General features: G+C 29.9%; 4 protein-coding genes and 1 long non-coding RNA gene across 17 annotated transcripts; 2 read left to right on the plus strand and 3 right to left on the minus strand.

Annotated features, from left to right (window-relative positions):
- Positions 1-18,089: 18,089 nt before the first annotated feature.
- On the minus strand, positions 18,090-511,833 carry mub (poly(rC)-binding protein mub). 12 transcript variants are annotated; one of them, XM_075376023.1, is made up of 15 exons: positions 511,672-511,830; positions 463,758-463,809; positions 326,243-326,302; positions 269,058-269,086; positions 175,925-175,969; positions 110,483-110,713; positions 99,173-99,229; positions 92,543-92,659; positions 86,813-87,091; positions 82,257-82,526; positions 65,734-65,760; positions 53,418-53,511; positions 50,443-50,593; positions 48,926-49,054; positions 41,017-43,200 (listed from the first exon to the last, which is right to left on the minus strand). In XM_075376023.1, exons 6-15 carry the CDS (start codon positions 110,558-110,560, stop codon positions 42,825-42,827), a joined length of 1,578 nt encoding a protein of 525 aa, XP_075232138.1. In that variant the 5' UTR covers positions 110,561-110,713; positions 175,925-175,969; positions 269,058-269,086; positions 326,243-326,302; positions 463,758-463,809; positions 511,672-511,830; the 3' UTR covers positions 41,017-42,824. The 12 variants fall into 12 exon arrangements, with proteins under 12 accessions (XP_075232147.1, XP_075232148.1, XP_075232138.1 ...); XM_075376025.1 differs by lacking the exons at positions 326,243-326,302; positions 463,758-463,809 and adding an exon at positions 396,754-396,855; XM_075376032.1 differs by lacking the exons at positions 41,017-43,200; positions 326,243-326,302; positions 463,758-463,809 and adding an exon at positions 18,090-18,290 and having other exon boundaries at positions 511,672-511,833.
- A 23,487-nt stretch (positions 511,834-535,320) lies between these two features.
- On the plus strand, positions 535,321-541,376 carry LOC142330616 (uncharacterized). Its single transcript, XR_012757822.1, has 2 exons — positions 535,321-535,452; positions 538,875-541,376. It is a non-coding gene; the product is annotated as an uncharacterized LOC142330616 (long non-coding RNA).
- LOC142330615 (uncharacterized) lies at positions 537,036-816,413 on the minus strand. Its single transcript, XM_075376020.1, has 67 exons — positions 816,277-816,413; positions 811,970-812,142; positions 808,822-808,987; positions 806,317-806,502; positions 805,512-805,742; positions 800,442-800,536; positions 799,940-800,212; positions 794,178-794,300; positions 790,488-790,654; positions 780,629-780,819; positions 775,594-775,727; positions 771,749-771,840; positions 769,824-770,066; positions 763,715-763,921; positions 761,226-761,407; positions 755,319-755,483; positions 753,398-753,567; positions 750,307-750,510; positions 747,643-747,837; positions 743,494-743,738; positions 740,182-740,307; positions 738,317-738,412; positions 734,322-734,460; positions 730,769-730,876; positions 729,401-729,607; positions 729,150-729,267; positions 723,180-723,376; positions 721,638-721,762; positions 711,125-711,247; positions 695,889-696,006; positions 690,902-691,014; positions 686,836-687,166; positions 686,054-686,301; positions 685,697-685,823; positions 682,221-682,388; positions 680,273-680,440; positions 679,268-679,403; positions 672,085-672,331; positions 668,269-668,458; positions 662,421-662,644; positions 635,922-636,135; positions 634,132-634,266; positions 626,850-627,040; positions 624,607-624,765; positions 616,318-616,524; positions 606,137-606,342; positions 600,778-601,159; positions 598,812-599,099; positions 594,116-597,937; positions 590,588-591,254; positions 584,323-584,420; positions 581,254-581,411; positions 579,731-579,915; positions 575,646-575,759; positions 573,553-573,680; positions 572,880-573,138; positions 572,434-572,642; positions 570,553-570,696; positions 567,893-568,099; positions 566,299-566,408; positions 561,325-561,568; positions 553,807-554,055; positions 552,255-552,546; positions 541,378-541,675; positions 539,867-539,996; positions 538,935-539,117; positions 537,036-537,260 (listed from the first exon to the last, which is right to left on the minus strand). The coding sequence occupies exons 2-67, from the start codon at positions 812,118-812,120 to the stop codon at positions 537,168-537,170; spliced, it is 16,101 nt and encodes a 5,366-aa protein (XP_075232135.1). The 5' UTR covers positions 812,121-812,142; positions 816,277-816,413; the 3' UTR covers positions 537,036-537,167.
- A 37,327-nt stretch (positions 816,414-853,740) lies between these two features.
- On the minus strand, positions 853,741-906,032 carry emei (transmembrane protein 161-like emei). 2 transcript variants are annotated; one of them, XM_075374403.1, is made up of 13 exons: positions 905,585-906,032; positions 901,225-901,328; positions 894,810-894,975; positions 891,037-891,150; positions 881,944-882,023; positions 879,549-879,764; positions 874,458-874,574; positions 873,796-873,936; positions 869,791-869,965; positions 865,773-865,869; positions 864,169-864,317; positions 861,041-861,125; positions 853,741-853,910 (listed from the first exon to the last, which is right to left on the minus strand). In XM_075374403.1, exons 1-13 carry the CDS (start codon positions 905,585-905,587, stop codon positions 853,906-853,908), a joined length of 1,452 nt encoding a protein of 483 aa, XP_075230518.1. In that variant the 5' UTR covers positions 905,588-906,032; the 3' UTR covers positions 853,741-853,905. The 2 variants fall into 2 exon arrangements, with proteins under 2 accessions (XP_075230518.1, XP_075230517.1); XM_075374402.1 differs by lacking the exon at positions 853,741-853,910 and having other exon boundaries at positions 856,678-861,125; positions 905,585-906,022.
- A 9,661-nt stretch (positions 906,033-915,693) lies between these two features.
- LOC142330036 (uncharacterized) lies at positions 915,694-941,747 on the plus strand. The gene is made up of 3 exons (XM_075375048.1): positions 915,694-915,947; positions 929,339-929,494; positions 933,524-941,747. Exons 2-3 carry the CDS (start codon positions 929,351-929,353, stop codon positions 935,936-935,938), a joined length of 2,559 nt encoding a protein of 852 aa, XP_075231163.1. The 5' UTR covers positions 915,694-915,947; positions 929,339-929,350; the 3' UTR covers positions 935,939-941,747.
- The last annotated feature ends 5,305 nt before the right edge of the window (positions 941,748-947,052 follow it).

The raw sequence follows: 947,052 nt of genomic DNA on the forward strand, positions 1-947,052 counted from the left end.
AGTTAGGAGAAAATTTATTATTAGGCTTTACAAAAACTTGTAAAATGCTGATGGACATTAACATGTAGGTTGTATGTGTGGTGTTATGAACTACTTATGATGTCTTGGCATCGTATATTTATTATTAGATGATCGGTACCAATTATTAATTAAATGGCACTTTCATCGATAAAGTTTCATCTAACTGTCATTATGAAGGTCCACAAAATAGCTAACGTGTATGCCAGATAATGTTATTTTGACCTTAAAAATGAAAAAATTTATCAAGCAGCATATTTTAAAAATAAATCTCAATATTGAATGATAGAGTTACTTTTCCAGTTGTCCATCATTCAAAATAGAAAACAATTTTAAAATCTTTAAATAAATCATTAACATATAATGTTCAGTTCTATGGTTAAAATGCAAGAACATTCATTATATTACTTGCTCTAAGACCATAAAAGTTAAGACATTAAAAATAGCATCAACAATTATATCAGACAATATTTAGTCAAATAAATCACTATATCACAAAATTACATGATACAGAAAGACATGGTTTGTAACGAATAATGCATGGATTTTCTCGTCTAAATAATGTTAATTGGGAAAAAATTCTGCACTATTTACAAATGTTAAATATTTTTTGAATAAGTTGTATTACCTTTATAAAAATATTTAATAAAAAATTATGTAAATAAAATAAATATGAATTAAATCAACTCAGTGGATATTATAAGCTAATTAATAGCTCCCATGGTACAATATCTCTTGCACATTTCCGAAATCATCACAGCCTATATAACCATAATATAATAGTTCTCCCACATATTTACACATATAGTAATATAATAATTACAAACTACACCCTTTATCATATCAGTGCATTAAGAGGTCAATCACCAATTTCAACAGTGATAACAAAAAGGGTGTATGTACATATATATATATCAATTAACAATTCATCACAAAGTTTAAAAATTATATTATTAAACATATGTGAAGAAACTATGATGATTAAAAGAAAGCGACAAACAAACCACTCATCTACATATATTCTGGTATTACTTATACATTTCATTAATATTTTAATATATATGATATAAGATATGTAAAGGACTTTATTCTCTAAATCTACGTTTAAAACTGATAAGTAATTAATTAATGTTTTATAAAATATTTAAAAAATATTTACAATATGTAAGCTCACCATATATATAAATATCACCATAAACTTATATTTTTTGAAAAATATAATATTTATTAAATTACTATTTATCATGTTTTTTAAAACAATAATAATAATAAACAGCAGTAGAAATTCTAAATTTTTTCCTTTTTAAAATAATTAATTTTGTTACAAAATTAACCTATAAACTTTAGGAGCAGTTCTGGTTCAAAGAATCTACAAGAAGAAAATTCTTTTTTTATAAAAAGTGGATTGTCAATAAGAATTTATTTTCCCAATTAGACCACCAATGGCTTATAGCTGTTATCGCCAATGATTTCAAATATGCCACATCCTAGAGATTTATAGATGTGAAATTAAAATTGCAACATATAATACAAAATACTACATCTGTTGAAGAATATGAATTCAAAAAATAGCTGACTATATAACTCTTACTTACCTCCTTTTAGATGGTTATATAATTCTTTCACATAAAAGTGGAGGAAGGCTAATACATACTATCAAGGGGATCTAATAAAATTTTCAACAAAAACTTATAAAAACAACTTTTGTATGCTGTATGAACAAAGAAAATACAATAACAATGATGATTTAAGTTTATCAATTCTATCGTTAATAAAATTTAATTGGCTTTTGTAACATATTTTGGGAACATTTGAAATATCAACTCATACTCTGTAAAATACTAGTATTAATTATTTTTAAATTAAAAATGTTAAAAAATTTTGAATATTTAATTTTTTCCTATTTACGGAATAATAATTATAGATTCGCAATGATAATTGAAGATTAAAATTACTTAGATGATATGATAAAAAATGATATGGATTAAAGTCAGATTACCTTTTTACTATAATGATGATATGTATAGAAATCAACGTAAAAGCAGTAATACCAGAGTATACATATTAGTTAACCGTAAACAACACTACGACACAAAATTATTATAGTGGCATAATGATATATTCTTATGTATAACATACTAGTATGCCACCACATTAGACAGAATTTTCTACACAGTCGAGCGAGCATTTTCTTATTTACTTTAAGCGCCACCTTATTTATTTACTTTCTTAAATACATTTAATATAATAATAATAATTATAATTCTACGTTGACTATTAATGCATATCTTTTTTTTATTTTGCGTTAAAATACTATGCATATATATATATATTTTATTAAAAAAATTTTAGTTGACATTGTTACAAAAACGTAGATTATGCTATTATATATATATATATATATATATATATATATATATATATATATATAATTAATAATTATAATAAAAAACATTAACCCCCCTCCCATTTTATACCCAAAAATTACCCATTATTTATTGAGATCTGGTTATATCCCCTATTTGGCAAACAATGACTAGCATAATAATTATAACACAAATTATTAAAAAAGAATTTTTTAATAAAAGAAAAATTGAACATTTTTTCTTCTGTACTGTTTAATTTTTTTGTATATAAAATTATATCATTAAAAATATCTACATAAATATTATTAATTATTAGCAACAAAACAGCAACATATTAAAAAACTTTCCATTTTCTTTTTACTCCACAAAAATTTTATCATTGTAAATAAGAATAATCAAAATATCGTGAAATGAAAGACACGGTTATAATAATTATAACATTCTTATAATTAATTAAGTACAGTAATTAATTAATTAGATCATTTAGTCAATTAATTAATAATAATAATAATCAATAATGATAATTAATAATAATAATGATCTTTTGACCCTGTTTAATATAAAGGCTTTTAATATAATACATATTTATTTATTTAATCATACTCAGTTATAAAAAATTATGTCTCTTAACATACAAACAGAGCTTTGTTGCTTTTTTATTATTTATCTTTATAAAATGATATTACATATTTCCTTAAATGTTATATTATTTCTACAAAATAAAACTTTTGAAAATATTGTTAATAATTTAATCAAAACTTATACTTTCTACAAGTATACTGTTTAAATTTATATAATTAAAATAATTTTTGTTTTATAATCATTCCATATTTCTGTGGATTGTAGTATAAGCTCTAATATCTAGAAATATCAAACTCCTTTTAACTAATATAATTGTTTAAATGAACTAACAATCTATACACAGACCATATATATATGTATATGTGTGTGTGTATGTGTGTTTAAACTTTCAGCTTCTCTGCTCATGACTAATTTTGTTGTTCCATAATACAAATGGAATGTTGCAAGTGTGCTCTACTGTTTATTTTTAATAGTTTCTATTATTTAAATACATTTTCTTTTATCATAACAATGAAGCCATTTTTTAATTGAATTTTTATTAGCATTATAAACTATAAATAATTTGGAAATGTGTTTATAAACTGATGATTTGAACTATGATTAAACTTTTTGGGAGTATGAATGTCAAATGATTTTCTCTAATAATGTTCTCTAACAATGTTTATAAATTTATAAATAGGCAAATGGAAATATTTACAAACAATCCACAAAATAAAAACATCATATGATGATGCTTTCATGAGCACAATTTCAAGTTTATATTGGGCAACGATACCTTATTATAAAAGAAAGAGTGATTACCTTTCAAAGTGTTAGTCAGATTTAGAGATCAATGCAAATAATGGAACCGACAGTACATCAATACAAAATATCATTATTACATCACACGTGCACACGCGCACACACACAGTGAAAGATATGTTTTACTCTATAAACATCTGTTTTATTATCTATAAAAGCTACACTAATTTTTTTGTTTAAATTCATATTCACTAGATTTTTTCTGGGATTACAGGGAGGGATTTTTCATCCCTCCCCTGTTTTTTAAGATTTTGCATAGACAAATCCCTTCCTGAATCAGAAATTTATATAAAGCAATATTTATTGTTCGTTTACTTATGTTTATTATTACTAAGCTTCGGTGTACGGAAAATGTCTGGTGGTGATGTAATGTATTTTATGGTTAGGTTAAATGAAATGAATTTTACAAAATTTTAAAAATTATTAGAAAAATAAATATTATGTAATCGAGAGTCTGTAATTTTATAAATTTTCTTCTGAGCAGTGTGATAAATCCAGAATGTTCTGTAATTTGTCGTAAAAATTAATAAATGATAAATAAAGTTTTTATACATATATAAAAATAAAATAAAATAAATAAATAAAATTTATAAATGTACATAAAATTTAAACTATATATAAAACTTCTTTTTTTTATTTTCCAAATATATGTGTAACTAATTCCGGTTTCCAAAAACATGTAGATCTCAGATAAAAGAGCATATACGATACATCAATTATTTAACAACGAAGATCAAAAAACACAATTTTATGAAAAAATCAGTACAATTCAAAATAAAAATTAACGACAGAAAACCCACCAAATAGAACACATAATACTTTGTGGAATAATAAATCCTATTATGAGATGAAAAAAAAAAGAACAAACTCTACACGTTTTGTATAAAAAAAGGTTATATCTAAAATTAATTTTAGTAACAAAATGTAATAACTTTAGAAAAAAATTATCCTACACCAAGTAACCCATTTAAAGAAGTTGTATAGAATGAATTATGCAGAGTTGTCTTGATCCTTAGCCGATGGTGAACAAGGGAGTGATGCCGGTACTGCTACTGTATATCTTCTAGTTGTTTAGCCTCTTAAAACTAATACTAACATTAATCAAAAGTCAGATAAACCCAAGAAGATACACAAAGAAGTCAGATGAACAAGTTTAGCCAACAATTAATTACAATCTGGTTATTAAGTCTAATTTGATTAAAACCTGAATCCTTTTACAACAAATCTATAACGACAAACAATACTTTGCTCTACCACTATTAAGCTAGCAGAATTCACTAAATTAGCCTTTATTAAATATATTAATTTACATGTTATTAATACTGAAAATTCTAAATTATTAATATTACTTATTTATTATTTTAACATGTTGACTGTTGCATAACTCGGCGGAAATCCTGTGTGAAATAATGACAGGTTAATATTTTATTATTATCTGATAATATTCTTCTTTTTTTACAATACACATCAAAATAAACAGTAAATTCTAATTTACTGATGAAAGCTGATACAGTTAGTTGTATGGTACCAGAATTATTTTATCAATGTGTTTTACTCATCACTATTAAATGAAAATACAACATTGCTTAAATAATTAATATAAAAACTAATTATTCACATGAGCTTTTAACATCATCACCAGTTAGCTATTATGTGATGGAAGACCCATATTCAAAGATACTTAAAATTTTCATTTAATGTGAATGTCATGTCCATAAAAAATCTGATGATTCAATAAACAGGATTGTTTCTTGGACTGACTGGCCTTAAAACAGTCAGGAATATCTACAATTATGACTACAAGATAAAAATGTACTCTCCTTGAAAGCATAAGATAATTTATGCAACAGAACAATTAAATCCCAATAAAATTAAATACAAAAAAAAATCGGTTCAACATTCATAATTACTTTAGATGAAAACTTCTCTTTATTATGAACCCACATCCTGATGAGTAAGAGTTATTAGAATACCAGTAAAAACAATCGCATTTAATATAAAATAACAAGTGGCTAATGGTAATGTATAAAATAGTCATGTAAGAAATTATGAATAATGTAAGAAAACATTATTTCTTTTTTTTAATATTTTTTATAGTAGAACAGTCAAGTTGTTAAAATATAATAACTGTATTAATAACATATTATAACTCAATTTTAATAAAAGACTATATAATAATATAAAACAATTCATTTCTCAATAAAATATTGAAAAATATCATTGTTAAGTGAATAGAAAACATATTAAATATATAACAGTTAAGTACTTGAATAATGACTAGATTTAAGTTAATAGTAATTAATAATGTAAATGACTTAGGAAAAAAATCACTTTTATAGAATTAAAAATAAACTTCAGTTAAAAAAATAATAACAAAACTGTCAATTCTCAAAACTCATATTAAACTAAAAAAAGAAAAATACAAACTATTGATGGCTGTATTATTTTTCAATAAATATTTAGTTTTTATATAATGGATTTATTTCAAAACTAAAATACTTAACATGTTTTCAAATAAAAAAATTGTATTATTAAAAAAAGAAGTAATTTTGGATGATGTGACTGGCATGCTGATTTCTTAATCGATTGCTCTGTATATCAGTTGTCATGAATCACTGTTCTTTCAACTGAAGGAAATTTATTTTTGTGTCTAATTCTTTATCATCAAAAAATTTAATAATGCTTTATTTACTAAGTTATGTTAACTTACACGTAACTTTATAAAGATACCAAACTGGATATGAATACCGAACAATACTTGAAATTTTATTTAAAAAATACATTTTATAACTACCATCTATGGACAAATTTAAGGTAAATGTAATGAGATAATATTTTTGACAATTAAAGGGTACAACACATAAATACATCCATCAACTTTCCCATTTGTTAGAATCTGAGTTAAATATAAAATTGAAGAAAATATTAAAAGTTACAATAAGTAAACAACGTTATATGAACATGCTCATCACATGCTTAAAATATAAAAACGAAGAAATTAAAAAAAAATTTGTTTATTTATTCATGCATCTGTTCAGGCAGTGACCAATAATATATAGAAATATAACCAAAGCCACATTACTGAAAAATCTTAATTGCAACATAATTTAAGAAAAAAAACAACAAGGAATGTAGTTTTGCCAAAAGAATTTAGAAAAAAAAAGTCTCCATAATAATGAACAATTTTTATTAAAAAATAATAATAAAGTAAAATACCTTTAAAACTGTTAATAAAATAAGAATACTACTTATAACATATAAAAGTCATAAACCACAATTTTATTCTGAACAACCATCAATATTTTTTTTTTACTACTTTTATTAACACAAATGTAAATGAATTAATAATAATTATATAAGTACAAATAAATACTTTAAAAATTAAAAATAAAATTAAATAAATAAAAAATAATTTTTTTTTTTATAAAATAAAAAGTATATATTTCAGTTATAACTAAAATTATCTAATTTACTAATCAACAATTTGTGGACTTAACTATTTTAAAAATATATAGTAAAACTATATTCAATATACTAATTAACTAAAAATATAATACTAACATTAAATAATTAAATTAAAGATGAATTAAAAACAGCTGCAATAGAAAACAAACAATCTATAAATTATCTAACCTAAGATAATAAAACAACACCACCACAAAAAAACACCTGATGTAATATTGTATTTTTTAAATATAATATGCAAATATTAAAGTTGTACATGTTATAATCAAAACTTCAAATTACATGTTAAGAGACAATATTCGAAGAATGAAAGGCAACATACATCTTTAAAAATTTTATACTTTTATTTAAATAATTAATAAATAAACAGAGAAAATGCACAATATATAATTATATATATATTTTTTTATACATATTTATTGTTATATTAAAAATATAAAAAATTAATAAAAAACAAAAATGCAAATAAAAAAGGGAATTTAGTTTGGCAGCTTAGAAAAATACAATTTAATAAAAAATCCAACAACATTCGAACATACGTTTTTTATATTGGTTTTAATTATTTATTAATTATTATGTTTTTTGTAAATATATTTTACCTAAACGTACGAACGAACAATCATTTTTTATTACACACAAACTTGCGGAGGGCAACTACAAACACGTACTCACTACTCACGGTAACAAAATACAATTCAGCATTTTTCAAGCTTACAGTTAATAATGCATATTTTGGTCTTTGCTTTATATTATCCTAAAAATATAATTCCGTTTTTTTTTTTTTTTAAATAATAAAATTGTATATTATACATCATTTCATAGATAATAAATAATTTAATGAAAAAAGGACTATTTATTATTCAATTTTTTAATTTCAAAATAATTTATTATGTTATTTTAATATGAGGCAATTTTCAAAGTAAGAGTATTGCTTAAATTAATCAATTATTTTTTCTATAATTGTTAGTTTTATAATTAAATCAAATAATACTTCTATCCTGGTTTTTAAACATAAAAAAATAAAAACATATTAAACGTAAAAATGTTAATCCAAACATAATATAAATTTGATTGATGTTTTCTAGTTTGTTTTTTTTTAGACTTACAGCTTTAATATTTTTTTATAATAAAACACTTAAAATAAAAACAAATTAAAAAGATAAAATTAAAAGATCAGAATTGAAGGATTTAAAATAAAAATTTTCCACATTACTATCTTACAATTTTAGTACAAAGATGCAACCCATGCTGAATCACGAAATAAAATGAATCAATTGAAAACATTTTATTCTTTCATAGCATCTATTTTAAATATTTTCCATCAACTTTTATCAGCTTCAGAACCAAAATAAAAGGGATGAAAAAAGTGTAAACAGAAAAGTAAAACAACTTAGCTAAAATGCTATGACATTAAAAGAAAGGAATCGTTTATTTTTTACAGAATTAGAATAGCATACCTTTCAAAGAAACTTTCCTCATATTAATATATACATAATACTAAAAATAAAAAATTATACAAAATTAGTTGGGTCAAGGTGGGAGGGAGAAACTATACATAGATCCAATATACATATGTATATAGATATATATAATATATATAAAAAAACTAATAAATATGGACACATCAATTTCTATCAACACCATGATTTAAAATAAATAATACGCATGAATAAACAAATTAATAATAAACAAACAGAAACCAAAAATTGAATGAACATGTATGTTAATTATGCAAATGTGCTTATTACAAGATCTAATATTTAATATTAACAAAGTGAAAAAGTGAGAAAATATTTATGAAGAAAGGACATTCAAGAAACACATGAAGTGTTTTCCATCGATTATTTTTTTCATTAATAACTAATTAATGAATTTAAAACACAAACAATGATTCTTTTATTATCTTTTTACCTATACATTCATATGTGCAAATTATACCGAATAATAATTAATAATAATTACAACAAATGTTTCAAATACTAAGAATACATACAAGTACATAATATTAAGAGATTTTTATTAGTTTTTCTTTAATAACATTGTAAAAGGATTAACTATTAAAAATATTATTGATTAAATAGATAGGATGTATGCAATTAATTAATGTATTTAAATAACCAGTATAGTCTGTTTTTTTATAACAATAATTAATAATAATAGAGAATAATACAGGTAAGATGGATACCATAATAATAATAATTAATAATGTTGGATAAGGACAAGTAAGTATGTTTTTAACTGTATTTACATGAATATAATAATAATAAATAACAGTAAACAAAATAATATAATGCCCGTTCTATTGAAATTTGGTCAACAATGTGCCATTTTTTCTTCTATCTGATCCAACTATTGATTTATATTAACAATATTATTTATTACTGTCATTCATACATAATACTTATTTAACAAGTCTTAATGTCATTACTATCTATGCTATTTGATTATGATATAATAATAGATTAAAATAATGATTAATTTTAATGTAGCAAGTTCCAAGCCAACTTTCAAAGACATTAAAAGTAATGTGTTTATTTAATTTAATACTATTACACTTTTATAAAGAATCTCTTTAACTGATTTCAGTGAATAACAGTTAAATAAACTACTGTTCTTACAGGATTTGAACGAAATACATAAAAAAAACTAGGGTTTAATATGTATTTATATATATATAAAAGCCTAGTTTAAAAAAAATATATATATGTAAACTTATTTCTTCAAGGTTTTTTGCCCCTTTTTAATATCACTATCAGTTGTCAGAATGCTTAAGAAGCATCGTAAAGTGTATTATGAGTAAAGTTATGACATAATATGAACTTTTTTTTTCTAATTATATATTACATCCAAGAAATCTGTCTTCAATAGTTCATATTAAAAAATATACAAAAAAGTAATTTAGAAATAATAACTCAATATAACTGAATAGAGAAACCTCAAACACATGAACTGTACAAGTCAATACAGAAGTCCCCATATCTGTGAATGACATAATCAAAAATCTTCTATAGATATTAGAAATCATACAAACCCTTTACATATCATTTTTAAATATGATAAATAAAAGTTTTCAAGTTAAACCGATTAAGGAAAATTACATTATCAAAATTACAAATACAATATCATGAAAATATATGCATTAACTTGCACGAACTATGAAATTCATGAATTATATGAAGAAAGTTGTTTTTAAATAATAAAACTAAAATAGAATAAGGTTTATTTTTTAAATTGTTAATTGAATAAGTGAAACATATGATAAAGTGCAAGTAAGTTTGTAATTAGGAATTATAAAGCTAAACAAAATATTTTTTTAAAGCAAAGAATAATTTATATGTTATTACTAATATGACCTTTTTTTAATAAAAAAATTTCTAATAAATTAAATTTAGTAAATAAACACTGCCCGTAAAGAAATATTAATTATAATTTTCTGTATACAATAAGCATGTTTATATCAGCTTGCTATATAACAATTTATTAACTCGCCAAAAAAATTATCATTACATTCTCTTGTAACCTATACAAAACTGGAATTATAAATTTTCTCTTATGGCTTTAAAAATTCCTTTAATATATTTGCAAGTTCAACATCACCACAAATATGAATTTTTTCCTTTACATTAGAAAACACTCATAAGATAACAAAGAAAATTATCCACTCATAGATTTTGAGAGTTCACGGTTAACCGACTGTACAATGAATTTTACACAATTTCTAATAAATGAATAATTTAAAAAAATCTTTTTCTATAAATCCTTTCCTCTCTTAAACTGCAAATAATTAAAAGTGCAGTAAAAGAATTCTTATTTTAAATGATTATGTCATTTATAAATAAATTCACAGTCATAAATAATGAGTATTATATATATTTCAATTAAGTGTTATAAAGAAAAAAGCAGAAGGAAATAATCTCAGATGGATGGTCATCAAATAAATAATCAATTACTTGCTACTCTGTACCTACTTTGAGCTAACATTTGAAACTGTAGATAATTATTTTTTAAGCAAGCTACTACATGGTAAAACTATAATAAGGCAAAAAAAAAGAAAAACCTATATAAAACAAAGTAAATCCTTTTTTTTCTTCAATTTATCATATATGCACATTATGCAATACTGTTATAAAAACAATGCACATATCGGATTAGAAATTCCCTAATTCTCATTAATTGTAATTGCCTCCGTTAATTAAAAGAATAATTTTATAAGTTTATTATTATTATACGATAAATCATGGTAACTGAATTAATATGTATCAAATTTTTAGTTTACAAAATTCTTTTGGCACATTGTGTACAGTGAAGGAATAAAATAACAATTCAATCACAATTGTAAATTAATTTTTTGTCTGGAATTTTTAATAATAATATTAGTATTATAATAGTAATACTAAGATAATCTACAGTGCATATTTATTACTATATATAAATATATATTTTTTTAAAAGTAAAATACAGATACGCTAGACATTAATAAATACAAAATCGACTGATCAGCAAGATTTTATTAATTCTTTTTTTTATTCAGCATAATAATGTTATAGTTCAAATGACACAAATTCCTAAACACAAACATTAAATATATCACTAACAATTAACACTATCATTGATTGTCTAAATTGAAATTAAATATTTATACATTTTATTTATTTTTTAATTATTAAAGTCTTTCCGTTACGGTACCTAAAATTAATAATCAATATTAATAATCTTTTGTTGACTTTGTTCATTAAAAAAAAAACTATCAAAAAGAAACAAAAATTAATTTTAATGTTTTTAAATAAAAGAGGAGACAGAAAAAACCATATACAAATAATTATTTCAATTTTATTTTATAATTATATTGATAAAGTTATAATTTTTTTTTTTTTTACGGATGATATTTACTTTAATAAAAATGATATGGTAATTAATGTGTTAATTTGAAAGTTGATATTGCTGGCTTCATTATTATTACAACCTTTAAATTATTTATATAAATGGTTGTTAAAGCCTGTATTAGATATGGTAAGTAAATACAATTATTTTGATATTTGAACATTAAATACTAAAGATTATGCTGCACTTTCTTTTAAATAAATTCTAAAATTTATTTAAAATTCATCATCACACTATATTTAAAACTAAAACAAACAATTAATAAATATATGTACAATAATAATATTAACACTACTAAATTAAATCACAGCAAATCTAATTGTTTTTTATTGTGTTTTTTAAATTAAATTATTAATGATCAAACATTTATTTTTACTTTATATAATAAAATAATAAAAATATTCCCGAAACATTTTATTATTGTTTATAAGATTAAATTTGTTTTCATAACTGGAATAATGAACTTGTAAGAACTAGGAAACTGCATAATAAATGTAATTATAAAATATGAAAGATAAATAAAATACAGCTAAAATTTACAGATTTTATCATATTCAATCGTACTATGATTTAAAGTATCATGGACAATTATTTGACATTCCATTTATAGTACTGAAAGAAAAGCAATTGTTTTTTCTCGAAATTGAATGCATTAAATAATAATGTAACTTTAATTAACCACCAACAGTTCTCAGTCTATAAAGCTGCAGAATCATTCTAATTTAAATCCATTCAATAGACAATTAGCAATATACTTTTAACCACTTGGATTCAATTAATAAAAATATCTGTAAATTAATTAATAAAAAATTTTAGACTGGTCCAACATCAAGTTGTAATTAAGACTTACAACCTACTGGAAATAAATCTAAACAATTGTTCGACATAATTTTCTAGTTCTCACAATATCCAGTAAAACAAAATTCACTAGCTATACATAAAAATCTTCTTAAAAAAAACATTAACACAAAAACACATTTATACAAGAAAATAAAACCCGTTAAATTATGTTTAATCTCTTGGAATTTATTAAGTTTCTACATAAACAACATGAGCAAATATTATAATTCTTTGTTTCTTTAAATTTGGCACAAAAATAATAACTGAAAAAATTAGTTATAAAAAATATTAATTTTTTTTGTTCTGATATTATATTATAATGATAATAATTAAAACTTAAAAATTTGGCACAATAATTATTGTAATTTAATTTTATAATAGGTTATATATTATGATGATAATAATTATAATAATAATAACAATAGTTTATAAATACATAAGCAAAAATTGCATTGGAAGCATTAATGTCAAATTTTTTCTCTACAATCATTTCTAATAATTATATATGTAATTTATTATTAATAAAATTTTATTATCAGAAAATAATTAAAAACGAACACCATTATTTTTAAATATATTTTATCATGTTAATATTGTAATAATAATGTACATGACAAAATTAAAATTACAGAAATTATATCATGATAAAATCCTCAGATTAAAAGAAAAAAAAAACAGAAGAAATTTTATATATTTCATTATTATTTTTTAATAATAATGAAATTTCCACTTTTATAAAATACATATTATTCACAATATACTGTAATACATCTTTTTATTATGGTTACTTTATTCAAAAGGAATTATTTACATTTGATATGAAATAATAAAAAATCCACATAATAATTAATTATAAATATATAATATAAATACAAACGTTCTGAGATATATGAACTTTGTACAGTTGGATAATTGATAATAATAATAAAAACAGTCCTAATTAAATAATAAAATAAATTAACATGAGTAGAAGTAACAAAAAAATGTATAATAATTACACGACTTAAAGAGCTACTTACCGAGAACAAATCGATTGATTACTACCATTAACCGTATATATCTGGGTTTTAATTCTGAACTTTCCCATTCAAATTAAAACTAGAAATTTTCATTAAATATTTCTACAAAATTAAAAATTTCTTAAAGATTCATAAAATGTGAAGTAAAACTTTTTAACTATCTGGAAAAAAGAAATAATATACATCAATCACATGGTTCTTGTCAGAATCACACTTTGTGAAACTTTATTCATTTGACTAACTGTTATGCACTGTTTCTTAACTCTTATGCATTTGTAATAATTTTTCTTCAAAAACCCTTTTTAATTTTCTCACCAATTTAATATTTTATGTACTTATAAAATATTAATACAATTATCTCTGTTAATCCACTGTTTTTGTTAATGCTCCATTTTATAATATAAGCTAATAAAAATAAGTTTAAAAAAAAATCATTATAGAAATTTTTTAAATAAGATCTACCTTTAAAATTATATTAACAAAACTAAACCAAAAATATTACGTTATCTACTTATATTGCTGAGAAAACTGATAGTGAAGATGAAAGAAAAATTAAGATTATTTTCTGAAGTAAAGGGTCTATCCCCCAAAGAAGAAAATAATGTTGACAGGGATAAGGCTAATTTATATCATAGCCAACTGTGCACAGATACACTTATGGTATTCACACCCATTTATTTTCCTCAAAGAACCTATCATTATATCGATAAAATAATTGGCCATTTTTAATCCAATTTGAAGCAAACAACTGTGCAGTTATTTCAAATTTATAAAATATGTCTCGAGTAAATTCAAACTCGCTTTTCTCACACCGTTATGATATAAGGTATTTCATGACTGTTCTCATAAGTACTCTTTAAAGCATAACATTTTGAACAAATTCTGAATTGTATATGGAAGACAACTAATTTATTTAATGAGAATAAATTAAAAAAAAGTAAAGACCGATTACTTGACTAAATAAAAAAAACCCTCTTCAATAGACCTGTATAAAATAGTATTTAGAAAAAAAAAGATTATATATTTATACACGACGAAAAGTGCAATATTAATACATACATTAATACATATGTAATATAAAACTAATATTCATAACAAATATAATAATAATAGTAAAAATAAAAACGCCTTGAAAGACTAATCATCTGTAAATATTTTAAACTACCTACAAAAACTACTACGTTTAAAATACGCTTACTTAATTCCAACTTATTACATTTTAATCAACATTAGTACTTTGCAATTTACAAATTATTATTAAATATCTGATTAATTAATAAATAAATTTATAAATGCGCTTATTTTTCATTTTTTTCTTAATTGTATATATGTATATATATACACTATAAACTTAATATTCATGAATAAATAAATAAAACAATGAAAAAAAATTATTGTTACAATAATTTAAGTTAAACAAATATTTACATAATTATACAAAAAAAAAAAATTTGTAAACTGCAGCAAAGTAATTAACAATAACAAATAATAAAAACAGATGATATAAAGTACACAAGATATTGCCTGGGAGGAGGGATTGACGTTGAACTAGTGACTATGGCAACTAGAGATATCATGCGGTAGAAAAATCCCTACCTGCCAGTCAAAACAGCTAATTTACCAGTTTCTGGCAACATCTTGTGTACATTTAAATAAAAACAACAAACAATTTCTATACTAAAAAACATAATAATTATACATTACGTACAATAATAAGGTTTTGTAAACCAACTATAAAAAAAAATCAACAACTTAATACTAATAATAAATAAATAATGATTAAATTACTTTATATTAATAAATAATAAAATTATAAATTACATTAGAATAATAAATAAATCTTTGGTTTGATCCCTACACCAGTAACCAATTATTTTACCTTAAAACTTTTAATCGATTCTTATTGGTCACGTCTTTTTAAATTATTCCACTTACTGTAACCCATTCTTAATGATCTTAATCTATACAGAGAAAATAACCTTTTAATCTCTCTTTTTTTTTACCCGTGCTGTATCAATTAATTTTATATCTTCTGCTGATTTGTAATTACTTTTACTTTATTTTTTATTTTAATTATTTCCACAACTAATTGTCATTAAATTCCCAAACATTAATAGTTCCTTCCTAGGTGACTAGATGACATTGTTGTATAGTATCATATTTGTTAATGCGTCATATTTATGATATACATTTTAATGATATGTCATGTTTTTTTTTTTTTAATTGTTACGTGCAATAAAAAAATAAACAATTTAAAATTATATAAATAAATGCTTTTCCTTCACAATATAAAATTTTATTAAATAAAATCAGTTGCGACAGGTTCCTGGTTTAAACTGATTAAGATGTAATATAAACCAAAACAACTGCAGCACGTACATGAAGATTAATCATCAAGCATAAACTTTTTTTTTATTTTCAGTAATTAATGCAATATCTAAACGATAAATAATAAAAATATTAACAGACCTATATAGTACAGAAGCTAGTTTATTATTTTTTAGTAGAAAAATCTACAATAAAATATGAATTCAGACAATACAAATATAGTAGTTTAAATCAGGAACCTCCTATGTTCTTATGATCATATAATTTTTTGGTATAAAAATACCAAAATTTAAAGAAATTACTTAGAAATATTTAAAAGAGTTTATATAAACATGCGAAACGAAACTTTTAATCAAAATAGCAGTAAGATGTTTTTCCTTTTTAACTTTAATAAAATTATCATTTTAATGATATGTTACAATAATAATTTTTATTTAAAAAAATATTTTGTACATACAGTTACTATTTTTTAATTTTGTTACCTAATATTTATTTAAAATATTAATTAAAAACAATGATGAAGATTAAAATTGCATATACTTTAGAAATAAGATTCAAAAAACTTATTAAACAAAAAAAATTATTAATTTTTAAAGACAAACTGAACTAAATTTTAAATTAACTTTTTTAAATAAAGAAATATTCATTAATAAAAAAACATACTATGTTAATTTTACAAAATTCAGTTCAATAATTCAAACGTAAGATGTAAGATGTAAATGAATTTTAATAATTGCAAACATTATATATTATATTTTAACAAAAAAAATTAATTACATATTACAAGCCGTTATTTATTTTAAAATTTATTATTCTATAAGAATATTATACAGTAATAGTAATGATAATTAATGTTGAATGAACCATCTATATTATAACTGTAAGAGTATAATAATATTAACATTTAAGATATATTATTACAATTGTATTATAATAAATACATCAAATATTTATAATATTTTATTTATTATATAATAATATAATGTTGTATTTAACAAACTGATTAATCAGATTTAGTAAAACCCTGTTTATATCAATTTAAAATGTATAAGTTTAAATTAAATCAGTAATGACTATAACTTGAAATGTAACTTACATTTTACCCTCACTAGTATAAAAATTGGTTGTAATTAATTTCAAATATGTTTTGGTGTAAGCTATCAGTTACCATTCACCCAGAAACATATTAACAACTAATGATTAATAAAAATTCAGATAACATAATTAACTACCTTCATCATATATGTTTTTAATGTTAGATAATTATTTCAATATGTTTACTGTTAAAATCTAAATCTGGCAGTTTTTGTAATAATGTTATTCATTTACTCAAATTTCAGTAATTTACTTTTTTTTTTAATTTCAATAATTTTGAAAGTTCTTAGGTCTTTTGACCCAAGAACTTGAAAGTCTTTTGAAAGACAGGGTTTTACTTTCATCTATTAATTAATATATTTATTTAAGAATGATTTAGTTAATGTTTGCAATTTTTATTTTTTATTAATAAATAATACTGTGCACTATCAATATTATCATTTAAAAAAACGTTATAATAACAACAATACTGATTAATAATATTAATATTTAATCAAATACCATATCATAAAAACAATGATACTCGTTCAATTAATTAAAAAATAAAAACAAATTAAGTAATATTTATTGACTTATCGATAGCAATGTATGATAAAAGAATATCCGTGAGTTTAATATCATTTTCGTTTTCTTTTTCTTGAAAGATTTATTTCTTAAATGAATATATATATATATATATATATATATACTGTGTTTATATATATTTTACATTTAAAGAACATTGCTGAAGTATATTGTATGTGTTAAAGATGGAAGTGGAGACTGCAGAGGCTGCAATGATTGATGCTGCATCTGCATCTGCGGTTGCCATTAGTGGATAGGTGCTTTAACAATATGATTTGGTGTAATGTAATGATAGCCAGGCATTGGCATACCGGCAGTCTCCATAGATATCCTGTAATCAGAAATTTATTAAATAAATATTTATATATAAAAGCGATAGATTAAAAAAATAATAAAATAAATGTTGAATGAATGAACTATGCGATTAAACATTTTATTAACTAATTTTATTTGTTAAATGAGAACTAATTTTAATTGAAATAATCTAACAATGAATCACTGACTTTTATAAAAATTACACAACATCAGAACAAAAACTGACTTTAATCTCAGAGGCATATTCCAGAAATATTACTATCACAACAGTTAAAAGAGATAAAATTCTGCATCACTTTAGGTTGTTACTGTAGATTTTCTATGACTCCATAGCATCCAAGCAGTAATAACTACAAACTGAAGCAGCAATTAAATAGGTTCTAAGATCCTTCATTAAAGTTACTTCCAACCGGTTTTAAATGCCCATACATATTCTTCTTACTGTGGTTTAATTAATTGATCGACCTCAAGTATAATAAAACAAACTAACGCAAAGCTTACAACCATTTATCAGGTAGTAAAAGCTTGCCTTTCCTTTTATTTTTATGCCCATTCTTCAAATGTTTTTGGATTTAGAAAAGATTTGTTGAAATGTTGCCATTCCAGATACTAATGCAGGATCACATAATTATAACAATAATAATATATGAATACTGGCACTGGAGTATTAATACAGATAAAGTTGTTTATAACAGTTTAATCTTCAAAGGTGTGAAGAATTCTGAACTGAGATGGGATTCGATTCACTATTTAGGCCTACGTAATAAAATGATAATAGAGTTTAATGTCAGTAAAACTAATAAATTAATTCTTGGAATTCTCATCAACTTTTAAGTTGAGCAATGATTTAATAATAATCTTTTTACTCAGATGTTACCTAATCTTCTAGTCAACAAGGGTAGTATTTTATTTTTAGAATACATCTAAACACATTTCAAGAAGAAATGGGAATAATAAAATAAATTTCTTTCACAAGTTGAACAAAAAAAGAAAAAGAAAAACAGTCATGAGGCTGAAAATAAGATCTTCCTTTGAATTAATAAGCGGTATTATTTTTTAATTATTTAAAGAATATTATAAACCAAGCAAAACCTACAAGCAACAATAAGGGTAGGTAATATTCCATCGCTTTCTCTAACCTTTATGTCAATTCTTCTGGTCCCAGACAGTATGGTATTATTAACGCCTATATGTCATTTCTGATATCAATGTATAAGATGTCAGGAATGTATGTAAAATAAACTGAATGGTCACAACTATCTATATATCATATCAGTAATCTAGTTGAATGATCTACACATTATAATCAGATACGATCACATGTTACTCATTTCTGGGAAGGTATGGCATACATGCCATTAGAACCAAAACATTTCCATAAGAAAGCCTATAGCTATTCTTAGATAGCTTTTTAATACCTAAAGGAAAGCAATTTGTTACTGTATATATTTTGGTCAGTCGATGCAAATTCATTAATCACAATATGTTGCCCTCACTTTTTATAAAGGCTATCTGCAGAAAAATTGTAGATAAAATCGATATCCATAACATAATATGATATAAAATAGTCGTTTAAGTTTGCTTTCCTTGTTTCACAACCCCTTTTTTGATACTATCCTTTTTTACTGCCTATCCCTTTTTCTTATCTTTGATCCATTCTTTCCATGCAGAATGCTCTGCAAGTTTTACGCTAACCAGATCCACAATAAAAACATAATATCTGGTACAATTAATACATTCTTTATATTTTAGTGGTTTACTGGGAACAGGCCTGACAATGAACCAATCAGAGATTTCTCTAACAGATTTCTCATCCAGTAACAGTACAAAATAAACAACCCTAACAGAATTGTGATGTTCATCGCATAAAGACAAGCTTTCCCAGTGAAACAAACCTATCTGATCATTCAAAATTTTACAACATGAAGAGATGTTAATATTATAATGCAGCTAAACATATTGACTAAGAACTAAACAATAAACAATCTTAATAACACACTATATTCATAAAACATTAAAATAAATGCAGTAAACCGTATACAAATTACTAAGTCATACAAATATATTTGCATTATTAAACCAATGCTTTTAGCACTTATGTGTTTCCACTCCAAGGGCAATATTATGAACAATAAATGTAATTTTAAATTGTTTCAAAAAGACTTTCATACGTGTGAGTTTACACAACTGTAGTTACATTAAAGTAACTACAATAGTTACTACAATAGTTATTAGTTTACAATATTATTATAAACAGCATCATCAATTTGGACATATTTAAGCAAATCAGTTTCAATCTATTTTATACGTGGACTTCTTACTTATTTATGGCAAATGGTAAAAATAGTTTTGCTTTTAATGATTCTTGTAAGAATCAAGAATTTAAATTAATCAAAAAAGTAATGGTTACTCAATCATAAAGGCAAGATAAAGTATATAAGACTATGAGAATTTAAAATTGATGAAATAAAAGTTTAATTAAGCAGGAGGTGGATGAATCAAATAGATTAAATGAATAGATGAATCAGATTAATTTAATCTAATTCATTTAATCTGGATGAATCAGATAAAATGAAAATATTATATTAGAAAATCATTTTGTTTAACAACTTTGGAAGTAAATAACAAAATGAAATCGATCAGTATTCAAAAGGTCTGTCATTAGTTTTTATTTTTCTTATCTTTTTTACGTTTTATTGGTATTAAGTCTCATCTAAATAAACTTTTTTGATACTGCTAATTAAAAGTTAGACAAAAAAACACTTACTATTATAACAAGTTATCAAAAAAAAAATAAAAGTGTTTCAGTTGATTATTGTTATACAGAAACGGTAATGAAAACAAATAACACTACCTATTACTATTTTATTAAGAATTAGGTGCAGCATTCAAATCTGGGAGGAAATAATTGGAAATTAGGGTAAGATTTTTATAAGTATCATGAAATTTTGCCATGTTATGTTTTGTTTGTTAAATGGATTTAAAAACATTTTGAACTCTTTGTTGAGGAATTATTACATTATATAAATCCAAAGATGGGTTGTTTTTTAGAACTTTGATTCAGAAAGCCTTACTTTCAGCAATTATAATGTGGAATCCCATAACCAGTCCATTTCAAATTTTGAAGAACCTTCAAAAGGTTGAAGCTTAGGTTAAGTTTTAAGGTTGAAGCTTATTCCAGTGTTTCATGTATATGATGCTGTATTAGTAATTTTAATTTTTTTTCAAAGATATGATATCCCTGAGGCTATAATTCAGAGGTATTTGTAAAATACTTCATTTTTCTACCATACATTTAACGTTAAAAATTAAATAATGTGAAGTTACAATGAACAATTTTTTTACTAAAATTTTTAAAAATATATCTTAACTCAGAAAATTACAGGTTGACATCCAAATACACAGCTCACTATTTTTTTTTTTTAACTGAGAAATGAATTTTGAAACAAATTAAAATCCTGAACCTTCTACTTGAAAGGAAAGACACTATCATGGAAGTTGTTTTTTTTTTTATTTATTACTGTAGAAGATTAGGAGGGAAGGAGATGCAACATAACCAGTAAACTACTTTTAAAAGGAATATTTACTTTTATACTCAAAACGAATTCAGTAACATTACACCTCCTTTCTACCCACATTTTCCATATTACAATAAGTTTAAAAAAATTATAAATAAAAACTACTCATAATTTCATTTGATAATTAATTCAAATTCATTTAAAATGATCTGTAACAAAGATGACAATGGGCGAATACCTGCTAGTTATAGCTGTAGGAGAATGTTACGTCTTGAACAGAAAACGAAAAAGATTAAGAGAATAATTTACTCAGAAATTCTAAAACTCTATGGCAAACAATACAAAATTTTAAACAATCTGGTTAAGCATTTTACAGATAATGAGTAAAGCCTCAGAATCGTAGCTCTAAAATTATACTCTCTTTTCAATTTACCCATAAAACCTCACAAAAATAGATCAAAATTTTGTTAAAGGAATAAACAAATTGTTTTTACTGCCTTTAAAAATGTTATAATTAACATAAAATAAAACTGTCAGTTTAAATCCGTATTCATAATTTATAAACGTATGGATAAATACGTAAGCAATAATGGAACTAAAACAAAACATCTAGAATCTACCTCAAAAAATTATTTATAAGTTTTACATATATGATGTGGCTAAAATAAAATATTATTGACACAGAAAAATACCATAAAATAAAGTCGTCCCTTGATCACCAATAGAAAATATTACAAGTTCAAGGCAAATGAATTGAAAGTACTCTAAGGAGTCAGTTAATGAAAGTATATAAAATAAATTATCCACAAATTTTTGTGATCAGTTTTAAGAAATAATTAGACCACAGTTTTTTCCTCTTTCCCTTTATGAAACAATTTCATGGAATTATGTTAAAAGATGAATGCACATAAAGTCAATAATTTCTCATAATGAATTATCTATCACAAACAGAAAACTTTTATTGGAAACATCAACCCTAAACTATCAGTTTCATCATTCTACCTCAGTTAACCTAAATAAGGTGTCAGGTATGCTATTTGTAAAACATGATCAAAACAATACAAATCATAGGGAATATATAAGTAAAAAAATGTAATTTTAATTTCTGCTAACAATAATCAACAATTTTTTGTAACATCCATAACAATTCACACTGGAAGTCCATTAAATAAAATTTTATTTATTAAACAGCAGAATAATTTATAAGAAAATAATAAATCAACTGGGATGATTAAATACACAAACAGGATAATAAAGGTTACATCAAAAACAATGATACAAATAAATATATACATATATATATATATAAAAGAACTTCTTTTTTGGCCACTATTTTATGGTTTTCAAATATGTAATAAATGGTAAGTTAAGGAAATAATTGTTAAGTTAGATTAGGAGGGAATTGGATTTAATGACATAAACTTGTTTTTTCTTTAAAAAAACAATACAACAAAAAAAATTACTAATTTTGGTTTAAAATTAATTTAACATTTACTATTATTAAATAATTAATTGAAAATTAATTATTTAAACTAAAACAAATAGTAATCTACAAAAACAATATTAATTAAATACAATTAAACATCAAATTTTCTATAGATAAATTACATTGTCCAGAAAATAATTAAAAGAATATGAAACATTTATCAAGAGATCAGGAAATTAAATTTTTGTTGCTTTATCAAATATAAATTCATCTCTTTTCCAAACCAATTACCAACCGAAGAGCAGAAAGACTTCTAACAGTATATACCATTATTTAGAACCCCAAATAATGCACTACTAAATCGCTAATAAAATCAATAACTGCTGTTGAAAATTTGTTTAGTATTTTTTACAGTAGCACAATTTTAATGTTACTAAAACTTCATTAGTAGATTAAAAATGTATTAAGTTTATTAAAAAACAGACAACTAACTTTCATTTAAGAATTTTTCAAAAGTTTATTTTATAGTTAGTTTAAATATGGTGGCTGCTAATTTAAAAAAAAAAACAAAACAAAACATTTATAAAATTAATTAATTAGAGGACCAATATCATACAAACTTGCAAGTAATAAAAGTTTTGTAGAAACACTTTAAAATAACAATGTTACCTATTTAATTAAAAAACATATATAGAAGGCTTACTTTATCCAATAAGATATGTAAATCATATTGCTATGTACCAGTTGTAATCTTGTTGTTCAAACTGACAACCATTAATTTTATGAAAAAGAAAACTTTGTCTCAATCATAGTGATTGAACAGTGGAACTATTACTTACACAAGGTTTGTGCATCTAAACTGTTAGTGTGTCCTGTGGTTATTGGGGTCCAGATGAAATCTGTGACATAGATGGGAAACTATTTACAAAAAGAAAATATAATGTAGAGAAGTTGCCAATTCAGCAACAGGTAAAGGCAGAATAACCTTTCAGGTTAGGTGGAATAAGCAGGTAAATAAAAAATGTTTCCAATTTGTGGTTTTTGATTCTAGCCATAATACCTTAATGATGCTAATTTGAACAATAGCATGTGATTAGTGGTGCTTGTTTTAATGACACACATAATCATAATTAATATTGAAATTTTTACAGATGATCGCACTGAAAATTTATCCAACATACACAAACCATTGAAAGATGGTGGAGGTCTGATCAACACAGCACAACACAAGTAATTTGATCCAAGGAAATCAAATAAACCTATTGGCTTAAAACTGAATACTTTCAAGGCTACATATTGAACACTTATAAGAGATTTTAAGTCATACAGATTACAGATGACTCAAGCTCTGAGTAACAAAAAAAGACTCAAATTTTTTGTGGGGTTAATTGACAGAACATAGATTGATGAAAACTTACTTTGCAAAATAACTATATGCTTGGTGACAGAGTTACATTCCAGCTAAATCAAAATGAAAATCATCATAATGTTTAAATATGAAGTGAGAAAATATGATTGTCGAACATGTGCAGGGTTCACCAAAGATAAATTTTGTATGGTCTAATTTTTTTACAATAAATAATCCTTCCTTTTTACAGAGCCAAATGTAAGTAATATCAATTACAAAAAATGATATCAACAGAGAATTTATTTTTTAACAAGTTACGCAGCATTAAATAACAAAATAAGATTATCTCTTATTCTGATCTGGTATAACTCTGAAATAATGGGTTAACAATTTGGCCTTAGTGATCACCTGATTTAACACATATGGAATTCTGCAAATAGGACAGATTAAAAACAATGATTTACTCTAACCTATTCCTGAAAATCTGGATGAGCTGTAAGTTTGAATAACCATGAAATTATTCATGATCCGTAGGATTTGGGATAAAATCTTGGAGAATACAATGTTGCACAAGGTCCATTTTAAGGACCGATCAGTTATTACTATTTTTACTGGAATCAGATGTGTAATACAAAAAATTTAATAAGGGTTTATTATTTTTTTTAATAATTAAATGTAACTTTTAATAGGTTAGTTAGATAAACTAAATTTTACAATTTTTACATATTATTGTATTTCTAAATAATTTATTTAAAAGCTATTTTTTTTCAAATTTTAACAATTTTTCTTTTAAATAAGCCAGCACTTGCTTTGTTCATTCTGGCAAATGAAGCCAAGAAACCTCTCTCATCTGATAACAAAAACAAAAGAATAATAATACAAAGTTGTCCACAGTTGATACAGTACACTTTCAAACTTAAAAACTGTCAACAAACTCATTACCTTTTATTTACTACAGTGAGAAAAACAGGTGGACAAACTAGACACAAAAATGGATGTTTCTTACATATTCTAACCAACACAAAATATATGTGCCAGTTTGATACGATTATTTAAAAAGAGCTGTTTTTTTATAACTAATTTATAAATTTGCAATAATTTTTTAATTTGCACAATTGCAAAACCTGCTTCATTTTTGAAGTTAAGGATTTGTAATGAAATATATGAAAATATTATATTTACAAAAAAAAAATAGACAAAACAAAATACTTAAAAACAATGCAAATCTTTTTAACAATATCATATTTATTTTGGAATCCCTTGAACTCATGATAGACTGAAATCTGGAATTTTAAAAATTGTTCATATTATTATTTGTATTTTGTTAAAAATTATGTATTATTTAGACACAGTTAATTTTGACTTTGTAAGATCTCTTGATAATATTTTCATATCATCTAAAACAATCATAAAATTTAATAATGAAATTAAAAATAAGATACTTATAGAAAAATTGAACTAACGAAAATATTTATCTGGTGTTTAATTATGTGTGACAGAGCTTAAGCTTCACAAAAATGCGAAAAGAAAACAACAGATTATTGATTAAAATTATTCCCTAAATCAAAGACTAACCTGAGGAAAAGGTACGGGTAAGACAGAAGAGCTATGTTTAAACTAATCAGAGGCTGCAAAGCCTCTCATATACACAAGTTTGTTAATAACAAACTTATAACTTACAAGATTGTTAATTAGTTGTATATATCAGCATTAAATATTCATACAATACTTCCTTAAGATATGATCTTTGTTTTTTTTTAACTAAAGGCATTATGATTCTCCAATAGCATTTTATGCCCCTCGTACCCTTTTCAGCATTGACTATCTACAATTTTGTAAATAATTACAACCAACTTTGAATAAAACAGTCATTGAATATATATATATATATTTATCTAGCAGAAGAAAAAGAGAAACCACTTTAATTAACACACACAGTGAACATTAAAAGTTAAGGCAGCTCTTTGAGGAAAACAATAATAATGAAAAGGAAGATAAAACAGGTACAAATTGATAGTGATGTTGACTGTGTGGCAAAAAACTGTTATTTATTATTGTTAAGAAAGTAGAGAAAAAACTAAATTATTTCTAATAGTGAATTGTTTAGCCTGAAAATGGCTACAGGAGAATAAAATAATTAAATGCTATAAATTTTTTTTCAAATCTTGAAACATTATGTTTCAATTTTTCATGATGGCTACTTCCTTAGATTTTTAAAGTACTGTAGAACGAACCACCAGGTTTATAAGTAATGTAATTTAACTTAATATTAAAATCTTATAATTAAAAATAAATACAAAATACATAAACCAAGTATTTAAAACTGGACCTAAAGAAATAATTCATAACAAAATTGTTATTACAAATTTGTGAAGCTGTCACACATAATTTAATTAGTTACCTCTACATTTAAAAATTATTATCTTTTTAATTAATACATATTTTCTGAACTAATAATTAAAAAAAATAATAATAAAATAAAAAAGGGATAACAGTGGAAATAAGGTGATAAAAAGTAATAAAAACTTAGAGAGATATATGATAAGAGATAAGATGGGATTAGTGTGCTTACCGGATATCAGCTGTCAATAACCTGAACCAATAGGGATCCAGGAAGTTGGTTCTTGAGGTGTAGGAAGAAGTTGGCCATCTCAATCAATCAATCAAATCAAATCAATAACCAACCAAACAATCAGTATTAAAGGATCCAAAATGAAAACATCAATCAACACAATCAATAAATAAATAAAAATAAAAATAGTAATGATTGATGACTTTGATTGCTGGTTATGGTTTATTTATTTAATTTTTTAAAACTTTATTTTGTAATGAAGAATTGGTGTGGATTATCTTCTCCAAGGATTCTGGAACTGGAACGGCTCCGGTATCTAGGATTCAGCTCTGGAAACGGCTTGCAACTGGTATCTTATTTTATACTAAGTAATAGATAATTAAAGATTTTTAAGTACCAACAAAAGTAAATAAATAAAATAAAATTATACAATTCAAAAGTTTAATTATAAAAACCAAAATGTTGAGTATAACTTGTTTTCATATTAATACATTAAACACTTAAGTTACATATTAAAACGCAAATGCAGTTAAGTAAATATCTGAAAAGTACTTTAACAAAAAAATTTAATGTAACATCTAACTAATGATTTTCATTTTAAAAAATTCAGACTGAAAAATTAATCTTGTGCAAATGTAACTGGCAAATCTCAGTAATCCTCACCATGATCACTTAAGCAATTTGTGTCCTACTTATTCAGCAAATTAAAATACAACATGGGCTTCACCTGAAAGCCCTTTATGCAATTTGGGAAATGCTTAACTATGATTATTAGATTACATATTATGTACAGTCAACTTTGAGGATTCTTGGAAACGGATAGTCAGATTTTTATAAAGTGAAAAAATTTGGTCTTTTAAGGTTTTGGGTTTATTGATTGCCTCTAAAACTTATTGTTCATCTTTTTTGAGATTTATTAAGTGAATCCTAAAGAGATCCTGTTTTTTTTTACCTCTAAAGCCAAAGGCTTTTCTTTGACTTACAAAGTTGATAAACAGATTGTTTCAGATTTTGAAGTATTAAACATTATCATTATCTTTTAAATGATTTTACCAATTTTGAAATCAAAATATTTTAGTTTACATTTTTTATACTTTTAACAAAAATGTGACATATTAGTAACTACACTACAAGGAAGCCACAAGGTAATGTGTAGACGCCTTACAGAGCTATGGATTTTTAAATTTAATCGCTTACATATCTTTTCATAAAATGCCTAATAAAAAGGTTTGGTGAATTCATTTGCAACACTATGATGAACTAATGCTTCAACATTTGAAACAATCTGGTTATGGATTTTATCAGTTAAAATAATGCAGTTGGAATCAGATCTCTAAAAATAGGCTAATTTTTTTAGATTTAGTTTTAAAAAAAATCTCTCAAAAAGCAACGAAAATGTTTTAAAAGATAATTAACATGCACAACATAACAGAGACAGTTTTCAGTTTTTTTTTTTAATTTATAATTAATGAAATGCTTATGATATATTTCTATGATGTTAATTTTCTAAAAAAATATCAAGTAATAATTAGCTTAACACCATAATGGTTCCTTAATTTTAATTAATCTATTTTGCTCAGCTCTATTTATTTTAATTATTGTATAGAAACATACAATCACATATATATCATTCACTATGCCTTTTTTAATCTATAACAATAGAACTCAAGTTGCAAAAATTAGTTATTCATCTTATAAATCCAACTACTTACAGAAATTGGGGATTATAATTTATTAATAATATATAAAATCTAATATAAACTCAAAAGAATATTTTCACATATCATTCACTACATCATCTTCCACACTAACATATCATTTAATGTGTTACTTTTAATGTTACTGGTACTTTCTAATATTAGTCAATCAATATCACTACCATTTATTCACATTTTAAAAGAAAAATAACATACTCCAACAACCACTGAAAAATATAAATGTCAAAACCCTACAACAAACAAAAAGCTGGTTATTGAGTGACATCTTGGTGTAATTTACTGCCAAGTATTAACAAATAATTCACCTAATAATATTTTAATTGCATTTTCTACAAGGATGCAGCCAATACTAATATGTTTCCAAACGATTTAAAATTAGCTGTGCATGGCATACTGATGTTGGATATATACATTGTAAACCATTAAAAGTGTAACTTCAATGTGAACCAGCTTCTTGATTACACTGAATGAAGTGGATCATGCACGTTTGCAATTATGGCAACCTTTCTTAAAAACAATCAATTTTGTTTGAAAATATGATATAACATTTTATGAAAAGTATAAACAATAAAAAACTACATGAAAATTAAAAGTTAAACTTCCCATATATTTTATATAAATCTTCAATTCAATATTTTCAGCTTTTTTATCAAAAATATTTATTAATATGTTTTTGAGTTGTAGTAATACTGTTATGAACAAGAGCTATGGGTATTACCAGTTAAATTCTAAGAAACTAACTGTGAACTATATTTTTAACAATAACTACAGATCGTTATATCTAAAAACTGCCAAAGTAATTGTGAAATGTTGCATTACCAAGCTTTGCCAGAAAAAATGTTTATAAAACTAGCTACACTATAACTATTTTTTATTGTTCTTTTTCATTATATACCTTGATGTACAATTTCTTCCCAACCCACCTGCATTTTTATACTGAGTTGCATTGAACTTAAATAGTTTTACTGGACATAAAATTATATTTGAATTTTGTTGTGTTAATTCAATAAGAAATGTAACATCAAACCTCTCTAATACATCCATTGGGAAATGATTCTTAACGCTGGGAAAATAATTATAATATTGTAATTCCAATAAAGTGTAAAATTTACATAATACAGAGCGTTCGGAAAGTTCCTGTGTACTGGAATTATGGAAAGGTAATGATGACAAAATTTTCTTAATTACTTTGTATTTGTATTTCATTATTTTATAGAAACGGACATTACAGTAACTAGAGTAGTAAAAGGTGTTGAAAATTATCTCCAACATCAACACAACATATGTATTACATTTATATTTGTATTTAAATTTGTTTTCAAACACTTTAACCAACTGATGTACTGTAATATCTTGTACATATGCCGTTAGTTTGGTTTTTAGTTCATGAATTGTGTCTAGTCTGTTGCGATGCACTGCTTGTTTCACTGCCCCCCACAGACAGTAATCTGAAGGAGTAAGATTCGGAGATCATGACAGCCACAAAATCCTTGAAATGATTTGTTCACCAAAGACATTTCTTAAGAGTCATTGACATGTTAGCTGTGTGCACTGTGGTATCATTTTGTTGGAACCAACTGTAATTGATTTCCATTTCTGTTAACTAACTATTGAACTTTGTTAAAACAGCACAATTAATGATCACTGTTAACTGTATTTTCAAAAAAGATTGGATCCACAATGCACATTCTAGTCGCATCAACTCTCTCTAAGTTTCGCTTCATGTAAAGATGGCTTGTATAATTTATGGAGGTTGGTTGTCAACCACAGTTGTGAATTTTGTGAATTAATATACCATCCCAGATGAAACCATGCTTCATCTGCAAAAAACGTAATGCTAAGGATACCTACAAAATTTTAAATCTTACAATAAAGCATTTAAACTATTGACAATAATTTAGTCTTTTGGCATAATCTGTAGGTTTCAGTTTTTGAACACACATTACTTTGTAGGGGAAAGATTTCAGTTTTTTTTTACAACTTTATAAGCAGTAGTAAGTTTGATATTTTGCTGCTGTGCTAACTTATGCAACGAATTTGATTGACTTTCGACCATAGCATCCGAAATATCAAGCAGTTATTGTTCATTTCATTTAGATGGTCTCCCACTTCAATCAGTGTCTTCAACAGAGCCTGTTGCCCAAAATTTTTCAATAAGAGTTCGAACTGTAGTGCGATGATGAGGAACAAGAGAATTTGGAAAATTTTCAGAAAACTTGTGCTTCACTAAATCAGTATACTTGTCACCTTCACAAAAGATGTGTTTAACAAGAAAAATTCGCTACTCTACCGAAAGAATCATTGCATTTCTTGATTCTGATAAACGAAACGAAGCACAATCAATCAATCACAACTTAACAACTGACGTTTTGGTTTATTAATGGGCAAAGCCAAACAAATCCACAGGGCAACAAACTTAATGCTGAAAGAATAGAATGCACCACATATTTCTAAAGCATACTGCACAGTGACTTTCTGAATGCACTGTAGTTAATGGGGGATTGAGGGATGTTTAATCCTTCATATATTGACAGAATGAAATCGATTCAATCAGTAAAAATAAATTGTTTTACTCCAAATATACAATAATCATTTGTAGTTTTAAAGTTAAATCACAGTAATTTCTTATTATCTGTAATGGAGGAGTGAAAAAAAGATACAAAATGTACTGCTACACATTTTAGTCCACTTCATATTACAAATCATAAGTATTTCATTATAAAATCTATCAGCTGAATTAAATAACTGCATACTGTATATATAGTGTCCCATTTAAAGACTTTCAGGACATGTTCTACTGGTTAAATAACTGCATACTGTATATATAGTGTCCCATTTAAAAACTTTCAGGACATGTTCTACTGGTTAAGTTCATATATACATAGGTCTGGAAATGCTTTGTTTTTGAGTTACGATTAGGAATTCCAGCTGGATTTCAAATCTTCTAATAAAAAGAAGCCCTACTTTAATTTTTAGGACCCGAATTAAGGAGTAAAATTGGTGGTTTCTTATGTAATTTGAGATAGAAAGTAGGATTACACAGGCCCAAGAACTTTTAGTCCAATAGTTTTAAAAATAAGATGCAAAATATAAAATTTGATGTTGAAAAACAAGTTTTTTATAGGTTTGTGGTAGAACAGCTTTGTTAAATGACCAATAAATGCAAAAGATTTAGTAACAAATCTTGTAGAAAATTTCTGAGAAAATTAATGTAAATACAACCAATAAAAAGTAGATAAAAACTTTTAAAAATCGGTTTCTTACTGAAGGAAAATAGGCAAAAAATAGACAGAAAATCGTATTATTCTTTCTGTACTTAATAAACATTTTTTTAAACATTCTTCGGAGTATCAGCATTTACGAACAAAAGGGTGATTTTGTTCAATTATGTTCATTTTATGTTGAACACAAAGTAAATCATCACCTTAATGGTGAACATTGTGTGACTCCACATATATAGCCAAGGCAGTAATACAAGGCAAATTTCATGTCGCACTATTTGTAAAACACAAAGTGTGGTGCATCCTATGGAAAGAAAATCTTTATCCTTTCTGCCTGTAGAAAGTTCAAAATTTGTAACCAACAGATTACCACCAAGCAGTTAAACTTCTGTCACTGGCTTCTAGACAATGCTGGTAAGGTAAATTCAATTTTACTTACTGATAAAGCCACTTTTATGAGAAACTGAGTCTTCAATTCTAATGATAGTCATTTATGGAGCGAAGACAATACATATGGTACTGTGGAAATTAGTTTCCAACATAAATTTCACATTAACATTTGATATGGCACTATTTAAGCCAAAATTCTGGGACCATTTGTTTTCAATGAAAACCTTATGGGAGATACATGCATTCATTTCTTGAAAAATAATTTGCCGGCTCTTTTGGAGGATCTACCTCTACAAATTAGATTAATAGCTAAAAATCACTTGAATGCTAATTTCTTAAACTGGAATACACATGGTGGACCAATCACTTGGCCACCACCATCACCTGACTTATCGTCATTAGATTACTTTATTTGGAGCATATGAAAACGAGAGTATACAACAAAAAATTAATATTAAGTATTAGGTGTGAGTGGTAGTATTTCAGCCTTTCATCCAGAGGTCCCAGGTTCAAATCCAGGCATGGCATTTTCACATAAACTACAAATCATTCAGCTCATCCTCTGAAGCAGTACCTAATGGTGGTCCCAGAGGTAAAAAAAAAGAAATACTAAAGAAAAGTTACTCATTAAAAAACGAAATGTTATGGAATTTATACAAAATAATCCTGAGATGATACAGAAAGCCACCAGAAATACTTTTTGTTAGGCAGAGTGCTGTGTACACTGTAAGGAGGGAATTTTGAATAATTAATATAACTAAAGTTTGTTATTATGTTTCCATTTATCAATTCATGCGTTTTATTTTTTTGTTTTGCTATATTAAGAAAATAATATTTATTAAGTACAGAAAGAATAATACAATTTTCTGTCTATTTATCGTGTGTTTTACTTCAATAAAAAAACAGTTTTTAAAAGTTTTTATTGGCTGTATTTACATTTTCTCAGAATTAAATTTTTTACAAGTTTTGTTACTAAATCTTCCATGTTTATTAGTAATTTAACAAAGCTACTGTACTACAAAACTGTAAAAAAATTTGATTTTCAACAATGAATTTTTTATTTTACATTGGATATCTTTAAAACTACTGGAGTTACAGTTCTGGAACCTGTTTTATCCTATTTCCCAAACTCAAATTGCATAAGAAACCACCAACTTTACTCTTTAATTTGGGTCCCAAAAATTGCAGTATGACTCTTCTTCTTCTTATTAGAAGTGCTGAAATCCGGGAGAAATCTTTTGCTAGCAATATCTATGTTTACATGAACTTTTTTCATTATTTTCACCCATAGAATATGTCCTGAAAATTTCCCCCTCTCTTCGTGTATATATTTATATATATATATAATTTTTTTTTTCTAAAATTAATTCTTTCAAGACCCATATCACCTCTGTACTAATAAATATATAATATAAATCTACTTGATCCAACCAAGTATAGAATTCTGTCTACTAAATTCAAATTCTATAATCTTTAATTTAATAAAATGCAATGATGAATTATTTTTAATGATGTTTTCAATGAAGAAACATACGATTTGTAATGTGTTGTGTTAAATTATAAAAAATGTACTTTATCAAAAACTATGATATTAAGGGATAACGTTTTGTGTGATCTACAGGTACTAAGTTCATCTTTTGCTTGAAACAACTGCAATACCTAGCTGTTACGTTCTTTTGTAAATACAATATACCACCTATTTTAACCTTGGATGCAGCAGACATATAAGGTGTGATTTAAAATGCAACTGTTGAAAAGTTTACTTTTTTATTTTTGTAATATTTAATAGGATTTCTGAACATAATTAGTAGATATCATGAACATTATTTGTTATTTTTTGGCTCAAATAAACATGCTGTTATTTTTATACTTTTACTTAGCATGTTGTCTAGCATTACAATTAACTATCACACTAAACATTTCTGTAAATTAACAAAATCACCTATGAACACGCATAATATCAAGGTTTTTTATACTTACCAATTTATTTTCAAACGCACTGATTCATCAACAGTAGCAAAATCATATATCAGGTATTGCATTAATACTGTTAAAATGATACTGATAAATTTTGAACTCACAATGAATTAATTAAATTAAATTGGCTCATCTGTTTTAGCAATTATTGTTACCGGTATTAAATTCAGTTGACCACAACTATCAGTTTTTACATACAATGATGGTAATGCGTTATGCAATATATTATTTTATACCTTACGATGAATCCAGAGATATAAAAAACTTTATAAACGTTTTATTAAGATTGCTACTTTGATGTGTTCATACATGATTTTTGTTAATAAATTATTACTGATATATCTGTATTGTTATACATGTATTGATGTTTTTAAAATCTTCCTATAATGTACACTGAAGGTACAAATGTTTAACCTTCCTTTCATATACAGTTGTGCCATATTAATTTTTTTTTTTGTGTAGTAACGGACTAGTAAATGACTGAGTTTCATGAGTCATTAAAGATGACAATCACTTGAATTAGATACTGAATGTTACTTATGAATACAATTCACATGATTTACAAGACTTTATATACTGTAAGAACTTACAGTAAAGAAATTCCACCAAAAATACAACAGATTTAAATTTTGGTAAAAGGAGATTCTTACTAATCCTCCAGCACCAAAACTACCCCTCTGTTATATAATAATTAACCACAAAAAAAATCAATAAAATACATATTTCCTTTTTTCTAACTATCTTAGCTTTAACAGGCTTGATATTACATTTACATATTAAATATTTATAATAATTATTAGATATTAATAGATTATCATTAATATTAAATATTTACAAAAGATTAGCAAGATAAATTTTATGTAATACTACTAACTTATGATTAACCAAAATAACCAAAGCTAGTTAAGAGAAATTTCTTGACTATATTCAATAAATAGACATCCCATCAAAGAACTTTACTATTATTGCTCCTAGGATTAATATAAATTAATTTTTACTTCTAATTTTAAAGCATAACTGCCCTAATTTTTCATTTAATTGTTATGGTAAGAATATTAATGATTAATTTTAGTTTTCATAAAGAAAAAATCATTTAATTTTTAGGTGATGTTTAAAAATTACTTTGCAATTTTTAGGTGACATTTTTTTTACAGAGAAATTAAAATGTCTGGTATCATAATAATTTCTTTTATCAATGAAAATACTAATGTAATTACTGTATAATTTTAATTAAAAACTTGACTTTTCAAAAAGTAAAACAAAATTTAATATAACAAAAAATAATGAACTAAATAATTTTAAATAATAGAAAACAAAATTCATTAATATCTGGTCTTTTTATATCCAGAAAAATAAAATTCAATTTCAAACTTGCAACAGTATAAAGTATGCAAACCATTCAAAACTAAATTTGATGAACTAACTACCAGAAAACAATTTCAACCCTTCACAATACAGAAAATCTGTAGAGGCTCTAATATAATATACGTGCAGCTTTAAAATAGAAATTTAATTAATGTAATTTGTATAAACTAATCATAAGTTTATTAGTATTATGGAGTAAATGAATATAACAAATTAAAATCTATCAGTATTTTGAATTTTGGGTTAAATATGATACTCAGGTACATCCAGTCACATCTCACTTATGATGAAATAAAACTAGAAACTAAATGTATTGATAACAAATAATTAACAAATTCATATTTGAAACCAAAATAGTAAACATTTGTTCACTAATAAATTCTTAATTATTAATAAGAAGATAATTCTTAACTTTTCCTTATTTTTCTTATTTCTAATCTCCTTGTATTTTTTTATTTTCTAATATTTCCTGTTAGATTTTCAAAAATGTTTAGACAAGTATCTCTCTAGTAGGTTAAGATCCAAATTTGATAAAAAAACAAATTCTGTATCTAGCTAAGGATGAAAAACTAGGCTAGAGACAAATCAAAAGGCTAAAAATGAACAAAAAAGCCATTCAGGCTGAGATACATAAGGTTAGTCTACTCCTTAAATATAAATCTAAAAATTAACAGTAAAAATAAACAAACTACATTAATGAATCAGTAAAAATTTTAAGATGGGAAAATATTTAAAAATTTAGAGGTATATGATACCATGTTGGCTAAATTACAAATTTTAAATAGAAAAATACTTTTTCTAAAAACCCTCAATTTGGGAATAGCACAGTCAAAAACGATACGCCCTGTTGTTACTTGACTGTATCAATATTTAATATAATAGAATCTTAGATTACATAGGCTACCAATTTTATCTGAGAGTTGTATAGAATAATAATGCACAATAATTTTAAAAACTCCTATGGAGTGAAGATCAATATTGTTTTCAATTCTGATGAGCAGAGATGTGCCATGATTCCACAGAGAATATATGTCGTCTCTGGATGTGATTTTTAAAAAATTGTATTACTTATACAGTTAAATAAAATTATTCTTATTACCATAACAAGAATAATACTTTCACAATAAAATAATATCACATAATATATTACAATTAAGTGATATTTTAAGAAAATAAACATTTCTGATTTATGGTATTCCATAGCGTTTAATTTATTTTGTGACTTTCTAAACTTCATGTTCTACAACTTTTATACCTTCTTATAAAATAGAATACCTATTGTACAGATCACAAACTGATAAAACTGAAAAATTGATTTTTTGAACATCCAAATCGCCTACTAATTTCTGTAATCAGTTCTCTACTGGTTGTTAACATGTACACATTCCCTGTTAAATGATTAATATCTCAAGAACAAAAGCTCAATCCTAAGAACCAAAAATAACTTCTCATTAACATAAAAAAAATCCCAAATTTAAGCAATGATTAATACAAATTCTACCTACCTTCATCAAATATTTCTAAAAAATACCAATTTTCCATTAATAAATGTGGAATTACATAGAAAATTTAATACAAAATAAATTTAAGCAAGAGGGTCATGACTGTGATATTAATGAACTAATGGACAACATTATTTTTTAAATGCCTAATTTCAGTTGGTCTGAAAAGGCTGATGAGATAAACCAACTCTTACTGATAAAATATATTTTTAAAAAACTCTCAAAGCACTTTCAGCTACTCAGACAACCAACACATGATGAAATAAAGTATAAATGAAACAAAAATGTAACCACCTAAATCTAATAATTTAGTTTGGTTCAATTTTTTTTTAACCTTTGACCAGGAGAGTTTTAGGATGTTAAGTATACCTGTTGTGAATTTTATTCAGTTACAACACTTAAGTTATTTATATATTGTTTTAAATGTAAAAACTACCCGATGAAAATCACTATATAACATAACTGTCATCTACTTTTCACGCAAATTTGACATTATAGTTTGTACAATTCAGTTTCATAACCGCAATACTATCATTAACATCTACATCATTCACAAATTCAACTTTAAAATTTACAGTCAAAGCCTAATTCATTAAAATGAGATTCATTATTTGCAATATATTCCTGTATTTCACAGCCAGGAAGATAGTGAAATAATCATATAATAAATAAAGTAAATATGGAGATTTAAACAAGAGAAATGAGTAAAACCAAACGCACATATGATTCAGTCACTAAATCAGTACAGCTTATAGTCCTGACAAGACTGTCTTTTTCATATTTCATGTTATTATTTATTTCTAACAGCCGAAAAGTAAAAAATCAGTAATTAAGTCTGTTGTCAAAGATTAAGCATTAATATAAATAACTATAACCTTTGTGAATACAAGGTAAAGCAGAAGTTGAGACTTAAAATATATAAGCTGACACACCCACAAAAAGGCATTTTTACTAAATAAAAGATGTACGAACAAAATAGTAAATGAGTTAAAATTTAGTCAAAGTTTTAAATGTTTCAAATAATAAATTTAATACTATAAATTTGGAAAAATATCATACTGTTTTTAATAATAATAAAAGAAATTATAAGCAATTGATGTTTGAAAATTAAATTTTATTCAGACCATTATTAAGCAAGTAAAGATTAAACAATCAATAAACTCCACAATGAAATTAACCCATACATACTATATAAATATACATTATAATTCATTTAATACATAACTTTTTTTTAAATATAAAAATATTTATTAGGGTTTGGTAATACCATACTAATTTCATCACCGATTTAAATATTTTGATAGAAATAAATACATATCTCAACTCTGACATCACATTTTTGACTGATCTTAAAACAACTTACATTCCTAATAATGACATGAATAACCAAAAGTGATTAAGCATCAATTTTTTTTATTTTACTTTGTCAGTAAAAGTGGTTTTTAATTGTTACTGATTTTTTATATTTATTACACTGATTAATTACAGCTATGTTTGATAAACTGCTAATATTAACAATAAAAAAATATATATATTTTTTTAAAAGGAAACTGATAGGAAAATAGAAATGGAAATGGATTAAATGGAAGCAGTCTTCTTATAATTTAAAGCAATTTTATAAAAAATGTCATAAAACATAAATGAGATTAAAAACAAAAATATTACATACTTTCAAAAATGAAGTTTGATTATAAATCTTATAGAACAGGTGTGTGGTAAACAGTACATTCTTGTCTATAGATTACACCTATTCAGAAAAAAATTGAAATGCGAGTCTTTAGTTAATTAACAAAAATTCAAACTAAAATGGAACTTTATAATTCAATTTTATCAAGTTCTACTGGAACTTGATAAAATTGAATAAGATATATATTTAAACACTGCTAAAAAGGTTGCACATTAATTAACCAGGTACCTCTTTTACTGTGATGTGAAAAACCAAATACAGAAAAAAATCAGGAAAAAATTCTTTCTACACCACACACATTTTTTTCCCTGTTTAGCCTCCGGGAATTACCAACCAGGTATTACTTCAGAGGATGATATGTATGAGTGTAAATAAAGTGTAGTCTTGTACAGTCTAAGTTCAACTATTCCTGAAATGTGTGATTAAGCGAAACCCAACCACCAAAGAACACCGGTATCCACGACCTTGTTTTCAAATAACAAGTTACTAAAATAAAAGTAACTGCCTTTACTTGAACTTAATGCTGGAACTGACTTCCAAATCAACTGATTTGGAAATATGTGTTCACCGCTAGACTATCCCGGTGATTTACACCACATACCTGAATATCATTTTACATACGTAAGCAACAAAAGAACAGAAGGAAAATTCTGAAAGTAGTGTAAAGATTTACAGAAAAATTATTACATTAAGTTCAGTTGAAAGGACTTTTCTATGATTTAAATACAAAGATTGGTTAAAAAAATATTGAACAGTAACATAAACAATATGAAAAGAGAATTCAATGTGAAAGTAAATAAAAATGAAAAATAAAAGACTAGGATGTTAAAAAGGAAAATAATACAAAAATAAACATTAAAGTAACACAGAAACGTTGTGGAATTTTATTATTTTGAAGGTAAGATTACATCAAATGTTGTTTGAAGTATGAGATCAAAATCAAAGAGGAAATATAATTGTTTAAAAAACACATTGAGGAATTAGAAGAAATTTTTAAAAATACTGTACGCATATGTATTGTAATAATTCATGATAATGAGACATAAATCAATGTGAGTATAGGAATAACAAACTACAATATAAGAATATTAACGTAAACCAGAAGAAAGACATCTTTAAAAAATTATTTAAAAAAGAAAAATGACTCAAGACAATCTGGATTAATCAATTCACTACTGGGAGGGTAAAAACTATAAGAGAAGTAAACAGTAAATAATAGAATGAAGCAGATTTCGAAAAATAAAGGATATAAACAAAAATGTTGAGATTTAAAGAAAATTTTAGAACAATGGGATAAGAGATCAAATTGCTGTCAAATGATTACAGACAAAAAATTGTATGCAACATACTGGCCCAAACATAAGCTAAACTTTTTATCCAAAAATCTTTAAAACATGTTTCCTCTAAGTTGCATTAAAAAAAAAATTACAATGCATCAGGAAACAAGAAAAATTCAATTCCAAATATGTCATTGATATGTCCAAGAATAACAATTAACTCAGGGTTACTAACATTAATGGAGAATAAAGTGATTTCCCATTATCTTTTTCACTGTTATAATCTTGTTAAAGACCCTGAAATAAAGGTAAAATTAACCCTCTAGGGACATCATTTTGGTTTACCACATGGACTGCTGTATAATGAACATCATTACCAACATTGATCAATGCCGCTTGGATTTCAGATGTTTTAAAATCATGCACATTCATAATAAAAACTATGATAGATGTGTAAAGTAACAAATTGAGGTACCTGTTTCTGTAGGGATTATATATTATACACATCACCTTCATTCAGTAGCGGAAACAAAATATTAAAAACGTCTGTTATTAAAAACATTTAAAGCAATTAACTATGCGGTACACTTACTTTAACACTGTTTGATAATAAAAAAAAATTAAGGATATGGTTAATATTTGAGCCAATGAGGATTGTCTAATATTAATGAAGAAAAAAAATTATTTGAAGACTGTTTCCAAAGGTACTGGTAAATATAGTTTGAAAAACAGACACTAGAATTTAATCATTTGTAATATATAATTTTTAAATACCATTTTTCAGAACATGATTCATATTATTATTTATAGAAAACATAAATTACGAACAATATTATATGAACAACATATTTAATTAAATCAATGTATATTTACATAAAAAATAATAATTAGAAAAAGGAAAATCAATATACATATTCATGAATATATAATTAATAAAGTTTTTAAAAACTGAAAAATATATATAGACTATTGTAAAGTTGTGTATAATATTAACAACAATGATGATAAATTTATTGATTAATTACAAATTTATTTTATTATTGATTTAATAATTACCACTAAAATCCAACATTTCTTTTTTGGTTTTTTTTATTTCATTTATTTTTACCTAACTACATACAAAAGTGACATTTAAATACAACAGCATCATGCCTCCTAATACACATACAAATATTATAATAAAACTAAAAACTGATATGTAATTTAAAAAAGAAAGAAAGAATGAATCTAAATAATTCTAAAATAATTAAAAAATAAAAACAATTAACATTATTTCATTAATGCATTTAAAAAAAAACAAAATTGAAATTATTTTGTTATTTAAAAATAACTTAAATATTTAAAAAAAAAAAAAAATTGAAATTACAAAATTATTTAAAAATAATATTTGTAATAAAAATATAAATCAATAAACAAATAAATAAAATAATAAAAATGCAATACATTTTAACAAATTAAAATGAAATTTTAATTTAGTACTCAACTATTTTATAATTCAATACTAACCCTTTGATGAGTAGTTAAATGGTCATTATATTATTTATTACTGATTAAAAATTAACTTTAATGTTAATAAACTTTTATCAAGTTCACAGTAACTTTGATCAAGTGTCATATATTGTAATCAAATTTTACAAGTGGTCTGAATAATAATGAAGTCTAGAGTTAAATTAAAAAATCATATAGAAGTCAAGTAACATAAAGGGTAATTTCCTACTTACTTCTTAACCAAGAGTTTAATTTTATTTTATCTTATTTTTGATAATGTAAGAAATGAATGCAATAATGTAATAATAAATCCTATTATACTTCTTTAATGGAAAGATCTCTGAATAATTCATAAGTTAAAGAAATATTAATTGGAAAGGATTTTTCATTTTGAGGTAGAGGAGTCTAACGTAAATGAAATCAATTAAAATTAATGAAATAACGTAAAATAACTTGATCTGAAGTAATATAAGGTCAATGATAATTACAGATGATGCTTCATTAGAAAGAATTCCAAACTAATTTACTCCTCCATGATCATGTTTATTCACAAAAATTACTCATCAATGGTTAACAGGATACAAAAATAAACAAAACTATCACTTGCCTTATAAATAAAATGTAGCGATAAATAATTCTTAAAAATGTATATATGGAATTTAAAAATAAAAAAATAAAATAAATTAGAAAAATAATAAACCTATGGATTGGAAATATTATTATACTTCAATAAAAGCAAAATTAATGCAATGATAATTCAAAAATTAGAAAAAATAATTTTTTTATAATTTGGTATTTTTAATTAAAATATTTCAAAACTTTCTCAGACTGCAGGAAATGAAAAACATTGATTATTAACAAAAAAAAATAAAAAGAACCTATCATAATATTTACATTATTTTATGATTCTTTAACATGTAATGCACATAAAAGTTTTGTTAACACCATTTACTTGTTTTTAAAAATGAATACGTTTAAATATATAATATAGATAACTTCAGTTATTTAATTTGTTAGAATGAATTGCAACAGTTAATATTAAATTAAAATTAATCTTAATTTTAGTATGGTTGGAATTTTGCCCGCTCAGTTTTTATCTTAGAATCTGATGGTGACTGTGCCGGACCGCCGCTTCCACCAGCTGGACTGCGAAGACGTGGCGTATAATTTGATTTGGATCGATGAACGCCGGTCGTTTGTACAGGTGCAGTGTTGCCAGTGATGCCGCCCAATAAGTCAGTCAATCCGCCGAGAGCCGTCAAGGAGGAGAGTGCATTCAGGGCTCCAGGCTTAGCAAGCAGTTGGGCCAGTGGGATTGCACTCGCCAGAGGGGATGGACCCCCGCTACCCGGGGTGCTCGTACCCCCTCCGGTCGAGCTGGAGCCACCCGGAGTTGAAGGATTTTGGGCCTCAAGGTTTGCCTTTTGCAGTTCGACACTGTGAAGGAGATCGAGATAGGGATATAAGGTAAAGCAAAGGTCAGGTTAAGGGCAGATCATTTTTTCCATCCTTATACCAAATAGAAATATTTGTGTTTTTATTATAGATATGTAAGAAAATAATTTTACTAATGGATACGGGTTACATAAAACACGCTATCGTTTATTAAAGTTAAATTCAAAGAATTTAAAATGCACATTAAAAGTTAATAAATTTATAAAATAATGAAATAAGCAAATCGTTTAGAAGGAAAAACAGTATACTCAACATCTTGCAAAACAGTTACATTAGTGTTGTCATTTCAGATATTTTACTTCTGTTACTGATATGCAGTTATGGACAGAAAGATATTTGAATAAGAAATCTTCTCAATTATCTGATATACAACTTTTTCTGTAAAAGTTCTATAAATGTTAGTATTTTGGAGATACATACAAAACTAAACGACTAATTTATAGGAAATAGCTTTAAAAACTAGAGCAATTATTTCATTCACAATAAAATTTATCTAGCTCTCAAACAATATTAAAAATCTGATATTTTTTTAAATTAAGATTTACGTTTCAATATTGTAATGTTTTAAAAATGTGCTTAATCTATTCAAAGCATTGTGATTTGTTTCAAAGTTTGTAAAGATAATAAATCTAGTAAATTTTTAGAAAATTCAACAAATTTATTGTTATTAATAATATAGCATTATTTCAGTTACATTAAAAAAATGTGATAATTGTTAATTTTTTTACCAACTTATTTATATCTTATATATATTTTAAATTATTATAAGTAATGCATAAATTGCATACAAACATTTTTATAATGGTATTTGAATGGAAAAAATGATCAGGTAATTAAAAAACTTAAAAATAAACATTAAAAAATGTGGTTGGAAAATAAAAGGTTTATTAATAATAAATAAGGTTTGTAAAATTTATGTTTTTGTTTTAAGGTGAGGAAAGGTCCAGAGACAAAAAGGATCAAGCAAATGTATTATTAAAATATAACGCAAAAATTATAATTTTTTTTTTTAAACAAGGTGGTATCATAAAAGTTATATACCTATTTTTACCACTAAGCATATTGCACCATGATGGAATAAATTCTTTCTGGTAATTTTTAAAATGTAATGAATGTTTAAGTTTTATATCCTGTATACACCTAATATTCATTCCTATACACTAATTTAAAAAAAAAAACACATAAAAGCATTTACCTCTACTGGTAGATGTATTTTGAAGTAAATTTTAATTTTTTTATGTCCTTTAATAGGATCATTATTAAGTAACCAATAAACTTTGACAAAAGTAGGACATGGCTTTATTTAAATTGAGACAGCTACTACACCATGTTGTCTTAAATGTTCTCAGCATCAGAATTAAATCTCATTCTAATGTGTATCAACAGACATTTTGAAGATAGAGTTGGAACCTATTTTGGAGCACTAACAGACTGCTGTTGAAACATTGTGTCACTGGAGCACTTAAATGAAAAAAATTAAAAATGCACGTGGATTATTTAGAGTGCATGCAGTAAAACAATACACGTCCAAATATCTTTAAAAAATTAGTTCTAGAACTCTCTCATCTTTACTTCATGCCCTTCAGTTTTAAGAGAGCTATTCTCCAATATGTTGTGAGAAATGCATCTGAATAAACCCAGCACAAGCTGATGCTATGCAATATCTTGCAACGTGTAAGCATACTGCATTCCACAAAATATTTTAAATTATGAAATAAAAAAAACTTATAGCAGCTTAATAATCCATAATATTGGTACAGTTAAGAATTCCATAGCATTTAATAAATAGCTAATTATGTAGCTATTTAACCATAATAATGAAACATAATTTAAACATTTTCTGTTCTATTTTATTGATTATCAATGTCATTACTAATAAATAAACCACCATGCCACGTAAATGAACACAGCTCACAGATTGAGAGACTTCTTAAGATCTTTTAGGCTTTGATTTAATTTTACAGGTTTGGTTTCTAACAAGGGTCTAGCACTTTTTTCACTATAATTTCAATTATCTCATCTTCCTCATAAAAATGGGTATTTGTATGCATGTGTATATATTTTTAAACATTTAAATGACACATTATTACACTTAAATGGTCTGTTTTGAATTTGCCGCCTACATACATAATGTAAACAGATAGCGGACGGACCTGTCACATGGTGGGTGTCTTCACCTCGGGGTCAAGATGATCCCATTCATTTGAGAAGGGTGAACAAATGTTCAAGCTGAATAACGTAGAGGCCAGCCATTGATGATAACAAATGATGTGACTGAAAAATTTGAGAAAACTATGTGCTTCACCATATGACAATCATCTTTGATGTTTCAAGATCTTTGAATTTTTGGCTGAAAAATTGGGCTATAAAAAATTTTGTGCCAGATAGGGTAACGCCATACACAAGAAAAAACATCTTGTTGCAGTGCTTGTGATGCTATGAAAATGAAGGTGATTATTATTTGATCACATTGTCACTGGAGATAAAACCTAAATGTAAACAAAGCAGGGGTCAAAGCAATGGCAGCATTCATTATCTGCTAGATTGACAAAGTTCAAAGAAGAATTTAAGGTAAAAATGCTTCTTAAATGAAACTGTGTAATAAAATGAAATTTTTATGGGTAAGTAATAATAGTTTGTTCATATTTTACAGTTTTGTTCTTATTTCAATACCTTATTTTAAAAACACACCTCATGTACATGTATTGTAGTGTGTGTGTGTGTATCTGTGTGTTTTACAATAAATGTGATAATATTTATGTTGATCACAAGAATGATTTGATTTGATCTGATCACTCAAATACTTCTTCGAACACTAATACATACAAAAATGGAAATCCAAAATTATATTTAAAAAAAACCATCTAATAGGTAGTCAGTCCAAAATAACAAATGTAGAAAACAATCAGAAAAACTTTAAGTTAATAATTAAATATTACAAAAAATTAGAAAAATATTGTTTTCACATTTTAAATTAAACAGGATAATTTATTTAAGTTCCAGCAATAATAGAAGAAAAACTGAAATTGTTATGCAGGCTTTGCTAAATACTGTATGACTCGCTAAAAATACTAGATTTCCAAAATCAAATATTTTTAATACAAAAAATATCATAACTAAAGATGATCAGCAACCTCTGGTCCATCACTTTACTTTGTAGATTATTAAATAAACTGGTAACCCATAAAACACAGTAAATCTATGTAAAATATTTTTTTAAATTATTTTTTAACTTCTCACCCTGGATGTCTGGTTAAAAAAACTTTTTTTTTTGTATATTCATATCATTGTCCCTGATGATCATCTACATTTTTAACTACACTGGAATTAGATTTGACAGCCAAATGAGTAAATTATACATTTTATAATCCCATTTAAAAAAGAGTATTTAGTTATAATAAGCCATAAAACATTTGGTAAAAAATGAGAAAAAATATAAGTGTGATAAAAATATTGTAAAAAAAACAAAACGAGTCTTATGTAGGTAACAAACACTTTATAAATGATTTATTGCTTTCAAGATGACCATAAATAAATTTAAGATGATAATAAAGTTGAAGAAAATACTTCAACCTCAGACAAAAAAAAAAATAGAAGAAGCTACAGGAAAATAATCAAATAATTGTTAAATCACTATTAAGGAATGCAGTTTATGAGGGTGCTGTCATATATGGATTTTGTGAAATTTTTGTTTTTTCTGTCTATATATGTATATTAGACCAGCCAGTGGCAATAATAATTATTTGAGAAGTGTTAAATTTTAATAATCCATCAACAAATACCAGAAAAAATATAAATGGTAACTAATGACCCAATATCTCACCATTACATCATAACCGGTGGTAAAATGAGGGTATAAACATCAAAACAAAAGCTCAACCGACTTAATGGAATCTTCAACCTGAGCTAAGGCTGATACATTTAATTGGATTAATTAAGGATCTTCATACATTTAATTAAGGATCTTCTCTTTTCTTATATAATCATCGCTATACTACGATACACAATTTTCTACAAGTGCTAGAGTTGGCAAAGAATAATATTATATTTGATTGTATTACATTGTTTGTATGATGTTATCTATAAAAAAATAACAAATTTACAAAAGGAAATGGAAACTGCATATTTGCTTATTCAAGATTTTTCTTTGGGTAAAAATAAAATAACATTATTGTAACTTCAGCATTCACCAGATGTGGAGGACCACATGACTTTATTTTGAGAAAAAAGCATGAAATGACTAGAAGAAATGAAAGATTGCTGAAAAAAATTACGGCTATGCAATAGAAAGCGCACACCAAGAAAATATTGAAAATAAGAAAAATATCTGCTGAAAGTAACATTTTATCTGATGGAAATTAATTTGAAACAGATAATTACATATACTTTTTCAAATAAATGAAAATCCTACATTTTTATTAAAATTTTGTACATATAGAATGCAAGATTAAAAAATATTTTACCTGCTTCATTCTTAGTTCACCTTAACTCAACTGACCATAAACGTTCATCACAACATTGCGCGATCAATAATGTTGAGAACATGAAGAGACAACAAAAAATACCAATCTCTTATAGTATATAACACACTAAGCTAATAGGCTAATAGGCTAATAGGTTTGTCTTTTTTTCAAGTATGTAGTATAAAAACATATTTCAAATAAATAATAATAATAATCAATAATAAATCATAATTACCAATACAGGTATAAATACTTTTATGGCAAATAATAGAACAAAACAAACAAAAGGTAAGCTTTAGATATGATGTAAAAAAATTAAAATAAAATAGTCCTATGCTGTAGCCAAGTTATAAGAGTAAAAAATCAAATAGAAAAGTAATTAAGACAGAATCTTTGCATTTCCTCACCTTTAAACATTTTTTTCTTTAACATATATTCTTTCTTTTCTTTTTTTAAAAAAAAAAGAAAAAAAGAAAATCATTAATAAGTATTTATTTTTCAATTAATTTTAAATGAGTATTATAATGACTTTAATAAAACATTAATTTGATGGCATATAATAGATTACACTCCATAACATACAACAAAAATAATAATTTATAACAAAAAAAAAAATTATTATAAGAATACATGCGTAAAAATATATTTTTAAACAGATAATAAAAACATTGCAATAAAGTGGAAGGTAGTGTGATGGAGAAAGTAGATAATGAGAATGTTCAATGTTTTGTTTCAGTAATAATATATTTTTTAAAACAGGTTTTTTTTTATATAAATGGCATAGATGAAGTATAGGACAGCTTTAAGAAAAAGTTACTATAAAAGACAAAATATATACATTAAAATATACATGCACATAATTTAACATGAATAAGGATCTGATCTAAACAATTATAACAGATGGCCATAAATAAACAAGTTAATAACAGGAATTGTTTTATTATTTAAAAAAAAAGAGCAGAATAATTGTAGCGGAAAGAAAATTGAACATAAAATCAGGAACATGGATAAATTGGATGTTGATCTTTTTCAATGAAAAATTAGAAGATTTAAGAAAACATAAACAAACACATATGGTAAATTTTTCATGTTTTTTATAAAAAAAATAATAAAACAATGTATTATGTAACATTTTTGCTTTCTCATTGAAGTAATATTAGTAAAAATAAATATATATAATATCAATTAATGGCTAAAAATGTTTAGTAAAATTTACAAAGAAATTTGAATGTTGAATGACTTACCTCATATTAATCAGGTACTGGGCAAGAGCAACAGAATCTGGATTACCAGTTATTGTTATGGTCCTGTCAGTAGCGCCACCATCTCTTTCTTCACAGTTACTAATTCTTATCATTGCACCACTGATTTGTCTAAAAAATAATAATAAAAATAAATAACTAAATAAAACATTTACACAAAAAATGTAAAAACTTATAAAATTATTTTTTTTAAATTATAATTTACACATTGCTGCAAGCGACTTAAAAAGGAACAATAACAAAATAACTTCATGAAAAATATATGCAAGCGCCATAACCATAATGGTTATAGGCGATCTGACACGGGACATAAGTTACTCCTGAAAATGTCATAGCCATTCTCAAGAATAACAAGTTTTATACTGGGCTATCTTGGGATAACGAGCAGCAATGTATTTTCCTGCTCCCTCTTCAATGAAGGCAATATTTTCAAAAAGTACACGATCATTAAATAATAAAATATACGTATTTTAATAATACAATTTTTTTGGCAGTATATATTTTTAACATTATACATACGCTAACAAAGATAATAGGGATGATATGATAGATGAAAATATTCAATATCCTTATCCGAAAGACTAGGTACTAACATCCAAGTCAACATATTTTCTAACTGGTCTGACCAGTTGACAGTATTTAAGAAGAATCCAGAAATAGTGCGACAACTTTCAAAAAACATTTTTTTATCCTATTGTATTAACGGACAAATTTCAGTGTTACTCTTGAAAGTGGAAAGGGAATTCTGGTTCTGAAAAACAGATTTGCCCAATTTCTTTCTCAAATTTTTGGGGCAACACACATGCAATATTTTTAAGTTCAGAAAAAAGAATTCGTAACAAATTAAAACTTTCATTAATTTCTACTTAGTAAATTATTTTTATGAACTTTAAGAAGTATATTTTTTAATAGTAACATAAAATTTACAAAATACAATTATTTTAAATACATTTTGAAATAAAATTATTTTACGAAATATAATTATAATATTATTATTACAAAAATTCTGTTCACAACAAAGATTTTACAGTTAATTTTTCTGAACGATCCCTAAAAATTAAAAATGTTATACAACACGCAATAATTTTTTTCATTATTTTATATGAATGATGATTATATAAGGAAAGTGGTAACCAAAAATTAGTTAAATCGATTAAATTTAATACTACTGTGTAGCTGATGAATGCCTCTTCATCAATATTAGTAAAAATATTTGCAATATTCGCATTACCTTTAAGATTATTAGTTTTAATACTGACCATAAAACTATGTAAAGGTCTCATACACCCTTTGGAGAGAAATAAATTTTTGTGCTTCTGCCCATATCTTCCAGAATTTTGCAATTTTATAGATTACAGATAAAACTATTTTATTCACTTTTACTTATTTCAAACGATCTTGAAGCTCTCTACAACTCACTGTATAGTTAGTTATATACAGACATTTGCTGTTTTTAAAACTATTAATAAATAATATACTACTAGCATACGAGCAGATACCTGATTTCAGCAATTTTTGTGCCTCCCTTGCCTATGATACAACCGATGAGATCATTAGGTACAGTCATTTCATGTGTCTGTTGATTGGTATTTTGTTGATTTCGATTAGGATTGTTTGTACGTAGCTGACTACCAGCCAATGCTGCTAAGGCTGCACAAAGAGAAAGAAAATATGTATCAAAAAAATGGAACCGTGTCTGCATATCATACAAATTTAAAATTCTGTTTACATTTTGTATAGAATGTATCAACTATTAATCTGAAAAAGATAAACTTAATGAAAAGACTAACAGGCTTAATTATTAACTAGTTATACCATACTTAGCTTCTTTGGAGATCATAGTCTGATGTAACAGACGGTAAAACTTTACTGTAACAGACCAGCATTCATTCTATTATATAAATTGATTTTATTCATTATTTTTAATCAGTAGCTTTTATATACTTTTTCAGAAAATATTCTTTTTAAGTTTTGAACACTTCTTATTATTTTTATTTTCTGACTTTAAATATGAAGAAATTAAATCAATAAAAATATGAAAAAACTTTTGCAAATTTTTTTTTTGAAATTTGAAATACAGGCTTTATACCTACTTTTTGCTACCAAAAGAAAGAGATATTTTATAAAAATAGTTTAAAAGAAGTTTAATGTAATTTGAACAAGTTTCCTAGGGAAATTAGCTCAAGATACGACTTAACAAAAAAAATCAAATGATAAAAATAAAAGGAAATAAAATTTTAAACAAACCAGAAACATTTTTTGTTAGATCTTAAAATCCAACAAAAAATTGGGGCCAAAATTTCCTCCATTAGAGAAAAAAAAAAATTATTTTTTTGGAGGGAATTTACAGATGCCGAGAGACATTTCAGCAAAAAGAAAAATAATTGAAACGTTTTATATTAAAATATTTTTCAGAATATTTATTGATGGTTCCAACCTGGATAATATTATACAAACAAAAATCCACACTTTTGCACAATCAATATGTTCAATGACATAATTTTAACACCATATTTTCTGCCATAATGTTACCTTGATATTACAAAGAAACAATTTTATATGGTGTAGTAAAAATAAAGGGACACAAACTTTCTTTATACTATTTGACAGTCTCAAAATCAGAAATTACTGCATAATCCATAGTACTTTCAAAATCGGTAGACCAAGATGGTTTATCTTAAATATTTTATTTATATATATTTCTGCATAAAGCAGTAGCATTCATTGTATATAAATAAACTAGTCACCTTTCAACAATTTTTTTATGCTTGAGATTTCACTTAACACTTTAAAAAAATAAATTTTTGAAAATTATATTTATTAAAAACCTAAATTTATCTACGTATGTCAAATTAATTGTTTTAACAGAAGCACTTCAGATAAAATGTTGTTTCCAACACACCTACTAAGTAATCAAATAAACCTTAAAAACGACAATATGACTAACACTAACCGATTAAATACGTGTTTTTTTGTTTTAGCGTATGAACTCAGTTGGGAGCTAATAACCAAAACTGAAAGCGATATGAAAAATGCATTAAAAAAAAGCCACCTATAAGTCACTCACATTAATATTAAAGTACATAAGAAATTTAAAAAAAAAAAAATTTAAGTAAATATTTTTTTTTTTTTAATATAACACCCATAAGTTCATAACAGAAAGTATAATTAAAAAATAACAGAATTTTAATTTTTATCAAAAAGAATTTACATATTTTTCTATACTGACACTGTACCATCAAAGTAATTCCCCATAGAAGCAACACACTTAAGGCAGCATTTTTTCCAGTCCTAAAAATATTTTTTTTTTATATAACCTTAACTTTACTTGGCCATTTTTTAATTATTTCATCTATTGCCACAAATATGTCTCCTTGTAATGTATTTTTTAATCAGTGGTAACAAGAAAAAGACACAGGTTGTCATGTCTGGAAAATATGAAGGCTGCAGGGTCAGTATGGTGTTATTTTTGGGTAAATAATCAAAAATTAATAGTGAAATGTGAGCTGGAGTGTTATCACAGTGCAAAATCCAAAAATTGTTTACCCACATTTTGTTTTTTGATTGCCTCATGTAAACTGTGTAAAATTCCTTAGTAATACTGTTTGCTGACCATACAACCTTGCAGTAAGAATTTGCAATGGACTACACCATTGTAATTGAAAAATACAATAAGCGAAGATTAACAATGAATAAACTTACCGGGCTTTTTTTGATCAGCTACAACTGTTCTGCAATGTTGCTTTTGTTGAAAATTTAACAGTTCTGGAACAAACTTTGCTATTGTTTGTTTCATGGCAAAAATTGTTTTAACTTGGGCCATAAGAGATGTCCACCTCTTCAGCAACTTCTCTAACAGTTATTTGACAATTATTGATTACAACAACCTTTATTTTGTAGATACTTTCACTGGTTGGTGACATATTATGATGTCCAACACTTTTGTGGTCTTCGATGTCTTTACGGCCTTCTTAAAACTGTCTATACCACTCAAAAACCCTTGGTGTTAACACAAGAACCTTGCCAAAAGGCTTCTTCAACACTTCACCGCACTTTATTCCACTTTAATGTAAATTCTTTGTTCCATTATTTGCAAATAAAATAAACCACCTATTGTAATTAAATATGTCCTAATTAAATTAAACTAAGGGTCTAATGCAGCTAAAAACATTTATAACATTATGTGGTGAAAAGACAGAATTAAAAAAATTTGTTATTTTTTGGTCAATCTCATAAAAAAAAAAAAAATATATATATATATATATATACATCTCTGTAACAATTCCCTCCACATACAGCTTTTAATACTGTAGATCCTTGAAAAACAATTTAATCTTATAATAAACAAAAATTTAGAATGGAACCTAAAAATGAATCAACTCGGTACAATTAATATTAAATTTTAATTTACCTCATCGAGTAATAAAATAATTAAAATTTTATATACATTCCAAAATACTTAACAATGTATTACCTGCAGGATTCAATCCTCCAGTGTTAGCAGCATTCAGACCCCCTAGACCTAGTGCTGCCAAACCAGCCAATGGACCACCAGCCATTTTACCCATCTGTAACACACTTTTTCTCTTTCCATATCCAAACAAAAAAATAGCATATATAAAATAATAATAATTATTAATTATTATTATTTTATCGAACATATACATATCCAACTGATTAATTTGACTTAGATCAGTTGATTTACCTTAAAAGTACTTTTATGAAAATCAAACATCATGAGTCAATATCAAATATTTCTTAAGTTTTAAAATACTATCAAATCAATGTAACCATAAGTTTACAATAAAGTTAAAGTTTTTATGTTACCACAAGTTTACATGAGTTTTTCTTAATGGAAAAAACTCTTTACAGTGATAAAAAGAAATTACTTTTAAGTGTGACTACTAAGTTTGAAGATAAACATATCACACAAATGAACAGTCAAATTTATATAAGTATTTAAAAAGATTTACCGTATTCAGTTTCATGTATACCAACTGCCTTTAAAATTTTTTTAGGTAAATTAAATAAAAGAAGGCTCTTCTGATTCACAAACAAAAAACAGATGGTTTTGTCAAATTAAAATTTTTAAGGATAATTTTTTTAAGTTTTTGAAATATATCTATATGTCAAACATTAAGTAATTTACTTTTAATGTTTTCATTTTTTTCTGGAAATATGATATATATTTTCTGCACTTAAATATAGAGATATGGTTTCATATTATATTGGTTTCTTTAAGAATTCAGTTATAAATTACAAATTAAAATGAAATTAAATTACAAAATTTTATTACATTTTGTAATTTAGATGCCAGTGTGGCATGGAAAAATATGTAACTAGAGTGTAGATTCCTTTTGGGTATCCAATTTTTATACCCCAGAAAAAGATTTATACATCACCTTTTATAAAACTGATTTTAAAACAAAATCAAAACTGTGTTCCATATACTGTAAACATAATAGTTTTAAAAATAGGTATAAAAAATGTATAACTATAATCAGTAGTGAGGCATTGTAAATCAATTAAAATATTAAATAATGCTTCAAAATTTTAATGACCCGTTTATGGATTTCACTAGTTTTCTAAGCAAGACCTAAGCAAGACCTTCAGAATTAGAGTTCTAAAAACAAAGAGCTCTTTTCCTGATGTTAATATGATTTGATAGAATAGAATAATTTTAAATACAAATATTTATACAAAAACATAACATACATAATGAATTAGTAAAATAAATAATTTCTTTAACTTTTCTTTCTCTATTAGGAAATCAAAGATTAAAATAAACATAGCTACAGAGCCAAATATAAAATTCTAAAAAGTAAAAACAAGACACAATCAATCAATTTATAAACTGAGATACCACCCAATAAAACAGAAATAGTATCATAAATTTAAAGAAAAGTTTTTTGATCGATAAATTATACTGAACTAAGAATCTTGTAAAAATCTACTACAACAAACTGATAACTTTTTACAACAGAAGAGTTTTCTTTAATTATTGTGATAAGAAGAAGAAAACAAAAGGTATAACAAATTAATTGAAAGGTAGATTAATTAAGAAAGAAAAGAATAAAATAATGAACAGATCCTATAATTATAAAAAAAAAAGTGTGAAAAAACTCACATCAGGACTTTCACTATGATTGAAAGTAAGTTTTCTTATGCCCATTTTCTCAATAACTGTTTTTTTTTTGGGGGGGGGGGATGGGCAAGAGGATCTGGTTAATTTTTAGTCAGATGGTCTTTTTGATACCAAAATTCTACAGGGAATATAAAATGGCTATTAGTACAGGAGTAGTTCAGTAATTAATGAGACAAATGACAACAGAACAGAAACTATTTAACAGAATACATTGAAGCTGACAGACATCAAAGTTGGAATCTCTGACAGAAAGTATCAGCTGTTTGAAAAAGGTTTTCAGTATAACTTTTGTTTATTTCAAAATGTCGACTCTCTTTGAAATGTGTACCGTGGAAGAACAGCGTGCTATGACAAGATTTTTATTTTCTGAAGGTGTAAAACTAGCTGAAATTCACTCATGGATGTTAAAACAGAAATGTAAAACATATTAACCGTGCAAATGTTTAGAAGCAAATCAAACAGTTTATAAATCAGGCAGGGCAAATGTCATGAATTTTCATCGAAGAAGAAGGTCAGTGTAAGTTTTGATTGATGTTTTGCCACTTTTTTTTAATTACACTATTTGTAATCAAACTTGAATTCATCATTTTGCACCAGAATACAAACACCACAGTATGGAATGGATAAACATTGAAGTTCACAATCTAAAAAAAAAAATTCAAAACCTATGCATCAACTGGTAAAAGTAATAATAATATTGGTATAATATTGGTAATAAAAAGGCCCATTTACTGTGATTATTTGGAGCAATAATGTACAATCAACAGTGAGTACTACTGTGACATGCTAGAAAATAAAGTGAAATGGGAAGAAACATCCTGAATTTTTAAAAAAATTTATGGCTTTGAGAGAGCAGAATGTTTCCTCCTCAATAGAGTATGAATAAGCAATGTGAATGGTTGGGTTTGGTTTGTGCTCCATCAGCCTTATCAGATATGATAAAGGTATTTATAATTTAATTGTTTATATAGTTAGCTTACATCTAATAAAGTTATTTGTTTTAAAAGCAATTTCTAATTGGTCAAATTCATTGTAAAACATTGTGTAAAATAAGAAACAAATCTTTAATTAGTGGGAATGGATTGTACATATCATGCTGTGTTTGTAACACAAAATTTCAGGGCACATGTGTTAATCTGAAGTTAGAAGGAATAAAAGTTCTTAAAAAAAAATAAGAAAAAGTGGAATTGTCAAGAATGTATGAAGGAGAAAAGAATACAATTATCACCAACATAAGAAGATTTATCGCTAAAAGATATTGTCAGTCTGCTAAACAATATTAGAGGATAATAAAAAAATGGACTACAATTAGGCAACTTCGTTGGAATGTTGCTATACAGACACTGAAGATGTATTAAGGAAAATCAACCAACAAGAGAAACAATTTAGTATATGTTTGGAAAAAACAGAAGCCCAATTTCTCAAAATACTCACTTTGAAAAATAATAACAAAGTATTGCAGAGGAATATTTAAAATTTCTAAGGAAAATTTCATTAAAATACATAATTATCCTTTGGAACCTAATGAAGACAAAGTTGATTTGTTAAAAGGTATGACAGGTATTGTTAACGTATTTGTTAAGGTATTGTTAAAAGGTATGACAGGCATTGAATTACCCCAATTTCTGATCAATGACTGTCTTCGACTCCCAGGATGAAGGGAAAATACACCACTCTCAATATTGACTAAACTGACAAGAAAAATTGACAAAGATAAGCACCTGAGAAACAGAAGAATAAAACGAGATTTCTCAAATGAGTCTCCCTATAGACATATACATCTACATCAACAAAATCCTATCTGTGGAAAGACAAAAAATTCTTGCAGCATGTAAGAAGACAAAAAAGGAAAAAGGATTAAAATACTTATGGATACATAATTGAAACATTTTAAAAAGGCAAACAGGTCGGCCAATCAGTGCACTTAAATATCTTTCTGATTTAGATAACTTAGTGAAGTTGACCTAAAATGTTATTTGTTTTTTTGTTATGTTTATAACAGTTAATAATCAGATAAAATGGTAGAAAAAAAATTATGTTTGGTTTTAGAAGGAACTAGATGCACATATGAAAACTTTTCATAATTTCTACAAGAGTTATTACTAGAAAAAATGCCTGAAATAATAGTACTGACTGAAATATGGATTTTTGAAAAATTATTTAAATACCAAATTGATAATTATGACTGTTTCTCTAACTGTAATTCTAGTAATCGAGCAGGAGGTGTTACTGTATATATTGAAAAAGGAATAGGCCTACATTGTATTGATTATTCTAAAATAAATTTTAAATCCACAGATGGTGTATGAATTGAAATAGAGTTTAATGTAATTGCTTTTTACAAATTTAATTCGCATTTAATGACACAACATTGGAAAGCAAAGCTAAATATGTATACAAAATAACAAAAAATATTGAAGGAGACTTATTAGAATTAGGTAGTGGTTAATCAAAAATGGCTAAGATTAATTGCAATGAAGCCAATTATATAATTTTTCAATTAAAATGTCTACCAGAAATGCTATATTGCAATTTAAACTGTAATACAAAAATAAATTGTAGATGCCAAATTATATCGCAAGTAATTACAGTTAAGTATCTGGAGTAATTTTAGACATGAATCTGTCTTGGAAGGAACATATAAGCAAGATAAAAAATAAATCTGATTAAGTATATATAAATGTTATTTGTTAGAGAATTTTTGTATAACAAAGTTACTGAAGATGTTGTGTCGCTCCTTTATAGAAGTGAGATTAATGTATGTAACTTGTTGGGGAGGTATGTATTATTCTAATATAAAGCCACTACTGGTAGCACAAAAAACATGTAATTAGAATGATTTCAAATAAAAATAGATTTAGCAAATATTTTTCACTTTTTAAAAAACTTAGCATTACCTTAAGATATTTGTATGTCTTTAGTGTTCTAAAAATTTCTTATAAAAGGTGTAATATGTACAGAGTAACACACATATATCAAGAATAATTCAAGTAGGAATGATAAATCTGTTACCTTTGCCAAAATTCGAACTGTATAGGCATTTTTATTCATTTGTGGCTCTGAAGGTATAAAGTTTGTTACCTAATAATATAATGGAATCCAGAAATTTTAGAAAATACAATGCTCTGTTATTTGTATGGTTACTAGAAATCAAAATCAATGAAATTGAAAAGTTATTATTCTAATCTAATTACTGTAGAAATTGTTATAAGAAATTACTATTTTACAATTACAATATTTATAGACTATTATTGTTATCTTAAGTTGCTATCTGCGTATCAGAATTTCTGTTTCACTCTATGAAATGTTATTGCGATGGTAACTCAAGACACGGATTTGTCTGCATAGGGTACCTAAATTTTCATACAAGTCACACATTTTATGTTATATTGCAGAAATTATTTTACTGAATTTTCTTTTTTTTTAATATTATTAAAAATAAAATATGTAATTGTGTGTGAAAATAAATATATATTTTCTTTCAAAAGGAATAATTCTTCTGCATAATACCTGCACCCAAATCACTCAAAAGTTGGGTTGGGAGGTATTGCTACATGTGCCTTACAGTCCTGATCATACCGTTAGATTTTGTTTGTTTGCTTCTCTAAAAGAATCTTTACGTTCTGTCAAGTTCAGCAAAAATGAGCAGGTCAAGAAAGGAGTACTAGTATGGCTCAAAGACCAAGGTGAACAATTCTTTACTACTGGGATAGAAAAGCTCACAGAGATGGAATAGTGTCTAAATGAAGGATTATGTTGAAAAAAAGATAGTTAGTTTCATTGATAGGGGACAAATAATCATTTTTCTAACATAATTTGTCTCTAATTACTGAATGTCCCTCAGTAGTATGTGAAAATTTTTATGCCTGACAGGGATTTAAACTGACAACTTCCAAACAAAAGATATTACAGGGAAACATTGAAGACTTTAAGTAAACATTTAAGTAAATGAATCTGAAACATCAGATGGCAGTAACTAAGTTAAAAAGTCAGTGGAAGAGTGCAACTGCTAACAGATTAAATCAGAGTGTGAAAGGAATGTTAAGAAGGGCTTCTATCAAAGCGTGACCCTTATCTGAAAAAAAGGCAAGAATAATGAATCCTGTTTCATTTTTATGTAGCACTGCATATTTTATTGAATATTATTTTGAAATATAATATTATATTGAATTGGCTGTTTCTTTTAAAAATAAAAAAACATCATTCTAATCCATCCTGTTATACGAATTTGCCAATACTCCAGCTCCATAGAGTACAAAGAGTATTTAAGTTGTGTTTTATATAAGACATTACCTACCAAGCTATGTTGAATCTAGTAATGAAGAGGACAGTAAATTTCAGGAAAGTGAAATTAAATTTATAATTTGAATATTGTAAAGAATAAAAGAGATTTAAAGAAATAAAGAGGATATAACTGAAGATAAAGATTGTATGTAACTGCGAAAAAGAGAAATTAAGAAAAAAGAACCATTACCAACGGTAAAAAAATGAAGAGGTAAACATAGAAAGAGATAGTTCGATAAAATAAATAACAATGTAGAAAGAAGAGCAAAAAATGAATGATCATATTTGAACAGACCAATGAAAAACAGAAGTTAGAGATTACTAATTTACATTTCAACCAAAAAATAATTTTAAAAATGGGAAGAAAAAAATTACGGATTACACTCAAAATTATCTAACATACATCTGTATAAAAGTTTAATACCAATCTACAAAAACAAAATCCTAATAAAAACATAATAATGTTACATATGTAAGTTTAAATCATAAAATTGTTCTATTCTAGGACTAAACTCTTTATGCCTTTAAAGTAATAACATTAGATTTAAAAAAAAAAAAAAATAAAGGTTGCTTGGCATTAATTTTTACATGAACCCTTTTATTCAATGGTGTAACAAATTCACTGGTGCAATCTCTCGAAAACAATACTGGAATACGTTTTGGTAATAGAACAATTCAATAAAATTACTTAATGGTTTCAACTACATGTGATCGGGTCCATCAACCAAAAGTAATACACCATTCCAGTTTAACATAGAAGCTAGAGTTTAATTACACCACTCAAATGAGAGAAACTACTAAAGATCTCAATGTAACATTAGGATTAAAATCATTAGCATCACAAAAAATGAAATAATGTTTTTAAAGTAAGAAGTAACAAGTTATACAATATTTGTCTGAAGGGAGATCTTCATCCAAAACAATCTGAATATCATGAATATAAGTAGGGGGAAGGGGGCAACAAATTTTTTGGTAAATAAATATAAATATTTCTGTTTGAAATTAAAGAAAAAAAAATTAAAATTATCTATTACACTCCACTCATGTTCCTCTTGTTACATAAATGTGTAACATTACAATTTAAAAAAATCATAAGTGCTAAATTAATTAAACTTTTTTTTCTGCAGATATACTTTTAATACATAAATAAATTACAAGAACATAAATTGAATTTAGATGATGATTTTTTCTGGTCCCAGATTACACATCTACATTGAGACCCCCCATTGTATTAATTGAAATAAGATGGGTGTATTGGAATCAGTATCAACTTGCAGACTATTTACCATAAAAGCTCCTACTGGCTGCTTCTTAAAAAAGTGGTGCAACAAGTTTGAACTAATGTTCTTCAGAGTTGAAAATAACTTTTATTCACATTTAAATTTAAAATCTTTTAATTTTAAGATTACAAATTTATTAACTAGTATATTTATAATCTAGTATAAATGGTTTTAGTATAAACAAATATACTAGAACTTATACAAATAAAATTTTATGGACTATAATTTGAAATGTTCTGTTTTAACATACACCTACACAATAGGAATTAATTTATACGCTTAACATCTTAATTATGGACTTTGTTACTTCAAAAATTATGAGATGTCTTTACTCCTTACTAAATGCATTTTGTAATATGTTTCACACTAAAACAATACCATTAATAGGTTTCGATAAAATCATTACCAAAATCCTGATACAGAATTATCAATAATAAATACATACTTATAATTTAAATTACTCTCAAAATAATTTAAAATTATTTTTTTAGTTATTTATTTTAATTTTCTTTGACTAAGCAATTAAGTTAGTAAAGCTGTCAAATCTTAAAATCAATCATCAAATCACTGCTTAATCAAACCTCATAAATATAATAAATAAATCTATAAGCATTTATTAAAAGCTTAAAACACCACAAAAATTTGTAAATATCCACACCTCTGGTGGTTGTGGAGAGGAAATCATTGTGGAATAAGCAGGTATGATTTCAATTAGATTAATCACTTGAATTAAATTCTTAAATTGTACGAAAATAAAAACTAGACAATGATTTTAATTCTGAATATAGTTTTTTAAATACAATAACTTGGGTAATCGATTAAGAAAACATCCATCATACTATCATTAAAACTATATTTATATAATGAATCATAAAAACTATACGGTTCTAAATGAACAGGTCTTAAAAAATGAAATAAACTTAACAAAATGATCAATAGTAGTTAAAACCGATATAGAATTAATTTTAAGTCTATTTTACAATTAAAGAAAAATTACAATGGCAGCAAATCAAAAGTCAATTAAAATTTCAAAACTGGTCTAATCTGGCCTCAGATCTAAAATCCTTAGAGTTAACAATAAAACTCCACTAATCAAAGTAACTTTTTCCTGGATATGATCTGGAATTTTATAGAACTACAGGGCATCTAATTATCTAATTATTAACAGTAAAAAGTTCTAAAAATTTCACAAATGTTAATAAAAAATTCAGAATAAAAACTTATACAAAAAACTTAAGACTATAAGAGAAATTTATGAATGTTGTCAATAGTTTAATATAAAAAATAGACATGGAAACTGAACTTTGCAGTTAAGCAGTCACTGCCAATATACACAGATGTTCAATTATTTATATAAATACAATTTTTATTAATTTTTTAATGCATAAAATAAAGTATGTAAATAAAATCTATAAGGGCCACACAAAAGGAGCAACTGGATTGTAGATTGGACATAGCTGGCAGTAGATTACATTTTGCTATGTTCTTGAGCTCATGGGCCAGAGCAGTGCAAAAGCAAACTAGTAATTTTTAAAAGATAATAAATAGTACATTCTGAGTTTGAATCGATATTCAAAAAAAGATTTTAAAGATTTAAACAGTAAAAAAAAATTTATTGCATTTTTAAGCCCATATTCAGAATTAATTATAAATAATGAAACTGTTTATAAAATAACACATTTTAAAATGAAAGAAAAAAAGAAATGCTGTCAGAGGTATCACAGGGCAAGGAAAGGATATTCCTTTACTTTTTGATTTGAAATAATTGGTCCTACAACATCATCACGAACTTAATATATTGGAAAAAAATATATGGAAAATTAACAAATAAAATTCATTTTAAAAAATTACCTATACATATTCAAATTAATAATAATAATTAAAATTTTCTGCAATGAACCACAACGTATTGTTTATATTTATATATATTTACTTCTTTAAACAGGAAAATAAGTTTTGAAAAATGATAACACCTTGAATTTATTTGTATAAATAAATGTTGCATCAATTTATTATTTGATTATTTTTTTTTTTAATAGAGAGAAGTTTTAATTTTAAAAAAATCATAAGCAAGAAAAAACTAATACTGGGTAATTAATTAAGTAAATTTAACCAAATTAAAAACCATAAAAAAAATTATATATATATATATATATACTACTTGATCTCAATAACATAAACAAGTTATACAATTAATTATAAAATGAAAAAAAAAAAACCAGAATATTATATCTTAATGTCATAAAATAATGATATACTTTATTTAACTCAAATAATTATATCATCTATAAATTAAATCTTCTAAAAAAATAAATGAAAATTATTATTTAAATAACTTGCTTTGATTCTAATTATAAAAAAAAGAAGTTTCATTAATATAAATTTATGTAGAAATATCAATATATTATAGTTGCCCCAGCGAATCTACAAGCTTGTGACGTCACATGCTGACATCTCATATTATTGTTTTCCAAAACATTATTTTTGCACGTAATTATTATTTTTACCTCATTTTTTGACTTACAAAAAATATGGGTGCCCAAAAAATGCATTTATGTAATTGTGAGTTCAGTTCTTTCTTGAGATGATTACATGAATAAAAATTCTTAATGACTCAATCTTGTAAACAAAAATTCCTTAACCAATGAATAATGCCCTGATTGGTATTATGTAGAGGCCAATAAAAACTTATACATGCAGTTAGAAATGATGTCTTTCGTCACGATTATATTTAGATCTGTCATTTGTAGTACACAAAGTGTGTATAAAGAAATAAACTTTAGTCCAATTTATATCATGTTCAGTGAAGGTATTCGGATAGCGTTTTTGTGCGGTCGTATTATTTTATTTTACTCATTGTTTTTTGAAATTTTTTGTAATATATTATTTTTTGTTTTATTTTTGTTCATTTGTTATTAGAGTGGTTTATTACAGCAGAATTTAAATCCGTAGTTAAGAAAAAAAACATAAGAGTCAAGTACATGAAATTATCAATGATTTTATAAAAAAAGAAGCTCTAAAAGTAGGTAAATTCACTGACAACAAACATATAATTGGCATTCAAAAATGCGAAGAAAGAACTGCTGCTGTTTGTAGGATATCAAGAACACAGGTTCAAAAACTCAGACGAGGAAAAAATGACGATTTTTCAATCAATATCCCAATCATGTTCTTTCAGTACGCCGAAAATGTATTAACAAGATTCAAAACCTGTCAGTGGACTGGATAGTTTTGATTTAGGTGTAGTTAAAAGAACAGTTAATTATTTTCATTCAAACAAGAATGAATTACCTACTTTAAAAAAATTACAGCAAGAACTTCAGTCATTTATTGATTTTAAAAGCAGTGAATCGACTTTAGCCATTATTTTGAAAAAGTTAGGTTTCAAACGGCATAAACTGAAAATAATACAAAACTTTTAATTGAGAAATCCGATATCAGGTGGAAGAGAATTGAATATTTGCAGGCAATGGCTAAGTGCACAAAAACAATGCTACAATTGTTTACTTGGATGAAACGTACATTTTAGGTAAGCATTGTTCAACAAAGTCACAGTTTGATGGCATTGTTGAGAGACTTTATGTGCCGATTAATAAAAGTGACTGTCTAATAGTAATTCATGCTAGAGGAGAAATCAGTTTTATTCCAAATACATTACTAACTTGGAAAGTCAGTTCAAAAAGTGTTGACTACTATCACAACATGAATACAGACAATTTCATGAAATGGGCACTTGAAAAATTGATTCCAAATCTTCAACCAATGTCAGTAGGTTGATGATAACGCCCCTTATCACAATACAGGTATTGATAAAGCGCCAAATTCTAACTCCAGAAGAAAAGATATGACCAATTGGCTGAAGAAAACCCATATTCTGTGTAATTCATAAATGCTTTAACCACAGTTATATGAATTAGTAAAGTTACATAAAAGTGAATTACAAAAATATAGTTGGATGAACTTCTGAAAAAAACATGGGCATCGTGTTCTTAGAATCCCGCTGTACCATCCTGATTTGAATCCGATCGAGATGGTATGGTCAGTTGTAAAAAGACATGTGACTAGTCATAACACAACATTTTCTTTCACAAATGCTGAAAAATTGACTACGGAGAAAATTAATTCCATAAATGAAGATGACTGGAAACCCTATTTTGAAAAAGTAAAAAATATTGAAGAAATTATATGAAAAACTGGAACCACTGATAGATAAAATGACAGAACGTTATATTATATGTGCACAGTCTGATAGTGAAAGTAAAAATGAAAGTGACAGTAATTCGTTTAGCGAGGATGGTGAACTTGCCACAAGTTTGAATTAGATGCATGATGAAAATTCAAGTAAGCTTTTGTTTATTATTAAAAATTAATAATTTTGTACAAATAAAGGTTATAAAAGAATTAATTAAGTATTTTTTATAATTAGTAAATGTAAATATGATAGTAATTACCACATATAATATGATAATAAGTAATACTTTGTTTTGATACGCGGAATTGATTTTTTCAGGCCGACTAGTAATACGCAGTCTGCTCGTGACGTCACAAGCTTGTACATTGGGTAGGCCTAATATATGTACTTTACATTTCATTACTTTTGTTTTTATTAAAAAAAAATGAAAAAAATAAGTTTTTATCTAGATGAAAGAAAAACTATTAAATTATGGAGAAAAAGAATCATAAATAACTAAAACAATTGGTTTCATGCAGAAAATATAACTTCCAATTATGAATTGACATTAACATACATCACTCATTTCAATATAAAGAATTTATAAAATGAAATGTTGATAAAATGAATAGTAATGCCAAAATAACAACTACATTTCAACAATCGGCTGAATAATTCACGAAAAAAATGTATTGCAACCAAAACTTAAAAGTCAAGGATAACATGCCCGGTAAACTACTAGACTTTTATGATGTTCAAGAATGTATACTGAACTTCAGTTACTAAAACAAAAAAAAACTAGTGAACACTACGGTTTAAAAATATCAGGTTAAAAAAAATAAAAATAACTGCATTCAACTATTCCTTATTATATTTTAACTTTTTCATCAACTATATGATTTTCACTTACCTCGCAAGTTGATGTCAGTAAAAGAGGCTGTAAACATCAAAAGAAAAGACAACAAACAGTACAATTAAATTTAAAAAATTCAAATCAAAATAGTAAAGGTAATATTGTTTAGTTTGTTATGTAATTTTTCTTTAAATAAAGGAACAATAATAATGGATAAAAGAGTGTGGAAATTTACAAAGAAAAAATTAGAAAAAAACACCTACAACTAAATCTGGGCACATAAGTACCCCCCCTGTCACCCCAAGCCTCCTCCAATGGCAAGGCCCAGGGTCACAAAAAATAATTCATAACCACACCCCCGCATTTATTAAAATAAGTTTGTCTATACAAAGGGAATAAAAAAATAAATAATTAAAAAAGATTAACTGCATTTAAGTCTCTCAAAATAGTGATCAAAATAAAAATATATAATTAATCAATAACATTCTTTTCTGCTTCGGAGAAAAAAAAAAGAAACGAAAACTAAAAAAAAATATATTAAAAAATTGATGTAACAAAAATAGAGCAAGCAAAGGAGATCAAAAGCCATGCGTAAGAAATTTTATTAGCTGTGCTTAGTCTAACAACCTAAGAAGTAATAAATTGACAAATGAATATTAATTATAGACATAAAATATTGCCCCTGCTCAATTTAACACATAATGAAAAAATAAGTCAGATCACCATCCCATAACATTATTAATTATGTTAACAATCCATATAAGATTTTTAAAAAAAAGACACTGTATGTACTTACATTTTCATTTTTTGTAAAAGTACACACAACAATACATAAGCACATTTGTGCATCAAAGCAAACACATAAAAAAATCAACCATGATAACAATGATTTTTTCAACAAAAGTAACAAATACAGTAGCTAATTTAATTTTAAAATCTATGAATAAAAATTTTATCTAAAACTAGAACCAAACACTCACAACAAATGTAAATGAACCTCTTAATACCCATATGTATTAAAACCCATATGAACCCATATGTTAATTATGCATTAAAACTGAAAATGCAACCTTATAAAAACAAATAAAAATCCCCTACATTAGTTAATTCTAACCGTTCCTTATTATGTCATGGTTCCATAAAGTTATCATACACAAGCAGTTTATTTTTAATTTAATTTTTAATGGCCCTAGAAGATAATTCATCTTTTTATAATAAATTAAAAATTTTAATTAAGCATAACACCCATATTAGTAAACCCATTATTTATATTACTTAGAATAAAGGCAACATGGTATAGATTAATGCTATTCAGTAACTTTTTATTCAGTCTTAAATCAACAAAAATATTGTGAAATAGTACATTATACATAGTAGATCTGAAAAGTTCCCGAACTACATTTCTGTAGTCGATACAAGTAGCGGCATCTCTCAGAAAACCTAGAAACTATGCAGTATGATGTCTGATGAGTGCGAGAACAAAATTTCATCACGTTTCATCACTCCAGTATCGAGTTACAATCGGCCACATACATTGTATTCATGTGTCCTTGAACGAGCTCACGACATGGAACAGAGAAGTGCGATAAAATTTTGTGTTAAACTTCAAAAATGTTTCGCTGAAATTTATTCTATATCAGGGCAAGCATTCGGTGATGAAGCCGCGTCTCATACTACAACATACACGTGATGGAAGCTGTTTAAAGATGGCAGAGTAATTGGATGACAACAAACACAGTGGGAGGCCATCAACAGCTGTTCATGATGAAAATGTTGTAAAAGTGCACATGCTCCTGTTCAAAAAACCTCATCTTACCCTTCGGGCCATAGCAGAAGAGCTAAACATCGATAAAGCCATGGTATGTACAATTCTAACAGAAAAAATGAACCGCCAAAAGGTGTGCTCTCGTTTCGTTCCACACTTCTTGACCGAAGAACAAAAACAGCTGCATCTATCTTGCACTTAAGACTTCATTGAAACTGCCGATAGCGACCCAAATTTTTTTGCAAACAGTTGTAATGACAGTTGGGAATGAAAGTTGGTGCTTCATGTATGATCCACAAATGAAGCATCAATCTGCTTCTTAGTCGAGTCCTGCAGCACAAAGACCGCTGAAAGTCACGCAGCAAAAATCAAGAATGAAAACTATGATGTGCTTTCTCTGACTCAAAGGGCCTGATTCATCATGAATTTGTCCCAACTGGTCAAACCATGAATTCTAAATTCTATTTGGAAGTAATAAAATACTAATGCATCGCATTTGTCGACTCCGACCCTAGTACCAGGATCCAGGCAGTTGGACTCTTGTACGACAATGCACCAACACACATGGCAACAGTTTAACACATTATTATGCCACAAATCAAATCACCATCTTATCCCACCCGACTTGGCTCTAGCATACTATTTTCTGTTCCTGAAACTCAAGTTGAAGTTGAAAGGCCACTTTTTAAATGACATTCTGGCCATCCAAAGGGTTTGCACCGAGCAGTTGAAGACGATCCCATGAAGTGATTTCTCCAGAGCGTTTGACAGACTCTACCAGCGCTGCAACTAGTGTATAACTAAAAAAGGTAGAGGGCTGATGTGAGTAAATCTTTTTATCTTTAATTCTGTATTTTTATTTAAATTAGTTCACGAACTTTTCAGACATACTGTGTAGAATGAGCCTATAATGATTGCCATTAATGCACGGGTGCGAATTAAATTATTAATTATTAATAATTAAATTAATTAATAAATTAATTAATAATTAAATTATTAATTATTACAAGTCAGGCTTGCGTCATAACCTTCACAAGAATGCATTAATGGCTATTACAGAGAACAGCATACCATATTTTTTCTAAGGCTAAGAAAATATTGAGATTATTCATTTAAATCAATGAAAGAAAACATTCTTTATTGAATAATTAAAAAAAATTTTCAAAACATACATTAACCAATAAACTTGTGTGACAACAGGTTATTATTCATAAACTCCCTTTTCTTTAATATCAATCGGTGTTAAAAACATTTCTTCTTCAGAATCCAAGATAAATAACAAAAGCATAAACAATGTAATGCTTTTGATTGGTTGAACAGCTGTATCATAATGATCCTTATTAAAATACAGATTTCAAATGTGTAATTCAAACATTACAATACAGCCATAGAAAAAATATTTAAAAAAAAATTATCTATATAATCGAATCTCAATTTCCTTGACTATCTGCTTTTTTATCATTTCTTTATAATTAAATTTCTATTTTGATTTTGGTTTGAATACCAAGTTTCATCTTTCGGTCAAGATAACATAGATAAATAAAAATATAGGTCAATAGTATCTTATTTAATAAATAACGGGTCAAACAATTATTTTTTTCTATCAAAATTTTGAGATGCTTTTAGCTATTGAACCAACATTTTTCAAATTTCATGTTGGATTTTTTCTTATATAATAGTTTTATATCTTGTCATACAGTTAGATTTCTGCATTAATATTTTACATTTATAATTTTTTGAACCGTATGAAGAAATAAGATTTACTTTTTTACTAGTTTATCTCGATGAGCAAATATTCCTGTATATAGTTTTTAATCATTACCTCTATGAGAGTCCTATTTATTTAATAAAGCTTTTATAAGTTTTATTTAAATTTATTTTCATCGAAATATCTCGTTAATTATTGGAGCAAATTTTCATTATTCAAATTTTAGAATATTTCTAGTTTATTTTACACTTTTTAAAATTTTTTCAAAATTTTGTAGATTGTAGAATAAGTAAAATGTTTTAACATCTTTATTAAAACACCGGTATCTGAGACCGGGGAGAAATTTTTGTTTTTATACGGTAGCATCCCTACATGACCTTGCTCTCTAGGCTGCTCAGTAGCTTATCCCCCACTATCCTTCTCCCCAAAAAATCTGTTTTCATGTAGTCTGAGGGCAGTATTTGACAGTGGTTTATTGTTGTATGTAACTCGCCTGGTCTGTATGACTGGTTATTCCTATGTGCATTTGTTACGTGCTGGTCTGTCTAACCGGTTCTTTCTGTATATGTTATATCTCGTATTTATTAATTGTGTAAATTTTATTGTTTTTCTCATAAACTGTGTGTAATTTTTAATATATTCTCTAAATAATGTGGACATACATATTTTGTATGATGAATACTGACCCAGATTATGTATTGTCTGATGAAGTGTTAAATGAAGACACAGAGGATATGGACAGTGAAACAGGGCCTGATGCAGCGATAGGTGGTGAGCTGGTCAACGAAAATGAACTAGTTAATAAGAACTTGCCAGAATATTTCAGGCTGAATGAAAAAGAATGAGTGTGAACCAGGTTATGCTTGGTGCACAAATGAGCCAAGGATGAGTGCCTGCAGGCAAACACCAGTGCACAACATCATTAGAAGACGTTTGCCAGGCTTGACTGAAATAGCAAAAAGATTAGGAAAGACGCCTGAAAAGATATGCTGTTTGATCCCAATAAAATTGATCAAATAGTTATACACATGTAAAACTTGCAGCGGTAAAAAATACATTAAGTGATTCAACGAGTAAGTCAAATTACCGTGATACCGACAATACGAAGATAAATCTTGTAACCGGCTTATTGTTTTTGTCCTCTGTTTTAAAATCTTACCATGAAATCATTACATCCATGTTTGGTAAAGATGTTATCAACAGGCCATCTTTCCATGCGTCTGTCAGTAAAGTGCTTTGAAATTTTACTCTCATGTCCAAGATTTGATGATAGTTAAACCCAACGTATAAACAAGGCTTGTGATAAATTAGCTTCAATATCAGGAATTTTCACCAAAGTGATTGAAAACTCTTAAACAGATGTACAGTTTATCAGAAAATATAACAATTGATGACATGTTAGTCTCATTTGTGCAGTTTTTGAATGTATATGCTAAAGAAACCGCACAAATATGGCATAAAAATTATGTCGCCTGGCAGACGCCAAAACAACCTTTTTGTATAATGTTTATATTTATATGGGAAAAGATAATAACGGAGTAGGATTCACTACTGAAGAACACAACTTCAGCAAACCAACTCAAGCCACTGTTAGGCTGTGCAAACCAATTGATGGAAGTCACCATAATGTAACATCTATTTCAAGTATGGAGGTTATGGGTAAACTTGAAAAAAAGGGTCCTGACTTATTTAGGCATCACAAGAAAAGATAAAAAGGAGACCTGTTGAATTCCTTCACATTTGGATCATCCTCTAAATTCAGCTCGTTTTGGATTCAACGGAATTAGAACATTGGTATCATTTGTTCTACAGAAAAACAAAGCAGTGGTTTTAATTTCCATGATGCATCATAGCACTGAAATAAATTAAGAAAAGTACAAATTGGAATTGTATGTTACTACAATACCACAAAATATGGTGTGGATATTTTGGATATGAAGTGTGCCATATACATATCAAATAGGAGGATCAGGCACTGGCCCTAGTCCTCCTGTCAGCATTGCTGACATTGGTCCTGGACTTGTCAGCATTGCAAGTGTAAACGCACACATTTTGTAAATGTGCTATATTAACATAGAAATTATGACAAGATTTCATAGTACACTAAAGAACTTGCCAAGACACATGAACCCTATCTAAGGAGATAGAAAATACCAAATCTTCAAAGGGACACACAGGATTTGTTAATAAAAATGCTTGTTGAAGACCAGCAACATGAACAACGTGGAGAGCTGTGATAAGATGCCTAAGAGAAAAACTTGCAGAAAATGCCTTTTAATTACGGAAAGAAGACCCAAGTATAACTGTGTCAATTGTAAAATCCCCATCTATTTTCAATGTAGCAAAAAAATCTGTAATGAATGTGCATTACACTGTGTGTAAAATGAAAAGTTTATTACTTTAATAGTTACAACACATTTATATTTTTTTGTCTTTTTTGTATAAATGTACAGTGTTATGTTAAATACTGTGTTTTCAAAGATAAAAAATAAAATGTTACTGATTTTAAAAAAATATTTGAACATTTTCATAAATATTTACAAAAACATTGTACTATCATGTATTATTTTTTTCTGACAATCATACCTACATAATTAAGCTGTAATAACTACACCTACATAATAGGTAAGTAATTATTAGCTGTAAATACAACTATTTTGTTGAAAAATGTGTTTAAAATTTTTACAACACCAAAAAACTCACTTTTTAAAAATCAATTGGCCTTTCTATATTTTCATTTTACTAATAAAAAATAAATTTAAAAAATTTAAAAGTTTAATTAGGTGCTTAGAAACATAATTAGGAATTTACTGAATATTTAAGCACTGCAGTGTGGAGCAAAAAGAAAATATAAAAAAAATTAGTTACATGGTCTCAGAAACCGGTGTTTCTGTTAGCATTAAACAATCCATGTTTCGATCAAGGTGTTAAAAAAGATAAAAAATCATTCGTGTATATTTTTATTTTTATAAACTAGTTATCTAATTAACAATGGAGGCACAGGTTAAACAGCAATACTATACAATTCTGAATCATCAATAAATATTAAATTTTATATTTTATTATTATATTTAATCTATTATAATTAGTTCAGCTTACATCATTAAAAAAGGAATATTTGTTTCGGGGGAAATTTGTTTTTCTTGCTTTCCAATTTAAATCATTAATGTATTTATCAAATATGGACTTAATATTTATACAAATTGTCTCTTATGTGTTTATCTAGTCAAGAGTCCCTTCCTGACTATAGCAGAATGTAAGTTCAAATATGCAGGGCAGAAATGTCTGTTTCAAGCAACAATAAGTACCTTTCAGCTATAGGGTGCAAGTTCAATCTTGGATCAGGAATCCCATGATCTGGACATTATGATAAAATGAAATATGTGGGTTTATTTCACTTTTTTACAAGTGTAAATTAAATACTAGGAAAATAGGAAAGTTCTTTTTTTCAAAATTATAATACTATGTAATTTACTTTTTTGGTTATATTAATGAGTAAATGCTAGTACATTTAAAAAAAATGTAAAACCTTCACCTCTTTTCAGTCCTCAAACTTTTAAGTGAATGCAAACCCCAATAAATAAATTAAGATTTATTTATTTTTAAATTTATTATTTTTATTCAAAATTTAACAGTTAATCTTATATTTATTTTGAAACAAAAAATATGTCCAGTATGGCAAAATTCAAGCATTCTTAATAATAATAATAATAAAAATTTAACATTTTTTATGAACAGTTTTACTTTAAGTATAAGGTAGTAAATAAGATAAAATTTTATATTTACTATCAAAAGTAATATTACTTGTATACAATTGTCAAACTCTGAATTTTGGTTTTGATTAATTAGAAAGTCTGTACTCTTAGTTTAAACCAATGTAATTTTTATAAAAAGCATTTCAATAACACAGCATATACTTTTATGCATTAACATGCTAATAAAACAAATTTATGTAATAAAAAAAAAATCCTTTTCGGACGCCGGAAGATGGAGGAGGTAGATTTCACCGGTGCTAAGTTGGGGACAAAAAAGAAAGTTAAGAAAAACTTCAAAATTTGACTCAATACGACAGCGGTTACATGTGAAAAAAGTTTCACATGTCAGTATACGACAAGCCCCATCTTCTTACAATTCCAACAATATTTTTGTCATCCCTCGCTGTAAGGTTGGTCATATCAAAAATTGTTTCAGACAAACATTTTAGGTAATGTTTAGAGGACTAACGACCACTTTAAACCGATTCGATAATGTGCCTATTACAGGAGGTATGATTTGTTTTTATCTTCGAAACCCCGTTTTTTCCACTTTCTGGGCCAACGGTTGGTGATATCAAAAAACTTCACTTACATAACTTTAAACGAATTCAATGTTTTACTTAATAAGAAAGTTATAACGATATTTTGTTTTATCAAAAAAGCTCCCCACCATTTCCATCCCCAAGGTCGTCCGATTTTGCCCATTAACGAACTTGACTGAGTTTTTGGATCGTTATATTTTATGAATCAATTTGAGAATGATTGGTGCAAAATTATGGCAGTTATCGTGTTCACAAGAAAGTGAAATATATATATATAAAAATGTAAATATAAACTTTTGAACTCACGATGGGGGATATGAAACACGAAGATATTTCAAAATTTTCCAGCTTTCTTATGAAATCTTAACTAAACATTTTCTGTAATTAGTTATACGCTCAATTTGAAACTTTTCATATAATCTTTCATATCAGTTTTCTTTTTTTTTAATATATATAATATATAAAAGATCGTTCAACATTTTGTTAGTATGTTCTTAATGTTAGTACAAGAAAGAAAATTCCAATAAACACGGGTACAAAAACATCTTTTTATCTGTATTTTGTGTTTTTAAAGTAAAATCTTATACCTCCAAAACTGATTGAAATTTGGCATATATTTTTAAACTAACATTCTCAAACAAATAAAAATAAAATTTTTTAATAAATTTCAAAGTGGCTATCACATTAATTTTCACTTTACTATAGATTAAGAACTACTAGCATTAGGAACTAATTTAGCTAATATTTTAAGCATTTCATTGTGAACAAACCGAGATCTCTTTTTTAACACACTTCAAAACATTTAAGTTATAATGAAAAATGTTAGTATAACTTAACATTCAAAACAAATTCAACTAGATTTTTTTCCTCCAATACAAAATATTAGTCAATAACATTAAACTAGTGGATGTTATCTTCTTTAGGTTTATTAAAACTAATTTATATCTGTATATTTGTTGGTGTCTACGTACAATCTGCACACTTTTGTGATAATTGGTTAGTAGTACTACTAAATAAATTTTTGGTGCAATTTTTTATACACTGTAATCTTGTTCACAGACATTTGAAATATAAAGCTACAAATAAAACTTGCTTCTGAAAGGAAATAAGCTACATAACATCAAACCAGGAAAGAGCAATCCAACATCAAATATTACACTTTTCTGTAGAAAGAAATATTCTAATTTTCACAAAAGAAATCAGTATGAAAAAGCAAAGGGAATAGTACTAATATAAACTGTATTTACACAATTTATTGTGTTAACACAATATTAATACAAAGGAAAAAAATTAAAATACACATTTATACCAAGCAGAATTGCAATTCATTTTTTTACACGTTTATAAATTTATAAATACATACATTAGCAATGAATTGAAGAAGATTATATTTTTTAATGCATGCTGAAATAATAATTTAATTTTATAACATAAGCTGATTTAGCTGCAATATTTGCTGTTACATTATTATTACCTTAAAAGGGGCATAAGTGTAACTGTGACAATGCTAATAAAATTAGAAAATGTTAACAAAAACTTAATTTTTTTTTTAAAATAGATATTATTAATAACAAATAAGCTCAAGGTAGTTTACAATAATGAAATATTTATACTATAGATTAACTTCCTCATCTATATCTACAAAGATTATCTATATATATATATATATATATATATATATATCAGTCTAAAATTCTGATGTCTGGTTTTTATAAATGTCAATATTTCATAACACCCTGACTCTAAAAATAAATCAAACCACAAAAATTTCCATAAGATGTATGAAATATGTGCAATGTATGTCTGTTGAATTGTACTTTGATAAATATCTCTGAATTGAGTCTACATAAAAATTCTTCAAAATAGCTTAAACAATTTCTACTATTGTGCATTGGTGGCATTAAAATTTTGGAAAAAATTAAATAAGGGAGGGGTCCCCATTTTGAATTTTTGTATAGTGATCATAGGAAATTGATATCTAGTGTAATAAAAGTTATTTAAAATACCATAATTTTAAGTAAATCAGAATTAGGAGTGAAAGAATACTCCATAACATTTCTAAACAGTTTTCACCTCTTATCTGAAAATCTGTTGAATAAGAAGAGTTGAAATTTGTTATAAATACATGGATAAATATATATCAATGTTTGACTTCAAATGCCATCGGCCAAGGGACATTATAATACATATATTTGTTTCCCAAACAGCATGTCCTGAGAGGTTTTAGCCGAGCTTAAGGGGCTGATTCATCGATTCTGTCTCATCGATGGAAATTTAGCAAAACCCAAATTTATAGTTCTGCAGGATACTTCTGTAATTTCTATACCACAAATTCTCAGGATGAACCAGAGGTTTTTTAAGAAAGCTTGAATTTGTTCTGGAGTAGCTAAATACATGAATGGAGTGAACTAAAAGGCTCCAAAATAAAGGACCCTTCTGAGTGAGAGGTTTAACAGTTTCAGATCTAGCCAAACTGGTTATATTTTTAGTTAACAACGCATAAATATTGACCCTGGTTACCATTGTTTCTGTTGTCAGGTTCTGACAACATACATATTATATAACAGATCCTGAGTTGATGATTATGTATACATGTTATGAGTATACTCACTGCACAAACAAGGGATGCAGCTACCTATGGGCTCTGAATCAAGAATGGGGTAGCGGTCACCTGGAGACTTGGAATATCATATGGATCAATCCATTATTTCTGGAAGATAATTAGTTTGTCACAATATACATGCAAAATCACTAATCAGTAACCTCTACCACCCTACTTCTTTCTTTTTCTTTTTATTCTCCGGAACCACCATAAGTTATTACTTCAGAGGATGAATGAGGATGATATGTATGAATGTAAATGAAGTGTAATCTTGTACAATCTCAGCTCGACCATTGCTGAGATGTGTGGTTAATTGAAACCCAACCACCAAAGAACACCAGTATCTATGATCCAAGTATTTAAATCCACATAAAAATAATTGCCTTTACTAAAATTTCAACTTTAGAACTCTCAACTTTGAAATCAGCTAATTTGCGATGACAAGTTAACCAATAGACCAACCCGGTGAGTTCCATCAGGTTGGACTACCCTAGGGTTCTACCACTCTACTGAGTAAAAATACATTAAAACCCCATAGAATTGTGGGCAGAATAATTATCTACAACCTATAAAGGGCTAAAAGAACATTTTTGCCTAAGTTTCAAGTTTTTTCTACAAGTTGTTCCTTTCATACAATCCACTTCTTTCCTACACTTGATATCTTCTTCCCTACAGGATTCTGGCTAGACAACTCCCACTGGCTCTACACAAAGGATACAGAGATCAATAGAGTTACTCCAGGGACTCAGAAAAAGCCCAAACTGGGCTTAAGCGCTTATTAGACAAATCCTTCTCTCTTACTTCTAGTATGTACATACTCATGTTTATTCGGTTATATTTGGTCTACACATCAAACAGGAATCAGGCGATACATATTTGTCACAACATGCACACTTCACGATGTGCATATTCTAACAAAAATTTTCTCAAAAAAATCCCTGCTTACAAAATAAAAAATGCAAATAATTTTGAAAATATGAGAAAATAGCAAATAGCACAGAAAATAAATTGGACTAGTGAAGGATATTTTTCTAAACTAGTCTGAAAGACTGTGCAGTCTATGTTGGGTTTCTTTACGGTTATAATGTAATGTATTTCAAAAACTGTAAGCATAGACAATATATACAGTCATAGATAGCATACATGGGGAGGGAAAAAATTAAAGCTTGAATGTATCATAATAAGAGTCATAGTTCAACTTGATTACAATAACTTGATAACAAGAAATCTAATAGTCCACTATACTGCCTTTCAGCTAGTAAAAGAAGGGAGATAATTACTAAACAAAAATTGGCTCAAACATGAAATTATACAGATTTTAATATTTCTGCTTTTAAGCATGGTTTTTCATTAAATATTAAGTTACACTAGATTTTTTTTTTAAATTATTTGAATGATTAATATCTTTTGTTAAATTTTTATGCTGTGAAAAAAGTTTTTCAGGAAGAATTTTTTAGTGGCAGTTGCTTTCTCAATATAGCAAGAAGTAGGAATATCAGATTCACCATCAACTGCTGTTGATTTTTAGCATTAACTGCAGGTCACTTAAGGGTTGTTATGCGGATGTGGCCAATATCACTACAATACAATAATAACTGATAAGATACGATACTAAAAATATTTTTTAAAAAATAACTCATCTGTAAGTAAGACAAATACACCACATAGGCATTATTAAATAACTTCCCTGAGAATAACTTCTGGAAAAGAAAAAATATGAAATTCAATATAACTTGGCAAGAATAATTTCTTGAAGCATTGAAAGAAGGGATATCAATGTCTGAGAAGATCTCATTCATTCTTGAAATACAATTCTTGCTTCTTAAATGTACGGAAATATTCTTGAAAATATTTTCAGTGCTATAATAACACAGCTCCTTTAATAACAACAAGGGAGCACAAATGCATTGCTGTTATTGATTATAAGGTGCCAGTTTCAAAGTTATTCACAAACTCATAAAATTTATAAGTGATCGGATAACACATTTACTTGCATTGTTCGTTTAATATATTATGTTGTGTCATGTAATAAGTTGTGTTTGTCAAATATGTATGTCAAAAATACCATTGAAGCAGGTATATTAACATGAATAAAATTTTCATATTGCAATTAGTATATTTATAAGTATTTTTTTTATTTCTTTGAGATATTCTATAAAGGTTATTCCTGTTATTATATACATAGCAAAGCAAATGAACAAATCAACATCAAACATTATTTAACCACATTTTAAGGGAGTTTGCAAATCCACTTCCAAGCGAGCACAATCAATAAATGAACTGAAGCTCTAAAGAAAACTTATTTTTATCTTTTTTACATCTGCTCATTTATAATTTTTTCTCATTGGACAATATGTTTTTTCCATTGCACTTTATTTTAATGTTTCAGTAGAAAAAACGTAAAATTTCATTAAGAAACAAAATATATCATCATATTTAACGATATATATATACAAGAGATTCACATTACACAGAACTAAAAGTTCTTTTAACACAAAATTTTCAAATGTACATTTTGAGCTAAAACTATTCTTGCACTTTATATTTATTAACAGCTATTATGTGGGTTTAGTGATAAAAAAAAAAAAAAATATGTAACACATCTTTAAAAAATAATAAAACAAGAACCTAATAACAGAAAAAAATGTCAAAAAACACAAATTAATAAAAAAAAAGTCCCAAAGCAATACAATAAAAAATAAATTGATACCTAATTCATTATACGGGTATTGTTTCAAAATTATGTTCTATTTAAAAGTAATGATACATCTTCAGCAAACAAAATTTATGCAATCTTGAATAGTTACACATTTCAACTGGATACTAAATGAAAGATTTGTAATTTTATTTGCTGCAGAGTGTGAAAAAAACCTTTACAAAACAGCTGAGAGTTACTTTTTACCAGCCAATTAAAAGATGAAAATAAATTGAATCAATATTATAATAATAATAATAATGATAATTCACCTAATTACCAAGTAGATACTTATTATGCTTTATTTGCTTTGATTGCCAAGAAACAAAGCTAAACAATCTCTCAACTAGTGTTCGATTTGAAAAAAACAATAATTCTAGGTTAGATAAACATGCATAAATAATAAGTTCCTTATTTTCAGGTAAAAAATATTTCTAGTAATCCAGTACAATAAATAAACAGTAATAAAAATTTCATCAAAAATCTAAACATTTAAATTTATAATGGTCCTAAAATACATTTTGTAATTAATTATATAAAATAAAAGGCTGAATCGTTTTTTTTTTTAATTTTTATTTAATCATTATAATAACCTATATAAATAATTTATCTCTGATAAATACTTATCTTTTTCTCATAATAATAAATACAAGATATTTAATATCTAATCTGAAAAATGTATTAAATAAAAATTATTTTATATAAACAAAACAAGTAATATTAGAGCAGTGATTTTTTTAAGCCTTGCACTAAACACAACAATAAAAATATACTAAATCTAATCCTTTGTAACTGTAAAATTAGAATTAATAAAAAGCATGATAATGTTTTTGTATATTTTCTTCAAAAAGCAATTTATAACCAATTTATTTATCACTAAATTTTTATTTTGCTTCAAAATATCTGAAATTACCAGGAATAAAAAACAAATTTATCACATGTTATCCAGAATTACAAAAAAAAATATTAAACAGTAAAACCCTATATAAATATTAAATATTTAAAAAATGATTAATATATTGGTTATAAACTGTTATAAATAATAATAAAACCCAATAAGCATAACGTTGCACAGAATGATCACACACATTAATTAACAAAATGTAATTACAAATAATCAACAAATCAAAAAAATTATCATTAAAAACTATGAAAGGATAGGTGCAAAGAAGCATAAGAAGCAATTTCAATCACAACAGGAATGTTCTTGCATGAACTAATTTTTTTTAGTTATTCATAAAAAATATATATATAAAAATTACTAAATTAATTTTCTAGCATTATCTTTTGTTTCCATTTCCCAAAATAAATGATAAAAACAAAAATTTGTCTACTATTTAAAAACTCAGAGGTTGTTAAACTAATCTAACTTCTTAAATAATAATGGTTAACATTTTGATATACAATTCCTTTAAATCAAAATTGTTATGAAAAAAAGTAAGAGTGTTACAACTCTTACTCAAACTAATTAAATATTCAAACTAGCTCTTGTGCTAGATTTCTTGAGCATTATACATATTACAAAAATAATAAATTAGGTTTAATGTGGCAGACCGTCAAATAAACAATAAAGATTTTATTTTTGATATTAACACAAATTTAGAAATATTAGATATTAATAAAGATGATATAAGATTAAATATATCAGAAAAATATTACATTTATAAATACAAAAAAAAATTTCAATTTAATAAAAACCATCAGACAGTTTTTGAGGACCTTATAAAATCTGCAACAGGTAGCAGTACTGTAAATTAATACACAATTTTCACAGTTTTAGTATATTTATTTTTAAATTTTTATTATGCAATAATAGAATTATGACAGTCATGCCTGAGGATACGGGATATCTTGTACATAAAAAATTAAGGTAAGATATGAATCGTTTTAACATTCTGTAGTATGGTTTTGTTTTTTTTTTAATAGAAATATTTTTTTTAAATAAACATATATATATATATATATATATATACATAATTAATTTAAATATTCATTTTTTAGAAAATAATCTGCGATACTTTCTATACAATAAGCTGTTGAGAAAGTAAAACCTCGTGGGGTTTTTTTTTTTACAAACCACAGTTAAATTAAGGGGCATTCTTCAAATCCTAATATTTTGTTTTGATACCCATATTTTTTTGCACTTTTTTTTCTGAGCAATGGGGTTTAATATGAATCTAAATTCCCTAAAATTTTGGACTTTAAATATCTGTTAACACAAATGGAATGTTGTATTTTATCAAATTTTAACAAAACATTAATCTCTGGGCAAAGGAATTATACATTTAAAGGTCATAAAAATGACCGTTTAAAGGTCATAAAAAAGACCATTTAAAGGTCATAAAAATGTTGTCCTAATTTTATATTTAACGGTAAAAAAGGAACAAAGTATTCTCATATTTGATTTAAAAGTTTATAAAAAATTCTATAATGTAGTTTATTTTCAGAATTGTATATGGAAATTTAAACTTTTTATTTTCAGATAACTAAAAAGTTTTAAAAAATGATTTCAGTCATTTGGTTCACACACTGTAATTGATATTTAGAACTAAACTGACAGCTGGCATGCTTTGCATGAATATCCATGCATTTTCTTTTGTTTAACATACATATTCAAATTATGTAAATATACACAGTTAAATTTATATTATTTTCTACTCTATTCTTTTTTGTTTTTTTTCTAACAATCTTACTGAAATTTAGGTATAACATCTTATGTGAACATATATTTTCTTTAGGGCTTAAAAATAAAAGTAAAAGATTAAACTATCAGAAATGACATTTCACATAAAAATTGTAATAATTGTACCAGTTATTCGAATTTACATCAGATACTTAGTCACAAAATAATACTTCATTTATTTTATAATATTCAGTACAGTTATGTAAAAATTAAGAAAATATATTACAACGATTCATTTGATTAATTTCAAACCATGTATTGGTAAGTGAATGTACATGGCAAAAATAAGGCCACTGTTTAGCAATACCTGAGCAGAAGTAAAGGCAATAATAAATGCATCAGCAACACAGTTGCCCAACAATTTTAACGTAATTCTTAACAATCCTGTTTTGTTATGATTACATTGGTACTTATTTTTTACTATTCACTTGGTCGACTGGATTTCTACAGCATTTAGGGAAGTCCATTAACAAATTTAATAATTTTTCTGCTTCTTTTTGTTTTTCCCCATTCTTTTTTGAACATTTATTTTCTATTACCAATTTTATATAATACTCTTTTTATGTTATATGTAAACAAAAACCAACAGAACTAAATTACAATATAACATAAATAACTAAAATTAAATAGTCGATGCAAGTACATGGAAGAATAAGAAGAAATAGAAAATATGGAAAAGACAGAAAAAGAATAGAAAAAAGAACAGAAAGAGACAGATAGAGAGAAAGAGACAGAGCTGGTGTATGGTGGTAGGGGGGTAGACAAGACAAGACTCGTAGTGGGCGCGGGGGCGGGGGCTGGGCATTGGTTAGGAGGCGGGGGTGACTTACTTCGCAGGCAGCAGCGGCCAGGTGTGCCGGCGGAAGGGCAGCCTGCAAGTGCCCGTTCTTGATGAGGGGGTCGACCAGGCCAGCCGGTGGTGCAGGGGGAAACAGGGGGGGTCCCAGTCCCAGAGGGGGACCCAACGGGGTACTTACATCCCCATGGGCTGGTACAGCATAGTTCCCTTGAATCGTATACGCCTGGCCTCCAGCAAGGATAACTGGTCCTGCAACTTGAGGTTTTGGACGATATGGTATTGTTGCTCCTTTTGGTGGCGACTGAAACAAGAAAATCATTTTTACTTAAAAAAAAAAGATAACTCCAAACTTCTTTTTACATGAAAATATCTAAAACAAATTAACATAAAACCTTATGAACAAATCGGTTAGCTTTCATGACTGCTTTTTACTGCTTATTTCAATAAATCAAAGCCACTAAACTTTATTATTAGCAAACCATTTCGACAGCAGTAGATTGCAATAACGATCAATTTAGACTCAACCAGGAAGAAGCTAGCAGTTTTAACAGTACTTACTGTACATAGAATAATTTTAAAGTTAGCAAGAACATTCTCAAACATTTCTGGTTTCAACCATCAATACTAACCTCTCTCAGATACTGCTTAACTGCAAAACATCTTCTAAAAAAAATGAATATTTTCATATAATTACAAGCTACCCAGTTACTGAAATTGATGTGGTGGTAGAGGCTGATTAGTCAAGGAATTGGCACAGCTATCAAATGCCTCATAACCAAAAATAGATTTTTATGTGGTCAGCATTAATACCGGTATAGATTACCTGATCATTATACTGAAAAGATATACAAAAATAACACACAGTAGACCTCCTCCACAATAATGACCTATTAGTTGCTAAAAATGATAACAAGCCAGGGAAGTAATAACTTCTAGTTTTTGGATTATTGCGTAGCTTCTGTATATAGCTGCAGGAAGATCGATCTTGCTTCAGAGTAATTTTTTTATTGATGAAATTAAAAATTCTAATGGACTAAATAGGTCCACATTACTTTAAATTGCATAAAAACTCAGTTACACATTACTCTTAACAAGGCATCCTGTTCTCCTTGTTTGGCTGTCTCAATCTACAATAGCAACTTATTTCCAGCAGAAGCCTGCTAATTGATATTGTCTTTGCTTAACTAAGTAGAATGCTAAACTAGTTGAATATTCGCCTTCCTTTGTTATCTTAGGTAATATATTCGTAATCAGCGGTTAAACTTTTAACTTTAATACCAAGACCTGCAACTAGGACTCCATCTAATACTTTAATTCATAATTTATTCATCTTCTAAATCAAATTACCTTTTGTTGATATGGATAGCTTCCCCAGTTCTCATCTTGTTGTTGCTTTGACATCTAAAATGCTGTTATAGAGTTTGCAGAAAGCGTTGTTTAATTAAGACAAATGAGCTTTCTGCATCCATAGTTAAAATTCATTCCATTAAAATTTGTTTCTACTTCCACAATGAGGCAAATTCTTGTTTTCGTTAAGAGCAAGATTCACTGTACCATCTATATCTTCTTTTAATTAACTGTTTTTCTTACAATATTACTTACTAGTTTGATACAACTAATACTACTATTACTACCCAAAAAAGGGGAAAGGAAGGCTACTTACTGGTTTATTACTTACTAGTATGTGATAATTAAAACTCAGTGGCTATTTGATATCTGTATTTCTTAGTTTCTAAATTTCATTATGTCTTCTAAAGTAATTACTTTAGAAAAAAGCAATTGCTTTTTTTGGCTTTTGTGAGAATGTTGATCGCCTTTTTCTGCCATTATTTCACAATAATTTATATGTGGCTTGAAGGATATATTATTCATCCTAATTATCTAGTAATTTATTAATTAAAAATAATAATAACAATAAAAATTACTGTCCAAAATAATTTACATACTACAGAACAGAATCAGAACACAAAAAACAAAGAACCAGAATAACAGAAATTTTTTACTAGAAGTTTTATATATGTATTATAGAAACGATTTTCTAAGTGATCAAGGCAAACAAGAAAATGGATACTTTAAAAATGTTAAATTCCCACAGTAAAACTACATCAGTGTTACAAAATTGGGATATACAATACAGTCCAACAAAATGGTTACATCGATGTCAATATGCAAGAGAATTTAATTGGAGGGAAGGGACAATATTTGGATAAGAAAAGTAGTAAAAATAATGTGTTGTAGTACTGTTTAAAAACATGTAAACAAGCAGCATTAAATATATATTTCTTTGTGCAATCTACATCAATCACTATATTTCATAAAATAAATTTATGTGTGCAAGGCTATCTAAATCTATTGCCAAACTTTCATCACCCATGGATCATGAGTGTAACATGTAAAGTCTCACTAAAAAAAAATCACTATATAACCTACTTCTCATTAAAAAGATTTAATCAAAGAAATTTAAGGCTAAAGTAGAATAGAGCTAATAAAAAATAAGTACCGAAGTGTAACAGAAATAAAGTCGAAATACAAGTAAAAGTATGAAAAATAATTTGAACATTTTAAATCTGGTTAACAAAAATACAATACAAGGAAACTGATTAATTATCTGATAACCTCTGTTCAAATTTTTACATTAAAGACTGATACATCACATACATGGTAATTTCTTAAATGGTCTGAAATCTGTACTGTACTAGTTCCTAAACCAACCCATAACAAAGATATAATTGTTGTAACAATGACTAGTCAAGTACATACTTAAGAAACATAAATTTTTAAAAAGTTAACAGACTACTATCATTTTGTTTACAACTGTCAGATTTATTAATATAAAAAAAGAATAATTTATATAACTAACTGAATTCAATAAATACAGTTAACTTCACCTCACAAATATTAATAAACTAAATATAGATGTCTATTATTCCTATGCTTAATATTATTTTTTTAAACAAATTAATTTTAAATTAAATTTTATTTAATAAATTAATTATACTAAATAAAAAATACATTAAAAAAGGCTTAATTAATGTAAAAAAATCATGAATGAACATTCATTTTTTATAAATCATCACAAATAAAATTTAACTTATTAATGGCTTGATAAGATTCATTGAATGTATTTTAAATAAGCATGCTAATACTAGAAAAACAACATACCTAAAATGATAAAACCAAATAAATCAATAAAGCAAGAGAATATTTCTAATGTATAAACATGGCCAATATATGTATAAATACAATGATCCAAGAGCAACTGTAGTGTCTCTTGTCACAATAACAATTAGTCAATGTCAGACAATCGATACCGGTATATATAAACCAACATCAAAATCCCTAGAGTATTAAATCCATTAAATCCTACCAGACAACTGAGTAGGATGTGACAGTTCATTAAAATCCATAACATTAATATATCATCTCTGACCACCACAGACCTGCTCGCATCATATACATGTATCAACTTACAAAAATAAGTTTAGAAATAAAAAACATTTTGTTTTTTGTATTATTACTTTTATTATAAACAATTTTTGTTATTTATGAAGTCATATTGTTATTGATGAATATTGTTCTAAATTATTGTAAAGCAATTTTTTAACAAAAATCTTTAGTTAAAAATGTTTGTAATTCAAGTAAAGAAGGTGTATACATATCTACAACTGGTCAACTACCATTTAAGTTTTTTTAATAATACTCATCGGAAAGAAAAATACATGACTTTAAAGTGCTACCCCAAAAATTGATAAAAAAAATTTAATTGATCGATTGAATTGATAGAAAAAAATTAATATTTACATCATATAAATTGTTTTTCCAGGGTTACTGGCCAAGTTGCAATTTATGAGAAGCTATCTGATAATTTTCCAGACAGTATGAAAACAGAATTTTTCAGAAAATCTTTTTGCTTTGTGACAGTGACCATTTATTTCAAAACATTTATCCCAGCGATACTTCAAACTATACTTTCTGACATCAGAAAGTACGATAACTGAAACTTCCAAAATATGGTTGTTTTATAAATTACTTCATTGTTTGATTCAAAATTTTGACTCATAAAACACAACTTTTTAATATCTGTTGTAAGGAAACAGTCGCATGATGATAAATTTCAAGAATATATGGGAATGTGAAAGCAACTACGTGTAACTCATCTATAATTCACAATCAACAACAATCATTATCATTAATCTTAATCGTCATCTACTGCTTATAATTTTCTTGTGCAGTACCTATCATGTGAACTCATGCACTGTAATGACTTTTTTTTTAAAAATAAATTTGATAATATTTACTTTTTTCATACTTTATACATTAAATAATACTGTACAATAATCTCTAATGACTTTTTCCTTTTATTCAAATTAATCGATTAACTTCTGTCTTGAGAAAAAACTGTTTCTGTAACCTTTCCAGCTGGTGCAATGACGTTTACCTTTTTTAACAGCCCTTCTATCAGCTTCTTTCCATTGATTCAATTGTTCTTTAATTTTGGGTGAACTTGTATTAAACGCAATCAGTAAATGATTGCACAATAAAAGGAATATCTGAAATTAAATAAAAATACTGAAAAAATATAATTACCTCGAGCATGACACAGCAGATATGATATATGCATTGAGTAATTGCATCACTAGTACCGGTGATTGTTACAGCACGTTCAGTCGAGTTCGGCAACATATCAGACGCGACCTGAATAGATGCACCAGTAACTTCACGTATCTCTTTTATCTTAGACCCTCCTTTTCCAATAAGTGAACCACACTGCGAAGCGGGTACAATCAAGCGGAGGGTAATAGGGGGGCGTGGTCCGCCTCCCCCTCCGCCATTTTGCATCTCCTGGAACTGATATCGAAAGACAAACTACACTCGTTTAGTCTCGTACTCAGAAAAACCAGTATGAGAAGCAAATAAAATTAAAAAATAATAATAACAGTAAGAAGATGTAAAATAAATTTTGAAATGACAATAATAAAACTTAAGAAAAATATTAAAAAACTACCTAAAAAAATGTAAACTCTAGAAAAATCTAACCATCTTAAAGCAAAACATACGCACAGTATCTAATAAATTATACTCTGGACAAGTTAAAAATTCAGAAGAAATAGATTTAGGGACAAACAGAAAATTTTAATTCAAAATGTTTTAAACATTATGAGCTGGAAAATATGATCGCCACACAAAAGGGAAATATATTCTTTGAAAGGTTATGAGAATCATAATACTTTGATAAAAACGAAACTGTAAACCAAAAATTGTACAGTAAGGGAATCATGTCAAACAGTCACGTAGTTCGATAAGGTTCGAAAATAATTTTTCCACAAACTGCTCTGCGTTTCACTTAAGGTTTCATAAATTCAGAAATTCTGGTGCAAGTTACTATTTTAAATTGCTTCAAAACAACTCCATTAATTAGATGTAATACCATATCCTGATGATAGTTAAGTGGAGTTTTGTGAATACTGATAACAGCAATTAAGTGACAACAAAAATAGAGAGAAGGCAAAAAAAATTTTCTTTTAAAACATAGTTAGTATTTTTCTATTAAATAAGTTATAATTTCATAATCTGGTGCTTTAAAATAAAACAATTAAAAAAATGATAAAATTATAACATAAGTAAAACAACAAAAAACAATTCATGACACCAAAGATATACCTAAAATGTAGAAACCTTGAGCATTTTTTTCTCATAAAACAATTTATTTATATGTGGAGAAATATACATATAAATATTTTAACCCTTCAATGTCAAAGAAATGTACATCCATATTCTGGATAAAATTATTTCTGTTAAAAACAAGATACATATTTTTTTTTTCATAGACATAATTTTTCCCAATAAATTTTTATCGGTCAACAACTTAATTAATTCCACAATTTAAATAAACCTGGTAAATATTTCATAAAATAAACCTTAGACGAATTTAGTAAATAAAAATACCAGATTCCTCAGTTTAAAAACAATTGATGATAGTTTCTCTTATTTTATAATAGAATTAATATTAAATTAAAACCATTTCTTATTGTGCTAACATACCTTAAAATAATTCAGATCTTAAATGCTGCAATTCTTTAAGTTGAGCTTAAGAGTTAAAAAAAGTTCCTTTTTATTTAAAAGAAAAATTATATAAATATAATACACACATATGCCCATTTTGGGTTACAGCATCTTCATGAATACCTTTTCTTTCCATCCTATTTTAGTTTCTAAAATAACACAATGAAAATGCACACCTCCGCAACGGTGCGGCTGGTTATCTTAATCCAATACAGGGTAGACTTAAGGCTTCTAAGGCTCACAACTTTAGTAATATAAAGTTGGGCACTGTCCAACCACAAAAAAATTTATATCATGGAAATGACTTCTCACATAATAAATTACCCTGAAGACAAAACCAGACAATTAGATTCTTGAGTTTTCAGGGTGTTTGAATTTATGTGAAATTGATGAGTCGGAGCATCACAAGAAAAACTCTTAATTTTAGAAACAAAAGAAAATACTTTATCAGCATTTTCAATATAAACTTTTTAATCTGTTGGGAAATTAAAACAATTGAGAACTGAATTAAAAAAATATATTTCAATCTCAGTGTTACAAGAAACCATATTTTCAGATAAGAAGCACTTGAATTACATGGTTTTGGAATCCATAAAGGGAAATGTGGTAGAAAAATAATGAAGAGCATGTCACATTTAGAAATTGTTTTCATAATAGATTCCAAATTTTATAACTTTATAACAGATTTCACATAGAATAGATTTAAAATCTATAAATAATAAATATATTTTAATTAATGTCCATGGCCTGATAAATCAAGAAAATAAACCAGACCTGCATGAAGTAGAGGAATTCTGGGATACTCTAGAAAATGAAATAATAAAAATTTCTAAAAATAATACTAAAATTATATTGGGAAATTTCAATCCCAGCTGGGACGAAAAAGAAAATTTAAAAATATAATTTGAGAGTATCCAGGCCATAAATGAACAAATAAAAATGGAGAAACATTAATCCAGATCTCAAAAAAGTTTAACCTTAAAATAATGCTAACAATTTTAAACCTAAACTAATAAAAAGAAAACATGGATCTCTACAAATTCTTGCACGGTAGAATTTCAGTTACATCATGCAGCGATCTCTAAAAACTGTTATAAAGAAATTCAGGATGTAAAAGTTTAAAAATCGTAACAACCCATCACTATTTACCTCAAATTAAAATGAATTTTTTCTCGCTTTAAAATGAAAACCTTAAGTTAAAATCCCAAAATTTGACTGCAGTATTCTAGAAACAAATATAAAGGAATTTCAGAATAAAATCTTAGCAAATAATTCCCAAAACTGGGAAGAAATTCAAGATAGTTTAATAGAGACTGTCAGGGAAATCTGTCCATTACATAACATTAAAAAGCATCCATGGTGGAATTCAAAAGGTGAATTGGCTGTAGAAAAAAGATTCCTCCTACCATGGAAGAACTGGAATTCTAAAATAGTTGAGAATAACCTTCAAATTCTGAAGAAGCTAGGAAAAACAACTCAAAATTCTGAGAAGAAAGAAGGAAATTTCAACAAACAGACTGAAAAATTAAGATGAAAATTTTAAAAATAATACTAGAAATTTTTACAAAATGTTAAAAAGTAAAATCACAAACCACCAAATACATCCCACCAAATGTATGCTTTAAAAGAAAAGATGGATCTCTAACCTCAAATAATAAAGAGGACTGTGAAATCTAGCAGAAATTTATTAAACTGTGAAACCCCACAACAATAGGTTAAATGACTATAAAACATCACAAAATGAAAAAAATTCCATATCGCCACATTTAGACGAAATAAAAGAAACTATAATCTTTGAAAAATAATAAAGCTGCTGGTGAGGATGGAATAACGGTGAAATTGTATAAATTAGCAAATGAAAAGTTTCTTTCAGTAAACAGTAAACCTTTTGGAAAAATTTGGCAGGAAGAAAAATTCCCTGAGGATTGGAGAACTGCAATCACCAATCTTCTTCACAAAATGAATCATAAAAAATCTGATGTAGACACCAGGCTTCCTTGCATGCCTATTAAATTACATATACAGATTTTTTTTTAAAATGAAAAGTACATAAAATATTATTTCATTAATAACTTCTGATATTTTTTCATATATATATTTTTTTCTTTATTGTAATTATTGAATTATTAATCGTAAATTTTTTTACAATCAGAGGTTAATAATTATTAATAAATCAACATATTTAAATTTAAAAAAAAAAGTTCCTTTACTTCGTACAAGGAAGTAAAAAAGATGTGAATTTTTAGAGAGAGATCTCCCTCTAACCAGTAATATTTAAATTTTCTCTTAACTACTATTCAACACAGTAGAAATTAAAGCTGATCCAAAGTTAGGTGAGTTTCAAGGAGGCTTCAGTAGGAGTAGGTCATGTTCAGAACAGATTTTAAGTTTGAAATTAATCATTAAAAACCAGATGTTAAGATCAAAACCTATGTTTATATCTGTTGACTTTCAAAAGCCAATGATTCTGTAAACAGGGAAATTCTTATTGACACAATGAAAGAATATAGAGTTGATCAGTAAATTAAAAATTTAATAAATCTAACTCTACAAAGAAATTCTTAAAAACAGAATTTTTAGGTAAAATCAACGATCCTTTAGAAATTAAAACAGGACTGAGAGAGATAGTGACGGTCTTTTCCCTATACTCTTTAATGTAGATTAGATAAAATAATGAAAACATTTTGGAATATTAATAGAACTGCTTTAGGAATTGGGGCAGGGAAAGGAAAAATATGAGTAAATTGCTTAACTTTTGCAGATGATTTGACTTTACTGGCGAATTCAGAAAAAGAAGCAATTACTCAAGTTGAGGATTTGAAAATAATTACAGAAAAACTTGGTTTACAAATTTCCTTTTCAATGGTTTACAAATTTCCTTTACAAAACAAAAATAATGACAAATTCCAAACAAAACAAGAAATGTATAGAAACCAAATTTTAAAAAATTATGTGTACAGATAAATTTAGATATCTAGGTGAAATAACAATCTCAAATGGTTCAGATAAGAAGGCATTTGAAAGCAGAAAAATAGTTTTAAGAGATTGAAATTTTAACAAAAAAATATATACAAGAAAAATTTATCTACAAATGCAAAGTTGAGGCACTATAACAGAGTATTTAAACCAGTATCCCCTATGGAACAGAAACCTGTAATATAAAAAAAATCTAGAATCATTTTTAAAAACTGCAAGGAAAATTTTAAGAATGATCCATGGCCAAAGAAAAATGAAATACGGGAACAGTATTAAATCAAATAAAAAAATTAGAAAATTAAAAAAAAATAAAATAAAATAAAACTTTTGGAAATTTAGAAACCACAGTCCGAAAAATAAAATTAAACTTTGTGTGAAAAAAAAATTAAAATTATAGAAAAATCCACACAGTAAAAGTTCTTGTGAATGCTACAAAGAAAAGAGACTACATGTTCTGGACAGAAGAATGAAAAACACAGCATAGTGAAAGAATGAAGGAATTCTAGAGGTGAAAAAAGGAAAATATTTGCATGGTCCTCTGCAGGCTTGTTAGGGGGGAAAATACACTTTTAACTACAAATCAAAATTAATAAAAATTAAGTAAAATATAATTGTGAAATTCATGAAATGCTTAAAAACTGAAAGAAAAATATAACATCATAACAGAAAAATAAACATACAAGAAATAGCAAGAGGCAATTTTAAGAGAAGTTGCTGACTCAGTTATTAACAAATCAAATATACAAACAGAAAAAAGAGCCATCTAATTAAAAACAAAAATAAACCTGGCAATAGTACAAAGAAAAACTCATGACAATGGTGACTTACCGAACCATGACGCACAGCTGAATTAAAACTTTATATAAAAAAAAAATAGAGCTTCTTCTTAAACAGTAATAAAACAAATCAGAACAAATAAATAACTGATAAACATAAATCTTATTTAAACAATAATTCTTTTGTTTAAGTTATTTACACTGACATCGTTGTCCGTTTTCATATTACTAATTCATACAATAATTTTCCACTTTCTCACACGTGTAACTTATTTATAGCATACTCTGAAATATAGCAATGTTTAATACTTAAATTAACATTGAAATAATTTATATTCTTATTTATGGAGTGAATTCAAACTAGTCATCAATGCTTCATTACTGTTGATTAAACTGAATCATAAGTACAATATTAAAACACTCACATTTTCAATGGTAATAAAAAGAAAAAGTTACAGAAACTCAATTTTTATTTTACTTAAAAATATAGGAGGGAATATACCTCTTCGAATTTCTTGCAAATAAGTGTGAATGCTTTAAAGATGGCATTAGTAGGTCCAGTAACTGTAACAATTCTTTCTGGACAGGATCCATCTGAGATATTTATCTTTGCACCAGACTGAAACAAAAAAAAAAAAACCACCAGATTGAATAATATGTAAATAATGAATAATATGTAAGTAATGAATAAATAATGCAACTAATCATCACTGCAAGATGAAACTTCACTAAAACACTGAAATTACAATAATAGATCAAGCTTCAGTGATCAGAAAAAAGGAAAGAAAATCATGTTTTCATATAGTCTGGCACATGATAATTGAATGGAAATCTGAAACAGAACTTGGTAGAAAAGCAATAAGGCCTATAAACAATGTCATTTTCCTTTTTAAAAAATTACTCTACACTTATATTACACACTGAACTGGACTATAGTTCTGCCAATCGATAAACAGTCGGTCAACACAATTACATTACATAAATTGTAATTCAGAAATACCTCTGAAGAAAAAGGATTAAGTCACCTGCTACAAAATCAAGATCTAGTATAATTTTAATTGTGATGTTTTGTATGTAACAACAATATATTTATTAAATAAAACCGATGTTCATAAAATTAAGTTATATAACAACAGGTACTACCTTAACCCACCGGGTTGGTCTAGTGGTTAATGCGTCTTCCCAAATCAGCTGATTTGGAAGTCGAGAGTTACAGCGTTCAAGTCCTAGTAAAGCCAGTTATTTTTACACGGATTTGAATACTAGATCGTGGATACCGGTGTTCTTTGGTGGTTGGGTTTCAATTAACCACACATCTCAGGAATGGTCAAACTGATAATGTACAAGACTACACTTCATTTACATTCTTACATATCATACTCATTCATCCTCTGAAGAATTATCTAAAGTTACCGGAGGCTAAACAGGAAAAAGAAAAGTACTACCTTAACTAGGATTAACAAAAACGATGATAATCTTACACTGAATACTGATTTAACACATTTTAAGTACTAGGTACCAAACCATTTCATTTTTGTTTCTTTTCCATATTTCCTTATTTTATATTTTTTCTTTCAACCACAAGTTGAATAAACTTGCATAATAAATTATTCTCTAAACTTCATTCTATCCAAAAAGTCCTCTTCTTTCATCCTTAGGTTTGAATTCCCTTTTCTTCTGCTTTATGTATCATTTTTGGCTTTTTAGTTTCCAAACGTTTTTGAAAAGTTGTTTGTTTAGTCTTTTTGGATTCACTTGAATCATGAATCTGCAAAGGAACCGTTGACTCTTCTTAGGATTTTTCTGTTTTATTTTCTAGGCTGGTCAGATTAACTGTTTCAATTTGCTATAAGATAACTGACCTGAATAAAGTATTGTAACACTTCAATTTTGCATTAATAGAAAGATTCTTTTTGTTGTAAATTTCTTTGATTAGGAAATTTAATTTTTCAAATTTAGATTTCTGAAGTCTGTCCGGTTTTTATTGACTCTTTCTCCTAAATATTTAAATTTCACGGTATAGGATGTAGAAGATATTTCAGAACAGAACAGGAATTGGTCTAATTAAAGTGCATTAAACCAGTCAAATGAACGATGATTATAAAAGTCTAGATAAGAGACTCCTTAATGTATAAACATATCATAACACAATCTATTAACAGAATTAAACTTACTAATTATTTATTGTATAATTAAGCACATTGTATTTCCCTGTTTTGAAATTCACAATAACTAATATTTCTTGAAGAGAAATTAATTTTCAATTAAATGTCACTTAGTCAAAAATAAAAATTACTAAATAGGATGATATATCAAAAAATATAAGTATAGTCAAATTACTCCACCCTTCAGAATCTGCTTCTGTACACAAACTTTTTAATACAATATACAAATAAATTCTTAAAAAAAAAAAAACAACTGTTAAAGGAATGAGACAATTAATAAAGAAATAATAGAAAAACAGTTTCTTTGTTAACATTTCTAAAGCTTAAAATAAATTGTTCTACATCATAAAGAAAATGAACAAGTACAAGAACATTGTTTAATTCCACTAACTGCAAAATTCAATGAAAATTCTAAAAATGTAATATAATGGATTCTTCATAAAACATTTATTTAAGCTGAATATTTTTTATATGGTGTATGTAATAAATTCATTGGTGAAGATAAGTTTCTGTTATAAGTTTACCTTACAAATATACTTTAATATTACTAGCCTAATAAATACAGAGTATATGAATGACTTTTTCAGAATAGTGCTCTGCAATATCACTTGATGGAAAAATTTGTTTAAAAGCATGAATTTTATCTAAAACATGTTTAATTCAGAAAGAGTGAACCTTATAAATTCCTTGATAGTGGTTTTAACATATTATACGATTAATTATTTTTCCAATTAATACCAGTATTCTTTATAGTTAACAATGACCAAAATAAAATTTATTGAAAAATTACACTTAAATACAGTCCAAAGATTTTTAAGCATGTTAAAATAACTAAATTTAAGACATGTTACAAAATGGTTACTTAAATCACATGAAAATTCTGATGTAAACCGATTTTCAGTCTTTAATTATTTCTACCCGATTTTCTTTTCTTTTATGTTTTGACCTTATAAACATAAAACACATTTGGAAAGATGGGTGTATTCTATATTAACAAACTATCAATTATAATTATATTTTTTTTAATTTGTAGAGGAAACACTGGTGGTTTCATTATTATTTAAAATATCTTTTAAATAAATAATTGTAAATCACAGAACAGCCTGATATAACTTTTTTTTTATATTCAAAATAATTTCTCAAGAAAATAATTTAATAGGATAAAACAAATAATATATAATCCCACAATCCTGAGAGCCTCAATAACTCAACTCATGACTTGCTGACTTCCATGGTAGAGTGGCAAATTCAAGCAAAGTATTTTTCATGTTACAAAATTCTCATTCCATATTCTCACACACAAGCTTAAAGTTGTTTCTGTGAGGGAAACACCCTCTTTAGTGGTTTCTGTTTGTATATCTTTTCTCATTTTTATTAATATGCCAGTTTTTTATCTTTATGTTTTCTTGACAGTGGTTTTTTTTCATACAGGCAATATTTTATGTAGCCTATCCAGATTTTAAAGAAGTATAAAACTAAAAAAAATGAGAAATAAGACAAAAGATTAAATATACAACTTACTTTAAAAACCAGCAATGATGACCAAAAAATATACTTTTCAAATGTTTAATGTTTTAAGTTTGTACCAAATTATGGAGTAAAGAATGTTGCTAGCATTTTGTTTAGCTGTTTAATTTCACATTTCTAAAAAAACTGGGATAAAAAAAAATAAAAATTTCTTTAAAATAATAATTTAAATAATTGAATAGCTTAAGTAATCAAAATAATGAACAACTTAATCATTTTAATTAAAGTACAAAATAAATGGATCTAGTTGCAAAGTGACCAAATTTTTGACTTAACTTAAAAATGAAACTATCAACATATAAAAAAAAAAACAAAATAAATGATCAGTTATCATCAAAAATAATTTTATTTCCATAAAAATCTTAAACAAAGGTAATGAATTTTTAAATAATTAATGAACAAGAATGTAATTTTACATTTAGAAAAAAATTCTAAACATATTAAAAAAACATTAAAAATAGAGTAAAGTGGTAATATTCCATAAAAAATAAAATAAAATAAAAATAGTAATGATAGGTTAATGAAAACCGCGAGATTCTAGTCTATGCTCTGTTCTGTGCTTTTGTGTTGACACTACAAAAAAAGTTATAATCTTGGAAAATATTTCATTATTTTATTTTTCTTGAAAAGTATACAAAGATGGGAGATACACGTACAAATTTAACAGCTGTTTCTAAAATAAAATTTGCAAGACTGCATATGCACAGTACAAAGAAAAATGGATTAAAACTAAACAAAAAGGAAAAATATGATTTAATTAACAATTAAAACAAACAGAAATAATTTGTTTATTCAAATCCAGAAACTGGTCTAATCAAGAATTAAAAAAAATTATTTTGTAGATTATCATCTTATCTTTATATTTAATAAGGATTATCTAATTTATCAACATATAAACCACTCTGTATAAATAGATATTGTGAGTGAGTCGTAAACGTATACAAGTTTCTATACTCTAATACAAAAATAAAGTCAGTTATATTATGTTCTTTTCTTATATTATGTGAATAAAAAAACAACAAAATTAATGTTCACAGAAAAAAAATTTAAAAAGAAATGTGCTTATAAAACTTACTTCCAATATCTATTAAATCTTATTAACTAGGCCGATCAATTGCAGTAAATATCAAAAATAGCAGATAATGGAGCAGAGCACAGTGCATGAAACAGGAAAACAGGATTGTGTTATTATCTCTTGTCATTCTATTCAATAAGCAACATCTGCAAATCTCTATTTCATTCACAATGTCAAATACAGAGAAGATATGGTAAGGAAAGGATGGGAGGGACAGATGAAGAGGTATGAAATGGGAGAAAATGAAAATGATAAAAGGAAATCCAACTGAAGCAAATTCAAGTAGATAAAAAAAGGAAATACAGTGGTATCAAGGTAGAAGTAAGAAGGAACAAAATAGTAAATGGAAGATATATCCCTGATGTGTGTGTGCACGTGCGCGCGTGTAACAAAATTGAAAATCAGCCAAAGAACAAAAGAAGTAATAAATTCAATCAGTCTATCAATAAATCAATATCCTCTTTTGTTACTCAGATACTGACTGCTATTACATTTTTTTCTGTTACACTAAACTCATCTAGATTCTTGCTGACCAGTGACAATTCAATTGAGAATAAGCTTTAGTAAAAGTACTAAAAGTACCTACTGCAATATATTAAATCTTGTTACTAGAGGAAAAAAATATATATATATATATATATAAATACAGGAAAATTATTTAGTGTGTATATATATATATATAAGAAACTCTTCACCAATATACATAACATCAAAATACTATTTTTCAGATTATACTAAGATCGGAATTATCAAAAACTGACGTACCATGAACAAGAAATACTAAAAAAAAGCCAAAAGATTTTTTATAATTATTATACATAATTATATAAGTAGCAATTTAATAATAAAGAATGTAAATAGAGTATTGAAAATGTTGATGTTAGACGCTTTTCGGCAGCATTCTCCTTTATCTAACAATAAATCTCTAACACCTCTTTCGCTACTGTCAATTTATCCTACCAATGGTCTATATTTGCAATCAGAAACTGCTGTCTTCATTTTTGTTTTGAATTTATATTTATTAAAATGATAATATTATACATTTCACTTCAACTACACGAACATGTTGAAATTAATCTTTCTTAACATCCTTTACACGATCAACAAAACTATTTTTTTTACATCCAACCTAATACTTTTCAAAAAGTAATACATTTCAAACAGTAATCTTTAACCTAACAACATTTTTTTTGCAAAATTAATCACCAAAATGAATGAACTTCATTTCAATTCTTATTCTAAACTAGACAACTGAAATTTTTTGAAACATACTGTAGTTCTTTGCTCTCTTTAGTCATCCAACATTATCAAACATAAAATATATTTGATTGTTATCATCAATACTAACTAGAAAGAAATATTTTTATAAAATTCAGCTCTTTATAATGGCTAGTATGGGCTATGCTCCTGGGAAATATGGTACAGCTACAACTATCACTTTGTAGTTCTATCAACAGGATCTTTCGATGACTTTTTAATCCAGGATCTGTATAGTAACCACTGCAGTGGGTGTGCTTTTTTCAAGATAAAATTGAACCTCTAAAACCTAAAATTTAAAAGATTGAGAACTAGAAAAGAAAAGATCCAGAAAACCAGAAAGGAACATGTGAAGTTTTTGAAGTGTGCTGAAAGAGAACAATAAATATTAGATATCAAAAAAGTAATCATTAAATAAATAAAAACATTTAACACTAATATTTTAATTAACACAGGTTAGGTTATATCTTTATGTTTTTAATTCAAAAAAGAAGTGAAAGAGTAAATTACTATGAATAAAAAAAAACATCATAATATTTGTTGCAAGATAACTGAACAACAGCAATGATGAGATGAAACTATTAGCATAGAACACCACAGGGCACACGCTTTATTCTACCTAGATACAAGCTGCACAACACACAGAAAATACAGATTCTATTAAACATAACAGCACCAGTTACCTAAACTAACGTGTATGAAAACATTCAGTGGAATGTATATTAATATCACTTTTTGTTCTTTCTTCTAATACAATAAAGAAAAACTGGTAGCAGAATACATGCAAATTATTATCTGTGTCAAGAGTGGAATCCGAGTTATGATGGACCTGTCCAGAAGTAACGATAAATAAATTAATTGATTATGTGTGTTATAGGTTATTATTGTGTGTTACAGGTTATTTTCTAGGTTAATCGATTAAGATAAGCACCATAACAACAAATTTATTACAGACACCAACTATATCACAATTAAATTTATTCCATTTAAAACAATATCCATCTAAAAAGAGGATGAAAGAATTTTATTCTTATTAAAAAAAAAGAAGATAAACCCTAATTTTTTTTTTACCTGACAAAAGCACTAAAAAAAATTTATAAAAACTTACTTCTTCACGAAATCTTTTAACAATTTCTCCTTTTCTTCCTATTATACTTCCAACTTCCTATAAAAAAAACAAAAAAAAACAGTAAGTCAAATTTTATACATTATCCATCAAATATAATTATAATTTTTGTTTAATTAATTTTATTTAATATTTCTAAATACAAAAATAATATTACTTCAATTCAGCTGTAAAACTTTGGTTTCCTAGTAAAACTTGAGCTTAACATATTTTTACACAATTTCATTACTGAAACTTTCAAACCAAGACAGAGAAATTGTTGTAAAATAAAGGAATAATTGCTCTGTCAGAGCACAAATAGAATATCTATATGAAATCTGTTTTAGGGTTGTATCAGCAAATATATAGACAGTTACAATAAAAACATAAATACATATAGTGAAGATGCAGGATACTGTGAAAATTAATTAGTAGAAATTAACATTTATCTAATTACTGTGTTTTGTTGGTTTATATTTGAAATAATATTAAATATATATATACATTTTTAGACTCCTTCTCAGTCCAAAACAGTAGCTGTTCAAAATATTTTTACTGTACATAACATGCACAAAAAATTAAAGGGCAATTTTCCTCACCAACATTAATTGGTCAAACATTTTTAGAAATATCATTTTTTTATATGCATATTTTTCAGGGAAAAAAATATATGTATTCCCGGTGAAAAATTAAAAACACAATCTTCTGAAACAAGATACAAGAGTTAAAACCTTATATACGAAAATCTGGTGTACTTTCTGCATGGATGTGAAACAATTTTATGAACCCAGTAGTTTCTGTTATTAGCAAAATTACAAAGAAATAATTATACTTATTAGTTATCTTAGTCAAATTTTTGTGCGATTTATTTAAATTACAATTAATCAATACAAGCAGAGTACAAAAATTTATTTTTTCTACATAAAAAATAAAATTATCTACATAAAACAATAATTAACTACGCCAAAACAAAATAATTAAGTACATTAAACATAAAGTATATTAAACAATTAAAACATAAAGGAGATCATACATTTCATCATTAATCCAATTAAAAAGTCATAAAGCTTAAGAAAAGAATTATAAAGTCAAGCGACTAATGAAGACAAAAATAAAACATTCAAACATTTAGCTCGACCCAAATTGTTTGTTTTTAATGAATTGATCTTATAACCCTGACAAATCGAAACTGGCCAAGACTGATCTGATCTGTTTCCTTCTCTATAGAAGAAATTCATTTAGTATAAAAATAGTAACAAATAAACGATAAACTGGGTGATATAGTACACACATCTGCTGTTCATCAGAAGTGTGATTGTAACACAAATGCAACACTACATAATTGATGCAATCAGACCAAATAAAAAAATTGATATAGAGCCAACAATATAAATCTTGATCTATAGTAAAGAAAAAACAAAATAAAAACTTTTGCGCTGACTGAAGACAGTCCAATAACACGACAGAGGGAGGGAAATCACTTAAATCTAAAGGCACTTCTCCAGCATTCACCTCAATAAATGATAAGATACATTAGAAGAATGTAAACAAAATTCCTCTTTCAATTACCCTCACTGTGCTACATACACATAATAAATCACTTCACTTCACATAATCTTGATTCAAGTATACTTTTTTTTCAATGCACAATTGTAGATGAAGAAATGACAACACATAAACAACAAAATGTGAAGCTTCATAACATCAGGTGTACCATGACATAACTCATCAATATAAATTTACAGAGTTTCTGTGAATTGTATTATTTCAAAAATGGTTTTTAAACAACCTTTTGTATTATAGAATTCAGCACATAAACAGTAGGTTTTAGTGGTTGTTGTGTTTTAAGCCTCACATGGGGAAAGTGGATAAGTGGCCTACTGAAGCCTGTCTTTACAATTTTGGTTACAATGGAAAAACTGGGACATGTAAGACAATATTTTCTCTAATAAGATATATTCTATGGATAAGATGTTACTGTATAACACAGCATTATATACATATTTGCATTTATATAATAAACTTAATGCAAGTTTAAAAAGAGAATTGTTTCACAGATTTGTTGAAAAACTGTATCTAGCAATCTTTTCTAGAAAAGTATTATTATTTAATAGAAGAATTTTTTAAAAACTATATCAACTTTTATCTTATTTATGGTTTCCTTTGAGAAAAATATTTAATCTTTAGTACATCATATAGTTTTTAATCTTAGATTTAAGATATACATGGCCTGTCATAACAGACAGACTCTTTGTTTTATAATTTATAATGAAGTGCAACAACAACAATAACACTATGCAACATATTGACAGCAATATCATAAATTGTTATCATTGAATTAATATTTATATTTATAATGCTGCAAAATAAATGTCAATTAATATTAATTTGACCTAAAAAAAAAGGTATACATTATTGCTGAATTGATCTATTTTAAATGTTGATCAGGAACAACCCGAATCTAATTCAGTCTTAATATTTAATACAAGAGTTTGTTTACACATGTTATTTCAGTATTTTTTTAACAAAGGAATATAATAAAAAATAACCTTATCATGAAATTAAACCTATTTGTGACCAAAATTTTGCACTGTACTTTGTACAGATGTGTGAATAAATTTTGTTATAAATACTGAAAAAAAGATCATGTTATGGAATGTAGCAACAAGAAAGAAAAGGTTTCCTTTAAAGCATACCCTACAAAATCTCTGAAAAAATTATTTTTATGCTGCAGGAAGTTTCTATGAGAATCTCACAAATCAGTTATAATTTGGCAGAGGAATGACCAAGGCTGCTGCTTATCACCAACACTGTTCACCCTTTATGTCGAGAAAGTGTTGAAAGAATATTGGATAGCCAAAGGGGAGTAAACATAGGTAGGAAGAAATATAAATTGTGTCAGATTTGCTGACGATCTGCTGATTGTAGCTAAAGATACTTAAGACTTACAAAAAATGATAAAAACATTGGGAGCAGGGATGAAGGAAAATAAATGTGAGGGAAAAAGTTACGAAGGTGAACGAGAGGGAAGATATGGATGTTGTAACAGCAGAAGAAAAAACTGAACAAGTAAAAAGATACAGATATCTCGGGGCAGTACTAATTGTAAACTGGAGGAGTAAAGAAGAGATTAATTGTGATGGCAAAGAAAGCCTTTTTTAGAAAGAAAATCCTACTCCGCAGCAACATGGAACTGAACCTGAGAAAGAGATTGGTAAAATGCTATGTTTTTGAGTATACTTTTGTACGGTAATAAAACATTGACACCGGGGAAAAAGGAAAAACATAAGATCGAGGCTTTTGAGATGTAGTTCTGGAGAAGGATGGAGAAGATAAGATAAAATAGATGGACACAGTAAGTAATATACTAAGTTTTAAGAAGATTAAATGAAGGATTGAACAATATTGGTGACTATCAGAAGAAGGAAAGGAAACTGGCTCGAGCATAAAACTAAGGGAAAAAGAATACAGTTCTTGCAAGCATTGTTGAAGGTGAAAAAAGAAAAGAAAATGTTGAAGTTAATAAATTACATAAAGGGTAGTGAAGGTTATGATGAGATGGAAAAAAGTATGGTACAGAAACAAACAGAGAACAGTAATGCCAGAGACTACCAATAACAGAATACCACAAGATGATGAATCTTGTTCTTTTCTTTAGAACTGTTACAGACTACTATTTATTTGAAAACAAACCCTGAAGCAATATAGAAATTCGGCATAAAAAATACTTTTCACCAATTTTCCCAGTAGTGCATTTTTCAGGTTCCATAATTCAGTTAAGAGATCGTATTTTTAAAATATTTTAAACAATCTTTATCTGTTAAAATATGTTTTTAAAGTTTCCAGTGGTCAGTTACAATATGGTAAATCTGTTTAAAAAAATGCAAATTTGATTTTTTAATGTGGGTGTGTAAAATATGTTATTATTATTCCCCTTAATGAGACACGTGAACTTGAGCCAATCATGGCTTTACTTCCTTCTTCTCTTTTCTTTTCTTCTCAAAACCACTTCATTCATTCACTATGTTTCTTTTTCCTCTCCTCCATCCATCTTCTTCCTATCGTTTCTCTTATTTGCTCCAGTTCAACTTTCTTATTTCTAATTTCACCCCTAAATTTCCTTCTGTCCTTGATTAATTCTTCTGAGATGTTCAGTTGTTCCATGTCATCTTGTATTTCTTTCATCCAAATGGACTTTAATTTAACTTGCCTTGCCGATGTTGAAAATTTTCTGAGCGAGTCTATCTTCACCCATTCTGCATAAGTGTCTGTAGAATTGTAGACATTTTTTCCTAAAAAAAGACTGTGTCTTCATTTAATTCCTGTGCGGGTCATTTGATCCAGGTTCCATCTCTGAGGACAGCACCTTTTCTTTGTCTGCATGCAAGACAACTGTGTTGTAATGTCGTAGTTCCACATTGCAAGACACTGTCTTTTTGTTATAATTATTTCATGTAAGCTTCTTTCTTTCTTTTGCTGTTTAGCCTCCGGTAATTACCGTTCAGATAATAGTTCAGAGGATGAATGAGGATGATATGTATGAGTGTAAATGAAGTGTAGTCTTCTACAGTCTCAGTTCGACCATTCCTGAGATGTGAGGTTAATTGAAACCTAACCATCAAAGAAAACCGGTATCCAAGATCTAATATTCAAATCCGTGTAAAAATAGCTGACTTTACTTGGACTTCAACGCTGGAACTCTCGACAACCAAATCAGCTGATTTAGGAAGACGCATTAACCACTAGACCAACCCAGTGGGTTATTCCATGTAAGCTTGTACGCCTTTTCCAGTTTGAATATTCTTTCTGTGTTGGATATTGTATTGAGTCCTGTGGGTTGGATGTTTTCTCCCAAGTACTTAAAGTGGGGAGTTTGTAAGTTTTGCCAAAATGTGTTTGCAGCGGAAATTTTCCACTTGATTTGGTGTCCATATACTGCGTCTTTTCATAAGACATTTGGAGTCCAGTTTTAAAGGATATTTCATGCAGTTTTTCCAATGCAAAAATGGCTTCATTTTTGTTAATATAGCCAGGTCATCTGCAAAGGCCAGGCATTTCAAAGTAATTCTATTTCCTTTCTGTTTTCCAATTTCGATATCTTTGGCTTGCTTCTCCCATTCTCTGATTACCTTCTCCAAGATGATGCTGAACTAAAGTGGTAATAAGCCATCCCTTTGTCGGGGTTCTGGGTAAATTTCAAACGGATTTGAGATTTCTCTCATGAATTTGACTTTTAAGGTGGCTCATGATGATTCCTGGATGATGGCTCTGGTCTTTCTATTAACTCCAAATTCTTGTAGATTATTAAACAAGGTGTAAGATATATATATACATATAAACTATTTTTTGCTGTACATCATACATTTTAACACCACTATTACATTACAAAGAGAGTTTCAATAAACAACAAAATCGAAAACGGATTGTGAAAAAAATTTTTGAAAAAGTTTGAAAATCAATGCACAACACCATAAACATCCATACTCAAAACATGATATTTTTTATACAACATGTTTCTTAAATTTGATGATTTTCATAAAATATTAATTCTTAACAGTAAAAACATAAAGAACAAAACTTTAATAATATAGAGTAAAATAAAAATTTTTCTATTTTGAGGTTGAAAGTAACTCTTCAGAAGGTTTTTTATATTGTGTTATGTATAATGAAGTAAAATTACTAACAGTTCTTGGAAAAAATTAAGTAAAAGCATGCTGTTATAAACTTTATATACTGTTATATACGCTTTGATGGAGATACGTAAGTGATAAAGACAACTTAAATGCTGTAAAGTTAATATTTTGAAAATTCTATAGACACTGAGTACGATAAACATAATAATATTAGGTGACTTAACACTATTCCCAAGTTACTATTGAAAAGCATAATTTTTTTCAAGTATAGGAATTCATCCAATGCCAATAAAGCAAAGGAAAAACATGTGGGTTTTTTAATATCTTCATCACTGAATCGAATACACTATTAAAAATGAACAAGCTATGTCCGTGAACAGCTTGACTCTGTTCATCAAAGAACTGATTGTATAATGAACATCATTACTCTAGGAGAACTCAATACCAAAAATTGTCTACTATACGCCTCATGAAAACACCACCTTAAGAAAAAATGTAAAACAATAGATAATCTGTTCTGCTGAGAAAAAATACATTATATTCACCACCTAAAGTCAGTAGAGGGATATTTCACAAAACAGATGATGAAACAATTACCTACACAGGTAGTTAACATCGACTGATTATTGGATATGAAAGCTGTTGTCTGATGCTACCCAATTAAAGGTATATTTAATTTTAAAGTTCAGCTTTAACAGAATGTATTTTCTTGATCACCAGGATTTAATTCATAATACTATATCAAAAATTATTTACCGATAAACAGTACTATTTTCACCAGCCAAAACAGTCTTTTATGATAAACGAAACATTAACTTTTGTAACAAATAAATATCCATACAAAAGAGTATTAGATATTAGAAAAAAAATACTTGCAATAAATGAAGAAAAAGAAATTGCAATAGAATAAATATAAATATAAAATTAAAATTAAATAAATAAAAAAATAAACATTAAATAAATTACATTAATACATAACAACAGCACTTATTTTAAATGAATAACATCATTTCATAAACAATATATAATCAAAAAAATTATGCATTAGATAGATATCCTATAGCATGACAAATATATATTTTTAGTATTCAACTAAACATAAATTAAAATACTTTCATTAACCTCAATATTTTATTAATCCAAAATTTATCATCCAATATGAATTTTATGAGATCATAAACAAGAAGCAGAAAAAAGTACTAATGGTAGTGTAAAGTAATATAATCTCGAAGTTAAGATATTTTATATACTGAATATTTTTTTTGTACATTTTAAAATTGATGTAAACAACATCCCATGTTAAAGGAATAGATTTTCATGTTTTTATTATTAAAAAAAAAAAAAAATTAATGATAGAGTTAGAACACTAGGAGGACAGGCTTTACTCAGTATACATCTCAATTGGTTTGGCTTCTTGTCCAACCTCTAGGATAGGAAAAGAGCAGTGCCGGCTACCAAAAGGTGCCAGCATGGCACCAAAGATGGAACTGGAATGGCTGATCTTATCTTTATGGCATTTGCCCAATGAAAAAGGGACAAATGATAAGAAAATAAATGGAAGAGGAAGGAAACAGTCAACACAGAGTTCCACTGATTGTGATTGATCAGAGGAGTTCATCATCTTGCCCAGCCCCACTTATATTTAATATACATTGGTGAGTCGATAGAAAAGAAGTAAGATATTTTCTTGTAAATGCAATGCTGTATTTTACATCAGAGAGCTATTATGCAGTCGCAAATTTACCATCTTCTTCATTCTCAATCTTAATTTTCATCAAGGTCCCACAAACAGTTAATTTCTCTTTTTACTTCTTAAAAATTGGGCCTTAAGAATGTCTGAAGAATCTCTTCAGACATTCTTAACTTAAATCATAGTTAGGTTCTGCTACAACATCAAACAAGACACATCATACTTTACAGTTTGAGCAGAACGATTATACACCACAGCAGCCTAATTACATATGGTACCATCAAAAAATTCTCAGAATTAGTAGTGTCTTCTGTTTAAAAAACCAATTGTTACAGGAATATATTTACTTCTTAAGTTGTACCGTTCTTGATATCACATACGATCAGATCAAGTACCTGTTTTTCATGAATAATAGTAAGAGCTGTGCGCCAGTGACATGAAACATAGATACATGCATGCGCGTGTATGTCACCACTGCAGTTCAAGATATCCATCATGGAACAGCAGATTGGTACAACACTAAGTTCATGTTTAATTTAAAACGGTGTCTTCCAAGATACAGAATAATAAAAATAAATATATTTGAAGTAAAAAAAGTAAATAGCATCAAATTTAACATGAGAAGGAAATTAGCTGCAGTATTTTCCATAATTATCTGGACATGCAATACATTTGTCAAAAAAATGTTGCTAGCACAAAGATCCAAGTTTTGTCATGATCAGCCTTTCATGGCATACTGTTAACATCTCTTGAACATTCTTTACAATCTCGCATGGTACAGGTTGAATTTTATTCACTCCCTTACTTGAAATCTACTTTGAAAGGAAAATGATAAAAGCATGTTGATAACATCAGTGCTGTCATAACAAAGCAATTGAATATACTTTTTAAGAGTGGTTTATTCCTGTCTTACTAGATGTAAGACAGTATTATGTTACAGTTACCTACAGTAGAATAAAACAAAAGAAATTATGTAATGAACTAATTAATCTATTCAGTTTTTGTCAAATTGATGTACAAGTATTATAGATATAGAAATGTTTTGAAACTATCTCTAAATTTATTAGACTATAATAATATATGCATGTGTGGGTGCACGCACGCGCACACACAAAAATAGATAATGTAGAAAATAATTATTAAATAATATGAAAGTATATTATTTTAATCTGTTTATATACTCATTCTTTTTTATGTTAGTTTTACTATAATTTCTCTATATTTTCTTTTAGTTCTAATCCAGGTTCTGTCATTATATTCCATGAAAGTCAAGAAAGCAATCTCTGGTATCTATAAGCTTCAAATGAAAATAAATAAATACCACAGATTTTTCTCCTACCTAGGTTTACATTTACACTGACCCTAACTAAGAGCTTCACCTAGTTCACAAAAAAAAAGTCAAATTAAAAATTATTGTTTTAGTTTAGATATCTTCCATAATATCAGTTTTTTAAAAATCCAAATCTTTTCCCCTTATTTTTTTATGTTAATTTACAATCATTACAATTTATCACGTCTGGGACTGAATTGGCAACATGACAAAATTCAGAACAGATTATAGAAGTGAATTTTTATAAGAAAAAAAAATTAAATTACACAAATGAAACATCTTTTTTTCATCTCTCTAGATTACTCTGATCTAACACTAACCAGTTAGGTCAGGATAACTAAAGAAGATGAAAGTACAGATGAAAGTTTTAACACATTTTAATTTATTATTTAAAATCAGTAAATAAATTCCAAGATGACTTCCAAATAAATTCCACAATGAGTAAAGTACAAAAACAAAAATTCTAGAGACACTTAGGTTTGTCAAGATTAATTAAAGACATATGATTCAATCAATTAGCTAAATAAAAAAAATCAGACTCTATTAAAGATTTTCTTTATAAAATGAAAAATACAAAACATTTCTAACTAGCAACGAAAATCTGGAAATGTCCCATTTTTTGAGATTTAAATTCCCAGGCTGGAATTAAATTCAGGGCCAGAAATTTATAAAAAGAAAATACACTGATACCACTACACTATCTGTTACAATGATAATAAACGCAATAAAGTGATGTCATACAAGATCGCTTGGTGAAACAGTTAAGAGGGGAAGATCTGGTTAAGAAATCATTTGAACAAAGATTCAAAAATCTAATATCTTTACAATACGAAGTCACTAGTATTATGTTGCTCTGAAACATTTTAACAAAATACCTGAGATTCAGATTTAACATACTGCCAATCATTAATACTGAAAAATAATATCCACTTCTTACAAAAACAAGGCCATAGAATACTTCTGCGGAACAGTGCTCTTTTGCATTAAACTACAGTCTACAAGGAAGGATGTTATTAAATCGGTTTATAACCAATTTTAAAAACTACGTAATAATTTAAAGTCATCATACCAAATTTAAAAATGTATTAAAAAATTATCCATTGAAAGAACGAGATGGATTTTTCAATAATACTAACTAAACTTTTACTTTCTCTATGTATATATATCATATATGATTTGAAAAATTAGGGCTATTGCAATGCAGCCAGCTAATTAGAAAATTAAATATAATATATTTCAATTATTGCTTATAATTATAAATATAATTAAGTTCGGTTAATTAACGTAGGTTAATTTATTAATTTTGTAACTTGTTTAATTTGTTAAGTTGGTTAAGTAATTAATTAACGTAGATTAAGTTTGGTTAGATTATACTCATAATTTCCAATTAGCTGGTAATTTTCCAATTAGCCGAGCACATTACAATAAGCCTGATTTTTCAATTTGCCTACGACGTATATCCAGTTAATAAGTTTTTAAATGTTTTTCAATTAGCACCTTAAAAAATGGTTTATTTTTTAAGATTTGTGGGTAGTTATGTACTACCCACAAATCAGAACCACTGCTATATTTTTTCACACAATTATTTCCATGTATTTATTTTGTGACCCTATTTTAAATTAACCTATTTTATTATTTATTTTGTGACACTGACAAATCAAAGTTTATACACTGTTTTCCTTAATTCTTTGAAGTGAATTTTAGAGCAACTCCTTTTACTACTGCTAGGGTACCTAATTTCTGATATTAATTATAATTACTAATTAGAATAAAACATTTATATAATTTACTGTCACTGATCTACCTAACTCAATAAACATATTGTGTTTGCAATTCAAAATTTAAAAATTAATAAAAAAAGGCCACCTAATTAATAAAATTAATTTTTTATTCCTTTCCAATTTGTTGTGGGAAGAGAAAAAAAGATATTTCATTATTAAATTATAATCACGTTTTATTCTTTACATTGTACTTCTATAAGGTCTGCACTTCACAATTTTTGTCTTTGTACATATGACAGTGAAGGTTAGAAAAAGGTTGTGTATGTGTCAGTTGACAGGCTTTATTACAACATAGTAAAGGTTTATTGGATCAAGTCAGGTGATGTGGAGTTGCCGTGTATAGAAATGACAGCAAGCAGTCAGTAGGAACAGCTAGCACATCTAAAGCTTCTCAACATCAAATAACATTGTGTTTGCGTATATATATTACATTTTTCCTACATACAACAAAGGATATTTCTTGACAAATAATCACATACAAAGATATTTTTCTCAAAGGAAAAATATTACAAAATTAAATAACAGAAATATTTTTTTCTAATAAACTAGTTTTTTTTTGTTTTTTTTCATAAAGAATGAAATTATTTCAAAATACAAACTTCTAACCAGTTTCATTTTTCTTTTTTACTGTTACATAACAAACATATTGCATCAACCTGTAAGAACACAGACATGAAAAAAAAATATCAGGAACAAATTTTATTTGAACTACACAGTGAAGCATAGATTAGGTTGTACTAGTTTCTTATCCACATGAAAGGAAGACATCTCAAAACCTGAAAAGCTAGTTCGCATACTTATGTAAGAAATTGTAGCCATTTACAATTATCTATTAAAAAATAAACGTTGAGTTATAAATAAAATATAAATTAAGATTACCTTTCCTTGCATAATAAGACGAATGGTAAGAGTAACTGATGGATCATCATTCGGGAATGTTTTCATGTTGTCATCCATGTTTAAGTTATAAATTTGTTCACTTGCTATATAGTAATAAAAGTAATTAAAATTTTAAAGGTAATGAATGGCTCAACTAGTGATGGTAGTGGTACAGGTCACAGGTATCAGTGAAAGGTGACAAATGGCAGCGGGGATTCAGATCTCTTCACTCTGTAACAGAAAAGAAAAATGAATAAATATATTAGAATAAAATTTAAAATACATTAATAACAAAAGTAAAAAGTGAGCAATTATTATCCTAAAATAAATTTAAAACTAAATATTACATTAATTCATAAATATAAATAACATATTAAATTAGATTCCACATCTTCACAAACTGCATCCATTTATTACTGATATAAAAAAATTATTACTATATTTATCTATTTATTACTGATATAAAAAAAAATTAAAGAAATTTAAAACAAATCAAAATTAGTGACGGTTCAGAATAATTTCAAACAAGTACTCGATTCCAGTTCATATTAATTCTCTGAAGAAAGTGGAGAACTGATACAATTAAAAAATAAGAATTTAACTAAACATTAAAAATGCTACTTTCAAGTAAACATCTCTTCAAATAAATGAGTAACTCTTTCATAACAGAGTAACCTGACTGCACACATTACAGATGTAAACTGAATCAAGTTTATTATTATTGTTATCAACCCTTCAAAATAATGATTTTATACTTTTTACAAACCCATAACAATAAATTTTTATAACAACTATTTATATTTTTAAACAATACAAATATTTTTATAATTTGTTTACTGAATATGAACTAAAAGCAACGTTGAAATTTAATTATAAGAAAAAATATTTCACAATGCAAAAAATTATTTTTGTTAAAATCAGTACAAAATTAATTAAGTTAAAAATAAATATTTTCCATTGATCTTCTATGGCAGATATTATTTAAATACTTAAAGTTACAATGGAAAATTGAGGATTCTTTTGCTTTTTTCTGGTGAAATAAGCAAAAATCTGTAGTAAATCATTTAAGTTTCCTTTATATAAATTTTAACTTTAAGAAAGAATTTTTACAAATAAGAGAATAACTAAATGATATTTTGATTACATAAATCCCCCTAAAAATCTCTGATAGTCTGAAAACTGATTTCTTCAACAAAAAAAAGATGAAAAGTACTTTACAGAATAAGAACTGTAACAAAAAACTTTATTCACTAACACTAGATTTTAAAGAAAAATCATTTAATCAAGATAAATCAATTTTTAAAGAAAAATGATTTATTATAAATCATTTTATACTATCATTTATATGATAGTATATGTATTAGTCTATAGAATAATAAGATCCGGAAAAAAAAACAGGAAATAGCAAGTTCCTGATTAGAATCATTAAAAAGTTTAATATGAATCAAATATTATGAAAAAATAAGGCGATATGGAGATTTTTGCGAGAATTAAGAAATGGAGGTAAAATATTTAATTAAGAGGTGGAAGAATAAAAAGAAAAATCAGTTCAATATTTTGAAAGACACAGATCAAGATGTATGGATAAAAAAGAGAAAACTGACCTATAAATACCATAACATCATTCAACAGTTGAAAGAGTATACAAAATATGAAAAGCTGAAAGGAGCAACAAATAAATAATTAATATATTTTGTTACAACGAAAAGATAAAACAAAAATAAGTAAATAAAAAGTAACTGGATTATCAGCTTGTGTTCGGTGATAGTCATCAACATGAATTAAAAATTATTGGTTTTATATGGTATGAGATTAATCAGTTTGTCTTATTAGCAGAGTCCTAAATAATATGAAATTTTAACTTTACAAAAAAATAAGCTATATTTTAAATTAAAACTTTTTGTTTTTGTACCTTCCCACTAGACTAGAGTTCACTTTTTCTCCATTCTTATCTAAACATGAGAAATAGAAATAAATTAATATTCAAAATAATAATCATAAAGAACAGCATACGATAAGCATTATTTAAAAAAATCACAGCAACACCAGCAACATTCAGGCACTATAATATATATATATATATATATATATATATATATATATATGTGTGTGTGTGTGTGTGTGTGTGTGTGTGTTAAATTATAATAAATAAAAATAAATTGAAAATAGCCTTATAATGACATTTTTTTAATGTTTTTTGTAGAGCTTTCATAACCCACACTATTACTGTTTCAGTAAAAATTTTAAATAATTAAAAAAAAAATACTTTTTATTTATTAAAGATAATTAAGTTATAAATTAAAAGATACAGAAAAAGCTGGCTACATTTAAGTCAATTCTAATTTAAAGTTCAAAATTAATTACTAGCTATCAGATTACTCTGCTATAATGAAATCATTGTTTAATTTATTATTTCATAATTAAATTATTAATTTTATCTTAGCAGAGTGAGCTGGAAGATCAATTAAATATAATTTCAACAACCCAATGATCATGATAAAAAGTTTTGTTCATTAATTACACTCTTAACTAATTTTTTATTATGTACAAGTAAAAATACTTTTAAAGCAGATGATATATGAATTTATTACTATTAACTTCTACAACTGTTGTCTTCTATTTTTGAAATTATAATTTTAGTTTTTTTTTAATATATCTGCACAGTTTTATATTTGTTTGCCGCAGATAAAACCAGACACATTCTTTAGGTCATTTATTAAAACTTATACCAACACAAGATTTTTTGTCACCTTTTCTCACAGTATTTTATTTTGTATGATGATTTACTAAAAACAAAATTTTTATTTTATATAACTTTTTGGTAGGGTATTAACAAGTTATAAGTACTTTTTATTTACAAACCTTTTGTTTATAGCGATATAATAAGTTTAAATATGTAATGATGGCATCATCAGACCAGACAGACAAAGGTAATATAACCAATGATGATTACCTGGATTTGAAAAGAGCTCAATATATAAATCTGTAAATTCTGTATTATGCTTGCTATAATCGATGTTCATAGATGATTTTTATTAATGCACCATTTATAGACACTGAGTTTGTTTAGCAAAATAATAAAATCTATATATAAATAGTAGTGTTAAAAATATAGATTGAATCTTCAGTTTAAAGACACAAGACTTTTTTTGGGTCGGATAAAAATAGACGATTAAAAGAAGGATGAGAATGCCAAATCGATAACATAACAGTCTTCATCATTAATAATCAAAAATAAGTAACATTTTATTTTATGAATAATGAATAATCACGAGTAGATATGTTTACAGAAGACGGAGTCTATCATTCATTACCTAATGGCATCGTACAGCCCGGTACAAGTAATATATTCCCATCGAAATAAAAAGCAAAATAACAAAGCCATTACAATAATGTACACTAAGCAGAGATTTCAAGTTTATTCATCCATACATAAAAGTAAAATAAAAAGAAAAGGAGAAAGTGGAAATAGCACGACAGTATTATTACAATGAACTCTACGAGAGCTTGCTGATTGTTTCCATTTTGATACTTATTCATAAGTGCATCGTAGTAAGAACCAAGAACAGTTCACCATTTACTAGAGTCACCTTACTTTTATATTAATCCATTGGAAAAAAATATGACTACAGCCTTACCATTAGAAATAATGTTCTAGATCATATACTTTTGTAGCCTTAGTAGCGATACAACAAAATACTTTGTAAAAACCTTACAGTCAAATATAATCCATATCATCATACATAAAGAGTGTTTTATTCTATGTGTAAAGGACAATTAACACTACTCTTAACAACAATCTTTTGTACTTAATACAGACAAAAACTGCAACCGGTTTGTGTGTATGCATTTTTTGAAAATCCCAACAAATTGGTAGATAATTTAAAAAATGGATAAATTACAATAAATTTAATCTTAAACAAAAAACAGTAATAAATAAAAAGAAAATCATGAAATTTAAATGTTTTGACAAGATGTAAAATATTCAGATAAAAAATGAACGAGAGAACATTAGAGAAGAAAACAATTGTATTTACTAACAATTTTAAGGTTCCATAACACATAAAAGCTCTGAGTAGCATCCTGTAAGTGAAGATAAAATACCAAAAGTTAAAAGCCACATTAAAACGCAAATTTACTGCAAGGTGTTGCCATTTATTATAAGCATCTAACAACTATAGCAATCAATGCCATCAAGAATTTAAATATATACATATATATATATATATATATCCAGTTTGATTGTTTTGTTTCTAATTAAAGTTGAACTTCTCAAATTTGTTTAATTTTAACTGACATTATTTATATTAATGTTCTCAGAATAAAATTCTTTACAAAGTTAACTACAAATTTTTGTTATTTTATTCCAAACCTAAAAAAGTGTATTTTCCAACAAAACTTTCTTATGTTTTACCTTGTTTTTCTTAAAACCTAAGTGAGATAGAGGTCTGGGACCATTTTTACTCAATTTCTTGGATAAAAAATAATACAAAAGCACCAATTTACCATTGATATGTACCCCAAACAATTTAGTACAGTTTAATTTCACAGAGGGAACAGAAAGCAAGGGTAAATGTTTAAACAGCTGAAACTCACAAACCGTTTTCTTCATTAGAACTTTTGTTCTTATTTTTGACTATAGAATCATCTTCAGAGAAATCGCCATGCAATTTGAAATCACCCTGTCTGTATACATTAATTTAAAAAACACGTGCGCATAAATTTAAAATCAAGATTAAGGTTGTACACAGATCCATGAATAAAACAGAATCCACAGAGATGTAAAAATGTTATTAATTATATTTCATACTACAATAGATTCTCAAAATGTAGAATTAGTAAAAGGAGAAAATAATATTAATATTTTCTACAAAATGTGATTTTTTTTGGTAGCAGACAGACTGTAGCCTTTTCAAAATTAGGTTTCTTCATCAAAAGATCTCAAAATTTTTAACCAACTTTAGATTAACCTCTTTTAACATAAAAATATTTTTACATACATGGTTTGTATCAAAATAAATCAAAGATATTCTATTCTAAATACATGGTCTTTAGACTCTAAAAGGTACGACCAAAAACTTAATAAAAGTTTGCAAAAATTACAACAAGCTTTGCAACAACAGAAGCTTTTGGGTAAAAAAAAAAGTAATTCCAATAATTAAAGATAGAATAAAAGTAGCTTTTAATAAACTGTAAATTACTACTTTTATCAAACATAACTTTTAGAACCAACATTTATGCAATAAACTGGACATTTAACTTTAAGCAGAAACCTTCTTATGCAAACGAGATATAATTAAATAAAAGACAAATTTAAACAAGGGCAGTTTCTGGATACATCTACATGATTTTTTTTTATAAATACTTTTACATATTTTTCTATTTGATTTAATATTTATAAAAATGTCATTTTTAAAATCCTTGTATTCCCCATACTTAATTTTGTAAGTTTCACTAGAAATATTCTTCGATAGACCAAAATCACTAGCGCGTGGACATGAATAAATAAAAATAAATGAATTTGTTTCATGAATAAAAGAATCCATAAATAAGTTATTCATATTATTAGCATATATGCTATGTTCTTGCATTTTAAAATGACTTAAAACTTTTTAAACTATCCAAACCAAACAATTTTTTCTTCTTCAAGGACCAATGATGAACGATGGATATATTCAGTGTTTGTTTTTCCCTGATAAAAAGAGCTAAAAGATCATTTTAACAGTTAAATTTTTTATTGAAAGTTTTGAGTAGTTAAAACACTATGTAAAATATCAAAAATAAAAAAAATAAGTGAAAACGACTTATGAAAGAATTATATGTATGCATAACTTTCCAACATCATGCATAGAATATGTAGTCAAAAACATCACTTGGAGGGATTTACAGTAACCAAATTTACTTATAGTTTTCTGTGAATGGAAAAATTCTGATCAACTTTTAATAAATCATTTATTTTACTTAAGAGAATTATGCTTTAACTAAGATTCTTTTTACTCATACACAAATTTCAAAAAAAAAAATTGGAATAATTTCAGAAAATTAATATCTTGCAACTTTCAAAAGATTCATGAAAAATTTTAAAAATGAACAAATAAAATGTTAGTTAAATGTAAATAACTAGTAATCTGAAATCAAAATAGAAGCCTATTTTGCACCTAATGGTGCAAATAAATTTATGTATCCTATGATACATAAATTTATTTGCACCATTTTACGATTTCAAATGTTATGTATTAATAATATATTCAAACTCTGCTAACAATTACATTAATTTTGTATAAAATAAAGACTACAATTTGGTGGCTACATAATTCACATTTCTTTACACGGAGGATAGATGAGTTTAGTGGTGGCTACTGTGGCTAAATATTTTAACAAGCTAAAATTTCACATACGCGCACTTGCGCACGCGCACACACCTAACTGATGATAGATGTATCTAATTTAACAATAAGTAAATCTAAATTTTCAGATTTCAAAAAAATTAATTTAATTCATTCATTTGTATGCATTTCATAATGTTGTACCTACTTGAAATCAAAAAATTGTACAAAATTATGAAAGAGACTGCATTCTGAAGTTTTATAAAAAAATAAATAATTTAAGTACATCATAAAATATCCTGTCACCAAACTAGTCCAAATATTCCAAAATAATACTGCAAAAAATAGAATAGTATAAAAAGGGTTATTATAATAATGGAAGGCAATTTAAAAAAAAAAGTGAAAACCCATTTATGAACAAATGTAAAAATAATATAAGATAAAGTAATTAAAAATATATCAACAGAATATAATTTATTTAATTACAGGAGAAACAGCATTCTTGTTCATAATGGACATCTGTCACAACAAGACATGAGCGAGAGGAGACCGGTCAAACCACTGCAAATCCAAATAAAAAACAAGAAGTTACCCCATATAACTTTATCAGTAACGACTGACCTACTCTTACCATATTTAAAATTCCATTATCAAGTCTCACCAGACATGCAATATTTCTTAAACATACCAAAAGCTGTATTTTACATTAACAAGCAGCTGAAAAAACTAGCCAATATAATAATTATAAAAATGATTATTATTTCATTTCTTTTAAAATTATTTCCTTTTATGAATTTTTTAATCTTTTTTAGAAATTATAAGAAAAATGTAACAAAATTATTCAACAAATGGCATGTTGGAGATAGCACCATTGTCAAATTAGTAAAATAAATAAGTTGTTTAGTAACCAAACAATAGATAAAAAGAAACATCTGTTTTCTGATAACAGTTATAATTATTCGTGGTTGCTACCTTCAGCAAGATGCAATTTTTTTTTGTGTGAATATTCAATGTTAATATATTATATTTTTTTCTAGCAGTATGTTTCTTCATTTATTACTTAAATTTACAAACCCAGCGTGGATGAAGTAGCACTATTAATAATATACGAATATCAATACAGTCCACATGTTACTGCATATTTACATCTTTCACCAACATTCTTTTTTGGTTCTCCTAGGCCAGGTCTTTTAAGATCTTCTGGTTCTCATCATTTTGATACATGAGAAAATTGCCAACACTGTGCATCGGATAACTTCTTATGCACATCGTGAAAGGCTTCATTGTGTTTCAGGATGTAATTTATAGATTGTATTTCTGCGAATTGTTGTACCATGTAAAACTGATCAACTAGTCATCAAGTAGTCATCTTATCAGTGCTCACCAGCACTAACTGTGATCAGCTAAGTTACTCTTTAATTATATTTTTAATTTTGTTATTACATGTTCATTCTTCAAACTCTTGAGAATCAATTTCCATGCACTGTTCTCAAAAAATCATGACCTACCTTAATTACTTTTAGAATTTAAACGGATCAATTTTTTAAAATTTAATCAGTAAGTTTTGTAGAATTTTGTTTTAATCATGGACAAAGACTGAAATAAGAACCTCATTAAACAAAGAGGTATAATAAAGGCTACTCAAACAAACCTTTGTAAACGATCCGCAAAATCACTCCTCAATTACTGTATATAAAATATCGTAGATTACCTAACATTCAAAAGGAATTTGACTCCATACAGAACTATTTAGAATTGAATGACGAGGAGGATGATCACTCAAACTACAGGCCACAGTTTGAATATCTTTGATAATACAGCACCTAAGTTGGAAATAGCATTAGGAATAAAACAAATCAAACAAGAGCCTAATCAATCATTTAGTGCATCAGATTCGGTAACCATTAAAGAACACTTACCAACAATAAAGTTACTATGTTTTAATGGCGACTGTTTGCAGTGGTACCATTTTAAAGATACATTGAAAGTTTAATAGTGAATGTAAATTCTTCATCAAACATTAAAAAAATCTCATCTTCTTGCTTCACTTGAAGTAAAACAACTTATTCAAAATATTCCGATAACAGACTTTATTAATGCATACAAATTATTATGCAGTCATTATAACAAAAAACTAATTGTTTCTAGGCATGTCAAAGCCCTTTTGACTTTACCATTAGCTAATAAGGATTCAACACTCTAATTAAGGCATTTAATCAATGAATTAACAAGCAATCACAAGCCTATAAGAGCATTAGATATAGAAGTTCCATTAGAAGAGCTACTCTTGGCTCAGATTGTTCTTGATAGGGTCGACTTATCTACTTAAACTCAATATGAATTTTTTCCAACAATCAACAAATTCTAGATTTTAGAAAAGAAATTAGATTTTTAGAAAAGAAATGTCAGAGAGACCAAATTATTACAAATAACAGCAATGACTACCCCACGTACCATCATGTAAGATTAGAAAAAAAGGCTCAGTCTAATCCTATAAAATACCTGTCTTTAAAACCAAACGAACAATATGACATAGCTAAATGTAACAATTTGTGCACAGTTTGAAATCCAACCATAAATCAAGGAATGTAAATAGACTCGCTTGTTTAAAATATAATACACATCACACAAGTTTTCACTTTAATAAAGCTCATGTTGAATGCAATTCAAATTCACAATTAAGTGCTGACAACAAGCAATCAAACCAATAACCAAAGCAAAATAAGTTGGTATACTAACGAACTGAGGCAACCCAAAATATTGCTAGCAAATGCACTTGTAAAAGTGTGGGACAGTTCAGGTAATTTTTCAGATATAGCAATCTTAGATATTGGCTCACAAGTAAATTTTGCTACTGAAGACTAAGTACAATGTTTGAAACGAAGACACTCTAAAAACCCAGTTTCTATTGAAACTTTTAATTTTGACATCAAACTCTAAACATAAAGTCTCTATAGAAATTGCATCCATTCAGTCTAATTTCTCCATGAATATTAATTGTAACATACTGCCAAAAATTATAACAGACTTACAGTCAGTTCATATAGATTTTAAACACTGGAACATTCTTACTAACATTAAACTTGCTGATCCAACAGTTTTAAATGTCCCACAACAAACTGATCTGTTACTAAGGGCTCAGATCTTATTAAAAATTTTACACATGGAACAGTTAACTTGTGAAGGAACTTATCCAGTTTTACAAAATGCTGAATTTGGGTGGATAATAAATGGTGAATATAATATAAGTGGATGAGCAAGTCCAAAAATTCTGGTAAATTGAGGAAATCACTCACCTTTGTGGTCACAAGAAAAACTTTGCGAATCACATTTTAATGAAAATACAACGCGGGATATAAACAGACGTTTTAATGTAAGACTAACCATTCGTCAAGATTCATCTTCCTTAGGTAAATCTAAATCAACAGCGATGACCAGATTACAATTTCTGGAAAGGAAACTGAATCACAACTCTGAATTAAAGCAAGATTACCATCAATTCCTGAAGGAATATGAAACTCTACGTCATATGCAATTCGCCTACCACCTAAGAAAAATCAGACCTATATTACTTACCTCATTATTCAGTATTTAAGAAAGCTAGCACTTCAACAAAGACATGTGTTCTCTTTGATGCTTCTTGTAAATCAAGCAGTAACATATTATTAAATGACATTCTTCAAGTTGGCTCCACAGTACAAGATTTTTTTCTCGATTAAAGTTGCTTCAATTTCGAACACATAAAACTGCCATTAATGCAGAAGTCAATAAAATGTACAGACAGATTCGGGTGGATCCTCAGGATCATAATTTTCAATGCATACTGTGGAGAGAAAATAGTGATAGTAAGTGAGTTCATGAATACCAAATAACCACGGCCACATATGGTAATCATCGATGCCATTTCTGGCAACAAGATGCCTACTGCAACTTGCAATTGAAGAATCCCATCAATACCCAGACGCAGCTGAAATTCTTGTACGCAACTTTTATGTCGAACACAAATACCATTAAATTATAATAGTGTTTGTTAGTTATCTGGATGCTACATACTATTTCACTTGTACTTTGGTTCTCGAAGAAGTGTTTTTTCAACGTTAAATCAATGTAAAAAAAAATCAGCAGGTTTAAAGAAGAAAAATAGGTTTCTCAAAAAAACTTGTAATAATAATGATGTAAAAAAAAAATATATTAAATAAAACTAATGCACACAGTATAAAATATTTATTGGCACTTAATTCCTCACCTTACATATTAAGAGAGTGGAGAACCATGTTCGAGGACGTCAAATAAAAAGTTAAATTTACATCAGAACTATCAAATATATGAGATTTTTTACATTAAAACAAATCAAACAAAATGAAACACTGCTATAAAAATAATCCATTCATAAATTAGTACAAAAAAAAAATCCATACCAAATTTTGAAATGTTACAACTAGAGATCTTAAATAATTAAGGTAAATAATCAGTTATAATGGGACGGACATAACTTCTTTAGAAAGTAAACTAGCAAAGTTAGAAAAATTAGAATTTTTAACTAAAAATGTTTATAAGAAAAAATTCCATCAGTGCTAAAATTAGACACAACAGATTTTAAACCTGTCATTCTTTATGCAACGGAAACAATTTACTTTAATAACGTAGAAAAATTATTATAACTAGAAAGGAGAATACTCAGAAAAATATATGAACCTAAAACCAACAAATTATTTAAAGTTAAGATCAAACAAAGAGATACACGCAAATATCCACAAACTAGAAGCAGATTTTACAAAAAAAATATATTTCTTAGACATATGAGGATGAATGAATCTAGAGTGAACAAACACATCTCTAATAAATTTGGAAATACAAAAATCAACAGGGTTACTTACACTAAACAAATGAAAATAGAATTGAAAAATTCAATCTTACACAGGAAAATTTTTCAAACAGATTAAGAACGTTCTTGTACAATTTGAACATACCAGTGTAACAGAAAATGCCCAGCCATAGGAAGTACCTGACGAAGGAAAACAAGTGAAATCACAGAATAAGAAATTGTGGGGGAAAAAAGTAAAAGTAAAAAATTTATATTTGCATAATCCTTTGATGATCTATTCCCACCCCAAAAAAAAACTAAGGCAATCAATCTTTAACAAAACACTAAAAATAGGAATCGTGTACTTTAAAATTATAAATAAACATTATCATTATTAATTATAATTTTATGATTATGAGTAAGATTTAAACCAGAAATTAATATTAATACCAAACATCACAGTACAAAAAACCTGAATGCCTCACCATAATTGAGGTTAGGTATGGAAAACCATACGGAAACCTAAGCTCAACGATACATAACAACACACGGTACGCTTTAAATTACATGAGTTTACGATTTAATCTCTCTTAATTAAAAAGGAAAAGTCCATTAAAAAAAATATTATGTATAAAAAGAAATTAATCCCAGCATCGTTGAGTAACAAAAGTGTGAACAAAGAAACATTATTTTATTAAAATATATTAAACATTAAGAGTATATTAATATTATTAGCAGCTTACTAATTACTTTAATTTGTGACCAACTTGACTCGCTCAGATTTAAAATGTATACATAAATATATTACCACAAAACAAATATAACCATAAATAACGATAAAATCACACAACCTGACCGGAAGCATATATATTACACTACATAACTACAGTTGATGCCCACAGATAGCGTTGATGTAGAAATGTAAGAAAGTACGTCGAATTCAAAAGCGCTATATAATAAAATTAGTATCAAGGAATTTTTAAACATAATAATACATGTATAACAGTAAACAGTTGCACAATAGATAACTTTATTCGATGGACAAGTGTTTTAATCAATCGATAAGCCTGAAAAAATTGTTAAATATGATTACGTTTACGCCAGTCAAGTTTAACATTGTACAATTTCTACTTAAAAACGTGATAAGTAGTTTATTAAAAAACTACAAAAAACTACTTATCACGTTAACATCGGCTTACAGATCTTCTGGTGCCAATCAACACGTTCATTCGCAAGAATTTTTTAAAAAGTACAGATACAACCATAATTCTAAATAGTTTCATTTTGCCAGGAAAAGGGAACATCTTTTGCTAATTTTTTTTTTATACTTAACAGTAAGGGCTACCAAAAAATTAAAATCTTTACATTTAATACAATGGTTAATTATGTTACAGCACCATATTATCGATGTAGCCGGGACGAAAAATTACGCTTATCCTTATCAAGCTATTTAGCTTTTTTTTTTTTTTTTTAAAACTGCAGTGGATCACAGATAACAGGAAATATTAAGATACGTATCGACCAACGATGCCGTTATCCAGATTATAATTTATACCAACCGAAAATTTTTTTTCGGTATTCATTCGAGTAGATGGAAGGAATTCAACAAAACTTTCAAAAGAAAAAGACAATAAAGTGATATATATGTTTGTACTACTTTTTATCTTGATACATTTTGTATTAAACTGTCACGAGAAACCTTTATATCAATATCACATGTAAAGCTCATTCAACCGATAATACAATAAAATACCTAACGATTAGTAATCTGTTTGTACGATACATTCGGCAGGTTCGATTTGAAATTATGCGTTCAATTCGCAGTATAAATAATTATAAATATGCACATGTAAGAATAAAAAAAACAAAATTAGAAATAGATGTTACGTAAATAAGTAAATACTAAATACATATTAGTTGTTTACATAGTTTTACTCCTGCGGTTAATTACTGGTCTACCCTCTTCCCTTCTTTCTTTCTTTAAAAATGAATTCAAATAACTAAGTTCACGTAAAACGTTTTTCACCGTTATTAATCTCATTTCCGTATTTTGTAGGAATACAATTCATTTTAATTAACGTTTCAATAATTCTTTCCAGAAAATATTACAAAAATGCATTTCTAAAATCTTTTTTTATTGAAACGTTAGCGATAGAATAAAGAATTACATTACATTAAGCTATACGTAACGCTATTAAAAATAAATAACCCGGTTTGTATCCATCTAAAACATAATTATCAAAATTTATTTTAAGAATAAGAAGTATATAATCGGCAATATTCGGAATAAAAAAATAATACAATTCTGCTGTGAAAATCAAATCCACAATTCTTACTGGGAATCGAATTCAATACCAAACTTTACTACATATATTTTTCCACCAAAAGATCCGTTCAATAACATTTACAAACTTTATAAAACGATAATTCAAAAAATTTAGTATTTATTCTCAGAAATTATCCGGAAAAATGAAGAATTGTTTTAAATTATTTTACTAAAGATACTGTATTAAAAGATAAGAATTTAAATAAACTTTAAATCAAATAAAACAAAAATAATTAAATAACAAATATAATACCAAGTTTTTAGAAAAAAATAAGTAAAATAAAATTAGAGAAAGTAAATTTTAAGTTAAATGAAGTTTAATTATACAAAAGAAAAATTTATTAAAAAATTAATCGTGGAATTTTTCAAAAACTTTAACGACAGTTTCAATGAGATTTACTTTATAAAAAAAAAAAAAAAAAAAAAAAAAAAAACGATAATGATATGAGATGAACGAAACCTACGAATAAATGGCATAATAAATATTAAATTAAAATGAATACTAAAGAGTAATCTAACAGAAACACAGTTAGGCGCTCTCAACCCGTCAACCGAATAAACAGAAACATACAAATTCCATTAACACCTGAGTACTAATAGTTTTCAAAACGTTAAATATTTTATACACGAGTATATATAAACTTCAGTCTACCCTTGTAATGAAGAATTCATTTATAATGAATTATAAGGTTAGCTTGTCTACCCTTGTCTACACACACACACACACACACACACACACACACACACACACACACACACACACACACACACACACACACACACACACACACACACACACACACACACACACAGAGAGAGAGAGAGAGAGAGAGAGAGAGAGAGAGAGAGAGAGAGAGAGAGAGAGAGAGAGAGAGAGAGAAATTAAATTTTCAATCTATTAAACCTTAGACAAATCAGACAGGAATATAATTAAAAAGTGTACATCAACCAATATATCCGAATACGACAGTTTTTTTTTGCCTCACAATTTGTTTATTTACGATCGGTTCTGAGTAAGAAACCGACTAAATCATTACAAAAAGCACATGATGAGAGGTTTCCAACGAGCACACACACACACACACACAAAGATATAAATAAAGTACATGCATAAATTAAGTTTACATATATAAACACACTCGCACAATAGACAAACAAATAGTAATATAGATACATGGAAATAGGCTAGGCTCCTCATCAAGGGATAGAACACTGATTCACAAACTTTTTCTCCCACCGCCCATATTGAGAATCAAAACTTTTCTAGCGCCTCCGCCCCAAAATTGTTAAACTTATCATCTGTTAAAAATAATAATTGCTGTGACTGTTTTTAAGATGCGTTATTAAAAACAGCCATTGCATTTATTGTTTGTTTTTAAACGTGGCATATCCTATTTCTGAATTGAAACTTACATTTTAAATTAGAGCAATCAAAACTCAAACTTAATCGTATTTGGAATTATACAAGAACTTGGATTAAGCTGGGAGCGAGTGATACATGTTTCTGCAACGCTACATTAAAGACCTCACAATTTGTCATTAAAGCGGTATTTATTTTTATCAATACGTTGCTTAGATCAGGAGGTATCCAGAATTAAAGACAGAAGTCTTTAAAGTGGAATATTACGGTTCAGAAAAATCGTACACATATGAGTACTCAAGCTTAATTTTTTTTATTCTTCTCTCTAAGCCTCCTGTTGCAGAGTTCAAGTAATTTGAATACAATAATTTTTTATCTTAAAATATAGGTGTCCCTGGAAGTTTTTGTACTAGTGTAGTAGGTATTTAATTTTAGTTTGAAATATCAGGAAAACATAATTTTTGCCTTTTTTTAATCAGCCAACGCCTTCCTAGACCGCCTGAACGCCCACAATTTTCTGTGGGTCTTCTACCGTCCCCGCTGAAGACCTCCAGCGCCCAGAAGGGAGCGTTATCGCCCACTCTGAGAACGAACGGCATAGAAAGATGCTCACCACATACTGAAACGGCTTTAATGGTCACTCAAATTCCAAGTCCAGCAAAGGTAGGAGTTTTAATCACCGGGCATTCTCGCTGTTGTCTAGGAGATTAACTGTTAGAAAGTTTACGTGATTATCTAAGAAAGAGAATTTAATATATTACTATAAAACCAAAATAAAATTCACGAGATAACTCGCAGAATTCGAAATTATAAATTCCTGGAAATAAGAAAAAAATCAATGAAAATAATTTAATACTGGTTAATCTACAAAAATGTATAATGATAATCTCTGGACCTCAACAGAATGGACGAAACATTTTCCTATATACGAGTATAAAGTATCCATATAACGTTGTGGATTTGCATGAAAATATTCAGAATTACATCATGAATAAATATTTTTATCTTTACATATTAAAAAAAAATCATAAATAGAGAATAATTTAATAAATAATTTTATTTAAAAATTGTAAAAAAAAATAACTAATAAAAACTTCGACATTTATGACAAATTAACTTACAAAATATTGGTATACAGCAACTAGAACGTGAAAAAAAATTAATCCCTATATTTCTTCCTGTTTTAACATTTGTCATAGCTATAACAAATTGAATTTAAAGCCTGATTTCTCGCTAAAGTATTAGTAATGGCGAAAATTAATACAAGTTCAACAAATTCTGTAAAGAAACAAAATTATCTATTACGAATGTTAAATTTAAAAAGAAATTAACAATAATCCTTTCTAATTGTTAAGATGAAAAAAAAGTATTTTTTTAAATTAATCTTTATAAAAAACAATTTTTCATATAGGTTAAATTAATTTTTCTACTTCAAACTTATCTGCCCCGATATTCTAAAACGGTAAATCTTTACACCGGTCTAAGATCAGAGGGCTATGGATATACTTTCGAATGAGATAAAAAGTGGAAACCTCATCATCAGTAATATTTTTTCAAGAGACAATATTACAAAATGTGTAGTTTATACGTAGAAAATAAAAAGTATCTTCCATTGCACAACCGGTAAAAAACGTATAATAGTGAAACAGACAAGTAAGGAAAAATACCCATATAAACAGTCATACAAAAGTTGTTGTACATAACCCTCACCACAAAAAACACCCATTCAACCGTACTTTTAATTTCGACTTCGGAATCCGTGCCAAATTAAAAATAGCCAACAATTGTTTGTAGAAAAAGCTACTTAAAAAAAATTCCAAAAATTAGAATATTTTATATATAACAGGGAATAAATCTTTAAAAAAGAAATCCCTCATCAAATAGGATATTAACAAGGAATTCACATTTTAAAAACTAATAATGCGAGTGGATAATAATAATTTTGGCGAAGTGATAGTGTCTCAGCCTTTCATCCATAGGTCCTGGGTTCGAATCCCAGTCAGTCATGTCATTTATCATACGATACCTATTTCCATTCTCATAGGGCAAAATTACCAAAGCTTGTTTTTTTAACGTAAAAGTGATTTGACAGGAAAAAATATCATTAAAACGTCTACGTTATTACGTAAATTTCGTTTTAAACAAATCTTTCTCTAACGTTTTCTGTAAGAAGCATTATTTTTACGAAATTAGTAGCAGAATAACAACTATAAAATTATCGAGTTAAAGTAGACATTCTTGAACATAATACATACTATAATAATACATAATTCATACTATGATAATATTTTCATAATAAGACAGAAAATGCTTAAATTTCATTTTGAAGTAATAAATTACAAATATGTGAGTCTTTGATAACAATCAATAATGGAATCAAAAGTATCACAGATCCAATTTATAGAAATTTAACAAACCATAAAATAAAAATTGAATTTACTTATTTCCTAAGAAAGCTGTTATCTTCAAAATATTATTTAAAAAATTAAAAATAACTTTTATTTTATCTACAACGTCCAATGGTAGAATAAATACAAACTTTTTGAGCTATATTTCTTTAAACAATTATTTCTAAATGCGACCAAAGAAAAAGTATTTCAGCCCTTTTCATTTAACACACGATACGTGTGTTTTTTATTTACACGATACGCCATAATTAATTAGTTTAAAATAAACTACTGTTTTTTTTTCAAAAGATAGCTTTTAGTAAATGAAGTGGCACATTTCGACTATTATTGATTCCTCATGAATTAAATACAATTAATAATTAATTCAGAGTAAATAAAATAAGTAAACCAACGGGTTGCTCTAGTGGTGAAAGCGTCTTCGCAAATCAGCTGATTTGGGAAGTCGAGAGTGGAACGTTCAAGTCCTACTAAAGGCAGTTATTATTTTTATACGGATTTGAATACTAGATCGTGGATAACTGTGTTCTTTGGTGGTTGGGTTTCAATTAACCACACAACTCAGGAACGGTCGAAATGAGAATGTACAAGCTACACTTCATTTACACTCATACATATCGTACTCAATCATCCTCAGAAGTAATACCTGAACGGTAATTCGCGGAAACTAAACTGGAAAAAGAAATAAATAAAATAAGATCACACTATTCTCTATATATATATATATATATATATATATATATATTATTCTGTGTGTGTGTATATATATTACTTAAATGTGTTCGACGTTACTTTCCCAGCTAAACAGTGCCAAAAAAAAGGTATCGAGGTTTTTTCTTATCTTTACGTTTTAAGGTAAAACTAGTTCGTCCATATCCAAAAACCAAAACTATATCGCACTGCTTTTGGTCTTATATCACAGGACTGACCAAACCGACTATCTTCAAATATGGTTCAAATATTTCTATACGTGAGGCGCTGATTATAATACTTTTTTTTTTACAAGATTCATTAAATGGTTGGGGGATTCGCGAAAAAAACCATTTTGATTTCTTCGTTTTTAGATAAAACTTTATTAAAGAAACTTTGATACCTGCAATTCGATAATATATTATCAAATAATATTTAACGATTAATATCTATTAAATATTATCCTCTTAAAACTGAAATATATATTTTTCGTTGTTTTGCTTTATCTCCCTTCGGTTTCAATATCCTTTTTTTTAATTTTTTGATAGTTATAAACTTCATGTGTAGAGCTGGCAAGGAATATCTGCAATTTTCTTAATTATGGGACTCCGGGCCAAAAATGTAGAAAATATTAAAAAAAAAATTGTTTTTAATTTTCTTTTTCTGTTTTAGTCCTTTATCCACATATTGTTTTCTAAAATCACTAACTAGCATTTTCTCGACAGAAAATTACACAAAATATTAATAAATTAAAACTGAATTTACCTCCCTACCCAAAAAAAAGATCGATTATGTAAGTACTTTACTGTTCCTTTGTCAAACATTTATTGAAAAATTACTATAAAAATTTGATAAATGTTTATATTCAATTAAAAATAAATAAATAAAAGAATAAACAACTCGTAATATTTTGAACCGGTTACATGCTTTATAAATCAAATATACGTTTAATCTATACGTCATAAAATGCAGGTTTATGTAACACAGATGTGTAATGAATATATATATATATATATATATATATATATATATATATATATATATATATATAAAGAAAAAAGAAATTAATAAAACATATTATTACTACTTTTATTAATTAAAAAAAAAAAAAACTCCTTACCTGAATGTAAGTGTATATATGAGGACATACAACTAACGTAAATGAATTACTGCACAGTGTATACAGTAACATGAGAGAGAATACAGTAACCGAATGACGTGCCGAAGCGGGGGTAAAACGACGGTAAAGAGGAAAGTAGAGGGAAGCCCCCCAAAGCACAACCAACCCTTCCATTGTGTGTGTATATATATATATAAATTACATAGTTGAAACCTCCCCCAACCCCACCCCTGCCTTTGCTATCCAGAATATACATCACCCCTTCATATTTTATTTAACAACATGGTATGTAGAGGCCCGGCAGAGCAAAGGCAGGATTGTATATACTAGTCGTATTATAAATATAGCCACATTATACCTTGAAGCCACACACATACGCGTACTTGGCTGTACATATAATAAACTGGTGCACGAATATTTTAACACACAGTAATAAAAATATCAAATATTGTAATTATAAAGAAAAAGTAAATGTATAAATGGATGTTATAAAAATTACACTATACTACTAAAATATTAATCTAAACGAATAAACAAAAAAGGACGGATAGATAAATTACTCTTGTTACAAACTATTAATAGAATATTTTTTATGTTTCCTTTATAATACTTCGTTATAATTCATAAAAGATAGCAAACAACAAAAATTTCTATTGAAAAAATTATAATCTAATATTCTACAGTTTAAATCCAAAATTATATTCAACATTTTTATTTTACCTAATCGTATATTCAATAAGTTTCACAGCAGAAAAAAGTAAAGACTTATCAAATGGAATTTTACAGAAAACTATTGATATTTACTTGAAGTAATAAAATAATGATAAACGCAAAAACTTTGCTAAAAAGCAATTTTTACACGAAATGCTATTTTCTACAAATTTCTAAACAAGCACATACAAGTACACGTAAAAAAAGTTTCGAAACATTTTAAATATATTTTATTACGTCTATAGAATCGAATATTAAATTTCGTGATATACTCGTATTTCAGTACTCCCTGTAAATCTTTATAGAAATATTACAAAAAAATCGTTTTTCTTTTTTAAATGTTTTATATTATGGACGTAAATTTCCAGAGGTAGAGAGCCGGGATAATAATTTGACATCAACGTTACCGAACCTTCTCGGAATTTGCAGAGTTAACCTTTAATAAGTTTAGAAATTATTGTTAACTTTTCTTACTTATTTTGTTTTTTATTTAGAAGGAAAAACCCCCTAAAACAGTAATTTAAACAAGAAATAATTATAAAATTTTATTTAATATGAAATTAGCCAGCCTTCCTTCCGGACAAAAGAAGGCGATTTTTACACCTCTCTGGAAATTCTGAGAATCAGTTTCCATACTCTGAATGCAGGAACTGGGACTCTTCATACAGGAAAATTCGCCGAGAAGAAGGGGTCCTGTGTCGACTGCGACTAGGACGTACCAAAGCTACTCACGGACACCTTTTATTTCTCTGTTCAGTCTCCGGAATCAGCGAAAGGTATTACTTGAGAGGATGAAATGTATGAATGTAAATTAAGTGTAGTCTTGCACAGTCTCAGGTCGACCGTTCCTGAAATATGTGATTAATTGAAACCCAACCGCTAAAGAACACCGGTATCCACGATTAGTATTGAAATCCGTAAAAAAGTAACTGCCTTTACTACGATTGGAACCTTAGAACTCTCGACTTCGAGATCAGCTGATTTGCGACGGTCAAATGTTGAAATATTAAAACTTTAAACAGACGCGAACGCGCGCACGCACAAAGTAAACTTTTCACCAAATCACACCAGATCAGACTCTTAGTCCAAATCACCCTCCAATCATGAAGATCAACAAAATGGACCTACATCGATTTCCCAAACGTACCGACCACGAAAAAATTTCAAGAGAACATGATCACACATAACATGGGTGATCATCAAAAAAAGAAGCCAATCACCAAATGCAACCATGCGGCGTACACAATATCCCCCCCACCCAATTTTTTGACTCGAGAGCCGAAAACGTCGAGAAATACAGAAAAAAAACCCTGCACCGTAAAACTTTGATCCACTCTAATGCTTTCTCGTATAATAATTCTATACCACAATAGCCGAAAAAGCAAAATGAAAAAATTTAAGACAAAAAATAATTTTAAATAATCGGATTGAATGTATTCATTCCGACTGCACGCACAGATCGTGTTAAAACCACACAAATATTTTCAAAAATTTATTTGTCATTCTTAATATCTACACTTCAAAATATGTTTTCTTTTTATTTCTAATGAAAGTTCTCCTCGCTTAAGACCATTTCACGACCGAGTTATTTCGTCAACATTTGCAATTCTATCCCCTAAATAGAAAAATTCTAAAATCTCTTAATGTAATATGTTTATCTGTCTTAAAATATAATTCCCATTACCCTCCGCACTGTGGTATCTCATTATCCGTTTTTTTTCCGAAAAAGGTATAAAACCTTTATCCGAAAAGGGTATATATCAATAAAAATGTTGAAAAAACGAAATAAATACCAATATATTGTAGATAAAAGAACAAAAACGTGGCAGCCGACACATTTTCATAAATAGTATAGACAGGGTAAACTTAATGGGTCTTAATAATTCTATATAATTTTTTTAATCGAAATGTAAAGTAAAAATAATAAAAATTACTCTTTTATACGCCATAAAAATGGAAGATATCTAAACAATGATTTTATATTTCTTCAAAATGGTTCGATGTATGTTTAGAACACGAATTAATTTAAACTAACTTTTAAATTAAACATGTAGTTCATATAGAGCAACATTTGCAAATTATTTTCAAGAAGTAATTTACATTTTATTATTAGAATTGCAACGGGTTTCAATACAGAGGAAGAATTGAAATACCATCCTCTCACTGTACAATTTCTCTTTTTTTTCTTTAGTTTGAAAACGTCCTCTCGTTTAAGAAATTAAATCCGATAAGAATTAATAAATAATATTATAGAAACCTTTTGGGTGAGATATTTCAAATCGGCAATCTAAACTAACCAAAATTTATGAAAGGATCAAATTATGTTTCACGTTCCTGAAAAAAATAAACTGGCAAAAATCATTCGATAAGGTCATTTCCATGTAAAAAAAATGCCACTCGACGGAAAGATATGAATTAATAAAAGCGAGTTTTCGGATGCCGTATACAAAAAATGTCATAATAAAAGAATGATTCAATTTTTTCTTCTTTGGTAAACTGTAATAATTTTTTTACAAATAATAATTTTTGTAAATAAATGCATTTTTTTCCAAAGCAAGCGTTTTCCTGATATTGTTCGTTATCATCGAGTAGAAAATAATTTTTTAAATATTGTCAGAAAAAACCTGACATTTACAGTACAAATATTCAAAAACTATTGTCATTTAGGATGTATTAAAGAATATTTCAATATTTTTATGTATAAAATCTAAACCAAATATAATTATTTCTGCTAATTTTACAATTTCTTTGAAAATTATATAAATGTTTTACTAAAATTATTTCAAAAAGAAATAAGGGAGATAAAAACGGTTTTCAAATTTAATGTAAGATGAAAGTGTGAAAAAAAACTTCAAAAATCACTGAAATAATTATTTTAAAAAAAAGGAAACTAAGTAGAAAGAAGAATAAAAAACTAATTATAGTGAAATCCAAGCAATTTTTATTTTTCAACATTAAGATTGAAATTAATTTGAAATAAATATCCATAAATACGGATACTCATAATTCCCTGAAAAACAAAAATCACTGTGATAAATAAGAGTTACTAAAACGAGGAAAAAATGCACTGGAGTAGCCTTGACTGTTTTGTTATTAAATTATAAAAACTAGCTTGCATTTTCCTCAACAAAACACTAAAGAAATCAATAAATCTATAAACGTGTACGTCCTTTTTTATAAGTTAAATATTTTAAACCGCTATCAATTACTGGCACCTCATCTGTATCGATTTCATACAAAAAAAATATATAACATTTATATTACAAATATAAATATTATATTTTTATTCAATCCTTATTTATTATTAATACGTGCTTTTACAAAGATGTTTTGAAAAGAAACAGGATTAGATAAAAACGTAAAAATGACGCCGAAGTCATAAATCGGTAACCGAACCGGAGACCACTTAATTTGGAAAAAAGTTAAATAAAAACAGGAGATATATTCAAAATTAGTATTTTTTATGATGATATAAATTAACATTTTTGTTCGCGCGTATAAAAGATAAAAATATATATTTATATACGTTACAGCATGCAAATTTTTTAATCTTCGGACGAGATAAATCGAATGTCGATATGGTATTCTCTGGCAAATACATTAACCCCGGATCAGGCTTCTTGTATACGCACCAGATAATAAAAGGTATGGTTCCATAACACATGTACAAGCAAAACTATTCCCGTTTAACCACAAAAAACTGGAACGCAATTGTTAAAAGGGATTCAATATAATTGATCCCGACCGATAAGAATCCAGCAAAAGACCCGAAGAAAACACCCGGAAGATAAAGATCAAGAATGAGAGAAAGGAATTGACGGTGAAGAATGTTCGAGGCACCTGTCGGAGAAACGCCGATATCCCGACAAAAGGAGTATTTCTGGTCGAAAATGGGCATCAATCCCTTCACAATCTCGGAAAATTGAAGTATAACTTATATCGTGGTTTCCAAACTTTTCCGAGTCGCGGCGCCCTTTTTCAATTAAAATTTTTCCATGGCGCCCTACCCTAAGTAAAAGTGACTACTCGTAATAGAAAAAAATAAATAAAACTCGTGTATCTTCATTATTTTTTACTTTATAAACATTAAATTAATAATTAATAATTTCTTGGTTCAATTAATTATGAAGCTTTTACAATGTTTTGCGGCGCACAGTTTGGGAATCATTGACTTATATTATTTATCGAAGATATCATACAGAACAAAATAAATATACGGTGCTGATCCACCGAATACTGAAAAGCCCATTCCCACCTCATGAAAGGTTTTCGCTTGTCTCCAGAATTTTAAGGAGTGGAAGAATTAAACTTCGATTTGTAACATCGGAAGGTGGTGACTATTAGCACAAAACATAGTTTTCAGGATTAGCATGTAAGGACGGTTAAGGACAGATTATGCGAACACTTTTTTTATCCTACAACTGCTCTAAACACTAAAAAGTTCCTTTCTGCTAACATAATTCTACTCCATTATCTATTTAAAGAAATAACCTCTTTTTTTTTACCAGTATTATCTTCTAATTCGTGAACAAATTAAATTTAAACGTACAACCATTAGATATCCACCGATTAATATAAGATAATATTTAAAGTTTTTATTATCAACTTTTAAACGATCAAAAGAATTATATCTTTCAAAAGATACACCATGAAAACCTTTAATCCTTTTACCGAAGGGTTTATTAGAACCAAACGTTGTACGTTCATCAATTAATCCCTTAATTAATAAATATATTTATTATTCCATTACTTACAGTTAGAAGAAAAAACAATTAAATTTATTTAACCAACAATAATCACAACGAAATCTACTGAACCGAAAATGAAATTATTTAAATTTACTTAATCTATGAACATCGAAAAAAAAGAGTAAACTAAGTAACGAATAACAAACTAATAAATAAGGAAAAAGGAACAACTGAAATCGTAAATTTACAAACATAATAGTAAAACTGCATTAATCAATTCTGAGTTCCGTAATACTGTAAAGTAATCTTGGAGTAGCAAACTATGCAATCGGTTTCAACGCACACATCGGAAAGATACACGAAAACAATTTATAAGTTAGTTAAGTTTTGTGGAGACACGTTTAAACAGCGTTCATCGTTTAAGAAAACAAAATTCAGATTTATTTTAATAAAACAGACCGTAAATGTAATCCAATATTGTAAAACGGAGTAAACTTGAAACGTTTGCTTGAAAATTATAAAAAATTAGTCCGACAAACGACGTTCTATGAGAAAGAGTTAATAAATTAATCTCGACAAATATAGTAATTCGCGTAAGTAAAGGAATTATTATTAATAAATTCACGAAACCGAATACAGAACAAAAAATGATTAAATACATCCAATTTACAATAAAGTAACCGGTGTACCGCACTATTCCAGTAACTCGCTTGTCGATAGGAATACATTCTGTTTGTTAGAATATCCCGTCACAAAATATCGTAGTTACAGAAAAAAAGAGGAAATGAACCACCGATTAAAATTTCATATAAAACCTTTCGTACAAACTCCTCCCAGAAACGTTAATAGTAGGCGACCCGACACGAAAACATATAACGCTCCTAAAATGACGATCATCCATATAGATAACAAACATCAGAGGCTAAATTTAATAGAGAAATGAAGAGTGAAGCGGCTTCCTTTTTCACCGAGCCAAATGCAGTATTCTAAGGCGTTATCGGTATGCAGAGCTCACTAAATGCAGATGTTCAATTCTAAAGTGGAATCTTCCTTCACTGTATTTCAATACACAGGGACTGGCTTTACAATTGCCATTATTAAAAGGAAATAACCGCTGTATACTTTAACTTAGCGTCTTTATATGGGTCACAGTTACAAGAAAAGCTGCAAGATAAAGTTAGAAAATGAACTAACCTCATGAGAAACGAAGCGATAAGTGTACTATAACTCGATATAGAATCAGATCTGATTAAAATTTCCATCTAGTGTAAAAGAGCTCTGGATTTCTCAGGAAAAATATATATAAATAAATATTTTTTCTAATAATCCAACTACAGTTCAGTAACTGTTTTCCCGTAAGGAAAGTCAATTGTTCAACGCTAAGCTTGACCGCTAAATTTAATGTTATCAGGGCTCCCAGATGCCGTCTTCTGACCACCTCTTCATCGCTGGGATTTAAAACATAATCTGGCCTGATGATCCATCAGTATTGTCTAATACCAACACATATGCAGTATTATAATACAGCAGGTGTATTCCATTACTTTTCTAAATCTTGGAAAGATATTTTTTTTTAAGCTGGAAGAATAATTGTTTACAATATGACGTGTTACTTGAAAACAACTATAGATACAAATTCCTCCATTCTATAGGTCTTTTATAAGGTATTTCCTTTCCTTAATTTATAATACTCACCCTACGGTTCTATTTTCTTTTGGGAAAAGGAACAGCAGTAATATTTTCGAAAATAATTATACGTTCAGTCCGGCTATTCATAAGGTTAGAAAAATTTCCAAGGGCAAGTATCACCGGTAGAATAATATTTTTGAACTGTTTGTATTTTAACGCGACCGCCCAAAAAGGAGTGTAATACATTTGGGGTGTATTTAATACACCCTAGATATATTACACTCCTTGATTAATGTGCGGTACATGATTAATGTGTAATAATTAATGTGTAAATAATGATTAATACGTAATGTGTATTAGGGTTGAGCTGCTACGGTGTTTGTTCCTCCGTAGCAGCTCATCGGCCGAACCGATTAGATGTATGATCGATCCCGCTTTGGAATCGATACGCTACCGGAAGTGTCATAGCCTATATATATATATATATATATATATATATATATATATATATATATATATATATGTGTAGTAGTGAGATTTGCTAGTTGAAACACAAACTTTAATGAATTGTGAACTGTGAGCTTCTATTACTGCGTTAGCTGGGTTTTGAACTGAATGATTCAAGTCAATCGAATGGATAATATTACAAAAACAGAATTAAATTTACGTTAAATAGAATAAAATAAAATTTAAAAAGTTCCTGTTTAATAATAATGGGCGTCCCGTGAGGACCGAGTGTGAGACTTGAGTGGTGAAGGAATGCGCCTCGCACGGGGCTAGAACGATCATCACCATCGACTCGTAACAAACGGGGTGCTCCTGGGGCGCTGTTTTGAGAGGTGCAATGAGGACTATTAATAATACCTCTGCAAACAATCGTTCGATTTTCAAAATTCAAACTGGGTATTTGTTAGCAGATTGAAGGCTAACATGAACAAAAGACAAAACGATCACCATCAACAGACGCTGTTTCAACGAAGTTATACAACAAACATCAACACTCTAAAATATCATAATAAAACAATTAACACCGAAATTGTAACTCAAAAAAGACACGACAGAGTAATAATAATAATTATAATACAACATGTAAAATAAAGGTTATGAAATAAACTGAATATGAAAAATGTATGCCTTTCTACACAATTTTAAAAAGGGAGGAGGGGTTATATATTATATTAACGACACAATTTTTTTCAAAATATTATAGCCAACCTTCTAATTCTTTCAATACTTTTTTAATTTTTTAAGAAACGACAACGGGTATATTTATGTGGTAAATAAATTAGATCGGTTTCAAAGCATTAAGCAATCAATTGTTTTCAACACTAAAATTTTCATTTTTTTCTAAACTTTTTTTAATTTTTATAAAATCAGCACTGTTTAAGAAAACGTTTTGAGAAATTTTAAAGATATTTTCCTTTTACTTTACATAAACTGTTTAAAAGTCACGTAAAAATGTATTAAGAAAAAGTTTTGATTCAATAATTTATCAGATTACAACACATTATTTTTTAAACGAAACAGGCCTACGAAAAAAATAGTAAGGAAACTTTTTTATTACTTTATTCGTTCAAACATTTTTCTTCAGTTTCATATATAAAATCATTTTTTGAAGTTTAGAATTATATTTTGCAAACGTTCTGTGTATGTATGTGTATTACATACACTGTATATATTTCGTATGCGCATCTAATACGCAAACAGTGCATGGAAAAACGTGTACGTATTACGACGTTAATGATGCATCGACTAGTACAAATTTGAGGAAAAGTTAACCGCCAAAACCAAAATTAAAACATAAAGCCACCAACCAAAATGATTATTATAAATGTAAATAAATAAATTAATAAGAAGACTGTCGTGTAATTGTTGAATATATACATTTATATATAAAAACACACACACACATATATATAAAGAGGAAATGTAAAGTTGGCATTTTAGAGAATAAAATACAGAAGGAAACTGACATCGCACCGACCCACAGCCCCCCATCAAGTCGTAGAACCCGACAGACCGCAGACAGATACCCCGGTTAAAACACAATAGCCATTACGGTAACCCTTTTTAGAAAGATATGTAGAACCACAGACGTAGTGAACGTACAAGTGAACAAATCGAGTTACGTGTTAACAATATTTTAACCGGCATTAGGGATTATTTTAGAGACAGAACAATTTGTTAATGTAAAACGACGTTCGTGTATATGACATTTAAATAGTGTCATAAAATATAATCCTAATACACCTCACCACATCGCATGACATCTTAAATAAAAATCATAACAAACATTTTTAACAAAGCAAAAAAATCATTATTTTGTTTTTTAATATAACTAATTTTATTATCTGGGTGGGAAAGTAAATATATTACAACTACTGTGGATTTTAGAACAATAAAAGAAGTTTTATTTTGTTTTCATAATGAGGTTTAGTCGAAATGGAACCAAATGAGGTTTCTTCGAAAATATTAGCCTACAGAAATAAAACACAACTAATAAAAAACAACAGTGTTAACAAATACATATACATAATAAAAAGTTTTTTAAAATACTTTCCTGGGATTGGTTATTTATTTTTATAAAGTGGAAAAATAATACTACATGAAAAATGTTACCTAAGATCTATTTTTTTGGGATGGGAGTAATTTATGATGAAATTTTATTGTAAAATTAGCGTTGTAAGTTTAAATAAATAAAAAAAATTAAAATTAAAAAAATCGATATTTTTTCTCCTTCCGATCTCCAAAATCACATTCCAAGAAGATTCCACTAAAAAATGTACAACCAATAAAGAGTAACCTAAAACTTGATTTTATTGTAATATTATTACTAAAAGTTTATTTAAACAAAAAAGGTTTTGACGGGTTCATAAATCGATATTTTAACATTTTTATCGGATCCCCCACCACTAATATTGCTTCTTTTTTTTGGTCGCTTGCACCGCCACCAACACTACTACTATTACGACGAGGAAAACATTACAAAAAAATCGGTTAAAAAATGCAATTTATAAAAAGGTAGCTTTTTTCGATTTTTGGGGAAGAGAAAATTTTGGAGCAATTTTTTTTAATGTTAAGATAAGCATGCACGCATGTACTGAACTTAATAAAGTGGGGTTATGTTAACAAAATTTTGAGTAGACTATCCTCCCAAAGCCCTCCACCACACCCCCTGACCCGAAAATTTAACCAACTCATTGCCCCATATACACGAGTCTGTGTAAAATATCATCAAAATCCGTTTATCCTGTCTAAAGTTATTAAGCTTCAAACACGCCGCGATCATAATTAAATACGAATTTAATACCCCCACTACTTTTTTTTTTGTTTTGGGGTTCCTGAGTCATAAAACGTTGAAAAATTAAAAAAAAACTCCGTACCACATTTTTAATGATTACAAAAATTTCTTTATTGTAGCGTATTTTTTATTCAAAATAAAATCAGCGGACCGAAAAATTTTCTGCACCGACCAAACCTCTGCGAGAGCTAAATACTTCAACACTAATAAAAGACAAGTAACACCTAAGAACGAAAAACCATCTAAAACTCATTTAAAAATTCTTTCCAACGAACTTGCAGAAAGGGTTAGCATCTCGATTGGACCATGCCATGACATTTTGACTGAAAAATTGACGTGCATATAGAGTTGCAGCAAAGTTTGTTCTCGTTTATACTGTTTTATTTAAATTATTTTGCTGAAACATTGATGAAAATTGTACGATTTAAAATCTTATCACTTTTTCCATCAAGTTTGCGTGTTTTATTTCTAACTAAAGTTGAACTTCTCAAAATTGTTTCATTTAAAGACATTATTTACATTAATTTTTTTCAGAATTAAAATCTCTACAAATTTATTTATCAATTTTTATTTATTTATTGATAAATTAACAGATAAAATATAAAATTCACAAGATAATTGTTAAAATTGTTTTATTTTCTGAATTTTATATATATTTATGTTTGAATTCTAAATTATTATAAGATCAATCCTCCTGAAGATGACGGAATAGCCGAAAACGTTTGAGGGAATTAAATAATCTATTGGTAAGCTGATTTTAATATTAAATTTAAATTAAATAATATTTTACCAACGGTGCCGTGTTTGCAAAACTTAATTTAAGTTATTTTATTCCAAATCTAAAAAAGCGTATTTTCCGACAAAACCTTTTCAAAGTTAAGCGAGAAAAAGGTCGGAGATCATTTTTATTCAATTTTTTAGATCAAAAACGATACGGAAGCGCCAAATTTATCCCTCGCTTTGTACCCCCAAGAATTTTAATTTCACGAACCGAAACTCGCTACCGAACTGTTATTTTGGCTTATTTTTATAAGAAATTTTTCTCTCATTTTCGGCTATAAAATCATCTCCCGAGAGATTTCCGTGACATTTGCAATTACTATGTACATGTATTAAATTCAGAACACCTAAAAGTCAGTTCAAACCTCTAAAGCAAATAAAAAAAAGCAAAAATTCGTAATAAATAAAACGACATGTTAATTTAAAAGGCAAGTAATTGTTGTTCTGGCCACAATAAAAGCTAAAGAAAAAAACACGACCTACAAAGGACAAAATGATCAATTTTTTTTTAAAGTGCATAAGAATTCATTCAAATATTACAAGACAAAAACACTCGGTTCAAAAGGTGAAATAAGAATTTATGAACACCACACCACTAGTAAATTATACGACCAGTAAAACCGGTTATAGAATCAGTATTAAAATAACCTCACCCTCAACTTAGCCCCCTACGCAATTCACCCTTGAAAAACCAGTTTATATACCCTTGTCAAGTGATTAAAAAAAAAACAACCTTGCAAATACCACTGGAAATAAGAATAAAATTTATATTTTAATTACGTCTACTTTTACGACCAACAAAAAAAATAAATAAATAAAATAAAAACGAACGGTTTGTAAAACGCGATCTCCATTTAAAACCGAATAACTCCCCCTCTCTATTCAGCCATCGGGTTAAGAATAAAAGATTTAAAAAAACCACGATTGATATTCAGTAATGATTTTTAAAGGGTATTATTTTCACACGCATTTTTCTCGTGCTTTATTTTCTTGTACTTCAATTATATACAAGTTGCAACCTGTTACAAAATAAATTATATATAGGCGAACAAAGTTACGATAAACTAGTCGGCTTTGCCTGAGACACCACTCTAACAGAAGTGGTCTGACAGAATCAAATTTTTCTAATAAAAACCTTAGCCGGATAGTAAAAAAGTCCATAGTAAACTATCTTTTTCAGAAATTTTATTAATAATAAGATCACTCGTTCAAAAGGAACAAAAAAGATTTTGATCGAGATACAAAGTTCGCTAATAGAGTACCAGTAGTTCCCCCTTAATTTAAGCGAGTTTATTTCACGCGGTCAAATAATTATTAGGACACATGTAATTTAAACAGAATAAAACTGTTTGTAAGCCTTAGGGAGAATATTCTATTGATTTTTTATTGATATTGTAAGAATTTTTATTAGTACAGAATTATTGTTTTACAAAGTTTTTTTTTCAGTTTTTGTGTTCAAGTAAATACTTTCTTTACTAAAGTGTAACTGAAATGATTTTTTTAATATTTTATAAAAAATTTATTAATGTGAAATTCTAAAGATAAGCGGTAATTTCAATTATTAAGAAGTCATCAAAGGATTGCGTGGAAAAAATAAATAAAAAAATAAAAAATATAAAACATTAACTGAAATTTTAGAATAAAAATAAAAAATACGAACTATAGTCGTTTTATAAGGAAAAAGGAATCCCAATATAAACCTTTAATTTAGATTAAATATATCTAAACCTCATGCGAAAAGTACGGTAGGAATTACACGAGATAAAAAACTGAGAGATGAATTAAAAAAGAAACCAAATCGGAAATAGGTAAAATAATACTAGAAAAAAATGGAATAGCTCTGACCATATACAGGAAGGCCAAAAGATAACAGGTGGGCCCTGAAAATATTAAATCGGTATCTGAGGCGGCAGAAGAAGAACAAGGGATGACTGTCGCCGAGCAGATGGAATGAAGAATTTAGAATATGTGAAGGAGCGATTTGGAAGAGAGTGACAAGAGACAGAAGAGAACGGGAACGCGTGAAAGAAGTCGAAAATAAAAAGAATTCGATTAGAAGAAATATTATTTCTATTTATTAATTACTTTAAAAACACGAACTATTTCTTCGACCTAGCAACCGCAGCTTTAGCGAAGTTGCCACGAATGAATTCGTTTCAAAGATATTACGTAATAGTATAAGAAAAAACAATAGTCATTTATTTATATTAAAATCACTAGAACCTCCAATTAGCAGAAATTAATTAATTCATTAGAAATGAGTCGTAAGCGATCCGAGTCGGAGATTTTAGTGGTTTATTTAATTTAACCTAATGAGGCTAACTTTAAAACTATTAGTTTGGATTTATAACTCTTTATTCTAAAACTACTACTGCATACAGCCTGTTTATTTTACATTTCATTTATAATTTACTTTCTATTATTCTTTACGTTATAATGTATTTCCTTGTAGGCATTATTTCTCGGTAACTACTGATGACGATTTTTTGTAACAATCATAATAGCCGAACGTAAAAAGAAATTCCTAAACTCTTTTTTTTTCTAGCGCAATCTTATTTTCTAATTTCTTTATATAGATTGTTTAAGGATACAGAAAAATCTTAACTTTAATCGAGATAAGGAAAGAGTATATAACTGCTGCCCGATAACACTCAGAATAATAAAAAATCATAAGACGGTTGAATCCAAAACCCATTAAATTGGCAGAAAGAAAAAAGAGGTAGATAAAAAATTAAAGAAAACTATAAAAAGCGTCGTTAAGAATAGCTGAAATTAATCACAGGTTACTGAATATTAGATCAGAGAAGATAAAAAAAAACGATCTGTTGCTAAACGACGGACAAGGATAACGCGATAATGAAACAAACTAAGAAAATGACCTTGTTTTTATTAAAGCAACGGTCTTCGAAGTCATTAAACTTTTCAAAATATAAATCATTTTGAGTGAAGTGACGGCAAAATTTTTTAAAAGGAAAATGAATATTCCATCGGCAGCATTCAAAGAAGAAAAAACATTTCAAAAAACAACAGACTCCAGTTTTTTTTTTAAATTACACGCAAGTATCTCTTCTAAAAAAATGTTTCAAAAAATGATATAAAAAATTTTAATTATATTTTTAAATCTTTATTTAAATTACTATCTTTTTCGAATTAACCCAGAATACGATCTAGTAATATATTGAAGCAATATTTTATGCAGATACGAAGTAGCTACATAAATTCAGATCGAAATCATCCTAACAGTCGGGCGGTGAGTAATAATTTAACTGTCTTCCCTTGCTGTAAAACGAATCGCATATTTATATTTGTAGTAAAGCTGTTGCCAAGATGATTACGTTGTTACAAAAAATAATAGTGTCGCCCCAAACCTGATTATTTATATTTAACTAAATCTCAAAAAATTTATATTTCAATAGGTTAGGTAAGAGATATATCATATTAATAGGTTACTATAATAATTAATCGGTTTTAAAATTACAGCGATAAAATTTTACAATACACTTTAGACGAGTGGTGTAGCAACATTATTTCTTTTCAGTAGTTTCATTCTAATTTTAATAATACGATTGATATTTGATAGAGGAATTAGAACAGCGGTCTCAGACGTTCCCATGAGCTAGTACAGGGGTATTTTTACGCCAACGCTTACGGTAAAGTAACATTCAATAAACTCTTATATTTGCTGATTCCGGTAACTTATTCAGATCGAAAAATCAAAAGTCGTTATTGTACGTAAAACAGGGTTCCACAACAAAATTACCACGGAAAATTTATAAATCTAGAAGGTAATTTAAAAAAATCAATTAAATAGGAGGTAAGTCTTTATAAAAAGCAAATTTTCCAATAGAAAAAAGGAAACGAAAGAATCACTTTACAAAAGTAAACGATAAATAGATTTGAAATAATAACGATTCAACAAAGTTTTAAACGATCATTTTTTTGTGAAAAAGTATATAACGTTTTTCTACATCCCGTGACTGATATTGGCTATAAGAAAAAAGCTGAAAAGTTTTAAGATATAATTCGATCAAATAAGAACTGGAACGGTGAACAAGTGTAAAACTGTACCTAGATGAGCATATCAAATATTAAACCGAATGTTTCAATAGGCATACATAAATTCATTTTAAAAAATGTAACAGTTTTAGTTTTTACGTTTCCTTTGTTTTGAATTCCTTTGCGTTTGTTTTTAGTTAACTTTTTCAAACGGATGAAGAACGGATTAAAAATCGAACATAAATTTTTAACGGATTTCATTGATAATTTTATCGACAACCGTAAAGCACATAATTTACAGTTTATATCACAACTCACCGGGTTGGTTTAGTGATGAACCGTCTTCGCAAATCAGCTGATTTTGAAGTCGAGATTTCAAACTTCAAATCCTAGTAAAGGCAGTTACTTTTATGCGGATTTGAATAGTAGACACCGGTGTACTTTGGTGCTTGGGGTTCAATTAACCACATATCTCAGAAATAGTCGACCTGAGACTGTACAAGACTACACTTCACTTACACTCATACATATCATCCTCATTCATTCACTGAAGTAATGCCTGACGGTGATTCCCGGAGGGGGAACAGTAATTAAGATATCGCAAACAAAAACTACCGTTTTACATAAATTTCGCCGTCAGAAATTATATAGGTTTTTATAATTCCTATTACTTCATTCATACTAAATACGTCATTTTATTTTTACACAACTACATTAAAATAACTTTGATGTCAATGTTTTAAATCGATACAAAATTTAAGTTAATCGAAATCGAGTATATAATTACAATATCGAAAATAATAATGTTATCGGACTACGGTGAAAGTTTATTTTAAGTGAGCTGGCAGAGACACTTTAAGTTAGAACTGCATTAACACACTAAAATACAGAAATGATCGAAATTAGACAAAAAAAATATTACTAAAATCGAACATTGCAGTTAATATAATGTATAACAAATCGAAAAAAACGCACACACAAAGAGGAAATTCTGAGATAGTAACGTAAATATTCATGCCGTACTCGGCCGATCAATTAATAGGATATTCCTTCATTGATAATAACAGAAATGAATAGAAAATTAAACAGAAGAAAAAAATGTTAATTAACATTTATCGTAAGATGTTTAATATTCTTACGTAAGCGTAAACTAAATTTCCAACCAAATTATTATTATTATTGTTGTTGACAATAGGACAGAACGATTTTACACCATTTATATAAAAATCAATTAATTACATGACTTCCCAAACCCCAAAGTTACCGATAAGTGTGTGTGTGTGTGTGTGTGTGTGTGTGTGTGTGTGTGTGTGTGTGTGTGTGTGTGTGTGTGTGTGTGTGTGTGCGTGCGCGTGTGCGCACACATACACACACACATACACTCCCATACTTTTTTCCAATTTACAGAGTACAAAGTAAGATAGTGAAGGGTACAGAGAATTGTTTTCGAAATTTCAAACAAACAAAATAGAATTATTCAGGTCAAATCCGACAGAAAACAATAAAATGTATTAGATAGTATACAATATAGAAATGACAAAGCAAACGACGATGATGATGATGATTATGAAAAAGGGGAGGTAGAGGAATCAAACAAAAAGAAGGGGAAACGGGTGGAGGGAAAGGTTGACGGTGGTGGAATTTACAACTACCGACGAAATCAAGAGGGAGAGATGAATGTATGATGGTAAAATATCGATCGTAGGCGATGTTTAATTAAAATGCGACCGTACCAACAAAGATCCGGTGAGCCTTATCGTCGACTACAGCGAGCCCGACAAAAACCACCGTCATCGCTGACGTCGAACATCATCATCGTTCCGGGCATACTAGTATTCCTGTTTCAATTTCTACAATATAGCTAAAGGGAACAGAAGAGAAGGATGCCTTCATTGAACTAACCGCAAGACCGATCTACCGTTCCCTTTTACGTTACGATAAAACCACAAACATAAGCCGAGCAATCATAACATATAAATTTACACCGATGAGAATATTACACATTACTAGAAACATCGAACGATAAAATATTCACAGGTCAATTACTATTACTGTATTGTTTTCTATTAGATAACATAACATCGATTCTATTTACAGTACAATACGGTTCCGTACTGTTACAGCCGACCGACCTGTACATTCATTACTTCAAACAGTAAAACAAAATGACCTGTCTTAACCGTTATAATTAAGACCCTTAAAAACATACAATAAAATAAAATAGTACAGAACACGATGTAAAAGACTACCAACAACCGCTAATTATTGATAAGTCTTCAATAACAACTATGTGAATACATTCCACGGATGAGTTTGAAAATTCATTTTTACCTAATACTTTTAAAAATCACCAAATCAGTTTATACAAAATGATATTTTAATCATTTTTGATCAGAATACAATGATGACACAAATATAATTTTTAATAAAATGAACGCGCTTAATCGTAACATTAATTTCACGGTAAATCATGAAATCAATAATAATAGTATTAATTATTTAGATATAAACATTGAAAGAATAATAACAATATTTTAGAAAGAAACATATATAGAAAACCAACACAACATAACACTATAATACACACTAATTCATCTCATCCACGGAACCAAAAACTGGCAGCTTTTAACTCCCTAATTTACAGAGCTGTTAATATCTTAAAAATAACTTTAAAATAATTTACACAACAATTTAAAAATAAATACCGAAATAAAGAATATAGCAATATTGAATGGCTACAGTGAAGAAATAATCAATAAATTATACTTTACAATTAATAACAGAATGCACATAAAAGAAAACAAAATTATTACATAATGACTTAGAAAAATCGATGTAAAAATAGAATTTAATCCATTTTATAATTATAAATATTTTGATAAAATATATAAAACCTATAATCTAAACACAACATACAACAATAATGATCATACTAAAATAGCAAACTCCAAAAATATAAATAAGCTACACAGAGGAGTCCATAGCTTAAAATGCGAGGACTACGTTTAGAATATAAAGGTATGACCAACCGTTGTTTTTCAACTAGAGCCAAAGAACATATTAATAACATAAAGACCGTTTAGATAAATCAAATTACGCTGAACATATATTACAGAATAAACGTAATTATAATCCGATAATTTTATTAAAATAATGGATATTTCTAACGAATTTTATAAAACTAGCATCCTCGAAAAATCGAATATATATTTTTATAACAATTAATTAATCAACGAACAAACTAAATTGGAGGGTGATATTTTATTCAAACAAATAATTAATAATTATCAGGATATCTAACCTGTTTATCACTTTAATCATTAACATTCATAACTGCGACTTTTTTACTAACTGACGAAATCACTTTTACACTGTGACTACCGGTTATTATGATTTTAATATTTTATAACTTTTCAATCTGCTTATGTTAATTTTAATTTTAATCCAAACTCCCAAAACAATAAAATTGTTAAGGTCTCAGCGAGAGATTGCCGTCGATTGAAAACATCAAAAATCAAAATCCATCAAGTTATTCAATTATAGTTTTCTGACACTGCCCGAATCAAAAAAGTACAGATATATATATAAAAGGCGAAATAATAGTTGTTATATATTTTTCCTACTTCGTTTTCTCAAACACAAAAATATACACAGTTAAATATTTTCTTCCTATATATTGAATATTAAATATTCATAAATATTTTATTCCTCTACTAATATTGTAACTAAATGATAGAAGTTTTTTAATATAAAACAAATGAAATCATCGAGAAATTATTGGAGATAAACAATTTTTTTACGTACTAGTATATATATACTTAATAACACAAATCATACAATAGAAAATTCGTCAAATTTTCTCAAATATGTTGATTGAAAATGTAAAAATTCTTGCCGGTCCGATTTCATACTTTAAACAACTTCATAATTCCTAATAATTCACAATGGAAATTGTACGAGTGATCATTCTCTAGTTCTAAATCTTAGTTATTTATAAGAACTTCTAAGGTATAAAATAATTTGATGAAATTCGGGAGTATCGTGTAAAATAAATTTATAAAATTATTTTCGAATTTTTCTTGAAAATATACTTAATTTTTCATCTTCGAATTTTTGACAACGTTTAAAGTTATATGGAAAAATTTTGATCTATTATTTTTAATTCATGACAGTATCAAATGATTCAATCGTTGAAAATAATTAACTAATTAGCCGAAAACATATTAACGGTTCGTAATTTTCTTTGTTTCAAAAATTATTCTATTCTAGAAAAAATGTTGTACAATTTCAAAATAGCAAAACAAAACGTAAGTTTCGTTCACAAAATTGAAATATGTTTTAATAATTTTTTTATTCGGTAAGTTAATTTTTCCCAAGCTAATTAATTAGAGATAAACTACAATTAGAGGTAGTACTGGTACTTTGATTAATATGATTCATAATGAGCAATTTTTAACAATTAGGAACATATGATAACTATATCAATAGAAACCTACGAATTAGGTGAACAATTAGTTCACATAATAAGGGCATTCACTTTAAATTGATCATATCCAATCCCTCAATAGACGTTCTTGATAAAGCGACGTATGCTTTACAAACTGTAAAAATATTATTACCACCATCGACGAAGGCATTTTTTATACTCATTCCTTGTGATTATGTACGGTGATAGCGTAGTTTAAACATAGGAAATTGTTTCGGGATGACAAAAACTTTGTCCATAAATTCAAATTTAACACTTATTCTTTCAATTGTACGTTCTTCCTCGTAAGATAAAGTAATCGTTACTTGTTGAACATCATTTTTATCATCGACGTTTCATTTTATACTTTTTACAATACCTTCGATACCATTAACCAATCGTTGAGAAACATCGATACTTCTATTCAACTTGACTTTAGCGCTAATTTTTAGAGTAATGACCGTAGGAAGACTCCAGAGTCTTAGCACCTGATTTTAAACCTTGATAGATTTTTTCCTCAAATAGGTTGCAAAGTCTAATGAATCATAAGCAACTAATTCAATTTCTTCAGAAGAGATGCGTCTTAACATTTCAGTATTTAATGTTTCACACATTTAACGGGTTGGTAGAAGAGATAACGTATCTATTGGTTAGTTTATCAATGTAACTGCACAATTCGAGAAAATTGTTATAGCAGTCAGTATTTGTAAAAACAAATTTTCTAGAATTAAGTTGTTTTAGATCGTCATCGATTCTACTCCAAGTAGCATTTTTGAATATTCTAAATAGTTTTTTGTCTCGTATTGATAGTTAATTCATCGTAATGGAAAAACGTTTTCCATAAATCAAAGGCACCAAATGATCCGAAGTATTTATTGGTTTTATCTGAAGGATTGCCACGCACTGGTTGAAATTGCAACAAATTTCCAAATAATAAAAGATGTCGTTTTCCAAACCAACCATATAGTTCATCAGAAGTGTCGAATATTTTACATAATCTAAGATTTATAAACATGAAAGTTATGGTAGATATCACTGAAATTTCATCAATACTGATTAAAGGCGTGTTTTTCAATTTTTCTCGTATTGATTTCAATGCCATTTCTGACAACTGTCCATATTTTGGATTAGCATTACGTTCTACAGGCAGTTGAATAATTCTGCGGATTGTTAGTCCTTTGATGTGCGCAGCGATACCAGTTGAAACAGTTACAGCAACGCTTTTATTCAATTGTTGTTTAACCCAGCACCTTAATGCGTGGATAAGAAAAGTTTTACCGGTCCATCCTTCACCGCTAACGAAAAGTCTTAAAATTTGATCATTATCGTTTTCTACACATTTCGTTACCGTACCAAATATACTTTTCTGATCTTAATTTAAATGCGCAAGAATACTGTCCATCTCAAAATCTTCCAAGTTACTGTCAATCTCTCTGTAATCTTTCATTGCTTCATCGGCCTCAATAGGATAACAATCTATCGATGACATTCATTCAATCGATGAATCAGGATTCATCGATTATATCAGAATCTTTTTCGTACTCTTCTATTTTATTTTTTATAATTTCCTCAATATGCTCAAAAGCCTTTTGAATTTCCACAAGGCATGCCATAGCTTTTGGTAAACTATGATGTAGACTCTGGAATGACTCTGCATATGTGCTGTATCCATCTTTCAAAGTTTCTGACTTTCTTCAGGGTTTGAATAATAACAATAAACTGTAATAGTATTTTTCAGGTTGAACATCTACATTGTATCTGTAACGATTTACAAGACATGAATTTAAACATTCCTTGATAAAATTTCCATTAGGTAGCATGCAACATTCTCTTATTGCTAGCTGCGAGTCCTGTCAGTTGTAAAATCGATAACGTTTTAACCACGATATATAATATCTACTGATGTTTGAAAAAAGATGTTAAAATTATGTTATTTGCTAGAATGTATTTCATTTTATAATTATGTTATTTTAAGAATGAGTTTTAGTTTAGCCTTATGTCACTAAATCGATTTTTAAAATTATTATAAAGTTTTTACTTGACATAATACGAATTGGACGTATGTACATCAACCTAATTTAAAAAACATTAGATAATTCATTGTTAATCAAATCATTGTTAAAATTTACTTTATTCAAAGGTAAAAAATTCAAATGATAGGTTATGTTGCACTGAAGCTATCTTTAAAAAGTATTGTTGTTTTGTGTTAATATTGCTAAGAATGAGAGCTTCAGAATTATAATTCAAATTACCTATGAAACTAATACTACGTAGCTGATGGTCGAATTGAAAAGATTTTACCAAAATGTACTGAAAATAATTTAACCTAAATTAAAGAGGATTCAACTCGGTACAACAGAAAGAATATACTAAATATGAAATCATACGATTGGTTGATTGGACGATGTATGAAGTGTAGTCAATAACTACTCATCTGTTGATAATAAGATTCTTCTTATTTTTATGAAAAAATAACTTCAAAATTCTCATCAAATAAAGCATTCGATCTTAATGAATGAAAATCTTTTTTTCCTTTTTTTTTGCAAAAATATGTCTTTTCACGTAACTAATATATATTACGAATATGAGCTAAATCGGACCATAAATACAATTTTTCAAAATATCACGACCCCAGCGCCACCAAATAATTCTAATAGTAGAATAAAAATGTTACCTTTTTTTATATATAAAACAAGTATTAATCTCTTTTAATTTCATTATTTCAACTATAGGCTACCTAGAATCAGGTACTGCTATATAGCGACGCAATTCGTAAACGGTTAGGAAAAAAATTAGGGTTACAGAACAAAAATTTCACATTTCAAAATAAAAAACGTGAAATTACAAAGAGTATCACATATTTATCGAAAAAACCTATATTCATTAAGAATCTATTTCTGCGACGATATGTCGCTTTATTTCATAAAATTTATTTTTTTGTTTATATTTTAAACAATTTAAAAAATTTTGTAATGTCGATTTGCGAGTTGGACAGAGTAAACAATACTTCGATGTTTCCGCCGTCGGACAAACTTTCGCCGGCGTCATTCTACCGAACGACTTGATATTTCATTTTTATCTTTTTTCTGAAATTATTATCGAGTATTGTATTTTGTAACAATATTCATTATCGTTTTAGCTAGCCGCTTTTTATTATTTCTAATACACGGTATTCGGTTTCTAAATACAAATTTCTGTTCTTCACAACAATATTGTTAAATACATATATATGTTTTAAATAAGATATTCATTTTTAAAGGTAAATCAACCGGAATACATGACGCTCATTCTTGCGAACTCCAATACAATAAAGAACCAATTATAAATAACAAAGCACAATTATTATTATTATCATCGTCATAAATCACACATCCATTAATAATTTGCTGATCAAAGGTAATAATGCAAAACTTGTAAAAGCAATCGTGCAAAAATAATAAACCTTATTACAGAAAATATTAAACCTCGCAACGCTGTCAAAGAAGAAAAAACCATCGGCAGTATAAATACAAAAAAAAGATTTATTTAGAGAGTTTTTTATTCAACATCTTTTCATTTTTTACAATCGTTTGTGAAAGGTAGAATTTTTTATATTAATAAACAACAAACGATGTAAGAAAGAGTATTTAAAAATCGTTATTAGACTTAATGCTGCCCTTATTTCTTTTAAAATAACCGTTTCACTTTAACACTCGAATAATATTTAATACGTCAATTAGAGAGATTTCACAATAAAAATAGTTTCATAAATTTTACTTATAAACCAAAATACCTTTTGAATCATAAACAGAGTTTAAAATGTTACCCCAAAGAATCGTAATTTTTTTCTTTCATTATTATCTAACTCGAAAAACGTTATAAAGTTTAATAACAGTAAAAAGAAGACCGTTACACAATAAAAGAAACACAAAATAATGACAAATAATAAATAAATGAAATCTATACAAAAGAATACGTTACAGGACTGAATTCATATCTTCACAAAATTTTATATAATTCACTTCCAAGTAAATATTTCCCTCGGTTTCAGAAAAGATACCTTTTTTCTTAAGAAAGCCTTATCCTGGTACTTAGCTTTTTTTTATAGCATCTAAAGAAAGAGTAAAAAGTATCGTTAATGAACTTTTCCCATCGCGGTGAAAATCTACTGAAGACCCGAATAGGTGCTTAAAGTCAAGAGCAAGTCGAAGTTTACCTGAACTTTAGGCGAACCGTCTCGTTTCGTTATACCATTACGCAACGGATCGATCGCCCTTTTCCGTTATCCACCTTGTTAGCTCATAAGATACGATCCGGTAAAACGATTAATATAATTCAATCGGATAATACCTGATTCTACATGACTCTGGGAACGGGCAAGATTTTTTCTTACGAAAACCACAACTTCGCCGCGGAGGATTATTTATTAACTCGAAGAAAAATATTATTTGTTGAACCATTTATTTGAGTTAGTCAACGCAAATACAATGATTGAATAATACGCCCCCCAAAGGTCGGGTTATCCCGACCTCCGAACTCCAGAGGTTCCAGACTCCGACCTCCACATCCGTACTTCTGGTAATGTTAAATCTAACGTTTTATGTTTAAAAAAAAATTGTTAAAAAATAAACGCAAAAGATGTTTGGAAATGTACAAGTACTTCATATCCGTACGATTTAATTGCAAGGGGAGGGCCTGGCCTACCCCTGCCTGTGGACGAAAAACTTTACATTTTCTATTCGATGTCTGTCAACAAAAAGATTCTTCAACCTTAAAATGAGGTAAATCCGAGCTTCCAAATCCTAGGAAATACAATACAATGTATGCTCTATAAATGTATGCTCTGTATGCTCAATGTATACTCTGTATACGTCTAAAAAAAAATACACGTAAAAAAAAACAAAATTTAAAAAAAATCATTTGAAATACAATTCTACGTTGTTTTTTTTTTAATTGATTGAAAATAAATTTGAATTTTTTATTTTAAGATAATCGGAAGGAACAGTAATAACTATATACTAACTCTGATGACAGAATTTAACTGTTATGAAACCGTTAAAGCTTCATATCAAACAGGAACAAATAATAATGTTCCGAAAATGACAAACAATGATTCAGTACATTAGACTAAATAGAAGATAATTGTAATATCTACTCGAATTAGAAACATTATACGCACAGTTTTGACAGTAAAATATTATCTGGACATATACTAATAAATCGATACTGAAACTGTAACAGAAACCGATAGGGTACATATATACATACCGTATAATTCTACTGTATATAAATTTTGGTCGTATCAGAAACAAAGAGAGGGAAAGAGAAATTGAAATGAAGGGAGAACAGCAGAAGAGTTTCGTTGGGGGAGGCAAAAGAGAATAGCGGTATTTAAGAGCTAAACAGAACAATGCGGGATAATTTTGCGTCAGAGAAGGGAAATTTTGGATGGATGGATGGATGGTGATGATGATCAGTAGTTGTAATCTGCACGACTGTATGAAGTCTGACAGTTAATATATCCTACACCATCCACCAGCCCTTCTTTATATATATATATAGCCAAAACTCTCTCACACCAACTTTTAACATTCAATCGCATTCCCGTTCAAAAACGATCATAGCGTCATTTAAACACATATCTGCCACCATGCATCCGTTTATTATTTATACCTTTTATGAAATTTTGACAACGTTAAAGTGCACATCAATGTTATTTTAATAAGAGTAACTTTAAACGTAAGTATTTAAAGAATTTAAAAAACAGAAAGATTTAAAATTTCATGTTTTTAAATACACGTAAAAGAGCAATGATACAATTCTCGTATTTCAAACTAGACCACCGTACTTCGTTCTTCAACTTTCTCTACGAAGAATAAAATTATTTTTTTATCAATTTTAGCATCATCAACGGCAGTATAAATAATAATTATAAATAATCTCACAATGTTAAACCACTACACACACGCACGCACGCGCGCTTAATATTGGTCGTTTCCTCTCTAAAAAATTAACTTTTACTAATAAAGTTAAAATAAACTTAACCCTCTTTTAACATTAAATATTTTACTCGAAATGTATGAAATAAGGGTACTTAAGTGAAATATTATCTTAAATTAAGAATTAAATCATCTTTTATAAACACACACACACACACACACACATGTATATAAATATATGTTGTGTGTGTGTACTCTTAATGTACGTGTAATGTAATTAAAATTTACCTTGTTCTTCACATACAAACGACAAGCAATTTTTTGCACATTTTATACGTTCCTATTATTTCATTAAGTGTACTTCAGTTTATTATTTTTCTAATAATTTATCCCAAAATTTAATTTCTGAAGATGATTATAAAACGAAACCGATTGCAATTAAGTAAAATGAAGATATAAACACAAAAAACATCGGAAAGTCCCGTTAACAAGAAACAAAATATTTTTTTTTAAATATTCATCCATACATTTATAAATCAATGAAATTATCTACGCACAAACCCGATAATCTGTACATATAAAGCAACTTCTCCTGACTGACTGAAACATCAACGCCCAGGAAAAACCGCTGAAGCTAAATGAGGAAAATTTGTATACTTGTTCTTAGAATGTAAGTGTACATTGAGAAAGGATTTTTTGGAATTCCGAGTTCAAGAGGTTAAAATGAAATTTACTATTTTTATTCATTTCTAGGAAACAAATGGAAACATCAGCTTGATTTTTGGTGTGTAAAATTTTCATGTAAATATCTAAAAACAAATTTCTAGATTTTTCAAAATTCAACTTTGAAAAAGGTGAAGGTAAAAAAAAAATGAATGATTGCAAACCCTCCCCGTTTCCGACTATACTAAACGAGTTATTTACTAGATTGGGGCTTGCAAATACTTTTCAGATCCGTTACTGAGTTTTTTGTATTTAAACTTTTTAAGGGGTTGGACGAAGTACGGCGTGAAGGCTCAATCAACACAGCGACTTTTACTGTATGTTAGACGCGACTGGCTGCACCTGCCTCCGATTAATTGACTAAAAAACATAAAATAAAATAAAAAGTTGACCGCTAGTAACCATAAAACGTGGGCGAAGCCGCAATGGAGGATATTAGTATATATATATATATATATATATATATAAACTCACGTCTTATAATTCTTTACATTAAAAAATGTTACATGGTACGCTTGTTTTTAAATTAAAAATTTAAACTATACATAGATGTAATTTTAAAAATTCATTCTTATTTACAAAGAAACTGATTATGTAAGTACCGTAGTGGAAAACGTGTTATAAATGTCGAATGGAATCAACAAAGAAAGAGCAATCTATTGCTTAAATGAGTTCATCGATTTAACTAATACGTTGTATATATTGGTTAGATAGAAAGAGCCTGCTTTTGCAAGTTCAATATAGAAGAACTTATTTTACATTAATTTATGTAATTTAATGGGAAGAATGAAAAGTAATGTAGGATGAAAAAAATTAGGATCGTAACCAAAACGTTAATCAGGTTAGTTTTGTTCGGTTTTGTTTCTGTACAGGGTCGATAATCTTACGAAACAATGAAGATAATATTAAAATAATTTTCTCATTCATGAAAGGTTTAATATATAAATTTTATTCAAAGGAAATGCTAACGAATTCATATTTAAAGAAAACATCAAAAATAAACAACCGGAATTCAAAGATCATTAACCGGAATTAATTATGACAGAAGTGGTAATATTTTATTAACGCGGTCATAATAATATTCTATTAATTTTATACGTTAATTTGTATTACTAGTAACAATGAAAGGTATCCTTTTGAGTCAGGAAACAGTGTGCCCAACAATTTGGGTGAAACGGGTTTGATGTACATCAAAATTCTATAAGATTAGAGAGCAGAAGTACCTTCTAATATATAGTCGTCGGCAGAATAGCGATTAAGAAATGGAGGGAGAAAATGAGAAATGAGGAAATAGTGAAAAGAATAAAAGATTGTAATTCAAGAAATTCTGTAATTTCATGAAAACGGTAAAGAAACAGAACCAATCTTGGTAATTTCTATCTAAAAATTTCTCCCAGGAAGGAATCTGGTTCGGTAAGATTAACACGGGAAGAAACTGTAAGGAAATTAAATACTTAGGACTGAAAATTGAAACCTATGAAAAACACTTATTCACCAAAAGTAAAAGAAACGCAAAAAGCAAAATAAAAAATTTTTCGGCTTTTGTAAAGAATAAAGCCATTTACGTGAAACTTGCAGATCTAAAGAAAGCAATTCATGACAGTGAAATTAATATTTAAGAAAAATAAGACTTAAATATACGGAAAGAGGAATTTTTCGAAACCCATTAAAAATCCTCAATGAGTTGTCCGTATATAGGATCAAGAAACCCTGATCTCCCGAGAAATTCTGAACGCAATGGACTTTTCTGGACCGGCCTACTAAGTCTGGTTGCCTCACTTCGCTATCTCTCTTCGGGTAATATTACTTTTTCAAAATACATTCATTTTCGGTATCTTTAATACAATCTTAGTCCTCGAGAATTGAAACGAGTTAAAAGTAGAATGATGTGAAGGGAACGGCAAAGTTTTACCAGGTACTAAACATTTTTGTGGTGTTGAGAGGAATTTGTCTGCAACATTCGGGCAGGGGGCTAGAGATTCTTGTCAGATATATGTATAAAATATTAAAACTTGATATAATTGTCTTCTATTGTTAACCACATTTATTAAATATACAAGTGTATTTTAGAATTGTGCGAATTTTAAAGAATAAAAAAGAGTAAAACGACTAAAGCTAAACAAGTGTAATGCGGTTGGAATTCCATGCATTGTAATGCTCTCAGAATCAAGAAGCTGTTCTGAATGCTCGTGATCAATACGTAGGAAAGTGTTTGTATAAACACAGAAAAAAATCTGTGGGGAAGGAAAATCAAAATAAACGTAACAAATTTCGTTTTACACCGTAACTCTTGTTCTTAGCTGCGTTATTCTTAAAAGTTTCAATTTATCTGTAGAAAACTTGTAAAAATTTCAAATAACTGTACGTTCTGTTCTGTAGCGTTTTTAGTGTTATACGGCATTTCATAACACAAAAAAAAATTATAATTTAAATTAATAACGGATTGGAAGGACGGTTATAAAAGAAAACTGAACTTACTATTAAAAAAAAAGGTACTAACTTCGCAATATTTTGACATAGAAAAATGAAGCCGCTACACACGGTTTTACAGACAAGCACAATAACGACTGTATTCAATATACGTATAATTGAAACGGCTAATACGCGTAACATTACCGCCCATTTTAATGAATATTCTTTTTTCCTTTACAAACGTTTATCCCCGCTGTTAACTGAAATTACGTAATATATAATAGCGGTGTTAAAACTACAATTTCAATTCAAAACGAAAATTGTATATCTTTAAAGAGAGCTGAAACACCAATTTAAATATACCGCGCGCTTGTGTACATATATATATATATTTATATATATGTGTGTGTATACACACATGCGCGCGCGCGTGTGACCAACAAATAGAAACTAATCACTGGATATATATATATATATATATATGCTTATAAATATACTAAAGTAGTTACGTTTTTTGTTGACATTGCACAAAAAAGAAAAAAGCGAAAACGGGGTACTTCTTATTCGCAATTTGCCGTAATTCCTCAAAGTTTTTTAAAAGAAATTGAAAGTCTCAGAAATAACGCAGAGAAGTGCAAGTATTAATAAGATAATAACACTCGATTTTTCCTACAATTCGTTAGTAAAATGTAACTTTTCAAAGATACAACTTTTTCTTCCGTGAAAAGTACGTTTTTATTTACTATGATGTACTTATCGAATAAAGAATCTTAATTACGAATTGACTTTTATAAAATATATACAAAAAAAGATTTACAAAATATTTAAAATGTTTCTACGTATCTCCAACTTTATCAAAGTTTTCTTATCTTTTAAATCTTTGAATTTTATATATCGAAGTCCGATTTCATACATCGATATATAATACTACATTGAAGTAAAATTAAGAGGACAACAAATTTTCTTTTTTCAAGGCTTGGCAAAAGAAAAAACCGCATTTTTCTAAAAGCTTTTTATCAATGTAATCATCTAGCAATTTTATACATTTGGATCGACGATTTTCACAACTTTTAAAACCCTCAGTAATGGGATTTGTAAATCTCTGCAAAATAAGCAGTTTGCGGCTTTGACCGCATCGTTTGAAGTGAATCATCGTCCGGCGAGAAATTTCTTCAGGTGTAGAAGGAAGAAGTATTAACTGGAAGCCAAATACGGTACATACGGAAGTACTTCGAAAGGTAGATCGTGGAATTTTGCAGCAAGAACCCGAGACGTGTATGGAGCGAAATTATCGTAGTAGTGTAGCGCTTTCTGTTTACACAGATTTGGAGTTTGTTCTGAACAGCACCCTTCAATCGGTAGGAAAGCATAATACTCTTCGGTGAGTATTACACCTCACCGTGAAGCCAGCAGCATTCCGTATCATTATTTCGTTAACTAGGGACGTTCGGAAAGTTTACGGACTGACACGGAGATGGCGAAAGTATAACCGAATGTTGTGATATATGTCAAGCATGAATTTTGACAAATATCACAGATTACCTAGCAAAGACGATCTTGCCTACGGAGTACGTATCGGCGACGGGGAACGGTTTTCGCTTCTTTTTTTTTGCGCACTTTCACCTGCTCCACCTCACTGTTTGGTCTCCGTCTTGTGATGGTGAATCCGTGTTTCATCTACTGCTATAAAACGTCAAAGAAACTAAACGGAATCGCTTTTAAATAAGTCTAAACAACCGTGAGAAGTTTTCAGTCGAATGCGTTTTAGGTGGACTATTAACAAATGGGACATCAATCGAGCGGAAAGATTTTTCATATCGTATAAAATGATGGTCCATCGAAATGTTTCTAATGTTAACAAGCTCGTGTACCTTACGTCTGCGATCAATTAATACGGTAATGTGGATTTTTGCATCGTATTGTCGGTCAGAGCGTTTTCATATTGAACGGATGTACGACCAAGTTTAAATTCATCACCCACTTTTTTACCGCCAGAAAATTCCGTTAAAGTATATCTAACTCATTTTATATCCGTCGAGGTTAAATCTTTTAAACAAAGTACTTGCTTGAATTTCAATTTTATCCGCTTTCAGAAAATAACAAAACTTTTGTTTTATTCGATCGCTAAAAACAACTAAACGCACGCGTCTGAAACTTCGCAGAACACCATCAAAAGTATTTTACTTGATAAATATTGTAGTCATTTTGTCATACTTGCGCTATTTCTCTGTTGGCGAGAGCTTTCCAAACGACGATCTTCTTTTTCGTTTCAGTTTCTGGAACCACCGTAAGGTATCAGAGTATGAACGTAAAGTGTAGTCTTGTACAGTCTCAGGTCGACCGTTCCTGAGAAGTGTGGTTAATTGAAATCCAATCACCAAACAACACCGGTATCCACGATCTAGTATTCAAATCCGTATAAAAGTAACTGCCTTTATTACGATTTTAACCTTTGAAATCAGCCGATCTGCGATGAACAGTTCACCACTAGACAAACCCAGTGGGTTTCCGAACGACCCTGGTTAACGAAAAAATAATACGGGATGCTGTTGGCTCAATTATAAAATCTGCTTATTGTAAAAAAACCGAATACAATTTTAAAACGCTAACTACAGTCACGATTCGATTAAAAAAATATCTCAAGTATGTCGGCCTAAAACAATGCGAAACCATTAGCCAAATCGTACGCACATTACAAAGCGGTATCGATATCAAATCGAAAAATATATCACTTTATTAACGAAATCTGTGTACACATACGTAATGTAATTTTCTAAATTTAACGTATAATAATAACACTTTATTGTCTACAGCAGTGCTTTTAAAAAGGATGTCCCCGATGAATAGGAATGGTATTCGGATCGGATGATGTTTTACTAACCACTCGATTTACAATGACAATTTAATTTAATTTCAACAAATGTGTAAACCGAATCTAAAAACAAAAGCGTTATTTTAATTAGCGTAACGTCAAAGCTATTAACATAAAATAGTAATTCTGGAATTGTTATTTATTTTAGCACATCTACTTTAATAAATGAATTCCGTTAATTATCATGAAATTACACGATTGCAAGCTAATTAACAAATTTTAAAAGTAAAATAAAACAATGATCGTAACGGATTATTCGAACATCAGATAATTTACGAGTAAAAGATGTGCGACAGGAAGAAAGAGGATTATATTTTATTTATAACTTTTTCCCTTTCTGCTACAGTTTTATGAGCTTTAATAAATTTTCTTTCTCCATTTTCAGCCTACGGCAAACAATAACTTCGTTACAGAGTACACTAATGAAACAAATTCTTTTTTAAATTAAGTATTTCAATTATTTATTTATTTTAATGTAATAATTGTATTTAGTTTTTAAAGAATATAAAATTTATAGCGTCTAATACCCTACTGTTAAGCAAACGCCTGAAGATGGATGCGATACAACAGCTAAACTTTGAAACAAAAGTAAAAATAAGTGTAATACGATCGTGGCCGCGAATATTATGTAATATTAATTTTTGTACCTTAAATTAATGTAAAATTATACATCTAATTTCTAAAAATTCAAATCAAATATTATTTATGTATTTTGTAAAATCACTATACAAAACTTTTCATGTATACATGTAAATATAAAATTTTGTTTTTCGTCTTTATAATACCATTAAGAACAATTTCCTTCAGAATATTAAAGAATCTTAACGAATCGATAAAATAGTAATTTTTTTTTTTTACTTCCAATAGATAACTTGCTTTACATTACTTCATACACGATAAATGTTTGTTTCACACTCTAAAAAGAAAATACAATAAATAAATAAAACACGAGAAATAAATAAAAAAGAAAAGAAAAGAAAAGTGACGCGATATTTCTGCTTTTCAATTCAACTGCTTACTTATTTTATTTACCTGTAAAGCTTTTTCGAGTCGCAGATAAAGAAAAAAATTCGAAAAGCAGAGGCAAAAATAAAATGAAAGAATGTTCGCTCACTCGTTAACTCTCACACGTCTATAAAGCACTACTAAAGTAGAACACGCAATAACAGCATCATAAGAAGTAAAAGATAAAAAACACACACAGAAGCATATATACAATATAGACGGAATAACACGGCGACGACCGGAGTACCTCTTACAGTTAGATCTTTCTAGTTTGTCAGACTGTACGAAGAGACTTATAACAACAACTTGTTTTATTCAGTCGAGCAGAATTTAAAATAATGTTAACATTTGTCTTTTGCCTCTTCCCGACTTCGTTTCTTTTCTTCCTTTAGTCGCTTCCCTTAGTTCTTTTTTTGTATACAAATAAAATAATAAACAGACGACTAAGTTAAAATATATCCGTAGAACCGACACGTGTGACATTGATTTCTTCTTTATTCGATTTTATTTCTTGTATTTTCATCAAAAACTAAAAAGAAAAATTAGCGTCTAAGTAGATCCTACGTAAATCAAGTCAATACGGATATAGTAATTATATTCTGGTATCGCAATACGTTTATCAATTTAAAATATACGCACACCGTTACAAACATGTTTACGTAAAGCGGATATGTTAATCCAGTTCTTTTGCAAGGAAAAAAAAACACACACACACATATATATATATATATATATATATATACTGTAATGGCTGTTTCACTGATTTATATATTTAAAAAACAGAAATAACAATCATTAGTTACTATTTTTATTTTGCTTTACGATTACAAGCTTTTAAAAAAGTTAAAAGAAATAGAAAAACTACAACTTGATCAACGTTAATAAATTTTTTAGCGTCTGATTTTTTGAGAACAATTTCAACGAACATCGGAAATAAGAACGTGGACCGGTCACATTACATTCGTTGAATAAATAAAATAAACGGTAGTGATGGGGTAATCCAATCGAAGAGCAATAACTTTGCGAAAATAACCGGGTTAGAAATTCCTAAATTTTTCTGAAACAGATATACTAATGTCGATCAACAAAACTAGCAATAAATCGCGTTGCACGAAAACATACACTTGGCTCTAAAAAAATGTTTCTAGCAATTTCTTTTTTTTTTTTTTTTTTTTTTTTTTAGTTGGGGTAAACAAAATTTTTAGAGTGGGCTGCTCTTCATTACTAGAACTGGCTCGGCCGGAATGTAAACCTCGTATAAAATGGTGAGGATCAATTAATGCAGGAAAGTGTAGATGCATATAATTTATAAAGGGAGTACGTCTTATAAGATCACATAAGTCACCGTTAATGATTTAAAACACTTTTTTGGGGGGAAATCTTGCGACAAACTTTACGAATTAAACTTCTTTAATAAATTTTTTGGTAAAAATTTATTAACGAAACTTTTTAGATTTCCGGATCGGGGAATCTATTAAAAAGTATTCCGGTTTGACATCCTCAACGGTAGGCAGCAGTAGGTTTTCGAGAACAAACGAAATTTTATGATTTTCTAAAAAATATATTCAAGGAAGGCGTTTGAAGAACACAAAAATCGTAAAAATCCACTACATAGAATTACAAAAATTGACAATTTTGTTTTAATAAAAATCTTAACCATTTATGTAACAAAATGTGGCGCGCGATCTTCGCGCGCACTGGCCACCATAATATTATATGATTAACAACCGAAACCGGTATATTAATGTAAGTTAAGTACAGTTACTTCGTGTTAAAAGTCAATTATTATTACACACTACATATCTCCTTCAAGAAACTTCTTACTGAATAAGTTACGGTTAAACATATTAACACCTACTTTGAACTACAAAAAACTACCTCCTGAAATAATATACCTGTAACTGTAAAATGCCGTTTAACTTAAAGAAAATTATTAAATGTAAGTTATTTATTTCGCTTTTTTGAGTATATATACTCGATCTACTTTTACAAAAGAAGTTCGTCGGGTTAAATTTTTATTTATTTTACGTAATTTGAATCAACATTAAAAGAATTCTATTCTTAAAGAAACATCATTCTTAACAACATCACGATATTTGTATGAAAAATAAATTAATTAGTACAAGGATTTTTACAGTCGGTTATACGATTATACACCGGTTTAACTTTGTCTTTTAAATTAAATATTTTTGATATAGGATGTGATTGTCTATAAATTATAAAAGATTAATGAATTTTATTATTTTACTGAGTATTTCATCGTAATTATCGAGATTTATTTACTTAAAATTAAGAACATAATTTTAGGTGTACTACTATTACATATTATTCTATATTTATATAAAACAAGGTAGCCTCATCGTTCGTTCCCGAGGATGCCGCAATGGCCCAAGACCCATACGAATACCGTTGTCTTATTTATTCATGAGAGGGCATCATAGATTATTTGGACGGTAGGTTCAGATCGTCTGCAGCTCAAGCTCTAAGAGTACACATAGACGGTTATTACCGGGAATCTATCGTCACTATGGGTCTCAATAACTCTCAAAACGGAATAAATTGCGTAGGACTCGCAAAAGAACACAGAGCAATAGGCACTAATATATTAGCAATAAGCTAATATATTATCTCGTTGTCAGGGAGAGTAAATGAACAATCAAACTCGTCGGCCGAGACTGAGCCGTCTGTGTAAGTGTGAGTGTACCCATTGTACCTTTGGTCATCTAGCTAAACTGGCCGCTAGCCGATCGGTAACGCGGGTCCCGTTTACGACTCTACCAAACGGTAAATATTCGCAACGGGGGTCCAACAGGATCGCCGCTGCTGGGTTTCCCCGGGGGACGCTGGAAGCCGTTGCTTAACGTCGGCACTGGTGAGCTCGTGGACACGAGCTGTGATGATGCAATACCCTTTGGTAGTTCTACCACCGCGTTGTGTGAGGGAGAGATTTTAGTGGGACCCTTTCTCGGCAAGAAACCCCACACACCTAGCAGTACGGGTTGCTGGGCGTCTGGTTACAGATTTTCTCTCCCCCGACGCAAAAACGTCTAGTTCCTGAAGAAAGCGAAGCGGTCTGAGATTGAAAGACCGTGGTAAGGACTTCCCCTCGAGTAGTAGAGTGCGAGTAGGCCTGGTCATTTGCTTTGAGCAGCTGGAAAGACGAGACCTGCTGATCGCGTAATTGATAGCCTGTATTTCCTCCTGCAATGTAATGCAAGTCCATAGGATTCAGTCAGTAAACTTGGTGTAGAGGTATGGTAAATACCCCTATGGATATGGGAATGTCATATTGTGCAAGGAGTCTATTATAAGCCCTTAATTTTTTTATGATTAATTTAAAAATAAATTTCCTAAATGTTCATTTACGTATTTTAATAATTTACCGTTTTTTTAAGCTCTTAGTTATTAAAGCCAAAAATGAAAGGGATTTTGTAAAAAGATGTACCAGGCTGATAGATATAGGTGGATGTATTTATGTATTCAGACACCAAAATTTATTTAATTTTGTATCATAGGAAATAAACAGAAAGAGAAGACTGTAGAATAAGACAAGAATTGGAATAAATAAAATAGATAACTGAGAATTTAGGACGTAAACAAATACTTTATAATTAAAAGGTTAGCACAGAACAGAAAGTAATGGAGAGTAGCGTTAAACCAGTCGACTGATGAACTGTAAAAAAAATTTTTTATTAAATTTTTTGTAAATGGACTCATAACTCTCTGTTTTTCTGTTTAGATTCCGGACCCACCGTAAGGTATCACTTCAAAGGATGAATGAGGACGATATGTATGAACGTTAATGAAGTGTAATTTTATAACTCTGGACGCCGTCAGCCGATTTTCTATAAACCTGGTAGAGGTACACTACCTTCGGGTAGTACGAGTATATATATTTTTTGAAAAAAAAAATTGAAAAAAGGATGGAAATGTTTTGACGGAAATAAAATTTCAGATCTTTACTAGGACACTTAAGCAAAAAACTTTCTTACAAAAGTCGGAATTTTTTTTTCAATCAAAATCCTTAATTACCAAAAATGTTATTTATATATCACCCCACAAAAAAAAAAAATTACTATACTTCAAAAACTGTTTGCCATTCCACTTCAATTGTCTGTGGAAACAAAGATTTTTTTAATTTTTAAAAATTTATATCCATCTCATAATTTACCCGTCGACATATAAAATGTATAAATCTTAATTTTTCGATAGCCCTTACTTTTGATTATTTACTGAAAAAAATTAATTCGTAAAAACTTTTCACTCCTTCCTAGAAAATTACAACTTTGTTAATTATCTTTGTATTTAAAAAAAAAATTAAGTTATTTTTTTTAATTTATTATCTACAGTTGGAAGCTCTTTGGGAGTATGGGAGCTCCCAAAATGAAAAATAAATTGCATAACTTGACTGACGTAGCCGGGAAAATTATGCAATTAACTGCGTTTCTTTTCACCAATATTAATTAAAATGTAGATTTTTTTAATAAACGTTGTTTTTTATCCATAAATAGAGGTAATTACAATTACACTACGTTATATTGTCAATTCTAAAATTATTGTAAAGATTTATATTTTTCTAACAGTCTTTTTATATGTTTTTTGATTAATCAAAAATTTATTATTGAAATGGATCTTAAGTAAAATTTTAATCTGTAATTAAAATGATGCCGGTTGTGATAAATTATTATTTTTTTAAATCTTTAATTACCGGTTTAAAATATTTAAGGATTTAAATTAAAAATTATATTTTAATTTTTAACTCAAAAATATTAATCGCTTTTTTATTTGCAATTGGAAAAGTTATTTATTTATTCTGTTATTATAATATTTCAAGTACTATTCATCGTTATTATTTTAATCGTATACAACATAAACTGCAACTTCAAAATTAAATTATAAAAAAAAAGTTTATCAAATATTATATCCCAGGAAATTAAGCTTTTAGAAGGGCAGTAACGGTATTACGTATATTAATGAGATTATATAAGGAAGAAAGAAAAATACGAAAAATATACTGAATATAATAAAATTTAATATACCTTCAGAATAGCTCCATTATATTTATTTTCTTTCCCGAACGGTTTAGTCGTTATTAAAATGATATTACGGTCGTCGAGTTAATAATAAATATAATTATGATGACGATGAAGATGGCTCTTCGTTGGTTTTCATCATGAATAATATTTACGGTGGGACAAGTACAGAACTGTGTTGTGTAATTTAAAAAAATAAATAAATAACCACTAGTTACTGGTGTAACTAGTGCGGAACAAATAAAACTCAATTCGGTTACGAATTCAGACATTAATTTTTTTTTAATTTTAATTTATTAAATCACCTGTGTACACTAAATAAATATTAATATCCATTCTCTTTTACAATAAATAAAATCTCCTTTCTCCAGTATAAAAATTATTTTAATAATAATCTTTTTTTCGTTGTTTTCGACAGGGTTATCAATCATTTCACTAGTTTCATGAAGGAATAAATCACTTTGTTTTAAACTTAGTACAAATTTTAAAAAACCTTTAACAAACTAATATTAATATAAAAAAAGAACTAGCAAATATATTTTTTTTAAATTCCAAACATTTTTATGTATCGTAAAATAGAATTCAACATCCGTTAAATCGAAAAAAAAAACAAAACCCGAGATGAAAACCTACAATAAAATAGCAATAAAAAAAATTGTCCACTGAATTATACAATTTATTATTCCAGGCATACAACTTTAATTATCGGAAATTAAGCTGTACATCGTAATCGGTACGCTAGAGTTAAGTTAATATCGACATTAAAACGTATTACTTAAAATAAAAAAGAGTTTTTCATCTCGACACTTAAACCTTACAATGTGAAATAAAATACCAACAAATTGAAATATTACTTTTTAATTTATTTTTCTCTTCGCCACCAATTTTCGGCCAAAAAAATTAAAATACATTCTTCTTTTCATCACCCACATTATAAAAAATTAATTCTAAAAAAAAAAAAACGAGGTGTTTTGTAATATTTATTCGGCCTTCTTCATGCAAATTAACAAATTAAGTTTTAATTTGTACTGTATAAGGACAGTACAATAACGTAGATGTTATCTTAAATGTATAGAACAAAAAACGTCGATACCATTACAAATTTTTAATTGATCCGTTTCTGAAATATAAAACGAAATAAAGGTAAAAATACACAAAATTTTACAACGAAGATTTTAATATTTTTGGATTTATGGACCTGAATATATCAATAATATACGGGGAAAAAATGTGTATAAAGTAGTAATTTTTTTAACCGGTATTAATACTTCGCCTCTGTAACTAAGCTATTTTAGTCGGGAAAACACTATTATGGTGAATAAAATACTAAAAAGAACATTACATAATAAAAATTATTCAAAAAAACCTTTCGATAAAATTATTATCCGTTCATACATTTATTTATTTTTTTTTTTTATAACGAAAAAAAAAACATTTATATGTGGAGAATAATCATCAGCGGAGACGGTTCAATATAGAAAAATCATTTATAACAGAAAGACGGAATCGCGAAGAAACTCAAAAAAATCTGATATGGACACCACATTACTTCCTTGTATGCCTATTTATGTGTAATCACATTACAAATTTTTTTAGAATGAAAAGTCATAAAATTTTATTCCATTAATAACTTCTCATATTTTTTTTCTTTTTTTTTGTTATTGATTTGATATTCATCGTAAATTCTTTTTACAATCAAAAGTTAATTTTATATTAATAAATTAATATATTTAAATAAAAAAAAAAAGTAAAAAAAGGAGATCAAGTCTGATTCGAACCGATGTGCCTTCCCCTAATGAGATCCAAATATTTCATTAATTAAAATTTAATATGGAACTCTGAAACCAATGAAAATAATTACCACTTATGATATATCGTTGAAAAGCTGTCAATGAGGGCTTATTACTGTACTTAAGAAAAGCTCTAACATCCACATTTGTTTGGATTTTAGACATCTTTGGACACTTTTGGTCCAGTCGATTAAAATCAAAACAGGAAGTGCACAACTAGATGTTACAACAGTCGTAAATACAAGATTCCAACATCCTACGGGGAATCGTTTTTCAGTTATGTGAGATACATACGTACGTACAGACGTCACGCCGAAACTAGTCAAAACGGATTCAAGGATGGTCAAAATGGATATTTCCGTTGAAATCAGAATACTGAAATTTTTCGCGATTACACGAGGTAGTAAAAATCCATTGCTACACATTAATGATTAAAAAAAAAACTAATTAAGTGTAAAAATTCAAAAACCTTCCGTAGAAAAATAAACCGCTTGATCAAAAACTGCATTCATACTGATCGATCAGTCAATTCTCGGAAAAACAAATAATTGAGCAAAAAAAACATTGTGAAATGTACAATAAAATTTCTCTTATAAGCTTACATAGGATGAGGCAGTTTAGCGCTGTCTTTTTTTTAACAGCAACAGTATAAGAGGAGGTGTAATAATTTAATAACCAAGCGAAAGCGCTAAAGTAAAGCCCGTACGGTAATTCGGTTGAAATCACCTGTTTGTGTTTAAACACATGTTAACCACGGTTAGCGTAAATATTAAGCCGACAGAGCACTTGTTAGGCGGCAACTCCGAAAACAAAAACTATCAACATATACTTTGCCGTAAAAATGAATTATCGAAACTCAGAGCAGCTTCGTATATCAAATCGAGTGAGCACTACCGACAAATGAGATTTTGGAACGCAGTAAACTCTGACAAATGACAGGGTGCTTTGAGCGTCATAGGATTAAAAAACCGGGAACAAAATATAACCGAAAATAAAAATTACGGTGGCAAATATAAACTTGACTTGAGATTTCTTATAATCTGACAGACGAGTAACCCAGCTATTAACAATTTATGAAAAGACTGAGACATTCTGTTCGGAGTAAAACACTTGAACTGTAGTTTTTACAAGAGGATCATCTGTCGATGGGCGAAGCCACGGTGCACTCACTCTGATACATTTTATGGCAGAAAAAAAACAAACGAATTACGTACATATCTCTGCGATTTCTAAATGTTCCAAAACTTAAATTCTGAACAAACAGAAGATTTTCAGACCCTTCCCTGATACATATAAGTGATCGTCAATTATTCAGCGCATTTTAGGAGTTAATAAAAAAATAATAAAACAAAGCAATTATATGCATGTTTTATTGTTGAATAAGGCATTTCAAACAATTTTATAAACTTCCACAACTTATTAACTTAAACAAGTTCCACATGAGCACCTTTGTGGCGGGTAAATATCTTTCTTTTTCCTGTTTAGCCTCTGGTAATTACCTTTCAGATAATACTTCAGAGGATGATATCTACGAGTCCAAATGAAGTAAAGTCTTGTACAACCTTAGTTCGATCATTTCTGAGATGTGTAGTTAATTGAAACCCAACCGCCAAAGAACACCGGAATCCACGATCTACTATTCAAATCAGTGTAAAAATAACTGACTTAAGTAGAACTTGAACGCTGGAAATCTCGACTTGCAAATCAGCTGATTTGAGAAGACGGGTTCACCACTAGACCAACCCGGTGGGTGGCGCGTAAATGTCTACACGACAATCAAACCCACGCCACGCATTGCGAAGCATATCTAGAGTTATTCCATTAATTAAACCTTCAATTTTTCTTTTTAGTTCACCGATATTGACAACCTTCGTTGCGTACACCCTGTCTTTGACAAACTCCAAGAAACTGAGTGGCGTATCGTCAGGGGATCGAGGCCAGGAAACTGTTCGAACACGACCGATCCAACGTCGAGGAAATCGTTCATGAAAGTGGTCCGTAACATGTAGAACCCCAGTGTGGTAGTGCACGATTTTGTCGGAAGTAAACTTTGGGTAACCGATCTTCCATTTGCATACTATAACCGTGTCTAAATAAATAACGCTAGCAACCCTCGGCTCAGGGAAGAACTCTCCGATCACTTCATAAGCAGTCAACGCACACCAACCGTTAACTTTCGGGTTATCAGTTGTGTTTGTCGCCACGAAGGATTTTGTTACCTTAAATCCGACAATTTATGACCATTAACGTGATCAGAAAAAAGCAAGGTATCTTTGTCAAAGATTACTTTTATGTTTATTGTATATTATGTTGTTTATTGATGAAAGGGTAATATTAGTGAAATTTTCTGCTCAAGTTCTTAAACAGCAACTTCAAATGAATTATCAAAAATTAATGAGGTTTTTTGTATCAAAAACGTCATTATAAATAATTATATAATCGGGGAAACAATTTAAAGATAAAAAAGCTACTGCAGTAATAAGCTTAATTGACAGCTTTGACATCGATGGCCTATTGCCAAGAAAAATAAAGGATACCCAACGGCGTTTCTTCAAGTGCGGTAGGCTACCACTGTCAGCAGGTCACCCATCAAAGATCTAATATCAACAGATGTCAACTAATATACGACAGAACATGCACTAAAGCCGACGGGTAGTAAAAGCTTAACGGTTACGTTAAAGTATATTTCATCGTCTGGAATTACATTATGTACAAATATCAGGTACGGTAGATTAACGATACGTTTTTTCAATATATGCACTTGCGTAGACAAACGGAAACCGATGAAGTCGCCGATATGATTTATTTTATGTACCTGATTCGTCAGGTACTACAAAATATTATTTGATATAATATATTTTATTACATCAAAGGGTTAAAACGACAAACATTACCCCGTTACAACATTTATTAATTAAAAAGTGCCCGATTAAATAAATGAATATACGTATTAGCGTTTAAAAAGAAAATTTACCGAAGGGTTAATAAGCCGATCGTAAAAAACGTCGACCTATTAAGAAATAAAACAGCTAACCGGCTACTTAAATGAAACTACTAAAACGAAATAAAACGATTCTCAAACCGTTCGACCGTAGTAAACGAATGTAGTAGCTATACGTATGTGTGAATCAGAATAATGAATACTGTATGTTCCCAAAGATACAAATAACCGGTAGAATACAAAAAATAATGAAATTAGATTTTTTTGTTAGTAACAACCGATAGTAATGTAATTTTACGTAAACAGTAAGCCGGTGTGTGTGGGGGTGTATACATGTTAACCGGTTTCAGTTATTCAGAACGAATATAATAACGTATAAGTCACGTGATTTTGAAGTCTGAAGAGCAAATTGAATGTAAAGCTAGTACTCCTGACAAACGATAGTATGGGCGAGGGGATGCTGGAGAGGGAAGAGGACGAAAGAGAAGGGGGAAGTAACGGGGCGAAAGCAAGCGAGACAGAGACTACTTTAGTATAACAGGGATGAAATGATGAAAGAGGAAAACGGATAGAAACGAGAAAGACAAGAGTAATATATAATACACCGAGGTGGAATAGAGAGGGGTTGAGAAAAGAGATTGGACCACCTGATTCGTAACCATGGTAACGATAGAACCCCCTCTACCGATCTGTACATGCGTAACCATAGCAACCTACAGCATCCATTGATTGCTCTGACGTCATGATTGACTCGCGCCACTCAGCTATACTCTCTAACTTTCTCCTATCCGCGTCTCGCTCACCATACTACTCGCCTCATCTCGTATCGAGTATACGTAAATGTATATGTATGTGTGTGTGTGTGTGTATATATATCAAACGCACACAAACATGACAACCTTCATACTGCACCGTCCGTTTTCATCCCTTCCACTCCAACCGACCTAACTGACAATACTAGCAGAACTTGTATAGCATCCGAATCGACCCTACTTCTCATCACCGACCCCAAAATAAAACCACTTCCCCAAAATACATCCTCACCAAAGATCAGCAGTACTTACAAAAAAAACTTACCGATCTGGAATCTTAACACCTGAAATACCGTCACGTCTATAAAGTAATTCAATTCAAGGTCATCTCAAAAATAATTTGAAAGTGCGATGTACTTTTTTTGTTACTAATTTATAATAAATATATTCAACTACGCATGTCGTATCGTTAAACAATACGGACATAGATATTATAGATACGATGAAAATCAATCAAATGTCATATTTTAATTCAACACAATAAGTTTAATAAACAGGTCATCGAAAAAGGTTGCAGCAATTTTAAAAAATCGTATCTCACAAACTACTAGAGATAATCAAACGAATTTTTTTAAAATTCACCAACTCAAAAAGTTTTTTACATACCTTAGAATGATTCAATTCTAAGGTATTAAAATCAATCTAAAGTATGCCCAGCCGACAATCGACTTCTGCCCAGGTCCGCTGGATCATCGCAGGCATAACTGTGGCAGTAGCAGCGGTGATCCGTTGTCTAAAATGCTACACACCATTGATCTTTTCATTGTAGTCAATGTTTTTAACGTATCTCCGCACAAAAGTCATAAGGGTATCAAATCTGCGCTTCTCGGGAAGGACCAAAGAACAGGACCGGTCCTACCAACTCAACGGTTAGGGAATCTTTTATTGAGAACGCGCCTAACGCCTATGCTAAAGTGTGGGGGCGCACCATCTTGTTGAAACATTACAGCAGCGTCACTTTCTTGTTCAAGTTGGTCAACTTGCAGGAAAACCTACAGTTTTAGCACGCCTAAATAAACGTTCCCTGTGATAGTAGGCTCAATAAAAGGAAAAGAATGGGACAATTACATGATCGGACATCTAACCGCATCACACATCTATTTTTGGGGGAATCTCTGACAGACTCAATAGTGTCATTGGGTTGCTGAAATCCCTATATCCTTCAATTACGCCTGTTGACACAACCACTAACATGGAAATTTACTTCATCCGTAAATATAAAACGTTTTAAAAATGTTTAGTCATCGTTTATTACTAAGCATTTTACTTGCAAATTCAACACGTTTATGACGATCCGTAGCTTTAAGATATGTAAAAAAACGTTTTGAGTTAGTCAATTTAAAAATAAATACTTTTTGATTATCTCTAATAGTTTCTGATACATTTTTTTTTTAATTTCTGCAACCTTTTTCGATTTTATATATATATTATGAATATTCAAAGTAAAATTATTAGGCAAAAATGATCTAATCATTGTTAAAAAAATTGACGCCCCCTTGAACCCCTCCCACCCAGGTTGATGAGGGGAGTAAAATATTTGATTTAATATCTCCAGTATAAATTATTTTGTAATATTTCATATTACAAATATAAAATATTTGTTTATACTTTTATACGCAAATACGACTTAAATAACGCTATAATAAACTAAAACTAAACCAAAAACGTTTGGTTACAAACAAAAAGGAAAAACAATCAAAAACCAATTCTTTTAAAAATGTTTTATTGTTGAAAACTGTACAACTATTACCACTTAGAAAGCAATGGGATCAGAATAAGTACCTTTTATTTGTTTTTACTTCCTTGTACAAAGTAAAGAAAGTATTGTGACCGCGAAAAATCTTTTGTGTTTAGATTTCAACGGAAATATCAATTCTGGCCAACCCTGAATCCATTTTGACCAGTTTTGACCTGACGTATCTGTGTATGTATCTCGCATAACTTAAAAACGATTAGCCGTAGGGTGTTGAAATTTTGGATTTAGGACTGATGTAACATCCAGTTGTACAAGTCCTCTTTTGATTGCAATCGACTGAATCAAAAGTGTCCAAAAAAACCAAAAATCCAAAAACTTTGGTTTTTTTTTCATTTAAATATATTGATTTGTTAGTAATTATTAATATTTGATTGTTAAAAACGTTTTTACGATAAATAATAATTCAATAAAAAAAAATATGAAAAAATATCAGAAGTTATTAATGAAATAAAATTTTATGTACTTTCATTTAAAAGAAAAAATGTATATATGTAATTTAATAGGCGTACAAGGAAGTCATGTGTGTGGTAACCACATCAAATTTTTTAAATTAGAAAAATGAAATTTGATAAAAAATAAAGAAAATTCCACTAATATAATGTAAATTAAAAAAAAATTAATTTCACTCAGACAAATACACACTTAGTCTCGATTACTGATATTCACCCCACTCTTTTTTTATGATAAAAAGTTAGTTCTTCAGGCGTTTAAAAAATCTTAAAATTGACCGAGATTTAAACACAGGATGTTTTTGATAAAGGACAAAGATGCTACCATTCCGAAACGGTGGTAGCATCGTTTTTCAATAAATTCAAAGATTTATTTTTAAAAAAATGCTCAAGAACCAGCCACAAAATAATTAAAATAGAAAGGTGAATCCAGTTTTAAATCTAATTGTTAAACAAAATCCATTTTTTTGGAAATTAAAAAAAAAAAGAATCAGGAAGGAAGAAAAAACTGTTAACATTTAACAGTGCTTTTTTTTAATGATAATTGATATTTTTTGTTTATTTAGTAAATTCATCAAAAAAAAAAAGAATAAATAAAAAGAAGCAGGTAGAATTCCAAATTTATCTTCTAGATTAAGAGTATTTAAGAATTAGCTATGGCAAAAAATACAAAACGGATAATCCTATATTTAGTTATACTGTCATTACAAAGTTTTGGGAGTACTTATCATCCTCAACGATAACGACCATATGGAAGATCCAGTTCCATCGTTTCCGGTTTGGAATTCCAAGCACAAATTGGAAGGGACTGCAATATAATAGATTAAGGCGACATTAACAACAAAGACACGATGTACTAGACAAGCTCTGTAAACGGCAATGTTTCTACAAGATTTCACCTTTCCATAACGTAAGACTTTATTAATGGTGAAGTGTAAAAGAGATGAATGCTGTAAAGGGAATCAAAAGTTAAAAAGAAAAAAACCACGGTTCATAAAAGAAAAATAGAAATATCTAATATTCTAAGAGAAAAACACAGCTAGAAGAAACTAATACAGATTTTAATCGAAATCAATAAAATAGTAATAATAACATCGCCCTACAAATTGTAATTCAGAAAGTGTACTTACTCAAAGCTGTAGAAAAAAATTTAACATCAGACCACTTCTAGAATCCTAAAACAAAAAAAAAAGTAATTCTATAAATAAATGTCAATTATAGGATAAACGTAACAAAAATAAATTGATTAATAACACTAGATAACATTTATTTATATATTTTTATTTACATAAATTATGAAACAAAAGTACGAGCAATCAACAATTTTTTATGACGACAAGAATTTCATGTAAAAAAAAAACATTTTCGTGAACAATGACGAGTATTTTTTATTAATAATCCATGTGTAACAAATCACCCTTTTCCCCCTCAAACAGTGATGTTAATTGAATTCCAACGATAAAACCAAACAATAATTTAAAAACTAGCGATATCATTTGAATCAAGATCGTGAATCTTTATGTTGTAAAAAGGTAGGTATCCAATATTCGCAAATATCGCGCGCGCCTAGCGACTCAATTTGTACGTTAATCGTTTAACAATTACAACGGACAGCGCACATGCAGCGACCGCATTTATTATAATTCATAACGTAATTAAGTAAAAGAAAATCGAAAGCACCGATTATCGCTTAAGCAATAGTATCGTAAACAATTTCAGTGTGATGAGGTTAATAAACAATTAAAAGAGATCACAGTTGAATTAATTGAAAACATAATAAGAAATGGTTCTTTTTCGGTCGGAATCCGACAGCCACTTTTTTCTTTCAAATCAGTATTTAGAGGTATTTACAAAAAAATTATAAATATAATCTAACCAAACTTAACCTACGCTTGCTTTGCACGTTAGTCAAGGTTGGCGACCGAAGGTTAAGTCTGGTTAGATTATATTAACAATTTCTCTGCAATACGCTGATTTGAAAGAAAAAACTGAAAAAAGTGACGGTCGGATTCCAAAAAAGTATCTAAGAAATTTTAGCCGAATAATCGAGAGGCGATTTTGATACATTATACTACCGGTTGAAACCGACTTAAAGAAAATGTACGCGGAAAAAATTATAACGATCTAAGATTAGATTATAATATTAAGACTGTTGGTGGAGACAGCTACAAAAATTTGCGATATCTTTTCCAATATCTAGATGTTTTCTGGTACTGATCTATTGTGATAATTAAGTAGGTACTTTTTGAGTTTCGTAACAACTCTTTGGAGCTGTAGATTGCAATTACCTATTTATATTTAAACTTTTCGTAATCTACTATAACCGTTCGAATTGAACTCCCTTTGCTGCTGGCCTAAAAATGGAGATGTGATTTGCCCGGCGGCATGTTCGAGCGCAGCAGTGATCGCTCTACCACAAGAGGCGACGACCATCTTTCTATTGTTCGTGGCAAAACCTTTCAATCTAGCCTCTCCTGGCAGTTTCGGGAAACAGATAATACCATCAAGTGAGAGGATGCTGTCCAATTAACCATTGCCTTATTAAGCGAATTGTATGCGTGCACATATAATTTATTAGACGCAAAATTTTAAATGATGTAGGTTTCTGATATCATTACGCTGTCTTTCAAACAATAACAAAAATAGGCTAAGAAAATGTTTTTCATAGACTGACCCAATCGAACTAAATTTAATAATAAATAATTTAATATTTTAATAAATATTCTAATATTTTAATATTATTATTCTTCATTTTAATAAATATTCGAAGAATTGTTTTTTTTTTTTATATATATTTATCTTAACAAAAATGTACATTTTTTCCCGATTCTAGCTTATAATATTTTTCGATGTAATTTTTAAATTTTCATAATAGCGATTAACACAATAAGTACTCAACGACACAATATGGAGAAAGAAAATATTTTGCATGCTTTACATACAAATTCAGTAAAAAAAAGAGAAAAAATCACCCCGCTTAGCACTATAATCATCATCCAAGTTTTGATTTATTGTTATTAGGTATTCTGGGCTTTTGACAAGTAGGAAAGAACGTATTTAAATTACGAGAAAAAGAACTTATTACTGATACAATGACGTTTCGAAGTACCAGTAATAAAATGAGTATTTCAGAAGTCTTCGGATAAATAAACAAGATAATCTTTCTAATCATCATCTTTATTAATCAAAACCATCTCCAGGAAGCCTTTGCAATTTTGACGTATTTTAACGTTCCCTGGTTAAAATAAAATATCGATGACATAACTATGTAAGTACAGATTCGGAATATTGGCAAATAAAAACTTTAAATTGAACGAAACTTTTTTTTTTAAGATTGGAAAATATTAACCTGGGTTTGGTTTCTTATGTTTTAAATAAAAGTTTTGAGTTTTTAAAAAAATTTATTTAGTTTCAGTTGAATTAATTAATTGAAATCAATTTTGTCAAAGTTAAATTCTTTACAAATTTTGATGAAAAGTTTTATTTCATAAAAATTTATTTAAGGTAAAAACTGAAAAGACTATTTCTTGGAATTAAGATGTTTTTCCTTTACAAAGGGTTTTCAGAAACTACCAGAAATACAGATCAGAGATCTCATTTTTTTAAATAAAAAAAAAAAACATAGGAAATATGTTTCCCGAAAATTTCTATATTCACCTCGTTTTATCGGAGCAAATTTTTTCGCTAGAGGCAATTAAAAAAAAAGCGTTTACGGAGTGTGTGAAATTTTTTTATTGTTAGAACATATCCTGAGATCGTTTCCATTTATTCGAGACACCTCTATATATATATATATATATAAAGTAAGTTAGGTAAACTTTGTAATACAAGTGAAAACGTATATTTTTCTTAGAAGACCGATCTCAGTAAATTTAACCGTTTCATAATAAATTAAATGAAATTAAATTCAGTCCGCTAAGAGCAGTGCATCAATGAATACAGAAGTGCTAACTACACAAACTTTAAAGATAGGCAGGCGTCGCTTCTACTATACATGTATAATAAAATTCGAATACCTGTCTGGAGTAATTACAAAGTTTAGTGAGTAATTAAGTTAAATTTGCCTGTAGTTTTACGAACAAGTAATACTTAATAATATCCATCTCCCGTTAACTTACAACAACGTGCATTATTTTGATTAGCGAAAGAAAAAAGATAAGATTTTAACTCTATGAGTGTTACATATCCTAGACGTATACGTATAATAAAAATAATAAAACTCGGCATTATCAAATCTAAATTTCTCTTACAATGAACCCTCTAATACTCAAGCGGTTATCGCTCAGTAAGTAACGGTTTAAAGTTGTTTCTTTTTGAAAACCGAAGATTTACCCGTACAGGACACGGTCGAATTTTACACGGAATATGTAAAATCTTATTCCCACAAACGCACGAAATTTAACATTCAACACCTTCACAAGAACAATAAACGCTTAATAGTGTTCATATTCATGGACAATAGCAAAGAATTAGATATATAACACAATCAACATTAATTTAAAAGAGAAAGATCGTAACTTTATACGCCCGAAATTATTATAAATTTGTTAAAACTATAAAACGTACAATATAAACACATTTACTCGATTTTATAATTCAGATCTAATACGCTTTTCGACCGCATTCTATAATATTCGCATTACATGAAGGAAAGAAGAACCGACTTGATTTCTATGCACTTCACTTCACGGAATAGATTTAATGCAACCATCTGGCAGTTAACAAGATTCCGTATATCGGTGTTGCTTCTCAAAATAAAATAACAGCAAGAATACACTAAAACAAGTTCCGGCATCCTCTGTGTGAAATTATTCGATTTATCTACACTCACAAATCCCAAAGCAGGAAAGTAAAAAGGATTAAGGTTAAGAAACCGGATGAGAGGTGAGAAAGGATGATCTAAAATCGAATAAACTGTAGTCAAGAACAAACTACCTCATTTAGAAGAGATCTCAGGGCAGCAGATTATCATTACACGCACAAATTACTCTGGAGATCGGGGCATTTAAGACTAGTTGGAAGTTAGCATATTGATTGAAGATTTTGCATCGGCGACTTCGAACTGATTTTTACATTTAAATGTATGCTAAAAAAAAAAAACTACTCCTTTTTACCGAAATGAGACAATTAGAAAACATAAAGAATTCCTAAAAAAAAGCTCGTCTATCTTCGGAATTGTACGAATACAAGTCGTTCAGCAACATCCTCACGAGGATTGAGACTACAACCTAAACAAATATTTTTCAACGTAATAAATTACTAGGTAATACAGTTTTACTTTCATGCAACACAAAAAAAAACCAGTAACGATAGTCATTGAAGAAAGTCGCAAGAGTAAGAAAATAAAAACTTGTAAGTTCACATCAAATACCTGTTTGGTCGGTCATAATAATTTTCTAATAGTCACGTAAGAGAAATTACCGTTATTATTTAGAAATAAAGTTCCCTTGAAAGTTTTCTTTCGTACTATATTTACTTTCGTTAATATTCATTTTTAGTATATAAATACAAGTAAAAAATTAAAAATTTCCGACTTCAAATTTAATCGCATTAGAATTTTTGTTTCAAAAAGTCAATTTGTAGGTGTTAAAAACAAAACTGTTGTCCAGAAATTTTGAAACACAATAACAAAAATTACAAATTATTTCCAACAAAATACAATTTATAAACACCAGGAATTCGATCAAATTATAATTTTATTAAGAGTAAAACATTTTCTGTTTTTCTTTGCGGGAGAAGAACCGGATGACAATCCGTTTCAATCGCCCAAAAGCCTACCGATAATCACAAAGCCGTATAATATATAAATTGAAAAAAAATCCCAAAAAGCCTACTCTAAAACCAAAATTGAATAGTGTATAATAAACTTTTTTGAAGAAGCATTGCAAAGATAAACGAAAAATATAAAGACTGTTATTGCAAAGGACCCTCACAAACTGAGAATTAATAAAATGAATACGGATATAAAATTTCATCGCTCACTTTAAAACAAAAAAAAAATACCGCTGGGTCGAAAAAAGTTACAATTTAAATATTAAAAAAAATAAGTAAAAACCACAACCAGAGAAAATGAATTTATTGTAACTCTATGAAAATAAGGGTACACCGGTTCCAGCGTGTTACACTTAGAAATTTTATTTAAAACTTGTGTTGCGCATAAAAGGATACTTGCAAAGAAAGACCTCCTTGTATCGATCGTTTCCACAGCGTTAATTATACAGTTTTAATCACCCGCTATGGAAACGAATCGGTTCAAAACTTCGCACAGCATCAAATTCCACAACGGATGTTATTTATAGAGTAAATAAATAACAGGTTGGGTTAGGTTATAGGTCGATAGCACCATTCGACCCAGACTATATTATTACTCGCACGCAATCTGGCTGTTGATGGTGAATTAATAGCTAGCTACGCTGGAGCAAAGAATTCTTACGTAATCGGTACCGCAGTAACACATAATGCAAATAAAACTTGTTTAGTCTCTAAGGATCGGTTTTACTAAACTACACACAAACTTATTTCTAACGTATTCAAAAATGTCCCTGGTAATAAAAACAAAAAACAAAGAGGAGATTCACAAAATCAATCTTTTTCGTGCATCGAATTATTCATACTATTTGTAACTTCAGGTTGGTTTTATAATCACGAGACATTAAAGTAAGGTAACGGTGACCAATACCTTAGCATAATATTAAAACTGAAACGTAGGTTGGAAGAACACTAAATTATTATTCTTAATTTAATTAAAAATTCTCTTTCACTTCTTCCGTCTGCTTTTATTACACACTTTTATTTGCGAAATAAAATTTTGTATAATCATTTTTATAATTCAAAAACTGCCAGCGAAAAGCGATTGAGCGCTTAACTTTTTCGGTAGGGAATATAAAACGACAAATTCACGCCAAACAGTTTTAATTAAACTTTTCCACAATTATTTCATAACACTAATATTCACCGTACATTCTCCTATAATCTAAAGCGCAAAAAAAAACGGCAGCTATAAACGGTAGTCGATAAATAAAAACAAGGGAATCGACTATCAACTGTTATGAAAAAAAAAAGCACGATAATAGTTAGGTATAACAGATAAACGGTGGTAAACCGAATAGGATGCCAAACGCTAATACCGAAAACGGCCTAGCCGTTCTCGACACAAATTATTATTATTCATCTTCCTACGAAAAGAAAATAAGAAGTTTCTTGATGCCATCTTCGAGTATTATTTTCGTCTAAGGATTATGCATTCCTATATGTAACAATACCAAACTTTTTCTTGGTCACCTGACATAGTTTCATTTAATTAAAAAAACCAGACTTTTTTGGTAATTTTTGTAAACGTAAAAACTACGTTAAACTAAAAGTTTAAATATTATAATTAAAGGAAAAAATCTGTAATTCTGGCCGAATATTCTTTTGTTAACCTGAACGGGTACATTAATTTTTTACAGATTAAATTACATTTTCCCTTAAAATTAAAACCCAAGAAAAGGCCTTATTATGTAACTGGGTCAAATACCTTGTTCCCCGGCGAAAATTCAGATAATAATCGCCCCTAAAAATGTTACTTTTAATTTTCTTAATACAAGTGAATAAGGCCGTTACTTTTAGCTAAAGCATCTAAGAACTCATACCGGTGTCTCATAACTCAGAAATTTTATTCTCTCAAACCCTGAAACTGGTAGTATATTTTTAACAAATTGGTGTTTCATTGTATCATATATTCAATAAAAAAAGGAATAAAAGTCTGAAGAAGCAGAACCTATAAATTGAGAAAGAATTAATAAAATACAAAAAATAAGAAAGAAATGTAAATATTACGCAAAGAAAAGACAGCGAAAAAAAGGAAATATATATCCGTTTTACAACCGGAAACGAGGGAGAATAATGTTTTCATGGGAATTTTAACTTTACGAGAATGAAAAAGATACGAGAGTACAGAAAAGTAGAAAGAAACGGAGGCAAAGTAAAGAAAAGCGGTTTTTATTTTATGACTGTCCGTCATTTACGACCTCTAGAGTCGACCGACAGCATTTACAAAAGGAATTCCTCTCACACCTAGTAACGTAAACACACACTAACATAAAAAAAAAAAAAAAACGCGTAAGGTAATAAAACATATTTACATTTAAAACATCAATTTTATTTGGCGAATAATGTAATGTAAAGTATCGTAAAAATTAATTACTAAGTAAAAAATGTGCAACGCATAACAATGTAATTAGATATAATCGAAGTACAATTATCCGAATAACGCTTATACTTAACACAAGGTATAGCTTTTCAACCGACTTAAATATAATGAATTAAATACAGCGTTCAATTTAAAAATAAGGTTAAAAGGCGTGGTGGATTTACCCAATATACATTATCCACAGTTCGGTCATTTTCAGCCGGATGGTGAGGAAACCGTAACGATTTTTAGAGCAACAGAGACTACAAACGGCTAGTTTTTATTCACGTGCTAGAGATATAAATCCGCATGTATACTATTGTTAAAAAAATAATTTTTGATTTACATTACCACTAAGTACTAAAAATAACATTTTTTAATTACGTCCACTTTTGTTCACATACACAGCTGGAGTCGGTGGCCGAAACTTCTTATTACATTTCGCCACACGCATCCCGGTACAGCAGCCACCTCGTGTTGAATAGCTGCCTTCAGGTGGTGAACCTGATATTCCAGCTTACACTTTGGATTTTAAGCAACGCTATAAGAAAATGACGCGTACAAAGATCGGGTGAACGGGATGACCGGCTGACGTTTCCGCATACTAATTGAATATTACGGAAACATCCTCCTTAATATTTCCATCGAAACCCATGCCGTGCGGATAGTTGTCACATCCTACTGGAATCAGCTTGGTTTGTACACTGTCTGTGAAGTTTTAGAACCATATACCGTTCTGCAGTAACTGTGAACGACCGACCGTCGTAAAGAAATGCGGAACGATCACCCAAACCATCCTTTGACTTTTGAGTATAAAGTGGTCGCTAGCGAAATTATTTTGGATTTGCCGCATCATGAAGATTACAGAGTTTTTTGATACTATTTAATACGTTGTTTTTGCAGAAACTCGGATTTGCTCTCACACTAGGGGAAGGGAACAGCCGTTAGTTCATAAGATTAAAAATTTGAATCGGAATCCAGTATTCTTATTACAGTTCGACTGGGAATTTTCAGAACAGAGGAACGTTCACGACGCGCCGAAACTGTTCAATGTTCTCCGGCGTTCGTATGGATCTCGGATCTCGGCCCTCACGACACTTTTCTTTTTGATGCTGATGTTATCCTTCAGAAATACTCTACCCACAACACGATCGTTTTACGAGAAGGTAAAGGATCGAAACATTAAGATGTTGCGGGAATCTTCTCTGCGTCATTACAACAAAATCGTTGTTTTGAAAAACGTTTCCACAGCGAAAGCGCAGTACGTAGCGTTTCACAGCTGAAGCGGAAACTAGTGATGAGAGGAGTATCCACTATTGCACCACGTGCACAATAATCACACTTCTGTATGGTTTTTAGGGTCCATCCTTTACGATGATTGGATATGAAATAGTTTTTTCAAAACAATGTGCAGGCGGTAGAACTTCGAGAAAGAGGGCGCTAAAATAATTTAGGTTTCGAGTCATCTTTATTTTATTTTATTTTTTTTGTTTAGTTTAAAGATAACTGAAAACCGGCCATTAAATTAAAAACAAGATTGGTTTTAATATCGACATGTTTTTAAAACACATCGACACCCAAACCGTATAAATAATGTCGTTAGCATACAACCCAAACTTAAAACACTCGTTTTGAACACATAACCCAAGATACCTTCTTACCATTAATACGCTTTTAATTATAAATATGATTGTTAAAATTATGGAAAAGTTAGGTGGATCAGTAGATTTATCCCGACGTGACGTTCTTTAAAAATTTCTTAAACCACCAGATTATATAACCAGTAAAACACGCACTTTGTTATAAATTTTTATCGTTGTATAGCATAAAAAATATATCTGGAATAAACGAAAAGCGGGCAGAATGATGAGAAAAATTACTGTTCCACGTCGATACAAACCTTCCAAAAAAAAAAACTATTAAAAAAAGCGTCGTTAACATACAACGACACGAACTAAAAACACTCGTTTCAAACATATAAGCCAAGATATTTACCCTGTTATAATTAATACGCTGTGTTAGGAACACGTGCCAAAATAACAAAAAGAACAAAATAGAAAAAAAGATACTTTTACAAAGAAAGGACGAGATATATAAATATATTAAGAAAAATAAGATGGGAAATTTTACATCAACTACCTATAAACTAGGTTAAAAAATAATTTAGAAAAAAAACTTTTACACCGTAAAATGAATTGAATGACAGACCGACACGAGGGTAATTAATTATTTTTGAAATTTGTAAATTAGTACGAACAGATTAGAATGAATAATATTTAATACTATTTTAATAACAGTGTTAAATTTATCAAAGTACAAAAAAATTCAGTAATGTACATAAAAATAATTAACTTCGTTGTTATAAAAATAAATACATTAACACAATTCAATAACGAAACACAACTTATCCGTACAAACGCAACGATAATAATATCTGTACGATAGATTTTTTCCGTAACTTCGTTTCTCGAGATTTTTTAAAGAAATACATAAAAAAGTTTCTTAACAACTTTAATTCTTTCAATTTGTTTCGTCATTTTAAAAAGAAAATCTGAATTTAAATCAATATATTTAAATTAAAAATTAAAAAAAAAAAAAAACGGAGATGAAGTCTGATTCGAACCGATGTGTCTTGTAATATCCAAATATTTCATTAATCAAAATTTATTTGGCTATAACTCTGGAACCGATGAAAATAAGTGCCACTTATGAGATATTGTTGAGAAGCTCTCAATGAGGGATTATTACTGCAGTTAAGAATTGCAAGTCGATTGCAATCAAAAGGAAAGGTGTACAACTAGATGTTACAACAGTCCTAAATACAAAATTTCAACATTCTACGGCTAATTGCTTTTGAGTCATGCGAGATACATACGTACGTACAAATGTCACGCCGAAACTAGTCAAAATAGATTCAGGGATGGTCAAAATGAATATTTCCGTTGAAATCTGAAAACCAAAATTTTTTGGGATCACAATACTTCGTTTACTTCGTACAAGGAAGTATTAAAATAGAATCGACAAGGGGAACAACTTCTTCGAGTTTACAAGTAGTTTAACTGAAAATCAAAACCGTACTTGGACACAGAACGCAAGGATATCGCAGGATATAATAGCATTGATCTATCAAAGTACACAGACTACAAGCACGTACACCTAACGTACGGTACCTGGCATAAGTAACTACTCGAATAGAATGTACAGTAGCGAACAAATTAATCCGAACAAAGGGAATTTTTTTCCTGTTGTAGGGAATTTTATTCTGCGGCAGACTGCTTGCTGTTACGGGTTACATTGATAGTTCATATTCAAATAGAATTAGTGGTTTTTGAACTTTTATAATTCACTGTCAATTAGTTTCTGGTGACCTTGTGAGTTTCTAGTTAATACAATGAATATAACCAAACGAAAGCGGTTAAAAATTGTTGCTCTGTCCCAACAAACACAAATGACTTAAAGACAGATTGCCAGTGAGTGTAGTGTGGGGGGTTTATAAATGAAATCGTGAAAAGGTTTAAGGAAACAGGTTCCGTCTCTCCAAAGAGAAAAGTAAAATGTGGACGGAAAAAGGAACACGCCTAAACAGCATCAATTATCAGTAACAAAAAGGAAAATTAATCCAAGATTGCCAGCTGTCAACCTTAATAGGGACTTGAGAACCGGTCGGACTAATTTTTCTAATACGACACTTCGTAGAAGATTGTAGTGGGAAGGATTGCTCGGAAACCTAAAAAGCAGTTACCGACACAGGTTATAAAGACAAAAAACTTCAATGGGCAAAGGAACATAAAAAATGGACTATTGTGACGTGAAAAAGTTAATTTTTCAGACGAGACTCATTTCTTTGTCCATGGGGAGAGAGTAGCCTGTATTCGTAAGTCAGCAGACGAGAATACTACGCCTGCACACCTACAACAAGCTTCCCAACACCCAAAAAGATGTTTTGGGGATATTCTATACATGAAGGGCCAGGAGCAATTATACCTGTGGATGGGATGATGAGATCGGACCGATACATTAACATATGCCAAAGAAAAATAGTCCCAGTTACGCAGAAGAACGCAGAACTCATTTTCCAACAGGACCTTGCACCATGTCACACGTCAAAGAAAGAAAAAGAGTTCTTGAATAACCAAAAAATTCGAGTGTTCTCGTGGCAAGAGAACTCCCCGACCTGAATCCCACTGAAGATTTATGGGCCGTATTAAAAAGAAACTCGGGGAAAATGAATTGTGGCACACAAACTGACCTTATTAGTTCAGTATTCTACCTTAGCGGAATCAATGCCAAAGAGGATGAATTAGAACATCAGAAAAAAAGAAGGATACATAAACTATTAAATTTAAGTAACTTTTTCCTTTTAGAAATAAAATTTTCTGTTAAAATTACTGTGTTCGGATTAATTTGTTCGCCACTGTATATATGTATATAGTTAGCAACGTTTCTAGCCAAAATGTTGTACATTATTTTGATGCTAAAAACAATCTGTTTAAGTCTCTCTAATTTTTTTGACCTATGTAAAACACCAAAAGTACAAGCGACATTAATCAGAAGAAATTTTTCAACATTATCGATATAATCCATTCCGTAAATGGTATTAGAAAAGTATTAGAGGATTTACATATTATTCGAAATACTTACGTTTATTTCGTGAAACATTCCGTATTTCCGTATAAATTTAAATTCGTTGAAGAAAATTGGAAGAGGATTGGAAATTGAAGATTAATTTTAGCCGAAGGCATTAGAAATACGTTGATTTTATATTTTTTTTTTTTTTTTTTTATAAATAAAATAAGAAATTTTAGTAAATTCTTAGCGTTTATTTCGTGAAACACTTTGTACTTTTATATATAATAAATTTAAGCATATATTTAAATTCATAAAATATAAAGATGTATATCAGCCGAAAGCGGTAGATATGTTTTGTTTTTCATATTTTTTCAAATTAAAATACTAGACATTTCTTAATTCTTACAGTTTTATTTCGTGAAATATATTTTCATATATAATAAATTTAAACATTTATTTAAATTCGTAAAACAACAGAATATTTCGTATTGTAATAAAAAACGAAAAACAACCAAATATTTATAACGCTTTCGGCTGCAGTACATTTCCAGAGTTTATGATTTAAAATTTATTATATATGAAAATACAGAATGCTTGACAAATGTGGAAGAAAGACCACCTACGCGGTGACCGGCACAGAAAATTATCCTTCTCGACATCTTTTAGACCGATCGAAATAACTCATTTAGAAGGAAGAAAATTGTTACCTGGACTTTTATAAGTTGAAATGGTAAAGGGGTTCATAATAAACGAAAAGAAAATAAATTCGTGAGCGGGGGTGTCAGAGGGTTTATTTGGGGGGTTGAAAAATAGTATTATTGCGATTTCCGGCAAAAGTTGAAGTCAAAAAATTTGTGGTTATTTAAGACACGGAGGTAAAGAAGATTTTTGAGGAGGACATCGCAAGAGGTCTGAGTAAAAAAGATAAGGTAGAAAATGTAGAAGAAGAATGGGAGAATGTTAAAAAGGAAATTCTTAAATCAGCAGAAGCAAACTTAGGCGGAATAAAGAGAACCGGTAGAAAACCTTGGGTTTCAGACGATATATTGCAGCTGATGGATGAACGTAGAAAATATAAGAATGCTAGTGATGAAGAAAGTAAAAGGAACTATCGGCAATTAAGAAATGCTATAAACAGGAAGTGCAAACTGGTGAAAGAAGAGTGGATTAAAGAAAAGTGTTCAGAAGTGGAAAGAGAAATGAACATTGGTAAAATAGACGGAGCATACAGGAAAGTTAAGGAAAATTTTGGGGTACATAAATTAAAATCTAATAATGTGTTAAACAAAGATGGTACACCAATATATAATACAAAAGGTAAAGTCGATAGATGGGTGGAATATATTGAAGAGTTATACGGAGGAAATGAATTAGAAAATGGTGTTATAGAGGAAGAAGAGGAAGTTGAGGAGGATGAAATGGGAGAAACAATACTGAGATCTGAATTTAAGAGAGCATTAAAAGATTTAAATGGCAGAAAGGCTCCTGGAATAGACGGAATACCTGTAGAATTACTGCGCAGTGCAGGTGAGGAAGCGATTGATAGATTATACAAACTGGTGTGTAATATTTATGAAAATGGGGAATTTCCATCAGACTTCAAAAAAAGTGTTATAGTTATGATACCAAAGAAAGCAGGGGCAGATAAATGTGAAGAATACAGAACAATTAGTTTAACTAGTCATGCATCAAAAATCTTAACTAGAATTTTATACAGAAGAATTGAGAGGAGAGTGGAAGAAGTGTTAGGAGAAGACCAATTTGGTTTCAGGAAAAGTATAGGGACAAGGGAAGCAATTTTAGGCCTCAGATTAATAGTAGAAGGAAGATTAAAGAAAAACAAACCAACATACTTGGCGTTTATAGACCTAGAAAAGGCTTTCGATAACGTAGACTGGAATAAAATGTTCAGCATTTTAAAAAAATTAGGGTTCAAATACAGAGATAGAAGAACAATTGCTAACATGTACAGGAACCAAACAGCAACAATAACAATTGAAGAACATAAGAAAGAAGCCCTAATAAGAAAGGGAGTCCGACAAGGATGTTCCCTATCTCCGTTACTTTTTAATCTTTACATGGAACTAGCAGTTAATGATGTTAAAGAACAATTTAGATTCGGAGTAACAGTACAAGGTGAAAAGATAAAGATGCTACGATTTGCTGATGATATAGTAATTCTAGCCGAGAGTAAAAAGGATTTAGAAGAAACAATGAACGGCATAGATGAAGTCCTACGCAAAAACTATCGCATGAAAATAAACAAGAACAAAACAAAAGTAATGAAATGTAGTAGAAATAACAAAGATGGACCACTGAATGTGAAAATAGGAGGAGAAAAGATTATGGAGGTAGAAGAATTTTGTTATTTGGGAAGTAAAATTACTAAAGATGGACGAAGCAGGAGCGATATAAAATGCCGAATAGCACAAGCTAAACGAGCCTTCAGTAAGAAATATAATTTGTTTACATCAAAAATGAATTTAAATGTCAGGAAAAGATTTTTGAAAGTGTATGTTTGGAGTGTCGCTTTATATGGAAGTGAAACTTGGACGATCGGAGTATCTGAGAAGAAAAGATTAGAAGCTTTTGAAATGTGGTGCTATAGGAGAATGTTAAAAATCAGATGGGTGGATAAAGTGACAAATGAAGAGGTATTGCGGCAAATAGATGAAGAAAGTAGCATTTGGAAAAATATAGTTAAAAGAAGAAACAGACTTATAGGCCACATACTAAGGCATCCTGGAATAGTCTCTTTAATATTGGAAGGACAGGTAGAAGGGAAAAATTGTGTAGGCAGGCCACGTTTGGAGTATGTAAAACAAATTGTTGGGGATGTAGGATGTAGAGGGTATACTGAAATGAAACGACTAGCACTAGATAGGGAATCTTGGAGAGCTGCATCAAACCAGTCAAATGACTGAAGACAAAAAAAATAAGACACGGAACGGTATACTTACACCAAATTTCGTCAAAATTTAATTATTTTTGCGGAAATGAAAAATAAAAACCCTAAAAAAAGATTTTTCGCATTTTTCTCGAAAACTCTGGGATTATGTTAAAACGTGACCTCTATAAAAGTTGTAGATTTTTGCAACATTTACAACTTTTGTATTGAATACTTTTTTAAATCCTCCTCCCAACCGCCCAAATCACTCCTCCACCACCTCCGCTCACGCATTTATTTTTTTTACGTATATTGTAAGTTCCTTTACCATTTCCACTCATAAAAGTCCAGGTAACAACTTTTTTCTTTAAGTGTAATTTGGTTGGAGTACTTCTTCGCCTTGTCAAAATGAGATGTGAATCGCTATTTTGAAATAAAGAATCTCGTGAAAAGTCCTTGTATGTATGATGATATTCTAACGAACAGTGTTAATTTTACTGCAAAATTAAAAAGAAATTCAGAAAACGCATTGGGTTGTAAATACATCACAAACAACAGGACGGCGTGCCAAGAGAGGACCTTCTTTTCCTCGGTCGATTATTTTCTAACTTCGCTTTCAATTTAAAAAGAATATTACTAATTTATAAAAAAAAAAAATCTGGGTCCAAAGTATAACTAACATATGTTTTGTCTACAGTTTTTTTTTTTTTTTTTCATTTATTGTGATACTATTTAAAGCAGAAGAGACACTTATAAATCGTTTGTTTTATGAAATAGTCAGGCATATTAATTGTTTTGATTTATATTCTATATTTAATTTTATTTTATATTTAGACGGTAGATAGCACAGGCTATTTTAAATATACTTCTAAACCGGTCTTCGGATCTAAACAGCAGTAATGTGAGACCTGTTTTTAATTAGGTTATAATGTCAACATTAAATTTTTCGCTAACTTCATTAAAATATTTTCACTTACCCTTGTAAAAAACTAATTCAATTTTATACAATTAAAATTAATTTTTTCCAATAATTATCAATTATATAAATATTACGAACCTGGTTAACATTTTACGGTAATTTTTTTTTTTTTAAATAATATTAGACCGATACTAAAATAATGTAGGAGGATGTGTATACTCCACATCAGATATATAAGATTAAGAAGATGGAATAAATTGTAAGAACCATAAAAGAAAGTAAATAAATTTTATAAAATAATATTCTTAATGGAAAGAAATACACACAAACTCCTAAATATTCTATCATTTTATGTAACAGCAATCAAATTAGTAAAACAAACCGCGTACAGAGTTAACTCACGTTTTAAACTTCAATTTATTGAATTTAAGTTATGGAAGTGAACTTTGCGTGTGTGCTCGAATATGTTTACGTAAAGGTCAAGGAGGAACCGTAAAATTTATCGGTTTGTAATAACGTTTCTTAAGGTGCAATAAAGACTAAAATGAAATACGGTTTGAACACGCAAGTTTATCTACCACAAAAAAAAAATAATAAAAAATTGTATCTTACAGCTACTGGCTAACCATTACCTTATCTCGCCGAACAATAAAATCAACTGTAATAAACTTTTTTTTTTGAAAATGTATGTAATTATTAACAATTTAAAAAAAGACAAATTTTCTTTCACGGAAAATTCGTTCTAAAAACTTATTGATTCCGATGAGGATATCGACAATCATATTATGGGAACCTTTCTGGGAAATACGACTTATCTCGACAACAAGCATTCGAAGTCAGATTTCTTAAGGTGAATAGTAGATCGATAATTTGTTTCCTGCTTCCACACCGAACCGAATGTTTACTCCTGCAAATCAATAGGCCGTGCCCGGTAAAATACAGTCTATATTCAACTATATTTTTGTTTACAAAATACTTACACTGCAATGAACATCATTACTTTCAGCAAAAGCAACTGTTATGGATGCCTCTAACGGATCAGATGCTTTATAAGAGACGCGTCGATTAAAAAATCTTGAACGGATACATAGATTATTACATAACGGATACATTATAATGACATATCATTAACGTTATCAGAATATGTAAAAACAATTTTTCGTAGGGAAAAAATCTCTATCTAAAAATAATAACTGCAAGGAAGTTACAACAGAAAACATTTTAATAAACACTTTCGAAATTTAAAACAAAACTATCTGAAAAAAATTGCAAACAAGAACCAAAAACAACCGCCTTCAATAAAATATAATAAATATTATCATTCTACAGCCAAAAATATGACTAATTACTGTCAATCATTCAGCAAGGTAAAAAAAATCATAATATAATTATTTCTGTAATGGTATTAGAATTTGGAATTTTCATTATAATAATAAACATTGTTATAAACTACTGAAAAGAGAATGACGAACGTTAATATCAGAATGAAAACCCAAAATCTAAGAATCAGCTCTCTCGCTTACCCAGATGATTTAGAACTTCTCGCAAAATCAAAATATTCGGTCGCAGTTTCCCAAATTAACTAAAAGTTTGCAAATTTCCTTCTAAAAACATAAATCATGACAAACCTCAATAATTTTAAATTTCCCACTTCACAAAAAAAAAATCAATGGATAAATAAAATTAATGTCAAAACCCAAATTAAACATTTAGGTGAAAATCAATAAAAAACGGAACAGACAAAGCGGCTTTCAAAATCCAGAAATTCAAATTAGAAAAATTACATTTCCTAACGAATGAAATTTTCAACCGAAAGAAAATTTCTATATAAATGTAAAGTTGAGGCATTACAACTGTAGTAGGCTTGCTTAGAAAATCTACCCAAAAACATACTAAAATCAAACATAAAATTTATAAAACCCTTGAAGATTTGGAAATCGTAATTAGTAAAAGTTTTAAAATTCCTTGTGTTCATGATCCAAATGAATACAAAAAGACTCACAAGACAAATTTTCGAAAATCTTTGAAAACTAAAAAGCAAAGCAGTAAAAGCAAAGTAGATGAAGGAGGAACTTCAAAACCTAAGGATTAACGCGAGAAGAATTGTTTGGATAAAATTAAATTTGGAAGAATTTTTTTATAACGCAATGGTTTTTGTGGATAAAGGAAGAAAAAGGACTAGGAGGTAATGGAGAGAATAAAAACGGGTGCACTCCTACAACAAATAGCAAAGTAGAAAAAAGTAAACAAGGAAAGATATTGGCGTATCCATAGTAGCTGCTTGAAAAAATATAAGAATTTTATTGAATAATTTATAAAAGAAATCTATTTACTACCCGTTAAAAAATACAATTTAATTTTATTATTAAAATAAATTCATGTAAGCATATTAAAAAAGTATAACCTTTAACATCTCCTTTATATATGTCTCCTTATATATAAAATCAAACAAAATATTTCCAAAATAAGAAAAAAAAAACATTTTCTGATAGTTCATGTTCAGTTCTTATACAATGATAACATAGAAAAAGTTTTTAAGGTACAAAAATATCAAAAATTTTAAATGCCATTTTTGATATTAAAAAAAATTGTATTTAAAAAACGAAAAACAATGACCGTTCTCTGTAAATCTGACGTAATATCCGAGCGTAATTTTTTAAACATGAATATTCACAAGAATTTACCTCATAATGGCATAAAAATATAAAAATAATTTTATCAGGAAGTGAATATAAATATATATATATCAATCAATCAATTAATAAAACGTTACAGATTTTGTTTTGCTATTATTGCTTTTAAAATAAAAGATTATCTACATAAAACGATATAACCTCGGGTCAAAAAAAACGAATTTTGGATTTTTATCTACTGGCAACAGCTGCAATAAAACTAATTAAATCGCAGGTTTATAAATTAAAAAAAAAAAAAAACGTTTCGTACCATAGAAGTGCAAAACAAAAAAATATGTAACTACAACTGCTTCCTACGTTTAACACTAATGATCGGATTTAATCTAATATATTTTATTTAATGACCCAACCTTTGATTGGGTGTGAAATAAATCGATTATTAATTCACAGTACATAGCAAAAGCAAAAACGTAAATCAATCTACAGTAAGCAGTGTGACTGGAGAATAATCAGGATTGATACTGGTGTATGTGTGTTAATGAGAGTGTGTAGCGTATTCGCTCAACCAAGAGATTAGAACTTAAAAAAAGTTCCAATATTAGTCATTTCTTTTAAAATAAATCTGGGTATTTGATAAAAAATTTTGTGAAAAAAAATCGTTTCCAAAAAGAAAAAAAGGAATTTTAAATTACATCACTATATAAACTTTTATCGATTCGTCAACACTAGAAAAAAGTATTATTTTAACCATTACTACAATGATAAATAGAAAATAATCTGTTATAATCTTTCCAATGACAAAAAAAGTATGGACTTATGCCAGAAAGTTACAAAAATCGGTAAAACTTCAATTACTTTGTTTATATACTGTCTTAAACTGAATCATACTATTAAAATGAATTTAAGAAAACCTTAACTGCAACAAGAAAAAACTTCTTAAATTATAAAATCCAGTGATATCGGATATTGTAATAACGGATAATTTAAAAAACAAATAAATAAAAACGATTGTGCCAATTTATTAAATGAGTAAAACGTTGGAATCATTTATTTTTATATTGAGGGTTCAGGATATGGCAAGGGATGAAAACTGTTTCCATACTGATAAAAAACTAATTAATTATAATAAAAAAATTCTTAGTCGACATACTACAAAAGTAAACAAACAGCTGTTATAAGTATGTTTAACTCCTATATTAAGTGACATGTACACCTTAACCACATTGCTCGATTAAAAGATTTTTAAAACCAATAAAAAAAATCTGATGTGGGCACAACCACATGACTTCCTTGTACGCCTATTAAATTACATACACATATTTTTATAAGTACATAAAATTTTATTTCATTAATAACTTCGGATATTTCTTCGTAATTCTTTTTTTGTTGTTGTTATTGAATTATTATTTATCGTAAATTTTTTTTACAACAGAGGTTAATAATTATTAATAAATCAATATAATTAAATTAACAAAAATAAAATGAAGTTTGATTTGAACCGATGTGGCCTTCACATTGTAACATCCATATATCTCGTACTTCATTAATTCAAATTTCATTTGGCTATAACTCTGGACGAAAATAAGTACCACCTATGATATATTGTTGAAAAGTTCTCGTGAGGGCTTATTACTGCAGTTATGAAAAATTTGAAAATACAAATTTCTTACGATTTTCGGCTTTTCTGGACACTTTTGGTTCAGTCGATTCTAATCAAAAGCGGAGGTGCACAACTAGACGTTACAACAGCCCTAAATATATTTCAACATTCTACGGCTAATTGTTTTCTAGTTGCGCGAGATACATACGTATGTACAGACGACACGCCGGAACTAGTCAAAATAGATTCAGGGATGGCCAAAATGGATATTTCCGTTGAAATCTGAAAACCGAAATTTTTCGCGATCGCAATACTTCCCTTACTTCGTACAAGATAGTAAAAAAATTGTTAAATTCAAATTTTTAAATGTAGGTGTGTATCTTTTAATTCTTTTTAAAATAAACGTTTAATAGTAATAGTTATATCGGTGAAAAATCATATAAAAGTATTAGATCCGAAAACCACTTTCGAAGTAAAGCATCATAACCTCCAAATCCGTATTTCATTAAAAAAGAAAAACAGATCTCCGTAAATAAACAAACTACCGCACAAAATGTCAAGATCGTATGGTAATACATTATAGCGTTAAAACTGCACGGGTATTTCCTTTTTGTTTTAGTAGGGGTTGTAAGAACAACCCCTAAAAATTAATCGTTTAAGAGTACTGAACTGCCTCAACTAGAATGCGATTTTCGCAATGAATCTTATTTTGCACCAGCACGTACGGACTCCCAACTAAATGAATGCGCACCAAAAAACGTAATCTTTAATTAATGTTCAGTCATGAAACGAAAGATAATCAGATAACTTTAATCTTCTAACCCTCTGCCGGGGATTCTAATTAATTTTAATAATTTTACAAGGCAAAAAATTTAGAAGAAACACAGTTCTTGTTTAGGATGAATGAACAGTTAGTTACCAGGTTAGAAGTCTGTAATCTGAATGAAAAAGAATTGTATTTAAGAGATATTTATAAATGAGTTAACACAAAATTTCTACACAATAACAATTATATAAAATATAACCTAAAGCACAATGGTGATGTTATAAATGACTACATTAAACAAGTAAATGCAGTTTGGGAAAGGAATCTTTTTTTAATCAAACAAAAAATTAAATCCATTAGTTTTTATTTATTTATTTTTTATTTTTTTAAAAAAGGCTAACCGTAATCGAGTTAATCCAGAAAAAATATTTTTATTTTTAAAAATGTAGTAATTTCTTCATTATTTCGTCGTAGCAAGGTTACATTTTGAAGTACAGAAATAAAACGCAAATTAAAAAAAAAATTATAATGATAATAATTTGCATAAAACTTTTTTTTTATCACTGAAATTCACAGTTATGAAATTAATCGTGAAAGTTACGAACAAGTAAATTTTATTTAAAGTTTAAAGTAGGTAAAAATACCATTCTTAATCGATATCTAAAATAAAAATGCAATCAAAAACTCTGATTCTACCTGACAGACTACTACTGTGATTCCTGAGGGTACTGAGACCTGAGGGTCTGATTAGCCCTCGAAAGACTACTACTTAGAGAAAAATTAAATCAAAGTATGTAAAAAAAATTATTATATTCTCAGTAAAGTTTCAAAATAGGGAATTTTTCTTTCCTGTTTTAGCCACCGGGAATCACCGTTCAGGTATTACTTCAGAGGATGGATGACGATGATATGTATGAATGTAAATGAAGTGTAGTCTTGTACAGTCTTAGTTAGACCATTCCCGAGATGTTTGGTTAATTGAAACCCAACTATCAAAGAAAACGGGTATCAACAATCTAGTATTCAAATCCATATAAAATTAACTGCCTTTCCTAGGACTTGAACGCTGGAACTCTCTACTTCCAAATCAGTTGATTTGGAAAGACGCGTTCACCACTAGACCAACCCGGTGGGTAAGATAAGGGAATCTGTTGTGACTTTATCTCCCCATCACCTAGACCATTGTAACCGAAATTAAATGGCAAGAATGACTTTTGATTCAGAACACACCACACAAAATTTTATGAAAATCAATTAATTCAGTCTGAAGATACAAAGTAAAACTACGATTGAAAAAATAACATTGATTAAATAAATATATATTTTTATGATTCCCCAACCCGTTAAATGAAATTCGCCCAAATATATAACCAAAATGACAGAAAATGTAACAAAATCATCTGATTTACAAGCATCCGATTTTAAGCTCAGTAACAATAATAAAAGAGTTTGTTGCCCACACCGCTTTATTAGTGTCAGAATAAGAGACCCAATACGATCAGAAAGTATCTTAGGTATGTAAGGGGGCGATGATTTATGTCTACCAGCAGTCATATTTATTTTTTTTACATATAGTTTATTCAGTTATTATTTTGTAGTGTTTTAATTGATAAGTGGGTCTCAAACCAACCTACTGATCAAGACTAACAAATCGAAAAAATTAAAAAGTTGTAAAGATAGTAAAGATCCCTTATTACATCTTACTATTACACTATTTTTATCTATTAATGAAGTCATATTACACTGAAATTGCAATGTCACGAAACTATGTGAAAAATAAGGTAATTCTACAAATCGTGGCTTAATTTGTCATTCATTAATTTTTATAAATTTTCATTATGTAAATTGAGGCTATGAAAAAGAATACATTTTTTTCGGACTTTAGATTCCACTCAGTTCAGGTGATTCTGTAGTTCAATGCGTTGGCTCCGCCTTTGAATTATCAGGTTGCTTTTACAAAAAGGCAGTGCTGAGGAGCTAAAATATTTTATTATACAAATCCGGTTACTCATCTCTCCTAATAGGAAATAATACAACATCGTGGAAGACATCATCACAAATATATGCGAAATTATTGAAAACTTTTTCCAAAATTCAATTTTCTCGGTGAAAAAGTCATTTTTTGACCAACATCGACCTACGTTCGACGTGTACTCGTAACAAAAAATCAATAAAAATTTTAATACGCGAATAGATAACGGTTTTAATAATAAATTAATATTTTCGATACGTTAACAGACGTATACGTAATACGTCTGTATTAAATACGCGTAGTAACGAAATGCAAACGAGAAATAATAAAAACAAACATAAGAAAAAAAACATGAAATAGCAATATTTAAGAAATATTACATCATCTAAATATAGAATGATGCATTTGAATACACCGTCTAATTTAAACGTAAAACTCATAACTGCCGTCTTTAAAACGTACAATAATACGCTATTAAATATTAAACGAGTAAAATAACATAAAAACTAATACAAACTAAATAAATCACTTCAGGACCGCCATTTATATCCACAACAGTGGAGCTAAACAAACGTCAAGCGTGGTACAGTGACCCACCCCATAACGGTATCATATATATAAATATCAAACAGAACACAACACAAACAACAGAGATGAAATAACACAGCGGCGATGCAGGCAAACAGGTTACAGGATAACAATAATAACAACAGGAACATGCATATAGCTACTTTAATAAAAACAATATGGGGTAAATTCTACCTTCAGCTACATCTATATTACCTTTACTGGAGATACATATATATATATATATATATATATATATATTCACACACATACACATACAACTAACTTTAATGTACCTCATTCCTATATGATTCCCGCCCTAAACTCATACAGGCTCTAATACCCCTATATATAACAGAATATATGTTTATTAAACCTATTGCACAAACATGTAACTACAACAAAGTTTACTACATTACGGGTGTATAACTGCATATAAAAACAGGTATGTGATGCGCACAAGTTTATATATACAAATAAGCTTGTACAAGGATGAGTGGAATAGTTTTTATAACATCAAAGAAAGTAGAATATAAATTGTTATCGTAAAATACAACAGAAGAACCCTTTCAAATCATACATTTAATACAATATCTAAGACAAATACATTAATACATACAAAACATTTCTTACAAACTTTGATGTTAAAAGTTTAGTAATTAAAATCAACGAAAAAAAAACTCTGTCGACGGAAAATATACAGGCATAAGTAACGGAAGATTCATTTAAAAAGACAATTCCAATCGTTCTTTAGAAACATAGTGTTTCTAAAAGCTTCAGGCCGTCGGAGCTACCTTGACCGTCTGGCAACTATTGCGGAGGGGGATTGCTTTGAAAACTTCATTCTTAGATCATTCAAAGTTAAGGCCAGTATGACCGTACTTTGCTATTAAGAAATTACAATTCACCGATAATTTTTACAAAGCAAACAGACTTTGATTTTATTTATCATTATTCTTACAAGTACGGCTTTATGAACATAAGGAGGTCCAGGTGGAAGAGCCCCCTGGCAAAACGGAAAGGGCGAGTGAAGCGGGCACTGACCGGCTAAACATTCCCTGACAGCGACGGGAAACGCAATTAACCATAAGGCGCGGGCGAAGCCGCGACGGGTCTGCTAACATATTCATAAAACAACATGTGATTCGTGATCAACGCCCAGTAAAAACTACTGAATACAAATTAATGAGAATTTGTATACACGTTCTTCTTCCGATGTTAAGTGCACACTACGAAAGCATTTTTTGAAATTCCGAGTTTTAAGGGTTAAAATGGAGTAAAGATGAAATTTACTAATTCTTTAAAGTTTCTTTCTAATATATGAAGATATCGGAGTGATTTTTGGCGGGTGTTATCTTCATGTGAATATATAAAAAACAATTTCTAATTTTTTTAAATTCCGAATTTACAGAATTAAAATGGATTTTTGAATTTTTTTTGAAACCCGGTTATTTATCGAATTTCTTGAAGATATCAACTTGATTTTCTGTGTGTATATCTAAAAATTAAATTTTAGAGTTTTCGAAATTCGATCTTTTATTAATAATTTTTAGGAATTCGATTAATTATTGCAAATTTTTCTCGTTTTCGATTATACTAAACGACATATTCACTACATTTAGGCTTGTAAACACTCTTCAAATAAATATCTATAAACAAATTTCGAGTTTTTTTTTTTAATTTCGATTTTTTAAGGGATGCGACGGTGTAAGACGCGGCGGCTCAACCAACACAACCACTACCACTTTTACTGTATATACGACGGGATTGGCTGCACCTGCTTCCGATTACTTGATTTAAAAACAATAAATATAAAAAAAAATTAACAATCAATAAATCTCAAGGACAACCTTTAAAGATGGCAGGAATTAATCTAAGATAAGACACTTTCTTTTCTCTCATTTGCAATTTTATGTAGCATCCTTTAGGTTGAGTTACACGGTAGTGTGTTCATTTGGGCTCCAGAAGGAAAGATTAGTAACGCAGTTTAAAAGGTGTTACGAAATTAAAATACTAAAAATTTGCTACGAATCTACCCGAAACTCAAAATAGCACTCATAAACTGATACGCTTACTGATTTGTATGTAGATAAGCATATGCTGGCAAAAGCAAAACATACACGTAACACGTACGTATTTATATATACATTTTCCTTTTTTATAGATTTTTTTTTTCAAATCATGCACATTTCGTACTTCTAAGATACTTGTTTTTTGTAATTAAAAAAATAAAATAATCTTGGCGTTGAGGAATTCATTTTTGTATTCACGTTCAAATTCTGATTTTGTATTTCGCGAGCGAAGCCGTGACGGGAAATGCTGGTGTGTACTTTATATAAATATATATAAAATAATGAAGTGCCGAATTACATATATGTATAAAGTCTTGCTTATTGTTGCTGCTACGAAGGAATTATATTTTTTAAAGTATTCTTTACAACGAAATAGAAATACATAAATAAAAAACGGCTAATAAATATATATATATATATATATATATATATATATATATATGTATAAATTTATGTGGGATTACAGATGCGTAGGAACAAACTATTTTGTGGTGGGCTGGATTGTTGTTTGTGTGGCAGGTTAGTCCATCTAGTTGGGTTACCAAAGTGTGTATGTGTGTGATTAAACACTGTTGAATTTTAAGCGAATTGTCGTGTGTACTTAATTTTTATTATATTCATTATTTATTAATTTTTTCTTTTGCAATTATTTTTCATTTGTATTTCAGAATTGAGAACAAGTTAATAAGTCTCTAAGATTAGAGATAATACTGAAAAGCGTTTAATTATATTCTAATAAAAAATTAATGATAATTATTTAAAATTTTTTTAAATTTTAATAAAAATAAAAGTTAATTTTTGTGATAAATCGTTCATTTTCTTCTTAAAATGGGCACAAAATTCCAGAAAATAAAACTTTCGTCTTGAATTTTATAAAAAAAACATATCCGAAAATAAATCTAAGGTTCTTAGAACGAATAATGGAGGGAGACATTTAACGGAAAACAAGTTGCTGTAAACATTTTTATCTGCACGTTTTAATTTTCAAATACACTATCGAATTATCGAAATTTTGTTTTTAATCTTAACTCTGCCCTCTCTTGGGTGGAAATACTCTTTTTTAAAGTTCAGTATACATTTTAGAAAAAAATATTCTAAGGATAAAATTTAAGGGAATAAAACATATTGAATTTAAACAATTTTCTAAAAAAAAGAAAAAAAAGATGTATTTTATACGAAAATATAATTACATAAGAACGTTTATCGAACAAATTTCTTGTAATTCATTTATAAGAGCCGAGCAGAGTTGTAATTCTTTTCTTTTTTATGAATTAACTTCGAATCGTATTAAAGAAAAGAACTCACAATTCAATAATTGACGTAAATAAATTTTGAGATATCTATACTAAATAGTATTTTTTTTCGAAAGTTTTACTAAGGGTTCTTTTCCGAGATAAAACACGAGAAAATGTAATAAAGAACACCGCGGTGGAATTCGCCAGGTTTTATAAATAATTATACTAGAACGGCAAGACATGAAAAGCAACAAAATTACAAAAATAATAATTAGTTCAAAGAAACTAGAAAATTCGCCCCAAATCAATTACTTTGGTCGATGTACTTCATACGTAAATAATTACTAATTTAATATAAAACTCAGTTTTAATTCCCCCCCAAACAGGCAACAGTTTTATATATTTCTTATATACACCTTAATTCAGTTATAAAAGAGGCAAGTTAAACGTACTTATTAAAAAAAATCGGTAAACAATTTAAAACATGTATAAGGAGTTTAAAATTAAACGGTGCGTGAAAAAAAATTATATATATATATATATATATATATATATATATATACATACGATGAAATGTAGGAAACACAATACGCATGTATACTTAAATCGATCCAAACAAAATACTTCTGGTGTGTTGTAAAGAGTGAGATTAAAATGAGCAAAACACGGTTTTCGCGCGCGCGCGTGAGTGACAGAGAGAAGTAAAGAAAGATAGAGTGAGACGTGGTCGAAGGAGAAAGAGACAAGAGTTATTACTAAAATACAACTACAATGGCCAACTTTTGGACGAAATTCAAATGTTAGCGACACCTGTTATCTCATATTATTAAAGACGACAGCTCATGTAGCATCACCCTTTTCCCCGCTTATAATACACAACATTTTTTTCATTCGTACCACAATAGAGAAATAACAATAACATATGAATAAAAATATACATAAATAAAAAAGAATACAAATAACAATCGAAATTCATTTGAAAACATGTTCTCCTAAACACATTCCATCGATATTTATTAACCGAAAAATTTGGCAAAGATTTTGGAAGTTTATTACACACGACCGATAGACGAAGAGAAAGATTTATAAGCGCCTTCTGTAAATAAGAACATCCATTTTTTCGATTTAAGTATAGTTCATGCACGTTTAAACAGAAATAAAAACTAGAGAGGTGGAAATAAATAGTTATAAATGCATAGAAAACGAATCTTTTAGTACACACCTGATAAAGTGGAAACAATTTAGTATTATAATGGGACCGCATTACCGTGCACACAACACTTTCGATCGGAAAGGGAAAAATGTGTTTTTTTCTCTCTCAAATTACGAATAAGCTATTATATATCGAAATAATATAGCGAAACATTTTATAAGGAAAAAAAATATTATTCATAAAATTATCCATAATCCCAGAAAACAATGTCGCAGACTGTTCATGTGGCTTAACTTCCACCAACTTTTCCAGTAATCGCTCAACAATCCCGCGTTAGATACTTTTTTCACTTCTACGTTTGTCTGTGGAACAGTTCTCGTCTTTTTCCTTAATATGTGTTCATAAATACTTGTAATAAATAATAATAAAAAAAACTGATATGGACATCACATGACTTCCTTGTACGCCTATTAAATTACATATACACATTTTTTAAATATGATAAGTATTAAAATTAATAACTTCTGATATTTTTTCATAATTTTTTGTTATTGTTATTATTTGATAATTATTTATCGTACAAATTGTTGTACAATCAGAGGTTAATAATTATTAATAAATCAATATATTTAAATTAAACAGAAAAAAATATTTAAAAAAAGGAAATGAAGTGAGATTCGAACTGATGTGCCATCCCCTTGTACGATCCAACCAAATATTTCATTAATTACAATATCATTTGGCTATAACTCGAACTAATGAAAATAATTACTACTTATGACACATCGTTGAAAAATTGTCAATGAATGCTGATTACTACAGTTAAGAAATGGTCCAAAATCCAAAAAGTTAGGATTTTGTGTTTTTTTTAACAGTTTTGGTCCAATCGATCGCGATCAAAAGGGAAGGTGCACAACTAGATGTAACAACATTCCTAAATACAAAATTTCAACATTCTACGGCTAATCGTTATTGAGTTATGCGAGATACATACACGTACGTACAGACATCACGCCGAAACTAGTCAAAATGGATTCAGGGATGATCAAAATGGATATTTCCGTTGAATTCTGAAAACCGAAATTTTTCGACATAACAATACTTCCTTTACTTCGTACAAGGAAGTAAAAATAGAAAATTAATAAAAAATGAAATAACTTTAAAATTATATACTATTGCAAAATCCTTTCAAATTTCCTACAGTTTTTATGTAGACTAGATACATTTAGGAGTGTATATAAAAAAAATAGGCGTGGTAAAATAAATTAGCAGAAAAATCTAAATGAGTAATTGAATAGAACTAAGAGTACTTCCACGGTTTTAACAGCGTTACAGTTCTGAAATTAAATTCACGGGTTTCACAGTAACTTCATCTTATTCTGCTGATAGTAGAAGCAGGAAAAGCTTTTAAAACTACTTAACGAGCCACAAAATGAATTAGTTACTTAGTGAAAAAAATATATAAATATGCAAGAGAAAACATTAAAACTAACAATACACGCCATAAAAAAAAAACTGACAAGAAATAATGATGTTCAAATGAATATAATAAAATGTATTTATATAAATGGGAAAATGCTCTTTGACATACTCATCTTCAGATCTAAAAAAGAAAAAGTAGAAAAAAATTTGACATAATTATTCTTATAACATCTTTGCGAAAAATAGAATTTTTGTGAAGGAGTCGCAAATTGTGGAAAAGAAAAATGAGAATTATTTTGGATTTTTTTGTTGACAGAAATACCGTATTTATTCGAATACCCCCCCCCCCACAATCAAAGACATTTGCTCTTCCGTGTCTCAGTTTAGGTCATCATTTAACTTCCTCGCCGGTTACTACGGTAACAATATAATCTGAATAGAAAAGCCGATAAAAATTATACCAATGAACAAGACTTGTCCTCTTCCGTATCTCACATACTGTAAACAAAAATCGAGCCTACGTGTTTTATCTTCATCAGAAAGACGCTCGATTAATTGAAGATGGTACGGTTTGCATAATAAACGTTTATGGAGAACTCTCTACGCTGTTGTTTTCGGAATTCCTAATTCTCTACCAGCAGCCGCAGTCGATTTTGACGGGCTGCGAATGAAACTTGCACGCACACGTTCGATATTGACTTCTGAGGTTGATGGACGACCGGTTGATTTTCGCTTGCACAAGCAACCGGTTTCCCTGAATTGTTTATACTATGCACGAATTGAATTGTCACTTGGTGGCTGCTTATGAAATTTCAACCGAAACGCACGTTGCACAGAAATTACCGACTTTGACAAGTGAAATTCTAGCACACGAAACGACTTCTCGCTTTCCGTGGCTGCCATTTTCTCTACTGTCGACCCCTAGCGAGCAAATGGTTTACTAACTGCCTAGTATATGTGGAAAAAACTATTGAAGTACTCTTTCGTACAGTACTTGTTTTATTCTTATGAGTGAAATAGTTTTTTATTAATGAATTTTCCAAACTCGGAAGAACATTATGAAACGCCCTCTGTGTGTGTGTGTGTGTGTGTGTGTGTGTGTAAATAAGCCTAACTTTGAAATCTGTGGCTTAAAAATTTCCAAAGATACTAGATAAATTTCACTGAAATTTAGATACGCTGAAGTATTTTGATGAAGATTGGTCGAGTAGTTCTTTAGTTACAATCAAATTAAGGTCGACAACGGGCAACATAATCTCAATTATATATATATATATATATTGACTTGTGGTATATTTTTCATACGCGCTTATGTAGCGAGTCACAGTGGTGAGCGAGTTTAAACCTGATGCTTATGTTTAGGGTATACTCGTTATGAACGTAGGTAGAGCGTTGTACTCAGAAACCATACGTTTCTGACTGCGAAATAGTGAGGGCGTCAGAAATTCGATCTTCTTGGGCAGAACTACAGTTTTTTTTTCGAATACGTTTTAAGTTAATTCAACTTAATACATTCATGACGATGAAAAAACTGTGCTTTTTAAAACTTTACTGAACGATGGAGAATTTCCACCCGATCGTATCATACTAGCACAAGAAAAAATCTGAATGAGTAATGAATTAGTAACGTACCGGATTAAATGCGTCTGGGAGCGTCGACTAGGCGCTTTATTATGAAAACCTTTTCTACTTGTAACAGACAGTTTTAGGGATCATACGATGATGTAAAGCGAAGACTGATGGCTGGAAAGCACGAGGTTATTATTCTAACAGAATGATCTATACTTCAATCTCTAGAACTCTGCCCAAACACCGTCAACACTATACTAACTGGTTGATCGAAACGAGACTACATCTGGGAAAATTACGAAACCGTCATGTATACAGATCTGCGAGTGGATTATTGCGGCAAGGAGAGAAATACTGTTTGATTTGATTAAAAAAAAATCGCTTAAATAATTATGTATTTCGAATGTTCTCGATGGAAGCGAGTCTTGTAATCACTTTAACAACAAAATTTGTGGTTAAGTAATTACAAAATAATTGCAATTCTACGGATCAGTGTTATCGAACACTGATAACAGTAATTAAAGTAAATACAAAGTGTAAATTCTGTGATTTTAATTAAATACATACAGTATACGCTGATTTATTGACACTGCAAATAACAAATACTGTTTGTTCAATCCTCATCATGATTTTGTTAATAAAATGCAAAAAAGTAACAATATATTTTTACTGTTTTCAATTTTTCAAAACTGGATACACATGGTACATGAGTGTCATGCGGTATACAATTTTGAGTCATTCCGTTTTATAAAAGTAGACAGAAAAACTCATGTACTGTCCTGTTCTGTCATATTTCTTTTATGTTTTCTGTTACTAATTACTCAGTATCTACTAATTATGATTCCGTAACAATCGATATTTGTTATTTAGTTTTAATTTTATTCGTTTGCATACAGGGTTTTCTAGTTTTATCATTTTTATCCTATAAATAATGTCAGGAAAATATAAAGCGGTGTACCACTGTACAGAGAGTTTCGTAAGTTTCCACACGTAGAAAAATAAACATTTTTTTATTGAAAATTATTATATTCATATAATATGCTCTACACAACCACCATTGTCTTAAAAACACATTTCGATGCGTGTCCTCCATTACTCATGAACACGTAACCCCATAAGTTTCCATACATAGGACAAATAAACATTTTTTTTAAGGCTATGTGTTTTATTGTGTAACAGAAAATGATTTTTATAATCACTTATGTACATTTTAAAAAAAATTTCATCCGATCAAATTTATAAAAATAGAAAAAAACCGATAACTATGTTACGCAAAAGTAAAGCGTATCCATGACCAGTAAAAATTTGGAGGGAAAATTCTTAAAGCGCCAAAAAAATTAATATATAAAGAATAGAATATTAATCTTTAAAAAGTAAAAGTGTGGAAATTTTTTTTATTTTCTACTAAATTTTTATAGAAAAAAAAGAATTAAAAAGAGAGAAAAAAGGAAAACTAAAAATAATTTTAAAATTAGGCCATAAAAACAAATTAAAACGTACGAAAAAATAAAAATTAATAATGTCACATCAAAAAGGAATGCATAATACGTATACATCTGTGTATATATGTACATATGTCTCCGGATATTCTGGAACACGTCCATTGTGTCTGCTTTGCAAACTATTATTAGCTACAAAACCAGAGATTTTTTTCTAATTGTCTATACCAACGCTACACACATATACATACATACTTACACATTCTAAATAATATTTTAATTTTAGACTGTGTTTTGCTCGTTTCTAAACATCCCTCCTTTTCATTTACATTATACTTTTCTTAATTCTTTTTCGAAAAAAAAACTAATAAAAAAGGACGACAAACAAATCTCACGCGTCAATAACAAAAAAACTCATTTAAAATGATATTTTTCCTATTAATTATATTAAATGACTCTTAAAAAAAAGAAAGTATTTTAATCCATCAAAATAACTTTATAAAAGGATAAACAAAAAAAAGAAAAAAAAAGGGAAATAATATCTTCTTTATATATCTTCGGCCAAATGTTAAAATCAACAAAATATGAAAAAACAAATTATCACGATTTAAATTCTGATTTGTTTCTCACATTAAAACTATATCACAAAACATAAAACGGTAAATATATGAAATCAATAGTTTACAACAACAAAAAAAAGAAATTTTAGAGCTTATATTAAGATTTTTTAACTGAATTGAAAGAAGTAAAATGATTTACATTAAATCAGGAAAACTTTTAATTTTAATAGTATTTTAAGAGACATTAGCAGTCTTGATTTGATACTTGAACACTGTTTAATCGTGAAGGAAACGAGGTCCTCGTAATAAAGTGTGCAGGGGCTTAGTAATCCTGATCTAATACCTAAACATTGTTTAATCGTACTGGAAACGAGGTCTCAGAGATAAACTTTGCCGAGGCCTAGTATAAAAAATCTCACAAGAATTTAAAAAAGGGGAAATTAAACATAAAAGAAGGGATGAATTAATTACCATCTAACCACAGTACAATACAACAAAATTAACTTTTAAAATTCCACCCCAAACAAGTCAAGGTTAAAGTTCCCACTGAGTTTAAAACCTATTATGATATTTACGTCATTCTCTTTATCCAGGATAAGAAAAATTAGATTAAGATAAAAAAAATTCTCTAAATTAACTTATGAACCGCTTAGGTTAGTTTATCAGATATTAAATCAAGTCAAATGGATAACTGGTGAAAAAAAAAACAGCATAATGGTGACGGAACCGAATTGGAATCTGTGTAACCCGAGATCATTCACTAAAAATAAAAACTGATTTTTTACGACCTAATTTGGAGAAAAAATGTTAAATTTGAAAAGATTACTCTTAAAAACGGCCAACTATATGACTCCTTCAATTGTGAAACAAATCATCAACAAATACTGAAGAAAAATGTATAAGTAAGAAAATAAGTAGAATAAAATTACGTCAATAAATGAAGAAACAAAAGATTAATAAAAAAAATTAAATAACAAATAAACCGAAATTACGAGAAAAAACTATAAAAAACGGGAATTTTAAGCAGTTTTTTTTAATATCAGTAAAAAATACTGAAGACATTTTAGGCCACCCTAAAATGGTTCTAAAAACACGTTTTAATAGTACTTTATAAACACCGTTCATTTTCAATTAGTTTTTATGTTTGTTATTTCTTGCTATATTTTTTTCCAATTGTTTATTAGCTTATACATACATTCAAGAATATAAATATATTTTTACCTTAATATTTACTAATGGTCATTGCGTAACAATCTACACAAATATCTAGTTTTAGATTTTAAGTAAAATTTAGCTTTTGAGCGAATTCCAGTTTATTTCAATGAAAGTTTACCGCAGCTGTTTACTTATTAAGATTAAAGGATAGATAGACAAATATAAATTAAGAAATTATAAAAGGAAATTTATACATAGGAAACATTAGAAATGAAATTCGGAAACAAAATCTGCGGACGAAAAAAGTAGATTTTTAACAACTTTTTGTATCAGGTGTGTGATGAAAAATGATGATTTAAAAAAAAATAAAACGTAAGAACAAGGAAACTGCGATTAATAAGTTCATTAAACAAATATTGCAGTAGAAAACATTAAGCAATAAATCAAAGGTGATTTAATAGATTGTCATATAAAAGTGATTTAACAAAATAATAAATTACATCTTACCAAGAGATTACAGTAGATTTAAACAGAAGCAGTACTAAAGAGGACAGATCTCGTTCAGCCACCATCAATAAACCGGCGCCGACATATCGACTAATAAAAAAATGAAGAAAATTTTCTCGGAAAAAAATTTCTACGATAAATCGGATTAAAATAATTTTAATTCTGTTTGTCTTCTATTAAAAAGGGTGGTTTTGGTTTGACGCGGAGTCTCTTTCTGATACCGCTTAGTTAAATTATTACATTAAACTACTGGAAAAAGAATTTAAAAATTGAATTTTAATTAAAAACTATTTATACTCGTTAAAAAAACAATAATAATTATAGCGTAAATTCATTAACGTTTATCGTATATATAATCGCGTTAAACAATCATTAAAATTACACAACGGATTAAACGACTGGAAAATAGGGATTGAAAAGCGAAACAGAAAGCAGGTGGTAGCAAGCATCGACATCCGACAGACAATTTGGCACATATTGACCATCGTAAAGTATAGGCACACAAACAACAGATGTTTCCATTTACACATAAAAACTCACACTTGCACGCATATGTTAAACACTCAACGGAAGCATCGTACAAAAAAAAAGAAGAAAAGGTAATAATTTCATTTAACGGGAAAATAAAGCATATTAATTATTGTATCTATTCACAAATAACACAATTTTATTAGCAAATAATCGTTTATTTGAACAGTATGCTTTACGATTACCTCTAAACTCCCCAAATTACTATTACAGAATTAAAAACATGCACAATTTTATAATAAATTATACTTGTTTTTCTCCGTCAACGTTTTGAATAACAATTTCAAGTAAAACGTTTAAAAATTAAGAAAAATAATTATAAAACGTGCCTCAAATTTCGGTTTGAAATTCCCGATACTAGAATTTCAAAGTTCCATAATTTCGGATTATTTTCTTTTATTTCCGATAACATGTAAAATATTAAAATATATTAAAACATTAAAATATATTTTATGTATATAATTTTTTTTTAATCAATGAGCAGTTTCAATACAGAAATATTTTTTAAAAACATTTACCTCGGTAAAAAAAAAATAATGACACCCTATTACAATACGTAAATTAATATAAAATATTATTTATAATTATGTATTTTTTTTCTCTCTTTTTTGTGGGAGGTAAGGGAATAATTCAGGCAAAAGGATCTATAGATGGATCTCTGAATGGGATATTTACAGTAATAAACATAGAGACGTCGAAAATGCAACATATATACATATACTCGTGTGTGTGTGTGTGTGTGTGTGTGTGTACAATAATTAAAAATACTCTACTACTCACGTGTGATCTAGAGACTAGGAGAGAATTACCGACATACATACGAGAATGTTAAACGTTACCAAAATGAATGCACTTTAACTATCAGTAAGGGCTTCACGAGCTGATAGAATCGGGATGAAAACATGAGACGGGAGGTGAAAAAGGAGGCTACGATTACGGAGGACATGGAGGAAAGACAACTAACTTATTATGGACATGAACAGTGTTTGGCCGACTACAGATTATCTAAACAGGCGATGAAAACCCAGAACAACTTGAAATGAGGGTATAAAGAAAGCTATGAGTTTGAGACTTTCAAGATGGGAAACGGGAAGACACAAACCAACGAGATATAGATATCGGAAATCGTCGACGAACGTCTTGAACCGATATCGACGATGATAATTAACACGAGAGGGAATCTAGGTGTCTACAAGAAATGAGTACAGTAGCTTCAGATATACGTCGAACAGTCCCGGTATTATTTACTCGTTTAATCACGGTTGTGCTACAATACTATTTTTCCCCATCACGCGGTTCATAAAAAAAAAAGAAAAAAAGAGAATTACCCGAAAATCGAATTGAATTAGTTTTTTTCCAGCAGATCGTTCGAGTAATGTATCTTACGAGAGGGGAAGGTCGAATATTTGCTTAGCTTTTTGTCTGACAAAGAGCGGAAAGGCTTCTCAAATGCAAACGTAAAATAAAATAGAGGAAGCAAAATCGAGAAGTGCGTATAAATAAGTATAAAATTTTACATAATGTTCGTAAACAATAAAAAGGATTTAAAAAAGAAAACTGACAACAAAGTCGTAGTACTTTCCTGGCATTGTTATTAATCCTTATATAGTGGAAAAATAATGTTAAGTCAAAATAAACCAAAAAAGGTTTTAAGAAATTCAAAAATTCAATATTTTAAAAATTTGAACGCCTCCCCCTTCCATTAATATTGCCTTCAAAGTATTTTTTGGGATCACTAGCATTACTGTTATTACGCCTAAGAAAAAATTAAAAGTATTTCTGTTAAAAAATATGCAATAAATAAAAAAAAAACTATTTTGATTTTTGGGGAAGAGGGAATTTAGGAGCTTTTTTTTAATGGAAGGATAAGCATCCACGCATGTACTCTGCTTAATATAAAGTGGTATTATGTTTTTCCCAAAATTTTGAAAAACTGATCCCAACAAATTATCTACTCCACCCGCGGAGATATTTATCCCAAATATTTACCGACAAATTGCCCCATACACACGAATCTCGACATAAAATTTTATCACAATCTGTTCATCCTGTCAAAAGTTAATTAGCTTCAAACACGCCAACATACGTACGTATGTTGCCCCCCCCCCCCACTTTTTTTCTTTTTTTGGAATCCTTGGGTCATGAAACGTCGAGAAATGTATATATAAAAAAAAATATATACCTCAGTTTTAACCGATTACAGTATTTTCCTTCTTGCATCATTGCTCTAGAACTATAATGCTAGAAAAGTAAATATTAATGCACAATAAATAATTCCCATTAACGAAGGTTAAATTTAGCAAAGTACTTGGATATGTATTTAACAAGTATACGGTGTATAATTAACATCACGGCTTACTATCGCCCGACTCCTAAATTCTCAGTATAATTTGTAAAATCTCCAGAGATATTAAAACGGAAGATTCAACCCGACAACAACATACCGCTATATAACTTACGCTACCGCAGAACAACTCCATACTTACAAAGTTTAATATAATATTGTATAAGAGCATAATATATGATGCGATTGTAACAATTCCCGAAAGCATAAAATATTAGGAATACCGATATACAAATACGTATACATATTATTATAATCAAGAGAAATGCCAAAACCGAAATGAATTTAGTATATTCATGTAATACAGAAGTATTACAGTAGTAGTTATCTTGCAATAGTAGACTACAATGTAATATTACCGGCCTAAGTAAGGATTAAAACGAGTCAAGAGATCTAACCGTTAGCTCTACAGACTTATACGGTGAACTGAAATAATAACAACTTCGCGCAAAAGGTAAAGCGTAAAGGGTTATTGTACATAGCTTAAATACATTCCGCGATTACGAATAGTGCGCGCTCTTTCCACCTCGTGTTTAAATAAATTTCTACAAGACAACCGTCTCCCATCCGAAAATATCAACCACCCTTTTTCAGTGTAACAACATTAATTACAATAAATGTTTCGAATTCGTAACACCTAAACGGTCGAAAACCGACCCTTTACTATGTTATTAGCTAACAAACAAAATAACAATTCACGGAAAGAAGAAAGAGAGTGTGTGTGTGTGTTCCTAGTAAATGAAAGTGGAGGTAGGGAAATGAAAAAATAAGAGAATTCCACGCCGAAATTAGTCCGGTATAAAATTATCTCGGTTAATACTTTACAAACAATAATTTAACTTTTTAATTACCTCCAATCCTTTAGGGACTGGCCTAAATTATACATAAAAAAATACACAGAAAACGACGACGTAAATCATAATTAAAAAAATAAAAATAAAATAAAAACTTTATTAAAACGAATACGTATATTTTACGTAGAAAAACTTCATAAATATAAAATATGTAACTACGACATAAATCATATATATATATATATATATATATATATATATATAACAAACTTATATTAACTTTTCTTTTTTTTTTTTTTTGAAGCACCTGGTTATAAAGTATTAACTCACTCGCAAAATAAAATTTAACTCATAAATCTAAACATTTCAAAGTTTTTAGAAATAAAATGAAAAAGTTATTCTAATTAACTATAAAATAAAAAACTAAATTCATATCACGATGGTATAAGACCACAATAATAACATCTCTGTTAAATAAATAATTAATAATAATTTTAACGGTATGTTTACCGTAAAAATCCTAATCAGATCGATTGTTATCGATCTGATTAGGAAGCGACCCGATATTTCGTAAGGAGTTCCCGGGTTCAAATCCCGATCAGCCATGAAATTTCTTCATAAGATACCAACTTCCACTGGTATAATGACTAAAACTGTTTATGCCCACTCTTTTATATGTAAAAAAATATTTTTTAACGATAAACATGAAATACTTTTTTAATACGGAAAAATTCAAAACTATACGCAAATAATATTTTAATAATTAATGAAGAAAGCGTTAACAACAATAAACACGATTATACACAAGAAATATTAAAAGATTACAATACTAATTTAAAATTTGTTTAAAAATTAAATGCAGAACATGCAGCTACTTATTTAAGACTTAAAAGTAATAAAACTTGAAATTTATACAAATTATATTATTTTAGAGATTATATAACAGCTATTTAATGGAAAAATATCAATCATTAAATAAAAAAACGAAAATAAATATTTTATTAGACTCTTGCATGAGGAAATAATTTTTTTGTAAATCTGTAAATCAAAAAGTAATTTAATACCGAAATAAATAATACACAATATAACAACCTATAATGGATTTAAATAGATAAGAAAAAATTATTAAAAAATACATAATAAAAATAAATTTAAAATCTACAGAACAAAAGAAATAATCCTATTTTAATAATGAACATAATTAATAAACATAAAGCAATAATTTCAAAAAAATAAAACGAGGATAGTAGATATTTAATAATCTGAAAAATATTTAAATGAACGTTTCGAAAGAAAATGTTTAATTAAAATTTTTACTTCTACTTTAAACATTGAAAAAACAATATATAACACATTATTGAATACTGCTATATAGCATCTATCGGTAAAAAAATATAAAATAATAAGGTTACCGTACGATCTTAAAAATAGGAAAAATTAAGTCGCGTGCGCACGCGAAAGAGAGAGAGAGAGAGAGCGCGCGCATACATCAATATACCGAGATATTAATATTCCTTTTACAAAAAGAACAACAGATTATAGACATCACCAACGAATATAAAACCGTAGATAAGACAGATAAATATATTACCTATGATTAATAATATTGAAAATAATTTATTCAAGCTACGATATAATTTAGTTTACATATAAAATTTGCATTAAAAAAAAATTCATAATTGCTTTTATAATGTAAATCTCATCATTTTACTACCCAATCAGAATAAGAAAAATGCATTTTTGTGAAAGATAATAAGGACAATTCGTATATTTCCCTCTCTCTCTCACTCTATAAATAAATAAATAAATAAATAAATATATATATATATATATATATATATATATATATATTTTACACATGTAAAATTAAACTGTAAATTACCGATCTCCGTGGCTAAGTGGTGGTTGAGCCTTTGTTTTTTATCAGGTGGTTAAATCAATAAAGACATAACATAAAATTTAAAAGCACACCGTACTTGTTATATAAAACATGTATACAACTATCCAGAAATTCCTGTACACACGAAATGAAGATGTCTGTTAGGGCCGAAAATTAAGCAACATCGGCTTGGCAGGCCGTTGTATAAAAAATGTTACTGCTTAATGTAAAAAGAAGAGCAAAACGATTTCACTATTCACGCTCTTTCCTACGTGAATCGTTTATTATCGATGTAAAATAAAATTTGTATTAGAAACACACACCGGTGAAAAAGCGAGGGAAGAAAAATACTTTTATGAAATTATTCGCGAGGTGGAATTTTATCAAAAGTAATATAAATTATACATAAAAACTCTTATAAACGAAAATTATCAACCCTTAATTTAGTATTAAAGAAACTCGTAATTAAATCAAAAAACATAATAGAAATTTACAAATTTTGTGACGATCTGGAAAATAGATTTTATATTAACACGTGAAAAATGCCAATCGTAGTCGGGATTCGTTAGTAGAACATCGCAGATGAAATGCAGATACAACTCCGCCAAGGAGGGCGGCGATCTAACACCTTAGGGAATACAAATTAAATGTTTTAAAGGCGTTATGGTTTATTAAAATAAAAATATCTATCGCGATTAATATACCCGCCAGTAATACTTTACACGTACTTCATAAGTAAGAAATAAGAACTATTACAAAATAAAAATTAAATAAGCAAAAAAATAGAACTTCAGTTAATCGTTTAAAATTAACTTTTTAAATACACGTTAAATTATGACACGAATATAATTAACCGAATAGAAAAGTAAAACAGAAGAGATAGGTGTGAGGTGGTTGGCGGTAAGTGTACCGGTTTAAGGTAGATCATAATTAATCCGACCTTAACGAGCTTACTTCTATTTGGTGCCACCTGCTACACCCTACATCTAAACCGCTACTACCTCCCGCCTACGCCTCGTAATAACATTCGATCCGGCCAATCCGACGTCATCATACCGCATCGCATTATTAACTTCTCCCACCACCACACGAAGAAATATATATATACAAACACACACACACTAATACATAAATTGATAACATGCGCGATCTATCCAAGGAATATTATTTATCCGTACTGGTTAAATACAAGTAAAACAGACCTCAGGGTTTATTACTTTGTCTATTCGACGTCTAAGGGGATTCCTAAAACACACACTCACTCTTTCTCTCTCTCTACATTAAAAAAAAATTCAAATGAGATAATGTAATGACGATAATAAGTACTAAGAGATTAGTATTCTAATTAAAAAGGTTTACATATAAGTAACATTTATAGTTTTAATTTTGTTAACGTCATTATCTTCGGTAAAAGTTGTTCGTCTACTTAATAGACAGCAACCTTAACTAACACACGATTTAAAATAAAATATTAAAAAAATAATAAAAAAAAATTATATTATTCTAAGCGATCTTCACCGGCCTTTTTAACGTAAAAAATATGATGTACGATAAAAGATAGAGCAGAAAAGTTACTTTTCTAAGAGTAATGACGTTTACAATAGAATAAATCTCTTCGCTGAAAATGTAACTTCTTGCAAGGATCAATAAATAAATTACGATTCTTTTTCTCATATTTTAATCGGTACATATTGAACAAATTATACCATAACCTCATGGACGGATAGTCAACTTACTATAAGAATAAAACAAAGGAATCGACATTTGTAGGAAACCTTGTCAGAGCAACGTCAAAAAAAAATCTATACTAATGATATAAATAATATCATTATCATCTAGCAGATACCCATGGCTTCGCATGAAAGCTATGATTGTTATAGCAATCGTCGAGTTTATAAATCGCTAATAGTAAGTGCACTATTAGCGATAGGTAATACTTACTGTGATTTATGAATATCCGAAGTATGAAGCAATGAAATAGATGCATAATTCATGTGTCCTCGATAAGAAAACTCAATATTTGATCATTTTCAGATATTAATAAACATACAGTAACACGATTCATTTAAATAGAGAGATGAAATCTTTATTCTGTAGAATAATACAAATAGCGCCTCGTTAGAATCTAAATTTTTGATTCTTCCGTTATCACACCAAACAAAGAACTCGTTGCTCTTGCTTACTCAACAACGTGCCACATACAATTGTCCATTAAAAAAGCAAGCAGCTCGTACAACAATTTTTTACTCGACATTCTTAAAGGATAAAAATTGTTTTCAACCATTTACTTCGTAATAAAAAACATTTCGTGATTAAGCATTTCGTATAATACAATCTATCTTAAATATACGTTTATTATATAATATAACTGTGAAAAATTTAAGCAAAATGGGTAGAAATTTTACTGGAAATATAAATAAAATTTGATCACTTAAAAAACAGAAAAAAGATGTCAAATTAAATGAATACTGTAAATTAAAAAAGAGACAAAGAATAAAAATTTTAAAAAAATGATAAGAGAATAGATTTAAAATTCAATTTCATTTAATTCCACCTTTTATTTTTTGATAATTCTATTTCCAGTTTCAAGTCGCCTTAAAAGTTTAAATGGCAGAAAAAGAATGTTTTAAAAGTGATGGAGGGGAGGAGAGAGAGATAAAATACGATCTATTAAGATAAAAGAATGAAGGTAAAAGTTGATTATTAATACACTTATCGTTTTATTAAATAAAAGTATTCATAATTCATAATTTGTTCTGGAATTTTAAATTACATTTAAAATTGAAAAAAAAATAATTAAAAATTTCCAAATGCAATATCTGATTAAATGGCGTAGTGTTAATATATATATAATGGCATTACACCGAGTTGGGTGAAAGAATAGAAAATATTTTAAATGTTACATTAATACAAAACTGAAAAATATTTTTAAAGAAATAAAAATGTTTATTATGAAACAAGAAAATATAAAATTTTAAATACAAGACATTTTTTGTACTGCGGTTATTGAAAAGTTGAAAAACTTTGATTAAAGACGTTTACAATTATTAGAAAAATAATAAAAGAAACTAACTTTCAACGAGGCAAATACTGTTTTTTTTTTTTTTTTTTGTCTTTTTCAGTTTGTAATTATGGTAATGGTTATTAATAATGAAAAGCATCACTGTCCAGGACGAAAAATGAAAAAGGAACCTTCAGTATATTGGTTGTATCAAAAATTAGCCCATACTGATGCGTAAAAAAAAAACACTTATATTAATTGTACAGCGTAAACCTATTAAGCTAACCTTTTCGCATTATCTCACCAGTGAAACGATCCAAAATTTGACTTCTGACTCGTTTTTAAGTTTCTTCTTGACAAAATTAATTAATCCGCATACAGTACAATTAATTAATTCGCATTATGTCCGTACAATGAAAAAATATTGTGGTCAATAACCTAACAGTTTAGATATTCTATTAAGTAGTTCTCCAGATATCATTAACGCATTCGTGGAAAAAACAATACAGATAAAAATCAAAATTTCAAAAACCCTGTCCACGCATAAAAAATTTAACAAAACAATGTTTTTAAAATACTTACATCCTTCTGAAAAATAAAACTTAGTATTTTTATATTAAAAAATTAATAATAACAATATGGAAGAAAACCGGAAAAATGAACTGTAAAAACTAATGCATATCAGACAAAAGGACCCCGTCGAATGGGTAGGGTATTATACACCGGCTCAGAGCTTAGAGGGTAGAAGATCGATAATACTATTCAGAGGCGATCTGTCAACACGGCTTCACAGCCCACAAGAGCTTACAGATTGTTAAAAATCGACCGTTCTTTTTCTACACAAATTGTATTTTCAATCGTAGTAAGTACTATCAAAATACAAATAAATGAAAGTAGGGAACAAATTTTTGCACTAAATGTAAGATTTTTTTCCTTCTCATATATAGAAAGTACACCAAAAACCGCCTTAGATGAACTTCTATGAAATGAAATTACAATTACTCTCGATTAAAACTATAATAATAAATAAGAAAATACTTGAATTCAATGATTTTGTTTTTTTATTTAAGGCTGTTTAAATTTTAAGGTGGTTGTCAGTATCGGTTCGTATATTAATCCAGGAGCTCTACATCGTTAACGCTTCACGGCACGGACGTTTATCCTTTTAGTATACGTTAAGCGATCGGAATACATTTACCGATAATGTATAACGTAAGAACTTTTTTAACATCTCATGCCGGAGAGTAAATATGTAAATAAAGAAATATAGAATGAAATGAGTACGGAATAAAAATTAAAACAAGACGGAGAAGTATAAATATATAAAACGAATAGCAATATAGCGAGCGATAGACAGAATGAAAAAGGGCGAGGGGGAGAGACAAATAGAGAAAGATAATAAAGATAGAATTAGGTCCTGACGTACGAGCTTCCCATATGAGATGAGAGAAGAGAGGTAAATATAATAAAAGAGAAAAGGAGGGTCGACTGGTGGTTAAGAACCGATCCTCCCTTTTCCCTTCCCTTTGATAAGTTCAAAGGGTTCATTTTAACTTCCAGTAGCTGGCAGTAGCAGTTTCAGTTTCACCTTTTCACCACCGTCTACATACAGTTACCGCTAGAAGAAAACCCGTAGAAAGGAAGGAGGGCAAAGGACAAACCGAAGAGATAAACGAGATGCGAGATGTACTACGGCTATCGATAACAAAAGATGAAGTTTCTTGTTTATCTTTACCTTAATATAAATAAACCGTAGAATACAAACTAGTAGAAACCTCAATACAAGGGTAAAATTAAAAAAAGAGAGAAATATACTATTTACACGATCGGTAAATAAAACATTTCAACGTTCAGATGAGCTTCCGAATTCACGTTTATTACTTTTTTTTTTTTTCATTAATTCGCAAAAGAGTAGATTTAAAAAAAAATTTAATATATAACAAAATAATTAAAACTACACAATGCAAGGCAAAAAAAAAATAGTCTTAAGATAACGGGCGATAAAATGGAATCGGCAATTATCTGACACAAAACTTGAAACAAAATAAAAACTATTTTTACAAACGCCGATCGCCGTGGCAGAGCGGTAGCGTCTCGACCTTTCACTGGAGGTTCCGGCTTCGAATCCAGGTCAGGCATGGCATTTTCGTACGCTACATATTTCCATTTTCGTATTTCCACGTACAAGATTTTTTGTAGCTTCTGTAATGAATTAAATCATCAGTCAGTAAAAAACATCCAAAATTAAGTCATTTGAATCTTCGTTCGGAAGCGATGCGCGCTGAATATGTTTACCGACGGTCAATAAAGACCTTTTAAAAGAAATCCAAAAGGAAAAAAGACATTTTAAGAAAAATATTTGAACCTATAAAGGATAGTTTATACATAAAAATTCCGACGTCATAAAATGCTATAGCAAAATTTAAAGAAATAATGTACGACGGAAGATTATCTTTCAGAAACCACATTTTAAGGATGAAAGTTAATAGAATTCTCAAGAAACCCTCCTCCTCTTTTATGTAAAAATAAAAACTAAAAAAGTATATTACGATAAAGTACAGAAAGACTTACAATAATAGAAATTTCGGACTTACAAAGTCTGGAAATAATCAAGAAAAGAATTTTTTTTAAAACTCAGCAAAAAAGATTGTTTTAAATGAAGATACTCGAAAACAAAAAAGATTCAAACAGACTTAAAGAAAATGGACAGCGAGAAAGACTTAAAAAGTACTGGTGGGAAAGAATAAAAAACATTTAAGAAAAATGTTAAACGTTGTCCGTAGCCGGTTAGAAAACAGAAGAACTTAGTAATAATGACGTTACCGATAATTAAACAGAAAATATCATAATTTTCAAACTGATTTTTCAAATCAGAGGAATAAATTTTTTTTCAAATCAAGCTTATAAAAGAAAATTTCAAAAATTTTAAACCTTCGATTAAGCACATCGGATAACATTTAGAAATTTAAATTTCAGAGGCTTTCCTGAGGCCTACTTTGTTAAAATGTATAACAGTTGAAGAAAATGAAAAAGTTTAATAATTCTGGGAAAATTCTCAAATATTTTTAGTAGTAAATATTTAAAATCTTTTTTTTTTTTATGACGTATAGGAACAACAAACTTTATTAAACGAAAAAAACTATAATTAAAGAACATAAACCTCAACTCAACTCGTTCTTTTTATAATTCTTTTTTATGTTTACTGCTTAGAAACAAACTAAATATACATTTTTTATGTATATTGCGAACCAAATGTTTCTGAAATAAATTTAATGGGATCAGCCGTTTTTTGAGGTAAAGAGTTTCTCACGAAATACACTTTTACATCCCCACAGACTTCTTTTGGAATTTAAAAGTGTTTTCCAATTTTAAAGAGCAGTTTTTCTTTCAAAAAAAATCTTCCAGAAAAATGTTGGGTCGACTTTTACAATAACATCACACTTTCAAGCACTGTTGGCTTCCTCAACTTAAAAAACCAATCATAAGATTACCTTTCTTATTTTTCAAGATTAGCTTTATCATGGTTTGCGTTTCTTGTAAATAAATTCTTTTATTCTATTTTTTTGTAGCGATACAAACTGTTTTAATAAAACTAAAATATTTTTAAAAATAAAGTACGTATTAAAAGTAATGAAATTAATCTCGAAGTTGCGTAATAAAAATTTAGGTTTTCTTTTCCTCAATTCTTTAAATTTATTGGAAATAAATTTCAAATTAAGAATTTTACTTCATTAGAAGTCGTTTGTTTTTCTTTTACGCCAATTTAAAACAAAAAGTAATAACAATGAATTAATATAGTATTGTAATCCAATTAGTATGATTTTTTAAAATTACGTTTTATTTATTGTTTGTTTTTTAAATACATTTAATGGACAAGTTTCAAGAAACTCCATTTTTGTCGTCCTGTGATTATAAGTCCAAGTAAATGTAATGTAATGTAATTAGAAAAACTATGGGAATAATTAAGAGTAGAAACAAATCGCGATAATATTTAAATATAACAAATAAAAAATAAATTTTACATTTCACGAAAAAAGAAATGAATTTCGTATGAAAAACAAGAGAAACTTGGTCGTAAGTTAAATAGAAATAACACAATCAGTGTTAATAAAAAAAAGAGAGTTTATTTATATCAGTAACTTGGCAATCATGATTGTGAGCAGATTCTACTTAAATGGAATGAGAAACGTCCTCTGATGACACAATTCCTAGGTGGAGGTTATTATATAGTTCGTCTAAATTATTAAAAAAAAATCGAAATAATTATCTACAAACATAATTATTACCTGTAAAATATATATTTTTTTAAATAAGGTTGTTTGAAAAATTAAATAAAATTCACAAAAGTTATCATCTTTTTATTCATTAAAAAAATATAATTAATTTTAAACTGCGACTATTATGTCGGTAGAAAGATTAACATCTCATACCGAGTCATGATCTAAAGCGAAATTGTTCAAGTAATATTTTATACAAAAAAAAATTCAAACAAAAATAATAAGAAATATAAACTAAAAGACGGATAACAAACACCTCACGCTCATAAAAACAGAAATTTTATCACCGTTTAAGTATTTAATTTTATCGATCGAATAAAAAACTTTATTTTACATTGAAGTAGGTAGAAAAATTTATAAAATATTAATTCATTTGTTTAATTTAATCCGGTCAATACCTGAAGAAGTCTACTCGAACGTAACCGTAAATATTTCTTTGAATAAAACAAATTCATTACTTAAAATTTTTTTTATACCAATGAGTTAATATGTTCACTAATTTTCCAAATAGAAAAACTAGCTTGCTTCTAGTTAATTATCAAATTTAATAAAGAAAAAAAAACAATATTCCAAAAAAAAATTATTCTCTAAAAGTTGCACAAGATGCTGTATAAATCACATCCCTTTTCAACAAAGTACGACTCGGGAAAGAAAAAAGTACGGAAAACAAGGAAACGTAAGCGATAGAAGCTACATTTAATAAGTCGGTTCCCGTAGATTATCGAATTTAAAGGACCGTGAGTAGATTATCCATTGATCTGGGTAATAGCTACCTGTTGACATGACCCGGTATAATTGACCTTAGTAGTCGATCCGACTTAAAGGAAAAAAAAAATTTAATACTTCAATCGAATTATTGGAACATTTCAATTCTTATAATTTTTTTTACATCTACAGCGATTGCAAAGCTTAAAAAAAAATCACCGGTTTTATAGACAACAATGTCAAATGTTTAACCTCCGTCACCATCCTTCAGAGGATGAGATGAATGATTTGTAGCGTGTGTGAAAATGCCATGCCTGACCGGGATTCGAACTCGGGACCTCCGAATGTGAAATGTATTGCATTAATGTACAGTTACGCACCGCACGCATGAAGTTAGCGAATGATATAATAATGGAGGGATCACAACCGTTAATCGGGTACGTAGAAATGTTTGTACCCCTTCTTGTTAGCACACACGTAACGCACCCGGGAGACGAAAAATTCGTAAATTATTTCTTTACCGTTTGAAAGGCCGAGAAAACCTGGAAATAGAGAGAAGAGACACTTTTGATTCGGTAAACAGTCGTTTAACGTAAATCAATAAAATTTGCTGTTACGGTAAATAAACAGCATATTTATGTAACGTACTTTGTTTTATAACTTGTAATAAATTCAATTATCACATCCGATGACAATTTTATCAACTAACATGATCCACATTGCCAAACAAATCACCGCCCACATTTGTTCCCGAAATAAGTTGTTTTCGACGGTTCTTTAGAGTAAGTTAGGTGACATGTTCCGTGTTCATTATAATTGTCATCTACCGGTTATCAAACCGGCAAACTTTACTAACATGATAAGCGTTCCAATAAAACAGGGCGGAAACACACACTGTTAATGCGTACGAAAACGACGTACGTGTAAATTAATGGCGTTAATATCCACCCAATATCGTTAGAAAAACCACATATATAACTGAAATTATTGACCGGTCACAGTATACGTGGTTCGTGAGATTAATGTATAAATTATGTTCTCGTAAAAAATTAAACTGTCGGAAGAAAAGATTTATGATTTTGTTAAAAAAAAAAGTATCCGCAGAAAAGTGTGCGGATATTATTTTCGAAAAGATTTTTAAAAAAAATATTTTACTTTCGAAAATAATCGGCAACGATCGACAAACCAATATGAGTAGTAAGCGTATAAATCGATTAAATTAAAAATCCGTTTAATTTTTAAAATTACGGATTAATACGTTAACAGAAAAACTTCTGAAAAGCTTTTATTATAAGAAATGATCTAATATTGTCGTCGAATGTCGTACACCCAGTTTGTTAAAGCGAACTTACCTGAATGATCCGGTCGTCCTGTTAACTACAATAGCACTAGTTATTGTCGTTTGTTCAAAAGGTATCCTATATCAGAGTTAAAAAAAAAAACGTAAATTTCTAGGCCTTACTTTTGCTTTGATACAGACTACAGCGTTTTCCCATTATTCAAAATATTTACGAAAGTTTATGACATCGGCTGTGTTTTCATATTCTTTTTCCAGCTCTCTAATCGCTACTCTTAAAGTGATATTTTCACAACAAAACAACAAGCGAATGAATTACTGGAGTCAGGCGGTCGACAGACTTTGAGAAAAGGAAGTTTACTTAAACAATAATAATAATGTCGGTTTTTTTTACATCAAATTTGGTTTGATTAATTTAGGCTTGGGTCCGGAGTGTAGGGCCATTGATGATATGCACTGTGTCTATATGTCTGCCCCAGGTACGAAGCTGATCGTACCAAACTAGCTAGAGAGCTTGCGAGGATGAATGCTGATCTTCATCCGCAAGTTAATCGGAAAACCGAAAGGGAATGGAATAAAATAACAGGCTTCCTTAGATTCTTAGTCCTGCGGAGGACGGCTGAAGGGAGTCTGATGCTGTTATAGATGTGTAGGTAGAATAGCGACCCGGGTGGCTAGAGGCCCGCCTGCTTACTTCACCAAGATAGGAGTTTTGACATCGAATCCTAGTACCTAAGATATTCGCTATTAGGATGAGAAGAATATGTTAACTCTGATGGTGCTACAGTGTAAGAGGGTGTAGGTATTGACATCGCTCCCGAAAGCAGACTTCAGGAGAGAGAGATAGGGAATAATTTCATTACAGGCTTATTAAATTTCCGAATCTTTTTCTTGATTTTTAAGTAAATCAAGAGAACTTTGAGTAAATTGAATTGTAGAACAAAGTGTCGTCGTTGCGATCAACATTCGTTTTGTTGGTATGAGGAGAGTATTTCTGATGTTTAAAAACTGAATCAAGTAATAATCTGAGTGCATACTCTGAAGTTAGATATAGAAAGAGTTTTTGTGTGAAACCTTCGGTGTTAGAGGAAGGTGTGGGGATCTTCCGCGAATCGGTTAATTTGATAGTTGAGGGTTGTAAGTTGTGGTGTGTGGTGTGGTTGGAAAAGGACATACGAAGACAATAATAAATTGTGTAAATACACTGATGGAAATGTCTGCCAAGGCATTTGCATCGGTGGCATCTTGACAAGAGGCCAAACTGATGACTGTGATGTATTATCAAGATTAGGGGGTCTAAAAGACGACCTCCGGTAAAAACCCATCAGGGCTAAAAATGGAAGAAATGGTGTGGTGACCGGGATCGTCACAAGGCGGTGTCATCCTCTACGGTGGTGATCTCCTCAGAGATCTTGGAATAGTCTCCAGATCTCTGGAATAGTCTTTTGCGGTACACAGCATCGGTAATGGAATAAAAAAAGAAAACTGTCAGCATCTCTTTCAATTATTGTACCAGATATTTGTGAAATGAAAGTACCGTTCTTTTATTAATATAAACTTGCGATAACTGTAACTGCTTTATGAATTCATAGTTTCAAGTCGCTCAGTACAGGATTTTTGCAAACTCCACGCAGCAACGCTATTCAACATGTCTTGATATCAAGAACATTAAAACGTTTACCACGATCACACTCAGAGTTTTAAAATCGAGAGTAGAAATCCAGGAAGTATGCGTCCAGATTAAGATTAACTGTACGCCTTACAAGACCAGCTGTTTACCGTGAAATAAACGTTGGCATACCTTTTGAACAGACTTCGCATTATCTTAAGAAACACATCCGTACTTTGTCTAAGCAAACAAACACGATCAAATCTCATTTTCGGAATTGTCTTATTTAAGTCAGGTACTCTTTTGTCATGGATAAAATATTAATGGATCGTTCAGCTTCTGTGGATTATTTCATTGAACTTGAGATCGTATTCATACTATGATATAATTGTCTGGATATTGCATCGAACAGCGCGATCAACCGGGAGATTAAAAGAGGACTTTAAAAGCATATAAATATTTATTGAGATAACTTACAGATTCGGTTGAGAACTCATTTCATAGAAAGACATCAAATTTTGTTTCACGTAATTCATTACTATTGAATTCGGCCAACAGCGCTTTCAACATTGTTAAAAATGGATACATGTACTGGTGCGGAACGTAGTCGCTGTGTGTTTTGGTTTCACGATTTGCAGTCGGCATCTGCGTTCGAAGTAATTTTCGAAGAGATTGCGGTACGGAGTCTCCTAATAGGCATAAAATTTATCTCGGCACCAAACCTTCGCCGAGACAGGTTGTACGTACTTCTTCTGGACAGAACGACCCGTTCTTCTTCCAGGAAACAACCGTAAACGTTATCGTTTATCTGGACATGCTTCAAAATTTTCTAATTCCTCTTTTAGACGATGATGATCAAGATGGACCTCACTACCGGCTAAAAGTCCGAGAGTTTCTTGATACCCCCGATTCCCAGGTCGGTGGCTCTGTCGTGAAAGTCTAATCGCATGGCCACCTCGCTCCCAAGATTTGATTTGACCACGTTAGATTTTCTCTTGTTGAATTTCATTAAAGATGAAGTTTATATGCCTTCTGATCTTGTTGACCGAGGACGGATTAACTCCACAGCCGCACAGGTAACGACCGATTTGCTGGCTACAGTCTGGAATGAAATCGACTTGAAAGCGGGATGTATGTCGCATTACAAATGGAAGCCACATCGAACCAAAGTGAATGTCGGGTAACAAACTTAATGTTTTTTTGTATGAAATGAGACCTCAACCGAATCTGCAAGTTATCTCAATAAATTTTTAAATGCTTTTTAGGTTCTGAAGCCCTTTTTCAACTTTTTTGTATTCATAATCGATATTTTGTTATAAGTAAATGATTATAAAGTAAAACGTAAAAATTAATTTCTCGGAGTCTATACAGATAACAAAAATAATATTTTATAAAAACCTAACATGAATTTGAACTATGACAAGAAAATCACAAACAACCTGTAAAACGTAATTAAAATCGAAAGATAATTTTTTTAAATTCTGTAGGTATAAAAATTATACAAATAACAGTTTTTAATTAGCGCGCAGAATGAATTCGACAATCCACACTCCCAGTAAATTAATTTACTGTTTTCAAAAGCAGAAGAATTTTTTAAAATAATTAGCACACGTATGAAAATTTATTACTTTAACCTTCATTATTATCATGTCATCTGTTTGCACGATGTAATACGTCAAGACGTTTCGAATAAATCTTTTTAACTTTACATATTTAATACCTTACATATCATTAATAATCCGTTCAATTCGTTATAACTTTGTTTTTTGTACTATTTCCCCGTCTCCTTTCAGTTTTCATCCTAAATTAAGAATTTAACCGAATCAGAATCACTGGGATCAAAAATAGATAATCAAAAATAAATAAACGACTCTTACACAATTTTTTCAAAATCTAATTACCTTTCTTTTTAAAAAATTCATCAATAACCACCTAATTACCAAAGTTTTCCTACAACTATTCCTGAATCCTGTCCATTTTCTCTTTTCTATGCTTTCAATAATATATGTTTTTTTCTAAACATCATATTAAATATGATCTCTTAAAACAAGAAAGCTCTTTCAGTAAAGTTAGTATAGTTTACTAATGGTATTTTCTTAACTACATCCATTCTTTGTAACTTAATTTTCTAAAGAAAAAGTTTCTTATCACAATAACTTCTGGAACTTCTGGAATGCATATATATAGTTCTTCGAATTTAATCCTCAGACGACGACTCAAGGAATTTACGAAATAACTTCTACCACAAAACCACGTATAATCCACAATATTTAAAGAAGTTAATTTAACGACTGTTTTCAGATTCAATGATGAGATGAAAATCTGAAGAAGATTAGAAGAAAGTGAACAAAATGTGAACAAGTGTTTAGTGCGTATTTCAAATCAAATTTTTTTTTTACTTAGTAGTTATTTATTTCACACAAAAATATTAATAATGATGTAGGAAATTAATTGATGATCGATAGGGAACCAATATTTAGTACTATTTTAAAATTTGAAGTTATGAAAAAATCACTAGCTGCAGGGCGTGCCTACGTCACGCCTCCACAGCTAGGCCTGGCTGGCGGCGTCCCGGAATGGGATTATTGGATGTCTGAAATTGATTAGCTCTTGTGTAAATTTTTTTTTTTTTTTGAATGATGAAAATTGATATAACAAAAGTTAAATTAGAAATATAACTCTAGAAATTGATACTAACGAATCGGAATTCTTCGCTACTGATCGGTACAATCCGGTGTCTACTTTTTGGTTATAAGTTCATTATTTTAAGAAGAAAAACATTCACGTAATAAATAAAAAAATTGTTTAAAACATCATTCATAAATTAAACGCACTAAAAGGTAAAAATAATTTTAGGACGGAATCTCAAAATGGATTTACAACAAGCTTTGACGGTGATATATAAGATAATGTGAAAGTCATAGGTTCGAATTTAAAATTCTGATGTTTTAGCCAATCTTTTCACGCGCGTGATAAATGGCCTAAATAGTGGGGTGCTGCGGCACCCACTACTATGTACTGCTTCAGAGGATGAGATGAATGATTTTTTAGCGTGTGAAAATGCCTGACCGGGATTCGAACCCGGGACCTCCCGATGAAACGCCGAGACGCTACCACTCGCGCCACGAAGGCCGGCAAACAAGTAAACATCTGACCACCACAAGACTTATACTAACGAATCGGAATTTTTCGCTAGCGATCGGTACATTCCGGTGCTAAGCTAAGGGGAACGCACACACAGACACATATACAAATGCCGTTTAATAGGGTAGGATTATGGGAAAATGTTCTATAAAAATTTGAACCATTATCGATGTATATCGATAATGAATTGCGTCAAAAGATTAACTGATAAAATTAACGTCTTGTTTTATACAAGAAATTATTCTGTAAAATAGATAATGCATCTAGGTACAAGAGGCACAACTCAGATTCGATATCTGCAATAATGTTTACCATAGGTCTAGATGCTGTGGTGAACAGAGAATAAGGTGATGCTTGTAGTATTAAAATACCACGGTTCGGTGTGCTTGGAATTGCTTATAAGCAACGTTAAATTTGGCTAAATGAAGAAAGCAACGGGAGACTACTTCACTCATCATCTTTTCAAGGAAGCCTGGCAGGCAGTACGTGAAGATGGCAGTCATTTTTGTAAGAACCTTGTAATTCACGTCAGATTATCTACAACCATTACCGGTTATAGTACATTAAAAGTGCCGGCATGTATGGCTTTTTACGTATATATAATATTTATACATGTTGGGGCATCCTTTTGATTAATTAAAATTTCATTCTACCTACATATCTTTCGAGTTAAATCTCCTACAATTTAATTTTTTTTCAATTAACTAATAACATTTATTTAAATCCAGGCAAACGTACTCTTTTTGCAGTGTTTTGTATTGAATGTTTAGTTATTAATTATTACTTTTTTACCTTTATTTTACTTACATTTACCGTTCGGTTTGATTTTTATAATACTATCTAATAATAATTATTTAATAATTAAAATGGCCATGTAGTTTACGATTTAAAAAAAATTATTTTCAACCTTTTTTTGATATTTTTCTAGTTTATTACATTTATTAATTTTTTAAAATCAAGTTATTTTTCCCTTAGTTTCAGTTTCAGAATTACGAAGAGAGGATGGTAAAAGAGAAGGAAAGAGTCTGAAGGACTTATTTGGTTTAATTGTAATCATTACATATAACACACACACCTGAATGTGTATATTGTATGTGTTGGATATAAGTTCCGGTACTGTAAACACGCACGTACGCACGCGCGCTCCCCCACACACAACAGTAGTTTTAGATTAATTTTTTTTCTGAAATGAAAAAAATTACCTTTACTTTCTTTGAATGTCGAAAATTAGTACCGATACAAAAAAACACACTAAAATCGTTCTTCCCTATCATCTAATCTACCGTTATTACAAAAAAATAAATAAAATGTAATATTTGTGTGAAATATTACATTTATTGAAATATTACGTATATAATTTAATAATTAGAAATGCGTTAAAGAAAAGACATTTCATAAATAAAGAAATATGTTTTTTAAGTTTCAAGGTGCCATATCCTAATATGTTTTATATGGCTGCGTATCGTACACACGATAAACCAAAATATTTTAATATTACGTAATCAATATTAAAAATTATTAATTTCATTTATAACAAATATTTCTCATGCGAGACAAACGTACTGATTCAGTGATTTAATTTAAATACAAAACTACTATCATTCATATGAATATTTTCAAATAATTGGAAAAATGAATTATTTTATATATATATATATATATATATATATATATATATATATATATATAATTTATGGTTGAGACGTTTATTCTTTCATTTAAATCACTCTGACCGTTAAGAAAAAAATAAACATACTAAAAGTAAATTAAAATACAACCAGGAAAGAAAACAAATCGCTGAAAAAAATGTATAGTAACTTAATATAAAAAGAAATGGATTCTTAGTACCGAAGAATAGAGTGCAAATCAGGGAAAGTTTAGCAAAACCGTAAAAGGAATTACAACCAAAGATTAAATATATGGATATAAATAGACGGGTAACGAAGAAACAGGTTAACCAGATTACGCGATTCAAAGACTTAGCAAGCAGCAACTAACTGACCGAGATAGTTTTATAAATTCTTATGTAATATGATCCGAGAATTGCATTTCTATTGGAATAAATGTGCACACACATTAATTATTTATTTACCTCGAATGACGTTATGGAATTAAGATACATACGTAGTTTATTAAGTCTTAAAAAGCCGCATTCCTGCTAAGTAACATAACATAACTCGCTATTAGCAAATGCGATATATACATATTCCAAGCCAGTTAATTCATATAAGCTGATATAATACGACAACATTTTTCTTCTTATCACAATTAAATGCAATCGGCTCCATTACGAAAAAGCGATCCAATGGAGCCTCCTTGTCAATGAACAGAAAGGTTTTTTTTCTGCTTCAAAATTTATTTATTTTTCTTTTCGTTATTCAACTGAGCGTGTTTTTATAACAAAATCCAGCTTAAATTAAAAATATCAGCATCAAACCTTAGATACAAGCGAGGCATACCGTACTTATCTCATCTCACTGTATAAAGATACGACGTCTTTTTCGTTTGATAACCGCGAAAACTACTGAAACAATCGCTACGAAATATTATCTGTAGCTTTCTTATGACCACCGGGATGTTTACCGCATTCAAACTCACCTACCTCACTATTATATAAATCATAAATAATAAAAAATTAAAATAAATAATCTGTAACTTCTTTCACTAAATTTAATACCGTTGTCTATACCAAAAATGTCTATACCGATCACTGTTTACGTCAATATCGACTTCTTCAGACGGTTATAATGTGTTTTGCACTTTGTTTAATCCTCACGCGATCGGTCAGGTAACAAATAGGAAAACTTTCTATAGCTACTAGAACTTATGATCGTAGACAAAGCCAGAGTGTTGTCAAAGACTTAAACAGCAACGTATACGCTCCAATGAAAATCTGAGAAATATGTTAGGTCTCAAATCGACTTTTGATTATCACCCTGAATTTGAAAGTTATTCAAATAAGTATCACGATTATAACATAACCACTGCGATACCAAAAAAATGAAACGACGAAAATGCCCTGAACTTTCCTGAGCCGAGGGCAAAATAGTTCTTGAACAACTTCAATATCCTCTTGATTTCTTTAAAAATGTTGTTTTGGCAACACATCCTTTACCCAAACATTTCTTAGATAACTATAGACAGTACAATATCCTATATTTCAATTGAAATCATTTGGAGCAAAAGAGATAAAAGAAGGGAATGTCATGCCTACTTTTAAATTACAGGGTCTAGTTTACAGTTTACAAATTACAGTTTACTTCCCTGTATCTGAAAATATTCTCAAATTCTTATAGATTTATTTTACGTCTAAAACAATTGAAATATAACCCCGACTTTGAAAACGAAATTGGTAGGATCATCGCAAAAACGTTTTGCAAGATAATGATGGTCTAGTACATAGTTGTAAGTAAAATATTGAATGAAGCTCTCTCTATTAATGAATTACCGGACTCCTGTAGGTGTAGGTGAACATAGAGGCCGATATAATGCGCCTGAAATTGATGAAGTAATTGCATTATTAGTGGACGAAAGTGAAGACCCAAGGGATAATGTTACAGGGTCGTGATGGTCGATTACAGTGTTCGATCTGTTAATATAGTATACGAGTAACATACACAAGAAATATAATTATCCAGAAGTTTTACTTTTCTTATTTTATTATGTTTTATGACATTTTATTTTACTGAAAAGATGTTGTTATTAATCCAAATTAATCCGTTTTATCCGGCAAACTGTGGGTAGCGATAACTCCGAGAGTTAAAACCCACACATAATTACTAAAAAACTATTTCCAATTTTTGAAATTCTATAAGCATATAGCGCGGGCGAAGCCGCGATGCGAAATGTGTGTGTGTTTCAGAAATGTTAGTCCAACTTTATATTTTAATATAATGATAATAATAATAATAATAATAATACGGGTTAGTAAAGATGGATCCGTCGTAGAAACCCCGTTTTTCGTACAGTCACAGAAACAAATCGATCATAAACCACGTAGAAATGACACGATACACAGAAACAAATCGATCATAAACCACGTAGAAATGACACGATACAGACGGTTTTTAAATATTTAAAAACCGTACACAGTTTTATATTAAGCGCCATTTATAACTTGGCGGGTAACTGTGCAACCCTTCTGTCGTCAAAAAATTTAATTAACTAGCATCATTAGTCTTTTCTGCACACATATATAAAACAATACTTGCATATCGTTTGTCATTTTGTTCTTGGCGTGTAGATAGAAAAAAAAGAATGTTTTTTAGGAATTTGAAAAATAACAAAATTTAGACAGCTTAAAAATAATAACCGAAAGCGATAAAGTTTTGCTGTTCTAAGACCTTATATCTAAGCTTATCCATCTATCACTATCCCGAGCATCAGTTCGATAAAGAGATTTTAAAACGCCTATTTTACAAAAGCTCATTTTAGGATCTGAGAGTTTTGCGATAAATTTGGTATCGTTGGAATCATCACTTCAATACGAATTCGAATGTAACAGTTTAAATCGAAATAAAATTAAGGAAAACGGACAATGTACGTACAGTAGAAACTACTTAGGATAAAAAGATGACCGTCAAACGGCAGATCTCTCGTTCAAGTACAGTCTGGTAGCACTGAATTATGAAGTTGCAATTTTTTATTTTTACTATTTCCAGCAATATTTACGTTCCGTTGAATCTTATTCGTTCCGATAAAAGAAAAGGAACAAACAATATAAACGGGTACTGAAAGGCACAGTTTTCCGTCTGTCTATATATGTTTTTCAAACGAAATAAATAATTTAAAAACGATCAAAGTATTTCAATGAAATTTGGTAAACGACATATTTTAAACTGACTTTATATGAAATAAATAATTAATCCAGTTACATGTTTACATAATGGACGTAGTACAAATCTGACCGGCCATAGTGTAATGATTATTAAATTACAAGAAAAACAACAGGACTTAGATAAATGTCACGCAAAAGCAAAAGCCCCTCGTTCAAACAAGTCACACGCTTAAAAACTTAACACATGAAAATCTTACAAACAAATTTAGTAAACGATGCAACAATTTTTACACAATATTGAAATTGGAAATATATAAAAACATTCTAAATGAATTAAGTTAAACTCGTGCTTTTTGAACATATCATTAAAACAAACACCAGCGCCATGTCTAATTGTACCGGTTAGGCTCCGTTACCGATCCACCACTATTTTTATCGGCAACAATCCCTGATTTTGCACGGGAGTTTAACCGTGTACCGGCCAACCCGTACTATTATCGTACTAATACTTGGCTGGTAAATCCCAGGCTGCCCTTCCCAAAACAGTTACTTTTTATTTGCAGCTGAAATTTTAAAATGACGAACTTTAAGTTCTGCGAACGGGAACCGGGAATAAACCACAACGCAGTTGTCGATCGGAATAATTATCTACGAGAAGTACATGTTGCTAAGTCGTTGGAGTCACCGAAGGTAATCTGGGAGAAGTTCGACAGTCGAATTGACCGATCGCTTTTTGCAAACCAAAAGTCCAACGTCGGGCGAGTTTATGAAGCGACTCGTTGTTTGTGATTGAAGTTACGTGAGCGACAACTGTTTTACCGACAGTTCTCGTCATATCGCCACAGGTGCTTGAGTTCATTCAGATCAGCGATCGGCCTACAACGGTATTAAAAATACAAACTGTGATTTCCCGCATCAAATCATTAATCACAGCTGGACTTTATTGACTTTGTTACTGCCGATCACACAACACAATAGAGAGAATATGGGGAGTGACTAAGTCGAGTTTTCGTCATTATCGTGGAACTCGGTCAAACCTATTGGGAGAGCTACTTATGTGGGAATACAAAATTATTCCTACGATAAACTGAGATGTAGTAAACTGAAATCTTATTATAAAATTAGTGTGGTCGGTTAACGGACTTAACCCTTCCATCAGCATTACTGGGAAAAACTTAATTTGGAGCAAAATGTAAGACAGGGATCGATTTTTAATTTTAACAATTAAACAAAAAAAATATTACCGCTTCCCTATTTGGTACAAATTCCACAACAGAAAAATAATTAAATCTGAAAACATGTTTTGTAGGGACTTCTTTTCCTCTACATCTTTTAAACAGCAAAATAGTTTTTAAAATATCAATTACAGTAAGCTTATACAAATAAGCATTCTCATATAATTCTCATAATTCTCATATAATAATAATATTAATAATAATATTATCATATGATAATTCTCATATATCGCGTAACAATGACATATAACGCTGTTATATAATGAAATATAATTCTAATTGTGTAAAATCTTGCACCTCACTCAGGCTATTCAAATAGATTTCACATTGTTTCTTCATATTTCTCATATATACATTCCATACTTTGAAACATGTAAAATAAAATGCAGCCTTTATACGTTCTTATAATGATGTATTATGTAATAAATTTTATACCATAATGAACGATCATAGAAAAAACCTTTTTGATTATTATAATTCTTTTTATACAAATAAATGATTAGAAATGTGATGAAGACATCAAAATTAAGTACAATCAAAAGGAGATAATGTTGTACAAAAAATATCATCTAATCATTACAAATAAATTAACGGTAGTTATTTTTTGTTTTTTAAATATTTAGCGATATATTACAAACTCTATACGAAGTGAAATATTAACAACCGAGTTAGAAATTATTAGAAAACACACTTTTGTAAAGTACCGTTGAGAAAAATGTAAAAATAGTGAAGTTTAATGAACATGCAATAAAAACAACTATTAGCTTTGCGGGTCATACGTAAGACGATGATCCAAGTTAATTTAATTTGGGAAAGAACTTAAAATATTAAACAGAAGAAAAAGGTTACGATCAGCGAATCGTAGGTAAATCAGAATGTAGAATGCAGTACACATTTGAAACTAAAAAAATTATCAAAGAACAAAAAGTAACGGATTAGCATTGAAATCAGTCAAACGACTAATATTAAAAAACTTTATTAGATTTTCACAAATAATATAAAAATTTGTACGCGTAAAATTTGAATAATTGTTGTATTAAAAAAATTTATTAACACGGCATGTCAATTCTTGCTACAAAATTTTCTTCCTTTATTATATATACTATAAGAGTTCCAATGAATATGGAATTTCAGATTAGATCGCTATTATAAAAATGTCTATCATCGAGTAACACTTAGACCACTTACTTAACTAGCACTTAAAGGTGTCCCGATAAAAGACTTCAATCATCTTCTTGAAAAGGCACATACTACTCGAGAACAACAAGCGTTCAATGTTAGGCGTGGAGTAGAAATTTCTGGTGTAGTCTACCCTTATCTTCCAAATCGAGCCCATATATCATCCGTATCCGTACGTTAGCATGCTAAGTACAGACGTAATTGATTCTATACACAACACGTTTTCTACATAGCGACAGATTATATAACGAAATGAACATCATTACTAAAAGAGAAAGCACTTCCAACTCGTATTAAATGTACTTCAATCGTTTTATATGCGTACGACTAATAACATACATCGAAATGAAAGAATGAACAACAAAAATTGAGTTATTTTACTCAATATTAAAATATTAAATAATAATATCTAATATTAAATATCGAGTTATTTTACATCGATAAGCTACTTTGTTATTAACAGGTATCACATTTCAAAAATATTTTATTGAACTTTTTAACGGTTAAAAAAACGAAATTTTTTTTATAAAAAAAGCTAATATTTATTTTAATAGAAACATTATTTTCTAAAGATATTTAATTTTTATACAAACTCTACGTTTAAATATTTCCGTTTCACACAAACTAAAATGAAATAAATCTTATTAACGTCCTCTACACGCTCATCATATGTGTGAAAGTTATAGTGTTAGTGATATAAACAAAGCCGTAACGCTAATCGACGATTAAGATACCGTATCCAGTTATATAATATTCGATCCGGATATTACGTAAAAAAATATTTTATAATGTTTATTTTATAAAATAAATTTTTAAAGATAAATTTATTTTAAACAATAATTAAATTAGCACAACATAAAAATTGTGAATCTAAGGCGCGGTAAAGAAATAAAGAAAAATTAAAAAAATAAAAGCAAACAAATAAATTGACGGATAAACAAAACTACGTATATAATCTGCACTAAAGAAAAAGTTTCTACTTTGAGTTTTATAACAAAGGAACAATTAGGTAAAAAAAATAATAAAAATAAAACATTTATTTTTATACCCCATTCCGGCTCTACTTTTTAACATTATTCTTGGAAATTTAATTAATTTAAAGGATTTACAGTAAAAATAACCTTCTTTTATGTAACTTCCAACAAATAGAATTTAATTTTAACATTCCATTTCATTAATATTTATTTTTTAATGTTCAGTTAAAAAATGGCAACCAATAAAAAAAAAAACGAATTTCGCCTATCACAAAAAGTAGGTCTTTTTTTTATTAAACTAAACCGTAAGTAAGTTTTAACAGCAATATTACGTTCCGTATATGTAATTTCCATCAAAAACAGCATGCCAAAGGAAGAAGAATTTCCTTATAAATCTTAAGAGTTTTGAAGAAAAGTGTACAATCGCTTCACTTAAGTGTAGAACATGGGAAATTATCAAAGTTTCGAAAATTCTGTTGACGCGCAGGATGAAGATGGATTCCGAAAGAAGAATGCAAAGTAAATAGCACATTTCCTTTATCCTGTTTGGCCTCCGGGAATTACCGTCAGGTATTATTGCTTCAGAGGATGAATGAGCATATGTATGAATGTTAATGAATTGTAGTTTTGTACAGTCTCAGGTCGATCATTCCCGAGATGTTGAAACCCAACCACCAAAGAACACCGGTATCCACGATCTAGTATTCAAATCCGTATAAAAATAACTGCCTTTACTAGAACTTGAATGTTGGAAGTCTTAGACTTCTAAATCAGCTGTTTTGGGAAGATGCGTTCACCACTAGACCAATCCACTGGGTGTAAATTAAATAGTACAAGGGCAAAAAAACCCCACAATAACTTCTCGCTACCTATTATACACTTTTACGGTACAATATCCCTTTCCATTGTATTATTAGCAGTAACGATACTACTTAAGACACTTTAGGTAGAAATACTGAGCATTTTTGTGTTAATGCTTTATAGACTTTGACTAGTAAATACAAACCAAATACTTGTCAACAGAGCCGTGAAACTATAGATAAATTCTTCCTTAAAAGACGGATGAGATTCCCGCTCGTTTACTGAATACTTCTTTCTATCATAATTCCCTTTTTAATTCCAGCTGATCTGTGTACATAAAAAATGTACGTACAAATAATATTCTTATCAAAACATACTGTTTTATTACAGAAAAATCTGATGTGGACATCACATAACTTCTTTGTACACCTATATTAAATTACATATACACATTTTTTGCTGCATTTCATTTATTAAACTTACTTCATCTGAAAGCGAGATACGATCCTGTTTAATAAAGTAGACGGTTATACAATTGTATTGTGGTGGGCACAACATTGTGTCACATTTTAATGTGGTGTCCGTATCGACATTTTATATTAGTTTATATATATTAATTTTGTTTCAAGTCGCTCAAGAAGTTATGTGGTGTAAGTGAGAACGTGTCGGATCCGTAACCATGAACGGTTCGAAACCAACTACATATACATAAATTTTTTTAACTCTTTTTTCTTAAATTTAAATATATCAATTAATTAACAATTATTAACACCTGTAAAAATTTTTGAATTAAAATTAAAAATATATAATATTTTATTTCACTAATAACATCTCATTTTTTTCATATTATTTTTTTATTGATATTGAGTTATTATTTATTGTAAAACTGTTTTTACAATCAGATGTTAATAAATATTGGTAAATCAATAAATTTAAATTAAAAAAAAATAATAAAAAAATATACGTACACGAAGTCGGATTCGAACCGATGTACCTTACCCTTGAATATCCAACAATTTCATTAATTTAACTTTTATTGGGCTATAACTGTGAAACCAATGAAAATAAGTATCACTTACATCGTTGAAAAGCTCTCGATGAGAGCTTATTAATGCAGTTAAGAAAAAGTCCAAAATGTTAATTTTTTTGATAATGGGCTTTTTTTGTACACTTTTGGACCAGTCGATTGCAATCAAAAAGGGAGGTGCACAGAAAGGTGTTACAACATCCTAAATAAAAAATTTCAAAATTCTAAGGCTAATCGTTTTTGAGTTATGCCAGATACATATGTACGGGCGTACGTAAAGACGTTACGCCGAAACTAGTCAAAATGTATATTTCCGCTGAAATCTGAAAACCGAAATATTTCGCGATTACAATACTTCCTTTACTTCGTACAAGGAAGTAAGAATTATTGTTTTTACTGAACTGATATAACATTTTTCTGTAATTATACTATCCTAAAAAACGACTAAAGGAAAATTAAAAAAAAAATAAATAAATAAAGATTAAACATAACATCCCTTAAAGAAGTTATGAAACGCTGAAATTATACTATCACGATGTAATGAAAGTATGAATTTCCATTGAAATTGGCGGGAACCTCGACCGTCTATTAGAAAAAATACAGTCGCTTTATAATAAAACTGTGAAGGTGAACGGGAAAGTGTGTATCAGCTTGTACAGGTTGTAATAATAAGAAAATGTAATCTAGAATATAAAAGACCCTTCAGGGAAACGAATTTAATTTGGTAAAATGGTTTAATATGATATTAAACTCGGTTTCTTCCGTTAAATGGATTTAAGTAAACTCGACAAAAGATCGATTAAAATTTTTCTTATGAGACTCATTTACAGGAGGAAAGCTTGCCTTTTAAATTGAATAAAAGTTTATATTTCCAGGAGTTGTGCAATAAGCGCAAAAAAAAATTCGTTAAAATGAAGTCCGAATGTAGCCTTTTATCCTGAATGTCTACGGACATCCCAAAGATAAAAATAAACCGTTTTGAATAAAATACTTTATAAAAAATATTTTAATAAAATCACCCCTGAATGAATCAGTCAGCAGCTATTTACCAGAAAAAGCAAAAAAGTGTCTCAAATTTGTTGTAGTCCAATCGTTTGAACTAATATTAATACTACACTTTCACGGGGCAAATAAATTTGACAAAAAATGAAAATTAATAACTTTAAAGAAATTATTTATCAGAATAATAATTATGTTTGTTCTTTCTGATCCAAATATAATCTTTTTATACTGATTTTTAACTTTTATTTAACATATGTCACTAAATCCAACCGAGATAGAGAAATCTGCGCGATCCGAAATCAGGCAGTCTCCGTTTTTCTTTTTGTTCCCATAACAAAATTAACGTAATCATTCTTTCTATACGTACATAATATTATACATTTCCATCAGTTAAAGAACACAAAACATAATCTTTAGTCTTTCATTCGACATTTTATTTGTGACAAAATGTAATGCTAAATAAGCAAAAAGAAAAATCTCCACTTTTCCCTGTAAAATACTTTTTGGTTTTGCATCAAAAAACGGCAATATTTCACCCTAGAAGATTATAATAGTTATTAAATTTATGTTTTTAATTTATTAGAGAATTATGTAATCGTTTGGGATCACATAATTCACTCAATCGCACTCTGTCGCACGGGTTGCGCGCTATATTTATAACAACTATTACTGTAATTATAAATACATAAGACAAACACAGATTACAAAACGTTAATCAATTTCAAAATTTAACATAGTGAAATATATAAATGTACAACCTGTACGCTAAAAAAAAGGAATATTTGGCACGGTTGGAAAAAAACCCAAATTACGACGGATAAAAAGGGTTATTATGTTTAATAAAGCTTAATTCTATTTTCAATATCCTTCATTTGTATATAGTATTTCTTCGTAATGAGTCACGTAGCACGGAAATAAACCGATATATTATAATACATGCGGAAAGTACAAATGGCGCTGTATATTAAAAAACAGTGGGCGCTTTTTCTAAAGATATTATTTATGACGTTATACGAGACGTATTTTCTTAGCCGTTCATTTTTGAAAAATATATAAAGATAGAGTCTAATTTGAAAAGAAAAAAATATTAGATGTTTTTGTAGCACTTAATTTTATTTTTTAGTATATCAAATAAACAACTGAACCGTAAATCAAAATGAACCTTTTAAAATGAATCGGTTTCGGTTAACCGAATATTTTTCTACAGATTATTAGTTCGATTAAAAGTTCGGACATATGAACAATATATTATCGTGCATTTCAAAAACGTGGAGAAAAATACGTTTTGAAACAGGAAACCCGCGTGGCGGATTCCGTATATTCCTTCCGTGTGAACAACAAAAGGGAACAACGGCCTAATCTAAATACTGATTTATAGAATCCTGAAAACCTGTCGAGAAAGGATTCAATAATAAGTAAACTACTGGTTTTTACCGGCTCTCTACTCGCATTATAGTTAAACAATTTTTTCTTTGATACGATACGGCTAAATAAAAACAAAAATACAAAGAGCTGAACCGGTTGTTTACCAAAACAAGATGAATGATTTTATCATCTTCTCTACGATAGAAACCGACTAGTTTATTGAGTGAATATATTCATTGTTAGATTTTTATCGGGGGATTACGCTATAATAAAAAAAATTATACGATTTTTTTTTTTATATTTCTGAATATTATTTTATACTACAATACCCAAAAAATAATATATTTTATCGTTGAAAGGGAGTACATATACTTTTCTGAAGGCGTATTAGTAAGCTAACACATGACGATAGAAGGTAATAGGTAAAGAAAAATAGGTCCTTTTTTTTATTGAATTAAAATTTTCTGAGTTCGCGAAAAACGTTTTGTACCGATGAGTAAACAACGGGGTAGGTGAGGTACGGAGAAAGGCTCTAATTCTCAACTCCTGTAAGAATAGTTAATTTTTCCAAGAACGGGATAACTTATGAACATGAACCGACCGGCAAAATTACTTAACTTAAAAAAGAACCTATTTCACCGATTGGACTATTTTTATTATTAAATAAACGTGCAGTTAATGAAAATTAATAGAAAACACAGGCAACATAATACAATTACTCAGATTTGGGAGCGCTATCCTTGTCCGTCTCGGTTGACATTAATAAAAATAAGATAAGGAACCTTTTTTGTTTGTTTTTTTTTTTTTTTTTAATTAAACAGGTAATGTTTCTTAATTTTAATAGAATTATTTTTTTTCTGGGATAAATGGTTTATATATTTTTATTAACGGTAAGTTTTTCAAAAATAAAAAAATTGGAAAATGTATCCTTTATATAGAAAATTCGGTAAAATTATATATAACACTCGGTAATAGCCCGTACGAGACTTTAATAACTATAAGGTGATCAATATTAATAAACTAAAAATAAAATTCATTATTCACACGATACTGCGATTACGTTCAGCTTTTCCTTTTTATATTTTATAATAATAATGCCGTTTTTATTTTAGTCCTTTGATAAGGAAAGCAGCTGAAAATAAGAGGCAGCAAACAACAATACTCTAAATTAATGTCAATTTGTCGGACGATAACAAAATCATCCATTATTAGTAACAGGTAACAGTGCGCGCGGGGCACGTATCGACCTCTATACATGCGCGCGCGCGCAAAGTACAATTAATTAATTTTAAAATAACTCACAAAAAACAACTGTAGTAATACAATACGTTTATATAGTTCATTACTAAATCAAACTAAAACCGTGCATGGTATAACCGATTCGAGCGGATTTTTAAGGAAATCAATTCCATATAAGATCATTTCATATTGAAAAAATTTAAATAATACTATCAAAAAAAAAAAAATAATAAATAGGAAAAAAGAACACAAAACTTCCAATACATAAAAAGAAAAAAAAGTAAACACACAAAACTCGTACACATAAATAAAATACATAAAGAGAAAGCACATTAAATAATAATTTTAAATAGAAACATTTTGTGTAAAAAATATACTAAAGAAAAACAACATATAAAAATGAAATAGCTCGTGAACATTATATTTTAAAATTTATTTTCACAAAAAATATAGTTTATAACTAAAATTTAAATATTCCAAAACAATAACACAACTGTAAAAGGACACGGATAATTTCTTTTGGCCATAACAATGAAACAGGTAAATCATCTAATAAAACCTGCAGCGTAATATAAAGGGATTCTAAATATCATCAATACGAGACTTAAATTTTAAATAAAAACTAACTGGAAGACAATTAAAAAGTAAATGTTTATTACATTAAACGGCCCAAAGGAAGCGTTACACATTTCATAATATTTGATATATCCTAAGAAAAAACGTGATAAATTTACATCCTGAAGAATAGTAATAACTAATTAAACAAAAAAAGTAATAACAATCGCGTGAATTTTTTTTGTTGCAACGGACCGTATCTGAGTTAAACGACTTAAAATTTACTTATGAAGTATTACATATATATATTTAATACGATAGAAAGGTAAAGAAGAGATTTTTTTGACTTACCATTAACAGAAGGTTTACTTTTGATGTAAATAATTTTAAATACAAATCGGGTGGTTTCCGGTACGGTGGTTATGTGGGTACGGTACGGTACGGATGACGGGGAAAGCTCTGGGTAGAGTGTTCTGGAGAGTCCGGGACAGACGACGCTCCGACCAACTCCGATGCACTCTCAATACTAAGAATCACGGTATAGTCTCGATCCACGGTCCACCTACCGTCGGCGGTCCAGACCGACGGAAGCTGCGGAATAAAGAGCATGCGCAATACAAACCCGCCTGCCACCGGCCCTGCTCGCTCGCTCGCTCGCTCGTTTGCTCGGTCGCTTGTGCTGTCGTTCGCCTAAACCGCTCCACTCGTTCCGTCCATCCGTCCGTCATCATTTTATGCCTCCCTGTTCCCGTCATCAATTATTATTTCAGTACGGGGCGCAGAAAAATGGATCCTTAAAAATCTGTCGGTATAAAAGCCGAATGTACCATACCAACGAAATATATATATATATATATATAATATATATACCGGTACACACACTCACACACACCGAACGTACAACCCACTCTCAATCACTTAATAGACCACTCTTTCCAGTAAATAAATAAATAACCGAAAACATATTTAATCAATAACAAATTCGTATTAAGTAATATATTAAAACAGGTATTTAAAAAAAAGGAAAGGGAATTGAAAATAGATATGTCCAGATTATTCGTTGATTTGTTAATAATTAATTTCTTTTCGGTTGAAAAATTGAATTAACAGTTTTTCATTACGATCAGCAGCATGTGATACCATCTTAAACGACCGTTGGTCTAATAAAAAATTAAAACCGAGTGCGTCAGTGCGTGGACATACGACGGAAGCGAAGCTTCTTACGCGATATTATATGAATTATAAATGCTGCAAAATAACGTATACGCAATAAACAGAAAACTATAAAATTTTTAATTAATAAGAAATATGAACTAACAGTGAAATCCAAGCTGTTAAATCTGTCAACGGTTAAATATGAGCGTGATCAAAAACCGTTCAAAAAAGAGTAACAGTATCATTCTTTGAACACGATTCTTGAATGAACTGTGACATCAGCTAGCGCGACACGTTTTCGTGACTCTCGTTTTTTCCAGTTGCTCCCCATCCCGAAGCCTGCGTTAAGAAGCTTCGCTAGAATAATAAGTCCTATGACATATATACGTATGTATTGCCACACGTATAATATGGAAGAATTATAGAGGTAACTTCGCATTACCTCTACAGTAACGCGAAGTCAAATTTATAGAACAAAATACAAAATTGTAAAAAAAAAAAATAGTAATAAAATAATTTATTAATAACGTACAAAGATAGAAAAAAAGTGTGATAAACAAGAAATTTAAATTACAGAACAATATCATATTAAATTCGACGAGGTACTAGGATATCGATTATTGTTTCATAAACGCATTAAAAAAAAAATTACATTCGTTTCAACTTTTAATTAAAAAGGGAATGAACTTTGAGCACGTAATACCGGAGAGGTAGCAACGGTTTTTTAATGTTTTAGAGATACAAGAAATCTTTAAATCTAGTATTATATCCAAGTTTTAGATGAAGTTCAATATATATGGATAACTGAAAGCAATTTTAATTTTTATTTACAGAAAGCCGTAAACAAATAACAATAATACTCCACGGAAATTTAATAGTTGCACAATCATGCAGATATGTCGAAGAAAAAAATAGCAGCATGAAACACGACATTTAACTTGTTTTAATTGAATTGAAGATCTAATCTTTTTCTTTTACAAGAATAAATATTCTACACGTGCAAATTATTTCCCGATATTATTATGTTATATGATTTTAGATACGTGAAAAAGGAAAGGTAGTACCTTCAAGGCAGTATTCAAATCGGCTATGATTAAAACATAAAAATTTTCCTGCTTAGCTTTTTACAAAGATATTCGATAAGCAGGTTCCATAACAAATACCCGTATGAAATTAACATTATAGGAAGCGGAACAGATTTCTCTGGTACGAAGGGCGACCGTTCTACCGTCGACTGGCCTATTTCATGACGTTTCGAAATTCAGATGAACAGATTTTTTACAGTTTAGTAATAATAGCCTTAAGCTCTACACCGTCTGCTTAATTCCGTTAACGAATTAGATTCGGCGATGAATTTATTGAGGTATTGATTTTTTCCCCAAAACAAGCCGTATATCTTGCAAACCGTACCGCTTTGGAAATCGAGTCGCACTTCAAATTATTAATAAAAAGCACTAGGCCCAAAAAAAAAACCTGAGGGATACCTAGTTGAAATTTTAGACACGGAGAGTAATATAAATGTCTCCTGGAGGAGTCTACCGATTTAATACAGTGAAATCTTTTCTTAAGTATGAATCTATAGAGAATTTCTCGGTGGACAAAATCAGTAGAAATCTAGCATAAAAGTGAACAAATCATGGCTGACCAATTAAACGAGGGCAAAAAAATGCAGAAATAATATGATAGAAAAGCATCACATGTAAATAGAATTCAGTACTTTCTTTTGTTTTGGATCGATTTAACGTACGAGTAACTTTCCATTTTTTCTGTTCAGTGTTAACATTTTTATTCCGAGGGAACTATAATATTTTATGCCTTGCACAGACTGTCCAAAATGTAATCGTTCACCTAAACAAAAGCATCTAAATTTCAATTGATACGATCTAATTGTTTTTATGTTAACAGTGAAACTAACTTTGTTCACAACTGAATTAAGACAACTTCCTTCCGTGATTCAATGTTGACAATATTTTTTCATTTCCATAACCGCCGAAGCTTTTGTTTATCTTTTGTTACCGATGTGCGACAATGGTTATAACAGTTGAAGCTGAACTCGTTTCTTGGTTGAAAAAATGTTTCATTGTGGCAGATAGTATGCAGAAGAAAATGTTTCATTGATTCACATCGCAATGTTATGCGAAACTTGACCGACTAGTTTCTAGAAATTGGATCTGTTAAAGACGCGCCGAACTCCGGAAAAGCATCTATCGTGACGGAGAAAAGAAAAAAATTATAAAATTTGCACAACCACCACAGGTCTTCAGGTGCAATACGCACTGAACATTAACTCGATGAATGAGGATGATATGTATCAGTGTAAATGAAGTGTAGTCTTGTACAGTCTCCGGTCAACCATTCCTGAGATGTGTGATTAATTGAAATCCAACCACCAAATGAACACCGGTATCCACGATCTAGTATTCAAATTTGTATAAAAGTAACTGCCTTTTCTAGGATTTGAAGCTTAGAACTCTCGACATCGATCAGCTGATTAGCGATGACGAATTCACCACTTGACCAACCCGGTGGGCTAACTACATGTGTACTGGAGAGTGTATTTATGGGGTAAGGAAAGGATCTGTTTAAAAGAAAAATCCCCATCAAAATAACAATTGAATTGTAAATGAAATTACTCCTTTGGTGTCTTAGTGAATCTTCAAACATATTGAACATGCACGTGTTCAAGCTTGGATTTAGAAAAAGGTTATGACATATTGAGCATCTTCAGAAAATAAAAATTTGATGTTGACACGCATGACTTCCTTTTATGCTTATTAAATTACATATATACATTTTTTTTTTTAAATGAAAAGTACATAAAATTTTATTTCATTAATAACTTCCGATATTTTTTCTTATATATTTTTTTGTTATTGTTATTGAATTATTATTTATCGTAATTTTTTTTTAGAATCAGAAATTAATAATTAATAAATCAATATATTTATATGGGAAAAACAAGTTAAAGAGAGATGAAATTGATTCGAACCGATGTGCCTTCTCCTTGATCAAAATATTTCATTAATGAAAATTTTACTTTGCTATTAACTCTGGAAACAATGAAAGTATGTACACTTATGACATATCGTTGAAAAGCTCTCAATGAGAGCTTATTACTGCCGTTAAGAAAAAGGCTTTTTTGGACACTCTGCAAACAACAGAAAAAATCCGCAACTGTTATAACAGTCCTAAATCCAAAATTTCAACACCCTACGACTAATCGTTTTTGAGTACATACATATGTATGTATGTACATAATGTGCGAACGTACAGACATCACGCCGAAACTAGTCAAAATGGATAGTTGCACTGAAATCTGTAAACCGAAATTTTTAACTATCACAATACTTCCTTTACTTCGTACAAGGAAGAAAAGATTCATTGCGATTAGTATTATTCTTGTTTCTATCCTGTTATTTGAATATAATAATTATAAGTAAACATCGGTATAGTTTCGTTTGGGTACCCGGTATATTTGAATCTTTGCTTCTACATTTACTTTTATTACAAAATTAATTAAATCTAAAGGTTTTAAATACATACTGTACAAAGTTGGTTTGTCTCTTAAGATTTTCTTAATGTTTCTTTTCTTTCTTCATCTATTATTCTTCACACCGCTTAATTTCGTGCTTTATCAAATCACCTAATTTTCCATAATTTCCAATAGCACCACCGTATTTCAAAGGAATCCACTTTTTTCTACATTGTCCGCATTTCGTTAACATAAAACACACAAATATTTTTAAGAACATCATCGATTCCTTAGGTACATATTAAACAATAGCAGACTTATTTTATTTATTGTCCATTTATTTTCGATCTCAATTTTACTTCTTCCATGTTTTATTACGTAGATAGCAAAATTCTGCAATTTCCGGTTTAATAGTATCCAATATCTTATAATATTTAGTTCTTCATTATTACCTATTCTGTTACGGTAGGTTAACTTCGACTTTTTTTTTTCATATTGAATTTATCTCTCGGTAAACGTATTAAACTAAATATGCTGCAAATAAACCTACTTTGATGCTCTGTATATTGGTTTTTCATTTTAGTTAAATAAATATATGTTTATATAAAATATATAAGCAAATAACCCTTCAATAATCGCGCCTAGATTTCATACACGAGTAATCAATCACACAGGACTCACAGTTCACGCTACAGTAAAATATATTTTTAATTAACAAGAACGTAGAGTAACATAACTAAGAATATTACATTATTTTCTACGTGAATTTTTATTACTTGTTATATAATTTTCACGGTAAAATACTACTATTTTCAACAGTTGCTCTATAAGTTTAAAGAATTCTTTATAAGCGTATCAGAAAAATGATACTATTTTACATATATATAAAATAGTTTGCAACAAACTTGTGATGCAATACACTATATAATTCAATTATTAATTACCTACCATACCTGTGCATCTGCGACCAGAATATCTGAAATGAGGCCGTCCAACAATTGTAAAAATTGAACGTACACAAGAAGTAAAACTTAATTTAGTATATTTATTTAATACTTCAATCCCTGGTTGACGCCAAGTAAAATTTTTATTACATTTTTTCTAATAATTCTAATTCCTTTTAGAAAATCTATGTTTGTACCACTTCATTTCTCCATGTTTTCGGACAAAAACCGGATAATTAATTAAATCTTACCTCTATCGCATCTAATATCATAATTAATCGTAAGCATGAAATTTTCATAATCATAATCATCAATTTCTTCACTTATTCGGAAATCTTTAAGTCGATTTCTGATATATTCCTTTTATTTTAGTTTTCGACTACACATTTTAATCGAAAGAAAAAGAACAGAGCGAAAGTATGAAGTATAATACGACAATATTCTGATTTTATAATAACTAATTGTCGTAAAAAAAATTGTGTAATCGAGAGATGCCACATAACAACGGTCACACTGAATTACGAATCGGTCTCCGTAAACAAAAACTATTAAAAAGGATACGCTTACCGATAAATGATTTCGCACCTATGTATAAAACTCTATTTATAAAGCTACTTAAAATTAAATGACTATTATAACTATTTAAACTGAACAAAACTGTGAACTAACGCGATCTACCCTAATGTATCGTCCGTTCTCATCACCCGCTGTTCTGTCTTGCTCTTGATTCCTTCTGCTATATTATCCGTTCTGCGAGTATAAATGTAATTCCGACCGGTTCTGTATACCGAGGATGCGGGTTGTAAAAAGCAAGGCTTTGTACAACCCTTTTTCGAAAAAAAAAAAGAAGGGCTTACCCGTGAAGCGAATCAAGAAACTTCGTATCCTGTCCGGTAGCTGTGCAAAAGGAATATATCATGCCGTTATCACTGGCGCCTACACAGAGACTCTCTTCACGACTGCCGTAGAGTTACATAACAAACGTAACGGAATTGTTATCATACGATGTATGTAACTTATCTTTCACGTACTTTACTTTAATATCCGCATAAATAATGAATTACCCAAATTTCCAAATTGCATGAGGTGCGTTTGTTATACAAATTAATCTGGATAAACAGAATGTTATTAATAATAATCAATAATTCTTTAAACAAATCTTTTAGGCCTTCGTAGCCAACAAACAAATTTTTAACAAGCCTTTGGCGCCTAAATAAATAAAATAAGTCCGCATTCAGTGAAAAAAAAAAAACCATTGGCCGAATTCTTATTCCGTACTTCCGCTTGCAAAAAGTTCCGGAAGGATAGTAAAAACCCATTCAACCTGAATAGTGATAAAGATTTACAAACAAACAAGTAAGAAAGTTTATAAAACAATTATTAGATAACGTATAATTTTGAAATAATTATAATGATAAATAAATTATCATAAAATTAAAAATTAGCTGATTATGATTTTATATTTCTATGAGAGAGAGAGAGAGAGAGAGAGAGAGAAGAAAGAATCCAAATTTAACCAAAAATTTTAAAAAACACAATCTGATAAATAAGGCGGGCGGTTGACCCCCTCCAAGAGCTGCATCAACTGGAATTAAAACGGACATGAATAAAAGGTTCGCCCATGTCTGCATTAAAAAAAAAAAATGAAACAGAAAAGTATAAGTTCTTGGGCAGAAAGAATGAGATAATGAACTAGGTTATCGCCAATATTTTAAAGAATAAAATTTCCCACCCCATTCGTTAAAGAAATGAAAAATAATTCTGAATTTAAAAAAAAATGAAGATGACAAACGATTGATACGTTTTTTTTTTATTTTAGAGTGAAAATTTAAATGACAGAAAAGAAGAATAATGAATAGTATGGTTCATTATTTAAAAAAAATCAATTTAAAATGTAACAAAGGTAATGAAATGTAAAAGAAAAAAAGAGACGAAGGTGTATCAAGACCGTAAAATATTATATATCAGAAATAAAAGAACGGTGTTACTTTGGGCAATACATTACAAAATGATAAAAAAAAAGATGCAAGACATCAAAGCCGACTAAAACAAGCCAAAAGAACTTTTAGGAAGAAAATTTATAGATTCAAATAGATAAAAAGAAACTTTTTTAAATTAGATTTTTTTAACCTTGGAAAAATTAAAAATTGGAGAGATTTAAAGAGAAATGGAAAATAAAAATAAAATAAAGCAAAAATCTTGTAAAAAAGAACTCGGTAGTGCTATCGTTCGATATGTATCAAACGTTAATTAGTCGATAAAAGAATTACGTATAAAGTATACGTTAGGGTGCCATAAACGAAACCGACATCAGAATAAAATAACAAGCATCCCGTATCACACGTCCTAGTAAAAACGGGGAGTAAACCGGTTTCTCGTTATCTTCTTCACTTAACCGGATATACGATACCAGATATACAGGGGAACGTCAAACCCATCTAAACGCGTGATATTCGACCTTACCGATGATAACCATAATAATCGACTATAAATTTAGCATCATTACTCTCAGGGACAGAAACTCTGACCGGGTAATGCAAAAATCAAATAAAACAAACATCCGAATCGAATAGTTCGAAAAGGATGACGCAAAACGTACTGCAAATTAGAAAGGAATTACGAAAGAAAAAGGATATTTACTTCTCGTTAAACTACTAAAACGAATGACAAAAACCATTTAAGGTAACAAAAAAATTATTAATGATTTATAATAACTATCTTTTATTTTTGGGAATATAAGCCAAACTCAACCGACGTCGTATACCGACGAGTAATTATTAAAACTCATTAAAACATTAATCGAACAGCCGTCGTTTATAATTACAATATACTGCGTACGTCAGTTACTGCTTGGTAACTTGCGGGAGTGAATATTGTATTACGGAACTTCCAACCGCCGAATACAATGACGTACCTCAGGAGTTAGTTACTAGTTCCATCCTTTGAATTAAGACGCTTTAAATCAATTCCTAGACGACTCGAAATTCAGCATTATATTAGACGACTTGCGTTCATTTAAGGCCTCCATTTAACTACTAATATATGCCTTAACAGAAAATTTTCAGACAGATTAATGTGAATCTAATAGGTACGTAGGTTATAGCAAACATTTGTTAAATAGAATAATTCCAAATAATTATTGTACCTCTTTTTTATAAATCGCTTCTTATGTTAGATAAAATGTTCAACTCTTCCTACACTTTAAGACAGGATTTTAACTTTAATATAACTTTTATTACCTTCGTACAGCCTTAATTCAACTTTTCATTCTCTTACAGTTTCTTCTTTCTTCATGTAAACGTCATAATAATAAAAGCCGACATCGTTAATTCAATGTATGACCCACGGACCTAAAGAGAAGTTTCTTTTATTTTTGTAAGATCTGGACACAATCAATTTTTTTCTCCTCTTCAATTCTTAACATTTTGTAGATTCATACTTCATCGATAACTTATTATATTATCTTATCGTATTTCAAACGCCTACATTAATAGTTTCCATATCGTTCACGTTTCAATGTCATTAAATGGAACACTTCATTAAATATCTATAACGTAACAGCTAGTCAAATGCTTATAATTAATTACACCTTGAAAAATCGCTTTTTTCTTTATTTCTTATTTTCGGTAAATCTACCGTCAGAATATCAACCTTCATTAAATCTCGGTCAAAACATCGGCTTTTTCCCTTACAGCTCTTCCAAAAATCTATACGCATCCTCTTCTTTTTCTCTGTACTATAACCGCTATGATCTTTCGTTGAAAACAATCTCTAGGTAAAATATTTCACCAAACGATAATTTTTCCTTTTCCTCTTTACCTTAATCGAATTTTTCTCCTCTATCAATTTCCTCAGTACTTGCAACTCTTCTGTTTGTTTATTTAATTCTTTCTCGGTCTTTTTTAATTTCTATTTACTACAACCAACAGATTCAATACCTTCATGAAGTCTTTACTTTCCAATTTTACACGATACGAAAATAATTCTTTAAATTTTAAACGGGGCCAATATTTGATTACTTATAATCTATGTACTTATATCGATAACTTTCATGACTATTGTATTTTTAAAAAAAAATAATGCACACGTAAAAGCTTTAAAATTTAATTTCTTCCCCAGTAGATTTTTATTACCTTCACTCCTTTTTTTTGTTTTTTTTTAACAAAAGAAAAATCGTTTTACAAAAATGTTTACAATAAATTGTTAAAGCAGCATAGTTATAAAAATTAGCATAATTTATCTATTAATGTGCTAATATTTAGAAGAAAATAAATAACAATAATAAAAGAAATTCATTTAAAAGGATTCGGAATGGATCTTAAAACAAAAAAAAATTAATTCAAGAAATTTTAACCGATACCTATTCCAAAATTAAGTTCATCGTCGAAAAAGCTGAAAAGTTTCAGATAAAAATCGAAGTCAGACAAGGATATGGACAGTTTCGTTTCAACAATCTGGCTTTAAAAAAATTATTACGTTCGAATATCTCGTGAGGATTCCTCGCCATCCAATACCTGGTGTTCTGCGAATTAACGTGGCCGGATAAATGAAACCGTGCCTCGTTTGACATGAAATACGACATAGGGTCTATCTGTCCACCAAAAATATTTTCGAGAAGTCAGTTGCAATAATCAAGTCGTTTCGGTTTGTCTGTCTCCTTCAGTTATTGGACAGTTGTAACGCGGTATAGTTTAAATTTTAATTCGTGAAGAATTTTACGACAAATGTGTATTTTACACCAGATTGTTGGGATAACTTGCGTAGTGATTTTTATGGATCGGAAGTAATTCTCCTTACGATATCGGCAATGGCCTGTGGAGTCCTAACGGAAGGTTGCCCGTTTCGTTTTGAAACCGAACCTGATGTACGTCATTTGTTAAGTAAATCGTGTATGATACTCTTCGCTGGAATACAGACATTCAGAAATATTTCTACGAATACTTGACGTGATTCTTCAAACGATCCAGGACGAATATAGGCCTCAACTATGGCTATCCTCTCCTGGATTGAATAAGGCATTTTACACAGACACAACGGCACTGCAACAAAACGTATACTGCACTGACACGTAACCACCTGACAAACGGCAACAATCAGTAAGTAACAAATACATCCACTAGTCGCGCTAGTTGTGCGAGAGTCTTTCATGTGTTGGGTAGCGGTTTCATTATGGGTTCGGTTTTATGTTACTCATTCTGTACAATACGTCACCAACATTATTATATTATTATATAACTGTTTACGACAAGCATAATTAAAGTACAAACAAATTTACATTATGTAATAATTATGCGTCGAAAATATTTTCACCGGAAGAAAACATTACATAAAAAGGATAAAACTACTGTAAATAAAACAGAACAGTACTACTGTGGAAGAGGATAAATAAGGTTAAGAACAAAATAATTTTAAAAGAAGTGTTTGGAGAAAACAATTTATATTATTAGACAAAAAAGTGGTAGAGGATCAAATTTGAAGATAACGGTAAAAAGAGCGTACAGATAAGTAAGCGTAAAGATGCAAGAGAGGTTATCTTACCCTAACAATTTAATGTGTACGGGGAAAACTAAAGAGGAAAATTAATAAATATTCTTATAACTACCGATAAGAAAAAATTGGCTCGCTAAGCGATGCCATGGTACAATCTTAAGGTCGGAATGAATCGTTCTGAAATCTAAAGATAGAAATAGTCACAAAAAATACTAGTGAACTCACACGACCGACCGATCGGTGGTCGTACTTGCCATAGTAACTCAAGCGACCGACCGATCAAGATGAATTAGTCGATAGGCCCACTAATTGTTTGGTTTAAGTACACTTACTTACCTACCGGCTAAGGGGGTAAACTAGCGTAAGTTTTAAAGCAACAACTACCTGCACCGGGCACTTAATACACTGTTTCCGAAGTCTTGAACGATACGCCATATTTATTACAAGTAATTTTCACCGGAACATCAAGCCACATGAATATTCGTTTTTATTACAATCTAGACGTGTCAATCAATACAAAGCGTCATAACCGAACCGTACATCGAAATTCAAAATTTATTTTATATATTAAAATAAGAGATAAGAAAAGTAATCGAAGCGTAAAAAAATTCTGAGAGATTTCTTTATTGTAATACTAAAACAAAAAATTTAATTATACACAAACAAACGCGCAACATAAAATGAATCGTAAATATTACCGTCAATCTACATGGAAATTAAAAGATACAACTTGGAAATTGAATTTCAGAAAACAATAATAATAAAATAATCCATTCATTATCAATAGGAAATTAACTGTCAATATTAAAACAAAAATATCCGTTACGATTTTTCATTGAACAGAACTAATAAATAAGGATGACGTTAGGAAGCTTCCGTTTAATACTTTGTCGAAATCACCACAATATATTACAGAAAAAAATACTTAAAAAACAGCAAAACGTTAAATAAATGAATAATATTAAATACACACTAGTAACGTGAGAATAAATAGATTCAAAGTATGTACATATAATTAATAAAAAAATAATAATAAACTGTGAAAAAGTAAAATAATTTTTACGTAGATGTTTGTACCTTTATTTGCTTCGCACGTTCCAACTATTTTCTTACGGTAGCGACACACGGAAAGCTCACTTCTAAAACCGATTATCCCCTGTATTTTGTCCAGCTTAGTAAACCTGGATATTTTGCGTCGGAAAACAGTTTTATTCGTTCTAAACCGGCAGGGTTATTATTTTTTCCAATGCTGTACCGCTTTCAGTACCTTTTGTTTCATATCGGGACGCTTAAAATCTTTTTAGTTATGACAACGTACAAAGGTACCTTTTGTAAAATAGCGCCTGAACTAAGAACTTGATTTCGTTAAGGAAATATTTTCTTGGATAGAGAAAAACAAGCGGTTGTAATTAATAAAATTCAACGTGAAAATAGCACGTTTAACGTTCAACGTACCTGGTTATTAACTTAATAACCGAGATCAAGTCTAGATTAATAAGCGATTGTATGCGATTACCGAGCCGAAAGGTTCGTGCTCCAAGCGTTGGCCTACATAAAAGAGAATTAATTATTACTGAACGTCTTTTTGAAGTTAGAAAAACTTCGCATAATCTTCTAATCACTACGGAATCTTTTACAGACCAAACCTCTGATATTGGATTACAACGCTTACACCGATCGACCTGTTGAATCGATCACCGCTCGACGAATAAGTCCAGTTCTTCAAGAAGTAAACTGCAATTTATATTTTGAATATAAGTGTATATAAAAAAAATTCCCCCTTTCTATTTTTTTGTACGATCTTAAATTTGGAGAATTCTGACCGATATCTATTTTGAGCACAGATTTTTGTAAACCGTTCTAAAATCGTTGTCCCCGACTTGTTTACATCGAATTTAACTTAATTCTTTTCAACAGTACTGTGATCATATGACACATCATTTCCATGTAAAAATTTCACGAAAAAATCGATATCTATATCTGTTTTTCAAGATATTAACTGTTAGAAATTCTACTATCGATTTTTCATCATATATTGAGATGATATTTCATGTGATCACAGTAGTACAAAAAAATTTTGTTGAATCCCTTTATAACAGAAACGACGTGGCAAAAATTTTAAAACAGGTTCAAAAAATTAGTATTTATGTTTTAAACAGATATGGAGGAATCGTTCAGGATTCTATAAATGAACAATTATGGAATAAAGGGAAACTTACTTTACATAATTATACATATATATATATATATATAATTTTTTAACGAGATGTTCACGACTCAAATATTGAAATAGACTATTTCGCAAAAATTAAAACAAAAGATCCAACCATTCATTTAGTACAAAATTAAAGATTAAACATGTATTAAAAAAATCCACTGCTGAATTGAAACAACGTAAAAAGTCACTGATCGTAACAAAATGTGATACTTTAAATATGTATTCTTTCAGACTACTTGGCTCAACCTATCCGATGCGGTGACGCACGTGAATAAAAACTTCGATAAACAGAATGTCAAAGTCATTTTAAAGCTGAGATTACATATATTTCTGCTGTGATGACGGTCATATGGACCTGACGTCTTTTAGTGGGGAGTCAAGACCACAGTCCCGATGGGGATCATCTTGGGGACTCCCCATTTAAGGCATAAGGTACTCAAAAGACCGAGACCCGGCCCCTGGGGTGGGGATGAAGGTTACGGCATTGTTGAATCTGGATTGTTCTCGATGGGGATAAGAGGCAGGGATAAAGTAAAAGATCCAACTGGGGGGCCGAACTGCCTTGTTGGATGTTAGGCTAGTGGGCGGGAAGGCCCGTTAAAGTCAAAAGGACACTCCCTTGGACGACGTTATACTTAACTGTGGGTCCGGCTCATGGGAAAGGGTATAAACAATTTTAAAAAGAGGGGATAAAAAGGATTCCACCTTAAAATTAAAAAAAAAAAATTCAATTTACTCAATCCAACAATGGATGCATGTGAAAAAAGTTTCACATGTTTAGCATATGACAAACACATCTTACAATTCCAGCAACCATTTTGGTCATCCCTTGCCGTAAGGGTTGGTCATATCAAAAATTGTTTCAAACAAACGTTTTAGGTAATCTTTAGAGGACAATTAACCCGATTCGAAATCAGGGTTAATCGGGATAATTAACCCGATTCGCCTATTAAGGGAAATATTATTTTTTTGTCTTCGAAATCTCATTTTTTCACCCCCTGCACCAATTGTTCTTGATATCAAAAAACTTTACTTACTTAAGTTTTGGCCCTTATAAAAAAAAACAGTAGGAACTTTAAACGAATTCGATATTTTACTTAATTGCCCAAAAATATAATGAAATAAACAATTTTGTAATTTAGGAGGGTTTTACCCATTTACGAGCACTTAAAATTGGATAATTCATTCCGTTTAAAAAATAGATATTTATGTAAAATTAAAAACAATAATTTCTTTTTAATTATTAAAGATCTTTTACTGATATTTATTAAAGTCCATTTAAAACCATGACCTCGTTTATATTAAACATCGGACCTTTAATTATTAAATATCACGTCATTACTTTCAAGTTATTTAAATATATGTTGTGTTGATATTAAAGTGTAAGCTGCCCTATGCTATTCGTATTGTATTATAATATTAAATTTAATTTTTTTTCATATTATAATTTATTTACAAGCGTGTTATTACACGTATAATATTCGTATTTTTATAAATTTTATAGTCATTTTTAAGATTATTACGTTCTATTAAATGAAATGATTTTTTCTCTTTAATTTTTAAACAGCAAATGTAATAATATTTTTTATTACTGTAGTCCCGAACACTCGTTTATAATTCTATTTTGTAATATGTCTACATTAGAATATAAACAACAAATACATATGTAACTTTTTACTTCAGGGTTATCTTATTTTCCTGTTTAACCACCAGAACTACCGTAAGGTATTACTTCAGAGAATGATATGTATAAATGTAAATGAAGTGTAGTCTTGTACAATCTAGGTCGACCATTCCTAAAATGTGTGGTTAATTAAATCCCAACCACCAAAGAACAATGGTATCCACACTATCTAGTATTCAAATCCGTAAAAAAGTTATTCTCGCCTTTGCTAGGATTTGAACCTTAGAACTCTTAGACTTCGAAATCAGCTGATTTACGATGACGAGTTAGCTACTAGACCAACCCGGTGGGTTTACCAATTAAGCCTGCAACTCTTCAAGATCTGCAAATTCGAATTGTTACAGCAGTGAATTCAATAACCAGGAACCAGTTACCAATAAAAATAATTTGGGACGAATCATTAAAATAATTAACTGTTATTTATAAATTTCGATTTATACCCCTTGTTTTAAGTAAAGGAAGTATTGTGATAGCGAAAAATTTCGGTTTTCAGATTTCAACGGAAATTTTCATATGACCATCCGTGAATCCATTTTGACTATTTTCGGCGTGGTCTGTACGTACGTTTGTATCTCTCACAACTCAAAAATGATTAGGCGTAAAATGTTGAAATTTTGGATTTAGGACTGTTGTAACATCTAATTCTGCACCTTCCCTTTAATTGCATCGACTGGACCAAAAGTATCCAAAAAAAGCCAAAATCCAAAACATTTCGATTTTTTCTTAAGTGCACAATAAGCCCTCATCCAGACCTTTTCAACGATATACAATAAATGGTATTTATTTTCATTGGTTCCACAGTTATTATACTCAAATGAAATTTTAATTAATGAAATACATTTCTCTCACAAGAGGAAGGTACATCGGTTCGAATCCGACTTTATTTCCTTTTTTTTATTGAAATGTACAAAAAATGTATTCACTAATAACTTCTGAGTTTTTTCTTATTTTTTTTTATTGTTATTATTGAATTATTATTTATTTACAACATCTTTTACAATCAGAGGTTAATTATTAATAAATCAATAAAATTAAATTTAAAAACAAAGTTGAAATAAGGATTTCACCGGTGCTAAGGGGGGGATAAAAAAATTCCACCTTAAACTTACGAAAAACTTCAAATTTACTCAATACAACAATGGTTGCATTTGAACAAAAGTTTCACATGTTTTGCATACGACAAGCCCCATCTTACAATTCCAGCAACATTTTGGTCATTCCTTGCCTAAGAGTTAGTTATATACAAAATTGTTTACGACAAAAGTTTTAGGTAATGTTTAGAGGACTAACAACCACTCTAAATAGATTCCATGTTGTGCCTATTACGGTAGGTATAGTTTTTTATCTGCAAAACTCCATTTTTCCACCTCCTGATACAATAGTTGGTAATATCAAAAAACTTTAACTGAATTTGATATTTTACTTAAGAAAGTTATAGCGATATTTCATTTTTCTGTTTTTTTTTTTTTTTTTTTTTTTGTTTTGGTCATCCCTTTCCATAAAGATTGGTTATATCAAAAATTGCTCCAAACAAAAGTTTTAGGTAATGTTTAGAGGACTAACGACTACTTTAAACCGATGCGATACTGTGCATATTGACGAAGATATGATTTTTTTTGTCTTCAATACCTCTTTATTTCCATCCCCTGAGCCAATGGTTGGTGATATCAAAAGATTTACTTACAGAACTCTTAGGCCCTTATCCAAAAAATTGTAGGATCTTTAAACGCATTTGATATTTTACTTAAAAACTTTATACCAATATTTTGTTTTTTTGGAAACAAAATATTCCCATGGTCCGATTTTGGCCGTTAACGAACTCGACCGAGAGAGAGCTTGGATTGATTTTTTTTTAGGGATCAATTTGAAAGTGATTGGCGCAAAATTAAGGCAGTTATCGTGTCCACAAAAAAAGTGAAATATATATATATAAACTTTTGAGCAAACGGTGGTTTTGGGATCTGGGGGATGTAAAATGCGAAGATATGTCGAAATTTTCCGGAAGTCGAATCATGGTACCCATTACAAGAGGCCTTGTTTTTAACACTTAAAACACTTCCTGAAGATACATCGTTTGTTTATATTACACCTGTGTACATATTTATGCAAATAGAAAATAAGTAATGATTCGATGTTAACTTGTATAAAATGAGAATACTCGGAATATTTAAAACTTATCTAAAAAAGTTAATTATCATCACATTATAAGATTTTATTTTCATTTCGTATAAAAACAGAAATTAACCGCATCAATGCACAGAACCCTATCAAGGTTGGCAATTTTTAATAAAAAGGTTTCATCGTTTATACATTGTATTCTGTTAATCATCGTATCTACTCGAATAATCCGGTTTTAAAATAAATTTCAAGAAATCAATACGAGAAAAGTTCATAAATTAAAACAAAATTAACAATTACGGATTAGGAATGAATATTAACGCATGAAATTAAATAACAATTCCTTACTGAAATTAACAATTAAAAAAATATTTTAGAAATCCATTTTAGAAATAAAATATTGCGTTATTCTGAGTTTTGAAATACGCGTACTGTATCTCTGATTTGAAGAGAATATAAATGAAATACAATGGTTTCATCGAGAATAAAAAAAAATTATTATATAAATACATGAAAAAAAAATTTTTCAGAAAACAATCCTATATTTTTCAATATGAGTAAAAATAAAATACAGGTGTAGAATACAAGTAAAATATGTATACACATAAAATCTGTTTATTAATAACGAGAATCAAAAGTGCAAACGCAAAAATCAGTAACTAGAATCGAATACAAGATAAGAAATGAAAATGAAAAAATTTAATAAAAGAAACTTCTAAAGGTGTTTTTTGAAAAGTAAGTAATATTGCCGATGCCGATAACAAAAAGAATCGGAATAAAAAGAAAGAAAAAACGAAAGCTAAAGGATGAAATTGGAGAAGTCCAATCGCGCAGAATGTTAAGAAAGGAAAGAGCGCAAAAGGATTAGTATCGGTGAGAAATTCAGGAAGAGAGAAAAGAAATGTGGCGCACGATATCAAAGATCGGGAAAAAAGAAAAGAAAAGGAAAGAAAGAGTTTAAGTTAAAAAAAAGGAAGAAAAACAAAAGAAAAAAATTAAAAAAAAAGAACGTAAAACGAAGTCGTAATGACGAAAAACGCACAGTTCTCGTACAGTATAAATATAGCACCCGACCGAATAACCGCTTTTCAGAAAATTATAACGAGTAAGATGAGCTCGGTTCCTTGCAGAAAAGAACGTAACAGTACAGCAGCACAATTAAATAAACTAATATAATTTACGACCGAAACAAATTATTAATCGTTAAAAGTTATTATTACTGCTACTCTCTTATTTTGTTATATTTAAATAACAATAACATAATTAAATATAAAATTTTACAGTCAATAATATTACATTTTATTAATAATAAGACCGAATACAATTTTTAAAAAAAGAACGAAAAGAAATTATTATTTTCTACTTCAATAATCTTCATAATTACTTTACTAATGATTGTGGAAACGTCACAATTCTTATCCACTTTGTTTTATTACCGCTACTATCATTATTGCCTTTCATTAGTCTAAATTACAAATAATTATTATTAATACAAATCTCATTATTAATTAATTAATATTTACGAAAAGGAGAAATTATATTTACATTAATACAGTTCAACACCGGTTCGTGTAATAATTATTATTTACACGGCGAGGGCGCAAGGAAGTAATGTTTCTTTAAAACATTTCAGAAACGAAGGCAGTATTCGATTCGATATTTACTGTTTATTTTTTACTCTCAAGTCTTACAGGAAAAAATGGACCGGTTCAGCGATATTTTTATTCTTTATTTCTTTTTAGCAACATTTCTTTTCGCGATCGGATTAGTGTACGATTCTTTCCGGTAATTTAAAAGGGGCAGTTGTTTGTTAATTTTTGTCGTTAAGATAGCTTAATATTGGATTATTATAGCGTAATGATATACCGCATGAAAAAAAGAAATCCGCGTTTTAATTTGTTATATAAAATGTACAGTGTTGATTTCAGACTAGAATCAAAGATCAAAAAGGACCGTTTTAATAGCGTACATTAATCGCTTGTCTTTCCGCTTGACTGCGCCGCTAGCAAAGATGGCGACTCCCGAACTTGTGTGAACTTGTGTTATACAATTTACTAAATTTTTTTTTGCTTGGATTAATTCACCGCAGAAGCTAAGAAGCTTGTAGTAAATGTGAATATGGAAATGGAATCTTGTAACGTGTAAAAAATTCCGTGCCTGACCGAGATTTTAATTAGCCTTAACGATTTACTTTTATCTACAAATAAGTAATGAAATTTATAAAAATTAAAAGCGATAAAATTAATTTCGTTAAAACTTTTCTTAATAACTTTATATGATTTATTTAAAATGTTTGACCGATTTGAAAAATCTAAGGGCAGGCGGCTTTATTTTATTAAAATAATCGTTTTTATTACAAGTATTACCCTTTTTGACTACCGGTGGAGTGATTCATCTGCTTAAAGTATTCCTGTATAAAACGGTTACAGGACAGTATAACGTGACAGATTTGAAGATCCAGACCGAACACACCCTTCTTCGGATGTATTCGGTCTGGATCGATCTCCTTGCCTATACAGAGATAATTCCCACCATTACGTTGCCAACGTTGATCTTAACATACGACTTGATAAAACATCGAATGTGCATCGCAGTCTCCGTACAGTTCGGACCTGATTTTGATTTTTTTCTGTACACTCGCCTGGAATCGGAGCCAGCGATTCTACTTCTCAACGGCCGCTCTTAAGAAAGCGGAGGTTTTGAAAACGACGTAAAAAAAACCGGGGTGAAATGCATCTTTCAGGACCAAAAGATACGTCTGAGAATACAGTTTTGATCGGGTGTATTTCGAAAAAAGAAAAATCATGTTCAACTCTTACTAACGTATTTTATCGATCGATAAATTCATCCCCACTTTTTTATGGATTAACCTACGTGCCATAAAAATTACTTCAAAAGCACACTAAAATGTAAAAAGCAATTCTTTTCAATTTTTTAAATTTCGATATTTTTAAGTCTGTACCACCAAGTTAGACAAACAAGTTTTTCGGTTGTTTTAATTGTAGCCCCTACCTTAAAAAAATCAACGTGCAAGAGAATAAAGTAATTTTTTTTTTCTTTTATTTTGCAAAAATACAAACGAAAACGTTTGTACAACGTAAATAAATACTTAAAATAATGATAAAACAAAATTTTAAAATTCATGCAGGTTTTTCTACAGCGTAAAAAACCTTTTTTGGCCTCGTGATATCATTTCATAAGCTTGAAGCTTGTACGCGAGATGTTGAAATGGAATTTTGTAGCGTGTGAAAAATGCCGTGCCTAAACCGGGACCTCCGAATGAAAGACCGAAACGCTACAGCTCCGCCACGGCGATTTAAAACGGTTACTTAGATATTCAAATATCGGTTTTAGATCATAGCTCGTATATCGTAAGGGGCAAATTGATTATTCGGGTCATCAACAAGTTAATAATCGTGGAAAATCATTAACTGTGAAGTAATTAAAAGAACAATAACCTGAAAAACGGTAAAAATAGTAATTGACAGTTTGAAACATCAAAACCATAAAATTAAAAGTTTAAATGAATGTGAAACCGATGAACCGGCCGATACTTAATCCACACTATGTTCTACAAAAGGGCGTTGTATGGAAAATAATGTAGCTTATGTTAAAATCAATAAACAACGAATGTAAATATACTGTATTACAAGGCGAAATTAACGCCACAAAGTAAAAACGAAAGTATAAATAATAAGTAAAACACGCCCTAAATAACCTAGATAAAAATTACAATGAAATAACACTTTCTTAATTACATCATTAAAATAATGAATAAGATAAAACAACAACCGCTGTTCAACGAATCATTAAATGTGAAATAATACGGAACGATACACCTTGCGTTCTGTAACGTAACAATGAATAATATAATTTATAAATAAAAAAAAACCAATAATATTAGTATACCGCAACATTACTTTCAGAGCTCTACAACGATAAATAAATAAAACGTTAACTTACACGTAAAAAATAATAAGTAGCAAGAACTTTTAGGTCATAACTTTTTATAAGAAGCACACACAAAACGTGTAAAAAAATAACTGAATCATCGGAATTTAAAGATTTACCTCTAAAAAAAATTAATTTGATAAAAATAAAAATATATCTTTTAAAATCAATGTAATAGATTATATTTTAATAGATTACACCTAGAACTAAGAAACAGGCCGCGCTAATAGTTCATAATAAAAGATTTTATTATATATTTTATTATAATAATAATATTCTAAATGAACTTAGGTTTTTATTATTAACTATTTACAACAAATTTATTAATTTATTAACTATTATAATGCTGTTTTCAGGAGAAGGAAATTAATTAAGCACACCCTAAATTTGCGTTTTTTAATCCTTTATAAGACTCACGTAGAAGCTACTGTTTTACGCAATCTACTTATCAGCCTTCGGACAAACAAATTCGTACATATAAAAAAATACAGTTTTAATAACTATACAGTTGCCGCAGCACATATGAACACTTTAATTCCTTTCTTCATTACCCAAGGATTAAACACGTCATGTTCGTTCACCCAAAACAATGAAAAATATATACGTCGCATGTTTTTAAAATAAGTACAGTTTTGAAATTAAAAATAAACAAGTACACTATTCTTAACGATTCTATTTTTACGTAAAAGCCTGTACTTTACTTTTCTACATAATTGCCACCGATATTAAGGCACTTGTATCGTGCAACCAGCTTTTGAACACCGTCATCATAAAAGTCTGCCGCCTGATTTAATAACCACTACAACACGGTCACAATTTTCGATAATTTTGTAAGCTTTCGGTCAGAATTTCATAGACAACACTTCTTGAATCTTGAGGAAACTCTTCAGATAGCGAAGAAATTGTGAAGCATCTGTTCACTCTCACTTTTTCGTCAACTTTCTACACCAAATCTTCAGTAATGTCCATTCCGTTCATCATGAGCGTTCTGGCAGCCGTCTTTAAAAGCTCTAACCCATTTTCGTACCGTTCCATCGCTCATAATGTTTTCTCCATCCGCTTCACTGATCTGACGATGAATTTCAGCCGCTTTCACGCCTTTACCACAAAGAAAACGAATCGCACCACGTATTTCACAGTCGGCGGAGGCATTTTAAATACAAACAATCTTAAACACGGTCGAATATTTCCGTAATGGCATCAGTGGCTTGCCAACAGATGCGGGTACACAGTGCGCAAGTGTGGAATGTCGACCGCAGCGTAGCAGGTATGTACCAAGTAGAGTCAATAACTACCCGGAATGTAATTGCATTAATATTTTTGTTGATAATACTAACGTTTTCGGAAGCAGAAGCTCTGCGTTGTTTCCGACTTAACATTTCCGAGTCGATTTGAAGTCGAAAAGTCAGTAACTCCATAATCGCAAGTGTAACGTTAATCATCGCCGCTTCGCTTTTCGTTTCCACTAAAGAAGAGCGGTATTCAGTAATCAGCTTTTTTTACGGTCTGAGATTACATCAAAGACGGAAATCTATAGAAGACTTTTATAGTAATAAGGGAATACTATTTTACCGCAAATAAATGTTTAGCGGCGAATTGAAAAACTTAAAAATGGTCGTAGAAATGTTACGCATGAAGATGTAACCGGACGCCCGTTTCTGCGGTTACGATTGACGACAACTTTGAACGCCGTACATTTCGTGGTTATGAAAGACAGACGTGTGACAATCATTGAAATCATCGATTGTCTACAAATTATTCAAGATTCTGCCTACGAAATCATCTACAAAGAATTAACTTTCATAAAGCCTGTACGAGGTGGGCCCCATAAAAAGTCACAGTGCTGCGTAAGCAAATGCGCCTGGACATCTATCTACAAAATATTGCCGGGCATGATAATGAAGGCGACGCTAATTTGGACAGAATTATCAGCGGTGACGAGACAAGGGACTACCGTTTAGAGCCAAAGAGTAAACGGCAGAGTACAGAATATCAACCGCCTACACGAAAAAAAATTCAAAAGACAACCTTCAGAATGAAAATTCCACGGTTTTTTGGGGACTTAAAAACCTCAGTACTGAAACGTTATCAGAAAAGTGGCTCAAAATGATCATTAAAATGAGATTTATCGAGACGCTGACGCCTGCAATTCGCAGCAAACACTTAGGGGGAAAAACTTGAAAGCACTGTTTTGTTAGTAATATGGTTAACAAAAAGAATTTTTTTCAGAGGATGTAAGAAGCTTTTGGAACGATTGAAGCAGTACATTGAAAGTTAGGGGCTATCCTAAAAAATATATATTTTTTTAATTTTTATTGAAATACTGCGTTGTAGATAATAACTGACTGACTTATTCAAAGGTCAAGTCAATAATTATTTCATTATTACGCTTATCGTCAATAACAATATATATATATTTTTTTTTAAGAAAAAAAGAAATCTCTCTCATACACACATACATGTGGAGTTACGTAAAACATTATTATTGCAAAATAGTTACATAAAATACAATTAAGGTATCCCGCTCGGGCAAGAGATTATTGTTGGAAGTTTGAAATTTCTACTCGTACTTACCAATCAAAGTACTGAAGTTGAAAGGTACCAGAACGTTTTGGCTGACGTCGAGGTGACATTCAATCTCAAGCTCGTCATTACAATGGTCCACGACTAATTAACTAGACATATGTGAACTGTCGCCCACAACTACTCTACATTATATCTTTACCGATGAGTCAACAACTACGCTTCATAATGCCGGAGAAAACTCACGGTCGTTCATATTTTATTTCGTAATCTCTTTTCTGGTAAATACATAATTTCGTTCCATTATTAATCATTTTTTTAAATAAGTGAAGAGAAATTAAAGAAAAGTACGCGTTTTAACATTATACTAATTTAATTTTATGTTAATGAAAAACACAAATTTTTATTTTTTAAATCTGTATAATTAATTTGCCTAACGGTTGACGTTAAATTACGGCATGTAACAAACACGCTTTCTTACCTAATTTTAGAATTTATAAATATAACTTGAACGTTTTTTTAAGAAATGAGCTGGATTTAAATTGTTTTGTGATTCTAAGTAACCATTTAAAAAAAAATCAAATTTTGTTTTTAATTCCTATAGATTCAAGGATGTGCAAAATATACTTCCAAACCTCAACTACCTAAGAGGTTTGGAAATATATATAACTTGACACGGAGGATAAAGGTGCACAGCTTAGTGAGTAACATTCAATATCACCGTTAAAAAAAATTATAAATAATTAATTCTAGTACATGCATACAACGTAATCAAATATAAATCGACTTTTATTCCCTATTATTTTATTCTATTCTATTATTTATAATATTTATTAAAGAACATCGCACATTAGCTAACCGAAAAAGAGAAATAAAAAAAATAAGAAAAGCCTATCAAGCAGTAACAGTCTACAAAAATTAAAAGTCTCATCACGTTGAAAAAAAACGACAACACCGCACATAATTTCAGCAAAACAATGAAAATGGGACGGGTGGAACAGTAGGGATGCAAAAAAAAATTGCCGGACAGAAAGATATTAGGAGGATGAGGGTCGAAAAACAAAACAAGGGGGATGAATTGTTTAGCATTGTTTAACACTAAAAGAAAAGGGACTAGTAAAGAAAGATGCTTTTGTTATATACTGTACTATATTATAAAGAAAAATTTAACAGAAAAAGAAAAAGAAGCTAGCGTACAGCAGTAGTTACGATGATGATGATGATGATGATGATGAAGACGCAACAAAACAAATAAACTATGCATTGTAATAATCTTCAGAATATTTCTTATCATCAGTATAATAAAAAAATAAAGTTATATATATATATATATATATATATATATATATATATATATATATATATATATATATATATATATATATATATATAAATAATAAACATAAACCAGAGTAATAAAATAGCAAAGTAAATTAGCAGTTATTTGTAAAATAAATATGTAAAAACGCACGAACAGAAAAAAAATTGTCCACGATGAATTGCAAAACCACAAAAATAAAGATAATTTACAAGATGATAGAAATATCCTATTACGAAAACATTAGTAACACGCACGACAAGAAAACCCGACACGCATTAACGTTTACAATTATTCCCAAGGGTAAATAATATTTTCTCCAAGTAATATAATAGCACTATGTGTCCGATTTCATCTTTTACAAAAATTAAAAACGATTTTGTTAAGAAGTTTCGTTTCGAACAAAGTAGATAATAAATTACGAGATTAAAAATAGTTATAAATAACAACAAAGATGTCTTACCTAAGAACGATTAAGTAACTTCTAAATATCTGAAACAGAAAAAAAGGATTAAGATTAAAAATACTGCGTAAAATTTTTAAAATAAGATAATTAGTAAAACTTTTAAAACAAAATGGAATATATATTTTTTTTCTTTTTCAATGTCTAACAAACTTGCAGCTAAAATTAAAAAAAAATTACCTGTAATGAAAAAAATACAAAAAATTAATACACAAAAGCTTAACCACAACTATTACATTATAACTATATATTAATAGAATCAAAAGAAAGTAATAACAAAACGTGCTCCTAATTATGAATTATTCCTTGAATTAATTAAATGGTTAAAATTAATTGACAAAAGTTATTTAAACGAAAAACGGGATGGTAGGAGGTAAGATTATGTAAATCGAAAAAGAATAACATATTAATTAATTTTAAAATATTTTTCACGATTCAAAAACATATGTACATCTTGAATTCAAGATGTGTTGTGTTTGACGTACTTCAAGTACGTAAAACACACTAAAAATATACAACTTAAAAAAATTTCCAAGTCGAATCAGAAAAGAATAACAATAAACTATTATCATTAAAACTTACACTAACACTTAACAAATATAGTTTTTGAACTACACTGATCAGTGTGCGTGTATTCTTATCCCAAAAGTAACATTCAGAACATAAATAATCCAAAAAATAACAGTGAAAAACATTATTAAACAAGGTGTTTATAAAAGAACTCCTCGGTTTCTAAGTAAATAAGCATTACTTAAACGGCATTTATATGTAAGTATAACTAACTTACATGAGTATATATTTTGAAAGGGTAAATTCTGAAGCTTTTTTGTGTTTAATAGAATTCGATACGTGTACCGTTCGTTGCCCTGCACAAATCCAGACGGTAATCCCGCTCTTCCCAGTATCTCGGGTGTAATGGATGCAACTGCCGCAACAATCTTCTCCTGTAGGTGGTTGATGTTACGAATTTTCTCCGAATAACAATTTTTTTCACATGCCACCGAAAAAATAAATCTAATGGGGTCACGTCTGGGCTCCTTGGTGGCCATGCGATCGGCCCTCCTCTTCTATTCCACCAGTTTTGATAACAAATATTTAGTGCAGCACGGACAAGGTTGCTGTAATATAGCGGAGCGCCGTCTAGCCGATTCCTTCTTTTTCTTCAATATAGTCAATCTGCGAGACGTAAAATTTGAATATATCACAGAAAGTACCATTAATTGTGCTTTCAACAAAAACGAACGGGCTCACAATACGGCCATTCATCGATCCGCACCAAACATTACCTTTGGAAGAATCACGCTGATCACGATCCTGATCCCCAAATCCTGCAATTTGTTGAATTACTAAATCGCTGATATGGAATGTCGCCTTAACTGAAAACATGACATTTTTCAGGTAGTCCTCGTTTCATCAATTTTGTTAAGTTTTAAAGCTGCAAACTCCAATCTTTTTACTTTCTTATCGGGTTTGATTTCATGTAAAAGTTGTACCTTATAGGGGCAGTCTAAGCCTCTTACGCAACACTGCAGATTTAGACATTTCTAACTATAAACACGCGCCTTGCTAATGACTTTTTCGGGCTACGCGTACAAGACAAAGATGCTCGGATCAGTTTCACATTCTGTTCAAATATGGACGGTCTGCCTGGTGACTCCCCCTTGAAAACCCCGCCTTTTCCTTAAACCATTGAAATATTGTTTTATTCTTTCACGTCTACAATTACGCTGAACCGTGATAACCGATCTTGTTTCGATAAACCAAGTCAGGCACTGAGCTTTCTGCTGAGGTATAGTCACTTAGCGGTGCCGGCCGCGAAGAAAAACTTAATATAACGAACATAAATATGAAAACCGGATGGTTTTAACCGATTCCATTATTTCATTAAGATTTTTTAGGAAACATGGAGTTCTTTTATTAACATCCCGTATCAAGAGATCAAAACACATTAAATATCAAGGAAAGTAAAACGTTTCCGCCTCAAGGGGGTTTTGCGATCGGCTCAGTTCGTTATTTATTTTAGCCTTGATCAATGAAGATAATTTTTTTAAACCTTGACTATTACGCCGTAAAAATGAAGTGGAATTTTTATTTAATTTATTTTTTCATTACGTTCACAAGAGATGTCACCGAAGCTAAACACAAATAATATGCTAAGTAAAGCAGTTTTCTTTTTGAGACCGAAAAACATTTACCGTTAAGGAAAATATGAAAATTAAAATAAGAATTAACTTTCTATAGATTACCAAGGAGAATGATTTTTATTTTAAGAATGTCGGGTATAATTCTAACGATTCCAATTATACGCCGCGTAATTCATCGGGCAACTCCAACACGTCTTATAATGAATTCAATCCGAATTACAACTTTGATACAAGGGAGGCGAGAACACACAACGTCTAATTCGATGTAGAGATTGTATTTTAAATCCGGCGTACAATTTCATACAAATATTATTTTGTTTAATAAATAACAATATTTGACTAGCTATTAAAACATTTTTACGAGTAAAAAACAACAAACTGTTTTAGATATAGATATGTAAAAGATTATTCGTAAGCGAAGTTTTACGGATCACCACATTGCCCTACTCGATTTCAAATTATGCTAAAACATATAACGCCAATAAAAAAAGAAAAAAATGATCTTGCATCTCAACACCGTTATTTCAAAAGGATAAAACGACATGAAAATCGATATCGACACGACCAAAAAGAAGATAACTACTCGTAGGAACACAAAAAACTATATCTAAAGTAGATCGCATACAAGAAAAGAAATAACATATGCAGAGTGATTAGCTCTCTACACCGTAGAAGTAATTCAAGAGGGAAACATTAATCGCCGACGAAGTTTCATACGTATAAGAATCTCAGGCATAATCTGAATACAAAGTTTAACTTAGATTAATTCTGTAAACTGTCTGAAAGTAAATCACCGGACCGTCACTAACACACAAACTTCAAATAACGGTCGTAACAGAATTATAAAGAGATACTTTAGTTAAATCCACTGTAGCGATCGGAAGGATTAAACAATACGCTACAGATTACGGTTTCAATAAAGATAAAACAGAAAATAATCATAAAAAAAAAATAAAATAATAAACGCATATCGTAAACGAAAAACGTTATTACTTTATATAAGTAAAAGATTACAAAAATCATCGATCCATAATTATCTTTCTCGGAGGGATAATAAAAAATAGAGCTTATTTAATGGAGAAATTACAACAGTAAAACTATTTAAACTATTGGCTTTTCGCTGGATGCGATGTAAAAAATACAATAAAATATGCAAAACGCAACAAAATAATTTACTAGCTTTATCGATTAAATAAGATCCATAAAAGAAATAAAACGATAATTGTAATCGGTTAATCGATAAATAAACGGCCAGATATCAGAAAGATTGTAAAAATATTAAAATAGCAAACAAAGGATTTCACAGTTATTTAAGGCCACTTAACAAATAATGAATGGTAAACGGTTGAATAATCGATTTTAAAGTACGCATTCGTTCCAGTTAAAGAATGGTTTTTTTTCTTTTGAGACAACATAAATCGGTAAAAATTCGGGTAAAACTAAAAATAAAGGTGCTGTTATAATAATCAATATCGGTTTCTTTTAAAATGAACAATCCGAATCACCGTATATTCCTAGAACGTACGGAAAAGCCGATAGTCTTGGAAATATCAGTTTATATTACCGAACAAATAAATCAAAAAAACCAAAATATCGGTTATAACATACAATAAAATATTGCACGCAGTTTTTCAGCGATTTTTTTCTCAAATTTGAGTATATACTTTTGAAAGCGATAAAGTAATGATTAATTAATTTCATTAAAAGAAAAAACCCGTTAATAATTTTAAGCGAACTTAATTCTGATCTTACAGTTTTACTATTCATTATTATGTAATTCGAAAGAACAGAATAAAAAAAGAATACGGGAGGTGGTTGAAGTGAACAGACATTAGGGAAGAAGGAAGAAAGAAGTACAGACCGTGGAAGAAACAGATGTAATCACACTAAACGGATGAGAATACAATAATCACATAACAGGCTTAAGCAACGAATATGCATGCGGTGTGTAAATGATTAGATCACAAAATAAGCTTAAAGATTGAAAAAGCGAAATAAAAAAAAAATCACTTTTGCGCCATTTTTAAGTAAATAAACCAATAACCGAGGAAACTTAAAATAATTAACCAACTTGAAATGGTTTTTACGAAATCGTCTATAAAGTATACCCTACTCGATTAAGAAGTTTTTATTTTTCTCATCGTCAAATGATTGACGGTCAAGTGCCCGATACACATGAGACGCTACGACACCGGCACGGAGGTCGAAAACTATTAATCGAGACCGTTCTAAAGGTATAACAATAAATGTAAGAAACCATTTGTACGTTTCAACTTGCGACGGATAGATTACACAAATGTAGATGTCGTGCTAGATGTCTCCATCATTGACCTCAACTCGACATAATAAACGAAGAATAAGCGTAAATGGCAGGAATGAAAATTAGTTTCAATTATTTTACTAATATTTAGAAAGGGAGGACATTTTACATGGAATGCAGACTCCGATTGACACCCGGAGGTTTTACAAAAAGTTGAAACTGATACTGAAATGATAAACATAAACCGGCCTTTTAATTCCTCTTAATAAAACTTAGACGCGCGACACACACATAACGAAACTCAGAAGCAGAGATAATAATAAATATGCGATGAATCTAGTAAATACAAAGAAAACAGGAATAAAAATATTGACAAGATTTCGAATAATAAAGCATATTTTTATTTCTATCAAGCAGCAACATTAAATAATAAAAATTCTAGCGCTATAAATTCATGTTTTGATTATTAAATACAAAATATATTAAGCTGTATATATATTTACTTTTAAAAAAAATAATGAAATAAAACTGAATTGAAAATATAAACATCAAAGGAAAAGCTATTTCAAGAGAAAAATGTCATATGTGCAAAGGAAAAGTGTTTCTTTTTTAAAAAAGAGAAAACTATTAAAAAACTGAAAACAGGAATAAATTTTAACGAATAAATGTAGATCAGATTTCTTCCATATTTATTTAATCTTTTTTTTTCCTTACAATATTATAAAAGAGAATAAAAAGTGAGTAACGCTATGTAATGCGAGTACGAAGATTAAAGTACACGAAGCAAATAATAGAAAATAAAAAATGCATTTTTAGATTAAAAATTTATCGCAGAATAAAGTGGTATGGACAATCGTATCAAACCTTGACACGAAACAAAACAGCAGTAGTAAAACTGACAACTCGTTTATAAATAAAACATTATTACATGTTTCTGCAGAAATAAATATTCATTACAAAATGAGAAAAAGTCATAAACACTAGTCTCAAAAGCTTCACGCTCGAAATTTATCTTACAAAAAAATAGTAGTCAAGGAAAAAAAATCTTATGGATATTAAAGTATAATTCGGAGCTGCATAAAAACCTTATATATCAATACTCGCAAACGTGCATATAGCCTTAACGAGTTTTCAAATCCCGATGTTTTGCAAACCGCGAAAGTACAAAACTGTGAATCAGGGACTTACGACATTCTGTACATACCTTTTTCTTTAGAGCACCAAATTTTTTATCCGATAACCAGCGTTCTAATAATAACTAATAAAAGATGTTATTTAACTTACTATATTATAATAAGAATATTTAAAAATATAAATTTATATTTCAGCGGAGTAGCAATATTAATAATGAAAATTGTTCGGTGTTCTGTTTACGCTACAAGTTTTACAATCGAAATATTTCCCTGAATTACGTTATAAGGAAGTAATCTATAAAAACTGAATTTAACATCGACGAGTATTCCCGTTGGAAATTTTAAAAAGGATTTTTTTTTCTAGAAAATACCGATTGAAATTCTGCCCTCCCGATGAAGAACTGTTTTTTTCAAAATATATGAATAAAAAAAATAAGAGAAAAACAATTTCAATATCGAAAAGGAAATATGTAAAACTCGACATCGATACATATGCTTGAGGTAAAAGAATATTTATTCCATAATAAAATAATTTAATAATGCAGTGTAAAATACAGGAAAATATTTTATACGCAATAATTCAATCGGTCGACTTTTCAAAGTGTGCAATTCACACACATCCTCTAACAAACTCCGACCGCCGGTCTGTTACAATCATTTAGTAAACGAAAATCCGGAATCTATTTAAAACTTCATTATGTTGTTATAAAATAATCCTATTTTAATTTTTATATTTTTTATCTTTAAATGTTTTCGAGGAACTGTCGGAAAAACACAACCTATACATTTCCACCGGTCTGGGCCGTGGAGCTTCCAAAATATAAAAAAAAATCAACAAAGTTGTTGGAAATTATTAATAAAAAATTTAATATAAAAATCTTGAGTCAATATTACACGATAAAAATGTTTTTGTGTGAAAGTAATTTTAATTCCAAGATAAACAAAAAAAATATTGAATTTTGCACGGGGTAATAAATTAAAAAAATTTAAAACATATTTCGATACGTTAAAGTAAATAAGTTTAAAATCAGTCAAGATATTTTCGCACATCATACATCCAATGGATCGGCGACATTATTTCAAGTCAATCTTTGCAAGAAATAATAATCGTTTCTTTTTAATTTCCGGAAGAAAAGTAAGTTTTGTAACAGAATGTACTTAGCGTTTCATTCCAAAATTGAATCCTGAAGTACTGTGATCAAGTTATCCTCTGAGACATCTATGAAATGGTAAGAATATAAATTTATACTGCGTAGTGAACAAAAAAAAATCAGATTTGTGTATATCCGAGAAGTCCCGTATCTCATCACGCAATTAACATGTTGCCATTATTTTGAAAGTCGCGCGGTATTTGAACCATTCTCTTTTTCTGTTTAGATTCCGGAACCCACCGTAAGGTACTTCAGAGGATGATGTGTATGAATGTACGAGGGTAGATCCAGAAATAAAGTTCCCATCACTTTTACAAATAGACAACATCGATTATTCTTAATTTACATCGTTGGAAAGAAGAAACTTTGCTCTATTTTTCTACATAATCGCTAATTTTTCTACGCATTTTTATACACGGTGCTCCAATTTCTGAATCCCAATGTCGTAGAACTCCGCCGCCAACCCGTTTAAGAAGCGTTTCACCTCTTCTTTGACTTCATCGTCGCTTCGGAAGCGTTGGCCACTCAAGTGTTCCTTTAACTTGGGGAACAAATGATAATCACTAGGCGGGAGGTCCGGATTGTAAGGTGGGTGAGGCATGACAGTCCACTCAAAGTGTGTCGAAAGTTCCTGGGTTTGACGGGAGACGTGAGGTCGGGCGTTGTCGTGAAGCAGCGGTACACCGGGTGTCAGTCGTCCTTGCCGGTTCGGGATAGCTCGCCTGAGTTTTCTTAGTGTTGCACATTAACTATCTGAGTTGATTGTTTTCCCAGGTTCCATGAAATCGATCAGCAGTATCCCCTTACGATCCCAAAAAATACTGGCCATGACTTTGCCAGCAGAAGGAGTTTGTTTGAACTTCTTTGAGATTGGTAATCACTGTTTGGATTTTTTTTTCGTTTCGGGAGTGAAATGAAACACCTACTTTTCGTCCCCCGTAACAATGGAGTCCAACAATCCTTCCTTATCTTCTTGACACATTTGAAGAAACTGGCGAACACAGTCAAGGCGTTTCTCCTTGTGTTCTGATGTCAAGAGCCGCGGTACCCATCGAGCACATCGCTTGTAATACCCCAATTTTTCAGTCAAAACTCTTTCCACTGTACCGTAAGAACTCCCAGAATCCGAGCAACAAGTTCACGGACGGTGATCCTCCTGTTTTGAAGCGCTTCGCGTTGGACCATCTCAATAACCGCCTCCAAAACTGACCTTTCCACTCCGTTCTTCATTGTGGACTTCCTTCCGACCGGCTCCAAACTCCCTGCACCACTTTCGGACGTGTAGAACGGACATACACTTGTCGCCATACACCTCTGTCAACTGACGATGAATATTCACGGATGGAGTCTTTTGGCGTGCAAAAAGCGAATTGCGGAACTAATCTCGCACTAGGCGGATCAACAACTGGAACCTCCATCTCGGACGGCTGCTGAGCCAAGACTGAGCGGCGCAGCGAAGCGCGGCCGGGCGGAATCGAGAGTGGAGGAACAGCCGCGCATAGCGGTGTTGCCGGATTTCGCCTCGCACCTTCCCGTGCGGCTGGAGCTCTTTGGGAGCCTTATTTCTGGATCGACCCTCGTAAATGAAATGTAGTAGTCTTGTAAAGTCTCACGTCGAGCGTTCCCGAGAAGTACGAATTCTAAAAAAATTTGGTACCTAAAAAATAATTTGTTCACGGTCAAATGTGCATAATCATATATTTAATGTAGAGGAAAAACCTTTCGAATAACTCCGGAGATGCTTCACAACATGTCAAGGAAAACGTAGAAACCCAGATTTATGAGTCAGCAGGATGGCGCGCGTACACAAATCAACCGAATAAATAATCCTAAGTATATATGCATGTCCATAACGTAAATTGCGAGGGGTACGGGCAATTCTTTAAAATCCCGCGCGCGCGTGTGTAACTTCTTTTAACCGTAATATCCATTAATAGAAAGATGTATGAAGGAGCACTCCCGGGCGTGTGAGTACCGTATTTTTCAATTAATAATCTTATGATAAGATTTAAACGTTATGCTTTAACTTAGATGCATATAGTGTACTTTATGAACGCATTTATTTTACAACAAACAAAATAATTTAATTACGCTACAACAGAATAGAGTGACATCTTCGTATATCATATGCTATAACTTAATTAATCGATACAAAGTGAGGGTTTGAACACGCCTGCTATTCTTCCACAGATACACTGTTAATATCATTAGCATGTTCTATCGCATAAATTTCAACTTGACAAACGAATTAAAACTGCACTCAACAATATTTAGAAATAAATCAATTATTGTCGTATTAGTATGAATAGTAAAATGTCACAACGTATTAACAAAATGCAGCGATTCGCGAGGTACCTCTACTCCTTGGTAGGCCATAGACGATTGGAAACCGTTATTATCTTGTTAAACATTTGTTAGGTTATACGATAAATAGCGATTTCAGAAAAATATTTAATACCTGAAAGTTACGATACAAGTACTAGGTAGCTGATCGGTGACATCGTATCGGCTGCAAAATATAATTACAGTAGATGCCGCTTATTAGAATCACTGTGTAACTGAATCAGTCGGATTATTGAATCATTTTTCTAAAACCCAAACCACAGGAAATCTGTATAAACTCCTTCGTGTAATAGAATCAAGAATCGGTTTGTTGAATCAACATTTTAATGTTTTACGTTTATTTCTTATAATACAAAATTATTATTTACGTTTATATCATTGCATTATGTGGTTTATGCTTTCATTTTATTGTAGTACCCGAATTTAACGTTTGAGTTGATTACTCATAGGAAATGGGTCATATCGTACCACGGTCTTGCCGCTAGCTCTTTTTTTTCGTTTAGCCTCCGAAACCACCGTAAGGTAATTACTTCAGAGGATGAGTGAGGATGATATGTATTGAATGTAAATGAAGTGAAGTCTTGTATAGCCTCAGGTCAACCTTTCCTGAAATGAAACCCAACCACCAAAGTATACCGCTATCCACGATGTAGTACTCATATCTAGCAGGCTAAAGAAAAGCAGCAAGGCGCAAAAAATTCCGTCGGTAAAAGATGGCAGACAAAATATTCATACGTGCATTGCAGTACACTTCAGACCAATCGTATTTCAGTAAGTTTCATTTTTCTCCACAATGTATACTGTATAGACGGTTCGATTCAAATGTTCGTTTAAATCTTTAGTTTTTTTTTGTGTGTGCTTCACCGTTACTAATGTTTCGTTGTGATCATTTGTGATTATGTCTGTTTATTTTTTGTGTAATGTACAGTTTTGTGAATTTCGAAGCCGTATCACATAAAGGTGAAAAATCAAAGTTTTAAAAAAATATGATAAAACTTCGTAAATGGAGTCATCCTTACCCCGTAGGGGAAGACCATGTAGCAGTTTCGGTCGCCACGCCAACCCCACCGTACCTAGCCCTTATGGGCTTTACCAGAGGTCATCTTCAGAACCCCGACAAAAGGCATCTCTCGGTTTGTTCTTGCCTCAGTCAGGATGCCACCAATGTGAATACCACATATGATATTCCCATAGGTGTACTACAAGGAAATGAACTCTTTAAAACAAAACATATCTACGTCGAGTCTTTAACATGACTGAATGACATGAAGGAACTGAAATTAAAAACGCAACTACCTAACCGACAGGTTAGAAGTTGAGTTCAAAGCGAGAAGCTGCAACGACACTGGGACTTTCTCAGACTTTACTTTCTCGTATCATTAAAAGCCGCAAAGAATAGGAAGCTGCAACGTCCAAAATGAGTACGTGAACAGAATGAGGAAACGTGATGATAAGAATGAAAATGTTGGACACGCTTTATTAAAGAGATTCACCGAGGTATGAACTTTAAATGCGCCTACCAGTCGTGAAATCTTAATGGTAAAAGCTAAACAATTTGCAGAAAAATTTGGTGATCGTAATTCCAAACCGACTCTCCCGTTGAAAAGTAAGAAAAAATGCTGTTTACAACTAATCATTCGATGAAAGACTGGATGCTGATCAACCTGCTGCAGACGACTGGAATAAGAACTGCATTCCCGATATTTTAAAAAACTTCAAACCTGATATCTACAATATCGATGAACTGGGGTTGAATTTCTCAAAATTTCCTGATTTTTCATTACGTTTTAAAAAAATTGACAACTCACGTTGCAAAAAGCAGAAAGACCGCGTAACGGTTCTCCTCACTTCCAATGTGAATAGAAGTGATAAAAAAAGAACTCTGTTATAAGGAAATCAAAAAATCCTACAAGTTTCCGTGGCGTTTCCGTGCCTGTAAACTTCAATTGAAACAAAAATACGTGGATGACGTCTAATTTGTTTTTAATAAATGGAATGGAAAATTAATCGGTCTGAAAATAGCTTTAATTTTAGACAATTACACAGCTCACATCAGCGAGTTAAGGGCCAACCCTAGCGTTTTTGCCGCCGTAGGCAAACCCAAAAAAATGTCGCCTCACAAGCTTGAAAAAAACTTTTTTTTTCAAAAACGACAGAATTATAAAAGAACCATGCTAACCAAAAAAATTACATAACTGAATTAAGAAAATAATAGTAACAAAAACTTAAGGAAAGTTGTTAAATTGTAAAACAAAATTAAAATTTTTAACGAGCCAACGACGACGAACTTACAAACTAAAACGAATATCTACTATTTTCAGCGATAATTTAAATACATACTTTTAAAACAATACACAAAACTAGTATAATAAAAATAATATTATTGCAGTAATAAATAGTAAATAATAATAATATTCTTTAGATTCAAATAATCAAAATATATTTTTGTGGATTGTTTATTTTTTCTGCGCTCAAGTTCAGGAGGTTTTGCCGCCGTAGGCAGTGTCCTACCTTGCCTACCGCCAGCCCTGAGCGAGTTATAATTTAAAAAGCACAGAATTATTTTTTTTACCATCGAGTACAACAGCTTCAATACAGTCGTTAGATCAGGGAATTGTAAAAACCCTGAAAGTTTTGTATCTCTCTTGCGAAGACATTCTTGTTTGTGCTCCTCTTATTGATGATGAAATTGTATCGGAAATTATGAATGAAGAGCTAGAAGAGGACGAGATTGAAGAAGCAGAGCAAGTTCGACCGCAAGCACCGTCGTTAAAAGAAATAACCGGTGAGCGCTATCAGTTCCAATGGTAAATTTGGAATTACGCCTAGGAAGACCAGAATGGTTCCGTGATATGTATTATAAAGTGAAAAATGACGCCTTAGAACACTATAAAAAAATATTACTTCAGAAAGAGATAAGCGTTTACATGGTATTACAGAATGAAATAAAACTGAAATTCGGGTAACTACACGTAAGTTACAATTTGTTTTTTGTTAATTAATTGCATAAAACTCTTTATAAATTTACATTTTACAGCATTCCTCATGTAATATAAAATGTAAGCGTATTTGTACTGAATCTTTTTATAATACAGTACTGTATTTAATAGAATTGACTAGGACAAAAACGCATGACACTAAAGAGAAGTATTTGTTTTTTCAATGTTAGATTAGTTTGTTTTAATGCATCGTGTTATGTAACTAAATTCTGTATCTAATAAATATATTCATTAAACTTCGTACAATATATTTTACAGCCTTTTTACGTAAAATTAGGTTACGTTTGTAAGCGTGCAGGAAAATTATCTTTGACGCTTAATTGAATCAGCCGCTTAATCGACTCACTTTTGTTATGTACAAAGTGATTCTAATAAATGGCATCTACTGCATTATATTTCGCAGCTGATATCAAAATATTAGTCGAATCGATGTAGAAGTAAATTTACTTTTAACTGCATTAAAATATCACTGACGGAGATATATTTCGATAAGTGGAACTCAACTTTTTAAAATACGGGACAGAGAGGAGGGATCCAGAAGGCTCGAGCTGGTCGCAAATTTTCAACAAACTATTCACAGACCGCAGCCAAAGTCACTTAATATACAGCTACACTACAAAGTGAATTTACCGGCTACCATAACTAATATATAAATCTGAAAGTTTTTTTGTTATTCAATCAAGCAAAAGGTACTGCACAGACTTCAATAGATCTTGTTTTATTTTATTTCTTTCTTTCTTTTTTTTTAAAGAAAAACATACAGGTTACAAAAAGAAAAACCCGCAAGCTAAACTTCAAGCAGCGGAAACTGAAAACCAAATAAATGAGCGTCGAAGGGCTCAAGCAACAAGTCAAGTACGCGTAGGACGCTAGTAAATCATAAAAATAAACTTATAAAAGTTTAACCTTTTTCCCCCTCGTACAAACATCAACTACAGGCTTCAGATTGAATAAACTAGTAAAAATCTTCCTATACATCTCTGACTACATAGACAATGTTTGAAGAGAACTGTTGAGAGATTTCAAAACATTTCGAGACGATCCAAAAATCATATTAGTATTATATGATTTTTCATTCAAATTCAGTTAACTAAAAATACAATGAAAGAAGTTACTTTTGAAATACGTGTGTTCTAAATTTAAAAGAAACATTTTAATTTTTTCAAATATCCTTTCTTCTATTAAAGATATTTATCTAAAAGATAAAATTCTGAATCTTCCTAAGAACAAAGCATCGAACCAATAAACCAGAAAGCTATTTGTATAAAAAAAAAGCCTTTGTTCAAGTACGACGGACTAAACTCGGTAAAACCGTTTATATTTCATTTGTCACAAGATTCTAAAATTAGGGAAGTTTTCGACAGAAGATTTTCATCTGTTCTTAGAAGGAAAAAGCACTCGTAAATATATACTACTTTAACTGGGAAAATCAGTAATCTGTAGTCGTTTTCTTTTTCCGATCTTCTGAAAAATTCTGAGCGAAACTCATTAAAAAAAAGCCTTTGATTAATTCTCCTTTATAGTAAATTACGTTACAGAATTAAACGGTTAGGAATTCACAGAACTCTTCATAAAAATTGTAAATGGTAAATTACTAGATTTAGAGGACATGTATAACAATCTAATCTAGAGATTCGTTTCGTTGACCAACGTTCCTAAAAATATTTAATTTTTCGAGAAAAAAAACAAGTAAGCAGCTGGTACTCGAATTCAAACCTACACAAAATTCAATCGTAAAGTTCTTAGTTTTTTTATATCAACAAAACATTTACTAAAAGATTAGATAAATAAATTTTTCTGAAGGTATAAAACAGCATTTTATTTTAAATAATGAAAATAAATGCACGAAATGAACAGAAAAAAAATCTGATTTGGACAACACAAAATTTCCTTGTACGCCTATTAAATTACATATACATATTGTTTTTTGTTTTTTTTTTTTAATGAAAAGTACATCAAACATTTTATTCCATTAATAACTTCTAATAGTTTTTCAATTTTTTTTTTCTACTGTTATTATTGAATTATTATTTATTGTGAAAATGTTTTTACAATCAGAGGTTAATAATTATTAATAAATCAATATATTTAAATTAAAAAAAAGTTAAAAAAAGGTCTGATAACATAGTCTGATTCGAACCTTACCTTTCTAAGATCCAAATATATCATTAATTAAAATATTATTTGGATATAACTCTGGAACCAATGAAAATAAGTAACACTTATGATATATCATTGAAAATCTCTCAAAAGAGGGCTTTCCTTTCCATTTTTTTTCTTTTTTTTTTTAATTAAATATATTGATTTGTTAATAATAATTAACCGCTGATTGTAAAAAAAAATTTACAATAAATAATAATTCAATAATAAAAAAAACCCTAAAAAAATCTGAAGTTATTAGTGAAATAAAATTTTATGTACTTCTAAAATTGTGGATATGCAATTTAACAGGCGTACAAGTAAGCCATATAGTGTTCACATCAAATTTGATGAAACGTTGATTATTTATGCATTTTTTTTCAGTCTACTTGATAATAAATATCGTGATAAAATTTAGTGACCTTCTCCTGTTGCGTTTTAGGTAAATTTCATCAGAAAACTACCTATTATAATGGGTACTGCGATTCGACTTCCGGAAAATTTCGACATATCTACGCGTTTCACATACCCCCAGACTCCAAAACCATCACCAGTTCAAAAGTTTATATATACATTTATATATATATATATATATATATATATATATATATATATATATCGGACCATGGGGGTGGAAATGGGGGGCTTTTTCGAAAAAACTAAATATTGCTATAACTTTCTTATAAATTAAAATATCGAATTCGTTCAAAGTTCCTACTATTCTAAAACTTATCTATGTAAAGTTTTTTGATATAACCAAATAATGGCACAGAGGGTGGAAAAAATGGGGGTTCGAAGACAAAAAAACCCATACCTCCTTTAACAGGCACAGGATCTGTTTAAAGTGATCGTCAGTCCTCTAAACAATACCTGAACCATTTATCTGCTACAAATTTTTATATGACCAATCCTTACGGCAAGGATGACCAAACGTTTGCTGGAATTGTAAGAAGATGGGGCTTGTCGTATCGAGTAAATTTGAAGTTTTTCTTAACTTTAAGGTGGCAATATTTTTATCCTATACTTTCCACCGGTGAAAATCTATCTTCGCCTTCCGGCGTGCAGAAAGGGATTTTTTGTTTTCATTTTTTTGATGGTTACGCATCATAATAATTTCAAAAGCGTATTAGATTTATTTAAATCTTTATAAAGGGACTTTTACTCTAACCTAATATTTCAAGTAAGATTGTTGAATTAACAATTGTATAAATATTTGACGTTAATAAAAATTAATATTTTAGCAGTGGTGCAAATGTCCACTTTTATTAAAGAATTGGAGGATCGTATCTCACTTTCAAATTTAATATGTTTAAATGAAGTACATCAAAAATGTGTGTATATAATTTAATAGGCGTGCAAGGTAGTCATGTGGTGTCCACATCAGATTTATTTTTAAATACTTATATAAACAATTTTTTTTTAAATTCTGTAGATATGTTAAATTTTAAAAATGTAAATTGTACCGTACAAAGTTTACCAAACAATTTTCATTAATAAAATATTTATGGTAGTTTTAATAATGAATAGATATATTTATTTTTTCTTTGGGCGAAAAAAATGTTCATGTTATCATCACCCGGAAAACAAATATATGAAATGCAGAAATAAAATCTAAAAAGACAACTACAAAATTAAAATAAAATAAGAAAGTAAAGTAGAAATCAAAAAACCAAATTAACACTCAAACTTAAATACTAAAAACAAAGACAAAATAAAAAACTTAATCCAAAAATTTACACACAAACATATACAATTACCGTACAAAGAACTTAAGAACACCATTAAAAAGTTTGCAAAATACTAATAGTTCGTAGAAATAAAAATACGCGGTCCAAAACTTCTTTATTACTGCTCAGGATTTGACGAAAATTCCGAGCAATTTAAATTTACGACGCAAGCCCGCGTGACGTATGTGGATGTGGCGCCCAGTCAAGCGGCACCTCCATCGTAAACATATCGGTGTATTTTCTGCTGACATCAGGTACCCGTGAGTAGCTCTCGTAGTCATATCCAATCGGCAGAGGACACTTCCTCTCGGCGACATATAAGATATAAAATATCTTATGTTTTAGATATATTGAAAAATAGATATATTTATACAAAACTAACTAAAGCAGTATTATTTTCATATGTTCTGTAACATTTTTTTTCATACACAGCTGCGGTTAAAACCACAAGCACTACGTAATATTTAAAATGTAACAGGGCCGTATTAGTCGTAGTTATTTAAGACCCACCGGGTTGGTCTGGTGGAGAACTAGTCGTCGCAAATCAGCTGATTTCGAAGTCGAGAGTTCTGAGGTTCAAATCCTAGTAAAGGCAGTTACTTTTAAACGGATTTGAATACTAGATCGTAGATACCGGTATTCTTCGGCGATTGGGTTTCAATTAACCACACAACTGAGACTGTACACGACTAAACTTCATTTTCATTCGTACATATCATCCTCTGAAGTGATACCTTACGGTGGTTCCGGAGGCTAAATAGGAAAAAAGTTATTTTAAAAAAATGTAAATTTTTTTTATTGCATTAACAAGGAAATTTATAGTAATCAGATATTACAGATGATATTTTTCCCATTTATATCCGATGAAAAATAAGTATCGTTTACGTTAAATTTAATTTTAGTTATTTTTTGTTAACTTTTGAGAAGGAAATAAGGTTTTTATTAAACGTGACTCGGTAAGAAACTTTTAATTTTTAATCTACTTTAAAGATTAAAATAAATATTTTAGTTCTAATCTTACAAAATTCAAGCTTTCAGTTAATTTATTTAAGCTTAAAATAAATCACCTTAGAATTATATCGCGGATCTGTAATGAGTTTTGAGTAGTTTTATATATAACTTTGAAATAAAATTATACTTAATTTTTTTTTTTTTTAATCAACTTAGAAAAGATAAGAATAGTTTTAAAGGACTTTTTTCAAATTTTACATCAAATTTACATTAGCGTCGTTTCACTGTGGTGTATTATATAATTTGTAATTTGAAAAATATATTTCCGAACTTTTTCTCTATTAGATGATAAAATCCCGGAAAGTGTAAACGCGCCTTTCTGTTAAAATTTGTAAAGATTATACTTCATATAAAAAATTCAACAATCCACTAGTAATACGATACCAACATTTAATATTTTAACAGATATTAACCCTTTAAATTTGTCATCTTTAACTTTTTTTATTTTTATTTTAACTTATTATTTACGTAATTAAATTACTCAAGGTAATATATAATATACATATAATATAATTATATATACATATAATATATAATATACATTACAATATAATATAATACAATTAATTATATCGTGATAGGCACATCGAAAATGCATGAACACAAAAGACATCTATAACATTATCAATTACTTTATCAAAAGTTAAACATTATTGCACCGTTATCGCCACATATATTTAACCAGGTAGAAACAAATCATTTTGTCGAAGTTCCAGTTCTGCAACTTCGAACGAGGTTGCTTTTTTTACTTCCTTGTAGGAAGTAAAGGAAGTATTATGATCTCGAAAAATTTCGGTTTTTAGATCTCTCGGAAATATGCATTTTGAGCATCCCTGAATCCATCTCGACTAGTTTTGGCTAGACGTCTGTACGTATCACGCATAACTCAAAAACGATTATCCGTAGGATGTTGAAATTTTAAATTTAGGACTACTATAACATCTAGTTGTGCACTTCCCCTTTTGATTGCAATCGACTGAACCAAAAGTGTCCAAAAAACCGAGAAAGAATTTGGTTTTGGACTTTTTGTTAACCGCAATAATAAGCCCTCATCGAGAGCTTTTCAACGATATATCATAAGTGGTACTTATTTTCATCGGTTCCAGTTATAGTCATATAGAAGTTTAATTAATGCAATATTTAAATCTAACGAAGAGAAAGCACATCGGTTCGAATGCGACTTCATATCCTTTTTTTAAATTTAAATATATTGATTTATTAATAACTATTAACCTCTGATTGTAAAAAAAATGTTCACGATAAATAATAATAACAATACATTTAAAAAAAAATTAAAAAGTTGAAAAAATAGCAGAAGTTGTTAATGAAATAAAATTTGATGCACTTTCATTAAAAAAAAAGTATGTGTATGTAATTTAATAGGCGTAGAAGGAAGTCATGTGGTAACCACATCAGATTTTTTTCAAGACTGAAAATTAAGAGAAAAAAACCGAATTAACAAAATTTAGAGCAAGAGTAAAAAAAAGGTGTGTAGGACTTGCGCTGGGAGTTATGTGGTCGACTTAGCGTATTAACTTTTTTTATTAGGAATTTTAAAAACGCTGCTACCTATTAACAAAAAGGAAATATCGGTTATATTTCAACAAGATTTGAATAATTACAACGATCACTGGAGGTCCAATTAAAGACTATTTCATACGTGTGAATTACCGGAGTAAAAGGTGAAAAAAAAAAAAAACAAATTGCCAACTATAACCGTATATAAGCAAGTTAACAAGAGAATACAATTTCAAAAAATCAAATCATAATAAAAAAATAAATTACGGGCATCGTGAAGAAAAGAACGCTTTCCTTACAGTATATATGGATTTATAATATTATAATTTCAGATGAAAGCAATTTTAATGTTAATGAAATTCATTAAATATGGATTTATTTTATAAATTATTATGCAAAAAAATGTTAAGTATTTTGTTGAAATTTACATGGATTTAACAAAATTAAATATAGACTTAAATTTTAGAAAGTATGCTATAAGCCGTTAAAAGTCTTAGGAACGTGTAAAGGAATGAATTAGTAATTTAAAATAAAAAAGCAAGAGTAAGAAAAAAAAATCTCGACGTACTGTAGGGTAAAAATCGCAACCTCTAAAAGGGCTCTGAAGAGTAAGTAATATAGGGCGGTGGTTGGTTGATTATAAAGGATGAAGCAAGTAGAAATTTCCATAAATAGAGGATTGGGGGTGGAGAATGTTTAGTAGAGGGGTTGTGTTACACCCTCGTGGAAATATGCACGGTATTCGATACGTCTCCCTCCGGCTGTCTTGTACGTAACCTTACTTACCTATTCTGTTGCTGACTATTTTGTATGTAATAGTTAATATATTTTGTATGTATGTGTTTGTAGATTTTTTTCTCCTTTTTATAAACAACATTCTTTCGTACTATGAAAGTAATAGAAAATAATTATTTTTTTCCTTTCGAATTGTTTTTTTTCTAAATTTAATTTTTTTTCTTCTTTTAATAACTTTGAATATGACGCTTGATTTTTTTCTTTGTTTTTGCTAGAACGTAATTTTCAGGTAATCATTAACACATTTCGAATTATTTTTTATTTCATTTTCATACAGATTACTAAAAAAGAAAAAAAAATGGGCCAGAGATAGTTAGCCTTAGCTTATTACGATTACGTTAACTACCGTACAAGCAATGTAGCATGCACAGAATGAGATATATAAAAATCTTGGTCGAATAAAATTATTATTATTATTATTGAAAGATAACAGTTTAATTAAAAAATCATTAAAAACATTAAGATCAAGAAGTAAAAGCATATTTTGAAGGTTAAACAATCTCAATATAGTGATAACAGCAAAAATATTTTTTTTTAAATGTAAAGAAACAATAATAATAATAACATTAATACTTCTTACCTAATGATCAGTCCAAACAGAAAGCAGAAGGTTATCATTACAATATCTACAGTCAAAATCGAAAAACCTCCCCTCTTTCACCGAAAAGACGATATTTAAGAAACCCCCGATAAAAGTTACGGAGCAAAGTAATCCTGCCACCAGAGAGTTTTCATAATTAGTTCTAAAAGAAAGGTTTCTTTAAGGATTAGACCGCTTGAAGAATCCTTTGTGTCTTAACCTGCTATTTCCCCACGCGCAGTTCGTTTGTTTTTTTTTCTTACGGTCATTCCTTTTATTTATACTTAATATCTTCATTATTTTGAGTAGCGCGGATATAGGTCGCACACTTTCTAAACCCACTTAACAAAATTATTTTTTTAATAATTTAAAATAAATTATTTGATTCTTCATATAACATAATATTAACAGATTAACTTCATTCAATGATTACAAAAAAAAAATAAATAAATAAACGTTTGAAGAGCAAAGAAATACATACATAGCTGTGTTTTGTTTGAGTACCGATAGTAAATGGCGAGATACTCTGATCGTAATGATAAATAGCTAATTCATACGTTTATACCAATCACTCGTATTTGTGTAAGGTTATTTATTTACGGATTTACTAACTGATGAGTCGATTTGTTTGCTAATATTGCTGTTGATTTTCGAATTGATTTCCAGTTTGCATGTTATTCGAATTCTCAGTCGTAGATTAGTATATTTGTTTCGTTTTATTTATTGTTGAATTTTCACGGTCTGGTTGTTTTAGAATTTACGTAAAATATTTATATAGTATTTTCAGGAAAAAAGTTTTCTAATTATTCAGAGACGCTAGAACTACCGGTCGTTTTATCCTTCCTGTTATTAACGCTTGATCATTCATTAGCCTCGATAAAAATTCTGGCAATCCATCCCGAAAAATTTATTCCAATTTAACTCGCTGTTCTAGCCGTAAAATTCTACTTCCTACAAGAAGTAAATAATTATTGAAAACGTTTATCGATAGATTTTGTCTTTAAACTTTTTGAAAATATTTCTTAAACCGCTCAACAGAGGTTTGGGCGAACAGTTTACGCTAAAGTCGGACACGTTTCCACACACTACATAATTCCAAAGAAGACGACATTCTGCGATATTCCTTTACGAAGGCTCGACCTATTCTATTGATAATTTTTGAATCGATGACCAAAAATCAGCAAAAACGAGACAGAAATTCCCCGATCACCTGAAGAATCGAGACAGGGACGATAATAATTAAAGATTTTTTCTCAGAACAATATAACATTTAAGTTTATATCAAAATGGTTTCGGATTCGAATTCCGGATAGGTTCGAGATATTTTCTTACGCTACTAAATTTTTACACAATTTTCTTCTCGCAAGTTTTCGAGTCCACGAGTTGAAATAATCAAATGCGATGAGTGTATGTATGTATGTGTATATATATATATAATTTATTATTTAAAAAAATAATAAATTATTACTATGAAAACTTAATAATAATTAAACGATTTTTTTTTAAACATAAATTTCAACCCTCGGCAGCAAACAATATAATAAACAGAAAAATAAAAAACCGTAAACAGTAAATTAAAATAAAAACAAACAATTTTTCCCACCGCGGAACTGTTATTAAAATTAACGATGACAGCGCCCTACCTACAAAAACAAATCTACCTGCAACTGTGCGATATAACACTGTTACAGTTTTAAACTTTTAAAGCCCTACATCACGATACGCCATGAAACGACCCTTTAAACTAAGACGGTAAAATGCATTTTTAAATAACTAAGTCGCGTATACCTGTAAATAATATATAAGACGTATTTAACTTCATTTTTAAACCTGCAGCAATATTTTAATTAAAAATATAAAAATAATTTTTACAGAAACCCTAAGGGGTACAATTAAAGTACTATAATATGAATAATAAAAATTTTAATTATTATCGTTAGTACTTTTTAGTCCCACTCGTTTTGATATTTTAATTATCCGAATTATTTGCCCCAAAAACATAAACAGTAATTAGTTCTGCGAGCAATAGACCACGCTTATTCGTATTAAATTGAATTTACTCTATAAAGACACTGAACTAACGAAGTGAAAATTTAAATAAAGTTAAACAGAATCGTTGACGGTGGTACATTTACTCTTTGCCAAAATGTTACTTTACTGGGAATTCTAATAAAACTAGCATTTCTAGAGAGGTGCCGGCATCACCTACAGAAGTGGATTGAGAATGTTCTTCTACCACATGTTTTTTCCAAACTTAATGATAATTTTAATATTTAATTTTTTTTAAAATAAAATGCCCGAGGAAAAAACTACAATTAAAAAAGGTTATTGAAAACCAACAAAATATTTACGTATTAAATAATGTACTAACAAAAGGTACTGTACAACAGTCAGAGTACGGTCTCAGAAACAAACGTACTGCTTAAACATAGAATTAAATACAAAAGTGAAGTATTTTACGCAGTCATCGAGAGGATACTAGAAATGGTGTGACGTCACAATTGCAAGTAGACAACGTGTTCAATCCACAACAGCGGTGGCTTCTTACAGAAATTTCCGTAAGGGGTGATCCTTACGATCATCCCTTCTAAAAAAAAAATATATCAGCCGCCGATTTAAAAATAATATATATATTTGTATTATTAAAAATAAAATATTAAGTACTCGGCCAAACGGCTAGGAACTTAAAAAAATCAGAAAAAAGCGTTTTAGAACTACACACACAGACGAAATGTCAAAACAGGAGGAGTTCGATTCACCCGGCCAAAAAAATACTTATAAAAACTGTAAAAGCGTAGCTTTAAATTTTATTCATAATCAATATATTCTAACAATTTTTTGATTTAAAGATATTGGTTTTTATACGTAGATTTAACATCTGACAAAGATTATAACTAGTACGGTAAAATTATCGTGAAATTATAATGTAACAAGGAACTTTTAACAAACGTTTAATAAATGGGGGAATTACATCAAAGGTCTATTTCCCGGTCTTGGTAATAGACAGTCGCTCTAAAAAAAAGGGTGGGTTTTTGAGGGGAAAAAAATTTTGATATCCAGGATTAAAAGATTTTGAATTATTCACAAAAAACTTGTTAACCCTTCAACGTTTAATTAAAAAAAAAAAAATCACCCATATCCAAACTCGGGATTATTTTCTTTTTTTAAATTGCACTCCAAAAATAATATTTTTTTAACTTTCATTGTGTCTCTAATTACTTACTAGTTAAAAACATATTTTAAACATCTACTGAAATTTTAATAGAATGATATAAATTTTCTGCAATCCCTATAGTTATAGTTAAAATTGGATAAATCCAGTTACAAATCAAGAAACGCTGACGATTTAAAAAAATTTTTTTTTGCTTGTTGATAATCGCCTAATAAGCTGCTTGTGCGTGGGATACGGGAGTGGAATTTTGTTGCGTATGAAAATGCCATGCCTGACCGGGATTCGAACCCGGGACCTCCGGATTAATGGCCGAGATTCCAACACTCGCGCCACGGTGGCCGGCATTTGAATGATTATTTTTCTTTTAGCACCAATTTTAGTTTTTCTTTTAATTTTCGAACAGTTTTGGACGTAACTTTATACAAATAAATTTGTTACTAGGCGATTAGTTAAACTTTTCATGTAGTATTTTAAAGGGTAATGCTTATTGTATTAATATTCTGATTTGATAACTAAATCGCGTTCTACAAGATTCAATAGCTAGCTACATTATTCTCAAAAATAAAATTTTTAAAAGAAAAAAAGAATGAAACTTATTTTGGTATATGATCTATCAAGCTTGGAAGAACGGTTCTTCAAATATCTGCTAATTTCAATATTTCAGGATTTACGTAGGCTTACGCAGCCACCTCTCCGAAGCGACCCTCCTCTCTTTCTATTTACTGCGTCAATAATTGGGTCACTTTTTAAAAAAAAAAATTTACGATTCATTTTATTTTCAAGTAATTTTTGCGTTCCTTATAAAAAAGCTTTTCCTTCGATGACTTTCAATCTGTGTTATTATCTCGACTTATGACCGTCAATACTTTTATAGGGTACCGCAAGAACGATTTAAACCAGTTTTAACGAACCTGAAAATAACTTACTTGGGGAAAAACGGTATCTCAGCAATGTCGGCCAGATTGAAGTTTTAAATATTAACTAGTATGCTACCTCCTTTAGATAAAAAATATATTTCTGCCGATTACTCAATCTGAATGATCTCGAAAAAATAGGGTAAACCTCATTCTCCCGTGGTATACCTGTTTTAATTTACGAACTAAAAATACATTTTAGTATAACATTTTCAGAGATGAGAATGAAATCAAATAAAATAAAGTGATTACTCTTTAGCGATTTACAAGCTGCGGGTGAATTTTAATAAAATATTTCACGGAAATAATCGAAAAAAAAGATTGAATTAAATAACTTTTTGAAATTTACAATTTTATTTATCATCCGGAAGAGTGATAAAATAGGATGCTGTACTGTATGTAAGCTCTAGGAGCTAATTAGGATATTGATCTCTAAACCGTGTTGAGGCATAGTAGCCGTTTGTGGCACGGACATTCGGTCTTAAGCTCTAGGGCGACCGAATGGGGTGGTGGCGGGAGAAATGCCAGACAAACCAATACCATCCGGAAGAGTGATAAAATAGGATACTGTACCGTTTGGAACATCTAATATTTTAGCCGGTTAATACGATTATAAATGGAAAACCCTTAACTGAATAGCTTATCACTAATTCCCCGGATAGATAAAAAAATTTAAATTTGGCACTATTATTCAACTAAAAGGATCTTTAGAAAAATTAAAAAAAATGTCGTTTTATATCAATTTAAAGGGAGAAAATGGATTTCTAACCGTAGAAATTCAGCGTTTGCCCGTACGAAGATCGGGTATTTCATGCAGTAATACAAAATTAGCAAAATGCTAGAACTTTATCTTAAATAAATATTAATAAACAAAAAAACTCTGTTGAAAGATAGCTCAGCATTCAAAATTTTTGCAAGTTTCTTGAAACGTAAACTATGAAAATCACAAATATTTTAGAATATCATTAACGGCAAAACGATTTCATAGTCTTCCAGAAAAACAAGAAAACTTTGTATTATGTAAATATCAACAAACGCATACAAATAAGGAAGAGTATATGCTACAACAAAATATGTGAAGTTTAGTAAATTGAAATAGAAAATATATCAACACTAATATCAAGATAAAAAATTAAACTATTATTTATAAAATTTAACACGGTATATCATTATCATAAATGCAACTTTAAACTTCTTATAATATATTCAAAACGGAGCATGCATGAAAATAAATTACTTACGAACAAGTTTTAATAGAATAAACGAACGAACGAACAAACTTCACAGAAAAAATTATTAACTTTATGACAGTTGTGAAGAATTAAATGAAGTAATCTTTAGAGATAACACTACGTTTTTTTTTTCATCTCATGCTACTGTAAATAAATTACCTAGTAAATTCCAATAACTTAATTTGAAACAAAACTTTATTACTTTTTTTTAAATGCAGATTCGATAAAAATAACTATTACAAAATAAATAATATATTTTGAATTTAAGAGAGATTCATTCACCTAAAGTAACGTGATATGAAACGAAAAAGTTTCAACAGTATTAACACCCTTGTGTGTTTGTATGCGTCTTTTGTATATTACAAAAAATAGAATTCACGTAAAAAAAAATAGAAACGTCTTTTTAAAACAAAATAAAAATAAAAAAGCCAATAAAACCAACAACAATTGTACACTAATAAAAAAATTAACTACACAGATAAACCATATAATGGAACGCATTATTTTCCTCCCGACCTTCAGGAAATTAAAGAAAAATTACGTAATTAAAAATTCTGCTAAACCTTTATTTTAGAAGCAAATTATTATTCTAGTGTTAATTACTTCTTTAATTATTATTATATACACCTTCAATTAACGTGCAGGGTGAGGTGACGGCAAACCATTCCAGCAAGATGACAAGTACAACGCCATCAAGGCTAGTACAAATTAATCTAAATACAAACACAAAAATAAAAATTCCAATTATGATATATGGTACAGTGATTTGGATTTCAAAAAGAGAGAAATAAATCAACTATACAGATCGGCTGAACTAGAAATTAATTTTTTTAGCTACATGAGGCGCAAAAAAAAAGAGGGATGACGTGTATACACGAGATACAAAAGAGGGATCACGTGTGGAATATATAAAGCAACAGCCATAACAGAAACCGGTATAGAATTACTTTATCGATTAAGGATTCTAACACTGATCGGTACAATTACATGCTGTAACAAAACACATCGTCGCATTTTTTGGAAAAATTAACCCTACAAACATAAACTTCTATATAACTGATAAAGCACTCGTCTATCAAACTACTGTAGGATAAATTGAAAACAAAATTAATCCAAACGATTTGACACCACGCTGTTGTTTTCTGAAGCTTCTTTTTCCCCTTTAAATTCAGCTTACATAAATCTTTTCTTGATATTCCAGGCACGCGTAATTTTTACAACAGAAACACTGAAATATCGCTTTGCGATTTTTAGAAGGAAAGATATATCTTACATTTTCGATTATCTTGGACTTCTCCTTCATCAACTAATGCGTTTTCACCAACGATAAATAGAATTTAATGTTTTAGGTTTCATCGCAAATTCGGTGCATCTTTAGATATTTTTTTCCTGCGTGTAATGTAATTGTTTTTTTTTTCCGGTTTAACATAGTAAATATTTACGTTTATATATTTATACGGTAGATATAAATGTCAAGGATTTATCACGACGTAGACGTAACAAACTGCCATAAGACAAGCTGCGCAACACATTTAAATACAATTACCGTGAGTTATTTACTGCTATATATTTCAAGTTAAATGTAGATTATTTCGATAACCGTATTTAAAAATAATTATTACGCTCGATACAATATAACAAAAATTAATGTCAAAGATAAAGCCAACAAGTAATATAAAATATATCGCCTCACAAACGACTTCGTCAAGAAAAAAACGTCTCACCAAATTACAAATAGAGCTCTAAATACCCCGTGACATTTTTTTTTACCGGTTTAGATACACGTTAAATAAGAATCATTCATTTCTTATAACTGGATTTGGGGCCTTAGTTACCTAAAGGAACACACACCTGTTCCCGTGATAGTGATTTATGATTCTGTTGTAAGTATCCGACAGAATCGTAAATCGTTCTCCCAGATCCAGATCGGAGGAAAAATTAACGTAACCTCTCTACACGGTGACGGACGAGAAGATAGTTCAACCGATATTGAACCAAACTGAAAGCAAATATATTGCTTTCGGATATTACATCCAATAAGCAAATCGTATTAATTTTTGGATTTCTAACTACTGTTATATTTCGTATATATAATTGGATATTAGAAATCTAACTACTGTTGGATTTATAATTACTGTTATAAACCATACGCTGTATTAGTTCGTAAATATATAATAATTATAAACCTATTGATATTCATATTTCCAAACCCCTTTAAAAAAACTGCTAATTAATTAACAACGGAAATGATGCGCGTTAATCCTCAATTTTCAATTTTTGTTTACTGTCGATTTACTTTTTAAATTAATTTTATTCTTTATTATTCAGTTTTTACACTTATTTTTAGTTATATGTTTAAAAATAGCCCTGACACTTAACATAAATATTTCGAGACGTCTTCAAAAGTCAAAACTTATTATTTAATGATTTGGTACAAGCAAACGATAATAATAGACATTCAAATTCAGTTATTAAATCTTTAACTGAACATGTACGAACTCGATCTTTGGTGTAAGAGAACTATTATATATAATGAGTTAGAAATCCGAATTAATCCGCGTGCAGTTTCTACACCAAACGCTTTCATGACCTCATAATTTCTTCTGAAAATATTCCATCAAATTGCTTTTACCAGAGATGTAAACGAACCCCCCCCCCTCCCACGGAGGATATACCGAATTAATAACGTAGGTTCTTTTATATGTAGAAAAGAAAGAAAACTGTTCGTAATTATCTGAAAACACAAAATAAGCTACAGAGGTAAATATTATCTATGAAGGAAAACGATTTTTTCTCTTTAAAAAAAAAACTACGGGAAGAAATCGTCGGAACTATGTCAAGAATGACAAAACATATCATTTAGGAAATTTTTGATTAAAATGAATAGTAATCCGACGGGTAAATTAAACTCAGCAAATTATACTGCAGAAAAAATATAACGCCCCGAGCTTATATTCAAATTAAGTAAAATGCAACACAGCAGCTGAAATCTATTTTATCTAAAATATTAATACGTCTCAAGAACTACAAAAGCCGCTAAATTAGTAAAAGAAAAAAAAGTTTTTAGAAAATAGTAAAACCTCCTGAAATGAAATGCAAATGAGGGATGTCGACGACAATAAAACTGTTTCCTGAATTTATTTTCTACAGAAAAACTAAGAAGTAAAAAAAATAGATGTGAACCCAACACGCGACTACTTTGAACGCCTATTAAATTAAATTTCCTCATTTTTTTAAATATTAAAAGTACATAAAATTTTATTTTATTAAAAACTTCTGATATTTCTTCATGTTCAATTAATATTTTTTTTGTTATTATTATTGAATTAATATTCATCGTAAAATTTGTTTTACAATGAGAAGTTAATAATTATTAATAAATCAATACATTTAAATTTAAAAAAAAAGGAGATGATGTAGGACTTCCCATGTAAGATCTAAAAATTTCATTAATTAAAATCTTATTTGGTTGGAACTGTGAAACCAATGAAAATAAGCATCACTTATTTTATATATATATATATATATATATATATATATATATATTTGCAAAGTTCTCAACGAGGGCTTATTATTGCAGTTAAGAAAAAGTTAAAAACCAAAATGTTTTGGATTTTCGGTTTTTGTGGACACTTTTGGTCCAGTCAATTGCAATCAAAAGAGGAGGAGCACAACTAGATGTTACACCATTCCTAAGTCCAAAATTTCACCATTCTACGGCTAATCGTTTTTGAGATATGCGAGATATATACGTACGTACAGACGTCGCACCGAAACTAGCCAAAATGGATTATAGGGATGGTCAAAATGGATATTTCCGTTGAAATCTGGAAATCGAGATTTTCGCGATCGCAATACTTCCTTTTACTTCGCAATACTTTTACTTCATACAAGGAAGTAAAAAAGGCAGAAAGGAGGTATTTGTAAGTGAAACCGAGAAATATTCCGGCAAAGGAAATTGAAAATTACGATCACGGGTTCGATAACGATAGAACTGATGATAAAGCTAGAGAACACTCACAAAGATCGCTAATATTTGCGTCGTAAAGTATCAACTAATTAAACATTTCCACTGTCTTAGACTTCATAGTTTAACTCACGGTTCATGTTTTTTCTTACTTAGCAAAAAATAACTACAGGTGTATTTCCAACAGACTTTATGATCTTTTCACAAACGCGCGGGCGCGCACAAAACGAAAATTAAATGATAAATTGGATTTTTTTACTCTGTATTATTTACCGAAGAGAGAACCACATGTACTTCTAAAAACATCAGAGGCTGTTATTATCATGTATCATGTTTATAAACAAATCGCGTAACAAAACATGGCAAAAAACCATATATAATCGAGTTTTAAATTAAAAATTGTTACTTTCATTTAATTGAGGCAGTAAAACATGAAAAAAGAGTAATTAATTTGTAAAAGACGTGATATATATATATATATATATATATATATTTTAATCGATTCAATTCTAGTCAAAATATGTTTTGTGATGTAAATAAGTTTTTCTGGTAGATTTATACAAATTTTCAATAGTAATACTACATACGATTCATAAAAAATAATGCTTACTACTACAATATGATACCGCGATTTTGATTACCAGTTTTTTGAAAAAAATTATTTTGAGTATTTGAATAGTAACTAATTAAAAAAAAAATCATTGCCAAGTCAAACACTTTTGATTTTGACAAAAAGTGCATAAATATAAAAAGCACAATGCAATCACCTTAGCTTCACGAGTTAGATTCAAATGGAAACTCCGCTCCGCAAGTCAAACTATGAGAATAACCAAATTTTTCCTGAAGGAAGCTGAAGCCGAGATCAACAGATTCCAATGTATAAGAGGTTCCAACCCTTGGTAAACCTATACCGATCTGGCGAAGAATTTTGGGCGAAACGGATATCCATTCCTTTGAGCGGTCTAGGGGATCTCATTTAAGGAAAGCTATATCGTATAATATTATATATAATATATTAGGCAGACTATAATATAAGATTGAAAATTTGAAGGTTCATTTAAATTTTTGTTTAACAGCCACACAATAAAATTTGAGTGGAAAAATTTTCGAATATTAATTTCCAGCACCGTTTTACAGTACGTTGTTAACACACATGCGCGCGCGCTTCTGACTCCTACATGGAGAGAAATGTCAAAAACAAATCGTTACGAAATGCGAAGTGTTGAAATTGACATGAAAAGATTCTAAATCTTAGAATCTTGGATTTCCTTAATAAGCAAAGCCGGCAGTGTAACCGATGTAGTAGTAAAGGCTATTGTACTAGATCCAAGTGTCAGAAAATGCATAAAAACTCAGTTGGCGTTGCGGTACGGTTTCTCTAACTCCTCCTTGTAATATAATATAATTAAAAATAATATCACTCTGCCGACCTCCGTGACAGAACGGTAGCATCTTTACTTTTCATCCAAAAGGTTAAGGGTTCAAAACGATCAGAATCGGTATCTGTCGCAGGCAAAGAAAACTTCCAAACCATATGCCGACCTTAGCAGCGAAGTGTCAGCACCTTAAAAATTAATCAGGAAGGTTCTAGTTTCGAATCCCGATCAGGCTTGGTATTTACCATAGGCTACACAAAATTCATCGCGTATTAATATGACTATAATTGAACATAATCTATGATAATAAATAAATAATTATTTTTAACAAACAAGCTACAAAATTATTTATCGATTCGATCATAAAATAGGTAAAATTTTAAACCGAAACGAATTACAGATTTATTAATAATAATCGGATATAAATCAACATTTAAAAATACCCTAAAACATTTTTATTTTACTTAGTTTTATTTCACAAAATTTATGTTAAAAAATTCAATTACCATAATTAACAATGTGACTTTTATCAGTCACGTACCGACAATAATTGCTTTTTACTGAAAGCAAAACAAATTACAGATTCACTAAACAAACGATATCGCAATAACTGCATACGAATATACGTATTTTGATAAGTGAATAGTTAGTTTTACAAACATTTAAACCGATATGAACGTTAACATTTTTAAAGCTAAAATGAATTTTGTACAAGAGGAACCCGTTTATATAGAACGTTAATAAATTTAGCTTTTCATGAATTATTTCTCTACATTGCTTTTTACACACAAGCTCTAATTTTACAAATTTTGAAGATTACAACTCTCACTAACTATATTATTCTGCGTATTTACTACTTTTTGCAAATAAATGATGACATAAGAACTACACATTAACGTAAAAAAAAACAAAAAAACAGTACAACTTCAAATTTCACATAATTAACCAATAAAAGATCAAACGACAAAAACGTTGTTTTTTTTAAACCCATAATTTCTATAATCAGAGACACGTTTCGATTGTTAACAATCATCAACTGTTATAAAGAAATAAGCCTATAACACATAAATTGGAAAAATAAACACATTATATATTTACATAAACCGGTAAGGCACGTAGAGTTTAAGAAGTAGTTAACAGAGATTAAGCTAAAACGTTTTTCTTTTTGTTTGGACTGCTCACAAAGAAGTTGGATTACATTGTTGTTAGTTTTCAGGTTTATAATAATTTTTGATAATATTTATTTGCTCTAATCTTTATCAAGCTCCAGGCGAAATAGTAGCGCCTCAACCTTTCACGGGGAAAGTCTTGAGTTCGAATTTCCCCAGACACACACGGCATTCTTCATTCGTTACAAAATTTCCGTAATACATTTCTACGCAAAAACATCAACGAGATGCGATGAATTAATCTAAAAAATTCTTTTAACGAATGAAGATTTAATAACCGATATGCCATGTTTAGTTATCAATTATTTTATTCAAAAAATCATGTAGCATAATTACTTGTTCTTGCTTTTTAATATAAATAAAATTTAAATTAAACGAAAATACTCGTAATTTTTTTTTGTAGGAAATTTGCATTAACTTTTCTTTTTTTTAATCAAATACAAATCTGATATAAATATGCTATTATATTTGTGCAAAAAGGAAATCTTTATAGAAAAACTTTTATATAAACAGAGTTATTAAATTCCCTTGATACTTTTCAAGTTATAGGAAAAGCTAGTGGCGATGCTGAGAAAGAGAAGAAAGTTTGCAGTGATTTTTTTTTTCATATCTGTATCTATATACGCTGATGTCAGCACTTAATTCTTACCGCATAAATCAGTACTTTAAAGTTCTGAAGAATCACTTGATTCACCTATTATATATGCAGAAGGAGTACAAAACCTTTCTGACGATACATATTTGCAACAACGAAAAGATTAAAAACTTTCAGAGATCAGACCATCTCATATATCAGCCTACAGAAAATATATAAGGCGTACAAAAAAACGGAAGTTTTCTCTAAATTCACTATTCTTATTTTGAGATATTAATTTAATCTCCTATTTCAATTACAAATATATCGAGTAAATCAACATATAAAGATAATAATAAAATACTTAATTATAATGTCGATATTTGTATAATTTTCGAGCAGAAGGAGGTACATATTTTAAGGGAACATAGAAAAATAAATCTATTTAAATAAAACGTAAGATTATTATACAGATTGACCGGGTGTTATTTCGAAAGCATTCCTTAATTTTCATTTTTCTGAATTACTAATGAAAGTAATAATACACAATATTAAATTGCTAATATTTATCTTATTCGCTATAGTAATTATACTCCAATCAATCTTATCGTAGTTACATCGCTGGCAGACTGCGTACTAGTCGGTGCAGTCAATGATTTCAATCGCGTACTTCGTGTTTGCTGTACTTGTGATTAATCGTTATTTTCATTCGACATGGGTTTGATCGACATAATCTGTGAGGTGCCAAAAATTTTTTTAAGTTTTTAAAAGCCGAAGGCATTTCATATAATCCAAGGTCATGAAACGTCACTTTCGTTAACCGAAAGGGAAAACAAATGGCGTTAAGCAAAGACGAGTTGTCGCAATTCTGGTTGTTTAAGGAGCGGTACGTAGTTGCAAACCAGCACACTGAAACGGGAAGTTGTTATCCAGTACGTATAGAGTAAGGAAAATACCAGATTTAAATTTTGTATCCAGTAGAATTTATAGCTAGTGTGGGCTGTACTTTTTGTTGAGATGGTAGATGATGAAATGAAGCAACGCTTTGTTCTTCTTGAATCGTTATATTTAATTTGTTGTCATCCTTGACATTTTGATTGAATTACAACAGTTACATTAAACTTAAGAATGTATGACGCTTTAGTCATAATTGAACTTGGAACATTATCAAGAAACTACGAGTCGCCTAGGACTGAAATGAAAACACGACCGCACTGTGGGGGATTCTTACGTAGAATATAACTAACACTAATTGTCCCTCCGGACGAAATGAAAAATGCGACCGCACTGGGCGGGATTCTAACGTAGAATGGTCATATCAGATTAACTCGCCGGCCAGCACTAGTAGATGCTAGAGTGCAGCACCTACCGGCTCAACATGGTACGGAACTAACGAAGAATTTGTTGTGGGCAGTACCACTGTGACCGATTGGAAAACGTCTGCCACTTACGTGCGAATGTGGTTATTCCGTAACTCAGTTATAACAGGCGGGAAAGATCTGAACGAGGAAACGGACGATTTTTTTTTTTCAAGGCGAAAATACAGCGCAGGGACAGTAACTCTCAGCAGCGGGTGTTTGCGGAAATTTGTAGAGAAGATAAAGAATTTTTCTATATGCGGTCCCTGGTGTAACGAAAGTCACGATACTAAGTACTACGAAGGAGTGCCTTAGACTCCAGAAGAACATAATTTCTGATCGCTGGAGGAGTTGCGATGAAGCACAATTAGGTTACAATCTCTAACACCAAACTATTAATCGCTCGGGTAACTTACGTGATCCAATTACCGGAACGCATACACAGTGAAAAGTTTTGGGGATGCAGCAAAAATATGAAAGCGAAGGAGTACATACAGATCTACGCTAGTCTATTTATTCGGATTCATATGGAGGCGAACGTAACATCGGCAGGGGCGTTTTCCATCACATTTTTCTGGATATTGCCTGTTTTGACCTCCACAGCAGTGAAAATAATATACATTCTTTACTATTACACTAATCATTTAGGAACGCGTTCACTATTGAAATAAAATTCAATCAACCGACCGAATAAAAATTAAAGCAATTAAAAATTCAAATTATTAAAATGTTATTCTGAAAATTTTTTGAGATTTTCATAATTAGTTAATTTCCAGATGGCAAAAACTCTGATACCAGAGTTATTCATCAGCTCTAACTATATTCGTTAAGCGTTAATTTTTAATGCGTATAACTATCGTATAACATTGCATCATTCAATGTTACTAATTACACTCAAAAATTTACAAATAGTTTTAAAAGAAAAAAGGTAAAACATAATACAGTAATTATATAGACGCAGAATTATAATCGCTCATTAAAGAAATAAGAAAAATAAATAAAAGTATTGAAGTTGGCAAGAAGGTAATTTCGGTTTTCATAAACACATAGTTTTATATTTGTTTTGAAGATCTTCATTTTTATTGGTTATTTTTTTTTTGGGGGGGGGGGAATTTAAAGCTGTCAATATTAGCACACTTCAGAAGTAAATTGGGCGTAATTTTGTTCGCACCTGTTAGTTAATGGTCAATTTTAACACAGAGTTCAAAAACGAACATTTGGACGTATTTTACTTTATATCCGTAAAGACAAGAAAGCAGCTGAGGCTCAAAAAGATATACGAGAAATTTATGATGTCGATTGCCTAACAGAACCGCACCAGTCAAAATTCGTTTAAAAATTCCGGTCTGGAGATTTTTCACTCAAAGAAAACCAACGTTCTGGTCGTCGACATACTGAAGGTGAAGGTGATGAAGACCCAAAATCAAGCCCTAACCGAATCGAATCATCATATAACTGTGCGAGAGATTGCAGAGAAGTTAATTGTATCGGACGCAACAATCGAAAAATCACATCAAATGTCTTGGACTCGTTAAGAAGCTTGATATTTTAGTCCGCATGATCTGAAAAGATTCACTTAATACAATGAATCAATCAATATTTGCGATATGCATCGCACAAACGCAATGAAGTCGACCCTTTTTTTGAAACAAATCATCACTGGTGATGAAAAATGGATTTTCTACAACATAGATCGAAACGATTACGGCCTAAGCGTGATGAACCTACACAAGCCACATTATAAGCTATCACCAAAATACGATCATGCTGCCAATTAGGTGGGTTTACAAAGGTGTTATGAATTTTGAGCAGCTTCCAAGGAACCAAACGATTAATTCGGACGTTTACTGTCAGCAATTAATGAAAGTGGGGGAAGCGATCAAAGAAAAACGACTAAATTGACAAATCACAAAGGAATAGTGTTCCATCAAGACAACGGAAGGCCTCACACATCTTTGGACTTGTGAAAAATTATGGGAGTTCGGTCGGGAAGTGATGTTTCATCTCCCATCATATTCCTATTTATTTCGAAGTTTGCGAAACTCTTTGAACGGTAAAACTTTCATTAATGATATTGAACTGAAATCGCACTCAGTTTTTTCCCCGATAACGGCCAGAAGTTCTATGAATGCGGAATCATGAAGTGGCCAGAAATTTGGCCAAAGGTTATCGGAAAAAAATGGAAAACATATGATCGATTAAGAGTTCATTCTTGGTATAAAAAAGATAGGTTTATATTTCACACTACAAAACCGAAATTACTTTCTTGCCAACCCTTAACTCCACAGAGTGGGCGGGAAGTCCCTTTACGCTAGATATGAAATTATTGGGATAGCTTAACTTCTATGGATCTGAAACATACGTGTAGGTTCCACTATGTTCAAAGCACCAAAGCACAGCTATATGCGCCTCCATGTCCAGTTATTCAACCCCAAAAGCATATAAAGGGTGATCATTTCAAATGCTGACCGAACGGAGCTGCTCGTTGTTGACGTATCTACGTTTACGGATCTCTTTTTTTACAAAACCAAAATGCACTGTCAGGTGCGGTGAGGTCAGGGCTTCTTGCTGGCCAAGACAATGGAGCCGGTAACTCTTCTGATCCGCGTCCAATTCAGCGATTTGGAAAAATTTCATCGAGTGTCTGCGGAAATTCAAAGCAGAATGCGCTGGAGCACCGTCTTGCTGTAATGTAATCATGTCAGCGATCCCTTTTGCTGTTAATTTTGGAAGCAACCACTTCGTCGATCGTTCTCAGAAAACTGTGGTAACTGCACCATCGAAAAAATAAGGACCAAGGCGATGATCAGCTATCATCCCAGCTCAAACCATAACATGAAGTGGATGGTGATAGATTTCTTCAAAAAAGTGATGATTGTCTTACGCCCAGAAAAAATCATTTCAGTTAGTAGAACTTCGATAAATCGCACGATCGTCTGAGAAAATAACGGTCTTTTTTTCGTTTGCTGTTGGAAAGCATTCAAGCAATAACCGACATGCATAAAAACACTTCGATCCTTTCATTGTCCCTTAATTCATTAACTGTGGCTGGACGAAAACATTTAACTTTCAAGTCCTTCGGCATACGGTCTGGGATTGTCGATCTTGGAATACCTAACTCTGCAGAACGCTTGCGCGTAGATTTCATCGTTGATCGTTGAATCGATACCGCCTCAGCAATACAAATCTTAGCTGGGCGGTTAGCCTTCCACTGCATAGCACACCAAGAACACTTCCCGTTGCAAAAGCCCTCTTCTTCCATGTCAGTAACGTTTCCCGTGACGGTGACGATTTCCCAAAACGCACAAAGAACTCAATCATAATGTTCTTCAATGTTTTACCAGGGTGGAAGTTCGTGGACCCACACGCAAGCTAAAAACCATTCTTCGACAGTGAACGCACTCGTATCGGCCATTTCACACCCGACTACGACTAAAGTCATCCCAACACACCGGACGATTCCCATCCCGGCTTATCCTCCCCACCCTTTTTCAGCAGTAGTGAGCTATATCAGCGGCGGTGAGAAATGGCAGCAGTAAAGCCCGAATAAGCGGGATTGATTACAGTGAAAAGGGACTTCACGCCCACTCCATACTTAACAAATAATACGAATCGAAATGTTGAGAGATCAAGTACAAATTACAAATTCAGTACTGCCAATATTAATTCACGTTATAGTACGGGAAATGACAGATGAAACGATCGCATACCGACCGACATTGTTTAAATTTTTTATAAACAAAGCAATAATAATCTAACAATTAAGAACACCACTCGTTATTACTTTACAAAAGGATCAACATTTATTACCGCAACAACATTATTAGAGAACGGTGCCGCTGAATTAATTGGCGAGTTCAGCGCATAATTTGCCCGATAATGAGAAATGTAAAACAACGTTTGAGATCTGTTAAAGTACTGAATAACAAACTATTGAATTTCCCTTAAAACCTTCGGAATTCCTAAACGAATTGTTTGTTACATATAAACTATCGAGAACCAACGTTTCTGCTAATTGAAAGTTTGTATATAGAACATTCCACACAATTCCGCACATGTGTTTTAAAACGGATGATAACTTCATGAAATAATATTAATAATTAATACGGTTAAAGTAAATTATAAAGTAATATAATCAAACGATCACCTTTTTAAATAATAATACAATTTTGAATAATCAACATTCTGAGGTCACTGGACGATAATGTCTTTAAAAAATACTGTAAATATAAATGTAGGTATTGACTGTTACAGTAATAAAATTTGAGTCTGAGAAAAGCTTTAATTTAATTTATTTGCCCAATAAATTTATTGTTGTATGAATGGTAACAGTGGTATAGAGAGAATTGTTATCATCATCATCATCGTCGTCATTATTACATTAGTTAGAAATATACTAAATTTTTGAATTTAAATGATGGTGGGGGAGGAAAGTATATCGCCGCGGAGATTAGTTAAAATATAATTTTTACTCTTACAGACTTTATTTACTCGTTAAAAATAAATATACAAATAACTATCAAAGATAAAACGGTAATTGAAATAAATTAGAAAGCAAGGTTATGCTTGAAAAAATTCCCTTCATTTAATATAGAAATCGAATCGTTTAACCTTAATAAATATTTAAATAAGTTTCTTAAGTGAAATTTTTTCATTACAGTAGAAATTTTATATTTTGAATAAATGCAGGGGAGAAAAAAAATTTCCCAAATTAATTGTAATCGATATACCTTTACAGAAAAAGACCATCAAAAAAGTGCTTTTAAATACCGAACGCAATCGGTTGAATTTGAAGATAAAATAATTTTTCGTAAATCTATTACTGAAGTCGATGCTTACGAAAAACGGGCATTCATTTTAAAGCATATCAAACGTGATAAGTCTCAGCCTTTTCTGTTTTTAACCTTTTTACATTAACGAAGTTCTGTTGTTTAAAAAAAATTAAGATTTCGAAATTTAAATAGACGAGGTTTTAAACAAACGTTATTTAAAATTTATCCACTGTAAAATTCGCAGATGGCGACGAAATGGATTTATTGTCTAAAATTTGAATGTCGACGTAGTTAATGTTAAAACCGACTTGAAAGAACTTATGGTTAATGTTGAAACATCATAAAAACAGAAAAAACGAAATTAAAAGATTTACCAAATCTGAAGCGGTTAAAATTAATCTGTATTTTAACAACAATAGGAAGGAAAACAAATATACTGTCATAAACGAACTTAAAACAGAAAAATGTTCTTTTATTTAATACTGCTATGATTCTAGTAACTAATTACAGAAACAAGATTCACAAAATGATTAACGCAAAAACGTGAATCGGAATTAATGAAAATTCGGTTTCTGTTTCATTCAAGAAAATTACAATAAATTGTTGGTCTGAGAAAAAAACGCAAGATATTTCTGGTAAGATAGTTAATACTGAAATACTCCCAAAAATGTATAAATCAAATAATAAAACGCGACCAATCGTTTCCTGAATAAATGTTCCAACATACTATTTAGAAAAAATGAATGTTAAAACTTTAACAGAATCCACCGTACCACAATTTTTTCAATTATTAAAAATAACTTTGATTAGGTTATTAGTAATATATAAGATGAATTTTTTACAGAACGGTGAAATTTGTATACCTTTCGATTCGACTGCAATGTATACCCGAATATTCCTTAAAAGGAAACAATGGAGTTATCGGAAATAATTTGATAAAAAATAGGCAAAATAGGTTTACGCATGATAGATAATGCTTCTTTTCTCTTTTAACGTCGGTTTATAATGAAATAGATGGAACAGCAACGAATAACCACGTCTATTCATGGATAACAGAAATAACAAGTACGAATAAAAGAATTTCAATTTTTGCTCCTTTTTGTACTTCTGATGATCGCATTGAAGACTACTATAGAAATATTGAATGACCATCTATTTTTTACTTATGTTCAGTATTATTTACTTATTACGATTCTCTGGATAATCCTAGCGATTAGGATTCTCTATAGTGTTTCAGCAGAAAAGAAGGAATAAATGTCTTTACTATAACTTTAAAAAAATAATACCTTTCTCAGAGGAAGAGGGGATAAAAAAAGTCCACGAGAATCTTAAAAAAGAAAGAAAACTGAATACGTCAAAAAAAAAAGAAGACAATCCTCCTTAATTATTTGTTTAATCAAAGCTTACATTTACTGTAGCCTACGGCTTCTTTATTACGAATGAAAATTATTATTATTATTATTGAAACAGCTGTTCTTTGATATGATTTTAATTCTGATACTATAGTGGATGATATTACCGACTGTAAATTACTGATAACTTAAATACCCAAGTATTAAACAAGGTGTGCTAATTATTATTTGCTTGATATCTTTTTTTTTTAAATTATTAACAATAGAACAATATAGAGCAATTAATTGAAAATAACACAAGGCAAAATTGAATTTCTGGCAAATTATTAGCGATCAATATTAACTGAATTTACACATTCATTTATTTGCGCTATTTCTTTCACAATAAATTTTAATCTTATAAAACGTTTATTTCTTTTCTATTAGGATCAAACTGTTCAAAAATTTAATTCTGAGCTAATTTTATAGATACATTTTTCGAAATAATCAATTTAACAAAGTTTATCAATTTTAAAAATAAACAGAAATTTCGATTTAGATATTTAATTGAACTGTGTAAAATAAAATATTTCATACGACAATGAAGCTATCTAAATTTTTTTCAAATTTCATAAAAGATCCTTAATTACACTTCAAACCAGAACATTCCAACCCCGTAGGGGAAGACACCCGCCTTGTGACGCTTCCGGTCGCCCTCCCCCTCCAGTTCATAGCCATGATGGGTTTTAACGTGAGTCCTCTATCGCCCTCTGACTTTTTGCATCTCATAGTAATAAGCCAGGCCTGGTTGGGATGCCACCGATGTAAATGACTCGGTAAACATTTCCATCAGTGATTTTTATACTCGGCTTTTGCCTTCGCTGTAGGCCTCGTCCGGATTCAAACCAGAACAACTAGCCTGTAATAAAGTCCGCGGAAGTACAACGTGATATTAACTTAAAGTTTAAGGTAAAATTATATGAACATTTTTTTTAGACAGCCGAACCGAAAAATAAAACTTTCATACCGGTGTTAATAAACATTATTTACTTTATCCCGACATATATAATGATTATTGAAATTGATCAATTTTCTCTGAAAACAAAACAGTTCTATCCATAAATTAGTGTTTTATATGCGAAGATTAATATCGCACACTAATAGTTAAAGAAAAGATCAACTTTAAATAACATTATTCATTTTTGGTCGCTCATTTTACGGTATATTTTTAAATTAGTTCACCTCATCAGTTAAGAAACCTTACAAATATCTACCAATAAAACGGTGCGGCTCAGCGCATTTGCTAATAGCTTACGTCGGACGTCCTAAAATAAAAATTAATACATCTTTAGGCGGTAAAAAATAATAGGTAAGTATTACAAACAGAATTGTACTTTGTACGATATTGATTTTACGGGCAAGGGGTAAACATTTAAAACAAATCTTCGTACGAAGGTTGTTAAAAATGTTATTCCTGAATTTAATTTTAACAGTCTTAGCAAGATCAATATAAAAAAATTAAAGTTTCGCTAAATTTTAGAAGAAAAAAAAGGTTTCTACTAATGTTATAGAAATTTTAAGGTCCGTTTTTGTAGTTTCAATTGGTGTATTTACATGTATCAAAATGCCTACATAAAAAAAAAAAACAACAGAACATAAATAATAGAAGCAACAAAAACTTCCCTCCTCCACCTATGACGTATGATTTCAAAGTTTCAATATTAGAATTCGTAATTAAGAATACTTCTCCGTGCAGGTTTCATTTAAATCGACCCGTTATAGTTACGTGATGAGAAAAAAATTAAAATTTACAATTACAAAGTTCGAAACAACAAATCACAGACTCGAATGTAATTTACTTTATTAAACCTAGTGTTTGATTTTACAACGATCTTTATTTCGACTTATTTAAAAAACCGATTAACTTATGGTAAAACATATCATATTTTATAACTAATTTCTTATTGTGACATGCGTATAAATTTACCGAAGAATATTGTTCTTATAAATATGGATATAATCATAAAGATAAATCGCCCTCCATTATGGACTGACTGGTAATCTCCACTCTTTCATCGGGGTCCTGGACCACACTCAAGCCCATCATTATCAGCGGTTGTAACTGGGCGATTGGCCGCAGTTATTACCTGCACGATATATATATATATTTTTTTTGTAACTTCCAAGACGACCGTTAAGGTATGTATTACTTCAGAAGATGAGATGAATGACAATTTTTGTAGCGCGAGAAAATGCCATGTCTGACCGGGATTAGAACCCAGGACCTCCGGACGAAAGGCCGAGACGCTGCCACGGCGGACGGAAAATTAACTGCACTACTGTCACAATGTAAGTTAACAATTTTGCATCTATAATTTATCTGATAATTTGTCTATTTGATTGATATAATTTCATTAAAAAAAAAATTATGATCGGAAAGTCAAGACAAAAATGAATTTACAATTTAAAAGTAAGATATTTCACGCTGGTAACTATATTAACTGTAAGGTCATAATTTTAACTTTTTGCATAATTTTAGAATTTTAACCGATAACAGGAAATATAAAAATTTCATACGGTTATAAAATGATTTTAATTTAGTAACTTTCGTTCAATTAAAGGAGTAAAGAAATAAAAGACCAACAAATACCAATAGGTCTCGAGTCTGTAATCAACGAGTTAGAATCAAGTCATTTTTCAATTTTTCTTACTTAAATAATTTAATAATAGGTTGTGTTTCAGTTTTTAAAATATAAACTGTACGAGGTGTGATAAAAATTATCCGACCTTGGCTCAAAAAAAACAGTCTTTATTATCAGTTCAATGATTTATCCGATTAAAATTAGGCCCCTTCAAATGTAACCGTTCTGCCAGTTATATTTCCATTGTTGGAATTATTTTTCAGTCATTTTCAGTAGTAACATAAGTACTTATGTTGTATTCCTTTGATCTCTTCTCTGTCTTCAAATTTCCCTCCTTTAAGCGGAATTTTAAGCTTAGGAAAGAGACAAAAATCGAAGGGAACCGTGGGTAGTAAGGAGCCTGCTGAAGCTATTCGATTCCATGTTTTGCCAAGATTCTTTAGTACGGACTGAAGCGGTATCGTAATGATTTTTTTCCGTCGTACAGCATCTCTTTGCCGACAAAAAACAGTTATGCAGTATTCCTTATTGACATCTGTTCTTGAGGGGCATCTCTTGAAACCGCGGTTTCATAATCAAAAAAGATTGTTACATAACCATCACGTTGCTTCTTGATCGCCTGAATTTCTTGCGCCGCGGAGAACTTGGAAGTTTTCTAACAGGATGACTGTGTATTTGCTCCAGGGTCATAGCCACAAGCCGCGTATCATCTCCGGTTTTAATTTTCTCGTAAAATCTGGATCACTATTAGCGCATCCCAGCATGTCTTGGGCGACTTGCAGTCGGTCTCTTTTTGTTCACGCGTGAAAAGTTGCGAGATAATTTTGCTGCACGTGCCACATCCCGAGATCTTCCGTTAAAATAGATCGCACAGATTCAAATGAAACGTCATCTCCAAGCTCTTTAATTGTTATTCGATGATCATTCATTCACACCTTTCAGTTTGATTTTTTCGAAATTTCTGCGGTGTGTATGTCAGAGCGTTCGTCCACTTTCGACAGACGTTCGGCCATCTTCGAAACGGTGCTAACCCTCTAACAATCATAGCTTGATCACCAAATGCAGTTACAGTCTGTTAATACAGAACATGTTCTGAAAAAAAATATGGAAGATTTCAACTTACCTTTAAATTAAATGGTGGAGGTGGTGGTACTGAGGAGTACGCGATTGAAAAATCAAGATCCCATACTTCTATTAAAAATGAAACTCCCTTCCTTAATTATTTATTTATATATTAATATACTTACTATCATGAAGGTTACCAAAAGGGAATCGCATGAAATAATGTAATTCTTATGTATATTACTCGATAACAAAGAAGATTTTAAATCTTAAGGAAAATGGGAAATCATTCAAACAAAAAAATAAAATAACTATCATCTAGTACTTTAAAACGATCTATCTAACGTATATTTTACACATCACAGTAAAAATATTTTAACGTTTTATAATTTGTACTAGTTTACATATACGTTACCTTATAACTGGAAAATATACAATAAAAAAAGAAATTAATTGGGAATAAGATCAAAGAAAAGGGAATAAATAATACAACCTATGAACTGTGTATATATATATATATATATATATATATATATATATATATATATAGTTCATAGGTTATAACTAAAATTTTCATTAAATTTTGATATAAAAATAATACGGTTTCCTTTATATTTACCGATCAGTCCATAACTTAGGTTGATTAAATAAAATCCCAAGGAATTTCATACGATAAAAAAAAGCGTTAAGGATATCTATAGTATTCAAAGCAATTTATAAAAGTAATTAGAAAAATACTCTAAAAGTAAATAACGAATTAAAAAGTGAAAATGAATTGACATTAATTTTAAACGAGTAAATTATACACCCGGCAGAACTGTGTACGAAAACTAAGTGAATAGTCTTAAGGGAATGCCGCTTTACTTTAACCCCCATTTCATCTTACATCGAATACTGTTAAAACTTTTAGTCCGGCACGGTTTTGACTCTTAAAAAACACACACAAACACAAACACGGAGGCCGCACGTGTTCGTGCTTGTGCTTACTGCTTATTTTATCAGCGGTATAAATTTTCCAAATCGCTACTACAAACGAGGATCTTAATAAAACCGACTTTTTTTTTTTTCAAGTTGTAAAAACAAGCAAGAAGTACTGTACTACTAGTTTGAACTAGTAAAACCGAGCACGAAACTTCATTTATTTTCCTCGCTAAAGAAAACATGTTGTACTTTCACTTTGAGTTTTATCAATAATCCTACGTATATATTTATTTGATTCTAAGAAACGTTACCCAACTGAGGCCGGTTGACAAGTTCTACTTGAAAAAAAAAATTCTGTCATTCTTTTCCGTATAAGTTTCACAAAGTTTCATGAAATAAAAGCCTTCAAAAAGTAGTAAATATTTAATTAAGAATTCATTCAGGAAAAACAAAATCTGACCGTAACACGACTTTAATAATGAAACAAAAGTTAAAAAGTTATATCGACGACTACAACTGCAAAAGAAGATAAGGAAATAACGAAAAAGAATCGCAACTTTGAATCTATCGGCGAAAAAAAATCCCAATTAGGAAGAAATAAAACCTTCATTGATAAAATATTGATTATTTAATATTTAACCGAATGAAAGGGGTGACTACAATATTGGACATAATGTAAATACAAAATTAATGTTACACCACCCAGTTTCACGAATAAGCAAATAAATAGTACTTTAACCTAATACAAATAATAACTACGATAACAATATAATTCAATCGGTGGGGTTCAATTAAGGCGTGTTAAAAGATCGGTTCAAGTCTGAATAAGTTCCACACTAACATACGCTGTACCGCATATATGCGTACCAGTTAACACAATTTATTTTTTAATATGAAGTGAAAACGTACGTGCCATTCAAGGAAAATCTAACCTTTGAAGAACAGCTATAAAATTTAGTCGGGCTACCGTATAAAACGCTGTCATTTTCTGCGTTATTGTTGATTGTCAGTTAATTTACAAAAGCGAAACACTAGTGTAGACAAGAATAGAATATACGCTCTTCAATTAAACGTAAAGCGATAATACTCTTTTGTAATACGACGACCGGAAATCGAATGCGAAGTAGGAAAGTTAAAAATTTATTTGAAACGATTGCATAGGCCCTTCACAATAATATATGACTGTAGTTTAAATTTTACCCTATTTCAGATAGTAATTATGAAAGGTACATTAAAAAAAAAAATCGAACCCATCAACGATTTGCTAGGTTAACCGGGCCGGCTTAAAAATAATTATTTACAAAATGTAAAGCGCACGGGGATTAAATGAGACGGAAGTAAAATCGATGAGATAAATCAATAACATAAAAATGAAAATCTTGAATAGGTGGCAAGAAAATATACGGATTGCGGTAAAACGGAAAAGGATTGACGAGGGCTAAGAGGGAAACTGACTTAAGGCCGAGCAAGATGGAAAACTTCTTACAAGAATCTCTACGAGCACAAAGTACAAAGAAGCGCTAAGGATTTTACTGATCTAAATAACGTTTCCCTTCATTTCTCGAATTGAAAATGTAACAGATTTATAAAAGTAAAATTATATTTATTTTATAAACTTACAAAAGAATTTATACTTGAAACCTATTTAAAAAAATATGTACCACGATATCATTTCGACTTTGTGTGAAAAGATATCGCTGATGAACTGCGTTAAGAAGAATTAAAATTTTATATTTACGTTAGCAAAATCAATATTATGCGGTATACACAACAGCGAGATGATTTTTTTTTCAAACCTACGCCCTGAAAAATGTTTAAATAAAATTTTAATAGCGATTTAATGAGAAAAGAGTTATTTCTAATTTTTAATTACTACTGCCTTACGGGGAAAGAACATTTTCACTAAGGTAACAAAATTAATTCACTAGTTCGCAATATGACGTTTAAATCAAAATTAATTAACGCCAACATCCCGGGGATGTATCGATCCAAGTTGACATCAACGCCTGCAGATGCTTTATATATATATATATATATATATATATACGTGTGTGTGTGTGTGTGTGTGTGCGTTACAACCCTCTACAATAACACGGGTTATGATTACAGAACTGATGACACTAATTAACGCAATAAAGTAAAATAAGTTAGTTGTTATTACTTGTTAAATAAAACAAGCACAGAGTAAAACTAATATACGACATTCATTTGCTGAAATTTGATTTTAAATATTTACGAAATACTGTCAATTTTAAGATAAAATCATCTTACAACTGTACTCGCGTTAAACTAGAAATAGGATATTTTTTTTGTTATTTATAAAAAACTTCTTTTTTTTAATCGAACCATTAAATCCATACGTAAAATTAAAATCCTTAATAAAGATAATCGATATATTGAGGATGCATCTTCCTCAAAAATAAAAAATAAATATAAAGTAAACAAAATATAATAAAACGTACTGGAAATTAAATTCTTCAATGAACATCATTAAACATTCGACATGCGCAAAGCGGTACGCAATTAATCATTACTTACGAGATACAGATACCATCCAGCAGAACTAGTTCAATGTTTATATAATTCGGTTGGGTAAATCCACAAAATCTGGAGCTAGGGGAAAGTTTTCCATAAAGAATCTAGTGGATTTTCAAGAAACTAGATAAAGTAATAAAAAAAATTTAACCAACATACAGTAAATATAGTTTATAGCGACCTCCAAGCAACCGACGATTTTAGGTCATTAAAACCGACAGTCACAATAACCGATGTTTAGGTAGCTTAGTGGTACTTTATTATGCCATCTACACGGGCACTGTAATACAATAAAATAATAATCATTAAAAATAATATACCGTTAATAGAGGGTGTAAACGTAATCGCTGCACAGTAATAAGCCATACCCACCCATGACAAATGTACTCTGTCCATCGTAGATATTTTTGGCCAAATAGACGAACAAACCTTGGAGTGAAGTTTCAGAATGTTTGAGTAAGATTGTTTATTTCGTTCCGCGATCCTCCTGTGAACAGATAATCATCATGGCTTTGTCCTTTCCTCGATTCTTTCCCTCCCGGTCGTTTTTTATGAATAATTACACGTTTATTGAATTTGTATCAAGGATATAAGAATTTCTTTGCGTTTCTACGTTTTTTGGATATTTGATGAAAGGAGACTCGACTACTGATCTACCAGGAACTTATCTGGAGGCTGTACAAAGAGCCAACTAAACCCGGGATGAAGATACTAATCTAACCCAGAAATAGCGCTTTCTAGTACACACAGTACCGACAACGAGAGAGAAAATTTTCATATAAATTTGGGAACGGACTTCTCAAGTAAAATAATTATACTCCAAAAGACCAGAAAGGAATCTTAATTTCTGCAGTAACCAATACAAAGGTAAACACAATTCTTGAAAATTACAAAATTAGAAGTTGGCTACCCGTAAATTTACATAGTTTATATCATAGTGTAGTGCAGAAACAATCGATATTAATGTAAAACAAAATCCTATCGTCTTACCACAGCTCATAATACGTAGCACGCGTTATCAACTCTTATTAAAACCAAACGCAAGAAAAGAACCGACCAGAAATGTAATAGGAACTGTAATAAGAAAAAATACACAGTTGTATCCGGTTTTAATATAATAAAAACAAAAGGGAAATGAAAAACAAATGAAAATTTTATAAAATTTCGGATCAGTAAAGAATTCTGAATTTACTCGGTAAAAATAAATAGGAATTTTTATTTACGCAAGTAAAATAAACCCTTCTAAATACATTTAGGACCGACGTGCTAAATCGGTCAAACTGTTCTTAGGCGTAAAACTACAAAAAAAGTATTATTCAAAGTTTAGAATAAACAGTTGACACAAGTACGGTTGGATTGCCGAACCGGTGACAGGCTTCTTACTAACGATATCCTATCACGGTAAACTATCTCTTCCGCTGTAATATTAGCAGTGCCGATGTTATTTCAAATATCCTACCCAGAACAACTGAATATCAATAAGCTTAATTTCTAAATTTTGATGAATAATTTAAATCTTAACTCGGCTTTTTTAAAAATAGGAAATAAAAAGAAATTTAAGGATTTTTCAGTTTTTTTTTACCCTCAATTTCATAATCTTCTTGAATTGTCGATGAAAATAATTTGAACATCAAAAAGACATTACGTTGTTACAACCCGATGTTAAAGGATGACAAACATTTTCTAATCATTTAATTCTCTTTTTCTTTTAAAAAAATCATACTACGAGACTACGAAGTAACGTCCTCCACAGAATATTATTAAAATAAAAACAAACTATGTTCTCCGCTTTCTCAGCTTTGACGAGCAACACAGTCGGGACGAATTGGAGGCCTTCTTCAATTCGGTACGTAATTTATGAACGAATTTTTATACGGAGAATACTAATGGCCAAAGTGTTGGATTTACAGTTTATTGTAAAAGATTTATAATCTCAAAACTCATTTAGAATGTAACTATGAAGTCGGGCGTTCCAGTAAACAATTACAACTTTCATACGTACTATTTAGCGACGGACTCTTTTATTTTACATCACAAAGAACTATTAATTTAAAAAAAATAGTCAAAATTAATCATTTTTAAAAGTTCTAAATTCTTGTTTCGAATGTAGGGGGAAAATACATATATATTACAGAAAGAGAAAATAGATAACAAATTACTCCCGCAGAATAGTCTTGCAATTAAGGAGATATTAAAGGCAATATTGAAAAGAGATATATAAGAGAAAGAAAGGAGATATTGAAAACTCCCGTATATTGTACAGCCGGGGAGAACATAGCAAATGATCAGTCTAAAAAAAAACTTAATAAAATAATTAAACAATTATAAAAAGAACAAATCTGATACATTTTTGGCGTTAGTAAACCGTTATAAATTCAAGTAACATGAAAAGTAAACAACTTTATTAAACTCGACAGATACGATGAATTATTTTCTAGCATCATTAACATGCAAACAGCAGTGGGACATAGGGAATTGAAAATTCGGTTCGACACGATTTCCCTTTCCGTTTGTATTCACAGTTAACTCGGCTGACAGCCGACACAATGTGCGACAACGCTAAGATGTGCGTATTAATATATTCGAGATACAAGAAATCTACTGACTGACCCGGCTTTTCGAATAGACACAGATAAAAAATAAATCGAATGATTGACAGTAACACCAGATTCAACTTAAAGTTACAAATAATAAGTGGAGCGTCAATGTTAAAACAATTTCAATAAAGCAAAAATACGATAAAGTATTTCTGTTTATAGAAATTAGGGAATAACAGAAAAGTCTAAAAAGAAAGACATCAGACGAATTTGAAAACAATAGGTTATTCGATAACATTTTTTGGAATAAATCCTATTTCTTCGTAATCATCTTTCGTACAGTCACTTATATAAGCTATTTATGTACTATAAGTACCACTTTCATCCTGCAGGTCTTCCCAATTATTAAACGACCCTCAATTAAAGAAAAACCAAGGTAAATAAACAAAAAAGAAATTATTAGAAAACTCTAATAGATGAAGATATGTGAAGTACAAATAGGCTATGTGATTTGATGAACGGCTGCAAAAATTAGCAAGTATTATATATTGCTTTATTTTATAATTAAGAAAATAAATCTTTATAAAACTAAATAAAAGCAAATTAAATAAAAATGATAAGTAATAAAAACGACTTGAAAAAAAACACAAACGAAATTACGATGAAAAATCAACAGGAAAGCGAAATAAAGAACCTTGTTTAAAAGGAAGCACGCAGGAAATGATATAAAAAATAAAGAAATAATATAATGGCTGAAAAACAATACGACAAATAATTCGAAAACGTTTCGTGCAATAAATAATGTGCGTTTATATTCAACAACCATTATATATAAATAAACAAAGACTATTATAAAACTGGAATTTTATAAGGATAAAATCCTTATAATAGAGGAATAATAATGATAATAATAACAATAATAATATGAAAGAATAGGGAGAAATAACTGGGCTAGAAGAAATGTAAACGGAACCAGCTTTCCTTCTCGATATATCTATTTATTTAATAACAGATAACAGTCCTATTCTCCTAATGATTCAGACAGAAAAAATATTAAAAGTAATAAGAATATGACTTTATTATAATAAAAGATACGGTGGCAACCGTACTCCAAAGAATAAAAGAATACAATTTAATTATTGAACGGTGAACAAACCAGAAGAAAAAATCATACATAGTAGTATATTTAAATTATTTGAACTACTTAAGATTTATTTTTAAAAACTAAACGAAATCTGCAGGTATCGGATGTAGACTTAGGAATTACAAGATATTTCCTAAAAATATTTTTTTCTTTTTTTTTTAAAGAAAATATTGACAACCAGGAAAACAAAAAGAGACTTTTGAAATTTTTTATTACAAAAGAACGTTTAAATTTAGGCGGGTCGATAAATGTACGAAAAGATGAGTAGATTGAAAAATTGGTAATATATTTACGCATCTAAAGCTTGTGAATTTGGTTCTGGAAGGAAATTGTACAGACAAAAAACTGAGATATAGACAACCGATAAGAATATAGATTAATGAAGCTTGAAAAAATTATCCTGAGGTTAACAAATCAGAGTAGAAAGGAATGAATGAAACCCTAAGTCCACGAAAACACGGCAACACTATGTTTTGGTAACACCAAACTATGAAGATATTCTACGGTTGTATTTAGAGAAGGATTAGGATAACAAAATTTACTGAAAGGGCCTTCTATCATTAGGGTTGCAGTGACGAGATAAACAAGACCCGCGGGACGACCAGAAGGCAGCCCTCCTACGATGTTATGGTCAAGTCCGCCAGGGAGGGAGCGGACGATGTATCCTCCTGTTACCTACGAAGAACTATGAAATAAACAATCCCGCCTATACGAAAATTAAAGATTTCTTCGAATCTCCGATGAAAATCAAGATGTTTAGGAAGGTGGAAAAAGCACATTACAACAAAACTATTTTGGGTTTACCGGCTTTAAAAAATATGATATTAAATAACCGCTTAGCATCCAAAAATTAAAGAGCTTTTCGAGAATAATATAATGATTTTAGACGAACATGTTTTTTTACCCACAGAATCATGTGGCATGTGGATTGTATATGAAGGTAAATAAAATAAGAAATGAAATATGTTTAAGAAAAAATAGAAGGCTACACGTTAAAAAACACCGAATTAGTTAATTTAGTTTTCAAAAGAAAATTTGCATCGGAATTACAATAAGAAACCTGCATGAAACAGATTATGTTCAGATTACACAATATAGTGAAAAATCGTAAAGAATAAAAAAAAGCACATCAAACAGTTAATAAAATAACTGAGATCGCAAAACAAGACGACCAGGTTAACTACAAATTTTTAATCTAACCATTAATAATTTCAATGAGCTTTTTAATTTGTTAACGGTTCATAAGTATTTAATGAAAAATACATACAATAACTATCTTGTGGGAAAACTTTACTCTTAATCAAAAACTTATGTTCAATTTGTAGTTAGAAACTGGCTAACCGCAAGCAAAATTAATAAAATTCTTTAATTTATATAGAGGTTAGAATACTGATATCACCTGGACGTAGAACATATTTTCTGTATAAAAAAAAACCATACCGGAAAAGCTTAAAGGATCAACATTAGTTGAAATCAAGAAACTGAAAACTAGTATGATCACAATGTCCTCATTATAATTACAAAAAGTATTTTAAAAAAGGAAACACGTAAATAATACTAACTTGATACGCATCGTAAAGGCGAACAGGAAATTCTCTAACCAATACGGTATTAAATAAAAATCATTATATATTTAATCATTTTACACAAGTGCTACAGAAACAACAGTCCATTTTAAATCGAGCGCTACTGGTCAACAAGTTTCAAGAGAGCTGATATACATTGCGTAGTGCAGTTCTTTTTTTTAGACAGTAAAGCATATATGTCCGCCATATTAAATGACCCTGGGATAGTAAGTATGGAACGCTGGTCGAATGAATATTACGAATTTGCAATTGAAACTTTTTTCAAGTGTGCTGACAGTATCGTGAGAACGCAGCGTTTCTTTCGGCAACATTTCGAAATCGGCCGGAACGGACTAATTCCATCACGGTATTACTGGTACCTTTCTTTTCTTTTTTAGTGATGCAGGCGTCACTGTCACTGTCACAGTCACAGAATGTCGTTATGATGTATGCTGCAACAGTTCGTAACACTGCAAATACGCCGTAAGAATATCAATATGCAGTCGCTGTGGTTCCAACAGGATCGTGCAACCGCTCACGCAGCAAAAAATTCACAATAACCTTACGAGAATGTTTTCAGACCTTGATTCCCCGTTTGGTCATGTCAAATGGTCATCCCGGGTTCGTCAGATTTATCGGCATGTGATTTTATTCCGTGGAGATTCCTGAAATCCAAAGCGTATGCTAACAGGCCAGAAAATAAAACGAAATTGAAAAACTAATATTCGCACAGAAATCGAGACAATAAAAAACACTGATTTGAGGTAACCGCGAGTGGGCGTGTTCGTACAGAAGACTGCACTGCCAACAATGGTGATCACCTGAAGGACATAATTTACAAAAAGGGACAAGTGTAAGGAATAGCATGAAGAGTTTTTTCAAACAATGTACACTAATACGTACTTCTAATTCTTCATGCTTAAATATGATTAAAATGGATCACAGTTTCTGCCGCATTAGTTAAAAACAGAAAAGATTGAAAACGAAACCTTTTTTACGAAACTTTTATCAATATCTATCGATTTACAATCTTAAACTACTTTTTAACAATCTTAGTTGCCAACACGTTTTAGACTTAACACGTTTTTTCTAATACTTTTTGGAGCGGTTTCGTTGTATTTCAATTCATACATATGTTAACTTGTAAATACTGATTAAGAAAAAGTTTTGTTCCTTTTACCCAAATATTTAGTAGCATATTACATCACATCGCCTACAATTTCTTCTAAATTAAAGATTGATTTTTTGAATTCTCCATATTTTGAGGCGCATCTTAGCAACAAAAATATATATGTTACGGTTTTCATTTGATTCATGATGCTGCATCATGAGAATGCACCTGCCACACTGCACTCTCAAGTAATGAGTTTTTGGCAAAGAAAAACATTCCAGTAGTTTCTCAACCACCTTATTCGCCTGACTTGAGTCCCTGCGACTTTTTCCTGTTCCCGATTTTCAGAAAACATCTCAAAGAATAGCATTTTGGAGCAGTAGAAAAACATTTACAAAAAAGTGTAACCGACCATCTGAACGATATTCTGAAGGCTATGAAGAGTGGGAAAACCGTTTGAAAGCGTTGCGTGGCTTCCCAAGGGAATTATTTCGAAGATGTAGATTCCATGTATAACTGAATTGTAAATTCTGAACCAGTCTCATTACTTTATTTACAAATCTCGTATATATATCATCAGCTGAGCGTATGATACGAAATGGTACGGCAACATGGTTTTTCTCTTAAATTTATTAATAACAATTAATGATGGAAAATTCTGCAAGAGAAAGCACATTAGTCGTAATGAAAATATCGCTTCCGTGAATTTTTCATTTTAAAAACTTCGAACTGTGAAGAGCATTCTCTTTCCACAGAGAGTAGAATTTAAAGAATTTCTCTAACTTAGTTGTTTCAATATTATAACTTTTTAAATACAAAAAATAAAAACAACAAAACCCTATGAAGGTCTTAAACCTTCAACTATTAACAAGGGTAGTATTAAGAATTTTTTGTTTATTAAATACAATTTGCGATATTTTAATCTACATTTTTATGCCTTGGGTTGAACAATTTTACTTACTATTTTTTTTTTTTATTGATTTATCGAATTAATCTCAGTTTTCTTGCGCATAAAAAAATTAATAAATAAGACCTAGTAAAACGATAGTAAAAATAATGTTCTACTTTAATCAAGAAAAATATTTAAAGTTTTATTAAAATGATGGAAACGTTCAGAAACTTATAAGGATACAGAAAATTATAATATATATATATATATATATATATATATATATATATATATATATATATATATAAGGACACAACAGACATTGGAACATTAACCATTTATTTTATCTCATTTTTTTTTTAATAAATTAAAACCATTTCATTTTATTTTTTTTTATTAACTGCAGCCTTTTTTCATACTGCCGATTAATGATGTAAATAACATATACCGGTCACCTTTCTACATACATCAACAAAAACAACTACTTTATTTCCAAGTTATGCAAGGATGAGATTTGTTTCGGGTCAATAAACGGATTAAGAGTAATACCGTCACTGACAACAAAAATGTACTTCCAGGGCAAATTACTCGTAAGTAACTGAAGAAGCTAAATGCATCCCTATTTAATATGGAATTGAGGGTGCGGTTTAGTTAACTTTTACGAATAAATAAAGTGTAAATGATCGTTAAAGTATTTTAAATTAAAATGACAGTAATTGTTTAATTTTTCATTATTTGTAGAACAATCTAAGAGAAAAATATCAGCATATATGCTTACATTTTTTTTTTCTGATTTTTAATCCAGAAATGATTCATGATGTTCTCGAAAAAGAATTCCGATTCGCGCCGTAAGAGAATCAAGGTTTAACTGAATATAAAATACAATCGTAAGATAAGAAAAAGAAACCACGTGCTTAAGCCAGCCACCCGCTGTGTAACTAACAAAGCATTAAACGAACGACGGAGAGGGAAATCAGCCATAAGAGAAGACACCGGGTCTGGCACAGAAAGCGTGGCGGCGGGTGATATGGCTAGATAATATTTTCAGGGTGGCGTGTACAACTGCTAGCAGAATCCCGAGCAGACGGCGGGGCGCTGCTGCTGTCGAGTATTGATTGTGCGTGCGACTCCCGGCCGGCAGTGCTACCAATCGCCTCGCATAAAAACACAAGAATTTCCCTCCGAGTAATATACTCTTATAAATTAATACAAGCGTTTACGAATATCATTCTCAAACGGGAAATTTATATACTTTCATAATAAAATACGAGAACGGATGATTATTCTCAATTAAAATCACATTAAGGCGGGTGACAGCAGTAATAAACTATTTTAATAAATCATCGCGTCGAGGAAAACTTAACAACTTCTTATTGAATATCATTAACCGAATAAAATAATTTAATCTAATTTAAAAATAAATATATTATTGGAAATGTAATCACCGCAAAACAAAAAAGTTTTCTACCGATATCAATCTTTTTTTTTTCCGACATGAAATTGAATGCGGGCATTATCTAACACAAAAATAACCGTAAACGGTTTTTAAGATACGTTAAAATATTATTTTTATTAAAAAAAAACTTCTGAGACGGAAAAACTCAAATATTTATACTTCTACCGTTATTTATTTACGAAAATAGAAAGGTTTTCCTTGACAACGAACAACTTAACAGAAAAGAATTTCATATTCATAAATAGATTTTTTTTAAATATTTTCTCCTACACAACTTAACGTCCCGTATTTTAAATAATAGTTACATTTAAGTTATACGTAAAAGATATTTAATAAAAAAAACTCTTCCAAAAACCAATCACGTCTCTGAACAAAAATAAACTTCTCTTAAAAAACAAGTTACAGCTTATAATACGTTTTTTTAAATTTTATTGTTATATAAATCTAAACAATGCTGTTTCTTTTTTCTTATAAAGTAATTCCCTCTTTAAAAAAATGTAACTAATCGAAATAATAATACGTTTTTTTTTAATTTTATTGTTATATAAATCTAAACAATGCTGTTTCTTTTTTCTTATAAAGTAATTCCCACTTTAAAAAATGTAATTAATCGAAATAATAATACGTTTTTTTAAAATTTTATTGTTATATAAATCTAAACAATGCTGTTTCTTTTTTCTTATAAAGTAATTCCCTCTTTAAAAAATGTAATTAATCGAAATAAGCTTAGTAGATAAATAAAATATATTTTTATTAATAATAAACATATTCAACTATGAAAAGAATTTAGTAATTAAAAACAGATTTCTTTATCTGTATTTAAACAAATATAACAACTAATTATTTTATGTTTTCATTTAAATGTAACGCGTAGTTAACCTGGACAACGTGTCGTTTATAATCTTAAGCGATATCAAGTGCACGCAAACAAAACTACCATAGCTATCCGATGAATTGGACCGTAAACATCAAGGTCCAGCTGGATGGATATCTAAGATAATTTAATGTCTGCATAAAAAGTTGAAAAAGCTTAGGATTATAAGCGAAACGCTGTACAAACTGTGTTACATGCAAATGATTAAAAGAGCGGAGGTAACGTAATGAAATAATAAAAATAATATTAAAATTACATTATCTAAGCTGTCTTAGCATAATTTATCCCTTGAATTCAACCAAGAAAATATAACTTAATATATGTATACACAGATCATTTAACGTAATTGCATTTTAATGTATATAAGTAAGCTAAATTATAATAATACAATTTTTATTTGGCCTATTTAATCTCGCTCATGTACAATCGATCAACTCTAATAAAATGTATTTTAAAAGAGTGAATTACGTTAAAGTCATTAATTAATTATTTTTCATTCATAAATTTTATATTATATTGTATATATACATTTATTACGTATGTATATATATAGACAAATCGAATGAGTATTTGAAAACGAAGTTACAAAAAATGTAAGGTAATATGTACATACACAATTTTATTTAAATCTCTAAACGTCTTAAAACCCCCCACAATAAAAACACAATAAGGCACACCTTACAAAAAAAGAATGTATAGAACTTTAATAAAAGCTTTTGAATTTTTTTGATCAAAATTACATTTTTTTATTTTTAGTAACATTATAAAAATAGAATGTACTTACTCTTTAAAAATAAAAAGAAGCTTTTCTTAAACTAGAAGGTAAAAGAAACGGTAGCAGTACCTAAAAGAAAAGAAAAAAAAAATTAGATTAAATTCAAAAAAAAAATTAATATAACAATAATAATAATAATAAAGTGGAAATCATGTAAAAACAAAATATAATTTAATAAGAATGACACATAACGATTAAAAAACACACATAACTATTCAAAAAGAAAATATATGAAAATGAAATTGTTAAAAAGAAATTAATTTTCACAAAGTAATTAAATTTTAATTGATACTTACACGGAACCCAGCGATATACTGAATAATAAAATTCTAATAATGGCGATATATAAATACAACATTGAAATAAAGGATATAAATGATAAATAAAAAGGATGCAAAATGTTTATTCTGTTAACTTACCCGCGGATATACAACAAAAATTTCAAATAAAACAAATATAATATCCAGGAAAACCACAGACCATGACTTAATTAATAATCATACATCTGAATGAAAATACAGGAAATACTATAAAATAAAAATTATTCAAGTTGTTATTCAGAAAAAATCTGATGTGGACACCACAAGACTTCCTTGTACGCCTATTAAACTACATAAACACATTTTAAATGTGTTCAAATTTTATTTCACTAACAACTTCTGATTTTTTTAAAATTGTTATTATTGAATCATTATTTAACATAATTTTTTTTTTAACAATCAGAAGTTAATAATTATTAATAAATCGACATATTTAAAATAAAAAAGAAGTTTAAAAAAAAAGAAATGAAATCGGATTTGAACCGATGTGCCTTCCTTCCTCTTGTAAGACCCAATATTTAATTAATTAAAATTTTATTTGGCTATAACTCTGGAACCAATGAAAATAAGTGCCACTAATGATATATCGTTCTCTAATTTTTTATTTGTGCCGCTAATGAATGCTCTCAATGAGGGCTGATTACAACAGTTAAGAAAACTGTAGAAAACCACAGTTGACCAAAAGTGTCCACTTTTGGTCAACTCGATTGCAATTAAAAGGGAAGGTGCACAACTAGATGTTACAACAGCCCTAAATACAAAACTAAATTCAACATCCTACGGCTAATCGTTTTTGAGTTATGCGAGATACATACGTACGTAACTGGCGTCACGCCGAAACTAATGAAAATGGATTCAGGGATGGTCAAAATGGATATTTTCGTTGAAATCTGAAAACCGAATTTTTTCGCGATTACAATAACTCCCTTACTTTGAAGAAGGAAGTAAAAAAAAGTGCAATACAAATTACAAAATTTTAGAAATATCTGCACATTAGTCGGCAAACAAAAGCCTGCTAACATCACCAAAAGAAACTATAATTTTTAAATTTCTTTTTGGCTTTTGACGTACAACTCTTTCAATTGATTTTAGTTGAAAAAAATACAATGATATCTTATATAGGAAGGTAACATTTTTATAAAAACAATGTGTATTTCTTCGAATAGTAAAAACGTTATAGTGTAATTTTTTTAATATGTAATTTATAAATTTTCAACGGGTAGTAAGTTATCTGTTTTCGTTATTAACATAATTCAAGATCGATAATGCTGAAAATTAAATTTTATTAAGATAAATTACGATATTAAAATTAAAAAACAACCACCGGGGTTGGTCTAGTGGTAAACTCGTCGTCGAAATCAGCTGATATCGAAGTCGACAGTTCTCAGATTCAAATCCTAATAAAGGTAGTTGCTTTTATTCAGATTTGGAAACTAGATCGTCGATACCGGTGTCGTTTGATGGTTACGTTTCAATCAACCACACGTCTCAGGAATGGTCGGCCTGAGTTTGTTCAGGACTCTATATACGTTTACTAGCAGTTACATATCTGCTTCCATTCTAAAACAAGTTTAATTTGGAATAATGGATTTTTTCAATTCATTTGTAATTTTTCGCTAGACACAAGAGCAGTTATTGTGCTTTTTAAGAAAGGGAATTACAGACCTATCTCTCTTTTACCCATTTACTCAAAAAATTTTGAAACTTGCATTAAATTTCGTTTAATTAACTTTTTAAATAAAAATAATTTTTTTATTAATAATCAGTTCGGTTGCCGTAAGGGTCTTGGTACAGAGCACGCTCTTTTAAGGTTGGTAAGCGATGTTTAAGGATCTGTTGATGAAGGTTTGTCAACAGCAGTGTTATTTATTGATTTAACTAAGGCTTTTGACATGTAAATCACGGAAAGCTAATTGAAGTGCTTGGTTTTGCGGGTGTGAGAGGTTGCGCCTTGAATTTATTTACAGACTATCGAAGTAATAAGGAACAGGTGGTCGCTCTGGATGGCGAGACTGGTGATCCGCTTCTTATAAAATTTGGTGTTCCTCAGGCTTCAGTTATGGGTCTTTTCTTTCTCATTTAGGTTAACGGAATCTGTAACCCCAATCTAAAGGGGAAGATAAGTGCTTATGCAGATAACATGGCATTGATTTATTATGCTGCCTATATGTGCAGTGTTAATCTATATATTAATCAGGATTTGGAAAAAGTAAGCTGGTGGTTTGCCAAAATTTCATTAATACTCAGCCCTAAGACAAAGTACACGCACTTTAATTTGAGTAAAAAACTTCTTATAACGATAAATTAATCTATCGTTCTGTAACTAGCTCCACAGATATCAATACTGACTGCTCCTGTATGCGGATAAAAGGGTTAATACAATGAAATACCTGGGTTTAGTATTACACTCTTCTCTGACGTGGAGAGATCAAATATATAAATAATAAACTGATAGCATTATAAAACAATTTTATTTGATTAGGAATGCCTGCTCCCGGGTTATACCGAAGTATCTGTATTTGGTTTTGGTCGAGTCTCTTTTGTCTTATGAAATTGCGTTCTGGGGAAGAACTCATTTATCTACATTTAATCCATTATTAAAAGCAGAAAAACATATCATTAAAATTTTGCCTTCCAAATCAAGTACGTCACCATCTCTTCCATTGTTTAGGGATCTTAATTTACTTCCTTTAAAGTATTTATATATTTATAAAGTTTTATGTCTTGAATGCTAGAAGGGAGAAGAGTATTCCGTTCAAAAACAAAGAACATAACGCTAGTGATACTCATTATTTTCCTACTGCTAAAACTGTTATACAAAAGGTTTTTACCTATAGTACATCACGTATTTATTACCCCTAAACCTAAGAGTACCTAAACCTAAGAGATACAAATTGCATTAGCAATTTGTATCGATTTAAAAATGAAGTAATAAAAGTTATCAACTTACGATGACATTAATTTATTTTGCACTATACTAACATAGTTATGGAATAACATCTTTACTGATATTTTTTTGTTGCAGTTCGCATGTATTCAATTATTTGTAAATTATTTTTGGTTGTTAATTAGTTAGAGGCACCATTACAATAAATGCAACTGTTTATATATAATTTAAGCATATTTTTAATATTTACTGTAAAATTATCTTGCGCATCGATTACAATATTAGGAAAGGTAAATCCTAATCTGGTCCGCCTTTGGGTTACCTAAATTTTGTCACTAAAGTTTTGTTTATTATTTTCATTTTACTTGTCGTTACTTTTGTAAATTATTAAGATTGTATAATTTTATTTTTATTTATATATTGTAGTAAAATTTTCTGTTATTTTTTTTTGCTTTGTACTGGTGATGAAATAAATTTTAAATTAATGAATTTAATTGTTGATGCGACTATAAATAAGTATTAAAAAGAAATCATAAAATATTTTTTTTTAAAAACTTTAAAAATGTATTAACTATAATAAAAACATTAACAAATAATTATAAATAAATACAGAAATTCGATTAAGAAAAACCGGCATGTACTTTTGAAAAGTTAACACGGTCTTAAATATACTTTTTAACAATCTAACAATCAATATTTATACGAAAATGTTCTTAAATACAACATACTAAATTAAAAGAACTAAACTTTACAATATTCAAGAAAAAAAAGTTTAATACTAATTAACTAAATTTATTATCGTGAGGAAATCGACTAGTCATATTTTTATACGTAATTTCTTTAACCTTAACTTAAAATGTAGGTAAGAATAAAATTAATTATCCGGCGCTAACAGTCTGTCTTCGGAGTAATAATATTATATAACTATGACATAGCATAATGTGTTTTTATACCAACCTATAGATTTCATTATGAACGGGCATAAAAATACTTTTTAATAAAATTTTTATTCAACTTTTATTATATAGTTAACACACCAAAGATTAAAAAAATTCAATAACTGCTACATCGATAGCAATTTTTATTATTTGTTTATGCCGAATAAAGAATTTATTCGAACGACATTCCAACGTTCTACTCGGAATTACGATACCATATTATAGAATAGATTTAATTACAGACATACATATGCGATTTTTAGGTCATTTATATTCAGAATTTTCCTCGGCTCATAGACTATATGCAACGAATTCAAGTTTATTATGCAAAAAAAAAGTGGCGATTGATTCACCTTACGCTCAAATATGTGGCATGAATTCGGACATACAATATTATACATGGGATTTCAATTTATTATTAAGCTCTGATCGTCCGATATCATCTACTAAAAACGTAATATAATTTGTTTTAAGATAAATCGAAATTTTATGTCAACGATTTTTCAGAACGTAGCACTCTTTTCCGGAACTTTCTGGCACAGGAGTTCGGTTACTGCGATCAGAAATAAAAGCCATTCCATCTTCTTAGCATACTACTCGTATTTTAAAATTTTCAATATGAAGAGATCATTAACATATAACAGGAATAAAATGGTAGAGAAGACCATTACTTGGGACGGCCAAAGGAAGTTAAATTTATTTGATTAGGTTTTGGCCAGATCAACGAAAATCGTACGTTTTGTTTTGTTATCGCTAAAAACCTTCCGTAAAACCTTTACAGCAACAAATTATGTGACTACTGCACCTTTTTAAACTGTACCCAAGACATCCGTCTTTTCTGACAGGGAAGTCATATATCTATCTAATTTTTAATAATTTCCTAGAATTTTAGTAAAATTACTAAGCAAGTAAATAATATTTAAAGTACCAAATTTTACCCGTACATTAGTAAATATATACTCTAAATTAATAAACATTAATAACAGCGAAAATAATCCCCTACTGTAAACTATTTATATTTCAAAAAGTATTCTACAGAACTTTTATTTTCGAAATGTTCTGTCCCAAAATATTTTCTTGCCAGAAGTATGTCTTCTGTCAGTTGGCAACAAGAGACGGTTCCCTCGAAAGAGGTCGGAATTCCAGTTCAAAATATAAAAAAAATAAATTTTTCTGAAAAAGCTTTAATAAAAAAAAAAAATGCTGATGTGGACACCACATGGCTTCCGTGTACGCCTATTAAATTACATATATATTTTTATATATTTACATATATTTTTTCGTTTCATTCTTTTTTTCTTGTATTATTGAATTATTATTTATTGTAGAAATTTTTTTTATAATCGGAAGTTAATAAAAAAGAAAGAAAGAAAATTAAGTCGGATTCGAACCGATGTGTCTTCCCGTTGTAAGATCCAAATATTTCATTAATTAAACTATTATTGGGCTATAACTCTGAAACAAATGAAAATAAATACCACTTATGATATATTGTTGAAAAGCTCATAATTAGGATTTATACTGCAGTTAAGAAAAAGTCCAATATCCAATTTTTATTATTTTGAGCTTTTTTGGACACTTTGGTCCACTCGATTGCAATCAAAAGAAAAGGTGCATAACTAGATGTTACAACAGTCCTAAATCCAAAATTTCAACATTTTACGCCTAATTGTTTTTGAGTCATGCGAGATACATACGTTCGTACGTACAGACGTCACGCCGAAAAAACTAGTTAAAAATGGATCAGAGTTGGTCAAAATGGATATTTCCGATGAAATCTGAAAACTGAACTTCTCGCGACTGCAGTACTTCCTTGTACTACAAGAAATAAAAAGAAGAAACCGGAACATCCGAGCAAGTTTTTGTTGAATGGATTCCGGTGTTAAGTGATATCTGTACTAATATAAATATAATTACGTTTTAATCGATTTCATTTTCATATTATATTAGATTCAATTATATGTGTAATATTTCTATAGAAATGTATACAACATCAAATGAAATTATCATAATTGCATGCCGTAAACTATTTATATGATATGTTTTCCACATTCTAACATAATATCTCTGCAAAATATTGTATATTATGCTAGTAATATCACATTACATTAATAAACTGTTGTAATACTATACAGAACTAAGCGATTATCATTATCACTGTAAAAACAGAACAGGAAATCATTATTTAATAACTACATACTATAAATTTCCAACCAGTTTGAAGCTAAAAACAACCTTTATAAAATATCAACAACAAATTTACAGCGATTTAATATATCCCTCATCACTTTCCCGTAAACAACTTCAACTAAAAAATTATTACTAAAAATGTTTTTTTTAATACTCTAAATTTCACACAAATTTATATCCGAGAAGAGAAGAAGTTTTAAAAAATTCGACAATCAACTGTGGAAAAAAAAAGAAAAACAAAATTAACCCGGTTTAAAAAGATTGAAAAAAATAGAAATAATAATTAAATACTTCAAAAGAAATAATTTTCGACTAACAACCTTTCAGAAAACTAGTGAACGAATATAAATTTACATAGAAACAAATAAATAATCACAGCGGTCGGACCGAAGAAAGCAGAGAAAAGTTAGGGGAAATATTTGGAAAAGAAAATAGTCTACGCACGCGTGATCCTTAGAAGGTCCGATCACGAAAAAATGAACGGTAAGAAATAGACAAATTTAAGTTTTAATTAAATATGCCTTAACGTACAGATTTTGATTTAGGACATATTATTTTATTGTTTATTTTAAATATGTTATTTTGTGTATTATTTTTTTTTTTAACTTCCGGGACCACCTTTAGGTATCACTTCAGAGGATGAGATGACTAACTAATTTGTAGCGTCTGTGAAAATTCCCTGCCTGACCGGGATTCGAACCGGGGACCTCCGGGTGAAAGGCAAAGACGCTAATTATTCTTTTCTTTTTTTTTTCTTTTTCCCGTTTAGCCTCCGGTAACTACCGTTTAGATAACACTTCAGAGGATGAATGAGGATGGTATGTACGAGTGTGAATGAAGTGTAGTCTTGTACATTCTCAGTTCGACCATTATTATTCTTTTAATTATTCTTTTCTTATAACAACTTATGTTAACTCCTTTGACCAACAGAATTATTAACTGCAAAGTTGGATCTGCAAAACGTTTTTTTTTAATCTATTAATAAGACTAATACAGATTTTTATAAAATATCATTATTAGTAGTCATTTTATTATATGTATCAGTTAGAATATAACGAATATAAATGATAAAACAGGATGATTAGAGTGAAATAAAATTCTATTTTCTTTTCTGTATTAATAAACAATACGTATATGTACTAATAAAAACCGCTCAATTTCAAGTGAAAAAGCGATATATCTAAGAAACGATGGGAAAAGTACAAGCAATACATATAAATGTTTATTGTTCAATAAAAAGAAAAAAACACAACGTAAATTGTTGAAATGAAGAGGACGACGGTTTTCTCATTAGTAATGGGTATCTGTTTTTCTTCATTTCAAAGTTAATCTAGTCCTGCCACACCATTACAACTGCTGTTACTAATTACCGTTACCAAACATTAGAAAGTCTATGAAAAACTAAAAAAAAGCTATAGCGTTAGGTAACTGAAAAGAGTATCACAAACCAATTAAAATTTAAAAGACACCTCTAGTGTTTCTAAAGGTTTCTGTAAAATCAACCAAAAAACACTGATAAAATAAATAGCTTCCGACTAATAGTTATTAATATTCATGTAATAAACCCTTTATAAGCATATATGAACACACAGACACCAAATCAACTACTAACAAGAACCTCTAAAAGTAAAAAAATCAAATAACTTTAAGCACCATACACAAAACCACATTTAAAAAAATTAACAAATAAAAAAATAATAAAAAAAGAAACATCATGAATCAAAACCCTATGTACTGCCTTACGACTGTACGATATCCCTATGTACTGCCTTAAACGACTGTTTCTGATAGGATAACAACTCTTAAAACATAATCGATAACGTTTCAGAATGAAATAAAAATTCACTAAAATATGTTAAATTAAAACTTTACACTCGTATCTGAATCTGAGAGTTAAAAACAATACCTTTTTTTTTACTTCATAAGAATTATAAAAAACTGAAATTAGTAACACTTAATTCTAATATTTTTTTTAACCTATAAAAAATTCAATTACACTTCAATTTTTTCCAGGAAAATGAAGAAAAATACTCTATTTTGATCACTTTCAACTTAACTTTAATTGACCTAATAAAACGGTAAAAAAATTCCAGAAATACCACATTTTCGATTATCAGAAAAAAACCCGCTACGTTCATTTTGACAAGCTAATGCAGTGATAGGAGAAGACCAATTTGGTTTCAGGAAAAGTATAGGGACAAGGGAAGCAATTTTAGGCCTCAGATTGATAGTAGAAGGAAGATTAAAGAAAAACAAACCAACATACTTGGCGTTTATAGACCTAGAAAAGGCATTCGATAACGAACGTAGACTGGAATAAAATGTTCAGCATTTTAAAAAAATTAGGGTTCAAATACAGAGATAGAAGAACAATTGCTAACATGTACAGGAACCAAACAGCAACAGTAACAATTGAAGAACATAAGAAAGAAGCCGTAATAAGAAAGAGAGTCCGAAGAGGATGTTCCCTATCTCCGTTACTTTTTAATCTTTACATGGAACTAGCAGTTAATGATGTTAAACAACAATTTAGATTCGGAGTAACAGTACAAGGTGAAAAGATAAAGATGCTACGATTTGCTGATGATATAGTAATTCTAGCCGAGAGTAAAAAGGATTTAGAAGAAACAATGAACGGCATAGATGAAGTCCTACGCAAGAAATATCGCATGAAAATAAACAAGAACAAAACAAAAGTAATGAAATTTAGTAGAAATAACAAAGATGGACCACTGAATGTGAAAATAGGAGGAGAAAAGATTATGGAGGTACAAGAATTTTGTTATTTTGGCGGTAGAATTACTAAAGATGGACGAAGCAGGAGCGATATAAAATGCCGAATAGCACAAGCTAAACGAGCCTTCAGTAAGAAATATAATTTGTTTACATCAAAAATTAATTTAAATGTCAGGAAAAGATTTTTGAAAGTGTATGTTTGGAGTGTCGCTTTATATGGAAGTGAAACTTGAACGATCGGAGTATCTGAGAAGAAAAGATTAGACGCTTTTGAAATGCGGTGCTATAGGAGAATGTTAAAAATCAGATGGGTGGATAAAGTGACAAATGAAGAGGTATTGCGGCAAATAGATGAAGAAAGAAGCATTTGGAAAAATATAGTTAAAAGAAGAGACAGACTTATAGGCCACATACTAAGGCATCCTGGAATAGTCGCTTTAATATTGGAAGGACAGGTAGAAGGGAAAAATTGTGTAGGCACGCCACGTTTGGAATATGTAAAACAAATTGTTAGGGATGTAGGATGTAGAGGGAATACTGAAATGAAACGACTAGCACTAGATAGGGAATCTTGGAGAGCTGCATCAAACCAGTCAAATGACTGAAGACAAAAAAAAATGCAGTGATTCCAAAACTGTGCACCGCGGCCTCTTCACAGGGACGCCGGGAAATATTGTGAAAGCTACATAATTAATTGAACAAAGACATTTATAATTATTAATTTAATATTAATAGTGTAATAAAATAACAAAGATACACCGATTTTATTTATTTTTATCTCTTAAAAGTAGACACACGTTTACTTAGGGTAAGATGCCATGGAAAAAATTTTAACTGAAAAAGGGCGCCGCGGCTCGGAAAAGTTAGGCAACCACTGAGCTAGTGAATAATTTGAATAAAATTCCTAACTGGAATTTCTTGAAAAGCGTATTAACAGGATAACCACTGACCCAGAAATTGGTAAAGACTTATTTAATATTTCAGAACACATACACTTCTGCATCTTTTTTTCCGCCTCACACACGAATACAAAAAGCAAAATATATTTTTTTTTTAAATAAACTAAAATTGGTACAACTTTTGTTTATCAATTATTTTTTTTAAATAGAATTTTCAATTTAAATATATGGCACAAGTATAGCTTAATTTTGAGGTCAAAAAATATAAATTCCATAATGCAAGACGGTTGGGTACGGGAAGGAGGCGACATCACCACCCAAATAGTATTTTTATAAATATGACGTACTAAATGTTAGATTAAATACCGTAAGAGAAACGGTTGTTGGCGAAAGGAGTCGACACCTCGGGCGAGTGTCTAGAAGGCACCGATCTTGTGGGGATAGGCGGGATGCAATGAAGCCGCGGTCATTACACCGACTGGGGTCCCGGGGGTTTCCCCCACTTCCGAGCTAAAGCTGATGGCATATAAGTATGCGTATGGTAAGTATGAGGGTTGCGAGAGTTGTTAGTGTGCGAGTATCTGTGCGCAGGTGTATACGTCTCGGTATGTTTGGTGTTGTTTTGTGCTGGTTTTTTAGTTATGTGTGGATGTGGTTTTGTGTGTGTATGTGCCTTGTTATTTGCTTTGGTGCTTGAATGTGTGAGCGCTTACCCCCCCCCCCCCTTCATAAGTAATGCTTTACAGCTATTCCCTGAAGGGGCGGGTCGCCAAGGATGGAGGTTTAGTCGGTAGTGCGCAGTAATACATAGCCTTTTTTACTATCTTGCGGAACTTGTTAGCGAGTCCGATACTACTTAGGCGCCCGTAAATGAGGTTTCTCTACCTCTTTAAAAAGAAAAAGAAAAAAGTGAGTCGACACGAGTCACAAATCGCTCCCAAAGAGTTAGCTTCTGGATAAACAATTCTCCATAGCAAATGATGTAAGATTTACTAACGAGAAGTTAGAAGTAAAGGGGTGGTTTCTAGCGGTCTTCTTCTCCGAGCCGGTTTAAAATAAAGATATCAAGCCTCCCCCTCCCCACGACGAATACGCGTGATATTCAGAAGTGAAACTTTCTTTCTGTTCACCAAAGGGAATGGATATATACCGAAAGAGACTGTGACCGGTGAGACTCTTATACCTCAGGTGGTTTACAACAGTTTTAGCCAAAGAAAAACTAGAAACGACCGTATAAAACAAAGGTCATAAAATGTTAATTTCTTGTATATAAAATTAACGTTAAAATGTTTTACTAAGATTGCAGTAAATCATATTACAATAAGGCTTAACATTCTATAACAAGTTAGTTATGTTTCTATCGTATAAAAATATATATACAAGCCAGAAGACAATTAGATAACACACCAAGTATTGTTAATCATGAAAATGATGTAACTCACGCTCTGCTTAACATCATTCTATTAACGTCATCAGTCTGGTTCAATATAAAATACGTCATATATTTATTTTTCCGTACTACTAATTCTGAAAACGGTCGCTCACACAGGTTAAATATTAAAATAAATGTCATTACTTAACGCAAAATTAATTATTGATAACCTAGAACTAAAGCAGTTAATTAAATCTGAATAACAATTGTTGTTGGCGTAAACTAATAATGTACTCTTTCTGTCGTAAAGCAAAGCCGTTATTTATATATACTGCTGCAGGAAAAAAAACTTTTTTTTTTAAAATTATCATTAATAAATACTGATAATAGAAAAATGCATTCAAAATTATTTTAACGACTGAATTATCGAAGTGAACGCTAAGTAATTAAAAATTACTAAAAGGTTAACTTAGCGCGTTTTATATTTAACCTTATAACTAGACTGCAACGAAAAGATTTTTTTTTTTTTTTAACCAACTATGTACTCCACATAAACACTACTGTACGTCAACAATACGCTTGTATTAACTTTTCAGGTGAAAGCAATATACTACAACAGTTCGACACCGGTTTTACTTCAAAGAAATGTTCATTAAGTGTCGCAAAACAAAAACACATTAAATTAAGTCTAGAACCGATAGAGAACTAATTCTAAAACGTATTAATAACGCTTCAAAGATCTAACAACCTAAATTTCCAGGAAATTTCAATTAAAAACCCAACCGACACACGGTAACGACCACATAAAAAAGATTTTTTGTATACGGAAATTTGCGCCGTTATATATTCCTACAATAAAATTTTAAACTTAATAAATTTTTGCCTGTTACACGCGTTATATTGAAAACATTATATTAGAATAATTTACATATACTGATAAAATGATTTCATCTGTTATATAAAATAAATAAATCCAAAAATAAAAATTTAACTTAGACCTAACATTTTACATGAAATATAACTACGTTCAATGTCTCGTGCAGAATTGCAAAAAACGTGTTAAATATGAACAAGAAAAAATCTAAGATTTATTTATTAGAGTTTAGACATAAGTGAAATTTCCGTGAGGGCACAGAACAAATAAATCGTACTAGGTGCAAGTCGATGAAAGTCTAAAGAAGCTGAACAGAACGAAATAAAAAACCTCAAACGAAGTGGAAGCCGTACAGAATAAACGAGAAAGACCAAACGATTAGACGTGAGTGAATCCATTCCATTTTTGTTTAGAATTGATGTAAACATACAATCAACTCTGTTGTCGGTGGATAGCGTCCTTCATAAAAAAAAATTATTAGCACGGCATATACCAGATATTACTAAATTACACTTATAAGCGATATAATTCGTTATATCAACATAAAACAAAATATTAAATCGCTTGAATAGTTTATAATTGTTTTTCTTATCTCTGGCGATGCACGGTAGTTAAAGATAGAAAAACAATACATACACAAGTCTATTGACAGCATTAAGAACAGTTTTATTAATTCAAACTAAGAATGCGATTATGGCGCATCTACATCGGTTGGAACCTCCTCGCTATATTTATTAAAGATGTTCTAAACGGACGTAAAAATTAAATACGATCCCAAATTCAATTCTTTGAACGACTAGTCGACCGTAAATATTTATTTTTAAATACACGTAAATTTATTTAGTCGAAAATAGTAAAATTTCAGAAATTTAACTCCCGCGTCAGCTTAATCGATTATTGACATGAATAAATATATTAGACGTTTATATTATAAGTAGTGGGGGTGGATGCCGTTGCATTATCCTTCCCGATGACTAAATGATGTGGCATAACGTAATAAATCTGAGCAGATCAACAACACGATTCATCTATAAAATGTACCGTTCCCGTCCCGGGTAAAGACAGCATGATCTCTCGAAGTTCGCCTCGTTACACGGCAATACCTGTGTTGTAAATTGAACCTTTTTATTTCATTAATCGCCTACCTTTCTGATCCTTGATCTCTTCCTGTACAACGGTATCCTGTTTCGATAAAATGAGCATCGGATAAGTACTAAGGACGTGTTGACGTGTAGAGATACCGGTCGCTTGGTACTTGTAAAGTTAAGGATGTGGCAGTAAAGGAACTGCAAATTTTACGGTCTAGTTGTACAAGAAATCAAAACTAAAACCGGACATTTATTTATTAAAAATCAATTAATCTACTTTAATTACAGGATGTGTTTCTAATTATTTATTTTATTTACAGTATACCAATCTCAAATATTACTTGAAAAGAGAAAAATGAACCGAACGAAAAGATAAGCGAAACTGACACTGAGAAAAGCCTAGAAGATGGATTCAATCGGAATAAAGTCGATTCAAATCGATTAAAAATACGGTTTTTAATTAAACTAACAAATCAATTAATAAAAATAAACTTCACGAATAAATCAAAACGTTAAAAGAAAAGAACAAAGACGGTTAACGTCGACAAGCTATTTAAAAATAAGGAGGACATCCGTATAATGTAGTAAACCGATAAAATGGTATTCTTTTTCCCTTACAACTAGAAATAAATAGAATGAAAGATAAGAGATAAACGTAATCGGCTTTCTTCATTGGAATTAAATTCTATTGAAAAAGAGGAAAAGAAGATGATGATGAAGAAGAAGAAGAAAAAGAAACGACTTCATTTTCTTTCTATTCTTAGATCTATTTTTATCATTTCCTCGACCGCACGGGCGCTCTTCGACCGACGGTAATACATTTTAACTTCGTATAGCACACATACGCACGATTTTTAATTTTGCTAACGTTAAGAAAAGATTACACGATTCATTAAGTTTTCATACGAACAAAAAAAAACCGATAAAATTCTCGTTTATATAAAATTACTCTTTACAAATGAGTTTTCCCTTTAATTAAACGTAAGATATTTATCGTAGAAATGATAAAATAAATACACTTCATTTGTAAATTTAAATATTTCTTTTCTTTTTTTTTTGAACGGGCTTTACAACTGAGGTTATGAAGGTAAACGTACGTATAAATAAGGCCATCGGGCAGAAGGTTAGTGTAAATCCAACCTACCCTACAATAGGTTTTTATATAAATCTTCGGAAATATTAGAGATGTGTATATATATATATATATATATATATATATATATGAGTTAGGTTAACTGCCCACTACTTAACATCAAAAACATTAATTATTAGAAATTAAAGAAAACTTATATAATGCTTAAAATAAATTTAAAAAAAGTTAAAATAAATAGTAGATGCGCACTTCTATTGTTAAACAATAACCAAGTGTTAAAAGAAACCGTAAAAATAAATATAAAAAATAAACTATGAATCTGACGAGGTAAAAAATATATATTTAATCGATATTAATATAAATAAAAATTGAAAATAAAAACGTCTCGGTGTAAAAAAAAAAAAAGGTAACGCGATACATTTATGGCATCAGTACACAAACCACACGGATTAACCACGACGTCCTCTAACTCCTCTGGAAGGATTACAAATATTATAACTGTTTTTCCCCTTAAAATTAATTTACTCCTTTCTGAAATAGAAATCACTGGAAAACTACCAATAACTGGAAAGCCGCTGATAAAAAAACAACCAAATTTGGAAAGAACAATGGTATAAATGGGGAGTAAAACTGTAGGAGAGTATTTAACACGGAATATTTTTACACTTTTTCACATTGAAGTAGACTCAAGGTCTAAAAATATCAACAAAAAAATCAGGAATTTTAATGTTTCTCCAACTATATGAATGAAAATATTAAAAATGAAATTTAATATATTAACAAAACTTTAACTAAGGATGGAAATAAAGACTACCATCGATATTTTCTTGTCTTTATTACGAAGTGAATTATTAATTTTCAAACTTATTGCTTAACGCACAAAGTATAGCCTGTAACATTTTATTTTCAAATTACATCGATGATCTCAGATAAATTTGTACTAGTTTTTACCACTCATATTAACTCGCTCTCAGACTATGTATGTGAGATTCACGGTACGAAACCTTTCAGTAGAATTTTAAAGCACTTCCGTTTATCCATTCGCTCTGAAATTTTGCATACAGGTTTCCTCATGATGGTAACACATTTTAGCAACATTTTCAACTCCCTAAGACGCGTTAATTATTAAAAAAATACCACTTAATAAAGTGGAAAAAAAAGCTTCTTGTGAACTTATTTACATGTATATTTTCTTAGCGACAGAATTATCCATGTTTGTAATATTGTCGTTGATTAAATTGAACGAAAGATTTTTTCTGCGGTCGAGGCAAAAATTCAAATTTCATATAACCAACGGTTACATTCAATATTTATATATGATGATTCATGATACTTATGAACTAGTAAATACAAGTCATTCTTATTCTTGTTCGATCATAAGTGAGAAGTGCGCATTTTCCCCGCGTAGATTACAAACTAAGATCAAAATCAGCTTAAAATTGAAGAAAAAACCATCAAAAGGTTCAGAAAAGTACAAAAAAAAAATCAAAAAAGTAACTTTGCTGCCGAGAGAACAAGAACACGCTACCGCAGACACGGTGAAAAAATATTTCCGCAACTTTTGTTAAATTATGGCTGGAGTCTGGAAATCCAGAATTTCCTCTGGTGTATTGAGTGACATTATCGACTAGTTCAGTGTATGAATGCATGAGAGATTTTAATATGTGAGACTAGAGACCTAAGATTTGTGCTGTTTATGATGCTTGAAGGGTATATGAATACATACAGTAATATTTTAAGATATAAGAATTTCAAAGCTGCTCTTCTCTGCGGTATTGGAAATTGGAGGCATGAAGATCGCTCAAACCTGTGCGCTTGCGCAGTTTTAAATTATACTCTTATTAAGACTAAAAAGTAGAAAAGAAAAAAAAGATTTTAAAACATCACTCTTACATTAAACGCACTGAATGGTAAAAAAATAATTTTAGGGCTGTATCTCAGAATGGATTTGACAAGCTTTGATGGTGATATGTAAGATTATACGAGTCATAGCTTCCAATTTTTAATTAGAAGGTATAACTTTCACAGCAATACTTTCCGAAAATCTAACACACGCGGCAACACAAATTAATTGTTTTAGAAAAAATAGCCAGTAAAACATGTTTAAGAATTTCTGTAGAAAAAACTAAACCAAGTCCAACGTTAAGAATGCACCAAGATTTTTGTTAGAGAGAAGAATTATTAGGAAAATATTGGATCCACAAAAACCAATGAACGTTGGAAAATAAGATATAATGGTGAAGTATATAAAACCGTAGAAAAGGGGTTTTGAAACGATGAGGAAAAGAAAATCGATTTTATTTTGGCACATACATAGAATACACAATAACAGGTTAATGAACAGATCTTCAAGTATCTTCGGGAAAAGAAGTTAACAATAAGCTGGATCAAAGAAATCAAAAAAAAGATCTATAAAAAACAACATGAAAGAGGATGAAATTACAGAAGATGTGTTTCGTAGGGAAATGCGAAGAACAGGATTCCACAGTATCCTTAACTGGAACGAAGTGATCCGAGGAAAGGAAAAAACGCACTGCGAAAGGCGAAAAGAGTATTGGAAGATAAGGGAACAAGAAAAATAAAATAAAATTGTTACGTAGTCCTTAAACGGCCATAACGAAAGAATAATGATAATAATGATGATGCTTTATTTGCGGTTGAAGTATTATTTTGTGAATGCGATACGTTTGGAAAAGTTATTTCTTTTTTTGGGGAGGTTAGTACCTATAAATAAACGGAATTTTCATTTATTTAACAGTTTTACATTAGTGAATATTATATTTGGTACATATAATTTGTTTTCGATATTCTCCTCGGGGTATGAGTACCAGAAGTAAGTCCTATTTTTGATAAAAATCTTCTTTTTTCAAAATAAGCTTGTTTGATACTATTTTATTTATTTACGTTTTCAATTTTTTTTTTTTTTACTGCATAACCTTGCTTACCAGAGATTTTTATTTTCATATCTAATATTATAAGTAGTCAGCCGAATCTGTTCTTCTTACCCCTTTTTTTATTTATATATATATATATATATACACATTTTGCGGCCAAAAATTATTTTACGGAAAAACGTTTCCCTATAAAATCATTAACTGTTTCTGAAAAAGATGCAAATATAGGTATCATTCTTAGTTTGTTTTTTAATAGCATAAAAAATGAATGGTGTTAAGGCATTGTATTTTTGAATAAATACAAACTGTTTTATAACAAAAAATTTACAGTCGTTCAATAAATCTTTATTTATAAATTCCTCCCTAATAATATATTAGGGATCCTATTAATCGATATATTATCCCTATTAATATATCGATCTACCAGATTAAAATCCAATGTTTAATTTTTAATAAAAGAAAATTTCTGAATTTTTACAAATCGTTGATAAATTTGGTATCAGAATAATTTCACAGATTTTTAAACCGATATATATGATACAGGTAAATTTGAAACGGTCCGGTGGACGGCTGCTATATTCTACTTCATTATTTAATTACAAAAAATACTGAAATGTGGAGAATATTTTTATAAGAGGGCGCAGTTATGGTATGTAGAAAATGTTTTCTGTGTCTGGGTAATAAGAAATTTCAAACGATGAAAACAAAAAATTATTAAACATTTCAGAGTTAACTTATACTGTAAAATGACATAAAAATGTACGTTTAAAAATGTAAAATGTAAATTTACGTTTAAGACATTTAATATATTTAAAAAATTGTTTGTAAGTAATTACATATTTCAATTATTTTTTCGATTTACTTCACGTATCCTTCAAGCTTTTAGAATTAACATACTTTTATAATATTTCGATATAATAAAACGATAAAGTATGGACATTAAAAATATAAAAAAATAAAGATTAAACTAAATTTTAATAATAAACAAGAGAAATGTGGATGTAGGTATGAAGTGTTTGTGGAATCATCTCGGGGATGCATCGCATCCGACCGAGGGTTAAAAACTAAAATTAAAAACACATCTTTACTTTAAATGTGCCCCAAATTTGATATTCAATAGGATATAAAATAAGTACGTTTATTAAGTTAGAATGTTCAGTTAGTTATATTGCTTGCGGTCATCCATTTTATTTTAAAGGCTTATTGTTTTCATAAATGAATTAAAACCCTGCGGTTGCTTTACAGTATTGCATATTGAAAAACGAGACAATCAAAGGTGTTAAAATGTAATTCCGTCGATTGTATTTGGTTTATTATTTTTTTTTTTAACCGCCCTTAATTATAAAATATTTGGAACATTACTACGGTAGTATATTTGAGTTATTTTTTCCAACGTTGGGTTTCAAACTTTTATGTTGTTAATCGGTATAAATTTGGTACGCCATTAATCGGCCTGTTGTGGATAAGTAGTTTATTGATAGTTTTTTAACATATTTAAAATCGATCTAGGTGTACGAGAATTAGAATTTACCCGCGGCTTCACTTATGGGCATTTTGGATTTGTACCTATAACTTTTTAAAAGAAACATTCGATTTAAAAAAAAAATTACTATAATTAAATTTAAGTTGGATGATTTAATGAGCACATCGATCTGTTTACGAGTTCCTTGGTGAGAATTTTGTTCTTACTGTTTCTATTGGTTAGCGTTTGCGGACGGTGTATTTTTTACGCGAGTAGAAAACAATTAAAATAAAACTTCGAAAAAGCCAACTGTCACTATTATTTAATTTCTATTTCATTATTTTTTTTTTTCCCCCACTCGTAACGACGTCGGCTCTAACGTGTTAGCTCGTTCGGGTGATACGCTGGTTCGTTGGTTCGTGTATGAAGGGGTCAGGTCCGTGCGTTTAAAATGCTAGCTATTTTTAACATGAAATTAATAAAATATTGCAATCGACATGAATAATAACAATTTTTATATTAGATATAAAAATTACGTCTAACAGAGTAATCGGTTCGTGTGATATTGATACCGATTAATTAAAAAAAAAAAAATTAAATACATGTACAAAATTAAATTTATTATACATTATTTTTTATCGTAAGAATTTATAGTTTTAACATTCATCGGCAGATGGTGATACAGTATTTAACGTAGTATCGAATATAATTTGTTTTCGTACGTGTTTGTACACATTTACGACTACGAATTACACAGTGGAATTATTCAGATATTGAAAACATTACCGAACGGAAGTAACACCGAAAAAGTAATAAACTAAACTCGTGTGCACGCAGGTAAAGCTCAGCGAAAAACAGTACTTCCCATCAAATTTGAACGATAAGACTATGGAGAAAGTCCGCAGTCGTTTCCTTGAATACAATCATTCATTACATTTGTTGAGATTTAGAATTTACATATAAAATTTTTCTCCGACCCCTGCCTCCCAAATTGGATTTTTGAAAATTAATAAAGTATGTTCCTTTTCATTTCGAAAAAATATCTAACTACCGATTTTCACGACTGTTAACACCTTCGGCATCGTATAGTTTCATAAAAAACTTTACCATCCTAAAAAATAAATTTCTAAAAACAATGAAACAAGTGGCAATTTTTTTTTTAAACAAGAGTCTAGTATTAATTTTCATGATTTTTAACCCTTCGATTTCCGAGATATACTCGTAGAATTTTCTAAAAAATTTTCCACCTTTTTCTAAAATTTTTAGGATGGAATTTTCAAAAATCTTTGCTTAACGGGTGCCTACGATATAATAAACATAATACACCACCGTAAATTAAATTTCCTAGGTTAAGCGATTTGAGCTTTCCATTGATGAGTCAACAGGCAAGACACTTTATTTTGTAATGTACTGATTAATTTTTAATGCAAACCACTGTAGCGTCAAGGGGTTAAGTATCTTTTGTTATAAGGTGAAAAATTCACCCATCCTTTCATGAAAATTAAATCCAAATTTTGTTCCGATAACTTTCGGTTATTATAATTTTAGGCCAATACTTCCTGAATATTATCGTTTCAAAACTTAGCAGATCTAGGTATATGTTATTAAATTGTGTTTAAAATGAATATTATCAAAAATAAGATGTAAGTATAAAAAATTTCCAAATTTCAAATAAACGAATTTTTAAATTTTTGAAAGGGAGCCTTTCTCTATGCGGACAATTTAATAGAAAAAAAAATTATAAAGAAGTGATTCTTAACAACAATTAAAACAACATAAATTTACAAAAAAAGGATTATTTAAATACACTGAAATAATAATATAAATATTATTATTAAATAATAATAATAAAATAAATAAATTTATTTTGAAAATAAATAAATAAACCGTTATTACATTTTAAAATGTACCGATTATTAAAATTATAATCACTTTTAAAAACATTTTTATTCCTTCCGACAGTAATTTTTCTTGAGTTAGTGCGAAGCAGAATACAGGGCAGAATTTCTACCGTTTAATGATCTTCACCGAAGTCTATATAAGAGGGTGAAGTATGAATTTTACAGCGTGTAAAAATTCCATTTCTGACCGGAATTCGAATCTGGTACTTTTACGATAAAAGTCAAGCGCTATCATTTAGCAGCAGAGATTTACCAAATAAACAACACTACAAGCAGTAAAAAGCTTTAACATCGTTATTCCACCTCACACACACACACACACACACACACACACACACACACACACACACACACACACACACACACACACACACACACACACACACACACACACACACACACACACACACACACACACACACACACACACACACACACACACACACACACACACACACACACACACACACACACACACACACACCTTTCGTCCAACAATGGCGTAAGCATATTGTAATATTGCTCCAAGAAAAATGATCTAAACTTTCTTAAGTACTAAGTATTTACAGTTCCGTTACTCTGTTGAAACACTATGTTTTATGAATTTTTTCACAACAATAATGGATGTATTAATTTTTTTATATGACAGAAACGCATGTAAAGCCTCCGATATAGACGATAGACCGATCATAGCCGGAAACGATTATTATACCAGCCGATCTCTACGGTTAAAATAGTAAAGGTTGTTACGGGGCTAAATATAAGTCGGTTGCTAATGAGCGACCTGTTATCATGTTAAGCAACAATAAATTCGATTTAAGAAAACAACGGAATACACACCACTCCTCACTATTATTTATCAACCGAGATGATTCATACCATTATTTAGAATACGTAATTCGTTTTCGGAAGTAATTTACATCAGGTCAGCTTAAAATAGTTTAATATCTTACAACCTACAACGGTAAATTTTTTTCGTTTTTAAGCTATATTACGCCTACTCAATAACTATAGAAAAATATATCGCACTTAAAAGAAAATTAGTACAATATAAAATAATAATAAATGATAATAAAATTGAAAAATATTAAATATACAGCAAGAAAATTTTTCATCAAAAGTTTAGAAAAAGGAAAAGTTTGTTTTTAAATAAAGCACACTTCTAACTTATAAACGTATTTTGATACATTTACATTTTACGTATAAAAAGGCTAAAGTAAACTAAATGTAATAATGAAAAAATATATATATAAAGCCGCACATGGTATAAAACATGTGCGTGTGTGAAAAAGCGTACAAACAGGAAGTAAGAATGTAGTACAAGGAAAGAAAAGAGGGGTTAGGCGAAAGAAAAATCTTTCACGTCACCCAAGATAAAATTGATGAATAAAATGAAAATTGACTTTTTAAGAAGAAAATACATTTATTATTATTTATTGAGAATCGATATTTATTTACTACTAACCAGTGGTATATATTTTGTTTAGTATTGAAAAAATACAACAAAAAAAACCCAAGGATTTATAAAAAAATAAAGCTGACAATGTTTTATTCATGTCATTTTGAAATATAACAAAACGTCGCGTGGTTAAATTCAATGACAGATTCCTACAAGCCCGGAGTTAACTTAATAGGTAAAAACGTAATACCCGATTCGATTCGCTCAGTTTTTTTTTGTTTTTTACTATTATTATTGCGAATGATTTTGTTTCAAATACAGAATTTCATATAAATAAATCAACATCAACGAGTTAACACTGTAACCCCGATTCGAAATAAATAACCGACGTTCTAAACTTACAAAAGAGAGAAAATATCAACAATATTATTACTTGCAATTAACGTACAAAAGCGAGTCAAAATAAAGTATAACAAAAAATTCGAATATACAGATATATCGTATTATTTCTCCTTGTACTCTTTATTTTACGCATAAAATACACATAGATGACAGGGATATATTTTCTACACGGTATCCATTAACCGTCTATCGCCCGCATATTCCAAAGAGCGTTATTTTACAGCTGGCCGAACCGATGGACACAGCCGTTATAATATATAATACCGATCAAAGGACGACTGATACTTGTTCGTCGAGGCGTCCAATAACTCGAGGCGATACAAGAGAACAACTGAACACTTCGCCAATTCAATCTCGCTCGTTTTATATACTGAAAGCAGTTTACCTCTTTGGTTTAATACTTTCATAAAAAATTATTCAATAATCTGTGAAAGAAAATTATACACCCGTTTAACATCGGTAACTACTGAAAATTATTGCCTATAGACATCAATAAATATTAAAACAACTTCAGTAAGATCTTTCTAACAATAAATTCGGCCTATTATCGTACAAAAATATTTAAATAGTCAAATCGCACGATAAAATTACCGATAATAAAATGTGAAAAATATTATAAATAAATAAAATTGTTCCGTATAAAACTAAAAATTTTATAAAGTTATGTTTACATATCGTATTCTAATCGTAAATCTAAATATTAGATAAAACTACCATCGATATGGTAAATTAACAGCTAAACAAGGGTATATATAATGTATTTATCGGTAGGAAATATGATTAGCCTAGTTTTACACACAACGATTAGGTTTAATTTGCTATTAGTAAACGCGGCTCTAGAATACGATTAAATGAAGATCCTAGAACATACTAACGATGAGATGAATAAACAGAACTCTATTCAGCAAAGACGAGCCAGTTGTGCTCAAATTACACTCGGACAACCTAAGATGAGAAAAAAATCAAAAAAAAGGAAATAAGATAATGTCAAAGAAGGAAGATTTTACAAGTCATAAACCGCGGAATTCGATCAGATGTATAAAGAAGACAACCCGTATCTATGTAACAACGATCGACGTCCGGAATTCCTCAGATCAGGTTATATTATCAACCAGATTTAAATGGACTGAAATTTTGAACCGATGACATAAAGTTCAAATATATCGTACGAAACAATAATTTTCCCATGTTAAATGAAAGTACCGACCGAGAAACTCCTAACGAAAAAATCTAACGAACGGAAATTTCTACAACCACGAACACGCAAAGTGCTAGAACCGTTTTATTGTTGCAGTCGACATGACACTAGTAACAAACTATTTCCGATAACGACATCGGCGATCTAAAGATTAAGAAGCGTGCCAGGATATCTCGCTGCGGAAACAGCGAACAAAATTTCCAGTTGCCACTTCACCGTCGATTAACAGCATTCATAGTCCGACGAATCGAAGCCGATCGATATGCAGACTTACAGTCATCGCCAAGTAACGGCGAGCTTGGAGTGGCGACGATTACTACTCGACGTACCCAAGCATCACATTTACGCTACTAGAGATGATTAATCATGGTTCAATGTTTCACAGAACGATAGCATAAAAGTGACGTGCGGGCTGATCATCCAAGCTCGTCGTTACGGGGCGGCTGCTGTAAAAATGACGCTTTACTATGTTCACCGTAAGTAATTCTATAATGAACATAATCACTCTCAGAGAAATCTTCTCTAATCGATTTCGATTCTATCTCGGGTTCTTTACGTGCAACAGAGTCATAAGAATGATTGAAGCGTACAGTGAAAAAGCGATAAAAAAATGTACCCCTATCTGTTGGGAAACTATACGTTAAAAATAATGTAAATTTAATCGCTTAATAAAGGTAACGTCGTAATAAAGTATAAAATCATTTATACAAACCTTTTATACGTTTGTATTTCTGGATATTCAAAAATCAAGAACCTACAGTGTCAGTAGAATTGAAAAGCAAGAAATAATCTCCAAAAACCCACAGCTAAATTGTCCATTAATGTTTAGTATATCACCGTATGAGAAATTGAAATCTAAAATTTTAAGTAAATTTTCCATAAAAATGTTTTTACAATTTTTTTTTGTAACGTTCAAGTTTATTCCTGATTTGGTAAATCGTAAACAAAGACATTACGCACAGGACCCGTCGCAATTTAATAAATTTCATAGCAATAGTTGTCTGTAAATATTTTTTTATTTATTGAATTCTTTAAGCAGAAACTTTATTAAAAAACTTTTTTACTTTTAAAATATCTACAACATATTAGAAAAATATATTTTCTGGCAAAACGGATTTGGTGTACCAATTTTATGATAAATCAAAAAAGCTGAAAACGTATCGCTCTTAATTTTAGTTCTCTTTATCTTTTAAGAGTTTAATGATAAAATAAACAGCAAATCGAAAGTTTCGTATAGACTAGTCAATTATCGTGAAAGTATTAGTTAGGATCGAGTAAAAATTTCAGTAAAGAAAAAAATACTTTGGCTCGGTGGTTTTTTCTTTCAACAAGTTCACCCGTACTTTGTAATATTCTGACGAACAAACAAAACAACAGAAAATAAGATATATTCTTAACTAACTAAATACAAATATAATAAAAATTGATGTTTATTTGTTACTTAATAAAATATATAAAAAAGAAAACTGTAAAACTATAAAAATATAATTAACAAGATCAGCCTTTTTTCCAATTTTAAGTAGAATTCAATCATACCTCAAACAAATAAAATAAAATACAGTAAACGAATTGCAGGGTGTAAAAAAAAAAATCAAAATACAGCGTAATAACAATAATAGTAACGAAATTGTTAAATTGTAATAACCCTGTATATATCTCACGAGATAATCCTCTTAACTCTTGGCCAACCCTGAGCTCTGAGTTTAACTAACTTCATTCCATTCCGGATACGTATCTCATTCTACCCGTCCTCTCGTGCTCATTCATGTTCTCGTTTCACTCTTACTATCGCCCTATTCGTCCGATCCGTTCGACATCACCCTTCTTAACATTCAAATTTAACTCTCCCCGCGACAAACTCTTAACCCAGCTTCGTATCAGCCGCCTCATCCTTCCTGCCTTAACAATTCACTAATCCACCTCGACATCTCACGACCCACTTGAACCTTTCATTAGAAATGTAGAACACGGAAATAGTCGATATATCATCTACCAAAGCGCGCGCTACGTCTTTTAACACAAATGAATTCGAGATTACGTTAAAAAGCGGAATAAATATGTATGCGAGACGGAGGGAAAGAATTATATCAAAAACAAACGATAGGATTAAAAAACGTTCATAACTTAAATCGATAAACAACATATTAATTTGAAAAATAGTCTAACTTTAATAAATAATATAACGAATACGTAATGAAAATGTATACATAATTAAATGTACGATAAAAAAAAAAAAAAGAAGACAAACGTTATTCCGTAATTCAAAACTGCCAATTGCAAAAGCGATTCAATACATGTGAATAAAATATAAATTCAAAAAGCGGGCGGAATTAGTTAACTTTTTAAGAATTGGTTACACGGAAAGATTTTAGCGTACGTTTCCTTCAACGACGTTTAATCGGCAGCTATATACTTCTGCTAAATGGAACGAGGAGGTTGATCCTACGGATTAAGTCTCGGCTGAAAAGGAGGCTGGCGAGTTTAACTTTGAATTAACGCAATTCCTTAACGGACACGGATTGTTCCAGGAAGAATTGTGAGCACATGCGAGTATTGTGTCGATGTAGATACGGCAAAACACACCGCCGTTTTGTTGCTCGAAATAGGATCAGCAACCGTCGGTAAGTCTACGGATACTAGGACACTCGATCCAGGAATTATTGCCGGAGGAAAAAGTTAATTAGGAAACTATCGAAAAAAATGTTCACGAAGATTATTAAAACAAAGATGGAAGAGTAACTCCGAGGGTATAAATATTTTTACTGAGGTAAAGGTTCCAGAGATTTAGGAACGGGCCTGTAAAAACTACAGGTGCTTCAGATATTTGATCAATGTAGCTGTTGCGTTTGACGATGAAGTCTGCAGAACTCCACGGGTCTTACACATACATACATACATATATATGAAAAATAAAGCAATTACTCAAGCGTAAATCATATGTAAGGAAACACTTGCGACAAATTCTTTATATAACCTGACACTACCACTAATGCGGGCTAATGGTGTATGTTAAGAGGTTTTCCCTCTTCCTACATAAAAAAAAATAGTGTAAAACAAAGCATTACGTACGCAGGTGAAAAATAAACTTACAAATAACATAAATTGAACATTAAAAATTAGGTCCAATTTTTGAGTATCTTCATGGATTACACCAGTGGTTTCCAAACTTTTTCGTGTCCCGGCGCCTTTTTTCAATGGCGCCCTACCCTTAAGTAAGAGTATGACTACTCGTAAGTTAGAGATAAAAATAAATAAAACTCGTGAATCTTCATTATTTTTTTATTTTATTAACATTAAATTAATAACTACAAACGTCTTGGTTTAATTAATTATGAAGTTTTTACAATATTTCGCGGCGCTCCTGTGAAGAGCCGCGGCGCACAGTTTGAGAATCACTGAATTGCACAGATCACAGAGGGGTTACCAACTATAGGGCGGCATTAATAAACCAATATACTATTCGTAAATTGCTATGCAGCGTAAAGATGTAGATGCACAGTTCATAAAATATATATATATATATATCACACACACACTTAAATAGATGCGTAGTTGGGGTGTCAGTTCAGTGGAGAGGAAAGTGCATCGCAACAGAACATCGTATGCAGCATGAAATCGGTCGCCAATCCAGCAATTCATCCCTTTCCTGAATTTCAACCGAGTTTTCTAAACTTTAACGAATAAGAAATATTTCCTTTAACTGTTTATAAACTCAGAAAACGTATTTTGTAAAAGAAGATTAACAAGTATGAAAGATTATTTGGTAACAACCGGTAAAATTTCTCAAAATAGTTAAAGATGTTTTAACTCTTACAACGCGTTTATGTCCTTACTGAGGTATTAACTTCGGACGTGGAAAAGCCTCTTGTTAATAGTATAATGTATATGTAATAGTAAATTACTACATGTTTTTGCAACAAGAATCTCGTGTATAAAAATTATAATATAAAAAAATGATGGCTAGGAGAAATAAAATTAAACGTGAAAGGTATTTTTTTAAATCTATAGTAAACGCCTTTCTATAATGGTAAAAGATACAGACAAGTTTTTCTTTTACAGGCGAATAACCACAAAACTATGTACAAATGCTTCATGTTAGGATTTTGTGTATTTTTATTTTCGATAGTAATAATAATTTTCCTCGTTTCAATAATGCTGAACCACCAGTCATCATTATTATTATTTTTCATAAATAGGGAAGAAAATAATGATACAGTATTATTTGTACACTACGCCTACGGCGGTTAAGACACGAAATAACTCTGTTGTTAAGACAATATAAGCTTAATAAGAAGTACTACAAGCAAAAGCAAGATGCATTCCTTATAATTAAAACCTCCTCAACCAACGCTCCCAGCAGATTAATAACATTCTTGGTACAAGTATTACGTAACTACAAATTTTGTACTACGTTAAACATATTATCGCATTAACATTACCCGATTAAATAAAACAGTGAATTACGAATTAAAGGATTTTAAAATAATATTCACGGAACTGTTCTTTGAACTATATAGCAGAAAAATAAATTTATACGGATAGAAAATATGTGAATAAATATAATTGAAATAACCGTTCTATTTACTATATTCTATTTTAGTTTACCGTTATAAAAAAAGATGTGTGTGGGTATAGATATATATAAGCCTGGTCAAATATAATGTACGACATGAAACACTGTCATCATTGCATACAGATCGGCTGAATAACTAAGAATGTTGTTCTGAGCATGCGCATTGGTTATTGAACGCCTGCATCCCCCCTCCTGTGGACCCAGAAGTACACACCGTGAAATATTAAAAGAAGACTACAAAAGTAAAAAGTAATAAGAACGCGGATGAAGAGTACCAAATTGATCATACATTTTATTGTATTCAAGCGGAATATTAATCGGTTTAGTAAATTACTAAATAAAAATAATATGTTTTAATACAGAAATTTGTATTTGTAAATTACTTTTTGATGATTATTCTACGGTTCCTGTAGTTTTTTTTTTAATACAATTTATTACTTACATTACAGTGCATAACAGATGTTCGTTGATTGATAATGATATTCAAACTCATTAACAAATTACTAATGATGAATTAAAAATTTGATTAATCGCACATATTATAATCTATGCACCGAAATAACATAGCTCTAAAATGTTTAAAAAAACAAATAGTTTAAAAATAAAAAAATTTGAATAAATTAAAAATATTTCAAAAAGATGCTCTAGTTGCTTCTACAAGATTGTATCTATTCAGTCCATCTGGTACACCCGAACCCCGTAGGGGGAAGACGGCCGCCTTGTGAGGCTTCCAGTCGCTACTTCCCCTCTCCGTTCCTAGCCATGATGGGCTTTAACGGGAATCTTCTTTCGCGCTCTAACGTTTACATCTCATGATAAAAATCCAGGAATCGTTGGGATGCCATCGATGTAAATGCCTCGGTAGACATTTACATCACCTGATTTATAAACTCAGGTTTTGCCTTCGCCGCAGTCCTCATCTGGATATCTTGAATGTCCTACATCTTTGCCCTCTGAACTAGCTAACCGAGTTTGTGAAAGCACGAACCCCGCGACGATTATTACTTAGAAAATGGCAACAAATAGAATACCTTTCTACAACTATAAAGGCCGTGGCCGTGCGAAAACTCTTGCGATGATAACTTGGATAAGCGGGAATAAAGTAGTCTTGCTCGTATAAGATATTTATAATCATTAGAGTAAAGTATGATTCACCCGAACGATATCAGTTAATTCTATATTACAGAATCGACACTGATTTTTAATGTTTTCGTTAAATTGTTATATGATCTCCTTATTTTTTGCTAAATTTGAAATCGACGATCAAAATTTTCAAATTTAAAAAAGTAAAGGAAAAACTAAAAAAAAAAAAAATATAAGTAAACTTAAATCAATCATTAACAGAGGTATTTCACTATTTACAAGTATTTTATCCACTTAACCACTATTATGGTGCAGTCACAACATAATATGTTTAATGGAGGCGATATACTGGGAATCCATTACTGAACATGTAACGTAGACCGATCGAAATAAACTCATTTAGAAGGGAAAAAAATTGTTACCTTGACTTTTATAAGTAGAAATGGTAAAAGAGCTTATAACAAACATAAAAAAATTAATGCGTGAGCGTGGTGGTGGAGGGTTGAAAAAGGATGAAAAATGGTATTGCGATTTCCGGCAAAAGTTGACGACAAAAAAATTTGTGGTTATTTAAGACACAGAAACGTATACTTTTACCGAGATTCGTTAAAATTAAATTATTTTTGCGGAAATGAAAAATAGAAAACGAAAAAATAAATAAAAGATTTTTTCGCATTTTTCTCGGAAATTTTGAGGTTATGTTAAAAAGTGACTTCTACAAAAGTTGTAGATTTTTGCAAGATCTACAACTTTCGTATTGGACAATTTTTTTCAACCCCCCAAATCACCCATCTACCTGCTCCGCTCACGCACTTATTATTTTTTTTTACGTTAATTATAAGACCCTTTACCATTTCCACTTATAAAAGTTCAGGTAACAATTTTTTTTCTGTAAGTGTAATTTGGTTGGACTAACGCTCACTCATTGTGCTTAATTTTATCATCGATTTTACTGGATTTAAATAAAGATTATTTTCGTAAAACACATACATATATAGTCCAGTAGTACGCAATGCAACACTGAAGAACAAAAAACTTCATGTATTTCGCATTACAAAATTTATCTTTGATGATAAACTAGGAATACCCATTATTCATTTGAAGAAATATTCTAAACATCCATAATAACAAGCTTTTAAAATCAATCTGTCAATATAATTTTCCGATTATTCTCAATGTGTGTGTGTGTATTTAACCTAAGTTCATTGAACAAAACACATAACTGTTTCTTTACAACTCTGCATTTCATACAAAACCTTAAACATATTTACCTGTTTTCTGGTTGTTAGTATCGATTTCTTCGAACCACGTGAGAACGGTTCAATTTATTTTAATATATTTTAAATGACGAATTATTTTAACTCTATTGAAATCTAAACAATATATTAAAGACACTTAAATAAAACAATAAAAACCCCATTACTCTGATGGAAAATAAAACACCAAAATATAACGAATAAATCCTAAACGTTACTGAATAAGACAGAAACATATATTGAAAATTACACAAATATACAAAATAAATTCGTAATACATAATTCAAGCAAGTAAGTAGATAGAGATACAAATTACTTATTATTTTAAATTATAAATGTTTTAACAAGAGAAGATTTAATCTATTGAAAAAAAAAAGGTCTGCACCGAATAAAATTGAATCGGGTGAACATTACAATATAAATTGCAACTGATTTTCAAATAGTAGAGCCGGTACAGTACGGACTAAGCATTAATAGAGATAAGCTGTACAAAACACTGATGCACATAACAAATAATAGACCACTCAAGATTACAAGGTATCCACGCTCGTCACATACAAATCACAAATAAAACTCGCACTTTTCCATTCTGACCGTTCACAAAAACAAATATCAGATTAACACTTCCAATTAGTTTATAATACATGTTCCACCTACAAAACAATTTTCTGTTTAAAATTATCTACCAATTCAGGGCTCAATTTAATTTTACCTTCCACACACACACAAAAATAAAATACAAGAGTATAACAACTGTGCACAGATAGATATTCCAGCGTTATATTATCAGTGATCTTAATGTGATACTGTTTTTGTTCCCGATCGAAACAAAGGGAATTTCAAACAGACTTTTGTTACTAGATTTAAAGCCAATTTTCACTGAGTACTGTTCCATGCCATTCATATTAACTCAAAGGAATTAAGCATTTAAATAACACAAACGAGAGGTTTTAATTTCGATCGAGAATACCGTGCTAGTTGCAAGCCATACCGTTTTACCTCGGAAAGTAGAAACACGGTATTCCCAATGGAAATTACAACCGGTTGCACGAAGTCATCTTTAAATCGCCTAGGCTATTTATATCATAATGAAAAACCCGAAGTGAACCTCAGTTTCTATTAAATAATTTATAATCATTTCGATTTTTCCGAAACGATAAGGAATTATACGTTTACTTACATGGAACGGCATAAAAAACTGAATAATTACCTTATTAGTGAGGGAAACAAATTGTAAGAAATTCCTCTTCTTCTTTCTCAGGTATTTCCCATAATTTATGACCAACATTTTTTCCAGAATTAAATAAAACGGAGATAACGACATAAAATTATATTTATGGAATAGAAGTAATGGGCCTGGCAGTGGCTTAACGTTATAAAGGTACATACGTAGTTTCTTTATTTCATTGTATAATAGGATGGAAAAAGAGATGTAAAGAAAGAAGAATTTCTATTAAAAAAAAAAAAAACTACTCGGGTTTTGTACCAACTGTCAGAAAGTAGAAGTCTAAGGTCGGTATATGGCTATGGACAACTGGTACGCGGTCAGCGGCAAAAATATTCGTAGTTTTATTCAGTTACCTGTATGCCACTGCCGAGGTCGGTTCAACGATAACTCCGTTATATAAGTCGGATAAAAGCATTTTCTTTTAGAATTAAGCTGATGGAAAAAGGAGTACAGAGTGCATCCAGATAATAGATATCGTTATACTTATGGAGAACATCGTTACCTATATAGCGCATTCTACGAAGACATCCTCAACACTTTTTTGAATATTTAATATCGCTTGAAAAGTTTTGATACTTTTTACTAAAATTAAAAGTTAAATCACGATACAAAGTACAAATCAAAGAACCCATCGGCCCGGAAGAACGACTGACGAATAATCATAATCTACTAACGAACTTAACAGAAAGTTAAATTAGCGAGAAGCTGGGGTACTATTAACGCGTAATTTTTTTTAACTCCTGCAAATTTTCTTTAAATAAACGAAAACTTTTAACAAGTTATAATTAGATAAACTGAGATTGTTTTCTTTAAGTGCTTTGTTTAATACTTTTTCTTTTTGTAACAATTATTGTAGGCCAACAGCAATGAATGTCTGTAAGTATTACACTCAAGTCCGCCTTACCGTTCTTCCTTAGATGCAATTCACGTACAAATGACATATGTAATTATTAGGAGACGTGATGAACGAGATTTCTACAGATTTAGTTTAATGTTTGGTTATGTTTAATTCAAAATTTTTACTTAACTACACGTTTTCTTTTAATTATACTCGAACAAATCCGAACATATGACTAATAAGATATAAATACAATAAGAAAAGTTTCTCAAGTTTAAGAAAACCGTTGGATAGTTAACGTCAATTATTTTGTTATAAATAATATCAGATGACAACGGTTTCAATTAACTGAATTTCGGATAAACGAGATTGTACTGACACAATTTAAACAAACTCATAATGTAAAAGTAACTGGATAAAATATACACATTAATGTTAAACGCATTTTAACATAATTTATTATCGAGAATAATGATATCGCCAATATATAAAATGTAAAAAAATCTTTTTACCAAATACACCTAGGTTACCGTGTTCACTCTATAAGATAAGATTGAACAGATAGCGATACAACTATTTTATGAAAGATTTTATATAGATAAGGTTTTTATATCGATAATCGAACGTTTGTACATCGAATGTCTTACAAGATAAAGCTACGTTAATTTTATTGCTGGGTTAAGGGAAAGTAGAGCGATCACATATTTTTATAGTTGTTAGAAATCTATAAATAAAACATGTGACCGATTCATAATCACGCCAAGAAAAAACTACTGAAGATAAAATGATGAAAATTTAAATACACGTTCTTCTTACGGTGTAAGTGCACAATAAGAAAGGATTCTTTTTTCTGTTGTTGAAATTCCGAGTTTAAAGGGTTAAAATGAAATTTACTAAGTGAAATTTTTTGAATTTCTCAGTAACAAATTAAGACATCAACTTGAATTTTGGTGTGTAATCTTCGTGTGAATATTAAAAAAACTAATTACTAGATTTCAAGAAATTCGACCTTGAAAGGGGTAAAAATTTGATCAACTATTGCAAATTTTCCCCATTTCCGACTACATTAAACGAGATATTCACTAGATTTGAGCTTGCGAATACTCTTCAGATAAATATTTAAAAACCATTTTCGGGTTTTCTTGATTTTCGATATTTTAAGGGATGCGACGGTGTACGGCGCAGCGGCTTAACCGACACAGCCACTGTTACTGAATGTGCGACGCGACTGGTTGCACCTTCCTTCGGTTACTTGACTAAGGAACATAAAATAAAAAAAAATTGACCGCTAGGAGAAACGCAAGTAATCACATAGCACAGGCGAAGCCGTGACGAGGATAACATAAATGCTATTGCCTAATACTCGTACATATATGGAATATTTTTTACAGCCTTGTTTTACGTATTACAATGTAAACTACTGCGCTGTATAATAAAATCATGTTATTAAAAATAAAATAAAATAATAGATCGATACGTAATTCCAAAATAACACCTGCTTAAGAATTTACTTCAACGAATAATCTACTGTTATAATATTGGCCACACAATAAAAATATATTGATAAAATTCGTTCTTACACGTTATCAAAATGTATACGCGGTATACCATAATATCTCATGTTTGAGTTTTTTTTATACATTTTTAATGTTACACAGATTGTAGTGAAGATTACTAGTATGAAAGGGAATGTGTGTATTTCGTAACAAAAGCGCATGCTCAGACAGCACCTCTTAGCGATTCAATCGACTTTTAATTTTTAACCCATTTTACTTCCTTGTACTAAGTACAAGGAATTACGGTAATCGAAAAAATTTCGATTTTCAGATTTCAACGGAAATAACCATTTCAACCACCCCTGAATCTATTTTGACTATTTCGGCGTCACGTCAGAACGTCCGTACGTATGTATCTCGCGTAACTCAAAAACGATTACCCGTAGGATGTTGAAATTTTGGATTTAGGACTGTGGTAACATCTAGTTCTGCACCTCCCTTTTTGACTGCAATCGACTAAACCAAAAGTGTCCAAAAAAGCCCAAAATCCATTATTATTTTTTTTATTTTGGACTTTTCTTAACTGCAATAATGAGCCCTCATCGAGAGCTTTTGAACGATATAAAAGTAGTACTTATTTTCACTGGTTCCAGAGTTATAGGCAAATAAAATTTTAATTAATGGAATATTTATATCTTACGAACAGAAGGCACATCGGTTCGAATCAGACTTCATCTCCATTTTTTTAACTTTTTTTTTTTTTAATTTAAATATATTGATTTATTAATAATTATTAATTCTAAAAAAAAATTACAATAAATAATTCAATAAAAACAATTAAAAAAAATATGAAAAAATCAGAAGTTATTAGTGAAATAAAAGTTTATGTACTTTTCGTTTTAATTCAAATTAATAAACGAATGGGCACTTTTTTTATATTTAAACTAAAAAAAAAAATGTGAATATGAACTCGGATTCGAGCCGATGTGTCCATAGTTACGGATCCCACACGATCTCACTTAGACCACATAATTTACTGAGCGACGTGAAACAAAATTAATGTATAAACTAATATAAAATACTGTTACGAACACCACAAAAAAATGTGTTGCAATGTAATGTTCACCACAATGCAATTGTGTAACTTTTAAGATTTGGAGGATAGTATCTCACTTTCAAATGAAATAAGTTTAAATGAAGTGCAAAAAAACGTAATATGTAATTTAACATGCGCACAAGGAAGTCATATGGTGTCCACATCAATTTTTTTTTTTTTTAAATAATTGTCTTAGTTAAAAACGTCTTAACACACGGCAAGTATACCGCTTAATGGTTTTATCTCACTCGTCTCATTAATCTCAATACGGTGTATTTCATCAGCAAAAAAAACGTTTAATGAAATTATTTTAGATAACTTTTTGTAGATGACATTTATTTTTCAATTTTCATCCTCAATCGTTTAAGTTTATTTAAAAGTATCTTTATTCGAATAATTTATTTACCAAAGCAAAATGTCGAAGAAATCGCTATCCATGTTGAATGATGAATCATCACGTTCAAATTATTTAAACAACGATGATACGAAACCAATTATTATTTTTTTTATTGAAAATTGCTACCGCTAGTCCACAACCCTCTTTAAATAAACCGACGTATAAATAAAACCGTGTATCACATCAAATACGACTATCTCTTTCACCCAGTTCTATAAATATATGTATACAAATATAACAACAAAGTATAACAGATACATTTATTTCTCTTCCGCCGCTACCCTAACGTATCTGATGTTAGTCGATATCATTTTATGTAACGTACAAAAATATAAAACGTACTCGCACAGCAGACGACCATCTCTTGATTCAATACCCTACCTACTTTTACCTAAAATGAATATTTTTCAATAAAACTACACAATCAAAATACTGTACTTTGTGTATGCATATTGGAAACCGAGTAAAAAAGAAAATTCAAACCAGAATATATATCGCTCCGAATCAAATAAAAACAGAAATAATTTTTCATAAAAAACATTTCTCGTACGAAAAAGTAATAAAAATAAATAAAATTTCAAAAATTAAAAACAATTATCCCCAAAACGATCATCTCTTTTCACAATACTAATCCACAACGGTGTTCCCCCAACACTTCTGCGACTAGATGAACAGGACACCGATTACTATGGAAATAAAAATACCGGGATATATTCTCAAATAAACAGATTGGAAAGGTATTCTCAACTTACTGTAACATTTCAAAATTAATACCATTAAAAATTATGTCACGGTACCGTGGAAAAAGACTAAGTTTTTATCTGCGCACTAGTTACTCTACAATGGATATGGTGAGAGGCGGATCTTGGTACCCCCACTCATCCATCGCTTTATAACTACGAGGTTTCTTACCTTAATCGGTTTCGAAAGGGTGGAAGAGCAATCTTACCCAATATGAAACTCCGAATTAGGAATTTTGTACGATCGTGCGATAGAAAACCGCGTCCCGGAAAAAGTCCATGCGCATATATGTCCCACGCACCATTAACACGGATCCCAAACATTAGTTAACCCCTCCGAGTAGTCATCCGTGCCGTCCCCACAATTCCTGGTGAGATCAGAAATATTTACCCGTGACGGGAACATATGTTACAAACGATTTGTTTTACTTAAGGTTATAACCGCAAAGAGAAAAACTTTTCGATTTACCGACCGGGTGTTGACGGCTACAGCACAACCGGTTTTCCCAATTCGATCGAATTTATTAAAGCAGCGCTGTCGTACCAGTTACTAACGTGTATTGTAACATCGATCCGTTCAATGTACATTTCACTTATTAAATATATCGACAGTTACCCGGTAATGTTCGCTTCTGAAAATAGAAATGAACTAACAGGCTTTATTACTTTTCATTGAAAACATCCGTTTAGTATAGCCTGTAAAGCTACTCGTTTTATCGTAATCATTAAGGCTGAAAAAATACTTATAAGATAAGTACAATTAAATACCGTTAAATCATTTTTCTTAATTTTTTTAATAATTAACACATGAAAAACGTGTTAGTTACTTTCGTTATGCGCAGAGAAGTTGTAACATATAATACCGATCCGGTGAAAGTTAACTACGACCCACGACCTTCGTCTTTAAGCAGTCACTTATCTGAAGTAAGCACAATATACGGAGCTTGTACATGTAGAACAACCAAATGCTATTAAACGCCAAAGGCAAGCAAAGCACTCAAGACTCTCCTAATACCGTACCGACTTTGCCCTCTACCATATTCTGTTCCTACAACACAGGCCGCACAGAAGATACAACAAACTGGGAAAACCACATGCGAACTGCTCTTTACGTTCACAGACAAACCGCCCGTCTCGTTTCACTCGCTCCTTTATTATAAAGAAAGAGATACGACAAGGTAAACGAAGATAGGAACCGGGAAAGAGAAAGACAGAATACAGCTTGTTTGAAGTTTGCAAACTAAGGAAAACATACGCTGAAAAGCAATCCAACAAAACAGACACATTCTCGCATAAAATGTACCTTCAGTTCTGCGTACATTTACATACAAGGTAGGTAAAAACTCATCTAAAGATTTGTTTCATGCTACATTAGAGAACACTCACGAACTATTAAAGAAAAAAAAAGTAAAACCAACAAAAAAAATATTGGGGCAACTAATATCACAGCATTTACAAGTCAACTGTTTTACTTTACAGTGATCGATGAAATTAATAATCTCAAAGAATAGTTAGACTATTTTTTGTCATCCTAATCAGTTTTTTTTTTTTTTTTTTGCTAAGTGATAAAAGCATGTAGGATTAACCGAAGATAGAAAAACATTGCATGTAAATTTTTTTAAGTAAAACCATTATTAAAAATCAAAAAACCGATTACTAATAGTACACACCTAACAAGAATAATTATGAAAAATGAACAAAAAATCGTTAAAGAAGTTTTTCTTTCTTTTCTTACCGCCATAGTTTTTCAAAATACAAAAAGTTAGTCTCTGCCTGTTAATTTTAACAAAGTGAGGGCCAATGTAAAGTTACATCTCGAATAGCCTACACGGGCAACCGACAATATACAATATTGTCGGTTGCATTATATATATGTATAATGTAGAAGTAATAATTTGTATCCTAAAATTGCAGTAAGAAAAGAAATAAATCTTGTTTAACGATTTTTTGTTAGTTTTTCATAATTATTCTTGATAAGTGTGTGTACTATTAGTAATTTAGATGTGTAATCTATAAATAAGGAAATAAATTTTATATTTTTATTTTATAATAATTATTTTATTTAGCGCTTTTTAGTTGTTTTCATAACTTTATCGTTCAATGTACTACTCATCTAGATACGAAACCGATATAAGTTTTAGAAACGTTGTGCTATTTAAATAGAAATTTGAATGATAATAAACGATAATGAGCGTCTAACGTGTACGAGTATCCGTTCATTCAAATTATTATTTTAATTAGATTCTATTTGACGGGAGGTAGGGATATCGTAAAGGTTTTAATTTATCGTATAATAGTAGGCAGAGATATCGCGCACAGGATCTGGACCTGTCATACTCCATCATTAGCAACGCAAACCGGCAAGCAACAAACGCGCGCAGCCGGCGTTAGCCGCGATCCATTCTTGCTTCCTTTTCTGACCACATTTTTCGCTTATACCTTAAGAACGATGAATTTTTTGAAAAAAATCACAAAAGGTAAATATCACTTAAACTGTTACTTGTTTATAGTTTTATCTAATACCACGTTAAAATTATTAAAAATTAGAGTAATTTTTAAATTTTGTCTCCCCCCACCATTGTAGCGGCTTCTCCTTTATATAAGACAATTTAGAGTATAAAAGTCTTAAAGACAGTATATGTTACTTCCAGACCGAAGACTGTCGCTACCCAGAGGTTGGTTGTAATCGGTTGGATCAGTAAAGCTACAGAAGGAAACAAACAAACATATGTAATAGTTAAATACAACACCACGTCTATGGACGTAGTCGGATAATAAAGAAATCTGGAGTATAGGTCGAACAAAATTTAGGCCGTTTAAAATCGAATAAAAAATTTCGAGCTTAGATTTTTGATTTTTATCTACGAAAAGGATCGGAACATTGACAAGAATGTACGAACCTAAATTTTTTATAAGTATTTTTTTACTGAGAAATGCTGACGTAAAGAAATTTATCTGTGTAGTAGGGTTCGACCAGTAAAAGTTTATTTTTATTTCTTTTTTTATAACCAATGAACAAAGAACTCGCGCTTTTTATTATAAAATTACTTCGCTAGATTAGTCACTAACACTCTATAATTGGTGATACGGGGAATGAACGATTGTAAAACTAATTAAAAATACAAATGCAAAAAGACAGATGAAAAAATTCCTGTAAAGCAGAATAATTGTTTCAACAATACACGAATGACTATAAATCACGATTCTAAACCGGCGAGTCGTGCGTAATATTACACCAGTAAATACAGTTAATCGGAAACTAAATTTAAAATTTACAAAAAAACCGAATGTAAATTTAAAATGAGAACACAAAGGGACACACACGTACACAAATAAGAATGCGTTACCACAATTTACTGCCAAAACAAATATAAGACGCCAAGATAAGATTAAAAGATAAAGAAAATAAAAAGATTGTTAAAGATCTCATTAAAATCTTTAATCATTTATACGCAAAATAATTTCTTTTCACTTCGCCCATTTTCTTTTAAAATCAAGTCATTCATTCGAACATACTTTATTAAATTGAAGAGAGTAATAAAGAATAGGGAGGAAGGCGATGGAAAAATTGTATTTTATCAGCAAAAAAAAGGATGTAATTTGCACTTTTTCAGCAAATTGTTTACTAAGAAAAAAAAAGGATAAAAAAACTACGTACCTTTATAAAAAAAAGAGATGAATTACTCCAGAAACGACTCAGAAAAAATAAATAAATAAAGCCATTCCACGAAAGCCCCCTACTGTAAAATATATTAGTAGAAAATTACATAAAAACTGTACTCATTTAATGAATGGATGTTTTATAAAATCTTACAAAACAGCCACGGGGCGTAATTAAGGTGGAAAATTTCTCTACAAATGGCCCGCATCTTAACAAACAGCCGAACTAATTTTACTCTAATGCAGTAAAAAAAAAAAAAAAAAAAACCTTAACAAACACCATTTTATGATTACCCGAAATAGTGTGAACACTATATCAACCGAATTAAAAAGATTACTTAGTCGCTCAAATAAATTGTTATTCAAAATTTGAACAGAAAGAATTTAATATCCTTAAGATTAGCACGATGAATTAGTTACTGTTGTAATCACAGTTAGCGATAAAATGTTATAAATTTAACGTTCCGAATTCAATACCCGGTAAAATAACTCCGGTTTCGTAACTGCTAACCTGTTCCGAGCGAAGAGATATAATGAATAGTCAACACGAAAAAAAACTGAATAAAACTCTCCACGTAAATCTCCGGTTAAAAATACTGATAAAATAAATCGTTAAAAAATTTAATCAAAATATATATAAAGCCGATTCATCGGACTCGTTTAAAAAAGATTCTCATAAAACTGTAAATTTTTTTATTTGTCATTTAGAACGATTCTACAATATCCTAAGCGGGTTAATTTGAACGATTCACAAGAACAGATGTTTTCAGCTAAGAGCCAAATAATTTGATGAAGGAAAGCGAGAATTCATTTTAATAAAGCAGGAGCTAGTCTGCGGTAAAACCTTTCTTCGGGGAAAAAACAATGATATATCAGGGGAAAAAATCGTTATTAATGGATTATTAATAACGTAATGGGTTTTATTAACGTCTCGGGTAAAGTACATCTGAATCTTTCGAAGAATTTTTTTTTATGTTCTCTACCTGGTAAAGATTTTAAGAAGATTTTTTTGGATGCGGTCGGTCACCTCCTTTAGCATTTATTAAATCATCACTTTCTCTATTCACCGTTATCCCCGACCCCAACTTTCTTCGTTTTGGTCGATGTTCTATAAGATTTGGGAACTTGTCCTGAGTTACTGATCCTTTACATTTTCCTCTTTTGCAAGGGACATATCATCCTGCGGACAGATACAATCTAACCAGGAGCCGAGATACACCGATCGAGTAAGGATAACAGGTTAGATTAAGGCTTCTTTATCGTTTTAAACATTCTATACAAAAATTATTACAATATCGTACGACTTAAATTTCTGCATAATTTTATCGCGTTTAATTCAATAAGAACAAGTAGGCTTACACAAATACGAACCGTAAACGAAGCGTGACTTAACGTACCGTTTTTCAATATAGCTTCCAAAAACTTTCAGGCTATTTCGTTCCTTTGTAAGATTACCCAGTAATCCTGTCAAAACAGACGAATGAAATCGATTAACCGGAAAATACATCCTACTGAAATAACAAAGTTTGTTCGTAAAAATGTCGAATAATTCGCGTGCGGCAAACTGATTCTCTGAAAATATATCACGGTCACTCTCGCCCGAATTATCAACTGCCTTTTACATCGATCTATTCCTTTGCTAGCAGTATTTACAATTTCCTTCTAAGTCCGTGGCATCGCAGTTTCCGCAAAGCAAAATATATTTACAACGCTGTAACATTAATAGGACCAGAATTCCTGAAGAACGTGACAAATTACAGTTATCAAAATATACGCATATAAATTAAGTTAGATAACTGCTTTTAGTTAAATGATTGTAAAGCGATTTCTGAAAGCTCTTGTGGTGTAAAATCTAGGGAGTATAAGTATGCGGTAGATGAGATGATCAGAGTATATTGTATAGGGAGAAAGGCGGGGACTGATGACAAGACTACTTGTAAATCTTCTCCGATTAAAACTATAAAATAAAAAACTTTAATTAATCGGCGCATCCCCTGCCGAACATATTCCTTCCTTGATTTAATAAAAAGATAACTTTAACGAATAATATTTGAATCGGTTTTTAAAACACACAGTCTAATCAATATATGAAAAAAGAAAATTCTGCCATTCGAAAGGCAAAATGAAAAAACTATATTACCGTAAAATAATAAAAATTGTAGGATATATATATATATATATTTATATATATAAGAAAGTATAAAAAAGTTTACCACTTAAAGAGAATACGTATATAAAATGTCCATACATAGGCGACTAGTACTTAACTCAAATATATAATATCAAAGGTGATTTGTATCGAGTAAATTAAATACAATCGTGTTATAGTAGTAGCAATTAAATGAAATTTCAGCTGGACATAAATGAAAGATCTGTTTTTGACAAGTAATATTAAAAGCTTTTAAGCCACTTGACGATACCTCTTAAATATGAAACGTAATACGTATCGCAAAATATCGGACAATCCTTGAAATTTGTTCGTTGTACACAATTTACCGGCAAAAAAATTACTTAATTAAAAAAAAAGCAAAGGACACCATTTGTTTTTCTTCACGAACAAAAATACTGTGTCAAGATAAAAAAAAAAAACATGAAAAGTGTAAATTTATTTAGGCAAAATATTTAGTAAAATATAAAATAAAATAAACCTACCATAATACATTTTTAATGACATTACTTTGTCTATCTTTGTAACACTAGTAGTAGCACCTATAGCTTTTACCTATAGTTCAAAGTTCGTATTACGGAATGCATGAAGAAATATAGCGACTGAACTGAAATCGGGCCGCTAATATGAATAAATAAATAAAACCGATTCGTTTAATTGTCCGGACGTACTGTTCCTTTCTTTTGAGTGCATCATTTAATTGCATTTTACTACTAGCAAATAAATCGCAATCATAAGAAAGTTCACTTTTGATGTTTACAGATCGATTTTACCGTAATTATTCTTGCTTTAATAAACCTGTTTACACAAGTTATTCGAGAAAAACGATATTTTTTTACCCTTTTTCTTGTTAATTTTATTTCTGTAAACCAAATTCTTTCCGACAATAGATGAAATTAGTGTTAAAAACAGATTCGTATATCGTAAAATGCTGATACTTGGTTTAAAATACTCCCGATAGTCAATATATTATTTATTATTGATCAGACTATAAACATTTTTTTTTTATCTGAGAATCACCCTAAACCGTAAGAAAATCTTCTACTTTTGAAAAATTATACAAGTAAATTTCTGAAAAACATTTCCTACAACTTAGAAAAAAATGATATCTCAGTTATTGCACAAATACTAAATGTTATACGTATTTTTAGGGGAGGGGGAGAAAGCTAAAAAATTATTACAATTTGACACATCATCGGCAAACTGTTTAAAAATGTTGATTAGACTTATCACTAGAGTACTTAAATCTTGATAAAAAAAATGACTACGTGATGCAAATAAATTATAAACGTAAATTAAAAATTCCACATACAAAAACATACATGGAGTATAGAAAATGAATACTTTACAACACCCTAAAACTAGTTCTTTTGAAAACTGATTACATTCAAGAAGTATCAGTTTCTGCTGATACCAGGATTACAACGGACACATTGTTACAATGTTTCTAAAAGCGGTTTTTAAATATTTATTTTACCTTCAATACGGATAAAAAATTTAAATTTAAATTCAAATTCATCCCATCTTTTCTTCTAGAATACACCCGATCATAATTCCGATTGGGTTTGTAATTTTTTTTTAACGATAGAAAATTTCGTATCATATTCCTACGCGTAAGTAAGCTCATGTGAGGTAAAATATAATTAATTTTAATTAGTATTTTAATCTGAAAAGTGAGAGATTCTCAGTAATCTTACAGATCTATCTATCATAAAGGAAAAAAATATGCAACGAATTTTTCCAACATGTGAAAACTAAAAATAATATAGATATAGGCGCATAGATATATACATGTTATAACAACAAACAAAAAAACCAACTTTTATATATTTTGTTTTCAATAAACTTGAAAATTCTTACGTTTGTATAAAGTTTCAGTGGACTTTATTCATACCGCTTTACTCAGAATCGAATTCTCTACATGTTTTGTTTAAAACTTTTATTCGTTTATTACCCGTTTAACAAAGTTATTTTACTTCAAACGTAAAATAATATGTTCTTCGCCCCCGATCATTTATCTCTAACCCCAGATTTCTCGAAAATTACTAAAAAAACAAAGTTCTGGGAGCTATTTTTTCAATATAGCAAGTCAGATTTCATATAAATCCACTAAATTTGGATCCCAAGAATTGAGGGCTGGTTTAATTTTACCGAAGGCGCATAAATCAGGGCCGAATCTTTCACCAGGTGACACTCGTTAACGAAGCGTTTCCACACCTATATTTATATGAACTTGCTTCTTTATTTTCACCGGTAGAACGCGTCCTGAAAGTTTGTTACATTCTTCGTGAATCACTCTGTATATATTGCTTTACGTATAACCACGTTGTAGGTCTATTATATTTACCAGTAATCGATATGATACGAAAACAATATAAATTAACTGCCAACAGCAGAACTAAATGTTATTTCAGGTGTGTAGCCTTTCACTCCGACATACGTGTACGCTGTAGGCTATGATTATTAATCGATAATGTTTTACCCAACGATATCCGTTCACTTTGATATTAAAAATCGTCAATGTCTGGTACAGTTAATTCTATCTGGGTAGTAACTATATTGTTAGCATCCCGGGTAAAGGCGCACAGATATATATAATAATTAAGGTAACGATAAATTTCCAGTGTCTGGATAGGGCCTTCATAGATTCTTTTAAGTGGGAATAATTTTTATGATGCAAGGTCCCTTATTCCAGTAGATAATTTCATTCTTACTACCACCGACTTCTATTTCTGTTTTAAAAAGCAGCATAAAAGATTATTAATATATAAGAAAAAGCTGACAAAAAGGTTGTAATACTTCCCTGCAGTTAATTATTCTTATATAGTGGAAAAATTATTATAAATGAAAAAACTAATCCAAGATTTCTTTTATAGGATACATGTTCTGAAGTTTAATTGTAAAACTTACCAATGCATGTTTAAAAAAATCTTTAAAAAAAGATTTCAAAAAATTGTTTTTTTCTGCTCCACCATGTCCAAAATCACCTTCCAAGAAAAGTTTTGATTGTTCTACATTAACTAGGTTAAATAGAAGAACTCAAAAAAATTCCAGTAAAAACATACACAACCAACAAAATGTTACCAAAGATTTTTTTTGGGAGGGGATCAATATGAAAAGTTTTATTGTAATAATATTAAAAACTAAGTTTATAATTATTATTGTTTCTCCCATTTGAAATGGGAAAAACAATATCGAGATCTGAATTTAAGAGAGCATTAAAAGATTTAAATGGCAGAAAGGCTCCTGGAATAAACGAAATACCTGTAGAATTACTGCGCAGAGCAAGAGAGGAAGCGATTGATAGATTATACAAACTGGTGTGTAATATTTATGAAAAAGGGGAATTTCCGTCAGACTTCAAAAAAAGTGTTATAGTCATGATACCAAAGAAAGCAGGGGCAGATAAATGTGAAGAATACAGAACAATTAGTTTAACTAGTCATGCATCAAAAATCTTAACTAGAATTCTATACAGAAGAATTGAGAGGAGAGTGGAAGAAGTGTTAGGAGAAGACCAATTTGGTTTCAAGAAAAGTATAGGGACAAGGGAAGCAATTTCAGATTAATAGTAGAAGGAAGGTTAAAGAAAAACAAACCGACATACTTGGCGTTTATAGACCTAGAAAAGGCATTCGATAACGTAGACTGGAATAAAATGTTCAGCATTTTAAAAAAATTAGGGTTCAAATACAGAGATAGAAGAACAATTGCTAACATGTACAGGAAGCAAACAGCAACAGTAACAATTGAAAAACATAAGAAAGAAGCCTTAATAAGAAAGGGAGTCCGACAAGGATGTTCCCTATCTCCGTTACTTTTTAATCTTTACATGGAACTAGCAGTTAATGATGTTAAAGAACAATTTAGATTCGGAGTAACAGTACAAGGTGAAAAGATAAAGATGCTACGATTTGCTGATGATATAGTAATTCTAGCCGAGAGTAAAAAGGATTTACAAGAAACAATGAACGGCTTAGATGAAGTCCTACGCAAGAACTATCACATGAAAATAAACAAGAACAAAACAAAAGTAATGAAATGTAGTAGAAATAACAAAGATGGACCACTGAATGTGAAAATAGGAGGAGAAAAGATTATGGAGGTAGAAGAATTTTGTTATTTGGGAAGTAGAATTACTAAAGATGGACGAAGCAGGAGCGATATAAAATGCAGAATAGCACAAGCTAAACGAGCCTTTAGTAAGAAATATAATTTGTTTACATCAAAAATTAATTTAAATGTCAGGAAAAGATTTTTGAAAGTGTATGTTTGGAGTGTCGCTTTATATGGAAGTGAAACTTGAACAATCGGAGTATCTGAGAAGAAAAGATTAGAAGCTTTTGAAATGCGGTGCTATAGAAGAATGTTCAAAATCAGATGGGTGGATAAAGTGACAAATGAAGAGGTATTGCGGCAAATAGATGAAGAAAGAAGCATTTGGAAAAATATAGTTAAAAGAAGAGACAGACTTATAGGCCACATACTAAGGCATCCTGGAATAGTCGCTTTAATATTGGAAGGACAGGTAGAAGGAAAAAATTGTGTAGGCAGGCCAGGTTTGGAATATGTAAAACAAATTGTTAGGGATGTAGGATGTAGAGGGTATACTGAAATGAAACGACTAGCACTAGATAGGGAATCTTGGAGAGCTGCATCAAACCAGTCAAATGACTGAAGTCAAAAAAAAGTTTATAATTAAACTTATAATAATATTAAAAGTTTAAACAAACCAAAAAGTTTTTGAAACTTTTTAGTTAAAAAAAAACCAACCCATATTTTTAAACTTTGATCGGTTTCCACCCCAATATAGCCCCCAAAGTTTGGGGTCGCTTGAACTACTACTAGCACTACGCCTAGAATGACAAAAAATTCGGTTAAAAGATACGCAGTAAATAAAAAGAAGATAGCAAGTTTTTTTCGATTTTTTAAGGAGGAATTTTTGGGAATTTTTTTAAAAACGGAGAGATAAGCATGCACGCAGGTAGTGAGCTTAATATAGAGTAGGGTTAAGTAAGCAAAATTTTTAGAAAATTCACTTTAAAGAAACTATCTACCCATTCCCTAGAGATATTGATCCCAAACGTTTACCCACATATTGTCCCATATAGACGAGTTTCTGTACAAAATCTCATCTAAGTCGATTTATCCAGTCAACATTTTTTAGAGCTTCAAACAAGCCAACATACGTACGAACATTAACCAACTTTTTTCTTTGTTTTTTGGGGTTCCTGGATCATGAAATGTAAAACAAAAATCCTACCCCATTTTTTTGACCGTTTACAATACTTTTCTTTTTGCAGCATATATCTAGAGCTACGATAAGTAAAATAAAAATGGAAGAAAAATGGTATAAATTTGTTACAATGGCTATCAGATTTTTACCTTTGCCATCAAGATTTAATCAAAAAATGTCAATAATAAATCATCTTCCATTAAACTGAATCTTTCCTCTCAATTTATTTAAGCACATAATATGTATATAATACCAACCTAACAGAAAACATTCTAATAAATAACTGCTGAATACACCGATCGATATCACACGACATTAATGAATATCATTATTTATTATTCAGAAATAAAAAAAATTACAATATGAAACGACCCTGAAAGATTCTACCGATTAAAAAAAAAATTGTTTGAATTTTATATGTTATATAAGAAAAACGCACAAAAAAATAACAACCGTAAATAACTGCCGAGAGAAAATTTAGCAGTAAAATAAAATGAAAAGAAAGCATATGATTAGGTAAAAGCAACTCGTCTCGTATGAATGGCTTAATTTTAAAATAATACTAAATCATGTGGTAACGGTTACGTTACTAAGTTACGTAGTACCGGGCTCGATAATTTTACTCTTACGATATGATGACAATATACAAATCGAATCGAAAATCGTTTTACTAATGAGACAGACATTTTTTAACAACTAACCCGACGATGTTGCGCAATTATCCAATCGATACCGCAATTATCATTTCGATCAAATTCCATCAAATTGTTTACGGACTGATAGCTCAAACACGTTTAATCCAAAAATAATTTAAATGAAACACGGGTAAAAACACACATCGAACTCATTACGGATTGTAGACGGATCAGCAACCGGTACCCGGAAGAGCTTTGAAGCACTCCTTTTAATGAGTTTGTTTTCTTAAGTAATCCTTTTGAGGAAGACCTCCCTATCTTAAGATTCTGTTTTCTTCATCCTTGACATGAGGTCTTACTCCCTAATGAGTCCTGCGGGTGCATCACACACGGGAATGCGACAATGTTTAAGGGCCTTGGTACCAAAGTACTTGTAAATCCGGCTAAAAAAAAACTTACAGCTTTTTAATGTTTGCCGATAAATACTTATAAACTCAATAAAAATATACTTTATTCGCGTTATCTAACGTTTAAGAAGCCCGTAAACGTTAACTCGATGGTTGTCAATGCGGTATAATAGTTTACAAGGCCTGATAAATCCAAAGAATAAAAGAAACGGTAAGGATCGTTGTCAAAAATCATACTTATTGTTTGAATCTGGATTCGACAGAAAATCCTAGCACATCAAGGTAAAGAGATAGAAACGCTACAAACAAATGTCTGATCAGCAGGATTTAAATAAACACACAGATAGGATCTTTGATGAGCGTTTCATCCAAGATCTGCGTCAAAAATAAACGATCTGGAAAATTGGTCGACATAAAATTATATTTTTACGGTCCTCAAAAAAAGTTTTCAAGCTATTAAAAAAAAAAAGTTAACGTTTATTTCAAGGCCTGCTTCCCTTCTGGAATTTCGAAATTCATTATCGGTATAAAAGAAATGTAACGAAGATAAATTCTTATAAAGTATTAATAAAATTATTAATAAATAAATTTAGCAAATCCTTTTTATGACAATGTAACCTCACTATCATCAGTTGAGTTATTAAATGTCACATCGGATAACAACAGATCAACAAACTGACAAGATTTTGGTATGATCGCGCTAAAAAGAATAAATTGCATAAATCACGATCGATGCTACTTTTTCAGTAGATTTGTTTTAACGTTCTCTAATTTTTATAGTAAATCCGACTTACCGAATTTCCAATCATTTATAGCATATCCCAAATGAAGATAATAATAATAATAATAATAAAAACAGGCAAATCCGGGAATATAATGATAAAAATGAAAAGTGTAACGTGTAATTTTTAACGAATTGATATATTAATTTCATTCTAAACGTGTTTAATATTATAGAAGTAAATTATTTTTAATTACTTAACATATAAAATATTAGCATTAAAATGTACGTGAGAAAGTAATATGTCATTTATTTTTATCACAACGACCATCATGTAGCTCTTGAAAAACATAGACTTAAAAAAAAAAGCTAAGTTTAAAATATTTAAAACTCACAAAAGACGTTGAACGTACGAATAATTAATGGACGTCGTACATTCATAATTGATTTAAAATGTACGTAAGCTATTCCACGTAGGACAAATTACAACTCCTTGTGTGCATATCTGCACAAGTAAGCGCGCACGCGAATATACGTACATCTAAAACAACAAATTGCTGCTTACAGGCAAAATTATCGGGCAAGCGTGCTCGTGAACGTAAGCGTGTAAAGGAACACCGAATGCGAGTACGGAAGCAGGAATTACTGTTCAAAAAGAAAGTAAAATAATAAAATATTCAACATTATATATACAGTAAACTTAGAAAAACCACTCGATGTTTTCATAAAACCAAGAAAATATTACGTATTAAAAACTTCTAACCTTTTTAAAACGAGTGTACTAGACAGATAAAATAAATCTATCCGCACCGTTTACAAGTTGAGCTCGTTAAAAAACTATTAATAATCTGTGTTCTATTAAGATCATCAATAAAATGTAGGTCTATTTAATAATTACACTACTGTTAAGACGTTAAATTCACGACGACGTATGTCACTACCGTCATCCGACGTCAACTCCGAGCATGTATAGCAGACGGTCGAAAATGTTCTCGAATTACTCGGACTAAATGCTTTGTACGACAAGCCGATCACACACACATCGTAAAAGAAATATACTCCTCGTGAACATACAGCGTTGTTTGTTTTAGATCGACTTCAGCGTTTTAAAACGTACTTAGGACGTTATTATAATCCTATTACCCAAGATTGTGACAAAACTTTCCTTTCCGTTAAAAAATCTTGTATCTTTTCCTACGTTTTATCATATGTACCGTTCTCCTAATTTCTAAGCTCAACTGCCCTGTCATTCATAACATTATTATCGTAAACAAAACACAATCATAATATCAACAACCGAATCGCATGATGTGCACATTTTGGTGACAATTACAAATGCCCTTTTAACCGATAATCTATCACTGATAAACAAAACGAAACGTAATTGGAAGTGTTACAAAATTAAAAAAATCCCTCTTGCATTTTTCATTTCCTAAATCTTTAATAACATGATATAGCCACAGCGGTTCAATCGATTATTCATCAGTCATATATTTTCAATTCAGTAAATAAATAAATAAATGTAAACGAAAATAATGTAATGCTTAAAAAATACAAAATTATTAAGGAAAATAAGTATGCAATTTAACCAAAAAAAATTCCTTTCGGCACGCAGGAAGGAGGATAGATTTCATCGTTGCTAACTGGGGGATAAAAAAGATTTACATCTTAAAATTAAGAAAAACTTCAAATATACTCAAAACGGCAATGGTTGCATGCGAAAAAAGTTTCACATGTTTAGCATATGACAAGCCCATCTTCTTACTATTACAAAATTTTGGTCATTCCTTGCCGTAAGAGTTGATCATATCAAAAACTTAAGTTTTAGGTAATATTTAGAGGATTAACGACCACTTTAAACCGATTCGATACTGTGCCTATTAAGGGAGGTATGTTTTTTTTTTGTTTTCGAAACCCCATTTTTTCCACCCGCTGGGCAATGGTTGGTAATATCAAAAAGCTTTACTTAGATTAAGTTTTAGGTCCTTATCCAAAGAACAGTAGGAACCTTAAAACAATTCGACATTTTACTTAATGAGAAAGTTATAGTGATATTTTGTTTTTTTCGAACCCCCCCCCCCCAAACATCCGATTTTGTCCATTAACGAACTCGAACTAGATTTTGGGTCGTTATATTTTATGTATCAATTTGAAAGTGATTGGCGCAAAATGACAGCAGTTATAAACTTTTGAACCGACTGTGGTTTTAGCGTCTGGGGGATGTGCAACGCGAAGATTAGTTGAAATTTTCCGAAATTCGAATCATGGTACCCCCGTTATTTTTCATTTCTTATGAAATCTACTAAAACTGCAGATAGATTCCATAAAAGCGCAGTGCGCCGGTAGGTCAAGACAAGCAGTTTAAGGCGATCGAAAAAGCATAAACGCTAGAAGAGTTACTTTCCAAAAATAGGTTTCTCACTCTGCTATTACAACTATTTATAATCAGATTCTGATGAATCGGATCAGAAATAAGCAACTTAAAAAAGAAAGCAAAAACCGTTTTATTAATAGAGTTCAATATTAAATAAGCGAAAAGTGTCGAGCAATGATCCGGTAAGAAAACCTTGGAAACCATAAGCTGTTAATTTCATTGTTGAAACCTACACATTACAGTTGCTATCATTAACGCAATTCGTCGAAGCTAAGTTTTTTAATGTACTGTCATATTAGAAGGCATACAAAGTGAAATATACGTGCAGGTTAAAAAGAAAAGCAGAAATATAAAGTAAAAAATAAATTTACCCGTTTTAAAATGCTAGATTAACAGCGAAACGTTCAAATTTTTGAAGGCAGTCGCTTTCAAATTACTAGCAGCTACAAAAATCTTCTTTTGCTCTATATTAGTAGTACATAATATCGATCTGTATAATAAAAATTAATAAATTGTTACAAAAACTAAGGCGAACGCTAGAGAACGAGGATGAGACGGAGAGAACCGGAATCGCAAGATAGGACATCCATAGAGTTCCTCGGGACATCAAATCTCCAGTGACATCCGCGGTCATGAAATCAAAGTATAACACAAAATCACATATCACGAATTCAGCATTTACGAAGTGAACGCTTTAATTTACTTTTCGGATATCGCATAAATACCGGAAGTAATATTTAAGTAATCGATATGTACACTCTACTATGAGAAATTGTATAAGTTAATAAATTACTCAAGCCGATAGCATATTAAGAATAGCTGTTTGTAGAATATGAAAGTATTATAATTAAAACAGTTATAGAATAATTTAAGCGTTATTATTGTAAATGAAATAAAGATAAAATTCAACGCATTTATAAATACAGACGGTATTGTAAGAAATAACGGGAGGATTCTCTATATAAAAAGTAAAAAAATTAACAGCAAACCGGGTCAAGTATTACATATATAGCGTTTACTAATAAACTGCAATCATTAAAAGGAATAATATCTTAATAATTGCGAAATATCGAACGAAGTAAAAGGTTTAAAACTAAGTAAAAGATTTAACTTAAACGAGAGGAAATCTGTTTACGTAATAATGTAATTTACAATAATAGCGTTAGTTTCTTTTTTAATAAGAGAACATTAAAAATAAATAAATTAAATTAATTATTGTACACAGAGTAATAAGAAACTAACTCGTTTATTATTAATAATTTTAATAAGGAAATAATCATATTATCTCTCCATTTCATTTATTCCATTTTTTACATAATTATAACGTATTATTAATTATAATAACTGTTGAATGCATCAGTTAACATCGCATCGATGAAAACTGCTTTCCTAAAAAATAAAAAAGCAGACTGCGCTCAGGAAAGGATATAGTAGAAATAATTCTTAATTGCTGATCAATTACAAGAAATATATTTAATTAGTACAGTATAAATAAAAAGCTAAAAAACAGTTAAGAAGCTATCCCGTAGACCTACACACTGTCTCCCTGTATTTTCAAATCGACTATAACCAAAACTAGACAGCAGCGATAACCCGATTTAAAAATGATCTACAAATTTATAAGTTAATCCAGTATGAAGATATCAAAGCATAACGAATAATGTAAAAAAAAATTATTATCCTCATTATCCCCAATCCCTGAAGAAATTCCCCAAAATAAATAACTACAATGACATACTAATACAATGGAATAATCTAATTACCACAGAAATGTGACTTTCAGTCAAAAAACGACAAAAAACACAAGAACGTTTTGTCCCCACAACTTTACGGGTGAGAGGATTTAGATTAAAAATATCCTAACTTCCTCAGGGGGGGTTAAATTATGTAAAAAAACTTACTTTGAATAAAATTTACAGATATGAAACCCATATAAGATCCTATCCCTTTGCCAACCAACTCCCCCCGATCGAGTGTGATCAAAATTAAATGGTACTGAGGCCTAGTTTACAAATATCATCAGAATCGGTTCATAAACTCTGGAGATATCAAACAAAAATCAAATCAATCCGCAATTTTTCAATGCTAAATTGCGTTTCATCTTATAAAAGGGCATGAAACGTGAAAATCGGCAAAAACAAGCCCCAAAATTGATCCGTACAGATAACTTTTTTTTATATAATATAATGTAATAACTTCAGGCGTAACTAAATACCTAGGAAAAGAGAATTTTAGCTAAAAATATAGCAAACTATTTTTTTAAATATAATCTTATAAATTACACCGATAAATATTAATGATTAAAAAAATAAAGTTATTAACGTCCTCTTCTCATCGCTCCATAAAATAATTGCTTATTAGCAAACTTAATTTATTTTATGGGAGTAGGATACAACAAAATAATAAAAAATATTTTTTTTTTACTTTATTTATTTTTCAGAGTTTTCCCTTTAATCTGATATATATGATGATGGGAATCGGTTTACTGGGATTACTCCCACCACATCCCCATTAAGTCACCCTAAAGCATAATACCGAATATCTGTGTCGCAAAGGGCTACTGAGGCTCGAACAGTTTATGCGACCAGTCTCCTAACTAGTTACTAAAGCTAACGTAATAGCGTGAACGGTATAAGCACGATACAATACGCACTCGCTTTTGTGTCGTCATTCGCTTGTCACGAATTGGGTAGGCGCAGCCCGTCTATACTATAATACATGACTGTCATGAATATAAAATTTACATCATCAAAGACAGCAATTCGCTGCCACGCCGAAGTCATTAAAAGACAGGGAGTACCTGTCCACCATTTACAGCGCTTGGAGCTATTGACTGATGGCCAGCTATTTCACGAAATCAATTACGAGAACCTTTCCCGATACGTATGTGGTAGCCACATGTTGAATGGAAATTTTTTATAATTTCCAATCAATTACTGCAAGATTTCGGAGAAAGGTTTTTTCGCTTCCAACGCTACTGATTTTAGCTGCCTACCGAGTAAAATCGGGTCTACCTAATCGCTCCTAAAATTCAAAGAAAAAAGAATCTCTTCCATCTAAGCCTCTAACTTGGGCTCCGCGTAATGTAATTAGATTACATAGACGGCCTATCCTCTCGATTTAATTTATTTACTTTCATTTATAGGCAGAAACCCAAACATAAACACATTATAGTAGAAAAAAGCGATAAAAGTAAAACAAAGAAAAAATAATTAAAATATTAAATACGCATTCTTCTCAATACGGTAAAATATCATAATATATATAAAACGCACATTTAAAATAAAAATTTTAATTTCTACATTTGCTGAAACGTAGAAGTGAACGTCGGCACTTTTATCGTACCGCACCCTAGCGACTGCGTTAAGTTCAGTCGAGCTTAACTTTTAGTTATCACTTAGGAAGTAACTACCAAGAAAGGAAACTAAAGTTTGCAACGTCATCGTCAAATGATAAAAGGGACGACACTTCTGATAGCTAGCGACAACTTATAACCAGATAAGATAGATACGTCTAGGTTGTAGACATATACGATTAATATTAATGTTTACGAACATCATTAAATTATATTTCGTAATTATTAAAAAAAAAATTACAAAGAAACTTTACGTTAAAAAAAATTTGTTTATTTAAAGCTGTTTTAAGAAGAAAAATGTTAGCAAGCCTTCCTAAATGACTGTACTATAACTATTGAAATTACAATAATTTCACTCAAATTTCAACTACAAACATTTACTGAAATCTAGACAAAAATTACCAATTCTTTTTAATTAAAAAATATTTATCTTTACCCGCACAAAAATTATTCATTTACTTACGGAAGGCTTACAAAATAATAAGATAATTAAATCTAATAAACACAGTAATCAATTATCGGAAACGTTTGAAGTAAATCTATAGGTATATCAAATTTAATCAGCCGCGTGTACTGAAACTTCTCGCTCTAGCAACAGAATAACTCGATCGAAAGGAACATTGTTTTAAACAACTTTTATTAACTTATGAAAAACGATGTCAAGTAAATCGATGTGTAACAAAAAGGAGTAATTTTAAAACTGAATTACAGTCAAATTTGCAGCCGATGAAACAAGGCTATATAACGCGCGCCTTTCAAAAATGTATGATCGAAGAGAAAAAGTTAAATTAAAAATTATATCTTATTTCAAAATATAAAAATTTTATATTTTACATGGCATCAGACGCATCAGATGTATCGTCTATTAAATTTCAATATACACGTATTATATTTTAGAATGGGGTTATGAGGCAATTAACTGGATAGGGATTTCAGCAGTTAGTCTTGGTGTACAGCCGTCGGTCAGAAAAATGAAGTTTCCGGATTAGTTCACAGGTAGTCATGGTGCCGGTCATTATCTCAATGCCTCTCCTCATTTTCCGTTTGCAGCTGATACGGTATAGGGGACACCCACAATACATAAAATTAAAAAAATAAAACTCGTATTAAAAACGGATCATCGAAAGAGTCACGGTACGAGAGAAAAAAATCCACCGAAAAAAAACTAACGGCCCTGTTCGAAATACACAATACCTTGGGAAACACAAGAATCTTTTACCGGATGTGAGCGCAAAACATTATTACTATGTGGGACGAACCGAGTAAAATAATACGCACATGCTGCGAAAAAAAAACTGCGTTTCCTTCAGAAATTAAAGCATAACCAAAAAATAAGTATAGGGTTCCTAAAGGCAACCCAACGGGTTGGTCCAGTGGTAAACGCGTCTTCCCAAAAATCAGCTGATTTGGAAGTCGAGAGTTCCAGCGTTCATGTCCTACTAAAGCAGTTACTTTTATACGGATCTGAATTCTAAATTGTGGATACCGGTGTTGTTTGGTGGTTGGATTTCAATTAACCACATATTTCAGGAACGGTCGAACTGAGACTGTACAAGACTACACTTCATTTACAGACATATATATCATCCTCATTCATCCTCTGAAGTAATACCTGATCGGTAATTCCCGGAGGCTAAACAGGAAAAAGAAAGAAAGAATAAAGGGTTCCTGAAGGAACAACCTCCGCTGTCTGGAACTGTGTGAACGTCATTTGAAAATACGTAACTGAAATATCTTACTACTCGGTCAGACTTCACTGAAGATAAATAAACGTTCGGTTTTGCACAATACAATTCGGTACGACTACCCTCCCGAGCGGATGGGAGGAATAATTTGTAGCGATTCACACACACGCTCATTATATGAAGTAGTAAGTCTATATCGTTAATCAAATATGTGATACTCTTATCCTGCTTTAAAATACTCCGATTTGCGGATACGAGCCGAGAGCTTGAAGGAACAATTACTTCCGGATGGCAGGTTGTATTTGCGGACCCTCTGTGCACAGATCATCCCTTTCGAAACGTCTCCCGATTAATTCCTTCCACCGAGAAAAAGTTCAGTGGATTTTACCGAAATAACCACACCCGATTTAAGGGACAACTTGTATTTTTGTGGAGGCAACTATTTAGCTCTGCGGTTCGGTACAAATCCGTCCAGAAAATTAAAGCCTTCATTCAAAAATCTTCTCTGAGGGGGCGAGTACAAAACTCGACTTTACCGAAAAAAACGGGCCTAAAAAATACCCTGATGAAATACAATAAATTAGGAAGCGGATATTTTTTCAGACGCTTGCTATAAAGGAAAAACACTGTATAAAATAAATAAACGGAACAGATCCGCTATTAACGCGAACTAAAATTACAATCAGAAAAGTACACTAACTAAACGAGCAAGGGACACGACCGTTTATAGGTCCCGAATCGACAAAGTTACACCACATATCTGAAGTATTACGTAAAATCATACGACTCTAAATTGTAAGACCTTGTCTGTCGTTAACAAAAATACACCACATAAATGAAAAATTGTTAAGAAACAACGGTTACAAAACATTTTTCTGTTCCGTTTAAAGAAAACAGAATGAAAATCAGCGTTTCTTTTTTTTCTGTTTAGCCTTCGAAACCACCGTAAAATATTACTTCAGTGGATGAATGAGGATGAAATGTATGAATGTAAATGAAGTGTAATCTGGTACAGTCTCAGTTCGACAATTCCTGAGATGTATGGAAAATCAGTGTTCTTCAGTCGCGAAGATAGATATACAAAAAGATTTATACACGTGTAGACGTAAGCTTTGCTATTCTTCACTGAAAAATAAAGTTAATCGCGAAAAGAAAAAAAAATCCGGACACAAGGTACTGCAGCTTGAATCGGAATAAATAACAGGTTATACGAATAATTTGTACAGAATACATTAATGTAATACAGCTGAAGCGTTAAATTCACGCACGCGTATACATACAGAAATATAAATGAGATATATACATAAGAACAGCTGTAATCAATATATGTCATTGCTTTACCGAAAACAAACAGCCAGCTGCGGCAGCGGCTGCGAATATATACCGATATAACAGTAACTATAAAGCGGTCCGCGTTAATAACCGAGGGAAACGCAGTCGTGGTGATGCTATTTATCGTGGAAACTGTTTAATGCTATATCAAACCAAACGAAAATTTATACTCGACAAGTTACTATACAGACTACATATAACAAATTATTATGAGACGTCATAAAACCATGAATAATCAGACCGACTCATCAAGTATGAGATTTCTAATTTCGGTTAACAAACAGTCTTGTACTTTACACTAAAATATTCATTCATCTTACGGTGGTACAATACATCAAAAGAATCTTACACTTTAATAAATACAAATTAATCTCATACATATTAGTGTATTAAATACATATCATAACAACTAGGGTGGTATTTTGTGTACGCATGAATAGAATTATATATTAAAACATAATGTTAATTTAATTTCCTATAAAATTTTAAATGCCTGTATTGAAAACAGTATCATCTATACAAAATGAATTCTCGGACATAATTTTTTTAAACAAAATATAGGGGGATATAAAACTTCCAAAACCTGTTTACCAGCTACTCTTAAATCCAAACACAGTAAAAAAATAATGAAAGCAATAACTTATTAAAAAAGAAAATGTTTATTTTACGTTACTTTATTAAGAATTCGTTTAAACAATATGAAAAACTTCGTTAACTTATATTTTTCAGAAAACCGCGGAGAATAAATTTATAGAAATTTTTCCCAATACAATTTCTAAAGTTTATAGTTTGCACAAAAGAATTTGTTTAAATACATAGTTTACAGAATACAAAAATAACGACTTAAAAATTCAAAATACTTTGAAAAATTATTCAATTTATTTGAAACCGGTTGATTTTTCCTTGAGAACAGATCCAGTTTCTTCGAACTGTTTGAACCGACATCGTATTTTATTTTCACGTGGAGGCTGCTCTTTTCAATATTTAAATCGAAATGCGAAAAGAAAATTAAATACGAAATAAAAAAGAGGAATAGCCTGTAATAAAATAAAGCGATTAAAAAACAGACTGTAAACCACCAAAATTTGTAAAAATTAAATGTAATAGATGACAAACTGATGTTTAGACGCCATCATTCAAAAATCTTCTCTGAGGGGGCGATTACAAAACTCGACTTTATCGAAAAAAACCGAGCCTAAAAAATACCCTGGTGAAATACAATAAATTAGGAAACCGAAATTTTTTTCAGACGCGTGTGCTATAAAGGAAAAACACTGTATAGAACAAATAAACGCAACAGATCCGCTATTAACGCGGAACTAAAATTACAATCGGAAAAGTACACTAACTAAACGAACAAGGGACACGACCGTTTATAGGTCCCGAACCGACAGTTACACCACATATCTTAAGTATTACGTAAAATCATACGACTCTAAATCGTGAGAGCTTCTCTGTCGTTAACAAAAGTACACCAAATACATGAAAAGACATCCAGCCTATAAGCTGACGGGCGGCGACAGCTCACGTAAACGATCATAATGTATTTTTTCAACAAGTCAATCGTTTCTTAATATTTCTCTACATATCATTCGAAAATAATTTTATTCAGTGCCTTGAACACCGTGGTGGGAAGCAGAAATAATTTTTATTTTTTCGTGAGCGTTTACTTTTGTTCTAGTTTCGCGTTTTGATTGTTCGATATCCGTTTAGTTTAAATAATCTACTTGTTTATTTTACAAGACCTTCAATTTTTTTTTAATTTTAGAGTAGTTCATGTGTTTTAGGCGAAGTGTATTTCTATTTGTGAAATATCTGTGAATGAAAACCGGTTTTAGTTTTACAACTATTACAGTTTACAATTTGTAAAAACTAGCAAATAGCGGAGTTGATACGTAGCTTAATATTCCGAACGCATCTCGTTGTCTAACTTCATTTTATAATCGTATAATTCATTCCACAGGACTTCATGATTAATTAGTTCGATTTTTAATGAAACTGCAAAATGGAAACTTCTTCAAAACGGATTTCTTATTCGGTCTCGTCAAATTTCGTTTTGGGGAGGTTTTACTTATTAAATCAGTATTAACCAACCAGATTGGTCTAGCCGTGAACTCGTCATCGCAAATCAACTGATTTCGTAATCGAGAGCTCTAAGGTTCAGTTCCTAGTAATGACTTTACTTTTATACGGATCTGAATACTAGATCGAGGATACCAGTGTGATCTTTGGCGGGTTGGGTTTCAATTAACCACACATCTCAGGAACGGCCGATCTAAGACTACAAGAATATACTTTTTTTTACATTCATACATATCATCCTCATTCATTCTTCGGAGGTAATACCTAACGGTGGTTACCGAGGCTAAACAGAAAAAACAGAGATCCATTAATATTATTGTTGTTTATGTTTTTGTTGTATGAAGTAGTTCAATAGGTTTAATAAAATACGTTCATAAAACTGGTAAAGTATTTTATGAGCCTATCTCATAAAATAGGTTCATAAAATACAGAAACTATTTTATTTTTTTTTATTTTGTACACCTATTTTCGTAAATTTATTTTTATTCTTTAATAGCAATTTTTATTCAATCATAAAGATCATTAGATGAAACGGACGTATTGTTGAATTATCAATATGTTTTCTTTTTCGATAAAAAATAAATAAATCTTGTTTAATTAGTTCAGCAGGTCTATTATTCATAACATATGTGGTCTATAAATTGTTATGATTTTTTTCCTTTTTTTTTTTTTTTAAACATACTTTTATGAAATTTATTGCACCTTTTTCTAAAAATTTGTTTTTATACCTTTTATAAAAAAATAATAAAATAATAAACTTTTTATTTTTCCTTTTCACTTCCTTGTAGGAAGTAAAGGAAGTATTACGATCGCGAAACATTTAGGTTTCATATTTCAACGGAAATATCCATTTTGACTGGTTTCCGCGTAACTTCTGTACGTACGGATGTATGTTTGCGCGTATCTATCTCGCATAACAAAAAAACAATTAGTCTTAGGTGTTGAAATTTTGGATTTCAAGAAATTGTGCACCTCCCTTTTGATTGCAATCGTAATTAAAATTTCAATTTTAATTAATGAAATATTTGGATCTTAAAGGGAAGACACATCGGTTCGAATCAGACTTCATCTCCTTTTGTTTTTTGTTGTTTTTTTTTTAAACTTAAATAAATTGATTTAATAATTATTAACCGGCGATTGTAAAAACGTTTTACAATAAATAATTCAATGGGAATAAAAAAAAATGAAAAAAATTATTACTGAAATAAAATTTCACTTTTAAAAATATGTAAACGTAATTTAATAGGCATTACATATGTGTATATGTAATATATTTGGTGAAACATATGATTATTTATTATTAATTGAAAATTAAAATTTTGAATTGTATTATTTTTGGGTTTTCTTTGCAAATTCTTATAAAAATGGTATATTTAAAAAAAAATAATTTTATTTAATTATTTAACAGAAAAAGTTTTGAGTTGTATTCAATTTGAAGTAACTGTTGAAAGTTTTTTTTTCACTTGTTTTTTGCACAAGATTTTTGGTGTGTCGTTTATATAAAACTTAATGACTTAAGTATTCCGTATAGTGAACTCCTGTATACTGGTTAAAAATATTAATTTTGACGTTACGGTGTAGAATAATCGGTTTTTATTACTGGATTGTTTGGTAAACAATTTACTTAAAGAATAATCAAGGAACTTTTACTTTAACCTAATACTTCAGGTAAGATTGTTGAATTAATAACTGTATAAATATTTGATGTTAATAAAAACTAATATTTTAGCAATTATGTAACTGTCCACTTTTATTAAAGAACCGAAGGATCGTATCTCACTTTCAAATGAAATAAGTTTAAATGAACTGCAGAAAAAATATGTATATGTAATTTAACAGACGTACAAGGAAGTCATATGGTGTCTACATCAGTTTCTTTTTTTTTTAAATATAGTAAGATTTCAACATAAAAACTACTTTGTTCATAAAAGTACGTTAAGTGCGAATTGTGCAAATAAACACAGGATAATTTCATTATTTATTCGTTTTGATTTTATCCTTTGTCAACAGAAACATATGTAACTATTTTGTTGCCGTAATATAAAATTGCAAAAATTATTAATGAAAGCTTGATTAGCGAGTGAATTTATAACACTACATTAAAATTGCTTACGAAAAAAAATTACGACAATCATTCGAGAGTGTAATATGAGAACACATCTAATACAGTCTGGGCTAATCCGCAGGGAACAACAGATCGCTACCAATGGTGGACTATACAACTGTACTTTTTTTCAGTATACTAACTCCCAAAACATTCCTCTAATAAAAATCATCAACTTTAAAAATTTTTTATCGATAAATAAATTTCCGATCCCCTCCCTATCAAAGTGTTAAGCAGAGTCTCCTCAAAAAGCTACTAATTGATAAAGAGCTACTAAAAACGTGATAATATTGATTTTAACGTCGGTTAACAAAACAAAAATAAGCGAAAGAATTATTTTCTCAGTTACAGTGTTCACGAATATATGAATTATTTAAGCTAAAATTAAAAAATCAAATCGATAAAAAATCAAATCAAATCTTTCAAAAGGAACTGTTCAGCCTATCTGATACGCCTTCTTTCTTTTTTCCTATTTAGCCTCCGGTAACTACCGTTTAGATAATACTTCAGAGGATGACTGAGGATGATATGTATGAGTGTGAATGAAGTGTAGTCTTGTACATTCTCAGTTCGACCATACCTGAGATGTGTGGTTAATTGAAACCCAACCACCAAAGAACACCGGTATCCACGATCTAGTATTCAAGTCCGTGTAAAAATAGCTGGCTTTACTAGGACTTGAACGCTGGAACTCTCGACTTCCAAATCAGCTGATTTGGGAAGACGCGTTCACCACTAGACCAACCCGGTGGGTTATCTGATACGCCTATACGTATAAAAACAAACTAGAATTATTTTTCTTTAAATATGAACGTACCCGATACAATGTGCTATATGGCCTTTAGCAATACCAGTTAATAAATGTTGGCCGATAATCTTTTATAGACTAAGGGATGGAGCCTCTTTTAAGTTGAACACTCTGTATAAATAATTATTTTAAATGATTAAAATTAACATATATGTATTTTTTTTTATTCATACAAAAATGAATAAAGCAATATATTTTTTTTACTTAAAAATGGGACGCTAATAGAGCATTACGTTTATCTGTTTCACCGACATTAAAGATTTTTTTTAAATTAAATAGAATAACGGAAATACTGAACAGAATTCAATGTAATAAAAATTATTTTTTTTCTCTTTTGTTAATACATAATTAAAAATAACATACTGAAAATATATATGCATTTTTTTAATAATACGAATATAAAGACCCGATACATCAAAGTTAATTAACAATTCGCTTTTCATCAAATGAAATTATAAAATTTAAATAAAAAATAAATAATTCTATACGTTGCAATAAATATTAAAAATAATAGCATAATAAATGTTCATAAATTTTAATAAAAAAGTATACTTTATTTAAACCATTAATTTTTGAAATTATGTATTTCTACATAAAAAACGCCATCCATAGTTGTACACAGTTCATTATACACGAACATACTTCGGAAAGTGCGAGGAATCAGTTACATTAATCAGTAATTATTGGCATATTAATACATGCCATTCTATTTAACTAATACATGTATGCCATCGGTTCTGAACGACTGTAACTGAAAACAAAAAAAAAAAGAACAAACCAGTTATAACATAAATTTGGTTTATTACACCACATCAGATCGGGCAAGGCTTTGTCTACAACAGCCGATGAATATTTTACGTTAAGGTAAAACTAGTATTTAATCGGACTTACACAGGAATCGACTAAAAAATGTATAACATAATCAAATACTGGCCGACACAGCAGAAAACCTTTTTGCCGCTTCTTTCTTTCTGGCGAGCTGAAATCGTAGTTTTAAGCCTTTAGAACGATAGAAAAAGTTCTAACTACTTGTATAAATTTTTCTTCTATTAATACTACACGTATAAATAATGAATCGACAACCAGAACAAAAATTATTTAACTCGGATCAGCATTTAAATGTATTTTACTAACATTTTAGAAAATCTAGAGTACTCTATTCCACGAGTAACAAACAAAAAAAAAAAGCTATCAAAGATTTGGTTACAGTAAAAGAAGAACTAGATTAGCGAAATGTCTTAAAATTAATAAATAATTTAAAGAGAGGTAATAATAACAAAGAGTAGTTTTAATAAAAATAATAACTGGAATAATAGTGATGTACACACGTTGTAATAAAATGAAAACCATAAACGTAAATAAAATTTTAAGACATTAATTTTGACAAGAAGAAAAAAAATATACGTATAAGAAACGTACCTGACTATACAATCTATTTTTAACTACATTAACGAAAAAATTAATTAATTAAACCTGAACCAGAAAATGCTTAAGATAATAATTTTATCGAAAGAATGTATTTAAACAGCATAAAAGTTACATTTTCAACCACTAAACTCAACGATTTTCATTACTTTTAATTATTTTATTACAACTATAATTAATATAATACGCAACTGACGAACCCAATTATTCGTCCTAAGTCGACTCGTTCAAAGAGAAATAAAACGTACCACGCATTTTGAATACGGTAATCTGTATTAGTTGACACCGCATCGAAACAATCAAATTAGATACTTAAAATTAACACATCACATTTAATTTTTTTAAATTTGATTTCGGCAGGAGCTCACAAAACGTCCCCTGTACCATCATTTATTCAATAATTAAGAAAACACCTTTCTTTTTTTTTAGAAATAATTCGTCAACTTGATACTGTATCGTAATTAATTCTGTAATTTGCGGGTATAAAGTTACTTTCATATATTAGGTATTTATTTATAAGTAATAAAATTTTATAAAAAACGAAGTTATAAAATATTCAAACCGGAATATAAAATAGTACTCTGCAAAAAAAAAAATAAAAATAATAAATGGGAAAAATTACTTAAAAGGAACTGAACTGCCTGAAGTTTATCAAGGATTGGAAAGCACAAGCATGAAACGAATGCGATAAAGTTAAGTGTTTTCGATCGTTTTATGTATCGGAAAACGAATTTTTAACAAGATTATTAATAGCGACGCGGTGTTAAATCCTAACGGTAGACGTAACAGGGAAACAGCAATTAAGATAAGTCTAGTACATTATTAAAAAAGATGATTGACTTTTTAAGTGAACGTAATGGAATGGAAAGAGATCCCGGCAGCTGTCCGTGTAGAAGAAAATCTTTACAAAGTTTGCCGATGTCCACAAGATAACTCATAAACAACGTCGTCTTTCATTGTCCGTGATGCGAAAAATACCTAAGTCTGTAAAAGAAAAGGTATATCAGTATAAAAGTCAGGTCGTTGACTCTTCCCTCTCGCTCGGGTTCTCTCCCGCTTAAGTTTATCTTGCGCTACTACAGTGAGGGTGAAAACTCAGTACCTTCTCAGAATTCCAATCCCTTTTTTAAAGCAGTGTCCTTTACAAGTACACAATTACTCCGTTTGGTCGTTACAAATCGTTATCGATTAATGATCGATATATTAGTAGTTTTTTCGTTAATTTTGAATTATTATTAAAATCTATTTATCATTTATAAATCTACTAAAAATAAAATTGAAAATATACGTACCTTAACGTTTTATTTGTTAAATCGTTCACGTATTACTTTTAGTACGAAAAATTAGACAAGATCGAATCGCTCAAATCAACAAGTAGTAATACTTTAACCAAGTCCTTTGCATTGTGAATCGATATATAAATCCATAAAATATTTTCCTTTTACAACAAAAACGTTGTACTAAAAATTACAAATATTTAGAAATTAGATAATGTATCCGTAAAAACATAACCGATCACAAAAAAAATACATAAAGAATAAACTAACGTACATATTTATAAATTTTACACTAAATCCCGTATTCAAATTTACATATAAGTATTTATCCATTCTACTAAATAATTGTTTCCTCACCGATAAAAAAAACGAAGTACGGTTTATAATTTTTGCATTTTAGCAAATGCAAAACTTTCATAGATAAAACGTTCTTAACAGCGTCTCCTTACAATATTTCTTACACATGCAGTTTACGTTGTAAACACTACCTTCTTTAACCTAAACTTCATTACATGTAATATCGGGAGACCTTGAGGCAAAACTTTAATAACACCGTTATACAAAAATAAGGTAATTTATAAGCCGATGTAATTTAAAATGAAATACTTCAAAACTTGAAAAAAAGAAAAACTTCTTTTTTATTTTTCTTAATGTCACTAATTTAAGATCAGAAGAACTTCCTTATTTGCAACCTAAAACTGACCATTACTTAAAAAAAATAAAAAAATACTACAAATGCAATCCCAACAAATAACAAATAGTAATGTAGTTTGAAATAATTACATCTTTTTATACAAATTCGAACTTTCAAATAAATCTCGTTAAGATTATAGTGAAAGAAAAGAATGCACGATTGGGAAAGATCGTATTACATTTATATTGCGTCTATACATGACGAAGCCACCAAACATTCTGACGCTTTCATGTCCTTTACTGATATTCGTAGACGACAACACCAAATGCTATTAAGCGCATTATCTACTTATTAACACCATTAATTTTATAATAGTATTAGTTAATAATTGTTTTCCTTAGTTACCTTAAATAAAATCTGTTAATATTTCTATATAATACATATTTTAACGGTCTTAAACGATATCTATAGACTAATCTAAGTTACGTAAATATATAAATATTTTAATAGAAATGTGGCAAGTATTTATTTCCCACCTTTAGAAGAAAGTTTTTATTTAACGATGAACAGCACTATGTGTGATGGCCTATGAAACCCGGTGCGTTTGTTTGAACATTATACTTAACAAAAATCATTTAATATAAAGGATTAACTTCAAGGAGGAAATTTCTTATTAAATATATATATATATAGCATTGATATATGTATAAATATATATACACACATCTAATATTTTCTGAAAAATTTAAACATGTTACCGTATAAAGGTACTACGAATATAAATGCATAATACTTGCGTTAATTTCATAAACTACATTCTGTTTCCTCAAATAAATATTTTACGATTAAAGAGAGAAAAAAAAAGGAAATTTTAAGTTGATAATTATGTACCCTAGTTGACATACCGCGATACTTCTGTATTAAACGTGACATCAAAAACCATTCACAACCGAAAGCATTACAACCACTATATAAAAAAACACGTATCGCATAGGTTTTTTACAGGAGAATAATACGAGTTGGGAACAACTTCCGGTTACCTTCTTGTAAGCCTATTTTGTAAACTTACCACAAAATCGGCTTATAAAATGGAGTATACTGATGCTCATTTTCAGGGTAATTAAATTCAAAATTGCTTCTTCCAAGTGATCTCCATTTTGAAGAAAACTCCATTTAAAAATCTTTTAACGATTCATTACCGTAATATCGTTGGAGCCTCCGTGTCGTTTTATTTAAGTTACATTTTCTCTTATAGATACAGATGTTTTCGAAGCATTCGACTAAGAACCACTTTAATATCATTTTTATTCTGTTTCCCCTTTTTCTGTCATTTTCTCGAGTGAGGCATTTTCCTACCTAACTGTAGTATTTATAATAATAAAAATGGAAAAAAGACGGGCCTAGGGCCCGCCGCGAAAATGTAACACGGTTTATGTTTCATTACACGTGGTTTTATTAAATGTTTTTGCAAACTGTAACTAAATAACGTTCATGAAATTAGCGTAACAACAAAAACTTTTACAATGCAAGCTTTAAAATTTTGAACATTTTTAGCTGTTTCTCGAGTGGTGATTTTTTTAACACAGCTTTAACCCAATTTTTTTCCTTTTTTCTATCCCCAAAACACAAATGTAATTTTAGATAAATCGTTAAGGAATGAATAGTTAGTGCGCTGCGCGCAGCCACCCGGCGCACAATCATTGGTCCGCACTACGCCAATAGCAGCTAAAAATAACAATTTGAGCACATACAACAAACAAACCCAAACACGATCCTCTTTATCTCCTTTTACGAAATAAAGGAAGTAATTGCGATCGCGAAAAATTTCGGATTGCAGATTTCAACAGAAATATCCATTTTGAGCATCCCTGAATCTATTTTGACTAGTATCGGCGTGACGTCTGTACGTACGTATGTATCTCCCATAACTGAAAAATGATTAGCCGTCGATATTGAAATTTTGGATTTAGGACTGTTGTAACACCTAGTTGTGCACCCCCCCTTTTGATTACAATCGACTGGGTCAAAAAAGCCTAAAATCCAAAACATTTGGATTTTGGACTTTTTCTTAACCGCAGTAATAAGCCCTCGTTTAGAGCTTTTCAACGATATATCATAAGTGGTACTTATTTTCAGTGCATCAAGTTATAGCCAATTAAAATTTTAATTAATAAAATATTTGGATCTTAGGGGAAGGCACATCGGTTCGAATCCGACTTCATATACATATACTTATTCTTTTTTAATTTAAATATATTGATTTATTAATCAACAGATTTATTAATTAACCTCGGATTGTAAAAAAAATTCACAATAAATAATTCAATAATACGAATGCAGAAAATAACATGAAAAAGTTATCAGTGAAATAAAATTTTATGTTCTTTTAAAAATGTGTATATGTAATTTAATAGGCGTGCAAGGAAGTGATGTGGTATCCACATCAGATTTTTTATATAGAGATGATGATTTATTAGAATCTGGAAAAAACTATATGAATTTCATGTCCCTTTTATCGTTTTATTTGAAGTTAACAATTACTAACCTGACCGACAATATCTGTTTTAAAAACTTGAAAGGATTAAAATAAATTTCTCTTAATATGCTCGCTTGTTAAAATCCGAAAAAAATACATATAACAGAATATATATATTTCTAATTATTGTCCTACTATTTGTAACGGAGTACTGAAAATTAAAATAAATTAACATATTTAAAATTTTATAAAACAAATCTTGTTTATTTACTTGCTAATCCTTCATTCCCCATGTGATCGTATTCCGACATATTCACAAAGACTTTTAGGATATTCAAATAAAATAACAAACATTAAGATCAAAGGTTCTTCCTCGCATCCTTATAAATATTATTACTATAAATACTTTATAATAAAAAATCTTCTTCCATAGTGTTTACGTAAAAGATAATAATAAAAAGACGACACAGACTCGAACCCGATACCTCTCGACTACGATAACGGAACGGTCACCGTTCAGCCACTGTTATGATCGTCATTATTCAAATACGTTACTTGAACCCATCGACAATCTTTAAATGAAGTTAACTCCAAAATGGCAGCTGCCATTTTGGATTTAAAATATACCCGCTAGTAACTCCCTCCTACCGTCATGCAAAAGGGCATCAATAAACTCCGTTCGTTGTAGGCTCTCCTCTTCCCCTTGTGAGCCGACCCGATCGAATATTAGTACACCATTGCAAACAAAATTCATGTAATATTTACGAGCCCCGTGCAATCTTTTACTGCAGGATGGTAATAAATTAACTTGATTGATATCGGAGAAAGGAATTCATACCGGTATACCTTATATTCTGTATATGCATTATTAAAACGGTAATAGATACAGCGAAAAACAATATAATACGCACAATTTTACCGATCGCAATAAAGAAACACGCATGTGTATACGAGTATATATAAAAATAAAATAACCACAATTAAAATATTAAACAGAAAATTTTTTATTAAACAGATTATTCATTTGAAGTATTATTTTAAAATATTCACAAAGACGTAGCACAAAAATAGCGATTGAAGAATATTAGAAATTCCCTTATAAAAAAGAGGAAATGAAACCAGGTTTATTAGGTATATAATTTCATTCAGGAAATATTTATAGGTCAACTGCTAATACTTTATATTTACGGGAATGATCCCTGAAAAAAAATAATAGTAATATAGCTTCCGGCAAATACTGATTAAAGTTGTATTTTTTTTTCTAACCGCAAAATACGGAAACATGTTCACTGCCCTACTTATGGCTCGAATATATAACAAATATGGATGTTTAACATTTATATTTATTTAAGGAGAAATTCTGATGAAAATAAAGATAAAACAATTTTAATTTCACTTATTCCGTTACTTTATATATTGAATTTAAATATATATATAGAATTTGTCAAATAGATTCACACTCAACTAGTATGAGTATAAAAAGATTTTTAAATGATAGAAAATAAAACATTAATAAATTCTAAAGATTAATCAGTCAAGCATCTATTACGATAAAATAAATATGTTGAAAGTTAATTTGATATAATAGAATCTATTGTACGTGATTTAAGGAAAATATTTCTTTACATAAAAAAAAGTGGGCGTTTATCTTGTCTAATTTAGTCGTAAAACAGGTAGAAAATTAAATGTATACTGTAATAGGGAGCATATTTATTTGGATGTGTTATCACGTAATTTACAAAGGAATTAACAAATTTATAAATAAAATCATAGTCGTAGTACCTGTATGTCCTCAATATGTAACAGACGTAATCGTAGAATAACAGGAGGGGAAGCACGGGCATTCAACGGAATCCGTCATCGGTTAGTGATATCCGTTGTCCCCTGAAACAGTATCGATGAAATTTCAAATGCAGTAAGTTTATTTCTGTCACTGGCTAAGCATTCCAAAATCAGCTACGTCAAAAATTTCGTCTTGTACAAAAATTTAAATCTTTACTCGCTGAACAGCACGACGAAACGTGAATACATTGAAATTATTATCAAACGACTCGCTTTTAAAATATCGGGAAGGATTCAATATTTACGAAATATTAGTCAAGTGATTATTTAAAATTGATTTTATACAGATTCGTTGCACAGCAAGCTAAACCGGTTAAATTCAGTACAAATAAGCCAGTTTTACTATTTACGTCCGAAATTATAAATCTGATGGATGGCATCCACCGAAAACGCATAAAGTCCATTCAGACACATCAATTCCTACAATGAAATTTCACCAGAGGCAGTAATAAAAGAAAAGTAATCTTTTTTTAAGCGACATGTCACACAAACCGTAACAGTAGTGATATTTTTCAATTTCACTATCGCAATACAGTGCTGGTGTTATTATTAGGTAGGTATATTTCATAAGAAAGCAACCTATTATAATGGATACCATGACTCGACTTCCAGAAAATTTCGACTATGTTCGCGTTTCACATCCCCCAGACCACAAAAACCGTCAGCCCAAAAGTTTATATATATATATTTCACTTTTTTGTAGACACGATAACTGCCGTAATTTTGCGCCAATCACTTTCAAATTGTTCCCCAAAAAAAAAGCTTGACCCAAACTCTCGGTCGAGTTCGTTAACGGCCTAAATCGAACCACGGGGGTGGAAATGGGGTTTTTATAAGCTTTTTCGAAAAAAACAAAATATTGCTATAAATTTTTATTAAGTAAACTATGGAATTTTAACGTTCTTACTATTCTTTGGATGAGGGTCTAAAACTTAGTTAAGTAAAGTTTTTTGATATAACCAACCACTGGCCCACGGGGTGGAAAAAATGGGGGTTTGAAGACAAAAATACCCTACCTACCTTAATAGGCACAGTATCGAATCTGTTTAAAGTGGTCGTTAGTCCTCTAAACATTACCTAAAACTTTTGTCTAAAAAAATTGTCTAAAAAATTTTCGATATGACCAACTCTTACGGCAAGGAATGACCAAAATGTTGCAGGAATTGTAAGATGGAGCTTGTCGTATGCTAAGCATGTGAAACTTTCTTCACATGCAACCATTGTAGTATCGAATAAATTTGAAGTTTTTCTTAATTTAGGTGGAAAGTTTTTTTTATGCACTCCTTAGCACCGGTGAAATCTTTTATTTCAACTTCTAGCAACTTTCAACAAATTTCAACTTTTTTTAATTTAACTATATTGCTTTAATATATAACATAATTATTAACCTCCGATTGTAAAAAATATTTTACAATAAATAATAATTCAACGACAATTAAAAAAAAAATATATGAAAAATAATCAGAAGCTATTATTGGAATAACATTTTATGTAATTTTCATTCAAAAAAAAAAAGGAAATGAAGTCGGATTCGAACTGCTGTACCTTGCTCTTGTTAAAACAAAATATTTCATTAATTAAAATTTCATTTGAATATAACTGGAACCAATGAAAATAAATACCACTTATGATATATCGTTGAAAAGTTCTCAATGAGGGCTTATTATACTGCAGTTAAGAAAAAATCGAAATGTTTTGGATAATGAGCTTTTTTTGACACTTTTGGCCCAGTTGATGAAATAAAAAGTGAGGTAGAAAATCAGATGTTACTGCAATCCAAAATTTTAACATTCCACGCCTAATCATTTTTGAGTTACGAGAGACACATACGTACGTACAGAGCACGTCAAGTATAATCAAAATGGGTTCAAGGATGGTCAAATGGAAATTTCCGTTGAAATCTGACAACCGAAATTTTTCGCTATCACCCTTTACTTCAAACAAGGGGTAAAAATCGAAATTTATAAATAACAGTTAATTATTTAAATTGGTCCCAAATTATTTTTATTGGGTAAGTGGTCCCTGGCTATTGAATTTACTGTTAACAATTCGATTTCGCAGTTCTTGAAAAGTAGCAGGCTTAATTGGTAAACCACCGGATTGGTCTAGTGGTTAACTCGTCATCGCAAATCAGCTGATTTCTAAGTCGAGAGTTCTAAGGTTCAAATCCTAGCAAAGGAAAAAATAACTTTTTTTACGGATTTGAGTACTAGATAGTGGATACCAGTGTTCTTTGGTGGTTGGGATTCAATTAACCACACATCTCAAGAATGGTCGACGAGACTGTACTAGACTATACACTTCATTTACATTTATACATTATTATCCTCACTCATCCTCTGAAGTATTAACTTACGTAGTTCCGAAGGCTAAACTGAAAAAAAAGATAACTCTGAACGAAAAGGTTACATATATGTATTTGCTGTTTACATTCTAATGTAGACGTATTACAAAACAGAATTATAAACGAGTGTTCCGGTCTAAAGTAATAAAGAATATTATCACGTCTGCTATTTAAAAATTAAAGAGATAATTTAATTTAATAAACAATAATTTAATTTAACAAATATTTTAAAGAAATAATAATAATTTAAAACAACGTAATAATATTAAAAATGCCTATCTTATAAAAAACAAAATTTATAAATTTAATTTTTATTTCATAAAAAAATAGGAATAATACAGTTGTAATAACACTCTTATAATAAATTATAAAATTAAATAAGTTTAAATTTAATATTGTATTATAATACAATACGAATAGGTTAGGACAGATTAAACTTTAATATCAACCCATCACTTTATATTTAAATGTCTTGAAAATAACGACGTGATATTTAATAAAGGTCCGATGTTTACTCTAATATAAACGAGGTCGTGATTTTAAATGGACTTTTATTAAAAATCAGTAAAAGATGATCTTTAATAATTAAAAATAAATTATTGTTTTTAATTTTATATAAAATATCTATTTTTCAAACCGAATGAATTATCCAATTTTAAGGGGGTTGTAAATGTGTAAAACCCATCCAAATTACAAAATAGTTTATTTCATTATGTTTTTGAACAATCTAATGTTTTAGGTAGATTTCATAAGAAAGTCTCCAATTGTAATGGGTAGCATGATTGGGCTTGATAATGGGTAGCATGATTCGTTTCACATCCCCCAGACCACAAAACTACCGTCAGCTCAAAAGTTTATAAATATATATTTCACTATCTTGTGGACACCATAACTGTCGTAATTTTGCGCCAACCACTTTCATATGTTCCTTACTAATAACTCGTCAGAAAATCTCGGTCGATTTCGTTAAATGCCAAAATTGAACCATAGGAATGGAAGTGGAGGAACTTTTTCGAAAAAACAAAATATCGCTTTAACTTTCTTATTAAGTAAAATATCGAATTTGTTTAAGTTCCTACTATTCTTTGGATAACGACCTAAAATTTATCTAAGAAGTTTTTTTACATCACCAACCATTGGTCCAGGAGGTGGAAAAAAAATGGGGTTTCGAAGACAAAAAAAATCAAACGTCCCTTAATAGGCACAGTATCGAATCTGTTTAAAGTGGTCGTTAGTCCTCTAAACGTTACCTAAAACGTTTGCCTAAAACACAATTTTTGATATGACCAACTCTTACGGCAAGGAATGACCAAAATGTTGCTGGAATTGTCAGATGCAACCACTGTCGTATTGAGTAAATTATAAATTTTTCTTAATTTTAACGTGAAAATCTTTTTTATCTCCTACTTAGTACCGGTGAAATCTACCTCCGCTTTCCGGCGTGCCGAAAGGAATTTTTTTTTGTTAATTGTATACTTATTTTCCTTAATAATTTTGTATTTTTTAAGCATTACATTATTTTCGTTTACATTTATTTACTAAATTGAAAATATATGACTGATGATTAATCGATTGAACCGCTGTGGCTATATCGTGTTATTAAAGATTTAGGAAATGAAAAATGCACGAATGTAAGTCATAAAAGGGAAAAACGTTTCGCCAACAAATAGTGTTACAGTGCAGCTCAATCCGTTAAAACTACTAGCCTATACGCAACAGTTCTACAATAATTTTATGGCGAGTTCAAGCATCAATCACGACTCGGGACAACTTTCTTTTAAATATTATTTATAATAATACAACACATCTTAGTTGAAATACCAAAATATATCGATTTTTGAACTGGAAATTTTAAAAAGTTAACATACTTTTATTTGCATTAAGAACTGTAGTTTATTACAACGGTAAACTCGAATTATAATTTTTACGAATAAAAACAAGTTCTTTATTCATTCATTCTCTTCTGCTAATTAAAAATAATATTATAAAGGTAAAGAATAATATTAAATGCGAGGCTTGCTGATAAATTTTTCCCAAACATGCGTAGCATGAGAATGAAAAAAGACATTGGAATGAAATAAAAAATGAATAAAAGTACATCTTGGCAACATAATCACCGTTTACACTGATACACTTTTCCCAACGTGTGACAAGTTTTTGCATTCCGTCACTGAAAATTACTGGCTGTCTTTCTCGGATCCAAGCGGCTACAGCTTCTTCACCACATCGTCGGTGGTGTAATGATTACCTTTGAGATCCCTCTTGAAATGAAAGAAAAAGTGGAAGTCGCATGGAGCCAAACCCGGCTAACATGCTGATGCGGAATAAGCTCAAGCTTCAGCTTGCGGAGTCATTAGAGAATTTGCGCGGTACCCGTTGTGCACAGATTTTACGATAACCCAACTGCTAAACAACAGGGCCTACTCGTTCTTTAGATATACCTAACTGAATAGCGATGAGTTGCTGGGTGATTCGCCAGTTACTTTGAAGCAAATTGTCCTCCTCCTTTTGACGTTTCTCGTCAGTCACAGAAACTGGTCGTCCGCTGCGAGGCGCGTCCTCAATTGTCGCTTTACCAGCTTCACATTTACGAAATTTCAACGCCCAATTATTCACAGTACTCCTGTCAACATTCCAACCCCGTAGGGGAAGACAGCCGCCTAGTGAATTTCCGATCGGTACCCCTTCCCCCGTTCATAGCCGTAAGTACTCCTGTCAACATCCCAACCCCGTAGGGGAAGACACTCGCCTAATGACGTTCCGGTCGCCACAACCTTACCTTTCCCCCTGTTGGGCTTTGAGTTTCATTACCGTAAACCGCTTTTAAACATGAAAAATATTCGTAGGGTTCACATTTTCTGCCGTTAAAAATTTGATCGCTGTGCGCCGTTTTAACCCTGTTGACATATTGCCCGTACTCGACTCCATTTTACCTGCTAACATCCTGAAAACAAACATCGGTTTTGTAGAGGGGTGTATTTTAGCTATCATGTGCTGCCACGCCCAACTCGATAGTACTTTTTATCTCCCTGTACCACGCTAGCGTGCAAAATTTATCAGCCGAGCCTCGTAGTATTGCCAATAAAAATAATATGATAAGAATTACTGTTCTGAAAACATGAAAATAATTGTAAACTGTGATTCAATGGAAACATCAGTTTCTAAATTATTACTGTGGGTATGATATTCAGAGCTTTTACAAATGAAATTAAAATTTAACTTTGTACGTACAAATAATAATTGCCCTTAACTTAAACAAACGGCTACCCGCTCCGCTATACAGTAAAATGTTATAGCCTTTTAAAATTATTTTAATAAAAACAAATTAACGGATATTATTTTTATTTATTTTAAAAGAAATTCATCAAAATGAGTTACAGCACAAACAATGGAGAAAGAGGGCTCCCAGACGTTTACAGGCTACATTCTACATCAGATATCATCGACGACGCACAGACTCAACAGGTCCCAAGTATCTCGGTGTACAAAATAACATATTTCACACAACCGACATTCTGCTCAAGAAAACACATCTTTCAAATGGCCAAAATGACGAAAACGGATCAAAGATCGGAAAGAATTTACGAAGAAACAAATAAACACTCGGAAGACGACTTCAATACCTCTTTCAAACAAACAAGAAACGGACGCTCATCCTGATCGAAACTACAAGAGATCAGAACGCTTTTATCAATTATGGCTACAGAACATCACCGTTTAATTGACAATTCAGATTAGACATACGAAACAATTAAAAATCCAACATAAATCCACGTTTACACTTTTTAAATCAACGCCTTCGTAAATCATTTAAATATAGCATGGCGTTTGAAAAAATCCAAATGTACCGTAAACCGTTCACCCAGACCTTCACCAAAATGTATTACGCAAGGAAATTGTTAAAACGGTTTACAACACAGCAATACATCGGAAGATATGTGAAAAGTAACCGATTAGTATTCAAAGTGCGCGTTTGGAATAAACGTGTTAAGAATAATGTAGAACAATCGTAAATATTATGTGAAAAAACTATATGGAAAAAGACGATTAAGACGTATCGCAATATATTTTATATTAATTAATGTTTTCAAAACATACGTATTGAACTTCCGTTCATATACTTGTCGAGTAATTTTAAACGCTATAACTAAGTTTAAAAGATTGCAACGATGAAAAATATTTTAAACAAAATATCATTAAAAATACATCAATAATTAATGAGTCGTATTCGATTGATTTCTTCCAATTCAAATTTGTAATTTATAATCGGTTAAGATCACGTTATTTTTAAGTAGTTCCTAAGCCCCGTATACAAGTAAAACAAATCCGAAATTAAAAAAAAAAACAAAATCACGTCAAATTAAACGTAACAAACAACCTTTAAAAAATGACATTTAAAAAAAGTTGTAAAAAAAAATTCCCTTTAGCAAATTTCAGTTAATATTACGTCACAGTTAACCAGAAAGGTAGTAGCGGTTCGGTCGGTAGCAAAGTCAGAGCTTTCAAATAATTACTATGTTGTCGATAAGTGAAGTACTCTTTCGTGACATGAGAATTAGAAGGGGAAGGAAAAAAGAAGGCGAGAGAAAGAAACAATAAGCGACTAAAGATAAAGACGAAGAGAAGAAAATAGCGCTAAGTAAAGTGGCGGTAAGCGGGCAGGGCAGGCAGGAGCGTTGATGGAATCGGAAGAAAATCACAAGAGCTTTAACAGTAACCGCCTTGTAGCTTCGGTTTTCCCCTTTTGCTGTTCTCCTCCCGCTTCGACGTCATTATCAGTACCATTGGAAAATAAGGACAAACGAGGAGGGGTAGTAGATCAGTAAGAACAGATAAAAACATATAACATGGGAGGGAAAAGAAAAAGTAAGTAGTACGAGAGTGACGGAAAGAGGATTGGAAATTTAGACGAGATTAAAACCGAATGAGTAGTATTAGGATAAACTAAGATATAATAATAAATACAATAAAATAGACGCACGCACAGACCCAATCACAACTCTACCCCCACGCAAACCAATACGGAAAAAAATTTTCTCATTACAAAAAAAAAATCATTTATCTATCTATCTGTGCTTTTTAAGACAAATACACATAAAAATTTCCAACTACATAATTTTTAAATTTTAAATTACAACTCATTACGTATTGGGAATGATTATTCCCCTATCAATAAGCAAGAAAAAAGTGGCGTTTTATATTAAACGGATTAAAAAAAGATTGTGCAGTAAAGTTAGTAAATATAAATATTCTGGATGCGATTATCTCTTGATTATCAAATAAATATGATAGCAAAATTTTTTTTTAAATTAATGCAACAAAATAAAAAAAAATAACTGTGAAATAAATCAACAGGAAAGATGTACTCTACAGCTGAGTGTAGCACATCGTTTAACAACGTGAACATTATTTGTTGCTTTACAATTCCTGTACAGTCATTCTTACTCCTATAATACACGTAAAGCACCAATAGTGTGTAACAGTCACCGAACTGCGCTTTCTTTAACGGTGAAGATGTTCACACAATTGAAAGGGTGAAGCGAATTTCATTTCCAAATTTGTGAGATTAACATGCTGATAATCAGTACAATCAGTTTTTGGGAAAGGAGACGATTAATTATATTTTTTTAATGAATTCATCTTTACAAACCTTTTTACTTGCAACTGTTTTCAGATATTCATAGCCTAATTTAAAAGTTTAATTCCTAGTCGGTACTAGATTTCTTCATTTTTATTCAAAATTTATTAAAATTTATTCCTATAATCGATTTTATTAAAGGTTAATTACTTTAGTGTTAATTCATTTTTAATTTTTAGTAAACAAGCAAAGATAACAATTTATCAATCGTTTTTGTTTGTGTTCATTTTCAAGCCGGGTAATTATTCTTTTGTCCTTTGTTGTATATTTCAAACATCGGCCATATATGTTGAAAAAGAAATTTCATAACTTTACAAGTTATGCCTTAATCGAGTAATTTCTCTTCTCTTTCTTTCTCAATAAGAAAGAGTATTGTTTTTTTCTTGTTTTTCATCTTTAGTCTATATTTATTAACATCTTCACGATTTCAAACTTTCTACTTAAGACAATTTATTTTGAAATCCCACTCTTCCGTTCTTAAAATAAGCGATGTTAAGGAATCAATATATCGTCGAAGAGCTACGGGGAACTCTTGCCTACATCGCTTATTTTCTGCCACTTAGCTCTGTACTCGACGGTTAGTTCATAAGAGTAGTCCTTTTGAACAGGGATTACACTTAAAACTCATTAGTATATGTCGATCGAACGCAAGACTCGAACTTTAAAAAACGACTACGCGCATCAGTGAATCGACAACGAATAGGCGAGTATATGTTTACATGTGTTAATAACAACAAAACTGAAATAAGCGAATTTTAATAGCGTTAATTAACGAAACTCAAAATAAAATTATTATCTTTGATTTAAAGAAAGATATGTATATTTTGGCGTGAATAAATGACGTCGACTTCGTCGTCGATAGAGGAAAAAACCAGCCGTCATAAGAAACGCAGCTGTTACGTATTCACCGACCGGTGAATCAAAACGAATCGGCAAATTGAGATAAAAACACAGGGCCTACTATAACCGAAATGTAATTCCTAATGAACAAACAATAACAGAATTTTAAATCTATTAATTAACGGATGTAACACCTGTGATAAACCATGCCACATCGCTGTTCTGCATAAAACGATATTACACTAAAACTGTATTTCTAAACGTCCAGTAAAGTATTTTACACCCCTTGAAAAACAGACGACAAAGGGAAATAAATAGAAATTCTACTCTAGTTTTTTATTTCTTTTTCTTTTTTATAAAAATCATAACTGTAAATCCGTATCGAAAATGCATTATTCAAAAATAAAAATCCAAATTACTTCACGATATCGGTACTTTAAGGTACGAACAAAAAACTTTTATTAAAAAAAAAGCAGAAAAATACTTTATAAGTGTAATTTTATTGGAAAGCATTTTAGTTATAAAATAAGGCGTTCAAAATATCATAAGTGTCTTTCTCGCAAGCCGAAGGTTACTCGACTAGTAATCGAGTTTTCCTTTCTAAAGATCAGAAACCGAAGACGGAAGAGAGAAAGGGAGAGAATATTATATTAAGGCCGTGAAACATATATATTACGAAGAAAAACGGAAGAGTAAGGTGAAAAAATAAAAGAAAATGCGGAAGGAAAAAGCGATGGAAAAACAATAACCGTACAGGAACCGACGGGTTAAATAAAGGGGATGGAAAGATGAAGAGAAAAAAGATAGGATAGAGGCAGACTGTGAGGGACAAAAGCGCGAGGGAGAACTTTGATCCTAAACTAGACTATAACACGCTCTACTGCTACATTTTGGTATTTCAATTACCTGTCAAGTCTGTATATTTATTTATACACAAAACCATTTTAGATCCATAAAAATAGGAAAAAATCTCTTTTCTTATGTAAACATACATTTTTCTTCCAACAAACGTCTACGTAATTTCATTTTGAAGAAAATAAGAAAAATAAAAATATTCATCAAACGCACTACAATGTCAAGGTAAAAAATAAAGATCTACAACTCAACTGGAACTACAAATGTGATCTCTAATAATAATAAAAATGTCCCCACGGGACACACGTTAACATATTATACAAGTATAATCTGACATTATATCTAACATTCTAAGACAAAATAAAGTTCTAAAGAAAACAGAACGAAAGCGTATATTACAATACATTTGATCCATTGAAAAAATATATATATTAATTTATTTACAACTGTTCGCACATAACAATATATACTCGACATCCTAAATTATAACTCATTCTTTAAACGGGAATAATAATTATCTATTACTTTCTTCTGAAACCATAACAGATTCGAATACCTTTAAAATAAAACAATAAAGAAGTATATATATATATATATATATATATATATATATATATATATATATATATATATATATATATATAAAAGTATTTTTAAACATAAAGCACTGATTTTAACAATATCTACAATGAATTAATTATGAATATATTATCATAATTTTATTTTATTAAAACGACTAGCTGCAGAGGCGTGCCTTAGGCACGCCCTCCGCAGCTACGTCATGGCGGGCGGCGTCTCGGAATTGGGATTATTTAGGTGACAAAAACTGATTACCTCTTGTATAAATTTTTTTTTTTTGAAAGATGAAAATTGTTATAACGAAAGTTAAATTAAAAATTTAACTCTAGAAATTGATATTAACGACTAGAGATTTTCAGCTACTGATCGGTACATTCTGGTGCCTACTTTTTAGTTATAGTTCATTATTAATTTTTTGTACGAATTAAAAAAAGTATTGCGATCGCGAAAAATTTCGGTATTCAGATTTCAACGGAAATATCCATTTTGACTAGTTTCGGCGTGACGTCTATACGTACGTATCATGCATAACTCAAAAACGATTATTCGTAGAATGTTGAAATTTTGGATTTAAGACTGTTGTAACTTCTAGATGTGCATCTTCCCCTTTGATTGCAATCGACTGAACAAAGTGTCAAAAAAAGCCTAAAATCAAAAACATTTGGATTTTGGACTTTTTCTTAACTTCAGTAATAAGCTCTCATTGAGAGCTTTTCATAGATATTTGAAGTGGTAGATATGTTCATCGGTTCCAGAGTAATAGCCAAATTAAATTTTAATTAATGAAATGATTGTATCTTACAAGAGGACGGATTGGTTCGAATCCAACGTCATATAAATATATTTATTTTAACTTTTCTTTTTAATTTAAATATATTGATTTATTAATAATTATTAACCACTGATTGTAAAACAAATTTAACAGTAAATAATAATTCAATAATAACAATACAAAAAAAAATAATGAAAAAGTTATTAGTGAAATAAAATTTTATGTACTTTTAATTTTAATTCAAAACTTTTATTAGAGGTTAATAATTATTAATAAATCAATATATTTAAATTTAAAAAAATATATGTATATGAAATCTGACTCCAACCTATGTGTGTACTGGTTACGGATCCCGACACGTTGTAACTTACATCACATATCTACTTGAGCGACGTGAAATAAAATTAATACATAAAATAACATAAAATGCAGATACGGACACCACAAAAAAAAATGTGATACAATGTGGTGTCCACCACAATGCAATTGTGTAATTGTTAAGAATTGGAGCATCGTGTTCAAATGAATAAGTTTAAATGAAGTACAGCAAAATTGTGTATATGTAATTTAATAGGCGTACAAGGAAGTCATGTGGTATCCACTCAATATTTTTTTTTTTTTGAAGAAAGACAATCACATAAATAAAAAAATATATTAATATACACTATATATATATATATATATATATATATATATATTACAAGTAATAAACCTGACTACCACGAGACATGTACTAACGAATCAGGATTTTCCGCTAGTGATCGGTACATTCCGGTGCTAAGCTAAGGGGGACGGACACACACACTCATACAAATGCCCTTTATTAGGGCACGATTAATTAATTATATTTCTTTAGATATTTACGAGGGTTATTTTTTCAAGGTCCGATCGGTCGCGAAATAAAAACCCGCGCAAACATCGGATGAACCTTTGCGCATATGTGTTGCATAGCGTCTCTAGTATGGCCTTAAATCACGCCGCGTCACTTCGTTTACTTCTGAGCACGCAGCTAGCACGTAAACATATCTACAACAATAGCATCTCCCGCCAAGTGTGAAGTGCGTGCGGTAATTCGATTTCTTCAGGCTGAGGGGTGTAATGCGGCTGAAATTCATCGACGAATAAGTAATGTGCACGGTAAACTTCAATGAGTGACAGCAAAGTGCGACAATGGTGCAGGAACTTTAAAGCAGGACGCACAAGATGTTCATGATGCAGGCGTTCAGGGAAGGAAGCGACTGTCAACTTATGATCTCGTTGAGCGAGTGGATTAGGCGATTCGAGAAAATCGTCGGTTCACAATTTCTGTATTGAGCTATTCGTTTCCTGAAATTTCAAGGTCAGCTCTCTACACCGTTGTGAGTGAGAGACTTCAGTACCGCAAAATGTGTGCGAGATGGGTTCCCAAGATGCTGTCCGACCATCAAAAAACAATGAGAATGGACGCCTCCCTAACGTTTCTCCAGCGCTACCGCAATGAAGGAGAAGATTTTTTGAACAAAATTGTCACAGGGGACGAGACATGGGTCCGTTTCGAAACTGAAGAAACAAAAGAACAATCCAGCGTAGAAACATGGCTGAAAACACAGGCGGCTCCGTTCTATGACGAGGGTATTGGAAAGTTGGTACCACGCTACGACAAATATCTAAATCGGAGCGGCGACTATGTAGAGAAATACCGTAACTATGTAAGCACTTGTTACAAATAAAAACTTTTTTATTTTCACTGTGGTTTTAATTTCGTGACCGATCGGACCTAGAAAAAAAATAACCCTCGTAATATAACCGGCGTTACGTACAAGAAATTGGGGAAAACAAAGCAAAAATTAGATGTTAACTTTACCGTCAAATAAAACAATCGTGTTCCAAATAGTAGTCATTCTTATACGGTATTTTTATCCCGAAGTAATTCGAGACTTAAATTTACTTATTCCTTAAGATAAAGTTTAAGTTTGCAACAATGAGCAAACAACATGTATTTTTGTGCTCTAAAAAAATCTTGATCTTTTTATCGAGAATTTAACGATCAAATTTCATTTTAAATTTAATGCGGTACGAATGCATATATTTTAAATAAATAACAGTTATCATTAAATATTTTATTATAATTGTGTTGAAAAATATAATTTAAAAATTAACAATATGAAATTTGTTAAAATATGCTACAAAAAAAAAAATGATTAAACATTGTTTTTGAAACTGAATTCGAATTCTCATATAACAAACGTAAACTAAAACTAAATTGGTGTAACCGTAGTTACAAACGATTATATTTTGAGTAAGAGAGTTACAGCTAAGCTACTAAAGGTTGTTGGAAAGGATAAATAAATACAATTATTAAAATGAAAAGCACAAAAAACTACGAATATAAAATGAAAACTGGAATAAATTGATTCTCTACTCATAAAAATTAACACGCCTTATCATCCCATTTTCTTCAAGCAAATCGAATAAAAAAAATAAGAAAATTTATTACTTAAGAAAAATGTATATATACACACATACCCGGAACAAACCTTAAACAAAAATTGGTGTTAAAAAAATATTGATGTTTAACTGGTTGTAGCGCTGATGGAAAGAACAAAGGAGAAATAGACAGTTTGTGCAACTGATATGTCACACAGGTTGCAGATAAGTTCCTCATTTTTACTTCCATGAATTCCTATACAACAATCGGTCAAGATGAATTCGATCAATGTAACTCCAAGACCGCCCCCGCCGGTACAAAATACAAGTTTTTTATTTTTTGTTAAGGCATTTTTAAACAATCGTTTTCATGGGATTTAAAAAATCTTTATTTAGCTTTCATTGTCTCTAAGCAAGCAACATTTAAACTTCGTAACTGTTTACAAATCAAGTATTAGAAGATTTCTTAATAGGCAAAGGTTAGAGTATTTTTAGTAAACTAATTCTGAGGGGGGGGGAAACACTCTCATACACTTACTAAATAAAGAATGTTAAAAGAAAAAAGCTGAAGACACAGTTGTAGGACTTTCCCGTCACGCGGTTTATTTCTGATGCACGGCTTACACACACGCGCGCGCGCACACACAATTTATCATTTTATTTAAATATATTTCTTCGTTTATTTAATTCAGTGACTCGTAACTAATGCGCGCGGGCATACCGTATTACATTCGCGCGGGTGTGGCGGTACTAGTGAATACTTTAAAAACTTTTTCACACTTTATATATTACTGTAATCATTTATTTAACTGCCTCACCGGTAACGTCACAACACAGCAGACGACTACAATAGCTGTACGTCAGTGCTACACTAGCGCTCCTTGTGGTGAGACGGGCACTATCGATGCAGTATACCCGCTTAGCCACTGGTTTATTTAGAGAATTTTTTTGGGGTGAGGATGCGATTTTGCAAAAAAAACAATTCTGGAAATATTACTTTTTTTAATTAACAAATGCGGCTAAGAAACACAAGACCTTAATTAGGCGAAATCTCGAAGTACGGATGGTGACCTTGCTCTACAGCCCCACCCCCTTGACCTTTTAAGCTGAAAATTTAATGACATCAACGCCCAATATATATAACTAATCTGACCAAGTTTGGTCAAAATCGGTCCAGTAGTTCTGAAGATATAAGGTGATTTAGAGGGCGACACCGAAGATGTACATACAAACATCTAGGAAATTTCCATCCTGTTTTTGGGTTCCTTAGGTGTCAAAACGCATATGCCCAAATCGGACCGATTACAATACTTTCCCTTCTAAAGCTATAGCGCTAGACGGAAAAGTAGAAAATAAAGTTCTGAAAAGAGCCGCGCAATAACTCTGAAGTAAAAATAGTATTTTTCAAGCGGAAGTGAAACGATAGTAAATTATTGATTTCTGAACAAAAAACTGTCTTAGCTGGAATGTTTTGCAACGGCTGAACCGGTGGTAATCGATTGATGCGGAAATGAGAATAAATGCATACAATTTTACGAAGAGCATTTAATCTTATATGTAGCAACGAGTAAGTGTCGACCGTTACAGATTCAAGACACCTTTTAATAGTTTGCAAAAACTTTACGAATTTCTATTCGGGAAATCTGTTAAGAGATAATTAGATATGTTAAAAAAAAAATAGGTAGGTTTTGCAATAAAACCGACACTTCAAAGATCGAACAGCAAACATCATTAAAATCAGTCTAACAGAACTCTGGAAATAGTAATATATATATATATATATATATGATGTATGTGTGCATATAAACGCACACACAAATCTAGAGAAAGGAGGAGGAAACCTATATCCCAATAAAATGTAGATTATCTCTGAATTAATACTTAAGCTGAGAAAACAAGTAAAGAGCAGCACATGTTCCTGAGTTAATAATAAAAATAAATAATAATAAACTTTAACGATGTACCGAAAAATAAATAAATCAACATAATGGAAAAATATGCACTTTGACCTTTACACTCGATCTAATAAAAAGTAATAAACGTACGTTGCCGAATAATTTTATAGCGACAAAAAGAAATAAAAATTAATAAAAAGAGAAAAATAACGATATACTAACTGTGGAAGTTAGGACGAATGTATCGCAATTAACAGCCAGCAGCCACGAATCAACCGAACCCCTCGTACGGATCGGTATACGACACAAAATTTAGGGGCAGGAGATGGGACGGGTAAGAGAAGGGAGATGAAGTTATGGCGGTAAAAAGGTGGAAAGGGGTCGGATGAAAGGTTGCGAGAAATCAAATTGTACTTCAATTTGTCCTCCCGGCTTCAACCGATACCCGAGCGCAGCCCCCGAGAGATCGCTTTCCTCCAATCAATCAGGGGGTAACACCGCCACTCCGAACCGCTGAGCTCTCTACTACGCGTTAGGTATTCGAGGGAGGCGCTCTCTCTAGTAGTAAATTCATTACACTACATGCAACCGCCTAACTTTGCCAACGCGTCACAGCCGCCCGTTAACGTTTACCCGCCCGTCTACATTTACAACACATGAACTAACGTAACGTGTAACGAGTTTTCCCCGGAATAAAATCTAATATTATACATACTAAACCGATAAAATCAATCAAACATGTACCTTCGTGCAATAATGTTGCTCGCGTGTGAACGTTCCTACACCTACAGACGTAAATATACATCGGTTGACAAACGCGCACCTGTAATTATCGATCGGACTTATCAATTTAAGCGAAAGATAAAATAAAAACCTAAAAAATATAATATACAACGTCGAACAACAGACAGTAATTCGAAACGGAATTGCCAATTACGTAAATTACAAATCCGTTTTATATTCGCTAGCCCGGAAATTCAAACCCGTTACGAAAAAACGAATGAACCTCGTATCTTCAAATCAAAATTAAACAGCGGTAGCGCTTTAGTATGAGGGGAGAAAATAGTTGCAAAATATATTACAGCCGTTAACTCAAAATCAATACATGGTAATGTATTACTGTATTTCAGTAAATACAGTAACACATATCTCCGAAACGGGACGGACACCAAATAAACGAAAAGATCTCGAGGTATTCTTTTGGATAGGATTGATTTACGGTTCACTTTTCACTATTTACTCCTTTTCTCTTATTCTCCACAATTTCTTTCCGGAGATATGCAGTGCGGGTCGATCAGATATTAAAGGCTCACTAGATCGTTACAGAGAATGTGAAAAACTGTAGTTCATTACATCCTTGGTCTTTCTGCAGTTTGAGGCTCACGGTTCTGCTCATGAAACTGTCAAAAACTCTTTCCCGTATGGTGGTTATGCAAAAAGCCTACCAAGGTTGGAAGCGTTCCTCGGATAGATCCTTCTGATAAAAAAAAAAAAACAAAAACTCCGATGTATATCGGTAACGTGAACGCACTAATCGAGAGAAGTTTGAGAAAACAACGATTTGACGAGTTATCCTAGTCAAAGACAAAATGTAATTTTTCATCTTTAAATTTCGGCAATTCGATACAAAACTATAAAAAGAGTAAAATCGTTTATATTTAAAACCAAATTTAAATACAAATGAAATACTGCAATTAGAAAATGTCAACCTTGATATACCCTTGAATGTTGTTAGAAAAAGGTAAAACGGTTATCGTTGATCTTACGTTACGACGAATATTCGCACTGTTTAAAGATTTAAAAAAATAATCGATAAATATTGTAACATCGGTGTAGAATCTAAAATTATTATTCTATTAATGTACTAAGGATTAGTCAAAAGAATGTAAGATTCATAGCTGCACGAGAAAAGCGATAATGTTCAAAACGTACAGTTCGATCAACAAATAGCACGAATCACTATTTTACCGAAATAATCCTCAAGAAACTGACTCGGAGATTCTTTCTTTTCCGACTTATTTCCATTCTATTAATTTTGTAACTAAACATTAAAAATACTTAATAATAAAGTAAAAACGTTATTTTTAAATATAGTTTACATAAAACCCTAATATTTTTGCTGTCCCGGCTTTATACTGGTATAAGGGGAAACAGGTAGTCTGTTAAAAAACTATCGGGTTTTTGACAAATCTTTTTGCATCCAAGTACTGAAACCAAAACACACATTTTTCAAAACTGAATACGTACGTACTTTCGGCCACCGTTTTTTTTCTTCAAATTTAATAATTTGCTATTTTTATAAGTATTTATTTATAATGTTAAGATTTTCTACAAAGGTTTTCCGAGGGCTAGGGGAAATTCGCAATTTTTCTTTTCGACTTTTGACTTAAGTGATTTACAAACAAAACCTTTTTAAGCGATAAATGTAGCGATATTAACAACATATTTAATTTATTTTCTTTAAATAATGTCAACAGCCGTAATGGAAAATCGTGAAATCGATAAAAAAAACCGGTTTTGAAATACAGCTCAATTTCTCAATGCCGGGAAACAATAGCAACTCCATCGACAACCTTTCGTATATAATCTTTTAAGCGAAGTTAACAACTAAATTCCAAAGGTTTCATTGAACAAATTAACTCGTTAAGATTAACGCAGAAAAGATAAAGGTTCTATAAAACGTATGACTACATTTTTTCTTTCGACATGATGTCAGTAGGTTACAATTCTTATTCAAAGACAAAATTTTTCTTTCATCACAAATATTTATATATATACGAACCGAACAGTTGAAGCTATAGATGTGAAAAAATAAAATACAATGAAGTACAATAGAGTGCATAACAGAAAGAAATGGAAAACTGGTCGGGTGACTAACGGAAAAAAGATCATTGAATGTACTTACATAAAAACTCAATATAAGTTTCTCCAAATAATTCAGTACCCTGCTAAAGTAATTAAATTTATGAAATAAAATTCGAACTCTTGAAACTTAATTTTTTCCTAGAGACAAGAATATTTTAACATAAGGCTTTTTCCAAGACTTCCCAATCCATCATCAACTTAAGTATTTAAACTGAAGAATGAACATTTTCTCAAACGGCATAACAACAAACTTAATCAACAAAATGATAAATAAAATGCTGAAAAACCGAATTAATAATAATATTACTATTCATTGAATACTGAATAAAATATGCACGCATGATTTTCCTTATTTTCAAAATGGAGAAGATTTATATCCTTTCACCATTTTTCAACTTTGTACCTATAACTTATAATCTATAGACCACATCATTTTTAGATAATTTATATCGGGCAGAAACATGAACGGATCCACTAGTGAGTGGGTCAAAGGGATTTTCAATGGTAACTGTAAAAATCGATTAACTATTTTTAGGACGATGTTTCTTAACTAAATTAAAAACCGGTACAGAGTAAGAAAAGGTTGCTTTTTAATCGCAATGACGTTACTATCGTTAGTGTAGTAGAACAACTCTTGTATAGAATACAACAATTTTTCTCATATATATCAAGTATTTAAATAAAAAAGATACTACAAATACAAACCGAATGAGATTAAACTGCCAAAACTATCATTAAAGTACGATAGAAGATCAAAAACACGAATATTTAAAGGCTTAACGTCTGAAATACATATATAAATTTAATTCGACGGGTATTTAAAAACATTTCCAGTTTAAGCGGAGAGTATTTAAGATTAACTACACTCATTTAACTGCCGGTGGAAATTTCAGCACTTAATAAATAAACATTTTATTGTAAAATGAATATACCGCTGAACGTTATATTCCAATTCAACCTATCGTTTTAAGCGAAAACGTTTACCATATGGAGTAAATCCCTTATTTGTGCACAGCATGTTGTCTACAGATAAATAACAAAAGCGCCTTGCTACGTTCCAACAATAAACGTCCTGTTTTGTATTATTATTCTTCTTCATGCTTTCCTACTATTCCTTCCTATTCTTCTCTCTGCACTCCTCTTTCTCTATATTCAAAGTCATTATCAAAGTAACCTACCTACCGACCTTACTGTAATCTGCAACACAACAAAAACAAACTCTTGACAGCCTCATTTCCTCATCAAACTTTCAATTCTCCTCACTCTCTCTCTCTCTCTCTCTCACTCTCTCTCTCTCTCTCTCTCTCTCTCTCTCTCTCTCTCTCCCCGTACATTCTACAATATGATATGTATGAAAGATTAACTAACACGGTAAATTTTCCTTCATCAAAAACCTTTTAACTTTTTGTATAAATAGAATAAACTAAAGAAAGAAAAAATCAATACGTTAAATTATTAAAACTTCTCACCCAGCGATGAAGCGATGTATATGTACAGTACATAAATTTTAATATAAAGGTATACATTAATTTTTTACTTTACATTATTTGTACCCCTTTATTTTTTATTTTTTGTCAGGCTGTGATTTATAAAAAGATCCAAAACACGATGAAACTACCCAAAGTTTCTTCCTCTGAGAGTAACGATGTTTCCTGAATAGCCAATCCCTATCGGTGAACATAATAAAAGTATTCTTATAAAAGCTGAATATTCTTTGTTTTGATGATCTGGCATACGGATATAAAACAGTATATTTCGTTCGATGAAGAAAAGTAATAGAAAACCATACACTTCACTCTTAGACCTGACAAAAGGAACTTATCACTCTTTGGAATGGTTTTACCATTTCCAGCCGTTAGTTATGAAATTCAAATTATGAACAACATATATATATATACTTTTATCGACAAAGCAATCGGTACAGATAAAAATGTTCAAAACCTTCATCTATCTACTACATGGGAATCTTTTATTTACTATGATCTATTAATTACAGGGGGAAAATGATTATAAAACCACGAGGATGAAAGGCCTACAGAAACAATAATAAATAAATAATAACTGGAAATGAACAAGATTTTGTTTACAAGTTACTTACAGAAAAAAATGAACATATAACAGCTAACTGCTCTAAACAACAAAAATCGAACGGGATAAAAATAAAATATTCTATTACATAAAATATCAATTAAATAGAATAAAGCAATAGTTCCCAAACGTCAGAACCGATAATAATTCTGTCTTCACTTCCAGTACGGCTAAATACGTATCGTTGTCTTGAGAGCCACTAAGGACTTGCGCTCAGTTTCTTGAATTTCGTCCTTAAACTTCTCCCGATTCTACCACAAAGTATTTTATTTCCTTAAAATTTATTTTTTTTATATCTTAGGATAAAATTTTACGTAACGGTGTATACGCACTAATTTACGAAATTTCTGTTCAGATTAGAATGAAAATCTCATTTCGGTTATTTTATTTTCTTATTGTTGTGCCTCCTCTATGCATCATGAGACCTTGCCGTTGGTGAGGGGACTTGAGTGCTCAGGGATACAGAGTAGCTGGACCGAAGGTGCAACCAAATCGGAGATGTATTTGTTGAGAACCAGACTAAGGAATGATTCCTGAAAGAGGGCAGCAGCTCTTTCAGTAGTTGTCAGGGACGTGAGTCACAATGACATAAACGGCCATATCAACATCACTCAGTCCTCTGAGTACTGCACAGCTGAAAGCAATAGAAAACTACAGCTGCTTTTTTTCCAAGAAAATGTGGCTCTCTGCATTATCACATAGCAATAATGCCGAGCCTTCAGTAAGAAATATAATTTGTTTACATCAAAAATTAATTTAAATGTCAGGAAAATATTTTTGAAAGTGTATGTTTGGAGTGTCGCTTTATATGGAAGTGAAACTTGGACAATCGGAGTATCTGAGAAGAAAAGATTAGAAGCTTTTGAAATGTGGTGCTATAGGAGAATGTTAAAAATCAGATGGGTGGATAAAGTGACAAATGAAGAGGTATTGCGGCAAATAGATGAAGAAAGAAGCATTTGGAAAAATATAGTTAAAAGAAGAGACAGACTTATAGGCCACATACTAAGGCATCCTGGAATAGTCGCTTTAATATTGGAAGGACAGGTAGAAGGGAAAAATTGTGTAGGCAGGCCACGTTTGGAGTATGTAAAACAAATTGTTGGGGATGTAGGATGTAGAGGGTATACTGAAATGAAACGACTAGCACTTGTCGTGCTAGGGAATTTTGGAGAGCTGCATCAAACCAGTCAAATAACGTAAGACAAAAACAAATTGTTGTGCAGCTTTTTAAAAATGTGCCAAAAAAATCAAAAGGATAAAAAATAAACATTTGTTAGCAGAATAAAAAGAAAATAATAATTTGGTAGTTTTAAATCTAGGAAGGTTGATCTACTCCTCATAGCACTTGGTGTTAAAAGAGTACATCGCTTAAATGGATGCATAATTCTGGTACCTAAACTTTTCCGAGTCGCGGACCCCCCTTTTCAATTAAAATTTTTCTATGGCGTTCTACACAAGTAAAAGTACGACTACTTATAAGTAAGAAATAAAAATAAAACTCGTATATCTTCATAATTTTTTTTTAGTTTATTAACATTAAATTAATAATTATAAATGTCTTGGTTCAATTAATTATGAAGCTTTTGCAAATTTCGCGGCGGCCCTGTAAAGAGGCCGCGGTGCACAGTTTTGGGAAACACTGGAATAAAGTATTTTATTTAATTGGCGATAAGGATATAGCTCAAAGGTCCGCTGGAAACATCCATAAACCATATAATACTACGCTAACAAGCGAGGACTTTCTTTAGGGGTTCTATTAAGTTTTTGCAGAAAAAGCAACGTTCGTTATAAGATATACTTAAGCTCCTTCTTAACAGTAAACTTTCCTTCCGTTCTACGCTGCGCCATTCACTTTTTCCTTTCATCGACTTCTCATCCACATCAGTTATTTTTAGTTCAATAATTACTACCGTGTATTATTTTTAGATTCCTAATTTATATTTTATTACGTTTATTTTTTTATGCGTTTTAAAAGTAAGAGAAATGTAAGCCAAAACGTAAAAAGTCGTGAATAAGTTTTTGTATATTTTATTTCTCTCAGAGTTTAAAGAATATTTCTAACTTTAACGATCATTTCTTAGCATTTTTAAAATTAGTTAATCGATTAAGGGATTTGCTTTATCAGTAACGAAAAACCGTGAACTAAATATTCGAAAATTTAATTACAAGCGTTACGAAAATGTAATAATATAGTTGCCCGAATGTGAACGGTCGTGAAAGAGTGGCGATTAATAAGGAGACTTTGAGAAGGACTCCTTAGGTAGCCGAAGCCCGTAGAGGGCGTAGAGTGACAAGAAGGACAAGATGCCCTTACAGCCATGAATAAAAAAATAGAATTTAACTTTGTATTAGACAAAAAAAAGTGAAAGAAATGTTAGTGTTACTTGCAGTAAAGGATATAACAAAATGTACATCTCAATAGATACCAAACTCGAACGTTACAAAACTGTAATCAGACCTATAATATCATACAGAAACGAAACGCTCTTCAAACTAAGATCCAAACATTTCCTACTCAGCAGAGATGCAAAGAATAGAAAATAATAATGTAGAAATAATTCCAAAATTTATATTTCCATTACAATTTACACAGATAACATTTTCTTCGGCATCTTATGAAAAAAAGAAAAATCAGATTTATGAACCGTGATAAAAAAAAAAGGCTAACGATAGAAATCTTGCCGACCATAACTGAATCTTCGATACATTCATTTAAAACACAGTTAAAAAAAAATTAAAATTAAATCATATCAAATATTATAAGTACAGATTTTTACCGCTTATTTTTTTGTAGTAAATTTATTTCTTCCAAGGATTGTTTAATAAAAACAATTTCGTAGATATAGAAGTAAATTTATAACACAATTTTATATTTTCATCCCAATATATCATTATAAGCAATATAAATTCTTTATTAAAAAAATATTAAAATTGTTGTATCTTCATAAAATTGTTAAATCAATATCCTATCCCTAACCTAAACTAAGGTTATCCTGAAGTCTCTAACCTATCCCCGTTACCATTTAATCTTTACATAGAACTAACCATTAATGAAGTTAAAGAATAATTTAGATCCAGAGTAACAGTACAAGGTGAAAAGATAAGGATGCTACAATTTGCTGATGATATTTTAATTCTAGCTGAAAGTAAAAAAAATTTAGAACAAACAATGAACGGCATGGATGAAGTCCTACGCAAGAACTACCGCATGAAAATAAACAAGAACACAACGAAAGTAATGATTGTAATAAAAATAATGTAGATGGACCACTGAATATAAAAATTGGATGAGAAAAGATTGTGGAGGTAGAAGAACTTTGTTATTTGGGAAGTAGAATTACTGAATACGGACGAAGCAGGGGCGATGTAAAATGCCGAATAGCACAGGCGAAACGAGCCTTCAGTCAGAAATATAATTTGTTTACATCAAAAATTAATTTAAACGTCAGGAAAAGATTTTTTAAAGTATATTTGGAGCGTAACTTTATACGGAAGTGAAAGTTGACGATCGGAGTACCTAACAAGAAAAGAAAAATCAGATGGGTGAATAAAGTGACAAATGAAGAGGTGTTGCGGCAAATCGATGAAGAAAGAATGGAAAAATATAGTTAAAAGAAAAGACAAGACTTATAGGCTACATAATAAGGCATCCTGGAATAGTCGCTTTAATATTGGAGGGATAGGTAGAAGAAAAAAATTGTGCAGGTAGGCAAAGTTTGGAATGTAAAACAAATCTTTACGGATGTAGAATGTAGAAAGTATGCTGAAATGAAACGAATAGCACTAGATAGGTAATTTTGGAGAGCTGCATCAAACCAGTCAAATGACTGAAGGCAAAAAAAAGAAATTAGTGCAGTCTTACGTAGCAGCAGTTTATCTCATTTAACATAACTGGAGTTCTACATCAGAATTGAATTAATAAAGGAAAATTTATACAATTATTAACGGGATAATCCATTGCGAAAGGTTTAAAAACCGGTGCCAAAAATAAACTTATTGTATTAACTCAAGCACTGTTTCTAGGGACTACAGACTTCGCTGAGTAATGACTGTCGTGGAAGTACTTCCATTTTGTTTTTTTTTTTTATTCATTTACTCGTCAAAAGAAAAACTTATGTTTTTACCTGCAGTGTATAACAAAAAAAAAAATTAAAATTCACAAAGTAATTTATACATAGTGTACCGTTAAGCAGTTTTTTTTTTATAAAGAGGACTATGGATAGACGTTCTTCGCAACAGCAATGAACGCAACTGTGAAACGTAAAATTGGATTTTATTCGTTACAAAACATATTTCGTTTCGCCAACTAACAATGACCCTTACTGTTTGAATAAAATTGAATAAAAAATTGGAAAATGTAGCGTCTCGCAATATTTGAATTACAAAATGCAGACTGCAGAAAAATAAAATTAAACAAGATTACTTCGCTTCGTGCAATAAAATAAAAAGTCATTTCCGTTTATCAATGTTAATTCTTTATTACACTTGAAATAGAATAATTAATGCCGAACACTTTTATGCAGGTACCTTAATTTAGAGATCTCATCCAAACGTTAACGAGTAAATATTACACAAAAATCTCATTACGAGTAGCAGCTACGAAAAGAAAAAAAACAAAGTTATACGCCAAGGAGATATCATAAGTAAATAAATATCTGCACTATATTTTATAATTCCTTGAAAAATTTCATTACTTCCTGTTTTCCTACGAAGCGCATTCACTATTTATTTTAATATAACGATAAAATGCCGTAAGCGCATCATATAAATAAAAACTAATAATACAACTTCTTCCACACAGTTTTTATCTCTGAAGAGAGCAAGAAATTTATTACAAAGCGAATACTAATGTTTTATTTTTTAAACACTCATGAACCCGCATTATTATTATTTATATATTACTGTAGTATCTGTCACTAAGGAAGATAAACAACTTTACAAGAAACTTACCTTTAAATTCGAATGAAATAACAATAATAATTATTATGCATATCATGCGCTACCGTGTGATATACAAATCGGCATCGATTACAAATAAGAAACACGCAAAACCTGCCTCCTCTATCGATTTTAATTGTATTTATTTAATGCACTCAAATATCCCCATTAATGCACGCACATCTAAAGAAATAAAAAATGAACTTTAGTTAACAAAAAATATAAATATTAGGCTCTACTCACACGTTGCCTGTATGTACCAACTACCGATGAATTTAAAGGTGAATATTATTGGTAAAAAAAAAATCTTATTTAAGTTTATTTACAAACACCGATTACTTCTCAGTTAATCTATCAGATTTCATTTAAAAACTGAATTTGCACTTAAAATCTTTTTTTATAATTTATTTTTTTTTTGTTCCATTACTTTTTTTAAGTTGGAATATACTTTAAACCGATACAAAATCGGGGAAAAATGTAATATACTAATAATTGTAAAGTACAAATATTTTCTGATACTTCTAATCATATGTAGAGTTTTATTCACTTACCTTACTTTAGGTGAATTATAAATTTAAAAGATTGAAAGCTTGTTGCAAAAAAAGTATAAAATCGCACAAAACAGGATTGGAAGCACTGCTTAATCCCGAACCGATCAAAATACCTGCCTATCGGTTCTTAGTGTTAGCCGGGTCAATAATTTATTTAAAAAAAACAACTTGTCATAAATGAATTAAAAAATTACCCAAGACATTACAAGTTGTTCATCCTGTTATCAATAAAAGCAACCGTACAACTGAATGTTCTATTGACCTTTTCCGTCTCCCATTTACAAAACTAAAAATTTAATACACTTCCAACCCGATGTAAATTACTCTAGCTAGGACAAGTAATATATTATGAAATATAAACGTAAGTATTCTCCATCGACCTTCTGAGGGAGACATCTCATCTCTTCTTTTCATCTAAAACGTTCTTGTTCTCTCGGTGACCATATCCTCTCTCGATGAGGTTTGACATTTTATATATTACATAACTTTTTCCGCTTTCGAAGAAAGCGGCTACGAAACAAGACTAAATTTGTTGATGTAACAAATTAGCAAGGGTATTGCTCACGAATATTTTATAAATAATAATAACGGTAACTAATAAGACATTTACAATTTTTAACCGATTACAATTAGTTGATACAAAGGAATTGGTGAAAGTAAATACAAATAAATAAAGCAAAAATTAAATTAAAAGAATTCATTTAATTAAAAAAGAACTAATAATTGTGAAACGCTACAACAAAATTTTTTTTATTCCCCTTTCTCTCTCTTATTGTGGGTGTGTGTGCGCGCGCGCTTGGTCACAACAACTTTTAAATATTTTCATTATTTCAATTTCATTTTTTAAGTTATATATTAAATGAACACAATTGAAAGTTTAATAAAACATTAAAAACTGAATATAACGGAAATTCACAAAATTTAACCTTTCATTTTATAAAAATCAAAATGCAAATAAGTCCAGCTATCAGAACAGTACTACCTATTGGATTTAATTCAGACTACTCTCTTAAACACAGTACTATGTTAAATATACTCCTAACTTTCTTTCTACTTGTCAGCTCGAGGATTTCAACCTTTAAACCTTCCCCGGACAACGCGGACCGTTTTGCAAAAACCCGCGCGTAAATCGGTCCAGTAGTTTTTTAGTCTACAGCAGACACACAAACGAACATTGGCTTTTGTGCAAATAGAAGACGAAAGTCTGTTTGTACATTTGTTTCGTAAATATCTCAACACTAGCGCCATCTAGCGGTCCGCTTTTTGCAGAGGTATTTCTTTCCGTGCAAGTAACACATATTCTGAAGATGAACCAAATCGGACCGTAAATAAGTTTTTCGAAATATGTCGACCCCAGCGCCACCTAGAGGTCCAAACTAATTCAGTAACCCTCGCGGGCGTGCGCACAACAACTCACCAAAGTTTCATCGCAATCGGATGAACGGTACAGGAACGCACACGGGACAAACAAATAAACATTCATATATATATATATATATATATATATATATATATATATATATATATATATGTACAGATTTAGCAATCTTCTGGATCAACATATGACGATTACTTAACAAACGAAAAGTTTTTTGTCTTCGAAAAAATTGTGACAAAATTAAAATTCAACCCTCCTCCCCGTTGTTACTTAAAAAACGAACTGTGTAATTTCAGTCTGTTAATAATTATTAAGAAGCACTGGACCAACTTGGTTGTTGTCAGCAGCATCGCTAAATCGACTCGATTTAATATTTAGATAAAGATATTAACTGAGATCTTTCTGGCAGCAAAAATTATGAATACCAAAAACCCTAAGCTAGGCTAAAATGAAAGATAAGGAAAAGTTAAAACTATAAAAAAATTAAAAATCATTCAACTTCTTTTCTTATGACAAAACTAATTACTGTAGAATATCTATTCTATCTTAAATTAGAATTTTATTAAGCTGCTTCTTTTTTCATTCAAGTAATAAGCACATTTACTTTGCAATATAACATTTTAAATTCTTTAAAAAAAAATCATTAACAAAATTACTTAACATTAATCAGAATAAGTAAAGGTTTTAGACTAAATTTACATACTACATTTTTAAGAATTTATTAAAGCATACGAACAATAAATTCAAAAATTAACGTAATAAGATTAAAAACAAAAGAAGAAAATAAAAATTCAGTAATTAGTACATTGTATCTGGGTCATAATAATGATGATCGAAATCTATTAAAAAAGTTATAAAACTGTGACTAACTCGATCGGAGGTTTTTTCATACACAATTAGAAAAAATTGTACTATTGACCCGATTTACACATTTTTACAAATTAATTACAAAAACAGATATTACACAATAACGACCAAACAAATTGTAACATATCTAAAAATAAATTTATAAAACTGACAGAAATACGGGTATTTTTAAATAAATAAATATTCTTATAAAGGAATTTTTTATTGAATAATCGATTAACATTTTACTTACGGAAAGGACAGACAATTTAATTATAAAAATATTATCGGAAACTTCTCTTTTAATTAGTATTTATTGAACATGGTCTCCAATATTACGAGGGCGAGTCAAAAGTGATCTACACTTTCGCCATAACTCACCTTTAAGATGGCCATATTACGTTATGCGTAAGCACGCTTTAAGTCTGCACGATTGCGGTCACGTGTGCGAAATTTGATTCGTAATCGCGTCATTTGCCTTCCGGCTATTACAGTGTAAACATATCTGCTCCGCTAATAGTTTGCATCTGGTCGGAAGGTATGAAAGGTGAAAGGGGCTGAAATTCGTCGTAGAATTTTATCAAAATTCGGGGAAAAGAGTTTTTTAGTGGAATGAGAAATTTAAAATCGACCCGACGAGTGTGACTCACGAAGACGGAGCAGAGCGCCCGTCCACCTCCGCCACGGACGATAAGATTCAGCAAGTTCAAGAAATGATTCCGAGGAATAGGCCGGTTACCATCGACAAGGTAGCGTCTTCTTTGAACATCAATTGTGGTTCTGTCCGTCAAATCATCCACGACGAGCTCGGCTTCCATGAAGTCTGTGCGGTCTACTGTCGAAGAAAGTGTTGTGCGACAACGCCCGCCCGCCTGCAGCTGCTCGCCGCATTGTTCAAACCTCAACAAGTTGAATTTTAAGATATTGGAACAGCCTCTCCGAGCCCAGATCTTTCTCCTTCCGACTTTCATCAGTTTGGGCCGCTCAAGGATGCTTTGCGAGGTAGTCGACTTTTCACAAATTTAAAACTTGCAGGAAGCGGTGCAAAAGTGGCTTCGCGTCCGACCGAAAACCTTCTTTTTGGAAGGAATACGCAGCATGTGGATAGCTAGACCTAAGTGCACCGACGAACCCGGTTCCCGGGTTCGAATCCCGGTCAGGTATGGCATTTTCACACACGCTATAAATCATTTAGCTTCATTCCCTGAAGAATGCCTAACGGCGGATCCGGAGGTTAAATAAAAAAGTGCATTGATGAGGGAGGTGATTATGTATAAAAATGATATACACGTTGAAACCCTACCTTTGTGAAAAATAAATTGTAGAGCAAAAGCGTAGCTAATTGGCAAACAATAAATGGGCAAAAAATGTCAAACAATAAAAATTAAAGAAACAAACAACTTTAAATAACATTCGTAAGTAAATGTATATGTTATTCTCGTACACTTAGCATTCCTAAGTTTACAACGGGACTTCTGAACATTCCTCCTCTCTGGCGGATGTTTTTTTGTTGTGATTTACCGTCTTAAGGGAAAGCATCGGACTCCACGGGAAAAGAATTAAGTCAAATATAGTTGTAGAAAATACTTTTAAGAACTGACATCCACAAAAAACCAACCGATTATCGAGTGGATATCCTCCAATATCAGATACGGGTGAATCGTTTGTTAATCGTGAAACTGGCAAGATTCCATCTCGCACAGCCACACGATTCTGGGATCGGGCAATAATTCTTGCGAAAGATTAAGTCTCGCTTCAGGTCGATGCTGTTTCATTTGTTGAAGAAACATTTTTATTACAGAATATACATTTAAGTCCTCCTCTATGAATCATGAGACCTTGCCGTTGGTGAGGGGGCTTGAGTGCTCAGGGATACAGAGTAGCTGGACCGAAGGTGCAACCATATCGGAGAGGTATCTGTTGAGAGCCAGACTAAGGAATGATTCCTGAAAGAGGGCAGCAGCTCTTTCAGTAGTTGTTAGGGGCGTGAGTCAGGATGACTTAAACGGCCGTATCAACATCACTCAGTCCTCTGAGTACTGCGCAGCTGAAAGCAATGGAAAACTACAGCTGTTTTTTTTTTCCAAGAAAATGTGGCTCTGCATTTTCAAAAGCAATAATGGAGGCGCCTTCCTTGGTAAAATATTCCGGAGGTAAAATAGTCCCCCGTTCGGATCTCCGGGTGGGGACTACTAAGGAAGGGGTCACCAGAAAAGTAAAAAATAACATTCTACGTGTCGGAGCGTGGAATGTTAGAAGCTTAAAAAAGGTTGGTAGGCTAGAGAATTTAAAAAGGGAAATGGATAGGATAAACGTGGATATAGTAGGAATTAGTGAGGTTCGGTGGGAAGAGGAAGGCGACTTTTGGTCGGGTGACTTTAGAGTAATTAACTCAGCGTCAAATAATGGGCAGGCAGGAGTAGGTTTCGCGATGAACAAGAAAATAGGGAGGAGAGTGGAGTATTTCAAGACGCATAGCGATAGAGTCATTGTAATAAGGATAAATTCAAAACCTAAACCGACAACGATTGTTAACGTCTATATGCCTACAAGCGCCCATGATGATGATGAGGTAGAATGTGTATACGAAGAGATTGATGAAGCAATTAAACACGTAAAAGGAGATGAAAATTTAATAATAGTTGGAGATTGGAATGCAAGCATTGGAAAAGGCAAGGAAGGAAATATAGTGGGTGAATACGGGCTGGGCAAAAGGAATGAAAGAGGGGACCGACTTATAGAGTTTTGCACGAAGTATAATTTAGTAATTGCCAACACCCAATTTAAAAATCATAATAGAAGAATATACACTTGGAAAAAGCCAGGCGATACTGCAAGGTATCAGATAGATTATATCATGGTTAAGCAAAGATTTAGAAATCAACTCGTGGACTGCAAAACTTACCCTGGAGCAGACATTGATAGCGACCATAATTTGGTGATAATGAAATGTAGATTGGGGTTTAAAAACCTGAAGAAAAGGTGTCAGATGAATCGGTGGAATTTAGAGAAGCTTGAGGAAGAGGAGGTAAAGAAGATTTTTGAGGAGGACATCGATAGAGGTCTGAGTAAAAAAGATAAGATAGAAAATGTAGAAGAAGAATGGGAGAATGTTAAAAAGGAAATTCTTAAATCAGCAGAAGCGAACTTAGGCGGAATAAAGAGAACTGGTAGAAAACCTTGGGTTTCAGACGATATATTGCAGCTGATGGATGAACGTAGAAAATATAAGAATGCTAGTGATGAAGAAAGTAAAAGGAACTATCGGCAATTAAGAAATGCTATAAACAGGAAGTGCAAACTGGCGAAAGAAGAGTGGATTAAAGAAAAGTGTTCAGAAGTGGAAAGAGAAATGAACATTGGTAAAATAGACGGAGCATACAGGAAAGTTAAGGAAAATTTTGGGGTACATAAATTAAAATCTAATAATGTGTTAAACAAAGATGGTACACCTATATATAATACGAAAGGTAAAGTCGATAGATGGGTGGAATATATTGAAGAGTTATACGGAGGAAATGAATTAGAAAATGGTTTTATGGAGGAAGAAGAGGAAGTTGAGGAGGATGAAATGGGAGAAACAATACTGAGATCTGAATTTAAGAGAGCATTAAAAGATTTAAATGGCAGAAAGGCTCCTAGAATAGACGGAATACCTGTAGAATTACTGCGCAGTGCAGGGGAGGAGGCGATTGATAGATTATACAAACTGGTGTGTAATATTTATGAAAAAGGGGAATTTCCGTCAGACTTCAAAAAAAGTGTTATAGTAATGATACCAAAGAAATCAGGGGCAGATAAATGTGAAGAATACAGAACAATTAGTTTAACTAGTCATGCATCAAAAATCTTAACTAGAATTCTATACAGAAGAATTGAGAGGAGAGTGGAGGAAGTGTTAGGAGAAGACCAATTTGGTTTCAGGAAAAGTATAGGGACAAGGGAAGCAATTTTAGGCCTCAGATTAATAGTAGAAGGAAGATTAAAGAAAAACAAACCAACATACTTGGCGTTTATAGACCTAGAAAAGGCATTCGATAACGTAGACTGGAATAAAATGTTCAGCATTTTAAAAAAATTAGGGTTCAAATACAGAGATAGAAGAACAATTGCTAACATGTACAGGAACCAAACAGCAACAGTAGCAATTGAAGAACATAAGAAAGAAGCCATAATAAGAAAGGGAGTCCGACAAGGATGTTCTCTATCTCCGTTACTTTTTAATCTTTACATGGAACTAGCAGTTAATGATGTTAAAGAACAATTTAGATTCGGAGTAACAGTACAAGGTGAAAAGATAAAGATGCTACGATTTGCTGATGATATAGTAATTCTAGCCGAGAATAAAAAGGATTTAGAAGAAACAATGAACGGCATAGATGAAGTCCTACGCAAGAACTATCGCATGAAAATAAACAAGAACAAAACAAAAGTAATGAAATGTAGTAGAAATAACAAAGATGGACCACTGAATGTGAAAATAGGAGGAGAAAAGATTATGGAGGTAGAAGAATTTTGTTATTTGGGAAGTAGAATTACTAAAGATGGGCGAAGCAGGAGCGATATAAAATGCCGAATAACACAAGCTAAACGAGCCTTCAGTAAGAAATATAAGTTGTTTACATCAAAAATTAATTTAAATGTCAGGAAAAGATTTTTGAAAGTGTATGTTTGGAGTGTCGCTTTATATGGAAGTGAAACTTGGACAATCGGAGTATCTGAGAAGAAAAGGTTAGAAGCTTTTGAAATGTGGTGCTATAGGAGAATGTTAAAAATCAGATGGGTGGATAAAATGACAAATGAGGAGGTATTGCGGCAAATAGATGAAGAAAGAAGCATTTGGAAAAATATAGTTAAAAGAAGAGACAGACTTATAGGCCACATACTAAGGCATCCTGGAATAGTCGCTTTAATTTTGGAAGGACAGGTAGAAGGGAAAAATTGTGTAGGCAGGCCACGTTTGGAATATGTAAAACAAATTGTTAGGGATGTAGGATGTAGAGGGTATACTGAAATGAAACGACTAGCACTAGATAGGGAATCTTGGAGAGCTGCATCAAACCAGTCAAATGACTGAAGACAAAAAAACTATACCAAATCGTCGATTGGTGATACGCAGTTCCCGATCTAGAGTAAAATTGCCCAGGTCTCCCGACGGATTGGGAGTGGGACGGGCACTCTCAATCTGGAAGAAGGCCTTAAAGCGAATCGTTTTATCTCGCTTTGTGGTCGTTCGTACATTTTGCGTCTGTGTGGTTCGTCGAAAGATAAACCTCCCTAAAACTGTCCGCAAACTCTGGATGTTTCCTAACCATTCTCTGTATAAAAACCCGACGGCTTAGGTACTTAACAAGTAAAATCGGACCTCCTCATTTTCGATAATAAAACAGTATAATACTGCACAAAAACAGCATACAGTGAAGGTTTGTATAGTTCAGTTGTATACATGAACGCAACACAACTTTAATAATCAGCTAGATTTACTGTAAGAAATCCAGAATTCGTTGTCGAATGGCTATTAATGATTTAACCGTTCTTTTCCGTGATTATTTTTATTTACCGATGGTACTCGGTAGATTTTAGCAAAACGCTCAAAGTCTACATCCCGATAAAATAATCTGTGTCCTTGCAATTCTTGGTGACAGGGAACGGAGCTATGCATAATCGGTTTACGGACTTGGGTTTCCTGTGCGCGTGCTGTAAAAAAAAATTCCGGACCTGAGTTAGTGTAGAAGGGGGACAGTTAACACCAAGCTTGCCTAATATATATATATATATATATATATATATATATATATATATATATATATATACAGTATGGAGACAGATATGTAAATTTTAAAATTGAAATAATATTCATAAAATACAAGTAATTGAATTAATCAAACATGTTCATTGAAGATAAAAAAATAATATTATATTTTTCAGTTATATATATAAAGTATGTAAAACCAGCCGAAGAACAAATATTATAAAATTACATGATGCATATTTAATATTTGATAATATTCATGAATACCACGAGTAAATTCCTGTATTTACGGTTACATCACAGATCTGTTATGTGGTTTCAGTAACACAAAGGTATTCATAGTCGAAATAATTAAAACGGATTTTAATAACAACTATAACAAAAAGAAAATTATAATATATAAATAATAATAATAATGTTTTGAGAGCGTAATATTTTATGTTTTATACATATATATTGTTTTTTAATAAAATATGTTAATTAACAAATAAATACTATACACTGGACAACATTACAACGTTAACAGGAATTAAGTAACCCGTTCAATGAAATGTACAATGATATATTTTCGAAATTACATTTGTATTATTTTTGGTTCTCATAGACATAATTATGTTATAAATTGCTCAAATTGGACTTCTTTGAAGGCCATAAAAATAAGCCACCTCATAATTTCCACGCTCTCATCTCTCGTTCGCAAATACGTCACTGAACCTAAATGTTGATTTTACTATCGATAAAAATAATCCCAAATAATCATTGAATTTAACTGCATTATAGGATAGTAAATTATATAAAAAAAAGTTCAACAACGAAAAAAAAACTCGCATTCAAGCGATGAATCATCTTTACTAAATTACGTAAATCAACGATCAAAACAGTTTTAACTACTTTTTCTATGAAAAGAAAGTACTAAAAAAAGCATACCTATGTTTCTTTCCCCCGTTGAAGCACCGAATATATCCCACTGTCACAATAAAAAACGATAATTAATTTGTTACTTCACACAATCTGTCGCAATCTTTCTTGTAACTTCTGAACGCGACGCATGTAAAAACATCTGAGCAGTAAGAAGTATCATAGTTGTTTTTTCTGATAAGTACATTGATGTTCAATTTAGAGCCGGTTTCTGCGACGCAAATGAAAGTATCACAGTTACAGCATAGAATATGACAGGTGTTTCTGAGACCATGAGATGCTTATACGCTACCGTACATTCGATTCGATAAAGATAATGAGAAACCTATTTTTCTCTTAGTAAACCCGAAGCGGGATTCTTGAGAACGGTTATACAGTTTCCGGGAGTAACTTATAACTCGAATCTACCTCTACAACCATCACACGGTTTACCGTTCTGCACGGTGTTACTATAGTCTGGTTAATAAAGAAATGCGCCGGAGTCCGAGTTTTAACTTCGTAACAAAAACAAGTCATACAAAATATGATTAGAGCTGCGGTACACGGTAATTGAAGAAGACTAGAAAACGTTCAAAATCGTTAACAAAAAAAAATTTATTTGATTCAACTCAAAAGAAATGACGGCTATTTCAACCGTTAAACAATCAGTGGTAGATTCGAGAGAATAGTATACATAAATTAAAAAATACAAACAACTGTTGTAGTCTTAGGCAGTCCCAACCAAAAAAAAAAGTGTTTTACTGCGATTTTTTGCAAATTATTTTTTTTTAACAAGTTATAATAAAATAATTTCAAGCAGTTATACAAACGTTTTAGTTCTGTATATACATGTTTCTCGACTGTTAAATTATAAAGTTGGTATTCCAGTTCACGTACCTTGCAGCGTTAGACAAACTGTAGAAGACGAAGCCGATTGAATGATAGCTTATTCACGTTATATTACATTCATTATATTACTTTTTACATTTATTTGAATTGTTTTTGTAATTTAATTATTTCAGTTTTTTTTACGGTTAAATATTTTTGTTATATCAAATATTATTCTAGATGTCCAATTTTTAAGTACTTTACTTTCCCGCGGAATGTAGTTAGAATAGGTGTATATCAAGGTTAAAGCACGTTGATGTGTCAAAAAATGGGATACCGGGGTTTTTGCAAATCTTTAGGTTTAAGGGTCAGACTAATTCTTCTAGACTAAAAACTTGTGTGTCGCATACGTTTTGGCCTTTTATCACAGGATTGACCGAACCGATTTTCTTCAAATTTAGTCAAATATTTCTATATACCGGAGATTTAATTCGTTAAGGAGTAGAGATGTCACGAAAAAACATTTTCTATTTTTTCAGTCAATTAGAGAAAAGTTTATTGAAGCAAATTTGTTACCTGCATATGTAAATAATCAAACAAAAAAATATCAAAAAATCACCCTGTCTTAAAATTTAAATATATTTTGCTTTTTTCTTTTCCTCTATCTCCCTTTAGGTTTAAATGTTTGTTCAAAGGTTTTTGAGAGTTTAATCGTCATATACCTAGAACAATAGAGAATGTCTACGATTTTTACTTCCTTGTACGACGTAAACAAAACATGGCGATCGTGAAACATTTCGGTTTTCAGATTTAAACAGAAATAACCACTTTGACAAGTTTCAGCGTGACGTCTGTACGTACGTATGTATCTCCGCATAACTCAAAAACCATTAGCCGTAGGATGTTGAAATTTTGGATTTAGAACTGTTGTAACATTTAGTTGTACACCTCCCCTTTTGATTGCAATCGACTAGGCCTAAAAAACCAAAAATCCAAAACATTTGTATTTTGAACTTTTTCTTAACTGGAATAATAAGCCCTCACTGAGAGCTTTTCAAAGATATATCATAAGTAGTATTTATTTTCATCGGTTCCAAATTTATAGCCAAATAAAATTTTAATTAATGAAATATTTGTGTTTTACAAGGGAAAGGCACATCGGTTCAAATCCGACTTCAACTCCATTTTTTAACTTTTTTTTAATTTAAATAGATTGATTTATTAATAATTATTAATCTCCGACTAAAAAAATGTTTACAAAAATAATAATCCAATATTAACAATAAAAAATAAATATGAAAAAATATCAGAAGTTACTAATGAAATAAAATTTGATGAACTATTGATTTTAAAATGTGTATTTATAATTAATAGGCGTCGTACAAGGAAGTCTTGTGGTGTCCACATAAGATTTTTTTTAAAATACAGACCCCGGACCTAAAATGCAGAATGTTTTAAAAAATTTTCGTTTTATTAGTTTAGCCTCTACTATTTAGGGAAAACTTTACTTAAGAAAATTTTTTAAGCTTTAAACTACGTATGAATTCTTTTTAGAAAAATCTTTCTTAAAGCGTATTCCTAACTTCAAAAAAATATACATTCCGTTGTTTTTTTGTCTCTAACTCTTCTAAATTTTATTATTAAAAAAATACATTATTATCTATTTTGTTCGCTTTGTAATTTTCTTTATCGATTAAAGGGGTATTATAATTAAAGTAGATTTAATTCTTATATTACATTTCGGACCCAAAAAGAGGAAAAAAAATTTTTCCCATTATTTTCATAAAAGTTACACTTTACTTTTTCAATATTTTTAAACAATTTTTTTTATAGAGATCACCTCTTAAAAAGAAAAAAATTATCCTAAATTTTCCGTACCGAGTAATAAAAAAAAATCAACATTTTTTGTATTCAAAATTTGGTATTTTGATGCTTAAATATTATTTTGGCAATACTTTTCCAGCTTATCACTAAACGAGTTTCAATTTATCTGATTTAATATTATTACAAATCTTGGCATATACCAGTGATTCTCAAGTTGCTTATATTAAATAATTTTGTTCTCCTATGATTTTATTATCGTTCACGTGTAAAGTTGTAGGCTAATTTCGCGACCCCCAGGTTGAGAAACGGTGTCGCATAGCATTTGCCCGTATATGTTTTTCTTTTTATTCGGATCGTTACTATTCAAATAGTTGAAACGGATCGTCGAATCGTTTGTAACTACTATCTTAGGAAAAACTACGAATTTTTTAGAATTAAATAGGAGCACAAATAAATCGATACATTTCCTTCATATTGTGTTTTAAAAAACCACGAAGCGAAAATAAATTTAAATATAAATATATTTTTCATTACTTTCGTAATGCAAATTAGAAAAGGCTATCACAACACAAAATGGTAAAACTGAACGGTCACCAATCAATTTAAATCGATCAAGAACTTAAATTCGATATTTTTACAAAAATCTGAGGATTAACGACCAGTTTTACCATTAAAGAAAAAAATTCCTATACATACCATATACATACATATATATGTATATGGTATGTATAGGAATTTTTTTCATTATTTTATATATATTATAAACTGTATAAATAAAGAAAAAAAAAAGCCAATCAATGTAACTAAATTAACAGAAAAAAAAGAAGAAATATCAAAAATTATTACTCCTGAGGGCTTAAAAGTATGAATATGTTACAGGCTGAACGATGTCAGTAGCATTTCGTCCCGAGGGAAAAGGAAAAAGTACACTGCAGGGCCACGGGGACAACCATCATATTAGACGTAGTAATCCTACGGGATGTTAGAGTCGAGTCAGACAGAACGCCATCGTTCTCTCACCCATCAATTCATTTAGGCTATATATATATACTTTCATCCATCCACCCGAGAACATACGATATAAATATAATCCAAAAGACATTTAATAATTTTTTTTTTTTAAAAACCCACTAACTTTTGTCAAAAATTAAAATTAAACGGTATGTACTACATTCTTGAATTAACTGAAAAATTAACAATAACTGTAACTATAATCTCTATAAGAAAACGAAGTAATTGTATAAAATATGTCACTAAAACAAATTCAGTAACAACTGAGAACATTATAACTAAGAGAAGTTATTGATTATATACAACTTCGTGTATATATATTGTATTTAAATATTTATCTCGACAAATAATCGGATAAAAAAAAATCCACCTGCAAAATTCGTCACTAAAGACGACATTTTGTTTTAAGATTTTTATTATTTTAATAATGTATCTTTAAAAAACAATTAAATTTTAAAAACAAAAACGTACACTGAAAATAAATACCCTTCATTTTTTAAATTAGGAAAAAGAATCACAAAATTCACTGCGAAGTTAAAGGGGAAAACAGACAAAAGTATCGATCGGTTCAAGATCTAGTCTATAATTACGGTGGAAAAGAATCACAGTTTTTAAATTTTAATTTAATAACGGTAAATTAAACGTCGGAGGGAGACTTAATAGATGCTAACTTATAAGCGTAGTTTTTTCAGGGGAGGGGGGGTGAAGGCGAAAAACGCTTTCACGTTATCATCGCCCGGATCAAACATAATGTGATCTGTAAAAATATTAAAACCAAAAAAAAAACTAAAAATTAAAAGTAGATTATAATTAGAGTATAAAAAAACTAAAAGCTTAAAACTAATATACGTATATCTTACAACTAATGTCACAGTCAGACCCTAACAGTAAAATAAATTTATTTAAAACGAAAAACTAAAATATAAAAAAATTAACGAAATCCTTAAGGTGTATAAAGTGCCCCTTCACGGATAACAAAAATTAACGTTCTAAAAAACTACTAATAATTTACAAAAACTACAAACACTAAAACTAGGCAAATATTACATTTTGTTAAACTTATTTATACTCCATAGTAACAGAAGTACCTGATCTACCACTTGCTTGTCACTGCCTAGGATAAGACGAATGTTTCAGGATAATTTAAATTTGCGACGCAAGGCAGCATTACATACGCAATCTAACAGGATGTGAAGCACAGTTAAAAGGCAGTCGCATCTTACGCATACTGGGGCGTGTCCTGCTGATGTGAAGCTCGTGTGCGACTGGTATGTCCCAACCGCAATTGACAAGAGGACAACTTCCTCACTACGAGTTCTTACATGGGAGAAGTCTCATGGCAACACAGAATCTTTAATGTACCGGAATTTGTTTTCAACGGTAACTGTCTAGTCACCTTATCACTTTTTTATAAGCGTAGTAAGAAAGAAGTCGCCTTTTTTACTTTTCCGCCTAACGCCGAAGCTCAGCAAGCTAAAGCGCTAGAAGGGAAAGTATTGTAATCGACCCGATTTTCGAATATGCGGTTTTCATCGGATCTTGAGGTTTTGACACCTAGGGAACCCAAAAAACCGGATGGAAATTTTCCGATGTTAATGCTCGTATTTACGTGTGTTCGGCGTTGGCCTTTAAATCACCTTATATCTCCAGTACTGGACCGATTTTGACCAAACTTGGTCAGATTACTTCTACATATGAGCTACCGATGCCATTAAATTTTCAACTAAAAGGTCAAGGGTATGAGGTTTAGAGCAAGGTAACATCTCGAGATTTCACCTAATTAAGATCATATCTTTCTTAGCATATTTGTTAACAATTAAAAAATAACAATATTTGCAAAAAGATTTTCGTCCCAACAAATAATCTAAACTACTGCTGTGTTGTGACGTCACAGAACGGTAGAATTAAATAAATGAATAATATTTGAAGTGTAAAAAAAGTAACTCGATCTGTCTGGGTTTCGAGCATGATCACCAGTCGACTCGGTGCGTTAAGCCTCGCGGCTACACCAGTCTGCCAGCCGTACAAGCGACAATATTCTATGTAAGTTGTGAAATTACATTAGTTTAGTTAGTGCCGACCGCCACCGCTAGTACGCGGCGAATTAAATACGGTATGCGCGCGCGCTTTACTTAAAATCATGAATTAAATAAACGAAAACATATTATATTAAATTATAAATATTTCAAATTACGTTGTGTAAGCCGTGCATCAGAAACAACCCACAGTTAAAGGACTGTTCCCGAACTCGGCTTTAGCCGTTTGACGGTAAAGTCCCGCAACTGATGTTTAAAAATTGATGACAATATATTTTTTTTAAAATCTGCCAAACAAAATAGATTTAATAGAATATAGATTTAATTTTTTAGGTCTTCAATCCTTATTGTTTGAATTTGTTGTACTTTTAAACTAAGATTACGATTTAAACTAAGATGTACTTTTGAAACGTACAGACCGTCAAATTTTGATTTACAATCAACACAATATAAAATCTTTCGTAATAACATTATTCTTAAATATTCATGAGGAGAATGTGACGTGGTGCGATGGACGTGCTTCAGGGTAACAAATCTTATGATGACGTTTACAGTTTTAACTAAAACTGTTTTAAGTTTATAACTGATAAAAATAAGATGCACAGGAAGAGTAGCGACTAAATTTAACTTTTAAATACTCTCTAAATTGCATTTATATCATCAGTCAGTAGTTTACATATTGAAAATTAAAACTAGGTATTTATAAAAATTGTCAATTCCAGTTCTTATCGGTATCGATTAAATCAACTTATAATTTATTATTTTAACTAGCGGCTATCCACGGTTTCGCACGGATACTCTGATTAGGTAACAAACACAGTTTCAGATGTATATATTAGTAAAACATGATAGACCGATACTACATAAGGATATTTACATCATATTGGATGGTTTATAATGAAAAAATATATAAATTTTTATCCAATCATCCAATATAATGTTTAAATGGAATACTTCAAAAACACTCTCCAAACATTTCTTGTTCCACTCTAAAAATAATAAATGAGGTTATTAGCATATTCACAAAATGAAATTTTACTTTTTTTTTCATTATACGATTTTTATTTAAAAATATAAATGGCTTCTTCAATGACGTAAACACTAATATTATACCGATCCGTACGTTAAAAAAAAAAAAAAATTAAGTGAATTTCTAATTATTAAATGTATAATTAGATAATTGTTTACAACACAATACATAACGCGTTTCGTGTACTCTAAACTCGTATTGTTTACTAGTATATACAAAACTACGTACTTACTCTATCGTTATTAAATTATTATTTTAGGAAATATAATAATTAAAGAAAAAACCCTAATCCAAATTCTCAGTAACTCATCACCCTTAAAAAATCAAATTCAGAATTTTAAAAAATTTTAATTTGCATAAACGATACTTGAGAGGGAGATATAAAACATAATAAAAAGCGATTATGCACGTTTAATTTTAGATAATAAATAATACCGTTCAATAATTACGGAAGACGCAAGAAATGAAATCGAAATATTTTTTTCATTATAGAAAGTTAACAAACTGTAAAATGTTTCAATATATAAATAAGAACGGAAATAATAAATACAACATCCGGTGTAGATATTGCAGAAAAGTTACTAATTAATGTACAGACAAAGCAGAATTAACAATATTTTATCAAAAATAATACACAGGATATTCCAGCAGAAGTTCCCAAATAAACTTTACAGGCATATTCATCTCATCTAATTAGAGGTGCTTTTAATTATTTCAATTAAAAAAGTTACATAAACATTGGCTCTAGAAAAGTCTTGTTTTTGAATTACGGCTAGCGAAAATTTTCGCCCTAATTTCTGATACGGAAGTAAATGAGACCGTAATGAAATTCTTGGCGATAAATTATGTACAGAAATTTGTGATTATTTTTAAGAGTCACTGTATCTCACACTGTATCTCTAATAGTTTTGGAGAAAACTGTTGTAACGCCAGAATAGGTGTAGTTGAAAAAAACGATTTTTGTTTTTATAGACGAGGAAAAAATAAACTTTGTAAAATAAACTACCGGTAAACAAATACTAGCATTAACAAATACTTAACAATATTTCCAGGAAATTTGTTCAAGTACAACCAACAGGAAAAATTATAAATTCAAGAAATTCTATTTTTAATTAAAACCTAAAGAAAAACATTTTGCTATACACGGAAAAACTGCAGAAATATTAACTATTCAAGTTATACAAAATGAATGAACGAAAAAAATAAAAATCTCCGGTTTAATACCAGTCATTAAATAACATATAAAAACCAAACTCTTTCGTTTTAAAAATTGATTTTAAAACTTAAAATAACTTTTATTTCTCAAATTGGCAGTATTAATATCTGATGAGTTATTAAATTGTGAAATATATTAACAGAAGGGAATGAAATACACAACGCGCGCGTATCAGAATTAAAGTCTTTTAAATTTTCTAATTACAAATACGCGAACATATGTTTGTTCACAGATTTCTTAACGAAAGTGCGCTATCTGTAAATTGTAAATATAAAAAAAACCCTAATACAAAATGAATTCGTTAAAAAAAATTTTGAACACCTTCAACTTACACGAAAAGCACTGATAAAATGCAGTCAAAAAAGAATTTTAGAATGACCTAATTGTTAAATAAACAATTTCGGAGGACATTTTTAACAATTTATGTAATTGCAAATTTGCACTACGGTTATCTTTATTTTCCTTTATTGTTAGTAGTTAATATAAAATACTGGCAGCCATTAAACAATAGATCTTCCTTACTTTGTACTGAACTTTGTACAAACTGATTTCTACAACGAAATTTAATTTATAATATAAACTTTAAAATAAAATACAAAAACAGATTGCCGATCGTAATAGATTGTGGACGGTATAGTCATTGCAAAAAATAATCTTACTGAATCAGTAACATCGCAGGCAATGTTCCTACGGACGCTGAACAAGAACGACGATAACTGTTAACAAAGTAATTTGCGATGCCGGCCTCCGTGGCACGAGTGGTAGCGTTTCGGCCTTTCATCCGGAGGTCCCGGGTTCGAATCCCGGTCAGGCATGGCATTTTTACACACACTACAAGTCATTTATCTCATCCTCTGAAGCAACACCTAACGGTGGTTCCGGAGGTTAAACAAAAAAAAAAAAAAGGATAATTTGCGATAGCACATCGGGCTGGTGTAGCGGTTAATTCGTCACCGCAAATCAGCTGATTTCGGAGTCGAGAATTCTAACGTTCAAATCCTAGTAAAAATAGTTCCTTTATACGGATTTGAATACTAGATACCGGTGTTCTTTGGTGGTTGGGTTTCAATTAACCACACTTTTCACGAGTGGTCGACCTCAGACTGTACAACATTAACTTCATTTACATTCGTACATATCATCCTCTGAAGTAATAACTTACGGTGGTTCCGGAAGCTAAAAGAGAAAAAGAAAAGGTAATTTGCAATTTACCCATACTTTTTAAAAATAAGCGTCCAAAAGGAAAGAGAAACAATAAAATACAAGTTTTTGAAAACAAAATTGCACTAATAAAAGATATGTTACTGTATAATAAAAGAATTTATCGTCGGAGACTAAATTTAGGTATAGATGGACGTAATCGTAATGAATAAGATTTCAATAACGCGGAGCCGCTGGAAGAGTCTAAAACGATGGTGTGGAAGTCACGTGTCGGTGGATTGACAATGGAAACTTCCCTAAACCCCAAATCTAATCCACCTTTTAAGAAAAATAACTACTACAATTTTCAAACAAAACTTTTATGAAAAATTTACAAATAGCCGTTCCGTCCCGTAACCGAAAACCCTTCCGTACAATTCCATAAAAACTGGCAACACTTTGGGTCGAAACTGTCGTAATTATAAATGAAAGAAATGACAAACTTATCCGATTAATCAAGATATTAAAACTCGACTCGCTCGGTTAATAATAATAATTATTATTATTTCAAGGAGTAATTAATTTTTATTAATTTCTTTGAATAAAGACGAAAACCAAACCGAACATCTCAGGGACTTAGTGTATATCAAATATCCGCATTTTCAATGCAATATGAATTGAGATTTTGTTAGGATTTAATTGAAAGTTAAGGATGTGGATTTAAAAAATTAATAAAATTGAAGCATTTGTAATAGAAATTCCAATTGATCGAACTAAATATAAAATTTTACTAACAATATTAAATGCGGGGAATAATCCGAGTTACTTAATTTTAAATTTAATTGATGTACAAGCATCGTTTTTATTTTATATTTTTAGGTCATACACTTCTATAATATACTTATCGCTTCTGAAACGATGAACATACACAGTTGAGCAGCTAACGAGCGTTTCAAAAAGGACGTAACCCTAAGATTAAGAAGTCACCCATAGGTAAAAAATATTATTTCTCCCTACATGTAAGTTGGCAACTCACTACTAAAGATTTGCAGCTTGTAACAGTTGAAATTTCCTTTTTACACACTAGTGCTATACCAGCATAAATTCGTCTCTATTGTGTTAACTATGTCGTTTTCCAAGGTCGAACATGTGTTTATTATTGAGGCGCGTATAAATCTTACGAACGGGTGAAACACGAGTTTCGGATAAAATTTCCAAATTTTATAGTTTCTAATATGTCGACAACATCGCGTTTCATTAATAAATTTCGTCAGACCGGGAATTTACACGATCGGAAAAGCGCAGATCGACGGTCACTGTTAACAGTAGAAGTTCTGAAGGATGTGAAAGAACGTTTGACTCGCTTGCTTAGAAAGTTATCTTCACAGGCTGAGCTTTCACTATCTACAGCTTCCAGGGCTATTACAAAATTACCAATCGCAGCGGTGTCGTTCAAGAATTGAAAGAAGTAAACCGCGAAAAACGTTTACAGTATTGTCGTCGGTTTCGTTCTCTTGTTGATGACAACCGGTTTTGAAATTTTGGATCGTGTTTATTTCAGCGACGAGGCAGGGCTTTTCTTGGATGGCTACATAAACGACCAAAACTGCCGAATTTGGAACGCTGAAAATCCTCACGTGTTTCACGAACGACCATTACACGCACGTAAAATTAGTGTTTGGTGTGCGATCTCCCGGCGTCGTGTAATAGAACCTTTATTTTTTGATAAATATGTAGATAATGTGGTTTACTGCAAAGAAAATCGAACAGTTTATTGCCGTGTTAGATTTACACGAACTAGAATGTCGGTTGACAACGCAACGCGTCATACTGCTAATGAAACGCTACATATGTCATGGGAATATTTTTGCCATCGTTTGATATCAAAGGGTCGTGTCCTCCAGGATCCTCAGATCTTACACCAGCGGATCTTTTCCTTTAGGAGTATTTGAAAAATGTATTTTTAAAAACAATCCTCTGACACTTAACAAATCGAAGGCTAACACTGAAAGGGAGATTTCAAACATTACTGAACAAACATGACGAAAAGCGGCTGCAAATGTTATGAAACGTATACGAACCTGCATCAAGATCAAGGGAAATCATTTTGATAAATCTATTGTAAAGTTATTAAATGTAATTTGAATACTGTTGTGTGTGTAAGTATTTTATTAACGCTAATATTTTTGTAATAAATTCACGTCGTCAAACAAAGGGGTTGCGTCTTTATGAAACACCCGTTATACATTATATGCAATTCAATTTTTATAAACGTACACAGCTACAAACGCGTACGTGTCTTATAACGGAAATTCTAACGCAGATACATTACTCATCTGATTGCCCACATCAAAGATGGTGGCGGGATCAAGGGCGTAGCGGGGAGACGGTAGACAAAGAGGAGGAAGGGGTTGGTAGAAGAGAGAAGGATTACGCGATACGCAAGAGAAAGGAAGAAAGGAAAAGACGAGACGAAGTTTATTAGCTGTCCTCTGTTAGCCCTTGATTAGCTATTCTGTAATAACGTGACTTATCTGCATTTTACAACACGACCTCATCCTACAATTCACACCGACTGTTCTTCAGTCAACTAACACCGGAGGACTGATTCTGTAAAAGGATGCCACGATACGACTAGACTTATAAATCCGTATCAAACAATATTCATAATATAACAGAACGACCGCCAAGTTTATTTAAATACAGACAAGAAAATTTACTCGAGTTTAAAATATGTGAGGCAGCAAATTGTTTTACGAAATGAGTGATATAACACCTACAGCCCGTAAAATTTAAAAAAAAAAAAAATTATCCATTAGTATGCAAGTAATATTAGATCCGCCCGATCGGTATCGCAAAGCTAAACGATATTAGATTTCTCACCGATATTTTTTCATGCCGATACAAAAATTAAATTATTATTATTTTTAATGTAAACTCGTAGAATGTATCAAAGAAAAACCACTAATTTTTATAAATGTTTTCTGTAATATAAAAACGATCTGAATTAATTAATCTACAACCATACCCAGGGGAAATGGACCGGCGACAATATATAAAGTAAAACTCTATATATGATCAAAATACATCAGTAGGAGTTTAAAAAATATGTAATAAAATCCAACAAAAAAAATCCCATAAACTAACAAAATTATAGAAATTAGTAAAATATGTAAGGAAATATAATATAATCTTTTCTTAAAATTTTAAAATCCCGATCAATAACTAATCTGCGATCGAGGACCTTATGTTTGATTTATGGCTTTTCAATTCTCCACTTTTTTTTTAAGTTGATTTAAAATTATATAAAATATTCAAGAACGATAAGCTGATAATAAATATTTTTATAATTTTCCATCGATCATTTTAAGCGAAATAATATGGAATTTATGAATCGATAAACTAAGAAGCGATTGGCTGCTATGTATTTGAAAAAAGGTAACCTGAACAAAATAAAAAAAAAAAAAAATGACAGAGGGTAATAAAATTAATGAATAATATAATTTAACATAACTTAATAAAAACTAACATTTATTTTAAATATATAACTTTAATAAAAATCAAAGATTAACTTCGATTTTTATTCCTCAAGTTAATTTTTCTGTCGACTTAGATACTATGGAATTATAATTGCTTATTTTTAAACGGTAACAGATAGAATACTTAACCAGCGATCGATTTTAATTTTTTTTTTTCTACAATTAATATGAAATTTAAAATTAATGAATCCACATTATACAAATATGCGTTCGACTAAAAACTTAAATGATCACCATTTGCAGCTAAAAACGTACGATTTATATTATATAATTAAATATTTGTCAAAAAACAAAGAATAAATGTATACATGAACACGATTTAAAGGAACAGTTGACTTTTTATGAAACTTTTAGCATATAACCGGTTAACTAATTTCAAAATCCAAATCTCTGAATGTACATTTCTCTTCATAATTTCCGGTTAAAAAAAGTACTAGTAGTTCGGTATGAAAATTAAATAAAAATATACTACTACAAAATATTAGAAAAAAAAAACAATTATGTTTATTACTTATAAAATTCTAATAAAATACGAAATTATATCTATACACATTTTTCTGCACGTTAAATATAAATTCGATAATTTAATGATTCAACGACATATGTAAGTAAAATTGATAAACAAACCGGCGAATTATAAGAAAGATAGTCGGCTGTTGATAAAATTTTAATGAAATGTTTATCGGTCGTATTTACGTAATAAAAGATATCACAATCTAGCCGATCAGAATCAGGGTGAAATCTTAAGTTTTGTTTCCGTATTTTTCGCTACTATTCATAATGCCGTTATTAAAATTCATCAGATCATTATTTTTATATTGAAATACAATTTAAAAAAATGTAAAATAATTATTTCAAAAATATTTTCTGTAGCTTAATTTTTATATAAATCGTAAAAAAAAATCTGAATTTACACGACCGGTTACCCTCACCACCGTTCGCGGATTTATCGATCGTAGATTTTTAATTTCACTTATTTTTTTCAGATTGAGAAAAATCTTTATTCGTAATAATAAACTAAGGCGGTTAAAAATTCGTAATAGTGTAGAAACATATGAAACTCAGATTAATCGAATAAAAAAGAATATATTTCGAGGAAGGTCGATTCTGCCACAGTTTAGATAAAATAGCATATCACTCATTTCTACTCCTAATAGTTTTTTGTTATAATAATTTTTTTGTTGAAAAAATTTTAATTTTTATCTAAAAAATGATACGTAACAACATTTTTTTATGTAGATTAATTATTAATGTCAATTCATCTACAAATGATGTTTTTTGCGCTTTTATACGCATTTTCATTATTTAGCTTATCTAAACCAACAGATAGTGTTTTTTTTTTAATTAATAAAAAGATTCCTGGCCGAAACAGCCATTACTTAAATTACGGACATTAAGTGGAATACCGTCAGTCGAAAAAATGCCAAACAGGACAAAGATAATCAGAAAAGATTAGTTGTTAGTAGGTAATTAAGCGCAATTTAAATTTATATTTACACGGTTAACGTAGCCGAAAAGCGATTTAGGTATTGAAATAAGAGTATTTTCAATTTTTAGATCGAAACAATGAAAAGCGAAACGATAAACTTCAAATTCATCTATTTTGTTTATGAGACGTGTACATATTCTTTCTCTTCAATTTTTTCTTCACATACAACATTACTTACTGTTACACCGATTATTTTTACTGTATTATCGTACGTATTTCTTAAGAAATAAAATTAAAATCATCCAAAATAACAATTTTGCGAAAGCGCTGGAAAATTTTAAGTATTCATATAAAAAAATAATATTACAAAAATTAATTGTAAATGTATTATCAAAAAATATACGTACTCTTTTTTGCTTACATATATCGTGTTTATTTTTTATATTTGTCGTCGGTTGTTTTTTAATCTGGAAATTACGATCCGTTATTTTTCAATATAGTTTACTAGTTAGTTGTAACGTCACTAAATTAAAACGTACGTATGTTATTATATAACAATTAAACGAAAACTTTTAAAACGAAATAGTTTTCGTCGGATTTATTCCATCGATTTATAGTCTTATAAGGTGAGGTGTTTATTGTCCGCGTTTAGTTTGGCTGTCGCGAGGCATATCCCGGCTGGTCTAGGGATCGGGGAGTAATCGTGGAGAGAGGGTCTACATTTGATCGCTATTTTTACCGCACTGTGATCGGTCTGTCTATGCGTACTATCGCAGTTATCTGGCTTTAACCCAAAATAAGCCAGATTGTCTCTCGCTTCGTTGTATCTTCTATTAAAAAGCGAGTCTGGACGCATAGCGTAGGTTCTTGCCATATATTACATTATCGCTTTCTTTTTATTTAATCCGAGGCTAGTTTAAATATTTTTCTTTTTAGTTTTTTCTTTTATACTTTCGACACATTTATTATCGATATTAAACACTCTACATACTTAAAACGCTTAACATTTTAAACATTTATTTACGTTACTTTACTAGGATGACTTCAATCACAATTATCGCAAATATAAATTTTTTATCCAGTAATTACAATGAAAATAAATTTAAGAAAAATTTCAAATTTAGCATGTTTAACACAAATATTTCAACTGCACCCGCATTGATTTTTAAGTTTAGTAATTAACTAGTTTCATAATGACGGTAAACAAAACGAAAATTGAGAATCGTCTTGTTTTTATTGCCTAAAAACGTTTTTATTAACCTATCCGATTTAATTATTTTTTTTAGAGACAGCAGGCCAACGCCCAATACATTTTTACATAACGATAATAAATACTTTAGAGTAAGAAAAATGTCAAGACCGCCAGACCGAGATTCAAACCCACAACTTTCCGGATGAAAGCGTGGAAATACTACCGTTCTACCACGCAAGTCGGCAGAATTTCATACTATTACTAAAATATATCCGGCCAGAAATATAACAAAAAATGAACCATTATTATGACCGTGACGAAACGATATTTCTAAAAAATAAACTATTTAAAAAAACAACTGTATGACACAGCTCCTGACTTAAAATAAGGCACCTGCCTAATCAGTTTTAATCTTTTTACTATTCAGTGGACGTATTCATTCCATTAGTTACACGAGAAATATTTTTAACATATTTTTGTAACTTTTTAAAAAGAATAAATCATTCCTAGTTAAACAAATAGAGTATTTGAAAAATAGACATCAACTGGAAAACTAATTCATAAAACACGCTCAAATTATAGGAAAAAATTTATAAAATCAGTTTTATAGTCAGTTTATAGGGTATATTTAATATTTTATTATCTACGTTTCAAACAGGAATTAAAACAAAATGTAAAAAATGTAAACAAAATTTTTTTTTTCCAAAAATGTTTTTATGCAAATTTTTATGAGATAAAAAAATGTTTATCGTTCAATAGAAAAACGATTTGGAAAATACGGGCAAGTCCAGGCTAGATTTTCTATAGCTATTAAAGGTTCAAACCATTAAAAAAGATATAAGGCGACTACGCCGCATTTCATTTACACTGATTTTGGCATCGTCTACGATATAACACCAATAATATTTTCGTCATTTTATAATCCGTATCGAAGAAAAGGTTTCAAATCTGATTCTTTTCATCAATTTTCGTGAATTCTAGGCTTAATGATTTTTAAATTACTTCATAAAGAAAATAAGAATTTATTAACTTCCAATAAAATCAGACTGGTTTACAGGCGATCATTTAATACAAATGTGCCGAGATAATTTATTCGTCGGGGTTAATCCAGTATAAAGTCGCCTGACAAGTTGACCGTTTATTCTAACCGATCTTACAAACGCTACGAGAATATAATTAAAAACATCTTTCTTTTTAACGAATTAAAATAAACCAATAATTTTTTTATATAAAAAAACGGCCTGGGGCTATCGGATCTTCGAAATGAAGTGATGATATCAAAGCATCACGCGTGGGCAGACCGCCGAAAAAATAACAGCAGGAAAATATTTTATATATAAAATATATATTTATGAAGACAAATTCGAAATATCTTTGAAGACCGAAATATTTTTTGAGATTATGTCGGAGAGAAAAACACCGGATCAGAAAACGGCTAAGAAAAATTTGTATTGTAACTTATTGAAAATAAGCTCAATCAAACGTCGATTCTTTAGTTCTGATTTTTGAGTAAACAAAAAACTAACCGTAGCACACAAATGATTAAAAAAAACCGTTATTACGATTCAAAGTTTAGAAAGCTCGACGCACAAGATGGATGGATCGCTGAACCGGCGATTGACTTCTCTTACTACCTACGACGTTCTGTCGCGGTACACAATCGTCGCTACGTTTGTTACAGAAACCCGATTACAATTAGTACGCTTTCTAATACATAAGTTGCCATTAACTTTTTTGTATAATGAATCGAAGGTAAGATTTAGTCATTAATGTAATGGATTACACTTAGTCACCATCCGTAAATTTAGATGCGACTTAACTTCAGAAGTCACTTAACCATGTAAAATAAGATAATTTTTACAACTGTCGCTTTTTGATCGTTTTAATAGACTATCTAGAAGGAAAAATATTTAAAAGCAACAGTTTTAATCTATATCAAATGTGACGACTTTTCACAGAAATATATCGATAAAAAAGTTCTCACACGAAAGAAAAATTCTCTTTTCTCTTTTGTTTTTATTTTCTTTCGTTTGTTTTCGTTTTCTTTTTATCTTATTTATTATGAATTACTTACGGGAGAAAAACAATTGTTTTATTTCATATTGAACCTAATCGGTTTTCTGCGGTAGCCTAAAGAATTTCAATCCATCTAAAGAAAACCCTTTAAAAATTACGAGAGGTTCATTTTACACGTAAAATGGACCTGAAATTGACGTAAAATGGATTGAAACAGGTTAACTACCAGGTATTACTTCCAACATCAGCTACGAATGACCTAAACAACATGACGCTATTATTGATGAAATTATTATCGATTTAGTTCAGCGCGATCCAGGCGTCAGTACACGACGTCTTTCTGAGCGGATCGGAGTTTCGCATTCAACGGTTTGGAAGACACTTAAAACAAAATTTATCTCTATCATAAACAGCCGGTTCAATATCTACACCCAGAAGTCGGTCCCCATTCGCTCGGTGTTCTGCGGCTGATGGAATACAAATTGACAACTCTAATGTTTTGTTTACAGAAGAGGCAAATTTCACTCGAGATGGCATCAACTTAACTCGATCAGCATACATGGTATTAAGGTTTTTCAAGTGCACACAACACAAACTAATACGAATTCATTACATTAACTGAAAAATGATACACACTTAAGCACATTGCACTTAAGCACAAGGATTAATTAGGAGGTACAAGATATTTATTCAAATTGCATAATATATGGCTGGTAATTCAACGAAGTAACAAAGGGGTATGTGTGTGTGTGTGTGTGTGTGTGTGTGTGTGTGTGTGTGTGTGTGTGTGTGCGCGCGCGCTCACACACACGTTTTGTCATCCAACTAGTAAACCACCACATTTGACTGGATGGATGCTTTTCTCAATTTTTCTGTTCTGTGCTAATTTATTTTACCTGAACATATTTTGTACAGCCTAAATCTTCAATAATATATTTCATACAATACAATCTTTGTATTTCACTTAGCTTTTTATCTTTACACGTTCTTCCTCCAAATTAACTAAAGCTGGGTCTCTTAAAAAATACACGAAACAAAATTCTAGTTCGCCTCATAAGATATGCTCCTCTCCTATTCGGCTTAACAGATCTCTTCGTTTCGAATTTTATCGACTCGCCTAAATAAGTTTTTAATTCTTCCGTAACACCGTATTTCAAAAGTTATACTCCTTTTTATTCTGTTTTTCCGCCCTGAACCCTAAACAGATATTTTCAAAAATTTCTTTCTAATTTTTAGATTTTTTCTTCATGAAAGCTCTCGCTGCTCGTATAAATCTGCTTTTAATGCCCGTATTACTTCGTCCATCTTTTTTAAACGCACCTACAGAATAGCAATGCTTTAACGATACGCTTCTGGTTTATCAGGTCCCTAATATGTGTATCTTAACATTCCGTTCTTCATTATCCACCTTTCGGTCACTCCATTTCATTACCTTTGTTTTACTCCTCGGATAATATAACTGTGACATTTACACTTCGATTCCAGTACCGCTTCGTTTTAAGTTTAAGTTATCTTTTTTCCACCCGAAATATTTTTTTCTACAATCGTTTATTGTTCGCACAATTACATTCGGCATACGTTCGCGGCCACTTTTTCCCCACTTCTAGTAATAAAATCCTTATCGACTGCACAGCATCGCTTAAGGATGGGCTTCAGTAATTAGGTGACACCACCGTGCTACAATCTTATATTAAAGTTCCTTGATTAAACGATTTCTAACAGAATAGTAACGTATAGTCCGGTAGGTTTTTATTTTGTTGAAAGCTCCTAAACGGTCAGGACAAATATTCTATAATCTGGACAGGTTCACCGCACTCATCGGCGATAGTAGGCGGTCGACACCGTTAAATGACGGTCGATAAACCTGATTTTCTTGGGAAAAGGATGTAAATTCCAGCCCTTACAACCAAATAATCTCGGTATATTCGGTCGCTCACACGGTTAAGCGCTTACTGCGGCTCAGTATTACCTCCTATAATTTTTCAGAGCCGCAGTAAACGAACCACCAATAACCGAAATTGGATGTACAGTTTCACAGGACGGGTAAAATCTTATAACAATAGTCGTAAATAACATCAAAGAGATCATATTAACACTAAATTATTTAAAATACGAAAAATTAATTTATACGCACATATTTGTTGGTATTCAAGGAAGCTAAACAAATATATCCATTATATATTTTAAAAAGTAACTATATATAGGTTTAAAAATAATAATAACAACCAACATAAAAGAAGTTCAATTTAATTATTCAAGCCAAAGATCTATCAACGCAGATAAATCACAAAAAAGCAAGACAAAGTGAAGCAAAGAGAACGATCTCATCTGAATATACAAACACAAACACAAGGAACTATTATGTGTGTATAAAGTAAATATATATATATATATATATACCCTAAACATAGAACATTGACAACAGATAACAAACTCAGTAATGTCGTCACACTAGATTAACAATTCTGAATGCGTACTACAAACAACGGCACCACAACTTAACAATCAATTCCAACCACAACAAATTAAACAATAGTAATATTAGTAATAATAACATCGATTAATATTAATTATTTATTATTCTAAAGAAGAAAATAAATTATTTAACATTATCTCGCAATTACCGTTTTAAACTGTGGAGAAAAATTATGATGAATATTTAATACTGTAATCGAATCAAAATTTTTAAAAATAGTCTATAGAAAAACAACCGATTTTGTCATTAAACTTTCTTTTGTAAACTATTGTAACACATCATTCATTTCAAAATTTAGAACGCAGATTCATAACTTAAAAATAGGTCACACCTTAATCTATTTAAAATTAAAGAAATTATTTGGTTAAATTATTTTTACAAAACTTCAAATAAGTATTCATCAAGAAATCGATGCATCATAACTGAACGTGGAAACAATATACTACTATACAAATGATAATTGTTAATTATAATTTCGCCTCCACAAAAATTACTGAATACTTGTGTATACCTGTATTATAAAAATAAGATTGTAAACACCTAGAACTCTGTCGATGATCTGACAAGAGTACATGTGAATCGGAAAAGTAATATTCCAATTCGCTACTCCCCGCGAACGATGCAGTTTAACAGTAAGATAAAAGTGAAACAATGAAGTGTACCGGGATAAAAGCTGCATAAAATATTCTCCGGTACGAGTCACAACATGTACCACCGGCAAACCACACTCCTTTACGGATACCTTAAAAATTAACACAACTGCCACGCCCTGATTTTGCGATGCATTCTGTATTGTCCACTTTTTGCCGGCATTGTTTGGTGTGATTTTGTTTTAGGCGAGTTTGTAACGATTAATTAAGATGATATATATAAAAAAAAATTAAAAATAAAGGTAGAAGTAATTTTGAACCGATCGGGTGGGCAAAAATATTTTTCAACAATATTTGCATCGTAAAATTTCCCGCCGACCCGATCCGACCGATATCTAACTATACTTCATCGTTTCATTTGTTTCCGCCTTTACTTCTCTTCTCTTACTCTTTTGCATGCGCTGGTTGCGTGACGCGGTCATTATTGCAACTGTTTTCCGCCACAGCTATCGCCGAGCAGTCGGTACAGTGACCAGTGTTACACCCAAGTCACGCCGTCTCTATTTTGTTTCTAATTTTTCTCAGCTTTGTGTTTGTTTAGCAGCGAGTGATGACAACCCAGATCATAGCGAAACGCAAAGGGTTTTAGAATTACTCGTGTCTAGCGAACCTGACCGATTGAATGCGAGTGTGAGTGATGGGTGGGGCAGCGACGCCGACGATACCGAAAATGATCCTGATTTTGCTCCTAGCGATGCATCAATGTCAACCAGTGATGATGAAGGTATGTTTGCTGATAATATGAAGGTGAATGAAGAAGACATGTATAAAATTATGTGTGCGATGAGAATGCTGGGACGAAAATACAAGTGTGAATGAAGATCTGAATTACAGTGTGCGTGTAGATGATGTAGAAGATAATGACGTACATGTTAATTTAAGTGAAAGATACAAGAAGCTGAATAAAGCCAAGAAGGCAAGAAAAAAATAACGAGGATGAAAACGGTAACTTATCGTTTAATTTTAATCTACCAACGACAGCAAAACCGACTGATTATTTTTATGCCTACCTTGATGTTAACATACTTCAGCAAACTGTACACGAAACAAATAGAAATGCAACGTTGGCAAAAATCAGATTAAAACGCAGTAACAGACTTAGAAAATGGCGGGTAACAGATGTCGGAAGAAATAAAAAACTTTCTAGGCCTTATTTTGTACACGGACTTAGTCCCAACGCCAGGTTGAATGATTATTGGTAAAAAAGCATTTTATACAGAAATTTGGTGGCGCCCCGAGTAATGAGCAGGAATAGAATTCGGTTGCTATTACGGTTCTGGCTCTTTAATAGCAACGAAAACCCATTATTTCCATATCTCCCATCTCAACCAACGGTTTAAAACGAAAAAACTCCTAGTGAGGATCCGGTTGCAGACGAAAGCACGATTCCCTTCAGAGGTCGTCCAATCTTCAAGCAATATCTCCCACAGAAAACCCATAAATATGGCATAAAGATCTTCAAGATGTGACACCACAAGTTATCCTTTGAAAGTACGAATGTATATGGGGAAGGGAATAGGCATTGATGAAGGTTGAGCGTTAGCGACGTCAATTGTTAATGGATCCAATGGTTGACTATTTAGATAAGGGCCATGACTATTTTTAAACATCTTTAGACCTAGCTAACATGCTTTTGGCCCGAAATACCAATCTTGTCGGTACACGGCTATCCCATAAAAGACCATTCCTCAGGTCAGTCCGTAAAGCCGGGAGAAATGGAATGTTTGGAATACCCTAACGGGGTAGTGTACACAAAATGATTCGATAAGAGAGAAGTCAAACTCATGTCTACTAATCATCCTGCAGATTTTGTAGACGCTGGAAGAAAAAACAAGAACAGGGTGATTCTATACTAAAATCTTTAGTACTGAACGAGTATAACAGAGCCAAATTGGGAATCGATTTACCTGACCCAATGTCCTCCTACAGTACTGCAGTCAGGAAATTAATGCGGTGGTACCACTAGGCAACTGAGGAACTACTCCTTGGAAGAGCAGTAGTGAATGCTTGGCTGACATATAAGAAAGCTGAAGGCGCTACTGCTCGTAGTAGAATAAAACGTGTTTATTCTACTACCACATTCAGGGAAAAAAATAGGGTATTCACATCTTAAACTTGCAACAAGAAGTTGTGGATCCTGTACGAGAAACTGGCGATCACTACTACCTTGCTGAAACAGCAAACTTCGTCGGTGAAGGAAAAAATAAAAGGCGAGCAAGGAAGAACTGCAAAGTTTGTTACTAAAGAGCTGTAAGCACAGGAGGTCGTAAGGCAGCCAAAAAATTCACAACATTCTGCGAAAAATGCCCTCAGAAGCCGTATTTTTGCCGACTCTTTTAAGAAAATTCACAAGTAAACGACAGTATATTTTACTGTCACTACAAGCAAATTTTTCTTAAGTCTTTTTAAGTAAATTTTTCTTTGTGTTACTACCTTTCATTTGATATATTAACATTTCTGGAAATGAAATTATAATTGTTGAAGTTAATTAATAAACAGTTCTTTGAATACACAGTTGTATTATTATTTCCTAATAATTTGTAAACAATTTTTTTATATAAAAATATGACAAACGTTTATTTAAAAAAATTTGTATTTGCTACTTACATATTTTTGTTACATGGTATGCTATGTAACAAAAATGCCAGTAATTAATTAGTAAATATAACAATTTCATTAATGGCTTTATTATATTCCTAGTATAAATTTTGTACTATACACAATAATAAAACAAAGTAATAAATTAGTAAAATGTTTGTGCCGACCCGACCGAACCGGCTAAACTTAGCCTTCTTGGAACGTGTTTTTCGCCTATCTAAAACAGTCAAAATAACTTTATACTACATTCTCTGCTTAATCGGGAATCTCATTTGACAAAGTAGTTCCATTCGTTTACTAGTGCAGTTCGGCAAGAAGTACCTAGGGGCAAACAGTGAAATATAAACGGCGCACTGGCGGTCCGGTCGGGTCGGCATGGCAGTTAACGCGGCGTTAACACTGATTATGCGCCAGGCATCTCCAGAAAGCTACATGAGAAGGTAAAAAAACTTCATACAAAATGTATTTCCTATTAAGATTTATTCTTTTTGTTTTTTAATCAGCGGCTACAGTGGCGGTTGTACAAACCAGAGAACGCTTGAATTTGTCAGAGCTGCTTAAAATCACCACTACTTTTCAGTTACCGAACCACCGAACGAGCAGAACGGGGCATCATTATATGGAAGATAACATCACATAATATTACTTCAGTGAAATGTTACTAAATAACGATTTAATTCCGTAAATACAACCCGAATGGATTTAAAGGCATAAACACTTTGACAGGACATTAAATTCTCGACGGTAGTAAAGATTTAAAGAAAAAAGCATATGAAAATTTCTTACGCGTCTTACATTCTTTACTCAAAAGTGAAACTTTTCGAAAGATTTACGGTACAGTAAGCAACTTCTTTGCATAACAAAATTCTAATGTTCAAAAATCTTTATTTGGAAATCTGGCACTGTGTTTTTAGGGTAGCTGAAGGAAAAACAGTATGTTGCTTTTTACAACACACAAGGATGCTTTCACTAACACCAAAACCAGTCTCTTCTAACTTTCAAATAGATAAAAATTCCTTTCATTACTAATACCATATCTATAAAAAGTTTGTTAAAAATCATAAAAATAATTATTTTATTAAGTAATAATTAGTAAACGTATTACGTGTAAGTGACATTCTTGACGTAGAAAAACCTGCAAGCAGATTACCATCGGTACAGGTAATATAAGAAAAACAGCCAAAGAAAAAAGTGACGAGGGAAAGGTACAGAAAAATAAAGTTTAATCGAGTAGATAATGCATTCTCAAGGGCGTTTCGCTCGATTATCAGCGATTAAAATACATAAAAAAATTTTATTAAAATATAATGCGGTATCAAAATTTTCCAGAATAGGCCTTAAAAAAAGGCTTAGGTTATTTAAAAATGACCATCATCCCCTTTTGAATAATCTACTTCGAAACACAGGCACAGTGATCCCAACACCTGTTCAACGTCTCAAAAGAACCGGTGTTGTCTTTTCCTCCTGAAGACCGTACGGTATAGCCGGTGATCGTTTAAAAATCTTCTACATATCAAAAAGGCAGCCTTTCGACTTCGATTTCATTTTCAAAAAATGAGGTTCACGGTATCGGTCTTTTTCACCGCACAGCTTAAAAGCCTAAAAACGTCACAGTAAAAATTAGAATTCATCACAACACAGAGATGAACAAATTCTTCATTAAACGATGAACATTTCTCAACATTCGGATGATAGTCTGCTTGCCTGAACGATCATAATTTTGAACTGAAACTTACGGTCCTGCTACTCAAGAAAATACGTGTTCGACCCAAAAAAAATGATCTCTAGAAGTCTGACGAAGCGTTTTGAACATCTCGGTATTTACCACGGTTCGCGTAGATGCGAGTATAATTTCAAATTTATAGCCCCTCTGCAGAGAAGCACTGCATTAGATTATAAAATAATACATACCGAACATATACACAAAGATACATCCCGTAAGCAAACCGCAAACCTGCTTAGATCGATAGAGAGAGCTCGGGTGAAATGACCATCAATCTTCCACACGGTTTCATCTTAAAGAACAGCCGCTGCAATTATACTGATTTTTCTAATACCGCTGCAGTACAAACATTTTAAATTATTCTTTAGTTCCAGTCATACCGGCTTAAGCTCTTTCCCTTAACAGAAATTAAAATCTCTTTTTACTTTAAGTAACTTTGTAATTTTATTCGTATTAAATTAAGAATTAAAATAAAGTTGCTTGAAATATTATTTTTTTCTTAATATTTTCTTTAAACCAGTAAAAAAAAAAAAAAATATAATGCATTCCTTAGAACCAAAATTTCACGGAATAGCATACCCAAAAGGAAAGTGGATGAATTGGATTACATCGATGTCAGATGCAGTTTCCAGCAAGCTGTTTGAATTCAGCTAATGACTGTCGTAGATATTAATATTAAAAAAAAAAAAACAGCATGCAAGACCCTTCATTTATCACGCGCGCGCGTACATGTGTGTGAAAACATCACACATATTTCTGGTTCTCTCCTTTATAATTAAATTATTACAGATAAAAAATCATTAATAAACAATGTCTAGAATAAGTAAACACAACACACATATACATAATAAATGAGAAAAATAGTTAAACACATTAAATATGCATATTTAATTGTCGAACAAAGGAAAGGAAAACTGTGCTAACGAAGGGAAATACTTCACTAAGATATAACGAACATCAAGGTAAGAGAAAGTGAAGGATTTAAACATTAAAGAAGACAAAAGGGTTCAGAATATGTAATGACTAAAAAAGAACAAGATAAATATTAATTTTTTTTTCCGATTTAAAGTTTACAGCTTTTACAAACCAACAACGAAAAAAGAAGAAAAAAATAAACTTAAGCATTAATTTCTGATCTTTATTACTTAAGTACTTTTAAAAAAAATATATATACACACATATAAGGTGTGTATACTTAATGTAACTTAATGTCATATTACAAAAAATCTGATGTGGACATCACATGACTTCCTTGTACGCCTATTAAATTGCGTATACACTTCTTTTTTAAATGAAAAGTACATAAAATTTTATTTCATTAATAACTTCTGATATTTTTTCATATTTATTTTTTTGTAATTGAACTACTATTATTCATCGTAAAACGTTTTTTTACAATGAGAGGTTAATAATTATTATAAATCAATATATTTAAATTTAAAAAAAGTTAAAAACAAAAGGACATGAAGTCTGATTCGAACCGATGTGCCTTCCCCTAAGATCCAAACATTTAATTAATTAAAACATTTTATTTGGCTATAACTCGGGAACCGACGAAAATAATTACCACTTATGATAATATAGTTGAAAAGCTGTCAATGAGAGCTTATTATCGCAATTAAGAAAGAGTCCAAAATCCCAATTTTTTGAACACTTTTGGTTCAGTCGACTGCAATCAAAAAGGGAGGTGAACGACTAAATATTACAACAGTACTAAATTCAAATTTTCAACATCCTACGGGTAATCGTTTTTGAGTTATGCGAGATACGTATGTACGTACATACGTCACGCCAAACCCTGTATCCAAAATGGATTCGGGGATGGTCAAAATAACCCAGCGAGTTGGTCTAGTGGTGAACGCATCTCCCTAAATCGGCTGATTTGGAAGTCGAGAGTTCCAGCGTTCAAATCCTAGTAAAGGCAGTTATTTTTATACGGATTTGAATACTAGATCGTGGATACCGGTGTTGTTTGGTGGTTGGGTTTCATTAACCACACATCTCAGGAATGGTACAACACTACACTTCATTTACACTCACACATATCATCCTCATTCATCCTCTGAAGTAATATCTGAATGGTGATTCCCGGATGGTAAACAGGAAAAAGAAGGATGATCAAAATGGATATTTCCGTTGAAATCTGAAAACCGAATTTTTTCCCGTCACAATACTTCCTTTACTTCGTACAAGGAAGTAAAAAGTTAATAATAGTACTATTAATGAGTGGTTGGCTCTCTAACAGATAACTCACGAATTTCACTCGGCAAATAATAGATACCGCTATAACTGTAAACGTAACCCCACATACGTCAGCCGCCATGAATCCACAGATGAAAGCACAATGCGTAGAGTGGTTCATTGAAACAAAATCAGATAATTAATTCAACGCAATTTTATAACTCTGTATAAGTTAGACCCACCTTCTAGAACAAGCATTCGTTCGTGGTGGTATAACTTTAAAAGAGACTGTTAGTGTTGAACAAAGAAGGATGCAAGCAGGCCTGCAGGAGAGCACTCCTTTCATGCAACCGATGTGACCGTAAAAAAAAATCCTGCCTCTTGGAGAATGTTAATATTTTGGTTAAGACGGTAATTTTTCATGTATTTACACTTTAATATATTTTGTATGTAGATGTTTTCGTTTCATAGTTGCTACATTTTATTACGATCTTGCTGCTGTGCTTTGTTTTGTGACTTTGAGATGTCTTCTGTATAATTTTGCTATCGCTGTTGTACATATGATTGATCTGATTGACATATTCTTTTGATGTATTATGCTAGTGCATTATGTTGTTTTGATGTATTATGTTATCTTTTTAACAACATCTTGCGGAACCTGTTAGCGACCCCGAAACTGCCATATGGAAACTGTAAAATGGAGGCCCAGAACATCAGACGAAAAAAAGATCACTCCTCTGTCTTTTGTTCGCAAGGTTGGGAAGTCGACTATGAGTGCAGTGTACGAGTTAAATCTTCCGCGATATACCACCGTTCACGATATTTTGAAGAAAGGAATAAAATTGCGTCCTTATAAATTATTAATACTGCAGCACATTAAACCACAAGATCGCACTGCTACAAAGGAATTTGCTCTGGAAATGATTGAAAGAATTGAAAATGATTGTTACCTTAAAAAAGTTATGTTCTCAGACGAGGCTACATACATTTCACGTGTCTGGAAAAAGTGAACCCACAGAACGTTCGAATATGGCGATGAGAGAGAACGAACTATAGTTGAACGTATTAGAGATAGCCCAAAAATTAATGTTTGGTTCGGAAACTTCACGATTCGTAACTGGACCTTTCTTCTTTGCGGAAACCTAAGTTAACACGAACATCTATCTGGATTTGGAAAAAGGGTTTGCTGACGCCTAGCTTAAAGAGTTACAAGCCGAAATCATATTCCAACAAGATATAGCGTCACCGTCACCGCATTGGGGTTTATTAGTGCGTGAACCCCTCAACAGATTCTCAAATCGCCGGATTGGACCGATTTCGCTTACCCATCTCGATCACCGGATATAACTCCATGCGATTTTTTCCTATGGGGTTTCATCAAGGATAATGTTTGGAAAACTCGTGAAGTGAATATTGATGACCTTAAGGAGAGGATTGTTAACGTATTCGAACTCGCAGATGTGGATATGTTACAACGATCATGGCACGAAATTGATTACCGGTTAGATATTTTGCGAATTACTAACGGTGTACACATTATTGTCTTTGATTAGATAAAAAAAACTTTTAGTTTTATTGTTTCTAAATTCATACAACCTGTTTTTGTATCTTAATAAATAAATTATTTACTCAACATCAAAGTTATTCAGATAATTCTCAGGCACCCGGTATAAAAATATTAAAAGCTTTTCCTTTTACATTAAACTGCCTCATAACATGCTGTAACCAACACAATTTAAAGTTCAGAAACTACAGAAACACGAAAATAAAAAAAAATTAATAAAACTTTTTAATACATATATTATAAGCCTTACACTTAGCAGATGGACAAACTATGACAAATCTATTTTATTTTGTAGTAGAAAACATCTAATTTTTTTTTTAATGAAAAATTACAATGTCTTCATTGCTGATTTGAAATTTTTCATTTTTTGACTTCATCATTATCTATTGAAACTACATTATTATAGTCTCTATTAATAACTGTGTGCGTGTGCGTGCGTGCGTGAGTGTGTGTGTGTCACACACAGAGAGAGAGAGAGACACAGACTTTTTTCTCTAATTTTTTTGTGCTCTATGAATTACATAATATCTTATTACAGAAGATACAAGGTTCTAGAGACTTAACTTAATGTAATTCTAACAGATACTCAAGTAACATACCTAAAGCATACTCTGATCCTGCACAAATAAAAACATATTATAAAATGTACTCCATAAATTTACTATGAAGATTTCACTGTATAAAATCGTAGAACTATATTAAATACGATGATAACTCTCAGTGTATGACAAAATTTTAAACTCCTAGCAGATTTCCTAAAAATCAATATGTTAGTCTTGATTACAATACAGATACAATATCATGGATATCAATGAATCGCTTTACTGTAATACATTTTGTGTCTGTATTATTTATAGCTTAATGAACACAAACACATACACACACACATGCATGAGTTCACAATCACTAAAACCGATTCATGTACATCCTTAATAATACAGTATATTATGATCAGAACATTGTAGCAACAATGACATCATGTTTGACATTCCTAATTGGCGGTACATTAACATCTAAAACAGCATAGTACAATTTTATTCATAATACTAGACAATAATTGTGACTTAAATGGTAAAATATCTAGTTAAACAACTGTACTTTTTTTCTTTTCCTATTTGTCATATTGTTCTCAGTCCGTTCTGTCAACCCCAGCGAACCTTGAAATCCTATATTTTTATAGAATCACAATCGTTTTATTTATTTTATGCTGGAGATTTTCAGCATATCTCGGTACTGTTCCTGTACTTCAGTATCCGAGTCGGATGTAATTCAGTATATATTTTGGTCGGTTTATATACTTAGCTGTTTACTAAAGATTTATTTACGTGTTGCTCTAACACGTACGGTAAATTTGCATTCAAAATAACAAAAGACTAATGTCATTCAAGTAACTGGCAAAAAGCACAAAGCAGACAGAAGCCATTAGAATATACAGACTATCTTAATCCACAACATTGCCATTTTTCTAAAAAAAAAATGAAATGATAAAGAAGTTATTATCTTGAACAAAAAAGACACAACAAAAACGTAAAGACCGATTCAAATGAAGAAACTGACATTACTTAGTTAAAATGGTTTTATGAAAAAAAATGTTAAGGCTAAACGTGAATCCATAATTTGTTTTTGTGATCAACACAGCATGACTTTTCAAGGAATTCAAGCATAACGTAATTCCACACTCATAAATGATAAAACTTGGGTCTCAAATGGAAAATATTTTAACTACTGTAGTGACCAAGTAAATAATTAAATGCTGACAAGCTGAGTTTGCTACTCTATTGTAACCAGAGTACAATTGATAACTGCTGCTAAAACAGTGCAGTTTATCGATAGTACAAAAATACCTTTATAATTTAGAAACTGTTTCAGAAGAACATATATATCTATTAGATGCTTTTTGTTCTACGCGTTTACCTTAGTGTGTATGATCAAAACAAAAATGTATTTTTTTTTTTAACAACAAACAATATTGTTACATATACTTTTATTCATATACATACATACATACATACATACATATACATATACATATATATATAATATTAAACGAGTGTTGAAAATCACAAAGCCAAAAAAGATGCCAATTCTGCACTTATAAGTTTGTTGTTACAGGGATTTCGGCGAGGTAAATATTTCACAGAGAATGTACAGGATATCAAAATGCATACATACATCAGGTCATCCATTGTTAATATTTTCACACTAACACAACAAGCATGCTGTTTTCACAAGCCTGGTAAATATTTATTGTGGAAAATTATTTAAACACACATAATATTCTAAATGTTAAAATGTTTTTTAACATTAGAAGCTTTTGAAAGGTTAGAAGCTTTTGAAATGTGGTGCTATAGGAGAATGTTAAAAATCAGATGGGTGGATAAAGTGACAAATGAAGAGGTATTGCGGCAAATAGATGAAGAAAGAAGCATTTGGAAAAATATAGTTAAAAGAAGAGACAGACTTATAGGCCACATGCATCCTGGAATAGTCGCTTTAATATTGGAAGGACAGGTAGAAGGGAAAAATTGTGTAGGCAGGCCACGTTTGGAATATGTAAAACAAATTGTTAGGGATGTAGGATGTAGAGGGTATACTGAAATGAAACGACTAGCACTAGATAGGGAATCTTGGAGAGCTGCATCAAACCAATCGATGACTGAAGACAAAAAAAAAAAATGTTTTTACGGTTAACTTTCCCAACAGTGCAGAATGAAATAAATCGGCTATTTTTCTGCTCAGTATCTATATTCTGTGAAACAAGAAATGTAGCCGATCATAAACATAACTGTCAAATGTCAGTATAATGATAATCGTTTGCGTGAAATTTATCTGTCATTTTTATATTCTTCAGGAAAGTCATCGGGAAATTTTCTCAACAGACTGGCCTTTCAATCACGCCTTTTGTTCACAAGGACACAAAAAAAGAATTCATGTTAAGTAGGGGGTTCAATCATTCCATTCAAGGTGGTTTATATGTTCAGCTAAAATAACAGAATATGTAGTATGGAGAAATTCTCACATTTATCTTGCGAATAGTCACTGCATCCTAAAAAGTTGGTGTTTGGTGCACAATTTCACGGCAAAGATTTGACCCAATTTTTTTCATGGAAACATAGAATACAGAAAGTTACTCAGAAATTATTGTAAATTTCAGTTTTCTGAAATTATCTTAATTATAATTTAATTATTATATCATAAACTGAAATTGTTGTTTTACAGCAAGACGGTAAAACATGTTACATTGCCGATAATACTACGGAGTTGTAAGATGATTATTTTAATGACCTTCTAACTTCCTGCAGCCAACGGTCTCGACAGTCCTCAGACCTCTCATCACTAGTTTTTATTTATGGATCACATCTGAAAGGTGCTGTTTTGAAGAACACCTGCACACTCTTATGATGAATAAAAATGAAAATTTCAAAGACAGTATCTCTAACATCGATGCAACAACTAAGTAAGTTGTACTTAACGTGAAGAAACAAGCTGATCCCTGCATTGTAGCCGGCGGTAGACATTTTAAATATTTACTGCGATATGGGAAGTGAAAACAACTAAACATATACCTGCTAACATTCCTAAGCAAAAATTTTATCGTAATTTAACTTTTATTGTCGTTAAATAAATACAGTTCACTTGACATACAAGTTACGAGACTTTGTAACAAAAGTTGCGTAAATTTATAACATTACATATAACAATTCTCTTTCTATATTTTAACTCTGTAACAATTACAATGAAATTTCATTATATTAATAATATAATTTTATATATTATATAAAATTATAAAGCAAACTATAAAATATTATTAATAATAATTAACAGAGCAGTAAAGCACACTTACAATGTGGTTAAAACGAATCAAGTTCCATGAAAATTAAAATAGCGGCATTCACCTGTAACAATTAAATTTCAATTAATATGTAAATGAACTGCACATAAATAAATGCATTCATGTTTTCATTTCCACTTGAGCGCATTATATAATAATTGGATTTTGACAGCTTGAAATACCAAAACAAGTACAGGTTTTTTTTTAATTTTAAATGAGTCAGCATCTCAATCGTAGAAAAAAATAATTACTGCTGGAAAATGTTTTTTTATTAGACAGATACAGTACTGGTTTGGAAGGAGAAGGAGAACCGAAAATCTATTTCAGATTATCTCAGAATTATTATGTTCAATTAATAATTTTAAGTCAAAATAATACAGTTTCTAATGTTTTTCTATTCTGTATGTGAATTTAATTTTACTAATGTTCATGTTAGAACTTATTGCTTATTTGTTATATATTTAACGTATAAGAAAAATATCTTTCACATAAAAAGTTGTGAATATGGTTTACTAGTAAAAACTAAATTGTCAAGTTGGCTGTTTGCTGTTAAAATCTGTTTTAAAACTTACAACATCGTTAATTTGTTTACAAGGAAAGTTTATAAAAATTGAGTTTTAATTACCGTAAATAAGTATATACTATACCTTTAACATTAATAAAATAAAATAATGAATTAATAAAAATTAAAATGAAACAGAATTACGTACAAAACAAATAGGTAACAGCATTGTACATAAAAGCTCCAAATCCACGACGTATACAAATATTCAGATGAAATAATTATGTTGTTTATGAGAATAACAAATAACAGCATATAGTGTAAGTAACAACATGTCATTGATCATAACATTGAATAGTGTACAACTCAGAACAGCACCCTGTGCGGGGAGTTCCTTTTGAATGCAGAATTTGGACGTACTGTGGTTGTGGCGCACTCGGTCGGATTAATCTTTGGCAAAGAAAAGATTTGATCCATTTGAATAGGTATCCAGAGATATTGCACATACCCAGCTTGTGAATGAGCACGCGTCGCCAGACAGTATTACATGTTGCTTTTAGATAGACTAAAAAAGCTAGTGTAGACATCTTTCTGTGGTATCCATCTTTGACTTGTGTGAAGTAAACAACATGCTTCGTAGGGTTTCGATGTCTGCAGAAGCCAGCTTGAGCATTGTCTACGATTCCATGTGTTTCAATAAACTGGTTTAGACGCTTGACAACCATCTTCTATGCCGCTATACAACAAGAGCTTGTTAGGGATAGGGGCCTGTAGCTTTCAGCTAGACTCGCATCTTTACATTTTTTAACACAGGGATAACTTCTGCCTTTCGCCATTGCTGCAGAACATGACTGCCAGGTCAACTTTATATTGCCAAGCAGGGTTTCCTTAGCTTTTCCCAAAGATGGATTAATAGTTCTGGGAATAATTCATCAGATCCCGCTGCTTTGTTTGGCTTGATTAGAGAAAAAGCATCGTCAAATTCCCGGATGGTAAAATCTGCTTTGAAAAGTTCCACGGTTTTCCTTTCATGACATAAACTATTTGGATGCTTCAGAAATTTTTGTTACTAATTTGTCTCATTTTACATGGCTAATATTGGCGTAATGCTTACATAAAGCATTAGCAACTTCTCTGGGATCACTGTGGGATTTCATGCCACATTGTAATGGTTGTACTTTCCGAATACTATCATTACTTAGACGTGATATGTACCAATGCACTTTTATTCCATCTTTTTGATAGTCTAGCGTGGTTAAGAAGCTCCTAAAAGCAAAACGCGTGGCTATTATTTCTTACTGTAGTCTCGCTTGGTCTCTTCTAAGGGTTATAAGCTCCTCACTGGCTTTGGTTCTTTCCGCTTTATGACAGCTTTCATCTCATGTTTTTTGAGATCAGTAAGCCTTGAAGTCCAAAATAGTTTGAATTTCTTTGCTTGACTCCAGGGAATACACTCACCAGAACACCAGAGGATGACTGAGTTTAAAGCCGCAATGGTTATTTCAGGGGAGGCTGCAATCATAGAGTCCTGAAGCACGGAGTTAGTAAGCTTTTAATATTAATCCCAGTCTGCCTTTTTAAAGTTCCAATGTGGGACTCAAATAAATAAACTTATTAAGTAGCTACCTAAAAGTAAATGTAAAAATTGGAAAAACTAATAAAATTAAATAAAAAGTAATAATTACAATTAATACATCCAGGACATGCCACGACAACAGGAATAATATTATTAATAAACCATATGATTAAAAGAAACTTTAACTTCTAACTCGATATGAAATTACTTTAATTATTATTAACTGATAACGCATTGAAAATTGCAAAAGCACAACTATTATACAGTAAGGTGTATGTTTTGACAATCGCATGACTTCTCAAACACATTAAAAATTATTCTAAAATAATTTTAATTATCACCATAATTAAAAAAAAAACAAAAAACACTGAATAAAAAATGTGTGACAAAAAACATCATTTGTAAATTCTGCCAAAAGCAGTTTAAAGTTTAACTTTTTATTTCAAATTGTTGAATTTTAAAGTTATTTTATTTTACTTACAACAGAACAATATAAAACACTTTTCAAAAATAAATTTTCAATGTACATCTCCCTTAGGCAAGAATAAATTTTCTCTATTTTAACATTTTTTGGCTGGCTGACCAATTCAAACAAAATTCCAGAAGTCTCCAGATGTATAGTTCTGCTTCCTTTGTTGAAGCTTACAGGTAGGTGTAACCCAACACCATAGAAAGGTGTTTTTAAAATTTAAAAATTATAATGAGTGTACCTGCAGCTTGTAACAACCAAATATATTACTGAATAGACCAATTCATTAACTCTAATACTATTAAATAAAAATGCAGTAGTATTCAGAATGTGTGCGTGTGCGTGTGCATGTGTGTGTATGTGTGTGTGTGTGTGTGTGCGTGTGCAAATTATATATTGCTTAATTACAAGTATTATCTTGGCAAAATCTGAAATAGTAATAAATAACATAGTATATGTACCACAATAACAGCAAACAATATATAAATGTAATTAATAGAAAATAACTGAGTAAGTACCGTAACTCAAATTAGGCTTATAACTGTTATCTGTTTCAAACTTGCTAAGATCAGCTAAATCCAGAGATGAAACAGCTTAACTTTATTGCTTCACTTCTACTAACAACTTACTTTATCAGCGAAGAACAGTACCAAAATCGATTACCTTCATAACAGTGACCCCTACCACACTGTTCTACATCGCACAAGAGCATTACAAAATAAAAGCTTTATAAAATACTTTTACAAATACAGAAATTACCCGATTTTGTTTTAAATTGATTTTTACTAAAATCTTTTAAGCTATTTTATGTACAAAATTTTGATGAAATTAAAAATCCTAAAATGTAAAAAAAAAGGCAAATATTTTACTGCAGAAATCAGTAGAAGCTTGTGAATATATTAATGTATAACTTAAAAAATTAAATTAAATTAAATAAATTAGCATTAAACTTAATAGAAAATAAGTTGTTGGGAAATTCTACGTGCAGCAAATAGGTATCTGATGGTTGAATATTGAAAGCATAATCAGGCAGTTTATCCCTTCTCTATTTAATATGGATACGAAAGAAACTATCAATCCAAGAAAAGAAATGCACAAGTAGTAGGTGGAAGGAAGTAAGATAGTATATAAGTAGAGAGATCTGATTGAACAGTTTCTAGTACAAACTTTCACTCGCTTTATAATTCTAGAGTTAAGCGAGTTTAAGGGCCCTGAAGTTACCGGAAAATTACAATTCAAGATTATTGCTTAAGTTTCTATTCTAATAACATGGCAAAAAACAGAAATATTTGAGGTCGTAATACTTTTTCCATACTAACATTTAATCTTTAAAGACAGATTTCAATCAAACTGAACACAAATAAAAATAAAAACCCTATTATACATAACAAGACAAAACATTTTTAACTAATCACAGAAATTGATGCACAAACAAAATCCTCTAAAACTTATCTTTTATTTTACACTAAATCACTAAATTGTAAATATTTACAAATGCATATAGCTACAGTTTATCACAGCACATGAGTTCCAATGTTAGTTGTATTATGTTTGTTACGGGAAATGAGATTTGTTTAAAATTAAACAAATAATTTACCAAAAGTGAAAAATATTGATACAGAACCATCTATTTACAGAACTCGGAAAGAAAATGTAATTATGGGAGTACTTACATCACAAGATGATGTATGATTAGAGAAGGTAAGGTTCGATTACTGGCAAGGGTTTGGGACATTCTTTCACCTATCATTTCATCAATCTCATTGAATGAATACCATTTAATTTCCTACCCTTCCAATACTTAATCATTCTTTCTCGTGTTTCATTCTTCTTTCTACTGTCCATGCTATGCTTTTTAAGATGTTTTTTCCTACGGAAACTTAGCTTCTGAAATCAATGTTCTGAAAAGAGTCCAGTACCTCTTTTGACATCTTAAGCCGTTTAAGATCCTCCTTGTTCTTGAAACATTCCGTTTTAATTTTCCTGTTTTCAAAAACGTGAAATATTTACTTTCTTAATCTACTCTTTTCCATTTTATATAGCTGATCATAAAATTTTAATCTTCTTTTCCTCAAAAGATGATCAATTTTTTCCCAGTTTTTGTAAACATCTTCCTCTCTTCTAAGTTTATAGATTCCTTCCTCCAGAATCGGACCAAGAATTTTTCTTAGCTTCTTTCTTTCTACTTTTCCAATTTTTTTTTTGTTAGAAAAATTCAAGTATTGTTATTCTAGAAATAAAATTACTGTCTTAAGCGCCTAAGTTTAGCATTTCTCAATATTGATTTTTTATTATACATTTACGCTGTTACAATTTTTCCATTTTTTCTCTTGCTTTAATGGTTTCTACTTCTAGAACATTAGGAGTGATCATTTCTCACACCTAATATTCTTAGGCATTTAAATTTAGATGTTCTTTTAATCTTTTTGTTAGGAGATATTTTAATTACATTGATTGAGTATGTGTTGGAAATACATTCTGTTTATTCATATGATATTAGTAATCCTATTTTACTTGCACATTTCTCTAATAACCCAGATTTCTTTTCATATAGTTTCTAGTTTTCACACAACCTGTATAGACAAATTCTGTATTAAAAAAAACTCTTCGACTTATCAGGAAAACTTACAAAAATGGCCACCAAAGAAACTTCCATTAAAAAAAAATTAAATGTGACCAAAGGTTGTGTAAAGATAAAAATCCATCAGAAGTAAATAAACTTGAATATGTGGGCTAATGCACAAAACAGAAAAATATTTCTGAAATAAAATTATTCGTTATATTAATCGGCAAAGGAAAAATTACTCAAATTATATATGGCTGCAAAAAAAATATGAACCAAATAATCGTGAACTGATATATCACACCACGGTCTTAAAAACTCATCATTAACCCAAAAGGTTAATAATGATGATTAGCTGATGCTAATGTGGTATAATGAGGCAATTTAATAAAATTAATGATGAAATACCCATCCTTAAAAACGTTGTATTATATTTTGATCTAATCTCAGGTTCAAAAGTTTGACAACTATGACTATAATAATACAATTAAATAATACCATTTAACTACAAATTTTCAATAATATACAAATTCCATTTTAGCATATGTATAGAAAACATCATAAAAGCAAAATAAACACAAAAAAAATCAATGAAAGAATAAAAATAGTAAAAACAATGCAAGAAATTCCTTTGATTAAGTTAATGATGATAGTAATTATTACAGTAACTCAATATATAAATGTAATTAGCAATCCATTATGAAACGCACTGCAAACTTATGCACGAATCAGCCTCATCGCTAACAATGCACTACTAGTACTAACATTTAAATTTCATTAAACATGTAGTACAATAGAAGCAAACAATCTTCTATCTAGAAGATTATAATACAAAGCAATCAATGTATTACACAGAAGCAGAAATTAGACTGCTGTTAACTTATCTTAAACATACAATGCTATATAAATATATACAATCTATTCCTTAATTTTATAATCCTGATTATAACTGTGTTGCGATTGGTATTTCAAAGATAAAATTAATTAATTAAATATCTAAAAAAAGGCAGTTTGTGTACTTATCAAATTTATTTTACCGTTTGAAAAAACCATGCACATTATGTTTTGCTTTTATTTCAAAAGTTACAAAGCATCTTTAATATTATCTTTTATATTATATTATTATATTTAATAATAATATTCTCTGGCAACATGAGATGAGGTCAATGTATAAAAAAGAATACACAAACACTTGAGTGAAGGGGAAATATAAGATTGCATGAACATCTTAACACTACACGAGAAAGCAAGAATACATTTAAGTATCAAATAAGATAAGGAAATTTTTTTACGTTATTAGAATAATTGATATTTTATTATACTATTAAAAAAATAATGATAAATGGCTAGAATAAAAAAATATACATGCATCCATGTGTTAAACATACATACATAAACAAGTCAATTTTAACAAATGTTTATCTTGAAACTAATGCAATTTTAATTTAATAAAAATGTTTTACACAAAAATTGTTTGATTTTGAAGAAAAGCATTATGGCAAAGTTATTTAAAGATTGTTTAAAGGCAATTTAAGGTCACATTGGTTTTTTTTAAACAGAAACAAAATATCTTTTAGTTTGTTTTCTATATGCATTTTCATACTAACAAAAAAAAATTATTTTGCCTGACTTTTTTTTTAATTTTTTCCCTTTTTAATAATTTGAGTACCACAAAAAAAAATCAGCAGGGATATTTTTTACAACCTTGTTAAAAATGTTTATGGGTGTGCACACAACAAATGAGCAAACAGACAAAAACAAATTTTTAATGAGCTCAAATATTAAATTATAAAAAATAAATTTCAGAAAGCAAAAGATGAATTGTATATCTCTCTCTGTAATGAGTTAGTTCATAATTTATCAATTTATGAAAAAAATTTAATTTACAGAACCCTGATCTTAATAAAGGAACTGCTAGCAGAAGAGTACCAGCTTGTGTGACAGAACACACCACTCAACATGCTACAATATTTAAGTGCCAAAATTCATAGTTAATGGTCAATTTTTGTTAACTATAACAGGTTAGTCAAAATACATAAACTTTTCTACAATATATTACATCCAAACTTCATAGTTTTTTAATAAACAATTCTCTCTGACCTATTTTTAATTTCATACTTACATATGAACAGAACATTTTGCTGAATTTTAGCTGAGTTACAAGAAATTTAATTCAATAAAAATTAACCGTTGAATTTCTGCTCAGACAGTGTGTACATTTAGAAAGTATATAGTACCATATTTTTAGAAGGTAAAATAAAAATATATATATGTATACAAACAAAATTATAATGATTACTACAGATAAAAGAAAGATATTCAAATAGGAAGTAATGTTGTTTACCCCCATCAAAACCAAACATTTATTCAAAAACACCAGTATTTTTGATAAAAAAAAGTCTTGCATTTGATTTCTTTACCTGGCGTTTAATAATGAGACGAAAAACAAAGTAAAAAAATTTGAAAATTAATTACAAATGGAAAATAATATGGATAAATTAAATAAATAAAAACAGTATTAATATCAATAATTATTTCAAAACATTAAATATAATCATGAAAGATTCAGATAAACAATAAAAAAAGACACACAGACTGCCGCAAGCCAACTTAATTGGGATGTTACACTTCAGAAAGTAAAAGTAATTCTGAACAGATTTAAAAGATTACCAGAAATAAATAAAAAAAGTACACAAATTGGGATATTAGGGAAGAAGTTAAAATAGAAGATAAGAAATTCAGAAACAACAGATGAAATGAACTTATAATGAATAAATAAAAATACCATAAAAACAGAATCAGAACAACTTAATTCATTAAGTAAAGAAGCAAAAGCCACAGGTTACCAGAGACATGATTGAAAAATGAAACGTAGATGAAAACCTAAAAAGACAATAAAAGAGACAGAAAATTAAATAATTCAATTTGAGGTGAATGAGGAGGGCAGGTGCAAAAAATCTGCCTCAGGGCAAACAGCCATAATTATGAGAATTATGATGAAAAGCAAAAAAAAAATCTCAAGTAGATATGTGGTGTAAGTGAAAACATGTCAGATCCATAACCATGCACACATCAATTCACATACAACTTCAACTGATTTAATAATTATTATTAACCTCAGATTGTAAATATTGTTGAATTAAAATAAAAAGTACATCAAAAGTTCCCTCCTCTATGAATCATGCGACCGTGCCGTTGGTGAGGGGGCTTGAGTGCTCAAGGATACAGAGTAGCTGGACCGAAGGTGCAACCATATCGGAGAGGTATCTGTTGAGAGCCAGACTAAGGAATGATTCCTAAAAGAGGGCAGCAGCTCTTTCAGTAGTTGTTAGGGGCGTGAGTCAGAATGACTTAAACAGCCATATCAACATCACTCAGTCCTCTGAGTACTGCGCAGCTGAAAGCAATGGAAAACTACAGCTGCTTTTTTTCCAAGAAAATGTGGCTCTCTGCATTTTCATAAAACAATGATGTAGGCGCCTTTCTTGGTAAAATATTCCGGAGGTAAACTAGTCCCCCGTTCGGTTCTCCAGGTGGGGACTACTAACGAAGGGGTCACCAGAAAGTTAAAAAATAACATTCTACTATTCGGAGCGTGGAATGTTAGAAGTTTAAAAAAGGTTGGTAGGCTAGAAAATTTAAAAAGGGAAATGGATAGGATAAATGTGGATGTAGTAGGAAAGTGAGGTTTGGTGGGAAGAGGAAGGCGACTTTTGATCAGGTGATTTTAGAATAATTAACTCAGCTTCAAATAATGGGCAGGCAGGAGTAGGTTTCATAATGAACAAGATATGGAAGAGAGTAGAGTATTTGAAAACGCATAGCGATAGAATCATTGTAATAAGGATAAAATCAAAACCTAAACTGACAACGATTGTTAACGTCTATATGCCTACAAGCGCCCATGATGATGATGATGAGGTAGAGTGTGTATACAAAGAAATTGATGAAGCAATTAAACACATAAAAGGAAATTAAAATTTATTTAATAATAGTTGGAGATTGGAATGCAAGCATTGGAAAAGGCAAGGAAGGAAATATAGTGGGTGAATACGGGCTGGGCAAAAGGAATGAAAGAGGGGACCGACTTATAGAGTTTTGCACGAAGTATAATTTAGTAATTGCCAACACCCAATTTAAAAATCATAATAGAAGAATATACACTTGGAAAAAGCAAGGCGATACTGCAAGGTATCAGATAGATTATATCATGGTTAAGCAAAGATTTATAAATCAACTCGTTGACTGCAAAACTTACCCTGGAGCAGACATTGATAGCGACCATAATTTGGTGATAATGAAATGTAGATTGGGGTTTAAAAACCTGAAGAAAAGGTGTCAGATGAATCTGTGGAATTTAGAGAAGCTTGAGGAAGAGGAGGTAAAGAAGATTTTTGAGGAGGACATCGCAAGAGGTCTGAGTAAAAAAGATAAGGTAGAAAATGTAGAAGAAGAATGGGAGAATGTTAAAAAGGAAATTCTTAAATCAGCAGAAGCAAACTTAGGCGGAATAAAGAGAATTGGTAGAAAACCTTGGGTTTCAGACGATATATTGCAGCTGATGGATGAACGTAGAAAATATAAGAATGCTAGTGATGAAGAAAAAAAAGGAACTATCGGCAATTAAGAAATGCTATAAACAGGAAGTGCAAACTGGCGAAAGAAGAGTGGATAAAAGAAAAGTGTTCAGAAGTGGTAAGAGAAATGAACATTGGTAAAATAGACGGAGCATACAGGAAAGTTAAGGAAAATTTTGGGGTACATAAATTAAAATCTAATAATGTGTTAAACAAAGATGGTACACCAATATATTATACGAAAGGTAAAGTCGATAGATGGGTGGAATATATTGAAGAGTTATACGGAGGAAATGAATTAGAAAATGGTGTTATAGAGGAAGAAGAGGAAGTTAAGGAGGATGAAATGGGAGAAACAATACTGAGATCTGAATTTAAGAGAGCATTAAAAGATTTAAATGGCAGAAAGGCTTCTGGAATAGACGGAATACCTGTAGAATTACTGCGCAGTGCAGGCGAGGAAGCGATTGATAGATTATACAAACTGGTGTGTAATATTTATGAAAAAGGGGAATTTCCATCAGACTTCAAAAAAAGTGTTATAGTCATGATACCAAAGAAAGCAGGGGCAGATAAATGTGAAGAATACAGAACAATTAGTTTAACTAGTCATGCATCAAAAATCTTAACTAGAATTCTATACAGAAGAATTGAGAGGAGAGTGGAGGAAGTGTTAGGAGAAGACCAATTTGGTTTCAGGAAAAGTATAGGGACAAGGGAAGCAATTTTAGTCCTCAGATTAATAGTAGAAGGAAGATTAAAGAAAAACAAACCAACATACTTGGCGTTTATAGACCTACAAAAGGCATTCGATAACGTAGACTGGAATAAAATGTTCAGCATTTAAAAAAAATTAGGGTTCAAATACAGAGATAGAAGAACAATTGCTAACATGTACAGGAACCAAACAGCAACAGTAATAATTGAAGAACATAAGAAAGAAGCCGTAATAAGAAAGGGAGTCCGACAAGGATGTTCCCTATCTCCGTTACTTTTTAATCTTTACATGGAATTAGCAGTTAATGATGTTAAAGAACAATTTAGATTCGGAGTAACAGTACAAGGTGAAAAGATAAAGATGCTACGATTTGCTGATGATATAGTAATTCTGGATGGCATAGATGAAGTCCTACGCAAGAACTATCGCATGAAAATAAACAAGAACAAAACAAAACTAATGAAATGTAGTAGAAATAACAAAGATGGACCACTGAATGTGAAAATAGGAGGAGAAAAGATTATGGAGGTAGAAGAATTTTGTTATTTGGGAAGTAGAATTACTAAAGATGGATGAAGCAGGAGCGATATAAAATGCCGAATAGCACAAGCGAAACGAGCCTTCAGTAAGAAATATAATTTGTGTAAATCAAAAATTAATTTAAATGTCAGGAAAAGATTTTTGAAAGTATATGTTTGGAGCGTCGCTTTATATGGAAGTGAAACTTGGACAATCGGAGTATCTGAGAAGAAAAGATTAGAAGCTTTTGAAATGTGGTGCTATAGGAGAATGTTAAAAATCAGATGGGTGGATAAAGTGACAAATGAAGAGGTATTGCGGCAAATAGATGAAGAAAGAAGCATTTGGAAAGATATAGTTAATAGAAGAGACAGACTTATAGGCCACATACTAAGGCATCCTGGAATAGTCGCTTTAATATTGGAAGGACAGGTAGAAGAGAAAAATTGTGTAGGCAGGCCACGTTTGGAATATGTAAAACAAATTGTTAGGGATGTAGGATGTAGAGGGTATACTGAAATGAAATGACTAGCACTGGATAGGGAATCTTTGAGAGCTGCCTCAAACCAGTCAAATGACTGAAGAAAAAAAATAAATAAAAAGTTATTTCACTAATAACTTCTGATCGTTTTTCAAATCCAATGTTTTGGATTTTGGGCTTTTTTAGACCTGACGATTGCAATCAAATGGGGAGGTGCACAACTAGATGTTACAACAGTCCTAATACAAAATTTCAACATTCTACAGCTAAGCATTTTTGAGTTATGCGGGATACGTACATATGTAGACGTCACGACGAAACTAGTAAAAATGGATATTTCAGTTGAAATCTGAAAAGTGCCGAACTTTTTCGCTATTACAATACTAAATAAAATTACAATATTAAAAAAAATATAAATCTCAAATAAAATTATTTAAAATTTAATTATAAAATTCAAAAAGTTTGTTAATTAAAGACAAAAAATGTAACAATATGATATTGACTAAATCTAGATTTCACATATATTCATAATAGTCAGGATACAGTTTATAGTAAATAACATAATGAAATTTCAATAAAAGATTTTCAATTATAATACTATACAGCTAAAATACTGACAGTTATTCAAACATTAATTAAAACTGTCTATTCATTTGAAACTGTAAGATACCAATCACATACTCAGAAGTTCATTTCAATACAAAAATACAAAAGGTAAAAATATAACAAAAAAATAAATATATATATATATATATATAACTGAATATTTTGTTACAGTATCTCAATTCACCATACCACATTTTAATTATAGTAAAAAAATCTGATGTAGTCAGCATATGGCTTTCTCCTTGTTTTCTATTGATACAGTTGCAAAAAAAATAAATTGAAAAAATGCTTCTTTATTTAATTAATGTAAATTCATACACGAAAGGTAAAATCTGCTAAATCATTTTAACTATTTTTTCTTTTCAATTTTGCTAAATTGCCTGAATAAATAAGCCACACAGTTCCGAGTCTTAAGTAAATTGCATCCCTTTCAAACTTGATGGATCGATCCAGAAAAAATTGAAAAATTATCCAAAAGGTTATGAATAAGGATACAGTTACAACCATTGTAATATTTAGTAAACTGGTCCAACAGTGTATTGAAATTAAACAGTGATGGGTGTAGTTTCACTGTGAATAAGTAAACATTAGAAAAAATACCCAAACACAGCCCAGGAAAACATGCATACTTGTCGGCTTCCAATTCTAATCTCCTTTTAAACTATCCCTTTGTGAATCCACACACTTAGCAGGTCTTCCATCACTGGAAATATTTCTGTAATGTTCTTTTGCTATAGCTATTCCCAGTGCTGTGTTCTTTATACCTTCACTCTTAAATTGGGGATCTTAACGAGGGCATCTTCAGCTTGGGGTACAACCAAAAATTACAGGTCTGATTCTAGTCTCCACATTACTAGGAATTTTCCAGGTCCCTTACTCCTACGGAACCTGGAAAATTTAATATTTGGTCTTAAAATTCTTAATCAGATATGAAGAATGAGCAGGCCATAGCCATCACGTATGAGGCATGTCCTTTAAATAAGAGCAGTATTGAAATAAAAATTGAGCAACAAAAACATGTGGCGATATGCAGAAAATTAATTGGCTGATGCCATTCACTGCAACATTTTTTCATATCATACTACTAGTTTTATTATTCTACTCCAATAAATGATGTAGCCCATTAATTACTTCATCTGTTGGTTTATCATTTTCAAACCCCTGTGATGCAAGCCAGTTTCAAATTGCTAGTGCAGGATCAGTAATGTGTTGCAGATCTTCAAAGATTTCCCAGAGTAGCAGCTTTAATTCTAGAATCACTACTGTTGCAGTATTCAATCAAGCATTTCATACAGAAAAAAAAATCCCAATCAACAACTTCCCACACCAAAGTTTATTTCATTTTCAAACTTCACTTCTACACATAATGTATGGTTCATAAATACCAAAACATTTCTTGTGGATTTCAACAGTTATTTGTTTTTTGCTGTTAAAAAATTAATTATTTCTCAGCCTTACATATCAAACTATTTATTTTAACATTCATTTCTATAATATTATGCATGTAAACTAACCCAGATGACTGACTATAGTTGCCAACAGATGATTACTCGAACAAATAAATTTGGTACGCAAGCGCTATCTGCTTCAAAATATAAATTAGCAACAAAGTTTGAAAAGGCCCTTCCTTAAATTCATCCTTCATGAAGCTCAATTGCATGAAACCCCTATATCATCTTTTGTGCCAAATTGTATCACTAAGATGGAGAGCATCTTGACATTATAAAAAAAATTCCTCCTTCATGTGTGTATTTGTGAAGGAAAACTTCATGGCAGTAAAAAGAAACCATTATCTACCTGTAGATAAGTTGGTCGTTGACATCTGAAGTTCAGCCACTTCGAAAATAATTATTCTTTAAATTGTGTAATCCCCTTAGCATTAGCCTATCTTTCTTAGTGCTGAAATCCTGATTTAGCTGAAAAAATTCTGACATCAAATATACAGAACTGGACAAACTAAGCTAGTTTTTGAGAAAAGGCATGATCCCTAAAAAACTTGGAGACTTGTCCTCAATCCTCTCTTAACAAGAATAGTAAGAATACTCGAGAAAAAGGAATTAAGAAAAGGAGGGCTAAGGGAAAGGTTAGAGGTAGGTGTTTATCAATCTACACAGAAACTGCTTCAGGAGTTCAAAATAGTTTATTTTTGCCCAGGAGCAAGAATTCTCCAACTTAAATGTTTACTTACATATTTCTTAGTCCGACCTCTTCAAAGAAACCTATTATTACTTAGATTTCTTACTTTTAGGATTAATTAGGGTTTTCTCAAAAGTACCAGAAGTATGCTAGCAACAAGATCTTATGATTTCATAGGGAGAGAACTTGATACAGTATATGATGAAACTGAAGATTAATAATTATGTAAAAAAAAATAGAAAGCTAAGGAGTAGAAAGATACACTTTACAACAGTTTGCACTGATGTTAATGTAAATTGCATAATTACACAGTAGCTAAAATTAAAGAATGTCTTTTAACTTCCCCTATTTCCCCTTTTTTATTTCACAAATATGTATAAAAGAAAATTAAAAAATGTTACCCATCTTATTATTTTATATCAATTAATTTCTTATTATTATGTTAATAATTTCTCTCACAGAGAAAATAAATGTATTCTTAAATTATATCAATGAATTATATGTATTCTTAATTATATCATTGTATCTTTATTTATAATTTATTTACTTTTCCTTTTATTTTATCAGTTATTTTAATTTATGAATTGTGCATAGAAATCTGTATAACAACTTGGTAGTACACAGCACATTTATATCAAATTATTTTAATCTATTTTTACTGACATACTAATTTAATTTAAAAATTACTTCTTGACAAGCACTGTTAATTATCACAAATAATTATTCAACCTTTAATTAATAAACTAGCAACAACTTAATCACGGGGTGCTGTTTCTATGATAAATATATATACATATATAACATATATGAAGACAGAATTAGTATGCTAATATTTAAAAATAAACTGTGTCATGGAGTATGGCATGAGTAACACTCGTTAAATGTTTTTAACAGCTAATAAAACTTAATGTTACAAAACAATGTTCTCAAAGTAAATTAACAAACTTTTATAAACTGTTCATTCTTAAAATCAAACAATAAAAATACTTATTTATGAATGGACTTAAACATTTTGAACTGTTATTTGTAATAACAACTCCACTCTATTTTTAACAGCGTTATAGTTTTCAGTTGTTTCTTTATGACTATAACTAAATATCATAAAAATTTCTCTGAAATAAATAATTTACAAGTACTCCTACTACTACTACAACTATTATTAACACCTAAGCAAAAAATTATCCCCATTCCTTTTATTATCATTCACTAGAACGAACTGATGTAATTATTTACGTTTATTTTTCTGCACTGAATCTAACACACCATAACTAAATTATACATTTTTGGTATCTGTTTATTACTTCTGTTTATTAATATGTAACAATGGGAAAATAATGTCATAAACAAATATATAAAAAAAAACAACCCCATGACCAGAATTTCTTAATTTCTATACATTTTGAGATCTTGAAACAAAAAATACCACAAATTTTGATTAGAAAATTCTTTTTCTGTATAACGGTAGGCATCTAAATTTTTCTGTAGCTAAGGAATGGTTTAATCTACCAAAATGAAATATAATGATAACATGTATAATATGAGAATTAATTCTATGAATTTCTAAAAAAAAATTAGAAGAGATAGGATACACACCAGGGGGTCCCCCAATCCTACGCACTGAAGTTACTGAATTGACATAAATTTTATTTATAAGGAGTTTCTAGCTCACCCATAATATTTTCTACCATAAATGAAAATATCGCTAAATTTTTTAAATGCTACAACATATATTATTATTATTATCAAAATAAGGAACGAAAGAAAAACAATTCAAGTAGTACTAAAGTAATTAAAATAATTTATTTAAATATCAAACAATTTTATTAATTTAAAATTCATTTCTTTTTAATAATTATCACTTACGAACTAAATTCCATACAATAATATTAATTAAAATTTCCTCATTAAATATATTTGATTCACTCAATAACAATTGGATTTTAACATACAGATTCATCATTGGTAAAAAAACAGTTCTGCTAAACATGTACCAGAATTGAAGAAAACATTTTCATTCCTGAATTAATCGAAAATAGAGTTTAGCCATTTTTTAGTGATAAAATTTTTGAATGAACTATTATTTACTTTTAGTGTAAATCTTGCTACTCTATTTTGAGAGGCTAATTCATCATACCACAGAGGTGCCAGATTCATCAAGTACAAATATTTATGTATTTGATGTTTCATTTTAATATTTAGCTCATTGTTTTAGTATTATTTAATTGTAGACATATTATACAATAATTCAACTTGAATGTTTCTATTTAGTTCACATAATGTTTTATGAATATTACTTATACATTTTTAAATTGTTTTATTAACTGTTTAAGTTGACTCAAAGATTACATTTTAACTAACTAGACAATATGTTCTTAATATAAAGAGTAACAGTTAAGAAGAAGCAATTTAAGTATAACATACAATTAATAAAGAAGAAATAATATACACGATCCCATAATTGAAAGTGACCTTATGCTTCAGAAATTAGTTGATATTAAAAATTTCACCCATAATTATTAAAAATCAACTTATTGCTAGAAAAAAGTTTTAAGAACCATAATTTCAGTTGCTGTTTTCTTGAGCAGTAAAATAAAAATGGCTTTCATTACAGGGTGTCCATAGACTTTTCATGATTACAGTTACATAAAAAAATATTAAAAAAATATTGCAGTTACAGCTGTTTGGATTGTGGCAAAAGAAAGAAAAAATGATCAAGTTTTTTTATATTGGTTTGTTGCAGGAAGTGGCAGAATAGAGAGCACTGTGATCAATTCTTTATAAAATGGCATCAAGCCAGGAGAAAGAGCAACGTGTGATGAATCACAAGTCAAAATCACCAATTACTGTGTAGTGAAATTTTAGACGGGAATACAAACAATCAGCACCTGATAGCAAGAGTATTGTTGCGTGGTACGCAAAGTTTAAGGAGAGTGGAAGTATACACGATCTTTCGTCAACAGAGCGGCCATCCGTTAGTGAAGAGAAGGTTGAGGTTGTGCAACAAGCATTTTTACACAGCTCTTCCAAATCTGCCCGTCATTCATCTCGTGAACCAGGGATTCTCCGGTCAACGGTGCACAAAATCTTACACAAGAAACTATGGTTGCACGTGTATAAAGTTCAGATATTGCAACATCTACAACCAGATGCAGGCTCTCCTCATGCCCCCCTGGCGACCGACATTTGCAATGGACTGATAATGACGAGTACCTGCCTTGTGTGTTTTTCATACAAGGTTACTTTCCACACCTCGGGGAAAATAAACAGGAATATGAGAATAAGGAGCTCAGAAAATCAATATTTTACCAGGCAAAAAATTAGAGATTTCTCCTAAAGTGAACATGTGGCGCAGTTTGATGCACAACAGAATCACTGGTCCCTTCTTTTTCATTGAGCAATCAATAACAGCAAACATTTACCTGGATATGCTGCAATACTTTGCTATATCTCAACTAAACGATTTGCAATCTAGGGTGGTTTTCCAGCAGAATGGCGCACCACACATTAGGTATTACTAGTTCAAGATTTTCTGAATGAATTATTTCATGGCAGATGGATTGGGTGTGACGGTCCACTCCCTGGCCATCACGATCACCAGACAAGACACAACTCCCTTAGACTTTTTCCTCCGGGGTTATGTTGGAAGGACCGAGTCTATCCAACACACATACATGTTCTGGACACACTGAGATGGAGAATAACTGAAGCTGTTGCTAGTGTTACCAAAGAAATGTTGACCAACACAACATTAAATTGATTATCAGGTGGACATTCTATGGGCGACATGAGGCGCACATTTTAAAAATACTTTATAAAAAAGTGATAAAAAAACTTTATAATTGTTTCTTTCTTTTGCCACAAGCTGTTAACTGTAATAGTTTTTTGGTAATAAATTTCTGTAATCATGGAAAGACTTTATGGACACCTGTATTTCTTTTACCATAATTTCTTCTAATAAAATATACAGTAATAAAATAACAAATATTTTTTTTTTTTACTTGTTTTATCAGATTTTTCAATTTGATTGCAGTCATATAATTTAAAATATGCACATTCCTTTGCATTTGTCAGGATGTTGATTTTCAATAAAACTGATTTGCATAAAATTTCCAGTAACATCTGCTGTCAACATCCACTTTACCACAAGAAAAGTAAATGAAAGATTACAAAAATTTACTTCACTTTTAAATACAAACTCAAAACTCACTTTTATTTTTTAAGAACTGATTTTTTTGTTTAGTGAGCGCAGACCAATTTAAAATTTTAAAACACAATGCTTATACATATATTAAAGAAAACTAAATTGTAATTCTTTAATCAAATGCATTGCTGTCATCAAAATCAAATGAAAACAACTATTTACATTAACAAAGTAAACCGTTTGTAAAGAAAAATGAAAAGCAGTGTTTTATAAAATGTAATGTAAATAAAACTACATGTACATTTATTATTAGACCAATAATCACTTGTCATATTAGCATGTTCTATTATATTACTGTTAACATCAGTAGTATTGAAGATGCCTGCGTACAAACATCACTGCTATAATTGGAGAAAACAGGAGGGGGAGGTTTATATATTACACGTAAATCTACTGTGAGCAGGTTGTAATTGATGTATAGTAATAAGTGGGTGGACTCCCCCACCCCCTCCTCCAAAGGGAAGAGAAACTAATTAACTCTCTGTGTTTAATGCAGTAGAGAGAGGATTCTATGATGTTATGGTCCATGAGTGCTTGTATTTTCTTATAATCATCATATACAATAATTAAGTATGATATGACCGTATAAGATAAAACAACTTTCAATATTTTAATGAATTTTTTTTATTAAAATGAATCTAAATAATTACAAATGTTATACAGTTACACAATAGGTAATAAAGTAATCACTTGCTATTTACAGGTGATACAATATGCAAATTTACTATGAGCAGAGATCTCACTTTTAAAAAAAGAAAGGAAGGAAATTTTTCTAACTATAGATAAATAAAGTTGTATCTATTACAGACAAAACACTGCGAACAGGGACATGGAATGTGGAGACCTTGCTCAAAAGTGATATACTGTGAATGGGGAAAGAAGAGGAAGAAGAAGACTGAAGATGCCTGGTACATCTAAATTGCAGAGATCTGGACTGAGGAGCTGGCCTGGAACAGAAAGAACTGGAGGCACCAATGACCTGCCAATGGGTAGAATACCTCATGATGATGAGGATGACAGAAAAAACAATTAAACAGAAATATTTAATGAGTTGATTTCTACTTAACGGTTATTTTCTAGTATATTTACCAGGCAAATAACTCTTAACGTTTTGATAATAATTACAAAACATTTACTTTTGTTCTAGTATTAAATGAGAATTTTACAAAATAAGACATAAAAAACTACTGTATAAAAACTATTTACATATTAGGCCTCATTCCGTGGAAGAAAGTATCTAAGTAGCATTATAAGACAATTTCTTGCATAACATGAAACCACATTAATGAATTCATGATAAAACTAGATTTATATTCATTTCAAATTATCACTCCATAGACAATCAGCAAGTTGTAGAATATGAGATCAAAATCAAAAATATTTAAATATACACAACAAAATATTACTCACATTACTAATTTAAAACTAAATTTAACGAGCATTCTAATGATCCAAAATATACAAAATTAGGTACAAAACTTAAATCACTTACTGTTTTCATTTGTACAACTTACAAATATAAATAAATGACTTAATAACATAGGACTACTGTATTAACAAACTATTTTTACTTATTAGTTTGTAATACAACAAACTAGCAAACTGATGTATAAACTACTGCATTTATTTCAGTGCTCTTAAAATCTAAATACTTTATCATCAATGTTCTTGATTAAATCTATATTAAATATCTTAACTGATTGTTTATTCCATTTTATGTCGGCTTTAATAAGACCATCAGATTGCTTTTTGGTCAAAATTTAAGTCACTGTTGCACTACCAAAATTACTTAATTTCTCCCAGTTCTAGTGACATAATCTTGATGGTTGTAAAAAATAAAAACATATTAGAAATGATTTCAAAAGCAGCATTTTCATAATAATGTAAGTTAAAAACACCTACTCAGTAATTATCAAGATAAGATCACTCATTTATAAATTTAAATTGTATAGCTGCTGAAATTTCCAGCCACTGTGAATAAGGACTATAATAGACAATGTTTTGTCTATAATAAAAGAGTATTTTAATCTAAAGTATTTACATGAGTTTAGGAAGTAATTCATATCAATCACTGATTAAAATACATTAACATCAAAACATTTTACAGAATTAAATTAAAGAAGGTCAAATGCTACTTTATTTCATGAACAGAAAACTCTTCTTTTAATTATATTTTTCCAAATGCTTCTTTCTTCATCGATATGCCACAACACCTCTTTGCTTTATCCACCCATCTGATTTTTAATATTATCCTATAGCACTCCATTTCTAAAGCTTCTAATCTTTTCTTCTCAGGTACTCGGACTGTCGAAGTGTCACTTCCATATAAAGCTACACTCCAAACATATACTTTCAAAAATGTTTTCCTGATGTTTAAATTAGTTTTTGATGTAAGCAAATTATATTTCTGACTGAAAGCTCGTTTCACCTGTTCTGTTTGACATTTTATATTGCTCCTGCTTCGTCCATCTTTAGTAATTCTATTTCCCAAATAACAAAATTCTACCTTTATAATCTTTTTTCTTCCTATTTTTATATTCAGTGGTCCATCTACATTATTTCTACTACATTTACATTTATATAAAAACTAATTAAATTCATTACCTTAATATATATATTTTTTTTATAATTAATATATACAAATTCATTTTTAACACTTTCAGCCCTGATTATTGATAAAACCGTATGTCATGTCAACTGACCGTTATTAAAATTTTTCAAAAACTCACAGTTAGAATAATTCAGGATATTTTCCCTTACAGAATTTTAAATTCTGAATCTGCATCTTTCCAACAATATATAATACATGTATATTAAATAAACCCTTTTTATCTTCAGCATAAATAATTAAATATATAAAATCACTTTTTTCTTATGCCTAGTAAAAACTTTTAATTTTTAATTTACTTATGATATTACATTCTTAACGTGTGAAAAGTATTATGATATGAAATATTAATTTTAATTGTAGAATAAATAAACTCAGCTGAAGGTTCCAGGCACACAGTAAGTAAGATCTATTATTTTTTATATTTCCATTTGCATTTTGGCTAAGCTGCATTAAAAAAAAACCATTATACTCTACAGTAGGTCACTATTTATCATTTCTTTTTACTATTTATTATACCCTTTTACTGTAAAAAAAATTAATAGAAATTGTGAAATTTGTAGGCATTTTTTTTTTATTCTGATTAATTAAAAAAGATTGTGCAACTAGTAAATGGTTGTTTATTACTGTACAGTTCACTGGTAAGACATTGTATGGTAGCTGAATCAGAGGTATTAAAAAAAAAATCAAATTTCATTGCAGAATGCATACCAGACTAAAATAAATGGACAAATGCATTTAATTAATATGAATGCCATTCCCCACATTGTGTTTGAGCATTGACCATATTGAACTTCCGTCATGCCCAAATGATGAACAGATGTTGAAAAGTGTTGAAGCTTTAATGTTCATGAAAGAAACTTAGTTTTTTAGAATTTAGTATTTAGAAAAGAACTGGTAATGGAAATTCCTCAGGTAAATGTAATTAAAAAATACAGAATAAATTAGGTATTTAAACACTTAAACCTTACATTTTCTTTATGAGATGGATTCATTAATTTGAATAATATTTAATAAAGTAACAATATTGTTTGAAATATATAAAGAATTTATATTTAGCATTTTTGCGTGTATTTATGTAAAAATGGGATTTTACGATACTTGTTTTATAAAGCTTTTTCTGCTATCAAGAGCACAGTATTACATAGTACTGTAAAATCCCAATTTATAATTGCCATTTATTTATTGGTCAGAACATAAAAGATGTGCATAAAACATGAAATAATAAAAGATAAACATTTTTATTAAAATAATTCCATAAAGAAAAATCAAAAATTAATTATCAAAATGATTTAAAGCAAATAAAATAATCCACAAACACAATAAAATGCACATCCTATTTGATAAAAATGAATTATTTATAACAAACTCTTATTTATAACAACATGTATGTTATTTAATAAAACATTAGAAATAATCTTGATGGCTCCCGACCTGCTTCATATCAAACGGTGACAGATGTACAACAAAAGCATAACAAATATTATATGTTCATTATAGCGCATTCAGTTTGTTCCCATTAGATATATTGTGATTTAGTGTCTCATTAATATTATTTATTGATATTCATGGATTTTACATGCCTATAACAGTGCTGTTTAACATGACTGAATTCAATACTAATTTATTCAGTATAAGTATATTGTTTACTCTTAAGTTTTTATAAAAATAACATATAAAAGCATGAATATCAACCGATATTCAGCAAAGCACAAAATGAGAATAAACTGAACATCCCTTGACCAAATTTGAATGACAAATTTTTTAGGTTATGATAAAAAAATGAAAATCTTATTGAATGACAGATGAAATTGTGGCTATAAATTACATAAGAATTGTATAAATAAATCCGGTCTCATGGGTTATATGACCACCATAAATATATAAAATAAAATATAAATGGACTAATTTAAGAATAAATAAACCTTGCTCCTGTTATATGTAATCTAACCAAACTTAACCTACATTCGCTTCGCTCGCTAGTCAAGGTTGGCAAGCAAAGTGAGAGTCGGTTAAGTTTGGTTAGATTAAATTTATAATTTCAGTATTAATTAAATAAATTGCAAGTGGTGGTAGTATAACCCATAAGACGCTCACTTCTCTCGCTAGCGAAGGTTAGCGAGCGAATCGAGCATAGGTTATGTTTGGTTAGATTATATTTATAATTATAAAGATGGAATTTATATTTATAATTATAAATATTCTATTTTATATATTTTTAGTGGTGGTCGTATAACCCATGAGACCAATAAATCTACTCACAAATGAATGGGAATGTGGATGAATGAAAAAACTATTTTATCTAAAACTTACTGAATGAATTAATCTCTAAAAACCAACCAAATTGCATGATAAAAATGTTAAGATAATAAGAAAAATCTAACAAATCTAATCTTTCAATTTTTTTTTTTTTATTAAATTTATTCAGAATACATTCTGCAGGAGTAAAAACATTTGAAACAGATTGCCTTGTAGGTTTTATTTTCAATTTTGATTGAGAAATTCATCTTTCTTTCATTTTTAATGGGTTTATCAGGCAAGGTCATATTTACATACAAATACACAATATTATAATATTATGATATTAATTATCATAATAATTATATAATTATCATAATAATTATATAATTATGATATTAATTTTATCTATTAGAAAAATCACGATGATATCAGTATCTGTAACAAAACAATTTATTTACCTCTACACTAAGAAATAAATACATCATGTTTCACATTTGATCACATGAAAAAGGAATTCAAGCTCGGAAATAATAACAGAAAGACTTGTGAACTATCTTTTCGAACCACGGCTCTCTTTCATCAACAAGTCTTACAAAATTTAATCTAAGCAAATAATTAAGCTTAAATGACTAGTTAATGAGTTAATTTGTCCCTTTACAGGGACTGTTCACTTCAGCTGGAATTACAGTATTAAAAAAAAAAAATGGTTAATGTAGAAAATGAGGATTTTTTAAGAAAATGAAAACAATCCACTTAATGTTATGTATTCTGAAAATATATAATGGTTGTTACTTTATTTATGAAAATTAAACTTTTATTTTGTTGACTTTCTTTGAACTCGCAACAAAGAACAAATTGTGATATATAACTCAGAATATTTAGAAAATAGTCAGCCACTTGGTATTGAAACCAGTATCATCAATAAGTCATCAGTGCAACAACATTTTTTTTTTTTTCAAAAATGCAAAGTGAAAAAAAATAAACAGAATTTTCAACAAGTTGTATAAAAACTATTACACAATTTTAAACCCATCCTCCAAACCTCATTTTATATAAAATTCTTTATTTTTTTGTAATTTATTTATGGAAGATATGTTTTAATAAATAACTTCAAAGAAGTCTATTTAAAGCAACTAAAATTAAAAAAAAAAAAATTTTTTCTCAAGTTTGAATATCAGCTATTTTTTGAGGTACATAATTTTATTTTTTTCGCCGAATTAACAAAAACTCAATTTTACATTATTTACAGTAGCTTCCTTAACCAAACCAAGGGTTTCACTTTGAGTTATTGCTGAAAAAAAACTACTTATAAGCAGATTGACTTAATAGATGATGATGATAATAATAATAATAAAGAATTGGAAATATCCTAAACAACCAAATCTGAAACCAGATTTAAAAATCCTATATTCAATTTTTTAGCCATCTTTATAACTAAAATAAATACCCTTAAGTAAAGAACTGATTATATTCATATATACATTAAAAAATGTATATTTATATTTAAATATTTATTAAAATTTTCTTTACTTATTCTGTTTACTTTCTGACTGATATTTCAAAACAGTTTCTTCCCCCCCCCCAAATATTGTTGTTTTAAAATTAAAATAAACATATAACTGCACTCAAAATTTTAACTACATAAAAAACAGTACAAGCCAAATTTCAATAAATGATTTATTTGAATTACCTTGAATTTTGTATTTTTATTTTTCAGATATAGGACCCATTTTCAACTATGTTTGCTGGTGGTATAGTATACTAAGCAAACTATACATGCAATCAAAACCTTATATATTTTAAATATAAAATAAGTTTTTTTTTTTAAATTCTGGATTTTGAAAAAGTTAATTCACAGGTGTCCCATAAGAACATAATTATAGTTTTGTCTCATCTAATAAAATAAGGCAAAGAAAAAAATTGATTGTGTATGCGTACACACGTGCAGAGAGAGTAAAAATGAGACACTCCAATTTTAAAAGTTCAAATTTCCTCAATGAATTTTTTATGTCACCTGTAGGACATACAAATATTTCTATTATGTAATAATATACCAAATCAATTAATGAAACAACATATCCTAAAAGGAACATTAAAAGATTTAAACACATTTACAAAGCTTAAATAAAGCTGATTAAATAATCAACCAATCTAAAGCATTAAATTTATGATCATTTTTTTCACATCTAAGAATAATACGGTTGCATTATCATTTTGATCCTATAAGTAATTTGTATATATAGCATTCAACAGATAGAAAATTCTCAATTGAACAAGTAACAAACGGATTGATTCAAAATATTAGGAATAAAATGTTCCATTCATCAGGAAAGGCTATCAGACATCAATCAAGAATGAAATACATATGTGCACTGTACTGACATGAGTAAAATTAAGTTCATCTCTTTGCTTGTAACAATGCCATACAATTCAGTTACTTACTGATACGTAACGCATCATCACTGCAGAATTCATTTCATCATTTTAAAAGTTAGTCATCTTTAATAACACTAATCCAGAACATTCACCTATAAGGATGAAGTAATATATAATACTAGGAGAAAAATACAGAGGATTATAAAGAATTTCAGCCTAATACACCTTTTCAGTGCTAAATACAAGTTAACATATAAATTAATTTGGGATAAGGTAACACTCTCAACTTTCCCAACAAAAGTAAACTAAAAACTCCCTGATAAGAAATTAACTAATTCATTACAAAACTGCACAGTTACTATTAGTAGCTTGATAAAAAATTTAGTACCTCTGCCATGTTTTTTTTTTAGTTCCTGACAAACTAACTACCTATAATCCCAAAATTGACAAGTATTGAGCAATTATAAACTGTAAATTAAGTAAAAATTGTACTAACTACTGGAATAAAAAAAACACATCAGTTTCTCAAAAAATACATCCAACTTGATAATTACAATAATATTCACTTGCAGGAGGAAATAAATCAATTAATTAAAAAATGACTTTTATTAACGGATACTTTTGTACTATACACCTTGACTTTTACTGATGCTGACTATAATTTTTCTTATTCTGAAATGAGTTACAAGATCTGAGAGAGTGTCTCTACACTCTCTCAGATCTTGTAAAATATTATGATAAAGAAGGAACCAAATATCCTGGTACAATCAATGTACATCAGACAAACATGGATTCTGGAACTGCATAAAGTTTGAGAAATCCCTTGGGAATTATAATATATTCTAACTGTGACAATCATGTAATCAAGTGCATTCTCAAAATTAAGTGAATATTAATTCCATTGGCATATAGAGAAACCAGATTTATTTTGAAGTAATTACCATGATGCCACATTTTTTTGTAGTAGTATTCAAAAGAATACTACTACAAAGCAAGTCTTAAAGTAAAAACTTTAAGACTTGCTTTGAAGTTTTTTTTTAATTTTAATTTATTCAGTCACATTAAGTAGATATCAAAGAATTAAGGAAAAATAAAGAACCAAAGTAAAAATATGTATATATTTTATTAAGCAGCTTTAAAAAGTATTCATTTTAATATTTGTATACACCCTTGTCAACAGCATGTTATTTTTTTGTTTTTTATTCTTCTGAGCTGCTGACTTACACATTCATTAAATAAATATCATATTTACTTGCACCTTTATTTTCTTAACAACCAACATGAAATTTATGGGAGTGCATGATATGCAGGGATTTCCAAATGAAGCTAAAATATCTGTATTTATCACTGTACTACATACAGCAGTTTAATATACTAACACGCAGTAGTAACATTAACAAGTAGTACTGTGTTTTCTAATTACTTTTGATTTCACATCGGTTACTTAATGTCGAGTCACATCTTTTATGTAGACTATAATTTAATTGCCTTTTTATAAATAAAACGTAAAAACAATTTAGGCAAAGCTTACCACTCAAATGCTATGGAATTTTATGATCTTAAAGAATAGTTTGACATGGTCAGTTTATGAACCACCACTCTGTACAGTGGAACGGTGAAATTTTAAGTAGGTGAATATCACATTGTAGATTGTTTTTTACAATTGTTTAAGGGCACCATGGATTGAAAAATTTTGCAATTTTTAGTTTTTTGTTCTAAAATGCAGTTTAAAATTTCCTCTTTCTAATGCCGTTTGAATCACCTATCTGTCTTGTATATAAAATGTTTTTATGATTTGTTTTGTCAACACACGTTTTTCATTTTATCACAAAATTTTGACTTTTAGCTGTTTTTTATTTTTATGTTTTAGTACTGTTTTTTTCCCAATGAGTCTGAGGAACCATATTTACAGGCGGAGTGTCGGACTCATTAACAGGTTCTGCTAGATGGTATTATAGAGCGTTTGTGTGCCTGTGCCTTACCGACCAAACGTCACTTCACCGATCCTCCCCTCACAGAATCGGTTTCAAAATTAAGCATTGCACGTCCCCGGGAGCTGCCTTTGGGCCAAAGTTTCCATGCTTCATCACCGTTGTCCAACCACGCAAGCATGGATGAATGATGGCTTCGCAAAGAGCGAAGCCATCTTTGAAAGAGAGCTCTTTGCTGTCTTTCACCCTCCGGTCATGTCTAAGTACTTTCGCCTCAGTCTAAGTACTTCGTATTGTGGTACTCTCTATTAAGAGCCACCTGGAAGCAGCCATCAGTTCCTCTCTTCCTGGATTTTGGTTAGCAGAACCCCTGCCATGAATCGTGCAACTGTTTCAAAGTGGTACTGGCTTTTCAACATGGTGTCCATAATGTCATTTACCATAATCTTCCCCGTGACTGCAACGCAGCGGCGATGTTCCTCCTCCCACCTCAAGCACTGAAAAAAGACATGTTCAGGAGTGTCAAGTTCTTGGCAGTATGGGCACAAAGGATCCTGCGCACTTCTTCCATGTAGATAGGAGCGGAAGGCCCCGTGTTCGGTCAGGAGTTGGGCGAGCCAGAACCTCAGCTCACCAAAATCCCTCTTGGCCCACGGCTCTACACATGGAATCAAACAATGCGTCCACTTCGCCGTAGTGGACAGATAGTTATGAACAGCAAGAAAGACCAGGAAATACCATCTTATAGCGGTGGACAGTACCAAACATATATTTCCTGTTTATAAAACTTTTAAATGCAGTTCTTACGAAACTTGTTTTTTTTGTATTTAGGTACACTTTTCTCAGCTACTATAAAAAAGAGAAACTTGAAATTTTTTGTGAATGTACAACTCACTTTGGTCTTTCAACTGAATGTACAGTTTTAAAAAATTTTTTTAATATTCTTTGAGAAAAAAATAAAACTTAATGTAAAAAAAAAAAAACTTTTTTTTTTAATTACCAAAATTTTATTTTTACACCAAATGTAAAGTTGTACATTCAAAATATGTGAAACATAACATTTAAAATAATAATAAAAAAAAAAAATATATATATATATCTTAATTGGTTCAAGAGAAAAGTGTACCAACGTTAATATTATCTTAGATAGCGACCCACAGTGCCCTCAATGTCAACATTTCTAATGTAGTAATGTCGTCAAGTACTTCTAATCTCAACAGCTTTTGTTTTTTATGTTTTTTGTTTAATTTGATGACAACTTCTGAAGTCAGAATTATAGTAAAATTTGTTGATTATAAACAATTTTATATTTAATTATTAAAATTTTTGTAAAATAAAATAACTATTTTAAAATTTGAAAAAATTAAAATTTATTAAGTATATTTTTCTGATTTTGTATACACTAAATATCATAGTTTTATCGTACATTCAATTACATAAATAGTTAATAGCTGATGATCCATTTTTCTACTATTTATCCCAAATAAAAAATATACGATAAATAAGTGAAAACATGTTTTTAACATTTGTAACTAATTTTAACGTCATTTATAATCAACTCCAATAGATTTTTTTTTAATGTAACACACTTTGAGAATTTACTTTATAAATATTTATGTCAAAAAAAGTGATAGTGCAATCATTTTTATATCTTTTATTATCATCAAAATTACCTCCGTACATTGTTTTTAAAAGAAAAACTCTTCCTACCGTACAGGTAAATGGAGTTATTATCAGAGCACAGGAATCGGTTGGATGGACGAAACCTTAATTTTAGATTAGATCAGGTGTTTATGGCAACCACTAGATGTCTGCATTAATAACCGTTCAAATCTGCATTAAAACAACTGTACAGTTAATGGATGGCTGATGAAAATTTCTTTCTCAAGCCTACAGGAAGAATCAAACACCCAGATTTTTGTATGGATAAAAGATGCTTGGGAAGGTATTTCCACGGAATTAGTAAGGAAAAGTTTTAAAAAATGCGGAATATCTAATAAACTTGATGGTAGTGAAGATGATCGATCACCTTTGGCAGAGTGATGTGTAGACTACCGGTAACTCTTCTACAGACATTGTTGACAGTGACAGTGATTAATTAAAAATAAAATCCCATATTAAAAAGTGTATTGAAATGATCCTTTTCAACATGATACTTTCTTTTCGTATTACTGGCCTCTCTCTTTTCCTGTTTAGCCTCTGGTAACTACCGTTAAGTTAATTCTTCAGAGGATGAATGAGGATGATATGTAATGAGTGTAAATGAAGTGAAGTCTTGTACATTCTCAGTTCGACCATTCCTGAGATGTGTGGTTAATTGAAACCCAACCACCAAAGAACACCGGTATCCACAATCTAGTATTCAAATCCGTGTAAAAATATCTGGCTTTACCAGGACTTGAACGCTGGAACTCTCGACTTCCCAATCAGCTGATTTGGGAAGACGCGTTCACCACTAGACCAACCCAGTGGGTTTCGTATTACTGGCCTACTGATTCTGAACTAAACTAGTACTTACAGTAATTAATCATTAATATAATATTATGATTGTAATTTAAATGAACAAATTAAATGCTTTACTTTCTGAATATTTTCACATTTACATATTTTTTTATCATATCTGTTGCACTTTAAAATAACGGTATATACTCAATTTTTTTTTAGATTTTCAGTCAAGAAAATCGAGGTGCAGGGCTTATTCGAGGGCGGGGGGGTACTAGAATAAATATGGTATGTTAGTGATGGACAGTTTCTGTGGACATACATAAAACAATTCTAAGGACACTTAAAAAAAAAATTTCAAGAGTGAAACAGTGCAAGTTTGTATTCTTACTGGAGCAATGTAATTACTCCATGCACTAGATGTTCATATTAATTGGCCTTTCAAAATAAAAAAAAAACATTTTTACTGAGAATGGATGATGACTACAGGCCATGAAGCATCTCCTATAAGAAGATTGAAAAAGCCAAGTTTCACATTAATATGCGAATGGATCTTGGCTCCATGGAATCTTACTTTAAATGATTTGACTGGAAAAACTTGTGTAGAAATGCAGCATTTCTAATCGCCTAGACAGAAGTGAAGACTCTGCCATATGGGACTACCAAGATAATCACACATGCCCCTTCTGAAGTTGGAGATTCAAACAGCGATGAAGATTAAAAAACAGGAAAGAATACTTTTTCAGACTTATCATATTAATGTTTTATCTTGCTTGTCTTTTAAAATGATCATACTCTGTTGCTACAGTATGCTCTTTGGTTTTTTCCAGACATACCTGCTAGCCTACGTTTTTTCCATATTTTTTAGTGTTTATCAATGTACGATAATTTTTGTGTAAAATGTAGTATTTAATGACAATTTAATTTTTATGTACATATTTAAGTATTTAATTTTTATTTAACAAAAATAGATAGAAACCAATTGAAAATTTTGAGTTTTCCAAAAATTACAAATTTTTTTGCTGCATGTCTTATGGGGGCATGAGTAAATATGATATTTATAAATATCATATTTACTCATATAACACATACATGATATCATGTGGTATATGAGTGTATCATGATATTGCACATGAGTAAATATGATATTTACAAATTATTCAAACAATTATTATTTTGTACATATCTTAAACTGAAATTATAAATAATCACATATAAAACTTATTTTATCTAAATATTTAATATTTGAATATTAATATAAATTTTTTTATTATTCATGAAAGGAGTGAAATTTGTCATGATAGTATTCAAGGGATGAAGAAATGTCATCATTTGCCGCAGGGATGGGAGAGAGGCAAGAACTGGTAATAAATATACTGTCACAATATTTATGGGCAGACCTGTTTGGCTTTCACTGATAAATATTCAGGAATAAATTACATAGGTCTTCTATTTCTCATTAACAAAAGAAGTTTATCACCCCATTAAAAGTTTATTTTCTAGACATGCTTTCATGTACATTGTAAAAATTATGGTATAATTTTAATTTCATATGTTGTTATTTTATGTATAAAAATATGATTACAATCAGGAAATTATGGACCCAAATTTACAAGTAAATGATATTATGAATATTTTAGTGCTGAACTGCAAATAAAATTTGAGTTTGAAAATGAAAACAGGTAATTGTTGATCAATCTTTGTAACCCTAGAAAACATCTGCAAACTACTTGAGCATACAATTTATGTAATCATATAAAACCGGCAACCAGTTACTTTTAAATTTTGATCAAAATATGAGTTTTGGTAAAATGAGATTTATTATTGATTTTATCAAGAAACAATTTGCTTTTATTCTGAAAAAAATTTAAAAATTCTTATTAAAAAAATGATTTTTTTAAAATAAAAGTCCTGTAAAAGATTTATGTTTTTAGACTTGGATTTCAGGGAAATGGAATTTTTTTGAAGACCAAAATAAAAAGACCTACTTAATTTTTTTTTAATGATCTACTTCTTAAATTTACTAATGTTTCATCATATCTCAATTAAGAGCATAATTATCACAATTAGTCAGAATGTCATTCAGTACCCCATTTTTACATATTAATTTGTAATGCTTGTATTGTCCTACCATTAGCTTTACTCAACATAATCTCTTTATTCTCACAGAAATGTCACAAATATTTTCACTAGTTAAACTTTTTGTAATTAAATAAAATTTATAAAATCAATAATGAAATCGATCTACAATTTTGATTTCAGTTAAACTCATGCCACACATCATGAAAAAGTGGAAAACAACAAGGTCATAAAAAATACAGATCACTAACTTCTGTTACTCGGCTTGTGTTCATAGAACACAATAATACACTTTCAACAAAAACAGGTTCGGATAAGCATTATGTGTGCATTTGCCTCCCCCCACACATAAGTATATATATTTTTGTACCATGTCATAGTAAATACAGGATGTTTTAAATTTTGAATAATTTAAAACAAGACATTATTTCCAATATTAAAAAATGTACATATATATCTTCAAGGATGAATATATTAAAAGTAAATTTAGATTAAATAATACAAAAGACCCCCCAAGGGGTCTATCTAATACTTTAAAAGAATATATCAAAATCGAAAATAAATACACTTTGAAAAATAGCTATGAATTAGTAGATAAAATTAATAATATAAATAATAAGACTGAACTCATAACACTGGATATAAAAGACATGTATACCAATATTGATACAAACATAACTATTAATATAATTAATACTGTGAATAAATTAAAAATAAACTTATGTAATATACAAAATAATAAATTTATTATGTATTAAACACAATTATTTCAAATTTAATAATAAATATTACTTACAAGGAAAAGGTCTCATTATGGGATCACCCCTTTCAGCTATCTTTGTCAACATCTTCATGAACGAATTAAAAACAATACTTAACATGACATATTTAATCAGTACCAAATATTATTATTATACAAGAGATACATCAACGATATATTAATTATATATAATCAAAAATTTAATGAATAAAATAATAAATTAATCGAAGAAATGAACTCATTAAATAATAACATTAAATTTATGTTAAGTTAAGAAAATAATCATAGCATTAATTTTTTGGATATGAAAATTAATAAAATTTTAATATTGATATATACAGGAAACCTACCAAACAAGAAACTATCATTCATCACCACAATTCATTTCATCCTTGGAATTATAAAATGGCAACATTTAACGCATTAATTTGTAGACTGATGAAAATACATAAGACATAATAACACAAAATTAAACAACGAATTAAATATATTGCTGTAGATAATGGATACAACAAAAACCTAATAAATAAATTATATACTACAATAAAAAATAATATATATATACAAAAAAATATAATAAAGCTAACAAATAATTATAACTGAAATGAATACATTAAAATGGAGAATAATATAAATTACAAGAAAATTCAATAAAATTTTTAAATCGTTCAAATTAAAAACAGTATATACAATGAATAATAAAATAATAAATTATATAAATAACAAAGATACTTCTAATAAAACATTAAAACAATTGAGATGCTTTTATCGACTAGACGTACAAATGTATTACTTATTTTATAACATGACGATCGATTGTTAAATTTATGGAAATTTATTTTATTTTTATTTTAATATCCATCAAATTAATATGTGAAGTGAAAATACTTATATACAAGTTTATCAAATATTCCTGAAGATGGAAAAATAACTTCCAAAAGAGCTAGAACATAATAATTAATTACATCGATTGGTTAAGCGGAATAATTTATATATTTTTGTTTTAAATTCTGACTAGTGTGTGTGTGTGTATGTATATATATATATATATATATATATATATATAGGTGTTTCAATTGCCCCAGGCGATTTTCTCATAAACTACACACAATACAAAAAAATAACCTAAACAAAGGTTACTCAGATTGGAGAGGGAAACCTCGTGGTGACCTTGAACTCGACTGTTATTTCAAGGTTAACATGATTTTTCAAATGGAATGATCTAATTTTGACTTCACCAATGAAAAGAACAGAAAATTATACATTGAAATATGTGATCACACATATGACAGCCTTTTTTTGAAGGTCATATGGCTAACCATCAGAGATAGTGTTAATGCGATTTACATGTTTCTGAAGGTCATAAAATATTCCTGAAATATTTAAATTCCTGGCCATTTATCTCACAAACTATAGGAAAGAACATAAAAATGACTTTATACTGTCGTATAACACTATCTCTGATGGTTTTCCATACGACCTTCAAAAAGGTCACGTGTATGACTACATATTCTAATGTAACATTTTCTGCTCTTTTCACTGGTGAGATCAAAAATAGGTCATTCCATTTGAAAAAATCATGTTAATCTTGAAATAACGGTCAATATCACCAACGGTCCAAGGTCACCATGTGGTGTCCCCTCCAATCTGAGTAACTTTTGTTTAGATAATTTTTTTGTCTTGTGCGTATTTTATGAGAAAATCACCTGTTAATAACATTTGATTTTAATGAGCATTTTAATATAATTTATTTTATGTTAATAATTTTATTTTATATATTAATATTTTAATTACATATTATGTGTAATTTGTGAAAAGTAAAGTGCCGATGATGGAAAAATAAACCATAAGCTCTGAAAGCGTTACAGACAAATAGGTGTTTTTTTTATTTTTTTTACTTTTTATGGATGGTATCTAATGGTATAATTTTTATTGTTAATAATAATAATTTTCAATATTAAATTATTATGATTAATTACATTATAACATTACTAAAATTATTCCATTTGACGATAAAGTGTAGAGTTATTTAATTTTATTTGGGAGGAAATGAAAACTGAGTTTTTTTATCTAATGACTCGCTTCAGGAATCTTTGCCATAACTTCCTTACTTATGAAAGGATTTGAATAAATGTGTAATTTTCTTTGTTGTAAAACACTTAAAATTTTTTTTGTAATAACACAATTAAATAAACCAAAGGTTGCAAAGACATTAACAATTAAAAAGTTTACATGACTGCCACTTTAAAGGATTGAGATCAGGTTCATTATTTTTATACAAATAAAACTATAGGTATCCTAACAGTATACAAAATTTCAGCTCGATATGATTAACCATTCCTCAGAAATAAATCATTATGTTAAAGAAACAAAATAGCAGATAGCTGGTAAACTAAGTGTTTCTGGACATACGTTGATATAAATTTTTTTCTTCATTTCAATGTGGGGGGCCATCCCTTGAAATGGTCTTTAAAAAAAACACCCTGTACATATACTATATATTTTATAGTGTTCTTATGAAATTCAAATTCTTATGAAAAGGCCGTATTTATTATGCTTCCATTGCCATTTTTAATAAATTACAGAACCATTTAAAAAAACTACCTGGCAATTTATTTAACCCTTACAATTTCATGTATGATTTGAAAAATCTCTACTGATCAATCTTTAATAACCAATTAAAAAAAAAAAACTTTGCATCCCACTGCAACATGTACATAATATGTCCACATAATGAATGAGCATTTGTTCAAATAATTTTCATTAATACCTTCTGAATTGTTAATTATTTTATAGTTATTTTTTATATTTAGTATCTTTATATATTTATCTTAATATTATTTCATGGAACAGTGTTATAAATAATTAACACGCAATTCTTATTTCTACTACACCTATCTGTTATTTTAAAATTGTGTATTTTGTGATGCTGCTACGCTCAAGGTTTTTTACCTTCCCTTGATCCATCAGCCAAATGCTGGAACAGTTCCTTTTATTTCTTTTAATCTGTGGAGTAGCATATCTACCTATTGCTGATGCGATTTAAATAATTTATTATTATGGAATTTATCATAATAAATTATTTATACACTTACTGCTAAAATTGTTATAAAACAATTAAAATAAATAAAATTATAATATGTATGATATATAAACTGACACAAACATTGAAAACAAAGAATTGAAAGAAAGGAAGAGAAAAGAAAGGAAAGTAAAAACAGAGTGAATCAGAAATGGATTGAATCCAATTTGGCACTAGTCAAGAACTTAACCTTTCAACTAGTCTGAAGTAGAATAAAGAAAGAGCGTGTTCAAAGTATCATCAGACATTCAAACATCTATTAAAATGCCAATTCTAAATGACTTGATAAAACAGTAACTGTCTACTTAAAATCAAATCATTAACGTTCAAAAAGATTTATAATTATATTAAATATGTTAATATAACATATATGAATAGCAAACATTTATTACAAAAAATATTTAAATACATAATGTTAATTCCTTTTAAAGAATGAATGGTTGAAAATACACCTAATATTTCACAAAAAATATTTAAATACATAATGTTAATTCCTTTTAAAGAATGAATGGTTGAAAATACACCTAATATTTCAATCAATTTATTTTTTAACACTTAAAATAAAGGATTCACAACACAGTACATTTAAATTTCACATTCAATCCTTACTAATGGGTTAATTCTGATGATTGGAAGAAATGTAATGTAAAGTTTTTCAAAATAACTTATTAGGAACATCTTTTTAAATTAAAAAAAATAATAATACATTGATTACATAAACAATTTTAAGATATTTCATTTTTTTATTACCACCTGCTTAAACATGGATTTTTATGGTATAATGTCAAGACTGACCATTATGAAATTCAAATTACTTTCATGAAAAAAATATAGTTGAAAAGCTTGTTTGGAATATTTTATATATATAACTTTAGCTCATACTATATATATATGGTACTTAAGTATTAACACCACCGCAGCTACAGCTTTATTTAAAAACAAAGTAGTCAATCGGATTTCGGTGGAAAATGGGCCGATATAGAGTTTAACATAGACTCAAAACAGTCTCTTTATTAATTTTAATAAATGGTTATAATTTATTTATTTTAAAATATATAACCAAACTTAACCTACGCTTGCTTCACTCGCTAACCTCGACTAATTAACAGGAGTGTTTTGATTATTTAAATAATAAATAATTGCAATAATTACTGAATTTATTAAATAAATACTGAAAAAAATACGGTGTTAATTAGTCAAGGTTAGCGAGCGAAGCGAGCGTAGGTTAAGTTTGGTTAAATTATATTTATAAAATAAATAAATATAAATAACAATTTATTAAAATTAATAAAGAGACTGTTCATTTTCCACCAAAATCCGATTGACTACTTTGTTTTTAAATAAAGCTGCGGTAGGGTTAATACCACATATATATATATGTATATGTATATTTTGTTTCTCTTTTTTTCTCCTTTTTTTTTATTTATATACTGATATAAACAAGTGTATTGACACTTGTTTCTATTTACATAGTAATGGTTTTTATATGCTTACACTTCAAATAAAGGCAAAACTATAAAATTAATAAGAAAACTTAAAAAAGAATTAAAAAGCAATTCAAGGAATAGTAATTCAATTTACTCATCTTGACTTACTAAGTTGGAGCCAAATTAGGATTAGTTATTTGTTTTGTTTTTAATTTAAAACTTCCAAAATTCAATCCAATGAACAGAAAAATTTGTTTATTTTTAAAATAGATTTTTTTAAAGTCATTATCACAATTATTCAATTTCTGATATAAGGGATTAAAAAATAATTTTCTAAAAAATAAATTTAGTTGTTCAGAAACATTAAATTTTACATTAAATAAGTTTCAACCGGGGATGAAGACTCTCAACAAACTAAAATGGAGTTGCTGAATAAACACAACCAGATGACTTTTCTTTCACAAACTGTTTTAGGCACCCAACATCCTTTGACATCAACAAAGACAGGATAATCAAAAGGTGGATTTCAAAAAAAAATTGCAATCTAAACTTTTCTAGAATACCCTATAGAATCCCACATCTGTGTATCCAGTTATACAGTAGTCCTTTTTAAGACTAATTTTAACAGTCTATTTTCCTGGCTTATACAATATGTTAAGTATATTTACATGCCCATAAGCATAAAGGTTAGATATAATCTGAAATGAATTACAAGTCACTCTGAAAAATGATAAGTCATTTTCAATCAGAATAATTTTCTTATTACCAATACTAAGCTTACTGCAATACCATGTATATTGCAAAGTGAAGAAAATCAGGAAATGAAGTAGTTTTTTCTTCCTTTCTTCAATGAACCTACAACCAGTGTACGAAGCCTAACAACACATAGGTGACATTCAGTATTAAATGACTTCATCATTTTATTTACAACAGGAACTGGTATTATTTACCACTATAGTGAAACATCATTACTCTCAAAAACTCTGATGCCTCCCATACCTTGGGTATTTAAATATATCAATCATAATAGACTGGAAGAAATAAATTAAAATAATTAATTAATATAACTCTTAACAAACAATGCGTTATATACTAATATAACCTTTAACTTTATAAAGGAAGTTATTACAAACCTACAAAAGAAATTATAAATTAAAAAAGTATAATAATCATTAAGTATTAATTATGGTCACAGACCATGCCAAAAAAAAAAAAAAACGATTCTTCATCCATTTAATTAAGACTATAACTTACTTTCAAAACTACAGAAATTACTTAATACATTTTTTAAATTTATTAATTACTTATAAGGTACTATAATTTTTTTTTTATAAATTTCAAATCTAATGGCTGAAAATATAAGCTTATGAATTTGAACATCATCCCTTCAAATGAGGGTATTTCTTCCCATTTTAAGATCCCCAAACTTTAAAAATTCTAAAAAAATAGGTTAAAGGTTCTTTATTAAATCACATTAAAACCATTACTTGGATTTCTATATCAGTGACAATTTAATACATTATTTTGAAATATGATAGCTATGATAACACAGAAACTAACTGCATGAAATTTTTTTTAAAAATCAAATGAAGGACTAGGAAAAATGAAGAGGATTCTATGATACGAGAGAATTTCAAAGACACTGTTTTGTCTTAAGTGATACGATTGGAATCCCGCAACTAATTGTGGGAATCATGTTTTAGCTACGTGTGTAAACCTCAAGCCAACAATGCCATTCATTAATTTGCTACTGTAAAAGCAATAAAGATCAGGATGATCTCTAAATGATTATACAGGATGATACAGCAATCTTTGCTGTAAAAATGAGTGATCAAAATATGGATAAGTTCCTATCATCAAACTTTGATGAAAATTGATGAAACACTGGATGTATTGAAAAGTAGTGGCAGTGTGGATGATCTGGAAAAGATAACTGCTTGAGTGGTAGAGGTGCATTTCAAAGATGGAAAAATGCAAATGATTATCTCAGAAGCAGATGGCCAAAAAAAAAAAAAATGGGTGCAAATAAGTATGAAATTTAATGACACATAATTAAGTGTACAATTAATGATGCTGAAAGATTACAAAATTCTGCTCAAAAGAGAATATTTAAATTGTAACATGGCAACTTTATCATCCATCACTACAATGCACCAGCTATGGTCCACTCATAAAGTTTCTGACAAAAAATTAATAGTTAATTAACCTGCTTAACCTAACATTTCTGCCAATCCCAAAAATTAAAGAATGCACTGAAAGGAATTTTTTTTTTTATATAACTGATATTCAATATAATGTGATAAAGGAACTCAGTAGTATTCCAGAAAAGGAGTTCCAGGCCTGCTTCCAAAAATGAAAACATTAACCGCACAGAGGCAGTACTTCAAAGGCAAGCGATACCTAACATACAGCTACAAACGTATTTATTTTTATCAATGCAATCCAGGGATCCTAGCAAGGCAGGATGAACTCTAAAAACCTATAAGTGGTTTAAAGATTTTAAAAAAATCAATGTAATCAGAAATGCTATTGGAAATAATAATACTGAACATTTCATTTAACAGAAAGTTCATAAAACCACCACTAATCCATAAAAATTTATTTTCAGACTTTTGACTCAAACAATCAATTAAAATTTTTTGAAAGTATTTTTTCCTAAATAATCTGTTATCAAAATTTCAAAACTTTTGAAACCTCATCGGAGGATTATGATGTAATAAACCACAGTTAAAAATATAATTTCTACAGATACCTTTTTAAAATTCTAATGCTTCAAGCTGTCAGTTTTAAAAATTTGTTTCTAAATGTACTGTTAACAGGCTACAAATACTTTTACTTTTAAACCTTTATTAAAATAGTACAAATAATTTTTTTTTTAATTTATAAATTTTTCTTACAAAATGCCCAAAATATCATAATTTGAGGTATTTTTAAGAATTTTTATAATACCTTACATTCCCTACTAAGTGGTCACAGTACCAGACCATGAGAATGCCTAGATTCTCAGTTTACAAAGTTAAACTGTATAAATTACATTAATTTGTTGTTTCCCATCTTTCCCGGCGGTAATGCATCTGAAGTATATGTGGCACTAATAAAAACTGTGGCCACAGTGAAGCTTATTATACAATCAAGAACCCTAGTTAACAGTTAAGATGTCACCTCGCTCCATCTTTCATTACCTAAAATGTTATACAAATAATTTTCTTCGCATGTTTAATGAGTAATTTTTTAATGAGTATATAATGTAATTTAAATGAATACAAACAAGTTTTTCTCATAATACAAAAAAAAAAGATTTCTTGCAACGTTTGTGAACCAAAGCTTCTTAGGCCTTCCTCCCCCCCTTTATGTATTACAAGCATACCCAACCCATTGTAACAAATAATATTAGAAAAAAGAAAAAAGTAAAAAAAAAGTAACTAACTTTTTAAGCAAATACAGTAAGTACTTATATACGAAAACTATATATATTTACATAACTTCAATAACTGAAAAATAAAAGAGGCAATAATGGTATCAAATTTATTTATACATCAAATCTACCAATAATTGGACAAATAAACTGCTTCTACCAAATAGTCATACATAAACAGAAAATAAAATAAATGGTCAAATTCAACAACAAAATATTGTTAGGAGCACTTTTGGAGAACAAACGCATAAATGACCACTCCTGATCCCTAATAGTTCTGTCATGGCTGAGGATACAACTCTTGAGAAGTTTCAGATATCATGGAACCTCTGTACAATTTCAAAACTGGATAAAGATTAATGTTTATATTTTAAGAATACCATAATCACTAATTCTGAACTGAATTAAATACAATATTTTTATTATAGAATACAAAATGTTTTCAACCAATAAATAAACAAAAAACTGTACATACGTACACATTAATCAAAGCAACTTGTTAGTAAAATCATTTAAAAATATTTATTTCACAAAAGTGGGGGGAATAAGTAAATGAAGAGAACTAAGTGAAGTGAAACAAGAACTTAGTAACAACTGCAGCCACATGTAAGATTTGTATACTTAGTAACTGAATTTATCTTGGAAAGTTTTTATGCGTGGTTTTAACCATTCACAGGGCGCATTCTTTATTTTTCACTCCTATACAGTATTTATTATAAAAAAAACTTCATAAGTGTATATCAAGTACATCATTTACGGTAAGTTTCTGCAGAAAAAAGGTAGCCAAAGCAAAAAATCTAACAGATAAGATTAGCTGTAAATGTGTTAATTTGAAACCACAGTTATTAATTAATCATAACTGATGCTACTTAAACTGAGTATTCATATTGTTTATTAGTACAAAAAAATGCTATTCTATTTCCTTTCTCAATGATATAAATCAAAATGGAGATGTGTATCATGGTAATTAATACGCATAACTTATCTCCATCATAATTAAATCTAAACCCCCAACAATAACTTAAGTGCATTCATTGCTTGTCAATTCAAAATAATTTCTTATCTATTTGTAATAAAAGTACTTATATGCATATACGATAGAAAACATTACAAAAAACTATAACCTGCCATAGTCTGCTCCATTCAATTCATCTACAATAACATCACTACAATTACATTTAAAGAGCAAATTAAATAATTATAATTTTTTTTTTAAATGTAAGAAAGCTGCTGAGTTGCGTAACATAATGTAACTCTGATATAAGAGCCCTCAACAGACTACTACCTAATGGGGAAAAGCAAGTGAAACATTGAAGCACTTAAATATGTAAATAAACAATTCTGTAAGAAAAGATTTTTTATTCTGAGTAAAATTTTGAAATACATGATGGTTACTTTGTATCCCAACCTTTATCAATAAGCTGTATTCAGAAATCACACAAAATTTATTAAAACTGGTTAATCCAATCTGAAGATATTAAGCCAAAAGATAACGCATAAAAAAATTAGGCTTAACATCCCCACCCCTAAATAAATCGCCCAAATTTGTAACCAAAGTGACAATTAATATAACGGAATTTAATGAACTCAGAATCCAGATTAAAAAAAAAAGGTTTCTTGCCTCCATCCCTTCACCGAAGTTTGAATAAGACCAAACATCAACAGTATCTTAGCTATCAAAGAAAGAATGATTTATAAGAAAAACTTTACCTAACCTTTGAATAAAACTTTGAAATACTGTACCCCAATAGGCCCTTATGCCCTACTGACCAACTGTAACAAAAATTAAATGTCACTAATGAGTCATACAGATATAATTATGCCAAATTCCATCCAAATCAGTCCATCCAGTTTAAGGATACCAAGCAAAAACTGGCCAACATACATCCTACTGGAATTAATTTTTTAATGCTGAAATATGCAGAATTTTACCAAATTAGCATGCTTTCCATTACACAGTACACTGTGTAATGAAAAAATCACAGTCGGTCATAAGACAAAATAATTTATATAATTTAAAAAATAAAAAGAAGCATATAACCTTACCCATATCTTTCCCCTCATAAATGGAAGTTTTTAGAACACATGAAAAATGCCAATCTGGTAAGAATTTGAACCTAGGAACTACGAGATAAAGGCAAAGACAGAAACATCTAGGAGATTGGTAATGAAATTATTTAGAAAAAAGTCAATACAAGAAGTTTTCATAAAAGTAAAAAAAACTGCTTTAGTTAAACATTTTTAATTTTGAACCAATACAGTAGAAATTTGTCTATACTCAACACTGATGTGACTAAAGAAAAGTGGTGGTTCTATACAGAAATTCAATAAGTGAAGTGTTTATTCCAACGGACAGTATCAGTTCTGTTTACACTCTACAGAGGGGGGAAGAGAGAGTCCCAATAAACAGTGATAGTTACTTTGTAAAAATATTAACCAATAGTTATATTTAATTTAAATAACTTTGTGATTATTAAATAATTTGTAGGAAATTACTTTAAAGTAAACAAAATATTCATTTCATAATAACAGTAAATGACTGTAACAATGAAACTAACTTTTTTAAAAACAGCAATTAAGTATCTGTATAAAAAACACATGTGCGCACACCTGCATGTAAGAGCGTGTTATATAATAATTAAAGCAATTTTGAAAATAATATTGTTTAATAAATAGTCAAATTATAAGTAACAGAATAGCATTAAAAAATACCACATAGGTTACAACAAAATTTTTCTAATAGTCACACCATAATGAGATGCGGTTTAATAGTCTGGATAACAAAAGAGAACACCTTTGTGGTAAAACCAAAAGTTGTTGATTTGGTAATTAACAGTTGTGGAAAAAATCATATGAAAAGATTAAAGTTTTTTTTATTTTACATTTATTTATTCGAAACTCGTTTAAACTCCAATGCGTTTATCATTTTCATGTGCACAAAACCACAAAAAAGATGGATTTTTTTGTGCTTTTTACCAAATGTACAATTTCAAATTCTATAACTTCATTTCAGAAAAAAATTCTACTAAATAGGTAATTAAATACTTTTAAACACAAATTTCTGTTATAAAACTGTTTGCAGCAAAAAAAAATTACTTTCATGCAATAATTTCTCAAAATTACTGATGAACATTTTTTTTAAATTTCTTATTATTGCCAAAATAGTCTCTGAAATGAACTGAAACTTGAAAAGAGAAAAATATCAATTTTATATCTTAATTTGGTATTCTGTGCAATTTTTTTTAAATAATAAAATTCAGATATTTCATATACCAGAAAATAGGGGAGAAAGTATTCTCCAATGGTTTTCTCCCCATGGAAACAAATTTTACTTAAAAGGTAAAAAATAAAACAGAAGAGAAATTAATTTTTAATAGCTTTAATATAGGTGCCTTTTCTTTCATTAGCCAGACACATCATCTGATTTATAAAAAGAGTTTAGTTCAATAAACCAAACATGTTTGGTACTTGACTCGCCAGTTAGTTGAGTACAATATGAAAATATTAATTACGTTATTGCATGTGTGTGTGTATATACATAGTTCTGCTTTCATAGGTCAGCAATTATAATTAATTGTAAACATTCAATATAATGCATGTAAAAATCAATAACTATTCATAGAATTCCTTTTTTTCGCCAGGAAATAAAAAAAAAATGGTCTCTCAAGACATGATGGTCAGATCAGGCGCCACATTAACAATCTATACTGTAAAGAGCATTTGGAAATTAACTAAGCATCTACAAGGTGATGAGGTTTTATTAATTACTAAAATCATATTAGATATGCTAGATAAGTTGTCATCCAGAAGTTTTTAATAAGAGGTAAGTCATCCTGACTTGACTATTTTTGAGACTATAATTCTAAACTGCAGTGCAATATGAAATGTTAAGATATCAGATTTCACAAGAGTTGTGATTGTCAGGTTTTAATCCAGCAGTTTTAACTGGAATTACATTATTCTTAGTCAAGTGTATATTTTGTAAACATAGTGAAATACCAATTTCGGAGGCAACACTTTTAATTACACCATTCTCAAACCAATCAGAAACAGTGAATTAATTAAGGTCACAGTTAGTTAAGAGAAATTAGATCTCTGTTCACGAGGCTTACAAATCTGAGTGAGCCATTTGTTTACAGACAATAAACTAACAGACATAACTCATGATAATAAGGGTACTTACGTATTAACGCCACCGCAGCTACAGCTTTATTTAAAAACAAAGTAGTCAACCGGATTTTGGTGGAAAATGGGCCGATATAGAGTTTAACATAGATTCAAAACAGTCTCTTTATTGGCTTTAATAAATGGTTATTTATATTTATTTATTTTATAAATATAATTTAACCAAACTTAACCTACGCTCGCTAACCTTGACTAATTAACAGGAGTGTTTTGATTATTTAAATAATAAATAATTGCAATAATTACTGAATTTATTAAATAAATACTCAAAAAATTATGGTGTTAATTAGTCAAGGTTAGCAAGCGAGACGAGCATAGGTTAAGTTTGGTTAAATTATATTTATAAAATAAATAAATATAAATAACCATTTATTAAAATTAATAAAGAGACTGTTCATTTTCCACCGAAATCCGATTGACTACTTTGTTTTTAAATAAAGCTGTAGCTGCGGTGGCGTTAATACGTAAGTACCATAAGTATATTCATCAGATCTAAGAGAAACACTAACATAATGGGTTTTCAAACAGCAAACAAAGAAGTCCAGCAAAAACTCAATCTTTACCTAACACATAACAGTAAAGTTCAACAATTATCAGTTAAGTCTGGGAAACCAAATACACTAGTTTTAACTAGTTTTTAAATTAAGACAATAATGATTATATCTTGAACCAAATACTTGAAGGAAGTAGTTTATCAGGTTATAATAATGTAAAAAACTCTTTAGGCTTCTAAAAACTACTACATCATGTGATAACAGATTTCATCAGGAACATTTCACAAAAACAGCAAGTGAAATTACTAATTAACATAAGTAATTACAATAAGGGTTGCTGAAAAGCTAATTGAAAGAATTTATCAAATGTATGTTATGGTAAAAAAATGTTTAACTTTTAATTTTATTAAAAGTATTCTTCGAGTAACATACATAATTATTTTTTTAACAGAGTGTGTGTTGACATGAATACTAAAAACTGGGATGCACCTTATAGTCAATAGCAAACATTGCTGCTACTCATTATAACAGAATAAGATTTATTAAATCAGATTTTATTAAAAACTAGTACTGTCAAGGATATGTGGTATAGATTTAAGTTCAACATTTAACCATCTAACATAAAAAAAAAAAATGCCTTCAATTTTTTACACAACTAGTCAAAAAGGAGTTATTTAGTAAATATGTTGTTCCATTGTAGCAGCCCAATGGCTGAACCAATTTAGATGTATGACCTCCGCATTGGAATCCTATGTTACCAGTAGTGTCAAAGGCTATATATATACACACACACACACATTTAAATAAATTATACAACATAAAAATATTACATACAAAATTGCCTCCCACATGCTTTTTAATTATCATACATAAAAAGCAATGTTTATCAGCAATGGTCTTTTTTTGCAGTTGTTTTTTAATATTTATCTTGTTATGAAAGCTGCTCACAATAACAATATATCCCTTGCCTCACAAAGGAACATCACCTTCTACTAGTCTGCAATATCTTCCAATGTGACAAAACTGTTAGTATTAATGATCACTCAATGACAAGTTTTAGATTTTTTGTTTGCCTAATAAACTGAACAGTTAAATATTAACTGACTTATTTATGATTTATTTATTTTTTTTTAATAAAGTACAATTAGTCCATTAAACAATGACACAAATTAACTGCATAAACTTGTAATTAAAAATTTGGTAAGGTAACAAAATCAAAATCTGTATGAACTATTTTTTATAGTTAAGCTATTCCAATTCTCACTGAATAAATATAGTTTAAATTAAATCAAGTGACATGCTTGCACTTCGTAAATTTTTCTCAGTAAGTGAAATTCAATTTTTAGTATGCAAAAGCTTCCAGAAGAAAAAAAAAGGCCACCTGTAGCGGTTTAGCTAGGGATTTTTGTATCAAAATTAATTTTTTTTTATATTTGAACAAAAAGTGCACGTTATCACAAAATTAAAAAATTAAGTTTAGCAGTACATACACATTAATCAAGTCAATTTTCAGAAAAAGTGCAAGGCTTTCATCAAAAGAAGTTTCTAAACCCTAAGCTCAAATAAATGCATTACTTTGTTAGTTGTGTTGCAAAATTCAACTCGAACTTATAGAAGACCCTCACTAGCAATTAAATAAAAATAAAAATCTGTCATTACAGAAAAATTAAACCAAAATAGTTTTGACATTAATGCTTCACAAAGTTGTCTCTCCTAGATTACACTGAAATAGCAGTCATAATGCAGTTAAACCAAGATAATACTCACTAAATAAAGGTTTGGAATTTAAACTGCCCAATAAAATTAGTTAACAAAAAAAAGTTCCTAAAACAAATATGATAGGCCTAGAGTATGAGAGATACCAATTAATAGTTAATTTGAATAACCATAAAATAATCGTTAAAGTGTACAATGCGACAAAAATGAACGCGGAACTAACCTTATAATAGTACTGGAGAACGAACAGTGTTATCACTACCCAAACATACACACAAATAACGTACTTTCAACAGAAGGTTGATAACCTCAGCACTACGTTAAATCAAGCAACATTGACATACATCAACAAATCATAAACATAATATTCTAATGACATTAACATCTAGACAAACAAGTTAATTGTAGTTGCTTCTATAATTCTAATTTCATGACACCAGCCATTAAAAATAATAATAAACTATACTAGTAAAATGAATGATTAAATAATAGATACATGTATTTCCAAAACACCTCACAAGTGTGAGAACTACAATTAGACACTTGATTTGAAAGCAGTTAGCAGTGAAAAACTAATATGAGGGCGTATAAGTAAAATCTGACCATATTAACAGTATTAAAATAAAATACACATACAATCAAAAATTCTGATTGTATGTTCTTACGTATATTGAAATTGTAAGGTACAAATATTAATCCATACAAAAAGCAATCACAACCGGAAAAATAATATTGTAAGTAATCCACTGTGCTTTGTGGCATTAGCCCGGAAGCCGCGTACAGTAAATAAAATGAAAACACAAATTGTAAAGTTTCATTTACCTTAAAACTGACAATCAAACACTTTATGAGCCAGAACTCGTAACTGCACTGTAAGGCCGAAACAAAAATGATCAGTAAATATTCATAAACACACTAATAATTTAACAGTAAGTAACTGCTAGTAACATGGCGTAATACTATTAGGTTTGTTCAAGATGGCTGCTTCCACAAAAGTCAAAAGATTGACTAAATTGTTTAAAAATTAATTCATGGATCTTAATCATCATACTGGTAGAAATTAAAATAATCTTTAAAAATATTTTATACAAACGAAATAGCAGATTAAAATCAACTGTTAATAAACTTACCGTAAACCGTCAATAGTTTATTAACGGAATAAAATCTGACAATTAACGCTACCTTCTGACGAAATACTGTAATTACTACCAAATTTTTTTTCCAACATATAGCGGGAAGCGATAACAAAAAGTGTACTATTTTAATATCACATGGGTTCAGTCACAAGTAATGGAATTTTTCATAAATGAATAATACTTCCCAAATTAAAAAATATAATAATATCAAGTATAAGAAAATAGATTTAAATTTATTGGATTAAAATACCTAAAGTAACAACATTTAGTACATATCAGGTATACTGAAAACACTTTTTTAAAGACCTGCACGTTCATCATATTTTTCTTTTTAAACATCGTCATTATTCAAGTATGTAAAATAGCTCAAAATACTGCAGTAATTTCAACTTTAAGTTTCATCTTGATTAGTAGCGTGATTTTTTTTTACTTTAATATTCAAGAAAGTTAAAAGTTTTTTGTAGCACCATTGAAATATTAATATAGAGGTTAACATAAATTACCAAAATGAATGATATATTCTAGTTCTCATACAACTATGGTTTTTTATAAATGTTACATAAAACATGATGACAATCAACATATATGTAAAGCAGAAGTATACTCAGAATCTACTGAATAAGAAGTAGTAGTTGTACGCATATTTCTGATTATTGTGGTTTACTATATTTAACTTGAATATTTTTGAAAAACTAAAATATCTCCATTTCCAAATATGCCATGATTTGATTATTTTGTAGATGTTATCTTTTAATATTTAAAAAAAAAATGAAAATTGCAACATTCAGTTAATAAAAACTTGCAATTTTCTGGCTTAACTGATGTAAATAGAAAAAATTCACGTGTTTCATTAACAGTCATAAAAGAATTGTTTTATTTTCTATTATATAACACTTCCTTACTTAATCAGCAAAATAATTGCTAGATATTTCTACAATTTCAAAATTTGAGAAAAACCAATCTAATCTTCTTCAACCAATTTTCTTTCCCCATATGCAGTTACTTAGTTTTATAAAATATCTTGAAAATTGAAAAACAGTTGGCTAAATAAGTACTTGAAAGAAGGCAGGAATATTTACACTCCTAAAAACTAAAGTATTACACAATAACAGAAAAACAATATATTAAAATCACTATAATATACTGAACACTGTATGTTCAGTATGATAATTTATCTTAGTGAAGTAATATTATGGTAATAAGCAGTAATATTTAAAAGTAATAAAAAATCGGATGCTGACATTTCAGAATGAGCATCTGCAACTTGATCTTTTTTAATATGCTCCTAAAAACTCCTTTGGAAAATTATAGACTAAAACTTACCACTATATAAGTAGCAGTAAACATTATCAAGTTGTCATATTACTATTTTTAAACAGTGGACATATTCATTTTCCTTTTATTATAACTATCAACAAATGCCTAAATAGTCATCTTTTTAAATCACATTTCAAATTATAAAATAAATTTAGAACAGAATGCGTTCCTTCATTTAAGATGAACATACTGTTTTGTTATTTTGCAATTATGATTTTACTCTATTTTTTATTAATTTAATAAAGTAAAATGATTTGGTGAAAGATCTGCCAGTAATATTTATCATAGAAGGAAAAATTTTACAAGAGAATAATTTATATAACATTTTTCACATATAAATGTAAAATTTAATTTGAAACAGGAAAATATTAACAAAACTAAATGACAACATAATAACATATAACATAACTAATTTATGTTACACAATATTAACTTAATAAATATTGCATCTCTATTTTTCTCTTATATAACAAACATAATGACTAATACCATAAAATTATATAATTTTTATTAACTTTTACAAAACATATATAAAACTGTATGTATATTTTTGTAATAGAAATGATAGAAAATAAAAAATATATACATTACAAAATGAAATCAAGCACAAATAAAATAAAAGACACAAGTATATACTTATCATACATTTTAATAATATTGATACTGATTGTCTGTATATAATCTAGCCAACTTTAAATTAAACCAATAATGTACATTCAGTATGATAAATTTTCTACTAAAACAATATTATAATAGTAAGTAATACATTGCAATTAAAATTGGATATGAGACAGAAATTTCAGATGAAGTCAGTTTTTCTTGAACTTTATACAATCTTTTTTTGTAATACATGAACTAATCATTATTCTAGTTTTGTATCTGCTGGTCTGAACTTTTGTACATTTGCTACAGAATGTTTAGAACTATGAATTGTTTTGGAAATTGTAATACATTATTAAAAATATAAAGTAAAAAAAACAACATGAAAATTATAGAACCATCATTCTTCTAAGTCACAGTGAAAAAATTTATAAACATATGTTACAAAGTTAAATGAAGTATAGGGAAGAAAATAAGAGAGACAGCTCATGTTTAGATTTACAAATCAATTGATATTTGAAGTAAAATTAGTGGTGAAAGGTCATGTGATAAAAATTATCATAATATTTATACACTTAAAAAAACCTTTTGACCCAGAAACAAAAAACTACAAAAAAAATTTTCACCATAAAAAATACTAGTCTCTAAATTAACAGAATTTATAAGAAATATACGAAAATGTTTCTCCTGAGTAAGAAATTATTAAATAGTACAGAACAGGTATTACACAAGTTCATACATAATTAATGCCAATAAGAACATGAATCATGTCATGTTTCCAACTTTCTTCAATGTTTGCAGTATGTAGAATTATAAAATAAAAACATTATGATGAAAAGAAATCAAAGAAATGTAGGGTTTTTCAATATGATCTGGAAAGAACACAAGAGCTGTAAATCCAAGCTTAAATTAGTGATATAAGCAAAGAGTACCGATTAAAAATATATACAAAAGAGGCAATTATAATGAGAATTTTAAGTGAAAAAATGAAGAACTAGACAATGACTAACAGAAATAAGATATAAAGTTGTAAATAGTTGGAGAACTAAAGTTTTTACATACGTAAAAATACTCAGGTAAATAGAAATAAATATAAGAATACATAAAGTACATATTTCTGTAATATGAACAAATGAATTGATAAGGAATAAAAATATCAGACATTGTAAATAGTGATTTGAAATTGAAATCAAATTAAAGCAGTTCAAATATGAATTGTAAACCTAGTTACTGACAAAGAAATTTGAAAATAAAAAATGGTGATACCAGATAGAAAAGTACTGCAGATAATGCCTGAAAATACAGTAATAAGGAGAATAGAGGGTCTGAAAATTCAAACTCAGGATAAAACAGACTTAAGATTACAAAGATAAGGAAATAGAGTAAAACATGAAGGACATTCAATGAACAAAAACATTATAGCAAAGGTAGAAAAAAAATTGAGAAATCAGGAAAACAGTTAATGTTGAAATCAGTTGCAGAAGAGGCAGTAATGATGGATGACAAAAAAAATTAAGAGAAAAGAAGATAATATTTGCATACTGTTTATTATAAGTTATATTAAAAAAAAAAACACCTACTAGATAATGTACTTAGTAAGTTATTGGTAATCATAAAAAGAAATAAATCTTCCAGTATGTGAAAAATCCAAGCCTGACAAATACTCAGAAGTTTATGTGTGAAAGGCAGACATGTCACTCTAGGAGTTAGTAATTTTTTTTATTATTTCACTTGATTGGTATAACATGATAAATCTCTTAATGTCAATATATTTGTTACAATCTACAACTTTAATTATCTGCTTTATTTATTCTGAACCTTTGTCTCTCCCAACAGTTTTTCTTCTATACTTTTTAATATTTATAAATTAACTAATGCTGTATATCTTAATCAACAACCTACCCAAATAGTTCTTTTACTTATTTTAAGTGTTCATTTTAAACTTTGTCAAACCGCTTGCTTAATTTTCAATATTCTTCTACATCACATTTCAGAAGCCTCAAGTCTTTGTCTTTTATTTGTTCATACATAGCAATCATATAGCACTACAATCCACAAAAATATTAATCTTTTTTAATAATTTCTAAGAATGTTTCATAATAATAAATTTTTTCAGCATAGAAGCTTCCATTCATTGTGCAAACCTGCTTTCAGTATCTTTCTTACATCATTGTTCTTAGTAATTATTCCAAAAATAGAACCAAAGTAATTACCAAAGTAATTATGAACCAAAGTAATTATGACCAAAGTAAAAATATTCACCTATCTTTCTATTTAATACATAATTTTCATCCTTCATATTTATTACCTTTTTAGTTTTATTTATTCTCAAATTAAACATCTCTTTCTACTAATGAATACATACTACTTACTATTTTAAATCTTAAAAGAAATACTGAAAAATTTGTCTTGTAAACTTAGAATAAGGCAGGGAAACTCAAAAAGAAATTGGTTGTGGTCCAACTTAAGTAAGTAAATTAAAAAGAAACCATCGTTTTTAAAAAGTTTCTAATAAAATAAGATAATTGGTACTCACTTTATTAACAATGATGGAAAAAATTGATTGTCAAATAGCAGTAGGGTTCCAATTTATCTAATATTTTAGGATTTTAAATTATTAATACCATTTTTGATGAAAGTTTTTCTATCACAAGAAAATTCATTGATGAACCCTTTAATCAGTCATAAGACTCAGTCTTAGATCTTGAGATAAATTTAAGGGAGGGTATAAGTGTTTAGTCTGAGTGGAATTGGTTCAGACTGTGTTATAGCTGATTTCCTGCTTTCAAGTGGAACTGTATAAATTATCAGTCCACAGTTGATTTTATTTTTATTTTGTAAATGGATATATTTTTTTGCAATTAGTGTGGTTATTTATTATCTATTTATAAATTTCTTTTGTCAATTTTTCTTTTAATATTCATTAAGTAACTGCAGGCTGATACCCGCGATTGCAATCATTAATTATTTTTTGAAAGAGATTAAAATTTGTAATGTACAGAGATGCCAAGCTTGATCAGGATTTGAATCCAGAACCTTCGAAATGAAAGATAGACACTGCCATTCTGCTGTGGTCCTCAGTATTTTACTTTCCTAATTCCCCTAAATCTAAAGACTTGAACAATCAAAATATGATTCTGCTTTTAGATTTTTGAAAAATAACGTTATTTATGAATTTAGTTTATAATGTGTTATATATATATATATATATATATATTGTTTATTAGTCAATTTTTTTCTTTTTTAATTGAAATCAAATAATCGTACTATGGCTGTTTCCAGTAATATGCAGTTACATTAGAGACAAATTGAATCCAGTCTTTAACTTACTCATCAGTGGGAAACGATTTATTTAATATGGATTCAACATATTGAGATTAAATTATGAATGATGAAGAAATTCCAGACCAATAATTGTGCACTGAACTCAGAATTTATTGATGAGAAGCTGTCATATTAATTATTACAGTAACACCCATTCATAATGATAGGTTTGATGGCCTGTTACAGAGAGCAACAGAAAATATTCTTCTCATCGTGGTTATATTTTCTAATATTCTAAAATGGAAACATATATTTACATCTGAATTAAGTTTGGGTTTGTAATTTCTAGGGCTGATTACAGACAAATCAGGCACTGGAAATAAAAGAAAAGCCTAAGAAAAGTTTTATAATAGCTTTCACAAAATTTTTCATAGGAAATCTCCTCATTCACTACATCTAAATTACTAACAAATCAAATGTAGCTGCTATACAGTTTACCTTCCACCCAAAATCTCATTTACTACATCTATATCACTAATAAATCAAATATGTGGCTACTATGCATTCCACCCAAAATTAGAGGTGAAATAATTATCTTCTCCACTATAACCCCAAATAACTTTTGTATATTATATATTTTTTCATGATTTTAAGAAAATCTTCTTGTAAGTTAATATTTTACAATAAATTCTTAAATATCTTTAAGAACAAAAGTATTATATTAAATTTAATTTAGGTGGAAAAAATATTAAAATTCATAAAATATTTTGATTAATTTAACTATTTTTTCAGTCAACTATGAAATAGTTTATAAAGTAATTAATAGATGTATGATGATAGCACTGTATTTTTTACAAGCAGATGGTTTTGTAACACCTGGAACATCCTAGAACACTCCAGTAAATTAAAAGAATAAAATGTTATGTTGACAGATGTGGTTTTACTACTGGGTAGAGTTTCAGTGCTACTGCAGGTAATTATTGACAGCTAATGACTGTAGCAATCGATACCATGTAAAAGTTAAACTGGTGTACAAATAATATAAATCTTGTTGGTGTTTGAAAACTACACTCAAACACTATATTTTCACAATGCTACCTGAATACAGCATCAATATTTCACAAATGGTAAATCCACTATGTCAAAGTTCTCATATTTCTGTGTAATAAATAGTTAATAATAATCCATGCCGAGTTCATAATGTAAATGATAATACGAGGTGTATTCAAAAAGAAATGAGAATTTTTGTTTTTTGGAAAAAATGTTATTTATTTGTCTACATTAATGTTATCCCTTCAAAACAGTCCACATTAGATACTGTACACTTATGCCAGTGCTTTTTCCAATCCCTGAAACATTTCTGGAACTTGATCTTTGGAATAGTATTTAGCTTTTTCAAATATTCGCTTTTAATCTCATCTATGCTAGTAAAACGACAGCCCTTTAAGATTCTCTTTATTTTTGGGAATAGAAAAAATTCACATGTGGCCATGTCTGGCAAGTGGGGTGGGTATCATTACAGTGTTGTTTCTGGCTAAAAATTGACAAATAAGCAATGAAGTGTGAGCAGGTGCAAAAGCCATGGATTGTTTCGCCACAAATCCAGGTGTTTTTTGGATTGCTTCACACAAACGGTGTTAAACTTGTAGGTAATACTCCTTATTAATCGTTTGACCTTGTGGCAAGAACTCATGATGCACTATGCTGTTAAAATTGAAGAACATAACTTTCACATTCGATTGTACTTTTTAAGCTTTTTTCGGTCTTGGTGATCCAGAATGCCTCCACTGGGACAATTGAGTCTTAGTTTCGACAACATATCTGAAATCCATGTTTTATCACATTTTATGACACGTTTCAGTAGTTCTGTATCATTATTGACTTCATTTAGCAACTTCCATTCGCTGCTGTTTTTGTTTGAAATTCAACAATTTTGGAACAAATTTTGTTGTCACACGTTTCATACCCAAAACATCTGAAAAAATTTCATGGCATGAGCCAATTGATATCCCAACATCATCAGCAACATCTCTGATTGTGATTTGGCGATCATTCATAATCATTTCTTTCACTTTTTCCACATTTTCATCGGTCGTTGATGTGATGGGGCGTCTGGGACGCTCGTCATCTTCAACGTCTTCACAACCTCTCTTGGAAACGCTTATACCACTTGTAAACCCTTGCTTTACTCATAGCAGACTCACCAAACGTAATATTTAACATTTTAAAAATATTGCTACACTTTATTCCATTCTTATAGAAAAATTTAATACAAATTCTTTGATCAATTATTTATACAAATAAAAAATTGCCGATCATATCAAAACATGTTATCCTTTTGATAGCTGACAACAGATTAAACATCCAATATGGCTAAAAATATACACTTACTTTACAGACATGTTTACCAATATAACAATAAAAAAATCCAGAGAATCGGACCAATACAACCCATGAAATTTCAAAATTCTCTTTACTTTTTGAACACACCTCATATTTAAGGATTTTTAGCTAGTGCCAAGTAAGATACTGATGATTGTGTAATTAATAAATGGTAAGGTTCATGATTATGTAATTGAGAATAATCAGAGGTAAATTTAATAAAAAATTATAAATTACTACAAAATTTGTTATTTTAAGTAATTTTTGTGAACAAGTAAATGAAAAGACATTAAGAAATTTAGAAGTTAAAAAAAAAAATTAATGAATGCTTCCTAATCATACTACTCTTTTACATCTCCGGTGTGGAGGTAATAATTTATATTTTATGTAATTTTCAGATTTTTTCCTGCAATGCCCAAATTATTGTAATCTTCTTTAATGATTTTTTCCACATTAACTACAGAAGAGTAAATTCTGGCTTACAGTTTTTACATTTATTATTTGATAATGAAAGGTAAAATTTTAAGGAAATAGAATGTTTAAAAATCCCAATCATAAGCAAGCCTGTACCTTACCATAGTGATATCATACAGAATATACGGTCTGGTCAGAGCTATTGTGAAAACTGATGAGATTTTCTACTACCAATCTGTACTAATGTGGAGAAAATGTCAAAACATTCACTGTGTCATTTGAATGAAGTTTGGATTCATGGGGGTAATGATGGTCCTTATTACCAAAATATGTCTCAGTTGGGCAGAAAGTTTACTCTTTTCAATATGTCTCACAGTTTCAGCCTGATTTTGTGAACAGTGGCCTCTGGCTTTTTTTCTACAGACCAGACCTTGGTGCTATTAGATGACATGAAGTCAAATTAATCCATGCAATTAGTTGTTCATCAGCCTCACATTTCTGTTCCAATTGTGATGTATTGATACAAACAAGCAAAGTAAATTTACCTTTCTGTGGCCTGTTTGTTTTCATGTATGAAGATCTGTCTCATTTCATCAACTGCTGGCCTGATAAACAGATTACAAACATCCACTATATTTGCATTAATAATTTTGAGAATTTCAACAATTTAGTTTTATTTAGAAATTCCTAACAAAGATTTCTTTAACAAAGACAGATTACAAAACCCATTCTCAAAGATTCTCATTTGCCAAAACTCATACATTGGAAACTAACACAGAATAAAGAAAATAATCATTTAATAATCTCTTCATCTTATTTCTTACTCAGTTTCCTTTGCTACTAACTAACTTATATGTGCTAACTCAATATAGGAAAGCTATATTAGAATTAAAACTACTGGTTACAAAGAAAACATTAACTTTTATGTATGTATTTGATTTACAAAGGGATTACAAACTTGAAAAGTAAATAAGATAGTTGAAAAGAATTGGATTACAATAAATGTTACCAATAGCAAATGGTCAAATGATCTTTGCCTATTAGCAAAGAGAATGTTTTATTATGTTTTGGTGTAAGCAACTATCAACTCTTCACAAAACCAATTTCTTTTGGAAATCCAGACCCAATTCAGCATAGTGTTTCGCTTTTAGGAGCAATTAGGAGACCTGGGTTTACTCAATAAGTACTTCAATTATTAGGCTTCTTGTGCAATCATAAACAAGTCAACAAGCAGCCCTCGACCAGATCCAGCAAAAGTCACTGGTTCCACAGTGGACTAGATATTCTCAGCATAAAGCTAACCAAGTCTGACTTACATCATAGAAACAAATATGAAGAATTAAACAAGAATAAGGATATGAAAGAACAGAATAAGGTTCTTATAGGAATAAGAATAAAGTGGATGATATGAAAGGATAAACTATCTGTATAGAAACTACAGCAAAAATCAAATGTACCCACACAGAGGTAATATACCATGAAAAAAATTTCTGTTCCTTTAAGAATTACATAAACTAAGTTTTATATCATTTATATTGACAATAAAACCATATTGAGCCAGTTTGTGAAAAGATTTAAAAATTCCATGTAGAAGCTGACAACTGAATGTATGGTATAATTTTTTTTTTAAATTTATATCATAAGAAATGAAAGGCCAACTTTAAGAGTTCTATCGTAGCTAGTCAATTGCTTTCTTTGTGTAATCCTTTGAGTACAAAATAAACATTTCCAGAAATCAGGATAGTCAACAAATTACCTAGACTAGAAAGCAAAACCTTTAATATATTTGATCACACAATGACAGCTGTTAACGTAAAGCTAATTTCTTACCAACAGTTCCAAAACTGATAACGATTGCAAAAATCAGGAGGTTTTTAACTCTTATCATGTTTACCAAAATAATATTAAGTTGTAAAGATATTTACATTAAAAAATCAAGTAAAAATAATTTAAACATTTTAACACTTTGGGTGCTGAATTACAAAATTAGAATGGCTACAAACTCACCATTCTGGCCATGTGGTGAAATATTATGTTAACAAAATTTCAACATTAATAATTTAATGGTTATTTATTTTTACAATAATTCATTAAATTATTTTGATAATGTATTAGTTGACTGAATTAAAATGATTCAATGTATATATGGTCATAATTTGAGGCTTGGATTTTAATACCTGTGAAGGAATTTCATAAATAATTAATAATCAGATGATAATGATGTTGCAAAGTCATTAAAAGGATTTATTGGTGAAGATCATACATTCAACTTTGAAGCGTTGCTATTGATGAAACATGGGTTAAGTTATTATGAAACGTGGTTTTAGCTGAAGTTGTTTCAGTCAAACAAATAAAGTTTGTCTTCTTGCAAACAACAAAGTTTGATGAGTGTGCAAAGTTCAAGCTTTGATCATTGGAAATTATTGTAAATACAGTACCATATGGAACAAGTGTCAAAGTAGTGTGTCTAACTTCATATGTATAGGCTGCATAGAAAAATGTGCAAAAACTGACCTACCTTCCTCAGAGACAGGCTACTCATTTGTACATGGAAAATAAATGCTTGTACTTAAAAGGTTGGGATGATTTGCTGAATAAATATGAGCTACCTCATACATGGTACAGTTCAAATACGGCATCATGGTCCCAAAGTCAATAGTGGGCCTGACAGGAAATTTGTCAAAGGGTCTTGAATCATTTCAAGGAGAGGGAAATAATTTTTTGCATCGAATAGTCATACATGATGAGGCAAGCATCCTTCACTACACTTCTAAGGTGAAATCTGCAAGTATGAAGTAGTGTAGATATGGAAAGCCTTGCCCTGTAAAGGTGCATTGCTAATCATTTTTTATATGAACCTTACACTGAATGCTGTGTACTACACCCAGCTCTTGGATACAGTGAAAGCTGTTAACAGGATCAAAATTGCTGTCAGCACTTGGAATAAAATTTACCAGGAAACGTTACATCTCCTGTACAATCCAGATTTATCCCTTGCAATTTCTTTTGGTTTGGTCCACTGAAGTAGGCAATGGGAAGGCATCAATTCCAGACCTCCTACATTGAACTTTATGAAGAAGAGATCTACAATCTCCCCAAAAGTTGGGAAAAATGTGTAGAACTTCAGAGGCTATATAGGAAAGCAATAAATGTTTTATATTTTTGTCCTTTCCAAACAGATGTTAAAAACAAAAGTTTAATTTACATCTAACTAATATTATTGCATAAAATAAAACATACACCTTTATTTTGCCTTTGTTTACCTTTTTTATGAATTAATTCACCACAGAAGCTTATATACAAAGTGGAAATTTGTAGCATATGAAAAATGTCATGTCTCACCAGGATTTGAACCTGGGACTTCTGGATGAAAGGCCGAGACACTTTAATATATAAAGTTATTTGTTATATTTTTCCACCTAAAGAAAACATTTTCTGAGTTTTAAAAAAATTCTACACTTAAAACTATTTCAAACTAAATTTATAATTATCTTGCTCTATTATATGTTACCTGAACATATTACTATGTTATTTCCTACTTATTTCCATGCCAGTTTACCACTTTTTATATAAACAGTTACTTATAAATGAATATGGAAAGAATGGAAAAAAACAAAATATTAATGACATTGATAAATCAATAATTAAGGTAGAGGTTATGAATTCAACATTTCAAGTAATTCATAAGTTGGATTTTCAAAAATAAAGATTACAGAGATGTAATTCCTTGTAGACACAAGGGTGAAACAATCCTTAGTATGTAGCTGCAATACCAAGCAAACTGCAAATCAGTGGTGATTTTGATAGCTCAATGTGTTCATCCTATCTGAAGAATGTCTTTCAGTAAAAGATATGAAAAAACTGTTTATTTATATACATATCTTAATAATTATAAAACTCTTAGAAAGTGCCAAAAATTTTGTTTTTAGAGTATCATAATACAAGTTAGGCAAATTTTATTTTTTGTGAAACATTTTATAAAAGTACAAAATTTATGAATATAGCCCTGTGCTTCATTTTACTAATAACGGACTACTTTAATCACAGCCTAATGACAGTGATTGTTTATTAACATAAATAAGAAAGTTACCAACCTTAAGCAGTAGATATCATCTAACCTATACAAGTTTCATATTTATTCAAAGTTAAATAAAAACTTCTATATGTGGTGATAATAATACAATTAAAATACTTTTGATTCAGTTTTGGTCAGTGTAAAATTTGGGTCAGTAATGTATCATAAATTTTTAAAAAATCACAAAATTAGAAAAATAATTTTTTGAAGTTTAAAGATACCTTTTATTTTGAATTAGGATGAAAAATACGAAAATTATAAACATGTGAACAATTAATACAGTACTTAATAGCAGATTTTTTAATTATGGTATTACAACCTTGGGCAAGCTATACATTTTAATGTGAAAGATAAGATGAAAAAGCTACACCTTTGTTGGTAATCAAACCTGAGATCAGTTCTTTTAAAATACTACCTGCAAGAAATATAGCATATGTAGGGAAGATCTGCCAACTGTATAGATGGTTTAAAAGGAAAAATAGCGTATAAACATTATTATACACGAAGAAGTAGAATTTAGATTCATTAATAACATCTCAACCAGACAAGAGGACACCTCTCAAGTCTCAGCACCCAAAGTGTCAGCAGCTACAAGTTAATAATTTGATCATATTTCTCTCCATAAATTTAAAATTTACATGTATCACAAAAATTTCTGTTTGTTTCAAAATACAGAAAAAATAAACAAAAAACAAAAATTAAAAATCAACACATCTATTTTAATAATAATAATAATTATTAATCAAATAATATACATTCAAATTATATAACAATGAACAACCAATGAGATATGATGGATATCAACTATTTTTCTAATAATAATTATTACATGATTTAATTACTATTAAAAAAATATATATCAGCTATATACATATATATAATTTATTACTTTTTATATTTAATATTAAACTTTATATAATTTATTCAGCATTATACAATTTTATTACACACTTTTTGCAATTAAAAAAAAATATTATCCTTTTATTTTATTCATATAATAATATTTATTTATACAGTTTTTATAATGGATATATATTATAAAATATAAAGTTCAATATTATATTAAACTTTAAAGTTTTCTTTTTCTTATCAATATTTTATATATATATTTTATGGCTAAATTTAACTAACACAATACAAGTATCATTTTTTCATCATATACTAAATGTAACTGTGTATGAATGCACATGCTTATATATGGATTTAAATATTTATATATAATTACAATAATAGTGCAGAGAAAAAAAACTATTCTAAAAGCATTTCTTTTTTTATATAATAATATTATATTATTAATTTTCTTAACATCAGTAAAAAAAATTCATGATAAAAACATTTATAACAAAACAACACACATAAATAACAAAAAAAAGTAACACAAGTTTCAGTTAATTGAATATAAAATGATAGTAAAACATTACTAATTAGAAAGAAAACAAACAACCCTTTAATAACAATCACCATATTAATAATAATAAAATAAGAAAACAATTAAAACTTTTTTTTATTATTTTATAATAAAAAGAAAGAAATAATATTTTATTTATTTTAAATATATAATAATTAAATTAACAGAAACAAAAATTTTCCTAATTTATTAAATTATTATCAACAGATATATTGCATATTAACTGTAATAATTAAAAATATGAAAAAAAAATAGTATTTCGAACCAATGATATTACAGTAGATTTCCTCCCAATTAGCTGACCTAGTTATCAAATAGACAATTTTAAACTCTACTACCTAAATGGCAAGCCTGCCACCAAAATGATCATTCATGCTAAACTACTACTTTGCCATTTATTTTGTTTGTGTTTTGTAGCAAACTCTGATCAATTCGATAAAACTAATAAACTGTTAACAGATATGATGATGAAGGTATGGAACAAAGAGTGGGAGTGTGTGATGTGCAATATAAGAGCATTAAGGAAGATTATGTATTGTATCAAGTAGCGACTTTTAAAATTAGGTATTATGAAGTGAGATATTACACTAATTTTCCCAAATAAGGTTTGTTACAAACCATAAATCAAGCAGCTCTTCTGCATAACACTCCTACTGTCAGACTAATTTCTAAGAAGACTTTTTTGTACGATTCAGAGAAAGAATTTTTGCCTTTGAAAGAATCAAAACAGAGAGTATAAATCATATGGTTGTGAGGGGAGAGGAGAAAAAAGTAAACTGGTTGGAATGAAGAGTCTGCCTATAGAATCAGATAAGAAGAATTGTGGAGTACTTAATATAAATTATTACATTGAAAATGGGTAAAACAAACAAGAAATGGACAAAGAAAGGTTAAAAGAATTCTTGAAGCGATGCAGATTGACAATAATTTAATCAGAGGATACCAGTTTCAAGAATGACTACCACAATAGAATCATACATAGTCGATCTAATTTTTACTTGATTGCACATTTCTTGTTATTGTTTTTCATTACACATTTAGTGAAAATTGATCATCAGATTTCTTCTAATTCCAGTTAAGATAAAAAATTAGAATTCTACTGTAACTTATAAATATTCAAAATCTTAAATATAATAATGCTTTTCTGCTACAACTAACTCTATTAGTATACATATACAGATAAATAATAAAACACTGGTAAATAAAATTAATAATATTAAACTAAAATAATACACAAATACTTCTCTTTTTTCATTTAATTATAATTAAATCTGTTAATCATAATAAAACTTAATATAGTTACGATATTAAAATTTACAGAAAATATTTTGTGGACTAATAATTACATCAGTATATAAATATTATTAAAATAATTTATTTTCTTTTTCATAAATTAATTAAAGAAATAATCATTAATAATTATATCTCAAATAAAATTAATTACTACTTAATCCTATATAAAATTTAATTATTAATTCTAAGACATGACAAAATAGATCTCTTGTTTTATGCTTACTAATTAATTATATGCATGAGATTTGTTAAAAAAATATCCAAACGCAGTAAATAATAAACCACTACAAATGTACAGTGCTTTCAAACTGTATGATCTTACCAAAGTTACTTTCCACAAACCGCATCATTAGTTTTATCTTTCTTAGTCACTATGATCTAGTTTTAATACACCGACATAAAATTTTTAACAGGTATTTAATTTTAGCACTGAATGTGTAAATGCTTGGTCATGATGTTCCTGAAGGATTCTTGTCATGCCTGAAATATTTTAAAACTAAAAAAATTAAATTTATGCAGTTTAAGTACCATATATTAACAATCTACAATCCAATGTTAACTTTAAATTTGATTGGAGGAAAAATAATCATCATGAGTGTTGTGAAGTGTCTGATAGTAAGGTTCCTTTATGTGGCTTGTCATGGTAAAATTAATATTTACATTATCAATATAACATTATAGCAAATAGAAATATGCACACCAGTAATGAAGCTTACTGCATGAGATCTTAAGTAACACCGAGATACTTTTGATTATAACTGTGAGAGATAGTTTGTATCTTCACATCTTAGCCATTTACATAATTTTTCCATAAACATTAAAAAAACATTATTTTAATGAATAATAATAAAATTGGGAATTTATAATATTATATAAAACATTAAAAAACAGAAAATTTATCATTAAATCTTGGAAAAACATATTGTAATAACAAGCATCTATTAATTCTATATATCACTTGCATCAGGAAATGGGAAAGGCACTATTTTAATAAGTTATCGCATAAATTAAAAAACTGACTTCCATCATTCATCCAGAAGATTTTAAGTTAAATTCTGATCGGTTTAGTATTTTACAAATACTTATTTCTGTATCATTAACCTTTCAAAGATTAGTTTTCATCAGAAAGGGCACCTGGACATAAAAATTACTCCTGCTGAGGTTGAAGAATACTTAAGAAAATAGGTGCAAAAATAATAAAATAAAATTATTAAAATTAAGTAAGCACTTGAATGTAGGAGTATTTTTGTGGCTTAAATGAGATAATTATGGTGATCGTCTAAACTGGCGTAACCTGAAAAGAGGATCACAACAGAGCATCTTATGATTGAATATATGTATATATATCCCTACATTGATAGAGATGTATTACTAAAATTAATGTATGAAAATGTTAATGATCGATTTGATTTCCTAATATTGTATTGCATACCAATGCGTTGATTGATTGGAGATTTCAAAGATGGTTGGTAGTTAATCCAGTATACATATCCAGGAGTATCTCCTCATCAACTACACATACGCCCTCCTAGTTAATCAAAATTATAAATTGGTATGTGAGAAAGACATATGGTCATTTAATACTATTCTAATAGAAAAGATAAGTACTTATTACAGTACTGTAAATTGTAATCTCAAAAATTACATTAAAATATGAGTTTGTTGGGTGTAATAACTTGATTAATGAAGCTAGATGACTTCAAAATGTTATTAATGTAAAGGATTTAATGACACTGGTCTGGCACCAATTAAGTGCTGACATATGTTTGCAATTTAAACTGTTTAATCCAATAGAATTACCGTTCACTAATTAGGCCTTTTGTCCTTTTAAATATTTCAGAAGAATAAAAGAATGTCAAAATATTTTTCTTGAAGTAGAATAAATCTTGACTGGTAATAGTTAAAATTTTAAATGACAGAATGAAATGAGTGATGGATGTAATGTTCAAATGGCTGCTGTTGGTGACTGTGACATTAATGTTTCGATGAAAGTAGATTAATCTTTCACAGGATATTCAACTGAGAATATCAAAGCAGGAACAAAACACAATGCATGTAAGTCAGGAAAATTATGCTAACACAAGAAAAATTAATGGAAAACTTTGTGTAAATCTTTAAAATCTACATTTTTAATAAATTTTAATAGTAGTAGCAGTAGTATTTTTAGAAAATGGTTATCTAAAATTATTTTTATTTCATCTCAAAACCATGTAATGAGTCTTAATATAATAAATTAAAATAAATGGATCAGATTTATGTACTTTAATAATATAAGTATAATAAATAAATATCACTTACAAATTTTAAGTAATATGATATATCAGATTTTAGATTGACTATATTTTGTGAGTTTTTATAATTTGTTACCTTCCGTTCTAAACACAAAGTTTCAAAAGTAACAATCACTGCGGGTGGAATGTGAGTACATGGTTAAAATATAAAAACTAATATTTACTTGACCTCACATCAATATATCTTAATGTTTTAACAATATATGAATGCACAATTCAATTTTTTCTTTACAGGAAATAAAATATGAGAGGTAGTGCAATTAACATAGCATTGTTTTTAGAGTGTAATGCTACAATTCATCAATAATCATTAACTGTTCACCTGGACTATGATGTATCTTATTGTTACTATACATTAACTATGAGATGAAGGTTCAGAGTAGGTTACAATAAAAGTTCATATAACTTATAAAAAAAAACATTAAACAAGGGGAGGGTGCTTAACATTAAACATGGTGAATGTATGAAATTTAATGTCACATGATGCATGAATAATCTAACACTGCTGACAAATTGTAATGGAGTTATCTTAAATAAGAAAGTATGAATGATGAAAAAGGATAATGAAATCTTTTTGTAGAGTATTGCATAACATACTTCACATAACATATACACAAAAATGTTGAAAAACATGGAGGAAATTCATAATGCTATCTCAACTGTGCTTAAAGCAACCTGATTTTGAGGGGAAAGAGACAGCATCATGTAAACTGAAATTTATTATTTATATAATCTAATGCAATGCAGTGTTATAACACAATCTTTTGAACAGATATTAGTAATCACGATATGTTAATGACATATTATTACTGGTCATATTTGTACACATTTTTAAAACTGTTAAATTTCAATTACAAACACTCATTCATATATAGAGAATAAAATTTGTATAGTCATATAATTAATTCTAAACATCCAAACGTTATCGTGAGAAACATACCAATTACAGAACTTATGGTTTAATTAATAGATGGATGATTTTTTTATATGCAATAATTGTACAGGGATTTAATAAACCAAGTAAGTTATCTCGGGCCTTCAGTAAAATGGTAAGATGAATTCATTATATTTTCTAAATGCCAGGAACTTGGAACGTCTCAGACAGCAGCAACCTGACAATTAAAGGATAAGTTAAAAACAAAATATCACTGCCAAAGCCACATTTAATAAACCAGTTTCTATAAATCCTCAATTAAAAAATAACAGGTACAATTTTACTACACATGAAATTGGTATTGATCAGAATAGGCAATGTTAATTACAATTTATGTCGAAAAAGATTCTTAATAAAATAATACAATGAAAGTAATTTAACAAATGGCATAGGACAAGATTGAAACTTCTGAGAAGTGGATGCAGAAAAATATTGAGTAAAATGGTTGGACTGAGTATTACATAAGGAGGTACTTAGGAGGACTTCATGAGAATAAATATTCCGACATGTGGTTCAGAGGAATATTAACTGTATTAGAGATGTTCTGAATGGAAAATATTTTTAAAAGCAGCTCTTCAGAGAACAGATGAGTAAGAGAAGAGGAAAGGAAGGAAGAGATTGAAGCCAAAAAACAGAGTAACAATGCAAGATATAAGGGGACAAATAATAAAATAGACCAAGGAAAATCTGAACACAACAAAGATGTAAGGGAGCTGGTATTTCACAGAACACCATATTAATGATGGTGACACTAAATGGAGAAGTTCTACATAATGGTTCATTATATATATAATGGTTGTAAAAGATGTATATTAAATTTGGCAGATCATAGTTGTGCCAAACTTGGTAGTAACATGTTTGCCAACTCAAAATTTCCTTTTTCTGGACAAACTGGAGTTAACGTATAACTGTTATGTATAAAGTATTAGTTTATGTTAACTGATGTTTGTGGTAGAACAGCATTTAAGACATTAAAACCCCTGGACCTTCCACTGTCAGATCAGTTCTTGGCTTTAAATAGCCTGTCCAACAACTCAAAATAATTTGAAATATGTAAACTTTACTGTATCTTTCACAAAGTCCCTTCTCTTGGCTATTTTTCAAACCTTTCTACATTAATAAAGTTCTGCACTGCTAAAGTACAATATTCTGAAAAAAAAAAAATAAATCAACAGAATCGTCTACTGAACTTTAATGAATATGTAAATTTAGACAATGGGGTGCAATAATAGCTAATTAATTTATAACATTATTTTGATTAAAAGGTCACTAAACTTAATTTACATTGCAATATGCTTAATTATGTTTCCACAAGTGCGGACAAAATTTAAAAGATAATGACATCATAACAAATCGTGTACGATTTTGTCAAAAAAAAAAAAAATATTAATAAATGTTTTGAAAATTTTCAACATTCTATTACATAACTAGAACTGGCTTACAGTAATGTACAAAAGGTGATATTACTGGCTCATGTAAAGTAAGTAAAAATAAAAAGTACATATATTTTTAATATTTGTTATTTTTCCATGGTTAACATAAAATAAAATAAAATACGCAATTATTTATTTTACTGACATTACAGAAAAGCAAAAAATTAAAAGCTGTAATTTAATTTTAGTATTCTTGGTTAGTTTATTTGAAGCCAGATCTACTTCAGTTAGAAATGGGTTTATGAATTTTTTGTTTGAAACAAATATTTTGATTTTATTAAATATATTTAGACAAAAAATTTTTGAGTATCAGTAAATAAGGATAAAACCAACTACAATAATAACTTAGCAAAAAAAAAAAAAAAAAATCTTGCCAACCTACATGATGTGGTGTGGAATGATAGTACTTCAGCCTTTTTTTTTTAAAGGTCCATCGATAAAATTCCTACCTAATAAGTATCAATCTAAGTTATATAATAATTGGATCCTTCTGAATAAAATTCTTAAAACTTAAAGCATTAAATTTAAACTAATTCATGTGTCTAGATTTATCTGAATCGATTCTTTACATACACATAGGCAATGATATAAAGCAACATAATTTAAATAGTAAAAATAATTAATTTAGAGGTACATAGAACAACAATCCCTTCATTTTGTATAGTAGAAAATCTGTCAGTAATATAGTAATATGCAAACACTTACATAAACAATCCAGATATAAAAACTAAGAGACAAAATGATGCAATTTTAAGGCAGATTAACAGTGATTTTAAGTCACTCTTAACAGGCTTCATGACTGCACTATTGCACTGGCATGCTATTTAAAAAGTTCTGATATTTCCTTGACATACTTTAAAAATTACACATTTATGAATAATTAATAATAAATAAAACTTACATTTCATTTTGTACAATAATATTTTATTTAAATTAATTAAAGTATACCAAATTATTTATTAGCTAAAATATAGTATTATTTTTAAATATATATTTAATTATTATTTACACAATTATTTTAAAATTGGACCCATTATATGGCCTTAAAACTGGCTTAATTTTTTTTTCTTTTTAACCAAGATCACAATGTATACAATACAATAATATTATAATAATTATGAAATATATATTTATAGAAGAAATAACTGTATTATAATAATAATAGTAAATAGCAGTAATAGCAATTAACAACATTAAATAACAATAATAACAATAACACTCCATCAGTATTTATTACATTGTTTTTTATTTATTTATTTATTTTAATTAATTAATTTATTAACATAATATATTACACTAATATACAAAAACATTTAAATTAAAAAAAGTAATAAAAATACTTTTCCATACTTTATAAATAATTTATCTTATAAACTTATTTTTCTTTTTATTAATAGTAATAACTGCGGGGATAATTATTTACTACGATTCTTATTTACATAATATTATAAACTGCATTTTATTAATCTAGATACAGTAATTAAATACATGTAAATGACATAAAAAGTATAAACATATACAATAAACTCTCTCTTAACTGATTTTAATGAGATTGAAAACTGGGGATGTTAAATAGTTAGTGTAGTTAAAATTGATTAGATAAAAAAAAAAACAGTTATTAACTATACATGAATAATTACTTGAATGCACTAATAACTGATAAGGCATTCGTATATTTTCTCCTAGACTTTCTCCAGTGGTGGCCGACTAACTCGATCACAAGTAAGCACGCATAAATGTACTTAAAAAAAAAAATTAATCGGAGATGTTATAATTTCTGATAAAATGTAGAGATTATTAAATGATTTATAAAAATTAACCTAAATGTGATTTACAGGCTAATAAGGTAGGCCAACATAATCTCAATATGAGTTTATGTTACAATGAGATTGTCATCATCTCAAAGCATGACACTGCAGCTCAAAATCAATACGTTATTTTACATGGATTTCACATATATGAAATGTATAAGCTAGTCCTAATGCACTTTAGTCCTAAGTCAACTTATTCTTGATACATTGCTATTAAGTGAATGAAGCCTTCTATTCCCAAACTCTTATGGTGTAACAAAAATGATTGCTTTTGTATCTATTATATATAAAATTAAAAAAAACTTAGCTCAAAAAACTTAACTCACCATATGTCTGTTAACCTTTGAATCCAGAAATTTAAAAAACTGGATGATCTAACAGGTCCAAAGAAGAAAGGGGTTTTATTCATAAACAGGGCAAAAACAGGCAATTTTCCTAAAAGGAAAAATATTTTTATGAGCTTAATTTTTATTTTAAATGGATCAGTGTTTTTTTTAAAAACATATAAGCTCTGAATAAAATTTAAAAAAATAATCACATGCCTAGAAAATTCAGGAGTATAGGTTGAAATTAAACAATTTTAAAGCAAGATATTAATCACACAAAATCCCCAACACTTATGTTCAGGAAATACTTTAAAGAAATTTTTAGTGTGTAATACATATATATATATATATATATATATATATATATATATATATATCAAGCAACAACATTTTTAACTGGGAACTTTTTTTTTGATGAAAAGTGCAGATGCTGCCGTTCTAATATGCCAGTAAAACATAGACTTCATGTGGTAAATACACATACAGTATGTCTTTTTCAACTGTAGTAGAATGGTACAAGAAGTGCATCCTTGATTACAAGTAAGATAATTCACATATATGTACCTGTTAGGACAAGTTCATGAAGTGGAGGAACCTGTACAGTTAAAAATATACATAAAATAAATAATTTATATTTTATATAGCTTTAAAATACTGCTTGGTCCTATTACAAGATAATTTATCATAGAAATATTGTCAAGAACCATGACTATTGCATTGGCTCTTGATTTACGTTAATCCAATTTGGTTTTGTATCACTGATAGAAATAATTGTATGAAGGTTTTAGGCACTTAAAAATTTAAGTCATAAGATTGAATTATACTATCCTCAAGGATAAAGAAAGCTGGGTAAACCAAAAAGAGATGGATATAAACAGAAGCTGGAACATACCTAAGCTAGAACGGGAGAAGGTATAATACGATTTTTGTTTAGGTCCATCTGATCTTGATTATTAACACTTTATTATACATTACAGAAAAGGCTGATAAAACAGACTGAAAAAGAGAGAGTAAACTCTATTTATTTAATTAATTATACATCATCTATGAAAACAAAAACAAATTATTATCATTAAACAGATTATGGTAACTTAATTTTTTAGTCAAAACTTAAGGATTACTATTATTTATATACATTGATGAAATAGTAAGCGAGTAAATATATTTTATAAAATTCTAAAAAATGTACACAAGCTTAAGGCTACTTTTTTTTAATATAAAATGTTACTTAAAAAAATGAAATCACCATTCAATTTGGATTTAAATATATCCTGTATAATAATAATTATACTATAATAATAATAATAATTATTATTATAGTATAATTATTATTATACAGCTATATGAAAGATAAGCCAACTGTAGCCCATTTTCATATGGCAGTCAAGGGTTTAATAAAAAAATATGTTATATTTATATTTAAATTTTCAATATTAGGACCTAAAATAAATAACTTGCTTAGAATCAATACTTTATATTTAAGTTTTAGAGCAAGAATTTGAAGTACATTTCTGAAAATCAAAAGTGTAATTTTGGCATTATTAATCATGCTAAATGTTTTCTATTTTTAAAAATCACTAAAAATCAAAGTATTTTGAAGTTTTTTTTAAAAAATAATTTGTCATTTATAAGTTACAAAGTTTCTTTTGTATTGTTGAGCATGTTTTATTTTCTGATGCATTTTAATCATTATTGTACTATCTATGTAATGTTTTCTTTGTTTACAATGATGTTTATTGTGATTTATCATAGAATATCCTTGATCTTTATATTTTTATGCAAACAAGTGGCATTACAATACATTTGTGTGTTATCAATGTTACTAGAGATTTCACAGTCAGACTGCACTATTATAATAATTTTGAGTACTGCTTCTATTATAAGAGGAAAACTTGTACATCATAATTACAAATTATAAGGTAAACTAAAATGCATTATAAACTGTGCATAAATATAATATTTATTTAATAATTAATAGAACCATTTTATTTTACGATTTTATTTAGTAATTTTTTAACATATTTCTTATTATAAAAATATTCAATAATAAAAAATATGAGAAATTATAATTATCAATTGTACATTTTAGATGCAGTGGACATTTAGTGTATTTGTGTATTATGGAGAAATGCAGTTCATTTATTTATAGAATTATATAATAAATAAATACATATACAAATATACATAACATTATCAGTAACATTTTAATTATATTTAAAATATTCAAAACTATAATTTTTTATTAACTGATCTTTATATGTATGTTACATAATATAAAATCAAATTAATTTACAGTCAATAAAAACCATTTGGTTAATGCCAGTTTATTGTTATTTCATTATTTAATTTCTAACAATTTTTTATTATTATTAAAAATACCATAGGTTTAAAATTATTAATTTAGGTTATTGCAATTAATATTAATTTTATAAAACCTACAAATACATAATATATTATACTGGGTATAAGAGACAAAGAAAGGAAAAAATAACTAATTGTAACTAAAAAGATAAAGTACAATACAACAATAACACACCAATTAATCTAAAAATATTTTCCCCGTTCATTCATACATGAATTCTTAAAAATATAATAACTCATAATTAGGAACTATACAAAAATAATAATAGTTTGTAATTTTTAACACAAAAGAATGATGCATAATATCATGACTATTTATCATATAATGAATATATTAAATTTGTGATAAAAGTAAAAAAAAGTAATGTTTTAGATATAAAATTCATTTAAATATTTAAAAAAATAAATCGGAAAAAACGTTTTTATTTTATTTTTTATTAGTAATATTGTAATTAATAACGATGAAGATTTATCTACATCTAACGAACGATCTACCTACTCATCTAAATAATCTCTAGTATCAATCATGAACTGTGATACAATATTTTATGCTTAAAATATTTTAAAAGTTCTACAAAACATCATAATTTACACTGAACTAAAATATAATTATGATATTTGAATGATAACAATATACAATCATAGCTTATAGAATATACATTTGTATTTATATATAAACTTGTGTGTGTGTGTGTGTGTGTGTGTATATATATATATATACAGCCATAGGATAGATATTGTCAACACAAAGCCGTAAAACCAGCATAAAAGGCAACAACTGTATAATATGTAACATTGTTTTACAAATTTTCAGACATTAAGAAACAAGAAAAAAAAACAACAAAATACTACTTTTTATATGATAAAATAAATATATTACACTTATGTATAAATGATATAAAAACTGTTACTTCTTTTCTTTTTATAATAATACTATTTCTCCATTATGCTGTACATATAGCTACATACATTTCTACAATTACAAATAGTTTGTTACAAAATAAATTGATATATTCTTAAAGTGTATAATTAATAAAACTTATTAAAAAAAAAAAAATAAAAATAATAAATAAAACTGATGACAAGTTCCTTTTTTATATTAAATTAATAAAAAATTCAAATAAAGTTTACAGATGGAATTAATAAATTAATATGGTAATACTTTTAAAATTTACACAAAAAAGGTAAAAATAATAACACTATTAATAATGTGTAATAAACAACATAGCAGCAAATTATTGGGGTTAAAATTTTACTATTTAATTTAACGAAATTAGTTCATCCATTTACGACAATTCGGTGCTCCACACATACAAGGAATTTTATGTTGGTCATCTTCAATATCAAATTTGTAGTCATAAGCCAACTGAAAAAAATAACATATATACAATATATATATATATATATAAAACATTAATAAATACAAATCCTTATCGTTACATTACAATCACTTTATTGTTTTTTTAAATAAAATATTTTTCATAATCTACATTTAGAATAAGAGCTACAACTACAGGATATGATTATATGAGGCATATACATATTTCTGCCTATCATGTAAACAACTTTTGAATAAAATACTTGTACTTAGTTCTTGCTTTAAAACTGTATTGTAGCAAATTTTTAACTTTTAACTCGGTTGAAGAATCATATTTTTTATGTTTTACAACATGCAATTATGAAAATGTACATTTATATAGCTAAAAAGCTTAGACAAATGAAAATATAACACTGAAGAGGCAACCTTGAAGCTACCCACTGATATTCTTATTTGTAACATTTACTGAACAGCAGCAAGTTGAACTCGCTGCTATTATCATAATCTCAATGTAAATATATATAAATATCAGTAAACATTTCAGTAAAATTTAGACTTTATTCTCTATCCGAAAATAATCACTTATTTAAAATAATTTTTAATTATCCAAAATTCCCTTCAAAATGAAATTCAACTCATATACCAAGATTTACAATAATTTAGTTGTGCCAAGTATTTGAATAAATTGGAAGAAACTGTAAAATCAAACAAAAACATTAAGAATTCCTTAATCAACAAAAAATCAAATCTTTTTTCTCACTTCATTATAGAAACAGCTGTAATAATCAAGTCAAATTTTTATTTAAATCAGAAATTTACATTAATCAATTTTTTACTCTCACCATACTGTAACACAAAAAAGGTTATTCTAAGTAAAAAAAAAAATGCTCTTCTCTTGGAGCATTTATTTCTCAATTAACTGAAATTTTTAAGTTAAAAAAGTACTACAATTTCAGTTAAAAAATTCTGCGTACATGCAAATGTGTTGGTGTCTTTTCAACTTGATCTCAGGAACTTAATATTTTGTGTAACTTCTTACATTAGGGCAATTTGACTTATTAGATTTTTCAAAGAAAAAAAAAATTGAGGGTTGTGTGACTAAAAAATTTCTATTTCAATATCTCAAAGCGGTTGGTTGTTTTAATAAAAGTTTACTTGTGTGAATTTATAATGATTTAATTACTTGTGGGTATTTATAATTTTTTCGTGAATGACTGATTATTTAAGAGAAAAAAATTTTTTATAGAATATTCAGGATATCATAGGTAATCTGTAAATCCAATGAAGAAATCATGAGGCGTAAGCAGAAACAGTAAAACTTAAATTTATAAAAAGGAGTTAACTTAAGTATCGTAGACTTAGACACTACATTTCAGAAGAAAAATATCTAATTTGCAGTTGACTGTTAGGTAAAAATCTCCAAAGATCCAGAGGTCATCATTAAGTTTCATGGTTTTTATCTAATTTCTTTGTCATAATTTTAGGATTTCTACTGTAACAAATGGGTAAGTTTGTAATGATGGAGTTTGGAAAAATTAAAAATACACAGCTTAAAGTTGAATTAAAAATAATATATCAATGGAATTAAAGTACTGTAAAAGTTAGCAAAAATTAAATAATTAATTATAAAATACAAATGAAATCAACAATGTCTAATTTCAGATTTCACCTACGAAGTAGAGGATATATGGAACTTTTCTTACTAATATTACATCAACTAACCTCTTCACCACGAGAGATCCGTCGTTTAGCAAAAATAATGATGCGCACATCTCGTTCAACTTCAACAGTTTCAGCAACGCAATTTGGATTACACGAATGATTAATATAGCGAGCTAGACCACCACATAATGTAGCATCCACCACTCTATCTTCATCGAGACGAAACATATAAATACCTCGATTCTGTTGACAGCAACATAAAAATATTTGTCAGTTCAAAAGGTGTATTGCTAACATTTCAATTTAATGAAACACAAATTTATGATATGTATATCAGAATTATATTCCAATTTTCATATATGAGAATTATATTTTAAATTCTATTAATATAAACCACCTAGTACAGAATATTGAGATAAGATATATCTTACCATGAAAGTATATATTGTTATACCATGAAAATAACAGTACTGATTGCTATCTGTTGTAGCACTCACATAATAAATTAATATGCAATTTTAATTATTTTAGTATTTTTAATATGCAGTCTAATTAAATATTTCAACTGAGACTGGGGATGCAGGATTCCGTAAACGTTTTCAGGGTAAAGTTAAGGTAAGATACGTCTTATCTCAATATTCTGTACTAGATGGTTTATATTAATAGAATTTAAAATATAATTTTACAGTACAGAGGAATAATATGAATCTTAAAACTATTAATTTCAGTAAAATATATAAGAAAATTAATGTACCTTAAAGGTATAATACAAAGGCCTTAAAACTAACAGTTTAAGAACAGTAAACTAATGATTTTTTTTTTTTTTTTTTTAAATCTGATGACACTTATAAACTATCAGAAAAAATACTCTAATTTAAGGAAATAAATTTGTTTACTATTCACTTATATGCAAAGCAAGAATAACAGGTCATAAAGCAGAATGAAAAATCAGTAATTAAAAAAAAAAAAAATTAATAAAGCATAAACATCACCTTCGCTTCATACTGTTTCTCTCTAGTTTCAGCCAATTCTGTACGTATAATTTCACCGATATATTCAATGACCATAGTATGTCTTTCTAAGTCACGAGCAGCATACAATCCCAACCCTTGAATTTTGGATCTACGAGAACACAAAATAACAAAAACATTATTTGAACTAATTTACAAAAAAAATGTAATGCAATTAAAAATATTACTAACTTGTGGATAGGCAATTTTCTAAACACTACAAATTTTAATCAAAAAGATTAAGATAAGAATTACCTTCCTTTAAATTTGTAAATTTCATCAACTGACCAAATCCTACAAAGAATGATGTATATATGTTAACATTCAAATCAGTAACAATATATTATAACATAATACCTATCAATGAGTAACATAACATAAAGCAAGGAAGGTATAGAATCTTTTTAATACTAGTTGTTAATTAGAATATGATAAAAATCTCATGAATAATTGTTACAAAAATGTGCATAGTTTTTGATACAATAAACCCTGAAGCTACACTGAGGGTATAATATCCCCAATATTGATTCATGTAGATTTCTTTCTACTTAAATTGATTGATAACTGAGTTAGCCAAAAAATAATTGATTTATATACCTCCTCCTATTACTGGAATCATATTTTCATTATAATTAATCACATTTTTTAAGTCAAGCCTACAAAATGAGAATATTCATACAGACTATTAGGTATTTTATTGAATGTACTGAAAAAATTGGAAATATTGCATATATTGTAATAATGAGGAACACATCTAAGAATTAAGGATAAAATCAAAAGATTAGAAAAACAGAAAGAAAATGAACAGAATGATAATCTGAGCAGTACATAATGTGTTATAAGATTTGAATCAAATGGAGCAATGTTTTTTTTATCTACCTTAAAAAAAACAGGATTTTGAAACAACTGAAGATAAATGATCAGTATAATTCTAATGATGACAAACTAATTTTTAGCTTCTCAGTGACTAACCGTCACACCATGAAATTGTATCTTAACTTTTTAAATTATAATAACTACTAATCAGTGAAGAAGATTATAACCAAAAATTCTAATACCAGAACTAATTCCAAATGAAATGTTTAACACATCTTTTGTGTTATGTCACAATTTATGAAGAATTCCTACAGAATTAAGAGAAATCAGAAGAGAAGAATTGATGTTGCTTTAGAGAGTAGAAAATGATACATTTGATGACTACCTTCAAAATAAATTTATTTCACAATACTAACTAGACCAGGTTAGGTAAGAAATAGTCAAACTGAAATTAGCAAAAAAATTACAAAAAAAAATCCAGTAAAAAATTAGTATACATTAGTATATATTACAAACTTTTTCAAACATTATATTTACCACTGTATCAAATAATTACCTTACACTGCAGTAAGAACTTCTATTATTAGAAAAAATTAGAAAATTTTATAATTTCTTTAATAACACACATCACTTTTCTTTTACTATATAGATATGAATAAAAAAAAGATGCATCTTACCTAGCAAGATAAACATTATTTCTCCATTCCTGTTTCATTTTTTTGTACTGTGATGATTTGGAATGTACAAATTGTTTTGAATAAGGGCATGCAGCTTCACCAGTACCTAGTCCAGCCGTAGGAGCAAAAACTGGACGAACAGCCGATCCAGTACGCTGTGTGTGAGCACGTTTCCATGAACCCTGACCGCGCAATTTTGCTTCACAACGAGCACAACCACTTGGGTTAATAGCTAATGGTAGTTCTAACAATGGATTTCTTCCATACTTAAATCTATAATCTGTCAATGTTTCCACACCTGGACAAAAATATAAACAAAAAATTTCTAAGAAGTCATATCTAATAAAGAGTATAAAATCCATAAAAATAAATAAATATATTTTTACAAGTTAAAACTGTTTCATCAAGTTAAAAGTAAATAATTTAAAATTAAATGTTTTAATATGAAGACTATTTAGAAGGGGTAAACGCATAATAAAATAAAAGGTAAAATTATTTTTCACACTCGGCAATGCCTTCATGTAAAACATATTGGGTCAAATGCACCTGGTGCATACTGTTAAACAGGACTTAGATGCACAGCAACATTAAAGTTGTGATGCGTGCTCAAGAGGTAGTGTAAGTTCTCAACTCTATCAAGCAGCAAGATATATTCAGTAATTTAATTTACTTTTGGAGAAATGAGGAAACCAGTGACTCATTTCTGTTTACAGTAAAAAAGTTATGAGCAGAGGAAATATTATTGTCTTAAATTTAAACCGGGAAAAACAATAAAGAAAGAAGTGGAATGCCATCAAATGTCAAAAATGAAATTCTTAAAAAATTAGGGGAAAAACTTGAGTCGTTAATACATCTAAAAATCATTAAACTGATGTGTGGAAGGCATTAAAAACCATTAATTTAGGAAATAATTACAGAAAGATTAGGTTATCGGAAACAGAATACATGCTGGTGTCAAAAATGTTACCTACTGCATAAAAAAATTAAGGCAAACATTCTTTGAGCATCAAAGGACAAAAGGACAAGTTCCAGGATTGTATGCCACAAGATATGAAACATAAGTATATCACAGTAAACTTAAAAACAAATAACAACTAAAGTAACAGCACCATCACAGTCTCATAAAAAAATTCATAATATTAAAATCAATAAGAAAAATTAAGTGATCGCTTCCTAGAAGGGTGGACCAGTTTCTTTTTGCAATTATGATGAGGCATAAGACACAGTTATGATGTGATGAAGATCACAAATTGGACTTGTATGATGTCAAAATAAACTAGTTCCTGGGCTCATCAAATGCACTGAGGTTCACAGTGACTACATAAAAAATAAATAAAACTATCTTTTAAATTACATCTATACTGCAAAATAAAAGTTTTAAAAATGTATGTATTTTTTTTTTTGACTGAATATACTTACAAATACAGGCAAAATCAGCAGAAGCTAAGAATTAGATTCATATATTTTATTAGTGATATTTTATTAGCAGTCAATACACATGATTATTATATGCACTCTCTATTCCTTTCAATTCTGTACTAATCCTTGTAAGGTCAATCCTTTAAGTTTTGCATTTCGTTACATTGTGCTTGGATTACACATTTCATGCATTAATTATCTAACAGGCTACTTATAATTCTACTCTTAACTAACCAGGGGTGCTGTAAACTGACACTCACTATCCTATTTCTTCAAAGAAGATTATGTTAAAGACGTTTTTTATATCAACATAATTTTCCATAAAATTCTATAAAGTAGCTTCTACACACAAATATTTAAGACAAATTCTTTATAATACCAAAAGTAGGTTTGATAGTAACAGATTTCTTTTCTGCATGAAAGCTCACCTTGCTTGTAGTGACCTGCTTTTGATATAGTCCATATTTTGTTCGTTGTTTATAATTTTACTGCCTAAATAAGAAAATTCTTTGACTCCTGGTACTGTAATACACCATTTGTTATTATCTTCATTTCTGTTACATTTCAAAGCAATTGTTTAATAATTGAATTACAATAGTATATTTTAGATAAATAAGCCTTATTAAAAAAAAAGAAATGCAATTTAAGAAGCCATATTTCAAATGTTTCAAGCTATGAAATGTTGAGGACCAGTATCTAGGCAATTTATATCACAGGCCAGGTATAGCCCAGGCTGCCAGTTGGATAACACTGATCTACACAACAGAATGAAATTATAATAAAAATTTTATATTTAAAAAAGGACAGCTGTCAATCTATATAATAAACAACAACTTATTTTAAAGGCTTTAAATTTTCAGTTTTTACTAATCAAATATGTTTTCTATCTTCTGCATCTAAAGGAGAAAAACTGCTGAATTAAAAAATCATTCAAAGGTATCTAGTTCAATTTTCAACATATTTCATGTAGCGCAATTTTTTTTTTTTAATAAATTACATGTAAGATCACGTCTAAATCACTGACAAAAATAATATACAAGAAATGTGGGTATGTAGTAAGAAAATCATCAGTAGTAAAAGAACAATTTATTTCAATCTTGAGCTTTCAAAAAAAAAAAAAAAATATATATATATATATATACACACAAAAGGTCTGAAAAGTTCCCGAACTAAATTTCTGTAGTCCATACAAGTAGTGCAATCTATCGGACAACCAAGAAACTAGGTAGTACAATGTCTGACAAGTGCGTGTACAAAATTTCATCACATTTTGTCACTCCAGTCTCAAGTTATAGTCGGCCGCATACGTTGTGTTCATGTGACCCTGTGTGAGAAGCGCGATAAAATTTTTGTGTTCAACTTCAAAAATCTTTTGTTGAAACTTATTGTATGATATAGCAAGCATTTGGTGATGAAGCTGTATCTTGTACTACAACATACACATGGTGGAAGCGGTTTAAAGACGATAGAATCGTTGGTTGACGACGACCAAAGGAGGAAGCCATTAACAGTTGTTCACGACGAAAGTGTTGCGAAAGTACATGTACTCCTGCTCGAACAAAATCACCTTACCCTTTAGGTCATAACAGAAGAGCTAAACATCAGTAAAGATGTGATATGTACAATTCTAACAGAAAAAATGAACTGCCGTAAGGTGTGCTCTTGTTTTGTTCCACACTTCTTGACCAAAGAACAAAAACGGGTGGATCTTTCTTGCACTCAAGACTTTGTTGAAGATGCCGATAGCAACCCAAATTTTTTGCAAACAATTGTAACTAGGGGTGAAAGCTGGTGCGTCATGTATGATCTGCAAACAAAACATCAAGCTGCTGCTTGAGTCCTGAATACAAAGACCGGCGAAAGTCAGGCAGCAGAAATCAAGGGTAAAACGATGTTGATTGTATTCTTCGACTCAAAGGGTCTGATTCATCATGAATTTGTCCCAACTGGTCAAACCATGGATTCTAGATTCTATTTGGAAGTAATGAAATGCCTAATGCATTTGCACATGTTATTATGTTGAAAATCAAATCACCATCTTATCTCACCTGACTTGGCTTCAGCAGACTATTTTTTGTTCCTGAAAATCAAGTTGGAAAATGAAAAGCTGCTTTTTTGACATTCCGGCCATCCATAGGGCTTGCACTGAGTTGAAGATGATCCCACAAAGTGATTTCTCCACAGCATTTGACAAGCTCTACTGGTGCTGCAATGAGTGCATAACTAATGAAGGGTTCTATGTAGAGGGTTGATGTGAGTAAATTTGTCTGTCTTTAAATCTGTAATTTTATTTAATTTAGTTGGGGAACTTTTCAGACATACTGTGTGTGTGTGTGTGTGTGTATATATATATATATATATATAAAAAACAGAAACTTCCTTTATTAACAATGATAGCAAAATGGATGGTTGAATTAATAATACTGATACCTTTTAGAATTTTAAAATTTCTTAAAGTTATGTCGGTATGGTTATGTGAGAAGATGAGAGAAGGTATAAATTCTACGACAGCACTGGAAGGAAGTGATGGGAAGAGAAAGGGGAAAAGACCAGCAATCTGCTTGTTTCATTGTATTCAATTATATTTTGCCTTACTGAACTGAAATCAAACAGGTAATGGTGACCATACTAAGTGGAAAGTTTAAGCAGTACAATCTATACCGCAAACTAACTTTTTCCAAGTTGGTCTATTTACAGTAGTAGATTAAAATATTTTTAATTTTATAACACAAGTTCACTGTGTTCTATAATACTTTTTTCCTACAGATTATTTCCTGTTCTATTTTTTAACTAATATCTATTTATGATTCTGACTTAACTGAAATGTGTATAGTTAAAAATTATCTAATTCTGTTGGCTATTTTATTTCAAAAACCATTCAGCATAATTAATTCTCTTTTTATGAAATGGATGCTGAATAGGGAATCTTGCATACTTATAACTATGAAATTTGTGGCATTCAACTTTTCTTTTTTTTTTTGGTGGTAAAATTTGTTTGTTTATATATATATATATATATATATATGATGTCAAATTACTGTGTAAATTCGAATAAATCTAGTGTCACATATTTTATTGGTATGTAAAATTATTTTTAAAGAAGTTATTAAAAAAAAAAAAATCTGGGCAATTTTAATCAATAAGAAATGTACAGCACTATTTTAAGTTCAGTAACTAAAAAAAAAGAAGTACTATAAAACCAGCATCAGCAAACAATAAAGATTCATAAAAACGAAGCTTGCACAGTCTTATCCAGGGCTAATAAGAAATTGGATTATCTTTAAGTAATCTCAAACATATATGAGGTTTCATCATTTCTTCCAATTATAATGTTTTCACTTAAACAATATCTTGATTAATCATGAGAAGATTAAGAATTATGAATCATAGTCTATTAATTTTTAATTTTATTATCTTAGTAATATGTATTCATGGTTCAATATCTTTTACTATTTGTTTCACAAATATTATTTTGTATAAGCTGTTATGCAAAATAATTATCAAGCCCTTCTTACCAAAGCCTTTTTTTCCCCTACCTCCTGGAACCCAATTAAGCATGAACATGGTTCTGGGAGGGGCCTTTGCCTCTAGTCACCAGATGAGGGAAATGCCAGGCCTGGCTATGCCATTCCCGGCCTCCATCACCCAGCAACCGGGACTCGGTCCTTTGTGCTTCGCCTCTAACAGGGTCATCCTCTAGAGGGATGGCCCCGACAGGACTCAGTTTTTTAGCTCAGGGGCTCGAAAAGTCCCTGCACTTTATCATCACTGTCCAAGCACGGACGAACATAAACTCCATACACAGCTGTTCCTCATCCCCTTGCTTCCCAATACTTCAGTTGCAGTAATCCCGACACAAACCCTTGTCACAGTGTCGAAGTCACCGAATTTCATAACATCGTTCCAACAATGGTCCCCACCTCGAGATGCCCAGTTACGTCAGTACAGTTGCGACGTTCCACATCCTACCACGGGCACTGTAATATCACGTGTTCTGGCGTGTCTAACTCCCAACAATAGGGGCATTAGTAATCTTCAGCTCTTCTTCGTCCACACAGGTATGAATGAAAGACACCATGGCTGGTCAGGAATTGTGTCAGCAAGAATCCCAGTTCGTCAAATTTCCTCTCGGCCCACAGCTCTATGTGGGCGATCAAACGATGCGTCCACCTCCCTTTCGTGGATGCATCCCACCTAGCTTGCCAATCCCTGTAGACAGTTGTTGGCATTGTTCTTAGACACAATGCCAACACAGCATTGGAGGGGGCGCTGTACTCCCTCCAACAGTCTTCTGTTACACCCTACCGCCATAGCTCTCTTCCACACTGACGTGCCATAAAGAAGAACTGAGTTCGCCACATGCGCGTACAGCCTCCTCTTCGAGGTATGAGGTCCTCCAACATTCGATAGTAACTTAACCAAGTTCTTGACAGTCTGCCCAGTTTTCTCACTTACCGCCTGGTCGTGACGAGCCTATAGTCCCACCACACTCCAAGATATTTAGCGGCTTCTTGTGATTGGACCATCGCTCCCTCCACCGAAATCGGTAAAGGCATCAGTCGTCACCTTCCTGCCATTGAGACAAGTAGAGATTTATCGCAGGTCAGATAGAGTCCTACTCCGGCCATCCACTCACCAACCATTGCGATAGCAACATTCATGGAACGTCTCACCTCCTCTTCTGTCTTTGCCACCACCACCAGGTCTAAATCATCAGCGTAGGTGATAGGGGATGACACCCTGCGGATATAGCAACTGGAGGACTTCATCGTACACAATATTCCATAGGTGGGGACTTAAAACAGAGCCCTGGGGCACTCCACATGTGGGCCAGAACCAGAGATCAGTGTCACCAAGCTTGTATACCAGCTCCTATCGTTAAGATAGTCTTCCAACATCCTCCTAAGATAGCCACTCACACCCCAACCCCTCAGTACCCGGAAGATGGAGTCCCAGCTGAGGGAGTTAAAGGCATTTCAGACGTCGAGGAGTATCACCACTGGAATCCTGCATGTCCTCAAAGTGCCTGCTGCTGCTGCATCCACAATCTTCATCACCATGTCAACTACATCGACTGTCGACCGCCATTTTTTTTGTCTTCAGTCATTTGACTGGTTTGATGCAGCTCCCCAAGATTCCCTATCTAGTGCTAGTCGTTTCATTTCAGTATACCCTCTACATCCTATATCCCTAACAATTTGTTTTACATATTCCAAACGTGGCCTGCCTACACAATTTTTCCCTTCTACCTGTCCTTCCAATATTAAAGCGACTATTCCAGGATGCCTTAGTATGTGGCCTATAAGTCTGTCTCTTCTTTTAACTATATTTTTCCAAATGCTTCTTTCTTCAACTATTTGCCGCAATACCTCTTCATTTGTCACTTTATCCACCCATCTGATTTTTAACATTCTCCTATAGCACTGCATTTCAAAAGCTTCTAATCTTTTCTTCTCAGATACTTCGATTGTCCAAGTTTCACTTCCATATAAAGCGACACTCCAAACATACACTTTCAAAAATCTTTTCCTGACATTTAAATTAATTTTTGATGTAAACAAATTATATTTCTTACTGAAGGCTCGTTTAGCTTGTGCTATTCGGCATTTTATATCGCTCCTGCTTCGTCCATCTTTAGTAATTCTACTTCCCAAATAACAAAATTCTTCTACCTCCATAATCTTTACTCCTCCTATTTTCACATTCAGTGGTCCATCTTTGTTATTTCTACTACATTTCATTACTATTGTTTTGTTCTTGTTTATTTTCATTCAATAGTTCTTGCGTAGGACTTCATCTATGCCGTTCATTGTTTCTTCTAAATCCTTTTTACTCTCGGCTAGAATTACTATATCATCAGCAAATCGTAGCATCTTTATCTTTTCATCTTGTACTGTTACTCCGAATCTAAATTGGTCTTTAACATCATTAACTGCTAGTTCCATGTAAAGAATAAAAAGTAACGGAGATAGGGAACATCCTTGTCGGACTCCCTTTCTTATTACGGCTTCTTATGTTCTTCAATTAGTACTGTTGCTGTTTGGTTCCTGTACATGTTAGCAATTGTTCTTCTATCTCTGTATTTGTACCCTAATTTTTTTAAAATGCTGAACATTTATTCCAGTCTACGTTATCGAAAGCCTTTTCTAGGTCTATAAACGCCAAGTATGTTGGTTTGTTTTTCTTTAATCTTCCTTCTACTATTAATCTGAGGCCTAAAATTGCTTCCCTTGTCCCTATACTTTCCCTGAAACCAAATTGGTCTTCTCCTAACACTTCCTCCACTCTCCTCTCAATTCTTCTGTATAGAATTCTAGTTAAGATTTTTGATGCGTGACTAGTTAAACTAATTATTCTGTATTCTTCACATTTATCTGCCCCTACTTCCTTTGGTATCATGACTATAACACTTTTTTTGAAGTCTGACGGAAATTCCCCTTTATCATAAATATTACACACCAGTTTGTATAATCTATCAATCGCTTCCTCACCTGCACTGCGCAGTAATTCTACAGGTATTCCGTCTATTCCAGGAGCCTTTCTGCCATTAAATCTTTTAATGCTATCTTAAATTCAGATCTCAGTATTGTTTCTCCCATTTCATCCTCCTCAACTTCCTCTTCTTCCTCTATAACACCATTTTCTAATTCATTTCCTCCGTATAACTCTTCAATATATTCCACCCATCTATCGACTTTACCTTTCGTATTATATATTGGTGTACCATCTTTGTTTAACACATTATTAGATTTTAATTTATGTACCCCAAAATTTTCCTTAACTTTCCTGTATGCTCCGTCTACTTTACCAATGTTCATTTCTCTTTCCACTTCTGAACACTTTTCTTTAATCCATTCTTCTTTCGCCAGTTTGCACTTCCTGTTTATAGCATTTCTTAATTGCCGATAGTTCCTATTACTTTCTTCATCCCTAGCATTCTTATATTTTCTACGTTCATCCATCCGCTGCAATATATCGTCTGAAACCCAAGGTTTTCTACCAGTTCTCTTTATTCCGCCTAAGTTTGCTTCTGCTGATTTAAGAATTTCCTTTTTAACATTCTCCCATTCTTCTTCTACATTTTCTACCTTATCTTTTTTACTCAGACCTCTTGCGATGTCCTCCTCAAAAATCTTCTTTACCTACTCTTCCTCAAGCTTCTCTAAATTCCACCGACTCATCTGACACCTTTTCTTCAGGTTTTTAAACCCCAATCTACATTTCATTATCACCAGATTATGGTCGCTATCAATGTCTTCTCCAGGGTAAGTTTTGCAGTCAACGAGTTGAGTTCTAAATCTTTGCTTAACCATGATATAATCTATCGAAAAGCTTAGTGAGATTATTAATAAGGCAGATAGATGGGCCTATACGAAGTGAGCGCCTCCATTTTACCACGTTTCTTTATCAAGACCAACCTCGACCACTTCCAATCTTCTGGAAAGGAATAACGGTGCATCACAGTATTAATACTCGGAGGACCTCCGCCGCTATCTCCTCCACTAAGATGCGGACTACTTCTACTGGTATGCCATCCGGACCAGGACTCTGTTGTATAGTCTCATCTGTCTACTGGCCCGGACTAGCTCCTTGACCTGAATGAGTGGAATGTCGTCAACCACTATCTATTCCCGTAGGAGGTCTTCACCATTCGGGAACAGTGCTCTCACACTGGTCCGTCCGCACCTGCTCCTCTGTCAGAACCGGCAGTGATTGGCCAAACCTCCCAGTATCCCCAGCCCCATGGGTCTCTGTCAACACTGAACACTGTCGCACAGTTCCCTCCCAACACCTCCTCTTTGCCTGTTTAATGGTATATCTGAGGGCTGCCCTGGCTGTTAGATACTATCATCATAAATTCTTGGAGCATACAGGGTCCTGTCTTCTGTTATGCTGGTAGGCCCTCCTCGTGGCCCATGAACTCTTGTGCAACATGCTAATTTCCACATTTCCGGGATTCTCCATCTAACATTTTCAATTAATTTACTAATATCAATGTATTAAAATACATTTAAAAAATTATACACTTCTCTCATAAACTTTCAGTTCAGCATTTGATCATGTAAATAGTCACACTTTTTTTTTTTACAAATTCTGTAAGTAGGTTTGATGTATGGATGTCAATTATATTTGAGAATTTTAATGGGTTTATAAAAAAAAAATAATAAGATCTTTTGTGTGGAGCAGGAAGGGGTCTGACACAAGGTTTTGAAACACAAAAGGCGGTAAAGCAGAGTTGTCTTCTCTTTATCAGCGATTTGGTTGATGACTTAAGTGGAGCGGTATTAAAAAAAATTTGAATATTAGAGCGTTTCTATATGAAGATAATGTATTCCAGTTTCTGATTCCTGGGTACTTCAAATTACAATAATTTACTGTCCTACAGTAAGAGTAATTTTGTGGTTAACTTGGATAAATCCAAGATTATAGTATTTAGGAAAGGAAGTAAGCTGGAGAGAACAAATGGAAATTTGATAAAATCCTGTGGAAGTTATAAATATTTAATTATAAATTACCTTTTATGGTCACTAACTGCGCCATTTTATGGAAAAAAAAATCATTGCAATTAAAATTGTTATGGATATTATACAGATTACTTTTTTGACAAAGTATAGTATCTTGTAAGTCCATGCTGTTTAATTCAGCCTGTAGAGTAATTGTAAACTATGGGATCCTAAGTTAGGGGTTATAAAAATATTAATGGAATGGAAAAATTTCAAAGGTTTGTTTTAAAGAAAATCTGTGCTCTCCCAAGTCGACACTGAACTAAGTTAAATCTAGAGACTGGTACGACGTGATAATTTTATCCTAAATTTGCATTTTAACTACATTTTTAAAATTCTGAAGATGCCAAACACCAGAATACTGAATATGACAGGCTAAAATGATATCAGAGAAAAGAGTGGAGTGGTTTCACAGCAAGCTAATTTTAATGTAGTATAGATGTGAATTAGACAGTAAAATTGATGGGATGAGAAACTGGGCATGAAACAGGAAAATTAAACAATTAAGATTAAGAAAGTAAGTAGGCTGTTGGATTGAGAAGGCATGTCAGTTGCATTATGACAAGTTCAATCATCATCTAGGGGAAAAAATTATACTATGTACATATGGTATTTTATAATATTTTTTATTTGTCCTTGGTGAAATTTTTATGAATTGGGTCTTTTAAGCCCATTTTTATATTATTAAATATATGATTACTATTTGTGTAGGCATATTATTGTGCATGAGTAATGAATGGAATGAATGAGTAATGATGGAAAAATGTTAAGTCAAGCCAAAAATTGGCCTGATTTTTAAATATATATATGTCACTTCCTTTATTAAGCTAACTAGACTACTGTGTTGCAACTGGCTCTATGATTAAATTTCAGTGAATGGTTTTGGATAAGTTGCTTTTCAAACATATTTTACATATAAACTATATAAAAAATAATAACTACATCTGTCATTACCTGGTAAACTTTCAAGTACACGGACAATAGCTGGTTCTGTCAATCCAAAAAGATCTTCGCCTGAAAGGAATTTAGGAAAAACTTGTACAAGACCTTGTCCCTTACGAAGATTTGCTAAAGGTTCCAAAATTCGGGTCCAAACAGCACGAGGAGATGCATCACGTAACTCAAGATCATCTTGGCTTGGTTCCTGTACTAGTACACGAAACTCTGGTCGTCCATTAGCCTCATGTATTGAACACACATACTTACAACGCTTGTTTGATACTCGCATGCTCCAATAAAATCTCACCTAGAAGAAAAAAGTTATCAGATAAAAAAAATATTATATAATACATCGGGATCTAAATGGTATTGTCTGAAATATTAACACAATAAACCAAGGAAAAGATATGTACAAATTTTATTATGGAATTGATGAAAGATACAATCTTGTCCTTTGCACTAGTTAAGATAATATTAATTTATAGTCTGACAATAAATAACAAACACCTTATAATAACTAATCTGTGTACAATGATAAATTAAAATTCGTAATTGAACAAGAAACAACACAATTAATTTTTTAGATATAAAATTTCAGCTAATATAATAAACACTGGCACTTAAAAAAAGAAAAAATAGCAAAATTACTATACTGAGAGATTCACACCACCCATGTAATAAAGAACAGCTACATAAAACATACATAAGACAATAAAAATAATATTGATTTTGAAATAAAATAATATAGATAAGAAACAGCAAAACAAAATGATTACAAAAATAAAGTCACAAATTATTTAATAAATATTTAAAAAAGAAAAGAGTGTGACTGAACAATGACAAAGATTACATAAACCACCAAAAAATGTCAAATACAAGTGGAATAATAGAAAATATAATAAGTTAAATGATAAAAGTACGTACATCATGAACAAAAATGCCTTTTTTGAATATATTTTAAATGTAAAAATATACTCAATCTAGCATTCATTTACTGAAAGATAAACACATTGCAAACACACTAATAAGGAACAAAATGTACTTGTGAAATTAATTTTAAAAATATAAATACAACAAAGTAGAACATTTGAAAAAGTCTTGCATTTATAAGTAAAAAAGAAAACATATTTGCATTCTGAATATGAAGGGAATATAAATTAATAGAGCAAAATAATTAACTACAAGTTAATTACTTATATAGTTAACAATAATAACCAACCCACCAGAAATATAAATATTCAATTTTATTCCCATTTATTGAAGCACAAAGATAATTTTTTTTTAAATCATGTGAGGAGGACTGTTAATAAAATTTAAAGGTTAACCAAGTAATTTTTCACACTGATGATTATGATCAAATTCAACAATAACACAAGACAAATCTGTAAGATCATTTTTTTATTCGGGAATCTCAAAATGAAATCAGATTATTTTGCTAATGATAATTAGATCTATGATTATTATAAACGGGTCTAAGACTTCTACAAGAAACTAATAAACAACAATAAATCAGATAAAAATAATGAATAATAATTAATAACCACAAAAAAAATTTAATTTAACTTACAATTTTATAGCCGATCGGATAAATATAATTTTGTGTATGAAAATTTGCCAACTGGTGAGGTAATAATTGCCCAACATTATGGAAAGTAAGCGTGCCGACTCTAAGGAGATGATTTTGTTCTGTGTGATGCATAACACTAGCCACTTGTCTGTTTTCATCACGATTGATATATACTCTTCGGAATACGGCCAGTGTTGTCAACTCATTATCCTTTTCATTTTTTGGTACATGGTCATTACAGTAAAGAGTCTGAAAAAGAAAATAAAGTATGAAAGACATTTATAATTGAAATTCCTAAAAGGTAAATACATAAAATATAACAACAAAGTTTAATATACAATAACTACTATATCTTAAATTGTAATTATGAAATAAAAAGATGATGATTATAGTGGTAGTGGTAATGATAATAATGAAGTAATGTAATAAGTTACACAGCTAATAGTAAAAGAGAATAAAAATGAAAAACTAACAAAATATTCAATAAAAAAATGCAAAAAAAGTTAAAATATGTATGTTTGTTTGTTTTTTTTAAGTATTATAGTTTTATAATTTTTCTATATATCCTCTAAATAAAACCTAAGCAAATTTTAAAGATAACCATTATCAGTAGATAAAATTTTGAATTTTAATTACAATAGACTAAAAAACTTAGTGCGACTACTAGCAGCAAAATGAGAGTATGAGACCATGTGAATTTGTTTTTATATATATAAAATATATATAAATTCTACTAACATAAAACACCTAGCACAGACTATTGAGATAATACATTTCTTACCTTAATTTTATCATGACAGTACTTTTATGGGATCCCATATCCTCAATCATGATTGAATTCATTTTATTAAATTGCACATTAAAATAAAAATTAACAATATACAGTGTCACTAAAATAAAACCATGGTGTAATGTTTGTTACAGTACTGAGTAATAATATAATGAAATCTAAGTATTAATTTATTATATGAATGCTGCTATCTGTTGCTGTCTTTAAAAGTATGTCTCCCCTTCAAGTAATGTCTGATAATTTATCAAATTGAAATTCGGTTTATATTTATATATGTAATATAATACTGTTTAAATATATTTAAGTTTTTGCCATCTTTTTTAATTTTCAATACTTCAAAATTTGTGTCAACAACAGAAATAGAATTTTATTGTTTATTAGACAAACTTTCATAAGGATCTATTTGTTTTTCCTTTGTAAATACCATCACAATCATTTCATTTAATTTTATAAATTCCATACAGATTGTTTATTTTAGTATTACTATTTTTGTTAAAATAAAACAAATATCAAAACACAATAACAAAATAACTTATATTACCTTACAACCTTACAAAAAAGTGCAAAAAATTCATTAAATATTTATACACTAATTGCATCACTGAAAACACTACTAAAATTTACAAACAAGCATAAAACCTAACAACCACATAATTAAATATTTAGAAGAAAAAATAATATTATTAAAATAAACAATCTGTTATGTAATTGTTTTTTGCTCTAACAAACTTAAATTTGCTTTAAATCTTGTTTTAAATTTTTTATATAGGACACACAGAGCAAAAATTTAAAACAAGATTTAATGAACATCATATAAAATATGAAAAAAAGGATCTAAATTACGCAACACATTTGATAGAAAAAGGATATTTCCAAAGAAATAATAAATGCATGAAAATATTACATTTTGCAGAAAAAGGAAAATGTTTAAATATTCTAGAAAACATTGAAATATTCGAGGTAAAATTAAAAGAGCAGAAAATAATTAATAAACAAATAAACTCAATCTGATGTAATAATTTAAAAATTTAAAGTTGTTAAAATGAAGAATTGGAAAGTTTAGTTTCAAGAAATTCACAATGCTAGTTATTCGATGATCTCAAATCAACAAGACTCAGTGTTAAAAGTTGTTTTGAAAATGGAGATACTCCAAAATATGTCAACTGACATGCTAGGGTGACTGACAAGATAAATTAATTATTGATAGTCATATATGTTTTACTAGTTGACGGGTTGCGCCTACCCATTTCAGTGATATATGACAAGTGGGTGGTAGAACACGCAAGCGAGTAGTGTATGGTACCACGCTTTACCAGCTTACGCCAGGTAAGCTGGCTTTACCAGGTATTCAGCTTACGCTTTTAGATTAGCTCTAGGAGCTAGTTAGGACAGTGGACGGTAAATTTTGTGGCTCAGTAGCTGTTTGTGGCACAGACATTCGGTCTTATTCTTTAGGGTGACCGAATGGGGTGGTGGTAAGAGAAATATCAAACAAACTAACCAAGCTAAGGGTGATAATGTTAGGAAGGGCAAAAAATAACACTCAAACCAAACAAAATACATCTTTTATAAAAGATGTATAATACATCTTTTAGTGGAACCTGACTGTTCTGTAATACCTGTAAAATCTCACGGAGTAGTACCTTGAAAATAAAAGTGTATATTAGAAAAAAATTAAATCTCAAAAGTTGAAGCCACATTTATTAAACTGGTTCCTGATCACAAAAATTAAATACTGCGAGCATTTATTTTAGGATGATTACCCACAACACTTTTGGCTTAATACATCTGAACAGTACTGCCTAGATAATATATAATAGCAGATGGTATATCTTCTAAGTATCAAAACAGCTTTTGGTTAGACTAAAATATACACCACCGGTAATACATCATAATACTGGAAAACTTAACACTTTACACGATTAAATAATGAATGTATGATTACCACACGATTAGTATTAGCAATCAGGAGGGCTACAGGTGGTGAAATAGTATTCTCAAATGTGAAGATTGCAATCACAAACTGAGCAGGCATGATCAGCAAGTTGTGGTAGGAATAACTCTGCAGTAATGTTATTCTGTCTAAATCATTCATGTATAATCACTGTGAATAAGTGTTGCTATTAAAGAAGCAGAACTGGGTGCAAATAGTCAATTGTCTTGAAGATGGATGAGGATATCACAATGGTAAAAAGGATGAATGAAGAGCCCAGGAATTAGGTTTCTGAAAGGAATCTGGATTAAGTCTAGTGGTTTCTCAGATAATACCAGCAACTATTTCATTGTTACACCACAATAGTTGGCATTTCATTAATCTAAGGTTAATATAGGCCCAAAACACTAAAGCATAAAACTGACAGTTTTTATTACTGTTCAGGTGAAAGCAATGGAAAAAAAAGCTGTGTTGAAAATATATGAAACTTCACTTTAGTGAGATTAAATTGATATTTAAATAAGACAGTTATGTTAAATAAATTTAATTTAAATTATAGACTGTATACTGAAGCTTCTATTCTGTGGAAAAAAGATCAGAAGAATAGAAAATTATGTACCAGCAAGTCAAAGCAGTCAAATTTGTGACAAGAGATAAAAATTTTATTTTGGCTTCTTCAAGCGATGGATGTTTAGAAGCAAGTATGACCATACAAAATTCTGCCCTAAGCGCAGAAAAAACTAAAAAACAAAAATGACAAGAAAACCACACATTTAGCATACTGTATATTTATTTATTATGCCTATTAATTTAATGAAGTATAAAATGACAGAAAAACTAATTTAGTAATTAGTGAAGACAGTATATTTTCCACATAGAATACTAGTAATAATAATTACTTAACAACATTTTTTTAAGTAATAGGATACATTTTTATATAAGCTATAATGAAATAAATAGCAGATGACTTTTCATTACTAAAATTATTTTTTGCTGGTTTTTGTTCAGTCAGTAATGCAATAAAAATAATAAACCCTATTATACATGTATGTGGAATTAATGAATAACTAAATATAAATAATACATCACTGTGGTTAAATTAGGTATATACACTGGATATAAATTTAAAAATCTATCAAATTTATAATGATGTGTAGTCAACATCATGCTAAATTTTTCCTCCTAATTCAATGCAATGTTGAATATTTATTGATACAATTAACTTTCCTTAAAATATGACAGCCAACATCTCATGCAAAGAAAATAACTACTACAACACATAAAAAGATGTACTTAAATAGTTCAGCTTCAGAAAGACTATGGATAGAAGGAATTCTGTTCCTCAGATTAATTCTACAAGGTAGATGATTTAATTAGAATAAAGCCATCTACAAGGCATTTTTAGACCTGAAGGGATTTGATAACACATAATGAAAAAAATGAGTAGATTGGAAAATTGGAGTGAAATATATGGAAAGAAGACTTATTTACACAACCTGTAAAAGAGTTGGGTAGAAATGGTAGTAGTATTATTAGATAAAGGAAGATAACTTTACTTAAAAAAGAAGTGAGACAGGATAGATTTGTTACTTGTCAATAAAATAAGCATAACTACAATTTAAAGATTAAATTTGAGTGGAATAACTTTTCAACAAGAAAAAGTAAATGTTAAGTGTGAATGATGACAATTTTCTTTTAGCAGAAAGAGCATGCGTTATCATCAAATGAGTTACACAAAATTCAAATTGAAAAAATATGGTGACAGAAGAGAGATTAACAAATAATTAGCTTATGATTAGGAGGTAAGTTAAAAAAAATCTGCTGACTTATTAATAGGTAGTAAAATTAAGAATGAAAAGAGCGAGATAGAAATAAAAAGCAGTGTTGATACAAACAAGGAAAGCTTTCACATAAGTTTCTTAGTACTAAATGAATATTTAAAAATTATAGATAGCTTAAACATTTTTAAATGGAATGTAGTCTTTATTGAGGTGAAATGTAGATAATAGGAAAAGCAGAACTGAAAATAACAGACACTTTTGAAATGTAGTGTTACCAGAGGAGGAAAATCAGTTGAGTTGTTAAATTATGAAATCAGACGTCTTTAGATGAATAGGAGGAAATGCTTTTGGGAGAATCTAAGAGAGAGAAAAACTGGATGGGTCAGTCATAAGTTGAGGTAAACTGACTGAAATATAAAAATAATTGAAGGTTGTGGTAAACAGATCAGCACCAAACAGAACGAAATATTATCAAACCAAAGAAATGAGAAAAACTTTACCTTAAACTTCAGAAAGTTATAAATTTAGTTGAACTAGATCTAGTGGTAAATTTGTTGCAGATCAGTTGTTTAACAGCTGATTTTCAAAGTCGAAGGTTGTTCTTAGATATAAATCCTGGTAAAAGTTAGTTACTTTTATACAAATTTAAATAAATACTAAGTAGTGGATATCAGTGTACTTTTGTTGCAATTAACCAGATTTCTCAGGAATGGTTGGCCTGAGTCTGCATAAGACTACACCTCATTTACATGTCGCACATATTATCCTCATCACCTAATGTGTACAGGACCTTGAGACGGTGGTGATGCTTGTGTCTCAAAGATCCTGAGAACTATGCTGGCAGTAGCTTGATAATGGTAGGGCCTCCCAAGCCAGACAGGTTAAAGGTTAGGATACCAGACTAAAATGTACACCAAAGCAACAATGTCAGGCATAGCAAGTCGGGAGTAGAGAGAAGATTGCTTTCAAAAATCAAAGTAAATCTTGGAGGACTAAAAATAAGAATAAAAATTGGAAAGTCAAAAATTTAAAACTTGAACATTGAATATATGTAGCTTAAGTGAGAGAGTGGATAAGCTGAAAGGGGTGATGAAAGAGAGAATCATTTCTGGACTTGGCGAGACAAAACGGAAGTGAGTGGGAGAGGGGGAACTGAGATCAGGGTATAAACTCTTCTGGAAGGAAGGGAAATGCGGCAGAAAAAGTGTGCGGGAGAACTTTGGGAAGGATCAATCAGAATGTAAAATGAACTGGTTGGTGGAACAAGAAAATGATAAAGGTGGTAAGGGAAAACAACAAAGCCTGGCGAGAATGGTGGAAAGGCATGAAGAATAATGATAGGAGGTAAAAAAAGTATATATGAAAACAAGAAAAGGGATAGCAGAAAAATAATATGTAAAGAGAAAGAGAAAGTATGGGATGATTTCACTAAAAAGTTAGAGGAAAATGTAGAGGGAAATAAAAAACTGTTATACAATATGATGGAAACAGGAGAAAACCAGCTGAAGAGGCCAGCAGAATGGAGACAGAAGGAATCCCAGTTGAGACAGAGGAGGAGGAGGAGGAAAAATCAATGGTATTTATTAACATTAGGACGGCTTACGATATGTTGAATAGGAAATTATCTGCCAAGGTCTGGAAGAATTTGGAGTAGACCTGAAGAAAATAAGGTGGATAAAAGAACCAGAGTAAACTGACATAGAGAGAGGACCATAGCACAACCAACAGGGTGGCTCAAAATTAAGAGAAGACTAAAGCAAGGAAGCATATTGTTGCCTACTGTATTCAATGTAATCATGGAATTCATGGAAAGAAAAGGGAAAATTAAGAAAACAGACTAAAGAAAAAACACACGATCTTTGCAGATGATATGGTAATATAGTGTGAAGAGTTTGAGGAGATACAAGGGGAAATGAATAAATAGAATCAGCCAATATACCTTGTTTCCTGCATGAACCCTGTCACAAACCCTGCCTCTGTCATCTTATTCATACAGTGAAATATAGCCCTAACGTAATTAAATGACATTTCACTTCAGATTCTTTTGCCTCCAATAGTATGTTTTTGGGAGTTCATTTAATAATTTACTTATATGTAAATGATAAGTAAGTTCATTTCTTAAATAATATTAATCATAAGTTGTATTTTATTTTCTCAAAACCACATTCACAAATAGAAGTACAATAAAAACATCACAGTAAATAATGTTTGTAGTGAGATCATGTATTGAAACAAAAATTCTAAAATCATCCCTAGAAATATGCAAAATCCATCTTACCATAAGTTGGTGGGTCTTCAGATCAGCAAAATTATGGAAATAGAACAAGAAAGACATTTGACTTAATAACAATTGACAGTAGAGTGGAATATGAAATTGCAAAGAGATGGAGAAAGAGGGAAAGCTGTTCCAGAGTGTGAGGGATTTGTTCTGCGACAAGAAAATACCAAGGAAGGCAAAGGAGGTAATGTACAAAATGTATTAATTACCAACAGTAACATATACAGTGGAAACATGGCTGTTGAATGAGAGAGACTGGAGTAGACTACAGGCTGGTGAGATGAAATTCCTGAGAAGTATAGCAGGAAAGACTAGGATGGACAGAGTAAGGAATGAGACATTGGATAGGAGGAGATCGGGATGAAAAGTTTGAGAAAGGAGGTGGAGGAGGGCAGATTGAGGTGGCTAGAACATATCAAAAGAATGGCCCATGCAAAAGATGGTTGGTTGAAGTGGAGGACCACCTCCAGAAAGGCTTTTTATGGGAGGAAATTTTTAGAGAAGAAACTTGGAAGAACAGAACGAAGTGGAGAGACTTAGTTAATACCTAGATCCAAAATGGTGGAACAGGAGCAGCTATAGATAGACATATCATCCTCTTCTAATTATGCCATGGGGGTTGCTTAATGTTCACTAGTTGAACTGATTGCAATGTACAAAAAAAAAAACAAATTTCACAAAGTGTTAATTATATAATACAAATATACAATAGTATAAAAATATATATTTATATTACCTTATTTTTAAAGAAAATACAGTCATCCTTAACAGCACATGATAAATGATAAATTGCATTACAACGTAACTTGTAACATTTCAATGTTGCACCTGTACGATGACATAATGAACATTTTGCTGTTAAACTCTGTTGTAATGCAGTTTCAACATTCATTAATGCTCCATTAACAGTTTCATAAACCTCATCTGACCACAAGGCACAATTCAAATGTACCCATTTATCCACATCATAATTAAGTAACCTGTTGAAAAAAAAATAATGCAATATAAATTTGACTGATTTTAATGAAATATCAGTAATAAATATAATTTAATGCTTGAATTACTAAAGTCCATGAAAGTATTTTTTATTCCCAATGTGTACAAATAGAATCAGTTGTACATTAATAATCTATCTATTTATTGGTACAATTGATAGGTTTTGTTTGTAGAATCTTTTAAATCAACACTGTTGGCTATTACTACAAGTTTGTGCTGTGATTATAGTTTATTGAGAATTAGTTTGAAAGAACTTACACTTCCTGTGTTAATGAAAAATAGGCTTAAAGTTTAATTTTTCTACGCCTTTATAGTCAAACTTTATGAAAATTGGACATTTGCTTATCAATTATTAATTGATTTTAATTTTATATACAGATTTGTCATTGTAATTTTTATTCTATAGTACAAATTTTTTTTTGCAGTACTGTACCCCATGATGAACTTTCCTCTACTACTACCAACAGCCTTCATGTCTCTTTGTTCTTTATCTAACTTCTCCATCTCCTCATTCCCATTCTTACTAAATTATCAATTGCTTCATTCATCCATCGACTGCTGGGTCTGCCTTTTTTCATCAGCAGTTTTGGCTATTTTGATATTCCCATTCTTTCTACATGTCTAATCGTTATCTAAGTCCACAGTATAGTGGACTTTAAATTTTACAATATTTTCACAACTGATCGATTTATTAATTCTTTATTTATTTCATTTCTAACAACTTTTCATAAATTTTTCTTAGAATCTCCTTAAGAAATTTTTTTAGATTTTTTGCAACAGTACATCCAATGTCTTTTAAGCCGTAAGTTATTACAGGGCAAATTCATTCATACATCTTCAACTCTTGTTTTCCTACCTTTAAATCGCTTTAAAATATTGTTAAATTAACATAATATACCTTGTTTCCTGCCTGAACCATACCTCTGTAATCTTATTCATGCAGTGAAACATAGCCCTAACATAATTAAATAACATTCACTTCAGATTCTCTTGCATCTAATAGTATGTTTTTGGGAGTTCATTTAATAATTTACTTATATGTAAATGATAAGTAAATTCATTTCTTAAATAATATTAATCATAAGTTGTATTTTATTTTCTCAAAACCATATACACAAATAGAAGTACAATAAATAAAAATTCACATCAGCTATGTGGATTTAGCATATCTACTTTTTGTATTTTTTCAACTCTTTATTACACTACTGAATTAAATAAAAGCAATTTATGATTTAATCATGATTTGGTTAAAATCATGTAATCAAGTAATTTAACTGTTCCTTTAAAAATTGATGTAGGTATGTAGGTTATGTTAAATTTAGAGTATATATAATTAACTAATGAGGAAGAAACAAAGCTCTGGAAACAAGAGAACAGAATTTAATAAAATGTTTTAAGGCAGTCAATAATGAATCATCAAATCTTCATAGGCTTACAAGACTTGAGTATACAACACAAAGTACACTCAGGAGAATAATTTCTACAATAACTTGAACCTATACATTTTCAGAAAAACTATAGGTTAAAACCATCAGAAGGCTTAAGACATATTATTACACCAAATATATAAAGTTAAGAGAAATCAGGTATGTTAGGGTAAAAACGGTACTCCTTTTAAAATGTTACTGGTAACCATTCCCTTACATCATGTACTGCTGCTATCTTCTTGGTATCCGGTAAAAAAAAGGGATCCAGCAATCATTAAAATTCTCTATTCAGGTTTCCCTAGATCAAGACATCCACAATTAATTTTTCTGATTCATCATCTAGCGTTCAGCCTGGTTGCAGGTCCTTTTTGCCAATGTCTCCATCCACCATTTTTGTTCCAAGCCTACTGATCCATATATATATATATATTGACAAAAGTTTAAATTTTGTTAATCTTTATATAGATTTTGAGAAATAAATCTTTTAACTTTTATTAAAAATCTGTTTATCACTATCTCTAATGACTTTTGCTTAAATTTACTTATAAAATTTCCAAAAAATTAAATTAATGTTCTCACATCTATCGATTTATATTTCTCTCATTCTATTCATACACCTTAACCATTATAATCACTTTCTGCATTTATCTAGGTAATAATAACAACACTTGTAATAACAACTCTTTTTGCATGGTCCTACTTGTTACCTGTTCCTGCTTATCTTCCCTACTGTATTTCTCCCGAATAGATTTTCTCACATGCAAATATGGAAATTGCCAAAATTCTCTTAAAACAACGGTGATGCAGAATTATAGAATCCTTGTTATGCTCATAAATTTAAAAATAAAAAAAAATTTAACAAAAGGGAGAAGAATAGCTATAAATTTAATACAAATAATACAGGGTTATCAAAAGAATGGTGTGTGTGGTTTTGAACATGGTTTAAATTAAAACAGAATTACTTACAGTTTATGTTTTTTATTTTTCAAATTTGTTGTCTCAAACATTTTTTTACATAATTAATAAATTTCAATATGTGCGCCCTTAGTCGCTCGACAAATGTCCAAACGATACTCAACTTTTCTCCAAACATTAGTTAACATTTCTTCTTAATGGTTGTCATTGCTTCATTAATCCTGTTTTTTAAGTGGTTTAGGTCGTGAATTTTTTGTGTATAAAAAACGCTTTTGATGTACCCCCCACAAGAAAAAATCGCAAGGTGTCGGTCTGGACTCCTTGGAGGTCAAAGTATGGGTCCTTGCCGGCCTATCCATCGATCTCCAAATTTTTCGTTCAAAGCGTCCATGACCGATGCATTGAAGTGCAGGGGAGCACCATCTTGTTGGAAATGAAGTTGATGAATGTTTTCGAGTTCATCCGGCTGAGGAAAGCAATAATTAGTTAACATGTCAAGATACACAACTCCATTAATTGGTTTTTTCAGCGAAGAAGAAAGGCTCTATTACACGATTTTTCATCACACCACACCAAACATTAACTTTAGGCAAATTGCGTTGTTTTTCAATAATTGGGTGTGGGTTTTCAGAGCCCCATATTCGTGAATTGTGTCTGTTAACACATTCATTCACATGGAATGTAGCTTCGTCTATAAAAATTGTATCATCTAAAAATGATTCGTTTTCATTTATTCTGTCCAACATTTCAACAGCGAAATTGTAATGTTTTACACCATCATCAATTCCTGCAGTGGTTTCAATTCCTGCAGTATCTGGATTTTATAAGCATGTAATTTCAGTTTTTTATGTAAAACTTTGTGAACTGTTGATTTTGGAATGCCTAATTCGACCCTTCGATGGGGGATGGACTTCCCAGGACTTCTAATTGCCGATTGTCTAATTAGTTCAACAGTTTCGTCTGGTACACTTGGTCTGCCGGTTGATTTGTTTCTTAATCGATCCAGTTTTTTCAAATCGTTTGAACCAACGTGTTATGTTATTTTTGTGTGGTGGATCTCTTCCGAATTCATGTCGAAACGCACGTTGAACAAAAATTAAGGATTTTAATTCAGCGATCAATAAAACACACTTTGCTTTGTCTTTATCCGAGAACATAGTAACTCACTAAACTCACTGTAACAACAATACAAGAACTGACGTTGTGGTTACAACTGCTGATAAACAAACATTTGGGTTGGAAGCTTTCAGGGATACCAATATAACATCTAGAAATTTCCCTACAATCTTCCTATGAATTACTGAAATTGCACCATTCTTTTATGATAACCCAGTATATTATTTAAATAATTTATCAATACAGTTCAAGTGTTTTGCAACTATTTCCCAGATAATTTTTTTCCATATTTGCAATTAATAGGTTCCAACAATTTTCCAGTAGGATCATAAAATTGCGTAGTTCTGGATAAGAGTATGCATTATCCATAAAAAAATTTCATGTAAAATAAATTAGTGGTTTGGGCAGCCAATCCCTAGAAGCAAATCATAAATGGAGATTTGATTATTTAAAAAAACCCACTCTTTTAATCTCCCGGACCCAAAAAAAATTACATTTGTAAAAATCTACCAGATTTTTGCAACATAACAATAAACCTGTTTTATATATATATTCATATATATACAACGTTTGATAAAAAAATACACATAATTTTAAAATTTCCCAGGCTGTATACTTCCAATTGTCACAATTTTTTGTTGTATTATTACACCTGTCCCTAACGTAAGTTTACATTGGTGCCATATTGAATGCTTAGTTTATTGTTGGCTATTGAAAAGGTTACACATGTTTTAGTATGGTCAGCGATTTTTAACTTGTGGAAACAATGGAACAAACAATTTGCATTAAATTTTACTTTAAGAATGAAATAAAATGCAGCATTGCACTGGAAATTTTGAATGTTGCTTTTGGTGATTCTTCTATGAATAAAACAAGCGTTTATAAGTGATACAGACATTTCCAAGAGGGCCATGAAGATGATAAGCGCCCTGGACATTCCAACACATCAACTAACGACAACTTTGAAAAAGTGAAGAAAATTATGGATAATTGCTAAATCACTATCAGAGAGTCAATAAGGATTACTACTTGGAAATTAAAATTCGCATATTTTTTTTATCAAACCTCATATATACTTATATATATATATATATATATATATATATATTAAATATTACAATGCATGGATTTTCTAAACAAAGACACTCCCTCATAATAAAGATAAATAAATATGTTGTATTCCGTAGCTCTTTAAAGATAACATAGAATAACATATTTGCTGACTTTTTTTTAGAAAAACAGTATCATTGAATTACCTTGATGGACCATCTGAAAGACCATCCCCAACCTGATGGCAAAATAAACAAATTCTTGTATCATCTGGCATCTTTTGTGGAGAAACTGTGATTGCCATACGGAACAGCATCTTAAAAAAAATTTAATAGAAAAAAATTAAATGCAATATAAAAATAATTATAAAAAAACAAATCTTTATGATTTTATTAAGAAAGTTTTTTAAAATGATTACATCTATATGCAGTGGATATCATCAACAAACAGTAAGATGGATACAAGAAATTACTTGCAGAAAGTAAACTGAAATTATCCTGGCAAAAAACATTAAATTATATGAGTAGCTACTGCTTTGCATAAGTATGACATCTACCATTACAAGTGAACAATCAAATAAACAATAAAAGAAACTGAATAACTTACCGCACTTGTACACTATTATTGTACTAACATTTTTTCAATAATTATTTTATTTCTTCCCAGATATTTTATTTTTGTATTTACAGTATGAATAAATTTATGAATAAATCTGTTCACACTGTTGCTTTGATTTTATAGAGTATAGTTCTGTATAGAGTAGTGTGTTCTGTCAGTTTTATCAAAGTGATCCCTTATCGTAAATTATAATTCATCTTATCATGTTTTTATATAAAAAAGATTTGGTTGTTCATTTTCTGTTTATAAATAAATTTTTTTTCTATCCTATAAAATGAAGAAAACAACCGACTGAAGAAAGATGAACATTATTTGTCATTTACAAATAGAAGGTGGTGGTAGTAGTAACAAAGATGTCTGTGATAAAATGAAAATCATTAGCTTGACTATTAATATAATTTAGAAAAATAAAAATAAATTAATAGCAGAAAGAATACTGGTATCTGCACAAAGACTTAAACAATCATGCAAAATATACAGTTGCATGAGTGGACAAAATACTTGTAAAAAGCTAATTGTGTCAAAGTATAATAAATTATCTTCTAAAAAATCCTAAAAATTAAATGTTTACACTAATGAAATCGGATAAAAAAGAAAGCTCATGTATACTTATTCCATACCATTAGTAGTCTCAAGCAATTTGTATTAATCTTAATGAAAGATTTAAAAAAATACATTCATGAGTAATATTTGCTATATTTCTTTTGTAAATAGCAGCTATTAACTTGAATATAGTGAATCTTGTAAAAGATTTGAACTACTTACTCGATGGAATAATGCTAATGATATACATGTAAAGATTAATTTCTTTAGGTTAAGTATTAATGTGATCCATTGAGTAAAAACAGAATAAATTATATTTTATCAGATTATAAAAGGTTTACTGTTTGCTATTGTTCAATAGAGTTGTTCCAAAGTAATAGGCAGGAGATTGGTACGAGTTATCTCATTATGAATTGTGCTGACTAAAAAAATGGTAAACGAGGGATTACATCATACACATAATCTACGTTTAATATTAATCTATTTTTTTCTTCTTAATGAAACCTTACTATTTCAATAAAGTGAACTGAAGATTTAAAACATCTTCTCATAACCAACTTTTGACAGGTAGTTAGGTTTTATCTAAAAACTGAAGACAAAAAACTTAAAATGATAATTTGAAATTTTCAATTAACATACCTCAGTCATTTCTTTATCAGTTGGTTTTTTATATTTATTGGCTGGAGGTGGGACATTGTTGGAGGACCATATTCTATATCTGACACCTTTAGATGATGATTTCTTTTCTTCAATCGGAACTGAATTTTGTTCATCTTCTTCCTTCTTCACAGAAGATCTACTATCATTTACATCATCTTTTATCTGCGATGTATCTTCATCTATTTCCTGTATATAACAAATTCACCATTTGACTGTGGACGAGTATATATGCACATATATATATATATATATCAATAAAAAGATAATGATAAACAATAACAATAAAACGAAAATATAAAGTATTATAACAGCAGTTACTACAAATCATATAATGTGCAAGCGTCATATCATTTTAGAAAAAAATAGTATACATACCATAATTTTAACATTCTGTTTTGTTTTTTTCAAACATATCAAACTGATGTTGAAGGATTTTGTAAAAACATTATTAGAATTATATAAGGAGAGAAACTATTTTTTTCCCTTTTGGACTTAAATGGTTGTAAAAAGCATAACATATTTATTATAATTATAAAAAGATATCAAAATAAAGACATCTTTAAAACTAAAGTTATGACATTATATGGTTTCCAAGAACAAAAGACCAAGAAAGAAAATCCAAAAATGAAATGGTTGGAAGAATGTGAGAACAACATGTGGAGAGAATTAAGAGGTACCAGGAAGAGAGAGAAAACAGCCACGACGAAAGAACTGAAGGGGAGGTTGAAACATGGTCTAAAAGTGGCCAAAATTAAAAATAAAAAATAAAATAATAGGTACAAAAGATAATTTTATCTCATGATAAAAAAAAAGACATGTAACATCAAATTATTCTTAACATTGATTCTATTTCATGTCATGATATGAGGTAGAGGCTTTAATAATAAATGACAATCACTATATATGAGGATATTTTTATGTGTAATTCATAATTTTAACTGTTGATGAAGCTATTGACTTTGAAAGCGCTACAGTTGTCTCATACTTTTTATGGTTTTGAATTTTATAATTTTATTATTGATTAAATTATAATAATTCAATATAATGGAAAAAAATGTTTTATATACATATATTTTTTTCTTTTTGGGCTCTGTTAAAATTATAGATTTAATTGATTCATTTATTAAATATCTGTAAGTGTAATGATCTCATTATTAATGACAGTACAAACAAAATTAACGCATCATTAACCTTAATTATCTACTTATATAACAGCAACTGGCTGATGTTAAATAAGTTACTGAAAGATGATAATGAATTTTGTAGCTGTGAACAATACCCTAAACACATGGGACTTGAACCTGTAACCTACAGGTAAAAGCCAGATATGCTATCACGCTATCATTGAATGATAACAATTTGATAATATAATAATTAAAGTAATCAATGGATGAAGCCGTTACTTCATAACATCATCCATCATAACAAAAAGAAAATAAACTATGTTATTTTAATACTACAAGTATTCTGTTCATAACATCTGAGGAAATTACTGTGTACTGAAGCAGCTGTTGTGATTTTTTAAATAAATTCTGTCAAAATAAAATAACATATTTTGTTTATTTTATTTTGAAATAATTAAAGTGTACTTCAACTTATAATGCAGAGTTTAGTATTTATTCATTATGCCATACCATTTACTGGCAAAATCTTCACTGAATAGCTGACTGAACTTAGTAAAGACCTTATGTAATGGTACAGATGATTTTGCTTTTAAATTTCATTTTAAATTGTCTAAATTTAATGGCATCTTCAATAAATTAGTTGCTGATATTCTCTCAATGTTAGTGGGAGTACTTGAAAGATATAACCTAGATTTAATCTTGAGATTTTAAGATTTAACCTTGATTTATCTAAGACTAACTGGAATTTTTAATGATCTTGTGAAGATCACACGTTTTGGAAATTTAGATAAATGAGATGTAAAAAAGACAGTATATATAAAAAGAGCTAATTTACAATTAGATGAACTTCTGGTCGTAAAGCATATCAAAATCTCATACCCAAACTGAAGTCTAAACTTTCTTAATTAATGTCTGAACAACTTGCTAACTACAAACAGAAGTCTAAAAAGGCAAAGAATTTACTCGTCTCCTAAATAGCAAGTTTTATGCTAATACAAGTCCAACACGATTAATGATGTGATTTCATCTTCATTATTTAAAGCAAAAAACCTAATTTTTACAAAGACTCAAATCTTACAAATTCAACTGAATAGATGCCGTAAACTTGGTGGATCACATGCCTGAACCACTTGATTATCACTTGAATGAATAACTTGAAAAATGTTTCTTTTCCCACACGCACTTACATTAAAACGCCAGGTTACATCATGGCATGTGCAACATTTGAAATAACAATAAAGAAAATAAAAATATAATTCCTGGAGTCAAGATGGAAATAAATAAATATATATATATATATATATATATATATATATAATATACACACACATACATATAAAGTTAAGCTAAAAATACAATTTTCACAAACATATTGACATTAAATAGAAGAATCAGAATCTGTATAAGCAAAACATTTCCCATAAATTTTCTCAAAATATTCTAAAAAATTCAGAATTTTCATTCAAATTCACAATAAATTAAAAGTATTCTAAATATTATTAAAAAAGTAATGACCATTTTAACTGGTGTTGTTTCTTCTTTACGAAGTATATCAGCTGAATTTGTTTTTTCAGACAGTGGTGTTGATGTTGACAAACGAGGTTTCTTACAAGGACTAGGAGCCAATGCACCAACATGATCCACAACAGTAGCAGCTTGCTGTAGGAAAATAAAATAAAATAATATTAATTGAACACTTATTTACAAAATAGACTAATATATATATATATATATATCTGTAACATATACACAAACCATTTCTTAAAAAAAAAAAAAATTATATATAGTAACAAGATTTTGATTCCCACTGAGAGGCCCAAAGAATTTTAATTTTATTATTAATTTCTTCTCTTACTTTAACTGTAATATTATTATGCGTTTCATAGGTTAATTAATCTTAATTTTCTATTTACTTACAATTAATCACAAATTAAACTTGATAACATTTTTTTTATTTGATAGAAAAATGAATGAACATTTTATCTTATTAAGTTGTTTTTCTACTTTTAAATTATATAACTCGACTGCATGTTTATTAATCCCATTGCTGAAAACATTTTTTGGGAATTCTTAAAGAGGAACATTACCCAAGGTCTGCAGCAATAAATTTTTGACATCCTTCAAGGTAGAGAAATATTTTTCTTTGAGTTTATTCATATCTGGAAACAAGAAAAAGGTACACAGAGCAAGATCGAGCAAAGAGGGAATATTATTTTTGATAAAGACTGCTTAATGCAGAAGATGGTAGAAATGGGAGCATTGTTATGTTACAGATATCAATCGCCATTTTCCCACATTGCTGGGTGTTTTTATTAGCACACTCTCACGCAATCTTTTCAACACGCTGATTCACTCACTGTCTATCCAGGAGGAATAAATTTTCTGTGAACAATCCCCTTCACATCACAAAAGCAAATCAAAATTGTCTTCACATTTGATTGAACTTGCTACGCTTTTTCTGGTTTCTTTAAACTCAGTGATTTCAACTGACTTGATTTAGTTTCCACATCATAACAATAATTCTCATCATAATTCAAAACTTTAGAAAGAAAGCATAGATCATTATGCAGTTAGTCCTTCAAATTAGATATCATTAAAACGACTGGTTTTCTGATCTGCGAGCCAAAAAGATAAATTTTGCAACAATGCATTGTTGCAAATTTGTTCAAATCTGTTTCATTGGCAAAAATTCCAAGATACAAGTAAATTCTAAAATCTCTTCAACAGTCTGACAATGATTTTTTTTTAAACTGCACTGCAAACTTTTTCAAAATTTTTGTCAATCCTAATTTTAAAAGGTCGATCAGATTTTGGTTTGTTTTTAAGTGACATTTTCCCTCGTTAGAAAACCAGTCTTAAACCTGTTTTTTTTAAAAAACAGTTTGAAGCATCGTTAATATTTCAGAAATCATTTTTCCTATGAGGAAACAAATTTAATGCAGACTCTCCGCTCTTTATGATCACCTATCAGAAAAGTCACAGGACAGGTTTAACAAGTACCAAGAAAAACAGACACAAAACACCTTATGAATAAAACAATGCTACATGGCAGAATTATCACAGAATAGTGTAACTCTGCCACAGTGGCAGAATTTGAAACTAAATATAGATTGTACACCAGGTACAGATTCCAGTTATTTTTGGATACCCTCTTATATGAGTTTCACAAAATCAATAACGTTTTACGCAAACTGAACATATTTTTTCTACAGTTTACGTAATAATAATACAAATGAACCCTTTCACTATTTTATTAAGTCCATCATTCCCCTTTCTTTAATTTCATAAATAGTTTCCATAACCAATAACTTTATATGCATTACAAATACTAATTCATAATCTTACATATATATATATATATATATATATATAAAAAGTATATAAAAAGTTACATACCTTATCAGCTATGGCAGGAGGATGGTGATGTAAAAGTGCTAGCTGCATACATGCCGTACTACAAAAATAAAAATCTTCTGATCCATCTTCTCTAGCAAGAAATGGCATTTCTGATGCTTTCTTTTTAATAAGATTGTTTAATATAACAACATCACAGTGCCGACAGAATTTTGCAGCTCCATTTAAAATACTCTGAATGTCAATAGGTGCTGAAATAAATAGGAAACAAAACAGAAAAAGATCGGTTATTAGGACAAATTCTCAAGTTATTTATAAATTAAAAAATAAATACATTTTTATGATGAAAAATAAAAAGTTACAACTTCTAAAATTTTAACATTCAAGAATAAATATTACTCATTTTTGAGCACATACAACCACATTAAATATAATAGTTCTGCAAATAATTAACATTATAAAATAAATGATAATAAACAAAAATTTACCTCCTTCTTTCCCATCTTTTCCTTTTGTACGATAAAGACCGAGTTTATGACTAGGAGGTGTGGTCGTACGTTCTGATATATGATAATTAGTCGGTGGAGGTATACGAAGTACATTGGCAAGATTACGTAATACTCCAAGCACATCATCAGCCGCCGATGATGTTAATGTTAATGTAACAGTAACATTTCCGGATTCTTTTAATGGCACTGAAGGTGATGACCGATTTTTCATACCACCTCCATACACATTTTCTTTATCCTATAAACAAAACAATAAACCAAAGCTATATAAACAATGATCTTTTTTTAATATAAATTTCCCAAAGCCTAATTTTAGCAAGGTTAAATTTTCTCCCCCAAATAATTTAGTCTGTGCATAACCTGTAAAATCATGGTGATGGCTTCCAATTATTTATTGAAATTTAATGCAACATTAACTTTCCTCACAACATTCCTCAAGCTATATATCTACGTGCCTGATGATGGCATTAAACCAACAATTCATGTAATAATTAATTTCCAAAATGAAAAAAAAATATTTTTAGTAATCAGTTCATTAGTGAGATTTAAAAAGTGATTACTTAAATTTACTTTTTTTTTATTAATAATGTGAATTTGCTATAAAAAAAAAAAGGCTAAGTTATAAAAAATAAGAGATAAAAATAGTACATACCATGCTATTAACCATTTTGTGTGGTTTGGGTCTAAGTGCCAATGGAGCGATTAATGGTATAACAGGAGACATCCTTTTCATTAATTTTTCATCCTCTTCTATATCATCATCTTCAATAAGCCGCAAACCTGATAAAAAAAGAAAAGAAAGCAGAAATAATTAATAAATATCATACAGTTAGGCTAAACAACAACTGTTTGTTATATGATATTAATCTTTACTAAGTTAAATTTATTTTCTTACTAAAATTCAATAATTAATAACTACAGTTTATGGGCAAATAGATCAAGAGGGAAAAGATGCAATATATATAAGGACCAATATAGTTTCAGAAAAAGAGGACAGGTTTAAAGGAAGGTAGGTTCTTGCTATCAATTTATTTCACAAATAAGGGTATAGAAAAAAATATAAGGCGCCCAGACGGAATTAGCAGCCTTTTACTTTTTACTAAGTGAAAAGGATTAAAAGTTTTTAAAGAAAATTAATTTTATGTAGATAGGAAGAAATATTGGCAAAGAGTCAAGATAGCTGTAACTGAAGTATTGAATGCAAGTTTCAATATAAAAAAATTTATGTGACATTCATGACTTCCTTGTACACCTATTAAATTACATATGCACATTTTTAAAACTACATAAAATTTTATTTCACTAATAACTTCAGATTTTTTAAATATTTTTTTTAATTGTTATTATTGAATAATTATTTATTGTAAAAATGTTTTTACATTCACAGGTTAATAATTATTAATAAATCAATATATTTAAATTAAAAAAAGAAAAGGAGATGAAGTATGATTTGAACCGATGTGCCTTCCTTTGTAAGATCCAAATAGTTCATTAATAAAATTTTATTTGGCTGTAACTCTGAAAACAATGAAAATAAGTACCATTTATGATGATATATCATTGACAAGCTCTCAATGAGGGCTTATTACTGCAGTTAAGAAAAAAACCAAAATCTCAACTTTTTTGGATTTTGGACACTTTTGGTTCAGTTGACTACAATCAAAAGGGAAGGTGCATAACTAGATGTTACAAAAGTCCTAAATCCAAAATTTCAACACATTGCGGCTAATTGTAATATGAGTTATGCAAGATACATACATACGGACGTCATGCCAAAACTAGTCAAAATGGAAATTTCATCCATTGAAATCTGAAATTTTTGCGATCACAATTCTTTCTTTACTTCATACAAGGAAGTAAAAAAGGGTTTAACCCTTTTTAAGTAAGTAGCAATCCCTACTTCTTTTCAAATTTTTTATACCAGTAATAACAAAAAAACCGAGGGAATAATTTAAAAGATCAGTAAGTATTCAAAGTGAGCAAGTAAACATATTAATTTGCTACAATTGTTCATTAGAAAAAAGAAAAATAACAATAATTAGAAGAAATACAGAACTAATTAAGTCACTAACAAAAGATTCAGTTATAAAGTAAAATTAATGAAAAAGAAAACACTAATAAAGATAAGATGAACAAATGATATGCAATAAATAAAAGAATTTTGTTACCTTAGAAAGTAAAATTGCAAATGTTGGATGAAATAAATAAGGTATTAAAAGCAGGTCAGCACAAACAAATTAGTTTTGATGAATAAAAATAACCTAATGATTTCAAATATAGATTTAGGAATTAAAGAACATTATTAAAAAAAAAAATTTTGTTTGGAACGTTGTGGGACTAAAACATAAAATAGAATAGAGGCTTTTTAAGTTGTGATGACATAGAATATTAAAAATAACAAGCAACAGTAAAAAAATATTGAGTGTGAATTAGAGGTTTAAAGATAAATGATTGGAATAGAGAAAAAATATGTGGTACAATCTTTTACCATAAAAGTGAACAGATTGAGAGACTGACCATAAGCAAGATGGAGATTAGTCACAAACACACACTCATACATGCAAAGCTAGTTAACTTATGACTAAAGGGAAAGATAAATACTGAGGGAAGAGTAAGATTGTATTACATGAATCAGATCAACTGCAGATATAGATGTAGTAAATAGCTAAAAAGATTTTTTAAAATTAAACATTTTCTTCATAATAAATGTAAAAATAAAATTCAAAGTAATAAACCTTTACTAACCAGGAAATCGTATAGGTGTTTCAGGAAGTATACATTCTGGTGATGAAGAGCTAATTATTGTATCAGGTGTGTCATTATCACGATCTCTACTCATATCAAATTTCCTGTCATCAACTGAAACAAAAGACCAACAATGATAAAAACTAAAGTAGCCAAAAAAGACTATATTTCATAAACAAAGATGTTTTAAAAGAAATTCATGGACTAGCAGTTTCTTATGTATAAATCTTAACAAATTCTCTTACACAGATAAATAATAATGCTGTTTGTAAACAGTACAGAAACTTTATCAAGGTACAAGTATTAGAAAAACAAAATTAAATAATAAAAATATATAAATTTCAACTTCTGAACTATTTTCATCTTCCCTTCACACAGGAGCACTTGGGTCAGATGGAATGAAGAAAAATTATTATCAATAATGACTATATTCAAAGATAGTTAAGTCTTAATGAAATCTTTTTTTCTATCTTCAAAACATAATCTTTAATCATAACATAACTCACATACATCTTCTTCTCCTTTTTTCACCAAAGTTTCCATAAATGTTTCATTTTTTACTAATTATTATTTACTAATTATTATGGCTTTTCTTTTCCTTGAGGTGTGTAACAAACGTCTTTGGCCACCTTCCTTCACAACCACACCTCATAATTTTTGTAATATTTCTTTTTTTTTGTATTTAAGTCCATATTCCAGTCATATTCTTGAAAAAAAACTATAATAAATCTATTCATGCATATATACTTATGCTACATCATTATAAAATATTTATTTTTAGACACAAACACACAGAGAGCGAGGGGGGGAGGCTGGTGCTTTCTGAGCTCATTCTACAACTGAAAATAATGAAAAAGTTCATATAAACATGGGTGCGGAAATATTTAGTGAACTTGTATTTGTTTTTTACTGGGCTATTTTACATAAATTTTACGCATTTATTGATCATTTAACAAGTTTTTATATTATAAACGTAAAAAAAATATGTTTTTAGACAACAAATTTTTCTGTTTTATGTCAGATATTAGGAAAACTACTGGATAATGATTCTGGAATTTGTTTTATTAATTTTTCAGGTAAAAATCATTATAAATCATCAAGTTTTCACTTAATTTGGGTTCCTAGAATTACAATATGATTTTTATTTACTCTTTGCCCAGGAATCAGAGCAAAATCTTTCACTTGCCATAACTTGCTAGTTTCCAGACTCATATTTATAACTTTTATCATTATTTTTGCTAGTAGACTGAGCTCAGAAAGCACCAGTAAAACTCTCTTTTTGCACATTTAATAAATTGAATTTAAGTCTGTATTAAGAATAATGTAATAAAAAAATAATTATTTGGTTGGATATATCAGGATACTGTAGATATAGTGTATGTACTGGCATTAAAAACCTGATGTTGCTTTAATTCTTTAGCCTAGTGTTTATTGCAGTATTTATTTTAATGAAGAATATGACAACCGGACTTAACTGGTCAAGTAAATAATTTACTACAAAAATTACTTCTAGAATGAAAAAAAAAAACAAACACCAGCATTCTTTGTGTAGTGTTTATTACAGAATTTTATTAAATGGAAAAAATTATATGATTTTTAATAGCTCCTTGAAGGAGGTGGAAGCATTTATGGATGGATTAACTGTGTCTAACAATAACCATCACTATAATTTCTCAGTTAACATTTATACTATTATTTCCATGAAAAGTAGACGACTATTGCTCATTTTATACTGAATTTAATAAATAGAACTCTATAATAAAATTTAATTAAAATAAATTATAAAATTAAATTTTTGACTGAGGTTGACTCTGGATGCTTTGAGCGATTTCAGAAATAATCTTAGGATATTAGCAAGGACAACAGGTATCACAGACTGTCAAGAAGGTACTTCTATCATTATAGTCTGCGTTTAAAAAAAATTATTTTATCAAAGCCTAATGTAAGAATTAGTATTTACAATGCATTGAGAAAGGCAGGATGCTATACAATAAAGACCCAGAAGACAAATGTTACACTTAAAGAGGTACTAAAACATATAAGAATGAAGTGTACATGCAGGCTTAGGACAGTGGAAATAATGGATGATATCATGAGAGAAGAGGACACAAAGGCTAAAGTGAATAAAAAGAAGCTGATTACAGTATTAAGTTGTAACTTACTTTGGCGTGAATTAAAGTAAGTTACAACTAACCTTTTAGTTACATCTTTGTTTTTCCAGAAAGGTAGTTATAACTTCACTTTTGATATGAATAAAGAGAAGATACAACTACTTAAGTGTAAATACAACTTGATTATGTCGGAGTCATAGGTAGAGCACACTCCACTTTGTCAGTAAAGTCAGTCAGTTGTCTTCGACAAGGCGACATGCACGTGAGGGAAAGAAAAATTTATATAGACAGAAGAGCTATGAGTTGATGTAAGAAACTGATACATTTTGAGACTGAAAGTATTAATTTTCTAAATTCAGAATTTACACCAAATAAGTGATGAATCTCAGGGAAAAGCACCAACTCCAAGAAATCACATGGAAATATTTTTATGTTATACTGCTGATCCTGAATTTCAGAGTGGAATGGCAGAATCATTCTGGAGTAGACCGATCAATATTATGTAAAAAAATTAATAACATACGGTTCATATTCTTGAAAAACCTCATAACTTGATTCATTTTCCTAGAACAACACAAAAGATGAATATTGCAAAGTAACTGCAGCAAATGCACTATCATTTACAAACTGTTGGTGCATTAAATGGCACCCACATATAAATACAAAACACCTCAGCACTTTGTTGAAAACTGTTTTCTCTGTTTCACCCAATATTAATAAAAACATTTTTTTCCTGATTTAAGTTTTATCTTTTTGTTTCCCATTGTTTTTTTATCAGTTTTCTTTTTTACTTTAGTCTACATATTTTGCAGCATTTCTTCATTTAGGCTACAGATATTTCAATCCCAGTCTCTTGGTAATATGTGGTACATGTATCTTCCCAAACCTCTTCTTTTTTTCATTAATAACTTTTGACACTCTTGACTTTTTCAGCAACACTGGGTGTTCTGTGAGTAATTTGAGGAATAAATATCTGTCCAGTGTTCTTAACATCCCCTTCATCTTCACTTGATGACATTAAAATATTTTAATGTCTTCAAGTGTCTTTTATTCTTCAGAATATAAGAATCTTCTTCTTATGAGCTAAGGCTGCACACTGAGGTAAGATTAACATGGTGGGAGGGGCAGTGTGGGATAGGTGGCAGAGGAAAAGAGAACAAGTTGCAACATGAAAGGTAGTTATTGTTGCACTACATTTATAACAACCAATAATTCTACCTTCGGTTTTTCCAAATACTCCCCTCAGGGTAGATAAAACTAACTAGATGTAGTGTTTGTTTGGTCACTTTGATTTGACTTTCAGGTTTCACTACACCCTAGATTCTACTATGAAGTCGCTACGTTTTATTCATTTCACCCTAAATGTTCAGTCGGTTAGTGGGAATAGATCAGTGATAGAACCTTTCTTTCTGCTGAACCTTTCTCTGCCCCTGTCTAAGAACAATAGAAGCCACCATTTTGAAATGGAAAATTTTTATGAAAAATCATTAAATCTATGTTATTCTATCTAAACAGCAAGGAACCTTACTACAAAATTTCATAAAAATGGGAAAAAAGGCTTGGTTGTAACAGGATCATACAAAACAGACTAAGCCCTAAAAGGTCCAATTAATATGGGACTCCCTCACTTGATTCGGTGACAAAATTGGGTGTATATTGTTGTACTTAAATTAACACTTGATTAAATCATAATTTTTTTTTTAGCTGATAAATTTACAAACAAGCTTGAGCTTCTGCAACAGAATATGTAAACGAAATTTTACGTTTCATTTACATATTCAGACTTGGAATATGGAACTAAAACCTTCAATTTTTTTGGATGAAAGGCTGAGATGCAATCACTTGTCTACCACGGAGGTTGGCTAAAAATAGTAGTATTTTTTTTGCTTTTTAGTTTTTATAATAATGCATCTTCAAAATTTATTAAATAAAAAACAAACCTTCATAAAAAAATAAAATAGAAAAAAATCTTACATTCATCCTTCATAGTATCCAGTTTAAGTGGAGCAAATTCTTCATTATAGAAACCACGTTGAGTTGATGGTGGTGGCTGAGGGGGTAATGGAGGTAAGTCACCATACGGTTCAGTATTGTAATGATCTGCTTCTGTTGGTAGAACTGCTACTCCATATTTTCCTTTTAGTTCTCCTGTCCGGCTGCTATTTAAAAATATAAAAAGTAAATGCTAGAAACTATTTTAAGTCATTAAAAATTAAAAATACTGAAACAAGCAGTTTTACAAGAACCTATTAACATAAAATCACATAGTGATATTTAATAATATTCAATGGTTTTCAATAACATACAAGAAATTTAAGATTGTAATAATATGCTGATGGCCAAAGCCATATATAAACTAAATTATGCGAATCACCAGTTAAACAATACCGGGTAAAGTTAAAGTGTATGCTGAAGCTTGCTTCAGCATACACTTTAACTTTCAATATTCAACCTTTTATGCTTGCATAAAACATAAAAATTATAAAATCAAAACTTTATCGTACCATGAACCTGTTAATCATGTACCATGTTATCGTTAACCTTATTTCTATAAATAAGTTATTTTGAGAAACAGTTATATTTTTTCACATAAAACAAAACATTTTAAAGAAATATCTATATGTGTGACAGCTGGATAAATATTTCATTAAACATTACAGAAAGATACAAAAAACTTATTAAAAAAATACAATACTCAAGTTCTGAATGTTTCAAATTGGTGCCAAATTAAAATACTAAAACTTAAATTAATGAAGCAAAAGATAAAATTAAAAGCCAAATAATATTAACTTCACTATTTAGCAACACATTATTATGTTTTTTGCTTGAAGATTGTTACAGATTTTTTAAAAGTTTAATTTATTGTAAAATATGGGTAGACCTATAGGGTAGGCTTATAAATAAAACACTACCTGTACAAAAAAAGAAGTTATAAGAAGTTATAAGTGAAATTTTGACAAACATGGAAAGGGAATTTAGAGCAACAATGCTATATAACTCTTATGAATTGTATAACTGATCAGTAACTAGGTGGTTGTAGGGAATATAAGAATTTGTATTACTGTTTACTTCATGTTTTGTAATTAATTTTTGGTAAATTTTGTGTGAAAATACTTATTATCCTCAGGCTGTGCTTTTATAATCTAAAACAACTAAATCTAAGAACAAGTAATTATGATGAATCAAACATTTCTTCAAATTTATATCACAAGGCAATTTTTCTATTAAAAATTCTTCTGATATATGGAAGAAACTTGTTGTGACCACCAGAAGAATCTCCTCTACAAAATAAAAGTAAACTCATTAAAATCAATAAATCTTGTTAAAAGCACATTTACCTGGCAGATTTGGATGAATTACTGAAATAAGAAAAACTTTTAGCAAAATTCACCTTTTTCAAAGTTAAATATTTACAAAACAAAATAGTTCTTTTACCAGAAAATTAAAATGCACAAAATTTAAATATCTTAATTCAGTACACAAGTAACTAAACTTACTTTAAATGGATCTTTGTTAAATCCCCTGTACCAAATATAGGACATACTGCAAAATTTCTTCCTAAACACGGTTCAAGAACAGTCATAGCAGGAGCCTGTCTTAACTGAACCATTAAGGCATCAATAAAAGAATCATAATCTTCTTCCACTTTTGAAGTCTGAAATAAAAATAAAACAAACAACTGTAAAATTTGTAAATCATACAAGTTATGTGATTAGTCAGAAAGACCTGTTTGAGCTATCACTAACCCACATGTTTAAAGATGTAGCCAAAGTAAACATGATTTCAACTAAGTTGTAAATAAAAATACTTTAATCCATCATAACGATGACTTGTTATAATATTTAATGCGTAGAAATTTATTATTAAGAAAGGAATAGTTAAACAAATAATCCTTAAAAAATATTTATTAGTGTTTTCTGGACAACTCAAACAGAATTAAAGCAATGTCTTACATTCTGCACTGTAGAGCAAATTTTATATTATATTCAATAATAATCAATTCTCAATAACAAAATCATATAACTGATTTGCAATAAATATTGATCTTCGTGTGTGCAGTAAACAAGGCTTTAAATACAAAGTTTCTTTTTCATAAAAAAAATTTTAAGTAACAACCTATATAAACAGTATATATAATTTTTTTATTATTATTTTTGGAAGTGGATAGGTATTTTTTTATTTTTATTTAATAAAACTACTCATGTAAATTACATGTATTAAATCTGATTTTCAATGTAATTAATTTAGTTTTGCTGTAAAGAATTCAAATACATAGATAATGAACTGTGATAAAAGCTAATTAAACGATCACCAGAAGATATACATTGAGTGTGGCCTAATGCCATTAAAAAGGTATTTTTGAATTACAAGAATTTATCATCAGCTTTGTAAGATATTATAATTTTGGTAAACGGTGAGTCTTAGCGATTCCAGAACACTTTTTTAATTAGGGAATATTACACTCAGTTAATGCATTCTGGTAATCGGTCAACATTACAACAATCCATAAAATGACAAGTAATAAAAATGTTAGAAAAAATATTTTATTGAAACTATTTTCAGCAAAGATTAATGTCTAACAATTTTATTTGAGCGATATATGTGTTGAATACAGTTTGCTTTCCGGATCTAGACAAAACACCTATCTACTTCAGACTGACTCGTTTATTCATACCGTAACAGTTCCTAATTAATATCATCCTTTATATATGTACATCCTTTTTATATACTTTAAAAAATTTACGAATGTAACTTTTTTAATAAAACTCAATTTTATTTACATAAGCAATTTTTAGTTTTATAACACAACTATTGTAAAGAAAATAAATTTATAATTATAAAAAATCATTATGAAAATTTATATTGCATAAACAGCTCACTCACACGCAGACAATGCAGTATTAAAATTATTTTGAGATGAACACAATCAGATGAACCGGGTCAGAAGGGCATTTTATTATGGTGATCAAAAGTAAGGAATTTTATGGAAAAAAATGAAATTAAAAATAAGAACAGCAATGGCTAAAAAGTACTTAACAGAGAAAAAAGTAATAGTTGTTATGTAACTTAATCTATGATTATGGATTCTGTTAAGGATTGAATCATGGTCACAAAAAAAAGGAAGGATGGAGGAAAAAAATCGAAAGTGAATGTGAAGGAGATTAATGATTAAATTGATAAAGCATAAAATGAAAAAGGATTAATCGGATGAGTAAATGAGAGAAGTTTAATTAAAATATGAAATGCTAATTGGCTGAGAAATGTTATAAGAGAAGGATTGATAAGAACAGTGCTAGAATGTAAGTAGAAAGTAAAAAAAGGAGAGGAAAAAATTATAGGTGATCTAAAAGTTAATAGGAGTTACCAGAATCTTAAAATTTTTGCTGGGACTAAACAACAACAGAGATGGACTAGTGCAAGGGACCTGCCTCAGAGCAAGTAATGATGACGTGTTAAACTGTAAGGAAATACCAGTTAGAATTTTTAATGCAGATAACTGATAATATGGATATAACAATATGATGTCGATATTGAGGTTTAAAAATTTTTCCATGAAGTAAGAAACTGAAAAGAGTATTTATTCGATCAGTTGGGTCATTTATATTAAATGGTGTTGAGAGTTTGTTAATGGAATGAAATAATGAGGCAAAAGATAATGATAAAGTGGAAGCTTAAAACTGAAATACTGCCCATAGGTATGAGCAGTATTTTTATAATTTAAGTATTTATTATATTATGTAATTTTAAGTATTACCACTTAAAATTTATTTAAAAAATTGCAAGTTTCCTAATTCAAATAAGACACAAATCTGATTTCAGTTTTCCTTCCTTTTCTGCATTCCTATCTCATTTTGTTTTAGGTATATTTAAACTTATATAAATTTTTCTGTACTAGAAAGATAAAGTAGTTGTAAGCAATATTTAGAATCCTTGCAAAATTGCCAATAACTCATCTGCCAGATGCTTGCAGATTTATTTTTATATTTCTGTGTATATTCTTTTTTCTAAAGTTCATTATCTAGATAAATATAAAATGAACTAAATCAATAATTTTGACTACAAGTGAGAAGTGATTATATAATGGTATTAACAGAAATTTTCAGACTGAAAAATCAAAGCAGTTCAGTAATCAATGATTCTGAAGAACTTACATTAAGTAAGGTCTAACTAAGTATTTTAGAAAAATCCTAATTATTTTGTTACATGTAACTGAGGATTGGAAACCTAGCCTCAAAGTTAGGCTTCCAATGGATTACATGAGAGTAGTACATGAAAGAATGTTACGCATAGATAATTTTTCTTGTACAGTATGATAGATAAGTTACTTCAGTTTTTGAAGAAGATTTTGCTTCTTCATTTTTACATAATTAACACTAATAAATAATTCATTTTTGAAATTAGGGAAAAAATTGAAAAACCATGGAATTTTTAATAGTAGGTCATTAATTTTCAATTTTGTTGTTTTTATTGTCAATATTGGTGGGGGGGGGGGGAAGAAGTTACAAATGATCTTCTTAAACATGGAATTTTTCATAAAATGCCCTTTCAATTTAGGTAAAAATTACCTTTCTAGGTCGTTTTTTTGGTGTTACACCAACTCCTTCTTTTCCTTGGCTCTGCCTTCGTTTTTGCTGATATTGCCTCCGTTTTAATTTTTTGAGATCTAATCAACATTAGAAACAAAATTAATAATACATACAAATATCAATTTACAGAAAATTAAAAATAATTAAAAAAAAAATTACATTAACTTTATTCTATCATAAAAGATATTTCTGTAATCAGAATGGTGTATAAAATAGTAAGATTTAAATATTTATGTATAAATATTATAAATATTCTAATTTCAACTCAGATACTATTACTTAAATTACAGGCTCGTATTACTAATTGTAGCATTACATTGATTTAAATCATATATATATATATATATAGTAAATTGATTGCAGGCATCCATCCATTACAAAGTGCTACTCTATTTGCTTATATATATATAGAAAATTTATATTTATTTAAATATTTGTCTAAAAAAAAATATAAAATATTATGTAACATGTCATAGAATTTCCATTCCATGTATTAGTTCTCGGTTAGTAAAATGTTATTGGACAGAAATGTACACAAATTACTATTATAAACTGCATGACATTTTAATAATGGTTTTAACCGTGATTTTTTTTTAACTAAACATTTCTTGATAAGGAACAGAACATTTTGGTACCAGCAGTTAATGTAGAACATGGTAATAAAATTTTGAGAAATGTATTTAAGATTCAAACTGCATAATTTTTAATTAATGTCTTCTGATGTACCATGGATTTATAATCTGGACAATAGTATTAGTGTTATGAATGGATGGGCAATATGTATAGTAAGGATGATGTACTTGAATACAACAGGCTAAATTAACTTTATGATGTTTCTAATTACACAAAAAAATAATGATCAATTTTCATTAGCAAACATTACTTACTAACTCTATAAGCAGCAGTACTAAAGTTCTGTACTGGTAGCTTTAGCTATTTTGGAAGTAAGTTAATATTATCAAATATCATTTTAAAGCTTTTTTCTTGAATTATCATTAAATAATAAGAATGTAAATGTAATAACAAATCTACTTGAATTGAAAAAGTTAAGATAATAAATAAAGCTATTTATTTTTATGAAAATTTATAACATGAGAAATACACAGTATGTCTGAAAAGTTCCCAAACTAAATTAAATAAAAATACAAATTTAAAGATAAATGAATTTACTCACATCAGCCCTCTACATAGAACCCTTTTCTAGTTATACACTTGTTACAATGCCGGTAGAGCCTGTCAAACACTCTGGAGGAATCACTTTCTGGAATCGCCTTCAACTGCTTGGTGCAAGCCCATTAGATGGCTGGAACGTCATCGATAAATCGGCCTTTCATCTTCAATTTGAGTTTTGGAAACAGAAAATAGTCTGCTGGAGCCAAGTTGGGTGAGATAAGATGTTAATTATGATTTGCAGCATAATAACGTGTTAAAACTGTTACCACATGTGCTGGGGCATTGTCATGCAAGAGTCCAACTGCCTGGATATCGGTACTTGGGCCACATTTGATGAATGTGACGCATCAGGTATTTCATTACTTCCAAATAGAATTTACAATTCACGGTTTGACCAGCTGGGACAAATTCAAGATAAATCATGCCCTTTGAGTCAAAGAATGCAATCAACATAGTTTCATTTTCCTGAATTTTGCTGCCCGACTTTCACCGGTCTTTGCGCTTCAGGACTCAACCAAGCAGGGGATTGACACTTTGTTTGCGGATCATACATGAAGCACCACCTTTCATCCCCAGTTACAATTGTTTGTAAAAAATTTGGGTCGCTATTGGCAGTTTCAACAAAGTCTTGAGCGCAAGAATGACACACATGTTTTTGTTCTTCAGTCAAGTGTGAAATGAAATGAGAGCATACCTTTCGGCGGTTCATTTTTTCTGTTTGAATTGTACATACCGAGTCTTTCTCAGTGTTTACCTCTTCTGCTATGACCCGAAGGCTAAGATGAGGTTGTTCAAACAGGAGCACATACACTTTTGCAACGTTTTCATTGTGAATAGCTGTTGATGCCCTCCCGCTTCATTTGTTGTCATCCAACAACTCTCTAGTCTTTAAACCACTTCCACCCACATGTATGTTGTAGTACGAGATGCGGCTTCATCTCCAAATGCTTGCTGTATCATAAGTTTCAATGAAATATTTATGAAGTCAAACACAAAATTTTATCACGCTTCTCTGTTCCATGTTGTGAGGTCGCACAAGGTCACGTGAACACAATGTATGCGGCCAAATATAACTCGAGACTGGAGCGATTAAATGTGATGAAATTTTGTACACACAGTCATCAGACATTGTACTACATAGTTCCTTGGTTGTCCGAGAGATGGTGCTACTTACATAGACTACAGAAATTTAGTTTGGCAACTTTTCATTTCTACTACATATATATTTATAAAGCTTATGTCAGTGGTTACTAAATTAAGAATTAATTTCAGAATATCTGAGTATATAAATAATAAATTATAAAACATAATAGGAGAGTTCTGTGGTTATGTTAAAGGGGCTGATACTCTGAAATGCAGATTATTAGACAATGATTATCATGTGATATATAAAAGTGTTAGGTATAACTTAATGCATATGGAGACCATTTGTCGGCTTGATACTTGATGTCTGTGTTAATTGGAAAAGCCGGACCGAATGGATAATTACGGAAAGTTTTATCATGTATTTGGCGAAAGAAAGGATCGCTGAAGGGGTGTGATGTTCTGCTTGGACTTTCCTTTTTTGTGTTTATGTTTGGTTTTATTGTTATTTTTTTTTAATGGCTTGCTAAACTGTTGCTGTTTTTGTTTCTGTTTGGTTATAGATTTGTTTATTTTTTGTTAGTTATGTTTTATGTTACTGTTATGTTACATTATTTATTGTTATGTTTTGTTAGTGTTTTTGTGTTGCGTTTTATGATTCATTGTGTGTCAAAGTAATTTTTACCTTTTGGGTAAGTAGAGTTTGGTTCCTTCATTCTTAGAAAGTCATTCAGTCTTGTGGAGACTTGGCTGGATGTGTTTTGTTTGGAGTTTATGTTAGTTAGAAGTACACCAATGAGAATGTTGCTTATGGCATTCGCATCAGTGGCATCCTGTCTGAGGCTAGACTGAAAGATGTCATTGCCAAGGTACTGAAGATGATCTCTGGTAAAGCCCATAATGGCAAGGTACAGAGGGGGTTGGCGTGACAACCGAAACCATCACATGGAGGGTGTTTTCCCCTATGGGGTCAGGGGCCGATACTCTGTGGTACAATCTCAAGTTTAATTAGTTTTCAGCTAAATAATTACTTAGAACTGTACATTTTTAAGTCATATTTACTATTATTATCAACACAAATTCTTAATTTGGGTCATTGTCTTTTTTGATATCCAAAAAATATGAATTATTTTCATTATCATTACATTAATGTAATATAAGTATAATGTTACTGCATTATCAGTTCTTCACACTTTTTTTTTACATGAAAAAAAAAAGAAGCTAAGTATACCTATGTACAACATGAATTTGTCTGGAACATCAGCTGCAAAAACAGCCTGCATGTCATTTCTGGATTTTAAGGTTTAACGATGATGATGAAGATGTAAACATTAAACTTAAATATATTAATCAATCTATAAAAAATTGTAATATAAACTGTCTTTATTAATTAATAACCTACATCCAGTGAAACAAAATGATTTAGATAAAACAAAGACCTTGGCTATAAGCAATTACCGGTATTAGAAAACTACTCTCACCTACATCCAGTGAAATAAAATTATTGAGATAAATAAAAAACTTGGCTATGAGTAATTACTGGTATTAAAAAATTAAAATTCTTATCTATGATGTGGTGCCAGACTGTGCTTTGCATTTTTTTCATACATAGGCTATTTTCATTTCAAACAAAATCATCTAACACTTTGTAGTTATTTTATGATCAGTTTTCATTATGACAATGAATTTTTAGTATGTGGTTTCACATTCAGAACTATAAATCAGTGAAAAACTGAAACTGTGTTTATTAATTGTTGCAGAAAAGTTATATGTTATTGCTTACGCAAAGGAGCATCGAAATCATGGTTCAGAAAATTTGATATAGCAGATCCTGAAAGAAAGAAAATGAATTTCTCTAAGTCAATAATAGCAAGATAGTGTTTTGGCAAAAAAAAGTAAAATATCTGTAAATAGAAGAAAAACTTGCAGTGCAAATATGGAATGTATACTGGTTTGGATATGCCATTTCTACAGAGATGTGACAGATGAAAGCCCTAGAAATCACAGATTAAATTAAATATCACTGGAATGAATTTTAAGCTAGTCTTATGTGAGAATGCTGATGTCTTTGGCAACTTAGCTTTCTATTTGAAGGATAACAATAGGACTACAGTTACCAGAAGAGTATAAACTGAAAAAAGTTTCAAAGTTATGTCATAAATTTAGGAAAAAGAAAACTTATTCCCACGATCAAATTGGGAAAATGTGGACCCAGACATATGACTTCTGAAATTCTATCAATAACAGCTGAAATTGTAGATGCAGTGTTCAGATATAAATTGCCAGTTATGAAAAATGTAGCTTGGTGATGCTGACAATACTTTTGGATAGGAAAAAATTATCCCAGTATGTAATTTTTAAATGAAAGTTTCTACTGAAAATAAAGTAGAAAATTTCTACTGAAAGGTGAAAAATTTCCATCCAATACTATGCTACAAGCACCAGAAAAGGGATGGAAGAATAATGAATTAATATTGGTCAGGATTATACTTGTAATGGGCAGCTTTAGGGGTCACATGACTGATGATGTAATGCAAATACTAATTGCTGGAAAGAATGATTCCTGGTGCAATGACATCTATCCTTCAACTTCTAGCCACCTGTATAAATCGAACATTTAATACCAAACTCCATAAACACTACACAAATTGGATGGCCAACACAACACATGAGACTACATCATCTGATAAAATTAGGAAACTGTTTTTGTTCTATATATGTGAATGGATTATTGCAGCTCAGCCAGAAGAACTGGATGCTTTGATTAAAAAAGCATCATTCAAGAAATGTTGTTTTTGAATGCACTCCATAGAAGTGAGGATGATTATATGTGGTTAGATGATTACAAAGTTAATTGCAATTCTATAGATAACAGAAACTTGGGCGTTGATGACAATAATTATGGTAAATACTTCCTATAATTTCTGTTTTTAATAAATATTTACAATGTAGACTGATTTACTCATGTGCAAATAACAAATACTGTTATTCATTCAATCTTGTAAGGTGACTTTTTTAATAAAATGCAAAAAAGTAACAATATTTTTTTACTTTTTCCAATTTTCCAAACTTGGGTTCACACATACATGTCTGTGTATGTACAGTAATAATAATAATAATAATAATAATAATAATAATAATAATATGGTACAAACAAAAAAACAACTCTGTATGAAACAGGTTAGATTTATTTATTAACAATTGATTCAATAACATATTTTCAGCAACAGCAGATGTATAAAAAGTAAAGGCATACCAATAATACTGTGTTTAATTGATTTAAAAACAATAAAGAGTATGGCACATCTATTGATATTCTTCAGAACTATCTGAATTTTTTTCGTTATATCTGTTGAAAGATTGCTTCCAAGCCTTAATAAATATATAACTGATTATAATAAAACATAATAAATTTTTTATGGTCTGACTTTTTGAAATTGTAAAAAAAAGTTTTCATATAATTTTTAACAAAGAATTTTTGCATTCATTTAAGCATTTCATTATGAAAACCAGCAAAAATACATTTTAAAAGCAAAATATTTAAATCTACTTTTCAATGGCTGAAATGAATAAATCTGCGTAAGATCAAATAGTTGAGAGGAGATTATATTTTATTATTACTGAATTTTTAATGCACTATTAGTTCATAATTTACCAGTTACTTGATTACAGCTTTAATATTGGAAGGACAGGTAGAAGGGAAAAATTGTGTAGGCAGGCCACGTTTGGAATATGTAAAACAAATTGTTAGGGATGTAGGATGTAGAGGGTATACTGAAATGAAATGACTAGCACTAGATAGGGAATCTTGGAGAGCTGCATCAAACCAGTCAAATGACTGAAGACAAAAAAAAAACTTGATTACAGTACATTCATTAAAAAAAAGAAAGAAGTTTGGTATTTTATGTAATAGATATCATGAAAAATAATCATGGATATGGAGGGAAGTCTGTATGTTTTAAAATTATGTAGACATTAAAGTACATACCATTTGGATCTAAAGGTATATTAGAGCACAATTCTTGATTTAGAGTACAATCATTTCCATCTTGACTTCTAACTCCAGGTGAAACCAATTCATCGGATGAAACAACTTCCTTTTTAACTTCAACCATAACAGGACCAGTAGCGGATGTAGAAGTTGGTACATGCGGTTCTCTTTTTATCTGTGATGGATTTAACATCATCGGTTCTCTTTTTATTTGACTAGCTGTCAGCATCGTAGATGTAGTGGTTGGAACAGATGGTTCCTTTTTTACTTGCACATTAGTATTTGAAAGTACTGAGGAAGTATTTGTTGCTGAACAGTTAGATAATGAATAAGATGACGGTTCACTTTTTACAGGCATACTTGTAGAATGGGGAACACTAATTCCTGAAGAAACAGTAGGACCAGGTACTGTAGATAATATCTGTGGAGAACTCAATAAATGTGTTTGAGATTGAGGAGTTGGTGGCTGAGACATTACTGGAGGTGACATTTGCGTAATTAAACCATCTGAAGTTGAATTTGGAGTCGGTGTTCTTGATAAGATTTGCTGCTGTTGCTGTTGAATAAGTTGTTGATGATGTTGATGTTGCTGTTGCTGCTGCTGCTGCTGTTGCTGCAACTGTTGCTGTTGAATTTGAACATGAGGTTGCTGTGCCATTAAAATCTGTAAAAAAAATACAGAAAATAATTAAACTAACTGGATTGTTTATTTTTGTTTTTATTTGTTTTTGCATGACAAAAACAAATTTTGTTTTCTGTATTACTTTGACCTAATCAACTTTTTTTAGTATTAATCATGTGAGCAATTTGTTTCAAAAAGACTATTGGTCCAATTAAAGTATAGACAGTTGATTTTAGCCAACACTCTTTTTACACAAAACCCAAATATTCATTAAAAACTATTCACAAGAAAATATTCTGTTTTGAAAGTTCTTTTTTAAATGTTTTTTTTTCTCAGTTTATTATCTATATGATGACACCTAATTGATCAAGTACTTACTTTTAAATAAAAATAGAGTAACAAGTAAAATACAATCCGATGAATATTTCATAAAGCAAGATGAACTGAATCATACTAAATTGTCTTTGAGAATTTACTGCATATAACAAACTTTTATAAAACCATAATATATATAAAATACTTATTTCCATGAAAATACAATACATACTGCCAAATTTGAACATCTTTCAAAGACACTTAGAAGTTGTGCAGGGAAACCTAGTCACATCTCTTCTCTTTTTATTACAAATCAATAATTTACCTGATAAAAAAGTAATTAATAAATATAATGGGAAATTGAAGAAGATGGAAAACTGCTGATGCATTTTTATTTTGATAAAATAAGATGTAAAATTTAAATATATTAGTATGAGTATATTAATTTTAAGTATGATGTATGTTTAGTTTTAAGTGTTGTTTACTTACTTTCCTGTGCTTGTTTGAAATTTGCTTATGAGAAAACAATTTTCCACAACAGAAATAACAATTATAAAGAAAGACAATCATTAAAAAACCATTCATAAAAACAAGAAAAGGAGAAATGGTCTTAAAAAGTTATAAAATGAGGAGAATGATAAGATTAAGAGTTAAAAAATAAGAGGACATCTTTGTTTTCCAAATTAAAATGCTGACAACACTAATGTTGACATCCATAATCAGTCTATTATACTACAATTTTAATTTATTACCTAGTTTTCTCTTAGAATGATTCCTGGTTAATTTATAATTAGTACTCCAGTTTTTCAAGAAAAAAATATGAGCCATGAACTGTTTCCTTCATCCAGAGAAGGTGGAACCTAAATACTGTTCACATAGTAGAGTAATAGCAGGGTAATAACCGTTTCTGTCAAAGATCTAACAGCAGATTGTTTTGAAAGTGACTGGAAATCTCTCTTTGTGATCAATTACATTTGGCTAGTCAAATGTACTTCATAAACATACAAAGATTGAATGACTGATGCTGAGTGACAAGTTGAACTTGATAAAATAGCAATTATAAAATCATATGAAATGAATTTTAAATTATTAAATGTCTATCCACTAATTGACCTGTGTTTCTATTTAAGTAGATAATATAATCAAACAATAAATATATTATCTCTGTCGGTAATATTCCCTTTGAGTGAAGAAAATATACAATAATACAAGGATGATATGAAAAGTCCACACAAAGTTCAGAGTTGGTACCACCGGTGTGTATTGAGGGGATTTTCAATTAGCAGCATCTTTTGGAAGAATGGAAACCAAGTTTCGGCCTGATCAGTTCATTTCCCTGTGTTTGGTGACCATTTAAATCCAGAAAGTTCAGTAATTTCTAAAAAATGGATGAAAGACAGTTTCATGTATTGGTTAAATATTAATTTATGAAGGGCGAATAGCCTTGGAGATAAAGGAAAACTTGATAAATATGGTGAATATACATCTTTGATTACAACAATTCATAAGTGGTTTCAAAATTTTTAAAAAGTCATATCAACACAAGTGATGCTGAATGTTCTGGACACCTTGTTGAGGTCACTACTCCAAAAATGATTGATAAAATTTATGACATGGATGATAGAAGAGTAAAGGTGAATGCAATGCTAGTGCTGTATCTTGATTGAATGGGTGCTGCAATCTCACAGTTAACCAAAAACAAAATTTTTTAAGGTATTCCATGAGCAGCTTCAGCAAAATCCACAGGATTTTAGGTGTTGTTTTGCCATTGTAGATGAAACATGGATACATCATAACACATCTGAGGCCAAGGAACAATCCAAACAATGAGTTACCAACAAGGAGTCTGCACCAAAAAAGGCGAAGGCCGTTTGTTCAGCCAGGAAGATAATGGTGACTGTCTTTTTGGATATGCAAGGGATACTGCTCACATACTATCAGAAAAAGGTTCAATGATTATAGGCAAATACTACGAATCGTTATTGTACCTTTTGAAAACTGAGGTGAAAAAAAGTTCTTATCCATTACATTAATGCACCTGCTCATTCCTATATAGCTGTGGCTGCAAAATTGACAAAATTGGCAAGTCTTTCCACATGCTCTCTATTCTCCAGATTTTGCTCTTTGGACTTCTATTTGTTTCCCCAACATGAAAACATGGCTGGAAAGGAGATTTTATTCAAACAAGGAGATAAATACTGAAAAAGAAATGCCTATTTTGCAGAGTAGGAAGATTCTTATTATTTGGAAGCAATAAACAAACTGCAGCAGCATTGGATGAAATTTATAAGCTTAAAAGGAGACTATATTAAGAAATCAAAAAAGACTTATCTTGAAAAATTAAGTGATATTTATTTTTACAAGGACTTTTCAAACTACCCTTGAATATGTACTTCTTACTTGTAGTCAGTGATATGCTTATTATAATTTGATTTTGTATGCAGTAACTGAACTAAATGAGAAGCCATTTCAAGCACTCAGTCTAAGAGGCCATGAACAGCAAAATGGAAAAATAAAAATGTTCTTCCATTTTCCTTTCCTTTTTACAATAAAAATTAAAGTATGTATATGTAAAGAATATAACAGACCTGTGCTTTAGATGGAGTGGACACATTTGATACACTAGTAATCGGTGTAGAAGCAGGTGATGGCACTGTTGATTGGTGAGGTGGAGTCGGAAGAGATGGAGGAGCACACGTAATCGGCGGTTCATTAATCGATGGTGGAATTAGACTACTCGGTGTAGGTGGAACTGGCCTAGCTAACTGTGCTTCTAATGATGGTACAGCAGGAAGACTTGGTGTACTAGATGAAGGAGTACTCGTACTACAAGCTGTATTCTGTAAAAGTTGTTTCAATAAAACATTTTGTGAATCTTCTGATGATGAACGTCTGCATGCTAAAGATGAATCAGATTGACCTTTTGATGACAACATAGAGGATAACGGAATGAACTGAGACTGTGACTCATCTTTTTGTTGTGATCCAGTATTGGTGTTATTACTGATAGTGTTACTACTTCCACAAAATACCGGACTAGATGTCTGCTGTCCAGAAACTGAATGACTTACTGTTACGATTCTGCGTTGCTGCTGCTGCTGTTGCTGATGATGTAGTTGTTGCTGATGTATCTGCTGTTGTAATTCTTGTTCTGATTTTCCTGTAACTGATTTATTAGTGTCACCTAACTCTCTTTTTTGAAACTGTTTCATAACATCAGATGTTGTCAAGTTGATATTTGATCTAATTTCTGATGATTTCTGTATTAAAGTTTGCTGAGGAACTGTTGTTATGTGGCGTTGTATGTTATCAACTGAATTATCAGTCGAATGCAAAACTGAAATTGTTCTTAATTCTGAACTAACAGCAAGTTTATCGTTTGAATCGTTGGTTTTTTTGACTAAACTACCACTCTGTATTAAATTTACGGAACTGACCGGCACAGCACCTCTAATATCAGAGCGAACATAGATATTGCCGATCCTACAAACAGATCCACCCATAGTTGTTTGTGCGGTTATAATTCTTGATTCATCCAATTTGATTTTATCAGCAGGCAGACCAGTTATTTCACCGAGACTAGCAGATCTGGATAACATTTGAGCTACAGTAACAGCTGGTACGACTCTTGCTGTTTGCTCTTTAGAAACGTTTATATTTTCACTATGCAATAACTGCAATTCTAATCTTCTTCTTAATTCTTGTTCTTGTTTTTTATTTTGAGCATCCCTTTCAAGATTAGGCGAGGATGAAGATCTTTCTAAAAATGAAAACAATGTTTTTGATGGTGATTTTCTTGGTAATAGATCATCAGCATTTGATGTTCGATTAACAGAACCCGTTAACTGAGCTTCTAATATACTTGAACTGATACTAGTCATAACATTTTCTTCTGTTGTAATCGATGCTGATGATGTTTCCAAAGATTTAATAACAGATTGTTGTTTTTGTTTACTACATATAACACCTGTAGTGAGTTGGTCCAATTCGCTACTAGAAATTGTTGAGGTAGATGCTGATGTAGGTGTATTTTTAATCACAATAGCTCCAGGAGCATTTTCACCGCTCGTTAAAGATTGCAAAATTTCTTTTATTTTTTTTTCATCGCTTGAATTATCAATTCTATCTCTATCACTCTGAATATTTACATTCATGGTTGAAATAACTGAATGAGATTGCGTATGAGGTGATGAGGTCTGCATTCTTTCAGTTATCTTAATCTGTTCACTGACATTATCTACTCGCTGCTGTAATTGTTGTTGCTGAAACGCAACAGCAGTACTTACTGGTATATTCTGTGATCGAGTGGCTAAAGTAAATGTAGCTGGAAATTTTTTAACCAGTTGTTTATCTGAGATAGATATATGAATTCTTTCCCGGCTTGTGCCAGATGAATCGGCAGAAATATTATCACAAAGATTTACACGTTGACCTATAACTTTGATACCTTCTAATTTAAGTACACCAAGACGATCAGTCTGTGCTAATATCGGAACGTAATGTGTAGATGGTGATGAAGTTACAGAAACTCGAGCACCACTTTGTATAGGAACAGACATTCGTGGATTTCCAACTAAAGCAGTTGCAGTACTAACAACACCAACCGAAGTATTTGTAGAAGATGTTGGAGCAACAATACTCGGCATAACAACACTTTGACTAAGACACTGTTTCTCTGCAGCAAGTTTTGCAGCATTTACAGCATCTTGTACAAGACTAGCAACTGTTGCTTGTTGCACAGCTATTACAGAACGACCTTCTGATTTTATAACAGGCAGAATATGACGAGGTGTTGCACCTCGTGGAAAGGTAGCTAAGGAAACAGTTGCTGGACGAGATAAATTTTGTTGGTGTTGCTGGTGGAGCTGATGTTGATGCTGAGACAGTTGTTGAATTCCTGAACTAGTTTGAATTTGTTGAAGATTTGATGATAATGATGAACTGAATGAAGGTGATGATGCAGGCACTTGTGTAGTTATTGATGGCACAACTGGTAATAATTTATTTTCATCTTCTTTTGTAATTTGTACAGTTTGTTCTCTAGTAATGTCTGGAGTAGTTGTTGAGACAACTTCTTGTTTTTCATTAGTAGGAGTAGTTGAGGTTTCAATATTTGATGTTTCAACTGTAGTAGAGACTTCACTGTCAGGTTCTGTAGGGGAAGTACTGTATGGTTCTGGTGATGGGTCAGTATTTATTTCATCCTGATCGGGTGATTCAGGAGTATCGGTCAAAGAAGTTTGTCCTTTTTTAATAGTTTCACCAGGTAAAACTTTACCGACCATCCTTTTTCTACCAGGCGGTGAATCACTGGGACTTTCATCCATTAGTTCCATTAGATCAGCATCTTCAGCCTTATCCTCATCTAAAATTAATATTTCTTCACCATCAGGTGATTCAACATCATCTTTTTCAACCATTTGTAATAGCTGTTCATCTGCCTCTTGATCTAATACAACCAAATCAGTCGATGTAACAAGGCACTCGTCAAGTAATTCATTTTCTACATTTTCTACTGTATCTAACTGTATGTGACCTTGATCAATCACCATTGGCATTGACATAACATTACCTTTTAAAGCTGACTGTAATTCTTCCATTTCTAAATTTATTTCATCCTTACAACTTTCAACAAGAACAATGTCATCATAAACAGTTAGTTCCATATTATCATCAGATGACCGATTCTGCTTACCTCCTTGTGTTTCAACCATTTCTTCAGCCTTTTTTGATGGACTAGTAGAAGGTGTTGATGACTGTTGTGGCTGAGATGAAATATTTTTTGATGTTGATGGCGGTGGTGTCATAGGAGGCGTTCTTGAAGATTCATCATCAAATTCATTATAATCAAGACACACAAGTGATGCAACTTTTGAAACTGGTATTGCACTAAGTGGTTTATCTGATTTACTGGACTGTGTAACACTCTCTGGTTTAATTTTACCAGGAAGAGTTTTTTTAGGACTCGGTCGACTATTTGAACTCCACATTGGTGAACCACCACGAAGTCCAAGTTTAGGAAAGCATCCACCAAAATTAAGGCCGAAAGGAAATGGAATTGGATTCAATGGATTATGTGGATTGCCACCTCCTCCTCCTCCTCCTCCTCCACCATTACCAGCATCCTGTTGTTGCAGCTGATCAGGCTGTTGGGGAGTGCGAGGTGTGGGAGGATTTTCCACACTCTGAGGTCTGTCGGGGATTTGAGGACTATTGCCATGACTAGAAGCTCGTCTAATGGGCATGGGACTTCTAGATTGCATCAACCCTGGAGAGTTTGGTCTATGAACATACTGCTGCTGTGCCTGTTGAACCAATGGACTTTGTGGTGTCATCGGTGAACTAGGAGGTTGAGCAAACTGTCCTGACTGAGTCTGCACTCTGGGACTCTGTGGAGAGTACTGTTGCTGCTGAAACATGATGTAAAACAAAAAAAAAATTACAAGTTGTTATATATATAGAATTTACAAGATTATTTTACATTAACTAAATTGTAAATTATTACAAAATATTTTCTCTTTTTCTGTTTAACCTACGGAACCACCGTAAGGTATTACTTCTAAAGATACGTATGAATGTAAATGAAGTGTAGCCTTGTACAGTCTCAGGTCGATTGTTCCTGAGACTTGTGGTTAATTGAAACCCAACCACCAAAGAACACCAGTAATCATGATCTAGTATTCAAATCTGTATAAAAGTAACTGCCTTTACTAGGATTTGAACTTTAGAAAAGGCAGTTACTTTTATAAGGATTTGTGATTGGTTGTTGTGTTTGACAGCGGCCATCTTGCATTGATCTGATTGGTTTTCCTTTGTTTACATTTCCATCTGATTTATGAGCCTCTTATTTGTTAAAAAACTGTTTTCTCGCGATTTTTTGTAACATAATAACACAAAATTACAAAATATTTTCTCAATTTGATCGCAGCACCAACTGTCAGGACAAACTAAAATTAAAATAGAATATTCGATACTGCGATGGTAGTGCAGTCTGCCGTATCCAATGTAAAACATTCCAAAATCAACAACTACTTATAAATAAAAAATAAATTAAAAAACATTTTCCAGTGGACCAAATTGTGAATCTAGATCATTCTCGAACCCCCTTGAACACACACAAAAAATTTCATCAAAATCGGTCCAGCCGTTTAGGAGGAGTTCAGTAACATACACACGCACACAAGAAATATATATATAAAGATTTAGCCAATATCACCCTACATACCATTCTTTCAATTTTCTTTTAGTTTCAGTATGAAAGAAGTAACAAAATGCTATATTAACCTGTTGCTGACTTTGCTGCTGCTGCTGCTGCTGTTGCTGATGATAATTTTGTAAAAGTGGTGACTGTGGACTACCAGCATATTGCTGAACACCAAGAGGACTGGGAGGCAATATAGGAGAACCAGGAAACTGCTGAGCAGGACTCTGAGGTGGAGCATTATTATATTGTAATGGGCTTTGTTGACGGAACTGAGCATTTGCTTTTGCTTGCTGATTCAATAAAATCTGTTGTCTACTTTGTTGTGCAAGCTGTTGTTGTCTTTGAATCATCTGTTGCTCTTGCAGGACCTGTAAATAAGTAAAAATTATAATAATAGAAAATAAAAGTACTACATCTCCTAACTAAAAAGTACAATAAAATTAATTTTGTTAATGCTAATATCAGTTCACAAAGAAAACCAAACAGCATTAAAATATAATTCAAAAAGTAAACCGCTTAATTAAGTAACTGGGCAACAAGTAGGTTAGGTTTAATTCTTTGATAAAATAATAAAACAAGAATAACAAACAGAAAGAGAAAATAATGTATTGTGTTGGAGGTAAATGTTTACGAGTTAATGTGGTGTTGAGGCAATAGTAAATTATTAAAAATAAATAAAGGAAAAAACATAAAACTAATACATATTTTATTCTGATTGGGTTGTAAAAATACATTATACAGATAACATCGAGAATGGATAGATACGGTACACTTCACGGATAAAAAAAATTGATCAATCAAAGGAATCAATGGTAAAGCGTTTAGCAGATCGGCATGACAAAGTACACAGTAAATTAAAAAAATAAAAAAGTAGTTGTGTATTTAAATCCATATTAACAAAAACAAACATTAATGTAAATATGTGAAGATACAAAAAATAAATCACAGCTCAGAAGGCATTAATGAGAATTATTTGAACAGATTTTTATGTAGACATGTAATGCAGTTTTATCGAAAAATTCAATGACAAAGTAAAATTGTTTCTGTAAAAGATGTAATTTAAATAAATTGCTATGAAGACTTTTTCAAATTATAATGGAAGCAAAAAGCTGTTTCTCGTAAGCTGAACTATTATATTGAATTAAATCAAGACAGTTCTGTTGTCAGTTTTACTGAGGTGAATATTTTTTTTTTTTTTAAGAAAAAGCAATTATCTTTTTTAAACCAAGATGAAAACTCTTACATATAAACACATAGATAAGTTAAGATTTTTAATTTTTTTAAAGACTGGTCTTCAATATTCTTTCTTCTAGGCAATAAACAATGATCAAGTAACACATTTTATCTTGGAAACTATTTTGACTTTTAGAAGGGGCCTTAAGAGATGATAATTTAGATATGAACATATGTAATCATATATTTATCATATGTAATCAAATGAGTCTTCATATTTAATAATGAAGACAAGGTTAGCAATAAAGCACTTCAAATCAGTGCTGTTTGATTTTGTTCTGAACAAAATTAATTTTATTACAACAAAGGAATTTGTCATTATAAAATGCCCAGAAATTTTGATTTATGTACAACAGCAATAATAATATTATTATTATTAGTGGTAATTCTATTCAAAAGATTAGCAATATTATGTATACCTATGAAGCAAATGCAACAATATTATCCCATTTAAAGTTAGTTAATCTTCTACACAAGAAAGGGGGATTTTTACCCATTTAAAACAAATTATATTTAACTGGACTTGAACCAAACTACATCTCAAAGAACACTAAATCAGTGATGATATTAACCACTCATTACCTAACCTATAGGTTGGACAAGAAATTTAAATAATGACTGAAACAATTAAATGTGGGGATGTAAAATAGTGTCTACAATTTGTAAGAAAAATTACATGTACATAAAAAAGTATATATATATTGAATTGGATATAATATAGCCATCAGATGTAGGGATATATCTCTATTAATTAAGAACAGAACATCAGAAAGATAGATATAAAAACAAAAATTATGCATTTACTAAACAAACCTGGCGCTGCTGTTGTGTTAAAACTTGCTGCTGTTGACTAACTTCTTGTTGCTGTTGAGATTGTTGTTGTTGTTGCTGCTGTTGCTGTGACTGTTGTTGTTGTTGCTGTTGTAATAAAAGCTGACGCTGTTGTAATAGCTGTTGCTGCTTCTGTAACAGTAACTGTTGCTGCTGCTGCTGCTGTTGCAGTTGTTGCCTTACTTTATCAGTCATAATCATCTGTGGTGATGACGGTGTTGAAAATGTACTTCTAGGGCCCTGATACACAGCAGGACTTGATGTGGGGCCAGGCACTTGCAATGGCATTAAAGGACCTCTAGGTCGCATCCCACCACCAGAATCTGGTGAGCGAACAAACCGAGGTGGCATCCCTCCAATATGTCTGTGTATATATAGAAAAAATAAAAAAATTAATAACAATAAAAAAAATATTTATTTTCATTAATTATTTGATTAAATAGGCATTAATTTTAACTAATCTTTTTTAAGCTCAAAAATTTATAACAGGTAAATTATATTAAATAATTATTTATCATGAATTTTCAACTTTGTTTTCTTGTAATATTTACCACAACCTATTTTTTTGTTGTGCCAGTTTAACTAAATCTACATAATTTTATATCTCTCACCAACCTAATTCTTAATTTTAAAACCTCTCTACTTTTGCTATATATTCTACCTGATTGATAAAGCATATAAAATATTGTCAGCAGAATCATTCAACATAATGTTTGCTCACAACATTATGCAAGCACAAAATATAGACTTGCTTGTTAGATCAGGTTCAATTTCGACATTATGTAGGAGTTATTTCATCATAAACCCCTCATTCATATTTTAAAGATTAAATTAGATCCATTGGTGGAGAAGGGGAGAAATTATTATGCAGATTGTAAATTCCTCAATGACAAGAAAACAAGTTCATTAAATATTTTCATATTTTATTATTATTATTACTTTAGATATTTCAATAAATTAGTTCCTGAAATCTTAAAGTGCAAATGAGCTATAAAATTTTTAAGCTGTAAAGACACACTTCACAGATATTTTTTACTTAACTAATAATTTGTTTTTCTTATACATTTAACAAAGAAGAAGCTATCTAAAATTATTAAACATAAATAGAAAATGTTCAAAAGCCATTATCGAAAAAAACAAGGATATATATATATATATATATATATATATATATATATTACTGAAATTAATCTTTTTTCAAATTCATATTACTCCTCTATACTGTTAAATTATGTTAAACCACCTAGTACAGAATATTGAGATAAAACATGTCTTATCATAATTTTTCATCAAAATACTTTTGCAGAATGCCACATTCTTAGTCATGATTGAAATAATTCTGTTATTGCACAATAAAAATTATCAATACTAAAATAATGAAAACTGCTTATTAACTTCTATCATTATTTTAATATTTTTATTATGCAATAACGAAATTACTTCAATCCTGATTGAGGATATAGGATCCTGCAAAAGTACTTTCATGAAGAATTAAGGCTTATATTAAGACATATCTTAATGTCTTATTTCAACATTCTATACTAGATGGTTTTTAATTCCTTGTATGAAGTAAAGGAAGTATTGTGATCATGAAAAACTTTGGTTTTCAGATTTCAATGGAAATATCCATTTTCACCACCTCTGAATCCATTTTGACTAGTTTCGGTGTGACGTCTGTACGTGTATATGTATCTTGCATACCTCAAAAACAATTAGCCATAGGATGTTGAAATTTTGGATTTAGGACTGCTGTAACATCTAGTTCCCTTTTGATTGCAGTTGACTGAACCAAAAGCGTCCAAAAAACAGCCCAAAATCCAACAAATTTGGATTTTTGACTATTTCTTAACTGCAGTAATAAGCCTTCATTGAGAGCTTTTCAATGATACTTCATATGTGGTCTGTAAATAAAGTAATGAGATTGGTTCAGAAAAACTTTTTACTTATAATCCAATTATACATTGACTCTTATCACCTTTGAAATATTTCCCTTGGGAAGCCACGCAATGCTTCAAATGATTTTCCCACTCTTCATAGCAGTGTTGAAACTCAGAAACTAGAATATCCTTGAGAGGGTTGGTTACATTTTTTTAATGTTTTCTACTGTTCCAAAATGGTGTCCTTTGAGGTGTTTTTTTAAAGTCGGGAATAGGAAAAAGTCGTAGGAACTCAAGTCAGGTGAATAAAAGTGTTGAGGAACTACAGGAATGTTTTTCTTTGCCAAAAACTCATTAACTTAGAGTACAGTCAAAAGTTACATTGTCATGATGCCGCATCCAGTTGTCTTTGATAGTTGGTCTCACACGAACAACTCTTTTCTACAGTCTTTCAAGAATTTCTCGGTAAACATATTGATTTACAGACTATTCTGTAGGCAAAAACTACTTATGGACGATGCCATTACTATCAAAACAACAAATTAGCATGGTTCTGATCGGCTCATTTTTGCTTTTCAGGGACATGGTGAGTTTGAAGTGTGCCACTCTTGCTGTGGCGTTTTGTTTCTGGGTCAAATTCAACTAGCCAAGACCCATCACCATTAATAACATTTTTTAGAAAATCAGGATCAGTTTCAATTTGCCTGGGAAGATCACGGCACATTTCCACCCTGTTGTTTTTTTGTTTTTCTGTTCAACAGCAAGATATTTTGGGGCCAATTTTGCATATTTTTTCACGTCTAATTTGTTTGTCAAAATTTGATGGGCTGTGATATGGTTCAAATTCAATTACGCTGCAATCATTCAGACAGTTAATTGCCAGTGATACAATATCAAGTTCCTGATTTGCTCTACATTGTCGTCAATGGTCTTTCAGAGTATGGATCGTCCCCAACTGATTCCCAGCCATATGAAAATGCTTTAATTATCTAAAAATTTGGGCTTGTAACAGAACAACATCTCCATATGACCTTTTCAATTTTGAAAAATTTTCGGTAGCATTCTCACCAAGTTTAAGACAAAACTTGATTATACAATGTTGCTCATAATTAGAAGTTTGTTACGTCTCATGTGGCAACAGTAGACTAAAAATATTAATACCTAATATAAATCAGCTGTTCATATAACCAACCATATGTTTACTAGTAACCTTACAGCATTGCCAATTCGGCTGCCAAAAAAGCTAGTCTTATTACTTTATTTACAAACCTCGTGAGTGGTACTTATTTTCATTGGTTCCGGTGTTATAGCCAAATAAAAATTTTAATAAATGAAATATTTGGATCTTACAAGGCGAAAGCATATCGGTTCGAATTAGACTTCGTCCCCCTTTTTTTAACTTTTTTTTTCTTAAATTTAAATATATTGATTTATTAATAATTATTAACCTCTAATGGTAAAACATTCTTTACGATAAATAATTCAATAATAATAAAAAAAATATCAGACGTTATTAATGAAATAAAATTTTATGAACTTTTCATTTTAAAAAAATGTGTATATGTAATTTAATAGGTGTACAAGTGTACACCTATTAAATTACACCACCTAATGTGGTGTCCACATCAGTTTTTTTAATAGAATTTAAATATAATTTAACAGAAAAAAGGGATAATATGAATCATAAAAAAAGTATTAATTTCAGTAAAATTAATCTTTTTTATAAAAATAAAATTTTTTAAATTAAAAAAAAAGAAAAGAAAAATTAATCAACCAAACTGACACTGCATTTAAAATGTTCCATCATCACCATGGCAGATAATAGAAGTAACTGAAAGAGATAATAATTTATTAATTATTTCTTATTATTAATCTATTAGATTAAATATAATCGAAGGAAAATGAATTCCAATATCTCATACAACCATTTCTATTGCCTTCCATGGTAACAATGTGACACAAGTCAAGTTCAAAAATTATAATTACTAGGAGCTTACTAGGAAAACAAGCATCTAACACCAGGCTTAATGGAAAAGTAGGGAATGAAATAATTTCCTGTTGCCTTCTTCAGTGAGCCAAATGTACTGCTATATATCAGTATGGCAAGCCCACCGAAATGCAGATGATATTCAGTTCCACAACTAACATCTTTATTCTGATCACCAAATGGATTGGCTGATCTCAGAATGACTCTTATGCTTCTTGTACTTGATGCTTTATGTGCCTCACAGCTAAAAGAAAGTCTAGTACAAATGGTATAAAGCAACAGATTAATGTTTCTCTTTCTGTAATGAAGCAAAGATTGTATACACTGCTTTAACTCAGGAGAGGACGATAAGAAATTATATAGTGAGAAATTGGTTGATGTCTTAAACTTTTAACTATATATTTTTATTAATAGCGCATTTTAAAGATAAATTTATGCTGACAATGAGAACTTCTCAAGAACACTCCATGACTGAGTTGATATATATCCATAGATTTCATTTTATGTTTTTAATTAAATTTTATATATAACTTTCACATGAAAGAGCGATCTCTGTTGAAAAAATTAAATGTGGACAAAAAATTCAGTGAAAATAAAAAAAAAATTAATAAATAAAACCACCAATGAAAACACAAAAATAGTGAGGAGATTAACATAATCTTATAAATTTATGTAATAAGTTTTTTTAATCCACTTTTATAAAATATATCAGGCAAGACGTTATTTAAAAGTAAAATCTGTTAGTTTTAACTGAATAAAGAATTAAATTATACTGAATATTGGTAAAATTTCAGATATTACAACATTGGACAAATTTAAATGGTTCATAATATACAACTTTATTTGCCTATTCATAAGTGAATGTTTATTTTTCTAAGCATTTAAGTTTAATTAAATTTTCAAATATTTCTAGACTATTCTCTACAATTGTTATAGTATCTCCATATATAATGAGATCAGCAACATTTGAAAAATTCTTTTATTATTTTTTAAAATATTTTTAAATGTTCTACAAATTTTTACTTAAAGGACTTATTACTTTTACAAATATTTACTTCCTTACAATCATTAGAATTATACTATAAATGCAAGTAGTTTTAAATTTGATTTTGTGATATAAAAAAGTTTTTAAGTTTTATTGGTTTAAAAGAATATAATTTTCAGCATCATAGGAATTAACTATTTAATTTGTATTTTTATTAATATAGAATATATATATATATATTAATATAGAAAATTAAGTAATATATCTCTTAAGTTTACACTCTTGTTTTTCCTTTCAAATGGAATTAACAAGGTATTATTTCTTACATTTTCTTTTAAATGTAAATATTATTAATATTCTCCATAAAAGTAGAAATTGACATGTTCAATAGAACTATTTATAAATGGCTTTTGAGCATTCTCTATTCCTTTATTTTATATAAATAATGTAAGTGTATAACTTCAAAATTCTAAAGTAACTAACATTAGATACCTAATTGATTGGTCCTGGGTTGAGAAAGCTGGGTTAACAGGACTTGTAACCATTGGCCTTAAAGTAGGTGTTGTTGTAGTAGGAGTTGGTGCTCGAGGTGAAGTCATACTTCGTGGTGATGGTGAGGTCAACCGACCTGGTGATGGTAATGATGACCGTAATAGTTCTTGTGGCGTGCCAGGGCTGAATGGATTGTCTTCACCGCCCTATAAAAAATATAAAGTAAATTTTAATATCAAAAATTATTTTCAAGAAAGAATTATTTTAAGTAACACTAAAAACTGTTAGCTGTAAATAAAAACATTAAAAATACTGTATGCTATCATTTAAATTATTGATCCTAGTTCCAATACAAGTGAATGAACAGATAGATTACATTTAATTGGATTGGAATATTTTTTTAATGATGCTGGAGTTATTTTATCCTTTCAAAGATTTATTCGACTTTAGTCACATTAAAAGAATTTCTCTTCAGCAAAAGAAAAAAACTACTAAATCTGACATTTGCTGCCATGTTATAACGGCATATGAAATATGAATATCTGGACACTCAGATGTTTTTATTTTTGTTTACATTCTTACTGTGTTTAGTGATGTTTCTTTTTTGTTAACTATCTTAACTAGATATTTTAAGTTATATTAATTAAATCTTTATAAGTCACAGAAACAACTGCAACTTTCACAGCTTTTGCTTTCATTTATATGCTGAAAGTTTTAAAACCATCTTTTATTTCCTTTTTAATATTAATTGCAATTCATTTTTATATACTTATTCTGCTTATCATATTTTTGATAGTTAAAAATCCATTAATATTTGTATAAAGGTTCAGGTCAGCTAAGATATGATCATTAATATGAATGCAATTTTAACAGAAATTTCTTACTAAAAAAAGATTTTTTACAATAATTATTTTATACTTTGAAAAAATAAATGTAAGAATGTACAGTTGATTTCAACTAGCTTGATAGTAAATACTTAGCATACAGAGAATTTTTCATTTAAAAGTTTATAAAGGGGAAATAAAATTTTTTCTGTTGCTTATGAATATTGTCATCCATTATTACAGTACAATACAATTTAAAATATCCCAATTTAAAAGCAAGTTAGGCAGAAGTACAATCATTAAGGACCAAACTAGAGGTAATATTCAATGCAATTAGTTATTTTAAGGATGAGCAGGTACTTTAAATAATGTAGTTGAAAACAACAACAACTACAATTGAGGGGGGGGGGGTTTAGTAAAAGCACTGTTTGGAGGATTTATCATGAATCTAAAACTTTGTGCCATTCATCATTTTCCACACCAAATATTAATAAAACGAGGAGAAAAACCAAATCGATGCTGGACAGATTTGATGTAAATGCTGTTAGACGAATTACGTTCACAAAACTGAAAAGAGAAAACTTACTGTAGATTCTGTTTACAATAAGGTTGTTAAAAACATAAGATTTGTTGGAAGTAAAATGTCATTTCACTATCTCATACAGTTTGGGTTTCAAATGGAAGAAAACGTGTAATAATAGATGCACTCTTTTGAAAAACATGATATAAAACTGAAAAGAAATAATTTTTTAAAAAGTGTGATAAGATATTGGAAAGAGGATCAGAATATTGTATATGTAAATGAAACTTATGTACACAGCAATTATAAAACCAGTAAAGCTTGAACGATGGAAGTAAAGAAGGCTACTTTGCACCAATTTCTGAAGGAAATGGTCTAATTGTAGTTAATACTGCTAGAGAAGCCGGTTTTGTTCTGAATTGTTCATTAATGTTTAAGTCAAGTTTAAATCAACAAACTATCATGATGATATGAATTTTTTTAATTTGAAAAAGTGGATTGAAGAAATTTTAATCCCAATCCCAAACTTGCCAAATGAATCCGTTATCATTCTTGACAATGCACTGTATCATAATGCGATTGCCAACCACTCTTTCAATTCGAATATCCCAAGGCTGAAATGTAAAACCGGTTGAGGAAAAACAGAATTCCACTTTCTATGTCAATATTAAAACCGGAGCTGTATCAACTTTTACAAATTGTGAAACCTAAAATAATTAAATATAAAATTAACAATATGTTTAAATTAGAGGGCCATACTGTAGTGTGATTACATCATCCACAACTAAACCCGATAGAGGAAGGTTAAATGTCATGTAGACAATAATAATACTGACAATACGCTTGAAAAAGTTTAAAAGAAACATTTCAAAACTTCACGGCTTCATAATGGCAACATTATTGTAATCATGTAAAGGAAATCAAAACAACTTTTGGGAAAATAAGTGTTTAGTGAATGTTTCTGTAGATGAACTAATTATTGATTTAGATGATTCAGATTCATCCACGAATGATGAATAAAAAATTTTGAGTGTTTAATTTGTTAATTGCAATTATGTACTTTTTTATAAATGATTTTTACATACTATAAAAAAAAAATCAAGCTAGACTATCTAATTAATGCTAAATGTTGGTAAAGTTATATATTTTGTTCTTTGCATATTTATAATTGACACTTATGTTTACTTTGTATTCAAATGTCGTTAAAAAAAACATTTGCTGTTGGTTAGATGATATTTTTCTATTTTATTAGAATTAAAAATTAAAAAATAATTCCCTTTTCAGTAGCACTAATCACAAATCAGCTGTTGAAAAAACTCATTTTAAACTTCCATACCATCAATACTATCAAGCTAATTGAAAGCAACTGTATTCATAACGTTAATTTCATTTATCTCTCTCTGGTAACTATAAGCCTACACTTGATGACAGTTACAACTCTTTTTCTTTAGACGACAAGAAAAGAATTTTATGGTGTGTAAAGAATGCCAATTTTGAACAACAGGATTCTACCCCAGAGCCTTCTCTGAATGAAAGGCAGAAATACTACAAGTCCACCAGGGGATGGTAGAATAGTTTATTCTTATTTATAAGAATAATAATAAAGTCTGCTGAAATGTTTTTTTTTTTTTTTGCTAATAAAAGAAATCAGCACAGAAAACTCCACAAAATTAATTAGTAATAAAATGGTTAATGACTCATTGAGAATAAAACAGGATTGCAAAGACTAACTGCTGACAGCTGAAGAGTAACTGAGTTTATAACAAGTCTGTTAGTATTGCGTCTGTATTGTTCTGTTATAACAAGCCAGTATTGAGTTTATGTTGTGAGGTAATATAACGAGTATTTCAAAACAAAGTTTTCCTAGCATTATCATTTTTATTCTACATTAAGACATATAATTAAAGCTTATTGTATTCAAGACCCACTGAATGAAAAACAAATCGGAAGCCAATTTGAAGCTAGTACAATTTGGCAATCTGTAATTGCCAAATTATTATAATGTCAATAACATTCCGGATTAGGGAGAAAAGTGAGTAATGAATCCAAGGTCACTTTATAAAACGCCTGTAACTGTTTCTCATGCAAAAGTGTAATGGTCAAGGTTTTTCCCAAAACAAACTTTTGAAATAGCACATCAATGTATAGGTACTTGTTCTTCTGCTAAGGCTTCTGTGTAATGGAATTCATAAGAAACAGTTTTCTATTTGCCATGATGTCAATAGATTAATTTCCAGTCAGTAAATAGGCAAGTGAGATTGTGGGTACTTACGTATTAACGCCACCGCAGCTACAGCTTTATTTAAAAACAAAGTAGTCAATCGGATTTTGGTGGAAAATGGGCCGATATAGAGTTTAACATAGATTCAAAACAGTCTCTATTAATTTTAATAAATGGTTATTTATATTTATAAATGTAATTTAACCAAACTTAACCTACACTCGCTAACCTTGACTAATTAACAGGAGTGTTTTGATTATTTAAATAATAAATAATTGCAATAATTACTGAATTTATTATAGGTTAAGTTTGGTTAAATTATATTTATAAAATAAATAAATATAAATAACCATTTATTAAAATTAATAAAGAGACTGTTCATTTTCCACCAAAATCCGATTGATTACTTTGTTTTTAAATAAAGCTGTAGCTGCGATGGTGTTAATACGTAAGAACCAGATTGTGTTTCATCTTATGATTTCCAGATTAAAAAAAATAAAAATTTCTGAAGATTAATGTGTATAAGTGGAACTTTGTTTCAAACTGGCAAGTTGCTAACACAAGCTCTGTATTGTCGCAAAAAGCACTCTGGGAAGGATCTCGCTAAATGGAATGTCATGATCAATGCCTAAGTATCTCAAATGTGATGGCAATGTTAAATGTCCTTTTTATTTGAATAGTGTAATTTCTTTGTGAGTACATCCTGTGTAGTCATATTAATAAAATTTTATTTAAAAGTAAGTCAACATATTCCATGGGAAATTTTAAACCAGTTCATGTAATGCATATCAGTATCCAGTAATAAATAATAGTAGAATGAAATCTGGGAGCGATGTACTACTTACAATATTACTTTGAAAGAGATATAAATATGAATAAGTTGCAAAAGAAATTACTACAATAATTCTATTTATTATTATTTTTTTATAATTGAAGCCAATTATGGCCTACTGATTATTATTAGATAGTTATAGTCATAAATAAATATATATATATATTTTTTTTTTCCTGCTGGACAGCAGAATTTGCATATTCGTTCAAATAAATTAAAAAAATTTTCAAAAACGAAAACCATTTTAACAAATTTACCAATTATAAATAAATGTTTTAATATAATTATAGAATTTAATAACAACTGAAGATGTGGGATCCCGTGAAAACCGATTCTTGGAATTATAATGATAAGTTTAAATTATCTATTTACTGTGTTTAGGCGGTTTATATTTCATTTAATATATAGTGAAACTTCTCTTAATGGACACTTCTCAATAACTGATGCGGACAATGAATTTACCTATAAAAACTTTTCGAGCAGTTCTGAAAAACAGGCAGCAGGGATAAAAATTGTAATTTCTTTGTTTTATTTTACACTCAGTGACTTATTTGTTTAACTGGTGTGAATTGCATCACTACCTGCCTAGACACTGATATGATTTCAATCAATTCATCATCCAACATGATTCATCATTAGCTGTTGTGCAAGTGTATACTGTATATTGAACACGTGTAATAATTTTGTTATGGTATAGTACTGCATTTTTTATTGTAGTACATTTTCTACACATAGGTTTACTGTACGTCCAATTTTGTGTATTACATAGATGCTTGACATCAAAAGAAAAGCAGCAGTTATAAATGCCTATGAAAAAGAAAAACTCAGTGAGTGTGATATGGCAAAACATTTTGATGTCAAAGTTGATGGCAAAATGTCAGTTTGTCAGTTTATGTCAAAACGTTTTGATGGTAAAACTAAGCGATACCTTAAAAAGCAAACTCGATATCCTAAAGTCATGGACTGAAAATTATAATCAGTTAAGCAAACGTGCATTTCCTGTAACGCCAGGCCTGATGGTTGACAATTTGATTTATGAGTGTTTTACAGGACTCGTGCTAATAACAATCCTGTTTCCAGATCTTTGATACATGAGAAAGCCTTAGAAAGTGATGGCAGCAAACCTTTTTGAGAAGTGGGTCAAATTTTGTTTCATTTTTTAAATATTAGCCCGTGAGTCACTAAATCAAGTGGCGTCACTTGAATTTAAAGGGGGTAGGGTTTGGTAAAAAGGATATCAATAATTTAGAAACACCAAAAATTTGTTAACAGAAAAACTCGACAGTTGACGATTTTTTGGGTTCAACTTTTAAAATCCTCTAAAAAGGTATAATAATTTTCCTTTTTATTAAATATAGTTACAGATATGTGTATGTATAATAAAGCTGAGAGAAATATATTTAACATGAAATCTATTGTTGCTTACGTTCAGATGGTTTCTTAATATTAGGTTCATATTTCGTATTCATTAGTTTAATGCATTTCGCAGTTAATTTATTTCCATGTTTATGTCTGTTGATAGATTTTAAAAAATTCAATGAGATAAACAGTTTTTCACACGAACATGTGGACCCCAAACATCATTAAAAGAGCATTAACAAGTTTCTTCATTGATATCAAATTCATTGGTAAAGAATCCCATACGTTTAAAATATACTTTTGATTTTTAATGTGGGATCATTATTATCTGCACTACTTTCAGAAATTTTTCCTTCTATTTCAGCAATCAAGTTTTCACATTTTTTCCATACTATGCTACACTGAAATTCAGCCTATTCCATTTCTAAATCATGGGTACCTAGCCAAATTCGATTTTGTATGGATAAAACATAAAGTGAAATGTATTTTCCTAACTCTTAAATTGATTAAATCTCTCCTGAAAAGCTTGTTTTAGTTCCTGTACAATGATTAAATATTTTTTAATTGCATTTTCTTGAATGTCAAGTGTATTTTCAAAATGTTTTTGTAATTGAGGAAAATATTTCATGAGTTTCATTTCAAATCTTTAGTGAAGATGTCAAGCTTCATCATAAATATTTTAATATTTTTAAACATCATTAATACAATTTTCCCATTTCCCTCAAGTTTTTTATTCAGTTAATTGAAATGCTGAATGATGATACATAACATTAAATCATCTAATCGATCTATATTTAAAAATTCATCATAACTATTGTTTTTTTCATTCAAAAAGAGCTTTATTTCTTCTAATAAATTGACAAACCAATTAAGAACTTGACTGCAACTGAGACATAAATCATTGTTGTATGTCAAAATTCCAGAATAGTGGCACTCTTCCTCTAATAATTGTGCAAATTCTTGTTTATTAAGATCTCTTGCATTTATAAAGTTGATGACTCTTATTACAACTGGCAATACTTTGGAAAATGTTTTTAAACCTTGCTGGCATATTATACAATGAAATTCAATCAGTGAATGTCTAATATTCTGCTTAAGCTGCTGAATAAAACTGATGTTCTTTACTACCACACTGGGTACACTGTCTGTCACAGAAATAATTTTCTGCAGGTCAATATCCATTTCTTTAAATGCACTACCAAATTCTTTAAAAAAATCAAAACTTACACTTCCCTTTCAATGTTATTAGTTTCATTAGCTCTTCTTTCATTACACTGCCTGATTTATATTGCGCAAAAAATGCTAGTTGTGCATAACCATTTACATCAGTACTCTCATCGAAAATGAGTGAATATATTTCTGCCTACTTTAGGTCATTATGAATTTACAAAAAAATATTTCTTTCTAATTCCATTACTTGATCTTTAATTGTATTGTAACTTATCTGTAACTAATTTATAAGCTTTATAATTAAGTCTTTTTCTTTAAAATCTGCAAACAAAGTAGCACTACTTTCTAAAAACGCTTGTTTTACAAACACTCCTTCTGAAAGAGGTTTTAGGTGGCAAGCAATGCAATAGGTTACTTGAAAACTAGCAGCTATAATGTTATTCTTTGAAATCAAAAAATGATTTAAAACACTGATTTGTGAACGATTCTGTTTTTCTGTTGTAAAAAAATTCTTTCTTTTCTTCATCTGTTAAGAAGCTGAGATTTGAATGCAACTTTTCAAAATGTCTTTTTACATTGTATGTAACTGAAGTGACTTTTTTGTTGGAAATTTCACATAGTCATTTTATTTATTTCAATCACACCATATTTATCAAACCATTCTGTTTGATACAGTCTAGAACTTTTGTCATTTGTTTTTATTTTTTTAATCGCTGATATAGTTCAGGGATATAACTAAAAATATTTATATTTAGAATACAATAATTTCGGAAGAAATTTCTTATTAATGTACTTGATGTACATATATACATATGAAGATGAGAAAATTCAATAATATAAGAATAATAATGAAACTGAATTATTAAATACTTCCAGATGCATACGCCAAGGCTGCCAATTAGTTTAATACTGTGAGCTGGTACATCCCCGTCCTATGATGCAACAAATAAGTGCATTAAGTTTATGGCTGACTATCGTGAATCACACACAGGTACAGTGATATAAAAAATCAGTTAGCTAACGTCCACTTGAAAATATTTTTTTCTATAAATTCGACATTAGATTTTATACTTTAATTTTTTAATATTTTCAATTGTCTGTTCTCTCTTTTATGATATAAAAAATAAGTTTATAAAAATCAACACATAGATCATTAAAGGCCTTTATGGGGGAGTGTCTGCCCTGCAGGTCATAGGTTCACCACCACTGCCTTAGAAATTGCTCTGAATAAAGAACTCTGTTATAAAAAGTTTAAATCCTCAGGGGGTTGGTTAGCTAATTCCAAATTAGACATAACGTTTCATTTAAAAATGTCTGTAGTGAAGCTGAGGTTGTAGATGAGAATTTGTGTCTGAATGGAAGGAAAAATTAAATGAGATGCGTGAATTATAATGAAAGAAACATTTTTCAAGTGTGATAAGACTGATCTTCTTTTTCAGGCTTTGCCCAGTAAAACAATAGTTTGAAAGAGGAAAACATACAGGGGGAAAATATCAAAAGAAGGTATTACTGTTATTTTGGCTGTGAATATGTCAGGTGAATTTGCAAAACTATTAATATTCGGCAAAGCTACGATGTTTTAATGGCGCAAATATAAATTCATAAGAAATTGAGTAGTATTTAAATAAAAATCTTAGATGACTAGGGATGGACTGGTTGTTAAGTTTTGATCATAAAATGGGAAAGCGAAATAGGAAAGTCATACTATTTTTGGACGATGCAAGTTCCCAACCTAACATTAGCTTTAAAAACATAAAACTGATATTTTTTCCCCCAAATACTACTGCAGATATGTCAATCGCTTGATCTGGGGATCATTCAGAATTTTCAAATTCAGTACAGAAAAAAGTTGTTACAATACTTACTATCAACAGTAAATGGAGTTACAGATGCTGATGATCTTTCTAAAAGCATTAGTATGTTAGATACAATTTTATGGATTCATAAGACTAAAAAGCAGGTTACAGTGAGAAATTGCTTTGAAAAAGCTGGTATTAAACCTACACAAACTAATTTCTATTGTGACATTGAAAATATTACTGAACCAAATAATTGTGTGGAACAGAGTGAATTACAAGAACTTATTAAACCATTTGTAAACTACAAAGAGTACCCGCGCTTAACATAGAGGACGTTTTGACTGACATCTGTGATCTTGTTGCTGCCTCAGACTTAACTATTTCCAAAATGATCTTGTTGCTGCCTCAGACTTAACTATTTCCAAGATGAACAACAATGTTTTAGATTTGATGACAATGAACCCGGATTTACCATTGAGGCTAAGAAAGCAACAGAAAAGGTTAGAAAATTAAAGCAATACTTCTTACAAAAAGGATTACCAGAAAGTGTTATTTTAGTATCAGAAAAGCAGTTGCTTATTGAAAAAAATATGTGCTGGGATTTAGTTCAAACAGTTCAGATAGCTATATTAAACCATCTGCGAATAAATAAATTTTACATATCCATATTTGATTTTTATATTATTTTTTGTATATGTGTTTTGATTAATTTTCTTGTATAGTGTTGCTTCTTTGATTAATATTTTTGTAGCTTTTATTTTTTATTTATTCTATTTTAGTGTATTACGTAATGTTATTATCTAATTTTGTTGGTCAACTACAGTAGTACAGTATTTTATTATTATTATTTTATAGAAATTTGCATGTAGAGGACAGTGTTTTATTTTCAGAAAAATAAAAAATAAAATTGAAATTTTATGGTCATTTGAATTTTTTTTTTTTTTGTCTTCAGTCATTTGACTGGTTTGATGCAGCTCTCCAAGATTCCCTATCTAGTGCTAGTCGTTTCATTTCAGTATACCCTCTACATCCTACATCCCCAACAATTTGTTTTACATACTCCAAACGTGGCCTGCCTACACAATTTTTCCCTTCTACCTGTCCTTCCAATATTAAAGCGACTATTCCAGGATGCCTTAATATGTGGCCTATAAGTCTGTCTCTTCTTTTAACTATATTTTTCCAAATGCTTCTTTCTTCATTCATTTGAATTAGCAACCAATTTTTTTTTTAATTTTAATTTATATGAAATAAATAGACAATGCTGTTGTTCTATTCAGTTTTTTTTTTGTTGAATAATTGAACAAAATATTTATTCACTTTTCTGAATAGCAGATGCCTCTAAATAACGGACATTTTGTTGTTCCCAGGCCATGTTCGATATTGGGAAGTTTTACTTCATATATATATTAAAATAATTACTACCAAACATAAAATTATATAAAAATAACTGTACCTGTGAATGAGGTGTACCGATACGAGGAGACTGCTGTGCAGGAGACATACTACTTTGATGAGATGGTGGACCAGGTGCTGAACTTGGACTAGGTGACATCAACATCGGTGATCTAGGTGATGAACCAGAAGGTGAAACGTGGCCAGGGGGTCTTGTAGCTCCAGGTAGTGAAGCTGTTTTGTTACCTTGTTGCTTATTATGATATTCCTAAAAATAAAAAAAATGATCAATCACTTATTCATAATCATTTAATGTTTGCAAAGAAATATTACATTTCCTAAATAATTACATATATAATATTTTTTTTGAAAATTCAAATAATTCATTAACATATTGAGAACTGTGGTAATTAAATTTAATATTAAATGAAATTTTAACCACCAAAACATAGTAAATTAAACACAGAAAGTTAAAACTTTCTACATTAATTCCAAGAATTGATTTTTACGGGATTGCACATATTCAATTTGTATTTAATTCTACAATTACATTAAAATTAATTGTTTTTAAAATTTTGAATTTAGTAATTGTTGAAAATGTTGACTGTTTTATAAATTTTTAATTTGTTACGGACAAATACATAAATTCTCCTATCCAGTTCTACAATGATGTAATATTTAAAAATTCACATTTTCCTATGTTCTAATATCATTTTTGTCAACTGTTAGATTATATTTTTATTATGTTTTAAATGAAATAATCTTCACATGTGATGTGGTGGTTCATCATTTTATAATTTTTCTTACGTTTATAAATGTAATATTTTTCAAGTATATTCATTTTTTATCATTATTACAAATTTCCAAAATCTCTAAATTATTTTTGCAATCAGTAATACTAAGTTTGCATTCTAACTAAACCTCCTCTATGAATCATGAGACCTTGCCGTTGGTGAGGAGGGTTGAGTGCTCAGGGATACAGAGTAGCTGGACCGAAGGTGCAACCATATTGGAGAGGTATCTGTTGAGAGCCAGACTAAGGAATGATTCCTGAAAGAGGGCAGCAGCTCTTCTTTCAGTAGTTGTTAGGGGCATGAGTCACAATGACTTAAACGGCCATATCAATATCGCTCAGTCCTCTGAGTACTGCGCAGCTGAAAGCAATGGAAAACTACAGCTGTTTTTTTCCCAAGAAAATGTGGCTCTCTGCATTTTCACATAACAATAATGGAGGCGCCTTCCTTGGTAAAATATTCCGGAGGTAAACTAGTCCCCCGTTTGGATCTCCGGGTGGGGACTACTAAGGAAGGGGTCACCAGAAGATTGAAAAATAACATTCTGCGAGTCGGAGCGTGGAATGTTAGAAGCTTAAAAAAGGTTGGTAGGCTAGAAAATTTAAAAAGGGAAATGGATGAGATGAATGCGGATATAGTAGGAATTAGTGAGGTTCGGTGGGAAGAGGAAGGCGACTTTTGGTCAGGTGATTTTAGAGTAATTAACTCAGCGTCAAATAATGGGCAGGCAGGAGTAGGTTTCATAATGAACAAGAAGATAGGGAAGAGAGTAGAGTATTTCAAAACGCATAGCGATAGAATCATTGTAATAAGGATAAAATCAAAACCTAAACCGACAACGATTGTTAACGTCTATATGCCTACAAGTACCTATGATGATGATGAGGTAGAGTGTGTATACGAAGAGATTGATGAAGCAATTAAACACGTAAAAGGAGATGAAAATTTAATAATAGTTGGAGAATGGAATGCATGCATTGGAAAAGGCAAGGAAGGAAATATAGTGGGTGAATACGGGCTGGGCAAAAGGAATGAAAGAGGGGACCGACTTATAGAGTTTTGCACGAAGTATAATTTAGGAATTGCCAACACCCAATTTAAAAATCATAATAGAAGAATATACACTTAGAAAAAGCCAGGCGATACTGCAAGGTATCAGATAGATACCAGATAGATCATGGTTAAGCAAAGATTTAGAAATCAACTCGTTGACTGCAAAACTTACCCAGGAGAAGACATTGATAGCGACCATAATTTGGTGCTAATGAAATGTAGATTGGGGTTTAAAAACCTGAAGAAAAGGTGTAAGATGAATCGGTGGAATTTAGAGAAGATTGAGGAAGAGGAGGTAAAGAAGAGTTTTGAGGAGGACATCGCAAGAGGTCTGAGTAAAAAAGATAAGGTAGAAAATGTAGAAGAAGAATGGGAGAATGTTAAAAAGGAAATTCTTAAATCAGCAGAAGCAAACTTAGGCGGAATAAAGAGAACTGGTAGAAAACCTTGGGTTTCAGACGATATATTGCAGCTGATGGATGAACGTAGAAAATATAACAATTGCTAACATGTACAGGAACCAAACAGCAACAGTAACAATGGAAGAACATAAGAAAGAAGCCGTAATAAGAAAGGGAGTCTGACAAGGATGTTCCCTATCTCCGTTACTTTTTAATCTTTACATGGAACTAGCAGTTAATGATGTTAAAGAACAATTTAGATTCGGAGTAACAGTACAAGGTGAAAAGATAAAGATGCTACGATTTGCTGATGATCGTAATTCTAGCTGAGAGTAAAAAGAATTTAGAAAAACAATGAACGGCATCGATGAAATCCTACACAAGAACTATCGCATGAAAATAAACAAGAACAAAACAAAAGTAATGAAATGTAGTAGAAATAACAAAGATGGACCACTGAATGTGAAAATAGGAGGAGAAAAGATTATGGAGGTAGAAGAATTTTGTTATTTGGGAAGTACAATTACTAAAGATGAATGAAGCAGGAGCGATATAAAATGCCGAATAGCACAAGCTAAACGAGCCTTCAGTAAGAAATATAATTTGTTTACATCAAAAATTAATTTAAATGTCAGAAAAAGATTTTTGAAAGTGTATCTTTGGAGTGTCGCTTTATATGGAAGTAAAACTTGGACAATCGGAGTATCTGAGAAGAAAAGATTAGAAGCTTTTGAAATGTGGTGCTATAGGAGAATGTTAAAAATCTGATGGGTGGATAAAGTGACAAATGAAGAGGTATTTCGGCAAATAGATGAAGAAAGAAGCATTTGGAAAAATATAGTTAAAAGAAGAGACAGACTTTTAGGCCACATACTAAGGCATCCTGGAATAGTCGCTTTAATATTGGAAGGACAGGTAGAAGGGAAAAATTGTGTAGGCAGGCCACGTTTGGAATATGTAAAACAAATTGTTAGGGATGTAGGATGTAGAGGGTATACTGAAATGAAACGAATAGCACTAGATAGGGAATCTTGGAGAGCTGCATCAAACCAGTCAAATGACTGAAGACAAAAAAAACATTAAATATAACATTTTTCCTGTTGTATTTTTGTTTAATTATCATGGTATTTTTTTTCTATATTTTATTATCAAAACCATTACATATTGCTTTTTGTTTTATTTCATCTATTTATTTTTATTATTTTTTTTACACAGTGCTTTGAAGGACCGATAGGTCTGTGTTCGAAAAGTTCCCGAACTAAATTTCCATAGTCGATAAAAGTAGCGCCATCTCTCGGATAACCCAGGTAGTATGTAGTACAATGTCTGACAAGTGTGTGTACAAAATTTCATTACATTTTATCACTCCAGTCTCGAGTTATGTTCGGCCGTGTATGTTGTGTTCATATGATCTTGTGCGAGCTTGCAACATGGAACAGAGAAGCACGATAAAATTGTGTTTGACTTCAAAAATCTTTCACTGAAACTTATTCTGTGACACAGCAAGCATTTGGTGATGATGCCGTGCCGCATCTGATATAACATACATGTGGTGGAAGTGGTTTAAAGATGGTAGAGAGTCGTTGGATGATGGCGAACAAAGCAGGAGGCCGTCAACAGCTATTCATGACAAAATCGTTGCGAAAGTGAGCACGCAACTGGTCTAACCATGAATTCTACATTCTACTTGGAAGTAATGAAATGACTGTGTCGCACAGGTCAAATCCGGCCAGTTGGACCCTCTTGCACGACAATGCCTCGGCACACATGGCAACAGTTTTAACTTGTTATTGCGCTGCAAATCAAATCATCATCTTATCCCATCAGCCCTATTCACCCGACTTGGCTCCAGCAGACTATTTTTTGTTCCCGAAACTCAAGCTGAAGATGAAAGGTTGATTTTGATTTCTCAATGACATTCTGGCCATCCAAAGGTCTTGCACCGAGCAGTTGAAGGCGAATCCACAAAGTGATTTCTCCAGAGCGTTTGACGAGCTCTACTGGCACTGCAACAAGTGTATAACTAGAGAAGGGTTCTATGTAGGGGGGTGATGTGAGTAAATTCATATATTTTTAAATCTGTATTTTTATTTAATTTAGTTCAGGAACTCTTCAGACATACTGTATAGATCTGAAATTTGTTTGAATTAAAATCCTATCTGAAACTCAAGTCGAAATATCTCAAAATCAAATTTAACCATTTTTAATGCCAAAAATTTGTTGAGGCACATCACATTTAAAGAACAAGTATGCCACTTTTAGAATATATATATATATATATTTTTTTTATTTAACTAATTTTTTTTAAACAATGAAATATCTTTCCTCCGAGTAATTTATTATAACATTTTATTAAAATAACTGTATGAATGAGTGCGTGTGTATGTTTAAAAGTACAAATGGGCGCTGTGTATAATATTTTTCAAGCAAGATCAGATCAGTTTATGAATGATTGGTATTAACCATTTCTGATACAAATCTGTATCAAATAAAAATACAAACTTTATTAAATCAATTTATAAGATAATTTATTATAGTTTTATAAATAATACATAGTATACATAAAAATTGATATGAGTCATGAAGAAATGCAACTTATTATTCACACTAATACAATTTATAAGTGCCAAGTAGAAAATTCAGCAACTGCTTTCTTCAACCTCACTGAATACTCTGAGTCTTCCATTAAAGTGATCTTGTAACTACTCCAGAATTTTAAGGGTTCTTGATGAACTGACTCACCAACCTGTGCTCTGACCACAAACCTAAAATTTTATTTTCCTAAGAAGTGGAGGCAATGCTTCAAATGGTTTAAAATGAAATAATATATTTATATAAATGAAATCATTTCTCCATTAATCGATCTATTTAATTAAATATAACGTGTATTTTCAAAGTTTCAGAAACTTCTGTGCTTTCAAAATCCTTAGAAGTGTTTATCTAAGTCTGCTCCAATCTGCTTTCTTGAAAAACAGCAGGTTACAAACTTATCCATTGAATTAAGAGCGCCTGTATTTATTTTTGGCATTAAAAATGTTTAAATTTGATTTTGAAATATTTCAACTTGAGCTTCAAACTTTAATTCAAATGGATTTTAGATCTATGTTAGTGATCAAATATAGTCATGAAAGCCATTTTTGGTGTTATTTTAGTCAGATCTATCAGTCCTTCAAAAGCACTGTGTATAATGGATAGCTCTAAATATCATGTTTTTATATGTATTAATTTTTTGTGATCATGGGAGGTTAGAATTTAAATTTTATTTTTATTTTTCTATTTCATATGTAAAATTAAAATTTTCATTTAATAGTTACGTTTATTTAAAATGTTCATTATTTATAGTTAGGTTATATATGACTAAAATATCATCCACATATCTTATCCATAATAGTATTTGGTATGTAAATATATCATCATAACAATTTTATTTATCTAGAAATATTAAATTTATATATATAAGCAAAAATATAACATGATGAACTACCAAATCACATTTGAAGATGATGATTTAATTACAAATATAATAAATTGTAATGGCTGGCATTAATGATATTAGAACAAAGGAAAATATGAAGTTTTAAATATTATATCATTCTAGTACTGGACAACAGAATTTGTGTATTGGTCTATAACGAAATTAAAAATTTATAAAACGGTAACAATTTCACCAATTTTTAAAAACAACTGATTTTAATGTAATTATAGAATTAAATACAAACTGAAGATGGGGGATCCTGCGAAAACCGATTCTTGGAATTTAATAAGGTAAGTTATTAAAGTTTCTTTTCTTTTACAGAAACACAGGTTACAAAAATCCGAATACATATGTTAATTTTTTTAAAAATGAAGAAATTATGCATTTTGAAAACATTTTTCAGTTTGTGAAACATGCTAATTTCTTCTTTCAGCAAGTACTACTGCACTGATTTTCATCAATCTTTTTATTTTCTAATTTTTTTATAAGCTACATTGTTACAGGCATGTTTACAATATAGTCAATCCAACAAACACACTTAACCAAATTTGAATAAAGTTTGGGACACAGCCCGATAACACCCGGTAATTTCAGACTTCCCATTACAAAAAAAAAAACATTTTGGGGTCCCCTTTGAAGTCTGAGTCCTGGCCCACCACATAGAGCTGCTAGGTATGACTGAGTCGAGAAATGGGCAAGGCTGTTTTGTTGGGTTAGAGGCAACAAGCACCCTTAGGGGGGGAAAAAAAGGTATGTGTACAAAGTTGAAAGTAGCTGCTAATATGTACGAGAGGCTATCTCTAAAGTAAAGACCGTTTCCTTCATTGTAAAAATTCTATTCTGAAAACTTTATAAATCTTTTTTATTTCTCTTAAAACTACATAGATTACATTATTCCTCTATAAAATCACCACATGAATTAAGACATTTATTGTAATGATACACCAGCTTCAATTCACCCTGTCATATTCTTCTGCCACCAGTACACTTAGCCACTGATTAACAGCATTTTTAACTTTATCATCACCTGTGAAATTGTTTACCACACAAAAATTCTTTCAATTTTTCAAACAAATTATAATCAGAAGGAGCTAAGTCTGGACTTATGATGGGTGATCATAAATTTCCCATCCAAATGTTGTTCGTACATCACGTATTGGACCCGCAATATGTGGACATGCGTTATCGTGCAGCAGGACGACGCCGTCAGTCAACCATCCACATCTCTGGTTTTTTTTAATGGTGCACTGTAACTAACACAGTTTCACAGTAGGTTTCTGCATTTATAGTCATTCCACGTGGCATGAAATCAATCAGCAGTATGCCAAACCAATCCTAAAAGGCTGTGGCCATTAGTTTGTGTCCAAATGGCTGTGGCTTGACCTTTGTTGATCTGGTTGGTGATTGAGGATGACCCCATTCACTTGCCTGCTGTTTTCTCTCTGGCATGTAATACGAAATCCATGCTTCATTGACGGTAACAACTGAATAAAGGAACTCAACACCTTTTTCTGGGTAGCTCATCAAAAATTTTAAAGCAGATCCCATTCGGATTTTTTTTGTGATGTTCCATTAAGATGTGCGGCACTCAATGTACACAAACCTTTCTGAAGCCTAAACAGTCATGAACAATGTGACTCATAACAGCTCCTGGGACATTTCATCCGGAGGTCCCAGTTTCGAACCCCAGTCAGGCATGGCATCTTGACAAGCTACTAATCATCCATCTCATTCTGAAGCAATACTTAACGGTGGTCCCGGAGTTTAAAAAAACCAGTTCTTGAATCATTAGGAAAAAGAAGGGCCAGGTCGGAAATCATTGAGTGACGATCTTTTCTGATTTCATCACTCATGCGTTTCAACAAGTCCTCGGTAATTATCGAGGGTCTCTGAATGTTTTTCACCATATGCACATTAATTCTGTTATTTCTAAACATTTTACACCATTTTTGAACTTTTCCTTCATTCCTTACATTACCACCATATACAGTAACCAACTGTCTATGAATTTCAGCTAGCTTAATGTTTTGATGGTTTAAAAAATGTAAGATTCCATGTGTTTCACAGTTGGCGACAACATTGATTTTTTGATTCATTTTATAACGTAATTAAAGATACTAAACGTGACAACTTACAGACAACAATGCAGTCTGTATATTACTAGCATGGCCATGAACAACACAGGTTCGCCAACCTTAAGGAGAGAAATTTCCCAGCAGTCTTCACTTTAGATATCCCTCATATATATATATATATGTAATCATTGTATAATCCAAAACAATTTTAAACAGCGCATGTACAAAGCACCTATAAATCATAATAGATTACTTTTATTTGCAGTTTTTAGCAAAATAATTTTTTTAAAATACACCATAAAATTGTTGGACAAGAAAGCATAATAATATTGAAATAAAGATTAAAAACAAGAAAGGACCTAAACTACTGAACATAAGTTATGTAATGATGATTAATTTAGATTAACATCAACTTCTATCATTGAAAAACAAATTGAATGTTTAAGATAAACTAGGTGCATGTTAATATAATGCATTCTCAACGCTTCCTTATATGATAAAACAATTTAGAAATGTTATTAAATATAAATTATCAAGTCAAAATGCAGATACCTGTATTAATTGTCCATGCTGCCTACTCTGTTTTCTGCTTGCTTCTAAATGTTTTTGTAAAATAGCTTGTTCAGCTTGTACTCGTTGTAATTCAAGAGCATCACCTTCAGCTAATGCATTGCCATTCTTTCTTAACTGTCTCTGTTTACTATTTAATGACTGAAAAAGAATATCAAAAGTTAAATGAAATCAATAATGTTAGAGATTTTAAAATTCACAGCTACAGTGAACGTTTAATACAGCAAACATTAGAAAAGTTTATTATAAGAATTTACAGTTTTGAAAAATTTTCAATCAAATTTGAACTATAATTTTTGTTATTATGAGATTATACATGTGGATTGTCATACATTCTGAAGGATATCGGTCCAAACAGAGATCAACAACATTCATTATATAAATGATTCTAACAAAAATTAACAATAAATTAGGCACTATTAATAATCTTCAATTCAAGAAAGGAACGCAGAATTCTGAATATAATAAACATCACCATAAAAGAGATAGTTTGTGTTTAGAAATTGTGAGCAGAACAAACAATACTTTTTATTGCACACCTGTTAGATAGGAAACAAAGTCCTCAGTTATACATTGAGTCATTTTCAACTAACTGCACAATATAAAAGACAAAACTCAATCTCTACATCCCAAATGAACATCTAGCTAAAATCCTTACATTACCAGGGAGGAAAGGATCAACAATAGGGAGACCAGATAGAGAAAGAAATGGTATACCCTCTTAGGAGAACTAGGACAATAAAGAACACAGAAGAAGGCACAGAATGAAGAACCACAATGCAACTCACCGCCACAAACTGCAGTCCAGCTGAAAAGCAGCAAGAAGGGCAGCCAGAATGAAGAAGTTCCCTAACTTCTCCTTACCAATTACCCACCTTTCTTTCCTAACTTACAATTTTACTTCAGTCGGCACATGTAACTCTCTCTAGAGAAGGGAGCGCATTGCTTCCTCCAAAAACTAGGATCCTGGTAGGTGCATTTCTGTTAACCCAAAAGGTGTTAGCTCTGAAAGGACTTCAGCAGACAAACTGAAGGGGAATTACGCTGAAAGTATAAGGCTCATATGTGCCTAGTCTCTCACGATCAGCCCTGGTAAATAATTTTGCATTGATCTAAGGACCAGAATGCAAAAACTAAATCTGTTCATAAATAAAACATGAAAATCTATAACTGCCACTAACTAAATAATGATCCGACCAATAAAAAAGAGGCACACAGCAAGGGACATTGTCCAGGTTCTGTGATTAGTAGGGAGACAATAATAAACTCCCACTACCCTTGCGTTCTGTTCCGTAGGACAAAATCTCTATTCAAAGGAGTGCTTAAGAGTTGGATAGTGGATGTCCAACTACCAAAAAATCTTTAAGAAATCGTAGTTATCTTTACCTGAAGATAAAACAGTTCACAGATTAATAATGTACCACTGACGGGCTCAAGTATATGGTGCAATAAAGTGCTTTTCCTTAAAATGAATAGAACCACTTGAAAAAAGTGTGAGCCTTCTTTAATGTAAATCCTTGTTAGTTTCCAGAATTATGTGCCAGGTAATAGGATACAGTTAAACTACAAATGGCAGTTTGTAGTTCAAGCCTCCATATTAATTATAAAACACAATAATGCTTAAAAAGTTAATGAAAATAATTATTATTAAAAATAATAACCATTTCATTATTCTCACTATTGTTTGTTGAGGTGTTACTTTAGATCTATTACTGCAAAATTTATACAAAAATATATTCCAGTTTAAATGATGCCTGGCTTGTGAATAAAATAAATTTTCACGTTTTACTTTCCCAAATAAATTTCATTAAGAAATTTTTTCTTTTACACTGTATTCAACATTTACTAACATTATAAAAAAAATAATCTTTTATAAAACATAAACATTGTACTAACTTGCTCATTATAAATTATCTGCTACTGTGTACTTGAGAAAGATCATAAATGCTTACTCAAGTATTTAGCATGAAAAAAAAGGTAACATACAGATACTTCCAAATTCTTTTGATACTAACCAGTTGAGAAATAATACTTTTTAATCATCAAAAGATTTTATTTAGTATATAAAGTTTTCAATGAATAAAACAACAAAACAGTTTATAATAATTTTAGAATAATTGTGTTTTTTGTTAAGTTTAATTGCAAATGAATAATTTCTAAAAACATATATACGTATGTACATATATGAAAAAGAAATACATACAAATATATGAAAAAAAAATTACCTTTCTAATTTTCCTAAGTTTTTGTACTTCAGTTTCGTAATATTTTAATTGAGATGTAACTATTTGATTCTGATTGTTTAGCCAGGTCTCATATTGAATTTGTACTTGACGGTCTTGTTCTGTAATTATTACATCAGGTGGTAAAGGAGGTGATGGCAATACTGGAGCATTAAACAAGGGTACTCGTAAACCTGAAAAGAAAAATAATTTAAAATTACATTCAATAGCAGATCTATTATTAAAAAATTATAACACAGGATCAAATATTTTTTCTGGTAAAGTGTAAAAGTCTTCCTCTTACTTTGTATCTGAATCATTATTTAATATAATTCCTGTGATCATCAACCATATTTATAGCTTCGTCCTTTGTTAACACTAGATTCTATATAGTGCAAGTCTTCTGTAATTTTGGTTAATGATACAGATCTTGAAAGTTTCAGATTGTATCACAGTTGCACAGTAACCTCCATATTTTCTGGGATGTTCTACACCTTGAAACTCCAATTCTACAGTATTGAGACTTTCACTTGTAAGGAGATTTTAACCACATGTTCTTCCTTGGCTCAAAGCATTATTGTTCATTGTCAGTTTTCTGTGCCTCTAGCCTTCATTTTCAGATGTAAAATGTAATAGCCTTTTTTCCGTATAAACCTGTTACTTGAATTTAATTTAGTGCTTGTTTTAATAAACAAAAAGAGAATAAAATTTATCAGTACACTGTTTTTTCTTCTTTTACTACAGCACTTATTTAATGAGAGGAATGCAAGGAGTGAAAAAAAGTATCTTATTAAATAACATGGCATACAATTCCAGAAATAAAGTTCTAAAGAATTTTTAAGAATAAATATTTAAAAAAATAGAAAAAAGATAGCATATTCATTTTAATATAAAACTGCTTATTATTAGAAAAAAATCTTAATATATACCGAAAAATAAGTATGAGAGTTTAAATATGGGGTTACTTTATTAGTACAGTTATGTGAATGTGCTGGCCTCTGTGGCGTAAGTGGTAGCATCTCCGCCTTTCATCTGGAGTTCCCGGATTCGAATTCCAGTCAGCCATGGTATTTTAACACATGCTACAAATCATTCATCTCATCCTCTAAAGCTATACCTAATGGTGGTCCCAGAGGTTAAAAAAAAGAAAAAGAAGTTATGTGAATGTGGTACAATCCCTCAATATTATTTATAAATATATATATAGAGAGTTTTTGAACACACACATACGCATATATATTAAATCAAACTTTGTCCACCAAAACACATAAATAGATACGTTAAACTTACTATATTAACAAGAATCGATTTTTGCAGGATCCCAAATCTTCAGTTGAATGTTTATTTCTATAATTACATTAAAATAAACTGTTTTTTTGTGTGAATATGTGAATTTTGGATTTAACGAAAATGGTAGTTTTATACATTTTGAAGCTATTATGGATGGATACGCAAATTCTGCTGTCCAGTACTGGAATGAAAAAAATATTTAAAATATTATATTTATAGTATAATATTTTATTTAATTTTGTAACTAGATAAAAACATATTCCTTTTATAATCTGACATTTTATTCAAAATTGTTTTCTGTTTTGAAATTTTGAATTGTATTACGAATGTATGAAGGTCTGTAAATAAAGTAATAAGACTAGTTTTTTTTTTGGCAGCCAAAGTAGCAACACTGTACAATAACTAGTAAACATATGGTTATGTGAACAGCTGATTTATATTAGGTATTAATATTTTTGGTCTACTGTTGCCATGTGAGATGTAAACAAACCTTTTGTTATAATTATCTTGCTATTTTTTATTGTTTTTAAAAGTTTTTTTTCTATATTTCATCATCAGAACCATTAAATATTACTATTTGGTTTATTTGATATATAATGAATAGTTTTAAATATAATTTAATATATATATATATATATATATATATATTAAGAAATACATATCTTTTATATACATCTGTGTATGTTTTTATATATTCAAGAATTACATTTTTTTCTAATCTATAACTGCATAGGATTACTTTAGTCAGTGCATTATCCAAGTATCTATGAAGAAACTGTTCAGGCCTTGTGGTCCTCCCACTACTTTTTCATACATTCTGATCTCTGTGCTTTCTGAAGTTAAAAATGTTCATGTTATGAGTTACTTTCTTGTGAGTGTAAAGCGAGTGTTTTTGTCCTTTTTTTAATATTGTCTGTGGTGTCTACTGGTGTAAAGCCAATTTCCTTCAGATCCTCTCCTATTTCTCTGATCCATCTGCATCCTGTCTTTGTGATTTTCAAGTTGAGATTGTACTTTTAGCAACAATGATAATAGAACAAAGGAAAATACGAAGTTCTAAAATAAATCATTCCAGTATTGGACATAAAAATTTACATGTATGTTCATAATACAATTCAAAATACAAAACAGAAAACAATTTTTGAATAAAATGACAAATTATAAAAAGAATATGTTTTAATGTAGTTATAGAATTTAATTCCAAGGGAAGATTCGGAATACTGTGAAAATCTATTACTGGAAATTAATACGGTAAGTTTAACTTATTATTGTGTTTTGGTTTTTATATTTAATATAATATTAAATTTTATTATTACACTGGTCAATATGTTAATAAATTATTTGAATTTTCAAAAAATTACACACATACGTACAAAACAACAACAATTAACCATCAAACACGGTAACAGAAAACCTAAAATCCTGTCTAAAAATGCACCATTAGTCAGTACACCAACTGATGATGCAAAATCCTGTGAAAGTTGACTTTTGGCATTAGTTTTTTAGGTTTTCTGTTAGTCTGTTTGGTGGTTAATTGTTATTTGAGGTTAACTGGCACAGTGGTCAGTATGTTGATGAATTAAATGAATTTTCATAAAGATATATATATAAATAAACACACAACACACTTAAACAAAATCTTTCATAAATTATTACTATTTAGTAATAAAACAACATCTATGCATATCAATATTTAACAGATTTTGTTATAAATAATTTACTGATAACTTACTTGTAGGAAGATTTTTACACATTTTTCTTTTCCTGATCTGCCAAAATAGTAGCAGCTGACTGATGGGTAAGATATGGACTGGAGAATATACCAGAAGTGATACAATAGAATTCTGAAGGATTGGAGTAATTAGAAATAAGTCAAATAAATACAAGCAAAGGCAAGTAAAGTTTGCATGTGAGCATCAAATAAAGGTTCCGAAATGTTAAAAAAAATTCTTAAAAATACCTTTATCAATTTAACAGTTTGTAGCAGCCATATGAAGAAAGTCAAGAGTGATAAAGTTATATAAAAAAAAGATTGTAAGATAAAATCGAGAAAAAGATTCTGTGGTAAAATCTTACTAAAAGAACAATTACTACGATATGGTCTGCAATAAATTAATGGATTTCTCAAGTCAGAATTACAAACAAAAAATAATTATAAAGGATTTAAATTATTAAAAAAAAGACACTGTAATAGATGAAGTGGTTTATTCAGGCTGTAGGATGTATTAAATATTTTCAGAGTATAAATAAGCACAAAGTGGGGAAAATATGCATTAAATGACTGATAAAAACATAGAAACCTAAGTAACATCAGTTATAGGTTGATTAAATTTTTTTTTGTCTTCAGTCAATTGACTGGTTTGATGCAGCTCTCCAAGATTCCCTATCTAGTGCTAGTCGTTTCATTTCAGTATACCCTCTACATCCTACATCCCTAACAATTTGTTTTACATATTCCAAACGTGGCCTGCCTACACAATTTTTCCCTTCTACCTGTCCTTCCAATATTAAAGCGACTATTCCAGGATGCCTTAGTATGTGGCCTAAAAGTCTGTCTCTTCTTTTAACTATATTTTTCCAAATGCTTCTTTCTTCATCTATTTGCCGCAATACCTCTTCATTTGTCACTTTATCCACCCATCAGATTTTTAACATTGTCCTATAGCACCACATTTCAAAAGCTTCTAATCTTTTCTTCTCAGATACTCCGATTGTCCAAGTTTAACTTCCATATAAAGCGACACTCCAAACATACACTTTCAAACATCTTTTCCTGACATTTAAATTAATTTTTGATGTAAACAAATTATATTTCTTACTGAAGGCTCGTTTAGCTTGTGCTATTCGGCATTTTATATCGCTCCTGCTTCATCCATCTTTAGTAATTCTACTTCCCAAATAACAAAATTCTTCTACCTCCATAATCTTTTCTCCTCCTATTTTCACATTCAGTGGTCCATCTTTGTTATTTCTACTACATTTCATTACTTTTGTTTTGTTCTTGTTTATATTCATGCGATAGTTCTTGCGTAGGACTTCATCTATGCCGTTCATTGTTTCTTCTAAATCCTTTTTCCTCTCGGCTAGAATTACTATATCATCAGCAAATCGTAGCATCTTTATCTTTTCACCTTGTACTGTTACTCCGAATCTAAATTGTTCTTTAACATCATTAACTGCTAGTTCCATGTAAAGATTAAAAAGTAACGGAGATAGGGAACATCCTTGTCAGACTCCCTTTCTTATTACGGCTTCTTTCTTATGTTCTTCCATTGTTACTGTTGCTGTTTGGTTCCTGTACATGTTAGCAATTGTTCTTCTATCTCTGTATTTGAACCCTAATTTTTTTTAAATGCTGAATATTTTATTCCAGTCTACGTTATCGAATGCCTTTTCTAGGTCTATAAATGCCAAGTATGTTGGTTTGTTTTTCTTTAATCTTCCTTCTACTATTAATCTGAGGCCTAAAATTGCTTCCCTTGTCCCTATACTTTTCCTGAAACCAAATTGGTCTTCTCCTAACACTTCTTCCACTCTCCTCTCAATTCTTCTGTATAGAATTCTAGTTAAGATTTTTGATGCATGACTAGTTAAACTAATTGTTCTGTATTCTTCACATTTATCTGCCCCTGCTTTCTTTGGTATCATGAATATAACACTTTTCATAAATATTACATACCAGTTTGTATAATCAATCAATCGCTTCCTCACCTGCACAGCCCAGTAATTCTACAAGTATTCCGTCTATTCCAGGAGCCTTTCTGCCATTTAAATCTTTTAATGCTCTCTTAAATTCAGATCTCAGTATTGTTTCTCCCATTTCATCCTCCTCAACTTCCTCTTCTTCCTCTATAACACCATTTTCTAATTCATTTCCTCCGTATAACTCTTCAATATATTCCACCCATCTATCGACTTTACCTTTCGTATTATATATTGGTGTACCATCTTTGTTTAACACATTATTAGATTTTAATTTATGTACCCCAAAATTTTCCTTAACTTTCCTGTATGCTTCGTCTATTTTACCAATGTTCATTTCTCTTTCCACTTCTGAACACTTTTCTTTAATCCACTCTTATTTCGCCAGTTTGCAGTTCCTGTTTATAGCATTTCTTAATTGCCGATAGTTCCTTTTACTTTCTTCATCACTAGCATTCTTATATTTTCTACGTTCATCCATCAGCTGCAATATATCGTCTGAAACCCAAGGTTTTCTACCAGTTCTCTTTATTCCGCCTGTTTGCTTCTGCTGATTTAAGAATTTCCTTTTTAACATTCTCCCATTCTTCTTTTACATTTTCTACCTTATCTTTTTTACTCAGACCTCTTGCGATGTCCTCCTCAAAACTCTTCTTTACCTCCTCTTCCTCAATCTTCTCTAAATTCCACCGATTCATCTTACACCTTTTCTTCGGTTTTTAAACCCCAATCTACATTTCATTAGCACCAAATTATGGTCGCTATCAATGTCTTCTCCAGGGTAAGTTTTGCAGTCAACAAGTTGATTTCTAAATCTTTGCTTAACCATGATATAATCTATCTGATACCTTGCAGTATCGCCTGGCTTATTCCAAGTGTATATTCTTCTATTATGAATCTATTTTAAATTGGGTGTTGGCAATTACTAAATTATACTTCGTGCAAAACTCTATAAGTCGGTCCTCTCTTTCATTCCTTTTGTCCAGCCCGTATTCACCCACTATATTTCCTTCCTTGCCTTTTCCAATGCTTGCATTCCATTCTCCAACTATTATTAAATTTTCATCTCCTTTTACGTGTTTAATTGCTTCATCAATCTCTTCGTATACACACTCTACCTCATCATCATCATCATGGGTGCTTGTAGGCATATAGACGTTAACAATCGTTGTCGGTTTAGGTTTTGATTTTATCCTTATTACAATGATTCTATCGCTATGCGTCTTGAAATACTCCACTCTCCTCCCTATCTTCTTGTTCATCACGAAACCTACTCCTGCCTGCCCATTATTTGACGCTGAGTTAAAATTACTCTAAAATCACCTGACCAAAAGTTGTCATATTTAAGTTGATTAAATATGTTCCTATATTACAATGCATTAAAACAATATTCTAGGTATTAACAACTTTATTACGATTAGTTTTTCATTCTATTTTAATTACAGATACTAAAATAGGTAACTGTGATAATCTAAGTAGAATATTTGAAAAGGAGAAATATATATTTAGATAAGGGAAAAGATCAAGAAATACAATGGAGTCTACTGAGGGTGATAAGGAAAAAGGTATATGGTTCAGGCTAATGGTGATGTCAAGAAAATATGGACCGGAAATAAAGAAAATCTGTGCCAGAATCAGAGATCAAAAGCGAGAGAAATAAATGACGAGATTAAATCAAGAAAGAAGTTAGATGTTGCATTTCACTTGACTAACCCCAATCTGGAGGAAAGATGAAACACATCATCTGAAGGATTGTATTAAGTACACCTGCAATATAATAAGTGAGTGTATGTTTGTTGGGGAGGTAAATTAAAGCGAAACAGACTTACAAAAATTATGCAAGTGTTGGCTGGTAAAAAGAAAAAGTAAAAGAGATGTTGGAAGATATTAACATAAAATATGATGAATGTAAAATAAGGATAAAAAAGAAAAACCTAAGAACACGATACTAGAAGGAAATAAGTAAGAATAAACACCAAATCAAAACATCAAAGATATCATAATATGCGATGGAAATGAGAACAAGAATTGAGACGGCACAGCATGCTTTATGGGAAAAAAATTATTAGTATGGGCCATTATAATCTTCAGAAATAGACCAGTAAATCGCTATGTTTGGAGTATAATAGAAAATTTGGGGGCTATGGGGGCTAGCTACGAAGTGACCTGAACAGAGGCATAACTTTAATATTAATTGATTATAAAAAAAATAATTTTTTGACATATCATAGAAATAATTATTTTTTTAAAGGAATTTTTGTGTTGTTTTAGTAATAAAAAAAGAAGTACTTACTTGTTTCAGTAGTTTGAGGTTGTTGCCACTGCTGTGCATTAGAAATAGTTTGTTGTGTGGATACTGGTGCTCTCTGAGTGTATGGAGGTCTCAAACTGGTAGTATTCTGAGTCTGAGCCATTACTGTAGGTTGACCTAAAAAAAGAAGAAAATTTAATTAAAAAGAAATAAAAATATTTAAGGTCTCAGAGTAAACTAAAGAGTAAGATATTCTTTGGTGAATTAAATGGAATACTATATTTAATCATGGTGGTTTTAAAAAATGAGTATTTTACAGCTGACATTTTAGTAGTAGAGAGGTAGTGGTTTAACCTTTCATCTGGAAGTTCCTGGTTAAAATTCTGGGCAGGTTATTCTAGGTAATACCAAAACTGAAAACTTTCATACATTACACATATTCCTTATATGATGGCTATTATTTAAAAAAAAGTTCATTATTGCTATTACACATGCTATAGTGAAAGATTTGATGATTAATCTGCTTTAACTATAAAAAATATTTCTTCATATCCTTTTTATTAAATTCTTTTGCAAACCAATCTGCTATTTATTTTTGAACTGAAGGTTTGAATAGGACAGGGAACATCATAATTTTTATAGAGATTTTAAAGGTCACTTATTGTTGTTTGATGGACATGCTTTAATACTATTACTATTTGTTTTAATAAATTTTTATTTTCTTATGTATCAATGCATAAAACATAAAATACTGCAATCTCTTAAAAAGCGTATTCTATGTTTTGTTTCTTGACATTTTGAATATTATTGAGTAAAAAAAATGTCTTTTTTTTGTTGAAAACTTCTATCCGAGTATACGTTCTGAGTGGTTTTAACTCTAACCAGTCCACTAATTTAACTTAAATTATTTAATATATGCTAGAAGAGGAATTGCCCTTGGAATGGCACCAATTTTAAAGAATACAAAATGCTATTAAAAGTCAAAAGTTTTAAATGCATTTTCTAAAAATTATCACAATCTTGATTAAAGTTAAATTAAAGGTGTTTGAACTAACCTACCTGAATCTAAGCTTTACCAAAAAAATAAATTAAATAACATAAAAATCTAATCTTTTAATTAAAAGTGTTTAACAAATCATTGAACATTTATATTTTACTGACTTCTTGAAAAGGTATTTTTGTGTTGTAGATGAATGTGTAGGCCTACTTCATTTACATATAATTAATCTGTTTAAATTGCGTGTATATTCAGATATGAAAATTTTGAGTATCTAGAGGTTTATTACTTTGTGATTAGAATGGTCATTTTATAAAAAGAAGGATTTCATACCTCAGTTTGGTAAAATTTACACAAAAATTGTTGAAGGTCTAACAGGATCTTTGTAAGGCATTTATTATTTTAGTTATTATCAAATTCATATTATATTTTACAAATATAATGTTTATATTATTTTTAGTTATTGTTAATTTTTTGTCCTCTTCAATGAGCCAAATATGTTTTGAAAATAGTATGTCAAGGCCATTGAAATTCAGATGATATTCAACAATGCGAGACATCTTGAATTTCTTAATACAGCGGCTATCTGTATTTGGAACATGATTAACTTTTAAAAAGAGCATTTGGGATTAGACAAATAGCTGTTGTAATTCAGATGCTGTACTTTAATAATTAGCATAAGAAAGGTAGTGTAAAGCAAAAAACTAATGTAACGTATTTACAATCTGTTGGATACAAACTGCTTCAATTGGTAGAGATAAAATTTTAATCAATATTTTTTACAATTAACCAACATTAACAAAATGATTAATAAAATAATTAAACTTATGATCACCTGAATGTGGCGGTAAAGGATGTGGTGGTGATGCTGTTGAATTAGATGTACCTAATACATCCGCACGAAGTCTTTCAAAGTCAGCATCACTTAGTAGCGCAGTGGGTGCAGGTGGGGCGACAACAGATTGTTGTTCAACAGCAGCTGTCGTATTTTGTTGTTCTTGTTCACGTTTTTCTTGTTCTAACAGCTCCTCCAGTAACAATGGCTGTTCCTGTAAAACAGACTACTTCATCATTAATTTGACCAAACTAAATATCGACTATTTAAAATTACAGAATATAATTACAATTAAAAGTATAACAACAAACTATATATTTAATAATTATTCAACAGTAAGTGAAATAAAATACAATTGTTTTTATTTTACATTATAAATAATTCGAGGTTTCTAACAATAAAGAAATATCATCATGTAGTTAAAATACAGTGAAACCTTGCTGATTCAAAATCCCCAAGAAAAAAATTTAAATTTTGAATCACAGAATTGTAATCTGTATCTTTAGAAAGTTTTTTTCACTCTTAAAAGAAAACTGAAATATTTAAAAGTATTTAACACATTTTGGGATTGCAAATAATAAAAAGTAACTTTCTTTTTTAAAAAATAATGCTTAATTAAATATTATTTACTGTACAAACATAACTTTGCTTACTACTACTGTAAATTACTGATTCCTGATTTTTGTGACAATAACTAATTCTCCATACACATTCTTTTATGCTTGCAATGGAACCAAATATCTCCATTAATATTTTCTTGAGTTTTAAAATATGATTTTACTTATGATTTTAAATGCCTTTATTCTAAGGACAATGGTAAGGACATTTCTTTAACAACTTCTCTTTTATTGCTTTTTTTTCTTTTGCTGTTTTCAGCAGGAATGTATCTTCATTTTTTTCAATAGAAATGATTATGTCATCTGCGGTAAAAAAAAAGAAAATGATCTGGTTGGAAGTAGTCTTTTCCAGTACATTTACAGTTGCTTAATTTTTTTAGAAATATTTTAGAATTTTTGTCATATCAATAGTAGCCTTAAAAAAGGGATCTTTTAAAAAAAAAGATTTCCTTTTTCCTTAAAAAAAGGAAATATGACTGTTCCAAAAATTAACAACAAATAGTATGCAGGCAAAATTTTATTAACTGCTAAGGAAGAAATACCTGTTAACTACAATTTGAATTGCAATACATTTTTATTTTGATGTGAATAAAAACACTTTGTCTTACTTATTAAAGGATAAGTTAGAAACCAATATTGTTTATCAGAAGATTTTGTAAAAATGTAATCTGCTAATTACTGAAGTATACCTGTCTGTAAAATGACAAGAGGCAAATAATTTGTTAAAATATCATTAATCAGAGAGTTACATATGTTTGAATTACGAGAGGGGGGTTCACTGAATATCATTATTAAAGTGATACAGCACAGCAAGTGTTTACTGGATCCAACTCTAAAGCGCCCACCATTATTATTATCTCATAACATAATAATATTACACTGAAATACATAATAAATATATTGTACAGCTTTATTAAAATATTTTTACTATTTCATGCATGTAAGAATTCTGGTAAAATATAACAATGATAATAAAATAATAAGATGTGCCTTATTATTCGTAATAATATATTCAAATAAAAAAACTACCCTAAAAAAAAATGATATAAAAATCCAGTATCAATATAAACAAATAAAACTCTCATCGGTTGACTACATATATATTGCTTTATACCATAAATTGTTTTTTCTTCCTATCTGATTCCGTGTGAAACTAAAATGTTACACCTTAGTAGGCTTTCTTAAAAAAAAAAAATATGTGATCAAAAGGCAAGTTGAAGTCCACAGGTCCAGCCCCTATGATTATCTATAAATCTATGCTAAATGGGTAGTCTGCCCCAGTTGTGCAGGGCTTATAAGTCAGATGAGAAAAACCAGCTAGTTTAAATAAGTAAATCCAGCCACCTAAAAAAAATCTAATGTAATTTGGAGATGTTACCAAGAGGTGTACATATGAAAAAAAACCCAGTGATAAACTCAATTACAAGCAAATTAAAAGTAAACTACAGGAACAATGAATAAATATTAAAAATATGATTACAAAAAAAAATGTAAAAAAATAAGTGAAATCTAGGTTAGCACTTGGTAAGCTCATTCAAGAAACTGTAGGTACTTTTGGAAAAATATGGCAATAAAAGGGTTAAGGTTCCTTCCAGACTGTGGGGATTGATCTATCTCAAAATATCTTTGAGGGTAGGACTACTTTTACCAAAAATGTGAGACATAATCCTGATAGTAAATGCAATTTTCCAATGATCAGCTAAAACACATATTGCAATAAACTATAGAACTGGATCAGGCTTTACGGAAAACCCTTGTCCCTGTCCCTTGGTGTTATGTGTGTAGCATCTATTAGACCATCAATGGAAGGTATATCAAAAACTCTATACATTATTCAGAAGCTTCAGTGATGACTGAACCAAACAAAAATTAAAACCTTGAACACAAAAGAAGATTATATTTAGCCAGTTTAAAAATCACAGACTGCTATATTTTTTTAAATAAAATACATCAGAATCATAACCACACAAAAGTAACTCCAGATTTATAAACCAATTTTAAGGAATTTTTAGCATAACTGAAAAACAGGGAACAAAATAATGTTCTCAAATTTACTTTTGATACTTTTATAGCATTCAGATGAGTAAACAAGTTTAAAAAATTAAAAGCACTAACCAAATTAGGTCTACTACCACTTTATTACATTAATATGCTCTTAGAAACAGTTCAGTGATAATGTATCAAGAATTGTCCTGCATAGTATGAATAAATAGGTTTACAGGTAATATTCCACAGAAAAAAGCTCTACAACACAAGTTGAACTATTCAAAATTAAAATCTAGATTTTTCAAACAAGCTACAATCCACATGGTACCAATTAAGTTGAAATATAATTTTACAGTAAATACAGGACGGGACTAAAATATTCTTTTGGTAAATGTCATTGAAATAAAGAAGCTATATTTAAGATAATTATCATGTAGGTGCAGGTGATTCTATACAGTTAGCTATTTCCTTTTAATGAAAAACAAATTCTGTAGCACACGAAAAATGCCTTTATGGGATTTAAAGCCAGAATTTTCTAGATGAAATTCAAAGATGCTATCAGTCTGTCAGCAGTTCTCAGATTATGTGTGTCATAGGTGAACTGAATAATCAGACTTACAGCAATGCGCCCAGCTAATTGAAAAATGAAATATATGTTTGCATTATTGCTTATAATTATAAATACAGGGCGTTTCATAATGGTCTTTGGAGTTTCAAAAATTCATTAACAAAAAACTATTTTACTCATAAGATTAAACAAGTACTGTACGAAGTACTTCAAATTTTTTTTCCACATATACTAGGCAGTTAGTAAACCATTTGCTTGCTAGGCGTCGACAGTAGAGAAAATGGCTGTCACGGGAAGCGAGAAGTTGTTTTGTGTGTTAGAATTTCACTTGTCAAAGTCAATAATTTCTGTGCAATTGCATTTCTGTGCAGTTGAAATTTCATAAGGAGCCAACAAGTGACAATCCAATGTTCCACAGCTCAACAACAGTTGAGCTGTGGAACAAACATGTTGACAACAGCACTGCTGTTTGTTAGCAGCTCAATGGGTGAACTGATTTAGATATATGACCCTGCACTGGAATCCTTACATTACTGGGAGTGTCATAGGCTATATATAAATAAATAAATTAAAGAAAAAATTATACTATATAGAAAATTGTCACTTGCACATTCTTAAATTATCCTATATTAAAGAGCAATGTTTTTTTTTGGGAGACTAATTCATATTTATATTAAACTTCTTACAACATTACCTTATTATTAGGACGACGACAAGAAAAGAAAAGAAAATTAGTTACACATATAGATGTATAATCTGTTATTTTTTTTTAGTTAACTTATTATCATCATCATCTCTTTTGTATATTTTTAATACAAATTTATACTGTCTGTTGTATTCTTTTACTTATGGTGATAAAAAAAAAAATATGTTTATAATTTACATAAATCATTAATGTTTTGAAAACGGTTTTATTTTTTTACACAAAATTAAATAAATTTGAACTTTGTTATAATTGTTACTGGCACTCTTTCATTCTATAAACACTAAAAAAATAAAGTAATGAAAAACTCATTAAATTTTATTTGAGCTCATAAATGTAAAATTTTAAAACAAGGGCTTTATCCAAAGTGTATATATGTGGACATTGTAAGGCAATTAATAAGAATAAAGGCAGTGTTATACAGACATTTACTTTTGCTGACATAAAAAACAAGTGCACAAATTTTGGTTGGGTTTGATAATCTTCATGCGGAAAGATTTAGAATATGATAATCCCCTACAGTTCAATTTTCCATGGGGAATTAAAACAAAATATGGGATTGAGTCTAATAAGGTCAACTGAATAATTTTAATTTTCATTCTGTTGAATCAGGACTCTAAGATAGTTACATTCTTCATTTCTGTAATGAGTATAGATTTGAAGTTTTATTAAATTCCTGGATAAATACGTGCAGAACGTGTTATCGATCAGGACACACAGTGTTAAGGAACTGACAGATTACAATAGCACTGATTTTATACTAAAGTATAAAATCGGTCTGGCCTGGTTCTGTCAACCTCCTGTTCAGGAAGGTAATCTTTTAGGTAACAGTTAATCTTTATACCGTTCTGAAAATGCGACTAGTCCTGGTCTTATCTACTATTCAAACTGTATTGTGATATGCAGAAAAGATTAAAATAGTGATTCTTTGGGAAAAAATTTTCCCCAAAAATAACAAGTCAATTTTTGAAGTTATACCTAATAATTTTTAATATTCAGCAAGATTTGAATATTTTTGTAAATAATAAAAATTATACAGAAAAGAAATTGATAAGCATTAATTACTCTCATTACTAATGCGCACATGTGTACTTTTAAGAAATAATCTGTACAGAAGGTTCTTATCAGACAAGAATTATAAAAAATATACTTTTCTTTACCATAGTCATCTATAAATGATAAATCTAAAGCCAAATCTGTCCAATTTATATTAATTTTACTGTATCTAAAAACTAATAAATACTTCTAATTGTTTTTTTTTTATAATGATTTAACAACAGTAAACTATACTTATGAAAAGAAGAGGATATAAAACAAGGCATTGATCAAATATTAGTATCATAATAATAATAATAACACAGCATCCTGTTAAAACCATAGTTAAAAGAAAAAAGTATAAACAGCATACAAACACACAAAAAAGATTAAGAGAATAACAATTTTTTAATAATTAATTATAGAAAATAATTAAATCCAAAAAACTACATCCACATTAAAACCACAATGCAAAATAAGCATAATAAAGATTATACAAAATACATGAAGATATTTATAACAGAAATATATAAAATATGTTATAATAGTTTAAAACAAATGAGAGTGGGGAGCAAATTGTGATTATTAGCTGTCAGGAAATAAAACACACGTACAATATTAAAAATAATGATAAAATTCAGTATATTTAATAAAAAAATAAGTAACAAATTTAACTAAAAATTCTGAATGTATCAAATTTTATCATTTAACCTTTAAAAATAATAAACTGTAATATTTTATATTTTAAAATATAAAGTAAATATAATGTAATGATATAAAACCTATAACATATTTTCAAAGAAACTGTACTAAGGAACCTTTTAGTAATAACAGGGTAGGAAGAATTTCATGTAAAAAATACAAGAATTTCATGTAAAAAATACATGTAAAAATACTTTTTAACCAAATTATCAACATTAAACATGCAGTAATAAAAACCATTTTGATATAGTGAAATCCATGTATTAACTCTTCAGAAATAATTATTTAATAAATTTTGTGTTGTTAAAAAAATTTAGATTTAAAAAACTACATTTTAAACCTAAGTAATTCCTGTATATTATTTAAAAATAATAATATATTATGAAAAAAAAAATTGTTTAATCATATTCCTAAGTTTTTTAGATAAATTTCATAAGAAAGCTACCTACTGTAATGGGTACCATGATTCGACTTCCAGAAAATGTCGACATATCTTTGCATTTCACATACCCCAGACCCCCAAAACCACAGTCAGTTAAAAAGTTTACATACATATATATATATATATTTCACTTTCTTGTGGATACGGTAACTGTTGTAATTTTAAGTCAATCACTTTCAAATTAATACATAAATATAATACTCCAAAATCTCACTCAAGTTTGTTAATTGGCAAAATTAAACCATGGAGGTGAAAAATGAGGGGGGGGGGACTTTTTCGAAAATACAAAATATCACTATAACTTTCTTATTAACTAAAATATCAAATTCGTTTAAAGTTCCTACTATTCTTTGGATTATTTTTAAAAAAATTTTTTTTAATTCATTTTCTATAAGTTTAATTTTTTTTTTGATTGAATTTCTTGGGCCTAAAATTTATCTAAGTAAAGTTTTTTGATATCACCAGCCATTGGCCAAGGGGGTGGAAAAAATGGGGTTTTGAATCGGTTTAAAGTGGTTGTTAGTCCTCTAAACATATAACTAAAACTTTTGTCTGAAAAATTTTTGATATGACCAACCCTTACGGCAAGGTATGACCAAAATATTGCTGGAATTGTAAGAAGATGGGGCTTGTCGTATGCTAAACATGTGAGATTTTTTTCAATGCAACCATTGTCATGTTGAGTAAATTTGAAATTTTAATTAACTTTAAGATGGAAATCTACCTCCACCTTCTGGCATGCCGAACAGGATTTTTTTTTAATATGGACTGATGGAAGCATATTTTACAGCTTTATGCTCTTCTCTGAAGCCAGTCTCTATAGCATTATATACTATTACAAAAATATTATAAATTTAAAAATAGTAAGTAAGAAAACAAACCATTCATGAATCATTACGCAATTATTAAAACTTCAACAAACATTTAAAACAAAAATAAATTCTTCTTACTGCTTTTTACTTACTGTTTAAATTGCCAAAAAAATTAAAAATAATTAAAATTCCATTTCTGATATACGGGCAAGACAATATGGTGTTTCTGTTATTAATTCACTATATTAAAATTGTTTTAAATATTTATATATTTAACTATACTAATATTATATATATATATATATATATATATATATATATATATATTTATTTAACTTTATATATATATATATATATATATATATATATATATTTATTTAACTTTATATATATATTTATTTAACTTTATATATTTAACTTGTTTTCAAAATTCCATAACTTAGTTAAGAGACTGAATAAAAAATTATCGTTAAGTATGCTTAAATATAAAGCTCTTCTGTTATATTCAAGTACATCATTAATATTTTGTTTTGGTCTCAGAGAAATATTTTTATAACACTGTTACAATGTATGTATATAGTTTTGTAATTTCCCTAACAACTGGATAGAAAAAAGGTCATGAAGAATCAAACAGCAGTACTTTGTAATATATGCTTAAATGTATACGTGTGAAAGTCTTTTCAAATATATGATCAAGATTCTTTGTTGTTTTAATGGAAATTTTTGTTTTATTTTCATAATCCTTTTACAATTCTGAATATATGTCCATCTTATAATAATATTGTTAAAATGAACATAATTCAGTGTAAAAAAAAAAAAAGGCAACAGGCAGTAAAACATCAACTTTTTGAAGTTGCTGAACATTAAAATTTCACCACCAGGAAAGCAGATGAAAAAAGCATTTAAAAGTTTTTTTTTTAATATAGACCAATGTAAGCATTTTTACAGCTTGATGCTCTTCTCTGAAGCAAATCTATATTAAATTACATAATATTACAAAAATATTATAAATTTAAAAATAAAAAACTTTCTATTATTTATTTTTTTGATTTAAAAATTAAACTTTATAACCTAACTTTATCTTCCAAACAAAACAAGGAAAATCATACAAGAAGTAGAGAGAGTTTTTATTTTAAGTGCAAACGACTTGTATATCTACGTTTATCTTGTACTCTCTTATTTAATTATTAAATCTTTCCAATACTTTTTTTTGTGATTAATAATCTAACAACACTGCCTGTTTGTTTATCAGCTGGCAAATAATTAATTTATTTGATGCGATTAATACTAAGTGTGGCAAAGATTAACTATTTCCTTTTAAAGTTTAATTGCATAGTTCAAATATTTTGTCTGATTAGAAGCACTGAAAAAGATAATTTTGATAAACAATTTATGTAAACATCATCTCTATTTTTTATTCTGCACTAGCAATTAATTAAAGTTTTCAACAGTTAATTTTTTAGTTTGGGCTGATCAACCGTACACCATGCTGGCTCAAAGCCTTATGTGTAGGAATATGAAATGAAAATTTTTAATCTACAACCTCTTGTGTGAAAGACCAAGGTAATACTGCTCCACCACGGAGATCTTCATTGTTTCAACCCATCCTCTATGGTCACCATTACAATTATAAAGTTTAAAGAAACCTTAATCTCTGGGCCTAATACAATCAAAAAAGAGCTGAAATTGTGTTTTAGGTATAAGTTTAATACCGTGATTAGAAACACGATTGCAAATCTGTACAAATAAAGAAATATTTTGATAAACCAATTTGTACATGACAACAATAAAAATATCAAGACTAAAGTTTTGGCCTTTAAAACTAATTAAAAACTTTTTAAACATCAATCATTACATATTTTGAAAAAGGTATACACTTTTGCAGCACAGAAATTAACTAATATGATACCAACTTGTGAATGAGTGCTTTACAGCATATATGTTATGACTATACAGAAGAAATCATTCCCATAACTATGAAAAAAAGTTTAAATTATTAAAATAATTTTTACATCTATATACAAATTTATTTGATGAAAAATAATAAATCTTTAATATCCATGCTGTATTTGTATAATATATTGTAATAATATAAAACAACTGTGCCAGTGCAATTTATTATTTAAACAGGTTGGGTTAATGCAGTTTAATTTTGTGAACTAATACTTCAAAATATAGTCATATATTATAGGATACAATGAAATCTTGTTATTTTAGATCTTTTTCTAATAATGCATCCAGCAATGCATTTTACTTTTACTATTGTGGCAAATAAAAGTCCACTAATCTTTCTGTAGCGATGACACTTTCCTGACCATCAGGGATTATTCTTTCTAATAACACTACATTGTTACAATATAAAAACAACTGCCATGTTACCAGGACCGGTTTTACTGATCATAAATGTTGTATGTATAACTATCCTACATGGTCAGGTTTATCTTCAATACAACAATACAGTATAAAATGTTAAATAATAAAATTACATAGGTTTTTCTCTCTTAAATATGGTACTATATCATACTTCAATTCCATTTTGAAATGAAAGTTGAGTAATCCAAACAACTATTCGACTTCATTTTTTGTAAATGTAGCCTAACCTGTATTTTCAGATAGAAAAGTATTCTACTATTCGATATTATTATTTGAAGGATTCTGACTTGTCAATATCAAGAAATTTTAAGTTGTGGTTTTATGACCACTATTAACTTTCTTTTTTTCTTATTGTCCACACTTCAGAAATAGATATTTTTTTCATCATTTCATTCAGCTTAACAGACCTTCTTCATCTTCAATGAATCTAAATAAAGATAAATTGTAATCCTGATTTAGTCATGTTTAAATAGTGCTTAGAGTTTTTTTTTTACATTAATCCATTAGCATTTTGTATTTTTAGCAATTTCAAAATTGCTATTTATAAATATAGTTTTCATTTATTTCTTCCTTTTCTACAAATGTCTCCAAACAAAAATTGGTCTTTGAAAAAAGTAACACAATTAATGAGTTAAGAAGGGGTGTAATACAACTTGATATCAGGAAAAAAATGTAATTTACCCAACTCATCAGAAGACATATGAAAAAACAAAAAAGAAAACAATTAAAGCTAGAAACAAAGGAAGTAACTTCATGTTTGTGGATTGGAATTCAAGCAGATTGATCACAATGAATTTCACAATGGTTTTAACGAATGAGGGGTTCAATTATTCCAATATATGGTCCAGTAATAAAAACAAATGCTGAATTCTTTGCAAAAAAATTTAAGGTTTCTCAATTTTAGAAGTTCTGATGTTCAAATGGAAAAACTGAAGCACTATCATAATATTTAATTTAGAAAAATATGTGGTATTTTTAAGGATGATGACACATATTCAATGTTGAGACAGCAACATCCTATTCTACAGATTACTTCAGTTAAACTTTTAAAAAAAAGGTTGAAAAATGTCAAAGAAATGAGTCACTGTTTTAGTCTGTGACAATATATTAGGGATAGAAAAACATATTTTAATCAGTAAATAAAAAAAACCTGACATGTTTCAAAAACATTAAAAATCTACCGGTATCAAAGTAAATGAATCAGCACAAATGATCAGAAAAATTTTCAAAGAAATTTGTCATTTTATAATTAAGAATAGTCAATCAGATAAATTTTGTTACAGGCAGATACTTTTTGTGCCCTATCAGTCTGATAGGAAATATATTCATATTACTAGATTAAAAAGAATAATATTTATAATGAAAAAGTTAATCTTCCACTAAGTGAGTGGATCATACAGTCCAATATACTAGAGTCTCTTCAGAAAACAGATGTGGATTTTCATATAGTTTATGGAAGTCTAGCTACTTCTGCAGCTTTTGGTAATGATTCTATTATCAAAACTGTTTTCTTACAGAATAAAAAAGATGATGGTGAACTGAACTGGAGATATGCTACAGTAAATAATCTGGCACTAGATGCTATTTTAATAATTTCCATTTATTCCCAACCCCATGACATTAATGAGAATTTAAAACAGAAAGTCAAAATTGACAATAAAAGTGAGATATAAACTACAAATCGAAAAGCATAAACTGTTAAAAAGGACTAATTATTTAGTTAGGAATAAAGTTTTTCAAGGCCTATCAACAATTAATAAAATAATTTCATTTTTACTTTGATAATATTGGGATAAATACTGGATGGGCATATTGTGTAAATCTCTATTTTTTTATAAATATTGTATTTTTGTAGTATGTTTTATGTAATGCTGTATTGTATACCAGAATATTTTGTTAAAATCCACATTATTAAAGAATATTTTTTAAAGCTACATCTTAATTTCTCTTTGAATAAACATGTTTAATTTCTTTATGTTAAAATTTTATTCATGTAAGAACAATTTTTCTGTAAGTTACTTTACATTAAAATTCTAAAACATCATTAAACAATTACATTGAAAATGTACAAATTTAGTTTTAACACTTAGTTTATTATCTTTGCCATAAAATTGTGAGTTTTTTAATAAAAAATAGTGCTAAATAAATATACACATGACATATCTGAACACGTAAATGTTTAATTTATTAGACTACGCTTATCAATTAGATATACATTCAGTGTATAAGTCCTACAGTAGGTATCTGACTGAATGGTTTAGCATTGATTTAGATAATTCCACAAGCCAAACAATTTTAAAAAGATAAATAATTCAAAGGGTATTCTTAAGGTAATCATAAGGCTGTTTTAAATGTGTCTCTTAAGTATCTAGAGGAATGGAAAATGTATTTTAGTATTTATTTCAGGCAGAGTATTTATCAGTTTCATTTCCTGGATAGAATTATATCTAGATGTAATAAATAATTCCTCAGTAAGATGTACACCTACTACATGGAGGGGCTTGGAATTAAATACATTGAAGTACACAAAATAAAATGCTTAAAAAATATTTTTTTCTGACATTTTACTTTATAAATACTCCAAGAATCACACATATTTATTTTTTATTAATTCAAATAGTACAGACTTTACAACATTCAGTTAATTGAATTTTAATAAAATATGTCTTAAATAATAATTTTCACTTAATAATCACTATAATTTATCAATATTTGAATAGAGAACTTACAAGGGAAGCTATGAAAATTAAACATATTTAAAGTTATTGTTTATACTCTGCACTATAATGAATAATTAAAAAAATGAAAAATGACATTTGCTTATTATTAACTAACCAATTTCAGAAAAAGTAGAAATTAAAGAAACAAATTGTTTATAAGGTGGAGCCAAAATGGTGAGAAAGACTGTAAAAAAAATGAATAAAAGTGTAATTTTTATTCTACAGGTGTTCAAAAAGTGACGCAACTTTATGGAAGAATGTTTCTTTTTTTGTTTCAGGTTTAATTAAGGAAAAATGGGTTGCAGTGCAGCAGAAAATATTCATTGTCTTCCAATACATCTAATGTATCAGTTATGCTCAGACCCAGAATGTCTTCACAGAAAAGTATGTGGATGCACCAAACAATTCCTCCATCAAGTGGGTATGACTAGCTCCAAGACAGGGAATGTGGCAGATGCAGCGAAAAGTGGTCAACTCAAAGTGCTAACACCAGAAAAGTTGATCAATGTGCAACCTGCATATTCTGTAGCTTCAAGACATCTGCGTGACAACTATCCATTCAGTCTGGTCTCTCTGTTTGATGTGTTCACATGGCACTGTGTAACTGTTTAAAGATGCATCCGTAGAGAATTTATGTTGTTGCCTGCAGAAACTGAAAAACGAGTAGCTATATATTAGTGGTTTATGTCATCTGTAATGCCAGAGGCATAGTTCCACCTTGACGGATATGTGAATGCACAGAATTCACGCATTTGGTGTACGGAAAATCCACATCAGCCACATGAATTTCCTCTGCATGAACAAAAAGTGGGTATTTGGTGTGCAACGTCATATAGGCACAGTGAAAGTGAGTGTTAATACAGACGGTGCAAAACGTTTTGAACACTATACCTGCTAGCTCTACTAACTAGGTAGAGTACATGTAGTTTCTGCAGGACAACGCAACAGCTCATACAGTCAACACTATGACTTTCTTGGATCAGTGTTTTCATGGACAAGTTATTTCAAAGGAGTTGTAGCTCACTTGGTCTCCTGATTTATCCCCTTCTGTCTTTTTCTTGCGGGGATACCTTAAGGATTTGGCTTACAAACCTCATCCTCACATTGTCCCAAATTGCAGAGCGAAATTGAACGATGTGTCGCTGCAATTCCTTCATAAATGTTACATGTCTTTAAGAGCATGCAACATCATATTCAATAAATATGAATTGCATAATGGAGGCCACTATCAACAACTATTGTAACTTACTCATTTTCCCATAAGGTTGAGTCCTTTTTGAACACCTGTTATAACTATATCTCACCGAATTGCTCTATGATTACTGAACACATCGATAAAGTAACAAGATTAATATAATAGCTTCGAATGCTGAATTCTTTTGATATCATTATTTCTGATTTTTAATATAAATTTAGATGAATAAAATCAAGTCGAAAAATTCATTCTGGAAATATTTTGAGTTTGTAGTTTATCTATTTAATTTAATATCATCCGATTCGCAGATTACTCAAATTTTCATGATAATCAAATGTCAGATGAATCATTTAGGTTATGTGGCCGATATCTAATATTATTGAGAAAAATAGAATCTACTGATCTCTGCATTTGAAAAAATATTAAAAAATATTCATTTAACAATTATAGATTGCTAAAATAATACACGTTGGGTAAATTCAAATTACAAATTTCTTAATGTAATTTTGTTAATACTCTAATCTTGATGCTATTTCAGTGATAAAAACAGTAAATACTGACTGATTTTTTTTACCTCTGATACTATTCAGACTGTAATTTCTTGATTCATGCTTGTGTTACTTAGTACATTTCTGACATAACTCTTTTTTTTACATATGTTTTGAATACCCAACATTTTTAATTAATGAAAGAATGTTTTTATCAAGTAACTGATTTATGTAATCACATTATGTAAGAGATGTATCCTAAATCATAACAGCAAACTAGCTTTACATTTATGAATAATGGAAACTGAATAAGCAAACCTACCAGTTTGGGAATGTTTTTAATAATAAAAAAAGAAGAAAAAAGTATGTAAATTGTAGTAATTGCTTACAGAGTAGTACATTCATACTTATTCTTATCTCACTACAAACGCATTGTTTTAATATTAAATTCAATTTTCTAAGGGTAGTTGTCATTTGTGGTCACAAAACTGAGAGAACCAGAAGAAAATTCAAAACTGCGATAATGTTTACAACAAAGAATCTTTTTGAAAAGAAATCCTAAAAATAAATTTTTTGCTTAAGTTATTATTGATTACAAAGTGATGGAAAGGAATTTATGTAGGACTCATGGAGGATGATTCAGGCAGATCACTTTGATGTTAAGTGATTTCTTGATTTGTGTAAAAACTTGTGTCAATAAAAAAAAATAACTTAAAATTGAAATTATACTTGAAACAAAAATGTATTTTTTTAAACTGCTTAAAACAAAGCTGTTTAACTCACATTTAGAAGTTAGAAGAATAATATTAATTCTGTAAGAGTAATAATTCTGTTAAAAAAAAAAAACCTGATAGTCTTTAAATATTCTTGTTCAATATATAATTAGTGCTACCCACTAATTATATATTTACCATAAATATTGAACACATATTACTTAAGGCAAACCTTTTTAATTTCATAGCACATACCAGGCAATACATCTAAATTATACAATTTTCTTTCTTTAAAAATTCGGATCCTTACTTTTTTTTATTCTGATTTTATTAACATATAATTAATAGCTTTATAAATTACATTCATATGTTGTTTAAAAATTACTTTAATTTATACTTATTTTATAATCTGTAAATGCTTTATTTCAAAAATATAAGCAAAAATATATTCTTATTTGAAAATTAAGTGCATTAAAATAAATAGAAATATATAATAAAATTGAAAAAAATATAAAAAAAACCAACCTTAAATTTAATGAATCATGATATTAATAGTGCAAATCCATGTAAGCAACAGAACTTGCTAATTTTAATTTATTCATTTTACAGAAAAAGAAAAAAAATCAGGTCAGGTGGATATTATCATGTACTGACCTGCAACAGGAGCGGACGTCGTTGCGGGTGATGTGGATGTAGGCCCGCCATCATGTTGCTAGGATGATGGACTGGGACTGAACCAACAGTATGGGTTAAGTTAGGATAACCCACTCTCATCTGGGAGGGATACACACCAACCACACCAAAATCAACCAACAGATATAATAGATAAAAGATGCGTTAAAAAGTAAATAAAAAAAAAAAAAAAAACATGCAGCAGTAATACGACCTGCAGCCTCCACATTAACATCCAACTACAATATTTATATGTATAAATATATATATATATATAATTCTACCCTTAACATACATACACACACGCTCAGCAAACATAATATATATATATATATATATATATATATATGTTTGAAATATATTTAAATGTACTGAAAGTTAAAAATCAAAATCTACAGTTTCACTTTTTTATATAAAACGTTATAACCCACTGAAAAATCAGTGATATTACACCTTCTCTGTTAAATTCTTGTTATTTAAAATTGTTATAAGAAGTCCTTCAATTTTGTTAATATTACCATAAGTTTGTTTTTTAAATTGTTTGTTATTTAAACTTGCTTTTGAAAAATGTAGTTTGCAATTTGAAATAGCCAATTTTTTTTCATAAATAATATAGTAAAAACACTCAATAAAATGAAGTCTTGTTATGCCACAGAGTTCAGTCTAAGGTCTTTTATTTCTTATCAACGATTTTCAGGTTCATGTAAAAATTTGAATTTATTTGCTATATTGAACAATCTAACTGTCAAGGTGTAGATTTACACCAGTTTGTTTTTATAATTTGATTAGAGAATAAATATAATAAACAAGAATAAAAACATGTAAAAATTATGAATAAAATAAAAATAAAAGCTATACATTTCTAGAGGTAACCATAAAAGTAAATTTATCATAAATATTTTATTACCTATATGGTGAAATACATCTAATGTTAGTCTTTAAAGAAAATAGCTAGATTGTATAATAGGAAAAAATAAAATTCACTGATTAAAATGGTCTCATTACAATACACACAAGATATTAACACTTTAGTGAAGTGAAGTCCCTTGTAATATTCTAATTACAAATTTATTTTAAAATTCAGTGTTGTGCCTTTAGTACTATAATAAATGCAGTAAAATCTTTAAAAACAGCTCTTCAAGAAGCAGAAAACTGAAAATGAAGAAAAAATTGTCCTAATCAATTTGGAATAAATAAAACTCTGAATATAAAGGAAACCTTTCTTTTGGGAAAGTAGTAAGTATTTAGCTTTTTCCTTTTTTAAGAATGCCATTATATTTTTTTCCTAGAAATAAAGAGTTCTATAATAAATCATGAATCAAAATAAAAAATAGGTTATTTCTGACTTCAACTGATACTGGAATGCTATCTTGAAAAGAAGTATGGTAGGAGATATTTAGAAAGACAACACACCCAATGAATACGTTTGATTCTATCAACGCTTTTTTTATGAAAATTCTAGAGTTTGAAGAAATATTAAAATGTGATTATGAAAAAGTATAGGACATCCAAAGAAACTTTTTTTTTTGACATCCAAAGAAATGAATATGTTAAGAAACAATATGGAAGATTTTCAGGAAATAAGAAAAGAATTTTATTATTTTATTGTGTCTATACAAAAAAGTGAAATTCTATTATTTTTTTTTTTAACAAGACAGTACAGATAAATAAATTATTAAATTGACTATAAGAAACTATAAACAGCATATAATTATTAGAAATTTAATGTAATTTTGCATATCACATATCAACAAAAACAATACATAATAATTGATATTATAATATTAATTTTACTGTTAGTCCATGAGCTGTTATAAATATAATTTTTAAAATTGATAAAAAAGAAATTCGAACTTGTGCTGACGATATACATATTTATTTTATTAAAAAAAAATTTTTAATTAAAAATATATTAAACTAAATATACTGAACTGCATAAAATTATTATTTGGAAAATAACTCCAAATACTTCTGTAATTTGAACTTGCATAAATAAAATCCATTATCCGAAAACAGCCAATAGCCAATTATTGGAAACAATGAGAAATCTGAGAGTCAAGAACTGCCTGTTTATATTTGCCAATTAACAAAGGCAAATATAAACAGTGAAATAAAAGTTTTAGCAACATAGAGATTTGTATTGTTTGGGGTAAAAGTGAAAAATTATGTAGAAATAATAATTTTAATAATCAAAAAATATTATACATTATTCTTAATACAGTGGAATGGCAATTATCAGGACCTCTGCAAGGCTGGATCCACATAATTGGAAAATTAATAAAGGTTTATTGTACATATTCTTTCTTTTTTTCTGTTTAGCCTCCGGGAATTACCGTTCAGAGGATGAATGAGGATGATATGTATGAGTGTAAATGAAGTGTAGTCTTGTATAGTCTCATTCGATCATTCCTGAGATGTGTGGTTAATTGAAACCCAACTACCAAAGAACACCGGTATCCACGATCTAGTTTTCAAATCCGTATAAAAGTAACTGCCTTTACTAGGACTTAAATGCTGGAACTCTCATGTACAATGGAAGTATAATCTTGACTTCTATTATACATATTGGACATACTGAAATGTTTAATGGATATAAACTGAAAACGACAAAAATATAAAAAAATAAATAAATGTTTAAAATTAAAGAAACACTCAGAACAAACATACAAACAATGAAATGAAACACAGATACAGTAATGGGCTACAAAAAATCCAATGAGAATAAATTTGTTAATAAAACAATTTCATTTAAAAATCTTATTAAAAGAAATTATAAGAAAAACCTTACAAAAAGTGTATTTAAGAAAGATTGAGTAAAGTTACTGCATTATAAAAATGAATATTTAAATTACATCAAGATTAAAAGATTAAAACTTTGTGACTTGTTTAGCTGATCATCTTTATGTATGGCTTCTATAACCTTGTCGTCGCTCAAAATTTGGCACCTTGGATTATCATTGCTGATGATCGATCCATTCATCCTCACTCTGAAGTTGCAGTTTGTACAGCCTAGTATCTCTTCTGAGAAATTCTATATCTTCAACATCATCATAATGTATTTCATCATCTTGCTGGGAATTGTTTTATTTAAAATTTATTCCCCGCTCTTACCAGTGTCATGTTTTTGACAGAATTTAATGTATCCTACTACATAACAGCAGTCTTTCAAATGAATGTCTTTATTGTTTTAATTGTGCCACTTACATCTTCATTATTAGCCAAAATAGTTTTTTTCCATTAATTCTTGCTGGTAAAAGCATTTCAGGGTGATAATAACCCCTTAATACATGGGTTGTAAAATAGATGTAACATTTGGAGGTAGAAATGGAACTATGAATTTTCTGTTCCTCTTTCTAAGCAACCTATTGCATAGGTGGATTATGTAATATTAAAAGAAAGTTCCCATTTTTACCTGTAATCTGTTGGCATTTTTTAACTTCAAGTATGAAATAATTATCATGCTAATCTGTTAAAATGTCACAAGTCATCAATGCTTTCTTTTGGTTTTTGAAAAAACTTGAAGTTATCAAACACCTTTAAAAGCACGTAATCTTTTTTATTTTCCACTCAGCATAAGGTTTAATCAGTGATCTCCAGTTGTTACCAGCAACCATATGTGACACATTCTTTAGACATTTTATAACCTGGAGCTAATTCTTCTTTGCAGGGAACTAAAATTTTCTTAGGAAGAGCTTTTTATTCAAGGACCATTTCATTGATGTTATTAAGTGTTTATCATACGCCAAATTCCATGATTATGTTCAAAATTTTGATGCCACCTCGTACTTGCTTTAAAATTTTCACTTCAATTTAGTTTCTCATTAAAAATAATGGCTTTCTTTATTAGAATTGGTCTAGAAATTGGCTCACCAAGAATTGCTTTTGAGAAACCATAGAAAAGAGCCTGATACAGCTCTTCCTTTGGTACTTCATTATTTTCCAGCAAAAACTTTGTTTTTTTTTCTGAGTTTGGACACACAACATAGATTATGCATACTATAGTTTTAAAATATCACAGTGAGTAAATGTGGGTAATTTCATTATGACAGTCATAAAAAATTATGCAGCTTACCCTCTGTTAAGATTTGAAACTTAGATAAAGCAAATAATGCAGTAATGATGGCATTTGTTGACCCCTACTATATAAGACAGCAGAACCAAAACAAACATCATTGCTTTACATACTTCACCAATTAATGTGTTTTCATAAATCTTTTCAGAAGTTAATTTTACAATTAGTTTAATACAGGTAAAAAATTTATATGTTTTGTGCTAGACAAATTGTAAAAAATCAATTAAAAAACCAGTAAAAACAAAGATAGATAAAAATAATTTCCAGTTGAAGCAAAGCTTTATTTGAAAAGTATTTTGATTTTTTAAACATGTATTAATTTTTTTTAAACAGATTATGTAAGTAGATGTATGTAAGCATTCTGGATTGTTCTACTTCCATAAAATCAGTATCTCACTTTATTACTAAATAGTTTTAATTAAAATAAAAAAAATATATAGAAGAGCATATTTTCAATATAATGTATGTGTGTTGTGTATTATAAGTAAAAACTGTTTAGTAAAATGAATTTCGTATATAAAAAAATGTAGTATAAATTTACAATAACTTTTCCATTTGCGAACCCATATAATATTATAAATAGTAATTTATAGTATTTTTTATAGGTATTATAAAAACCAGTCAGCACAAGATGAATGTAAATTAAGAAAAAAAACACGATTTTAAATAAATGAACAATTGTGTTAATAAAATTACATATAAACCTAAGAATGAATCATAACTGTTATTTGATGAAAAAAATAAACACATAAATATAGTGCCTATGTCTGAGTCTAATTACAAGGTCCAAGCCACCTTGCAGTGACAACATGATATTTGCTCTAACTGCTATCAAACAATGGATCTCTGAAGAAATAATTAAACAATGAATTTGTTATAAAACACTACAGGTTTCTAACTGAAGAACAAAGCTATTTTCAGAGTGGATCCACAGTCTTTATATGTGTTTAATTTTCCTAACTATAAACAATAATAATCAGTAGGTCTTTAAAAAATATGGTCTTTTCAAAAAGACTACATTTAGATTCTGCCAAGAGCCCAACAACAAAACTGGGAGGAATTTATAACTAGAATTTGTGATAGTCTGATAGTAAAGAAAAATTTTATAATTTAAAATAATTTTACATGTATTTTACACATCTTAAACAACAGTCAGACTTTTAACACGAGTCAATAAAAATGTTAGTTGTTTCAGTTCATCAAACAGTTATACTACTGAAAATTTATAATTTTTTTTTTTCTAAAGATAATTAATTCACCTAAAATTATGCATAATAGTATTTGTATAATGTTTGTGGAGTAAAAAATTTGCCAGCCTAACAGGATTGAACCCAGAAGTTTTAGATGAAATATGAAAATGCTATAATTCTATTTTGGCTAATTAAGTATAACACCACTTATATTAAAAAAAAAAGCATACACCCAGAAAAAAAAGTATTTTTTTTAATCTTACAGGGCTAACATTTGGGTTTTTCAAACTCAACAAAAATTTGTTTTATTATTTCTTCTTTAATGAGTCATCATCAGGATGTAAATATTTTTTAAGCCTTTATTTCAGGGGTAAGGGTAATTCAATTACAACTCCTTGGAAGATTTATTACCACCAAATCTTCTAAACTTTTAGTTAAACTAATCAAGGTGAAGTACTCTGCCTTGTGCAGTGAGTCGGCTGAAAGCACTAGATAGGGTATGAATGCAATTGTAGTCATAGATAAGCCCTGAACCAGGTGTGCCTATGACAGAAATCTATTTTTTTGGTGTTGAGCCTGTTTAGTGGGACATTAACACACTGAAGGGGAGAGCATGCTGCACATAAGATTACCTGTTGCTCATGTGGATAGCAGGACAAAATAATTTGCAGATATCTGTTCTATTAATCAATTTGAAGAGCTTTAATTTTTTCTTAAATGGTAGTTATTACAATGAGAATGAATACATTTGAAAAAAAAAATCTTCATTTATTTAAAAGCTCAAATTCCTACCATTATTTGAGGTGTTTATAAGCATACTTCAAGATATATTTGAATTACGTGAATTTTTATAACTTTTTACTAGTGCTGGGAGTTTTATTAAATATCCCATTCACTTGTTTTCATTTCTTCATATATAGATTTTGAGCCTACATTTTTTATGAAGAAGAAAAGCCAGTACATGCTACAATGCTTTATTCTTTGGGGGAGTCGGATGATTATTTTAATTTTTTAAAGATAACATGTTTCTATGTAGTTGTAACAACTTAAATAATAGGTTTTGTGTTGACCTTTTTTTTATATAACAAAAACTTAAACATTTTAAGATTAAAAGAGATCTAACAATATACCTTTATAATATAAAGTACAATATAAATAAGACCGGTAAGTAAACAAACATTATTAGATTATGCTGAATACCCATTTGAAACTAACCACCTTCTATCCACCATATGCTATTAAATAATTTTTTATGTTAACTACTTTTGTAAAAATTATCTCAATATTTTTCACTTAAAATTGTGCATAATCAGCAAGGTCAGTTTAAAATTTATTCTCACTATCAAGATAGTGCATGTATAGCATATTTATTTACATCTGTAGCTGCTGAGCTAACTAATGCTCAGGATGTTCTACACATTGATTACAATTAATGTATTAATAAATAATCCTGTCACCTGTGAAATTTTATTATAACTGTAATTTAGTTATTGATTAAGAAAAAAGTTCTTTTGAGAAAACTTAACGAGATTTCTGAATGAAATTTTATCGGCAAAGTCATATGGGTTATTTGTTTTGAATAGGATTAAGTACTTCTGTCAGATGTATCACAATATTCTAATATTAAAGAAACTTTGTAAAATTTCTTGACTGTGGAACCTCTTTCTATGCGGATACTTACAGCATGATTTAAGTAAATTAAAATGAGGTATCCAAAATATAAGATGCAGATTGCTATAGAGTAGAATTGTTTTTGTATAAAAATGCAAGACCTTAGTGTTAACAGTGAATAAAAACAGTTTTCTTTTTTTCTTTTGTTGCTGGAGGATCATTACATACTTAATTCCTGTGGTGGCAAACTAATTCTGCAATAGACACTAAACTTCAAAGAAAAAAAAAGCTATACAACTAAACAAAATACACAATTGTTCATTTTCTTTATAATGAAAACTAAAAATATAAATTCAATAAAAGAAAAAAATAATAAAAATTACTCAAACCACCGAAAAAGTGAAAATATAGGAAAAATTTATAACACCAAATAGATAAGAAAAATTATAGATATAAATTTTTGTTTCAGAACTTCAAGTAACATAAAAAATGTTTTAAGAACCAAATAAGTAAGTAATTAATTAAAGCCACAACACCCTCAATTACATGCTATTTACAAATATAAAAAATTAAATAAAAACACCAAAAATAAATTTTAAATTAGTTCATCAAATATGCTTTCAAGACGTTCATTATGTACAGCTACAAAAATACACACGTAAAACATTAACAATATATCAAAGAAACTCTGTAACCTGTAATTCATATTTTATTTATTATTTTAAAACCATAAAAAGCATTTTATTAAAAAAATAAATAATTTTCGTTTTAACATATATTTTATTTATTAAATACGCTTTTAATATACAAACATATAAAATAAAAAAAAATAAATATTTAATCTTTAATGAATTATAAAACTGACAAAACTAGAACACAATACAAAATAAAAACTCTTTATATTAAACAAATCTTATAAACGTGCTTCTAATACGACCTAAAATAACAAAAAAATAATTAAGAAATAAAAAATAATAAACAAGTAAATATATATATATAAATACTTAATAAACTACGGTTAAAAAATGTATTTTATTTAAATAGAATATTCTTTATTGGTAAAAAAATACATTAATGAAAACTTAAGAAATTCACTTTTTAGAATAGTCATAGTTTTCTAGTTTAATTTGACCAGAAATGACAAATACAGCAAAACCCCATTAATGTGTTTTTTTTTTAATTTCAACAAAATCACTAATTCTACAACAACTGAATAACTCTTTATATCGATCAAGTGGACGGTTTTCAATAGATTTTTTTTTTTAAATAGTGAATATAATGGTAGTTTAAAATTCTTTATTGCCGATTATAATTACTTGCAACAGGCTTAAAATTCCCATCAGTTCAGCAGTCTGTTGCATCTAATTCAATGAATATTTCTGAGATACTGCTATTTATGTACTGAATATAAAAAGAAAGTATGATACATTAGTTACCTTTAAAAACAAGTTTTTCTCTCTAAAAGAAGCTCTCATAATCAAAATTTTTTTTCTGGGAAAAAGACAATCCTCACTTTTTTGAGGAAATTGAACACAATCAACCTCATTTTATGATTTGGGCTGGGATGACAGCTGAAAATCTCCTTGGTCTTTATTTTTTCAATGGTTTTCAATGTTAATCAACAATTATCTGAGAATGACTGATGAGTGGCTGCTTCCAGCCACTCTATTCATAACATTTCAGCAAAACTACGCTCCAGCGCATTTTACTTTGAATGTCTGCAGATGCAATGAAATTTTTCCAAATTTGACATGGGTCAGAAGAGTTACCGGCTCCACTGCCTTAATCACTACACCTGACAGAACACTCTGGGGTTCTGTAAAAGAAGAGATCCAAAATTGCAGATACGTCAACAATCAGCTCCAATATACTGTTTGGTCAGCATCTGAAATGATCACCCCTGATTTGCTGTTGTGGATGAACAACACACAGACATTTTAGATCCATAGAAGGAAAGCTGGACCTATCCTAATAATTTTATACCTAGCATAAAGGACTTTCTGTCCACCCTGTACATAAGAGTGCTTAAATTGTGTCAATATAAGTTGAATGTTACAACTGTTTAGGCTTTTTGTACATCTGTACATTGTAAGGTATTGTACAATTCTGATTGGGACTGTCAGAAATGGTACTTCTTTTGATCAAGTTTCCTTATATTTTTTATACAAGTAGAGATATTCTTTTTGTAAGTATTGTATTATTTATTACTACCATTATCTTTTCTTTTTTTTTTAATATTCCCTCATCTACTGATGATGACTGTTTAACAATCCACACGGCCATCTAGTTTTGATAGAAGTAATTTTACTTGTAAAAAATATTTGAATGGTTTCTTATTTTCCAGTTAAATTCAATAACTGTTAAGCATAGCTATCTATATTTAAAAAAGTAATTTAACATGTAAATTGATAAACTTTTTCAATCCAATTCTTTAATAGTAGTAATTATTTATAACAAAACTTGTAGAATATAAAGACTCTAGAGGAACACAAAGATTATTATACATAAAATAAATATTTGAGAAGTGGATACAGTAAATACAAGTATGTTTAGATTAAAAAAATAATAGTAAAGAACAGAGAAAAATAAAAAAAGTAACATCTACTGGTTATGGAAACTAATTACTAAAAAAAAAAAAATGCTGTTAACCTTTTCAGATCATGTAGCCTTGGAACTGGTTATGTACGGCATCAGTTTTAAAACGCTGTTACAAAATCATTTTATATGAAATCTAAGTCGGTTATTTTTTTTTATATTCGCAAAGGAATCAGTTTTATTACACAATTTGAACGACGTTTATATGATGTAAAATGTTTTATTTAGACTAGAAAGAATATGACCATTTTTTTCTCAGAAATGTGCTTGTGTGTGTGTGTGTGTGTGTGTGTGTGTGTGTGTGACTTGTGTATTATAATTGCTATGAGGATTACGGATTTATTTATTATTTACAAAAATAGCTTATCATACTAGCAACATACCGATGTATTGAAACACATAATAAATTGTGATATAAGGCACACAAAAAAAAAGAAGGAATTTGTGGTCATAAATACGTAATTTTTACTTGAGGTCTATATATATCTTTTCAGACAAATGATATCGGTAAACATGTAACACATATCGATTCGTAATGAATAACAGTATAGAGTAAAAATGTTTTTTTGTCAATCTGAATAGCCTTTTGAGTGGTGGGGATTTTTATAAAACGTAGTTTTCTGAGTCTACTTTCACTTATACTAACATATGTTACTATTCTGTGATTTATGACATGGGTTTTTCATCATATTTTGCCCAATTTTCAACCGATTTGCTTGAAAGTATCATTTTTAAAATCAGCAAACTATGTTTCATAAACACAAAGCAAAAAAAAAAATTTCACTAATAAAAATCGCAGTAGAAATGTGCAAAAAAAATTCTGCAATTAAATTATCGTAATTTTTGTACAATTTCAATTTTTTTGTTGTTACAGGCATAAAAAATATCCAATCGTAACGGTTTTTTTTGTCAGAATCTGTTAAATCTCTTTAATATACTCTAATTTGTTTCACAAGAGGGTAGCATAAGACTATGAAGGGAGGCAATCATATACCAACATATTTTCGCGGAGCGCTAATCAACCGCACGCGGATCATTGTAATGGGAAAAGGTTAAAGTGTTGCTGGTGTGAAGTGATAGCAAACCTAATAGCATCTACAGTTGTGAAAAACTGTATTAATTGTCTAAGGCCAAATACAAAAGTATACAGGGAACATACAAGACAATACAATCTGTAGTATCATCTGAAACAAGTTTGGTAGAAAAAAGGAAGCTTAATTGACATGTTAAAATAGTACAAAATTATAATTGGATGGGATATAAAGCAGGAATAATCTTTATTAAATGAAAAAAAAAAATCAGAAAAAGTTTGATTAAAAAAGAAGCCCGTTTTCAATTTTGAATTAAATGTTCATGAAAATATTTATATTTTATAACAATACATTTTTTTAATGTTTTATTGTTATTTACCCAATAACAATTCACGATTATGCAATGATGACAATATTTTTACTTTATTTAATAGGAGATAATTACTACCACTATTTACAACTGAAATTAAATATTTTTCATAGTTATTTTTATTTTCTGGAAACTTATGCTCCAAAATTTATGCATTAATTCATTTGACTTGATTTCCTTTAACCAGATTAATGAGGTTTTGCTATATATAGTTAAATAAAAACCATTATCTAATTTCATCAAAACAAAAATAAGTATTTGCTTTTAAACAATTCTTAAAAAAAAAATTGGCAATAATCCAGGCACAGAGAAACAAAAATAAAATCACAGCCTGCCTCAACTATGTCTAAGGTTGAGATAAACAATACTTCTGTAATATAAAAAGAATATGGATATTTCAATTCTTGAAGAAAAACTGTCTCATTATCAAACAATAAATTCATTCAGAATCTTTTTAAAATAAATCAAACAAAATAATCGACCAATTGTATTTATGATATTACAATGGTAAAAAAAAAAAAAAAACAAATAACAACCATACATGCATAGTAATGACAAAAATTTAATTAATAATTAAGTCATTCCTAAATGTAATACGACTGACCTGATGTGACATCGGTCCTGGTCCAGGATATGGTGGAGGTGGACCAGGATAAGGAGGTGGTGGAGGTGGCGGTGGAGGTGGTGGTGCCAATCGTGGTTGTCCAGGAGATGACAGCGGTGTACTGGCTCCTAGCAATTGGCCCACTGCCATCCTAGGTGCAGCTAGCCTCTGCAGCTGCTGTATCCTTTGCTGCTGCTGCTGTTGTTGTTGCAATGATACAACTCCTTCAAACAAGAAATTTTATCGATACCTTTGTTAATACACATTTAAATAATCAAAACTAGATAAACAACCATAAATAATAAGATAAACTAAATCAAGAAATTTTCATAGACCCAGGCAAAATAAATTTAATAACAGCATACCATCTACAAAAGGTAGTACAAAAAATCTGATGTGGACAACACACGACTTCCTTGTACGCCTATTAAATTAAATACACACATTTTCGCTGCTCTAGGGAGAATATCCCTAAGTCGGAGTTACTGTTGTCCAACAATATCAGAGGAGAATGAACTAAAGATAAAAATTTTTGCAATTTATTAAAGATCGGGCATATATGCCTCAGTGTACGTGTTGTTCTTGTGAGGGTCTATTTTTCAGTCATTTTATAGTTAACTTTACTGTAGATAAAATAAAACTAGAAAATCCAAAAAAAAGGTTCTAAATGATAATTTTCAATTAATATTAAATAATCAGATGTTTCACCAGATCTATTACATATACACATTTTTACAAGTTCATAAATTTTTCATATACATATTTTTTTATTGTTACTATTGAATTATTAATTACTGTAATTTTTTTTTACAGTCAGGTTAATAATTAATAATAAATCAATATATTTAAATTAAAAAAAAGGAGATTAAATCTATTCGAACCGATGTGCTTTCCTCCTTATAAGATCCAAATATTTAATTTATTAAAATTTCATTTGTCTATAACTCTGGAACCAATGAAAATAAGTACCACTTATGATATATCGCTGAAAAGCTCTCAATGAGGGGTTATTATTGCAGTTAAGAAAAAGTCCAAAATCCAAATCGTTTTGATTTTGGACTTTTTTTGGACACTTGGTTCAGTCGAGTGCAATCAAAAAGGGAGGTGCACAACTAGATGTTAAAGTCCTAAATCCAAAATTTCAACATCCTATGGCTAATTGATTTTGAGCTATGCAGGATACATATGTACGTACAGATGTTACGCTGACACTGGTCAAAATGGATTCAGGGAAGCTCAAAATGGCTATTTCTGTTGAAATCTAAATACAGAAATTATTCACGATCATAATACTTCCTTAATTTCAGACAAGGATGGAACCAACAGTTTTATTTATTTTATATTTTCATCGGCTACAGAATAATAAACAGTCTATATTATTTCATACAAATGTCTTTAAAAAGGAGTCAATTTCTACTTTAAAAAGTAAGTTTGTTTCTAACGTACTGAAAAAATGAACATGATTTAGAATGTGTTATGAGGTATTGAGAGATAGAAATTTCATGCGATTACAAAGAATGATTGAAAAATAAATTTCAAATCCAAAAAACATAGTAGTCCAACCAAATTACACTTACAAAAAAAAAATTGTTACCTAGACTTTTATAAGTGGAAATGGTAAAGGGGCTTATAATAAATGTAAAAAAAATAAATGCGTGAGCAGAGGTTGTGGAGGGGTGATTTGGGGGATTAGGGTGTTGAAAAAAAATTTTCAATACTAAAGTTGTAGATCATGCAAAAATCTACAACTTTTGTAGAGGTCACTTTTTATCATAACCTCAAAATTTCTAAGAAAAATGCAAAAAATCTTTTTGTTTTTTATTTTTCATTTCTGCGAAAATAATTTAATTTTGAAGAAACTTTGTGAATGTATACCTTTCAATGTTTTAAATAACCACAAATTTTTTTGATGTCAACTTTCATTAGAAATCGCAATAATACCATTTTCCACCCCCTCCCAAAAATCAACCCTCTCCAATACAGCTCACGCATTTATTTTTTTTACGTTTATTATAAGACCCTTTATCATTTCCACCTATAAAAATCCAGGTAACAATTTTTTTCCTCTCTAAATGTGTTACTGTAAAACCTGCTTAACTGAATATCCTGATCACCAACAAAAATTATTCTGCTTAAGCAGAACAAACAACCACCAGACGTCCCTATATTAAGACAATATCATAAGTACCATTAGATATACAACTTAACTGGCATCATATTAAATAAATCAAGGTGAATTAAATACTGGTTCAATCATTAATATCAAAGTGGTGTTTATGACACTAGTATTTGAAGTTAGGATAGTACTCGTAAATTATTATAATTTATATCAGTGGTGGAAAAAAATATGTTTAATGTTTACTTATCTCATAAATTCACCATAGAATATTAAGGAAATAATAAAAAAAAATTCTAGGTTTGGTTATGAACACTGTTTTTTTAACTAAGATAAACACTAAAAATAAATCAGTACCAATTTCTCAGCACGATTTCTTTTTTAAGCTCTAATTTTTTTTTTTTTAACTTAATGGTAACAAATATTTGTAATAAATTATCAATCTTATTAATTTTAGAGAAACTAGTTTTAGAAATAATGAAAAAATTAATTAAAGTGAAAATTAATAATACATATTTTCTTTTTTACATAAAGTTTTATATACAATTTTAGCCTTTCTATATACTATTGGTTTACTGTTTAAAAAGAAATCAGATATTTCTTACAGTCTTTGTTTAGAAAGAAACAAGTCATTTATTTCTTCAAGTTTGGACATAATTACTGAAATCAACAATCCATCACACACTGACAGCAACAAGAACAAATTTTTCTTGCTTCTCTAACCCATTTATGATGGCAGTGATCCTGCAAGATCTCTTACAATATAGGCAAAAATATATAATAAACAGAGAAAAAATCTCTAGTTATTTAACATATTGCAAATGTTTCCTGAACCTAACATTCATATAACTGTATTCAGTTTTTGTTTCATGAGTTGTAAATTTGAAACATATAAATTCTATCTTATTAAATGAAATATTACAGAATTGATATTCTATTAAACAGATTCTAATGTATATAAAATGATATCAGAATGTTACTTTGGAGTAACAATATAATGACAGATGCTACCATTGAACGTTAACTTTGTTTATGCTTGTTCTACACTTTTTTAACAAGTGGCCCTAAAATACACAAATATGGATAAATTCTATTCACTGTAAGATATTTTTTTCTGTATGCTGCTGTATACTGATAACCATTTTTAGAAATTAAACATATATGTATTTTAATTTATATGGAATCTGACAGTTTATAAATTCAAACAAACTAGTGTTAACACTAGTGAACTAGTGTTTTTCTTACAATAAAATAAAATAAACATAATACTAAAAAAAAAGACATCCATTTGTAATCACCATTTGTAGTATTTTACGATACTTGAGCTTGTTGGTGAAAAAATTAAGAACTGTATGCACACACATACTTGTAATCTTTTAGCTATAAGATCAACTATAATTCATCGGTCTTCTTGGATTTGTTTTTTTATAATAAAATATATAATATAGTGTTGTGAACTAGTGTTTTTTTTCTATTCCCAGGATGCTATTACCAGGGTTATTCATGTTTTGAGGAATGATCCAGATCATGAGGTATTAAAAAAAATCTTCTTTTTTTTAAGGCACTGCCTGTGCCTTTTCCCATGAGCCATCATTGATTATTTAACTTAAATTATATCAAAATTTTAATATCAAAAACATCTTTATTAATAAAGATGTTTAATACAGAATTCTTATGATTATCTATTTTTAATAAAAAATAAATATTTCAGTTTATTTCCATGAACATTTTATTCATGGAAATACTTGAAAACCATAGGTGATTTTAAACATTTCAAGTATTATTATTAGAATTATTAGATTAAATTACATACTGATTTCTCAGTTCAGAAAAACAGGTAAAAATGATATCAGAACTTTAAAATCAATACATAGTGACATTTATATCATTTATTTGATGAACAGTTTCTTTGACAGTCACTGGTATTAAACTTCTTACCATGTAGCACATCCTTTAGTGGAACAAACAAGTGGAAATCTGATGAGGCCAAATCAAGGACAGTATGGGAGGGTGTTGTAGTACTTCCCAATGTAATTGGTTGATGATTTCTCAGAATACCTGAGCTGTGACTGAACACTATCATGTAGTAGAATGTCTTTGCATTGAAATCCAGCTTGGTCTTTCAAAACTGCTGGCTTCACTTTGTTGATAGCTTGTCACAATACAAGCTATCATTGTATCTAGAAAATTGTTCACTGATCTAGAAAATTTCTACAAAAACCGGGCAGCAGCCTTTTGTATCCAAAAAGATTAATATTATAATTTTTCCTACTGACAGTTGGGTTCGGTTTCTTTTCCTGACAGGTGATCTCACGTGCTTCCACTCCTTGCTCTATCCTTTTGATTGTGGTTCATAATGGCTAAAATGTGTCTCATCTTCATAGGTTACAATACTTTGTAAAAAAAGCATCATCGTCCTCCTGATACATCGCTTCAGCTCTTTGCAGATGTGAAGTCTTGTGTCCTTATGGTGATCTGTCAACTCTCTTGGAACCTATCTTGTGCTTATTTTACGAAACTTAAGCTTGTTAGTGAAAAAATTATGAACTTTACGCACATACTTGTAATCTTTTAGCTATAAGATCAACTAAATAATTCATCGGTCTTCTTGGATGAGAGTGTCTATGCGAGTTTGAAGCACTGGGTTTTGAAACTACAAATCATCAGTCAGTGAAGTTTGACCCTCTTTAAATCTTTCTACCCACTTGTAAATAGCATATAACTTTGTCTCTATTGTTTGATCATACAATAGTAAATAAATAGAAAATTGATTTTTTCACCTTCAGAAAGGAAAAAACAGATCACTGCAAGCAGCTCAACTAATTCACAAACTTAAAGTCATTGTAAAATGAGATTTTGAGGTTATAAACAAAACAATATCACTCAAACAAATGAATAAAAATCGTCAAAGGGTTACCAACCTACTGTTCTGAAAATATCATAGTCCTCTTAAAAACTGTTTTGCCTCCACACCCATTTGTCTTTAATTATTGAATAACTATTATAATATTCATAACAAACCATCAATTATATTATTCAGCAAACAGAACTGAGAGAGACCTTTTGATCTTTATTTTCTTTCCAGTCTTTATTTTTTTATTATAGTTTATACATTACTTATTACTGAATGTTTACTATTAATTCTTTTTCTGGCTAATTATAGCCAGAAACATTAACATTTTTTATAGCATGGCTCTTCTTTATTTTCTAATGTACTTTAACTGATTTTATTTCTGATTTCTTGTTACTGCTTACTTTTTTATTTTGTTTTGGAGCTTCTTCTATATAGAAAACCCGTCTTTCCAAGATTTCTTTAATTTCTTCTTGATTAATTCCCAATTCAGTAAGTCTGGAATCTCTATTCCTGCTTAGTTTAAGTCTGTCTTAACTTTATTAGAGTATACACATTTAGTTTTTCTTTCTAAATAAAATAAGAGAATTTTTCTGGGAATTCTATTATGACTCATCTATAAAATGTGGCCTATGAGAAAGCTATTCTCCTCATGCATTATTTTTCTTGTCGTTTAAATTTCTGGTATAACATTATCTTTTGGGGGCGAAATTCATATATACTAAGTGTGTTGCCTTTATATGACAAAATACTTTCTATTTGCTTTATTATTTTTAAAAGATCTATATTAAATTTGACTTGCATGTAAACAATTATTAATAATCAATGATATACAGCGATGTTTTTTTAATCATTAAATAATAATACATATAAAGAAATACCAGGTCCAAGATGTTGCATGCGGGCAATTTGCTGTTGCTGGCCAGAAGGAAAAGTTCCTACAACAGATGTAAACGAATTAGGAGGAAAACCAGCTGTCACAGCACCGCCTGCTAATCCACCACCTACAGCCTGTAACTTTTGTTGCAGCTGGTGCTGCTGTTGTTGCTGATGCTGCTGAAGAGCTATGACCTGTTTTAAAAAAAATACAATGTACTGACAAAAAAATGCAATAGAAATCATAAATATTGTTAATGTATGAGATCGGTTAATGTAAATAGTAAAAAAAATCATGCATAAGAACTGTAAAATGTATATTTACTTAGTAAAACTAACTAAATATGAAATGGCTTTAATGAAATTTTAATCGATTACTTAGATGAATATTTTCTGCAAGTCAGTGCTTACTCAAGACAAATATGTAACATGATATCCAGCTTAAAAATACTGATACAATGAATAATACGATACAACTTCAGATCACTATTTCTTGTATTTTATTGTGACTGTACTCTTTTTAACAGATGCTTTATACTTCTAACAGTTTTAATGGAAATGTTTTTTCTTTCACAAGCCTTGGTCTACTCTTTTGTTAACTGAAATTAAGAAACTGAGAATCATAATAGCTTGTTGAATTTTTTCTAACAAAGCCTCCAATATTGAAACCAACAATCAGAAACTTTTATAAATATTTGAATTACAGAAAAAAAGGTGACATTGATACATTTAAACCGTAATCTTTTGTATAATATGGAAATTTGATAGAATTGTACTAACAGGACATCATTGAACGGTTGCAATTCATAAAAATAATACAGAAAAGAACTTTTAATATTAGTATTATAATAAAAAAATTAAATTATAATAATATAAAAAATCTAATTTTTTTATCAAGATTCCTACCTTTCAGGAGTTATTTCTCAAAGCTTTTTTTTAAGTAGAGAAACCTTTATAATTTCAGAAAACATTAATTATTTTATAAAATATGTTATTAAATAAACAAACAAATTATACAGCATTTTAATAAAAACATTAACGCACTGCGAAAAAGTAAATGTTAAGATAATATTTACTATTATCATTTCTGCTAAGATCACTATAGTTTCTATGTTTAGTACTGCTTTCCTTTCTTAGCTTCATTCTTTTATCACTTGTTGAAGTGTTTTGGAACCACTTTATTGTCAAAGTTTGACAATGGAGTGGTTCCGAAATGTATCACGACGAGATGAAAGAATGAAGCTAAGAAATGTAAGCAGTAACAAACATAAAAAAGAAAGTAATGTACTGTTTACCTCAGATTAAAACTGAAAAAAATATAATCTGACTTGCATCATACTTTATAGTTATACATTCTTAAAACAATATTATCCTGAATGATCTACAACATCTCAAAATAAAAGTTCTTACTTTCTGATAAAAGCAAAACTAAAACACCTGGCTTTTAGTAAGAATTCTTCCCTGTCACCTCATTACAGAAAGAATTTATCAGAAACATGGCAAAAATTTCTGTTAGACCCTGCAGTATTCTTATCTGAAGATTGTTATTGGAAATAGTCTATAAAAATGTAGTAAGAAGTGTTTGGTTAGTATGAGAAAATAACCTAATTAAAAATAGATATGCAAGAAACAAAAATATCTACGCGACACCTTCCAACATACTTATCTTTTAATGCTAGGGACCATCAGATGGAAAAGGATTCAGAGACGTGTTTTCATCTACGTTTGCTGACATATTGTTATAAGATTAACTGTAACAGATGTTAAAAGAACCAACAGTTATGTACTTAGTTGTACCTCCAACGAGCAACTTGTTGTACAGCGTATAAATTGATTGCATGCTGTAACAAGCTAAGAATTCAATATGAAAACACGCCTGTTTTTATCCTGAACTACTTTCTTGGATTGCTGTTTAATATCTTGAAAAGTCTGTTGGAGCGTATATTTAAGTTTCATAGATATAAAAGCATGTCAGCAATCAATATTACATTATTCAGCCTACTCCCATTCTGGGTAATGCGATACCCTGATGTCCTGAGTGGACAAATAGATCCCACTATTTGGAGGAGCCGTGACACACTTCTTCAAATGGGTTTATTATTTTCCTCAATTCCTTGCCCTCCACATCGTCTTTCATTATCCATCTCTTTCTTTTACCCTTGATCACTCCTTTGCTGGGATTTTCTGTGGTTTTTAGTACTCACTGGATTCCGGCAAAGGAAGAGGGACCAGGTAAAGTGTTACTGGATCCATTTTACATAAACAAGTACCAGGACATCATCTTAGATCTTAATGTGCAATGAGGTGAGCAGCTGGGCATAGTTAAAGTAGTTAAATCAGAAAATAACCTGTAATTCTAAATTAGACAACAGAAAACTGACAAAGATATGTAGTTAAACATGAGAGTAAAAATATGAGAGAAAACTTAAAATATTAACAATAATAATAATAATCACTATTAATAAAACAATTTATGGCTAAATTCATTCCATTTTCAAGACACATCAAAATGATGTTTTTCTTCTGATCAATTTCCTCTTCATTGAAACTAAAACTAATGATCTCCTATAGGAATAAAATATTTATTCAGTTTCTTCATTTTTCTTTTAATGTGTAAAGAACACACTTCTTTCTCTATTTAATAACTACTTAATTAAATTATAAAATTGTGCTTTAATTGCTGGATGCTAGGACAATTATGAGTAATAAAATTATTCTTGGAAAGATGTGACAGGAGCATCTTTGAATAAAGTGAAAAAGAAAGTTTTCTTTTACCTTAAGGTTATCATTGTTTCATCAATAATCCAAAATTCCATTTCCTCATATTAGTTTTATTTGTTTAAAAAACAGATATGAAAGATGATACTAATAATTCATGGAATTCAACGAGCTTACAAGCTCGAAAAATTTTTTCATGTTGTAAACAACCTTTCATTAGTTTCTTAGTTCTGCTGCAGCAACAAAAAATGAACCCATCCCTTGTCACTTTACATCTTCACATACAAAGGGTGAACCTAGAGTGAAGTAATATTCTTTAATCATTAGATTTTTGTACAATGACATGATCACAAACTATTAGTACTGGCAATTACAAATCAATTTAGATCATTAATTAATGATCAATGATTAATTTCATCACTGGTTTCATGTATGAATGGCCTTTTCTTTCTTTTCCTGTTTAGCCTCCGGTAACTACCGTTTAAATAATACTTCAGAGGATGAATGAGGATGATATGTATGAGTGTAAATGAAGTGTAGTCTTGTACATTCTCAGTTCGACCATACCTGAGATGTGTGGTTAATTGAAACCCAACCACCAAAGAACACCGGTATCCACGATCTAGTATTCAAGTCCGTGTAAAAATAGCTGGCTTTACTAGGACTTGAACGCTGTAACTCTCGACTTCCAAATCAGCTGATTTGGGAAGACACGTTAACTACTAGACCAACCCGGTGGGTTATGTATGAATGGCCTGTGTTAAACTTACACAACACTGTTATTCTTGCATAAACATAATGGGAATTCTTTTAACTTATGTGCATGTTAGAGGGGAGCATATTGCATAATAAAAATAACCTAATTATAATTTATAATTACAGAACCTATCAGGTAAAGCTGAGCCTTCTACACCTCATAATACATATATCTATTAAAAATTATTGTAATACAGTCCATAAATATTGTGAAACTATAACTGAAATTCAAATCAAGTACAAAGAAATATTTAAAAAAAACTTTCAGCCAGATACATTAATTAAATCAGTTCCCCTCAACTATAATATTAAATTAAAAATAGTAATTAAAAATATACATGACATACAGTTTGTGGTTTTGGTGTCTGAGGTTGTTGAAGCGGTTGTGGTGATGACAAAACTGTCTCAGCAGATGAGTTGGTAGTGATTGAATGTCCTTGCATAACTGTAGACGATGATGTTGTTAATTTTAGATGACTGTGATCATTAGGATCTACAACTTGATCTTTTATAACTGCCTGGTTATGATCTTCATTACCATCTGGTTTCTGATCACTACCATCTCTTTCTATACTTCGTTTTTCACCACGATTACTGGAAAGAATAAAATAATGATTTATATATCTTTTTAAAAGATTTACAACACATATAACTAAATTTATTCTGAAAAAACAATGTGCTTCTTTCTCTACATTTATAACTACATTTTACACTTGTACATTGTTTTGCAAAACAGTAGTAAAATTAAGAATAAATGATGAACTACTTCTGCATATTTTGCTATTTTGTCAGGTAACCTGACCCTGAAGTATTGTAAAACAAAGATTGCCTGTAACTATATGGCTAACCATATTTTTTTAAATTTTGTTTTGGAAGCAGATGATGCTAAACTGCAATCTCCAAAAGTACAGCAATACTCAGTCTGTTCTATTATTTAATTTTTTTCATTTTGATAATGCTTTTATGCAAAACAATATACGAGGGTGAAACAAATATAAACCGGAATTTTTGTTTTATAATATATTGAAGAATAATAAAAGTACATACTTACAATGTTATTTTTCTACATAATTTCCTCTTTTGGAAACACATTTTTCCCAGCAGATAGGTAGCTTTTTGATCCCACTATTGTAAAATGAAGGTGGGCGTGACTTTAACCAAATGCGCATGAACATCTTCAAATTTCTGTTCTGCAAGAACTTCTTTTACGGACTCAAACAAATGATAATTGCAAGGGAATAAGTCTGTATGGAGGGTGCTCCAGTGATAAGGATGCAATTTTTTCTTGAGTTTGAGCCGAGCGTTGTCGTAAAGCAGAATAACGTCTCAGATTAGGGCTTGACATCTCTTTGATGATATGCGAGTTTTGCTTCATCTAAAAGTTAGCAGTAGTACACAGAATTCACTGTTCGGCATTCACGGAGAAAATCAACATGCAAAATTTCTTTGAAATCAAAAAAATACTGTGACCAGGCCAGAACCTTTTTGTGGAAAAGCCTTTTCCTTTTATGGCTGACAATCGAGTTCTAGCTTTAATGGGTGCAGTTTCTCTCTTTTTTTGCCACTCCATACTTGCCTATTTTGATTCTGGGGTGTAATGGTGCCCAAGGTTCCTTGCAGGTCTTGATTTGATGCAAAAAAATTCTCCTTCAGCTTGATAATGACTCAACAGCTGCTGGCATACCTCTAGCCAATAGAGCTTCTCACCTTCAGTGAGAAGATGAGAGACCCATCGTGCTGTCACTTTTTTAAATTCAAGATCGCCAGTAATGATTGCCTGAGCACTGGTGTAGCTTATTCTGATCTCAGAGGAAATTTCTGCAATTGTTAATCGATGGTCATTCTTGATAAGGTGATAAACCATGATAATGTTTTCAGCAGTAGCGCTTGTCCTTGGGCAACGTTGGTGACCTTCATTTTCAACTAGTTCTCATCCTTCCAAAAACTGCATATGCTAATCATAAATTTTAAGTCTTTTTAAGTATGTTGTCCCTGAACTGTGCCTGAATTCTTTTCAAAATTTAAGATCGTTTCATACCCTCTGCCGTGAGGAATTTAATAGTAATATTAAATTCATTGCGCAACACACAATGATACCTCCTGCTTTGACACTGTGATACTGACTATAAAAAAGTAGTGAGTCAGCTTTCTAACAGTGGGATCCCCATCCACGCATCCCTATGTACAACACTGAGAAGTCTCACTCCTCTCCATTAGCCGACAACAAAAATTCCAGTTTATATTTGATTCACCCTCGTATATTTAAATATGAAGGTAGCACAAAATTTAGAATAAAAGAACAGGATGCAGAGTGAGCATAATATTGAGTAAATAACGGTAAGCAAAAGTATTTCTGCAGTTATTGTTATAATTAAATAATAAAAACAGATAAAAGAGACCTATCTTTATTATCACTTCAATAATGTTTTATTACACTTCAATGATTTGCTATAAACCACCACAATAGTTAACAAAAATTAGAAAATTACATAAAAATGATTTTATTAAGTTTCTTTTTGCAAAGGTGAAAAAGTTATTGAAATTAATTAGACATGGATCTGCTTTACATAGAAAGCAATATATGAAAAATTAATACTGATGTCCAGCTCCTGCAACAGTAACAAAAAAAATATTCATAGCGTAAAACCTGCTTAACAGTATTTTTGGCTAATTAAATATTAACCGAGGTGTCAAAATTGCATACTCCTCACTATGTATTTTTTGGGTCTGAGATAACAAATAAGATTACTTTAGTCCATGCTGTTCAGTTCCCATTCAGTGAACAGAATGCTTTGTTTCTCTTATGGACCATCTACTGAACCATGTTACACAGCATTTTCTCGACATACGGGCCACAGAATTAACCAACTTCTTAACTGAATTCTTTATGTGTAAAGTTAGTTAACTTTACACATAAAGAATAATAAAATAATTTTATGGCAAAAAAAAATTATAATAAACATTTAACTTACATTTATAAGTACATAAGTAAAGAAAATAAATTAATGAGATAGTTGTGTTTGTTTATCATTTAAAAGTTTCTCCAAATATGGATCTATGGTTAGAAACACACAAAAGCAAATTGTTTTCAAGTGATAAAAGATGATTTCTATATTTAGTTTTAACCCTTTTTATGAAGGTAAAACGTGACCAAAGGGATTAATATTACATTTACATTTTAATGTATTAAAATAATATTTATATTTAGTTTTAACCCTTTTCACAGAGAAGACATGGCAAAAGGGATTAATATTTTCAATGCTTCTGTAACTAAATCTCTATATTCACTTCGACGATCAAGCCAAAAAGTATTTAAATCTTCAGATGTAAATTGTAGTTGTAATGTTTTATTGGTAGACAGGAATTGCAACTGGTAAATTAGCAGTTACAACTGTGTTTTCACTAAATGGATTCAGTACCCATTTCTTCTGAAAATAATCTGCCAAATGAATTTTTAGCTCACGCAACTGCATCGTCATACTATCCAAATTTTGTTAAATAATAGTGTCTTCATCAACCAAATTTTATCAATATAATCGGAAATCAGTAAAAATGTCAAAATCTTTGCACTGAAGGTGTATAATCCAGATATCAAGCTTCTTAATGAAAGCATGAACTTCGTCTATCATTAACAAAATGTTTTTATCATATCCTTGTAAATTCACATTCAAGTCAATTAAATGCTAAAATACATCAGGAAGTAACCCAACAGAAACATATATTCATTATTCTGTAAAAACACTGAGAATAGCATTTGATTATCCTAGAAAAATATTATTAATTCATCTGGCAATTCCAATAACTGGGTTAACACTTTTCCCTGCAATAAACATCTGACTTCTGTAACGAAAAGAATTGATTTTTTCTTTGCATCAGATAGTTTAGCAAACAACTTATTCTGTATTGGTAGACTTTTAATAAAATTAATTTTATTAAAAATCTCAAAGATTTTTCTTTGAGATTTTCTAGCTTATTTTTTATGACAAAAGCATTTCTATGAAGGAAGCAGTAGATCCATTCTGCCCTTTCAATAAGATGATCTTTTAATTTTTTTTCAGAAATCCTATTTCTTTGTACCATCACTACATACTGCAATATGTTTTGTCCAATCTATGTTAGTAGCTTCATAAAAAAATCAAAAAGACAATGTCCTGTTGCATGACCCAGTATTTTGGAAAACAACTTATTTTCTTTGACTGATCTGTGCTTATCGCATTCATAGCTCACAAAACAGAAGAATTGACTAATATTTCTCATGTTTGTTGATTCATGAAATTGAAACTAGAAAATTCATTTGAATTATCTGATTCAATCATCTTATTGCTGAATTATCTGATCATGAACATCGGCACCCATGACATCGATTCACCTTGATACGTGTCAGAAAGCGGAATTTTTTTCAATTTGTTTTGCTTCTTCCATGTCTATTAAAGAACTGACCATATAAATTGTAGCAAGCAATATGAGATTTTCTGCGATTGTATGGGTTCTGGACATCTTAGCTGGTTGTAATGCTATGAGATAAGATGTTTCAACAAACAGAAGCTTGTTGATTTCTCAAAGTATACAATTTTCTTTCAAAAAATTCCAAGGGTTTGACTTTATGATTTGGATGTTTAGTTTCCAAGTGTTGAATTAATTCTGATGGCTTCATTCTTTCATCGGAGAAGACTTGAAAGTAAACAATGCACTGTGGCTTTCCATCCAGAGGTAAAACCAAAATTTAAACAACTGTCATTGTACAATCTTGTCTTTTTAAGTTCAATTGATTCAATGGAAATGGTTCACTTTGTTTTTTGACAAATTTATCAATTTTGCATAAGAATCTAATTGAAAAAAAAAAAAAAACAGTTTACTGTTTGACAGCTAGTAATGAAATTTTTAGAATGTTAATTAAGGGGCAAAATTAAAGATGTCTAATGATTTTTGATCTCAGAAATCGAAGAAAATAGGTTACAAACTCAATTACTTGGGATTAAAAACCCTTTTTTATGTTTGACGTACAACAACGTTGTTACATGGGTAATAAACCACAAAACCTTTGAATAAAACTTGTAGAGAATTTAATTCTGAACAAAATGACGTAAGATAAGTTGAATAAAACAAAGAAAGGTTAGAAAAATTTGAATTTTAGTTTGAAACTCTGAAGTGCATTATACGTACAAGTTTATAATAAATGTTCAAAAAGGAGCCTGTCATTTTCAACACATTTCCTGGCACGCTTTGGTACTGCTTTTGTTACTCTTTTTAGTTCTTCGGCACTGTCCTTAAGTTGTTCAGCTGCATCCGTAATACGAATAATTAATTCCTCAGAAGAATGTATTTTTGTTTTGTATAGAATATTTTTCATCCATCCTCACATGCAGAAATCTAAAGGCGTTACATCAGGTGATCTTGATGGCCAGGAATGTGGACCTCCAAGAGTGATCCATTTCTCAGGGAAGTGATGATTTAAGCGAGTGGAAATGGCACAAGAGAAGTGGGAATCATGCCATTGTGCTGGAAGTATACTTTACGTCCCAGCACAAGAGGAACATCTTCAAGCAGCTGCAGCAATTCTTCTTGAAGAAAGTGCAAGTAGACCTCAGAATTTAAGCGGCCAGCAAATATGAACCCTCTAAACAGCTGATTGTGAAGGCTGCATCAAACATTGATGGTAAATGGTTGGCAGTTGAAAACTGCCTTCAACTGTTCCATGAGGATTTACTTCTGTCCATGTATGATCATTGCATAAGTTGTTGAAGCCATCTCGAATAAAAGTTGCCTTGTTAGTAAACAAAACATTCTTGTCGAGTTGTCAATTTGTATTTCACCAGTTGAAGAACCCCAAGCAAAGTTGACTGTTTCTTGGGTATAGATGTCGAACTGGCTGTTTATGATTAGGACAGAACTTGTTTTGTTTAAGTGTCCATCCATTTGCAAAACTCTGATCCACTTACAAAGACATCGTGTACTAACACCTGGGTTGCTGAACTGCATAGATCATACTTTTATCAATAATAGTGTTGTGTTGGGACAGGTTGTTCATAGCTGGTACCAATACTAGGTAGTGAACCTGTTTCCCGAAGACTGCAAAAAGTCGCACTAATTGTTTTGGGATCTGGAATCCTGCGATTCAGAAAACATGTTTCATATTCTACAGCAGCAGCAGTAACACTGCCATTACACAACCAAAATGAATACCATGTTTAAAATAAACTTCACAGAAAACCTTTGCTAACAGCACAGTTCACAGTACCCGATATACTTAATGTACCTTACAGAATGATTTAATTACTAACATAGTATTGCACATTGTTGATCAGCTATTGTTATTTTATTGTCTACTTTGAAATAATACTTTTTTAAATAATCTACTATATTTTCTGCCATTAATAAAAAAAATATTATATAAGTAATTTTTACTTTACAACTATTATGTAATTTCCAATTTGTTTTTTTATTTTTCAACAGTAAATTTTGTTTTTACAAATTTTTCATATCATCAAAAATTAATATGGTTTTTGTTTATATTAAATAAGTTATTTTCTGACAAATGTAGCAATATACTGTTTCTAAATAAATCTCAAATTTTTCTACCTTTTCTTTGCATTATTCAACATATCTTACACCATTTCGTTCAGAATTTTCTGAACTCTGATATCAGTAATATGGAATATAAATTCACACTATTTACGATAACTACACTACAAAAATTCCATTATTATGCATGAATTTGGAGAGCTACTATCGTTCCAAATAATAATTCAAAGGTCAACTTTCTATACTAACTCAAACTTTAGGCAAAATAGAGAATTGTGATGACATAATGGAATGAATTATCATTACAGTTAAGATTATAGTGTCAGTGAGATGTGGGGCATCATGAAAAGAACATGCCAAAAGAAATACGATAAAATGTACTTTAATTGTCACAAAAAAATGTAGATCTTTTTTAAGTCATTTCTCATATATAAGTAAGCAATGATGAATAAGAATTTTATGTCACCAAGGATCATATAGTCTGTGCAATTCCTGACTGCACCCAACTATATGATTCATAATCATGGTACATCATTTTGTCTACCCTAAAGTATTCAATAAAGAAAGAATAAACATAGATATAGTTCAGGTCTAGAAATGCAATCATATTAAAAAAAAAAAAAAAAAAAAAAAAAAAAAAAAAAATACGGGCATGTAAGTAAATAAAAGTTTGATCCAATCCAATGACACAACATAAGAAAATAATACTCCAATCCTTAGAGATCAGAACAGCAACAAATATATTAAACACTGATTCAGTGTTTTCAGCTTTTGATAAATATACACAAAGTGTCAAACCAATGCATCAAATCTCAACTTATCTGATTCCTGATCCTGTTACTGATAGATCATCTATTCTTAAATAAGAGATTTTCTTCATTTTGTCCTTTGCCTTAAGCCAAATTAATTTCAATTATTTTCATAAGATTATTTTTCATTTTTGGAGTTTCTTTTCATTGATTAGGATAAAACAATATTAATTTTCTTTTTAACATAATAATCAAAAACCTTGTATTGTCCTTCTTTGCTTTATTATCTTCATCATCTTCTAAATCATCCAGAATATTTGTTTTTTCTCCACCCGTTACCGTATCTAATTCAGGATCTGCATACTCCAAAATGTTGAAATCTGCACCCATTTCTGCTACAAAAAAAAAAATTATAAATTATCAATATAAGATCCGTACCACAAATATATAAATTTAAGTAAAAAATAATGTTTAAACTCCCACTATGGCAATAAATTACTGGGCAAGGCATTAATTTACTAACTATGCTACTACTACTAACTGTGCTGCTGTTTTATGTTTAAAATAAATTGAAAGGTAATCCTTTTCAATGCATTTACTAAAAATGAATTTTTTCATTATGTCTAATGCAGTAGTTTTTTTTTATTTTGCTCTATTTTCAATAACATTAAAATAAATGTGTTCAAATCAGCTGCCACACATGCCATCAATACTTTTTATATTACATAATTAAGTTGTAATTCGACAATGTATTATCTGTTGCCTTCAAAGATATGTGCTGGAAACTCATTCAACTAGTGACGGTTATCATCACACACCTATAAGTTAACACAAGGAATAGGCAGGCTTCTATAAAATACAGAATAAATATTTCATTCTATACATAAAATTTGGATGTACTTCATTAAACTTAAAAATAAATTTATGTTTACTTTTAATAAATTATATTTCTGATTTCCTTTATTGATAAATTACTTATTTTATGCACAACGATATTATTAGATAAGTTTTAATTTTATGTACATCTTTAGCAGAGATACCTTAACATCAAATAAAGCTGAAGATTTTTCAATACCTAACAAAAAAGTTATATCCCTCAGAATAGAATCTCTACTTGATGTGAATTAAAAGATTTATTCCTTCCAGTTGAATTTTATATTGACACAATATAAAAAAGGAAGCAAGCAAATGTTTTAATAATTCTATTTGACAATAAAATAATTAAAAAAAAAAAAAAATTATAAGCTACTCGAGTAATATTTACCTAGAAGTTCATCATCATCTTCTACAAGATCTCCTAAAATTGCACCAACACCTTCAACTTCAACCATCCCTCCACCTTCTTGTTCTAACTTCTCTAATTCAGCAGTCACACTCTCTGGTATTTCTTCACCCTCTGATGCCGTTCCAGTTGTTCCTGGTGCACGATTTACTATAAAGACATATTATATTTATAAAAAAAAAATAATATATATGTAATAGCATCAAAGATTAGCACTTTTTGCAAAAAAAAAAAATTCTCTAAAAATACACCAGAAATTGTAAAGGCAAAATTAATATTTAATTAATAAATGACGAAAAAATGTATTTATGGTTCTGGAATATTAAACTGGATTCATTAATTTTTGTTAGAAATTGTAAATTCTTCTAATACAACAGAAAAACATAAACGTATATAACTTAAGATTCCACCAGTAATAGTAATATCATGTAGCTTAAATTTCTTCATTACTTCTTTCAGTAACTAAATTATTATCCAGGAACCTCAGTAGCAGAGAGGTAACTTCCCACTTTTCATCCAGAAGGCCCTAGGTTTGAATCCCGGTCAGGCGAGCCATTTTTATGGGCTATAAAATTTCCACACTATATTCCCATACTCAAACCTAATGTTTATGCAGTAAAAAAATCAATAAAAAAAAAATTAGCTTACATATTGCTTGAATGCTTGGTCTGCAAGCCTATAGCGTTTAATCTATAAATGAATTCAGATAATTCTTTTTTTCTTTAATTTGTATCAAAATGTCTCGGTTCTGACTTTAAAAGCACATTTTATTTTAAATATTCTTTAATAATAACACATTTCAAAAATGGCTTTTCTTTTTTAATCTTATAGCACTCTAAACCAGCACAAATATATTCTTATAATTTCCTTTTAATCCTAAATTTAAGGTTGATAGTAATAATTTATTTTCTGTATAAGGATTCAACTCATTGTAACAAATCATTTTTAGCTCTAAGTAATCCATTTTTTAAATTTGAATTCATAAATAACAAATTTCAATTTTTGGTTATAGTCTTCAGCTGCCTTAAAACAATACTATAAATAACTGCAGCAGTTACACTTATCTTTTTTATCTGGGATTGTTAGCTGCTACTTTCTCTAATTTTCACTTAAATCTTTTATAATCTCTATTCAGAGAGGGATGAAGCAAAAAAAATTTAAGCGTGCACTATAAGCTAAAAATGTTAAGATACAGTGTTTTGGAACTATTAATGGACCTTTCTTGACAGAATTTATAGATCTTGGCACCCAAATAATTAGAACTTTATCATAGAATGTAAAAATTTTGGAAATCCATTTAAAATAAATGCTCATGAAGAACATTGTTATTCTGAAAGAAAATGAGAGACTTCATTCTGAAAGTCACATAAAGGCCGTACTTAAGTTGAAGAAAGTTTTCCACCACTTTACACTGAAGTACTACCACTTCTTCACTGTGATGAAGTTTGTAGTCGCTTACCAGCATTTTGAAAGCAATGAAGAATTAATAAATGGGGAAAATAAATGGCGGAAGCCCAGTCAGTGGAATTCTTCAATGATAAACAAAGTAAGGTGTTATAAGTAATATAAAAATTCATAAATATACATATAGAAGTAATATTGATTATAACTTGATAAGTTATCTGCAAATCTATTTTCTATTTTTTATCTAAACAGCTAATTTGAAGTTAATTTTGGAATAGTAATCATGAAAAATGAAAAGTAACAATAGTTAACGACATTTTTGTGTTGCTTCTTTCATTCTGAACTTTGCCTTTACTGGGTTTTCTCTGTAATCACAAAAACATAATTTCTGTAAAAGTTATAGATAACTAAAACAATTAATTAGTCAAATCACAACTGTGCAGTTTTCAAAAAAAAATCTGTAAATCAGTATTACATTTCATTACAATATTGTTAATTTGGGAATGGCATATGCATATAAACATACCATTAATTCTTTGGTGGTCAAGTTGAGTGGAATGTGCAGTCAGTCTGTTGCTAGGATCAACTTGAACCTGGAGTCCAGATTGGCCAACAGTTTGTCTGTCTAGGCCAGCAGACGATACTGCATTGGCAGGACTGGTTGCAACAGCAACTGGAGTGCCTGCACCATCTGCTATAAAACAAACATTATAAAATGAACGAAATACAATATAATAAAGTAAAATATAAATTATACAAGGCTGTAATGAACCATATGTTGTTCAGACAATTATCTACATGAAAGTCAATTCATGTAGAGTTCCTATGAAATCAGTGATTCTAGTTATCATAACATCCACTGGTTGAAATAAAACATTTACTTTTCCACAACTTCGTAAAACTGTATATTTCAAAACATTTTCTTGCAGTACAGGAGCAAATAACTGTATGCCTTTATACAGCATTATGGTCAAATCCTGTTAGATGCAAGCTGCGGACATCACAAGAAAGCAGGTAGATCTTTGATGTGATTTGGTGGTCTGTCTGCCCATGAATCTATAATAAACTCTTTTGGCTGAAGTGCCGATCAGTTAAAGCTACACTTTAGATTCTTTTCTTAAATACTAATACAAAACCATAGACTACATAAGAAAACAGCTCTCTACTTTTCAAAAAAAATCTGGAAGACTAATAATTCTGCAGACTGTTAAAAAGAATTCATGAATAATTTCTTTCTCAAAGTTGAAAAATGCATATAAAAAAAACTAAAATCAAAATCTGATACTTTAATTACAAAATTTTTGCATTTCTGAATTTAAATATATCTCTAAGACAGAAATTTTAAAATAGATATATAATTTCCCTACAGAAAATAACAAAATTCTATAAGCTTCAACGCAAGAAAATTTTCAACTAATTAAAAAAGAACATGCATTTTTAAAACAGAAGTTAAAGAATTAGAATTATTATAGTTGAAATGAATATAATAACCAGATAAAAATAAAAAGGACAAAATAAAAGGTTTTCATTTTGGCCCCACTTTAATTAAATCTTAAATCATGGCACTGTTGAACCATCTTGAGTACAGTATATTGGTTCTAAGTAATACTTTTTAAAAAGAGTATCTAGTATATACATTAGCACTTTAACACAAATAAATTAACATACACAATAGCATGCAAATTAATGTGAACACAGGGAATTTTTGTTTATGTCTATGTTAAAGCTACACTGCTTAACCACATCCTTTATTTAAGTTATGTGTGATGTGAGGTTATTGTATTCAGCAATTTTCATGTTATAAATAGCATTTTCTGTGAAAATTTATTTTATTTTTTATAACAAAATCATATTTTTATATTTTTTTCTGTGTCCCGAATATATAATAATCAGCATAAATCCAAGAAAGCATTAAAAAATTGTTTCTCTTTCTCACTGTACCTGTATGAACAACAACAAATAGCTTCTGAGTGTGGTGTTGGACTAGGGACAGTGAATATTATTTCAAAACAATTTAAAGAAACTGCTTTCTGTTCACCTCAAAGGAAAGGCAAATGTGGATGTAAAAGAAAAACAACTTCAACACAGGATCACTTATTAGTGAGAAAAAATAAACTTGATAAAAAAATTATCTGCTGCAAACATAAATTGAGAATTAGCAGCCAGTGGAAGAGATTTACATGTAATCAACTGGGAAATGCCAACTTGCAGTTGGACGGAAAGCTTGTTGGCTGGCTAAAACCAGCTTTCAACACTAGTAATATTAATTTAAAAAAAAGGCTCTTGTGAGCCAAAACATATGCAAACTGGACCAAAGAAGACTGGAAAAATGTTACTTTTTCTGACGAGTCACATTTTTATGTTCAGGGACACAAGGTTCTATACGTTAAAGCATCAGATGAAAATACATCATCGAATCATATCCAGTAATCAGTTAAATATCGCCCAAAACATGTTTTGGGGCTGTTTCAAATTTGAAGGTGTTTGTTCATTACTTACAACAGATGGTATGTTGAAAAATGATGGACACATCAAGATTCTGAAGGAAAGTATTATGACACAACTTCAAAACAAATTTCCACAAGGCAACTGAGTGCTTTAACAAGATGTGGCACCATGCCATATTGCCAAAAAAGTTTTCAAACAATGAAATATTTAAATGCTCCAATGGCCAGGCAACTCCCCAGACTTAAACCCACTTGAAAATCTTTGGGCAATAGTGAAAAAGCAACTCAAAAATGAATTGTATCACAAAAACTAACCTCATTAAAGCAATAATATTGGTATGGTTTCATGATGAAGAAATCAAAAAGTGTGAAATACACTTCTTGAATCGATGTCAAATCATGTACGTTAAGTGATTAAGAATAAAGGTCATATTAATTGCTATTCACAAACTGTACAGGTATGATTTTTTTGTAAATAAAATTACTTTTTATTAAATAACATTGTGTTCAGATTAATTTGCACACTACTGTATTTCACTAACAAACCTATCTTCAACTATTCAGCTGATTATTTTTACACCTAAAATATAACATACATATATGTTTTTACTTAAGAAAAATATAAACTTTTTTTAAAAATGTTATTTATTTAACTTTTAATATACAAGATGGCTGTTTATTTTCTTCAGGTGTATGAAAATATACATTTTTTTGTATACAGTCTATTTTTGCGGTAGAGTGGAAATCTTGAATTCAGATCCCAGTCTGGCTCGCTATTTTTTATATACTACCAAAATTCACCTCCCGTCAGTAAACATTGACAGGCATTGGCCTGTAGTTGCTAAAAAGTGAATAAATAAATTTTTTTGATTTTGGGCAACACATGTTTTTTGTTATAAATATAGATCGATAATCATATACAGTTTGTATGAAATGTAGTCTGGTTATTTGCTTTTGTGCATACATGCACATTTGACAAAAACAAATTTTATGGATCTTCTTGTAGTGGACAGTACTTTTAAACTCCAGTAACACTGCCTGAACACTACTTTCTGAAAAAATATGTTACTGAAGTCCGTAAAATAAAGCTATTTTACAGATCTCTAAACAGATTTTCTCTTAATTTTGAACATCTTGATTGCAAATTTTATTCCATTAAATATTTCTTGGGCTAAAGAGATGTTAGCTGCTCCTATTGTCATCTATTCTTATTATAACCAATTTCCCCCTTTGTTTTCTAGAATCACAATTTTCTTTTTACCTAACCTTTCTAATTTATTTTCATTAAATTCACACTACATCATAAAAGATCTTAATTTTTAGTATAGAATTTTGTATAAAATAAAAATCATATATGAATATTAGAAAATAGGCCTTCTAAAGTGTTTAAACAATCTGATTTAAAATTAATTAAAGGAACAAGTTTATATCTTACTTATTTTTTTAACAGGAAAGAGTAAAAAAAAAGGAGAAACTAATCTAAAAAGGTTAGGAGAATACTCTATTACCAATTGGAGAACAACTCTTATTAATAGCTTTCTAACCGTTTACTTACTAGTTGTGAATTGCTGCTGTCTTTGTTGTACCAAATGATCATATGGATCAAGTGGATTACGTGGTGCAGATCCTAGCCTTGCCATAAGGGTTGGTCTTTGCAACAATCTGAATCTTGATTCCATTCCCTAGAGAATTAAAATAATTATATACAGAAAAAATTCAACAAATTACATTTTGAATAGTAGACATCGTATGATGTGAAAATGATAGTTGTAATTGGAGTATTCCAATTACAACTACCAATTTCAAATATGACAACCCCTTATAAGCTGTTTTGAAAATATCAAAGATTTTTAATCACCCAAAATACAAAGAATTCCAAAATGTTATAAATTCAATAGAAATAAAGAATTACCTGTAACCGAGGATCATTTATTGGAATACGCTGAGCAGCTCGTACAACCATTTGTGTAGCAGGAAGAGGAAGTGTAAGTGGTAATCGAGGTGGTCTGGCAAGAGAGGGTGGCAATGGATGTCTAAATGTAGGTGAATTGGAAGCACCTACAGTACATACAGGACTGACTGTTTGTGAATCAAATGCAACATTTGAATGAGGTGGAGTTGGACCAGGCAGCTGAGCGACTTGCTGTTGTGTATTGTCTTCTGAAAATAAGAAAGATATATAAAAAAATAGTAGAACAACAAATTATAGATGCAATTTAACACATCAATAAAATCAGGTGCAATCTTTACAATTAACTTCATCATGAAGTGTGTCCCTAGGTACAATTGTGAAACACAGATACAAGTGATGATGAAATTCATTCAGTTTCTTATAAACTGTATTTAATTCTCTACAATGTATAATCTGAAAATTTATTTTTTTCATTAAAATTGCATACAAATTAGCATGAAATTTCTCATATCTTACTTTATCCATCAACTTATTTTTATTTTGTTTTTACTTTAGTTTTTAGTAACATCAATGCTATACAGTTCTAAACCATGAATACTTATTTTTATATGATGGGATAGTATGGCTCCATTCATGGCAAAGCAATAATGCGGCATAGGTTTTGTAATTTAACAAAACCTTAACTGATAGTGATATAAAATAATCCACAGTCAATATAAAGTTTACAAGATTAAAAAAAATTAGAAAACTATCAATAATAATTAAAATAATAAACAAACTACCTGGGGTCCAAATACGTTGCTGCTGTTCAGTTTCTATTTTTGTTTTCATTTGTTGTCTTTGTAATAGATCTCTTAACTGTCTATTCATTTCTAAATCTGTTGTAGGTGTATGAGGTGGCCGAGGACGTGGCATAGTAAATGGATCACCCGGGGCTCGCAATACACCAACACCTGGTGGTACACTGCGTGGATACTGTGCATTTACTGGACTCACAACTCTTGTTACTTTTAGACCACCGGGTATTTGTTGCACTTGAGTACCAGGGGCAGGATACTGTTGGACAGTTCGCAAACCACCTGGAGATGCAATAGATGGAAGACTGACACCCTCCTGGAAAAAAATTAATTTACATTACATGTAAAATAAACCAAAAGTAATTTGCTTATTGTACTTTCTTTGTCACAAGATATAACTAATTTTTTTGTATGCTGTTACAACACATATTTGCATTTTATTTGTTTCTCAAAGGTAAACAAATTAAAAGTTAACAAAACCTTAATAGATCGTAATATAAAAAACTCACAATCAATATAAAGTATACAAGATTGGAAAAAAAAACCAGAAAAATTTCAATAACAGAATAATAAAAGAAAATATATCTTTTCTACAATCTAAAACATAAATAATACTTTTTAAATTTATATTATTGGTACTTACGTATTAATGCCACCGCAGCTACAGCTTTATTTAAAAACAAAGTAGTCAATCGGATTTCGGTGGAAAATGAGCCGAAACAGATTCAAAACAGAATATAAATGGTTATTTATATTTATTTATTTTATAAATATAATTTAACCTACGCTCGCTTTGCTTGCTAACCTTGACTAATTAACACTGTAATTTTTGAGTATTTATTTAATAAATTCAGTAATTATTTATTATTTAAATAATCAAATTGTTTATTATTTAAATAATCAAATTGTTTATTATTTAAATAATCAAATTGCAATAATTACTAAATTTATTAAATAAATACTCAAAAAATTACAGTATTAATTAGTCGAGTGAAGCGAGCGTAGGTTAAATTATATTTATAAAATAAATATTTATTTATTTATGTTAAACTCAATATCGGCCCATTTTCGACCGAAATCCAATTGACTACTTTGTTTTTAAATAAAGCTGTAGCTGCGGTGGCGTTAATACATAAGTAACATATTATTATATGAAAATATTAACAATAAATTTGTTGATCATTCAACATTTTTTTATAGGTTTATTTTTTAGATACATGAACTCTAAAACAACTCTGAATTTTTTTTGTCTTAACATATATTTGTCCTTACCATTTTCATGATAATTCTTTACTTTACAGCATAATGCAACTATACAATAGAAAAAATAAGAGTATTTTTCATGTAATATATATATATGTATAGTATATTTTAAGAACCAGTTTTATTTCTTTGCTAGAATACTGTCTGTAAGATTGGAATTTTTCTTATTTATGGTATTATTTTTCAGCTATTACTATTTTGTCTGGTTTCAGATGTGAATAGGGTTGTGGATATATTTATGCATTAATATAGGCATACTGAACTTGCTATATATTTGTCTTTTTTCATTTATAATTAATTCACTATGTATGGAATAAAATTACAATACCGTTAGTTATATATGTTGCTTTTATATTGAATTTTTAAAATCTTTTTTCTGACTATAGATGATCATGCAGTATTTATTATTGGTTGATTGTGTATTATTTATTTTTATTTCTAACTAGCTGACCCAGCAATGCTTCACTATTGCTACATTTGAGTATATATATATATATATATATATATATATACATAGGTTAAATGAACACAATTGAAAGTTTTATAAAAAATTAAAAAACTGAACATTATAGAATTCACAAAATTTAATCTTTCACTTTATCCCTTTTTACAACAATTCACCAAAGTTTCATCGCAATCGGATGAATAGAATAAGAATGCATATGGACAAACAAACATTCATATATATATATGTATATATAAGATTAAAAAAAGTTTTTTTTTGTTTCATCAGTTTGTTTGAATTATTAGCTTAAATTACATACTTTTAATTCATACTTCAGGTCTAGTTACAGAACATTCTGTTAATTAGATTTCTGTTCATTTTTTATGTTCAGTACTTGATAAAAAGTTTTTTGAGAAAATCCTAAAGCATCCTATAGCATATTATGGCAGTACTAATTAACAGATATGTTGCAATATTACTAATGCTGTAACTCTTTAGTAAATATTTACATTTAAAATTTATATCAACTTGTACTATCACTGATGTGTGAAAAAAATATCAAAAACTAGATTATGTGTATATTGTAATGGTGTTTACCTGGAAGGTGCTGCTCTTAAAAAAGGGAAAAAACACTACTTTCTTAATTTGCCATTTCTGTAAAATTTTTTTAGATACAAGGTCATTTTACAGAGGTTTGCATATTGGAAACAATAACGATTAATAAGTAGCAGAACAGAAGTCTATACTACAGTAGCATTCAATATAATCCGAACAAAAATGTTATTTAATAAAAAGTAACTCTATTTAGAAAAAAAAATCATACATGCACAGTATGTGAATATCTAGCAATTAATATGACCTTTATTCTTAATCACTTCACATACACATTTTGACATCGATTCAACAAGTGTACTACATATTTATTGCTTTATTAGGTATTATCAGATACTATTGCTTTATTGAGGTCTGTTTTAGTGGTGCAATTCATTGTTTAGAAGCTTTTTCAGGATCGCCCGAAGATTTTCAATTAGGTTTAAGTCTGGGGAGTTTCCTGGCCACAGGAGCAATTAATGTTTTGTTTTTTGAAAAGCTTTTCCACTTTTTTGGCAGTAAGACGTAGTACCATCTTGTTAGAAAACTCAGTTGCCTTATGGGAATTTGTTTTGAAGTTTTATCACAGACTTTCCTTCAGAATCTTGATATATTCATCGCTTTTCAACATCTGCTGGAGGTAATGAACAAATGCCTTCAAATGTTAAACAACCCCAAAACATTTTTTTCTGATTGCTAGATATGAGTCGGTGATGTATTTTCATCTGATACCCGTCTAATGTATAAAACCCTTACCCCTGAACATAAAAATGTGACTCATCGAAAAACATTTTTCTAATCTTCTTCGGTCCAATTTACATGTGCTTTGGCACACAAGAGCTTTTTTTTATTCACATTACTGGTGTTAAAAGCCAGCAGATAAGCTTTATGTCCAGCTACAAGAAGTCAGCATCCAACAATTAACAAGTGAAAATCCTTCCACTGGCAGCTAGTTCTCCACATTTATGTCCACGGCAGATAATTTTAGATCAAGTTAATTTTTGCTCACTAATAACCCATTCTGTGTTGAGGAAGTTTTTTTTTATGACCACATTTCCCTTTCCTTGAGGTAAAAGGAAACCAGTTTAGTTTACTTGTTTTAAGATAGCTTTCACTGTCCCCAGTCCAACATGACATTCAGAAGTTATTTGTCGTCGTGTTGTACTGGTACAGTGAGAAAGAGAAACAATTTTCAAGTGCTTTCTTGGATTTATTATACATTCAAGAAACACAGTAAAAGAAATCTAAAAATATGATTTTGTAATAAAAAATGAAATATACTTTCACAGAACGCTACTTATAACATGCAAATTGCTGAATAGCCAAAGAAAAGTAACCTCACATTACATAGACAACTTAAAGAATGGGTGTAATCAAGCAATGTACCCACACATAGGAATAAACAAAAAAAATTCTGTGTTTGAAGTAATTTGCACGTTACTATATATTTGAATATTTTAAACTGCAAACATAAAACAACTAATGTCACTGCAGTCATTAAGCCAACAAAGAAAAATGCAATAGATGTAATTTCAACGGCTAACACTATTTTGTAAAGCAACAGTTAACAGATGACGCAACAGTAAATCCATGGATAACAAAATTTTACAACTATATTGACTTCGTAAAAAAAAATAATTATTTAACATTTAATAAACATAAACTGTTTGATTGTTATACAAATTTCAACATGTTATTTGAATATTATAAAATGCATATTCATTGAAGTATTAATATGATAAAATAACTAACCTGTGGAGTAGTAACTTGTAACTGTGTTGCAATATGAGCAGGACTCTGAGGTTCAGCAGAAAATTGTGTTTCTGGTCCAGGCCCAACCTGACCTTGTCTTATTCTGTTAATTGCTATAAAAAATATTACAAATTTTTAAGAAGATTCTTAGAATACAAAATATACAAAAAAAAACCTAACAAAACACCTCTACAATAGAAAAATTAGTTGATTCAAAATACCCTTCAACATAATAATATTTAACTTAAAAAATAATTATATTCCAGGACTTAAAACAACTGCTGTTTTTTGTGTTTGTATTTTGGAATGAAAGTAAACATTTTATATCTATGTTCTAAGAACGTAGAAGCCAATAAGCTTCTACAGCACACAGGACTTTTGAAATGATTACATGATTAGACAAATAGGGGAGTTATCCAGAAAGGCTAATTATAAGGAAACAAAATGATACTTTTATTTCTGATAGGGGGTTCAGGCTGAACAGTTTATACTGTTCAGACTTCTACAGGGCACGTAATACTGGGACTGAACAATTGTTTTCTTGAACAAAATATCATCTGATCCATGCCAGCAAAGTATATGAGTTCCTTAGAGGTACTGTGTCCTTGATATTTTTTAAAGTTTGGTGTTGGCAATTCTGCCAATGAATGAAATCAGAGATTCAGTTTCCTACCTAGTGGCTGTATAAAAAGCCTAATCTGGAGTGTCAGTACTAGTCAATGAAGGTGGGTCCCAAATTCTTTTTAATACAATACAATGATGTCTTTTATTAAATATCACATAAAAAAGGTACACATCTTTTTAACAGAGTTTATTTACACCAGAGAAGCAATTTTTATTATGTATTACTTCCACTTCAGTTACTAGTTATATTTCTATAACGTTAAAATCTGAAGAAAAAAATATCTCAAAAATTTGAGGATATTACTATTCTAAAATTGAAATTTTCTTTTAATGATTTATATTTTGATGATAAAGACTAGTTACAATTTAAAGATCTAACATTTTAAATTAAAGTATTATATTAAACCACAACACAACTGAGATACATTCTGTTTCAATAATAAACCACTTTAATGTCTTAGGAAATTTACTGCTGTTAAAAAAACAATTCTTCAGAATTGTGATTAGATATTTCTAAAAAATTTAGACTATTGGAAGATAAAAATCAACTTTTAATTTAATTTATCATGTTAAGCTAGGTTGAGCTTGGAGCTGAAATCTTTAATGCTTTATGTGGTTTGTGTGTTTGTATCTGAGCATTTTTAGACTTATTCATATAAATCAGAGTATCCAGTTTAATTTTAGTTTAGTTTAATTTATCTCTATAAAAATACTTCTGTTCATAGAAATTTATTTCTGGAGTTGTAGAAATTGTATTCTAAATGGCTGTATGCATTTTCTATCTAATGATAAGAAAAGTAAACCTATAAATTAAATTTAAAAAAAATAAACCATTGAACATCAAATTTTTATCTACTGTATAATGGAAATACTAAAGATGTTATACTGGAGAAAAATGTTTAATCAAATATACCTTACTGTTTAAGTTGTGTTACTTTTTAAATTGACCAAAACTATTCAATCGATTATCCTGAGATTATAAATATTACATAAATCTGAGTGAATAATTTAAGACAAAAACTAATGTATGATAACAAAAGGTGACCTGTAACTACAATGACATAAAGTTGCCAGCAACGCGTGCAATATGTAAGTTGGATCGTTTAAATCTTAACTTCCCTTATTACAGTTACTGTAAAGCCATGTGTATTTATATCTTTGAATGTTAAGGTTATAGTTGTGTTTTTTAATAATTAAAAGGTGGATGGGGGTTTTATTTAATATTGAAAATGCCACCAGTACTTCAAATATACAATTTAACATATAAAAAGAAATGATAAATCTACTAGACTGCTAATAATATTACGCATGAAATTTTCTCTAATTTTAGCCAGGAGCAAAAACAGCAGTCGCGTTACAACTTTCCCTTAAGTACATATATATTGTTTTTTATTAAACCCGAAAACAGCCAATAAATTAAAATTTATTTTTATAATATTTCTGTTATGTAAACAGAAATTATCAATGTAGTTCTAGAAATTCGTTGTTATTTTTATTTCTGATTGGAAAAGTATAATCAAACCATATGTGTTATGAAAAGTTTACTGTAACAATTATTGTTAATACAAACTAACCTCCGTTTGTATATAGAATTGTCTTTCTGCTTATCGTATTAAATTGTATTTTTTGTGTTTTTTTTTTTTTTTTTACATAAAAAATGTACAATAATTTTTTAAAGAAAATGGGGTTGTGCATTTAAGTTACATGAATTTAACGACAATGAAAGTAATAATTACATTTTTCAAACATTAATGAAGATAATAATGACAACAATTGAATTATGAATTGAGTATTACTTCTGCCATCATTTCAGGTGATTTACTAGATAATAAAAAAAATCTGTTGTTATAATAATAGTAATAACTGTGTTGGAAATTAAATAAATTCAGATGTTAGTGTAAGGATGTCAGTTCCACAAAACCCTCAAATTATAATTTCTTTTAAATAATAAAATGTTTTGAAATGCTAAGGAAATAACCACAAAAATATTCTCTGCAAAATGCATATATATTTTTTTCTGTTCCTTGTTTTAAATCAAATTTGATTCTAAAAACAGATTTTGTTTTCACAAGAATTTACTTTCTTTTATCTTTCCAATCCTAAAGAGTTTGATATTACATTTACATAATTAAATTCCTGAAAGAGGGCAGCAGCTCTTTCAGTAGTTGTTAAGGGCATAGGTCAAGACGACTTAAATGGCCATATCAACATCACTCAATCCTCTGAGTACAGCGCAGCTGAAAGCAATGGAAAACTATAGCTGTTTTTTTTTTCAAAGAAAATGTAGCTCTCTGCATTTTCATATAACAAAGATGGAGGCACCTTCCTTGGTAAAATATTTAAGAGGTAAACTAGTCCCCCGTTTGGATCTCCCGGTGGGGATTACTAAGGAAGGAATAACCAGAAAATTAAAAAATAACATTCAAGTCGAAGCATGGAATGTAGAAGTCTAAAAAACGGTTGGTAGGTTAGAAAATTTAAAGAGGGAAATGGATGGGATAAATGTAGATGTAGTAGAAATTAGCAATGTTCGGTGGGAAGAGGAAAACGATTTTTGGTCAATTGATTTTAGAATAATTAACTCAGCTTCAAATAATGGGCAGGTAGGAATAGGTTTCGTAATGAACAAAAAGATAGGGAAGAGAGTAGAGTATTTCAAAATAGAATCATTGTAATAAGGATAAAATTGAAACCTACACTGACAGTTGTTAACATCTATATGCTTACAAGCAAAAATGATGATGATGATGAGGTAGAGTCAGTATACGAAGAAACTGACAAAGCAATTAAACACATAAAAGAAGATGAAAATTTAATAATAGTTAGAGATTGGAATGCAAGCATTGGAAAAGGCAAGGAAGAAAATATAGTGGGTGAATATAGGCTGGGCAAAAGGAATGAAATAGGGGACCGACTTGTAGAGTTTTGCACAAAGTATAATTTAGTTATTGCCAACACCCAGTTTAAAAATCATAATAGAAGAAGAATATACACATGGAAAAAGCCAGGTGATACTGCAAGGTATCAGATAGATTATATCATGGTTAAGCAAAGATTTAGAAATAAACTCGTCAACTGCAAAACTTATCCTGGAGCACAGACATTGATAGCGACTGTAATTTAGTGTAAATGAAAAGTAGATTGGGATTTAAAAACCTGAAGAAAAGATGTCAGATGAATCGGTGGAATTTAGAGAAGCTTGAGGAAGAGGAGGTAAAGAAGATTTTTGAGGAGGACATCGCAAGAGGTCTGAGTAAAAAAGATAAGGTAGAAAATGTAGAAGAAGAATGGGAGAATGTTAAAAAGGAAATTCTTAAATCAACAGAAGCGAATTTAAGCGCAACAAAGAGAACTGGTAGAAAAGCTTGGATTTCAGATGATATACTGCAGCTGATGGATGAATGAACAAAGTATAAGAATGCTAGTGATGAAGTAACTAAAAGGAACTATCGACAATTAAGAAATACTATAAACAGGAAGTGCAAACTAGTGAAAGAAGAGTGGATTAAAGAAAAGTATTCAGAAGTGGAAAGAGAAATGAACATTGGTAAAATAGACGGAGCATACAGAAAAGTTAAGGAAAATTTTATAGTACATAAATTAAAATCTAATAATGTGTTAAACAAAGGGAAGCAATTTTAGAGCTCAGATTAATAGTAGAAGGAAGATTAAAGAAAAACAAACCAACATACTTGGCATTCATAGACCTAGAAAAGGCATTCGATAATGTAGACTGGAATAAAATGTTCAGCATATTAAAAAAATTAGGGTTCAAATATAGAGATAGAAAAACAATTGCTAACATTTACAGGAACCAAACAGCAATGGTAATAATTAAAAAACATAAGAAAGAAGCCGTAATAAAAAAGGGAGCCCAACAAGGATGTTGCCTAAATCAATGAAGAAAGAAGCATTTGGAAAAATATAGTTAAAAGGTGTCTTTGTGGCCTATAAGTCTGTACTTATAGGCCACATATTAAGGCATCCTGGAATAATTGATTTAATACTGGAAGGACAGGTAGAAGGAAAAACTTTTGCAGGCAGGCAATGTTTGTAGTATGTAAAACAAACATACTCTTACGGATACTGTTTTTCTGTTAGGGATGTAGGATGTAGGGGTTACACCGAAATGAAATGACTAGCACTGGATAAGGAATCTTTGAGAGCTGCATCAAACCAGTCAAATGACAAGACAAAAAAAAAAATAAATACTCCAAATAAATCAAGAAACAGGTTGAAAATGTTTAGATTTATATAAAAACATAATAAAAAGAAAAAAAACTAGGGTTACGGATAAATTTATCCTAAATACATATGCCAATTATATTTTATTTTAATATGTAATAAATTTATAATCACTTACCAGCACGCTGATCTTGCATTGCTTGCTGTTGCTGTTGTCTCATTGCTTGTAACTGTTTCCACTGCCGCTCTTGTTCAGCCTCACGACAACTCTTATTATGCTGTGTTTTTTCTGGATCCTGCATCAAAATAAATAAATAAATCAAAATCATAATCAACTGTAAATATACAATTAAAATAAACTAGTTTATACTTTATTTTCGATCAGCAAATATGTTTAAATTTAATTTACTAAGCATTTGGCACCATTTGTATTAATACAATTGTATAAATTAAAGTTTCACTTACCAAGAATTATAGAAATATATATCCGAGTACTTTCAAAGCCTTTACTCCATCATCACGGATTTCCCATAAGATGTTAATTCAAATTCAAATGTATAATTATATTTAAATTAAAAATTGTTACGTTCATAATAGTCAGTCGTCAATAAATAAAATTAATTTGTAAGTCAATAAGACTGTAACGTCATGTCCGTAATATGTTTGCAACTATTATGAAGAAAAGTTAATATTAAATAAAATAGTACCAACCTATTAATAATTAATTATTATATAATTTGTTGCTTAATTTGACTTGTTCATTCATTAATTTATTATTGAAATTTATACAAATTTTTTCTAAAATACTGGTTTTATAATAATTATTAGTTATTCTAATATTTTAATTTATTCGTTAGGGTTATAATTATGTCCAGTTTCTAAAATGTGTTTGGCGAAATTAGTCATTTCAATATATTTTAAGTCACAATATGTCTTAAGTCACTGTAACTTAAAATGTACTGGAATGACAAATCACTCACTGCCATAACAATTATTAACGTATAAATTAATTTTATTTCTTGATGACCGACAATTATGAATGTAACAATTTTTAATTTAAATATGATTATATATTTGAATTTGAATTAACATCTTATGGGAAATCCCTGATGATGGAGTAAAGGCTCTGAAAGTACTCAGATATATTTTTTTTAAATTGTTAGTAAGTGAAACTTTAATTTATACAAATATGTTTAATGATAAGATTAAAAAAAAAAAAAAGCTTTAATGAATATTTAATATTAATATAAACATAAATGTCAGAGGTAAATAACATATTAAAAAAAAACAAACAAAGCTTTGTTAGATCACAAAGAAAAAAAAACCTGATGACTAAAAATATTGGGTAGCAGTATTGGTATTTCCCAATGGTTATGACTGGTATTACCATATTATCATTGAAACTACAGATGGGTGGTAAAATATGTCACATAACAAGCAATGAAAACTTTACCTAGCAGCATATCCACTTATTTTTGGTAACATTTTAGAAGAAAACATTCTAAGGAATTTAATTTAAACTGATTAAGTTACAATATTCTATTACAGTTAAGCCTTCCTAAGCTTATTGCAGTTGGAAGATATAATGTAATCAAATAAAGTTCACCTGGATAAATAATTCGGATCTTTTCCACTACAGGACTGCAAGGCTTAAACATTTTCCAATAATGAAGTAAACAAGTTACAATAGTTAAATAATTTCTAGCATTAATTTAAAGCTATTAGGCCATTTGGTGTGAGTACTGCCCTTACCATCATTACGGGTGTAATCTTATCAGTGACTAATACCATGTAATCATGTTTCCTTATGTTGGCCTTCCAGGTCAATCTCGGTACTGAGTTTAACATAAACCATTTATAAACATGAATTTTGTGAGGTTAGTGCAGAAAATACAAACTGATGAAAAAGCAGTGAAGTTTTTACAGAAAAAAAAAACTACATCACAATCCAAGAATATGTGCCAACGGCCATGATATCACAGTCACTTTCAGGAGCAATAAGCAACGATGGTTATAAAAAGAAGTGACCTAAGTATCAATATGTAAGAAAAGATACTTATTTAAGCGGATCAAAACTGCCTTTACGTAAAGCAGTTTGGTATATTTATTGGTGGTCAAAAGAAATGGTAACAATAAAATTCTACGAAGAAGAATTAGAGATAAGTCATTTAAGTGCCACTGATTGGGCAAACTACATGCGTGAAGTTTGTGCAGATAGCATTTTAAGAAATCCAATAGAAACTGGTGTGCCAGGGCTTCACATAGATAGATTAAAATCTGTTTTCTCGGTGTAAAAATCAAGCTGGACATGTTCTACCTCAACAGTGGGTTTTTGAAGGCTATTTATTGCCATGAGACAAACGAATTTTTTTTAAGCTGTGGGAGACATATCAGCAGCACAGTTACTACATATTCAGGAAAGTATTTTACCAGGAACAATTACACTGTCGCATTGCTAGAAAGCTTATGACGACATTCAACTCTTACCAGAACATTATCAGCACAGCACTGTCAACCATACAAATAATTTACTTGATTCTGAGAATGGTGCTCACATACAAGGAATTGAAAATACTTGGCATTTAACAAAACACAGAAATAAAAAACAGTGTGGTACAAATCAAAATCTACCTGACTCTTATCTCCGTGAGTTCATGTGGCAGTGGGATAATCAAGATAACCTTTGAACAGATACTGTCAGATATTGTTGCTTACTGGCCATCTGATTAATAATGTTTTGATTATTTAAACAATAAATTCAGTAATTACTGCTTATAGTCAAGTTGTTATTTTAATAACTGACTTCTATAGAAAAAAGTTTAAGCTGTGCAGTCCTACAATGGGAAAGATCCAATAATCCATTTGTTTATCAAACAAATAAATACTGTTTATCAAAATAAATACTGATTAAATTAAATTTCTTTGTCAAAAATACTTAAATTGGCTTTTACAGGAACTCAAAAATTAATGAACTTTTTGACCAAACATTTCAAAAGAATTTTTAACTTCAGTATGTTGTAGTTAAAAAAAAAAAAAATTAAAAAATTGAGCTAAATGTAATAAAATTAAAATGTTTATATAAAAATCGACTAGAGAAGAAATACAATTATCTGAAATTTAGTAACTTTTGGAATCAAAATTTTATTAGAGAAAAAGTAAGAAATCTAATAGTTTTTAATTAGAATCATAAATGTCTCAAGTAAATTTTTAAAAGAACATTAAAATAAAAAAATAAACAGTAAGCATATTGACTTACATAAATGATTTTAAAAAAATAAAGTTCAAAAATATTTTCAAATAAATTATCAAGTAAATGAAATAAACAGTAAACATTTTTTTCATATTATCTTTAAAAATACTTTACAATTAGCAGAAATTCAAAATGTAAATATATAATACAGTGATTAAACAGTCTTTCGTTGGTCAATAATTATAATTGTTATTAATATTACTTTTAACAGTCATTCTGAAAATGTAAAAATGTATTTTTTTATTAATGACAATTAACACAAATTTTCAATATGCATTCATGTAATTTTAGCAAGATATAATAACACCAAGAAGGTGAAATTCCTATTTTGACAAAAAAAAAAATATTTGGCTGATTGTGACTTTATTAGAACAGCAAAATTTTCAGAATTATTTATTTATATCAATCAAATAAAAAAAATTATTTTTTATATAATAAATAAATATAATTTAATAATTTTTTATATTTTTTAAATATATAGATTGCAATGATTTGGTCTTAATCAAACTTTTTTAAAAAGTTTTTATAAAGATTTACTTTACTTTTGTAACAGATAATCATTTACTTATTCTTTAATGGGCAAACAACCAATCATAAAAAGGAGGAACAAATAAAATGCTATTCTATGAAAAAATAATTAAAGTATTCATAGAGTTTTGAGGAAAAGCTGTAAAAGAAGAATAGCATATTTCTCTAGTACAGCATTCAACAAATACAAACAAGGAGATATAAGGAAATAAGAGCTAACAAGGAACTCCACAAACAGCAAAAAAAATAAACTGAAAATGGAGTAAAAAATCTAACATTCAAAAATATAAAAATAGCAAACAAAATTTTTAAAAATAAACATAAATACTGATATATCAGTAGTAGGCTAAGTCCTTGTTTGTACAAATTAGGATATTTTTTGTATATACTTGTATAGTGTAATTAATTGAGCTACCACATGTAAAGAGCTCCACCCAAAATGAACAACAGTATTTACTATAAGCAAAAACAAAAAATTTAAAATCACTGTGTTGGGTTATAACAAAATCTAGACATGTGCAATAGAGATGTACTAAACATAATCAGTACAGTGACATGGGGATAGTTAGAATTAAAAAAAAGTACATTTATTTAAAATTTAAGTAATGTTATATTTTAAAATGTGGTCTTGTTTAACAGAGGTGATGATCTAACGTTTTTGTTTTTTTTTTTTTAAGTTCAGGGACCTCCGCTAGGTATTACTTCAGAGGATGAGATAAGACAATTTTTGTAGTGTCTGAAAATGCCATGCCTGACAGGGATTCGAACCCAGGACCTTTGGATGAAACGCTGAGATGCTAAGCCATTCACCTTTCGTTCGGAGGTTCTGGGTTCGAATCCCATCAGGTATGGCATTTTCACATGCTACGAAAATTGTCATTCATCTCATCCTCTGAAGTAATACCTAATGGTGGTCACAGAGGTTAAAAAAAATCTTACTATATTACAAAATTAAACCTTATGCTATAGAAATATAGGACCAAATTATTCTATTATATATTAATTTAACAATAATTTTTATGCAATTAAGAAACAAATAAATAATAAAATGAATATTTTATAAAAATTCCTTCTAAATCTGACAATTTAATAATAATTTTACTGTCATTTCTTCAAACAATGAAGTTACATTGAAATAATTATACATAAATCACCATGTTTTAAATTTGAACCCAGAATATTAAATATAAAATACTTTTTAAGCAAGTATTGTAATCGCAAAAAATTTCGGTTTTCAGATTTCAATGGAAATATTCATTTTGACCATCCCTGAATCCATTTTGACTAGTTTCAGCATGATGTCTGTACGTACGTATCTCACACAACCCAAAAATAATTAGTCATTGAATGTTGAAATTTTGGATTAGAACTGTTGTAACATCTAGCACCTCTCCTTTGACTGCAATCGACTAAACCAAAAGTGTCCAAGAAAGCCCAAAATAAAAAAAAAGTGGATTTTGGACTTTTTCTTAACTGCAGTAATAAGCATTGAGAGCTTTTCAATGATATATCATACGAAAGTGGTACTTATTTTCATTGGTTCCAGAGTTATAGACAAATAAAATTTTAATTACTGAAATATTTGGATCTTAAGGAAGGCACATAATTTGGAATCAGACCTTCATCAACTTTTTTTTATTTTTTTATTTTAATCTAAATATATTGTTTATTAATAATTTTGAACTTTTCATTATAAAAAATTTTACAATAATTAAAAAAAAAAGAGGAAGTCAAGTGGTATCCACCAGATTTTTTTATAATAGTGAAAACAAAATAAGTCATAAGGAGCAATGAATAAAGCAGTAAAATTAAAATGCTTGGTTATTTCATTTGACGTTCGGATGAGGGTGATGAATTTCAGATATTTGTTAGTTACTTAATGTCATAGTAAATATGAAATAATTGTCAGGTGCACATCATGCTTTCTGTGTTAAATCGATTCATAAAAATGGTGACTCTGTAACAACTATACAAAGGTTATTCGCAATCGGTTAAATATTCCACATCGTGGACAAGTTCTGTTTGTTCATACGATTAACTTAAGAGTTAAAAAGTTTGAAAAAAAAGGTTCATATTAAATTTAAAACATAAAGTAGCAGGAAAAGGTGCTAGAACATCAGAAGATTGATAATAATTTAAACTCCCTTACACGCAATCCAAAATGTTCTAACAAAACATGCATTAGCATGTGAATATCAGTGAACCATTAATCCATTGAATCTTACATAAAGAAAGGTTTTCACCCCAATAAAACTCAAATTATTCAGGAATTAAAGATGCTGATTTGGTTGCCCAGAAGAATGTTGTAATGCTAGGAAGGTGATGAAAACTTAATTCCTCATACCTTTATGTCAGTTGAAGCTCATTTTCACCTGAATGAGTACTTAAATAAGCAGAATGATTGATATTGGAGCTCTGAAAACCAACTTCAATTACATAGTTTGAAGGCCACAACATGATGTGTACTTTCATTATCTGGCATTATTGGACCATTCTTTTTTCAAGACGATAGAGGAAATACTACAATTAATGCAGCATATTACTCAAGTGTGGGACAATTTGATCTGTTTCCACAAATTATGTGATCACAGCAAGATGGTGCTAAAAGTCATACTGTTCATGTATATAACTGGTTTAAGAGAACTTTTTCCAAACCAAATCATATCCAAAAGGGGGGCATTTATCGGCTAGATCTCACAGTTTGTCCATATGAATTTTTTCTTTGAGGTTTGCTCAAAAACAAGGTGTATGTTGAGTGAACACAAATGCTAGTGGAACTAAAATTATAGATTCAAAAAGTTGCACGCATTACATCGGCCATGTTACGGTGAATAATGGAAAATTTTTGATAAGACTATAAGAGTGAGTAGATTGTAATGGTGCCCAGTGCCCACCAGTTAATGCATTAACTTTAAAAAATAAAATCACATGTCTTACGTAACAGAAAAGTTATAGAAATGTTCATGTTAAAATAAAAACTTATTTAAATGTAGGAATTTAAAATTTTCCTGCTTCATTAATATACCCTATACTCCTTTTATTCAGCAGCTGGTCTACCTGAATAGTTTTCAGTGCTACATTTCTTAAAAAACCACCAAATCCCAGAGATAGACAAGGATGTTCTAAGTCTACAATCAGGCAATTTTTTCGTTTCTGCAGGAAAAACAAATTTAGTTACAGCATAAATTTAAGCTAATCAAATAAAACCGTTGATCAAGTGAAAAATGGCAGTAAAAAATGTCTTTTCCTAGTATGGGTTACAGGCAGGATCAGGACAGGGAACTGCTGCCTGGAAAAAGTCTCATATCAGTAGGGGTGGATTTATGTTTCACGTGTGGTTCTTACTTGGGTTGATCATATTTTACATTATTCATTTATTTTCTTACTCTTGGGACCGATTTACCGATTAACATTTCCATGGGTCTAAATCAGATCACAACTCATTCAATATTGAGAAGTTTTTGAATCTGTAAAGCTGTTGCATTCTTAGTGTGGTTCGATGTGGTGCATAATACTTATGAATCTATCTAGTGGCTGCACAATAAACTTAATGGCTAATGATTTTAGGTAAAACCAGGCTTTTGATCCTCCTCAATAAAAGACAGAGTTGAATAACATGATCAATAGAATAAAAGTTTGCAGACGCTTTAAGTTTAATTTATTCAAAAAGAACAGAAAACATTATAACTGCATGATCTGGCAAACTTGCTAACTGATGATATCATCAGTGGAACAAACTCAAAATCTACTCGGCATGAACTCTTCTTGAATCAGGAGATATTTTCTCCTGATTTTGTTAATTATTTTGTTAATATTCCTCCTGAATATTAACACAAGGGATGTCATTAGTTTTTGTGGAAATTTCTTAAAGAACAATCTATTAAAACATAAAGTAAATTACTTTTACAGCAGCTCAGGACTAAAATATATCTTTTCAACAATAACCTATTTTTTAAAGCTTTGAGTATGAGGTGTTGCACAAGAATTACATTTGCTAGAAATTGAAAAGCACAATGGCTATTACTGTTATCATTACTATTATTACTGTAAACAAATCATCATTCCACAATTTAAACTGCATGATGCTATTCCGTTGTGAGCAATTAATTTTTTATTGACTAAGTAATGTTTCACATAGTTACATGAACTCTCTCACAATATGAAAACATATATACGAAAATCCCCCAAAAATAGCATTAAGTTTCACTGCTAGAAGAAAAAAATACCTATTTAGGTGTTATTTCAAAACATAGAATACTCATTCATTTTTTGTTTGGTAAAAAATTACCATTGTTTGGTTAGGTCACAATACAAGTATAACTTGTGGTGTTGTGGTGATGTACAGGGATATAGTTGAACTATTTGCAGAAACTCTAACGAAATGAGACTACACATGTTAATAAAACAAATTACAGAATGTTAGACCCCCACACTCTTGAAAGAACTCATTATTTCCATCATTTTTCCTTAAAGGATTGATTACCTTAGAGTAAGATATAAGAAAAATCCTCATTGTTCTCAGATAAGCTTGAATGCTTAAAAGAACTTGCACTGTTGCATCTGACTGATAACAAAAAACACTTATTTTAATAATAAAATAATTTGGCCAAAAATTCTACACTTAAAAATAATCAATATATATGAATAGATCACACTAACATTATATTTAAAAGAAAATTAATACTTTATATATACAAAATAAATAGTGTTAATAATTGTACGACTATATTAAAACATTCCATTAAACAAAAAATCCAGGCATTACAATTATTACATAAACTTTTATTTGTGTAACTATGATTATATACATAGGCTATACTAAAATTTACTAAAAACTTTAGTTCAACTACAGTGCAAAAAACTAAAGATGGCTTACCTTCAAATTTATACTACTGATTTTAAACAATTTTTAGTTAAAAATACACATAAAAAAAATTTTTTAAAAATTGAAATGTTATTAAACATTTAATAAGAAAAAACTGATTCATAAATTTTAGTGCATTGATAATAAATTACCTATTTAATAATTATCAAATTATTAAAGTTAGTTCATGCAATATTTTTCACAACACCACCACCACCACCCAAGTGTTAAAATAAATAAATAAAATTAACAAAAAATAAGACATACATATTAAAAAAAGGAACTAACAAATTTTGTACAACTGTACAAATAATTTTTAAAATAGTAATAATAAATATGTAAATAAAATATTATTTGTTATAAGTTATTATTTTTATGAGAAATAATTTTTACTTAGATATATATCACACAAAAATCATTTTAAATAATGTTTCATTCCCATCAAACAACAGCTACAATTTTTTTTTACCAGAAACTCTCCTTCCAGACAATTTGTCACTGATAGTAATTAAATGCAAATAATATAACAAAAGTGTGCAATGTAATTAAATCCATATAAATTCCTAACCCGTTTTCTTGCTTATTTAATATTCTGAACTTTTATTTTGGGGAGATACTCTAAACCATTTGGTATGGCCATTTATAAACGAATAGAAATTTAAACAGGTGAAAATCCTTGATATTCATAAAAGTGATCTATTGCCAAACATCACGCTAAAATTCCAGTCATTCATGACATCAGATTAATAAAGAAGAGGTCAAGTGCTAATAAAACAACTTCTTGCTATCTGCAGCAACAAAAAGCATATATAAGTTTTTTTTTTACAAATATATCTGCTTAGTTTAAGAGGTAACAAGCAAAAACAAGTCTCATTACCAAGTAAACGATAAACTATTGCATTTTTTATATCAGAACCATCAATTTGACCTTTTTTAATTTAAAATCTACAGAAAAATAAAATTTTATGACAATATAAACATATTCATAATAAACATGTTGTGGAGACATGTAGATTTAAGTGATAAAGAATACGTCATTCACACAACGTATTTATAATTAAATTATTAACAAGATAACTATGAATGAAAAGTTTTAATAATACTTACTTTAACTTTGAAACTGACAGTCAGATTAATGTAAACAATTAAAAATACTTTTCAAGGAAATAAAAAATTATTTGCAAACCGATGTAACTTCTGATTCTCTGCACTAAAAGGCAAAGGGTTCAGAAAGTTACATTTTCAAATAAAGTTAGTAAAATAAAATTATGTGAGAAAATCTACTGCAGATAGGCAATTTTTCACTTTGGAATTTAAAATAGTTCACAGTGAAAAACAGTATTAAAAGTTAGAAACTAAATATTTTTAGTAAGTAAGATGTACTTTTACATGGAATGATTCAGAAAAGAAAAAACTTTAGAACAAACTACAAATTAAATTTTATGATTTTTTGTGGATAAGCTGAAGTTTCAAGTGACTTATTTATTATCTCTCATAATTAGCGGCATCAAAATTGCATTTATTCTGAAAAATTTCAAATAATCTTTATTTTAAACATGTTATTCATTAAGCTTAGCCAATGCTAACTTACACTGGTTTTAGAGCATGACTGTAATAAGATAAAAGGACTAAAACTTTATCCAAAGGGTGCCTCAATTACAATTTAGGCCTCTTTTCTTTAATATCTGAATATAAAACTCAAGTGTTAGGACTAGTCAAAAAGCTTTTACCATCAATCTACTACAGAAGCAGCTGCTTCACTACAGATGGTATTATTGAAGATCCAATTCCAATAATATCTAGAGAAGATATTGATAGTTTTACAATCTATACTAAAAGATTTAAATTTATACAGTTTATCTTGAGACTTTTTTTTAACACTAACAAACTTCTAAAGTAAAGGCTTATTAAAATGTTTTACTTCTGTTTTTGATCGAGAGGATATTAATTGCTAATTTCAACTAGTATTCACAACATCGATAAGAAATTCCTAACCTGAGAGTTCCTAAAAATAAAAAATTTGATTTATACAAATCATAAAAAGTTAATGACTTTCTAAAAATGATCTTTTATGGCATATACATGAAGAATAATGCTTATGTAATTCAAATATGTTCTGAATACATCCAGCACTCAATGACAACACTCTGGAAGAAAATAATGAATTAACTAGAAAGTTTACATGTAGGTTGTTTAAAAAAAAAAAGGCTTAGTACAATCAGGTCATGTATTACCAAGTATCCTTCATTTTTTGTGTTAATGAAATGTTTTTAAAATTTTCATACTCTAGATATATTTCTGCTCGTTTAGTACTTTGACAAAATATAGCAAACTCCCAGAACACAAATTGTGAAGTATTAATGGACTATCTGGAAAGTAATCTACATTTTAAATGAAGTGTAAATGGAGTAGGGGATGCTGATCCCCCATCTTAGCAGAGCAATGTAATGGAACTTTGTATGCATCTAACATTGGCAACTGTGAATCTCAATTGCAGCTGGATCTTATCACCAGCTGCAAAGAGACTTAGAATATAAGATTCCTATTAGCTAGACAGTAAAGTAGTTGCAATTTATCATCCTAGATTTAACACTCAAATTTAGAAAATTTATGGACAGAAGGTGTGAGACAATGGTGCATTATTCTTAGTAACTATCAAACCAACCAATGTACATGATAAGAGGCCAGCTGACTATTGTGAATGATAGAATTAGTTCAAAAGATTGACAATAGTTTAAGATAGATTTACATACACTGGATATTTATCTCAGATCTCTTACTCAGTTTTTCATGAAGCATCACAGTAATGCTAATCTAATAAGTAGCTATCATAAGTTTTGTGCCCTTTCTTTTGCAAAAAAACAAAATATGAAATCAATGTGAATTGTTTTTTAGTGTTACAACAATGAAAGTGATGCTCTGTTTTTTAAATTGCTGGGAGTGGTAAAAATAAAACTTCTTATGCAAACTTACAGACTAAAAATTTAACCAATAGTGGGGGCCATATTACAACAAAAAAAAAATCAGCAAATCTTTTCTGCAGGGAAAGTTGTAACAAATGTATTTTGGGATGGAAAGGAAGTCTTTTTAGTGGACTTCATGTACTATGATCATAATCAACTTTTTAAATGATGGCAGTTGCAATCAAGTGAGGAAGGTGGTACAAATCACAGGTTAAATAATTTAATATTGGTGATATTCAAAAGGTTGTGAAATGTTTCAAGCATCTCAATTTTGAAGTTTTAAAAATGTTGCTTACTGACTTTTTTATTTTATTCTTTATATACTTATATTACTTTCTAGACAGCCTTTATACAATAAAAGTACAAATTGCAGATTCTTTCAGAATATCACCAATCTCCATGATGGAGTGGTAGTGTTTTTCCCTATCAACTGGGGGTTCCGGGTTCAGATGCCTATCAGGCATGACACTTTTCATACAACACAAAATTTCATTTCCATATTTCCACGTACAAGCTTTAAAGAAAGCTTCTGTGGTGAATTAATGAATTAATCAAGCAAAACAAAAAAATACATAAATGCACATACTGTCTGCAGTTTAATGATATTTTAAATGAAAATAGAATTAACATATACAGTATTAATCTGGCTATAAGGATATTAAAATAATCAGGAATAATTTTTGTTTAAGTTTACTGATCATCACCTTTTCCTCAGCTCATTTACTTGTTAGTAGTGGCAGCAAAACAATGTAATCCAACAGTATGTTTTTAGTTGCCCGTTTAATGTGTGTTAAAAAGCTGTAACTACTTCATATTTACATTGTATTTTACAAAAGCTCTCTTACTTGGCAATATTGTAAAATATAACTGCATTTAAAAATTAAATACTGAGCATGAAAAGGTCATATAAACTGACAGTGAACTAAAGTCAAACCGATAAGTAATCACATACCCCTGACACTGTAATGCGTGTCTAGTGGAATCAATTCTTTTCAGTCTTGTCAACTTTTATGTTTACCAAAGTCGACACAATTAATAATAAGATTACAAAGAAAGAAAATACAAATTATTTCAAATTACTAATTACAGCAGGAATAAATAACAACATGAAATGCGACATTAAAATCTTTGGATTATAGAATTTATAAACATATCATCAATTTTACATACAAGCTAACAAAATATAATATTTCACATGACAAAACATGCAACAAAATGATACAAACAATACAGATGCATCCACCATCACCACAAGCAAATAAGCATGTTTAAGGCATGCTAAAAACAAGACATTCGTTTATCATGCAGTGATGAGGTGATCATGATGAGATCAGGACAGGAGAAAATTTGTAGGAGTTGGTGATATACAACAGTAATTGTGAGGATAAGATTCAAGGATTACTTTTTCAATTTTATATAAAAAGGATGCGAGTAATGAACTTCAGAAGCAAGAACCTAAACATTTTTATTAATTAATTTTTTTTTTAAATCAAAGACATAACAAGAAAAAATCTAGAAGAAAGGTTTATATGCACTAGTCATAAATTTTTGGTAAGTAAATAACTGAAAAACAGAGATTTCATAAAAATTAAAATATAAGTTTCTTTAAGATTGGAATAAATTACAAAGATAAAATTCTATGAATTTACTTTAACAATAATTATATCTGCAAGCATAATGAATGATATTCATAAATACATAAGAAAAATTTACTTTCACTGACAATGTTCTCCCTCTTCATTTTAAAAATAACCCAATTATAATTTCATAATCATTACTAAATAAAACTGGCAAATTTTTAAAATAAAAGGTATGAACAATAGGAGTGAAAATAATTTTTTTGAATATATTAATCCAGTTATTATTTATACGTAAAAATAATCACTGAATTTCACAGCAGTATCTTAATAGAATTTCACAAGTAAGCCGAGATAAATAAACAAGGTTTTTAATAATAATAGAAATAATGAATAACTGGACAGAAAAACTGAAATGACCGCAACTGATCAAAGAATTTCCAAAAACAGGAAAATTTTAATAAGGTGCTTCTTCCTTATTCAATAATGAACATTTTGCTTAACACTATGTTTAATGGTTGACAGAATGTAAAAAAAATAAAAAATAAACCAGTTTAAATTCAAAACAAACAATTGAATCCACGACAAAAGAGATGAAATAGGCAAAAACAAAAATGTTGACAATAAATAGAACACTATAAGATCTTAAAACATAAAGAACAATGTAGGCAAAAAATTAATTAAAAATCTCTACTATGTGAATTTAAGTAATACACATTATAAGGAATATAATTTTTCAGTTTTCATTTATGTAAATTAGAAAGAAAATAATACTTCGGGGAAGTCAATAAAAACTGATACATGAAATAAAAATTAATGGTTAAAAAATATATAATAAAAAATTTACTTTTCATCAATAGCACAAGAATAAAAAATAACTAACATTTTATTTTACTGCTAGCATTTTTGTCTATACGAATAAAGAAAGTGTTTTATAACTTACAGAAAGTATAATTTATCTCTAAAAAAGATTAAGACAAAAAATGAATGAATTATAATAGAAAGAATAAAAATAAATAAAACAATGATACAGCTTTACTTTCAGTTAACCGGGACAAAAAACCCAGTAAACTATGAAGCATGCACAGCTTCAAAACCACAGTGAGAGCAGAACTGACATTAAAAGATTAAACAAATAAATAAAAACAAATCAATACATTTATCAACAACTAAGACTGGCTTATCCGCCTCACACAAAAAACACTTCTACACATTCCAGTATGGCACATGACAGCCATGATCACTAACTGAGAAATAAATCAAATATAAATATAAAAAAGCAACAATATTATATGAAAAAAAAACTATTACCCTACAAGAAACATGAAAAACATGTTCGCGAACACCTTACCATCAGAAAAGGAAGAATAATAAAAACTCAGCAAATGAAACTTCAAAAAATAATAAAACAAAAAATGACTGGCTTTACAACTGAGGAATCATAAAAACAGATATGTATAAATATATATAGAAAGAGAGAGACACAGGAATAGAGAAAAAGAACAAACGTGCGTATAAGCTCACCATAGAGGATGGAGGGTCGTAAGATTCTTGCCCGAGGGAAGGAAGAGTGCGCATTATTTCAGAAGGAGTGAGGACTCTGATGTGCTGATCAGATAAAGGGGAAGATGCTGGAGGGTTTGAGGCAGAGGAAGCTTGGTTGACAGTGCGTGGAGGTGAAGAGGACCGTTGTGTCTGAGTCGATATCAGTTGGAGGAGGTTACGAGGAGCTTTTTGGTCGTTCCCCGAACCTCCCCCAGCTACCTCTGCCTCCATAGTGGCATGCACTGTAGTCATGATTAAAGGCGGTACAGACTGTAAAATCTGAACAGTCGTAGGCGGGTAGTGTATTGTGCCTCGATCATACTGGTAAATGTGACGAGGTGCAGAATCTGTCGGGCTGGAAGTCGGAATTATGTGGAATGTAGCTCGAGGAGTACCGGTTGGAATCAATGGAATATACTGTATAGTGGAAGGGTGGGACGGAATTGTTGTAGGAAACGTTTGCGGATGTGGAGATTCCACAGTTGGAGGAGGAGATGAACTGACAGGACCCGGACAAGGAGATGTATTGGAACCAGTCGAAACAAGATTCTGTCCCGACTCAGACACCGGAGAAGGTTCAGGAGAGGTTGTGCTTCGAGTCTCATCTCGGTCCCCCCCAGGGGGTCCGTCACCGGGTGCTGTTAGTAGCGGTTGCGATTGCAGCATGTCAACCGGTTGCGGTTGTACCTCGACAGACGGCTGTACCGGCTGTGTGGCTGCTGGAGGAGCAGTGGGTGTGCTAACACCCGGTGGCGTCGTGTCAGTGGAGCCTCCTGCCTGCACATTGCTCGTACTCTGCTCCTTCGGTATCTGTTCCATTGCCGGTCGGCACAATAACACATACATACAAACACATACACTCTCCCGACAACCCACACTGCAATAGTGCAACTCGCATGCAAAAATCTAACATATCTAATCTGATATATTTTTCTATTTACAGGATCTCAGTATAAACCGTTATCAATTTAAAAAAAAGAAAAAAATTAATTCAATATAACATCTAACCAGTAAAATCTCAATCGATAAACTTAAAATATATTTTAAATTAAGAGATTACAATATATAACAAAAACAACTTGATATCTTGAAAATCATTAAAAAACAAAGATTATATGTTTAACACAAAAGATCCTGTAAATAAACATTATTATAGAAAAAAATTATATATCTGCTGAAGCTTAGCTTTAGCTGTTTTTAATAAAATATTAATGTTTTTAACACCCTACACATATTGCAGAATGTAAAAAATATGAAAAAGTAAAAAAAAAAAAAAACACAAAAATAGATTACCAAATACATATGTACTATGCGCTTTAATAAAAAAAGTCAGAAAGATCAATTTTTTATTCTGCATACTTTTATGCAAAACTATCTGTTTAAACTTAGCATCATTTAGTACAAGCACATTCTTTGGTCATATGTAAATAGAAACAATTAAGAGACCATTTAACAAGGCTGTTTTATATAGTTTAGATTCAAAATTAAACTAAAATTATAACTAATGCGTATAAAACTTGTTAAAAATCATAAGACATCCATTAATAATTTCATTATTATTATTATTCACTTTTTTCTGAGTTATGCTATTTTTCATTTCTGCTCATATTTGATCATGAATAGACAATCAGAATAAGCAACCTTGAGATTAAACTCTACGATTGCTTATTATTGTTAAAAACTGAATAAATAATCAGGTTTTACAAATTATAAAGTTAATTCTTCACATCTAAACTGATGCTTAACAAGTAATGAAGTATAAGTGAAAACATTAAGATAACGTTTATCATAAAAATTTTTTACATCCAGTTAGTACTAAAAAACACCTAAAAAAGGCCAAGATAAAAAATATACATATTAAAAATTTTTGTAACAGTAATTTTTTAAGGAAGGACAAATAATTTAGTTAAAATAGAAAAAAGATATAATGAGTGCAAGCAGCTGGAAACTTTATTAAAAAATGTTGACAAGATGAAAAATGAAAGGAAATGGTTGTGTAAAGTATTCTTCTTACGAATTCTTTCGTATGGATTACTGAACCAAGAAAGAAAGTTAGATCCAAGAGTTGGAAATTAGATAAGTGCTGCTTAGAAGATTACAATAACAATGTAGAAAATGACTTTATAGATATTTTATTCTGTCTTTATTTTTACTTTTGACAAACCAACCCGCTGTTACTTTTGACATATACCTCACAGAATATATTAACAGTTTAAAACCATTTTCATTTTTAATATAAGCAAATAAGGAATTGCTAAAAAATACAAGCATCATATAATCTGATGAAGTGAACCATTCTTCCGGACAATAGAGCAGGATAAGTTCAATTCACATTGTGCTAGAAAGATATAATTGCATAGCACACAATTATTTTTAATGCAGTGCTGCAATGTATGTTAAAAACAATGTTACATAACAGACTACCAAAATTATTATAACAAATAAAATTTTTATTCATTATATAACATACATTCACATTCCCTACTAACATACTATTTTAATAGCTCTCTGAACCACCAGTTAAATTCGTCAACTACAATATGAAATTATAGACAATTAAAAAAAGCAAATAATAGTAATAAAAAAATTGTATTATTAAAAACAAAAATAACGGAAACCCATAATTTAAAAAAAATTTAGTTACGTTTTCTTAATAATTTGAATGGTCTCTTAATATAAAAATACACATCACTCCGTAATACATACTCATTATGCACTATATGCGTGTGGAAAATATATGAGTAAATAATTAAGTGTAATATCAGAAAAGACATTACAATTAATTATAAAGTCAGTATAATCGCTAAATTTATAATTATTATAATAATAGTACTTAATAATAAACATAAACAAATAATTTATGTTATATTAGAACATGTGCAGTGCCGCATGTTAACATGTTAGACACAAACAAATACAAATAAATAAGTAAAGTGCAATCACAAGCCCAGTGCTGCTTTTCTATAGAACAATTAAAACTGAAATCGCTGCATAATTAATTATTAACGCTAAATTTCCTGCTCTGTAAAACCTTCATTCCAATGAATAGGATGTGAAAAGGAGTACAGCATTATTTTCTTATTTCCACGATGGAATGGAACAGACATGGGAACTTAAATTCTCATAACTTGAGAAGAAAAGTCAATTTTAATTCGGTTTCCTTTTAATAGTAAGTAACACCTTAAAAGTAATCTATTAACTATATATTATTAAACAGGTGTTAAGATTTTTGCCAGTTTTGAAAAAATAATTATCATACTTTTCGTTTAGGAACAAATTAAAAAACTTTTGTTCCGAAAAACTGAGAAAACATTAATTAATGAAGTCTACTTAACTGTGTTAAACCAAATGAATGATAAAACAAGAAAATAATATATAATAATTAAGGAATGGTTTAATCAATTTATAATCTTTTTTAATTTTGTAATAGCTAAATAAATATATTGTGTACGCATATATAAATATATACGCATATAAAACGATACATTTTAGAAGATGTATTCCGTAATCCGATTTGTTGTATTATCACTCCATAGAAGATTAAATTTCCATTACATAAACAAATAATTTTCAGTGTACAGTTTAAGATAAACAAAAAATAGATTGTGTTAGAACATACAGACTTGAAATATTACGGGTTTTCCCTATATTAATGCCAAAAGGACCTTGATTTACCTTTCTTATATTTTTGGGTAGTGTCATATACTGAGGTGAACTGAAAATGTAATCTGTCATTTAAAATTAGTTCCTGGTAATTTGTAAAAAAAAAACAACCATCATTATATGTTGATTTGCAATTTCAAACTCTGAATTAGAACATACGTTTCAATCATTTTTAACATATATGTAGTGGTTTAAAATGTCTTAAAATAATTTAATTTGGTTACTTAAAATTGAGTGGTAATATAATTTGGTTTTATCTAATATATTTAAATTTTTTCCTTTCAACAGTCATTACATACAAATTTGTACATTCAGTTGTTTCTTCTATCAATGAACATTTGTTAGTGTAATATTTTTACTTCCTTGTACGAAGTAAAGGAAGTATTGTTAAGGTGAAAAATTTCAGTTTTCAGATTTCAACACAAATCCACATTGACATCCCTGAATCCATTTTGACTAGTTTCGGTGTGACATCTGTACGTACGTACATATCTTGCATAACTCAAAAATTGATTAACTGTAGGATGTTGAAATTATGGATTTAGGACTGTTGTTACATCTAGTTGTGCACCTCTCCTTTTGATTGCAATCGACTGAACCAAAAAGGCCCTAAACCACAAAAAATTGGATTTTGGTCTTTTTCTTAACTGCAGTAATAAACTAACTTTCTTAACTGCAGTAACTGTTTGAGAGCTTTTCAATGATATATTGTAAGTTGTACTTATTTTCATTGGTTCCAGTTATAGCCGAATGAAATTTTAATTAATGAATTATTTGGATCTTACAAGGGAAGGCACATCAGTTCAAAATAAATTCGAAAAAAGTTTGAATCAGACTTCATTTTTTTTAAATTAAATATAGTGACTTTTTTCTTTTTTTTTCTTTTTTTTAACCTCCGGATCCACCGTTAGGCATTCTTCAGAGGATGAGATGAATGATTTGTAGCGTGTGTGAAAATGCCATGCCTGACCAGGATTCGAACCCGGGACCTCCGGATGAAAGGAAATATATAGTGACTTATAAATAAAATTATTAACCCGTGACTGTAAAAAAAATGTTAAATAAATAATTCAACAATAAAAATAATATGAAAAAATCAGAAATTAGTGAAAAAAAATTTATGTACTATTAAAAATGTGTATATGTAATTTAACAGGCATTATTACACATGTGTGTATGTAATATAGATTTGGTAAAACATCTGATTATCTAATATTAATTGAAAATTATAATTTAGAATCATATTATTTTTAGATTTTCTAGTTTAATTTCTGTTTAATTTTATTTAATTATTATGGAATTTCTGTTAATTTTATCTACATAAAAGTTAACTACAGAGTGACTGAAAAGTAGACCTTCACAAGAACAACATATACAATGAGGCATACATGCCTGATTTTAAATAAATTGCAAAAAATTCTTATCTTTTAGTTCATTACAACTCGACAATATTCTTCCTAAGCTGGAGTTGATCATCATTTTTGTTTATTTGTTTTTTGTTGCCAACTATTTAATCGCTCTTTGGTTTCATGTAATTCTTTTATCTTAATTTGTGTACATGTTCTCTAGTTTTCAAATTTTTTCACTTTTTATATTTATACTCTCTTAATCTTTTTATTCTTTCCTTGGTCTTAACGTTTTCCTTTCTCTTTATATTTATCATCTTCCCTTAATCTTTTTATTTTTTCATTGTTCTTAATATTTTCTTCCTCTTCATATTCATCTTCTTGATGTTTTTTTTTGAGATATATTTCTTCATGTTATCTTTCTTTTTCTTGCATGATCTTTCTTTTGCATTTTTGATTATTCACCAAATAATCTAATAATAAAAACTAAATATTTTACCGCGTAATGTCAAAGTTAACATTTGTAACCAATATACAGGAATTCAATAAACAGAATAGTTTAATTATTCTTAACTTTTATTCATACGGCACACCATAAATCTGAAACTTTTGTTAATCAGCAACTCATGAAGATCTAACACTGATCTAGTTATACGAGTAATAAAAGGGCTTTTACTCTCCTAATATTTTATGTTGAATTAATAATTGTGTAAATATCTGATGTTAATAAAAACTAATATTTCAGCAATTGTGTAACTGTCCACTTTATTAAATAATTGGAGTATCATATCTCACTTTCAAATGAAATAAGTTTAAATGAAGTACAGCAAAAAATGCATATGTAATTTTTAATAGGCGTACAAGGAAGTCATGTGATGTCCACATCACACTTTTATACATCTTTATGCATTCAGAGAGATAAGATAACATCAATTTTATTAACTATGCTGGTTAGAATCTTTTGCATATTACAATATGAACCTGATCAGTTTATTGAGCTTTCTCAATAAACTTATACCAATAGAAAAAATTATAATTAAGAAAACTGTATATAACAATTACAATAACAAATAAACAAAAAAAAGAAAGAAATAATTTCATTAGTTTTAAATAGCTCAAGAAGAAAAATTAAAGATTCAACGAGAAAATTCCAATAATAATTTTAATATTATCTAGTAATGTAAGTTCAAATTATTAAACGTGCCACTTAATTTTAAAAACAGTTATAATCATTTTAAACCACTCTTTTTATGTAATAAAGATTGATGCATTAATGGTTTTAAAGTTTGAAATTTATTAAACTTGTATCACTCAAGCATTATTAAATCCTCCGTCTACCCCATTATATGACAGGAAAAATTATTTCAAACCATTACACACTCAACACATAGAGTGACTAAAATGATCAGTGGCCCTCTTGCTGTTACTACGATGTACACTCGTACATCGTAGTAACATCATGTGCATAATGATAAAACTGTTCAATGAACATGTTTCAGTTTTTTCTGTGTACTGTAATTTTAATGACATTAAATTAAGATTAAGTGAAAATCTAATGACTCTGATGATGCAATATATATTCTGAAAACACATTAACACACACATATATATATAAATGTTACGTGCTAAAATTTGTTATTCCTAATGTACTCAGATAATACAAATAAAAATTTTACTTAATTTAAAAATAATCTTTAAAAATTACTGAAAAATGCTTTGAAGAAGACTGTGATATGTAAATCATTAGTTTATGTTGCAATGAAGGGTTGCAGCAATAATACAGTAAAATACTACACCTGTTATCTGAGAAAAAGGGAGGTTAGACTGATTTCTGAAAGCTGAGATTACTCTGTTTTCAGTAATAATTGATTATTAATTTTAAATATCAGTATTTATAATAATTAAATTAATTTGAGTTAATCTGACTGTATTACATACTGGAATAATATAACGTGTCCTGTTTTTCCCCAGTTACCTTTCATTATTTTATTATATTATTTTTCTCAGTTTTTCTTATGACATATATATATATATATCCTTGACGTATAAAAGGCACAACTCAGTAATATTCATTATACAGTTAGTCAATATGCTGAACAGTACAAGTGTCATTTTGCAAGTTGACTATTCAGTCAGTTTTTAAGCTTTCACTTAATTACACTTAAAAAATATTACATTAGTGCAAGTAATTATGGACAAAAAATAACATATAAGGTGACATAATTTGCCTGATCATTCTGACTTCATCAGTAAATATGAACAACCATCTTTGGTAGATAAACTTAGGAATTGTTTAACAAAATGAACTACTTGCAATCAGCGGGAAAGAATTGACAACATTCACATAAAGGCATATATGCCATTAAAGGCATATGTGCATAATAAAATGAAATTATAAATCACTATATAATCGCAAGAATATAAATGAAATACTGCTTTAGTATTTATCACAAAAAAAAATGCTTATCTTTGAAAAGTTACATCTTGTGAACAACTGGATGGAAAAAATGAGTTTTACACTACATTAAACCTTTTTCTTACTGTTGATAATTTAATTAATTTGAAGAAATCTGCTGGAATTATATTTAAAATACACCCAATTTATTTTATCTACTTCACCAGTAATGCAATTTTTGAGTTCCAAACATGAGTATAATAAACAAAAAAAAAGTACTTAATAAAAAAAAAAAAAATTGTGTTAGAAACATAGTTTGTATAATTTAAATATTTTTTTAAATTTCTGGATTGTCAGATTATGTATGAAAAACATTAAATAAAACTACTATTTCACCTCGCAGAAAAAGGTGTTTTTTTCTTATTTTTTTTTACGTTTAACTATGCATTTTAATAACACCTTCATGATCCATACACAAGCTGACCCCCACAGAGGAACCCTTATGATGATCCTGGTCGCCACATCACCCCCTTTGTTCATAGCCCTGATGGGCTTTACTAGAGGTCGTTTTTTAGATCCTTTAAACTTGATAACAACGTACTCATCAGTTACGCCTCTTTCAAGATCCACAGCTTTCATAAATACAATCAACAATGAGATGAAAAAGGTAGATTTTGAAGGAAAAAATAATTTATATTAAAACTCTTAATAGCTCAGCCATCATTACAAAGGGTACATATAACAAAATGTAATACTCTAAATTCATTTGTACACTAGCTGAGAAACAATTGTACTATTATCTTACATACACCAGACTACCAGCAGTTTTAGGAAATATTCTTATTTCCTTTACAGTCTTTTTTCCCCCATTTTTGAATGATATTACACTTTAACACCATAGTTAAAACATAGTTAAGTGCACAAAAAACATTTGCCACAAGCTGAAGAGCAATTTGGCAAATTTTTTTATATTACAACAAAGGATTAAAATTCTATTTTAAATACCTAAAATAAATTTTTTTATATACTCCCTTAACGAAGTAAAGGAATTTAAATTGTACTGTTATGAAGAAGCACAGAATGAAGTAATTTTATGCATAATTCCTATAGTTTTCCTGAAATATACTCCAACTCACAACAGTGTTGAAAAGAACACATTTAATACAGTATAAAACTTTATTAAACAAATTTTATTTATTAAGAAACTTGTAACATAATTTTTCAAAGATAAGCTTTCAGTTTCATGTTACGTACTAAACCAGTTTAGTTTTATCAAACTATATATATATGGGGTTAAGAAAAGCAGCAACTAGCAAATTATGCATGGAGGCGCTCTCTCTCTCTCTCTCTCTCTCACACACACACACACACACACATATACACTCACAAGTGAACATATAAACCCACTTGAATCACATTATTAACCTAAACCAACATAAAAATTAATATATAATACAACCAAAACATATATAAATCTTCATATCAAAAAAAAAAACAGAATACCAATTAAATTAAAAAAAATACTGCTTATAATAAGTGACCAATTAAATGATTACTTTTATAATAATATATGTATGAACAGAATATATAAATATTAAATACTATTTTCAAAATTAATTTTAAAATTTTAACAGGTTGTATGTTACAGTAAGATACCAACAATTTTTCAACACTTTTTGAGTGTCATCAAGGCTGATCATTGCATGGATGCAGATCTTGAAATATCACATCAGTAACTTATTTCTACATACGAAAAACAAATTCTTCTAATTTCATTTCTTTTATATCATTTGTTACAATTAAATTTTATCTGATATAACAAGACACTGTTAATGACTTTGACAGAATAAATTAATAAAACAGACAATACAGTAAGAGAAGCTCTGCCAGCAGAGCTTAAATTGAATTTGAATAAGGCAAAAAAAGATACACTAAACATAAAATTCAATTCAAAATAAATTTTTTTCAGTAGAAAACCTTCCTTTACTTTACTAAGTGAGATGGTTTTGAGATAATGTGTAATATAAAAATAATTATTTCATTTTTTCCACGTATTCCTGATATAAGATCAAAAATAAGACAGTCTGCAGAAAACACCAACAAAAAGGTACCACTGCTACACATATAATTTAAGTTGTAAGCTGAGCATCATGGTAATTACCAAATGTTAATCATAAATGTTAAAATGACTCTCACAGTTTGATTTAAATTCCTAGTCTCTGTTTTCATTTAATGTCAATAGATATAGAAATTGTGTAATCAATAAACAAAATCAGCTATCAAGTTCAATCATAAGGAGATGACATGTTACAGTGTGTGTAGTTTCAAATTGATTTTACAGTATTTTATAAAAAACTTTAAAAAAAAAGTTAATATAGGAAAGAATCCATTGTACGAAAAGCTCTGCTGACAGAGCTTCTCTTACTGTACATTTTATTGAAATTTGATGTTTTATTGAAATTGCAACATACAACTACCATGAAACACCTACTTCTTTATGAGCTGATAACATTTTCTCATTTACCATCCTAATGGATTAGTGAAAGTAATTTTAGGGACTTAAAATAAATAATTAATAAGAAAATATAAAAAAATTACTTAAAAGTTCTGTAGAATGAAAATCTAGTAAGATTTTTGTGATTATATAATTTCATAACAAAAATAAAACAACAGATAATGTAAAATTCATAAAAGCTGTAAGCTAATTAAAATATTTTACAATTTATTGATAAGAATTTAAGATAAAATAAATTAGTAAACTGACCATCAATGACTGAAATATGAATGATAAAAAAAAGTAAATATATAAAAATAATTCAGAATTTCAGAAATTAATTTATATAAATTTCTTCAAAATCTGTACAAAAACCAAAAATAAAAAAGTTACATATCAGGGACGATGGGAATAACTATTAACTAGACAATGCAGCTCTTTAGCTAAGATTCTTACCACACTCGGTACACACAAATTATTGAAAAAAATTTAATATATAAAAATTATCAATAAATAATGTTAATCAAAATATTAACATGTCTCAGAGGTTTTAAAACAGAGACATGGTATGATACCATCTGCTGACAAACTATATAAAAGAAATTATTAATTACAATGTGATATATCAACCGCATTTAAACAATGTCAACACATTCCAAATTGTCAGCAATAGATACATTAAGAAGATTTTTAAGTTCATTTACAACAGTAATAACAATGCACAACTGAATACTTTTTTTGTTTCAATTTATATACAAAATTCATAATTTATAAAGGGAAAAAATCATAAATATTAATGCTATTATTAATCCATACCATACATAATTATATAACTGTATATAAGTGATGCATTAATTAAATTATAGTTGATACTTTTTAAGTTAAAATTAATTACTTTCAAGTTGCATAATTACATTACACATAAAATATGTTAAATAAATTTTCATGATGCAATTATCATGCTGCATTTTGCATAACTAAACAAAACCCCTATTCAAAAAAATTATACATTGATTTCATAAAATCAATAAAAGATAAATGTAGGAAAATAATTATTTTTCTGTATATATTATACCTTCTCTTTTCATTGTATTTATAATGGAAAAAACCTTTCTTTTGTAATTACAAAGAATAAAAAAAAGTGTAATATCGCCAGTATTCAGTACTTTTTTCAACTTGTGCAACAATATTCATTCATATAAATGTATAAAACAAAGTAAAAAATAAATAAAATAAAAAGAATATTGCCTTTTTTGCAGTTATAAAATAAAATAGAAAAAAAAAGCAGAATACCGTTCTTACATGTGGTGATTTCTTCATTTTCAAATTCGTTCTATTTTCTCTAGCTTGTTGTAAGTACGGAGCTTTCTTATCTGATGGTAATGCACGCCACTTCTTTAAGATCTGTTTATATCGCTCAGACCAAACTAAAAAAGCAAATAAATACAATGAAACAAATTCTATTCATTAAATTAATAAATTAACTAATTAGTACACCAAATTTTTGATAAATATGTTAATAAAACGTTAAATTGCAACCGTCAAAATCCATAAATGCTGTAAAAAAAATTTCAAATTTTAACTTTATTTCTTTCACAAAGAGCTCATTTTATTCAATAAATAAATAAAGAATTTTTCAATATTTATAAATAATAAAAATAACTTAATAAAACTTTTTAGAAAAAATTCCCTAAAAGTGAAAAATAATAGTACATTTTCAACTGCAGTTTAAGTTTTGACTTTTAGAAGTTGGAATGGTGCTAGAAATAGGAACAATCAATTAACAAGCTTTCTTTTTATTTAAAATGTGAATAGGCCTTGCTGCTTGTATGAAAAAAATGCAGTTTGTACAAATCTTGATAAATCAAGGAAAAGAAATATAATTGGACCTGCTAAAATTCTGTGGAATAAAGGAAAGAGTATTGTTTTCCATCTTGAGCTTTCTAACTGATTTTCTTGAATTTCTAAGCAAAAATTATTTGAACTAAATATCAGAGCACACATAATAATAATAATTATTATTATTACTATTAACAGTTTAGAACTTAAAAAAACAACAAAATTAAAAATACTTTCAATTATAATTTTCATAGAAAATGCAACTTTTCATCAAACAAAATTTTCACTTAAGATTCTATCGAAAAAAAATCCACTTGGCAAAGATTAAGGTTTGAACATTACTTTTAAAAAAGTTTGTTAATTTTTATTATCACAATAAATATGCTACTTCCTTGTTATTTATGTTATGGAATAGATTTCTGACCTTTTGTACTGTCAAATTCTATCAGGCTCTTTTATGAAAAATAATGTATAAAAAATGGGTTTGCCATTGCTACTATCATTACTCAGTATCAGAATGCATCAAATTTAATCAGTACTTTACACCAATACAAAGAAGTAAATAAATAATGTCATGTGTAGTTACATATATATATATATATATATCATATTTTAACAGCTAACAATTTGGTGTAAACTAACAGCTATTTTATTTTTTATTTTTATATATGAATGAAAACAAGAAAGGAAAAGTGAGAAATTTTCCCTGAAAACAAACCGACATTAGTGTTTACACAAGAACAGAGCATTCATGAGTTTGAAAGCCTATCCAAAACTTTTATCAGCCGTTTCCTCCTATCATGCATCAATATCATTTTATCATTGACATTTCCATCTGAAAGGCTATTCAGCACAACTGGAAATACATTAATTCCTTTAAGAAATATGCTTCACAGAGACAATATAAGAATGTTAATATTTCTTCTCAAACTAGGACAGATTCAGTTAATTTGTTTCAACTCTAATAAAAATAAAATAAACTGAAAAAGAATATAAAGGTCTTACCAGGATAATCTGTTCTCCATTCAGGATGATTAAGATTAGCATAAAGTACAGCAGATATTGTAGCACCTGGGCCTAGTGCTTCATCTGCTTCCATTTTAATACTGTTTTGTTGCTTACATGAAGCTGGACCATCTCCACTGCCATCATCAGCCCAAGGACTGGGAGGTTCTGAGAAGGCGGGACTGAATTGTGGACTACTGTAAAAATATATAAAAAAAATTCTTAATTAAAATTTTAAAAACAATTTCAGAAATTAAATGTTTAAAAATAATTTAACATGCATAAATTTTTTTCTTATTAGACAATAATCATGAGTTGAGGTTGAATTTAATTTTAATGGTTGATACTCAATAACTAAATAAGATATAATAAAATAATCAGGTAAATAATATATATATATATATATATTATAAATAATATATATATTAATATAATATATTTTATAATATATTAATATATATTATATTATATATTAATATAATATATTTTATAATATATTAATATATATTATATTATATATTATAATTACATTATATATATATATATTTGAAAATTCAAATAATTCATTAACATACTGACCGCTATGCTAATACAATTTAATATTAAATGAAATATAAACCACCAAAACACAATTACACCTACCACATTAATTCCAAAAATCAATTTTCATGGGATCCTGCATGTTCAGTTGTTACTAGATCATATAACTCTAGACAGCAGAATTTGTATATTTATCCATAGTAAATTTCAAAATTTTAAAAAAAGAAAACAATTTTGACAAATTACCACAATTATAAATAAATATGCTTTAATGTAATTATAGAATTTAATAACTGAAAATGTGGAATCCCATGAAAATGGATTCTTGGTATTAGGCAGACAAGGGGTGCGAGGCAGAAGAGAAGCTCCTCAGGGAGGGATGCCTGCGAATTGGAGCGGTGATGTGCAGAGTAGTACTAGATATGCCGCTAGAAAGGTGCTTCTGTTGTTGGGACCGGGGCCATAAGGTCTCTAAGTGTCAGGGTCCTGTCAGAACCAAATGTTGTTTTAACTGTGGGAAAGATGGACATTTCAAGGCGGGGTGCAGGGAGCCAATGACCTACAAAAAGTATGACGCAGAAGGTCAGTCATAGGTATGGAAGCCCACTATGCAGGCAATAAAAATCTTGCAATTAAATACAAACAGGTCTGGCCAAGCCCATGACCTGTTATGGGCTATGGTAAGGGAAGATGGTGAAGATGTGCTGATGGTCTTAGAACCCAATAGAAGAATAGTGGTGAATGCTAGATGGTTTACAGATCTGCTAGGAGCTGAGCGGTTGCCATGGTTGAATGTAGCAGTGGTGGCAGAGGATTTGTTTGGGTTGCGGTGGCTGGATGGTACCTGTTCAGCTGATATGTTTCTCCAAACATACCGTTAAAGGAATTCTCTGAGTTCCTGAAGGGGCTGGCCTCAGAGGTTAGAAGTAGGAGGGACCTGATAAGAATACGATGTGACTTTAATAGCCACAAGTGGGATGCTGGAGTTGCTAATGAACAGGGAAGGCAGCTTGCTGAATTGATGGTCTCCCTGGGAATGGTGTGCGCATTAATGAATTTGGGGTGCATATGTTCTACAGGAGAGGAATGTGGGTCAGTTCTGGACCGGACAATTGTTAGTGAGTCACATGTTGGTCTGACTAAATGGGTATTTTTGGAGAGTGAGATGCTCAGCGACCACAGCTGTATTGGTGGTTGCTAGGTGTCCTTGATATGAATCAGTAGAGGAGATACGATCCGGAAGGGACAAGATGAATCAGGAAGGGTCCTGGATTATGACAAGCTCTCAAATTCCTGTCCTTAGGGAGGTAATCTTGAGAAAGCAGGAGGATCAGGATATGACCAGATTAGAAGTACATCAGACTATAGTGCAGGCCTGTAGGGAGGTCCTTGAAGGCAGTCAGACCTGGTCAAGGCGCAAAAAGGTGTATAGGTGGAGCATCAAAATAGAGGAATTAAGGATGAAATGCTTTAGAGAAAATTAATAAGAGGAAAGAGGAGGGACGATCCAGTAGAAAATGAAAGAGCAGCACTTATCTTGAGACGAGGAAGGAAGACTCTCAGAAGGGCCACTGATAGATCCAAGGAGAGGTGGCATGAGATATGCGCTAATTTGAACAAGAACCCCTTTGGGGATGCGTATTGTATAGTCATGGGCAGGTTTGGAAGGGCCCTGCCTAGACTGCTCAGCATTCAACTGGGGAAAACCTTTCGAGAATTGTTTCCCCAGGATGGTAATTGGAGGTGTCAGGAAATAGTTGATGAGGAGAGTCCTTGGTTTATGGCAAAAGAGTTAGAGGTATGCCTGTTGACACGCGTGATGGAGATGAAAACCTTATTAGATGGTTTTGTCACCATGTTGTTGGGAGGGAATGGGGTCCCATCATGCATGCGGTGAACTCCACACACACAGTAAGTACAGGCTATTGAGCGTTTGGTTGAGGCAAATTTTCCCACTTCCAATGTAAAACAAAAAAAAAAGGTACGTTAACGATGTTTTTGTAGTTTATAATTTCATTATACACAATGAATAAATAATAATTTTGAATAAAATTTACTTTCGAAACTGACATAAATAGAAAAATAGATTTTCTAGATGCTAGTATTCAAATTAACAAAAATAATCAGTATATAGGAAACCCAAAACCCATAAAATTACAATACATAGAAATTCAAATCATCTGTGGTCATACAAAACTAATACATATACAAACATGGTTAATAGAGCAAATAATTACACAAAATATAATAAAAATAAAAGTAAATTAAACAAAGAAATAGATATAATAAAAAAAAAAATTGCTAAACATAATGGTTATAATGTTTCTTTAATTGATAATATATACAAAAAACAAATTTAAAAAATTAATAATACAACTCTTATACTTGTAAATGATCCACAATAAATTAACGTATATTTAAATACAGGGTGTCCCATATAAAACGCAACCCATCAATCACTCATCCATGAAATTTCAAAAGTCAAGCTTACTCCCCTACTTGTTACTGAAATAGACTCGTCCAACATCTGAACATCGTGGCGACACAGTAGAACACTACCGATAGTAACGACAATGCAATCATAACGTTCAGTGTATTGCTAGAGACAAGATGGTGTTTTCGCTAGATGAACGTGTTTTCATTGTTGAGTCGCACTTCAGTATGAAAACAGTGGTTGCAGTGCAAGATTTGTTTCGCCATAAGTACCCAGATAAACCAGCTCCTAACAAAACATCAGTATTAAGGTTAGTTGCAAAATTTAGAGAGACCGGTTCTGTTAATACCAAGGAACACAAAAGATCTGCGTCAACAAATCTGCGAATACAGATACAGTCATTGAAATCAAGACCGATTACTCGCCTCGCCAAATAAATCGATCAGACGTTTGTCTGCTGAAATTAATTTGTCTAAATCTACTGTTCATCGGACGACCAAACAATTACAATTACGACCTTATCGCATTCAAACGGTTCATCAACTTCTTGAACCCGACAAAGAAAAACGGCTACAATATTGTCAATGGTTCTGTCGATTTCTGCGAGAGGGAATTAATGCTATGGATTCGTTATTTTTCACAGATGAAGCACGGTTTCAATTGGATGGCTACGTAAACATCCAAAACAGTAGAATTTGGAGCGCTGAAAATCCCCATGTTTATCACGGAAAACAATTACACCTGCAGAAGTTGGGCGTGTGGTGCGCAGTATCGTGGAAGAAAATAATCGGTCCTATTTTTTTCGAGTACACCATTAATGCAGAATGATATCAGGATATTTTATTTCATTTCATTGCACTCTTGGAAGAGGAAGACAGACACTGCTGGTTACATGACGGTACGACATCGCACTACGCAGGTTCAACTTCTGATTTTGTAGAGGAATTCTTTGGTAATTGTGTTATCGGTCGAGGCTTGTGGCCACCAAGATCTCCAGATTTGACTGTGGCGTTTTTTTTTCTATAGGGTTACCTCAAAGAAAAAGCCTACAGCAACAAACCACGAACACTTGAACGATTGAATGTCAATATTGAACAAGCTGTATTAAATATCAAGCCACAAACTTTGAAAAAAGTTGCAAGAAACGCTGTAAAAAGAATTGAAGCTTGTATTCAAGAAGATGGCGGCCACTTCCAACATTTACTGTAAATGTAAGGTAATGGATGGTAATAACAAAAATTACATTTACATTTACACATGCCTTTTTATTATTTTAATACCTACCAATATAAGGTTGGATTGGGTTTTATATGGCACACCCTGTACTTATACATTGATAATGTTGTTGAAAATATAACTAATATTAACAATAAAAGTAAATTTAAACCAGCATACAAGGCAAACAATCATATAACAAAATATTTAAAAAATAACTATCACTGTCACATAATTCATGCGTTATTTATAAAATAAAATGTAATGATTATGACCATTTATCTATATATACAAAAGAATCTCCAACTTGATCAACTTTCAGACAGAACGTGAAGATGACACTCTTATAAAAGCAGCAACAGATGGCAGGCAGCACGTTTTTATATAAAAATAGAAATAATCATAATGCATATAAATAATTTAATTCAACTCCACTCAGTAGTGTAACATTAGCTGGCCAGTTTACATAGTATAAATTTTCTATTATTATTTTTTTAATATTAATTTTAATTTTAAATTTTTTAATTATGATGTCATATTTATAAATATGTAGCTATTTTATATTTAACTGACTTCATATGTTTTTGTATATATGATTGTAATTTAAATCTTTTAATACTTTAATTTTAAATTTTTTTATGTTTAATATGTAATTTTATAAAAATATATTTTATATACAACTGATGATGACGGATCCTGTGAAAGTGCTTTTGGAATATAAAAATAAGGTAAGGTAAGTGTTTCATTTATTTACTTTGTAATTCTGTACTTGGGTTGTTCAAGTTGGTTTTTGATTAAAAAATACAATATATATATATATATATTATAAGCTAGGTGCTTTATGCAGAGTAAAGTCTGTTAATACAGGTCCGAAAAAATGTACTCACTGTTTGCTAGTCCATATTTCATGATAAATTTGATTTGACGTGGCATTTTTAGCACTAAGAGAGGGTTATGGTATGTGTCTGAAATGACCACCAGCAGATACATCACCCTTGGTGCCGAACTGCAAATCGAACTACGGCTGTTAGTGTATCTGGCGTACTGGCAGCACATGACTTTACGATTTTTTGTCAGTCCACACAAACTTCCCTGCAAATTCCTCATTCTCGCCAGCCATGTGCTGAAACCATTCACAGTACTCCATCCTTTGATCTGGATCGTCCTCATGTTTATCAAGAGTAGTTTATCAAGAGTCTTGGAATGTACACTTTCCACTTTTTAGAATGCATCTTGCATTTGACTGGCTTACCTCACTTTTGCGAACTCCCTGTTTCACTGATTTTTGCAGTGATTGGGTGAAATGTTGCAACACTGCAGCACTGGACGCAGGAATTGTAGCTGTTCGTGGTCGACCAGATTTTTCCTTGTGCACATCTTTTTCAGTTAAGTCAGCTTCGAATTTATTGCGAATGTGGGCAATGTTTGACTTAGTGGTGGTGATGGTGTTCCAAACTCTTTCTGCCACTGCCATTGTACCTCGTGAATGTCCTCGTACTTCCAGTACCACTTCAGTACAGCCTTGCGTTCAACAAACGATAAGCAAACCTCAGCCATTGTTGCTACTCGACTGTCTTCTGCTGCACTAGCTCGTTCCACAACCAACCACCCGTGCATGTGCAGCATAAACTGCCAGCGTCGCCTACCAAAACAAATTTAATACCTTACTCTATACATTAGATTAGTGAGTGTAAGTCTTTTTGTTTAGATATTTAATTTAAAACAGTGAGTATATTTTTTTGGACCTCGCTGTATTTTCATTCAATACATATTAAACTTACTTGCTATATTCAGAATGATATGGTGATGCAGCTGGGAAAGCAATAGGCGAGTGAACGACTGATGGTAACGATGGAGTACTCGGAGGAGGCCTTTGAACTGCCATAGGTGATTGTAAAACTGTCCAAAAAAATAAAAAACAAAGAAAATAAAAAACACAAGATTAACCGAATAAGAATAATTTTTTTATAAATCCACAATTAAACATTTTAACACTATAAACTCATCTAACAAAAAATATCTTTTAACTGACCAGCTCCTGGATTAGATGGGGGAGCTGCTGCTGGAGCACCATGTGCCTGACTAGGAGACATGACAGGTCCTGACTGTTGAGGTTGTACAACTGGAGCGCTTTGACTGAACACAGCTGGTGGCGGTTCTTGTGACGATTCCTGCGACTCGTCTGTCAAAACCTTCTTAAAAATTTCTTCTACATCTTTACTATCCATATTTGGCAGACCTAAACAAAAGTAGATTTACATGCATTATATATATAATACTTTTTGCAACATTAATAGCTCAGTTTTCTATGGCATAGAATTCATTACCTATCAAAGAATGTCAGCAATCATACAAGTAACTTGTAATGAAACTGCACCCAGCAATCTTTAATTGCAATTACCTACATGAACCATATGGTTATAGCCACTGGCAATTTTTCTTTATCCCTTCATATCTCCAATGTTTAATAACTTTAACAGATATTTAACAAAAATCACCAGATAATACTTAAAAATTTATTAAAAGAAAAACTTTCACAATTTATAGAACCTTTGGCTTATATAAATTCAAGTATATTACTGCAACATTCAGACTTACCTGTGTGTGGGAATTCAGCTGAACAATTTATACTTCATAAAGTTACTCCTACAATCTGTATAGTTCAGGAGATTGTGAGGATTTGTTTAAAGAGCCTGAGACTTTCCTTGGATGGATAGTTAGTTTCTGGAGAAAGTTTTTTGCATACAAACTGAGTCAGTCAACACAAAATCATTGATCAGTAATGAGGTATTTTCATTCTAGATAATAATAATCATCAAGAATGATGGGTAATATATCATTACCGTGATAAATTGTGAATGTGATGGACACCCATTAGTTGGAAACGCTTTGATGCACCCTGAAAATGAGTAGTCTTTCATGTTACAGTTACTCTATGTAGAAAGATCATCCCTTTTCTTCTGGATCCCTTTCTTTTAGAGTATAGAGAGGGGGCCTGTGTGAAGTAGTTGTGTCCTTGGTGTTCATATAGTTTGGTGAGAAGCAGTTCTGCTTATGGACCTAGCTGAGCTTGTTTCCTACCCATGGGTATACAAAAAGCCAGATTTGGGCTGTGTGCTCAACCAGGAATAGAATATTAGGTAACAACAGAATATTCAAAATTAAAAAGGGGGTAATTCAATAAAATATTTACAAAGCATAATTTTTTTTCCATTATTTTAAAACAACATTTAAGAATTTTAATATATATAATGCATTTAACTTCTCTGAAAAGCAGTAAAGCACTATAAAAGCGCTCAGGACAAAGAAGAAAATGTAATTACGTTAAGTAAATAATGGTGGGGTTAATTTTAATTGAAAAATATTTTTTTATGTACAAGATATATTCTGACTGTCTTACCAGTATCTCTGACCATAGATTCAATACTAAAATGTGGGCCCAAAATATCACTTAATTCATCTTTATGAGATGTTCGACCAGATTCTGGCATGTTATTCTCTGTAGACTCTAAGGACAAGAAAAACAAACAATACCAAATTAAATTGTACATGTCAATCAGGAACAAGTATTTTACAATTAGAATTTTTAAACAAGGTATCAATCATTAATTCTACTAATACACTTATATATAAACGTAATCAATTACGATCAAGTTTTATTTATGTAGTATACATTCATATCAAAAACAAAGGTTTTTCCTTTAGTTATAACTAATTGAATGATTCATTTAATATTCCAGAAGTCTCCAGATAGCTAGTGATGATTTCTTAATTTAGTGTAGTGCTTCAATTCCGACTCTGGAATATTGTATTTATGATGTTATTAATGGAAACAGATGAATTACTGAAGAATCACAAAAATTAAAATGTAAGCAACAGTACAATTCACTAAATTTATATAATAAAGTAAATTCAAGCATTACTTAACTAAGAAGATGAAATACTGAAAAAATTAGACAAAATGAACCTGGATCTATCGTTATGAGCAAGAATTCAAACAGCAAAGGGTGTAAATATTGTAGTTCTCCAGTTAGGAAAAATTCAAGACTAAATCATCAACCTTTAAAGTGATTTTACAATCAGTAACAAAATACTAAAATTACAATTATCAGTAAGGTTTTGGAAGGACAGAAAACAATTAATAGCAAGCAGATACTATAGTGAGAAAGCCACCATTTTTACTTAGAATAATGCTTCTCCATGTACTGCATCGATCTAATCAGACATCTTACATTACCAGATGTTTATCACTGGCCTATTACATGAAGACAAAATGAAAAATGATGCTTCACACAATATATATGCAGCACCAGATTTCAGGTTGTGAACTTACGAAGAGGCCTATGAGAAAAAAATATTGAGTTTGTTTAGATAAAATAGTTTACTTTAAGTACAACAGCATGGAATATAGAATAAAACATGAAACTGAAGTAAAACAGTGAATCCCATTCATGCAAGACATGCTGCTAAAATCATCTTTACATGAGTCATACCGAGTAACTCATAACGAGGTAATCATTGAAAATAATGAAATACATTACTTACAATTGATCAGAATGAAAAATCCCAGTCAATGGTAAATACTTCATTAAAATTATTTTCACACACGCGCAATTGTCCCACAAAGAAAGAGAGAAACTTTCAGCACAATATCATGGTGAAAATAATGAAAACACTTTATATAAACATAGGTCTGTCTGAAAACACTTTGTTTTCAAGTTATGGCTAACATATTTTTCTTTGATTTCAACTCTTCTAATAAAAAGAAGCCTTGCTGTAATTTATGGAATGCAAATAAAGCAGTAAAGTTGGTAGTTTCTTATGAGATAAGATAAAACAGGTTCCAGAACTGTAACTCCAGTAGTTTTTAAGGTATCCAACATAAAACAAGATTTTGTGTCAAAAACAAGTTTTTTTAGGTTTACATTATAATAGCTTTGTTAACTGACTAATAAATGTAGAAGATTTAGTAACAAAACTTATAGAGAATTAAATTATGAGAAAATTAATCTAAATACAGCCAATAAAAACTTTTAACAATCAGTTTTTTATTAAACCAAACAGATGAAAAATATTAACAGAAAATCATATTATTCTTTCACCACCTTATAAACATTCTTTTTACAAACAAAAACGCTAATTACTGAAAATAATTTTTTTAAAAATACAAAATTTATAAAGCAATATTTTAGCTGTGTATATTCAATAATTTACACAGGTAAAATGAAATAATTACGCAAAAAACTAAATTGAAATGTATGTTATTATAGAAATATTTAAAAAACTTTTATTGTTTAAGTTGGAGATACTAACAACTGGTCAACGACAAAAATTGTATATGTCGTTTGAATATTTCAATTGTATCTTCGTTTGAATCTACATTATCATACAGGTAAAGGAAGTGTAGTGTTATCATATCGTAGTATAAAAATGTCATTTCAATTTTCTAATGAAGAATATGTCTATATAATTTTTGTTTATAGATTTTATAATGAAATTCTGAAGCCACTTGACATGAATATGAGTACAGATTTCGTGAAGCAGCTTCTAAATATAATTTTTTTTCAGTGTATCAGCATTTATGAATGAAAGTGTCACTTCCAACATGTTTGTTTTCTGTTGAACACCAAGTAAACCATTGTGTTAACGATGAACATCGTGTGATGCAGTATAATCAGCATAGCCCAGGCACTAGTACAAGGTGAATTTCATGTCACACTGCTTTGTCAAAAATCAAGTGTGGTACATCCTACAAAAAGGTAATCTTTATCCTTTCCGTCTACAGAAGGTTCAAAATTTTTTTGACAGATTACTGCCAGCAGTTAACTTCAATGATTGGCTTCTAAATGCTGACTAATACAATTTTATTTACTGATGAAGCCGCTTTTACAAGAAACAGTCTTCGATTCTAAAAATAATAATTTATGGAGTGAAGAAAATCCACATGGTTCTGTGGAAACCAGTTTCTAACATAGATTTCACATTAATGTTTGGTGTGGCATTACTTAAGACAAAATTCTGGGATCATCTGAGTTCAACAAAAACCTAACAGGAAATGCATACGTTCATTTCCTGAAAAATAATTTTCCATCACAATGTGCAATGCCACATTTTCTTTATTAGCTAGAAATCACTTTAATACTATTTTCAAATATTTTCTCAAATTACATAAGAAACCACCAACTTTGTTTCTTAATTTGGGTCCAAAAAATTACAGTAGGGCTTCTTTGTATTAGAAGAGATGAAACCTGGGCAAAACCTTTCGCTAGCCATAACTTGAAAATGAAGCACTTCTAGATCTGTGTTTATAAAAACTTTTTTTCATTATTTTCACCAATAGAACATGTCCAGAAAGTTTCTACATGGAATATATTTTATCACTGTACATTATTTTATTGAACATAACCATTATATCAAACTATTATATAATAATATCTATACCACCAAATATAGTTCATAAAAAGTAAAAACTTTACCTATTTGTCAAGTACTTTCAGCTTATCAACAAACTTGTTTTATAACACACAATTAAAATACAAAAATTAAAAAAAAGTTTTTTTAAATTATATAAACTGAAGTGAAAAATATTAGTTTTAAAAATGACTGCATGTATATAGGATGGAGGATATAGGATGTTTTTAAATATGAGAACAGGATTTACATGCTGGCATTTTTGAAATTTTAATATTTTTTTGACAATATATAATTTTAAAAGAAATATTTTTAATTTTCATATTCTTTAAATAAGTGTATTTTATAAAATAAGTCTGCTGATGATGGAGCTGATTCTTTGTAAGTACTTTAAATAGGTAAATGTTCTTACTTTTTATGAACTGTATCTAGTGGTATAAATATTATATATACATATTTTTTTTTTGTTAGATTAACGAGAAAAAAATAAACTTTATGTGATTATTATAATGATTTAAATTAAATTAACTTTCAGAACTTACCAGCAATGTTATCTTCTGTTTTCATATCACCATCACCTTCTGTCATTATTGTTTTTACAAGATCAGGATCAAGAAGATTATCAGGTATTCTCAGTATATCTTTAAGCGTTTCTGCATCACTACCTTCGTCTTCCTCAACCTTTAAATTAAAAAATAAAAAAATAATAATTTTAAGAAGAAAATGGACATAAAATACCATAAATGTAATTTTTAATCAAAATAATAATTAGCAAAACACATTAAAAATTTATGAATTTCATAGATGAGCTTATTATTAATATTCTAAGAATAACATAAAAATTTAATACTTCAATAAAAAGGAATATTTTTTTTCATAACAGTTATGAGAATTTCATAGAAAAAATAATTTCTTCATTAAAATTATTAAGTTTTCTGATGTCAAGAGTTACCTTTTAGCACATTTTGTGCATACAGATGAATGATAGATGTATAAATATGCACAGATAGTAATGTAGTAATGAACAGATAGTAATGACTGAAAATTCATAACTGTTCTCCAGAATTACAAGCATACTGTGTCACATTTAAGAATTGCTACACTAGGAAAAGTGAAGAGTGAAGGGGTTTCCCACTGCCTTCCTCCACCAAGCTTAACATAACACTACATATTGCAAACTAAGCCTACAAAATCCAAATGATTCAGAGCTCTAAAAGTGTGACATCTTCATTTTGTTCATCACAGGAATTGGCAGTACAGTAAAAATCATAATGTTTAGAGTTCAACTCAGGTTTGTACTGCTTGTATCTAAATGATTTATATGTGTCATGAACACAAGCAAACATGAGGCAGACCATTATAAGCAATAAATTAATGTACTCCTTTTTGCTAGAAACAATATGAAATATAAATTGCCTTATCTAATTAGGGGTTATTATTTTTCTATTTTGGATAAAAATGACTGATCGTATTTTTAATCTGATAAAGAAATTTTTTTAAGTTAAAAAAGAAAATTACACACAATTATAAAATATAAACATATATGTTACCGGTTCTGCAACCTACCTGTTTATATGGAAGGTATTGCATAAAGTTAATCAAAGGATCTATAAATATTAAGAGATAAAAATAAATTGCTTACAAACTGTTTATGTTTTTGTGAACATACAAAATAAAGTAATGAGGCTGGTTCAGAAAAAAATTTTATTTACAATCCAATTATGCATGGACTCACTCTATGACCTTTAAAATAGTTCCCTTGGGGAAGCCATGCAATGCTTCAAACAGTTTTCCCACGTCGGACTTCAGAAACCAGAATATCCTTCAGAAGGTCATAGTAGATGGTCGGTTACATTATAAAAAAAATTCTTTCTACTGTTCCAAAATTGTGTCCTTTCAGGTGTTTTTTTAAGTCGGGAACAGGAAAGAGTCGCAGGGCTGAAGTCGGGTGAAAAAAGGAGTTGAGGAACTACAGGAATGTTTTTATTTCCAAAAACTGATTAATCAAGAGTGCAGTGTAACAAAGGGCATTGTAATGATGCAGCATCCAGTTTTCTTTGATGGCTGGTCTCACGCGGGCAACACTTTTCTAGTTTTCCCACAATTTCTCGGTAAACATATTGATTTACAGTTAGTCCTGTAGGCAAAAACTCCTTATGGAAAATGCTATCACTATCGAAGAAACAAATTAGCATGGTTTTGATTTCTGATTTGCTCATTTTTTATTTTTTGGGACATGGTGAGTTTGAAGTGTGCAACCCCTTACTCTGGTTTTGTTTCTGGGTTGTACTCAAATATCCAAGATTCATCACCAGTAATAACATTTTTTTAGAAAATCAGAATCAGTTTCAATTCTCCCTAGAAGATCGAGGCACACTTCCATCCTGCTGTTTTTCTGTTCAACAGTGAGGTTCAGTGGGAACAATTTTGTAGACCTTTTCATGTGCAATTTGTTTGTCAAAATTTGATGGACTGTAGTACAGTTCAAATTCAATTGTTCTGCAATCATTCTCACAGTTAATCACCGGTCATACCGTATTAAGTCTCCGATTCGCTCAGCATTGTCATCACTTTTTGATGTTAACGATCTTCCACAGCATGCATTGTCTGCAACTAATTCCTGGCCATTTGAAAATGCTTTAAACCACCTAAAAAATTGGGCTCATGACAGAGCGTCATCTCCATATGCACTTTTTAATTTTGAAAACGTTTCAATAGCATTCTCACTGAGTTTAACACAACATTTGATTGCACAATATTGCTCATAAATAGTATCACTCATTTTGGTAACGCACAACAAAAACTCCAATTTACAAAAAGTTTGTTTACGTCTCACATGGCAACAATAGACTAAAAATATTAATACTTAATATAAATCAGCAGTTCATATAACCATGAGTTTACTAGTTGCTTTACAGTGTTGCCACTTTGGCTGCCAAAAAAAAACTATTTGCATTACCTCATTTACAGATCTTGTATATTAGTTAAAAACCGCATGTAAACATGACTGTAAAACTATTCTTCGTTATGCATGTAAAATTTTAAAAAAAATGGGTGGACTGTAAATGCAGCTAATCTCTGTGGTCTGTGGGCAGATTTTGTTTAAATGTAACTTCAAGGTTGCTTAATACTAATATGCCCAACAGTTACTACTGAAACAGAAAAGTTTGCTGTATGTGGATTGTATTGATCCCAAGAATAAATTAACGAACTGTGAATTATAAAATATATGACGATCTATATAATATCCTGCACGATCTACACACTTTTGCTACTGAATTGGGAAGTTTCAATATTCCTTGTTCATAAAACGTTTGAAAATGAGTCATCAACCAATTGTGCACATGCTCCTCAACATCTTCATTGTTTTCGAATCATTCCCCTCGAAGTGATTCTTTCAAGGCTGCAAACAAAAAATAGTGACAGGGGACAAATCTGAACTGTAGGGTGGGTGATCGAGGGTTTCCCAGTGTATTTTTTCCAATTTATCCCTTGTCAAAATCATGTGCAACCTGACGTTGTCATAGAGAAGGATGAGATTTTCGATGTGCATATCCCGTCTTTGGATTCAGTAGACAGATTTTGTTGACAGTAGAAGCTGGCAATAGTAAGCCACATTCATCGTTCGTTGAGTGTGGAGAAAATCAATGAGTAAAACTCTCCTTGAGACAAAATAAATCATTGTGAGAACTTTTCCGGCTGGCAGAGGTTTTGGCCTTCACTGGGCAGCCCTCATCCTTCCTTAACCACTCCTTACTCAGCATTGACTTTGAAGTGACCCAGACTGATCCACATCTCATCACATGTGACAATGCGCCTTAAAAAAATCATCCCCTTCTTGCCGAAATCAATTCAGAAGTCTCTCACAGATCTCCAACCTGACCTGGTTTTGATTTTCAGTCAACAACCTCAAAATCTATCGAACAATAATTTTTCTAAAACCAAGATCATCAGTGATAATGGATTGAGCACTCCCACAGCTGTTACCCTCTTCTGATGCGATTTCTTCAACAGTGAACCAGTGATCACCTTAGATAACCTCTAGAAGGGTGGATGTTGTCAGCTGTGAGACTTGACCTTGGGTATTGATCATGACTTTTGTTTTCTACACTTTCTTGCCTAACCCTTAAATTGCTTGGTTCTGGGACAATGTAGCATCCCTAAATTGTACCTTTAGATGAGCTGAAATTTCTGCTGGAACTTTATGATTATAGATTGTGCAACAGATGACAGAACCTCTTGCTCACTCACGGCTGTACTGATGACAGAACAGTGTGGAGAAGCTAACCAAGCTGGTTCCCCTATCCAAACATTAAACCCCCCACCCACTCCACCAACCAGCAAAGAACTGCTTGCTGCGTAGAATAGGAAAATTACTGTTTAAATTTGGTTCACCCTTGTATTATAAATGTTATTCATTAATCCAAGTGCAACATATTTAAAAATGTAATAACATTTTATACAAATCATGAAATTAATTTGTTAGTCAATCTTATCACTCATTATAAAATAGTTTAAAAGATCATAAAAAAATTACCTTAACTGGAGATTTTCTTGCAACATTTTCTGGTTTTTTTACTACTTGTTCTTTTTCTTGTTTAGCTTTCATTTCTTCAATAACCTTTAGTTCATCCTGAAAATGGATTTTTTTTTAAATTAGTTTCATATAACATACACAAACATCCCTACATTTAGATATTTGTTAAATTTTAAAACGTATATTATATATTGTTACACATATATTTTTTGGAAAGTCAAATAATTCATCAACAAATTGACCACTGTGTTAATTAAGATCAATGATAACAAAACTTAACCACTTGTTATATATTTTATAACATATTCTATCATTGTTATGTTTTTAAATACCTACTATAAAGTTGTTATATTTTTTAATAAATTTTTGTGTTACATTTATTTACGTTTTAAACTGCATTTATTTCATAATATTTATCATTTTATTACATACATAAAACTATATGTAATAGATACAGCTGTGTTACCTTCCTGCCAACCAAAACATTCTCTCTGTCCTGCTGAGTATCTGTAATCATCTGTTAATCATTAAATGGACAGTTGCAGGAAAACAACCATACCTTATCATCTACAATTACTAAAAAATCACAACTGCACCAAAACGTCACATCAAAATTTTCAGTACTACATCTAAGTCTTCTACAACACTGACAGTAAAATATCCACTAAAAATTTTGTGAAGCAGTGAATAAAGATTTTATTGCAATATAGCCAAAGAAGAGCCAATTACAAAATCTGACAAAATTAAAACTTGAAATAAATCAATAATTTTAACACTCTAGAACCAAAAATATATCACATCTTATTACACCATTGTACACATCTCATGTAATTGGTACATAATACATAATGAATCAATTTTATAATTTGTCATATGAAAATGGCTTTTAGATAATTTAATTTTCTTAAAATACTTATCATAAATGAAAACTCTTGCCTTTATTTGTTATGAATGTCAGTCCCTTAACCATCTAATAGAAATGGTTAAAGGCTATGAGATTTAAACAAATACAGTTTATTTTGTTTTCAAGAGTAACAGATGCAGTACAAAGGGGGAACAGTAACCTGATTTCTCATCTTTGCTCATTGGAATGTACTTTACAAATCACCAAAATGTACGTAACATGCATACTCCATCCGTTTTACTGCGATATAGAATAGAAAATGACAACTATTATTATGAGAGAGAAAAGCCTCTAGCTACTATTTTTTGTATCTCAGTAGCTTTATACAGCTATAAGAAACACTGGAACAGGAATTTTATAATTCCATCAAAAAACAATACATTAAATACCTCATATGACAAATTCCAATAAAAAAAGAAATTCTGAAAAGATCATCAACCTACTTTTTCCTATCATTAATTACTACCAAACATTAAACAATTAATGTAATTAAGACCAGAATCAATATATCTTTTGTCACATCAAATGCTCAAATCACTCACCAATCAATGCTTTCATCACGGAATTCATTTTAAAAATGTATTTATATTTATGAAACATATGATGATAATACATTTGTAAAACATAATAAACAATGACAATGCTATAGATTTCACTACATAGTAAAAAAAAAATGGCAGAACAAAGAACCTATTTATTTAATCAATTAATTTAAAACAAAGCAATTAGGTGTGGCTATGAAAACTTCACTACTTTCAATTCCAATAAATAATAAACCACATTTCAGTAGACATGGTTAACTGAAGTATAAAACCATGAACTAAAACAGTGCCAACAAACAAACACACTAACAACTTAAGAAAGCCTCTAACAATAACATCACTTACTAAATATTAATATACTACTTTTTAAATTGTATAATTTAAGAGAGAAAAAAAACAACAATTGCAAGTGTAAATACCTGTGATAATGTAATAGTTTTGTCTTGTGAGACCTCAATTTTCCCATCATCCGATTCATTACTGCTGCTAGAAAAGTCTTGTCCATCTTTGGTTGTATCTAATAAATCCCTGCCAAAGAAAGCCTCCTGAAAAATATTAACATATACTGTAAATTTTTTTAATTATTCTGTAAAACGTGTATACTATAAGGTGCATCCACAAAGTAAATGTCAAGGGTGTATACATCACCTTTGCACCTGACAATGTCCAGGCCACACATGAATTTGAGAATGAAGTAAATATTTTATTAGAGTAATTCATGCTACAAGGCACCACAACTGGCATTAAAGCATATTAAAAACTCTGAAAAAAATTACAGCATACAAACATAAAAATGGAGTGGTGGCCAATGGAGTTCCAGCATCATATACTACTGTAGGAAAACAAACAATCACACACAGCATATATAAGAGCTGCTTGAATCACAAGAAATAATTTTCCAATAGCCTGTACCAAGTGAAGTGTATCTGTTTGTGAATCTCAAGGAAAAAGTCTCTTGCTCTTCGGAAATCCTTCCTTTGCCACTCTTTACTCGCCATTTTTGACTCTGGAGTGTAATGATACACCCATGTCTCATCACATGTGATGATGCGCTGCAAAAAATCGTCCCTTTCTCGCTAAAATTGATTCAGAAGACTCTCATAGAACTCCAACTTGAGCTGTTTTTGATTTTTGGTCAACAACCTCGGAACCCATAGAGCAATAATTTTTCTAAAGCCAAGATGATCAGTGATAATGGATTGAGCACTACCATACCTGATACCCTCTTCTGATGCAATTTCTTCAACAGTGACAAAGGATTGTCTGCCTTCCTCCATATCACCCAGAATTTAACACAATGAACTAATTTGGATTAAATTGAAGAATTTAAAAGCATCTTAAAATGTGATGTTTAATTTGAAAGATATCGTATATATATATATATATATATATATATATATATACATACACACACACACGAGTGTAACATAACCAAAATTCAAAAAGAGATGAGGCAAAGAAAATGCAGTTACACCAAGTAGATGTGACAACAATATAAAATAATTCAGGAACAGACTGAAAATATCATTGAGTCCTTTATTATTAATGTTAATAATAATTCAGAAAGTTCACCTGACTGTTTAGATAAAAGTGGTTGTAAAAGCTGATTATTTTTTTGAAAATGAAATAATGGAAGATCAGATTAGCGAGTGATTAATAAAAGAGGTGAAGATCAAAGATAAATGACATTATAAACATTTTTATTAAATTATTTTGTTTTTAATAGTATTTTCATCTAATCTGCAGGAATGATATGTAAGTATAAAAATAATTGTCTTTCAATATCCTACACAGATCAATAATTAGTATCTTTTATTTTTTGGATATTTAATTTCTAAATTCCTTATAATCATGAGTAATCTAAGCTTATATTGCAATAATAATAGCAGAAAAGTTAAAAATGTTTGCTGATAAAATACATCCTGACATAAATATAAGGGCCAACACTGTGGAATATCGCATATGATGAAGTCCTGTCAATTGCACTTCCTGTTGAGGCAGGCCTTACTGAGTTCACAAACAACTTGGCACTGATGGCGGCGGCAAAGTCAGAACGAGTGGTGATGGACACTGGGAACAAGATGATAAACATTATTATTTTGCACCGGCAGGAGATCGGCGCAACACTGGCGAAGACCCAAGAAATCATAGTCTATGCTTCAACTTCACTGGAGAAGACCCAAGAGATCATAGTCTAGGCCTACGCTGACCCTGATATCATTTAGGGTTGGTACTGCAGCAGTCCACCTCACCTCTGCAGCTAAGTACCTTGGGGTGTGGATAAACAAGGACGCCACGTTCCAGAGGCAAATAGAAGTGTCGGTCAAAACCAAAACTTGGCTGCGGCAAGTTATTATGCCCAACACTGGGGTTCCTTTCACATCAAAGTGGAAGGCCTTGTCTCAGCTGGTTGGGTATGCTGCAGGTACAAGACCATCTCAGACAATGCCACCTGCACAGTGGCAAGACTTGAGCCCATGTATCTACTCGTTTGGAAGAGGGAAAAATGTACAGGGGAGTGGATAAGGCAGATACAGAGGCAAGGCTTGTCCACAGATGGCAGGAGAGATGGGATCAGTCGATGAAAGCCAGATGGAGCTAGACTGATCCCAGTCCTCCAGAGATGGCTGTGCCAAAAACACAGGGAACACTAAGGTACAAGTTGGTCCAGTACCTTACTAGTCAAGTATGTTTCAATGTATACCTGTGCATGCAGACACTGAGACCCTCTGCGAATTGTGATTACTGTGGGTGGGAGGACACTATAGAACACACGATGTTTATATGTGATTAGTTCCAGCAGTATAGCGAAGCAAGCAGGACAAAATTCAGCAAGCTTACCCCACAGAACATCATTGGGACTATGCTACAGACCAAACAATTGTAGCACTAGTGTCCACGATTCTAGTTAAGATCATCCAAACCCCTGGATATGTTCTGCCATGTTGGCAGAACAAATCCAGGGTTAAATAACTACCTCTAAGTCTCCCTCGGGGCAGGTCTTCAGCTCCAAGAGGTCGAAGTTAAAAAAAATAATAAAGAAATGCAGGATCCCAACAAGTTCAAGGCATGGAGGGGCAGATGGAGACAACACACATGGTGTGCTGTGATAATAACATAAGGTGGGCCCAGCAACCTATGTTGTAGAGGGGGAGGGGTTTTAGTGGATAGGCCCACAAGGGAGAGTACCACACTACTATGGGGTATGAGACCACATGGTGCCTATAAAATGTTTCCCCTCCTCTAACAAAAAAATATATATGAAAACTAAAAGTAATGAAATCTGTCAGGAATAAATTTAATACACTAGTAACAACAAATCATTCTTTGATACATTGAGAAATCTAGTGTCAATGAGATAAAACTTTATCTTAGAACCATTCAAAGCTAACCAATGTGTGTAGGCATGCTGAATTTAAAAAAATCAGAATTACTAAGTAATACACAGCACAAACTACTTCCTCAAAGCAAGATAATATAATAGAAACTTACCCGTAATATTTTATGCCAAAAATTCATCTTAAGAAAAATCAGTAATCTCTGTTTAAAAATATTGAAGAAAATCAAAATATATATATATATATATATACATCAATAAAATCAGGACACAGGACATTTAAAATAAATCTGAGTGTTATCTTTTTACTTTGTCTGTTTATGTAACAATGAGTAATATTCATAAATAAATCCAACCACTAAATATGAAACTCTGTTAAAAAATAATTAGTCACCTGTAAATAAGAGGGGTAATTTTCGACCAGTTTACTCTTTGGTTTTCTTTTTCGCTGATTCTGTGAGAATCCCCTACGACGAGGTTTTTCATCTGAACCAGGAGTTGTTGCACCACCACTACCAGTCCCACCACTACCTCCACCACCAGGTGTTGCAGGTGGTGTAGTCGATTGTCCATCCCCACCACCTTCTTCATCTTTTTCTTTCCGTGTATTGCGTAATCTTGCATTGAAACCACCAATACCTAACAAAAAGGCACAGATAATTATTTAATTACAAAAAGAAGTGTTAAGACAAATCAGAGAAAAAAGAAACCTCTTGCAAATCCTAATGAGAACTAAGTTGTAGGTCATATACAACAGCGCACAAGGTCATTTAATTTAATAATGGGATGTGTAAGTTTACAACCAATCAAAGATTACAATATATGAAGCAAACAATTAAAGAAGCAACAAGTAACATACATATTGAAATTAAAATATTAGTAGAGAACAGAAATTGATGGGAAAATGCATCAGACATATCATGAGTAACAAAGTTTGATACAATAAAAAAAAGGAAATTTGTTTCTGAAATGTTTGACAATGTCAAACTAATGCAAGACACACATTTTATACCATTAATTTCTACTATAATACATTTCTAAAAATTTGTTTGACTTCAAAAAAGCAACACTTCAGACATAATAAATGTTTACTGTCGAGGGATTAAAAGAGAATACATCATGCTTGAAAAAAATTCTTCAATAATTTAAGCTCTTATAACTTAAGATTAACCAGTTCATAACATAAGTTTTAAAATATAACACATTTCATTGTCATTTATAACACGATGGCAGCTGTGGCAACCACTGTTAACATTTGTTCATCATCAGATTCCTTTTCTGAAGTTTATCTGGATTAATCCAAAAACAACAACACCTTCAGGCACTGTTCTCCAACTCAATTAGTCCAAAATCCTCAATGATGCTTCTACCATCAATTTTTCATTCACTTCGTCCTTGGTCTTCGACCTTCCTCACTTAAATGTAACATTCGAATACAATTACTGAATGAGTCATCATCCTAACTACTGGTTCTCACGAATTATTCACAAATGTTAAATATTAAGGCATTTAGCATTAATGACTGGAGTGCACTTTTACTTGTTAATTTAATTGAGGAAAAAGAAGCTATTTAAATGACTAAATTGCAGTTCTTATATTTCTGGAGTCAAGTAGTCTATTTTAATAATTAAATTACTTACATTATTTCCTCAACCATGTTTCAATGTTCTAAATAATTGTTATTTCAAAAATCCTGTCTAAATTATTAAAATCGATACTATTATCTTTTAGCCTTATCAAATAAAATTTGATATACAACTATTATTAACCACCATTGGTGAAAAATAATTGAAACCTGTAATAACTGGCATTTAAAATAAAAACAGGCCTTTAAATTGGTTTATAATGATTCTGTTACGTTTTCATCTCCTCATGCCGTCAGGTGCTGAAACCTAGCTGTGGCTAGGGTGCCCACGGCAAAGTATGGTTGCCAGACCTTCACGCCACTCTATGTCACAACCTACTCCCTCAAGCACTGTATGTAATGTCTTCTAACCAGTCTGCACTCATACCTGACACAAGGTAGTTGCGTCTTGATGGACTCTCAATTCTTGTTCGGATGAACATTACTTTAAGTTTTAAGTAGTTTATGTTTGCTACCTTTAATGTTAAGTTATAAGTTACAAGTATTATGTTACAAAATTATTTTAAACAGCCAAGACAGCGTACAATAAAACAATCCTTCAGTAATCAACAAGTTGTTGTCTTCATTCATCACCTATGAACACATACAGTCCACCCTTTCTCTAAAATCTACCGCAACACTGTAAACCAAAGGTTAACGTCGTAACAGATTCTTAAAAAGAGAAAAGAGAAAGTAAAATAGATGATACTGCAGATTAAATGATACAACTTTCTTGAAATGCTGCATTTTTTAAGTAAAATTAAAAATGCCTTATCATTGAAGAAGAATATTCACCATTTATGTATTAGGATTTACAATGCAGAACTCACAATGGATAACCAAAACTTAATAATAGATAACATGAAGTGTAATAATAATCGATAATCAGAAAGTAACAAAATCAAACGGTAAAGACTCATCCAGTACCCTCAACAACCATCCTATTCTGTTCTTTGTTATCTTTTGCAGAGAATAGATCCTTTCTTCTGTTCTCCAGTTCTTTCCTATTCAATTTTACCCAAATCTCCAAACCAATTCTCTTGAGCCAACTGCCTAAATCTACCCAAATATTTTCTACGCATCGCTTTCTTTTCTTGCTTAAAAAAAATCTTTTCCCATAAAAACATTTTTGATGTTTATGTTTTGAATCTTTCTACTGATAATAAATGCAGGCAATACTACTTTAAATTCTGAACACTATTTTTCTGACAGAATAAAGTTGTCCATCAATTCCAGTTTGCCTTTTGTGCAAACGAATTTAATGATAAAATTTATTTTACTCTTACATAGTCATATTAAACATACATAAAAACACAGTATTCCTAACCGTGTGAAACTTGACACAAGACACATACCACCAGACATTTACAAATTTACTAATTGAAAAAACTACCTTTTGTTATTAATAGCTTAATATATTTACTTCTCAAATACCCTTTGTATTACACTATAGGTGTAAAAAAAGAAAATCAGAATTTTAAAACGATTTAATATCTCTTAACTTTGACTTACAGTAGTAAATCACAAATATAATGCTTTCATTATATTTGTGATTTACGACTGCAACTAAAACTTTTAGTAACTAAAAGTTTTCCCTAAAAGTGTTCAACGTAAATAATGTTTGTCATGCTACGCATAGTCAGTTGATAGAAGAGTTCATCCCATACTTTAACTGGCATGCCTGGAGTAACGGAAGCGACAGTTGCTTAATCCTGTGCTTCAAATCAGTAGGTAACACATACACAAAATCCTTCATAAAGCCCCAAAGGAAAAAAAATTAGATTAGTGACCTACAAGGCTACACCAAAACAAGCTCTATCATTCAACCATGCCATCTTGTTGCCAAATAAAATTTTCTGGTCAATCTTGCTGTTTAATAAAGAGCTATATTTGCAGTATATCCAAATAAGTAGCTCCTGTTACTCCTGTTTCAGTGAAAAAGGGCAGCCCATAAATTTGCTATAAGGATAAGAGAAAATATTTAATTTTGGGGAGACCCTTTTGGATTGTAAGAGTTTTTGGGAATTTTCTGATCACCAAATACAGACATGTGTGTAAACTTTTCCACTAAAATGAAATGTGACTCATCACTTAACACAATACAATCAAGAAAATTATCATCTTCATGTTGCAACATTTCAATTGCAAAGTTGACATGGACAGCATAGTTGGTAGGCTTTAAAGCCTGTATCAGCTATAAACAGTATAGATGCATTTATAAGCATTTCCTTCAAATATTCCATAATGTCACCTGAATCACTAGTTCATAGATGGCCTTCCTTATAGATTTTTTAGAACTATGCAGGAAAGAATCTCTGACATTTTCAACATTTTCTTCAGATACTCTCAGTTGTCCCATACTTTTCCCTTTACACAGGAAACCAGATATTTCAAACTGATCATGCCGTCGAAAAATGTTATCCTAACTTGTAGAACCATAATTAAATTTTTTTGAAGGAATGCACATTGAACTATAACTATAGATTCGCAGTTAGAAAACTACAAAACACAGAAAACATTTTGTACAGGAGTAATCATCTTTACTCATGGTGCAGTCAAGCAGAAAGATGCAGAATCAATCTATGGCCATGCGCACAACTAAAACTGTCCTTTTTGTTTTTGAATCTAATCTTAAATCAATACTGTACACCTCATAAAAGAGATATTAATAAATTAAAAACCCGATATATTTTATTGTTCCTCCCCAATTTTATATTAATAATAGGCTTTTAAATGTTATCTTAGTTGCTGTAACACAATCTCATTTCCAATATAAAAACTGCAATAGAATTATAATTAAAAGCATAAATTACTTTAAACAAACTTAAAGTACAATATATTAAAATATCTGATAATCAAGGATATATTGCACTAAATTCAGTTATAAATTTACTCTAAACCACTTTAAAAGTTTTATACCTAATTTCTGTAAATTTCTAACTCGTTTTCGCCTTAAAATCATGACACCATTTTCTTGGGTATAAATAGTAAATCCTTCTGGTGGTTCAGGTGGTCTCCCATCCTCTCTCGGTGGTACTAACATTCCTTCTTTATATTGCGATTGTGTACTACCAGGAGGTTCTTCCTTTGGTTCTTCATCCATATCATCACAGTCTACAACAATAAAATACCAGCATATATAATGTGTGTGTGTGTGTGTGTGTGTATATATATATATATATATATAACTTTTTAAAAATTTAAATAATTCATTATTAATCACTGTGCTAATTAAATTTAAAAAATTACTTAATCAACAAACAGAGTAAACAAAACTAATACCAATAATCAACTAATTTTCCTGGGATCCTGCATCATCAATCTGTAATTACACACAATTCTGTAATTACATCAACAAATAACAAAGAAATAACTTAAAAATTTTAAAAACAACACAAAATGTGTAACAACTCCACTGCCATTACTGGAATGATGAAAATTTTAAATGTCACACATCTACATTCGTAAACATTGTTGCCAACTGCTACAGCCTACTATGTCTTTAATTAAAGCATCTTCAAACACGATCTGTTGGTTCGTAATTTCATATTTTTGTTTCAACTTTAATTTTATGCTGGAAATAATATCATGATGAATTCGCAAATTGCACCCCAAGACCTTCTGTACTGATATACTATCTGAATACATTTGTACAGTAAAATCTAACAAAAACAGCAACTTTTTTTCATACCTTTTTATACTTTTGGCCAAAAATTATTTGCTAAAATAATTAAAGTTTTTCCTCACTTAAATCAAACCTGTCAGATTACCAGATCTCAATCAACTAATCAAAGCAATAAAAAGAGTAAATTATTAAAAACTAATAGATTATAAATGAAGTTTAATTTATGTGACTACCAGTAGCCTGATAAAATGAAAAATGGTTAACAAAAAATTCATTATGATGCCACTATTCATCACTTGTATAGAGTCCATGATAAAACTGAAAAAATTATAATGACAAATTAAGAAAAAATTATTGAATATAGTTACTGTATCTTTTAATTTTCTAGCTCAGAAAATTGTATAATTTATAGATTTAAAATTACTTTTTACAAATAATGAATTATTAAAACAAAGAAAACTGCAATTATTAGTGCAGTTTAATGAACAATGGGAAAGTCAACGACAAAAGTCAGAGAACAAAAAGTTTGTTCTCTTTGGAGAACAAAGAGTTAGAACCCATCACTGATACCATGCAGAAGAGGAGACTAAGATTCTTTAGACATATTATGAGGTTGCAAGCAAGGTTCAAGACTTCAAAAACAGCTAGTACAGTACAATTTTGACTTGAAAAAACACCAAGACAGGATGCTGATGAATCAGAGAAATAAGAGGGCATTTGAAGGAAACTGGCCCATCAGAAGATGCAATGTTGTCTTGTTGTGGCCCACCACAACAAGATAAAATTAAACGAAAAAATCAAGGACTTTCTTAATTAAAATTAAAGTAGTTGTATAAAAAGAAATAAGTAGAAATCACAAATCAACTCAATCAAAATAAAACCTTTGTTTGCATCCTTTCGAATCCTGCAGTGTAACAGCACAAGCACTCGCAACCAGCCCTAAAATTCTTCAGAAAATTATTTTTCTCATCGTTTTTAAATTCCTAATTTAAAATTATTCAATAAAAAAAAAATTTTGTTTTTGAAAATTATTTTCAAGGGTAAAATTAAGAAAATTGGTTAAAATAAAATTATATTTTAGGTGTTCACATCAGTATTTCTTCTAATCTGAAAGATACAAATCACATTAAAACAAGACATACTCTCTCTTGGTGGGGATATTTCTTGCAATTTCATCATTACCATCAATACCACAATTCTGCAGGGCTACTATTATCACACCATTTGTGCAATTGTGAGGATTAATAAACAACATTAAACTTGTACCAAGTCCATTGTAATATCTTTCATGTTGAACATCATTCTTATGTCTATAATTGCTATTACATAAACTTCAACATACATTATTCCCAGCAGGTACATCCTCAACCTTATTTATATTTAGAAGGATATCAGGGATGTACCAGCTACATGTCTTAATTATTTATTTCACTAACTCACTTATTTTTTACTTTATGTTGCAAAGTTATGTTTGCATAAAGTTTTGTTTTTGATCCAAAAGTAAATTAGGATATAATTTATTTTTTTAATTTCAGTAACATGGCCTCAAACACACGACACACACCACAACTGTAATGTAGAGAATGAGATAGATAAGAGGTACATGCCTGATATTCAAACTTTAAAAAAATGTAGATTTAAAAACCAAAGTTTAAACAGTTTAGAAGACTTTCTTGTGTGCAATGGACTTGACAGTCCAATGTCAGCAACTACTTACTGTTAAACAAAGTGGATAACATACCATTTGAGTGGTAAATTTTTCATTTTTGGTTGCATTGTTTCATTAAATAAATTAATTACATATATGTACGATTTACAGATGCAAAATAATTTACCAACAACAAATTTATATTTTATAAATTAATTAAATTGAAAATATTATTAATATTAAATTTATATAACAAACAAACAAACACACACCAGAAAAATGTCAAGAAAGAATATGAAATACAAATTACCTCCAGCAACTACAGACTCTATAGTCGCCAAAATACCAGCTTCTTTGTCATAAGAATTTTGCCTCTTTTGATTTGGAGCACGCTTTTTACGAGGTGGTGCTTGTTGTTCTAATGTTAATAGGCGAATCTGATTCATACCAGCTTCCGAAAGACAAACACCATCCACAATATAATCACCAGTAGCATTTGGCTGTGGTTTTACATCTAGGCACAAAATACATATATGTTTTTTTTTTAATGTACAATTTATTTACTTGGAAATTCACAATAAAAAATATTAAGATATATTGTCAAATTCTTTATTTTATTATGTTCATTTTGCAATTTTTTTTAAAATTTGCATAAAAATATTAACATGCATTAATTAAATGAGAAGTTTTATTGGGTTGCCAGTTTTTCCAAAATTAACTATATCCAAAATTAACTAAAACTAATGAAGTACAAATAATGCTGAACATTTTCAAAATAACTAGTTTAACTATAGTCCATGTGATATCTGTTTTGGGTTGGACTTTCTCTGCATGATTGCTAATTTTTGCTTTAATGTGTCTGGACTATAATCACAAATGATTATTTCATTATGTGCCAGTTGAAAAAAGTGTGCTTAAATTTCATTAAACAAAATGTAAAAAAAAAAAATCATAAATTTTTTTTTTCTCTTCTATTTCCCTAGGTAACTTGATAACTGTTCATTTTAGAGAAAAAAAACTTTTGTCATCAAATTTTACACACAATATCATCGGTTGCAAATTGAAAAATACATTATGAAAAATAGGTTATAAATAAATATGTTATGAAAAAAGAAAAACAAGATTGTTTAGTAATTCTTTTTCGAGTACTTACAGATAGGATATTCAGATTTTTCCTCAAATAATTTTTTGATATGATAAAGCAACACACCAAACTTCAACAAAATCAGTCTGTCATTTTTACACAATAATTTTGCAATGTATTTTTTTAAAAAGGGCAATTTTTCCAAATTGTGTAGAGCTTGAAATAAAGTATCTAGATACTTGAAAATTTAATCACATATAAACAGCACTCAAACTTTCAAATGAAGTTTGAAAAATTTAAATCGGTTAATTAGGAGAGCTTAGAGAATTTTTCCTCTGGCGCATATTTGAACCGACCACAGTTCCATCAAATTTTGACTAACGAATTGGACATGGAAAAAGCTTGTGCAAAACTGGTCCTCAAAAACCTCTCTGTTGAACAGAAAAACAACAGGGTGGAAGTGAGCGATTGTCTAGGGCGAACTGAAACTGATTTTCTAAAAAAATGTTATTACTGGTTATGAATCTAGGGTACGCGTATTTGAGTACAACCCAGAAACAAAACACCAGAACAACAAGTGGCACACTTAAAACTCACCACATCCCAAAAAAGCAAAAATGAGTAAATCAAAACCAGCTAATTTGTTTCTTCGATAGTATTGGCATTGTCCATAAATAGTTTTTGCTTACAGGACAGACTGTAAATCAATGTTTACTGAGAAATTCTTGAAAGAGTGCGAAAGATTTGCCTGCCTGAGACCAACCATCAAAGACAACTGGATGCTGTTTCATGACAATGCACCTTGTCACACTGCACCCTCAATTAATGAGTTTTTGGTAAATAAAAACACTCCTGTAGTTCCTCAACCACTAGACTAGTTCCTCAAGTCACCCGACTTTAGTCCCTGCAACTCTTTCCTGATCCCGACTTTAAAAAAAACACCTCAAAGGACACCATTTTGGAACAGTAGAAAACATTTTAAAAAAAGTAACCGACCATCTGAAGGATATTCCGGTTTCTGAGTTTCAACACTGCTATGAAGAGTGGGAAAACCGTCTGAAGCGTTGTGTGGCTTCCCAAGGTAACTATTTCAAAGGTGATAAGAGTCGATGAATAACTGGATTGTAAATAAAAAGTTTTTCTGAACCAATCTCATTACTTTATTTACAGACCTCACACCTTTAACTACAGACATACACACACAGGTTGAGTCAAAAGTATGGAAACCCCTCTGCAACCTTAAAACTGTTTCAGATAGAATGCTGTAACTCTCAGGATAAGATGTCAACTACCTAGCTTTTGACAAGAAATAAAATTTCAAACTCTTCTTGGAGAGTGGCTCAGGGGTTGTAACACAAATATTTTAAATAGTAGCATCCTTTGTGTGATGCATAATTTTAAAGGTCTCTTTAAGACAAGAAAAGTGGTATAAAAAAAATTGGTAGCGATGTCTGTACCCAAAATGATGGCGGAAAAAAGTTTGGATTTGTAAAAAAATTACATTGCTAATCTAAGGAATGAATTGTTATCACTAATAAATAAATTTATAAAAATTTGATTAAACTGATATCAAATAAATTTTTCTTAAAAAAGTTGTTTATTAAGCATACGGTTTGCTTATTTACTGACATTTCATTTCAATAAATGTTCGAAATGTCCTCTTTCTGTTGTTTCTCTATCAACAAGATGGTAATCCACCCTATTACCACAACAAAATTTGACAATATATCAAGAAAAAATTGTCATAACATTGGACAGAACATACAAGTTGCATTGATAAGGACATAAGGCAGTAAACCACTAAAACTAAATTTAATAATAATAAATGTGTCTTCTATTATATTAAATAAAAAAACTTAATATAAATTAAACATGAATTTTATATTAAGGAGGAATTTTTAATAACATGATCATGCTAAAACAGCAAAAATTTCCTGCTACTGCAATAGCAGTTAAACCTGTAAAGCCAACCAATGTATACTGATAGTGTCCAGTTTAAAAAAAATTAACTTTTTAAGCTTAGTACACAATATTCTTAACTATTATATATTTCCTCAAAATTCAGTCAAGAAGTTGCAGTACACAAATGACTAGTAAAAATAGAAGAAAATTCTTCACTTAAAACTAATACAACCACAACATACAATCAACCCTACAAGACCAAAAAAAAGTTTAACATTTTAAAGTAATCACATTTTAACCAAGATAAAACTAATATCTGTCTGAGAGAGTCCATAATGTGTTATTTCCCATTAATACAAAGGGCAATTTCTTCATTAACTATAAACAGTATGCCAACAAGTTATCTTCAAATTACCTGGACTACTTTCAGGTGTTGGAGGTCGAGGTTTTATTGTATTTATGCTGGGAATTAAATGTGGTGGAGGAACATCACGAGGACGGCAGAGAGTACATGTATAACCTTCTTCAGCACATATATCAGCTTCTGTTTCACTTCTAATCCGATCACATGTACAATGTAACCACCTATTAAAACAGAATAAGTGATATAGAATACACACATAGATAAAAGAAACAACAGATACAAATATATATATATATATTCATCAAAGGGAATATGTTTTACGAATTCTGAAATTTTTTTACTTAATACTGCTGCCAAAAAAAAACAGAATGAGGCTATAAGCTCTGTAATAGAGCTTATAGCCTGAACTGTAATAGTTCAGGATTAAATCAAATGATCATGTCCAGTATCAATTCAATTTTCAATAAAACTTTTAGAAAATATGTAAAATGCATATGCATATATACTGTAAACGTTGCTAATCTCTCAATTTTCTTATTCAGGGTTCAGTTAGCTTATCCATTTTTAATGTCATTTACAAATTGATCTAGGCAGGGTGAGATTTTTTTAGTAATTTGTGATCTTGATAAAAAATATTCAACTTTTGTAATAAAATTTTTTTTCTAAAGGCCTAAGTAAAAACTTGAAATTTTATTTCAATGAAATTACCCTCACCACTTTTACCAATTTTTAAAAAAATTTAATAAATTCTTTTCCCTCAAAGGTAATACCTGTCTATTAAGGTTGAAGAAAATATGAAATGAGGTTCTGAATTATAAGACCAAATAATTTTTTATTCTAATAAAAAGTTTTAAAAAATTATTCAAAAATAAAAAAAATTTTATTCTAATGCTCCTAAAATATTTAATGCTAGGGAGCAATAGAATAAAATCTTTTGTTAAATTTTTGTTTTAATGTCACTGTCAAGACACGAAACTTAAAAGACCAATTTTAAAAATTTTTTTAGCTTGTTTATATACTTTCCTGTTATAACTGCATACATCGCTAGAACCCGGAAAGTAAAAATCTTTGAATGTTAAAAAATCCGAATCAGTATTAACTAAAAATAATTTTTAAGCACATTTATTAGCATTCATGTTTAAATTATGCATAAAAATCAAATTTCCTTAATAACACACTTATTGTAAAAAAAGTAATATACTTGGATAACATATTTTTGCTTATTACTCAAATAGATTGTGTTTCATACATTGTTCCTCCTCTATTCCTTATGGAGGAAAGTTATATTAACTGAAGGGAAAAAATTAGGGTTTTAAAACTTATTATTTTATAACATTACTTCACAAAAGAATTTAAAGCAAAATAACCTAAAAATACGGGAATTTACTTAAATTACTCATGGAAAAATACGTTCTTACATAAAATTTGAGATTATTAGGATACTGATAACATGCTTAGGAATTAAGATAAAATTAACATGACAGTTACAAAGTGCATTGCATTGGATTTTCATTTCTTTAGGACAGCTGGTAACCAAGTGCTGTAACACCACATTACCAACTCTAGTAAATCATTTTTGGACTGGTAAAATCCATAATAAAAACTTCTTATCCAATCAGGACACAGCTGTTAGAAACCACTGGTGCACCACAATATGTCTCTGCACTTGAGAAGTATACCATATTAGCAACCTTTACGAAAAAAAAAACTTTCAGAAAGAGATCCCTAATCTTAAAGTTCGTCAGAAAAATTTGACAGGGAAAGAGATCCCTAATCTTAAAGTTCGTCAGAAAAATTTGACAGTCTCTTTTGAGGGACCTGGATAAAGATCAGTTACTAACAAACTGAAAAAGAATTCAAATTACTGTAACATAGTGATGCATCTCAGTATTGGGAATTAATAATATTTATCTAACAACTTTTAAACAAGGGATATTATTTTCACAAGTATAAAAAAGAAAATCATAATTACCTTTCACACTGAATACATTTAATAATGAGATCTCCTTCACTGTATTGTTCTTGGCATACAGGGCAAACAGTTCTAGAGGCACAAGGACCACATTCTGTATAATTTTTTAACCACGCGCAATTAAATCCAGGATCACTAGAACCACATGTCTGGCACTGAGCACACCTAAAAGTAACAAAAAAAAAGGAAAGGATTTCAGTATAATTCACAATTAAAGTAAATTTCATATTGTAACATATAGTCGAAGAATTCAGCGTTTTAAATTATTTATAAATTAAAATCTCATTTTTTAATTTGTGTCTAGTAGTTACTTCACAATGAAAATTTTAAAATAAATTAATAAAAAGAATACAAATCTAGCACAGAAAATAATCAAATATCATTAAATAAAATGTAATAGGAATTTTAAAGAAATTAAATAAGAAAAATTAAAGCTTCAGAGATAATAAATGACAATTTCAATAAAGTATTAAATGAACAATATTAAAATTTCAGGGTTTTTTAAAATGCATGTACTTCTAAAATAACAGTTAAAATCTCTGCTGATATGAAGAATATATCTCAATGATCTTGCACAATCTCAGATCTAATGCATAAAAAAAAAAATACTTCATTAAGCCTTATTATTAGAGTTATTACTACCGGGCAATTAAAAAAGGACTTCACAACTTTAAAAGCACAAAAAATTTATTTAGGTAACGTACAGAATCGGTTGAGGTCTCATTTCATAGCAAGCAAAAGACATAAGTTTTAACTCACGTAGTTCATTAAAACCGAACTCACCACCAGGACTGTTACCAGTGTCGTTAAAAACTGATACATTTACTGATGTGAAACTTGCTCGCTGTGTGTTTTGGTTTCAACGTCATTTTCATAGAGAATATAGTAGGGAGCCTCCTAGTAGGCATACAAATTACTTTTGGCCCCAAATCTTTGCTGAGACAGTTAATTCTGTTAAACACACAAAATCAACAGGATGCCTACGCATCCCTGAAGCCGCTATGGAACAACTCAGAAAACACTTTGCATGTAGTCTGAAGAAATCAACTCAACATGTGTTAGGTGAGGCTGGGATTCCACAAACAACTGTTTGGTGCGCATATATAAATAACTGCACTTGAAGCCAAACAAACTAACCCTGGTTCAACACATTAGAGATGACAACAAAGTTGCACGGCTGCAGTTTTATATGGAAATAATGGATGGAATTGCAGACGATACATTTTTAGACAATGTAATTTTTAGTGATGAATCAACATTTCACAACATTGACAAGATAAACACCCATAATTGCTGAATATAGAGTAGCGAAAATCCTCACGAATCTTTGCAGCACATTTGTAATAGCACTATGGTCAATGTTTTTTGCGCCTTAAAGTGCAGACGCACTTGTGCTGCTGAGTGGGAGCCGTCGCACTTGGGCGACGGCTCCACAGTGGGCTGTCCTTCGCCCGTTCACCCTCAGGTCACTTTCTTCGCCTGAGTCTCAGGTCTTTTATATGCAACTCTGATTCCTTGCTGGGTGATCTTCAGTCCTCATACTGATCTGGGTCCTAAATGGTCTAAGTGGATTGATTGTGAAACTTCAACTGCATGGCCACCTCACTCCCCAGATTTCACCCTGCTAGATTTTTTCTTGTGGGGTTTAATTAAAGATCGGGTTTATGTACCACCTTTGCCTGCTGATCTTGTTGAGTTAACACTTCAAATTAATGCCACCACAGCAGCAGAGATAATCCCCAACCTGCTGGCTACAATCTGAAATGAAATCAATTTCATGTATGTCACATTACAAATAGAAGCCATATCATACCAAACTGAATGTTGGGTGACAAACTAAATGTGTTTTTCTATGTAACGAGATCCTAACTGAATCTGTAAGTCATCTCAATAAATGTTTATATATGCATTTAAATTTGTGAAGTCATTTGTGAAGTCCTTTTTGAAATCACTTGGTGTTTCAACTTTTATGCTTATGGATAAAAGAACAAAATCAAGTATGGAGCTAACTACAGAGATAAAACTAATAATCTCACAGGATTAGGGAAATATTATTGAAGCCAATATTGAGAGCCAAGTTTAAAAGGATTGACAAAGCTTGTGTTCACACAGAAAAAGAAATAATGGGTGCAATTTAAAAAATTTGTTTTTACAAGCAATGAAATACAAAATGGAAGACTTAAAAATATTTTTTAAATACTTATAAAAAGCACCTTGACAGGACATTTGGATATATGTAAGATAGGGATTAAAAAAAATATATGTATATATATATACATATATGAACTCATTTTGTAAGATTTCTAAGTAGAAACTGCAGGGCAGGTCACACTATATTAGCATAAAAGGAAGTACAAATTGTAATGTAAGGAATTATGATGTGTAAAAGCATTTACTAAAAGTGGTGAACAGTTTAGATCAGGCACGTCAACTTGTTAACCACCAAGGGCCATATTAGGCATTATATATTAAATTGCAGGCCGAAGAAAAAAATAAAAAAAACAAAAGATGAAGCATACTTTTATTATAAACAAATCAATACATACAAAATAATAATACACAGAATATAAGCATATTAAAAAATACATATGTGCGTAGGAAAGTTTTTTTTTTCAATTTAACTTTATTTAAATAAAATATATTCTTTTTTTTTTTTTGAAGAAACTTGGCAATGTTTATCATTAACCAAATCTTCAAAATTTTGTTGAATTTGTTGAACTATAGCTATTTTTAAAATTGCTTGCACAAGCTTCTTTCTGTTAAGCTTGATCTTTCTGCAGTTTTATTATTTTTTTAAAGTGGAAAATAGTTATTCGCACAAATATGTGCTATCGAATGTATATAAAATGTGTTTAATTGCTAATAACACACTGGGAAATCGCTCTGGTGACAAATAATTATAGAAATGTGGAATCCCAACATCCATATATTTTTGTTTCAATACAGAATAGCACTGAATTTCAATTAGTTCCGGTTGTAAATCTTCATTAACAGTTTCAACATCAATGGACAAAGAAGTATATACTTGATTTTCACATTTCTTGAAGTCCAAAAATTTTCTTTCAAATTCATTTTCTAACAATTTAATTTTGTTGGCATATTATGAAAACTTCAATTGTGGTGATTTTTGCAATAATGACTGACAAGATTCAAAGGGAGATAAATTTTCTTTTTGAATTTGTTTTTGCCAGAGTAATAATTTCTGTTTGAAAATGTTGATATTGTCAAATAAGATGATAACCACATGCTGTTTACCTTGTAGTTTGGAATTAAGTAAGGTGATTTGTAACGTCAACAGCAAAAGCCAGATCTTTTATCCACTGATCGTCTTTTAGTATTTCACATTCATAATTTCTGGATTCTAAAAAATGATAGTTTCGTTCAACAATTGAAAGAATCGCTTTAAAACTTTATGACTGGAAAGCCATCGAATTTCTGTGTGATAAGATAGATCGGTGTATTCACTTCCTATATTTTCTAGAAATTTACTGAAGATGGTGATTAAGTCCATGCATGCAAATATAATTTATAATTTTAGTAACATATTTTAAAACATGTTTGATATTTAGAACTGTGGAGCATAATGCTTGTTAATGAATAATACAACAAAAGTGCTGAAGAGAATCATTCATTAACTCGTTCTGTGTATTTTTCTTTTAACATCAGTCATAGGAGGAGCACTATCAGTTGGAAGAGAAACTAGTTTTTGTAATGAAAAATTATATTTATTCAGAACTTTTTTTTATTCATCTTGTGTTAAAAATATCAATCCCAGTGGTTGTATCTTCCATTGGGATAATCTCCAGAAGCTCTTCACTTACTTTCAAGTTCACATTACATCCACAAATAAAAACAGCTAACTGAGCTTTATCTTGAACATCTGTGGTTTCATCAATCTCAATGGAAATTAGTTTCTCTTCCAACTGATGGTGCCCTGCTATGACTGATGTTATTAAAAGATGTTATTAAAGGAAAGATGTTTTTCTAGTAAAAGAAAAATGTACAAAACAAGGTAACGATTCTCTTCAACACTATACACTTATTCCAATAGAATAAGTTTCAGATGTTAGAATTACTGATTTTAGGTGATTAGATAAATTTTCAGCTATGTCAACAATTCTGTTGGCAATGGTATTTCTTACTAAGCTTACATTTTTTTAATTGTTCTGGGCACAATACTTCCACTGCCTGAATCATACATTCGCTAATAAATTCCTCTTCAGTGAATGATTTCAACTTGGTTGCAATTAAATGCAATATCAAACATCTTGTTTTTACAGCAGCTGTATAATCTTCAATAGGTTTGGCAAATATATGCTTTGTTGTTTTTGAACTATCAACTTTAATTCTGATAATTTATCTTCATGAAGCTTCCCTACATATTTTCCATAATTTTCTTTATGAATTGTATCATAGTGCCTTTTAATATTATAATCTTTATAAACTGCTATGGAGTTTCTACATATCAAACATAGAATTTTATTTTTTCCTTGAATTCTAAGTACTCAATTCCCAGTTTTCTTGAAAAGTGCGATACTCTTCTTTAATTTGTTATTTTCTGCTCATATTTGTGAAGGGCTTGTGTATTGTTTTAATAAATTGTCAGTTAAACACTAAACAAAGAACACTACTTTTTTAAACCAGATGAAAATTGTTATATGCAAACTAGATTAGAACGCAGCATTCGTTCACTGACTGTTAATGAATAGATTCAATAGCTATTGGTATTTCGTGACTCATTCTCATGCTCAAAGTAAAGAAGGCAAAAATATACGGATGTGCAGGAACTCGATCGGGAGTGGCATGTGAAGTGGTGTGGGCAATGCTAGCACGGGGGATAGTGCAATGCATTCAAGGACTGAGTAGAAGTGGGAATTCAGTTCCCTTCTTGTATACATATAGTTAGTTTATCCACCGTACATAGTTACCGGCATTTACAATCAATAATTTTCAATACTATTTTTTTATACACAGTTTTTTCCAAACCAATTTATCTTTCATTAAGGAATTTTTACTTATAATTTTAGTTAAAGAATCTAGTGTTGTCACAAGTTAAATAAACATACTGGTTATCAATCTTAGCAAGCTGCAGAACAGTTCTCGGCAGGCCACATGTTTGACATGCCTAGTTTAAATAAGTAGAGAGAATATGTGTTTATTTCAAATTAGAATGAATTATCTAATAATGACAGTCTGAACTTGAAGAATGCACACCAGTTGAATTAATTAGGAAACTTTTATGGCCGTTGTTATGATAATCTAACAAATAAAACTCACCATACTGCTTCATAGGTGGAGAATGTGAACTCTTCCATTTATCTCATAAGCAGAATAATATATAACAGAAGATAAAAAACAGAAAGGAAGGAAACTCTAAACCAATATTAACTGCAATAAATTAGAGAATATTAAATAGGTAATGAACCTGTAATGAAGAGAAAATGGATTTGGCTGAGATGAAAGACCAGGGTGCGGTCAAGATGGACAAATAGCAATGATAGATCAAACAGAATCAAAATCAAGAACATGGATGAGAAGGGTAAAAATCTTTTAAAAATTTTCAAGTGAAAAACTGCAATAGTATGGCAACTTTATGAAATCAGTATAATATTTACGGGTGTAATAAAGTAGTTCAGCTGATCATGAAGGTTATTAGAACAGGAAGAACAAGAGAAAATGGGTGGACTGGATAGGAAAATCTGTTAAAAAAACAAATTAATAGAGTACACCTAAAAGAATGCTAATTCAATTAGTGATCTCATGTGGACAGAGTAACATATAAAAATTCTATTTTAACAACTATGTACAGCTGTAAATACAACCAATTCACAAAGATACTAACAGGAATGATAATGTAAACAGAAGTGAATAAATTCACAGAAAAAATTAATGAGCAATTCTACTGACCATTTGCACTTCCAGTTGCCTCGAGGCACATAATTAAGTGGAGGATCCATACAATAGATGTGGTAAGATATATCACAGTCATCACACAATATAAGTCTAGCTTCATCATTACGCTGCCCACAACCTTCACATACTGTACAATCTAAACACCGCCAACCTTTCTGCAATATCACTTTTGTAACCTGTACAAATATAAGAAAAAAATATAATTAGATCAATATGCATACTCTATTAGTCCATAATACAATTATAACATAAACATAAATTATTATAACTCATAATAATATTTTGTACACAAGTTCAAACACCAGAGGCAACATTGTTATTTATCATAATAAAATTACTTACAGTAATTAATATAACATGCGTTTAAGAATAAAAAAAGAATTAGTGTCTAAGTCTCCACAACATCTAATGTAACATAATTAAGCCAGGTTTTATAGTCAATTGTATTTCTTATTTCACACAATAACAATAATACCCGTTACAAATGAGTATTATTTGATCACCAAAACAAGTAATTTAGCTAAGCATAACCAAAATTACAAAAGTTGGCCAGAAGACAACATTAAGGCATCCACAGCCTTAAAATATAACTGGTTAGCCTTTTATTCACTAAGAGAAATGTTTAATTGTTGCTCTATGATGCAGAATAGAATGATGCAATGATACATCTTTTATCATCCATCATGTGAAATTCCAATATATCTAAATTATTTTTTTAGCTAGTGATAAGTTTTTTTTTTTTTTTTTTTTAATAAATGATTTGTCAGATTGTAAGTTCATGTTACGTGTTTTATAAACCCCTGAAATATTCATTGCATCTTATTTTAAAAGAACTGTTATATTATCAATTTATATGCATTTATTTAAGTTCTGTCCCTGACTATTGTAACCTAAAATCATTTAAATAGCTCTGAGAAGATCTCCTGGAAGCATAATTTTACACATTTAAAAAAAAATTACCTATAATCAACCACTCAATGACTTTTTTAATTTTTTTTCTAAATTAGGCTGTATGGTGAAAATATCAGTCATAAATATTATTACACTGAGACATTTTAAAGTATATTTTATAATAATCTAAGAGAGAGTAACTTAGTGTGGGATTAAATTATTTATTTTTTTTTATGAATTAATTCACCGCAGAAGCTTGTTTTGAATCTAAGTTAATTTTTATAACCCATTGATTAAATAAATCATTAAAGAAAACCTTTTCTTCTTAAAATGAGAAAAATAACTAATGTCATATGGATAATAATAATAGTTTTTAATTTTACCACCAGGGATAAGGTTAACTTGTAAGCTCTACACAAATGTCAAGAAAGTTCAGTAGTATCCTGGCCAGATTTTTTTTAATAAATCATTACATAACTGAAAAGATGCCTTCTTTTACTACAAAAAATTCCCTTTCTGTGATATAACAGGAAGAAATTCAATTGTACATCATCAACTGATGCCAGTATGCTATACTGATCATTTATAGAATGGTAGGATAGACTGTGCCACCCAAATAGAGAGGGTTAAAAAATGTAAAGCATAAAATAATAATAAAATTGAGGACATATTAAAAATAAATCTGTTACACTTTTATAAACACTGTCATTACCATTAGAAAAGACAGAAATTATGTTCCAAAAGCCAACACAATTAAAATAAATTAACATAAATGGTAAAAAGTCAAAATAGTAACCCAATTTAAATAACTCAGAGAAATAATATCAAACAACCTAAATGAAAAAACTTCAATCCAAACAAGAACAAACAACCTTAACAAAAAAAAACCTCAATCCAAACAAAATAGCTAAAGCACAAAAATTAACCTGGTACATCTACAGTAAAAAATATCTATTCATAAACGCAAAAAAAAGTCACTGCAACACAGTTATAAAACTGGAAGTCACATATGTAGCAGAAACACTCTTCCACCTGAACGAACAATCAAAGACCGATAGACTCCATAAAATCGAAAGAAGAATTGGAAGAACCTGCAACAAAAGAATTAGATCCTTCACTGATACCACGTGTAAAACCAGACTAGGATTCTTTAGACACATCATGAGGATGAAAGATTTGAGACTTCTGAAATAGCTGGTACAGTACAATCTTGACTCAAAAAACACCAAGACAGGATGCAAATGGATCACAGAAATAAAAGAGGATCTGAAGGAAATTGGCCTTACATCAGAAGACAGCACAGACAAAATAAAATTAAACAAAAATATCAAGGAGAAAAACACTCGCTTCACAATCACAAGAAAGAAATTCACAATACAAATGTTTTTAACACTAAAAACAGCATGGAGATAAGAATGTATGAAAAAATTCTGGGAGGACTGCAAGGCCTGAACAATCCCTTCAAAGGGACTTGGGTAATGGACTGACTAGTGATCCTGTACAATAAAAGATGAAAAAAAAAAAAAACACCAAAAAAAGCAAACAAGAGAATACTTCTTAATTAACAGGTAAATCCTCTTAATACACCTTACCTTAACAGAAACACAATAAGGATGATAGCATTGTCCACACTGAGCACAAGCTATAAGACAACCTTCCTGATCTTGGCCAAGTGCACCACACATCACACAGACATCCTGATACAGGACATATTTATCTTTTGCTGAACACAAAACTAATCTGTTTTCACCACCAGGCTCATCGTCTGACTTGTTTGCTCCTGAATCACCTTGTGGTCTCTGTAATATAATAAAATGAAAGTTAATGAAGAGAAATGTTTTAAAACATATTTAACTTAAGTGCTTTCACATAATACTCTATTTTCGGACATTCAAATTAATTGATAAAGGTTGATATAAGTTACAGGCCAATATTATTGAACATTCTCACATTTAATAATGTTGAACTGTACATTTTCGTATAGTGTTAGTTTATGCTAACACTACTTGGATTTAGTTGTATCCTTTTCACAAAACTAAATCTTCAGTTTAATATCATTAAATAAGAATCTAACTCTCTGAGTGATATTTGTGACACTAGCACTTACACATAGTTTAAAAAACCTTTACTATTAAGGTAAAAATTTATGGCTATCTCAGTGAGAACTAATCTATACTAAATATCCCTATTTTCATTTTTAAATATATTCAGAGTGTATCGCAAAGTTCTTTACAATTACTGTGTAATTTCCAGTTTTTTTTTTTTTTTTTTAATTTTGTAACAGTTAATTTTGTTTGTATAAATTTTTCACATCACCAAAAAAGAATTTGGTTTTTGTTTACATTAAATAAGTACTCTTCTGACAAATGTAGTAACGTGCTGTTTCTAAATAAAATTTGAATTTTTCTAACTTTTATTTGTTTTATTCAACTCATCTTACACCATTTTAAGAATTAAATTCTCTACAAATTTTGTTTATAAATATTTATTACCCATTTAACAAAGTTGTACGTATTGTACATCAAACATAAAAACGGGGTTTTTTACTGCAATTTATTGGTTTCACCCAAGATTTTTCAAAATCTACTAAGATACAGTTCTGTGATCTATTTTATTCAATTTTTCATATCATAAACCATTAGAAATCACTAACGCTGCCCCTTAATTAAAGTTCTAAAAATTTCAATATGACCTCATTTCACTTGGACGGCTGAAATCCCGGTGAAATCTTTCACTAAACGTAACTTGCAAGAGCAAAGTATTTTAGGACATATGTTTATATGAACGTTTTCCATTATCTTCACAAGTAGAATAGTTTATGAAAGTCCCAAGAGAGCTTTGTGATAAACTCAGTATATTTTTTATCTTAATATACTCAGTGTGAATCCATTAGTAGTGAAATACAAAGATCTGTATGAAGTAAAATACCTTATTAATTCATACTATATCTAACACATTTTCAAGAGATATCTCCAGTCATTATAAATTTCTTTCTTAAATAACAATGATTTTTAAAAACTATTTGCATGTTACAAATATTATTTTTTTAACACATAACATCCATCCTGCAAATTTTGAGTCAGAAACAAAATGATGGTTACATTTGTTCATGTAGGTTTGAAAGTGAACATTATATAAAAACAGCCTCTTATTTAGGTTACAATATTCTCAACATTTTTTCTTGAAAAAAAAACTACAAAAGCATAAATGCATTATTCTCTTTTCATTATGACTTTTTTCTGTCAATCGGTGGTAGATGAGGTTATATATGTTCGTTGACAATGAAACTAAAAAGTTTTAATTAATATATATATGGATTTGAAAACTTCTGATGGAAATTTGGTGTTCCCTATATTTTGGCTACTTGAAAAAATTGTTAGAAGTTAATTATAGATACATTTATCTAACTATCCATACTTATTAAACAAATATAATTTTAAACTACAAATACTAACTTCAACATAAAGTGAAAAAGTTTACTCTTACTACATGGAAATATTTAACCCAGAAAAATTCTTATTATTCAAAGATAAACAATATTTAATCAAAAAAGTCATAAAGCCTACCAAATTTTCTGTGAAAATTTTAGTATGAATTAGTAAATTTTAAAAATGACACATTTTTAAAAAAAACTAAAAACACATTATTCATTAAGAAATACAGAATAAATACCATACAATATAAGACTATCTTTCTTGTTTTTTACTTCTTACTGGATTCACTAATTTTAATATTATTTAATATCAACATATTTGCTTTAATAAGTATGTTTAAAAAACCATACTCATTTACACTTTTTAAGTATAGTGTTGATGGATTTTACTGTTATGTCAAACTTTACTGATAAGCCATGTTATTAATTGGGTTTTATTCATTTGCACCAGCCCAAGCTGGTCACATACTAATCCCACACAGAATCTACTCCACTTTGTGGTATTATGCAATAGATGCTGGAGGGGAAGGGATTAGGAGGTCTGACAGGCACTTCAGCCACTAAGCCTATGCATCAACCAGAAAGTAAATGTAAAACCCAAGTTGGTTACAGGCAACCACATCCTCTCCTATTAGTACCAAAGAATGCAATAGCTTTTCAGGTGCTGGTGTCCTCTGTATGAGTTCCTAGTAGGATTAGACCTGCACCCAAAAATTTGATAATGGGGAAAAAGGAAAAAAAGAATAGAAAACAATGGTGAGTGGTGAAAAAGAATACCTATGCTTTAGGTAGGTAAGAATAATTCACACTAACAGTAGTTTACCATGATAGGTAATTTACCTAGCTTCATCAGAAGGTAAATCTAATTTTCATTCAAAAAATTAGAAACATTATGTTAAAGGGATTTAATAAAGAATGTAGGAAAAACTGGAATGATTATCTAAAAAAAAATTAGTAAAAATTTCTATAAAAACTAAAATTTTTTATTTATAACCATTTTTATAAATTTTATTTTATTTCAGTTCATAATTTGGTATAAAATTATACTTTAACAAGGGTATATGACCAAGTCATAAAAAAGAGTTCTTTTATACAAATCTATGTAGTAAAATAACAAGACACATTTAAAAAAAAAACAGCAAAGGGTTGCTTAACTTTCCTGGCTTCACTCTTGACAGACTTTTATTTCAAATACAACATTGGGTTTTTTAATATTAATGACTTAATTATTTTTATTTAAAATCAATCAAATAAGTCAAGAAATATAAACAGGAAACAATTTTAGATAACAAATTTAGCAAACAATTTTAGAAATCTTTTTTTAACGTGCTCTTTAAGAGTTTTACTTCTTCAAAAGATATTCTGGCAATATTTCATCAATCGATAGTGAATATAGCAATGTTACCTTATGTAAAAATAACCTACTGTATTGTATTTCCCTTATATGAAAATTTTTAATTAAATCTAATATAAATTAAAATAAAACTAAATAAATAAATTAAATAGTATAAATAATATCATTATATTAAATATCAAATTTATTATTATTATATATATAATATCAAATTTTATATTAAATTTATTTAATGATGTTAGAAGACAACTAATAAATGTGTAATTGAGTAGAACCTTACTCGCTTGTCTGTAGGGGTGATGACTGTAAATCAAGCAGGCTGACAATTTTGCATATATCCATCCATGTTTTGTGTTCAACTTTAACAATTTCAATCATATTGCAGTTGTTTATTAATCAATTGATAAACAAAGAGGTGTAATTTTGTTCACAATAAAGGGTTTAACAATTTATCTAATAAAATATTTGATAAAATTAATATTTATATAGTTATAAAGTTGATAATTAAGAAGTTTAAAAAAGATTGGTAGGTTAGAAAATTTAGAGGGAAATGGATAGGAAAAATGAAGATTAGCAAGGTTAGGTGGGATGAGGAAAGTGATTTTTGGTTAGGTGATTTTAAAATAATTAACTAAGCTTCAAATAATGGGCAGGCAGGTGCAGGTTTCGTAATGAACAAGAAGATAGGGAAGAGAGTAGAGTATTTCAAAATAGAATCATTGTAATAAGGATAAAATTGAAACCTACACTGACAGTTGTTAACATCTATATGCTTACAAGCAAAAATGATGATGATGATGAGGTAGAGTCAGTATACGAAGAAACTGACAAAGCAATTAAACACATAAAAGAAGATGAAAATTTAATAATAGTTAGAGATTGGAATGCAAGCATTGGAAAAGGCAAGGAAGAAAATATAGTGGGTGAATATAGGCTGGGCAAAAGGAATGAAATAGGGGACCGACTTGTAGAGTTTTGCACAAAGTATAATTTAGTTATTGCCAACACCCAGTTTAAAAATCATAATAGAAGAAGAATATACACATGGAAAAAGCCAGGTGATACTGCAAGGTATCAGATAGATTATATCATGGTTAAGCAAAGATTTAGAAATAAACTCGTCAACTGCAAAACTTATCCTGGAGCAGACATTGATAGCGACTGTAATTAAGTGTAAATGAAAAGTAGATTGGGGTTGAAAACCCTGAAGAAAAGGCGTCAGATGAATCAGTGGAATTTATAGAAGCTTGAGGAAGAGCAGGTAAAGAAGTTTTTGAGGAGGACATCACAAGAGGTCTGAATAAAAAAGATAAAATAGAAAATGTAGAAGAAGAATGGGAGGATGTTAAAAAAGAAATTCTTAAATCAGCACAATCGAACTTAGGCAACAAAGAGAACTAGTAGAAAACCTTGGATTTCAGACGATATATTGCAGCTGATGGATGAATGCAGAAAATATAAGGATGCTAGTGATGAAGAGTAAAAGGAACTATCGGCAATTAAGAAATGGTATAAACAGGAAATGCAAACTGGCGAAAGAAAAGTGGATTAAAGAAAAGTGTTCAGAATTGGAAAGAAAAATGAACATTGGTAAAATAGATGGGAGCATACAGGAAAATTTTGGGGTACATAAATTAAAATCTAATGTGTTAAACAAAGATGGTACACTGATATATAATACAAAAGGCAAAGTAAATAGGTGGGTGGAATATATTAAAGAGTTATACGGAGGAAATGAATAAGAAAATGGTGTTATAGAGGAAGAAGAGGATGAAAGGGGAGAAACAATACTGAGATCTGAATTTAAGAGAACATTAAAAGATTTGAATGGCAGAAAGGCTCCTGCAATAGACGGAATACCTGTAGAATTACTACGCAGTGCAGGTGAGGAAGCGATTGATAGATTATACAAACTGATGAGTAATATTTATGAAAAAGGGGAAGTTCCGTCAGACTTCAAAAAGAGTGTTATAGTCATGATACCAAAGAAAGCAGGAGCAGATAAATGTGAAGAACACAGAACAATTAGCTTAACTAGCCATGCATCACAAGTCTTAACTAGAATTCTGTACAGAAGAATTGAGAGGAGAGTGGAAGAAGTATTAGGAGAAGACCAATTTGATTTCAAGAAAAGTATAGGGACAAGGGAAGCAATTTTAGCACTCAGATTAATAGTAGAAGGATGATTAAAGAAAAACAAACCAACATACTTGGCATTTATAGACCTAGAAAAGGCATTCGATAATGTAGACTGGAATAAAATTTCAGCATTTTAAAAAAATTAGGGTCCAAATACAGAGATAGAAGAACAATTGCTAACATGTACAGGAACCAAACAGCAACAATAATAATTGAAGAACATAAGAAAGAAGCCGTAATAAGAAAGGGAGTCTGGCAAGGATGTTCCCTATCCCAATTACTTTTTAATCTTTACATAGATCTAGTAGTTAATGATGTTAAAGAACAATTTACATCCAGAATAACAGTACAAGGTGAAAAGATAAAGATGCTACGATTTACTGATGATATAGTAATTCTAACTGAGAGTAAAAAGGATTTACAAGGAATAATGAACAGCATGGATGAAGTCCTATGCAAGAACTACCACATTACCACACTTCCCCTACAGGAGTTGGGATGTCCAAATCGTATGCAAGGGTTATTTTATCTATCATAGGATTTATTTATCTAAAATTATGAAAGCTCCTAAAAAAGCATGACATTAAATTGATTTTAACTTCTTTTTACAGATCAGTATGTGTTTTCTCAAACTTCCTGATTACAAGAAATTATCATAATTGCTATTTAAGTGTTCTATAAAATGAAATTGAATCCAAACTCATATATCAAAACTGATTTTTCTAAACCGCTTGGTTTTTAGATTTAACATATGCTGAACCATTTTGAACTATACCTGAAGTCCTAATCCAGGTACACCAAATATTCCTCTCATTTTCGCTTTAGGTCCTCTCTTTCTTCCAAAATCACCAAACCGTTGATGTTTCTTCTGATATGATGTTACAGCAGCATTTATTGAAGATATTTTACCAAAACCTTTTGGTCTTCCAGGATGTCCTTGTGATAAGCCCATTCTTTTTTTTGCTATTTTACTTGCAAGATATGGTTTACCTTTACCTATACCAATACATCCAAAATCCTAAAGCAAAGTTCAATAAATAAGAATATTAATAAAACAACTTAAATATTTTTTACATAAATAAAATTGGTATATGCTATCGTTTACAGTGAGTTCACAATAAACAAGATATTAACTAGATTTTAAAACTAATAAAACAAAGTTATATAGAAAATTAAAACATAAAAAAAAGATTTAGCCGATTACAAATAAAATATGTCAGACAAAAATATATTAAGTATTTTTCAAGTATAATCTGAATTAACATACAATAAAAAAAATGTACAACAGGAATGATAATCTGGCTGTCTTCTTTGTATAGGGTACAACTTACCTCTTTTTCAATATATTTCTGTAACACCACAATTTTATTATTTTTCACTTCAGCTACCTTACTGTACACATTTCTAAATCACATTTCGAGCACTGTGACAAATATTTATAAGGTTTATAAATACCACCGTATAAGTCAATTTGGTATATAATTGTGATCAGAGTTTGGCATAAGGTCAACACAGGCAATTGTGAACATGTCAGGCAGCACAGTTTAAAGACCCTTATCTATCCTCCTATCCTTAACTATCTTTCTCAAAAACTTACTTCACCCGTTCCCTTTTTCAGATCTTCCTTTAACCAATTTTGTTTTGTCTTATTATATTTACTACAACAATTTCTTTTATCTTACCCTAAGCGTTCTCTTTAAGTGCTCAAAAACCATTTCAGGTCTGCCCTGTTAATTCATTTTTATACTGAAGACTCAATAACCTAGGTCTTCTCTTGTTACAGCACTTCTTACTAGAACTCTATCAAGCTTTAAAACACTTTTCAGTTACCTGTATTGTCTTCTCTTCTTGTAGTCACCCAAAGCCTGAACCATATAAAATGGGAACATATTAACTGAGGAATATTGTTCGTTTACATATTCAATATTACCTCATTCCATATTAAATTTCTAGCGATTAAATCTCCCTGGCCGCTTTCGCTCTACTAGGAATTTTTAACTGATCAATCAATCCTTTAAATACTTTTAATAACTTCCAGTGCTTCTGCTTGTATTTGCAGTTGGCTCTTCGATTCCAATCATTTCTTATCACTATCAATTTTTTCCTTTTCTCTATGCTTATTTGCCAATTTCCTGTCTTCCACAAAAGAAGTATGACAATTTTCAACCATACCTCCTTCTCTCAACGTAAATTAACATTAAATAGGCATTTTCAGCCTTCCTGCTGTGCTTATTGTACTGTTACAATTTTTTAAATTCCTTTAATTATTTCTATACTTTCTCAAACAATCCTTTTCTATTAGATTCTGTTCATTATTTTAGAAAGCTACTGTAAGCTTTCTTTATATGTGTTATGATTTCATCAATTTAGTCTTCAGGCACTCAAATTCTTCTCCATCACCTGTCGCATGGAAAATTATTCTTGTATGAATTGTAAATAAGTCATATTATTTTTCTATATTTTAACTTCACTTACCTAAAATGTTATAATTTTTTTTAATCCATTTTAAGATCTGTGAATTTCATGTGGACAGTTTTATTCTTTTGTAATAATTCTATTACAATTAATCAAAGTCCACAAAATGATTTAGGGGATAAAAATAGAATATAATATTAATTTTAAAAGAAATTTACTGATGTTACTGCTTAAATTTTATTGTTGATTACATAAATGCAAAGTTCAAGAAAAAACAAATAGTACCTTATCATATGATGGATCGTATTCATATTCATCAATGAGTAATGATTCCTGTGAAGCACTTAATGATGAATCAAGAGCTAATTCTTCTGTACCTAAAGGAAAAAATTATAAAATAGAAAAACACATTAAACTTATCAAATTTACTAAAAACATAAACACCCAAATAATTTATTTCATCAAGCAGTTACCATATTATTTTGTATATTTGAAAAAATCAACTAAACGTGTGTGTGTGTGTGTATGTATGTATGTATGTTTAGTTTTTCAAACATACTATATTCACTGTACTGAATAAAATAAAGTAAAAATAATAAAATACATCAAAACCACCCAATACAGTTAAAAAATGGTAAGAACACTTATCTAACTGCAGATTCTTTAATTCTTTTTAATTTTTTAATTAAAAAATTTAATTTTTTAAATTCTTTTTTGGTTAAAAGATTGTCCAGATGTATATATACTACACCTTACAACCTCAGTAATCTTTTATATATTCCAAAAACTTTGGCTTCCTCTACACATTTTACCTTCTACACATCCTGTATTACCAAATTAACCAAATCTGAATTCTTTATATACGGGTCACTGACCTACTTTGTTACTACACAAAAATCTGCCATAGATTTTTTCCTTTCCCGTTTGTCTTAAGACCTAATTTTAAATTTATCAATGCCCTTTTAATTTTCAACATCCTACTTAACACTACATTCAAAGGCCTCTATTCTTTTTCTTTCTGTTTATCCAACTGCCCATTTTTCAATATCATAAGCTACATTACAAAAATAATTTAAATCTCACCATAATTACTACATCCTACTTTCTCAGTTACTTAATTATATAAATTCTAGTTTTTTGGTTTCCTCTACAGTTTCTATCTTCAACACATTCCTTTATAATAAAATATACCACACTTGTGGATCTCAATTGTTTATTTTACTTTTTTTTTTAATAAAATTGCTGCCACAAATTTCTTTCGTCACTTATCCATCTTAAGACTTCTTACAACATATTTTATCGAATTCCTCCGTCCTAATTTTCAACATCCTTTTTCTATTGTCCATTTTCACTACCAAAAAGTAGTATGTTTCCCTTTCTTTCATTTTCTGTTTAGCCTCCTGAGCCACTATTAAGTTATTACTTCAGATAATGCTTTACGATATGTATGAATGTAAATGAAGTGTAGTCTTGCACAGTCACGGGTCGACTATTCTTGAGATGTGTGGTTAATTGAAATTCAACCATCAAAGAACACTAGTTTCCACGATCTAGTACTCAAATCTAGTAGTATCAAATCTAAGATTTGAACCTTAGAACTCTCGAGTTCAAAATGAGCTGATTTTCGATGACGAGTTTATCATTAGACCAAGCCAATGTTAAAAAAGTATTATTTTAAAATTAGCATATTAGTTGGAACTATGTTTGTTATTGATAAAAATTTCCTGATTAAACATTTATAAATTAGATTTTAAATATATAAACAAACATTTAACTAAAAATATATGATGATAATTTCAATATGATTTTCAACAATTTGGCGAGACACATGAACATGAGTAGAACACATTAATGCCAGTTCTAGGGTTAATTACATTATAAATCAAATTTTGTTAACAGTTTAGCCTGCAACTAAGGAATAAGGGGATATCAGCAGAGAAGTGTAAATACCAGCTATACATTCTTAATGAACAACAAAACTGAGTTTTTAGAACTGAAGCAAATTAAAATTATTTTGAATGAGTAACTCCTGTCCATAGAACTCTTCGATAACAGATCATTTTTTTCTTTTAAGAAGGAGACTGGCAACACTGACCTTTGTAATTATTGCTTAAAGGATTGGTTCACTGTTTAGCTATCCACTATTGTAACACTATGTTATTAAGTACACCAGTTTACATGAAGAAACTAATACAAAGCTGTTAATTAGTTTTGCATTTATAGAGAAGGGGGGGTGTAAAAATTGCAGATTTTTTGTAAAACAGAGAAAAAGTATGGTGTTAAAGTCAAACCAAGATTTCCAAGAGAGGCGGTAGATAATTTTTAAATGACTAGATTTCTGTGTATCAAGAACAGAATTATAGATGCTTTTTTAATGAAAATTCAAACTGTTCTCAATTTTAAAAAGAAACGTTTTTCAGATAATTCTGTCGTGTGAAAATTTAGTAAAAAGTGGATGACAGAAAGTACAGAGCTACTGCTTATTTCAAATAATTTACTAATTAATAATTCTGAATCGCTGATTAGAATGAATCATTTAATCAACAGCTTTGATTGACAGTGGTCTTTAAAGTAAAAAGTGTACTGAACTATGTGAACTGTTCATAATGAATTATCAACATACTGCAACTGTATTCTGCTCTATATGTTTCACCCCTCTGAATGAATTTAACTTCTTAATGCAACAGTAACTAAACAAGACATGGCCATACAACCTCCTGGTCAACAATTTCTATTGCATTTTTAAATATCATATCCCAATTCTAGGATATAAAACTGTTAATTCAGAAGTAAGGAACACAGTTACCTAAAATCCTAATTAAATAAAAACTGTGGTATAAATTCCAGAGATTCCAAATGACCACAACAAAATCAAGACTAAGGCACAATATTTGAACAAATACAATTTAGCAAAATTAACAAGCGAAATCAAATTTTGAAATATAATTTTTATAGGTTTGAAAATCCTATGTTTAATTGGAAATAAAAAAGTGTTAGAGTTAAAAAGTAAAACCTGTGGTAAATATACAAAGATAGAATTCATTGCCAGAGTAGAAATAATTGTTAAATTTCATAATGAAGGTGTATAGAAATAATATACAAAACAAAACCTATGCTTAAAATAATTTGTTTTAAATTTGATAATTAACATACTTCCATATACATTAAACTTATAACTTTATGACTAAAAAATAATCATTTCTGCACACTTTTTTAACTTCATGAAATGAGAATTTTTATTTTTTTTTATTTACTACTTAGGAGATATCAACTGCTGTGATCATTACACAATATAAACATTTTAAAATCATGTAGAAAATTGTATCCAACATCCATAAAGAGTAATTTATAAGAAAGTCTATGTAATATTATTTTTTAATTTACCTGAACTCTTTTCTTCAATCTTCTTATGACACTAACAAAGAACCTATTGTTCTGATTAGTATTACTGAATATACATAGGGTTGGTTACTTTGTAAAAGAAAAAAAAGTAATAATAAAATTACAAATATTTTATATAATAAATAGTTTCCTCAACAAAGGATAACAAATCTGAAATAGGAAATATATTACAGACACTAAAAGTCCAACAAAAAAACAGTTATGACTTCAAAGATAAGAACAGTAACTAATTAATAAATCGCTGATCCCAACGCTGAGTGGTAGTTGGGATATGGAAATTGTTCATTCCATTTTCAAAACCCCATTCACAAGCTTATGTGGCAATACCATCAAGCAAAAAAAAAAAAATGCAATGGTTCAATTTTTTAATGTATTTTTAGAACTGTAAAACTATTAAAAAATATATATGGAATTATATATATATATATATATATATATATATAGATTTTTGAAAAGTAAATGATTATTATATTACTGCAATTATTTATTAAAGTTTAAAATTGGTCTTATATCGTTTTAAATTCCACACGCAATAGGCTAAACTGTATTACAACACCCTTCATTTTTTATTAGAAGTGTTAATATTGCCCATATTTTAATAATACTATACAAAGAAATTTCCAGATTAAGCATAACAACAAAATATTATTGCTCCATCATGATTATCAATTAAATGTAGAGGGGGGAAAATTAAATACAGTACATGTTATCTGTATTAACATACTTACTGTCTTTCCTCTTTAAAACACTATTCCTTCCACTCTTACAAATTGGACATAAATATTCATAATCTGGTGTTGCTTCTTTTTTCTGTTGATATGTTGTTAAATCTGCTTCACTATCACACGTTCCATGTACAAATCTATTAAAAAAAAAGAAAGACAACCTGAATATTTCAAATAAATACATGTTTACATCAGATATAAAATATACTAATGTAAACATATTTTTCAGAAGCACCAAACCATAGAATGGTTGATTCAGTTACTAAACTATCAATATTTAACATTAAAAAGTTTATTTTATAATATCACCCTCAGAAATAGATGTAAAATTACAACAAAAAAAGTAACCTTTCCTGTGACAAGAAAAGATTCATTTTTTAACAATGAACATATTGCATCGCAATGACATTGCACTTCCGAAAAGAACAATTTCCAAACCACTGGATTGGTTGTGGTTCAAAGCATCACCAGCCCCACTGCAATGGCCATCATGAATGCCCCTTTAACTCACCTTGGGGAATAATAAAGGCCTATATATCTCAACAATGATACGGAGCAAATGAAGAATTGTATAACAGTGTGGAAGAAACCTTTTGAACTATAACTTTTCGCAAAATGTCAAGGTCATGGAGACATATAGCTCTATGCATTCACCACAATGGTGCACATACTCTCTGGATAAATGATTTGTAATTATTTACAAACTGATAAATTTACATAATTACCTTATTAATTATATATATTTGTAAAAATATATTACTTAATCCTTCCAGTGCTAACATTCAGAAAACTGGACATTTGCGCAATATATTCTTAAAATTCTGACGTCTGGTTTTCAGGTAATCTGTTGTCTATGCATAAAGTGCTAATGTCCAGTTTTCAGGGCATCAAATATAGATTTCAATGCAAAATATGATGCATTTTGCATACATGAACATATGAACCAGAATGTCGATTTTTATACATCATTATACCACCACTTTTGATAATTCTGTGAAATATCGATCGTAGGTTTGCAGAGTTTAGCTAGCATCATTTGATGAACAAAGTAAGTTTGTTGAGGTTATTGAGATTCATTTTTGTGTTGATTTTTACTAATTTTTTGTTGTCTATTCATTGTTTTAAATTGTAAAATTGATAATGAAAAGAAGCTGAACACCTTAAGTGAAAATGCTTTTATTAGACAACAGGAGGAGATGATTGATGATGAGACAATAATATTGGCAATGATTTTTTGTAATGTCTTGATAGTAGTAGTGACAATTCAAGTGATTATATAGATGACACAGACAACAATCCTGTCTATAATCCATCAATCAACTATCAACATCAGATAATTTCAGTCAAAGAACATTTATAAATAATTCTGATTATGATGAAAATATTTTGTTAACCCCTTCAGTACCACCTAGACCCAAGGGTTGGTCACATAAACAACAGTAATTAGAACCATTTCATCCAGTGAATCAGAAGATGAAACTGATGGACAGAAGTAAACGAAGATAATGTATCCAAAATATAAAAATAATTTTCAACTTAACAAACTCCTAGGAGTTTGCAAATCAAAACCTTAAGATGTTTGATTATTTTTTACTACTGCACTATTGGAAATCTTTGTCAAATATATAAATATTTATGTGATAACTTTACTGATGAAAATGTGCATTTTTTAAAAGAAAATAGTAGGTCCAAAAGGTGGAAAACAGTTTAAAATTCAACCCTGCATAAAATTCAAGTATTTATTTCAGTTCTGATAAACACGAGGATCCACAAATATATTGTTATTGGTGAAAATATGACAGTTCGTATATACCTTGGTTTGGATGGATGTTTTCATAACAGACTCCAAGCTACTTTAAATTTTTTTACGTGGTAAATATAACAAACTTGCCTAAACTACAGGAAATCAATTACAATCCTTGGGCACGGTTTGAATCATTGGTTGATCACATAAATCGAATGGCTAGATTTTATTATACATCAAACAGTAATCTGTCTGTCGATGAAAGCATGGTAAGCACAAAGGCACTTGCTCAGTTGCAATACTTACAAACAAAACATTACATATGGGGCAAAAAACTGTGCGTGCTCTGTATTGTTGTCACATTATTATTTGAATTTATTTGTGTACAGAGGTGCTAAAGAAGGAGAAAAGAAAGAAGTGAAAGAAAATGGATTAGGTTTTTCTGTTGTAAATGAATTATAAAAAATAATAGGCTACTTGAGTACGGGATATCATATATTAACTGATTTAAGTCCTTTTTTTACTTCAAGTTAGCCATGTATTAATATTCAAAATGCACAATTGTTACTGGAACTTTACACATGCAACAAAAAGGCATTCCAGAAGATAAGATTTTATGCAGGTAAAATTTTGTACAAAGAAAGTTTAAGTTTCATTATTATCGATTAATTCTAAAGCTGCAAATGAGAGGAAGGGTGAAATGAGGGGTAATAAATTGGTTGTCACAGACAGTCAAAAATGGTAAGAGACTATAGCAGTTATATGGGGGAGAATGGATGTATCTGACCAGATGCTGCATGCATCTGGTTTATATGACATGAAAACAATCAAATACTGGAAGAAGGTTTCATTTAATATTTTTGATCAAATGATGTTTGACTTATATACTCTGTAAATACAACAATAAAAAACTAATGATGCCAAACTACTTTCACATCTAGATTTTACTGTATTTGACATAGAGGATTTATCAAAAGAATGTCTGAATGAATGGCTAGAAGGTGGGCCAAATTTTGGCACTTCTTGAACCAACTGACAGCAACAATCTGGTGCAAGAGATGATGCTGATACAAGAATTATTTTTGAAAAAATTTCTCAGGGGAAAGAAAAAGATTGTTGTATTTACATTTCAGCAAGTACTAAAGCTGATGGGGGAAAAAAAAATCAACATACATGTGTACAAAGTGTTATTCTCTTCACCATTGTTAGTTTGTGCAACATTGAATTTTCAAGCTTTTATTTTATATTTAACAATTTAATTCTGTCACATTTTTTTATTAATTTTATTGAGTGACAGTATATTAGTTTTATTAAACAAGTAACAAGTGATACTGTGTGATGATGTGGAAATTACTTATTTAAAAAAAAAATTTTGCGAAATTTTGTTTTTAACATATTGATTTAAAAACTTGTCAAAATTTATAAAACTACAGTGATATTCATGTAATAATAAGTTTTACAAGCCATATACTTTTCTAATTTATTTCAAATTGCTTCAAACTGGAAAATTTCTGGAAAGAAATTCAGAAACAAAAAAAATTATTTTTTTACACTTTTGCAGTATCATAATATATTTTTGGTTATCCAAACTTAACACTGTTACAAAAAAAAGAAAAAAAGAAGAAATTTGGTTAAAAAATAAACATTTTTGAATTTTTTTCTTAAGTACTACAAATTGGCTAATATTAATCTAACACTTTACACATACATAGAAGGTAATAGTATTACCTCCAGCATTAGTGTGCATATCATTTTCTGAATAGTTACATAAAATAACACATAGCACTGATAGGGTTAATTATATTAATATCTATATATATAAAAGTGTAAATGTATGTTTGTTCAAAATCTTAATCTCTGAAAGTTCTTCACCGATTGCTTTGAAATTTTGACACAATGTTGCATTCGAATATGTGCATGTTTTCATATGTACCTGTGACAGGTAAAAACATGCTTTTTTTTAAAAACAGCATTATCTGTTAGATGTAAAAGCAGCACATGCTATACTAAATATTTTATAATTCCATTTCAATGTTTCCAATATGCGTATCCACTATAGACTGAAAAACTACTGGATCAATTTACATGCGGGGAAAAAGGGAAATGGGGGAAAAGGAATAATGGGAAAGGAAAATGGAAAGAGGAATGGGAAAATGTCAATAAGGGAAAGAAAAGGGAGAAATGGAATATGATAAAGATGAAAATGGGAAATAGGAGAATGGAAAGCAAATGGGGAAAAGGGAAAGGTTAAATTTTGTGAAGTTCCGTAATGTTCATTTTGTTAATGTTTTACAAAACTTTCAATTGTGTTAATTTAATCTATATATATATATATACTCAAATCTATCAATAGCGAAGCACTGCTGGGTCTGCTAGTACATATATATATATATATATATATATATAAAAGATGGGGCACCACCTAAGAGATTTTCTTGACACTCAATAACCAGGTCGGTGGATTGGTCACGAAAGTCCAACCACATGGCCACCTCGCTCCCCAGATTTGAACCCGCTTTTTTTCTTGTAAGGTTTCATTAAAGACTGGGTTTATGTATCATGTTTGCCTGTATATAAAATCACCATGTTGAATTTGTACTATCTTGTTAACAGACTTTGAAATAACATCGCAGCTGCAGAGGTAATGCCTGACTTGCTGAAATCTACATCAGGTGGGATGTACGTCACATCACAAATAGAACCCACATCAAACCAGTGAATGTTGGGTGACAAACTTAATGTGTTTTTCTACGAAATTAGACTTCAACCGAACGTAAATAACGCAAGTTTAGAAGAAATCTCCAAAACACCTGAATCTATGAAAATTCTGTACGTGTATGTGAGTGTTTGAGCTACTTTAACCTTAATTGACTACATACCCCATCATAAGAGCTAAAAAAAAATTGCTTTATCAAACTGCCTAATAACTAACTTTTCTTGTTTTTCTCACATTGCCTATGCATTTTGCAATCAACCATTTACAAGTAACAATACCAAAATTTTATATGGAATGGTAGTTTCAATCAGAAATTAATTTTTAAAGATTAAAAAAATTACTATCTTGATTTTAGTAAGTTGGGAAAGAAAAAATATGTGTATAATAATGTAAAACATGCATTATTGTTGTAGATGACTGATGGTTTAAAATAAAAAAATGTGATTTAATATTTCACACTAATGCAACTAACGTATAGTAACTCTCATAAGAAAATGATTACTCATAAACTGACTTATGCTAGCCATTCCATATCCCCTCTACAATGATACTTTTAAATAAATATAAAAAGTACACACTTGCGACAGCTTGAACACTGAACCATTTCTCGGTAGGCAGCAGCCCTATAGGCACGATGGCATAATGGGCAAGAAAAACCCTTATTACGTTGCTGGTAACATGAATCGCATACTGTGTAATGAGCATGCCACCGTGAGCTTTGACCAGCCCCCGGCGTTCTGGAACCACAATCACTACATAGCCTGCAACACTATAAACAAAACAGTCCTGATGAAAACAACAATCTACATCTATCAATGTAATTCAAATTATTAAAAAAAAAATTTTTTATGTGAAAATAGAATTGATAATTTGAAATAAAATGTAATACAATAAAAGTAACAAACTCATTACAAATGAAATTATAATAAAATTTAAATAATTATGATAACATATCTAAATTAGTTATGAATAAATAAAATTTAAATAATTAAAAATCATAGTTTGATTCAACATCATGACATATCAAATGAGTGAAAATATAGAAAGCATACAAAAGACAAAAGTTGTTTAGCAAGTTCAGCAACTCAGTATAAGAAAAAGAAATTACAAAAAATATTCAAAACTGCAAAAATAATGTACTTCTATGCCAACTTACAAAAAATGATCAAAATGACCATCACTCACTTATTTATGTAAGTTAACATGATGCAACATACTATGGAAAAATTCCTTACAAACATTTACATTAACGGAAAATATATCTTATTTATATGTACAAGGGTAAATATAAATGGGGTTTTTGTTCCTGGGTTGGTAGGACTGAGCCTGTGCTTCTAGTACGCTTGGGTGAGGTCATTAAGAGTGGGGAGAGCCAGCCATTCCACACTCCCAACCAATTCGTCAGTAACACTCACAATGTCAGAGCAACAGGTGCATCCCTCCACTGCACAACACATAATTATAAAATTTCTTGCTCGTGAAGGAGTTCAAGCAACAAAAATTTTCTAGAGATTGAATGAACAGTTCAGGGACCAAACATTGTCAAGGACTCATGTGTTTGCCTGGCATGCAGTTCAAGGAAGGACAAGAACCTCGGACAGCATTACAAATGAAAACATTCACATGGTTCGAGATATTCTTGAAGACTATCAACAGGTGAGCATATCCAAAATTGCAGAACAGGTCAGATTAAGTTACGGGAGCTGTCAAGTGATCATCACAAACGACCTACAGTTCCGTAAAGTGTGTGACAGAATGGGTCCCTCATCTTTTGACCGCAGATCAGAAGCTGAAACGTTTGGAAGTCTGTCAGAGGCTTACAACAAGGTTTGCAAAAGGTGATGCGCATTTTTGAGTCAGATCGTCACCTGCGACGAAACTTGGGTCCACCACTACACTCCCCAGTTGAAACAAACCAGCATGAAGTGGCAGAGGGAAGGGGAGGTAGCCCCAGTGAAAGCCAAGACTCAATGTCAGCTTGCGATTCTTTCAACCATTTTTTTTTGACTGGCGAGGTATTTTGCTCATTGATTTTTTACATGAGCGATGCACAATCAATGCTGCTTACTACTGCAAGCTGTTGAATGAGGTGAGGGCTGCATATCGCCGCAAAAGACGAGACTGACCGAATCAAAAGGCCATCCTCCTTCACAACACCAGGCCCCATACTGCATTTCTAAAAGTCGCAAAGCTAGAAGAAATGCACTGGACTCAACTTGATCATCCTCTCTACAGCCCGGACCTATCTCCCAGTGATTTTCATTTGTTTGGGCCACTTAAAGAAGCTTGAGGAGGGCAACAATTTTAAGATGAAAAGGGCATGGAGGGAATCGTACGCAACTGGCTCCTGATACAACCAACTTCATTCTATGATGCTGTGATAAAAAACCATTCCTTCTTGCTGGGAAAAAAATATTTATAAAGCAGAAAACAATGTAGAAAATTAAATTATATTTGCCTTTTATTTTTCAATAAATAAATTTTTTTAAAAAATAAAATCCTGTTTATGTTTGATTTACACTTGCCTATTATTTAACATTACTTCTGTTATTAAATGTTGTAAATTATTTAAGGAAGTTGGATTCCAAACAAAACTAATCAAAATCCCACAAAATGTCAGTCAGAGTTTTGGCATGATTTCTTGGCTCATGACACTTCAGGCTTCACTTTTTTTTACCAGGAAGGTGTTATTCACCATGAATAACTCCAAAAGGCCGAAGAGTGAACAAAGAGTACTGCTTGAAAGTTCTTAAGCGATTACATGATGCAATGAGAAGGATACAGCCTGATTTGTGGAAAAGTGATGAATTGATGCTTTATCATAAAACATCTATTCATCCATCACAGCTTATCCTAATTAAACATGGAATTTCTAATTAAACACAGGACTTTTCAAATTCATCAGTCTCCTGTATAATCCTAACCTAACTTTCTGTGACTTATGGCCATTTCTTAAATTGAAAAATATGATGTAGACACCACATGACTTACTTGTATACCTATTAAAAACAATTTTTTTTTAAATATAAGTACAAAATATTTTATTTCATTAATAACTTGATATTTTTTTCAGATTTTTTTATTGTTGTTATTATTGAATTATTTATTGTAAATTTTTTTCTACAATCAGAGGCTAATAATTATTAATAAATCAATAAATTAACGTTAAAAAAAAAAGGAGACGAAGTCTGATTTGAACCGATGTATGAGGGTTATTTTTTTTCAAGGCAGATAGGTAATGAAATAAAAACCCACGCAAAAATCAGATGAACCTTTGTGCATATGTGTTGCACAGCGTCTCTAGTATGGCCTTCAATCACGCCGCGTCACTTTGTTTAGTTCTGAACACGCAGCTAGCATGTAAACATGTCTACAACAATACCATCTCCCGCCAAGTGTGAAGTGCGTGCGGTAATTCGATTTCTACAGGCTGAGGGGTGTAATGCAGCTGAAATTCATCAACGAATAAATAATGTGTAAGGTGAAACTTCAATGATTGACAGCAAAATGCCACAATGGTGCAGGAACTTTAAAGCAGGACATACAGATGTTCATGATGCAGGCGGTCAGGGAAGGAAGCGAGTGTCAACCGATGAACTCGTTGAGCGAGTAGATGAGGTAATTCGAGAAAATCGTCGGTTCACAATTTCTGCATTGGGTGATCAGTTTCCTGAAATTTCAAGGTCAGCTCTCTACACCATTGTGAGTGAGAGACTTCAGTACCACAAACTGTGTGCGAGATGGGTTCCCAAGCTGCTGTCCAACCATCACAAAATAATGAGAATGGACGCCTCCCTAACATTTCTCCAGCACTACCACAACGAAGAAGATTTTTTGAACAAAATTGTCAGAGGGGATGAGACATGGGTCCATTTCGAAACTGAAGAAACAAAAGAACAATCCAAACAGTGGATGCATTCTCATTCTCCCAGTAACCAAAGAAGTTCAAGTGAATATTCTTCAACAGAAAGTGTATGGCTACTGTGTTCTGGGGAGTTCTCTTGGTGGAATTCATGGAAAGTGGCACGACCATCACTGCAGCCTCATACTGTGTGACTCTTCAACGTCTACAAAGGGCAATTCAGAATAAGCAGAGAGGAATGTTGTTATCAGGCATTGTCTTTCTCCATGACAATGCTCGGCCGCACATTGCAGCTGTAACAAAGAAGCTCCTGCAGCGTTTAATTGGGAAATGTTTGATCACACACCATACAGCTCGGACTTGGCTCCATCCGATTTTCACCTCTTTGCTCACATGAAATGCTGGCTAGGAGAACAACATTTTGGCACAGACATCGAGCTGCAGACCTGCGTAGATACATGGCTGAAAACACAGGCGGCTCCGTTCTATGACGAGGATATTGGAAAGTTGGTAGCACGCTACGACAAATGTCTAAATCAGAGTGGTGACTATGTAGAGAAATAGCATAACTATGTTAAGTACACGTTACAAATAAATTTTTTTTTATTTTCACTGTGGTTTTAATTTCATGACCAATCGGACCTTGAAAAAAAAATAACCCTCGTATGATCCAAATATTTCATTAATTAAAATTTCATTTGGCTCTAACTCTGGAACCAATGAAAATAAGTATCACTTATGAATCATTGAAAAGCTCTCCATCAGGGCTTATTTCTGCAGTTAAGATGGCCAAACTCTAAATTCTTTTGGATTTTGGGTTTTTTTTTTACATACAGACACCGCACCTAAACTAGTCAAAATGGATTCAGGGATAGTCAAAATGGATATTTCCATTGAAATCTGAAAACCTAAATTTTTCATGATCACAATACTTCCTTTACTTCGTACAAGGAAGTAAAAATCTTCTAAAAGAGAAGATTTGATAATACAAAGGAAATCAGAAAGTATGCAACAAAGCAACTGTTACCTATTCAGAAAGAAAAATGCAAGGAGTGTTTTCAAAAATGAAAGCATCATTGGAAAAAAGTAATGGCTTCCAAAGGGTAGTAATTTGAATGGGACATTGTCACCCTTAACCACAATTAACTTTCATCACCTAGAATACAAGGTCAGGTAGTTTTCAGATAAATCTCATATCTAAGAAAAGTGATATTAATATGTAGCAGAGAGAAGAGAAAACCCTATTTTTAATCACTAGCAGTTTTAAATAATTTTTGTTTACAATATTATGAAATTTATGCCAGTTCCATCAAAAACCCATAAAACATTTGTTTAACTTCAGGCATGAACCATCATCTTTTGTATACAATAATGTATTTTCTTTACCAATTAGCAAAAAAGCAAATCAATTCTTTTTTTACGGTTGTTGATGACAAGTTGAATTTTTCATTTCCAAATAAGAAAAATGAGAAGAGTAAGATAATAAATTACATTTTCACATGGGTATGAGTCATTACATTAATGTTTAACAAAGGATGACAGTAGCAAAAATGTTACGTGTAAATCACATGGTTTTGGGAAAATTTATATTGTGTATATAATAATTGCAATGTTTTTTTCAAGTCTGTTACATTCTATTAAACTTCATATACAATGTAATTATTAGTTGTATTCTACATAACATATATATTTTACAATCATTTTGTAGCAAGAAAAATATTAATCATGATGTCTTTTTTATGACATTATTTCAATATTTCTACTCATAAACTTAATCTCCAATTATGATAATTAAAAGCACATGAAAATTTTTGTACTGAAGACCACTCACTCAGTACATTTAGACATTCTTGATAAGACTTCCAAAAATAATTCATTGATCTTAACTCATTAAGTTTATCTATTCTAGTGATAGTAATTCATGTGATGTTTAAATCAGTCATGCATTCTTAACTCTAATATTCCTTAACTCATTCTAAAACAAAGATAATCTAATACAAAACACAACATTTAATAATCTGTTTGAGAAAACAGGTGTTCTGTAATGTCAGACTGACATACTATTATAGTAAACTGAAAAATATCACAAGATTAAAATAATTACACATATAAATTAAGTCTATAAACACTTAAATTCTTCACCTTCAATTGGGAAATATAACTCACTAAATTAGAGAAAATTATATGGTCCAAAATCATACAACTTGTACGTTTCATTTTCATATTTGTCATATAAGTTATATAAAATAATAGTAAAATGAGACTTTGTTTAAAAAAAAAAAACATGAAATATCTGTTTTAAAGTTTTCCTTCAAATAAGGTTATTTTTCTTCATTCCTATGAAAAATGTTGCAAGTTTTACTGTATTTTAAATTTTCCTTTGAAAATATCTAGACTTGGAATCTGATACCAATTAAGTTGCAATGAACAGTACTGTTATTTCAAGACTAATAAACAAAAATTCAATCACTAAACATTTAATTTTTTAACGTATTTATTAAAAAACCTGGAGACCAGTAATCTGCAATCTCTGAGCTCTATGTAAATTACTCAAATAAACACATTCTACTGAAAAAACGATAAGTAACAACAATTAATAGAAACAATTATTTTACAAAGTACATATTTCTGTAGTCAAAAAATGTATATTTTATTAATTTTATGTTTGCTGATTAAATATCTTGCTTTTGTCAAATATACCATGTAACATTTGAATGTTAGTTACATTGCACACAGTTCAAGTGTAATAAAATCCTAGTTTTCTTGAACGATAAGAAAAATTTACAAGTTATGTTTAATATCTCAGAATTTTCAAAGGTTGATTCTATTTGATATAGTGTCTTCTTTCTTTATATCCACAAATGAACATGTATCCAATCTTTTCAGTATAGTGTTAATACAATCACTACAGTTTAGATACAAATATCATCACTGCATTTCTAAGAATGTGTTTTGCTACATGATAAATGATTTTATTTATTATTTTATATATAATTCATATTTTATATAAAATACATATACTATACAATTCTTTATGATGTCCTTTCTTAAGTTTAAGCTTTTTATCCTTTCTTGTTTGCTTAAGCTTTCTTATATACAACACATATTTTATATATGTACAATTCTTTTATGCAGTACTTTTTTAAGGTTAAGTTTTTTATCCTTTCCTACTTGCTTAATCTTTCTTTTCTTTTATGTATTTTCTATCACTATATGCATTTTTTATTTTATTCTGCATTTTACAGAACATTGTCCAGAAGTGGAAATAGGCCAAATATTAAATTACATTAAACTTATTTCGTTGAATAAGATTTTTCAATATAGATTTTTTCACTGATGAAGGTGTTTCACTAATGAAGACAAAGTAATGCGAATAAGAAATTTGGACTTTTGGTTTTTTTCCTGGGCGCACAATGAAGTATTGTCTCAGTGCTTGGACATGATATTTGATATTTATTTTCTAAATAAATATTAAAAATTAACAACTAAAATTATATTAAAAACTAAAATCAAGCAACATAAAAACACAGCATAAATGGAAAGAAAACACATGTGACGTGCTAAAAGCAAAATAAAACTACAATGAAATATTATGATAATCTAAATTAAAACAATAAAATCGCCATCTACTACATGCCAAATGGCATAAACAGCTGAAACATACTATAGAAAACTCAAATATTTGAATATTAATGGACAGTCTTACAGAAATTGTAAAACATTCGATAACGTCTCATTGCAACCTAAGATATTTCAGAAGTTAGTCCTAGTTTAAACTTCTGACGCAATACCACATAACAGACACAATCCACAAGGACATGGTGTACAGTTGGTTGGCAGTCACAGTGAATACAAACAGGTCCATTGGGCTGAGTTATGAGATATCGTGAGTGAGCCATTATGTCCTATTTGCAAATGGCAAATAATAATCTACTCTCGATGGTTATTCTTGCAAGATGAACTCCACAGTGACAAAGTATTCTTAACAGGACAAAGTTTATTTGTTGATGGTAGCATTCCATTCACTTTGCCACCCATTATAGATCACCCTCTTCAGAAAACAGAAAAGATCATCAAAAACAGCACGATTAGTGAAAGGAGGCTGGAAACATGCCTCTTTAGCTCCACTACCAGCGCACTCATTGTCTGAAATTCTAATATGCCTGGGACAACCCAGGCTTCCAGACTTCAGAAAATCTAGTGAACCCACAATTTTTGTTGTGTACACCTGGTACTATGTATAGACACTACCCCAGGCAAACATTCTTTTGTAGATCCCTTCTTTGGGATCCTAGTAATTTGCTGCAGCTTTATTTGGTGGTATACTGACTGGAGTGGATTTCGGTGAACCACTGCCGGTTTTAACATCAAATGTATCCTATCTTTCTTCTTGCCAGTACTCAATCCACCTCGCCAATACTTAATTCACTTTGCTAACTATGATTTTGCACATTGTTAAAGGGCCTGGATAAAACTAATACTGGACTGTAGAGGATTCCTTACGTTGAGGGATTTTCTATGTTCCCGATGAGCCACAGAAAAGGACAATTTCTGCTCAGTACATATCTTCAGTATAGCCTTTTCATCCTTATAAAGGGGGCATTCCCAAGACCTTGCTGAGTGTGGATCTTTACTTAATTCACTTTTCTACCTCAGCACATGAAATATCATCATGACCCATACGGTTGCAACATGCAAAAACTTGTTCCTTTGTGCAACCAATTTTGTTGTGACCAAACCCCACACTTAAAGCAGCATCTTGGGTTTGGTATATGTGATTGCAAACAGAGAAATAGCCAATTTTTATTCGCTCAAGTGACAAAGGGAGTAGAAAGGTTAAAATAAGTGATGATGTGATATATCAACACCCATTTTCCTTCCTAATTATCCTCTGCACAGAATTGACTGAATGCAGTGATAGCTCTTTTGATATTTCTGGTAACTCAATCTGGCGAGTCAAATCACAACAAAAGATCACTCCCTTGTAATTTAGTGTACTGTGGGGTTCTACTATTACTTCATCCTTCCCTATGTTCCTAAGGGCTAGGAGCTTCTGACTCTACTCATCATCAATTACCTCAATCACCAAGGTGCCATTTCTAAGATTTTTAATAGATGTAGGACAACTCCAAACCATTACAATATATTTATTTTTTAGGCATGGAGAAACGTTACAGAAGGATTTACCTTCCTCATTGTACTTTTTTTTTGTGAAAATGCCATGCCTGACCGGGATTCGAATCCGGAATCTCCAGATGAAAGGCTGAGACACTACCACTTGTACCACTGAGGCCGGCTCCTCATTATACTTGACTATAAGAAACCATGTACTAGAAAATTGAGCACTAGCCATTACATTTCTTGTTTTCATATCTCCTGACATATCTTGGGCTAACGTCAGTCGAAGTCTTTTCAAAATCCCCCAGTTTGTTGATTTTTTTCAAGTGAACCAACAACCACCAAAAATTATTTTTTGGGACTGAGATACGGCTCCCACGAGCACCGGAAATTTAATGGACCACTCCGGCAGAGCACGCATGTACTGAAGCTAGGGTTGCATATAACTGTGTTCACCCTGGTGTCCAGAGGACATTGTATGAGAGTCACTATGTAAAGCCATTCAGCCATCAGCATAACAGTTTCCATCTTGGATTAAGATTGCGATTTGTAAGGTAACAAAACCCAACCACCACCACCTACACCACTGAATGTAAGTGTAAGAAAATGTAAGATATTGTGTAAGGGTATATGTTGTAATTTGTGTAGTGTTTGTGGTGTGGTGTGTGTATGGTTTAAAAGGTCGGCAGTTCAGTGCGTAGGGGAGTTCAGTCACTCCCCATGAGTTTATACATTGGTTTTATGAAAAAGTGTGTTAGTTTTAATTTGTTTCAATATCTATGAAACTATGCTTGTCATTTATTTTGGATATGATGAGGTCAAGGAAATTACGCTACTTTTGTATTACATTCTGCAGTGAAATATAACCTGGGATAATTAATTGACAAATATTTAGATGTATTTCATTGCCTCATGTTTCATTTGTACAGTAGAATAATATCAATATGTTTCCTTAGTAATACTAACAGCTCTGTTTTATTTTTGTTTTAAACAAAACATGATTAGAGTAATAAACTGCCAGCTTCAGCTTACATACCAAAATGATAATCAAAAATCTCAGTTGCAGCCCCGAATTTAGCCAGCAATCTTCCACACATCACGATGAATGAAAGAGAAATACAGTCATACTATGTAAACTGATCAATATTTTTAGACATGCTTCTGTATTTCATAAACTTTTCATGTCCATAGACTTCTAAAGTTATTAGCAATCAATAAATTCCAGCACACACAGAGACAGTACCTGTAGGTTTTATAACTTTCATGATCTATGTAAATCAATTTATTAAACATGGGTTCAGTCGTTGGCACTTATGCTATTTTAACACTGTGCAACTCCCAGGGTAATATTCTTCAAGATGTTCTGTGTCATATGAAATACCAAATTGTAAACAATGGAATCAACTACTTTACACAGTACTGACTGGTCTGTAACAATTATCCAGATAAATAATTACCTTACACTTCCAACCGTATTTAGGAATGGTGGTAACGATTGGACGGAGACAATGTGGATGATATGCTTTCTCGCAAGTCTCACAAAGCATTACTTTTGAAGGATCTTCAGGTTGCCGACATATCTGACAAATTCTACAATCTACACACTGCCAACCTGCTCTTACACCTGTAATAAAAATATAACAGATAATTAAAATAAAATCAAAACCTGACAACTTGAAATATCTATGTTAGAAATATAAAACTATATCCATCTTGCAGATGTACATGGAATAAGATGCTACTTTATACAGATGTCAGAAAAAGTTAATCCTATCTATAAGATGAAATATGTTTAGTAATAATAGCAATATAAATGTTTTTGTCTAGTTGCAAGCCTTGTATTTAGTTATCTACATATTCACCATCATGATCAACAACGAAGTTACATTTTTTAAAAATGTACTAAACACTAAAACTAAGCAAACATGTATCTTATTTCATATATCAAAATTGAATTTAATGATGTATAGATAAAAGACTCCATAATGATGGAGAAAAAGGAATGAGTTAAGTCAATATTTTCATCTGTGCTGTATTAATTCAGCAATATATAAAATAATGACACGAGAGGAAAAAATATGGCTTCAGACTGAAACGTATTGGTGTCACAGGTGATATAATTAATGTATGTTATAGAAATAAATGAACATGATATGAATACACTAGCTAGTACAAAATGATGTAATACGGAAAACAGGGATAAAGCTAAACACAGACAAGAGTGCAACATAAATGAGGATTAGCAAAGAACTGATGTTAAGTGTATAAAATGTGAAGTACAACTTTTTCATTAAATGTATGATTTCAAGTAATCAGAGGAATAAGATTAATCCAAAATAATGAGATAACTAAAAATAACAAATAGCTCAAAATTCAATGTGTTGATAACAAGATTAAAAATGGAAAAGAAAAAATAAATGATATTTAAAACAAATAATGGTTTAGTTGCATAAAAGATGACAACAGCAAGTGACATGCAATTACCTACAATCCACTCCCAAAAACAGCATAGCCAATCTGAAGAATAATCAGCATCAGTAACAGGCTTACTCAGGAAAGTCAGGAGCGAAATAGTTTTCTTCAGCACTGACCAAATATACTCAGATCAGCAAGCAAATGAACAAAAAATATTCAGCTTTCTATATGACATCACTTTTTTTACCACATGGAATGGTAGTATAATAAATATTAATCTAAAGAAAAGAACTCCAACTGATGCCTTTTATGCCCGAAACTTGTTTGTTTTAATTAATAACGCATGTTTCTTTGCAGTTAATGATAGTAATTTTTTTTACATTATTAATGGAAAGAAATTTTATATTACAGGAATAAATTCTACAAATTGTTGAATAAATACTGATTTCATTTTCAAAAATTAATATTATTTATTGGTTTTAATTTCATATAAGAAATAATCTTGTGCACATGTGAATTTATAACATTTATTAGTTCACAATTTAATAAAAAGTACTCTAGTAATGGAAATATAAAATAATGATAAATATAATTCTAAATTAAATTATATCTATCCTTTTCATATTTACAGAACTAAATGCTCATGCATGTGAACATGAGCAAAAAATTAATCAATTTCTAGTCAAGAAATTCATTTATAAATTTCTTCATTACTATTCTTTTTTACATTATTTATTGTATGAATAAAGAATTCCCAATTTTTATTTATTTAATCTACTTAATTACAGATAGATTGACTGTCCAATAATAAGTCTGATATTTTACAGGACTAGAACTAAACCTAGAGCCCCAAAATTAACCTACCATTGTGAAAATTTGTTTGCAGAATTATAGTATGCTTTTTATAATTGAATTCTTTTTCAGATTTTTACATTAAATACAACTATACAATAATGAAACAAGATAGGTAAGAAGAAAATACAAAAATTGCTTCCTGACCACAAACTCAGCTATTCTAAGATGTTCACTCTTTTCACTACTCAATTACACTAAAAAGTTTTAATACTTCAGTGCTGAGCACTTCCAAGTGCATGGTCTCTATGCATACATGCAACCTACTGACACATACATATGAATGGTAGTACAATGGCTTTTCTATCTCTACTGGTGGTTTTTTTTGTTATGTTTTCAGGGCGAAAAACACTTTCAAGTTATCATCCGAATATGATATGCTTGTTAAACAAAAATGGACAATTAAAAATTATTTAAAAAATAAAAACCCAGACACATAAAAACATTACTGTTGACTTGGTACTGTATGTTAGCTCATCAGAAACGTTTATATTTTGTGACTGTGCACTTCCTTCGTAGTTACACTGAATCTGCTTTTTTTGGTGGAATTTTAACATTTGCCTGAGCATTCATCACTTTTGAAAGAGGATAGATTTATAATAAATATATTTATTTTATAAATTATTTGTATTTCAATTAGTATTGATAGACAACTATGTTTATTTTTATTTTATAATTACATATTGATATTATTTTAATTTTAAATTAAAATACTTTTAATATTTTTAAATACTTTTACTTTTTTGGCAATTATTTATATCTTTTAAATAAAATGGAAGTTATGTAAATATTTTTAATTTTATTATTATTCTTTTAAATAAAAACATTAAAATATACAACGTATTATGGACTAAAGCATAAATAGTATTATTACTTTACTTATTTGTCAATCTATTTTAAAACGTTCAGAGGAATTTTCAAAAAAATGCTAGTTTTTAGGTCGTGAATATGTCAGATGATAGATGAAATCAGATGAAAGTAAACTGTAAATTAATCTAACTGATATAAAAGTAAAATAAAAAATTCTTAATTAATTACTGATTTAAAGAATAAATTTAGGATTTACTGTACATAAATTAACACAGACTTTTTATAAGTAAAATTCATAAACTAAGGTCTTTCTTTTTTCATACAACAAAGAAATAAATTATTTTTATCATATTAAAAAACGAAAAAAATTAGTTAATGTAAATTGTCAGCATGATAAGTAATAATAAGTTTACGAATATACTCAACCACATGCAAGTGAGTGTTCAGCAAGGATGGAATAAATTCCCATGTATACCACGTACAAGCATGAGATCATGTTTTCCAAACATTTTATATTCCAAAACATACATAAATGGTGATAACTAGCATACTTAACTGTTAAAAACAAAAAAAAATAATTCAGTAAGAAGGGTTAATTCACAGATGAAAAGCCAGCAGTGAATGTGTTAAGTAATACATAAATTTCTTATTTAGATAATTATTTTAATCCTATAAAATCTAAATCCAAAAATAATGATAAATTTTATCTATTATTACCGATGAACAATAGCAATAAGACGAGATCTGTAATTTCTTTAATATTTATCACATTTTCCTTTTCTTGAAATGCTTAAAAAACTGACTTCCAAATAACAGACCTAACTGAATTATTATATAAAAAATTTACTTTATAATCTTGTCTACATATATTTTTGACACACTATCAACTACAATTAGATGTTAGCATGACATGCAAAGACAAAAATTAAAAAATAACTACTCTAACATAAAAAAATGATTAACTTCAGAGAAAATTTTACTTTGTAGAATAATGTAATCCAAGCAAATCAAGAAATTGAAAACATGGAAAACAAACTTAGTCATTATTTAAAATAATTCACTAAATTTACCTGGTAATAAAGCTAAACCGACACAGGCACCATGATAATGGTTACCACATATGGAACACATCATTAAATTTGATACATCACCCAATGAATAACATGAAACACATGTAACATCACCGAGATTTGCTGAAAAAAAAAAGGCATTATAACAACTTCATAAGGTATGTAAAAAAAAAGTAGTTACAAAGAAACATCAAAATTTTCAGTCTGCATTACACAACTTCTACCATACATTAGTATAATGCATAATATTTAACATCCATTAGATTCAAGCTGTATTTGTTATGGTTATACAATGCATGAATAATATTTATTTCTAGTATTAGTAACAATAGGCTAACTCTAATTTTTTTTATAAAAAAAATTTTTAGAACAGGAAAATTCTGAGCCTCATCTGAAAGGTTCTGGGTTCAAATCCCTGCCAGGCTTGACTTTTTGAATACTGTTTATCTAAGTATGTATACATAAAAACAATTTATCTGCCATGACAATGACATCAACCACACTCGTTTTTTTCTGTTCTTACCATAAATGTTATTCTAGCGTACATTAATGATCAAGAACAATTATTATAAGCATTAAGCATAACCCAATTTGATAAGTATCTACAACTCTTTTAGGACTGTTCATATTTTAGTAGATAAGTGAAAGACTGAATTCTTTTTTCATTGGTTATCTAAAAATGGCCAATTCTAAATTATATACTAAACAAAACGTTATTTATTTCTACAGGTTAATAAAAAAAAAGGTACAAAATTACATAAAAGAGCATTAAATAAATAAAAGCTTAAATGATTCATTCAATAAATTCACTTAAATATTTTTCAACATAATCCCCACCTCCTACCATTCTACTACATATTCTTCAGCAGCAAAAAATTTTCTCTACTCATGTTTTAGCCACTTCTGCAACTTATTTTCAATTCTTTATAGCAAACAAATTTCACATAATATCACATAATAACTACTTGAAATATCTAAACAAAACTGGACTAACAAGTGGTTCTCATTCTTTACTCCCATTTTAAATTGCTTCTAAGTATTTACTGTGGAGAATGCAGATAAGCATTAACCTAATTCAGATGTTCTTCCAAAAAAAATCACACAAAACTGAGCCTTTAGCAACCCATTACTTCACTGTTGAATAGATGTCAAACGACTGTTTTAAATTGATGACAAAAATTTGCCAAATTATTACTTTGAAAGTAATATACCTCTTATTCAGATTCTTTCTAATATAGGTGATTACCTACTGTTGAATGACTGTCACATGTTTCTGAGAAAACATAGATCTAGTTACAAAAAGGTATATCATGGTAAACCACTGACATAAATGAGTTCTTCAATGATCGAGACATCTGCACTCGACACTTCACCTGGTATTTTTAATGTTATTTAATAACATTAGAAGACAGCCCTGCCATCTAAACCAATCAAATTATTGACGACACATGTTTTATTTTGTGCCATAAAAGTGCTTCTATAGTTTCACATCACGGTTGTTTTCTCTGAAATACTGACAAAGTGTGCAGAAAAATTATTGCTTAATAAAGAGAGATGCAAGTTAATTGCATCAGATAATCAATTGATTTCTATTCCCAGTATGAACCGCAACTTCTTTGACAGCATCGAAGTGGCACTAATTTCTTCTTTCAAATATTCGTTTTATAATATAAAATTAAATACAGATGAATGTGATAGCTTACATTTTGTAGTAGTTCCAATTACCTTTTTAACAGATTCTCTTAGTCTCAAAATGTTTCGTTTTCCTTTTAGAGAAACTGTTTTCCTGGTAATTTTTTTAAAGATTTGTTTATTTCTTTTTCCCTGACACTAATTTACTTAAATGTTACACTCCTACAAATAAGAATTATTTATTTTAATTATTCCAATGAATTATTCAATAAAAGTAATACAAATATAAAGTGACTTCAAATTATAAAATAATACAATAAATAACAAACCTATAGCATGAAATATAAAAATGAATAAAGGTGAGAAAATTTTTCAGAGAATTTCAATATAAACTGAACTACAAATCTGAGAAAAGGAAACAAGTTCAATTTTCTTCCACAGTTAAGCCCCTTTTTTTTATCTTAATATTTAAAACTTTTTTTACTAAATATATACTTATCAGATATTTTATTAAATTATAAAAGCTATGCCCCAAATTCAATTATCATAAATCATTACTTCAGTTACAATAATCATTACATTCAGCTTATCATTAATTTACAAACCAATATCAGGATTTAAAAACATATCATATATTCAAGATGAAAGGCAGAAATAGTTATCATCATTTCACCATACAGAACAATTTAATTACTTTTCACAAAATAATAATTGTTTTTTTTTATATAGAGTATATCTATCTACCTTTCTTAGAATCATCTTAACTAAATCACATGTTGACGCGTTTTGGGTACATTCTAATTTCAAAATGCAACATGTGATTTAGTTACGACAAAGCTTAGAAATGAAGATAAATTTAATCAATGTAAAAATAAATTATGACAACTTAACAGAAAAAATATTTTTTTTTTTATAATAAACTTTACATTTATTTATTTTCTAAAAAAACTGAGTGAACATTTTTACTTATTGAAAAATAAATCTCCTTACACTACCATTAGTCTTGATTCCCAATTGTAACTTACAAATTTAAAATAGTTAATTCAGTAATAAAATCTAACATAAAAAAAGAAACTCCATCTAATCATGAGAATTATCAATTTTACAGTTTGAGATTTTGAGTGAAAATGTAAAAAATAAAGTAAAATGAAGTAAAGTAAATAAAACAGCCGGAAATTTCTCTTAATATTTCACAAATAAACTGTACTGTTCATTAAGTACTTACAGTTGAATCATCAATTTACGTTTGAATTAAAATTTAAAAAAGCATTTTAATCATTATTATTATTATTGTTAAAAATCTCAGATATTACTTGATTATTTTCTTTATTTTATATTCAGTGTCTATTAAACAATGAATAATTCTAAGTTTCCCTTTTGTAAGCTAAGAAACAATTCATTAGCAATATCAATTAAGGGGAGGTAGGATTAACAAAATTTAACTTAATGTTGTATGGATGGGAAAGATCTAAATATTCTCGATAAAAATCTCTTATCCTGATCTAAATTTTTTGTAGATATTCCACATTTTGAAACTGAAAATTTAATCAAATTAAATGACTTTAAACAATTTTTATAGAAAATTTATAATTTTAAAATAAAAAAGTTGGTAATATGTAACACTAAGAGTAATTAAAAACAGATTAAAAAATCTGATGTGGACACCACATGACTTCCTAGTACGCCTATTAAATTATATATACACATTTTTTAAAAAAATAGAAGTACATAAAATTTTATTTCATTAATATCCTCTGATATCTTTTAATATTTTTTATTGTTATTATTGAATTATTATTCATTGTAAAACTTTTTTTACAATCAGAGGTTAATAATTATTGTTAATAAATCAATATATTTAAATTAAAAAAAAGGATATGAAGTCTGATTCGAACCAATGTGCCTTCCCGACATATTTCAGATCCAAATATTTCATTAACTAAACTTTCATTTGGCTATAACTCTAGGACCAATGGAAATAAGTATCACTTATGATACATCACTAAAAGCTTTCAATGGGGGTTTATTACTGCAGTTAAGTAAAAGTCCAAAATCCAAATTTGTTGGATTTTGGGATTTTTTGACACTTTTGGTCCAGTCGATTGCAATCAAACAGGGAGATGTTACTAGATGTTACAACAGTTCTAAATCCAAAACTTCAACACCCTACGACTAATCGTTTTTGAGTTATCCGAGATACATATGTAAATACATATGCACATACCTATGAACAGACATCACACTGAAACTAGTCAAAATGGTTTCAGGGATGGTCAAAATGGACATTTCCATTGAAATCTTTTTTTCAATCACAATACTTCCTTTACTTCATACAAAAAAGTAAAAACAATTTCCTTTGATTTGATTATTACGAACAAAAGTAATAATTAATTCTATTTTTACTGGGATGTTCTATCCTAATCCTACATATAACACTGAAAAAATAAAAAAACAGAATTACTACCTTTAAATTTTTTATTAAAAAAAGTAATAAATTAAAAGCCTACAAACATTAAAAAAAGAAGTATCTAATGTTTAAGGATTCTCTATTTCAATGGTTTAAAAATAAAATTTCAAATAATAATAATAATACCACAAACTTAACCATTGTTTGTTTAAAATATACATTTTACAAAAACAAATACTTCCAATATACTGGCATAAAACTTTCTTAACTTTTCCTATTTTATTAACCCCGTAACAGTTCTTTATTTAGTGGAATATCATATTACTATGCCATTTTGTTTTCACTAAACCTCTGTCATTTTGTACATTTTTTTTACAAATTTTTTATTTATGCAATGAAATATGACAAAAAAACTCATTTAAGGACCTATTTATGTATTTTTCTTATCACGAAAATTAGAATCACTATCTGCTAAATTACATAAAATTTCAATTATATCACTATCATTTACACTTGATGAACAGGCCATGTTGTACTAAATATCACTACCTAATAGGTATTAGGTAATTGTCATAACAATAATATTGAAAAACACAATAATATTGTAATAAATATTCTAAAACAATATCAGTACGTATTGTAAATACTTACACTAGTAAGTAATTCAAATAATAACATGAAGGTAGTTTACTCACATTAAAAATTACTAAAGTTAGGTTACAGTAAACAACTCTGTTATATGTTATTTATGTACGGTCATATCCACAGATATAAACAGATGGAAGTAAAAATATGACTGAAAATTACATGAAAATAATAGTAAAATTATCAGAACTATAAAAGAAAACAAAAATAAATAACACAAACAAATAATAAAACTAACATGAATGCAACTTACGAAACAATCAAAACAACAAAATTAAACACAGCTGTTGAGGATTCAAATAAAATAGAGAATCGATATACTACTAGCGCTTCACCTTTAAATTAGAGTTAAAATTGAATTAGACTCACACAAGATGCAGTAACTTGTCAAAAAACAGAATAAAATAAGTCAATTAAAAATGAATTTTTTTTTTGTCAGAGCCACTTTTCAGTAAAAAAATGGACAAGTTATTTCATCAAGGACAATTTTTATCAAGACAGTTAATAACGAGTTCTCGTCAAAAACCGATAAGGGGGTTAATAGAAAAATTAATCCACATATTATTTACTTCCCAAATTAATAGGAAAATGTATATACATAAAAATATTAGATTTAAAATTCAAAATGAAATCATGTGTGATTCATAGATTGTAATAAATAATAAACAATTAGAAATCTTAAAATAATTTTAATATTTTTCAAGAAGTGTTTCTTTGCTTGTTACTTTTTAACTACACTCTTAAAATAAATATCATCTTACGCCTGGAGAGAAGGAGACCTCCCAAAATCTGATGGAATCTCATGCACTAGAAGAGATCTAAAAACCACAACCTTAATGCGTACATAGTTAATGTATGGCTCCTAACATCTTCACATAAAACTCTTGTTTGAATGATCAACCAGTTTTTTAATAGTACATACACAAAGTAATTACATTTTATTTTTATAAACCAACGAGTTTTTTTTTTATTACTATGTTAGTCAGCATTTGATTAATATTTATATTGATAATCAGTAAAATAAGAGTATGACAGGACAATCAAATTATTTATTACATATATTGTTAATAGTACGTACGTAATAATGGAACTTGATCAAGATGTAAACTACATATAAGTGAATATGTTTTGGTATCTTGAAAAGTTCCAGATGCTGCTGCACACGGAAGATGAAACTGACGCTGACAATTGCTAAATGTACAAGCAGCACTTGCTCCAAATCTACAGCAGTATGCACACCTACGACTTGTAGCTTTTACAATTATTTCTCCCACATTTTGTAAATCTAAGTCTGTTGGACGACTAACTCCTAAACTCCACACAGCACAGTGTTCATGAACATAATAATGACCTAAATAAAAAATAAAAAATTAAATCTGACAGTAGTATGTAATGCAAGTATTTTATAAAAGTTTGACTAATATATCAGGCATCTTGACATGCACACATAAATGTAGAATAAAATGATGCAAGACATTTATAGTTGATAAAGGAAATAATGTATCTGTTTAAACAGATCCATTACATATTTTCGTTTTTAGTTGTTTACAAATGCAATAAATAATATTCAAATTATATACCTGTAGTTTCAAAAACTGAAGAAAGATCCGGTTCTTCTGCATAACCAACTACACTAAGTTCATCCACTGGCTCCTGCCCGTTAGTTGAGGGATGCCTGAAACATTTTTATTATATTATTACAAAAAAATTATTGTAAAGTTACATACCTTACAGACAAAAAATGCAAATGATGCCTTGGCTTACGTATATCAATAACAAAGCAATAGTACATGATGGTTACTTTAATATACATGAAAAAAGTAAAGGGGATGAGTATGCTCTCATCTGTTCAAAATAACAACACACCTGTTCAAAATAAGCCAACGTCTTTAGATCAGCATAATACATCCTATTAAAATTTTACACATAGTAAATTTTTAAGCATGTAAAGTGTTTCACGTTAAGATCCTACAGTCTCTTATGAAATATACAAAACAAAATTATGACCTAATTCAGAAAAAAATAATTTATACTGATCCGTAAGTATTCTAGAATTTACATTTGCAGCACTTTAGCAAAAATAATCTACATTTTAATGACGAGCATCATAAAAATATTGTAAAAACTGATGTAAAAATAGTCTTTAATTTATTTGTATGAGAATGAATGTCTGTGCAACTGCAAGATAATCACAAAAAGAATGTATGTATGTACGTTTAGATACTTCATATAAATCACGTATTGCAACTGAGCAATAGGTTATTTACATGAAAAATTTTTAATCTTCTTTTGATTATATCATTGGCTTTACACAATAGCTGCACTATTACCTTTAACAATCGGTATCTGCTACAGCTTTTCAGTATCTGCATATAATTAAATCTTGAAAACAAATTGCAAATATTAGGTAAATAAAATCAATTTGTAATATTTCATAGTGTAGTTTATTTCCAGAAATAGATAATTACTTATTAAAACAGCCATTTTAACTTTTTATTGTGAATAATGTTCAACAACAATCATAATATGTTACCTGTTCTTAATTCGCTACTGTAAACAATTTTATTATATTGTACCTAATGGTTTAAAAAACTTATTTTAAATATGAGCACAACAATTCATGTTACAAAAAAATACATTACACTTGTTACAACTTATAATGCAGTTTAATTCCTTCATGTTAAAAAAATAAACAAATATGCACCTGTGATTTTGGTATTTTTAGGAATTAAAATGTTTAACTTTTGTAATATACCTGTAAAGAAAATAAAAATTATTTTTAAAAAGGTGATCTTTGTTTAACTAATGTATCTGCTTTATATTTTACAGAAGGAAACCGATTAATCACTTTTTAAACTAATTTTCTATTTCTTTTATAAGTATATTATTTTTAAATGCTGAACACACATTCATCTTTTAAAATACTGTAATCAAATTCTTGAAGTTATAAGAGGATTCTATCCTTTCAGTGAAAGAATAGTCACAATGCAAAATTCATAATATTATAAAATTGCCACTCTGAATGATTTAAAAATAAGTTTGAGTTGAAATTTTTACCAGGTAATAAATAACATTCTAATAAACAAGTGCAGCGCACCCTCAATTTACGCATAATTTTTTTACATGGTTTCAGTTATACACATTTGAATAGGTTAGGAAAATCATCTCCGAATATGCGAAAGGTTACACGGTCATTACCATACTTTGTAAAACAGACTAAAATACTGTAGCGCAGTACGTATTTCCATTACAAGATTAAATATTGGCACAATTATCAGTACATTTATCCTGTACTGACAGGAAATGCCTATGAGTCATTGTAATGAACAGTGCACTGCTTTCACAATCATTGTTCATTTGCAGTTTACATTAGTCTATGTGTGCCTGTATACAAAAACTGTGTTAAATAAGTCTCTTTACTTCTTATTGAATTTTAGTATTTTGCAGCTATGTTCATAAGAGTTTTTTTTGTACTGTACTGTTCCTTTACGTAATGTGATCAAAAATGAGTGCTGTGTCAAAACCTAAGAAACAAAAGTTTTATCTTTATTAGAAAAAAATAAAATTCTAAACTGTCTAGATAATAAAGATACTGCGGCGTCTGTAACTAGAAAGTTTAACTTATATGAACTAACTATCTGTACAATACAGCTTAATAAAGATAAAATATCATGGCCAATATTGGTTTGTGCCAAGGTCGTTTCATACACGCAAAATCTGATACTGGAAAAAGCAGAAAAGTTTTTAGTGACATGGATTGAAGACCAAACACAAAAGCATATGTCATTAAGTTCAGCTTTAATTCAAGAGAAAAGGCTATTCAGCTTTATCGCGGGGTGTCCAGTGAAACAGGTAACGAATCTGAAATTTTTACCAATAGTTCATCCAGTTTCAGTTTTAATGCTACTAAAGGCAGGTTAGAGAGATTTAAAAAAGGCAGTTTGCACAATGTGAAACTTCAAGGAGAAAAAGCTTCTGCAAATTTCAAAGCTGCTGAACAATAACCAGCACAATTTTTAAGCATCATAAAGGAGAAAGGTTACGTACCAGAACAGGTTTTCAATGTAGATGAATCAGGTGTGATTTGAAAAAAATTCCAAAGCGTACATTCCTTTTTAAAGAACAGAAGACCACACTGGGTCATAAAGCAGCAAAGGATCATTTTACGCTGTTGTTATTGTGCTCGAATGTGTCTGGAAACTGCTTGATTAAGCCGTTGTTAGTTTATAAATCCTTGAATCCTCGTGCATTAAAAAACACAAATAAAAATAACCTTCTGGTTTTCTGGTGAGATAATAAACGTGCTTGGGTGACTGCCAATATTTGTATGAATTTGTTTAACAACTGTTTTAAACCAGAGGTTAAAAATACTTAGTATCCAAAAATCTTGCATACAAAGCTTTGCTTGGTCTAGACAACTGTACGACTCATCCAGAGGTGCTACTGAAAAAATCTGATGAAAATATCAAAGTTGAGTTTCTCCCCCATTACTGCATCACTTTTGCAACCCCTTGATGAGGTGTAAATGCAACTTTCAAAGCGTACTATATTCATCAAACATTTAAAAAACTTTTTGATGACATGGAAGAGGTCAAATTTTTAATTTTGAGCAAATGCTGGAAAAATATACACAATTGCTGATTGCATTGCAAATGTAAAAATATAGTTAGAAGTTACAACAGAAAACATTAAATACCTGCTGGAAGAAGCTCTGACCTAAAGCGGTAAAGGCCTCGCCAAAGAGAGAACGTAACAAAGCCATAGAGGACAGAGACGAAATAAAAAAAGATGTAGAGGATACTTGTAACAAAATAGTCAACATTGCCAGACAGTTACCAGGAGAATGATTTTTAGACATACAGGCACAGGATGTAAATGAACTTATTCAGAATGCAAATGAAGAATTAAGTGACTTGGAACTTATGTAGTAGATGATAAAAAACAAAATCTACAAGCCAAAGATAAAAAATGATAAGAAAATTTCAATAAAAAATAAACAGTTGACTTAAACAAATATATAAAATACAAAAAAATGTAGACAAATCTGTAAAAATGGTGGAGAAATTGAAAGAACTTATAATTGCCGAAGATCAAGTCTGAGCGTAGTTTGCAGTTTTAACGGGAACTAGAAAATATAGTTGTATCATACAAGAAAGAACGAAAAAGTGAACGAATCCAAACAGTCCACCATTACTAGTTTTTTTTAATGTTAAGTGAAAAAAAAACTAAATGATAAATGATAATAAATGTGAAATGGATGTTAGCGGAAATAATCTATGTACAATACATATTCTTTTTTAAAATATAAACATTCTACTCAAATACATACATTTTACTGTAACATCATTAAAATAATACAATGATACTGTAATAATAAAATAGTAAAATAAAGTACAGTATGTTTTGAGTACAGTAATTTACGTACACCATTTACTACATGATTTATCAAGATCCTAACCTGAATTTTTGCCTTAGATGCGGGTCTCAATTTACACAGAAATTTTCTGAAACATAACACCTGCATAAATTGGGAATGCACTGTATATAAAAGTTAAAATTTTTCAACTCTTCCTGTTTTCTCAGCTCATACATATGAAAAAAGAGTTGACTTTTTCCTAACCATACCAGTAATAATTAAACCAGATATATTAAATTTATTATTGGTTTTAAGAAATAATAATTGCAGTTTCAAAATCATTTTTACTTTCATACAATAATTAAAATGCAAATATCATATTTCAAAGTGCATTCAATAACTGTACAAATATATGCAATATTGTACATGATTATTTCAGAAGAACAGATTTTCACTAACTGGCAAAACCTTCAAAAATTGCTATTATTTAAAAATATTGTTACTATAACTTTTTATTTATTTGGTAGATATTTATAAAGTAAACAAATTAATTTGTTTTTTAAGTATAAAAACATTTTTTTGTATTTAAAATTAATTTAACAGAATATTCTTTCAGTAACAAAGAAATTCTGATTATTCCAATGATAAAAGCATATTCTCTGCAGTGTTATGAAAAAGCATAAATTATTTTCTGATCTTAATTGTACATAAACCACTCTATATCCATTCACGGGTACAGGGGAGTAATCTGATGTTCTTGGAAAATCCATAGCCTTTATTCTTAAATAAGTTTGAATAATGAAAGCCAAGAAACTTTAAAAACTGCAACATATCCATAACGCATGACATACAACAATTCATGAAGTGGTATTGAATAGAAAAAAATTTACATTACAGAATAAAAATTAGCAAAATAATAATACTATAGCATGACAATACTTTCAGCTTAGAGCAACAGTATTATAAATTTTAAAAAATGGCAGAGTTTCAAATGAATAAATAAATAATGTATTACTATGGTAAGTGTTTATCATTTATTCATATCACCCATCCCTTTAAATGCAATCAATTTGACATGTAATTAAAAAACAAATATTACTGTGATAAATATTTATAAATCTACTAATAAAAACTAGATAAAAAACCAATTAACATAAACTAACAAAATATTATTAACTGTTTATATTCATTTACAAAAGAAATAATACAGTTTTATAATTACTTTAAACTACAGCTATTCTTAATGTATATTAAGAAAAAAATTAAAAATTGATAAATAGTGATAAAAAATTACCTGCACTTGGCTAAACTTTTTTGTCTACGATATGTAACAGCAGTATTAGCAAGAGCCCGTGGAGATTTGTCTGGTCCAATGTTTTCTTCAGGCAAATGATCTGAAGATAATGTTCCTAATGGATCTTTACGTTCAGGTGTAAATCCTTCTGGACAACTTAATCTCATCAGTTCGCCCTGACCCAGCTGACTGCGTTCACTTAAGTTACAAAGAGCACATACTTTACCTGGCCTAAAAAATAATAAATTATAACGTAAGTTTAAGGTTGAAACCATACAACTGAAAAAAAAGACAGCATATATTCTTTTTTACTCTGCAAAAATATTCAATATTAAGAAATAATGAACCAACAAGACAGTTAAATACTTAATCGCTAAATAATAACTTAAATATTTTTTGATACATCATCATTAAAGAAATTAAAAATTTATACATCACAATGTTTTTTAAAACTTTATACAACAATCATCAATGACAAAAACTTATCTATTCCACTGCTAGTAAACAGCAAGGCATGTATAAAATATAAACTTTCTGGTTATTCTAAACAGTGTTCCCAACTTAAACATTATGCTGATAATATTTAATTCACCTGTGAACAGGCCCAGGCTTATTTAAGGAAAACCTTAACTCTCCGAATTGTGTGACTGGGTTTGGGGCTATTATTATTCAAACAATTAACATTATAACATACATGATGAGATTAAGAAAGCACTACAAAATTAAATTAAATTAAAAAATGTATCAGTCACATGAATAGATAATAAAAATAAATAAGAATCTATAATTAGATTATTATACCTACCATTGTTCTTGAAAGAGTGGTGGAGTGGGTGGTCCGGGAGGAGGTTTATCTTTATCATCCGGATGAAAAGACAGACCATCTCTCATTGAATCCATAGAACTTTGAGACAAATCACCAGCATTTCCACCCATCATATCATCACAATCACCATGACGAGGTGATTTATCAGAAGGCATATATACCCCACTGAAAATACAAAAACAAAATAAATTAATTTAATTACTCTTATCCACCAGATTTGGTCACAAACAGAAAGATTATTTACCAATTTTTTTTTTTAAAGAAGCATTTTCATGAATTTGTCACATCTTCTGCTTTTTCAATATTTAACAATTTTAAAGTATTTTAAAAATTAACAGAATTAATGTATATTAACTTTATAAAAATTCTTTTAAAGGTCAAGACCACAGCAGTAATTATTAGGTATTTATTTGCTATTATTCAAAACTGATTTACCAAATTGATTAAAATCCTAATACTGAGTTTAAACACTCTTCAGTTTATATTTACTTCAAAATTTGTTTTCTGCAATGCATTCTGCTTTCATGAATTTATAAATAATAAAGTAACTTAATAATTACATTTATGAATTACCAGATTTGTTGTCAAGCCTAGTTTTGTTCTTCTTCCTCATTCTCATTACAAAGAGAAGTTCCATAAAAAGGAAGAATGAGATCAGATTTAACAATAAATGTAATTCACAGAACTACAATTATTAAATTATTATTCTAAATTAGTTGTCTTAAATATCAATTTCTTTATTAATTACCAAATTAGTTTTAGTATTAGTAATTGTATGTTTATATTTTACCGGGCATTCAGTTATACTGAAAAATGTGTATAAATTTTGAAATTGGTAAAATATTGTGAAATTTGTTCATGAACCAGAAGTTTTTACTATGTACATCTGATTTTTGCATTTCTTTTTATAAAAAAAAGATTAAAAAACTTCACTCACCATGGTGCTGTTTCAATTACAAAATATTTCTCTAAATAGATAAATAGAAATTGTTTAAAAAAGTATTACCAAACAATTACGCTTGAACAGAATCGTCTGAATTTGGGTTCTTACACCCAAAGAAGAAAAAAACAATAATGTTTGCTAACATAAAGACAATAAGAAACGACAGTGTTCAACAGATGAACGAAGAAAAAAATAGCCCTGTGGCGAGTGCATTTTTGTAATCTTTTTCAGGTTTTTGAATGACTTAAATATTTAATATATTAAATATTTTTTCTCTGCGTCTGAAGCAAAGAAGTGTGTTTTAGAGAAGTTTGAAAGTAGCAAAAACATTTAGTTTCTTTGTATATCAATTTTTTTTCAAATTCTGGGCAAACAATTGTTTTTTGAGGGATACCTTCACAGTGTTTATATTATTCACTATTTTTTTATCATTCTGTTTTTGTTGGTATTCAGGACAAACAATTTTTTTTGGGTCTCTTAACCGATTACAGAAGCAAGTGAGACTCAGTAAAGTAGCAAAAGGCTATTTAACTCTATACCATCAAATTAAGCAAACTGGTTAATTTTTCTTAAACAAAATAACAATCAATAAGCTCCACTTCACTCAAAAAACTACAAAATCTAATCGCTATTAAAATACCTATACAAATAACTTATAGTTTAATTGTTTATCTTTGCAGAATATATAACTTTAAAAATAAACACAAAAATTTAAATACATATAAAACATTGTCGCTACAAAATTATTTAAGACATACACTCATAGATCCTAAACTTGTTTTAATATTTCATTTCAGTAGTATAAAAGTGAAATATACATTAATTAATTACTTAACTAGTAAAATAAGTTAAATTACCAGGTATTAATATTTCACATTTTACACGTTTATTTGAAAAATCAAACAAAATTACTTACTGCCATGCCCTAATCACTTAAGTACTTTTAGATTCACTAACTAAATATAAAATTCAAACTTACCTCATCCAAGTAATGGATGCATAATCATGAGACTTACAACAATTCCTCACTGAGGTACGGTAAGTGAAGTTTACTAAAGGTGGAAATTATATTAGGAAAATCTTATAGAGCACTCAAATGTAAAAGAAAATAATCATAATGAGGTGCAGAACCATGGGTGAAGAAAGAGCAACCACAGATAAAGTAGCAGGTAAATAATCTGATAGCAATAAACTGCTTGCGTGGTATTAATCCTGCCTTCAGTGCTCTTATGCTAAGATATATATATATACAGTAATATGTTGTAATATAAGTACGACTAAAATCATTTTCATACAGAAAATTCAAGTAATATAACATAAAAGTTAATGTTAAACAAAATAATAAAGTTTATATTAATAATAACAATTTGTTTTTAAACTTACATAATTTTTAAATCTAAAAAAAAAAATAAACAATTTGGCTGTTATACCCAATTGTTAAATTGAACTGTATTCAATTTAAGGTTTCAAAATCAGAAATTAATAATACTTCCTTGACTAATAATAATAATAGTAATAGTAATAATAATAATAAACATTACCCCTTAGATCTTTTTAATTTTAATCCAAGAGGTTTTTTTGGTCTTGATAATGCATGAGGCGAGAGATCTTTCCTAGGTCTACCAGGACCTCTTCTGATATTCAATGGTTTACCTCCACTTGTATGTGGCAAACGAAGAGGAGAAGCTAAACCTTCATATGGCACAACTGTAAAAAAAACAAATTAAATAAATAAGAAATCAGTACAGATCAACACTAAAATATAAAATATATAGAAACTAAAATGATCAAAACTGAGGTTTCAGTTACACATAATTTTATTTACAGAGTAACAGATCTTAAATGCAAGGACATTACATGTAATCACAACCACTAACTTCAACATATCTCAATTTTTAAACAGATTCCAGTTTCATTCAATATTATAAACAAATGAATCATTAACCCTTTGCAGGCGGAAACCCGTACATAGGTCTGTGAATGTGACCAGCTATCTGTCTTTGCATAGTTATATATAAATTCCAAGAAATGGGAGGATATGTTCTTTCAATCATTTTGAGACAAGAATTCCTGATACAATGTGATTGGGAACCATTTTACTTCAGTTATCAGATGAGTTCAATGACCATGCGTATGTAACAAGACGCATGCATTATTTTTTTGTGTTTTTCGCTCATTTTTAAGTAATTTGTTTACAAACTGTTCTTTCCAAAACTTCATTTTCAGCTTGTTTCATTTGAATTCAAACAAAATTTTTGAGACAAAAATCCAGAAGAAAATGAAAAAAATATTTATATTATTTTAATAAAACCATATTATACTATTCCCTGCCTAGGTGAACTACTTCAAAATTGCTGTTTTTATGGCACCATCAGCGTTACTACTGTTACTATTATTATTTAACTGTCTTTTACATGAAAAGATCTCAATGTAAAACAACCATAATCATCAACTATAGTTTGCAAATTCTAGTGCGCTCAGTGAGACTTGTGCCGTTTTCACACAAGCTTTTTTAATGCAAGATAATTAAACATTGTTCCCTAACCAGACTGGTGGCAGAATTTAGCAAAAACACAATGTATATACTGTTTTTATGCATGAATGGATGTTATAAGTTACTTTAAATAATTTTTGCATGAACTTTTTTTTTGAAAATGTCTTCCACCTACAGCCATAAAACATCGCCGCCAGTGAAGGGTTAAAGAGTAAATCATAAAGGGAGGAAAAAATTATTATTTACTACACAATTCCCTATTTTTTTCAACATACTCAATATAATCTACTTATATACACTTAGTGCTCTTATAAAAGATTTCAAATTCTTTCCTGGAAAAAATGTTTTGGTGTACTGTGTAGCCAATCTTGCACCAATTCCCCTGTTCTTATCCACGAAAAAAGAAGATTAGTTACCTTTTAAATTGAGAGTAATGTAATATTACAAAACGGTAAGCTTACAGATTATACAAAATGCTAGGTAATATACACACCTAAATGTGATACCAACATTTATTTGAACCCTATTATACCAGCCTGAAATCTGTTGAAGGCTGACATACTTCAAACGCATCACAATCATAAAAAAGACTTGGAAAATAATTTAAAGAAAAAAGAATTGGTAATGAAACCAATGAATCATCACACACATCTTAACTACACATCTCAACACACATCTTAACTACAAATACAAATAAAAACGGAGCAACAAGGGCTGGTTGTTGACTGACTTTAGGATGATACAATTTGGACAGGGGAAGCAAGTGTTCAAAGTAGAAAAAATATAGAACATATTATGAAGGTTGTTTACTTAAGACGGTAGTCATGTTGAAAATTAAAATTTTATTTTATTTTTTTACATAAAAACTTAAAATACATAAATAGAAAATTACACATTATTCCATGTAACTATTTTTCTGCAAAGATAATTACAACCCCTAATATAAGGGTGGAAGCAGTAAAAATTAGTTTCTAAAATCTTCCTTATATCTTTTGAAGTGTAGGTGCTATTAGTATAGTTTATGTCAAGTTAACCAGATAAAATAGCTTTATTTCTGGTAGCATGCAAAGTTTTTCTGTAAAATTTTATTTACAATTAAAATTTTTTTTTTTGTCAGAGTTATCATTTTTTTTAAAAACTTCTCACTCAAGTCTACTAACATATTCATGTTACTAATTAAAGAGCAAAGAATTCTGTACCATTAGAAAAAAAATCATTAAGATACCATCATTAGAAAAAAATTATAAGAATTTTAGTATTTAAAAAGATGAAAAATACAATTTATGGAAAAATCAAATTAAAATAGAATAATTGGCCTGACAGGAGGATTTGAGTGCCATCCTTTCTGGGCTACAGACCTACTTTAGCAGTTCTCCTTTTCTGACTTTTTTTTTAAATTTTAGCATTTTTATACACTCAGTTTGATGTTTTATTTAATATAAAAAAACAATCTACTCAGTAAAATAAAAAATCAATACAGTCAAAATTAAAACCTAACCACAAAATTAACATCTTTACTTCTAAAAGTTTGAGTTCAATTAGTTATCAAAAGATAATCTACATCTAAACTGTATTATTTAGAAAAAATAAAACAACATAACAGTATATTTTTAAGTTTTCAACATCACACTTTTACCACACTACAACAAACAACCACTAAGATGGAGATAACTTCACAATACCAGCTAATTTTTCTATTATTTTAATAATATATACTGTTTTCCTACTGTGGCATCTACATAAACTGATAGCAGGAACTGCAAACTTTCAAACAACACTAAAATCACAGATTTATCTTGTTTACTGACGAGATTTAGCATAAAAAAACTGAATTTTTTTGAGTAAAATATCACTAAAAAATGTCATTTTTTATAACTTCTAATTCTTGTAAATTAAAAATAATAAATTCATATTCTACAGATTTTAATGTATCAAAATGATGAAAAATAAAATTTACCAAAAACATTTTTTGGGGAGTTTTTAACGTTCACTACCTGCTTAAGATAGCGTGGTATTCAATAAACAAAATGTGTTTATTTGGCATATATAAAACTTTGTGGGTCAGTATCACAAGTAAACTCCAGATGTTACGACAATCTGTTAGTCCTGGGTAAACTTGTTTTGTACCCAAGGCTAAAAATGTAATACAACTGATTAATAAATGACAGCAAAAAAAAATAATAACATCAAATTACCACTTGTTGAAGACAACATCATCATGCTACTTTGCTCTGATTCTTCTTCTTCTTCCTCTTCATCACCTTCCTCTGAACATTCTCCTAAATCCATCTCCTCATCGCCACCAATTCCTGGTGATGGAGATGGGGCTGGTTTATTTTCATCCATTTTAATTTAGACAATAATTAATCTGGAATTTACAAAAAAATTGTTTGACTTAGAAATCTATAAAGTATGAAATTACAAATTGACATTAACTGAGGTATATATTACTTAAGAACTAAACAAAATCAGGGAAGCAATATTTTATAATGATCCCTACTCGAAAGCAATATAACATATACCTAAAGACAGGCACCATGTTAAGAGGTAGAAATAATTTTGTATCCTAATTTCCAGGATTATATACACAAAACAAATGACAGATTAACTATGTAGCAAATGGACATGTTTATAAATGGACTGACATTTTAATGAAAGGACTGAAAGGAATTTTCTAAAACGTTCATTTAAGTTAAATTGACCCCATTCTAATCTATCTGGAAAATTATCCAACTTAAAACCAGAACTATTATACCGGCACATATTCTAATTTTTTTATTAGAAAAAAACATACACTACAAAATGTAAACGAAAATAAAATCAAGTAAAGAAGACCAAAAATGCACCATCAAAACAAATGAAGCAAACGTACACTATATAACATATAAGCACAATTAGTTTATACATTTAGCAGACTGCATGACACACTTTACGATTTGAAGTAGAATTAATCTAAGCACAAATCTCTGAAGACAAATGACAAAATACACTCATATCATAGTTATTTAATAAGACAAGTTATTGGGCTTCAGTGAAATAATGTTTGTTATACAGACATTTTTAGGTTAAGGATTCAGTGTTAATGCTCCAGGAAATAAGGCAAAACTGAAATTATTTGATATGAAAAAATTCACTTGTTTACTTAAAAGTTCATGTATAATCTTTAATGCAAAGGACTATACCAGATCAAAATGACAAAAAATGTATTATTAGCATCAATAGGAAACCTTATAACAGTATCACTATTACATTAATGAAAATACTATTATCCAAAAGAAAGGAACAATACTAAAAAATCAAATCCAATCTAGCTGGCAGAATCTTCAACTTTCATTCAGATGGCTCTGGGTTGAATCTGATCAGGCTCAGCGTTTTTCATACTTTACAAATATTTATAAAAATTATATTCTCAAGTAAAAATCTTGAACTTATCAGATGAATTTTTAAAAAATATCCAATATTGCTAATCATAGATTGCTTTACACAATTTATTTCAATGATAGTAGGATGATGACAGATTAACAAGATGTTAGTTGTATAAATAACACTAATTTTTCTTAATTACATTTTTTCAAATATACAATAAATATTCCACTATATTAAAAAAAAAATTTCTAACAAAAAAAATTCAAAAACTGTAACTAATGCACCAAATTATATTTGATAAAAGAAAATTAAAATATTTCTGAAATCAATCAGGATGGAATATCAGAGAACGTAACTAAAATATTATTACAGTAACCATTTTACTACAATAATTTTGAACTCCAGGTCAAAATAATGATTGTTTAAATCAGATGAAGATTTTTATACATAAAATAACACAATCCTCACATTTAATAACAGACTTCATATTAAATTGAAAATTAATCTGAAATTTTTTAATTACCATATTAATTTTACTTAATATATCTTTTCAACTCCTCGAGATACTATCAATAATGAAACCCTTTATACATTTTATCAAAAATTGAATGTTAAAACTTCAACCTGAACTTGAGAAAGAAAAAACTTAAATCTATACTATTTCTCATCATTCAAAACAATACTTGTTCATAATATGATCACCATATTAAATTACTTTCAGTTTATGTAATGATTATAAAGTTATTAAATGAATGGGCTAACTTCTTGCTTCTGAAAACTAAAACTTTATATGTAGTTTTCTATGAAATTAAATTCATTTATTAATCTGACAAAATATGGAAATACTAAAAATAAAACTACATTATTTTAGTTACTTTTTTCTTAAATTTTTTTTAAATAAGTTACATTACAGTAGATGCACACAAATTTAGCATGCATTATCCTTCGTGATGCGATGCACTCACCATTAGGTAGGTGGTTATGGAAAATTTAACGAATGACTAATAAAAAATTTTTTAAAACTAAGAAACCAACCAGTGAATTCATACTAATAAAATACCTTAACCTTTCAAACACACATTTACTGAAACATACTATGGGATCATTATATACAATAAAAAAACAAAGAAACTAAATAGGTTCTATGTAAAATGGTTTACTACATTCCCTTGCAATCTGATATATTGACAGATTATAAGTTAAATAAAAAATATATAAAATATAGTTGTAATATATATAATAAAGGAAGACTATTAAAAAGCATTTTTAGTTAAATTAGTATTTAACTAATATTATTTAATGTAATCATTGTAAATAAAACCATAAAAAATATAACTATAAGATGTATATGATATAAACATCTTACGCATAATAAATGTAATCATTAAATACTTATGTAATGGATATATTACATACATCTTATCGTTATATTTCATATGGTTTTATATAATGATTACATTAAATAACTTAATCGTTGCAAATACCTGAAAATTAAAATTTAAAAATATATTTTGAAAAAATAAACAAAAAATAGTTTCTTGTTTTTTGGACATATGCTGATTTTGTTATAATAATTTTTGCAGCAAATAAACATATGAAACAGGGAAGGAAGTCAGTAGACTAAAAGAAACAAATACCCTACATGTCTTACCAGGTGAAAATTAAGTGAACATTTCATCAACAAATTATTTTATTACAAATAAGTATATTGCTAAATCAAAATTAGTCATAATAGTTAAAAATACAAAATGTATAGATATAAACTTAATGCTTCCAGCAAAAACTTTGTAGTTATATATATATATATAACTATTATATATATATAATATATATATAACTACAAAGTATATATATATAACTATCAAATATATATACATATATATTTGATATGTTATCAAAAATATATTTTTTAATATTTTAGCTTCAGTTTCTAATAATCACCGATTAAGTTAAGGTTAGTGAATTATTATAATAATTCCATGCCCTCCAACTAAAATTATTAATTAAAATTTCTGGCTAAAATTTGTATAAATTCAGCTGACTGGGTTAAATTTCTACAATAGTGAGAATAGAGCATACAGAAACAATGATTAAAGTTCAACTGTCAGAATCAGAAGAGGTTGATTTGAGAAAAAGTATGAGAAAATCTTTTCAGTTTATAAATTAAATATACAATATTGTCTAGATTAAATAGGTTGTAAAAAAGGAAAACAATCCTACCAGCTGATTTTGAAGTTCATTTTTGCTAAGCATATCAATAAATTAATAAGTATACTTTTTTAGTATGTACACTATACATAACCACAAACATATACTCCATACAGTTATCACGCGATTCATCACGAATAATCAAATAATCACTCTATTTGTTGTTGTATTGCTAGTTGCCGAAGTAATTAATTACAAAATAATAACTTGATTATAAAACATGACAAAACTGAAACGAAATTAAAACACGCCTAACGATTTTTCACACTATTTTGTTTCGCATCTTACAACCATCGTTAAACAACCACATCAATAACAACTAATTTTTACAACAAACCACTAGGTTAATATAAAATTAGAAAATCGTATAACAAATCATATTAAAGTAATAGAATTACAAACACAAAAACTAAGAAATTATTGTTTATAAGTTTATAAGTAAAACTGACTTCACATTAGTAAGAATCAGTATCAAGAGGTTTTCACCGTATTGTACGGCACTATTTGAAATTTGAACTCCCCATAATTTTTGGTATACAATGTCAAAGTGTACGTTAGCACCGCAGAAAGACATTGAGCTTATAATATTAAGCCGTTTTAAAATTAAAAATATTCTTTTTATGAATAAATAAAAAAGCAATAAGCAAAATGCGAATATATATGAAAACTACTGTGTCAAGTCTTGTTAACGTTTCACATTATACAGATTTTAACCGCCATGCAGTAAATACATCATTTGTAATAAAATGAAGGTTCGTGGAAATTTTTAAAATAACACAACTCCAATTTGCACACTATCTAAGAAAACAAAGAAAATAAATAGTCGTTAAGCCATAATCAATCGAGTAGATTTAAGTGCAGAAATGGCTGACTTTTTTTAGACGCCCCGTATGATATACAACTCAAAAATTATAGTAAACTTACTTACTTCCTCAAAACTATTTCACTATACAGTTAAGACTAAAATATTTACAGGATACACACCACCAAAACATCACGACTTTATTTTGTTATAAAATTTCATTGATTAAAATACAAAACTACGAGAAACACAGAACTAACCCCGACGCCACTAATGAGAGTTGTCCTGATGTCAGCGATACCAACTTACAACAAACATAAAGTGTTTCATATCAAAAGTGAGATAATGAATTAAAAAAGAAAACAAAATAACGAAAAGTAAAAAGTGTACACTCTTAGCGAACATCGTAAAAGCTGAATCTTCGCAGTGAAGCAAAATCGCTTTTAAATTCAAAAATATATTTCAACTTGTCTCTAAAACTGAATCGGGCGTATTGTGAAAATAATGTTTAATTCTAGAAGATAAAAAACATCGAATATATGTTACTTTTTGAAGAATAAAGTATAAATCAATTTCGTACAGATTAACCAGACAGAGATTAATAAGTTATCAGTTTAGTTCAAACTATGTTTTTTTTTGCTTTTGTTTTTTTTATTAAAACTATTTTGTCCCAACAAGTAGACTTTAACGCACAAAATCATCTTTCATATTCATATTAGTCTTTCAACTCATCATTTACGTGAGTGCACCGTGTTTAATTGTGAAAAGTAAAGAAAAACGTTTTTTTTCACTTCTTAGATATATAATCATCTGAACAATTAACTTATTCATTAAACTCTTTAACAGTAACTTTTAAATGCGATCTGATTAGTGTATCTTAGCTCTTGACCGCTTCCACGCGTTTTGACAGCATAACGATATCACTAATTACAATTTCATCACAACGTTAAGAAAAATATGTATCTCCCTTAAAAAAATGTTTTTGATCTCATTGATAAATCCATGTTATGCTTTTATTGTGCGATAGATTCCTATACATGCTTCCTATATGGTTTTTATTACATAACATAATAATATCGTAATCAGAAATAAAACCCATATTTTTCTATAAACAAAGATAATTTCAGAGGAGAGCCTTCATTTTTAATATTCAAGACTTTTCTTACTTAACAGGAAGACCTGAAAGCCAGTCAGACACCTTTTATCTGAAGAGCTCAGTAACTGAGAATAAATTTTTTTTAAACATTTCTTAGGAGGTGTTTATGAACTATGTGAATCCCCAGCTGCAAAATATAAACTTCCAAATAAAAATATCTTATTAGTAACAATCATTACAGAAATTTACAATTCAACCATATGACAAAGGATTATTAGAGAGATTTAATTTTGAGAAGATATGAATAGATGAGATGGAGATGTAAAGGGATGTAAATATGGATGGATGTAAATACCCCTTTATATATGTTCACATGTTTTTCCTTCTGGAAAACATTAGTAACAAATCATAAAGTCCTTTTCTGCTTCCTGGCTGTAAAGAAATGGAATTTATAATTATCTCATCATTCAGTTAAACTTCTAGTATCTAAGTAGACCAAAAAAATTTCCATCCTGTTAGTAGTGCAATAACAAAAAACGTTACTATTTTGGAATTATTACTGGGATAGATCAGGATTTAGATGCTCTTTTGCCCATGTGTTTTGAAAAATAAAATTATCTCCTTTTTACCAATAATATTTTGAAAAGGAGGTTTTTTCAAAATTACTGAAAATGACTATTTTTATGGATATATTTAAATGATCACATGTAATGAAATTGTGTATAAATAGAAAATGTAAAGAAATCCTCTAGCTAGAAATTTATTAATAATTATTATGCAAGTTAAAGTACTTAGTGTTTTATAAAAACAGGCTGTATTGTTTAGAAATAAGCTAAAGCGTACACTCATTTTAACAATTATGGACTTTGTGACGATATATGAAATTACATCTACAAGGTTAAACAGCTGATTCATGCAACCAAATTGAATGATAATGAGATTTTTAATTCTTACTGTAGTCATACATTTATTGCCAATGAAAAGCAATTTTCATCAGATTATCTAATTAAAGTAATCAGTTTTTCAGTCATTCTTAGCTTCTAAAAGTTAACCCTCGCAAAATAGAATTTGTTATAGTTTATGCGGTTTAAATTTTTCAATAAAATTTAGGTGGCATGAGCACTCCTGTATCCAATTTTGGCAATTTCATGTGAAACTGAATAACTTAAGAAATGGATCAGTTTGAAAAGATAATGATAGTTTTTACTGATCACCAAAAATGAATATATATATATGAATATTTCAAGTAAAATCATATTTTTATTGCTCTTTTTATTTATTATATTTTTCATTGCATGAAAAATATTCCACTAGTTTCATGCAATGAAACTAGTGGATATACTAGTTTCTAAACTAGTGAATCTTATACTTCTGAATAGGCGCAGGTTATCTTAGCAAGTATGAATTGAAAATTTTTTAAGTAATAGAAAGCATGGTTTTGAAACTGAATATACCAGATTAAATCTAAGGTAGTTATTGTTACAGTTAGCTTATTGTTATAATCTTACTGTTACAGACTAGATCAGGAGCAGTAATTCAGAAAACTCAAAAAAAAAATAAGTTTAGGAATAATGTAATATCTTGTTTTCTATAAGCAGGAAGAAGTAATTCAATGCTACATATAATTATGCAATTTAGACTAAGCAACCATATATCACATCTATCAATGGCTCTGAGACTGTAAGTAGAAAGACCAGTTCTATCTTTGCCACGCAATACATAATTTTTAATTTAAAAAAACCAGTTTATAAATTTTATATTAACTGAAAAAACAATAAATATCAGTAAATCAGTTAAGATTTCTTTTAAGTGGCAATAGCAAAATATTGATCAGTTTTTGCTGGGTTGACAATGTAAGGCTTTCTAGGAGTCTTTTACAAAATCTCTTTCCCACTCATCTATCCTTCTACTTCTGAACCCAAAATACCACTCTCTATTTATATCATTTATCAATCTATCTATTTAAATATTTATCATTCCAAAATATCGTTTTAAATATCTAAAATATCAATCCAACATTTAAAATAATATTGAAAAAAAAAGTTGCTACAAGGAAAATAAATTAATTAGCTGTAAAACTTGTAGTTACAGGCAACAAAATCTGGTGATATTGAGCAGCGATTCATTTAATAAAGTAAATTAATATTAGTAAGAGTTGATAGAACTGTAACACCAATATAGATTTTTAGAATTTGAAAATACTGGGGTCTCTATTGTGTTTATTCCCTATATATTTTATCTTTTTGCAGTATTTAGAAGCTGATAAAACTATCTTACTTATTATATTTGTGTGAATATCAAAACTGATATGAAAATGAACCATTTCATTAATTAAGGTATAGCAGGTGGCGTATAGCTGTACATATTGTGTGTGAGAGATATAGACCAGTAGGATGGGTTGAAAAGTTAGATAGTCATTCCTTTATAAAAACATCTAGTACAGCTATACTTACATACATAGGCATGTCATAGGTATAGACATACTTACATAGTATGCAGTACATTGTCAGAGTTGTCAAGTTAGTTAATAGCACAGTAAGCCATCTGTCAGCCTATGTGCACAGAAATACACCGCCTGCTACACATGAATCCTTTTATATTTTATTTGGTATACTCCAGTGGTCTAATTCCTCAGTACATTACTACTTTTTCATTTATTGAAAAAAATATTTTAACAAAGTGTTTAACCTTTAAAAATATAATTTTTTAAAATATTGTATTCAAGTATTTTCTCAGAAAGTACAGCCATCCTATAAGCGGTAGCTGAATAAATATCAGTCATCGCTGCAGTATTACAAAAATCAATAATTATAATTTTACCTACAAAAAATATTTCTAATATTTTTGTATTGCCTGCTTTTGACAGTAAAGACTTTTTTTACATATCTGATTTCTTATAAGCAAGATTTTTATATTTTTTCTTTCCGCTGCCTGATTTCTGCTTCTTTTATTTATTTATTTTTAAATAACAAGTGATATTTACATATATATATATATATATAATTTTTTTACTTTTAATCAATTTGTATTTCATTTTAAGCTTTTATTTTCAGCTAATATTTTCTAAAATGTTTTATAAAATTTTTATTTTTATGATAAATGGACTATAAAAATTATTATAATCACCTATAAATAGAGTATATAATTAATATTAGAGTATTGTTACTCTATTGATTGTTTACAATCCTTAGCTGCAAATAATGAAAAAAAACTGATGTATACACCACATCACTTCTTTGTACGCCTATTAAATTACACATACATATTTTTTGGTGCACTTTATTTAAACATCATTTGATTGTTGTGAAGTTTGAAATGATGATGAAAAGAAAAGCCGCTATTGAATATAGAATATGAAAAGTGTACAATGATGAAACCGATACAATGTAGAGTGGTTTTTTCTGCACCGGTTAGGTGCAGAAAAAACAGTTAGGTTTTCGCCGGTTAACATTCCGTTAATATGGTGTAATTCATCAACGGTGGAAGCCCATTTTTTACAACACTACCGTATCATCATCATCAAAAAATAAGTCTGCTGACACTGTTAGCAACATCACAGAATCGTTAACTTAAGAAAAAGCAATGGTTAACGTCGCTAATACGAGTTTCTCATTACCTAACGTAACGTTAAATGATAATATTGAAGAAAACCGTAGTGAATGTTATATCATTACTGTGTTACTATGCTAACATAACGTTACATGTACATAATGATGATGATGATGATGTTACTACGTTAACGTTAACATAACGTTACATTTACATAATGATGATGACTAATGTCACTATGTTAACATAATTTTACATGTACATAGTGATGATGATGATGACTGATGTTAGTACGTTAACGTTAACATAACGTTAATGTACATAATGATGAAGATGACTATGATGGATTTGTAGAAGAAAACATGGAGGAGTATACCCCCACCACGTCTACGGTGTTATAATAAAGGGGACTAAGAAAGTTATCTTTGACCTCGCATTTGCAGTTGAGCAACGGCCATGGAAGGAGTTATCGAATATCACGGCTTCCTCGGCAACCGAGGAGAGTTTATAGTTAAAGAACTCGCTGTTGTCAGTGACAGCGGATGCTAAATGATCATAAATTTTCGTTCACCGTACCCGCGCGCTGAATTGAAATCGAAATACAGGCGGATGTCGCTTGGTTAGAAAGAAACTATCACAAAATAGATTAGGAGTACGGTGACTTTGTATACAGCGATGAGGTTATAAAGAAACTTTGTTCACAGTTCTCTACAACATACACAAAGGTGTTGGAGAAAACTGAATTTTTGCGTCGATATAACGATGTTCGGATGATACAAGAGGATGCACCAAAGCCGAATTCGAATTACATCGTAACCTGTCCGTACCATAAATTACATACAAGCGGAAAATGCGCGTTGCAAACCGGATGTTTCTACATGGAGTGGTTGAAATTGTGTAAAACGCCGTTGGATCTGGTCAGAGAAGCGGATCGTTTGAAAATACAAACGTAAACAACAAAGAAGAATTGGCCAAGAACGGTTTTTACTATTCCTTCAACGATTTGTGCATAAGATGTTGTTGGAGATTTGTGCAACGAACCGATTAACTCGGACAATTTAACGCAATGCAGGAATTGCATCAAAGAAAATATCCCGCTGTCATTAGTCTATCGTACCTCAAATAGGGCTGTCGCTGTAGAGCTCAGTCTTTTGACGAAACCACATCTTTGGTTGGAGGTCTCAATTATAGTTGTAGCCTTCCATCTTGGCTTAATGCCGAGAATATTATTTATGCTTGCTTTGTGGATCACATAAAATCATTCGTAAGAACAAAAGGTAAAAACAAAAAATAGAAAATAGAAAAAAACTATATAAAAACCGGTTGGAGTGTTTTATAGTATACCTATAGGGGAGAGATTTCACTCATGTAGAAAAAATCTCAACGCGCCGCGGTTGCTACCTCCAGGGTGGTGTGGAAATGCAACTGGTAAGTAGGTAGCGTTTCAAGATGGATGGTGATATAGCCGCATCGGTGTGGTTAGTTCGTTATTTCTCCTATCGTCGTGTAAGGACATTGCGACAGCTGATTAAAATTGTAAACGTGGCGTTCCCGCACGCTTTCAGTAAGACTATTGATTTAGATCGTTTCAATACGGTTAGAGTGGTGTTTACGTATAACTCGACCTATGATGAAATTCACAGTCTACTTTTTATTCACACACACACACACACACACACACACAAAACAAAAACACTTTAAATCCCCATACAGCATATGTGTACGGGCTATTGTTTTATTTAAATTGTTAGTTTTTACAACTGCTATATGTAGTGGTTCCAAGGTCCGTTATTTGATCTGGTAATAGATTTATCTACTATCAGGTTATGTGACAAATGGTGAGGAGAGTGTTTAGTAAATTAGTTTTTTTTGTTTCGGGGAAGACAATCGTAAAAATAGGTCATTTCCGATTACTTACGCTATTAAACTGCTGAGAGAATGAGTGGTCGTTTCTTAGAATTACACGATAAATACTGTGTATTATGAGTGCTAGTGTCGCAGCCGCCAGCTCAACATTAGGCCATGTTCATCAGTCACGCGCCACACCTCGCACTGTCAACAAATCCGCGCTGCTACGTCAACGCACACACGCGACCACACACGCAGCCGCCGCCTCCTGGTGCACGAGCGACGTCCAGGTTCTGAAGTAGCGAGTGACGCCTCTCGGTGCAACGGCCACGACGACCAGGATCTTCCTCGAGGTGTGTCTAAATTTTTATTCACAGGGAGAGAGAGAGAGAGAGATAATATATTTCATTTTTCACAACTTATATGCAACACTTTTCACTGAATACAGAAAAAACAAATACATTCCCACGGGAAAGGGGGGAAAGAAAAATTCCCATGGGGAAAATTCAAGATGGCGGCTGCGAAACTAGTGCTCCTAAAGGTTACCAGGAGAACAAGTGACTCAGTACCAGCTCTCTCTCTCTCTCTCTCTCTCTCTCTCTCTCTCTCTTGTGTGTGTGTGTGTGTATGTGTGTGTTTGTACTTTTTTTTCACTTCAAATATTATTTATTCATTTAATTAATTCAAACCGACCACTACACAACAGCTGTTCAACAGTGCTACCAAGCTTTGAAATATTACTTCAATAATTTAATAAAAGATATATAACCAGGTTTGCAACACTGACACAAAATAAATAAAGTTGGCAACTCTACGGGCTACGAGCGTTATTCCAAGATGGCGGACGCAGCCATCTTGGATTTTGACGCCGTATTCTCACTTCCAAACTACTTATGTTTATAAAATGTATAAAAATCCAATTACAGTTCTTCATTAAATAGAACTAACAGATGTTAAATTAAACATCTTACTGAATGAATTACCAAAACCATTGCAACTTAATAAAGAACATTAAAATGTCCTTATTAAATTTAAATGTATCATACAATTCTGTAGGAATTTTTAATAAAAATTAGATGACAAATTTCACCGGGAAACAAAAAAAAATTTTTCTCAGGAAGAAAAATATGTAAATCTGATAGCATTTTTTCCTGAATTCAAATATGGTATCGGTTTTCCCCATCACGTAAGGTTTCCGAGAGACAGGCATTTATAATTTCAAACATTTTAATACTTTCTGCATTCTTAACTACACAATATTCAAACATTTAACTCACCTAGAAAGCAAGAAATTACGATTTTCTGCTATATTTTGTCTGTGGAGCATCCCTCTTGATGGTCCAACAATAATTGGCCAGCATATTAGGATTCCATTTGCCTTGATACTTCTTCTCTATAGCTAAAATCTCCTAATTAAAGTATTCCCCATGCTCATCGCGCCAAGAATTTCCTGGAAATAATCTAGGTTGAGAGCAGGAAGTGTACTTTTAAGGACATATTACAACCCAAATTTTTATAAGGTATTATGAGATCGTTGACAATATCACTGTAATTTTCCGTCTTTCGATTTCCCAAAAAAATTTTGAGTAACATTTTTGAATGCTTGCCAAGCTGCTTTCTCTAGTGGATTCAATAGTTCGTCACACTTCTTATCATACATTAATGATCGTTATTTGTGGACCCACAAATATTCCTTCTTTAATTTTTGCATCACTTATATTAGGAAACCTCTGTTTTAAATACATGAAACCAGAAGTATTGTCCATGGTCTTGATGAAATTCTTCATTAATACTAGTTTGTTACGTAACGGAGGTAGATATACATTTTTAGGAGGAGCTAGTATACATACTAGCAGAGTGAGCCACAGCTACTGATGGGAGTTTATTGCCATTATGCAGAAGCACAGCTTTTAAACTAACTTTAGAGGAATCAATGAACAAGCATCATTCTGTTGAGTTACGTTTATTACAAAGTGTCTCCACAAGAGAAGAAATGTCATTACAAAACACTATGCCATTTTCTTCAGAAAAATAGTCTTTACATTTAGAATGACGATTCGATAAGTACATATCTTTATATTCTTTTGAAGAAGATTCCATACTTTTAGCCAGGAAGAAAGCATTTCAAATTGTTTTTTTGATAACTTAAATCTCGTATGAGATCGTTAAAATTTTCTTGAGACAGTAAATGAGGCTCACATCAATTGGTTTGTTCAAAAGTATTATCACCAGAATCTATTTCTTTTTTCCTTACTTCCATCACACTGAGCTCTCTTCATCTAATGTCACATGTTGTGGAAGCTTTTTTCTTCGCAGTGTGTAACTGGTTTCATTGCAGATTGCAAGTTAGGGTACACCACTTATGTTTTGATTTTGACGTAATCCCTTTAACGTTTGTAAGCAGAATTAACAGTAAGAAGAGTGATCTTTGGGTTCTCTGTAAAGTTACGTTTTATAATTTTATATATTTTAATCATAATTATAATCCTTCTAAAGATGGAAGAATAGTCGATAGCACTCGAGTGAAATAAATAATACGTTGGTAAGCAGTTTATAATATATACAATAATTGTATTTTACCAACGGTACCATGTTAGAAAAACTTAATTACATTTTTTTTATATTAAAAGTGAGTAATAGACTTTATGGTGTTCGGACTTGCCGTCGCTACGTTCTTCGATTTTAGTGATTTTTGTTGCTATTTTTGGTTTTGAGGACTGGAACTTGTGGATAATTTTATGGACATGTTTTACTGATGAGATTGATTTTTGTTTTACGGACTTACTTTTTATTTCGATTTTTAAGTGTTCGATCTTATTATTATACGCAATAAGGATGATAGTTGGCTGTTGTCTCGCAGTATTCGACAGGTATTTAAAAGAGACAAACAAGGGACTTGGAAAACTGTTCGCTTCTACTACTATCCAGGTTAGCAGAAAGTTTCTAAGTCCTGCGTCAATTTTATGGGGGAATACATTCTCTCGTGTTTCTCCCTTCCCTTGTACTCTATCCCCAAATCCTCCCGGATTTATCCGATTTGAGTCCTTCCTGATCCTTCGACTCCTTTCTCCCCCAAATTTTGGAACCCATTTTTGAGGGAAACATATCCTCAACCCTCCGAAATTTTTTTTTACTCCCAAAAAATCTTATTGGTTTTTTGGGTGAATACATTTCACCTAATCCCCCAAAAACCCGACCCTCCTCCCGAAAAACGTTGAGTGGGTACTCAAATCGCGAGGAATTGAGCCCAGAGCATAGATCTAACGTAGATCCATCTCTATGGAAGAGGGAGCGAATCAAAGCTCCTCAGGAGCTGCAGGATCCCTGGTAGTGCCGCCGCAGAAGTCGGAAGAGTTGAAAGGTAAGAAGAGGTGTCGGCAGGTCTCGTCTGAGGAAGAAGAGCCCGCAGGCGGTCTGAAGGAATTAACCAATTGGTTGGGGTTGGCGCTTCAGGTACTGAAACAGAACCTCGGCAGTAGTCTGAAAAACATATTTTTGTTCACGAGAAGGAACTTACGAAAGTACTTAATAGACTTCATGAGTTGACGGAGATGTCCCTTCCGTTGGAAGTGATAACCCAGGCCACTCAAATTGAGCCCTATAGAGAACCGGATATGTCAGACATACTTAAGGCTGATCTGACTGATGAAGAACTAATAGACCTGTTGCTACATGATGGCCGTCTGAATGTAGTAACAGGGTTAACCAGTTTAATAATCTATCCACGTAACAGTGATACCTGTAGCTTCAATGATTTAGGTCGATCGCAGACGGCCGTGAAGAACAGCATAAACCATCTGTCCTTAAGCTAGGCGATATTTTTCGTGACACTACGTCAATTATGGGGGAGCACTCTGCTTCTTCTGACAGATACAAGTTTAGGATGTATTACAATTCCTCGGCGGGAGAACCTGTTTCAGCAATGGTTATTCTGAAGGCGTTGAGAAGGGTCATACAGAGGTCAAGGTCTCCGGTTTTAATTTTACCTGCAGGCACTATTGGGAGAAGTTTCTACGACGAGATATTTGTCAGGCTCAAGGGCACCGCCTTGACGAAACGGTTTACCACGATATTAAGAGACAAGGTAGCCGACCTGCAGGTGAACCTGAGGTCGTGAGGCGATAGGAGAGCGGTGATACAGGACGTCGACGCAGACACCACAAATCAAGAAGTTAGCGCTGGGATCTCGAAAATAATTGGCGAGGGTGAAGAGTTCACGGTCATATCGTTGCGGCCGGCTTACGGTAATGCCAAGAACTTACTGTTATCACGAATTCGTGCGGCCCATAAGCTGGTCGAGACCAGAATAAGAATCGGGTGGGTTCATTGCCGGGCCTACATCAGGGAGAATTCGGAAAGATGTTTCAAGTGCTGGGGCTCTGGTCATCAAAGTACCCGACCGAACGAAGCCGTATTTTAACTGTGGCGGTAGAGGGCATAAAGCAAGCGATTGCCGGGAGAGCATGAAATGCTTAAATTGTGGAAGCCAACAACATCGCACCGGAGGCTGGACGTGCGATTTACGCAGAGATGCTTAAGTTAGTTCTGGTAAACTCAAACCGAAGGACACTCCCATGATTTGGTGGTTGAGCTTGCCAGAAGGCATAGTGCGGACTTTCTGATAGTGTCAGAGCAAAATAAATATGTGGTTGCACGTAACGACTGGTGTACAGATACTGAAGGGGATGTAGCTATAGAGGATATAAATTATCGATTCGGGTGACAGTTAGTGAGCTATCAGGGATAGTTGCAATAGAATTGGCCGATATAGTTGTGGTAAGAAGGTACATAACGCCGAACTGTGATCCGATGACATATGAAGAATTTATTGGACGGCTGAACGATGTTGTAACCAGGTCTCGAAAGAAAAGCGTAATTATGGGTAACTTCAACAGCAAGTCGGTGATCACGGGCAGCTCCTACATAAACCTCAGGGGTGAGATACTCGTGGGTTTCATCGAAGCCGCCGGTTTGTAATGTATCAACGACAATATTTCTACGTTTGAGGCCAGAAGGCACTCCTCTGTGTCAGACCTAACAGTTTTAGATGGCCAGTGGAACCACGATCCATGCTCGAAGAGGGTTCTGGGAAACGAAACCGCGAGATTTTGCATCTTTTCTTGAAATCAAAGACCCTGGGTTTATGGTGACTGGACGGACTTCGTCTTTAAAGCTAACAAAGCGGCAAATCGATGTTTTCGTGGAAAATGTAGCGAGCCAAATTGCCAGTGTACACCACCCATCGCCGGAATTACTATAGACCTTATCACTCGTGAGATGATGAGGATTCCACAACGGGATAAGAACTTTAGATCAGCGTACTAGCGGTCCGATAAAATTGCGGAGCTCAGGCGGGAATTCCAGAAGCACAAGCGCAAAAAACAGAGGTTGTGGCCAAATGGTGGAGTCGCGTATGAGGAGGCCGAACAAAATTATTTGGCGAGCAGATATACATATGAGATGAAGTGCGCCAAGAGAGAAAAGTGGCACAAGCTGTGCTAAGACTTGGATGATGATCCGTGGGGGCGGGCCTATCAGATAGCCATGAGGCATTTGGCCGACGTCCGCCCGTCCTCACGAAGAAGCAAGTAGTATGACAAGTTGTTTCCCTGTCAGGAGTAAGAAGTAACGGAAATTATTGAATGTGATACAAAAATATATACTTTGAAGGAAGTCACGGAAGCTATTTTAAAGTTAAAAAGTAAAAAGAGCTCGGAACCGGACGGGGTCCCCTTGCATGCAGCGTTTTCGTCTTTGCAGCAGGAACTTCCTTTTTTTCTCTTGCCTTTGGCTCCTCACATCTCACTGATATAATATTCTTTCGAGCACCCTTCAAAATGTCGATAATAGAATGAAGATTTGCTTGGGGGAGAAAGAAATCATCTTATTAATCCTGAGCTAAAAAATTTCGTAACTGTTCGCTACTTGTTCGATTGAAGCGATGTTCTTGGCCCAAATATGCAAGATGAAGTGCATGTTCAGTGTAGTAGTTTATGTCAAGTAGTCAGTTAATTTCGAGTTATTGTTGTCGCCTGACTGATTTTATAACATCAACGAAGACATCATTATTGAGGGTAAGATCACCAAACCAAAAAATAATTGTAAGAAATGTATGTTTACAGTAATTTTGCATATGCAAAGTTACTAAACCTGGTTCCTGCATTTTGTTACTTAAATTTATCGTAAATACAATCTACACTGCATTATTTGAACTTTCAGCGACGGTGACAACGCCCAAGTATGTGATATTTTCAAAATCAGAATTATCTCGGTGTGATGTAAATAGGAGTTGTAAATTCGCGCGTTCTTAAGTTAAATGACGGAGTAGCTTTTTATAATTATATATGGTCTTGCTTAGCAATAAAACGACTACAAGAAGTAAGAGAATATCACTGAGCCATCTCTACAACGCCAATTGGGTAAATATCTTTCGGAAAACGTCTAAAATCACCGTCAAGGTAAATCAGTTCTGATTAATGTACTATCCTAGATTGATTTTGATACTAGGACCTACAACTTTTTTTTCAGATCATTTACAAGTTATATATAAGTTTTCTGCTATTTTGTTTTTATTCCAAACGTCGACAAAATTCATTAAGCTATGTCCAATATTTTTGGTTAAATCAAATCTGAACTTTGGTGATGCAATAAAGCAAGCCTTACGACTGTTTCGTTTAATTAACTCAACATCTGTGTTCATTAGTGGTTGTGTCTTCAATTTCCTAGAACTTAGATTGCCTATTGCCCTTCTTTTGACTTTACTTTTTTCTGCCGATTTAAGATCTTTCCTGGTTCACTTCAATCTTTCATACATTCATCAGCTGTTAATAGCTACGTCCACAAACTCTTTTCTCAATTTCTTTAAGAACCGATATAAATCTTGAAACAGCAGCATTACCTTTCAATCCCTTTATTGTACCTTTAAACCTTTTTGTAAACGTTTTACTTTTGGCAAAATTTAAAAGCATCAACTACCGTCATTTTACCCCATTAGTTCAACATTTCGCCCGCTGTTTTCAATGAAAAAAAAGTTTTTACATTGATCCAATCAGTTCGCTAATGAGAGAGCATCTGAAGTTTTACTTTTTCAAAAGAATACAGAATTTTTTAAAGTTTCAGATAATCTAACTACGATTTGATAAGAGCAACTAGCTTTTGTTTAGGCCTTGTAAGGAATACAGTCTGTAATTTAAATTCTCGACATCAAATATAAAACAGGCGAGCCGCAGTTCCCCTTCATTCCTTTGTTTTGTCTGTAATTTGAATGGTGTTATTAGTTTGTTCATAGTTGTAATCTTTATATTATTTTAATGTTATTATAGAATAGGATTAAGAATGAACTAATAATGAATGTGTCATTTATTGTTTACATGTTGTTTATTTTATTTTAGTTAACTGTTCTTTCAATCTATAGTTGACTTTTCTTGTATTCTGAAGGCAAGAGTGGGAGACATTACGATTCAACAAGAAGAAATGTCCCACGATAGATCCCCCATTACCCTTCATGTCCGTTTAGTTTTTATCCTTGTAACTTGTTCCACCAGCTACATTTTATAGCTAATCTCTGTAGAAACTCCTAAACTCTAGAATCTTCCGAAAAGTTTCTTGCGTGTGGAAAAGGACTTGTATGCCCTGTTTTTCCATTCACGATAGGAGTTAGGTTCACCTGCACCACGTAATTAAGCTCTGTCTAACTTATAAACTAACAATAGGCGATACAAAGATTAATTTTATAAAAATAATCTGGCATATTACGTAACGTCTTTAAAAAATTGGGCTACGGGCTGCATTTAAATTAGGGTAGAAAAGCAGTTTTGGGTGAAGTCTTGTCGTTGGAAAATTTGAGGAAGGATTTCTTACAAATGACATTAGGGATCTTTTTCAATTCTTTGAAATGTTTCTCTTTTTCTTCTTCGCGCACTCGTCAGGAAAGAATTACATCTATTTCTAACGTAGAAATTAATATTAACAAGTCTTTCCATAAAAATACGATAAATTCTAATAATATTAAAACGCGTAACATCTAAAATGATCCTAATCTTTTTAGAATAAATGCTGATTCCTCCTTTTCGAAAAACTTAATCTAAGATTAAAATTTCCCATATAAATACTCAACGCCTAAGAAATAAAACTGAAAAGGTTGAAATATTTCTTCCCTAAAAGTCATCTGACTTTGTATAGTTTTCAGAACACTGGCTGACTAATATAGAAGCTATTTCTCTGTAATTTCAGGTTTGCTGAATCTTTTATAAAACTGCACATAAAAACGGGAGAATCTCAATTTTGTTAAAATCACCTTTTTAATAAAGCGGAAAGTTACCGAATATTAGTATAAGAAATCAACTTCAAATGATGAGGAAGTCGATGCCCTGGTGTAAAATTGATAACGATTGTAATTTATAGAATTTCCAACTGATACTTTTAAAACCTTTCTATACAAACTATCGGGAACTATCTTTAAAATTCCTAATAAATTCAAGGTCATAGCGAGTCGCGAGTTAAATGTTAATTTTCTGGAAGATAATAATCTTGTGACGAATGAACTGTTAACTCAGTTTAAGTTAGCAAGTCAAAATACGAGGTGTGTGAGAATAGTAATGATATTGGTACCACTGCGAGCGATTTGGCCACGCTGTGTCTACCGGTCTGTGGTAGACCGGTTTTTTCATCCCTTCCACATGCTCATTATGAGTTTCAACTTCGTTCAGCCAACACATTATTTTTGACAGCGCCATCAGTGAAGTTGTGTTTTTGTTGTGTGTTACGAAAAGGAGCATCGGAATTTAGAGCGATGTTGTGCAATCAAGTTTTGTGTTAAACTTAGGGAATCCGCGAGTGTGACTTTTGGAAAGTTGATACAGGCCTATGAGGAACATTGCTTATCAAGACCACAAGTTTTCCGCTGGCACAAATCATTTATAAAGGCTGAGAACACGTTGAAGATCAACCTCGCTGAGGGAGACCTTCAACTTCAAAATTTGGCGAAAACGTTGAGCGTGTAAGATTCTTGTGAGATCAGACCGTCGTTTAACAATAAGGACGAAGAATGAACGGTTAAATTTAAACGCTTTTACCGTACATCAAATTTTGACAGACGATTTGGACATGCGAAAGGTTTGTGCGAAATTGGTACCAAACAACTTCACAACGGAACAGAAGGACAATCGAAGAAACGTGTGCGTTGATCTTCTTGAGAGGATTGACAATGATAAAAAATTCTTCAGTCGTGTGATCACAGGTGATGAATCCTGGATATTTGAGTACGATCCTGAAACAAAGCGGCAAAGCGAAGAGTGGCACACTCCGTCATCTCCTCGACCGAAAAAATATCGAATGAGCAAATCAGAAATCAAAACCGTGCTGATTTTCTTTTTTGAAAGTAGGGATATCGTGCGTAAAGAATTTGTTCCTCAAGGACAAACTGTCAACCAAGTGTTTTACAAAGGTGTCCTTGAAAGGCTCAGGAAAAGAGTGATTCGCGTGAGACTAGACATTGCAGACAAGTGGATGCTTCATCATGACAATGCCCCGTGTCACAGGGCCATTTCCATCTGTGAATTTTTGACCTCAAAACGCATTCCTACGGTTCCTCAACCCCCTTCACCTGATTTGAGTGCTTGAGACTTTTTCCTTTCCCTGAAAATGAAACGTCTTAAAAGGACGTCATTTTGCAACTTTGGAGAACATTCAAAAGACTGTGACCTACCGGTTAAAAGCCCCACCAGTTGAAGCCTTCAAGCGCTGCTACCAGGAGTGGGAACTACTCCGCCGGTGTGTAGCTGCCCAAGGGAACTACTTTGAAGGGGATTATGTTGTTTGAAAAAAATAAAAACTTTGGTAAATAAAAAGTCAGTCTCATTACTTTTCTCACACAACTCGTATTTTGAACTCCTAGACAGCTAGAATTAAAAGGACTTCTGCTACCTGTAGAGATCTTTAAAAATTTATCGAAAGACAATTTTTTGCAATTTTCGATCTTTCAGATCACAGTCTGCATCTTTTATTAATAAAAACAAAGATTACGATACTGCGATGAAACAACGATTAATTGTATTCTTTGAGAAGTATGATCACTAAAGATTCAATTAGAAACTTGAGAACCTTGTTGTTAACAAATTGAAAAAGTAATAAAATTAGGTTTCTACCAGAGTTAAGTTCTACCAGAAATGATATCATTATTATTATTATTTAAGATAAGTGAAACGAAATTTAATTAACTTAATATAAAATAATATTTTATGTGTTAATATTATATATAGATAAAATAATTATTCATTTTAAAATAATAATATTTTACATTATGTTTTATAATATTAAAAATTTGAAAATTTATAATATTTTATGACTTTGTACCCTAAACGATCAAATAAAATAGTATTGTTTGTTTTAAAAATCAACAATTAACTGAAAATACAGAATAAAAAACAGTTTTATTTAATATTACTGTACAATTCATAAGTATTAAAGTATTACGGCTATAATATATATTTATATTTAAACGAATCCATTTACCACTCTATCGATATTAATCGTTATTAATTTTGTTTAGTAATAAATTAAACCGCTTTAACAATAACTGTATCAACGTATTAATTCTACAAATGTATATAACTATTACTTTTGCGGATACATATTGCTTTAAATCAAACAATTATATATGTATATATATATATTGTACAACTACATATATAATTATTGCCAGAATTAAACAAACACAATATCGTTTAAAATTCATAGCTACTCTAACATATTAATATTTAATACATTTTTTGAAAATTTTAGAATTACGTATAAAATTATTATTTATTGCCGGAATTAAACAGACAAATTTTATTTAAGAACCATAATTATTATTATTGCTGGAATTATACACAAACCACACTATTATTTTAAAATGTATTAGTACTATATATATATATATATGTATATATAAAATGTATATATGTATATATATGTATATATTTTATATATATATATATATATATATATATAGATATATAAAGACAAAATATATTATTTCATATTAAGTTATTAAAATAACGTTTAAGTTACCTTAAATAATTTAAAAAAAATGGCGACGAGGAAAATTAAACAGAAGAAGAAGAAGAATAACACAACACACAGTATACACTAGTAGAGAGAGAACAGTAAGTACGCAATAAAAACCGGTAGGATTTAGCGGGCTTTTACATAAAACCGATAGCCTTGTCATTGAGAGAGATAACTTACAAACAAAAACAATGATGTCAGCAAGCAAGCACGTGTACTGTACGTGGGGTTTTCCCGCCACAGCAAGCAAGCACGTGTACTGTGCGTGGTTTTTTCCCGGCATTTTTTACCTCCACCACTTTTTTTTTACCTTTGACCTCGTCCCAGAACCGACGTGACCTTTTGAACTTGTCCGTCAACCGGCATATGTATACTACTAACATGTTACATTCACTCGGCTCCTTTCGGATGCACTCGGCGCCAGACAATTTAGCGGCTCCTCACCGTTCACTCAGCTCCTTTCGGATGGACTCGGCTTCTAATGACATCACTCGACTCTTTACAGTTCACTCGGCTCCACCTACCCTATATAAGCCGGCTCACCTCTAGTGTCACGGCAACCGACATTTTGTCGTGCGCGTAGGGGAAACGATTTCCTCTACCAGAGAAATAGCCGCTGGGGTTCTCCAAGGAGCAGTGCTTTCCCCGTTCTTGTACACTTTGTACGTGAACGATATGCCGCTGTCGGAAGGGGTCAAAACGGCCCTTTACGCAGACGACACGGCATATATCTACGAATCCGCAAATGTGGATTACGCGGTCCGGAGGCTCCAAAGGCAGCTGGACTTAGTGGAACCGTGGCTCGACATGTGGAGAATCAGGGTCAACGGTGAAAAATTGGTGGCCGTGATGTTCACATGCAAGACACGAAAACCGGCCAGACAGCTGGAAATCTCAGGGGAGAAAATCCCTTTTGAGAAAACAGTTAAGTACCTGGGGGTGGTGTTGGACAGGCGGCTTACCTTCGGCGAACATGTAAATTATGCGACCCGGAGGGCTAAGGCCGCCAGAGCCTCGCTATACCCAGTGCTGAACTGTGCCAGCCCGTACCCACTGGCAACTAAGCTGCTCATTTTTCGGCTGTACGTACTGCCGATTCTAACATATGCTTACCCGGCATGGGGGGCAGTGTTGAGCTCCTCGCTTCAAAAGAAGATCGAGGCCGTCCAAAACATCGCGTTGCGGACGATCTTTGGAGCTCCGTGGTTCGTCAGGAACGCCACTCTCCGATCTGATGCGAGATTTCAATCCGTGTCCGAGGTGGGGGTGGCGCAGGCGCGCAGACTGTTCGGGAGAGCGGCTGTGTCCGAACACAGTCATCTTCGGGACATCTGCCGAGAGGACCCAACCCCGACAGTTGTAAGGAAGCGGCCTCACGCCGTACTGGACGAACCACCGTGATGGTGCGGTGCGGGAGCCGAGAATCGACAAACCAGGCTTAGGGGCCTCCATATCGCATGAGCCATAAACGGAATAGCGCGTCAGACGCGTTTCCGGGGTCGCGAGTGAATAGTTTTCGCGAGGTATACAGTCTGAAGAAAATACAGCAAAATACGGTAAGTCGCGCATAAAACAAAAACGCGGTCAAAATTTTTTATTTTTTTTATTTTTTTCCGCGGGTGTTTTGTTCTGTTTCTCTTATTTCAGAAACGGGAGAAACGTGGATGTGGAACGACTCGTCGTGCCGTCTTGGGAAACGGCCTTTCCTTCCTCTCATCCTGCCAGTCCAAAGGAAAGTAAAAATGAAATTTTTATTTTTTATTTTTATTTATTTATTTTTAATTTTTATTTTTTTCTTCGTGTGTGTGTGTTCTGCTTCTTTTGTTGCAGATACCAACAGCCACCACAAAAACAAATGGTTTCTTCACTGCGGCCACGCGCAGTGTGTCTGAAGGTTAACTCCCAACCCCTTCTCAGACACACGTGTGTCTGAAGGTTAATAATTACGTGGAGTGAATAATCTCTGTTTACTTCTTCTAAGAAAATCGCCGCCCCAAAACCGCGATCGCGAATAGGTATCACCATTTTGTAAGTTCCCTATTACCTTCCTTTCCTTTCAAGAAAGAAGAAAGAGGGCACTTTCCCCCGTTCAGCCCTTCGGGGCCTCGGGAATTTCAAGGTTAATGGTATGTAACTTCGGTTACTACCAATTCTTGGAAAGTGCAGGCCAAAGAAGAACGAAGAGGTCTTCGGAAGAAGAAGAGGGAGAAGAAGAAGATGAAGAAGAAGGAAGACCAACCACTCGTCTCAACATCACGGACTGGAGTCCGGAACAGAGCCCAGCAGAGATGCGTCCTGAAGGGCAGCTATACCAGAAGCGGATGAAGAGCTTCTACACAACCTCTCCTTTTCAAAACTTACAAGTTAGATAAAATAAACCAGCAATTGCGACTCCTCCGGAGTAGGGATCGCATTGCTCCCTCCTTACAATTAGTGCCCCGTTGTGGCGTATTCCTGCTAGCCTATTAAGCGTTAGCACCGAAAGGACTTCAGTAGACGGTCTGAAGGGGAATTGCGTCGGAAGGACGCAATGCGGAAGGCTAGGCTTCATAAGCCTAGCCTTCCGCAGTCGGCCCATAAAATGGGTTCGATAACGCTGGTTCAACAACGGATTGGAATGCAATTAAATCCGTCTTAAATTAACTAAATAAAAATAACCAAAACTTGAGAAAATTAGACCCGCTATATAAAGTAACCCTTTAAAAAAAACAAGCCCGATTAGAATGACCCAGCAGCAAGGGACTCTGTCCAGGTTCTGCGATAAGTAGGGAGAAGTAAACTCCCGTCAACTTTGCATTCCATTTCATTCCATGTCACGGCATTCTCTCGCCGTCTTTCGTCTTTGTCTCTCTCAGTCTCCTGCAGTCTCTCTCCCCGTGTCTTTTTCTCATCTGTCTCTTATTGTGCTTAGTCTCTCTCTGGCCATCGTTTCTGATCATTATCTCTGTGCATTCATATTCATCGCCTTTGTGCATTCATATTCGTCGGTTCAGTTATTACAAACCAGCCAAATTCATCGAAGCAGGGTCTTCCAAACTGGTTATAACAAAGTGTTACCTCTGTATTTTCTGATACACCACTGTAGATTACGCTGAGGATAAACTGTATGTATTTATGTGTACTTTAATTTCACGAGATCATTTTTTACAAATATTATGTGTGATTAAGGCAAGTTCAAATTATTCATTATTTATTATATTAAACAGTCATGTTATTAGTAAAATTAGTGAAACACTCACTTAATTGTACATTATGAATCTGAAATTCAAGATTGACTTATACAACCATTTCTTCATTCAAGCGCAGTCATGAAAGGTGGCTTAGATAGAGGTTGTGTTATTATTTTTCATATGTGACATATTTTATATGTTATTAATGATAACTATTATTAATAATATTCTGGTTGTTCATTAAAAGTCAGTTGCTGAGGGTAAATTATGTTTTTACTTGAAATGTTTTCAAATAGTGACTATCATTTAATTTAATTTAATTTGTTAAGTGCACAGATGAATTCTTATTTATTCATGAACTGAATTCACATTACTTTTCTTAAATTAATCTTAAGAAAATAACTCCTGAAGTGAAGTTATATTTTTGGACTTCTTTGTAATTAATATTGTGATTTGTTCTAGTAATATTTATTGCTTTTGTATTCCATCTTGTAGTTTGAATAACAATGTATTTAGTTCTTTGAATTGTTTTTAAACTCGTATTTAATACAAAAGATTTTCAAAATAATTAATTGAAAAAGGTATATTTATGTATTTGTCATCTAATATTATAACAGATATGTTGATTCAGCTGATATCCTTGTATAAATACTGTGCAGGATTAAGTTAAGTTTATTTCGTAATTTCATTTAATTTTTTAAGGTTATGCTTTAAAGAAAAGGTTGAAAGTTTGTTTTTCATTCTGTTAAAAATAAAGTCCAATATTATTTTGGCAAAAAAGAGCTATTTGTAATTTTATTTTTGTAACTTGCCCCAACACCTGGAATACTAAAGAAATTATAAAATCTTGTTCTGCCCTAAGAAATTTATAACTTCCGGAATTATTTAAAAATTACAAACGAATCTACACTAAAGTTATTATTACTCCAAAAAGATTTTATTAAGATCATTTACTCTAATTCAAATAATAAATCCAAAACTATGTGAGCAATTATCAAACGCGAAAGCGGATTTGAAAAAATATAGGTTACATAACTTCATCAAATACACAAAAGGCCTCAACTTCCGTTACTTCAGTTACTATTAAAGTAGCCGAAGTTTTTAATAATTTCTTTTCCAGTATTTAAAACAACAATAAGATATATTCATTTCAAACAAAGTCATTCTCTTTAAATGGTTTTACTGATGAATCAGTATTTTTATTTCGGTTGATACCAGAGTAGCTAAAACTTGTATTTTAAGCATAAAACGAATTCCGCGGGTATTGATGACATTCCCGTAAGTATTTTTAGAATAAGTCATTATTATTATTATCCCTCTTACAAATTTAATGAATGAACCCTTCAACAATGGAATAGTTTCCAGCTGCCTTAATACTTACGTTGCTATTTCCTCCTTAAGGAAGGTTCGGAAACCTTAATAATTTACCAAAACGTTTTAGGCCAATTTCTTTAATGTCCATATTTTTTAAAGTATTTGCAAAAAATATGAAAAATTGACTTAACATTTCTTGAAAAGCGTTACACATTAACAAACTAGCATGGTTTTAGGAAAAAATTGTCTACTAACATTTCCCAGTTTTTGGAAAATATTTTAAATTCTGTACATAACAAAAGATCCCATTTTCAGTTTTTGCGATTTCAGTAAAATATTCGATTTAGTTTCTCATTTTTTATTGGTGGAAAAACTTAATAGCTATAATATCAGAGGATCTGCTTATAATCGGTTAAAATCATACGTTACCGACCATAAACAATAAGTTGATATTTCATCTTTTGATAATTGATAAGTATGCATGTGTAAATTTTTGGCCCTTACTTCAAGATGTAGAACGCGGATGCCTCAGAAGTGTTCTTGGTCCCTCGCTTTTTTGTTGTTTATTAATTATTTGCCTCAGAATATTGTATTCATTGTTACCCTCTTCTTTATATATATATATATATATAGCATATATATACGACCATTCCTGAGATGTGTGGTTAATTGAAACCCAACCACCAAAGAACACCGGTATCCACGATCTAGTATTCAAATCCGTGTAAAAATAACTGGCTTTACTAGGACTTGAACGCTGTAACTCTCGACTTTCCAAATCAGCTGATTTGGGAAGACGCGTTAACCACTAGACCAACCCGATGACTAAGTGTGGTCGAACTGAGAATGTACAAGACTACACTTCATTCACACTCATACATATCATCCTCATTCATCCTCTGAAGTATTATCTAAACGGTAGTTACTAGAGGCTAAACAGGAAAAAGAAAGAAAAGATTGCCGGCCACTGTAGCGCGAGTGGTAGCGTCTTGGCCTTGCATACGGAGGTCCCGGATTCGAATCCCGGTCAGGAATGGCATTTTCATACACGCTACAAATCATTCATCTCATCCTCTAAAGCAAAACCTAACGGTGATCCCGGAGGTTAAACAAAAAAAAGTTTGGTTTAATATAATCTAACCAAATTTTTGAGTTTTTTTTTTAAACATTATTCTTGCTTCTGAAGACAGGTGGCCTCCGTTTAATCAGAAAGTACCACAAAATCAGACCGCATTATTCTGCTCTTAAGTGTCTACAAACGCTAAGAATGTATCATTATTAAATATTTATTAAGTCTTAATTAAGACTTAATAATTTTGATTATTTTTTATGGTTTTAATGCAAAACCATAAAAAAAATTTTCCCGTCAATTTATTTTAAATAACAATTAAAAAGGTTTCTTTTACGGAAACAGTATTACTTAGTCGATGAATTTTTAAAAAATAATCAACTTTTAAAAACCCTGAATTATCTGCAATCCTTTAATATGGGCTCAAAATAATTTCCAATACCCTTCCGAATTGTAATTATTTTGTAGTAATTTTTTTATTTTTAATCTTTTTATCTTAACATTATTTGATGTGTTTTTGTTTAAATAATTAATATGGACTTACACATCGATTTTTATCTTATAATTTGTTTTTAAATTTATAAATATCTTAATAAGACGTGGTCTATGTAATGGATATTATATGTATATGATTATTATTATTACTGTGTACCGATCAGAATAAAAGATTAATTTACTTTGTTAACAACTCTTTTACCAATTCTACTGCATACTTTTAATTGCAACGGTAAACACAGTTTTTTAGCGCACAAAGATTTATTTATATCTAATGTAACTTTTTGCGCTCAATTCAAAATGCTATTAGTATTTTTTTATCACGTAGTAGCTGAATATGCACGTAGATTCAACATTTCACCAATGCGATATGTCTTCCGATAACAGCCTGCCTAATTAAACAGATAACACGCCAGTTACACTTGAGTATTCACTGTTTAATACGGGTTCATTCTGATTTTCTTGCGACTTACAGCCACTGCATGAAGTGTGTTGTGTTACAGAATTCGAATGAAGTGTGTAAATATGCTGAATAACTTGATATGTGAATAAGATTTGATGTTTAATTTCGGCGACAAAATTTGTCTCCACTAGTTAAAAAAATGTTATGAGCTATATTTCTTATTTTAACTCGGAATCAAAATAAGAACTGTCCCTTATATCTGCTGTTCGACTTTAAACAGAATGTCTTAACAGAGTGGGCTAAGTGTTCTCTGTATGCGGGGTTGTTCATACTTATGGGTGGATTGAACCACGAGCTTATGCATCGTATTTTTAATTCTTTGTTACAAAGATAAAAGGAATAAGTAGTAAATTTAGATTCACAGTAAAAGTATCCAAACTTGTTATTATCTGCTATCAGATGAGTAGTTCATAGTGAGGACTTAACTTTACCGTATCGTTCAACCTAAATAACTGCAAGTGAGGGAGTTACCTAAGTTCAAAATGAAGAAAAAGAAATATTTTTTTGAATTGAATACCTCTTCCAGTGAATCTTATGTGTTAATTCAAGCGAACTGAATGGCCTTGTTCGGGGTTTGATATTCAAAATGAAGGTCGAAATTTTGGATTCTAAGCTGAAAGGCTGGAATTCCTGTTACTAAAGTGTATTTCTTTCATAACCGCCATGAAGTGTTTTAAGATATCTACTCTGAAGAAAATTTAGTATATTATAACGACATTTGTGCTGTGATGAACATATCTGGTTATATAAATTCAACAGAGTGGAGATTGTTCGTTGATTCTTCGAAAACTAGTTTGAAGACTGTCTTTTTACACAATTATAACAATTTTTTTTCCGTGCGTTAGCTTACGAAACTAACATAAAGGAAAATTCGATCCAACTGAAAAAATTTCTTTATAACAATTATTGTTAGAATGTGTACTTTCATCAAAAAAGAATAGTGAAAACGTGAATCACATACGGCAGAACAGAAAAATATTGTACATTCTTCAGTAGTCAATTCTGTTCGCCGATTCTTCTACCTTACTTTCAAATAAAATTAGATCTTTTCAAAAAGTTTGTTAAGGTGTGATAAAAATCTTCATTAGAAAAATAAAAAAATTTAAGGTGTTAGTAAAACTAGAATAAAGTTTTTTTTTTTGTGAATCCTAAACAACAATGTTGATGGAATTTTATTGAAAGATGAACATTTGAAGAACTGTTTAAGCTAATCTGAGAAATCAGAGGTCATTCAAAAGTTGTGAAAATCATTCTTCAGAAAATCCTATAGCACAGTGGAACTGTGAGATTGTGGATAAAGTGTTAGTCACACAAAGATATGGAATGTAATATGTCTCTCTAAATTAATTTCGTAGACTCAAACAGATTTTCTTTCACACATTCTTCATGGCAAATATAGTGAGCTAACCCACTTTGACAGTGAGTTCGAAATCATTGAAAAACATGGTAAGAGATTATCACCATCATGAAAGAGGTAAAGCTAGTTTCTTCTTGGCATGTAAAATTCAATGTTATCATTGAATTTAACATTTAGTTAAATGTAGGTATAAACAATTTTATCCGAAAACTAAACAGAAGCGGTATTTGCTTGGTTAAATACTACTGAACAACTAGCCATTGAGATAGTGCTAGCCTTTGTAGATCAGTTCCAGTCATGGAATTCAAGTTGTCACAAACTACCACTACTAAAAGATACTAAGGATAAGATCACAAATGGAAAGGATAATTTTGTGGTTTTTATTTATAGAATTCGATGAGATGCTTTTCAATTCGAATTTTACTCCTGAAAGCCTTAAAAATATTCATAAACCGTAAAAAGGAATAGAAGTCATCCAAACATCACTGAAGACTACACAACAGATATTCATAACCGAAGCAGAAGAAATTCCTACCATTTATGTGGCCTGCTCAAAGCAAAACCAGCAACCAGACTGATGAGACCTATTAATGCTCCATCAGACAGAAAATCGTCACTGCTTGAACTGTTGGAGCCCGGCATTTTCTCTATCAATGCCTAGACTCAAGTTACAGATAACCACCCTCATCATGAACATAGAAAAACAAGTTCAACGATTCATTGTTCTGTATGTGGTGAATTTTGGCATTTTGATAACCACTTTGGACGTATAATACAAGTTTCCCTAAGAACATCTACAGCAAGGAATTCCCTAAATGACCACTGTTTGAAGTGTGTCTCATCCACATGTCAGTTGAAAATAGAATGTTGAAGAATAAATGTGTGAGGAATAAACTTTAGAAGAGGTCAATTGATATGAATATAGGTCCACCAGATGTAAATATAGAGTTACTAGTAAAAGGCTTTAGTGGCCTGATGTAACTGTAGTCAGTACTCACTACATCCAGTATTCCACTTAACCATAATCGGCTGTATCGAAAAAGGTTGGTTATACAGAAATTTCAAAAAAGGTGAGATTCAAAATGTTTACTGTAAAATCCAATCCAAATTTTATTAATTTGTAATTGTCAATTAGGATGTTTCCATTAATGGCGTTCTTAACTGTGATTTTCTAGGATGGCTAAGAGCTGTAATTGATATCAGTGAATGAAAAATAGATTTGATCAAAAGCAGGCTTATTATAGTGATCTAAAGTAGAGAAAACTGCAGGTGAATTTCTGTTAGGAGAGTGCTATTAAGGGTATAAAAAGAGGCCAGGATTGCTTTAGAGGATGAGAAGTAAAATGAGGGAATGAGATAATGGAAGGAAGGGTGATGGTAACTTATCATAGAGAAGGATAGCAGTGATAGAACACTGCACTAGCAAGCAGAGAACATAACCAGAATCAGATGCATAGCATTGGAGTAATGAAGATATAGTAACGGACATTGGTCATATTGCTGTGCTGTCATATATTAACAGGTTGAGGATGCTCATTAGAAGGGTTGTGATCCCACAAAATTTATAGTAGAATCAACTTCCATAACCACACAGTAAAAAAGGGTAGCAAGAAATGGAAACTGACTGATAGAAAGTTGTCTTTGAGTGTACAGTGAATCCTATTCTTGATTAACTGACAACTGATGATAGGATAGTGGAATTGGTTTTTAACAAGACATTGCCTGAGGGCATAGTGGTATATAATACAGAAGTCTCTTTCTCTCAAAAAATAAACCACTAAGTAAGAAGAAAGTCTATTGATGTTTTCTGTTTTAAAAAGATGTGCTTCAGAAACCAGAAACAGTCAGAGGCCATTTTGCCACAGACATCAGTGTCAATGAGTAATGTAAAGTTTTTAAAATTGAATATGTGTAGCAGGTATTGAAATTTTATAAAAACAATTTTATTTTTATGTGGGTTAGTAATATCACTTATAGAGCAATCTTTCATAAAACATGTTAAATTTCACAAAATTGTTCTACTTTCGACTATTTAATTTAATTACTTCAACCTATTAATACATTTTTTCACATCATCTTTTCAAACTATACATACATTTGAATTTTTTCTCAGATTAAATTCACAGGATGGATTTTGTTAAAATACACTTACAAATTTATACAAAAAATTTGAACATATTTGTATAAAAAAAACCTGCAAACAATCTAGAAATAGAGCCAAGTCCAAATGGAGAAAAATATTTTATCTAGTGCTATTAAATTATGGTTTTTATCAATATTTACATTATTTATTAAATTTTGTTATAACCACATTTTGTCATTGATCAAAGAAAAAACAAATAAAAGTTTTAAAAATTAAAGATACAATGTAATAAATTAAAAGCACACAATTTTTTTTATAATAAACCTACTATAAATGATTCTTATTCTACCATTGAGATAAAAAATGAAAATGGAATATATGTTTTTATATATATAAAAAAACAGTTCTCAAGAGTTAATACAATAGAAAAATAAATATTCATACCATCTCTACACGTGGTAGGGTAGATAAATATTCATGAAAAAGTAATAAATATTCATTTGAATGGCAAAAGTTAAAGTAACACAATTATAATAAAATTAATTCATGAAATTTATCCATACAATGTAGTAATTTAATCAAAAAGTAACGAAAATGTAAAAATCATAAATACAAAACTCAGTTCATCTACTGTGTATGACAGAAGGGCTATTATTGGTATAACAGATATCTGGTATGATGATTGGTAAATTTAATTATCAGCCTTGCTTCAAATAAATCCAGCATTATGAAAAGAATCAGGGGTTTCCAATAATGTGCTTATTTAAGTTATTATGTGCTAGTACAATGGCAAATTCATATTAATCTGCAAGGTTAGTAATGTTCTGAAAGGCCTGACTACAAAATGTTTATGTAATTGGCAAAATGTAATGCCACACATTGTTAAGAGGCCATTGTAGCCTGTAGGGTAAAAATTATAGTCTTTTATTATATGATAAATTTTATTGAAATAAAATTGATCAATTTCATACGTGACAAGTTCAAATCTTATTTTACTTTAAAACCTATATGAAATAAAAGTTTATTATTATTTAATATTAACTGTATCATTGTATTCCATTACCTTTGTATGCCAATCTGCATTTATATGCTGGTGATATAGAGTAGCTTGTGTTTGTTCCACATTTTTTCTTTATGGTCATATTCTATTATTCTCATCTAAAATACCAAACTAGATTTTTTTTATCATTACGCTCCCAGAAAGTAGGAATGAATTTTGCAGAATATGAAAAGCTGATGGTCTGATTTTTTTTCATGCAAATAAAGAGCCAGGTTAAAGATTGGTTTTTCTGTTGCCCACAAAGATATTTTGAACTATGAAATTTATGCTTCTGTTGATATTTTTAAGTACTTACCCAACCATAAATACTGTCTTATCAACCAATCAAAAATTATCTATAAGATTTTGTTTTACAAAAATAATACTATTTAACTGATTTTCTGTTTCTTGCTTTTAATGGCAACAACTGCTACGGTCATAAGCCACTAAAAAATTCCTCTTTCTTTTTCCTGTTTAGCCTCCAGTAATTACTGTTCAGATAATACTTCAGAGGATGATATGTATGATTGTAAATGAAGTGTAGTCTTGTACAGTCTCAGTTCAACCATTCCTGAGATGTGTGGTTAACTGAAACCCAACCACCAAAGAACATCAGTATCCACGATCTAGGATTCAAATTTGTATAAAAATAACTGACTTTACTAGGACTTGAATGCTGGAACTCTCGACTTCCAAATCAGCTAATTTGGGAAGACGTGTTCACTACGAGACCAATCCGGCAGGTCACTAAAAAATTCCTATAGAATATAAATGAAACTGCATCCACCACTGTTGAATATTTAGTGACCTATGGGAATGTGTTCATTAAACATGGTTAATGTGTTTTCCCTTTTTAATTTCCAAGGTAATATCATTGAGGCTAAGGAAACATCAAGTTGTAATGGATATAGCTGTCAAACAGAAACTAATTAATGAGTTATTAGAACTACAGTTGTATGCTCCTTTTTTAACTTCATTGTTATTTGAAGTATTCTGACTCTCTCTTTGGAAATCTTCTCTGGTAAGAGAGATGTTAACTCTGTAATTCCCAATTTAGAGTACTAGACCTTCTAGGGGTGATGGGAGGGCAGGGATGACTCAAAACTTTTAAAGGGACACATGGTCCATGTGATACATTGTTTTAAAGATCTTTGAGAGACAGGCAAAAAGATTAAAGCCTGACTATTTAAATCAAAATGGCGATGATTACATTAATTAAAAACTGAAAAAATTAATTATAATTTTTCAAATACTTCTTTTAATTAAACTTACAGTATTGAAGAATTAGTAATGAAAAAGTAATTAAATTACAATCTTTAATTTTAAGTCCTATAATTTCTTGAATTAAAAATCATGCCTAAAAAAATTATTTCAGTTAAAAAAATGTCATTGATTCTCATCTCATATTAATTGTTCAAACTGCCCTCCCCATTCCTCCATGCACTAATACTGCTTGAAAGCGAGAGAGGCTACATTCTATCTCAATGCGTTCCTTTAATTCTTCAAGAGAAGTTGGCAGGGAGTTATAAATGGTTGATTTTAAATGCTCCACAGGAAGAAATCATAGGGATTCAGGTCAATACTACCACTCAAGGACCACTCAATACTACCACGTCAACCTACCAGTGATTTGGAAACTGCTGATTCAACACATTTCTCATGTTGCAAGTGCAGTGCAGAGGAGCACCATCTAACTGGAAAAACATATATTTTCTCATGAATAAAGGTTGTCCACCATTTGGTCTTTCTCAATCAAATTGGTGTGAGCTGGAATTATCTGCTCATTTAGCAAAGGATAGTGCATGTCACCATATAAGATACTATTCATGACAAATAGTCCAAGAAGTGTGTTATTCTATTTAAGAAGTGTGAAAGTAATCTATTGTTCCCAGCCCATACATTTAACCACTCTTCATGCTGGGTATGACTTTCATGATACCAGTAAGGGTTTTCTTGGGACCAGTACCTACTATTTTGTTTAACAGCCCCATACAAAGTAAATGAGGCTACTTCAGTGAACAATATGTTGAAGTGAGAATTAGTTCTTGTTAATCTGTCAAAATCTCATTGAATTCAATCCTCTTAACAAAACCATCTTCAATAAGTTCTTGTACTAATTGATTCTTCTACTGACAGTATTTATGTTTTTTAATACTTTTTGCACAGATCACCTAGATAAATTATTATTTCGTGCAATTGCTCTTGTTAACTGCTGATTAACAGAAATTTCTGTTAATATTCCTTCTTCAATAACTTCAACTGTACTGGGTTGACCAGGCTTTTTATCATCTAAAATGATATCTGTGCATCAAAATTTTTTTATTAATTTAGCGACTAATCCTGGAAATTATGATTAGGATGCTGCACATTAAATGCATTAGCTGTTTCTTTGTATATTTTTATTTCTCCAAATAAAAATACAATTTCTATTCTTCCTTGAATTTAAAAATGCATAGTTTTTTTTAGCAAAGGGTTTTTCACAGATTGAGGTTTTTTAATTAAGTTAAAAAATAAAACCAGGTTTCTAAGTCATGTTAAATTTTTTTAATCTACTGTAAATTAGTTTTTTAAATTTTAATTTCTTTAATCTTTATTTTTTGGCTTTTATAATTTAAATTTTTCAAGCTTACTAATAAAAATCACGAAACTTCATTAAAAAACGCTAATGCAGTTACACTTCAACATATAGCTCCTTATCACAAAATCAATAATGAATTGTTACATTTTGAAAAATGTAACTTACCTTAATTTAATTGTTGGTTGGCTATTAACATTACTATTTTATTAAATAAAAATTACTTCCTTAAAATTTTATAATAAATAAAATTTTAATGTTAAAAAATGAGTAAATTAATTATTTTCAAATTCAAGACTAGGTTTATTTAAAAAAGAAATATTTAAAAAAATTTAATAATTAATTGTTTCAATTTTTAATTAATATAATGACATACATTTTAGAGAAGCTTGAGGATGAGGAGGTAAAGAAGATTTTTGAGGAGGACATCGCAAGAGGTCTGAGTAAGAAAGATAAGGTAGAAAATGTAGAAGAAGAATGGGAGAATGTTAAAAAGGAAATTCTTAAATCAGCAGAAGCAAACTTAGGCGGAATAAAGAGAACTGGTAGAAAACCTTGGGTTTCAGACGATATATTGCAGCTGATGGATGAAAGTAGAAAATATAAAACTGATAGTAATGAAGAAAGTAAAAGGAACTATCGGCAATTAAGAAATGCTATAAACAGGAAGTGCAAACTGGTGAAAGAAGAGCAGATTAAAGTGTTCAGAAGTGGAAAGAGAAATGAACATTGGTAAAATAGACGGAGCATACAGGAAAGTTTCGGGGTACATAAATTAAAATCTAATAATGTGTTAAACAAAGATGGTACACCAATATATAATACAAAAGGTAAAGTCGATAGATGGGTGGAATATATTGAAGAGTTATACGGAGGAAATGAATTAGAAAATGGTGTTATAGAGGATGAAGAGGAAGTTGGGGAGGATGAAATGGGAGAAACGATACTGAGATCTGAATTTAAGAGAGCATTAAAAGATTTAAATGGCAGAAAGGCTCCTAGAATAGATGGAATACCTGTAGAATTACTGCGCAGTGCAGGTGAGGAAGCGATTGATAGATTATACAAACTGGTGTGTAATATTTATGAAAAAGGGGAATTTCCGTCAGACTTCAAAAAAAGTGTTATAGTAATGATACCAAAGAAAGCAGAGGCAGATAAATGTGAAGAATACAGAACAATTAGTTTAACTAGTCATGCATCAACTAGAATTCTATAAAGAAGAATTGAGAAGAGAGTGGAAGAAGTGTTAGGAGAAGACCAATTTGGTTTCAGGAAAAGTATAGGGACAAGGGAAGCAATTTTAGGCCTCAGATTAATAGTAGAAGGAAGATTAAAGAAAAACAAACCAACATACTTGGCGTTTATAGACCTAGAAAAGGCATTCGATAACGTAGCCTGGAATAAAATGTTCAGCATTTTAAAAAAATTAGGGTTCAAATACTGAGATAGAAGAACAATTGCTAACATGTACAGGAACCAAACAACAACAGTAACAATTGAAGAACATAAGAAAGAAGCCGTAATAAGAAAGGGAGTCCGACAAGGATGTTCCCTATCTCCGTTACTTTTTAATCTTTACATGGAACTAGCAGTTAATGATGTTAAAGAACAATTTAGATTCGGAGTAACAGTACATGGTGAAAAGATAAAGATGCTACGATTTGCTGATGATATAGTAATTCTAGCCGAGAGTTAAAAGGATTTAGAAGAAACAATGAACGGCATAGATGAAGTCCTACGCAAGAACTATCGCATGAATATAAACAAGAACAAAACAAAAGTAATGAAATGTAGTAGAAATAACAAAGATGGACCACTGAATGTGAAAATAGGAGGAGAAAAGATTATGGAGGTAGAAGAATTTTGTTATTTGGGAAGTAGAATTACTAAAGATGGACGAAGCAGGAGCGATATAAAATGCCGAATAGCACAAGCGATGTGGTGCTATAGGAGAATGTTAAAAATCAGATGGGTGGATAAAGTGACAAATGAAGAGGTATTGCGGCAAATAGATGAAGAAAGAAGCGTTTGGAAAAATATAGTTAAAAGAAGAGACAGACTTATAGGCCACATACTAAGGCATCCTGGAATAGTCGCTTTAATATTGGAAGGACAGGTAGAAGGGAAAAATTGTGGAGGCAGGCCACGTTTGGAATATGTAAAACAAATTGTTAGGGATGTAGGATGTAGAGGGTATACTGAAATGAAACGACTAGCACTAGATAGGGAATCTTGGAGAGCTGCATCAAACCAGTCAAATGACTGAAGACAAAAAAAAAAATGACATTTGTGATCACAATTTTGATTTAAATAATCAAAATTTAATTTTTTTGATAGTTTTGCTTCTCACAAAGATCTTTAAAATAATGCATCACATAACCATATGTCCAAATTTAAAATTTTTGAGAACTCTGTCCCACGCCACCACTGAAGGCTGAATACTCTAATTTGAGTTTACTGAGTTAACTTCTCTTATTAGAGAAGATTTCCAAAGAGAAAATTGGGATACCTCAAACAACAAAAGAAATATTAAGGGGAGCATACGACTGTAGTTCTAGTTATTTGAAACAAACACATTACTGGCCACAATTTTGGACTGAGCGATCAGAATTTGAGCTTTAATTGCTAAATTTAGAAAACATTTAAGGGAAATTTTGTGTTTGCAATTTAAAAAATAATTTTCAGTTTTAATCCACAGATTATAATTATTTTAAATGGTTTAAGAAGTAATATCATGAATTTTATAGTTATTTTTGTTAAGAATGAAATTAGAAAAATCTGATGTAGACATCACATGACTTCCTTGTACGCCTATTAAATTACATATACACATTTTTTGCTGCATTTAATTTAAACTTATTTGAAAGTGAGATACGATCCTACAATTGCTGAAATATTATTTTTTATTAACATCAAATATTTATACAATTATTAATTTAACAATCTTACATGAAATATTAGGGTAGAGTAAAAGTCCCTTTATTACTCGTATTACTAGATCAGTATTATTTGTATCTTCATGAATCGCTGATTAACAAAACATTCAGATTTCTGTATTCAGTTCAGTTCAGTGTTCTGTTGTTTCTTTCAGTATTCAGTTTAGTAAATTCCTGTATACTGGTTACAAATATTAATTTACTTAACTTATGGTGTAACATATTCAGATTTTATTATTGGATTATTTGCTGAATAATCAAACAATCATACATGAAGAAGAAAGATAACATAAGAAATATATCTCAAAAAAACGACAAGAAGATGAATATGAAGAAGAAGAAAATGTTAAAACCAAAGAAAGAATAAAAACATTAAAAGAGGATGATGAATATAAAGAAAGAGAAAAGTTGAAAACTAGAAAACGTGTACAAAAATTAAGATTAGAAGAATTATACGAGTATCAAACCAAAGAGCAATTAAATGATTGGCAACAAAAAACAAATGAAATGATGATCAACTCCAACTTAGGAAGAATACTGTTTGACAATATCAGAATAATGAACTAAAAGATAAGAATTTTTTACAATTTATTAAAGCTTGGGCATTATGCCTCATTGTAAATGTTGTTCTTGTGAGGGTCTACTTTTCAGTCACTCTGCAGTAATTAATTTTTATGAGATAAAATTAAACAGAAATTCCAGAATAATTAAATAAAATTAAACTAGAAAATCCAAAAATAATGATTCTAAATTATAATTTTCAATTAATATTAGATAATCAGATGGTTCATCAAATCTATATTACATATACACATGTGTAATAAAACCTAATAAATTACATGTGTACATAAAATTTTATTTCACTAATAAATTCTGATTTTTTTCATATTCTTTTTTATTGTTATTGAATTATTATTTATCATAACATTTTTTTTACAATTACAGGTTGATAATTTTATTTAAAAAAAGAAGAAAAAAAAGAGATGAATCTGATTCAATAGATATGCTTTCTCTTGTAAGATTCAAATAATTTGTTAATTAAAATATGGCTATAACTCTGGAACTACTGAAGATAAGTACAACTTACAATACATCATTGAAAAGCTCTCAATGAGGGATTATTACTGCAGTTAAGAAAAAGTTCAAAATCCAAATGTTTTTGGATTTTGGGCTTTTTTAGTCAGTCGATTGCAATCAGAAGGGGAGGTGCACAACTAGATGTTACAACAGTCCTAAAACCAAAATTTCAACATACTACGGCTAAATGTTTTTGAATTATGCGAGAAACATATGTACGTTCAGACGCCACGCCGGACTAATCAAAATGAATATTTCCGTCAAAATCTGAAATTTTTCGCTATCACAATACTCCTTTACTTCATACAAATAAGTAGAAAAGTACTACCTTAAATGGTTTTTCATACCTACTGAGCGAAGGAGTGGGTGGATTTTAATTTTCTTTTCACCAAAATTCATAATTTTTTTTGGGTTGTCAGTTAATATAATTAAATGTTACCATTGCCATTTAATGCTTTTGAGTTGAGGTAGGTGTAATGGGGAGGATGGGTTACACCCCTTTGAAAATAATTTTAAAAGGGGGTCTTCCAAGGAAGGTATACATGCTTGCAAACAGAAATACGATAGGACTGCCTATCTGTTGAATAATAAATGTGGTAAATTTTCAAATAATCACCTGGAATACATGAGTATATATATTTTTTAATATTGCAGGAGAACACTCCTCCTATATCATGTTTTTCAGTGGCATGATTCCATTTTTTATTTTGATGAATAATAGCATTATACATTTCAACTATATTAAAATTTTATTACTACAGTAAATACTTATTTCCTTTGAAAATTAAGTAAGTTTTATAACATTAATTTATTGAGTTCATCATCAATTCTGGTTACCATAATATGTTTAAAAAATTCTGCGCATAAATTTTAACATCTTTTCATGTATATTCTTTCAGTTTTATTCCAATACTTGATTAGGAATTGTAGTGAAAGAAAGTTATGTATCTGGAAATTTAGGTATAATTACTTCAGTGGTTTTTTCATCCTAAACTCTTATTTAAATACCCAAATATTCTTATTTATATGTGATATTAACATAGCCTGTAAAAAATAGTTAACAATCAAATTCACACATCTGAAAATTTTTATACCTACAAAAAAGGAATTGCATCTGAAACTGGATTGTTAAATAAGGCATCTAAATTTGTTTGTGACCTCGATGTTGGATTAAAAATTTCTGTGGGGCAGTTTTTACAGAAAGTGACTTCACAAACTTTGATCTAAAAATAAAAAAACTTGTGTTTACTTATGTACGCATGTAAAAAGTTATACTTCTTTAGCATGAATAAAAAAATAATTTTTTACGCATTCAAACAAATTTAAACAGAGTACAAACGATCAATAGACAACATTAAATGCCATGAATAAAAGTTTGAATAAATAACACTTAAATAATATTTATTTTATACAGTTTAAAAAGTATTGAAGTATTTGTTGTCATATAAAACAAAGTTCATCAAATATGTTTAGATTAGTTTAGTTCCATTAATTCTTTGGATGAGGATTGAATAGGCACAAGAGGTTATCAGCGGCTTATTATATGAAAAATATGATACAAATAGTTTTGTGTTAACATTTTCTAAATATGGCATTGATGGTAAAGCTGTGTCGTGTCATAGAAACTGTAGAGCCATTACTCAGTTAAATGTAGAGCCTCGTATAAAAAGTTAACTAATGAACTAGAACTTTTAAGGCTGAAGTTAACATTTACAATGAGGCTGAAGTCCCCCACTTAAAATCATGGAAGCTTATCTTCTCCTCTGCCTACGTATGCTCCTCCCATTGTTGTGTATGAAAGTAGTGCCTGTTTTAAAAAATGAATAATATAATCTAATTTTTGGTTTGGAGAAATGTAAGTAAATAGCTATTAAAACAACTGTTTTATAATCTTCCATTTTACATTCAGCTGCACAAAATTCACCAACTGATGAACTCGTCAAACGGATTAATTCAGACTGTTTCACCATTATATCGATACATGGAGTAACAATGTTGGTAGTGTTGGGGTAACAATGTTGGTAATGTTTATAGCCACTCCTCCGGCTCGAACATTAGATAGTTTATATTGAATTATACAGTTGAAATTTGGTATATTAAGTCATTCTCTGATCATATTTCACTAAACATTAAAATTTGGATTTTTTATAAAACTGAATCACTGAGAACAATGGACTTTGACAATTGAAAGTCTACGATGTTATTCCTTTCCTTTTGTTGATAAAATTGAGAAGATCTCTACTAATAATTATCAAACGATTATTTGCAAGTCTTCAAAATTTGTCTTTTAGACTAACTGCAGTAGTGGACAATCTTCAGCCATGATAAAAGGCCTTACCATTGTCTATCATAGTAATGTCGAGTAACAAACCTTGAAGACCTGTTACTAGTGTCAAGCGACATAAACTAATGATAATGGATGTTTTTTAATATGGTCAATAATAAAACAAATTTTAATATGATTTCTTTATTATTTACATTTTCTAATTCAACATTCACAATATTTATTTTCCTTCAATTATATTTATTAAAATTAATCTTGCAAATTGATAAATTAACTCAAGATATAATAATAAAATAAATTACCTTATTTACATATCAGCAACCTTACAAATAGTATAATTGGATAACTTCACACTGAAAAGAAAATAATAAAAAAATAAACTCCCACTAAAAACTAAATTCATGATGTGTTACATCAGTGCGTGCAACTTCCATAACTTGCTAAAAATACACTCTGATCAGTTTCTCTAATGCGCCAAAAGAAGTATAACTTCAATATTTTTCAATTTCTAATCAGAAAAAAAAATTTATTTGGTAGCCCTGTAGGCTTTTATAACTTCAAACTTAATAATTCTTTTAGAGCACCTTAAATGTATTAAAATGCATAAAAAAAGGAATATTTTTTACTATTCTAGTAACTATTGAGATTCTACTAACTTTTTTATAATTTATCATTCTTTGAATGCTACATGTTTTTTTTTTATTTTTATATATATTTTTTTTTTTAGAAGACCTAAAAGTTTTATCATGACAGTTATTATTAATATTACTACTTGTTTTTATCTGTAAACTTTGGTTTTCTAAAAATAGCTTTATAATAATCTTTTTATAGATTAGTGATTAGAACTTTTTGTTGAAGTTAACTTTTATTATAAAATATGTTACGGATAAAAAACCATTTCCAATGTATAAAGAAGCTTTATAGAAGAAAGACATTATTTTTTAAAATATTAACAATAATAATAACAAAATTAATAATTGTATTTACTAACATATTACAAAAAAATTATCAAAGTAATCCATTTTGGAGAAATCAGAAAACAAGTACGTGAACAAAGTTAGCTACTTTACAAAACTTGCTCCATAAATTCAATAAAGGAAAAATTCTTCTTTTATTGTATCATAAAATAACCCTTTACAGAGTTGCTTTAATTTTCATGATTAAATTATTTTACTACGAAAGTAAAATTTTTGTTATTGTCCTAATTAAATTTTTATTTATTTACAATGAGATCATCTCACATTCATTATAAGTGCAAAGTTCACTCCTCGTCAATGTTTGTCACCTTAAATGATTTGCTTCTGTAAGCTGAAATTTAAGTACTTCACATTATCTAAATTTATGTGCTAATGAAGATGAAGTAAAGGTGACTTAAATTATTCAGTGCATTTTAGGTAATAATAATAAAAATAACAAAGCAATATACTTATATGCATATTTTATTGTTGAACAGAGCATTTCAAACAGTTTTATTTACAACATTTATTAACTTCAAATAAGTTCCACATGAGCACTTTTGTGGTACGTAAAATGTCTAGATGATATTAAATTTCATGCCACACACATTACAAAAATTATCTGGAGTTATTCCATTAATTATACCTTCAATTTTTCTTTTTTTAGTTCATTGATGTTCACACTTCATTGTGTACACCCTGTCATTGAATATCTCCCAAAAAAAGAAAATGAATAGCGTAACATTTAGAGATCAAGGTTTCAGGGAATTGGTCCATCAAGGCCAATCCAATGTCGAGGAAATTGTTCATTAGTCCCTAGCATGTAAACTCCAGAATGGTGGTGTACCATCTTTTTGGAAGTAAAAATGGGGTTGCCATTGTTCAATTTGTGGTACTACACAGTCCTGTTATATGTCTAGGTCTAGATAATTAGTGCTAGTAACCATTGGCTTAGTGAAGAAGAAAGGTCCGATCACTTTATAAGCAGTCAACGCACACCCAATATTAACTTTCAGGCTATCACGTGTTTGACGAATGGCATGAGGGTTCTTGCTACCCAAAATCCAACAATTATAACAGTTAACATGACCAGAACTGTGGAAGGTAGCTTCATCAGAGATTACTTATTCTAAAACCACATTACCTTTGTTCACTTTATCAAGAATGTCTATAGCAAAATTGAGTGGTTTATTGCCATCAACTGCAGGAACCGAGTGAATTTTGTACGCTAGAATTTGTGCACATTCAGTAGACATAGCTGACAGAATTAACACACTTAAATCAAAATTATTGTTGACTTACAGTGGTTTATCAGAAATCAACTTAATAACTGCAAAGTATGCACACATTGGATTCCATGAATGCTAACGGATGAACACAAAAGTCACACCTGCAGATGTCTGACACATTGTTAGTACAACATGAAAAAAGGGTGATGAATTTTTAGTCTACTGCCACTACTGATGATACTTGGATACACTATTTTACCCCAGAAAACAAACGGGCATCAATCAAATGGCAACATCCTTCATCTTCAAAACCACTTTTTCAGCAGGAAAAATTATGGCTTCATTCTTTTGGGATAATGAACTTATAGCTCGTAGAATGGAATTAATATAATTAATAATTTTAATAGCAAACACTAACTTACCATAACCATAAAAAGTTACAATTGTGGATTAGTAAGAGAAATAATTTTAATGCAAGAGTAAATTTCTACTTCTAGTAAATTATTATGAGTGGTTAATTCATTGACAAATAATGACTATGCTCTCCAAAAAATACTCTTTAACTAATTTCCAGATAACCAATAGTAACAAATTTACTTTTGTAGTAGGTACCTAGGAGTAGTGCTTAATTTGAGAATAAGATGACTGAATCGTTTGCTTACCATCCCTAAATTCTTAATACATTGCAATTAGTACAGTGAAGTAAATAGTTATAATTACAATTCATTATTTAAAAACGAGTAATTAAAAGAAAGCATTTTAAACAATGTAGGCCTAAATTTCCAAAACATTGTAGCAACAAAGAAATCATTTTGATACAGGCGCTGACTGGACTCAAATGAATGTTTGCTAGTTGATGGTGCATAAATTACTTAATCAGAAATTGTTTTTATTGGCTAATAAAGATTGTTTTATTTAACAAAAAAAAAATAGAATAAATTTCCAAACATTCCATATTTTATTTCAATAAAAGAAAAAAAAATAAACTAAGAGTTATATATAACATACTTGATGTATCTGCTGTAATATAAATGTATATTCTTTAAACAGTTAAGTTATATAGATAATATTTATAGTGAAAAAAAAACTACATGTAAAAACAAATGATTTTAAATTATGCAAATGTATGTAAAAATTACATACACATAGCAGAATAAGAATATAGAATTAGATAGAATAGCAGAATTTCTGTTTTAAATGTGATTATTTAATATTATATACGTATATAGATAATTACAATAAATACTTATAAAAAAAGTACAAAATTTTAATTTAGATGCACGATCTGATAAAATTTTACTTAAAATTTAATATAAGTACAATTTAACATGAATAGTGCATATATGGAAATATTTTGCTACAATGTAAACATACAGACTACTTGTACCACTTATAGTGTATAATAAGTATTACTATGTATAATGTATAATATACTATGTACAGTACATTGCACATACTATTATCAGCGTACTACTAATCAGTTGGCAAGTCCAGTGTCATGTAATAACTTACTTTCATAAAAATAATACTGCACATTATAACGGCAGATAATTTAAAACTGACATATTGTGAACATAATTTAAATCCTCAGGACTGTGCTAAACATCAGGATGACTTAAATGGTGCTTATCCTCATCTTTCAATACCAAAATAATTAACAAATACCAATTTTGTTAGTATTGTATGTTTAGATATTTTGTACATGTTAACATAGTGCCACAACCATAACGATTGCAGGCATAAACAAGCTACTTAAACATTAAACAAGCAACTTAGAAGAAATTGTAAAGAAGAGAAATTTTATTTAAAATCTTTTAAAAACAGAATATTTTGTGGTGATATATAGTACCAATTAAGTTATTCAGTATTCTTCAAGGCAATTTTTTTCTTTCTTTATTATGTAATAGTATACTTTTAATCATTACTCTAAATATAAATGTTAAGTTTTTTGAAGTTATGTTCAGGCAAAATGGTAAACAGCATAACATTTTTTATGAGTGTTTTCTTTGTAATAAAAATAACGATAACATTTTTCATTTTAAATTCTGCATTATGCAGATTATCAATTTCCATGTACTGATTAATATTTTTATTAAACATTTTGCTTTATATTTTATAAACAAATATTTTTTTATTTGCTAAAATCTAGATTCATAAAAGATAAGAAGACATTTTTCTTTTTTTTTCAATAAAAATGCATTAAAAAATTTAATCCTTACAATTTAGTTAAAACAAAACAACCCTGAGAATATAACATAGAAAATATTACTAACACAAGTATGGATGAATTATAATCAAAATATTCTCCATGCATATATCTAAATACAGAAAACAATGCCAGCGGCTAAAACTTACAAAAGAGATTACAGTTAACTCAGGATTTAAATTTAAACAAACACAATATTTAGATATAATACTAAGTAGTATTTAACAATTATTATTTTAATAATAACAACTAAATGGTGTACAATTAATAAAATAATTACAACTAAAATAAAGTAAAACAACATAACGACTAATGGTGAACAATTAATATTAAAATGTATTTTATGTAAATAAATATATGTATATTTAGAAAGAGAGAGAGGGAGATAAGGAGATAGAGACAGAGAGTAAAAGCTGTTGTTAAATAAAAACGCGAGTGATGAAAGGCTAGAGACAGGAAATGAATAAAATTATCGTGTATAACTACAATAAAATATCTTCTCTTTCTTATTACACTTTATATATGACAGTTTATCATCTTTTTTATTATACTGGCAAAAAATTATTATCACTAGATTTATTTTATAATTGATTTTATCTGAATATTGCTTTTTTTTCTTTTTTTTCCTGTTTAGCCTCCAGGAATCACCATCAGGTATTACTTCAGAGGATGAATGAGGATGATATGTATGATTGTAAGTGAAGTCTAGTCTTGTACAGTCTCAGGTCGACCGTTTCTGAGATGTGTGGTTAATTGAAACTCAACCACCAAAGAACACCGGTATCTACAATCTAGTTAGTATCCAAATTCATATAAACGTACCTGCCTTTACTATGATTTGAACACTGAACTCTCAACTTCGAAATCAGCTGATTTGCGAAGACGCATTCACCACTAGACCAATCTGGTGAATCGGATATTAAACAACCGGTCAATGAGATGTTAACTCTTCTTTCCAGATATTAATTATGTAGTATAAAAAATAAATTATTTAAAAAAAATAAGAGAAATAAAAGCTCAGATTTTCAGTAATCTGAAGACATGTAATTAAAAATTTCTATTAATTAAAAAAATTATCTCGTTTGATATCTTCATATTAAATTCGATTAAATCAAACTTTTTAATTGTAAATGTGAAAAGCACCTCATTAATGTAAATAAATTAGAAAAAAATTTATAATGATTTTTATTCTATTTTTCAAAACAAACAACCATATCTAGAAAGGAAGCACATACTTGACAGTCAGTTTAATTTTTTTTTACTGATAAAAGCACAAGTACTGCCTACTGATAATGGGAACAGTTATGTACAGACTAGACACTGACCAAGAGATTAAGATTGGAGGCAGAAACATAAATTAAATCAAACCTGATTCTTTATTATAAGGAAATATTACTTAACAATTAGAATGTGACAAAATAAACATTATACAAATTATAATTACAAAGTAGTACAAGCTATAAGACTATACAAACAGATGGAATAAGAAACCAACATTAACACAAAGAAAATGAAAATTATAAGATTAGCAGGCAGTAAATATATGAATGAGTCATTAAAATACATAAAGGAGAGTAAAACAGTAAAAAACCAAGGATAACAATGGTTACAATGATATTTAACATATACTTTTACTAGTATGAAAGCAGATTGACTTTTAGATTGTCTCTGAAGTTCCATGTTTAAAGTACTAAAATATGGTGTTATGAAAAAGATAATAAGAAATCATGGAGACAAACAATACAAAAATTTAAAGGATAGAAAAATTGCAACGTTCAAATATTTACATTAACATTAATCAGTATTTATAAAGTATAATTAATAATGGGCTTTGCCCATTAAGTAAGTAAGTATACTATCAGTATAGACTATGTTGATCTTTCTTTTTCTTCCCTTTTCATTACCCTTTAATTAACTTAACTAATTAGCCTGTCAGCATTTTTTTAGTAGCTGGCTGGACAGTTGCTAAAAAACATTTTCTAGAATTCTGTTTTTTTAGGGGATCAGGTGATTAAAAAAAAAATGGCTGAGATGGTACTGAACGGGCATCTAGAGCCTGAATGGGATTCAAGCTCAGAACGTTCCAGATGAAAGGGAGATGCACAACAACTGTTTAAAATGCTGTCCATGGAGAACAGCATATTAAAGAATAATATAAAAATTAATAAGAATAGTTAAGAGAAAAACATATAACCTATCCTATTACTAAACCACAACAAAGTCAACATATTTATAGAAAGATTAGCTTACTTATAAGCAAGCAATATTATTAAAGGAAACTTGAGCATGTCCCATATTAACACTGACAATTAATATTACACTGACATATACATCTAAGATTATCTCACTTTAGGTATTTATCCTCTATATTTAAATATTTTTTTAAAAAATCATTTGATAAATTACATTTTGCATTTATTGAATAACATCTAATCTTGTCTATTCCTTTCTTCATATGACACCAATAAAATTTTTAAAGTAATTAATTTTCTAAGTTTATTTTTTTAATAAATTTGTTACATTTCTCATGTATAATTGTGCAAGGATCCTATAAAAATTGTTTGATTATAAAATTTGGATGAAGATGGACAGAAATGTAATGCTTAACAGTTCATACTAAAACAAAAGAGAATAAATTATAAACATTTAAAAGAAAGAAATTAGGGCATGTACACGATGAAAGAAGAATATAATAAAATTAATTAGGGCTGTCTGTTTAACTAAAATATAGCCTACATGGTATGATGTATAACATTAATAAAGATCTGGGAAAATAAAATTAGGAAAACAAGTTATTAAATAAAAATTTGTTTTTTGCAAGTTCAAAAGAATCAATAAAAGAGGATTTAAAGAATGAAAATGATACAAGTTTATTAAATAGATTATATCATTACAAAATAAGAACAGGAAAAGGAGAGCTTCAAAGGGACACAACGTAGGACAGAATGTCTTAGATGATAAAAAATAAACAATAAGCCAAGATTAAAAAAAAAAAATACTACAATTATGAATAATATAAAAATGATAGCAAGACTTAATTATATTTGATACTTAATTTTATGCGTGTGTAAAATATGACTGGTATACCATACCCAATGAACTAGCTGTAAATAATGAAAAACACATCCACCATGTAGCAAAACCAAACACACCTCTATATACTTCTTGTGTGAATACCTGTAAAAAATTTTAAATTAATGTTTACTTGATTAATTCCCAGGCGGATTAAAAAAACATGATGATTTCTTTGGTGAATAAAATAAGTGAAAATTGCTCTATCAATTTTTAAATATTTTTTTTAACAGAAGTTATGACACTCTGAACATATGACAAAATATCATTTTTTTTCAAAATGATATTTTGAAAAAAATTATTTTTCAACAACAAAAAAATTAATTTTAACTTAAAATAATGACAATAATTTGAATACTGCTACTCTTTTATGTAGTAACTAGACTGAAAGAGATTTATACTGTGTATAATAAAAATTCATTCATTAACTCTAAATTTAACATTTTCAGATTCAAGCAATTTTTGTAATTTTACTTATAGTTTTAATGTCTAAGCAGTATATGATTTTCTGGGTACTATTTAAAACAAATTGACTGAAATTATACAATTTTTTTTTGTTTTATTAAGAAAAAGTAGGTCATTTAAATGGTATCATCACTTACTTCGTTTATTAGCAATACAACAATATCTTTAACAGAAAATAAATTGCATTTACTAGTTTTAATTGTAAGAAACTGGGAAGTGTACATAAGGTTTTTTTTTTTCATAAAAATTATACCAATAACATACACATTAATATAACAGTAAGAGACTGATACACTTCAAATGCATTAAAAACGGTAGTTTGTTTAACATTTTACATTACATAAAAAAATAAATAAATATAAAGCAAATCTCATAAATGAAAACAAACTAACCATAATGCCAGATGCATAACATTTTAAGTTATCGTATATATCCTACCCTACTGAACGACATTTGAATGTGTGTGTGTGTCTGTGTGTGCATCCCCCTTAGCTTAGCACGGAATGTACTGATCATTAGCGGAAAATCCTGATTCATTAGTATGTGTGTTGTGGTGGTCAGGTGTATACTTGTTATAATATTGTATATTGATATGTCGCATATATATTGATTCAAATGCAACATATTTATTAATATATTTTTTTTATGTGATTGTTTTTCTTCATAAAATCTATTATTTATGTTAAGACTTAGTTTTCATTTCCTCCTTTTTTATTTGTAAAAATAAAAATTTTTCACTTTTCTCTTACTCTTTATAAATTGTCACTTTTTTTTGTTACTCTTATTAAATGAATTTGTCTAATGCTCTATTGTTAGTCAGTCTTACTCCATCCTTCAAAGACTCGCCGTGTATTTATTACGAATGTATAATTAATAAAATAAAGTTATATATATGAATTACAAGTTCAAAGATCATAATAAAAATAATTTATATTATAAACGAAATAAAGACTTTTATTTATTTGAATGAACCAGTGAATAATAAATTCTTTTTTCTGTTTAGCCTCTGGAACCACAGTAAGGTATTACTTGAATGAATGAGAATGATATGTATGAATGTAAATGAAGTGTAATCTTCTATAGTCTCAGGACGACCGTTCCTGAGATGTAAGGTTAATTGAAACCCAACCACCAAAGAACACCAGTATCCACGATATAGTATTCAAATCTATATAAAAGTAACTGCCTTTACTAGGATTTGATCCTTAGAACTAACTCTCAACTTCAAAATCAGCTGAATTGCGATGACGAGTTTACCACTAGTCCAGGAACTTTCATAACCTATTCTACTTGTAAAATAATGGAAAAGATCTTATAAACTGTGTCCTTAAATGCTTCATGTAAGTTACAACTAGTGAAAGATTTCACTCAGATTTCAGATATTCCGATGAAATGAATAACGATGGCTACTCTGTGTCATCGTGCTGAAGTATACTTTGCGTCTCAGTGCTAGAAGAACATCTTCAAATAGCTGCGGCAATGCTTCTTGAAGAAAGTGCAAGTAGACCTCAGCATTTATGCAGTCAGGTAATATGAACAGTACAAATAGCAGATTGTGAAGAAGGTTGTACCATGCAGTGGCAATAAATAGATGTTGAAAATTGCCTTCTACCATTTCACGAGGATTTACTTCTGCCCATGTATGCTCATTCTGTAATTTGTTGTCACAATCTCGAATGAAATTTGCTTCACCTTACAGTGGATGTTCCAAGAGATGTTCAATGAATTTTAGCGAGTATCAGGGGTCTGAGCTACTGTATGCGGCCATGCATTGTCATAGAGAAGGAAGACATTTCAAATAGGTTGCCATGATCATTTGTTGCGATAAGCAGTCTTGATGTCATCCAACAACTAGCAGTACTATGTTGTATTTACAGTCCTTTGTTCGTACAGGAAATAAATCAGCTTTTGAGCTGATTTATTTTTGAGCTGATATACTTTTTGAGTCCCAAAACACAATTGCTGCAACTTTTCCAACTGAGAAGCATTTGATCGATGCCCCCCTCCCCACTTTTCCACAACTCCATAGTTTTCTTGCTTTCTGGGATATAGTGGCCACTACTGAACTGCCACTACACCCTGAGTGTAGTTGGCAAAGAATTGCAGTTGGATTATAATTCATTATGCAACAGATGATGGTACCATCTGCTTAGACATTCTGTTATTGATGTGGGAACATGACATAAGACGTGGCTAGCCAGTTGCTCCTCTCGACGCATATCCAACTAATTATACACAGCACCCCACCACATTCATTGTTCTTCCTCAGTCCATATGGCAACATTCCAGTTTATATTTGAACGATCCTTGTATTTATCAATTTTTCTTAGTTAAGACATGAAGTTTCAATTCACTTCACTTTACCATGTTTATAATAAGCAGCTAAGCGATTTTATTTTCTTAATAGTTTATGATGCGTAAAGTGAAATTTCATGTTTTAACTAAAAAAGACTAATTAAGCGTTTGTGTCAGAGTTTAGGATCAATTAAGGCATTCAGGTGACATCCCACATCACAGAACAGAAAAAAAATACCATTCACATTTATTGATCTATGACCACTTGTTGTAAACTGAACAAATTTTTGCTATCCAAATCCCACATTTAAATAACAGTATTAAAATTCCTATATAAAATATATCCATGTAAAATGAGTTATCTAAATAGCAATATAATAAAACACACCTGTTTTAAAGAATCCAAAGCAAGCGTAAACTGTTGTGCAGATCTTAACAAAGAATCCTCATCAACTGGAAATGGAGGTCGAGGACTACTAACAGGAGCATCAGGTTGTGAGGAAACATCAAAAAATAATCCGCTCCAAGTATAGTCACCTAATACAGAAAAAAATTAACTGTAACTAAAAATAAATCAATTTTCATTCTATTACTGTAAAAATTTCTAAGCATTAATATAAAGAGGATGGCACATTGTGCAGATCACCCATACCAAATATCATTACTGTTATTACATCCTCAACTAAAATATTTTATAAATAATACAAAATAAATAATTTTAAAAATTGATATTTTTCATATAACTTAAAATGTATTTGAAAAAGAAATATTTTATAATTAAAAATTATATTATATAAAGGGATGTCTGAATTATTAGAAATTCTTAACTGATTTTGCTGTTTGAATAATATTTACGAATATTTTTTACACAACAATATTAACATACAAATTCATTGTAGTAAATTATTTTTTATTTGAATAAACACTATTATCTATTAGTGCTTCATTAAATATTTTCTAAATACAGATATTCTCTAATTTGAAGTGATTTCTATTTCCTACACATAACAATACAATTTAGGCCAAAAAGGCAGTACCATTAGATGAAATAACGGAAAGATCTTATATTATTTCAGCCCGCCTGACAAGAAGGTACATTAAATATTTTTGGTGTAATTGTCTGTAAAGTATTTCTATAAATACCTTAAATCCGTCCTACCATTTCTGTCTTTGAATCAAACAAAATGTCCCAAGAACAAGATTACATCAAGTGTGATTATTTTAGTTTGTTATTGAAGTGTGTGATGAAGACAGAATTAAAAAACTACATCTATTTATACATAAATAATGGTGTTGCACTGTTAGATGAGAAACCTACATAGTTGTTAGTAAACAATCTTTCTGAATTTTTGATAATTCATACATTTCCAAATCATCTACAGCATTCACCTTATCAGCAAAAATAACTGGGAAAAAAATTTATTATGAACAGTGGCATATAATATTATAGCAATTATTTAATTAATGTAATGCATCATAATTTTATTTTTTATTCATATAGTTTTTTCATCACCTCATTTAATTTTATAAATTCGTGAGCAACATTCCATATGTTTCTGCATCATACACTGTGAAGTGTTGATTTTTATATATATACATCACAATGAGTTTTTATAATTATTTTTTAATAATATTAGGAAGTTAAATTTGCACATTCATCTGAAATAAAATAAAAAGGTTTCTTTTAATTTAGTAATTTTTATAATTTTCTTGTCTTGGATTAAACTTAATTCCACTAACGATGGGATCCTGTTCTCTAAACATGTCGTTTGTCACAAGTATAAAAAGTGCAAGACTGATTTAAAGTATTTATAAGCATTTTTAAATCTAACTTTTTTTTTTAAAAAGACTTCCATTAATAAACTAATGTACTGTTAAAAACACTAATGTTTTGTTAAAAATAAACATGGTGTGTCTCACTAACTACAGTTAAAAATTGTTAATATGATTCAACCACTGAAAATATTTTAGCAATAAAAATTATATACAAACCTAATGTTTTATAAGTAAGTGTAAAGAAGAGGCAAAGCAAAAGAGGTGCTATATACTGTAATGCAACAACACACAGGTAGTAGAACACAACTGCAATCTGGAAAAAAACATTAATATATTGGTAAACATTAGTTTAACACTAAGTTTAAAAATAACTTACGAGAGGTGACTGAAACGTAATGCACAGTGATGACTGTGCATTACAATTGATTATTATATATTTTACATTATTTTTTAAACATGTTGTCCTGTGTGCTGAATTATTAGTACTTATAAACCACCAGATACATACTTATAAAGCAAGATTGACCTTACCTTCAATCTAGTAAGGCCTTTTCAAATCCTATAGGTTCATCATCAGTTATTAAAACACCACAATTATCATTAAGCATTCAGCTACTTTGTCAACCAAGTCATGATTGATTAAAATTATTAGTCATACCTTAAAATTCTATTATACAAACCTAACAATTTAACAGATCATCCTGCTCAAAATTTACCTGATGGTTTATTAAATTGAAATTTTTAATTTCTCCAAATATTCCAGTTTGTTTTTAACGTTACAATTTTCTAATAATTTAAGATTATTTACTAAATCTGTAATTTTACATCCATTTGAAATTAAGTGATCTCCTGTATTTGAAAAATTCTTTTTTTTATTTTTAATGCTCTTAGATGTTCCGAGAGCCGACCCCTGTGGCACGAGTGCTAGCGTCTTGGCCTTTCATCCAGAGGTCCCAGGTTTGAATCCAGGCCAGACATGACATTTTCACACACTACAATAATTGTCATTCATCTCATCGTCTGAAGTAATACATAACGGTGGTCCCAGAAGTTAAAAAAAAGAAAAAATTGTTCTGAGAATCATATGCCAGTTTAAGTTAAATTTGTCAAAACTAAAATTAGTGTCATAATTAAAAATTTTTTTCGAAATATTGTTCACAGGTTTATATGCAGTGGCATATTATTCTTTATTATAAACATTTACTATTTTATTTGTTTCACTGGAAATTTCATTCACTAGAAAAAGGTTAGTGTTTTTGTTATATTTCTTCTTTAAATATCCCCTTGTAAATGTTATCAATATAAGGTTTCATTATTGTTAGTAGGTTTTCTATGTATGCTTGTTTCAATTTTGTTATTGTTATTCATTTTTATATTACAAATAATATTCTTTTACAGGTGAGATATGTGAATGATATACTTGTAATATTTGACTCTAACATAACATTGGAATATCAAATAATATTAAACAAGCTAGATTTATTTAATAATAAACTCAAATTTATTATGGAGGCAGACAATGATAGGACTATACATTTTTTATATATGAACATAAAAATTAATAACGCTAACAAAATTGAAACAAGTATATATAGAAAACCTATCAACAATCATATAACCATTCATAGAAATTCAAATAACCCATTTTCACATAGGAGAAACACTATGGTATGATACATAGAGCTGTTATTTATTCACATAACAATGAGGTGGTATTAAATAATGAACTGGAATACATAAGAAATATAGCTTTACACAATGGCTACAATAAATCTTATATTGTTAACATTTACAAAAAATAAAAATACATTTTTTTTTGCAAATATGGTAGATCACTTGATTTCAAATGAACATAAAATTACAGGTTTAGTAAATAATCTTAAAATATTAAAAATTTGTAACATTAAAAACAAACTGGAGAAATATTATATTTATAAATGTAAAAATTTCAATTTAATAAACCACCAGGTAAATTTAAAGCAGGATTATCTATTTAAATTGGTAGGCCGGTGTAATAGAGTTTTAACATCTGACTAATAATTTTAATCAGTCATGACTTTGTTGACAAAGTACCTCAATGCTAATTATATGGTATTATAATAACTGATGATGATTCTATGGGATTTGAAAAGGCCTTATTAAATTGAAGATCAATCTTGATTTATATGTGTATATCTGGTGGTTTATAAATACTAATTTTACATTATATATATATATATAATTTATTTATTTTTTATATTTTATTTGCTATACAAACTTTTATATATTTTTCCAAACAGTCACCATTTATATCTACACATTTAACAAAGAACTAGTTTCCTCATTCTGTCAATGAAGAATGTTGACAATCTTTCCTTTATCTATGACAATGTATCCTTCAGTTCACCATCGATGATGAAATGAATATCCTCATTTAATTGAGAAAAATAATGAAAGTGAAAAATGCAGGGTGCCAAATCTGGTGAGGATAGAGGGTGTGAAATAGGTTCAAATTTCAACTAGACAAAAATTTCAGCAGTTGTATATAATGTATACAAATATACATTTTATATATATATATATATTATACATGTTGTATAATGTATCACGTTTTATGGTAGCTCAATTGTGTAATAATGTGTCCTACTCATTACTTCAAAATGCCAATCGAGTTGGTAATTCACTGTTACGTGATGTGATGTCATTTTGAATCAATTCATCTATTCGTTTTGATGTTTTTATCTTCGAAAAATCTTCATATTTTACACATACAAAAAAGATCATTATGAAACATAAAAATATCACAAAACATTATTCTGAATGTGATTCTGTGCCTGGTTATATAAGGATGATATTTCAAAGAATGCAAATCAAATACTTTTCTTTTCCCACTTAAATTATACTCAGACATGTCTGAGTGCAGGTGGCAAATAGTAATGGAAAAAGAATGTAGGTGCATAATTAATTTACATACTATAAAATCATTTTCTTTTTACAAGTTATCAGAAGTCAGGTTTTGGAATATTCATATTACATATTGAAATCTGATCATTACACTGTTGTACAGTACTGTGCGAGCTTGCTTCCAAATTAAAAAAAAAGAAAATTTAATTTGAAAAGCTCATTGTAGAATCAATATAAAATAAAAGCTCAATCACAAAACAATTCAAATTAAGAGGGGAACAACGAAAAAATGTACTAGGGCTATGTAGTCTGATCACATGTATATTATTAAAATTAAAAAAAATAATTAATATTAACAATACGAAAAATAATTTTTTAACATAAATTGAACATATTAAGCATATCAAAATTATTTTGAATCATATATATGGAATCATAGAAAACACATTTCCACACTACTCGTCTGTCATATTTAAAAAAATATAAAATAAAGTAATTAACATTAACAATAAAAGAAAATATTTTTGTTTAACATTAGTTAAACATATTATTTATATCAGAATTATATGGAATCATATATTTCGAATCATATCATTAATTTTTCTCTTCATATACATAAGGATACTTTCCTGCACATATAAAAATAATGATGACCTCGCATCGAATACACCTGTTTACCCAGTCTCACTGTCCTGTCTCATCGAACAAAGAACACATCACCACTTCCGTGCAAGCCAATTCAAATCACGTCTCCACTTCATGACTGCTAAATTCACACTAGCCCCGAAACAAAGAATGTCAGTCTGGCTTCCCCCGCCAGACGCTCGTTCGTATTTTATGCACGTACACACTTTTTTCTGAGAAAGTATACGCACTCACCAGTCCACGATGACATCACCGTCTGGCTATCCAGACCATGTCATATATCAAAAAACAAAGTTATGTAATACAATTTCTTATCAAACTAATTACGTTTATTTAACTATTAAAATAATATAATACTATTTCCTATTCTCTGTTTTTAATATCAGCTAAGCCAAATGAATATTAACTACTTTTGAAAATATTGAAACTTTTTTCTTTATGACATAATACATATATCGTTCGTAACTAACAAAATTTAGAATGGTTACAACTGTCCCTTTGAAATTGGCTGTAATTTTGTACCTCCTAATCAAATTTTTTTCAGATGAACATTTTGATTAGTGACTTTCATTTAATGCCATACTGTGTTCTTTATGAACAAAAAACATAATACTAAACAAGCCTACCAGTAGATAAATTTAAAAAAAAATCAATTATACATCATTAAAATGTAAATAAACTGGATAAAAAAAAAAACTGAATTAACCTTTTTCTGAAGTTCAATATTAGTAATTCTACCAGCTTCCTTTTTCTGTTCCTGTAAACGATGATAAGCCATATTTAGGTATGCTTGTAAATATGGAGGCATTACAGCAATTCTTTGTATTACAGCTGCCACAATTAATATTAAGCGTAAACTTTCGAAAGCGGTAGAAGTCATTCTGAAACAATAATAAAAACTGATTCATCATATTCATTAAAATATAATAATTATTATTAGCATAATATGAAGACTGTATTTGCTTAGAGGTGTTTAAGATGCCCGTTGAGAACAGTGAAAAACTGCATAGCCTAACTAGTGAAATTTACATTGTATTTTCATCACTAAATGTTTAATAAATTAGATATGTTTGAGAACTGCGACAGCAAACAAAGTCTTTTAACTTATCTGAACTTTAATGATAAACAATTTTGTTCTTATTAACATTGTTAAATGACAATGTTCCATTCTATACATACATCTTTGCTTCAATATAAAATAGATACGTATTTACACATCAATATGAATCCTTGATTATGCTCATTGTTGAATTTCAACCTTCAACACTTCACAGGAAACATTAACTAAAGCTACAAACAGAAATGTTTTAACATCTCATTCAAATTTCTAAAAATGAATCTGTCAGTTTAAGAGTGCATGAATGAGTGTTATTCATGAAAAACAAATAGGAAATCTAGATAACTTAATCCTGGCTGAGATCTTACAATTCCAAAGCTGAGCAGTGATATTCGTCTTACCAGCATAATCATCTTATCTGTATCCCAATCAGACTGGGTTACTAGTAATAACGTAAATACACTGGAAGAATGCCTCAATAAGGCACTGCTGAATCTTGAAATCTGGGCAACACGCAACACTATGACTTAATACCACACAAGAACTGCATTCCAACTTTTCACACTTTCCACAAAAGCACCGGCAATAAGTCTGTCCTACAAGGGTTAAACACTGGAAGAAAGCAAAATTCCTAAATATTTGGGAGCTACCCTGGACCTGGAAACCACATGTCAAACAGTGCGTGGGAAAAGCAATGAAAAGGAATCATCTTTTCAGTAGAAAAGACTCACAGTTGTGAAATGGGAAGCTAACCAAGAATTGTTAATGACAACATATATTAGACCAATTCTGGAATATGGAAGCGAAGTGACAGTCACCGCTGGCTCCACAACTACATATAAGATGAACCGTGTCCAGAACACTGCTCTGAGACTAATAACCGGCATTGCTAAATCCACCCTGGTGGCAGCTATGGAAGCTCAGACACAAATAGAGCCTCTTCATGTCCACCATGAAAAAAGTGGACTACGCTTCTGGGAATGTTCAAGAAGAGTGTAAAAGCAACAGTGGGACAGTTACCAGCAAGCAACAAGCAGGCTCAAAACCCAAATTGCACCACTCACTGCATATAAGAGCCTATGTGAGAAGTACGGCCCTGATATCTGTAGATGTAATGCCACTTAAAACCTATCAAGATTATTTTGACCACCTGCCACAAGCCAAATATAACTTAAAATATCTACTGCCAAAACACGCCTCTTATGAAGTGGAATTAAAACAGGCTGCACTCCAAACCATTCATGAAGATTACCAGAACAGGAATGATTACACATTTATACAGACTAATCATCAATATTGGGAACAGGAGAAATAGGAGCCATGTACTACTGCCACCACTTCCAGGAGCATCTTGCAATTGGTGCTCCACAGAGCAATTATGATAAAGAGATTGCCACAGCTCAAGCAGCCGCCACCCAACTTGAAATCCTTTCCACACAGAAGGCAGTTTTCTTTACTGATTTGCAAGCAGCCATCCAGAACTTGTCATGTAACACTGTAACTGACTGCACAAGAACTTTGGAGTGCAGGAAGAACTTAAATAAACTGGGATGTCAAGGCTGGCAGTTGAAACTCTAATGGGTTTCCAGCCATGTTAACATCTGTGATAATGAAATGGCTGAAAAAGTGACAAAGCTGGGAACCTCTCTGCCTCAGCCACTCAACACTGTTTCTCTTGACTCAGCCAAAGCACAAATAAACTCTGCAGTCAATAAATAGATTGGCGAAAACTGCAAAGAATCAGCGGCAGGCAAGAAGTGGGAGAGCCTTGTCACATATGGTCCTATAAACTATAGCCTCCCTTGAGCAGTCAGCATTGCTGCATTTAGATTAAAAACCGGACATGCCTATCTGGCCTCGCACCCACATTGCATATGAGTTCTGACCTCTCCAGCATGCCAGCTCTGCAGTCATGAAACTATGTATGCAGACCATCTGAGAACCTGCAAAGCTCTGGACCACTTGATGAAGGCCTTGTTTACACAGAAGCTTGTCTATACTGGTCAGGTACATCACAAAATAGCTTAACAGCCAAGAGTGGATGTTGGCTAGTATGTAGTAAGTAGTAGTTATTTAAATCAAACTAGTATTTTTATCAAATTACCAAAATTACTACTGTAAAGAGGTGGTACATCATAGTGGATAATATGTGTTGAAAACTAGTTTTTTTTTTTTATTGCAATAGTAAAAATTGATTCATACCTGCAAGGCTACAATATCAATATAGATTGCATACAGACAGAATTCTATCTGTTTTTGTATCCACTATTATAGTCAATGCAATCGGAGCATTTATCATCACTTAGACTGAAGAAGTTCAAACAAGAATGTTTGCTAAAGAAGGTTACAGTTACTGCTGTTTTGAGACAAAAAAGTTATCTTACATGTCAAATTTAGTGATTGCAGAACTATTGTAATTGGTGATACTATTGCAAAACATTAAAAAAAAAATCAAATAGCTATAAAAAAGAAACAGGGGATGCTATCCTGCAAATTTTGTTTTTGAATGATAATGCCTGGCCACATACAGCCAATCAAACGTTAAGGCAACTGAAAAGATTTTGTTGGAAAATCTTTAATCATCCACCCTACAGCCCTGACTTAGCTCCCAGTGATTTTTTCTTCACCTTAAGCATCAGCTTGCATCATAAAGGTTTGACAATGATGATGAATTGAAAAATAGTATTCCTCCTAAATGGTTTAAGCCACTGCTGGCAGGATTTCTTGAAGAAAATAATGAAACACTATGAAAAATGTGTTGAAATTGAAGGTAAATTATGTAGAAGTTAATTAAGTAGTACATAAATGTAGCTCATGCATAAGTAATAAAAAAGTTAATATTTTTCAGTTTTACTTTTATTTCAAAATGACTAAAAGCACGCCTCATGCATTTGAAAAAAGAAAAACATTTAATTAACATTGAAAAATACATATTTATTACAATAAATCATGCCCATCAATCTGATAAGCATTTCAAATAATGCTTACAAGATAATGTATGGACATATTTTCAAAGGTAACACTTTAAGAGTTAATAAAAATAATTATAGAATTTTATGTATAATAATGTGTCTCAAAAACTTAAGCAGTTTAAGGATTAAAATTAAGTATGCTAAATACGTAATAGGTACTCATTAGTGATATCAAACTATTTACAAGCCCCAATATCTGCACATATATATAAATTTTTTGAACATATATATAACATTACGTTCAACAGAAAACCTAAATAACAAGTAATATAAGATTTGGAATATTCTTTAATGCAACTATCTTAATTATTTTAATTCTAGTTATATATATAAAATATATAATAATAATATATATAATTCTAGTAATATATGATAAAAAATAATGTGATCATCATAATGGAAAAATTACTAGGATAATATTACAATGCAATGGATCAAATTCCAATTCTGTAATGTTGATAGTTAAACAAGAAACATCATCATTGTAAGACTAACAATTGCTGATTTCAGGGTTAAACGAACATAACATTTGTTTACTTTCATAACTGGAAGGTATACTTAGCATCTTATAAGTTAATAAAAAATGATCAGTCTATTTTAAAAACTAAAAATAAATTTTACTGCTTAACTTAAAAGCCTAGCTAATACAATAAAACAACATGAAAAAAGATTGGATACTAACAATGGTTTTGTCATTCCAGGAAATATTCGGACTGTAAGATAATCTCTTGATATAGGTCGAACCCAAAGGAGTACCAAAAGAAATGGTGATGCAAAACTTACATTTAAGGCGAGCTTCAGAAATCTTTGTTCACTGCAATACCTGCACACATGAAAACAACACTTTAAAATGAACTATTAACGTAATATTTCTTTAACAAGACTTAAGAATCCAAGTTCAATTCATTCAATTAAAGATTGTTACTGCTTTCTGTCATTCCCTGTAGTCAGCGTAAAAAGTTATTTACGCTGACAATTATAAACAAACCACAAAAAAATACAATGAATATTAAATGTGGATGAGGAATCACAATCAATGCATATGTTCTGTCCATAATGTTGACCAGAGTAGTGGTGGCTTATCTTATTGTAGTCACCATGATAACTATATGTTCAATTACATCTTTCCTACAATTAAAAAATTACAGAATTGCGCTTATCTGAAGTTTTATTCTTATTCAGAACAAAACTTATCTGAAATTATCCTTCTATGATTATTCTTCACTTTTCATCATTATTAAAATATATAAGCAGTTAAAAATTAACATATTAAAAATTAGAACATTAAAAAATGAAACTAAAAAGCAATCACAATAAAATAAAACTGTTCTTAACTAAACTTACTTAAGAGAATCCCAATGCATTCGAGCCATCCTTAACCCAGGAAAAGTAAACAAAGCTCCAATAAGAGCACACCAAAGAGCCAGAAAAAATTTCAATATCAGTTTTGATGCAGGACCTCTGTGAAAAATAGCATATTCATTAAAGATAATTCATATTTTTGAATGTAAACAATACAATTTTACTGAATTATTATTACGACATATACAGAGTGGCACAGTAAAACAGGAAATTTTGAAAGTAGAGGCAGCCCTGAGGAGCTGGCAGAAAGATGGGAGTGGCATCCTTCTGTGCACAACTACCTGCCATTTAGTAATCATGAACCAGTGAATCGGTACACAAAGAGCATTTGCCATGAAGGCATTTAACAAGAATGGTGGCAGAGTGAGTGCTGCTTAATGGCAATTCTAATGTCATTATTACAATTTAGGACTTCATAGTCAAATTCCATCTTGCCACGCCATCAAGACATGGGTTGAGAATTTCGAGGAGACGGGTTCAGCTCTAAAAAAGAAACCATCAGGAGGTCAATGAACTAAATAAATCCCAAAAAAACACTGAAGCTGTTCAGGCACCAACTGGAAGGAGCCCACGACAATCGGCAAGGAAACACGCAACACCATTGAACAACTGTCGACCAAATACTCCACAGTGGTTTGAAGTTTGACCCTCATAAAATTCAAGTTGTATAACAACTGAAACCATCAGACTATGTGGTCCCATAAATTTCCTTGGAAGTGTTTCAAAGTGTATGCAAAATTTCAGCATTCATTTCCGGGAATGCATCTGTTCAAATGGCAATCATTTTATGGAAATTGTCTTTAGACATTGAAATGTTTTGTGTTGGGACACTTAATGGTGTGTAATTTACTTTTTGTTTTCAACAATAAAACTTGTAAATTCCTTTTTTTACTTTTGTGAGAGTCATTTCAAAATTTATAGTTTCCTTGTGCCACACTGTATTTTAAAATGCAAAAAAGGTAATTATGAATTTAAAAATAAAACTAATACAGTAAAGTAACATACAGAAAAATTAAAATTACAAACAGCAGTATAAAATATATTCCAGAAATACTCTTATACTCCCCAATATACCATGAATACACACTGCTTATTAGATCAGTACTTTTAATGAAAGTAACCAAAAAGTTCTTAACTGGTTCACATCATGTCATCAAAAATCTAGTTTCCTGTTTTAAACATTCTTTGATCCCGGCTTCTACAATCAGCCAACATTAAAAAGGATAAAAATATTTCAGTGAAAATGTAATGACCGTTAAGAACTATCAATTAATTTAAAACTTTATAAGATGGTAGTGTTAAATTTTTTCATCTACACTGTGTTGCAGGTCACGCAATCCTTAATTTTGAAGAATTGTACACAATATTAATTTGCACACATCTAGGACCCAATAATCTAGTAAGGGTTGTCTACATTCGCACGACCAATGGTCTGTTTAGAAGGTCTGTACATAAGTTATTTTTACTGCCAATTAGTGTATGCAATACATGTTTTATTCTTTAATTTTCAATTCATTGTAATATTGTTATTTAATTTTAAATCACATGTTGTATTTATAACATACTATATTTTTATAAAATCTTTGATTTTAGAGGGTAGTTATGTTAAGAACAATCAATTTAAAACTTTGTACAACGGTAGCGTTAATTTTCTTATTATTCACTATGGCATTATACTTCTATGATCGCCTGACCAGCTAGCTTTTGCAATCAGCTGATTATTCTTTTCTCATTATTGTAGCATGCAATCATTTTCATTCTTAGCTAGTAACTTGTGAGATGAACATCTCTTTAATGCATTAAAGAGACTACTACACAACAGTAACAAATATCCTTTGATAAAAATTGCTTATGGTAATTTGAAAGAGACATACGATGTGATGAAAGACATTCTTGAAAAAATAAATTATAAAAAACATAGCTGGAACATAGGTGGTGATTTAAAAGTTATAGCTATTTTGTTAGGCAAGCAATTAGGCTATACTAGGTATCTGTTTTCTTTGCGAATGGGACAGCTGGGCTAGGGATAAACATCATGTTACCAGAGTGGAAGAAACGAGACAACTTAACTCAAAATAGGAAAAATATTATTCATGAGCCCTTAGTTGAACCCGAAAAAATACTTTTACTCCCTCTCCATATCAAGCTAGGACTAATAAAAAATTTTTTAAAAGCAATGAAGAAGGATATAGTCCCACATTTTTGTACATCAGGCAGAAATTTCTGAATGTAAGTGAAGGAAAAATTAAAGAAGGAATATTTGTTGGTCCTCAAATAAGAGAATTGGTCAAACATAATGTATTCAATTACTGATTACATTATTGTAATTCTACAATAATGTAAAAAGTGCAGCTTGGGCTTCATTTAAAGATGTTTGCAAAAACTTTCTCGGTAAACAAAAATCCAATAATTACCATGATATTGTTAATCAACTTCTTACTTCATACAGAGCTATGGGATGTAATATGTCTTTGAAAATACATTTCCTCCACTCACATCTGGATTTTTTCCCAGGCAACCTCGGAGACGTAAGTGATGAACACACTGAATGTTTCCACCACGACATTTCGGTGATGGAAAGCCATTATAAAGGAAAATGGAATACTAACATGCTAGCTGATTACTGTTGGACATTAATTTGGTATGTGCCTGAGGCTATTTATAAAAGAAAAACATCAGCAAAATCATTCTAATACAGGTATGGCCATGCAACATTATAAATTTTACAGATTTTAACTATATTTTCCCTTAATTTTTTTTTTAATCATAATTTATTTAAAACTTAGGGTGATAGAAAAATTGTATTTACAGATCTGTAATGTACACAAAAGAGTCAATTCAAGAAATGTTATCACACTTAGAGAAATATTAAAAAAAAATTTTTTTTCTATCAGTGTAATCAGCTGGCTTTCACCATCTGGTCAAGCAATCATAGAGGCATAACGCCCTAGTGAAAAATAAAAAAATCTTACAAAGTTTTAAATTGATTGAGATTGTTTTTAAACAATGATATTGCAAAATTCACTAACTTATTGATGAATTTCAGCAAATGTTACATTTCTTGCTTTTAAGAATATATAAAAGACCACACTTCAAAATTGGCAGGTCCTTTAGTTATGTTAAAAAATTCAAACACTCGAAACAAATTGTAAATACCAACCATGTTGCCTGTAATGGCATCTGCAAAGAGCTAATAAATAGGAATAAGTGCGTACATGCAGAGCAATAATTCCAGTACTTTTGATAGCCATATGTGGAAACTCTATTTACTTAACAAATGTACCATAAAACAATTTAAGAGAATTTTCACAAATACATAAGTGTTTTTAAAATAATAATTATATAAATAACACCACCAAAAGAGGTTCCAAGCCCATGTTGAAAAAGGAAGAATGGTTAGTAATTTCTGAGTTTTAGTAAGGTTCTGATGTTGAATAAGTATATCCATTAAATGCCAAGAGATGCTCTAGTTAGCAGAAAGAGGTGGTTGGAGAAGGATTTTCAGGAAATATATGATAAATAATGGGGAGGAAGATAGAAAGGCTGGAGAAATGTGATAAGGAGGGGGCTCTCCAAAAAGCTATACATAGCCTTTGATAAATAATTATTACAAAAATAAGAAGTTACTAATTACAGTGAAATCTCCTTATTCACGTTTTTGTTATTTGCAGTGCAATATTTTGCGATGTCTTTTCTATATTTGTGGCTAAAACTTTCTGAATAAGCACGCATACATTGCATTATGTAGTTACATTAAAAAATAAAAATATTAAAAAAAAAAAATTAAATTAAAATATTATGGTGTACGTAAAGAATGAACGAGAAGAGGTAAAAGATACGATCCCTGAAAAACATAAAGGTCAAAACGCTTACCAAAGGCATTAAACTATCCCATGACTGTATCCAGTTTTTTATAGATACTGATCCATCTTTGAATAAAAGCTTAATCTTTAAGCACAAAACTGAAGATGCCATATAAGAATACACATGGATTTAAAAACAAGAGCGAGACAAGGAAAAATTACAAATGTTTGTAAATGCAAAGTTTTGTAAAATTCCTTTTCAATAATTTTAGTTTTAGTGTATGCAGTACTGTAGTACTGTTTTCTTGACTTTTTAAGGTGATTACAGAGTACAATTTGAACATGTAATATGTTTTCTAATACAGCACAAACTGTACATACTGTAGTGAGTTTTTAAATCAAACAGTTTGGTAAATGCTTACAAGTAAATTAGGAAATATACTGTATTTTGTTAAATATTTTTTTGTGTACTGTACTGTACTAAATTAATGTTGCAGTCTGTATTTCATCAATAACATTGCTCTAAGTAAGTAAGCATGATTTTTTTTCATTTTACACAGAACCTAACCATTCTTCCTTAAATGACTATTAGTTCCATTCTATATTCCCAGTTTTCTGTGTTTGTGGCATTTTTACAGTCTCTAACCCCCACGAATAAGGAGATTTTACTGTATTAAAAATTCATAATTAATATAAACTTAATTTTTGTAGTAAGATTAAGATAAAGACTAATCAAAGAAAAACACTTTAATAGCTGGATTAAAGAAATATAGTCTGGCTGAGTAAATAATTTTAAAGAAATATAATCAATGTAGTTTTAGTACGGCTTACTAATTTTCAACATGGTTGTTAAGGATAGAAAATCTGAAATATCAACTAAAAACAATATTGGAGCTAATATAGAGCCTTAAGAACCCTTTATAACCTCCCCTTAAAATAATACTTCAAAAACAATCTGGAAACTTCTTTCTGAAGTTCATACTCATTTATTCTACTGATAATGATCTTTTAAGTTCCTAAATAGTGTTTTTCCACAGCATTTTTAACTTTAAACACTTCTTTTCTGTATTCATTCATCTTACCAACAAGCAGAAATTATCCTCACTTGTTATTAGGAAAAAAAACACAAAATACAAAGTCAATTATTTTACTGGTTGAGAATAAATTCAAATAAAACACAAAAACTATTTGTAAAATGTTATGTACAATAATAAAAATTCATTAGGATTTATAAATGTTGAATAATTCACTTATATCATATATAACTTACTGAGAATCCAATCCATGGTTTTGTAAGAAAATAGAAGCACTTTGATTAAAACTAGTATACGCAGTCTCTAGACCAGATTCAAGATTACTTTCATCCACAATAAGGATGGCCATCGCAACAAGTAAATATGCAAAAGCAGTAACAATAACAGTAGATCTCTCTCCAACAGATTCAGACCCTTGGAAGTATTGCACAGTCAATGACATAAGTAATTTACTATGATTTACTTGTTAAGAAATTAAATGTAATAAATAAACACATCTAAAACAGAGGCTATTAAAAAAAGTACATAAAATTAAACCTAGAAAATCATTTTATATATATTATATACACACTCGCACGACCGCCCTCCCGCCCAGCTCCAGTTGTACTAACATCTTCTACATTACTTTACAACAATATAAAATAATGGTTTGATAAAAAAAAAGAAGAAGATAATTTTAAATTATGGTTTGATAAAAAATATGTGGAATTTTTTAATTTCCCAGGCTGTACAAGTATAACTGTCACAACTTTTTTTTGTTGTGCTGATACTTGTCCCCTAATGTATGTTTATATTGGTAGCCAGATTGGATGCTTAGTAATTTTTTTTTGCTTGATGAAATTCACTGCAGAAACTCAAAGCTTGTGTGTAAGAAAATGAAATGCAATTTTTATAGCACATGAAAAATGCCATGCCTGATTGGGATTTGAACCCGGAACCTCCGGATGAAAGGCCAAGATGCTACTACTTGCAGTATTGTTGATTCTCAAAATGGCTACGTTTTTTTATGATCAGCGATTTTTAATGTGTGAAAAAAATGGAAAAGATTTGCATTAAATTTTGCTTTAAAAATGGAATAAAGCGCAGTACTGCATTGGAAATTTGAATGTTGCATTTGGCAATTCTTCAATGAACAAAACAAATGATACAAACTATCCCAAGACAGCCCTGAACACACTGAAGATGAACACCCTGGACATCCCTGCACATCAACAACCAATGACAATGTCAAAAAAGTGAGGTAAAATAATAATGGACAATCGCTGAATCACTATCAGAGTCAATAAGGATTACTACCTTAAGTTCTATGCAGTATACATGAAGCAATTTGAAGAAAATGCCTGGATTTGTGGTGAAACAATTCATGGCAATTGTATCACAATACACCTGCTCACACTTCACTGCTTGTTAGTGAATGTTTGGCCAAAAACAACACTGTTATCTTGCCTCAGCCTCCACATTCGCCAGACATGAACCCATGTGACTTCTTCCTGTTCCTAAAGCTAAAAAGAACCATGAAAGACAATATTTTGCCAACACTGAAGAGACAAAGACAGAATTGCTGAAGCTGCTTAACACCACACCAGAAATTGCATTTTCCAAAGATGCTTTGAAAATTGGAAAAAGTGCTATCACAAATGTATTATATCTGAAAAAGAGTATTTTGAAGGTGAAAAAAATCAGAATTGATGAACAAATAAAGACTTTTTGTGAAAAACTAAAATTCCAACAATTTTTTTTTATCAAACCTTGTATGCATTTTTAACAGAAATATGTATTAGTATAAACTACTGAGTGATGGGGTCTATTTTAAATTAAACACCTGTATTATAAAAAAAAATTTGTAAATAAATATTTCCATTTTTTTTATTATTATTGATAAAATAAAGGTATTTTTATGGTACACTGATCAAAAATTAGCAGAAACAAGATTATACATACATACCACCAGAAAAAAGGCATGTATTTCTCCAGGTTCTCTATTAACACTCTAAGTGTAAACTATGGCAATACTATGACCAGTTGAAATAATATCTATAATGATATTTTACTTAGCATTTAAAGAAATTATAAACTATGATTAATTTAAATTTTAAAAATTAAGTAGTACATTAGAAACTTCTAAAAATTTTCTGAATCAAAAAATTATGTTGTTATTTTCTTTTTAACTTTCCTGGCATCATAGCTCTTAGAGCTATGCTGTAAGACGGAAAGTACAATAATCTGTCAAAAAATGGGGTGGTATCGGTTTTTTGAATTTATCAATGTTTCATGAAATAAAACTTTATCATAAATTACTCCCCACCCCCCAAAAAAAAAAGAAATCTTAGATAAACTTTTCTATGTATAATTTTTTTTTACAATCCAATTTATTTATTTTTTTTATTAATCCAATTTATCGGTGAACAACATTTACATTGAATTAATTGTAACTGAATGACACTAACCAGTAGCAAGGTATAAACCATCAAAATGATATTACTCATAGACACTCATTCTAGCATAAGCATCAAAGTTGGTCCTATCATCAAAACTAATGATTTTTTTTTGCGAATATGCTTTCTAATAAATGGATCTAATTGTAAAGGAGTTTTAACACTCATTCACCAAGTACTCATACATAAAGGATACAGTGTAAAAGCTATGACAAGAAGGCACCACAATATACTGAGATTAACTTCATCCTTTATTGGTATAAATGTTGTATAAACCTTAGGGAAAAAACAAAATAATTAATTAAAAACACAAAAAAAAAACAATATTAAAAATAGCTGTAATGAGTTAATAAGTTATAATCAACAGAATAACAATAAAATTAATTAATAAATTTATTTATTTAATTATGATAAAAATGTTATGTTCATGCAAAATTACAGTGTCACTGATCAGAGACTGATCACAACTTTCTGAATATGACTTCAAGGAAGAATGCAAGTATATATCATGTATGTGTAATTATTAATAAAAACCACCATAAATGCATAACAGCAAGCTCAACTAATATGTATACAATAAGTACGTTTTGAATCTCCGATAATGAATTACCAGTGTCATAAGATAAAATTTTGAAAATGATGAATTATTTAAACCAGCACACATCTTGATTGCTGGCTTAATTATAACCAGTCTTAAATTAGTTTCAATGATCATGTCAATTATAAATTTAAACATTTAGTTTTTTGGCCATAAACAGGTTTTCTGTGTTTCTTGCTTGAATTCATTTTACTAAAAAAAAAAACTATATTACAAAATCTTGCCAAAAATTTTATCTTCATAGAATATTTAACAACCTCTGTCAAAAAATATTTTCAAACAATTTGACATCTGAACATTAATTGGTATTCTGCTTCAGTACTGGCCTACAACATCTGTGGTGTATGTGGCTGCTATTTTAATTATTCCAATTAATTTACAAAAAAATAAATTAAATATTTATTGTAAAATAAGAAGGGGTGTAATATTTCGATTGGATTTTTTAAGTTTTCTCCAAAATAACAACTTTAACAAAAGCTAGAGTCTCGAGTCTCTATAAGGTGTGCCTGGATATATCCACAATAAATAGGAGAAATTTGTCTGATGAACTAAATCTAAACAAACTTCACAACTTCACCAAGTCATACACCACTATCTATCACCAAGTCTATCTATCTATCTATCTATAGTCTATCTATCTATAGTCTATCTATCATTAAGTCATACACCACTATCACTTCACTAGATCACATTTAGAGTTATAACTCAGGACCTAGTCCCACCACAGGTGACCCTTTCACAGTCAACTGTGAAAGGTCTTTTTAGGAATACTCCACCAACTAAACCAAGTAACACTGGTTCAGAGAAGGCAGCACTTCAATACAATGGGCCACCACTTAGAAAATAACATGTAATCGGAAGCACTGGAATGCCTTAACACCACACAAATGAACCAGAACAATACAAAATCCAAAATCACACCAAAGCAAATCACCTCATTTCCAGAAGCAATGTAAACTAACTCATACAGAGTGAAACTAAAAATAACCGACCTAATGTACCAACACAAAATTCTCATCATGGGACTGCAGGAAATAAGAAACACCGACCAGGACACCATGGAATCTCAAGAATATAGGCTCTATAAAGGTATACTTGGGAAGGAGTGATGAAAAGTGTCCCACAGTTTGTAACAGGCTTTTTGGTCAGCTTCAAAATAAAAGACTCCAAAGAAGAATTCAATTCACAATCCCCCAGAATCTCAACACTCACCCAAAAAGCATCTAATAAAATCTACATCATATTAAATGCCCACACTCCTACTAATTATAAAAACAAATTTCCAAAAGGCTGTAAAGAAACGGAAAAGTTCTAGATCCTAATTGACCAGACCATAAATAACATCCCCAAAAATCACGTTAAAACAACTAATCAGAGATTTTAATGCTAAACTTGGCAGAAAAATAAGATACTGCAACAACATGAGAAAATGGCCCACCCAAAAGAGAACAAACACACATCACTCTCTGAAGAAACCACACCTAATCTTGAAATTCACATATTTGAAGAGGAAATGTCAAAAACTCTAAACCTGGAAACACCTAGACTACACAAGAGTCCTCCGAGGAGTAGACAGGCTCAGATCACTTCATAGTCAAAATTAAAATTAAATTCAATCCCCAAAGGAAGAAACAAAACCAAGCCCCTAAAACTAAAAGAAAAATACTCTACCCAACTAATCAACAGTAAAAATTACCAGAAAGCAACCAAAAAGATAACAATCACAGATAAATTTGAAGACCTTATCAACAACCTTAAACAATTCGCAGAAGAACTGGCCCCAATAAATTCCTATAAAAAGCATCAATGGTGGAACAGTAAATGTGACAAAACAGTGAAGAAGAAACATCAATATACAGCTACTACACCAATCCCAAAAATCAGAAAATCTAGATCCTTCTAAAATCTAGATAAAACAAAGAAAAGAAAAACAAAACCATAAAGACACACTGAAATCAGCAGAATTCAACAAAACACAGTTGAGACTACCACAAAACCTCCAAAAATACAAATCCCCAACCCGACTAAAGAAGGATGAAAACCATAATCTGGCCCTTAACAATAAAGAAAAAACGGAAATCCTAGCTAAATATTTCAACTCCTAAATTGCAAAGAACCAACAGAACTTCTTAACTTCGACACCAGCACCCCAATAACAACACTAACAGATAACATCAACCCTCCCACAATAACAGAAGTCTACCAAGCACTGGGTGAGATAAAGAATTACAAAATGATGGGAGAGGATCAGACCTTTGTAGAGATCTGGAAATGTGCAGGAAGACCAGCCTTCAACAGAAGACCTTCATCAACAGCTTGTCAACATCTGGAATCAAAGAACTACCACCAGAACACTGGACGACAGCCCTCATCCACCTGCTACACAAGAAAGTGGACAAAACAGATCCTAACAATTACAGGGGAATTTTACTCCTAAACACAACATACAAAATTCTTTCAAGAATCATCCTCAACAGGATTGGTTTACAACATGAGAAATAACTAGGAGAATATCAGGGAGGTTTCAGATCCTGGAGGAGCTGTCCAGATCAGATCATGAGTCTCAAGCTAATAATGGATTACAAGAGAAAAAGAATCAGAGACATGGTGATAACATTTGTAAGAAAGTATAAGATTGCATCCACAGAGAATTCCTACTAAAAATTCTAAGACACCTCAGACTACAATCCAATTATTAAGTCAAAGGTAAAATTCAAAAGCAAGCTCTCAGAACCATTTGAGATCAAAACAGGACTGTGCCAAGGCAATGGACTCTTACTGCTACTATTCAACTACGATCTGGAAATTGTAATGAGAGAATTACTTAAAAAATGTCCCCCAAAAATAAAAATAGGTCAAAAAATCAAAACAAACTGTCCTGGTTTCGCCGATGACTTGGCTCTGCTAGTAAACTACATCAACGAAGTTAAAACACAGAAATTAGAACTTCAAAACATTACAAATAAAATTGACCTCAAAATATCATTTGAAAAGACAGAAATTATGCCCCAAAAACCAACACAATTAAAAGAAGTAAAGATAAACAGTAATACATTCAAAATGGTAACCCAATTTAAATACTCTGAGAAATAATAACAAACAACCTCAATAAAAAAAAACCTCAATCCAAACAAGAACAAACAAAATAGCTAAAGCACAAAAATGAACCTGGTATACCTACAGTAAAAAATGTCTACCCTTAAACACAAAAACAATCATTTCAGATTCCATTTGCAAAACTCACTGTACTGCACAGTGAGTTTTGAAAATGAAATATACCCAAAACCCATAAAAACATATAATTCAGTTATGATGTCGCTAAGAAAGGTAAACAAGTGTACCCAATTTAAAAATTATAAACAACCTTGGTAATTTTTATACTTCAATAATTATTAACTTTAAAAGCTTTTTATTATAAAATTAAGGTAATTTGATTTCTTACAAAACTAATATAAGATGATAACAATAGTTGTCCACTGTTAATGTCGTTTAAATATGTAACATCTAATTAATGGAATAGAAATAAATACAGTTTAAATGATTCACCACTTCAAACTAACTTTTAAACTATTACTATTCCATACACAAGGAATAGACTTTACTTACTATTCCATATACATGGAATAGTGTATGCTTTTATTAAGCATGGTCTGTTGGTATTAATATATAGATTATTTATAAAATAGTTTTCACTTACCAACAATCTTTAATAGTAATGTTCAAGCGCTTTTGGATTATTAATCCATCCTCAGGAACAATAATGCGTTACATTATAATTATTTACTTCACATATCATTAATTATACTAAATTGAATTTTATTTTGAAAGCACTACTATTAAAGATTGTTGATAAATGGAAACTATTATATAAATAATTTATTCCATATACGTCAATTAAGTATATGCTGACCCATGAATATGGGTCAGCATATACTTATTCATGGGTCAGCATACTTTATGTCTAGAATGGCTCATTGTTTTTAGAGGCTGTTGAGCTAATAAAATTCTATGATACTCTGAATATCCTATGTCCTATTTGTTCAAATTTATTTTAATTCTAAATACTCTGATCCATAAAGCACCATCTAGGTGAAGAAAAAATGTAGAATAATAGTAAGGTTAGATTTTGTTGTTTGTAAAGTAAAAAAATGATAGATTTTACATTTTAAACTTATAAATGTTTTCCCTAATAACATTAATTATCTTCATTACCATGAAAAATGTAAGATATTTTGTTCATATCTGAGGCATGTTGAGGAAATAAAAGTGACAGATTGACCGATGTTAGTCAGCTATTATCAGATGATTTTACATGTTTTACATTAATGTCTGCTTGATTTATATTAGTCTGTCAAATCATAATCAACATGGCCAAACTACAACAAAGGTCATTAAAGTAATGGCAAAAACTTGTATGATATTGTACGTTCAACAAAGATAAAGATATGAATTTACAAGGCCAATACATCTTGTACACAATACTAATTACAAACAAAACTCTACATAACATTTATGAGTTACAAGATTGTTCATGAAATCCAGACGTGAATCCAAGAAATGAATTTTTAAAAACATATTACACACCACAGAATGCATGTCTAATAACTCACCCACAATGTCACGGTTGTTGGGGGATTTATGATTTCCTAAAACATTTTGCACAACACTTTTAAATAACTTCCATGGTGACATTTCAAACTGGCTTGACAGTTCTTCAAATTGCCTATTCCTAATCAAAATTCTTATTTAGGGACCACAAAAATTCTTTCTTGATTTTAGCATCACTTACACAAGAAAATTTTTCTTTCAAATAATGAAATCCAGCCCATTTTTACCCACTAGCTTAACAAAGATCTTGATAAGCCCTAATTATATGGAATGGACATAGAATTATTTCCAAGTTAATGTGATGCATAACTATTTCTGTACAGGCATAATTGCTTCATACTTTGGCCATTCCTTCCTGATACAATGATGTATCTTGTCTCTGTTGTTCCATTTGCTTAAAAACAACAAAATTTAGTATACCTGAGCTACAAACCCAGTAATAATTTATTTTTAATTTTTTTTCTACAGGTACTTGCACTGATTTTTTTTCTAACAGGATTTTCAAATTGTTACATAAACAACCATATTAGTTTACCAAATTAATAACCATACTACTTTTGTATTAGTTACATAAACTAACAGCGTAGAAGTTATCTCCTTATCAGGTGTCAATCAACATGCAAAAGAAGTTTATCTACATCATTTACACACATCCTTTGCATACTTATCCACAAATACAACACACTTGTGTTGTGACACAGTAACTATAAACACAAAACAGAATGAAATCACAGTATGGACATATATAGAAAACGTTTCAACAAAGCTGGTGTGTTAGTTGTATGACTCAAAAGAGTGCTCTGTGCTGACATGCCGAAACCTGTAGTAAATATATATGAGGGTGAATCAAATTTAAATTGTAATTTTGCTATTCTATGCAGCAAGCAGTTTCGAGCTGGATGGTGGAGTGGGGGGGGGGTTAATATTCAGCGTGTTAACCAGCTTGATTAGCTCCTCCCGTCAGTTCTATTCTATCGTCAGTACAGCCATGAGTGAGAAAGAGGTTCATCATCTGATGCACAAATGACAATGATGATGGTTTTTTTTAATTAATGAAAGCATTAAACCCGGGGAAATTTTAACTAATTTAAAGGTACAGTTTGGAGATGCTAAATTGTCCCAGAACCGATTGTATATGTGGGCCAGACAATTTAAGGGCTAATGGGAGTGTGCCGAACAAAAGTCATGATTGATGTCAAAGGTCAAATCCTACAGCTGACAACAACATCCCTGTTCAAGAGCTTATCGGAGGTGATTGCAGGTTCACTGTTGAAGAAATCACAACAGAAGTGAATATCAGCTATCGAAATGCTCAATCCATTACCACTGATCACCTTCACTACAAAAATTAGCGCTAGATGGGTTCTGAGGTTGTTGACCAAAAATCTATCAGTCAAGTTAGAGATCTGTAAGAGACTTCTGAATTGATTTTGGCAAAAGAAGGGGACGATTTTTTGGAGCGCATCATCACATGTGATGAGACATGGGTCCATCATTACACTCCTAAGTCAGGAGTGTAAGTCATATTGACAAGTCAAATATGACGAGTAAGGAGTGGTAAAGGAAAGATGAGGGAGAATATGACAATATATATTTATATATAAAATAAATTATTATGTAGTTAAACTTCAGTGGTTAACATATAGTCCAACGGTATTTGTACTGAATTTTTTTCTAACAGGATTTTCAAATTATCATATGTTTCTTTCATGTTAGTTACATAAGCTAACAGCACAGAAGTTAATTTATTGCCATTGTGCAAAAGTACAGCCAACTAGTTTTTGAAAAATCAATGAACAGTCTCCATTCTGTACAGTTGTTCATGATGAAGTGCATTCATGACAGTACAAATATTATTACAGCACATTAAACTATTTTCTTCAGAATACAAATCTCTTCCTGAACTCTTCAGAATAGAAACTCTTCCTGATGATTTTAAAAGAAACACAATTTAGTGTCAAAATAAAGAATCCAGCTTTTCAAACAAGATCTCAAAAGCTCGGCTTGTTTCTTTAAATTCAAGTCATTTAATTCATCTTGATTTATCAGATGAGGTTCACAGGAAGAGGATTCTGCTTCAAAAGTGCGATCTTTTTCCTCATGTCAAACTTCAGTGCCTACCTCATATTCTGATTCATATTCTAAACTTCCATGTGTTAAAGGATACAGTATAAGTAAGTGCTTACAGCATTATAGCAGATGGTACATTAGGGTACTGCACTGTGTGTTTAGATTTACTAATTACTCCTTTTATCTTTGTGATAGAGAAATAATAGTCCAATAAATGGTCTTGTGGTTAACCTCACATCAACCATATGGCAAATCTCATGAGCCAATTACAACTAGCCCAGTCTGCCAAATATTTGACAGGTAGAACAAAATGTGTGGGGCCCAGTTTTTATCTTGATACCAAACTTAACAGCCTAGATGTAGTTCATAACATTTTTTAATTAGTGGAGTTAAATTTCATAATTGTCCTTTAAATGTCAAATCCCCATACAATTAACAGAAGTTATCTATATCTAGATCATTTAGGCACATCCTTCACATATTTATCCACAAACACAACACACTTGACACAGTAACTGTAAACACAAAACAAAATGAAATCACAATATGAGCATACATAGAAACAATATTGGAGTGTTAATTGTATGGTTCATAAGACTGCTCTGTGCTGACATATCAAAACCTACAGTACAAGAATCATCATCCATACACAGTTGTTGCCTTCATAATGTTATGTTTGTATCCCATCCTCTATTAGAAACCATTTAACATATTCTTTTATGTACATATGTTATCCCTAAAAAAAATGTGTAAAATTCCACAAAAGCAATACTTCAAAAATGTTATATATAAAAACTGTGGATTATGAAAAAATTCTAATTGCACTTTTGAATTCAGCATAAAAAATTACACTAGAAACAATAAAACTTTCATCTACCAAAAACTTGTTTATTTAGTGTTATTTAATATTACAATAAAAATGGTATCATTAATATCTTCCTTGCCAAAAATAGATTGCCTTCACTAAGCATGTATACCTACAATAAAAATAATAAAGATTATACTACAGGACAAGCTTTCCTTCCATTAATAATAAATGTTACTAATGTTGAATAAGTTGCTTTTGTATACAAAGCATTACAGTTGCTGCAGATTAAAAAACGTTAAATATATCAAACAAAAGCTAAGAATAATTTATTAATCTATCCTTGTAGTTTTCATATTTCTTTCTGGGGAAAAAATTTCAACATTGACAAATATTCAATGCAAGAAAATAGCTAAATGATCACTTCTTGGCTATGTATTTTTAGAGGTTTGAAGTTTATCATTGTTCTTATGGGCAAAAAATGTTGTTACAAGCATTTGTTGAAATTGTTAGTGATAACGCCTTTCTGAAACACAATAACTATGGGTTTTGGTTTCAAGTTCAATGAAATTTCTTTAGAAAAATCTGATGTACCCTTTTTTTCTTTTCTTTTCATTCTGAGCTTGACGAATTAATATTTTGATACAAATACTAAATGTACGCCACTGACTAACAGTAAAATTTAAATATATATTCAGACACAAATATAATTTCCAACAAAATGGTCAATTTTTTTTTTTTTGAACATACTTATAAAAATAATAATCATAACTGCAAGCATTAAACGGCGCAAAAAAAATTTAGGAGGTTACCATTTCAAAAATATTTTCAACACTTCTATCCTGGAAATTTAATAAGATAAAGAATAAATAAAACTAATTCTTACAGAATAAAACTATATCACCGAATCTAACAGTTTCGAGAAAGGGAAAATTACATCCTAACACTCAGGTAAATATTTTATGATGTGTCACACAACAATAACATATAATAAAATAGAAACTTTCAACGTGCTAATAGTGACTTAAAATAGTGATCCAAACAAAAACATGTTTTATTCTATTGTGTATTAGATACTCACAATTATACTCAGTTTAATATTTTATTTTACTATTCAAGGTTACATTCACAGTGCTGAAATAGGCAATATCTATTAAATAACAACTAGAATACTGTCTCATAATTTTATTAAGATTAACAAATATTACCTCAGTGATAATATAAACTGCCAACGCATAGACTGAAAAATCAACCAACCACTGGTACTCTGCATAGTAGCGAAGATGAACCACATCCAGAGCAGTCACCTTAGCCGTTTCCAACTGTCATCAAAGTTACCTGTTTAGTTACAATGAACTTTACTATTTAATATCATATTTTATTCAAATACTGCTACACAAAACAACCTATCCGTTAAGGTTTTTAAATTTAAAAAAAAATGTTTTTTACAACTAATTTTTAATCACAATTTTTGTTACACATTTTATAAATCATTCTCCAGAAAAATTTTAATTGTACAATTAACTACTACAACTTTGTTGTTTTGCTAATTTATGATAATAAAAATATATGATATAAAATGTTACCAATTCATGCTAGTCGACAGCACAAAGCTCTTCAAAGATTCAAGGCTTAACGTAATTAGTTAAGTAACTAAAATAAACTAAGTCCAGTACTGTGTAATTTTTTTTTTACAGCAGATTTGCCATACTACCTGCTTTCTTAACCACACACCACCATGCCTTCAACCTTCAACTTTGTTATCAATGAAAAGAAAATTTGGCTTGGGCTTGTGTAGAAATTGTGACACATTTTGACGCCACTGGAATCTCTTCATGAAGATTATCATCATCAATGACCAAAATAAAATCTTTCCTTCGATTTTCTAAATTATTTCATTAGTGATAATGAACAGTCTTCCTTTTTGTCTTCATTATAAACACTACTTCTTTTTCCTTTAAATTCATAATACAAATATTGATACACTCCTCTTCCTTCACCAAAAGGAAAATTATGGTAATAAACTTTAGAACAGTTTTTTCTCTTATGCAAAGAAACAAATAATCAGTTCCAAATTCTGCACTCGGCAGACCCTTTCAGAACAATCACCGCTATTAGCCTTCAAGAAAATATTTTCCTTTCAATTTTTCTAAGTACCACTTACATGAATTTTAAAAATAAAATAAATACTCTACATTAAACACCAGACATGAAGTACAAAAATGCGAAATAACATTTGTTTTACTACATTTTTTATTAACATTATTCTGTACCATACAAATTTTTTTCCATGAAATTATTAGAAAAGAATTTATGTAATTAGAAAAGGATTACTAATTTTACATATTTTGTTAATTTTCTTCATTGAATACCTTGCTAGTAAAAGCAGAGTACATATTGAAGTTATATTTATTTTTTTACTGTTACCTGTTCCAATTTTTCTAATAGCTGTGATACATGGTAAAGCACCTGAGAGACACATAAATCAGTGCTTTCTCTGAGACAGCCTTCCTTATAAAGCACCATTTCTACGTGGTAAAGATGTTTCTTACATAACTAAATATCTATTTTTTCCAATGGACTCATGATATTCATATAAAACAGCACATTCAACACAATGAGAAGACAACGGGAACCTGCTACATCCTGATTTTCCCTCTTAAGTTTGGCACAGGATGATTGTTATTTTTTTGTTTAATAAGTGACTTGCCTCTGACATCAGGTCACTGACAACAATTTGTTACATATCTACTTGACACACACACACACACACATGTAAATGAAAAAAACCATGACTGATGATTACTTTCCCGATCAATTCATAAGATATTCCAAAAATCTTCAGACATCTAGCACAACTTCTTTGATTTGGAATATGAAAGCAGATTTATCCATTGTTTATGCAATCACTTTACTAATATCTTTTTAAATCCACGTATCATTAGGCAAGGATGTGCTCTTAATTAGAATCCAATAACAGACTGGTGGATGGGGACAGTATTGAAGAGCCATTAAAAAATGGAAAGGCTAATGCTGGGAAGCATCACCATCTGCACTACTCTGATACTCAGTGACAATGAGACAGTGTTCTTGAACATGCTTTCTCCAAAGTTGGGTTAGTACACAGTTAATCATTTTATAACTGCACTGAAGGTGAGTTATTTTTTAAATATAAAATAAATTCATTGTCATAAGGTTAACAGTCGAGTACTTATTTTTTTGTTTTGTTTTTTTTTTAAATCTGAATATTAACTTGTATTTTTTATTGAAAATCACTTTGTCTATGTCTAAATGAACCTAATAATAATGCCATTCTTTCTAAAATGCATTACTCCTCTTTTACAACTAAGGACATTTCATTTCGATGTGTGGCCTAATTAATAATCATCTGCATAGTTGATGTATTTTGTGCAAATAACACAGTTATTGCAGTTTGTAAGAGATTTTAATAAAATTTAATTTACTAAGCGTTTGGCACTGTTGATATTAATACAATTGTATAAATTAAAGTTTCACTTACCAACAATTTTAAAAGTATATATCAAAGTACTTTAGGAGCTGTTACTCCATCATCAGGGATTTCCCAAAAGATGTTAATTCAAATTTATAACTGTATTTAAATTAAAATTGTTACATTCATAACAGTCGGTCGTCAAGAAATAAAATTAAGTTGTACTTCAATAAGACTGTAATAATGTCATGTTTATAAGATGCTTTATCTAAAAAAAAAAAAAAACCATTAATAGTCGTAAACATCTTACGAACATGATGTTACAGTCTTGTTGACATACAATTTAATTTTATTTCTTGACGACTGACTATTATGAACATAACAATTTTAATTTAAATACAATTATACGTTTGAATTTGAAATAACATCTTTTGGGAAATCCCTGATGATTGAGTAATGGCTCCAAAAGTACTTGGATATATACTTTTAAAATTGTTTTGTAAGTGGAACTTTAATTTATACAGTTTAATATTTATTAACTAAGGTTTTAATCAAGGATTTTTATACATGCTATTAATTTAAAAAAATAACCAATTAGTTACAAGAAGAATTTGTAATGAATTTCAGTCATAATTCATTTAGCTGAATTATTCAGATAATATTTTTTTTCCATATTCCTGCAAATGTATAAGAAATGTTTCATGTAACTCCAAACAAACATATTTGCCTTAGTACGTTGAATTAAAATTCTTTTGAGATTTTCTATGATTCTTCTAACAAATATAAAATTTCTCATGCTACATTTTATATTAAGCAATTTTATTTTTAATTTTTATAAGAAATATATGAGTAGAATCGCATTCCAATCAATTAAGCGGAATCAGTGGTTTATTTATGACAAGTTTTATTATACCAGATATGTAAATTGCTTTAAATTACGGTAATTTCTTCACACAAGTTAATACATAATAATAAAGAAGTAGTCTGCGTTTTTAGTACAGCTTACCAGTCAACAGTCTACCAATTATTTGTTTGAATACTTTCAACACACCAGGGTTAAATTATAAATTGATTTATCAACCCCTAGAAAAACTGAAGTGTAGGCATAAATAATGATCATAACGTTATCAATAACACATCAAACAATGAAATATGACATAATTTGTATCGCATGAAAATTTTCTGCTATAAATCAAATAATAAAAAAATCAAAGTACATCAAATAATGCAACAATTATTTAGTAATAACAAAAAGAAACGAAAACTTTCATAAATTTAACAAAAGAAATTATGTATGTTAATTATCATAACAAAACAGTCACAAGCAGACTGGCACAAAATACTTACAGAAATGGCTATTGCTTGTACTGCCAATACTTAATATGCACCACCGCTATGGTGGAAAACTGGGACAGATGGTGTAAAGCAAAAAATTAATTTAACACCTGTGGGAAACAATGCAATATGAACACTTTTTTTACTACACTAGAAAACAAAACAATAATAAAAGATAAAAAACAACAAACAAACCTGTATATCCAAATTTCTAGGAATATGAAATGTATCAGGACCTTGAGTTTTACCATTTTCTTGATGTCTACTCCGATCTCTATCTTTTTTCCCTTTAGGTTTTTCTTTTGGTACACCAGCTAATGATTTTAGTTCGTCATCAGTTGGATAAAGATATCTTATCAAACTAAAACAGTTATTTAACACAAAGAAAGTTAATAAATAAGTTTAATTTTACATTAGTTTTAAAATATCAATGATTGAACAGTCAATCTCAATATAAAATCAGATTCATGAATAGATACAAAGATTTTAACTTTTAATACTGCTTTGCATATTATTCCACAGACTGCTTTCTGGATTGCTGGAAGACTGCTCTAGATACAATGGTAGGGTGAAAAGTTCCAGGTCTGGATAAGAAAACATTTTTCTGGATACATTTTGATTTTTTTTTTCAACATTGTAACCATTAAGGTCTATAAATCCAACGTTCCATAAAACCACTTATGCCAGTTCAGTACATCAATTTATCCAACTCCTTAAAATTACCATCTACAGCAGCAATAACTATATTGATTGAAAATCTCTTTCCTCCAAGCCTTTTAGGTTAGCAAATAAGTGAGCCACTGGGAGCTAGATCAGGTGAATATGGAGGACGTTAGAACAATCTGAACCATAATTTGTTGATTTTTGCCACTGCAATGACTGAAGTGTGAGCTGGAGCATTGTCTGTAAAAAAGCACTTTTTTGCCAATTCGGTCATTTTTCCTTAATTTTATTGCTGAGATGCTTTAATACGGTCACATAATATTCACCATGTATTGTTTCACTGTTTTTAAGGTAATCATGAAAATTATTTCATGTGCATCCCAAAAAAACAGCTGCCATAACTTTCTTAAAAGATTTCATAAAGTCTCGGAAATGTAGTAATGAACCCAATTCTCATCAACCATCACAAATCAAAGGAAAGATTCCTCTGGATTGCACTGAAAGGGCTCAAGACAATCGCTTGAAATGTTTTTTCAGACATGAAATTTTCAGACTGTTTTTGTCAGATATGAAAAAACACAGCACTCATCCAGCACACAGCTTGTTCACGCTCAAATGTTCTTGAAAAATACTGTGTACGCATTCTGTTGATATGGCTACAGACTCTGCTAACTCATTCACTGTCACTCATCAATATTAAAAAAAAATGTTATGCATTTTTTTCTATCATATCTGGTGTAGTCACTTCAGAAGGGTTTCACTGCATGGTTCATCACTAGTGCATGTTCTATCAATTTTAAATTCTGTCACCCAGCACTTGTATTTGATGGAGAAAAGTCTCCCCATGTTGTACTCTTCTTTAATTTCCTTTGCATTTAAGCCTTTCAGAAAAACTTATTTAATCACTGCACAAATTTCCAGTTTTTCCATTTTCCAAAAAAATGCCCTAATTCTCTACTTTGACGAACTGTATATACTATACAAGTGATGCAGCAACTTGAAATTCTTGTAGTAAATTAATGATGAATGGAATCATGCGATCTCATCAAGAAGTAAAGCGTACTTTCACCAACTCTGTGTAACAGCTCTGGCACTTTTCACCCCACCCTCATAAGGTGCTTCTAAAAGACAGAAGGGATCCAAGTGGGGTCAGAAGTTATTGATTTATTAGCTTCTTGTCAGTCTTCGGCAAGCTGCTTGAGCAGTTGATTGAGGAAAGATTAAAGAATCATGAACATTATTCAAAATCAAGACCAACACAGCTTCATGAAGGAGATTGGCACTGATAACTGTATTACTGAGCCCTTGTCCAAGGTGGAAAGCACAGATTAACCATAGGTTTTTGCAGTTTTTATTATTGATAAGGCAGCATTTCATCCCTTGTATAGGAATTCAATTATCTTGAGCTCTTTTTGCATCACAGGGGGGTTACAAGCCATTATCTGGAATTATCTTACTAACAGGTTGACTGTATTTAAAACTACACCCAAATAGGGAAAGTTCCATACTAACTCTACCAAAAAGCCTGTTGTATGATGATTCATGGGGTGCCTGCTGCCATAGGGAGTCTGTCCAGGATTTCACGGATGACTGCTTACCTTAAGTACAAGAAAACTCACATCAAGAACAGAGCACAAATAGCTTTGGTTTTCATAGCAAGTTGGATGGACCGCAAATTTAAATATATCCATACTAAGATAAGGTATATGTTTCTGAAATGTAGAAGAATTTTGTGCAAAATCCAAACAACAAATGATGTTAAATGAAAATTACAGTCCAAAACTGCCTCAGCATGATTCTCAATAATAAATTGCATTTTAGTAAATATATTAGGCAGATAAAAGTGAACTCCACCATGAAGTTGTTTGAGTTGAAGAAAATAGTTTACCAAAAGCTGTTTCTCACAGCGATTTATTTTGAGGTAGCCTAATAATGTAGACATTTTTTAAAAGCTGTCCTCTACAATCAAGGTCTGGACTTAAATATTGGATCAAAAAAGAAGCTTTATACTAAATTTGCAGAAACACAAAGCCCATATTATCTACACTGACATGTTTAAGATATAATCCTTTGAAGTTTCCATTTTGGGAATGGCTCTCCCAACAGATTTGATTTTTTAAGATTCATCCAGTAATGTGGAAATTGCAAGGGGGCAGAGGAGGTTAAAGTATATGATGAGTGAATCCAAGCTGATGAAATTTATCCCAGAGAAGTAGCTGATGCCCGCATCATTCCAAATTTCACTACATTGTCTTATATTGCCCCAAAAAAGGTGATTTAGATATATTTCTTTAGAAACACGGAAAAATAAGTGTAAACGTGTGTATATATATCATACATTCACATATTGAATTGTAAATATAACTGCATTTTGCTCAACAAGCGAGTAATAGTGTATCATTTCAAGATTCAATAAAGCAAATAAATCAATATTAGAATCCTGAATATTCTGAATATTTATTTTCTATTGCAATACAAATAATATGACAAGAAAAATAAACTAATCCAGTCTTAATTACTACTTTTTTAGTCTCCCACGATATAGACATAACTAGGTGATGTAATGACAGATCAATTATTTGATGAACTGTCTTGACATATAAAATAAACAAAAGATTATATCTTACAATTTCTAGTCAAGTAATCAACTAATAAACAAAGCAAAGGGCACAGACTGTTAGCCCTTATTGAGGGACCACTTTGTATATTCAAGTTGGTATATTCAAATTGTTGGTATATTCAAATATTATATTCAAATATACTTGGTATATTCAAATTGAGGGCCCTCAGTATATTCAAGGATTGTTTAGAAAGTTCTCAGGCTAGCACAGAGATGGCACAAGTGCAACCAAATGACTGATATTTGTTTAGTGTGATTCTTCAATCGGCATGCTGCAAAGTTTCAGGCATGTGTGTTTAGTTGTTAATTTTGGTGATTGAATAAAGCAAACAAATTTTGGAATTTTTTTGGAAAATGGATAAAATTGAGGTTCAAGCTGATGTAATATGCTTGGGATGCCAAAGAATCACTACAACGATGTAATCATCACAAAAATTCACAATGCTGTATTAAATGATAGCTGACTGAAGATATACAAGCTTTTTTTTTATAGAGGTGGAGGTACCCCATTTACAGGCGCCTAGACAGTGTCAAGCTCGCTAACATATTCCACAAGATATTATTTGATGCATATGTGTTCCTGCACACTACCAACCAAACCTCCACCCCTCCTGGGAACTGATTATACAGTATTACTTCAGGAAGGGAAAAATACCCGCTCGCACAATTGGACACCACAATCAAGGAACACCAATACAATCACATACTCAAGATGAAGATACAAAACATAAGCAACACTAAGACACAGCAAATCACAATTACACCTACGCACACAGTCGGTCCTCACAGGCAACACAAACACACAAAACAGTAAAAAAAATTGCAGTACACATACACACCATTCACATACATGCACACACACACACACACAGCCATTATCATGTACAATCTCTGATACTTACCACATACCTACACAGAACTTACCAGGACGTACATAGTCTAAGCTTCAGAAGAGGGGAACTTACTTATAGGCCTGTGCCAGCAGAGTGATGACGATTTCATTGCATCCAGTCGACCCCCACAGGGTCAGGGGGCCCCCTAAACAGTTGACCACAGCCCTGTCTGCCGCACAGCCCCCCTTCGGCCTTATACACGCAGTTTGTCTACAAATACTTTGGCAAATCTCGCACTCCATTCTAGTTCTCTTCTTTTGCTAACATAATCTGCTCAAAGCCTTCAGGTAAGAACATATCCCTCCTGTCCACCATGTCCAACTTCACCACGCTCTAGTTCAAAACGGGGATTCTGGAAAAATATATGATAAGATGTCTCTTCAGTTCCACAAATAGGACAACTATCCATATAATTGGGCCCAAATCTAAACAAATAGGCTCTAAAGCCAATGACTGACAGAAGCTGTGTTTTAATTTGAAATCCTCGAGCCATGGGTTCTCTAGATCCACCCACCAATGTCCCCAATCAATCTATATGACCACCTGCCTTTCGCACTGTGGATCCACATCTCCTGCCATACCCCTATCTACTCCTCCATAATATCCAAACTGATATGTTTCTTTTCGGCAGAAATCATTGGTTCATGTTGGTGTACCCTTCTCCATTTGTTATATCTAGGTCAATCAGAAGCAACCCTGCTATCATTTTGATCGCATCTTGGGAAATGATGCTTTTAACAGCCACCACCCGTAGACAGAAGACACTTGACTTCGAGGTGCCTCGACTCACTGCCACATCAAGCTCCCCAACAGTAAACAGTGGTATCATCCCCACCTCAGCCACCTCATTCGCAAGCACCTCGCCTCAAGCTGGAAAAAGCCCCTCTACTATATTCGCAATCTCTCCAGGCTTACAAGTTATTGGAATTCTGGGTCTGAGTGCTCTTCTAACCAGTAACTGACATGGTTTACTCCTAGAATAATATTCCAATCTTTCTTCGATTCCACTATCAGCCAAGCAAGCTCCTACTTCTTTTACTTTATAAAATGCCAAATTTGCTGCCCTTGCTGAGTAAAGGTAGAATCTTATCGCCGCCCGCCTAACCCTGAGGTATGCCCTTCTTTTTACTGCAACCTCAGCCATCCTCCAACATACAGGTGGATAGCTTTTCCAACTGTACCTACAAGGAAGCACTTGGTCGCACGCACTTTTCAATGAGTCGACCAAGAGTGTAGACTTCTCCTCCACAGTGGGAGCTTGCTCACATTGCTCTGCAGTACAAGCTTGCTTACACTGCAAGCATCTCAATAGACTGTGTCCAGTGAATTTTATATGTACAAAGTTTTTTCCATCATAATGTTTAGGTACAAAAAAGCTTTCTGCTCATAGGTGCCATGTTTGTTCGCAGTAAAAAAAAAAACGTCAAACAATTCTCAAAGATGCTTAGACTTATTTAAATGTGATTCTACCGAGTTTCTTTATTGTTTTATGGTAAATTTTACAATAGATGAAACATGAATTCACCATTACAGATGAAAGTTGCTAAAGAAAGGGAAAAAGATTAAATCTGAATGAAACATCAAAACCACAATTTTTTTTGGGATTCTCATGGTGTGGTGCTCATAGACTACCTAGAAAAAGGCAGGACTATCACCAGCATGCATTACACTTCACTACTAGAACAACTGAAGGGTGCTGTTCAGGCTAAACATCCACATCTGGGCAAAAAAAGTGTTTTTTCACCAAGATACGTGCCTTGTTCACAAACCTCAGAGCGTTGCTCGTAAAGCTTCATAATTTACTCTTTGAAGTGCTTCACAACGATGTATTCATCGGATTTGGCTTCCTCTTCCCAAACTGGAAGAAATGGCTTGCTGAAGATTCACTTCAAACGATATAGTCAAAGATGAGACAACCACTACTTTATTGTTGGACAAATCTTACTACACTGGGGTACTAAAAATTTTGAAGTCATTGATCTAAACATATTGAATTGCAAAATGACTTTGTTGAAGAATAAAAATTATTTCTGAAAATCTTGTATTTTCCTTTGTCAAGCCAAGAACATTCTAAACAGCCCTTATACTTGTAAATAACTTCATTGTATACACTATAATAAAAAACACAAAACACAGGAATACATTGGAAGTACTTACTTGGGAATTACTCAGTAACCACCAGTATCCCTTCAAACAATGCTTACAATTTGCAAATGTAATAATAAAATTAGTTTTGGTAATAGCTAAACTTTCATAATCAATTCCATTTTATAATTTATCAATGCAATTTTCTAGAGCTCAATTTGTAAAAACGTTTGCACAAAATGAGCAAAAGCACAATCTACTGTTTACAGAACTACTAGTAAAATTATTAATAATTAAAATTGACTAAACTCAAGAGTAATTAATATATACAGATATGAAGAATACAAACCCTGTTGAACATAATAACCAACGAGCTAATGAATAATGTGGGCCAAGTTTTTGTATAATACTCACTACAACAAGTGTAACAACCAACTGAGTTCCCAACAAAGCCTAGAAAAAAATATATATTATATTTAATTAAACATCGTTCATTTCTATAAAATTTACTAGATGAATTTTATGAATATGTAATTTATCAACTGCAATAAAAGTCAATAAATTAATAAAAAAAATAACAATAACCTAAGATATAAAAACAAAACAAATCTTCCTTTGGCAAAGTGCATATACAGGCTGTTCCAAAGAATAAAATAAATTTTTTTACAAAATAATCTTTTAGTTTTTCTTTGGAGTTTATTTTTAAAATTTTTCATATAAGAGGGAAGACTGTTTTAACTCTTAACTTCTGTCATGGAATAGCTGACTGTTCTCTATTATCAGTATAATACAGACGGTCAGTACCAGTTAATGTTATTTACATTATCTCTATGATGTAAATTGTAAATTTACATTAAGAATATGATGTAATTTGTAAAAAGTTAAATAAAATACCTAGTTCTAAGAATAGATTATCGACTGGGTAAAAAATATTCGATTTGATTGTTCTAACTGCACGTTTCAGCAAGATTACAATTTTTTTTTTCCAATTAGGAAATAATTGGCTGAATATATGCAAAACATATTATTGTTTCTAAATTACAAAGTGTTGGCATATTTCATAACATGTGAAAGCTGAAGACATTTTATGTTATTGATGTAACCATTCCAACTTAAACTACAAGTTTCTACATCTTCATTTCTGTTATCCATTCAAAGCTGTATCTATTTAAACAAATACAGTGTCTGGAAAATAACACCAAGGTTTCAAGGGCAAATATAGTTTACTTATTCAAAATTTCCAAAGAATAACAACAAAAGCAGTATATAAGGTACGGTATATAAACGCCATGTTAACATTAGTTTTTATTGTTTATGCGTAATCTTGAAGTAATAACAACTAAGTTATCACACTTAGTTTAGTTTACACATTTTCTGTCAAATAGAAGCTGGATTTGACTGCTGCACAGGCCAAGCTATTATGAGCCTGGAATTCAGTACCATGGTGTCGCCATAAGAGAAAGCACTACGTGAACTGGTTCATAGGAACAAAATCAGCGACTGTCGTACAAAGTAATTATGTGAGAATATTGTAAAAATTCTCTGAGTGGCAAAAGCATATAAAACTGGTGAGAACATTTTTTTGTAAAGCAGAAGTATTTTGAAAGGACACATACCAGACAGGTCTAAAACAAGTGCTGACAACACAAAGAATTCGACTGTCGTTCTGATAAAGTTCAAAACATGTAGTTCATAGAGTTAGTCTTCAACTAAACATTCCTAAAAACACTGTCTAATGCTGTTCACAAATGACTGAAACTTTATGGTAATAAACTGTGGACACTCCATGAAATTAAACCTAACAATAAGCCACAAAGAGTAATTTGTAATGACCATGCTAGACTTAATTTCTGCTGATGAAAAATACCTGCAGCACAGTTTACTTTCTGATGACACATCATTTCATGTTTATGGAGTATTAACTGCCATAATTGTGGAGTGTGAAACTCAGAAAATCTACAAGAATAAGTGGAATTCATATGCAATTCTCTAGAAGTGAACGTCTAGTGTTATATCATGCATAATCAAATTTTATTGTATAGTATACATGGATATGTTACAGAACTTCATGTTTCTGCAGACTGAAAATATGGAGGGCCTAATTTACCAGAATGGAGCCTCCCAACATCATGCAGAAGTTGTGTGAACTGCACATAGGCAGAGAAGTTTCCATCACTTGGCCACTGAGAAGTTTCAATTTGACGCCTTCGTATGCGATACTACGAAAAATTAGTCTTATTATATACTAAAAAAAAATCTGGCCTGCATTGAAGAATAACAGCAGCCATGGAAGCGATTCCTGCAGACATGCTCACCAGAGTGTGGAATAAGATGGATTATCGATTTGATGTCTGCAGGCTTATAAATTGTGTTCTTATTGAATTACATTAAGAGGTAAAAAAAAAACTTTCAATTTTGAACACAAATGTTGTAAAATACATTCATTTATAATTCTAAGTGTAATAAAAGTAAATTTAATTTAAAACCGTAGAGTTCTTTTTCAGGCACCTGATATGTATATGAGACTACATAAGACTTGAGTGATGTCTTATGTTAATCACAAAAAAAGTAAAATTAGTTTTCCAAGGTTACATAACAAATACTTTAATTAAAATATTTTTAATAAAACCAAAATGAAAAACGGAAAAACATTTTAAGTCTTCCTGATATGTATGAATCAAATATTTTTACATTTTTATTATCTACAAGTAAGCACTATTGTTCTGTAGATAATATTGTAAATTTTTGTTTCTATAGATAATTTGGCAAGCCGACCTCCATGGCACGAGTGGTAGAAGCTCACCCTTTCATCCAGAGGTCCTGGGTTCAATCCCAGTCAGGCATGGCATTTTTCACACGCTACAAAATTGCCAATTCATCTCATTCTCCAAAGCAATAGCTTACGGTGGTCCCAGAGGGATAAAAAAAAAGTAAGAGCACAATATGCAAAAAAAAGGTTTTTTCTTAGACAAAAAAGTGCATCTTCTAGTCATCAGAAGTCATCTTACCGTTGTCCTCAACAAAAACCCATGAAGACAACTATAACAACTACTTATTGGTTGAATAGATAAGTTGAACTTAGGAACAGAATCAGACTGTGCTCCATGATTTTGTAAAATAAGTGTTCACATAAACTGTAATTATTTTTTAATTCAAAAACTTGATTTAATTAATTTTAAGATTAGCCGCTACTAATTCAATTATATAAAGCATTCATAATAAACTTAGACAACCCAAAACAGATGTCAATCCTACACTTGTAAGTTAGTTGTTACAGAGTTCCTGGCAAAGCAGATATTTTGCTGAGACTGTACTAGTCCAAGTCCATGATGCACAGATCAGAATGACTCATCATTCCTCCATCTATATCAATAGTATTATGGCAGTGCAACAGGCATGTTGTTTTTACAAACCCAGTGTATATTTATTGTACAACATTATTTAATCATTTAACCTTATTCTAAATTTCAGAATGTTTTATGGCTAATTTTTCAGATTGTGCAAAACCATAATGTTGCAGAGCGCTTAAATTAGAACCAACAATAGTATGGTGGCCAGAGACGATTTCGAAAAATCATTAATATTAAAATATAATTAGTTCAGTTGGGCCTTGAATCATCAACCTCCTGTATCACTCAAGGATCAAAATTAGCAACACACCCAAAGGTAGTAAATAAAGTTTCTGGTGGTTTTCCTACTTTCTTCTTAAAAATAAGGCCTTTCTACTTTGTATTCATCAGTCTGACGCTACACCTTTACCATTATTTGGTTCAGATAATGCTCAATTCAGATATTTGTAAAGCAAGATTGACAAAATGACTGATGAAGTAATCCTTATCTTGAATCAAACCTTTGGCTAGTCAATTGAGAAGTCACCAAGCCACAATTACACTAACAGGCTGGCTATCATATTACACCAATTATATGGCTGATAAAAGGGGGAGTTGCTTTTCCTAAAAGCACACACAGACAAAAATATCTGGTTCAATTTTATAAATTAGTTTTATTTGTTCTTGACATTAAATTCACAACAAAGAAGGACATCCATACATAAAATAAATCTGTAATAATAGCTTGTATTTTATGCAGTTCCCACTGAAAATTACCACATAGTTACAGCTCATTTGTACAAAAGGATTAACAACCCATCAATGGACAGAAAAAGCCTTTAAAAGAATAATTCAATATTTTAGATACCATAAAATCAATGTTCGGTTTATATAAATTCACTTTTAAAAGTATTAATAAAATCCAATGTAAAAAAGAAAAATGAATCAATTCATCAAACATCCAAGGTTATTACATATATTGTTAAACATTCTAACAATAATCAAATAAGAAAGTAAATGTTAAATACAATTCATAATTTTATATATCTGGTTTTATGAAATGGTATTGATGACACCCACTTTATATTATCAAAATTATCATATGGCTAGTACAATTGATATCAATTTAAAAAACAAAAAACAATTTGGTTCACGTTTTAAAATGAAAACAAAAATAAAATGTTCAAAAATTTGAAAAATAATTAATATTTTACAATCACGTGCTAAATTCTACGTAATGGCAGCATGCCAAACCTTCTAAAATTATAAAATTCGGCCTGGCTTAATTCTATTTTAAAATACTAAGAATCATCAAACTAGGTTATGTATTATACATTTAATAAAATGTTTCATATTTAACTCAAAAATATATATACGTACCATTGAAGCAAAGAAAAGAGTGCTTATAGTTTAATCAAGAATTTACTTAAAGATTTACAAACGGTCAAGAACATTGAATTTCTTTAAAACGATTTTACACATGAGCAGCAGTCAAAACCACACTAGTATTAACAATCCACCGCCGTCAATATGATCCAAATTTGAAATTATCGTAGTACGAGAATTTTACACAAGTTTTAGATGAACACTACTGCTCTCTATTAGGCTGTTGGACTAGACAGTAAAAGTTGAGGTAATGTTTTAAAACGGGTTGCGCTGAAATGACCGAAAAAAGCTCACTTCTGATAGCAATTACATAAACAATTTGTACAACTGATTGCGATCTTTGATAATGTGTAGTTTTCTTATTATGCAGAATCGGAAAAGACGTGCTTGAAATTGTTTATTAATTTACTAAACTTTAGTTGTATTAAGCATATTTGAAAACAGTAGTAACGTACTTTAAAAAATCACACAAAACTAGTATTCATTTATATAATAGTCTGCTTCTCTTAATACCACGACTATTGAATAGTATGGCGGCTGCATATCCGCTATCTTTAGCTTATTGTCAGCTTCAAGGAATAATGGGTTTAAAGACATACCAATCACTTCAAGCCACAGAACTCTTCTATTGCCACGCTTCCAGGGAATTTTCCTGTAGCATGAGTTCTAGAATTTCATAAGTATCACACTGTATACCATACTGTGCAGAACGTTCAATTTTATGTCTAGAATCTACTAACACACTATTATTAAGATTAATGCATTAGTCAAAAAAACGTTTTTTTCGTGTATCTGGAATCGTCATGGTGTTTGGGACGCTGAAATCAAAACTTATCAGAATTTTTGTAACATGTTACTTGTTTTTGGGCAAATACAATTTATGGTACTTTCTGATTAAACAGAGCCCATTCTAACACAGCACGCTGCGAGGTTGAGGATATAAACAAACGCCTACACTGTGTACATGTTTAGTTTTATTATATAATAAATAAATATTATCCAACCAAATAAACATTAACTTAACCTACGCTCGCTAAACTTGACTAGCCAGCGTAAGTTTTTTTTTTGTATTCAACCTCCCGGATCCATCATTAGATACTGCTTCAGAGGTTGAGATGAATGATTCCATGCCTGACCGGGATTCGAACCCCGGACCTCCGGATGAAAGGCCGAGACGCTATCACGGAGGCCGGCAGGTTATATTAATCTAACCAAACCTACTGGATTGGTCTAGTGGTGAACGCATCTTCCCAAATAAGCTGATTTGGAACTCGAGAGTTCCAGCGTTCAAGTTCTAGTAAAGGCAGCTACTTTTATACAGATTTGAATAATAGGTCGTGGATACCGGTGTTCTTTGGTGGTTGGGTTTCAATTAACGCCACATCTTAGGAATGGTTGAACTGAGACTGTACAAGGCTTAACTTCATTTACACTCACACATACCATCTTCATTCATCCTCTGAAATAAGAAAAAAAAAATGTAATCTAACCACATGTTAAAGTTTTTTAAAAACATCATTTTTTCGTCTGAAAATAAGTGGCCATAGTTTAACAAGAAAGTAGCCAATTTATTTACCAATAAATACATACATACTGTGAAATCAGTATTTAAAAAACAAATTAAAGTATTCATTTAAAATTTGTTTAAATCTTCTACGTTTTTATTTATTCAAACCATAGATAAATTGAAATACATTAATACAATACACAAATTTCATTCTGAAGTTTAAATCATTGGAATTGTATTTCCTTTAATTTCTAAAATATCAGTTTCTCTAAATAAAAACCGACAACAGTCACCCATCATTCCAGGGTATCTTCCTTGGTACTGATGCTCCATGGTTAGAATATACTAATGTAAATGCTTTCCTTGCTCATTGCTAACAGACCCCAAATTTTCAGGGAAAAATGTTTAGGTGGCAGCGTAGGAAATGAATTTTTAATGACATCCTACATCCTGAACATTTGTAGTTTTCTAACAACTTATTAACCAAAAAAACATAGTCATCATCTTTTCTGTTCCCTAAAAAAACAACATCTCTGAAGGGCTTCCATGCAGCTATGTTCACATTGGCTAAGTTTATCATCAAAAGTTGAATCCTTTAGCAGTTTTTTGGATTTGCAGACCAATAAATATAACATCTTTGAGCTTGTCATACTCAATTCAGGAAAATTTATTTTTAAATGATTAAATCTTGGGTCCATCTTTGTCTAATGCCTTTACCTGGCTCAGAGGACCAAAAAAAAAAAATGTTCAAATAACTGTGCCTAAATGCACTTTCCAGTATTCAGAACTTATGCTGCTGGATCATTAATGTCTTTCAATAAATACTTTGTTAGTGTGATCAGTTATATTTTTAAATGTAATTTATAACAGATTTATTTACATTTCATTTATTTTAATATCGTATTATTAGTAATTATTTCACATTGTTGAGGTTAATTATGATGTACATGTGCAATATTTATTTTTTAAGAAGTATTTTATTTAGATTCACATTTAAGTTACATCTTTAACAGAACTGAATTAACCTTAAATACATCTTTTATTGAACTGATCTAACTTTAACTGAATTGAATTGAACTATTAATCCATTTTTAACTAAAATATAGTATTAAAAAGAAAAAATATATATTATAAATAGCTATTGAACTCAACTAGATTAACATATTTATATTCCTTACATACGTAAGAAGAAAAGAGTTACACAGTTTATCATTAATAAGGAGGACATGAAATTGAACATAACTGCTCGTCAAAATCCTTTTTAATATTTTTCCTTTATAATATTGTAATGAAATATTATTACAAGTGATAACATGAAATAATATTAATAATCTTTGTAATCTCGACAAGTTTAACAATATAATTATAAATATGTATTATACAATATAAGATAATTTAAGATGCTGTATAATAACATGATTATTGAAAAAACGTTACAGCTAATAACATGAAATAAATGATTTTAAATGTATATTATACAATATGATATAAATATCAGAGAAAAAATTAATTATGTATATCACTTATAGTTAGATTATTGAATCCAGAGTTTCAAATTATGCTCACATTGGTTGTACATAATACAATAATAAATAGTAATGAATAATAATAATCATAAAGCTCAGATATATAATAAGCTGCTTATCAGCAATATTTCCTTTGTAACATGTAAGTTCATATATATTTTTATAGTAAATGGGAAATCTATACTGCTTATTGCACCTAACTCATTTAGATATTGGGATTTCTTTAAAAGTGTTGTTCTTGAGTCCTATGACATACATTGGCGAGCATCTCACTCCAATGAAGAAAAAAATTTCTCACGATCAGTTTTATGTAAAGTGGCGGCAATATGATTTTACCACTCTCAATTATACAAAATGTTATAATTACATAAATTATGAAATAAATGCTTTATATTTTTTTCACCAGCCACAAAGTTCTGCCACAATGGCCAGTTCTTTACTTAGAATGACTTTTTGTATCATGACTTTCCCAAAGACAAAAAAAACAACAATATTTTGAAAACCAAGCAGTAACGCAACAACTTTCAGATCACTGCAATCTTGCCTCATATGCTTATTGTATTTTATTACTTCTAATGCCATAGTTCCATATATTCTTTCATGTCAACTGCAAGAAAGCTAATAGAATGCAATAAGGGCTATTTGTTACTATGCAATAAAAGTGCCTTCATGCTAACTAGAAGAGTCAATAAAAAAATTCCATTCTTCAGAAATATGCTGAATTCTAACCTCTTTCATCAGGCCATCAATATCAGTACAAATGCACAATGAATTTTTCATAGTAAAATAACTTGAAAGAGTTTTATTTTGTGTTCTAAATATAGTACCTTTGGTTTTTTCTGCTAAAAGATTCCACTGTTGCAATCTAGACCCCAGAAGTTCAACTTGCTGCTTTGATTTGAACTTTAAATTGCAAAATAAATCATTAAGTTCATGTTGCTGAATTAAATGAGGAGATTTTTCATCATATACAGAAAGAAATTTTCAACATCATCAGTTTCATTTTCAGATTGTTCTTCTAGCAATGTCTAATTAGATGTTGGTATAGGTACAGGTAACTCCTCTCCGCATAGTACTGAATTTAGAGCTGACGATATATCTGCATATTTTATGAACTTTCTATTTTTGAATGAAAATCCAAATATATTTGTCATACAAAAGTAGTAGTCAGTGAAGTGGTCCGTAGGTTCTTGCCAAATAATTGCTGCAGCAAATGGCATGGCTCGATGTTTCCTCTTCAACCATTCAGTTAGAGTTACTGACCACGATATGCAAATAACATGAGGTGCCTAGTTTTTATGTTGATCCCAGAGTGCATAGTAACAATATAAATTATAAGTTGCTTTTATTAATTCAGAACTACTTCTGAATTAATAAATCTTTCTTTGAGATTTAGGCATTAATCTATCACAGACATAACTAACATTGTCTGGATGATTTTAACATCCATGAACTTTTGCAGAAGCCATGATGTAGCAAATAAAAACATGAAAACTCAAAAATCACTTTTGTATTATTAAGAATTGATGAAAATATAGCAAAACACTAATAACTCTATGAAACACAACATGCAGTATTGATAAGTGAAGCTAGACTGAATAAGATTTTAAGCCTCTGTAGCAGGCAACAACAGATGTCATCATACAGACATGTTTGTACGTGTCTACTTCTCATGACAGAAAATTTTACAAATTTTCTATTCACCTAAAGTCTTTACATGGTAACATAATTTCAATAACATATTTGAAATCAGCACCAAAATTACAGTGAGAAAAGTTGTCACATGTTAGATAAAAATTTTGTGTTGACTAGTCATTCATGAATATAGATAACATGAAAAGGAGAGGTATAATGTTATTAGCTATTTTAAAGTGTTGTCACATTTCAACATGCAATTTTTGTTTTTAAATTTTATTTACGATCAATTAATTTAACATAAACTGATTTATTCAAACTATAGTTAAACCTAAGTTTATTATTAAGCTGCAGCTAAGTAGTTTTCAAGCTTTCAATTTTATTATTAAATAAAGTAACATTTTATAATCATTTAAAACATAAAATATTCATACAAATAAGAATTTAAGAACGACTGGAATTTACTATTTGACTGAAGTTACTATTTAACTTTATAAGTTAATAGTAAAAAGTAAAACAAGATCATGCCTGATGTAAAACCTGGAGAAGTATTGTTGAAAGAACAAAGTACCCAAGTGAACAATAAACCAATCAGCCAATGAGTAATTCATTGGGTTTGATGATAAAGAGCCATTACTTTGAACTTTCATGTAACTACCACATGGCAAACAATGTCCTTGGCAAAGGCAGGATCATCAGCTCGCTTTCTACTAACAAAGTAAACACTACCGTCTACTGCTCTTTTGTGAGGAAAGAAGAGCTCTGTGGTGACTAAACACTTCCATTTTTTTGTTCAAAGAAGAATACTTTCAGTTGAGGTCTAGCTTGAATCTTCAGTTATTGAGCGTGGCAGCAAATTGTGTTTCTTTGTTCCAGTTACAACTTATGGAAATGAAACTTACTAGTAATCAAACAGTACATTTTACCTGGCATGACTATCATTAGTGATTATTGGGCATCTTATAAGTGTTTGATGTTTGAAAGTTACCACCATCTAACTGTTAACCACTATAAACTTTGATGATCTGGATATTGGTGCTCATACACAAATAATTTAAAGAATGTGGCAGGAAGTTCAGGCAAATATTTCTAGGTACAGTAACCAAAAGCACCATTTAGTTTACCACTTGGACGAATTCATTTTTTATTGACTAAGTGTGGACTACAAATCGCTAATCCATGCCTTGTTAAAAGCAAGACAGATTTACAACAATACTGATTACCAGCAGCAGCCAAATACATTGCCTCTGAAAGATGATTATGAATCTTCTGAAGATGGCTTTTAAGATTAGTTATGGATATTTTTATGTCTCTGATTTAAAGTAAATGGTGTTTTGTTAATTATTTGTTTAGATTAATATATCTCAATAGGAATGAATTTAGAGACAGGGGAAATTGTAAACACTACATATTTTTCATCACAGGATAGTTTTAGTGACTAACACCAGTTCTAAAATTGAAAATATTGAGTCCTTAGTAATTTTTTATTTGAGGTTTTCATGAGCTCTGAAACATAACAACCGCTCTGCAAACAATAAAGAGCAATATATTATAAAACATACTGAAATAAATTTATTTTCAATTACAAATTTAGTTTGGTAATTTTACTGTTAATTATAGGCAAAGAAAATTATTCAAGCTATGAATTGTTCGTTTCGAGAAGGCACTTCACTAGATGACAAAAACAAACAAATGTTATTTTGAATTTTAGTATTCATAGCGTATCGATGTCATGTTTTAAAATACATAAAAAATGTTTAAACTAACTACAGTAAACGTCAAATACCTAAGTAAGCAGTGTAATTAAATAATGGCAGAATTTTTTTTTTGTTAAACTACTGTACAATTGTTCGCTCAGTGGCGTGCATAAACCTTCCTTGTTAAAAGGTATTGATTTAGCACAAGCAACATTCAAAGAAAGTAATTCAGGTGAAAAGTATAAAAAGTTACCTGAGTCTCGGTTAGCTTTTGTTCTAAATCATGCTTCTTCAAGTATAACGATTTAAATACCAGGACCACTTCCAACAGCACGACACTAAACGCTCCCAGCAGCAATCTTTGAAGAAGCTTGATTTCAGAGCAAATGTTGGGTCAGATTCGGTTAAATTTTATAACCGTAATTTAAAAATATAGTTTTAAAGTCTGTTACAGTAAATTTCCTTTTAAAATAACATGTAATGTAATCGATTTATTATAAAAATTGATTCACATTTCTGAAATAAAAAATTGTTAAGTGGTAATTATTTAGTATGTCGTAATAAATTAAATTTTTCGCTTGATTTATATTATTTTGGCGATTTGATGGCAAAGGCTACTACCATTACGATATAAATTATTTCCGTACTTTGTACCATATTTCAGACGTTTCTAGGCCCGTAAGCAATTTTTAACCATGTGATCGTATTAAAACAAGAAAAATTTGTTTCAATTCACATAACTTTGTCACTGTAGTTATATATTGGACTATTAACGTATTTTCTATTCTCAGCTTTTTAACACTGTAAATGTTTTATTTGTATATTTAAAATTTAAAAATTTTAACTTCAGTAACCAAGTGTAATGTATTTAGGGTCTATGTATGTTCCACCGTAGCAGCTCAATGGCTGAACAGATTTAGATGTATAACTCCGTATTGGAATCCTTACATTACCAAGAGTATTATGGACTATATAAATATACTAGTTGCAGGGTGTGCCATAGGCACACCCTGCAACGCCCTCCGGGCGAGTTGCCCTGACGGGCGGCGTCTCGGAATGCTATTTAGGTATCTAAAATTGATTACCTCTTCAGTAAAAATTTTTCTTTTTTTTAATAATGAAAATAGATCAAGGAAAAGCGAAAAAATATAAGCAAACCTTCCCAATTAAATCTGGTAATTTATAATGAGGTAATGCTGTCGGCATCGGATTGAGCTCACTGTTGTCAAATTTGTTGCTTTACGGGGACAGGGCAAAGTGACATCAATATTACTGGCAGCATATGTATGCTGCCTCTAAAATTGTGCTGACTGTTACAGTGCATAAACTATAAGGGGCTACCCTTGATAGAGCCGTCGTAGATCTGAGCACTCACATATCTGCCGAGGGCCAGGCTTACGTACCACTGAGTCGCGTGAGACAATTAGAAAGTTTTGTCATCAGCTGTTTGGATCCCAGAAAATTGCTGTATGATCCGCACGATAAAAAGTCTCTTGAGGAACTCAATCGCTTGAGAAATGAGAAATCTAAGTTTAGATTGGTATACGCCAATTAAATAAATTGAAATATTTACAGTTTCCTCATTTGACTTAATACGTTAAATACATTATGTTCATAAATTTTCAAATCATGATTTTTTCCCGATGATCACTAAAAAGTATTAAATAATAAAAACAATTATAAAAATTAAAAAAACAAGACTACCAAAAAATAAAAAAATGAATTAAAAAAAAAAACAAAACAAGGTATGGAAATAAAAGAGTAAACATTGTTATGCAGTATTTAATAAAATAAAATAATGGGTGACCATTCAACTTTCAGACTATTTTTATTTGTTTAAATACGAGGGGTGTTTTTTTTCAACCTCCGATCGTGCAAGTAAACAAGATACAGGCAGGATTCAGGTCTGCAAGTCGTGCAATTACCCTTCCACCATAGCCTCTGCCATTGCCAGCTCCATTACATCAGTACAAGCAATTGAACATTGCAGCTACGATCGATGCTCCCACCAAGTGTGACGAGTTTTCTTCAAGTAGAAGAGTGTAGCGCTGTTGAAATCAATCGCAGAATGAGCCTACTGTATGGTGAAAATTTTGAGCGGTGGTAGTGTACGGAAATGGTGTAGGAAATCTAAATTAGGGCGAATGACATTCATGACGAAGATAGGCAAGAACGCAAGTCTGTCGCTACTGTACGCCTGGTTGAGCCTGTTGATGATTTTTACCGCGACAAACGGAGGTTTAAGATTAATGAACTTTCTGCAGAAATCCCAGTAATTTCAAGGTCTTCTCTGTAGACAATTGTGACTAAAGACCTATGATACCGGAAACTGTGTGCATATTGGGTCCCAAAAATTTTGAGTGACGACCACAAAACGCTGCGAATGGCGTCAGCCTTAACGTTTCTACGCATTACGATTATGAGGGAAAAGAGTTTTTAAAATCTGTCGTTACTGGTGATGAGACTTGGATCGAGTGTGACAATCCAGAAACCAAAGAACAGGCTAAGCAATGAACGCATACTTCTTCTCCAAACAAACTGAAAATATTCAAACAAACACTATGCAACAGGAAAACAATGGCTACAGTATTTTGGGACCATGAAGGTGTCTTATTGGTGGATTTTATAGAGCAACAACAAAAAAGGAAGTTTATTGTGAATCTTTACGTCGCCTCTGCAGAGCGATTCAGAACAAACGAAGAGGCATGCTTTCGTCCGGCGTTCCATGACGACTCTGTGCTAACGTTACACAATACTTTCTCAAACAGTTCAAGTGGGAATTTTTCGACCATCCACCGTACAGCCCAGACTTAGCAGTTAGCGATTTTCACCTCTTTCGAAAATTGAAGGCATGGTTGGGCCGACAACATTTTGCCGCTAACGAAGAACTTCTTGAGGCTGTCAAGACGTACCTTACCTCACTCGCGGCTAACTTCTTTGAAGAGGGCGTCGGAAATCTGGTGTCGCAATACGACAAATGCCTCAATCGTTTTGGCGATAATGTAGAAAAATAAGTTAGATACTAGTCAACTTTTAGTAATGTAATCATTTTGTTATCTGTTTTTGTTTTTTTTTTATATGAGGGTTGAAGAAAACAACCCTCATATATTTTTCATGTTGTAGAAATAGCAGGTATTTAAGGCTGGTTGTCTAATGATTAAATTGTCTTACACCAGGTCTTACATCGATAAGAAAATTTTGTCCTTCAATGAAAATATTTAAATGCTTACGGGGATGGGGGCTCTTTAATATATGACATATACTATTCCGAGTTCCCCGACTGCATTTAAATATTTTCGTTGAAGGACAACATTTTCTTATAGATGTAAGACCTGGAGAGAACTTAATCATTAGACAATACTAAATACCTGGTATTTCTACAACATGAAAAATATATTTAAACAAATTAAAACTGTTGAAAGTTGAATGGTAACCCATTATTTTATTTAATTAAATGCTGCATAACAATGTTTAGTCCTTTATTTCCTCCCATACCTTGTTTTTTTTTTTTAGTTAATTTTTTATTTTTTGTCAGTCGTGTTTTAATTATTTTTATTATTAGTGTGAATTATGCCCTTAACTGTAACTTTTAATTACGACTAGGAAGAAAGTTTTAATTAAAAAAAATCTATTCTTATTATGAAAGAACATTCCTCCCTCAACCGAATCGGTATTAGTATTTACATCACGCTCGACGCGGGTTAAATGTAGAGCGTCATTTTGCCATGGTGTCTTGGCTAGCACTGTTTGTGTTTGTTCTTGGTGAAGAATTACCCTTTGGAATTGTGTGTACGGTTCATTGAGAACTATATTCCAATATTTAACGGATATTCTATTAAAATTTGTCGTGTTAGATAACCGATAAATATGTATATTTGGTATTAGTAATAACAGTGTGGTAATTTGCGCAAATGTGATCTTGGATTGTAATTTCAGAAATTTATTAAATCAGTAGTTGCTTTTCTTCCGTTTATTGTGATTTGGTTTTTAAAGTAAGTACGAATGATTGGTTAATGTTTGACTGTTGTGTTGCGTTGTACTTCTGTAAAAACACTGTAATGATGGCTGGTGTATGTTGCAGTATTGTGAATAACAAAGTGTTTTGCATGTTTAATAAAACACTGCAAGAATTACTCAAATGACAAAATTTGTTATTCATACCCTGAGCTTATAATTGTTGGTTAGGTGCCCTTGTTGTGAAACCACGAATTACGAATTGTGTTTTTAAAAATGCCACAAGTAGCAGTTTATACTTTTTTACTGCATATACGTCCTAAGAGCTACTAGGGTTAGGCATGTCCAATGTGTTATCTCTCCAATATTGGGATAATCCTAGGCCTTCTTTTTTCCAGAAATTGTCTTGAATTTTAATAAAAATATGAAATTACATTAAAAAGACTCCTGACATTGAATTAACGGCAAAAGCGACTATCCAAGGGGAATGTAATGAGTTAATTAGCTTCATGTGTTCCATAGCCAGGATGATGGGATATTTATATGGAATATCTATTATTTATTAATGGGACCGGCTAGTTGCTATAGTGGTCAGCATCACTTTACTTTCACATTCAGTAGTTAAGTTTGATTACCAGCATGGGCTTGACATTTCTAAATTATTTGTAAATATGTGATGCTTATGAAAAAATTGGTGTCACAAGGCCTTTCATTTACTGATAAATTTAACTAACTTGATAAGTTATTAATGTATGCTTTTAGTTTGATTGTGATTGTATAGTCCTATGTATAAGTGGTTTTAAAATCAAGACATTAAGAAATGTACTCCAAGAGTAATACTGAATAACTACATTTAAATATAATTCCTGTAAAATTTTTTTTCATTTTACTGCCCCCAATTCTTTTGCTATATTGTAAAACATAATGCTCATTCTCTCTTGTAGTTTTATATTGAATTTGCCTTTTGATATGTTTCACTCTGCTGAAACATGTCAAACAACTTTTATCTTTGTTCTGAACAACTTCCTTTATTTCCTTATTGCTTTTTTTCTTCATAATGTCTTATTTTTTCTAGCTTCCAGTTATTTCTTTCTTTGATCTGTTGATAATTTGTATATATAGGCTATGCCTCAAACAGGATGCTGCATTTTCTATTCTTTTCTTTTTTTTCAGTTTTTTTATTATATATTCAGTTTTTCATTTTTGTCTTCTATTTCACTCTTCCCTCTCTGAAACCACATTTCAAAATCTATTATTTATACCATTTAAATTAAAAGAAAAAATTTGACAAACTGTGTAGAAGTACAGTATAGGTTGGGAGCATATGTATAAAATATGTGATCCACCAAACCTAATATGTCTCCTTACAAGATTCTGCCACTAATTACTCTGTTATCATATTTGTTTTAAAATCTGTTCATTTCAAACAACAAAATTTCATTGTTGTAAACTTAGATGATTGATACTAATTTCTTTTTTGTATTCAAATTAAAAGTAAAAGCAACAGAGGTCATTAATATTATTCTCATTCATTTTGAATCAGAATGCACTTTTCTTCTTCTTACACTTTTAATAATGCTTCTGATTCTTTTAAAGCTTATACAAAGGTTCATTCCCTCTTACTTTTATCTGACTTCTTTTTTAAAACCCTAGTATTTATTCCATTTTTAATTATCTAATTTCTTCTTAGAGTATTCATGGACAACTAAGAGTTGTCCATGCACAACATAAATTCTTTTTTCTGGGGAAAAAAATTAAGTGTATTTATATTCTATTCATATTTTTATTAGGTTCAAATTCCAAGGATGAGTTTGCAATCATCCAGTAGTCCATTCCTTTTTTACATTTCATTGTTATATAAGTCACGTATCCAACTTCTAACACGATCTGTCACTTGTTGCTCTTCAATGCTGTCATCTTTCTCCCTTTTTAATCAGCGACTTAATCTTAGATATGTTACATAATCTTAGATTTTTAAGTGTTGAGAGAATCTAATGGGAGAAGACTGCATTTCTGTGACAAGTGCTTGCATTTTTTTTGTCTAGTTGTAAAAAGACACTATCAAGAATTATGGTTATGAATTCAGTATAAATGTATTTTATACTTTTTTATAAAAAACATTTTTTTAAGTTATTTATTTCCTTAATAATTGGTTATGTTTGTAATTCATAAAGTGTATTTTATCTTATATTTGAGGCCTGTTAGGAAAGTTCTCAACAAAGAAAATGATGATTTCTCAGAAATTTTTTGTTTTTCAACATAATCAGCTTGCAATTCTATACATTCAGACATTGATTCTCAAACTTTTTCGCCCACTGCCCACATTGAGAATCAAAAATCCTGTAGTGCCCCCAAAATTTTTAACTTACCATCTGTTAAAAAAACAAATAATTACAATTGTTATTTTTAAGATGCGCTCATAAAAACAGCAATTCCAATTGTTCTTAAACATGGCATAGCCTACTAATTCTGAGTCAAAACTTACATTTTAAATGATTGTGATTAAAACGCATATTTAATCATATTGGGAATTATTTTTATTAAAATTGTTTTCAAAAAAGTTACAATTGTATCTATACAGTTATATAACAACAGTGATAGCATATTCAATATAACAATACAGTAATTAAAACAAAGCTTTCAATTGAATTTGACAGTTCAACTTGTCATACTTACATTAATGTGAAGGATGAATCTGATATGCTTTAATGAGTATTGTTAATATCAGGCTCAAATTTGCTTAAAAACAGCTGTAATTTGCCGCATTTGATAACATGCAGCCGATTGATTTCTCCTTTTGTTTTGCAATATTGCTGCAACACTAAATCCACATTTAGACAAATACGATGATGGGATTGCTATCAGAAATTATTGAACAATTGGCCATAATCCAGGGTTTGGGATTGGCTTTTGAAGCCAAAATTCTTTGTAGCCATTCTTGAATTTTATTTTAATTTCCTTGTTGTCTGTCAGTTCTATAAGTTGTTATTCTAACTGGGAGATCCTGCTGTGTTGATATTTGAAAAAGGATCCAACACCCCTGGTATGTCCATATTTAAAATGCCCTGGAATCATTTTTTGAAATGTGGAGATACTCCAAGTGTTGGCAGTAAACAAGCAAGTCGTCATTGTTGAAGGATACTCTGGTGGTAAATTAGGAAAGTTATTAAATTCATGTCTGCCAATATTTCTCTTGTGTAATAGCAGCTTGCTACCAAAGCAGCAATGACATATTTTGTTTTAACCAAGTTCAAGTCGTCACCTTGAAGCTGGAGATTAAAATCATTAAACAATTTATATAGGTCTGTCAAATACACAATATCATTCTTTGATGTAATGAGGTTGTCATGCAGCTATGTGTCTTTGTTTTCCAGGAACTCTATTACAGAGTCAAACAGATTGTAAAATCAAGTCAGACAAGTACCTTTTTATAGCCAGCGCACTTCTGTGTGAAGCAGCAAGCGGTTAAGTCTTTATCATTGGCAATGCAAAGTTGATTAAATAATCTGCCATGTAGTGAGTTCTGATTTATTTAACTGCTTTGATAACATATTGCAGTGATTTATGCAGGCATTCACTCAGGTTTCTTGCAACTAAATGTTGGCAATGAATGACACAATGTACAGCAAGCACGTCTGGAACTTTATTTTTTAAGTGTGCTATGAAGCTTTGGTGATGCTCTGTTGTAACTGGAGCGCCATAAATAGCAATTGAACATAATATTCTTAAAAAGAATTTCCTTTTCATCACAAAACCTTCCCAGTGTATTATATATGGTTTCTTCTCCCTTTGCATCTCTGTCTCTAAATTTCTAGCAAGTAATAGGGCTTCGACATATTTTCTCATCTTTGATAAACCCCACGTATTACAATAACAATGTTCCATTAGTTGGTAAAGTGGACTCATCCAACTGAATTGAAAATTGGCAAGTCTTCAGATGATTGCCTAATGATTCTTTGATGTTTTCTGCCATCTCATCAATTCATCTTTACACAGAACTATTGCTCAAAGGAATTTGTCAGATATATCTTCCGCCAGTTTTTGGAGCATAGTGTTATTACTTCTTTTACTGGTGGTAAAATTAAATCTTTCCCAATAGTATGTGGTTTGCCTGTTTTAGCAATTAAAAATGAGATGAAGCTCGAAGTCCGTCATTGTTTTGCTTGGAAGCTGCTTAAAAATGTTTTGATATAGTTGACTGAGCTATGTATTTCTTTTCCAGGTCTTGAAAATAGGCCAAATCTATGTCTTTCTTATCTGAGTGCATTTTATTAAAATGATCTTGTAGCTTGGAAGGTTTCATCCCTTCATTTGAAAACATTTTTTTGACAAATAAGGCCATTGGCGATGATGGATTTGTGGGATTTTCGATAAATTTGTATTTAATATATTCGGCATTGTACTGCCGTTTCTTCTTTTTTGCTTCGACATGGTTTTGACTCACAAATACGTGAGTAAAAAATTGATTTTAAAAAAACCATCTACTGATTGCACAGGAAAATGCTAATGGAAATTAAAGAAACAATTGCTGCCTTTATATTGGTTTGAAATGCAACATGCACCAACAGGAATAAACATGCAATTACTTGTTTACCATATGTGTAAGAATTCGTACTGAGGAACTCATACAGACCTAGTCATATAAAAATTAACTTAAGCATTGATGATTTTAATCATTTTAATACATGTTTGAGAAATTCTACATATTTCATAAACTAAATGGGATTTTAAACAGGAAATTTAGAACCCTTTAATTTCCATATTAATTTGTATCAGTGCATTGCTTAGATCGGGAGATATGTAGCATTTAAGACATAATGGCCTTTTCTTTTTTTAAAGTGGAATATTTAGGTTTAGAAAAATTGTAACAAGACGTACAAAAAAAGAAATTAAAGCTAAAGTCATAAGCTTCTAAACGATTTTAATGCATTTACTGAAAAAATTTCTTTCCCCCATGCGTTTGATCAAATACAAAGAAAAAATTTCAAATTTTAAAACATTTCTCACTGATTTTTGAAATTTTTCTTATTTGATGTTTGTTGAAATCTGAAGTATACTGTCAAAAAATAGAGTATTCAAGCTTCAATTTTTTTTAAATTCTCTCTAAGCCCCTTGGTTGCAAATCTAACGTAGTTTGAATACAATCATTTTTATCATAAAATGTAGGTTTCTCTTTAATTTTTTATACTAGTGCAGTAGATATTTAATTTTAGTTTGAAATATCAGAAAAACATATTTTTTGCCTTTTCAGTCATCGCCTTCCTAGACCGCCTGAACGCCCTGAATTTTCTGTGGGCCTTCTACCTGCCCACCCGAAGGCCTCCAGTGCCCACAAGGGGTGTTACTGCCCACTTTGAGAATGAATGATTTCAATTAGACCAATGATTTTACAATTTTTAATATCTGCAGTATGAGATTTATTCAATTCTGAAAATAAGCTGTTGTCTCAGCTTTGCTCTCATTATTTGAATTCTGTTCAGTGAATCATTTCTTGGGTTTGTAAGAGGAAATCAGAGGAATCTGAAATGTATATGTGAACGTATTGTCATGTTGAAGGAGCACTTTCTTTTTGGTCATATGTAGATGGATATTTAGCCTTAACAGCACCCTTCAGTTGGTCTTTAGTGAAGAATACTCCCAGATGATGGTCCTGCCTTTTTTCCGGTAGTATATGATTATTGCACATGAGAATTCCAAAAAATCATAGCTCTGAGACTTTCCCTTAAGATGGAATTATTTTTGCTTTCTTTGATGTACCTGCTTCCACACATTGTTTGGATCTGTTTTATTTCTTGCTTGTATTAGTGAATCCATTTTTCATCTGTTGTTATTAAATGTAAAAGAAACTCGGCAGAATCGAATTTAAATAAGCCTAAACACTTGTAATGCATTTTTGATTGACTGTTAACAAACACAGCACTCATAAAATGTAAAGTCTTTTATACCTAAAACATTGTGCAAAATGTGATGAACTTCAGACAAGATGTTTGCAAAATTAGCAAGCTTGTGTACCTTCATCTGATGATCATTTAATATGGCCATTTGGATTTTTGTGATTTTGTTGGTCATACTGGTTTTGGGTATCCCAAGTGTTTCATCATTTTGAATGGATGAACGACCATGTTAAACACTGTGGTTCACTTTTTTACTATAAAAAACAAAAGGGAAGAATCTTTGAAGTGGAATCTTAATTCTTTTCATATGTACATCAGTGTTAAACTTTTTAAAACAAATTACTTCATTGCAGCTTGAAGTTGAATTTATCAGAAAATTTCAAAACTTGTTTCCTTTAATTGATTGCTACAAATAAGAAACTAAATGCACAGCATGCCATCTAAAGGATCATACTTGACAAATATCATTGTCATTTGGTCATTTTTGCACCATCTTTTTGTGTCAGGGTGAGAACATCATTCCAAACAACCCATATTGGGTAGTTTTATGTAAATGCATGTTATACTATGTTTTATTGTCATTCCAGTATTATTAATGTAATTCTGTAAAAAAATAATATAACCAATATCTACCTATGTTATATTAATTTCAGTTTTTTAAAATAGCAATTTCAATAAAAAGGAGATACTGGAAGAAAAAAAAACTATATTTGAAAGCATACGATGTGCAGATAAATTTATTTAATGAAAATCTACAATTTAAGTTAACAATTACATTTCAAGTAATAGTAATTCATAGCTGTTAAACCTTTTTTTTTGCCTTCAATCACTTGATTGGTTTGATGCAGCTCTCCAAAATTCATTACCTAGTGCCAGTTGTTTCATTTCGGTATACCCTTACATCCTACATCCCTATCAATTTGTTTTAGATGTACCAAATGTTGCTTGTCTGCACAATGTTTCCCATCTACATCTCTCCAAAATCAAAGGAACTACTCCAGGATGCCTTAATATTTTGCCTATAAATCTGTCTCTTCTTTTAACTATATTTTTCCAAATGCTTCTTCATCAATTTGCCACAACACCTCTTCATTTGTCACTTTATCCACCCATCTGATTTTTAACATAGCACCACATTTCACAAGCTTCTAATCTTTTCTTCTCGGGTACTCTGATCGTCCAAGTTTCACTTTTATATAAAGCTATACTCCAAACATATACTTTCAAAAATGTTTTCTGATGTTTAAAATTAATTTTTGATGTAAGCAAATTATATTTTTGACTGAAAGCTCATTTTGCCGGTGCTATGCGGCATTTTATATCTACTTCCCAAATAACAAAATTCTTCTACTTCTGTAATCTTTTATCTTCCTATTTTTATATTCAGTAATCTATTACTAGGTATCTGCATTATTGCTACTACATTTCATTACTTTTGTTTTGTTTATTTTCATGTGGTAGTTCTTGCATAGGACTTCATCCATGATGTTCATTTTTCTTCTCAATCTTTTTTACTCAGCAAGAATTATTATATATTCAGCAAATCATAACATCTTTATCTTTTCACCTTGCACTGTTACTGCAGATGTAAATTGTTTTTTAACATCATTAATTGCTAGTTCTGTATAAAGATTAAAAGTAACAGATAGGGAACATCCTTGGCAGACTCCCTTTTTTTATTACTGCTTCTTTCTTATGTTCTTCAACTATTACTATTGGAGTTTGGTTCTATAAATGTTAGCAATTGTTCTTCTATCTCTGTACTTGAACCTTACATTTTTTTAAAATGTTGCACATTTTATTCCAGTCTACATTGTCTAAAGTGTTTTGTAAGTATATAAATACCAAGTATGTCAGCTTGTTTTTCTTTAATCTTCCTTCTACTATTAATCTGAGTGTGAAAATTACTTCCCTTGTCGCCATACTTTTCCTGAAACCAAATTGGTCTTCTCCTACTAACACCTCTTCCACTCTCCTCTCAATTTTTCTGTACAGAATTCTAGTTAAGATTTTTGATGCACGAGTAGTTAAGCTAATTGTTCTGTATTCTTCACATTTATCTGCTCCTGCTTTCTTTGGTATCATAACAATAACATTCTTTTGAAGTCTGATGTAACCCTTTTTCATGAATATTACACACCAGTTTGTATAATCTATCAATCGCTTCCTCACTTGCACTGCGCAGTAATTATGCAGCTATCCTGTCTATCCCAGGAGGCCTTTCTGCCATTCAAATCTTTTAATGCTCTCTTAAATTCAGATCTCAGTATTGTATCTCCCTTTTTATCCTCTTCTTTCTCTATAACACCAGTTTCTAATTCATTTCCTCCAATATAACTCAACATATTCCACTCATCTATCAACATTTTCTTTCGTATTATAAATCGATGTACCATCTATGTTTTAACACATTAGATTTTAATCTATGTAATACAAAATTTTCCTTAACTTTCCTGTTTGCTCTGACTTTTACAAACAATCATTTTTCTTTCCATTTCTTAACACTTTACTTTAATCCGCTCTTCTTTTGCTAATTTGCACCTCCTGTTTGTAGTGTTTCTTAATTTTTGATATAGTTTCTTTTACTTTCTTCATCACTAGCTTTCTTATACTTTCTACATTCATCCATCAGCTCCAATATATCCTTATCCAAGGTTTTCTACCAGTTCTCTTTGTTTCACCTAAGTTCGCTTCTGCTGATTTAGGAATTTCTTTTTTAATATTCTCCCATTCTTCTATATTTTTACCTTATTGTTTTTACTCAGACCTCTTGCAATGTCCTCAAAAATCTTTAGCTCCTCTTACTCAGGCTTCTCTAATATCCACTGATTCATCTGACACCTTTTCTTCAGGTTTTTAAGCTCCAATCTGCATTTCATTATCACTAAAATATGGTCGTTATCAATGTCTGCTGCAAAATAAACTTTGGTCGACGAGTTGATTTCTAAATCTTTATTTAACGATGATATAATCTATCTGATACCTTGCACTATCACCTCGCTTTTCCATGTTTATATTCTATTATTATTTTTAAACTGGGTGTTGGCAATTACTTTTTTTTCTTGGGATGGAGGTGGAAATGCATTTACGCACGAAGTGTCTGACTGCTGCTGTTCTAATCGAACCACCATCAACAGACTACAGACTAAAACCACCCTCCTTTAAAGTAACCCTACGCATCCCGGGAATACCCAAAGTCATAACTTCAAGATATGCAGTCCCGCTTACAAGCTCACTCGTACCAACAACACGTCTCGAATGCTCCAGACCAACATAACACACTTATAATCTATCGCGAAACATAATGAAGATGATAGGCATGACACGCAACCAGCAAGCAAGGTCTGCAACGATCTTAACATTAACCTGGACGGAAAGGCTAACATGATGTGAAAACAAGCCAATAATGCAAACAACATTCTTACAACCTAGTTATCATATTTCTTACTCAAAAACTCGGAATAATGCAATACACGAGAACACGTAGAACGTAGCGATCATGCCATGAAAATATGCTAACAAGACAAAAACCATTCTTACAAGGGCTAAACTTATTACCTCAAAGGAAATAAACACGAGTCCTCACCCTTACAGTATAAACCTAACCTAAACAATTTATCTAAACTAAAAATACTAATATAATATATCTAGCAAGATAGGTTACTTCCAATAACACAGACAAAGCATCGATAAATTAACACAAATGATCACTACGTTAATAAAATAGAATCATTAATCTAACCTAACACGATACATCGGTGAGAACACATAATCCATATGTGATAATACAGTTACAACACACAATCATATACGCAAATAAAATAATAACACATGAAAGAATCGCTACAGAATAACCTAATAATCTTATTCCTTTAAAGGAAATAAAACACTACTCGAAAAACGCCACGAACGAACCAGGAGAAATATGCCAACGACGATCTTTGAATTTAGCTAACCCTATTTAATTTATATTTCTTTCATTGTATTTATTATTTTTTATATATATAAAATCCATAATGAGAATCCACGACTCCTCGCCTTTATAATATAAGCCTAGCTTAAACATATACTTAACCTAACAATGATTATATAATATACCTAATAAAACGGAACGTCCATCCAATAAAAGACAGAACATCGATAAATTCCCTTAAGCGTGTATAATAAAATTATCATATCACTAATTAAATAGAATCACTGACCTAATCTATCCTATCACGAATCATTGGTGACATCACGTAAAATATATTTAATAATATAGTCACAACACATAAAACCACAACGCAATCGTATAATCATGTAAGTGAAATCACATAAAACTAGTATCACGTCGATGCATTGCGACCTCAATAGCAGTCTGCTACTCAACGTATGTCTATTACCGTCAACATTATTGGTAATTTTGGAGAAAACTGTTCCTTCTCAGTTTTCTTTTTCACGACTGCCGATAAACGTAGCCACGACAGCCCAGGACGTCTCACTTCTTAGCATTGTCTCTCCGATATTGTCCGGGGAGATGGGACCCACTTCTTGGACTCCCTGCATTCTCAAAAGCTCCCATTTAGGGCACAAAAATCGTGTGTTCGGCAGAATCGACTGCTGCCGAGGAATGTACGCACTCACGGGTGTCTCCTCCCTCTCAAACAGGTAGTTAAAACACCTATGCCCGCTAAAGAACTGGGCGAGATAGAAATCCAGCTCCCCAACCTTCAATCCACCCAGTTTTGCACGCTAGACAGCAGTCTTCTTGTCCATCGCCCTTTTTGGGAACCCTCCCATCTATTCTGCCATTAAGCCAACAGATCTCGCCTAGCCTCGTTTCTGTACTTGCCCTCCTTCCTCTCCTTGGCTAGCAGGTCGAGAGGAGGAAGCCCGGCAAGGACCATAGCTGCCTCAAACGAAACGGTACGGTAGATTGAGACCACACGTATCGCTATACTTCGTTTCTCTGCCTCAGAATACCCCAGCCTCTGGCCATATAGAGCCCCGCCTCCCACACCGCAACGCCGTACTGCATTATAGTCTACCACCGATGCCAGCAGACGTCTCTTCGACTGATGTGGTCCCCCGACGTTTGCCATAATGCGACACAAAGTCGAAGCTGTTCTTTCAGCCTTGCCGGCAATCTCCCTGATTTGTACCTGGTACATCAGTCTTGTCTAGCCAGACCCGAAGGTACTTTACCGCCGGAGCCGGTACCACGACAGTACCCCTAACCGAGATTGTCACATCAGCAAGTCTCCTCCCGGCAAAGACAATGGCTTGCATCTTATTGACAGCCACTTGCAACCTGTTAGCGTCGAACCAGTCCATGATACTGTCGATTGTATCCGCGGCCTTGGCCATCAGTTCCGCTTCCATACGAGCAACTACCAGTAGGACAAGGTTGTCGGCGTTTGCTATGGTCTGCGACCTCTGAGGCAGCTCCAACCGAGAACCGGATCGTAGGCCCAACAGCAGAACCCTGCAGCATGCCTCTACTGTTGTTCTCGTTAAAATATCCTTCCTCCACTTTAGAAGAAGGCTTTTCAGATCATGCCTAGTTAGATCTTTAACATGATCTTGTTCGACCTCGCTCCGTACGTTGTCTACAAACTCCCTGGTTTGCGTGGTGACCTCCTTGCTCCTGAAAACTGAATCTTGGGAGCCCATGACATTATCTTTAACACGACTCCCAAGCGTATCAACACTTAAGTTGAAGCTTAGCGACTACATCCTTGATTTCTCGCTTGGTAGTAGTCACGAGAGATGTTAACGTTTTAACTTCGTTCTCTACCGCCGTAAACGCTTTCCACACATCTGAATCCAGATTATAAACCCTTAGTTCCTCGGGCCTCTAGTCAGGTTTTTCGCGGAGTGCGCTCTCCTAGGAGACCTGACCCTCAATAACCCTCGCAGAGCCATGCTTTTCAACAACAAACGCCCCCTTCATCGAGTTAAACGCCGACACTGCACCCCTCACTGAGAAATTGGGAGGGCTCTTTCTGGGCTTGAAACCCTCTTCTATCGAGATTCTGTCGCGAAAATACGAAAAATTATTCAACTATCTACGATCGAAGAAAACACCGGCTGACGACGTTCCCTTTATGGAGTAAAATCATGCGGAAAAGCAGAATTGACCGAAATTCAGCTTTAAAACTGCGGCGAACTTCTAAAAAGATAAGGGGGGAATCCCCCGGTCAAAAATACCGAAACAAAAAAACTAAAAATGTGACAGGATGACCATGTGAATACTACTTGCAATTTTATAAAAAGCCAAGCTCCGTCACTTTCGCTAAACCACGTTGTCGTACATTTTACTTCTAAATACCGTTATTAAATAAAACTATTAAAGCTAGACTGAATTTAACAAAAACTGCATAATAAAACTAACTACTGATGTTAAGAAACCTCGACAATAAGCGCCTCAAACCATGCACCCAACCTATTACGTATATTTACCAGCTAAAGCTGCCGCTAACCTGTATTCCGCGTGCCAGTAAATTGGCAGATACAGCCCTTAATCAGTACTGTTAACGTTCAAGAACAGCACAACAACAAAATAAATATCCACAATGAATAACTGCAACTAACTTACAAAACCATATAACTACGAAAAAACATAAAAAATCGATTCAAACTGAGCTAATTTACATGAACAGTGGCTCATTTTAAACCTAATCTGTAACTGGATTACACTGAAACACTGTGGAAAGCAAAAACTCGCAAAACCCAACCCCAAAAAACACTTTCCAACGGAACGCACTAAACACGTCTGCTCCGGTTGACCTCAACCCTGTTGACAATTATTAAGTTATACTTCGTGCAAAACTAAATGAGTCGATCCCCTCTTTCGTTCCTTTTGACCAAAAATCGTTTTCTTCCTCCTACTGAACCGTGCTAATTCCTACTACATCTATATTTAACCTATCCATTTCCCTCTTTAAGTTTTCTAACTTACCAACCTTTTTTAGATTTATAACATTCCATGCTTTTACTTGTAGAATGTTATTTTTTAATTTTCTGATGACCCCTTTCTTAGTAGTCCCCACGCAGAGATTCAAATGGAGGACCAGTTTACCTCCGGAATATTTTAAGGTGTCTCCATCTTTGTTACATGAAAATACAGAAAGCTACATTTTAACAGCTGTAGTTGTCCATTGCTTTCAGATGCGCAATACTGGGAAGATTGAGTGATGTTGATATGGCTGTTTAAGTCCTCCTGACCTATGCTCTTAACAACTACTGAAAGAGCTGTTGCCCTCTTTCAGGAATCATTCCTAGTCTGGCTCTCTACAGATACCTCTCCGATATGGTTGCACCTTTGGTTCAGCTACTCTCTATTACTGAGCACTCAAGCCCCCTCACCATCAGCAAGGTCTCATGATTCATAGAGGGAGATGTTTAACTAAAGAAAAATTATTTGATAATTAAACTGATGATATGATTTTTCTTTTAACATATTTCTATAAGTATAGAACAGGTTCTTTGTTTAGGCTTTAAGATTACATTTGGTTTTATTGACTAATATTAACTAAGATTTTTAACTTTTTTAGAAAGATTATATAATGTGGTACGTAGAATTAGATGATGATCCACTTAAAATTGATAATGAAAATCAGGAAAAAACACATGATAATGATGATGTGGCTACAGTAACAGATTCAAATGGCTTTTCTGCTGTTAAGGAGGAGAATGTGGATTATGAATTGGTAATTATACATTTATTTAATTAAAACTAATTAATTTACTGTTAGTGAATATTTTTACTTGTAGCATACTACATGGGTAAAAGAATGAAAGTATAATTCTTTAAGGTTTAGTGTTTTTTATTACATGTTCAGCAAGTCCATAAAATAACTTTTCTAAAGTAATTGTTAGTTTTTAAATTATATTATCAAAAAAGGATTTAAAATTATCTATATTGTAGCAACATTAGAAAATTTTATAAGTTTTACTCCATAGTTTTGGTCAGTGAAAGGAAGTACTTTTGAATTAAATAAATATTACAATAAATAATAAAACAATTTTCCAACTGTTTTTTTTTCAGTGTTTAGTTTTTAAGACCCATCTATGAAACATGAGAGGGTACTTCAAGGCACTATTTTAACAAATTAAGGTTGTCATGTGAATTAAGTGCTGTATTTTGAAACAGTAGAAGCAGTGGATCGTAGCATTTTAAAACATTGGGGCAAGAAATTTCCTGTTTTATTTAGAACAATTTTGTTTATTGTTCTAAAAGGCAATAAAAATTTGAATATGTTAATGATTTATTGAAAGATAATTCTTTTTACATATTAACATAAATTTAGTAATGAGTGGATTAAAGGAAATAGTAACTTCTACATTGAATTATAAATTAGCAGGTTGAAACCAATTTGGTCTAGTGAATTGCAGCCAACCTCTCCATGATGATGTAAGAATCAGATTCAAATTCAAAAAAGGAATATATTTTTTTATTTTAATGGCCATTTCATATGTTTTCGAATTAACAGATAATTGTGTAATATGAGAACTGAGAAAAGCATGAGTTTTTCTGTTTCAGGTTTCATTGCTGAAAGTGAGTTAAATTTTTTTATTGCAGTGAAAATAATTTTACATTGATAAAGAGGTTCAACATTCATTTAAAAATATGCTCTTAGATTAATAATTATTAAAGAGTTTTTTACATATGGTCAAAATTTAAAAATTTATTGATGGGTTTAAATAGAATAATAAGAGTAATAACTAACCCATTAATATAAGTAATACATTAATATTTTTTACATTAGCAGTAATAGCATGATAATAAAAACAAGCATCTTGATCCTAACATTTACAGTTACATATCACATGCAAAACATTAACTACCATTCCATATTAATTACTTTTGTAGAATTTTGAAAATTTATTTATATTTTTTAATACTTTTTTGTTTATGTTGTATAATTTAATCTGTCTGTGTACTATAATATAATCTCTTGTACGGACTTTGAAAATGAAAAGAAGGAAAAGTTTTAAAAATTTAAATAGATGTAGGATATGAATTGGATACTTTTATGTAAATCTCTACAAATTAGGATTTAATTTCAAAATGATAAGTCTATGAATTCATTGGCAGTAAGCAAAAAATATACACACTTATATTTTTTCTTTTCTTTTGAATGGCATTCACTACTGTGGATGAATATCAGCCACTATAAAACGGTAAAGATTTGGCAAGCTCCATTCAACATTTTTAATTTAGTGAACTGATTGCTGATCATAGCTTTGGTCATTGGAATTTTACTATCGATCAACATTTTACAACCTTCAATTTACAGGATATTACTACCAGAAATGTTCCAAGTATTTGGACCATTAGGTTCTAAGGAATGTAATTTACAGTCTTACATAAGATGCAAATAATTATCTTTGGTGAGAAATTATTTTTGTAATTATTTCAAGAGCACAGGCTCTTGAAATAAGGCTCAGGCTCTATTATCAATTTAAGTTATATAATACAATTTCTTACCTAATTAATTTTTTTTTTTTTCATTTAGTGTAATCCAACTTACTATATGATTACATTTGAACCTCATGTTTGGGGACAAGTGTCTTAGAAAAACTTTTACAAATTTTTGTAAAGTATATGTTTAAATTCAGACTGAGATTCTGTTGTTTTTCTAACTGCTGTGATGTAAAGCATCAAAGGTGCAAGTACTGCTAATCTGAACTTGAATTGTTTTTTCAGAAAGTAACAATGTTTATTATCAGGTCCCCTAAGTTCAGAGCATTGAAGCTTTATTTTTAGAGTTGAATATTACCTCTGAAGTTCAGAGAGTGAGAGCCAATTTGTGACAGTGTATTTGACGCTGTGAAGGTCATAGAAAATACTTCATTCCTCACTTTTCTTGTAAGAATTACATAGGATTTGTTGTTCTTGGAAGTAGCTATGCCATTTTTTGTCATTTTAAAAAATATTAAAGTAATAAATTTTAAAAATAATTTAAACATAGTACCCAGTCTATTTGATTGATTTATCAGTATTAATGCCTAAATATAGTTCTATGAATCAAAAGAAGTTGTGGGATGAAAAAAGTAAAATAGATTTTGAGAAGGGATACATACAGTAATTATAATTATAGAATTGTACAGTGGATGATATGATGAAGTGAAGGATGAGCAAAATGTGCAAAGCCTGTTTAATGCTCTGGTAGTGTTATGAAGAAATGGGAACTTAAAAGTAAGTAAAAGAGCAAAGGAATGGTTTTGAAGAATAGAGAGATAGAGTGAATTATCATGATTGACAGGGAACCTACAATAGTGGTTAGAAGTTCAAATGCTGAAGGAGTGAGATTTATAAAGATTTCAAATGAAATTTGAATTAATTGAAAAAAGAAGGGTTATCTATCAAGCTGGTAAGATAGACATGGTTATGGAATAAGAAGGTACCAGAAAAGGCCAAGGTTATTATGTACAGCATCTACTAGGTCTTTGTAGTAACACATGGAGCAGAGATGTAGAAAATGACAAAGACATAGGGGGGAGGCTTCAGGCTGAAGTAATTCTTATGAGCTGTAATAAAAAAAAAGGAAACAGGTGAGAAACAGACGCGCACGCATGCGCGCATACACACACACACACACATATATATAAATTGAGAAAAACATATTCTAGAACAGTAGACTATGAGGGATTGAAACTATTTATAGGGATGAGGATGGCTGGAAAGAGGGAGGAGATAAGAAAGGAAGATAACATCTGGCAATAAATGGAAAAAGGAAAATGATGGTAAAATAAAGAGATGATGAAGAAGCAAAATGAGTAATCAGACTTGGCAATAGCATTATAGGATTAGAGTGTGTATGTAACCTAAATACAGTAATAAAAGAAAACTCGCTATTGGATTGACATCTTTTAGTCCATGGACTGTGTTCAGTTTTGATGTTTTTTTATGAGTTGCATAAAAAATTCAAAACTTAATATCATCTAAGAATCAAAAGAAATTACAACAGTGATGAGTTGTGTCGTTATTCTGCTTCGGTGGTTTGTTTATTAAATATGTATTTTTTCTTCATTTTAAGTTTAAAAAATTATGTTGAAAGTTTTTAGGTTAGATATTGTTTCTTCAGATACTTTCAGCCATTCATGCTAACGTAGCATTTGCTTTTATTTGCAAAAGCATTGACTTTTATTTGCAAAAGCATTGACTTTTATTTTATAGTCTAAGCAACAAACAAGTAGCTGGGGAGCAAATTAAAGTTTTCCCCTGTGAGATTAGCGATATATTTTCATTTATGAGTTTTGACATTACAGGTGATGTTCAGAGCTAATAATATTAACAGATTGGAGGATAGGTGTACTGTTATTTAAAATACATCATTGAATATTAGGGCTTAAATACATCCTTTAGTGTTCAGTAGTTTTAATATTTATTCTTTACCCACTGCAGGTTGTTGAGAGTGCCTTTTCAATGTAATAACTATGTATCTGATATTATAAATTTTTTAATTATTTAAACACAATGAGATATAAATTTTATTGTTTTCATATGAAATATTTACTGCATTAGTTGTAAATTATAATTAAAGTAAAGGCTAAAGAAAGGCAAGTTCTGTTTAATTACTCTTTTAAACGGTTCATTTATTAGACTGATAATGGCAATATTACTTATGTCCTGCTTGACTTCATTATTAGAAATTTGATCTCAATTTTTATAATTTTGGAAAACATTTGAATTATTTATTATAAATTGGTAATTTATTAAAATGTTTTTCTAGGATTGCTCTGGAAGCCATATCGATGAATCTTCTGAAAGACAAGAAAAGAAATTAAGGTTATTTAAATGCAAGATTTGTCAACAACCATATGAGATGATCTGTGGAAGTAATTTAATAATTAGGGGTTTTTGTCAGAATTGTTTATATTCGGATAAAAATAAAGACAATACAAATAATGATAATACTGCTCAAACAACCTTTTCTGCAATCAGTAAAGTTTCTATTACACCATCCAATTTAATGCCTGAAGAAAAGGAAGTTGACTCAGAGCTGTCGCTAGAAAATTTTCGTATTAATCGATCAGAAGCAAATGACTGTATTACGGAAGAAAAGAGTATTGAACATGAACTATCGATTAGGAATTGTGACACCATAAATGATTGTATATATTGTAATAAAAATTTTAGTGAAGTCAGTATGTTAAAAGAACATTTAAAAATACGAGAAAAAGACAAAAATATATGTATTCAATGTAATAAAATGTTTTGTAATTCCATTGATTTTTCAAAACACATTAAATCCCATAATGAGGAAAAATTTACTACAGCTGTTACTGGCAGCAGTACAGTAGTTGATGAATGTAATGATGCCTTTGATGAAATTGTAAAAGAAACAAGTGATCTAGAAGTATTGCTGAACAAAAATATTGTAGATAATTCGAGTATACGAAAGGAAAAAGGAAGTAGAGAACAATTAAATTACAGATGTGGTTTATGTACAAAATCAATACCAAAAATGTTGTATAATAGTCATTTAGATAGTCATAATGAAAATACTGATTCATCTATTGCATTATTGCATAGAAGTTCATCACGCTCTTCAAATACATCATCTTGTAGAAGTTCATTAGTTACACAAGAAGATTTTATGGTAAAATCTTTAAATAAACATTTAAAGAAAGCTTCAGCATCTTCAGTATTTGAATTACAGCAAGAAGAACAATCAGATGATGTGAAACCTGTTGTAATATCTGTATGTAAATATGAATATTCATGTAAATCCTGTAATTTAGAATTTATCAATTTTAATTTGTTAAATGACCATTTATTGACCGATCAGCATGTAAATATGGTAGTATCAATAACCGGCAATAATTTATTTTGTAAAACATGTGAAAATACTTTTTTTGATATTTGTGAGTTTAAAAAACATGTAAGTACAAAAAAACATATAGTGGATTACCATATTCAGAAATATAATATACCTGTATATTCCTGTAAATCATGCTCTTTAAATTTCGTAAAAGAAGACGATCTTAAAACACATGAATTATTATCACTGCATAATTTAAATAACAATAAGATATTCACAAATAATGTGTTGAAAGCGGAAATAAATGTAAACAGTAATGTTTATAAATGCAATACTTGTAACAAGGCTTTTTCTAAATTAAGTAGTTTAAAAAAACATGCTAGTTTAATCAATCATGAGGCATTTGATTCTGACAATACCATTGCTAATCAAAACCAATTACTGAAGCAATCTATTAAAGAAGTCGAGAAGAAAAATTCAAGATTTTGTCTTTATTGTAAAATTTGTAGCAAGAATTTCAAATCTAGAAAAAATTTAAATAGGCATTACATGTTTTTCCATCGTAATCGCAACTTTTCAGATTTACCAGGCAAGAATTTATCTGAATTTAAGACTGATAATATTAAAAGTACCATTGAACTATTTCAATGTAAAACTTGTAATAGAACTTTTGATAATATATCTTCTTTAAAAACACATTGTACAGCTTTGAATCATGATTTTAATGGTAATGGTCGAATTATTAAAACCAACGATATTAGCAAGGTAAATTATTTATGTAAACATTGTAATAAACGCTTTGATAATAAAAACAGTTTATCATTACACATAAAAAGACAGATTAATTGTTCTAAGTTTTATAACAAATATAAGAATTTGAAAATTCATAATGGTAAAATGATAAAGCTAGAAGTGGATAAACTGATTGTTGGTAATAGTACTGTTAATAATAAAAATAATGAAGTAGTTACTAGTAATAATGATATATGCAATATAAATATATCAACAAAAGTTAATAAAAACTATAAAACATTTGGAAATTGTTCATCTTGCACAGAAGAATTTTCTGATGATAAAGACTTTATATTTCACTCATGCATGCTGTCACATAATCTTGACTTTAAAATAGATTTGTGTTGCGATTGTAAAAAGGTTTTTATGACTTTATCAGAATTTTTTGACCACTTAAATTCTAAAAAAAGTTATGATACGCATAATATGGTTTTTGATCAAGCTAAATTTTTTTGTAAACTTTGTAATGCGTCATTTACTACTGTCTATTGTTTAAGAAGGCATTCTTTAACTAAGCGACACATCGGACTCTATGCGATTAAAATATATAAATATAATTTGAAGAACAGTAGTCAAAGTCAGAATTCTTAAATCAAAAATAATAGTGATAGTACTGCTACTTTTACTTACTCATGTAAGGTATTTAATATGACTTCATAAAAACTTCAACAAAAAGAATCATTATGTTTATGTAGACATATGAATTATATACAATGTCTAGAGATTTACATATTATTAAGTTGATTCTACCTACATTCAGGCAAGTGTGAATGATAAATTTCTTTAATGCCGGTTTATTTTTAATATAATTAAAAAATTGTTGTGTAAATAAATGTAATGTACAAATAATTATCTTTGTTAAGTTTAAGACCATTGCATTTGGTTGCTTGTAAAATAATATTATATAAAGTAGTGTGCAAATTAATCTTAATGCAGATGTTATTTAATTTCTTTTGGATCTGGTTTTAACTCCTTCAGTTTTGCTGAATATGAATCACATATGTCTGTAGCCAGCTGCTTAAATGATAACTTTAGTTTTGTTTTAAAAATATCAATGTAAAGCCACTTGTTTGCCGCATTTCTTTTATCTATTTTATTTTTATCACAACATTTAATATGTAAAGAATATAATTTTCTTAAATCTATATCTAAACTTAAAAATGCTTTTCTTGTTTTTGGCCGCTAGTAATGACTTAATTATTATGGAACCAAGTTTATGTGCTGCATCATGTTTTGAATTACTATATCTGGAATTCCTTGTTTTTCTGTTTAAAACTAATCCACCAGGGCCTTGTTTTTTAATTGCATTAATAATAAGAACAATATTAGATATGAACAGAGTGTTTAAAAATATAACTTTACAAACCCTTTGATATAATTTTTTTAAAAGTGTAAAGATTCAGCTTTGATTTTTACCATCCTTCATTCATTGGATTTTATTATTTTGATGCATGATAATACAGTATTTTTAGGTCATTACTTTTACTGGAACATCAGTATGTGTGAATGTATGAATCAAATATTTCTTTCCTTTTATTACCTGAAATTTTTTCAAAGCATTTCATTCCACACATGCACAGAGGTTTCATTTCTTTTGCTGGAACATCTTTTTCTCTTTTTATTTGTATAGCTTTCACCAGCTAAGTATTTAGCTTTTCGTACATTACAAACCCATTTTTCAGAGTTTCTGTGGTGTTTTTTTGCTTTGCTATTTGATTTCAGTTTTGCTTAATACTTTTTAGTTTTTACATTGAGGAAATAATTTTAAAACGTTGACTAGCCAGTTCACTCAGAGTATTTTTACTGAAGCATGGTTCTGATAAAATTTATAATATTCTTCAGTACTTAATAATTTTCATTAATTAATTCAAGAATTAATTAATTCACATTGTTTTAGTTCTTTTTCAAGCTGTCCAAACAAACAGTTGGAGAGCATAAAATTGTGCCCTCTAATCCGAAAGACATGTTCTCCTGTTTCAAATACTGTACTTGAGTTGACAAAATTTAACAATGCAGCCATAATAATAAAATTTTTATTCTGACTAGCATATGAATCAGAAAATAACAAGCTTATTTGGTTTACTATCTTGAGGTAACAGATTTATTCAGGGTTCTAAATAACTTTTCAAGAAATCTAGAAGAGCTGAATACATTTCATTAGATCCTCTACCATTCTCATTCTCAGTTCAGGTGTATATGAAAAAGATTTTTTTCTTCATGGACGATTATAGTTAAATTATAGATCCAAAACTGCCTACAATAAAATGCTTCATTGATGTTAAGTGGCTGATTTTGCTGCCTGTCAAAATACTCTTCAGTCATCATTTTTCTTTAATATTTCATAAAACGTTTTTGATCGGAATCTATGTAATCTGTGTTGAGTTAAAAGGATTTGTTTTTTCTGATTACTGTTTTCTGCAGCTATTTCAGCTTTACTTTTTTCACAAAACTAACATGTATCAGTTCTGGGATTTCCAAAACTAAGATTAAATTTAGTACTAAAATTTTTATAATATTTACTGTACGACAATATAAGCAAATTTTTGCTAATTCTAGCAATATTCTACATTCCCCATAGTTTTTAACATTTAACTGTGGGGACAAATAACTATGAATACTCTTGAATTGGCCATAATGGCTTTCTTTGCATTTCAGAGATTGTAAATGGTCAACAATGGACTCTGTTGTTTCTTTATGTTTTTAGTTAGCCCTAGCTCCACCGTGGAGCTCTAGCCTAGCAATCCTGTTTTATAAAATATATCTAGATACCACATTTAATCTTTTTCCTCCAACTTGAGCAATAGATTGAAAAAGTATTCACAACAAACTTCTACATATTGTTCATTTAATTTTCTAATGAAATAATCTGTGCAGGTTCTTACTCGTGAAACTGCCAGTCGAAGCTATTTTGAAATGGTTTTGTCGAGCTGCATATATTTCACAAGGAAATTGTCCTGTTTGACTTTGGTTTTATTCTTATACAACATTAAGAAGATTTTTTTAAAAAAATTATAATTTTTTTTAAATTTTTTAAAAAATTACGCGTTATTTTAACTGTATGTGAGGCTTGGAAAAACTAGTGGCATGTCATACAATAAATTACATTTAGCATAATAATTGAAGTTAATTTACAGCCATATATAGTTAATTTATAAGAGTAAGTAATCTAGTTAATCATTAATATCATCATCTGATTACTTATTGCTGTTTTCCCAACATGACTACAAGAAAAAAAGGCTTTCCTTTAGCTTTGTGTCTGTGCATTCTTTTTTGTTTTTGTCCATTCCTCAATATCACTTTTTCTCATACGACCGTTAATACTTTCTTTGATACTTATATTTAATTCAAAATCCGTAGTTACCAGTTAAAGTAGAATTAGCAAGTTGAAAATTGTTTTACATTACTATCGTACTTCACCTTTTAAGAGCAAACATAACCTATTATGTAATAGCATGTGATCAGATCAGCTACTTTTTCTAATTACTTAGGTCGGTTTAGAATGAAGTGACCTGACTTAAGAGCCGTTTGTAAAACTTCATGGTATTTGCCATTAGAAATATATGATAAACAGTGCTGTTTGGAAAAAAAATCATTCGTCCTTCTTATAAAGATATAGATTCTGATAGTGAAAATTAATAAAATTCATTTTGTTCAAAAATTGACTTGGCTGGTTTGGAATGTTATTCTTCACATGTGTATTACTTTATTCATTACATCAGCTATATGTATAATGTATGTATGTATATGTATTCAAAAACACAAAGGGTTTCATCATAAACTCAGTTAAATGTACAAAAATTTATTGGGACAATTATTTTTTTATTTTTGATGCAAAACTAATCTCAACAGGAAGTTCTAAAATTGTGAGATATACTGAATGATAAATAATTATTACTGTAGAAATTAGAAAGATTGACAAAAATAAGTTTGGAATGTATTTTTTCCAGACTGACTAGACAATCATTTAGAATATTGTACATGTTTTATCTTTAACTATACTAGGTTAGGACCTTGAATTTGGTCAATGTGGATTACATTTTTCCTTTTTTGCTAATTGCAAAAACTGTTCTATAATCTCAGACATTGTACTTAATCATTAAGACACTTTTTCTTAGAAACTAACTTACATGTACTCTCCATTATGGCCTCACAACTGGTCAAAGTCTGAATAAGTTACCTGAAAAAAGGAATAACACTGAGGGTCTATGAGTAGCCTACAACTACCATCAGTCAGTAATTGCAACTAGTACATAAATCATCATGAACAGATCACTGGAGCTTCAGCATAAATATTAATACTAATCTTAAAACGGCTTTGGTATTAAAACTTTATTTTACAGTGTTACAAAAATAATAATGATATACTCTACTTGAAGAATAACAAGTTAAGTGAATATTATTTTTGTGCTACATTACTGTAGAATATATAGTTAATACCTTCATGCTTATTGAAGACTAAGTTTAAGTTACAACACTGTCACAATACTTAAATTTTGTTTAAATTTGATGATTGTTTGGCTACCAGACAATGACAATTTTTCAAATTCAGCCTCTGGACAATTTTGATAAATTCAGCTCAGGAATTTATCAAATTCTTCCTATTTGAATTTGCTTTCTACTATCATTACATGCTATTTGACTGAAAACACTAAAATTATTAGATAGTAATATTATTTATTATATTTTTTTAATGTAGAAATTAAAGTTGTTAATATTAATTAAAATTGTCTAAAAGAAAAACATTCTACTGTTCAATAAAATTTAAAGAAAAAAATACCAACTGAAATTAGAGTAACATTGCATGAAGGACTTTCCATGTTTGACATGCGAATATCTGCTGAATAAGAATGTAGTAGCTTAATATTAATAACTTGAAAATATTATTTTAATTTGTCACAATGTGTGTTTAAAATATCTGCAAAAAATTATATGACTCATTTTTTAGAACAATAACACTCCAAATCCAAATAATAATAATATTATCATTAATTAGCACACAACGCTATATGCACATGGTGTACAAGAATACTATCATGATCAAGAAGTACAGGACACAGTGTGCTCTCATGGTATAGAAAATTAGTGTACTGTTTAAAAGTAAACAAAACATATGAATCCAGTGTTTTTACCTTTATAAAAACAGGACGTGGTGTCAGTTTCAAAGTTGCTAACTTTGTTCCCATTCAGAACTGGAAATAGCGTTTTATAACACTGGAAAGAGCATTAGAAAGTAGTATGTGCACTAATAAATTTATTTTTGACCAAAATTGGTCATTGTGCTCTTCACCTCTGGTTACAGTATTCAGGTGTCATGACATGAATAAAAAGGATTTTGTAAAAATAATAATAAAATGCATAGATCAGAATAGGAGTATAAAATCCATCACATTACTGCAGATTTTAATATTGAAATTACCCAAATGCATAGATAATATTAACAGAGACTTTTTTGATAACTTTCATGAAGGTGAAATAAGTCATACTTTAATAAAATAACTAAACTTTCAAATGATTCTGCATCAAGGATCATGCATGGATAATTTCTTCATTAAATCAAGCACACACATTATTGAATCTTTTAAATATGCATGCCCATTCACTTATAAATAATTCTACATTAATAGCTTATAGGTTTTAGTGTAATAAGATTTAGTTTCGTAAGAATTTTTCTTTACTTTGTTTTTTAGTACTATGTAAGGTTTACCTCTACCGGAAATATTAAATTGTATTTGAAATATGTATAATTTATCTCTGGAAGTAATAAATATTTATATATATATATTGTATATTAATTATGTTTAAAATTTTGTATGTTATTTATATTTAATATATTAAACATACATATGTGTTTAACATTAATTTTATTTTATTCATATTTGACTAAACATTACTGTTGTTTTTTAATTATAATTGTTATTTATTTTAAATGAAAAAAAACACTACAATAGAAAATTTAATTAGTTTTCAATATAAAATAAATAAATTTTATATATTTGTTACGAAGCTTGCTGTGACCTAAACTTGTCTTCCTCAATATGTTTACTCTAGATTCTAGCAGCAGTTGTCATTAAGGTCGCTATATTGTTTTGGTAATTAACATTTTTTTCTCTTTAATTTTCTGATTATTGTCATTCAAATACATGTTTATCAACCAATGTAAGTTGGCTAAGTGGTCGTTTTAATGGCGTCTATTGAAGAACACTTGATTATTGAAATGTCATTAACATCACTGTCAAGCTTTTTGGTAACATGTATTTCTTTGTGTGCATGTGTAACATTTAAAAATAATTGAAAAAAAAAATTGTTTCTACTATTACTTGCTAAGTATTTTTTTTTTTTTTGTATTTCATATTTTAAAATAATGAATATATTAAGAAAAGTTTTATTTATGAGTGCTGTTAAATATGTATAAGATCAAGTAATTAAAAAAAATATTTATATATAAAAACAATTTAGCAATTTTTATGGCTTGAAAATAAAATAGCTTGATAAAATAAAACTTTCTGTGCTCAACACAAATGTCATGATGAATCAAGATGGTTAATATGTTGAGTTTACACATCTTTAATTCTCAAAAAAAAATCTTTTTAAATGTTTAATTATATGTGGCATGTAGTCTTCTGCTCCAATTTCTTCATGTCTTTAATCCACTGCCCTTGTCCTTAATCTAATCAATTTTTTTATACCAATCAACTTTTAATACTACTTCAGTTAATCTGAGACAGCTCCACATCAGCTTGGCTTGCTTGGTTTAGTGCAGAAGGCTACAGGAAACCAATTCACTACACACTTGTTATCTCAAGATTGGCTATGGTAGTTTTGGGAATGATTTGTATCATGTCAGGTTGCCTGCAACCTTTTTGGTTATGGTAATATTCTGATGCATTCCAAAGACTTGCAGATAAATACTAATCTTTGTTTGATATCAGAAAAAAAAACATTTACTTACTACAATAATAGTAGTATTGTACTTTCAGAAAAAAATATAGATGAATCCGAATTTCCAGAAGAGAACATAATCGAAAATGGAATGATGAGATGAAAAGAAAGACGAGTGAGAAGATGAAGAGTTTTTGGAAATGGAGTCTATGCTTATAAATGTGAAAGAAAAAGTAGCATCATATACAGTCAGGCCATGGGATGTGGTAAGGCAAAAGTGAATTGGCTGTTAATAGATAATTGTGATTGCTTTGACGAATGTTCATATTTGTTTCTGTCTACTGATCTGGTTTTTATTATCGAATGCTTACATCTTTTTCTAAATTTTGAAGAATGATTCACCAATTTATAACCTCTCTCTTTATTTGGATTAGTCCATCTGTTTTATATTTTATAAGTTTAATTATCAGTAACAGCTAACCTCACTTTTCATTTGTTTTATTGAAAAATTCTGATAATTGTCCACATAACTGTTATATTTATGTATTTCTGTTTCTTTTCTTTAATTTTTCATTAAGTTTCTAATATTAAAAAAAAATTTATGCAATAAAATATTTCTGGAAGATGAGAAAACAATATGCATAAAATCAATTACTACTCTTAAGTGTGTCAATGTGGAGTTTTAAATGTTACGAGTATTTGGTAAAACAATATTGTTGAATTTGGATAATTGTGCAAATCTGTCGCAATAAATTCACTTTTGACTCTTTTTTTAAGTCAAAGCTACACAAGATGAAATACATCAGGAAAAAATGATGATTTTACATAAATTATTAACAAAAAAACCTCTGGTATTTATGGAAAAAAATGTGTGTACCTGAAATTAAAAAAAAATTTATCTTTGTTATGTGATGTATAATTTTAAAAACTGCCTGATATTCATTTGTTTTTAATATAGTGCCAGCCACAATGCACAACTTAACTGAATCAAGTTCATAAATAAATAGTTAATGAAACTATTAAGTGCGAGGTTTGAAGTCATTTGTTATTTAGTGTTGAAAAATCTACTACTCAAATCCAAAAAGGATTTTGTGATTTATGAACTTAGTATTATGAAAAAGTTTGAAAATGTTGCTGGTTGTTTCAAGGTAGGGCAGTTATTCGTGACAAAAAACAAGTGGTTGTCTTGTCATCAAATACAATTTGTGAATGAAAAAATTTGAGAAATGAGCAATTACTTTCTAAACTTATACAGTGGTATATGAAATTTTAATCGAAAAACTAGATCAGAAAATTACTGAAACAAAGCAGCATCTATGGTATGATGACATTCATAATCACTGTCAAAGTAGTTTAAGCAACACTGAAGTAGAAAGGTTGACCACTATTTTCTAAAATAGAGGAATATTGAGTTCCTTAATTGTAGAAGTTCTGTAAATGCCAACATATAATGCAAAATTCTTACAAAACTATGATGTGCCATTCAGAACAAAATATATGGAAACTATTTGATGTGATTTTTTTTTTTCTGTTAGATTGTACATAACAACAAAAACAATTTTAGAACTAAAGCATATTAGATGGGAATCCTTTAAATGCACTGTACAATCTTGTAACTAATATTATTACTGTTTTCTCCATTTAAAGCAACTGCTTGCATTGCAGAGGTTTGAGAATGAACTGAAAGATGAAATAATTGGTTTAAATCACTAGCAGGAAACATTCTTAAAGGTAGAGTAATAAAGTCAGTGGAATGATACAAAGTGTTGTTATAGTGAATAAGGTTTACGTAGAAAAAAATACATATATGCAAGCTTATTTTAATGAAATTATTTTTTTGTCATTCAGTTTTGTTTTTGCCCAAAATTAACTAGTTACCACTACAAATCATCATGACAACTGCTCACTCTCTACTAAGATTTTACATACAACAAACATAATCTGCAAAAGATAAGTTGTCATCAGTTATTTCAATGCCTAGATTCTTATGCAACTAGAGACCACTTGCTGTAATTTTAAGTGCAATGAATTTTTTTTTAATTTAAGTACTTGGTAGCTTACAATAAGTAAATTGCAGCACACAAGATCATGCCAGAAAACACTTGCAATATGTAGATTGCATAAGTTTGGGAGAAATGATTCTTTTTTATATTATGTTGGCAAGTGTCTTATACTCTATGATCACCCACGGAGGAACAGCCATAACATTACCCTGCTAAGAACATATGGGTTCATCTAAAGAAGTTTACAAAGCAGTTATTAAACATGAAATAATCCTTTTAAAATTATTATTAAAAATATATAAATTTTCTGCTAAGATCGTCATAATTTTTATATTGAGTACATTTATCTACTTTTCTTAGCTTCATCATAACTAAATCACCTATTGATGCCAGCGAGTTTTGAAAATTGGATATATCTGAAAAATGTCAACAGGTGATTTTTTTATGATTAGAGACTGATTACATGCAACATAAAAAGCTTGAACTATGCATGAAAAATGTCAAAATGTGCTACTTTAAATAATTAAAAAATAGTCATTTTTTTATTATCATTATTATTTTTTCATTATCGATGATAATTAACATTTGTTACATTTAACATTTTGTTACTTTTGTAAACATAAACAATCAAAGGTACTCTTCCGCAGCTGCTAAGTATGCACTAAGAGCTGTGCAGCTAATAGGTTGGTTGGCTATAACGTAAGATTTCATTTATTAACAAGGTATTCTACCAAAAAATATTGGAAATATAGCGAAAATATGCAATAACTGGCGAGAATGGGCTTATTATGCAAGTGCATATTATCTGGTTTCTAGTTATGATGAAGCTAACAAAGGTAAATAAATTTACTAAATATAAAAAGTTTCTTTAGTTAAATAGTAAGTTATGAAAAAGTAACTACAGGAAGAAATTTGAGACAGTGTAGAAAATACATACAAAGTTCATGTTCCATGAAATTTTTTTTCAGGAATAGGACTAGCGGCCACAATAACATAGAGGAAGTTGAAATGACTTAATATGAAACATTTAAGTTATTAATTGAACCCATCATTGCCAGAAACATTCACCATTATACTGCAGAATAAACTACTAAATCACGAAGGCTCTGAAGCACAAGTGTTCATTCTGTACTGCAACAGCCATTGTAAAACTATAAAGTTTACAATGTGTCATATTTTACAGTTTGTACTATTTTAAAGATAACTCAAGGGATTGTAGATTATTAAATGACAATAAGACAAGCAGTTTTATTAACTTAAAACTTAAGTTACATGTTTTCCTAACTTCTAACGCTTATGCATTACTTACATGAAATAAATGCTTGGTAGTTTTCAGAGTATGATGAAACAAATCAACATACAGCAAACATATGCTATAACATGAGAGGTGAAACATATTTGTTCAAAAATGAGTTACACGATCTTGTGAAGGTTTTTCTCATTGGCAAGAATGATTTTAATAGTTTGAAAATGGTTGAAAACACGGACATTCATAAGTACCATCCCCTACATGTCAATGCTAATGTGGGCAATGTGAACCAGACTGCTATTTTCACAGCAATGGTTGATTTTCACAACTGGTGGTAATATCTTACAAATGTATTACTGATTGGTAAAAAAGTCTGGTTTGAGTATCTCTTACAGTACATGCCTGGGCAACCAACACCGTTAGAGTAAATTATAAGGAAAAATCGAAACGATTGTTCCCAGTCTGTTTTTTCCTCATCAGGCTCAATTGGACTTATAGTTGAAGAATGCACGTGATGAGGAACATATAATAAGACAGAAACAGCACTAATTCACAGAGTATACATAATTTAGGACTTAATATAGTGAAGGGAACCTTCACTATATTAACTCATAAATATAAGGAAATGAGCTTTTTCTATTAATCAAGTACTCTTAGAAATTTCCTTGATTTTCTGTTTATAGATCACTAACTGTAAAAAGGGTAGCAAGTACATTTTTTATGGAATTTCAGTTTCACTTGTTTAAATCATTTCACATCCTCTACTGTAGAAATGGTACTTTGGTGGCCAGATTAAGTGGTTGAACATTGAAAACATACATGAATCTTGTTTACTGTAGAAAGGATACATCCTTTTCGCAATAGTGATCAGTTCACAACAAAATATATTAGTGTCGCCAGTAGATTTTGCTTAGTAATTGTTGAAAGGTGATTTATGTATATGTGAACAATTATGTTGCTTTGTTCTGCAAGGTTACCTAACATAAAGCTACATTATCCAATCAATTCAACAAAAGGGCAGAGTATTTAGCAATAGCACAAGCAACAAAATTACATTCATTTTGGAATCTCCAGGATAGATACAATTTTTTTTTTTAGTTTATAGGGCTAAATGTTTGTTGTTTTACTGAAACAATGTAAATGCATTTGTAATTTCAGAAGTAAAAAGTACTAGTTAGTGATATTCACGTGCAGGTAAAGGTTTTAACAAAATCTTTCAACATCAACATTCATTATATGAGAAGTGGAAATCTGATTCAGCAGTGGAAAAATTACATCGCAGAATTAAATTGCTTAAGTTCCTGAAGCTTTGAACCTAAACAGATCCTTATGGGCGCAAAGAACAAACTGAAAAAGTAGAATGATTTCAGAATACGTTGTGCTGCATACAATTGCAAACCAATTAGCAATTTTGGAATGGACAACAGTAGCAAGACTTAAAAAATGATTTATTCGTGTTATAGGAATCGATGTTAAAAATAAAGCAATAAACTAAGGTAAGCATTGAAGCAGATTATTCTTTTCATATTTTGATCTTTGCAGAAAAAGCACATTTAGACAATATAAAATCTGTA

This window comes from Lycorma delicatula, chromosome 9, assembly GCF_047948215.1.
Source record: "Lycorma delicatula isolate Av1 chromosome 9, ASM4794821v1, whole genome shotgun sequence".
NCBI classification, from domain to species: domain Eukaryota; kingdom Metazoa; phylum Arthropoda; class Insecta; order Hemiptera; family Fulgoridae; genus Lycorma; species Lycorma delicatula.

What these genes read in the sequence shown, in the direction of transcription:
- mub (XM_075376022.1), bottom strand. Translation starts at nt 110,560, where the DNA reads ATGGATGACAACATGAAAACATTCCCGAATGATGATCCATCAGTTACT. An exon ending in TTAAAAGATTTCGTGAAGAA is followed by an intron (nt 92,660 to 99,172) that starts GTAAGTTTTTAT and finishes TTTTTGTTTCAG; the next exon opens with TCTGGTGCAAAGATAAATAT. An exon ending in TTTGCAAGAAATTCGAAGAG is followed by an intron (nt 87,092 to 92,542) that starts GTATATTCCCTC and finishes AAACGAGTGTAG; the next exon opens with TTTGTCTTTCGATATCAGTT.
- emei (XM_075374402.1), bottom strand. An exon ending in ATATTGAACTTCAGAAAAAG is followed by an intron (nt 865,870 to 869,790) that starts GTTAATTCAGTT and finishes GTTTTTTTCCAG; the next exon opens with ATTGCAGTTGTGTTCTACTA. An exon ending in CTTTGGATTCTTTAAAACAG is followed by an intron (nt 861,126 to 864,168) that starts GTGTGTTTTATT and finishes AATTTTTTACAG; the next exon opens with GTATTCACACAAGAAGTATA.
- LOC142330036 (XM_075375048.1), top strand. Translation starts at nt 929,351, where the DNA reads ATGTGGTACGTAGAATTAGATGATGATCCACTTAAAATTGATAATGAA. An exon ending in AGAATGTGGATTATGAATTG is followed by an intron (nt 929,495 to 933,523) that starts GTAATTATACAT and finishes ATGTTTTTCTAG; the next exon opens with GATTGCTCTGGAAGCCATAT.
- LOC142330615 (XM_075376020.1), bottom strand. Translation starts at nt 812,120, where the DNA reads ATGGATGAAAATAAACCAGCCCCATCTCCATCACCAGGAATTGGTGGC. An exon ending in AGACACCAAAACCACAAACT is followed by an intron (nt 668,459 to 672,084) that starts GTATGTCATGTA and finishes TTTTTAAAACAG; the next exon opens with GTCATAGCTCTTCAGCAGCA. An exon ending in CTCCTGCCATAGCTGATAAG is followed by an intron (nt 570,697 to 572,433) that starts GTATGTAACTTT and finishes ATTTTCCTACAG; the next exon opens with CAAGCTGCTACTGTTGTGGA.